Raw genomic sequence first — 1153433 nt, 5'->3', positions numbered from 1 at the left:
TAAGGTCCTCACACACTGGTATAAGGTCCCTTCTCTCTTGAAAAAAATCTATCCCGAGGCAGTGAGTACTTGTTGGCGTTGTGGGGAGGCTGAAGGCATCATATTACATATTTCCTGGTCCTGCTGAAAATTGGGGAGGTTTTGGAAACAGGTACGTGATACAATCAAGCAACTCACTAACTTTGATTTGGGCACTGACCTGGCCAGATATCTTCTACACTATTCTGATCTCTATAGATATAGATATAAAAACTCAATGTTAGTTCACCCATTGAATGCTGCAAAGGCCTGTATTCCAGCAGTGTGGAAGCAGAATTCTCCCCTTACATTTTCGTTGTGCCTTATCAAGATTGCTGATATTTATGGCATGGAAAGTATCACTGCTGCCTTACGTAGTAAGGAAGAGATATTTAACAAAAAGTGGATTTATTGGACCCAATATACTTGTTCCAGGGATTATGGATCTGCTCTAGTAGAGGATGGCTGAGGGACAAATCCCTTCTTTTTTCCATTCTTTTCCTCCTCTACTCCTCCCTCTTTTTTCCCTTTTTGTTTTTGTATTTTGTTTTCTGTTTAGTTTTTATTGCAGTGTACAGTTCACATATATGTGGGTATTGTCAATAAGTGTTTAAAAATTGAAGTATGGACTGGATGGTGAGAACATTAATGCCATCCATTAGTGGTGATCAATATACTATAACATGTCTTTTGATACCAAGCATTTTCTACTGCAGCAATGCACCGTTTGTACTGAATCTGTTTGGCCATTACCTGAATATTGTTTCTCCCATGACCGTCTGTACAAAAATTGTTTAAATAAAGAATTATAAAAAAATAAATAAAGTTCAGAGGGTGTCCAAAGAAAGTTCTTAAAATTAGGGGCTCCTGGATGGAAACTAGAAATAATTGATCAGACTTCCAACTTATCATCTACATTTTTTTTAATATTTAATACATTAAACGAAATAAATTAACAATACTTTATACATAACCTATTTTAGTGGTTTCAGTGGGAAAAACAAGAAGGTTCACAACAATTTATGCTACAATATGTATTTTTTATGGAAGTGATTGCATAATGCACACATTGGAGAGAAGTGTTATTTTCCTTGCTGAGCTATACAATGTTTTATTATTTTTTCTTCTAAAAATAGAGGTTCATTTAATGTCTTTGTTCCTGATATCTTGTAAATTAGCTTATTCCACATAAATGTGCGTTGGTTATTAATTTCTAAATTACTTCAGTTGAATATGTCACTTTTATTATGTTGTATATGTCCTTCTAATAAAACTACTAGACCATATGGAGACTTTCATAGCCTAACATAGCTCTTAGAGAGTAGTGTATCTGAAGGATAATTCATAGCTTTTCTCTACTAAAAGTATTATTCTTCTCTTAAATCCATTCAATATAGGTCTTTGAAAAAATTGCAGAACACTTTAAAAATGACCTTAGAATAGGGTTGTTGCTAGATATCATAAATTGAGAGATGTCTACCTTGGATCTTGGTATTTTAGGTTTGGTATACATTCATTTTTTGGGACTGAAGAAGCCATATATAAAAAAAATACCAACTTTTACCAAAACCTCAGACCTAGAAGACCGTGGAACAAGTGACATAATCATGGGGAGTAGTCTTGATAATAGCATCATGCTGCGGCCTATGTCATCCTTTCACACAATAAGTAGGAGCTTCTTCCCAGGGTTGTACATATGGGGAAATGTCTTTGATTGTGAATAGAGCAAAGGAACTAATATGCCGCGTACACACGGTCGGATTTTCGGACAGGAAATGTTGGATGTGAGCTTGTTGTTGTATGCTCCATCGAACATTTGCTGTCTGACTTTCCGCCAACAAATGTTTCTTAGCAGGTTCTCAAATTTTCCGATCGTGTGTACACAAGTCCATCGCACTAAAGTTCACGCATGCTTTGAATCAAGCAGAAGAAGCCGCACTGGCTATTGAACTTTCTTTTTTCTTTTTCGTCATACGTCGTGTACGTCACTGCGTTCCCACGTTTGGAATTGTTGGCCAACATTTGTAAGACCGTGTGTATGCAAGACAAGTTTGAGCCAACAACCTTCGAACAAAAATCCACAATTTTGTTGGCGGAAAGTCCGATCGTGTGTACGAGGCATTAGAGTCTACAAGAGGACAAAGCTCTTATCAGAGTCCTCTTTCCTTGTAACATCGGCACAATGCCATCTACAGGCAGGAGGAATACCTGCACCTGCCTCAGTAAGCATAGGATTAATGTCACAGCTACAGATAGTGAGCAGCTTGACCATACCCAGTCACAAAAACTTGGCAGCTGCTCCATCCCCTGCACCTGGCGTAGTCTTGCCAGAGCCCTGCATATTTGCATACTGCTGGGATGCTAGAATATACATTTTATGTGCTATAACCAGTGGGGTTGATTTACTAAAGGCAAATCCACTTTGCACTACAAGTGCACTTGGAAGTGCAGTCGCTGTAGATCTGAGGGGAAGATCTGAAATGAGGGGAAGCTCTGCTGATTTTAGCATCAAATCATGTACAAGCAAAAATGCTGTTTTTTATTTTCCTTGCATGTCCCCCTCAGATCTACAGCGACTGCACTTCCAAGTGCACTTGTAGTGCAAAGTGGGTTTGCCTTTAGTAAATGAACCCCAATGTGTCATGAATAATTTCTATGAAGAATGCAACTACCAATCTGCCCCACATTCCCTGCTCGCAATGTCATATTGTAGTCTAAAGACTAATATATGATTTAGCACAGTGAAGCAAATTGCACATTTTGATGGACTATAAGTAAACCTCTTAGCATAATAAGCTCAAAAAGCACAGTCTCTATAATAAAGTCAATAGGTAGGTATGGAACCTACTAATGAAGAGCCCAGCATGTAATCAGCTAAACACTTAGCCACCGCCTCTCCCATTAAAAGGCACTGCTCAAAATAAAAATAATGGTAAATGAATGCTGAGGCTTGACAGGCACGAAAAGAATAATTATGGAAATCCTAAATACAGCATTGCTATGATGAAATTCTTCACAATTGCTCTGTATTTAAGAAAAGGAATATTTACTGGGCTGAATTTATTTACTGCATAGACTAGGAAAATAACACTGCTAATGAACTAAAATTACAAATGAGGAAATCATCTAGATCATTAGAAAAAAAATAATTGCTGCTGCATTAAAACCTACAGGGTTGTCAACCGTCCATTAAATTATGGAGAGTTTGCAAAAAAAAAAAAATGTCCTCCTTATCCCTACCTAAAATGTCTCACTTTGCCTTCAGAACATTGTACATACATACTTTACAGAGACAGCTATGATGTGGGCCCTGTCATAAATTTCTTGTGTACACCAACTGTGTCCTATGTTCCTGCATTCCCTGGGAGCCATGTACAAGTTTGTGTTACCCCTGTGTTCTTGCAAGCTCAGTATCCCACTACTCTTAGATACTCCTGTCTAGCTCTGAGCCCAGTGCTGTAAGTATTTCTTAGTATTCCTGCCTACCTGTAAAACCAGCATGTAGGCAGGTGCAGTCTATTTTCACCACTGCAAGTGGTGTTCATCCAAAGCAGTAATACAGATGGGGGAGGAAGTAGAGGGGAACCTAGTTCACAGGGAGGCAGCTATCCGATTGGATACTGGCATCCTATGTGACTTTGGTGGCCATCTTTGGTCAGGCAGAGTCTATTTAAGACCCTGTCTCCTGGGTTTGGGGCGCATTTAGCGAGTGGCTAGAGTAGGGACAGGTCATCTGTCTGACAAGGACAGTACATAGAGCCAAGAAAGGTTCCAAAGGAGTAGGGAATACGCAGGGACCACCCCAAACCTTTGGAAAGCTTCCCCTTTGGACATGGACTGGCCAGGCAGCATTCCGCTCCTTTTAGCAGATGCTGTTGGCATCTCTGAGCCTTCAGTCTACTGTCCTATCGCTGTTACATCTTAAGCGTGCTCCAGGACGGGTTGTCTTCCTGCCCAGTCTTACCTGTACTGCCTTATTTCGGCTTACAATAAATGGACTCCTTGTGCTTTCTGCCCGCCGCACCTACCCACAAGCACCCCAGTGCTGCACTACACAACTATCTTTCCTGTGAGTTCAGTTTTCTGTGCTTTTACAGATACTCGTCTATATGCTTCCCTGTACCAGATCAGCTATAACCTTCATGTGTAGGCAGGTGCAGGTTCTCCTCTGGCCTGTAGGTGGCCATTGTTGAAGGAGAAGATGAGTTAATAAGGGAAGTTTGCCCCTTAGAGAGTAAGCTAGTCCACTCTAGGGAGGTAGGCATCTGATTTGTTGCTGAATTCTTGAGAAAGTTAAGGTGGCCATCTTAACATGGGACCCTTTAAATAGGGGATCCCATGTCATTTGGGCGTGCTTCAAGCAGGTGATGGAAAGGAACCTGCTGGATAGGGATAGTTCTTAGCACAGGGAAATGTTCCTGACGAGTAGGGACAGGGTGAGTGGCATTGTCTAGTATTGCAGAATCTTCCGAAACCTCTTCAGTGGTGAGTGCAGTGAGAATTGTCCTGTTCCACCACCCCTCTATCAGAAACCATCCTCCGGAAACAACTGTCTTAAACCTATTTTGGGGCTATGATAAACTTTAAAGTCTTAATAAGTGCCTTGAACTTTTGATGCTTTTACTTCATTGTGCCTATAGTGTTCTAGTTAATAAGAACTGCTGTGACTTGGATTTTGTAGGTAACTGCACTGAGGTCCTACCTACATTTGGGTGCGCTCTCTGAGGACACCCCCATCTAGCATGCAGGCTGCATGGAGTCTCCATGATTCCCAACCAGCATGCATGATAGTCCCCTTCATGGCAAGCTGGCAGCCAACCAGAAATGCAGTGTGTGTCAGGAGCATAGACATCCAGCCTATGAACTCTGCAACCTTGGTTTCCAGTTTGGGGGGCATGGAGAATCTGTGTGTGACGATGAATACAGAAATGAGTTGATTTTACAGATATAGTTACATAGTTACATAGTAGGTGAGGTTGAAAAAAGACACACGTCCATCAAGTCCAACCCATGTGTGTGATTATATGTCAGTATTACATTGTATATCCCTGTATGTTGCAGTCGTTCAGGTGCTTATCTTTTTTTTTTAAATGTGTTTATTTTTTCATCAACACACAAAAAAAAAAACAATATAGCACCCTACAAGGGCAATATGAATGTGTGGCAAATAAACATATACATATCATGTCTTGTAGGCTGACATGGCCAACTGAAATTAACGAGAAGGAGCAATACCACCCAATCGCCCCACAGCCAGAACAGTGGCAGTGGGGGTAAAGGGTCATCATGAGCTAGACCAGAAAGGTACATTTCCAAAGAACTAACTAAACCAAAACATCCCTGACATACACACAATCATTGATACACACTCATGTCCCACCATTATATCAAAGTGCCACGGTCCCCACCTTTACCACACAGATAAACAATACCATATAAAACACTGCCTTTCTCAATTACCACTCAACATCCTCCTGACCCACCCGGCCATAAAGTAATTAGGGCCGATCCTGCTCACTTCAGCTGCGAAGACAAAACTGTACCCCAAAAGGATTTAGAGAAATCTAACCACGGTTGCCACACTTTAACAAATTTTTTTGAACATGCTCTACATTTACATATGAGCTTGAATTTGGGAAGCTCCCCATTAATAATACGAAACAGAGTTTGCGTTGTTGGACAGTTGACATCTTTCCGGTGCAGCAGTATAACTTTACGTGCATAAAATAAAACAGTGCGAAGTAAGGTCCGGGCACATGTCCTTTGGATAAAGTCATTCAATATGCCCAAAAGTCCCACTTCTGGGGTCTGTGGTAGCGGAAGCTGATTATGAAAAAAACTGAACAAATCTTTCCAGTAAAAAGTCAGTCCCGGACAGCTCCAAAACATGTGAAATAAGTCGTTCAGAAGCTTATCTAATAGTTTCTTGAAACTATCGATGCTCCCCACTGAGACCACCGCCTGTGGAAGGGAATTCTACATCCTTGCCGCTCTTACAGCAAAGAATCCTCTACGTAGTTTAAGGTTAAACCTCTTTTCTTCTAATTTTAATGAGTGGCCGTGCGTCTTGTTAAACTCCCTTCTGTGAAAAAGTTTTATCCCTATTGTGGGGTCACCAGTATGGTATTTGTATAATGAAATCATATCCCCTCTCAAGCGTCTCTTCTCCAGAGGGAATAAGTTCAGTGCTCGCAACCTTTCCTCATAACTAATATCCTCCAGACCCTTTATTAGCTTTGTTGCCCTTCTTTGTACTCGCTCCATTTCCAGTACATCCTTCCTGAGGACTGGTGCCCAGAACTGGACAGCATACTCTAGGTGCGGCCGGACCAGAGTCTTGTAGAGCGGGAGAATTATCGTTTTATCTCTGGAGTTGATCCCCTTTTTAATGCATGCCAATGTTCTGTTTGGTTTGTTAGCAGCAGCTTGCCATTGCATGCCATTGCATCATCTACTAGGACCCCCAGGTCCTTTTCCATCCTAGATTCCCCCAGAGGTTCTCCCCCCCAGTGTATAGATTGCCTTCATATTTTTGCTACCCAAATGCATTATTTTACATTGAACCTCATTTGCCATGTAATTGCCCACCCCATTATTTGTTCAGATCTTTTTGCAAGGTTTCCACAGCGTGTGGAGAAGTTATTGCCCTGCTTAACTTAGTATTGTCCGCAAATACAGAGATTGAACTGTTTACCCCATCCTCCAGGTCATTTATGGCACAAATTAATAGGATTGGTCCCAGCACAGAACCCTGGGGGACCCCACTACCCACCCCTGACCATTCCGAGTACTTTATCACCACCCTCTGAATTTGCCCTTGTAGCCAGTTTTCAATCCATGTACTCACCCTATGGTCCATGCCAACGGACCTTATTTTGTACAGTAAACGTTTATGTGGAACTGTGTCAAATGCTTTTGCAAAATCCAGATACACCACATCTACGGGCCTTCCTTTATCTAGATGGCAACTCATCTCTTCATAGAAGGTTAATAGATTGGTTTGGCAAGAATGATTCTTCATGAATCCATGCTGATTACTGCTAATGATACTGTTCTCATTACTAAAATCTTGTATATAGTCCCTTATCATCCCCTCCAAGAGTTTACATACTATTGATGTTAGGCTAACTGCTCTGTAATTCCCAGGGATGTATTTTGGGCCCTTTTTAAATATTGGTGCTACATTGGCTTTTCTCCAATCAGCTTGTACAATTCCAGTCAGTAGACTGTCAGTAAAAATTAGGAACAATGGTCTGGCAATTACTTGACTAAGTTCCCTAAGTACTCTCGGGTGCAAACCATCTGGTCCCGGTGATTTATTAATGTTAAGTTTCTCAAGTCTAATTTTAATTCTGTCCTATATTAACCATGGAGGTGCTTCCTGTGATGTGTCATGAGGATAAACACTGCAGTTTTGGTTACTGAAGCCCCCCGATTCCCTCGTAAAGACTGAGGAGAAGAATAAATTCAATACCTTCGCCATCTCCCCATTCTTTGTAACCAGATGTCCTTCCTCATTCTTTATGGGGCCAATATGGTCTGTCCTCCCTTTTTTACTGTTTACATACTTAAAGAATTTCTTGGGATTTTTTTGCTCTCCTCCGCTGTGTGTCCTTCATGTTCTCTCTTTGCCATCCTTATTGCACCCTTACATTTCTTGTTGCATTCTTTATAAAGTCTGAATGCTGATGATGATTCCTCAACCTTGTATTTTTTGAAGGCCTTCTCCTTTGCTTTTATATGCATTTTTACATTGGAGTTAAGCCATCCAGGATATTATATTAATTCAGTGATCAGTAGTGAACAAATGTCCACACTTAGAATTTTAAAAGACAGCTCAATCCTGGGCATTGGAAGAACTCTCATCCAGCTGCCAACGATTTTCCTGACAAGTATGTGGTGAAGATAAAGATAATCAGCTGTTACCTCACAAATCCTCAAAAGGACCCTTCAGACCTGTCAGATGCAGAATAAGCAGAAGGATGAAGTAATTTCACATTGCAGGCACCAGACTGTCTACTGCAATACTCATTTTCTTAAAATCAGAAAGGGATATGTTTTATAAAGTCCAAAATAATAGTCGCAGGGGGATAAAGAACCTTTCTGATAGTATACATTATGAGCTATATACAGTGTATAAACAGTATGCCCTGGTTGTACAAAATCATGTAGAGACCCACATAATGATTACAAGGACCCTACCCATGGCAGGTCAGTGTTTGGGATGATGTGCAGACCACCTAATCTTGACCCAAACACTTGACCCATACATCAGAACCTCCTGGTTCATACAGTGCCTTGAAAAAGTATTCATACCCCTTGAAATTTTCCAAATTTTGTCATGTTACAACAAAAAATGTAAATGTATTTTATTGGGATTTTATGTGATAGACCAACACAAAGTGGAACATAATTGCCAAGTGGAAGGAAAATAATAAATGGTTTTCATTTTTTTTTTACATATAAATATCTGAAAAGTGTGGCGTGCATCTGTATTCAGCCCCCTTTACTCCGATACCCCTAAATAAAATCTAATGGAACCAATTGCTTTCAGAAGTCACCTAATTAGTAAATAGAACCCATCTGTGTGTAATTGAATCTCAGTATAAATACAGCTGTTCTGTGTAGAGGTGCACCGAAATTTAGGCCGCCGAAAATTATCGGCCGAAAATGGTGTTTTTTCATTCGGCCGATAGCAAAAAACAGCCGATACTGAAGGGGGCGGGGTCCTCTCCGGGTGCCCACCATTTCGGGAGTGTCACCTTGGCACCTCCTGCCTCTCCCCTCCCTCCTCCTCTCCTCGCAGTGATCTCCATGTGTCACGGAGCTGAATTGTTCGGGCTGTAGTAACAATGTCCCGCCTCCTGTGATAGACGGCACACTGATCCAATGGTGGGACATTGAATCAATGTGACGTGATCACAGGAGGCGGGACAATGTTACTGCGGCCCAGGCAATTCAAACCCCGCTCCGTGACACACAGAGATCGCTGCTGATCCAGGAACAGAAAGGCTGCTTATGATGCACACTGGTGAGGCTGTTGGGCACAGGCAGGCTGCATATGATGGGTACTGGTGAGGCTATTGGGCACAGGCAGGCTGCATATGAATGGCACTGGTGAGGTTGATGGGCACAGGCAGGCTGCATATGATGGGCACTGGTGAGGCTGCTGGCCACTGATAGGCTGCATATGATGGGCACTGGTGAGGCTGCTGGGCACAGGCAGGTTGCAAATGACAGGCACTGGTGAGGCTGCTGGGCACAGGCAGGCTGCATATGATGGGCACTGGTGAGGCTGCTGGGCACAAGCAGGCTGCATTTGATGGACACTGGTGTGGCTGCATTGATCTCTTGTATCATGTCTGCAGTCTCTGACCATCTCCTGTATCATGTCTGCTGTCTCTGACCATCTCCTGTATCATGTCTGAAGTCTCTGACCATCTTCTGTATCATATCTGCTAGAGGTACATCGAATGGAAATTTTGCTGATACTATTAGCAATGTGTTTAAGTTTAAGTAAGAGATTGCAGACATGATACAAGAGATAGTTAGAGACCGCAGACTGCATTTTTCTTGACCTTTCTTGCACTAAAGGTGCCAATAATGGCAAACAATAAATTCATATTAATTTAAATTGATGATATTAATTCAAAAGTTGAATATAATACAATTGTTTATAAAAATATAAATATTTTTTAAAAACTGTCATTTTCGGTATCATTTTTGGGTTTCGGCCTAGAGCATCCTTCATTTTCAGTATCGGTTTCGGCACCAAAATTTCCATTCAGTGCACCCCTAGTTCTGTCAAGTCCTCAGAGGTTTGTTAGAGAACCTTTTGTGAACAGCATCATGAAGACCAAGAAACACACCAGTTAAGGAATAAAATGGTGGAGAAGTTTAAAGCAGGGTTAGGTTATAAAAACATATCCCAAGCTTTGAACATCTCATGGAGCACTGTTCAATCCATCATCCGAAAATGGAAAGAGTATGGCACAACTCCAAACCTACCAAGACATGGCCGTCCACAAAAACTGACAGGCCGGGCAAGGAGAGCATTAATCAGAGAAGCAGCCAAGGGTCCCATGGTAACTCTGGAGGAGCTGCAGGGATCCACAGCTCAGGAGGGAGAATCTGTCCACAGGACAATTATTAGTCGTGCACTCCACAAATCTGGACCTTATAGAAAATTGGCAAGAAGAAAGCCATTGTTGAAAGAAAGCCATAAGAAGTCCAGTTTGCAGTTTGCGAGAAGCCATGTGGGGGACACAGCAAACATGTGGAAGAAGGTGCTCTGGTCAGATGAGATCAAATTGAACTTTTTGGTCTAAAACCAAAAGATTATGTGTGGTGGAAAACTAACACTGCACATCACCCTGAACACACCATCCCCACCATGAAACATGGTGGTGGCAGCATCACGTTGTGAGGATGATTTTCTTCAGCAGGGACAGGGAAGCTGGTCGGAGTTGATGGGAATATGGATGGAGCCAAATACAGGACAATCTTAGAACAAAACCTGTTAGAGTCTGCAAAAAAACCCCAAAAACTTCAGAATTATGTGCCACTTTGTTTTGGTCTATCACATAAAATCCCCAAAAAACATTTACCTTTTTGGTTGTAACTTGACAAAATGTGGAAAATTTTAAGGGCTATTAATACTTTTATTAATACTTTACTTTTAATACTTTTATGAATACTCAAGGCACTGTATAACCTATAGGCACTTTAGGAGGTAAGAACTCCATCACAGCAGGTGAGGTGACACCTACAAAGGTGATTGGTCAAAGATTAGAGTCAGTCCAGTATCCATTCCCCTGTAAATTAGCATGGAAAATGAAGAGGGTAATTTGTATGGAGTCTGTTCTGAACAAAGTGGATTGCTGAATTTTCCAGCATGCTCCCACCAATGTGATTAAACAATGCTGGCCAACATGGTAATGTCCGTTTCTGTGTTTTCTCCCTTTGTAATTCATAGCTATTAGCCACATTCATGTATGCCAATGTCTTTTTTGTTTTTTTTGGTAATTTTATCTGTTGTACATATTTCTATGCTCTACCCGCCTATGTACAGTGGGGACGGAAAGTATTCAGACCCCCTTAAATTTTTCACTCTTTGTTATATTGCAGCCATTTACTAAAATAATTTAAGTTCATTTTTTTTCTCATTAATGTACACATAGCACCCCATATTGACAGAAAAACACAGAATTGTTGAAATTTTTGCAGATTTATTAAAAAAGAAAAACTGAAATATCACATGGTCCTAAGTATTCAGACCCTTTGCTGTGACACTCATATATTTAACTCAGGTGCTGTCCATTTCTTCTGATCATCCTTGAGATGGTTCTACACCTTCATTTGAGTCCAGCTGTGTTTGATTATACTAATTGGATTTGATTAGGAAAGCCACACACCTGTCTATATAAGACCTTACAGCTCACAGTGCATGTCAGAGCAAATGAGAATCATGAGGTCAAAGGAACTGCCTGAAGAGCTCAGAGACAGAATTGTGGCAAGGCACAGATCTGGCCAAGGTTAAAAAAAAATGTCTGCTGCACTTAAGGTTCCTAAGAGCACAGTGGCCTCCATAATCCTTAAATGGAAGACATTTGGGATGACCAGAACCCTTCCTAGAGCTGGCCGTCCGGCCAAACTGAGCTATCGGGGGAGAAGAGTAGGGATGAGCTTCGAGTTCGAGTCAAACTCATGTTCGACTCGAACATTGGCTGTTCGCAAGTTCGCCGAACAGCGAACAATTTGAGGTGTTCGCGGCAAATTCGAATGCCGCGGAACACCCTTTAAAAGTCTATGGGAGAAATCAAAAGTGCTCATTTTAAAGGCTTATATGCAAGTTATTGTCATAAAAAGTGTTTAGGGACCCGGGTCCTGCCCCAGGGGACATGGATCAATGCAAAAAAAAGTTTTAAAAACGGCCTTTTTTTCAGGAGCAGTGATTTTAATAATGCTTAAAGTCGAACAATAAAAGTGTAATATCCCTTTAAATTTCGTAGCTGGGGGGTTTCTATAGTATGCCTGTAAAGGGGCACATGTTTTCCATGTTTAGAACAGTCTGACAGCAAAATGACATTTCGAAGGAAAAAACCCATTTAAAACTACTCGCGGCTATTGCATTGCCGACAATACACATAGAAGTTCATTATTATTATTATTATTATACAGTATTTATATAGCGCCAACAGTTTACGTAGCGCTTTACAACTTGAGGGTAGACAGTACAAATACAATACAATTTGATACAGTAGGAATCAGAGGGCCCTGCTCCTTAGAGCTTACAATCTAAGAGGGAAGTTCATTGATAAAAACGGCATGGGAATTCCCCACAGGGGAACCCCGAACCAAAATTAAAAAAAAAAAATGACGTGGGAGTCTCCCTAAATTCCATACCAGGCCCTTCAGGTCTGGAATAGATATTAAGGGGAACCCCGGCCAAATTTTTTAAAAAAATGACGTGGGGTTCCCCCTAAATTCAATACCAGACCCTTCAGGTCTGGTATGGATTTTAAGGAGAACCCCGCGCCAAAAAAAAAAAAAAACGGCGTGGGGTCCCCCCAAAAATCCATACCAGACCCTTATCCGAGCACGCAACCTGGCAGGCCACAGGAAAAGAGGGGGGGATGAGAGTGCGGCCCCCCCCTCCTGAACCGTACCAGGCCACATGCCCTCAACATTGGGAGGGTGCTTTGGGGTAGCCCCCCAAAACACCTTGTCCCCATGTTGATGAGGACAAGGGCCTCATCCCCACAACCCTGGCCGGTGGTTGTGGGGGTCTTCGGGCGGGGGGCTTATCGGTCTGCGGGTGGGGGGCTAACCCCCAGATCCCGGCCCCCCCTGTGTGAAATGGTAAGGGGGTACTTACCCCTACCATTTCACTAAAAAACTGTCAAAAATGTTAAAAATGACAAGAGACAGTTTTTGACAATTCCTTTATTTAAATGCTTCTTCTTTCTTCTATCTTCCTTCATCTTCTGGTTCTTCTGGTTCTTCCTCTGGCGTTCTCGTCCAGCATCTCCTCCGCGGCATCTTCTATCTTCTTCTCCTCGGGCCGCTCCGCACCCATGGCATGGGGGGAGGCTCCCGCTCTTCTCTTCATCTTCATCTTCTTCTCTTCTTCCTTCTTCTCTTCTTCTCTTCTTCATTTTCTTCTCCGGGCCGCTCTGCATCCATGCTGGCATGAAGGGAGGCTCCCGCTGTGTGACGGCGTCTCCTCGTCTGACGGTTCTTAAATAAGGGGGGGCGGGGCCACCCGGTGACCCCGCCCCCCTCTGACGCACGGGACATGACAGGACTTCCCTGTGGCATTCCCCGTGACGTCACAGGGAAGTCCCGTCAAGTCACCGTGCGTCAGAGGGGGGCCCCGCCCCCCGTTATTTAAGAACCGTCTGACAAGGAGACGCCATCACACAGCGGGAGCCTCCCACCATCTCCATGCCAGCATGGGTGTGGAGCGGCCCGGAGAAGAAAATGAAGAAGAGAAGAAGAGAAGAAGAGAAGAGAAGAAGAGAAGAAGATGAAGAAGATGAAGAGAAGAGCGGGAGCCTCCCCCCATGCCATGGGTGCGGAGCGGCCTGAGGAGAAGAAGATAGAAGACGCCGTGGAGGAGATGCTGGACGAGAACGCCGGAGGAAGAACCAGAAGAGCCAGAAGAACCAGAAGAACCAGAAGATGAAGGAAGATAGAAGAAAGAAGAAGCATTTAAATAAAGGAATTGTCAAAAACTGTCTCTTGTCATTTTTTTACATTTTTGACAGTTTTTTAGTGAAATGGTAGGGGTAAGTACCCCCTTACCATTTCACACGGGGGGGGGGCGGGATCTGGGGGTCCCCTTGTTAAAGGGGGCTTCCAGATTCCGATAAGCCCCCCGACCGCAGACCCCCACAACCACCGGCCGGGGTTGTGGGGATGAGGCCCTTGTCCTCATTAACATGGGGACAAGGTGTTTTGGGGGGCTACCCCAAAGCATCCTCCCAATATTGAGGGCATGTGGCGTGGTACGGTTCAGGAGTGGGGGGCCGCACTCTCGTCCCGCCCTCTTTTCCTGCGGCCTGCCAGGTTGCGTGCTCGGATAAGGGTCTGGTATGGATTTTTGGGGGGACCCCACGCCGTTTTTTTTCTTTTTTTGGCGCGGGGTTCTTCTTAAAATCCATACCAGACCTGAAGGGTCTGGTATGGAATTTAGGGGGAACCCCACGTCATTTTTTTTTTACATTTTGGCCGGGGTTCCCCTTAATATCCATACCAGACCTGAAGGGCCTGGTATGGAATTTAGGGGGACTCCCACGTCATTTTTTTTTTTTAATTTTGGTTCGGGGTTCCCCTGTGGGGAATTCCCATGCCGTTTTTATCAATGAACTTCTATGTGTATTGTCGGCAATGCAATAGCCGCGAGTAGTTTTAAATGGGTTTTTTCCTTCAAAATGTCATTTTGCTGTCAGACTGTTCTAAACATGGGAAACATGCGCCCCTTTACAGGCATACTATAGACACCCCCCAGCTACGAAATTTAAAGGGATATTACACTTTTATTGTTTGACTTTAAGCATTATTAAAATCACTGCTCCTGAAAAAACAGCCGTTTTTAAAACTTTTTTTTGCATTGATCCATGTCCCATGGGGCAGGACCCAGGCCCCCAAACACTTTTTATGACAATAACTTGCATATAAGCCTTTAAAATTAGCACTTTTGATTATTCATTTTCGTGTCCCATAGACTTTAACGGTGTTCGCGTGTTTGAACAAACTTTTTTCCTGTTCGCATGTTCTGGTGCGAACCGAACAGGGGGGTGTTCGGCTCATCCCTAGAGAAGAGCCTTGGGGAGAGAGTTAAAGAAGAACCCAAAGATCACTGTGGCTGAGCTCCAGGATTGCAGTAGGGAGATGGGAGAAAGTTGTAGAAAGTCAACCATCACTGCAGCCCTCCATCAGTCGGGGCTTTATGGCAGAGTGGCCCGATGGAAGCCCCTCCTCAGTGCAAGACACATGAAAGCCCGCATGGAGTTTGCTAAAAAACACCTGAAGGACTCCAAGATGGTGAGAAATAGGATTCTCTGGTCTGATGAGACCAAGATAGAACTTTTTGGCCTTAATTCTAAGCGGTATGTGTGGAGAAAACTAGGCACTGCTCATCACCTGTCCAATACAGTCCCAACAGTGAAGCATGGTGGTGGCAGCATCATGCTGTGGGGGTGTTTTTCAGCTGCAGGGACTGGACGACTGGTTGCAATCGAGGGAAAGATGAATGCGGCCAAGTACAGGGATGTCCTGGACGAAAACCTTCTCCAGAGTGCTCAGGATCTCAGACTGGGTCGAAGGTTTACCTTCCAACAAGACAATGACCCTAAGCACACAGCTATAATAACGAAGGAGTGGCTTCACAACAACTCCATGACTGTTCTTGAATGGCCCAGTCAGAGCCCTGACTTAAACCAAATTGAGCATCTCTGGAGAGACCTAAAAATGCCTGTCCACCAACGTTTACCATCCAACCTGACAGAACTGGAGAGGATCTGCAAGGAGCAATGGTAGGGATTCCCATATCCAGGTGTGAAAAACTTGTTGCATCTTTTCCAAAAAGGCTCATGGCTGTATTAGATCAAAAGGGGCTTCTACTAAATACTGAGCAAAGGGTCTGAATACTTAGGACCATGTGATATTTCAGTTTTTCTTTTTTAATAAATCTGCAAAAATGTCAACAATTCTGTGTTTTTCTGTCAATATGGGGTGCTGTGTGTACATTAATGAGGAAAAAAAGTTAACTTAAATGATTTTAGCAAATGGCTGCAATATAACAAAGAGTGAAACATTTAAGGGGGTCTGAATACTTTCAGTCCCCACTGTAAAGATAAGTGGTTATTATGTACTAAGCTTAGAATTCATACTCCTAGAGAGAATGTTGTGTTGTATTGTCAGTGTCTGTATGGTTGGTCAGAAATTCATTCTTAATCTGTTTTTAAATTGCATTATAAATGCATTCAGAGTAGTATCAGCGCATGGAAGTTATCAAATCTGCCAGACACAGATCTGCCTGTGTATGTGTGTAGGAAGGTGCAGGTAGTCTTCCCACCTGTAGGTGGCCCTGTGCCATCACTACATGGGAAGAGGAATCTTAAAGTGGTTGTAAACCCATACAACCACTTTTTACTACTGGTAAGCCTATAATAAGGCTTGCCTGTAGCTACCAAGGATATCTTCTAAACCTAGTTTAGGATATATTCTCTGAATTTGCATGTGCCGACGTCATGTGCACATGTGCACTGAAGCAATGGCTCGTTCATGCCGTTGCTTCAGCTGTTGTGCCATTATCGGCAGGTCCCACATGCATGAGTGACGTTATCGCGGCTCCGGCCAATCACAGCGCCGGAGTCCGCAATATCGGGAAGTAACTCCAGGAGACATGTTGTCGGCCAAAGCGGTGTGCCGAGACCGATGCGGGGGCTTCGATCTAAGGTAAGTATATCATAATGAGCTTCTATGCTATGTATACTAGCTCATTATGCCTATGTCTTGCAGTTTTTTTTTTTAATTTCTCCCCGTGGGTAGGGGATTTACCCCCCTTCATAACCAGGCCACTTTTTGCGATATGGCACTGCATTATTTTAGCTGACAATTGCGTGCTCGTGCGATGCTGTACCAAAATAAGATGTATGACCTTTTCCCACAAATAGCGCTTTCTTTTGGTGGTATTTGATCACCTCTGCGGTTTTTATTTTTTACGCTATAGACAAAAAAAGACCGACAATTTTGAAAAATAAATATATAAAAAAATATATATATATATATGTACTTTTTACTTTCTGCTATTAAACACATCCAATATTTTTTTTTTAATCAAATTTTTTCATAAATTTAGGCCAATATGTACTCTGCTACATATTTTTGGTAAAACAAATCACAATAAGTATATATTGATTGATTCATGCAAAAGTTTTATAGCATCTACAAACTATGGGTTGTTTTTATTCATTTTTATTTGTTTATTTTTTACTAGCGGCGATCAGTGACTTATGCCGCGTACATACAATCGGAATTTCGGCCCGCAAAAGACCAATGAGAGTTTTTCACCGGAAACTGCGACTGTGTGTATGCCCCATCGGACTTTTGCTGGCCGAATTCCAGCCAGCAAAAGATTGGGAGCATGTTCTCAATTTTTCGATCAGGAAAAGTTCCTATCTAAAAATGCGATTGTCTGTGGCAATTCCGACACGCAAAATTCCTACGCATGCTCGGAAACAATTCGACGCATGCTCGGAAGCATTGAACTTCATTTTCTCGGCTCGTCGTATGTGTTGTACGTCACCGCGTTCTTGACGGTCGTAAGTTCAGCAAACTTTTGCGTGACCGTGTGTATGCAAGGCAAACTTGAACGGAATCCCGTCAGAAAAGCTGCCATATCTTTTTCCGACGAGAAGTCTGATCATGTGTATGCGCCACTATAGCGGGACTGCCATATTGCGGCAGACATTCGGACACTGACACTTTTGACACTTTGTGGGAACCAAAAAATATGCACTGTTACTGTACTAATGACACTGGCTGGGAAGGGGTTAACATCAGGGATGATCAAAGGGTTAACTGTGCGCCTAGCCTGTGTTTTAATACAGTGTGGGAGGTGCTTTTACTAGGGGAAGAGATGGATCTTAGTCCCTGCCTTGCAGAGACACAGCATCCATGCCTTCCCTTCTGTCAGAACGGAGATCTGCCTTGCTTACATAGGCACAGGCATGGACTGGCCATCGGGACTACCGGGAGTTTTCCGGTGGGCCGATGGCTCAGTAGGCCAGTCAGGTGCGGTCTTGGAGCCGCTCCTCTCTGACAGTGAGTGATTCACTCCTGTCAGGAGGAGCAGCTCCCGTCATATGCTGGAGAGAGCATTAGGCTTTCTGCTCCCTCCAGCCTGCAGGGGGAGATAGACCAACGGCAGACTTTCCTTCCTCTCTTCCCTATCACTTGTTATCACATGACTGGAGAGAGGAACCAGAAGCTGCCTTCAAAACTGTGAGTACATGTGGGAGGGGGAGGACACTCTGATGTGAAGGGGACTGCTGATGGGGGCTCTCTGATGTGAAGGGCTTCTGATGGGGGCTCTCTGATGTAAAGGGCTTCTGATGGGGACACACTGATGTGAAGTGGGCTGCTGATTGGGACACTCTGATGTAAAGGGGACGCTGTTGGGGACACTCTGATGTAAGAGAGACGCTGTTGGGCACACTCTGATGTAGGGGGACGCTGTTGGGGACACTCTGATGTAGGGGGACGCTGTGGGGAACACTCTGATGTAAGGGGGATGCTGTGGGGGACACTCTGATGAAAGGGGGACGCTGTTGGGGACACTCAAATTAAAGTGGGCCGGTCATGAGGAAGTCCAGGGCCAAATTTTTGTCCCAGTCCAGCCCTGCATAGGCAGACCGCCGTTCTGTGTCTCTGCAAGATCATCGGCAGGTTACAGCAGAGTCCGTGGTCCCCGATGATCGGCTCCTGCTGTGTACATTGGCTCCGGCAATGTGCATTCGCGCCCGCTACCCAGAAGTGCAGGATCATATATATATATATATATATATATATATACTACCGTTCAAAAGTTTGGGGTCACCCAAACAATTTTGTGTTTTCCATGAAAAGTCACACTTATTCACCACCATACGTTGTGAAATGAATAGAAAATAGAGTCAAGACATTGACAAGGTTAGAAATAATGATTTGTATTTGAAATAACATTGTTTTTACATCAAACTTTGCTTTCATCAAAGAATCCTCCTTTTGCAGCAATTACAGCATTGCACACCTTTGGCATTCTAGCTGTTAATTTATTGAGGTAAGCTGGAGAAATTGCACCCCACGCTTCTAGAAGCAGCTCCCACAAGTTGGATTGGTTGGATGGGCACTTCTGGCGTACCATACGGTCAAGCTGCTCCCACAACAGCTCAATGGGGTTCAGATCTGGTGACTGTGCTGGCCACTCCATTACCGATAGAATACCAGCTGCCTGCTTCTGCTGTAAATAGTTCTTGCACAATTTGGAGGTGTGTTTAGGGTCATTGTCCTGTTGTAGGATGAAATTGGCTCCAATCAAGCGCTGTCCACTGGGTATGGCATGGCGTTGCAAAATGGAGTGATAGCCTTCCTTATTCAGAATCCCTTTTACCCTGTACAAAGCTCCCACCTTACCAGCACCAAAGCAACCCCAGACCATCACATTACCTCCACCATGCTTAACAGATGGCGTCAGGCATTCTTCCAGCATCTTTTCATTTGTTCTGCGTCTCACAAACGTTCTTCTTTGTGATCCAAACACCTCAAACTTGGATTCATCCGTCCACAACACTTTTTTCCAGTCTTCCTCTGTCCAATGTCTGTGTTCTTTTGCCCATCTTAATCTTTTTCTTTTATTGGCCAGTCTCAGATATGGCTTTTTCTTTGCTGCCCTGAAGCCCAAAATCCCGCAGCCGCCTCTTCACTGTAGATGTTGACACTGGTGTTTTGCGGGTACTATTTAATGAAGATGCCAGTTGGGGACCTGTGAGGCGTCTGTTTCTCAAACTAGAGACTCTAATGTGCTTATCTTCTTGCTTAGTTGTGCAACGCGGCCTCCCACTTCTTTTTCTACTCTGGTTAGAGCCTGTTTGTGCTGTCCTCTGAAGGGAGTAGTACACACCGTTGTAGGAAATCTTCAATTTCTTTGCAATTTCTCGCATGGAATAGCCTTCATTTCTAAGAACAAGAATAGACTGTCGAGTTTCAGATGAAAGTTCTCTTTTTCTGGCCATTTTGAGCGTTTAATTGACCCCACAAATGTGATGCTCCAGAAACTCAATCTGCTCACACGAAGGTCAGTTTTGTAGCTTCTGGAAGGAGCTAGACTGTTTTTAGATGTGTGAACATGATTGCACAAGGGTTTGCTAATCATCAATTAGCCTTCTGAGCCAATGAGCAAACACATTGTACCATTAGAAACTGGAGTGATAGTTGCTGGAAATGGGCCTCTATACACCTATGTAGATATTGCACCAAAAACTAGACATTTGCAGTTAGAATAGTCATTTACCACATTAGCAATGTATAGAGTATATTTGTTTAAAGTTAGGACTAGTTTAAAGTTAGCTTCATTTAAAAGTACAGTGCTTTTCCTTCAAAAATAAGGACATTTCAATGTGACCCCAAACTTTTGAACGGTAGTGTATATATATATATATATATATATATATACGCGATCCTGTGCACAGCTATAGCAGTAAAACTGCTATAGGGCAGTTTGCAAGTGGTTCAATAAGGGGTCCCACATCATTTGGGCACGCATTAAGCGAGTGGCTGGCTACCGACAAGGACCCGATTGTGAGGGACAACACTTAGCGCAGGGAAAGGTTCAAGTCAAGCAGAGATAGCAAAGGGAAGGCTCTTCTAGCACTTCCTACATTCCTACATTCTGGTGCTTGTTATGGGAGCGAAGAGCCAGTGCAGTCTACAGAGATAATGCATCTAGCATTACAGAAGGAATACTACCTCCGGTAACACATCTTGCCAACTATTGTGATTATTTTATTACTGCACTGCTGCAAAACACAGTCGTGGTGGTGGCACAGAGCTCTGAAGGAATGGCATGGGTATGCTGTGCCTTCAGAGCGAATGCGCCGCTGATGTCACCAACTGCTGCTCACTGGAGTTTCTCCTAAGCAGTGCACGTTTAGGAGATATTCATTTAACCTACAGGTAAGCTCACCTGTAGGAAAAATTAAAAAATTTAGTTTACTACCACTTTAACCACTTGCTTACTGGGCACTTAAACCCCCCTCCTGCCCAGACCAATTTTCAGCTTTCAGCCCTGACACACTTTGAATGACAATTGTGCGGTCATACAACACTGTACCTAAATAAAATTTTATCATTTTTTTCACACAAATGGAGCTTTCTTTTGGTGGTATTTAATCACCACTTGGGTTTTATATTTTTTGCTAAACAAACAAAAAAGACAGAAACAAAAAACCCCCAAAAAACATGTTTCATAGTTTGATATAAAATTTTGCAAACGGGTAATTTTTCTCCTTCATTGATATTCGCTGATGAGGTTGCACTGATGGGCACTGATAGATGTCACTGATGCGCACTGATGGGCACTGGTAGGTGGCACTGATGGACACTGGTAGGTGGTATTGATAGGCAGCACTGGTGATGAGGCACTGATAGGTGACACTTTTTTGCACTGATCGTACTGTGGGCACTGGTAGGTGGCACTGGTGGGCACTGGTAGGTGGCACTGGTGGGCACAGAAGCCTCTGCAGAGGCTCTCCATGATCGGGACTGATGTCCCTCTCACAGCTGCCTAGCAGATTACCGGCTCTGTTTATGTCACATGATCAGCTGTCATTGGCTGACAGCTGATCACGTGGTAAGGGGTCGGGATCATAGACTTTCTGATCACAGAGCGTGCCGTGCATACCTTGCAGGGGTCGCACAGGCCACTCGAGCATGGGACATCTATGGACACCCTCCTTGCAAATTAGGTCTGCAATGTAACCGTCTTTCGGCTATAGCGCAGACGGAATGTGGTTAAATAAGGTGCCAAGAGCAGGCCCCACCTACGTGTATATGGTACTCTCTCCACCAAACAAGGATCTTGCTGCGGTTAGCAAGTAAATGTTGTCAAAATTCCTTAACATCTGGTGGCAATAGTGGGATATTCATGTTTGCTTAGGATTTACAGCTGTTACCTGTGTCTGGATTGAGAAACTTGGGGTTCTCAAGATAATTTGCCAACATACTCATTGATTTCTAAATACATATGTAGCGCTACCCTCATAAGGGCCGCCAATAGAATCTGTACCCCACTGGTTGCCCCGACTCCACAAACCCTCCATCACCTCTGACCCCCTGGGTTCAGTCATTTTCACCAACTATCACCAATAATAAGAGACTTGCACAATATTAATGAAACAGTTCAAGTTTGTTTACTGTGGTAAAAAGGGACACATGAAAGTGCAAAACATTACACTATAGATCGCAAAGGTATTTTTATCTGAACAATACATCACTATAGAAAAGGCTATTTGGTAGCTTAAACTTTGCAGTAATAAAGAAGTACAAACTACGTAGTATGATCCAAATTCAGCCAAACCCTAATGCCGCGTACACACGACCAGTTTAGCCGTCGAAAAAAACTCCGAAGGTTTCTCCAATGGAACTCCGACGGAATTCCATTCAAGCGGTCTTGCCTTCACACGGTCAATCCAAAGTCCGACCAAAGTCCGACCGCCCAGAACGCAGTGACATACAGCACGTATGACAGGACTAGAAAAAGGAAGTTCAATAGCCAGTAACCAATAGCTTCCGTCTCGTACTTGCTTCAGAGCACGCGTTGTTTTTGGTCCGTCGGACCAGCATACAGACGATATTTTTTCCCGATAGGAATTGGGTTCGTCGGAAATATGTAGAACATGTTCCATTTCTAGGGCCGTCAGATTTTTAGAAAAAAAAAAGTCCGATGAGGCCTACACACGATCGGTATATACGATGAAAATCTTCCGTTGGTCTTTTTCTGTCGGACATTCCACTCGTGTGTACAGGGCATTATACGATCACAGAGACCTATGTGAACAGGTCAGCAGAAGTGTAGGGAACTGACACTTTATTTTCTATGTCAGACTCACTCACTTCTGTCTCCTTGACCCACAGGCCATTAATATCAATATAACAGAACAGAACACTATGCAGAATAATGTATGTAAATTGGCTAGCTCCTTTGAGTAAGGTTTTGGAGAAGGAAAGCAGACCTTTTTGTGCTAAATATATTAAGTCACTTGAGCAAATAAAGAGAGGATATAAATGTTGAAATGTCACTCCTTGGAATCTGGCAGTCTTCATCTAGCATTATAGTGTTATGAATAAAGTGATCCTGGATGGTAAGATATAGCAAAGTTGGCTGATCTGTGAGGTATCTGTATTGCACTTCAAACTTTTCCCATATGGCTTTAATAGTATTGTATCCAATAGGATTGCTGTTAATAAAGATGTGAAAAGGATATACAGCCAGGTCCATAAATATTGGGACATCGACACAATTCTAATCTTTTTGGCTCTATACACCACCACAATGGATTTGAAATGAAACGAACAAGATGTGCTTTAACTGCAGACTTTCAGCTTTAATTGGAGGGTATTTACATCGAAATCAGGTGAACGGTGTAGGAATTACAACAGTTTGTATATGTGCCTCCCACTTTTTAAGGGACCAAAAGTAATGGGACAGATTAACAATCATCCATCAAACTTTCACTTTTTAATATTTGGTTGCAAATCCTTTGCAGTCAATTACAGCCTGAAGTCTGGAACGAATAGACATCACCAGACGCTGGGTTTCATCCCTGGTGGTGCTCTGCCAGGCCTCTACTGCAACTGTCTTCAGTTCCTGCTTATTCTTGGGGCATTTTCCCTTCAGTTTTGTTTTCAGCAAGTGAAATGCATGCTCAATCGGATTCAGGTCAGGTGATTGACTTGGCCATTGCATAACATTCCACTTCTTTCCCTTAAAAAACTCTTTGGTTGCTTTCGCAGTATGCTTCGGGTCATTGTCCATCTGCACTGTAATGCGCCGTCCAATGAGTTCTGAAGCATTTTGCTGAATATGAGCAGATAATATTGCCCGAAACACTTCAGAATTCATCCTGCTGCTTTTGTCAGCAGTCACATCATCAATAAATACAAGAGAACCAGTCCCATTGGCAGCCATACATGCCCACGCCATGACACTACCACCACCATGCTTCACTGATGAGGTGGTATGCTTTGGATCATGAGCAGTTCCTTTCCTTTTCCATACTCTTCTCTTCCTAAGTTGATCTTGGTCTCATCTGTCCATAGGATGTTGTTCCAGAACTGTGAAGGCTTTTTTAGATGTTGTTTGGCAAACTCTAATCTGGCCTTCCTGTTTTTGAGGCTCACCAATGGTTTACATCTTGTGGTGAACCCTCTGTATTCACTATGGTGAAGTCTTCTCTTGATTGTTGACTTTGACACACATACACTTACCTCCTGGAGAGTGTTCTTGATCTGGCCAACTGTTGTGAAGAGTGTTATCTTCACCAGGGAAAGAATTCTGTGGTCATCCACTACAGTTGTTTTCTGTGGTCTTCCGGGTCTTTTGGTGTTGCTGAGCTCACCGGTGCGTTCTTTCTTTTTAAGGATGTTCCAAACAGTTGATTTGGCCACACCTAATGTTTTTGCTATCTCTCTGATGGGTTTGTTTTGTTTTTATCAGCCTAATGATGGCTTGCTTCACTGATAGTGACAGCTCTTTGGATCTCATATTGAGAGTTGACAGCAACAGATTCCAAATGCAAATAGCATGCATGAAATGAACTCTGGACCTTTTATCTGCTCCTTGTAAATGGGATAATGAGGGAATCACACACACCTGGCTATGGAACAGCTGAGCAGCCAATTGTCCCATTACTTTTGGTCCCTTAAAAAGTGGGAGGCACATTTACAAACTGTTGTAATTCCTACACCGTTCACCTGATTTGGATGTAAATACCCTCAAATTAAATCTGAAAGTCTGCAGTTAAAGCACATCTTGTTCGTTTAATTTCAAATCCATTGTGGTGGTGTATAAAGCCAAAAAGATTAGAATTGTGTCGATGTCCCAATATTTATGGACCTGACTGTAGATGTCTGCATACAGTGTTCATAGATTGTAAAGACTGACTTCAGTGGCACTACAAGTACGAGAAAGCTGGATTAAGTAGATGATGTCTATATGCAGCATTCTACTGAATCTATATGGGCAAATACCCGCTCACCACACTGGTTACAGAAGCCGCTGGCAGCGATGCAGGTTATGGTGATGAAGGCTCTTTCAGGCACTCCCTCTGATTCCTGGCTCTGGGAATGGCGTCTGACCCGTCACAACACGGCCTACCCGGATCTGTAACGCAGGCATCGCTGGAAGATCTAGAACAGTCTCCAGCCCGCTGCCATGGAGAAGCGATGCTGTCCACAGAGATCCCTCTGGATGCAGCTGTAAGACTCCCCGCTGTGCAGACCACAAATCAGCAGCAGATCACACTAACACAGAGCTTCTTGGCAGAATCCAAGCCGGCATCCCAAGAGAGCTTTGTAGGCTGCGGCCAGTCCTTTTATATCCTCTCCCAGCAGTCTGTTCTGTCTTCTCAGCATTCTGGTAGTAGTAGTTGAGGCCAGTCCCGCTGGAATTGAAATCTCAGCTTTCTGAACTACACTTCCCACGATGCTTTGCTCTGCTCTAAGTTTAGTCTGAAAGGAAATGACACATAGGGGGTGATTTACTAAGACGAATGCGCTGCGCCAGTTCACACCTTTATTGGTGTGCCTGAAAAATTATTGATTGAACATGCGAACCCGTGCACGCAGATGCGCAACACGAATAAATATGTAAACTGCAACTGGTGCTAAGGTAACTGCGGTTTTCTCATTGATAATAGCGCACTCCCAATACAACTGGTTTATTTCATCTCATTGGATGTGTCTTGTTAAGCAATTAGTAGGTGTTCACAGTTAATTAACCCTAATCGCATTCCTATTACTTCTAATATATCTTTGAAATTCGTTTTTTTCTATTCTTACCCAAATTTTTCAATACATTACAAAGAGCAGAGAAGAGTTTCTAAACCCGATAAATTAATATTTTCAGATCTTGATCTTTAAAGGTGACCATACACTGTAATCAGTTAGATCTTAAATAAATTTGATTACGTGCAAGAGCCTGTTTGATTTCCTATTGTTTGAAATAATTGTTCAAGTGCGTCTTCCTATTACCTATTTTGCCGAAATATCAAGTTGTGCAGAGATTGGCCAATCAGATTGCATAGTGCATAACCATCTTAAGTGCCAAATTTGGAATGTAGATGTGCCATGGCCCACTTGTATTTTCCTAACAATATTTCTTAGACATTATACAAGGCACATGAGAAACCACCTTTTTTCAAGACATGCTAGAGTGATCAGGAATCCTCAAACTACAGCTCTCCAGCTTTTGCGGAACTACACATCCAATGAGGCATTGTAAAACTCTGACATTCACAGATATGACTAGGCATGATGCTTTGTTCCTGAACAACTGGAGGGCCATAGATTGAAGACCCCTGTGCTAGACCATTATTATGCCTCCAGAATTGGGAGTGTGGCATCTGCTGATTTCTCTCTGCTGGTGGACACAAGCCTCTCGACATATGCGAGGGAAGAGAAGCTTGATCACCTCCTAGAGGAAAATCCGATTGCATGATTGTGCATCCCTCAGACGAACCAGTCAGTAATTTTTGGGTGGGAGAGTCTGGTATGAATGATGTGTATATGAGACGTCACCTAGTGGAGAAGTGAGTGCGGACCTTGTGTAGGTGCGATTTTCAGTCGGGAGGCCGCACCGAACCGCTGATAAAGGGAAGCGTTGTCTATTAACCCAATGTGTGTCGAGGGTCCAGACCCCTTATTGGATTCTCAAAACTTTACCCTACCCTCTGTGTCCATCTTGGTGTCCGTAGGTTACAAATATGGGAGGGAACCATTCAGTAGTCTTGATCCCCTTAGAGTGTTTGATCGCTAATTTTAGGAAGGGATTCTGCAAGGACTGTAACCTGAAACTCAGTTCTAAAAGACTGGAAACATTGTGTGAGAAAGATTGGCCCCGCTATGGAACGTGGTGGCCCCTCGCAGGGAACATTTGACTTAGAGACCATTGACCGGTTATATGAACATGTTAGGTCAGACTCACAAAAACATGATCAAATCCCATACATAGACTGTTGGAGGAGGGTGGTGGAGGATGATCCTAAGTGGATAAAGACAGCAAAGGAGGAGCAGTATAGAATTATGGTTATGACAAAAGTATTACCAGCAACTAAAAATACCAAATGCATATATTCTCAACCCGAAGAGGCAGACCAGCCCCCCCCATATGTGGAGGGATGGGTCTCAGGCGGGCATAGGCAGGGGACAAGTCCAAATGCCCCATCCTGTGGACTGCAGGTTTCAAGCTGTTACCCCCCCAGTCAGATATACAGTGTTTGTCAATGCCTAATCTCAGCAAACATACTCCTATAAATACTCTTAGTCGTGACACTCTTTGTATAAGTAGAAGGGAAGAAGAGAACTCGGTAGTAGCCGATGGCGCACAGGTCAAGTGTCCACTTCCACTCCGAAGAATCCCTATGCCAATGGCCGGACTCTTGCCCCATCCTTTAACTTACCTATGCAAATGCCCCTAAGGGAACAGGCTGTGGGGGGATACCAGACTCTAGTCTATACCCCCTTTACCACAACGGACCTACTGAACTGGAAGACCCACAATCCCACTTACACTGAGAATCCCCAAGCCATGACAGATTTACTACATTCGATAATTCAGACGCATAATCCTACCTGGTCTGACTGTCAGCAATTTTTATTGACTCTTTTTAATACTGAGGAAAGACACAGAATTAACCAAGCAGCGCTGAAGTATATGGAAGAGTTAGGAAAACACCAGTTCGACCCCCCTAGTTGGATGGGAGATCATCACCCAAAAGTAGACCCTCTTTGGGACCCAAATATACAGGTAGATATGGATAAACTTGGGCGGCACAGTGGTGTAGCGGATAGCACTTTCACCTAGCAGTAAGAAGGGTCGCTGGTTTGAATCTCAACCATGACACTACCTGCCTGGAGTTTGCATGTTCTCCCTGTGCCTGTGTGGGTTTCCTTCCACACGCCAAAGACATGCTGGTAGGTTAATTGGATCCTGTCTAAATTGTTCCTATTGATGGCACTAAATACCGTATTTATCGGCATATAACACACACTTTTTTCCCCTGAAAATCAGGGGAAAATCTTGGGTGCTTGTTATAGGCCGATCCCCGCCGATTGTGTCGATTTGTGTCATTGGAGCGATCGCGGAAATTGCCGCGGTCGCCGCCGACATACACAGCTGTGGGTAGATTCAAATATGGTGCCGAGACTGCAGGGATTCGTCGGAGCCGAGATACACATACCCGTGTCTTCTCGGCTTTTTTCTATGATATACATAACAGGTCCAGGGGCGGGACTGGGCGTGACGGCGGCACCGAAAAAAGCCGAGAACACTCGGGTATGTGTATCTCGGCTCCGACGAATCCCTGCAGTCTCGGTGCCATATTTGAATCTACCCACGGCTGTGTATGTCGGCGCCGAGTGCACAAACCTGCACTGACATGGCTGGACTGGGGCAAAGCTGCACGGGCAAACCTGCACTAACAAAGCTGCACTGGGGCAAGGCTCCACTGACAAGGCTGCACTGATAAAGCTGCACTGACAAAGCTGCACTGATGGGCATTTTAATGTAAGTTTTTTTTCCTTAAACTTCCCTCCTAAAAGTTTTTTTTCCTTAAAATTCCCACCTAAACTTGGGGTGCGTGTTATACGCCGATAAATACGGTAAGTACCTGAAATAAATAAATAAACTTCACCTTTACTGGACAGCCATTATAGAGGGAATGAAGTCAGCTGGTAAAAAACCCATTAACCTCAGTAAGACAAGTGAGGTCCTTCAACAGCCCGATGAGAGCCCAGGACAGTTTTGTGAAAGACTATGTGAGGCTTTCAGATTGTACAACCCCTATTGACCCAGAGGCAGATGACAAGAATTTGGTGAATACAGCCTTTGTCAGCCAATCAGCAAGAGACATTAAAAGAAAATCACAGAAGCAGGAAGGATTTGCAGGCATGAACATATCCCAACTGCTAGACATAGCCACAGAAAGCGCAGCTGATTGCACTGACTTAAGCATTACAGCTGGCTGCGGGACTAATGTCGCGTACACACGAGCGGACTTTACGGCAGACTTTGCCCGGTGGACTTTTCGACGGACTTTACGACGGACTTTCTGAATGAACGGACTTGCCTACACACAATCAACCAAAGTCCGTAGAATTCGTACGTGATGACGTACGACTGGACTAAAATAAGGAAGTTCATAGCCAGTAGCCAATAGCTGCCCTAGCGTGGCTTTTTGTCCGTTGAACTAGCATACAGACGAGCGGACTTTTCGACCGGACTCGAGTCCGTCGGATAGATTTGAAACATGTTTCAAATCTAAGTCCGTCCAACTTTTGAGAAAACAAAGTCCGCTGGAGCCCACACACGATCGAATTGTCCGTCGAAATCCCGTCCGCCGGGCAAAGTCTGCCGTAAAGTCTGCTCGTGTGTACGTGGCATAAGACTGAATGTCTATGTAGACCCTAAGTATGCCTTCCTGACCCTTCATACTCATGAGGCCCTGTATAAGGAGAGAGGACTTATTACATCTGGAGGGAAGAGCATTAAATCTGGAACAGAGATACTGGAACTTTTAGAAGCAGTATGGGCCCCCTCTAAAGTTACAGTGATCTACTGCAGGGGCCATCAGAAGGGAGACTCCAAAGTGGCTAGAGGAAATAGAAAAGCAGATCAAGCAGCCAAGGATGCAGCATTCCAGAAGCCCTCACAACAGATAATGGCCCCCCTATTCCCAGTACCACTCTCTGATCCAATTTGGGATCCAATTTACAGAAAGGCAGAACAGGAATGGATAGAGACTGAACCTGGGAAGTACAGGGAAGATCAGTGGTATTAACTGCAGGATGGGAGAATTGTCATCACACATGGGCAAAACAGCCATTGAAAAGGCCCTAGAGAGACATTTTTATATTCCCCGGCTACCTACACTAGCACAAGCTGCAGCCAGCAGATGTGTAGAATGCGCCCGCAATAACCCAAGACAGGGACCTGTACCGCCCCCTGGAGTACAAGCTGTAGGAGCCTCACCAATGGAAGAATTAATGATTGACTTCACTGTTATGCCCCCCTCAGGAGGATACAAATATTTGCTAGTTGCTGTTTGTACCTATTCAGGCTGGATAGAGGCATGGCCCACACAGACTGAGACTACAAAAGAGGTGATCAAATGCCTGACTCAGGAGATTATCCCCAGATATGGAATCCCCTCCACCATAGGCTCAGACCCTGCCTTTGTTCACAAGTGCCTCCAGGAATTAGCAATTGACCGCATTGACCTGCCCACAGTGCTATCTCTTCCTTTGGACAACAAGGAGGGGAAGGTCCAGGAGTCCAAACAAGGGTCCAAACTCAAGAAAAAATCGGTCCAGTTCCCACCCCCTAGTTCCAACCCGAACATTTCTACGTTTCTCAAATTGGTATACAAAGCGATTGATAGACTACACATTCGTACCCCCAAAGTGATTAACACCAATACGGCTGATAGACAGGCAGTCAAGGAACTTAGTGACAACAAGTCAATAGTTATCAAACCCTCTGATAAGGGGGGTAACATTGTCCTGATGGACAATGCTCAATATGTTTCAATGTGCCAGAGAATCCTAATGAATAAGAATTGGTACAAGAAAATTACTAGAGACCTGGTGAATAGGTTCCACCAAGAATACTATACCTTGGTGGACACAGCATACAACAATAAAGTTATCAACAAAACCACCTGGGATTATATCAGAGTCAAATTTCCGGTTGTACCAACCTTTTATTCATTACCTAAGATTCATAAAGACAGCCACAATCCAACTGGGAGACCGATCATCTCCGGTAGAGGGTCCATCAGTGAAAACGCAAGCCGTTTAATTGATGAACATCTCAAACCTCACGTCACACGTTTACGATCTTTTGTGAAAGATACCATACATTTTCTCAAAATTATTGAAAATCTTACAATACCAGAAAATGCATATCTGGTAACAATTGACGTTGAGGCCTTATACAGCTCCATTCCCCATGCTGGGGGGCTGAGAGCTGTTAAGAAGGCTATATACCAGAGACGGGATGGAGACTGGGCCTACAATGAGTTTATCCTACAGTTGTTGGAATATATGCTGTATCATAATATCTTTACTTTTGATGGTTCCCACTTCCTCCAGGTACAGGGTGTGGCGATGGGGACTTGCTGTGCCCCATCATACGCGAACCTGTACCTGGGGGAGTGGGAAACCACATTCCTCAGTGATGAAAACTCGTCGATGTATACAAACCACTTTTTATTATGGTTCAGATACATCGACGACATTTTCACCATCTGGGACGGTCCCATAGAGCTCTTGCAGTCATGCCTAGAGAGCATGAACAAGAATTGCTTCAATTTTAATTTTATCAAGTCGCAGTGAGATTGCATTTCTGGATGTCATGATCTATAGGGGTCAGGATGGTGGACTCAGCAGTGGCCTCTATCGCAAGGCCACTGCTGGGAACACCATCTTACATGCCTCCAGTTTCCATCCACCTAATCTCATTAGGTCTATACCATAGAGCCAGTACCTAAGGGTGCGCAGAAATTGCACTGACGAGGCGACCTTTAAAACTGAAGCAAATAATTTGCGTGCATGACTCCTTGAGAGAGGTTATTCACACACCTCCCTCAAAAAGGCCTTTAGGCGGGCCACCACACATACCAGACAGGCTTTGATTTACTCGCAAAAGAACAAAAAACAGGATAACCATCTGCGCATTATTACCAAATACTGCAATCAACATGCTGAAGTTAAAAGAATTGTGTCCAAGTTCTGGCACATTCTTACCATGGACCCAAATTTGAATAGACTCCTCCCCGAGAGTCTGCTCTTTACTTTCAGGAGGGCTACTTCCTTATCCTCCAGATTGGTGAGGAGCGAATTCAAAGATGAACATTTTGCCCAGCACTGTAAATATAGGGGCACATTTATGTGTGGGGCCTGTGGGTACTGTAAATATATGTATACTACCAAAAATCCCACCTTACCCGATGGCAGTACCTTCAGGCCAAAACACTTTGCAAATTGCAAGACTAAGGGAGTGGTGTACGTGCTATGGTGTGATTGCGGATGCTTCTATGTTTGGAAAACCAAGTTGGAATTCTGGCATAGGGCATACCGCCACATCAGAAGCATGCAGACCTGTGACCCCGATCTACCACTGGGGAGACACACTGCCCTGGTACATCAGGGACTGTTTCCAAGAATCAAATTTTTGATTTTGGATCGAGTCCACCCTAGTTCGAGGGGGGGGAGATTGGAATAAGGATCTCCTCCAGCTCGAACTGAGGTGGATCTACAACTTGCGGGCGACTAGGCCCCCCGGACTTAATGACACTACATGTTTCAAACCTTTCCTGGAGGGTTTTGACTCTGGGGGTATGGAGAGGTAGTGTTACCTCTCAGTACCTTCCGGTGAGCACCCCAGGTTACACTGTCGATTGTAGGAGGCTCATACTTAATTCTGGTTAACATATCTATCCCTATGGTTCAGTGGTAGAATTTTCACCTGCCATGCGGGAGGCCTGGGTTCGTTTCCCGGCCAATGCACCTTTACCTGTACCTTTATTTTTTGAATTTTTGTTCCTGCTGGTACATTAGATATCATGCAGGACACAAATACAAGGTTTATATAATTTCTAAGGGGCCAGCTGAAATCTTATGCCTCTGCATCCAATGGGGACTGTGGCATCTATGGGATCAGACTCCAGGATTGGGATTTGAGCATGTTTTAAAACTCATTGGTGCATTTTGTGGCTGCCATACAGTTTTTTTCCTCTCCGTGTGACAGCTTCATAATAGTCTCCCATGCAGTGATTGCATTTGCTTTTAATTCATATGCCATTCTGACTGAATGGTGCTTGATGCAAGAATCATGCATATATATATATATATTACACTGTTACTGTTTTCTCATCGCGGACTGTCATTACATTTTTTCCTTTTTTTTTTTCCTTCCCTTTTCATTATGAATGGCATGGAGTCCCTGAGTCTGTTGGTTGCTGTTTTTGTAGTGCGCGGGCATGGCAAGGATGTCCCCTTTGTGGGACATACTGAGGGGATCATCCTCGGATGCTCCTCCATCCCTGATCTGGTTCAGCATGGCTGTTTTCAGCTCAGGCTTGCCGTGCCAGTGGGGGTGGACGTCGGCGCGCAGCTCCGGGGCGCGGCTGTGATGTCCGCCACTATCCTGCGTTCCAGCTTGGCTGGCGCATGTGCGCGGTATGGACTCGGGGCTGGCGCTTGCGGGGAGGCGTGGCGTGGTCCACGCCCAGGGGGCCCATCGACAGGACTTGACGTAGGGTGTATCCCTTCAGGCTGACAATGAGTCAGCTGTTGGGAGGTGGGAGGAAATAACATAGGGGAATTAACAAATTGACATAGGGTGTATCCCTTCAGGCTGACAATGAGTCAGCTGTTGGGAGGTGGGAGGAATTAACATAGGGGATGGATCTTGGCTTCAGCTGTTCGGCATTGTAATCAGCCGACAGCGTGAGGTGTGTGTTATAAATACCGAGTTCATTCACTCTGATCTTGTGATCGGAGGAGGATGCCTCGTTGATACTATGCTGTTGGACTGATTATACAGGTAACCTCAGCAACCTGGATTGCTGTTATCTCCACTTCATTGCATACCTTAAGTGGTGTCTGGTTTTTACCATTTAAATATGTTTACCCATATTAGAACCTTGTTTCCCTTTTTTTAATTAGATCCCTCTCTCTCCTTTACTATCTGCAGCCTTATGGTTGTCAGCCTGGACCCCGAGTCCTCCTCCTTCCCCCTACATCACAACCTGTAGGTCTCCCCCGTTTGGATCTAGCTTACAGGTATGTTTCCTGTGGCTAGTCCCCACATCTGCTCATGTTTTTTACATACCCTGGGATTTGATATATTTTCAATCCCAGGAGATATGATTGTCTATATTGATTATCAAAATCATCATTATTTATGGGGTCTTGTCCTTGTTTTCAGGTCCGGTTAATTTTTGGACCCCAGCCGCGCACAAACGCAGCGCCAAATCTTAGGCGCGGCGGTTTTCAGCACCCATTGGGATTGCATTATATGCACCAGTCATTACAATTTCACTCTACATGGTCCGCGATCTGGCTCTCTTTGTATGCACATGGCCTGGGAGATCGTTGTGAAGCTGATTTTATGCCTTTTATACTTCTATAGCACATGTATTTTGGAAGTGAGTATGACTCTCACACATACCTTCACTGGATGTGGGGGAATGTTATCTGTTTTTTGTGTGTGATGTTAATGTTTCTTTTTAATTTTGTAATTTCTTAGATGGTAACTCTCACTTAATGAACCCTGATGAAGGATTCCCCGAAACGCGTCGGTTCAGTGAGACTTATTACATTTCCACTTTTGGTTTTCCTCTCAATGTGATGCAGTTGTGTCCAAATTACATGTCCTTGCTTTTTGATGTATCCCATTGTATATATTGTTTGTGTTTGATTTGTATTTTTGTATATTATTTTTTGTTGTACTTTTGAATTTTGTAATAAAATTATATATTTTTTACTTACATTGCATCATTGATGGTAGTGCCTCAAAAGTCCCGCTCTAGGGGAATGTTTTGGTCTTCCAGGAATTAGCAACAGCACTCAAGATCACTTGGAAATTACACATCGCATATAGGTCCCAAAGCTCTAGAAAAGTGGAACGAATGAATCGTACTATTAAATTACAATTGGCCAAGCTCTGTCAGGAAATCCAATTGAAGTAGACCTTGATGCTGCCCATTGCTTTACTGAGAATTAGGAGTAATCCAACTAGGAGGACAAATTTGTCCCCTTTTGAAGTACTGTATTTTAGGCCTGTAGTACTGTATGGTAGGACACCCATTATAAAAGGTATCAAGGGAGATTTGCACCAGATAGGAGGGGTGGTGAACCGTGAACTGATACAGAGACTTGGGGAGAGTAAGCAAGACATAAGGAAATGGGTTTAGGAGAAACTTCCCATAAGCTTGTCAAACCCAGTCCACCCCTTTGCACCAGGAGATGCAGTGTGGGTAAAAGAATGGAACCTAACCTCTTTAGAGCCCAGATGGAGAGGTCCTTACACTGTTCTGCTGTCTACCCCAACAGCCATTAAGGTGGCCGAGGTGACCCCCTGGATACACCACTCCCCTCCAGGGTAAAGCGAGCTGCTGACCACACAGACTCCTGGCAAAGTACAGTAGATCCTCAAGACTCCTTGAGACTGAGACTGACCAGAGAAATCAGAGGGAAGAACTCCAGCCCTACTCTCAGCACACCCCTGGAAGCTGCTGAGTTGACACACGGCAGAAAATAGATGAAATGCAGCCCTGCTACCAGCACATTTCTGGAAAGCTGCTGGTTTGACGCGCGGCGGAAGAAGAGATCACATTGGGCGTCTGTTAGCTCTGCCCCAATCACACCCGTGGGAGCTGATTGATTAATGCACAGCTGAAGCTTGAGGATATTCACTGATATCATGTTTACTGAAAATGTTTTAATATCATTACTAGTAGCCATAGTAGTGGTACTGGCCAGGCCCAAAAGGGGGCAGGGCAAATCATGTGACCCATGTATCAAAACCATTAGAGAAGGGTCCATAACCACCAGTAACTGGTACCTGCATGCATAATTAGACTACCTATTCAATATGCACTGTTGAGAATCAGGTAACCTGTTATGACCCCACCTATGCACCCACCAAAACCTGGCTAACTGTTCAGAGCTTCAGCTCCACAGGCAAGCTGATAAACCGCACTCTGATAACCAACCCTAATACAGCAACAAGCCTAATTTTTAATGTGTGCTCCGCCATTAACCTCAACCATTTCCCAAGAGGAAATTGTGGGGGGTTAAAATGGGAGAGAGAGTATTTTGCAAATGACAAATACATCTGTTCAGGGAACTATTGTTCCCGGTGGAATTGTGTTGCTTGGGCAACATGGGCAAGGACAAATCAGGATGCTATCCTGCAGTCCTTACCTAGCTCACCCAGCTGCTCAGTGGGGAGCTGCACCAATGTAAACTTCACCACATATAACCCTATCAGTTTCTTGGCCCTCTGGGGTAATAAGTTAATCATAATAAGTAAGCATTTATGGAAAGGGGTCAGATCCCGGAACAATTTTGTATATATCCATGGAAACAGAAAATACAAAAAGTGCCACTCATTAGCTATTCTACTCCCTCTATGAAGAACTTGCCACTGGTATAGAAATACCCCCTAGCACCAAGAACTTGTTCATAGAACTGGCGGAGAGAGTAGCTGACAATTTAAAGGTATCTAATTGCTATGTGTGTGGGGGAACTAGTATGAAGGACCAGTGGCCTTGGGAAGCCCGTGAAATAGATTACCATGTGCCATTCAATGCCACATCTGAGAAACCCTCCAAGCGAGTAAAATCAGAATGGCATCTGAAAACATCAATAATTGGGAAATACTGTATAGCCAGGTCAGGCACCCTGTATAACACCCAAAATCTTGTCATCTGCCTCTGCTCTGTAGGGCAGCAGTTTTAAAATGACACTTCTAAAATTACCTCCTGGTGGAGCAATATAAATGTGCCCATGCTCAACCCACACTTCTTTACTAATTTCACCAACTTACAAGGGGTATGGAAGGATCTCCCAAAATAATCTGACTGGAAAGCCCCAGAAAACCTGTACTGGATTTGTGGGAACAAAGCTTACTCTGAGTTTCCCCAAGACTGGTTAGGAGCTTGTGTCCTAGGAACACTGAAACCCTCATTCTTTCTTCTTCCCCTGGGGAGCAGAGAACAGCTGGGAGTCCCTGTGTGTGCAGGGTCAAAAAGAAAAAGATCATCTGGCCTACAGATAGGGAGATGGAAAGATAATGAATGGCCCCCCAAATGCATTGTCCAGTGTTATGGCCCCGCCACTTGGGCAGTAGACGGAACCTATGGCTACAGGACCCCTATTTACATGCTTAACCATATTATAAGGCTACAGGCTGTATTAGAAATTATTACTAATGAGCCCGCTTACACTTCTAATTTACTTGCTAAACAAGGAACTGAATTACGCACCGGTATTTACCAGAATAGGCTTGCCTTAGACTATCTATTAGCTGTCGAGGGAGGGGTCTGTGGAAAGTTTAATCTGAGTAACTGCTGTTTAAAAATAGGTGACACAGGGAAGGCCATAGAGGAAATAATGAACAGAAAGAGAAAGTTAGCCCACGTACCGGAGCAGACATGGGACGGATTCAATGCCGGTAGCTGGTTTGGGGACTGGTTTCCAAGTACACATGGGCTTAAGGCCATATTAAGAATAGTTGTGATAATACTGGCAGCCTGTCTAATCCTCCGCTGTCTGATCCCTCTCGGGACTAGAATTATCCAGAGTTTCATTGAGGCCACTATAATGAGAAAGGCTGCAACCCATGTAATGGCTATGTGGAAGTACCAACCATTAGTTCCCCAGGACTAAACAGGACAACCATTAGCCCTTCTAATGCCCTAGGGGTCCTTTCTGGACTCACTCAGTGGTCTGTTAATGATGCTATATGATGTTTTGTAATGCTTTATCTTGCTCAAGCTTTCGCTACGATAGCATTAAAGGGGGGGAATGTGATAGCAGCCAGCTTAAGTAATATGGCTGAACTTGAATAAGATGGAGACTGTAAAATGGTTGTTTCAGATTAAATGTTTTTTTACTTGCAAGGAGTAGAGGACTTCAAATAACACCTACATCAACCCCCCCCTTCTTTTCATGTAAATGCCACGAATAGCTGTTTGTCAGACAGATAAGAGGAAGTTAGCTGCTCACAGTAATTATGAAACTTAGTGGGGACCTTTTGGATAGCGGAAGCTAGCAATATATTTAGAAACCGCAAAATGCTATGCGCAAAACTAGTTCAGAAAGAGTTCTGAATATGTATATCTTTATCATTGGTTAAAAGAACCAGGAGTCTCCTCCTTAGAGGTAATGATGCAAAAGCTGGTATATAAATGTTGTAAACGCCCCTAAAGGGTCACTTGGTCTTTTGGACACGAGTCCTGCTGAGTCCTTTTTGCTAGCAAAATAAAAGGTTTGTATTCCTGAATCTGTTGTCCCAGCATTATTCCTGGTATCCTAAGAAAATTGAGCAGTTTACTGCTACAAACCTACATCTATAGATATATATTTGGGCAGCACAGTGCTGTAGTGGTTAGCCCCATGTTCAAAAAAATAAATAATTTTCTTAATTTGCAAATAAGGATCATCACTTTCTCAGAGAACAGTGAGTGGGGCATGGTGGTGAGAAGAAATTAGCAGCAGTACAAGCAACTTCCTGTAGGGGGGGTGTCATTCCTGTGTGCTGGCCACCACTTCCAGGAACCAGATTTGCGCCATGGGTACATACCTCCGCGCACACAGTAGTTGCGCATCTCACATACACAGCGGCCGTGCATTTCACATACACAGCGGTCACGCATCTAGATGCGTTTGGCGCATCTAGCTGCAGGAACCCAATTTTTAGGGAAGTTAATAGTAAAGCAGATGCAGATTTCCAGGGCTGGACTAACAAATGTTTCTAGTGAAAGGCAACTGGTGTTTTCTATTAAACAAGGTGTAAATGGGCCATTGACATGCATCACAGTTGAACTTGGGAATGTTACATAGTTACATAGTAGGTGAGGTTGAAAAAAGACACAAGTCCATCAAGTCCAACCTATGTGTGTGATTATGTGTCAGTATTACATTACATATCCCTGTATATTGCGGTCATTCAGGTGATTATCTAATAGTTTCTTGAAGCTATCAATGCTCCCTGCTGAGACCACCGCCTGTGGAAGGGAATTCCACATCCTTGCCGCTCTTACAGTAAAGAACCCTCTACGTAGTTTAAGGTTAAACCTCTTTTCTTCTAATTGTAATGAGTGGCCACGAGTCTTATTAAACTCTCTTCTGCGAAAAAGTTTTATCCCTATTGTGGGGTCACCAGTACAGTATTTGTAAATTGAAATCATATCCCCTCTCAAGCGTCTCTTCTCCAGAGAAAATAAGTTCAGTGCTCGCAACCTTTCCTCATAACTAAGATCCTCCAGACCCTTTATTAGCTTTGTTGCCCTTCTTTGTACTCGCTCTATTTCCAGTACGTCCCTCCTGAGGACTGGTGCCCAGAACTGGACAGCATACTCCAGGTGCGGGCGGACCAGAGTCTTGTAGAGCGGGAGAATTATCGTTTTATCTCTGCAGTTGATCCCCCTTTTAATGCATGCCAATATTCTGTTTGCTTTATTAGCAGCAGCTTGGCATTGTATGCCATTGCTGAGCCTATCAACCACTAGGACCCCCAGGTCCTTTTCCATCCTAGATTCCCCCAGAGGTTCTCCCCCCAGTGTATAGATTGCATTCACCAGTCCTCCAGTACGTCCCTCCTGAGGACTGGTGCCCAGAACTGGACAGCATACTCCAGGTGCGGGCGGACCAGAGTCTTGTAGAGCGGGAGAATTATCGTTTTATCTCTGCAGTTGATCCCCCTTTTAATGCATGCCAATATTCTGTTTGCTTTATTAGCAGCAGCTTGGCATTGTATGCCATTGCTGAGCCTATCATCCACTAGGACCCCCAGGTCCTTTTCCATCCTAGATTCCCCCAGAGGTTCTCCCCCCAGTGTATAGATTGCATTCATATTTTTGCCACCCAAATGCATTATTTTACATTTTTCTACATTGAACCTCATTTGCCATGTAGTCGCCCACCCCATTAATTTGTTCAGGTCTTTTTGCAAGATTTCCACATCCTGCGGAGAAGTTATTGCCCTGCTTAACTTAGTATCGTCTGCAAATACAGAGATTGAACTGTTTATCCCATCCTCCAGGTTGTTTATGAACAAATTAAATAGGATTGGTCCCAGCACAGAACCCTGGGGAACCCCACTACCCACCCCTGACCATTCTGAGTACTCCCCATTTATCACCACCCTCTGAACACGCCCTTGTAGCCAGTTTTCAATCCATGTACTCACCCTATGGTCCATGCCAACGCACCTTATTTTGTACAGTAAACGTTTATGGGGAACTGTGTCAAATGCTTTTGCAAAATCCAGATACACCACGTCTACGGGCCTTCCTTTATCTAGATGGCAACTCACCTCCTCATAGAAGGTTAATAGATTGGTTTGGCAAGAACGATTCTTCATGAATCCATGCTGATTACTGCTAATGATATCATTCTTATTACTAAAATCTTGTATATAGTCCCTTATCATCCCCTCCAAGAGTTTACATACTATTGATGTTAGGCTAACTGGTCTGTAATTCCCAGGGATGTTTTTTGGGCCCTTTTTAAATATTGGTGCTACATTGGCTTTTCTCCAATCAGCTGGTACCATTCCAGTCAATAGACTGTCTGTAAAAATTAAGAACAACGGTCTGGCAATCACCTGACTGAGTTCCCTAAGTACCCTTGGATGCAAGCCATCTGGTCCTGGTGATTTATTAATGTTAAGTTTCTCAAGTCTAATTTTAATTCCGTCCTTTGTTAACCATGTAGGTGCTTCCTGTGTTGTGTCATGAGGATAAACACTGCAGTTTTGGTTACTGAAGCCCCCCGATTCACTCGTGAAGACTGAGGAGAAGAATAAATTCAATACCTTTGCCATCTCCCCATCCTTTGTAACCAGATGTCCTTCCTCATTCTTTATGGGGCCAATATGGTCTGTCCTCCCTTTTTTACTGTTTACATACTTAAAGAATTTCTTGGGATTTTTTTTGCTCTCCTCCGCTATGTGTCTTTCATGTTCTATCTTAGCCAACCTAATTGCACCCTTACATTTCTTATTGCATTCTTTATAAATTCTGAATGCTGTGGATGATCCCTCAACCTTGTATTTTTTGAAGGCCTTCTCCTTTGCTTTTATATGCATTTTTACATTGGAGTTAAGCCATCCAGGATGTTTGTTCGCTCTTTTAAATTTATTACCCAATGGGATACATTGGCTAATGCCCTTATTTAATATGCTCTTAAAGCAAACCCATCTCTCCTCCGTATTCTTTGTTCCTAATATTTTATCCCAATTTATGCCTTTGAGCAAGGTTTGTAGTTTAGGGAAGTTGGCTCTTTTGAAATTCAGTGTCTTTGTGTTCCCTTCATGTCTCCTATTTGTGTGATTTATACTGAAACTAATTGACCTGTGATTGCTGTTACCTAAATTGCCCCGTATTTTTCCACATCTGTTATCAGGTCTGTATTGTTGGTAATCAGTAGATCTAGTAATGTTTTATTTCTAGTTGGTGCGTCTACCATCTGACCCATAAAATTGTCCTGCAAGACACTAAGGAACTGGCGAGCCTTAAATGAATGCGCGGTTCCCTCCGCCCAGTCTATGTCTGGATAATTAAAATCCCCCATTATGATAACACTTCCCATCCTTGCTGCTAATCCAATTTGTGATAGGAGATCCGTCTCCACTTCCTCCCTCAGGTTAGGGGGCCTATAGCATACTCCCAGTATTATTTTCACCTTAGCTTCATCCCTTTGGAGCTCTACCCATAAAGATTCCACCTCCTCCCTAGCCCCCTCAGTGATGTCATCTCTCACATTCACTTGTACATTATTCTTGATATATAGGCATACCCCTCCCCCTTTTTTACCCTCTCTGTCCTTGCGGTATAGGGTATACCCTTGAATGTTTGCCAGCCAATCATGAGAGCTGTTGAACCAGGTCTCTGAAATTCCCACAAAATCCAAATCCTCCTTGTACAACATTATCTCTAGTTCACCCATCTTGTCCGCCAGGCTCCTGGCATTGGTGAACATGCCACATAGATTAGACCGGTCGCATATTGTCCTCGTATTGGGTGTTTCAAGATTGCAACTTGGACTTGCTACTATACTCACCTTGTGTTTTTGTGCTTTGGTTAACCTACCACTAATGCCCCCAATACTACCCTCTGGAATATCTTCCGCGCTGGCTATCACTGTCTCTGGACCCTCCCCCCCATCGCCTAGTTTAAAAACCCCTCTAACTTTTTGGCCATCTTCATTCCCAGCAGATCTGCACCCTCCTCATTTAGGTGCAGTCCGTCCCTTCTATAGTACCGGTTACTGACTGAGAAGTCGGCCCAGTCCTCCAGGAACCCAAACCCCTCCTTACTACACCAGCTCTTCAGCCACTTGTTTACTTCCCTAATCTCCCTCTGCCTCTCTGGTGTGGCTCGATGTACCGGTAGTATTCCTGAGAACACTACCTTGGAGGTCCTTTTCCTCAATTTAGCTCCTAAGTCCCTAAAATCGTTCTTTAGGACTTTCCATCTGCCTCTGACTTTGTCATTGGTGCCAACGTGCACCATGACAGCCGGGTCTTCCCCAGCCCCTTTGTCTTTGCAAAGTTAAACTAAATGAAATCCTCTCTTATTTTTGCTTGGGGATAGAGTGCAGAGGGATTTGAAGTCTTGTCAGTTTTTGGGGATGTCTGCACCCCTGATAGGGTGAAGACACCTCCCAAATTTTGCCACTTTCTCCTTCAAATATATTCACTTCCTGTCACATAGCCAAACAGGAAGTGAGGGTAAAACGATACCAATGGTTTTCCTTGGGGACACAGGTCAATCTAAATAGTTTCCCCATTAGGTAAATTGCACTCTATCATTTTGCTGTGTACACCCCAAATTATTAGGTATCTTGGACTTTGGGGTTTATTTACTAAAGGCAAGAGCACTTGGAAGTGCAGTTGCTGGAGATCAGAGGGGGACATGCAAGGAAAATAAAAAACAGCATCTTTGCTTCTACATTATTGGATGATAAAATCACCAGTGCTTCCCCTTTAGATTTACAGTGAGTACACTTGTATTGCAGAGTGGATTTGCCTTTAATAAACACCAAAAGACTTAATAATGTGGGGTATACATAACAAAGTGCTGGAGTGCAATTTGCCTAATGTGGATACTAGTTAGATTGACCTGTGTGTCCCCAAGGAAAGACAATGGTAGGTTTTTACCCTCACTTCCTGTTTGGCTATGTGACAGGAAGTGAAGCCGATTTTCAGAAAAGGGACACAAAGCCCAACCTAAAAAAGACAAGCACTCACTTGGTTTCCCTCAAATACCCACAATTAGAATAGGATTGTCTTGAGCTCGATTTTAGCTCAGTGCTTCTCAACCCTGTCCTCAAGTACCCCCAACAGGCCATGTTTGCAGGTTTTCTTTCTTGCCCAGGTGCTTTAAATCCCAGTCAATGGCTTGGTATTTTGGACAGCTATTTTAGCTAAGATAAGATGTCCTGTTGGGGGTACTTGAGTATTGAGGCTGCGAACCACTGCGCTAAAATGGAAAATTGAAAACTTACTGCTCTGTAGTTTTCCTTTCTTGGTGACTATCCCTGGAAGCATATGCACAATCCATGCATATGCTACCATGAAGGCACCAGGAAAGTAACTTTTAGACAAATCACACCTTTTTTTGTTTTGCCGTGCCAATCAGCCTAGTTAAGCTGCAGCTGGGAAATCTGTTGCATAAAAATGAACAAAACAAATAAAAATTTGCTATAAATTTTATTGGTCAACAAAACAGGACCTGGAAAAGTGCAAGGAAAGCAAAAAACACATGTATGTTAATTTCAGACACTAACAGAATATGGTTTTGAGGTCTGACCATTTTGCAGAGGAAATTAACGGGAGTGCGCCCACAAACGGACATCTATTAAGGATTTAAACATTAATTAGTCACAACATCTTGAGGAAGATTTTGCAAAATAATACAGCACAGACAATTAAATCAAAGTGAAACAACCTACAAACGACACACATTGACAACATCAAAAATATATCTGGGGAAAATATCTCTCCCACCCAAAAAAATATAATAAACAAAATAAAAAAAAACTTGCTCTAAAACACATCTGTTTTGCAAAGACATAACAAACAAAATACAAAGAAAATACATGTGTTACAAACTCTGTAAGGACACCCAAATGTACTCTCTTGCCGACACATGCTGCTTTTCAGGGCAAGGTAAAGATTGCTATTGTCAGGAAATGTTCCATCCGCTGGTAATACCTGTTATTCGGCATGCAGTACTGAGGTCCACCAGCAGGTGTCTCCTGGCAGTTTGGAACTGTCAGGAGAGCTTTTCCCTGTTAATAGTATATCATCTTTGGGCTGCAGTACTGGCGTCCACCAGCGGATGGATCCTGGCAGTGTGGAGCAGACAGTACCTCCTACAATCAGGTGTCACTTGAGGCCAATCACAGGCCTATAAATACCCGGCAAGCATTCACATGTTTGCCTTGGTTTCTTCATTGCCCCCTGACCTGCTAGCGATCTGATCCTGTAACCTGAACCTGAACCTGATCCTAATCCTGTCTCCCGGTCCCTATCCTGTCCCACCTTTTACCTTGCATCCCTGCCTGCAGTCTGACCCATCCATCCTCTCCCTGTCCTGTGTTCCATACCCTATCTGCTGACCTCCCTGTGTATGACCTTGGCCTGGCTTACGTTTATGTCTCTGGAACATCCCCTGTCCATCTGCTGATCTGCTGTGTATAACCCTGGCCTGACTATTGTTCACGATCCTGGTATTTCCCATTTATTGCACTTATCTGTCTGTTGTTATTTGTGGGTCTCTGTCTGTGGTTGGTTATTGCACTGTGTCATATTGGAGTTGGTTGTACTATATTACTCACTTTCTTTAATAAATTATTATATTTTCATGTATATACGTTTGGGTGTCCTCTGTCGCAGATCACACGGTTCTGGTCACACCTGTTCTTGACAGCTATCTGCAAGCTTTATATAACATAGGTTTGCGTGCTAATGAGGCAATTGAAAAGACATGCAAAAAATGCAAGTTCACCCAATGTAGAGACAGAACTTCAAAGTGGGTACACCTGTTAAGGATGTCCTTAAATTAATAACCCCAAAAAAAACACACTCTCTGAGCGTGCCCAGAAACATCAAGTGCTGTTCACACACAAAAAGAAGAAAAAAAGAAGCAAGGTCCCTGAGCATGCCCAGACCAACCCAAATGCAGCTAGCACAAAATAAGCCACCCCTGTCCAAAATTAAGCACATCATCCAGCATGCTACAAAATTACAGATGGGACAAACACCCCCTGGTCCAGGGGGGTAAACAAAGAGCCCAACATGGGCAAAAGTTATACAACAAATACCATTGCAGTTTATGGGAACTGACTTGTTAATTTTGCTAGTCCCCACTTGGCTGGCTTATCTTCTATTTATTCTATTTATTGGTCCTAAAATGGGTATGGGGGCCCAGGTCCCATCCTAAGGGACATATATCAATGTCACCAATTTGGACAACCCCAAAAACAAAACAAGGAGAAGTGCCTTTAAAAATGCAAAATTGCTTAAAAGCTAGTAACTTGGGGGGGGGGGGGGGGGGCGGGCTTACTCTGCCTGTAACGTGGTGCATTTGTAGCATGTATACAAAATGCTGCTTCAAAGATGTACGGCTTTAGAGAAAAGTTACAAATCTACATTGTAGCTGCAAGATTTTAACACAAAACAAAAAATAGCCTGCACCCCCCAATACATACAAGGCCATTTGGGTCTGTTAAGGCTTAAAATGAGAACCCCCACGTGAAAAATACCACCCCAAACTCAAAAAATATTGTGCCCCTCCCACACACACTAACAAACCCCTAGCCAAACACACAGCAAGCCAGCCATGAAAGGGGGTGGATTCTTGGGGGCAGGAGGGACTCGGGCTCCCCATAAGTGGAAAGCCCCTTTAAACTAGTGGGTACAAGGTGCTTTGTGGTTGGTATTGTACTGAGCCCAGCATGCCCCAAAGGCAGCCACCTATGTTGAGTGCATGTGGCCTTGTATGGTTCAGGAGGGGGTTGGGCGATCGCTCTTATTGCCCCTTACCTAGCATGCCCTATTGTATGCTCTGAAAAAGGATGTGGTTTGGATTGGTGAAGGCAGCTCCTAGCCTATGGAGAATGGTGTGGAGCTCCTCCTTAAAAGCAAAAGTTAGTCGAAATAAATCATATGCATTAAAAGGGGGAGACAAGAGCATTGTAGATTGGAGTGTGAAGTTCCCCTTTAAAAGCAAAAGCTAGCCCAAGGAAAGCATATGCATTAGAGGGGGAAGGTAAATGCCCTTTTAGGAGGAGCTAGAGGAGCGAGAATCTTTTTACATAATTTTAACAAGGTGCATATCACATGTTGGCAACGTGCTAACATGACCTGTGTGCAAATCTCCTTAAAAACCAGCATAAAAATAAAAGTGTGAAGTTTAGAGGTGCACCCTTTCAACCCATGCAATTGCATGTACGTTGCTTTACTAAGATCTTGGCCGCGCAGTGAACAAACTCATTTGAACGAGCGCAAGAGCCGCTTGCACATGCGCAGTACTTACATTGATCTCTCGCAGTTCTAAACATACTTGCAGGCACAGCAGGCTTGCTCTGAAAAAGTTACTTTCTTATTCTATGTTGGGCATATTTGTTACTTGGGCAGTTGTTAATAAACTTCCTCACATCACCCCATAATATTGGTACCTCCATCTTCTGTTAATACTGAATTGACAATGCCGTGCGCCATGTCCATAGTGGCACACAGATTACAGTCTCCTGTGTGGCAAGATCACTATAGTAAATGGGGGATTTGTGCTCTGTTCCCGGCGCACCGTTTAGTATATAGGAAAATGTGCGTTGCGCCTCCCCACGCGCCTCTACTGATGGCGCCCGGCTTTCGTAAATCAGCCCCATAGAGTCCAAGCCAACACTAGAGGGAGACAACCCCACATTACTTAACGCTGTACACTGTCCCTGAATGGCAGGCATAATAGCCAGCTCCTGGCTAGTCACGCAACGGATGGCAATAGCAATATTGGGCGGCACAGTGGTGTAGTGGTAGCACTCTCGCCTAGCAGTAAGAAGGGTCGCTGGTTCGAATCCCAACCACGACACTACCTGCCTGGAGTTTGCATGTTCTCCCTGTGCCTGCGTGGGTTTCCTCCGGGTACTCCGGTTTCCTCCCACACTCCAAGGACATGCTGGTAGGTTAATTGGATCCTGTCTAAATTGTCCCTAGTATGTATGAATGTGAGTTAGAGACCTTAGATTGTAAGCTCCTTGAGGGTAGGGACTGATGTGAATGTACAATGTATATGTAAAGCGCTGCGTAAATTGACGGCGCTATATAAGTACCTGAAATAAATAAATAAATAAATAAATATCTAATGTATTGATCAGCCTCCCTCATTCCTTTACCCTCTGTATCGCTGTCCATTACACTGTACCCCCAGAATGATAGTAATGGATTTAGGGTACTTTGGGGCGAGCATGTCTGGTGCTTTGCACTTGCAGTTTAGTTTATGCCTCAAACTGTAGCAGAACATAACTGTATCTGAGCACTACAAGCTGAAGAACCCTATTTAATTCATTTTTAATATTCCAAGCAAACCTAGTCATCCATTTATGTCTCCTTGTTTTATTTTGTTGAGAACACCACCTAGCATTTCTAACCACGGCCATCTTGAGTAAGGGCAGTTGATTCATGCAGCATTTACATGTTGGAATCCATCTGCCCTTTAGCTCAGGCATGAATACAGGAGGGTGTGCTTAACTGAGGAAACCCCTCCTCTCCTCATTTAGATGAAAGAAAAAAATGCCCATGAAGACTCCTGGAACGCATGACATTATTTTGATCTGGGCCAGAAACCACAAAACAACTGAAAAAATGTAAAAAAGAAAAAAGTTTAAACAAATAAATATAATTTAGCTTCCTATTTATTACTAATGCTAGCAGCATAAGGATTAAAAATAGTTTATGTGGATTGAGAGAGTTTAGTTTAAGCAAATATGAAAAAAATATATTAAGGGACAATTGGTGAATCAGATATTTTATATTCAAATATATTCACTAGGAAGATTCATCCTCAGTAATCATCACATCTATTGCTTTTAAATAGACTCCTAAATGTATTTTTGAGCATAGCTAGTTTTTAGTCCCTAGGACAGCAAGACTAAAGCCTCGTACACACGATCGGATTTTCAGACGGGAAATGTGTAATGACAGGCTGTTGGCAGAAAATCCAATCGTTTGTACGCTCCATTGGACAATTGTTGTCGGACTTTCCGCTGACAAATAATGGATGGCAGGTTTTAAAATTTTCCGCGGACAAATGTCTGTTTTCGGATTTTCTGAGCGTGTGTACACAAGTCCGTCAGACAAAAGTCCAAAGTACAAACACGCATGCTCAGAAGCAAGGACGAGTCAGAAGCGGACGGTCTTGTAAACTAATGTTTGTAATGGAGAATTTACATTCATGACGCGGCAAATTATGAAATCTCAAAATGCAGCGCACATTTTCTTCAAAAGGCTTTTTTTTTCTAGTGATATCAAGAATAATATTATTATGCTTTTTTTTTTATTTGGGCAAGTTACCACAACACCATTATCCCGTAGTTTTTAAGATCAAAGATACCAACTATGTTGGTGTCCCGTGTCAATTTTACATTGTATTTTATTAAATGTAACTGCCTACTCCCAAGTATTATTCTCCACAATTTTTTTATTGTGCATTAAAAAAAGAAAACAAATAAAATTAGACATGCTATCTGCCAATAGAACTTAACCAAAAAGTGCATTCTATGCATCCAAAAATATAGAAAATATACCAAATCAAATCATTATTATTCAACCAAAAAATAAAATAGAAGCCTCATGCATGTGTCCTGCTTCTTAATATAGGGGGTCAACAATGCCAAGAGTTGGTGAAAGCAGGGGTGAAAGCAGGGGTAATCTGGAGATAATTCCGAAAATCATCTGGATTATTCTCCTGGAGCTCCCGCAGCAAAGGCATTGGTCACGATTAATAAAGCAACCAATTTTTGGTCCAAGAACTCCTCCTGTTCCTGGACTGGACTTGGGTCAAATCAATAACTCCAAGGCTAATAATAAATAGGGATGGGCTATCTGTTCGAGTTGAACATGAGTTCGACTCGAACATTGGCTGTTTGCCCATTTGCCGAACAGTGAACAATTTGGGGTGTTCGCGGCAAATTCGAAAAGCCACGGAACACCCTTTAAAAGTCTATGGGAGAAATCTAAAGTGCTAATTTTAAAGGTTAATATGCAAGTTATTGTCATAAAAAGTGTTTGGGGACCTGGGTCCTGCCCCAGGGGACATGGATCAATGCAAAAAAAGTTTTAAAAACGAACGTTTTTTCGGGCACAGTGATTTTAATAATGCTTAAAGTGAAACAATAAAAGTGAAATATTCCTTTAAATTTCGTACCTGGAGGGTGTCTATAGTATGCCTGTAAAGTAGCGCATGTTTTCCGTGTTTAAACACAGTCCGAGAGCAAAATGACATTGTCCCGACAATACACATAAAAATCATTGAAAGTCATTAAAAAAAAATGCATGGGGGTCCCCCAAAATTTCATTACCAGGCACTTCAGGTCTGGTATGGATATTAAGGGGAACTCCGCGCCAAAATTAAAAACAAAATGGCGTGGGGTTCCCCCAAAAATCCACACCAGGCCCATATCCAAGCACGCAACCTGGCAGGCCGCAGGAAAAGAGGGGGGGATGAGAGAGCGTCCCCCCTCCTGAACCGTACCAGGCCACATGCCCTCAACATGGGGAGGATGTCCAAATGTTAAAAAACCACAGGAGACGGCTTGGGACAAGTCCTTTATTAAAAATAAAAAAAGTAAAAAATAAAAAAGAGATTCCAGTGATGTAATCCAATAAATCCATGCTCCTACTCCAGCGATGTAATCCAATTCTTGATCTCCAGCGATGGATGATCTCCAGCGACTCCAGCAAGGAACACGCACAGGATCCTGCCTCCACCGGAGGCACCCAGTCAATGATGCGGTGCTAGCTTGACAGCTCTTATGTAGCTCAGGGCAGGGCCACCCGTCACGTGACCCCGTCCCCCTCTGACAAGGGGAAACGCCGGGGTTTCACAGTGACGTGTACGGGATCCCCGGCGTTTCCCCTTTTCAGAGGGGGACAGGGTCATGTGACGGGTGGCCCCACCATCAACTACATAAGAGCTGTCAAGCTAGCGCCGCGTCATTGGCTGGGTTGCTCGCTGGAGTCGCTGGAGATCGAGAATTGGATTACATCACTGGAGTAGGAGCATGGATTTATTGGATTACATCGCTGGAATCTCAATTTTATTTTTTATTTTTTTATTTTTAATAAAGGACTTGTCCCAAGCCAACTCCTGTGGTTTTTTAACATTTTGACACTTTCTTTTTGTGAAATGGTTGGGGTACAATGTATCCCTTACCAATTCACATGGGGGGGGCGGGATCTGGGTGTCCCCTTTGTTAAAGGGGGTTTCCAGATTCCGATAAGCCCCCCGCCCGCAGACCCCCACAACCACCGGGCAAGGGTTGTGTGGATGAGGCCCTTGTCCCCATCAACATGGGGACATCCTCCCCATGTTGAGGGCATGTGGCCTGGTACGGTTCAGGAGGGGGGAGCTCTCTCGCTCCCCCTCTTTTCCTGCGGCCTGCCAGGTTGCTTGCTCAGATAAGGGTCTGGTGTGGATTTTTGGGGGAACCCACGCCATTTTTTTAAAAAAATTTGGCGCGGAGTTCCCCATAATATCCATACCAGACCTGAAGGGCCTGGTAACGGAATTTTGGGGGACCCCCACGCATTTTTAAAAAAAAATTTTCAATGACTTTTATGTGTATTGTCGGGACCGACAGTTCATTAATAGCCGGCACTAGCGCTAGTACTTTTAAATGACTTTTTTTTCCTTTAGAAATGTCATTTTGCTCTCGGACTGTTATAAACACGGGAAACATGCGCTACTTTACAGGCATACTATAGACACCCCCCCAGGTACGAAATTTAAAGGAACATTTCACTTTTAATGTTTCACTTTAAGCATTATTAAAATCACTGCTCCCGAAAAAACGGCTGTTTTTAAAACTTTTTTTTGCATTGATACATGTCCCCTGGGGCAGGACCCAGGTCTCCAAACACTTTTTATGACAATAACTTGCATATTAACCTTTAAAATTAGCAGAAGGAGCCCAAAGAGTGGCACTAAAGAGCTGAAAAAACACTTAGTACGTCACTACGTTCGTGTTTGTTGGCCGACAATTCCTTGCCGTTTGTATGACAAAATCCAGGGACACACCTTCGGACAAAAGTCTGAGGTTTTGTGTGCGGAAAATCTGATCGTGTGTACGAGGCTTTAGGTAGGACTGCACTGTGAGCAAATCAGGGTCAAATGGATTAAAACGAGCTGCTAATCACACAATGAAATGAAATTAGCAGACTGAAGACCTTCATTGTCCAATCAGAAAACTGGGCAGGGGGGTGACCAAGGTGTATTGGTTAATTTTGTGGAGAAATGGGAAGTCACCAATCAGTTTAAGCTGTCTGGCAGGGGGTGCCAGATCACAAGACTGTTCAAAAAGAATTACAATTGCCCATGCCAATCCATCCTACAGTGACCGCTGTTTCCGGGGCTATGGCCATCGGGGTGATGACGTTCACACATGGTGGACGTGCCCTAGACTAATTCGTTTTTGATCCCATGTTTTTGGCCTTTTATTCACTTTATTCCACCTTCTCATACAAAAAGAAGCCACGTTTGCCCTATTAAAATGCCCAATTCCGGGCCTGTTCACCTACCAGTGGAAGCTCGCTTCCTATCTATTTTTGTCAGCCAAAAGAGCGATTTCCCAAGCCTGGAAGAAACCATCTGTCCCCTTCCAGGGGGTAAGAGTTTGCATGACCACGTTGATGCTCAATGAACAGATGTCTAGCATCCGCAACCACAGGATGCTAAAGTGAAAGTTTGAGAACCATGTCTGTCTTATGACTTCCCTTTCCCTCCCCAGCCAGCTTGGGTCGCTTATGACAGATGGCCTCAATGATCCCGAACCCTTACCTCTCCCCTCTCTCTAGCCCTCTAACCCCGGCCTTCCTTTTTCTCTAGATTTCCTTATCCTCTCCCTGGCTCTCTACTAGACAGGTGCGCACTCTTTTTTTCCCTAACGTCACCTTTTTGCCTATCTTCCTCTTGGTTTCTGATCTATTTCCTCTTCCTAGATTTGTATAGGCTACAAATTGCACTATTGTATGAATATTGGTGAGCCAAGAGGATACCCCGCTGTTGAGGTAACCCTCCCAGGACTACTTGGCCCCCATGGCTCGATGAAAAAAGGACTATTCTCTGTTATTATATCAGTTCTTGTTGCTAGCCCCTACGTGGGCAGAATGATAGCATTTTAATGACTTGTTAAACTGAATACAAATGATTGAAACAGAACAGAATTACAAATCTTTTTGGAAAGCAGTTCAAATATCCAGGCTAGAGTTTAGCATTAATATTGTTTCTTCTATGAATATATGATATTGCTAACTCACTGAGCCATGTTTTGGTTTTGTATATATTTAAGCAGCACACTCATTACACTTTGGTACTGCTTTGAACTGAAGAGAATATATCTTAGAAAACCTTGGCCAGAAAAAAGAAGCTTAAGTGTAAATTAAAAAGTACCATGTATCACGTACAGTGAGATTCTAAGGTTCAATTGAGTCTGTCATTGAAATCTTCGGCAGGCTAGCCTGTTGCTGGTGCCATGGCAACACACAGCCAGTATGGGAGCACATAGGGCTAGGTTAGGATTCAAACCTGACAATTTTTAAACACACAGAAACTGTCCTTTTGGAAGAATTAAGTGGACCTGAAATAAAAAGTGACGATTTGCTATCCTAAAGGGAATATTTAGAAATGCTAATCCTAAAAAAATTTACCTTTTGGAAGCATCTGTCACATACCTGGTAGGAGTCTGAAATGACAAGGTCAGCCTCTCTTGTATCTCCAATCCAAGCCCCACTGGAGATGGAACAGATGGTGGCAAGGATCAGGAGGAACACGAGTGCCTGTGAATGCTGCGTGCAGAACTTGCCGGAAGTGTTGCAGACTGGGAAGTGCAGGCAGGGTTTCTGGTGAAGAGCTGGAACCAGCAAAGCTGAGAGGATGGACGGCCAGCACAGCTACTCGGAAACAGCGTGGAACCAAACAGGAGACAGGAGCAAGGTCATCAGGTAAGCCGGGTTCAGTAACGGGCGGGCAGCGAGGTACCAAGGTATAAACAGGAGCAAGGTCAAACAGGAAGCCAGGATCAGGAACCGGTAATCAGAGTCCAGAAACAGGGTCAGGAAGGCCAGGGTTTCAGCAACAGGAAGTCAAGTCAAACAAACAGGGTTTCAAAATCTCAGGACACAGCTGAAGATCAAGCAGCACCTGTCAGAAATCAGAGCAACCCTTAAATAGGCTGTCAGGCGCCAATTGTGGCCAGATGTGTGTTCCTGCGCAAGGAAATCTGCCGATGCCCGTGAATGCGCGCATGTGCACGTGTGCGTGCCGGGCGCATCCTGACAGTTCTCTTACAGCATCTCTTGAATGCCGCTAGGACATGAATATCCAGCATGGTGAAACAACAATCTCCACCTACTGTGTCACAGTGGTTTGCCAGGGTGAATGATATTCAACAGATGGAAACTGACTGCTGCCCTCAGGGATAAAACAGAGGAACAAAATACACGCTGGCTGTTTTGGGATGTGAACTCAATTCTGTGTGCCGTCTAACCCGCCATGGTCTTCCACCACTTTTATTCTCCCCCTTTCCTTCTCCCTCCTCCCCTTCCTAGACACCTTGAGTGTCCACTTTTCTACCGCAAAATTTTTGGAAAATATCTCCTGGTAAGATCTGTCCGCAATCTGTCACAAGGACCTGAAGCGCTGAACTATATGTTGTCTACGCTAGGGTTCGGCACATCATGGATATGGTGGACAGATTACTGGGGGGGGGGGGGATGGGGAAGACCCAGCTGTCATGGTGAACGTGGGCACCAATGACAAAGTCAGAGGAAGATGGAGTGTCCTAAAAAACGTTTTTAGGGATTTAGGAGCTAAATTGAGGAATAGGACCTCCAAGGTAGTATTTTCAGAAATACTACTGGTACCTTGAGCCACACCAGAAAGGCAGAGGGAGGTTAGAGCAGTAAACCAGTGGCTGAGGAGCTGGTGTAGAAAGGAGGGGTTTGGGTTCCTGGAGAACTGGGCCCACTTTTCTGTCGGTTACCAGCTCTATAGAAGACAGACTGCACCTAAATGAGGAGGGTGCAGATCTGCTAGGAGTGAAGATGGCCGAAAGGTTAGAGGGGCTTTAAAACTAGGCGAAGGGGAGATGGTCCAGACATAGAGATAGCCAGTGTGGAACATATTTCAGTGGGTAGTATTGGGGGCATTAGTGTTAGGTTGACTAAAACACTTAAACCCATGGTAAGTATAGTAACAAGTCCTAGCTGCAACCTCAGAACACCCAATAAGGAGATAGTATGCATCCGGGCAAAACTACAAGGCATGTTCACTAATGCCAGGAGAAAAGATGGGAGAACTAGAGCTGCTACTGTATGAGGAGGAATTAGATTTTGTGGGAATTTCGGAGACCTTGTTCAATAGCTCTCATGATTGTATGGCAACCATTCAAGGGTATTCCCTATAAAGCAGGCACAGGGAGGGTGAAAAAGGGGGTGGGGTATGCCTGTATATCAAAAATGATATACAGGTGAATGTGAGGGATGATATCACTAATGGCGCAAGGGAAGAGGTGGAATCCTTATGTGTAGAGTTACAAAGGGAGGAAACCCAGGAGAAAGTAATACTGGGAGTATACTATAGGCCCCTTAACCTGAGGGAGGAGGGGGAGACGGACCTCCTATCACAGTTTGGAATGGCGGCAAGGATGGAAAGTGTCATTATAAGGGGGATTTTAATTATCCAGACATAGACTTGGCGGAAGGAACCAGGCGTTCATCTAAGGCTCGATATTTCCTAAATGTCTTACAGGACAATTTCATGGGTCAGATAGTAAATGCACCAACAAGAAACAATACATTACTAGACCTACTGATTACTAACAATATAGACTTGATCGCGGATGTAGAAATATGGAGAAACTTAGGAAACAGCGATCACAGGTAATTTAGTTTTAGCATAAATCACACAAATGGGAAACACAAGGGGAATACAAAGACACTAAATTTCAAAAGAGCTACCTTCGAGAAACTACGCTCCTTGCTAGAAGATACTAATTGGGATAAAACCCTAGGAACAAAGAACACAGAGGAAAAATGGGTGTGCTTTAGCAGCATATTAAATAAGGGTATAAGCCAATGCATCCCAAAGGGTAATACATTTAAAAGAGCTAATAAAAGCCCTGGGTAACTTAACTTCAACGCAAAAAAATTCATATAAAAGCAAAGGAGAAGGCCTTCAAAAAAATACAAGGCTGAGGGATCATCATCAACATTCCAACTGTACAAAGAATGCAATAAGAAATGTGAGGGTGTAATCAGCGCAGCTAAGATAGAACACTAAAGGCCCATAGCAGAGGAGAGTAAGAAAAATCCCAAGAAATTCTTTAAGTACATAAATAGTAAAAGAGAGAGGGAAGATCATATTGGCCCCATAAAGAATGATGAAAGGATTCTGGTTACAAAGGATGGTGAGATGGTGAAGGTTTTGAATGTATTCTTCTCAGTCTTCACGAGGGAAATGTGGGGCTTCAGTATCCAAAATGGCAATGTTTATCCTCATGACACGTCACAGGAAGCACCCCCATGGTTAACAGAGGATAAAATCAGAAACAGACTTGAAAAACTTAACATAAATAAGCCACCGGGACCAGATGGCTTGCACCCAAGAGTCCTTAAGGGACTCAGTCAAGTAATTGCCAGACCGTTGCTCCTAATTTTTACGAACGGTCTACTGACTGGTATGGTACCAGCTGATTGGAGAAAAGCCAATGTAGCACCAATCTTTAAAAAAGGACCAAGATATATCCCTGGGAACTACAAACTAGTTAGCCTAACATCAATAGTATGCAAGCTCTTGGAAGGGATAATAAGGGACTATATGCAAGATTTATACAAGGGCGAGTTCAGAGGGTAGTGATAAATGGTGAGTACTCAGAATGGTCCAATGTGAAAAGTGGGGTCCCTCAGGGTTCTGTCCTGGGACCAATCCTATTAGATTTATTCATAAATGACCTGGAAGATGGGATAAACAGCTCAATCTCAGTATTTGCGGACGATACTAAGCTAAGCAGGGCAATAACTTCTCCGCAGGATGTGGAAATCTTGTAAGAAGATCTTAACAAATTAATGGGGTGGGCAACTACATGGCAAATGAGGTTTATTGCAGAAAAATGTAAAATAATGCATTTAGGTGGCAAAAACATGAATGCAATCTACTCACTAGGGGGAGAACCTCTGGGGAAATGTACGATGGAAAAGGACCTGGGGGTCCGAGTAGATGACAGGCTCAGCAACCGCATGCAATGCCAAGCTGCTGCAAGCAAAGCCAATAGAATATTGGCATGCATTGAAAGGGGAATTAACTCCAGAGATAAAACGATAATTCTCCCACTCTACAAGACTCTGGTCCGGCCGCACCTAGAGTATGCTGTCCAGTTCTGGGCTCCAGTCCTCAGGAAGGATGTGCTGGAAATGGAGCAAATACAAAGAAGGGAAACAAAGCTAATAAAGGGACTGGAGGATCTTAGTTATGAGGAAAGATTACAAGCACTCAACTTATCCCCTCTCAAGCGTCTCTTCTCCAGAGAGAATATGATTTCAGTGTACAAATACCGTATTGGTGACCCCACAATAGGGATAAAACTTTTCTGTGAAAGGGCATTTAAAAAGACTCGCGGCCATTCACTAGAATTAGAGGAAAAGCATTTTAACCAGAAACTGCATAGAGGGTTCTTTACGGCAAGAGCGGTAAGAATGTGGAATTCTCTTCCACAAGCAGTGGTTTCAGCAGGGAGCATAGATCATTTAAAAAACTATTAGATAGGCACCTAAATGACTACAATATACAGGGATATACAATGTAATATGGACATAAAAGCGCACACTCACAGGTTGGACTTAATGGACTTGTGTCTTTTTTCAACCTTACCAACTATGTAACTATGTAAGGTATGATTGCCCAGGGGCCTAGGTTAGGTTATGTAGGATCAACACTTAACTCCTTTCCTCTAGTGGTAACGTGCCTGTAGGTTGTACTATCTTCTCCTCGTGTATGTGTCCGTCATGTTCCCTTATATGTTTACCACTACAACCTAGTATATTTTTATATAGGTGTTTCTACTTTTAGATATTGGTTATTAGAATTGACATGGTGGAAATAGGTACATCAAGCTGTTTTTGGCTGCTAACTCATTTGTATACATACAGACTGTTATCACTGTTGTTCTTTACAAAGAATGTGATGTCATGTCATACTATTCTGTTCTGTTGCACACCCTTAAATAAAGAATAATAATAATAAAAAAGTACCCTTTGTCTTGAATTTTTCCTAAAATATAGCGGCTTGGCAAAACCACTGACTTTAGAACTACCCCCATTCCAGTTGGTGGAGTTGACCCCTTTCCTTGAGTTTGTGACCTGTGCTGCATCAAAGCAGCAGGTATCCAGCTGCCATTTATTTGCCCAGAAGGCATTTCCTACTCTCCACTAGCTGCATTTATGTTTATCCAAATAAAGTTATCCAACCCAGCTGCAAGCAGAAAACACCCAAGCTCAACTGCACAATTGAAAAATACCTGCTGAGACTCGGTGCTCACGCTGAGCTGGGGGGGATCCCCACTCCCCTATACAAACATCCAAAGCAGAAATGTAGCCATCAACTTGATAACTCCTTAGTATTATCCTTTATTTGGCTACATCATATACACGGGATCAGTGCTGACATGTTTCGGCCATTACAGCCTTACTCATAGTAGGCAGCCGTCACACTCTATAAAGTGGGGACCTCATTAACTACTGGTTGTCCAGGTTGGACCATTGGTTGAAGCTTGCACAGTGTGCACTGGAGCTGTCTAGGAAGCTTTGGTATAGCAAGTGGTTTTGCTACATATCCAGGGACAAATCCGCCTGTCCCCTGATGCCTTGGACCAGCTCATTTTACTTAAAATGAACCTGCATAAGCATAAAGGTTCCACATATAACGTTCCTGCAGCTGGGTTTCAGCTGCAAAATTTGTAATATTTGCTGCAGGGTAAATCCTGTGTTGCGTCTCAAGGTTTGTCACCTAGTCTGGTGCTCATTCACTGTAAAGGTGCCACATATAATGGGCCTCAGGTTTTCTGTAGGGTAAATCATGCTCCGTGTCTCTTAGTGTGCAGCCTATTCCAGTGCCGTGGCACTCAAAAATATTTGTGAATAATGTCTCCATTAAAATAATACACACTAATGTTTATATCAAGATAAAACCTTTCATGTCTCTCCTTCTTACATTGCAGTCTAATCCACATACCTGTGAACTTTCTGAAGTCTGGTGAGCCTGAAATTAGGTTGGGCTGAAGTGTGGGGTATTGGGGGGGGGGGGTAATAGGGGCACTCTGCATGCTGAATTGAAAGCAATGGTGTAATGGCCAAATATGCAGCTAACATTGCTGTGGTTTATTAGTTGCTGGTCTGCAGGAGAATAAATTACATAGCAATATGGTTCTCTTAACAAACAGAAGTGACCCTACAATACAGAGGCAAAAATGGATGCCTGACAATACCAGGACTACAAATGAGAAGTCATTAGAATATATGAGCAACAAAAATGAAATCATGACAATATGTTGGGAACAAACTGGCAATCATAATAATTTGAAAGCAATAGATGGCCAATCATAACATTCAGGCAACCAATGGGCAATCACGACATTATGAAAGTTCAAACAGGAAATCAATACAACGTGAATGTAACAAATGGGCATTCATTACAATATGAAACAATAACAGTGACAGTGATAAATAAAGATGAAATATCGAGGTATATGAGCAGTGATTTGACATATAGTCAAACCATCAGCTTATACCAATATGAAACTAATAAGAGATGCTGGCGCTCAGGCTCTTATAGACGTCCACTTTCATATTCCTTCCTTCATTCACTCCAAATAGCTGTCCACAGTACTCATACAGACCAAGTCTATTCCATACATTGTAAAGTTATACTTCTCGTGTTCAGGTATTGCAAGCACCTACTGGGTAAAATTTCCTCAAACAGTTAGAATATACAATAGTCACTACTATTATATTAACAAAATGCGGGTCCAAGATTACCCAGTACTGTACCTCAGTGGTGATTCACGTGAATGAAGTCACATAATGTTTACAAACTTGTGCAGGTCAGAGATTTTCCCTGGAAAGCTAGAAAGTCAGTAATGCAAGCAAAAAGCTATCAGCCCTGGCCTACAGCCAGCAAGTTTCTAGGTTTGCTAATTAAGCTGCTTACATGCTCTCCAGCCACTGTATTATATGTGTGGCTATTGTTTCTGAAATAATACACTCACATTTTTATTTCATGATAAGAACTGGCTCCTCTCTGAAACATAAAGTTGTAATTTTAAAGGTTTTTTTTGTTTTTTTTTTGGCATTTTAACAGTTCAGTGAGGTACCAGGAAAAAAGAAGCTCACAAAGTATGTAAAACATATGAAATTGTTGTGTCACTATTTATATTGATACAAAGCTGAGGGCTTTATCTTTATTTGTTTTAGGAGGTACAGTCAAGCAATAATGTAAAAGTAGAAAAAGCAAGTCATGACATCATATACAGCTTAAAGGCCTCTCCTAAGCATGTAATTTTAAGGATTTGTGTTTTTCCCAGGCTGCTCTCAAAGCTGCATAAAAAGAATCACCCTCTGCCTGGTATTTTACTCCTTGGTCCTGGCTTTAAGGGGTTTGCTATGCCAGGAGGCGGGGCAGGGCTTATGGCCATGTGATCACCATGATTGGCTGTCATGGTGGTCAGATGATCAGAAAAGTCCTGATCGCAAATGGCGGTCGGGAACTTTCCATGAGCCGCCAGTCACTGTGCAAGGAGCGCGCTCTCAGCACAGCACTGTTGGCACTATTGCTTGCAAAAATGTGACCGCATGGCACCAAGGCCCGGCCTTCAAGAAGCCGCGTATTTGCATGCGCTCGGCTCCAAGTGGTTAAAAAATGTTTTGCTTTGGTTTCATGTCCCCATTTCAGTGCCCAGCTTTCCATGTCCATTGTTTGACAATCCCTTGCCTATTGTTGAAAATTACCAGAATTGGTTTTCAAGATTCATCACTATACACTTCAATAGGATTCAGATGAAAGTTCTCAGACTTTACAATTGGTTTGACAAACCTCCCATGTACCAAACCCAAACACATTTGCTCATCCTCATTCCTGCTGTCTAATATGTAGGCATTCTTGAGCCAGCAGCCTAAGAGCTGTATTCTGACATGTGAGATCTAAGGCACTTCTGTCTTTGACTGTTAGTCTCAATATTTACTGGAGGCTCCTGGCTGTAAGCTCTGACACGAAGAAGCAAAAGCCCTGTCTCAACCAAGAGGGCTGGCTCCACACAGAGACACGGTACAGAAGAAGGCATGGTAAGCCAGTAATAGGAAAGATCATCTGCAGGGAGATCACAGGCAATACAGGACACTTAGTTCTTTGCCCTCTGCCTGCCTTTTTATTTTTGGGCACAATTTCCAAAGTTTAGTTCCTCTTTAATGCGGTACTAAACACAAACACAAAAATGTAGTATATTGCAGCTTAACCCCTTCCTACCCAGCCACTATATATTGTATAAACGGCTGGGTGGGACAAGCATCATTCTGGGACAAGCAGATGTACTGTGGCAAGGTGGCACTGCTGCGTGAATCGACGTACCTGTACATCGCTCGTGCCCGTGGGTAGGTGGCGCGCGTGCCCACCGCCCTGGTGGTGATCGGATTCGTTTCAGAACAGATCAGTCATCAGGTCCGGGCAAATGATTTATGGGCTGGACCTGCTGATCGGTTCTGAGGAATCCTGAATTGTCCGGTGCCTGTGTATTACAAAAATGTTAACCCTTTGATTGCCAGTAACACTAACACACACATTAGATTCCTCCATTACTAGTATAGTGTCTGAACAGATCAATATCTTTGATCTGATCAGAACTATACTAGCGTCCCCAATAGTATAGTGTTCCCAAAAATGCAGCGTTAGCAGGATCAGCCCTTACACCTGCCAGCACTGCATTTAGCCCCTCTGTGCAGTATCAAGAGATCACTGTCACTTCCAATACACAGCACACAAAACGGTGGTGTTAGCAGTGTCAGGCCTGATCTCTGCTAGCACTAGCAGTTACATTTTTTGGTAGTGATTCAAGCAGTCCCTGACAACCAAGTGTTTTTTTACCTGTGAGTCTCACTAGGTACCTATAAATTTATTGGCTAAAATGTCCAAACAGAGGTACACTAGTGAAGAGGCCTACACGAATGATTCTCAACTCCTTCTCCGGTACCCCCAACATGTCATGTTTTCAGGCTGTCCATTATTTTGCACAGGTGATTTGATTAGTTTCACTGCCTTAGTAATAACCACAGGCGTTTCATCTTAGGGAAATCCTGAAAACATGACCTGTGGGGGGTACTTGAGGACTGGAGTTGAGAAACATTGGTCTACATGATGCTGAGCATGACAGAAGGGGAAGCGTCACTGTCAGTATCAGGCTCAGTATTCAAACCTGTAGAGAGCAGCGGCACCCTGACAGATAGCTCTGACGACAGAGTAGTGGTCCCTGCTAAGGTCAGGCGTACCCGACCCCGTTCTTCTGTTGCTGAGGTGCAATAATCACATGGTTCTCGTATTCAGCAGAGTGCCAGTACTATTGCTGCTCAACCAATTGGTGAACTGGCAAACACCAGCAGCCTAGCACATCCTGGTCGTAGACAAACCAGCACTGCAGTAACACTTGGTGACGTGGCAAGTCCCATAAGCGCAGTTCAAGCTGGTGCGGTGGCTAGCACAAGTAGTGTCCCGCAGCCACCAAGAATTCACGGACAGGCCCATAGTGTTCTTCCTAATGTACTTACCAATCCTGTTTGGGAGCCCATCACTTCTGCAGCGCCCGTACTTCCCACATTCACTGGCCAAACTGGAATTCAGGTGGAAACAGCACATTTATCTCCCCATGGTTTTTATGAGCTGTTTTTCGTGGAAGATCTGTACAGATCTATTGTGGACCAAAGCAATTTATATGCCGATCAATTTATTGCCGCAAACCCAAATTTGACCCTTGCCAGAGAATTTGCTTGTAAACGTATCACTGTTTCTGAATTTAGAACCTTTCTGGGCCTATCCCTCATCATAGGCATTGCTAAAAAGAGTGAGTTGCGGTCATATTGGTCCACTGACCCAATTCACCATATGCCCATGTTCTCTGCTGCCATGGCCAGGACTAGATATGAGCAAATCTTGTGGTTCAGGCTTCATGTACACTGCTGCTGGTAAACGGACGTTTAGGAGCAGTTGGGCATTTTTTCAGATGCCCCTAAACTCTCCTCTATGTTATCTTATCAGTACATGTACACAGAGTCGTTTATAGTCGTTTCTAGGCAGTTGTGTTCAAAAGCATTTTTTGGAAAGCAATTCGTTCAGGACGATATTCAGAGGCGTTTGAAACGCTAAATGCCTGTAACAGCTTGTAAAATGCGTGTAAACGCGGTAAATCGTGTTTGGACGCGTTTGGTTTACAGGCATTTTTAATGGAGATATATTTTTGACTATTTGCAATGCAAAAAATGCTTCTAAACGCAAACATGGCTAAACGCAGCATATAAACATGCCATGGACGTTTTTTAAATGTTGGTTACTATCTGTCAAGTTAAATCATTTAGGAGAGGTTTTAAAATGTCCTGTGTACATGAAGCCTCATGCATTTCAATGACAATGAACTGATTGCGTTTTCTGGCTGCCTTGTTTTCAAACAGTATCTCCTTAGCAAGCGTGCCAGATATGGGGTCAAAATGTACAAGTTCTGTGACAGGGCAACAGGCTATAGATGTTATTTCCAGATTTATAAGGGTAAAGATAGCAGTTTGGAGCCCCCCAACTGCCCAGACTACATAGCAGTGGCAAAATTGTTTGGGACTTGGTGTCCTCCCTATTGCTTGAAGTGTAATAAATTGCTTGCCGTGAAGTGGAAGGACACAAAATGTTTTCGTCCTGTGTTCCATTCACGCAGATACAGTCCAAATTACTACGCAACTGGTGTTATTGATAAGCCCCTCTGTGTCCACGAATACAAGCTTAACATGGGAGGAGTGGACTTCCACGACCAGATGATGGTGCCGTACTTAATTGCCCGTAAGGCCAGTGTCTGTATACTTATTCCAATGGGCTCTGTTGAACGCTTATGTGCATCAGGAAGAACTAAAATTCCAGATAGAGATCATCACAGACCTTTTGCTTCCAGAAGGAAAGTCACCTAAATTCACAATCAGATGCACTGAGCTGGCTGCATGAAAGGCATTTTTCAGATGTTCTCCCTGGTACCTCTACCCAAAGAGCACCCCAAAGAAGATGTCGTGTCTGTAGAAAACGCGGACATAGGCCTGACACCCACTATTATTGTCCCTCCTGTCCTGAACAACCTGGTCTCTGCATCGGGGACTGTTTCTGTCGCTAACATACACTAGTGGAGTATTAGTATAGGGTATAGCACGGTACAGTCTAGGGCACACTTTCACACAGGGTCTCGAAAGGTGTTAGATGGCCATCGCATTTTGAGAGACCCTAACCTGGAACATTTATAGTTATAATAAAAGTGTAAAAAAAAAAAAAAAAAACAACATAAAACATTTTAATAATGTAAAAAATAAAATAAATAAACAGGCCAAAAATAGTTCTTGTTTTATTGAATTAATGTTCTGTTCTTACTGTTTTACTGTACATTATACTATACTGTAATGTTTTATTTTTACTATGTTTTTTGTTAACCATTGTTTGCTTTGCAGATATGCCATTTTACTGTACTGTATACTATTATATTGTAATGTTTTATTTTTACTGTGTTTGATTGTTAACCATTGTTTTCTTTGCAGGTACGCCATTCAGCTGCAGCACTAATTTGTTTATTTTGACAGCAACAGGGTTTGCTCTCACAATGCGTAAAATCGATGCCAAGGTGGGGGGGGTGGAACTGCTAGCCAAGATGGCCACACACTGAGCTAGTGGAGCCACAAACATGCACCTGTGAAGCCGTATCACTGAGTACTATATTGAGCAGATTGCTTGAAAGATCCCTGAAAGGCTCTTGAAGGACAAAGTAAGCGTTACCTGGATTCTGACCCAGAACGATCTCTGTTTCGATCTCAGCTGCCACACTGATTTGTTTATTTTGACAGCAACAGGGTTTGCTCTCACGATACATAAATCGGTGACTCCAGAAAAGCATAGGGGCAGGGGTGGACATAGGGTATATATTTTTTATCACTTTTCGATCCACGATCGATGTGAATGGAGAAATCTGTTGGGTTCTTTTTTTTCGTTCAGCCCATATAATGCATTAAGGTAATTTACAACCCCTTTAAATGATATATTGTTTGGAAATGCCATGGGTATATGTGAAATTACACCCCAAAATACATTCTGCTGCTTCTCCTGAGTATGGGGATACCACATGTGCAAGACTTTTTGAGAGCCTAGCTCCATACAGGACCTCGAAAACCAATCACCGCCGTAAAGAGGAAGTAAACATTGATGGGTGTTACTTCCTCTTTGTTTCCCTGCAAAGGTAAAGCATAATGGGCTACTACGATGCATAGTAGCCCAATATGTGACACTTACCTGCTGGAGAAGCCGCAATGTCCCCGTCTTCCTCGCTAGCAGCGAGTGTCCATTCTTCACCCCTCTTCCCTCTGGGGCCGCAAACTCTGACTCTGTGACTGGCCAGAGTCGCGTGACGTCGTGTGACGTCACTCCCGCGCATGCACGCAGAAGCCGCCTTTAACGGCATGACCCGAGCTAGAAACAGCACAGCGTGCCCTTTCTAACTCCGGCGCATGCGCAGAAGAAATTGCCCTATGGCGATTTGCAAATATCTCCTAGACCGTGCAGGTCTGGGAGATATTTCAAGCACCTACAGGTAAGCCTTAATCTAGGCTTACCTGTAGGTTAAAGTGGTTGTAAAGGGTTTACAACCACTTTCAGACTTTCTAAGGGCATAAATTGTTGATTTCACTCCTCACTACCTATCACAGTTTCGGAGGCCATGAAATGCCTAGATAGCACAACCCCCCCCCCCCCAAATTACCCCTTTTTGAAAAGTAGACACCCCAAGCTATTTGCTGAGAGGAATGTTGAGTATTTTGAAGATCTCACTTTCTGTCACAAAGTTTTGAAAATTGAAAAAAGAAAAAAAAAAAGTTTTCTTTTCTAATTTTCCAAAACAAATGAGAGCTGCAAAATACTAACCATGCCTCTTAGCAAATACCTTTGGGTGTCTACTTTCCAAAAAAGGGGTCATTTGGTGGGGTTTTCTGCTACCTTGGTATTTCATGGCCTCCGAAACTGTGATAGGTAGTGAGGAGTGGAATCAACAATTTACACCCTTTGAAATCCTGGAGGCAGTGATTGGATTTCAGGGTCCTGTACGCGGCTAGACTGCCAAAAAGTCTCACACATGTGGTATCCCCGTGCTCAGGAGAAGGAGCAGAATGTATTTTGGGGTGTAATTTCACATATACCCATGGCATGATTGAGCAATATATTATTTAAATGACAACTTTGAGTTAATTTTTCTTTCTTTTTTTTGTCATTTTTCAATCACAAAAAAATTAAATATTCAATGGGCTCAACATGCCACTCAGCAAATTCCTTGGGTGTCTACTTTCCAAAAAGGGGTAATTTGGGGGGTTGTACTGCCCTGCCTTTTTTTAGCACCTCAAGAAATGAGATAAGCAGTCAGAAAGTAAAAGCTGAGTAAATTCTAGTAAATATACCATAGTTTGTAGACGCTATAACTTTTGCGCAAACCAATAAATATACGCTTATTGATTTTTTTTTTACCAAAAACATGTGGCTGAATACATTTTGGCCTAAATGTATGACAACAATTGAGTTTATTGGATATTTTTATAACAAAAAGTATAAAATATATTTTTTCAACATTTTTGGTCTTTTTTTGTTTATATCGCAAAAAATAAAAATCCAAGTGGTGATCAAATACCACCAAAAGAAAGCTCTATTTGTGTGGGAAAAAAAGGAAACAAATTTTGTTTAGGTACAGTATTGCATAACCACACAATTACCAGTTAAAGTTGCGCAGTGTCACATTTCAAAAAATTACCTGGTCATTAAGGAGGGTAAAACCTTCTGCTCCTTAAGTGGTTAAAAGACTCACCATGCCTGTTAGAAAATACTTAGGGATGTTTGCCCTCCAAAGTTGGATCATTTTGTGGGTGTTTTCACTGTCCTGGTGCTCCAGGGCCTCCAAAAATGTGATAGTCAGGAAATTTCATGTGTAATTTATACTACTGGAATGCCTGAAGGTGCTCCTTTGATTTTGGGCCTCTCTATGTGGCTAGGCTGTGAAAAACTCTCACACATGGTATGACCATACTCAGGAGGAGTAGCAGAATGTGTTTCGAGGTGTAATTCGAAGTATACCTATGATTTGTGTTAGAAATATCTTATTTATTGAGACATTTCTGTGCATTTTTCAAAAAGGTGTCAAAAAAAGACAATTTTCAAAAGACTCACTATGCATTTCAGAAAATACCTTGGTAACCCCCAGGGAGAGCACTTCTCCCTGGGGGTTTGCCGATGCGGGAAGGAGCCACGAGGGCCGCCGAGGGACACCAGAAGATGGTGATCAGGGCCACACTGTGCAAAATGAACTGCCCAGTGGAGGTAAGTATGATATGTTTGTTATTTTTAATTATGAAAAAAAACGAGAGTTTACAATCACTTTCTTCATTTTCCAAAAAATGATGACAAAAATTACAACTTCTCACTAAGTCTCTTACTAAATACTTTGGACTGTCTACCAAAAAGTGATCATTTGAGGGGTATTTGTACTGTCCTGGCATTTTAGGGCCTCGAGAAATGAGCAGCCAGTACATCAGGATTGATCAATTTTTAAATATATATATACCATATACCTGATTTGCGTTATTTTTACCAAAGAAACGTAACAGAACACATTTTGGCTTAAATTTATGAAGAAAAATTATCATTTACAATGTAGGAAAAACATGTTTTTTTCCCCTAAAATTTTCAGCCTTTTTTACCTTTATATATCAATAAATTAAAACCTAGTAGTGATCAAATACCACCAAAACAAAGCTCTACCTGTCTCAAAAATGGATATAAAATTAATTTGGGCACAAAGGGGGTGAAACAGTCTAGTTTTGAAGTGGTTAAATGTGGTGACTACATTGGTTTTCTTTTTTTTTTCCTTTTATTTTCACCTGGTGATCTGTAACAGTAACACTCTTCCTGTCATAGGGTGCCTCCACTCTGAATGGAGGAACAATGAAGACACCTTTGGACAGCAGCATGTGAGCAGGGCCTGCTCGCCTTGCACACAAGGGTTCCTTTCGCGCCGAGCGCACTCATCAATGCTCGGCACCAGGAGGAGACTGCGATCATGTGAAAAATCTTACATTAAGGCAGTTCCTTAACTTGAGATGAGCCTTCACTGTGTGCAGTAAAATAATATACAGAGTCCTTTGTAAAATGCCTTGTATCATGTCACTACACACTCTTATTTGTGTGTTGCATTAGGAAGGACGTGCACTGCTGAGCCTGCGCCCACTCCACCAGTGCAGCATACCTCTGTTAGCTCACTCCCAGTAACAGAATGGGGTCCCGCCATGCACCTAGTGGGGACCTCGTTCATGCACTCATTAACTTCTTCACTTCCTGTACCTCGTGACCAGGCCATAGATGTCCGTAATGTGGGTTCGGATCTGATTGCTATTGGATACCGACTGCTAGGGAGGGAGCCAGACTATGACCTGCTCAATACCGGAGTTCACCTTACCGGGTACCAACGCCTAATGATTGGTTGCTTTGTGTCTTGAACTTGTACTCAGTTACTCTTAGCAACTACACTTGTCTTCTTGTCTTCTTGTTAATCCCTTGTAATGGTGTTACCGCATACCCTTTTGTGCTTTAAAGACCCTGGCTCTTTAGATATGCCAGAACCAACATGCATTCCTTTGAATAACTTCAGAACAGGCTCATAGCAGTTAATGTGCTTTACTGAACAAGTGTGGCATAACAGTTTAATCAGGGGTCGCAGTTGAGTCCCAGCCCCATGTTCCAGGGGGCCCATGTGACCCCCTTGTACACCTGTATAGGAGGGGCAGCAGGGATGGGCGGCATATAGAGGAACCGATCCCCTCCATGTTCCTCCTGCAGCCACTAAAAGCCTGCGTCTCCTCCTCTCCCTCCCACAGGCATTCAGCGGCTGCAGAAGGAAAATGGAAGCAATCAGTTCTTCTATATGCCGCCCTCGTCACCCCTCCTATACAGGTCCTGCTGTCCCTGGGCCTCTGTGTGCTCACCTTGCCTCCCTGTGTGCTCTCCCACAACCCCCCCCCCCACCTTGCATCCCTGCAGCATTTCCAAGGATGTGTCAAGATGGAGAGCATGGAAGGGGTCGGAAAATGTTATTTACCAACCCTTCCTTTTCTGAATAGACAGTCAGTGATCTATACCCATCACTGACTCTGTCCATTTATAACCAAAACAAATTAAACAGTGTTTACTATGCTTCAGTTTGTGAATGAATGGGAAGCTATGTGTCCTAAATCTCCTTTCTCTGTCTCAAAGAAGAAACATGAGAGGTCTGTTTAGATCTCTGATATTTCACCGAATCCCCCAACGGGACTCCCAACGAAAATGTAAATAAATAATAGAAAAAAAACGACTGACACCAGTTGCAGAACTACCTGGGTCCCAGAGGTCAAACTTACAAGAACATGTGAAAGTGTCCAGAATAAAGGGTCCCACAGAGGGAGTAAAGGGCCCCAGGATCAGTGGTAAGGGGGGCCCTTCATGGTTTCTTGCATCGGGGTCCTGAAGGTTCTAGATACACCTCTGAGTTCAATATGAACAACATCTTTCTCCTAACGCTAACTATAGTAGTGTGGCTCCCCAGGCATAGCTCTTTGAGGTGAGAGTCCATTATGGCATTGTCAATGACTTGGATGTCTCCGAAAGTCCCAGTGTCTTCAGCAGTCCCGATTCCACAAACAGAATCAACCAGTACAGGAAGAATAATCAATCACGCTGGACCTCAGCCTTCCTCCCTTTTATAGCACATGTGGTCTGGCTAGGACATAGGACCAAAAGCCTGGGAACTGAGCCTGCAACAGTTAACCCTTTCCTCAGCCTGGGCCAGCCGATAACTCACTAATAACCATACATTTCAATCCTGCCTATAAGCTTTGTCATTCTGGGGAGAAGGTAAATGCACTACCAGCTTTAGATAGACTTGACTAACATATTAAGGCTCCATGCACACTGAAGCTCATAAAGGACCATTTTTGGGAGCTTGGGCATTTTTTTAACAGCCCATAAACTTCCCTCTATGTTATTCTATGTGTCCATGCACACATGGATGTTTTTGGACATTTATCAGCAGTGGAGTTTAAGGGCTTTGTCTGGACGCCCTAAAATCGCGTTCAGGAGCTGTTTTTCTGACCACAAAGAAACGCTTAAAAATGTTAAACGCGCATAAACGCTGATAAACATTGATAAACACTAAAAAACGTGGCTCACGAGCGTTTAACATTTTTGATCCATTGAAAAAAAAATATATACATTTTTTTCTAAAAAAAAAAGACGCTAACGCGAAAAAACGCTATAAGCCACTAATTAACGCTATTGCAAAATTGTTAAAAAATGTTGAAAGACTCACTGCAAAGCTACTGGCTTTTTTATAACGTTATTTTAACATCCAGTGTGCAAGGAGCCTAAAACTGAGCTCCATCTAACACTTTTTCGGCAGTTACAGCAACCTTTTTTTTTTCCATTTGTAATAAAGGTTTTACATAAATGAATAAAAGCTGACCATTTTAAGCACCCAGAGGAAGGCACGAAACCCCTGTGCCGAATACGCGTCGGGGAGGGGTAGGACGGAGCTGTCAGCAGAGGAGGAGGATTGCACATGCCATACCGCACGCCATACGATCAGCTGCTTATTATTTTACCTGTACAGTCTGGTGCACTCTAGCACCCATCCAATGTGAGTACCCTCTTGGAGGGCTTATTCTTTAATAAATGTCCTGGCTATATTGCACTATGGAGTCCCTCTGTTTGTTTTTTCTATGATTTTGGATCTTGGTTTTACCTGAGAGGAGTGTTTTTGCACCATTGTAACCTGAGTGAGCCTAGCAGTTTCACCTGGGAGGAGTGTCTTTGCATCATTGTATCCTGAGTGAGCCTAGGAGTGGCCCCAATGCTTATTTTGACACCGTTTAATTACTGTGTCACAGGACTGAAGGTGAGCGCAAGCACATGTGGGGTGTCACGGGAGAGCACAGTTTTCACGTGTTGTGATTTATACACCCATCAGAAGAAGCATGATGTTTATTCATTTTATGGACACTATTTATTCACGTTTTTTGTGATTTGTATTTATTAATTGGGATATACACTCATTTGTCACTGGAAAGTGTTTTGATATTTATATTTTAGCACGTTGCACTTTTATTAGTTACTACCACGATTGCACCTTTATATGCACTTGGTGGTTTATCATTTATAGTTATTTGCATTATATTTTACCTGTATGGTTTTATTTATCACATTACATGTGTTTTATATGTGAAAATATTTTTTATATATTTTATATGTGACACTATACTAGCGCGGGCACATTTATTATATATTTTTTATCTATCTACACGCAATGAAACGTGGTTCAGTGCTTGCAGCTTAAATAGTTTACTCCTTAGAGGCATTAGTCCATCTGTGGCTCGCAAGACACCTATATTTTGCCTGTCAGTGGTAAATGGTTTGTCTCAACCCTCTGACTGCCACTTTTCTGGACAGCTTAGTCTGTTAAAAGCCTGTTTTTTTCTGGATTTTTTTTTTTTGAAAGAAAACGAATGCAGCCACCACTAGACATGCGCAATTCATTTGGGTCCGAATGTAAAATTGTTGGTTATTCTGAGATTCTGATGTATCCGAATCTCAGAATGAAATAGTAACGACTTTTGTTGAAATTCATTCAATTTTATTCCTTTTATTCGTTTTCTAAATTTTCGGAAGAAATGATTGACCGATTCAAATTCTGTGTGAAGAATAGCTGGTTGTTAAGGAGCAGGACGGGAAGCAGGCCGCCGCATCCTTAACAACCAATGACTCATTGGCTGTCAGCAGGCTTCCCTGCTGAGAGTTGAAGTGTAAAAGAAAAGAGTGCAGGCAACAGAAAATTCAGGAAAAAAACAGTGTGCCCCCCTCCCCCTCAATCCATGCGAGGCCCTTTGGCTCTGGTACAGATTTTAAGGCCAATGCCAGAATAAAAAAAAAAAAAAAAGCATGGAGTCTCCCCCAGAATTCATACCAGACCCTTATCTGAGCATGCAGTCCGGCAGGCCAGAAAAGGAGGGGGGGGGGTGACAAGTGAGCGCCCCCCCTCCCGAACCATACCAGGCCACATGTCCTCAACATGGGGTGGGTTTGCTTTGGGGCAGGGGGGCTCTGATGTTGATGGGGACAAGGACCTTTTCCCCAAAACCCTGGGCGGTGGTTGTAGGGGTTTGCGGGCGGGGGGCTTAACGGAATCCGGAAGCCCCCTTTAACAAGGGGTTGCTAAGGTCGCGGTGGCCGGCTTCCCAGCCCACTCCTTAACTAGCTATTCTTCACACCTCGAATTTGGAATTTGTTTGAAAATTTATAAACGAAACAAAATTAAACGTAACAAAACTAAACTAACAAATTCCAAAACCAGCCAATGAAACAAAATAAGTAATATAACGAATCTATCTGAAATTAAACACATTTTTTTGTTCTGCACATGTATAGCCACCACAGCTAAAAATAAGTGTAGCGCTACCCCTGTAAGGGCTGATGGTGAATGTGGTCCTCTCTTGCCCTGCACAGCCAATCACACAAATTTTCAGTCATGCAGAGACAAGAAGCCATCCTTGCATATTTGTTTGTTTTGTTTTTTATTAGGGGAACTGAGCTTGGGTGGGGAAGGGTGCATATGGGATGCCCATTTGATCAATAAAACTCTGTAGGGACTTGAACTATATACACTCCAAAATATGCATTCTCTCCTCTTTTACCTCCAGCACACAATTGCTTACAGACTACCACTCACGGGACCAGCTAGCACAGGTTTCAGACCTAGCACAATATCAGCTGTTTCTGGTTGAATGCCCTTTGCAGGCAGGGACCGCCTATGGTGTAACAAAAATGGAAGTCTTGGTGCTAGCTGTCCCACTTGGCTACTGCTCCCAGTACCACCTCTTCAGGCACTGCCAGCCCTCCTGGCTGCAGCTGCCCCTTTCCAGTGCCCGTGCCACCACAGTCCTCCTGAGTGGCTCTGCACCCATCCCAGACCGCTCCATCCCAGTCCTCTTAGGCGTGCCTGCCAGTCCTCCTGACTGTGTGTTACTCATCAGCCCTCTTGGCTGTTCCTGTTCCTCCTGGAGACTTGCCTGGCAGTGTTCTTCTGCTTTTCTCTCCTTGCTCCCAGGGCCTCCTGGCCAGGACATCTCCGAAGGGTTCTGAGAACATGCCGTACATGCCCAGGCTCAAGGTCAGCCCCCCAGACTGGGGAGCTCCCTTAAAGGCCACGACAGCCTAACACTCCATCTCCAGCTTCCAACCAAACCCAACTCCTCCCCAGCTGGGCTGACCCTGAGAATTTGAGGGGGCTGCCCCTTGCCAACCCTAGTTGGGGATTGGTCAGGGCCCTCAGAATATTCCAGGCAGCTCCGCCTTACTTCCCCTCCCTTTTTTCAAGAAGGTTCCAGTACATTCTAGAAATGTGAGGGAGGTCTCAGTGATGTTGCCTGTGAGTCATCCAGCTCTCCCTGGATCTCTACCCAACCCTGCCAGCCAAGCCTGCACAAATTCACCTGCACTAAACACACAAAACAAAAACGATCTACACTTCTAGCACTAGAGGGTGCTACACTGGTAAGCTACAATATAGTGCATTTTTATTTTTGAGTTTAATACAGCTTTAAGTAGAGTGTCTACCTCCTCTAACCTCCTGATTCTGTGCATGATGTTTTTTGCAACACGTGAGTTTTTCATTAAACCAAAAGTACAGAAACATGCTAAGCACATTGAAGAGCAACAGACTGCATTGAGTTTAATAGCAGCTCGATTTTTAGGTTGTATTCAAACAAGTAAAAAAGTATTAGCTGCCCTTCAGCTTGAACATAACCGCTCTTACTGCTACATGGAAAATTATCTCATTTGTAAGCAGGTTCCTAGATATCTCTCCAGGGGATGATATGATGGGATTTTCTATCATTGAGCTCCCTGACACTTCACTAACATGATTTGTGACCATGAGGTGCAGTTTTTATCTCCCATTTCCCCGCATTGAGGGACAAGTATATCCAAATGCACATCCTCAATCAGCTAGCTGCTCTAAATCCCGGCAACTAGATATATTTTAAAGCTAACTAGATGCTGAAATATAACTGTTTAGCCTAAAAACTGTCACAATTCAGGTTAATGCACGTTGCTGCTATCATGAGTTATATGCTATTTCTCGTCAATGTTCTGGTGCAGATTTAAAGCCGTATTAAACCCCCCAAAAATGAAAAAAGCAGACTTTTAAAGTACCCAATACAATCTACTGTAAATGATAAAATTAATTCAATGTTATTGATGATTCATTAAAATAAATCTAAAATCATATTGCTCACAGAAACAATGATTACATTTCTTCAAACTAAAATGCAGCGCAACCACATCTGTGCTAACAATAACATAAATTAATCAATCAATAATGATACACCTCACATGAAAAAAATATCTTAAAAAGTAATATGCATATATACTGAAACAAACTATAAAAAAAAAAAGGAATAATACTAAAAAAAATGTGAAATATTTGGATAAATGTAAAGGTGAGTCCAAAATCACAATAAGTGTCCTTATGTGCAGAAATCCTTAACCCCCTTAAGGACCAGGTCATTTTTTGAGATACCGCACTGTGTCGCTTTAACTGACACTTGAGCGACGCTGTACGTAAACAAAATTGACATCCTTTTTTTCCCACAAATAGAGGTTTCTTTTGGTAGTATTTGATCACCTCTGCGGTTTTTATTTTTTGCGCTATAAACATAAAAGACCGACAATTTTGAAAAAAAACAATATTTTTTACTTTTTACTATTATTTTATTTATTTCAGGTACTTATATAGCTCCGTCAATATACACAGTCCTAACACACATTTATACATACTAGGGCCAGATTCCGATTACCCTACCAGCATATCTTTAGAGTGTGGGAGGAACCTGGAGGAAACCCACGTAGGCACAGGGAGAACATGCAAACTCCAGACAGATGGTGTTGTGGTCAGGATTTGAACCAGTGCCCCTTTTTACTGCTAGGTGAAAGTGCTAACCACTACACCACTGTGCTGCCAACACACCTGTAAAAAATATCCCCCCAAAAAATTAAAAAAAAAACAATTTTTTCATCAGTTTAGGCCAATATGTATTCTTCTACATATTTTTGGTAAATAAAATCACAATAATGCCCTGTACACACGGTCGGACTTTTTTCGGACATTCCGACAACAAAATCCTAGGATTTTTTTTGGCTCAAACTTGCCTTGCATACACACGGTCACACAAAGTTGTTGGAAAATCCGATCATTCTGAACGCGGTGACGTAAAACATGTACGTCGGGACTATAAACGGGGCAGTGGCCAATAGCTTTCATCTCTTTATTTATTCTGAGCATGCGTGGCACTTTGTCCGTCGGATTTGTGTACACACGATCGGAAATTCCGACAACGGATTTTGTTGTCGGAAAATTCTATAGCCTGCTCTCAAAGTTTGTGTGTCGGAAAATCCGATGGAAAATGTGTGATGGAGCCTACACACGGTCGGAATTTCCGACAACAAGGTCCTATCACACATTTTCCGTCGGAAAATCCGACCGTGTGTACGGGGCATAAGTGTATATTGATTGGTTTGCACAAAAGTTATAGCGTCTACAATACAGGGGATATATTTATGGTATTTTTAATTATTAATTTCTTTTTTTTACTAGTAATGCCGGTGATCAGCGATTTTTAGCGGGACTGCGACATTGGACAGATCGGACACTTTTGACACTTTTATGGGACCAGTGACATTTATACAGCGGTGAGTGCTATACAAATCCACCGATTACTGTATAAATGACAAAGGCAGGGAAGGGGTTAACACTAGGGGGCGATCAGGGGGTTAAGTGTGTTCCCTGGGAGGTGTTTCTAACTGTGGGGGGATGGGACTGACTGGGAGTACAGAAAGATCGCTGTTCCTGATCACTAGGAACAGACGATCACTCTGTACTTCCGTGTCAGAACGGAGATCATTGACAGATCCCTGTTCTGGCTCTCTGTGGAGCTATCGTGGGTGGCCGGCAGACATCACAGCCGCCGGCCATGTGCACCAGCTCCCCCGCCATGTAGCACGCCCACCTCTTAAAGGAGTCGACATACCGGTACGGCGATTCGTGGGAATGAGCTGACCTGCCGCAGTATAATGAGGGGGTCGGCAAGCAGTTAAAGTAAGATATAAAGGAGAAGGTATTGCATAAAAAAATAGTGCTCCAAAAACTTCAATGCAATCCTGAGTGAAGAAAGTGCTTCAAACAAAGTCTTGCAAAACAGTGTACTATTAACTCACACTCTGACCCCTTACCTCACAATTAGACCTACACAAAGGTAAGGTCTAAAAATGCCAGTCCAATATTGGGTGTATATCCACAAGTGTCTTTAGCCCCACTGGTATGGTATGTAAAATCTCTTTAGATGGGAAGACTCCCATCAACACAAATGCATGGAAAGAATGGGGAGACCATCATGGTGCAGTATCAAAGATATCATAATCTGTGCACTAGATGGTAAACATACAACAACAATATTAAAACTGAAGGTCACCTTAAGGATGAGTGTCCCTGGATGGATGCTAGAGTTGACCGACATGCACACAAATGGGCAGAAAATATGCTGTTTTCATTCCTATAATTAAGTCACGGTCACATGACAAATGCGTCAGTGGCGGGGCCGCATGACGTCATTGCGCCCATTTGTGTACATGTCGGCCAACTTTAGCATCCATGCAGGGACACTCATCCTTAACCACTTAAAGCATAACTTTTGTTGAGAAAAAAACATTCCCCCCTGGGTGATCTATGTGGATTGCAAGGATTATAACAACCTTTGTTGCAGATTCCTACCGTTTGTTATTCTGAAGAAATCCCTGTGTGTTTGTCTATGTCCCTGTGGGAAAGTGAGTCTAATGGGAGTGATTTCATAATTATCAATCAGCTGTGGCACCTGCAATGCTCTAATGAGGAAATCTGCTGGGCCTGCATCCCTTTGGACGTGTTCCTATTAGAAGTATCTCACCAAAAAGAGTATCTCACCAGATAGTCAGACAAGCCAGGACATCAGGGAGCCAGAGATCAGCATAATTCAGGACAGGCCAGGAAATCAGGAAACCAGAGAATCAGTGTAGTTGTAGTGGAACAGCAAGCAGGATCAGGAACCAGAAGGGATGTCAGCCAAGCAAGTCTACACAGGAAAGAGTCTCTGGATGTGTTGACCAAGGCGAAGGCAGAGAGGAACTGAACTGAACAGCTTAAGTAACCATCAGGACTGACGAACAGGATATCATCATCAGGTGAGTCACAGTGGAAAAGATTGGAGCTGGCAATTAACCGACAGCTGAGCAGCCTGCTCTGAGAAGGAAGGGCTGAGACCAGCCCTGACAGTACCCCCTCCTCAATGACCCCTCCCCTTCTGAGGACCACCAGGTTTGAGGGGAAAACGTCCATGGAAAGCAAGGAGGACAGGAGCATGTACGTCTGAGGATGAGACCCATAAGCATTCCTCCGGACTGTACCCTTTCCAATGCACCAGGTACTATATGCGCCCGCGGAACCTACGGGATTCATGAATCGACTGTACTTCATACTCCTCATGGTTCTCAAATTGTACTGGGTGAGGACGTGGCACCGAGGTGGTAAAGCAGTTGCAGACCAAATGTTTTAATAAGGAGACATGGAATACATTTGAGATACTCATATTAGAAGGAAGGTCTAAAGCGCAAGCCACTGGGTTAATCCTGCGGAGAATACGGAAAGACCCAATAAACCGAGGTGCCAACTTCAGTGAGGGAACACGGAGTCGGAGGTTGCGAGATGACAGCCAGACCCTGTCCCCAACCTGGTAGGAAGGCGCAGGCAATGCTTGAATTTAGGCAGTTAGTGGGATAAGTGCAAGCCCTTTAAGATGTTCATGCCCAGGACAATAGGCACCACTAAACTTACTAGACCACGAGTCACCACCACCCCTACCCAATCCACCATCTTGTTATCAATCTGAATCTTCACCCAGGAGACACCTTCTACTAAGATAGGCAAGTCATTGGCTGTCTTGAGAGATAGCCACGAGGGGTCCAATTGGTCTCATGTCTAGAACTGTGGGTGTAGAAGTCATACTGCATGACAGTGACCTCAGAACTGGTGTCAATCAGGAATGGGGCCTCTAGTCCAATAATGAGGGTGGTCACCCCTGGACTAGGTGTGACTATGGATTCTGGTTTACCAGGATCTTGTAGTGACTGTTCTGAGGTCGTCCCTCTGCTCCAGAAGCCAATAGTTTAACAGTGGCCTGGATGTGCTTCTAGATTCAGGCAAGCCACAGTTCTTGGCTACATGTTCAAAGCGACCGCACTACCAGCACTCCCAGTCTTCCTCTGGGTTCCTCCATAATGAATTCTCACCCTTAGTGGGGGGGGGGGGGCTAAATCCCATTTGATTAAGGACATTTCTTGTTTCGGGGAGGCCATGTCTAGGGTGAGTTCTCTCAAGGCTGTGTGTATGGCTGACATAGGTGAAAGAGCCAAGGCCTCCTCTTTCCTTGTCAAAAGAAGTTTATTGAGTATACAATGTTATAAAGATACATAAAGTAAGTTTACAAGGATCTATAAAGTAAGCTCATTGTTTTACAGTAGGGTTTATATAGGTAAATATCATGAAATTTCAAATATTAAACATTGGGTTCACGTAAACCTAAATTAAAGATATATATCATTTCCTTAGTTACTTTTGTAGGTATTTAAATGATTTATACCTACTATACATATTGTTTACAAGTAGAGTGTATATAGGTCAAATAAATTCTGATAATGAGCTTTAATCGTAAGGTGGAGAAAAGGAAAGAGAAAGAAGAAAAAGGGTTGAAAGGTAGAGGTATGGTCCACAATGTTGTCCCGCTCGTCAGTTTATTATTCTTTTTAGTTCTCTTTGAAGCCTTAGATTGGGTGTCTCTGTAAGTCATTTAATCTGTTACCAAGGCAACAGGACAGAGTCATTGAAGTTTGACAGGAACTGTTGTTTTATCCAAGGATGCCAAAGTTTTTCAAATTTTGGAATTTGATTTTGATCGATGGCTACCATCTTAGCATGGGACATTGTATTATTCATTCTGTGAATTGTTTCTGCTAGTACCAATGTAGGAGATTTCCATGCCTTGGCCACTGTTTGTTTTGCAGCCGTTATTAGTTGGATCATAAGTTTGAATTGAGAGAGTGTTAACCATTCCGGTTTTAGATTAAGTAAAGTTAAATATGGATCTGGTTGTATTATTTTTTTAAATATTTTAGATGCAATCACGAAGACTTCCTTCCAGAAGGTTTGGATTACTGGGCATGTCCACCATATGTGTAAATATGTGCCTATTTCTGGGCATCCTCGAAAACAAAGAATTGAGGTATTAGGTGAATATTTTGCCACTCTAGCGGGTACAAGGTACCAGCGAGTTAGGACTTTATAATTTGTCTCCAGTGCTAAGATGTTGGGTGAAGATGACTTAGATGTGAGCCATATGTTAGACCAGTCCGTGTCTTCTAAAGTTCGTCCCATGTCCTCCTCCCACCTCTGAACGTAAGAGGGTCTATTAAGATTTGCTACTCCATATAATTGATTATAAAGTGATGAAATTGTACCTTTAGCAAATGGATCTTTTGTACAGATTGATTCAAAAATGGATAATTGGGATAATGGTGTATCCCCCTTTAGGAATGGTGTATAGAAATTTTTGATTTGGAGATATCTAAATATCTCAGAGTTTGGTAGATCATATTTTTCTCTAAGCGATGGGAATGAAAGGAATGATTTAGATGCTATGAAGTCATTTAGTGTCTGAATGCCTGATGTTGTCCAAGCTTTAAAAGAATTTGGGTAGATCCATGCCGGATAAAAGCCGGATTTCTGATAAAAGAAAGGAGAGGATTGTGTGGAGATTGTAACTGATATTTGGTTTTTAGTTTATCCCAGAGAGATAAGAAGTGTTTAGTTATGGGATTATGAATTTTAAAGCGGTCTTTAGGATCAAGCCATAATAAATTTGATATTAATAGAGGGTCATTTTCTGAAGCCTCTATAAATACCCATAATGGGATTTCCTGTTTTGCATGGTATTTGGACAGACTGGCCAAATGTGCTGCTCTGTAGTAGTTAGTAAAATTAGGGTATCCCAGGCCTCCTTTATTTTTGGGAAGATGTAGTGTGTGTATAGGTATACGTGGTTTAGAAGAGCCCCATATAAACAAAGTTGCTCTTTTTTGTACTATTCTCAAAAAATAGGAAGGAATTGGAATAGGGAGGACTCTGAATAGATAAAGCAATTTGGGTAGAATAGTCATTTTGATTGCATTAATCTTCCCTATCCACGATAAAGGAAGTTGCGACCATTGTTTTATTAGATTTGTGATTTGTGTTCTGTCTTAATACATGAGGATAATTGGTTGAGAATAAGTCAGAATGAGATGCTGTTAAATGAATTCCAAGATATGGGATTGATTTTTCTGCCCATGTGAATGGGAGTGCAGCCCTAGCCGGGATCAATTCCATGTTTGTGAGTGAAATATTAAGCACTAGGCATTTCTTAGGATTAATCATAAGGCCGGATAGGGCTGCAAATCCATCAAGAGCTGGTATTAAGTTAGGACCAGAGACCTGTGGTGATGATAGAAAAAGTAATATATCGTCTGCAAATATACATAATTTGTGTGTAATACCTCCTACTTCAATGCCAGTTATAGTTTGGTTTGTTCTGATGTATTGGGCCATGGGTTCGAGAGTAGCAAATAATAAGGGAGATAATGGGCAACCCTGTCGGGTACCTCTTTCGATATTAAAGGCTTCAGATTTGTATCCAGCATATTTTATATAGGCTTTGGGTTTATTATATAATGCTTTGATCCATGTTAAAAAGTGGGGTCCAAAACCCCATTTTTGTAATGAATATTGCATATATTGCCAGGATACTGTGTCAAATGCCCTCTTAATATCGAGAGATAGAAAACATAAAGGGATTTTCCGTTTTTTAGCAATATGTGCCAATAACACTGCCCTGCGTATATTATCGCCTGCCTGTCTATTTGGCATGAAGCCTACTTGATCTCTATGTATTAATTTTCCTATAATGCTATTGAGGCGTTTTGCTATTATTTTTGCTAATAATTTAATATCGAGGTTTAACAGAGAGATAGGCCGATAATTCACACAGGAAGTATCATCAGAAAGGGGTTTTGGGATCATACAAACAATTGCCATTAGTGTTTCTTGCCGAAAACAATGTCCATCTAGAAGTTTGTTAAAAGTTTCAGTGAGAATGGGAGAGAGTATTTCTGAGAATGTTTTATAGTATAAAGCCGAGTAGCCGTCTGGGCCTGGTCTTTTGTTAAGTTTTAGGTCTTTTATGGCGTTAGCAACTTCATCTATAGTTATAGGCTCATCCAAACTGCTTTTTTGATTCTGAGATAACTCAGGTAACGTTATTTTTGAGAAGAAGGATTCAGCTTCTGTAGGATTAAATTCATTGTTTGTCTTGTATAAAGTTGCGAGATGTGAGTGAAATTTATGGACTATTTTAACTGGATTACAAGTGTAAACATTTTTTGATAATTTCAAACGTATTGGTTTGAAAGATTTGCTAGTTGAATTTAATGCCCGAGCCAAATATGTACCTGGTTTGTTTGTATTCATGTAGAAATTGTGTTTGGAGCGTTTGAGGGATTTATCAACTGACTCAGTGAGAAATAGATCGTATTCCAATCTAGATTTTTCCAGATGAGATTTTGTACTCTGAGATGGATTATCTTGAAATGATATGTAGGCTGCATTAAAAGTGAGTTCTAGTTTTTTTGCTAGATTTTTGCGTTCCCGTTTAAATAGTGCCATTTGTCTTTGTATTGTACCACGCAAGACAGGCTTATGAGCTTCCCACAGTGTTATTGGGGAGATGTCTGTTGTATTATTAATTGATATGTATTCCTTTAAAGCTTGTTCAATGGCCATCTGATGTAGTGGGTGTTTGAGCATTATGTCCGGTAAGTACCACGTTGGGTCATGCGCTTTTGGTATGGCTGAGGCTATAATAGTGTATACTGCATTATGGTCAGACCACGTAATCGGAATTATATCTGATGCAATAATTTCTGGTATCATTCCTATTGTTAGAAAAATATGATCTATTCTGGTGAAGGTTTGATGAGGATGCGAGAAATAAGTGAATTTCTTTTTCATTGGGTTACTTTCTCTCCATGAATCTACCAGATTGTATTTGGAAAGAAGTTGAGAAAAAGGTAATCTAGAGGTTATTTTGGATGGTGTAAAAGGTGATTTATCTAGAAATGGGAGGAGGACCTGGTTCAAATCCCCACACATTATCACTGTTCCTATTTTGTGTGTATTAATCACTTGTAATATATGTGAGAGGAATGGTGTAGGTTGTTTGTTAGGAGCGTAGTAGGAAATCACCGTGATTGCTGTATCCATTATATAACCCATGAGTATCAGGTATCTACCTTCTGGGTCTTTAATTTCTGATGATAAGGTGAATGGTGTGGATCGGTGAAATGCAATTAGAGTTCCCCTTTGCTTGGTACAGGCAGAGGCCGTGTAAATTTGTTGATAAAAAGGAGAAATATATTTTGGAGTAGAATCTTTGGTGAAGTGTGTTTCTTGGAGGCATACTATGTGAGCCTTCTTGTTATGGAAAGTACGGAAGGCTTTGGTCCTTTTTTGAGGGACATTTATTCCCTGAACATTCAGGGAAAGTATATTCAGTGGTGCCATGGCAATAGATCAAATAGTTTTGACTTACTTTTTGTTATGCAGAGCTGACTGCGCAGATCAACCTGTGTGGACTGAAGAGATGAATAGATAGAAAAGAAACCAGTGAATTCTGGAGTAAAGAGTAAACAAAAAACATATGAGATTAGATGATACATTGTATAAATTATTTTTTGCAAGTAATCACAATTTACCCGTGAAAGAGAATAAATATCTCTCTCAGGGGAATAAGTGCCTTCGTCACACTCCCACATAATATGGTTGGGAGAATGAGGAGGGCTAATGGGGGTACACGGATCTTCCGCTTACAGGAGAGAAGTGCTATGTCAAAAGACATCAAAATGATGTTTCATTAATTGGAGTGCAGAATATAGTTTTTGTTGAAATTATTTATTCCAGGGTGGTTGTATATGGTTAGTCTTGCCCTAGGCTAAATAATTCAGTTAGAAAGGTACTGTTAATAACTTTGGTATTGATGAAGATAGTTTGAATTATTTTGGGATTTTAACCCTTTTAGAGTAAACAATTACATATTTTATTCATATGTAACTGTTTAGATATGTTAACAGTGACTGGGCGGAGCCGAGATACACATAGCCGAGGGTTCTCGGCTTTTCTCGGCGCCGTTCACAGTCACGCCCAGTCCCACCATTGGACCTGTGTTATGTCAATCATAGGGACTGGGCGTGACTGTGAACGGCGCCGAGAATAGCCGAGAACCCTCGGATATGTGTATCTCGGCTCCGCCCAGTCACTATGTCCTCAGCTGAACGAGCGCCCCCGAGTCCCTCCGAACTCCGCGGCGCCATGTTTAAAAATACAAACTAAACGTTTGTATGTCGGTGGCGACAAGGCTGCACGGACCACTGGGGACAAGGCTGCACTGGGGCAAAGCTGAACTGGGGCAAAGCTGCACTGGGGACAAGGCTGCACTGGGGCAAAGCTGCACTGGGGCAAAGCTGCACTGAGGCAAAGCTGCACTGGGGACAAGGCTGCACTGGGGACAAGGCTGCACTGGGGACAAGGCTGCACTGGGGCAAAGCTGCACTAACAAGGCTGCACTGGGGCAAAGCTGCACTGGGGACAAGGCTGCACTGGGGCCAAGGCTGCACTGGGGCCAAGGCTGCACTGGGGACAAGGCTGCACTGACAAGGCTGCACTGACAAGGCTGCACTGGGGCAAAGCTGCACTGACAAGGCTGCACTGACAAGGCTGCACTGACAAGGCTGCACTGGGGCAAAGCTGCACTGACAAGGCTGCACTGGACACTGGGGAAAGGCTGCAGATGAACACTGATGAGGCTGCATTGATGGGCATTTAAATGTAAGTTTTTTTTCCTTAAACTTCCCTCCTAAAAGTTTTTTTCCTTAAAATTCCCTCCTAAACTTGGGGTGCGTGTTATACGCCGGCGCGTGTTATACGCCGATAAATACGGTATATCACGTGGGGGTCCATCTTTCTTTTTGGCTGTGAGGGCTCTGTGTACTCTGTCCAGTTCTAAACGTTCAATAGGGATATCTGGCTTTAGTTCTTGTAATAGAGCAGTAATAGTAGATTGCAGGTCTGTCACAGTTTCAGGTATTCCCCTTATGCGCAAGTTTGAACGTCTGGCTCTATTTTCGTAATCTTCGAGCTTAGTTTGAAGTATTAAATTCTCTTTTTTTAATTGTTCCAATTCTGTTATATTTTCTTGGGTTGTAATTTCAATTTCATCCATTTTTATTTCTAAGGCTGCGGTGCGGTTTCCCAGCTCTCTTATTTCTTTGGTTAGGCTTTTTGTTATTTGGTCTGAGGTTTGTTTTAAAGCCTTATGAAGCATCTTTTCAAATTGTAATAATATTACTGGGGATACTGAGGAGGCCTGTGGAGAAGTTTGTGAGAGGATTTGTTCTGTATCTGACTCAAATGGAGAGTCTTGCTGTGACATTTTCTGTCTGTGAGAGCGCCCTGATGCTGTATCTTGTGAGGTGACTGGAGCTGCTTCAGCTGCAGTGAGTGCCTGTGAGCTCTTTGTGAGGTGATTTTTATTTCTGCCACGGTTTCCTCCCAGTACCATATTTCCTGCCCAAACTTTCACAGTTTGTTCCCTGGGGCAAAAAGGTTCAAATGGATACCTTTTGAGCCTGCAGGCTCCGCTTTGTCCTTCTCTTCTCTCCTCAGCGGTGTGGAGCTCTAACAATGCATGTCTGCTCAGCTAGGCTCCGCCTCCTGCCCCCCAAGGCCTCCTCTTTCAAGTGCAACGAATCATACCTTTTTGTCACTGCCACAGTTTCCTTTGCATCTTCCTGTTCCCAAGCAACCGCATCCATCTTACAATGAAAAGAGATGGCGGCTTGCACTCTAATTCACTTCTGTAGGGCTCTTCTGACTGGGTCAGCTTTTATCCCCACCACAAACTGGTCCCACAGTAGATGATCTGAGGCAGTAATATTGGCACAGCCTCGCACATTCCTCTTCTCCAGGTGTTTCCAGAGATTCTGACTTTAATTTTGTCACAAATGGATTGTAAGGTCGGTGTAGAGTAGATTTATACTAAGATATCTATTCAGTAAGGAAGTACAAAAGCTAACTCCACTTTCCTGAGTTACATACTGTACATATTTAGGGTGTAACATAAAACATGGTCAGAAATATTAGCCCCCCACCCCCAAACCACCTCCTCTTCACTTAAAGCGGAGTTCCACCCAAAAGTGCTCCTCACCCCCTGACATTCCACATTTGGCATGTCATTTTTTGGGGGGGGAGTGGGTACTTAGTTTAGAGTGGGACTTCCTGTCCCACTTCCTTCTTCCTGCTCTTGGCCGCCTAGGCAACTCCTCCTCTCCCCCTAGGCGGCCCCTCCCTGCCAGCAATCTTCTGGGACACGTGACACGTCCCAGAAGATTGCTTGGCCACGAGCAGAGCGCAGCGCGACTTGCACATGTGCAGTGCGCGCCCGGCCGTAAAGCCGAAAGCTGTCACGGCTGGGTGCCCACAGTGGCTATGGCGGAGAGGAGGGGGAGAGGAGCAAGGCTTCGGGCGGCCATATCGCTGGACCATGGGACAGGTGAGTGTCTGTTTATTAAAAGTCAGCAGCTACACTTTTTGTAGCTGCTGACTTTTAATAAACTAAACAATGTGTGGATCTCCGCTTTAAAGAAATAGGGGGTAGCTCTCCCTGGCAGTTCCTTCATAAGAATCTGTGAATAAAAAAAACTACAAGTACCGTCTTCCACTGCAGCAGAGGGACTTTAATGCTCAATGGAGCACAAGTGGGGTGATGTTACTGCACTTAAAGTCCACTGATACTTTCTCCAGCTCTGTAACTAAAGACCTATACCTTCGTATTGACCTGAGCTGGAGGAAGGAGCCTGAGTATTGCACCTGTCATCTACTTGCCCTGCTTCTTCTGTTAAAACAGTGACCCTTCTGCTTAAGGCTTTTAACCCTCTGCCAGCTTATGCCCCACTCAATGCCAGAGGCCTCCTCACAACATTCCCGGCCATTAACCTTTATATCCCCAAAGGAAGGAAAGTCCACACAAAGATAGGGCTGCTGCACTTTAAAGATGAAACTAATGCCGCGTACACACGAGCGGACTTCTTGTCCACTTGAACTCCAAAGGATTTTTCGACGGAGTTCCGACAGAGTTGCGACGGAGTTCCAACGAAACGGACTTGCCTACACACAATCACACCAAAGTCCGATAGTTTCGAAAGTGATGACATACGACCGGACTAGAATAAGGAAGTTCATAGCCAGTAGCCAATACCTGCATTTGCGTCCTTTTTTGTCTGTCAGACTAGCATACAGACGAACGGATTTTTCGATCGGACTCGAGTCCATTGGAAAGATTTGAAACATGTTCTATTTCTAGGTCCATCAGAATTTTCGACAGAAAAGGTCAGATGAAGGTCCGATAAAGTGCACACACGATCGGAATGTCCGACGGAATCGTTCCATCGGACCTTTTCTGCCGGACAGTCCGCTAGTTTGTACGCGGCATTAGAAGATGGCACAAACAGTCACATCACATCCACATACCATCTGTGGTTGCTTGACAGTACATTGTCAATCACATTTAGTGGACGGTCCTCAGTAGTCACAAGTGAAAACATCGTGCAGTACTTTTAATAAACCATCTTCCCTTAAACAGCCTCTCTCTACCCAGGGTCATTAGTAGACCACTGAGATGGGATCTCTCCAGTCACCTACTCCAAGACGACACCTCTTCCAGGACCCTCCAGGAGGATAGCCTCACTCCTCACAGGAATCTCTTGGCCTGGCCTAAGAGGCCTTTTGCAACCCGCCCTAGCCCCCAACTCCATAAGGGTCAGGAATTCTATAACCGGCTCTTTTGGGTGCAGATCTACCTCTCCACAGCCTCTAGTCCTGTCCAGGGCCTCCACTTGCTGGCTAAATATAAATAGGTGTGGGGTGTTTGACTCCCATGCCCCAACTGTACTAGGGCTCCTCCCAACCTGGCTTAAATGTGGGTATTGACTTACTCATGACATCACTACAGAAAGGCTCTAAATAAAAGGGGTCTAGCATCTCATGACACTGTTTTTTGTAACCAAACACTTTTCTGGAACAGAGCCACCTAGTGGCAGACTAGCTAACTGCACCTGCTTACATACTGATCATGGTTGCAAAGCTTTGCAGGCTCCAATGCAAAATTAGTGCATTTTTTTTGAGGTGCTGCCTGTGTGCCGCAGTAATCTGTTATCGCTGCATCTGTTGGATCGGGGGGGTCGGGGTAAAGAGCCAATCACGATGGCTCTTTACCACATGATCAGCTGTGTCCAATCACAGCTGATCATAATGTAAATAGGATTTGCTGGTCATCTGCAATCCTCCCCTCACGCTGACAGCACGTGATAAGGGGAGAGCTGAAAAAACGGCAAATCCACATAGGGGACATTTGCACTGACAATCAGTGCAGCCCCAACAGTGTTCACCAGTGCTGCCAATCTGTTCCCACCAGTGCTGCCAATCAGTGACAATCAGTGCCCATCAGTGATGCCTGTCAGTGCCAATCAGTGCCACCTATCCATGCCGTCTATCCTTGCCACATATCAGTGTAGCCTCATCAGTGCCGCCTTATAAGTGCCCATCAGTGCAGCCTCATCAGTGCACATCAGCAAAGGAGAAAAATTACTTATTTACAAAATTTTATAACAGAAACTAGGACAAATGTTTGTTTTCAAAGTTTTTGGTCTTTTTTCGTTTGTTTAGCAAAAAATAAAAAAACAAGTGGTGATTAAATACCACCAAAAGAAATCTCAATCTGTCTCAAAAAATGATAAAAATGTCATATGGGTACAGTGCTGTAACATGACCGCACAATTGTCATTTAAAGCGCGACAGCACTGAAAGCTGAAAATTGGCCTGGGCAGGAAGGGGGGTGAAAGTGCCCAGTAGGCAAGTGGTTGACTGATCTGGTTATAATAAACTGATTGGATGATATACAGTAGGCTGCTTCACTTTAATCTCCATTCACACTTTGCACTGAATTTTTTTAATAAACCTTCAAGACACATACAGTAGAACGTACCCAATACAGATACAAAACCAAAAAAAAAATCGATGTTGTGTAATGTATCATTTTGATTAGTCCTTTTACAACCTGATAGATAATATAAATAAACCATTTGTATATTTCACAAGTTGACACCAGAATTACAGAACCTTTCTGTACGTATTAATACACACAACATAGAAATATGTAATTTCACAATGCATACCTTGTACACTGTCAGGAGAGAAGAAAAATTGTCAGTGAGAAAACCTGCATGATGTCATAGTGGAGGACTTGGCCTTGAAAATCTTCCAGCTAAAGAGATACTTGTTTTGGTTTGTGGCATATCGATCTCTGTAAAAAAGCTATGATTACAGCTGACAACCTTGGCTGACTCAAAAGCATATACAACAAAATTTGTCTGCAAACTGACATGTTTCATTAGCCCCGTGTGCCACAAGCAGCCGATCTCCCTACTACCCATCACATTAATAAACTTCCCTGACAAAAAAGCTATAATGTTCTAATTCCCTGTCTTGCTCAATGCTTAAAGGGGTTGTAAAGGTAATTTTTTTAAAAATAACAAACATGTTATACTTACCTTCACTGTGCAGCTCGTTCTGCACAGAGTGGCCCCGAACCTGGTCTTCTGGGGTCCCTCGGCGGCTGTTTCAGCTCCTCCCCACAAGGACTCATCACCTTAATGCGAGCTCCCTGGTTAGTTCTTGCGGGCGCGCTCCCATGATACAGCCGGCGGCTATAGCCGCTCACTGTATCACTCGGCCTCCGGCCCCAGGCCTGCCGCATCATTGGATGTGATTGACAGCAGCGCTAGCCAATGGCTGCGCTGCTTTCAATCCATCCACTGTAGCCAATCAGCGGCCAGGCTGAGCGGCGAAATCGATGTCGGGGGCGAGCGCGGGACTTTCGAGGGGTCAGGAAAGTAAAACGGGGGGCTAGGGGGCGGCGGTATTGTCGGAAGTTTTTTCACCTTAATGCATAGAATGCATTAAGGTGAAAAAACTTTTACCTTTACAACCCCTTTAAAGCTGAATTCCAGGTATGGGTATTTTTGCATAGTTACATTGGTTCAGCTTGGACCAATGTAATGATGTACATACCATACCTGTGGGATCCTAGATACTGGGAATCACTGAAATAGACACCAGTACTACAGTGATCTCCACTAGCTTCCAGGTTCCATACCGAGGGGCTGCCCTGCTGCATTGTGAATACAGGAGGTTGCCCGCTAGGCACGGGCGCCATTCAGAGGTCGCTTTGCATTTTTTTAATGATTGCCAAACATTCCCTTATTGGATAAGGTGGAGAGATGGGGCGGTCCCCTCCCCGATCTCCACCTTGTCCAATCAGAGAATGCTTTCTATTCATTGAGTAACTGCAAAGCATTTTCTGAATGGCACCCATGCTCAGTGGCTAACCTCCTGTGTCCGCAATGCAGCAGGCCAGCCACTCAGCACAGGGCCCAGGAGCTAGAGGCAGTCACTGTAGTAATGATGCCTACTACAGTGATTTCCAGCTTCTAGAAGGATTCCACAGGTATGGTATATGCATAATTACATTGGTTCAAGCCGGATAAACATAATTACACAAAAAATATCATACCTAAAAATCTTCTTTAACCGCTTCCCGCCCCGCATTATATCTGAAAGACAGCTACAGCACGGCCTTACTTTGCCGGGAGGGTATCCATGAACATCCTCCCATGATCACGCTGCCCGTGCACCCCCTGAGTCCTTCGGACACAGCTGATAACATATCAGGGTAAAGGGCCTATCACATCGGCCCTTTACCACTCGATCAGCTGTGTCCATTGACAGCTGATCATGATGTAAACACAAGCTGGTTATCGGCTTTTCTCTCCTCATGCTGACAGTGTGAGGAGGGTAGAAGAAAGCCGATAACTGGCTTGTGTTAAAGGGACATCTACACTGATAATCAGTAGACTGATTATCAGTGTCCTGATTATCAGTGCATTCCCAGCAGTGCCCACTATTGCTGCCTATCAGTGCCCACTATTGCTGCCAATTAGTGCCCACCAGTGCTGCCAATCAGTGCCCATCAGTTCCGCCTATCAGTGCAGCCTCATTAGTGCCGCTTCACCAGTGCACACAAGTGCCACCTCATCAGTGCCCATCAGTGCCACCTACCCATGCAGCCTCATTTTTGCCTCTTCAGCAGTGCACACCAGTGCCACCTCATCAGTGCCCATCAGTGCCACCCATCAGTGCCGCCTCATTAGTGCCCATCAGTGCAGCCTATCAGTGCTCAACAGTGCAGCCTTATCAGCTCACATCAGTGAAGGAGAAAATTTTCCTGTTTGCAAATTTTTAGAGCAAACTATAAAAAATGTTTTTTGTTTTCAAAATGTTCAGTCTTTTTCCGTTTGTTCAGCAAAAAATAAAGAAAATCCAGTGGTGATAATACCACTAAAAGAAATCTCTATTTGTGTGAAAAAAATGATAAAAATGTTATATGGGTGCAGTGTTGTATGACCGCACAATTGTCAAAGTGTGACAGCGCTGAAAGCTGAATATTGGCCTGGGCAAGGGGGTGAAAGGGCTCAGTAGGCAAGTGGTTAAAGTGTTTTTAAATTCTGCAGCAGCAAACATTAAAGCAGAGTTCCACCCAAAAGTAGAGCTTCCGCTTTAAGGGTTCCTCACCCCCTGACATGCCACATTTGGCATGTCATTTGTTTTGGGGGGGAGTGGGTACCTAGCTTTGACAGGCGACTCCTGCTCTCCCCCTCCCTCCCTGCAATCTTCTGGGACACATCACAGGTCCCAGAAGATTGCTCAATCATTCAAAATGCGTAGCGTGACTCGCGCGTGCGCAGTGCGCATCTGGCTGTGAAGTTGTCACAGCCGGGTGCCCACACTAGTGATGCCGGCACCATGGAGAGGCGGGGGGAGAGAACCGAGGCTTTGGGGGGCCACATCACTGGACCCTGGGACAGGTGAGTGTGTGTTTATTAAAAGTCAGCAGATACACTTTTTGTAGCTGCTGACTTTTAATAAACAGAAAAAACGAGGGGGACTCCGCTTTATTGTAGCAGCGTACCTCACATACATGCTTGTTTACTGATCCCTTTTTGTCTCCAGCCTGTCTTTTGTGCAACAGGCCAAAAAAACATGCCAAAAGGGTACAGTATACAGATTTTCAATGGGTCACTGAAATTACCATTGGGCACACCTGTTCTGGTTCAGCAGCAATTCATGAAACAGGTAGTTCCCTTAGAAACTGGAGATTAACTCATCAGGGCTACAAAACAAGTTCAAATATAAAGGTCATAAATACAAAAATAAAAAAGTCATAAATATGCAAGTAAAAAATAATGAACACAAAAGTCAAAGGGTATATTTATAAAGTTTCATTTTTTTATATATTTGAAATGTATCTTTTGTTTTGTAGCCCTAATGAAGGGAAGTCTGTTTGTCCTCCGAAATGTGCTGTTTATTTTTTTTTTTTAAACCCATTTTATCGCTATAAACTTTTGACTCTTGGATGTTTGGCACTCTCACTGGACTGTATTTTCAGCAAATAAAGTACTTTGAAATGACCAGATATTTATTTTTATACATTTTCAACTAAAGGGTGGCGACACTGCCTTGCAGGGTCTTTCTTAGGGCCCAGAATAGCCAGCCTGACCTGTGTTCTCCTAGTTTAGATTACATCTGTAAGTGACTAAAAGTTTGGGCTGCACAGTTGGCTTCCATTCTAGGCTGCTCCTCCTACAAGCAGTTTGATAGGGACTCTGGATATTACCAGCCAGCGCTGTGCTTTCCAACACACATCTGATGACTGACATGCACAGTGTGCGCACTCCCTGATGGACATTCATAAAAGTTTTACAGAGATGTTAACAGCAAGGACATTTTAAAAGGCTCAGAAGTAAGCAATTGAGGCCAACTGCAGGATAATAACTATACAATTACAGCTGGTGGCACGGAACGAGAGAAAACACTTGTACATTAAGGGAATTGTTTTATTTTGATTTGTAACGAGACAATATTAACAAAAGCCAAACATATTAAATGTGTGTACATAGCAGTGGCGGCTGGTGGTATATTTTTGGGGGGGCAGCAAACACCCATAGCCACCCCCACTGGTCAGTCGGTTACCAGCCCCGCACTTACCACATCTATGGCACGGGCAGCGCTTCCCTGCGGGAAACGGGTGGCAGCTTCACCTGCGCCTCCTCCTCTGCATCACGGCGGCCGCGTGTCTCCTCCCTCCTCCTCCTAGGCCAATAGGATCGCTTCTCCTTACGGACAATCAGGAAATTGATCTCAAGACTCCTGAATCAGTGTGCCTCTCTCTCCCAGTATTTATTGACATCATTTATTTTATTTCTCTCCCTTATTGGGGAACTTTTAACTCCCCCTTTTACAGGATCTCTGTTTCTTATGTTCTGTTATCTATCCATCTATCAAATCGCAACGCACGACACTGTCGCCCAAAAAGAAGCTCCTGCTCCTTTTTGAGTGGCAAGCTTCGCACGTTGCTATTTTGTCAGGGGGGTGCCAGATATAGGATTAGCAGCAGGAAATAGACACAAGACTGTTTAGTGGTAAATTAACTTTTATGTATTAGTACGGGTTAAAATAAATGGTGATTTGAGTATAAATGAGCACACAGAAGGTAGGTTCAGACACAGTCTGCTAGAGAATATAATCACTATGTCAAGGAAACTTAGAATAGAGCTCTATATCCCTAGACTGGGATTACCTCATTGGATGGGCAATACCTTTATATGGCTAAAAATAAAACCTATATAGCTCACGGTCAAGTTAGAAAAAACATAAATAATAAGAATTTTTAAAAAAATATAAAAATGAAGGAATACTATCATCGTTTAAATGTTACAAAGAATATACCTATAGAGCTCCTGATGTGGCTCCTGACAAGAGAGCGTCAGGCTATTCTGAGTCCTTCCTTATCCCACTCCCAATGTCTCTGGGACATGGTGTGCAAATTGTACCCACTGAGGTCTCCCCATTCCCCTGTGCCCATATACTTAATAACCTGCATTTTGCTCCAGGATCGAATCCCCAACAATTCACGTGGTGGGTAACAGGCCTTTATAGGATAGCACATTTCATAGATCACAAAGGAATTTGGCAACAGTCTCATTTTCTGGACACGCTACACATGCCCCAGATGGAATCCTTCTGTCTGTACCAAATTATGCATTTTATAAAATCCCTGGGTACAGATCAGATAGACATAACCACTAGAACCTTGTTTGAAAACAAATCTATACACAGACCCGAGTCACATTAGGGGATCTCGGAGCTCTATGTCCTCTTCAATACTCAACAGTCTGAACCCTCATATCAAACAGCATGGCAATCAGATCTAGGCGAGACTGTAGAGGAGGAGGTTTGGAGGCAGTGGTCGACCATGGTGCACAGAGGAATACTCAATACTTCCTTGGTGGAAGCGAATTACAAGGTGCTGTCCAGATGGTACCTGGTCCTGGCAAGGCTGGTGAGATTGTACCCTGGCACTTCTCCCCTTTGCTTCAGAGGTTGAGGGCGAGAGGGTACTATGTTCCATGTTTGGTGGTCCTGTCCAAAGGTCCAGCGCTTTTGAATCAGATTATTCACTCTGGTCTATTCAGTGACGGGACAAAATATTCCTAAAAATCCTAAAAGCGGTGCTGTTTGCGGAACTGCTGGACGAGATCCCTAGACATCTCTCATCTTTTTCATATTTTCAGCAGCTAAAATTACTTTAGCGCGAGCATGGAAAACCCCAGTGGTCAGTGTCGCATTAGTAAAACACAAACTTTCTTGGATCATGGTCAATGAAAAATTGACCAGCATCCTCGGGGACAAACAAGCCAGGTTCAGAAGGGTGTGGTCCCCCTGGACTACATACCTTCGAGCCCAGTCGGGGGCCTAGGCCGGGGGAATTGACTCCTGCTTTCCTCTGACCTCTTTTTTTCTTTTCACCCCTCCTTTTTTTTCCTTTTTTTTCTTTTCCTCTCTTGGAGAAGTCCTGGAGCCTCTCATTTTTCAAAGTCAATGCGGGTGCTACGTAAAGGGACTTGAAGTACCAGATAAACCTTGGTGATAAGTGCTCCGATCTCTAATTATGCTATAGATGCTACAGTTGGATCAACTGTTGCAGGGATGTTTTTCAGAGTAATGTTCCTGAATTGTTTATGCCACAGAGTAATTATGATTATTCCATAGATGCCCTGGGCAGGCAATAACTGAATTTACCTTTTACAATTGATTTTTTATTATAGTTACAATGATCTGACACTTGGTTACCCTTGAGGGTGCGTGGATCTTTCTATATCTGTATGATACCATCTGTATCCTAAGAAATTTGTTAAACTTGTGAATAAAAATCTATTGCAAACAGAATATGTAAAAAGGAAATCAAGGCTCCAAAAATTCAAAACAAATGACAAACCCCAAAACATTCTACAAATATAGTAATAGTAAAAAGGTCAGGTCTGAGGATGTAGGCCCTCTACAAAATAATCTGGAGCAAATGACTGGGACAAAGAGAAGGCAAATTTATTAACCACTTCAGCCCTGGAAGATTTGACTGCTCAATGACCAGGAAATTTTTTGCGATATGGCACTGCGTCGCTTTAACTGACAATTCATTAACTGACAGTGCAACATTGTACTCAAACATAGAGCTTTCTTTTGGTGGTATTTGATCATCTCTGAGGTTTTTATTTTTTGCGCTATAAACAAAAAAAGAACAATTTTGAAAAAAACACAATATTGTGTACTTTTTGCTATAATAAATATCCCCAAGCAAATTTTTTCCTAAGTTTAGACCGATATGTACTCTACATATTTTTGGTAATAAAAATTGCAATTAGCGTATATTGATTGGTTTGCGCAAAAGTTATAGCATCTACAAAATAGGGGAAAGATTTATGGGATTTTTATTATAATTATTTTTTTTTTACTAGTAATGGCGGTGATTTTTTTATCGGGACTGCAACATTATGGCTAACAGATCGGACACTTTTGGCACATTTTTGGGACCATTGTCACTTATACAGTGATCAGTGTTATAAAAATGCACTGATTACTGTGTAAATGTCACTGGCAGAGAAGAGGTTAATAGTAGGACATCAATTTTTGGGTTCAACGTCGCATGACCGCGCAATTGTCAGTTAAAGCGATGCAGTGCCGAATCACAAAAAATGCACTGGTCATTAAGGGGGCAAATTCTTCCGGGGCTGAAGTGGTTAACTACCTCAATACTGGGCACTTTAACCCCCTTCCTTCCCAGACCAATTTTCAGCTTTCTGTGCTCACGCACTTTAAATGACAATTATTCAGTCATGCTACACTGTACCCAAATGAATTTTTGTTCACACAAATAGAGCTTTCTTTTGGTGGAATTTATTGACCACTGGGTTTTTTATTTTTTGCAATATAAGCAAAAAAAGAGCGAAAATTTTGAAAAAAAACAATATTTTCTACTTTCTGTTTCAAAAGAAATCCAAATTTTGCTATACATTTTGGCCAGAATGTATTCTGCTACATGTCTTTGGTAAAACAAATGCTGATAAGTGTATGATAATAGGTTTGTGTGAAAGTTATAGAGTCTACAAGCTATGCTACGTATTATTAAAAATTGATCAATCCTGATTTACTGAAGGCCTATCTAATTTCTTGAGGCCCTAAAATGTCAGGACAGTACAGATACCCCCAAATTACCCAATTTTTGTAAAGATGACAGTCCAAGGTAATTATTAAGAGGCATAGTGAGTTTTTTTGAAGTTACAATTTTTTTCCCACAATAGTTTGGAAAATGAAGAATTTTTTTTTCCAGAAAATTGTCATATTAACAAGTTATTACTCACACATGGCATAGATAAACTTGCAATTACACCCCAAAATATATTCTGCTACTCCTCCTGAGTATGGCGATACCACATGTGTGAGACTTTTCCACAGCCTGGCCACATACAGAGGCCCAACATACAGGGAGCACCATCAGGTGTTCTAGGAGCATAAATTACACATTTCGTTTCCTGAGTACCTACCACATTTTTGAAGGCCCTGGAGCACCAGGAAAATAGAAACGCCCACAAAATGACCACGTTTTGGAAAGAAAACACCCCAATGTTTTTTTTTCTACAAGACATAATGAGTCGTTTGAACATGTCATTTTTTTCCACGTTTTTTTTTCCACATGTGGGTATAAAATGAAAACATTTTTTTTTAAACAAAGTTGTCAATTTATAAGATATTTCTAACACATAGCATGTACACAACAAACATTACACCCCAAAATACATTCTGCTACTCCTCCTGAGTATGGCGATACCACATGTGTGAGACTTTTCCACAGCCTGGCCACATACAGAGGCCCAACATCCAAGTGGCACCGTCAGGCATTTCAGGAGAATAAATTACACATTTCATTTCCTGAGTACCTATCAAATTTTTGAAGACCCTGGAGCACCAGGACAATGGAATTAGATGTGGCAGATGATCACGGACAGATGTGGCAGATGATCATGGACAGATGATCACAGACAGATGTGGCAGCTGATCACAGACAGATGTGCGCCAGATGATCACAGACATATGTGGCAGATGATCACAGACAGATGTGCGCCAATGATCACGGACAGGTGTGTGCCAGATGTGCGCAGATGATCACGGACAGATGTGAGCAGATGATCACTGACAGATGTGAGCCAGATGATCAAGGACAGATGTGTGCAGATGATCACGGACAGATGTGCCAGATGATCATGGACAGATGTGCTAGATGATCACGGACAGATGTGCCAGATGATCAAGGACAAATGTGCCAGATTATGTGAAAGAAAGGGGAAAAATACTGCGCTAAACCAAAACTAACTAGAGAGACAATAGCTGCTAACACTCAAAGTCTAAAGCAATATACAAAAATGAGTGTAGCGCTGAATAATGAGACCAAATGAATGGACACATCTGTGCATGAAACTGAAAAGAAAAACACACAATAAAAGGACTAGTGACAGTAAATCACTAGCTCTCAGTGACAATAAAGATATAGTAAATGTGAACCCACTATAACACATGAAAAAATGTATACAAATGTTGATACGTGCAATACAAATAAAAAAAACAAAAAAACACCCCCAGTGTGAGTTCACAAGCAATGAACACCAAAGTCCAAACAAGTGCGTGGAAGGGAATCAGCTTCCAGATAGGGTGTTGACAGTAATCCAAGTGAACTGATCAAATGCCTGTAAAAACTTCAAGGAATTCTCAGATAGAGTTGGGTACTCTTACTGAATATGGTGGACACACATGCCATACAGCAGTGGGTCAAATGAGCTCTGAACCCTTGGTTCCTGGTGCTTCAACACTGTAAGAATGCCACCCTGGATAGGATGATGGATATTGCGACTCCAAACCATAAGACAGGACAGCAACAGAAAGCTGACAGCCAAGTTAATCCAAGGGATGGTGGTAGGGGAAAAGAGGTCACCAGGGCCTCAACATGAAAAGGAATAGAAAAACAGGCTCCATATGGTGCAGGTCAACCAAATACGGTTTATTATAGGTTAGATATCATACAACGTAATGTAGCATATATTGGGATAAAAGTGATCACAAGAATATAAAATATGGATAAAAAGCAATGTGGGAAGCAAAAGGATGCTGGTCCGACGTGTTTCGACTCTATTGGTCTTCAACAGGGGCATAACTTTGCCTCCATACATTGCTGCTGTATTTATAGACTATTAACAAATGAGATATCATCTGAAACCTTTGTTTCCACGGTTACCATGCGGCGCTACATAATGAAACATTTCACCACATGTGCCACTAGGTTCATACTCTACTTAATTACATGCCCATGCAAGAATCAGTACGTGGGTCGTACAATCAGGACTTTTTCAGTAAGAGTCAATGAACACCTAGCTAAGATCAAAAAGGGCTGCATCAAACATAGTGTTTTACGACATTATTTAGAACATCATAACAGAGATTCCACTGGTACACAATTCCAGATTATAGATAAATTTGTCCCCAATTGAAGGGGTGACTCTTGCTTGCGGGATGTGTTGCGGCTTGAGCCCTACTGGATACACGAGTTAAAGTGCTACTCACCCCACGGTATGAACGTTGATTGGGACATCAACTGTTTCATCAACCAGGCTTGAGTGGCACTGTGTGTCTGGGGGTCTCTCGCCGCGACACATTCCTGCTGGCTGTTACATGGTTAACTATTCTTTGTGCTATCAGATTGTCTTTGGTTATATATATATATATATATATATATATATATATATATATATATATATATTATTTTCACTAGTGCTTGCATTTTTCATTCTTGTTCTATTGTGTAATGTGTGTTTAGTATTTATTTTGTCCGAATTTTTCAACTTCCTGTTTAGGAGACACAACAAATGCTGTTGTCTGTTCACCAGTAGATGGGTGTTGTGCTCATAGAAGGCCGTTTAGGCTTCTGTGTGCTTGTGTTGAGCTTTCATTGGATACAGTCATTGTCCTGTGATTGCGATGGGGATCCGCCCACACCATGCTATGCTTGGAGATGTCTCTGTGTCTCTGTTATACAGGGACCGAGAAACATTGTGACCTACCCATCTCCTCCGTAATGACGCTGTGGCGTTGCCGCGCCCCTTTTGCGGGAGCGTAGGCGTAGGCACGTATAACGTGCATCGGGACGGTCTACCATCCCGTCAAGAGGGACAATCTTTAGCGCTAACTCTTCAGCCGGCTAGCGTTGGGGCCCAGTTGCACAATTGGTGCACTTGAGAGTAGTCCCAGCCATGCCTGCAGGCAGCAATAAGGCTACTAGATTGCTGTAGGATCAGTTCTAAAGGGCTTAGTTTCCCTAGCAGCAGATATTAAATGCCCCCAGCAGCAACTCACCAGTCCCAGCTATATTGCAGCTCACTGTCTGGTCACTCGCCATTAGTCCACTCTCTGCTCTGCACCCAGGTGACTCTGACCACTGAATCCAGCGCTCTGGATCCAACTCAAGCCGCTAATATGCAGCAGTGATTATGCACATTGGACACCAATGTGCACTCTCTGGGCTCCCTTAAGTTAGGAAGAAGTTGTTTAGACAAATGTATGTATGTATCATCACAGAGTGGATGGTACTGTGGATACTCCATAAGGTAGAAAGTGCCACGTCCTAATCAAATTGAATTGGTATATAGAGCTTGGAATTTTTAGGCACGATAAAACATATATAGAAAAATATTCTTTTATTATAGAAAAACAAGAAAAACATATATTAAAATCCACGCTAATAGACCAACCAGTGGTTAAAAATTGCAACTGTACATAAACCTATTGCACTACATGGAATACAAGAAAAATACTTTTTTTCATGGTACAATGAATCCCAGAGTGTGGTTATGAGGCAGCGTTGCAAAGTAAACTTGAACTTGCTATACATGTTACGCACAATGCGCTTCTTCAGGAGCATTAAGATAACTATTAACCGTGAAAAAGAGAAAACATAAATATATATACAACGTACACATATAATGTATACACCATATAAATAACATTCTATTTCTCTCATCACAGAAATGGTCAGATAAGGGGTACTCAAACAAGCGGAAACGAAACAACTATGGGGGCATGCATAACATAATCCTAATATTGTGACAACATATATACAGTTGTGTGAAAAAGTATTTGCCTCCTTCCTGATTTTTTTATTTTTTGCATATTTCTCACACTTAAATGATTCACAACATCAAACAAATTTTAATATTACACAAAGATAACCAAAGTAAATCGAAGATGCAGTTTTTAAATTATCTCATGTATTAAGGGAAAAAAGCTGTTCAAACCTGCCTGGTCTCATGTGAAAAAGTAATTGCCCCCTCCCATGCTGAATCATGAATGAACTGTGATTAACCATCATTTTTTGGAAAGCTGAGTTAAATTTCACTTGCCACATCCAGGCCTGATTACTGCCAGACCTGTTGAATCAAGAAATCACATAAAAGGAAGCTGTCTGACAAAGTGAAGCACGCTAACAGGTCACAAAAAGCCACACATCATGCCACAATCTAAAATAATTCAAGAACAGAGTAGAAACAAAGTAATGTACATATATTGGTCAAGGAAGGGTTTCAAAGCCATTTCTAAGGCTTTGGAACTCCAGTGAACCACAGGAAGAGCCATTATCCACAAATGGAAATAACTTGGAACAGTGGTGAACCTTCCCAGGAGTGGGAAGCATACAAAAATTACTCTAAGAGCATGGCGACGACTCATCCAGGAGGTCGTAAAAGAACCCATCTAAAGAACTGCAGGCCTCACTTGCCTCAGGTAAGATCAGTGTTCACGATTCGACAATAAGAAAGAGACTGGGCAGAAATGGCACCCATGGGAGAGTTCCAAGACCAAAGCCACTGCTGACCAAAAAGAACACAAAGGCTCATCTCATGTCTACCAAAAAACATCTTGATTTTATTAACATCTATTTTTAGGCAAATATTCTGTGGACTGACGAGACAAAAAATTTACTTTTTGGAAGGTGTGTGTCCCATTACATCTGGCATAAAACTAATTCAGCATTTCATAACAAGAACATCATAACAACAGTCAGACATGGTGGTGGTAGCATGATGGTCTGGGGCTGCTTTGCAGCTTCAGGACCTGGACGACTTACCATAATTGATGGAACCATGAATTCTGAGCTCTACCAGAAAATCCTAAAGAAGAATGTCCAGCCATAAGTTTGTGACCTCAATCTCAAGTGCACTTGGGCAATGATCTGAAACACAACAGCAAGTCTACCTCCAAATGGTCCAAACAAAGCAAAATTTAGGTTTTGGAGTGGCCTAGTCAAAGCCCGGACTTAAATCCAATTGGGATGCTGTATCATGAACACAGGCCGTTCATGCTGGAAAACCCTCTAATGTGGCTGAATGAAAACAATTCTGCAAAGAAGAGTGGGCCAAAATTGCTCCACAGAAATATGAAAGACTCATTGCCAGTTATCACAAATGCATGATTGCAGTTGTTGCCGCCAAGGGTGGCAGAACCAGTTATTAGGTTTATGGGCAATTACTTTTTCACATAAAGCCAGTCAGGTTTGAACAGCTTTTACCTTAATAAATGAAACCATTATTTAAAAACTGCATTTTGTATTTACCCAGGTTATCTCTGTGTAATAATACAATTTGTTTGATGATCTGAGTCATTTAACCACTTGCCGACCGGCTCACGCTGATATAAGTCGTCAGAATGTCACGGGTGTGCAAAACGATGTACCTATACGTCACTCCGTCATCGGCGGCGAGCAGTCCATGCATGCCGCCGACTCGCTGTCCACCGGTGGCCCGCGATCGTGGCACGGAGAGGCAGAACAGGGAGATGTAAACAAGCCATTTCCCTGTTCTGCCTAGCAACATGACAGGGATCTACTGCTACCAGTGATCAGGAGCAGTGATCTCTGATATCTGTCATGTTCTAGTGAGCCCACCCCCCTACAGTTAGAACACACTGAGGGAACACACTTAACCCCTTGATCGCCCCCTAGTGTTTAACCCTTTACCTGCCAGTGACATTTACACAGTAAACAGTGCATTTTTATAGCACTGATCGCTGTATAAATATCAATGGTCCCAAAATAGTGTCAAAAGTGTCCGATCTGTCCGCTGCAATGTGGCAGTCACTATAAAAATTGCAGATCACTGCCATTACTAATAAAAAAAATAATAATAAAAATGCCATACATCTATCCCCTATTTTGTAGACGTGATAACTTTTGCGCAAACCAATCAATATACGCTTATTGCGATTTTTTTTTTTACCAAAAATATGTAGAAGAATAAATATTGGCCTAAACCGAGGAAGAAATTAGTTTTTTTATATATTTTTTGGGGATAGTTATTATAGCAAAAAGTAAAAAATGTTGCTTTATTTTCAAAATTGACGCATTTTTTTTTTTATAGTGCAAAAAATAAAAACTGCAGAGGTGATCAAATACCACCAAAAGAAAGCTCTATTTGTGGGAAAAAAAGGACATCAAGTTTGTTTGGGTACAACGTCGCTCGGCTGCGCAATTGTCAGTTAAAGCGACGCAGTGCTGAATCGCAAAAAAGGGCTTGGTCAGGAAGGGGGTAAATCCTTCAGGGGCTGTAGTGGTTAAGTTAGTTAAAAATTGGTTAAAAATTTTTTCACACAACTGTAGGTAAAAGAGGGGGGAGGGAAGGAAGAGGGCATGAACTGGAATGCCTATTGAGCAAATGTATAGGTGTGGTACCTTCCTTAGGACACCCAAATGTTGCCCATTATCTTAACTGCTGGTAGAGTATATACACAATTATACAGCAATCACAAACCAAACATATCTAAAGTACACTTACTGTATAGTAGAGAAATATATATAAAATGCAGCTAACAACAAAAAACAGGGTGGCTGCTGAAGAGTCAAATAGTCCCGTCAGGAAAATCAGAGAATCTACAAAGGATAATAGCAAAAGCAGAAAATATATATATTGTAAAATTCATTCAAAAACAGTCTGTATAAACCCAGCGGGTAAAACTTACCTAGCTCCAAGATATTTAGTAAATACAGTATGAGAGTGGGGGTGTATTTTGAAGAGTTTTGGGTGTGTGCGTCACTTACCTGGGAATGGCATCAGTATGTACTATGGAAAGAAGACAAGCTGGTAGAGGTAGTGTGATGCTTTGTCTAGTGGTGTCCGTGCCTTGATGGGTCAGGGCTCTTTTGGTGGCAAAAGGGGGTCCTGCTCAATATTAGGTGGGTGCAGTGGCGGCTGGTGTTTTTTTTGGGTACGGGAAGCAAACAATGCACCCACAGCCACCCCCCCGTTGGTCGTTAACCCCTCGGTTGGTCCGTCGGACCCGCACTTTCCTTATCTATGGTGCGGGCAGCCCTTCCTGTTGGGCGCCGGCTTCTCTTGCGTCACCTTCTCGGCATTATGCCGGACGTTCGTCTCCTCCCTCCTCCTCCTAGGCCAATAGGGTCGCTTCTCCTTTCAGCCAATCAGGAAACAGGTCTCAAAACCTGCTTCCTGATTGGCCGGGAGGAGAATAAGTGTCATAATAGCAAATATTAATTCTCTATTGTCACACAACTGGGTGGACCCAGGGCGCAGAGCACTGCGCCCTGAGCCCACCCAGTTGAGTGACAATAACGAATGAACATTCGCTATTGTCACACTAATTCTCCTCCCGGACAATCAGGAAGCGTGTCTAAAAACCTGATTGGCCAAGAGGATTAGCAACCGTATTGGCTGGGACCAGAAGCAGGGGGGAAGCCATTGAGGAGGATACGCAGGGGTAAGCCGCCGAAGCTGCCTGCGACCTGCATGGGGTAAGTTTGAGGCTGGTAGGTGAGAAACAGGGGCAGAGGTTTGTTTGCTGAGCGACCAAGTGACGGGGGGGTGTTTGCTGCCCCTAGCCCACCCTTTTTTGAAGCCTATTGGAGCCTCTAGCTCTAATCACATGCTTCAAGAAAAAGAAACCCGTTGGAATCCATGCTTCCGGCGCCCTGCATGTAGATTAGATAGGGATAGGGGGGCGGCCGCCACTGGGTGGGCGGTCAATGTAATGGCTGATCGGTGTAAAGTAAAGATCTGGCATCTGATGGACACGAGTAGGTTAAACCTGTCTTTCCCACATACAAAAAAAAAACACATTGCTAGCTGTAATGCCTTAGATAAGGTTTGACTGGCTGTGTGCTAAAAAGAAAAAACTTAGACTGATCATTTTATTCTTATCACTAAGCTGCTGAATTTATTTCCTCTCAATTGTATAGAATGTCTCTTGCAATTAGGAAGAGATTGCTTGGAGACAGGAAATCGGAAAACGTTTCAAAAAGAAAATAACTAGGGAAGTCAGCTTGGAGCTATTGGTCTGCATGACATAGAAAAGTCAGTCTACACGGGAATGAAAGATTTAAAGTTGAACTTCAGAATAAGCAAATATTGTTAAAAGAGTTGTGTGTGTTTTTCCTTGAATCCTGGTGTGCTTTGTGTATTTCTTCCAGATCCGTGCACGAATCCAGTGTGACACTTTTCCTCTGTGCAGGAGCTTCCTGTAATAGCATGGGGAGATACCAGACCCCGTCCTTCTGTTTTGACCCCTACCACTTCTCATAAGCCCCACCCCTTATATAGGTCAGCATTACAGATAGGGTACATAGGTCAGCATTGGGTATGTAGATCAGCATTACAGATATATATAGGTCAGCATTTGGTATATAGCACCCACAACCCTCCCCCCCCACCCGCTCGTGGCTTCTAACATTACACCACTCACCCCCCCAGGATCGCGGCTTTGACAGGAATCCTCCCCCTGGGCAGCTGGCGGCTCTGACAGCACAACCCCCCTTCCCCCTCCACGGCTGGTGGCTCTGACAGCACAACCCCCCCTTCCCCCTCCGCGGCTGGCGGCTCTGGCAGCACAGCCCCCCCCTTCCCCCTCCATGGCTGGCGGCTCTGACAACACCCCCATGCTCCCGGCGTGGGGCTTGTGGCTCTGGTAGCACCCCACCCCATGGGCTTGCGGCTCCTGCCACTAAAAGCATACACAGCACCATGCGGAACGTACAGCACTTACCGGGCTGTGGCTCTCCTCCTGCTGTGTCTCCTCCAGTGCAGGCAGCAGTGGTGGCAGCGGAGGAGTCCACTCCTCATGCTTCCTCCGCTCTCTGTGTCTCCTCTTCTGCCAAAGCGCTGGGCATCCAATAGGATCTCCTGGTGCTTTGGCCAATCGGGAAACAGGTCTCACTGACCTGCCTCCTGATTGGCGGGGAGGCACTGTAGCGTGAAAATAGCGAAAATTAATTCACTATGGTCACACAATTTGGTGGGATTGGGGTGCATTCCCTGTGCCCCGAGCCCACCCTTTTTTGAAGCCTATTAGAGCCTCTGGCTCTAATCAGCTGCTTAAAAAAAAACACCCCTCCCGCCCCGCCACAGGAGTCCATGAGTCATGAAAGGGGCTGGGCGCATGGATAGAGGGGCAGCAGCAGGGACAGTGGGGGCGGCGCCCATGCGCCCACAATGCACGGCCCGCCACTGATAATCAGCTAAACCATCTGCAGCCTTTTCAACTGCTGTTTTTCCTTTAACCACTTGCCTAGTACGTGATCTAGCACTCTCGGGTAGGGGGCACGCCGGCTGTGCTGTGAGTGCTGTGATGTCACAATCTCCACCTTGTCCAATCAGAAAGCGCTTTACCACTTATTGAGAGGTTGCAAAGAGTTCTCTGAATGGACCTTGTGCCCAACAAGCAACCTCCTGTGTTTAGTAAGCACCAGGATAGCCACTCAGCAAGGGACCTAGAAGCTAGCAGCAACCACCACGATAGTGTGCCTACTACAGTGATTTACAGGTTCCTACAGGTATGACACATACATACTTACATTGATCCAAGCTGTGCCAATGTTACTATGTAATGCCATACCTAGAATTCAGCTTTACAGAGCTCTTTCCTCTGATGATTCATAATAAATCCAAACTGGTGGTACAGTAACTGGTAAAATGTGATAGAGTAATGTGTTTTCCAGTTTTAAAGTGTTACTAAACCCAGGTCTCTGCATTCACTATATCTGGCCTCCCACAGTACACAGAACTTGGAAATGCAAGTTTTAGTAAATATAAACCGGCAAATACCTTTTCTCATCAGCAGTATATAGCAGTCTTATGACTTCTATCAGTGCCTGGTTTACGCTTGTAGGAGGAGTTTTCATTCTACTCTGACTGTCCTATGAGGCTGCAGGAACCCTGAATCTCTGTCTGGACAGTGCTGAGCACACCAAAACTGAGCATGTGCAGAGTGAATCAAAGGCTCTGTTCTATCAAGAGATGGATTGGGGACAATGGAAGAAGGAGCGAATCAGAGAAGACAGGATCAAACAGACTTTTTACACAATGCGCAGGTTTACCCCTTAGGTTCCACAGTGAGTATAACAAGCATGCTTTATTGTATATACAGACTGATTTTACTGTTGTGGGTTTAGTAACAATTTAAGACCTCCTTTTTAAATTGGTGAGGCCTTTGCACTTTCACAAGAGTATAGCTCTTGTTGCCTGGCTGTTATGCTAAACCTCCAACTTCATGACTCTGTGAGTCAGGGATATCAGAGCATTGTCAAAGGTTCTTTCCCAGATAGTTATTATTTGTTAGTAACTCAAAGCATTGGGGCCAGAGAGCCAGCCAGCCAAATATGGACATCAGCAATGGCAGCCTCTGTATTGTTCTCAATGAGTTTTCCCTTAATTCATAAGTTCTATATATATTCTTTGATGACGCCCTGGGGGAGGGGCGAAACGCGTTGACGCAACATCCTGCCTACGCTAAACTAGGAACCAGTAACCAGTGACATCACTTCCTGGAGCGGGTGGAACGCACGCTGGCCAGCGGCGAACCAACCTAGCATCTGATTGCCTGCTTTACATCGCGGTCCCGCGAGTAGCGCATAATATGCGCAGGTGACCCTTGGTACCCTAAGGTTTTACACCATATACCTTTTCTTTTCTTTCCTTCTGTGTGGAACGCGAGCTTCTGAGGTCCTCCAAAGGCTCCTTCCGGGTTTTTCCAGCATTAGTTCACCGCTTGCTCTGCATACTATACGGAGAGGTTGGCTGGGAGTCTGTTTACTGTTTCCGCTATGTGAGTTTGCCATTTAACCTAACACCTCTAGTTTGTAACCTTTGTTATTGGTGACTTTTTTATTAATTCAAGCAGCATCTTTTCAGAAGATCTCATCAGTGTCATTTATATTGGTGTCTGTTAAAATAGGTGAGCACTCATACCCATATCCCAATTTTTTTGATTTTGGGGGCAGTGATAGGTTTACCCTTATCACTTCACTGTTGCACATGTATATTATGTACACTTTATATATGCTCACACCCTTATCTCATTTTTTGGTTTTGGGGTAGTGATAGGTCTACCCATATCACTTCACTGTTGCACATGTATGTTATGTACACATTATACATGCTATTATGAGTTATGTTTTTTAACGCTTTTGTGCATGTTTCATTATATGCATAGTGTGGTGTGCTAGGTATATATCCTACCTCATTTATCTTTGATATCAACATTTTATTTATTTTGATCCCACATTTTTTTATTTGGGTTCTCATTTGGTTTGACACGTCCTCATTTTTTCCATATAATTTCTCGTTGCCAGCGCAGTTTTTTTGGTTATATATATATATTTAAAGCCCTTGAAAAAGTCAAATGATCTGTGACGCAACGCATCGGAAGGAGCCAGGTGACATCACGTCCTGTCATGGCCAAGACCGGAAGTCTTGAATATATCGATGCTGCTTGTCTCTATTTTAGATGTAATGTACTACTTGTCGTTGAAATCATTGTTTTTACGAAATACTGCACTATGGTAATCTCATTTTTTTTATATGGCCTCTGAATGGAGGAGAGGAGGAGTATGATTACAGCTTAATGGGAAATCATCCTTAATTGCTGTGCCACATACCATATCCCTGGTTTTATGATATAAGGAGAGGAGAGTGGAATGTGATCTTCCTTAAAGGATCCGTATATTAAAACATGACCCGTTGTGGTTTTTGATTTAAAAGACGAGAGTGGAACGTGATCTACCATAGAGGATTTTTATACCAAAGCACTCTTAGACCCGCTGTGGTCTTTGATTAAGGTGAGCTGCTGGGCTCACCTGGTGGATTTTTGGATGGTGGAAGCAAGTGTGATCACAATCTTTTGGAAAAATTGATGTTTATTTAGCACTTGGCCTTCACGTTGGATCAGTAGTTTGCTTTTCTGCACATGCACTTTATCACTTGGCAAGAATTGAATTTTGATATTTCACTTCAAAGGAAGTTTATTATGTTAGTCATTAGCATATGGACATCTATTTATATGCAATCAAGCACTGTATGATTTTTATTGTTCTATATCATTTATTCATAGCACTGTTGACTTTGGATTAGCTGCTTTTTCTTCTGTTTTTTTTTTTGTTTTTGTTTTTTTTGCTGTGTTCATCTAAGATTTTATATTAGCACTTTGAAGGTAGCGCTGCATTTAATATTTATTTTATTGATTTCATTTTATGAGGGGACACATTTGAATGTTGGCAGCTGTTTATATTATTTCACTTTATTCACTGTGGTTTGCACATTCGTTTCACTTTAACTCTGTATCGCTCTATATATTTATGGAATATATTGACAATAATACAGTATATCTCAGCATTCCGAACATGACCTCAAAATGGATTATGTTGTAAGAAATATGATAAATGACAATGCATGCTATCATTCATTTCTGGGTACTGATTATTCACCATGAACCAAGACACAGCAAACCTATTATAATGTTGTTCAAGCATGTCTCTATTGTTCTTACTGTGAGTAGATGTTGTTGTAGCAAATATGCTGCATTACATAGATTGCCTTTTGATATTTGAAGTGAGGCTGAATATATCATTCATACCTTCATTAATGAGGTCCGGGTTGGCTGTTACAATGGGTTTGCAGCAAATCTTGCATGTTCGAGGTTTGCAGACCCAGGGAAATAATGTGAGAATTCACAATAGTAACCATAATGCTTAGCTCCCCTTTGAACTTATGGTCTTGGTCTTTCTAAGCCAGCTGGAGAAGCCAGCCTCCTCGCTATAAAAGGGTGGCTTTCCAGCAACCATATGTGCTTTAGACAGGGTGGATTTGATTTAAATCACTAGTAAAAAGGCCTGATTTAAATCAGCTCTGTCCTGCAGTGGCTCCTCCTCTGACCCTCTGTTGGCTCCTCCTCTGACCCGCTGATGGCTCCTCCTCTGACCCGCTGTTGGCTCCTCCTCTGACCCGCTGTTGACTCACTGATAGTTTTATTCACTTTAATGGGATGGCTGGTGATGCGGCAGTAACACAACGAGGTGAGGGACGTAGCGGCAGCAGGTGAGTGGATGCCCGCTAACAGGCGCTGCCATGATGGATCTGAAATGACAGGTGCTCTTTAAATGTAAGCGCTTATTCTTGCTGTCAGTTCGAATCTTTAATACTTGCAAACAAAATGAAGGTTTCCTATTTAGAGTAACAGTGATATCAAAACCGATTCAATCATACAGTTTGCAGTGTACATTGATTTGCAAAACAATGGGATAAATTCCTGAACTGTTTTATCTCATGGTTACTATGAAATTGTTTGACTACATCAATGCAGTGCATGTTATCTCAGCTGGCAAAGCTTGGATTCATTGAAAGAGTTTACTCATGCTGCATAATTAAGCTCCATTTCATGCTGAATAAATTAATTTAATAATGTATGTTAAATAGAAAACTATCTTTAACTGCTTCAATACCCGCCCATAGTCAAATGACGGCCACAGATGGGATCTCCCATCCTGGGCGGCCGTCATATGATGTCCTGGGCTTCCCGGCTGTCTAGCGGGTGCGCCCGCCGCGTTGCTCGGGACCCGGTGCACCGGGCACCCGCGATTGCCCGTTAACCGAGCAGGACCGTGGATCTGTGTGTGTAAACACACAGATCCACGTCCTGTCAGGTGAGAGGAGACCGATCTGTGTTCCCAGTACAGGAACACCGATCGGTCTCCTCCCCTTGTGAGTCCCCTCCCCCTACAGTTAGAATCACTCCCCTAGGAAACACATTTAACCCCTCATCTCCCCCTAGTGGTTAACCCCTTCCCTGCCTCTCACATTTATACAGCAATCAATCCAATTTTATAGCATTGATCGCTGTATAAATGTGAATGGTCCCAAAAATGTGTCAAAAGTGTCCGATGTGTCCACCATAATGTCGCAGTCACAAAAAAAAATCGCAGATCGCCGCTATTACTAGTAAAGAAAATAAATAAATAAAAAAATGTTTTAAATGCCATAAATCTATCCCGTATTTTGTAGAAACTATAACTTTTGCGCAAACCAATCAATATACGCTTATTTTTTTTACCAAAAATATGTAGAAGAATACATATCGGCCTAAACTGAGGAAAACATTTTTTTTTTTTTTTAAATTGGGATATTTATTATAGTAAAAAATATTGTTTTTTTTTTTCAAAATTGTCGCTCTTCTTTTGTTTATAGCGCAAAAAATAAAAACCGCAGAGGTGATCAAATACCACCAAAAGAAAGCTCTATTTGTGGGGAAAAAAGGACGTCAATTTTGTCTGGGTACAATGTTGCACGACCGTGCAATTGTTTAAAATGCGACAGCGCTAAAAACTAAAAATTGGTCTGGGAAGGAAGGGGGTGAAAATGCCCTATATTGAAGCCGTTAAATAAATTTTTACTCCAAAAGCATTTTATTAAAATAATTGTAATTATAAGTCAAAAAAATCAGATTAAATAAAAATAAAAAAAATAAGATTTTTTTAAATTTATTTTTTTAAAATCATTGATGTTTATCCACCCTGGCTTTAGCATAAAATATATGTTTCATACCTGTGAGAAGCCAATGGAAACCACTGTAGTAGGCACTGCTAGTACAGTAATCTTCCAGGTCATGTGCCAAATAGCTGCCCTGCTGCATTGTGATCACAAGAGGTCCCTTGCTCAGAATAAGCACTATTCAGATATTGCTTTGCATGTTCTCATTAACTGCAAAGCACTCTTTGATTGGATGAGATGGAGAGACGTGGTGGTGTCACAATCTCTACCTCGTCCAATCAAAGAATGCTTTGCATTAATTAAGAAAATGCAAAGCGTTATTTGAATGGTGCCTGTGAGGATTGGGCAACCTCCTGTGTACAGTAAGCCAAAGGGCAGCCACTTGGCATTGGATTTGAAAGCTACTACAGTAATTTCCAGCATCCAGGGGGATCTAACAGGCATGGTATATGCATAGTTACATTGGTCCAAGCTGGCCATATCATTGCCATAAAACATGAGGCCTTATGGATTCCTATTATGAGCTAGCATTAATTGGTTAGAGAAACTGGGTTTGGTTTACTAAAGGGAAATAGACTGTTCAGGGCTCTGTGGCAAATGTCCTTGCAATTTGCAACTTCCCTTGCAAAGTGAACTGCCTATTTGTCTTTGGTAAATTAACCCCATTATGTTTACCAAATCCCTTTAACCGCTTGCCGACCGCCGCCTGTACAATTATGTTGGCAGAATGGCACGGCTGTGCAAATGGTTGTACTTGTACGTCCCTTTGAATTTGCCACGTGCGTGCCACCAGCGGCGTGCACCTGCCCACCGCGAGCTCCATGAGTAGGATCGTGGGTCCCGCGAACTCAATGTCTGCGGGGAATCCCGCGATCGTCTCATGGAGAGGAAGAACGGGGAGATGCTAATGTAAACAAGCATCTCCCCATTCTGCTTAGTGACACTGTCACTGATCACAGCTCCCTGTGATCGGGAGCGGTGATCAGTGACATGTCACTTGTAGCAATGCCCCCTAACAGCTAGAATCACTCCCTAGGACACACTTAACCCCTTCCTAGCCAGCTAGTGGTTAACCCCTTCACTGACAGTGTAATTTTTACAGTAATCAGTGCAATTTGATAGCAATGATCGCTGTAAAAATTACAATGGTCCCAAAAATGTGTCAAAATTGTCCGATGTGTCCGCCATAATGTCGCAGTCATGATAAAAATCGCAGATCGCCTCCATTACTAGTAAAAAAAAAAAAAATATAAAAAAAATGCCATAAAACTATCCCCTATTTTGTAGACGCAAACCAATCAATAAACGCTGTTTTTTTTTAATATTTTTGGGGGATGTTTATTATAGCAAAAAGTAAAAAATAATGCATTTTATTCAAAATTGTTGCTCTATTTTTGTTTATAGCGCAAAAAATAAAAACTGCAGTGGTGATAAAATACCACCAAAAGAAAGCTCTATTTATGGGAAAAAAAGGACATCAATTTTGTTTGGGAGCCACGTCGCACGACCGCGCAATTGTCAGTTAAAGCGACGCAGTGCCGAATCGCAAAAAATTGCCTGGTCATTCAGCAGCCAAATCTTCCGGGGCTGAAGCGGTTAAGTCACATGGGTCATACCACAAAAAACTACAATTCTTAATAATAAACAACCTATCAGTATTATTATATTTTCCTTCATTATCCTTTGGTGATTCTATACCAGGGGTCTCCAAACATTCTAAACAAAGAGCCAGTTTACTGTCCTTCAGACTTAAAGGTGGACTGTGGCTTTTGGGAGTAGAAAAGGTCCCAGCGTCAGCAGGAATAAACAATACCGCATCTTTTGTGTCAGTGGGAGGAATAGCGCCCTGTCGGCACCATTGGGAGGAATTGTGCCCCATCATTGGCATCATTGGGAGGAATTGTGGCCCATCATTGGCACCATTGGAAGGAATTGTGCCCCATCATTGGCATCATTGGGAGGAATTGTGCCCCATCGTTGGCATCATTGGGAGGAATTGTGCCCCATCATTGGCACCATTGAGTGGAATTGTGCCCCATCTTTGGTGTCATGGGGAGGAATTGTGCCCCATCTTTGGTGTCATGGGGAGGAATTGTGCCCCATCTTTGGTGTCATGGGGAGGAATTGTGCTTATCATTGGTGTCATTGGGAGGAACTTTGCCCCTTTAGTGGGGGAATTATGTCTCATTGTTGGTATCAGTGGATAAGAATAGTGCCCCAAGGGCCAGACAAAAGCATGCAAAGGGCCGCATCTGGCCCCCAGGCCGCAGTTTGGAGACTACTGTTCTACCCCATTCTTCATGGAACACATCTACTGAAATAAAATCGGTTCCCTTCAAAGAAATTGGGCTTTCTTACCAGGGGATTGATAACATTATACACCAGCTTGGTCCCCAGAAATTAAAGCCTTGTATCATATTAGGGGTCTTTGGTAACAAAGGTCCCAAAATGTTATCTTTTTCAAGAATTGGCCAATGTTTCTGAATCATTTTCTCACTATATTGAGTGTTAAAATGAGTAATAAAAGCATTGTCATACTTGGATTCAAGAGATGTCAGTCTCTACTCATTAAAAGGCCTTTTCTATCCTTCCCTGCTATTTCTGGACATATAGTTTCTAAATAATTCCCCCTATACCCGTTCATAGTTTCTACAAAATCTCATCATCTGACCCTTCAGAAAATGTGAAACCCATCTTGGAAGATGACAACTTGAGACTGGAATGAAACTATTTCTATCAATTTCCTTAAGATAAGTTTGTGCATAACCTTCCCTTCTTTTTAAAAATAACCTCGTCCAACAAACTATACTATTTTTATCCAAGACACTAGAGAGAGTAATACCAAGATATCAGAGAAAGTCCTCCCCTGATTCCGTTGTACCTTTCCAAATAATAAAATTAGACCAGTCAATCCCATAAATGTATTCCTCTTCCCACTTTGACAAAAAAATGTTCAGCACATAAAAGGTGCAAATCTTGCTTCCATTGCTTCCCGATTAGTAGAAGCGATTCCCAGACCAGAAATAATTAAATTCCATTAAAAACTCCAAACATTTTTTAATATATTTTAGAATATAATTTGTTCCTCTAATAGGTCATATTTGACCTCAAATATATGTATTATATACTGCATGCAATGGGGTTAATTTACTTTAAAGCGGAGTTCCGGCCACATTTTTTATTTTATTTTTTTAATTGATCCTAGCATAATTAATTATTAAATTAAAAAAACAATTATATCATTTTAATAATGGATGTTGCTAAAATAAAAATGTTATACTCACAAGTTTTTCTCTCCTGATGTGGCCGTTGCCATCATGATTGTGGGCATGTGAAGCCCAATCGATAACTCTTCCTGGATAGGCTTAGCATGCACCCAACATGCACCTCTCGATCTCGCGCAAGCGCGATTCACCGGTGGCCGTAGCGCTGATTGTTTCTAGACGGAGGAAGGCCCCGCCCCATTGTTATGGCAACATAGATAAGCACATCTCGATGCTATGATCCTCCTTGAATCCCGTCATTTCCTGGGACTCCTGGGAAATTATGATATGACAGATCATTTCCCAGGAGCACAGGTGAGGGAGGACGTGACGAGGAGTCCCGTGGACCAGGAAGTGGCAGATTAGGAGAACTACATAGCAACAGGGCGATTCTGGTAAGTATAAAAAAAAATTTCCTCCAAATGTTTTTTAGGTTTAGGGGAGTCTTATATGAATAAAAAAAATTTCAGGGTGGAACTCCGCTTTAACTAGAGAGTGCAATATCATGGTAGACAATTAGCTTGTTCAATGAAGCTTTGACAACAAACCAGGAAGCTGATTGGTTTCTATGTAGAGCTGCACCAGATTTAGCACTCTCCAGTTTTAGTAAATCAGCCCCCAGTATATACCATTGAGACTTGCTACTTAAGGGACATGATATATGTACCTTTAACGCTGTGAGTGCTATAAGAAGTCGGCTTTTTTAACCACTGGCAGACCACCCACTACCTTTTTACTGCGTCAGAGCGGCCCCGCTGCGCTGGATCACGTACATGTACGTGAGCTGGCATTTCCAGGTGGGGGGGCTTGCTGCTGCCCCATCTGTGCTGTGATTCGGTACGGCACAAGTTGGTCAGCAGGTCCCAGCCAATGATTTATGACCAGGACTTGCTAGACATGTGCATGACGAAAAAAATAGTTCTGTTTGGATTCGTTAGTCTAGTTATTTTGTTTCATTAAATTCAGTTGATTAGTTCAATTCGTATTTGGGATTCGTTTTATGTCTTTTTCTTTGAATTTACAGATTTTTTTTCGATTCGAAACAACAAATTTTGAATCAGTCAAATTGAAAACTTTAGATTTTTTTTTTTTTTTTTCTATTCAAATGTGTCAAAGTGAACAAACAAAAGAAAATCTGCATCAAATGATTACAATGACTCTTTAAATCACCTTTGGTTTAAAGCGGATCTTCACCCATTTTTTAAACATCATCTTGGTGGCTTCTAAAGGCAACACCGAGTGCCATATGGACCTTTTTTTTTTTTTTTTTATCCCTACCTTACGTAATCTGTCTTTCCCTTTGTTCTGTCCCTGCGGCTGTGGGCGTGGATTTTGCGGGTATTTGCGTCATATCCTTTCTTCGGCGCACTGTCTCCTGGGATCTCATTGTCATTCATCCCAGGAGACATTGCGGAGAGCCGCCGTGAAATCTCGTGAGATTTAAACAGGACTGACGTCCTGACGTTTACTGCGCATGCGCGAGATCGGGGCTAGAACGGGTGGTGCATGCTGGTCGATCAGCAGCACCGTATCCCGGAAGAGGATGCCTGTGGGCTTCACATGCCCACAGTCAAGATGAAACCCGACAACAGGAACGTTTATAAGTTATTTTTACTCCAGAAAACTGAGAGCAGTACGCTGTAGAAACGGAACAATTAAGTTCAAGATTAAAATACATTAAACATTGTCAGTCTTAGAAAAAAAAAAATTATGTGGAGACAGTGAAACACCGCTTTAACAAAAACAGCATTATTTAGAAATGGTTCTCTAATAACACACACAGTCTTTTGATTTCAGAAATATGTTTACAGTTTCCAATTCGACTGGAGTTCGATGTAAAATTTGATTTGAATTTCAATAAGAAATTTTGGAAATTCAGATAAATTTCATTTTGTTATTCAGACTATTCGGTAAACTTCCTTTATACTGTAATTTGGGTATATCCGAATAACGAAAAATTTGTCCAAATATTTATTTGCAACTAAACAAACCGCACATGTCTACTGCTGATTGGCTTAGCAAATCACAGCACAGAGCTTTGTGTTTACTAAAAACAAAGTGCTTGCTACACAGAGCACCAATATGGCTGTTTTTTTCTCCCTGCAAAGCAAGGATAAAAATCAGCTACATCCATTAGTAAAAGCAGCACATATCACACACATTACACATTGTTAGGCACATGGGTACATAGTTGGTGAGGTTGAAAAAAGACACAAGTCCATCAAGTCCAGCCTGTGTGTGTGCTTTTATGTTAATTGTACAATGTATATCCCTGTATGTTGTGGTCATTAAGGTGCCCATCTAATAGTTTTTTGAAATTATTGATGCTCACTGCTGAAACCACTGCTTGTGGAAGAGAATTTCACATCCTAACCGCTTTAGTGAATGGCCGCGTTTCTTTTTAAATTCCCTTGTGCGGAAAAGTATTATCCCTATTGTGGAGTCACCAGTATGGTATTTGTACATTGAACTTATTCATCTCCAGAGAGAATAAGTTCAGTGCTTGCAGTCTTTCCCCATAGCTGAGGTCCTCCAGTCCCATTATTAGTTTTGTTGCCCTTCTCTGGAATCTCTCCAGTTCCAGCACATCCTTCCTGAGGACTGATGCCCAGAACCGGCATACTTCAAGTTAACCCCTCGATTGCCCCTAGATGTTGACCCCTTCCCAGCCAGTGTCATTAGTACAGTGACAGTGTAAATTATTATCACTGGTCACTGTATTAGTGTCACTGGTGATGTCAGTTAGTCAGTTCTCACCCAGTGTCAGTTAGTGTCATATTGGCCACCACACTATCACAGTCCCACTATAAGTCACTGATCACCGCCATTACTAGTTTAAAAAAAAAAAATCCTGTATATATACCATCATTTGTAGATGCTATATCTTTCACGTAAACCAATCAATATACACTTACTTTTTTTTTTTACCAAAGACATGTAGCAGAATACATTTTGACCTAAGATTATAAAGAAATTTGATTTCAACAATGTTATAAAACAATCTCCTTTAATGGGACCACAAAACAAATATTTGAGAAATACAGGTATACCTGCTTTTCAGGACCCATCCTTGGTCCCCTATTCAATTATTGTTCTATATATTTTTGATAATGTAATAAAATAAACGTTTTGTATAATCATTTTGTTACCTAATTGTAAGGTAGGGCATGCCAAAAAACAAGATGGCTCCCCCGAATGAACTACACATGCGCGAGCACATACCCGTACGCAACGGCGCTCAAGTGCACTTGTGACAGATGTTGGTGCCAAATGGCCTATTTAAACTGGGCCAGTGCTCAGCTCAGAAACAGCACTGCTTTGTCTTCAGCCTCCTGTGTATCCTGTGTTTCTGTGATTCTGTATCCTGATTCCAGTTGCTGACTCTGCTGGTCTTGACCATTCTCTGAACTCCGACTGCACTGACCTTGGCTTGTCCCCTGACCTCCACTTCTGTCTGCTCCTTTAGCTCCTGCTTCTCTGATTGGTTCCAGACCTGGTTGTTTCCTGGCCATGCTCCTGCCTGTGCCCTGTACCCCATCCATCCTGTCTGTGTATGACCCGGCCTGCCTGATTCTTCTACTATGCCAGCTGTCACCGGTACTAGACATGTGCGGTTCGTTTCGTTCCCAATAAATATTTAGTAAAAATTTTTAGTTATTTGGAAAATTGGATATGTCCGAATACCCGCATTACAGTATAAACAAAGTTGACCAAATGCTCCGAATAACAAAACAAAATTCGTCCGCATTTACGAAATTCAAATTGAATTTTACATCAAATTCCATTTGAATTCGAACTGTAAACATATTTCTGATATCAAAGACTGTATGTGTTATTAGAGTACCATTTCGAAATAATGCTGTTTTTGTAAAGCCAAAGGTGATTTAAAGAGCCATTATAATCATTTGATGAAGATTTTTCTTTTGCTTGTTTGCTTTGCCACATTCGAATCGAAAAAAAAAAAAATCTAAAAATCAACCGACTCTAAATATATCGATTTTAACGTTTCAAACCGGAGAAAAAAAAAAATCGGTAAATTGGAAGAAAATGTGAAAAAAACATAAAACAAATTCCGAATATGAACCCCGAATACGAATTGAACAAATTAACCGCATTTACTGAAGCTAAATAACTAGATTAACCATTTAAAGACCAGCCGCCGTCGCTATACGTCGGTATTTTGATGTGGAATACTGTTGTTATGGCAGCAGATAGCTGCCATAACCCCGGTATCCTCTTAAGCGGCGGGCGGCTGGCTTTCAGATAAAAGTGGTCTCTGTGGCGGATTTGCCAACAAGATCTTTTTTATCGGCGACAGGAGAGGTGCCCCCCCTGCTGCCGCATTTCGGTCATCACCGCCGCTTAGTGGCAGAGACGATCGGGTCCTCTCCCCTGGGAGACTGGATGCTCAGTAAGTGAGGGAAAGATGACCCCCACTTGGCTTCATAACACTGGATGATGGAAGCGACATCAAACGTTACTTCGGCCCAATGCTCTTAAAGGCGATTTTTTTTTCTTTCTAAAAACATTTTATTTTTATTACATTTAAGTCTAAATGTGAGATCTGAGGTCTCTTTGACCAGATCTCACAATAAAGAGGTCCTGTCATTTTTTTTCTATTACAAGGGATGTTTACATTCCTTGTAATAGCAATAAAAGTGACCCAATTTTTTTGTAAAAGGACAGTGTAAAAATAAGAAATAAAAATTAAAATAAATAAGAAAAAAAAAAGTCCGTCCTGCTGAGCTCGCACGCAGAAGCGAACGCATGCGTAAGTCGTGCCCACATATGAAAACGGTGTTCAAACCACACGTGGGGTATCACCGTGATCATTAGAGTGAGAGTAATAATTCTAGCACCAGACCTCCTCTGTAACTCAAAACTAGTAACCTGTAGACATTTTTAAACGTCGCCAATGGAGATTTTTAAGTGCCAGAGTTTGTCGCCATTCCACGAGCGAGCGCAATTTTGAAGCGTGACACGTTGGGTATCAATTTACTTGGCGTAACATTATATTTCACATTATAGAAAAAAATTGGGCTAACTTTACTGTTGTCTTATTTTATTAATTCAAAAAAATATATTTTTTCCAAAAAAATTGCGCTTGTAAGACTACTGTGCAAATACAGTGTAACATAAAGTATTGCAATTCCCACCATTTTATTCTCTAGGGTGTCTGAAAAAAATATATATAATGTTTGGGGTAAGTAATTTTCGAGCAAAAAAATCTTGATTTTAACTTGTAAACAACAAATCTCAAAAAGAGGCTCAGTCCTTAAGTGGTTAATGAATCTAAAAGAAACTAAACAAAACTAATTTTTCCGTCATGCACATGTCTAACTGGTACCCACCTACCACCTTGCTGGTCCGGCTGACCTACAGTCTGCTACCAACAATCGTCTTAGCTGCCTGCTCTTGCCAGTACTAGCCTGCCTCAGTCTGCTGCCTACCAGCTTGCCTGGTTACTGGAGCCTTCTGACAACTTCACCTGCCCAGCATGGACACCTACCCTGCTGCTAGCAAGTCCTACAGGAATTTGTACCACTCTGTACTCCTGCACCTCCTGTTTACACTATGAGGGGCTCCAAGTCAGAGGTGTAAGAAAGGTCTTCCTCATGGTTCCAGGCTCTTCTACCAGGTATGTGATGCTTGGTTGTTTTTTCAATACACTGTCTAGGAATATCTCATAGTAATGGTTACTTTTGTACTTAGATTTGGGATTCATGAGTTTCTTTCCTAGGCTGATGTAACAATATTTTGAACTGTTACGTTGTAACAATGCTTTGCCCCAAGCGGTTATAGATTTTTTTAATCAATTCAACTGCACAAAGGCCAATCTTCATAATATTCATATAATGGGAATCAACATTGACTGTAAAAAAATATATAATTTTCAGTGCATGGTATATAATTTAATATAGTAATTGGGATAAGGATATGGGTCATCAAGTGGCTATCCTTAGTGCTCTATTCCAAGCCCACAAACTCATATTAATGCACTGAAAAAAGATCATCTTCCCTCTACCAACCTACAATGTATTGATCAAATGACTAAATATTTGGAGATGAATATACAGTATATTTACATAGGGGAGTCTTTAGTAAGTTTGAATAATATTTGGGGGCAATGACTTGGTATCCTCAGCCTAATTGTTTTTGTAATTAGAGATAGACTTTATTTTTGAGGAGGGGGGCAGTTCATTTGGGTATAGCTGAATACCAGAAGATTATTCCGTTTCTACACAGGAGCTAAACCCATCCATGTAGGTTTTTCTTTGTCCTGGTATATTTCTATTGCTAGTATATAAAGTAGTGTAAGTATAAAGGTATTTTTTATGTTGCAAATAAAAACTGAAGGAACAAGTGGTGGTCATCAAGTGCTGCAAAAGAATATCAATATGTACAGTGGTGGCTGGTGCTCAAACCTGGCCTCCTCCCTGCACCCACAACCAACCCCCAGTAGCTCGATCAATCGCCCGCTTGCCTGTCCGCCTGCCAGGCTGCCCGCCAGCCCCGCACTTACGCCATCCAGGTCCTGGCTTTAGTGGCTTCCCCCCTGCATCTCTTCCTGAGTCCAGACAGTTGTTTCTCCTCCCGGCCAATTGGGTCTTAGGACTCCTGGCCAATCAGGTCTTTGGACTCCTGGCCAATCAGGAAGTGGGTCCTGAGACCCAATTGGCTGGGAGGAGAAGCAGAAAGACATGTGGGTGGGGTTGGGGAGCAGATTTTTTTTATCTAGTATACTTCCTTTTTTCCTTCTCTATTTAGACTTCTTAAACAAGACGTATGGGTTTCTTTTTTATATCAGGTTCATACTTACCTAGGTGGATGCAGCATCGGTCCGAAGCTGCATCTGTCCCCGGCGTCTCTGCACTTAAAAAATCGCCAATCGCTCAGTTTTCAGAGCTCCGTGAGCAGACTGTCATAACAGCTCTCTGCTTATCTCCCTCCTCGTTTATTGGAGTGCTGAGCTGTGGAGGGGGCGGAGCGGCCGTCTCAGGCTTTCAGTGGCTCGTTGAGAGGCTGAGACAGGTGCCAGTCCAGGCACCTGGCGGATCCAGACTTCCATTGTCAGGATGACGTGGTGCCTGGACTGATATCCGTGACGTCAGGAGAGAGTGGACTTCAGTCCTGCTGAAAATGGCTCACAGGAGTGCAAAACGAGTTGCACTCCTGTGATCCAGAGGAGAAGCCCTGCCAAACGAGCTCAGGCTGGACTTCTGCTTTTATTCTATGGTAAATTTTGCTGTTGGATCCCCTTTCCTTATCAGAGAACAGCCAATTCATTTCTGCCTAAATAGTTTTATTTAGCACAACTTTTCCCCCGCTGTTATCTGTAGGGTGTAAAACTGAATCCTTTTTCACCTAAATCTGTGTTTTACAAGCCAAAAATAGTGTGTAAAACAAAAAAAGAAACTGTGCTAGGATAATGAAAAGCAATTAAACACATGTACCCAATCCCAGAGGGTACCTGTGGAATTGCTTGTGAAAAATAGATAAAGCAGCGACTCTCCTGCACAACATCAATACAGCGAGCAAATAGGAAAAATATAGAATCGCGCTGAGCACGTGAAAAATAATAATAAAGTAAAGAAAGTGCAAACTAACACACTAACCCAATATTTAAAAAGTGATCAAATATCCATAAATATACAACCATGTGTATTGTGAACGGGAATCTTGAATGTTAAAAACACCACTATATATGAGAGGACAGAAGCTGACCAATAGTGGTTGTTCAGCTGAGCCAGTTGGCTAAATAAAAAACATATAGTTGCAAATGTCCAAAAAATCAAATAATAATATCACCCGTGAACCTAAAAAATTATTGAAAAGTGAATGTAATGTCCATCCATAAATATGCAAGGGGTCTAATGGAATGGTTTAGATCAAAGCATATTCATGTGGTAGAATGGCCCAGTCAAAGTCCAGACCTAAATCCAATTGAGAATCTGTGGCAAGACTTGAAATTGCTGTTTACAGACACTCTCCATCCAATCTGACAGAGCTTGAGATATTTTGCAAAGAAAAATGGGCAAAAATTTCACTTTCCAAATGTGCAAAGCTGGTAGAGACATCCCCAAAAATACTTGCAGCTGTAATTGCAGTGAAAGGTGGTATTGACTCAGGGAGGCTGAATATAAATGCACCCCACAACTTTCACATATTTATTTGTAAAAAATGTTGAAAACCATTTATTATTTTTCTTCCACTTCACAAGTACGTGCCACTTTGTGTTGGTCTATCACCCCAATAAAATACATTTCGTTTTTGGTTGTAGCATGACACAATGTGGAAAATTTCAAGGGGTATGAATACTTTCTCAAGGCACTGTAAGTCGGCTAGCCAATCAGGAGAGAGAGGGGGCAGGGCAGGGCTGCGGCTCTATGTCTGAATGAACACAGGGAGCTGTGACTCGGCTCAGGTGCCCCCATAGCAAGCTGCTAGCTGTGGGGGCGCTCAACAGGAGGGAGGGGCCAGGAGCACCGAAGAGGGACCCGAGAAGAGGAGGATCTGGGCTGCTCTGTGCAAATCTACTTCACAGAAGAGATAAGTATAACATGTTTATTTTTTTATAGAAAAAACAACAATGAAGGCAAATAATATTCCAGTAAAAAAGAAGAGAATAATCAGTTTGGAGCTTACATAGTAAATTACGAAAAACCAGGTAGACAGCTGGAGCTTACATAGGACATTGCTTTATTGGTTCGAGTGGCAAGTGGGGAAAGGGGGAGTGTTAAGTCATGCATTTAATTTGCCCTTCAAGGGCAAAAGGAAGATCATTTTAAGTGATCTTTGTATCCATAGAAGTTTAGAGGTGGTGAAACCCAGAAATTTTCTATGATGAGATTCATAACAGGATTCCGAATGATTGTAGGGACTGGAAAGTTATTCCACTATAACTGTAAATTTTAATGGAATTCATGGTTGTATTTAATTTACCTTGACCAGAGAAGCCATATGGCAACCTGCATTATTGGATTCTAATGTATAACACTGTCTAAGCAATACAATCCCCATATATTTATTATTTATAGAAAATGTTCCATATTAATATATTGGTAGTATTTTTCCTTCAGGGAAACAGTGAGTGCATTGCACAAAACCTATATAAACCACCATATAAATATTCAGCTCAAATATTCTGTAACTCTTTCCTTTCTGGGGTTTTTGGAAATGTTATTAATAAGCTTTAACCTAATTCAAAGCTCCCATCTGGATAGCAGGAAACACATGTATCTGTTCCGTTCAATGAATAGAATGAGTGGCAAGGTAAGCTTTGCTTTTACAGTCTCTAATATGATACAAGGGTGTTACTTAATTTCTTCCAATAGTGTGAATATTACCAAAAGCTCATAACATTCTTTAATCTAAATCTATCCAATAATATAACACAATCAACAACAGCTATAAATGTGAGTGTCCCTTTGAATGAACATAGCCGCCCCAATCACTTCCTAGCCTTCACACTTTATTTCCCTCTGGGCTCTTTGCACATATATTTCCAGCTCAGAATTTTAATATGATGTAATAAAAGCAGGCAGGTGCCATAAGCAGAATGCTGAAAGTATCTAAAAGAAGCTTTTACGGTACCTGGAAAGATGGGACTTTCTTCACGCTGACCTCTGTGTATCTAGGTTGCCTTTTGCTGACATTTGTGCTGCTATAACGTTATCCAGTATATATCTGGAGGCAAAAGAAAATTGATCATTGCTGTACCCTCCTAACCTTCAATACTATTTCATCTTATTATCTCAGATTAAAGGAAGCCTGTACTGCAAGAAAATCATGTTGGCCATTGCTGAGTTCTCTTTCTGAAAAGGTTAGTTGCCTTTCAGTTATGCTCATCCAGTAGCTCATAGGTGTGTGCTCGGGGTGTGCCTGATGTGCCTGGGCACACCCTAATTACCCCATGCGCATTAGTATTATCACTCTGTGTGCAAGCAGGAAGATGGGATAGATCTCTCTCTAAGGCTGGATTCACACCTATGCATTTTTAGTGCTTTTTGCATTTTGCAGATTTGCTCTACAGTCAATTTAACATGGTTTCCTATGGAACACGTTCTGAAGTACAAATCTGCAAAATGCAAAAAGCACTAAAAATGCATAGGTGTGAATCCAGCCTTAGAGCCCTTTCACACTGGGGCAGTTTGCACGCGTTATTGCGCTAAAAATAGCGCCTGCAAACCGACCTAAAACTGCCTCTACTGTTTCTTCAGTGTGAAAGCCCGAGGGCTTTCACACTGAAGTGGTGCGTTGGCAGGAGAGAAAAAAAACTCCTGCAAACCGCATCTTTGGAGCGGTGAAGGAGCGGTGTATTCACCGCTCCTAAACCGCTCCTGCCCATTGAAGTCAATGGGGCAGCGCGGCTATACCGCGGCTATAGCGGCGCTATGCGAGCGGTTTTAACCCTTTATCGGCCAACAGCGGGGGTTAAAACCGCACCGCTAGCGGCCGAATACCGCCTCAAAAACGATGGTAAAGCATCACTAAATATAGCGCTGTTTTACCACCGACGCCCCCACCGCCCCAGTGTGAAAGAGGCCTTACCAGCTCTGCCATATGAGAAGTGTTTACACATTTCTCTTTCACTGTACCAGCGGGGAGATCAATGTGATGGGGTCATATATATACAGACACACACACACCTGTTTGAGCTTTAGGGTGCACACACCTATGCAATAGCTTCAGTACTTTTTGATGCACTGGTCTAAAACGAGTGTAGCCCGCAGTAGATTATTAGTCTTAAATTTCATTTTTGGCATCCCTGTAGCCAGGGAGAGCAACAATCATTCAGTAATGTCTGTTCTGGGTTCTGCTGGTGCAGGCTCAGTTACTTTTTCCTGCATCCCATTGAGGTATGGAATATTAAGCATAGAAGAACACAGACCCAGGCCTGCAAATAATGCCTCTTCAGCCAATCCCTGGTCAGTGGAGCGAGTGACCAGCAGGGGGCGGAAAGGGGTATAAATAGCCTGGGACCCAGAACAGAGGTCTCTTGTTCCTAGGTGTCAGGGAATTCCTGTGAGACGTCTGGCTAACAGAAATGCATGAACAAATCTTTGCATAAGGGCTATCAGGAATGGGCATGCGTGCGGGAATGCGTGCACGCAAACAAGCATGCGCACAATGAATGCTGGCGCCAGATCGACTATTTAAGAATGCCTCTGTCTGTGCTATAATGCTGACTGGTCTTCAGCTGTTCCCTGTGTCCTGTGTACTTGCAATGTGTTCCCTCGGTTGCTGACCCAGCTTACTCCTGACCCGATCTTGGATCCCGCTTGCCTTGTCGCTATTCCTGACTCGGCTTGTTCCTGACTTTGGCTCTGCTCCCCGATTCAGTACCTTGCTGCCTGCCTGTTGACAACCCTGGATATCCTGTGACCACGCTCCGTCTTTTATCCTGGCTTCCCGACTCGTTTGAGAGCCTGCCTGGCTGTCTGCGATCACAGTTCTGCGATCCGCTGTGCGTTCCTGCTGCGTGTCTGCTGAAAGCTTGGACCTGCCACATGCTCCGGTCCAGCAGTGCAAGTGGAGTGCTTCCTTAACCTCAGCTGAACTAAGGTGCATGGCTACTGCTCCTGATCTGATGGTTCTCCTGTTTCCTCGGAATTGCATCCCCTGCTGCAAATACCTGGGTCTACACCTACAGGCACTTGCATTTCGCCTGTCCCTCGGCACCCTCTGTTTCACTCTCAGTGGGTCCTGGGTTGGAGATACAAGAGTGGCCGACCTCGTCATTTAAATCTCCCTTCAGGTACCTGACACTAGGGGAGTAAGACCCAGCATGAGGGCTGTGACATCCCTGGGAGAATACCTGCAGCTGCTAGAAACCTTTTTGGGGTCACAGCTTCTGCTTTGGCTAGGGGACCTCTGTCCTAGCTTCCTGCATATTTGCAGAGAGCTCATCCAAGCTTCCAGGACACAGGCAAACTGACTGATACTGCAGGTGGCTTCACAGTATTCGGGACAAAGTGAGTACCAGGCTTCTGGACTAGAGACTTCCTTTTGCTTCATTTGGGAGAGCTTTCCCTTAGTACATCAAGGACTATACTCCTTTTGAGGAGTTCCTGTTTAGTAACAGTTTACCTTCACTTTAAAGGGGCTCCCCTCACCCTGAAGGAATAGATCAGCTTTGGTGTCCTCTACTACAGTTTGTTGGAGTATCCCAAGGCTCATGCTCACCCTATCCCAGTTCTTAACAGAAATAAAACCACAAAAATACATGTGCAGCCTATTCTCTGACTTGAGTGACTGTGACCTACTGTGTGCCAGGCTGCTGTGTACCCATCGGGGAATGGAACCTGGAACCAAACAAGCTATGCCAGTCCCGGGTCTGCGCTACACAAGTATGCAGGAGTTCTGACTTGTGTTTCTAAACCCTTACATATACTCATGAAGTGAGTGGCCTCAGGTAATACACAAAGATGAAACAAATCCTTCTACATACGCTGTACCTGTTTATCTGCAGCCATCTTTTCTCTACAGCCCTTTAAAGCTCAGAATTTAAACAGTTTATTCTGAGCTTCAGAAGTTGGGGATCTCACATCCCATACTGCACAGCTCTGGGAGGAGAGCTGAGTGTAATCTGAGACCTGAGTGGAGATAATGGATACACCCTTTCTACACATTCACATAGGAAAACATGCACAGCTCAGGCTCTCAATCGCAGGCAGTGTGCTGGAGGCCTCGCCCCCTTTGATTACTTGGAGTCAGCACAACCTGTCCAAAGTGACTCATGCAGATAGCAAAGGAATGGAACAGCAGACTGAAATGATGCTAGGTGCTTTGGATAGAGGCAATTACACACTATAGAAAGGAATTTTTTTGTTCGTTTTACATGTCAGTTGTTTACAAACACTTTAGTTAAGTGCTACCAAACCCACAACAGGAAAATCAGTCTGTATATACAGTAAAACATGCTTGTTATACTCACGGTGGAACCTAAGGGGTTAAAAAGGCTGTTTTATCCTGTCTTCTCTGATCCTCCCCTTCTTCCACTGTCCCCAATCTATCTCCTGATAAGACAGAGCCTTTGGAGTCACTCTGCACACGCTCAGTTTGGTGTGTAATACGAAAGAGTTTTTTTCTTTTTCCTTGGGAGGGTGCATGTGATCAGCACTGTCCAGAGAGAGGGCCAGGGGTCCTGCAGCCTCATAGGACAAACAGAGGAGAATGAAAACTCCTCCTACAAGTTTTACTAGACACTGATAGATGTCACAAGACTGCTATATACTGCTGACGAGAAAAGGTATTTAGCAGTCTAAATTTACTAAAATAATTGCACGTTCTGTTTATTGTGGGGGACCAGATATACTGAATGCGGGGTCCTGGGTTTAGTAACACTTTAACTACCGTATTTATCGGCGTATAACATGCACATTCATTTTAAGAGGGAAGTTTCAGGAAAAAAAAACTTACATTTTAAATAAGGAACTTTGAAGCAAAATAAGGGTCAGTGTCCATTTGCATCCTCACCATTGCTATTAATGCAGCCTTATCAGTCCACATCAGTGCAGCCTCATTATTGCCATCAATGCAGCCTCATCAGTCCACATCAGTGCAGCCTCACCATTGCCATCAATGCAGCCTCATCAGTCCACATCAATGCAGCCTCACCATTGCCATCAATGCAGCAGCCTCACCATTGCCATCAGTGCAGCCTGATTGATGCCCATCTGCAGCCTAGAGGGGCCCGAGAGGAGGGAGGGACGAGCGCCGACAGATTACATACAGTGAGAATCTCCTACGATAGACAGAACAGTGGTCCAATGGCGGCCCAGGAGACGGGACTTCCTATTACAGAGGCCACCAAGTAAACAGGAGATTCTCACTGTATGTAATCTGACGGCACTCGTCCCGCCCCCCTCCCTGCCTCCTGCGAGGCAGCTAAAATTGAAGTATTGGCGTATAACACGCACACGCTATTTGCACCCGATTTTCATGGTGAAAAGTGAGTGTTATACGCCAATAAATACAGTAAGTTTATAGTCCCAGGTCACTAAAAAGTATTGAAGCCATGGAAGACAACACAGGGCCACGTCCATGCAGAGGCAAAAGAGAAGCCATATGGCCTGGGCTGGGGTGTGAACCTCTCCTTCCTTTGCATTGTCCAGTTGTGTCCTGCACTGTGCAAGACTAACCTGTCAAACTAACAGCTTAGCCCTGCAGACTATACTGACTATACCGGAGGAGTGCAGTCTGGCATAATAGCCTTGTGTGCCAATGGTCCATACATTGCAGTATTCTAAGAACAATATTGGTGATGGCAGCCCACATACCAATGTAGCGTTACCGGTACTCAGGCAGACATGCTACCCTATAGCCAGTGGCGTCGCTAGGGGGTGACTTTTGGGGCTATAGCCACGAATCTGGGGCCCATAGCCCTGAGTCTCTGCAGGGGTCCCCAAGGGGAGGGCAGGCTCTCTGGGGACCCTGATGTAAGTGGGGGGCTCTCTGGGGAAACTGATGCAAGGGGGAGGCTCTCTGGAGACCCTGATTTTAAGCGGGAGGCTCTCTGGGGACCTTAATGTAAGGGGGGCGCTCTGGGAACCCTGATGTAAGTGGGGGGCTCTCTGGGGATCCTGATGCAAGGGGGAGGCTGTCTGGGGACTCTTATGTAGGGGGGGGAGGGCTCTCTGGGGACATATATACACACACACACTCACGTATATTACTGTATGTACATGTGTATGCCCGCCCAAGCGTATGACTTTCTTTACTGCGCTGCTATGGGCTCTAGCCCCAGATATTTTGTACACCTAGCAACGCCCCTGCCTATAGCTACATCATGAATGTCCCAGACCCACTTATTTGGTGAGAAATATCTCAGGCACATTCATCTCAGGGTGAAGTTCTTGTACTCATGATGGTCCAAAATGATTGGAACCAGACACTTTGCTTTACATTTTGAAGGTTTATTACACATGTGCATTAAAGAGTTGGGAATGATGATGAAGGCTTCATACTGAAACTGTAGGATGGCTCCTTGATATCTGAGGTTCAAGTGGTAACTCAGACTTGAACATTAAGAAGAAAAAAACTGCTGTCTGAGTTTGAGCTTTCAGCGCTATCACACTTTGAATGACAATTGCGCAGTCATACAACACTATACCCATTTTGATCATTTTTTCCCACAAATAAAACTTTCTTTTGCTGGTATTTGATCACCTCTGCGGTTTTCATTTTTTGCGCTATAAACCAAAAAAGAGCGACAATTTGAAAAAAACACAATATTTTTTATTTCTTGCAATAATAAATATCCCCATTTAAAAAAAATATATTTTCTTTCCCTCAGTTTAGGCCGATATATATTCTTCTACATATTTTTGGTTAAAAAAATTGCAATAAGTGTATATTGATTGGTTTGCGCAAAAGTTATAGCATCTACAAAATAGGGGATAGTTTTATGGCATTTTTATTTATTTTTTATTTTTACTAGTAATGGCGGTGATCTGCGTTTTTTTTGTCAGGACTGCGATATTACAGCGGACAGATCGGACAGTTTTGACACTATTTTGGGACCATTCACATTTATACAGCGAACAGTGCTCTAAAAATGCATTGATTACTGTATAAATGTCACTGACAGGGAAGGGGTTAACACTAGGGGGGCGATCAAGGGGTTAAATGTGTTACCTAGGGAGTGATTCTAACTGTGGGGGGAGGGGACTGACTGGGGGAGGTGACCGATCAGTGTTCCTCTGTACTGGGAACACACGATCGGTCTCCTCTCCCCTGACAGGACATGGATCTGTGGGTTTACACCCACAGATACACATCCCTGCTCTGTGACCGGCAATCGCAGGTGCCTGGCGGACATCGCGACCGACAGGCACGCGCATCGGCCGCATTTGGGTGCCCCCTAGCGGCCGGGAAGCCGAGGATGTCATATGATGGCCGCCCAGGATAAGAGAGACACCTTGCGGCCGTCATTTGACTATACGTGGGATGGGAACAGGTTAAAGTGGTTGTAAACCCTATTACACCACTTTTATCTCCTAAACCTGCACAGTTTAGAAGATATTCAGTATATGCGCTGCTACCAACGTCATCGGCGCACTGAAGAATCGGTCCAGTTTCTTCAGGAACCGTGTCGTGATGTCATTGCGGCTCTGGCCAATCACAGCGCCAGAGCCGCAAACCCGGAAGTAACTCCGGTGGAAGATGTCTGCGCTGTACTCAGAGGGCCAACGCCGATCCAGGGCATCATTCTAAGGTAAGTATTTCATAGTGAGCTAGTATGTTTAGTAGTTTGCAACCTCTTTAATTCTTAATGGTAACCTCTACTCAACTTAAAAACATGCATGTCATGCGTAGCGTTTCAAAAATTGTGCCTGACATACTTTTCTCATGCATCTGGCAGCCCATTGAATGGATGGATGGGCTATGATAAAATGCGCTGCACCAGAAAGCGCAAAACCGTGCATCCAGACACACATGGTTTGGTGTGAACTGGCCCTAAAAGGAAAGACATACCTGAGCCCATACCTCCCAACATTTTGAGATGGGAATGAGGGACACCTACTAACAAACGTATGTAGGCATAGAACACGCCCCCTGCCACACCCCCTTAAAGAAGAATTAACCAAAAAAAAGGCTAAATAAACCCACAAGGACTTTTTTTTTACCACTACTATTCCTTTATATTGGCTTTTAAAATGTACAAATGCAGCAATTTACTAATCAGATGAAAGGTTTAGCACTGGGAAACACTTTTTGAAAGATAAAAAGTGCATTTTATATACAACTATATAGATCAGACCAAAATGAGGGACAAATGAGGAGGAGAGAGGGACAGAGGGACAGAGGGACATTGCTCCAAATCAGGGACAGTCCCTCGAAATCAGGGACAGTTGGGAGCTATGTGAGTGCAATTGTGTCTTATGCCCCGTACACACGGTCAGATTTTACGACGGAAAATGTGTAATAGGACCTTGTTGTCGGAAATTCCGACCGTGTGTGGGCTCCATGACACATTTTCCAGCGGATTTTACGACACACAAAGTTTGAAAGCTTGCTATAAAATTTTCCGACAACAAAATCCGGAATTTCCGATCGTGTGTACACAAATCCGACGCACAGAGTGCCACAGATGCTCAGAATAAATAAAGAGATGAAAGCTATTGGCTACTGCCCCGTTTATAGTCCCGACGTACGTGTTTTACGTCACCGCGTTCAGAATGATCGGATCTTCCGACAACTTTGTGTGACCGTGTGTATGCAAGACAAGTTTGAGCCAACATCTGTCGGAAAAAATCCTAGGATTTTGTTGTCGGAATGTCTGATCAATGTCCGACCGTGTGTACGGGGCATTAGTGTGTTTGTTTCAGTCTTTAGGTTATTCTTCTAAATATGGTCAACCAGCTAGGCAAGAAAGCTGGTCATACACTGTTATTATATATATATTTTTTTTCCGTTCAGCCAGTGGGTTGAATGAGGTCAAATGAACAAATTCCTCCATCCACACAAACTTCCGCCAGGATACTGTGCCCACAGCTGTTAGAATACATTGATCAGCGGCTGCAACCGCTCAATTTTCAAGCTTGTCCCTTTAACCACTTGCTGACCACCCTATAGCAGTTGTACTGCTACAGGGCAGCTGCTGTGTGCAGGATCACACACACATATATATATATATATATATGTGATCCTGCACTTCCAGGTAGGGGGCGCTAATGCGCACCACTGGCAGCTTGCTCCCGCTGTGATTCTACAGGATCATCCTGCAGAGACACAGAATGGCTGTCTGCCTATGTAATCAAGGCAGATCACCATTCTGACAGGAGGGAAGGCATGGATGCTGTGTCTCTGCAAAGCAGAGACAAGGATCCATCTCTTCCCCTAGTAAAAGCACCCCCCACACTGTAGTAAAACACAGGTTAGGCGCACAGTTATCTCTTTGATCACCCCTGATGTTAACCCCTTCCCAGCCAGTGTCATTACCCAGATAGCAAGCAATTGAGCTGCAAGTTTAAAAATGACTTGCTAAGCTATTACTATACTTGTTGTGCAATTGCAGCAAGTCTGCATTGCATGAATCCAGATCAACTTTCTTTGCAAACATTCTGCATGTCTGGTTCAGTTATGTTGTGCAATAGTCATCCCACCACAGTGACACTGTGGCTGAATTTCCATGCTGTAGACTTGCAGAGCTCTTGCTGTAGACTCACCACTGCTACTTTGCTCTTGCTAGAGACTTGCCTCGCAAATTTGCTACAAATTGGAAAAGTGTCAACTAGAACTTGTGCTTCAAGTGCTCTGCAAGTTTACTTGCAACTTGACAGTGAAAATGTGCAGCAAGTTAACAGACTGCCAATTCAACACTGCCACACATTTGTGGCGAGTTATCCTTGCTATCTGGGTAGTACAGTGACAGTGCATATTTTTTTACTGTTTACTGTATTAGTGTCACTGGTTCCCAAAAATGTGTCAAAGTTTTAGTTATCAGTAGTGTCAGTGTCATCGTAGTCCCGCTATAAGTCGCTGATCACTGCCATTACTGGTAAAAAAATAAATTAAAAAAAATAAAAAATTACATAAATATATCCCATAGTTTGCAGACGATATAACCAATCAATATACGCTTATTGGGATAATTTTTACCAAAAATATGTTGCAAAATACATATTGGCCTAAATTGAATGAGAAATTAGATTTTTTACTTTTTTTTTTTATTGGATATGTTTTATAGCAGAAAGGGAAAAAAATAATTTTTTTCTCAAAATTGTCAGTCTTTTCTTGTATATAGCGCAAAAAATATTCAAATGCAGAAGTGCCCAAATACCACTAGAAAAAGCTCTATTTGTGGGGGAAAAAAAGGACATAAATTTTATTTGGTTACAGTGTCGCACGCCCGCGCAATTGTCCATTAAAGTAACGCAGTGCCGTATTGCAAAAAATGGCCTGCTAGTTTGTAGATACTATAACTTTTGCTCAAACCAATCTATATTGGATTTTTTTTTACCAAAAAATATGTAGCAGAATGCATATTGACCTAAATTTAAGAAGAAATTAGATTTTTTACATTTTTTTTTATTGGATATGTTTTATAACATAAAGTAAAAAAAAAATTTTTTTTCAAAATGTTCGATCTTTTTTAGTTTTTAGCTCAAAAAAAGAAAAAAAAAACAGTGGTGATCAAATACCACCAAAAGAAAGCCCTATTTGTGTCAGTTAGGTGTTTGATTTTCGGCCACAACATCGTCGCAGTCACTCCCGCTATAAGTCACTGATCACCGCCATTACTGGTAAAAAGCAGAATACACATTGGCCTAAATTGATGAAGAAATTCGATTTTTTTACATTTTTTTATTGGATTTGTTTTATAGCAGAAAGTTATTATTTTTTTTTTTTTTCATAATTGCCGGTCCTCTAGGACTTTTCTTGTATATAGCGCAAAAAATAAAACAAAAACCCTGCAGTGGTGATCAAATACCACCAACAGAAAGCTCTATTTCTGGGAAAAAAAAGGACATAAATTGTATTTGAGTACAGTGTTGCACGACAATTGCTGGTTAAAGTAACGCAGTGCCGTATCACAAAAAATGGCCTGGTCATGAAGGGGGGTAAATCTTCTAGAGCTGAACTGGTTAAAAGAAGTTGATCAATCAACTTCTGTTGAGCATACACTGACCAAAATTCCTCTGGTCCCTGATGAACCGGCCCAATTTCAATCAGTGTATAGCCATCTTTAAATAGGAGTAAGAACTCTTTGTTAATCCTATTCAAAGCTGGCTATACACTGATTGAAATTGGGCCGGTTCATCAGGGACCAGAGGAATTTTAGTTCTAATGCAGGTTCTAAAACATTATCACAACTTAGCCTCTTGCCGACTGGCACACGCCGATATACGTCAGCAGATCGGCAGGTACAGGCATATTAACGTACCTGTATGTTGCCCTTTAAGACGCGGCATTGTGGGCACACACACAGGCGCCCGCCACGAGCTCTGTGAGTGTGAATGCGGGTCCCGCGGACTCGATGTCCGCGGGGATACCCACGATCGTTTCATGGAGAGGAAGAACGGGGAAATGTAAACAAGCACTTCCCCGTTCTGCCTAGTGACAGTGTCACTGATCACAGCTCCCTGTGATCGTGAGTGGTGATCAGTGTCGTGTCACACGTAGCCCCTCCCCCCCACAGTTAGAATCACTCCCTAGGACACACTTAACCCCTGCAGCGCCCCCTACTGATTAACCCCTTCACTGCCAGTCACATTTACACAGTAATCAGTGCATTTTTAATCGCACTGATCGCTGTATAAATGTGAATGGTCCCAAAATAGCTCCAAAAGTGTCTAATCATTCCGCCATAATGTCGCAGTCACGATAAAAATCGCAGATTGCCGCCATTACAAGTAAAAAAAAAAATTCATAAAAATGCCATAAAACTATCCCCTATTTTGTAGATGCTATAACTTTTGAGCAAACCAATTAATAAACGCTTATTGCGATTTTTTTTTTACCAAAAATATGTAGAAGAATACATATCAACCTAAAATGAGGAAAAAAATGTTTTTTTTTATATATTTTTTGGGGATATTTATTATAGCAAAAAGTAAAAAATATTGTGTTTTTTCAAAATTGACGCTCTTTATTTGTTTATAGCGCAAAAAATAAAAACAGCAGAGGCGATCAAATACCACCAAAAGAAAGCTCTATTTGTGGGGAAAAAAGGATGTCAATTTTGTTTGGGAGCCACGTCGCACGACTGCGCAATTGTCAGTTAAAGCGACGCAGTGCTATATTACAAAAAACGCTCTGGTCTTTGGCCAGCCAAATGGTCCGGGACTTAAGTGGTTAGACACAATTTATCAAGCTAATACACCAGGATAAGAATTCTTATTTTCAAGAATGTGACTTTTTTTTTTCAGCTGAGTCCAATGAGATGTGAAAACTACAGTCACGTGACCTAAATAATAGTCTTTATCCTTGTGCAAAAGTGCTTTGAATTAAGCCTATTATGTATTTAATAAAGATCATCGACAGTAAGCAAAGTTCCATACGAGCAATTTCAATTTACTGAAGGTAATTCTGCAAAATTCAGATTAGCAACACATTGCACTTTGCCTTATGAAGAATGGGATTTTCTCTGCAAACTGTGAATAAGTCATTGTTATATATCTCGTAGTCTATTCAAGGCATTATTTTTATGTCATTAAGAGCCAAAACAATTTACATATACTTGAGAAGCTTTATTTCTTTATTCTTTCAAGGAATTCTGTAGTTACAGAAATACAGGATCTGCCACTGCCAACCTCCATCTATGAATACTAGTAATACGCTCCCTCGCAGTCTCTGCTATCAATATGCTCTTATTTACTGAACTGGAATATACATGCAATTACAAAAAAATGTTCCCTTCCTGCTGTGGCCCATTCGACATCAGCGAAGGAGACGGCTGCGGTAGCGGTAGCTTGCTTCAGCGGTGAGCACTGGAGGTTTTTTATGCTTTTTTTTTTTCGGGTCCAGTGGTACGGCGGGCATTGTGATTGATGATGGATCTACACTGAGAGACATGGGGGGGGGGCAGAGGATATGGAGCCCCCCTTGTTGAAGGGGGCTTAAGGATTCCGATAAGCCCCCTGCCCAAAGACCCCCACAACCACCGCCCAGGGTTGTGGGGAAGAGGCCCTTGTCCTCATCAGCATGGGGATGAGGTGCTTTGGGGTGCCCCAAAGTACCTCTCAATGTTGAAGGCATGTGGCCTGGGTGGAGAGGAGCGCTCGCTTGTCCCCCCCCCTTTCCAGGCCTACCAAGGTGCATGCTCGGATGGGTCTGGCATGGGGGAGACCCCACGCCGTTTTTTAATTTTATTTTATTTTGCCGTGGGGTTCCCCTTTAAATCCATACCAGGTCCCCCACGCTGTTTTTTTTTTCTAAATTTTTCATTGCCGGCATTCTTTTGTTTACATTTCAGCTGTCAGCAGGGAAGCCCACTGACAGCTGACGAGTGATTGGTTGTTAAGGACGTTGCAGCCAGCCCACTCCTTAACAACCAGCTATTCTTCACACAGAATTCGATTCAATCGATCATTTTTCGACAGATCAGAATTTGAATCTTTCTGAAAATTTTGAATTTATTCAAAAATTAATAAAACGAAAATAAACGAAACGAAACTAAAGGAAATCTGAAATGAATTAACAAAATAAAATTAGTAACATAACGAATCTATCCAAAACAAACATTGTTCTGCACATGTCTAGTTGCAGCTTATTAATCTTTAGATGTGATGGCTGCATTCGTTTTCTATTTTTTGCTTTTTTTTTCCTGGCCGGCGACACTCTACCTGTATTAAGGTGCCTACACTCTGAATGAAATGGAACAATGGGTGGTGACACGGACTTGGTGGAAGGAGACACCCAACCCCCACATCCCTATGTTCATATATAAATAGAAAAAGTTTTTTCCTCTTAGTTGGGATTTTAAAAGGGGGGAGGTCTCCAGAAAGTATGACAAAAAGTATATAAAAAATGTCCAATTTTTATTAAATCAAAAGATTAAAAGCATAGCACATACTAAATAGGGATCACAAATACCGACAAATATTGTGGATGCCAGAATGTACAAATAACAATAATACAACCAAAGGTATACAAAACAGATTGACGGAACTATACTTAACCCTTGGAGGCTGTTTGAGCAAGGAGCTATTAACAGTGCAGGCCTTTGTCGGTATTTGTGATCCCTATTTAGTATGTGCTATGCTTTTAATCTTTTGATTTAATAAAAATTGGACATTTTTTATATACTTTTTGTCATACTTTCTGGAGACCTCCCCCCTTTTAAAATCCCAACTAAGAGGAAAAAACTTTTTCTATTTGTATACACTCTGAATGAAGGAGCACAGAGACATCTTTGGACAACAGCATTGTTATTCTGGAGGGGGGGGGGGGGTTATACTTACCATACACAATATGAAAAATCGGCTGAACCCATTTTAAAAAAACGAACATTCGGCAGTGAGAGCAAACGATAGTGTCATCATGTAATGACCGATAAATCGTTCAGTAGGCATAAATGAATCCATTTTTTGTTCGTTTTTTTACATATACCTAGTGCAAACAGTTCGGACGGGAAACACATTAACCTTTCAATTTATTGTTTTTTCAGCTCAAAAACGTCCCAGCGATTACCGGTTTTGTGCCCATTAACTGTCCGAAAAATGAACGAACCGGCCAAATGATCGAATTTCGGGCGATTTTTTGTATAGTGTATGGCCAGCATTAGATGTACAAGCATATTTAAACACAGTAACAAATTGAAGCCAAACTCCAGCTCACACTTTATAAGCAACAGTTTTTGTTCCTTTTGGGATAAAGGTTTTGGTTTAATATATTTTTATTGAGAGAGATGGCATTGTAAAAAGAAATAACATTGCTTATTAACCGTGGCCTCAATACACAGCAGCCACCCGTGTTATGTATTACAACATGCCCTCCTGTACTTCAGAGACCCTGTACCTGAGAGACACGAGATTTCGCAAATGTACCGTAAAAAAAAATATTTACTAACAATGCCAATTTTTGTAAGGAGAAAAAAAAAAGTTAAATAATACAGTTATAAAAAAATAAAAAATAATAAAATTCAAAGGAAAATATAGCATCCAACAGACAGAGTTCTGACAATCATATGAAAGATAACAACTCCACCCATGGGGTCCAAACTTCCCCAAACTAATGCCGCGTACACACAACTTTTCGTCCATACTGGTCTGACGGACCGGGTCCGGCGGACAATTCGATCGTGTGTGGGCTTCATTGGACCTGCTGCGGACTTTTTCGGTCGAAAATCTGACGGACTTTAGATTTGGAACATGCTTCAAATCTTTCTGACGGACTCGAGTCCGGTCGAAAAATCCGCTCGTCTGTATGCTAGTCCGAGGGACAAAAACACACGCTAGGGCAGCTATTGGCTACTGGCTATCAACTTCCTTATTTTAGTCCGGTTGTACATCATCACGTACAAATCCATCGGACTTTGGTGTGATCGTGTGTAGCCAAGTCCTGTCGTTATAAAGTCAGTCTAAAGTCCGTCGTAACTCCGTCGAAAAGACCGTCGGACCTTTGTTGTGTACGCGGCATTAGAGTCATTATTGTTTGCTGTAGATACTAACTCTTCCATCCGCATTATGTGGTTCATCTCCACTACCCATAAAGGTTTTACATAGAAAGTGGATCATTGTAGGCACCACTGTCAGTGGTAAATGGTTTGTCTAATCCCTCTAAGCACTACTTTTGCAGGAGAGCTTGTTCTGTTGGAAAACAACCGACTTACAGGCCAGACCACCAAGTGAAAATATGGGAAAGAAAGCCAAAAAAAGGTAACTAATGCAGCCATCATATCTTATGCCCCGTACACACGATGGGATTTTCCGACAACAAATGTTGGATGTGAGCTTGTTGTCGGAAAGTCCGACCGTGTGTATGCTCCATCGAACATTTGCTGTCGGAATTTCCGCACACAAATGTTTGAGAGCAGGCTCTCAAATTTTCCGACAACAAAACATGTCCGATCGTGTGTACACAAGTCCGTCGCACAAAAGTTCACGCATGCTCAGAATCAAGCAGAAGGAGCCACACTGGCTATTGAACTTCCTTTTTCTCGGCTCGTCGTACGTCTTGTACGTCACCGCATTCTCATGTTCGGAATTTTTGCCCAACATTTGTGTGACCGTGTGTATGCAAGACAAGTTTGAGCCAACATCCTTCGGAAAAAAAATCCACGATTTTGTTGTCGGTAAATCGATCGTGTGTACGGGGCATAAGTATTGGTAAGCTGCAATAAAATATATATTTGCTTTTGGGTTAAATACCGCTTTAATGCCAACCCATGAACTTTGCATGTTTCTTAATCCTGACGCCTAAATTCTGTGCATTACTTAATCCAGCAGTGTGCCACATCATTCTCCTTCATATGGTGCCCAGCGTATTTTGTCTTTATACTTCCAAAGCCTGCCTCTTGTTCCAAAAGTCTGTGGGCGATTGTTTCAGGGCATCTTATGAAATAGGGGCTTACATTTGTGGGTGTGGTTACTCATGAGGGTATGGTCTTGTGGGCAGGGCTGGTGCAAGGATTTTTGACACCCTAGGTGAAACCTAATTTTGCCATCCCCTGGCTCCACCCCTGACTCCACCCCCTTTGTCCTGCCCATGTACATCCCACCTTTTTAATGAAGGGCCCATCAAATGCAGCCTCACCAGCGCCCATCAATGCGGCCTACCAGTGCCCATCAATGCAGCCTCACCAGGGCCCATTAATGGAGCCTCACCAGCGCCCATCAATGCAGCCTCACCAGAGCCCATCCAATACAGCCTCACCAGCGGCCATCAAATGCAACCTCACCAGTGTCCATCAAATGCAGCCTCACCAGCACCCATCAATGCAGTCTCACTAGCTCAATGAATGTTTGCTTGCTTCCATTCATTTGGGTGTCAGGACACAGACACAGTCCTCTGCCGCTGCTGCGCCTCTGACACTATGTGCGAACGGAGCGGCGGCTGTCAGCTGATGCTGAGACTTAGTTGCTTGCTGCAGAGAGAAGAGGGTAGAAACACCGGTGGCCGGGCGCCCTAGGCAGCAGTGCGCCCTAGGCAGCTGCCTAGTTTGTCTACTGGTGGCACCGGCCCTGCTTGTGGGTGCGATCAGTAGGGTGTCCCCAGATTTAAATTTGATATTCTGATGTGGGGGGGGAGACTCTGATGTAAAGAAGGACTCTGGTGGACTTATTCTCTGTTGTTCGGATTGCAAACAAGCAATAAAGAAAATGTTTAATGTTTAAAACATTTTAAACATTGTTTCATTCATTTACAAAATTGATTTTTTTTTCTTTTTTAGTGCCAGCAAATATTTGTAAAAGTGTGGTCTCAGTTCTAAAAAAAATTGTAGACCCCTGCTTTAAATAACTCCTTCAAAAGTGTTTTGTCACAATTCCTCCAACCACTATGTTTGCAGGAGAGCTTACTGGCCAGATTACCAGGTAAAAATAGTGGAAAGTGAGCCAAACAAAAGGTAACTAATGCAGCCTTCATACGATAGAACTGGTAAGCTGTAATATAATATATGATTGCTTTTGGGTTTAATACCGCTTTAACCCCAACCCCTGAACTCTACACGTTTCTTAGTCCTGATGCTTAAATTCTGTGTGTTACTTAATCCAGCAACACGCCACATCATTCTCCTTCGAATGGTGCCCAGGGTATTTTGTCTTTATACTTTTAAAGCCTGCTTCTGGTTCCAAAAGTTTCAGGACATCTTATAAACGCTTGTTTCAGGACATCTTATAAAATAGGGGCATACATTTGGGTGTGGCTACTCATGAGGATATGGTTTTGTGGGTGTGGTCAGTAGGGTGTCCCCAGATTTAATTTTAAGGCCTCATGCACACAGGGCGTTAAAAAAGAGCCGCAAAGCCAGTACAGATGCAATAGAAAAATTGGTGTATATCGCGCTGACATATATCTAATAGCAGCCAGCACAACACTACGACAAGTGTAAATCAAAAAATAGGTGAAAAGTTAAATTTTTTCTGCAGCTTTAAAAAAAAATAAAAAATTCATGTATATACAAACTAATGTACACTGTGCATCTGGGCTCCAGATCAAGTTGTAAGACAATCCAGTTGGTCAAGAGATGTCACCAAGAAGCAGTCCTCAGAAGCAGCCAACTTGTCAGACCAAATCCTCTCAAGTGTTCAAAATAGCATGACCAAAAAAGAAAATACTCTACATAGTGTGAATACGTATAAACATAAAAAATGTATTAAAAGAAAATTGGAAACACTCACATTTAGAAAGTGGATCAAGCATTTAAAATTGAGGTTTGTGGGTAACGCAATGACATCAGCAGGGCTCGGTCCGACGCGTTTCGTCTAAAGAGACAGAATCTGATTCGCGGGCATATTTCTGAGATTTGAAAGCGCCGAAGTGTGAATGATTAATCATGGGACTCGCATTTGAGATGCCATTCATTTGATAAATCATGCTGTAATCGCGGCAACCCGCATCGCGGGAAGCATGTCGCCCAAAAGTAGCCCCTGAACTTCTTTTGGGACGACATGCAAATGAATGGCATCTCAAATGCGAATCCCACGATTTATCATTCACACATCGACGCTTTCAAATCGCGGGCAGAATCGAGGCAAATCTGCCTGTGATTCAAAATGCTGAAGTGTGAATGCAGCCTAAGTATGTAAAGCAGGCTTTGAGGAAAATGTATTCATACATTTAAATGTTTTTCATTCTTTTACAAAATGTATTTATTTATTTTTTTTGCCAGAAAATATTTGTAACATATAGGCCTCATTCACATGGGCACCGTCAGTTTAGCCACGTTAAAAACGTATCAGTTCTTATCCGTTGCTTCATCCGTCTTCAGTTCCGTTAATCTCCATTTTCATCCGTCTTCCGCTCCGTTAATATCCATTAATTTACCTGTTTACATCCGGTTTTGCATCTGTTGCGATTCATTTGCAGCAGTTTCTGTGGCTTTGATGATATTACCCAGAAAGCATTGCTCCTCCCATGCTGCATTGCAGTTTTCAGTGAGTGACTTGTCCTTGCTGTGTCCTTCCTTTGTCCTTGTCCTTGTATGTGCTATCTGCATTGTGCGATGGATTCCAACAATTTTTGGGACAGTGTGACATTGTTTGTCATATTTGCCTATATGAAAATGAAGAGCAAGAAAAAGCAGATTGTGGCTAGGAGACGTCTATTTTGGACCCACCCCATGCTACTGAAGCGGCCTTCTGAAGGTTTTGTGGCTCTACACTATGTTCATCTCCAGTATCCCACCAAGTTTTTCAACTTTACCAGGATGACCGTAGCCACATTCAAATACTTACTGGACCAGCTGCACCCACGTCTGCAGCGGAGACAAACCAACATGAGAAGGTGTGTACCTGCAGATGAACGTCTCTTAGTGACCTTGAGGTAAGAACTCATTCGTTTATCAAATGTCATATTTTTGTTGTTCGCACTTTCTCAATATCTGCGTAGGCCTTATGCCAAAAGTAATCTGGACGACAAGAAAAGGATCTTTTAACTATCGGCAGAGCCACGCAAGATGCCTCATTGTATATGCATTTGGCATATTGTCCAGTAAATGGTGTGTTTTCCAAACACCCTTGCATCTAAGTCTTGAGAATGCTGAGTTGGTAATTCAGGCCTGCTGCATTCTGCATAATATTGTCCGGGATAAGGAGGGCATCCACACTGAGGAAGAGTTCCACCTGCCCTCCGTACGGTGCAGCAGAGTACGTGCAAGGAGATCCTACATTGCCATGCGGGAACGTTTTGTAGACTCATTTCTATCTCCACCAGGAGATGTTCCATTGCAAAATCAATATAAGTAAATAATGCAGTGCAAATTTCAATAATTGTACAAATATGTCCTAAGATGCCATATGAAAATTACTTGTATTATGTTTGCAATTTTTGGTTATTTCATTGTATTTTGCTAGCATAAAAAGACACAATAGCACATGATATGTTCAAAACAGTTTTAGTTTTATTATTCTGCATAACAGGTTTAAAATAAAGGTTTTTTCACTTAACTTTTTTTTTATTTGTCAAAGTTTTACCAAAGCATAAAATATGCAAACTTTCCAAAAATTCTTAATCTAACATAAAAACCAGGTTACAAATCCTGATAAAAAGAGGTGGGGGATGGGGAATATGAAGTAGATGTTTAGGAAGAACCAGAGCTGGTTTGGCTATTAGCTTCAGAAACATTGGCAGAATTTGAGCTAGTGTTTACACTCTGAGGATATGTTCCCCGTGAGGAATGAGCAGGAGAGGAATTTACATAAGAAGGCCTCTGGGTATTGTGCATTGAGCTGTATGAACGCATAGGGGTCTGTGGGTAGGGTGGTAGATATGGCTGGGCCGGAAGGCATGGGGACTCATAGGAATATTGACAGTATGACCACGGAGGGAGTTCATACTCACTAATAGTGGGCAGCTCGGCAGCTCTAATACATCCCCCACATAATTAAATATACACATATGTATCTCCATCTGCCTCTCTGTTGGTGCTTTTTTGAAGTGTATGATAAATTGTCCTCAGGAAGGACGCATTTGAGTTATTTGGATCACAGAATGGATCCTTACTCTCCGGTCTTTTAAAGTCGGTCATCTTGTCCATGAAGGACTTCAAGGCTTTGTCCATCTGTGGATTTTCAGTTTTTTTGCCATGCTGCGAGGATTGTGATGTTGTTGGCCTGTCATGACTAACCTGTAGAGAATAATATGCCGATTGAGAAATGCAATGATGCCTTGGTGTACATCAGATAAAGCTTATTAATCAATAGTATGCTTACATGAACGAATCTTTGCGAAGGGCTTGGACGTGTACTTGGATGTGCTGTCTCATCCACAGACTGGGACTGGCCTTCACCCTCTTGTGTGGCTTGCTCACCTCCCTGCACTGCTATTGTCTCATTATTTTTAGTGTTCTCCTCACATTCTGAGACGTTTGATGTACTACAATAAAAAAGGAGGAACATTTGGTCACAAAACCTTACTATATGGAGATCTACTTTTTTTGCTTTCTAGATGGAGCATCCAAACGTCACTTACGGTCTAACATTCATGACTTTCCTTAGGAAGGACAACATTTAGAAGAAGACTGATTTTTTCTTTGCGGTAGCTCCGGAACCGCTTGCACACTCTGCCTCATCATTAAAAACCCTTCGAAAATGGTCTCTCAGAGAACACCACCTTCTGTTAATTTTGAATCCTGTAAACACACATTGAGAAAGAATTTGGGTAAAAATTTTGAGTAAAGTGGCTAAGAAAAAAAACTATAACCAATAGGACTCCATAGTCTGTGGAGGAGTCAGCATGCCCTTGCCTATTCACAATATTAACCACTTAAGCCCCGGACCATTTGCCTGCCCAAAGGCCAGAGCACTTTTTGCGATTAGGCACTGCGTCGCTTTAACTGACAATTGCGCAGTTGTGTGACGTGGCACCCAAATAAAATTAACGTCCTTTTTTCGCCACAAATAGAGCTTTCTTTTGGTGATATTTGATCACCTCTGCGTTTTTTATTTTTTGCGCTATAAACAAAAAAATAGCGACAATTTTGAATTATTTTCTACTTTTTGCTATAGTAAATATCCCCAAAAAATATATAAAAAAACATTTTTTTCCTCAGTTTAGGCCGATACGTATTCTTCTACATATTTTCGGTAAAAAAAAATCTCAATAAGCGTTTACTGATTGGTTTGCGCAAAAGTTATGGCGTCTACAAAATAGGGGATAGTTTTATGGCATTTTTATTAATATATACATTTTTAATAGTAATGGTGGCGATCATAGATTTTTATCGTGACTGCGACATGGCAGACATTATGGTGGACAGACCTGACACTTTTGGCGTGATTTTGGGACCATTCACATTTATACAGCGATCAGTGCAATTAAAAATGCATTGATTACTGTGTAAATGTGACTGGCAGTGAAGGGGTTAACTACTAGGTGGCGCTGTAGGGGTTAAAGGTGTCCTAGGGAGTGATTCTAATTGTGGGGGGGGAGGGGCTATGTGTGACACGTCACTGATCACCGCTCTATTACAGGGAGCGGTGATCAGTGACAGTGTCACTAGGCAGAATGGGGAAATGCTTGTTTACATTAGCATTTCCCAGTTCTTCCTCTCCGTGAGATGATCGCGGGTATCCCCGTGGACATCGAGTCCGCGGGACCCACAATCACACTCATGGAGGTCGCGGCGGGCGCTTCTTAAGGGGCAATGTACAGGTACGTTAATCTGCCTGTACGTGCCCTTCTGCCGACGTATATCGGCGTGAGCCGGTCGGCAAGCGGTTAAACATCATGTGCACAGAATGCTATCAACACATTCAGATGGACAGCAATATTTGTATGCTTAGGTCACCACAAATTGAGCGTGCAACAAGGACAGCAATAGACACAAAAATTATGTCCTTCTGGGACAAGGTGCGCACACTTCAGAGAGGCCAGAAAGGATGTGCACTGACCTCAAATTCACATGCATTACTACAAAACAGTAAATAATAATACATACAAAGCAGAGTGCCACATGCGAAAGACTGAACAGTACATAACTCACATGTTTCCATAATCTCATGATTCCATAAAAGCAGTGACAAGAGAGCATGCTGCAGTTGGGCAACATTTACCACGTTGATCACGCTGTTTGGGAGTCATAGTGGACCAATTTGGTGGCACAAGCTTAGAGATTTCATCCCATAGTTGCTGTGTTCTTACTCTGTCACTGTGGTCCCGACAGATTGAGTCCCACAAGCCTGGCCTTTCGTGCACCAGGTTTATTAGTTCCTCCTGGGAGACATCTCTGGCCATGTTTCTCCTTGGGGATGTACTGGGGATGTACTCCCAATGTACTTCCTATTGTCCAACTGCTGGGTCATAGGTTGAGTTCACAGATGAACAAAAAAAAAATTATTTCTTCAAAACGGATCTTAACTGATCGGACGTTGATGGACATTTACTGTTAACGTCAGTTGATATCCATTTTCACGGATCTCGACGTAGCCTTGTACATTAAAAAAAAAATAAACGGATAAAATTGGAAGTGGTGGTTAACGGATGGTAAGGGATGGTCATCCGTTTGCCCATAGGAATGCAGTGTCTTCCGTTGGCAGATGGAAGAAAAATTGGTAGACGGTCCGTTCGTGTGAAAGGGGCTATACAGTGTGGCTGTGGTTCTAAAAATGTTTGTAGACCCCTGCTTTAGATAACCCCTAAAATAGTGTTTTGTCATAATGATCATAGAGAGAGCAGGGTTATATTTGTAATAAAAACTTTAAATGAGGAACAAAACATAACGACATACATGCCTTTCCTTTAGCTCCCTGCTTGAAATGTATCAAAGCATGCAAAAACCTTTACTCGCTAACAGATGTTAAAGTAGAAAACAGTAAATCACTAGCACTGCATGGTGTTAATATGACCAGCTTGAAACCTTGCCTTTGCATAACGGCACTTCTATAATGCTACTGCGGATTCCTAAAAATGTAAAAAGTAAAATGGCCTCTTATCACAAAGCCATAAGCAGCTGTGACTTTTTGAGTTCTACCTACTCCATAAATCAGTGGCACTCGATTAAAAAAAATCAATTTTAGCAGATTAATTTCATTTGCACTGAGCAAGCCCTATATGCGGTGACAGATCAGCCTTGGATGCGAAATCAATGATGTATTTCAGTGTCTTGGTCTTTTAGCAAGCGGGGAGTTAAAGAAGCCAAAGTATGGATGTCTTCATCTCACTATGTAATTTTATTTTAAAAAGAAGCAATGCCGTTTTCACGATAAGTCGCTAGAAACAAAAGAGTCTTCTCATTAAGAAATTTCATTTGAAAAGTTAGACTTTTCTCAAGAGGATTAGACACATCTTTTCATTTGTGCTGCTAATGGAACTTGATTTTTTTTTATATTGCTAGATAGGGTTTCAATCCCTCAGAGAAATAACAGGGGCAGACATAATGTGGAGAGTGTTTTCAGCATTAACTCTTGAAGAAGCAACTTTCAACTTTCGGCTTTTAGGAATGTGCTAATATGTTTTTTTTTTTTAAATTTAGTGTTGCTTTATTATTTGTTTGTATATGTTTTTGCCTTTCTCTTTCTATATACAGTGTGTGTATATATATATATATATATATATATATATATATATATATGTAGTACTGGTAGATTTATGATCTACCATCTGATAGGTAAATTTAGTGAATTGCTCGTTATAGGAAGTTAGATTTGCCTCTGCTCCAGCTTGGCTGACGTTGCGTGTGGTTCCACATTGTGCCGGTGGGTGTCGTTGTCACCATCGGCGGGTGTTGGAAAAGAAACGTGTTAAAGTGGATGAGTGCTCCTCGGTCCCAGAGACAACTCGGTGGAGGTGGTCCTCCGAGTTGCATTCTGGGAGAGGGTATTTATGGGACAGACGCCATGTTTAGGGGTTAGTTTTCAGCCACCTGCTGGCCCTCCTGGCCGACAGGTATGTGTTAGAGTACCACCTCGTGGTTCTCAGTTCCGGAGGCCCGCGTCGCTGCGGCGTGTGGGTGGGCCCAGAAGCCTGTCTGGGGCCTACTACAGCAGCCGAGGAATGGTCCTGAGCTGTCTATCCAGAGTGAAGAAGCTGGACAACCGAGGAGATCCCAGGGGAGGACCCGTCATGGAAGGATCATGCAGAGTGCTGGTCTGGAGAGGGGCCTGGTGACTCGGTTGGAGGACGTATCCTGAAGTAGTCTTATTGCATGGTACTGCCAGGTTGGCTTAGAGGTCCAAGTACTGTGTCTGACATTCATCGCGAACCAATACATCCTGTGGCAGAGGATCGTACGGGTTTATTTCAAGCAAGTCTGTGGCAGAGACTTTTGTTCGTGCTGCGTACTGGCTGCTAGGCAAGTGAGAGAGGCCTATCCAGGCGAGCAAAGATCGTGTCCCACAAAAGGGGATTGCATTCATTACAGTATTCAACTTTTAAGGATGTTCTAAAGAAACCTAAAGAAAGGTATTTGAGCTTCCCTGCAGTTTTCCTCCTGCTTCTTTCCTGCTACTTCCTTCGCTACTTGGTTCAATAAAGCATTGAAAACGTACTTGAGTGTTGGTGCTTATATTGTCCAGAGGTACACTCAACGGAACCCTAGACCGGGTGCCGGTGAAACAGAGGTATCGAGAGTGAAGGTAACAGCCCACTTTAAACCAGCAGTTCCATCGAGAGTTATTGCTACATGTGGGGGCATCGTCTGGGATTTGTTGACCATCAATTCTCGCAACACAGAGAGGTGTTTCACCGGGAGTTTACGGTGAGAGCTGGACTTTGTCAATTTTTCAGGAAGAGAAGAGGTTAAAAGTTGCAGGACTTTATTTCTGAATGCGTAGGCGGGCGCCAGTAAAAGCCCGGGAGCTACGTGATCAGAAGAACAAGTGGGAGGAGCCTACCCAAATTGATACCGCGTGGGACGCGTGTATGTGTTTGGTGCCAGAGAAGAAGAGAGGCCTCGTGATCATGCTGAGAAGATAAGAGTGTGGCCATGTCTTTTTCAGCGATGCAGCCAATTATGGGACCAAGAATGTTCCCTGCAAGCACTGTGTTGAGTATTGTGCTGACCGGAACCCTGCTTACGGACACTGGTGGTCTTCTGAAGCCGCAGGGGAGGTTTGTTTTGTATACCTCAGGAGATATTGAGGGACTGGGCATGATCTGCCACCGATGTGAAGGACTGGCCGTACATCTCCGTCCATTTGGCCGATGTCCGCAATGTGGAGAGTATTTGTTTGTGGTGGAGCAACCTACCATGTCGCCACGTGCTTATCGAATGGATTGGGCAACAGGTATCGCCACAGTAGAAGCTGCTACTGCTACGGAGAGAGAACGGCAGGCCACCACTTTTCCTGTTGTTGCTGAGAATGTTCCGGAAAGAGACACTGCTGTTGCAGTCTCATCAGCGGACATTGCTTTGAATTCTGTGTCCACCACGCGTGTCTCTGTTGTACCTGTCCAGAGGAAGGTGGGATATGTGAAGGCTTCCCGTGGCCATGGCCGAGGCCTACCCCAGAGATTACCCGAACCGGATCCAACAAAGTCCACGACAGGAACGGGTAAGCAGCTGATGGGGAATGTATCTGGGACTGTAAATAAGTATCTACCAGCAGAAGAACTGGGAGATTCGGAAATAGAATCCTTGTCGGATCTTTCTGGTGATGATGTCCTATTTGAGACTATGTCACAAGAGATATTATGGGCCCAAGGCGAGGATGTCGCCTCTGCTATGACTTTCCCTGAATGGACAAACCTGAGTTCTGAGAAGACGTCACCCTGTGTGGAGCCACACAGCACTGTAAATGAGACATTGTCAAAAGTTGTTAGTTCACTTCAGACAGCGGCTGGGTCTATGGTGAGCAAATCATTGGATTCATGTGTGCCTCCTGGCATGGGGAAAAACAGATCTTTGCCCAAACTTGCACGTTTGCAGAGAATGTTGAACAAGCGTGTAGCTACGGAATATGGCTTGGAGTTCCCTTATTTCCCCCAGGAAATAATGCAAGTGATTGAAATTAACCGGGAACTTTGGTACAGTGAAGCTATTTGGGACTGTTTGTCTGTGCCTAATGCCGCGTACACACGAGCGGACTTTACAGCAGGCTTTGCTCGGCTGACTTTTCGCCGAACTTTGTCCGCCAGGTGCGCCGGACTTTAAAACGGACGGACTTGCCCACACATGACCAGACTTTCCAGCGGGCTAAGTCCGCCCGTCTTTCCGACGGACTTTCGCCGGAGTTACGGTGGACTTTCAGAATGAACGGACTTGCCCACACATGGACAAGTCCGTTCATTTTGAACGTGACTCAGGTGCGACGGGACTAGAAAAGGAAGTCAATCTTGCCGCTTTTATCAGCGAGACTGACACCTTGCGAGCCCCGCCGCGAGTCATACCAGGCCCTTAGGTCTAGTATGGATTTTAAAGGGAAGCCCCCCCTATGCGGAAAAAATGGCATGGGGTCCCCCCTAAAATCCATACAAGACCCCGATCCGAGCACGCAGCCCGGCCGGTCAGGAAAGGGGGTGGGGACGAGCGAGCGTGCGGGGCCCCCCCACCCCAAAGCACCTTGTCCCCATGTTGATGAGGACAAGGGCCTCTTATCGACAACCCTGGCCGTTGGTTGTCGGGGTCTGCGGGCGGGGGGCTTATCAGAATCCGGGAGCCCCCTATAATAAGAGGGCCCCCAGATCCTGGCCCCCCACCCTATGTGAATGAGTATGGGATATATGGTACCCCTACCCATTCACCTAGGGAAAAAGTGTCAATAAAACACACTACACAGGTTTTTAAAATAATTTATTAAGCAGCTCCGGGGGGGGGGGTCTTCCTCCGGCTTCGGGGGTCTTCTTCCGGCTTCAGGGGTCCCTCCGGTTCCTCTTCTTCCGGTGTTCCAGTTCTTTGGCCGGCTCCTCCGCTGTCTTCAGGCTGCTCTCTTGCCAGCGGAGGTCCGGACTTCTGGGCTTCTGGGCTTCTTCCCTCTTCTCTCCTCCAGATGTTGACACGACGCTCTCTCCGGCTGGACTGCTCTCTGAGGGCTCCGTTGTGACGGCATGCGGCCTGGTATGGTTCAGGAGGGGGGGGGCGCTCGCTCGTCCCCACCCCCTTTCCTGACCGGCCAGGCTACGTGCTCGGATCGGGGTCTGGTATGGATTTTAGGGGGGACCCCACGCCGTTTTTTCCACGTGGGGGGGCTTCCCTTTATAATCCATACCAGACATAAGGGCCTGGTATGCCCCGCGCTCGCCGCAATAGGAAAATTTGTTTTCCCTATTGCTGCGAGCGCGAAATGCAATACCCTGCCCTCGCGTCGTATCTGGTCCGTTGGACCAGCATACACACGAGCGGGCTTTCCGTCGGACCAGCACACAGACGAGCGGACTTTCCGCCAGAAACTTAGTCTGACGGAAAGATTTAAAACTTGTTTCAAATCTAGGTCTGGCGGGCTTTTGGGAAAAAGTCCGCCGGAAAAGTCCGCCTGAGCCTACACACGGTCGGATTGTTCGGCGGACTCTGGTCCGCCGGACCAAGTCTGCCGTAAAGTCCGCTCGTGTGTACGCGGCATAAGCCTTTCCGAAAGACTGGATGTTCTGTTAAAATGGATGAACGTTTTAGTGGATGTTTTATGCACTGGAACTTCGGTCGGTACATCTATGCTGACAAAGTAGTTATCTGCAGGCACGGAAAAGAGGACGTTGTGTATTTCATTACCACAGTGGATAAACTGTGAAAGACACTGACCTTGCCAGATCCCCGGTTTTATTGGTGATTATGGACAAAAGAACTTTGTAGTTAGTTAGTTAGTTAGTGTCAATATAAAGAGATCTTCGTGGTCAAGATCTGGATATTCATCTCAGTGTTTCAAATCCAAGGACTTCTTTTTGCTAGCCGGATTTTCTTTCATTTGAAGGGAGAAAAAAAAATGTATACAGGGATGGACTCCTAAATATTATTTTGATATAGATTATGGGAAGAGAGTCTCATTTTTAAATGAGGCTTTGCTCCTGAAATTGTACAGGATATATGTGTGTTAATATGTTTTCCTTTTCAGGAACCATTTGATCCTCTATCAAGCTGTTAGGATTTTCAGCTAGATAGACAGTGAGGTTATGTACAGTCATAGGATGGTTTTGTTTACGGAGGTGAACATATTGTTTTATAGATGTTAATCTTATAATGTCTTTCCACTGTCTTTCCTTCTTCTTTATCTAATCCAAGTTTTAAGCTCAAATACCTACTCCCAGGCTTGGGAGTTATTATCATTATTTTTGGACAGACGTTGGGGACGTCTATTGTAGTGGGGGGAGTATGTAGCGCTGGTAGATTTATGATCTACCATCTGATAGGTAAATTTAGTGAATTGCTCGTTATAGGAAGTTAGATTTGCCTCTGTTCCAGCTTGGCTGACGTTGCGTGTGGTTCCACATTGTGCCGGTGGGTGTCGTTGTCACCATCGGCGGGTGTTGGAAAAGCAACGTGTTAAAGCGGATGAGCGCTCCTCTGTCCCGGAGACAACTCGGTGGAGGTGGTCTTCCGAGTTGCATTCTGGGAGAGGGTATTTATGGGACAGACGCCATGTTCAGGGGTTAGTTTTCAGCCACCTGCTGGCCCTCCTGGCCGACAGGTATGTGTTAAAATACCACCTCGTGGTCCTCCGTTCCGGAGGCCCATGTCGCTGCGGCGCGTGGGTGGGCCCAGAAGCCTGTCTGGGGCCTACCACAGCAGCCGAGGAATGGTCCTGAGCTGTCTATGCAGAGTGAAGAAGCTGGACAACCGAGGAGATCCCAGGGGAGGACCTGTCATGGAAGGATCATGCAGAGTGCTGGTCTGGAGAGGGGCCTGGTGACTCGGTTGCAGGATGTATCCTGAAGTAGTCTTATTGCATGGTACTGCCGGGTTGGCTTACAGGTCCAAGTACTGTGTCTGACATTCATAGCGAACCAATACATCCTGTGGCAGAGGATCCTACGGGTTTATTTCAAGCAAGTCTGTGGCAGAGAGTTTTGTTCGTGCTGCATACTGGCTGCAAGGCAAGCGAGAGAGGTCTATCCAGGCGAGCAAAGATCGTGTCCCACAAAAGGGGATTGCATTCAATTACAGTATTCAACTTTAAAGGATGTTCTAAAGAAACCTAAAGAAAGGTATTTGAGCTTCCCTGCAGTTTTCCTCCTGCCTCTTTCCTGCTACTTCCTTCGTTACTTTGTTCAATAAAGCATTGAAAACGTACTCAAGTGTTGGTGCTTATATCGTCCAGAGGTAAACTCAATGGAACCCTAGACCCACCTTAAACCAGCAGCTCCACCGAGAGTTATTGCTACATATATATATATATATACACACACACACACACACACACACGGTTCAGGCTGGTGTTGTAATGGTGTGCATGATTTTTAGTAGGGCCAGATGGTAGGGTCAGAATTTGGTGTAAACAACATGAAATCATAGATCCATCCTGCCTTGTATCAACGGTTCAGGCTGGTGGTGGTCTAATGGTGGGGGGGATATTTTCTTGGCACACTTTGGGCCCCTTAGTACCAATTGAGCATCGTTTAAATGCCACGGCCTACCTGAGTATTGTTGCTGACCATGTCCATCCCTTTATGACTACAGTGTACCCATCTTCTGATGGCTCCTTCCAGCAGGATAATGCACCATGTCACAAAGCTCAAATCATCTTACCACTTGTTTCTTGAACATGACAATGAGGTCACTGTACTCCAATGGCCTCCACAGTCACCAGATCTCATCCAATAGAGCACCCTTGGGATGTGGTGGAACGGAATATTCTCATTGTGGATGTGCAACTAAAAAATCTGCAGCAACTGCATGATGCTATCATGTCAATATGGCCCAAAATCTCTGAGGAATGTTTCCAGCACCTTGTTGAATCTATGCCACAAAAGAATTAAAGCAGTTGTGAAGGCAAAAAGGGGGTCCAACCCGGTACTAGCAAGATGTACGTAATACAGTGGCCGGTGAGTATACAGTAGTGGATATACCGTATTAATCGGCGTATAACACGCACTTTTTTCCCCTTAAAATCAGGGGAAAATCGTGGGTGTGTGTTATACGTCGATCCCCGCTATTTTGTGAACTATCGGAGCGATCGCCGCAATCGCCGCCGACATTCACATAGTGTATTTTTAAATATGGCGCCGCAGTGTTCGGAGGGACTCGAGGGCGCTCGTTCAGCTGAACGAGCGCCGCCAAGAACACAGTGACTGGGCGGAGCCGAGATACACATAGCCGAGGGTTCTCGGCTCTTCTCGGCGCCGTTCACAGTCCCGCCCAGTCCCGCCATTGGACCTCTGTTATGTCCATCATAGGGACTGGGCGTGACTGTGAATGGCGCCGAGAAGAGCCGAGAACCCTCGGCTATGTGTATCTCGGCTCCGCCCAGTCACTGTGTTCTCGGCGGCGCTCGTTCAGCTGAACGAGCGCCCTCGAGTCCCTCCGAACTCCGCGGTGCCATATTTAAAAATACACAGTGTAACTTGTGTATGTCGGCGGCGGTGTATGTTGGGGACAAGGCTGCACTGACCACTGGGGACATGGCTGCACTGGGGACAAGGCTGCACTGACCACTGGGGACATGGCTGCACTGGGGACAAGGCTGCACTGACCACTGGGGACATGGCTGCACTGGGGACAAGGCTGCACTGACCACTGGGGACATGGCTGCACTGGGGCAAAGCTGCACTGACAAGGCTGCACTGACAATTCTGCACTGGGGCAAAGCTGCACTGACAAGGCTGCACTGACAATTCTGCACTGGGGCAAAGCTGCACTGACAAGGCTGCACTGACAATTCTGCACTGGGGCAAAGCTGCACTGACAAGGCTGCACTGGACACTGGGGCAAGGCTGCACTGACAAGGCTGCAGATGGACACCGATAACGCTGCATTGATGGGCATTTAAATGTAAGTTTTTTTTCCTTAAACTTCCCTCCTAAAAGTTTTTTTCCTTAAAATTCCCTCCTAAACTTGGGGTGCGTGTTATACGCCGGCGCGTGTTATACGCCGATAAATACGGTATGTAAAAAGAGAGCATTGATGGGACTTTGAGTGAGGTATAGGGGTGCCGCTCAGGTCCCCCCCTCCATCCCAAATTAGGTAATATTAAATAAAAAGAGCAAGTGGCGGGTGTGTTCAGTGCTGAGTGTGAAATCCATGTGGGGAAGAAGCCCATAATGGCCATGCCCCCACAAACATATCCCCAACGTCAGACATTGGTCCACAGATAGTCTGAATTCATTAAAAGCTAATTATTTTTTCATTTATTACTGCTTCCGTGTGCTTATATAAAGTCCTGCCACATGCTCTTTTTATTTCATATACAGTAGTGGAATTTGAGGGCTGGCAAGCTATAGCTGCCTGGGAGTGGGAGGGCGAGCACCGCCGGCAGCCTGGGTTGAATGGGAGTCCTTCTCCCAGAGATCGCCGAGGGGAAGAGAGAGAAGAGCCGCCTGGATGATCAGAGTGTAGGGAACACAACGATAACAGCTTTCATTTCACATTGCTGTGTTCCCCGCAGCTCGCCGTCACATATAGCCCCTCCTCTTGCTTCTGGGACTTTGATAGACAGTCCAATCCCGGGACGGGCAATCTGTCAGTCAAAGTTTCCCGGCCAGGGGGCGGGGCTGTATGTGACGTTGAGTCTGCGGACCTTTGAGCGCTGATCTGCTCCCGTTGCTATGGGAGGCAGACCTCCTGGGGAGATAATGCCAACAACAACTCCCTCTCTGCAAAAGGCTTGTCCCACCTCTCACAGGTACACGCTTCATTACAGGCTGCTTGCTAAACCTTCATTACCCTTGGTAACCACTTGCTGTTTTCTGTACCAGATTAATTCTTGTACTGCTGTCTTCATACCCCAATATGTTTCAACTGACCCAAGCTGTAGACCATGGGGTTGATTTACTCAAGGCAAATAGACTGTGCACTTTGCAAAGTGCAGTTGCACTCTGCAAGAACAGTTGCTCCAGAGTTTACTAAAAGAGGTAAAGCTTCACTTTGCAAAGAATACCCAATCACGTGCAAGGAAAATAAAAAAACAGCATTTTTGCCTGCACGCGATTGGATGATGGTAGTCAGCCGAGTTTCTGCTCATTTACTAAGCTCTGGAGCAACTGTGCTTGCAGAGGGCAACCGCAGTTTGCAAAGTGCACAGTCTATTTGCCTTTAGTAAATCAATCCCTATACTTGCTGGTTACTTATATACACTCCTTCAGACTGGGCGAGGACAAAATTTCAAAAGCTTTACTGAAAACTCTCAGCATAACATTTATAAGACAAATCGCACAGTCTTTTCCTAACGTGCCTAGTCCCTAACTCAGGCTGGTGGCTGCCCCAGCATGCCGGCACAGGAAAGAGACCATAACTGGTTGAGTCCATCTTGGCAGTATCCAATAGCTGGTGTTCTTCAGGGTGGACTGCAGGTCCCAGCTATCCTCCTACATGTGGAAGGTTCCTAGAGACAGGCAACATTCTCTCTGGCTGCTACAGCTGCAGTAGCTCTGTGAAGTGGCTGGAGATTACATGCTGTGTCTTGTCCGGGTCTCTTCCCATGCAAACTGTGTTAGTGTGGGCAGAGCCCTACTCCCTTTTATTAACAGCACAGAGAGAGAGGCAGAGCTCAGCAAAAAGTGCATGAAATTCAGTTAATCCTTTCCCTTCTGGCTGGGGCAGCAGCGGTCTCACTAGCCAGCATTTCATTTCTTACAGATTCACTAGGGGAGTCATATTATGTTTTTGTGTTGAGTAGCAAATACAGACATTGTAGTATGAGCCAAGTGTTTTTGTTTTTTTTATAATTTATATATTTTTCTTTTATATAAACAGGAGAGAAATGAACAATCCTTCTTTATATTACATTCCATTTCTGCACATACAGCCAGACAAGAAATAAAAAAAACAAACAAAAAAAAAAAAAAAACATGATAATAACTCGTTACATTCCATTCCATCTACTCCTGTCTGTTTCTAATATATTATCCAATAAAGATGGATAAAAGAATGAACCCAAATAAACATAAAGAAGTCACAAAAGAGGCAAAGAAGACAAAGAAATAGGAGGAGTAATCTTCCTCTCACATTTCCGACCTCCATGTTGTTACTCCTTGCCGCGTCAGGAAGGGGGCGCTTCCCCCAGACCCGGCCATAATACTCCAACTACCTCTCAGTATTCCGACTGCAGTTCCTCTTTATAGTCCATTGCCCCCTCCTTTCCTTACCCCCCTCCCAAAAAAAACCAAAAAAAAAAACATTTAACTTTCCTCCTTCCCCCATCCGCCCCTTTAATTTGTATCAATTTGTTTTTTCCCTTCAGTTCCATGGCGACCACGTTTTTAAATAAATTTCCTTTTTTTTTCTAGTTGTCCAGACTAGATCTTCCATCCTGTTTACTTCCTCTACTTTCCTAAGCCAGATACTCACTGTAGGGGGTTGTGCCTGTTTCCACTTAAGCGGAGTGGATGCACATTATAGGGTCCAGGAAAACTCACTGAGAAATCATACTGTTTAAGAGATAACCTTTGAGGGGGTGGCCTGAGTATGGCTGAGTGAGGACGTACATCACACAAGTTCCGAGCACCCCACCAGATACAGCAAGGCAGAATGAGATTGTGAGCTGAGACAGTGTCACCGAGGCCGGATTCTTTGGCATGAGCTCGGCTAAACAGTGGGACACCAAGACTTCCCGCAAGGCAACGAGGAATAGTGATATACAGCCGGGAATCAAACAACATTTCTCAGCCTTACAGGAACAGAAACCAGATACTAGATTAGCAAGCCTGAAGGGAGTGGGGCCAGTAAGAGCGGAGCAAGTAAGAGCGAACAAAGCCATCCCAGGAGAAGGAGGCGGGGGAAATGCCAAGTACACCACAAGCACGAAGGGTCGGAGGAGGAGCCCTTGAAATGGTACTTCCCCGGCAGGAGCAGCATGCTATGGAGGAGGATTTAAGGTCCCTAATACAGGTCCTTGCTACGAAAATAGACATCGAGGTCCTCATTCACAAAGTGGAAGAAGCACACCGCATGGAGATGCAACAGGTACACACCGAGGTACAACAGACAACAGACCGCCTTACAATAGGTGAGGAAACAGTGTCCTCTTTAGAGGAAAGAGTGGAGGCGTTGGAGAGGGAGAGAGAGGCACATGAGGAGACGGTGGCAGATATGCACCTGCAGATCGAAGATCTTGAGGACCGAAGCCACCGATGCAATTTGCGGCTCAGAGGGGTCCCAGAAGCCATATAACAGGAGAACCTCCAGGAGAAGGTAATGGGTATTTTCCATAAAATATCAGAGGGTAAAATCCCTGCCAACATGGACTTGGATAGGGTGCACAGGGCGATGGGCCCAAGATCATCAGACCCTCAGAGACCCCGAGACATTGTTTGCCGCCTCCACTGATATACACATAGGGAGACCCTGCTCCGGAGGGCATGGGAGGCAGGTACTATTGAGATAGAAGGGACTGTGGTGAAGATATTACCTGATCTATCTCGAGCAACACTGCGACGCAGAGCCCTGCTCCGTCCTGTGTTAGACAGTGTACGGAAAGAAGGGGGCACGTATAGATGGAAGTATCCTTTGGCAGTAGCAATAAGGAAGGGCCTGCTAACATTTACCTTACGAGTACATAGTGACCTCCCAAAATTGTTTTCTTAAATGTGGAACCGTTCGAGGTACCGAATTGGTGATTACCACTGCCGCAGACATAAAACTAATGCCATACTGATGCCATACAGGAAGACCGGTGGGGAGAGACAATAGTATGTTTGTTTTTTCTGGCATTAGTATGAGAAGGTAGCAGCTTTAGGTACTCCAGGAACTCCAGAAGAGACTGCAGGAACCACCCATGTTTTCGTTTTCTTCCTTTTATCCCTGGACATGTATACACTTTTTTTTTTTTTTTTTCCTTTCTTCCATATATTTGGGTTAGTGGGCTGATTGAATTAACAAATCAATTAGAGACTAAGCCAAGGCTACCCATGAAGAGAATGGGGAAGATATATGGACACATGGACATGAAAATAATATAAAAATAATTAATAATACAGGGAATAGAAGTAGTATGAAAGGTGAAAGAAGGTGATTGGAAGATTGAATGAGGAATGAAAGAAATAAGTAGAATCATTGGGAATAATTAAAGGAATTGGTGGAGTGGTGAGGGCGGGGGATTTAGGGAACATACCCCTTTTTTTCTTTTTTTTTTTTTTCTTCTAACACATAAGGGGTAAGGGATAATTAGCAAGGTGTGATTTGATTAAGCTGGTTTGGAATGTTTTATATCACTGTTTTATCACTGTAATATTTCTGTTATATCACTGTTATGTCACAGTTTTTTTTTTTTCACTGTATTCACTGTATGTACAGTACGTACAGTGATCGTACTTAGGGGATTCAGAACAATAGAAAGGTTAGGAGGTAGGTATAACAGGAAGGGGAGGAGATAGGATCAATGCACGTGAGGAATGAAACACAGGGGTAGACACTAATATGAAGGGGAGGGAGGGTAGGGAATGGAAGTAGAGACTGGGAGTATTGGGGGGTAGGGTAAGGGGGGGGGGGGGGGGGTGTTACAAGCAAGTGTTTTTTTTTTAATTGGAAAAAGCCAACTTTATTGGATAAAAGTCATTTTACAAAGTAGTTGTTTATGTGAAATAATAAACAGTACATTATAACAGTCATTTTGTATGAGATTCTTTGTACATACATGTTAAGGCACAAGTTTATGCTGGTGTAGACATCTAGTATATAAGAGACTTCATGTCATTCTGCTATCAATACAGATCTGATTACGATTTTCATGGTTTACACCTTTATATGACAGTCACTTTGTACTTTCATCTAAGCAGGCCTGACTTCAGTGCTTGGAGTATTTTAGGCACATGTTTCTCCATTGCGTGCCATAAACAGAGTTTCATTTAGAAATGTAGCTTGGAATTTGTCAATTTCCACATCTGGCATAAGTCCCAGAAGACATAGTTTGGGGTCTAACACCCATATTGTCATGTAGACACTGAACAATCTGCATCCAGTATGACTGAATTTTTGGGCAGTTCCATATGAGATGGTAGAACGTACCTGGTGCTGCGTGGCATAAATGGCATGTGGGGTCATATGTATGGAGGAATTTTGCCTTTTTCAGGGGAGTCAGGTAGGCTTTGTGTACAATGTATATCAGTGTCAGTCTGTCAGATAGCTTGGGGGACATCAGCCTGGTCCCTTCCATTATTTCATCCCAGTCTTCCTCTCCTATGGGGCCTATGTCTTTTTCCCATTCCATTTTTACCCTTTGTGCAATCGCATGTGACCTACGGTTTCTGATCTTTAGATACAGGGTCGATATGCGTTTAGAGGGTTCCTCTCCCAGTATTACCTCCAAAACTGGAGGAGAGTCTGACACTACTTCCATATTTGGTAATTGTGTTTTTAATGCATGACGAAGTTGTAGATACTTAAAAGCCATCTGATTAGGGAATGTATATTCTTCTTTAAGTACTTGAAACTGCTTAAGTCTGGAATTAGATAACACCTGATGGAGGTATATTATGCCATGTGTAGCCCATACTGTCAAGTCTGAAAGAGATTCCAGATCAGGTAGGTGTTTGTTGAACCATATTGGGGTGTGGGTGTGAATTTTCCCAATGTTTTGCTTTTTCAACGTAATTTTCCATATTCTTTGATGATGGAGTAGCATTCCCATATTATACCTTGGGGAAGTTTTAGTGATTTGTTTCCCTCTGAGGATAGTTTGAAGCGGGGTAAATGCTGGCTGACCCGGTTTGTTACATACTAGGGATCTATAGCATTGCATTTCCACTTTGTTGAAGTGGTATATGTGGGAGAGTTGAGCTGCCAAGTAATAATCTTGTAGATTAGGAAGGGACACTCCTCCCATATCGGTAGGGTTCTTTAGATGTCAGGCCAGTTTATGTCTGCCATTTCCCCACACAAATGAGTTTGGAATGGCTTCCATTTGTTTAAAGACTTTAAAGGGGTGTAGAGAGGAGCATGCCAAACCATATATAGTATTTTGGGTAACAGAATCATCTTTATTATATTTATACGTCCCATCACCCCTAGTGGCAGCCTGGATCATGTCTGGGTTTTGGACTTTATCAAGTTAAACAAGGGTATAACATTCAGGTGTGTGTAGTTCGTCAAAGTCCTAGTGACCTCCACCCCCAGGTACTTAATTTTTGATACTCTAGACCAGTGTTTCTCAACTCCAGTCCTCAAGGCGCCCCAACAGGTCATGTTTTCAGGATTTCCCTCTGATGAAAGGGCTGTGGTAATTGCCAAGGCAATGAAACTGATCAAATCACCTGTGCAAAATAATGGAGGGCCTGAAAACATGACCTGTTGGTGCGCCTTGAGGACTGGAGTTAAGAAACACTGCTCTAGACAATGGTAAAGCTGGGTTTGTTTTAGGGGGGGAAAGATGTCCAGTGGGAGGATTTGGGATTTGTCCCAGTTGATACGCAATCCCGAGTATCTACCCATTTTTTCAATGATTTCAAGTGCAGCCTGTAGTGAAGGTCCCTGATCTGCTAAGTACAAAATAGTGTCATCTGCATACAGACCTATTTTATCTACTGTGTGCCCTTTTCTCAAGCCCTTTATATTAGTGCCTGCCCTGATGGCGATAGAAAGTGGCTCCGCTGCCAGGGCATACAGTAGGGGGGACAGGGGACATCCTTGTCTTGTACCCCTTTCCAAAGCGAACTGCTCTGAAAGCCAACCGTTAACAAACACCCTTGCTTTAGGTGTGTGATAAAGGAGCTTAACCCATTGCATAAACTGTGGACCAAAGCCATAGTTGTGTAGGCACTCCCACAAGTACGGCCATTCTATGGAATCAAAGGCTTTGGCAGTGTCTAGTGCTACTACCACCCTGGTTCCGGAATTATCATGTTGAGCCTGTATGTTCATGTATAATCTCCTAATGTTCATGGCAGTGATTTTCCCTGGCATAATGCCTGTGGGGTCAGGGTGTATTAGCATAAGAATAGCCGTGTTCAATTGATTGTCCAGTATTTTAGCTATTATCTTAATGTCTACCTGTAGGAGTGAGATAGGCCTGTATGACTCAGGTTAATGGTGGTCCTTGCCCGGCTTGGGGAGTACGATTATTTGGGCCTCCTGCATGGACAAAGGGAGCGAGTTTGTGTTAAATATGGATTGGTAGAGATCCTTGAGTTTAGGTATGAGTGTTTGCGAGTAAGTTGCATAGAACTCCAGGGGCAGTCCAGGAGCTTTAGATTTGGCCAGTTGGGCGATCGCATTGGAAATATCTTGTGTAGTTATGGGTGCATCTAGTAATTTCACTTGTTCTGGTTTTAAATGAGTCAAGTGTTTAACAACGTATTTGCTTCTTCATAAAAAAGCAAATATATGTTTCAAAATACTTTGCACTCGTTGCAATGCTGCATCATTAGGTCAAGGAAAATCCTGGTGGACCCAATTATATCTATAACCATATAAATCTCTGAAAGCTCTTGTAAACATCTGATGCAACAAATACTATTTGACCCTTCACTATTCAGTAATGTCATTGATTATACTATTTTGAATGTTTCAAAAAGCTAGATAGGCAACCTTTTTGAATGCTCTTCCTAAATATGCTTTCACCAGTAGTGGCTGCTGTTTTTTTTTGTTGGGGCAAACAACCATCCCCCCCACTCCGGTTGGTTGGTGGCTATGCCCCCCCCCCCCCGGGACTTACCCCATCTGGGTTTCGGGCAGGTATGCGGGCTCCTACAGGTGGCAGGTAGTAGGCTCCTATGAGCGGCGGCTCCTGTGTCCTCTTTTCTTCTTCTGCATCATGGCTGCTTCCACCGTGTGGCTCCTCCCAGGTGTCCAATAGGATTGCCTGTCTTTTCAGCCAGACGGGTCTCAAGACACGCTTCCTGATTGGCTGGGAGGAGGATCAGTGTGGGGATAGCGAATATTCATTCACTCTTGTCACACACCCTTTTTTGAAGTCTATTAGAGCCTCTGGCTCTAATCAGGTGCTTAAAAAAAAAAAAAACACACACCCCCGGAATTAGAATCTATCCGTTCGGCACCCTGTATGTAGATCAGGGTGCCGGACGTATGGATGGGGGGGGTTCGGTGCCCGTGCTCCCTTAATGGACGGGCCACCGCTAGCTTTTACTTCCTTGCAGTCCACCGAAATAGGCATAGCACCTACAAAACATAGACATATTGGGGTTGATTTACTAAAGGCAAATCCAATTTGCACTGCAAGTACATTGCAAGTGCACTTGGAATTGCAGTCGCTTTAGAACTGAGGGGAAGATCTGAATTGAGGGGAAGCTCTGCTGATTTTATCATCCAATCATGTACAAGCAAAAATGCTGTTTTTTATTTTCCTTGCATGTCCCCCTCAGATCTACAGTGATTGCACTTCCAAGTACACTTGTAGTGCAAAGTGGATTTGCCTTAAGTAAATAAACCCCAATGTAAAGCTGGCCATACACTATACAATTTTCCTGTTCAACTTTCCTTTAGATTTACCAAAACCATATAATATGAGGTCAAACCTAAACCCTTTCAATTTGTATGCAATCAGACAGGCCCTTGCACTACATAGTTGAAGGTAAATCTAAAGGAAATTGAATCAGAAAATTGTATAGTGTATGGCCAGCCTTAGCATCAGCTAAAAATGTGAGTACCAAAATCTGAAGCGACTTATATGACTGCAGTGTAGTATGGTATTGATCACTTGAATGTCATCTTTTTTTCAGTTTCCCATTTTAAACGTCACCTGACCTTAACATGCCATGCTTTCTCCTTTAATATTGCCATTTATCAGTATCAGACCTTGGACATCTGACGATGGCTCCTCAATAACCAAAAGATAATGATAATCACTTGTCATTAGCCTTGCTTTTCAAATCAAGTCACCTGATTTTGACACATGAAATTGCAGTTTTGCTGTTCACATTTGCCAGTGTCAGATTGAAAACAATGTTATGTGTAGTGTCAGCACTATTTTTTTTAAGGAAGCCATCTAGTGCTAATATGAATAGACTAGATCTGACTTACTGATCCAGAACATGTAGGCTGCGAGTAAAGTCAGAATTCTTTAACCTCATACTCTTTCTGGGTCAGTTACTTAAAAAATATTGATGCCATTAAAAAAAAGCAAGACAGAAAGGCAACTAGCATTTTCAGGACAGGTTAGTAATGGCAGCCTACATATTATTAATAGTAAATGTTTAAGGACCAAGCCTATTTCTGACATTTGTTGTTTACAAGTTAAAATCTGTATTTTTTGCTAGAAAATTACTTAGAATCCCCAAAAAGTATATATTGTTTATTAGCAGAGACCCTAGAGAATAAAATGGAGATTGGGAAAAAAATAAAGTTAGCCCAACATTTTTGTATAATGTGAAAGATGATCTTATGCCGAGTAAATAGATATCTAACATGTCATGGTTTAAAATTGTGTGCTGTGGTGGAATGGCGACAAACTACGGTACTTAAAAATCTCTATAGGAGATGCTTTAAACTTTTTTTTACCAGGTTACCTCTTTAGAGTTACAGAGGAGGTCTAGTGCTAGAATTATTGCTCTCACTCTAACGATTGCGGTGATACCTCACATGTGTGGTTTGAACACCGTTTACATATGTAAATATGTATACGGGTCTTACGTATACGTTTGCTTTATTTTTTTTTTCTTATTTATTTTACTTTTTATTTTTACACTGTCCCCCCCCCTTTTTTTTATTACTTTTATTCCTATTACAAGGAATATAAACATCCCTTATAATAGAAATAAGCATGGCAGGCCTCCTGGGGTCAAAAAGACATCTCACATTTACACTTATGCCGCGTACACACGTGCGGACTTCTTGTCGGACTGAACTCCGAAGGACTTTTCAACGGAGTTCCAACGGAGTTCCGATGAAACGGACTTGCCTACACACGATCCCACCAAAGTCCGATCATTTTGAACGTGATGACGTACGACCAGACTAGAAAAGTAAGTTCAATAGCTAGTAGCCAATAGCTGCCCTTGCGTCGTTTTCGGTCCGTCGGACTAGCATACAGACGAAAGTTTTTTTTCGATAGGATTTGAGTCCATCTGAAAGATTTGAAACATGTTCTATTTCTAAGGTCCGTCTGATTTTTCGACAGAAAAGGTCCGATGAAGCCCAGACACGATCGGAATGTCCGATGGATTCGTTCTGTCAGACCTTTTCTGCCGGAAAGTCGTTCGTGTGTACGCGGCATAAGAAAAAAAAAAAGTAGTTTTGCCTGTAAGAGATGAAAAAAAAATCATCCCTTTAAGGCCGGAATGCGGTGACGTCGGATGTCGCCTCATTCCTCCAAGGCCAAAGAGCCAAATGGGGGCTATCTTGCGAGTAGTTGAGCACAAGTGTCAGTACTCAGACTCACCGATAAAAAAAACAAAACGTATTGGTACAACCCTAGTTTAATCACCAACTAATGAAAAACTCGCTAATCTAGTGATTGCTCTGCCCAAAATGAACATAATGTTGTAATGTTGCTTCTGCTTAAAATCCATTATTTACCTGTAATATAAAAGAAGAAAAAGGAAGGGTTACTTTAGAGGAAGAGTTACTCTAATGCCGCGTACACACGGCCGGACTTCCCGACAGAAAAAGTCCGATGGGAGATTTTGGTCAGACATTCCGACCGTGTGCATGCCCCATCGGACTTTTTCTGTTGGCATTTCCGACGGACTCAGACATAGAACATGTTCTAAATCTATCCGTCAGAAATGCCGACGGAGTTTAGCCTGTTGGCAAGGCCACTTGTGTGTACGCGGCATTACGTGGAATTACAATAACCTATGTAAGGTGATAAAAAGAGTTATGCCCATTTTTGCGTCATTTTGGTTACAGCCCTCGTGTTTGGCAAATATATTTCGCCAAGCGGAAAGCATCAGTTCAATCATTGGTTTTGCGATGAAGGTGACAGTGAGGTTTGATATTCATAAATACAATGCCAATAACAGAATCTAAAGGCGAAGCTGACTTTTTCTAGAAAATAGCCAATGAAGTCAAAGGGCCCTGGCTTGTATAAATGTGTAGCTTTGTAAAATGTTCATTCATTGTATCGTCATACCTGTAGGTCATTTGGAGACCACTGGGAGCCTGGGTGATAGACTCACATTTAGCAAACTTCACGACCTGCCTTAAAGCTAGGGTTCAAAAACCATTGGTCTTTGCTCCTCTAATCCAGGGAGTGAGCATCCTAACTGGGAGTTTTTTACCCATACTTCCAGAGGGAATCAAAAGGCCCATAGGTATGACAATAACATTAATGAACATAATCCAAAGCTGCACAGATTTTGTAAGATTTTTTTTTTTTATTGAAGGTTTCAACATTGGGCATATAAGAAAAAAACAGAAGAGCCAGAAGAAGGAAGGAAAACCATGTCCGGGTGTAAGATAAAATTATTGGCAGCTGTTATTACCATGTTATATGGATAGAAGCAAAAAAACTTCCATGGGTGTCTATTGAGATGAGGTTGGCGATGTAGTTCTGTATACGTTTCAGGAGGCCCAATAAGACAGTAACTAAGGTTATATTTTGTATAGGAGCAAGGCCCAGACATGTTAAAAAAATTTAGAGAGGGAAGAGGAAGAAGGTATGTAGAAAGGGGGAGGAGGAGAGGATTGGAAGAAATACGAGGCATGGGTGCAAAGTTTTTTATTATACACTGGGGCCCCTTGACTGCATACGCCATTTTCTGGAAAAGGGGAACTTGGCCTTTAAGGCGTAACTCTAGGTTTCAGACTCCCCCCTCCAGTCACTAACCCCACCCAGATGCACGTTAGACATCTTTTTTTATACTTTTCTCAAGCCGGTCACACATAACGTACAGGGTCCTCTTCCTGTTTGGAACTTCTTCAACAGTAGGTGGTCCACAGTGATGCAGAAAGTGGTTCTGACATGATGATAGTGCTCTCATGTTAGTGCAGGGTCCTGTGGTGATGCCCCTCACCTTTCTTTTGAAGAATTACCATCTTGCTTTACTCTTTCCACATGCTCCCTGTGAGAATCCCCCTTTACCATCTCAAGAAATTCCAACAAGGCCTGCTGATGTTCTCATGGGGGATAACAAATGACAGTTGCAAAAGCTGTTCTTATGTGACTTAAACTCCAGTAGTAGCAATTACTGACATTATAAAATATTACTATGCAGCTCATCTGAGACCAGTGATGCTCTGTTTTACTTTGTATTCCTACAATAAATAGTTGAAGATCGCAAAGCATCCGTTGGCCCATGTGTTGTGAGTGATAATTAATACAGCATGTCCATTGTAATTCTATGGGGATCCTGTGCTGGTTTTCAAGATTTAGACCTGCTCTCTGCATTGAAATTTACTAAAGAGATCCTGAGCAGCTGCGAATTCCATCTAGTATTTTCCATGGCTCCTCTGGTCTTCTTTCTTTAAACCCTAACCATACTCAACAGCCTTACATAATACATGGTACTACTATTGGAACTTAAATGTCTCTTCCATCTTGGTAATATCATAGATATGCATACCAGAACGATCCTTCCTTTTGCTACCGTACGAGAGTGAAACAAATTACCACCCAGAGTACCGTTTCGTTATCGTGAAATAAAACATTTTGCAAAATCAATTTCCTCCAGTCTGACCTTCTCCTCACTTAACCCCTTTGAAAAGCTTTGCATTATGGGTGCGACATGCAGGAATCTGGTCTATGACATATACAGACTTTGATGACCCAAGCCCTGATAAGCCACAATTATATGGGAAAAGGAGAACAGATTCTAAATAGAGAGTCTACATCAGAGGAATGAGGCAACATTTGGGAAAGCATGCACAAGTCTCATCTCTGTACAAGCTACAAAGAGAACCCGTTTAGGGTTCTCAACTATTAGTATATTGGTAGCTATTTTTCCTACAACTTTCTACAGCAATCTAAAAATTCTAAATTATTGCTGAAGGTGATGGTGGCTCCCAAGGCAATGTTACATGGAAGAAGGACTTGCCCTAAGATATACCCTTCACACTTACAAATCCACATCACACCTGACCCAACCATTTGATTTGTCTTCCATGACCTAGTATGCCCAAGGATTCCAGAAAGTTAACCCTACACATATTAACAGCCACAAGATGCTTGATAGCCTCCCACTAGCGGGTAACCCAAAGGCCGACCATATTTTATTTATACTTTTAGATTCAAGAGGTCATATAGAAACTCTTACAGCTAGACTGAATAATACTCTCACTACCCATGGATAGGCGTTGGACCCCTGCACCCACTTTGAGACTCCTATTTAAGACTTAAACACTGCCTGTTTCCTTGGAAAAAAAGACCTGGCCATAACCCTGCTCCTTTCCTGTTCCCCTCTACTCTAATCTGTACTCCTTTCCTTTCTTTTGCTACATCTTTCCCCTGTCCATTCTTATTCTTTTAATCTCACCCTATCTTATTTTTGCCTTAGTCTACAATACCTCTTCGAACATTTTGTGAAAACAGAATTATAGGCTTTTGCCCAGTAGGCCATTACCTTTTAGCTGCATGCGTTCACTATGGTTTAAGATCTTGAAGATTATTGCTTCATACGGACTGTTGACCAGACGGTTACCTAGGAATGGTGACTATTCTTTTTCTTATCTATTTATTAGGCCAGCTCTTTTTAGCTATACAGTATCTATGATGACAAATTTTTTTGATATTGCTGACTATCTGACCAATATGCTTGCTTATACATGTGTGTGAAGATGGTAAGTGCTTTCCTGTAATGTACTCATGGAAACATTTCTAATAAAAAATACTTTCAAATATACCATTGAAAGATTTTTATTATATCTATTTGATAAGTGCAAAAAAAATAAAATAAAAATAAAGCATGCTGCAGGTTATCGCAGTGCACTGGATGGAATCCCATGTGTCACTGCACAACAGCTTAACACACTGAGCTGCTGTGAAATGATGAAGTGTCACTATCTGTTAAATAAAGTTAGTAAAAAAAAAATATAAAAGAAAACTATGTGATGCCCTGAAATGCATATTCTACCATTCCTTAACCGCTGTTCACTGTAGCCGAAATGAACAGCTGCCCGCATACTAAACCACTCCAGGTAAGTGTGCAGGCAGTGTGAATGGGCCCTAAGACAGTGTTATGTAGTGCTAACACATTCCCTTTTCTTGGGGCACAATGCTGATTAGTATGGTTGTCACCCTAGGATAGCCAGTGAATTAACAGTAGAATTACCAGGTGAAAATAAAGAAAAAAAAGCATAAAAAAGGGAACAAATTCAACCACCACACCTAAGGAGTAAACTTTAGTATTACCAAGTTTTGTTCCTGGGTTCATAGGCATGCGCACAGGGTGCGCCAGATGTGCCTGGGCACACCCTAATCACCCCATTTGCATTAGCATTATTGCTCTGTGTGCCAGTTGGGAGATGGAAAAGATTTACTATTGAGTGACTCTGCTTAAAGGAGAAGTGTGGAGGCATTTCTTTCTCACTGTGAATCTGCAGGCAGGGATATTATGTGCAAGTGGGGCAGAGTGCCACAAGGAAGACTTTATATATAGATATGTATATACAGTATACACACACAGGCATGTGTGTTTGAGCTTTAGGTGTGCACTAATGCAATAGGCTATGCACACCTATGTCTGGGTTCATATATGTTTTAAAGTGGTTCTAAAGGCAGAATGCATGAAGGTAAAACACTTCCTGCATTAATTTTTACCTTCATGCATTCTCCCCCTCAGCCCCGCCCTCCCCCCACCCCCCTCGCCTTTTACTCACCCACGCTCAATCCAGTGATGTGCACAAGAGCAGTGGCTTTTCCGGGTCTCTCCCCCTCATTGGCTCAGACTACTCTCAATCAGAGCCAGTGAGGAGGAAGCTGGGGAGGGGCCGAGCCCTGCTCTGTGTATCTTATAGATACACAGAGCAGGGCTTGGAGTGCCCACATAGCAAATGGCTTACTATGGGGGTACTCTGCTTGGGGAGAGGAGCAAGGGGTGGAGGGGACGGGGGGGTGCAAATCTATTGCACAGAGCAATGGCATGTTTGTAGTTTTTTTAAACCTTTACAATCGCTTTAGGCAGCACTTAATCATTATGTAGTTTGACAAAGGTATGTTAATCACAAGATTGGTCAACCAGAATTGCTTATTCTATCACAAGTAAAACTGTATGTACTTCACTGTATGTATTTCAAATACATATGTAAAGCTGTATTAAACCCAAACTCAAAAATGTAATACAGTATTTCACAAAAGTAAGTACACCCCTCACATTTTTGTAAATATTTTATTCTCTCTTTTCATGTGACGTCGCTGAAGAAATGAAACTTTGCTACAATGTAAGTAGTGAGTGTACAGCTTGTATAACAGTGTAAATTTGCTGTCCCCTCAAAATAACTCAATACACAGCCATTAATGACTAAACTGCTGGCAACAAAAGTGAGTACACCCCTAAGTGAAAATGTCCAAATTGGGCCCAAAGTGTCAATATTTTGTGTGGCCACCATTATTTTCCAGCACTGCCTTAATCCTCTTGGGCATGGAGTTCACCAGAGCTTCACAGGTTGCCACTGGAGTTCTCTTCCACTCCTTCATGATGACATCACAGATCTGGCGGATGTTAGAGACCTTGCGCTCCTTCACCTTCTGGGGATGCCCCACAGATGCTCAATAGAGTTTAGGTCTGGAGACATGCTTGGCCAGTCCATCACCTTTACCCTCAGCTTTATTCGCAAGGCAGTGGTTGTCTTGGAGGTGTGTTTGGGGTCGTTATCATGTTGAAATACTGCCCTGCGGCCCAGTCTCCGAAGGGAGGGGATCATACTCTGCTTCAGTATGTCACAGTACATGTTGGCAGTGCTGGCCCAAGACATTGTGCTGCCTGGTACCAAGAATGAAATGCTGCCCCCCCCCCAAAAAAAAAAACCACGCCCACCAAAATGCCCCCACATCCATTATTTTATATCATAACTAAAGTGGACCTGTCATGGCTCTATACATATAAAGGATTACAAAGAGGACCTGTCATGGCTCTATACATGTACGTAGGAATATAAATAGGACCTGTCATGGCTCTATAAAAAGGACCTGTTATGGCTTTAATCATGTAAAAGAGTATGAAGAGGACCGGTCATGGCTCTATACATGTATAAAGAAGTATAAAGAGGACCTGTCATGGCACTATACATGTATGTAGGAGTATAATGAGGGCCTCTCATGGCACTATACATGTATGTAGGAGTATAAAGGGGGCCTGTCCTGGCTCTATACATTATATATGGTGGAATATCCACGCTAAACCCTCTAACATATGTGCATATACTTATATTTAACCCCTTAGCTGCCTGTGACATTTACAATCAGTAATGACCCACTGATTGGCCAGCAAGCCGCTCACAAGTTGACTATCCCACCCGGTTATTGACTGCTCCTGTCCCCCATCGGATAGTGTCCACCCTGTACTGAGCAGGCGCAGCGCTTGCGCAGTATGGAGGACAAAGGAGAGGCTGAAAGTCTCTGGACATGAACAGCTGGAGCGTGTGGCACAATGTACTTTTAATTGCGCAGGCGCCGTGTAGAGCTGATGAACAGCTGTTAATGTCCAGGGACTTTCAGCGTCTCCTTTGTCCTCCATACTGCGCCTGTGCAGTACAGGGTGGACACTATCTGATGGGGGACCTTTCTCGGCAGAACCGGGCTCCTCACAGTGGGACCCGCAGCAGAGCGGGCGGAAGGGGCTGGCTGGTGGGCGGCAATTTGCCGCCCCCCTGAAAGTGCCACCTGGAGCCATTGCTCCATCGGGTCCCATGGTAGGGCCGGCCCTGCATGTTGGCATTCATGGTTCCCTCAATGAACTGTAGCTCCCCAGTGCCGGCAGCACTCAAGCAGCCCCAGACCATGACACTCCCACCACCATGCTTGACTGTAGGCAAGACACACTTGTCTTCGTACTCCTCACCTGGTTGCCGCCACACGTGCTTGTCACCATCTGAACCAAATAAGTTTATCTTGCTCTCATCAGACCACAGGACATGGTTCCAGTAATCCATGTCCTTAGTCTGCTTGTCTTCAGCAAACTGTTTGCAGGCTTTCTTGTGCACCATCTTAGAAGAAGCTTCCTTCTGGGACAACAGCCATGCAGAACAATTTGATGCAGTGTGCGGCGTATGGTCTGAGCACTGACAGGCTGACCCCCCACCCCTTCAACCTCTGCAGCAATGCTGGCAGCACTCATACATCTATTTCCCAAAGACAACCTCTGGATATGAGGCTGAGCACGTGCACTCAACTTCTTTGGTCGACCATGGCGAGGCCTGTTCTGAGTGGAACCTGTCCTTTAAACCGCTGTATGGTCTTCGCCACCATGCTGCAGCTCAGTTACAGGGTCTTGGCAATCTTCTTGTAGTCTAGGCCATCTTTATGTAGAGCAACAATTCTTTTTTTTCATATCCTCAGAGAGGTCTTTGCCATGAGGTGCCATGTTGAACTTCCAGTGACCAGTATGAGAGAGTGAGAGCGATAACACAAAATTTAAACACACCTGCTCCCCATTCACACCTGAGACCTTGTAACACTAACAAGTCATATGACACTGGGGAGGGAAAATGGCTAATTGGGCCCAATTTGGACATTTTCACTTAAGGGTGTACTCACTTTTGTTGCCAGCGGTTTAGACATTATTGGCTGTGTGTTGAGTTATTTTGAGGGGACAGCAAATTTACACTGTTATACAAGCTGTACACTCACTACTTTACATTGTAGCAAAGTGTCATTTCTTCAGTGTTGTCACATGAAAAGATATAATAAAATATTTTCAAAAATGTAGGGGGTGTGCTCACTTTTGTGAGATACTGTATATTTTAGACTGTCAATCATTAGATGTGACGGCTGCATTCATTTTCTTTTTTTCCCCTTTGTTTTCACCTGGTGATCTGCCCAGTAACACGCCTCCTGTATTAGTAACACGCTTCCTATATTAGTAACACGCCTTCTGTATTAGTAACATGCCTTCTGTATTAGTAACACGCCTCCTGTATTAGTAACACGCCTCCTGCACCCCCACTCTGGGTGAAGGAGCATAGAGGGCACCTTTGGACAGAATTATTGTCAGTTTGGGGATAGGGTAGTGTTAGATTTACTAGCAGATTTAGATACACTATCAAACTGAAGTTAAACTCCAGCTAATACTTTAGAAGCAGTTACAACTAAAATGTTTTTACATTTTACTTTTGGGATAAAGGTTTTACATAAATAAATACAATTAATAATATAATAAATCATTATTGTAAGCACCCCGTCAGTATTAAATGTTCTGTTTCATTCCTGTAACTGCTACATCTGCAGGAGAGCTTGTTCTTTTACTTACTGGCTGGATCACCAGATGAAAATAGAAGAAAGAAAACCTAAAAAGGGAAAACGATTGCAGCCATCACATCTAAGAATTGTTTAGTGGAGCATTTCTTCAAATACTGACGCGGCATTTTTACAATTTTCAAAAGGTGTAGCAAGTTCATAAATATCTGGAAATTACATGCAGGTGGCTGAAAAAAAAGATCAAAAGCTACATTAACACTTCTTATTTATTTTAATACTTGTACTGTCGAATTACTACCCAATAATATTTCCATTGCAATTACTTCTTACAGGTTGAGTCTAGGATACTAAGAGCCATCTGTGTTTTTATTGCCCTCTTATGTTGCTCTCACAAAATGAAAAGTTCTCCCGCTGTTAAATTCCCACTTACATCATTAACATTGTTATTTCTAGACAGGATCCCGGTTGCTGTTTGCTTGGGGCATTGCATAATAAAGAAAAAGGACAAGTTCAGAAGCAAACGACATTGGCGTCAACGTCGGAAGCTGTCCGTATTCAGAGTGTATAAAGCCAGGAGTTCTCCTTATTTTAGATGTTAGAAGATGGTGCCAGTTATTCCATGTACTGTCTCTATCATGTGAAGAAATGTGTTCTAACTTATGCAGAGATGAGCTGTTGTCTTGCCAGTGGTCTGCGGCATCGGTGGACAATATTGTCTCAGTTGTACAAACAGAAAGTCGCGTACACCCACTGATTTGGCTGCAATATAGATTTCAAAAATATGCTCCAGATGCTCTTGTCATACAATGTATGTAAACTGCAGGTTAGAATCCTAACATGGAATTATGATACTTTACACAGCCTGCAATATGGTGGATGATGCTTCAGCCACTGTTATAGTTCTTAAAATGACATTAAAGTAGAAGTTCACCCTAACACTAAAATCTCGAAATCTACAGAGAGCCACGATTTCAGAAAAGATAAAAGGGACCAATAGATTGCAAACCTCCGCAAATGAATAGAAAAAAAAAACAAAAAAAAAAAACAATCACCAAAAACGAATGTGCACGTTATAAACTGAGATAACAAAATGAGAAAAAAAAAAACGGGCTTATATATTATAAATTACCATATTCACATCACCATAGTGAATAAATACATTATACATATTCTTCAATAAAAATTGTGAAGTCCATTAACCACATGCCGACCGGGCCATAGCTGAATGACAGCTACAGCACGGTCGGCTAGTTCTGGGAGGGCGTCCAGAGACGTCCTCCTGAACTCACCCTCCCGCACCCTGGGGGGCACACCTGGAAGTGTCTGTGGTCACCCGGTTCTCTGGATCCATCGGGGTAAAGGACCGATGACAGCAGCCCTTTACCACTAGGGTTGCCACCTGTCCGGGATTCACCGGGTTTTGAAACATGTGTCCGGGTCTCTGCCCGCCTGAGACCCGAACACATACCTGCCGGTGGCTCACTGTGCCTGTGCCTAAGCTGTGCCCCCACAGCCGTGTCCCGAGTTCGGGTACGCAGTGATTTCTGCTCCTGCTCCATAATGGGCCAAGGTTTCCAATTTTCCCTCCCCATCTACCCCCCACCCCCCGTAATGTCAATGGCACGCCTCTGTCCTCTCAGTGTGCTGCAGAGCTGAAAGCAGACAGTACACGGGACACAGAGGCAGAGTGCTCTTCTATGGCTGGCTGCAGAAGGGACATGGAGGTGGGGTTGAAGGCGGCTCTCTCTCTGCTGTACTAGTAGGGGGAGTGGGAGACTCCATCACACTAGATACTTCATTGGATTCCATCTTGACTTCCTCATCTCCCATTGGTGACTGAAGATCTATTGTTTCAATTTCCTGCAATGGGGAACTTGTCTTCCTCCTAAAGGGTGTCCCCTGACTGTCTTCTTCTTTTTTCGGGCCAGTGGTGATGGGATTGTCTTCCAAAGGAGAAGCCCACCACAAATCAAGAGTTAATTTTTTGTCATCGCTCTCCTCTTCGGGGAGCATGGGTTGGGCAAGTTTTCCCAACCCTAGGCCTCAGCGTAGGGGACTGATAGGTCTCTGAGCAAGAGGATGGGGGTACTCGGACAGCCTCAGATATGGGCAACAAATGGTTTAGATGCCAGGACTTCAGTGGGCCAGTTTTCCCTTCAGGCCGAATTTTGGTACACAGGGAGCCCAGATAGTCGTTTACAGACAATGTAGGGTTCAGAACGCCATAGATCAGCCAGCTTGTTTCCAAGGCACCCCTAGATTGTGCAACAACACTTGATCTCCAGGTTGTAAATCCTGAACCCTCACTCGGAGATCAAAGTTTTGTTCCTCTGTTCTCTGATGGAAGAGGCTTCCTTGGCTTTCTCATAAGCCACTTTTAGATTCTTCTGAAGTCTGTCAATATACCCCCGATAGAAGGTCTGAGAGGTGTGATCTAATGATGTTCCAAAGGCCAGATCCACTGGTAAACAAGCTTCTCTTCCGAACATTAACCTGTAGGGGGAGTAGCCAGTAGAATCATTCAAAGTGCTATTGTAAACATGAACCACTGCAGCTATATGGTCCCCCCAATGCTGTTTTTTCACCAAAGGAAGGGTTCCCAACATGTTCAACAGGGTACGATTGAAACTCTCAGTTTGTGGATCCCCTTGAGGATGATAGTAGTTCTGGATTTCTTTATACTTAAGAGTTCACATAATCTTCTGATCAGCTTGCTCTCAAAATCCCGACCTCGATCCAAATGTTTTTTCATGTGTGACTATTTCTGTAATAAATACTTTACTGTATTTACATTTGTCCATTTTATCAGCCAATTGTGCACACCTCATTCAAAGTCCACAGGGCGACATCCATGTTTCTATTGTATTATTAGGGATGGAAGCGTGTTACTGGTGAAAACAGGCCTTTCTTTTATTTATATTGTTCCGAATGTAGACACTGAGGCAACCGTAATGAATGAAGAACATCTCCACTAGATTTTTTGCAACAGTACTAGCTTGTTGGTCCCTAGTGGGGAAAGCTTGAGCATATCGGGTAAAATGATCTGTCACAACCAGGACATTACTTTGTCCACTCAGGTCAGGTTCCAAACAGAAGAAATCAATGCACACCAACTCCATTGGTCCCTGGCTTTGAAGATGGCCCACAGGGGCTGCCCTGCCTGGTAAGGTCTTCCTCTGAATGCATCTGATGCAGGAGCGACAGTAACTTTCCACCTCCGTTCTCATGGATGGCCAGTAAAATCAGTCCCTGGCAAACTTAAAAGTCCTATCTGGGCCTAAGTGACCATGATTATCATAAAGGGCGGTCGACGTGATTAGTCTGTGTTTCTCAGGGAGGAACAGTTGACGAACACCTCCTGGTTCCTCAGATGGACCTCTTCGGTATATTACTCCATCTTCCAACTGCATTCGTTTCCACTCTCTATGGACTACTTTGGCCCCCTCAATGGAGCTATTCAACAGTATCTGAGGGTTCTGGGCGGATAACGATTTTCTTATCAGACTTCCCAATGGATCTTCTTGTTGGTCCAACCTCATATCCCCCTTGTAAGCTGAGTTAATTCTTGGGTCAAATCACAGTAATATCTTGGTACTCCCGCAGGGGTAACTTCCATAGCTTCGGCCCCTATGGCCCCTTGATGTTTATGCTCTACTCCTTGACACACAGCCTGTAATCCTTCCAAGGGTTAATGGACCCAACTCTTCTGGCCAGCACTGGTGAAGTGAGGCCTTCGAGAAAGAGCGTCAGCGTCTCGGTTTCCCACTCCTGGTCAGTATTTCAAGCTGAACTGGAATTCAGACAGGGCTGCCAACCACCGATGCCCAGTGTTATCTAACTTGGCAGTGGACAGTAGGTAAGTCAAGGGGTTTTTGTCAGTCTTCACCACAAAGGTAGCTCCATACAGATAGTCATGTAGCTTATCTACCACAGCCCACTTGAGGACCACAACTTCAATTTGTGCACAGGATAGTTCTTCTTCTCGGGGGGGGGGGGGAGACTGCGACTCACATAGGCCACTGGATGGAGTTTCCCATCCCAATTCTTGATACAACACCCCCCCAAGGCCATCTCTGCTGGCATCCATGTGCAATTCATACAGTTTAGGTGGGTCAGCCAGGCTCTTCTTCAGTCGTTTAAAAGCCCTTTCACACTTCACCGTCCATTGCACTTGAATAGACTCACAGGATTTCCTGGGTCCTCCTTTCTGAGCTTTCTGCTAATCCCCCTCAGTTTGTTTCTGTAACAGCTCCTTCAACGGCCAGGCAATCTGTGAGAAGTTCTTCACAAATCTTCTATAGTAAGTGCAGAAACCCAAAAATGACCTCAACTCAATGACGGTGTTCGGGCGAGGCCAGGAAGTAACAGCCTCCAACTTCTGAGTGGCAGGAGCTATTTCCTCAGCTGACACTACAAACCCCAGGTACGTGACCGAAGTCTGGTAGAACTGACACTTCTCTAATGACAGCTTCAACCCCTCGGCGTGTAGTCGTTGGAAAACCTACTCCAACCGAGCTTCATGCTTCTCCAAAGTTTTGCCGAACACAATGATATCATCAAGATACAATAGCACTTCTACCAAGTGCATATCACCCACAGTGTTCTCCATGAATCTCTGGAAAGTGGCAGGAGACCCTGTTAATCATTGTGGTATTCGGTCAAACTCGAAAAACAGCAGTAATGACAAGGGCTGATGAAAGCCGTCTCCTCTCTGTCATCTGGATGCATGGGTATCTGGTAGTATCCACTCTTTAGATCTAGCGCACTGAACCATTTAGCCCCTGATAAGCATTGCAGGGCCCCCTCTATGCGGAGGGTTGTGTATTGATCTGGGATAGTCCTTCGGTTCAAGGTTCAATGGTCGATGCACATTGAAAGGGACCCATTCTTCTTTCTCACTACCACAATCGGGGAAGCATAAGGGCTTATGGACCCCTTAATGACCCCTGACCTCTTCAGTTCAGCCAGCAGTTCTCAAAGATCTTCCAGATCACACAAGGGAATTCGCCTGACCCTTTCACGAAAAAGGCTTATCTTCAGTTAGCCAAATTCAATGTTGAGTACTCCTGGCACAGCCCACATTAAAGTAATTCTTGGAAAACATCTTCTCCCATCGGGCTATCTGAGCTTTGATCCTCTCCTCCCATCTGGAGGGCAGATTTGGGCAGTGGACAGTAGTCCCTCTTCCATCTCCCTTCTGAACTAGCTCATCCCCCGCCACTGGGGTCGCAGCACTCACTTTTACAATCACCATCCGGGGCTTTAGGCTGATTGGGTGACCAGTGACCTTCCTCACACTGACATTAATTCCCCCCCCCGTTTCTCAGTAATGCCCTAGTGGGTATGATTTCCAGGACCAGTTCTATTCCAAACTCTTCCTCTGTTGAGTCAGCTTCCACTACCACGTAAGGACCTGGCTGGTCCCATTACAGCTTGACCGTGGCTTTCAAACAGGCCCTCTCCCCAGGCTGCAACACCCTTTCATTAGTATCCAATTGCCACAGTCTTCCTACCCCTTTCTCAGGTGCCTTCTTCTTCTGCAATACTTACTGGAACACCTGCCCCAGCTGAGGATTAATCTTCCCTACTGGGGCAACCTCTAAGGCCAGTGGAGTGAGTAGTCTCATAACAAGGTTGGTGTTGGTGGCTATCAACAAGGAATTTTGGCCTGCCCCAGGAGGTCAGGGGCAGACAACAGCCAGCATATCGAAAGTCTCTGGTTTTCCCGCCACTGCAGTATCAAAGGTGATCTTGATGGGTATATATCCATCGTATGGGCACATCTGAGTCCCTGTGCCCCAAATTTCCAACTCCTTGAGCTTGCACAAAGGGATATGCTTCAAGTACTTGTGGTAAAAGTCTCGATACAGGAATGTTACCAGAACTCCAGTATCCAGTAGGACTTGAGTATAGATATTCTCTACTTGTACCGAGACTATAGAGGAGAGCCCCACTAAATTCTTTGGGTTTCCTGTAGGTGACTCTATAGTTTGTGCTCTATTTAGCCTCTTTGGAGGCAGTGGAGTTGTTCTAACTACTTGCTCAGTAAGGTGTGCATTGATTTCCTGTCCTTGTTTTCCCTTTCCTGAGGATTTTGTTTCTCTTTTTCTGGGTGAAGAAGGGGAAGGTAGTTCAGTTACTGGCTTGTTAGTACTTTTCTTATCAATGTAGGGTACGTGGGCACCACCTGGGTTCTCTTCAGTAGCATCTTTAACACAATAGGATGGTTTGGCCGAGCCCCTTGCAAAACCCGGTCTAGGCAAATTTGGTCAACATCTTTGGGGTCAATACCCCTCTTGAGGATAATTTGATGCAGCATTCTGTCTACTGGATATATGTATTTGGACAGACTCTCTCCCTTTTGTTGGTGAGTGTGGTTGAATTTGTACATCAGGTCTACCCTCCCAAACAGCATACAGAGCATCTACGTAGTTCATGGAAACACAAGTTTTCCTACCCATCCTCAGATTATGGCCGCCGGGCCTCGAAGGCTCTCACTAAGCCATTGCCGTTTCACAGCTCCTGAAACACTCCACTCTTCCATGGCGAGGAGGGCCTGACTCATCCAGGTTTCAAACTCATCTTCCCCCACCGGAGTTGGCAACTGCCCTGAGAAAAAATCCTGAGTCTTCGATAGCTCTGGTTGACATTTCCAGACCCATTCTTCACTAAGCTATCGACTAGCTGGCTCATATCCATGTAGAAATAGAGGGGGGAGCATTAGCCCCTTGAAAGTTGGCTCCCACAGATACAGAGTCTTTCTTCTGAGCCCTGGTCGATGGCTGCCTCTCTGCACGCTCTCCCCCCACTTTGAGTGGGATCACTTAAGCAATCACCCCTTCAGCCAGACGTACCTCTTCCTTCCTGCCACTCCAGTAGTACTCTGACTTGATCCAAATCGTATGTGGCTTCAGTTTCCACAATGTAGGCATGGTGTCTTGGTGCCAGAGCTCTCAGCCACCTTCTGATCTCTCTCTCAGTGTGCTCACTTCCTGAGATCTCCAGAACAGGGCTATAGGGGAGAGCCCCTATAGCCCTGTTCTGGAGATCTCAGGAAGTGAGCACACTTCCTCTCCATTTGAGCTCCCTGACTTCTGCCCCAGGCAACCGTGGCTGCCGAACAGCTTCCCAGGCGGACTGTGGCTCTTGTCTGGGTTGACTAGGGCCGGCTGCAGATGGCATCCCAGGGGAGCCCCCAAATGTAGCACGACCCCCTTGAGAACTGCTTGGATTTACCTGCTCATCTGCACCCCCATGACCTTGTGAAAATTCCAACCCACCTGACACTCTGGGTTCTGACATCTTTCCACCACCTTAAAGTAATAAAGCAAACAACTCAGTGGGTTTATATTCTATTAACGTTTACTGGCACAATTCAAAGAGGATATTGTTGCACAGATGAAGCAACAGGTCTACTGAGCTCTGGGTAACCTTCCTAGCTCATTAGAGGAATCCCTCTAGAATAATACAAGGCAAGATAATTTGTAGACAAACAGTATATTATATACACATATGTACAGTAGAATACTATTTGAATTTGAAAGGATAAGAAAAGGTTAAGTATTTATAATGGCAAACTTCTAAAGGGGGAACCCAGGCTGGCCTATTAACCTATAATCCTAATGAGAGATCAGGCTGCTAGAAATGGTATGAGGGCCTTTTAAGCAGTAATGACATCAATGTCCCTGTTGCAGGCCTGTTGGTCTTCACCAGCAGTTGGAGCTCATTAACTATATCCAATAAGGTGCAGTAACAAGCAAAGGAATTTCTTGAGATTGCAGAAGCTAAAGATGTCTATGTACAGTGTTCAAAGGTAGGTGCAGTAAAGTATTCCCAAGGTAAAGCTGTCTGTAAACAGTGTCCCAGTGAAACAGTAAGGAAGGGTTTGCAAAAGTGGGCAATTGCCCTCTCACCAATGACCAGGCCCATTCAGTGCCTTCTGGACAGCAGCTTTCGGAGCAACGCTCGTGCAGCAGGTCCGCCGTGATGATCTCTCATATATAAGGCTTCAAGTATAAGGCTTGAAGCACGGATTTTCAGATTACCGCGGTGGTGCTGGATGGATGTCTGACGAATAGTAAGCAGTGTTAGGCCCTTCTGCTCCGGGTTGGAATGTTGCACAATGCATGGTAGGCCATGTCCTCGCTCTCCATGCACGGAGAGGTCCATCACGCAGAAGGCCCAGGAGGAAGAGAGCACGGAGCGGGTCTCTGGCTTCTTTTATAGCTCTCCCTGATGATAGCAAAGATCCCTGGGATATGTAGTCAGGTGTATAGCCATGGGGAGCAATTGCCATTTTGAGGGACTGCTAACCCCACAATCCCTTTGGTTTGGCTCACAAATGTGATGTCAGTTAGTAAGGCTGGGCACTAGAGGGACATGCGATACATAGAAATACCAGAGGATCACTATACTTTGAAATTGTAGTCCACAATGCTACACTTGCTTTAAACTTCTCCACAACTTTATCCATGACCTATCTGGTGTGTTCATTGGCTTTCATGATGCTGTGTGGTCACTAAGGTTCTCTAACAAACCTCCGAGGGCTTCACAGAACAGCTGTATTTATACTGAGATTAAATTACACACAGGTGGACTCTATTTACTAATTAGGTGACTTCTGAAGGCAATGAGTACCACTAGTTAGGGGTATCAGAGTAAAGGGGGCTTAATACAAATGCACGCCACACTTTTCAGATATTTATTTGTAAAAAAATTGGAAAACCATTTATCATTTTCCTTCCACTTCACAATTATGTGCCACTTTGTGTTGGCTAATCACATAAATTCCCAATAAAATACATTTACGTTTTTGGTTGTAACAAGACAAAAAGTGGAAAATTTCAAGGGTTATGAATATTTTTTCAAGGCACTATATATACTGTATATATGTATACAACGCTAAACAGTGCTGGAAGGGGTGGGAGGGAATAAGCAGAGCCTGAGGAAGGAGCACGTATGCTTTGAACGTTCGCACCTCCCCGATGACCCTGTACCCAGAAGTGGCGTCACCTTGCCATGTTTCTATGCATCCCTGATCTCTGTTCCAGCCTTCCGGGAGCGCCGGGCTCCACCAGTGCAACTGGATAACGAACAGTTACACAAGCATTCCAGCCAGCAACACCAGGCACCAGGCAACCCTGGGACAGCGCGGATGACCCCAATATCTATGCCGTTTAATACCGCTTGTTTGTGAGTTTTTCCATTATGATTTTAATTTATTAAATGTCTGAATTGCTACATTCAGAAGGCGCTGCTTTGTTCCTGTTTTTCTGTTCCAGAGTTTCTTCTATCTGTAAGCTGGCAGCCTACTTGGGATAAGCACATCTAATAGTCTTACATGGACTTTCCGTCATGGACTTGATTAATTGCCCTATTTAACTACTTCAGCCGCTGAATGACCGGGCCATTTTTTGCGATTCAGCACTGCGTCGCTTTAACTGACAATTGTGCAGTCATGTGATGCTGTACCCAAACAAAATTGACGTCCTTTTTTTCCCCACAAATAGAGATTTCTTTTGGTGGTATTTGCAATTTTATTTAAGCAAAAAAAGAGCGACAATTAAAAAAAAAAAAAGACACTTGTACTTTTTGCTATAATAAATATCCCCAATATTTTTTTAAAAAAAGCAAATTTTTCCTCAGTTTAGGCCGATATGTACTCTTCTACATATTTTTGGTAAAAAAAAAATCATAATAAGCGTATATTGATTGGTTTGCACAAAAGTTATAGCATCTACAAAATAGGAGATAGATTTATAGCATTTTTATTATTATTATTTCTTTCACTAGTAATGGCGGCGATCTGTGATTTTTATCGGGACTGCGACATTATGGTGGACACATCGGACACTGTAAAAATGTCACTGGCAGGGAAGGGGTTAACACTAGGGGGGCGATCAAGGGGTTAACTGTGTTCCCTGGGAGGTGATTCTAACTGAAGGGGGAGGGGACTGACTAGAGGAAGTGACAGATCGTGGTTCCTAGCTATTAGGAACACACGATCTGTCACTCCTCAGAGAACAGAACAGGGATTTATGTGTTTACACACATGTCCCTGTTCTGCCTCTCGTGCCCGCAATCGCTCGTGGCCTGCGGTCATCGCGACCGTTGGCCACGAGCATCGGCACCCCAGCAGTGCAGAGGGCGGGCACGTGCACACGCCTTCTATCCCAGTCCCGCGAGCCGACGTGTAGCTACGACGGCTCACGGGATCGTGCCGACCTGCTGCAGTATAATGACGGCAGCTGGTTGGCAAGCGGTTAACGATCCCACTCCCATTTTTATCTTTGTATAGCCTTACCCAGAGTGCGCCAAATTAACCCATTGTTTGTGGGAGAGAATGAGCAAAAGAGCATATCGTGTCATGATTGAAATTCTAGTTGCCTGACAGGCAGGTTGACCCTCTGCCGAATGCTTTCCCTTAACCAGAACAAGGGTGCAGCCATTAGAAAAAGGTTAATCATTTTCAGTCTCCAAATGTATTTCCTTGATAGGGTTGCCACCTTTTCCTTAAGCCAAACCCAAACACTTTAGCGGTGCGGGGCAATTTTTTTTTCTTGTACTATACACTACAGTATTATAAAAGACCTGGGACACCTTTGGGTGGCCCAAGGATAGTAGTAATGCAGCGTGCGCAGTGCACTGTGGCGAACAGTGCTTGTGGCCAAATTGCTCATGCTGACATCATCGCCTCACCCCCCCCCCCCCAGGGGTGCCGAACCTGCCCCCATACAGCCGCCCACAACTCAAGGATGGCAACAGATGTGACTATCTTGGTTACTTGGGGAGCCACAGCCCTGTCTAAATAATGTGTCCGGGTTTCAGGTGGATTGAAACCCGGACACATGATTCAAAACCTGGACTGTCCGGGAGAATTCTGGACAGGTGGCAACCCTATTCCTTGACATGAAATAGATTAGTTGTCAAGATAGCATCAGTGATTGGAATTTTTTTTTCAGATTTTATATTGCTGAAATGTATGAAAACAACTCCAGAAAAAATAATAATGGTGTATTCCTTGAAACAACTGTTCTGGTTGTATGATGCACTCTGCTAGTATAAGCTGGAGGATAAAACAGATCGTGGAATTGGCCGCTTTAAGCTACAAAGCAATTTTCCTTTGCTCTAGTAAATATTCTTCAACATTGTCAGTGACTGCTGTTATACTTGTAAATATCCCGAATGAATCAAGCTTGAAAACAAATCTAGTCATATTTATATTGTCTGTTTTTATCTTGTTTGATGACTCTTCTAGGTAATGACTTTGGAACATTAGATCAGCTTGGCCTCACACACACTTCTTGTCATTATGATTCACACTGCGGTTACATTTTTGCTTCTTTTCCCAGAAACAAATATTTAACTGCTTGCCGACCATCCACTGTCATTATACTGTGGCAAGGTGGCACCATCCCGCGAATCTCGTAGGTGTACGTCGGCGCGGGATCTCACTTTTGTGGGCTCGATTGTCCGCCAGCCACTCACGATCGCTCCCCCGCAGTGACAGAACGGGGATCTGCCTGTGTAAACAACAATCCCCTATACTTTTAGAACACACAGTAAGGGAACACATTTAACCCCTTGATCACCTCTGATGTTAACCCCTTCCCTGCCAGTGTCATTAGAATAATAACAGTGCATATTTTTAGCACTGATTACTGTAATAATGTCACTGGTTCCCAAAAAAGTGTCAAAAATGTCAGTAAGGGCTCTTTCACAGGGACGTGTCAGTGTACAGAGCCCGCTCTGCTCAGCCGGGGATCGCTCCGTCGATCCCCGCTGAGCAGACAGATGACAGGTCCATCTCTGCACACTGTGCTGGGACGGACCTGTCAGAGCGCCGCTCTCCCCTATGGGGGATCGGATGATGATGGACCATAGAGTCCGTCGTCACCCGATTCAATCCGCAAAAGGATGGAAAAGTAGGTTTTTCCTCTGTTACACTTTTTCGGATCGGTGCAGGTCGGATGTCAGCGGACATGTCACCGCTGACATCCGACGCTCCATAGAGGTCTATGGAGGGTCCATTCAGGTCCGCCTAAAAATCTGACAGGCGGACCTGAACGGATCGTTCGTGTGAAAAAGTCCTTAGGCGTCAGATCTGTCCACTGCAGCCCCGCTAAAAATCACTGATCGCCGCCATTACTAGTAAAAAGTAAATAAATAAATAAAAATGCCATAAATCTATCCCCTATTTTGTAGACGCTATAACTTTTGCGCACACCAATCAATATATGCTTATTGCGTTTTACCAAAAATATGTAGAAAAATACATATTGGCCTAAACTGATGAAGAACTTATTTTTTTTACATTTTTTGGGATATTTATTATAGCAAAAAGGAAAAAGTATTGTTTTTTCTTTCAAAATGTCGCTCTTTTTTTGTTTATAGCGCAAAAAAAAAAAAACAGCAGAGGTGATCAAATACCACCAAAAGAAAGCTCTATTTGTGGGAAAAAATGGACATAAATTTTGTTTGGTTACAACGTCGCATGACCGCAGAATTGTCAGTTAAAGCAACTCAGTGCCGTATCCCAAAAAATGGCCTGGTCAGGAAGTGGGTAAATCCTTCCAGTCCTTAAAAAAACCCTGCACAATTAGTTAAAGCAATGTAGTGCCGCATCGAAAAAAATGGCCTGGTCAGGAAGTGGGTAAATCCTTCCGGTCCTTACAAAAACGTAATTTAATTATGTAATTATTTAATTATTTAATTATGTAAATGCACCAACCTCACTTCCAAGTTATGAACTAATGCATAAGACTATTATTTTATACTAAATGATTTAGCCACACAAATTAACAATATTAGTATAAAAAAATAAAAAATATATTTTTTTTTTTTTTCAGTAGCTTAAAAAAAAAAGAACTTGTCACAAGAAAAATATGTAGGTTATCTTTGCTGACCTCTCCATTTCTTTTAGCTTACTCCTATGCCGATAAATTGATTTTCATCATTTCTGAACCACTGAGCAGGAAGAAGTAGAGAGATCAGAAATTCTGACTTTTCTCTGATTTTCATTTGCATCATGCTTGTTCTGGATCATAAAATACAAATATTTTAAAAAGTGGATCCAAAAAACATAATTTTATTATGTAAGTGCACCAACATCACTTCCAAATTATGAACTAATACACAAGAAAATCAATCATTTTGTCTAACAGGATTTAGACACAAATATAAACATTACTCATAAAGTAAAAGAAAGAAAATGTATTAATAACCAAAAAGAAAAGAACTTGTAACAAGAAAATAAAATATGTGAGTTATCATTGCTGGCCCATCCATTTCTTTTTGTTGTCTTGCATGATGATACATTTAGCTTAATAATTTCTGAACCACCGGGCAGGAAGAAATAGAGAGATCAGAAACTCTGACTTTTCTCTGACTTTCATTTCCAGCATGCTTGTTCTGGGTCATAAAATTCAAATAGTTACAGAAGTGGATCCAAAAACATTATTTAATTATGTAAGTTCACCAACATTGCCTCCAAATCATGAACTAATACATATAGAAAATCTATCATTTTATCTAACAGAATTTAGGCACACATATGAATAATAATATTATTATAAAAAAATAAATTATCAGTATCCCAAAAAAAAAACTTTTAATAAAAATGATGTGGGCTACCATGGCTTTTTTTCCTGGCTTCCATGCTGATAAATGGATTTTTATAATTTACGATCCACTAACCAGGAACAAGTAGAGAGATCAGAAATTCTGTTTTTTCTCTGACTTTCATTTGCAGCATGCTTGTTCTGGGTCATAAAATACAAATATTTTAAAAAAGTGGATCCAGAAATATCATTTTACTATGTAAATGCTCCAACATTACCTCCAAATGAAATTAAAATGAACTGATGCACAAGAAAATCTATCATTTTATCTATCAGGATTTAGGCACTCATATGAATAGTATTAATATAATGAAAAAGATAATTTATCAGTATCCAATTAACAAAAAAAAAAAAAAAACTTGTCACAAGAAATATATGCAGATTATCATAGTTGACCTCTTCTCTTTTTGCTGGTTTGCATCCTAATGAATTGATTTTCATCATTTCTGAACCACTGAGCAGGAAGAAATAGAGAGATCAGAAATTCTGACTTTTCTTTGATTTTCATTTACAGCATGTTCGTTCTGGGTCATAAAGTACAAATATTTACAGAAGAGGATCCAAAAACATTATTTAATTATGTAAGTGCACCAACATTGACTTTAAATCATATACTAATACGCAAGAAAATCTATCATTTTATCTAACAGAATTTAGGCACCTGTAATTAATATCATTTTAAAAAATGAATTATCAGTATCCAAAAAAAAAAGCTTTTAATAAAAAAATATATAGGTTACCATGGCTGACCTCTCCATAATTTTTTCCTGGCTTTCATGCTGATCAATTTATTTTCATAATTTTCAAACCACTGACCAAGAACAAGTAGAGAGATCAGAAATTCTTACTTTTTTCTGACTTTCATTTGCAGCATGCTCGTTCTGGGTCATAAAATACAAATATTTTTTTTAAAATTGGATCCAGAAACATAATTTTTTTATGTAAATGCGCCAACATTGCCTCCAAATGTTATCTATTAGGATTCAGGCACTTTTATGAATAAGATTAATATAATGAAAAAGATAATTTATCAGTATCCAATTAACTAAAAAAAAAAAAAAAAAAAAAAACCTTGTCCCGAGAAAAATATGTAGATTATCATTGTTGACCTCGTCTTTTCTTTTTGTTGGCTTGCATGTTAATGAATTGATTTTCATCATTTCTGAACCATTGAGCAGGAAGAAATAGAGAGATCAGAAATTCTGACTTTTCTCTGATTTTCATTTACAGCATGCTTGTTCTGGGTCATAAAATACAAATATTTAAAGAAGTTGATCCAAACCCATCATTTTATTTTGTAAGTGCACCAACATTGCCTCCAAATCATGAATTTTTAGACAAGATACCGTAATCTATCATTTCAACTAACAGGATTTATGCATATGAATAATATTTATATAATAAAAAAGATAATTTATCCAATTTTAAAAAAATAACGAAACTCAAGAAAAATATGTAGATTCTTATTGCTGACCTCTCTAACCCATAACCTTGGCTTCCATACTGAACAATTGATTTTCATAGTTTTCGAATCACTGGCCAGGAACAAGTAGAGAGATCAGAAATTCTGACTTTTCTCTGACTTTGATTTGCAGAATGTTTGTTTTAGGTCAGTTCAGTCAGGAAACTAGCATTTTCAGAAACCAGCAATGGCAGTCTATATGATTCTCTCATCACAAGTGTACAGGTATACTATAGTTCCCAACTGTCCCTAATTTGGGGGGACTGTCCCTGATATGGAGATGTCCCTCTGTCCCTCTTTCCCCCTCATTTGTCACTCATTTTGGTCTGATCTGTATAGTTGTATATAAAATGCACTTTTTATCTTTCAAAGGTGTTTCCCAGCGCTAAACCTTTCATCTCATTTCTAAATTGCTGCATTTGTACATTTTAAAAGCCAATATAAAGGAATAGTAGTGGTAAAAAAAAAGTTGTGGATTTATTTAACCTTTTTTTTTATACTTCTCCATTAAGGGGGTGTGGCAGGAGGGCATGTCCTATGCCTACATACGTTTGTTAGTAGGTGTCCCTCATTCCCATCTCAAAATGTTGAGAGGAATGTGTTATACTATAAAGCACTGAACAGTCAATGTACCTAACTGCATACATTATGCTATACCTGGGCAATTTTCTGTAGCGCTACTCCCATAAGAGCTGCTGGTATTTTCCCAGATCTTCCTTTGTTGCAGCCCCACAGCCAGGCACAAAGTATCTCCCACAGCCAGGTGCACAACCTTTGCTCATTCCTTCAATGATCAGTCTAGGGGTTGTAGTGGTTTTTTGTTGTTGTTTTATTTTAGTATTAGGAACTTGGATAGGAGAATTGGTATAGTGGGATACTCCAATTGAACTATACAGAATTGAGGACAGCTTTCTTGGTAGAACGTGTGGAACAAAGCCTCTTGCCAGTAGAAGCATTTAGGAGAAAATTGCTCTTCAAGACATGAAATACACACACAAAAGAAAAAACTAGCAGGTGCGCTGATCAACAGTTTGGTATAGCCCTTCAGCTGGCTATTGGTGATAATTAGGCAAGTCAAAGGGTGCTGCTGCTCTCTATGGATCCTCTGGGTGGCAGGAACACAAAACACAAAAGAAGAGAGCGCAAAGCAGCCCTAGTGTAACTCAGCTTTAAAGGGGTTGTAAAGGTTCGATTATTATTTTTTTTAAATAACAAACATATCATACTTACCTCCACTGTAAAGTTTGTTTTGCACAGAGTGGCCCCGATCCTCCTGTTCTGGGGTCCCTCGTCGGCCCTCTCGGCTCCTCCCCGCTTCAGATAATCCCCCTGGGAAGCGCTCTCCCATAGGGGTTACCTTGCGAGCGCACTCCCGAGTCCTGCATTCGGCGTCCATAGCCGCCAATTGCAGGACTCGGCCCCACCCCCTGCGTCATTGAACTTGGTTCACAGCAGCGCGAGCCAATGGCTGCGCTGCTATCAATCTATCCAATGAAGAGCCGAGAAGCTCAGGCAATGATCGAGCGCATTCGCGACGCGGGACTTTCCAGGGCTCAGGTAAGTAAAACGTTGGGCTGGGGGGCCTTTAATCGCTGGATGTTTTTTCACCTTAATGCATAGAATGCATTAAGGTGAAAAAACATGAACCTTTACAACCCGTTTAGTATGGTCAAGTTAAAAACACTACAATGGTCAAACTTACATTATGTGAAGAGAGCATACTACTCCCATTAAGAAAGGGAGTTATTATTTTGGTGCAATATTATATTTACAATACACACATATTCTCTTTCCTCTCCCATAAATTGCACATATGTGTTTCATATGGAGATATGTAGAAAAATGAACGTAAATATAACCGGAGGAGGGAGGGGAAAAACAATCTTCAAGACATTGCCGGTGTTACCTTTAGCCTACACCCAGCAGCTGACTTCTAGCACCCAGAGAGGGATTTAGCAGCACCAGTCCATAGGATCCCTTTAGGAGTCTTTACTCACAAGACCCTAGTCACAGGTATGGTTGCCACCTCATCCCTTTAAACACGAACACATATGAATTACACCGGTTCTGTGGCTGAATAAGGTGGTAATTAAACTCCCTTGGTGCCTTATCTGCATTTAATTAGCCTCAGAACCTGTGTAATTCAAAGGTGTTCGGGTTTAAAGGGATGAGGTGGCAACTCTAGTCACAGGTCACTTTCCTATGCGATACCATACAGGATCCATGAACATCCTCCCTCTGTCAGCTTTCAGGAGGACACTGTGTTACAGCATTTAGTGTTCAGGCCCTCAGGTCACCAACCTGAGGCCACATGGCAGCCTGTGCTGAGGAGGGGTAGCAGGACCCCTCCCCACCTGGACCTCTCTCTCTGAAGGAAGACCCAGATCCCATGTGCTCACCAGATATATATACCTGGATTTCCTTACATTTATATGGACACAGTGGACATTCTTTGTATATGAATTTTATTACAGATTTGTCACTTTTTATATATTTATTGATAATTTTGATACATTTTCATGTGACATTTATATGAGATATGTGCAGTATTCATTTATTGCATGTTTATGAAATGTATATTGTGATTGATGAATTGTTGATAAGTTTTTGTTTTTTTTTGCACTGTGTTTAATTCATTTGTTCATTCGTTTATTCACACATTATATGCCTGTTGGTTTTCTAGTGATTGTAGCTGCATGAATAGTATAGTGGTTTATGTGGCACAGTCATATTGCTTTGGCTTTTTCTACACATTCTGTTTTATACTTGAACAGGAGGGGCAGCAGGGTGGTAGCATGATTCGAAATTCTGAACCATATCGTTTCATTGTGGCCTGGAACCAGTTATCAAATCACCCCCAAGGCCTGCATCCTTCAAAAAGTTGATCACCCCTGCTTTAGAAGAACCTGTAAAGTGTATGTCACCCCAACATTTCCTATTCCTGATATGTGTCTGTGTTACCATGTACTGATATTAAAACATTTCCTGTTCTCTTTGCATTGCTTCCTTTGTGGGAACTACCTGGTGATCCTGCCAGTTCCCCCACTTATCTATGTCAAACTAACCACTAAGGATGAGCTCCGGTGTGTTCGCAAGCTGCACGTGCCGAGCCCGCCAGGAACTCGGCACTGCACAGCGCTAATCACAAGCAGTGAGACATTTTCCCAAGGGCGGCTGCAGAGATCGGGAAATGTCTCACTGCCTGTGATTAGCGCAGCGCATTGCTGACTTCCTGGCGGGCTCGGCACGTGCAGCTTGCGAACACACCGGAGCTCATCCTTACTAACCACACTAGGCATGCAAGCACATCCATCCTAAAAAAAACAATCTAATAGAAAAACAAGTATATTGGTGCACATAAACAACAGTGGAGTAACAATGAATCGAATAAGTAGTGATAAGTCCGTAGATAACACAGTACTGGATGGATGATCAACTGTGATGTATACAACTGGACCACACAAGACCTTGCTCTTCAATGGGAAGAATAGTGTACTGCTGTTGCTCTTTCTCCTACTGTCACAAGCCCCCCCGCCCCCCCCGGAGTCAAATGATGAAACACCTTAGATGGGGTACTATTTCTCCAACTGACACCAATGATGTGGCGCCATTCTTCCAACTGACACCATCAATTAGGCATTATTCCTCCAACTAACACCAGTGATAAGGCACCATTCCTCATTCTTGCCATTGACATTATCAATGGGGGACTATCCCTCCAACTAACACTAATGCCCCGTACACACGGTCGGATTTTCCGATGGAAAATGTGTGATAGGACCTTGTTGTCGGCAATTCTGACTGTGTGTAGGCTCCATCACACATTTTCCATCGGATTTCCCGACACACAAAGTTTGAGAGCAGGATATAAAATTTTCCGACAACAAAATCCGTTGTCGGAAATTCCGATCGTGTGTACACAAATCCGACGGATAAAGTGCCACGCATGCTCAGAATAAATAAAGAGATGAAAGCTATTGGCCACTGCCCCGTTTATAGTCCCGACGTACGTGTTTTACGTCACCGCGTTCAGAATGATCGGATTTTCCGACAACTTTGTGTGACCACGTGTATTCAAGACAAGTTTGAGCCAACATCCGTTGGAAAAAAACCTAGGATTTTGTTGTCGGAATGTCCGAACAAAGTCCGACCGTGTGTACGGGGCATTATAATGGGACACTTTTCCTCCCTCTAAAATCAATGATGGGATACAATTTACTGATACTAAGGGATGTTTCTACTCCCACTGGCCACAGTCTGGCCCTCCTAAAGTCTGAAGGACAGCGAACTGGCCCTTTGTTTTGACAGCTTGGAGACACCTGGTATACAGTATACAGTACTGTATATATATATGTATATATATATATATATATATATATATATATACATATATACACATACAAACACACACACACACACACACACACACACACACACACATACATACATACATACACACATACACATATATATATATATATATATATATATATATATATACAGTGGGGGCGGAAAGTATTCAGACCCCATTAAATTTTTCACTCTTTGTTATATTGCAGCCATTTGCTGAAATCATTTAAGTTCATTTTTTTCCCTTATTACCGTACACACAGCACCCCAAATTGACGGAAAAACACAGAATTGTTGACATTTTTGCAGAGAGTGTCACAGCAAATAGTCTGAATACTTAGGACCATGTGATATTTCAGTTTTTCTTTTTTAATAAATCAAAATGCAAAAATGTCAACAATTCTGTGTTTTTCTGTCAATATAGGGTGCTGTGTGTACATTAATGAGGAAAAAAAATGAACTTAAATGATTTTAGCAAATGGCTGCAATATAACAAAGAGTGAAAAATTTAAGGGGATCTGATTACTCTCTGTCCCCACTATATATATATATATATATATATATATATATATATATATATATATATATATATATATATATATATATATATAAATAAAAAATACTGTATATACAGTTGTGCTCATACCATTTACATACCCTGGCAGAATTTATGATTTCTTGGCCATTTTTCAGAGAATATGAATGATAACACAAAAGCTTTTCTTTCACTCATGGTTAGTGTTTGGCTGAAGCCATTTATTATCAATCAACTGTATTTACTCTTTTTAAATCATAATGACAACAGAAACTACCCAAAGGACCCTGATCAAAAGCATCACGGATCACAGTAAATGGCCACTGATAGCGGCCATTTACCACGTGATCGCTCCGTCAAATGACGGAGCGATCACTTGTAAACAAACCAGCGTCACGTCCAGTTCCTCTCTTCCCTCCTCGTACCGATCGGTACAGAGAGGGTAGAGATCAAGTGCTGCAGCGCTGTGAGCTGGATGTGTAGTGCCCACAGCGCTGATATGTCACCATTCCAGCACTAATCCATCCTATCAATACTCATCCACCCCAGCAATACTCATCCATCCATACTCAGCAATACTCATCCATCCATACTCAGCAATACTCATCCATCCATCCATGCTCAGCCATCCATACTCAGCAATACTAATCCATCCATCCATGCTCAGCAATACTCATCCATCCATCCATCCATGCCCAGCCATCCATACTCATCCATGCTCAGCCATCCATACTCATCCATGCTCAGCAATACTCATCCATCCATACTCAGTAATACTCATTCATCCATACTCAGCAATCTCATCCACCCATCCAAGCTCAGCCATCCATACTCATCCATCCATACTCAGTAATACTAATCCAGCCATCCATGCTCAGCCATCCATATTCATCCATGCTCAGCAATACTCATCCATCCATCCATGCTCAGCAATACTCATCCATCCCATCCACACTCAGCCATACCCAGCCTCAGCAATACCCGACCCAGCCATACTCAGTCATACCCGACCCAGCCATCCCATCCATACCCAGCCATACTCAGCCATCCCATCCACACCCACCCATACCCACCCAGCCATACTCAGCCATACCCACTGAACCATACTCAGCCATCCCATCCATATTTAGCCATACCCAGCCATACACATTCATGGCTCAACCATGCTTAGCCATCCCCATCCACGGCTCATTCATGCCATTACAGTGCCTAAAAGTGTAATACTGTAGGTAGTCAAATTAGATTTGAAATGTATGCCCCTACAACGCCTGATGGTGCTCCCTGCATGTTGGACCTCTGTATGTGGCCAGGCTGTGTAAAAGTCTCACACATGTGGTATCGTTATACTCAGGAGTAGGAGAATCTATTTTGGGGTGTAATTTTTGGTATGCTCATGCTATGTGTTAGAAATATTGTAAAAATGGACAACTTTGTGTAAATAAAAAAATGCATTTTCATTTTCTTTCCACATTTTCCAAAAACTTGTAGAAAAAAAATGACATGTTCAAAAGACTTGATATGCCTCATAGATTATACGTCGGGTTGTTTTCTTTCCATAATGGGGTCATTTTTTGGGGCATTTTTATTGTCCTGGTGCTCCAGGGCCTTCAAAAGTGCAAGAGGTAGTCAAGAAATTAGATGTGTAATTTATGCTCCTAGAACACCTGATGGTGCTCCCTGCATGTTGGGCCTCTGTATGTGGCCACGGTGTGTAAAAGTCTCACACATGTATGGCCATACTCATGAGGAGTATTAGAATGTAATTTGTGGTATGCGTATGCTGTGTGTGAGAAATAACCTGATAATATGACACTTTTGTAAAAAAAGAAAAAACATTTTGATTTTGCAAAGAATTGTGGGAAAAAATAAAGCTTCAAAAAACTCACCATGCCTCTTTCAAAATACCTTTGAATGTCTAATTTCCAAAAAGGGGTCATTTGGTAGGTATCTGTACTGTCCTGGCTTATTAGGGTCTCAAGAAATTAGCTAGGCCTAGTACTTCAGGTGTGATCAATTTTCAATGATTGGCACCATAGCTTGTAGACTCTATAACTTTCACAAAGACCAAATAATATACACAGATTTGGATTATTTTTACCAAAGATATCTAGCAGTATAAAATCTGGCCAAAATTTATTATGAAAAATTACTAATTTGCAAAATTTTATAACAGAATCAAAGAAAAATGTGTTTTTTTTTCAGAATTTTCGGTCTTTTTTTCATTTATAGCGCAAAAAATAAAAAACCCAGCAGTGATTAAATACTGTACCACCAAAAGAAAGCTCTATTTGTGTGAAAAAAAGGACTAAAATTTCATATGGGTACAGTGTTGCATGACTGAGTAATTGTCATTCAAAGTGTGAGAGCACTGAAAGCTGAAAATTGGTCTGGTTAGGAAAGGGGTTTAAATGCCCAGTGGTCAAGTGGTTAATATGCTCTTAAAGCAAACCCATCTCTGCTCCATGTTCTTTGTTCCTAAGATTTTATCCCAATTTATATTTTCTAGCAAGGTTCGTAGTTTAGGGAAGTTGGCGCTTTTGAAATTCAGTGTCTTTATTCCCCTTATGTATTCCCGTTATGTTTCCTATTTGTGTGATTTATACTGAAGCAAATTGACCTGTGATCGCTGTTTTCCTAAATTGACCCTTATTTCCACATCCGTGATCAGGTCTGTATTGTTGGTAATCAGTAGGTCTAGTAACGCTTTGTTCCTAGTTGGTGCATCTACCATCTGACCCATGAAATTGTCCTGCAAGACATTTAGGAACTGGCGAGCCTTAGACGAATGCGCGATTCCTTCTGCCCAGTCTGTCTGGATAATTAAAATCCCCCATTATGATGACACTACCCATCCTTGCTGCTAATCCAAATTGTGATAGGAGGTCCGTCTCCCTCTCCTCCCCCAGGTTTGGGGGCCTATAGCATACTCCCAGTATTTTCCCCTTAGTTTCATCCCTTTGGAGCTCTACCCATAAGGATTCCACCTCCCCCCTAGCTCCCTTAGTGATGTCATCTCTTACATTCACTTGTACATTATCACTTTTGCAATACTTTCGGTACAGTCATTATTATTTGTTTTTTTTTTTTTTCTTTTTGTTCTTATTATTAACAATTGTAGCGCACGCCCTAAGGAACCGCAAGTAAACTGGGATCCTCCACCCCGCACAGCCAGGCACACAGAATTTTTGCAGGCACTCATGAGACAGAGAACAGTCCGTGACTTTGTTTTTCTTATTTATTGAGGGTAATAACATGGATAGGAATGGGAGGTTATAAGATGCCCTGTCACTATGGCCATGTACCTGATAGGAGACTGAAGTAGTGGGGAGGCCTCCCTTGCACCTCGGGTCCTTGAAGCCTCTGGAGATGGAGACAGAGACTTGGTGGACACTAAGTGGCACGGGTGCCAGGGTGTGGAGCCTTAGTCAGAGATCCGAGCCGAGGTCAAGTCCAGTTTGGCAACAAAGTATAAAAGGGGTAATCAGAAGAAGAATGGTCGAGTTCCAAGCCAGGGTTGGTTCCAATCTGGCAGCTGAGTACAAGAGGGACAAAAGAAGTAGAATGGTCAAGGTACAAATCCGAGGTCAATGGCAAGCAGCAAACAAGAATAGTCAAATAGGTTTCCAGGTCACAACAAGTTCAGACAGATCACACACTAGCACAGGAACAAGGGGGGACTGAAGATAATCCAGCAATTTGGCAGTGTCTGGGCTGGGCTTATATAGGAAAGTATGAGGTCACTTCCTGTGCGCCTCCTGGGCATTTTCCCGCCTTTTTCTATCAGGTTGAGGTCACTTTCCAAGCGCCGCCTGGGCATTTTCCCGCCTTTTTCCATCAGGTTGAGGTCACTTCCCGTGCGCCGCCTGGGCATTTTCCCGCCTTTTCCATCAGGTTGAGGTCACTTCCTGTGCACCTCCTGGGCATTTTCCTGCCTATTTCCATCAGGTCTTGTGCGCAGGTGCAGGTTGGCTGACTGAGGCATCTTTGGCGCATGCTCAGTTGATGCGGATTTCCTCTTGCGCCATTGGTGCATGCGTAGTAAGCCCTGGACTCTTAGAGACCCCCCCCAAGGGGCGGCCTCTGGACGCCCGTCCAGGATGAAGCTCGCTGAAAGAACTGCTGGAGAAGATCTGGAGCATGGATATGCGACTCGGGTTCACAGGAATTCTCTTCAGGGCCGTAACCCCTCCACTGTACCAAAAATTGGCATCCACGGCCCCTTCTATAGCAGTCCAGGATGGCCTCGACCTCATACTCCTCCATACCTTTAATCATAGAGGGAGGCTGAGGACGGGCCCCACGTTCCCCAAAGGGGTTCGGGGCCAAGGGCTTTAGGAGGGAGGCATGGAAGACAGGGTGGATCCGGTAAGTTGAGAGCAGTTTGAGTTTGTAGACAACAGGGTTGAATCGGGACAGGACAGGGAAGGGCCCGATGAACTTAGGGCCCAATTTTTTGGAGGGACAGGCCAACTTCAAATGCCTGGTAGACGGCCAAACCTTGTCTCCCAGTTGAAGATCCAGGTCCCCCCCCTGCCGCCTTCGATCATAGATGGTCTTGTAATCCAGCTGTGCCTTGGCCATGGTATCCTTTAGGAGCTCTAAGTTGTTGTGTAGAAACTCCACTCTGTTCCAGACAGCCGGGACCGAAGCGAAAGCGGGTAGGACAGGGGAAAAAGAAGGGAGGTACCCCAGGTTGGCATAGAACGGTTATTGCTTAGTGGTAGAATGTATTGCGTTGTTGTATGAAAATTCTGGAAGGAAGTAGGGATGCCCAATTGTCTTGGACAAAGGTGTAGAAACAACAAAGGTACTGAGTTTGGTTCGTACATTCATACGTTCCATTTGTCCATTGGTCTGAGGATGGTAGGCCGAAGAGTAGTGGTTCTCGATGTCTAGAGCAAGACAGAGCTCCTCCCAGAATTTAGAGGTGATTTGGACCCCATGATCTGATACAATATTGCTGGGAAAGCCATGGAGGTGTATGATCTCTTTGATAAAAGCTTGAGCTGTTTCTGGGGCGTAAGGAGTGCCAATCATAGGAATAAAATGAGTCATTTTTGTAAGGCGGTCCACAACAACAAATATGGATGTAAACCCATCAGAGAGTAGTAGGTCCACTATGTAATCCATGCTAATTTTGTTCCCAGGATCTGGAGGGAACAGGCAGGGGGCGTAGGAGACCCCATGATTTATTCTTTTCAGTTTTGCTGTGATTGCATATGGGGCAGGAATTAACGTAAGCGTGGCAGTCTACGGGGGAGAACGGAGAAGGCGCCGGAAGTGGCGTAGATACCTGCGGGTGGCTCGGGTATCTATGCCCGGAAGTGGGAGCAAAATACCTGTATTAGACAGGTATCTGCTCCCCCCCCTTATTATTATTATTATTATTATTATGTTTATTTAAGGACTTCTGTAAGGTAATATATAAAACTAAAACAACACGGTGAGAGCTACAGTTCTTGATTACCTGAGGATTTTAGCAAGAGGCTGCTTTATAATAGTATAAATAAATATAAACGCTTTTCGTGGCACAATACCTAAATGAATGTGTCAGGCAATAAAACAGAAGCTAAATATAAGGAAAAGAAGCATTGCTAACTCGGACTTTGCTGAGTATATCACTTTTAATAACTGTCCTGTGTGAGCAGCAGATAAAGAAACAGCTGGGATGCCACAGTAAACCATCTGCTAGGAATACGCCGGTTGTGTGGGGGAGATTCATGGAGCAATGTGACAGACATCTTTTGCTGTGTGTCGAAACATTTTCCCTGATGGTGCCAGCTAATCACAAAGATGCAACGCTTTTACTTTCGTGCGGCGGAAGTGATTTGAATAACATTTAATTGTCTTGGATGGGAAGGAGCCTGGAAGCTGAATTGAACAATCTTTCACTTTCCGAGAATGGTGCTCAGATGCAGTATTCCCCAGCCAGGGGACAAGACATTTTATTAAAAAAATAAATCCTGGGGAAGGCTTTGGACTGCATCTCTCTCAAAGTCTTCAAGTCCTTCCTGGCATAAACAAGAATGGGTCCACAGATGTTGTTTAGAATCCTATAACCATCATGCAGTTGCTTAAAGCAGTATTCTAACTAAAAACAAAAAAAGTATTATGTTGCAGCTTACTGATTCTTGCATGTGGTGGCCGGTGGCCACATTAGTTTTCTCTTTTTTATGCTTTTTTTTTTTCTTTTCATCTGGTGATCCAGCCACACTTCCTGTCTTAGAATGTCCCCACTTTGGATGGAGGAGCAACAGAGACACCCTCGGACAGCAGCATTGATAGTCTGGGGAGAGGGTAATGTTAGATACACTAGAAGATGTAGACCAGAGGTGTCCAACCTTTTGACCTTCCTAGGCCACATTGGAAAAAGAGGAGTTGTCTTGGACCACACATACAATAAACTAACAATAGAAAAAGTACTTATCTGAGTAATAAATCTGGATGCTAGTGCATCTAACACTGCCATCTCCCCAGATTGACACTGCTGCTGTCTAAAGGTGTCTGTTGCTCACCCCAAGACTACCTAAGACAGGAAATGTGTTATGCCATGTACACACGGTCGGAATTTCCGACAACAAATGTTTGATGTGAGCTCGTTGTCAGAAATTCCGACCGTGTGTAGGCTCCATCGAAAATTTGCTGTTGGAATTTCCGACAAAAAAAATTTGAGAGCTGGATCTCAAATTTTCCGACAACAAAATACGTTCTCGGAAATTCCGATTGTGTGTACACAATTCAGGCGCACAAAATTCCACGCATGCTCGGAATCAAGCAGAAGAGCTGCACTGGCTATTGAACTTCATTTTTCTCGGCTTGTTGTATGTGTTGTACGTCACTGCGTTCTTGGCGATCGGAATTTCTGACAACATTTGTGCGACTGTGTGTATGCAAGACAAGTTTGAGCCAACATCCGTCAGAAATCCAGGATTTTCTTGTCGGAATGTCCAATCATGTGTACGTGGCATTACTCGCTTGATCTCCAGGTACCATATTTAAGGATTGGTAAGCTCAATTATATAAATTTTTTGTTGGATTGGGTTTAGTGCCGCCTTAATGTATGCACTCCTTTTATCTGTCTTTAACGTTATACACCGCTACACTTGTAGGCAGGTTAAAATATGTTGGTTTTAGCGAGTTAGTGGCTAGCTCAGACTGGGGGAAAAGTTTAACTGTCGTATGTTCAGTTCCCGGGCTTCTTGGTCCTAGCTAGGTCACTTGTGCTATAAAAAGAGGGCAGGCTGAGGTCCAGCATGGTTGGTTTTGTTCCCACTAATGGCTGAAGGTATTGAGACTGCTGTGCCTTGCAGTCCGCTAAAGGCACCGGGATTTTTGGAGACATCTAAGCCATGGAGAATGCCAAAAAGGACTTTCACCTCATGGAAGTATGCATGGGCAGCCACACTACAGTAGTTTAGGGAGAAGGATGTTGTTCATATTGAACTGTTAATATGACTTTACTGAACAAGTTGCAACATAACAGTTCTGAGCCTGGTCTGAAGTTATTAAAAGAGGTGTATGTTACTTCTGGTGTATCTAAAGAACCTGGGTATGTAAGGCACAGCAGGGTATAAAGTAACACCACTACAAAGGGTTAACTCTGCAAGACAAGGAGAAGGAATGTAGTTGCTAAGAGTAACCAAGCGCAAATTTCAAGACACCAAGCAACCAGTAGTTAGGCTTGGTACCTGGTAAGGTGACAGGTCCTCCAGTAGTGAGGGGGTCTTTGTCCTGGCTACCTCCCTAGCAGTCGGTATCCAATGGCAACCAGATTTGAACCCATGTTACAGAGATCCATTAATTGGTCATAAGAGTGAAGTAGTTAACAAGTACACTCATTAGGGCCATGATATGTGCATGGCGGGACCCCATTCTGCTACTGGGAGTGAGGAAACGGAGGTATGCTGGACTGGTGGAGTGGGCGCAGGCTCAGTACGTCCCTCCTATTGCAACATCTACCAAGTTACAGTGTATAGTGACATGGGACAGCAGTTTGTCAGAGGAACTCTGCTCTTTTACTGTACACAGTGAAGGTTCATCTCTAAGTCTGGGAACTGCCTTGATGTTAGATATTCACATGACTTCAGTCTCTGCCTGGTCCCGAGCATTGATGAGCGCACGCTGCATAAAAGTTACCCCCATGTGCAGGGCAAAGTAGGCCCCGCCCATATACTTCTCACCCAATTTCAATACCCTAGAGCAGGGGTAGGCAACCTCGGCCCTCCAGCTGTTTTGAAACTACAAGTACCATGAGACATTGCAAGACCCTGACAATCACAGGCATGACTCCTAAAGGCAGAGGCATGATGGGATTTGTAGTCTCACCACAGCTGGAGGGCCGAGGTTGCCTACCCCTGCCCTAGAGCTATCAATAAGCACAGTTGCTGAAAAGTCCACAGCTAACAGGACAAATAAAATCAACTCAACTCTTTGCAATGAAGACAATGTCAGGTCACCTTGAGGCTAGGTGACAGATGCACACTGTTGGGATCAGGAGTGCACCGCAAGGCAGTGGACCCTACGGCTGACTGCTGCGGATGGGAGTCCGGGTGGTAAGGAAGGCAGGGCCGCTGGAACACCAACACGGATCCCACTGGGGTTAGAGCATAGGATTCCCTGGGGCGCGGAGTCTAAGAGCCAGCAGGTATTCACCAGAGCCTCTAGTGGTGAGGATGGACTGAGCTGCAACTGGCTCCAGGTCGCGACCCCCAGGGTCCCCCAGATCACACCCACAATAGGCAACAGGAGAATAGGGATAGTAAAGGAATAAGCCAAGGTCAGGGCCACAAGCAGACAAGGACAACAGAGTTCACGCCAAGGTTCAGGGTCACAGGCAAACAGGGATAGTCGGGGACACGCCAAAGGTCAGGGTCACGAGCAGACAGGAATAGTAGAGAACACGCCAAGGTTGATAACAGAAACAAACTTAGAGCACACGGCAGGCAGGAAGCCAAAACACACAAAGGTTGATCAGCAGGGCTGGCCTGCAGTGCAGAGGTTAATATAGAGTTCTCTAATAGGAGCTGGGGTGGAGCCATGCTAGAGGAGAGTTAATAAAAGCAGTCAGGTGAGAGTCAGCTGGTCTTTAGAGATGAACACATGGAGACAGGTAAGCTGATATACAAAACTCTATTGCATAACCATGACAGTACCCCCCCTCTTACGAGGCCTCCCCCTTCCCCGCCTGGGACCAGGTTTAGAGGGGAACTTCAAATGAAACTTCCTCAACAGACGAGGTGCAAAGACCTCAGAAGCCTTGATCCACAACCTCTCCTCAGGACCAAACCCCTTCCAATGCACGAGGTAATGGAGAATGCCTCTACAGAGTCAGGAATCCAAAATTTGGCTAACCTCGTACTCCTGATTATCCTCAGAGACTGGCGCTGCAGTAGACAGAGGACGAGAGAACTTATTGAGGACTAAAGGCTTCAGAAGGGCAACATGGAAGAAGTTAGAGATTTTGAGGCTTTTGGAAATCTGGAGCTTGAAACAAACCGGATTCAGTTTAGAAGTTATGGTGTACGGACCAATGAACCTTTGGGCAAATTTGAGAGAAGGAACCCGGAGGTTGATGTTCCTGATGGAGAGCCAGACTTTGTCTCCTGGCTGAAGAGAAGGCGGCTTACGCCTGCGACGGTCAGCAAAATTCTTGAATTTGTTGGCAGCTTTCTGGAGGGAATCATGAACGTCAGCCCACATGGAATTGAATGATTCCTGAACAGTACCCAAGGCTGGAATGTCGGAAGAACAGGTCATAGGAAGAGGGAGTTGAGGATGTTTTCCATAAACAGTGATAAAGGGTGTTTTCTGAGAACTGACGTTGACATGATTATTGTGGGAGAACTCTGCCCACGGGAGTAGTGATGCCCAATCATCGTGATGAGCCGAGACCAAGGTACGGAGAAAGACCTCCAACTCCTGATTAACCCTCTCAGGTCTGGCCATTGGATTGGGGATGGTAAGAGGTAAAGTCCAAGGTAATGTTGAGGGATTTGCAAAAGGCTCTCCAAAAAACGGGACATAAACTGAACACCCCTGTCCGAAACGACATGGGAAGGAACACCATGAAGGCGGAAAATCTCTCGTACAAAAATGTGAACCAAGGCAAAGGCAGAAGGGAGACCAGGAAGAGGAACAAAATGAGCCATCTTGGAGAACCGATCGATTACCACCCAAATGGCTGTATTATTCTCTGACAGTGGAAGATCGGTGATAAAATCCATGGCGATGTGAGACCAGGGCTCCTTAGGAATGGGCAAGGGCATGAGAAGACCAGCAGGGGCTTATGTGGAAGATTTAGACTGAGCACAGACATGACAAGCCTTAACGTAATCTTTAACATCCGAGCGGAGGTTAGGCCACCAGTAGAGATGACTGATGAGCAGGAAGGATCAGAGGAAGCCCAGCATGACCTGCCACCTTGGAATCATGTCCCCAACGAAGGATCTTGGCTCTTAGCTCCGTGGGAACAAAGGTCTTGCCAGGAGGAATTTTTGATTCCAGAGTGGTAGAATGGGCAACAATGCATGAGGTCGGAATGATCGGCTCAGGATCAGGGGTGGACTCCTCATCCAAAGTGTCAAATGACCTAGAGAGAGCATCAGCCTGGCCGTTGCAGGAACCAGGTTTGTACGTAATCGTGAATTTAAAACGTGAAAAGAAGAGACTCCACTTGGCCTGTCTGGGGTTCAGACGTTTACAATTCTGTAGGTATTGTAGATTCTTGTGATCAGTAAAGATCGTAATGGAGTGAGGGGAACCCTCCAAGAGCTGACGCCACTCTTCCAACGCCAATTTAATTGCGAGAAGTTCCCGACCACAAATGCCATAATTTCTATCTGCCTGAGAAAATTTTTTGGAGAAGAACGCACATGGTTGATGTCTCTTCTCAAAGAACTGAAGAAGCACAGCTCCCACCCCCATCGAAGAAGCGTCTACTTCAATAAAAAATGGGTCCTCAGGATTTGGTCTCCTCAAGAGAGGTCCAGAAACAAAGGCCTGTTTCAGATCGTGAAACGCAGAGACAGAGACAGTTGAGACAGTCCGACTGCTGCGGATGGTAGTCCGGGTGGTAAGGAAGGCAGGGCCGCTGGAACACCAACACGGATCCCGCCGTGGTTAGAGCATAGGATTCCCTGGAGCGCAGAGTCTAAGAGCCAGCAGGTGTTCACCAGAGCCTCTAGTGGTGAGGATGGACTGGGCTGCAACTGGCTCCAGGTTGCGACCCCCAGGGTCCCCCAGCTTACACCCACAGTAGGCAACAGGAGGATAGGGATAGTAAAGGAATAAGCCAAGGTCAGGGACACAAGCAGACAAGGACAACAGAGTTCACGCCAAGGTTCAGGGTCACAGGCAAACAGGGATAGTCGGGGACACGCCAAAGGTCAGGGTCATGAGCAGACAGGAATAGTAGAGAACACGCCAAGGTTGATAACAGAAACAAACTTAGAGCACACGGCAGGAACAGGAAGCCAAAAAACACACAAAGGTTGATCAGCAGGGCTGGCCTGCAGTGCAGAGGTTAATATAGAGTTTATAGAATTTTGGCAGTGGAATCGATGCATCAGCAACAGTTCTACTACTCCCTTGCATTTTACATTACAACAAAAAGGTCTCAATGGCAGTTAAAGTGGATCTTTACTGCATCTGGACACCACAAACCAAAAACACTATTTAATTCCTTTTTATAATATTCAAAGCAAACTCCCCCATTCATCCATGTCTCCATGCTTTATTTTGTTGAGAAACCACTTTGAAAAACACCCCCTAACATTTCTGGCCATGGCCATCTCGAGTAAGGGCAAATGATTCATGTAGCATTTACTTCCTGGAATCCATCTGCCCTTAGCTCAGGCGTACAAGCAGGAAAATGTGCCTAGCTGAGAAAACCCCTCCTCTCCTCCCCTTCTGAAGACTCCTGGGATATTTGACATAAATTGCCTAGGCAAAAAAAACAGGAAGTAACTGAAGAAACAAAATAGTTTAACCACTTAAGGACCAGAAGGATTTGCGCCCTTAATGACCAGGCCATTTTTTGCGATACGGCACTGCGTCACTTTAACTGACAATTGAGCGGTCGTGTAATGTTATACCCAAAGAAAATTGATATCCTTTTTTTCCCACAAAAGCTTTCTTTTGGTGGTATTTGATCACCTCTGCAGTTTTTATTATTTGCGCTATAAACAAAAAAAAGAGTGACAATTTTGAAAAAAAAAACACACACTTTTTTGACTTTTTGCTATAATTACTATCCCAAAAATAAAAAGAATAAAAAAATGTCTTCATCAGTTTAGGCCAATATGTATTCTACATATCTTTGGTAAAAAAAAAAAAAATAAAATCGCAATAAGCGTATATCGATTGGTTTGTGCAAAAGTTATAGCGTCTATAAAATAGGGGATAGATTTATGGCTTTATTATTATTATTATTATTATTATTATTATTATTATATTTTTATTTTTTACTAGTAATGGCAGCAATTTGCCATTTTTAGTGGGACTGCAACATTGCGGCAGACTGATCGGACACTTGACACATTTTTGGGACCATTGACATTTATATAGCGATCAGTGCTATAAAAACACACTGATTACTGTGTAAATGTCACTGGCAGGGAAAGGGTTCACACTAGGGGGTGGTCAAGGGGTTACATGTTTTCCCTGGGAGGTGTTTCTAACTATGCAGGGATGGGACTGACTGGAGGAGGAGACAGATCTCTGTTCCTGATCACTAGGAACAGCAGATCCGTCTCTCCTCCCCTGTCAGAACGGGGATCTGTCTGTTGACATTGACAGATCCCCGTTCTGGCTCCCTGTGAAACGATCGTGGGTGGCCGGCAGACATCGCGGCCAGCCAGCCATGCGCATTGGCTCCAGCGGGACACGCCCCCTAGAGCTCTTAAAGCGCCCAACGTACACTGACAGCGATTCGCCCAGGAGAGCCAACTTGCCGCAGTACAACTGTGGCGGCTGGTCTTCAAGCGTGTTAAAACACGTAAATATTATATATATCTATATATATATCTATATATAGATATATATATATATATATCTATATATAGATATAGATATATAGATATATATACTTTCCTATCTATTAACTAATGCTAGTATCATGAGGATTAAAAATAATCAATTTTGATTGAGAGCGAGTAGTTCCATATTAAGGCAGTGTATTGAGGTATATATTTTTTTTCTAAAGAGGCTTCCCCAAGGTTATACTGTTGCTAATACTTCACAGTAAAATATGTTGTGGAAGTCATTATTTGTCTCTTATGCAGACAAAATATATATTATGCTAGGTTTACTTTAAAGTGAAACTCTAATAGAATAAACCCGCTTTGATCTCTTGCTCCATGTAGGTTATTTGTAGAGAAAGAAGTACAAATGAACAGATATCAACAAGGGGACCTTGGTGGGTTGCACACAAAGTGCTTAATCATAAGGATATTTGTACCTTCACACATCAGCTTTTGTTGTAGGTTAATTTCAAGGTCCCTTTGGATGCCACATACCTATCAACTGCTTTCACACCTCTGGAACTGAAGAAAACATACATAAGGTCGTTATGTAAGGGATAAAATTTGCAGCTATTTTATTTGCTCTTCAATTAAATACACGCATTTTCAGAGATTATGAAGGGATCCCTTCTGGTATTTTGTGGTTCAGCATGGCTATGTCCAGACAGGCTTGCAAAAGAGCTCTAATAAGTGTTAGCTTCCCTTTCATGTACCTGTTGAAGATTGAGCTGAAGATGGGGCTTCTCTTGCACCTCTTGTCCGACACCACTGGAAGCAGTGATAGGAGATTTCAGTACAGTTTTTGTAGCTGCTGACTTTTCATTTTTATTTCATATGAATTTTTATTGAACATTTTTTCAAAGTACAATCCACAGTAGAACACCAATATAATACGATTGGCAGTACAGCAATTTTATTATATGTTATCAGTATTTTTTTGCTAGAAAATTACTTATAACCCCCAAACATTATGTATATCAACAAGGGGACCTTGGTGGGTTGCACACAAAGTGCTTAATCATAAGGATATATATATATATATATATATATATATATATATATATATACACACACAGTGGGGACGGAAAGTGTTCAGACCCCCTTAAATTTTTCACTATATATTATATTGCAGCCATTTGCTAAAATCATTTAAGTTCATTTTTTTTCCTCATTAATGTACACACAGCACCCCATATTGACAGAAAAACACAGAATTGTTGACATTTTTGCAGATTTATTAAAAAAAAAAAAACTGAAATATCACATGGTCCTAAGTATTCAGACCCTTTGCTCAGTATTTAGTAGAAGCCCCCTTTTGATCTAATACAGCCATGAGTCTTTTTGGGAAAGATGCAACAAGTTTTTCACACCTGGATTTGGGGATCCTCTGCCATTCCTCCTTGCAGATCCTCTCCAGTTCTGTCAGGTTGGATGGTAAACGTTGGTGGACAGCCATTTTTAGGTCTCTCCAGAGATGCTCAATTGGGTTTAAGTCAGGGCTCTGGCTGGGCCATTCAAGAACAGTCACGGAGTTGTTGTGAAGCCACTCCTTCATTATTTTAGCTGTGTGCTTAGGGTCATTGTCTTATTGGAAGGTAAACCTTCGGCCCAGTCTGAGGTCCTGCTGAGCACTCTGGAGAAGGTTTTCGTCCAGGATATCCCTGTACTTGGCCGCATTCATCTTTCAATTGCAAACAGTCGTCCTGTCCCTGCAGCTGAAAAACACCCCCACAACATGATGCTGCCACCACCATGCTTCACTGTTGGGACTATATTGGACAGGTGATGAGCAGTGCCTGGTTCTCTCCACACATACTGCTTAGAATTAAGGCCAAAAAGTTCTATCTTAGTCTCATCAGACCAGAGAATCTTATTTCTCACCATCTTGGAGTCCTTCAGGTGTTTTTTAGCAAACTCCATGCGGGCTTTCACGTGTCTTGCACTGAGGAGAGGCTTCTGTCGGGCCACTCTGCCATAAAGCCCCAACTGGTGGAGGGCTGCAGTGATGGTTGACTTTCTACAACTTTCTCCCATCTCCCGACTGCATCTCTGGAGCTCAGCCACAGTGATCTTTGGGTTCTTCTTTACCTCTCTCACCAAGGCTCTTCTCCCCCGATAGCTCAGTTTGGCCGGACGGCCAGCTCTAGGAAGGGTTCTGGTCGTCCCAAACGTCTTCCATTTAAGGATTATGGAGGCCACTGTGCTCTTGGGAACCTTAAGTGCAGCAGAAATTTTTTTGTAACCTTGGCCAGATCTGTGCCTTGCCACAATTCTTTCTCTGATCTCTTCAGGCAGTTCCTTTGACCTCATGATTCTCATTTGCTCTGACATGCACTGTGAGCTTTAAGGTCTTATATAGACAGGTGTATGGCTTTCCTAATCAAGTCCAATCAGTATAATCAAACACAGCTGGACTCAAATTAAAGTGTAGAACCATCTCAAGGATGATCAGAAGAAATGGACAGCACCTGAGTGAAATGTCACAGCAAGGGTCTGAATACTTAGGACCATGTGATATTTCAGTTTTTCTTTTTTAATAAATCTGCAAAAATGTCAACAATTCTGTGTTTTTCTGTCAATATGGGGTGCTGTGTGTACATTAATGAGGGAAAAAAATGAACGTAATTGATTTTAGTAAATGGCTGCAATATAACAGAGTGAAAAATTTAAGGAGGTCTGAATACTTTCCGTCCCCACTGTATGTGTGTATGTATATATATATATAGATATATATATATCTATATATATATAGATATATATATATCTATATATAATACACACCCACACACTATCTCACAAAAGTGAGTACACCCCTCACATTTTTGTAAATATTTTATTATATCTTTTCATGTGACAACACTGACAAAATGACACTTTGCTACAATGTAAAGTAGTGAGTGTACAGCTTGAATAACAGTGTAAATTTTCTGTCCCCTCAAAATAACTCAACACACAGCCATTAATGTCTAAACTGCTGGCAACAAAAGTGAGTACACCCCTAAGTTTAAATGTCCAAATTGGGCCCAATTAGCCATTTTCCCTTCCCTGGTGTCATGTTGTTATGGAAATGATTTAAGAGCTCCAATTGAGCCCAAGGTTATCTGCTGCTGTCTCTAATTTGAAAAGTGTGGATATGCATGCATATAAAAGTAAACACTCTGAGACACGCTCAGCATTGCTACTCATTACACTTCTGATTTATTCAAGGCGGTGCTAATGTTTTATACACACAAATACGTCATTGCTATGTTAGTCTAATAGGTACATCTCATTGGTTAAGACAGTAAAGAAGATGGAGAATTTTCATAACGAGGTTTGGCTCTCTTTGGTTTTATCTCCAGTTCCGCGTTCTTCTGATGTGTGGGATGTAGGGGGTACCCGCCATCTTGAGAAAATATAGGAACAGAGCTAATCTGTATACTTATATAATGAGTAAGGAGAAAAATATGTATGCACATAAGAAAATAGACATTTTCAGATTACTATTATTATTATCTACATCACATTCCTTCACAATCCCCCCTAAAATGACTATTTTCTCTTTTCTGTCCCTAATACTAAAGGTCCCACTTTGGCCTGGCCCTTCTCCTCAGCAACTCTTTTAGGCTGTATATAGAATTGGGCAGTAACTGTTCACTTCCCTCCTCGATACAGCTGGAGAGGTGCAGTCAGGCGCTATCTATCCCTAAAACCCTATAGGATTGTGAGGTTATGGACAGGGAGTGACTGTAGGGGAGTGAAGGGTTTGTTATCTTCCATCATAAGGAGGTCCTCTTCTTCTTGGTGGAGAAATGTAGGTGTGCTATTGTCTACAGCCCTGCTCATTAACTTTTTACAAAAGGTAGAATACAGCATACAATCAGGGCTAAAAGAACCAGGATTATTAATACCGTTACCCGTACCTGGGCGAGCACCTTCTGCCACCCACTCATCCAGCTAAAGTATTGATCCCATGGGTCTGTGATACCTGAGTTCTTCAACTCCAGTGACAGATCTTCTAATTTCTTTATAGCTAGAGTAACCTTACCATTTGGGCCAGTATTATCAGGAATGTATGTACAACAGGTTCCCGTTTTTTCCTATGATTTTACAAAACACCTCCTTTCCCAGATAGCACCATGTCTAAGGCCATCCGGTCCTGGAATGTCATGTAGGAAGTGGGGGCTAACTGGTCAGCAATTCCCTGGAGGGCATCTTTAGTGTAATTTACAAATCTCTGTTGGTTATAATATGTGTAGTGTCAGGTCACCTAGAGGCTGGGTGACAGATGCACACCGTTGGGATCAGGAATGCACCGCAAGGTAGTGGTCCCTATGGCTGACTGCTGCGGATTGTACCCTGGAAGGTTCAGGAATCAGGTCTACTGGATCACTGACACAGATCCCACTGGGAGCTAGAGCATAGATTCCCCAGGGCGCGGAGTCTAAGAGCCAGCAGGTGTTCACCAGAGCCTCTAGTGGTGAGGATGGACTGCGCTGCAGTCTGGCTCCAGGTCGCGGCCCCCAGGGTCTCACAGCTCACGCTCACGGTAGACTACAGGAGAAGAGGAAGGAGGGAGCTGGCTAGAACATCAGGGTCACAGGCAAACAGGGATGGCCAGGAACAGGCCAAAGTCGGTAACAGAAATCAGATGTAGGAAACATAGCAAGTACACACAGAGGCTAACACACAGTGGTTGATCAGCACTGCTGGCTTGCAGTGCACAGGTTAATATAGGGTTCCCTGATAGGGCCTGGGGTGGGGCCATGCTTAGAGGGGAGGTTACAAAAGCTGTCAGGTGAGGGTCAGCTGGTCTCTGGAGATGAACACATGGAGACAGGTATGCTGATCGACAAACTCTATTGCATAACCATGACATGTAGTTAATCCAATCTACATTCTTGCTGACAGTTGTTATGGGGATCAAAGACTCAAAACCAGCTTTTACCAGATCCCTGGCTTTAAACTCATCAGGGACCCCCCTTGTAACCCCTATGACATGTATGTATACATGAGGATCAAAGCTTCCGGAGAGAGCTGTTCGCTTCCTCCTCTGACTGTGTGCTGGGTCAGTGTATGTATCAGGGGTATCTTTGGTTAGGATATGGGGGCTTTCTATTTTCTTCTTTTTTGTCTAATGCACTCTGTGGTCGCCCAGTCTGGCCCTGTGTTCCAACCCACTGGCCCCCACAGAAACCACAACTCTGTCCCCAGTAACTGTCTGTGTGGCATACATATATGTCCTTACCGTCAGGGATATCACTGTACCAATGGCATCACCATGAAGGGTCAAACGGACAAGGTACTATGTCACAGTAATCTAAGGTAAAGGTGGTCACATGTGTACCTGAAGAGTTACACCAAAATGTAATTATGTTATCATTTTTGTGATGGCCACCTCCTGGGCCCCTCCCCCTAGATCAAACAGAAAAAGGATATGCAGCACCCGAAAACACTCTCTCCTGCAGTGATAAGCGTGCATTCAGGTGTTCTTCCTGGCCAACTTGACTGAGGTGGCTGTGGTCACCAAAACTTGGAATGGACCATCATAACTTGGCTCAAGGATCTCCAGACAGTAGTTGGTGTGTTCCTGTATCTAATTCAGGATCTGGAATGGAAGAAAACACCTGGACATGCATTCAGGTTAATTCTCGTGATAATGTGATTACATAATTAGTCAACACATCAGACTGCAACTGTAACTGTTGTGGAAAGTAACAACCAAGTCTGGGAGCTGAACCAAACAAAATTTCATAAGGGGATAGGGCATGTTTCCCCTGGGGTTGTGTCTGACACTGAACAGGGCAATGGGCTAACTGTCTGGCCAACTCATGTTAGTCTCTTGGGCCATCTTTAACATCCTGTTTTTAGTGTCCCATTCATCCTTTCTACCTTCCCGCTACTTTGAGGGTGGTATGGGATGTGTAGTGCCAACTGAACCCCCAGTGCTGCCCAAATCTCTTTAGTAAGGGTTGTTGTTAGGGCTGGTCCCTGATCTCTCAATATCACCTCTGGGACCCCAAATCTACATACTATCTCACTCAGTAGTTTCTTAGCTGTGGTCCTGGCAGTCATGACCACTTCCACTAGGGCGTATTCGAATCTGTCACTTCTTGGCACTTGAGAATGATCAATTTGCATCCTCTGGAATGGGGTATAGGGCTTTTGCCAGGTGTTTCTTCTGTGCTTCTTCTGTGCTTCTTCTGTGCATCCTGGGTTACATTTGGTGCATATAATGCATGATCTGCAGAAGCTGTCGGTCAGTGGAGTAACTCTTGGTGCAACACTTGTTGATAAGAGAGTTACTAAAAGTCTTTGTCAAGTGGGCAGCTCCATGTGCCCATTGCACCACGGCTGGGTACATACTCCTGGGTAGACAAGGCTTCTTGTTGCACTCGAATAGTCCATTTCTGAGAGTTGTTCCTCTCCGTTTCCAGCTTTCCTTCTTATCCGCACTTGTTGTTTCCTGTAGTTCTTTTAGATAAACTCTCTCCACTGGGAAAGTCTGTAAGGTAAGCACGGGGTGGTCTTCTTCTACCACCCTGCTGTCCACTTCCCGTGGACCACCAGCTGTCTGTTTGGCAGCTGTATTGGCTCGATGATTGCCTTAAGCTTCCTTTGAGTTCAGTTTGTCGTGTGCTTTTACTCATAATAGTCACTTGGGTTGTGAGAAGCAAGGCATCAATCAAGTTTTTACAGGTGTTCCTGCAGCCATCAGGAATCCTCTGTCCTAGATAACACCATAATCATGGGCAATGCTGAAAGCATATCTTGAGACCATATGAATGTTGGCTCTTTTTCCCTCTGCCCATTTACGTGCTGTAGTAAGTGCTTACAGCTCTGCATCCTGTGTAGACATCACCGGTGGTAAGGCTTCAGCTTGTAGAACAGTGTTTTCAGTGGTGACCGCGTGTCCTGTGCGGTCACGGGGGTGACAAGTCAAGACTCTACTCCTCCTCCTCCTTTCCCCCCTCGAGAAGTGGAAGAAGGGTGGTAGGGTTCAGTGTTTGACAACTTAATAGAGTAATGCTGTCCAGTAGGAGGGAACACAGGAGTCTCAAGTGTCTGATAGTGGACAAGTGTTTCGGCTGGATCTTGGTTGAATATGGCAACAACGTCATGGGGAGCAAGCAGAACGAGGCAGTGTCCGAGGACCAAGTTCAAAGTTTTGTCAAGCAAGGCTTGTGTAGCAAATCCAGCTCGCAGACACAATAGGCCTCCTCTGACTACCACATCCAGTCGACAGGAATAATATCCTACAGGGCGTAGGCTGATGCCGTGTGATTGGGTGAGTACACCTGCAGCATGTCCCAGACGTTCGGATACAAAGAGCTTGAGCGTTTTGTCGTAGGCTGGGAGCCCTAGCGCCTGAGATGGCACACTTGAGGGCCTCAAACTTAGATATTTCTTCAGGAGACATCTGGAAGGGGTCTGATTGCAGAGCATCAGTAGGAAGGCTTCTGGAATCCATGCTCTGCACTAGGAAATTAGTCCAAGGAAAATGACAGGTGTTGAGCACCACTGCAATTTGGGCTTTGAGGCTCTGCAGCCCTGGTTGGCAAAATAGCACAACAGGCTTTCTGAGGTGACTTCAACAGGGGGTAAGTCAGCTGCACAAAGGAGAAGGTCATCAACATGTTGGAAGAGAATCACTTCCGGGTGTTCCTCTTGTCATGTGTCAAGGATGATAGCCATAGCTTTTGCAAACTGGCTTGGAAAGTTCTGTGCCCCTTGTGGCACAACTGTTTAGGTATGTTGCCGTTTCTTTCCGTGGATGAATGCAAAAAGGTACCAGCAGGAGGGGTGAGGGTGGACACTGAAGAAAACGTTTGTAAGGTCCACCTCTGTGAGGTATTTTGCAGTCAAAGGCATCCACAGTAGGTACCTGGTTCTCTTTTTAGGATTCTCTTCTTGGGGTTATTGTGTGGTTTCCGGGGCAATGATGCGCCCTCTTTTAGCTTGACTGAAACTGGTGGCACCTTTAAGTGACCGTTGTCTTCCGGTCCTGTGGACCATAGGCACGCAGGGATTCTGTCAAGTACTTCCTGCAGTATTGAACTTGAAGTTTTTGCTTCATTAAGTGTCATCAGGAGAGGCAGAGAACACAAAGCAGATTAGTCTTCTAAAGATAGGGGAGTATGTAACTTCATCCCCCCTTCAGGCGTGTCCTGATTGAGGCCTGTAGTCTGGACAACACATCAGCTCCTAGTAGATTCAAGGGACATGTAGAGGACACCACAAATCTGGCAAGCAAATCAGGAAGTGGAAAGGAAAGAATTATTAGGCAGGTTCACCGCCCTCAACACGCTTCTGGCTGCACCCGTGTCAATGAGAAAGGTGGTAGGTTTTCCTTGTATGGGTAACGTGACTTTTGCTAAGGGTCCCCCAGTTCCACTTGAGGACACTGCCATAAGGGGTGACACGGGTTTGCCCATTTCCTAGTGAGAGTTGGGGCGTGGTGGTGGTGGTTCATGTCCCCGTTGCCCTGCATAAGGTTCCCTGTCTCGTTTGGGATATTTTGGGGCTCTGCATTCTTTCCTTATGTGACCCCGTTTCCCACAGTTGTAACAGGTGATCCTTACCCTGGTATTGGGCAGTGGTGGTGGACGAGTGTAGGTGGGATCTTCGTCATGGGTTACCATGAGGGGCGTTGGTTTTTTACCTTTTTGATTTTCTATACCTCTGGCCACCAACAATAAATCAGACATTTTCATTGAACGGTATTCAGGGCGGGCCACCATCAGGCCTTTTCTGATATCCTCTCTGAGCCCTGAAACAAAAGCAGTTGATAACATGTGTGTGTATGCCTTTATGTGTCTAGCATGATACTTCTTCACAGACTCCCCTTTATCTTGGGTAATATCTTGGATTGTGGTCTTCTGATCCGTCAACTTCTCCTTTGCCCAGTCGTGGAGTTGTGCACAGAACTCCACGCCTGAGGTGTAGGAAGTGGCACTTGTCAGGCAGGCATCATTGAAGGCCATCTGCATGACTGGCCAAAAGACATATCCTGCTTTGATTTGGCATAGGCTGATCAAGTCTCTCCAGGCAGCTGAGTAAGTTTCTTGTATCTGCACTATCCTGTGGTAGAAGGGAATTGGCTGCTTCTCTGGGTCAGGCAGACTTGTCACTAAGGCCGCTGCTTGTGATATAGTAAAAGCGACATACATCACTGGTGCCCCTTCTGGTAACCGAGACTGTTGTTGGGGCAGGGGCTGGCAAGGGGCACTGTTCTTTATGGTTGCCAGCATGTGTTTGAGATCCTCTGGGAACTGAGAGTCTGGAGCCGGATTGGGGGTTAAATCAGTGGGTGGCCTTGCTGCCTGCTGTCGGGCTTCCCACTCAGATGCTTCTTCATCATTAACATATCCGGCCTGGGAATGTGATGCTTCCGTATTGGAGAAGACAGGTGTGTGGTATGAACCATCTTGGTTTAAAACAGGGAGGGCTGGGTACAGGCTGTTTAAGCTTACTGGGTGTACTAAGATGGCCGCCGGCAGGAAGTGCACTGGACTGGGTAGAAAGTGAAGGCATGGGTGCACTAAGATGGCCGCCGGGCTGAGTTGTCACAGTGGGTTGTGCTTGGGTGGTGAGAAAGGAGTGGTTGTTAGACGGAGGGCATTGCTGTCCCTCCCCTCCTTTGTTTCACGTTCCAACATATCATCAGCTCTGTGATACACATACATAATACAATCGCCATCTTTCTTAACTTCCTTTATCCAATTTTCTTTATCACACAGGATTTTTCTCCCTGTTTCTTCTGCAACATAACTTTCGTCACTTCTTTCAACTTTGTTAACTATTTCAACATCTTCTTCTCTCCTTCTTTACAATATCACTTTCATTACAATATCACTTTCTCTCGTACAACCAAGGGGTTAATATTTTTCTCAGCGTTCTTATCAGCAAATTCCTTCGGTGGGAGCTCATAAGACTAATGTATGGTTAATCTCAGAACAAGAACAAACACATCAGGGGTAGTGAGGAGCAACGGCCCGCGACCCAACAGATCCCCCGGGCAGCCCCCCTCCGACCTTAACCAGTCCCCACCCCCTCTCGTGTATATAGCAAACAATAAACCACAAATACAATCACGACAGGACATTACACCTGCCACTCTTCGAACTGCAAAATTTCAGCAGGCTAAGATAACCACAAGGGCAGACCACCCTGTAAAAATAAACCCGTTTATAGACGTTTTTCTACAGCTCTACACCAAGAGGCCGACAACTCTTCTTGGGGTGAGACTTCTGTAACGCTTTCAGACTGCAAAGCCAGCAGCTGAGATAACCCTCAAAGGTTCATCGAACCCAGAGTACACCCGTCTATAAACGACTGCCACAAGGAAACTATCTCATGCCAGAGGCCGACAGCTCGTCTGGAGATGAGAACACACATTCACTCATGTAGCACTTTTAGACTGCTGAGTTTCGTAGCCCAAAGAATGGCAGACAGTGAACAAATACAGCCAGCAGAAACCCATTGACAGGTTCGTTAAACAACCTCAGGCGAGGAAATACCTGCCTCTAAGACAGTCTCAGCATACCGACAGAATCCAGCCGTCAACCGAAAGATAAGAGAGTCGTACAGTGGTAAGAATATAAATCAACTCACCGGTACTGTTAGGGCTGCGCAAACCCCACTCTCATTAATCAGTTAACGCCCGAATGCTTGTCGCGGTATAACTTCGACTGTAGCCTGAGGTCCCGGGTTTCGGCACCATCTGTTATGGAAATGATTTAAGAGCTCCAATCGAGCCCAAGGTTATCTGCTGCTGTCTCTAATTTGAAAAGTGTGGATATGCATGCATATAAAAGTAAACACTCTGAGACACGCTCAGCATTGCTACTCATTACACTTCTGATTTATTTTTAAGGCGGTGCTAATGTTTTATACACACAAATACGTCATTGCTATGTTAGTCTAATAGGTACATCTCATTGGTTAAGACAGTAAAGAAGATGGAGAATTTTCATAACGAGGTTTGGCTCTCTTTGGTTTTATCTCCAGTTCCGCGTTCTTCTGATGTGTGGGATGTAGGGGGTACCCGCCATCTTGAGAAAATATAGGAACAGAGCTAATCTGTATACTTATATAATGAGTAAGGAGAAAAATATGTATGCACATAAGAAAATAGACATTTTCAGATTACTATTATTATTATCTACATCACATTCCTTCACAATGTGACTCGTTAGTGTTACAAGGTCTCAGGTGCAGGTGTGTTAAATTTGGTGTTAACGCTCTCACTTTCTCATACTGGTCACTGGAAGTTCACCATGCTCTACATAAAGATGGCCTAGGCTATAAGAAGATTGCCAAGACCCTGAAACTGAGCTGCAGCACGGTGGCCAAGACCATACAGCGGTTTAACAGGACAGGTTCCACTCAGAACAGGCCTCGCCATGACTAACCAAAGAAGTTGAGTGCGCATGCTCAGTGTCATATCCAGAGGTTGTCTTTGGGAAATAGACGTATGAGTGCTGCCAGCATTGCTGCAGAGGTTGAAGGGGTGGGGGGGTCAGCCTGTCAGTGCTCAGACTATACGCCGCACACTGCATCAAATTGGTCTACATGGCTGTCATCCCAGAAGGAAGGCTCTTCTAAAGATGATGCACAATTAAGCCCGAAAACAGTTTGCTGAAGGCAAGCAGACTAAGGACATGGATTACTGGAATCATGTCCTGTGGTCTGATAAGACCAAGATAAACCTATTTGGTTCAGATGGTGTCAAGCGTGTGTGTGGCGGCAACCAGGGGAGGAGTACAATGACAAGTGTGTCTTGCCTACAGTCAAGCATGGTGGTGGGAGTGTCATGGTCTGGGGCTGCATGAGTGCTGCCAGGCCTGGGGAGCTACAGTTCATTGAGGGAAACATGAATGCCAACATATACTATGACATACTGAAGCAGAGCCTGATCCCCCTCCCTTCGGAGACTGGACCACAGGGCAGTATTCCAACATAACGACCCCAAACACACCTCCAAGACGACCACTGCCTTGCAAAAGAAGCTGAGGGTAAAGGTGATGTCATGGCCAAGCATGTCTCCAGACCTAAATCCCGTTGAGCATCTGTGGGTCATCCTCAAATGAAGGGTGGAGGAGCCCAAGGTCTCTAACATCCACCAGCTCCGTGATGTCGTCATGAAGGAGTAGAAGAGGATTCCAGTGGCAACCTGTGAAGCTCTGTTGAACTCCATGCCCAAGAGGGTTAAGGCAGTGCTGGAAAACAATGGTGGCCACACAAAATATTGACAGTTTGGGCCACATTTGAACATTTTCACTTAGGGGTGTACTCACTTTTGTTGCCAGCGGCTTAGATATCAATGGCTGTGTGTTGAGTTATTTTGAGGGGACAGCAAATTTACACTGTTATACAAGCTGTACACTCATTACTTTACATTGTAGCAAAGTGTCATTCCTTCAGTGTTGTCACATGAAAAGAAATAATAAAATATTTATAAAAATGTGAGGGGTGTACTCAATTTTGTGAGATACTGTATATTTGTTTTTTTTAGCAGAGACCCTAGGGAATAAAATGGCGATTGTTGCAATTTTTTATGTCACACTGTATTTGTGCAGCGGTTTTGGTAACGCAATTTTTTTGTAATAAATACATTATAATGAATAAAAAAAAAAAAAAAACATATACCCCAATTTTTTTTATACAATATGAAAGATTATGTTATGCTGAGTAAATAGATACCTAATGTAGCACCCTCTAGTGTACTAGATGTCGATAGGTTTGTTGTTAGTGTAGGAAAATGTATCAGGGCCAAGTCTGAGCTTCTGAATCTGGGTCAGGTTTCAGTTAAATAGGCTAGATGACTCATCCTAACAGCTCTTCTGACGCCTCCCCCTGGTCTAGAAGGTTGCAGAAACCTCTAGAGCTGTTGGGCGGAGGTGAGGAGGAGCTGTTTGGAATCTCTCCTCTAGCTTTTAAAAGCAAAAATAAATAAAAAACGGAATCTTTGCTTTAAAAAAAAAAAAAAAAATAGTTTACTTCCACCCTGGACCAGAAGTGACATTATGAGGTCACTCCGGTCCTCCAAGGCCATAGAGGCAATCTAGTCTCTCACTGCCTCTGTGACCAGCCGATTTTTTCTCGGGCAAGTCGGTCAGAAACTGTAAGATCACGAGACACCAGCGAGTGTCGGGGGTGTGGAGGAGCCTATCAGGTCACTTTCATGAGAAGGCCAGCTGCCTACGGGGAAAAAAAAAATGATACAGGGTTATGGCCGATAGCTTCAGTCATAACCCAGGTAAAACGCAATAATAAATATTATATATATATCGGCCATAGGGCTTCGAATATATATATATATATATATATATATATATATATATATATATATATATATATATATATATATATATATATATATTCGAAGCCCTATGGCCGATACGTATGTGAACAACATAGACTTGACATAAGACTTACAACTTGAAATGGACCTGAAGTGTGCCTTGGTCTGATGGTCAGTATACCAAAATATGGGGGTATACCCAAGATTAGTAATAGATATTTGTGGACAGAAATGAATTTGAGAAATGCCCTGAAAAGTGGATGGGAGGGTGGGTATCGCGTACAGGAACCAACAAAGACCACGGGCGAGCGGACTGCTTAAATACCCCCTGGGCTGCTTCCATAAATTCAGGCCACCATACTGGCCTTCTTACTTATGGTCGAAGCCCTATGGCCAATAAGGATGTGAACAACATAGACTTGACATAAGACCTACAACACCTGAAGTGTGCCCTGGTCTGATGTCGGTATACCAAAATAAGGGGGCAAAAACATTCATGTAGGGGTGTAGCTCTTAATTGGTTTAGTGTAATCTGCTGAGCAAGTTTGGTGAATGGTTGAAGATGGTATTTGTGATGGGCAAGCACTTGGCCTTGGTATGGGCTGTTATTTCTGTATGCTGCGCAGGATGGCTTGGATCGCATGGGTTGCGAACAAGGATGGCTTTGTGAGATCTTGCAAAGCCAGAAAGTGTTCGATGCTGGCTACATATAGTCAGATGGTGTTGTGTGATAGGGCCAACTGATTGTGGCTGCACGAGATGAAAGCTAGTATGTGCTTAGTGTCTGTTGATGTTGCCGCGGAGCAGGACACCAGGGATTTGCAGAATGTGTTCCAAGCTGTGTGGTAGGCCTTGAGTGTGTTACGGGATAAGGACTGATTGATAAGCAGGGTTGTGCTGTGGAGGTGCTGTTTAAATTCAATGTCAGCTGAGACCAAGGTGGGACAAGAGAAGATGTTGGGTCGGCTCTGGGAGTTCTGCTGGCAAATGAAACAAAGTTAACAGGACAGTGCATCTGCTGTAGGTTGTACTTACCCTGAATGAATGTGCGGTGGACCTGGAACTGACGCTGCAGGGATAGTTGTACCAGCCTGAGTAGGTAGGACAAAATAGGGAGTAACTTGAACCCGGCCTTATTATTGATATTGGTCGTAGCCTGGTTTTCGGAGGTGAAGGCCAGAGTTTGTCCTGTCCGGATACTAGCTCGGACCTGAGCGGCTGCCGTGATTGGGTATAGTTCGAACAAATGGGGGAGACCGAATAAACCTGGGGATTTGGGAGTATCTCTGGAGGCCATGGTCCTGCAAACCAATGGTGGCCAAAAATTGCAGCGAGACCCGTGGAGGCTGCGGCATGTGTAACTATCTGCGGTAATAGAGGCGATACCGATGGTATGAACATGGGCATTCTATTTCCACCAGTAAGGGACTCCTTCCACATAGACAACCCCCTACTGCCGCAGTGTATAAGCTAAGGATTTGGTTGGGGTTCTGTGTCTGAGAGAGGAAGACCAGGGGTCGTGAAACGAAAGATCGTCCCTGGGGAATGATTCTTAATGTAAAGTTGAGCATCCCTAAGAGGGATTGAGGCTGTTTCTTAGTACTCCCCCGTGCATGGATAAAGGGGTAAACCAGATGACCAGATGCGGGTCAGTTGTTGAGGGGGAGGCTGGCCTGCGTGGAGCCGGTGTCCAGGTTGAGTCTTTAATGCCGTGCCAGCAGAAGGACGGTTGGACGGGTAGAAGTTTAAAAGCTTCCGATATATCGGTTTCAGAGAGCCAGGCACCTCTGCTTACTTTGAAAATGGCCTGAATCGCCATGTCTACTGAAGCATATTTTGGGGAGAGTTCCTCTGGAGGAAATTAGGGAATTCAACGCGGGATGTGGGAAAAATGAGGTGCGGACAGGCCGTACACCCAGCGAATTTGTTCGAAAATTTGCCCTGACAAGCCTAACAGGACTAACTTTCCAGACGTTAAAAAGGGGGTTGAGCGAAGGCGTCAATAATGAAGCCTTGGTCAAGTTCAGCCTATAATAGCTGATCTACAGCCTGTGCATCGGTGATTGCTAGGCGGAGGTTCCTGTATTCGTGAGTCGTGTGGGGCAGTGCGATGAGGCCAGTATGGAGTCCTGCTGAAAAATCAAGGAAGGTGGCTAGTGAGGGAGTGGTGTGAGGTGAGGTAAAGCCCCAGCCATGGAACGTCTACTCGGGCTAGTCAATAAAATTTTACTTTTCTGCCAGGTCACAGGCCAAAATGAGGCGGGAAGCAAGGTTGAGGTCCTTGCTATCCAAAATGTCTTTCCTGATGCTGGCTTGGACCAGGTGAGCTGGGAAAATAGTGGAACTCTTCCCTGTCGTACCTGCGGGGGGGGGGGTCAGAACCCGGAGTGCGGTCGGGTCAGGGATGGCCATGGCTGGGTGCCACTCTGGCTTGCTTGGACGTTGGTGACTGTGGTGGACAGCAATGACACCCTGGTGTGAGGATGAAAGATGGCCGAAGACATGGATCGTGGAAACACCTGCTGGGTGCTGGGCCCGTCTGTCGCTGGCGGAGGGAAGAGGAGCCTGAAGAGCTTGACCTTCCTGGCCATAGCGGGGAGGGGCTCACCCCTGCGCATTAGATCTGCTGTACCTTTGAAATGCCTTTATGCGATTGCAATGGGAATTTTATCGTGAGGTGAAGATTTAACGAACGAATCGAGACCATGAGTCGACTTTTGAATGAAAATGGTTTTGAGAACAGTTGGTCTGGAGTTACATGGGTCGTAGGGTGAACGGAACCGAGGGGTTTTCGTTAATGACGTGGCTAATCAGAGCATGATCTGATGATTGATTTTTTTGTTGTTGTTAGTGAATCGTTGCGTCGTTGAGGCAACTGACATTGAACATAGGAGGAGTTACGCTGAGATAACGGAAGATGCACAAATGACTCGACACAAAGCGACTCCCGACTCTGAGGAGAATATGACAGACAATCATGCAAAGTAATACCTGTAAGGACTGAAGTGATGGGTATGGGAAAATAAAGACTAAAATGAGATGAGGTGGGTTTAGGGGGTTGGGGATGTGACTGAACTGGAATCGTGGTGAAGGGTATGTGAAGAATGACCTAATGAAATGTTTGCCTTGAGAGTGGCACGAATGGGTGTGTCGTGGTTGCGATCGACAACAGCTTGGACTGAGGAAGATGGAATGAAGTAGGGTGAAATGACTAGAACGTGTCGGTATGGACTGAACTGAGGAAAACTTTTAGAACAATCGGGTATGAGTTGGTGCATCGCAGATGCGACTGGATTGGAATTGGAGTGACAGGTACGTGAAATGATATGAGTGAAATGTTGGTCATGACAGAGGCACGAATCGGTGCGCCGCAATCGTGATTAACAATGAACTGGGCTGGGACATGCCGGGACAAATTGGTGTGCCATGACTGCGACTGAAAATGAACCGGACATTAGAAGGACACATTAGAAAAGACATTCCTAAACCTACAGACCCCGACGGAGAAAGAGCTGTGTTGTCACTGGATGTGACCAAAGCTTTTGACAGCTTGGAGTGGGGATATATCTGGAGGGTTTTGAGGAAATTTGAATTTGGTCCATCTTTCCCTCTTTGGATAAAAATGCTCTATGACAATCCTAGTGCTGATCTTAGAATTAATAACGAACTCTTAGATAAGATTGAGCTGCTCTTCGCCCTCACGATGGAACCATTGGCCATCTCTATAAGATCAAACTCTGAGAATTTGATTTTCAGAGGAAAACAGGAGAAGTAAAAATTGCGTTATACGCGGATGACATCCTGCTCTTCCTGGGGGATATGGGGCAGTCGCTGGCAAAATCAGTGAGTGTAGTGGAGGAATTCGGTAGATTTACAGGGTTAGAGATAAATTGGGAGAAATCTGAGCTCCTACCGGTGGACCCTGTTAGAGATTTAAGAATACCGGGAATGTCACAATTGGCAGTAGTGGATACATTGAGATACTTGGGGATATCCTTGACGAAAGACCCCAATCAATATATAAGTAAAAACCTAATACCATTACTGACCAAATTCAAACAAAAAATTAACATCTGGAAGCAGTTTTCCTTGTCGGTTGCAGGCTGATGCAGTCTAATTATGATAATCTGGCTGCCACAACTGTTGTACTTATTGCATAATTCTCCAGTCTGAATATGCAAGAAATGGTTCAACAAAATAATCTTTTTCAGGGAGTTAATATGGAAAGGGGGAAAAGCCAGAATCTGACTTCGAACAATGCAGTTGCCGACAGGGGAAGGAGGCCTGGCAGTACCTCACCCCGAGAGCTATTAACTATCAGCTCAGCTGCAACATCTAATGGGATGTGACATTCCGGGAGGTGGCACCAATAATGGGAGAATAATGCTAACTGGAGCTTTACACAATACAATCATTGATGCGTTAGAGGCGGACTCATTCCGTCATAGGAACCCAACAATAAAAATGATAACAAAAATATGGAAAACAGTTAAAAAACAGATGGGATACATTGGGTTAACTGAATATACTCCTCTTTGGAACAATAGCAATCTGCAGGAAATCCTCCCGATAAGAAAGGTTAGAGAATGGGAAACAGAAGGCATTAAAAGGTTGAGACAGTTGTATAATGGTAACAACTTAAAAAAATTCTTGGACTTGAGATGGGAATTTAAACACACCACAATACTCATTTTACACTTACATGCCCTTGAAGCCCAATTTAGGACACAAGCCTTATGCCGCGTACACACGAGCGGACTTTTCGACCAGACTGGTCCGACGGACCGAGTCCGGCGGACAATTCGACCGTGTGTGGGCTTCATCGGACCTGCAGCAGACTTTTTCAGTCCAAAATCTGACGGACTTTAGATTTGGAACATATTTCAAATATTTACGTTGGAACTCCGCCAGACCCAGCTCCTATCGAAAAGTCCGCTTGTCTGTATGCTAGTCCGACGGATGAAAACCGACGCTAGGGCAGCTATTGGCTACTGGCTATCAACTTCCTTATTTTAGTCCAGTCGTACGTCATCACGTACGAATCCGTCGGACTTTGGTGTGATTGTGTGTAGGAAAGTCCGTCGGAAGTCCACCGAAAGTCCGTCGGATAGACCGTTGGACCAGTCCGGTCGAAAAAGTCCGCTTGTGTGTACACGGCATTAGAGTAGAACAAAACGCCTCTCTTCCAAAATATACTTATATACGAATTATACGGTCAGATAAGCAAAATAGTTAACATCGGATTGAAACTCCGTAAGGAAAGAGAGATGGGAAGAGGATATAGGGGAAATAATACAGGAGCAGTGGAGGAGAATCCTAGAGCTGGGACTGATGGTATGGGTCTCGCCCCCGCAGAAGGTATCCCATCTGATGTTGATATACAGAGCTTATTACTCTCCCAAGCGACTGTTTAAGTACGGTAGAAGATCAGATGATAAATGTCCCAGAAATCTCATACATATGGTATGGAGATGTCCAAAGCTGTTCCGATACTGGGAGGGCGTGCTTAACACCGTGGGTGAGATATTTGGAATAACACTGGAGATGGAGGCCGCACTATGTATACTGGGATATAGGAAGGAACGGGAGGAGAGGAAGAGCACCACAGTTGCAATTTTAAGATGCTTGTTCCAAGGCAGGAAAATTATAGCAATGTGATGGCAATCTACGACACCCCCGGCAGTGAGGGACTGGATTAGCGTAGTAAATGAGACCATCTATAAAGGAGCAGTTTATACAAAAGGAGGTAACCTTAAGGATTTTGAGAATTTGAGAATTTGTGGAGGCCCTGGTTGGAAAAAATGGGTTCCCTTTTGTAGAGTGGAAAATATAGTAGGACTGGAGAATCATTGAAAATAGAGTATTCGATAGGAAAACTGTATATTAGACAATTTAGTTGACAACATGATTTTTTTTTTTTGAATTTAATAAGTGAAGTTATGTGATCTAGGAATTTAAATAAATTGATACTAAGTGAATATCAATAGGGGAGGAGAGGGAAGGGGATAATGAGCATTGCCATGTATATAATAGTGGAACTAGGAGAAGCAATGTGGATAAATGTGTTTCCCTTCGCCCTTTTATTTTTCTCCCTGTTCTTCTTTTTGCTGTGTGTGTGTGTGTGTGTTTTTTTTTTTTCTGTTTTTACTGTTTTTACTTATACTTTTATACTAAAAGAAAAATGAATAAAGAATAAATTATAAAAAAAAAAAAAAAAGAAAACGAACCGGACTGTGGAGCATGGAATGAAATGAGGCCAAAACAACTGGGGCACGCCGGAACAAATCGGTGCATCACATGCGACTGGATTCGAATCGGAGCGTGGTACGTGAAATGAAATGAGTGATATGGTTGAAATAATTGGCCATGACAGAGGCTTGAATTGGTGAGCCGTGACTGACAACAAATTGGACTCTGGAGCATGGAATGAAATTAGGCCAAAAACAACTGGGGCATGCCGGGACAAATCGGGGCATCACGGATGTGACTGGATTAGAATCGGAGTGTGGTACATGAAATAAAATGAATGAAATGATTAGCCATGACAGAGGCTCAAATCAGAGTGCCACGACTGTGATCAACCACAAACCGGACTCTGGAGCATGGAATGAAATGAGGCCAATAAAATACCTGGGGTACGCCAGAACGAATCGGTGCATCACGGATGCGACTGGATTTGAACCGGAGAGTGATACGTGACAGTGAAATGAGTGAAATGATTTGCCATGTCAGAGGCACGAATCGGTGAGCCACAAACTGCAACTGACAACGAACCGGACTCTGGAGCATGTACTGAAGTGAGGCCGAAAAATAACTGGGCCACGCCGGAAGGAATCGGTGCATCACAGGTGCGACTGGATTTGAATCGGAACGTGATACATGACAGTGAAATGAGTGAAATGATTGAAATGATTAGCCATGACAGAGGCACAAATCGGTGTGCCGCGATTGCGACTTACAACGAACTGGACTGTGGAGCATGGTATGAACATGAGGCAAAAAACAACTGAGACAAGCCTGAATGAACCGGTGCGATACGGACATGACTGGATTAAAATCAGAGTGAGGTACGTAAAATGAATGAAATGTTTAGGCATGATAGAGGCACGAATCAGTGGCTAAATCCTACGGCTACGTGCAGGGTTTCTTTAACGAATGACTCGCAAGTTCCGTATTGGGGTTTGGGCAAAACCAGATGTCTAGCAAATGGTGAAGCATGAAATGAAATGTCATAAGAAACCCTATCTGCGACAGCCGAGCCAGACACGTACGAAAAACTGCGAATGGAAACTGAAAGCCTTTGAAAGTTTCGAACACGAAACTCACGAACGACAACGAGTTGGAAGAGTCAGCCTAGTGACGAAACGTATCGCGTACAGGAACCGACAAAGACCACGGGCGAGCGGACTGCTTAAATACGCCCCGGGCTCCTCCCATAAATTTAGGCCACCATACTGGCCTTCTTACATATATGTACACACACACATGCTCAAAGGTTTGCAAAGGTTTGCATACCCTGGCAGAAACTGTGAAATTTTGGCATTAATATTGAAAATGTGACTGATCATGCCAAAAAACTGTCTTTTATTTAAGGATAGCAATCACATGAATCCATTTATTATCACATCATTGTTTGGATCCTTTTTAAATCATAATAACAGAAATCACCCAAATGGCCCTGAAATGTTTGGCCTTGGTACAGACACAGAAGGTGGCACACACAGGTTAAAATGTCAAAGGTTAATTTCCCACATTTGTGGCTTTTTAAACCACAATTCATGTCTGTGTATAAATAGTCGATGAGTTTGTTAGCTCTCACATGGATGCACTAAGCAGGCAAGACATTGAGCCATGAGGAGGTAGAAAAGAACAGTCAAAATGACCTGCGTAACAAGGTAATGAAACTTTACAAAGATGGAAAAGGATATAAAAAGATATCCAAAGCCTTGAATATGCCAGTCAGAACTGTTTAATCACTTATTAAGAAGTGGAAAATTAGGGGCTCTTTTGATGCCAAGGCCAGGTAGACCAATTCTAAAATTTCACAATTTTAGCCAGGTTATGCAAACGTTTGAGCATGACTATATATAATATAAATATATTATATATATATATATATATATATATATATATATATATATATATATATATATTGCAGTCGACAAGTGGTTAACCATTTGTCCACTGGAAAGTTTTGCCCTTTTCGAGACTGGGGCATTTTTTGCTATTCAGCACTGCGCTTCTTTAACTGACAATGCAACACTGTACCCAAATGAAATTTATAATATTTTTTTCACAATAAATAGAGCTTTCTTTTGGCATTTAATCATCACTGGGTTTTTTATTTTTTGCTATATAAATGAAAATGCTAACAAATTTGAAAAAAAACAAATGTCTTAATTTGTTATTGTCAGGGCTGGGCTCCTCCCTTCCTTCTCTGAGCTGGCCGCTCAGCTGTCGGCTAATAGCCGGCTCCCATCTCTCTCCACATTTACTCAGCTGTTGTCTATATCCTGCTCGTCAGTCCTGCCTATTTAAGCCGTCCAGTCCAGAGGAGCTCTGCCTTCGCCTTGGTCAACATCACAAGAAACCATCTCCTGCGTTCCTGTTTAAAGACTGGCTTTGCTGACATCTCTTCTGGCTCCAGATCCTGCTTGCTGTTTCTCTACTTTGATCCCTGACTTTTGGCTTGGCTGACTATCCGTTCCGGTTACTAAACTTTTTGTTTTGACTATGTTTGTTCTTTTTGTTTTTATTATTAAACTAGTGGGATGTAACCAAGGTGAAGGCAGATCTCCTCTGGACTGGGTGGCTTAAGTAGGCAGGACTGATGAGCAGGATTATCAACAGCTGAGTAACTGTGGAGAGAGATGGGAGCTGGCAATTAGCCGACAGCTGAGCGGCCAGCTAAGAGAAGGAAGGGATGAGCCCAGACCTGACAGATAATTACACACAAATCTGTTGCGGTCTGGGAGCTGTGGGTGGCTGTTTGCAGGCAGGTTTGGCATCACTGGCGGGGGGCCAGGCAATTACATCAGTAAGCGCAATTTGGCCACACCCACTGTTCACTGTGACACTCTATGCGCACCGCATTACTACTCTCCTTGGGGCACCCAAAGTGTCCCAGGCTGCTAAAGTGTTCGGGTTTGGCTTGAAGAAAAGGTGGCAACCGTAACTGGATCCCAGTGGCAAATAACTGTGGATTCTTGTGGTTGGGATGACAGGCCAAGAGGATCCATCGCTGTTCACATGTATCTGCACACCAGAGGTTACCTCTGATTAGGGATGGTTGTCCAAGCCTGGACACATCTGTGCGAGTACAGGGATCATCATCCCTAATTGCAGATAACTGCTGCATGTACATTTGCCTGTTTTCTTATCCATCCACTGTCAGCTTGCCAGTCATCCAGAGCTAACCGTAAATTCTGGTAATTCCAGCTTCAAGGATCTGTTGATTATTTTTATCGGAATTCACAGACCTGCCTAATTGCCAAAGGTTATTGCTATATATAGTGATCCTTTTATGAGTGATAGAAATACATTCTGAAGTAGTAAGTAAGTTGTAATCACACACATAGGTTGGACTTGATGGACTTGTGTCTTTTTTCAACCTCACCTACTATGTAACTATGTAACTATGTAAGAAAGCAAATGCTCTGCTCAAGGCTTTTATCTCCCAAACTCACTGATGACAGGAGTATGTTCTATATTAGGGGTCTACAAACTTTTCAGCAGGAGGGCCACATTGTAGATTTAACAAATATTCGAGAGCCAAAAAAAAAACAAAACATTTATTTATAAATGAATGATTTAATGAATAATGAATATACCTATGTCCCCATAAGAGCCTTTCGTCACGTCTGCGTCCCCATCAGAGCCTTTCCATACATCTGTGTATACTATAGAGGGATATGCTTTGTTCATATTTCATGTCTGAGGTTTACAACCACTTCAAATAAAACCTAAAAAAAAGACAAGAGTATGACTGGCAAACTTTATTGCCCTATTCATTATAACTAGTACATGCTGAGAATTCACCCCAAGGTCTGAAGGACCAGTATCTGAAGCAAATGCATACCTCCCAACATTTTGAGATGGGAATGAGGGACACCTATTGGCAAATGTATGTAGGCATAGGACATGCCCCCTGCCACACCCCCTTAAAGGTGAATTAACCAAAAAAAAAGGTTAATTAAATCCACGAGGGCTTTTTTTTTACCACTACTATTCATTTATATTGTCTTTTAAAATTTACAAATGCAGCAATTTAGAATATGGATGAAAGGTTTTGCACTGGGAAACACTTTTTGAAAGATAAAAAGTGCATTTTATATACAACTATATAGATCAGACCAAAATGAGGGACAAATGAGGAAGAATGAGGGACAGAGGGACATTGATCCAAATCAGGGACAGTCCCTCGAAATCAGGGACAGTTGGGAGCTATGCAAATGGGAGTGATTTGGAATTTATTGGGACCTCAGTACACATTATAGAAGGATATGCTATATTCATATTTCGGGTTTACAACCACTTTAGGCTTTATAACCACTTTATTTTATTTATTACAGGTACTTACACGGTGCCATTAATTTACGCAGCGCTCCTCATATATTTTGGACGTTCACATCAGTCCCTACCCTGAAGGAGCTAACAGTCTAAGGTCCCTAACTCGCATTTATACATACACATAATAGGGACAATTTTTACAGGATCCAATTAACCTATTAGCATGTCTTTGGAGTGTGGGAGGAAACCCACGCAGGCACAGGGAGACCATGCAAACTCCAGGCAGTTAGTGGTTGAGATTCAGACCGGCGCCCCTAGTGCTGCTAGGCGGAATTGCTGACCACTTAGCCACTGTGCTGCCCTTTAGTCAGTAATCTATCTCCTTGATGAGTGACTTGCGTTGAGATCTTACACAGATGAATAAATGGATATGAGGTGTGGTATACTGAAATACATTCCATCATTTTTTATTATATGTAGGTAAAGGCTTACAGGTGAATTCACAATTTAGATTTCAGAGAATTAAAAGCAGTAGCATGGCCTTTAGATCATCTATTGGATACTCGGGGAGATGGTATGACTGAGATGTTGTCAGGAGGACATCAAATCTAAATCCGCTGCCGTAGTGTATTATAATAAATAAACATTTTAAAGAAGAAAAAGAAATTCTTGCAGGGATTGAAGCATGATCCCCGGGGGGATGCTTTGACAAATGGATGACAGAAGTATCTGAAAAAAGAGGCAGAATAAACTGCTTTATTCAAGTAAGACAAAACTGTGCAGCTTTCACAGACAGATACCTTCTTTTCTGAGATTTCTGTACTGCCTGCAGTTATAGCACTTCCCGATCTGATGTCAACGTTATAAATCTCTGTAGCTATGGTCATAGAGTTTACCTAAATAAAGAGCTTTTCAGAGCTAATAGCTGACCTTTCAGTGTTGTATGAATGTTGCAAAGTAATTGCATTGCATTTTACCTTTGTGAGCTAATTCTATGAAGGATGTTAAATGACATTCATTGTAAAGCTTCAAAATAAAATATATATATGCATATTTTGAACTGTGCAGACATTATATTTCAAATATAGCGTGCTTATTTATTTATGAATCACTTTAGATGTTACAGCTAGTTGCTAGCATTTTAAAATACTTTACAGGAAACATTTTACTGCTAAGCTTGTAAATCTTAGCCATGTTTCATATGATCTTAGGAGACCACCATTTACTACGTTCTCCATTATAACGTGTCCCTGAAATAGGTTTAGGAAATACGTTTCTACCTTTAAAACCCATTTTTCAATCCATGTCACCTCAAACGTCTACAGAAAACAAAAGAACAATAGAATGTTAAAAAAAAAATTACCATTGTAGTTGGGTTTGGCTGGGCCTTGGTTTTCCTACAATACATTTTTACATTTAAAACACCTATTTTCAAATACTGTCAACTAAACGACTACAGAAAACTAAATAATAATAAAGATGTTAAAATCTCCCCACCCGAAAAGATTTTACCATTTTAGTTGGGTTTGGCTGGCCCTGGGTTCTCCTACAGCTCTCTTGAGCTTTGAGGGACCTTTTCTCCCAATTTTGGTTTGACAACCCAAGTTAGGATTGTTTTAGAAAATACATTTTTACATTTTAAAACATCCATTTTCAATCAATGTCAACTCAAACAACTACAGAAAACTAAATAATAATAAAGATGTTAAAATCTCACCACCCTAAAAGATTTTTCCATTTTAGTTGGGTTTGGCTGGCCCTGGGTTTTCCTACAGTTCTCTTGGGCTCTGAGGAACCCTTTCTCCCAATTTAGGTGTGACAACCTAAGCTAGGATTGGTTTAGAACATAATGTTTTACATTTAAAACATGCATTTTCAATAAATATAAACTCAAACAAGTGGTTGTAAATCCTCACATATACCCAGTGAAGTGACTATCCTCAGGTGATACACAGAGATGAAACAAATTCTCCTACGCAAGTTGTATCTGTTTATCTGTAGCCCCCTCTTCTCTACATCCATGAATTATAAAGCTTGTCTGAGAGTTCAGAAAAAAGGGGGCGGAGAGCTAAAGTTACAATTTGCAGAACTCAGTTAGGGGAGCTCTGAGAGCTGATTGGTGGGAAGAGACACACGCCATGCCATATAGCACACAGAAACAGAGCTGAGGCTGTTAATCAGCTGGAGATCCCTCCCATCACCTTTGTTTCTCTTGGTGTCAGGAAAACTTGTCAGAAGTGACAGTTAGTGCTCTTTATTGAGACAAGCATACACTATAGAGGGATATGCTTTGTTCACATTTCATGCCTGACAACCACTTTAAAACATACATTTTCAATCAACGTCCACTCAAACGACAACCATGAACAAAATAACTCTAACAATGTTAAGATCTAACCACCCAAAAAGATTTTAACATTGTTGTTGGGTTTGGCTGGCCCTTGGTTTTCCTACAGCTCTCTTGGGCTCCGAGGAACTCTTTCTCCCAATTTAGATGTGACGACCTAAGCTAGGATTGGTTTAGAAAATACATTTTTACATTTAAAACATCCATTTACAATCAATATCAACTCAGACAACAAAATGATGATAAAGATGTTTGGCTGGCCCTTGGTTATCCTACAGCTTTCTAGGACTTCGAAGGACCCTTTCATTAAATTTTAGGTGTGACAACTTGAGCTAGGATTTTTAGCTGAGCATTAGGTGTCAATGATCAAAATTAATACTCCATATATTCTATAAAGAATGCACTAGACTGTTCAGGAGAGAGAAATGTTTTATCATTGATCCTCTAATGGATTACGCTTTAGAAATAAGAGGAGAAATTGCTTCAACTCGTGGTCAGGAAATAAGGTCATTTCTACTTTCTTTTATATCCCCTAGGCTTAAACAGCATTAGATACTGAAAATAAGAGAATTAGTTAATGAAACACATTTTTGTAAGTTGACTTGAGTGCAGCTGCAGCTGCAACTATCAGAACCATCAATGGCAGTAGCCATACTACTTAGTCTGTCAGGAATCACACAAATGGAATACTGGTTTTCTGTACAGTTGCCCTTTTTAATAATGCACTTGAAGTATACGTACATGTGAACCCTTACCTTGTAGAACAACCCAAACAGTTATAATAGAAATATAAGGCAAAACGTATGTGTGTGTTGTAGCAGAGCGTCCTCTTCGGGGGTTTATACGTCTCCCAGGCTCCTCTTATACACGTTCAGGGATCTCTGATCCATGATCCAGTTCGGGTCCTGGTCCTCTCCCCCAGGCTAATTTAAACTCACCTGAGACAGACAGCCAGTGCTCCTGGCCTGGGAACCTCAGACAACTTCTGTCTAGGAGAGCAAAAGGTTGGTAAAAGCTATTAAGCTGTGTATGTGGAAGCTGACAAGCTGTAGGCTTGCTCGGCCTGGTAGTTAGGATCTGTACATATTGTATAGTTAGTGCCGAGACACGGCTAGGTTTTTGTTTGGCTATTTTTGTTCCTATTTGTTTTTGGAACATTGTGCAGCACCTGTATATAGACGTGTATATATCACAAATAAACACCGCACTATTTGTCACTGGATTTGGTATTTGTGCCTGAAAGACTGCTCATCCTAGGGAGCATTGTACCTGCTACCTGTCCCCCAGGTTACAGTATATAAACAGTACAAAAGGGAGGACAGACCATATTGGCCCCATAAAGAATGAGGGAGGGAATCTGGTTACAAAGGATGGGGAGATGGCGAAGGTATTGAATTTATTTTTCTCCTCAGTCTTCACGAGGAAATCAGGGGGGGCTTCAGTAACCTAAACTGTAGTGTTTATCCTCATGACACATCACAGGAAGCACCCTCATGGCTAACAGAGGACAGAATTAGAATTAAGCCTTGTACACACGATCGGATTGTTGGCCAACAAAACCGTGGACTTTTGTCCGAAGGGTGTTGGCACAAACTTGTCTTGCATACACAATTGTTGGCCAACAATCACGTAGTGACGTACTACATGGTTTTTCAGCTCTTTAGCCTTTGGGCTCCTTCTGCTAATTTCGTGTTAGTAGAAGTTTGGTGAGTGTTGATTCGCACTTTTCATTTCGTGCTTTTCAGTTCGTTTCTGAATAGCCGTTCGTCAACCAGAAATGCTGTGGAATCTGAGGAGATAACGTGCTATTTATTATTGGTCTTGGAGTTATTGCTTTGACATTTTTTTTGGTTGAATAATGATTTGATTTGTTATATTTTCTATATTTTTGGATGCATAGAATGCACTTTTGCAGGTTCATTATTATCCCATTATCTCAAGAAGAAGAGAATTGTGCGCTGCATTTCGAGATTTCATAATTTGCCACTTCATAATGGAGAATTAACATTTGTGAACGCTCGTTTTATAAGACTTAACGCTTCCGGCTCATCCTTGCTTCCGAGCATGCATGTTTGTACTTTGGACTTTTGTCCGACGGACTTGTGTACACACGATCAGAAAATACCACACAGTTGTTCGCGGACAATTTGAAAACCTGCTAGCCAACATTTGTTCGCGGAAAGTCCAACAACAATTGTTCGATGGAGCATACACACAGTCGGATTTACCGCCAACATCCTGACATCGAACATTTCCCGTCGGAAAATCCGATCATGTGTACGAGGCTTTAGACTTGGAAAACCTAACATTAATAAGCCACCGGGACCAGATGGCTTGCACCCGAGGGTCCTTAGTAGGGATGAGCTTCGTGTTCGAGTCGAACCCATGTTCGACTCGAACATCGGCTGTTCGATCGTTCGCCGAATTGCGAACGTTATGGGCCGTTCGCGCTAAATTCGTGTGGCGCGTCACGGCCCATAATTCACTGCGGCATCGCAGTGCATTGCTGGCTGATGATTGGCCAAGCATGCACTATGACCCGCATGCTTGGCCAATCACAGCGCCGTCAGTAGAGAGAGCTGTAATTGGCCAAAGCCAGGGTGGCTTTGGCCAATTATGGCTCAGGGGATTTAGTACACACCCCACACTATATAAGGCCGCCTGCACGGCGGCCCTGTGTAGTGTGTGTTCCGGTGTGCTGAGAGATAGAGAGAGAGAGAGACAGTGTCATTTGATTTGAGTTAGATAGATTAGGCAGAACAGTCAGTCAGTTAGCTGCACTTACAGTGTATTGTGTATATATATGCATCCCAGGTGTTGCATATATATATATACACTGTATTCAGTTTAGCTAGATCCGTTCCTGTTATCTTCTATCTAGACTATTTACATTTAATGCAGTGCGTCCTGCTCACAGTGTTCAGCTAGATCCGTTCCTGCTATTTACATTTAGTGCAGTGCGTCCTGCTCACAGTGTTCAGCTAGATCCGTTCCTGTTATCTTCTAGACTATTTACATTTAGTGCAGTGCGTCCTGCTCACAGTGTTCAGCTAGATCCGTTCCTGCAATTTACATTTAGTGCAGTGCGTCCTGCTCACAGTGTTCAGCTAGATCCGTTCCTGCTATTTACATTTAGTGCAGTGCGTCCTGCTCACAGTGTTCAGCTAGATCCGTTCCTGCTATTTACATTTAGTGCAGTGCGTCCTGCTCACAGTGTTCAGCTAGATCCGTTCCTGCTATTTACATTTAGTGCAGTGCGTCCTGCTCACAGTGTTCAGCTAGATCCGTTCCTGTTATCTTCTAGACTATTTACATTTAGTGCAGTGCGTCCTGCTCACAGTGTTCAGCTAGATCCGTTCCTGCAATTTACATTTAGTGCAGTGCGTCCTGCTCACAGTGTTCAGCTAGATCCGTTCCTGCTATTTACATTTAGTGCAGTGCGTCCTGCTCACAGTGTTCAGCTAGATCCGTTCCTGCTATTTACATTTAGTGCAGTGCGTCCTGCTCACAGTGTTCAGCTAGATCCGTTCCTGCTATTTACATTTAGTGCAGTGCGTCCTGCTCACAGTGTTCAGCTAGATCCGTTCCTGCTATTTACATTTAGTGCAGTGCGTCCTGCTCACAGTGTTCAGCTAGATCCGTTCCTGTTAAATTCCTACTGACCGGCAGGCTTGTCTGGTTACAGTATATAAAGCTACCTGAAGAAAATTACAGGTGTTCTATTTGATCCTATTAGTACCACGGTCAGGCAGCTAGACTATTTACATTTAGTACAGTGCGTCCTGCTCACAGTGTTCAGCTAGATCCGTTCCTGTTATCTTCCTACTGACAGGCAGGCTTGTCTGGTTACAGTATATAAAGCTACCTGAAGAAAATTACAGGTGTTCTATTTGATCCTATTAGTACCACGGTCAGGCAGCTAGACTATTTACATTTAGTACAGTGCGTCCTGCTCACAGTGTACAGCTAGATCCGTTCCTGTTATCTTCCTACTGACAGGCAGGCTTGTCTGGTTACAGTATATAAAGCTACCTGAAGAAAATTACAGGTGTTCTATTTGATCCTATTAGTACCACGGTCAGGCAGCTAGACTATTTACATTTAGTACAGTGCGTCCTGCTCACAGTGTTCAGCTAGATCCGTTCCTGTTATCTTCCTACTGACAGGCAGGCTTGTCTGGTTACAGTATATAAAGCTACTTGAAGAAAATTACAGGTGTTCTATCCCAGCTTAGTGCAGCTACAGGCCATTAGTATGTCTGGAAGGCCAAGAAGGAGAGGCAGACAGTCACAAGCCAATAAGAGAGGGCAAGCAGGCTCTGTGTCTAGTGCTGGTCGTGGAGACGGTGCATCCTCATCAGCACGTGGCCATGGGACACGCTTGGCCTTTTTTTCGGCAGCTGGCCATGTTGAGCCGCAACATGCGGAAGACTTGGTCGAGTGGATGACCAAGCCGTCCTCATCCTCCTCATCCTCTCTCACCCATGCCCAGGGTGCTTTGTCTGGCAAAGCAGCGGCCTCTTCCCTCAGCTCAATGTCATCAGTGACTCCTTCCCTAGCTCCACCATGTCCTCATGAGGATTCCCTCGAACTGTTTGACCACAGTGTTGGGTACATGCTCCAGGAGGATGCCCAGCGTTTGGAAGGCTCTGATGACGATACTGAGCTCGATGAAGGCAGTAACATGAGCGCGGACAGAGGGGGTGCCCAAGAAGGACAGCAATCTGGCAGTCATGCTCCCCCTGCTGCAGCATACTGCCAGGTTTGCTCCAGTGATGAGGAGGGAGGGGATGATGAGGTCACTGACTCAACGTGGGTGCCTGATAGGAGAGAGGAGGAGGAGGAGGAGGAGGAGGAGGAGGAGGAGGAGGAGGAGGAGGCGGCAGCACATCACCAACGAGGCAGGATGCCCTCCAGGGGCCAGCCTAAGGGCAGCACATTGACTGCATCACACCCCAAAGCTCCACATGTGCAGGGCGCTGCAGTCTCTGCGCGTTATTCAAAAAGTTCTTTGGTGTGGGCCTTTTTTGAGACGAGTGCATCAGATCGCACCGCTGCTATTTGCAACATATGTCTCAAGCGTATCTCGCGTGGCCAAAATATCTCCCGCTTGGGTACCACATGCTTGACCAGACATATGTTGACCTGCCATGCAGTTCGTTGGCAAGCGTATCTAAAAGACCCACACCAAAGAACAAAGAGGATCTCTCCTTGCTCCTCATCAGCTGAGATTTCCAACCCCACTAGACCTTCAGTCCTCTCTGAGACCTGCAGTGAGAGGAATGAAGGTGTAGAATTAGGTGTGTCACAGCCAAGTACTTGTGGGCAATCTGCTTTTGGTACACCGACGTCAGATTGTACCAGGCAAATTTCCCTGCCCCAGCTGCTGCACCGCCGAAAGAAGTTTGCTCCCAGCCATCCACATGCCCAGCGGTTGAATGCTAGCTTGGCAAAATTGCTAGCACTTCAACTGCTGCCTTTTCAGTTGGTAGACTCTGCCCCCTTCCGTGAGTTTGTGGAATGTGCGGTTCCTCAGTGGCAGGTACCCAAACGCCACTTTTTCTCACGGAAGGCGATTCCGGCTCTCTACCGGCATGTGGAAGGCAATGTCCATGCCTCGCTGGACAGGGCGGTCAGCGGTAAGGTGCATATTACCGCTGACTCATGGTCCAGCAGGCATGGACAGGGACGTTACCTAAGTTTCACGGCGCATTGGGTGACTCTGCTGGCAGCTGGGAAGGATGCAGGACAAGGTGCAGTAGTGTTGGAGGTTGTTCCGCCACCACGCCTCCAAAATGCTGATTGTGACACACCTCTCTCCTCCACCCCCTCCTCTTCTTCTTCCTCCATGGCCTCTTCCTCGGAACCAGCGGTGCTCCGTAGGCGTTCAAGGGGCTACGCAAGTACGCAGGCCAAAAGATGCCATGCGGTGCTTGAGCTGGTGTGCTTGGGGGACAGGAGCCACACTGGGGCAGAGGTTCTGTCAGCTCTGCAGGGGCAGGTTCAGAGGTGGTTGACGCCACGCCAACTTAAGGCAGGAATGGTGGTTTGCGACAATGGCACCAACCTCCTCTCTGCCCTCCGACAGGGACAAATGACCCATGTGCCCTGTTTGGCTCACGTCCTTAACTTGGTGGTGCAGCGGTTCTTGGGCAGGTACCCGGGCTTACAGGATGTCCTGAGGCAGGCCAGGAAAGTCTGTGTGCATTTCCGCCGGTCATATAATGCCAGTGCTCGGCTGACGGACCTCCAAAAGGAGTTTAACCTGCCCAAGAACCGCCTAATCTGTGACATGCCCACCAGGTGGAACTCAACGTTGGCCATGCTGCAGCGGCTGCACACGCAGCAGAGGGCCATCAATGAGTACCTGTGCGACTATGGCACCAGGACAGGGTCAGGGGAGCTTGGTTTTTTTTCCCCACGCCAGTGGGCCATGATCAGGGATGCATGCACTGTCCTGTCACCATTCGAGGAGGCCACGAGGATGGTGAGCAGTGACAGTGCATGCATCAGTGACACTGTCCCCCTTGTCCACCTGTTGGAGCACACGCTGCGTGGAATAATGGACAGGGCACTTGAGGCAGAACAGAGGCAGGAAGAGGAGGACTTCCTTAGCTCTCAAGGCCCCCTTTATCCAGACAGTGTTCCTGCGTGCCCGCCGATCACACAGGAAGAGGACGAGGAGGAAGAGGAGGAGGAGGAAGATTGTGTCAGTATGGAGGTGGAGCCTGGCACTCAGCATCAGCAGCAGTCTTTAAGGGATCAGTCCCAAGAAACACATGGACTTGTACGTGGCTGGGAGGAGGTGGCTGCGGACCATGTCGTTCTTAGTGACCCAGAGGACTCCGGACCGAATGCCTCAGCAAACCTACGCTGCATGGCCTCCCTGATCCTGCAAAGCCTGCGTAAGGATCCTCGTATTCGTGGTATCAAGGAGAAGGACCAATACTGGCTGGCAACCCTCCTTGATCCACGTTACAAGGGTAAGGTTGCGGACCTTATCTTGCCATCGCAGAGGGAGCAGAGGATGAAACATCTTCGGGAGGCCTTGCAGAAAGGTCTGTGCAACGCGTTCCCAGAGACTGGGAGGTTACAAACTCCTGTTTCTGGACAACGTGTTGCTGAGGCTTCGGTCAGTCAAAGAAGGAGCGGTGGAGAAGGTGGCCGTCTGACCGATGCGTTCAGACAATTTTTTGGTCCGCAGCCCCAAGGTATGATCGGTTCCAGCAACCATCGCCAGCGTCTGTTTTACATGGTGCAGGAATACCTAGGGGCAAGATCAGACTTGGACACCTTTCCCACCGAAAATCCTCTGGGTTACTGGGTCTTGAGGATGGATCACTGGCCAGAGCTTGCACAGTATGCAATTGAGCTACTGGCCTGTCCTGCATCCAGCGTTCTTTCGGAACGCACATTCAGTGCTGCTGGAGGCGTGGTAACCGATCACAGGGTGCGTCTGTCCACCGACTCGGTCGATCGGCTGACCTTCATAAAAATGAATGAGTCTTGGATCACCACCAGCTACCAAGCACCTGATGCTGATGTAACCGAATAATTTTTTTTGAAATCTCAGATCCCTTCAAAGACTGCCTATGCTGATGCTGAGTGACTATCCCTGAGTAATTATCCTCTTCCTCCTCAATCATCACGCTGATAGCTTGTAAGAACATTTTTGGTTCTGGGCGCCACCACCAGTGCCTAAGGCACAATTTTTCAGCCCCTGTTTAACAGGGGCGTGTAATTACAATTTTTGATGTAATACTTTGCAGCAGGGCTCGTTCCTGCATTCCAACTAGAGTGTCTGTGAGGGGTTGCAGTGTTGTGGCACCAGCACCAGTGCCTAGGGCCCAATTTTTCTGCCCCTGTCTAACAGGGGCGTGTAATTACAATTTTTGATGCAATACTTTGCAGCAGGGCTCGTTCCTGCGTTCCAACTAGAGTGTCTGTGAGGGGTTGCAGTGTTGTGGCACCAGCACCAGTGCCTAAGGCCCAATTTTTCTGCCCCTGTCTAACAGGGGCGTGTAATTACAATTTTTGAAGCAATAATTTGCAGCAGGGCTCGTTCCTGCGTTCCAACTAGAGTGTCTGTGAGGGGTTGCAGTGTTGTGGCACCAGCACCAGTGCCTAAGGCCTAATTTTTCAGCTCCTGTTCAACAGGGGCATGTAATTACAATTCTTGATCTAATATTTCACAGCAGGGCCCTGTGAGGGCTTACAGTGTTGTGGCCACAGCAACACCTAAGGCCCAAATTTCTGCTGAGTATATAGGGCAGGACCCTACTTTCAAACATCTAACTTACAAACGACTCCTACTTGCAAACGGAAGGAGACAACAGGAAGTGAGATGAAATCTACCCCTAGGAAGGGAAATTCTCTCCTGTAAGAGTTAATATGGGAAAACAATTTCTCCTTTCCACTGATGCTTTCCAATCCTTGTTCCACAAAAAAACCCAAATTTTCAAAAAACATTTTTCATTGGGACAAAAAAGTGAGGTGAAATCTTCTGAAGAGGAGGAAAGACAGCAAAACAAATGTCACAGGGGTGATAACCCTTCCCTATGTTTTCCAAAAAGCTTAGAAAAGATTTTTTGGCTGGAGCTAAACACGTTAAAAATGTTCAAAATTACAAACAGATTCTACTTAACAACAAACCTACAGTCCCTGTCTTGTTTGCACCGCCTGTATACTGCTGTTCAGAGTATATAGGGCCTGGTGGCCCCACACCTTTCCTTATTTTAATTTGGGTGCGGGGTTCCCCTTAATATCCATACAAGACCCAAAGGGCCTGGTAATGGACTGGGGGGTACCCATGCCGTTTGTCTCACTGATTTTCATCCATATTGCCATGACCCGACATGACATTAAACCCGCAAGCAGTTTTAAATGAGATTTTTTCCTTTAAAAATGACATTTGGTGCAGGGACTGTTCTAAACATGGGAAACACGCGTCACTTTACAGGCATACTATAGACACCCCCCAGGTACGATATTTAAAGGAATATTTCACTTTTTTTTTTTTACTTTAAGCATCATTAAAATCACTGCTCCCGAAAAAACGGCCGTTTTTAAAAGTTTTTTTTGCATTGATACATGTCCCCTGGGGTAGGACCCGGGTCCCCAAACCCTTTTTAGGACAATACCATGCAAATTAGCCTTTAAAATGAGCACTTTTGATTTCGAACGTTCGAGTCCCATAGACGTCAATGGGGTTCTAACGTTCGTGCGAACTTTCGGTCCGTTCGCGGGTTCTGGTGCGAACCGAACCGGGGGGTGTTCGGCTCATCCCTAGTCCTTAGTAAGGATGGGCCAAACGGACCCCTGTTCGGTTCGCACCAGAACTTTCAAACACCTCGAAAGCTCGAACCTGAATAACGAACCCCATTAAAGTCAATGGGACCCGAATGTCAGAAATCAAAAGTGCCCATTTTGGAGGCTTATATGCAAGTAATTGGGCATACAATGGTTATAGGGGTCTGGGTCCTGCCCTGGGAGACATGTATCAATAAAAAAAAAAAAGTTTGTGAAAAACTTTTTTTTTTTTTAAATGAGCAGTGATTTTTTTTTTATTTTTAAAGTGAAAGCATAAAAATGAAAAAATTCTTCCAATATAGTGCCTGGGGGGTCCCTTTAGTCTACCTGTAAAGTGGCAGATCTGTACTATCTCTAGAATCTGCTGCAGCAATAATTGCATTTATAAAGCCAAAAATGACATTTTCCCTGCAAGCTGCCTTTATTTTGCTCAGGTAAAGAGACGAAAATGCAGCGCTTAACAAAGTGAAGTAGCAATGTAATCAACAATTAAGTGTTGCTCCTAATGGTGAAACATAAGTTCAAAATCCAAACAACTAGTAAGCAACAAGGTGTAATAAGTTCACACTGTAAAAGGAAATCAATCCAAAATAAAATGTTAAGAAAGTCCAACACAGGCTAGTGTGGATTATATAAATCCGTAGATAAAGAAACCAAATCAGTGCTGTAAGTGTAAAACCGTGACTGAAGAACAACATCAAGGGTATAGATCATCAATGAGTAAAGAAGGGTGGGTACTCTTACCGGATGGAGTGGACTCCCGTGTCTTATGACATGGAGTCAATAAAACATTGAGCCCCACCGAGGCAATGAAGAGATCTCCGGAAGGCTGGAACTTCTGCGGTGCCCCTCGATTCCACTGAAGCGGTGATGGAATATCCAGAAAACTGGAGCCGACCCGGTATACATCAACAAATGGGCATCAGGCAATCATCCGGAAGGATCGTCAAACCAAGCTTATCCCAAGCCTCGTAGTGAAAATGGCCAGTGGAATGCGGTCTCTCTCATCAGGATGTTATGTGAAGAGAAATAAAAACGTCCGCATAGTGCAGATAAAACAGGGATTTTTATTTCTAAAAAACCATACAAATAAAAGTGATCACTATAAAAACAAGTGCAGCGTGAGGAGGGGAAGATCGTCCGACGCATTTCGACCCAGGGGTCTTCAACAGGGTCATGACAGTACATCTTGGAACCCTGGGTACATACTTAGGAAATGCCGCATCACCAAATTGAGGACATGTGCCAGGCATTTCACATGTGTCAACTTTCCCTGTTTAAGGGCGGACAGGAGCTTTGAGCCATTATTGGACACCACCATTCCTGGCTCCAGCTGGCGTGGTGTGAACCACCTCTGGGCCTGTCCCTGCAGAGCTACAAGAATCTCTGCTCTGATGTGGTTCCTGTCCCCCAAACATACCAGCTGAATCACTGCATGGCACTTTTTAGCCTGGCTCTGGGAATAGCCCTTTGAACGCTTAGGGAGTACCTGATGTTCATAAGACAATTCTGCAGAGGAGGGCATTGGGGTGGCAGAGGAGGAGGGGGTAGAGCTCACAGGTCTGGCATCATCACCACCAGCTGTATGGAGACGTGGGGGCACAACAAGCTGCAGCACCGAGCTCTGTCCTGCATCCTTTCGAGTTGCAAGCAGCGTTGTTACAGGGACAGCCTGGTCTATTTCCTTAGAAGGAGTTCATAGTCTAAGGGGGGCTGCTTGTCCCTTAGGCCATCCTGCCATGTGCCTGCGGAGGGTCGAGGTCTCAGGTGGGCTACATGGAGGCTCCCTTTGCTTGGAAGAGACAGAAAGCTGACTGAGGAGCTTTCATCTGAGGATCTAGTCTGGTATCACAGGTGAAAGTGTTGCAAGGATATTGGAAAGAGGCCACCAATTTTTCAAGGATATTTGTCAGTACAGACTGGAGAAAGAGAGATCCTAGAGACAGTGGGCTAAGTCCATTTCTCATGTGGTAGAGTCAGCGGTGTCTGTAAAGGGGACACAGTGCCCAGTTTTCTGAAGAGATTAGTCTATTTATTTCCCAGTGCGGGACTTTGCTAGTACTTTCCACCAGAGGAAGATTAATCTCTTCAAAATGCTGCATGCTCATAGTTCTATAGAGGATAAGTGTCCTCCTATTAATACATAGTTTTGGAGTATCTTACTCAATTCCCTAACCCCATCCAAATTACCCAAAGATAAAAACACCAAAAAGTAAAACCTTGACCGTTCATTGAGCCGAAGAGTGATTGTGACCGTGTGCCTGGCTGTGGGGCAACTACTGGAGAAAGGACTCTGGGCAATCTACTAAGCAGCTCCTTTGGGGTAGGGCTATATTTATGGAGATGACACCATTGACAAGAGCAATGCAAACAGATGGATGAAGAAGTTTAAAGAAAAGGAAACCAACATTGGAGAGCTACCACTGCATGGTTTGCATTCAGACACTTAAGCTATGGTCCACCAATCAGCTTGGAAATACACTTTAAACAAAACATTGTGAGTATATTGTGGAGAAGGTCCATAAAGTTTGTATGTTCCAGATAGGGTTGCCACCTCATCCCTTTAAACCCGAACACATATTAATTACACAGGTTCTGTGGCTGATTAAGGTGGTCATTAAACTCTCACATAGTGCCTTATCGGCACTGAATTAGCCTCAGAATCTGTGTAATTCATGTGTTTGGGTTTAAAGGGATGATGTGGCAATACTAGCTCCTGGGCACATTAATCTCTAAGCACCCCTATACCCCCAGGATCTCATTTTTTTACTTACCTGAACATGCAAAAATCATTTAACCATAGAAGGCCAAAACAATACAAGTGATGCTCCCAGTTTGTGGATTTCCCAGGTAAGGTTTGGAAAGGCCAAGGAGGCAATACAAGTAACTGGATCAGTGGGAACTAAGCATTATCTCACAGTGAGATTTTCAAGGAAACGCATTCAAGTACATGTCTGTTGTTTTTGAGTAGATATCTGCCTGTCTATGTTGACTCTTATATTTTTATTGCTGCTCTGGCAAGTTTTGTAACTTATCCACAAAGCAATCAGCACATATTGTAGTTGTTGATGTGTCTCAGTGATAAGCCTCTCTAATGGGCAGGCAAGCTGGCAGACTTTAAACTAAAAATAAATAAGTGAAGCATTTTCTGTCTTTCTTTACATTATTATATTAAAGCGGTATTAAACTCAAAAACAAAAGTGTAATATATTGCAGTTTACCAATCTTAGATGTGGTGGCTGCAATAATTTTATTTTTTTTTAACATTTTTGTTTTTTATTTTCACCTGGTGATCCTGTCAGTAAAGCCTTGTACACACGATCCAATTGTTGGCAGGGGATTGTGATGACAGACTGTTGGCCTAAAACCCGACCGTTAGTACGCTCCTTCAGAAAATTGTTGTCCAACTTTCGGCCAACAAATGTTGGATGGCAGGCTAGTAAATTTTCGGCGGACAACGGTCTGTCAGATTTTCCCATCGTGTGTACACAAATCCATCACACAAAAGTCGAAAGTACAAACACGCATGCTCGGAATCAATGCTCACCAAACACGACATTAGCAGAAGGTGCCCAAAGGGTGGCGCTCAAGAGCTGAAATTCCACGTACGTCACTATGTTTGTGTTTGTTGGCCGACAATTGTGTGCCGTTCGTATGCAAGACAAGATCCAGGCACACGCCCTTTTGACAAAAGTCTGACGCTCTGCTGGCCAACAATCCAATCGTGTGTACGAGGCTTAAGTCTGTTATTTTTCACCTTAAGAAACCAAGCTGTGCAGCAAAAATGGATGTTAGAGGGTAGGGAAAACCATTTACCACTGACAGGGGTGCTTACAATGGCCAGCTTTTATTCATTTACTGCATGTAAAACCTTTATCCCAAAAGGACAAAAAATATGTTGTAACTACTTAAAGTGTTAACAGGAGTTCAGCTTTAATTTGTTAGTCAAATCCATCTAAATCTGCTAGTGCATGTAATACTACCCTCTCCCCAGACCTGCAATACTGCTATCCAAGGGTGTCACCGTTGTTCCTACATTCAGAGTAGAGACACCCTAAGACAGAAAGTTTGTTTCTGGCCAGATCACCAGATGAAAATAAAGGGAAATAGACTAAAAAAAGAAAACAAATGCAGCCAGCACATTTTAAAGTGATACTAAACCCAGGACCCTGCGGATTCACTATAGCTGGTCTCCCACAGAACATAGAAATGCAATTATTTTAGTAAATATAAACTGCTAAATACCTTTTCTCATCAGCAGTATATAGCAGTCTTATGACTTCTATCATTGACTGGTTAAAGCTTGTAGGAGGAGTCTTCATTCTCCCCTGATTGTCCTATGAGGCTGTAGGACCCATGACCCTCTGGATAGTGCTGATTGGCCCTGTGCTGATCACATGCACCCTCCCAAGAGAAAAAAAAAAAAACCTCTCTAGCAATAAACACCAAACTGAGCATGTGCAAAATGCCCCCAATGCTCTGTTCTATCAGCAGATAGACTGGGGACTGTGGAAGAAGGGGAAGATCAGAGAAGACACGACCAAATAGCCTTTTTACACAATGCGGAGGATTAAGCCCTTAGGTTCCACAGTGAGTATAACAAGCATGCTTTACTACATATACAGACTGATTTTTACTGTTGTGTGTTTAGTAACGCTTTAAGGATTGGTATGCTGTAATATATTCATTTTTTAGGGGTTTAATGCTGCTTTAACTTTGGAATATCAACTGCATTTGTATTGATGTTTTCTGTATTATTAAATCAATTTCAGTGACTTATTAGTGCAGGCCTCACCCGATTTCCTTGGTCCATACTTCTGTTTTTTCTGTTTTCTTGTTGTGTGCTTACTGTATTATTTTCTTAATACTGCCTTTTGTTGCAATTCTGTATCTTTATTTAGGCCATACACAATACTTTTTTAATGGTGCTGCGGATTTACATTGTGTATATTATGAACACACTGAATTAAATAATTCATAATACATGTTATATGCCTTAATTATCAATATACTTAGCTCTCTTTTGGCTAATTACTGAAAACAACAATTGTTATGGAAAAGAAGAATCATTATAGCATAGTGCGTTGCGCCACGTGTTACCTGTTTATGACTGTTAAACACGGCATGAATTCCATTCCATTTGTTTTGTTTGGAGGTCTTTAATGTGGGATTTGCTGGACTTCAGTGAAAGCAATAAACAGCGCAGACAAAACACCTACCAGGCAATTTGTAAACGTGTACGAAATCATGCTGCGCATATGCGTGTTTTTGGCACACTTCTGCACTACAAGCATAGATAGAAGTAGCTCATGTACCTCTTTAAGCCACGAGCTTTGTGCATTTTCAAATGCGTGCCTTTTTTTTTTTTGTCACATTTAGGTGACAGCACACCACAGATCATCAAGTAGAGTCCAAACCAAACGGTTTTCATTGAAGCATGATCACATCGCAAAAAAAGTAAAAAAAAAAAAAAAAAAGATGATCATCACATGCCTGATAAAGGGGTCCTGCGTGACTCCAAAACGTTGCACTAACTTTTTTTCTGATATGATCATGCTTCAATACAAACCATTTGGACCAGTGGTGGCTTGTGCTAAATTTAAGGGTGGCGGCAAACAAACCCCCCCCCCCCCCCCCCTCCCAGGTCCACACTTATCTCTGCACGGTCCCCCCACACTCACGCTTCTGCTGCTTCCTCGGCTTCTCCTCCCGGCCAAACCGGTCTGCCTCCTGTCCCGAGTGGCTGGGAGGAGAAGCCGGAAGACAATAGTGAATATTGATTCGCTAGTGTCACAAGTGGATGGGTTTGGGGCTCAGTGCTCTGCGCCCCAAACCCAACCTTTTTTAAGCCAATTAGCTCCTCCGGCTCTAATCATGTGGCTTGAAAAAAATAAAAAAACTTATAGAAATCTGTGAGTCCGCATGCAATTTAGGGAGGCGGTGCCCCTGTGCTCCTTATGGACCGGCTGCTTCTAGTTTGGACTCTACTTGATGACCCGTGGTGTGCTGGCAAATATCCTCGTTGTAGCATGATCTTTCTGTTGCCTTGTGTGAGCAGTACTGCCACCATAGGTGTGCGCAGCCTAATGCATTAGGGTGTGCACCCTTAAGCTCAAAACACATGCATGTGTATGTATCTACATATATATGACTCCGGCACATTGATCTCCCTGCTGGCACGGTGAAAGAGAAAAGGATAAACACTTCTCTTATGGCAGAGCCGGTAAGAGGGAGATCTTTCCCATGTTCCTGTTGCTACACAGAAAGATTACATTAATGCGCATGGGGGGATTAGGGTGTGCCTGGGCACACCCGGCACACCCTGTGCGCACGCCTATGACTGCCACCAAACAATATATTTAGGCTGGGTTCACACATGTCTGGCTGCGGTTTGCAGTCCGGAGTCCGGTGCATTTCTGTTCACTGGTTCAGGCACGGTTCAGGTGCAAATTTTTGCCTGAATTTGCGCCTGAATATGACCCAAAAACACACAGGACCATTTTCAAAACCACACCGTGGCCGTCAACAGGACTTGTGTGAACTGGCTCCATTGAGAGCCGGTCACATTCAAATGTTATGTGAATTGGATGCGGAAAAAAAACGCATCCAGTTTGCATATATGTGAACCCAGCCTCAAGTAAATTGGGCTGTGCCATAACTGTGAGCCAAATGCTAGCTTCATGGTTGTGGTATAGTATTTCCTCCTGAACACTTGTCAGCCACTCCCATGCCAATCTGTAAAAAGTGTGTTTTCACAGACAACACAAGTGTAAATGAGCTCTAAAGTTAGTATGAACCCACTCGTAACTTGATACCAAAAGAAGTAGACACACTGGGAGATCTGGGCACACTGTGCTAAAAAACTTAACCACTTAGGGTCGGTTCACACTAGGACGACTTGTCAGGCGACTTAGCCGCCTGACAAGTAGCGTCCCGTTCTGTACTATGGAACCGTCTATATAGAAGTCGTTTTGCAAGTCGCCGCCCCTGTCGTGTCCAGGTCGCCTGAGGCAGTGACGCTGCAAGTCGCGCTGCCTCAGTGTGAACCGGGGCTTAAGGACAGGGCCTATTTTTCAAACTTGTTTACAAGTTAAAATCGTTTTTTTTTTTGCTAGAAAATTATTTAGAACCCCCAAACATAATATATATAAATATATACACAGTGGCGACGGAAAGTATTCAGACCCCCTTACATTTTTCACTCTTTGTTATATTGCAGCCATTTGCTAAATTCATTTAAGTTTTTTTTTTTTTTTTCCTCATCAATGTACACACAGCACCCATGTTGACAGAAAAACACAGAATTTTTGACATTTTTGCAGATTTATTATAAAAAAGAAGAACTGAAATATCACATGGTCCTACGTATTCAGACCCTTTGCTGTGACACTCATATATTTAACTCAGGTGCTGCCCATTTCTTCTGATCATCCTTGAGATGGTTCTACACCTTCATTTGAGTCCAGCTGTGTTTGATTATACTGATTGGACTTGATTAGGAAAGCCACAACCCTGTCTATATAAGACCTTACAGCTCACAGTGCATGTCAGAGCAAATGAGAATCATGAGGTCAAAGGAACTGTCTGAAGAGCTCAGAGACAGAATTGTGGCAAGGCACAGATCTGGCCAAATTTACTAAAAAAAAATCTGCTGCACTTAAGGTTCCTAAGAGCACAGTGGCCTCCATAATCCTTAAATGGAAGAAGTTTGGGACGACCAGAACCCTTCCTAGAGCTGGCCGTCCAGCCAAACTGAGCTATCGGGGGAGAAGAGCCTTGGTGAGAGAGGTAAAGAAGAACCCAAAGATCACTGTGGCTGAGCTCCAGAGATGCAGTCGGGGGATGGGAGAAAGTTGTAGAAAGTCAACCATCACTGCAGCCCTCCACCAGTCGGGGCTTTATGGCAGAGTGGCCCGACGGAAGCCTCTCCTCAGTGCAAGACACATGAAAGCCCGCATGGAGTTTGCTAAAAAACACCTGAAGGACTCCAAGATGGTGAGAAATAAGATTATTTGGTCTGATGAGACCAAGATAGAACTTTTGGCCTTAATTCTAAGAGGTATGTGTGGAGAAAACTAGGCACTGCTCATCACCTGTCCAATACAGTCCCAACAGTGAAGCATGGTGGTGGCAGCATCATGCTGTGGGGGTGTTTTTCAGCTGCAGGGACAGGACGTCTGGTTGCAATCGAGGGAAAGATGAATGCGACCAAGTACAGGGATATCCTGGATGAAAACCTTCTCCAGAGTGCTCAGGACCTCAGACTGGGCCGAAGGTTTACCTTCCAGCAAGACAATGACCCTAAGCACACAGCTAAAATAATGAAGAAGTGGCTTCACAACAACTCCGTGACTGTTCTTGAATGGCCCAGCCAGAGCCCTACTTAAAACCAATTGAGCATCTCTGGAGAGACCTAAAAATGGCTGTCCACCAATGTTTACCATCCAACCTGACAGAACTGGGGAGGATCTGCAAGGAGGAATGGCAGAGGATCCCCAAATCCAGGTGTGAAAAACTTGTTGCATCTTTCCCAAAAAGACTCATGGCTGTATTAGATCAAAAGGGGGCTTCTACTAAATACTGAGCAAAGGGTCTGAATACTTAGGACCATGTGATTTCAGTTTTTCTTTTTTAATAAATCTGCAAAAATGTCAACAAATCTGTGTTTTTCTGTCAATATGGGGTGCTGTGTGTACATTAATAAGGAAAATGAACTTAAATAATTTTAGCAAATGGCTGCAATATAACAAAGAGTGAAAAAATTAAGGGGGTCTGAATACTTTCCGTCCCCACTGTATACTGTGATCACAGGTGACAGGGGGTAATCAAGGGGTTAAACCTTTATTGGTGGGGATAGGGGGTCCCTAGACCTATCTGAGCCTAATACTAATTACCCTAACACTGATTAGAGTCACCAATGACAACAGTACAGCAATCAAAAAAAAAACTGAACACTGCACTGGGTGACACAGTGACAGGTGGTGAAGAGGTTAATTGGAGGGGTGATCGGGGGATGAATTGTGTGCCTATGTGACCTGGCGTCAGTGTAGTGTTGGTGCAACTCACTGTTTGATGCTCTCTCCTCTCGCTGTGGAACAAAAAGACCCACACAAGGAGAGATGACATCACTTCCCCTGTCAGTGTTTACACTAATGCCCCGTACACACAGTCGGACTTTGTTCGGACATTCCGACAACAAAATCCTAGGATTTTTTCCGACGGATGTTGGCTCAAACTTGTTTTGCCTACACACGGTCGCACAAAGTTGTCGGAATTTCCGATCGACAACCACGCGGTCACGTACACCACGTACGACGAGACTAGAAAAGGCCGGTTCAGAACCAAGCGCGGCACCCTTTGGGCTCCTTTTGCTAATCTCGTGTTAGTAAATGTTTGGTGAGAGACGATTCGCGCTTTTTCAGACTCGTGGCTTTCAGATCGTTTTCTGCCGTTCAGTTTGTGCTTGTGGGTTTGTATCTGCTCTTCAGTGCGTGCAGCAAGTTCCGCGTGACTTTAAGTAGTCATTGTATTCTTGTTCGTTCGTTACTGGTTTTCAGGTCGCTCTTCACAGGCCTTGCTGTTCTTCAGTGCGTTCTGTTACTTCGTTCTGAGCAGCCGACCGTTTTCTAGCCATGTTTCGTATGCGTACTCCTCGTAGAGTTCGTGCTGTGCGGGGGCTTGGTGTTGGGGTCCTGACCTTGATACAAGTCCAGTCCATGAACAGGGTGGGGAGGAGTTCATGGACCAAGAATTGGTTGCTTCAGCGTGACCAGTTCTGTCATATGCCTTTGCTCCGTGAGATCCGTGAGAATAATCCTGATGATTTCAGGAACTTTCTCAGGATGACGGACCCCGTATTTCACCGTTTGTTGGCTTCGCTGACCCCTTATATCAGCAGTCAGGATACCTGCATGAGGCAAGCCATCACTCCGGAGCAGAGGTTGGTCGCTACCCTGCGGTATTTGGCCACAGGAAGAAGTCTGCAGGACCTCAAGTTCTCGACAGGCATCTCCCCCCAGGCTCTTCTTTGTGGACATTTACTGCTTGTGTTTGTTTGAGCTGACCCTGACAGAAATGTGTGGAGTGCAGAAAATGTTGTGATTGTGTAACCTTATACAAAGCACTGTTGGCTGTTATTTATTAAATGCAAAGACACTTTTCACTACAAGTGCACTTGCAACTGCACTGAAACTGCACTTGTAGTGCAAAGAGGATTTGCCCTTAGGAAATAACCCCCATTTTCTCATAAAACAACAATTACATCACCCCAAAAGTGTTGTAGCGTTGAGACAATAATCCACACATTCTTGATGAGCAATCTTTTTAATACCTGCACAATCACATGTGCATTTACCAAAGGTTTTTCTGACAAACCAACATGTTTGTTGTATAACAATTTTTGTGGTGTCATTATCCAAAATCAAAATGTGCATTTTATAGAAAACAGGCCTGTGTAAAACCAACAAGAAAGACACAAATCTTGATCTTACAAAGTTCACATTTGGTAGAACTTGAAGGCAATATCAGACATGAGTATTTAGGAACTGTGTTTGATATTGCGTTCAGATGGGGGGAAATCACCCCAGGAAAAGCCAAATTTGGAAGATGCACACAAATTTCCCAATGTCAACATGTGCTAGCTGCCATCACGGGGGATCAAGGGACGTGTTTTGGGGGAGAAAGCCCTTCCTCACAGCTACTTTATTATTGAGGAAGGGGTTGCACCCCCAAAACGCATCCATTGATCTCCCGTGATGGCAGATAGCACATGTTGACACACTGTGTGCATCCTCCAAATTTGGCTTTGGGAAAAATCACAAAAACATTTCGCACATTGTAGCACACAAAAGAAGAAAGTGATTTGGAGGGGCTTTAAACTCGCCACAAAACATCAATGATGTTTTTATATTTTGGAATAACATCATTGATGTTTTGCTTGATGTTTTCCAATTGTAAATTACACCCCATGATCTCCCCGATTAGGATCTGGGCACTTTCGGTTGTGAAAGGATCTTCATCCACAACCTCACGATCACCTAAAAAGAGAGGAACCCCAAAATAAATTAGGTCTAAAAAATATGCCGCCATCCATCTCTTATCTGAGCCTGTGGTCGCAGACACTCACCTGTTGTGGTGACTAGTTCCACCACATCTTCTTCCTCCTGCTCATCTTGTGTTGGGGGGATTTCCCCTTCTTCCAGAGGGGGGGGGGGGGCTCTGGTCTCCTCGGATGAGGGGTGTCCTCCGAGTCTTTTCTCCCCTATGTAAAACAAAAATGGTATACTTAGCACACAGATATTTGATGGCAAAACTATAAAGATGAAACATTGCTTGGAAGTGGGGTACAATTGTCTATTTTAGCCGAGTTCCAAGATGTAGCTTTTTTAGTGTCCTTTGTCAGGCTGCAATACTTTACCTGTTTGGTACAAGCTTCACAGATGTAGCCCCCCCTATAGTATACACTGGAGCACCTGTGTGGCCCCCTAATAAAAATGGCGTTTTTGTGTCCCACACTAGTGCTCCAGTGTCCAGATGTGTAAACAGCTGCTGAGTGTCCTCTCCTTACACAGAATCTAGTTTGCATTTCATTTTAGTAACAAAGCCATCTACACAACCAAATTCTTTGAAGACAAGTATAGGGCCTCAAAATGGTGGCCAAATGCATATGGCCTAAACAATGGTATTTTATCATCTGAAATAAAAATGTGTGATCCGAACGAATAATGTGCCCATGAACATGAAAGTTGCCATTTTAAACTGTACAACAGTTCCTAAAAGCACATGGAGCAGCACGAACGTAATAAACACAAGAACAATAGGAACACAGCACAACTACTTACTTTTTTGCAGCACTCTCCGGATCTTTCTGTACTGCTCATGTTCTCGTAATTTCAGGTCCGACCACCGCTTCCTGAGCTGATCTTTCGATCGTCGTACCCTGAATTTCCGGTGCAGACTTCTGACCACTTTCGCCATGATCTTGGCCTTTCGGACATTGTGGTTGGGGTAAGGCCCATACTTTCCATCATAGTCGGCCTTCTTCAGGATGTCCACCATCTCCAACATCTCCCCAAAGGACATATTTGAGTCCTTTAATCTCTTTCTGGATCGGGACGTTTCAGGCTCTGGCCTTTCCTCCTCCTCCTCCTCGTTGCTGTAATTAGCACGATCCTGCTGTCTATCCGCCATGTGCTCTTCCTCCACTGCGCCGAACGAAAAGGGGCGGGTAATAGAATAGAAAGAACGTCGCGGGCGGAGTTATACACATGCGCAGTGTGCATAAATCGTAACGCGCGCGTCTTACGTACGATCTGTGAGCGGAGGAAGGAGCATCGGAGACGCCGATCGTGCTAACAAAGGTAGGATCTAAACTTGGGCCTATACTGCTTCGAAATGGAAGCCTATATTGTAACAAGATTAGGGGAGTTTGGCCTGACATTAGGGCAGTGGTTCTCAACTCCAGTCCTCGGGACCCACCAACAGGCCAGATTTTAAGTATTACCTTGGGGAGTTGCAGACTAGAATACTGCAATCACTGAGCAGCAAGTGATATCACCTGTGATGTATTTCAGCTATCTTGCAATCCTGGCCTGTTGGTGGGTCCTGAGGACTGGAGTTGAGAACCACTGCATTAGGGTTTGTCTTGTGTTGTGTCTTGCAGAGAAAATGGATGGGTTCAACGACCACAATTTCCTGCCCCTGTTTATTGACAAGTACAGGGAGCTGCTCTGTCTGTGGCAAGTGAGACACCCCCACTATAACCATAAACAAAAGAGGCAGGCAGCGCTGGAGAAACTGCTGGAGTTGGTGAAGCCGGTGGTCCCCACAGCAACCATCCCTTATTTAAAAGCTAAAATTGGTGGCCTGAGGAGCACTTATCTTAGGGAGCGCAAGAAGGTCACAGATTTCCAGAGGTCCGGAGCTGCAGCAGATGACATTTATGTCCCCAGGCTGTGGTACTATGAGAGACTGCGATTTCTGTCAGACCACACTGAAGTCAGGGAATCCCTCTCTACTCTTCCTTCCACGCTTCCTTCCATCCCAGCTGAGGCTTCCGATGTCCAACCTGGGCCTTCCAGCCAGGAAGAAGTGGAGGAGCCCAGCTGGAGTCAGGTATAGCATTCTTCGACAGATTTCTGGGCAATAAATAAATGATGTTTACTAGATGTTATTATTGATCATTAATTGCTGATTAAAAAAAGTGTTTTACATATCAATAGACAGTAGTGGGCACCCAAAATTGGGACAAGAATGCAAAATGCTGGGCTCAGAAGGATAGTCTGTTATATTTGTTAACATTGAATTTGCAGCAGTCAGGTGAAAATTGTGTGTGATTGATGAAAACAATACTAAAACTATGTCCCTTTTTCATACACAGGAAGACCTCAGCCAGGAGGAGGCTGTGGAATGTGGCAGTCAGGAGGAGGCGGGGATTATTAGTGTCAGCCAGGAGGAGACGGGGATTAGTGGCAGCCAGGAGGAGGCGGGGCTAAGTGGCAGCCAAGAGAAGCCTGGGACAAGTCGCAGCCTGACTGAGTCTCAGGTTCCTCCCCTCCGCCTGCCACATAAACGAGCCAGGAAGGCCACTCCCAGTCCTGTGCAGGATTCAGCGTACAGGCTGATCCAGGAGGCTTCAGCGTCCCTCAGAGCATTCCCCAGTCCTGAAGAGGCCTTTGCCTGCATGGCTGCCACCAAATTGCTGGGCATGCAGGAGGGCCAACGCAAGATTTCTGAGGACCTGATTTATAAAGTCCTTCGTAAGGGCGAGAGTGGGGAACTGACACACAAGACGGATGTCATTGAGATCGACGATCCTCCTCCTCCTCCTCCTCCTGCTGCTGCCACAACTCCACCACCACACCCACAGTGTGGAAGGAGGCGTGGAAGGAAGACCAAAGAGTGATGACCCTGGGTTCAGTCTGGTCTGACAGAAGATGCAGTCTTTCGTATGACCACAGCCTGGGGACACAGATGTCATCTGCTGCTTTCCGGATCTCTGGGACTTCTGGACCAGACTGCCCTCCCTTAGATATGGACTCCTCAGGCCACCAATTTTGCTTTTAAATAATTGATGTCTGCCCTGGGGGTCCAAGGCTTCGCCCACTTCTGCAGTTTCTCCAGCGTTGCCTCCCTCTTTGTTTATAGTTGTGACCCCTTAATAAAATATTTTTCGGTAAATTCTACTCTCCTGTGTGTGTTTTCATCCAAAAAGGACAGTTTGTTGGTGACGATTCAGGTACATTTCTAACATAAAATGTGAAATTAACAAGGGACAACAACACCAAACAATCTCCTACAGATTAAATAGAACAACATATCAATGGTGTTGTGGGAACTTGTCACAAAAAACACACAAACATTTTCGGCAGTACAAATCAAAATCACCAAAAAAAAAAATTAAAAAAGAGAAACACAAAAAAGATTCTACATTAAAGTCAAAAAAGAAAAAAAAAATATGTTGTCAGATGTGAGAAATCAAAATATATTGAGGGAATCCCGATAAATAGTAACGAAAGAAGTTTGTGAGAAGTGTGTGTGAATATGAGCAGCAAAACTACTTAATTCTTGTCACATTATAAAGAAGAAGAGAGTGCGCTGTATTAAACCATTTTGAACATTGCAGCGTGACGAAAGTGCTGTATCCATTGCGAACGCTAAGTTTACCAGAACGAGCTGTCCCGTGTCGGAATTTCTTCTGAGCATGCGTGGCACTTTGTGCGTCGGAACAGGCCACACACGGTCGGAATTGACGCGATCGGATTTTGTTGTCGGAAAATTTTATCTCCTGCTGTCCAACTTTGTATGTCGGAAAATCCGATGGAAAATGTCCGATGGAGTCCACACACGGTCGGAATTTCCGACAACACGCTCCGATCAGACAATGTCCATCGGAAAATCCGACCGTGTGTACGGGGCATTACACAACAGGGGAAGGAATGCCAACAATTCTGTGTTTTTCTGTCAATATGGGGTGCTGTGTGTATAATGAGGAAAAAAAATTACCGTAACTTGATGATTTTAGCAAATGGCTGCAATATAACTAAGAGTGAAAAATTTAAGGGGGTCTACAGCGTCCCCACTGTATAAGTATTATTATTTTTTTTCTAATATCCTAGAGAATAAAATAGCGGTCGTTGCAATACTTTTTGTCACACTGCATTTGCACAGCGGTCTTACAAGCGCACTTTTTTTGGAAAAAATTCACTTTTTTGAATTAAAAAATAAGACCACAGTAAAGTTAGCCCAATTCTTTTTTTATATTGTGAAAGATGATGTTACGCCGAGTAAATTGATACCCAACATGTCACGCTTCAAAGTTGCACCCACTCGTGGAATGGCGACAAACTTTTACCCTTAAAAATCTCCATATGCGACATTTTAAAAATTCTACAGGTTGCATGTTTTGAGTTGAGTTACGGAGGAGGTCTAGAGCTAGAATTATTGCTCTCGCTCTAACGATTGCGGCGATACCTCACATGTGTGGTTTGAACACGGTTTTCATATGCGGACGCTACTCACGTATGCATTCGATTCTGCACGCGAGCTCGGCGTGACGGGGCGCGTTTACATTTTTAATTTTTTTCATTATTTATTTTACCATTTTTTATTTTTACATTGTTCTTTAAAAAAAAAAAAGTGTCACTTTTATTCCTTTACAAGGAATGTAAACATCCCTTGTACTGTAATAGAGAAAAAAAAGCATGACAGGACCTCTTAGATATGAGTTCTGGGGTCAAAAAGACCTCAGATCTCATATTTACACTAAAATGCAATAAAAAATAAAAAAAAATAAAAAATGAAATGTCATTTGAAAAAAAATTTTGCTTTAAGAGCTATGGACGGAAGTGACGTTTTGACGTCGCTTCTGCCCTGCAATTGTATGGAGACGGGTGGGGGCCATCTTCCCCCTCACTCATCTCCATACCTAACAGGGAAAAGGGCGTGATCGCCCTCGCCGCTGCCGTCGGCTCCAGTAAGCGGCGGAGGGCACTGGAGAGCAGCAGGAAGGGGGGCCCCTCTCCCGCCATCAATAAATGTGACCATGCGGCAATTCCGCCGCTGAGACCACTTTTTTGTGAAAGCGGACCTCCCTCTGAAGAAGAGGATACCAGGGTATGGTAGCTAGCTGCCGCCATAGCGATAACCCTCTTCAAACAGCCAACGTATAACGACGGCGGGCGGTCCGGAAGTGGTTAATTAAAGTAGAACTAAAAGCCACCTCCTCCCACCCTCACCTCCAGGACATCTCCTGAGCCTCTCCCATCCTCATGAACTCCTTACCCCAATCGGTCAGGGTATCTCTTACTCTGTCCACCTTTTAGACGATCCCTGAAAGCCCATCTTTTTGGCGAAGCCTATCCTGCCTTCACCCAACAAATACATTTTTTTTTTCTCCATCTGTTCTTCCCCCCACAGTCATTACCACACCCTAATCACCCTGTGCTGGGTAGACTGCCCCTGCTGCTTGGCTGCAAAAAAAGAAACTAGGGAATCTCTGTCCCCGGTCCTTTCTCTGTCTCAAAGTGAGACATCAGGGGTTTATTCAGATCCCTGATATTTCACCAATGCCCCCCAATGGAGCTCCTAAAAATTTGTAAAAAAAAAAAAAAATAATAAAAAATTATTGTAAAAAACAAATTGTAAAAAATAATAAAATTTTAAAAAAATAATAAAAATATAGAAAAACTACTGACACCATCCACTGCTCTACCGACACTGTCCATTGCCCTAGCCGACCCCAGTCCTAGAGGGCAGCAAGGCATCTCAGAAATTATCCACTGTTTTATCAGATACTACGATAAAATCAGATACATTAAGAGTCAGCCCACTCATGCGCAGGAGTATGTTGGTCACTCATCCCTAAAAATGTATTTAGGAATGAGTGACCTGGGGGGCCACAATGGATTCCCTTAATTTGAAGTGATTTCCTCATCCTGTCTATGGGGCAGGAAGAAAAAAAATAATCTGACAAGGGTTATGACCCTTACTTACTCTATCCAAAATGAAAAAACAAAGTTTTTACCGTATTGTTTATTTGCCTTACCTTGTAAAGATGGGCTCACATGTTGGTTCGGTTCGCACCAGAAAATCTCAAACAGGCAATAAGTTCTAGCGAACCCACGCCGTTTTTTTATTAATTCTGTCATAGGGTTCCCCTCAAAGGGGTTGTAAACCCTCAGCCCCCCATTTTTCTTACCTGAGCCCTGGAATTTCACCTGGCGGAGACACGCTCTTCCTCTGCGCGGGGTTCTCGGCTCTTGATTGGATAAATTGAGAGCAGCGCAGCCATTGGCCCCCATTGCTGTCAATCAAATCCAATGACGCGGGTGCCAGGGCCGAGTCTGGCATTCGTGTCTATGGACGCAAATGCTGTACTCGGCAGCGCGCCCGCAAGGTAACTCCCCCCGCTTCTCCTAGCGCAGTGATGGCGAACCTTGGCACCCAGATGTTTTGGAACTACATTTCCCATGATGCTCATGCACTCTGCAGTGTAGTTGAGCATCATGGGAAATGTAGTTCCAAAACATCTGGAGTGCCAAGGTTCACCATCACTGTCCTAGGAGGTTATCTGATGCGGGGAGGAGCCGCCGAGGGACCCCAGAAGAGGATGTTCAGGGCCACTCTGTGCAAAACGAGCTACACAGTGGAGGTAAGCATGACATGTCTGTTATTTAAAAAAAAAAAATAAAAACGGGCCTTTACAATCACTTTAACCACTTCGATACAGTGTATTATATACTCTGCACTGCACTATATATCCTGCACTATATATTCTCCACTGTATTATATATATACTACACTGACTGCACTACATACTCTGCAATGTATTATATATACTACAATGACTGCACCAGGGGCGGCTCCAGACTCTAATCTTGGGATGGGCACTGCCAACATTTTTGCAGGCAATTTGTCGGGGCAATGGCTGGTGTTGGCACTTCAATCATCAGGGCACCATGGTTAATATGGTGTCAGGATGATTGAAGCGCATTATTTCTATTACATTGTAATAAAAAAATGAAATACCGTATTTATCGGCGTATAACACGCGCCGGCGTATAACACGCACCCCAAGTTTAGGAGAGAATTTTAAGGAAAAAAAATTTTTAGGAGGGAAGTTTAAGGAAAAAAAAACTTACATTAAAATGCCCATCAATGCAGCCTTATCTGTCCATCTGCAGCCTTTTCAGTGTCAGTGCAGCTTTGTCAGTGCAGCCTTGTCAGTGCAGCTTTGCCCCAGTGCAGCCTTGTCAGTGCAGCTTTGCCCCAGTGCAGCCTTGTCAGTGCAGCTTTGCCCCAGTGCAGCCTTGTCAGTGCAGCTTTGCCCCAGTGCAGCCTTGTCAGTGAAGCTTTGCCCCAGTGCAGCCTTGTCAGTGAAGCTTTGCCCCAGTGCAGCCTTGCCCCAGTGCAGCTTCGTTAGTGCAGGTCTGCCCCAGTCCAGCCATGTCAGTGCAGCTTTGTGCACTCGGTGTAGATTCAAAAAATGGCGCCGAGACTGCAGGGAGCCGAGATACACATACTCGAGTGTTCTCGGCTTTTTCCGGCGCCGCCGTCACGCCCAGTCCCGCCCCTGGACCTGTGTTATGTCCATCATAGGGCGGGACTGGGCGTGACTGTGAGCGGCGCCGAAAAAAGCCAAGAACACTCGGGTATGTGTATCTCGGATCCGACAAGAGCCGAGATACACATACCCGAGTGTTCTCGGCTTTTTTCGGCGCCGCTCACAGTCACGCCCAGTCCCGCCCTATGATGGACATAACACAGGTCCAGGGGCGGGACTGGGCATGACGGCGGCGCCGGAAAAAGCCGAGAACACTCGAGTATGTGTATCTCGGCTCCCTGCAGTCTCGGCGCCATTTTTGAATCTACCCACGGCTGTGTATGTCGGCGGCGACCGCGGCAATTGCCGCGATCGCTCCGATGACACAGAAATCGGTGGGGATCGGCCTATAACACGCACCCACGATTTTCCCCTGATTTTCAGGGGAAAAAAGTGCGTGTTATAGGCCGATAAATACGGTAGTTCAACTCACCATAATGCAGAATCAGTGGGAGCCCTGAGCGTGTCGCTTGCCACAGTCGCCTGCCACCAGATGGGGATTGTCACTTGCAACGTCGCCTGTTATCAGCTGGAGCTTGTCACTTGCCACAGTCTCCTATCACCAGATGCAGATTGTCACTTGCCAGTAGCCAGTGACAGTGTCCCTGTTGTTCCAGAGTGAGGGCGGGCAGTGAGAGATGTCATCTCTCTGCTGTCTTTGCCTGCACAGTAATGGCAGTGTAGTCTCCAGCTTTCATATTTAGGGGGGGCACATGGACAAAAGTAGGGGGGTGTAATCTGAGACCTAAGTGGAGAGAATGTACACACCCCCTCTACACAGTCTCATAGGGAAACATGCACAGCTGAGGTTATCAATCACCTTTTTTTGCTGGAGGGGGGCGAGGCCATCTCTATTGATTGTCCCCTGTTGGCATAGACTGTTGTAACCAAATAAAAACAAGTACAGAAGGATATGCTTTTTTATTTCAGGGGTTTAGAACCACCTTACCCTTCATATATGGAAAGGCTTCTTTACAGTAAGAGCTGTAAGAATGTGGAACAAACTTGCTCAAGATCTAATTCTGGTCAGCTCAGTAGATTGTTCTTAAAAGGAGATGGATGCATGCCTAAATGCACAAAAAATAACTGACATTTATAGGTGATAGCACCAGAGATTATTGATCCAGGGAATATCTGATGGGCTCCTGAGGGATCCGGAAGGATATTTTTCCCTGCTGGAGAAAATTGGATCATGCTTTGTAGGTTTTTTTTTTTCTTCCTGGTCAATGGTGGGTATAGGATTATATATATATGGAGGTTTTCCATTTTATTATTTTTTTTCTATTGGTTGGACTAGATGGACTTGTGTCTTTTTTCAACCTATTTTATATCAATGGGTTTAGCAAAAGTAAAGCTTTCCTTTTAAAAACCCCCAAAATAATACAAATTTAAATATTGTTTACAGGGCAAAGCTACTAAATTAAATTTTTTTTTTCTCCAGTCAAGACTTTTGGGTCAACAATGACCCATTTCAGGTCTTCCATTTACATACAAAAATGAATTAAAAAAACAAACGTGTGAATGCCGTAATTGCTTTACAATAGCAGGCCTCAAGCCTGACCCATTCAGCCTTGTGCTTTCATTAATCACCGTTGACTCCTGTTCAATTGAATCTGCATAACAATAGCCAATTGCTGCTTTTTTGCATAACGCTGTTTTAGGTGCTTTATTACTTTGCTTTTAGACATAAAAGCTTTCATTTTTCAGCACGACTACTCAAATTTTTTTTTCTCTTTTTTTTTTTTTTGGTATTTGTCATCCTATAGTTCCACTGAGGTAATCTATATAATTTCTGAATTTTTTTTCCCCTTCTTTCTGAATTATTCCAACAATCCCTTTTTATGAAGGTTTTACATAGACCTGTCGTTAGTGCTAGCATAATGTCGCCTAGCAACTGCTCCAGCTGGCTACCTTTTTAATTCACTTCTGCATCCCAAGTATAATAACAAATTCCCTAGAAATGTTTTATTAAAACCAATACCGTCTGCATCGAGGGGGGGGGGGGGGTTGGGTTACATAAATTGGCACATTCCATGGCTCTTTTTTGAATCAAGAGGATCAGCCTGACTTCCTCATGTCCCCATTCATGAGTAGACGATGGAATCCAATATTTGAAAAGTTATGTCCTGTCTCCTGCTGCATTATATAGTATACCTAGAATACTTATTTTTAACACATATAGTTACCAGGGATGAGCCCGAACATAAGTTCGACTCGAACGCCGGGTGTTCGCCAAATAGCGAACAATTTGGGGCGAAGGTGGTAAATTCGAAAGCCGCAGAACACCCTTTAAAAGTCTACAGGAGAAATCAAAAGTGCTAATTTTAAATGCGTATGCTTGGTATTGTCATAACATGTGTTGGGGGACCTGGTTCTTGCCCCAGGGGACATGTATCAATGCAAAAAAAGTTTTAAAAACGGCCATTTTTTCAGGAGCAGTGATTTTAATAATGCTTAAAGTGAAACAATAAAAGTGACATATTCCTTTAAATTTTGTACCTGGGGGTGTCTATAGTATGCCTGTAAAGTGCCGCATTTTTCCCGTATTTAGAACAGTCCCTGCACAAAATGACATTTCTAAAGGAAAAAAGTCATTTAAAACTACTTGCGGCTATAAATGAATTATCGGGTCTGGGCAATACAGATGAAAGTCATTGAAAAAAACGTCATGTGGGTCCCCCCAAAGATCCATACCAGGCCCTTTGGGCCTGGTATGAATATTAAGGGGAACCCCAAACCAAAATTAAAAAAAAAAATTGCGTGGCGGTCTCCCCAAATTCCATACCAGGCCCGTCAGGTCTGGTATGGATATTAAGGGGAACCCTGCGCCAAATTATTTTTCAAAAAATGGCGCAGGGGTCCCCCTCAAAATCCATACCAGACTCTTCAAGTCTGGTATGGATTTTAAGGGGAACCCCGCACCAAAATAAAAAAAAATGGCGTGGGGGTCCCCCAAAAATCCATACCAGACCCTTATCCGAGCATGCAACCTGGCAGGCCGTAGGAAAAGAGGGGGGGACGAGAGAGTGCCCCCCCTTCTTAACCATACCAGGCCACATGCCCTCAACATGGGGAGGATGCTCTAGGGTAGCCCCCCAAAGCACCTTGTCCCCATGTTGATGGGGACAAGGGCCTCATCCCCACAACCCTTGCCAGGTGGTTGTGGGGGTCTTCGGGCAGGGGGCTTATCGGAATCTGGAAGCCCCCTTTAACAAGAAAATGTCCTACGAAGTCCATTCAGCTTCTTCTCTCGCTCCGCCGACGGACCGAAAAAAAAAACCCTGCATGCTGCCACCGATCCACCTCCATGGGAGGCACCCGCCACAATAACCGTCCTCTCAGATGACAGTGCTTTTATAACTGAGGGCGGGGCCACACGGTGATGTACCTGGGTGACCCCGCCCCCTCTGACTCCACAGGGAAGCCATTGGAAAGACCCCGTGTGTCAGAGGGGGCGGGGTCTGTGTTGAGGGCATGTGGCATGGTATGGTTAAGGAGGGGGGGCACTTTTATTTTACATTTTGGTGCGGGGTTCCCCTTAAATTTCACACCAGACCTGAAGGGTCCGGTATGGATTTTGAGGGGGACCCCTACGCCATTTTTAAAAAAAAATTTGGCGCAGGGTTCCCCTTAATATCCATACCAAACCTGAAGGGCCTGGTATGGAATTTGGGGGGACCCCCCGCAATTTTTTTAAATTTTGGTTCGGGGTTCCCCTTAATATAGACCCTTTGGGCCTGGTATGTATTTTTGGGGGGACCCCCATGCCGTTTTTTTCAATGACTTTTATGAGTATTGCCGAGACCTGACAATTCATTATAGCCGCGAGTAGTTTTACATGACTTTTTTCCTTTACAAATGTCATTTTGTGCAGGGACTGTTCTAAGCACGGGAAACATGCGCCACTTTACAGGCATACTATAGACACCCCCAGGTATGAAATTTAAAGGAATATTTCACTTTTATTGTTTCACTTTAAGCATTATTAAAATCACTGCTCCCAAAAAATGGTCCTTTTTAAAACTTTTTTTGCATTGATACCCCTGGGGCAGGACCTGGGTTCCCAAACACTTTTTATGAAAATAACTTGCATTTTAACCCTTAAAATTAGCACTTTTGATTTTTCACGTTCATGTCCCATAGACTTTAACGGTCTTCGCGTGTTCAAACAAATTTTTTGCCTGTTCGCATGTTTTGCTGTGAACCGAACCGAGGGGTGTTTGGCTCATCCCTAATAGTTACATAGTTACATAGTAGGTGAGGTTGAAAAAAGACACAAGTCCATCAAGTCCAACCTATGTGTGTGATTATATGTCAGTATTACATTGTATATCCCTGTATGTTGTGGTCGTTCAGGTGCTTATCTAATAGTTTTTTGAAACTATTGATGCTCCCCGCTGAGACTACCGCCTGTGGAAGGGAATTCCACATCCTTTCCGCCCTTACAGTAAAGAACCCTCTACGTAGTTTAAGGTTAAACCTCTTTTCTTCTAATTTTAATGAGTGGCCACGTGTTTAGTTAAACTCCCTTCCACAAAAAAGTTTTATCCCTATTGTGGGGTCACCAGTATGGTATTTATAAATTGAAATCATATCCCCTCTCAAGCGTCTCTTCTCCAGAGAGAATAAGTGCTCGCAACCAAAATCTTCATAACTAATGTCCTCCAGACCCTTTATTAGCTTTGTTGCTCTTCTTTGTACTCACTCCATTTCCAGTACATCCTTCCTGAGGTCTGGTGTCCAGAACTGGACAGCATACTCCAGGTGCGGCCGGAGCAGAGGCTTGTAGAGTGGGAGAATTATCATTTTATCTCCTGGAGTTGATCCCCTTTTTAATGCATGCCAATATTCTGTTTGCTTTGTTAGCAGCAGCTTGGCATTGCATGCCATTGCTGAGCCTATCATCTACTAGGACCCCCAGGTCCTTTTCCATCCTAGATTCCCCCAGAGGTTCTCCCCCCAGTGTATAGATTGCATTCATATTTTTGCCACCCAAATGCATTATTTTACATTTTTCTACATTGAACCTCATTTGCCATGTAGTCGCCCACCCCATTAATTTGTTCAGATCTTCTTGCAAGGTTTCCACATCCTACGGAGAAGTTATTGCCCTGCTTAGCTTAGTATTGTCCGCAAATACAGAGATTGAACTGTTTACCCCATCCTCCAGGTCATTTATGTACAAAACAAATAGGATTGGTCCCAGCACAGAACTTTGGGGGACTCCACTACTCACCCCTGACCATTCCGAGTACTCCCCATTTATCACCACCCTCTGAACTCGCCCTTGTAGCCAGTTTTCAATCCATAAATCCAAAATGGGGTCATTTCAGGGACTCCGTAACTGTGATAGGTAGTGAGGAGTAAAATCACAATTTTATGCCTTTAGAAATCCTGAAGGCGGAGATTGGTTTTTGGGGTCCTGTACGCGGCTAGGCACCCAAAAAGTCTTACACATGAGGTATCTCCATACTCAGGAGAAGCAGCAGAATGCATTTTGGGGTGTAATTCCACATATAACCATGCCATGTTTGAACAATATATCATTTAGTGACAACTTTGTGCAAAAAAAAAAAAAAAAAAAAAAAAAGAATTTTCCCAAAACTTGTGACAAAATATAAAATATTCCATGGACTCAACATGCCTATCAGCAAAAAGCTTGGGGTGTCTACTTTACAAAAAGTGGTCATTTGGGGGGGGGGGGGGGGGGGGTTTGAACTGTCCTGGCATTTTTATGCACAACCTTTAGAAGACAAAGCCCTTTCTGACACTTTTTTTGTTTACATGAAAAAATATTTTTTTTTTTTGCAAGAAAATTACTTTGAACCTCCATCATATATTTTTTTAAAGCAAAGGCCCTACAGATTAAAATGATGGGTGTTGCATTTTTTTTTCACACAGTATTTGGGCAGCGATTTTTCAAACGTAATTTAAAAAAAAAAAAAACACACTTTTAAATTTTAACCACTTACCAACCGGCCCATAGCCGAATGACGGCTGCAGGGCGGTTGGATAACTCTGGGAGGGCGTACTATGACGTCCTCCCAGAATTCCCCTCTCGCGCGCCCCCTGGGGCGCGCACCCGAACACATCCGTGACCGGATCCCGGTAAATGGCCGCTGATCGCGGCCGTTTACCATGTGATCGCGCCGTCAAATGACGGCGCGATCACATGTAAACAGACCGGCGTCATCTGATGACGCCGGTTCCTCTCCTCCCCTCCTGTGTACCGATCGATACACAGTGAGCGGGGAGGGGGATGGATGGATGTCTGCAGCGCTGTGGGCTGTATGTGTAGTGCCCACAGCGCTGCACAGAGACATCCATCCATCCATGCTCAGCCATCCCTCACTACTAATGCTGTGCAATACTCTGCATTACCCCCACAATACTCTGCAATACCCCCACAATACTCTGCAATGCTGTGCAATACTCTGCAATACCCCCACAATACTCTGCAATACTCTGCAATGCCCCCACAATACTCTGCAATGCTGTGCAATACTCTGCAATGCCCCCACAATACTCTGCAATGCCCCCACAATACTCTGCAATGCCCCCGCCATACTCTGCAATGCCCCCCGCCATACTCTGCAATGCCCCCCGCCATACTCTGCCATGCCCCCGCAATACCCCGCAATGTCCCCGCAATACCCCGCCATGCCCCCGCAATACCCCGCCATACCCCGCCATACTCCGCAATACCCTGCCATACTCCGCCATACCCCGCCATACCCCGCCATACCCCGTCATACTCCGCCATACCCCGCAATACCCAGCCATACTCCGCAATACCCCGCCATACCCTGCCATGCTCAGCCATGCTCAGCTGTACTCGGCCTCTGTATGTGGCCAGGCTGTGGAAGTCTCACACATGGGGTATCGCCGTACTCAGGAGGAGCAGGAGAATCTATTTTGGGGTGTCATTTTTGGCATGTACATGTTATGTGGTAGAAATATTGTATAAATGGACAACTTTGTGTTAAAAAAAAAAAAAGGCGTTTTAACCACTTCCCGCCCGCCGGCTGTCATACAACGTCCTTGACTTTGTGCGGAGATATCTGAATGATGGTTGCAGCTACAGGCATCATTCAGATATCAGCTTTTTCAGCCAGCGATTCTCTACACCATGAGAATGATCATAGCAGCTGTTCCACTGCTTGATCGTTCTTACGGGAGGCGAGAGGGGACGTCCCCCCTTCCCGCCGCCTTGCGGTGCTTCTACCGACTCACCGCTACGATCGAAGCCAGGATCTTTTTTTTTTTTTTTTTTTTTTAATTTCAGGCTTCCCAGCCTAGAGGTGAGATGTGGGGTCTTATTGACCCCATATCTCACTGTAAAGAGGACCTGTCATGCCATATTCCTATTACAAGGATGTTTATATTCCTTGTAATAGGAATAAAAGTGGTCAAAATTTTTTTTTTTTTTGGAAAAAAGCATCAAACTAAAATAAATAAAGTAAAATGAACAATAAAAAAAAAAAAAAAAAAATTTTTAAAGCGCCCCTGTCCCTGTGTGCTCGCATGCAGAAGCGAACGCATACGTAAGTCCCGCCCACATATGAAAACGGTGTTCAAACCACACATGTGAGGTATTGCTGCGATCGGTAGAGCGAGAGCAATAATTTTGGCCCTAGACCTCCTCTGTAACTCAAAACATGTAACCAGTAAAAAATTTTAAAGCGTCGCCTATGGGGATTTTTGAGTAGCAAAGTTTGGCACCATTCCACAAGCGCGTGCAATTTTGAAGGGTGACATGTTGGGTATCTATTTACTCGGCGTAACTTCATCTTTCACATTATGCAAAAACATTGGGCTAACTTTACTGTTTTGGTTTTTGTAAAGCACAAAACATTTTTTTTTCCAAAAAAAACGCGTTAAAAAAATTGCTGCGCAAATACCGTGCGAGATAAAAAGTTGCAACGACCGCCATTGTATTCTCTAGGGTCTTTGCTAAAAAAACATATATAATGTTTTGGGGTTCTAAGTAATTTTCTAGCTAATAAATGATGATTTTTACATGTAGGAGAGAAATGTCAGAATTGGCCTGGGTGCTCCAGAACGCCTGAAGGTGCTCCCCTGCATGTTGGGCCCCTGTATGTGGCCACGCTGTGTAAAAGTCTCACACATGTGGTATCACCATACTCGGGAGTAATAGCAGAATGTGTTTTGGGGTGTAATTTGTGGTATGCATATGCGGTCTGTGAGAAATACCCTGCTAATATGACAATTTTGTGGAAAAAAAAAAAAGTAAAAAAAAAACCTTGATTTTGCAAAGAATTGTGGGAAAAAATGACAACTTCAAAAAACTCACCATGCATCTTTCTAAATACCTTGGAATGTCTTCTTTCCAAAAAGGGGTCATTTGGGGGGTATTTGTACTTTTCTGGCATGTTAGGGTCTCAAGAAATTAGATAGGCCGTCAGTACTTCAGGTGTGATCAATTTTCAGATATGCGCACCATAGCTTTTGGACTCTATAACTTTCAAAAAGACCAAATAATATCCACCGATTTGGGTTATTTTTACCAAAGATATGTAGCGGTATAAATTTTGGCCAAAATATATGAAGAAAAATTACTAATTTGCAAAATATTATAACAGAAATGAAGAAAAATTTATTTTTTTACAGATTTTTCGGTCTTTTTTCTTTTACGGCGCAAAAAATAAAGAACCCAGCAGTGATTAAATACCACCAAAAGAAAGCTCTATTTGTGTGAAAAAAAGGACAAAAATTTCATAAAGATACAGTGTTGCATGACTGAGTAATTGTCATTCAAAATTTGAGAGCACCAAAAGCTGAAAATTGGTCTGGTTAGGAAGGGGGTTTAAGTGGCCAGTTGTCAAGTGGTTAATGCACTAAAACACACTATATTGCCCAAATGTTTGATGAAATAAAAAAGATGATCTTATGCCGAGTACATGGATACCAAACACGACATGCTTTAAAATTGCGCACAAACGTGCAGCGCCGACAAACTACATACATTTTTAAAAGCCTTTAAAAGCCTTTACAGGTCACCATTTTAGATTTACAGAGGAGCTCTACTGCTAAAATTACTGCCCTCGATCTGACCTTCGCGGTAATATCTCACATACATGGCGCAATTGCTGTTTACATATGACAAAAAGACAGACGCTTGCGTTCACCTTTGTGAACACGGGGGGACAGGGATGCTTTTTTTTTTTTTTTAATTATTTATTATGCTTTTTTATTATATTTTTAAACTGTTCCTTTCAATATTTTTTTAATATCATTTTTATTGCTATCTCAGGAAATGTAAATATCCCCTTTGATAGCAATAGGTAGTAACAGGTACTCTTTTTTGAAAAAATTGGGATCTAATAGACCCTAGATCTCTCCTCTGCCCTCAAAGCATCTGACCACACCAAGATCAGTGTGATAAAATGCTTTGCCAATTTCCCAATGGCGCTGTTTATATCCGGCGAAACCGAAGTCACAAAATACTCGTAGCTTCCGGTTTCTTAGGCCATAGGGAGGTTTGGAGCCATTTTGGTCTCTGATCAGCTCTATGGTCAGCTGGCAGAACCTCGGGTTCCCTGTTGGGACAGGAGAGTCCGAGAAAACCATGGAAGACGGAGGGGGGGGGGGGGACGTTCCCTCCCACTGCTTATAAAAGCAGTCTAGAGACTAATTAGCCACTAGGATTGCTTTTACATGAAAGCCAACAGGTGGCTGAAAAGAATGATACCAAGACGATACCTAAACCTGCAGGCATCATTCTGGTATAACCACTCAAAATACAGCAGCATACCAGTATGTTGCTGATCCTTGTTGGGCATACATTGTAATGTTCTTTTTTTTCATGCAGCCTATGGGCTGAGCAAAAAAGAGACTGATCGGTGGGTATGCCCACCATTAGAATACCACCCTTCATCCACCCACTTCTAATGATGGGCATACATGCACCATTTTCTTTCAACTGTGGTGGTGAAATCACCTCCTACAGCGCTGGAGTCGCTGATTTACGTATCGTGGGAGCAAACGCTGTTGCTGTCAACATAAATAAATCAGCACTGCAGCTGAATGGCATACCTACTAAGTTAATGATGGTTAACAATAAAACAAAGTAACATTACAGTATAACAGTAAGACTTACCATACCTGCAAAGCAAATACAATAAAACATAGCAAAAATAAAACATTTTTTAACGCAATCTGTGCCAAAAAAATATATGCCGACTCATGGGGGCATCCACCCCTAATGTTAGGAGCAAATCGCTCCTCAACCCCTGCCCCCATGCTTCGGCATATATGCTTTTTCCAACTGTAGTGGTGAAATCACCTCCTACAGTGCTGGAGTCACAGCTTTATGTATCGTGGGAGCAAACGCTGTTGCTGTCAAGATAAATAAACCCGTGCTGCAGCTGAATGGCGTACCTGCTAAGCAAATGATGGTTAACAATAAAACAAACATCACAGTATAACATACCATACCTGAAAAGCAAATACAATAAAACATAGTAAAAATAAAACAGAGAGAACGATAGATATAGAATAGTGAGCGAACAGTAGAGCGGACAGTGGAGAGTGAAAATAAGAGAGAGAGAGAGAGAGCAGAAAAATACAACCACAACTAATTTTGGCTTTAATTTTTTTTTGTGTTTTTGTGTGTGTTTTTTTTTCACTTTTATAAAAACTGTAAAAAAACTATAAACTGAACGTTGCAGATTAGGGTCTCTCAAAATGTGATGGCCATCACATCTTTCAAGACCCTGTGTACGTGTGCCTATGACTGTGTGGTGCTGTACCCTACGCTAATACTCAACTAGTGAGTGATAGCATTCGAAACAGTCACCAATGCAAAGACCAGGTTGGTCAGGACAGGAGTGACAATAAAAGCGGGTGTCATGCCTAAATCCGCTCTGTCTACAGACACGACATGTTCTTTGGAGGTTTCTTTGGGTAGGGGTACCAGAGAGGACATGCGGAAAATGCCTCTCATGCAGCCGGATTACTGCATTTGCGTTGGGAAGTTGGGCCAGAGCACCGCCTGGAAACAGAACGGCTCTGATGATCTCTTCCTGGAATTTAAGTAAGGATCCAGTTCGTCCTGAAGCTTCGTATAGCACAAAGGCATTCAGCAAAGCCAATTGAAATAAACAGACACTTTTTTGTACCAGCGTCTGGCCTTACAGGCAATTAGATATGGCGCCAACAACTGGTCGTTAAAGTCCACCCCTCCCATATTAAGGTTATATTCGTGGACACAGAGGGGTTTCTACACAACACCAGTCGCCGTAGGAATTTGGACAGTCGTGTCTGCGTGAAGGGAGGACAGAATGAAAACATTCTTATTATCCCTCCACTTCACAGCGAGCAAATGATTACATCTCAAGCAGGCTCTCTCTAAGGGACCAAACGTAATGGGACAGATTAACAATCTTCCATCAAACTTTCACTTTTTAATACTTGGTTGCAAATCCTTTGCAGTCAATTACAGCCTGAAGTCTGTAACGCATAGACATCGCCAGACGCTGGGTTTCATCCCTGGTGATGCTCTACCAGGCCTCTACTGCAACTGTCTTCAGTTTCTGCTTGTTCTTGGGGCATTTTCCCTTCAGTTTTGTCTTCAGCAAGTGAAATGCATGCTCAATCGGATTCAGGTCAGGTGATTGACTTGGCCATTGCATAACATTCCACTTCTTTCGCAGTATGCTTCGGGTCATTGTCCATCTGCACTGTGAAGCGCCGTCCAATGTGTTCTGAAGCATTTTGCTGAATATGAGCAGATAATATTGCCCGAAACACTTCAGAATTCATCCTGCTGCTTTTGTCAGCAGTCACATCATCAATAAATACAAGAGAACCAGTTCCATTGGCAGCCATACATGCCCACGCCATAACACTACCACCACCATGCTTCACTGATGAGGTGGTATGCTTTGGATCATGAGCCGTTCCTTTCTTTCTCCATACTCTTCTCTTCCCATCACTCTGGTACAAGTTGATTTTGGTCTCATCTGTCCATAGGATGTTGTTCCAGAACTGTTTTTGAGGCTCCCCAATGGTTTACATCTTGGGGTGAACCCTCTGTATTCACTCTGGTGAAGTCTTCTGTTGATTGTTGACTTTGACACACATACACCTACCTCCTGGAGAGTGTTCTTGATCTGGCCATCTATTGTGAAGGGTGTTTTCTTCACCAGGGAAAGAATTCTTCGGTCATCCACCAGTTGTTTTCCGTGGTCTTCCGGGTCTTTTGGTGTTGCTGAGCTCACCGGTGCGTTTTTTTTTTTTTTTAAGGATGTTCCAAACAGTTGATTTGGCCACACCTAATGTTTTTGCTATCTCTCTGACGAGTTTGTTTTGTTTTTTCAGCCTAATGATGGCTTGCTTCACTGATAGTGACAGCTCTTTGGATCTCATATTGAGAATTGACAGCAACAGATTCCAAATGCAAATAGCACACTTTAAATAAGCTCTGGACCTTTTATCTGCTCCTTGTAAATGGGATAATGAGGGAATAACACACACCTGGCCATGGAACAGCTGAGCAGCCAATTGTCCCATTACTTTTGGTCCTTTAAAAAGTGGGAAGCACATATACAAACTGTTATTCCTACACCGTTCACCTGATTTGGATGTAAATACCCTCAAATTAAAGCTGAAAGTCTGCAGTTAAAGCACATCTTGTCCGTTTTATTTCAAATCCATTGTGGTGGTGTATAGAGCCAAAACAATTAGAATTGTGTTGATGTCCCAATATTTATGGACCTGACTGTAAATTGCTTTGGTCCACAAAAGATCTATAGAGATCTTCAGTGAAAAACAGCGAATAAAAATCAAGTGACGTAAAATCAACTGTTTCTACCTGATTTCCGGGTTGGCTAGTGAATGGGGGAAGTACGGGTGCTGCAGAAGTGGTGGGTTCCCAATTAGGTTTGGCAAATGCGGCAGGAAGGGCACTATGGGCTCGACGGGCCTGTCTTTGTCTTCTTGGGGGCAGCGGGACACTACTTGTGCTTGCCACTTTACCAGCTTGAACTGCACTTATGGGACTCGCCAAGTCACCAAGTGATACTGCAGTGCTGGATTTATAACCAGGATGTACTAGGCCGCTGGTGCTTGCCAGTTCACCAGAAGGAATAGCGGCGCTAGTACTGGCTCCTTGCTCCATACGAGGGATCTGCGGTTCTTGCACCTCAACGACAGCAGAAGAAGATCGGGGTCTGGTACGCCTGACCTCGGCAGGGACCACAACTCCGTCGTCGGAGCTATCTGTCAGGATTAGGGATGAGCCGATTACCCCCCCAGTTCGGTTCGCACCAGAACCTGCGAACGGACCGAAAATTTGCACGAATGTTAAAACCCCATTGACATCTATGGGACTCGAACGTTTGAAATCAAAAGTGCTAATTTTAAAGGCTAATTTGCATGGTATTGTCCTAAAAAGGGTTTGGGGACCCGGGTCCTGCCCCAGGGGACATATATCAAAGCAAAAAAAAGTTTTCAAAAACTGACGTTTTTTCGGGAGCAGTGATTTTAATGATGCTTAAAGTAAAAAAAAAAAAAAAAAAAAAAAAAAAAAAATGGAATATTCCTTTAAATATCGTACCTGGGGGGTGTCTATAGTATGCCTGTAAAGTGGCGCATGTTTCCCGTGCTTAGAACAGTCCCTGCACAAAATTACATTTTTAAAGGAATAAAAGTCATTTAAAACTGCTTGCAGCTTTAATGTAATGTCGGGTCCTGGCAATATGGATGAAAATCAATGAGACAAACGGCATTTGTACCCCCCAGTCCATTACCAGACCCTTTGAGTCTTGTATGGATATTAAGGGGAACCCCGCACTCAATTAAAAAAAGGAAAAGGTGTGGGGCCACCAGGCCCTATATACTCTGAACAGCAGTATACAGGCAGTGCAAACAAGACAGGGACTGTAGGTTTGTTGTTAAGTAGAATATGTTTGTAATTTTGAACTGGTAAATTTTTAATGTGTTTAGCTCCAGCCAAAAAATCTATTTTAAGCTTTTTGGAAAATATAGGAAAGGGTTATCACCCCGGTGACATTTCTTTTGCTGTCTGTGCTCCTCTTCAGAAGATTTCACCTCACTTTTTGTCCCAATGACAAATGTTTTTTGAAAATTTGGGGTTTTTAGTGAAACAAGGATTGGTGATAAAGCATCAGTGGAAAGGAGAAAAGTTTTTAACATATTAACTCTTACAGGAGTGAATTTCTCTTCCTAGGGGTAGATTTCATCTCACTTCCTGTTGTCTCCTTCCGTTTGCAAGTAGGAGTCGTTTGTAAGTTGGATGTTTGAAAGTAGGGTCCTGCCCTATATGCAAGATCCTATAATGGGGGAATTGGCGCTGTTCAAACACGTGTATAATAGATATCAAATCATTAAATATAAAAATAAATAAAAAATAATAAATAGCAATAAATGAATAAATGGAGAAACCATATATAGTGAAAATATGCCAAAATATTACACTGTACTATAAAGTGCAAAGTGCTAGAAAATATGTGACCTGTCATATATCATTGAAATATAATCCACAAAAATTCTTTAACAGTGGTATAAAAAAAACCAAATAATATGTTGCAAAAAATCTTCCTTTCTCCAATGTGTCAGTGATGTCCTCTTAATAATCCCCAACGATAAGCATTCATATGTTATAGAAAAAAAGGAGCCTCATAGTGTAAATCCAAAAAGAGCATGTTTATTGTAAAAAACACTTTAAAAACGAGAGCTGACAGTGCCCTGCCGGCTGGCTCAAAGCCTCAGATGACGTCTTGATGACGAAACGCGTAAGGCGTGGCTACGTGGTACGCATACGTCGCCTTCTGTGTGTTGTTTTCTACTCTGGACTTCCGGGTTCTGGTAGGCAGGCGGTGGAACGCACGCCGCCACCACGCTGCTGTTACAGCTATCGGCTTTGAGCCAGCCGGCGGAGCACTGTCAGCTCTCGTTTTTAATGTGTTTTTTACAATAAACATGCTCTTTTTGGATTTACACTATGAGGCTCCTTTTTTTTATAACATATGGATGCTTATCGTTGGGGATTATTAAGAGGACATCACTGACACATTGGAGAAAGGAAGGACGGCAAACCGGGCTGAGGATTATCGCCAAGGAACACCATTGCTGGATCCTTACCTACCTATTACCCCTGCAGGGTTTGGGCGCTCTGGTGAGTGAGGGCACGATTGGGGGTGCAGTGGAAGACGGGGAGCACTTGCTACATAAAGATCCTTGTGATTGGATTGATATATTACAATTTCTTCAGACTTTTTAGGACACAAATTTTTAATAATTTTTTACCATCACTTTGCACACCAGTATCACTTTTTTGGTGTTTTGGACACTTTTTCATAGTGGTTTAGAGTGGTTTTAGATGATTTTTTGCAACATGTTATTTGGTTTTTTTATACCACTGTTAAAGAATTTTTGTGGATTATATTTCAATGATATATGTCAGGTCACATATTTTCTAGCACTTTGCACTTTATAGTACAGTGTAATATTTTGGCATATTTTCACTATATATGGTTTTTCCATTTATTCATTTAGTTCTATTCATTATTTTTTATTTATTTTTATATTTAATGATCTGATATCTATTATACACGTGTTTGAACAGCGCCAATTCCCCCATTATAGGATCTTGCTTGTTTTGAATTTCACCTAGGTGATATTCGGTGTCGGGGGGGCTGCAGTTCTTTCTCTTCCTAAGCGCGGAATAATTGAATTTTATTCTTTAGGGTCCTTCCATATATACTCTGCAGAAATTTGGGTCTTAGGTGTTGGTGTTGCCACAACACTGTAAGCCCTCACAGGGCCCTGCTGTGAAATATTAGATCAAGAATTGTAATTACATGCCCCTGTTGAACAGGGGCATAAAAATTAGGGCCTTTGGTGACGGCGGTGGTGCTGGTGCCACAACACTGTAAATCCTCACAGTTACTCTTGGTGGGTGCTGGTATGGGCCCTGCTGTGAAATATTAGATCAAGAATTGTAATTACATGTCCCTGTTGAACAGGGGCAGAAAAATTGGGCCTTAGGCACTGATGCTGGTGCCACAACACTGGAACCCCTCACAGATACTCTAGTTGGAGCGCAGGAACTAGCCCTGCTGCAAAGAATTGCATAAAAAATTGTAATTACACGCCCCTGTTAAACAGGGGCTGAAAAATTGGGCCTTAGGCACTGGTGGTGGCGCCCAGAACCAAAAATGTTCTTACAAGCTATCGGCATGATCATTGAGGAGGAAGATGATAATTACTCAGCATAACAGGATAGTCACTCAGCATCAGTATAGGCAGTCTTTGAAGGGATCTGACATTTCAAAAAAAAATATTCGGTTACATCAGCATCAGGTGCTTGGTAGCTGGTGGTGATCCAAGACTGATTCATTTTTATGAAGGTCAGTCGATCGACCGAGTCGGGTTGACAGACGCACCCTGTGATTGGTTACAAAGCCTCCAGCAGCACTGAATGTGCGTTCCGAAAGAACGCTGGATGCAGGACAGGCCAGTAGCTCAATTGCATACTGTGCAAGCTCTGGCCAGTGATCCATCCTCAAGACCCAGTAACCCAGAGGATTTTCGGTGGGAAAGCTGTCCAAGTCAGATCTTGCCCCTAGGTATTCCTGCACCATGTAAAACAGACACTGGCGATGGTTGCTGGAACCGATCATACCTTGGGGCTGCAGACTAAAGAATTGTCTGAACGCATCGGTCAGATGGCCACCTTCTCCACCGCTCCTTCTTTGACTGACCGAAGCCTCAGCAACACGTTGTCCAGGAACAGGAGTTTGTAACCTCCCAGTCTCTGGGAACACGTTGCACAGACCTTTCTGCAAGGCCTCCCGAAGATGTTTCATCCTCTGCTCCCTCTGCGACGGCAAGATAAGGTGCGCAACCTTACCCTTGTAACATGGATCAAGGAGGGTTGCCAGCCAGTATTGATCCCTCTCCTTGATACCACGAATACGAGGATTAGGGATGAGCTTCGTGTTCGAGTCGAACCCATGGTCGACTTGAACATCGTCTGTTCGATTGTTCGCCGAATTGCGAACGATATGGGCCGTTCGCGCCAAATTCGAGTGGCGCGTCACGGCCCATAATTCACTACAGCATTGCAGTGCATTGCTGGCTGATGATTGGCCAAGCATGCACTATGACCCGCATGCTTGGCCAATCACAGCACCGTCTGTACAGAGAGCTGTAATTGGCCAAAGCCAGGGTGGCTTTGGCCAATTATGGCTCAGGGGGTTTAGTACACTCCCCACACTATATAAGGCCGCCTGCACGTCGGCCCTGTGTAGTGTGTTCCGGCGTTGAGAGACAGAGACAGAGAGACAGTGTCATTTGATTTAAGTTAGATAGAGTAGGCAGGACAGTCAGTCAGTTAGCTGCACTTACAGTGTATTATATATATATATATATATATATATATATATATATATATATATATATATATATATATATATACACACACACACAAACACACACATACATATATACACACACAACAATCAGTATAGCGCTGGACAAAAAAAATGTGACTAGTGCCAAATAAGCTATTACTAAGATATAATGCCAAATAAACAGTATAAACACACATAAATAATCATCTGAGGCTTATATCAATATATAATGCATAGTGAAATTCTTATAAATGATATTCCTTATAAACATGGGTTCATGCCCAGATTGGTATATGTGAAAAAGTGAATATATAACACAAATAGTGAAAAATAAAAAATAAAAAGTTAAAAAAAAAAAATGTGTCCCATATAACAATGTGTTAATTCCAGAGGAAATCCAAAAAAAGCTGTGTTACAGGGTTCAGGAATACTTGATCCACCTCTCGTGTAGCCCACCACCAAGTGATAGAAATGAAGGCTTACCGAAAAGCCTGCGACCGCCCTTGCTCAGGGGGGTCAAAACAGGCTTAGTTGTGGAAATATCCAGAGATAATGAAGCCTCCGAGTTCTCTCTCACCTCATCAGATAGGCAGCCCACAGCAACGGGGACCCCGATGTAGAAGTATGCTCATAAGGATTCCTTCAATATTTCATCTCAGACAAGGTCAGGTGCAAATAAGCCACAGCTCCCAAGAAAAAATAGAATAGGACTCCAATAGTGTAGATTGAAAAAATCGGGGCAATTTATTAAGGCTAAAATGCATTAAAAGCATTTATAACAAAATGACAGTGATAGAAAAGAAAAAAACTCCTTAGCGGTTTAAAAACAGATCGCGCATGCGCGTTGCGCATCAACGTTGTGACCCTACGGCCATTTCGTCACAACTGACGTCATCAGGGGTGTTGTGTGTGTTTATATATATATATATATATATACACACATATACATACACACATACAGTATTCAGTTTAGCTAGATCCATTCCTGTTATTATCTTCCTACTGACAGGCAGGCAAGTGTTGTTACAGTATTTGAAGAAAATTGCTGGTGTTCTTCTGATCCTATTAGCTACAGTATTTACAGTTAGTGTAGTGCGTCCTCTGCACAGCGTGCACATAAAGCTACCTGTAGAAGATTGGTGGTGTTTTTCTGATCCTATCATTACTGCAGGCAGCTACATTATTTTTTAGTGTAGTGCGACCTCTGCACAGTGTTCAGCTAAAGCTACAAGTTAGTGTAGTGCGACCTCTGCACAATGTTCAGCTAAAGCTATCTGTAGAAGGTTGGTGTTGTTTTCCTGATCCTATCACTACCACAGGCAGCTACATTATTTACACGTTAGTGTAGTGCGACCTCTGCACAGTGTTCAGCTAAAGCTACCTGTAGAAGGTTGGTGGTGTTCTCATACTAATAATGCTACAGGCAGGCAGTTGATTTTGCTAGCTGCAGTATCAGTGTATATATATATATATATATATTATATTATATATATCCCAGCTTAGTGCAGCTACATCTCACTGCAGGCCATTAGTATGTCTGAAAGGCCAACAAGGAGAGGCAGACAGTCACAAGCCAATAAAAGAGGGCAAGCAGGCTCTGTGTCTAGAGGCAACAGTGCTGGTCATGGACACGGTGTATCCTCATCAGCACGTGGCCGTGGGACACGCTTGGCTTTTTTTTCAGTAGCTGGCCGTGTTGAGCCGCAACATGCGGAAGACTTGGTCGAGTGGATGACCAAGCCGTCATCATCCTCCTCATCCTCTCTCACCCATGCTCAGGGTACTTTGTCTGGCAAAGCAGCTGCCAACGTGGCCTCTTCCCTCAGCTCAATGGCATCAGTGACTCCTTCCCTAGCCCCACCATGTCCTTCCAAGGAGTCCCTCGAACTGTTTAACCACAGTGTTGGGTACATGTTCCAGGAGGATGCCCGTTTAGAAGGCTCTGATGATGATGATACTGTGCTAGATGAAGGCAGTAACGTGAGCAAGGACAGAGGGGGTGCCCAAGAAGGACAGCAATCTGGTAGTCCTCTTCCCCCTGCTGCAGCATACTGCCATGTTTGCTTCAGTGATGAGGAGGGAGGAGATGATGAGGTCACTGACTCAACGTGGGTGCCTGATAGGAGGGAGGAGGAGGCACATCACCGATGAGGCAGGATGCCCTCCAGGGGCAGCACACTGACTGCATCACACCTCAGAGCTCTGCATGTTCAGGGCGCTGCTGTCTCTGCGCATTATTCCAAAAGTTCTTTGGTGTGGGCCTTTTTTGAGACGAGTGCATCAGATGGCACCGCTGCTATTTGCAACATATGTCTCAAGCATATCTCGCGTGGCCAAAACATCTCCCGCTTGGGCACCACATGCTTGACCAGACATATGTTGACCTGCCATGCAGTTCGTTGGCAAGCGTACCTAAAAGACCCACACCAAAAAACAAAGAGGACCTCTCCTTACTCCTCATCAGCTGGGATCTCCAACCCCACTATACCTTCAGTCCTCTCTGAGACCTGCACTGAGAGGAATGAAGGTGTAGAATTAGGTGTGTCACAGCCAAGTACTTGCGAGCTTGTAAATCGACGTCAGATTGTACCAGGCAAATTTCCCTGCCCCAGCTGCTGCACCGCTAAAAGAAGTTCGCTCCCAGCCATCCACATGCCCAGCGGTTGAATGTTAGCTTGGCAAAATTGCTAGCACTTCAACTGCTACCTTTTCAGTTGGTAGACTCTGCCCTCTTCCGTGAGTTTGTGGAATGTGCGGTTCCTCAGTGGCAGGTTCCCAAACGCCACTTTTTCTCACAGAAGGCGATTCCGGATCTCTACCGGCATGTGGAAGGCAATGTCTTGCCTCGCTGGACAGGGTGGTCTGCGGTAAGGTGCCAATTACTGCTGACTCATGGTCCAGCAGGCACGGACAGGGATGTTACCTAAATTTCACGGTGCATTGGGTGACTCTGCTGGCAGCTGGGAAGGATGCAGGACAAGGTGCAGTAGTGTTGGAGGTTGTTCCGCCACCACGCCTCCAAAATGCCACTACAAGTGATTCTGACACACCTCTCTCCTCCACCCCCTCCTCTTCTTCTTCCTCCATGGCCTCTTCCTGTGCTTTGTCCTTGGAACCAGTGGTTCTCCGTAGGCGTTCAAGGGGCTACGCGAGTACGCAGGCCAAAAGATGCCATGTGGTGCTTGAGCTGGTGTGCTTGGGGGACAGGAGCCACACTGGGGCAGAGGTTCTGTCAGCTCTGCAGGGGCAGGTTCAGAGGTGGTTGACGCCACGCCAACTTAAGGCAGGAATGGTGGTTTGCGACAATGGCACCAACCTCCTCTCCGCCCTCCGACAGGGACCTGCCCAAGAACTGCTGCACCACCAAGTTAAGGACGTGGGCCAAACAGGGCACATGGGTCATTTGTCCCTGTCGGAGGGCGGAGAGGAGGTTGGTGCCATTGTCGCAAACCACCATTCCTGCCATAAGTTGGCATGGTGTCAACCACCTCTGAACCTGCCCCTGCAGAGCTGACAGAACCTCTGCCCCAGTGTGGCTCCTGTCCCCCAAGCACACCATCTCAAGCACCACATGGCATCTTTTGGCCTGCGTACTTGCGTAGTCCCTTGAACACCTACGGACAGGGCCGGATTAACATAGGGGCTGGTGGAGCTGCAGCTCCAGGCCCCTCCCTCAATATAGGCCCATGGCAGTGGCTTATCGATATCTGTGTGCCTTCCTGAAGGAAGAGGAGCCCTCTGTGCACACATGGAGGAGACAAGTGTTAGTCAGTGCAGCCGAGTCCTGTCTCTGTCCATGCCTGACTCCTATCACAGGGTCTGTTACACTCACAGATTCCCAGTGTCTGGGAGCTGTCTGGGGGAGGGGCGCTGATGTTCTCCTAACCAGCAGGAGCCCAGGAGGAAGGACATCTCCCATGCTGTTATGATAAGGTTAGTACATTTGTTAGGGAGATGTTGTGTAATTATTGTGCTAGGGGACAGACTGCTGCTCCCCCCCCCCCATGTAATGTGCTCTCTTGTGCCCACCATGTCATATGCTGTACATTGCAGTGCCCTCCATGTAATGTGCAGTGCCCACCATGTCATATGCTGTACATTGCAGTGCTTACTATGTAATGTGCAGTGCCCACCATGTCATGTGCTGTACATTGCAGTGCTTACTATGTAATGTGCAGTGCCCACCATGTCATGTGCTGTACATTGCAGTGCTCACTATGTAATGTGCAGTGCCCACCATGTCATGTGCTGTGCATTGCAGTGCTCACTATGTAATGTGCAGTGCCCACCATGTCATGTGCTGTACATTGCAGTGCTCACTATGTAATGTGCAGTGCCCACCATGTCATGCGCTGTACATTGCAGTGCTCACTATGTAATGTGCAGTGCCCACCATGTCATGTGCTGTACATTGCAGTGCTCACTATGTAATGTGCAGTGCCCACCATGTCATGTGTTGTGCATTGCCCTTCATGTGATGTTCAGTGCCCCCTATGTCGTGCTGTGCCTTGCAGTGCCCACCATGTAATGTGAAGTGCCCACCATGTCATGTGCAGTGCCCACCATGTCATGTGATATGCCATCCAGTGCCCACCATGTCATGTGCAATGCCCACCATGTCATGGGCTGTGCCATTCAGTGCCCCCCATGTAATGTGCAGTGCCCACCATGTCATGTGCTGTGCCTTGCAATGCCCGTTATGTAATTTGCAGTGTCCACCATGTCATGTGCTGTGCCATGCAGTGATCCCACCATGTCATGTGCAGTGCCCACCATGTAATGCGCTGTGCCATGCAGTGCCCATGTCATGTGCAGTTCCCACCATGTTATGTGCTGTGCTGTGCCCACCCTGCCATGTGTTGTGCCCCTCATGTAGTGTGTTGTGCCCACTGTGTAATGTACTGTGCTGTTCAGCAGTGCCCACTATGTCATGTGCAGTTCCTAACATGTAATGTGCAGTTGCATTGCCCACCATGAAATCTGCTATGCCATGCAGTGCCCACCATGTAATGTGTTGTTCCCACCATGTAATGCGCTGTGCCCACCATGTCATGTGCTGTGCCATGCAGTGCCCACCATGTAATGCGCTGTACCCACCATGTAATGTACTGTGCCATGCAGTGCCCACCATGTAATGCGCTGTACCCACCATGTCATGTGCAGTGCCCACCATGTAAATTGCTGTGCAGTGCCCACCATGTCATGTGCTGTGTTGTGCCCACCATGTCATGTGCTGTGTTATGCCCACCATGTCATGTGCTGCACCATGCAGTGCCTACCATCTAATGAGCTGTACTCACCATGTAATGTGCTGTACATTGTCCATCATGGCATGTGCCGTGCAGTACCCACAATGGAATGGGCTGTGTGGGGCTCACCATGTCATGTGCTGTGTCCACCATTTAATGGGCTGTGCTCACAATGTAATGTGCTGTGTCGTGCAGTGCCCACCAATGTGCCCAATGGAATGTGGTGTTCAGGGCTCACCATGTCATGTGTGGTGTCCACCATTTAATGTGCTGTGCTTCCAATGTAATGTGCTGTGTCGTGCAGTGCCCACCATGTCATGTGGTGTCATGCAGTACCCACCTTGTCATGTGCTGTGCAGTGCCCACCATGCCATGTGCAGTGCCCACCATATAATATGCTGTGCCCACCATATTATGTGCTGTTCAGTGCCCACTTGTAATGTGTAGTGCCCACCATGTAATGTGCTCAGCTGTGCCCACCATGTCATGTGCTGTGCCTTGCAATGCCCGCTATGTAATTTGCAGTGTCCACCATGTCATGTGCTGTGCCATGCAGTGATCCCACCATGTAATGTGCAGTGCCCACCATGTCATGTGCTGTGCATTGCAGTGCTCACTATGTAATGTGCAGTGCCCACCATGTCATGTGTTGTGCATTGCCCTTCATGTGATGTGCAGTGCCCCCTATGTCGTGCTGTGCCTTGCAGTGCCCACCATGTAATGTGAAGTGCCCACCATGTCATGTGCAGTGCCCACCATGTCATGTGATGTGCCATCCAGTGCCCACCATGTGCAATGCCCACCATGTCATGGGCTGTGCCATTCAGTGCCCCCCATGTAATATGCAGTGCCCACCATGTCATGTGCTGTGCCTTGCAATGCCCGTTATGTAATTTGCAGTGTCCACCATGTCATGTGCTATGCCATGCAGTGATCCCACCATGTAATGTGCAGTGCCCACCATGTAATGCACTGTGCCATGCAGTGCCCACCATGTCATGTGCAGTTCCCACCATGTCATGTGATGTGCCATCCAGTGCCCACCATGTGCAATGCCCACCATGTCATGGGCTGTGCCATTCAGTGCCCCCCATGTAATATGCAGTGCCCACCATGTCATGTGCTGTGCCTTGCAATGCCCGTTATGTAATTTGCAGTGTCCACCATGTCATGTGCTATGCCATGCAGTGATCCCACCATGTAATGTGCAGTGCCCACCATGTAATGCACTGTGCCATGCAGTGCCCACCATGTCATGTGCAGTTCCCACCATGTCATGTGCTGTGCTGTGCCCACCCTGCCATGTGTTGTGCACAGCATGTAGTGTGTTGTGCCCACTGTGTAATGTACTGTGCTGTTCAGCAGTGCCCACTATGTCATGTGCAGTTCCTAACATGTAATGTGCAGTTGCATTGCCCACCATGAAATCTGCTATGCCATGCAGTGCCCACCATGTAATGTGTTGTGCCCACCATGTAATGTGCTGTGCCCACCATGTAATGCGCTGTGCCCACCATGTAATGCACTGTGCCCACCACGTCATGTGCTGTGCCATGCAGTGCCCACCATGTAATGCGCTGTACCCACCATGTAATGTACTGTGCCGCGCTGTGTCCACCATTTAATGTGCTGTGCTCCCAATGTAATGTGCTGTGCTGTGTCGTGCAGTGCCCACCAAGTCATGTGGTGTCATGCAGTACCCACCTTGTCATGTGCTGTGCCCACCATGCCATGTGCAGTGCCCACCATATAATATGCTGTGCCCACCATATTATGTGCTGTTCAGTGCCCACTTGTAATGTGCAGTGCCCACCATGTAATGTGCTCAGCTGTGCCCACCATGTCATGTGCTGTGCCCATCATATAAGGTCCTGTGCCCACCGTGTGCATGTGCTGTGCCCACCATGCAATGTGCTGTGTTGTGCAGTACCAACCATGTCATGTGCTGTGCCCACCATATAATGAACTGTGCCTACCTTGTAATGTGCTGTATTAGGCAGTGCCAACTGTGTAATGTGCTGTGCCCACCATGTAATGTACTGTGCTTTGCTTACCATTAAATGTGCTGTATCCATGTATCCACCATGTAATGTGTTGTGCTATTCTCTCCCCCCCCCCCCCCGTGTTATGTACTATGCTGTGCCTCCCACAGACTCACCCCCTCACTCCCACCCCCCTCTCTCTTTCACCCCCCTCACCCCCCTCACCCTCACCCCCTCTCTCTCTCATCCCCTCTCTTTCACCCTGTTCTCTCTCTCACCCCCTTCACCCCTTACCACCCTCTCTCTCTTTGACCCTCTCTCTATTCCCCTCTCTCTCTATTCCCCTTTTTCTCACCCCCTCTCTCTTGTCCCCTCTCGCTCTCTCATTCACCCCCTTTCTCTTTCTTTCCCCCTCCCTCTCATCCCCTCTCTTTCAACACCCCATCTCGCTATCACCCCCCCCTCTCTCTAACCACTCTCTCACACCCCTCTCTCTCTTTAATTTAAATTTAACAAAAATTGTTTGCGTTTTCATTTTATTTATTTCCATAAAAAGGCCCACCAAAATCCTTAGCACCAGGCCCATGTTGCTCTTAATCTGGCCCTGCCTACGGAGCACCGCTGGTTCCAAGGACAAAGCACAGGAAGAGGCCATGGAGGAAGAAGAAGAGGAGGGGGTGGAGGAGAGAGGTGTGTCAGAATCACCAGTAGTGGCATTTTGGAGGCGTGGTGGCGGAACAACCTCCAACACTACTGCACCTTGTCCTGCATCCTTCCCAGCTGCCAGCAGAGTCACCCAATGTGCTGTGAAACTTAGGTAACATCCCTGTCCATGCCTGCTGGACCATGAGTCATCAGTAATATGCACCTTACCGCTGACCACCCTGTCCAGCGAGGCCAAGACATTGCCTTCCACATGCCGGTAGAGAGCTGGAATCGCCTTCCATGAGAAAAAGTGGCGTTTGGGAACCTGCCACTGAGGAACCGCACATTCCACAAACTCACGGAAGGGGGCAGAGTCTACAAACTGAAAAGGTAGCAGTTGAAGGTATAGTGGGGTTGGAGATCCCAGCTGATGAGGAGCAAGGAGAGGTCCTCTTTGTTCTTTGGTGTGGGTCTTTAAGGTACGCTTGCCAATGAACTGCATGGCAGGTCAACATATGTTTGGTCAAGCATGTGGTGCCCAAGCGGGAGATGGCCATGCGAGATACGCTTGAGACATATGTTGCAAATAGCAGCGGTGCGATCTGATGCACTCGTCTCAAAAAAGGCCCACACCAAAGAACTTTTGGAATAACACGCAGAGACAGAAGCTCCCTGCACATGTGGAGCTCTGAGGTGTGATGCAGTCAGTGTGCTGCCCTTAGGCTGGCCCCTGGAGGGCATCCTGCCTCGTTGGTGATGTGCCTCCTCCTCCTCTCTCCTATCAGGCACCCACGTTGAGTCAGTGACCTCATCATCCCCTCCCCCTCATTACTGGAGCAAACCTGGCAGTATGCTGCAGCAGGGGGAACATGACTGCCAGATTGCTGACCTTCTTGGGCACCCCCTCTGTCTGTGCTCACGTTACTGCCTTCATCTAGCTCAGTATCATCATCAGAGCCTTCAAAACGCTGGGCATCCTCCTGGAGCATGTACCCAACACTGTGGTCAAACAGTTCGAGGGACTCCTCAGGAGGACATGGTGGGGCTAGGGAAGGAGTCACTGATGACATTGAGCCAAGGGAAGAGGCCGCTGCTTTGCCAGACAAAGTACCCTGGGCATGGGTGAGAGAGGATGAGGAGGATGAGGATGGCTTGGTCATCCACTCGACCAAGTCTTCCGCATGTTGCGGCTCAACACGGCCAGCTGCCGAAAAAAAGGCCAAGCGTGTCCCACGGCCACGTGCTGATGAGGATGCACCGTCTCCACGACCAGCACTAGACACAGAGCCTGCTTGCCCTCTCTTATTGGCGTGTGACTGTCTGCCTCTCCTTCTTGGCCTTCCAGACATACTAATGGCCTGTAGCTGCACTAAGCTGGGATAGATATCTATATCTATATCTATATCTATATCTATATCTCTATCTCTCTCTATATAATGTACTGATACTGCAGCTAGCAAAATCAACTGCCTGCTTGTAGTATGAGAACACCACCAACCTTCTACAGGTAGCTTTATCTGAACACTGTGCAGAGCTCGCAAAAAACTAACTTGTAGCTTTTTTAGCTGCCTTGCGGTAGTGATAGGATCAGGAAAACACCACCAACCTTCTACAGGTAGCTTTAGCTGAACACTGTGCAGAGCTCACAAAAAAATAACTTGTAGGTTTAGCTGAACACTGTGAGGTGGACGCACCACACTAACTTGTAGTTTTAGCTGAACACTGTGAGCAGGACGCACTGCACTAACTGTAAATAGTCTAGCTGCCTGACTGTGGTAGTAATAGGATCAAAAGAACACCAGCAATTTTCTTCAGGTAGCTGTAAATACTGTAACAAGACAAGCCTGCCTGTCAGTAAGAAGATAACAGGAATGGATCTAGCTGAACACTGTGAGCAGGACGCACTGCACTAACTTGTAGCTTTAGATGAACACTGTGCAGAGGTCTCACTACACTAACTTGTAGGTTTAGCTGAACACTGTGAGCAGGACGCACAGCACTAACTTGTAGTTTTAGCTGAACACTGTGAGGAGGAAGCACTGCACTAACTGTAAATAGTCTAGCTGCGTGACTGTGGTACTAATAGGATCAAAAGAACACCAGCAATTTTCTTCAGGTAGCTGTAAATACTGTAACAAGACAAGCCTGCCTGTCAGTAAGAAGATAACAGGAACGGATCTAGCTAAACTGAATACAGTGTATATATATATATATATATATATATATATATGCAACACCTGGGATGCATATATATACACAATACACTGTTAGTGCAGCTAACTGACTGACTGTTCTGCCTAATCTATCCAACTCAAATCAAATGACCCTGTCTGTCTCTCTCTCTCTCTATCTATGAACGCCGGAACACACACTACACAGGGCCGCCGTGCAGGCGGCCTTATATAGTGTGGGGTGTGTGCTAAATCCCCTGAGCCATAATTGGCCAAAGCCTCCTTGGCTTTGGCCAATTATGGCTCTCTGTTCAGACGGCGCTGTGATTGGCCAAGCATGCGGGTCATAGTGCATGCTTGGTCAATCATCAGCCAGCAATGCACTGCGATGCCGCAGTGAATTATGGGCCGTGACGCGCCACACAAATTTGGCGCGAACGGCCCATATCGTTCGCAATTCGGCGAACGGGCGAACAGACGATGTTCGAGTCGAACATGGGTTCGACTCGAACACGAAGCTCATCCCTAGGATGGGCCGAACACCCCCCGGTTCGGTTCGCAGCAGAACATGCGAACAGGCAAAAAATTTGTTCAAACACGTGAACACCGTTAAAGTCTATGGGACAGGAACATAAATAATCAAAAGTGCTAATTTTAAGGGTTAATATGCAAGTTATTGTAATAAAAAATGTTTGGGGACACAGGTCCTGCCCCAGGGGACATGTATCAATGCAAAAAAAAGTTTTAAAAACGGGCTTTTTTTTGGGAGCAGTAATTTTAATAATGCTTAAAGTGAAACAATAAAAGTGAAATATTCCTTTAAATTTCGTACCTGGGAGGTGTCTATAGTATGCCTGTAAAATGACGCATGTTTCCCATGTTTACAACAGTCCAAGAGCAAAATTACATTTCTAAAGTAAAAAAAAGTAATTTAAAAGTACTAGCGGTAGCTCCGGCTGCTATAATGAATTGTCGGGTCTCTGCAATACTCATAAAAGTCATTGAAAAAAACAGCCTGGAATTCCCCCACAGTGCATTACAAGGCCCTTTGGGTCTGGTATGAATATTAAGGGGAACCCCGAACCAAAATTAGAAAAAAAAAGTGTGGGGGTCCCCCCAAATTCCATACCAGGCCCTTCAGGTCTGGTATGGATATTAAGGGGAACCCCGTGCCAATTTTTTTTTTAAATGGGCGTGGGGGTCCCCCTAAAAATCCATACCAGACCCTTTAAAGCATTTTATTCCCTCGCTACCATGTGAGAAATATGCTAGCAAAGGAAAAGCCGCTTGCACCGGATAGGGTCCTAAACGGCCCCATCCCCATTTGCTAGTTTATCATACCAGACCCTTATCCAACACGCAACCTGGCAAGGAGCAGGGCAGCCAAGAAAGGAAGGGCATGCCATATAGTGTAGTAATTTTTTAAAACATGTACGCTTTATTAACAAACAATAGTACTCACACAGTATATGACAGAGAGCGCATCAATCCAACGAGCGGCGAGCTCATACGCTTCTGTCAGTGGAAGGTGCCTGCCCCGTCCCTACGTGTGGCGTCACGAGTCACGTGACTTCATCAGGGAATGAAGCTGGATGGGCTAGCTGGATATACATTCACACTTTGAGCACTGTAGCACGTTGTTTATTTTTTATTTTTGTCGGATTAGTGCAGCACCATCCCCATTTGCTAGTTTATCATACCAGACCCTTATCCAAGCACGCAACCTGACAGGGGGTGAACGAGAGAGAGCCCCCCCCTTCCTGAACCATACCAGGCCACATGCCCTCAACATGGGGAGGATGTCCCCATGTTGATGGGGACAAGGCCCTCATCCCCACAACCCTTGCCCGGTGGTTTTGGGGGTTGGCGGGCGGGGGGCCCCCTGTTTGAATTGGTAATGGGGTACAAATGTACCCCTACCATTTCACAAAAAAAAGTGTCAAAAATGTTAAAAAAAAAAAGACAATAGACGGTTTTTGACAACTCCTTTATTAATGTCTTCTTCTTTCCCCACTTCTTCCATCTTCTTCTGGTCTTCCTTCAGTGTTCTGCTTCTTCCTCCATCTTGTTCTTCCCCCGCTTCTTCCTCTATCTTCCTCCGCTTCTTCCTCCAGTCTTCTTGTCCGGCATCTTCTTCTCCGCTTTGTCCTCCGATCCGCCTCAATGGGAGTCTCCCGCTGTGTGACACTTCTGTTCAGGTGGCAGCTCTTATATAACGGAGGGTGGGGCCACCTGGTAACCCCGCCCCCCTCTAGCACATGGGGACTTTCCTATGGCTTTCCCCGTGTTGTCAGAGGGGGGCGGGGGTCACCCGTTTATGTAAAAATGTACATAGAAATGTACTTTTGCTGTCAGACTGTTCAAAACATGGGAAACATGCGCCACTTTATAGACATACCATAGACACCCCCGGGTACGAAATTTAATGGAATATTACACTTTTATTGTTTCACGTTAAGCATTATTAAAATCGCTGCTCCAAAAAAAAACAGCTGTTTTTAAAACCTTTTTTGCATTGATACATGTCCCCTGGGGCAGGACCCAGGTCCCCAAACACTTTGACAATAACTTGCATATTAACCTTCTCCCATAGACCTTCAAAGGGTGTTCTGCGGCTTTCGAATTTGCTGCGAACACCCCAAATTGTTCGCTATTCAGTGAACGGGTGAACACCCAATGTTCGAGTCAAACTCATGTTTGACCCGAACATAAAGCCCATCCCTACTAGTGAGACTCACAGGTAAAAAAAAGCTCCTGACTGTTAGTGACTGATTCAAATGCTACCAAAAAAACTGTTAGCGTTCGCAGGGATCAGGCCTGACCCTGCGAACGCTGCAGTTAAGTGTGTTGTGTTTTGTAAGTGACAGTGATCGATTGACTGCACTTGGGTGGGCGGGGCTGGGCGGAGGGGCTAAACGCAGGTGCTAGCAGGTATCTGGGCTGATCCCACCTACACTGCGTTTTTGGGAACCCTAAGCTATTGGGGATGCTAATATAGATCTGATCAGATATCAATCCGTTCAGACACTATACTACTAAGGGAGGCGTATGGTGCGTGAGTGGGTATTAGCGGTACTGGCACTGATCTGACGCTGCCTGGGGCATCACAGACCCTATCTGACGCTAAAACCTAACTTTGATCACCTGGGGGTTAAACCTTTATTGGGTAAAATATGGCGGGTGCCCTGACGCTATAAAAAAAAAAGTCTAGCTAAATTGCGTCACCCATGACATACTGTGATCGCAGGTGATAGGGGGTAATCAAGGGGTTAAACCTTTATTGGGGGGCTAAGGGGGGGTCCCTAGATCTATCTGGGCCTAATACTAATTACCCTCACACTGATTAGAGTCACTAATGTCCGATCAAAAAAAAAAATCTTAACGCTGCACTGGGTGACACAGTGATAGGTGGTGAAGGAGTTAACTGAGGGGGTGATTGGGGGGGTGAATTGTGTGCCTATGTGACCTGGCGTCAGTGTAGTGTTGCAACTCACTGTTTGATGCTTTCTCCTCTTGGTCTGGAGCGAAAAGACCGACACGAGGAGAGATGACATCACTTCCCCTGTCACTGTTTACACTTACACGACAGGGGAAGGATCTCGTTCGCCAGGAGCGATTACCAGGTCCAGGCCAGATTTCATTGGCCTAGGCCTGGGGATTGATCTGTTCCTGATCAAATCTGATCGACGCGGCCAGCGGCACACCCGCCGTAACATGATGGCAATTTGCCTTCCTGTGCCATTCTGCCGCAGTATAACTGTGGCGGATGGTCGGCAAATGGTTAAAATCCCCCATTATGATAACACTTCTCATCCTTGCTGCTAATTCAAATTGTGATAGGAGATCCGTCTCCCCCTCCTCCCTCAGGTTAGGGGACCTATAGAATATTCCCAGTATTATTTTCCCCTTGGCTTCATCCCTTTGGAGCTCTACCCATAAGGATTCCACCTCCTCCCTAGCTCCCTTAGTAATGTCACCTCTCACAATTACTTGTACATTATACTTGATATTTAGGCATACCCCTCCCCCTTTTTTACCCTCTTTATCCCTGCGATAAAGGGAATCTTTGAATGGTTGCCAGCCAATCATGAGAGCTGTTGAACCAGGTCTCTGAAATCTCAACAAAATCCTAATCCTCCTCGTACAACAGTATCTCTAATTCACCCATCTTGTCCTCCAGGCTCCTGGTATTGGTAAACATGCCATGTAGTTTAGACCGGTCGCATACTATCCTCTTATTGGGTGTTCCTAGATTGCAACTAGGACTTGTTACTATACTTACCTTGGGTTTATGTGCTTTAGTCAACCTACCACTAATGCCCCCAATACTACCCTCTGGAATATGCTCCGCGCTGACTATCTCTACCTCTGGGCCCTCCCCCCATCGCCTAGTTTAAAAACCCCTCTAACTTTTTGGCCAACTTTTACTCCCAGCTTATCTGCACCCTCCTCATTTAGGTGCAGTCCATCCCTTCTATAGTGTTGGGGATCGACTGAGAAGTCAGCCCAGTCCTCCAGGAACCCAAACCCCTCCTTACTACACCAGCTCCTCAGCCACTTGTTTACTTCCCTAATCTCCCTCTGCCTTTCTGGTGTGACTCGATGTACCGGTAGAATTCCTGAGAATACTACCTTGGATGTCTTTTTCCTCAATTTAGCTCCCAAGTCCCTAAAATCGTTCTGTAGGACTCTCCATCTGCCTCTGATTTTGTCATTGGTGCCAACGTGCATCATGACAGCTGGGTCTTCCCCAGCCCCTCCCAGTGATCTGTCTACAGATCCGTGATGTGCCGAACTCGAGTGCCTGGTAGACAACATACAGTTCGGCGCTTCAGGCCTTTGTTACAGATTGCCCTCACTGTCCTTCTAAGAATTGAGTCCCCTACCACCAGAATCTGTATTTCCTCCCCCCCCCCACTCTCACTGGAGGAGTTCTTCCCCCAGCAGGTAGGAAAGTCCCTCAGTGCCAGCAGTGCTGGTCCCTGACCGGTTTCACCAATGTCACTCAATGGACCGTACTTATTGGGATGCTCCAGCCCTGGATCGGCCTCCCTGGCACTTCCCCTTCTACCCTTCCTGACTGTCATCCATCTACTTTCCTAGTGTCTGCACCCCTTTGTCTCCACCCGCCTCTGTGCTGGCCCCTGTCGGCACCTGCCGTGTACGTTCCTGGCTCTCCTTTAGTTTGAAGGGTCTTCTCAGTGCTGACAGTTGCTTTCCCAGATTTAGAACCTGGGCTTCCAGGGAAACAATATGCTTACATTTTGCACAGCAGTAGTCACCCTCGATCGGATGATCAAGGAATGCATACATGCCGCAAGATGTACAACGAGTCGCCTCTCCACACCCGCTGGGCATCGTACCTACTAATTTAATAAAGATTGGGGATTATACCCTTTCCAAATTACCTAACAACTAGCTTTCTGACACTAATACTCAACAAGACAATACACAGGTACTTGCCGACCCACGTGCACTCGTAGACCCATAAGCAACCATAGACCCACGTGCACACACACACAATACACAAGTACTAACGATCCACACACACTACTCAGACAACACTCAGGTACTCACAATACACAGGTACTCCCTGACACTCATACAAAATAATGGTGATTGCGCTGTGAAGGGAAGTGGAGAGTGGATTGTGGGAGGGACTACACTAAACTGAAATAGGAGTGTGGAGGTGAAAGCAGCAATAATTAATAGTAATTACAAACATATACGAATACCACACAAATACGTGTTAAGGAAACCCATAAAAATGTATAAAGGGATAATAGTGTGTACAGGACGAGTAAATAAAAAGTGAGTGCATCCCCCATTTGGTCCGTCCCTGTCTAACTGTGGTCATCATGGAGTTACACTATTTATGTCATTTATGTAATTTTTTCATATACCGCTTTGAATATCCATCATTGGGATTGGTTTGAGCATCAGATGGGATATCTTCTCAACCCTGAATCCACCGGCCTACCTATGGCCTGCGATCAGCCTATGCTGTACACCTTACAGCAGTGAGGTGGGCTGCTTGCAGATACAGAGGTGCTATCACACGCACACTGTTTGGTGGTGGGACTGTTTTTTTTTTATATTCACGACTCATTTTATTTATTATTTTTTTGTTTTTTTTTCTGTCAGACTTTTTGTGCTTTAATATATTGTTTTCTTCTGGACTTTCCACAATTATGATTATATAGGCAATTTACCTATTTACTCGCCCTGTACATACTATTATCCCTTTACACATTTTTTTGGGTTTCCTTAACACATAATTGTGTGGTATTCGTATATGTTTGTAATTACTTTTAATTATTGCTGCTTTCACCTCCACACTCCTATTTCAGTTTAGTGTAGTCCCTCCCACAATCCACACTCCCCTTCGCTTCACAGCTCAATCACCATTATTTTGTATGTTTTACTTTTTCTGTTTGGGTCAGTCACACAGGTGTTGCAGCAGTGTCCCTTAGTATAGCCCTCTTTTGACAGCGCAGGAGTCACTTCTATACTCCCTGATACCAATACTCAATACAGCCCATGTGCACTCTCAGCACTCATGTACTTACAATACACAGGTACACACTCACCCTACACAGGTACTTGACCCCTGTTATAACCTCTTGTTTTCAACTCTGGTTTTTTAACTCACTACTTAGCCCAGTTCCATTTGGTCTAAGTTTCAGCAAGCTCACAGATGAGCAGGCTCACAATGAGTTCCATAGAAAGTTATATAGGCCTCAAGCACCTGTGACCAATTAACCACTCCCCTTAATTAGTAGGCTGAAGGAAGCAAAGGGAAAAAAAAAGGAAGCAAAAAACTTGTTCATACTCTCCACTCAAGGTCCCCACTGTTTAGCTTCCAACCAGCAGTCTGGTTGGAACACCTCATAATGTTTAGAGCTGGAGATTCTGGTTAGTCCCAGCAGACACCAGAACTGTGGTCACACACACCGTGTAACTTTTTAGGGCTTGCTCACAACCAGGGCCGGAGCTAGACTTTTTTGCTCCCTAGGCAAGACCAGCTACTTGCAGCCCCCCCGAAAAAGTAAACACGTCAAAATCTTCAAAGTAGAACAACATGGTTGTTAAGGAGCGGGCGGCCACCGATGAGTCATCAGCTGTGCCCACTGCCCCCTTGTGACGTCACCAAGCAGGGAATGCTGGGTTGGTGACATCACAAGGAGCAGGGCCACCCCTTAGTTTATTTAGCATCAGGAGCTGTCATTTGGCGGGAGCTTTCGTTGGGAGTTGTTTTTTTTTTTTTGGTTAATTTTTTTTTTGGGGGTCGGCGTTCTGTGTTCATCATGATTGATGTTGAATCTACCCTGGGGGAAATTTTTATATATTTTTTTAATAAAGGTCTTCACTTTTACCACTTTTTTGGTGAATCAGTAGCACTATGTACCCCATACTCATTCACATGGGGGGGGCGGGATCTGGGGGGCCCCCTTGTTGAAAGGGGCCTCCAGATTCCGATAAGCCCCTGCCCGCAGACCCCACAACCATCAGCCAGGTTATAGGGGAAGAAGCCCTTGCCCCCATGAACATAGGAAGGGGGGAACCCCTCCTGCCCCCCCCCCCAAGCACCCCCCCCCCATGTTGGGGGCATATGACCTGGTATGGTTCAGCCTGCCTGGCTGCATGCTCGGATAAAGGTCTGGTATGGATTTTGGGGGGGCCCTCCAAGCTATTTAAAAAAAAAAAATTGACATGGGGTTCCCCTCAAAGTCCATATGAATTGGGGGGGAGGAGGGGGGCCCACACCATTTTTCCCATGATTTTTTAATGCTGGCAATTCTTTTCTTTACATTCAGCTGTCAGCAGAGAACCCCACTGACACCTAATGACCATCGGTTGTTATGGATGCAGTGGTCACTCGCTAACAACCATGACAGTTACTTGTTGTTAAGTGGTCGATCGCGGCCACTAAAAGAAAGCTCTATTTGTGGGAAAAAAAAATGATAAAAATTTCATTTGGGTACAGTGTTGTATGCCTGCGCAATTGTCATTCAATAGTGACAGCGCTAAAAGCTGAAAATTGGTCTGGGCAGGAGGGGGGTTTAGGTGCCCAGTAAGCAAGTGGTTAAGAAGGTGCTCCTATCCTAACAACAACTCCTTATGTGTATAAAAGACACCTGTCCACAGAATCTTTCTTCCATTCAAAGCCACCATCATGGGGAAGACCAAAGAGCTGTCAACATTTATGCATTTGACTGTAGCTATATATTTTTTCTATTATATGATGATTTTCCTCCTTTATTGCCAATTCCATAGTTGTTATAGTTATATATATATATATATATATATATATATATATATATGTACAATGGGGGTTATTAATGAAAGGCAAATCCACTTTGCACTACAAGTGCAAACTACAACTGCAAAGTGCACTTGAAATGGCACTGAAAACGCACTTGGAAGTGCAGTCGCTGTAAATCTGTGTGGTAGATCTGAAATGAGGGGAAGCTCTGCTGATTTTATTATCCAATCATATGCAAGTTAAAATGCTGTTTTTTTATTTTCCTTGCATATCCCCCTCAGATCTACAGTGACTGCACTTCCAAGTGCACTTTCAGTTTGCACTTGTAGTGCAAAGTGGATTTGCCTTTAATAAATAACCCCCAGTGTTTTTTATATATAACACAGTTGTTTAATAAAGTTCTCTTATTTGTAAAAAAAAAAAAAAAGCTGTCAAAGGACGTCAGGGACAAGATTATAGACCTGCACAAGGCTGAAATGGGCTACAAGACCATCAGCAAGACGCTTCGTGAGAAGGAGGCAACTGTTAAAGGGATTTTTGGGATTTCGCCTCATGGGGTAAGGATGATCATGAGAAAAGTGAGGGATCAGCCCAGAACTACAGGGGGGGAGCTTGTGAATGATCTCAAGGCAGTTGGGACCACAGTCACCAAACAAACCATTGGTAACACAAAATGCCATTATGGATTGAAAAACCTGCAGCACCCACAAGGTGCCCCTTCTCCAGAATGCACTTGTACAGGCCCATCTCAAGTTTGCCAATGAACACCTAAATGATTCAGAGAAGGATTGGGAGAAAGTGCTGTGGTCAGATGAGACCAGAATTTACCTCTTTGGCATTAACTCGACGCAACGTGTTTGAAGGAAAAAAAATGTTGACTATGACCCAAAAAACACCATCCCTATAGTCAAGCACTGAGGTGGAAACATTATGCTTTGGGGCTGCTTATCTGCTAAAGGTACAGGCCGACTTTGTCACATTGAGGGGTCAATGGACAGGGTCATGAATTGTAAAATCGTGGATGAGAACCTTCTCCCCTCAGCCAGAATGCTGAAGATGGGTCGTGGGTGAGTCTTCAAGCATGGCAATGACCCAAAACATACCTCCAAGTCTGTAGACCTTTAAAATATATATCAAAAATGTATACCGCGCTGTAGCTCTAAATAAAGTATATAAAGCAGCCAGCACAGCCAAAAACAAATAGCAAAAAGTAACCCAAAAAGAAAATGTAGCGCTTATAAATACCGTTGAAGAATAATGATAATATATGCGTGACCAAATATAACACAATATACGTGTAAAAACACAAGTGGGATATAAAGGAAAAAAATAAATAATGTCCATCAATGTGAAAAAAGTGTACAAAACAGGAGGGGAAGAGTTGAATCAAAAAGTCCTGATGTCAATGGATGCTGTCAGTAGGTTGACATCACAGAGGCATCAATGGGACAGAAGGCATCAATGAAAACATGATAGAAAAAAGATCTTGCAAGAGGAACCACCACCAATTGTGTGAAGGCTTACCGGAAACATTGGACTTAAAGGGGCATATACCTCTGAAGTCATGCAGGCTTGTGGTGCTATACACCATTTAAAGTGGAAACAATCACAGATCCAGGTCCCCATGATCACAATTCTGGGTCTAAATGATACTGGTCATCGGCAAGTTCACAGTAAACATACAGATGAAGTTCACATGGAGAGAAGGAGGACCAAAGGATATCCACGTGCTCACACCATGAAACCAAAAATGAAAGAAAGGTTCTGCATGGTGTAATATTGTTTTTAAAAAATTGATTTTATTAAAAAGAGGGAAATACCCCAGATGACGTCTAGACAAAACGTGTCGGGTCGGGCCCTGCCAACATCATTGCGCTATTCCATGTCTCTGTGAGTGCCTTTATTTACTTCTGAAATGTGAGTGTTCCTTTTTATCCTCTTTTCCATGTGAACTTCATCCGTATGTTTACTGTGAACTTGCAGATGACCAGTATTGTTTAGATCCAGAATTGTGATCGTGGTGACCTGGATCTAAATAGGGGATAGATTTATGGCATTTTAATTTATTTTTATTTTTTTACTAGTAATGGCGGCGATCTGGGATTTTTGTCGGACTTTGACATTGCGGCGGACAGATCGGAGACTTTTGACACTTTTTTGGGACCATTTACATTTATACAGCCATCAGTGCTATAAAAATGCACTGGTTACTGTGTAAATGTCACTGGCAGGGAAGGGGTTAACACTAGGGGGGCGATCAAGGGGTTAAATGTGTTCCCTGGGAGGTGTTTCTAACTGTGGGGGGAGGGGACTTACTGAAGGAGGAGAGAGGTCGCTGTTCCTAATCACTAGGAACAGCAGATCTCTCTCTCCTCCTCGTCAGAATGGGGATCTGTCTGTTTACATTGACAGATCCCCATTCTGGCTCTCTTTCCTGCGATCGCGGGTGGCCGGCCACACGCATCGGGCCCCCAGCCGCGCGTGTGCCTGCTACAGCTTTTAAAAGGAGCCGACGTACAGCTATGGCGATTTGCGGGAACGAGCCAACATGCCGCAGTATAATGATGGCGGCTGGTCGGTAAGTGGTTAAACCCCCAGAACAAATTATATATTTTCCTAAGAGCAGAGGCCCTGTAGAATAAAAAGGTGATAGTTGCACAACTGTTTATTAAAGGCACAATATAATAAAATTTTAATTTTTTAATGCAAAACCACACCATATAATACCCATTTTTGGTTAAAATATAAAAGATGAGGTTGCATCAAGCAAATGTATACCAAACAAACATTTCATGTCTTAAAATTGCATGCGCCCGCAATATCGCCAAAAACAACAGTGCCCAAAAAATCCCCATAGGTGACGCTTTAAAAGCCTTTACAGCTCATCAGTTTAGAGTTAGCTAGTAGCTCTTGTGCTAGAAATATTGTTTTCATTCTGACGTTTGCGGCGATATGTCACATGTGTGGTGCGACTGCAGTTTACATGTGCATGCGTTGATATAACAAGGGGTTATTAACCCCCTATGTGATAGCATTGGGAAGGTGACAGCTACTCTTTATGGAGACATTAGGGTTCTAATAGCTCCATACCATACCTCCCAACTTTTTGAGATGGGAATGAGGGACACCTATCAACAAAAGTATGTAGGCATAGGACACGCCTCCTGCCACACCTTCTTAAAGGAGGATTGTACAAAAAAACTAAATTGGTGAAACCCACAAGTCCTTTTTTTACCACTAATATTCCTTTATATTGGCTTTTAGAATTTACAAATGCAGCAATTTTGAAATCAGATGAAAGGTTTAGCACTGGGAAACACTTTTTGAAAGATACAGTAAAAAGTGCATTTTATATACAACTATATAGATCAGACCCAAAATGAAAGACAAATGAGGAAAAATGAGGAACAGAGGGACAATGCTTTAAATCAGGGACAGTCCATCGAAAACAGGGACAGTTGGGAGCTATGTTCTCCTGCCCTTCACACCATCTAACCAAGCACAGATCGGCTTGGTTAGAAGTGTCCCATGGTTGTGTTGGCCAGGAAAGGGTGCATCTGAAACCAGAAGTGACATCACTTCCAGTTTTACTGTTTGCAAGTGAGATTGAGGAATGGATTTGCTTTGGTCTCACTGCAATCTCTCTCCCCAGCCAGCAGATTTGTTCCCAGGCATCGGTGTGTGCAGGACAGCCATCAGCCGTAGGTGTACACCAGCTGCTTTAAGGAGAGGAGCGTCAGCCTCTTTAAGAGCCCGCGGCACGATGTCGGAGCCATAGTGCACGGCCACGATGTCCGCCGGCGACCCGCGATCGCTCCTCAGAGAGCCAGAACGGGGATCTGTCAATGTAAACAGACAGATCCCTGTTCTGTCAGGGGATTAGAGAAAGATCTGCTGTTCCTAATGATCAGGAACAGAGATCTTTCTCCTCCTCCAGTCAGTTCACTCCCCCCACAGTTAGAAACACCTTCCAGGGAATACATTTAACCCCTAGTGTTAACCCCTTCCCTGCCAGTTACATTTTATACAGTAATCAGTGGCTATTTTTAGCTCTGATCGCTGTATAAATGTCAGTGGATCAAAAATAGTGTCAAAAGTGTCCGATCTGTCTGTTGCAATGTCACAGTCCCGCTACAAAATTGCTGATCACCACCATACTAGGAAAAAAAAAAAAAAAAAAAAAGAAATGATAATAAAAAATATGATAAATATATCCCCTATTTTATAGACGCTATAACTTTTGCGGAAACCAATCAATATACGCTTATTGCAATTTTTTGGGGGGGGGGATATTTATTATAGCAAAAAGTAAAAAATACTGTTTTCTTTTTCAAAATTGTCGCTCTTTTTTTGTTTATAGCGCAAAAAATAAAAACCGCAGAGATGATCAAATACCACCAAAAGAAAGCTCTATTTGGGGGGAAAAAAAGGACATCAATTTCGTGTGGGTACAACGTCGCAGTGCTATAAAAAATGACCTGGTCTGAAAGTGGGTAAATCCTTCCGGGGCTGAAGTGGTTAATAATAAAAAAGTCATCCCCATTCAGATTCACGCTGCATATTGACAAACCCAACAGCTTTTGCTACAGAGCAACAGGTAGCAATTTGTAACAAAGTTTGTTAACCACTAGGCGTCCGCGCTATAGCCGAAAGACGGCTACAGCGCGGACTCCAATTGCCGGGAGGCCGTCCGTGGACGGCCTCCTGTTTATTTCCACGATGCGCGCTCCCACGAGCGCGCATCGGGGAAATTCTGCACTGGCCATGTCCCTTGGACACAGCCAGTCACAGATCGCCGTAAACGGTCAATCACAGCAGCCGTTTGCAGCGCGATCGGAGCTTTCAATGAGAGATGATCTCAAGATCATCTCTCATTGCCGGCTCTCTCTCCTCACACAGAGACAGCGTGTGAGGAGAGAGAGGATCTGTGCTAAATCGTGAGTGCCAACCTTTATGTAAACACACAGTAGAAACATACATCAGAGCCCAACAGTGCCCATACAGTGCCACATCAGTGCCACAGTGCTCATTACTGTTGGTGTCACAGTGCCATCTGTCATCAGTTCCATCTGTCAGTGTCACCTGCCACATCAGTGCCACCTGTCAGTGTCACCTGCCACATCAGTGCCACATTTCATCAGTGCCAAGTGTCATCAGTGCCAAGTGTCATCAGTGCCACGTGTCATCAGTGCCATGTGTCATCAGTGCCAAGTGTCATCAGTGCCAAGTGTCATCAGTGCCACGTGTCATCAGTGCCACGTGTCATCAGTGCCAAGTGTCATCAGTGCCACATCAGTGCCATCTATCAGTGCCACGTATCAGTGCAATCTGTCACCAGTGCCATCTGTCATTGTCACGTGTCATCAGTGCCACGTATCAGTGCCATCTGTCGTCAGTGCCATCTGTCATCAGTGCCATCTGCCAGTTTTACCTGCCACATCAGTGTCACCTACCACATTAGTGTCACATGTCATAAGTGCCACGTATCAGTGCCATCTGTCACCAGTGCAATCTGCCAGTGTCATGTGTCATCAGTGCCACATATCAGTGCCATTTGTCATCACTAAGAATGTCACAAAGATTATTTTTAGCCGAGGAGGCATACAATATTCTTGCAGCCGACGAGAGCAATGGGGAGCTCTCCGCTTCGGATTCCTCCTCATATTCAGATTTTGAGTCTGACGTGGACTATGAGCCTGTCCTAAGCAGTGGTACACTGACAGCCTCAGAGGAGGAGAATGAGAGTCCGCCCGCCATCCACCAGCATTGCAATGCCATCCACCAGCACCGCAGTACCTCGGCAAAGGCCACTTACCAGTGGGGTGTCACCTCAGTCCCAAAGGTTTAGGTCCCATGCCAGCCTTCCCTATTCCCTTCAGAACCCCTTATGGCTTCCTCCTAATTCAGGAGTAGCTATCATTCCCCTTTCAGTGTCCAGCCAGGAGTCCAGGTGGACACAGAAAATTTTTCACCAATAGATTTTTTCAACCTTATTTTTACTGAGGACATGCTTGCATCAATTGTGGCCCAGTGCAACCTATATGCCCAACAATTTATAGCAAGTAACCCAACGTCCTATTATGCCCGTCCCTATGAGTGGAGAGCCCTAACAGTGAAGAAGTTTAACATTTTTTGGGCCACACATTCTGTATGGGACTAACCAAAAAAAATGTATTACGTTCCTATTGCGTTCCATATGTGTGCCCATCTTTTCCTCAGTAATGCCCAGGACCAGATATCTCATGATGATGAGATTCCTACACTACAATGATAATACCCAGTGCCCTCCCCGAAATGACCCAAATTTTTCTTGATATCTTCCCCCGGTTGTTTACCCCAGACCCCCAGACCAACACATATGTGTGGATGAGTCCCTTGTCAAATTTACTGGCAGGTTGGGCATAAAAAAATGTATTCCCACCAAAAGGGTCCACTATGGGGTGAAAATGTATAAATTGTGCGACCGAGCTACAGGGTATACCTATGCCTTCATGGTATACGAAGGGAAGGACACCCAGCTACATTCCCCTAATTGCCCAGAATACATTGGATTGAGTGGGAAAGTCGTTTGGGAACTCATAAACCCACTCCTAGAGAAAGGCTACCATTTGCATGTGGACAATTTTTACACTAGTTTGCCCCTGTTCCGCAACCTTCACAGAAAGAAGACTCCAGCATGTGGCACCGTAAGGAAGAACCGCAAGGGCTTTCCTCAAAGCCTCTTCAACAAGAAGCTAAGAAGGGGGGAGACGGCGAGTTTACGGAATGAGGAAATTCTGGCTGTGAAGTGGAGGGACAGAAGGGATGTCTACATGCTTTCATCAATCCACAATAATACTGTCGTGGAGAGAACCAGGAGGAATGGCCGAATCCAAAAGCCAACATGTATCCATGAATAAAACATGTTTATGGGGGGTGTCGACTTCAACGACCAGATGCTCGAACCCTACCTTGCCACGAGACGAACATACTGTACCAGTGGTATAAAAAAGTTTCAATTTATTTGTTTAATTTGGCCATATACAACAGCTATGTTATTTATCACAAATCCACTGCAAGCCCCAAATCCTTCCTTGGCTACCAGGAGGAAATCACCACTGCTCTTGTATTCCCGAATGGCCCACCGGAAACCATTAGATCCAATGTGATTAGCAGACTCTCCGAACGTCACTTTCCCAAAAAAATCCCTCCCAGACCAACAGGCCAAAAACGGCAGAAAAAATGCTGGGTGTGCACCAAAGGAGGAGTGAGAAGAGACATTTTTTATTGTCCCCAATGTCCTTCCCAACCAGGCCTCTGCATAGTTGACTGTTTCCACCATTACCATACGTCACTAAATTATTAGTGAAGTATGGTAAAGATAACCCTCGCTTCCTGCCATTTACCTTCACACCCCTTATGCCTCTGCTTGCTCTGGAACTGACCCTGGCTTGTTATTCGACCATGCTTCTGCCTACCGATTCTGTACATACCTCTGCCTGATCTGGAACTGACCCTGGACTGTTTGACCATCCTTTTTGCCTGCCTCTTGGACTGATCTTGTACCCTGCCACTGGACTAGTGGGATTCATAACACAGGGTCTCACACATGTGAGGGGCTCCAGAATTGTTTTTCTGGATGAAGAAAACATTTTTTTTTTGTTTTCTCATTCCTAGATTAGGGTCTGGAGACTCGGAGGCTTCAAAGAGATTTGGGTGGGAGAAGCCTCTACCCCTGTCCCCATTCTGTCCTGAACGAGACCCTACTTCTGCCTGTAGGACCTATGCCATCATGCCTCTGCCTGTCGCATGAACTGACCACACCACATGGACCATGTTCCTGCCTACTACCAGGATCAATATTTTGGCACTGCTGACAATCTCTGCTTGCACTGACCCCGGACTGTATATGGACAGTATCCCTGCCTGCTGCCTGTACTGACTATGGACAGTATATCTGCCTGTTGCCTGGACCAAAGCGTTCGCTTTTGTTGACCAAGTCCCTGCCTGCTGCCTGGACCAGTACTATGCTCCTGTGGACAACTGTGCTACCAAAACCACAGGTAATCTTTTTTTTTTACACTTTGCTCAGCAGAATGTATTTTGGGGTGTAATTCTTGGTATGTGCATGCTATGTGTCCCTAGAACACCTGACGGTGTTCCTTGTATGTGGCCAGGCTGTGTAAAAGTCTCACACATGTGGTATCACCATACTCAGGAGGAGTAGCAGAATGTATTTTGGGGTGTCATTTTTGCTATGTACATGCTATGTGTTGGAAATATCTTATAAATAGACAACTTTGTGTAAAAAAAAAAAAAAAAAATGCGTTTTAATTTTTTTTCCACATTTACCAAAAACTTCTGGAAAAAATTGAACCATTCAAAAGACTTATTATGCCTCATAGATTATACGTTGGGGTGTTAGCGTTCCAAAATGGGGTAATTTTGTGGGCGTTTCCATTGTCCTGGTGCTCCAGGGCCTTCAAAAGTGTAATAGGTAGTTAACAAGTTAGATGTGTCATTTATGCTCCTAGAACACTTGATGGTGCTCCCTGCATGTTGGGCCTCTCTATGTAGCTAGGCTGTGAAAAAGTCCCACACATGTGGTATCGCCATACTTAGGAGGAGTAGAAGAATGTTTTTCGGGGCGTCATTTGTGGTATACACATGCCATGTGAGAGAAATAACCTATTACAATGACAATTTTGTGGGAGAAAAAAAAAAAAAAAAAAAAAGTCTTTATTTTGCAAAGAATTGTGAGAAAAAATGACATCAAAAACCTCACCGTGCATCTTACTGAATACCTTGGAATGTCTACTTTCAAAAAAGGGGTCATTTGGGGGGTATTTGTACTGTCCTGACTTGTTCGGGTCACAAGAAATGAGAGAGGCCACCAGTACTTCAGATGTGATCAATTTTTTTATGATTTGCACCACAGCTTGTGGACTCTAACTTTAACACAGACCAAATAATATCCGCTAATTTTGGTTATTTTTACCAAAGATATGTAGCAGTATAAATTGTGGCCAAAATGTATGAAGAAAAATTAATAATTTGCTAAATTTTATCACAGAAACTAAGAAAAATGTGTTTTTTTTTTTTTCTAAATTTTTGGTCTTTTTTTCATTTATAGCGCAAAAAATAAAAAACCCAGGAGGTGATCAAATACCACCAAAAGAAAGCTCTATTTGTATGAAAAAAAGGACAAAAAATTCATTTGGATACAGTATTACATGACTGAGTAATTGTCATTCAAAGTGTGAGAGCGCTGAAAGATGAAAATTGGTCTGGTCACGAGGGGAGTTTAAGTGCCCAGTTGTCAAGTGGTTAAAATCCCTACATCGTACATAGATCACCCAGAAGGGATTGTTTTTTTCTTGTTTTTTTTCCACAAAAGTGGAGTCAATCTTTAAATTAACAACAATTATAGAGAATTATTCATGACTTATAGCTTAATGAATCCTACTTCATGTCAAAGCTGCCCATAGATGATTACATTTTCATTCTAATGTTTGTAGAAAAAGTGTTTGGCAGAAATTGTTTTCTTGTCATCTCTTAGTCAACTAATTATGTCTGAAAGTCCTTAAAGCGGCATTAAATCCAAAAGAAAAACATTTATTATATTGCAGCTTACCAATTCTTAGATGTGATGGCTGCATTCGTTTTCTTTTTTAGGCTTTATTTCTTCTATTTTTATCTGGTGATCCAGCCAGCATGTTTTTGTTTTTCAAAAGCACAAGCTCTCCTGCAGAATGTATCAGTTTACATGGATGAGACAAACCACTTCACACTGGCAGGGGTGATTAAAATGATCAGCTTTTATTTATTTATGTAAAACCTTTATCCTAAAAGGAAAAAACTGTGTTGCTGTAACTGAATATAAAGTGTGAGCTGGAGTTTGGCTTCAATTTGTTAATGTATCCAAATCTAAATTGAACTTTAATCCATGTATGGACTAAACTCCACTTCTTTTGAAATAAAACAATACACTATATTACCAAAAGTATTGGGACGCCTGCCTTTACATGCACATGAACTTTAATGGCATTCCAGTCTTATGCCATGTACCCACGGTCAGATTTTTCCAACGGGAAATGTTCGATGGGAGCCTGTTCTCGGAAATTCTGACCGTGTGTGGACTCAATCGGACAATTTCCGTCGGAATTTCCGACAAACAAAATTTGGGATCTGGAACTCAAATTTTCCAACAACAAAATCCGTTGTCGTAAATTCCGATCGTGTGTACACAGTTCCAAAAGTCTGACGCACAAAGTTCCACTCATGCTTGGAATCAAGCAGAAGAGCCGCACTGGCTATTGAACTTAATTTTTCTCGGTTCGTCGTATGTGTTGTACGTCGCCGCGTTCTTGAGGTTCGGAATTTCCGACAAGATTTGTGTGACTGTGTGTATGCAAGACAAGTTTGAGCCAACATCCGTCCGAAAAAATCCATGGATTTTGTTGTCGGAATGTGTGTACGCGGCATTAGTCCGTAGGGTTCAATATTGAGTTGGCCCACCCTTTGCAGCTATAACAGCATGAACTCTTCTGGGAAGGCTGTACACAAGGTTTAGGAGTGTGTCTATGGGAATGTGTGACCTTTCTTCTAGAAGCACATTTATGAGGTCAGGCACTGATGTTGGACGAGAAGGCCTGGCTCGCAGTCTCTGCTCCAGTTCATCCCAAAGGTGTTCTATCGGGTTGAAGTCAGGACTCTGTGCAGGCCAGTCAAGTTCCTCCACCCCAAACTCGCTAAACCATGTCTTTATGGACCTTGCTTTGTGCACTGGTGTTGGAACAGGAAGGGGCCATCTCCGAACTGTTTACACAAAGCTGGGAGCATGAAATTGTCCAAAATGTCTTGGTATGCTGATGCCTTAGGAGGTCCCTTCATTGGAACTAAGGAGCCAAGCCCAACCCCTGAAAAACAACCCCACACCATAATCCACCCTCCTCCAAATGATTTGGACCAGTGCACAAAACAAGGTCCATAAAAACATGCATGAGTGAGTTTGGGGTGGAGGAACTTGACTGGCCTGCACAGTGTTCTGACCTCAACCTGAACACTTTTGAGATGAATTAGAGCGAAGACTGTGAGCCAGGCCTTCTCATCCAACATCAGTGCCTGACCTCAAAAATGCCCTTCTGGAAGAATGGTCAAACATTCCCATAGACCAGGGATATGCAATTAGTGGACCTCCAGCTGTTGCAGAACTACAAATTCCATGAGGCATAGCAAGACTGACAACCACAAGTGTGACACCCAGAGGCAGAGGCATGATGGGACTTGTAGTTTTGCAACAGCTGGAGGTCCGCTAATTGCATATCCCTGCTCTGGACACACTCCTAAACCTTGTGGACAGCCTTCCCAGAAGAGTTGAAGCTGTTATAGCTGCAAAGGGTGGGCCAACTCAATATTGAACGCTACGGACTAAGATTGGGATTCTCAGGTTGTCACTATGACAAATACACAAATAAATAAAGCATGAACAAACAATCCCCAAATTCTATTTAAAGCGGAGTTCCACACAAAAATGGAACTTCCGCTTTTCGGAACCCTCTACCCCTCCTGTGTCACATTTGGCACCTTTCAGGGGGGAGGGGGGTGCAGATACCTGTCTAAGACAGGTATTTGCACCCACTTCCGGCATAGACTCCCATGGGAGTCTATGCCTCTTCCGGTCCCTCCGCGCTGTCTCCTGGGAAACACACAGCTCCCAGGAGATAGCGGGGACCAGTTACGATGCGCACCGCTAGGATGGCGGCGGCAGCTGCCGAGAACCGAGCGGGTTCTCGGCGTCGCCTGCCGACATCGCTGGACCCAGGGACAGGTAAGTGGCCATTTATTAAAAGTCAGCAGCTGCAGTATTTGTAGCTGCTGGCTTTTAATATTTTTTTTTTTTTGGCGGTTTAGGTGGACCCCCGCTTTAATTTCTATATTTTCCAAAAAATTGTGACAAAAAAAAAATGACAACTTCAACTTTAAAAGTGTAAAATTAAAACTCACTGTGCCTCTTACTAAATACCTTGGACTGTCTACTTTCCAAAAAGGAGCTCAGGAAATGGGGCAGGCCATCAGTACATCAGGATTCATCAATTTTCAAAAATAATTATTGCATATACCATAGTTTGTGGACTACAGACTAAATTAACACTGATTTGGGTTATTTTCTCCAAAGAAATGTAGCAGAATACATGTTGGCCCAAATTTAAGCTATTATTTGCCAAATTTTATAACAGAAACTAAGAAAAACGTGTGTTTTTTTTTCAAAATTTTCGGTATTTTTTTTATTTATATAGCAAAGAATAAAAAACCCAGTAGTGATTACATACCAACCACTAAAGGAAAGCTTTATTTGTTTGAAAAAATTATATAAACCTAACTTGTGTACAGTGTTGTATGACTGCGCAATTGCCAGTTAACCGGTTGCCGCCAGGCCTATGGCAGAATGACGGCAGGACCAGCCTCTTGTCCTTCCAGGGATCATGTGACGTCCTCTTGGAACGTGCCTTGTGCACACCCGCAGGGCCGCGATGCGGTGCCTATCTATCACCTGCTGCGTTCACCGAACACAGCCGATGACTGATCACTGTACTAGCCCACTGCTGGTACCATGTGACTGTCGTAACCAATTACAGCAGGTCACACGACAGTTGTAAGCGATGGATGGCTTCCTTTCATGCCATCCATTGTGTACAATTGTGTTGCTACCTGTGATTGGTCACAGTGATCATATGGTAATCACTGTGGCCAATCACAGCCCGTCTGTGCCATGCGATCAGCTGTTAATCACAGCTAATCACAACAAAACAAACTGAATGAATCAATTTCATTCAGTAAAATGCTTGCAAATAGCAATGAACTTATAAGCAAACAAAAAAAAAAATACTGATCACTTCCCCAGAGTAGTACAATGTTACTATGGCAACATTATATTGCTCTGGTCAAAGTGTGTTAAAAAAAATAATAATAATAAAAAATAAAAATAAAAGAGGAATTGAAACAAAATTATTATTATTTATTTTGCACTGTCACTATTAGGGATGAGCTTCGTGTTCGAGTCGAACCCATGTTCGACTCGAACATCGGCTGTTCGATCGTTCGCCGAATTGCGAACGTTATGGGCCGTTCGCGCTAAATTCGTGTGGCGCGTCACGGCCCATAATTCACTGCGGCATCGCAGTGCATTGCTGGCTGATGATTGGCCAAGCATGCACTATGACCCGCATGCTTGGCCAATCACAGCGCCGTCAGTAGAGAGAGCTGTAATTGGCCAAAGCCAGGGTGGCTTTGGCCAATTATGGCTCAGGGGATTTAGTACACACCCCACACTATATAAGGCCGCCTGCACGGCGGCCCTGTGTAGTGTGTGTTCCGGTGTGCTGAGAGATAGAGAGAGAGAGAGACAGTGTCATTTGATTTGAGTTAGATAGATTAGGCAGAACAGTCAGTCAGTTAGCTGCACTTACAGTGTATTGTGTATATATATGCATCCCAGGTGTTGCATATATATATATATACACTGTATTCAGTTTAGCTAGATCCGTTCCTGTTATCTTCTATCTAGACTATTTACATTTAATGCAGTGCGTCCTGCTCACAGTGTTCAGCTAGATCCGTTCCTGCTATTTACATTTAGTGCAGTGCGTCCTGCTCACAGTGTTCAGCTAGATCCGTTCCTGTTATCTTCTAGACTATTTACATTTAGTGCAGTGCGTCCTGCTCACAGTGTTCAGCTAGATCCGTTCCTGCAATTTACATTTAGTGCAGTGCGTCCTGCTCACAGTGTTCAGCTAGATCCGTTCCTGCTATTTACATTTAGTGCAGTGCGTCCTGCTCACAGTGTTCAGCTAGATCCGTTCCTGCTATTTACATTTAGTGCAGTGCGTCCTGCTCACAGTGTTCAGCTAGATTCGTTCCTGTTATTTAAATTTAGTGCAGTGCGTCCTGCTCACAGTGTTCAGCTAGATCCGTTCCTGCTATTTACATTTAGTGCAGTGCGTCCTGCTCACAGTGTTCAGCTAGATCCGTTCCTGCTATTTACATTTAGTGCAGTGCGTCCTGCTCACAGTGTTCAGCTAGATCCGTTCCTGCTATTTACATTTAGTGCAGTGCGTCCTGCTCACAGTGTTCAGCTAGATCCGTTCCTGTTATCTTCTAGACTATTTACATTTAGTGCAGTGCGTCCTGCTCACAGTGTTCAGCTAGATCCGTTCCTGCTATTTACATTTAGTGCAGTGCGTCCTGCTCACAGTGTTCAGCTAGAGCCGTTCCTGCTATTTACATTTAGTGCAGTGCGTCCTGCTCACAGTGTTCAGCTAGATCCGTTCCTGTTATCTTCTAGACTATTTACATTTAGTGCAGTGCGTCCTGCTCACAGTGTTCAGCTAGATCCGTTCCTGCTATTTACATTTAGTGCAGTGCGTCCTGCTCACAGTGTTCAGCTAGATCCGTTCCTGTTATCTTCTAGACTATTTACATTTAGTGCAGTGCGTCCTGCTCACAGTGTTCAGCTAGATCCGTTCCTGCTATTTACATTTAGTGCAGTGCGTCCTGCTCACAGTGTTCAGCTAGAGCCGTTCCTGCTATTTACATTTAGTGCAGTGCGTCCTGCTCACAGTGTTCAGCTAGATCCGTTCCTGTTATCTTCTAGACTATTTACATTTAGTGCAGTGCGTCCTGCTCACAGTGTTCAGCTAGATCCGTTCCTGCTATTTACATTTAGTGCAGTGCGTCCTGCTCACAGTGTTCAGCTAGATCCGTTCCTGTTATCTTCTAGACTATTTACATTTAGTGCAGTGCGTCCTGCTCACAGTGTTCAGCTAGATCCGTTCCTGTTATCTTCTAGACTATTTACATTTAGTGCAGTGCGTCCTGCTCACAGTGTTCAGCTAGATCCGTTCCTGTTATCTTCCTACTGACAGGCAGGCTTGTCTGGTTACAGTATATAAAGCTACCTGAAGAAAATTACAGGTGTTCTATTTGATCCTATTAGTACCACGGTCAGGCAGCTAGACTATTTACATTTAGTACAGTGCGTCCTGCTCACAGTGTTCAGCTAGATCCGTTCCTGTTATCTTCCTACTGACAGGCAGGCTTGTCTGGTTACAGTATATAAAGCTACCTGAAGAAAATTACAGGTGTTCTATTTGATCCTATTAGTACCACGGTCAGGCAGCTAGACTATTTACATTTAGTACAGTGCGTCCTGCTCACAGTGTTCAGCTAGATCCGTTCCTGTTATCTTCCTACTGACAGGCAGGCTTGTCTGGTTACAGTATATAAAGCTACTTGAAGAAAATTACAGGTGTTCTATCCCAGCTTAGTGCAGCTACAGGCCATTAGTATGTCTGGAAGGCCAAGAAGGAGAGGCAGACAGTCACAAGCCAATAAGAGAGGGCAAGCAGGCTCTGTGTCTAGTGCTGGTCGTGGAGACGGTGCATCCTCATCAGCACGTGGCCATGGGACACGCTTGGCCTTTTTTTCGGCAGCTGGCCGTGTTGAGCCGCAACACGCGGAAGACTTGGTCGAGTGGATGACCAAGCCGTCCTCATCCTCCTCATCCTCTCTCACCCATGCCCAGGGTGCTTTGTCTGGCAAAGCAGCGGCCTCTTCCCTCAGCTCAATGTCATCAGTGACTCCTTCCCTAGCTCCACCATGTCCTCATGAGGATTCCCTCGAACTGTTTGACCACAGTGTTGGGTACATGCTCCAGGAGGATGCCCAGCGTTTGGAAGGCTCTGATGACGATACTGAGCTCGATGAAGGCAGTAACATGAGCACGGACAGAGGGGGTGCCCAAGAAGGACAGCAATCTGGCAGTCATGCTCCCCCTGCTCCAGCATACTGCCAGGTTTGCTCCAGTGATGAGGAGGGAGGGGATGATGAGGTCACTGACTCAACGTGGGTGCCTGATAGGAGAGAGGAGGAGGAGGAGGAGGAGGAGGAGGAGGAGGCGGCGGCACATCACCAACGAGGCAGGATGCCCTCCAGGGGCCAGCCTAAGGGCAGCACATTGACTGCATCACACCCCAAAGCTCCACATGTGCAGGGCGCTGCAGTCTCTGCGCGTTATTCAAAAAGTTCTTTGGTGTGGGCCTTTTTTGAGACGAGTGCATCAGATCGCACCGCTGCTATTTGCAACATATGTCTCAAGCGTATCTCGCGTGGCCAAAACATCTCCCGCTTGGGTACCACATGCTTGACCAGACATATGTTGACCTGCCATGCAGTTCGTTGGCAAGCGTATCTAAAAGACCCACACCAAAGAACAAAGAGGATCTCTCCTTGCTCCTCATCAGCTGAGATTTCCAACCCCACTAGACCTTCAGTCCTCTCTGAGACCTGCAGTGAGAGGAATGAAGGTGTAGAATTAGGTGTGTCACAGCCAAGTACTTGTGGGCAATCTGCTTTTGGTACACCGACGTCAGATTGTACCAGGCAAATTTCCCTGCCCCAGCTGCTGCACCGCCGAAAGAAGTTTGCTCCCAGCCATCCACATGCCCAGCGGTTGAATGCTAGCTTGGCAAAATTGCTAGCACTTCAACTGCTGCCTTTTCAGTTGGTAGACTCTGCCCCCTTCCGTGAGTTTGTGGAATGTGCGGTTCCTCAGTGGCAGGTACCCAAACGCCACTTTTTCTCACGGAAGGCGATTCCGGCTCTCTACCGGCATGTGGAAGGCAATGTCCATGCCTCGCTGGACAGGGCGGTCAGCGGTAAGGTGCATATTACCGCTGACTCATGGTCCAGCAGGCATGGACAGGGACGTTACCTAAGTTTCACGGCGCATTGGGTGACTCTGCTGGCAGCTGGGAAGGATGCAGGACAAGGTGCAGTAGTGTTGGAGGTTGTTCCGCCACCACGCCTCCAAAATGCTGATTGTGACACACCTCTCTCCTCCACCCCCTCCTCTTCTTCTTCCTCCATGGCCTCTTCCTCGGAACCAGCGGTGCTCCGTAGTCGTTCAAGGGGCTACGCAAGTACGCAGGCCAAAAGATGCCATGCGGTGCTTGAGCTGGTGTGCTTGGGGGACAGGAGCCACACTGGGGCAGAGGTTCTGTCAGCTCTGCAGGGGCAGGTTCAGAGGTGGTTGACGCCACGCCAACTTAAGGCAGGAATGGTGGTTTGCGACAATGGCACCAACCTCCTCTCTGCCCTCCGACAGGGACAAATGACCCATGTGCCCTGTTTGGCTCACGTCCTTAACTTGGTGGTGCAGCGGTTCTTGGGCAGGTACCCGGGCTTACAGGATGTCCTGAGGCAGGCCAGGAAAGTCTGTGTGCATTTCCGCCGGTCATATAATGCCAGTGCTCGGCTGACGGACCTCCAAAAGGAGTTTAACCTGCCCAAGAACCGCCTAATCTGTGACATGCCCACCAGGTGGAACTCAACGTTGGCCATGCTGCAGCGGCTGCACACGCAGCAGAGGGCCATCAATGAGTACCTGTGCGACTATGGCACCAGGACAGGGTCAGGGGAGCTTGGTTTTTTTTCCCCACGCCAGTGGGCCATGATCAGGGATGCATGCACTGTCCTGTCACCATTCGAGGAGGCCACGAGGATGGTGAGCAGTGACAGTGCATGCATCAGTGACACTGTCCCCCTTGTCCACCTGTTGGAGCACACGCTGCGTGGAATAATGGACAGGGCACTTGAGGCAGAACAGAGGCAGGAAGAGGAGGACTTCCTTAGCTCTCAAGGCCCCCTTTATCCAGACAGTGTTCCTGCGTGCCCGCCGATCACACAGGAAGAGGACGAGGAGGAAGAGGAGGAGGAGGAAGATTGTGTCAGTATGGAGGTGGAGCCTGGCACTCAGCATCAGCAGCAGTCTTTAAGGGATCAGTCCCAAGAAACACATGGACTTGTACGTGGCTGGGAGGAGGTGGCTGCGGACCATGTCGTTCTTAGTGACCCAGAGGACTCCGGACCGAATGCCTCAGCAAACCTACGCTGCATGGCCTCCCTGATCCTGCAAAGCCTGCGTAAGGATCCTCGTATTCGTGGTATCAAGGAGAAGGACCAATACTGGCTGGCAACCCTCCTTGATCCACGTTACAAGGGTAAGGTTGCGGACCTTATCTTGCCATCGCAGAGGGAGCAGAGGATGAAACATCTTCGGGAGGCCTTGCAGAAAGGTCTGTGCAACGCGTTCCCAGAGACTGGGAGGTTACAAACTCCTGTTTCTGGACAACGTGTTGCTGAGGCTTCGGTCAGTCAAAGAAGGAGCGGTGGAGAAGGTGGCCGTCTGACCGATGCGTTCAGACAATTTTTTGGTCCGCAGCCCCAAGGTATGATCGGTTCCAGCAACCATCGCCAGCGTCTGTTTTACATGGTGCAGGAATACCTAGGGGCAAGATCAGACTTGGACACCTTTCCCACTGAAAATCCTCTGGGTTACTGGGTCTTGAGGATGGATCACTGGCCAGAGCTTGCACAGTATGCAATTGAGCTACTGGCCTGTCCTGCATCCAGCGTTCTTTCGGAACGCACATTCAGTGCTGCTGGAGGCGTGGTAACCGATCACAGGGTGCGTCTGTCCACCGACTCGGTCGATCGGCTGACCTTCATAAAAATGAATGAGTCTTGGATCACCACCAGCTACCAAGCACCTGATGCTGATGTAACCGAATAATTTTTTTTGAAATCTCAGATCCCTTCAAAGACTGCCTATGCTGATGCTGAGTGACTATCCCTGAGTAATTATCCTCTTCCTCCTCAATCATCACGCTGATAGCTTGTAAGAACATTTTTGGTTCTGGGCGCCACCAGCAGTGCCTAAGGCACAATTTTTCAGCCCCTGTTTAACAGGGGCGTGTAATTACAATTTTTGATGTAATACTTTGCAGCAGGGCTCGTTCCTGCATTCCAACTAGAGTGTCTGTGAGGGGTTGCAGTGTTGTGGCACCAGCACCAGTGCCTAAGGCCCAATTTTTCTGCCCCTGTCTAACAGGGGCGTGTAATTACAATTTTTGATGCAATACTTTGCAGCAGGGCTCGTTCCTGCGTTCCAACTAGAGTGTCTGTGAGGGGTTGCAGTGTTGTGGCACCAGCACCAGTGCCTAAGGCCTAATTTTTCAGCTCCTGTTCAACAGGGGCATGTAATTACAATTCTTGATCTAATATTTCACAGCAGGGCCCTGTGAGGGCTTACAGTGTTGTGGCCACAGCAACACCTAAGGCCCAAATTTCTGCTGAGTATATAGGGCAGGACCCTACTTTCAAACATCTAACTTACAAACGACTCCTACTTGCAAACGGAAGGAGACAACAGGAAGTGAGATGAAATCTACCCCTAGGAAGGGAAATTCTCTCCTGTAAGAGTTAATATGGGAAAACAATTTCTCCTTTCCACTGATGCTTTCCAATCCTTGTTCCACAAAAAAACCCAAATTTTCAAAAAACATTTTTCATTGGGACAAAAAAGTGAGGTGAAATCTTCTGAAGAGGAGGAAAGACAGCAAAACAAATGTCACAGGGGTGATAACCCTTCCCTATGTTTTCCAAAAAGCTTAGAAAAGATTTTTTGGCTGGAGCTAAACACGTTAAAAATGTTCAAAATTACAAACAGATTCTACTTAACAACAAACCTACAGTCCCTGTCTTGTTTGCACCGCCTGTATACTGCTGTTCAGAGTATATAGGGCCTGGTGGCCCCACACCTTTCCTTATTTTAATTTGGGTGCGGGGTTCCCCTTAATATCCATACAAGACCCAAAGGGCCTGGTAATGGACTGGGGGGTACCCATGCCGTTTGTCTCACTGATTTTCATCCATATTGCCATGACCCGACATGACATTAAACCCGCAAGCAGTTTTAAATGAGATTTTTTCCTTTAAAAATGACATTTGGTGCAGGGACTGTTCTAAACATGGGAAACACGCGTCACTTTACAGGCATACTATAGACACCCCCCAGGTACGATATTTAAAGGAATATTTCACTTTTTTTTTTTTACTTTAAGCATCATTAAAATCACTGCTCCCGAAAAAACGGCCGTTTTTAAAAGTTTTTTTTGCATTGATACATGTCCCCTGGAGTAGGACCCGGGTCCCCAAACCCTTTTTAGGACAATACCATGCAAATTAGCCTTTAAAATGAGCACTTTTGATTTCGAACGTTCGAGTCCCATAGACGTCAATGGGGTTCTAACGTTCGTGCGAACTTTCGGTCCGTTCGCGGGTTCTGGTGCGAACCGAACCGGGGGGTGTTCGGCTCATCCCTAGTCACTATCAGTGTCTGTGATTACCGCCACACCAGTTTTAAGATGATGCTGTACTGCACTGGTGTATAAAAAAAATGAAATAAAAAAAAAAATGAAATAAAAAAAACATTTTTATTTCGTAATTTTTCCCAAGAAGATGACAAAAAATTACAACGTAAAAAACTCTTCATGCCTCTTACTAAATTCCTTGGACTATCTACTTTCCCTAAAGGGGTAAATTGGGGGATACCTGTACTGTCCTGGCATTTTCATGCCTCAAGAAATTAGATAAGTTGTCAGTACATCCGGATTGATCAATTTTCAGATATACACACCATAGTTTGTGGACTCTAATAACTTCCCTACAGATTAAATATACACCGATTTGGTTTTTTTTCACCAAAGAAATGTAGCAGAATACATTTTGGCCTAAATTTATGAAGAAAGATTATTTACAAACTTTTATAACAGAAACAAACCAAAACGTTTTTTTTTTTCTTTCCAAAATGTTCGATTACCGCATTACCACAAACGAAACTACAGGGAAGATGTTACCCAGAGTGCGCACGCAAAATAGCGGCATCATCCCATTGATTAAAAAGATACCACTGCATCTCCGCTCGCCTATAATAATAATAATATACAAACAGGGATACAGTAGAGGCATATGGGTATACAATCAATAATATATACATATGGTTATATATCCAATAACAGACGGTAAATACTATAATCAGTAGAAAGGGATGTATGTCCCAAATGATCAGCCGGAGAACTGCAGTTGCAGCTACCCCATTAAACTAACAAATCCGAACAAACCCAGATACAACCTAGTAAACCTTATTGAAGGAATACAAGTATTGAAAAGAAAGCAGATCTACTCAAAGGGGGGGTTATATCATGCGGGGAAGAGAACCCACTATAAGGAACAAGAGTGAACACCTAGGTGGAATATACATTATAGAGAGAAGAGATTGCTATATATAACTGGAGACAAATTGGAGACAAATTGGTTTGATATTATATTACATACCAAAAGTACCAATGTTGGGATCAATATGAAACCCATTACAATTAAATGAACAGCCTATCTCTACAAAATCTACGCCAGCAGTGGTGAGACCACAAGTAAAATATTGGGCCCAGGTAATTGATTAATAAGCCTCATAAGGTATAGGTATAGGCCTCCGAACCTCTAAGGCCTGATATTACATATAAATTTCTTGCTCGAGTGTGTCATAGCTAAAATTGGCACGATATCAAGGGATTGTAGAAAGATATATGACCTCAGTGGCATACGCTGCCCTATCAGAGAATGGGGTGTGGCATAAACCCACAATCAGGTTCCGTAAAGCCATTACTAGCTGATAAATTAAGGTAAATCAAGGCATCCCAATAGTGCCTAAACTAATGCACAAACAAATAAGACCACCCCCTTACCCAGTCAGGGACCAACTAAGCCCAATAATAGGCTCCAAAACTCCATAGAGTAAGGTACCTCGGGCGAAGATATGGGAATATGGTGTAAACTCTGGACATACTGATAGGTGTTCCCATAAAATGGCTACTAATGTACGCATGGGATACCCTAATTATGCCAGGTATAGGTGATAAACTTAATGCAGGGGTCCTAACACAGACAGCTGAGCACAGAGCAAAGCTGCCCCAGCATGCACCAACTGCAGATAATAATTAGGGATTAGCTATAAAGCAGTTCAGATCTATATTAAGGTTGAGCCCTTTGGGGGCAAGAGACCCCAGCTGGTATTTCAGCTGGTTTAATTCCTGGAGATTAGGGTTTGTTTGTTTCCCCCTCTTCAGTGATCCTTAACAAGATCAATACCATAGAAGTCCACTCAGATCTCTATAATGTACTTCATCAAAGTGTCTTGATAAACTGAGTTTAGGGAATCCATTTCTTATATTTTTGATATGCTCCCGTATACGAACAAACAGGGGACGGGTGGTTCTCCCCACATACTGGAGATGGCATGGTCATTCAATGATGTATGTAACATGGGTACTGTGACATGTAATTAATTGTTTTATCTGGTACTCTCTATGGTCAGTGAATGATTTAAAAAATTCCTTTTTCCTCGGTTGTCTGACTGGTTTTACAGGGTAGGCATCTTTGGCACCTATAAAAGCCCTTCATGTCAGAGAAGATTTTAATTGATTTCGGGGGGGTCAAGGACATTATGTACAAAGTGGTTCCTCAAAGTGGGTGCTTTCCTATACACAAATTTCGTTTTTTTAGGCAAGATGTTGGACAGAACACGGTCCTCTTTCAAGATGGGCCAATACTTCTTCATAATGCGTTCAAATGCCTTGTATTGGCTATTAAACCCAGTTATGAAAGCTGTGTCCATTTGATTGTTCTTATTCCTGTTTTTTTCTGGAGTAGATTATTCCTGTCCATTTTCATAATTTCCAGTTTTAACTTCACAAGGTTATCAAGTGTGTATCCTTTTTCATTAAATCTTTGTATAAGGATATCGGCCTGTGCATCAAAATCTTCAAGTGTGTCACATTTCCTACGTATCCTTTGTAGTTGACCCTTTGGAATGTTACATTTCCACTTGGGATGTGACAGCTAGAAGTGGGGATGTATCCATTTCGATCACTTGCCTTAAAAAAGGTACAGGTACATAGAGCATCTCCCACTTTAAAGATCTCTAGATCCAGATAGTCGATCTTCTGATGGCTCCATTTACCCGTAAGGGTGATTCCGTATCTGTTTGTATTTAGATCTTCAAGAAATCTTTCAAAACTTTCGGGTGTTCCATCTCAGAGTATAATCAGGTCATCTATATACCTTCTATACATTTTAATTTGGGGAATGTTTCCTTCTATAAACATGCTCCTCCTCCCACATGTTCATGAATAGGTTCGCTACACTAGGAGCATAATGAGCTCCCATAGCAACCCCTTTTGTTTGCACAAAATAATCTTTGTTATACCAAAAGTAGTTACACTCCATGGCCAGTTTGAGGCCTTCTAGAATATAGTTGATCTGTTCTTGTTTCATCCCTGTGTTTTCATGCAATGCTTTTTCTACTCCAAGCAATCCATCTTTTTGTACAATGCTTGTGTACAATGAGTTGACATCTATTGTCACTAGCAACCAGTTTTCTGCACCCTTTACCTTCTGTATTTCTTGAATGAGCTGCAAGCTGTCACGTAAGTATGATTTGCCCTGTTGCACCAAGGGCTTACAGTATTTATCCAAATATTCCCCAAGTCTTGAGAAAACCAAATTAATTCCACTGATAATAGGCCTACCAGGTGGTTTTTCCAATCTTTTATGGATCTTAGGTGTATAATATATAACTGGAGTCTTGGTAGAGTTTAATACCTGGTATTCTGCTTCTTTGGAATTCAATATGCCCATGTTCTTCCCTTTGTCAACATACATCTTCAGTTTCTTTTCATATTTCTTCCTAGGGTTTCCTGTCAGTTTCTTATACGTATTCTCTACTTTTAATAGGTTCTCCATCTCTTCTTGGTAATCCTTCTTGTTCAGAATTACCACCCCCCCCCCCCTTTATCTGCCGGGCATATTACTACTTCATGTTGTTTACTTATTTGCTTAATGGTTCTCCATATAGGTTTAGTTTTCCTGTTCTTCTCCATGCTTCTCAGGTCATCCTCAACCATTTTCTTAAATGCACTCATGCATTGATTTCCTGGCGTTTTTGGGTTGAAAATGGAGTTATTTCTAAGGCTCGTTTGTATATATTCTGAATCTTCTTTTATCCTGTTATCTGTATTCATAGCAAAGTGTTTCTTAATATTGAGCTTTCTCATAAACTTTTGAAGATCAATATAAACCTCAAATGTATCTATGGGTTTGTCCAGGGCAAATTTTAATCCTAAATCAAGTACTTTTAGTTCTTCTTCTGAAAACTGAGTGTGACTTAAATTAAACATCCCTTGACCTAGTATTCTTGTCTTCTTTTTCTTCCTACCTCCTCTTCTTCCTCTTGTCTGTTTTCTCTTTCCAGATTTCTTTGTATTAATCCCATATCTCTTCCTGGATTGTTGTTCCTGCCATCCCTGGGGTAAATGTTTTCTCCATGTCCCTGATTGCCAGTGAGGGCTTGGTCTTCCCTCATTCTCTGATGACCTCCTCTCTGAGTGCCTCCTCTGTTCCCATTCTGCCCTCTCCAACCAGGATTCCTGTAGGAGACACAAGGTCTCCATCTTCCAGGTGGTCTGTTTTGATGGGTATCCCTGGGAAAATCCCTGTCTTCCCCGAACTCTCTCCTATAGGGAGAATAGGGGCCCCGTGGGTCATTTCTCCTGAGTGGTGACAATCTATTGTTTATGGACACATTGTATCTGTTAGTATTCGGGGTTCTGTATTCAGGGGGCCCTTGATAATTGGCCCTTCTTATATCAGATCTTGCCGGGTACCAATTAGAGGATACAGGTCTATCCCAATTTCGTAGGAAATTATTAACTGGCATTGGTTGTTGAGGTGTATTGCCCATCAGTCCCACTGGACGGGTTATACTAGGCTCTTCAGGACTGTCATCCATAAAAGTGTCATCTAACTCATCATGGCGGTCCTCCAATGATACTTGCCATTTGTAAACTCTAGAGTTTCTATAGTCAAGGACATCTCGCTTGAATTTTTTCTGTTTTTTGGCCTGAATATCACTATCATATTTTTTAATGGTATCTTGAAGCTCTTTCTCTTTATCTTTATATTCTCTTTGGTTAGCGAAGGGTATAAGCAAGTTTATCTCCACTATATAGGTTTCTATGCCCCTCAGCTTGAACTGTCTCCTTTTGATGATATTTTGGAGTAGGAAGAAGGTAAAAGTGCCCGGTATTGAAGAAGTGGTTAAATACCACTAAAATAGAGCTTTATTTGTGTGAAAAAATTATATAAATTAAATTAGCATACAGTGTTGCATGACTGAACAAATGTCCGGTTAAAATAGTGCAGTGCTGAATAGTAGAAAATGGCCTGGTCATGAAGGGGTTAAAACCTTCCGGTGGTTACGGTTTAAACATTTTAACCACTTCCCGACCACCTGCCGTACATATACTGCGGCAAGGCGGCTCTATTGCGCAAAAATACCCACTGGGGTGCATGTATGCACCGCCGGAGCCACGATCACGCGCTGACTGGCCACAATTTCTCCCCGCAGAGACAACACGGCGGTCTATCGATGTAAACAAGCAGAGCGTCGTGCTGTCAGGCGTGGACACTCTGATCTAGTGTTCCTGCTAATCAGGAACACGGATCACTGTATCCATACAGTGAGCCCATCCCCCCACACAGTTAGGGAACACATTTAACTCTTTTGATTGCCCCTGATGTTAACCCCTTCCCTGCCAGTGTCATTTATACAGTGTCAATGCATATTTTTTTAGCACTGATCACTGTAATAATGTCACTGGTTCCCAAAAAAGTGTCTGCTAGGTGTCCGATCTGTCCGCCGTAATGTCACAGTCCTGCTAAAAATCGCTGATCACCGCCATTACTAGTAAAAAATAAATAAAAATGCTATAAATCTATCCCCTATTTATTAGACGCTATAACTTTTGCCCAAACCAATCAATATACACTTATTGGGATTTTTTTTACCAAAAATATGAAGCAGAAAACATATTAACATAAATTGAGGAAGAAAGTAGATTTTTTAATTTTTTTATTGGATATGTTTTATAGCATAAAGTAAATAATATTGTTTTTTTTTTTGTTTTTTTTTTAATTGTCATTCTTTTTTTTTTTATAGTGCAAAAAATAAAAACCGCAGAGGTGATCAAATACCTCCAAAAGAAAGCTCTATTTGTGGGAAAAAAAGGACATCAATTGTATTTGGGTACATCGTCACATGACCGCGCAATTGTCAGTTAAATTGACGCCGTGCTGTATCGCAAAAAATGGCCTGGTATTTGGGGGGGGGGGGGGGGGGGTAAATCCTTCCGGGGCTGAAGTGGTTAAAAGACTGAAAATCGCAACTGTAACACGTGCCTGTTCATGTGATTATTCAAGCAAAATGTCCTTACAATAGTTCAGATGCTGACAGATGTGGAGCTTCTCATAAGCAACCCACAAACAGCTGCTTAAACTCATCCATGCAAAGTATGGAATAGGCAACACTCTCATGTAGAGTAATAAAACAATAGAATACAAACATTCTTATAGAACACAGAACACACAGTCATAAGTTTCATATAAGTCAAATAAAATCTTTTACGTAAAATTCCTACTTTTACCTTGTCATGACATATTCACACGCATGTCTATTTGAGGGAGGTAAGCAGATGGACCACATCTGAGTCTTCCATCCGCATGGGACTTGATGGTCAATTTGAGAGGCAGATTTGTCTCTGAACTCCCTATGATTAATCCTTTGTTTACAATTTAGAGAGGTATGATGGTTACAATTATTCTACAATATCTCACAAACATCTGTGAAATCACTATAAATGAAAAATTATGATTAGATTATATAGCAGCTATTGAAAATAAAATTACACAAAGACACCAAGTTACTCACGTTATCATGCATTACAGCTGCGCAGCTGATCTACAAATGTTATTATGCATTCAACTGAAAGAGTGTTAAGGCAGGCCATAGACATTAGATGGTGGGTGGATATACATAATAAATTAGTTTTCTTTTGGGAGGGAACAGTCTTAGCAGACTCAAATTATAGAGATCTCACTCGCTGAAGGTGCATCCTAAAAGTTCAGCAGCAAAAGGGAGACTCATTCCATTCCACTCTTGGTCAATATGGTAACCTGAGAGTATCAGGCGTAGCAATGGCGGCTGCACATAGGGGGCACAGGGGCGCCGCTCCCCTAATTTCCATGCGCCCGGCCCCTAAACTCCATGAAGGGTGCCGGACGCATGGATTTCTATGGGGGTGTTTTTTTCTTTTTTTAGAGGCACATGATCAGAGCCAGAGGCTCTAATTGGCTTCAAAATGGGTGGACTTGGGGCGCAGAGCAGTGCGCCCCCCGAGCCCACCCACTTGTGTGACATTAGCGAATTAATATTTGCTAATGTTTTCCTACTTCTTAGGAAGTGGGTCCTAAGACCCAATTGGCCAGGAGAAGCATCAGGATTGGCCAGTAGAACCAGCGGGGAAACCTCCGAAGCCGCCCAAGGAGAAGCAGCTGGGAAGCCGCCGAAGCTCCCCAGGAAGCCAACAAGGAGGAGAAGCAGTGGGGAAGCTGCCCGCAAACCTGGATGGGGTAAGTAGTGTGGGACGATCGAGCGATCGGCCGAGGTTCGGGAGGTTTTTTGGGTGGTTTGAGCACCAGCCGCCACTGCAGGCCAGTGAATTATCTAATTGGTAATCACTCCCCACATGTGCAGGGAAAGGAAGACTTCATAGTATGATAAGTTTAAAAACTAACATTAAAAGCATTAAACGCACTTACACTTATGAAGTTAAAAGCCAGTGAAACACAAACACTACCGAGCACAGCGGCGGTCAGCACCAGCCTACTCGTGCGGAATAAAGTCACAGAAATGGCTCCACCCATGGCTTTTAACTTCATAAGTGCATTTAATGCTTTTAATAAATGTCCGTTTTTAAACTTATCACACTATGAAGTTTTCCTTTGTCTGCACAAGTGGGGAGTGATTACCAATCGGTTAATTCGCTGGCCTGATACTCTCAGATTTCTATATTGACCAAGAATGGAATGGAATGAGTCTCCCTTTTGCTGCTGAACTTTTAGAATGTACCTTCAGCAAGAGAGATCTCTATAATTTGGTATCATATAAGTCTGGTAAGAGGCGTGTTTTATGTGGTGAAGGCATCCATCTGAGCATCGTTTTTCACATTTTGTTCTTGACACAGATAAACACTGGATATTCATCATATGATCGAGTCCTTTTGTTTGGATTTTTTTTTTTTTTTTTCGCGAAGTGTCACCGATTAACTGATTTTCTAAAACATAAAAGGACTTTATTCACACATCAGTCATTTATTTTCTTTCTTGATTACTAATTGGATGAAGTTATCATTATTGATTTGTTTACTGATTATATATTGATTTCATGTAGACATTTCAATTTTTTACACATGTGGTTTGGATGATTAAAGATGCACACTAGTTTACCCAGTTTATATATTTTTTAAATCAATTTTTTTTATTGGTATTTCGGTACAATACAGAAGAATATGCATTTTGCAATTCAACTGCATTTGGTTGGGTACATTAAACGATACAACAACAAAAAGGGGGGAGAGTGAGGGGAGTGGGGAGAGGAAGGGAAGGTACACGTTACAGAAGTAACTATATTCTATACACAGTTCGGTATTGGATTTACAGAGGGCAAAGCCCAGAAGTAATGACAGGTTCTGTCTAATAAGGTATTAAAACAACAACAATAAAATAGCAGTAGTGTGACAATCGTACTTTGTAAAAATTCGACTAGCGGTGTAGCGCAGTTAGCGTGTGCCAGGAGGGCCTAAGTGGTGGTTTTGGGCCAAAACTCCCATTTTTTTGTTAAATGTAATACTTGTAAGGGAATTTATGGCTAAGAGGTGCTCATATGTGTAGTTATGTTGGACCAAAGATGTCATTTCAGTGATATTTGGGGAGGAGTCAGATCTCCATTTCCAAAGTACTACCAGACGGGCTGCTAGTAAGATATGAGTGACCACAGTCCTGGAAGAGAGCGGGTAAAGGTTGATCCCAATGTTTAGGAGTGTTAGTTTGGGACATGGGGGGCTCAGGATGCTTGTTATGGAGGCTATGTACAGTACTTAAAGACTTGTGTCCAATAGCTCGTCAAACTGAGGCATTGCCACAGGATGTGGAGGAGATTGCCAACTTGTCCACACTAGCGCCAGCAGTGGGGGGATGTGGATGAGCAGAATTTTGCTAGTCTGTACAGAGTATACCATCTATGAGTGATTTTTACGGTCATTTCCCAATGTGCTACACAATGTGATGCCCTGTATATCATGTTCGAGGCAATGTGCAATTAACTAGGAGTAAGGCGGGTCCAGAGGTCTGATTCCCATTTCAACATTGTGTTTGTTTTTTGGAAAGTATTTTTATTTTGCAAGGTACTATAGAAAAGAGATATCCCACTTTTTATCAGTTTGTGTGTGGAGTAGAACTCCCATAGATCGGAGGGTACCTGGATGTGGGAATCGGGTGTTTGGATAGAAAATGCACAATACGTGCGCACGTAAAAGTAGGCTTCCCTAGGGAGCTTGAAATCTTCCATAAGGGTATTTACGGTTTTGGGTTTGTCATCGTACATGATGTTGTACTGAGTTTATACTTTTATGGGAAAGGGACTTAGTAGAGAGCAATAGAATAATGCTTTCTAGGATATAAAGGGGATGGCTTGTTGGTCCCTTATATACTTTGTTAGTGGAAAGGTTGTTCAGTGCTCTCCATGCTAAAATTGATGTTTGGGATGGTAGTGTGAGCTTAGAGATCTCCCAGATTTTCCAGTAGTCACAAATAAGGAGTTGAAATAGGTTAGGTGTTGGAGCGAGCGCTAGTTCTATTTCCATCCACAGTGGAAGGTCAGTATCACAGAGCCAAAATTTGAGCTTGTCCATGTGGACAGCCTGATAGTAATCCCGTATATCCACCAGTCCTGCACCCCCTACTGACCTGTGGGAGACTAATTAAGATTGGGGGCATCAGGCTCTCTTGCCTTGCCAAACTTAATTCCTTAGGAAACTTGCCAGGGTCTTTAGTAGTGATCTGGGATGGGGAGTGATCTGAATAAGTAGAGAATTTGAGGTAGTATCATTTTAAAGGAGGCAAGCCTGCCAGTCCAGGAAAGCTCCTGTGTCAAAAATTGTTTCAGTTGTTCTTTGATTTTGTGTATAAGAGGGATGAGGTTTGCTGAAGGCAGTTCAGAGGATTTACTAGTGAGAGTAATACTCAGATACGGAATGCTCTGGGAGCTTCACTTGAAGGGTAGAGCATTCTTGAGAGTGTATCTAGCTGAGTCATTTAGGCCGAGATCAAGTATTCGGGATTTTGAGAAATTAACTTTGTAATAGGAGATTTCACTAAATTTAGATAATACTTGATGGGTTATGGGTAAGTATAATATCGCCCACGAAAAGGTTGATGATATGTTGACATGAGTTAAACGTAAAGCCTGTTATAAGGGAATGAGTTCTGATCGCCTCAGCAAGAGGTTCAATCATTAGATTGAATATAGTTGGAGATAAGGGGCAACCATGTCGAGTTCCGTTTGAAATCATGAATGGTTTGAACAAGAGGCCAGATGTATACACCTGTGCCGTATATTGGGAATACAATGCTAGAATAGCAGATAGAATGGGACTTGTGAACCCAAATTTCAATAGTACCATGGACATATAGTTCCAATGAACTCTGTCGAACGCCTTTTCTGCGTCAATCGAGAGCAGCGGGGAAGGCATTCTCTGCATGTTGTACAATGTTCAGTATTCTCCTGATAGCGCCAGAGGTCTGTCTCCCCTTTATGAACCCCATCTGATCGATTTGTACTAGCGAAGGTATAATATCAGTTTGGCGTTTGGCTAGAAGTTTTGCGTATATTTTTATTTTTATGTCTGAGTTTAGTAACGAGATAGGTCTGAAATTAGCTGGTGTTGTAGAGTCCTTCCCAGGTAAGGAAGTCTGATAATATAAGCTTTTAGCATTTCTTGGGGAAAGGAGGAGGAGATTGCTGCTTCAGTAAACACTTTAATCAAATGGGGGAATATTATGGAGCTGAATAATTTGTAATATTCGTTGGAAAAGCTAACTGGTCCAGGTGACTTTCCATTTGGTAGAGTGGCTATGATTCTGTTTGTTTCCTTAGGGGTAATTGGGGCGTTCAGCGCTTGTAACTGGGAGTTGGATAAGGATGGGAAATTGATTTTGTGTAGATATTCTTTAATACTCTCTTCAGTGGGTTGGAGGTATGAGGATCATTTCAGGGATTATACAGAGCTCCATAGTATTCAGAAAATTGTTGCAGCCACTTGGGGGTTAGTAATTTTGTGGTTGAGGGAAGGATGGATAAGGTGGGTTATTCTGGATTTGGCTTTTGCCACTTTGACCCTGTTGGCTAAATATTTGCCCGCTCTGTTTGCGTTGGCATATGATTGCACTTTGAAGTGTTTTAAGAGTTTGTCGTATCATGGTGTCAGAAGGATTCTTAATTCCTCTCTGAACTTAAGGGAATTGGAGATAGTGGGTGTGGGGTTTTGTTTGTTCAGGGATTCTAGCCTGTATATTTCAGAAGTGAGGGTATTAAATTTGAGGTTGTAGCTATTTTTTGCTCTAGCCCCTTGTTGAATCAAAATGCCTCGAATGAACGCCTTATGGGCATTCCATACCGTGAAGGAGTTGTTGACAAAGGGAGCATTTGTCTGAAAGAATTCTTGGAGTTTATTTTTTATGATAAGTGAGCTAGAGGAACCTTGCAAAATTCTGTTATTAAAATGCCAGATGGAGTTTTTAGCTATCTTTGTAGATACAGCTGCGTGGTCTGACCACGTGATATCATGGATTTGTGAAGTGGACACCTGCTATACTAACCATTTGTCTCTATATGCAAGGTTTTGTGTCTCGCAGAGAAGTACGTATAGTCTCTTTCCGATGCATGCTGGCATCTCCAGACATTGTAGATATCTTCCGTATGTAGCAGGTTAGGTAGAGAGGTGACGGGGCTCGAGTCTTGGGATGTGGAGTCCATGTGTGGGTCCACTGTTAGGTTAAAGTCACCGCAAATTAGAACGTGGCCATATTTGACAGATGATATGTGTTTAAAAAGGTGGTTGAGAAAACGGATTTGGTGCGAATTTGGTGCATACAGGGCCACCAATGTGTAGGGTTGTGGATTGATGTCACAGGTTAGAATAATGTATCGACCTTGTGAGTCTAAGATGGAGATGTTAAGTTTAAAGTCAAGGGTATTGCGTATCAATTTTCAAATTTTCGTGGGCGCAGGCTAAGAAAATGTTAGTGTAGTCTTTATGGGAACAATTGGGAGTTCCAAGAAAGGGCAGGGCCCGGGTATTACAACAATAACATGTAACGGTGCAGTAACTTATTAATTCAAGTAACACATTACAGTAGGGAGGTATTGTTCTTCATTGCAAATGTTACATATATGTGTGATTTCGAGAATAACATTCTCGGTCATCTCGCATCTTGCTTCCTCTTTGTTTTATATAACTTGTGTACAATTGTTTTTAAACAAAACAGATAGGGCAGCCTGTTCCTGGCTACTATTTTTCTTCACTTAAAAACAAATAGTTAGAATATGAAAAATTAAGATAGAGTGGGGCTATTCAGAAGGGGGAGAAGGGAGATGGGAGGTAAGGAGTGAGAGATAGGTGGTGGAAGGGGGGGGGGGGTAGGGGAAGGTAGGGGATTAGATCCAGCTGTGGCTCAGGTCAGAAATGTCGTTTAATCATCTGATGTTATTTGGAGGCTCAGGAGACCAGGAGGGTTTTCCCCTCACCAAAGAATATGAACAAATTCCAGACACTCCAGGTTTTTGTGTAGGTTTCACGCCTGTCTTGAGCTGTCAGGATCAGATCCTCCATTTTATTTATGTCTTCTACTTTCTTTAGCCAAGTCAAAGTAGTTGGTGGGTGTTGTTGTTTCCAGAGCATAGGAATCCATGATTTAGCAGCGTTCAGTAGATGTCATAGAATAGACTTTTTATAGATTCTAGGTGAGATGGTTGAGATATGTAATAGGAAGAAAGCCAGGTCCTGGGGAATTTGGTAGTCCGTGAATTTGAGAAATAGTGCAGACAGCTGTCCATAATTCCGTCAATAAAGTCCAGAAAATGTGTAACATTGTCCCAGTGTCTCTTTGACATCACCAGCAATGTTCTGGGGTGTCGGGGAAGATGGTATTTAGTCGGATAGGCGTAGGATACCATCTCATTAATATTTTAAAGTTGGTCTCTTGTATTTTAGTGCATAGCGAGGATTTAGGTGAAAATCTAATCAGATTCTGTTTTTGGGGTGCAGTAAAAGTGCAGTGAAGGTCTGTTTCCCATTTTGTAAGGTAGTGGTAGTTGTGGTTGTTCCGGGGGTGTATTCAGCATTGCATATGTTTTGGATAAGACTTGGGGTAACGAATCCTCACCCGTACAGTATACTTCAAAGGTGATTAGCTGTCGATCAAAGCTGTGAGGGTCAGGAATAGACTGGAGAAAGGCCGTTTTCCTTTGGTTACAAATTTGGATGTGTATTTGCAATCAGCGATTTGCAACGTTGGGAATTCTTTGGGTGACAGTCCCAGGGTGAAATGGGGGTGGCCTATGACCGGGGTCAGTGGTGATGATTTTGTCATCAGTAAAGTTGGTCTGGCTTTGTTCTATTTGTGCCCATAATTTTGACTTAAAGTGACGTCGCCAGTCAATGGTCCCGCTAAGGTGAATTGTCTGGTAATACCTGCGTATGTCCAGCAATGCCAGGCCTCTGAATGATTTCGGGATGAATAATTGGGTACGGGGGATGCAGGGTTTCTTGTGTGCCCAGACAAATCTAGTGAATAATGCTTGTACTTGTCTGAAATAAGAGGTGGGTATCTTAATCGGTAGTGCCTGAAAAAAAAGGTATAGATATTGTGGTAGAATGCTCATTTTCAGTAGGTTACACCTCCCGAACCAGGAGTGTAGTCCCTTGTGCCATTTTTCCAGCAATATCCGAGTCTTCCTCAGTAATGGTGGGAAGTTATGTTCATAAACAAGGGATAAGTCAGATGGGATGTGTGTGCCTAGGTACTTCAGTGTGGACGTCGTCCATTTGAAGAGAAAGCTGGATTGTATTGTTGAGAGGTATGCGATGGTAAAGTTAATCCCATTACTTACGATTTGGAAAAGTTAAATTTGTAAATTGGAAAGTGTTCCATATATATCAAATTCCCTAATTAAATTTGGCAACGATAACATTGGGTTCGTTAATGAAAACAGTAAGTAATCGGCATAAGCTGAGATTTTGTGTTATACTCCGCCGATTGTTAAGCCTTGTATATTTGGGTTTGATATGATCAATGATAGGAATGGTTCTAGTGAAAGGGCGAATAAAAGTGGGGATAGAGGGCAGCCCTGTTTTGTTCCGTTCTTTATTGGGAAGGGGTCTGAAAGGACTCTGTTCACTTTTATTTGGGCAGTAGGGTTGGAATAAATCTTGGCCACTCGACCCAACATCACCTTCCCCAGTCCAATGTGTTGAAGCACTGAGATCATAAATTTCCAGTTTACTCGGCTGAATGCCTTTTTGGCGTCAGTATTTAGAAAGACACATAGGGGTCCTTGTGGATTTTGCAACGTGTAAAAGATTTATTACCTTGGTCGTGTTGTCTCTCTGGAGGGTATAAAGCCAGCTTGGTCTGGGTGGACTAGTTTCTGGAGGTGCTGCGCCAGCCGGGTAGCCAAGATCTTAGTGAACAACTTAAGGTCCATATTCAAGAGTGATATTGGCCTGTAGCTTCCACAAGATGTGGGGTCCGTTCCCTCATTGTGACTTACTGAGATGTGGGCTCTCAAGATATCCAAAGCATCTTGTAATATTGAATCGTAAAGCCATCAGGGCCCGGGGCTTTCCCCGGCTTCATTGCCCCTGTGGCTTGTTTGATTTCCTCCAAAGTTATTGGGGAGTCTAATTCTTCTCTGATTTCAGAGGAAAGGGAGGGTAATTGAGACGCCGTAATGCATACCTCCCAACTGTCCCTGATTTCGAGGGACTGTCCCTGATTTGGAGCAATGTCCCTCTGTCCCTCTTTCCCCTCTCATTTTTCCCTCATTTTGGTCTGATCTATATAGTTGTATATAAAATGCACTTATCTTTCAAAAAGTGTTCTAAACCTTTCATCCAGTTTCTAAATTGCTGCATTTTTACATTTTAAAAGCCAATATAAAAAAGGAATAGTAGTGGTAAAAAAAGTCCTTGTGGATTTAATTCACTTTTTTTGGTTAATTCTCTTTTAAGGGGTGTGACAGGGGGCATATCCTATGCCTACAACCGTTTGTTAGTAGGTGTCCCTCATTCCCATCTGAAAATGTTGGGAGGTATGCGTAATGTATTCCTCTGTCCGATTGAGATGGTGATGTATTTGGCAGGTTGTATAGAGTGGAATAAAAGTTTTTAAATTCTCTCGTAATTTGTGTGGTCAGTGCTACTTTTTGGCCTCCAAGTGTCACTATTTGAGGGATGTATGTAGAGAGCTTATGTTCCCTAACCATTCTCGCTGTTTCCCACATTTGTCTCCTGTTTCATAGCTTGTTTTGCAGCAAAACTGTAAAGCCGCTTTGGCTTTGTAGTGTAGGAGGTTTGTAATCTGCTGAGGTGGAGGGGGCGTGTTTGTGACTAGCTTCAGTAGTGGATAATTTATGCAGCAACTCAGATAGTTGTTTGTTTCGTTCTCATTTAATACGCGATCCATGTTTGATAAATGTCCCTCTAAGTACCGCTTTGTGGGCTTCCCATATGTTGCCGGGTCACAGTCGGATTGGTTGTTTGTATGAAAATAAAAGTTTAGTTCTCTGGTCACGTCTGCCAGTACGTCTGGGTTTTGCAGAAGGCTCTCATTGAGACGCTAAAACCGGTCCCCTCCTAGAATCAGTTGTCCTCCCATGAATCCCAGGAGCTTTTCTATAACGTTATTAAGGTAAGTATCTTGGCGGTCATTAGGGGTATATACCATCGCTAGGGTTACCTGGCTGTCTCCAATAAATCCCTTTAGGAAGACAGATCGTCCCAGTAGGTCCACGAGAGAGTCTTGACATTTCCATGGCAGTTTACCAGATATCAATATGGAGACTCCCTTTGACTTGGCTGTTGGGTTAGTAGAATGGTAAGTCAGAACCTGTTTTGAAGGAATGGGAGTTTGTCATTTTTAAAGTGAGTCTCTTGTATGAGCACAATGTCCATGTGGTGTCGCTTAAGGTCTTGTAATAGCATATGTCTTTTCTCGGGTGTGTTAAGACCTAGTCTTCGGGGTTCACCGCAAGTAATAGCCTCTGATGGTTGCAGAATATAGTCCCTGGGGTATAATCAATGTAATGTACTGCAGCGTTAGTCCCAAGGATTGCTTCCCTATCAGTGGGTTCTCAGAGAGTACATTGTTCCATAGGTGCTCATGGGGGGACAGTATGCCATCTGAGGTAATGTTCCGATGTAAGGGGGTTTGAATGGGGGTAATAGCAGCAGTGTCAAAAAAAATGGCTCTAGCGGGAGATGCTCAAAGTATGCTTAGGGGAAGCCACAAGCACATTGAGTATGTTACGACTCACGTATGTCCTCCATGGACTGTGCTCTGGGTTGGCGGTGGCTTCTTTGTGGTCTCGGTGAGAAATTTTCTCCACAGTTGGATGTGTTCGGGCGTCCGGTGGGTTTCGACAGGAGGGTGATCCAGTTCAGAACCGTAAAGAGTGTTGGCAGAGAGTTTGGTGTGTGCGGAGGGTGAACGATCTCTGATTCCTGCGGAAAGTGACTGATAGGGGGTAGCCCCATCGGTATGTGACATCTCTCCTTCTGGCAAGGTCTAGAAGCGGTCTCAGCATGGCCCGTCGGTGCAGGGTAGCTCTCGAAAAGTCCGGGAGGATTTTAATAATAGCCCCATCGAATTCCGCTTCTCCTGCCTCCCAAGCTTTGTGTATAATGTGCTCCTTATGCACATAGCGATGTAGGCGGCAGACTACGTCTCTAGGTCTCGTGGGATCTGTTGATCTGAGGTGAGGACTTGGTAGGTTTGTTATTCCTCTTTGTCGTCCTCTTCCTTGAGGAGTGCATAATTTTCAATATCGATCTGAAATAGCTGTTGTTGAGGTAAGATGGCCGGGAGCTTAGGGAAACACGTCTCTATCCAGCCATGTCCACGCCACGCCCCCCCATGGTATGTGTTTCATTGAGTGCGGTGTGGGTTGCTGTGCGTTACTCACGGTTATTGCCAGGTATCTGGTGTCAAGCCTCTGTGCGTTGGCGGTGAGGGACAGCTGACAAGACCAGGTAGAAGTGATCCTACTAGCTTTCGTGGTACAGTGACATATTGGTCTGGATGAGAAGAAGATGGCACTGGAGGTGGATCCAACCGAGGATTATTACTTGTGTATCTCTGTTGTATCTTGTGCCAAACTTAAGGAAAAATAAGGAACATAGTGAAACAACGGATAAAACATTCAACAGCGTAAAAACTGTAAAAAGAGAATCTGTTGGTAGATACAAGAGCGTGGGGGTATAGGTAGGAAGGCATTCCAAACCTTGACCTAGGGGATTACGGGTGATGAATGAGGGTGAAGGTGTTCAGGAGCCTCTGTTATTATGTTTTTTAGCAGAGAGCTTGTGGGATACAATCTGCCACTCCAGTTCTGAGGAATTTTTGGTGGTTGCCACCAGAGGAGTCAGGTGGGGTTTATGGAATGATGCCCCATTGATGTAGAGTGGAAATCCCTTCGTCCAAGGATGATATCTAGATGTTAACCCTGTTGTAAGTTATGGATAGGGTGGCGGGGTATCTCCATTTATGTGGAACTTTGTGGTTCCTAAGCGCTTTGGAAAGGGTTGCCAGGTTGCGTCAGCGCTGTAGCATGTGTTTGTACAGATCAGGTAGCAGTTGAATATTGGCGTAGTGCTTGGGTAGGCTTTCAGCCTTCCTGAATGTGGCCATTATTTCTTTTATATGGTAGCAGTGGACCCTAAGAAGAACATCCCTGGGTATCTCAGCTGCTAGAAAGGATGGTTTTGGTAACCTATGTATTTTGTCAATTGTAAGGTCTTGAGCTGACAGTGCGGGGGGCATAGAGGAGAACAGGGTCAGAGCATATTGTTGTAATTGCTGGGGAGGTACAGATTCTGTCATTCCTCTAATTTTAATGTTGTTTCTTCTGGATCTGTTCTCGAGGTCAGCAATTTTATCTTTGATCCAGGTTAATTCCCCAGTATGGGTATTATGCGCATCTACTAATGAGTTGAAGGAGGTAGAGTAGTTCCCCATAGTTTACACCATGTCATCCACTCTGTCTCCTAGTTCCTGTACATCTTTCTGGCATTGTTTCACATTGGACGCTATATCAGATACCAGTGAAGCCCTGAGTGACATCATCATGCCTTTCAGCATGGTGTCTGATACAGGCTGGCCCGTGGTGGGGAAGGCTGCAATGGGGTCCTCTGAGTGTCCCTGTGCTGTCCCTGTGTGTTTGTGGCCTGCTGATTTCCATGTCTGGATCCTCGTGGTATTTGGGAGGAGAATCCCTGCGGGGCTTAGATTTTACTGGGCTCTGGGTGGATGGGCTGGAGTTGCCTGAGGGTGTGCCACTATGGGGTGTCTGAGTCTGGTTACCTTGTGCATGAGGTCCGTGGTCCGCAGCCTGTGTTGAAGCCTTGGGAGCTTGCTGCATGGCATGTCTGCTGACGCCATTTTGTCGTGGATCCTTCGGTATTGAGAGGAAGAAACCCCGCATCTTTTCCGGTTGATTGTGCTCCTTGCATCGCTTGGACATGGCGGGTCCGTTTCCAGAGACTGGGTAGGTTGCCTGTGGCCGGTTGTCTGGTGTTGGAGCGCTCCTGTGTAACTGTTTCCCCCGGTGGTCAAGCGGAGCTCCTGGCCTAAGCAGCCATGTTGGAGCTTGGTCGCCACGTTCCCCCACGTTCGGCTCTCGTAATTACCGTATTAAATGATTGAATGAATTGATTACCTTTGTGGTGGGATAAGTGCAGGATATTTTCATAAAAATATACCCAATAAAGTTGCCGGTGAGTGTAGTTTGGGCATGTGTATATTGTATATTGCATATTTTGTGATACTCTGTTTGCTGTGCAATGTTTTCCCTACAAGTGAATATAGCATTTTTGTTTAGTAAAGCAAATTAATATACACTACAGAGTCTTTTATGCCTCCCTGCTTTTACCACAAAGTAACATTAAAAAACAAAGCAAAACACGCAGCTAGAATTTAAATCTATTGACGTAGAGGGACCCAGGAGACCCAAAATTATTCCCCTAACAGCGGTCTCCAAACTGTGCTACAATAGGATACTATTCCTACCACTGACATCAGAGGGAGGAATAGTGTCCCATCATTGGTACTAATGATGGGACACTATTCCTCCCTCTGATACTAATGATGGGACACTATTCCTTCCACTGACACCAACAACAGTGCACTATTCTTCCCACCGACACCAATGATGGGGCACTATTCCTCCCACTGACACCAACAATGGGGCACTATTCCTCCCATGACACCAATGATGGGCCACTATTCCTCCCACTGACACCAATGATGGGCCACTATTCCTCCCACTGACACCAATGATGGGCCACTATTCCTCCCACTGACACCAATGATGGGCCACTATTCCTCCCACTGACACCAATGATGGGCCACTATTCCTCCCACTGACACCAATGATGGGCCACTATTCCTCCCACTGACACCAATGATGGGCCACTATTGATCTTTTATTAAAAGAATCAAGCAACCAATTTTATACAAAAGTAAAAAACAAAACCATAGTACAAAACTTCAACAGAAATCCAAGAAATACACATCCATGTTCAGAATATATACAATATATACATAATCCACTACCAAAAATATTTAAATAAAGCAGCAGAGAGGGCCTAAGAGGCACAACCCATCACCTATGTACGCAGCCATTTATCAAAAATTAATCCAAAAAAAAAAAAAAAATAATCTAGGGTGATAAGAGACAGACAGCCACACTCGGGAAAGAGACTCCTGGCAGTCAGGGAGGCCTGAAACCCCTCCACGCCTTCAACCAAGCCCCCTGACTCCGCTTGTCTCTCTCGAGCACCCGAATCTTCTCCACCTCATGCAGAATGTCATACACCACCACCTGAACAGGAAGGATTTTACGCCGAATGCAGACCTGACACCGTGCGTTCCAAGTGAAATAACGGACTACTAGGCTAACTAGAAAAAGTGTATCCAAACAAAAAACCCCACCAGTATTGAATGCTCCGTACACCCACTCAGCATAACCCAGCCTGGAGAGGAAAGGGACACCGAGGGCCCGTCCCACCTGTTTGTACACCTCTATGTTAAAAGGGCAATGAAGCAGAAAATGGTCCATAGTCTCCTCCTCACCTGCACACTCCTCCCGAGGACAGCTACGATCCACCCCACTGCGGAATTTCAAATTGCCCCTAACATAGAGTCTCCCATGGAAGCACAACCAGGCCAGGTCCCTGAATTTAGGGGGTACTCTGTCCAAATTAATAAGTCTTAACCCTGCCCTCAAAACTGGGCCTGGGCAATCCCTTAAGGCCAGTGGGTCATGAAAGACTTCGCTCAAGACTCGACTCATAAGGACTTTCCTCGGAACCGATCTGAGATCTTCAGCCGACAATCGCCACTGCCGTAGTAACTTCAGGCACGGAGCGACATAGGCTGGTAGCTGACCACGATGACCCCTGAGATTCTTCACTTGGCCACCTTCTTCCCAAAGTCGTAGAAAAGGCCTAAACCAAGATCTAAATATGCCTGCCCATCCAGGAGGTTCCACTGCAAGCATATTACCAATATTAAACTTGAGAAAAAGCAGTGAAAAGAAAAGAACTGGGTTGACCATACCTAAGCCACCCTCCCTCCTGGATAGATAGGTGACATTCCTCTTGATGGGGTTCAGTCTGTTCCCCCACAACATCTGGAAGAACACACTACTGACCCTAGCATAGAGAGACACTGGCAAGATGCAGACAAAGCTGACATACAAGAAGATCGGAATCAGGTAAGTCTTAATCAGATCAACCCTTTCCCTCATAGATAACTTCCATCTCTTCCAGCTGACCACCTTAGTATTGGCAATTTCCAGTCTGCCTTCCCAGTTTTTTAGGCCATAATCGCCAGGTCCAAATTCAATGCCTAAAATCTTAATTCTTTCCTGGGGCACTGGAAAGGTGTCCGGGAGATCAAACCCCTCACCTTCCTTTCCCATCCAGAAAACTTCACTCTTTTCCTGATTGATCTTGGAGCCTGATGCTTCAGAATACCGTGATGTCAGAGAGACCACCTCCTCTGCTTCATCCGCCCCAGTGACAATCACCGACACATCGTCCGCATAGGCAACAACCCTCAAATGCGGCTCACCCGGAAGCCCCACTGGCACCCCACACAACATGCCGCTCTCTAGCCTCCTGATGAAGGGGTCGATTGCAAACACATAGAGCAGGGGACTCAGGGGACAACCCTGGCGCACCCCGGAGCCAACCTCAAAGGACTGCCCAACCCAACCATTAACAAGAGGAAAGCTCTCTGCCCCCTCATACAAGACTTTTAACCAATCGACAAAACCACACGGCAGACCGTACTTACTAAGGAGCAACCACAGGTACTCATGGTTAACACGATCGAAAGCCTTTGCCTGATCCAATGTCAGCAAATACTTTCCCCAGCCTGCAGCCCTGCACCGCTCCAAGGCCTCCCGGACAGCTAAAACTGCTGTGAAGGTGCACCTACCCTGGACCGAACAGTGCTGATGGCGAGAAAGCAAAGACTCTGCTACTGACGATAGGCGCCAGAAAATGATCTTTGCCAGTATCTTTCTATCGACATTAAGAAGGCTGATGGGGCGCCAATTCTCAATCATCGAAGGATCTTTACCCTTTGAAAGAAGAATCACAGCTGAGTGCCTCATGGAAGAGGGAAGTACCCCCTCAGCAAGGCAACTGTTAAAAACCTCTACCAAATGTGGGGCCAGAATAGACTTAAAAGCTTTGTAAAACTCAGCCGTCAAGCCATCCGGTCCAGGTGACTTTTTGATGGCAAGCTGTTCAATTGCCCTTATCACCTCTTCAACTGTGATCTCCTCTGTCAAATTCATCAATGGGACATCTTCATCATTTAGACCTGGAGTAGAGTCCAAAAAGCTTTCCATCTTGTCACGGTCAAGCTCTTTCCTCCCAAGAAGGTCAGCATAAAAGGACCTCACGACCTCCAGAATCCCTGACCTGGACTTTGTCAAGGAACCTGTACTGTCCTTAAGGCCAACGACCGTTTTAACAGCTACACCTTGTTTGCAGTTCTGGTAAGGGTCAGGCGAGTGGTACTTCCCATAGTCCCTCTCCAGAACCAAAGAGGCATGCCGGTCATATTGACACTTCCTGAGAAGGAGTTTCACTTCGGAGATTGCCCCAGGATCTCCTCCTCTCGAGATAAGAATATCCAGCTTCCTCCGTAAACGTTGGTAGGTCATGTATTTATTAAACTGCTTTCTATTGGCTAGGCCCCTGAAGAATCCAGCAATCCTCTTTTTGGTCAGCTCCCACCACTCAGCCTTGCTGCTACAAAAGTCCAGGATGGTCACCTGTGCCTGAAAGAATTCCTCAAAGGATTATCTAACATGTTCTTCCTTGAGTAGAGTCGAATTCAATCTCCAGATGCCCTTGCCCCTCTGAGGGGCGTCTGAAGCATTCAGGACCACAGATAGCATACAGTGATCAGAGAACTCTACTGCCTGCACCACTGGGGGTGAGAAAGCAGAGGTCTCCTTCAAAAAAAACCTATCTATTCTACTCTGACTATTACCTCGATGAAAGGTGAACCCAGTGTCATCCGGGAGGTGCTTAATGTGCACATCCACAAGACCAGCATCCCTAACCATACTATTTAAAAAAAACGCTATCATATCCCAGCCTGTCCTTGAAGTCCTTCCTGTCCTTGGGCCTAGTTACTGTATTAAAGTCACCTCCAAAGACCACTTCCCGGGATGTAAAAAGAAATGGCTTGATCCTTGTAAAAAGGCATTTCCTGTCCCACTTTGTGTGCGGTCCATAAACATTAATTAGGCGCAGGTCCTGCCCTCCCACAAGGACGTCTAAGACCATACATCTCCCAATCTCCACCTCAATAACCCGCCGGACAGTTACCATGCCGGTTTTAAACAACACCGCCACACCGCCGTAAGGCTCGGCCGCAAGAGACCAGTAAGATGGACCATACCTCCACTCTCTCTTGGCCATATGAATATCTGCCAAGGAGGTGAGCCTAGTCTCTTGCAAAAATAAAATTTCAGCATCTAATTGGCTGAACAAAAAGAAGGCCATAGAACGAGCTCTTACTGACTTAATGCTGGCGACATTTATTGTCACCACTTTTAACGGAGGGGGAACCGCCATTTGGGTTATTGGGTGGTTTGCTTCTTAGCTCCCCTCTGCTGCTCATCACCAGAAGCCTCTCTCTTTCTTGAGGCCGCCTCAAACTCCATTTCGGAATCAGAACTTCGCTCTGAAGAAGCTCCAGATGAAGAGATATCCCAATTAGAGGACCTATACCGGTTGGAGACAGGCACTGGAGCCTGTTCTGTCCTCACCACCTGCTTCTTCCGCTTCCCAACCTTCCTTCTCTCCTCCAGGTACTGCAGGTCAGCTTCAGAGATGCCCTCATCTCTTACTTTTTTCTGTGAAGTCTTTACAGAAGACTTCTTTACAGAGGAAGAAGCAGCCTTTTTAGTACCCACTACCACTGCTGGTGGGGGTGGTGCTCCCTTTGAATCAGACTTAGGAGGGGTAGACTCCTGGGGGGTAACTGACTCAGGGGGCACAGACTTGGAAGGTTCTGACACAAGAGGAGAGGGTACAGTAGGCTGGGGGGAGACAGATACAGATACAGAAGGAATACTTACAGACACATGAGGGGTGGCCACAGGAACTGGAGAGGGATCCTGAGCAGGACCAGGGGAGTCAGTCACCGCAGAGGAGGATGGTACACCAGGGGCCTCACCCTCCATCCTGTCCAGCCTTGACATGTCATCAATTACCTCCTTCTCCATATTGTGCCAGGCTTCAGGACATCTGCTGTAGGGGTGGCCAAGGCGCAGGCACAGGTTGCACCTGATCATTTCGGTGCAGTCCTTAGCCATATGACCCTGACCTCGACACACTGAACATATCAAGGCTGAACAGGAGGAACTCAAATGCCCCTTTTCTCCACAGCGGTGACACAGCTTCGGCTGACCAGGGTAAAAAACAGTCATCCTATCCCTCCCTATAAAAGCTGAGGAGGGCAGGTGACGGACAACATTCCCATCCCTGGCCAACCTGACTGTAACTGACCAACCCCCAGTCCAGATGTTACGCTCATCAAGGATTTTATTGGGCTTGGTCAAAACCTCCCCATAGTTCCTTAACCAAACCTCTAGATCCCGGGCAGGGACACTCTCATTAGTGAGGATAATTGTGATTTTTTTAACTGTAGACCTCTGAGAAACTGCAACTGGGGCCAGACCTTCCCATTCAGGTCTTGACCTGCAACGAGCCTCATATCTCTCCCAGAACAGGTCAAGACCCTCTGGCCTGGTGAAGCTAACTGTATAATCCCGGCTCCCAGCTACATGTATAAAGGCATACAGATCATTTGCCCCAAAACCCATCTCTAAAATCATGTCCACCACTGCACGCCGTGCTGGAGGGATCGCACCACCTTCCCATTTCAGAATAACAACATTACGTCTGGGACCCCCAGCAGAAGCCAGAGACCCAAGACCAGATCCTGGGGTGCTCAAAGTGGTAGCCTGTAGGGGAAAACCCCGCTTGGGGGCAGAGCTACCAGGAGCAGAGCGTACCACCTGAGCAAAGGTAAGTTTTTCAGGGCCAAGGCCCCACACTGAAGTCATAGCAGTCTGTACATTACTATTATTATTCACTGCTTGAACGGAGTTGGTAGGACTGTCCATCACACTTGAACTGGGACCATTGTTCATCACACTGGTACTGGGATGATTTTTATCAGTCACACAAAACTTCACATTCCCATCAGGAATAATCACAGTTTCTGCTGCAATATCAGCTGTCTCCTGAAGCTGTGCTGTAGAGTCCTCAGCAGCTGTGGGGCAAACAGCTTCAGCCAAAGGGGGGTTAATAGGCTCTGCTGAATCTTGTAGTTCATCTGCAGGAATGTCATTTTTTAAAAGCAAACTTTGCTGTACTGCAGCATCAGCAGGCACAGCATTACTACAGATAGGACTAGCAGCCTGACTCTCACTGGGCACATTGTCTGTATCAGTCACAGTGTTGAATGCCACAAAAATTGTTTTATCCACAATATGGGACTTGACAGGCTTTACCTTGTCAGGCACATTGTCTGTAATGTCCTCATCATTAAATGCCAGCTGATCCCCCCGCATAGGAGACTCCATTACCTGGATGGCCCTGAGCATGCCTCCTGAGTCCTGGGAAGGCATGGGGCTGCTTACCTCTCCCTGAGGGGGCAGGGGGTCAGAACTGGGGGTCTCCTCCTCCACCTCCATCTTTGTCATCCTCGCAAATCTTTTATCGTTACAAAACTTTTCTTTAAATGGCCCATCTCTGCCTTCCATCATGGCCACAATGGTCTCCTGGTGTTCCACCCGAACCTTGGCCAGTTGGATCTCCGGATCCATGGATCCACGTTTCTGGCTATGCAAGCCCTCACGTTGCCTTCTCAGGCGCTTCAGCTCCGCTCTGAGCTTGTAGAGCTTGTCTCTTTCCCTATTCAGGACCTTAATCCCGGCCACCACTCGCTCCCGGATGGCCCCGGAACCTTCATCTTCACCAGGGGCAGAGAGATCACCAACCATGGGTTGTATAGGGGCAGGTATGTTACCTGATGGCCCAGGAGATGGCTGTGAGCTTCCAGCAGGAGAGGCCCTGCTGGCCTCCATGGCTTCCCCAGAAAGGGGCCAGGAGAGCTGGGATAGATTTCCTCACCAGTCCCCTCTCACACAGATCTGCAGCAGCTCCAGAGAGACAGCCTCCTCCTGACACACCTGTGCTTCAATGATGGGTGGGGCACTATTCCTCCCCCTGATACCCACAATGGAGCACTATTCCTCCCACTGACACCAATGATGGGCCACTATTCCTCCCACTGTCACCAATGATGGGACACTATTCCTCCCACTGTCACCAATGATGGGACACTATTCCCTCCCCTGATACCAAGAATGGGGAACTGTTCTACCCACTAACACCAATGTTGGAGCATTGTTTATTTCCATTAAGGCCAGGTCATTTTCTACTCACATTGGCCACTGTCCACTGACACCAATGATGGGGCACTATTCCTACCACCGACACCAACAATAGGGCACTATTCCTCCCATGACACCAATGATGGGCCACTATTCTTCCCACTGACATCAATGATGGGACACTATTCCTCCCACTGTTACCAACAGCAGTGCACTATTCCTCCCACTGACACCAATGATGGAGCACTATTCCTCCCACTGACACCAATTATGGGACACTATTCCTCCCACTAACACCAATGATGGGCCACTATTCCTACCACTGACACCAACAATAGGGCACTATTCCTCCCATGACACCAATGATGAGGCCCTATTCTTTCCACTCAATGAAGGGGCACTATTGCTCCCACTGACACCAATGATGGGGCACTATTCCCTCCCCTGATACCAACAATGGGGCACTATTCCGCCCACTAATACCAATGATGGAGCATTGTTTACTCCCATTAAGGCCAGGGCATTTTCTACTCACACTGGCCACTGTCTGGCCCCTAAAGTCTGAAGGACAGTAAACTGGCCCTTTGTTTAGAAAATTTGGAGTCCCCCTGCCCTAACATATCACACAAAATCTGCATGGACATCAGCAATGACTTGTTGTCTGGATTGCATAATACATAAGAAGCCAACAACAACCTTTATGGGAGGCATAGTGCAGCCACTAGCAATATTCTCCCCTCTAGCTACAGTCTATGCTGTGTGCAAATGTGGTGTCGCTCAGGCGCCTAGAGGATCCCAATCCATCACCAACTGCTGGGAGTACCGGCCAGGAACAGAGCTTGTCTTGGCTCCAAACATCAGAATGTACTGAAGAAAAGGTCCCTCAAGCCGCACATCACTGTCAATCCACTAATAGAGCAGAACGTGGCAGTCTCAGCCTGAGATACCACCATGGCCTGGCTGAGGCCAGGCTGAAACTGCCACATACTTCTCTAATAGTGGATTTGCAGCGATGTGCGGCTTGAGGGACCTTTTCCTCATTACAGTCTATGCTGGCTATAGAGAAATCCAGCCACGTATGGCTACTGAATATAAGTCTGACAGACTTTGTATGTAGTTTAGAATTGTGTGGTCAAAACCCCTAGGAAATGGGAAAAAAAACTTTTTTGCAAAAAGTGTCCAATTAGAATGATGCAATACTATACGCTTATTACCTGTCTTGGTGCTTCTTGTTTTCTACATTCACCGGCCACTTTATTAAGTACACCTTGCTAGTACCGGGTTGGACCCCCTTTTGCCTTCAGAACTGCCTTAATTCTTTCTGGCATAGATTCAACAAGGTGTTTGAAACATTCCTCAGAGATTTTGGTCCAAATTGGCATGATGGCATCACGCAGTTACTGCAGATTTGTCGGCTGCACATCTATGATGCAAATCTTCCACCATACACACAAAAAGGTGCTCTATTGGATGAGTTCTGGTGACTGTGGAGGCCATTGGAGTACAGTGACCTCATTGTCATGCTCAAGAAACCAGTGGTGAGCTGATTTGAGCTTTGTGACATGGTGCATTATCCTGCTGGAAGGAGCCATCAGAAGATGGGGACACTGTAGTCATAAAGGGATGGACATGGTCAGCAACAATACTCAGGTAGGCAGTGGCTTTTAAACAATGCTCAATTGATACTAAGGGGTCCAAAGTGTGGCAAGAAAATATCCTCCACACCATTACACCACCAGCCTGAACCATTGATACAAGGCAGGGTGGATCCATGCTTTCATGTTTACGCCCAATTCTGACCCTACCATCTGAAAGTCGCAGCTGAAAATCGAGAATCATCAGACCAGGCAACGTTTTTCCAATTACTTATAGTCAAATTTTGGTGAGCCTGTGTGAATTGTAGCCTCAGTTTCCTGTTCTTAGCTGATAGGATTGGCACCTGGTGTGGTCTTCTGCTGCTGTAACCCATCTTCTTCAAGGTTCGATGTGTTGTGCATTCAGAGATGGTATTCTGCATACTTTGCTTGTAATGAGTGGTTACTTGAGTTACTGTTGCCTTTCTATTATCTCAAACCAGTCTGCCCATTCTCCTCTGACCTCAGACATCAACAAGGCATTTTCGTCCACACAACTGCCGCTCACTATTTTCTCTTTTTCGGAACGTTCTAGAGATGGTTGTGCATCAAAATACCAGTAGATCAGCAATTTTTGCTCGTCTTGCACCAACAACCATGCCACGTTCAAAGTCACTTAACCAGTTACCAACCGGCCCATAGCCAAATGACGGCTGCAGGGCAGTTGGATAGCGGTACTATGACGTGATCTCGGAAAACTGCTCCCGCGCGCCCCCTGGGGCGCGCACACGGGACCATCCGTGACCGCCGGGTCCAGAGGATCATGGCCGTTTACCATGTGATCGCTCCGTCAAATGACAGAGCAATCACATGTAAACAAACCGGCGGTTCCTCTCTCCCCTCTCTGTACCGATCGGTACAGAGGGGGAGGGATCGGATGGCAGCAGCGCTGTGGGATGGATGTGTAGTGCCCACAGCGCTGCTCTGCAATACCCTGCAATACCCTGCCATACCCAGCCATACTCGGTGATACCCAGCCATACTTTGCCATGCTCAGCCATGCTCAGCTGTACTCGGCCTCTGTATGTGGCCAGGCTGTGGAAGTCTCACACATGTGGTATCGCCGTACTCAGGAGGAGTAGGAGAATCTATTTTGGGGTGTCATTTTTGGTATGTACATGCTATGTGTTAGAAATATTGTATAAATGGACAACTTTGTGTTAAAAAAAAAAAAAAAAAAAAAAAAAGCGTTTTAACCACTTCCCACCCGCCGGCCGTCATACGACGTCCTTGGCTTTGTGCGGGGATATCTGAATGATGGGTGCAGCTACAGGCATCATTCAGATATCAGCTTTTTCAGCCGGTGATTCCCTACACCATAAGAATGATCATAGTGGCTGTTCCACTGCTTGATCATTCTTACGGGAGGCGAGAGGGGACTCCCCCCTCCCGCCGCCCTCAGGTGCTTCTACCGACTCACCACTGCGATCGAAGCCAGGATTGTTTTTTTTTGTTTTTTGTTTTTTTTTATTTCAGGCTTCCCAGCCTAGAGGTGAGATGTGGGGTTTTATTGACCCCATTTCTCACTGTAAAGAGGACCTGTCATGCCATATTTCTATTACAAGGATGTTTACATTCCTTGTAATAGGAATAAAAGTGATCAAAAAATGTATTTTTTGGACAAAAGCATCAAACTAAAATAGAGTAAAATGAACAATAAAAAAAAAAAAAAAAAAATTGTCCCCGTGTGCTCACATGCAGAAGCGAACGCATACGCAAGTCCCGCCCACATATGAAAATGGTGTTCAAACCACACATGTGAGGTATCGCTGCGATCGGTAGAGCGAGAGCAATAATTTTGGCCCTAGACCTCCTCTGTAACTCAAAACATGTAACCAGTAAAAAATTTAAAGCGTCGCCTATGGGGATTTAGTAGCGAAGTTTGGTGCCATTCCACGAGCGTGTGCAATTTAAGGGTGACATGTTAGGTATCTATTTACTTGGCATAACTTCATCTTTCACATTATGCAAAAACATGTTTTGGGGTTCTATGTAATTTTCTAGCAAATAAATGATGATTTTTACATGTAGGAGAGAAATGTCAGAATTGGCCTGGGTGCTCCAGAACACCTGAAGGTGCTCCCTGCATGTTGGGACTCTGTATGTGGCCACGCTGTGTAAAAGTCTCACACATGTGGTATCGCCGTACTCGGGAGTAATAGCAGAATGTGTTTTGGGGTGTAATTTGTGGTATGCATATGCTGTGTGTGAGAAATAACCTGCTAATATGAAAAAAAAGAAGAAAAAAAAAAAATCTTGATTTTGCAAAGAATTGTGGGAAAAAATGATAACTTCAAAAAACTCACCATGCATCTTTCTAAATACCTTGGAATGTCTTCTTTCCAAAAAGGGGTCATTTGGGGGGTACTTGTACTTTCCTGGCATGTTAGGGTCTCAAGAAATTAGATAGGCCGTCAGTACTTCAGGTGTGATCAATTTTCAGATATTGGCACCATAGCTTTTGGATGCTATAACTTTCACAAAGACCAAATAATATACACCGATTTGGGTTATTTTTACCAAAGATATGTAGTGGTATAAGTTTTGGCCAAAATATATAAGGAAAAATTACTAATTTGCAAAATTTTATAACAGAAACGAAGAAAAATGCATTTTTTTTTTTTTTTTTTTTTTACAGAATTTTCGGTCTTTTTTCTTTTATAGCGCAAAAAGTAAAGAACCCAGCAGTGATTAAATACCAGCAAAAGAAAGCTCTATTTGTGTGAAAAAAAGGACAACAATTTCACATAGGTACAGTGTTGCATGACTGAGTAATTGTCATTCAAATTTGAGAGCACCAAAAGCTGAAAATTGGTCTGGTTATTAGGGGGGTTTAAGTGCCCAGTGGTCAAGTGGTTAACCACTTGAGGTCCGGGCCATAGCCGAATGACGGTCACAGCGCGGACCTCAATTTCCGGGAGGCCGTCATGGGATGTCCTCCCATGTGCACGCGCACCGCGTGCACCCTGCAGGGCGCGCGGTGCAGGCGCTGTGATCACCGAGTCACGGAGACTCGTATGATCACAGATCCGAGTAAGGGGCCGATCCCGGCCCCTTACCATGTGATCAGCTGTCAGCCAATGACAGCTGATCACATGATGTAAACAAAAGCTTGGTAAATCGGTTTCGTTTTCTCCTCACGCTAGAAAAAAAAGCCGATCACTGGCTTATGTTAAAGGGACATCGGTCCCGAAGAGGAAGGAGGCACATATGCCTCATCTGAGCCTACCAGCGCCATCTGTCATTGCCACCTGCCAGTACCCAGCAGTGTCACCTATCAATGCCCACAAGTGGTGCCAATCAATGCCACCTAGCAGTGCTGCCATCAGTGTAAGCAATCAGTGCCCATCACTGCCACCCATCAGTGCCCATCACTGCCACCCATCAGTGCACATCAATGAAGGAGAAAAATTACCTGTTTGCAAAATTTTATAACAAAATATAAAAAATATATAAATTAAAAAAAAAAAAAAAAAAATTCGGGCTTTTTTAATAAAAAATAAAAACTGCAGAGGTGATCAAATACCACCAAAAGAAAGCTCTATTTGTGGGGAAAAAATGATAAAAATTTCATTTGAGTACAGTGTTGTATGTCCGCGCAATTGTCATTCAAAGTGCGACAGTGCTAAAAGCTGAAAATTGGTCTGGACAGGAGGGGGGTTTAAGTGCCCAGTAAGCAAGTGGTTAAATACCCTTTCTTTCCCATTCTGATGCTCAGTTTGAACATCAGCAAGTTGTCTTTATCATGTCTAGATGCACTGAGTTTCTGCCATGTGATTGGCTGATTAGCAATTTGTGTTACCATGCAATTGAACAGGTGAGCCTAATAAAGTAGCCTGTGATTGTATATCTGTCCACAGGATTTCCCTAAAGACAAATGCAGAAATTAAATGTTTATATGTGTTTTTCTGTAGCCTCCCACAGAGCGAATGGGGAAGCATTTTACGATCAAGTCAGTAGAGAAATTATAATTCCCATCTTTCAGCCAGGACCTCAAGGTTACTTTGCAATATTTCTGTTTAAACGCCACTTAACAGTCCATCTTTCGCTCCTTCTCTCTGGGTAGCAATCTCATCTGTGTGCACAACATAGCTATATACAAGTCTCTTATAAATCAACTTAGTGTAGTGTACAGTTTAGTGGCACGTCTATGAAGACACTAAGAGAGAAGCTGTTGTTGCCGTGAGTGATGGCACAATCTTGTTAGCCATAAATTGGATTTTTTTCTCTCCCCAGATTTGATTTATCATCTATTATAAAGCAAGCAGGTTACATATCTTTCCTACAGGAGCCTCCCTAGTCTGTGGTTGAGTCAAAATAAATAAATAACTTATTCACCAAAAAAAAAAAAAAACACAAAAAAACCCCCCAAAAAACCCAGAAAATCCTTAAAAATAGAAAGAAATTCACATTCCGCACAAATGCAGACAAACTGTGAACAAGTGTTTTGGAGCATGCTGATGGAGAACACGACAAATAACAAATGCTGTACAATATGTGCTGATGTTGTTGCAGCCTTTTCACATACTCATATTTAATTGAGGAAATAAGTCTGCAGAATGCCTGCAGTTGTTATAATGAATAAGCCTGAAAATTTGTGATTTGTCAAGAACGTACAAATCAACACGTAACCGCCTTTCAGACTAGAAATAGTCAAAATGCAAGGCCAGCCCTGCGTTTTCCAGCCATGTTTCCATCAGAAACTATGTGGGGAGTGGCTCTACGGGAGAGGGATAATTAGACGGGGCACAGTACTGTATGCTATGTTTTCTATTTGCTTAAGTCAGAAAGTTACTGTCTTCCAGTCAGTAGTATTTGCGATGGAAGTTTTTTGTGCTCGTACCTGATGTGGCATTAAAAACTGATATGTTTTGATCATATTATAGGAAAGGAAAAATAATTTAAAAAAATTAAAAAGTACTGTGCTATAGGGCACCACTGCCTCTGTATTATGTTTTGACCAGAATCAATCCTTGAAGTTATTGCCTTTGGTTGCTCTATCATTCAATCTTCAGGCATATGTCAAAGACCAAGGCAATGATTAGAGCAGTGGTGTAACTACTAGGGTTGCAAAGGTCGCACTTGCGACCGGGCCCTGGCGTTCCGCCGCCATGGGGGGGGGGGCCCCAAGCAGTGCTGGGACAAGGCCATTTGGTGCCCAGGGCAAAGATGGCAAACTGCGCCCCCCCCCCCCCATTTTTAAGAAAGAATCAATGTCATTTCAAAACAAGGATATACTTAAAACAATACAAATTCAATTAGGTTTCATGCGATAGAAACAGAGTTCACTCACACCTTTTAATTATATGTACAGTCAGGTCCATAAATATTGGGACATTGACACAATTCTAATCTTTTTGGCTCTATACACCACCACAATGGATTCCACCACTGGTCCACAGTGGGAGGATTCCCCCTTCCACCTGGAATGTATAGATGCGGGAACTGGAACATTCTTTTTTTTTTTCATTCAACCTAATAGTTGAATGAAAAAAGTGATCAAAGTGATCAATGTATGGGCTGCCCAAGAGCTAAGACTAAAATAGTTTAACCTCTTGACATCCACGCTATAGCTGAATGACGGCCACAGTGCGGACCTGAATTTCCGGGAGTGCACATGCCCTGTGCGCGCTGTGATCACCGAGTCACTGAGTCCCGGCCCCTTACAATGTGATTAGCTGTCAGCCAATGACAGCTGATCACATGATCAAAGCAAAAGCTCTGCGATCGTTTTTCATGATCAAAACAAAAGCTCTGTGATCGTTTTTTTTTCTCCTCATGCTGACAGCGTGAGGAGAAAAAAAAGCTGATCACTGGCTCATCTGCAAGGGACATTGGTCCTGAAGAGGAAGAGGCAATTATGCCTCATCTGTGCCACCTGCCATTGCCACCTACCTATGCCCATGAGTGCCACCTATCAATGCCCACAAGTGCCACTTATCAATGCCACCTAGCAGTGCTGCCTATCAGTGTAACTGATCAGTGCCCATTATTGCCACCCATCAGTGCCCATCAGTGCTGCCTCATCAGCGTACATCAATGAAGGAGAAAAATTACCTGTTTTAAAATTTTATAACAAAATATAATAACATTTTTTTTTTTTAATTCGGTCTTTTTACATTTTTTTTTAACAATAAATAAAAACCACAGAGGTGATCAAATACCACCAAAAGAAAGCTCTATTTGTGGGGAAAAAAATAATAAATTTTTCATTTGGGTACAGTGTTGTATGATCACGTAATTGTCATTCAAAGTGCGTCAGCGCTGAAAGCTGAGAATTGGTCTGGATAGGAGGGGGGTTTAAGTGCCCAGTAAGCAAGTGGTTAAATCTCGGCTGTTTCAGCGAGAACTGGCTGAGATTAGAACCATTAATGGGCAGGCTGAATGTACCAAGTTGATCGATCAAATTGGCTACAACCAGCCCTGCCGGATTCTTATGATCATCACTAGCGGTTGCTATATCTGCTAGTGATAATCGTTGTTTGTCGGGACAATACAATTGCTTTTAAATTTAAATGTGGATGCCGGATGTGGGTCTTGGTGAGCGATCTCCATCATCTGAACACGGTTCCCATTGAGGTCATCAGCAAGCTTAAAGGCCTTGGCTGGGCTATAGCCACCTGCCTTTTTAGCTTGCCGTCCGGTAAGCTCAATCTACAGCTACGGTGGTCGGGCACTTTATTTGTGGATGCACACTGTGGTGTTATTATGATCCTTTAGATTTTCAATGGACACTCATTTGTCTTGATGTCAACTGTTTGGACTTTAACTTTAGGGGAGCTTCCCCCATTCCATAAAATATACAAGTATTCTTCTCTTCTGGGCTACCTGGGTTTTCAATTGACTACGTTGATACGTGGATACCGAAAGTGGGCCTTGGAGATTGATCCCCTGCCATCTGAACACCGTGATCATCAGCAAGCTCAAAGGCCTTGGCTGGGCTATAGCCATCTGCCTTTTAAGCTTGCCGTTTGGTAAGCTCAATCAACAGCTACGGTGGTTGGGCACACTGCTTGTATATGCACACTGTGGTGTTATTATTTCTTTGCATGTTCCCAATGGACATTTTGTTTTCCCTGATGTCAACCGTTATGGACATTTTTTAGCACAGCTTCCCCCATTTCTTAGACTTTTTGGTGTTATCGCATTGTATGCTGCTGCTTCTTGCCACTGTTTTGCTAGCGCAGTATTTCTACATTCCTACGCTATTTTGGGTGTTTCCATTATGAAATCGGCCCATACAACCGAACCAAACCGCTCCATTCAGGGTTCTGCTTCAGATGTGGGGCCATAGAAAATGGAACGGTTCGGTTAGGGCGGAGTTACGATACATTCCACTGATTGGCTGACAGAAGACCCTCTGCTGTGCTATGCTGAGGCATTTTTTCTAAACCCTGTATGGCCCCTTGTGGTCCCACTTGCAGTGGAAACGCTCACCTGAATAGACTAGACCATTCTAGGCCATTCAATCTGTACCGACCCGAACCGATCCGCTCAGTGGAAAAGAGACATTAGTGAATATCTTGAAAGAACATGAGGGGTGGGGGGACAGATGGAGATAAGGACAGTTCAGTGATCACTGTGTACTGCAGTGTGCACACTCACCCAGGTCCAGGCATCTTTGGCACACAGAGGAATCTGCAGCTGCTGTTTTCATATTTCCCGCCCACACATCCCTTCTCTTACAGATACATCTACCCATCGGGGATAGTGTGGGCGGGTCGGGAAGTCACTGGAGGAGCAAAGGTGGGAGGAGGAGGAACTGTATTCCTCCCTGATCTCCCTTCAGTGGGCGGGGGGGGGTGATGTGTTCGCTGGGCTGTGTAAGTGTCACAGACACTCTTACAGAGCTGCAGCCACCAGTCTCACAGTTTACAGACTGATTCTCCTATCCTATGGACGGGAGAAATCAGTCTGTTTCTTCACAGTTATCAAGATAATAGGAGGCTTGTCCGCCTCTCCCCTGCTGGTTCAATCCTTCCTGAAGTCGCTCTCCTCCCTGCCAATAAGGGGGAGGGAGCAGATTGGTCGGAACGGCTCTCATATTATGCTCAGAGTCAGCGAGCAGAGGGAGTGGGAGAAATCCGCCCCCTCTCACACTCCACCCAGGGCACCCGCCCCTCTCGCCCACCCCTTGTACCGGCCCTGGGACCAAGATCTGCTGCAAAACATTTGAAAGAGTCCCGTCCCCTTCTTGTATCCTGTGTTTTCGTGCCCATGTTGTGCTTAGTTCTCCCGATACCGCCTCCCTCCCCGGTGATGCATTCTGGAGATGCGGCTGTCTGTGCTCCTGTGCCCAGTGTCTGGGGCCCTCTCCTCTGCTGATCATCCAATCCCCCTCCACCTCACTGTGTAACTGGAACTGGCTTGGTGCTGAGGTTTCTCATCCCTCCCATCTTTCTGTCCTCCTCCTCAGACAGTGCAAGTAATAGAGCCCCCAGTGGGTCTCTGGGCTGCTGTTGCTTCTCCTGGGGTACCTGCAGATCTATGCAGCCAAATATGTGCGGGGTAATCTAAGCATCAAAGAGGTGTGAGAGAGAGACAGAGAGGGGGGCCAGGGGCCACACAGAGAGCGGTTCCCCAGTGAGAGAGACATAAGGAGGGGCCACAAAGGAAAGGGGCCAGAGGGCACACTGAGAGTGGAGGGACCCCAATGAGTGGGAGAGAGAGAGGGGCCCCACTGAGAGAGAAACAGAGAGAGGAACCAGGGGCCCCACCTAGAGAGAGGAACCAGGGACCACACTATAAGAGAGAGGGGGCCCGCTGAGAGGGAGACAGAGAGAGGGGCCAGGGGCCACACAGAGAGAGAGGGGCACCACTGAAAGGTAACGAGGGGCTCTGCAGTGGCAGTGCTACCAGGGTTGCAAAGGTCAAACTTGTGACTGCGCCCTGGCATTCTGCCACCGTGGTGGGCCCAAAGACGGTAGGAAGGGGCCCGCTGTGGAACATGTGAAAGGGTCCTGCTGCAGGGCTGTTATAAAGGGCCCCGCAATGGGATTAAAGGGCCCCATGATCAGTGGGAATGGCCCTAGGCTCAAAGGGAAGGGTCCCCAGGACCAGTAGAAAGGGTCCCAGGACGGGGGTCAAAAGGGCCTTCATGGTTTCCTGCACCAGGGCCCTGAAAGTTCTAGTTATACCTCTGGATCAGAGTCTACGTTAGGCAAGCTCTTTTGTTGGAGATTACTCAGGGTGACATCACTTCTCTTCCCACCCAAAAGTTCCCTGGCTTCCCTGATCTTTTCATTTTTTTGTGAATGTTTCCCCAAAACTTGGAAGCCCAGCTACATTATAGCAATAGAGTGAGGTCTCCAACATGGATGTCTGAGTATTCCTTGCTGGAGTTGGGCTATCAGGGGGCACTGTCACCCTGCCCTGAGTGGCAAACTTGTATGCTTTTAATACTCCGTTTTCATATATACGCGTTTTGAATTGCATCCGATTTGCATGACATGTAAACCTGGCAGCCTTCCCTATGGAGCCGGTTCACATGTATGCGATGCAGCAGCAGTGCAAATTGAAAGAGCCCTGTGCATTTTCTAAGTCCTGCAGTGCGGTGCAGATGCAAATTCCTGGCTATTGCCTTCTATGGGAACGAATCGCACATGAGATCAGTTTTGAACAAAAATTAGATAAAAAAAAAAAAAAAAACACAGGTCTGGTATGGATTTCATGATGATGGGGACAAGGGTCTCATCCCCACAACCCTGGCCGGTGGTTGTGGGGGGTCTTTGGGCAGGGGGCTTACCGGCAGTTAAAAAAAAAAAAATGAAAGACGTATTAAAAAAGAATTTCAGGTGTCGATACCTTTATATATAGTTACATTGTGCTAGCTTGGCAATTTAACAATGTACAGTATATACTGTACCAATAAATATATTTTTAATATTTGCATGGGTGTAAATATATTTTAATGGCATATACAATATACTGTTACATTGCCAAGCTGGGATAATGTATAAGGTATATACAGGGGGTCCCCGGGTTACAAACAAGTTAGGGTCTGTAGGTTTGTTCTTAAGTTGAATCTGTTTGTAAGTCGGAACAGGTACATTTTTTAAGTGTAGCTCCAGCCAAAAAAACTATTTTTAAGCTTTTTGGATAGCATGGGGGGGGGGGGGGGAGGGTTAACACCCCTGTAACATTTGTTTTGCTGTCTGTGCCCCTGTTCAGAAGATCACCTCACTTTATGTCCCAATGACAACTGGATTTTGAAAATTTTGGGTTGTTGTGGAAACAAGCCTTGGTGATAAAGCATCAGTGGAGGTACCTTTTCCCCATAATAGCTCTTACAGGAGTGAATTTCCCTTCCTAGGGGTAGATTTCCTCTCACTTCCTGTTGTCTCCTTCAGTTAAGTAGGAGTCATTTGTAAGTCGGATGTTTGTAACTAGGGGACCCCCTGTACCTGGAATTCTTCTTTCATTTTTAAAATTAAAGGAGAAGTATGGGATGGGTTAAATAAATAGCACCTATTACATTCATCACAAATCAACTAATCTTTTTTTCCTACCTCCTTTAGTTTTTTCAGCATGTGCACTTGAACTTTCCTCCAGCTACCAAAAACGGTCAATTTGCTGTTTGAAAAGTTCTTAGGGGTGTATACAACTTCAGCAACACACCCCCTGCCTCTGTCCCCCCTCCCCTGAGAGATGTGGCTGTGCTGTGAATGAGCACATTGGTCACATGGCTCTGTTTCCATAGTAATACGATCTCATACAGGAAACAGAAGCTGCTTTGAGCAGATAGTAAACGCAATCTACTGCTGGGAGAACAGAGAGTTTCACAGAACAGAAATTTCACAGGCTGGTCAAGATCTGGAGTGTGTTGGAGAGGGCTCCATCCTCCCCCTCCACTCTGCTCCTCTCACTTCACACACACAGCACTCGGAGCTCCTCCTCCCCACATACACACACTTATTACAGAGTTATCTTACAAACAGCCTGGAATATGCACGGAGTACAGAGATACAGCCTAGAAATGCTCACTGTTTACACAGAGCCTTGATATGCACACTGTATATACAAATAGCCTGCATGTGTATGGAGACTGTATATAGCTGCCTGCTATGCTTGCTGCAGCTCCCATATCAGAAAATCTGAGCAGACTACCATTCGGGGGACGATTGCATGGCATCACATGCCGTACAGAGTCATCACATGCCGTGCAGAGTCACCACATTCCCTACAGAGTCATCACATGCCATGCAGAGTCACCACATTCCCTACAGAGTCACCACATTCCCTACAGAGTCACCACATTCCCTACAGAGTCACCACATTCCCTACAGGGTCACCACATGCCGTACAGAGTCACTACATGCCATACAGAGTAGAGTCACCACATGCTATACAGTTTCATTACATGTTGCATAGAGCCATCACATGCCATACAGAGCCATCGCTGAGCATGTGGGGTTCATCAAAAGCCTTATCTGATGGGAGGCGTTATTCGACAGGACACCTACAGTTGGCTACCAATGAGGAGATGGAGGTGGCCTGTGTACATGGCAGTGCCCCTCTGTAGGAAGGTATAGGCCTGTGTACATGACAGTGCCCCCCTCTGTAGGAAGGTATAGGTCTGTGTACATGGCTGTGCTCCCTATCTGTAGGAAGGTATAGGCCTGTGTACATGGCTGTGCTCCCTATCTGTAGGAAGGTATAGGCCTGTGTACATGGCTGTGCCCCCCCCCCATCTGTAGGAAGATATAGGCCTGTGTACATGGCTGTGCCCCCCATATGAAGGAAGGTATAGGCCTGTGTTGATGGCTGTGCCCCCCATCTGTAGGAAGGTATAGGCCTGTGTACATGGCTGTGCCCCCCATCTGTAGAAAAAGTATAGGCCTGTGTACATGGCTGTGCCCCCCATCTGTAGGAAGGTATAGGCCTGTGTACATGGCTGTGCCCCCCATCTGTAGGAAGGTATAGGCCTGTGTACATGGCTATGCCCCCCATCTGTAGGAAGGTATAGGCCTGTGTACATGGCTGTGCCCCCCCATCTGTAGGAAGGTATAGGCCTGTGTACATGGCTGTGCCCCCCCATCTGTAGGAAGGTATAGGCCTGTGTACATGGCTGTGCCCCCCATCTGTAGGAAGGTATAGGCCTGTGTACATGGCTGTGCCCCCCCATCTGTAGAAAAAGTATAGGCCTGTGTACATGGCTATGCCCCCCATCTGTAGGAAGGTATATGCCTGTGTACATGGCTGTGCCCCCCATCTGTAGGAAGGTATAGGCCTGTGTACATGGCTGTGCCCCCCATCTGTAGGAAGGTATAGGCCTGTGTACATGGCTGTGCCCCCCATCTGTAGGAAGGTATAGGCCTGTGTACATGGCTGTGCCCCCCATCTGTAGGAAGGTATAGGCCTGTGTACACGGATGTACCCCCCTGTGTAGGTAGGTATCGGCCTCTGTACACAGCTGTGCCCCCCTGTGTAGGTAGGTATAAGCATGCATACATGGCTGTGCCCTCCTGTGTAGATAGGCATCGGCCTGTGTACATGGGGGTGCCCCCCTGTGTAGGTAGGTATCGGCCTCTGTACACGGCTGTGCCCCCTGTGTAGGTAGGTATAGGCCTGCGTACATAGGTGTGCCCCCCCGTGTAGGTAGAAATACAGTAGGTGCCGCCGATATTGTGTCAATCTTGCTGTTGTTATCGGCGAGATTGACACCTGCGAGCCCCGTCGCGGGAGCCAGCGCCTCCCGCTCGACGCCCCCAATGGATTCCTATGGATGCGCGGCATCTCGTGGGGGCGGCAAGCGCGAGAAGCACAGCCTTGCAGTGGTGATTTCTAGCGCAATCCCATTATGCTGGAAACACAATATCAGCGGCAGGTACTGTATGCCTGCGTACACGGCTGTGCCCCCCCTGTGTAGGTAGGTAAAGGCCTGTAGACACATACAGAGAAGGTGACTCACCTCCTCGCAGTAGAGACCCTCAGCTCAGGCCTCCTCTCAGTAGCAGGGCCACCATGGTAACAGATGATTAGCAACGCCATGTCCTCTCTCTGTGTCGCCCCAATTTCCTCTGCCAAGAGGCTCTCACTGCATCTCCATCTCCTCACTGGTAGCCAACTGTAGGTGTCCTGTCGAATAATGCCTCCCATCAGATAAGGCATCCGATGAACCGCGCATGTGCAGCGATGGCCCTGTACGGCATGTGGTGACCCTGTACGGCATGTGATGACCCTGTACGGCATGTGATCCTGTAATACTCTATTTACAATGAAGGGAACATTATTGCTATATGGGTACTAGGTAATACACCAATTATGAGGGAGCAAAGCTCTGTCCATGTCTGAGGATCTCTGTGCATGTGTGTATGAAAATACAAGTAGATGTCATTGTCTCATCTAAAAATCCAGATAGTTAATAATAGGATTAATTCACAATGTTAGCTCTGATTTTATTTAATTTTATTATACCAGTAATGAATGGAATGCCTGTGTGCTGTCACATCCATATTCTGCTTTAAAAAATATTGTTTTCACTCTGGTAGATCGTAATGTAGAGGACATTTACATACACAGCACTATCAGTGACTTCTCCTACCTTAGTCACTGACTGAAGTGCTCTTATCTCTGCAGATTCTTCTGACCATGGGAACAGACTGCAGAGGAGGAGGGAGGGGGAGGAGCTACTCTCTGAAGTCTGACATGACAGGAAAGTGGGTGGATCCAGACTCCAGAGCCAGACCATTGTCGGTATGACGCATCATGAAAATCTGTAGCCCCTCCCACAGGTATTTAGCATGATTTTAACAGAATGGGGGCACTTCTGAGAGGGCTGGAAAGATTTATAGATATCAGCAGCTCACATAAAATAGATGTAAGCAAAAAAAAAAAAAAAAAAAGAGAAAACTCATACTTCTCTTTAATTTACTTATTAATATTGTTAGGGTGTAATTTCCCTTTTAAATTAGAATACTTTGCTTTTACACAGTGAGGCAACAGGATTATAACCAAATGATTGTTAAACTCTTGCCAAGTTCACAGCAGACTGCTCCTGTCTTTTTCGTAAGGTATATTCTGATTTATTGAGGAATATCCAAAAATTAACAAAAAAACTGTCTATAACAATTTAAACCGTACACATAAAACTAGTCATTGAACTGGATATTTGTACCACGCTCCACTCAAAGGCAAGAAATAATCATTTAAATTGTATTGGCACGAAGAGAGCAATTTCTGGCTGTGCACACAAGCGTGACTTTGGAATTCTGTGTGATAAAACTAAAATGGCATTTCATCCATTCTCAGGGAAGTCATCTTAAATAACTTAAATGTGACTATATTCAGCCTTTCATGAATCAGATATGTGCACATCATCTGCTGTTTATAGGAGGAAATGATCAGAACTATTAGCAATTCTCTACTTCATTCTTATTCGGCTTCTTGTAAAAACGATTTTGTAATCCCGTAAGCAAACGTTTGCTTTATAGATTTTTAAATAAAAATTGCCTTACATAACAAAGACATTCCCTTTGTTCCGGCTTTCTTTATCCCTTCGCTGTTAATGAAGGCGTTTGAAGGAAAAGTGATTATAAAACAATATCTCTTATTAGAGGCACAGGTTTTGGGGAGTTATAACTTGATCCACACTGACTTGGTGGAAGCATGCAGCCAGTAAAATACTAAAGGTCTGAATTCTCAACCTGGAATGCAGACTCCGCATCTCTACTCACAGTCAATAAAGATAAGGACCTTTAAGCAACACTGGCATGCTGTACTATTAGGACTGTAGAGCAACTTTTATGCAGAACACACGCTTAATGGATGAGCCATCAGAACTTCCTGCAATTTTCAGGCTTCTCTACAACTTGTGTGTAAGCAGGTTGAAATGTGTGTAGTTCCAGCAGCTAGCCCAGGCTGGGGAAGGGGTTAGACATTTTTGGCTCAATTTCCAGCTCTTTTGGTTTTTTGGCAGGCTCACCTGTGATATAAAAAAGGGGGACCGCTAGGGTTGCCACCTTTTCTTCAAGTCAAAACCAAACACTTTAGCAGCGCACAGCAATTTGTTTTATAGTATAAACTATACATATATTTTGCAATTAAATAACATTTCTAATCATATGAAGTTAATCACAAGAGTCCCCCTTTATATCAGAGTCCACAGAGTTCCCCCTTTACATCTTTTACATCTGAATCCGCAGAGTTCCCTTACACTGTAAGGGGGGACTCTGCAGACTCTGATGTAAGGGAGAACTCTGGGGACTCTAACATAAGGGATGCTCTGGGAACCCTGATTTTAGGAGTGAACACTGAGTACTCTGATGCACGGTGAGGACTCTGATGTAGGGGGAACACTGTGGCCTCTGGTGTAAAGGGGAACTGTGATGTAAGGGGTGCTCTGAGAACCCTGATTTACCTTAGTGTACTCACTGAGAGTCAGGAGAGAGAAGGGGGGAGACTTCAGTCACAGACAGGGTTGGATGGTGAGCTCACTCACCCCTTGGCAGTCATCACCTCTCATCAAGATGTATTTGAGGCTGCTGGACTTCAAATTTCCAGCCCCCCACTTCCCTTTTCTGAGGCCTAGCACTGGGAATTGGAGTGTGGGCAGACACAGAGGGGTAGGGGTGGGAGGAAGAGGAGCAGATCGGCCCTCTCTCCTCTCCCATCTGTATGTGGGGGGAATTATTAGTGCTGGCTTTGGGCAGTGTAAAAGAGAGTGTAACAGACACTCTCAGCTTAGAGAACTGCAGCCAGCAACCCTGCTGGGAGGCCATAGTCCAGTCTGAATATTGTGTCCGGGTTTCAGGCAGTTTGAAACCCGGACACATGATTCCAAACCCGAACTGTCCGGGTGAATGCCAGACAGGTGGCAACCCTAGGGACCGCTAAGACCGGGGCCACCAAGCTGGGAGCCGGAGTGAAGAGCGTAGTGCAGGGGGTATGGAGACCCACCTGTGAGCGCAAGGATGGTGCTGAAGATACAGCAGTCACAAACAACATCCAAGTCATGGATAATGCCTATATGGACTCTTACCTCTTGGAGGTTTGTCTGGTCCACTATATCAGGGTAGTTAGGATTAGGGAACCAACATTGTTCCTTCTGTATTGTCATGCTGCACTTCTACAGTAAAAAAAGAAGGAGAAGGCGCAGTCATCTAAGTGTATCAATTTACTAAGTTGCAAAATCAAATAAAGGAATGCACTCACAAGATGCAAGGGTGTAACACAGGCACATAATTAATCCCAGCAGTATGGCTCCCAAGGCATGATGGAAGTCCGGTGGAGGCAGAGAGGAGAGTCCGTGGCATGCACAGACGGTAGCGATGTCCGTGTATCCCACTGGAACTGGGGAAGGATGAGAGGAGAAGCTCCCGTTGGTGTTTCCGTGGGGTGGATCCACCTGTCCATCATGCCTTGGGAGCCAGACTGCTGGGATTAATGATGTGCCTGTGTTACACCCTTGCATCTTGTGAGTGTATTCCTTGATTTGATTTTACTACTTAATAAACTGATACACTTAGATGGCCGCACCTTCTCCTTCTTTTCCTTTTTTAGCACACAAGAGGAATTCAATATTCTCTTCAGAAGAGCTGCAGCCTGGCCAAGTGTATAGACTTTGACAGACTTTTAAGGATATTAGAGAATTCAGCTACTCTCTGGTTGTGCTTAGGGTTTTTATTGTATTTTTCAGATTGCATTTCCACAGTAACAGTTATCTTAATCGTTATGAGCCTGTTCTGAAGTTATTCAAAGGGGTGCATGTTGGTTCTGGCGTATTTCAAAGAACTTGGGTCTGTAAAGTACTACAGGGTATGATGTAATTCTACCACAAAAGGTTAACTGGACAAGACAAGGAAGAGGAGTGTAGTTGCTATGGATAACCAAGTGAAGGAACAAGCTACAAACAACCATTTGTAGTAATGGTACCTGGTAGAGGTGGCAGGTTCTCCAGTAGCTAGGGGTTCAATGTTCTGGTTCCCTCCCAGGCGGTCGGTATTTAGTAATAACCAGACCTGACCCCACATTTTGGAGCTAAAAAGCCTGGCCACGAGGTACAGGAGGTGAAAAAAGTTAATAAGCATGCATGCACCCCATTCTGTTACTCGGAGTGCGATAACAGAGGACTGGTGGAGTGGGCGCAGGCTCAGCACCTCCCTCCTAATGCAACATATACAAGTCACAGTGTGTAATGACATGGGACAAATCGCTTTTCAGAGAAACTCTATACTTTAATGACTGTAGTCGGGGGACTGCTTTATTATTGGATCCTTCACATAACCACAGTCTCCGCCCGGCCCTGGGCATTGATGAGCATTTTGTCAACTGATGTCAGTTATAATGAAACACGTAGGGCGGAGCCTGCTGTGACATCATCGCGCCACTGGATGTTTTCATGCAGTCATTTTGCAAACCGGCCGGATTATTTTTACTTGTGCCGTTTCGATTCATGTTGAATGTGAGTTTTACTCTTTTTTTAATAAACTACTAATTTTATTGGTACACACTATGTGGATTATTTTCTCTCCTTGGGTATAAACATATTAACCTCATAATTGAGAGTGCATTGAGCTATTTTGGGTATGGATTGGCACTATCCCTGCAATAGAAGGATATTAACTGGAGGGACCTCTATTAGCCTTTTTGGACAGAGGCGTTGTTTTTCCTTCCTATGATTAGGGATGGGCAAAAGGTTCGGCCCGAGCATAAGTTTGGGCCAAACTTTGGTTGATCGGACGTTCGTCGAACAACTAACATTATGCGGTGTTCGCAGCAAATTTGAAAGCCGCAGAACCCCGTTAAAGTCTATGGGACACTAACATGAAAAACCAAAAGTGCTCATTTTAAAGGCTTATATGCATGGTATTGTCATAAAAAAGTGTTTGGGGACCCGGGTCCTGCCCCAGGGGACATGTATCAATGCAAAAAAAAGTTTTTAAAATGCCTGTTTTTTCGGGAGCAGTGATTTTAATAATGCTTAAAGTGAAACAATAAAAATGAAATATTCCTTTAAATATCGTGCCTGGGGGCTGTTTATAGTATGCCTGTAAAGTGGCGCAGTTTTTCCGTGTTTAGAACAGTACCACCGCAAAATGACATTTCTAAAGGAAAAAAAGTCATTTAAAACTGATCGCGGCTGTAATGAATTGTCGAGTCTCGGCAATTTGATAAAACTCATAAAAAAAAACTGCATGAGTCCCCCCCCCCAGTCCATTACCAGGCCCTTTGGGTCTGGTATGAATATTAAGGGAACCCGGAACCAAAAATGTAAAAAAAATTGCGTGGGGGTCCCCCAAAATCCATACCAGGCCCTCAGGTCTGTATGGATTTTGAGGGGAACCCTGTTCCAAAGTTTTCATGTTCGTGTCCCATAGACTTTAACAGTGTTCGTGTGTTCGTCCAAATTTTTTGCCTGTTCAAATTTGGGGGGGGGGGGGGGGGTTCGGCTTTAACTTACCCATGATAAGAAGGTCATGGCTGTCCGGTAAGCCTTTCCGGAAACTATAGAGTGGTGGACTTCATACCTTTCTTTCAAGACACTCTCATCATCTAATTTTGGATATTTACCACGTCACGATTTTTTTGACTTTTTATTCACTTTGTCTTGATTGGGACTTTTATTCAGCTTATGACAATTTTTACTATGTATTGATATTTTTATATGAATTTAGGGTCAGCACACCATGTGTATATTAATAGGTATTAGTATTAATATATTAATAATTGTGTCTGCTTACATAATTGCCAGGGGTACTCCCCAACACCAGGTAAAAGCAAACTAAGAAAATAACACTGAGCTTAGGGAAAACCAGAGGAAAGCAGAACTGTCCATTAGAGCTCAGGCTGACTACAGCCCAGCAGTACTAAATCTAGGCTAGGAACACTACTGGTTGTAGGCAGGTGCAGTCTACTTTCTCCACTGCAGGTGTCACTCAACTGCAGCAGTATTGCAGGGGGAGAGGAAGTCAAGAGGAATATGGTTCCACTAAGCTTCCCCAGTGACACTGGAAACCAATCTGATTTGATGCTGCCACCCCATGTGACTCTAGCAGCCATCTTGGGTCAGGCAGAGCCTATTTAATGCCCCTGGCTCCCCAACTTGGCACGCATTTTGCGTGTGGGTATTGTAGGGACAGGTCACCCATCTGACAGGGACAGTTATTAACAGCAACACCTCCCCACATGCTTATGGCAGGGTCCCTACATAAAGCTACTGTGTAATGGGGACACAAGCAGCAATAAAAAAGTTTCAAACCCATCTCTGATGTATACAAAGCAAAAATGTCTGGAATTCTGCTTCAAGAAGCACCTTGGAATTTAATTATGCTGTAGGTAAAAGGGCAACTCAGAGATCTAATGATCTCCCATGCATCTTCAAGCTACACAATGGTTTCTTATTTTTAAGAAACAAAGTGGGTTTCATGTTTTTAATGGGAAACCATGAAAAACATTAATACATTTTATCTTTCTATAGTGAACAATGTTAACATTGGCAATATATTGTAAAAAGAAATGATGTGACAAAATTCTTCCAAATATATGCAGACATCAATGGAAACTGAGCTTCAGGGCCACAATGACATTGCCTGCAAATCAGGGTATAAATCACAAAGGTATAATGAGTGTTGGGTTTGGAGTCATACAGCAATGGGAAAGTTATACAGTGAACACGATGACAGTGACAGATTGCTCCAGGACTTCACTTAACAAACCAAATGAAGTAGCTACATGGGAAATAAAAGCTTTCGATACCACCATGACTAGAAGGTAATAAATAAGGATCATGATGCTGAAACAATCACAAGTAATGGAAATCCATGTTAACTTAACCCATTCAGTGGCCTATATGACCTGTAATAGTACTGCTGATGTGTAGGATATATTCAGCGTAAGTGCTATGAACAAAATGAGGGAAACCATCAATCAGTTAATTCACTAACTATTAATAGCTTCGATGAGCCTGGAAGTTTTTTTCTTGGGAATTACACAAGAGAAACCTCTCAGGGCTTCCTAGGGGAAAAAAAGGTTGCAGTTAGCACAATTAAACAGAGTATTATATCCTAAAGAGATGAAGGATGTTATGTGCAGATAACGTCCCCTGATGCTCCTGTTACTGAATTCACATTTACCATGGAATTAGATAATGCAAAGATTGGAGGGAATGATACAGAGTTGGACAGAGAGAGAATGAACAGGGCCATGCAGATGACAGTAATGGAGGAAACCACTTACCCCAAGATGGACATCAAGGCTACCACAATGTAGAGGCATGGATGAGATAAGGACCCACCATATAGCCCATTATTCAGCAAACTAATGTCGCTGAACTAAACAAAACAACAAATATAGTCCCAACATTTATAATCCACTTGTCACGTGTAATTTAATTGATAGGAGGTGTATAAACAGAAAATGGCCACTAATAATCAGTAGTTGGAACACTCAGAATCTGAATGCTTCAACCTTTGCATACAAGTTAAATGAGGTAACAACAAAAGCCTGGGGAATGCCCAGGAAAAAAACAAAGCCTACTTACCACCAGCTCGCAGACAACCGAATAAACCTGTCTAACAGTATGCGTTAAAAACAGGGGTTTAGTCCGCACGCATTTGCAAACGCATGCGTGAGCCACAGAGCCAGGCACCCTGGTATCTGTGGTCCTAACACTAAAATATGAGTGTCCCCACAGTGGAGGCACATGCATTCTGATGGATAAATGAGTGCAGGTGGACTGAAGGGAAGCCCACCACTTCTTAAAGGTACAGGAGCACACCAAACACCCAGCAAATAGCACAATGGCTGCAAAGGTGTTGGTGCGTTGCTGGACCAATACAAACACCAACGTGATAACAAAAAACTTGCCACCACCCTCATCTATAGCTGGCTATCGCAGTAAGCAGCATTGGAGGGCTAAAACAGGTAACAATAAAAAGCCTGGGGAATGCCCAGGAAAAAAACAAAGCCTACTTACCACCAGCTCGCAGACAACCGAATAAACCAGCCAGCTATAGATGAGGGTGGTGGCAAGTTTTTAGTTACATAAAATCCCAATAAAATACATTTACGTTTTTGTTTGTAACATGACAAAATGGAAAATTTCAAGGGGTATGAATACATTTTCAAGGCACTATACATACAGTCAGGTCCATAAATATTGGGACATCGACACAATTCTAATCTTTTTGGCTCTATATACCAATGGATTTGAAATGAAATGAACAAGATGTGCTTTAACTGCAGACTTTCAGCTTTAATTTGAGGATATTTACATCCAGATCAGGGGAACGGTGTAGGAATTACAACAGTTTGTATACGTGCCTCCCACTTTTTAAGGGACCAAAAGTAATGGGACAATTGGCTGCTGAGCTGTTCCATGGCCAGGTGTGTGTTATTCCCTCATTATCCCATTTACAAGGAGCAGATAAAAGGTCCAAAGTTCATTTCAAGTGTGCTATTTGCATTTGGAATCTGTTTCTGTCAACTCTCAATATGAGATCCAAAGAGCTGTCACTATCAGTAAAGCAAGCCATCATTAGGCTGAAAAAACAAAACAAACCCATCAGAGAGATAGGAAAAACATTAGGTGTGGCCAAATCAACTGTTTGGAACATCCTTAAAAAGAAAGAACGCACCGGTGAGCTCAGCAACACCAAAAGACCCGGAAAACCACGGAAAACAACTGTGGTGGATGACCGAAGAATTCTTTCCCTGGTGAAGAATACACGCTTCACAACAGTTGGCCAGATCAAGAACACTCTCCAGGAGGTAGGTGTATGTGTGTCAAAGTCAACAATCAAGAGAAGACTTCACCAGAGTGAATACAGAGGGTTCACCACAAGATGTAAACCATTGGTGAGCCTCAAAAACAGGAAGGCCAGATTAGAGTTTGCCAAACAACATCTAAAAAAGCCTTCACAGTTCTGGAACAACATCCTATCGACAGATGAGAGCAAGATCAACTTGTACCAGAGTGATGGGAAGAGAAGAGTATGGAGAAGGAAAGGAACTGCTCATGACTCATGATACAAAGCATACCACCTCATCAGTGAAACATGGTGGTGGTAGTGTCATGGCGTGGGTATGTATGGCTGCCAATGGAACTGGTTCACTTGTATTTATTGATGATGTGACTGCTGACAAAAGCAGCAGGATGAATTCTGAAGTGTTTTGGGCAATATTATCTGCTCATATTCAGCAAAATGCTTCAGAACGCATTGGACGGCGCTTCATAGTGCAGATGGACAATGACCCGAAGCATACTGCGAAAGCAACCAAAGACTTTTTTAAGGGAAAGAAGTGGAATGTTATGCAATGACCAAGTCAATCACCTGACCTGAATCCAATTGAGCATGCATTTCACTTGCTGAAGACAAAACTGAAAGGAAAATGCCCCAAGAACAAGCAGGAACTGAAGACAGTTGCAGTAGAGGCCTGGCAGAGCATCACAAGGGATGAAACCCAGGATCTGGTGATGTCTATGTGTTCCAGACTTCAGGCTGTAATTGACTGCAAAGGATTTCCAACCAAGTATTAAAAAGTGAAAGTTTGATGGATGATTGTTAATCTGTCCCATTACTTTTGGCCCCTTAAAAAGTGGGAGGCACATATACAAACTGTTGTAATTCCTACACCGTTCACCTGATTTGCATGTAAATACCCAAATTAAAGCTGAAAGTCTGCAGTTAAAGCACATCTTGTTCGTTTCATTTCAAATCCATTGTGGTGGTGTATAGAGCCAAAAAGATTAGAATTGTGTCGATGTCCCAATATTTATGGACCTGACTGTACATCTTGCCCTCCATATCTTTACCTACCTATCTTTTTTTCCACCCTCTTTGCTCTTTTTTTTTTTTTTTATTCTTTTTTTATTTATTAATGTAAATTTTCATATATTACAGGCTGCTTTTACGCGTACCGTTTCTAACCCTCCCGTAGCCCTCTTCACAATAATCTTTCAATGATTATATAAAATTTTAATGACTGTGCTGAGGCCTTTAAATATGTGAACAGCCTCACCTTATGCCTATTTACTGTGATTACATGAATATTTGTTTATTCCATACCTCACTTAACCAGGTACTTGTCATCATTCACATCCTTGTTTGCATTTTCTCTAGCACTGTGTTTCTAAGACCCCTTTCACACTGAGGCAGTTTTCAGGTGTTTTAGCGCTAAAAATAGCGATGGAAAACTGCCTCTCAAGTCACCCCAGTGTGAAAACCCGAGTGCTTTCACACTGGGGTGGTGCACTTCTGGGGTAGGGAAAAAAGTCCTGCAAGCACATCTTTGGGGCGGTGTAGGAGCGGTGTATACAGCGGTGTATACACCGCCCCTGCCCATTGGAAGCTTTGGAAGCGCAGCAACACAGCCGGTTTTAACCCTTTCTTCGGCCGCTAGCAGGGGTTAAAAGCTCCCCGCCAGTGTCTGAAAAGCACCGCTAAATCGTCTGCAAAGCGCTGCTAAAACTAGCGGCGCTTTACTGCTAACGGACCTGCCGCCCCAGTGTGAAAGTAGCCTTAATGTTTCTAAATGTAAAATAATGCACCTAGTGAAAAAGAATCCATTGACAGAGTACAACATTGGGAGTACACTGTTGGCCAGCACTACAGAGGAAAAACTTTTGGGGGTACTTAATTCAGATGACTGCAAAATGAGCAAACAACGAGACCAGGCAGTGGGAAAAGCGAATAGAATACTAGGATGCATCACACTGGCCAGTGATGGAGGTTCTGGTGTAGGCGGTGATGGGGGTTCTAGTGGAAGTGCTGGTGGCCGGTGATGGAGGTTCTGTTGGAGGTGGTGGTGGCTGGTGATGGAGGTTCTGTTGGAGGGGGTGGTAGCCGGTGATGGAGGTCCTGTTGGAGGCAGTGGTGGCCGGTGATGGAGGTCCTGTTGGAGGCAGTGGTGGGTGGTGATGGAGCTTCGGGTGGAGGCGGTGGTAGCCTGTGATGGAGGTTCTGGTGGAGGCAGTGGTGGGTGGTGATGGAGCTTCGGGTGGAGGCGGTGGTAGCCTGTGATGGAGGTTCTGGTGGAGGCAGTGGTGGAGGTTCTAGTGGAGGTGGTGGTGGGCGGTGATGGAAGTTCTGTTGGAGGCGGTGGTGGCCGGTGATGGAGGTTCTGGTGGAGGCGGTGATGGAGGTCCTGTTGGAGGCAGTGGTGGCCGGTGATGGAGGTCCTGTTGGAGGCAGTGGTGGGTGGTGATGGAGCTTCGGGTGGAGGCGGTGGTAGCCTGTGATGGAGGTTCTGGTGGAGGCAGTGGTGGAGGTTCTAGTGGAGGTGGTGGTGGGCGGTGATGGAAGTTCTGGTGGAGGCGGTGGTGGCCGGTGATGGAGGTTCTGGTGGAGGCGGTGATGGAGGTCCTATTGGAGGTGGTGGTGATGGAGGTCTTGTTGGAGGCGGTGGTGGCCGGTGATGGAGGTTCTGGTGGAGGCGGTGATGGAGGTCCTGTTGGAGGCGGTGGTGATGGAGGTCTTGTTGGAGGCGGTGGTGGCCGGTGATGGAGGTTCTGGTGGAGGGGTGGATTGGTGGTCTATCCCTCTAGCAGCAGGGTCCCATAGTTAGGGCCCGCTGTATAGCTGAACCATCCTATGGATTGGGCCCAGGCCATGGTGTGGGATGATTGGGAAGTTTCCCTCCATGTCCTCAGACTGAAGAGTAAGTTAGGGGAGGAAGACGAGCGTTTGATGCATTCTCCTCTGAATGGCCTCAGTGCTGGGATCCTTCTGGTGTAGCAGGTCGGCCTCCGGCCATGAGGGGGCGTCATCTAACACATTGCATGATGTCACCAAACAGACACTGGGAGTGATAAAATAGGGGCGTGGCATACTGGCCCCCCATGTTACCAGGAAGTCCCCCCAACACACCCCTCCTCCAGCAATAGAAGTACAATTAAAGGAGCAGGATCTCTCAAACATCTAAAGCCCAGGAAACTCAATGAGATTATGGAGGAATGATCGTTCGGTATTTTTTGATGATCTCACGAGGAAGATGAAAATTCTCGTACGACAGAATACAACGTTGGGAGTGATGTCATTGATCAAATTCTTTCATTTCTAAACATGCGCTCTTCGTCTCTGTAAGATGGGGGAGGGGTTCTGTAGTGCACAAGGCGGAGTCTGAGCTGACTCTGCAGAGCGCACATTGGCGTCACTCGCTGGATTTTTGGTGGGATCAGCGGGAAGGAAATGATTGGTGTATGAAAGGACTAGGAGGATAGCTGTATAAAACGTTTGTTGTACGAATGTAGCATTCCTCCCCTATTTCTATGAATGGCGAGATCGCTGGCTCCATCTAGTGGTAGAAATGTGATTTTTCATTCAGGTGTTTCAGGAAACGGCATGATTTCTGCCACTAGATGAAGCCGACAATCCCGCCATTGATCTCATACGAGACATTCCCCACAATGGGAAGGAATGCTGCTGAGCAAAGTTTTATACACAGACACCTAAAAAGGGAGCGAGTAACAGGAATGCTTCCTAATAAAAAAAAGATTAATTTCTAATCAATGATCGTCTCTTCTCACATTCCAATCTCACCCAGAGCACGATCAGCAATGAGACCGCTGCATTAAACCAGAGCACAGCAATCAGCAATGAGACCACTGCTTTCATACAGATTAGAGCGATCAGCAATGAGACCGATGCATCAGCCCAGAGCACAGCGATCAGACCGCTGCATCAGCGGAGGGCACAGTGATCAGCATTGAGAGCGCTGCATTAGCCTAACATTAGGCCAGAGCACAGCGATCAGCAATGAGACCACTGCTTTCATACAGAGTAGAGCGATCAGCAATGAGACTGCTGTGTTAGGTTAAAGCACAGCGATCAGCAATGAGACCTCTGCATCATCCCAGAGCACAGCGATCAGCAATGAGACCGCTGCATCAGCCCAGAGCACAACGATCAGCAATGAGACCGCTGCATCAGCCCAGAGCACAACGATCAGCAATGAGACCGCTGCATCATCCCAGAGCACAGCGATCAGCAATGAGACCGCTGCATCAGCCCAGAGCACAACGATCAGCAATGAGACCGCTGCATCATCCCAGAGCACAACGATCAGCAATGAGACCGCTGCATCAACCCAGAGCACAGCGATCAGCAATGAGACTGCTGCATCATCCCAGAGCACAGCGATCAGCAATGAGACCGCTGCATCATCCCAGAGCACAGCGATCAGCAATGAGACCGCTGCATCAGCCCAGAGCACAGCGATCAGCAATGAGACCGCTGCATCATCCCAGAGCACAGCGATCAGCAATGAGACTGCTGCATCATCCCAGAGCACAGCGATCAGCAATGAGACCGCTGCATCAGCCTAGAGCACAGCGATCAGCAATGAGACCGCTGCATCAGCCCAGAGCACAGCGATCAGCAACGAGACCGCTGCATCATCCCAGAGCACAACGATCGGCAATGAGACCGCTGCATCAACCCAGAGCACAGCGATCAGCAATGAGACTGCTGCATCAACCCAGAGCACAGCGATCAGCAATGAGACTGCTGCATCAACCCAGAGCACAGCGATCAGCAATGAGACCGCTGCATCATCCCAGAGCACAGCGATCAGCAATGAGACTGCTGCATCATCCCAAAGCACAACGATCAGCAATGCGACTGCTGCATCATCCCAGAGCACAGCGATCAGCAATGAGACTGCTGCATCAACCCAGAGCACAGCGATCAGCAATGAGACTGCTGCATCAACCCAGAGCACAGCGATCAGCAATGAGATCGCTGCATCAGCCCAGAGCACAACGATCAGCAATGAGACCGCTGCATCAGCCCAGAGCACAACGATCAGCAATGAGACCGCTGCATCAGCCCAGAGCACAGCGATCAGCAATGAGACTACTGCATCAACCCAGAGCACAGCGATCAGCAATGAGATCGCTGCATCAGCCCAGAGCACAACGATCAGCAATGAGACCGCTGCAGCCCCGAGCACAGCGATCAGCAATGAGACCGCTGCATCAACCCAGAGCACAGCGATCAGCAATGAGATCGCTGCATCAACCCAGAGCACAGCGATCAGCAATGAGACTGCTGCATCAACCCAGAGCACAGCGATCAGCAATGAGATTGCTGCATCAACCCAGAGCACAGCGATCAGCAATGAGATCGCTGCATCAGCCCAGAGCACAACGATCAGCAATGAGACTGCTGCATCAACCCAGAGCACAGCGATCAGCAATGAGATTGCTGCATCAACCCAGAGCACAGCGATCAGCAATGAGATCGCTGCATCAGCCCAGAGCACAACGATCAGCAATGAGACCGCTGCAGCCCCGAGCACAGCGATCAGCAATGAGACTGCTGCATCAACCCAGAGCACAGCGATCAGCAATGAGATCGCTGCATCAGCCCAAAGCACAACGATCAGCAATGAGACCGCTGCATCATCCCAGAGCACAGCGATCAGCAATGAGACCGCTGCAGCCCCGAGCACAGCGATCAGCAATGAGACCGCTGCATCAACCCAGAGCACAGCGATCAGCAATGAGATCGCTGCATCAGCCCAAAGCACAACGATCAGCAATGAGACCGCTGCATCAGCCCAGAGCACAGCGATCAGCAATGAGACCGCTGCAGCCCAGAGCACAGCGATCAGCAATGAGACCGCTGCATCATCCCAGAGCACAACGATCGGCAATGAGACCGCTGTATCAGCCCAGAGCACAACGATCGGCAATGAGACCGCTGCATCAGCCCAGAGCACAACGATCGGCAATGAGACCGCTGCATCATCCCAGAGCACAGCGATCAGCAATGAGACCGCTGCATCATCCCAGAGCACAACGATCAGCAATGAGACCGCTGCATCAGCCCAGAGCACAACGATCGGCAATGAGACCGCTGCATCATCCCAGAGCACAACGATCAGCAATGAGACCGCTGCATCAACCCAGAGCACAGCAATCAGCAATGAGACCGCTGCATCATCCCAGAGCACAGCAATCAGCAATTTGATCGCTGCATCAGCCCAAAGCCCAACGATCAGCAATGAGACCACTGCATCAGCCCAGAGCACAATGATCAGCAATGAGACCACTGCATTAACCCAGAGCACAACAATCGGCAATGAGACCGCTGCATCATCCCAGAGCACAACGATCAGCAATGAGACCACTGCATTAACCCAGAGCACAGCGATCATCAATGAGATTGCTGGATTAGACCACTGCTTTAAGGCTGGACTCACACCTGTGCAGTTTTAGTGCTTTTTGCATTTTGCAGATTTGCACTGCAGTCCATGTAACATGGTTTCCTATGGAACAAGTTCTGTAGTGCAAATCTGCAAAATGCAAAAAGCACTAAAAATGCATAGGTGTGAATCCAGCCTCATACAGAGTAGAGCGATCCGCAATGAGACTGCTCATCGCTGTGCTCTAAGCTTACACAGCAATGAGACCGTTGCATCATCCCAGAGCACAACGATCAGCAATGAGACCGTTGCATCATCCCAAAGCACAACGATCAGCAATGAGACTGCTGCATCAGCTGAGAGCACAGCGATCAGCAAATCTGCCTCCTGTCCGTTGTGTCAGACGATTGTAGTACTTCATACAAAGAATTATGTGACGGTTTATCTCTCCATCTGTGGCAGTTCTCCAATCAGATCCTACTCTCTTCTGTTCAGAATCCTGATCTCCAGTGTGACTTCTGAGGAACTTGTTGGAAACAACGAACGTTTCTACATGAAAAACACGCAGAGGAAATGTAGGTGGGAACGTGCGATTTTTATACGCTGGGAATGGAATGTGGATGGGTGGAGAGATTTGAGGAATCATTGATGACCAAGGAGGAGAGGTGAGTGTTCTCATAGAAATTCCTTCTTATATAATGCTGATGCAACTTTTCTGAGTCCATTCATAATAGTGAGACTCCAAAGTCGTACGATTTCCATTTGATGTGACTTTAGTCCCGGTTCGCACTGAATGCTGCTTTGAAATCGTGCTATTTCAGTGTAATTTCAAAGCCACCAGTCAGTGTGACTTCATGTCTGGCTTACCAACATCAGTGCAACTTCATTTGCAGATGTCAATGCAAATCACAGATGAAATCGCAAAAAATAGAACCTTTTTACAAGTTGGAGTCGCATTGATTTGAACAGTTCCACGGGAACAAACAGGGTGCGACTTGTCATGTGATTTTAAACTGTCAAGTCGCAGCAATGTGAATGGGGGGATAACACTCAATCTAAGTTGCATTAAAGGCGCACCAAAGTAGTGCAGACACCTTTTTCAAAGTGGCTTAGACTTTAAGTCGCACCAATTTGAACGGGTGCCATTGAAAATAATGGTCTGCGACTTGTCATGTGACTTTGATGTCCAAATTAGCACGACCAATCACAATATAACAGTGTAAATATTTTATTATATCATATATATATATATATATATATATATATATATATATATATATATATAAATACACACACACACAGTATTTCACTAAAGTGAGTACACCCCTCACATTTTTGTAAATATTTTATTCTATCTTTTCATGTGACAACACTGAAGAAATGACACTTTGCTACAATGTAAAGTAGTGAGTGTACAGCTTGTATAACAGTGTAAATTTGCTGTCCCCTCAAAATAACTCAACACACAGCCATTAATATCTAAACCGCTGGCAACAAAAGTAAGTACACCCCTAAGTGAAAATGTCCCAATTTGGCCCAGTTTGCCATTTTCCCTCCCTGGTGTCATGTGACTCATTAGTGTTACAAGGTCTCAGGTGTGAATGGGGAGCAGGTGTGTTAAATTTGGTGTTATCGCTCTCACTCTCTCATACTGATCATTGGAAGTTCAACATGGCACCTCTTGGCAAAGAACTCTCTGAGGATCTGAAAAAAAAAGAATTGCTGCTCTACATAAAGATGGCCTAGGCTATAAGAAGGTTGCCAAGACCTTGAAAGTGAGCTGCAGCAAGGCGGCCAAGATCATACAGCGGTTTAACAGAACAGGTTCCACTCAGAACGGGCCTCGCCGTGGTCGACCAAAGGAGTTTAGTACAAGTGCTCAGCGTCATATCCAGAGGTTGTCTTTGGGAAATAGATGTATGAGTGCTGCCATTGCTGCATAGATTGAAGGGGTGGGGGGGTCAGCCTGTCAGTGCTCCGACCATACGCCGCATCAAATTGGTCTGTTTGGCTGTCATTCCAGAAAGAGGCCCTTTCTAAAGATGATGCACAAGAAAGCCTGCAAACAGTTTCCTGAAGACAAGCAGACTAAGGATATGGATTACTGGAACCATGTCCTGTGGTCTGATGAGACCAAGATAAACTTATTTAGTTCAGATGGTGTCAAGCGTGTGGCGGTAACCAGGTGAGGAGTACAAAGACAAGTGTGTCTTGTCTACAGTCAAGCATTATGTGGTGGGAGTGTCATGGTCTGGGGCTGCATGAGTGCTGCCGGCACTGGGGAGCTACAGTTCATTGAGGGAACCATGAATGCCAACATGTACTGTGACATACTGAAGCAGAGCATGATCCCCTCCCTTCAGAGACTGGGCTACAGGTCAGTATTCCAACATGATAATGACCTCTAACACACCTCCAAGACAACCACTGCTTTGCTAAAGAAGCTGAGGGTAAAGGTTCACTCAGTGAACTACCGTTCATTGAGTGAACCATGAATGCCAGTGGCAACCTGTGAAGCTCTGGTGAACTCCATGCCCAAGAGGGTTAACGCAGTGCTGGAAAATAATGGTGGCCACACAAAATATTGACACTTTGGGTCCAATTTGGACATTTTTACTTTGAGGTGTACTCGCTTTTATTGCCAGCGATTTAGATATTAACCACCTCAATATAGGGCACTTACACCCCCCTTCGTGCCCAGACCAATTTTCAGCTTTCAGCGCTCTCGCGCTTTAAATGACAATTACTCAGTCATACAACACTTTTTTTCACACAAATAGAGCTTTCTTTTGGTGGTATTTAATCACTAGTGTTTTTTTTATTTTTTGTGCTATAAATAAAAAAAAAAAGACCGTAAATTTTGTGAAAAAAATGCCTTTTTCTTTGTTTCTGTCATAAGATTTTGCAAATTAGTAATTTTTCTTCATAAATTTCGTATGTATAAAAAATGTATAATGCTACATAGCTTTGGTAAAAATAACCCAAATTAGTGGATGTTATTTGGTCTTTGTGAAAGTTATAGAGTCTACAAACTATGGTGCCAATCACTGAAAATTGATCACATCTGATCAGGCCTTTAGTACATCAGGTGAATCTCATTTCTTGAGACACTAAGCCCCGGTTCACACAGGGGCGACTTGTCAGGCGACTTAGCCGCCTGACAAGTCTCGTCCTGTTCTGTACTACGGAACCGTTCTAATAGGAGCGACGCAAGTCGCTTCGACTTAGAAAAAGGTTCCTGTAGTATTTTTGGGGCGACTATACAGAAGTCGTTTTGCAAGTCGCTGCTGAAGTCGTGTGCAGGTCGCCTCGGTGAGTCGACCTGCAAGTCGTGTTGCCCCTGTGTGAACCGGCAGTAATGCTGGCCATATACTATACGAAAAATCGGCCGAAAAATCGTTCATATAGACACTTTGTTCGTTTTTCGTCAAGTTAATGAGCACAAATCGATAATTGTTTGTGACGTTTTTGTGGAAAAAAAACGAACGGCAAGTTTGGAAAATTTCTGTCGAACGTATGATAAATTGCAAGGTTAATGTGTTTCCCGTCAGAACTGTCTGCACTAGGTATATGTAAAAAAAACGAACAAAAAATTATTTATTTATGTCCACTGAACGATTTATCGGTCATTACATGATGGCACGATTGTTTGCGGTCACGGTTGAAAAGTTCGTTTTTCGAAAATGTGTTCAGCCGATTTTTCGCATAGTGTATGGCCAGCATAACAAATCAGGAAAGTACACACCCCACCCCAAATGACCACTTTTTAGAAAGTAGACATTCCAAGGTATTAGGGAGGAGTATGGTGAGTTTTTTAACCACACGCCGACCAGCCATCGCAGTTATACTGCGGCAACATGGCTCGGCTGCGCAAATATCCGTCATGGTACGTCACCGCCGGGTGATCACCGTCGGGCTCCCACGATCACTCGGGGCACACCGAAAGCCAGGAACCGAGAACTATGTGTAAACACACAGTTTCTGGTTCTCTGAAGGGAGAACAGACAGATCGTCTGTTCATACAGAGTATGAACAGACGATCTGTCATCTCCCCTGCACAGTCCCCTCCCCCTTCAGTTAGAACATGTACTAGGACACACTTAACCCTTTCACTGCCCCCTAGTGGTTAACCCCTTCACTGCCAGTGACATTTTCACAGTAATCAATGCAATTTTACAGCATTGATCGCTGTAAAAATGCCAACGGTCCCAAAAATGTGTCAAAATTGTCCGACGTGTCCGCCATAATGTCGTAGTCCCGATAAAAATCGCAGATAGCCGCCATTACTAGTAAAAAAAAAAAAAAAAAAAAAAATAATAATAAAAAAGCCATAAAACTATCCCCTATTTTGTAGACGCTATAACTTTTGCGCAAACCAATCAATATATGCTTATTGTGGTTAAAATATGTAGAAGAATACGTACTGGCCTAAACTGAGGAAAAAAAAAATTTTTATATATTTTTGGGGGACATTTATTAAAGCAAAAAGTGAAAAATAATGCATTATTTTCAAAATTGTTGCTCTTTTTTTGTTTATAGCGCAAAAGATAAAAAACCGCAGAGGCGATCAAATACCACCAAAAGAAAGCTCTATTTGTGGGAAAAAAAGGACATCAATTTTGTTTGGGTGCAACGTCCCACGACCACGCAATTGTCAGTTAAAGCGACGCAGTGCCGAATCGCAAAAAGTGCTCTAGTCAGGAAGGGGGTAAAATCTTCTGGGGCTGAAGTGGTTAAGTTGAAATTTTTTCCCACAATTCTTTGCAAAATAAAGATTTTTTTTTTTTTTTTTTTTTACAAAACTGTCATATTAACAGGTTATTTCTCTCACAGAGCATATGCATACAACAAATTACACCCTAAAATACATTCTACTACTCTTCCGTAGTATGGCGATACCACATGTGTGAGACTTTTACACAGCCTGGCCACATACAGAGGACCAACATTGGAAGTAGCACCTTCAGGCGTTCTACGAGCATAAATGACACATCTCATTTCTCAACCACCTATTACACTTTTGAAGGCCCTGGAGCACCAGGACAATGGAAACACCCACAGAATAACCCCATTTTGGAAAGTTAACACCCCAATGTATAATCAATGAGGCATAATGAGTCTTTTGAACGGTTCATTTTTTTCCAGAAGTTTTCGGAAAATGTGTAAAAAAAAAAAAAAAAAAAAAAAAAAAAAAATGAAAACGCATTTTTTTTTTTTTTACACAAAGTTGTCAATTTATAAGATATTTCTAGCACATAGCATGTATATAGCAAAAATTACACCCCAAAATACATTCTGCTACTCTTCCCGAGTATGGCGATACCACATGTGTAAGACTTTTACACAGCCTGGCCACATACAGAGGACCAACATTGAAGTGTTCTAGGACCACAAATTACACATCTCATTTCATTCCTACCTATCACACTTTTGAAGGTTCTTGAGCACCAGGACAGTGGAATTGCCCACAAAATGACCCCATTTTGGAAAGCAAACACCCCAACGTATATTCTATGAGGCATGGGCTGCAGATACTGTAGGTACTCTTGTACTCTGATGGGCTGCAGATAGGTATTCGGGTACTCTGATGGGCTGGAGACAGGTACTCGGTAACTTGATGAGCTGCAGACAGGTACTCGGGTACTCTGATGGGCTGGTGACAGGTACTTGGGTACTCTGATGGGCTGGTGACAGGTACTTGGGTACTCTGATGGGCTACAGATAGGTACTCGGGTACTCTGATGGGCTTTTGACTGGTATTCGGGTACTCTGAAGGGCGGTGACAGGTACTCAGTACTCATATGAACTGTGACAGGTACTCAGGTACTCAGATGGACTGTGACAGGTACTCGGGTACTGAGATGAACTGTGACAGGTACTCGGGTACTCAGATGAACTGTGACAGGTACTCAGGTACTCTGTTGCTCATATGGACTCTGACAGGTACTCATATGGACTGTGACAGGAACTCAGGTACTCGGGTACTCAGATGGACCATGACAGGTACTCAGATGGACTGTGACAGGTACTCAGGTACTTGGGTACTCAGATGAACTGTGACATTTACTTTGGGTGGTGACAGGTACTTTGATGGCTTGTGATAGGTCCTCTTTATTGGGGGGGGGGGCAATCAGTGTGTGTTGGTGTACACTGTAAGCGGTAACGATTGGTGTGTGAGGAGGAGAACCCGATAACATCTTGTGCGCTCATTTTTGTGAGATACTGTATGTGTGTGCGTGTGTATACATATATTATACAGTATCTCACAAAAGTGAGTACACCCCTCACATTTTGTAAATATTTTATTATACCTTTTTATGTGACAACACTGAAGAAATGACACTTTACTACAATGTAAAGTAGCGAGTGTACAGATTGTATAACAGTGTAAATTTGCTGTCCCCTCAAAATAACTCAACACACAGCCATTAATGTCTAAACCGCTGGCAACAAAAGTGAGTACACCCCTAAGTGAAAATGTCCAAATTGGGCCCAATTAGTGACTCGTTAGTGTTACAAGGTCTCAGGTGTGAATTGGGAGCAGGTGTGTTAAATTTGGTGTTATCGCTCTCACTCATACTGGTCACTGTCACATGAAAAGATATAATAAAATATTTACAAAAATGTGAGGAGTGTACTCACTTTTATGAGATACTGTATATACACTCTGCATTCTGTGTAGCCTTTATATACAGTGTATTCAGTCTTGTACTGTCTCCAATACATTTCGGGTGGTGTACACAGTATATAATACAACATGGGGTGTTACAAAAAAAAACAAACATCATGTCCGGAAGGCCACCAAGGAGAGACAGACACTCACAGGCCACTAGAAGAGGGCAAGCAGCTTCTGTGTCTACAGTCAACAGTGCTGGTCGTGGACATGGTGCATCCTCTGCCGGTGGCCATGGGGCACGCTTGTCTTTTTTTTGCTGCTGGCCGTGTTATTGAGCCACAACATGCAGAAGAGTTGGTGGAGTGGGTAACAAAGCCGTCCTCATCCCCTGTCACCCAGGCTCAGAGTAGTTTGCTTTCCAACGCAGCTGCCAAAGCGGCCTATTCCACCAGCTCCTTGTCCACTGTCACTCCTTCCATAGCCCCACCATCATGCATGGAGGAGTCCAGAATTGTTCGACCACAGTGTCGGTTACATGCTGCTGGAGGATGCACAGCGATTTGAAGGCTCCGATGTTGGTTCCCAGGTTGAAGAAGGGAGTAACGTGAGCCCAGAGAGAGGGAGTGCCACAGAAGGACAAGAAACTGGCAGTCATGTTCCCCCAGCTGCAGCATACTGCCAAGTTTTCTCCAGTGACGAGGAGGGAGGGGATAATGAGGTCACTGACTGTGCTTGGGTGCCTGAGAGAAGAGAGGAGGAAAGTGAGGAGGAGGCACAACTCCAACGAGGCAGGATGTCCTCCAGGGGGCAGCTTAAGGGCAGCCACCCTATTGCATCACACCGCAGAGCGACACAGGTGCAGGGCACTGCTGACTCCGCGCTAACTTTTAAAAGTTCCTTGGTGTGGGCCTTTTTCGGCACGTGTGCAGCAGATTGCACCGTTGCTGTTTTCAACCTATGTCTGAAGCGGATCAAGCGTGGCCAGAACAGCAGCCGCTTGGGCACCAGATGTTTGACCAGACATATGACAACCTGCCATGAAGTCCGTTGGCAACAGTACTTGAAAGACATCATAGAAAAAGGTGAACTTCTCCTTGCTTCTCATCTGGGATCTCCAACCCTAATATACCTCCAGTGCTCTCAAAAACCTGCACTGAGAGGAATGAAGGTATAGCAATAGGTGTCACAAGTACTTGCAGCCAATCTGCTAGCAGTACACACCAATTGATTTCAGCAGGCAAATTTCCCTACCCCAGTTGCTGAACCATAAAAAGAAATTTGGTCCCAGCCATCCACATGCTCAGCGTCTAAATGCTAGCTTGGTCAAATTGCTAGCACTGCAACTGCTGCCTTTTCAGCTGGTAGACTGTGCCCCCTTTCGTGAATTTGTGGAATGTGCTGTACTACAGTGGCAGGTTCCAAAACGCCATTTCTTTTCACGTAAGGCCATTCCGGTTCTCTACCGGCATGTGGAAGGCAATGTTTTGGCCTCGTTGGACAGGGCGGTCAGCAGAAAGGTTCATATTACCACTGACTCATAGTCCAGCAGGTATGGGCAGGGACGTTACCTTTCCTTCACGGATGCACCACACCTCCAAAAAGCTGGTGGTGATTCTCACAACATTTGTATGCTCCCCTCCCTTCTCTTCTTCTTCATCTATGACCTCTTCTGCAGAATTGTCCTCTGAACCAGCAATGCTCCCTAAGCACTCAAGGGGCTACGCAAGCAGTCAGGCTAAAAGAAGTCATGGCATGCGGTGCTTGAGTTGGTCTGCTTAGGGGACAGGAGCCACACTGGGGCAGAGATTCTGTCAGCTCTGCAGGGGCAGGCTCAGAGGTGGTTGATGCCACGCCAGCTTCAGCCAGGAATGGTTGTATGCGACAATGGCACCAACCTTCTCTCCACCCTCCAACAGGGACACTTGACCCATATTCCATGTTTGACATACGTCCTGAATTTGGTTGAGCAGCGTTTCTTGACCAGGTACCCAGGCTTTCAAGATCTCCTGAGGCAGGCCAGAAAATTCTGTGGTCATTTCCACCGGTCATACAATGCCAGTACTGGGCTGGCTGACATTCAAAGGGAATGCAACCTGCCCACCAACCGCCTCATTTGTGACACGCCCACCAGGTGGAACTCAACGTTGGCATTGCTGCAGCAGCTGCACACACAGCAGAATGCCATCAATGAGTACATGTGCGAGTATGGCACCAGGACAGGGTCAGGGGATGCCACAAGGATGATGATCAGCGACAATGCATGCATCAGTGACACTGTCCCTCTAGTCTTCCCGCTGGAGCACACGCTTCGTGGAATCATGGACAGGGCACTTGAGGCAGAACAGCGGGAGGAAGAGGAGGACTTCCTTTCCTCTCAAGGCCCCCTTTATCCAGATAGCATTCCTGCGGGGCCGCCAAACACACAAGTAGACAAGGAGGAAGAGGAGGAGGATTGTGTCAACATGGATGTCGAGGATAACTGCAGTCTTCAGGGGATGGTTTTCAGTCCCCAGAAACCTAAGGAGTTGTACATGGCACGATATTTAACTACTTCAATACCAGGCACTTACACCCCCTTCCTGCCCAAGCCAATTTTCAGCTTTCATCGCTGTCGCTGTTTAAATGACAATTGCGCGGTCATGGTACACTGTACCCAAACAGAGTTTTTATCATTTTGTTCCCACAAATAGAGCTTTCTTTTGGTGGTATTTGATCACCTCTGCGTTTTTATTTTTTGTTAAACAAATAAAAAAAGACCTAAAATTTTGAAAAAAAAAAGTTTTACTTTTGTTATAAAATTTTGTAAATAAGAAAGTTTTCTCCTTCACTGATGGGCAATGATAAGGTGGCACTGATGAGGTGACACCAATGAGGTGGCACTGATGGGCACTGATGATGGGCACTGATAGGCGGCACTGATGGGAACTGGTAGGTGACACTGATATTCAGCACTGATGGGCATTGATAGGCAGCATTGATAGGCGGCACCCCCAAAGCATCCAAAGGGCTATTCCCAGAGTCAGGCTAAAAGGTGCCATGCAATGCTTCAGCTGGGGTGTTTAGGGGACAAGAACCACACCGGAGCAGAGATTCTTGCAGCTCTGCAGGGACAGGCCCAGAGGTGGTTCACACCACGCCAGCTGGAGCCAGGAATGGTGGTGTCCGATAATGGCTCAAACCTCCTGTCCGCCCTTAGGCAGACTGGCATATGTCCTCAATTTGGTGGTGCAGCATTTCCTAAGTATGTACCCAGGGTTGCAAGATGTACTAAAGCAGGCCAGAAGAGTCTGTAGCCATTTTAGGCAGTCATACACAGCCAGTGCTCGGTTGGCTGAAATTCAGGGGGAATTCCACCTGCCCATAAACTGCCTGATTTGTGACATGCACACCAGGTGGAACTCAACTTTAGGAATGCTGAAGCGGCTATACATGCAGCAGAGGGATGTAAACGAGTACCTGTGCCAGTACGGCATGACAACAGGCTCAGGCTGCCTCAGCTTTTTTCCCCATGCCAATGGCTAATCATTAACCACCTCAGTAAAGGGCACTTACACCCCCTTCCTGCCCAGACCAATTTTCAGCTTTCAGCGCTCACACTTTGAATGACAATTACTCAGTCATGCAAGACTTTACCCATATGAAATTTGCGTATTTTTTTTCACACAAATAGAGCTTTTTTTTGGTGGTATTTAATCACTAGTGGGTTTATTATTTTTTGTGCTATAAATAAAAAAAGACGGTAAATTTTGTGAAAAAAATACCTTTTGCTTTGTTTCTGTCATAAAATTTTACAAATTAGTAATTTTTCTTCATAAATTTTGCCCAAAATTTATACTGCTACATATCTTTGGTAAAAATAACCCAAATTCGTGTATATTATTTGGTCTTTATGAAAGTTATAGAGTCTACAAACTATGGTGCCAATCACTGAAAATCTCATTTCTTGAGACACTAACAAGTCGGGAAAGTATAAATACCCCCAAATGACCCCCTTTTAGAAAATAGACATTCCAAGGTATTAAGTAGGTAGCATGGTGAGTTTTTTTTAAGCTGTAATTTTTTCCCACAATTCTTTGCAAAATGAAGATTTTTTAATTTTTTTTATACAAAATCATTATTGTGTTATGTCATATTAACAGGTTATTTCTCTCACAGAGCATATGCATACAACAAATTACACCCCAAAATACATTCTACTACTCTTTCCGAGTATGGCGATACCACATGTGTGAGACTTTTACACAGCATGACCATATACAAAGGCCCAACATTGAAGTAACATCTTCAGGCGCTCCACAAGCTAATTTCTCAACCACCTATTACACTTTGAAGGCCCTGGAGCACCAGGACAATGGAATTGCCCACAAAATGACCCAATTTTGTAAAGCAAACACCCCAACATGTAATCTATGAGACATAATGAGTCTTTTGAATGGTTCATTTTTTTCCAGAAGTTTTTGGAAAATGTGGAAAAAAAATTAAAACGCATTTTTTTTACCCGAAGTTGTCAATTTATAAGATATTTCTAACACATAGCATGTATATAGCAAAAATTACACCCCAAAACACATTCTGCTACTCATCCTGAGTATGGCGATACCACATGTGTGAGACTTTTACACAGCCTGGCCACATACAGAGGCCCAACATTGAAGTAGTACCTTCAGGCATTCTAGGAGCATAAATTACACATCTCATTTCATTCCTTCCTATCACACTTTTAAAGGTCCTTGAGCACCAGGACAGTGGAATTACTTACAAAATGATCCCATTTTGGAAAGCAAACACCCCAACGTATATTCTATGAGGTACTCGGGTTTTCTGATGGGCTGGTGACAGGTACTCGGTTACTCTGATGGGCTGGTGACAGATACTTGGTTACTCTGATGGGCTGGTGACAGGTACTCAGGTACTCTGATGGGCTGGTGACAGGTACTCAGGTACTCTGATGGGGTACTCTGATAGGCTGGTGACAGGTACTTGGTTACTCTGATGGGCTGGTGACAGGTACTCGGTTACTCTGATGGGCTGGTGACAGGTACTTGGTTACTCTGATGGGTGGTGACAGGTACTCTGAAGGGCGGTGACAGGTACTCTGAAGGGTGGTGACAGGTACTCAGATGGACTGTGACAGGTACTCAGGTACTCAGATGGGCTGTGACAGGTACTCAAATGAACTGTGACAGGTACTCAGGTACTCAGATGAACTGTGACAGATACTCAGATGGGCTGTGACAGGTACTCAGGTACTCAGATGGGCTGTCACAGGTACTCAGATGGGCTGTGACAGATACTCAGATGGGCTGTGACAGGTGCTCAGGTACGCATGTACTCAGATGACCTATGACAGGTACTCGGGTACTCAAATGGACTGTTTCAGTTACTCAGATAAACTGTGACAGGTACTCAGATGGACTATGACAGGTATTCAAATACTGAGGTACTCAGATGGACTGTGACAGGTACTCAGGTACTCAGATGGGCTGTGACAGGTACTCAGGTACTCAGATGAACTGTGACAGGTACTCAGATGGACAGTGACAGGTACTCAGATGGACCGTGACAGATACTCAGATGGGCTGTGACAGGTGCTCAGGTACTTGGGTACTCAGATGAACTGTGACAGGTATGCAGATGAACTGTGAAAGGTACTCAGATGGATAGTGACAGGTACTCAGGTACTCAGATGGACTGTGACAGGTACTCGGGTACTCATATGGACTGCGACAGGTACTTTGATAGGTGGTGACAGGTCATCTTTATTGGGGGGGGGGAATCAGTGTATGTTGTTGTACACTGTAAGCGGTAAAGAGATGTTACCGCAATCTCCTTCTCACACACGATCGGTGTGTGAGGAGGAGAACCCAGTAACATCTCATTACTGCTCTGTGTTTACATTTAGTGATCGGCTGTGAAAGGATCACAGCCGATCACGTGGTAAACAGTCGTCGGCCAATGGCTGTTTACCAGCGTCGGTGATGAGCAGTGTTCCCGGGAACGGGCTGCTGCCGAAGTGCATGCTCAGCACGCTCGCGATAGCACACATGCGCCGTGCAAAGTGGGGAGGTACCATCTGTGATCAGCTGTGACTTCATCACGGCCGATCATGTGGTAAACAGCTATGCCCAATGGCTGTGCACCCCCCTCGGTGACAAGCGGTGTCTCCGTGACATGCCGCCACCGACAGTACAGGGCTGTGCGCACACGATCGCGCGCATGCCCTGTTTAAATGGACGGATGTCATATGATAGTGCATGCATCAGTGACACAATCCCTGTTGTGTTCCTGCTGGAGCAGACTCTGCGTGTCATTATGGACAGGGCACTGGAGGCAGAGCAGCAGGAGGAAGAGGAGGACTTCCTTTCCTCTCAAGGCCCACTTTATCCAGACACCATCATTCCTATGTCACAGAACACACAGGAGGAGAGAGGGGAGGAGGATGAGGAGGAGGATTCTGGCACTTTCATAGGCTTCGAAGAAGAGGAAGACGTGTCAATCTGTAAGCGATGGCTTTCCAACCCCAGGACCCTTGGGAGTAGTACGTGGCTGGGAGGAGGAAGTTCCAGATGCTGTCATCCTGAGTGACCCCGAGGAGTCTGCTTCTCAAGCCTCTGCAAATTTGAGGCGCATGGGCAACTTCATGCTTCAAAGCCTGCAAAAGAATACGTGGCATAAAGGAGAAGGATGATTACTGGATGATTACTGGTTGGCAACCCTCCTTGACCACCATTATAAGGGGAAGGTCTCAGAACTCATCCCATCCCCACAGAGAGTGCAGAAGATAAAATCTCTTGAGGACACATTAAAGAGGATTTTATTGAATGTTTTCCTGACTCCAGTGGGTGACAGTGCCGTGGAAAAAGTGGTTTTGAGTCTTCTGTTGGTCAAGAGTTCTTTTTTTAGTCCTCGCCGCCCAGGGCTGTCAGCTTCCACATCCCATCGGCAGCGTCTGCATCACATGGTGGACGATTACTTTGGGGCCAAAACAGAGATGGAGAGCTTTCCAGCTGACAATCCACTGCCTTACTGGATCATGAGAATAGACCACTGGCCAAAACTTGCCCAGTATGCTATTTTGCGCATTCAGTGCTGCAGGAGGTTTTGTTACTGATCATAGAACGCATCTGTCCACACACTCCGTGGACCGTTTGACTTCTATAAAAATAAATCAGTCCTGGATTACCAGCTATGAAGCCCCTGAAGCCGATGTCACTGATTAAATCTTTTTGGAATGTGGAATCTCTGCAGGACTTCGAGGGTGTTCAATCATTTCATCTGTAAGAATGTTTTTGGTATAGGTTTCTTGTCTGTTTGACAGGTGCATATTATTGGAGTTTTTTACAGCAAGGCCAATTCTTGCTTTCATCAAGATTATCTCTTGACTGTTGTATAACAGATGTTATTACCATTAACTGAAACCCCAACCTCTTAACCTTATTCTAAACAATTAAGACCAGACCAAGGGTTGGAGTTATAAAAGGCCGTAGCAGCCTACTTTATTAAACAAATAGATATCATAACAAAAACACATCTGTTATTCAAAAATTCCTCATCTATCTAGTGTTGGTCTTTGCAGGAGATTCGTAAAACATCAGTAACATAACCATATTGCACTGCGGCCCTTCTCTTAATGAAATAATAGGCCTCAAGCCGACAAGCTGGCTCAGAGACAACCAATGACCGCAGTGCCCCCATTAACACTTTCCGTCTAACCTCCGTTATCCGGAAACCACCATCAGTACCATCAGGACCATAGCAACGCTAGTTCCCGAAATTCTCCTTGTGCCATATCTTCTTTCCCCTGCAAAGACCAAAACGCCCGCCACTGCTACGACATCCAACTTCCACGAACCTGTTTTAGAAAAGAAAAAGAAAAAACACACAACCAAACTACCCAATTCACTTTTCCAATTTTTTGGGAGGGTGGGCGGGAACTTTCCCCCACGCTTGTGATGACTCATCAGGGCGGGGACAGAATTTAACACCTTCCCTGGCCCCTCCCCCTCGGCACCAAACATTTCACCCTTTCCATGATACTATCTCCCTGTTAACCCTGTCATGTCAGCCCTTCGCCTATGTATTTCTTACTTTGCTCCGGGCTTCTCTTGACTGTTGTATAACAGATGTGATTACCATTAACTGAAACCCCAACCTCTTAACCTTATTCTAAACAATTAAGACCAGACCAAGGGTTGGAGTTATAAAAGGCCGTAGCAGCCTACTTTATTAAACAAATAGATATCATAACAAAAACACATCCGTTATTCAAAAATTCCTCATCTATCTAGCGTTGGTCTTTGCAGGAGATTCGTAAAACATCAGTAACATAACCATATTGCACTGCGGCCCTTCTCTTAATGAAATAATAGGCCTCAAGCCGACAAGCTGGCTCAGAGACAACCAATGACCGCAGTGCCCCCATTAACACTTTCCGTCTAACCTCCGTTATCCGGAAACCACCATCAGTACCATCAGGACCATAGCAACGCTAGTTCCAGAAATTCTCCTTGTGCCATATCTTCTTTCCCCTGCAAAGACCAAAACGCCCGCCACAGCACCCAAAGGTAACAACCTTACCCTTGGGTGCACCTCCACACCCGAAGAGCTCTCTGGATACCGTCCTGCAGTCCCAACGCCCACAGATCAATACCCACGTCATTTAAATGAACGCCATCTCTCCTCAAGTACCTCCAAGTTTCGGACTCTAGTTCCAAATGCCTAATGGCCAATCCCCCATTCTTCACCATGAACTTATTCACCTCCCGGTTAATCTTCCTCCATGCCCTATTAACACCCTCAACCGACCTGGCCATCCTCCATGTTGTCCGAGCCACCATGTCCGACCAAACTATAACCATTTTTGGAAACTCCTGCATCAAACGCCAAACATCAAATTTCATGTCCCGCGTTATATCCACAATAGATCTCACCCCCAAATCATTGCCCCCCAAGTGCAAAACTAAAACATCTGGAGCCCTGTCCCTAAGCGCATAACGCTGCACCTCAGAAATCAATCTTCCCCACAACATACCCGGGAACCCAAACCACTTGATGCAGGCTTCCTGCCTATGAAAACCCAGCTGCCTACCTTCATATCTCACATCACCCCTCCTGGCCCCCCAGCTCACAAAGGAATGGCCCATTATCCAAACCAGGCCTGCCGCCGAACCTGTAAAGAAAATAACACAAAAACAATACCCATGACCACCAGTGATCTGCAAACCTACCCCCCAACATGAACAAGATTCTTCCCGATTAACATTTTACAGCCCCACCACCAGATGAGGCCTAACATATATCTGGAACCTCCGCGATTCCCACCGCCCTATGCGTTTTACAGCCTCTGCATCCATCCCATTTCTAGCCGCCTCTGTCGCAGCCCCAATCCGAAAGGAATGAGACGAAAATTCCTTCTCATTCAAACCCAAAGCCCTTAAACATTTCCTAAATATGGCCACAAATTGATAACGTGATAACGGAACCCCATCTAAATGTACCAAAAAGGGGTCCCCTCCCCTTGGGCGGATACCCATAAATCCCTTAACCGCTTCCACTGGGCACAATGCTGAACATTTAGTGATCGGCTGTGAAAGGATCACAGCCGATCACGTGGTAAACAGTCGTCGGCCAATGGCTGTTTACCAGCGTCGGTGATGAGCAGTGTTCCCGGGAACGGGCTGCTGCCGAAGTGCATGCTCAGCACGCTCGCGATAGCACACATGCGCCGTGCAAAGTGGGGAGGTACCATCTGTGATCAGCTGTGACTTCATCACGGCCGATCATGTGGTAAACAGCTATGCCCAATGGCTGTGCACCCCCCTCGGTGACAAGCGGTGTCTCCGTGACATGCCGCCACCGACAGTACAGGGCTGTGCGCACACGATCGCGCGCATGCCCTGTTTAAATGGACGGATGTCATATGATAGTGCATGCATCAGTGACACAATCCCTGTTGTGTTCCTGCTGGAGCAGACTCTGCGTGTCATTATGGACAGGGCACTGGAGGCAGAGCAGCAGGAGGAAGAGGAGGACTTCCTTTCCTCTCAAGGCCCACTTTATCCAGACACCATCATTCCTATGTCACAGAACACACAGGAGGAGAGAGGGGAGGAGGATGAGGAGGAGGATTCTGGCACTTTCATAGGCTTCGAAGAAGAGGAAGACGTGTCAATCTGTAAGCGATGGCTTTCCAACCCCAGGACCCTTGGGAGTAGTACGTGGCTGGGAGGAGGAAGTTCCAGATGCTGTCATCCTGAGTGACCCCGAGGAGTCTGCTTCTCAAGCCTCTGCAAATTTGAGGCGCATGGGCAACTTCATGCTTCAAAGCCTGCAAAAGAATACGTGGCATAAAGGAGAAGGATGATTACTGGATGATTACTGGTTGGCAACCCTCCTTGACCACCATTATAAGGGGAAGGTCTCAGAACTCATCCCATCCCCACAGAGAGTGCAGAAGATAAAATCTCTTGAGGACACATTAAAGAGGATTTTATTGAATGTTTTCCTGACTCCAGTGGGTGACAGTGCCGTGGAAAAAGTGGTTTTGAGTCTTCTGTTGGTCAAGAGTTCTTTTTTTAGTCCTCGCCGCCCAGGGCTGTCAGCTTCCACATCCCATCGGCAGCGTCTGCATCACATGGTGGACGATTACTTTGGGGCCAAAACAGAGATGGAGAGCTTTCCAGCTGACAATCCACTGCCTTACTGGATCATGAGAATAGACCACTGGCCAAAACTTGCCCAGTATGCTATTTTGCGCATTCAGTGCTGCAGGAGGTTTTGTTACTGATCATAGAACGCATCTGTCCACACACTCCGTGGACCGTTTGACTTCTATAAAAATAAATCAGTCCTGGATTACCAGCTATGAAGCCCCTGAAGCCGATGTCACTGATTAAATCTTTTTGGAATGTGGAATCTCTGCAGGACTTCGAGGGTGTTCAATCATTTCATCTGTAAGAATGTTTTTGGTATAGGTTTCTTGTCTGTTTGACAGGTGCATATTATTGGAGTTTTTTACAGCAAGGCCAATTCTTGCTTTCATCAAGATTATCTCTTGACTGTTGTATAACAGATGTTATTACCATTAACTGAAACCCCAACCTCTTAACCTTATTCTAAACAATTAAGACCAGACCAAGGGTTGGAGTTATAAAAGGCCGTAGCAGCCTACTTTATTAAACAAATAGATATCATAACAAAAACACATCTGTTATTCAAAAATTCCTCATCTATCTAGTGTTGGTCTTTGCAGGAGATTCGTAAAACATCAGTAACATAACCATATTGCACTGCGGCCCTTCTCTTAATGAAATAATAGGCCTCAAGCCGACAAGCTGGCTCAGAGACAACCAATGACCGCAGTGCCCCCATTAACACTTTCCGTCTAACCTCCGTTATCCGGAAACCACCATCAGTACCATCAGGACCATAGCAACGCTAGTTCCCGAAATTCTCCTTGTGCCATATCTTCTTTCCCCTGCAAAGACCAAAACGCCCGCCACTGCTACGACATCCAACTTCCACGAACCTGTTTTAGAAAAGAAAAAGAAAAAACACACAACCAAACTACCCAATTCACTTTTCCAATTTTTTGGGAGGGTGGGCGGGAACTTTCCCCCACGCTTGTGATGACTCATCAGGGCGGGGACAGAATTTAACACCTTCCCTGGCCCCTCCCCCTCGGCACCAAACATTTCACCCTTTCCATGATACTATCTCCCTGTTAACCCTGTCATGTCAGCCCTTCGCCTATGTATTTCTTACTTTGCTCCGGGCTTCTCTTGACTGTTGTATAACAGATGTGATTACCATTAACTGAAACCCCAACCTCTTAACCTTATTCTAAACAATTAAGACCAGACCAAGGGTTGGAGTTATAAAAGGCCGTAGCAGCCTACTTTATTAAACAAATAGATATCATAACAAAAACACATCCGTTATTCAAAAATTCCTCATCTATCTAGCGTTGGTCTTTGCAGGAGATTCGTAAAACATCAGTAACATAACCATATTGCACTGCGGCCCTTCTCTTAATGAAATAATAGGCCTCAAGCCGACAAGCTGGCTCAGAGACAACCAATGACCGCAGTGCCCCCATTAACACTTTCCGTCTAACCTCCGTTATCCGGAAACCACCATCAGTACCATCAGGACCATAGCAACGCTAGTTCCAGAAATTCTCCTTGTGCCATATCTTCTTTCCCCTGCAAAGACCAAAACGCCCGCCACAGCACCCAAAGGTAACAACCTTACCCTTGGGTGCACCTCCACACCCGAAGAGCTCTCTGGATACCGTCCTGCAGTCCCAACGCCCACAGATCAATACCCACGTCATTTAAATGAACGCCATCTCTCCTCAAGTACCTCCAAGTTTCGGACTCTAGTTCCAAATGCCTAATGGCCAATCCCCCATTCTTCACCATGAACTTATTCACCTCCCGGTTAATCTTCCTCCATGCCCTATTAACACCCTCAACCGACCTGGCCATCCTCCATGTTGTCCGAGCCACCATGTCCGACCAAACTATAACCATTTTTGGAAACTCCTGCATCAAACGCCAAACATCAAATTTCATGTCCCGCGTTATATCCACAATAGATCTCACCCCCAAATCATTGCCCCCCAAGTGCAAAACTAAAACATCTGGAGCCCTGTCCCTAAGCGCATAACGCTGCACCTCAGAAATCAATCTTCCCCACAACATACCCGGGAACCCAAACCACTTGATGCAGGCTTCCTGCCTATGAAAACCCAGCTGCCTACCTTCATATCTCACATCACCCCTCCTGGCCCCCCAGCTCACAAAGGAATGGCCCATTATCCAAACCAGGCCTGCCGCCGAACCTGTAAAGAAAATAACACAAAAACAATACCCATGACCACCAGTGATCTGCAAACCTACCCCCCAACATGAACAAGATTCTTCCCGATTAACATTTTACAGCCCCACCACCAGATGAGGCCTAACATATATCTGGAACCTCCGCGATTCCCACCGCCCTATGCGTTTTACAGCCTCTGCATCCATCCCATTTCTAGCCGCCTCTGTCGCAGCCCCAATCCGAAAGGAATGAGACGAAAATTCCTTCTCATTCAAACCCAAAGCCCTTAAACATTTCCTAAATATGGCCACAAATTGATAACGTGATAACGGAACCCCATCTAAATGTACCAAAAAGGGGTCCCCTCCCCTTGGGCGGATACCCATAAATCCCTTAACCGCTTCCACTGGGCACAATGCTGAACATTTAGTGATCGGCTGTGAAAGGATCACAGCCGATCACGTGGTAAACAGTCGTCGGCCAATGGCTGTTTACCAGCGTCGGTGATGAGCAGTGTTCCCGGGAACGGGCTGCTGCCGAAGTGCATGCTCAGCACGCTCGCGATAGCACACATGCGCCGTGCAAAGTGGGGAGGTACCATCTGTGATCAGCTGTGACTTCATCACGGCCGATCATGTGGTAAACAGCTATGCCCAATGGCTGTGCACCCCCCTCGGTGACAAGCGGTGTCTCCGTGACATGCCGCCACCGACAGTACAGGGCTGTGCGCACACGATCGCGCGCATGCCCTGTTTAAATGGACGGATGTCATATGATAGTGCATGCATCAGTGACACAATCCCTGTTGTGTTCCTGCTGGAGCAGACTCTGCGTGTCATTATGGACAGGGCACTGGAGGCAGAGCAGCAGGAGGAAGAGGAGGACTTCCTTTCCTCTCAAGGCCCACTTTATCCAGACACCATCATTCCTATGTCACAGAACACACAGGAGGAGAGAGGGGAGGAGGATGAGGAGGAGGATTCTGGCACTTTCATAGGCTTCGAAGAAGAGGAAGACGTGTCAATCTGTAAGCGATGGCTTTCCAACCCCAGGACCCTTGGGAGTAGTACGTGGCTGGGAGGAGGAAGTTCCAGATGCTGTCATCCTGAGTGACCCCGAGGAGTCTGCTTCTCAAGCCTCTGCAAATTTGAGGCGCATGGGCAACTTCATGCTTCAAAGCCTGCAAAAGAATACGTGGCATAAAGGAGAAGGATGATTACTGGATGATTACTGGTTGGCAACCCTCCTTGACCACCATTATAAGGGGAAGGTCTCAGAACTCATCCCATCCCCACAGAGAGTGCAGAAGATAAAATCTCTTGAGGACACATTAAAGAGGATTTTATTGAATGTTTTCCTGACTCCAGTGGGTGACAGTGCCGTGGAAAAAGTGGTTTTGAGTCTTCTGTTGGTCAAGAGTTCTTTTTTTAGTCCTCGCCGCCCAGGGCTGTCAGCTTCCACATCCCATCGGCAGCGTCTGCATCACATGGTGGACGATTACTTTGGGGCCAAAACAGAGATGGAGAGCTTTCCAGCTGACAATCCACTGCCTTACTGGATCATGAGAATAGACCACTGGCCAAAACTTGCCCAGTATGCTATTTTGCGCATTCAGTGCTGCAGGAGGTTTTGTTACTGATCATAGAACGCATCTGTCCACACACTCTGTGGACCGTTTGACTTCTATAAAAATAAATCAGTCCTGGATTACCAGCTATGAAGCCCCTGAAGCCGATGTCACTGATTAAATCTTTTTGGAATGTGGAATCTCTGCAGGACTTCGAGGGTGTTCAATCATTTCATCTGTAAGAATGTTTTTGGTATAGGTTTCTTGTCTGTTTGACAGGTGCATATTATTGGAGTTTTTTACAGCAAGGCCAATTCTTGCTTTCATCAAGATTATCTCTTGACTGTTGTATAACAGATGTTATTACCATTAACTGAAACCCCAACCTCTTAACCTTATTCTAAACAATTAAGACCAGACCAAGGGTTGGAGTTATAAAAGGCCGTAGCAGCCTACTTTATTAAACAAATAGATATCATAACAAAAACACATCTGTTATTCAAAAATTCCTCATCTATCTAGTGTTGGTCTTTGCAGGAGATTCGTAAAACATCAGTAACATAACCATATTGCACTGCGGCCCTTCTCTTAATGAAATAATAGGCCTCAAGCCGACAAGCTGGCTCAGAGACAACCAATGACCGCAGTGCCCCCATTAACACTTTCCGTCTAACCTCCGTTATCCGGAAACCACCATCAGTACCATCAGGACCATAGCAACGCTAGTTCCCGAAATTCTCCTTGTGCCATATCTTCTTTCCCCTGCAAAGACCAAAACGCCCGCCACTGCTACGACATCCAACTTCCACGAACCTGTTTTAGAAAAGAAAAAGAAAAAACACACAACCAAACTACCCAATTCACTTTTCCAATTTTTTGGGAGGGTGGGCGGGAACTTTCCCCCACGCTTGTGATGACTCATCAGGGCGGGGACAGAATTTAACACCTTCCCTGGCCCCTCCCCCTCGGCACCAAACATTTCACCCTTTCCATGATACTATCTCCCTGTTAACCCTGTCATGTCAGCCCTTCGCCTATGTATTTCTTACTTTGCTCCGGGCTTCTCTTGACTGTTGTATAACAGATGTGATTACCATTAACTGAAACCCCAACCTCTTAACCTTATTCTAAACAATTAAGACCAGACCAAGGGTTGGAGTTATAAAAGGCCGTAGCAGCCTACTTTATTAAACAAATAGATATCATAACAAAAACACATCCGTTATTCAAAAATTCCTCATCTATCTAGCGTTGGTCTTTGCAGGAGATTCGTAAAACATCAGTAACATAACCATATTGCACTGCGGCCCTTCTCTTAATGAAATAATAGGCCTCAAGCCGACAAGCTGGCTCAGAGACAACCAATGACCGCAGTGCCCCCATTAACACTTTCCGTCTAACCTCCGTTATCCGGAAACCACCATCAGTACCATCAGGACCATAGCAACGCTAGTTCCAGAAATTCTCCTTGTGCCATATCTTCTTTCCCCTGCAAAGACCAAAACGCCCGCCACAGCACCCAAAGGTAACAACCTTACCCTTGGGTGCACCTCCACACCCGAAGAGCTCTCTGGATACCGTCCTGCAGTCCCAACGCCCACAGATCAATACCCACGTCATTTAAATGAACGCCATCTCTCCTCAAGTACCTCCAAGTTTCGGACTCTAGTTCCAAATGCCTAATGGCCAATCCCCCATTCTTCACCATGAACTTATTCACCTCCCGGTTAATCTTCCTCCATGCCCTATTAACACCCTCAACCGACCTGGCCATCCTCCATGTTGTCCGAGCCACCATGTCCGACCAAACTATAACCATTTTTGGAAACTCCTGCATCAAACGCCAAACATCAAATTTCATGTCCCGCGTTATATCCACAATAGATCTCACCCCCAAATCATTGCCCCCCAAGTGCAAAACTAAAACATCTGGAGCCCTGTCCCTAAGCGCATAACGCTGCACCTCAGAAATCAATCTTCCCCACAACATACCCGGGAACCCAAACCACTTGATGCAGGCTTCCTGCCTATGAAAACCCAGCTGCCTACCTTCATATCTCACATCACCCCTCCTGGCCCCCCAGCTCACAAAGGAATGGCCCATTATCCAAACCAGGCCTGCCGCCGAACCTGTAAAGAAAATAACACAAAAACAATACCCATGACCACCAGTGATCTGCAAACCTACCCCCCAACATGAACAAGATTCTTCCCGATTAACATTTTACAGCCCCACCACCAGATGAGGCCTAACATATATCTGGAACCTCCGCGATTCCCACCGCCCTATGCGTTTTACAGCCTCTGCATCCATCCCATTTCTAGCCGCCTCTGTCGCAGCCCCAATCCGAAAGGAATGAGACGAAAATTCCTTCTCATTCAAACCCAAAGCCCTTAAACATTTCCTAAATATGGCCACAAATTGATAACGTGATAACGGAACCCCATCTAAATGTACCAAAAAGGGGTCCCCTCCCCTTGGGCGGATACCCATAAATCCCTTAACCGCTTCCACTGGGCACAATGCTGAACCCGGCACTGGGAAAACATGCACCAACCTCCCTTTACCCATTTGATCCGTCTTTGACCTACGAAAATATAACAACAAAACATCCTTTTCGCATGTCACCTCCTGTATCCCAATTCCCCCTTGTACTTTCTTTGATGGACTAACCAATTCTCCAATACGAAATGCCCCGAAGAAAGCCAGCAAAAATGCCACCGTAAATATGGTGCACTCGTAGTCAGAGGAACAAACCCCCACCAACTGTTCTACCATACCTGTCAAAATCTGAAAGGTTATCGGTCTCCTGGAGTCCGTACGAACCACCGATCGCCGATAGCCTTTCATTGCCTGCCTCACCCAGAAATCCTTTGTAAAGTCAGGCTGGCCTTGCAATTTGAACAAAAACGCTAAACCCGCTAACTTCTTATGCAGTGCCGATGCAGACACTCCCTCCTCCATCATTCTCGCAACATAATACAACACCAGGAGCCCCACTGCACCATCCACCAACTCATCACCCACCTCTTGCACAAACACCTGCCACTCATGCCATACTTTCGAGTATGCTGCCCAGGTCACCGCACTTACCGACTTCCTGATCCATCCGGCGACGAGGCCAATGCTATCCCCCACAACCATTCAGGACAAGGCACCGCGTGCCGCTCCGCCTCCGCCGCCAACTCGCGGAATCTGTCCCACTGGAAGCGAGACAGCGCATCAGCGATAACATTCTCCACACCCAGGAGGTGTACTGCATGAATGAAAGCATTCAACTGCAAACATCTCAAAACCAAGTGTTGTAACAACCTAATCACTGGCGGGGATGATGCAGTAATCCTGTTAATCACTTGCACCACACCTAAATTGTCCCCATGAAACCGCACTTTTCGATCTTTAAACGCCCCACCCCACAATTCAACTGCTAACACCACCGGAAACAGTTCCAGAAGCACTAGGTTTTTTGTAAAACCCGCTTTAATCCATTCCCGCGGCCATGGACCCGCACTCCACTGCCCGTGAAAGAACGCCCCATAACCTGTGGAACCGGCCGCATCCGTGAACAATTCGAGGTCAAAGTTGCTGACTGGCTCCGACATCCATAGGACTCTCCCGCTCCTTTGTACACAGACGTTAACAGTGGAAATCTATTTTGTAAACTCTTAATAAAGAGATATTGCCTAACAAAAAAAAAAAAAAAGAAAGAGCCACATCTGATATCTACCTATGTGCAGCATACATTGCCCCACCAGTTTTCCCATACTTCAGACCAGACACCTATGAGATTTTACAAAGAAAGAGATATTGAACACCGCAGATCGTTCGGTTTTCACAGCTCCCCGAGCAGAAAGCTGCTGACTGTATCACAGCTCTCTGCTCTCTTCCCTCCTAGCTCATTGGAGCGCTGTGGAGGGGGCAGGGGCGGCCAGCTCAGACTCTCAGCGGCTCACTGAGAGGCTGAGCTGAGTGTCAGTCCAGGCACCTGGCGGATCCAGACTTTATTGCCGTGATGACACAGTGCCTGGACTGACATCCGTGACGTCAGTAGAGAGCAGACTTCAGACCGCTCTCTACTGAAAACGGGTCACAGGAGTGCAAAACGAATTGCACTCCTGTGATCCATAGGAGAAGTCCAGCCAAACAAGCTTTGGCTGGACTTCTCATTTAAATTTTCTACAAAACAGCAGCTTATACCACCATAAGGCCTTACTGACCAACAAGGACCAGGTCAAACCATGCAGCCTGCAACATCTCATCAGTATCTTGACCATCTGAAACTTCCAAAAATGTATCTACCAGTCACTATAGAAGGGGGTCAGCAACCTGTAGATTGTGATCTCGTGATCTACCAGTAGATTGTGGACAAGTGACTGGTAGATCGTGGTCTGGGCTTACTGACCCACTATTCTAGAGGGACTACTTGTATAGTTGGAGGTGTAGTAGAAAGCAAGAGCCGCATAAGCCGAAGCCCTCTGTAGTGCCGGCTCCTGTCCCATGCGGAGTGATACCAACTGCACTCCACCTCTTATCCTGGCTAGCGGTCTCCAGATCTCGCTTTCAGTTTCGGGGTTCGCTTAGCCATAGACTTCTATTATATCCTGCAGGTTTGGTACACTTTCTGAATGCAGGAGTTTGTGTGCGCTTTCAGAAAATGCACCACACCTGCAAGATATAATAGAAGTCTATGGCAAAGCACAGCTAACCCAGGAAAGTTGCAGATGCCCTGCACTGCACCCGCGGTGTGGGTAAATCGCAGCACATCATTGTGAAAGCAATCTAATGCCCCGTACACACGGTCGGATTTTCCGACAGAAAATGTGGGATAGGACCTTGTTGTTGGAAATTCCGACCGTGTGTGGGCTCCATCACACATTTTTCATCGGAATTTCCGAAACACAAAGTTTGAGAGCAGGCTATAAAATTTTCCGACAATCCGTTGTCGGAAATTCCGATAATGTGTACACAAATCTGACGCACAAAGTGCCACGCATGCTCAGAATAATTTAAGAGATGAAAGCTATTGGCTACTGCCCCATTTAAAGTCCCGACGTACGTGTTTGACGTCACCGCGTTCAGAACGATCGGGTTTTCCAACAACTTTGTGTGACTGTGTATGCAAGACAAGTTTGAGCCAACATCCGTCGGAAAAAATCCATGGATTTTGTTGTCGGAATGTCCGATTAATGTCCGACCGTGTGTACAGGGCATTATAGGGGGCACATAACAGTAAGGGTTCATTTACATTTGCAGCATAGGCGGCCAGTCCATTAAGGGTGCACCGCCGTCTCTGTCACGCCACCCCCTCTATGTAGAATGGATAGATTCATACATTGCATGAATCCTTTCCTCTCCTCCTCTCTCACTGGCTACTTTAGGGGGGGGGGGGGGGGGGTTCAGGATGGTGGGGAAAGGGGTCAGCAAATATGTCATTTACCAGCCTCTTTTCTCAGTGAACAGTACTGATCACTTACTGTGTTCACTGATAACTGATACATAGTAAACCATGTTTACTATGCTTCAGCTTGTGAATGAACAAGAAGCCACTAAGCACAGAGCACTTCCCATTTATTCACTGTCCAGTGCAGCTGGGGAATGTCTATCCTCCAATATTGAGACATCAGGGGTCTGTTTAGACCCTTGATATTTCACCAAAGCCCCCAATGGAGCTCCTAAAAAAAATTGTAAAAAAGTAATAAAAAAAAATGTAAAATATAAAAAATAACATTGTAAAAAATTATTAAAAAATAAAATAATAAAAAAATAATAATAATACTGACACCCTCCACTGCTCTACTGACTAACACCATCCACTGTTCTTCTGAAACCATCCACTGCCCTACTGAGCCATCCACTGCTCTACTGACACTGTCCATCTTTTAATATATTTTAAAATGTTATTTATAAGAGTGTTTCTGCATATATTGTTTAGATATATACACACATACACACATATGTGCGTTTGAGCTTTGGGGAGCACTGCACACCCCAATGCAATTATTCCCCCCCCCCCCCCCCATGATGTGCAATAATCCATAGGGCCATTCATACATACTGTAGAAGACAAGTAACAAGCTAAAGACTCTATAACTTCGCTTATAACATTTAACCTCTAATATCCTATCATGAAATCTAGACCTAAAAAGTACAACTTTGGCACAGTGTTGCCAACTGCCAGTATTTTTACTCCTGCCAGTAAATGCCAGTGAAAGAAAAAGGTTGCCAGTAAAAAATATGGCTGTGACGTTTGCCCAAGACCATCCGAGTGCCTGCTATAGTGTGTTCGGACTGTATCTGCAGTGTGTCGCGTGAAGTCATGGTGCAAGGGAACGGAGCAGCCAGAGCCTCATGTACAGGTCTGTGGAACAGGAGGAAGGCAAGTCGGGAGTGGACTGATGGGACCACCTGCCATGGAGAGAGAGGGTCACTGTGACTCAGGAGGGGACGTGTAATGTTGGTGACGTGCCATCATCATCTGTGCTGCTGCACACTGCTGTCAGTGTCACTGTGAGAGTCAATTTCATGTGTGTGTGCCGCCCATTCTAATTTCTTGCCCTCTCGATTCTGGTCCCTGAGCTACTTAATTAATATATCGAAAATAAAATAAGTAATATGTTTTTGCCTTAATATCTACCTTAAATCACTTTGCTAATTTCATATTGTACTTGTTTGTAGCCTAAATACTGAAATTTGCACTTAAAACTGTCATTTTGTAACTTTTAAATATGATAGTAAAAACCCGACTGTGCCAGTAAATTTTGGATGTTGTGTAAATTTCAATCTGGTACGGTAGGTTGGCAACACTGCTTTAACATGATATTATATTTGTGTTTTAGCAGAATAGTATGAATATCAAACTTATCTCAGTGCAGGCAAGGTTTGCATCTGATTCTGTCAACTCCCTTCATACCAGGAAAAGCCACTAATGCATGTTTTGAAAACCCACCATGTTATTAAGCACATAAAGCTTTTAGAGACACTTGATCCTAATTACTGTTCATTACACATCACCCTAAACGCAGGCTTCCCTAAATTTTTAAACTGTATGTCATTAGGGAATTGGAGTCATTGACTGACATAACTGTACACAATGGGAGACATGCATAAAACTTTCAAAGCCGATTCACACTTTAATTTGTGGTGCGCTAACAAACGTGTATTTATGAATGTCGTTTTGCACAATAACTTTGTTATGGTGGGGCCCATTATTTATAAATGGGTTGCCAATGCACCACAATAGATCCAAAATGCATATTACCCTTTTTTGTAGCAATGCAGGCACCCCAATACATGTGTTGGACTATACTGTACCGTGTGCTCTGATGCCATTCACAATTAATGGGCCTGCCAAGCAAAAATCAGGTGTGTTGCCATGTATTAGCAGGTGTCATGCCCATGTATTTGTTATCCCACCTTTTGTGATGTACAGTTATTGCCCTTTTATATACCAGCTGTGGATGGGCCCAGTAGAATTGAGATGTAGGAACAGGACACCCCTGACCAGCATGATGTAGCTTGTGTACTGAAGAGAGGCCTCTGAAGGGCTGAACCACCAAAATGACCAGAGGAGGACAAATAGGGGAAAAGAGAGAGGAACCTTGCCACCTGACCTTCATCTAACATGTCCAGTGGCTTAGTTTAAAATGGCCAAAGGGCCTTGGTGAAGGGCACCCTATGTGTGAGAGAAAGGAACACCCTGTGTGTAAGCCATCAGTGGAAAGAGTCTGGTAACATCTGAGAAGATGGCTGCAATGGTTCTGTGACTTTATTGAGTGTTCAGCTCTTGAGGGTTCACTGTTCAGGAAGTCATGTGATGGAGGTATAGTAATATAGTGTTCTGCACTTCAGACTTCTGCCCAGTGAGTCATGTAAATGATGGCTATTACAAAACATGTATTGTACTGAAAATGGTATGCAGTAATATGTTTAAATGCAACTGGACTTCATTTATTCAGTCACATGACAACGTTTTTCTAGTAAGTTCGAGAGTGCCCCCTTTCAAAAATTAAGCGATGACATCCCTAAAACAATTAAAATCTAAATTTCCTATATAAATACTATCAGCCAGAATAGCCATTGCGCCGTGTTGGAAACAACCGATAGTCAAACTTGATTATCTCAAACAAAAATCAAAATGGATCTTGATCAATGATAAGCTAAGTTTGATAAAACCTGGCAGCCGTGGATACAATATCTCTGGTGGATGACTGAGCCACTTTCGCTCTTCTTTTTTCCTACTTCTTTCTTTCTGTTTCCTTTTTATAACATGCTCAGGTTTGGAGCTGCTTGCTCCTTGGGTTTATATTCTTAATAGTTCATTGTAAAAGGTTATGCAGGGTGGTTGACCAATATTTATGAACAAATAGTCCTGCCTGACATGGATTAGACCACAACTAGCATACGGTTGCTCTTCAATTGCAATATGGGTGCCATCTCACCATTATTTTTTAGATTTAAATGGTTCTTTTCCTGTGATATATCTACCATTACCTGTAATTATATACTACCATTTTGTACATGTTGCTCGAAAATGTGCACATTGCTACTAGAAAATACTTGCCTATTACACTCCCAATTCAGGGAGGTCTGGAGTTATCTTATGTTTTTGTAACTGCTATTTATGTAAAAATTAATAAACATATTAAAATATAAATGCAACTGGACTGTTGAATCCCCGCTGACTTTTAAAAGTTCCTTGGTGTGGGCCTTTTTCGACACGTGTGCAGCAGATCGCACTGTTGCTGATTGCAACCTATGTTTGAAGCGGATTAAGCGTGGCCAGAACAGCAGCTGCTTGGGCACCACATGCTTGACCAGACATATGATGATTTGCCATGCAGTCCGTTGGCAACAGCACTCGAAAGACCCACATCAAAGAAAAAGGCAAACTTCTCCTTGCTCCTCATCTGGGATCTCCAACCCTACTATACCTCCAGTCCTCTCAAAAACCTGCACTGAGAGGAATGAAGGTATAGCAATAGGTGTCCCAAGTACTTGCAGCCAATCTGCTAGCAGAACACCACCATCTGATTTTAGCAGGCAAATTTCCCTACCCTGCAAGTGTTGAACCATAAAAAGAAATTTGGTCCCAGCCATCCACATGCTCAGCATCTAAATGCTAGCTTGGCCAAATTGCTAGCAATGCAACTGCTGCCTTTTCTGCCCCCTTTTGTGAATTTGTGGAATGTGCTGTACCTCAGTGGCAGGTTCCAAAACGCGATTTCTTTTCACGTAAGGCCATTCCGGCTTTCTACTGGCATGTGGAAGGCAATGTTTTGGCCTCGTTGGACAGGGCGGTCAGCAGTAAGGTGCATATTACTGCTGACTCATGGTCCAGCAGGCATGGGCAGGGACGTTACCTTTCCTTCACGGCGCACTGGGTAACTCTACTGGCAGCTGGGAAGGATGTAGGACAGGGTTCAGTGTTGTTGGAGCTTGTTCCGCCACCACGTCTCCAAAATGCTAGTGGTGATTCTGCCACAGCTCTCTCCTCCACCCCCTCCTCTTCTTCTTCCTCTATGGCCTCTTCTGCAGATTTGTCCTCTGAACCAGCGGTGCACCGTAAGCATTCAAGGGGCTATGCAAGCAGTCAGGCTAAAAGATCTCATGCGGTGCTTGGGTTGGTCTCCCTAGGGGACAGGAGCCACACTGGGGAAGAGATTCTGATAGCTCTGCAGGGGCAAGCTCAGAGGTGGTTGACGCTAGGCCAGCTTCAGCCAGGAATGGTTGTATGTGACAATGGCACCAACCTTCTCTCTGCCCTCCGACAGGGACACTTGACCCATGTTCCATGTTTGGCACACATCCTGAATTTGGTGGTGCAGCATTTCTTGAGCAGGTACCCAGGCTTACAGGATCTCCTGAGGCAGGCCAAAAAAGTCTGTGGTCATTTTTGCCGGTCATACAATGCCAGTGCTCGGCTGGCTGATATTCAAAGGGAGTGCAACCTGCCCACTAACCGCCTCCTTTGTGACATGCCCACCAGGTGGAGCTCAACGTTGGCAGTGCTGCAGCAGCTGCACACACAGTAGAGGGCCATCAATGAGTACCTGTGCGAGTATGGCACCAGGACAGGGTCAGGGGAGCTTGGCTTCTTTTCACCACGCCAATGTTAACTGATCAAGGATGCATGCACTATCCTGTCACCATTTGAGGAGGCCACAAGGATGGTGAGCAGTGACAATGCATGCATCAGTGACACTGTCCCTCTAGTCTTCCTGTTGGAGCACACGCTTATGGACAGGGCACTTGAGGCAGAACAGCGGGAGGAAGAGGAGGACTTTCTTACCTCTCAAGGCTTCCTTTATCCAGATAGCATTCCTGCGGGCCCGCCAAAAACACAGGAAGAAGAGGAGGAGGATTGTGTCAGCATGGATGTAGAGGATAACACTCAGCAGCAGTCTTCAAGGGTTGGTTTTCATTCCACAGAAACCCAAGGAGTTGTACGTGGCTGGGAGGAGGTAGTTACAGATCATGTGATCCTTAGTGACCCAGAGGACTTAGAATCAAATGCCTCTGCAAACTTACGCTGCATGGCTTCTGCATGGCCTCCCTGTTTCTGCAAAGCCTGCGAAAGGACCCTAGGATTCGTGGTATCAAGGAGAGGGTTCATTACTGGCTGGCAACCCTTCTTGATGCACGTTACAAGGGTAAGGTTGCAGAACTCATCCTGCCATCGCAGAGGGAGTAGAGGATGAAACATCTTCAGGAGGCCTTGAAGAAGGGTTTGTGCAACACATTTCCAGACCCTGGTAGGTTACAATTTCCTGGTGCTGGATAGTCAGAGGAAGAGCGGAGGAGAAGGTGGCCGGCTGAACGATGCCTTTAAACAATTTTTCAGTCCTCAGCACCAAGGTCTGATCGGTTCAAGCAACCATCGCCAGCGTCTGCATTACATGTTGCAGGAATATCTAGGAGAAGAGCAGACTTGTTGACCTTTCCAATAGAGCATCCACTGGGTTACTGGGTCTTGAGGATGGACCACTGGCCAGAACTAGCTCAATATGCAATTGAGCTACTGGCCTGTCCTGCATCCAGCATGCTTTCTGAATGCACATTCAGTGCTGCTGAAGAGTTTGTAACGGATCAAAGAGTGCGCTTGTCCACAGACTCCGTTGATAGCTGCTTTTGATTCATTTTTATGAATGTGAGCCTAGCACCTGATGCTGATGTAACTGATTGAATTTGCTATGGATGTGGGATCCCTTGAAGACTGCCTATGCTGACTATCCTATTCCTCCTCAATCTTGATGATGCTAGATTCCAACAATATTTTTGGTTTAGGGCACCCCCACCCCCACCCCCACCACCCAAGGCCCTGTTTAACAGGGTCATGTAATTACAATTTTTGACCTAATATTTCACAGCCTCGCCCGTTCCTGCGCTCAACAGGAGTATCTGTGAGGGGTTACAGTGTTGTGGCACCACCACCACCACCCAAGGTCCAATTTTTCTGCCCCTGTTTAACAGGGGCATTTAATTACAATTACAGTGTTCTGGTACCACCAACACCTAAGGCCCAGTTTTCTGCAGAGTATATAGGGCAGGTCGTATATTATATATACTGCTGTTCAGAGTATATAGTGCCTGGGGGCCTGGGGAACCCTCACGCCATTTTTTTTTTTTTTTTAATTTGGGTGCGGGGTTCCCCTAATACCCATACCAGACTCAAAGGGCCTGGTAATGGACTGGGGGGGGGGGGGGGGGCACCCATGCCTTTTTTTCAATGATTTTCATCTATATTGCCGGGTCCCGACAATACATTACAGCCACGAGTAGTTTCAAATGATATTTTTTCCTTTAGAAATGTCATTTTGCTGTGGTATTGTTCTAAGCACGGGAAAAATGCACTACTTTACAGGCATACTAAGGACACCCCTCAGGCACAATATTTAAAAGGAATATTTCATTTTTATTATTTCACTTTAAGCATTATCAAAATCACTGATCCCAAAAAAACGTCCGTTTTCAAAACTTTTTTTGCATTGATTCATGTCCCCTGGGGCAGGACCCGGGTCCCCAAACACTTTTTATGGCAATAACTTGCATATAAGCCTTTAAAATGAGCACTTTTGATTTTTCACATTCGTGTCTCATAGACTTTAATGGTGTTCGCGTGTTCAAACTCATTTTTTGCCTGTTCGCATGTTCTGCTGCGAATCAAACCGTGGGGTGTTCGGCTCATCCCTAGTCACTGGTATCACTGGCCATAATATGAAATTTCATAAACAAGATTGAGCTATGAAAATATATGTTTCCTGCAGCCAATCCAGTAGTTTTAGGCCACTGGTGCATGCTGGTGGAGGATATAAATAATTGGGACAGGCCATGTGCTTGCTATCTTTTCCTGGGCTAGCAGTGCTTACAGTGTTGCCATGTCAGCTTAAAGGTTCTGACACTGTTAAGCTGGACATTGATCTGGATCCATAGGGGTGCGCAGCCTATTGCATTAGGGTGTGCACCGCAAAGCTCAAACACATTAGCGTGTGCATGTGTATATATACTGCCAGTGTCAGTAGAGCAGTGGACGGTGTCAGTAGAGCAGTGGACGGTGTCAGTAGGGCAGAGTTTGGAGTCAGTAGTTTTCATTATTTTATTTTTTATTATTTTTTACAATTTTATTTTTTAATGATTTTTTTGATCATTTATTTAGGAGCCCTGTTAGGGGGGTTTGGTGAAATATGAGTGGTCTAAACAGGGGGAATCTGCAGCACAGGTGGTGATTAGGGTGTGCCCAGGCACACCTGGCACACCCCGTGCGCACGCCTATGTCTGGATCTATAGAGTCTGTAAGTGATCTGCTATGGTATCCGGGGCCCCTAACTCTCACCCTCTTACTCGTTCAGCAATTGCAATAAAACTCCAAAAAGACAAACAATGACTTGAGCCCAATATTCTCTCTCAGTCCCTCATTTTTGCCATAGCCTGCCCTTGCCTCTGGAGGTGACATCATGCCTTAGGGGTATAAGGGGAAGTAGCGGCTGGTGTTTTTTTCTTTTGGGGGGCAGCAAGCAACCCCCCTCCCCCCCCCCAGACGGTCAGCAGCAACCCCCCCCCCCCGGAGGACGGTTGGGGTGACACCAAAGCCCCGCACATACCACATCTAGAATGCGGGTGGGTGGACAGCGTGTCCGACGAGCGGCAGCTTTCTTTCTTCCTCCTGTGCATTATGGCGGCTTACGCAGTGCATCTCCCTCCTCCTCCTAGGCGTCCAATATGATCGCCTGTCCTTTCAGCCAATCAGGAAACAGGTTTCAGACCCGTGCTTCCTGACTGACAGAGAGACTATTCAGCGTTAGAATAGTGAATATTCATTCGCTATTCTAACACACCTGGGTGGGCTCCAAGCACAATGCTCTGCGTCCGGAGCCCACCCTATTTTGAAGCCTATTAGAGCAGGGGTGTCATCGTGGGCCGCATCAGCATTATGATTGTCCTCAAAAGGGCCGGTTGTATCTGTAAGATTAGATGTCCAGCGCATTCCCTCCCCTTACATTAGATGTCAAGAGCCACCCCACCATCAGAAGATGAGTCCCCTACTCTCCCTAACATCACAGTGCACCCCCTTTCCTTATGCTGCTGCTGGGAAGAAGCTGGATGCATTGCTTGAAAGCAGAAAGTAGGGATCTGGAGGAGGACCAGAGGAGGGCTGGAGCTCTCCTGCAGCTGCAGGAGAGGTGCGAGGGCCACATTAAATGGCCTGGAGGGCCGGATTCGGCCCGCTGACCTTGTGTTTGACACCTGTGTATTAGAGCCTCTAATCAGGTGCTTCAAATAAAACACCCCCGCCGCTGTAATTCCTCCGCCCGGCATCCTGAAAGGGGCCGGACGCATAGATAAGGGACGGCAGCGGGAATGGAAAGGGGAGGCAGCGCCCGTGTGCCCTTAATGGACGGGCTGCCCCTGGTAAGGGGGGTGCTACATATGTTTGCATCAGATAATCCTGGTGCTCTGATATCCTTTCACAGTCTTAAACTTTCCAATAGGTTAATTTTTTTTATACTGAACTGGTCTTTGTGTGATCATGTATGATTGCTTGTATGAATGTGAAAAGGGACATTAGACTGTAAGTTCCTGCTGTGAATATTTCAATGTACTCTGCAAAGTTCCATGAAACATGTCAGAGGCGTAAAAAGAAAATTTATATATTTCTTGAATAACTTCAAATGCACTGCTGCATATGTTTGTCTATTTTGTCACATCCATTTCTTTTTCATTCAGCGGGGTTCCATCAAATTCTTCAAGTCACGAGAAGCGAATTTATTTAACCCCACAATTTTTTATGTCAGAGGAATTTTGGGTGCACATTAATTTTTCTTATACGTGTATAACCTTCCTGTTTTTTCTGGCCGCTCTGTGTGGACAAACATTCTCGCAGCAGGTACAATCATGTTTAATGATGTTTAATCATTGAGGCAGCATTCTTACATAGAAGAGTCTTGGTGAAGATACCATCCTAGAGATCAGATGTCCAAGTGATTCCAATAATGTCCCTTGATCATTGTAGCAATTAGCATTTGAACAGGGCAGTAATTAGAGAAAGAGACTGCTGGCAGTGCGTGTTCACGCTACCCATGGCGCCTACATATGTTCCTTTGATTAGCGTATGAATAGGGCAATGATTAAAGTGAGTATTGCCATTTAGTGCCCTTTGTGCATACAAACGAAATTCAAGGATTTATTTGTGAGTTGGAACTCACAAATGTTTTGTAAAAGTATTGCTCAGTTACTGTTGGATTTTTCTTTTTTCCTTTTTAAGTTAAAGGGGTTGTAAAGGCAAGGCAGAAGGTTTTTTATCTTAATGCATTCTATGCATTAAGATAAAAAGCTTTCTGTGTGCACCAGCTCCCCTCAGCCCCCCCCCCAATACTTACCTGAGGTCCCTCTCTGTCCAGCGTTGTCCACAAGTGTCTCAGAGGTTCTCCTTCCTGATTGGCTGAGACACAACAGCGGCGCCATTAGCTCCCTCTGTTGTCAATCAAAGTCAACTAGCCAATCAGGGGGGAGAGTGGGCCCGGCTGGGTCGGGGCTCCATGTTTGAATGGACACAGGGATCTGTGCCTCGGCTCAGGTGCCCCCATAGCAAGCTGCTTGCTGTGGGGGCACTGAACAGGAGGAAGGGGCCAGGATCACAGAAGAGGGACCCGAGAAGAGGAGGATCCAGGCTGAAAATCCACTGCAACAGAGGAGATAAGTATAACATGTTTTTGTAAAAAAACAAGCCTTTACAATCACTTTAAGTAGCTCCCTGCAAGAGCCGCTGGATATGATGGGTCTTCTGTTCTGCCATGACTCCTTAAACAGCTTGGTCGCCACAGACACACCACAACATATCAGTATTCAGGAAATAAATAGACCGCAAGTCAAACACAAACACAATAAATCAGTAGGCAGGCAACGGAACACATTTAAAGATGTAGAACTAAATAGGGTGAACTCTGGCCTATATCAGTGCAATTCACTTTACTGTAGAAGTGCTAAACCAAACTTTAAAAGTATCAGCATTAGTTAATCCAAAAAAAAAAAAAAAAAAGATTATTGTGTCGTGTGTACACGATTCATACAGCCTCAATAGTGGCTTGGCATATGGGTCCCTGACAAAGGGGTACCCCTGGAGCTGGCTGCAAAGTACATGGTGCCTAATAGTCACTATTAGCCGGCTTTCATTCGGGCCCTTCTGTAAGGTGGTGCACGTGAAGCTGTCTTTATCTGTCAATGGATGGCTGATGGGCTACTAAGTAAGGGGTAATCTTTATTGCATTAAAGTGGATGTAAACCCTCACATATACCCAGTGAAGTGAAGCCTCAGATGATACACAGAGATAAAACAAATCTCCCTACATACGTTTTATTTGTATTTCTGCTGTCTTCAGCTTGCTATATTCTTTAGAATGTGCACATCATGTTAGAAATTTTCTCTTCCTGTTCAGCAGTGGGAGGGGAGTCTTTGCATATACTGTGTGACAGCTGATTGGAGGAAAGGCAACCTCCCACCCCCACATAGGCTGAGGAATGAAAGAACATGCAGAGCTGTGCTGTGAATAGACCAGCTCTCTGCTAATCTCTCTCTATGCAACCACTCCGACACACATTTCTAGCTGCTTTTATCTTCTGTGTCGTAGAACTTGTCAGAAGTTATCATGCTGATAACAGAGGAACGAAGCAGCAGAAAGACACTGGACTTAGTGCTTTGGAGAGTAAGTAAACACTGCAGATATATGTGCCTAGTTCAGATTTCATGAATGGAGTTTACTCCCATTTTAACTGTGTACAGGAAGGGATTAATTTGGTAGATCCCCTCAGCACACTTGGCTCCCAACAGGTCTGGCCCAGATCACTTGGTGGTCTGCTGTCCCAAAAGTCTTAGTCATCGCTGTTAGGTCCTCACTGATCAGGTTCTCACTGAAGCTGGCACACATGGCAATAGGTCTCCCCAGCTCTGATCCCAAGACACAGCAACACTTTGTGGCTCAGTCTCTCGCTCTGGTCCTCACTGGCTCTGTTCTCTGGCTCTCAGGACACAGCAAGGATACCCAGCTCTGGTCCTCACACATTAGGCTCTGCTCTTTGTATAGGCATGCACAGAAACAGGTCCCTACACACTGGTTTCCCCACACTGTCTGCCCAGATCTCTCGATCTCTGCATATTTGCCTGGGAAAAATCCTGCTCTCTCCTCCTCTGTATTCAGGGACTACATGTCTCAGTGTCCTTTGTGCATGGTTGTGTCATCTATGAGGGAGGGGTGAGCGGCTGCACTATTCAACCTTCTCTCTCGTAAATGCATACATTTGCAAATGTGTGCAATTAAACCCCTGTTTTAAAACGCATACTGTTAGACAGGTTAATTCGGTTGGTTGCAGGCTGGTCGGTAAGTAGAGCTTGGAATTCTCCTTGGATTTTTTCCTTGGTCTTTTTTTGTTATGCTTTGCCTTCCAATGCTCCTTGCTGTAAGGGCCAGTTATAGGTGAGAGCAATGGACATTTTTTTGTAGGAATGTACAGTAACAGCCAGCTACTGGCTAAGGAGATAGCAGGGGACGGGCTGCCCCGCATCCTAGCCAATGAGTCTCTGGGGTACAGATAGCTCCGCCCTCACAGGTGTTAGCTGAATGCAGACTGCACGTGATCGCCACCTGCCATCACCACCTGCTGGGTGCTGTTGATGTGTCTTGGTTCTCTCGGCCATGAGAGCGCAGAGCATGGGGGTGTCCGTTATCCTGAATCCGCTCTCCGGGAACCTCAGGACTGTGCCCAGGAGAAGGAGGGACACCGTGCCCTGGGCTGCACTGAAGGACACCATTGAGCAGAATGGGTGAGAGATACAGGCTGACTGGAGGAGGGAGGGAGATCATAGAGAAAATGATGACAGGAGGAGATGGAGCTCTACTAGGTAAGGTGATGGCAGGAGAAGTTGGGAGCTCATTACAGAGCTGATAGCAGGAGGAGCTCCCATTGTTTATGTGACACCTAAAGAGAATGGAGCGCCCATGGCTAAGGTGACGGCAGGAGGACTTGGAGTCCTACTAGAAAAGGTGATACCAGGAGATGGAGACTGTCTCCCTCCCCTGCTCTCTCCCTCTCTCCCCCGCTTTTCTTCTCTCTCTCTCTCCCCCCCCCCCCCCCTCTCTCTCTCTCTCTCTCTTCCTCTCTCCTCCTCTTTTCTCCTCTCTCTCTCCCCCTCTATCCTGCCCCCTCTCTCTCTCTCTCTCTCTCTCCCCCTCTTTTCTCCTCTCTCTCTCCCCCCTTTATCCTGCTCTCTCTCTCTCTCTCTCTCTCTCTCTCTCTCTCTCTCTCTCTCTCTCTCTCTCTCTCTCTCTCTCTCTCTTTCTCGTCAGGTCCATAAATATTGGGACATCGACACCATTCTAATCTTTTTGGCTCTATACACCACCACAATGGATTTGAAATGAAACGAACAAGATGTGCTTTAACAGCAGACTTTAAGCTTTAATTTGAGGGTATTTACGTCCAAATCAGGTGAACTGTGTAGGAATTACAACAGTTTGTATATGTGCCTCCCACTTTTTAAGGGGCCAAAAGTAATGGGACAGACTAACCATCATCCATCAAACTTTCACTTTTTAATACTTGGTTGCAAATCCTTTGCAGTCAATTACAGCCTGAAGTCTGGAACGAATAGACATCACCAGACGCTGTGTGATGCTCTGCCAGGCCTCTACCGCAACTGTCTTCAGTTCCTGCTTGTTCTTGGGGCATTTTCCCTTCAGTTTTGTCTTCAGCAAGTGAAATGCATGCTCAATCGGATTCAGGTCAGGTGACTGACTTGGCCATTGCATAACATTCCACTTCTTTCCCTTAAAAAACTCTTTGGTTGCTTTCGCAGTATGCTTCGGGTCATTGTCCATCATTGTCCAGGCACTTAGATGACTGTAAGTCATCTAAGACTCTATTTAACCACGTGCCTTTAAGCCAAGCCCATTATTTGGCATAATTGAAACCACGCCCATCTCCTCCTAGGCTACGCCCACAGCAGAGTCCCCTCCCCTAATTAAAATAATACTCTGCCTACAGACAGAAAATTGTCCCTAAAATTGTTTTGAGAATGTTGGCAACTATGAAGTAGCACAGTGCTGAATATCAAAAAATGCCCTGGTCATGAAGAGGGTAATACAAGGTGGTTAATAAAAGTCAAACAAACGGATCTAATAGGATCTGACGATGAAAAACCTTTCTTATCGATCGCTGCTGGATCTGAATACAAACGAGGCAAAGAACAATCTGTAAAATGCAATGAGCCAAAGCAGCTGCAGCCACGAGCTTGTTTTAACCACTTCAAGTCCAGGACATTTTACCATGGCCTATAGACCTGAAGTGGGTTAAAGGGTCAACTGCACATACTGTACACTCACAGATACTGCAGATCAAAGCATTTCTATTTGAAGACTTATGTAAGGGAGCAAGCTGTCCTCCTATATCGCAGTCACAGAATCCCATGACTATCTCCTTATTATACGCTTCTGGCTCAGGAAGTGGAAGAAGCAATTACTTCCCAAGAAGCATCCAGCTAACCCAGACAAAAAAGCAGATCTTGCCGTGAAATTGTCATAGGATTAATACTGTTAATTAAGTTAATTATTCTATTATCCATAATACATTATCATTTAACAATCATGCATATCAGTCCTCTTGTTGACATGATTTTTTTTGGCAATTTATTTTCAACAAAGACTTTTAACAACACTGCACCTTGGAGAATTACAGTAATTACAGCAATAGCGAGGCATTCAAGAGGAAATAATCTGGGAAATCTTGCTGAGATCTGCAGCAGTTTCTGCCATCCATATACATGTCTCCCAACTGTCCCTGATTTCGAGGGACTGTCCCTGATTTGGAGCAATGTCCCTCTGTCCCTCACTCCTCCTCATTTGTCCCTCATTTTGGTCTGATCTATATAGATGTATATAAAATGCACTTTTTATCTATCAAAAAGTGTTTTCCAGCGCCAAACCTTTCATTTGATTTCTAAATTGCTAAATTTGTAGATTCCAAAAGCCAATATAAAGGAATTGTAGTGGTAAAAAAGCACTTGTGGGTTTAACCAATCATATTTTTTTTGTACAATTCTCCTTTAAGGGGGTGTGGCAAAGGGTGTGTCCTATGCCTGCATACTTTTGCTGATAGGTGTCCCTCATTCCCATCTCAGAAAGTTGGGAGGTATGCATATTCCATATTTCCAGCCATGAAGAAAAAATATGCAGCAAATATTCAGTGTCATTTATGACAACCTTTGGATACAAAAGTAGCACATGATAAAAGGCATTCTTGTCTAATTCAGTGGATCAAGGCAGTCCCTGTGTGCTTGTTTATTTCATAAAGTGCCTTGTTTCAATTGTAATTTTTGCATGTGAATGGAAAACCACTCACTATTACTAACTTTAAGCTTGGGTTCACACTTGTGTGGTGCGGGACACCGCATGTGATTCACACAGGAATCGCACCGCGTTCCTGTGCAAATCACATGCAATGTCTGTGCGGTGCCATTTGAGTCCTTTATTTTTTATGGCTCAGATTGTACCGCATTAACACCAAAATGGTGCAGGGCCCTTTTTTTGCTGCATCTGAATCAGATTGCATGGGTGTTCACACCCATGTTATCCATCTCTGGCAATCGAACTGTGTTTTGCGAGCTGTTTCAGGGTGACGGTAAAGTGGTTCTAAAGGCAGAAGGTTTTTTATCTTAATGCATTCTATTATTATTATTATTATTATAATTATACAGGATTTGTATAGTGCCAACAGTTTACGCAGCGCTTTACAATATAAAATGGAGACAATAGTTATAATACAATAAAATACAAGAAGATTAGGAGGGCCCTGCTCAGAAGCTTACAATCTAATAATTCTCTGCATTAAGATATAAAAACCTTCCCTGTGCAGCGGCCCCCCTCAGTTCCCCTAATACGTACCTGAGCCCCATCTCAATGCAGTGATGTTGCACGAGAGCCTTGACTGTCCAGGATTCTCCCTCATTGGCTGAGACAGAAGCAGGGCGCCATTGGCTCCCGCTGCTGCCAATCAAAGTCAGTGAGCCAATGAGGAGAGAAAGGGGGGGGGGGCTGAGCTGCGGCTTCATGTCTGAATGGACACAAAGAGCAGCGGCTCAGGTGCCCCCACAGCAAGCTGCTTGCTGTGGGGGCAATCGGCAGGAGGGAAGAGCCAGGACCACCGTTGGGGGACCCGAATTAGAAATATTTCAAGATCTCACCGGCCTAGTGGTTAATTTATTCAAATGTACTGCAAAGCCTATAAATATTCCACCGTTGTTAGCGGCATCTTCGCAGGAGAGATTTTTTTTTACTTGGACTTCACTCTTTTAAATATTTGGGCATTCTCCTTACCCCATCTTATAAAACTCTTTTTCAAACCAATTATTCACAAATATTAAAACACTACTAAATAGATGGTCTAATTATCACATCTCCTTTTTGGGGTGATTTTACCCAAATTACGTTTTCTATTTTAGAGCTTTACCCACACTGATCCCTAAAAGTACTTCAGACTCCCTTCAAAGAGAAATTAACTCATTTATATAATTCAACAAAAAAACAAGGTTTGGTTACTCTCTCATGCACAGATCTCATTCAAATGGTTTAAGCCTTCCTAACATATGGTGCTATTATCTAGATGCAAGATTTTCACAGTTAGCTCAATGGTTCGCTCTCTCAAACCAAGTGTCTTGGTTACATTTTGAAGAGCAATCAATTATACCATTCCATCTTCAAGGCATTCTATGGTCCAAGTCAATCCAACCCAGAGAGATTTATCTCTTAAATATGGTAGTGGCTCATTCATATCAACTGTGGCACCAATATAAAGATAAATTTGACTTGAATTTCTACCACCCCCCCCAGCATCCTTTATAGGAGACCCCTGCTTCTCCCCAGCCTTTAGAAATAGCAGCACTTTCTATTTATGGAAACTACACAACCTCACTACCTTGAAATCCCTATCTCTAAATAATAAATGTTGCCCTTTTTCAGATTTCTGTGATCTATACAATATCCCAATTTCAGAATTACCCCATTATACTCACATTGAAAAATTCTACCAAAAATACTTCTCTCTAATGCCGCGTACACACAAGCAAACTTTTCGACCGGACTGGTCTGACGAACCGAGTGCGGTGGACAATTCGACCGTGTGTGGGCTTCATTGGACCTGCAGCGGACTTTTTCGGTCGAAAATCTGACGGACTTTAGATTTGGAACATGTTTCAAATCTTTCCGACGGACTCGAGTCCGGTCGAAAAGTCCGCTCCTCTGTATGCTAGTCCGATGAAAAACGACGCTAGGGCAGCTATTGGCTACTGGCTATCAACTTCCTTATTTTAGTCCGGTCGTACGTCATCACGTACGAATCCGTCGGACTTTGGTGTGACTGTGTGTAGCCAAGTCCGTTCGTTGGGAAAGTCCGTCGGAAGTCCGCCGAAAGTCCATCGGATAAACCGGCGGACCAGTGTACGCGGCATTACATTACAACCCCCTTATTCCCAATATTCCCAATTTGAACAAATCTGCATCTCCTCACCAAGAGATAGGAGATTGATCTCTCGTATTTACCGCTGTTTAAATGAACCTTCTGTTTCAGAAAAGTCAAAACCAATGCTTCAATGGGAAATTGACTTGGACCAATCTTTCACACTACCATAGTGGACCACTATGATCCAAAACCTACTGGAATGTACTCGCTCAATTTCATGCGAGAGAAACAGCCATCTAGTTACACCCCAGATGGTACCTAACCCTGTATAAAATAAACTCATTTTATCCATCGGTATCTTCCTCATGTTTTAGAGGATGCCCAGATCAAGGTACCATCTTACATACATTCTGGATCTGCAAAATTTTGAAAAACATATGGCTACAAGCAGCTGCTAAGATTGAACATATTATAGGCAAAAAAATTCCCCTCACCCATAAGATGTGTTTATTGTTGGCACATATACCTAATGTACCCACATAGCATATTAGACTAATACACACACTGTTTAACCACTTCAGCCCCGGAAGGATTTACCCCCTTCCTGACCAGAGCACTTTTTGCGATACGGCACTGCGTCTCTTTAACTGACAATTGCGCGGTCATGCAATGTTGCACCCAAACAAAATTGACGTCCTTTTTTTCCCCACAAATAGAGCTTTCTTTTGGTGGTATTTGATCACCTCTGCAGTTTTTATTTTTTGCGATATAAACAAAAAAATAGCGACAATTTTGAAAAAAAAAATATTTTTTACTTTTTGCTATAATAAATATCCCCCCAAAAAAACAAAAAACCAACATTCTTTCTCAGTTTAGGCCAATATGTATTCTTCTACATATTTTTGGTTAAAATAATCGCAATAAGCGTATATATTGATTGGTTTGCGCAAAAGTTATAGCGTCTACAAAATAGGGGGATAGGTTTATGGCATTTTTATTATAAATGTTTCTTTTATTAGCAATGGCAGCAATCTGCGATTTTTATCGTGACTGCGACATTATGGCGGACACATCGGACACTTTTGACACTATTTTGGGACCATTGTCATTTATACATTTTTATATATTGTCATTATAAAAATGCACTGATTACTGTATAAATGACACTGGCAGGGAAGGGGTTAAGTGTGTCCTAGGGAGTGATTCTAACTGTAGGGGGATGGGCTCACTACAACATGACAGAGATCACTGCTCCTGATGACAGGGAGAAGTAGCTCTCTGTCATGTTGCTAGGCAGAACAAGGAAATGCCTTGTTTACATAGGCATCTCCCTGTTCTGCTGCTCCGTGACACGATCGCGTGCCCCCGGCGCCCACAATGCCGCAATTTAAAGGGGACGTACCTGTACGCCCATTTGTCCAGCCATGCCATTGTGCCGACGTATATCATTGTGTGCTGGTCCGCATGTGGTTAACTCAATCCACTGGATGATAGCTTTTACTTGCAATTCATCCACAGTCCCTTGGTCCCAGGTATTGAGTAGAATGGATTAAATAAAACTCTCAGAACGTATCTACCATACACTCTCTGCCACCATGCACATTTTCAAAAAAAATGGTCTCCTTGGGACATACCACTTCCTTAAATACCACCTTATATAGTCTAATAATGCATCTCATTATAAAACAAAGTTTTCAATGATATAACCTGACAGGAAATATTCATACTTAGATCGCCTCATTATTGTTCTTTTGTTGTATTGCTATGTTCTTTTTATGTGTACCATTCACCTCATATTAAGTGCATACTTGATATATCAGATGTACCTTTGTTTCTGTTTGTGTACTAAACTATTATTAAACTATGACCTTTTAAATCATAAAAATCGTTTGTAAACAAAAAACAAATATATAAAGGGTCCATATAGTGAACTTGGTGTTGAGTTATTCACTTTATGGTCAACACAGAGGACAAGGGGGCACTCTTTACATCTGGAGGAAAAGAGATTTCATCTCCAAATACGAAAAGGCTTCTTCACAGTAAAGCCGCATACACACGAACGGAATGTCCGACAGAAAAAGTCAGACGGAAGCTTTTCATCGTCTATTCCGATCGTGTGTAGGCCTCATCGGACTTTTTTTTTCGAAAATTCCGACGGACCTATAAATGGAACATGTTCTAAATATTTCAGATGGAACCAATTCCTATCAGGAAATACGCTCGTCTGTATGCTGTTCCGACGGACCAAAAACGACGCATGCTCTGAAAGTACGAGACGGAAGCTATTGGCTACTGGCTATTGAACTTCCTTTTTCTAGTCCCGTGGTACGTGCTGTACGTCACCTCGTTCTGGACGGTCGGGCTTTGGTCGGACTTTGGGTTGACGGTGTGTAGGCAAGACCGCTTGAATGGAATTCCGTCGGAGAAACCTTCGGAGTTTATCCCGACAGCAAAACCAGTCGTGTGTACGCGGCATAAGAGATGTGATAATGTGGACTAGACTCCCTCCAGAGGTGGTTCTGTCCAGCTCAGTAGATTGCTTTAAGAAAGGCCTGGATTCTTTCCTAAATGCACATAATATAACTGGATACTAACAATTATAGGTAAAGCTTGATCCAGGGGAAATGCGATTGCCTCTCTGGGATCAGGAAGGAATTTTTTCCCCTGCTGTAGCAACTTGGATCATGCTTTTCTTGGGTTATTTTGCCTTCCTCTGGATCAACTTTGGGTGTAGGATTGTGTATATAGGATTGTATGATAATTTATTTCATGGTTGAACTAGATGGACTTGTGTCTTTTTTTTAACCTGATTAACTATGTAACTATGTAAATATGTATGTATTTTTATGGGGAACCCATGCCTCTCTTTTTCGTTTTTGCATAGGGCCCTCGTTTAACATTTATATCAGACCCTCATCTAGGATAAAGTTTTGGTATAAATGAAGGGAATCACTGGCCGTTTGTTTACAAACAAAATTAAGCAGATGGAAACTGTCATTTCCTAGCAATTTAGGCCCCTTTCACACATTCTGTCCATTTGTCAATTTTTTATCCATCTGTTGACAAGTGAAAAGCAGACATCAATGCATCTCTATAGAAAAACAGATGTACTGTAAATGGATGATCATCCATTTACATCAATTTACATCCACATCCAACATCCTCCGCTTTTTGAAACGGATCAAAGCTCTGTTTTTCTTCTGTTAAAAAAAAGGGATCGGACGAAAAATGGATGTGCACTGACAATTTGTCAGTTTTTCATTCATTTTTGCATTGGTACTGGATGTAAAAAAAAATGATGAAAAACTGATGAGCACAGATGAAAAACGGATGAAAAACTGATGAATGGATAAAATACCATACTTATGAAAAACAGATGAATACTCCATCCGTTTTGATGTGACTGAGGGGCCTTAAAGTGGTTGTTAAGGCTGAAGGTTTTTTTACCTTCATGCATTCTATGCTTGCTTTTATCCGGCCCTTGGGGCACCATTTTATTCGCTGACAACAAAGGGTACAGTTCTTTCCAAAGACACCAACGATGGGGCACTATTCCTCCCACTGACACCAATCATGGGGAACAATTCCTCCAAATGACATCAATGATGGGGGACAATTCCTCCCAATGACATCAATCATGGGGCACAATTTCTCCAACTGACACAGATGATGGGGGTTTGTTTACTCCCACTGATGCTGGGACATTTTGTACTCCCCATGGCCAGAGTCTGGCACCCCCTAAAGTCTGAAGAACAGTAAGCTGGCCCTTTGTTTAGAAAGTTTTGAGACCCCTGGCTTAGAATTTCGCCATTACTCATTTCCAAGATTTGGCTCCCACGAACTTCAAAGGGGTTCAGATTTAGTGCTCCAACTTCAGTTTGGTTCATCACTAGCCCTAAATATGCATATCATTGAACTCAGGTATGAACCATTGGTTTTAAAAATGTAAATTTACTGTTTTAAAGTCTTAAAAATTGGTAAAGTATTTCTAAAGCCAAAACTATTGGTTTTCCTTTGCTATCTGTGTCCCTTTGAAGAGATTTTGCTTCACTTCCTGTCTTGTAGACACACCAAGAAATGAGAGCAAGGACAAGCTCAAGTGTAGTCAAAGTAGTTTTACAGAAAACGCATCAGTCATAGGGAGCTGCATGATGAATATGTCCCCACAACTAACTAATGTTCTAAATTGAATTACATATACAATACAATCTTATTATTACATATTCTAGGCTATGAAGAAAAAGATTTCTGGTTTGCAAGTAGAAATGGAATTAGAATGAACGCAGAATTTTGCCTTCCCAGTTTCCTGTGCACAAGGGACCATGTATTCCAGCTGCTCTCTTCTCTACTCCTACAGGTTACATCCACAACAAAATTTAAAGTCTCAGCTGTGAAGAACAGATGGCAGGAAAGGCACATTTTTGGTGGCAATAATAGATTTCTACCCTGCGGTTAAGTACAGTATGTAGAAGCTGCAGCTGCTTTACAGTACAGTAAAAGTCATACAAGGCCAACTGCCATTTATTTCTGTGTATTAGAAATTCAAATCAAATAAAGTATCAGTAGGTTAATCTGCTTTTGCATAATAAAATACCCAGCGTGTGCGTGTTTGTGGTGGGCACATTATATTGTAAGCTCTTGGCAGGGACCAGTGTAAAGGATTCTATGTTTTCTATTATAGAGTAATTCAAGGTATGGATATTTTATACATACTGTAGTTACATCAGACCAGCTTGGACCAATGTAACTGAGACCCCTTTCACACTGAAGGCGGTTTTCAGGCGTTTTAGTGATAGAAATAGCTCCTGTAAAGCGCCTGAAAACCGCCTCCCAGGCCTCCTTGTGCTTCAAGCAGCGGTTTGGTTGGTTTCAGGTTGTCTGTTTAGAGTTACAGAGGAGGTCTAGTGCTAGAATTATTGTTTTTGCTCTAACGTTCGCAGCCATACCTCATATGTGTGCATATGTAAACATGGTTTACATATGCATGCGCGACTTACGTATTCGTTCGCTTCTGCGCGAGCATGAGATGGGGGCACTTAAGTTTTTTTTTTCTTATATATTTTATTTTTTATGTTTACACTGTACTTTCATTTTTTTTTAATCATTTTATTACTATTACTATTGTAAACATCCCCTTTAACAGAAAGAAGGGACGTCAGCTGCAGCGTCCCATTGATGAAATGCGTAGGGCGAGACTATACAGCGTCATTGCATCACTTCCGGTTTCGAGCCGTGGAGCGCAGATCGCTCCAGTTTCCTGTTTTTAAATACTGTTTTCGCTTTTAATGACTTTTAATAAATGTGAGTACCCATCAGTATTATTAATAAATGTTTGGATATTTGTACGGTATCACACTATGGAGTCTCTTTCCTCTCTACATGTGGGCAACATCTAAGAGGTTAACAGTGAGGAGACCACTTACATTGCAGACAAGGAGGCACTTGGAGAACACAGGACAGGAAGTTTCCTCCCACTCCACAGGCCGCACAGTGGCTCATACTGTGAAGGTGAAATACCTCCTCGTGGGGTGAATAATAGGGGTGAGTGCGTTTCTTATGGGGCACTGTTTTCCAAGAAGCACAGAACAATTTGAAGGAGCACATTGTCACTTTGTTGGACTTTTTTATACACCAGGGTTTAAGGACAGTGTATGCATATTTCTGAACCCAGTTTCACAGCAACAATATACACCAGTCATATATGTTGGATTTTTTTGCACAGAAATGTCACTTTGAATTGCAGGTTTTGCACAGGATTGTGTTTATTTTATTTCCGTTTGAAAATAACAATATGCATTATATATCAGCGGTTAGGAAGTTTACACGGTAGGATTTTTTTGTGAATATACAATTATTTATTTTCTGCACTTTTATTGTCACTTTTTGCACTAAATGCACCCGTAACACACACCCCTCAAGTATTTAGAGGTTGTAGGTCACCTCTTAATAAGAGCAGCACCATACCTATCCCCTCTTCTTCACATTTCTTCTAAATTCACCTTAGGGTGAATTTATTGATAGAGGCTGCAGCTCCTCATTTTTCATTTTCACCATAAGCGCGGGGGTCTAATAATTTTTTCAAAGGGTTAAATGTGTTCCCTGGGAGTGTTTTCTAACTGTGGGGGAGGTGCATTTACTGTGGGAAGACAGAGATCAGTGTTCCTGCTTAGCAGACACACAAGATCTCTGACTTCTCTTCTCAAAGAACGGTGATCTGCCTTGTTTACACACCGTTCTGCTGATCTCCGGAATGATCGGCGGGTCCCGGCGGATATCAGGTCCACTGGACCCACTGATTGGCTCCCACTGTGTCCAATCACAGCAGGAGCAGGTCACCAGCGGCGCGCATGCGCACCCCAGACCTGGAATTGTCAGATCACGTACTAGGTACTTGATTTGGCACAGAACGGCCGCCCTGCCACAGTATATCTGCGCTAAGCGGTTAATTAAATTTAAATTTTTTTTTTAAACTGTCTGTTTTGGTTTCTGGCCAAGTGCATCCTGAATTTTCGGTTTTAGTTTTGGCCCCGGAGTTTTCATTTTGGTCCACCACTAGTGTTCAATAACGATGAGCTAGTGACATGGAAAAAATACGATGACAAAACTCCAGTCAAAATACACAGCTCTGTGATAAAAAAAATAATTGTTGAAAATGCCCCTGGCCCAGATGGCTTTACTGTACCCTATTATAAAAAGTTTGCTGGGTCATTAGTCCTCAAAATAGCTAAAATATTTAACCGCATTTTAAAGGGAGACCCTTTTCCAGAGGACATGTTGTTGGTGAATATATCTCTAATCCAAAAACCGGGCAAAGATCATACCCTTCCTCAGAACTATCGCCCCATATCGGTCATTAATAATGACTTAAAGATCTTTGGCGTATCTTAGCTTATTGATTGGCATCAGTTATTACGTCATTAATCTCTCTAGACCAGACTGGTTTTATACCATCTCGACAAATTACAAACATACGTCTGGCATTAAATGTCATTCAAGACGCTTATATTTATTCCCGTAAGGTTCTACTCTTCAGCCTGGACATTAACAAAGCCTTTGACAGTGTCCTTTGGCCCTACTTAGATACCATCCAATCCAAATTTGGCTTCAATTGCGAATTCGCCAATGGCTTCCGGGCGCTATACAATCTACCCCGGATTCGCAATCAACTCCCCCGATGCAACTCAAATTACTTTACCCTGGGGTCGTGGAATGAGGCAGGGATGTCCCCTCTCACCTATTTTTTTCGCTCTGGCAATAGAGCCACTAGCTCGCTCCATTACTTTCAACCCTAATATTAGAGGATATGTTAAGAATAACCAGGAATTTAAATTAAGCCTATATGCGAACAATGTCCTTATGTTTGTGACTGACCCCTTAATCTCACTGCCCAACCTTTTACTACCCTAGACACTTTTTATAACCTTACAGGCCTGGGGGTAAACCCATCTAAATGCGTAGCTATGCCCATTAATATTCCACAGCCCTTTTTCTGGGAAAGCTGTCCACAAGGTTTAGGAGTGTGTCTATGGGAATGTTTGACCATTCTTCCAGAAGCACATTTGTGAGGTCAGGCACTGATGTTGGACAAGCCGCTTGGCTTGCAGTCTCTGCTCTAATTTATCCCAAAGGTTTTCTGTCCCCGAGACCCGTCACCCGAGCTGAAAGGACAGGCGATCCTATTGGACACCTAGGAGAAGAAGGGAGTAGACGTGATGCAGAGGAGGAGGAGATATGATGGAAGCCGCCACCCACCAACCATAGGGGCGATGCCCTCCCGTGACCTAGATGGGGTAAGTGTGGGGCTGGATGACCGACCACAGAGTGGGGGATGAGTGCCTGCTGAACGGAGGGGTGGTTGTTTGCCGCTCCCCTCCAAATAAAAAAAAAAAACACCAGCCACTATTGGACAGGATTCTGTGCAGGCCAGTCAAGTTCCTCCACCCCAATCTCACTCATCCATGTCTTTATGGACCTTGCATTGTGCACTGGTGTGCAGTCATGTTGGAACAGGAAGGGGCCATAACCAAACTGTTCCCACAAAGTTGGGAGCATGAAATTGTCCAAAGTGACTTGGTATGCTGATGCCTTAAGAGTTCCCTTCACTGGAACTAAGGGGAACTAAGGGGCAAAGCCCAACCCCTGAAAAACAACCCTACACCCTAATCCCCCCTCCACCAAATAATTTGGACCAGTGCACAAAGTCCTGACCTCAACCCGATAGAACACTTTGGGATGAATTAGAGTGCAGACTGCGAGCCAGGCCTTCTCAACCAACATCAGTGCCGGACCTCACAAATGCGCTTCTGGAAGAATGATCAAACATTCCCATGGACACACTCCTAAACCTTGTGGACAGCCTTCCCAGAAGAGTAGAAGCTGTTATAGCTGCAAAGGGTGGGCCAACTCAATATTGAACCCTACGGACTAAGACTGGGATACTATTAAAGTTCATGTGCGTGTAAAGGCAGTTGTCCCAATACTTTTGACAATATAGTATATATATACAGTGGGGCAAAAAAGTATTTAGTCAGCCACCAATTGTGCAAGTTCTCCCACTTAAAAAGGTGAGAGAGGCCTGTAATTGTCATCATAGGTATACCTCAACTATGAGAGACAAAATGTGGAAACAAATCCAGACAATCACATTGTCTGATTTTTTAAAGAACTTATTTGCAAATTATGGTGGAAACTGACATTGTGAGGCCACGTGGCCTGAATCAACGTCTTGCGTCATCTCCAAACAAACGTGTATAGGATCTTTTGACGGTTCAAACTCAATTTTTTCATGCTTTGCTTGAATTTTCACAATGTGAGTACCATTCTGTTTACTTTTTGGAATAAAGTTTTTAAACGTTTTACGCTATGGGCACCCCTTCTTTTTCATGCTAAAAAAACACGATCCGGAATTGCCAGGAACTGCTACACAGTGGCAAAAACTGTGACCGCACAATACCCCTGCAGGGGTGACAGTATCCGGTGAGTGTCTGCACAGTAGGAGCACAGTAGTAGCATGAATAAACAGCACTGTCACTAAGGAATACTGGAATAAGAAGATTAATTTGAACAATATTGTTTTTACCAAGAGGAACAATCTTTCTAAGCACAGCATCATTTGTGCATTTAATAGGACTATTTAAAACAATATTGCTTCTCTAACTAACACTTGTTGTTTTGAGCACAAGTCACTTTACCACCAACCGTTTTTCCCTCCGGTCCCTTTCCCCTCTCCCCCTCCCCCCCTCTTCCCCACATTTCACTTCAGCACTTTTTTTTTTTTTTCCTTATGCACTTTAGTAATGCACGATTTGACTTTATGTGCATATCTTGATATGATTGTATATTAGTATCACGTGGTAATCTTGAAAAAGATATATTATTTTATATTTCCATGTACGATCACTTTTTGGATCAAGTTTTCCAGGAATTTCGTTATTTAATATTCTTCACCTTCATTCACTCACCAGAGGTGACAACAGCATATAATTACATTGTCACAACACTTTGCCATATCACCAGAACAGCGCCGCATCCACATTCTATTTCCTTCTCACAGACCTGTATCTTCTTCTTTACGAGGCTCCTGTGTCCTCCACTCATTACCTGTATTAATGGCACCTGTTTGAACTTGTTATCGGTATAAAAGACACCTGTCCACAACCTCAAACAGTCACACTCCAAACTCCACTATGGTGAAGACCAAAGAGCCGTCGAAGGACACCAGAAACAAAATTGTAGACCTGCACCAAGCTGGGAAGACTGCCTCTGCAATAGGCAAGCAGCTTGGTGTGAAGAAATCAACTGTGGGAGCAATAATTAGAAAATGGAAGACATACAAGACCACTGATTAATCTCCTTCAATCTGGGGCTCCACGCAAGATCTCACCCCGTGGGGTCAAAATGATCACAAGAACGGTGAGCAAAAATCCCAGAACCACACGGGGGGACCTAGTGAATGACCTGCAGAGAGCTGGGACCAACGTAACAAAGGCTACCATCAGTAACACACTACACCGCCAGGGACTCAGATCCTGCAGTGCCAGACGTGTCCCCCTGCTTAAGCCAGTACATTTCCGGGCCCGTCTGAGGTTTGCTAGAGAGCATTTGGATGATCCAGAAGAGGATTGGGAGAATGTCATATGGTCAGATTAAACCAGTAGAACTGTTTGTTAGAAACACAACTCGTCGTGTTCGGAGGAGAGAGAATGCTGAGCAACCAAAGAACACCATACCTACTGTGAAGCATGGGGGTGGCAACATCATGCTTTGGAGCTGTTTCTCTGCAAAGGGAACAGGACGACTGATCCGTGTACATGAAATAATGAATGGGGCCATGTATTGTGAGATTTTGAGTGCAAACCTCCTCCCATCAGCAAGGGCATTGAAGATGAAACATGGCTGGGTCTTTCAGCATGACAATGATCCCAAACACACCGCCCGGGCAATGAAGGAGTGGCTTCCTAAGAAGCATTTCAAGGTCCTGGAGTGGCCTAGCCAGTCTCCAGATCTCCACCCCATAGAAAACCTTTGGAGGGAGTTAAAAGTCCGTGTTGCCCAGCGACAGCCCCAAAACATCACTGCTCTAGAGGAGATCTACATGGAGGAATGGGCCAACATACCAGCAACAGTGTGTGACAACCTTGTGAAGACTTATACCTCGTACACACGGTCGGACTTTCTGGGAAGCTAGGTCCGACGTACTTGCCTCCAGACTTCCAGCGGACTACCGCCGGACTTTCTGAACGGACAGACTTGCCTACACACGACCGGACTTTCGGGCAGACTAGGTCTGCCGGTCTTCCCGCCGGACTTTCGCCGGAGTTACGGCAGACTTTCCGAATGAACGGACTTGCCCACACACGGCCAAGTCCGTTCATTTTGAACGTGACCCAGGTACGACAGGACTAGAAAAGGAAGTCAATCTCATCGCTTTTATTGGCGAGATTGACACCTTGCGAGCCCCGTCGCTGTCTGGTATGGATTTTAAGGGGAACCCCCTACGCCAAAAAAACGGCATGGGGTCCCCCCAAAATCCTTACCAGACCCCGATCCGAGCATGCAGCTTGGCAAGTCAGAAAAGGGGGTGGGGACGAGCGAGCGTCCCCCCCTCCTGAACCGTACCAGGCCGCATGCCCTCAACATGGGGGGTGCTTTGGGGGAGGGGGGCCCTGCGGCCCCCCCCCAAAGCACCTTGTCCCAATGTTGATGAGGACAAGGGCCTCTTCCCGACAACCCTGGCCGTTGGTTGTCAGGGTCTGCTACGGGGGGGTTTATCGGAATCCGGGAGCCCCCTTTAATAAGGGAGCCCCCAGATCCCGGCCCCCCACCCTATGTTAATGAGTATGGGGTACATGGTACCCATACCCATTCACCTAGGGAAAAAGTGTCAATAAAAAAAAACACTGCACAGGTTTTTAAAGTAATTTATTAGACAGCTCCGGGGTCTTCTTCTGGCTTCAGGGGTCTCTCTGGTTCTTCTCCGCGCTCTCTGGGTCTTCTGCCGGGCTCCTCTGCTATCTTCTGCTCTTTTGCAGCTCTTTTGTTAGCAGGGGCCCGGTCTTCTGCCTTCTGTCTTCCGCCTTCTTCCTTCTTCCTTCTCTTCTTCTCTTCTCCAGATGTTGACACGACGGTCTCTCCGGCTGGACTGCTCTCTGAGCGCTCCGCTGTGACTTATATAGGCGGAGACCTCACCCCTTATGCCGTCACTGTCCCTGGGCATGCTGGGACTGTGACGTTTTAGGGGGCGTGGTCAGTCCAGCGGAGTTACGACGTAAAGATTTGAAGCAGGCTTCAAATCTAAAGTACGTCGGATTTCCGACCTAAACAGTCCGTCGGAAGTCCGATGCAGACCACACACGGTCGGATTGTCCACCGGATTTGGTCCGGCGGCATCCGGCGGACTTTTGTAGCCAAAAAGTCCGACCGTGTGTACACCCTATTACAGAAAACGTTTGACCTCTGTCATTTCCAACAAAGGATATATAACAAAGTATTGAGATGAACTTTTGATATTGACCAAATACTTATTTTCCACCATAATTTGCAAATAAAATCTTTCAAAAATCAGACAATGTGATTGTCTGGATTTGTTTTCACATTTTGTCTCTCATAGTTGAGGTATACCTATGATGACAATTACAGGCCTCTCTCATCTTTTTAAGTGGAAGAACTTGCACAATTGGTAGCTGACTAAATACTTTTTTGCCCCACTGTGTATATATATATATATATATATATATATATATATATATATATATCACGTATAACATGTCTGCTGAAGATAGGGAGAACCCATCCTTTGGTAGCCAGGACTGGACAGCGAGTATGTGTTCCCCTCAGAAATGTTAACTGCACCAACTCCATGGTTACTGATCCTTGTGAATGCTCAACTGTATTCAATAAATAGCGGTGTATTATATAACATCGAATGAAAAGAAAATTTACTTTATGCTTCCACGGTTTTCCAAGGTTTCCAAGAACTACAGCAAATTGAAAAAAAGCCAAGTGTTTTCGAGTGCTGTTTTCCTACACATGACAAACAACTCAACAACAGGGGTTCAAGCTGCAGTTTTATTTTGATGCACAATTCTAGGAATTTCTGAATGAAAATGGAAACTTTGATATTTAAGGGCTTTACATAGAGCTATCTGAACTTGGCTCAGAGGTTGTGAAAAATCAAAGCCTAAGTTTACTTAAAAAAAAAAAGAAAAATCAGCACAATGGATATTATTTACCTTTAGTGAGATTTGTCCTTGTGCTGTTGTGTCCTCGCTTTTCAGAAATCTTCCTCCTGTGATGCCTCCTCATCCTCTTCTGGTGGAGGGGTGATAAAAGAACTGAGGAAGCTCAGACAAGCATTCATCAAGAGTGCTCGACTATGCTTGCCCTTTTCCCTCAGCTCCCCATTCAAAGAAGTTGTACTACAACAGTACAATAACTATGAAAGAAACGTAATCAATGAATAGAGGACATGGGGATGAGGTCCACCTCATCCCTTCAAAGATGATGTTGCATTCATAGAAGCTGTAGTACGGCTTCTATGAATGGAGGAGATGGGTGGAAGGGTGGGCATAGTTGGGCACTCCTTATAAGTGCCTGTCACAGCTCTATCAGCTCCATTAACCCCAAGATTTCTGCTGAACAAGAATACAGCAGGGACACATCCCTTGTACTAATTTTTTTTTAAAGCATAACTCAATTTTTGTTGAGAAAAATCCCCTGGGTGATCTATGAACATTGCAAAGATTTTAACAGACGTTGTAGCATATTCCTACCTTTTGTTATTCTGAAGAAATCCCTGTGCGTTTCTCTGTGTCTATGTGGTAAGTGAGTCTAATGGGAGTGGTTTCATAATTATCATTTAGCTGCTGCGCCTGCAAGGCACTAATGAGGAAAGCTGCTGGGTCTGCATCCCTTTACATGTGATTTCCTATTGCAAGTATCTCACGAAAAATTGCATTTGTGTTGTAGGGAATGCCTGAAATCTGTATCTTGTATGTTAGTGCAGACTTCTAGGAAAATCAGTGAGCCAATTACACAAGCAGGAAATTGTGTTTCGGTGGGGGCGTTCTGTACACATTCTGTGTACAGAACACCTCCAGGTAGCCATATTGCATTGCATTTTCAGAAAATTACAGAGCTGCAGACTAAGTAGGAAAGGTAATTTTTAATAACATTTAATTACAACATGACTTGTTTCACAATTGTGTACGCTATATTATTATTTTTTCCCCACGAAAGTGGAGTTACCCTTTAAGCAAACTTAGGCTTTAACCACGTGTGGCCCCGCCACATTAGTAAGCCCTATTTTGTTTACTATTGTGATGCTGCGATTGGCCCACAGCTATCCTGTACCACGTACATTAGCTGTAGCCAATCACAGATCACAAGCTGTCATAAATGAAAGCCACTCATGACAACCAAAACTATTGCTTATAACAATGATCATCACTATTATAAGCAATAATAGTGTAAAAAAAAAAAAAAAAAAAAAAAAACATGATGGTTACACCCACTATGGTGACACTGAACTACTCTGATGTCAGGATAAAAAAAATCTTAAAAGAAGGAAAAAGAGTTTAAAAAAAAATAAAATTTAATAAATTATTTAAATAACTTTTGTTTTTACATACTCTCACCAGTAAGTATCCCTGATCACTGCCACACCGCACCACACCACACAGTCATATGATGACATTGTACTGCACTGGTGACAGTGGGTACAAAATAAACAAATTACAACTTCAAAAAAATTGCCGTGCCTCTTACTAAATACCTTGGTCTGTCTACTTCCCAAAAAGGGGTCATTTGGGGGTGTATTTCTACTGTCCTGGCATTTTAGGGCCTCAAGAAATGAGATCATCAGGATTGATCAAATTTCAAATATATATATATATATATACACTCCATAGTCTGTAGATGCTATAACTTTCACACGCTTTTTTTTCAACCAAAGACATGTAGCAGAATACATTTTGGCCTAAATTTGAAATTTGGTATGCTTTATAAAAGAAAGTAGAAACTGCTTTTTATTTTTTGTAACTTTCAGTCTACTTTCATTTATATACATAAAAAAAAAAACAGTGGTGATTAAATACCACCAAAAGAAAGCTCTATTTGTGTGAACAAAAATAGAATCATTTTGTTTGTGTACAATGTTGCATGACTGATCAATTGCCAGTTAAAGTAGCACAGTGCTGAATAGCAAAACATGCCCTGGTCACAAAGGGGGTAAAACCTTCAGGAGGTCAAGTAGTTAACAAATTTGAACCATTATATTTCCTCGAAAGCAAAAGGAAAGTGCATTTACTATAAAAAATCTGGACCATCTGCATGCTTCCCATGTTTATATGGTGAATTTTAGGGTAGTGTATGAGTTTGAGTTTCCTGGACATGTGTACTTGATTTGATTGTAGCCGTATTAGTGCAATTGTGACAGAGAAAATTGAGTACTGTCCGTGATACTTTTTTTATTTGCACTAACATGAAAAATTGTATGTTAGTGCAAATAAAAAAAGTATCACGGACAGTACTCAATTTTCTCTGGACATGTGTAGAAACTGTATGAAATGTACTGTGAACTTTACTGTTGATGAAACGTCATTAGGAACCTTCTCTAGGTTCTCATTGCCCATCCCTGTGATTAGTGTAGATAGCCCTTGAATGGGGGACTTTATGGTAGAGGCTTATGCCACGTACACACGATACGATCGGAAATGCCGCCAGCAAAACTCAGATGAGAGCTTTTTGTCGGAAAATGCAACCGTGTGTATGCTCCATCGGTCTTTTGCTGGTGGAATTCCAGCCACCAAAAGATTGAGAGCATGCCCTCTATTTTTCGGTCGGGAAAAGTTCCTATCCGAAAATGCGTTCGTCTGTATGCAATTCGGACGCGCAAAAAATCACGCATGCTCGGAAACAATTTGGCGCATGCTCGAAAGCATTGAACTTCATTTTCTCGGCTTGTCGTAGTGTTGTACGTCACCGCGTTCTTGACGGTCGAAAGTTCAGAGAACTTTTGTTTGACCGTGTGTAAGCGGAATTCCGTCGGAAAAACCATCCAAGTTTTTTCTGATGGAAATTCCGATCGTGTGTACGCGGCATTAGATAAGAAGTGTGGGTTGAACATAGCTTTGCATGGACTTTTATGAGAGCGGTTGGGTTGATCATCTCCAACTAAATTTTTCAGAAGAAAATTACCAATTCTTCTGAACCCAGCCATGGATGCTTAAGTCTTTTGAAAGGACAATTAGGGCAAGATACAATATATTGCTGAAAGTATTGGGACACCTGCCTTTGCACCCACATGAACTTTAATGGCATACCAGTGTTAGTCTGTAGGGTTCAATATTGAGTTGACAAACAGAAAAGCAAAAGAAGGTGCGAGAACTGGCCCAACAATATAGTGGCAATCTAGATTAGTCTATAAAAATATGTGAACATATGCGTTTTTTCTCAAAGGAAATTAATTAATTAGTTAATAGGTTGGTAGCCCCAGCAATAGATGATGAAGGGTGGTAAAAAGATGGGATTTGTTTGTATCAGTCTTTAACACCAGCGGCACCTCCCAAAAGATCAATACGTCCACATGTCACTTCCGGTTCACGGGATCCATTGAGCTTGCGTTCCATGCTGGTGTGTTCTTCCGGTTCCGGGTCCCAAGCTTCCCCAAGGGAGTACGGCGCTCAGCTGAGCCGTACATCGAGGCCACTCTGCATCTCCACCATTGACGTTCCCAAGAGACGCCGCTGGGACACTTTCATTGAGACTACCCTGTACCCCGCAGTGACCTATGGACTTCATCACTATATACGTATATGCCTGACTCTCACTTATAATGTCTGAGTAGCCATTTGGCCCTTCTTTTATTTTACAATAAGTCGTTCAAAACATACACACTCAGTTTGGCATACCTTGTCCTTCTTTTGTTTTCAATATTGAGTTGGCCCACCTTTTGCAGCTATAACAGCTTCAACTCTTCTGGGAAGGCTGTCCACAAGGTTTAGGAGTGTTTCTATGGGAATGTTTGACCATTCTTCCAGAAGAGCATTTGTGAGGTCAGGCACTGATGTTGGACAAGAAGACCTGGCTCACCGTCTCTGCACTAATTCATCCCAATGGTGTTCCATCAGGTTGAGGTCAGGACTTTGTACAGGCCAGTCAAGTTCCTACACCCCAAACTCACTCATCCACACTATATTGCCAAAAGTATTGGGCCACCCCTCCAAATCATTTGGTGGAGGGGGGATTATGAAGTAAGGCTGTTTTTCTGGGGTTGGACTTGTCCCCTTAGTTTCAGTGAAGGTTACTCCTAAGGCATCAGCATACCAAGACATTTTGGACAATTTCATGCTATCAACTTTGTGGGAACAGTTTGTAGATGGCCCCTTTCTGTTCCAACATAACTGTGCACCAGTGCACAAAGCAAAGTCCATAAAGACATGGATGAGCGAGTTTGGGGTGGAAGAACTTGACTGGCCTGCAGGCCAATAGAATACCTTTATAATTAATTAAAACGGAGACTGTGAGCAAGGCCTTCTCGGCCAACATCAGTTCCTGACCTCTGACCTGACCTTCTGGAAGAATGGTCAAACATGTTACAGCACCAATCAAAACAAAATCTGCTTTATGAGGTTTGCCAGAAGGGACCCTTATACTATCTGTAAAAAGGCCATCAGATTTGTATCCATTTACAAGACAATCACCTTATACAAGTAGTGGATAAACCAATTATTTGATTTTCTTTTTTTCTTTTTTTTTTTTTTTGACAATTTAAAAAAAAAAGAAAAAAAATGTTCATCTTCTCTTTTTACTATCTGTAAAAAGGCCGTCAGATTTGTATCCATTTACAAGACAATCACCTTATACAAGTGGTGGATAAACCAATTATTTGCTTTTCTTTTTTCTTTTTTTTTTTTTTGACAATTTAAAAAAAGAAAAAACTGTTCATCTATTTTTTTGCATTGTCCTTCATAATTTTTTTTTAGCTTTTTGTAGTTTAACCATTAAATAAAATATGCAATTTGTTAAAAAAAAAAGCCAGTTGGATACAACCTTGTCATGCTTTGTACTAGAAATATTATGTTGGTGTCAAAATAAATGGAACAAATTGAAGAATAAACATTATCAACTTAAATCTGAAGACATTGTGCAGGCATGGTTTACCATTGTCCCCACCAAGAAGCATTACAAGACAATTACCTTAGTCAAGTGGTAGCTTAACCAGCTCTATTTGGTTTTTCTTTTTCTGACAATTTAAAAAAAATGTTACTGTTCATACTTTGCAATTTCCTTTATGTTTTTTGTTAGCTTTTTGTAGTTCAACCATAAAAAAAAGAAACATTATTTTTGTGTCAAAATAAATGGGAATAATTGAAGAATATTATTAGCAATTTATGTCTGCAGACATTGTGCTGGCACAGTCCACCATTATTGCATAGATGTGGACAAGGCTGGAGCAATAGATGTAGCTGAGAGAGGCAGATAAAGACCAGTCGTACCAAGATAAAAAGATTTTAACCACTTGCTTACTGGACACTTAAACCCCCTTCCTGCCCAGGCCAATTTTCAGCTTTCAGTGCTGTCACTCTTTGAATGACAATTGCGCGGTCATGCAACACTTTAACCATATGACATTTTTTTCACACAAATAGAGCTTTCTTTTGGTGGTATTTAATCACTGCTGGGCTATTTATTTTTTGCTCAAAAAACTGTTTGTTATAATATTTTGCAAACAGGTCATTTTTCTCCTTCATTGATGTATGCTCATTAGGCTGCACTGATGGGCACTAATAGGTGGCACTGATGGGCACTGATAGGCTGCACTGATAGGCACTGATAAGGCAGCACTGATGGGCATTGATGAGGCGGCACTGATAGGTCGCACTGATTAGCACTGATAGGTGGCATTGAGAGGTGGCACTGATAGGCACTAATGGGTGGCATTGAAGGGCATTGATAGGTGGCACTAATAGGCGGCACTGATAGGTGGCATGGATGGACACTAATAGGCACTATTGGGTGACACTGATAGGCAGCACTGATAGGTGGCACTGATAAAGAGGCAGTGATGGGCACTGATTGGCAGCACTGATGGGTACTAATAGGTGGCACTGGTGGGCACTGTTAGGTTTCACTGGTGGGCACTGGTAGGTTTCACTGGTGGGCACTGATAGGCAGCACTGATATGCACTGGTGGGCACTGGCACGTGACACTGGAGGGCACTACTTAGCAGCAGTGGGTGCCCGTGTGCGGGGCCGATGTCCCTCTGACAGAAGCCGGTAATCTTTTTTTTTTTCTTCTCCTCACGCCATCAGTGTGAGTAGAAAAAAAGCCAATTATGATCTTCTGTTTATATCACGTGATCAGCTATCATTGGCTGACAGCTAATCACATGGTAAGGGGCTGGGATCTGTGATCAGCCAAGTCTCATTGACTCTCCTGATCACAGAGCATGCAGGCAGCTCATGTGTCCATGTACCTCTTACCGGCACATTGTTTTTTTCCCCATGAGAGTGGAGTTACCCTTAGGTGTGCTTTGCATTAATATTATGTTTATCTGTGGTTTATATTATGCTCTGTTTTGATGATTCAGAATATTATATCACATAGATATACATTGTTTTTTCATAATTTTATTAGCGCTACACCATCTTGATTATTTTCATGTGTTGGTTGGGTGGACAGAAAATGTCCCCAAACTCAGGGGTCCCCAACCCCCAGGCCGCTTACTGGTGCTGGTCCGTGGCCTCTTTGCAGCCGGCCCGCAAAGGCTGCACTGTAAAAGGTGTGGCGGGCGAACAGAGAGATGACACCATCTCTTACCACCCGCCACACATCGCCACTGTTCCACCTTCACTCTAGGATAGGACCCAGCAACTGCGCATGTGCCGGTTTACACGCTCGAATGCCGTAGCGCTGGGGAGAGGCAGAGAGAAAAGTTGTGTCTTTCAGGCAAGTGACAAACTGCATCTGGTGGCCAGGCGATGTCGCAAGTGACAAGCTACATCTGGTGGCAAGTGACAAGCTGCATCTGATGGCAAGCTGCATCTGGTGGCAGGCGACGTGGCAAGTGACAAGCTGCATCTGGTGGCAGATGACGTGGCAAGTGATAAGCTGCATCTGGTGGCAAGCTGTAGTTGGTGGCTGGCGACGTGGCAAGTGACAAGCTGCATCTGGTGGCAGATGACATGGCAAGTGAAAAGCTGCATCTGGTGGCAGGGCAATAGGGAAGGTGACAAGCTGCATCTGGTGGCAAGTGACGAGCTGCATCTGGTGGCAGATGACTTGGAAAGTGACAATATGCATCTGGTGGCAGGCAACGTGGCAAGTGATAAGCTGCATCTGGTAGCAGGCAATGTGGAAAGTGACAAGCTGCATCTGGTGGCAGGCAACGTGGAAAGTGACAAGCTGCATCTAGTGGCAGGCAATGTGGCAAGTGACAAGCTGCATCTGGTGGCAAGCGAGGGGGAAAGTGACAAGCTGCATCTGGTGGCAGGCAACTTGGAAAGTGACAAGCTGCATCTGGTGGCAGGCGACATAGCAAGTGACAAGCCGCATCTGGTGGCAGGTGACGGTGGCAAGAGACACACTGCATCTGTTGCGAGGCGACGTGGCAAGTCACAAGCTGCATCTGGTGGCAGTCAACTGTAGCAAATGACAAGCTGCATCTGGTGGTAGGCGATGTGGCAAGTGACACACTCAGGGCTCCCACTGATTCTGATTCTGCATTATGATGAGTTGAACTATTTCATTTTATATTACAATGCAATAATAGAAATGATGTGCTTCAATCATCCTGACACCATACCAACCATAGTGTCGTGATGATTAGGGTTGCCACTTTTTTCTTCAAGCCAAACCTGAACACTTTAGCGGCGCACAGCAATTTTTTTTAAATATATAGGTTCTCCTCACTTAACGACAAGGTTCCGTTCCAATGACCAGGTCGTTAAACAAATTGGTTGTTAAACGAGGAGCCATAAGTAATCAATATTTTAAGCAATCTTAACTACTGTACTGTATTGTGACAAAAAGGTCTAAACACACAACTCCAGCTCAATAACATTGTTTTAATTTGCATAAGTACAGAACACAAACGAAAATTCTGTAATTCTGTACTGTACTGTACAATACAATAATGTATAGTGCGTTGTTCAGGTGGGGAGAGCTGGTGGTAAGTCTGAGTGGTTGTTAAACAGGTAAGTCATCAGTGGCGTTGCTAGGGGGTGGCTTTTGGGGCTATAGCCCTGAATCTGGAACCCATAACCCCGAGTCTCTGCAGGGGTCCCCAAGGGGAGGGGAGGCTCTCTGGGGACCCTGATTTAAGTGGGGGGCTCTCTGGGGACCCTAATTTTAAGAGGGAAGCTCTCTGGGGACCCTGATGTAAGTGGGGGGCTCTCTGGAGATCCTGATGCAAGGGGGAGGCTCTCTAGGGACCCTGATGCAAGGAGGGGTTCTCTGGGGACCCTGATGTAAGGGGGGGTTCTCTGGGGACCCTGATGTAAGTGGGGGGCTCTCTGGGGATCCATACACAAACAAACACATATATTGCTGTATATACATGTATATGCCTGCCCAAGCATATGACTTTCTTTACTACGCTGCTATGGGCTCTAGCCCCAGATCTTTTGTAGACCTAGCAATGCCCCTGTAAGTCATTAAACAAGGAGTATCTGTACACTATAGGATTGTAACAGACCTGGGACACCATTGGGCACTCCAAAGATAATAGTAATGTGGCGCACATAGTGCCCCCTCACCCTCCTGTCAGGCTCTGTTCCAAGCCTCATTCCTGTCTGAATAATTTGTCCAGGTTTCAGGTGGAATGAAACCTGGACACATGATTCAAAACCCGGACTGTCCAGAAACCAGTCCAAAAAGGTTGGGACTGCTGCCCTAACTTACATTCTGACATTTTTTTTCTGTCATTCCAGTAAAACAGTAGAGGGAAATCAATACAGTATGCAATGCAAACTTTACCGGTTGATTCTGCAACATGTATCTTGGATACATTTTCTATTCTAAATTATTAGCCTGTAGCTTGTTTACTCCTTGTTCCTCCCTTCCCTGATAAGTGAAGCTTTCATCCCTCATTAAGGTTAATATTGTCACTGTTTTATCACATTAAGATCTCACTCACTTCTCAACAACACAGAGCAGAAAGTCAACTCTGTGTCTTAACAACTAAACAACAGCTTTGCCTTCAATTAAAAATTCATTAAAATGCAAATGAGTTTATTATTATTTTTGTGACTACTCAATGGCTTCCTCATCAGAAATGACACTTGCAGGAGATAAACTTGCAGGGGGATGTAATAGAAAAGAGCCCAAGATTAATTTGTTAAAAGTATCTGTGCTTCTCAGTAGTCTGTGTGCCTGTGAAGCTGGGTTAGCTTGACATATGCAAACAGAACACTTTCGCTACACACATTTGGTTTGAAGATTGTCACTGTGAACAACTAAGCCGTTTATTTGGTGTCACACATCAGTGAATAGAGAACTGCCTTGCATGCCAAATGATCGAAAATGAAAGGTTAGCTTGTATTTAGAACTTTAACTTTAAAGCTGAGCTCTAGACACAAAATTTTCATCGAAAGAAATTCTTCAAACTTTTACTAAAATGATACTAGGTTCCAGCCCGCATAGCACGTGCAAATCCTTCACATAGTGATAGATGTTCTAGGGCAGTGATGTTGAACTTTGGCACCCCAAACTACATTTCCCATGATGCTTACCTATACTGCACAGTGCATGAGCATCATGGAAAATGTAGTTCCAAAACATCTGGGTGCCAACGTTCGCCATCACTGTTCTAGGAGCTCTGGCCAATGCGGAGATGTCCTCCATATTTAGTGGACTTGCCCATGCTTAACCAAATTTTGGTCTAGGATTTTCTACTGTTTGTGTGTGTCGTTAGCACCCGGCTGCCCAGGTCAGGGGGAAAGGGTTAATGTTTTACCACCTTTCTCCGATATGTTTGTAAGTTTTCACTGGGGTCCAGCCTCCCTCCCGTGTTCTATAAAAGGGAAGAGGTCTGGATCCTAAGGGAGCTTCGGGGAAACGCATGGGGAACCTATGCTAAAGACTTGCTGGGACCTATGGTCTGCTCTGGAATGCCAATTTGCCAGAAGAACCCTGGGATATTGACTTCTCTGTTAGAACACTACCTGGAAGAATATTGTAAAGAGCCCCCCTAAATATATTATTGCTTTGGGTTATTACTCCTGTAGCACCCTGATGTTTAGGCAGGGTGGCTATTAAATTTATCTGCCAAGTGATAGTTGCCATTGCCAATTGATTAGAGGTCAATTGATTTCACCCTAATTTTGGAATTGCTGCACTTCTCTCTTCTGTCACTAGATGGCTGGGTATCTGGTGGCATTAGATAAGACAAGGGCATTGCAAGGACAGATTAGGCATGTATGGTGTTTCTCAGCCAATGGGCATGGATTTTCTTGGGTACCTTGGCCTGCTGCGAGAGCCTATTTATTTGGGTGGAGTTAGGTGATCAGGTGCCACCTGGACGGCTGTTTAAGTTGTTTGTTAGGATAATCTTCAACAGATGTGAAAAAAAAATATCTCATGCCTGGGTGTATGTCTATAGTCTCAAGAATATTATGGATCACCCTAATACCCTCTTCTTGTGGTATTGAGATGTATAGTCTGCTCACATCCATAGTATAAGAAAGCAATCAGGAGGCAACATACCCACACCTTGAAGGTGAGGTGAGGAAATCCATTATATCCTGTGAGTATGATGGAATAGATAAGACTTTTGGTTGCAGGGTCAGATCTAGAAAAACTGCAAAAGCTTGAAATATGGAGTTATTACTAGCAACAATAGGTCTACCTGGAGGTTTAAGTGGGTTCTCGTGGACTTTAGTGAGACAGTAGAAAAGAGTAGTAAGAAGATAATCCGTAATAAGATATTTCTTCAGTTTTTAGTTAATTATACCTTCTTTGTTTATAATATTTATACTTTGTTTATTATACATTTTGCAGATTTAACAAGGATGTCTATCCCTTCCTTAATGGAGGACAGAGGATTATTAGGTAATCTGCAGAAAACCCAGTTGTTAGACAACTGATGTTGTATCTTGTCATAAGATGACAATAGTGTCACCCCAACTAAGGTACTATCATTACAGATAGCCTGAGGGGCTTCACACTCAAGCCTCATTGATGTTTGAAAGACGATTTCCCATGGATACATGTGACCAACTGATCGGTTTTATACCCTGTTCAACCAGCTTAATAACATTTTCAACAGTATGGAATTTGATTTCTTTCAGAATCCTGGTGAAAGTGTTGGCATGGGTCTGTAGAGGAGAAGTGATGTGAAGTATCTAAAAAAAAAATGCAACAAAAGCGGGCAAAGATTAAACCCTTGTTCGGTAACTTATTTTCAATATTAATAATGGTTCTGGAGGCATGATTAACCACTAAGTTTGGACAGAAAGATGGTTGGGTTATTATTATATATACATTGTTCCATGCGCAGAATCTGGGTGTGGTGGAATAGAGGAATGCCGGCAAATAAGGCAAGGTAATGTAGACAGTAATAAGGTGATAGCTAGGAATAGAGGTATAGGATAGAGGAGTATCCTATCATCACCAAGCATGGACTTTCCTCTAAGAGACTTCACCTGTGCAGGTAACCTGGGCCAGGCACAGTTAGGTTCAGTTAGAAATGGAATGTTATTGCAAGTTATACATGTTTGTCAAGTTCACAGTAAATGTTGATTTAACTGCTCAGAGCCTGTTCTGAAGTTATTCAAGGGGTGTATGTCAAGATTTGGCATATCATTAAAGAACTTGAGTCCTTAAAGAGGAAGCAAAGCACCATTTTTTGTTCTTTTTTTAATGACCTGCAAAAGTAAAGGCATAATGTGCTCGTATGCATTGCATACGAGCACATTATGTGAAACTTACCTGCAAACGAATCCCTCGTCGTCACCACTGAAGGTCGCATTTATCTTTGCCCGTCTTCCATATGGGTCTGCGGACTCCGGCTGTGTGACTGCCTAGAACAGCGTGAGGTCACTCCCACGCATGCGCAAGGGTGCCACCGGTCATGGCACAGGGCTCTGAAGAAATGGCACGGTTGGCTGTTCCTTGTGAGCGCATGCGCCGTTGACATCATCAGCTGCATATACAGTAAATATCTCCTAAATGGTGCACGTTTAGGAGATATTTGCAGTACCTATAGATAATCCTTATTATAGGCGCCGTCGGCGGAAGTAGCGCTTAAACATTTTTTTTTTAATTATTGTTTCAAACGACATTTTTTTTAATTGCATTTTAGTGTAAATATGAGATCTGAGGTCTTTTTGACCCCAGATCTCATATTTAAGAGGTCCTGTCATGCTTTTTTTTCTATTACAAGAGATGTTTACATTCCTTGTAATAGGAAAAAAAGTGACACAATTTTTTTTTTAAAAGAAAAATTTGAACGCACCCCGTCCCACTGAGCTCGCCTGCAGAAGAGAACGCATACGTGAGCAGCACCCACATACGAAAACTGTGTTTAAACCACACATGTGAGGTATCATCACGATCGTTAGAGCGAGAGCAATAATTCTAACCCCAGACCTCCTCTGTAACTCAAAACATACAACCTGTGGAATTTTTTAAACATCGCCTATGGGGTTTTTTAAGGGTAAAAGTTTGTCGCCATTCCACGAGCGGGCGCAATTTTAAAGCGTGACATGTTGGGTCTCAATTTACTCGGCATAACATTATCTTTCACAATATAAAAAAAAATTGGGCTAACTTTACTTTTGTCTTATTTTTTATTAAAAAAAGTATATTTTCTCCAAAAAAGTGCACTTGTAAGACCGCTGCGCAAATACGGTGTGACAGAAAGTATTGCAACGGCCGCGATTTAATTCTCTAGGGTGTTAGAAAAAAATATATAATGTTTGGGGGTTCTGGTAATTTTCTAGCAAAAATAACTTAACTTTAACTTGTAAACACCAAATCTCAAAACGAGGCTCTGTCCTTAAGTGGTTAATGTTTGACTTTTCAGATGACCGCAGTTCCCGCCTGGTCCATAGGCATTGGTGAGCAGGCCTTTGTGCAAAGTATTAACGTGAAAAGAGCCAGATTGTGAAGGCTGGACAACTGGGTCAGAGCAACTCCAAAACTGCAGCTCTTTTGGGATGTTCCTGGACCACAGTGGTCAGGACCGACCAAAATTGGTCCAAGCAAGGAAAACTGGCAAACCAGCGACAGGGTCATAGTCACTGATGCATGTGGGGAACGAAGGCTGGCTCGTGTAGTCCAGTTCCATAGAAGAGTTACTGGAGCTCAAATTGCTAAAAGTTAAAGTGTACTAAACCCAGGAGCCTGCATTCACGATATTTGGTCTCCGACAGTAAACAGAACATGGAAATGCAATTATTTTAGTAACTATAAACTGCTAAATACCTTTTCTCATCAGCAGTACAGTATATAGCAGTCTTGTGACTTCTATCAGTTCCTAGTAAAGCTTGTAGGAGGAATTTTCATTTTCCCCGGACCCTCTGTCTGGACAGTGTTGATTGGCCCTGTGCTGACCACATGCACTCTCCTGAGAAAAAAGAAAAACTCTCTAGCAATACACACCAAACTGAGCATGTGCAGTTTGTCCCCCAGCCTCTGTATTAACAGGAAATGATTAGGGGACAGTTAAAGAAAAGGAGGATCAGAAAGACAGGATCACACAGCCTTTTTACACAATGCAGAGGATTAACCCCTTAGGTTCCACAGTGAGTATAACAAGCATGCTTTACTGCATATACAGACTGATTTTACTGTTGTGGGTTTAGTAACACTTTAATGCTGGCTTTGATAAAAAAAAAGTGTTAGAACCAGCGGCGGCCCTACCATAAGGTGCGTCACCCCCCCTAATCTCTATGTGCTGGCCCCTAATCTCCATTTTTGCTAAGAACATGATTAAAGCCGGAGGCTCTAATTGGCTTAAAAAAGGTTGCGCTCGGGGTGCAGAGCACTGCGCCCTGAGCCCACCCTCTTGTGACAAGAGTGACTCAACAATCGCTATTGTCTCATAGCTCCCAACTGTCCCTGATTTGGAGCAATGTCCCTCTGTCCCTCATTCCTCCTCATTTGTCCCTCATTTTGGTCTGATCTATATAGATGTATATAAAATGCACTTTTTATCTATCAAAAAGTGTTTTCCAGCTCTAAACCTTTCATCTGATTTCTGAATTGCTGCATTTGTAAATTCTAAAAGACAATATAAAGTAAGAGTAGTGATAAATAAAGCACTTGTGGGTTGAACCAATCTTTAATTTTTTTGTACAATGCTCCTTTAAGGGGGTGTGACAAGGGGTGTGTCCTATGCCTGATTACTTTTGCTGATAGGTGTCCCTCCATCCCATCTCAAAAAGTTGGGAGGTAGGATTGTCTTCCTGCTTCTCCTCCCAGCCAATCCGGACAGGAAGCCGGACCTGAGACTGGATTTGCTGAGAGGAGAAGCGACCGGATTGGCAGGGAGGAGAAGTTGGCGAAGCCGCCGAAGCTGCCTGCGACCTGAATGGGGTAAGTGCGGGGTTGGCGGGCTTGCGAGCAGGGCTGGTGAGCAGGCAAGCGGGCGGGGGGGATTTGTTTGCCCCCCCCCCCGAAAAAAATGGAGCACCAGCCGCCATTGGTTAGAACACACAGTGCATCACAGTTTATTGTGTATTGGGCTGCACAGCTGGAGACTGGTCAGGGTACCCATGCTGAACTGTATCCCCAACCATAAGAACCTACAATGGGCACATCAAGAACTGGACCACAGAGAAGGTGGCCTGGTCTGATTAATCACGTTTTCTTTTACATCATGTTGATGGGTGTGCCTCGCTTACCTGGGAAGAGATGACACCAGGATGCACTATGGGAAGAGTACAAGGCGGCCGAGGCAGTGTGATGCTTCGTCTAGTGGAACCCATGCCTTGATGGGTCAGAGCTGTTTTGCCAGCGGAAGGAGAACCTGCCCATACCTCCCAACTTTTTGAGATGGGAATGAGGGACATCTATCAGCAAAAGTATGCAGGCATAGGACACACCCCTTGCCACAACCCCTTAAAGGAGAATTGTACAAAAAACAAGATTGGTTAAACCCACAAGGGCTTTTTTTTACCACTACTATTCCTTTATATTGGCTTTTGGAATTTATAAATGCAGCAATTTAGAAATCGGATGAAAGATTTAGTGGTGGAAAACACTTTTTGATAGATAAAAAGTGCATTTTATATACAACTATATAGATCAGACCAAAATGAGGGACAAATGAGGAGGAAAGAGGGACAGAGGGACATTGCTCCAAATCAGGGACAGTCCCTCGAAATGAGGGACAGTTGGGAGCTCTTAATAATAGGTGGGTGGTCATGTTATGGCTGATTGGTGTATATATGGCAGTGAGGATGTTAAACTCCAAATCCAGTAGAAATATGCATACAAAATTGGCACAAAGGTGAGATGTGCAAACTCAGCATTGTAGAAATATAATAAGCAAAGATAACCTACATTTATAATAAATGCACTGGCACACAGTAGCTAAATTTGCAGCTTGAGGTTGTCCAGTACTGTCTTGTGATCATAAGAACATTTTTTCATTATTACAGAGATGCTATTTCAATTTTACTAATGTTTTGCAAACCTTTGCAACATAAATAAAGGGGTAGAGTTAAAGCATATCAAAACCCAAAAACAAAAATGTAATATATTTCAGCATTCCAATCCTTAGATGGGGTGTCTGCATTTGTTTTCTTTTCCCAGACTTTTTTCCCTTTATTTTCCCCTGGTGATTCGGCCAGTAACACACTATTAGGATGTCTCCACTGCAGATGGAGGAGTAATGGAGACACCCCTGGACAGCATTGTCAATCTGGGGAGGAGGTCATGTTAGATGCACTAGCAGATTTAAGTGGACCTGATTAACAAATTATTTAAGCAGTTAAAGCAACTGTTTTTTTTTTCTTTTGGGATAAAGGCATAGGTGTGCGCAGCCTATTGCATTAGGATGTGCACCCTTAAGCTCAAACACACATGTGTGTGTGGGTGTCTACATATATATGACCCCATCACATTGATCTCCCTGCCAACACAGTAAAAGAGAAGAGCATAAACACTTCTCTTATGGCAGAGTCGGTAAGAGGGAGATCTTTCCCCTGTTACTGCTGCTACACAGAGCGATAACATTAATGTGAACGGGGTGATTAGGGTGTGCCTGGGCACAACCAGCACACCCTGTACGCACGTCTATGGATAAAGGTTTTACATAAATCAATAAATGCTGGTTCATTGTAAGCACCCTTCTCAGTGGTAAATGCTTTGTTTCAACCCTCTAACTGCTTTTACTGGACAGCTTTGTCTGTTAACCACTTGACCTCCAGTAAAATTTACCCCTCTTCATGACCAGGCCATTTTTACAATACGGCACTGCTTTATTTTAACTGACAATTGCGCAGCCGTGTGACACTGTACCAAAATAAAATTTACGTCCTTTTTTTCCCACAAATAGAAATTGGTGGTATTTGCTCATCTCTGTGTTTTTTCATTTTTTGTGATATAAAGAAAAAAAGACAGACAATTTTGAAGAAAAAACAAAAAAAAAACAAACATATTTTTAACTTTCTGCTATAAAACACAGCCAATAAAAAAATGTAAAAAATCTAATTTCTTCATCAGTTTAGGCCAATATGTATTCTGCTACCTTCCTGCCCAGACCAATTTTCAGCTTTCAGCGCAATCGCGCTTTGAATAAAATTTGCGCTGTCATACAACACTGTACCCAAACTAAATTTTTATCATTTTGTTCCCACAAATAGAGCTTTCTTTTGGTGGTATTTGATCACCTCTGCAGTTTTTATTTTTTGCTAAACAAACAAACAAAAAAGACCGAAAATTTTGAAAGAATGAAAGTTTTGCTTTTGTTTCTGTTAAAAAATGTTATAAATAAGTACGTTTTCTCTTTCACTGATGGGCACTGATAAGGCGGCACTGATGAGGTGGCACCAATGAGTGGGCACTGACGATGGGCACTGATGGGCACTGGTAGGCAGCACTGATGGGTGGCACTGATATGCAGCACTGATTGGCATTGATAGGCGGCACTGATGGGCACTCATGGGTGGCACTGATGGGCACTGATAGGCGACACTGATGGGCATTGAAAGGCTGCAAAGATGGATTCTTATGGGTGGCACTGATAGGCGGCACTGCTGGGCACTTATGCGTGGCACTGATGGGCACTGATAAGCGGCACTGATAGGCATCTCTGGTGGCACTGGCAGTGGTAGGCATTGTGAGTGGGCACTGATTGGCAGCTGCCTGGGCATTGATTGGCAGCTGATTAGGCACAGATTAGTATTTCCCTGGGGGTCTAGGGGGCAAACCTGGTGGTCCAGTGTGGATGGCCATCCTGGTGGTCCTGGGCGGCTTCCCTGGTGGTCCTGGACGGCTTCCCTGGTGGTTCTGGGTGGGATCCAAGGGGGGCTGCGCTGATAAACAATCAGCACAGAACCCCCCTGTCAGAAGAGCAGCCGATCGGCTCTCCTCTACTCCCGTCTATCAGACGCGAAAAGCCGATCACCGGCCCTTCCTATTTACATTGTGATCAGCTGTGATTGGACACGGCTGATCACGTAGTAAAGAGTCTCCATCAGAGACTCTCTACCTAGATCAGAGTTGCGGGGTGTCAGACTGACCCACCACTACAACGATCGCCGGGGGCGCGCATCGGCTTAATATCCTGAGGACGTCATATGACGCCCAGTCAGGGTATTGAAACCACTTTGCCGCTGTCATTTTGCTATATGGCGGGCGGCATGTGGTTAAAGTGGAGTTCCACTCACTTTTACAACTCTTCAGCATCCCTCACTAAACTGTGCACTGTAAACAAATGTGATATTTTTAAATTTTTTTTCTCAGCACCTACTGTATATCTGCTGTATTCATTTTTCTCTTCCTCCTCCCTGGCCGCGACCCATCGTATCATTTGCTGTTTGCAATGCCTTCTGGGAAGGGGTGGCAACTTCCTCTGAAACTGCCGTTGCTATGGAAACCTGACCTGAAACCTATTACACTGCTTGTGCTGCACTGAGCATGTGCGAGATCTGCAAGGATCCAGGAAGAAATACAGTCTGGCTTCAGATGCCCACACTTAAAATGGCCACGGCCTGCTGTAAGTTTATAAAATAACAAACTACTGCTATAAACGAACAAAACAGACCTTAGTTTACAGACTAACTTTACTAGAATACATTAAGCTTGTGTATTATAGGGGTATTTTTATTTAAAAAGTATAATTTCGGCCGGAACATCACTTTAAATAACATTTATGAAATCCACAAATAATCCTCAAATATATTAGGATTACAGTTTATTTTCCCAATGTAGTCAAATTCTATAGCCCTTTCTGACCTCTATTTCCATGTATCTTGTATATTCTTATATTTAATCCTAATCCCTTTTTCTTACTTGCACACCTAACTTCTCATTCTCACATTTTTAGTAAGAAAAATCCCAATAAGCGTATATTGATTGGTTTGTGCAAAAATCATAGTGTCTACAAACTATAGGAAAGATTTATGGACTCTTTTTTTTTTTATTGTTTTTACTAGTAATGGCGGCGATCTTCAATTTTTAGCGGGACTGTGACATTGCGGTGGACAAATCTGACGCTATGTGGCACTTTTTGGGGACCAGTGACACCAATATAGTGATCAGTGCTAAAAAAAAACGCGCTGTCACTAAATAATGACACTGGCAGAGAGGGGAATAACATCAGAGGCGATCAAAGGGTTACGTGTGCTCCTAGGGAGTGTTTTCTAACTGTGGGGGGAATGATGTGACTGAGGGAAAGCTGAGATCTGTGTTTCTGCTTAGCAGAAACACAAGATCTCCATCTTCCTCCCTCACGGAACGGTGATCTGCCTTGTTTACATGGGCAGACCGCTGTTCTGCCTCTCCTGTGAATGATCGGCTGGTCCCAGCGGCCAATTAAAAAAACAAAACAAAAAAAACCAAAAAATATTTTTACTTTCTGCTATAAAACAAATGAAAAAATCCCAATAAGCGTATATTGATTGGTTTGCGCAAAAGTTATAGCGTCTACAAGCTATGTGATATATACTGTAATTTGTATTTACATATTTACTTTTATACTAGTGAAGGCGGTGATCAGCGACTTATAGCGGAACTGAGATATTGCGGCGGACAATCGGACCCTAACTGACACTTTTGACATTTTGTGGAAAGCAGTGACACTAATACAGCGATCAGTGCTAAAACTATGCACTGTCACTGTACTAATGACAGGAAGGGCTTACACAGCTAGGACGATCAAAGGGTTAAATGTGTGCCTAACAGTCTTCTTGTGTACTATGTTAGGTGCTTTTACTAAGGGATGTGGTAGATTTTCTTTCCCTGCTTTGCTTGTTTAGATAGGCAGAGCTCCGTCCTATGTGTCTTCCCAACGATCGGTGGGTGCCGGCGGACATCAACTGGCCAGCACTCGCTGATCAGCTTCTGATGCGACTAATCACAGCAGAAGCAGTGCGCCAGTGTCACGTGCGCCCTCTACTAGGAAGTGCAGTATAACATATACACCCACCGGACACTTTATTAGGTACACTTTGCTAGTAGTGGGTTGGACCCGCTTTTGCCTTCAGAACTGCCTAAATTCTTTGTGGCATAGATTCAACAAGGTGTTGGAAACATTCCTCAGAGATTTTAGTCGATAGTGACATGATAGCATCACGCAGTTGCTGCAGATTTGTCGGCTGCATATCCACAATGAGAATCTCCCGTTCCACCACATCCCAGAGGTGCTCTATTGGATGAGATCTGGTGACTGTGGAGGCCATTGGAGTACAGAGACCTCATTGTCATGTTCAAGAAACCAGTGGTGAGATGATTGGAGCTTTGTGACATGGTGCATTATCCTGCTGGAAGGAGCCATCAGAAGATGAGGACACTGTAGTCATAAAGGGGTGGACATGGTCAGCAACAATACTCAGGTAGGCCGTGGGGTTTAAACGATGATCAATTGGTACTAAGGGGCCCAAAGTGTGCCAAGAAAAAATCCCCCCCACCATTACACCACCACCAGCCTGAACCTTTAATACAAGGCTGGATGGATCCATGCTTTCATAGTTCCATAGTAGATGAGGTTGAAAAAAGACACAAGTCCATCAAGTCCAACCTATGTGTGTGATTATATGTCAGTATTACATTGTATATCCCTGTATGTTGTGGTCGTTCAGGTGCTTATCTAATAGTTTTTTGAAACTATCGATGCTCCCCGCAGAGACCACCGCCTGTGGAAGGGAATTCCACATCCTTGCCGCTCTTACAGTAAAGAACCCTTTACATAGTTTAAGGATAGGTTTTCATGTTGTTTATGCCAAATTGTGACCCCACCATCTGAATGTTGCAGCTGAAATCGAGACTCATCAGACCAGGCAAAGTTTTACCAATCTTCTATTGTTCAATTTTGGTGATCCTGTGTGAATTGTAGCCTCAGTTTTCTGTTCTTAGCTGACAGGAGTGGCATCCGGTGTGGTCTTCTGCTGCTGTAGCCCATCTGCTTCAAGGTTCAATGTTCTGTGCGTTCAGAGATGGTATTCTGCATACCTTGGATGTAACGAGTGGTTATTTGAGTTACTGTTGCCTTTCTATCATCTGGAACCAGTCTGCTCATTCTCCTCTGACATCAAAAAGAGATTTTCCTCCACACAACTGCCGCTCACTGGATATTTTCTCTTTTTCCCACCATTTTCTGTAAACCCGAGAGATGGTTGTGCGTGAAAATCCCAGTAGATCAATAGTTTTTGAAATACTCAGACCAACTCGTCTGGCACCAACAACCATGCCACGTTCAAAGTCACTTAAATCCCCTTTCTTCCCCATTCTGATGCTCAGTTTGAACTTCAGTAAGTCATCTTTACCACATCTAGATGCCTAAATGCATTGAGTTGACTTCCCTGTCCTCTGATTTCCGCCTGTCCAGTTCTGTTGTTCCTATAAATGCACGTCAGTTTGCGTCATAACTACACCCCTGAAGACGCATGTTGATGACGAAACGTTGGGCGATGATAGGGACTGACGATGCAGGACGTGGTGGGACGGTGACACGGCGGCCATCTTTGTGGTTAGAAGCGCTGGACGCTTCACACTGCTGTATACCTTCTTACTAAATGTGAGTGGTTTTTATCTTTTCAATAAATTATCCTTGTTTATGGAGATTGCGCAATGAGCATTTTCTCTATTCCCTACGTACCACGATCTTGAGGTGCATATGCATACTGGAGTATACTTGGTTTAATATCCAGCTACCAAAAGGAGATCTAAAGCCTTCCATTTAGTTCAGAGGGGAATATGTTGGTGCTACTCCACTAGAAGATCGTTGGTTTATTCTATGAAGACTGCCTTTTTTCTACACACGTGTATAACCCATACACTGCTGGTAAGGGTCAGTTTGTTTGGGTGTTGGTGACAGTGTTTTCATCTCTCTTCTGTGTCTCCTTTCAATATGGATCTCGCTGATTAGAGTATTTCTTCCTGACGGAGAGGACTTTTGTTTGACCACATTTATTTTGGTTCTTATTGGGACATTTTTACATTAATATTTTTTAGCACTGCACCATTCCTATTGATATCTCTTCAATTGTATCCAGCAATTTTTGTGTCAGCAGCTTCTACTATATGTTTTATTAAAGCGGGGTTCCACCCAAATTTTGAACAATATCTGTATGTATTCTCTTCCTTGCCTAGATGCTGACATGCCGTTTAAAAAAATTTAAATCACCGTAATTACCTTTTATTTTTCTATTCTTCTTTGCACTTCCTGGTTCTCCTCCCGTGGGAGTAGGCGTGTTTCTAGCCTCTCCCAGACTCCGCACAGACTCCTGGGAGCTAGTCTCAGGCTTCCCAGGATGCCACTGAGCATGTGCGGGAACGAGCAGTGAATGCTGGGAGCACAGCATTCACCACATCCAGGAAATAAATGCTTGTGGGCTTCAAATGCCCACAATGAAGATGGAAACCGCCTGCAGTGAATAATATAAGTTATTCTTTCCGACGAAATCTGACACAGGCAGACATATTACACACAATATGTGAGTATGTAATGCTGAGAAGAAAAGTTTGTGAATGAACTAAAAAAAAAAAAAACGATAGATAGGTGGACCCCTGCTTTAAGCGCAACGGATTCTGTTATTTATTGAGTTGCTGCCATGTGATTAGCTGATTAGCATTTTGTGTTACCAAGTGTACTTAATAAAGTGCCCGGTGAGTGTATATGCGTGGTCCTGTGCAGAACAGCCATAGCAGTAAATTTGCTATAGGGCAGTTGTTAAAGTGGAGTTCCACCCAACTCTTCAGCATCCCTCACTAAACTGTGCACTGTAAACGAATTGGATATTTTTTTTATTTTTTTTCTCAGCACCTACTGTGTATCTGCTGTATTCATTTTTCACTTCCTCCTCCCTGGCCGTGGCCCATCGCATCATTTCCTGTTTGCAATGCCTTCTGGGAAGGGGCGGCAACTTCCTCTGACACTGCCATTGCTATGGAAACCTGACCTGAAACCTATTACACTGCTTGTGCTGCACTGAGTGCGAGATCTGCAAGGATGAGATCCAGGGAGGAATACAGTCTGGCTTCAGATGCCCACACTTAAGATGGCCACGGCTTGCTGTAAGTTTATAAAATAACAAACTACTGCTATAAACTAACAAAACAGACCATAGTTTACAGACTAACTTTACTAGAATACATTAAAGCGGGGGTCCACCTATCTATCGTTTTTTTTTTTTTTGAGTTCATTCACAAACTTTTCTTCTCAGCATTACATACTCACATATTGTGTGTAATATGTCCGCCTGTGTCAGATTTCGTCGGAAAGAATAACTTATATTATTCACTGCAGGCGGTTTCCATCTTCATTGTGGGCATTTGAAGCCCACAAGCATTTATTTCCTGGATGTGGTGAATGCTGTGCTCCCAGCATTAACTGCTCCTTCCCGCACATGCTCAGTGGCATCCTGGGAAGCCTGAGACTAGCTCCCAGGAGTCTGGGAGAGGCTAGAAACACGCCTACTCCTACGGGAGGAGAACCAGGAAGTGCAAAGAAGAATAGAAAAATAAAAGGTAATTACGGCGATTTAAATTTTTTTAAACGGCATGTCAGCATCTAGGCAAGGAAGAGAATACATACAGATATTGTTCAAAATTTGGGTGGAACCCCGCTTTAAGCTTGTGTATTATAGGGGTATTTTTATTTAAAAAGTATCATTTCGGCCGGAACACACTTTAAGTGGTTAAAGGAAGTTGAAAAATAACAGACTTACTGGGAGGATCACTAGGTGAAAGTAAGGCCTCATGCCCACAGGCGATTTAAAAAACAAGCTGTAAAACTAGTACCGACGCCAGTAAAAAAACGGCATTAAAAACGCGATTTTATCCGCGTTTTGCATTGGCGTCAATGTGCGTTTAGCTACACTAGCTTTCAGCCACGTTTCTCTGTCTCTATTCAAAATCAATGGTTCCCTATGGGAGCCCATTGATTTGAATAGAAGTCGCAGCACAAGTCGGATCAAGATGATCCGTCTTGTGCTGCGACTTGTGTGCTGAGAATCTTGAAGGGGAACCCCGACAAAATTTTGCATGAGGCTGCCCCCCAACATCCATATCAGACCCTTATCCGAGCATGCAGCCCGGCAGGTCAGGAAAGGGGGGTAGCGAGTGCCCCCCCCTCCTGAACCATACTAAGCCACATGCCCTCAACATGGGGGGGGGTTGGTGCTTTGGGGCAGGGGGAGCCCTGCGCCACCACCCCATAGCACCTTGTCCCCATGTTGATGGGGACAAGGGCCTCTTCTGGACAACCCTTGCACGGTGGTTGTCGGGGTCTGTGGGCAGGGGGCTTATTGGAATCTGGAAGCCCCCTTTAACAAGGGGGCCCCCAGATCCCAGCCCCCCACCCTAGGTGAATGTGTATGGGGTACATCGTACCCCTACCCATTTACCTAAAAAAAAAAGTGTCAAAAATAAACAAACTACACAGGTTTTTAAAGTATTTTATTAAGGCAGCTCCGGCTCTTCTCCCACTTCTGGTCCTTCTCCCTATTCCGGGTTCTTCTCCTCTCATGAGGCCTTAAGGAAAAAAGCCTAAAAAAGATAAATAATGCAGCCACCGCCTCTAAGAAGAATTGGTAAGCTGCAAATTATTACATTTTTGTTTTTTGTTTAGATACGCTTTACAACTGGAGTTTAGGTATGGCAAATTTTACTAGACATGTGCAGAATGAAAACATTTGTTTAGTTTTGTTTCGATTAGTTATGTACATAAATTTGTTTAATTAAATTTGTTTAATCTGTTTAATATGTTTTCGGAATTCGTTAGTTTATTCGTATTTGGATCGATTTGAAAAGTTTTCGAATCAGTTTCAAATAGTTTTTGAATTTGAAAAGTTTTCCAATTTCCAAAGAGAATAAAATAGAATAGAAAATAAAGCAATATAATAGGAAAGAATAGAATAGAAAAGAATATAACAGGAAATAAAATAATAGAGTAAAACAGAACAAAATAGGATAAAAAATAAAAGAGCAGAATAGAATAGAATAGAATAGAATAGAATAGAATAGAAAGGAATAGAATAGAATTTAAAAAAATAGAATTAAATAGAAAGATTATAACCATCTTCTGAAATTTGAATAGAATAGAAAAGAATAACATTAAAAAAACAAATGGAATATAAATAAAATAACCATTTTCCAAAATTCAATTAGAATCAAATTGAATTTGAATAGAATAGAAAAGAATATAGTAGAAAATAATAGAAAATAACACAATACTATAGAAAAAAAACAATAGAATAGAATGTATAACCATCTTACTATTCTAATGTATTCTTTTCTATTCTATTCAAATTCGAATTGATTCTATTTGAATTTTGGGATATAGGTATATTCTTTCTATTCTATTCTATTGTTTTTTTAATTGTATTCTTTTTGGGATATGGTTATATTCTATTCTATCGTTTTTTTGAATTGTATTCTTTTTCTATTTGGTTCTATTCTATTTTTTAATGTATATTGTTTTATTTTCTATTCTTTTCATTTCCTTTCTATTTAAATGTATTCTATTTGAAATTAAAATTTTGGAAGATGGGTTTATTCTTTCTATTCTATTCTGTTGTTTTTTTCTATACTATTCTGTTATTTTCTATTCTATTCTAATCTATTCCTTTCTATTCTATTCAAATTCAAATTGATTCTACCAGAATTTTGGGAAATGGTTATATTCTTTCAATTCTATTCTATTGTTTTTTTGTTTGTTTTTTTAAATTATTTTCTTTTCTATTCTTTTATAGTCTATTCTATTCTTTTTTTTCCTCTATTATATTCTTTTCTATTCTATTCTTTTCCTATGTATTCAGATTCAAAGGTATTCTATTTAAAATTCGAATTTCAGAAGATGGTTATATTCTTTCTATGTTATTCTATTCTATTCTATTTGTTTCTATTATATTTTAGTCTATTATGTGCTTTTATTTTCTGTTCAATTTTGTTCTGTTTTACTCTAGTATATTATATTTTATTCTATTCCTTTATTTTCTATTCTATTTTATTCTCTTTGGGAATTCGAAAACTACTCGAGTTCGAAAACTTTTCGACTTCAAAAATGATTCGAATTCAAATTTTGTCTGATTTTTTTTTCGTTGTTTTGGATTCTTTTAAATTTGGTACTATTGTAATTCGGATACATATGAATTTACGAAAAAATGATAACTCGTCCGAATTATAATATGGAACGAAACGAAACGCACAAGTCTAAATTCTTCTCAATGAATGCAAGGCATTCTATGATTAGATGAGGTAGAAATTGTAATGCCCCTGTCCTGTCTCTTCACCTCGTCCAATCAGAGAATTCTTTGCATCCATTGAGAAAATGCAAAGATTTCTCTGAATGGCGCCCATGCTGAGCGAGGGAGGGATGCGTTCACTAAGCAGCAGGGCAGCCGCTCGGCACAGGACCCGGAAGCTAACAGCAGTGTCTACTAGAGTGAATTTCAGTTTCATAGGGATGCATAGCTCCCAAGTGTCCCTGATTTGGAGGAACTGTCCCTGATTTGGAGCAATGTCCCTCTCTCCCTCATTCCTCCTCATTTGTCCCTCATTTTGGTCTGATCTTTATAGATGTATATACAATGCACTTTTTATCTATCAAAAAGTGTTTTCCAGCGCTAAACCTTTCATCTGATTTCTAAATTGCTGCATTTGTAAATTCCAAAAGCCAATATAAAGGAATAGTAGTGGTAAAAAAGCACTTGTGGGTTTAACCAATCTTGTTTTTTTTGTACAATTCTCCTATAAGGGGGCGTGACAAGGGGTGTGTCCTATGCCTGCATACTTTTGCTGATACTGTAGGTGTCCCTCATTCCCATCTCAAAAAATTGGGAGGTATGGGAATGTGGATGCTGTGGTTGTTTGTGCAGCAATGTTCACATTTATCTGTTTTCATACTCCCTTACACTAATTGACTGATATAAGGTAATTATGCAAGATATGTGAGCATAGGGCTGGAGATAGACAACAGGTTTTCATCATAAAGATCAGTGAATTGAAATAGGTAAAGCCAAGCAGTCCAAAGTCTCAAATCAGCATAAATTAAAGCAGTTAGAAGCTGCAAAAATATGATGAAGCAGCAGCCATAGCATACAGCAAAATGGAAGTTGCAGGGAAAGGCTATTAGATGTTGAAAATGTCCTGAAGCATCAACACAATTATGTGGATGAGAAGAAGGAGTGAGGCCAGATGCAGTGGCAGCTGGTCCTCAACTTTCTTTGGGGGCAGCCTGCCCCCTCCCAGTCAGCCAGCCAGCCAACCAACCACCGCCACCCCCCCCCCACAACGCCTGCTTGATCGATCGCCACTTCCCTCAGCGCTCGATCGCTGCATCGCTCTTCTGTCGCCCACTAGGCCCCCTACCAGCCCGCACTTACCCTATCCAGGTCGTGGTTTCGGCGGCTTCCCCCCCGTGTGTCTCCTCCCGAGTCCTAGCAGTTGCTTCTCCTCCTGGCCAATCAGGACTTGGGACTCACGGCTAATCGGGTCTTAGGACTCTCAGCCAATCGGGTTTAAGGACCCGCTTCCTGATAACTGGGAGGAGAAACAGGAAGACATTAGCAAAAATTAATTCTCTAATGTCACACAACTGGTGCTAGTGCTCAGCACCCCGAGCTCATCCTTTTTGAAGCCAGTTAGAGCCTCAGGCTCTAATCATGTGCTTCGAAAAAAACAAATTGGAATCCATGCGTCCGGCACCCTGTATGTAGATTGGGGGCCCAGTGCATGGATTAGGAGGGTGGTGCCTCTGTGCCCTGCATTAGCGGCCACCACTGGTCAGATGAACAATGATCCTGGAAACTGCAATGCGAACCATACATGTGTAGGCAGGTAGAGAACTACATTGGTATTGGACAGGGAGTCTGCCCAGAATATATATCTGTCTTCCTGCCTTTATGCTAATTTGTTAAAGGTACTGCCATTGTCTCCTCTGATCAGCATGGGGAGAGCTAAGTCTCCTCAAATTTGTGGACTTTATTGTGGAATAGGAGACAAGCAGCACCAGTCTAAGTGAGGATATAGTATTAAAACAAGAATGTATTCATGGTTGCACTCACAGGATTGAAGTTAAAAAAACAGCATGTGATTAAGGCCACCTCATGGCATCCTTCCCAGGGGAGAGCCGTGGTCTGCGGCGTCCCACATTAATGTCCAGAGCTCCGGGTTAGTGGGCGGACAGAGCAGGCAATCATCACCACGGAGAGGGAGAGGCACTGGTGGGCCTGGTTGTGGCAGCGCGCGTTCGGAGCATGCATGCTCCTTCATCAGGCTTCCCGGGCGGCCATCATTGCTGTGACTAAATAGAGGCGACGGACAGCAAGAGCACTGGGAAACGAGTGGGGGCCACAGGGACATGCTGATACGGGATATCAATTTAAAAGGTGGATTGATGGTGTAAAAAATATAGAGTGTGGATTAATAAATGAAAAATAAAACATTAAAACAGTTAAAAGGATAAGATAAAAAATACAATACTGTAGATATCCAAATTATATCTAGGGGAAAGAAAAGGGAAGTATTTATGGGAAAAAAAGGGGTTACATATTATGACTATAATTATAACTCAAATTATTATATGGATATGTGTTTGTACTCTCTAGTGGTGGTTTTTATTGTAGCAGTAGACCTTAAGGGTCCTGTTGGTAAGAGAATGGAAAGGCGGTTAGATGATGTGCAATACTATTATCTTATAATGATTTGAAGAAGGAGTGAGGAAATACGTAGAGAGAAAACTATATATATATATATATATATATATATATATATATATATATACACAGTATCTCACAAAAGTGAGTACACTCCTCACATTTTTGTAAATATTTTATTATATCTTTTCATGTGACAACATGGAAGAAATGACACTTTGCTACAATGTAAAGTAGTGAGTGTACAACTCGTATAACAGTGTAAATTTGCTGCCCCCTCAAAATAACTCAACACACAGCCATTAATGTCAAAACCGCTGGCAACAAAAGTGAGTACACCCCTAAGTGAAAATGTCCAAATTGGGCCCAATTAGCCATTTTTTCACCCCGGTGTCATGTGACTCGTTAGTGTTACAAGGTCTCAGGTGTGAATGGGGAGCAGGTGTGTTAAATTTGGTGTTATCGCTCTCACTCTCTCATGCTAGTCACTGGAAGTTCAACATGGCACCTCATGGAAAAGAACTCTCTGAGGATCTGAAAAAAAGATCTGTTGCTCTACATAAAGTTGGCCTAGTCTATAAGAAGATTACCAAGACGCTAAAACTGAGCTGCAGCACGGTGGCCAAGACCATACAACAGTTTAACAGGACAGGTTCCACTCAGAACAGGCCTCGCCATGGTTGACCAAAGAAGTTGATTGCACGTGCTCAGCTCAAATCCAGGGGTTGTCTTTGGGAAATAGATGTATGAGTGCTGCCAGCATTTCTGAAGAGGCTGAAGGGGGGGGGGGCAGCCTGTCAGTGCTCAGAAAATAATGGTGGCCACACAAAATATTGACACTTTGGGCCCAATTTAGACATTTTCACTTAGGGGTGAACTCACTTTTGCTGCCAGGGGCTTAGCCATTTTCCCTCCCCTGGTGTCATGTGACTCGTTAGTGTTGCAAGGTCTCAGGTGTGAATGGGGAGCAGATATGTTAAATTTGGTGTTATCGCTCTCAATCTCTCATACTGGTTGCTGGAAGTTCAACATGGTATTTCATGGCAAAGAACTCTCTAAGCATCTGAAAAAAAGAATTGTTGCTTTACATAAAGATGGCCTAGGCTACAAGAAGATTGCCAAGACCCTGAAACTGAGCTGCAGCACGGTGGAAAGACCATACAGCGGTTTAACAGGACAGGCTCCACTCAGAACAGGCTCCACTCAGAACAGGCCTTGCCATGGCCAACCAAAGAAATTGAGTGCACATGCTCAGTGTCATATCCAAAGGTTGTCTTTGGGAAATAGGGAAGGAAGGAATAGAGAATAGAGAAGGAAGCCTCTTCTAAAGATGATACACAAGAAAGCCCCAAAACAGAACCATGTCCTGTGGTCTGATGAGACCAAAATAACCTTATTTGGTTCAGATGGTGTCAAGCGTGTGTGTGTTAAGCATGGTGGTGGGAGTGTCATGGTCTGGGGCTGCATGAGTGCTGCTGGCACTGGGGAGCTACAGTTCATTGAGGGAACCATGAATGCCAACATGTACTGTGACATACTGAAGCAGAGCATGATCCTCTCCCTTTGGAGACTGGTCCACAAGGCAGTATTTCAACATAACAACCCCAAACACACATCCAAGATGACCACTGCCTTGCTAAAGAAGCTGAGGGTAAAGGTGATGGACTAGCCAAGCATGTCTCCAGACCTTAACCCTATTGAGCATCTGTGGGGCATCCTCAAACAGAAGGTGGACGAGCGCAAGGTCTCTAACATCCACCAGCTCCGTGATGTCTTCCTGGAGGAGTGGAAGAGGACTCCAGTGGCAACCTGTAAAGCTCTGGTGAACTCCATGCCCAAGAGGGCTAATGCAGTGCTGGAAAATAATGGTGGCCACACAAAATTTTTACACTTTGGGCCCAATTTGGACATTTTCATTTAGGGGTGTACTCACTTTTGTTGCCAGCTGTTTAGACATTAATGGCTGTGTGTTGAGTTATTTTGAGGGGGCAGCAAATTTATACAAGCTGTACACTCACTACTTTATATTGTAGCAAAGTGCCATTTCTTCAGTGTTGTCACATGAAAAGATATAATAAAATATTTACAAAAATGTGGGGGGTGTACTCACTTTTGTGAGATACTGTGTATATATATATATAGAGAGAGAGAGAGAGAGAGAGGGAGAGAGAGAGATTGTAATATTAAGTACTATGTGAAAGTCCTTGTGGTGGGGATTAATTCTGGTAGATACACTATGAAGTGTGATGGGGTGAGTCATTGAAGGCCTGAAGAAAAGGGAGGGTTTTGGGGGGCAAAGAAGAAAGGAAAAAAAAGGGGGGATTAGAGAATGGTTTTGAAATTCTAGATCTTCGTTCAAGCCTCCTGGGGACATTGTATCGAGAGTGTATATCCAGTACATTTCTCTTTCACAGAGTCTCTCCAGGGGGATCTCCGGGATATAGCTTCCAGTATCCAGACTCGAAGTGCTGTGGTGGATTGCTGGTGGAATTCCTTAAAGTGTCTGGGGACACTTGGATTGTCCTCTCCTTTTTCCACTTAGCGTCTATGTTCTCCAAATCTTTTACGGAGGGTCAAAATGGTACGTCCTACTTAAAGAAGGCCACACGGGCATGACGGGCAGTAGATGACAAAATTCTGGTGAGCAGGTGTAGAAGTCCTCTAGTTTGTAGACTGAGAGCACTGATTGGGCACTGATCGGGAGCTGATTGGCAGACCTTTTTTGTTCATGCCCCTATCCATACCCGACTTCTGTCAGACCAACTTCAGTACAGATGGGCCGATGCTGCCCGGCGCCCATGCGCCCTTAATGGACAGGCCTTCCCTGCTTTACATACCTTATTTTAGACTCACTCACATCATCACTGAGCTTTGTGCAAATCATGGCTGTGGAAGAGGCCAGCAGGGTGCTGTACATAGGTTCTTGAAAACATCACTGTCCCATACCTCCCTACTTTTTGAGATAGAAGCGAGGTACACCTATTAGCAAAATATGTAGGCATAGGACGCACCCCCTGTCACGCCTCCTTAAAGGAAAATTATGCAAAAACAAAAAGTTAGTTAAACCCAAATATGCTTTTTTTTTACCACTATTATTACTTTATACTTGCTATTGGCATTTACAAATGCAGCAATTTAGAAAGTAGATGAAAGGTTTAGCACTGGGAAACACTTTTGAATGCTAAATAGTGCATTTTATATACAACTATATAGATCAGACCAGAATGAAGGACAAATGAGGAGGAATGAGAGACAGTTGGGAGCTATGCTGTCCTCCCAAGAGCCCTCAGCCTTGAAGCATGCAGTGGGCTGGCTCTTATAAAGAGTTATGTAAATGCTCTGCTGGGTGGTTGTCAGTCTAGAGGAGTGGGCATTTCTAGGCAGGCTAAAATTACATGCTGGCATCAAATTGGTCTGCATGGCTGTTGTCCCAGAAGGAAGCCTCTTCTAAAGATGATGCACAACAAAGCCCGCAAACAGTTTGCTGAAGACAAGCAGACTAAGGACATGGATTACTGGAACCATGTCCTGTGGTCTGATGGGACCAAGATAAACTTATTTGGTTCAGATGGTGTCAAGCGTGTGTGGCGGCAACCAGGTGAGGAGTACAAAGACAAGTGTGTCTTGCCTATAGTCAAGCATGGTGATGGGAGTGTCATGGTCTGGGGCTGCATGAGTGCTGCTGGCACTGGAGAGCTACAGTTCATTGAGGGAACCATGAATGCCAACATGTACTGTCACATACTGAAGCAGAGCATGATCCCCTCCCTTCGGATACTGGGCTGCAGGACAGTATTCCCACATGATAACGACCCCAAACACACCTCCAAGACGACCACTGCCTTGCTAAAGAAGCTGTGGGTAAAGGCAATGGACTGGCCAAGCATGTCTCCAGACCTAAACCCTATTGAGCATCTGTGGGGCATCCTCAAATGGAAGGTGGATGAGCGCAAGGTCTCTAACATCCACCAGCTCTGTGATGTCGTCATGGAGGAGTGGAAGAGGACTCCAGTAGCAACCTGTGAAGCTCTGGTGAACTCCATGCCTAGGAGGGTTAAGGAAGTGCTGGAAAATAATGGTGGCCACACAAAATATTGACACTTTGGGCCCAATTTAGACATTTTCACATGCTGACAACTTTAGGTAACACCCACAAGTGATACTCAGCCTTCATAATTGAAAAAAATAAAAATGCAATGAATGAAAGGGGCAGGCAAGGGACGGTCAGGCTGGAGAGAAAAGCGCTAGATGATACTGGGTGCCTTCCAGCCAGGAAAGAAACAACTGGCCACTGCCTTCAACTAAAACTAGCTTTCACAGCAAGGGCAACACATGAAAACATAACCAAAGAAAATTCCCAGTTCAACTCGCCAGCCAATCTGCTCCCAACCAAATTATCCTGTCTAACAGTTTGCGTTAAAAACAGGGGTTTAGTTAGCACACATTTGCATACACATGCGTAAGCTGCAGAGATTAAAGACACCTTTGCTGCCATTGTCCTATGTGCTGGGTGTCCAATGTGCCCCTGTGCCTTTAAGGAGGGATGGGCTACCTCCGGCTCACCTGCTCTCTATCTATCTATTAGAACAGTGTTTCTCAACCTTTTTTCACTCAAGGCACCCTTGAAATGATGAACAATCTTGAGGCACCCCATTCTAAAATGTTATAAATTAAACAAAAATCTTTATATTATGCAGCAACATTCACACACATAAGGCACCCAAAGTTAGAGGTGGTTTATTCTTCCAAAGCAAATACACTGTTGCACACTGGTACTGACTAGTATTCCTGTGTTTCTCTTCTCCCTCAGTTTATCTCCTTCACTCAGCTAATGATCCCCAGTGGTGATGTAGAGGGACGGGAAGGGGAAAAAAGCATACTGTGCAGGGGCCTGACGTTCTCCTTATCGCCTGGTGACATCATTGCTTGTTAGGACGCCGGCAGCTAGAAGGTTCTAATGGTGCCCAGTGAAAACTTGTAGCTTTGTGTAACTAAAAGGCAGGGTTGATCCACCAGCTGGCTTGTATACAATTTTTGGGCATTTTACTGAGGCATCCCTGAAGAAACCCGAAGGCACCCTGGTTGAAAAAGGCTGCGTTAGAATGCATGTGCTTCCACTGTGGAGACTCTCATAAATTTACAAGAGTTAGGACTGCAGAAATATCGGGGTGCCTTGGAGCGGCTCTGCAGTTTACGCATGTATTTTCAAATGTGTGCTAACTAAACCCCTGTTTTTAATGCAAACTGTTATGCCGCATACACACGAGCGGTATTTCCATCAGAAAAAACTTGGATGGCTTTTCCGACGGGATTCCGCTCAAGCTTGGCTTGCACACACACGGTCACACAAAAGTTCTCTGAACTTTCGACCATCAAGAACGCGGTCACGTACAACACTACGACGAGCCGAGAAAATGAAGTTCAATGCTTCCGAGCATGCGTCAAATTGTTTCGGAGCATGCGTGATTTTTTGCGTGTTCGAATTGCATACAGACGATCGCATTTTCTGATAGGAACTTTTCCCGACCGAAAAATAGAGAACCTGCTCTCAATCTTTCGCTGGCTGGAATTCCGCCAGCAAAAGTCTGATGGAGCATACACACGGTTGTATTTTTCGACCAAAAGCTCACATTGGTCTTTTGCTGGCAGCATTTCCGATCGTGCGTACGCGGCATTAGACAGGATAATTCAGTTGTCAGCAGATTGGCTGGTGAGTTGAGCTGGGAAATTTCTTTGGTTTTGTTTTCCAGCCAGGAAAAGAGCTGGGCTCTGTCTGACTTTCTGCAGCTTCTAACGCACATTGTAAGAAGCTCACAGTGTGCAGTGAAATCAGAGTAAACAATTCAGCACAGGAGAAGAGCCTGTACACCTTAGCAAGACTAAAATTAAAGCTGGCGTTCGGTGTTAAAGCTCTACCCTACTACTAAACCCTCACTGTGACGGGTTTGGAAAGATTATTTAGAACAGAGAAGTTACAAAGTAAAAGTAAAGATTAGAATGTAAAGCAGGGAGATCCCTAATGTGATATTAAAGGCTCAGTTTTTAAAAAAATAACTCACCTGCCCTATGCAGTGGTTAGTGGTTTTGCAAAGAGCTGCCCAGATCCTCCTCTTCCAGATCCCCTGTTTCTGCCTCTCCCTCCTGCTGAGGGCCCCCACAACAAGCAGCTTGCAATGGGGCCACATGAGCAGGCTCACTCCCGAGCTACTGCTCTGCATGTCAATTCACACACAGAGCTGCGGCTCAGCCCCATTCCTTCTCTCTCCTCATTGGCTCACTGGCTGTGATTGACAGCAGCGGGAGCCAATCGCCTCAACCAATGAGGAGTGAGAGTCCCCAGAGGCTCTCGTGCACATTGATGAATCACGATGGGGCTCAGGTAAGTATTAGGGGGCGGCGGGGAGGGGGCTGCTGCACAGGGAAGGTTTTTTTACCACCATGCATGACAATAAAAAACCTTGAGCCTTTACAACCACTTTAAACAAATCTATGATTTACTAAAACTGGAGAATGCAAAGTCCGGTACAGCTCACCATGGTAGCCAATGCTTCTAACGTCAGCTTCTTCAATTAAGTTTTGACAATAAAACCTGGAAGCTGATCAGTTTCTATGCAGAAGCTCCACCAGATTATACACGCTGCAGTTTTAATAAATCAGCCCCCTAGGACCAAGCTAAGATCTGAGGGGAGGCTTCCAGCCCTGGACAGAGGACCTCCTAAGCATAAACATAATAAGATTTGCACAAGCCGCATATCATTAATTACATTAGTCTCTTTTATTATAAAGACCTTATCAGCTTGCAATCTATGCTCTTAAATGTTTCACTGTAGATTACAGGAAGATACAATATTTTTACGCATTGCACAACAAAACACTCCAAGGAGATGGGAAGAACAACAATTTGTTCTAACAGCATTTTTCTGCAAAGTCCTTCTAGCAAGTCAACCTATTATTATATTAAAAAGAACTTAACATTAGCATATAAATACTTAGCATTATCATTCAATCTTTAGCAAAACATATAATTTCCCAACTTTTTCTGATGTCCCCTAACATTGTTCCAGCTCCTCCCCGCTGTATCCAAAACAAAGTTTTGGTTGAAGTTTTTATTTTTTTTTTATTTTTATTAGCATACAAATTTTTATTTCACTTTCATGGTTATTTTCATAGCAAAACACGTAAATAATCATTACAGTAAAATTCCGTAAAAGACATCCTAGCATTAGGACAAGACAAACAATCAACTATTACAAATCAACAAATACAAAAAAAGGAAAGAAAAGCAGCTGTATTTCTGGTTCCATATCGTATATCTCCAGCCAATAAATATAATAAGGTTTATAAGGTTATAAAAACTAGAATAAAGTCTGATTTAACCTTATATTTAACCTTAAATCAATGTATAGTTGATTAGGTTGAATAAAGATATGAGTCCACACAGCTCAACCTGAGTATGTGTGTGGGTATGTCAGTACCATTTTCAATATCCATGTACATTGTGTTTGCTAAGAAACACATCTAAACGTTTTTGGAATTGTATCTACACTCCCAGTTGACACCACCAACCATAAAAGGGAGTTCCACATCCTTACCATCTAACAGTAAAGAACCCCTTACGCAGTTTAATATTCCACCGTTTGTCCTCCATTGTATGGTTACGCGTCTTCTTTAGAGACCTAAGAGTAAACAATTTTCTGCCAATGCTAGAGTCCGCATTTAAAGATCTGTATATCACTATCATATCTCGTCCTAACCGCTTCAGCCCCGGAAGAATTTACCCCCTTCCTGACCAGAGCATTTTTTGCGATTCGGCACTGCGTCGCTTTAACTGACAATTGCACGGTCGTGCGACGTGGCTCCCAAACAAAATGGTCGTCCTTTTTTTCCCACAAATAGAGCTTTCTTTTGGTGGTATTTGATCACCTCTGCGATTTTTATTTTTTGCGCTATAAACAAAATAAGAGCGGCAATTTTGAAAAAAACGCATTATTTTTTACTTTTTGCTATAATAAATATCCCCAAAAAATATATAAAAAAACATTTTTTGTCCTCAGTTTAGGCCGATACGTATTCTTCTACATATTTTTGGTAAAAAAAATCGCAATAAGCGTTTATTGATTGGTTTGCGCAAAAGTTATAGCGTTTACAAAATAGGGGATAGTTTTATGGCATTTTTATTAATAATTTTTTTTTTTTACTAGTAATGGCGGCGATCAGCGATTTTTATTGTGACTGCGACGTTATGGCGGACATGTCGGACATTTTTGACACATTTTTGGGACCATTATCATTTATACAGCAATCAGTGCTATAAAAATGCAATGATTCCTGTGTAAATGACACTGGCAGTGAAGGGGTTAACCACTAGGGGGCGGGGAGGGGTTAAGTGTGTCCTAGGGGAGTGATTCTAACTGTAGGGGGGATGGGCTGTGTATGTTCGTACGTTCGTCCTCTCCGTGAGGCGATCGCGGGTATGCCACGGGACCCGTGACCCGACTCACGGAGATTGCGACAGGTGCGCGCACACGGCGGCAAATTTAAAGTAACGTACAGGTACGTTACTTTGCGCAACCGTGCCATTCTGCCGACGTATATGTACAGGAGCCGGTCGGGAACCGGTTAAACATCTCCTCTATGGGAAGAATAACTTAATGTTTGTAGTCTTTCCGTATAACTGAGGAGATCCAGCCCCCTTATTAGCTTGGTTGCCCTTCTCTGGACTCTCTCTAATTCAAGGACATCTTTCCTGAGAATTGGTGCCCAAAATTGGACAGCATTCAAAAGATTTGGCCAAATCAGAGTTTTGTCCAGTGGTAGAACTATAGTTTCATTTCTAGAGTATATACCCTTTTTAATGCACACCAAAAGTCTGCTGCCTTGCTTGCTGCAACTTGGCATTGCATGTTATTGTTCAGTCTGTGATCTATTTGGACTCCCAAAACCTTTTCCATCCTCGTCTTCCCCAGAGTTTCTTCCCCTAGCATGTAACTTGCATTCATATTTTAAGCTTGCGAGTTCATTTCTTCACATTTTTCTACATGGTTGCATTTTTTTAGATGATAATAGTTGAAAACTCACTAAGTTAAATTAAGGACATTGTAAAAGGTATAATACTGCATCAAATTTCCAACCTTCCTAGGATACCCATTAGATTTTCTGTATTGTACCATGTAGTGTGCTGGAAAGTGGTCAATATTTCCTGGAGCTGGTCTACAGGCAAATCTTTAACCATATAGCAAGACCAGGTATCAAAACAATATTTATATATGTCTCCTTATTACTCTGGGTATCCAATGTCTCCATCATACACAGTTTAAATACACTATATTACCAAAGTATTGGGACGCCTGCCTTTACACACACCTGAACTTTAATGGCATTCTAGTCTTAGTCCATAGGGTTCAATATTGAGTTGGCCCAACCTTTGCAGCCTCAACTCTTCTGGGAAGGCTGTCCACAAGGTTTAGGAGTGTGTCTATGTGAATGTTCGACCATTTTTCCAGAAGCACATTTGTAAGGTTAGGCACTGATGTGGATTAGGCCTGGCTCGCAGTCTCCGCTCTAATTCATACCAAAGGTGTTCTATCAGGTTGAGGTCAGAACTATGTGCAGGCCAGTCCAGTTCCTCTACCCCAAACTCACTGATCCATGTCTTTATGGACCCTGCTTTGTATAATGGTGCGCAGTCATGTTGGAACAGGAAGGGGCCATCCCCAAACTGTTCCCACAGAGTTGGGAGCATGAAATTGTCCAAAATGTCTTGGTATGCTGATGCCTTAAGAGTTCCCTTCCCTAGAAATAAGAGGTCAAGCCCAACCCCTATAAAACAACCCCACAACATAACCCCCCCCCTCCACCAAATGATTTGAACCAAGCAAGGTCCATGATGAGCAAGTTTGGGGTGGAGGAACATGACTGGCTTAAACAGAGTCCTGACCTCAACCCAATAGAACACCTTTGGGATGAATTAGAGTGGAGACTGCAAGCCAGGCCTTCTCGTCCACATCCCTGCCTGACAAATGCGCTCACAAATGCGCTTCTGGAAGAATGGTCAAACATTCCCATAGACACACTCCTAAACCTTGTGGACAGCCTTCCCAGAAGAGTTGAATCTTGTTATAGCTGCAAAGGGTAAGCCAACTTAATACTGAACCCTTCGGACTAAGACTGGGATGCCATTAAAGTACATGTGCATACAAAGGCAGGTGTCCCAATACTGTTGGTAAAATAGTGTATAATCGCCATAAGATCCTCTAAAATATGAGGGTTAGGCTGGACCAGGTCAACATGGTCTGTTTTACCCCCAGTCAACAAATTTTCCTTCTATTAAATGTTATCTATGGCCTTTCATTCACGTTTAAAGAATAATGTAAGAGGCCCATAGGATGGACACAGAGACCTAGTAGACTCCAATATTGTATTTATAAATTGTATTACTTTTTGCCAAAATTTCTCTGCTATCGAGCAATGCCACCATAGCTGCATCTAATTAGATTTACCAAAAAGACATTTGAGACAACTAGATACCCATTCTGAGGATGGTGTTTCAAAATTGAAGGCTGAAATTTTGCTTTACTAGTAGATACAATCCCAAATTATCATTGTGTATTCACATTGCAGCTATTTGAACATAACTGTTGTGAAGGAGCAATTGTACAATAAGAGGAGTCATGAGGCTTGCCCTAATGATCATCCAAGACATTGGAGGGCTCTGTTTTTTCATTACTAGTGTAGACAATTGAAATGTATGTACCAGACAGTTTAATCAATGACCTGAAATGTATCCATCAGACTGTTCAAGCAATGTCTGCTTTAATGTTAAGTCAAAAATTAGCCTTTGAAATGCTTGTAACGTTTATTGGTGAACCCCCTTATTTATTTATTCCTACATAAGAAATTCCAGGTGGGCAAGAAATACCTTTGCATTTGTGTCTTGGGAAGAAAGATTACTGCAAGAAATGTAAGAAGATGTCATTTTCAGGCAATGGAGGAGGTAAATACAGGCAAAGCACAGGTTTTATTTTTACTAATTGACTTTTATCAGCATGGTCTCACTTTAAGCTGCTTAATCCTTATCGGTCTGGATATTCCTAGGGGGTTTTTACATTTTTCTTATTTCTTTTAAGACGTGGCCTCCAGCGCTCCAGGTTTCTGCGATATTAAGTCAGTTTGAAAGATCAGAATTTCTTAACAATGTTTTTATCTTAGGGGAGCGTCTGTCACATATTAATAGCTAATCTTATCATTAAAATGCATGCCGTGGCAATTCCTTTAAGTCGTCTTTGGGTTTCTAAGCACCTTGTCACTTTAAGTTAAAAGGACAGTTTTCTTTCAACTAGCAGGGAAAGTGATTTATATTTTGATTTAAAGGCTTTCTGTGTACTTCAATAAAAAAGCATATATTATTAGAATCAAAGCTATTTACCAGATTTGTTTCTTCCTAGCCAGGTTTCAGGGTCAGAAACACATTAAAATGCTGAGCAAAAATGCATTAAATTTGATCAAATGAATGAAAGAACTGTAGATGAGGCGTAACTATGTGACCTCTCTCTTGATAACTCACCCATCAATATAAAAACCTTTGAAACTTAAAGAGAAAGGCCAAGTTTATGTTGATTCTTGTGTTTTTATCCATCGCTTAATATGGTAATGTGTTATTTTTTTATCCCTACTTTATTGCTTTTCTGTTGATGTGTAAGAATGCATTTTGTTTTAATTATTCATCTGTGGGATAGTAAAGGACATCAAATCCTAACCAATAACAGTCCAGAGATGAGTTTGTAGAATAAAGTGCACCTGTGTCCAGACAATGGGCAGTAAAGTATCTTTGAATTCTCAAGCAGTAAGACTTTTTACAGATAGTTAGCAGACCTTACCACCCCATGGAAAGCAATCCACCGGGGATTGGTTTTCAGACCATGGTTGACAACTGGTATACAGGTGTTCAGGAGGCAAAATGACTGAAAGCTAATTTCTTTTGATCTCAAGCAAGACTTTTTTTTTCTATCCCAACTAAACTACCACCATGGCCTTGTTTAGTCAAGATTTGGGTGCATTACCATTGACTTCAATAGACAGGTTTGACATTAAATGTTGGAGTGCATTATCATTGACTTCAAGAAACAGGTTGAGGCTGCAGCAATTTGAACTCACTCCTCTGGCCAACATGTTAATTTGTAGGTGGCAGTTGGGTCGTAACACGGATCAACCTGCCTGTTTTTACCAAAACTATAAGTACTTTAAAATAAATCACCAATTTAAAGCCATCACTGACCTACCATCTAGTTGCTTGTATTGAGAAGTAATTAATTCTCAAAAACCCTCAAATATCACAACAAAGATTCTAATGCTCCATTCACATCTATGCAGGTACAACAGTGCACCCATGTTTTTGCCTGTTTAGGTGCAGCGTCTTTAGGGCAGCCAATTCATTGCAAAGGGCTGTCCTAAGTGCCACAGTTGCAGTGAATGGGGATTATTTTCAATTCCGTTGTCTAACATTCAGCTTCTCTACAGCCCCCCAAATATTTACAAATATTCTAGTAACCTTAGTTGCCTATCTAAATCTACAGATCATTAGATTATACCGCTACCTGGATGACCTGTTGCTGTTAGGGGGGCTCAAAAGAAGTTCTGTTGCACAAGTTTGCAGTCTTTCACATTCTCTCTTGATTTGGATGGCTAGTGAACCTACAACTATGCCCAAAAAAGCCGCGCTAGTTGAAAATGTGATATACATTTCAATAACCATTAATCCAACGGTGAAGTAATTATTGTGATAAAAATAATAAAGTGTAGAAAGTCCACGTGAAGAAAAAGATCCTCATCACAAAAAATGATCTTTAGAGTTCCAACACCAACATAAATGGGAGCTCCTTAAGTGACATCAACCACCTCAGTTAACAGGGGCGATTACCCGATCATATGGACCTTCTATTGCTAGAAAGGTCAACCAAGCTTTGGTAGTAACCTTCGATGGGAAGCTGTAAACAGATATGCCCTCCTATGGTCTCAGACACCCATCACTTATCTCCAGGCCAGCCATATAGTGTGCCACAGATCAGGGTATAACAGGAGAGAATGCTCCAATAGTGTAAAACAGTATAAACTCTTTATTAAAATATTTAGATTGCACTTAAATGATTCACGTGTAAAAATCGACATGTAAAATAATCTTTACTGACAAAGAAACAGGAACAGTCCACCCGCGACTCAGGGGTCAGTGGGGACGCAGTAATGTCAGCGCGCAGCCTCGCCCGACATGTTTTGTTAAGACTAACACTAGTGAGCTACAAAAAAAGTAATTTTACTGCTCTGCAAAGGATGGAGTATTTAAGTCAGTAGAAGAATGGGTTTTCTTGCCCCTGGGAAAGATCTCAGAAGTAACTGGGTGAACAGAGAGAGCGGTTAGGATGCAGAAGACAGTATGGTGTTACTAGGACTCCAGATATCCACTATTCTGGCTGTGGCTGTCTAGTGTGCGTGGTGGCCGATGTGCCACTTCCAAGTGTATTTTCTTTAACAATCATAGAGAGGTGACCTGAGTCAGTCTATTCTCATCACCCTCTCCAGTCTTCAGAGATCTTCAAGGGTTGTTGTCACCAAGCAATCTGGCTCAGGGCAGGCCTCTCAGTCTCAGGGAATTGGATTATAGATAGCAGTCTCCAGTGCTAAAAGACCCATTGTCAGGGAAGACAGACTCAGGGTCGCTAGCAAGGACCAGTTTCTCACCTATTCAAACTGTTAGAATTCCCCCTCCCTCCCCCCTCTCTTCAGTCCCAGGCAAGCCCCCTCTACGGTCCTTCCCCTTCCTTGCACTCCCCACCTACCTCTTCTTTCTTATCTTTTTCCTCTTTCTCATCCATACTAGCAATCCTGCAAGAGCCATCGGACTCTTTCTTCTCCTCTTTCTTGCTCTTTTATACCTTGGGGTGCTCGCTACACACAGGAAAAAAGTAACCAATGTTGGCTAGTGCACTATGCTAGATAATCTTGTCACACTTCATTACTATTGTGTTTGTGGCACCATGTAATTATCTTTGCTAATATAGCATGCTGTGACAATGAGATCTCTTTCATATAGAATGTTTTAACTGGACGTCTCTATGCTCTTATAAAACTTGAAAAAACCTAATAAAACGTTTCATGAAACAAACTGTTAGAAGCTACAACAGTGCTCAGTGCTCTGAAGACTTTTGTGGGCAAAACATAGTGAAGGTTCTGATCAACAGAACAGCAGTGGCATATGCTTCCAAGCAGGAAGGTTCAAAAAGCCTGCCAATGCTACAAACTGCCAGATTTTCCAGTGTGCACAGGATCATTTTTCGGGGGGCCCTGCCAGCATGTTAAACTACTCAAACAGTTGCTGCATCTGATTGGATGCAGCCATTGTTCAACCTCCAATTTTCGGCCCAGATCCTTCAATTTTTCACTTGCAGAATGTGATCAGGAAGAATATGACAGGGCCACCCACTGACTGAATTTTGTCCGGTTCATCAGGAAACTCACACAATGAATTACCAGCTTTAGAAGAAACCACAGCATGACATGGAAGCACGTCTTCAATTCAAAACACATGTTGGATACCAAAGGTGACTAAAGGATGGAGTATTTGGCATCCTGTTCAACTCAGTAAAAGAAAGGGCTTTCTTGCCTCCAGGAAAGATCTCAGAAACCACTGGTTGCACAGAGAGAGTGATTAGGACGTAAAAAACTGGTGTTCTTAGGACTCTAGACATCAACTATTTCCATAGTCCAGTGTGCACGATGGCACATGCACCACTTCCAAGTGTGCTTTCTATAAAAGTCACAGAGAGGTGACCTGATCCAGTCCATTCTCATTCCCTCTTCAGTCAGCAGAGATCTTTGAGGGTGGTTGTCACCAGGTAATCTTGCTCAGGGCAGCTCTCTCAGCCTTGGAGACTGGATTATAGTTACTTCTGATGCCAGTCTCCAGAGCTAGAGGACCCATTGTCAGGGAGACAGATTCAGGGTCCCTGGAAGGGACCAATTTCTTGCCACTCCAAACAGTTACAATTAACAGCAGTGCTCAGTGCTCTGAATACTTTTGTCAATAGGGCTCGAAAAGCCAGTCAACGCTACAAATTGCCTCTGAGATTTTCCAGTGATCAGAGGAGCATTTTCAGTGTCTGATTGCAGCCTGACGGAGGTCCTGCCAGCTGTCAAAATACTCAAACAGTGGCTACATCTGATTGGATGCAGCCACTGTTCAACCCTCAATTTTCAGACCAGCTCCCTCAATTTTTCAATTGAAGGATGCAGAGAGGGAGCGTGATGACAGGGCCACCAACTAATCGAATTTCAGACGGTTCATCGGGAAATGGGAACAATGTATGGCCAGCTTTAGGAAGAACCACAGTGTGACAGAGAAGCAGGTCTTCAAAATACATGTTAGATACTAGAGGTGGCTAAAGATCCTCAATCAAATAAGATGTAATAAAAGTCAGATCAGATGTAAAATCACAAGTTCTAGCAAAGTATAGTTAGCTAAAGGGAGCTTCAGAATATATATTTATCAGTCTCGTTATATAAGGCAACCTAAATTTTGCATTCAGCAACACTTTAACCCGAACCTGTCAACTTTTTATCAGGCAGCATATTTCTTGGCTATTTCTGTGCTTGAGATAAATTGTACGGTCATAGTATCGGCTGCTCTTTCTGTAGCTTTTTTACACATTACATCTTTTCATAAGCTGACTCACAAAGAATGTCTACATTTTTCCTTACCGAATGACAAATACAAATCCTCTTGTATTCTTTCCTAATAATGCAAATACATCTAGCAAACAAGTACACAGCAAGTTCCAAACAGAAGCAAAAGCAATGCTCTATTTCCATAATGATGTTGTTGGGGAATGTTGTTGGTAGACTACTAAAAAATAGCAAATCATTTTGTAAATTTAAACTTGGGTAAGAGCTGATTTACAAGTTAAATGACACCTGCAATTATATCTCAAAACAGGCCGCCTTGTTTGTTTTATAAATTGATTAAAGTAATGTCTTGCAGTAAACTCTAAAGGCTTCAATGTGTGTTATAAACATACATTAGCCTAGTCCTTGCTATAGAACGTACAGATAACTAAGCATACAGTATATGCAGAATATTCTTGGGTCATAAAAACCTTGAGATACAGAAGCCCAAAGCTACAAGGGTACAGAAGCCCAAGACTACAAGGTTCACAAGCCCAAGTCTACAAGGGTACTCAAGCTCAAGTCTACAAAGATACACATGCCCAAGACTACAAAGGTACACAAGCCCAAGTCTACAAAGGTTCACATACCCAAGACTACAAAAGTACACATGCTCAAGGCTATAAAGGTACACAAGCCCAAGGCTACAAGAGTTTAAAATCCCAAGGCTTCACGAGTACACAAGCCTCAGGCTACAAGGGTACACAAGACGAAGGCTATGAAGGTACACAAGCTCAAGGATGTGCAAGCCCAAGGCTTCAAAGGTACACAAGCCTAAAGTTACAAGGGTACACAGCCTCAAGGCTACAAGGGTACACAAACCCATCCTCCGCTGCCTAGTTCCTATTCTACTCATAAGTGCCTCAACAGGTCTTTTACTGCTTTTCATCATTGCTCTGAAGAACCACTAGGGAATTTATTGTGAAAAATGTCCCTATGTAGAGCAACTGATACAAAGAGTCCTATGAATTCATAGTTGCACACTTGTAAATTGAAACTTTTTTTCTACATTCCCTTTTTAGTGTCTTTAGGCTGGAGTCGTTTTCCATTTCTCTTTGCAGCAGGGGTGAGCAGTCTTTAATACTGCCACCCCTATGTCCAACAGGTGTCCTATGTTCAATATGCATTAAGGTAAAAAACCTTTTAATGTTACAACCACTTTAAGCATTAGTATGCTACCTCTCTATAATATGAAACAGAAAATAGGCCACATGCAACTGGATGGTAGACAGATTATTGCAAGTCAAGGTAACCGCAATGTATAAACCAGCACACAGGTAATTGAACACGTTTAACGATGCTGTACTAAATAGGGTGAACTCTGACCTATTATATGGCAATTACCTTTACTGCGACAAGGCTAACTAAATTTTACCTTGTATAAACCATCAGAATTATAATTGCATTACCTAACCAAAAAAAAAGGGTCCTCGAGTGCACTCTGCACATACAACATTAATGGTGGGTGGGTGTACGCATTCCTGACAAGGGGTACCCCTGGAGGTGGCCATAAAGTACTTAGCAGCTATTTAGCAGTACAAAGCCAGATATTGTTGGGGCCCATCTGTAAGGTGGTGCACATGAAGCTGTCCCTTTAAGACTGTACATAAAGGATGGTTAATGGGCTGCTAAGTATTGAGCAGTCTCTATTGCCATTAAGACCCCTTTCACACTGAGGCATTTATATATCACTAAAGAAAGCTCCTCTCCTGTCACTCCATGTGAAAGCCTGAGGGCTTTCTCACTGGAGCGGTGCGCTGGCAGGACGTCAAAAAAAGTCCTGCAAGCAGCTTCTTTGAGGTGCTTTAGGAGCAGTGTATACTTCGCTCCTAAAGTGCCCCTGCCCATTGAAATCAATGGGCACCGCTGCCAAAGCACTGGCAAAGCGCTGCTGTAGCAGGCGCTTTTAACCATTTTTTCGTTAAAAGCGCCCTGCTAGCGGCTGAAAAGAGGCGCTAAAATGAGAGTAAAGCGCCGCTTTACCACCGTCGCCCAGGCGCTGTGAGGGTGAAAGGGCTCTAACTGTGGGCAGTAAGGAATTAAGGTTGGTAATTCTACTCACCAGTCTTAGTATGCAATTGATTTGGTCCAATGCGCTTGGCGGTCAGTTGTCCCAGAAGGCTCAGTCCTCATGATCAAGTCCATACGATCATGTCCTCACTGGCTCTCCTTGATTGTAGGCACACTGTAGGGACTCCAGCTCCGATCTCAGCATTCAGATTCTCATTGGCTCTCTGGTGTGTGAGCACGAACACCATGGGCAGCAGGTCCGCACTCTCTGGTCTCTAGTCCATGCAAGCCAGGGGGACTTGCGGCAGTGCTGTGTTCTGTTTATGTGCTGGTCCTTCATCTCTCTATGTGAGAGGCATTTTTTAAATAAATTCAACTGTTTTTTTTAAATACTACACCATGGTATTCGCCCTTTTGTTCTTTTTATACCATGTATGAATTTGATGTGGAGCACTGGACAACCAGAATAGATAGATATATACATTATTCGTTTTGTGTGGAACACCAAAGCATTTATCATAAATGTAGTGCTGCGACCACCTTGCTTTGCCTAGATATATGCACTTTATATTTATACAACTATGAATGGGGGGGGAGGGGATTTTCCCCAAAACAACTAATTACAGGTTTTTTTTTCACCACTTTAGAACATTTAGGATCCATAAATAAACGACAATCGCAGAATAAGTGCTGTGGGCTAAAGCACTTGTCTCTCTCTTTTGTAATGATTCAAGATTCTTGCCTACAACTGATAAATCTGGCAACTCTTTGCCAACTTTATCTATAGAAAGTGGTTCAACTTTACAGTCACGTGCACAATCAGATAGGACCTTGACAAACAGTACACTACGGCTTGTACAGAGGAACATACACATAAATACACATGTATTTAAATACAGTTTCTCACAAAAGTGAGTACACCCCTCACTTTTTTGTAAATATTTTATTATATCTTTTCAGGTGACAACACTGAAGAAATGACACTTTGCTGCAATGTAAAGTAGTGAGTGTACAGCTTGTATAACAGTGTACATTTGATGTCCCCTCAAAATAACTCAGCATACAGCCATTAATGTCTAAACCGCTGGCAACAAAAGTTAGTACACCCCTTAGTGAAAATGTCCAAATTGTACACAATTAGCCATTTTTCCTCCCCGGTGTCATTTGTGAAGGTCTCAGTTGTGAATAGGGAGTAGGTGTGTTAAATTTGGTGTTTTCACTCTCACTCTCTCATACTGGTCACTGGAAGTTCAACATGGCACCTTATGGCAAAGAACTCTCTAAGGATCTGAAAAAAAGAATTGTTGCTCTGCATAAAGATGGCCTAAGCTATTGCCAAGACCCTGAAACTGAGCTGCAGCAAAGTGGCCAAGACCATAAAGCGCTTTAACAGAACAGGTTCCACTCAGAACAGGCCTGGCCACGGTCGACCATGGTGCTCAGCGTCATATCCAGAGATTGTCTTTGGGAAATAGACGTATGAGTGCTGCCAGCATTGCTGCAGAGGTTGAAGGGGTGGGGGGTCAGCTTGTCAGTGCTCAAACCATACGCTGCATCAAATTGGTCTGCATGCCTGTCGTCCCAGAAGGAAGCCTCTTCTAAAGAAAGCCTGCAAACAGTTTGCTGAAGACAAGCAGACTAAGGACATAGATTACTGGAACCATGTCCTGTGGTCTGATGAGACCAAGATAAACGTATTTGGTTCAGATGGTGTCAAGCGTGTGTTCCGGCAACCAGGTGAGGAGTACAAAGACAAGTGTGTCTTGCCTACAGTCAAGCATGGTGGTGGGAGTGTCATGGTCTGGGGCTGCATGAGTGCTACTGACACTGGGAAGCTACAGTTCATTGAGGGAACCAGGAATGCCAATATGTTCTGTGACATACTGAAGCAGAGCATGATCCCCTCCCTTCAGAGACTGGGCTGCAGGGCAGTATTCCAACATGATAATGACCCCCAAACACACCTCCAAGGTGACCACTGCCTTACTAAAGAAGCTGAGGGTAAAGGTGATGGACTGGCCAAGTATGTCTCCAGACCTAAACCCTATTGAGCATCTGTGGGGCATCCTCAAATGGAAGGTGGAGGAGTGTAAGGTATCTAACATCCACCAGCTCCGTGATGTCATCATGGAGGAGTGGAAGAGGACTGCAGTGGCAACCTGTGAAGCTCTGGTGAACTCCATGCCCAAGAGGGTTAAAGCAATGCCGGAAAATAATGGTGGCCACACAAAATATTGACACTTTGGGCCCAATTTGGATATTTTCACTTAGGGGTGTACTCACTTTTATTGCCAGCGGTTTAGACATTAATGGCTGTGTGTTGAGTTATTTTGAGGGGCAGCAAATTTACACTGTTATACAAGCTGTACACTCACTAATTTACATGGTGGCAAAGTGTAATTTCTTCAGTGTTGTCACATAAAAAGATATAATAAAATATTTACAAAAATGTGAGGGGTGCACTCACTTTTGTGAGATACTGTACATACTCTATATCCATATAATGTACTGTACGGCCCTGGCCAAAAGTTTTGAGAATGACAAAAATATTAATTTTCACAAAGTCTGCTGCTTCTGTGTTAGATCTTTTTGTCAGATGTTACTATGGTATACTGAAGTATAATTTCAAGCACTTCATAAGTGTCAAAGGCTTTTATTGACAATTACATAAGGTTTATGCAAAGAGTCAATATTTGCAGTGTTGACTCTTCTATTTCAAGACCTCTGCAACTCGCCCTGGCATGCTGTCAATCAACTTCTGGGCCACATTCTGACTGATGGCAGCCCATTCTTGCATAATCAATTATTGGAGTTTGTCAGAATTTGTGGGTTTTTTTTGTTCTCCTGCCTCTTGAGGATTGACTACAAGTTCTTAATGGGATTAAGGTCTAGGGAATTTCCTGGCCATAGACCCAAAATGTCGATGTTTAGTTCCCAAAGCCACTTAGTTATCACTTTTGCCTTATGGCAAGGTGCTCCATAATGCTGGAAAAAGGCAATCTTTGTCACCAAACTCTTCTTGGATGGTTGGGAGAAATTGCTCTGAGGTGATTTTTTTGTACCATTCTTTATTCATGACTGTGTTCTTAGGCAAAATTGTGAGTGAGCCCACTCCCTTGTCTGAGAAGCAACCCCACACATAAATGGTCTCAGGATGCTTTACTGTTGGCATGACACAGGACTGATGGTAGCGCTCACCTTTTCTTCTACAGACAAGGTTTTTCCCGAATACCCCAAACAATCGGAAAGGGGATTTAAATAAGGAACTTGCTTTATCCCAGTGCGCAGCAGTCCGATTCCTGTAGCTTTTGTAGAATATCAGTCTGTCCCTGATGTTTTTCTTGGAGAGAATTAACTTCTTTGCTGCCCTTCTTGATACCAGGCCATCCTCCAAAAGTCTTCTCACTGTGCGTGCAGATGCACTCACACTTGGCTGCTGCCATTCCGGAGTAAGCTCTTCACTGGTGGTGCCCTGACCCTGCAGCTGAATCAACTGTAGGAGACAGTTCTTTCACCTGCTATACTTTTTTGGGCACTCTGAAGTCTTCTTCACAACAATTGAACCTCTCTCCTCGAAGTTCTTGATGATCCGATAAATGGTTGATTTAGGTGCAATTTTAGTAGCAGCAATATCCTTGCCTGTGAATCCCTTTTTGTGCAAAGCAATGATGACTGCACATGTTTCCTTGCAGGTAACCATGGTTAACAGAGGAAGAACAATAATTTCAAGCACCATGCTCCTTTTAAAGCTTCCATTCTGTTATTCTAACTCAACCAGCATTATAGAGTGATTTTCAGCCTTGTCCCCATCAACACTGACACCTGTGTGAACGAGAGAACCACTGACATGATGTCCGCTGGTCCTTTTTGTGGCAGGGCTGCAATGCAGTGGAAATGTTTTTTTTTTTTTTAGGATTAAATTCATTTTCATGGCAAAGAGGGACTTTGCAATTTACTGTATATACTCGAGTATAAGCCAACCCGAATATAAGCCGAGGCTTATCTGTCACACAGCCACTGAACTGCAATCAGCCCTGCAAGACCTGGGCCTTCTCGACCAGACCCCTTATAAGGACACATCCTGCAGATGATCGGCCTCCCACTCTCCTCAGAAGTTGATGACCGCAAGCAACAGCCGCATAGGCCAATCACATCAAAACCTCTACAAAAGAGGTTGTTTTGATGCTCAGGCAGCTCCCAACAAAAACTCGATGGACTGACTTTATCCACATACCATCAGGTAGCTAAACTTTAACCCCCTTACTACACCCACAGGCTGATGTGAATCTCTTATGCCGGTTCTTTACACTTTTTTTTTTCGCACATTCACTGACTATGCATCTTCGGCACATAGGAGTGATCAGCTTGCTGGAGTTAACTGACCCAAATTACACCTCAGTGCCTGGAACTCAGCTCAATGGCCTCTCCTGACCTGCATCCTAATCAGCTAAAACCCCCCCTTTTTTTTGTTTGTTGTTTGTTTGTTCTTGATATCTTAAGGCCACTGCGATATTACTTATGTTAACTGTAATTCAGCTCACCCTGGACATCTATGTAATTCCCTCAATATTAAGACTTCTAATAACAACTGGAAGCATAATATCTAGCTTTATATTTTACTCTTAATCTAGATCCCAGGGGTGACCCGCATTCTGATCTATGTTGCTTGTAATGCCAGCTATGGTTATAGTTATATTTGACTATTTTTCTGTTTACTCCGGTGCTGTTCTCCGATTGGAACCTCTTGCCCCCCTCATTTACTACCCTCAGCTACCTATTTTTCAGGTCCCTGATGGTAGCTTTGGAGCCTCTGTGGGACCGTTTGTCGCTCCCCTAGTACGCTCCTATACCCTAATGTTAAGCTACTATTCAACACTAATGCTAGGCTAGAAACCAACAGGGTTGTTCTTGTACATTCTCTCTGCTACTGTCTTTCTCTCTCTTTTTCCCTTTCTCCTTGCGGCTGATGCGGCTCTGTACTGTGGACAGGTTTTACCACTTATTTGCAAATGTTATGGCCCCCCTAAACATTCTCTCCTTGAACGTTCAAGGCTTTAATAACCCACATAAATGCACCAAGGTGTTAGGATCCTTTGCAGAAGCTAAAGCCTATATAATCTGCTTGCAGGAAAGCCATTTTATTGATAAATCCACCCCCAAATTCACCCTGGTTGGATTCCATTGTTCCTCACCCTTCATTCTTGAATCACAAATCAAAGACCCTGAAGGCAGATATCTGATCCTTACTGGACACATATCAGACACTGCGGTCACCACTGTGTCGTATTACGCTCCAAATTAGTACCCAACAGCATTTATCTCACATCTATTTCAGGTGGTGGATAAACACAAATTTGGTATGGTGGTCTTCTGCGGAGATTCGAACCAAGTCATTTCCAATTCCTAGATAAATCCCTGCCAACCCCGACCTCTAGCCCGGTCAAGCTAACATTCCAACACCTACTGTCCAAACAACTTAGTTGACACTTGGCGTGAAGTCAATCCAGTTCTTAAACAATACACACATTACTCTTTTCCACACAAATCTTTTTCCCGAATCGACCACATTTTTCTAACAACAGGCATTATCCCAGAAATCATATCCTCTGTTATAACCCCATTTACGTGGACAGACTATTGTGCAGTTTGTACCACAATAACCTCTCCAATACCCAAGACGCAGGCTACCTCATGGTGTGTTAAGAATACCACTCTCTCCCATCCCTCTCACCGCCTAGACATTGAAATAGCTTTCAAAGAATATCACTCTGATAACACTACTTATGATATATCGGCATTAACACTATGGGAAGCCCACGAAACGGTTATGCGGGGAAGATTGATCCAACAGGCGACATCCCTTAAACGAGAACGCAAGATCCTATTCCAAAAATTGGAAGCAAACTTTACTGCCTGTCATGCAGCTTTCCAGACCGACCCCAACCCTACCACTAACTCGCGTCTCGACTAAGGATGAGCCGAACACCCCCCCGGTTCGGCTCGCACCAGAACGTGCGAACAGACCAAAACTTCGCAAGAACTTTAGAACCCCATTGAAGTCTATGGGACTCGAACATTCAAAATCAAAAGTGCTCATTTTAAAGGCTAATATGCATGGTATTGTCCTAAAAAGTGTTTGGGGACCCGGGTCCTGCCCCAGGGGACATGGATCAATGCAAAAAAAAGTTTTAAAAACGGCCGTTTTTTCGGGAGCAGTGATTTTAATAATGCTTAAAGTCAAACAATAAAAGTGTAATATTCCTTTAAATTTCGTACCTGGGGGGTGTCTATAGTATGCCTGTAAAGGGGCGCATGTTTCCCGTGCTTAGAACAGTCTGACAGCAAAATGACATTTCAAAGGAAAAAAAGTCATTTAAAACTACTCGCGGCTATTAATGAATTGCCGGTCCCGAGTCTCCCGACAATACACATAAAAGTTCATTGATAAAAACGGCATGGGAATTCCCCACAGGGGAACCCCGAACCAAAATTTTAAAAAAAATGACGTGGGGGTCCCCCTAAATTCAATACCAGGCCCTTCAGGTCTGGTATGGATATTAAGGGGAACCCCGTGCCAAAATTAAAAAAAAAATGACGTAGGGGCCCCCCTCAAAATTCATACCAGACCCTTCAGGTCTGGTATGGATTTTAAGGGGAACCCCGCACCAAAATTTAAAAAAAAATTGGCGTGGGGTCCCCCCAAAAATACATACCCTTATCCGAGCACACAACCTGGCAGGCCGCAGGAAAAGAGGGGGGGATGAGAGAGCGCCCACCCCTCCTGAACTGTACCAGGCCACATTGGGCATACCCAGGCTCGGTCATAAGAACTACACACTAATACAAAGAGAAAAAAAAACAAAACATATATATAGAGAAATATATATTCTAACTAAACCACTGTACGCTCAACCACCTGTGCAGAATATTCAAAATAGTCCTCTAATTCCATGTATATCCTGTAATGCCCACTTTAGTCATTCATGAAATGAGATGTACATTACATAAAACATATTCATATTCATATTCCCCCCTACCCCCATAAACTATCGACTAAGCAGCCCAGTAACGTTCATGAGAGCAGGGATGCCACTTGAGCCATTCCTGGCACTAATAGAGTGAATTAATCATCAATCGAATCTGCATTAGTGAACAGGGATTCCGTCCAAATATCCCATGTTTTGTGGAATTTTTTGCCACAGCCACGTGACAGGTAAGTAGCTTTGTACAATGGTAAATCCGCATTCACTAACTTCTTCCAAAAAATTAATGAAGGTGCAGATGAGGCCTTCCATCTGAGTACTATAGATTTACGGGCATAGTAAAGTAATAATCCTAGCAGGGTTCTGATTGCCCGGCGTGGGGCCAGTGGTTCAACTAGTCCCAGCAGACATACCTCAATAGACAATGGCACGGGGGCGGTGGTGACAGTCAAAATAAATTTGGTTACCTCAACCCAAAAAAATTCAATCTGAGGACAGCTCCAAAAATTATGAGTGAAATCCGCTGAGGCTGAGTTGCATCTCCAGCAAGAGGCAGAGATAGATGGATAGATTCTATGTAAGCGTACGGGTGTGTAATATACCTTATGTACTATTTTAAATTGCTCCAATTTATCCCTAGCTGATACTAGTTGTGAAAAGGGGTATTCCCACATTTCTTCCCAATCTTCTGTGTCTAATGTAGGGAAATCTACCTCCCACTGTGCCCTAAGGTTTTCTAGCCCCGTGTGGACGTTAGGGAGTAGTGCTTTGTATATGGTAGATAAGGGCTTAGATAGAGCTTCATCTCTGAGCAGAGTCTCCAGATTCGAGGTGTAAAAAGCCACAGGGGCATTTTCAAACTGAGTGTTGAAGGCGTGCTTAAGCTGCAGAAATCTAAACAGGTGTGAGTTAGATAAATTATATTGTTGTTTCAACCTGTCAAAGGTTTGTATTCTGCCCTCAAGACAAATTTGATTTACATATTTAATGCCCCTGCACGCCCATACCCCAGGGTCGGGAATGGACCCGAATTCTGGCAATTTCGGGTTAAACCAAAGAGGGCTATAGGGGGCAATGTGTCCCGAAGGTATGGGGCGTAGTGAATTTGCTACTGACCATGCCCGTGTGACCGCCCTTATTGCCAATGTAAGAGGGAAAGGAGCTCTAGAGCCCCGGTAAAGTAGGTTCCGTAGCGCCTCATAAGACCCCAAACGTGCTGCTTCCAGGACCACTGCTGCGTTGGACTCATCAGAGACCAGCCAGTTGTGGGCATGGGATAACATAGCCACCACAAAATAGGAGTGAAGGTCAGGGCAAGCCAAGCCTCCCTCTCCCCACGGTCTCTGCAGCACCGTCAGCTTAAATCTCGGTTGGCCGGATCCCCAGAGAAAAGATAATAAAATGGTGTTTATCAGGCAAAAAACCTTTTTGGGGATCCAGACAGGTGCATGTCTGAGAGCATAGAGAAAGGCAGGCAGAAGCTCCATCTTAAATAAATTGATCCTCCCGATTAAAGAGAGGGGGAGATGTGCCCACGCCCTCAGTCTTTTTCTCATCCTTTGTATCAGTGGTTCCAAGTTAAGGGTATGATAGTCAGAGGTAGATGTGGAGATGTGGATACCTAGATATTTAATTTTGTCTGTCCATAGTAAGGGTAAGTTGGGATCTGCTACATCATTGGCGGTCTTATCTATGGGCAAAATTTGGGATTTATCCCACTTTACCTTGAGTCCCGAACAGCTAGTGAAATTAGAAAGAATGGTCAACGTCTCTCAAATACACTGGGCAGGGTCACTCAAGAAAAGGATTAGATCATCCGCATACAAAGCAACTTTCTTGTGTATGGATACTACCTGTATGCCCCTAACCCTATCTGCCTGTCTGAGGGCCGAGGCAAGTGGCTCCATCACCAAGGCAAAAAGAGACGGTGACAGTGGACATTGCCTCGTACCTCTTCCAACAGAGAAGGGCGCCAACAGAGCACCACCAAGCTTGATCTGCGCCGTCGGGTCCTTATATAAAATATCAATCCATCTGCGGAATACTTCTCCAAAACCCATAACCTCTAGGACCGAGGACAAAAAAGGCCATGCCACCGAATCGAACGCCTTTTCAATGTCCAGTGTCACCATTACCCTCGTGGAGGACTCAGTGGGAGGTAACTGAAGATGGGTAAACACTCTACGTAAATTTATATCTGTTGATTTCCCTGGCATGAAACCAGTTTGGTCTATATTAATCAAGGATGGTAAAATCGTCCGCAGTCTGGTCGCTAATATTTTTGTCAAGATCTTGAGGTCATAGTTTAGCAGGGAGATAGGCCTATAAGAAGCACAAAGGGATACGTCTTTGCCGGGCTTAGGGATGAGGACTATGTGTGCCTGATACATTGAAGGGGGTAAGGACATCTGTTTTTTACTTTCAGAAAAGACTTTTAACAATTTTGGTGCGATTAATGATGCATACATTCTATACCATTCACCAGGTAGGCCATCAGGTCCCGGTGTTTTACCACTAGCAAATGAGCAAATAGCCTCCTCTATCTCCTCAGTGGTAAAATCTTTACCTAAGAATTCTAGATCCTCCTGCGAAAGAGTGGGTAGATGTAGGGAATGTAAAAATTCACTACGCCGATCTTCAGGCCAGCCAGGGACCGCCTTGTATAAGTTTTCATAAAAGGATCTGAATTCATCTAGTATTATTTCGAGGGTAGAGATCATCTGGCCATCTAAACCACAGATTTCTGACACCACCGTCTGCATTTTAGAGTCCGCAACTAAATTCGCTAGGAGTTTGCTATTTTTGTCTTCGGATTCAAAGATCTTCCCCTCCAGAGAATTTAAATCTAAATGTGTGGCCGAGGTAAGATGTAGAGACAATGCTCTTTTCGCATCAGCTAGCTGGTTAAAGTGATCCGGAGTCGGGGAGCCAGAAAAGGCCTCCGCCACCCTAGCCTCTTCTTCCTTAAGTGCCTGGACCTGACAGGACATCTCAGAACGGACCGCTGTAATAGCAGAAATGTATTCTCCTCTGGTGTTGGCCTTAAAGGCGTCCCAGACTACCTGCGCTGAGGTTGAATCCTCATTGATCTCCCAGTATTGTTGTAATTTGGGAGAGACCTCCTCCTCCACCCTTGAGTCCTGCATGGTCGGAATTTCTGACAACAAGCTCACATTGAACATTTATTGTTGGAAATTCCGAGCGTGTGTACGCGGCAATACTGTATGTGTAGTGGCAAAAGTCCGTCGAATTCGTACGTGATGACGTACGACCGGACTAAAACAAGGAAGTTTATAGCCAGTAGCCAATAGCTGCCCTAGCGTGGCTTTTTGTCCGTCGAACTAGCATACAGACGAGCGGACTTTTCGACCGGACTCGAGTTCGACGGATAGATTTAAAACATGTTTCAAATCTAAGTCCGTCCAACTCTTGAGAAAACAAAGTCCACTGGAGCCCACACACGATCGAATTGTCCGGTGAAATCCCGTCCGCCGGGCAAGGTCTGCCGTAAAGTCCGCTCGTGTGTACGCGGCATAAGAATTAACTCCTGTGCTACCAAATTTTTTTTAACCTGTGACGTAACCGGTTGGGCAGAGCATGGGTGACTCGGACTGGAAGTGATGCAATCTGAATGTACAGTGGTATTTCTATGTGTTTTAAAGATATGCCCGTGATTTTATATGTAATGTGAGTGATTTTAACAAATAAATTGCCTTGATCTAAATACTACACATTGGAGGCTGTTTCTACTCTCTTGGCATGTTACATCTGAGCACACAGCATGAGTGGTAACCATGTTGTGTTTTAACTGGTTGAACCCCTCTCCCAAATTGACAATGAGTTTAGGGTCGAATTAGTGGTAACCAGCCTTAAAGGGACCTGCACCCATTTCTCTGCATGACAGCTAGTGAGTGTAAAGTGGGCACCCTAGTGCACAGTGTCAGGGCTGGGCTCAGCCCTTCCTTCTCTGAGCTGGCCACTCAGCTGTCGGCTAATTGCCAGCTCCCATCTCTCTCCACAGTTACTCAGCTGTTGATGATCCTGCACGTCAGTCCTGCCTACTTAAGCCATCCAGTCCAGAGGAACTCTGCCTTCACTTTGGTCACATCACAAGAAAGTATCTCCTGCGTTCCTGTTTAAAGACTGGCTTTGCTGACATCCTTCTGGCTCCAGTTCCTGCTTACTGTTCCACTACTTTGATCTCTGACTTCTGGCTTGGCTGACTATCCGTTCCGGTTACTGAACTCTGGCTATGTTTTGACTACGTTTGTTCTTTTTACTTGTATTATTAAACAAGTGTGATTTAACTGTACTTCTGTCTCGGTCTGATTTCATGGTTTCTGACACACAGGAGGTCTTAGTGACTGTACTACAAGCATACAGGCATGCATCTAAGACCCAAGGAGACCCTGGTGGTTACACAGCATGCATTGTATGACCTTTCAATGTATGTAGACCATATGTTTAAAGTACAACCAAAGGCAATTTTTTAGTTTTTTAGTTTTTGGATAGAGTAGAGCTGGATTAGAACACCAGTCAGTTTTTATTGCTGTCTGTGCCTCCGTTTAGGAGATTCATGCTCTCTATTTGTCCTATTTAGCATTATCATTGAAAGTGAAATTAAAATCACAAATTTTGGGTTGCCCCAAAAAAGTAATAGAGAGGAAATCTATCAATGGAGACACTAGTTCTGGTGACTTGGGGGTCCCAAAGGGATTTCCTTAATTTGCAGGGATTTCCTCTCACTTCCTGTTTTGGCTATGAGATAGGAAGTGAAGGAAAATCTCTCAAATGGGACACAGATGGGTTATAACCCTCTCTTGCTCTATCCAAAATGAAAAAAAAAAGGTTTTGTCTATAGTTCTACTTTAAGATCAAAGCTTTGTGAGCACTGTGGTGACATGGGAGGAATCAGAATTTTTGCACAGCCTTGAGCTTCATTGTTTTTTGGGATTATAAGGTTCAAGAATTGTATGCATGCACCTGGATATGCATTTATGTTTGTCATAAATTGTCACTACATGACAAATTTATAGACTGCACATGCAATTGAGAATTTTATTACAGCACACCTTTACTATATTGTGACATTTTGTCAATTATTAAATGTTTCAATTTTTTTCATTTACATTATATTACTATTTCTGGTAATACCTTATTTATTCACAATACTGTTGTTATATGCGCATACAAGGAGGTAACAGCATGAAGTGCAGTTTTTATTTCAGTCACGGGGTAGCACAGCACCATTTATTGATTGTATACATCAGGGATACCTGAGCATGATCTGCTCATTTGGTAATGTACAAGAGACAGTGGGCTCAATTCACAAAAGTAGTTTCACTTTAAAACCAGAGGTAAAATAGCTCATAGCATTTTTCAACATTTTTTTTTGCAATTCCCTAAAAACGCTTACTAAAATTAAGCATGTGCTATTTCAGCGAAATTTGCTGTATTCATCTCATAAAACCGTTCTGTATTTTATCTCATGATGTTATATCCAGTAGGATGGGTAGAATGCAGAGGGATTAGAACCCCTGTCAGTTTTTATTGCTGTCTGTGCCCCCATTAGGGAGATTCTCTCAATATAGTATTACTGTTTCTCCTTATCACTTAAAGTGAAAGGAAAATAAATCCCTGCATTTTGGGGTTGACATTGAACACTAATAGTGGAGAATTCTTCCCAATGGTACACAGATGGCAAAAAAAAAAAAAACTAGCAGGGCTTCTAACCCTCTATTACTCTAAAATGAAAAATAAAGTTTTGTCTTTAGTTACACTTGAAAGTAATTTTTGCTGTGATATTTGGCAAAGTAATTTCTATATCTTTGGACAGGTCTGTGTTTTCTTGTTAGAGAATTGTCATTGTCATTCTCTGATGTTCTTGAAAGTGTCACTCTAGTATCCATCTGTCAGACCTTCAAATTGATGATACCCCTCTCCTAACAGCTCAAGTTCCACACCTTTGTAAGAATACTTGTCGATTTCTAATTCCATTGTGTCTTGCGAAACTGTGCGCCAAAGATATCTCTAAAAATACACAATTTTACCAAAAATATTGGTACGCCTGCCTTTACACGAACTTTATGTTAGCAGAGTATTGATATAATCATGCGCTGGAAGCTTCTTGTTTGCAGCAATAGCTTTGCTTTCATGGAGGATTACAGAACATGTCTTACAGCATGAGAAACATGAAACAAGGAGCGTACAACTACATACACTCAGAGAGATAATACTTCCTCTGATTACATTACCATAGAATACATACTATAATACTGCAGTGCCACCTGCTGCATAGATAGGTATAATGCATACAGTATATAGTCACAGTACTTTACATTACATGCTGTTGTACTTTCAACACCCCTTCTCAACAACATGTGCTTTGTCTAATTACATTTAACTTCTTCTGGAAATAACTATTACGTTCCTTCAACAAAGCCTTGGTGAGTTCATCGGCAGTCCTCTCCTCTAATGGGCAGTATTGAATGTCAATAATACCTTGCTATTGATTATTCCTCAGTAGGTGATACTCAGGGCTTTTTTTCAGCAGGAACTAGGGGGAACTCAGTTCCACCACCTCTGGCTCAGGTCTTCTGCTCCCTGCTCCCCACTATCACTTGGTAACACTGAAGTCCAGCTTCTGCGTTTACTAAGTGATAGCTTATCTCCCAGTAGCTCCAACAGGTCAGATCTCCTGTGCAGATCCCACTGAGTGCCGGACAGGGACAAGGGAGATACAGAACAGGTGCCCAGGGTTCAGTGCAGTCATGGGTAGGTGAGGGTGCGTGGTAGGCTGCACCCTCTGTGGTCTCCATTTTTTCCCTGGTGACCAGTTGTTGATGCACCTACTGCATGTTCTCCCTTGCAAGTGACTGAAGTATAGTATAGTATGCTGGGAGGTACTACAGCCGGATAGGTGTTTCAGCTTAATATTGCATGGTTGAGTTCCTGCACCTTTTCTCTGAGAAAAAAAGCCCTGGTGATACTCGACATCAATGTGTTTGGTCCTAGGATTGACCCTTTCTGGTTGAGTAAGATTTATAAAACCCTGGTTGTCTTCAAAAGTGGGAATTTGTTTTGACATGTTTACCCCAATGTCCACAAAAAGTTGATAAATCCATATTGCTTCTTGACATGAGTGTGCTGCTGCAATGTACTCTTCTTCAGTTGAGGATAGAGCGACAGTTGTTTGCTTTGGACTAGACCAACTTATGGTTCCTTCCCCATACTGGAAGATGAATCCTAGTCCTACTGGACAAAACCCTAGAATACGAATGCCTATGGTGGCCATGGATTGACCACTTCATCCCCTCAGATTTTGATGAAACGCTATTATCTCCTTGAACCTTATGAAAATTTGATGCCAGAGTCACTCTGATACAGATCTTCAATTCCGCCCTAACACACATCCCCATCTTCTCTTCCTCCTCCTTCTTTTCATCCTTTATTTTTCCCCTCCTATACCCTTTCTTCCCCCCTCTCATATTCCATACGCACTAGCTCCCCAGACTTAAAATAGTCCACTCTAATCATGAGGACATGTCCTGACCTCATCTAAACTAGATCTTTCAGGACTCCGATCGATTAGGTGACCATAATATACCCTCTTATCACCATTCTCATCTATCATATGGTTTATCATCTTTCCTAATCCCTATATCGTTGGATGCCCCTTGTACACTGGGCTTCACAATACCGCCCACCTCTACCACCTCTTTGAGGGTTTCCTCCCTCCTGAAACTCAGTGTACGCGTATGACATTCCCTGACTCTTAATATCATTGTACTATGAAATAGTTATATACTTATATGTTCTACCTTGATTAAGCCTTGTCCAAATATGTGGGCTGTGACCCAGTCAGTTAAACCTTGCATTTTTGGACTTTAAGATTTATTCCCCTTCTCTGGGGGCTACAATGTAGTCTCTACATTTTATGAATGTTTTCTTCCCTTTTTTTAATAAAAATATTTGAACAAGGAAGATGAATCCACTTGTGGATTTGCTGTCTGTGCAGTCCCCAGCCCAATCAGCATCCACATATTCAACCAGTTTTGGATTTGATGTTGCTGGTAGTCGTAACTTCATGGGAATTGTTCCTTTGAGGTATTGCATCACTCTTTTTATTGTGTTCCATTCATGCTGACAGGGAGCTGAAAGTTTACTGCATAGTATGCCCACTGTTGTGGCTATGTCTGGTCTTGTCACAGTGGCAATGTGGTAGGGCCCAGTGGAGTCAAGATGGCTGGGCTTGGACAGGACGGACATTGCAAAACAGTGGAGAGTGTTTGCAGACACATTATGTATATCTGTAAAGGTCGCATAGAGAAAACTACTGAAGTTCTGCAAACTGAATAGTTATTGCAAGGATATGAGAAACTGCAGATATTGCTGAATATGGTACGTGTTATACAGATAAAATTTGTGAATGAAGAAATCACAAAGTTACAGGAAACTCTTATGCCCTGTACACACGGTTGGACATTGATCGGACATTCCGACAACAAAATCCATGGATTTTTTTCTTGCATACACACGGTCACACAAAGTTGTCGGAAAATCAGATCGTTCCGAACACGGTGATGTAAAACACTTACGTTGGGACTATAAACAGGGCAGTAGCCAATAGCTTTCGTTTCTTAATTTATTCTGAGCATGCGTGGCACTTTTTGCGTCGGATTTGTGTACACACGATCTGAATTTCCGACAACGGATTTTGTTGTCGGAAAATTTTATAGCAAGCTCTCAAACTTTGTGTGTCGGAAATTTCTATGGAAAATGTGTGATGGAGCCTACACACGGTCTAAATTTCCGACAACATGGTCCTATCACACATTTTCCATCGGAAAATCCTATTGTGTGTACAGGGCATAAGATGTTTTGTTTTAAGATGCTTTAAGAATTAATTCTTGTGAAAGGAAATGTGTGATGAAATTGTAATTATAAATACGCTGTCAATATCTATGACGACACACTCGACTTCCTGGTATTAGCCGGGGCCGGGGGTCTCTCGCTGGCGGGAATAAAAAAGCCTGTCTTCCTAAGAAGTCCGTTGTCTGGTCTGTTGTTTTTCCAGCTTCAGCAACAAATAGCAGCTTACCAATTGCTTTGCGATATGTGTCAATGTTGGGTAGCAAGTTTTCTGCTTCATTGCTCTAGATAGCCTGGTTCCATAGGAGTTTTCACTTCCTTTGCACCTTGCATATGGAATTGTTCCAAGATTTAAGAGATTTTCTAAAATTGAGAAGATAACTTCCATCTTCTATACTTTCTATTTGGATTCCCATATAAGTAGCTAATGTCCCGTAGCTCTTTGATTTCAAAATTTTCTTTCAGCTTGTGAACTATCTATTGTGATCCCCTTCTTGTTCAAAACAGGTTATAATGTCATTAACATAAATAAGGATATATATCTACATGTCTTCTTGATTCCTGGAGTAGAGACAAGGGTCTGCTTTACTTCTTGAGAATCCCTATCCCTCTTACTTCATTCACTTTCTCATTCCACATTTTTGCGGATTGCTTAAGACCGTAGCTGCTCTTTTAAAGATTACACACAAGGTTGTCTCCTTGCTCAAACCCTGGTGGTTGCTTTATGTAGAGATCTTCCTTAATGTCTCCATATAGGAAAGCAGTTTTAACATCTAGGTGTTTGACTTGCATGCCCTTTCCAGCTGCAACGCTAAGAACTGACTGACTTTGTACTTGTGGATATTCCCTTCTGCGTCTGACTTTACTTTGAAAGTCCACTTACTTCCTATAGTTTTGCAGTTAGGAGGGAGCTCTGCGAGTGTCCAGGTTTTATTTTCTTAAAGTGATTTCAATTCTTCTTCTGCTGCCTTTCTCCATTTATTTGCTTCACATTTGGGCAGTTTTTCTATGTCTTCCCAGGATATTGGTTCAAGTATGCTGTGTGTTTTGACATTGTATGACAGCTGGTGGTATCCTCTTTGTAGTCAGAGTGGATCTTCTGATTTCAGGCAGTTCAGCAGGATCTGGTGGGGAACTCGATTTAGGCAATGTGAGTTCCACCTCTTGTTCTGACTCCTGCACAAGTTGGCTTTGGTCGATCTTTTCTTTTGGTTTACTACTGCTTATTGTCACTTTGTAAGTCTTTGGGTGTGGGATTCTGTAATCCTTAGCTTGCTCGCTGTAGCCTACTAGAATGCCCTCTATGGCTCTGTTCTCCAGCTTGGATCACTTTTCACTTGGAATATAGACTTATGTTTTACATCCAAACAATCTGATGTCCCCTAAGCTAGGCTTTGATCCATGCCACATTTCGAATGGAGTACTTTTAATGGCTCTTGAGGGTAGTCTGTTCTGTAGGCATGTTGCAGTCATGACTGCTTCTCCCCAGTACTTGTGAGCTAGGTTGGCATCCAACAACATGCATCTGGCCATTTCTATAAGAGTGTGATTTTTCCTTTCTGCTACACGTTTTGTTCAGGAGTGTATGGTGTGGTAAGTTTGTCTGGTGTACTATTCCCTGTCTCTTCAGATATGAGGCCACTTCTTTGCTTATGTATTCTCCTCCATTGTTGGTGCGTATTATTCCTGGTTTCTTTTGAATTTTGTTGTTAGACATGGCAACGAATTCTTGAAGTTCTCTGATGTTTCATTTTTGTGTTTCATCAGGTAAGTAGTTGTGTACCTGGAATAGTCATCAATGAAAGTCAGTAGGTATCTGTTCCTGCCTGACGTGGGAGTTTTCAATGGACCGCAAACGTCACTGTGTATGAGCTGCAGAGGACGGGTCATTTTTCTTTGAGATACCTGTGGAAGGGGAGCAAGTGTGGCTTTTGCTTCAATACAGCGTTTTCATTTCATGAGCACTTTGCAAGGAGCTATTGTCAAATCTTCTGATAAACCTCTCTTTATAACGTCCTGTATAGCTTCTGGAGTTCTGTGCCCCAGCCGCCTGTGCCATAAGTGAATTCATTTGCTTTGTCATCATGGTGTGTGTTTTCTTTCCTTCTGTCATATTCATCAATCAATTAATTTGCCTTTGACATAATTCAGTGTCAGCTCCTGCTCTGGTCTGGTTTCTAAATTTGCCTTTGACATATTTCAGTGTCAGCTCCTGCTCTGGTCTGGTTTCTAAAGCGTTAATAAGAGCAGCATATGTCTCTGGAAGGCTGCAGAGGAGCAGTGCAACAATATGGTTATTTTTTATGTCTTCTCCGATAGCAGGAAGCTTCTCTATGATCTGTAGCATAGCTTTCACGTGGTGACACATTTGTTGGTCTTCTTCTAGTCTCATCTTATACAACTTTCTTAGTAGAAACTGTTTACTATTGAGGCTTGAACGCTCAAGCAGTTTTTGTAATGTAGTCCACATACCTTTGACCGTTTTCTCTGTTCTTATGTAGATAAGCTGGTCATCTTCCACTAGTAAGCTTATAGTTGCTTTTGCCTGCCTATCCTTCCTGTCCCAGTCCTCCGTCTCTCTGTTTGTGAGTCTGTCTTTATTCAGCATTTACCACAACTCATCCTTGCTGAGGAGCATTTCCAGTTTAAACTTCCACAGTTGGTAATTGGCATTGTTCAACTTTGCTATTGCAAACTTCCCATCTGAACCACTTGCCATCTTTCAGTAGCCTGTATACAGTACTCACAGACTTGCAGAATTATCTCTACAGTGCTCTGGGCTTGTAGTATCCTCTCCAATGCCTGAGTGCCTGGGGCCCATAACCTGTTAGCAGAGTATTGATATAATCATGTGTTGGAAGCTTCTTGTTTGCAGCAAAAGCTTTGCTTTTATGGAGGATTAAAGAACATGTTTTACAGCATGAGAAACATGAAACAGGAGCATACAACTACATATACTGAGAGAGCTAATACTTCCTCTGATTACATTACCATAGTATACACACTATAATCCTGCAGTTCCACCTGCTGCATAGATAGGTATAATGCATACAGTATATAGTCACTGTTCTACATTGCATGCTGTTGTTCTTTCAACACAATGACATCTCAGTCTAGGTCCGTAGGGTGCAATATTGAGTTGGTCCACCCTTTGCAGCTATAACAGCTTCAACTCTTCAGAGAAGGCTGTCCACAAGGTTTAGAATGTTTGACCATTCTTGCAGAAGCGCATTTGTGAGGTCAGGCACTGATGTTGGAGGAGAGGGCCTGGCTCGCAGTCTCAACTCTAATTCATCCCAAAGGTGTTCTATTGGGTTGAGGTCAGGACTCTGTGCAGGCCAGTCAAGTTCCTCCACCCCAAATGTGTTCATCCATGTCTTTATGGACCTTGCTTTGTGCACTGGACTTATTTCCTGTTTATTTCATTCTACTACTATTGTATTACTTTAAATCACTTTGATTATAAATTGTTGCTGTTTTGTTCAAATGTCAAAAGTGGTGAGCCAAATTAACAAAAAACAAAAGTAAAGACCTTTGTTCATAACAAGGCTGATATGTTGATGAAATGTTACAAATAAGACAACCTTTGCTCGGTTGTACGCTTGTAGGAAGAGCATAATTCAGCAGTTGTTGTGACAGGCATGTAGAGTACTAATCCCTTACTCAGAGGTGGTCTTCATCTGTAGCCTCAAGCCATGTTTGTCTCATACAGGCACTAGAACGATAGTATTGTAATTATTAAAGTGTAACAACTTTACTAAAAGTATTCTTTTGTTTTTAAGGAAATTAATAATTTTATTTTAGGAAATGGCCTTTAGACCAGAATGTGAGATAGTGGAGTTGATTTACTAAAGGCAGAAAGATTTTTCGAAGAAATTTTTCCTTTGTTAGTGAATGTGGTAAAAATTTACTTTGCAAAGAATACCTAAATACGTGCAAGTAAAATGATAAAAAAAAAATAATAGTAATTTTCCTTGCATATGATTGAAGTCAGCATTGAAGTCAGCAGAGTTTCACCTCATTCTGTAAGCTCTGGGAACATTTTCTTGCAAAATGAACAGGACCTGCTTTTCTTTACTATGGGGTTGATTTACTAAACACAAATTGACTGTTCACTTTACATAGAAGTTATACATTGCAAGGGAATTTTCCCCAGAGTTTAATGAAGGCTCTGCTAATTTCCATCTTCCAATCATGTGCAAACAAAAATGCTATTTTTTTTTTCACGTGATTGGGTATTCTTTGCCAAATGGAATTTCACCAGGTTCACTAAAATATGAGGAAAATTACTGTGCAAGGTGCAACTTCCCTTACAAAGTGAACAGCCTATTTGCCTTTAGTAAATCAACCTCTATCTTACCAGTGTACTCCCCATTAAGAGGAATGTCTATATGGAAGAAGAAAGATTTACGGGTGGATTTACTGTAGGCAAATATGCTGTTCGCTTTGCAAGGAAATTTGCATTTTGCAAGGAGATTTTCCCCAGATATAAGGTAATGTGGCAAAGTTTAATTTTGAAAAGAATACGCGATAACATGCAAGGAAAAAAAAAAATAACAGCATTTTTGCATGCACATGATTGGATGATGGAAGTAAGCAGAGCTTCTCCGCAATCACTACGCTCTGGGGCAAATTTCCTTGCAAAGTGCAACTTCCCTTTGCAAGTGAATAATCTTTTTAAATACAAAAGGTAGGGCAAGTGGGGGGGGGGGGTAATATTATGTATAGGCACCCACAATAGCTGGGACTACCCCAAAAAAAGATAACATAAACCCCTATCACTGTATGAATTAAGATAAATAGGATAAATAAATAAAATATCCACTGAAATGAATGCCCCTATAAACAATCTTAATTCATTTCAGTGGATATTTTATTTTATTTATTTATCCTATTTATCTTAATTCATACAGTGATAGGGGTTTATGTTATCTTTGTTTGGGGTAGTACCAGCTATTGTGGGTGCCTATACATATTACCCCCCTATTAGGGAGCGCCACTTACCCCACCTTTTGTATTTATCTATATTAGCCCTTTAGGGGGCCTATTAGAGGAGGCTGCATACCTTATTCCTATCCTAAGTGTGGAGTTTTAGTTTGAGTTTTGAATAATCTTTTTGCCTTTAGTAAACCAACCCTTAGCATCAGAGATAGGGCCTATAATCAAAGTTTGGATGGAGAACAGCATTTAAATACATAATTTTGAAACTGGGCAATGAGGGATCAGAACTAGGTACCACATCCCATTAAATAAATGAGAACAATTGGTAAAGGACAAGTGAGACTTTAAAGGTACCAAAAAAGATATATAGTAAGTTTATAAAAATATAAATTTTATTTGGACGTACGTTTCTTTAAAATGACAATACACGTTCAAAAGCATGATATTCATACAACATGTGCAACCACTTCTTACTCTACATGTTTCGATCATAAGAGCTTCCTCAGGAGCTTTTGAAAGTGTTGCATGAAGTTAAATACTACAAAAGAAATGAACAATAATGAAAAATTGTACATAGAAATGATTGTGAAAATCATGTCAAAAAAGATTACATAAATACTGTATATCATGAACAATGAATATATACATGTTTACAAGAAATATATATTGATAATGAGCTGAGACTGCATGCCTACCAGATGCTTTCATTCACGTAGTGCTTGAATAAATTGAAAAATCTTGATTCCTGGACTGAAGCCTGAGTTTAGAGGGCATATATGCAATCATAGGGAGAGGCTAAAGAGTCTGAAAAGTAAGTTCCACATGTAAGTTTGTTTGCTTTGTGGCCCTAATTAGTTATACCAAGACCATAAAAGAAGCTTTAATTAGTAATCTATGGGGGCTCCATCGGACACCCCAGCATGAACCCTTTCCCCCGGTTTTGGGAACAAAAAAGATCCTATTGGTTCCACACCAGTAAAACTCTGAACAAGGTAAATGGTGCCTTGTCTCTAGATTACTAATTAAACCTTCTTTTATGGATCATTCTACATTGGTAAAACGTTCTGGAATTTTTGGAAACGGATCTATGACCATATATACTACATTAGAAAAAACTTATTGTATACTCCAATTGGCAGACATGTGGCTCTTAACCACAATAATGATACTTCAATGGTGCAATTCACGGTCTCCTTGAAAGGGTTCCCAAAGATCCAAGAGGAGGTAACATAGACCAAAAATGACTTCAATGTGAGGTGGATTTTCAAATTAAATGCCACTCGCCCACCAGGCCTTAATGAGTCTTTGAGTTATTGGCCCATTTTGTTGTAATCTCAGGTTTGCTGTATTTTTGGACCTGAGGTTCTCAGACTCACATCCTTTATAAATCATGAATTAACAACCATATGTTAATCTGATACACATATCTGTATCTGTCCATATATGTCCTGTGTGTGAAGTTCCTTCATGATGAATATTAATAATTGGTGTATAAAACTAACATATACAAATCTACTATCTATATCTGGAGATGGAGGTAACAGTAAGGTTGAATGATAATCAAGGAATTTAATGTCACTATTCTACTCCCTTTGTGTTTTAAAAGTAATATCCTGTATAAGACATATATGATGTGCCATGGTGTCTAGAGCTATGTGAACCTTAACCAGGTCCTGATATGTGGGACCCCCGATATGGTTTCAATCTGGGGGTATTGTGGCTGTTTATCAGTTCCTATGCCTGGCCAAGGTGGTGGGGTTGAGGTGGTAGGAAACCGGGAAATCCCAATTTTGTTAGGCCATTTATGGCGCTAGGTTTTATTGTACAGCAATGATGTGTGAGCTGTCTGTTTCATAGAGAGATGGATGATGTGGCAGGGAATGTGGCTCTAGTGTTTCTTATTTTGGGGGGTTATAGTTGGCTATAGGATGTATTTGCATCTTAGTCCAAGTATGGACGTTTGCTATTCAGCATTGTGACACTTGCGCCGACTCCAGTGCGCATGCGTGAGACTTTGTGTATAGTGGTGAACCACAAGGAGAATTTGAATTCTCAATGAAGCGTTGCCAACATCCCAAAATATATTGTGAAAAGGACCCTAAAAAAAGGACACTAGTACCCCCCGGTACAAAGGGACTTTGAAGGCAAACTTTGAAGAAGAAGAATTTTTTATAAAAACATATTTATTTGAAAAAATGTTTAAAAACGTATAGATAAAAATAGTAATCTATACAGGACAATTGTGCGAAAATAAACAATTTACACATAATATACTCTTGACAAATTCAAAGGTGAGTACAAGTTCCTCCATAAGCCTAACATGTTTCAGGACGATGTCCCTTCTTCAGAGGCGTTTTTTAGGAGAGAAAATGAATGTATTCAGTATTGAATTGTATAAAAGAGTATATGAGTATGTGCAGTAAATTATATCTTTTAAAGATTGAATAAACTTCTGCCATCGATTGTCCACCAAAAAGAATATGGACTGCGTTCGGGCTCAAAACAGCCCACACAAAGGCCCCAGAATAGGACGACCACCAGTGCGCGGCCACAGCAGAGTCTTTAAGTCTGACTTAGTGGTCCCCGAGTAGCCAGGACGTTATCGTTTTTAATATGTTTTTATAAAAAAAATTTTGTCTTCAAAGTTCGCCTTCAAAGTCCCTTTGTACCGGTGGGTACTAGTGTCCCTCATGCGCGAGATTTTGGTTTCGTTTTTTGACCAGAATTTGGTTTGGCGCATGTGCGGGAGTATATACGGCTCAGTGTATTACTAATTGTTATCCCGACCCCACCCAAGCTTGCCAGGACATTCCCATTACCTCACCTGCAGATTGCATTAATTAGGATGCCGTTTTGGTGCCAAAAACTGCTTTATATTCAGTCTGCAAAGTAAGGGCTGAGTGAATGGTGCCATGATTGCAGATGGGAGATATGGGTAAGTTTATTGAAGGCTCTGTTAATGGATGGATGGTTATGTTCATTATGTGAGATAATTTCAGCTCACTAGATGTGCAATTATGTATCCTATAGATCCTTTGGATGATGAATTTTGATGGAAGATGAAGCAGGAGACATTGGATATAAAGCAATATCAGCAGGGTGCATTGTTTCTATTGTTATTAGTTAGATGGTAAGTTGCCATCGGACTTGAGCTAATTTTCTGCCTTTATTAGCACCGCTGTTTACATTTATTTAATGTGAATGGAAGTACTCTCATTGTGTATTTTTTATTATTTGTAGTGAATATCAATTACCCTTTCTTTACAAGTGAGGGAGCAACTGCATACTAAATAGCACCACTAAAGCTATATCTTGATATCATTGAGGTATATATATATATATAGTTTATTTTTCCTTCTTGTTTATTTTCATATTTTAGTGGGGGTACTAACCATATCCTTATTATGTGGAGCATTGATTAAATATTGGAATTTTCTTAGGGACTTAACATTGAAGGAACTGTTGATCTGTTCCTTGGTTGATGTCTACACTCCCTCTCCTTCCTTTTTCGACTAAGACCCCATCCTTTGTAAGTACTTTGGTGCTATGGTGAGCCTACAAACCTATGTCTCATTTTTTGATTCCACGTTGAGTGACATTTTCAGAATAAATCACACTTTTTTTTGATGATTTTTTTGATGATCTCTTACTTATAATGACTAATCCTGTTTCCTAAAGATACTGGTTGTTGGATCAGTCTCTTATGACACCTGACATAATTTTTTGCGGGTTCCTCATAGATGTGAGTCCCCGTATATACTATCTTTCATCTTATTGGATAACCTTTTTTTAAAATAATTCTGTTATGTTTCCATATAATCCAAATGTAAATAATGCTTATATGTCTTTCTCTGTCTTTTGAACAGAATCTGTAACAGAGTTTTCTATTGTATTGATACCCAAGTAATTTTCTAATGATTTTATGTTTGTAAAAAAAATAACCTTTATCTTTTATAATAAAGATATTAAGTATTATTTTTGTCCATATGTCCCTTACTGGTACCATTAAAGTCCATCATGTCGGTTCTATCTCTTAAAATATCTCTAGGATGAGGTACCCCCATAGCCTAGAAACGTATGTCCAAATAAAATTTATATTTTTATAAGCTTACTGTATATATTTTTTGGTACCTTTAACTGCTTTCCGCCTGCCCACCGTCAAATGATCGTGGGGTGGTGCGGCTCTCGTTCTGGGACGACGTCCGCGGGGGTGCGTAGCGTGGCGATCACGGTGCGACCTCGATCTCTGTAAAGAGCCGCGTCCGTGGCTCTTTAACCATGTGATTGGCTGTGTTCAATCACAGCCGGTCACATGTAAACACGGAGATGCCAGTAATCGTCTCTCCTCACCTCACACTGACAGAGTGTGTGGCGAGAAGAGCCGATCAGTGGCATCTCCACGCAGGGGGACATCTAGGAATGTAATCAGGGCACTGATCATCAGTACCCTGATTACAATATAGCAATACAGTTTAAGCAATCACCATTGCAATGCCAGCAATCAGTGCCCACCAGTGGCAGCAATCAGTGCCCAGAAGTGCCACCAATCAGTGCCCATTAGCGATGCCAGTTAGTGCTGGCAATCAGTGCCGCCTATCAGTGCTGCCCATCAATGCCCATCACTGCTGTCGATCAATGCACATCAGTGTTGCCCATCAGTGCCACCCATCAATACCCATCAGTGCCCATCAGTACCGCCTATCCATGCCACCTATCCATGCTGCCTGTCAGTGCCCACCAGTGCCGCCTATCAGTTCCCATCAGTGCCGCCTAACAGTGCCCATCAGTGCCACCTAGCAGTGCCCATCAGTGCCGCCTATCAGTGCTCATCAGTGCCGCATATCAGTACCACCTATCAGTGCCCATAAGGGCGGCATAATAGTGCCTCCTTCATGTAATAAAGACCGCTCACAGTTGCTCTCTCTTTTTTTGCAGGGTGACTGGTCGTGTCTCCGCCCCTCCTGTAGTTTTCTGCAGGCAGCCTGTAGTGGGTGGGTCTGCAGTGCCCCTCCCACAGCTCTGCTCTCTGCTCAGGCTATGAAGAGCACAGTGATGATGTCATTGCTACGTTTACAAGGTGATAATTAGGTTTGCAAAGTAATTTTGTGCACACCAGGTGGATTTATAGACCTTGTAGTTATTGAGGAATATGTTTTTGTACCTGGAGATCAACTTTAAATTAGGACAAGAGAGCTTCACTGAAATAAGCATTGGTTGAGGAACATTGTTGTTGCGCTACCCCCCCCCGAGGGTCTGTTGGAAAGAAACTGGGTCTCCCTTACCTGTCCAGAGGTTGCCCACTCAGTTTTCAGCCCCAGTAGCACACCAACAAATTTAGGTTCAGCCTAGGTGTCTTTTTACCTTTTTATTGCAGATCTTGAGAACAATGCAAGGAGGCAGGTGCAGGATGCCCAAAGGAACATAATACCTTCCTAAACATCCTTGTTTTAGCTGTATTAGGCCCTATAGTAGCAGCTTCATGTGATGCTGAAGAAAGAGGGGATGTCCAGCAAATCTGAGACACTGAGAGCAGTCACAGTCCTTAGAAGCAACTTCTGCCATCTCATCCTCAAGAAATGCTTCCACACCTGGAGCTTCAGGCAAAGGGCACCTACTTCTTCAGCCGAGCTTCCACAGGCAATTTTTCTTCAAGCAAGGTTCCTTCAGACCCTCAGCCCATAGCACATGCTGAGGTCTAGTAGCAGCAACTCTTTGGAACACACACACACATGCCCCCTCCCAGTGGGGAAAGCCCCACTGGAAAAGGAACTTTGATTAGATCCTCTCAAATATTTATCTTCTCCCCAGCCACACTTTCTGGGCCATACTCCCAGGGATTGGCTTACCTCAGATAACTATTTATAATCCAGAGCTATATTCTAAATTTAACCAGCCTGGAGCAAGGCCACTACATCATTCTAGTTTGATTCTACGCTCAAGACAAGAACCTTTAGTTTTGTTACCAATTTCTAAAGACTAATATTCCATGGTACCTTGCTGCCTACAAGCAGTTATTCCTACTGTATGCCTTGTCTGCAGCTGACAGAGGGAGGAGCAGCCGCAGTTTCATTGTGTTTGCTGCTGTCCTTGCTTGTGTCCACAGATGGACAGGCACAGCTTCATTTGGAGACTGTGATTGCAGAGCTTGTGGAAAATGCCCGCCACGTAGAGGAAGGACTGCTTGAATCCTTGTCAATTCTCAGAAGAACAGGGAATTGTAGGAAAAGTAATTCCAAACAGACTAATGCCGCGTACACACGATGGGGATTTTGATCGGAAAAAGATATGATGGCTTTTCCGACGGGAATTCCGTTCAAGCTTGCCTTGCATACACACAGTCACACAAAAGTTCGCTGAACTTTCGACCATCAAGTGTTGACGTACAACACTACGACGAGCCAAGAAAATAAAGTTCAATGCTTCCGAGCATGCGTCGAATTGTTTCCGAGCATGCGTAGGAATTTTGCGCGTCGGACTTGCTACAAATAATCGCATTTTCGGATATGAACTTTTTCTGACCGAAAAATTGAGAACATGCTCACAATCTTTTGCTGGCTGGAATTCGGCCAGCAAAAGTCCAATGGAGCATACACACGGTCGCATTTTCCGTCCAAAAGCTCTCATCGATCTTTTGCTGGCTGAATTTCCAATCGCGTGTACGCGGCATTAGTAGACTTATGGACAGAGCAAAAAGAACCTACAAATCCTAGAGTGATTAGGGGACATTATCCTCTGCATGCTGACATAAGAGTTGGGCCCCAATGTGCTGGCCAGCAGAAAATAGAAGGTATATTACAGACTGCTGAACTGTTATGGTGCCATAACTCTCCTTAATTAGGATTGCCCACGTATGGTATTTAGGTGGGGTTGCTCTCTATGCCAATTGTTTGTTTTCAAAATATATTTCTTGCTACTGTTCACCTATATACAGTATATTTCATGTTATTGTTTAAACCTTTGCTTTGTCATTACTGTTGTCCATATCTCTTTTGCTACCAGGGTACTACAAAAGCATCTGCAATAAATCTTATCCACCCAGCCTTGTGTGTCAGAGTGCGTGATGCAATTTGCAGTGTTGAGGGGCACAGGAACAGAAACAGAAGCTCCTTCAGGGTAAGCACTACACTACCATGACCGCCATCCACAATATCAAGTTTTGGGAAAGTATATATACTGTACACACAACTACATTAAAGTGGTTGTATACCCTTACATACACCCAGTGAAGTAACTAGCCTCAGGTGATACTCAGAGATAAAACAAATCCTCCTACAGTTGCACCTCTTTATCTGCAGCCCTCTCTCCTCTGCAGCTGTTCAAAGTGCAGAATTTATACAGCTTCCAGAAAGCAAGGGGCTATAGGGAGCTTAAAATTATTGTAAAGTTTCTTTTTTTTGTTTTTATTAAAATAACAAACATGTTATACTTGCCTGCTCTGAGCAATGGTTTTGGATCCTCGTTTTCTAGGGTCCCCCGCTGGAGCTCCTGGCTTCTCCTCCTTGCCAAGTGCCCCCATAGCAAGCCACTTACTATGGGGGCTCTCATGTGTGCTTGCTCCCGAGTCTTATGGGAACACAGGGCTGGGCTTGGTCCTTCACCTCCATCACTGGCCAATGGCTCCCGCTGCTGTATCTGAGCCAATGAGCAGGTATCCATGTCACTGCTGGATCGAGATCAGGCTCAGGTATGTATTTAGGGAGGAAGCTGCATGCAGAAGGTTTGTTTTACCTTACTGCATTCTATGGTAAGGCAAGGTAAGAAACCTTCTGCCTTTTACAACCACTTTAAGTTACAATCTGCAGATTTCGCTGAGAGCTGATTGGAGGGAAGGGGCACACCCCGATTCCCACAGCCCTCAGGAACAGAGCTGAGTCTGTCATTCACAGGCTGTGCGCTGGAGTTCCCTCCACATCACCTTGTTTCTCTTGGTGTCAGGAAAACCTGTCAGAAGTTACTTATGCAGATAGCACAGGAATGAGGTAGCAGAGAAAAATGACATTTAGTGCTCTGGATTGAGACGCACACTATAGCGGGATATGCTTTGTTCATTATTCATGTCTGAGGTTTACAACAGCTTTAATGTAAATATAAATACAGTAAAACCTTGGTTTGAGAGTAACTTGGTTCAATAGCGTTTTGCAAGACAAGCTACATTTTTAAATACATGTTGACTTGATATACAAGCGATGTCTTGATATAAGAGTAGCGTCATGTCACAACTGAGTATAAAAGAGAAGAGAGGAGCCTCTAACTGTAGCAATATGGTTACATTTAATGAAGGTACAACATTTAGCAACATATTGCTACACTTAGAGGCGCCTCTCTTCTCTTTTATACTCTGGAGCTCCTGCTGGATTTTGCTTCTAACCCCCTTGTGGAGGCTTCCATTTGTGGATGGACATTTTATGGTTACACAACCTATCACATTGTTATAATCTTTTTATATGGACTATAAACTGAAGGGCCTATGCATAAATGGTTGTGGAACAAATCATCTGAGTTTGCATTATTTATTATGGGGAAATTTGCTTTGATATACGAGTGCTTTGGATCACAAGCATGTTTCTGGAACGAATTATGCTCGCAATCCAACGTTTTACTGTATTAGACATTAATATATTTGTGCACAGAGTTATGTAACATCACCAAGGACTTTAGAGACAAAGAAGTTCATCAAATGACAGTACAGACTCTGGATGAATACAACCACACTTGTGTTGAAGTGATTACAATGGCTTTTTTATTGCACTATGCGGAGTCAGCGGTGAGCCTCCCATTACAAAAGGTACCAATAAGGCACAACAATACGCTCCTGACCTTCTCAATATCGAAGAAAGGTTCATTCTGCAGAAAGCCGCCAATCACCGCCCGCATTACGGAAATCAGGCGCTCATCAAACAGCACAAAGGGGAACTTTTAGCAAAGTCGACTTTGAGTAATCCTCTTGAATTACCGGGAGATTTGCTCGGATATGTTTTCTCATTACGGGAAAACATAATAGAAAACACTAGACAATACCTATGTTATTTGTGCTTCCATTACTGTCTGGCTTTCCCGAATGAAGGCATTACCTGAAAGGATGTATTCATCAGCGGAGCACAATGCTCCGGGACAAGTCCAGGTGCCGCTCGGCGCTCCAAACTATAAAGGTGAACTTGACACATCGTACTGAGCAATGACTAATGCTGCTTCTTTTTTTTTTTTTTTTTTCCTGTGGAGCTGAGATCTTAGCTCTTAATGGAACTGAACTTTACTAGTGCCGCCGCAGCAGCATCATCCATCCGATCGTCTGCATTTTGCAGAGACCACTACAATTGTAAACTCCAAAGTGCCCGAACGCCGTCTTGATTTTCCTATTATGTCTGTTTCGGTAAGAACATTTTGATGGGTGAAATATAAAACTTGTCTTGTAATTGTCTAGTATATGGCACTCTTAGAATCTTTCTTTTTCGGTGACCCCCACGGTACCCAATATGATGTTTCGCTCAGTCCAGGAGTATACACAGAAGATACAATGCAGGCGTAGCACTTTTTAGTACCTTTTATGAGTGCTATTGAAATCAATTATCACAGCATGAAACCTATTTTTTATTTTTTTTAAGGAGTTGTCACAGCCGACTTTTCTTCTCTCTTCTTGTTCCTGCCCGCTGTAGCCTGGCATCTGCTTTTCACAGAAGATTATAATCTAGACAGTTCTACATTTAGGTTTGTATTTTACATTGTAATGAAAATCATCTCTACAGATGATTAGAGTATGGGAAGCTGTAATTGATTACTTTAATCGCTTCAGCCCCGGACCATTTGGCTGCCCAAAGACCAAAGCGTTTTTTGCGATTCGGCACTGCGTCGCTTTAACTGACTATTGCGCGGTCGTGCGACGTGGCTCCCAAACAAGATTGACGTCCTTTTTTCCCCACAAATAGGTGGTATTTGATCACCTCTGCAGTTTTTATTTTTTGCGCAATAAACAAAAAAAGAGAGACAATTTTGAAAAAAAACGCATTATTTTTTACTTTTTGCTATAATAAATATCCCCAAAAAATATATAAAAAAAACATTTTTTTCTCCTCAGTTTAGGCCGATACGTATTCTTCTACATCTTTTTGGCAAGAAAAATCGCAATAAGCGTTTATTGATTGGTTTGCGCAAAAGTTATAGCGTCTACAAAATAGGGAATAGTTTTATGGCATTTTTATTAAAACAAATTTTTTATTAGTAATGGCGGTGATCAACGATTTTTATCGTGACTGCGACATTATGGGGGACACGTCGAACAATTTTTACACATTTTTTGGGACCATTGGCATTAATACAGCGATCAGTGCGATTAAAAATGCATTGATTACTGAAAAATGTCACTGGCACTGAACGGGTTAACACTAGGGGGCAGTGAAGAGGTTAATGCGTGTCCTAGTTGGTGTTCTAACTGAAGGGGGATGGGGACTGTGCAGGGATACTAACAGATCGCTGTTCATACTCTGTATGAACAGACGATCTGTCAATTCCCTGCTCAGAGAATGGGAAACTCTATGTTTACACACACAGTTCCGGGTTCTCTGTGTGCCCCGAGCGATCGCGGGAGCCCGGCGGTGATTGAGACTGCCGGGCACTCACATCAGCTTGGGAAGTGAGCGTGCGCCCCTAGTGGCCACAGGGCGAAGCGACATTACATAACTTTGTTTCGCCCAGCCGTGTCATGCTGCCGCTGTACAATTGCACCGGCTGGTTGACATGTGGTTAAAGTAGAACTAAGGTCAATAACTTAAAGTGTTTGTTCCCATAAAAAAAAAAAAAAAAACAGATCCTGTTTCCTTAAAGCCTGTTATGCAGCACAGTGATTGTGCTGTGTAATTTGGCCACCTGTATCATATAAAATACCTGGATGATCCTGCCTGGTTTTGCCCTCCCCCCTGTAAACTGACCACAGTTTATCATGGCTGCTGAGCTCTGACACCGTGGTCAGCTTACCTGCCTCCATCATCTGCTGTCTCTCCTCTGTCCTCCTCTGCCCCCCCTCACCCCCTGCCTGTCTACTCATGACAGTGCCCACCCCTTCCCCTCTTGCTGCTATCATAATTGTGATATGTTTGTACAATCCCCTCTGTTTAATAACAATATGTACGCCAGTGTCTGTACTATATGAAAAACATGCCAATTTCTACTTTATTTTACGGCGCCTCCCGCCACGTACATGACTCCTCGGCTCTCTCCTCTTTTCTTTCCTGGCTGACATCTCGGCTTTCTCCTCCTCTCCTACCCGCCTCCCTGGCTGACTTTAGTGGGAGTTCTTGGCCCCTCCCACTGTAGATGTCCGCCCGGGAGAGAAGAGAGCCTGAGCAGTCACGTGAGTGCTGGGACGTGCTGTAAAATAAGGTTGAAATCGGCATTTTTGTCATAGAGCACAGATACTGGGGTACATATGGTTAGATAAACAGAGGGGATTTTATAAACATAAACAAGTGGCTTAACAACCACTTTAAAGCAGTGTTTTTCAACCTTTTTTCACCTTTTTTGCCTTACACCAGTCACATGGTGTCAAACACAAGGCCCCAATCTGACCCATCAGGACATTTCATGCGGCCCTTGCACTTCTCCTGCAGCTGCAGCACCCTCTACGTCTCTGCCCCTACCTTGTATCAACAGTTGGCAGCGGAGAGGATGACAGAACTCCTCTGGCAGATCCTCTGCTTCACCGTGCAGCTGCGGAGAGGCTCATCTCTGCCCCTCCACCTCAATCTCAGCAGTTGGCAGCAGAGAGGATGACAGAACTCATCCTACAGATCCTGTGCATCTCTGTGCAGCTGCTGCCCCCCTTGTCTCCGTATCTTCTGGTCTCAGCATTCAGCATACTTCGGCAGTTGACTCCAGCCCTTCTCTGGTCCTCCTCCAGACCCTGCACTTTCTGCTTCCCATCTCCAACCCCAGCTTCTACCTTGCAGCAGCACAAGCATCATCCAGAGTCACCATATACATACTGGACTGAGATGCTGGCTCGGAGATGACACAATTGTGTAAATCCAGGTTCCTGTGAAGTTCTTGGCTGTTTGAAACAGATCAGCCCCCACTGAAGCCTCTTACTTTGTGACATAGTGAAAAGTTACAATGTTGCAGTCTGATCACTGGGGGGGGGGGGGGACTGAGGAAATGTTTCCTCCTGTCTGCAGCAGACTAATAACATCTCAGTCTAGGCAAAGTCACTGGATTGGACTGGAGCAGGGACCCTTGTGATGACCCGATCGGTTTGGCACCTGTGACTGTGTCTGATTGTCTGATGCCCTTGGAGCCGTACAGTGGATTCTTGCACGCATTCCCTGATCCTCTGTTATGGGGGATCATGGAACTCTGGTAAGAGTTCATTTCTGCTGATCTGGTGGTGGATTCAACACAGTTCTTCATTTATTGGTTTTAAAGACGGCCTGCTCGCAAGTTATGGATTTTCAAATCTTTTTGCACTGGTGGCTTTTTATGTATCAGCTCACTTATTCATTTTCCTTATTCACATTAAGCTATGGACTTATGATTTTTTTACATTGATTTGTATTATTTTTTCAATTAATTACTCACGGACTAATTAATTTTTTGGTTTCACTGATCAAGATGTTTATGCACTTTTTAGTTTTTGGTTTTATATATTCATTAATTGTGCACTATTAGATGTACTCATGAGATCAGTTTAAATTTTGGTCAATAATTTATGGATAGCGCGATTCTAATTTTCCAAACCTTCTCACTTGTACTAATGTTATACATGAGAATTGCAGCTTCTGAGGGATCCAAGTTTTGGAATAATTTTTTTAAATTTGAATTAATTTTTATTTATCTTAGCACAGTTTTTTTTATTATTTTTCTCAATTTATGAAAATGAACATAGGAACACTCACAAATGAGCGCTATTTTCCAGCATTGTGTATATTACTATTTTCTGCGCTTGTCCCGGGATGATAGTAATATACACAATGCTGGAAAATATCACTCATTTGTGAGTGTTCCTATGTTCATTTTTATCAAATAAATAGTAAAACTTGCTACACTTAGAAGGCGCTGCTTTTTGTCCCTTTCTATGTTCCAGAGTCTCTTCTAACTTTTTAGCTGGCAGCCTTCCAAGGCATATTGTCTTCCCTACACAGACTTATTGATTTATATGGACTTGTTTTATTGCCCTGTTCATTAACCTACCCCATACCCATCTGTTAGTAATATAGCCATATCCAGAGTACGCTGTATTACCCCACTGTTTGTATGTCACACTGGTTGAAAAAGACTGACCTAAAGTGGTTGTTAAACCACTCTCACTACTTCATACTATCTGCTCTGTCTCTTAATGCTGTGTGCCACTGTGCGTGTAATTAAAAAAAAAAAGACAGTATATACCTAATTTCAGAGCGCCGATCAGTGCTCACATGACCGACCGGCTCTCTCCTCTCCCCGTCTGACAGCTAGAGTGGGCGGGGTCGAGATTCCCCCACTGACGTCTGGCAGGATGAGGAGAGGAGGAGATAGCCAGTCGGTCACGTGAGTGCCCATCGGCTCTCTGAAATGAGGTATAATCAGCATTTTTTTTATAAATCACACCCACAGGGGGACACAGCATTAGGAGACAGTGCTGATAGTATAAAATAGGTAAGGTTAGCCTGGATCAACCCTTCTACCAATTTTAATTATTAAAAATACAGGCTTATGTCAGGCAATCAACCACACAATGGATGCGGGATACCGGTCAGGGATGTCCTAAGGCACATAAGAAAAAACAGAGAGAAGATAACTCTCAAGAGGACAGAAGACCCTCAGGCACCATCTGAAAAACCAAGCCAATTTTATTTTACAATTAGAAAAACACACCACACAAAAATTGACAATTCGGAACAAATAGGGCTATAGTGAGTGACTATCACTGGCCCTAAACATAAAATTGACAACGTTGTCATTAAAAACAAGGGGAGCCATGGCCAAACATACCACAGACACACTCCATTCACCACTCATATACTGATAATTGTAGCAAAAGGCAGTGGAGCTAAAGTGACATGGTTAGTGGATCACTTTTCAGGGCATGGTATAACAGGTGTGTGGGTAGAAGTGGATGGAGGCCAGATATAGATCCAGAGGCCAATACACCTGGTAGGAGAAAATAGGAGCTGGCCAAGGTGCTGATAGTATGAAAATGTACATGTTGTTTAAGCGTGGGAGGGGGGGGGGGTGGCACTGTCATGAGCTGACAGGTAGGGAGAAGAGTAAGAGGAGAGCTGAGGATGACGGAGGATGACAGAGGAGCATAATGAACCGTGGCCAGTTTACAGAGGGGAGGTTAGAAACTGGCTGGATCAGCCAGGTTTTTAGGTGATACAGGGGGCCAAATTGCACAGCTGATTTGTGCTGATTCCTCTTCTATTAGAAGAAATCCAACTTGGTCCTTGCTCCCACCACTGCCCTATGTCACTCCTGTACTTGCTGAAATAGGTCTATGACACCAGCTGCATACATAGCCCCTGGTCCTCTGTTCCAGCTGGGGGAGAACCTTTCTGCCCCGCTCAACACAGAAATCCGTGCTCCAATCAATCCCCATCATAGACAACAGGGGCAAGCCGCTGGGTACTAACTCAAACCATGCCCACGCCAGCTCCATATTCATATTTGCCACTCTTGGCTTCAGGCAGGTCCCACAATTGGTGCACAGATGTTGGGTCCCCCGGACATTGCCAAAAACTATGCTGCCTCGAGGTCTCAACCGCACACTTGTGTCTGTAAGACCCTGCTGCTCCTTGGCCCTCCTCCGCTATACTTGCTTTCTGAGACAACCAGCCTGGGTGAAAAAACTACACAAGGCCTGTCCTATTGGTACTCCTTGCCATGCATCGGGTGTACTCCACCGCTTCTCCTACACCAGCCTTAAACCCTTTTCTTTTCCATGCAGCAACTCTTATTCAACTGGCAGCAGCATTTACTGTAACAAGTGCACTCCACGCTGACATGGTTGCCATCTGCTACCTCACCCCACATGAAAATGCACATGTAACTGGCTGTGGTATCGCAGTTTGAATTTCTTAGCAACAGCTGCCTGCACTGGGTAGGAATCTAAGACCAAGCCCCCACATGTAGCACAGACCCATGATGGGCTGGCTGTTTTGTCCCAGGTTCCATTCCCTTATGAGACACATGGCAGCCAGGCATACAGCAGTTCCAAAGTCTCACAACTCAAGAAACAGGCAGTGTATGACTTTTTGTAGTTTAATGCTGGTTGAAGTAGGTTAGGGTGCGGGGTAAGCCTTGGGATACTTCAAATTGAATGCAAGACATAATAGAGGACACTCCCTGGCTATGATTGACTCTTTGGGGTGAAACTCCCCTTGAGACTAGTAAAAGGTGAACTAAAACTCAGTGGACTCCAATGCAAGAGAAACCATTAGCCAGCAAATCTGAAAAAGTCTCTCCAAGTGTTAACAAGGACAGTCTCTAGGATCACTCTCAGACCTGTGCTTACTGTGCCCTGTGAACTTGAATGCTTTCCTGTGGTACCAGCCAGCTTCTGTACTGTAATCCTCCAGACCAGATCCTCTGTAGACTTCTTCCAAACTGCTCCCAGCAACTTCAGACATGGGTCCCTCAGCTGTCCCTGAGCTGGGACCCGACGGCCTCCTGCAAACTTCAACTACGTGACCCAGAGGGCCACAGCCCTCAGCCTGGATCTTCTCCCGCAGGATAAGGTTTTGGTGTTCTAGGCCTCCACCTATTTATACACATCTCAGCTCCCTAGTGGTTACTCTTCCTCCCAGGGATTGATTGAGGCTGTATGAATATGGTTAAGGGTCTTCCTTCTCCAACCCTCTAAATTTTAGAACTCACTAAAAATGGAGGGGGGGGGGGGCAGTTGAGCATTCAAAATGTAGGAGGTTGGTCATTCAGCATGGGAGCCATTCAGAGTATACTTTGAATTTTATGAATTAATACAAAGAATTTTCTGATTAGAAAAGATAGAGAGTGCAATGTCATCTCCCCTCCTCTTCACCCTTTCCAAAATCATTCTCTGAATGGCACCCATGCTGAGCAGCTGATCTCCTGTTTTCAGAATGCAGCAGGCCAGCTGCTCAGTACAGGAACGGGAAGCACATGAGATTACTATAGTAGTGTTTTTTGTTTTTTTTAAATCAGAGTAAAGTTTATTAACAACTTTTAACAGTACAATAAACTATGCACTTTTCCTAAGTATTACATTTATGCAATACCTTCACAGAATACAAAGTAGAATAATGTTCTTGTACATAGCCAAAGTAGGTTTGTAAAACAGATTGAACCTGAGATGTCATTAGTCGTTATATCTCACAATGTATGCACCCCTAGATAAGGTTTAGGAAGACATTCTCATCATATCTCTTCCCCAGTACTTTAAATTAAACTCACTCCAAGGGTGAGGACACACTGAGCGGTTGAGTTCCCATGTTAAGTCAATAGTCTATCAAGAATTAGGTCTAATGGAGCCAAGCCAGGGGTAGCTAGCCAGGATCCCCAGATCTTATTGAACCGGGTTGGGCTGCCTCTATGCTGATATATCAAACACTCATATCACAAAGTTAATCCCATATTGGCTAACTACATCTCTAAAGTTGGAGAGGTGGACTGATTCCAGGGCCTCCAACCACTGATCCCCATCAATATCACCCTTTACCCATTTCTCCTTAGCTGTGTTGGGAAAATTCTTCATAGCCACAGGAGATTAACCTTGTAGTGGATGTGGATATGTGCTGCATCATATTGAAAAGAGGAGTAGGAGATAGCACTGCCTGCTCTAAGGATGCTTGCGCTTTAATGGTGTGCTTCAATTGAAGGTAGGGGAAGTACATTTTGTTTGACAAACCATATCTGGCTTGCATCTGGGCAAATGGGAGGCGCTTGCCATTGCTTAAAATGTGACGGAGGTGAGTAACACCATATGCTCGCCACCGGACTGCACACTGCCAGTTCTGGGTAAGTATTGTTATTCCAGATAGGGCTGTGACTAGTAAATCCTGACACTCTTTGTAGTTGTTTTGCTTTGAACCAAATCTTATGTAGTAACTAGGGATAAGCCCGATGTTCGAGTCAAAAGTAAGTTCGACTCGAATATCGGGTGTTTGCCTGTTTACTGAACAGTGAACATTATGTGGTGTTCGTGGCAAATTTGAAAGCCGCGGAACACCGTTAAAGCCTATGGGACACTAACATGCAAAACCAAAAGTACTAATTTTAAAGGTGGTCTCAAGTTATTGCCATAAAAAGGTTATGGCAATGAGCCCCCCACCTGCAGACCCCACAACCACTGGGCAAGGGTTGTGGGAATGAGGCCCTTGTCCCCATCAACATGGGACAAGGTGCTTTGAGGGGGACCCCAAAGCACCCTCCCCATGTTAAGGGCATGCGGCCTGGTACGGTTCAGGATAGTGGGGTGCTCTCTCTTCCCCCCCTTTTCCTGCAGCCTGCCAGGTTGCATGCTCAGATAAGGGTCTGGTATGGATTTGGGGGGGGGACCCCTACACCATTTTGTTTTTATTTTGGTGCAGTGTTCCCCTTAAAATCCATACCAAACCTGAAGGGCCTGGTATGGATTTTGGGGGGACCCCACGCCATTTTTTTTTAATTTGGCGCAGGGTTCCCCTTAAAATCCATACCAGACCCAAAGGACCTTGTAATGGACTGGGGGGGGGGACCCATGCCGTTTTTCAATGATTTTTATCTATTGCCAGGATCTGACAATTCATTACAGCTGCGAGTAGTTTTAAATGAGAGTTTCCTTTAGAAATGTAATTTTGCTGTGGTATTGTTCTAAACAAGGGAAAGATGCTCTACTTTACATGCATACTAAGGACACCCCCCAGGCATGATATTTAAAGGAAAATTTCATTTTTATTGTTTCACTTTAAGCATTATTAAAATCACTGCTCCTGAAAAAAACGGACGCTTTTAAAACTTTTTTTTGCATCGATACATGTCCCCTGGGGCAGGACCCAGGTCCCCAAACACTTTTTATGGCAATAACTTGCATATAAGCCTTTAAAATGAGCACTTTTGATTTTTCATGTTCGTGTCCCATAGACTTTAACGGTGTTCGCTTGTTCATACAAATTTTTTGCCTGTTCTCATGTTCTGGTGTGAACCGAACCGGGGGGGGAGGGGGGTGTTCAGGTCATCCCTAGTAGTAACCTATACGTGGGGTACCTTTTGTTGGACTTTAAGAAGAGCTGGGCCTCAAGGGCTTCCTGGAGAGTCTGAGACTCTACACAGTGTAACACCACAGCTAATGTGGAATCAGTGTGTTTCCTCCTTGGACAATACACCATTCATTCAGTTCAGCAGTTGCTGCAGCTAGGCTGCCAGGTAGTACAGCCAGGGGTTTGAGAAAGCTAGGACCCCATTATCCTTGGACCTCTGGAGTTGCTCCAGCCTGACTCTAGCAGGGCCCGATTTCCACAGTAGTAAAATATGGAATTTACCACGCTAAATATTCTAAGGGGTATAACCACAGGTGTTTTGGGGAGGCAATAGAGCAGCTGAGACATTAAGATCATTTTTGCTAAATTAGCTCTACCCGCCATTGACAGCAGTATTTTAGACCACAATTTCACCTCTTTCCTAAACCATGACAGCAGGGGAAATATGTTCAAACGGCAATGGTCCACAATCTCAGCCGAGACTATTATCCCCAAATATCGGAACTGCCCCACTATAGGCACTGGGCAGAAAGAAGATAACTGGGGGTCAAGAGCTCCATCCAGCGGCAACAGGGCTGACTTGGTCAAGCCTGAATAAGTGCCAAATTCAGTGATTATTACCGTCTGCAAAGGGGGGCCTGTGTTTCCTATCAAAAGCAGCATGTCGTCTGCATACAACATGATCTTTTCGTGGAGTGCACCATATTTAAAACCCTCAACCAGAGAGCTGGCCCTAATTTTAGCCACCAGGGGTTCTATTGCAAGGGTAAAAAGGAGGGGATGGGGAGAGGGCACCCCTGCCTAGTAGCCCTATCCAGTAAAAATACCTGTGAGGTCCTGTCACCCTCCCTGATAGCAGCCTGGTGGTTATGATACAATAAACGGACCCAAGCAATGAATTTTTCTCCGAAGGCCAAATCTTTCCAGCACTGCCCACAAATAGTGCCACTCCATGCTATCAAATGCTTTGTTCGCGCCCATCGACAAAAGCGCTCTCGCCTCTTCCTTATCAGCTGGTGTTTGCATATTCATATAAAGTCATCTGAGGTTGACAGCAGTGGATTTGTTAGGCATGAAGCCAGCTTGGTCTGCATGAACGATATCAGCAATTACTTTGTTAAGCCTCCGAGACAGTACTTTAGCCAAAATTTTTATGTCAGCTTGCAACAAGGAAATAGGTCTATAGGAATTAGGCTCTGTGGCTGGCTATCATTATCATTATGTGGATTTTTTTCAATAAAGTAATTTTTATTTGTGAATACCGACAGTTCCTTTCTGAAGAATTCTTTGGGAAATCCCCCCCCCCCCTTTTTCTTGTGGCTTATCAGGCTTTAAAAGCAAAATAATACTAGCCCTGTTCATGGAAGGCGATAACCGTCCATGCTCATGGGCCTCATTAAATACTTTCAACAGCTTAGGTAAAAGTATATCAGCGTATTGTTGGAATACCTCCATTGGCAGCCCATCATCCCCAGGTGCTTTGGAGTTGGGAAAGAAGTGGTTCGCCTCCCGGATCTCCTCTAACATAAGAGGGGCATCCAGACTTGCTCTGTGAGCATCTGATAGGGTCTGTATATTGAGTAGTGGTCATGTTTACATCAGTGATTTTCAGCTTCCAGGGGCATCGGCCAGGTATCATACATGCATAGCTACATTGATCCAAACAGGACCAATGTAACTGTGTATAAATTATCCATACCTGGAATTCAGATTCAGAATACTTTATTAATCCTAAGGGAAAATATTCTTTAAATATCTGTCAGATGCTGTAACCTTTCTCACTTTATCTTTAATGAAAACAATAAATTGTATTTGAAGGATTTCACTTAAATGCAAATAGAATTTATTGTTTGTCTGATCATTGATTTACATTGTTACTACTATTAGCTAAAAATCTCCAATTCAACTGAATGGGAAAACATAAAATTGAAAGTTAACCATAATTACATTCCACAAAATGATACCATCACTAGAGCTAGTAAACTATTTGCAGATAAAATTGTGTTTTTCAAAGAAGTATAACAAGGTATGATCTGGATCAGATGAAGTTTCACTAAAGTAAAAATTCAACAATAGCTCCAGCAATTATTTTTGGAAAGGATTGAGGGAAGTAAGTGTTCCGCATTAATTACATTTTTATCAGGGTGTCCTTTCCAATATACTGTGCTCTGAAACCCCCACTGTAAAAGCCAGGGCAAAGTTACTTGATCACTTCCAGTCCCTGCATATTACCTGAATTTAATTAACTGGCAACTAAGTCTTAGATTGTGCCAACTGCTTCAGTTCAAATAATGGAACTGGAAGTGGTTGGGGAATGCTACCATTATCCTCAGTGCAGGGTTTCCACAGTGATATATCCTGGAAAGAATAGTAAAGAGGTAAAAGTGATTAACAGACTACAATTACCATCTGCAGTAATTTCCAAAATTATTTCCTGCCATTGGTTAATAACCAATTGACCTCCGGAACATTTACCCTTTGTGACCAGGCCATTTTTTGCGATACGGCACTGCATTAATTTAACTGACAATTGTGCGGTCGTGCGACACTGTACCCAAATAAAATTGATGTCCTTTTTTCCCACAAATAAAGCTTTCTTTTGGTGGTATTTGCTTACCTCTGCATTTTTTGTTTTGTGCGCTATAAACGTAAAAATGCTGACATTTTTGAAAAAAAAAAACATTTTTAACTTTCTGTTATAAAACATATCCAATAAAACAATTGAAAAAAAAAATCGAATTTCTTCATCATTTTAGGCCAATCTGTATTCTGCTACATATATATCCCAAGTACAGTCAAAAAGTACCAATAATAGGTATCAGCCCCAAATTTTGTACTAAGCGCAATCCACAAGGAAAATGGGGAATAATAAGGAGCACCGGGGCTTTGTGATACCAAAAAGGTAAGTATAAACACAAAACTAATATAAGAACAAATGTTTATTGAAAAAGCTAAAATATCCCCCTCTACATGAGTCGGGGAAATGGCTAAACATTGAAATGTGCATAGCATAAAAATTTACAAAACAAAGAGACAACAAAGTAGCACACCCAGAACAGGTACACTGATAAAGATGATTCGGTTGGCTTGGTAATTTTAACATAAAAATTGAATAATTTTCAACATAAAAATAAGTGTTAATTTATTTACTTTGATATTTTAAGTACCTTACTTCCCTTTCATTAGTTCTTAAAACACACCTTTTACATTTACAAAAATAATGTATAATACTAAATAATCTAAACTTTTAAGGTATGTGCATTTTCATATTCTAATGGAGTTACATTTACTTAAAAAAAAAAAATCTTTTCATTTGACTAGCACAGTGGTGTAGTGGGTAGCACTCTTACCTAGCAGTAAAAAGGGTTGCTGGTTTGAATCCCAACCACGACACTACCTGCCTGGAGTTTGCATGTTCTCCCTGTGCCTGTGTGGGTTTCCTCCGGGTACTCCGGTTTCCTTCCACACTCTAAAGATATGCTGGTAGGTTTAATTGGCTTCTGTCTAAATTGGCCCTGGTATATGAATATGAATTAGGGACCTTAGATTGTAAGTTCATTGAGGGTAGGGACTGATGTGACTGTACAATGTATATGTAAAGCGCTGCGTAAATTGACAGCGCTATATAAAATAATTAAATAATAATTTGACTGAAATTGACTGAAATTGCAGGACTCATATGTTTGCCAAGCATGAGTTTTGATGCTGTATATTTTAAAGAGTTTGACATCTTTTGGAACTTTGAAAGCCTGCACAAGGCAGTTCCCATATGTTTGAGGTCCATCAAGCCATAAGAGCACCACCAGTGACAAGAATTTTTCCAAGACACTACAAAGCCATGCAATGCCATTGAAAGGTAGGAGTGAACATTGAACAAATTATCATTCACATGCTTTAAATGTTGCTTAACATATCATCAAAATGTTTACTTTATTTGCAGATTAATATATTTATAATAAATGGACATACGTCCATTGTATACACACTATTGAGACCATTTACTTGTGTGCGCACAAAGTTTGCGATTACTGCATGTGGCAGAACGCAACCAAGATGCAGGATGAGGGACCGCCAGCTGTTAAGCTTAAAAACTATTTTGTGCCAGAAAAAAATGAATGTTTCAGACAGTTTTTGAGTTATTGGAATTCAAATTCAGATTTTGTAACATCAAGCCCCGCCCACTTTGCACCCAATGTTATTAAAATTTAAAAACAAAGATAGCATTCGTTTGCACTGCATCTGCAAAAACGAACGTATGTGCTGGTTGGGTTTCAGAGATATTGCGCATTATAGTTGATGAAACCTCTCCCACTTTGCACCACATGTTTACATTTACATTTTAAAAACAATTATAAAATTTGTTTGTGCTGATTTGTACCATGAAAACAAAATTTCTGTTTGTTCGGTTTTTGAGATATTGGACATTCAACGCTAGATTATGTAACCTAAAGCCCTGCCCACTTTGTTATTATATTTCAAAAACAATTATACCATATTTATGCCTTATATTTATATAAAAGCATATTTATGATTATAGGAGTCATTTATGCATTTAGCCTGAGCTACCCTGAAAACCTAAAATATGGAAAATCTATCTTCAAAATTCACGCTTTAACCGCTTGCCGACCAGCCACCATCATTATACTGCGGCAGGTCGGCTCTCTTGTGCAAACCGCCGTAGGTGTACGTTGGTCTTTGCACAGGAGATAGCGGGCGTTCACGCCCGCTGCAAGCCGTGGGAGTGTACCCGCGGGTCCGGCGAACTCGATGTCCGCCGGCGACCCACGATTGAGGTATACAGAGTCAGAACAGGGATGTAAACAACGCGATTCCCCGTTCTGCCAGATGACATGTCAGAGATCTTCTGTTCCCAGTGATCGGGAACAGCTATCTTTGTCATCTCCCTGGTAGCCCATTCCCCCTACAGTTTGAACACAACCAAGGAACACACTTAACCCATTGATCGCCCCCTAGCTTTAACCCCTTCCCTGCCATTGTCATTTATACATTGATCAGTGCATTTTTAAAGCACTGATCAGTGTAATTTGGGGTCAGATTTGTCCACCGCAATGTCGCAGTCCCACTAAATATCGCAGATTGCCGCCATTACCAGTAAAAACAATTAAAAAAATAAAAGTCCCTAAATCTATCCCATGGTTTGTAGACATGATAACTTTTGCACAAACCAATCAATATACTTTTTACTAATTTACTTTAACTTTACTTTAAACCTATGGTCTATAAACTGGAAAAATTGAGTTGGCTTTACTTAAAACTATAGTTCCAGACAAGTTAAGGTATTTATTCCTAACTTAAAACACTAAGGTCTTTGAACTGAAAAAAATTGAGTTGGCTTTACTTAAATCAACAAAGTTGAAAACATGAAAAGTCTAATGAGTCAGACAAAAATAAGTTTAATTGACAGTACTTAAAGAGGAGTTCCACCCACTTTTACAACTCTTCAGCATCCCTCACTAAACTGTGCACTGTAAACGAATTGGATATTTAAATTTTTTTTTTCTCAGCACCTACTGTATATCTGCTGTATTCATTTTTCACTTCCTCCTCCCTGGCCGTGCCCATCGCATCATTTCCTGTTTGCAATGCCTTCTGGGAAGGGGCGGCAACTTCCTCTGACACTGTCGTTGATATGGAAACCTGACCTGAAACCTATTACACAGCCATTTTCAGATCTCTAGTTGTCCCGTAGCCACTCCTTTGTTATCTTGGCTGTGTACTTAGGGTCGTTGTCCTGTTGGAAGATGAACCTTCACCCTAGTCTGAGGTCCAGAACACTCTGGAGCAGGTTTTCATCAAGGATGCCTCTGTACATTGCTGCATTCATCTTTCCCTCGATCCTGACTAATCTCCCAGTTCCTGTGGCTGAAAAACATCCCCACAGCATGATGCCACCACTATGCTTCACTGTAGGGTATTGGCCAGGTTATGAGCAGTGCCTGGTTTCCTCCAGACATGACGCTTGTCTTTTGGGGCAAAGAGTTCAATCTTTGTTTCATCAGACCAGAGAATTTTGTTTCTTATGATCTGAGAGTCCTTCAGGTGCCTTTTGGCGTGTGCCTGGCCAATCTACCATACAGGCCTGATTGGTGGAGTGCTGCAAAGATGGTTGTTCTTCTGGAAGGTTCTCCTCTCTCCACAGAGAAACTCTGGAGATCTGTCAGAATGACCATCAGGTTTTTGATCACCTCCCTGACTAAGGCCCTTCTCCCTCGAGCGCTCAGTTTTGCCGGGCAGCCCACTCTAGGAAGAGTCCTGGTAATTCCAAACTTCTTTCATTTACAGCCAATGGAGGCCACTGTGCTCATTGGGACCTTCAATGCTGCAAAAATTTTTCTGTACCCTTCCCCAGATCTGTGCCTCGATACAATACTGTCTCTGAGGTCTACAGACAATTCCTTGACTTCATGGCTTGGTTTGTGCTCTGACATACACTGTTAACTGTGGGACCTTATATAGACAGGTGTGTGCCTTTCCAAATCATGTCCAATCAACTGAATTTACTACAGGTGGACTCCAATCAAGTTGCAAAAACATCTCAAGGATGATCAGGGCAAACAGGATGTACCTGAGCTCAATTGTGAGTGTCATGGCAAAGGCTGTGATACTTATGTACAAGTGATTTTTTGTTATTTTGTTTTTAATAAATTTGCAAAGATTTCAAAAAAACTTCTTTCATGTTGTTATTATGGGGTATTGTTTGTAAAATCTTGAGGAAAATAATGAGTTGAATCCATTCTGGAATCAGGCTGTAACATAACAAAATGTGGAAAAAGTGAAGCAAGCGCTGTGAATACTTTCCTGATGCTCTTTAGAAGAAAATCTGTGTTCAGGCATGGTTTGCGCTCAGATGAAAGAAAACTTTGCCTGGGACTACCTCCTCCATGTGGTTCCAGGCAAGGTACGTGTTGATATGTGGAAGTGTCCGTTATTGTCCCTCCTTTAAAGATGTGGTGGATGGGGTTAGTCAGGGCTCGACTAATCCCAGGTTGCCATGGCGACTAGAAATTGCGTCCTTTGTCAGCCTATTCACTGTTGGCACCAGGCGCAGGGACACACAATTCCTATCGCCTACGCCCGGGACATGTAGTTCTGGGCACCGGCAGTTAGTATTAAATAACATTTAGCCCTGATGCGGGCAAGCAGCAGGATTTACTTATCAGATCAAAGCATTTGGGCAGCTGTGCTGCCAACGGATAGCTTCTACATACCCCCCGCATGCCCCCCTACCATGTATCCCGGGCTCCGCTTGCCCATTTGCCGAACTGGCATAATGGGTCCCACCAGGTAGAGGGGAGGGAGGAGACCAGACACATGTCTGATCTCCTCCCCTTCTTGTTGCTGACCCGGAAGAGACATGTATGACGCTCAGAGAACATGAAATCAGGCCGAGACAGAAGTACAGTTGAATCACACTTGTTTAATAATAAAAGTAAAAACAACAAACATAGTCAAAATATAGCCAAAGTACAGTAACCGGAACGGATAGTCAGCCAAGCCAGAAGTCAGGGATCGATATAGTGGAACAGCAAGCAGGATCTGGAGCCAGAAGGGATGTTAGCAAAGCAAGCAAACGGGAATGCAGGAGATAGTCTCTGTGATGTTGACCAAGGCGAAGGCAGAGATCCTCTGGGCTGAACGGCTTAAGTAGGCAGGACTGATGAACCGGTATTTTATCAACAGCTGAGTAACTGTGGAGAGATAGGAGCTGGCAATTAGCCGACAGCTGAGCGGCCAGCTCAGAGAAGGAAGGGCTGAGCCCAGCCCTGACAATGACGTCACTTCTGGGTCTCCGTTGACCGTTTCTTTTAGAGCGTGAATGTATCATTAAAGAGAACATGTCACCAAAAAGAAAAGTTAAGTAAGTCGAAGGACTCTATAAGAGAAGGGATTTTGTTGTTTGTCGTTGAAAATAAAGCTTTGTTAGTTAAAAAAAAACTGGCTCCTAACTTTTTTAGCTGGCTCCTAGATTTAAAACAAATTTGTCAAGCCCTGGAGTTAGTGCCCTTATTACACCAGCTGTGCATGAAGCCTGGGCACTTCAGGTATGGAATCAGGACTTAAAGAGATTGCAAAGTCTTTTTTTTTTTTTTTTGCATAACAAACATTTTATACTTACCTGCTCTGTGTAATGGTTTTACACAGGGCAGACTGGATCCTCCTCTTCTCGGGCCCTCGCCAGTGCTCCTGGCTCCTCCCTCCTGCTGAGTGTCCCCACAGCAAGCAGCTTGCAATGGGGGCACCCAAGCAGGCGTGCTCCCGATCAGCAGCTCTGTGTGTCCATTCTGCCCCGCTGCTGCCAAAAGCCAATCAAGAGTACGAGTTCCCGGAGAGGCAAGTCTCTCCTGGACATCACTGGATTGAGAGAGGGCTCAGGTAAGCATTAGGTGGGGCTGAGGGGTCTGACCGTGCTCTCCCGTCCCACCGGAAGGCCTGAGCAACCAGTCAGCGCGTCTGCCGGCTGGCTGGAGACCCGAACAAAGCCGGAATCGGCTTTGATCGAGTCTTGGATCTGGAAATCCAGAAAGCGACATAACAACGTCACTTCCAAATTACTGGAGCCTTAAAGGTGCCAGATTCTAAAAAAATGTCAGTATTCAAAACAGCCAAACTTGGCGTTTTGAATGCTTTTAAGTGCATAGAAGGAATTTGGCATCTTATAGACCCCAGATCCCTCCAAATAAATACCTGACCTGTGACCATTGCTGTCACAAGGGATGTTTCCATTCCTTGGGACAGCAATAAAAGCGATCAAAAAAAAAATTGAAAGGGACAGTGTATGAAAATAAATTAATAAGAAAAAAACTAAAATAATTTAAAGCGCCCCATCCCTCCGTACTGATGCGCAGAAGCAAACGCATAAATAAGTCACGCCCGCAAATGTAAACAGTGTTCAAACGACAAATGTGAGGTATCTCCGCGATCATTAGAGTGAGAGCAATAATTCTAGCCCTAGATCTTCTCTGTAACTCTAAACTGGTAACTGTTAAGATTTTTAAAAGCATCACCTATGGAGATTTTTAAGTACCGTAGTTTGGGCCTGAGTGTGTTGCAGTAAAACATTAAAAATGCTTCTGGATCAGACATTTTTTTTATAACAGGCCTGCAGCTGGGAATATGGAGGAGTAACTCCCACCAAAGATGGTTGACTATCTTATCCAACAGGAAGCGGGACAGTTCCAAAGTCAGCATGGCAGGAAATTGCCATCTAATAATGGACCCTTACATTCAATTAGTCTTTCTAGGGGATGGTTTGGAGCATACACACTACACAAATGAACCAAACTAACAAAGTGAAATTGCCATTGTAAGAACACTCTAAAACACCAATAAAATAAAGATATAGGGGTTGATTTATTAAAACTGGAGTTTTGGTCAAAGCTTAATTGAACAAACTAATGTAAGAGGCTGATTGACTACCATACACAGCTGCACCAGATTTTGCACTCTCCAGTTTTAGTAAATCAATCCCAAAGTGTCCAGATAAGTTCAAAATATAAATTCATGAAAGTCAGCAATAATAGCAATAGATTGCAAATTTTGGTTGTCAGCATACGGTAATACCCTATTGGCCAAATCAGACTTGTTCTTGTAGTAACCAGTTTAGCCCTCTGGTCAAATATCTGCTCCTGAGAATACAGGTTTATTGAATAGTTATTGGGTATGTGGACGGGGGATTATAACGGTGCCAAGTTAAAAAAAATATTTTCAAAGAAAAGTAATAGAGAGAAGGAATAAAAAGCAAAAAATACAAAATTTATTGATAATCTGACATAGACAAAATACACATTACATACAATATCATGTTACACTAAAAGGAAGATTATGGATACATGTACTGTAAGTGACCCTAAGAATGGTAGGGTGGGCCAGGTGGAAATGGCCGTTGAAGGAGGAGGGCTCGATTTCCTACATGTTTCGCCAAGACATTGGCTTCTTCAGGGAACAGGAGCTCATAAGGTAGATATTTAAAAACAATTCTGTGTGGTAAACATGAAAAACATGGTGAGAGCAATAATTTAACCGGACACTACATAGTATAAACAATAAAAAATAAAAAATAGAGACTGTGGCTGGACAGTCATGCGACCAAAGGCTCCACACTAAGTAACGGTGATGCAAACATACCTGGGGCCTCAGTGCCCGAGAAGGGAGGGAGGAGAAGGGAAGGGGGAACACAGCCACCCAAGGGGATCCCCGCAGGGGAGCGGCCAGGCCGCGCCGTAAATTGTGCCTGCAGGGGGCATACAGTAAACCTGGCAAAGGAATGTAAAGATAACCATAAGTCATGATGCACTTGTAATAATAATCCAGAGATAAAATAGCACTTCCGTGCATTATATTCGAGAGAATACATAAAATGTATATATATGTATGTATATGAGTAAATGTATCTATATCTCTAGAGAAAAAAAAGGAAAAAAAGTGCAGACTTACATGTATGTTTAAAAACCGTAGAAAGAAAATATGGTCACGAGGTGCCTGTAATAGATGTATGCACACAGCAGGGGCAAAACGTCAAGATTGGACCAAATCAATGGTCCAATTGGACCCGGCCTGATTAAAGAAATAGATACCATTAGGGGTGTTACTATTAGTAACTAGGACCATATGGAGTAGTTGTGCCTGTACTTACTTAATAATGTCAGCTGTAGAGAGAGATTCTCATAGCAACACGTTCACAGGTGTGTAATACCTAGTCTGTCATGGCGTAGACACTGTTAATTGAAAGAATCAATCTTGGCCAGCAGAATGAAAAGCAGGTCCAAAGTGGCTCCTAAAGGATGTATAGGAGCATGATGAATAGTTCGTTTAAAAGGCATAAAGTAAGATTGTTTTAAAGGGTAAAAGTTACCTTGTAACTGTGTGCAGAGAAGATACAGGCACGTCTCTCGTCCATCAAGGAACTGAGGAACTGGCCGGTTACTTGTATGCCCCCCACACCTGATCAGATGATGATCAGGTGTGCGGACGCAAACGAGGGGTGTTCACGGCTGCGCACTGCGCGGTGCCTCGGAACTACAGGTTCCATCATGCACCGCGCGCGCATGCTCAGAGTGTACGGCCCGTGTGGCGAATGGGGAGGCGAACAACCCTGGAATAGGAGGTGCCCAGGTGTCGCCTCGTCCAATCTGCCGATGGAAGAGGAGGGCCGGAGAGTCTGAGAACAGACGTGGGCACCCTGGGGCAGACAAAAGTCTGCACCTTGGCGTCCGTACAGGCAGAAACAGCGCTGGCCACGCCGGCCCCAAGCGGGGAGAGCCCACACAGTGACCGCCCACCCCCCACACGTCAACCAACCCCCCCCAATCAGGAGCTGACCAAGGCACCCAGGAACGAGTGCAGACCGGTGGTGGGGCACAGCGGGGCATGAGGGGTAGTGTGCTAAGACACAGGGTAGGAGGATGAGGCCTATACTGCCCAACATTCCGCAGGGGTCACTGGGGAAAGTGGGAAGTACCTGTGTGTCAGCACACGACAACCAGCCACAATGTGTGTAAAGTGCATAGAAAACCATTGGGTCCTAGTATGCCAATAAAGTTTATAACCAAAATTACAAGTGCAGAAAAGGAAAAGATACGTTGAACAACACATACCTATAGCACAACTTATATGCTGCAGCACATATATGGCGATATTTTTAGTAATAACAATAAGAATTTAATATAACGAGTAAATACAAACTGAATACACTGTGTATATCAAACAGAATATATAGGGTATGGAATCAATATAAATACTTATAGAGGCAATACATTCATGGCAATTGCAGATAGTGCAATGTTTCACAGTACTAAAGGGGAATTTTGTGGAGGGGACCACAGGTGGAGCCATGGCAATAAAGGGGAAAGGAAGTCAAAAAGCTGCGAAGAATGGAGAACTGGAAAAGGGGGGTGGGGGGCTCAAAGAAGGGGAGACAGGTAAAGGTGGAAATGGGAAAAAGAACCACACACGACGTTGCCTAGAGAGTGGGCAATAAAAAAGAGAAATAAATGGTAGATAAAAATATTTAAACTGATACGTATTAGAGAAAGGACTTGAAACTCAAATATTCATTGAGTCCTGGGGAAATGGTGGCATTTAATGTATGAATCCATTTTGTTTCAAGTCGTAGTAGTAAGTTGTCAGTACTGCCACCTCTTGCATGTGGGGGAATATGTTCAAGTGCGGAAAATAGAATAACATGGGGGTCATAATTATGTTGGGCAGCAATGTGCCTATTGATGGCCGTGGTGTTCTTATAGAGTGGTTTTATATGATCCCGAATACGAATCTGAAAGGGGCGCTTAGTTTTACCAACATAGAATGAGCCGCATTGGCATTGAGCCAGATATACGACCCCAACAGTGACACAGGTGACATAGTGTCTGATGGTATGTGTTTTTCCATTGGGTAAGTTGACAACTTGAGAGTTGGCAACAAATGCACATATGTCACATTTACCACATTGATAGGTACCAGTGGCAGTAGGCCTGTGTGTAATATCAATGGAATGGTGACTGTGAATCAAACGATCACGAAAACTCTCAAGTTGTCAACTTACCCAATGGAAAAACACATACCATCAGACACTATGTCACCTGTGTCACTGTTATTACTTGTTATTACTAAAAATATCGCCATATATGTGCTGCAGCATATAAGTTGTGCTATAGGTATGTGTTGTTCAACGTATCTTTTCCTTTTCTGCACTTGTAATTTTAGTTATAAACTTTATTGGCATACTAGGACCCAATGGTTTTCTATGCACTTTACACACATTGTGGCTGGTTGTCGTGTGCTGACACACAGGTACTTCCCACTTTCCCCAGTGACCCCTGCGGAATGTTGGGCAGTATAGGCCTCATCCTCCTACCCTGTGTCTTAGCACACTACCCCTCATGCCCCGCTGTGCCCCACCACCGGTCTGCACTCGTTCCTGGGTGCCTTGGTCAGCTCCTGATTGGGGGGGGTTGGTTGACGTGTGGGGGGTGGGCGGTCACTGTGTGGGCTCTCCCCGCTTGGGGCCGGCGTGGCCAGCGCTGTTTCTGCCTGTACGGACGCCAAGGTGCAGACTTTTGTCTGCCCCAGGGTGCCCACGTCTGTTCTCAGACTCTCCGGCCCTCCTCTTCCATCGGCAGATTGGACGAGGCGACACCTGGGCACCTCCTATTCCAGGGTTGTTCGCCTCCCCATTCGCCACACGGGCCGTACACTCTGAGCATGCGCGCGCGGTGCATGATGGAACCTGTAGTTCCGAGGCACCGCGCAGTGCACAGCCGTGAACACCCCTCGTTTGCGTCCGCACACCTGATCATCATCTGATCAGGTGTGGGGGGCATACAAGTAACCGGCCAGTTCCTCAGTTCCTTGATGGACGAGAGACGTGCCTGTATCTTCTCTGCACACAGTTACAAGGTAACTTTTACCCTTTAAAACACTCTTACTTTATGCCTTTTAAACGAACTATTCATCATGCTCCTATACATCCTTTAGGAGCCACTTTGGACCTGCTTTTCATTCTGCTGGCCAAGATTGATTCTTTCAATTAACAGTGTCTACGCCATGACAGACTAGGTATTACACACCTGTGAACGTGTTGCTATGAGAATCTCTCTCTACAGCTGACATTATTAAGTAAGTACAGGCACAACTACTCCATATGGTCCTAGTTACTAATAGTAACACCCCTAATGGTATCTATTTCTTTAATCAGGCCGGGTCCAATTGGACCATTGATTTGGTCCAATCTTGACGTTTTGCCCCTGCTGTGTGCATACATCTATTACAGGCACCTCGTGACCATATTTTCTTTCTACGGTTTTTAAACATACATGTAAGTCTGCACTTTTTTTCCTTTTTTTTCTCTAGAGATATAGATACATTTACTCATATACATACATATATATACATTTTATGTATTCTCTCGAATATAATGCACGGAAGTGCTATTTTATCTCTGGATTATTATTACAAGTGCATCATGACTTATGGTTATCTTTACATTCCTTTGCCAGGTTTACTGTATGCCCCCTGCAGGCACAATTTACGGCGCGGCCTGGCCGCTCCCCTGCGGGGATCCCCTTGGGTGGCTGTGTTCCCCCTTCCCTTCTCCTCCCTCCCTTCTCGGGCACTGAGGCCCCAGGTATGTTTGCATCACCGTTACTTAGTGTGGAGCCTTTGGTCGCATGACTGTCCAGCCACAGTCTCTATTTTTTATTTTTTATTGTTTATACTATGTAGTGTCCGGTTAAATTATTGCTCTCACCATGTTTTTCATGTTTACCACACAGAATTGTTTTTAAATATCTACCTTATGAGCTCCTGTTCCCTGAAGAAGCCAATGTCTTGGCGAAACATGTAGGAAATCGAGCCCTCCTCCTTCAACGGCCATTTCCACCTGGCCCACCCTACCATTCTTAGGGTCACTTACAGTACATGTATCCATAATCTTCCTTTTAGTGTAACATGATATTGTATGTAATGTGTATTTTGTCTATGTCAGATTATCAATAAATTTTGTATTTTTTGCTTTTTATTCCTTCTCTCTATTACTTTTCTTTGAAAATATTTTTTTGACCTTGGCACCGTTATAATCCCCCGTCCACATACCCAATAACTATTTGATTACTTTGGGGATGAGGTGCTGTATCCTCTGGTACCATCTAGCCACCCTTATACAGGTTTATTGAAGATCGGTAAAATTACTAAAACATATCAATGCACAATAAAGAAATTTAGTTTTGATTTAAAGCATCTGTATCACATCACACCATGCCTGTTACAAAGTACTGGCTATAACTTACCACCTTCTACACATTTGGCTGGTGATTTTTTTTCCTTCAAGTTTCCCTTTAAAGTGGACCTTCACTCTTAGAAATGTCTTCACCTCCCTGCACTCCCCCAGCCCCTTTATTTTTTTTTCCCTGCATCTGCAGCATCTTGGGATATCCAAATAATTTGGGACAGTGGGGCTGGTGGGACATTATTGTTGGTCATTGTGTGAACTTTAAAGAGGCGGCTGGCTGCTGATGGCTGAAGAAGACCAAGATGGTCATGTCCCACCCAGGCTGTGTTACCTGAACAGAGAATCAGAGCAAGAGAATGCTGGAATTACTGGGCAGGTGAGTATCAGAATCAAGGACAACCCAGCATAATAAGCAAGATGATTAAAAAAAATAACAGGCGGGGAGGGAGTGAGTTTAAGTCCCCTTTAGATATGCACACCCCAGCACTCCCATCTTTGGGTCCCTACAGGGCCCTGCAGCACATCTGTGTACATTTGGTAGCTTTCCATATATCTGCAGACACAGCAAGGTTTGGAACTTCCATACTTACTGCCTTTTCTTGCTGTGCTGGGACCCATCTGGGTAGGAGTAACTCCATTCTTGCCTAGATACACAAACCCTATGAAGAAAAGAAAAGAAAATGTATTTAATTGTGGTAGTTGGAAGGGGGAGAAACAGAGCAAAGTAAGTTTGTATATATAGGGTGAAGGTCCACTTTAAAGTGACACTAAACTCTAGTTTAAAGTAATTCTAAAGGCAGAAAGTTTTGTTACCTTAAAGGGATTGTAAAGGCGCAAAAGTTTTTTTTTAAATCTTAATGCATTCTATGCAGTAAGATGAAAAAGGCTTCTGTGTGCAGCAGCCCCCCCAGGCCCCCTAATACTTACCTGAGCCTGTATTTATCCAGCGATGTTTCAGGAGTGTCTAAGCTGCCCAGGACTTCCCTCCTCATTGACTGAGACAGCAGCGCGGCGCGATTGGCTCCCACTGCTGTCAATCAAAATCAGTCAGCCAATCAGGAGAGAGAGGGGGTGGGGCCGGGTCGCACTTCTGTGTCTGAATGGACACAGGGAGCTGTGACTTGGCTCTGGTGCCCCCATAGCAGGCTACTTGCTGTGGGGGCACTCAACAGGAGGGAGCGGCCAGGAGCACCGAAGAGGGACCCAAGAAGAGGTGGATCCAGGCTGCTCTGTGCAAAACCAACAACATACAGCAGGTAAGTATAACATGTTTATTATTTAAAAAAACAAAACAAACAAAAAAAAATGAGCGGTTCAAGCCTCGCTTTCTGTCAGAAACCATGAACCAGACCGAGACAGAAGTACAGTAAAATCACACTTGTTTATTAATAAAAATAAAAAGGTAAATAGAGTAAGCGTGGTCAAAGCATAGCCAGAGTCCAGTAACTGGATCGGGTAGTCAGCCAAGCCAGTGTTCAGTAACCAGATCGGGTAATCAGCCAGGCCAGAAGTCAGGGATCCAAGTGGAGGAACAGCAAGAAGGATAAGGAGCCAGAAGGGATGTCAGCAAAGCCAGTCTTTAAACAGGAATGTAGGAGATGGTTTCTTGTGATGTGACCAAGGCGAAGGTAGGAATGAAGTGAGCTGGAGATCTTTAAGTAGGCGGGACTGACAAGCAGGTCCACAACAGCTGGTTAACTGTGGAGAGAGATGAGAGCTGGCAATTATCCGACAGCTGAGCGGCCAGCTCAGAGAAGGAAGGGCTGAGCTAGCCCTGACACTTTCAGATCGCTCTACTGCAGGGTAGTCTTCCCGGTCACGATTGCAGACCAACAGCGGTGAGAGCCTGGGGTGCAGAGGAAGGTCTATGTGGACCCCAGATGCCTGCATACTTAGATGTGCCTCTTTTAATCATCCACCACGTGAGTTGCTAAATGTTGTACCTTCATTCCATGTAACCATATTGCTACACTTAGAGGCGCCTCTCTTCTCTTTTATACTCTGTAGCTCCTGCTGGATTTTGTTAATTATCCCCTCGTGGAGGCTGCCATTTGCGGATGGACATTTTATGGTTACCCAACCTATCACATTGCTATAATCTTTTCATATGGACTATAAACTGAAGGACTTATGAATAAATGGTTGTGGAACAAATCATTTGAGTTTCCATCATTTCTTATGGGGAAATTCACTTTGATATACGAGTGCTTTCAATTACAAGCATGCTTCCGGGAACGAATTATGCTCGCAATCCAAGGTTTTACTGTATAACATGTTTGATATTTTAATTTAAAAAAAAAGAAAACTTGGATGTGTATGGAATATTTTTTGGAGAATAAGGATATTGTTTAGGTTCTAGAAATTGAGAAGTATCAATTGCATATTATTTATAGCACAATTCTTTAAATAGCTAATTTTTTTGATTAATCCAATGCAGAAAATCTTGTTCAATATTTAAGTTATTTTTTTCCACACGGTCGTATTGTATTTTTGTGGAGTGAGCATTTTTCAAAGAAATCTCTGAAACCGCCACCTAGTTCTCTTTTCTTGCCGCTAATTAGCATGTATACACTCCGGCACAGATACAATTCTCTACATAGGTTGTCCCCCCGTTGTTTACATGTACACCAGAGCCTAATCCCATTCTCTCTACAGCCTCCCCACTTCGTCAATAATGACATTTTGGTGACAGAAACGAGTTCAATATTATTTGTTTGTAGAGCGTGTGGGAGGAAAGGACTTTTTTTTTCTTTCCGCGCAGCGTATTTGGCACCAATTTGCAGCAAAAAGACGGGAGGGTTTGTATGAGAAGAGTGGTTAAGATTCATGCTGTTCTGTCCACTTTTTCAATTATCCATAAATTTGCATTGCTGGCAGGCGGCACATTTCGCTGGGCGAAAATGCCACCTTGCAAGAGACAAATTAGGGGCATTTCTGGGAAGTTGGGCCATAATATAAGTGCTCCGGGGAATCTATCATCATATAAAAAGAAATGTGCATCCACTCAAATTGTAGATCAATGGTATTACCAGTTAAAGACGGTACAATGGCTAATATATATATCTAGATTTTTTCCTTTTCGGAGAGGTGGGGAGCTTATAAAGAGAGACTCTCTAACCTTATGCGTGTCGCATTTGCAGCATCCTGACACTTAAGACTGCATTCAATTAAATAGCAGATTAACAGCAGAGCTGCCAATGAAGTGTGCAGGCAGGAAATAGCACTTCAGGTTGGAAAGTTACAGGAGCTCGGCGAAGCCGCATTAGCATCTGCTTGACCATGTAGACACTTATTAAAGGCAATGACCTTAGAGTCTGTCTGACATCTGCCACTTGCTATAGATACAGAGTCTGGAGACAGCAAAACAGATTTTAGGCTAATGCACAGAAACACATTTTTAAATAGTGAGCAACAGGAATTTATTTATACACCTCTATAGTTTTTCCAACAAATATATGGAATATAAGCCTTTGGCTGCCAGGGCCGTTCTTGCATTTTTTGCACACATGCTTAAAAATTATTTTAGGCCTGAAAATTACATAAACCCCCAAAATGTTATGCATTTTCTAAAAGCAGACACCCTACAGAATAAAGTAGTGGTAGTACCAATTTTTTTATGTCACACGATATTACCGCAAAGGTCTAATGCCGCGTACACACGATCGTATTTTCCGACACAAAATGTTGGAAGTGAGGTTGTTGGCGGTAAGTTTGTGGCGGTAAGACCGTGTGTATGCTCCATTGGACATTTATTGTCGGACTTTCCGCCAACAAATGTTGGCTAGCAGGTTCTCAAATTTTCCGTCAACAATGTTTGTTGTCGGATCGTGTATACACAAGTCCATTGCATAAAAGTCCACGCATGCTCGGAATCAAGTACGAGCCGGAAGCGCTCAGTCTTGTAAAACTAGCGTTCATAATGGAGATATCACGTACGTCTTGTACGTCACTATGTTCGGAATTGTTGGCCAACATTTGTGTGACCGTGTGTATGCAAGACAAGTTGGAGGCAACAACCTCTGAACAAAAATCCACGGTCAGAAAGTCCGATCGTGTGTACGGGGCATAAGAAACACAAAATGTCAGTAAAAAAATACACTAAAGTTAATTCTAAGGCACACAAACGCAATACATTTACCAATTGTTTTGTAAAATATAAAAAACAAGGTTGAACCAAGTAAATTGATAGCCAACATGTCAAACCTTAAAGTAGAAGTTCACCCTAATACTAAAATCTGTAAATCTACTGGCACCCGCAATCTAAGACCAACCTGTATAGCCCTGCAAAGAAGAAATCGCTATAAATACCTTTTCTGAAGCCGCTCTGATCCGGTCCCACACTGAGCTGTCAGCGGCGGCTTCTCTGTGGAGGCGGGTGCAGAGGAGGCAGCTGACCACGGAAGCCCCGTAGTAAGTCTATGGGTGACGTCACTTCCCAGGCAGTTCCCAGCTGTTGTCGGCTGTCTCTTTTCCACAGAGCTTCTGCCGCTGGAGACCGGACCGGAACTGCTTCAGAAAGGGTCTAACAACTTACCTGTTTAACGAACGCTCGGACCTACGAGGGAAGGGAAAGAGATCACCACTCCAGGTGGACAGCCACACTCCGGAATATAACCATTATTAGTAAAAAGTCCAACAGATAAAAGCCACAGCAAAAAATGGGACAAACGTGCTGACGTGTTTCACACTTAACAGTGCTTAGTCATAGTTCGGACCTACGACCAGCTCTCCCGACCTGAATGATGCACTGTACATCATTGTATTGTGCAGTACAGTACGGGATTTTTGATGTTTATATTTTTGTGTTCTGTACCATACCTCCCAACTTTCTGAGATGGGAATGAGGGACACTAAGTATGTAGGCATAGGACACACCCCCTGTCACACCTCCTTAAAGGAGAATTGTAAAAAAAAAAAATGATTGGTTAAACCCACAAGTACATTTTTACTACTATTATTTAACTACTATTCCTTTACATTGGCTTTTGAAATGTACAAATACAGCAATTTAGAAATTGGATGAAAAGTTTAGCACTGGGAAGCACTTTTTGAAAGATAAAAAGTGCATTTTATATACAAGTATATAGATCGGAGCAACATGGGGGACAGATGGGGGGGAAGAGCGACAGAGGGACTTTGTTCCGAATGAGGGACGGTCTCTCGAAATCCGGGACAGTTGGGAGCTATGCTGTACTTATGCAAATGAAAACGATGTTAAATTGGAGTTTTGTGTTTAGACCTTGTTTTCACAATACAGTACAGTAGTTAAGAATGCTTAAAATATTGATTACTTGTGGCTCCTTGTTTAACAACCTGGTTGCTGGAACGGAACCTGGGCATTAGGTGAGGAGAGCCATACATGGGTCGAATTTCGAAAGAATTTTCTTTTGAAAATCTTATCTAAGAGTTTTCGTTCGTATTTCGCACCATTGGTGGGCTGCAGCAACAGCCGATTTTCGTGCAGCCATCAAATTTGAGTAATTGGACATGTTGGAAATTTTTTGAAATCAATGATGAGAGAATCGTGCGAGAAATGTAATGGAAAAAGAAATGCGCATGTGCAAGAATAGAAATTTCTCAGAAAGAAAAGAAGATTCCCAGCCACGAAAACTCTTTTTTTGTAGCAACATGGAGGGGAAATTGGAGGCTTGGTTGGCCGAATTTCGAAATCAATGGTGGCACCATCGGATCACAAAACGCACACATTTTCTGATTTTCAAAAGAAAATTCTTTCAAAATTCGACCATGTATGGCCAGCCTAACAGGACTAGATAGGTTCGTTTTAGATTGTGGATGCCTGTAGATTTAGAGATTTTAATATTAGGGTGAACTTTATATTTGTGTGCGCCAGTGATATGGCGACAAACTTCAATACCCTATATTTTTTATAGGCAACACATTAAAAGCCCTGAATAGGTCATAAGTTTAGTGTTACGGAGGAGGTCTGGTGCTAGAGATTTTGTTGTCATTCTGGTGTGAGTGGCAATATGTAACATGTATATCGCAATCTGCGTTTTCATGCATAGGCGCCAGAGTGCACTGCCAAAAAATGTGTTTGTTTTCGTTTCAATCGTTTTATTTTTATTTTTTCGTTTTTCGGGTCATTCGTTATGATTGCAATTCATAAATTCGGAAATTCGTTAATTTGCCAATTCGAAAATTTGTAAATTCGAAAATCCTAAAATAAGAAAGGAAATCCAAAAATTCTAAAGAATAACTAACTAACTAATAATAACTAACTATTAAATTATAGGCATTGGAATTTCCTTTCAAATTTGGCTGTTCGTGAACGTAATAAATACTAATTTATTCGAAGTTACCAATTATCCGAAATAACAAATGCCGCATCTAAAGAAATGGAAGGGAACAAATTAATAATTAATAATAATAATAATAATAATAATAATAATAATAATAATAATACAAAGTTTGTATTATTATTATTGTTATTTATTTTTAATTTGTTACGTTCCATCCGTTTAGATGCGGCATTCGTTATTTCGGATAATTCGTAACTTCGAATAAATTCGTAATCGTTACGTTCACTAACAGCCAAATTTGAAAGGAAATTCCAATACCTATAATTTAATAGTTAGTAATAGTCAAGTTATTATTAGTTAGTTATTATTTCAGATTTTCGAATTTTCACATTTTCAAATTCCAAATTTCAAATTTTACGAATTTTTTAATTTACAAATCTATGAACATTCTAATATTCGAATTAACAAATTTTTGGAAAAATTCGTCAAACGGGTTTTCGCTAATTCGGATATTTCCAAATTAACGAATTTGCCGAAATTTGTTAATAAAACGAATTTGGAATGAAAAAATGCACATGTCTAATAGGCGCCTACGACATGTGCCTTTTTGTTTGTACATGCATATATGTGGGGGTGAGTGGTTCAAAACATTTTTTGGGGGGAGAATTTATGGGCTTGGGTATAACTTTAATTTTTTACAATTTAAAAAAAATATATATTTTTTTTACTTAAAGTGATACTAAAGTCATGATTTAAAAACGAATAAAAATAACAAACATGTTATACTTACCTGCTCTGTGCAGTGGTTTTGCACAGAGCAGCCCAGATCCTCCTCTTCTTAGGTCCCTGGCTGGAGCTCCTGGCTCCTTTCTCCTGCCGAGTGCCCCCACAGAAAGCAGCTTGCTATTGGGGCACCCAAGCCGAGATGCAGCTTTGTGTGTCCATTCCTCTCTCTCCTGATTGGCTAGTTGACTTTGATTGACAGCAGCGGGAACCAATGGTGCAGTGCTGCTGTCTCAGCCAATCAGAAGGGAGAAGCACAGACGGCCGAGGCACTCATGGATCGAGATGGGGCTCAGGTAAGTATTAGGGGGGCTGAATGGTGGCTGCTGCACACAGAAGGTTTTTTATTCTAATGAATAGAATGCCTTAACCTCCCTGAAGGTATTCCCGAGTGTGGCTCGGGGTGGATTTTCAGTACCAAAAGCGGTATCCCCGAGCCAGACTCGGGATCGCATCCCAGGATCCAGGTACAGCGTACTTACCTTGTCCCCAGGATCCTGCGATGTCCCCTGCTGTGTGCGGTGGCTGTGTCTCCGCTCGATTCATCACAGAGCCAAGCTCCGTTCCCTGAGAGCGCTGTGACGCACGGGGATGGAGCACGGCGCCAAATTCAAAAAGTGAAACACACACAATACATACAGTATACCGTAATCTTACAGATGACATTACTGTATGAAATTATTTCACATCCCTTTTGTCCCCAGTGGTTTGTCCAGTACCCTGCATGCAGTTTTATATTATATACAGTGGAACTCGGATTGCGAGTAACGCGGTTAACGAGCGTTTCGCAATACGAACACTGTATTGAGAAATCGTAAAACAAGCACGATTCAGGCCAAAGCGGTTTGCAGTACCGCTTTTGGCCTGAGGTGGGGGGGCGCCAGAGCCGAGCAAAGGTCTGCGACGTTCGGAAATGCACGGAAAGGCCCGAGGACAGCACTGCTGACCTTGGCAAATGTCGGGTAGGAAGTCTTTCCGACATTTACCGAGGTCAGCTGAAGTGTCCTCGGGCCTTTTCGGCCGTTTCCATGGCTCTCCGACACCCCCCCCGCCTCTGGCCGCATGCGGTATTGTATCCCATTGAAGTCAATGCGGAAGAAATTATTTTTGTTTCCATTGACTTCAGTGGGAAAACTCGCTTTGACATGCGAGTACTTTGGATTACGAACATACTCCTGGAACGGAGTATGCTCGCAATCCGAGGTTCCACTGTATATTGTTTTTTCTACCTGGAAACTGGAGATTGTCCATAGCAACCAAAACCCTCACTTTACATCAAAAGCGGTTTTAGATCAGCTAGAAAACAGAGATAATAAATTAGAATCACTTGCAGAATTGAGCGATAGTGATTTGTGGGGAAATCTGTCACCAAACACTGAAAAGTAATGACAGCGACAATTTTGCAACTGAGCAAATTTCAGTGTTTTTGATTTGATTACATTATTGAATTATTTTTATTATTATTATATTATTATTTGTTATAATTATTTATAGTTATTTATTAAATTATAATGTATGATTTCGTGTTTCAAACTTTATCATACCCGGGATGTCTACTAGACTCTTGTTTGGACAGATTTAAGTGTGTTATTCCTAAGAATTACAGGCTTACAATATAAAAACCAAATTTCTATGCAAAAGAATTGTACCGCTTTGAGCATCAAAAATCTGAAATAATCATACCGCCAGGGAGGTTAAGATGAAAAACCTTCTGCCTTTATAACCACTTTCACTTTTTTTTATCACATAGGGGACAAAAAAGATTTCTTGGTGACAGGTTCTGTTTAATGAGACATCCAGGGTCTTGTCTCCCCTGTGCTCCACTGAATGTAATGTAATGCAGATTGCACTGCATTACATTGTTTCCCGGGTGTGCTGGCCGGAGACATCGAGAGGCGGACCCAGAAGTGACGTCAAGCGCGTCGCTTTCTGAGCCAGCAACAAGGAGGGGCGGAGAGTGCGCGTGTGTCCACTTTGCTCCCTCCCCCCTACACGGCAGCACCTGCTATGTTGGTCCTGGGTCCGCAGGTGGGCAAGCGGGACCCGGCATACATAGCAGGGGTGCACGCATACGACGTACAGACATGACAGCGAAAGGGTTAAAGTGACACTAAACAGAGAAATGCCATAATTCATTCACATAAACCATATAAATAGCAAACCACTTTAACTTTCAAGTAACACTAAACAATATTTTTATTCTTAAAAAATAATCCATACACATCTACTATTTAAAGAAGAAATCCAGGCATGGGTATTTTATACATGGGTAAATCGATCCAGCTTGGACTGATGTAACTATGAATAGGCCATACCTGGCTGATGCTCCTGGAAGCATCCCACTCTCTACCTCATCCAATGAAAAAACACTTTGCATTTATTCAGAAAAGCATCCTCTGAATGGCACCTGCGCCAAGTGGCTGACCTCCTGTGTGCAGAATGCAGCAGGGCAGCTGTTTGTGTGGGACCCAGAAGCAAGTGGAGATCACTGAAGTAACGGTGCCTAATCCAGTGATTTTCTGGAATTTATCTTTAAAGGCCCTGTAATCTGTTTTTTCTTCATTACTCATTACTAAACCGAGGAGTAGGGATGAGCTTCGAGTTCGACTCGAACATCGGCCGTTCGCCAGTTTGCCAAACAGCGAACAATTTGGGGTGTTCGCGGCAAATTCGAAAGCCGCGGAACACTCTTTAAAAGTCTATGGGAGAAATCAAAAGTGCTAATTTTAAAGGCTTATATGCATGCTATTGTCATAGGAGTGTTTGGGGACCCGGGTCCTGCCCCAGGGGACATGTATCAATGCAAAAAGAGGTTTTAAAATTGTCAGTTTTTTCGGGAGCAGTAATTTTAATAATGCTTAAAGTGAAACAATAAAAGTGTAATATTCCTTTAAATTTCGTACCTCGGGGGTGTCTATAGTATGCCTGTAAAGGGGCGCATGTTTCCCTTGTTTAGAACAGTCTGACAGCAAAATGACATTTCAAAGGAAAAAAAGTCATTTAAAACTACTCGTGGCTATTAATGAATTGTCGGCCCGACAATACACATAAAAGTTCATTGATAAAAACGGCATGGGAATTCCCCACAGGGGAACCCCCGAACCAAAATTTTTTTTAAAATGGCGTGGGGTCCCCCTAAATTCCATACCAGGCCCTTCAGGTCTAGTATGGATATTAAGGGGAACCGCACGCCAAAATAAAAAAAAAAAAACGGCGAGAGGGAAAAATCCATACCAGACCCTTATCCGAGCACGCAACCTGGCAGGCCGCAGGAAAAGAGAGGGGGATGAGAGAGCACCCCCCCACTCCTGAACCGTACCAGGCCACATGCCCTCAACATTGGGAGGGTGCTTTGAGGTAGCCCCCCCAAAGCACCTTGACCCCATGTTGATGAGGACAAGGGTCTCATCCCCACAACCCTTGGTCAGTGTCTGTGGGGGTCTGCTGGCAGGGGGCTTATCGGAATCTGGAAGCCCCCTTTAACAAGGGCACCCCCAGATCCCGCCCCCCCTGTGTGAAATGGTAACGGGGTACAAAAGTACCCCTACCATTTCACAAAAACAGTGTCAAAAATGTTAAAAATGACAAGAGACAGTTCTTGACTATTCCTTTATTTAAAGTCTTCTTCTTTCCATCTTCTTCAGGTCTTTTTTTTTTGCATTGATCCATGTCCCCTGGGGCAGTACCCAGGTCCACAAACACTTTTTATGATAATAACTTGCATATAAGCCTTTAAAATTAGCACTTTTGATTTCTCCCATAGACTTTTAAAGGGTGTTCCGCGGCTTTCGAATTTGCTGTGAACATCCCAAATTGTTCGCTGTTTGGCGAACTGGCGAACAGCCGATGTTCGAGTCGAACATGAGAAAAAAAAACCTCCCTAGCAATACACACTAAATTGAGCATGTGCAGAGTGCCCCCTAGCCTCTGTGCTATCCAGAGATGGTTTGGGGGCTCTAGAAGAAGGGGAGGTTCAGAGAAGACAGGATCCAACTGCCTTTATACACAGTGCAGAGGATTAACCCCTTAGGTTCCACTGAGTATAACAAGCATGCTTTACTGCATATACAGACTGATTTTACTGTTGTGGGTTTAGTAACACTTTAAATTGTTTCTTACTTTGTTTTACTGCCTCCTTACAACGTCTTCTGTAGGCAACCAAATCTCTCCTCTTACCCTTCATGTACATTGGTTTGGAATGAGCAGTGCACGTTAGTTGCGGTAATGTGCACTCTTCTATGCACGCCACGCATCTCATAGTCCATTCTGGGAGCAAGCAAGAGAGGGTAGCTACATTCTTACATATAGTGGGACCATAGAAAATTAACTTAGCATCTAACAGGAAGTCAGATAAAAAAAAAAAAGGAGATTTGAAGGAGGCTAAGAACAATAGAAGTTATTTTAGGAGTTAAGATAAAGAATAAATACTTTACTTTTTTCTCTATATCCACTTGTCAATCCAGAGCCACTGCCTTATAGTAAAGGAATAGCACTCTGAAGAGAGGAGTATACATCTTGACAACGTGCCAATAGATTGTTACACATGCCAAATGAATCACAGAGATCAAATGAAACCTTGCAATCACAGGTCAGATGTTTCTGATTTTTAAGGATTGCCACTTTACAAGTCATTACTTTGACTTGATATCTAAACTACCGCATGAACAGGTATATTTGTAATCTAAACGGAATGAATCTATGAGCTGCAGGTCCTTGGGTCTTGCTATTGCATAGTTTGGAGATACCTTGAAGCCAGTACTTACAATACATTAGTGGATCATTATAATTGCTTTAATTCTGTTGCTAAATCCACTTTACTAGTAACAATCAGTTGGAATGAATTTTTCAACAAACTGATATTGGTAAAACAAAAGGTGATTGGGTCACCATAGTTCACCTGGAAGCAAATGGCTGCTCAGCAAATTTTGACTTTGTCTCCTGAAATTGATTTTGGCCTCAATCCCTTCTGTATCCTAAGCCTTGTGTCACGTACCTGGTTGAGGTTGAGCTGATGGGAGGGCTTTCCCTTACATCTCCTGTCCTGTTTCTCCTGAAGGTGGAGACAGGATGTAACAGGGCACAGAGTGGCATGGGTGCCTGGTTGGAGATCCTGGACAGAAGGTACTTGCAACAGGTGCCAAGCATCGGGCAGATTTGTGGACTGGCAGATGCAGATACACGCCAACAGGTGCAGAACAGCAGGCAGACTGGTGGACTGGCAGGTGCAGATACACAGCAGCAGCAGGTGCAGGACAGAAGACAGCAACCAAGCTGGTGAGCAGGCGGATGCAGGGGCTTGGGTGGTCAGGCAGGCTGAAGTCGGTAACGGCCAAGCAGCAGAGGTACAGAATCGTAGTCAAAAGCTAAGCCAGGGTCGGTATCAGGCGAGCAGAGAAGGCACCGGAACGATAGGCAAAAGGCAGAGTCGGGTCACAAGTCGGGTCACCAGTATGGTTTTAGGAGTAAGAAAGAGGTGGAAGGCGTGTGATCTAACGCATTGATCAAAATGTTACAGTATTCATATACAAAAAAGATAAATGTATACAAAAAGTATCTATGTATTCATAAAAACTAGGTTACAAATATACACATTAAAATTAGGAATTAGACATGCCCATACAAGGGCAAGCGCTAAAGGTGGGCTAACACGTTTCAAGGGGTTTCCTCTTCATCAGAGCCTTGAAGAACAACAAGAAAAGTCTGTACAATATGGTGGACCAACATAAAAGGGAGTGGCTAGTTGGGAGGTGTGTCACATGGTAAGTGATGGATTCTCCTAAGCTCTAAGGCTGTCCACATCCCAGCGCTCTATATAGCATAGAGAGATGTGATTCATATGTTCCTTATGGGAATTCCATACATGTCTGTCAGTTGTGCCTGCATCCAAGTTTGTAAGGAGGTTGCAGCCTGCATGCATCAGTTTGAGAACAGGAGGTAGTTGCTTCTGTGTGGGTTCTAAGTAACTCCAAAGAGTTGTCTTGTGTTGTAAAGAGGATATCAGCTGTCTCCCTGGTAAGGTATCAGGAACAAGCAGAGTCAAACAGGCCGGGTAAACACAGGAACAAGCACAGGATCTGGTCACAGACGTGGGAAGCTGACGACCACTCAGCAATCTTCAGTTTTTGAATAGGCAAGAGGGCGCCAAGTTTTCACGCAAATTCTTATGCGCATGTGAACCTCTAGTTGTCACTGGAGAATTCTTATTAGCAAATGCACATCTTCGTGCAGGTTTTTGTGTAGGACTATGCATACGATTTCCTTGACAAATTGTTATTGGCCATTGAAGTTGAATATCACATTGAATAGCCTATAGCAGTGATGAAGAACCTTGGCACCCCAAATGTTTTGGAACTACATTTCCCATGATGCTCACATACACTGCAGAGTGGATGAGCATCATGGGAAATGTAGTTCCAAAACACATGGGGTGCCAAGGTTCGCCATCACTGGCCTATAGCAAGGTAATAAGACTGCGGTATCTGGAGCCAACGTCTGATTTTGAGAGATGACGTAGAAATATGGGTGGTTTTCAAAGGATTAATGGGCTTTAAATTGCTAATGATAATTATGGAGGCGCCTTTCAATTTGTAAAAAAAATGTTAAATGTTTTTATTGTGTCCCTGGGACTTGAATGCCTCTCTCCACCCACAAGCGGAAAAATCCCCAGGGAAACCCTTCTCTTAGCTCCAGCGAATAGTAGCAGCATAGACCCCCCCCACCTCTGCCACAGGTGGACCCTTGATCAGCACAAGTAGAATCTTCAGCTGTACTGTCCAGATGGGCAGCAGCCCTTCAAGCTGGGATCTTTTCCTCCTGGACAAGAACCCTGTTGCCTTAGGTTCCACCCTATTTATGCACTCTCCCAGCCACTTCCTGGGCATCCTCCCCCAGGGATTGGCTGAAACATAAATATTCAGGCTGCTTGACACTCCCAACCCACTACATCCTGAAAGCCTCCAGAAAACAGGGGAAAGCAATCAAACCTACCTGTTTGTGAGCACTGTATTTATATATTTTGTCACTATGGTCAAGTGTTTAGCACTTTGTGTATAGCAGCTACATTCATTCTTTATCACCCATTTTCTACACCATTAGCGCGAGTTGATATATTTAGATGATATATTTTTTCCAATCAAACCTACCGCCTGCAGAGCCCAGAACAGCCCAAAGCAATCACAAACTGCTCAACTGATTACAGAAGAGCTACCAGAACTAAATTTACCTAACCTAACTAGAAACCTATCTAGGAGGGTGCTACATCCATATATAACTCTGACTACTGGGGTGGCACAGTGATGTAGTGGGTAGCACTCTTGCCTAGCAGTAAAAAGGGTCGCTGGTTCAAATCACAACCACGACACTACCTGCCTGGAGTCTGCATGTTCTCCCTGTGCCTGTGTGGGTTTCCTCCGGGTACTCAGGTTTCCTCCCACACTCCAAAGTCATGCTGGTAGGTTAATTGTCTTCTGTCCAAAATTGGCCCTAGTAGATGAATGGTAGCCTTGGATTGTGGGCTCCTTGAGGGTAGGGACCGATGTGAGTGTGCGATGTATGTGTGGAGCGTTGCGTAAATTGACAGTGCTATATAGGTACCTTAAATAAATGATGTATAATAGAGGAGCATCTTAATGAGACACAATGTACAGGGATAGGGACTACTGTAGACACACACCCACACTCACTCAGGTTGAACTGGATGGACTGGTGTCTTTATTTAACCTTACTAACTATGTAAATACTGTAATCTGCTCACAGTTTCCGCTCTAATTCATCCCAAAGGTGTTCTATTGGGTTGTGGTCAGGACTCTGTGCAGGCCAGTCAAGTTCCTCCACCCCAAACTTGAGCATCCATGTCTTTATGGATCTTGCTTTGTGTGCTTGTGCGCAGTCATGTTGGAACAGGAAGGGGCCATCCCCAAACTGTTCCCACAAAATTGGGAGCATGAAATTCTTCAAAATGTCTTGGTATGCTAATGCTTTAAGAGGTCCCTTCACTGGAACTAAGGAGCCAAGCCCAACCCATGAAAAACAACCCCACACCAGAATCCCCCCTCCACCAAATGATTTGGAACAGTGCACAAAGCAAGGTCAATAAATACATGAATGAGCGAGTTTAGGGTGGAGGAACTTGACCGGCCTGCACAAAGTCCTGACCTCAACCCAATAGAACACCATTGGGATCGATTAGAGAAGAGACTACGAGCCAGTCCTTCTTGTTCAACATCAGTGCCTGACCTCACAAATGCGCTTCTGGAAGAATAGCCAAACATTCCCATAGACACACTCCTAAACCTTGCAGACAGCCTTCCCAGAAGAGTTGAAGCTGTTATAGCCGCAAAGGGTGGGCCAACTCAATATTGAACCCTACGGACTAAGATTGGTATGCCATTAAAGTTTATGTGCGTGTAAAGGCAGGAGTCCCAATACTTTTGACAATATAGTGTATGTTGTATGCTATGCACTCCTGACCACTGCACTCTATAAACTGTGCTGTATGTTACATACCCAATGAGGGTCTTTTAAAAACCTGATTCAGATGTTTGTAGACTATAATATTTTGCTGCAGAGAAAAGACAGTCAGAAACATTTTCTGCTTCTCATCCATTTATTGCTAGGATTATCCTCACTAACTCACAAAAAAAATGTGTATTTAATTCAATCAAATGCCCTTTAATTATACTATATCCGAAAGAGACACAGATCTAACCTTAAAAAAACATGTGTTAATAGTTGTTATATGAATTTGGCCATTTCTTTTTTACTTGCACTCAGTATTCTATGTTTCTCTCATGCATATTTTACTATATGAAAAGTCATGTGTTACATTACCAGTTCCTTTCAACATAATAATACTTTTTAAGATTTAGTGAACACATTTCTTCTGAAAATCTATTGATCATATGACATTTTTCACATTTAGTAGCCTAATTACCCCACAATATTTTATGATTTGTCTGGGACCTTACCACTGGTTATATTATATTACATTTTTTTATTTTTATTTATATTTTTAATATACAACAAATTGTAAACTTTAGAACACTGATACAACAGTTGCATTTGTTTTTAAATAATTAGAAATACATAATTGTCTCTGTAATTGATATTTTTGGGGTTCTACAAAGTTTTCAGTTAAACAAACTTCAAAGGCACTGAGAAATGTAACAACTTTTTTTCCTGTTAATCAGTTTCTGGAATATCCTGCTCTTTTTTTCAGAATTCTTTGAACTCAGACATGAAAATGGTAATATTTTATCATGCACAACTTTTCTGTGCTCCAAATGTCAGCTAGAATATAGTATATGTATGATACACTATGAACACACATCTTGGTGTTAACCACAGAAAAAGAGTCTTGAATCGAATACATGAAAAAGTACAATATTACTTCACCTTACATCATTTTGGCATATGGTGGAACATATATGAAATATGGTGGTTCATTATATGAAAGCAGAGCTAGACAATGCTATCCTAATTGGAAGTTCATTGTCACCTCCACAACATCTGGAAACTCAATGAAATACAAATGAAAGCTCAACTCCCCCAAATCAACCGCCTCCTCAACTGGAGGGCCCCAAGGCAGTAAGTTTTGCTTAATTTTATTTTTATACTTATCTTTTTCAGAAGTCTTTAGACCAGTCATGTGACCAACTGGGTCCTCTTCAGTCTTCGTCCAACCATGCATGATCCCCTGTGATGCCGAGAGCAATGGTGGCATTATGTTGTCAGTGTAAGATGATAAAATACAGCCGATAAAACAGCCAACGCAATTCTGCCATTAGGCCTTAACCTGTTGCCGACTCACAGAATCATGTACCTGTACGTGATCCGTGCACAAGGGTAGGGGGCGTGCTTGCCCGCCAGCCCGGAAGCGTTGTGACTCTGTTCAGAACCAATCAATATTCAGGTCTAGGCCAATGGTTTATGGCCTGGATCTGCTGATCAGTTCTGACAAATCACAGAACCTCCTGTGTCTGTGTTTACATTAGTACAGTGTACAGATATTTTTTCTGATCACTGTATTAGCATACCTTCCAACATTTTGAGATGGGAATGATGGACGCCTACTAGCAAACGTATGTAGGCATAGGACACGCCCCCTGTCACATGCCCTTAAAGGAGAATTAACCAAAAAAAAAGGTTAACTAAATCCACAAGGGATTTTTTCTTACCACTACTATTCATTTATATTGGCTTTTAAAATTTACAAATGCAGCAATTTAGAATTTGGATGAAAGGTTTAGCACTGGGAAACACTTTTTGAAAGATAAAAAGTGCATTTTATATACATCTATATAGATCAGACCAAACTGAGAAATCAGGGACAGTTGGGAGCTATGTATTAGTGTCATGGGTGACGCCAGATAGCGTTTGTGTCAATTCGTGTGAATCCCAGACAGCGAGAGATTGTCCGCCACATATATTATCATATTTAACTCTTTGATTGCCAGTAACACTAACACAGACACACTACACACCTCCATTACTAGTATAGTCTGAACGGACCAATATTTTTGATCAGATCAGGACTGTACTAGCATCCTCAATAGTATAGTGTTCCCAAAAATGCAGCATTAGCAGGATCAGCCTCGACACCTGCCAGCACCTGCGTTTAGCCCCTCCGCCCCCCCAACAAGTGCAGTATTAGTAGATCATTGCCACTTCTGATACACAGTACACAAAACCACAGCGTTAGCAGAATCAGGCCTGATCTCTGGTAGCACTAGCATGTACATTTTTTTGTAGGGGTTCAAACATTCCTTGACAGCCAGGTGCTTTTTTACAAGTGAGTCGCATTAGGTACCTGTAAATTTATTGGCCAAAATGTCAAACGTAAGGTACACTAGTGAAGAGGCCTACCAGATTCTGAGCATGACAGATGAGAGCAACGGGAAGTCCTCACTGTCAGATTCAGGCTCAATATTCAAACCTGTAGAGAACAACAGCACCCTGACAGATAGCTCTGACAATGGAGTAGAGGTCCCTGTCATGGTCAGGCGTACGCAACACCCTCCCCCCGGTTGCTGAGGTTCCACAATCGCATGATGATTCCCGTATGCAGCAGAGTGACAGTACTAATGCCGCTCTAGCCTCTACCTTTTGGGGAGCTGGCAAGCACCAGCGGCCTAGTACAACTTGGTCGCAGACAAACCAGCACTGCAGTAACACTTGGTGACGTGGCAAGTCCCATAAGAGAAGTTCAAGCTGGTGCGGTGGCTAACACAAGTAGTGTCCCACAGCCACCAAGAATTTAAACACAGACCTGTAGAGCCCATAGTGCCGTTTCTGCTGCATTTGCAATTACTGGTTGGGAGCTCACAGATTCTGCAGCGCCCATACTTCCCCCATTCACTGGCTAACCCTGATTTCAGATTGAAACAGCAGATTTAACTCCCCTTGTTTTTTTTAGCTGTTTTTTGGGGAAGATCTGTACTGATCCTATGAGGACCAAAGCAATTTATATGCCAATCAATTTATTGCCGCAAACCCAAATTGTAACCTTGCCAGACAATTTGCATGGAAACGTATCATGGTTTCCGAATTAAAGATTTTTCTGGGCCTAACCCTCAACATGCATTACTAAAAAGAATGCGTTAAGGTCATATTGATCCACAGACCCAATTCATAATATGCCCGTGTTCTCTGCTGCCATGGCCAGGACTAGATACAAGCAAATATTGTGGTTTATGCACTTCAGCGACAATGAACTCTGTTGTCCTTGGGGTGACTCTGGATATGATCTGCTCCACAACATTCGGACCCTCGTAAATCACTTGAACCAAAAATTTGCAGTCTTGTATACGCCCCAACAAGCTGTCTGCATAGATGAGTCCCTCATTAAGTTTTTTGACCACCTTACATTCAAACAGTTTCTCCCCAGCAAGCGTGCCAGATATGGGGTCAAAATGTATAAGCTCTGTGAGAGAGAGACAGGCTATACATGTATTTTCCTGAATTTATGAGGGAAAAGATAGCAGTGTGTAGCTCCGTGACTGCCCAGGAGCAGTGGCAAGATTGTTTGGGACTTGGTGTCACCCTTATTTTGAAAGGGATACCACTTGTACGTGGACAATTATTATACAGGCGTGCCACTTTTTAGACACCTTTTGGAGAGCCTGTTTGAGAAATAGAGAATTACTTGCAGTGAAGTGGAAGGACAAACTGGATGTTTTTGTCCTGTCTTCGATTCACGTAGATACGTCAGTCCCAATTACAACGGCGACTAGTGTTGTATAGAAGCACCTCTGTGTCCACGACTACAATCTGAACATGATGGCGCCATACTTAATTTCCCGAAAGGCCAGATCCTGGTACAAAAAAATGTCTGTATATTTATTCAAATTATCCGTTTTCAGCACTTATGTACTATACAAAGCACCAGGAAGAAGTGGTGGATCCTTCTTAACATTTCAAGAAGAGATCATTTGTATCCAGAAGGTGCAAGAGAGGCATTTTTCAGATATCCTCTCTGGTACCGCTACCCAAAGAGCACCCCAAAAAGATGTGTCTGTAGTAAGTGTGGATATAGGCGTGACACATGTTATTTTTGTCCCTCCTGTCCTGGCCAACCTGGTCTCGCATCCAGAACTGTTTCCGTCACTACCACACAAAAGTAGAGTATTAGTATAGGGTACAGCATGGCACAGTCTAGGGCACACATTCACACAGGGTTTTGAAAGATGTCAGGAAACTGGCTCGCATTTTGAGAGACCCTAGCCTGGAACATTTAAAGTTTTTTTTACAGTTACAAAAAAAGTGTAAAAAAAGTTTTTAAAAAACCCCATAAAAAAGTAAAAAAAATGTTTTAAAAAGTCAAAAATTGTTGTTTTATTGAGTTGATGTTCTGTTCTTACTGTTTTACCGTACTGCATACTATACTTCTATACGGTAATGTTTTATTGTTACTGTGTTTTATTGTTAATAATCGATCTGATCTATATTCTGACAGCAACAAGGTTTGCTTTTAGAATACATAACTCAGTGACTACAGTGCTGTAGCAGGTGATTTCACCATCACACGCAGGGGTGGTCAGAGGATGGATCACCCCTATGCTTCGGCATATATTTTTTACTCTTTTTTGGCACAGATTACAATAAAAAAGTTGCTGTTTTATTGGGTTAATGTTTTATTGTTACTGTATTTTATTGTTAACCGTTGTTTGCTTTGCAGGAAAGGCATTGCAGCACTGATCTGTTTATTCTGACCGCAACAGGGTTTGCTTTCAGAATACATAAATCAGTGACTACAGCGCTGTAGGAGGTGATTTCACCACCACAGTAAAAAAAAAAGAGCGTATATGCCGAAGCATGGAGGCAGAGGTGGTCAGAGTACGGATCACCCCTATGCTTCGGCATATATTTTTTACTCTTTTTTTGGCACAGATTGCAATAAAAAAAGTTGCTGTTTTATTTAGTTAATGTTTTATTGTTACTGTGTTTTATTGTTAACCAGTGTTTGCTTTGCATGTAGGCCATTCAGCTGCAGCACTGATTTGATCTGTATTCTGACAGCAACAAGGTTTGCTTTCAGAATACATAAATCAGTGACTACAGTGCTGTAGCAGGTGATTTCACTACCACAGTTAACAAAAGAGCGTACAGTATATGCCAAGCATGGTGGCAGGGGTTGTCAGAGGATGGATCACTCCTAAGCTTCGGCATATATTTTTTACTCTTTTTGGCACAGATTGCATTAAAAAAAGTTGCTGTTCTATTGAGTTAATGTTTTATTGTTACTGTTTTTTATTGTTAACTGTTGTTTGCTTTGCAAATTTTTTTTTTCACTTTTCTTGGCAGAGATATCTACATTCACATTGTTCGATGTAAATGGAGGAATCTGTTAGGTTCTTTTTGAACATTGCATGTATGCCCATCATTAGAAGTGGGTGAATGCTGGGCGGTATATTCTAAAGGTGGGTAAACCACACACTTTTTCTGGCAGAGACTTTTTCATCCACATCGATCGATGTGAATGGAGGAACTGTTCAGCCCACAGGCAGCATGAGAAAAAAGAAAATTACAATATATGCCCAACAACAACCAGCAATGTACTGGTACGTTGCTGGACTTTGAGTAGTTATACCGAGATAGTGCCTGCAGGTTTAGGCATCATCTTGGTATCATTTTTTTAGCCAGCGGTCGGCTTTCATGTAAAAGCAATCTTAGTGGCTAATTAGCCGCTAGACTGCTTTTACAAGTAGCGGGAGGGGACTCCCTCCCCCCTGCCATCTCCTTTCACGGTTTTCTCTGACTCTCCTGTCCCCCCTGGGAACCCGAGAATGCAGATGGTGGTTCTGCCAGCTGACCATACAGCTGATTGGAGACTAGAATGGCTCCAATTATCTCTATGGCCTAAGAAACTGGAAGCTATGAGCATTTAATCACTTTGGTTTCGCTAGATATAAACAGCACCATTTTTAAATTAGAAAAACATCTTATCATACCAATCTTGGTGTGGTCAGATGCTTTAGGAGAGATCTAGATTCTAATAGAACCCACATTTTTCAAAAAAGAATATCTGTCACTTCCTTTTGCTATTATAATTAATTAGTTTTAATTTACTACGTAATGATACTGAGTACACAATGCTGAGACGCGTGTGCTGCCTGTATATTATTGAGGGGTAAAATGGGAACATAAAGAGTATTATGAATCCTTTGTGAGTGAAAGGTCAGTCCAGCTGTAGACTTCTGGGGTCTTTGACTCATGAGTCCCAACTTCTGTAAACATTTTTAGTGGTTAGCTGGGCTTTGGAGAATGAGGGACGCCTACTAGCAAACGTATGTAGGCATAGGACACGCCCCCTGCCACATGCCCTTAAAGGAGAATTAACCAAAAAAAAAGGTTAACTAAATCCACAAGGGATTTTTTCTTACCACTACTATTCATTTATATTGGCTTTTAAAATTTACAAATGCAGCAATTTAGAATTTGGATGAAAGGTTTAGCACTGGGAAACACTTTTTGAAAGATAAAAAGTGCATTTTATATACATCTATATAGATCAGACCAAACTGAGAAATCAGGGACAGTTGGGAGCTATGTATTAGTGTCATGGGTGACGCCAGATAGCGTTTGTGTCAATTAGTGTGAATCCCAGACAGCGAGAGATTGTCCGCCACATATATTATCATATTTAACTCTTTGATTGCCAGTAACACTAACACAGACACACTACACACCTCCATTACTAGTATAGTCTGAACGGACCAATATCTTTGATCAGATCAGGACTGTACTAGCATCCTCAATAGTATAGTGTTCCCAAAAATGCAGCATTAGCAGGATCAGCCTCGACACCTGCCAGCACCTGCGTTTAGCCCCTTCGCCCCCCAACAAGTGCAGTATTAGTAGATCATTGCCACTTCTGATACACAGTACACAAAACCACAGCGTTAGCTGAATCAGGCCTGATCTCTGGTAGCACTAGCATGTACATTTTTTTTGTAGGGGTTCAAACATTCATTGACAGCCAGGTGCTTTTTTACAATTAGGTACCTGTAAATTTATTGGCCAAAATGTCAAACGTAAGGTACACCAGTGAAGAGGCCTACAGGATTCTGAGCATGACAGATGAGAGCAATGGGAAGTCCTCACTGTCAGATTCAGGCTCAATATTCAAACCTGTAGAGAACAACAGCACCCTGACAGATAGCTCTGACAATGGAGTAGAGGTCCCTGTCATGGTCAGGCGTACGCAACACCCTCCCCCCGGTTGCTGAGGTTCCACAATCGCATGATGATTCCCGTATGCAGCAGAGTGACAGTACTAGTGCTGCTCTACCTTTTGGGGAGCTGGCAAGCACCAGCGGCCTAGTACAACTTGGTCGCAGACAAACCAGCACTGCAGTAACACTTGGTGACGTGGCAAGTCCCATAAGAGAAGTTCAAGCTGGTGCGGTGGCTAACACAAGTAGTGTCCCACAGCCACCAAGAATTTAAACACAGACCTGTAGAGCCCATAGTGCCGTTTCTGCTGCATTTGCAATTACTGGTTGGGAGCTCACAGATTCTGCAGCGCCCATACTTCCCCCATTCACTGGCCAACCCTGATTTCAGATTGAAACAGCAGATTTAACTCCCCTTGTTTTTTTTAGCTGTTTTTTGGGGAAGATCTGTACTGATCCTATGAGGACCAAAGCAATTTATATGCCAATCAATTTATTGCCGCAAACCCAAATTGTAACCTTGCCAGACAATTTGCATGGAAACGTATCATGGTTTCCGAATTAAAGATTTTTCTGGGCCTAACCCTCAACATGCATTACTAAAAAGAATGCGTTAAGGTCATATTGATCCACAGACCCAATTCATAATATGCCCGTGTTCTCTGCTGCCATGGCCAGGACTAGATACAAGCAAATATTGTGGTTTATGCACTTCAGCGACAATGAACTCTGTTGTCCTTGGGGTGACTCTGGATATGATCTGCTCCACAACATTCGGACCCTCGTAAATCACTTGAACCAAAAATTTGCAGTCTTGTATACGCCCCAACAAGCTGTCTGCATAGATGAGTCCCTCATTAAGTTTTTTGACCACCTTACATTCAAACAGTTTCTCCCCAGCAAGCGTGCCAGATATGGGGTCAAAATGTATAAGCTCTGTGAGAGAGAGACAGGCTATACATGTATTTTCCTGAATTTATGAGGGAAAAGATAGCAGTGTGTAGCTCCGTGACTGCCCAGGAGCAGTGGCAAGATTGTTTGGGACTTGGTGTCACCCTTATTTTGAAAGGGATACCACTTGTACGTGGACAATTATTATACAGGCGTGCCACTTTTTAGACACCTTTTGGAGAGCCTGTTTGAGAAATAGAGAATTACTTGCAGTGAAGTGGAAGGACAAACTGGATGTTTTTGTCCTGTCTTCGATTCACGTAGATACGTCAGTCCCAATTACAACGGCGACTAGTGTTGTATAGAAGCACCTCTGTGTCCACGACTACAATCTGAACATGATGGCGCCATACTTAATTTCCCGAAAGGCCAGATCCTGGTACAAAAAAATGTCTGTATATTTATTCAAATTATCCGTTTTCAGCACTTATGTACTATACAAAGCACCAGGAAGAAGTGGTGGATCCTTCTTAACATTTCAAGAAGAGATCATTTGTATCCAGAAGGTGCAAGAGAGGCATTTTTCAGATATCCTCTCTGGTACCGCTACCCAAAGAGCACCCCAAAAAGATGTGTCTGTAGTAAGTGTGGATATAGGCGTGACACATGTTATTTTTGTCCCTCCTGTCCTGGCCAACCTGGTCTCGCATCCAGAACTGTTTCCGTCACTACCACACAAAAGTAGAGTATTAGTATAGGGTACAGCATGGCACAGTCTAGGGCACACATTCACACAGGGTTTTGAAAGATGTCAGGAAACTGGCTCGCATTTTGAGAGACCCTAGCCTGGAACATTTAAAGTTTTTTTTACAGTTACAAAAAAAGTGTAAAAAAAGTTTTTAAAAAACCCCATAAAAAAGTAAAAAAAATGTTTTAAAAAGTCAAAAATTGTTGTTTTATTGAGTTGATGTTCTGTTCTTACTGTTTTACCGTACTGCATACTATACTACTATACGGTAATGTTTTATTGTTACTGTGTTTTATTGTTAATAATCGATCTGATCTATATTCTGACAGCAACAAGGTTTGCTTTTAGAATACATAACTCAGTGACTACAGTGCTGTAGCAGGTGATTTCACCATCACACGCAGGGGTGGTCAGAGGATGGATCACCCCTATGCTTCGGCATATATTTTTTACTCTTTTTTGGCACAGATTACAATAAAAAAGTTGCTGTTTTATTGGGTTAATGTTTTATTGTTACTGTATTTTATTGTTAACCGTTGTTTGCTTTGCAGGAAAGGCATTGCAGCACTGATCTGTTTATTCTGACCGCAACAGGGTTTGCTTTCAGAATACATAAATCAGTGACTACAGCGCTGTAGGAGGTGATTTCACCACCACAGTAAAAAAAAAAGAGCGTATATGCCGAAGCATGGAGGCAGAGGTGGTCAGAGTACGGATCACCCCTATGCTTCGGCATATATTTTTTACTCTTTTTTTGGCACAGATTGCAATAAAAAAAGTTGCTGTTTTATTTAGTTAATGTTTTATTGTTACTGTGTTTTATTGTTAACCAGTGTTTGCTTTGCATGTAGGCCATTCAGCTGCAGCACTGATTTGATCTGTATTCTGACAGCAACAAGGTTTGCTTTCAGAATACATAAATCAGTGACTACAGTGCTGTAGCAGGTGATTTCACTACCACAGTTAACAAAAGAGCGTACAGTATATGCCAAGCATGGTGGCAGGGGTTGTCAGAGGATGGATCACTCCTAAGCTTCGGCATATATTTTTTACTCTTTTTGGCACAGATTGCATTAAAAAAAGTTGCTGTTCTATTGAGTTAATGTTTTATTGTTACTGTTTTTTATTGTTAACTGTTGTTTGCTTTGCAAATTTTTTTTTTCACTTTTCTTGGCAGAGATATCTACATTCACATTGTTCGATGTAAATGGAGGAATCTGTTAGGTTCTTTTTGAACATTGCATGTATGCCCATCATTAGAAGTGGGTGAATGCTGGGCGGTATATTCTAAAGGTGGGTAAACCACACACTTTTTCTGGCAGAGACTTTTTCATCCACATCGATCGATGTGAATGGAGGAACTGTTCAGCCCACAGGCAGCATGAGAAAAAAGAAAATTACAATATATGCCCAACAACAACCAGCAATGTACTGGTACGTTGCTGGACTTTGAGTAGTTATACCGAGATAGTGCCTGCAGGTTTAGGCATCATCTTGGTATCATTTTTTTAGCCAGCGGTCGGCTTTCATGTAAAAGCAATCTTAGTGGCTAATTAGCCGCTAGACTGCTTTTACAAGTAGCGGGAGGGGACTCCCTCCCCCCTGCCATCTCCTTTCACGGTTTTCTCTGACTCTCCTGTCCCCCCTGGGAACCCGAGAATGCAGATGGTGGTTCTGCCAGCTGACCATACAGCTGATTGGAGACTAGAATGGCTCCAATTATCTCTATGGCCTAAGAAACTGGAAGCTATGAGCATTTAATCACTTCGGTTTCGCTAGATATAAACAGCACCATTTTTAAATTAGAAAAACATCTTATCATACCAATCTTGGTGTGGTCAGATGCTTTAGGAGAGATCTAGATTCTAATAGAACCCACATTTTTCAAAAAAGAATATCTGTCACTTCCTTTTGCTATTATAATTAATTAGTTTTAATTTACTACGTAATGATACTGAGTACACAATGCTGAGACGCGTGTGCTGCCTGTATATTATTGAGGGGTAAAATGGGAACATAAAGAGTATTATGAATCCTTTGTGAGTGAAAGGTCAGTCCAGCTGTAGACTTCTGGGGTCTTTGACTCATGAGTCCCAACTTCTGTAAACATTTTTAGTGGTTAGCTGGGCTTTGGAGAAGCTGTGTTCCAGTTTGAAGTTGTTATTTAAGATTGTAATTACTTCCTGGATGTCAGGGGGGTGAATACGTTTCCATTTTCTTGCAAGTGACAACCTTGTGGCAATAAGGATGTGGGAGGCCATGTTTGAGATTTCCTGGGCCATGTGGGAATCATCAGGCCCAGGAGCAGGTCAATGGAGGATAGATTATTTGCTGTGGGGAAAATTGAGTGGAGTATTTTTAGTATTTGTTTCCAAAAGTCTTTGAGGCTTGGGCATTTCCACCAAATATGAAAGAGAGTTCCTGGGAGACCACAATTTCTCCAGCATAAGTGAGACGTATTGGGGTAAATCTTGGCAATTCTGTTGGGGGTGCAGTACCAGTGTTGGAAGAGCTTTTGTACAGTATGGATTCCCAGTGCGTGGTGCAGTGAGAGAGTTTTGATGGTAAAGATAGAGCCTTGTACCATTGAATAGGTGGAGGGGCTGAGGGGATGTGCTTGGACCACTGCAAGATTTGGGTCTGAATTGAGTCCTCTGCAGATTGACAGAATAGACCATAGATATATGAGATACCCTTAAGTATGTGTTTACTTGAAGCGAGATATTTAAGGGTAGAAGGTAGAATCTTGTCTTGTTTTATCCAGTGTATTTTGTTGAGTAGAGACCCGGTCCTAAGGTGTACATAGAAAGTTCTTGACGAGAGACCGAATGTAGCTTGAAAGTTTTCAAATGACATTAAACAGGAAGCAGTGAAGATGTGCCCAATGGTATGAATACCTGCATCATTCCAAGGGTATAGTTGGAGGTCTGGGAGAATGAGTGAGAAGGTTTGGGTTGGAATGTATTGTAGTATGGTATGAGGTACGCCCTTCAACGTTTGAGGTATAGATGTCCAGACTCTCAATGAGGCCGTTATTGTGTCCATTGGGAAGTGTTTGTGTGTGGGGGCAAGAAGCGAGGCACAAAGGTACAGTTTTGGGTCCTTAGCCAGCACCACTGACTCTATTTGTGTCCAGTTGGAGGGAGTAGATGGGTTCCTCCAGAGTTTGAGTTGATCCAAAATGACTGCTTTGTAATATAGATTTATGTTGGGAGCTCCCAGTCTTCCCATTCGTGTTGGGGTCGTTAAGTTGTGTTTTTTTTATCCTGGCACCTTTGTGCTGCCAGATAAAGGAGTTGTGTTGAAAGGAATGGTACTGGTAATGTGCGGAAGACATATAGAGTGTGCGGGAACATGAACATTTTAGCTAAAGCAATTCTACCAGCCCATGATACAAAGGGGTGGTGTATTTCATTAGATATTCTTTTAAGCTTTTCTACAAGGTGTGCCAAATTGGTGCACAAAAGATTTTTGCTAGGTGAGATCAGGCGGATTCCTAAATAGGTTAGAGATGAGTCTTTTGACCACGAAAATGAGGAGAGTTTTGAAATGTATTGTATGGTTGGTTTATCTAGGCCTATTGCCAGCATAAAAAATTTGCTATGGTTTACTTTGCATAAAGATATCGCACTGAACTGGCCAAGAATATGTTGAATCTCGGTTAGGGAGTGTTTTGGATCAGTAATGGCGAATTATCACGTCGTCTGCGTAAAGACAGATTCTCTGTTCAGTGGCACCAACGTTTATACCTCTACCTTGGGACTAAGCGAATCTGTGGGGCTAAGGGTTCGATGATCATGGCAAAGATTAAAGGTGACAGTGGGCAGCCCTGTCTTGTGCCATTTGTGATAATGAAAGAGTTGGATAGTACACTCGAGGTCCACACTTTTGCACTTGGGGATGTGTATAGCCCTAGTATGGAATTTAGGAGTGTGCCCGATATGCCAAATTAACGTAGGACCGCCTCCAGGTAAGTCCATTGTACCCTATCGAATGCCTTTTCTGTATCCAAAGAAAGAAGCAGAGAAGGCACTCAACTGTGTTCTACCCATTGAATAATGTCTATAAACCGCCGGGTTCCGCCTGAAGTTTGTCTACCCGGAATGAAGCCGACTTCTATATGTATCAACTGATTCATAACCGTGGAAAGCCGGAGAGCTAATAGGTTTGCATACAGCTTTGTGTCCGTATTTAATAGGGAGATGGGTCTGTAATTCTCTGGGGCATCCACTGGTGTACCTGGTTTGGGAAGAGCTTCGAGACATTCGTTTGGGATTTTTCCTGTGGAAGCATAGTGGTTAAATGTAGTGCATAAGTGGGGTAAGAGGATGTCGTTGAAGTGCTTATAATATTCATTAGAGAACCCATCCGGTCCTGGGGCTTTATGCAGTGGAAGAGATTTGATGGCATTATAGATTTCATCTTGAGTGAATAGGGTAGACAGCTCAACTACTTGTGTGGGGGTCAGTGAGTGCAGTTGGATGGACGAAAGAAAAGCTTCTATTCTCTCGGTACTTGGTGGGGTGGTGGATCCCGTCTCTTGCAGATTGTATAATTGCGCGTAGAAGGACGCAAAAGTATTGGCTATATCCAATGGGTTGGTCATGCGCACTCCTTGTGTGTTTAAGAGGTAAGGAGATTTTGCACGCATTTGCTGGCGCTTAACTTGCCTGGCCAAGAAGGCTCCAGATTTGTTGCTAAAGGAGTAGGAGTTTAATTTTAAATGATTGACATAATAGTCGAATTTGTGGTGTAATAGTTCACTTAATTTGTATCTGTAGTCCCTGAACGCTTCCAATGTTGTCTGATTGGGTGAGTTTTTATTTGTTAATTCTAAAGTCTTGAGTTTTTTGCAGCAATGACTCTATCTCCGCTGAGCGTCTTTTAAGTTCTTGAGCACCAAATTTTATGAGACCTCGTAGAAAAGCTTTATGGGCTAACCATACCATAGATTGATCGCTGATAGATGCACAATTAATCTGAAAGAAATGATCAATCTCGGATTTAATTTCGCTTTCGTATCTTGGATTGGTTATGAGGGATGAGTTCAGCCTCCATAGGGAGTGATTGGTTGGGCAAGTTTGGGGGAATATTTTCAAGGATATTGGGGTGAGGTCTGACCACTTGATGAGACCTTTATGCGATTCTGAGGTGGCCAATAATGCTTTTTTGTTTGTAAAAAAAAGGTCAATCTCAGAGTAAGAATTCCTAGAGTGAGAGGATCTGTATCTGGATTTTGCAAAAGCGTTTGACACAGTTCCCCATAAACGTTTACTGTACAAGATAAGGTCCGTTGGCATGGACCATAGGGTCAGTACATGGATTGAAAACTGGCTACAAGGGCGTGTTCAGAGGGTGGTGATAAATGGGGAGTACTCTGAATGGTCAGGGGTGGGTAGTGGGGTTCCCCAGGGTTCTGTGCTGGGACCAATCCTATTTAATTTGTTTATAAACGACCTGGAGGATGGGATAAACAGTTCAATCTCTGTATTTGCAGACGATACTAAGCTAAGCAGGGCAATAACTTCTCCGCAGGATGTGGAAACCTTGCAAAAAGACCTGAACAAATTAATGGGGTGGGCGACTACATAGCAAATGAGGTTCAATGTAGAAAAATGTAAAATAATGCATTTGGGTGGCAAAAATATGAATGCAATCTATACACTGGGGGGGGGAAACCTCTGGGGGAATCTAGGATGGAAAAGGACCTGGGGGTCCTAGTAGATGATAGGCTCAGCAATGGCATGCAATGCCAAGCTGCTGCTAATAAAGCAAACTGAATATTGGCATGCATTAAAAGGGGGATCAACTCCAGAGATAAAACGATAATTCTTCCGCTCTACAAGACTCTGGTCCGGCCGCACCTGGAGTATGCTGTCCAGTTCTGGGCACCAGTCCTCAGGAGGGATGTACTGGAAATGGAGCGAGTACAAAGAAGGGCAACAAAGCTAATAAAGGGTCTGGTGGATCTTAGTTATGAGGAAAGGTTGCGAGCGCTGAACTTATTCTCTCTGGAGAAGAGACGCTTGAGAGGGGATATGATTTCAATTTACAAATACTGTACTGGTGACCCCACAATAGGGATAAAACTTTTTCGCAGAAGAGAGTTTAATAAGACTCGTGGCCACTCATTACAATTAGAAGAAAAGAGGTTTAATCTTAAACTACGTAGAGGGTTCTTTACTGTAAGAGCGGCAAATATGTGGAATTCCCTTCCACAGGCGGTGGTCTCAGCGGGGAGCATTGATAGCTTCAAGAAACTATTAGATAATCACCTGAATGACCGCAACATACAGGGATATGTAATGTAATACTGACACATAATCACACACATAGGTTGGACTTGATGGACTTGTGTCTTTTTTCAACCTCACCTACTATGTAACTATGTAACTATGTAACTATGAGAGTAGAATGTGTAGTCGCGCTCAACATCGTGCATGCACCTCCAGGGATCGTATAGATCTTCATTATCCATGAATGAAGAGAGAGCTGATGCCCTCCTTCTGTCTGAGTTGGTGGAATCCAGGGTGGGGTTGGGGGTGTCTTTAAAGTCACCGCAGATGATTAATGTGCTGTTTTTGTAGGGGTCCAGTTTAGTTCTGAGTTTTTTGTAAAATGTTCTTTGGGAAGTGTTGGGCACATAAACATTCACCAGAGTCATGGGGTGACTATCAATGGTGGTGGGTAGAATTATAAATCTGCCTTCATCATCTGTGTCTACATGATGTAGGAGAAAGGAGACTTTGGTACTAATAGCTATCATTATCCCACATTTCTTTTTGTTGTTGGAGAGGAAGTAATGGGAGTACTTTTTCACTTTGGCAATAATAGATGTGATATTGAGTGGCATAATTTCAGGTGGTTGGGGTTGGTGTGCAGGAGTTGAGCGCTACTATAGTATTGTATACAGCTGTCTGCTATAGAGATTAGTTATTGGACAATAGTATGCTTTGAGAGTTATAACAAATGACTTAATAGCTCTTACTGACTGAGAAAAAGAAAAAAACAACCGTTGCAACTCAGAGTGTAAGTAGCACAGATTATGAATGTTCGATAAAAACACTTCACGCTATTAGAGATAAAGGCAAAAAAAAAAAAAACCAGTAGAGAAAGTTCACAGAGAATGTACTGTGTGAGGTATTGTAAGGGAACACTTAACTGAGTGTGCTCAGCACACCATAAATTGGAGGAAAGGTAGAAACGAGTAGTTCACCCAAGCAGGATATTTCTAAGCTGGGAACAAGTAACCTCAGGGTAACTTTTGGGTTTTATCCGCTTTTTCGGTTGGTGTTGAGGAGAAGATGAAGAGGCATCCTGATTGCGTGACCGGTGAGAGGTCGCAGGAATGGGTAATAGGCCCCAGTTAGTCAGTTTTTTATATCCATCTTTAGGAGATAAGATTGGGATTTTTTTTGCTAAGTAAACAGAAGCTTGGTGGGGTATCCCCAGCGGCAGTTGATTTTATTTTTCTGTAGAATTGAGGTGACCGGGGTATATGCGCTACGTAATTCCATTGTAGCTGGTGACAGATCCACAAAGAGAGATATTTTGGAGTAGGGTGCTGGTAGGGGTCTGAGATTCCTAGCCCTGTAAAGGATTTGTTTCTTTATGTGGAAAAAATGGATTCTGGCCAGGACATCTCTAAGTGTCTCAACTAGCAGGTGGTCTGGTTTTGCGATTCTGTGTGCGTGATCAATGAGCAGGTCGTGGAGTGAGAGATTAGGGAGCAGGGTGATAAAGAGATGCTGTAGATATTTTTTGAGCTCATTGGGTGACACTGACTCGGGGATCCCTCTGAATATTATTTCTTCTAGACCTATCCTCGAGGTCTGCCAACTTCAATGTAATTTTTTGGATCTCAGCCGATGATCATATGCGTCAAGAAGCTCATTATGGGCTTTACCCATTTCAGATATATGCTCCTCTGCCGTGTCTGCTCTATCTTCCAGGCAGTCAAGCCTGTCATGTGGGATAGAGATAGCTGCAGCTCCCTGTGTAAACCTTTTTGCACAGTGAGCAACATTGATTTTAGCATGTTTTCAGACACTAGGTTATCAGTTACAGGAATATTTGCAGAGTACACAGATGTGTGGGGCTGTGAGAGGTGGATCCTGAGGCATTCCGATGGTGCTTTTTAGCTTGAGGGATTTTGTTAGGTGAATTGCAGGGGGATGAGGTGAGTCTCTTACCTCTGTCCTGCTGTGCCTCTGCTGGGTCTGTCGCTGGAGGAGGGAGACTGTCCATGTCCTCTGTGTCTCTCATCCCCATCAGCTCTGCACCACCCTGGTGGTGTGGCTGAGCGTTGCTTGTTTGACCATGCTGTTCGGCTAAGAACGGAGTGTGGCCGGTGCCATCTTGCCTGGATCTCTGTTCCATGGGGCCTAAATACTCAGTCAGGTGGCACAGTTGTGGCGGCGGATTACGCCTCCCTGACATGCCGGATCGTGTCCCGCTGCTCTCCCCTCGCTTCCCAGGGAGAGGGGAGAAGCCTGTCTCTGCATGTCGCTTTATATCCCTGCTATGGATCGGAGCTCATGAGTCAAGCTTCCTTCCGCGGCTAGCCACGCCCCCCTCCGTTTAGTTGGTTATCTTTGTGTACAGGATATTTGCTCCCTGACTCTATAGAAAAAGCTATAGAACTATAATTTAGCTCTGAAAAGGGTGTTGTTCCTTCTTCTCCCTCTCTACGGGGTCATAGCAAGGTTAAATCCAATTAATGTTAATTTCAGCTTACTTCAACAATATAATTATGAGGTAGGGCTCAGTTTGCATATATCTTGGCTATTGATTGAGCCGTGAGCCTTTCAGTTCCTACTTATGGTTTTACCCAGTGGCGGCTGGTGGGTTCTTCTTTTGGGAGGCAAACAAAAACCACCCCCCCCACACGGCGACATGGCACTGACAGCAAATCCCCCCCAGCGATGCAGCACTTACAGCACCCCTTCCGTCCCCCTGTGGCACTGACAGTAAACCCAACCCGCGGGTGATCCGACACTTAAATCTTCTGGTTTGATGTTCCTTCAAATAAAAGCTTCACCATGAGTGCGCATGAGGTAGATGGCAACTCACCAAAGGTGTCTGACCACTTTTTACAGTAGGTAAAAACATGCTTAGCTTGAATGGACCAGAGGAATCCTAGGTATGCATCTCTCCACTGAGTGACCCCCTCCAGAGGATGGATGAGGATAACGGAACAGACTCCACCAAGGACACACAAAAAGATCTCTTATGCTGCGTACACACGGTCGGACTTTCTATCCTACTTGGTCCGGCACACTTTCCGACGGACTTTGTCCGCCAGGTGCACCGGACTTTAAAACGGACGGACTTGCCCACACACGACCGGACTTTCCGGCGGGCTAGGTCCGCCCATCTTTCCGACGGACTTTCGCCGGAGTTACGGCGGACTTTCAGAATGAACGGACTTGCCCACACACGGACAAGTCCGTTCATTTTGAACGTGACTCAGGTGCGACGGGACTAGAAAAGGATGTCAATCTTGCCGCTTTTATCGGCGAGATTGACACCTTGCGAGCCCCGTCGCGGGGCATACCAGGCCCTTAGGTCTGGTATGGATTATAAAGGGAACCCCCTACGCCGAAAAAACGGCGTGGGGTCCCCCCTAAAATCCATACCAGACCCCGATCCGAGCACGCAGCCTGGCCGGTCAGGAAAGGGGGTGGGGACGAGCGAGCGCCCCCCCCCTCCTGAACCATACCAGGCCGCATGCCCTCAACATGGGGGGGTGGGTGCTTTGGGGGAGGGGGCGCCCTGCGGGGCCCCCCACCCCAAAGCACCTTGTCCCCATGTTGATGAGGACAAGGGCCTCTTCCCGACAACCCTGGCCGTTGGTTGTCGGGGTCTGCGGGCGGGGGCTTATCGGAATCTGGGAGCCCCCTTTAATAAGGGGGCCCCCAGATCCCGGCCCCCCACCCTATGTGAATGAGTATGGGGTACATGGTACCCCTACCCATTCACCTAGGGAAAAAGTGTAATAAAACACACTACACAGGTTTTTAAAATATTTTATTAAACAGCTCCGGGGGGGGAGATCTTCCTCCGGCTTCGGGGGTCTTCTTCCGGCTTCGGGGGTCCCTGCGCTTCATCTTCTCCCGGCGTCCGGTTGGTTCTTCTCCCGGTGTTCCAGTTCTTCGGCCGGCTCCTCTGCTGTCTTCAGGTAGCTCTCTTGCCAGCAGAGGTCCGGACTCCTGGGCTTCTGGGCTTCTGGGCTTCTTCTCTTCTCTTCTCTTCTCTTCTCCAGATGTTGACACGACGCTCTCTCCGGCTGGACTGCTCTCCGAGGGCTGCGTTGTGACTTATATAGGCGGAGACCCCGCCCCCTTTTGATGTCACAGTCCCTGGGCATGCTGGGACTGTGACGTTTTAGGGGGCGTGGTCAACATCACCCAGTGACCACGCCCCCTAAAACGTCACAGTCCCAGCATGCCCAGGGGTGGTGACATCAAAAGGGGGCGGGGTCTCCGCCTATATAAGTCACAACGCAGCCCTCGGAGAGCAGTCCAGCCGGAGAGAGCGTCGTGTCAACATCTGGAGAAGAGAAGAGAAGAGAAGAAGCCCAGAAGCCCAGGAGTCCGGACCTCTGCTGGCAAGAGAGCTACCTGAAGACAGCAGAGGAGCCGGCCGAAGAACTGGAACACCGGGAGAAGAACCAACCGGACGCCGGGAGAAGATGAAGCGCAGGGACCCCCGAAGCCGGAAGAAGACCCCCGAAGCCGGAGGAAGATCTCCCCCCCGGAGCTGTTTAATAAAATATTTTAAAAACCTGTGTAGTGTGTTTTATTACACTTTTTCCCTAGGTGAATGGGTAGGGGTACCATGTACCCCATACTCATTCACATAGGGTGGGGGGCCGGGATCTGGGGGCCCCCTTATTAAAGGGGGCTCCCAGATTCCGATAAGCCCCCGCCCGCAGACCCCCGACAACCAACGGCCAGGGTTGTCGGGAAGAGGCCCTTGTCCTCATCAACATGGGGACAAGGTGCTTTGGGGGGGGCCCCGCAGGGCGCCCCCTCCCCCAAAGCACCCACCCCCCCATGTTGAGGGCATGCGGCCTGGTACGGTTCAGGAGGGGGGGGCGCTCGCTCGTCCCCACCCCCTTTCCTGACCGGCCAGGCTGCGTGCTCGGATCGGGGTCTGGTATGGATTTTAGGGGGGACCCCATGCCGTTTTTTCGGCGTAGGGGGTTCCCTTTATAATCCATACCAGACCTAAGGGCCTGGTATGCCCCGCGCTCGCCGCAATAGGAAAATGTGTTTTTCCTATTGCAGCGAGCGCGAGATGCAATACCCTGCCCTCGTGTCGTATCTGGTCCGTCGGACCAGCACACACACACGAGCGGACTTTCCGCCCGAAACTGAGTCCGGCGGAAAGATTTAAAACTTTTTTCAAATCTAGGTCCGGCGGGCTTTTGGGAAAAAGTCCGCCGGAAAAGTCCGCCGGCGCCTACACACGGGCGGATTGTCCGGCACACTCTGGTCCGCCGGACCAAGTATGCCGGAAAGTCCGACCGTGTGTACGCGGCATTATGGTGTAGTAAGTTTTAATAAGAATTTGAAAAAAGGTGACAAAAGATTTTGCACTCACATGTGACTGTGCTATGCAGAGCACTAAGGTGTCACAGTCACATGTGAGTGCAAAAGGTGAAAAAGTGGTCCCCCTTACCTGAAATCTGTGCTGGAGGTGTAACAAAGACCCTGGTACCCTATTCCACATATGTTGGCAAAGCCCCCGTATAGCCACTTTCTGATCCCAAATCTGTGACCTAACACGCAAGATCACTGAGAGTGATTCCACTGACACTTGAGTGCTGCCTCTTAAACATCACTTCTGTTTCAATGAGGATATTCAAAAAATGGTGAGACATTTACTCAATGTGGCAAAGGTCCTGAAATCTAGCCATATTCTAACAATAAAAGACTGGCTGTTTAAGGTGAACACTTTGTACAAAATGAAGGAATCAGCAGCCATTGCTACAGATAGCCTGGATAGTTTTTGCAAAACGTGGAATGCCTGGTATATTTTTATGCTGTCAAATGAGTACAAAGATGTAGGGAGATTATATGCCAGCCCAGTCCACTATTCACTTAGGTCCTAACTGATGACTTTACTGTAGGTTTTTATAGGCATGTTTGATAAAGGTGACTGTCTGACTGTCTTCGAATGTCCCTGTACCGTATGTAGAATCTCACTTTCAGTATTTATAAATAACTTCTCTATCCTTTTTCCTCTCTCTATACCATTTTCAGTAATATATTGTAATGTGTACAAAATCGTTCCACTTAATAACGCATTCTATGAATCATTTTTGGAACTCTTTACCTAGCTTAATTGCGATAATTACAGCTAAACATGTTATTGGTTTTAATTTTATTATATGATGTCATTCCCTTTGGCATACTTTACCTGATGTTTATAGAAACTGTTGCTTTGATTTCTCTCCATATGCAACTTTCATACATCTGTATATTGAATTTCTGTGAAAACCTTGGAATACAATCTACACTCTTGCAATGTTCTTGAATAAACTTTAATGTGAAAAAAATATATAATCCATGGACTCAACATGCCACTCAGTAAATAGATTGGGGTGTCTACTTCCCAAAAAGGGGTAGGGGTGGGGTGCTATCTCTGCATTTCAGGGCTTCCAAAAGTGTGATAGGTAGTGAGGAGTGAAATGAGCAATTTACGCCCTTTGAAACCCTGAAGGCAGTGATAGGTTACTGGCACCCGTTAGCAGCTAGGAATCCAAAAAGTCTCATACATGTGGTATCCCCATACTCAGGAGAAGCAGCAGAATGTATTTTGGGGTGTAATTCCACATGTACCCATGGCATATGTTAGCAATATATCATGTAAGTGACAACTTTGTGTAAAAAAAAATATTGTCATTTTCCAGAAACTTGTGGCAAAATATAAAATATTCCATGGGCTCAACATGCCTCCCAGCAAATAGCTTGGGGTGTCTACTTTCCAAAAAGAACAAAATATTACAGTGCACACATGCAAAAAAGACATTTACCTCCAGCAAGGCTTATTTAAAACACCTAGACATTTTCAGAAAACATTATCAAAAAATATGGGGATTTAGTCACACCATATTGCTATATGGTGCTTAAGCCCACTTACTGCGACAAAGTACCCCATGATTAGTGATTCCTACACTATCCATAGATTGGGAGATCCTGCTTCTCTGAACGATGGGATCAATACACTCCTCTATATGGGAGAACTTGAGGTCTCCACCCATGAGACAGGTGGACACTAATGAGAGGTACTTAATGAGGGAGTGGGGTGCTCCTCACCCAACAAGATATTTAGGGGCACACCCTAAAAGATGCATTAAAGATGGTGCAGCCATAAGACCATACAACAGAACAAAATATTACAGCGCACACATGCAAAAAATACATTAATCATGGGGTACTTTGTCGCAGTAAGTGGGCTTAAGCACCATATAGCAATATGTTGTGACCAAATCCCCATATTTTTTGATAATGTTTTTTGAAAATGTCTAGGTGTTTTAAATAAGCCTTGCTGGAGGTAAATGTCTTTTTTGCATGTGTGCGCTGTAATATTTTGCTCATTATTAGCTCATTATACCATTGTCTTGCAGAGTTTGTTATTTATTTATTTTTTTTTCTGAGGTTTACAACCATCTTAAGGCTCGATTCACACTGCTGTGATGCGGGAACCCTGCAAATCCACTGTGGGTTCCCGCACCGCATGCCTCCCGGTGGCAGTTCACACTGCCCTATACAAACTGCTTGGAGTGTCAATTAAAAGTTAAGAACACCCCTAAATCAGTTCGCATATCGCAGTGCGAACTGCAAATTCAGACAGGAATCGTATCGCATGGCTGTGAACATCCATGCAATCCGATTCTGCTGCGGACCAAAAAAAGGGTCCTGTGCAATTTTGGTCTGAATGCGATGTGAATTCTGCCATACTATCTGTATGGCTGAAATCGCATCGCACAAAGATCGCATGTGATTTGCACAGCAGTGCGTTGCGAATCACATCCGATGACATCGCACCAGTGGGGAACCGGCCCTTAAACTGTTGACCACTGCAATGTCAACTGGAAGGACAAAAAGGCTTTGACCTTCTTGTGCACACACTGGTATTGTCTTGCTGCTGGGTACATCAAAAGCTGTGGTTCTAAAGATAGTCTTTACACACCCTTTAACCTTAGCGTACTTATTATTTGTTGCCAGTGCATAAGAAGGACAGCCGGAATGGTTCTATTTTTCAGGAATGTATATTTGCAAAGCAAATTATCCCTTTTAATTTGTATAATTACTCAACATGTGATTAGAGCAGTATTGTGGTATATAGCAGTCGCAATGTTCAGCTGCACAGCATTACCCAGAATGCTTGGCAAGGATAACCAGGGCCCTTTGTTTATTTAGCACGTAAGAATTCTGGATCTCTTTGAGAACATTGACTGCCATTCTACATTCTTCTTTATCTGTACCGAGAACACGGAACCATTTTTTTCAAGTGTTACAGAATGCCAACAGACAAGGTCCTCCTGGTCATCAACACATCCAAACAATAGGCGGAAATATCCAGGCTTATATTCAAAATATCTTTTCATAAAAGCTTTTTTTTTTTTTGCGATAATGTGGCGGTGCCGCTAGAACGATTTGGCGCGGCCTCTGTTGAGAATAATGTATTTAGCTTCTTTGTTTTGAGGCATGAGAGCTTTGTCCCAATCTTACATTAAAGAATGGTCTCTAAACATGTACGCAATTATAATTTGTCTTTTATCTGTTCTTGTAAAAGAGCAGCTGTGCTTCCGCGTTGGCTGTGATATATACTGTGCCGCTCCTCCCCTCCAAACTGGCAACGCTTTCCCGATAATTTTTTAGCTGGTCCCAGTAAGAGATCTGAGCTCATCAAGACGGGAGAGTTTACCGAGGAATAGAATTGAGAGACCTCTGCTAACCCGCTCTGCCTTTGATCTTCCAAACATCCTTGATATATGTCCCCTCCCCACCACACATTCACAGCCAAAATACATCCTCTGTCCAAAACCAATTACTGAAATACCGTGTTTTTAGAGCATCCTGTGCGCACTTTCCATTCTACGGTCAGGCAGATCCAGCAGGTCTGTTATTTTGGAATAGTTATGTTATTTTTTTCTTTTTTTTTTGGTACTATTAAAAAAAAAAAAATTGTTCGAGAAACAAGACCATTTTTTCAGTTGCTAAGATTATACTAAAGATAACTGGAGATGGGCTGCTAAAAGAGGGTACCGCCACATCTAGCATGTGATGTACAAAGCATAAAACACAAAATATAATGGAATTTTTATGTACCCAGAAAGGATTTCTATAGACCTTAAATATGTCTATACAGTGCAGCGCAACCAATATCTTACACCGTCTTAATCAATAAACATAATTACACATCACAAGGTACATTCTTTACTAGTAACATAAATAGTGAAAATAAATTTTTTTAATCCCCAAGGTCATAATAGTAAAATGTGCATAATCAATAAAAATGATAATATAAATAAATTCATAAACATGTGCGGTCCTTTTAATAGAGAAGTATGGGGTTTGTTTTTCTGAATCATACTTACCTAGGTGGATGCAGCATCGGTCCAATGCTCTAACACTGAGAACCGAGCGAACAAACATCGCTGATCGCTCGGTTCTCAGGGCTCCCTGTCAGTCACCGGCTCACTGCTCTGCCCCCCCGCTCCTGCACTCACTGGAACGCTGGTCTGTTGTGGGGGTGGGAACGGCCACTAACAGGCTAAGCCAGGTGCCAGTCCAGGCATGGATCCCAGCTTCATTGTCGCAATCTTGCCCGAGCCTGGGCCGGCTCTGTGACATCAGCCAACAGCGGGCTTCAGCGTTTTTTTTCAAACGCAAATTTTTTTTGAAAAAATACACTTTTTTGAATTTTAATGAAAAAAAAAAAAACCACAATACATAACCCAATTATTTTGTAAAATATAAAAGATGAAGTTACTCTGAGTAAATAGATACCTAACATGTCACCCTTTAAAATTTCGCCATCTGTGCATCAACGACAAACAACGCAAATTTTACTATCCATAGGCAACGATTTAAAAGCCTTTATAGGTTAGCACTTTAGATTTAAAGAGGAGGTCTAGTGCTAGAAATACTGCCCATGATCTTACGTTCATGGTGATATCTCACATGCGTGGGATGATTGGTGTTTGTGCGCGTGACCAAAACGTGCGTTCGTCTTTGCGCAAGCATGGGAGGATGGGGGCACTTTACTTTTTTTTATTATTAATTTATTTTTATGTAGCACCCTCATGTTTAGGCAGGGTTGCTCCTAAATTTACCTGCCAGGTGTAGTTACCATGGCTCATTGTTAGGGATCAATTGATTCCACCCTAGAATTGCTGCACTTCTCTCTTCTGCCACTAGGTGGCCGGGTACCTGGTGACATTAGATATGACAAGGGCAAAGCAAGGACAGATTAGCCAATGGGCAGGGGTTTTCTTAAATCCCTTGGCCTGCTGGGAGAACCTATATATTTGGGTGGAGTCAGGTGACCAGTGTTCTGTGCCACCTGGACGGCTTCTGGGTGGATGTGTGTTGTATTGCCCGGGCTGCTAGGCCAGAGTTTGGGCCTATCCCAGGCACATCTGGCTACTAGGCTGTCTGAGGGCCTATCCAGAAGTAGGAGAGCAGCATAGGGTTGGGACTGCTGCCTGCAGTCCAACCAGAAGTGTCGGTATGCTGACTGGAGAACCTGTCGTGATCGGAGGTAGAGGGGAAGCTGTCGCCACTAAGGGACTATCCACCTTGTTACCAGGGACCATGGTGTAAGTAGCTTAAGAAAGTACCGGAAAAGTATTCTCACCAACCGGGGACGGTGAAAGATTGGGAATCTTCATCAAATGTCAAGCCAGGGACCCAGCCAGCGGAGGTGGCGCTTGCAGAGCAGCCTTGTGTGTCAAGCCACGGACTGAGCAGCCAGTGGGGTGAAGCTTGAGAACTATCTGGAGTGCCAAGCTAGGGATGCTTTTCCCTGCATGGCTGTCTACCTGTAGAAGTTTCAGAGTCTGCTAATTAACACTGCCTACCCAAGGGTGTCCTGGGCCTAAACCCTCTCTCCCAAAGTTCTGTTCAAGAGAAATAAAATCTCTTTGCATTCAAGAAGTGTCTGGCGCCCATGAATCTATCTTGCATTACACCCACTATGCCTTGCAACGCAGTCTATACTGAAAGATGTCAGCAGCTCTTGGCTCTGGAGGTTCTCATTAGACTAAAGGAGGCCTGGGATCTTGCTACATTTAAAATGCCGATGTAAGAGCTATCCTGTGTCATATGCTTTATGGAAGATCGATCTGCTGAGAGGAGGTGGAGAGCACAGCCCACACAGCCCACACTCACGGCTCTCTCCTCTCTGTCATTTCTCCTTTGCGGACACTACTTCAGTCTGCTCTCCCCTTGTCCCGGCCGTGAGTGGGGGATGGGGGGAAGGCCAGTTACAGCATCCATGAAAAGACCAGCCTGGGGGGGCACAACTAAAATCATCAACCCCCCCTCCCCTAGATCCGGCCAATGTGTCAACCCTCTGGTAGGTGTCATCCGGGTGTGGTTCCCACCCCCTGCACCCCCATAGTGACGCCACTGCCCAGGTTCCATTCCCCGATAGGCACACAACAGCCAGGCACACAGTAATTCACAGTCACTCAAGTCAGCAAACAGGCTATACTCTATATGTCTTTTTGCAGTTTATTATGCTGAACAACAGGGATAGGGTGAGGTTGACCCTTAAGATACACCAAGAACAACTTCTAGCAAATGGTAGATGAGGCTCTATAGCTTATTTGGTCCTTCAGGATGAAAGCACCTTCTTTAACGTGAAGGATAAACTGGTTCCAAACAGGGAATCTTCGACAGGAGTATAGTCCTGGATGTACTGTGAAAAACTTTCCCAAATGAAGCAAAGTTAAGTCTCTAATGTTCAAAAAGGCTGGTACTTACTGTGCCCTGAATACTGTATTGCCTCCTGCAGTATTAGACAGCTTCTGTACTGAACTGTGTCCTGAATCCTCAGTTGAACTTTCTGCATGTGTTCAGGAGTCTAGGCCAGGGGTCTCTGAGCCCAAGCAGGAGAGGGGACCCCATAAAGGATTCTTGCATGCTGCAGCTGATTTCCCAGGGATGCTTAAGCTTATAGGTTGGGTCTTACTCCCCCAGGAACAAAAATAAAAAAGGTCCCAGCCTATTTATACCCCTCTCAGCCCTCTGCTGGTCACTCACTCTTCTGACCAGGGATTGGCTGAAGAGGCATTAATATGCAGACCAGGGTCTAAGCTCATTCGCTCATGATATCCCAGAGCTTAGTGGGATGAAGGGGAAAGTAGCTGAGCCTGCACCAGCAGAACCAAGAACAGACACTATTAAATGATTGTTGCTCTCCCTGACTATAGGAAGGCCAAAAACTAAATTTAACACTAGAAGCCTACTGGGGTACTACAACAGTATAGGCTGCTACCCATACTGTGCTCTGGTGCTATGTTTAGTCTAGCACACAATGGGGGGAAATCTATAAACCAGTTACCATGTTTTTTTTGGTGGTATGGCCCCTTTAACACAGCCTGCGTCTAATTCAGGAAAGCCTTGATTCAAGTGATTCTTATTACTGTTTACACTTGCCAGTGTCCTTTCTCTGCCCCCACTCAGAATGAGTGCCTCCCTTGTCCGCCTATTGAGCACCAGTTCCCCCTCTGCTCCCAATGAGCACCACTCTCCCACTTGTCCCCCCTAATGAACACCAGTGCCCCCCTCCCCCAACTAAGCATCAGTGCTCCCTTCTGCCCCAATGAGCACCAGTGCCTCTTTGTCCCTCCACTGAGCACCAGTGTTCCCCCTCCACGCACTGAGCACCAATACCCCCTGTCCCCTGACTGAGTACCATTGCCCCCTTGTCACCCCTTTGAGCACCAGTGCCCCCCTTCACCCACTGAGCATCAGGGCTCTTGTCCTCCCACTGAGCACCAGTACACTCCCTTATCCCCCACTGACCATCAGTACAAATCCCCCTCCCCACTGAACACCAATAGTCCCCTGCCCCCCGACTGAGCACTATTGCCCCCCTTGTCATGCCTTTGAGCACCAGTGTTCCCCTCTGCCCTCAACGAACACCAGTACCCCTCTTGTCCCACCCAGTAAGCAGCAGTGCCCCTCTCCACCCACTGAGCACCAGCACCACCTTCTGCCCCAATAAGCACCAGTGCTCCCTGTCCCCATTTCACCCACTAAGCACCAGTGCTACCTTGTCCTCTCACTTAGCACCAGTAACCACCTCTCCTCCTTGCAGAACAGTGACAAATTATGTTTTCTAAATATTTTATGCCATATGTGTTTGCAGCATATTTTGTATTCAGAAGAGTAGAAATGTGTTTAAATCTTGCTTTCCTCTGAAGCCCTATATGGGTTCGGATGAGAGGCTACTGACAGGTGGTGCAGAAGCGAAATGACACCTCCTCACTGCTTGTTTTTGCCCCATTTTTGCTAATGTTCAGCAACCTCATGCACTGCGCACATTTGCAGGGCATTTGTTTGACTGTGTAGCATTTGGCAGGCTTGCCTCCTGATGATCACTACATGATGGGTGAACTTTGCTGTGGGCGTGAAGCGAAGCATCGCATTAGTGGCATGTGAACATCCTCGTCCACTGGCTATTGCTGCCTAAGGAGGGGTGGTTTGGGGATGGCAAAAAATGCTGCTCAGGCAGACACTTTTGTCACCCCCCAAGTGCACATCTAAACAAAGCCTTACTGTATTGCCTGCAAGAGCTGTTGGGTTGTTGTACTTTAAACAGACTGTACAGTCTAAAAATACAGTCTACAGTTTTACCAAATACAAAAATAATTTTACTAATGAGCAAAACTTTCTTGGCCGCGTTTCTGTCTTTATTATGATAAATCTTCCTGTATATAAAGTATTTTAAAATGAAATTGTACAATAGCTTAAAGGAGAAGTACAGCCAAAGCTCGTTTGGCTGTAATTCTCCTGTGGATCACATGACTGCACATCGTTTTGCACTCCTGTGACCCATTTTCAGCAGACAACAGACATGCATTCCATGCATGAAGGTAAAAAACCTTCTCTGTGTGCAGCACCCCCCCCCCCCCCAATAGGATAGTGGCTAGGATGTAGCAGTGTCCCCAGTGTCCCCAGAGAATGTCCCCATTCTCTGGGGGTCTGGGGGCACTGCTCGAGGGGGAGAAGCCAGGAGCATTGGGGGGACCTGAAAAGCAGACGATTGGGGCTGCTCTGTGCAAAACCACTGCACCGTGCAGGTAAGTATAACATGTTTGTTATTTTTTTTTAAATTAAGCTTTAATACCATAGTAGAGGACATTCTCTCTCCAGTTCTAAATCTTCTTGGCAGCAGAAGTCCATCTTGTTTCATGCTGAGATTCTTATACATCTTCAGTCAGGAAATACCTTCTTTTTTAAAGGAAGTTTTGTTTTAGAAAATGTTATAAGTTATTGAAAGTCCATAGTCTTATCCAGGGCTTTTTTTCTTCGAGAATAGCTGCTGGAACTCCCCCCTTTTGAGTCACTGCCTGTCTCTGCCCCCTACCCACCTCCGAGCACCACCCCTTGGTTCAACCCCCTACCCACCTCCCTGTACCGACCCTAAGCAAGTATCATTTTGTGGTGCTCAGTAATTTGTATAGAATTTGTTAAAAATAACAAGAAAAGCAGTAAAGTGGATCCCCCGAAGCAATAGACCCCTGCAGCAATAATAGCTTCCCCCAGCAACAACAGACCGTCCAGAAACAATAGACCCCAACAACAATAGGCCCCCGCAGTAACAACAGATTTCCCAGCAGCTAGCAACAATAGATCCCTCCCTCAAAAGTAGATCCCTTCCAGCAACCAAAGCTCCCCTCCCTAGCAACAATAGATCCCCCACCAGTAACACTAGACCTCCACAGCAACAATAGACCTCCACAGCAACAATAGACTGCCACACAAAAATAGATGCCCTCCAGCAACAATACATCAACCAGCAACAACAGGCCCCTCCCTCAAAAGTAGATCTCTTCTAGCAACAATAGATCCCCCACTAGCAATAATAATAGGCCTCCCCAGCAACAATAGATTCCCCTGCAGCCAGCATCAATAGACCCTCCAGCACACCCCAGCACCCCTTGTCATTACATACATTTAGTGCTGGAGGTGGCGGTACTGTATTTCCCAACGTTCCCGCTGAAAAAAAGCCCTGGTCTTATCACAGTTCTACTTTAAACTCAGAATATAAAATATCAAGCAGACACACTAGCTTTGGTAAATGTTGTTGACTAAAGCTCCATAATTTGCCATATTGGAGGGTACATCAGTGGCGGCCTGTATTGCAGGGTGCAGGGGCACCGCCCCCCTATCCATGCATCCGGCCCCCTAATCTACATGATGGGGGCCAGACGCATGGATTCCAATGGGTTTTTTTTTTTTTTAAGCACGACTAGAGCCAGAGGTTCTAGTCTAATAGGTTTTAAAAAGTTGGGCTCGGGAAGCAGAGCACTGTGCCCCAAGACCACCTTGTTGTGTGACAAGAGCAAATGAATATTCGCTATTGTCACACTGATTCTCCTCCCGGCCAATCAGGGGAAAGTGGGTCCTGAGACCCGTTTCAGATTGGCCGAAAGGAGAAGCGATCCCATTGGCCTAGGTGGAAGAGGAAGGAGGAGGGAGGAGACGCACGGAAGCCGTGATGCCGAGGAGGAAGACGAGACTACAGAGACGCAGGGGAAGCCACCGCCCGTTGCCTGGAGGGAAGCGCTGCCCGTGCCATAGATGGGGTAAGTGCGGGGCTGGTAACCAACCGACCGGACAGAGGGGGGGCGACCCGACCGACTTGGGGGAGTGGCTGTGGGTGCATTATTGTTTGCCGACCCCCCCCCCAAATGTCCCACTAGCCGCCACTGAGGTACACATCCATACCTCCCAAATTTTTGAGATGGGAATGAGGGACACCTATTAGCAAAATTATGTAGGCATAAGGCACACCCCCTATCACGCCCTTTAAAGGAGAATTATACAAAAAAATGATTAGTTAAACCCACAAGTGCTTTTTTTACCACTACTTTTCCTTTATACTAGCTTTTGAAATCTACAAATGCAGTAATTTAGAAATTATATGAAATGTTTAGCACTGAGGAACACTTTTTGAAAGATAAATAATGCATTTTGTATACAATTATATAAATCAGCCCAAAATGAGGGACAAATGAGGAGGAAAGAGGGACAGAGGGACTTTTTTCCAAATCATGGACTGTCCCTCGAAATCAGGGACAGTTAGGAGCTATGCATTAAAAAATGTAAGCAATACCCTGAAAATATACATTCTTTCCTGGTATGCATAACCACTCCTGTTCATACATCCTAAGAGCTGTATATCTGCATTGTGAGGTCTAAGGCATTGCTGCCTCTGGCTGCTAGTCTCAGGAGAATTGGAAGAAGATTTGGTCATCACTACTGTGCTGCTCACTTTATTACATAGTTACATAGTTAGTAAGGTTGAATAAAAACACCAGTCCATCCAGTTCAACCTAAGTATCATTGGTCCTTACCCTCAAGGAGCCCACAATCCAAGGTCCCCAACTCACATTCATATACTAGGGCCAATTTTTTTTTTTTTGGACAGAAGCCAATTAACCTACCAGCATGTCTTTGGAGTGTGGGAGGAAACCACAGTACCCGGAGGAAACCCACACAGGCACAGGGAGAACATGCAAACTCCAGGCAGGTAGTGTCGTGGTTGAGATTTGCACCAGTGACCCTTTTTACTGCTAGGCGAGAGTGCTACCCACTACACTACTGGCCTTATCTTATCCTCCCTGTGCCGCACTTTTCTCTGCCTCTACCAAGATGGAGGCCCCTGGCACAAGGTATAAATGGGAGGGTGGTGCTAAGTTGGTCTAGAGAGTAGGGTTAACCCGCATCCCCAAAAATATAAGAGGGGGGTAAATATAAAGTAAGGCTGGGCTACGTTAGAGGCCAGAGACACCTGAGGCCACATGTGGCGCAGGTCCCACATGTGGAATAATCATAATTAAAATGGTACCTGAGAGGGTATCCCCATGCTGGACTGAGAGATCCTAACCAACAGAGAGGGCTAAGCCATCGGTGGGGCGCTGTGGAAGCCAAAAGTCCCGGAGCCTGGACCGAAGTGCGGTAGGACCTGGTGTGTAGGAGGTCCTGGTATGTATTTGAAAGCCTTGCACCAAAAGGTGCAAGAAAGGAGGCTTCTTGAGTGCTGCTAGAGGCATCTAAAGATAGGCGCCTGACCCAGGGTCCGGTGTCAGTATGGCTCTGGGTGTCAAGCCTAGAAGGGAAGAGGATATGAGTGCAGTCCAGGAAGGAAGGGACAACAGGGCTGAATGAAGAGGTGAGGCTGCAAGGGTAACAGACACTGGAACCAGCGCATGTTAGGTAAGATTTACCTTAAGTGGTCCTGGGGGAGATGTGGTGCCGATGATCGAGCGGCCGGACATGCATTGGTGGTATCACACTGGCTCCACAATTAAAGCGTTTGTTACCCTTAAAAAAGAAAAAAAAAACAAAGGATCTGTTCCTTTAACACATGAATAACAGCACAGTGCTTGTGCTGTGTAATTTGGCCCCTTGTATGACCTAAAATACCTGGCTGATCTTGCCTGGCTATGTCCTCTCCATGTAAACTGGCCAGGCTTTATCATGGCTGCTGAGCCCTGACACCGTGGTCAGTTTACATGCCTCCTTCATCTGCAGATCTCCTCTCTGCTCTCCTCTGTCCTCCTCTCCCCTCCCTTCTTGCCTGTCAGCTCTGTGTGTGAGCCCCCCCCCCCCCTTCTAGCACCGTTCCAAGCAGTGCAAACATTAATGCACAAAATAACTGCCAGGCCCTTCATCTTCTAAATACCTTATTCCTTTTCCCCGATCAGTGGTCACATCTTCCTCCTATGTATGCACTACAGAGGGAGGTCACGTGACTGCCCGGCAAACGCCAGAGGGAGATGTCGGCCCCTCCCTCCGTGATACATAAATCGGAGGAAGAGAGCGATGGGTGCTGATCGGGAGAAGGAATAAGGTATTTAGAAGATGAAATTTACAAAACAGCATACAGTATAAACTACATTGCCCACCAGTTCAGCCTATCAGTGCCCATCAGTGCCGCCTCATCAGCGCACATCTGTGAAGGCGAAAAATTACTTAGTTACACAATTTACTGACAGAAGAAAATTAAAAAACTTTTTTTTTTCAAAATTTTTGGTCTTTTTTTTTTTTTTGTAAAAAATAAAAACCCAGCAGTGATTAAATACCATCAAAAGAAAGCACTATTTGTGTTAAGAAAATGATAAAAAATGTGTTTGGGTACAGTGTAGCACGACCGCGCAATTGCCATTCAAAGTGCGACAGGAAAGGGGTGTAAGTGCCTGGTAGGCAAGTGGTTAAAAAAAAAAGATTTTTTTGGGTCATATTAATATTTGCAAAATATACCATGTGGCATGTGTACTGCAAAGTTTGAAAATCCCTGGTGTAAACAATAATTCAGCAATTGAAATAAATATATTTATGATTTAGATTATTTTCCATCCATGGTCTAAAGCCCCCTACAATATGTTGTAAACAATTATTTAACTTATTTTTGCTCCAATGGTCCTTACTGCTTGAATTTTTGTTAGGTGCTGTCTATCCCAATCTGACACTGCCAATTGGTAATCCCTTTTTTTTATTAGGATTCATAAGGCTCTGTCCTAAAAAGTTAAAAAATCAATTCCCAGCATCTGTTTAGGGATTTGCAAGATATGTTGGATTGAATTACATTGTTTGCTGTAGCTAGCTGTGTCTACAACAGGAGAGCGGCTGCCACTGGGAGGCATTTGCTACTGTTACAAGCTTGGGTGGAACTGTATTCCTTTATTCCAAATACTGCATTCAAAAAATCGAAAGAGTTAAGTAGCTTTTATCATGTGATAAAGGTTTATGTTAACTGTGGTAATACAAACTGTGATTTATTGTAGTTATTGTTACATTAATTCCACAATAAAGCAAATTTGGCCTGTTGTAATAAAGTAATTAAAAATGATGTAGTACTTTACTTTTGAGGAAAACAAAATCAATGTGCCAAGAGTTTCTTCAATATTAGGATTGCCTAAAGTTTTTTCTTGTGAAATTACATTTTCTGCAAATAATTACCCATATTACAAATCTATTTGTTACTGATATTAATATAGCACTGTAGGTGTACACATCACTCTACATCCCTGCCCTCAAGAAGCTTACAATCCAAGATCCCTTTCCTACATGCATACATACCAAGGTCAATTTAGACAGGGGCCAATTAACCTACCTGAATGTTTTTGGTGTGTGGGAGTAAACCAAAGTACCTGGAGGAAACCCATGCAAGCACAGGGAGCAAAGGCGTGCGCACAGGGTATTCCGGGTGTGCCTGGGAACACCCTAATCACCCCATGCACATTAGCATTATCGCAGGAAGATGTGAATGGTCTCCATCTTACCGGATCTGCCATAAGAGAAGTGCCTTATGCACCTCTCTTTTACTGTGCCGGGAAGGGAGATTGATCTCCCTGCCGGCGCCATATATATGTAGACACACGTGTGCACACTCTTATGCGATAGACTGCACACACCTATGACAGGGAGGACTTGCACGTGATGTTCTTCTGACAACATACCCTTCATTGCTTTTCAGAGGCACAATAACTGAAAGGAAACAGTTAAATATGTAAGAGAACACAGGGACAGAGACAATGTTGCCCAGAACCAAAAGATACTGAGATCCAAAAAAGCCAACTGTGTTTGTTGAGGCTTCCTGTCACATTTCTGCTCTGCAGTCAGTGCTGGATTTCTGCATTGCCCACAATGGCCACTGCCAAGGCAGTAGGGCTGCCAGGGGTGAGACATTGGGGTTGATTTACTAAAACTGGAGATTGCAAAATCTGGTGCAGCTGTGCATGGTAGCCAATCAGCTTCTAACTTCAGCTTGTTCAGTTGAGCTTTGACAAAAAAAAAACCTTGAGGCTATGCAGAGTTGCACCATATTTTGCACGCTCACGTATTGGTAAATCTCCCCCACTGCGTTGATAAAAGTTGAATGTTTTTTGTGATATGCACAAAGTATAAGTACCAAGTACAATGAAATGCTTACCTGTATGCTCTCATATAGTTTGCCACAAAAGTAGACAACACATAAATTGACAAACTTTATGATTATTATTATTAAAATACAGTATTTATATAGCGCCAACAGTTGCGCATTACTTTACAACGTTAGGGCAAACAGTACAGTTACAATGCGATTCAATAGAGGAGGATTCAGAGGGCCCTGCTCGTTAGAGCTTATATTCTAAAAGGAAGGGTCAAGTAATACAAAGCTAATAACTGTGGGGGGTGAGCTGATGGAGAAAATAAAAGTACAGTTGTTAGGTGGAGGCGGAATAGGTTTCTCTAAAGAGAAACGTTATAAGGGATCATCTAAAAGTGGATAGAGTTGGAGATAGTCGGACAGATTGGGGCAGGTGATTCCAGAAGATGGGAGAGGCTCGGGAGAAGTCCTGGAGGGCAGTATGGGAGGAGGTGACAAGGGAGCTAGCCAATTGCTGACCAGGCCTTTTTCGGGAACTTTTTGTTTACAAGTTTAAATTGGTATTTTTTGATAGAAAATTACTTAGAACCCCCAAACATTCTATATAGTTATATATTTTTAGCAGAGACCCTAGAAAATAAAATGGAGATTGTTGCAATATTTATATTAATATTTGCGCAGCCGTCTTTCAACCACAATTTTTTTGGTAAAAATACTCTTTAATGAATAAAAAATACAAAATAAATCACTAAAGTTAGCCCAATTTTTTTGTATAATGTGAAAGATGACGTTACTCTGAGCAAATAGATACATGTCATGATTTACAATCATGCACACTCGTGAAATGGTGACAAACTACGGTATCTAAAAATCTCCATTGAATCTCTAAACAGGTTACCTGTTTAGAGATTCAGAGGAGGTCCTGTGCTAGAATTATTTCTCTCACTCACTGCGCGCGAGCACAAGGGATGGGGTGCTTGATTTTTTTTTTTTTGTTTTTCTTATTTATTTTACTTTTTATTTTTTACACTGTTCCTTTATTTTTATTTTTTTGATCACTTTGTAAACATCCCTTGTAATAGAAATAAGCATGACAGATCCTCTTTGACAGTAAAAATCTCCTGCGCTCGGTTGTCTAGTCTCTCAGTGCTTGGTGTGACCAACATTATAAAGTAATGCCTGCCATCTTGCAGCCCTCCTAAGAACAATGGGTATTCATAGACTAAAAAAGAAAGAAAAAGAAAGAAAGAAAAGAAGGAGGGCGCACCGACCTAGTGCATTACCAATGATAGAGCTTTATTAAGTTATTATTGTCAAAGCCTCATGCAAATGCTCGTTCGTGAGTATAAATTTTGCTGTTTTTTATGCTTTAATAAAGCTTCATCATTGGTAATGCACTAGATCGGTGCGCCCTCCTTCTTTTCTTTTTTTTTTTTAGATGCTCTTTGACCACAGACCTCTCATTTACCTTTTAAAAGCAAAATAAAAAAACATTTTTGACACTTCGGGGTTGATTTACTAAAGGCAAATCCACTTTGCACTGCAAGTGCACTTTCAAGTGCTGTAGATCTGAGGGGGACACGCAAGAAAAAAACCCAGCATTTTATCTTGCACATGATTGGATGATAAAATCAGCAGAGCTTCCCCTCATTTCAGATCTTCCCCTCAGATTTACAGCCACTGCACTTCCAAGTGCACTTGTAGTGCAAAGTGGATTTGCCTTTAGTAAACAACCCCCTTTGACTTAAAAAAATAAAATATTATTTAAGCCAGAGAACCAGAAGTGATGTCAGAGGTCGCTCCGGTCCTCCAAGGGCATAGAGTCGAGTGGGGGCCATCTTGCCCTCACTCACTCACCTCTCTCGTCACCTCTAAAAGTGGTCCCGTGGCGAAACCACCGATGGGACCACTTTTATCAGAAGGCGAATCGCCCACAGTAAAAAATGATACCGAGGTTAAGGCAGCTAGCTGCTCCTGTAACCCTGGTATTAAACGTCCAATATTGATGTATATATACTGTGGGTAGTCGGCAAGTGGCTAGAGAGCAGGATGTCTTGGGAGGAATGAAGAAGATGATTTTATTGTTATTTTGAGACTAGGTTAGCAATGTAGCCGAGGGCAGAGTTGTGGAGGCTTTGTAAGTTGTTAGTATTTTTTATTTAATTAGTTGAGTGAGTGGCAGCCAATGGAGGGATTGGCAGAGAGGAGTAGTAGACATTGAGCAGTTTGTAAGGTGGATGGGCCTGGCAGCAGCATTCATGATGGACTGAAGGGGTGATAGCCTATTTTTTTTTTTTTTTAATTCTTTATTTAATGGTATGCGTCAAAATAACACAACATGACAAAATAACCAGAATGGTTACAAATAGGCCATGAAGGAAAATCTTTAATGTACAAGAATCAGAACTTGTGAACATGGCCTGCAAGCTGCCATAACCACCATATCAATGCACACCATAAAGCTTTTTTTAAAATATTTTTGAGGTGTCTGAGAAAAAGGGGAAAATGTAAATAGAGAGGAAAGAAAAGGAGGAAGGAGAGAAAAGAAAAAAAAAAGTAAATAAAAATATAAAAATATTTAAAGATAGGGATAAAGGGAGGAGCGGAATGATAGGGCAAATGGGAGGGGGGGAAGGTCCATGGTGGGGGCGACGGGTCTTCAAATCGTATCCATTACAGGAGATGTTAGCAGGTTAAGATAGAGATAAGTATTCAACAGAATAGTAAAACAAGTCCCAGTCCTCTATCTTTTTTCTAAGGGCAGCAGTCAAGTGCTCCATGTGTTGGATGTCCTTCATCCTGGTAAACCATTGATAGATGGTAGGTGAATGTTTTTTCCACATACTAGTAATGCATGCCCTGGCAGCATTTAATAAATGCTTTAGAAGTGAAGCCAAACCCAAACACTTTAGCAGCACACAGCAATTTTTTTTTTTGGAATACACTATAGAATTGTAACAGACCTGGGACATCTTTGGGGCGCTAAAGGGATAATAGTAATGCGGCGCACATAGTGCCCCCTCCCCCTCTGTCAGGCCCTGTTCCAAGCCATATTCCTGTCTGAAAAATGTGTCTGGGTTTCAGGCGGACTGAAACCTGGACACATGATTCATAACCCAGGCTGTCCCGGTGACACCTCGAGCCAGTACACTACAGAATTAGGGACTCTGGGAAAGGTATGTACTGGGCAGCTTGCATCTAGATAGCCAGGGAGAGACTAATGACAGTTGTTTCTCATGTTGCTGGACTGTGCTTCCAAGAGGACACTAAAGTTTCATTAACTGTTCATTGCCTGGCCTGAAGTTATTGCAAAGGGGTGCTCGGTGTTATATGGCGTATGACAAAGAACTGGGCCTGTCTCATACATGCGGGGCGAAGAGGAGGACATGCGGGGCAAAGAGGAGGACATGTAGTCACTAAAGGCAACAACTACAAGGAAATTAGATGGCAGCCAGACAGTAGGAGGAGAGTACCAGCAGGGATTACAGGTTCTCTGTATAGCGAGAGGATTGGGTCAATGTTTGCCTCCCTAGTGGTTTGGTTCCCCAGTAACTGGGACCAAACCCTCCTTGAGGAGACCTCAGGGACCTAGCCACAGATACAGGAAGAGTAAATGGAGTAAGACATGCACGCAGGAGGTATGTGCTGTGTGTGGAGTAACCTGTACTCTATCACTGGGAGTGAGGTGATAGGAAAGCTGGACTGGTGGAATGTGACACAAGCTCATCGGTGTTCCCCTCTAAATGCTGCATTCCGAGTGACAAGGTGTGCGGCACCATGGGACCGAGTGCTTCACAGTACATAGCCTCAGGTTATGGTACAGCAGCACCAGGGGTATAGCTCATTTCTAAGTCGAGGTGCCACCTTAATGTTGAGTTCACATGAATGCGACCCCTCCTTATTCCAGATTAGTGAATGTGTACCTCGAAGAGAAAGGAGGCCTCGCATGGCGGGCGAGTGGGCACCGCCCACAGGCAACTCTTTCCTTACCATCCATACTATATCCTCTGCCAGCTTTTTCCTGTCCATACTGTGTTCCGCCATCCATTCTGCATACATGTGTGGCTTTCCATCCATTATCCACACTACATTCTTTGGTAGCTCGATATCCACTCTTTATAGTGCATAGATTTTCAGTAGCTCTCTACCCACTGTCTATACTATATTTCCTTTGTAGCTTTATACCCACTGTCTAAACTACATTCTTTTGGTAGCTCTACACCCAATGTCCACACTATATTTCCTATAATTTTTGGTAGCTCTACACCCACTGTCTACAGTACACTACACTGTTTGGTAGCTTTATACCCCCTGTCCACGCTACATCTTTGGTAGCTCTATACCCACTGACTACACTATATTCTTCAGTAGTTATATATTCATTATCTACACTACATTCTTTGGTAGCTTTATTACCACTGTCTACTATATTTCCTTAGTAGCTCTATATCCACTGTCTACTCTACATTCTTTGGTAGCTCTACACCCACTGTCCTCACTACATTTCTGGAACTTTATACCCCCTGTCTACACCACACTCTTTGGAATCCCTATACCCACTGTCTATACTACTTACTTTAGTAGCTTAATACCCACTGTCTATAGTAAACTATATTTTTGGTAGCTCCATACCTACTGTCCATGCTACATTCTTTGGTAATTCTAAACCCACTGTCTACACTACAATATTTGGTAGCTTTATGCCCACTTCCCATACTATATTCTTTGGACGCTCTATACCCACTTTCCATGCTACATTCTTTGGAAGCTCTAGACCTACTGTCTACACTTCATTCTTTGACAACTCACTTCACTGTCCATGGTAGCTTTTTTTACAGGTCCCCTCCCAGGGCCGGCGCTACCTATAGGCAAGGTAGGCACCGGCCTAGAGCGCACATCAGTGGGGGGGCCCCGCAGCAGCAGGACCAGGACAGCACACAGCCGCCCCTGCCCACGAACAGTTCGTCAGATCCACACCCCTGTAGGGGGCCCGGGCTTTACAGGGGGGTCAAGCAGCAGCTTCATAATTCATGCAGTCCCTGTTGTTGGCCTGGCGGAGTGATTTGGCTTGCCCTGAACACTGCCTGACTCCTTCAGCAAGTAAGTGCTGAGAGAATCAGGCAGAAGAAGAGCACTGGAAGACTGTATGGAGCCTGGAAGTGCTCAGTGCAGCTGTGCAGGCAGGTAGGCAGAGCAGCAGAGTCCATGTGATGTCCACCCATTCAGAAGCAAGCCCAGCAGTGCACACAGATTGCCGGGAGAAGTCTCAGGAAAGGTACTGTACAGTCATAACAGCACACACACCTTTCCCCATGCCCTAAGCGTTGCCTATGTTAAATACAGCAGGGAGGCTGATCATCATCATCATATGTTGTTATTCTAATTGTGGAAGCTCCCAATGACTTTCTATATACTACCCTAGCCTGTCTATTTACTACCCTAGCCTGTCCATATTCTGCCTTAGCCTGTCCCTATACTACCCTAGCCTGTCCGTATACTACCCTAGTCTGTCTGTATACTGCCCTAGCTTGTCCGTATACTACCCTAGTCTGTCCGTATACTACCCTAGCCTGTCTATATACTACCCTAGCCTGTCTGTATACCACCCAAGCCCGTCTGTATACTGCCCTAGCCTGTCTATATACTACCCTAGCCTGTCAATTTACTACCCTAAACAGTGAAAAACAATATTAAATCCCGCGCCTAATTGTGATAAGTGAAAAATGAAAAAAGAACCCCAAACTAAATGATAAATCACTAGTGCACATAAAGAGAAAGATTAGTGGGGAGCGCCAATGATAAAGTGACATAATACTACTATAAAAATATTGAATAATTAATTACAATAAATGGTAAACAAATTTTTAGATAAAAAAAAAGTGGAAAACCACTGCACACCAGCCTGCCTAATGTAAACAACAAAATGAAACCAGTACACCAATAACTGGTAAATGGGTATTGTGCCTAAATAGTCCAATCGTAATGATAACCAATAATGTGCTAAACAATGTGCTTAAATTCACAAATTCCAATAGCATGATGGTCATATGTGTCCCATATTGTACCATATAGCATATCATATAAAACACACATAAAACGTGTATCCATATAAATCCATAGGTGAATAAATCTTGTGCCTGGATCTTGTATTCAAACAAACAGTGGAACACCTTCACCGCCTAGGGATGTCACCCAAAAGTGCTCAAGAAATGGGTGTTAGCTTACCAATTTACTACCCTAGCCTGTCCATATACTACCCTGGCCTGTCCGTATACTACCCTAGATTGTCTGTATACTACCCTAGCCTGTCTGTATACTACCCAAGCCTGTCTGTTTACTGCCCTTGCCTGTTTATATACTACCCTAGCCTGTCAATTTACTACCCTAGCCTAAGGCCAATAGAAGGAGCAGCTAGCTCCGAACGCGTAGCCTTCACCACTGCAGCGCTAATTAACAAGATTCCAGCCCTGCCTTATTCCAATCAGATGCCGGTGACATCACTTCTTGTTCCACGGTCCATGCTGGTCAATGTGGAGCTTCCTGGTTCCTGGAGAAACACTGTGATCCATTCCAGCCAGCTGCCCAATCATTTCCAGCTATCCAGAACAGCGGTGAGACCCGCAGAGCCATGTGGAATGCCAGGACTGCACTTTACTTTGACGTGCATGCATCTTCTACCATTTTGTAAGTGTTTTTAATCTAATCCTATTAAAGTCATCATTTTAATACTACACTCAGGTAGGTGCCTCCCCCTCCCTGTTTTTTCCTTACATGTCCTGCACAGTTCTGGACACACTCTGAAGGATGGCTGCCTTCCTTTTTAACCCTTAATACCCCTTTCTTTTCAAACCACCCAACCTATGGATACATCACCATCCAGCTATTACAGCCACAGACTATACCCCTAAGGATTACTCCATTTGGAGCAACAGATAACACTGACTATACTGCTGTCCGTATACTACCCTAGCCTGTGGGTATACTACCCTAGCCTGTCTATATACTACCCTAGCCTGTCCATATACTGCCCTAGTCTGTCCATATACTAGCCTAGCCTGTCCGTATACTACCCTAGTCTGTCCGTATACTGCCCTAGCCGGTTCGTATACTACCCTAGCCTGTCCGTATACTACCCTAGCCTGTCTATATACTACCGTAGCCTGTCTGTATACTACCCAAGCCTGTCTGTAAACTACTCTAGCCTGTCAATTTACTACCCTAGCCTGTCCGTATACTACCCTAGCCTGTCCATATACCACCCTAGCTTGTCTGTATACTACCCTAGCCTGTCTGTATACTACCCTAGCCTGTCTGTTTACTGCCCTTGCCTGTTTATATACTACCCTAGCCTGTCAATTTACTACCCTAGCCTGTCTGTATACTACCCTAGCCTAGCTATATACTACCCTAGCCTGTCTGTATACTACCCTAGCCTGTCTGTATACTACCATAGCCTGTCTGTATACTACCCTAGCCTGTCCATATACAGCTGGCGTGACAAGCGAGCCAGTGCCGCCATTATTTATCTTCAGGCCAAGTCCAGAGGCGCAAGTGTGCGCCTGCGGACCACGGCTGAAGAAATAGGTGGAGAGGGGCCACAAAAATCTCCACCCCGCCACCTAAATGGGCAGGGCAAAGGGGGTGGAGTCAAGGGTGGACCCGAGGGGGGGGGCAAAATGAGGTTTCACCTAGGGTGTCAAAAATATTTGCACCAGGCCTGTCCCCTCCACTGTACAGAGTTTCCTGATTCCTCATTATAAGTGAATGAGTAAAACATATTCCCAGCCCTTGGTTTCCATTGTACTGTAGTGTATACAAACTATTTTTGATGTACCAATCTCTGAGGTCAGGTGGCAATTATTCTGGAGGTCTATGATGATCAAGAAAATATTTTTCTTATCACTGTGATTTATGCATTAGGCACCATGTTGCCCATGCACTTGGCACAGTAACAGATACCAGTTAATCCTTGGCAGTAAGAGGATTTTATGTATGAGTTCACTTTACTTGCTGAATGTACAGTTCAAACTGTATCTAAACCCAAGATCAAAAATCTTATATATTCCAGCTTACCAATAGAGTTGGGCGAACGGTTCGGCCCAAGCATAAGTTCGGGCCGAACATTGGCTGTTCGCCTGTTCGACGAACACCCGAATTATCAGTATATCGGAGTGCGCTACTGCATGTTTAACGCAGTAAATTTCAGTGCGTTAGTGCACGTTTACCATAGTATATTGCAGTGCCTCAGTGCAGTATATTACAGTGTATTAGTGGAGTGTGTCTGTGTAGCGAGTACTCAAGTTAAAGTGCACCAAACACCACTTTCCATTGGTTAAAGTGCATCCACGTACACATTTCCACATCTTTATTACATTCTGCTAATATGCACCCTTGACCCCCCCCCCCATCATGTCTGGGAGGCGATCAAGGAGAGGTCCTCAGGCAGGGCATCATTTCCTCTGTTTAGTGATGCCCTGCCTGAGGAGCAGTACAAACATTAGTGGTCCACACCAAGTTGTTTGGAAGTTCCCTATCATCTTCTCCCTGTCCTCAGCCTTCTTTCTTCCCCCCTCTCTCCACCTTTCAATATGCTCATATTAATTGTCTCTGCTATAACATCCCCTCTCCTCAAACTCTCATTTCTTTACCTCCCCTTTAGCTCACATGGGCTCCCTCATTCTTCAAAGCCTGCTAAAGGACCCAAGAATACATGGCATCAAGTAGAAGGATCACTATTAGTTGGCAACCCTCCTTGACCACCGTTACAAGGGGAAAGTCTCAGAACGTGTCCCCTCCCCACAGAGGGAGCAAAAGATTAAATCTCTTAAGGACACGTTAAAGAGGAGGAACACCTTTCCCGACTCTAGTATGTTACAGTCTGATATAAAACATAATTTTGATGCTTCTGTTGGTCACGAGAGGACGATCCACTGGGTTACTGGGTCATGAGAATAGACCACTGGCCAGAACTTGCCCAGTATGCAATACAGCTGCTGGGCTGCCCTGCATCCAGCATGCTTTCTGAACGGGCATTCAGTGCTGCCGGAGGTTATGTGACAGATAAGAGAGTGCATCTGTCCACAGACTCCGTGGACCGGCTGACATTTATCAAAATGAATCAGTCCTGGATTAGCAGTAGCTATCAAGCCCCTGATGGCGATGACTCTGATTAAGTTCTTTCTGGATCTCGAATCTCTGAAAGCCTGTCTAGGCTGCCTAGTTTTGTGGGTGTTGATTTCATCTGGAACAAATTTTTTGTTGTAGGTTTCATGGGCACAATTAACACCCAAGGACCAATTTTTCCGCACCTGTTTGACAGGTGCATATTATTGCAATTTTTAACAGCAAGGCCAATTCTTGCTATCATAAAGAGTACCTTGATAAGGTTACGGTGTGAAGGCACCACCAACACCCAAAGCCCAATTTTTGCGCACCTGTTACTTCTATACAAAGTCTGTGAAAGAATCACCAGAATTTATCCAAAAAAATCTCTAATTGTGTTCTGAAGTGCACTAAATTGTGGCCTCATCATACAGTTTCTTGCAAAAGTATTCACCCCCTTGGCTTTTTACCTATTTTGTTACATTACAGCCTTTAGTTCAATGTTTTTTTAATCAGAATTGTATGTGATGGATCAGAACACAATAGTCTAAGTTGGTGAAGTAAAATTAGAAAAATAGATACATAAAACTATTTTTCAGAAATTAAAAACTGATAATTGGCATGTGCGTATGTATCCTTTGTTATGAAGCCCATAAAAAGCTCTGGTGCAACCAATTACCTTCAGAAGTCACATAATTAGTGAAATGATGTCCACCTGTGTGCAATCTAAGTGTCACATGATCTGTCATTAGATATACACACCTTTTTTGAAAGGCCCCAGAGGCTGCAACACCTAAGCAAGAGGCACCACTAACCAAACACTACCACGAAGACCAAGGGACACTCCCAAAACAAGTAAGGGACAATGTTGTTGAGAAGTACAAGTCAGGGTTAAGTTATAAAAAAAAATATATCCAAATATTTGATGATCCCTAGGAGCACCATCAAATCTATCATAACCAAATGGAAAGAACATGGCACAACAGCAAACCTGCCAAGAGATGGGCGCACACCAAAACTTACGGACTGGGCAAGGAGGGCATTAATCAGAGAGGCAGCACAGAGACCTAAGGTAACCTTGGAGGAGCTGCAGAGTTCCACAGCAGAGACTGGAGTATCTCTGCATAGGATGACAATAAGCTGTATGCTCCATAAAGTTGGGCTTTATGGCAAAATGGCATGTTTTGAGTTTGAGAAAAGGCATGTGGGAGACTCCCAAAATGTATGGAGGAAGGTGCTCTGGTCTGATGAGACTAAAATTGAACTTTTTGCCATCAAAGAAAACGCTATGTTTGGCGCAAACCCAACACATCACATCACCCAAAGAACACCATCTGTGTGGGATGTTTTTCAGCAGTTGGGACTGGGAAACTGGTCAGAGTTGAGGAAAAGATGGATGGTGCTAAATACAGGGATATTGTTGAGCAAAACCTGTACCACTCTGTGTGTGATTTGAGTCTAGGACAGAGGCTCACCTTCCAGCAGGACAATGACCCCAAACACACTGCTAAAACAACACTTGAGTAGTTTAAGGGAAAACATGTAAATGTGTTGTAATGGCCTAGTCAAAGCCCAGACCTCAATCCAATAGAAAATCTGTGGTCAGACTTAAAGATTGCTGTTCACAAGCGCAAACCATCCAACTTGAAGGAGCTGGAGCAGTTTTGCAAAGGAGGAATGGGCAAAAATCCCAGTGGTAAGATGTGGCAAGTTCATAGAGACTTATCCAAAGCGACTTGGAGCTGTGATAGCCGCAAAAGGTGGCTCTACAAAGTACTGACTTTAGGGGATGAATAGTTATGCACATCGACTTTTTCTGTTATTTTGTCCTATTTGTTGTTTGCTTCACAATTAAAAAAAAAAAACATCTTCAAAGTTGTGGGCATGTTCTGTAAATTAAATGATGCAAATCCTCAAACAATCCATGTTAATTCCAGGTTGTAAGGCAACAAAACACGAAAAATGCCAAGGGGGGTAAATACTTTCGCAAGGCACTGTACATACTGGCCTCGAAGCGGTTGTTCATAACACATAAAGAATGCTTGAATGGAAAATGTCATTTTTTTGGCTTTATAAATGTCATTATTGCTGCAGCAGGCTTTATAAACAGTACAGATGTGCCACTTTACAGGTAAACTAAGGGGACCCCCCAGGCACTATATTTAAAGGAATTTTTCATTTTTATTGTTATTTTCAATTTTGATAGTTCACTTTAAGCATCGGTAACTCACTGCTCATTTAAAAAAGATGTTTTTTTACAAACTTTTTTTTCATTGATACATGTCCCCCAGGGCAGTAACCGGAACCCCATAACCATTGTTTGTCCAATTACTTTCATATAAGCCTTCAAAATAGTCACTTTTGATTTTTTCCAGTTTGGGTCCCATAGACTTCAATGGGGTTCGTTATTCGGCTCCAAACGTTTACGATGTTCAAAAGTTCTGCCGCAAACAGAGCAGGGGGTCATTCGGCACATCTCTACCAACCAATACTTAAATGTGGTGGCTGCATTCATTTTTTTTTTTTTTATGTTATTTTCCTATACTTTCACCTTGTGATCTGACCAGCTTGTTACTATTCAGCTTCCTTTAAATGACCAAGCTGTTCAGTAAGTTAGAGGGTTGGGTCATTTATGACAGACAGAGGTACTTACATTTATATAAAACCTTTCTCCTAAAAGAAAAAAAACTGTTTTTGTATGTAGCTGGAGTTTGGCTTTTATTTGTTAGTTCACCTAAATCTGCTAATGCATCTAACGCCGGTCATACATGGAGCAAATTTGTTTCCTGCAACCACAGATTGACAATTCTATTGTTCAAGGGTGTCCATTGCTCCTCTATCCAGAGTGGAGACACCCACAGACAGGAATTGTGTTATTGGATTACCATGTTTAAGAACTGCTAAGTTGCAATATATTATATTTTTGTTTTTGTGTTTGGATATGCTTAAAACTTTGTTTCATGTGTTATTTCTAGTAGTTAGAGTACTAACAATGCTCTTTATATATAGTATTAGCAACAAGTTAGTAATCATAATAAGACTTTCACAAAAATATAAAAGGCTCTTTTAACATCTCACATATTTTTACTATAACATCGCAAACATCATTTTAAGTGGCGCTGTGTGTAATTACCTATAATCCTTCATTCTAATAAATGTCTACATTATCCTCTGTAGACCAGATAAAGGTGATGCAATAGCTTCAATTTCTCAGTCAGTTAACATATAACTTTCCCACCACTGTTAATCTTTCCTACTGAAAATTCCATTAAAATAATGAGTGAAGAGAAATGTATGTACTGTGTAGAGCTACCCTCGTAGGAGCCACTGGCTAAGATGGGTTCTCTGTTCTGTGCCTCAACCTCCATGAGAACTTCAGCCCCTCTGACACACCAGGTTGAGAGTGTACAAAGCGTGCAATACCAGAGAAAATCACTGAAAGTAATATCTGTTAACCATCAATACTACCATGTCCAAGAAAACAGACACTGAAACAATTAGTTAAGGCAAGAATAATATATTGTCACCCGATATGGTGGGTAAAGAGGCAAGCATGAAAATGGATTAACAAAGGCAATAACGCAATTTAACATACAGTGGCTTGAAAAGGTATTCATACCCCATGACATTTTCCACATTTTGTCATGTTACAACCAAAAACGTAAATGTATTTTATTGGGATTTTATGTAATAGACCAACACAAAGTGGCACATAATTGTGAAGTGGCAGAAAAATGATAAATGTTTTTCAAAATTTTTTACAAATAGATATCTGAAAAGTGTGGCGTGCATTTGTATTCAGCCCCCTTTACTCTGACACCCCTAACTAAAATCTAGTGGAACCAATTGCTTCAGAAGTCACCTAATTAGTAAATAGAGTCCATCTGTGTGTAATTTAATCTCAGTATAAATACAGCTGTTCTGTGAAGCCCTCAGAGGTTTTTTGGAGAAAATTACTGTATTTGATACAATTTTCTGTTTTCAGCTTAAGTAACCATGTTCTCCTTAGTGAACAAACAGCATCAGGAAGGCCAAGGAACACACCAGACAGGTCAGGGATAAAGTTGTGGAGAAGTTTAAAGCAGGATTAAGTTATAAAAAAAAAATATCCCAAGCTTTGAACATCTCACGGAGCACTGTTCAATTCATCATCCAAAGATGGAAACAGTATGGCACAACTGCAAATCTACCAAGACATGCCCATCCACCTAATCTGACAGGCTGAGCAAGGAGAGCATTAATCAGAGAAGCAGCCAAGAGGCCCATGGTAACTCTGGAGGAGCTGCAGAGATCCACAGCTCAGGTGGGAAAATCTGTCCACAGGACAACTATTCGTCTACACTCCACAAATCTGGCCTTTATGGAAGAGTGGTAAGAAGAAAGCCATTGTTGAAAGAAAGCCATAAGAGGTCCCATTTGCAGTTTGCGAAAAAGCCATGGAGGGGACACAGCAAACATGTGGAAGAAGGTGCTCTGGTCAGATGAGACCAAAATTTTACTTTTTGGCCTAAAAGAAAAATGCTATGTGGGGTGGAAAACTAACACTGCACATCACACTGAACACACCATCCCCACCTTGAAACATGGTGGTGGCAGCATCATGTTGTGGGGATGTTTTTCTTCAGCAGGGACAGGGAAGCTGGTCAGAGTTGATGGGAAGATGGATAGAGCTAAATACAGGGCAATCTTAGAAGAAAACCTGTTAGAGTCTGCAAAAGACTAGAGACTGGATCAGAGGTTCACCTTCCAGCAGGACAACAACCCTAAACATACAGCCAGAGCTACAATGGAATGGTTTAGATCAAAGCATATTCATGTGTTAGAATGGCCCAGTCAAAGTCCAGACCTAAATCCAATTGAGAATCTGTGGCAAGACTTGAGAATTGCTGTTCACAGACACTCTCCATCCAATCTGACAGAGCTTGAGCTATCTTGCAAAGAAGAATGGGCAGCAATGTCACTCTTTAGATGTGGAAATCTGGTAGAGACATCCCCAAAAAGACTTGCAGCTGTAATTGCAGTGAAAGGTGGTTCTACAAAGTATTGACTCAGGGGGGCTGAATACAAATGTACCCCACACTTTTCACATATTTATTTGTAAAAAATCTTAAAAAACATTTATCATTTTTCTTTCACTTCACAATTATGTGCCACTTTGTGTTGGTCTATCACATAAAATCCCAATAAAATACATTTACATTTTTGATTGTAACATGACGCAATGTGGAAAGTTTCAATGGGGGTATGAATACTTTTTCAAGGCACTGTACAGAGTGATTAGTTACAGGGACTAAGCATAGATTGCAAACCAAACCAAAGAAATTCCCAGTTTAACTTACTGACCTGCCTGCTAAACAGCTGAATTGGCCTGTCTAACATTATGTGTTAAAAACAGGGGTTTAGTTTGCACACATTTGCACATACATGCGTAAGCTGCAGAGCCCCGTCAAGGCACCCCCAGTATTTTCTGCAGTCCTAACTCTAAATTTTGAGAGCCTCCACAGTGGAAGCACATTCATTATAATGAATAGACAGAGGGCAGGGGAGCCTAGAGGGAGCCCACCCCTCTTTAAAGGTACAGGGGCATATATTGACACTTGGCATCCAGATCAGCATAAACAGTGCCAAGGTCACGCAAAGTGCAGCAGTGGGCAGTAATAAAGCTTAATCTACTGAGTGCTGGAACTATACTGCCAGAGCGTATTTATGGCGGAGATGTTAGTTCTGGACTGACAGGGTATGCACTGTCCAAAAGAAAAGGGAATAGGTAGCGAAGGGGACAGGGGAACAAACTGGGCTTGCAGAATAAGTATTATGGGAGAGGCAGTCCTTTGAGATGTTCTTCTGCCCACTATCATTGGGGCTCTTTAAGAGCCCCAGTGCACTTAACGACAGTCCCAGTTAACCAGCATACATTATAGGTAAAGTATATGGGTGGTATAGTCTTGGCACAGGTGCAAAGGTGGATGGGGTTCAGATATGGTAAAGGTTCGGTATAATGCAATATAGAGTTACATAGTTACATAGCTACATAGTAGGGGAGGTCGAAAAAAGACACAAGTCCATCAAGTCCAACCTATGTGTTTGATTATATGTCAGAATTACACGGTATATCCCTGTATGTTGCGGTCCACCGCCTGTGGAAGGGAATTCCACATCCTTGCCGCTCTTACAGTAAAGAACCTTTTTACGTAATTTAAGGTTAAACCTCTTTTCTTCTAATTTTAATGAGTGGCCACAAGTCTTGTTAAACTCCCTTCCGCAAAAAAGTTTTATCCCTATCGTGGGGTCACCAGTATGATATTTGTATATTGAAATCATATCCCCTCTCAAGCTTCTCTTCTCCAGAGAGAATAAGTTCAGTGCTCACAACCTTTCCTCATAACTAATATCCTCCAGACCCTTTTTTTAGCTTTGTTGCCCTTCTTTGTAATCGCTCCATTTCCAGTACATCCTTCCTAGAGGGCTGGTGCCCAGAACTGGACAGCATACTCCAGGTGCGGCTGGACCAGAGTCTTGTACTGCAGGAGAATTATCGTATTATCTCTGAAATTCTGGAATTAATCCCCTTTGGTCCCAGCACAGAACCCTGGGGGACCCCACCCCTGACCATTCCGAGTACTCCCCATTTATCACCACCCTCTGAACTTGCCTTTATAGCCAGTTTTCGATCCATGTACTCACCCTATGGTCCATGCCAAACGGACCTTATTTTGTACAGTAAACATTTATGGGGAACTGTGTCAAATGCTTTTGCAAAATTCAGATACACCACGTCTACGGGCCTTCCTTTATCTAGATGGCAACTCACCTCAAGGTTAATAGATTGGTTTGGCAAGAATGATTCTTCATGAATCCATGCTGTTTACTGCTAATTATACTGTTCTCATTACTAAAATCTTGTATAAAGTCACTTATCATCCCCTCCAAGAGTTTACATACTATTGATGTTAGGTTAACCGGTCTGTAATTCCCAGAGATGTATTTTAGGCCCTTTTTAAATATTGGTGCTACATTGGCTTTTCTCCAATCAGCTGGTACCATTCCAGTCAGTAGACTGTCTGTAAAAATTAGGAACACACGGTCTGGCAATCACCTGACTGAGTTCCCTAAGTACCCACAGGTGCAAGCCATCTGGTCCCGGTGATTTTTTAATGTTAAGTTTCCCAAGTCTAATTTTAATTCTGTCCTCTGTTAACCATGGAGGTGCTTCCTGTGATGAGTCATGAGGATAAACACTGCAGTTTTGGTTACTGAAGCCCCCCGATTCACTCGTGAAGACTGAGGAGAAGAATAAATTCAATACCTTCGCCATCTCCCCATCCTTTGTAACCAGATGTCCTTCCTCATTCTTTATGGGGCCAATATGGTCTGTCCTCCCTTTTTTACTGTTTACATACTTAAAGAATTTCTTGGGATTTTGTTTGCTCTCCCCCGCTATGTGTCTTTCGTGTTCTATCTTAGCCACCCTAATTGCACCCTTACATTTCTTGTTGCATTCTTTATAAAGTCTGAATACTGAGTTGGTATAGGTGCAGTATGGATGTGGTATAGATGCTGAATAAGCATGACACAGGTGCAGTATAGCTGTCATAGACCTAAAATCCTGTCTCCAGTTCCTCAGTTCTTGGTAATAGTGTGAATGGTTGGTGATGAGCACCCTCACCAATTCCTGTGGTGCAGCTGCGAACTCTTACTGTGGAAGGTGCCCCCTCTCTCTCAGACGCATATATTGACACTTGGCATCCAGATCAGCATAAACAGTGGCAAGGTCACGCATTCGAAAGAAAAAGGTGAGGGCACACTCTGGCCCCCCTGCTGCAGTGGCAGGCATGTACTGGCCATCGGGACTCCTGGGAAATTCCCAGTGGGCCAATGGCTCAGTGGGCCGTTTCAGTGACAGCCTGTCAAAGTAACTGAGCACCGCCAGGGATCGGCAAGGTGTCTGTACATGGACACTGGTGTCCATGAGCAGTACTTGCAGTGTCCGCGGCAAATCCAAGTGCAGACTGCAGAGTCCTCCCTGAGTCCCCTCACTCCTCCTCCTCCTCCTGTGTATGACACTTCAGCCCCGAAAGATTTTACCCCCTTCCTGACCAGAGCACTTTTTGCGATTCGGCACTGCGTCGCTTTAACGGTCATGCGACATTGTACCCAAACAAAATTGACATCCTTTTTTCCCCACAAATAGAGCTTTCTTTTGGTGGTATTTGATGACCCCTGCGGTTTTTATTTTTTGCTCTATAAACAAAAAAAGAGTGACAATTTTGAAAAAAAAGCAATATTTTTAACTTTTTGCTATTATACATATCCCCCAAAAATATAGAAAAAAAAAGTATTTTAAAAAGTTTTATGGCATTTTTATTATTAATTTTTTTTATTAGTAATGGCGGTGATCTTCAATTTTTATCATGACTGCGACATTATGGCGGACACATCGGACACTTTTGACACTATTTTGGGACCATTGTCATTTATATAGCGATGAGTGCTATAAAAATGCACTGATTACTGTGTAAATGACACTGGCAGGGAAGGGGTTAACCACTAGAGGGCGATGAAGGGGTTAAGTGTGTCCTAGGGATTGATTCTAACTGTGGGGGGGAGGGGCTACCTAGGACAATGACAGCGATCACTGCTCCCGTTGACAGGGAGCAGTAGATCTCTGTCATGACATGAGGCAGAACGGGGAAATGCCGTGTTTACATAGGCATCTCTCCGTTCTACCTCTCCACACCGCAATCGTGGGCCACCGGAGAACATCAAGTTCCCAGGACCCGCGGGCACGCTCCAGAAGTTGCTTATTGCAAAAATATATGTTATACCAGTGTTTTTTTCAGCAGGAACAGGGGGGAACACAGTGTCAATTGCTGCTGGGATAGATCTATTGTTGCTGGGGCGGGGATATATTTTTTTATGAGGGGTCAGTTGTTGCTGGGAGTGGTCGATTTTTTCTGGCTGCAGTGGATCTATTTTACTGCTTTTCTGATTATCATTAACAAATTCCATACAAACTACTTAGCAACACAAAATGATACTTGGTTCTGCATTCTTTAAAAGGGGTGGTACTGGGAGGTGGGTAGAGGATGGAACCAAGGGACAGTGCTTGGAGGTAGGTAAGGGGCAGAGACAAGAAGGTAGAGGAGAAAGAGGAGAAATCACCGCTCCATGTGAGCCAAGAAGATCCCACAGCAGGTAACCCCACAGGCGCTGGCCCGGCCCATCACCACGACATACAAGAAAACTTGGAATAGGCAGCCACACACCGCAACGGGATACCAATAAAAACTTCTTTATTGTAATGTAGACCAGTATTTCTCAACTGCAGTCCTCAAGGCTCAATGTTTTCAGGCTTTCCATTATTTTGCACAGGTGATTTGATCAGTTTCACTACCTTAGTAATTACCACAGCCGGTTCATCTGAGGGAAATCCTGAAAACATGACCTGTTGGGGCGCCTTGAGGACTGGATTTGAGAAACACTGATGTAGACAGGTGCAGTCACAGGGATGAATGGAAGGTTAACGTGTTTCACACATCTTGTGCTTAGTCTTAACCTAGGGGGCGGAGACAAGGGATGACTTGGAAGGGGGAATACCTGTACCTATTTTCTAAGATAAAAAGCCCAGTGAAATACTATAATAACCAGAGAAATGCAAACAATTACCCCTCAAACAAACATGCAAAAAAACAGCAAAATATATCCAAGCCCCCTATGTGATAGCATTGACAGGTCACAGGTTCTCTTTATGGAGACATCAGGGGTCTATTAGACCCCCAATGTTTTTTCTGCCCTCCACACCATAATACAGCAGGGATTTTGATAGCTCTGAATCTAAAAATTCTCATTCAGTGCATGAAGGTTCAAAAAAAAACCTTCTGTGCGCAACACCCCCCCCCCCCAGCCCCCTAATACTTACCTGAGCCCCACCTCAATCCAGTAATGTGCATGAGAGCTTTCCTCCTCATTGGCTAAGACAACAGCGGGGACATCAGCCATCCTGCTACTGTCCTGCTGCTGTCAATCACAGCAAGTTAGCAACTTAGGAGAGAGTGAGGGGAGGACACACAGAGCGGAGCCAGCAACTCAGGAATGAGTCTGCTTGAGTGCCCCTATAGCAAGCTGCTTGCTATGGGGATTCTTGGCAGGAGGGAGGGTCCAGCAGTGCTAGACAAGGAGGATATTTTCTTGATTATCACAGACTTCCAAAATAATTGCTTCCCTGATTGGTGCGTCAAAAAAAATGTATAGAGTTCAATGACAACCAAAGGCTGGGAATATGTTTTACATATTCACTCAAAATGGGGCATCAGGGAACTCCGGACGGGTGGGGAGACCTGGAGGAAAAGCTACCATGGACAGCAAAGTGAGCTGTCAAAGAAATCAGCCCTCTAACTGTTACATCCGTAGGACAGCATGTTCTTTTGAATAACAACAGACTCACTGGCCGGATCACCAGGTGAAAATAAAATAAAGAAAGCCTAAAAAAAGAAAACAAATGCAGCCACCACATCTAAGAATTGGTAAGCTGAAATATAATATTGGTTTGCTTTTGGGTTTAAAACTTTAAATCAGCCTTTCTCAACCTTTTCAACACAGAGTTACCCTTGAAATAGTTTTCCGATCTCAGGGAACCCCCGCTAAAAATGACTATATCTACAACTCTGGATACATTAGTGTGATGGTCAGAATGTTTCTTACATTTGCGGTCATTGGGAAGAATTACCCCCCTTACAGATAGCTAAAATGATCAATGGTGTCAGTGGGAACTTATCTGAGAGGCAGAACATTGCTCATTGATCAAGGAACCCCTAGTAACCTCTGGAGGAACCCTAGGGCTCCATGGAACCTTGGTTGAGAAACCCTGCTTTAAACTCACATAGGGTTTAATTGCACACATGTGCAAATATATGTGAAAGCCGCAGTGCCTCATCAAAGCTCCTCTGTATACTGCGGTCCTAATTCTATGTTTGAGAGTCTTCAAGTTAAATTAAAGTGTCACTAAACTCACAACAGTAAAATCAGTCTGTATATGCAGTAAAGCATACTTGTTATATTCACTGTGGAACCTAAGGGGTTAATCCTGTGCACTGTGTAAAAAGGTTGTTTAAATCTGTCTTCTCTGAACCTCCCCTTCTTCCACAGTCTCCAATCCATCTCCTGATAGTAGAGAGCCTTGGGAGCATTGCACATGCTCAGTTTGGTGTGTATTGCTAGAGAGTTTTTTATTTTTTTTTTCTTGGGAGGGTGCATGTGATCAGCACAGGGCCAATCAGCACTGTCCAGACAGAGGGCCAGGTGTCATGCAGCCTAATATTACAGTCAGAGTGGAATGAAAACTCCTCCTACAAGCTTTACCAGTGCTCAGCCAGACACAAGACTGCTACAGTATATACTGCTGAGAAGAGGTATTTAGCAGTTAATTCTCTTAGTGCCGACCGTACACAAATTTGCGTTCATGGCTTGAAGGGGTTAAACCAGGGTGATGCCTGCAGCTGCAGGCATCACCCCGGTACTGGTTTTTAGAGTGGGCAGTTGGCTTTTTAGTGATAACCTAAAGGAGTGGGCGGGGACATCCCCCCTCCCCCTGCCTTCTGACACTCTTCCCGGGCCTCCCATCCCACTGGGAGACCTGATCCATGATTCGGCACTTCCGCCGGCTAGGCTGAGACTGGAACAAAGCCGGAAACAGCTTTGCCTTGTTTACAGGCAAAAACATGGAAGCGACGTCGCAAGGTCACTTCTGGTTTGTTCGGCTGCCAATGGTGCCGATTTTAAAAATGTTACAGTATTCAGAATTTGCCGTTTTTGCCAATCTGAATACTTTTAAGTGCAAAGGAGGGATTTGGGGTCTTTTAGACCCCCGATCCCTCTATAAAGAGTACCTGTCACCACCTATTACTGTCACAAGGGATGTTTACATTCTTTGTGACAGCAATAAAAGTGATCAGAATTTTTTTTAAAGGGACAATATAAAAAAAAAAAAAATTTATAAAATAAATAAGAAAAAAATAATAATTTAACCATTTGCTGACCAGCGCACACCGATGTGTGTCCACAGAATGGCACTGGCAGGCAAAAGGGCGTACAGGTACGCTGTACAGGTACACCCATAGACGACGAATGCAGGACTTTGCCCCGCCCCCCAGCGGCCACATCATTAGATTTGATTGACAAGAGCGAGAGCCAATGGCTGTGCTGCTATCAATCTACCCAATCAACAGCCGTGAACCCCCTAGCCGAGAGACGGCGCGTCCCCGTGGGACCAGTTTGAGGTAAGTAAAAGGGGGGGGGGGCTGGGGGGCCGGTCACTGCCAGGTGTTTTTTTCACCTTAATGCATAGGATGCATTAAGGTGAAAAAACATGAGGGTTTACAACCCCTTTAAGGTAGTAACACCTTCCGGGGCTGAAGTGGTTAAATGATACATGGAATTTATTGTTTGCCTTATTATTGATTTACATTGCCACTGCTATTAGCAATAGCTACATAGTTAGCCTGGTTGAAAAAAAGACACAAGTCCATCTTGTTCAACCAATAAAAGACTGAAAGCTGAAAACATACAATTTAACTGAATGGGAAAGGTATCCATAAAAATACCACTTTAAATGAAGGGTTACACACCTTTGGTTGTCAGATGAACCTGCCAGTCCTAATGAACTGAGCATGGAAGGAGTGGGCACTCCTTTGTTGATGTGACAATACTGAGTGTTGTCACCACCATGAGTCATAGCAGAATCTGTAGCCAACCCAGGGTTCATTCTATGTATTGCCAAGTGTGCTTATGATCCCTGTGCTCTCTCCCCCATTATCCAACATTTCCATACAAGAAATATTACAAAGTGCATGGCACTATAATGTCACATCAGAATGATTTCAGACACAACCTTCCCAGTGGCTGTTATGTAAGCCATCCCTTCTCCAATTCCTTCAGGCAGTGTGTACTGTTACTTGCTCTCAGTCAGTCTATCCCTGGTGGCTTTCCCTTACTGCCTGCTGTCTGTTGCCTGCTCCCAGGTGAGCACTTCTCCCTTTGTTACACTAAGTTTAAGGAGCAGAGAAGAAGAGGAGGGAGAAGAGGGAGGATCTCTGTGTCAGCCAGTGGATGTCAGTGCCTCTGCATGGATCTCTCTCTTTGCCAGTTTGTGTGAGCACAGCAGCATGCACTCTGATGATAGGTGACAACGATCTGCCCCCATTCCCCACCTGCACTCAGCCAAGGAGGACTAAGGAGGGGTGGGGTGGGGGGAAGCCTGCCTTGCGCAAGCCAGGATTGACTTGCTGCCTGGACTGCCAGCTCTCACCTTCACCTCGCTGATTTGCACTGGCAGGCTTTGGGAGAAGCAGCAGAGAACCATGAATCCGGACTTCAGGAGCTGGGTACTTGCCACTGTCACCCTGCTAGTGGTCTTCCTCATCCTGGCTGACATCTCAGAGCTGGAGCAGGAGATGGGGTAAATCATTTTTCCCTTGTCATGTTGGAATGGCTGGAGGGGCACAGAGAGGTCGCTCATTATCTAGTTTTCTTTGTCTTAATACTTCAGCTTGCTTCTTGTTTAACTCTATCCTGCCTTTTCTGATTCCAGTACAAACACACAGCAGTGATCAGATTGCACAGTGTTTATGGTGTTGATAGGCAATACTGTTTGTATTCAATGAATCAATACTTTTGATGGCGATCTGCATGCTTCTTGTCTTGATCTGTGTTATTTCTAGAAGCTTTGATTATTTCTATTAGCAGGAATCACATCAACAAAGTGGAAGTAGAGGTGAGCTAGGCTAGGACTGGTAATGATAGGTTTGCTTATTGTCGGATCCTATTGTCGGAAAGCAACGTGCTTAATGCAGAAGCAAGAGAGTAGAGAGCTCCCAAGGCAAAGCAGTTGTGTATACAGGAAAAAAAAAAACAACAATGCTGATGATGATGCAAAGCTATACTCATATCACAACATAAGGCTGGAGGATACACTACCAGGCTACCCTGCCAAGAATTCACACCCTTTCACTGTTAGAAAAGGGTTAGACTTGTCTCTGCTACAGGCATGCATGTAGGTCTGGAGTCCACAGCCATTCTACTGTCAAGGAAGAAACTGTCTTTAGGAAGCCTCATTAGTTTTTTTTTCCTATAGTGCCTCTTAGATAGAAGTCAGTGGCTGTGAAGAGCAGGGCTAATATTTGAACTTTCACTAGACTGATGATGCTTAGCTTGCTGCTTTGTCACCTGGAGGTAGAGGGATCCTAAGGGACTTGGGGATGATGCTTAGAATGCTGATCTGTCACCTGGGCATCTGAAGGATCTGAATGGGGCTTGGGGATTATGCTCTGTCACCTGGAGGTGGAGGGATCTTAAGGGATTTGGGGCTGATGCTTAGCATGCTACTCTGTTACCTGGACATCTGAAGGATCTTAATAGGGCTTGGGGATTATGCTTAGCATGCTGATCTGTTACCTGGACATCTGAATGGGGCTTGGGGATGATACTCTGTTCCTGGGGGTAGAGGGATCTGAAGGGGCTTGAGGATGATGCTTAGCATGCTGATCTGCTACCTAGACATCTAAAGGATCTGAATGGGGCTTTTGGATAATACTCTGTCGCCTGGGGTTAGAGGGATCTGAAGAGGCTTGAGGATGATGCTTATATTGTTGCTCGGTCGCCTGTACATCTGAAGGATCTGAATGGGGCTTTGGGGTGATACTCTGTTCCTATAGGGGCAGAGGGATCCGAAGGGGTTTGAGGATGATGCTTAGCTTGCTGCTCTGTCACCTGGACATCTGAAGGATCTGAATGGGGCTTGGGGATGATACTCTGTCCATAGTGGCAGAGAGATTTGAAGGGGCTTGAGGATGATGCTTAGCTTGCTGCTCGGTCACCTGTACATCTGAAGGAATTAAATGGGGCTTGGAGATGATGCTCTGTCACCTAGGGGGTAGAGGGATCTGAAGGGGCTTGGGGATGATGCTTGGCATACTGCTCTGTCATGTGAACCTAGAGGGATTTAAAGGGGCTTGGGGGTGATGTTTAGCTTGCTGCTCTATCACCTGGACATATAGGAATCTGAAGGGGCTTGGGTGATGGTTTCATTGTGTATGTGGCTACTGGGTTGGCTATGATGCATTGCTGGGTGTGGTGAGTTGCCCCTGTTTTGCTGGCACTGTCCTCACACGTGTCTGGATCAATATTAGACAGAGGAGGGGATGAGCTAAGCTTTTCTAGCATCTCCAGGGTGTGCTGAGAGCCTTCATTATCCCTTCGCCCTCCTGTCTGCTTTGAACACATGTACATAACTTACTAAGGAATTCTAAAGCCACTAGGAGTTCAATGGTGTGAATCACCTCCAAGATCGGAGGCTTGGGTCAACAGCTAATAAAAACTATCCTTTATTTGTTCTCATTTACCATTATGTTATAATAGAAACAAAGTAACTATCTGTCCATGTTGCAATAGGATTTTTGTTACTGTTATGCAACTGGTGAATTACTGTTCAAAGTATCAAAGACATATGAATAAATAAATATAATAAATACTAAAATTTAGTATGTATTATATTTATTTATTCATACTATTTAGTAACAATAGAAAAACAGAATAACACTGGTATTAGCAATTCATAAAGCCGGTGCTTGTTTAGCTGCTGTTTGAGTATAGATTTGTTTTTGCTAGTCACGTATAAAATTGGGGCAAACAGTCAACGTAGCTCATGGCCACCTATTGGATTCTAGGGGTTTTTGCAGTGCAACTTAGAAACTAAATGACAACATCCAATTGGAACATCCAATTGGATTCTATTTACTAAATTGTAAACCCATGAACAGTCAGTGCTGGACAAAATCTCCCCAGGCAGCTTGCAAGTAAAACGGACCTTCAGTCATTTTTTTCAACTTTTCATCTATTAAATTTTCTGCCCTTGTTGTTTTAACTTCTGATGGTAAAACATTTTTTTTCTGCCAGTAAATAAATACCTTATACACCCCACTTCCTGTTTCTTGTCTGGTAAAAAGCCTAGGCTTATGACATCATGCACAGCTCTCTCTCTCACTCTCAAAGTGAGAGTTTGCCAGGAAGGGAGGGGGGGAGAGTCATAAGAGGGCCAATGAGAGCTGCAGGGCTGCAGAGCTGGAGGCATGCCTCTGTGTGTCTGTGTAAATCCAGGAAGTGAACAGGCAGCACCTTCAGCTGCCCACAGTTAAAATGGTTGCAGACACACTCAGTGGTGGGAGATTTCTGCAGCATATTTGGCAAGTACAGAACCACAGTATATATAAAATAATATGCAAAGTGGTTGGAGGGAAGCTTCAGAATGGCAAAGATGTTTTTATTACAAATCATGTGAGCAGACTGCAGTTCCTCTTTAAGGTCAATATACAAAACCTCCAAAAGTGCAACATATATATTTACACAAATTCTTTATATATGTTGATTTACTAAAGGCAAATAGGCTGTTCACTTTGCAAGGGATTTTCCCTTAGCTTAGTGAATGAGGCAAAGCTTTGTTGACTTCCCTTATCTACTCATGTACAAGGAAAATTACAGTTTTTGTTATTTTCCTTGCACATGATTAGGTATTTTTGCAAAATGAATTTTCACCTTATAAACTAAGAGAAAATTCTCTTGCAAAGTGCAAGTTCAAATTTCAACACTGCCCATGGTGCATAGAACTTAATGAAATGTCACTTATCACATTTCAATAAATTTCTAACAAAAGAAAAAAGTAAACAGTGTGATGTGTTGTGATTGATCAACTTGGCTGTTGGTGTGAATCAGCCCTTAAAGCAAAACTAAACTCTCCTATCTATCCCTTACAGCATAGGTGCTCAATCTGTGGCCCTCCAGCTGTTGTGGAACTACAAGTCCCACCATGCCTTTGACTTTGGAAGTCATGCTTGTAACTGTCAGCTTGTAACTGTCAGTTCTGCAACAGCTGGAGGGCTACAGGTTGAGCACCCATGCCTTACAGCCACAGAAGCTGCAATCTTACCCTCATTTTGATCTGCAGTTGCCATGGTGCTACACATGTGATCAGTTATGACACCAACCATTTGGTGGCTTGATAGTTCGGTTGGGAGCACAAGCAACTGTGACAGTTATCAGTCACAGCATGCCTTGAATGTAACTGCTTTTGAAAACAGTTAACCACTTGCCTACCAGGCACTAACACCCCCTTCCTGACCAAGCCATTTTTCAGCTTTCAGCGCTGTCGCACTTTGAATGACAATTGCGCGGTCATGCTACATTGTACCCAAACAAATTTTTTATCATTTTCTTCACAGAAATAGTTTTTTTTTTTGTTTTTTACAAAAAAAATGTTTTTTACTTTTTTCCTGTCAGTAAATTTTGTAACTAAGTAATTTTTCACCTTCACTGATGTGCGCTGATGAGGCGGCACTAATGGGTACTAATAGGCTGAACTGGCGGGCATTGATGAGCTGGCACTTATGGGCACTGATGAGGCGGCACTTATGGGCACTGATTAGGTGGCACTGATGAGGAGGCACTAATATGCCGCACTTATGGGCACTGATGGGTGGCACTGATATGTGGCACTGATGAGCACTGATGGGCACTGTTAGGTGGCACTGGTGGGCACTAATGGGTGGCGCTGGTGGGCACTGATAGGCGGCACTGGTGGGCACTGATAAGCGGCACGGATAGGCGGGACTGATGGGCACTGATGGGCATTAATGGGTTAGCAGGCGCGCGCCCGCTGCACAGTAGGGGTGCTGATGCTCATGAAAGGGCGGTCGCGATGACCACCGGCCATGCGCGAACATGAGCACGAGAGGCAGAACAGGGACCTGTATGTGTAAATAAACAAATCCCTATTCTGTGAGGACGTCAATTTTGTTTGGGTACAGCGTCACACGACCGCGTAATTGCCAGTTAAAGTGACGCAGTGTCGTATCGCAAAAAATGGCCTGGTCATTGACCAGCAAATCTTCCGGGGCTGAAGTGGTTAATGTTGAGATGAAATGTATCTTTCTCTGAAATAAATTTTACTTTGCAACATTGTTGCTTCTACTTAATCTATTTTGTTTTTAAGAATGCCAGAATGTGGAATGTTTTGATGTTTTGGTAAAATATTTTTTTTTCTTTCACTTTCACTTGTTACTCTCCATCTCACAACAATCTTTACCCAGAGTAATACAGGTGTCTTTACAATCCGTAAACAATACCATTTCTGGTGCAAATTTAAAATGAGTCACCATTTTTTGTTTTTTATTCTTTCCAAATAATCATAATCTGAGCCCAAAAAATGTGATACGTGTACCAACATCAGAAATCAAAATGTAATTCCCAAAAAACTGAGGGTAATATCACTATTCTACACTCACCCACAAAGAACCAGCAAATATCACAGAATAAATCAAGAGTAATGTAATTCCATCACCTGTATGTCCAAGGAAATGCAGTATTTATGTGTATTTATGTGTAGGAGGTTTTCACATGTGGCAGCTCTGTGGCTTAGAGGTTAGAACTTCTGCTTAACATCCCTGAGCGTCTGGGTTTAAATCCCAAACCTGCTGTGGAAGGCTGTCCACAAGGTTTGTTGTGTCTATGGGAATGTTTGACCATTCTTCCAGAAGTGCATTTGTGAGGCCGGGCACTGATTTTGGATGAGAAGGCCTGGCTCGCAGTCTTTGCTCTAATTCAGCTGTCATCCATGTCTTTATGGACCTTGCTTTGTGCACTGGTGTGCAGTCATGTTGGAACATCCCCAAACTGTTTCCACAAAGTTGGGAGCATGAAATTGTCCAAAATGTCTTGGTATGCTGATGCCTTAAGAGTTCCCTTCACTGGAACTAAGGGGTCTAGCCCTAACCAAATTATTTGGACCAGTGCACAAAGCAAGGTCCATAAAGACATTGATGAGTGAGTTTGGGGTGGAGGAACTTGACTGGCCTGCACAGAGTCCTGACCTCAACACAAAAGAAGATCTTAGGAATGAATTAGAGCGGAATCTGTAAGCCAAGCCTTAGGTCTGGTTCACACAACATAGATGAGGCTGGTTAAGTGGGTAGCAACTCTGTCTAGCAGCACCGGGGTTGCTGGTTAAATTCCCCAACATGCTAATGTTGTGTCAATGTTTATATGTTCTCCCTGTGTGGGTTTCTCACCACAATCTAAAGACATGCTAGCAATTTTATTTGTCTCCTGTCGAAATAGTCTCTAATGTAAGAAAGTTAGTTTTGGACTTTAGATTGGAAGCTCATTGCAGCCAGGGACTGATGTTATGTTTGTTAGCACTAATCATGCCCAGGGACATGGACATTTAGAATTGTAGGGTTTACACTGCACAGGTACATATGCTTAGAAAACTGTTGCTTTGTTTATGTGGATGCAAATGGACTTCAATCTTTGGCCTGTAGTTGGAGATTTGATGCACATAGCCAAGGGCTAACACAGTTGCAAATAGTATTATGTGTTCCTGCTCATCAGGTGCAATCACTTTAGACATACATGAAGAGACAGATTGAAAGATACTGGTGGGCGTGTACTTCTATTGGGCGTGTGTCAATGTGCTAACAATAGAACCAATCTTGTATAAAGGGCTGCAGTAGGGGGGGTTCGTTTGGCCTGAAAAGGCCAGGTTTTTTGCTGTGATTTGTGGGGGAGAAGGAATGATATTGTGCATAATGACAATTGCCCAACTAGGGCTGTTTGTGTGCTGAAATTCTTGTGCATTTTTTCAATCAAAATTGGGTTTATGTGGCCATCCTGTCAGTGTTGTGTGTGTATTGTTCCTGTTTGACCATGCAAACATGGTTTGGGAGCATGTGCTGACCGTCTACTCTTTGATCTCATTGCTTAATCATGTACACAGAAATGCAACTTCCAGCAGAACATGTTCACCTATGTATGTATGTATGTGTGTGGAATGTGGGCTGGTGGTGGGTGTTATATTTTGAATATGTGCCTTTTTTAATATTATGTTGGAATGCTTTGTAAGAATAATGACTTAAGTATGTTTCTATAATCTTGCAGATAACAATGTGATGTGCTGTCCGTTATACGCGGAAAGTAAAGCTGTGTCCACTGTAAGGTTTAGACAAATTTTAGATTGCAAGCTCCTATGAGCAGGGCCCTTAAAACCCAATTGCTAACTTTTGCTAAATGTAGCACCATATATCCTGTAGACATTTTTTGAAGCTAGTAAATGAATTTACATAATTTTGTTTCTGCTGGCAAAATAAAAGTACATTATTAAGCTTGTTGCTGTGTTTTTTTTCTTTTCTTTCTTCTTTTTAATTAGTTTTGGGGGTGGTGGTTTTGGGGAAGTGCAATATCTTTCTTTTATATCTTTTTCTATATAAAAAAAAAATCTCTTCAGCACACCTGCAAGTAAATGATAAAGGTGAAATCTTTATTTATAACAGCTGTGGAGAATTGCAGGTAATGAATTCGGCTGGTGGATAGGCAATGTTGTATGTGTCAGCCCTGGTTCACTATAGGTGCGATTTGACATGCAATTTGACCTGTCAATTGCACCGTCCTAATTGGTGCGACGCCAAAATTTCCAAAAGTAGTTTCTGTACTACTATTTGGTGACTTCAGGGTGCGATTTTTATTGACATCAGTGCAGAAACATGCACAGATGTCTCTGAAATTCCCCCCCGCAGTTGAGACTGACATGCGGGAATGAAATTGTGTGAATTCAGCTGAACTCACACGATTTCCTCCCGCTGTCGATGTGAACCAGGGCTCAAACTGGGCCTTTGTAATTTAGCTTCTGCTATCCCAGGGACACCATTTCTTTTCGAACTCCCTTAAGTTTACCTTCAAATATCATATGTAGAAATACAGATTCGCATATCTGCAAATAAACAAAAATAAAAAAATTCTAATCGTGGTTGTGATCAAATATTCGCAGCTGCGATCAAAAGAGCGTGGTTTCACCTTCTGACCCGGAAATGAGTCATTGTAATCACCCGGAAGTTCCTGTGCTGGTCAGGATCTCCATCTAGGTGGACATGGCGAGGTCCCTCTTTAGCAAAGAGGAGGTGCTGTTTATTTGCCAGGTACGTGTAGGATATGTACTTGTGCTTACTCAATGTGGGGGTGGATGTGGTAGTTAGATTTGGTGTGAGTGGGGTTCATTGATTTGTTTGGCATCACCACACATTTGCTTCTGGCCCATGTGCACACATCACTTCCTACATTTGTTCTGCTGATGTTTATCAGTAAGGACTATGCAAATATAAATGAGCTCCTTTCTATTAAAATATATATGACTTGTTTCACGGTTGGGCGACTTCCAGCAAATTTGGACCTCCGAGTTGCATGACAAGTTGTACCCCATGATTCTCAATGATAACCATTCATATCTGTGCTACTTCAAGTGGCAACAACTTCAAAGTAGTCCCTGTACTACTTTGGTGTGACTTTCATGCGACTTGAGGTACATAGGGCGCAATACTACAGAGGCATTCCCAGAAGTTGGGGCCAAGTTGCAGCAGCAAAGTGGCAGCAAAATAGTGTGACTTTCAGGTGGCAGCAGTGTGAATGAGACTTATGGATAATACCTTTTAATTAGGCCCTATTCTCACTTGTGCATCCTGCAAGTGGGTCAAATTCGTCCCTTTGGTTTGACTTTGATGCGACTTGAGGTCCATATACTGCAAGATCACACAGGCATTGGTCGCAAATGGGGCCTAATTCAAAGGTGTTATCAAAGAATCTCATTAGGTTCCTTTCACACTTGACTGACTTTTCATACAACTTGAGGTCCATAAGGCCCCTTTCACACTTGTGCGACCTGAAAGTCCCACAATTTTGCATCACTTTTTGCCTCAAATTTGATGTGATTTGAAGCAATACCAGTGTAATCTTGATGTCTATGGACGCAGGAGTCACAGGACAAGTCGCACAAGTGTGAAATGGGCCTTAGGGCCGGTTCACACTGCTGTGCTTTCTGACATCAAGTTTGATTTGCCCAACACTGCAAATCACATGTGATGTCTGTGTGATGCAAACTCAGCCATACAGATAGTATGGTTGAATTTGCATCGCATTCGGACCAAACTCGCACAGGACCCTCTTTTTGGTCCGCAGCAGAATCGGATCGCATGGGTGTTGTCTGAATTTGCAGTTCGTTCTACAATATGCAAACTGATTTGGGGGTATCATTAGCTTTCTACTGACACTCCCAGCAGCTCTCATATGGCAGTGTGAACTGCCTGCAAGTTGTATTCGCAGGGTTCCTGTATCGCTCCAGTGTGAACTGGCCCTGACCCTAGGTTCACAACTATGCATTTTTTAGTGCGTTTTGCCTCAGCCGGCAAATGTTTATCAACAGCGATAAAGAGAAACAATATATCTCTCGGTTCTTTTAGATCTGGGGCCGTCCAGCTGTTGCAGAACTACAAGTCCCATCATGCCTCTGGGAGTAATTGTAACTGCCAGCCTTGCAATGCCTCAACAGCTGGAGGGCTACTAGTTGCCTACCCCTGTTTTAGATCAAAGGAATGACCTTCCGTCTGTAAATGAGATCAGTTTAACCACTTTAAGACTAAACCTTTTTTGACACTTGTTGCTTACAAGTTAAAATCTGTATTTTTTGCTAGAAAATTACTTATAACCCCCAAATATTATATATATATATATATATATATATATATATATATTTTTTTTTTATTTTCGCAGAGACCCTAGAGAATAAAATGGCGGTTGTTGTATTATTTTATGTCACACTGTATTTGCGCAGCGGTCTTTCAAAAGCAATTTTTTAGGAAAAAATATACTTCAATGAATTAAAAAAAAACTAAACAGTAAAGTTAGCCCAGTTTTTTGTGTAATGTGAAAGATGATGTTACCCTGAGAATTGTGATCTTTATTCTAAGCAAAAAAAAAATCACGATGCTCATTTGATCCAGAATCATGCAGCTCTAATATGGACTTTACTCATGTTTAATATATAAGCGCTGCATTTATTTTTTATTGTTACTATTGTTTTTACCAGAAAACTGTGCTAGTTGCTTTTATTTAGTTCTTTGTACATAGCACTACATCACAAGCGCAGGTGTTTTGTGTTTTTTTACCCAATGTGAACAATGCCTAGAGATGTTCACAGCCCTTCTGGAACTGCTTTCATTGTTGGCTCAAGTGTGCCTCTGTTATTTATGCTCAGATACATTCTGGATTGCATTACTTTATAGAGCCTCTGTAATTTTTTGGACCATTTTGAAAATCTCCCGTTCTTTCAAAGCAAAGTTGTTGTTAATAATTTCAAAGGGTGGCTTAAAGTGTCTAAATTGGATGCAATGCTTGACATTTATATTTTTAGTACTGAAAAGCACCTTTTGATCAGCCAGCGTTTCATATCTCTCTGCTATTTTGATATTTCAGAGCCACTTGTTGAAAAAAAAAAGGCATTTCTGCTGAGTTTTGTCGGAGTACGCATTTCTCCAGAGTAAATAAATTTTAGATCTCTGAGTCAATCAAAATAGATGACTATTGTTCTTTGCCGCAGATTTATACAAGATGTTTTTGAAAACACAGAAGATAATGGAAGTGTCCATAGAAACCAGACCAGTAAAATTCCAACTAATATTTTTGTAGTTTGAGCCACAGCATATACAGTTTTAGACTAAAGTGGTTCCAAAGGCTTTTTTTTTACCTTAAAGTGGATGTAAACCCGATTCATGAAACTTGAGCTGGGCACATATGTCTGCAGTGTTTTCTTATCTCTCTTCAAAGCACTATGTCCCATGGCTTTCTCTTGCTCCATTCTTCTGTTATCATCCTCATAACTTTTGACAAGTTCTCTGCCAACTGAGATAAAAGCAGCCAGAATTTTGTGTTGGGGAGGATGCTATAAATAGGTTAGCAGCGTGCTGAATGATTCAACGAATATCTCTGAAAGTCTCTGCCTATGAGGAGAGGAGGTGTGTGCCTTTCCTCCAATCAGCTGGCTTGGCTGTATGCCCAGGCTTCTCTGCAGTGCTAAACAGGGAGAGAAAATTTCCTAATACTATCTGCACTTTATAAAGAAGATATAAAGCAATAGACAGCAGATATACAAGTAAAACTTTTGTAGCAAGATTTGTTTCATCTCTGTGTATTATGTGAGGCTGTTCACTTCACTGGATATATATACTACTCAAGGTACCAGAACCCTTTCTACTCCTCTGCCTCTGCATGTAATGTGGGTGCCGGCCCTGCATGCATCAGAAATATGTGGTAAAAAAAAGTCCGGATGGCCGCATTCCAGTTAAATCAGCTTTATTGATCCATATAATAAAATGACAATCCATACAGCAAACGGGGGTAAGAAGTACAGCACAGCTAATGCATTTTACGCCTCTCCTGGTGCTTAATCATAGCTAAAAAGATAGACTCAAACATGGGTATATATACATAGACATATGCAAATGACTTAAATGCAATTGATCTTGAAATTAAGACTACCCATGTGTAGGTAATAGAATACAAGCAGGTAGTTAATTGTCCTGTTAGAAAAGCAGGACTATCCATTTAACCATTAATTGTAAAAACTTAAAAAACAGATATAAAACCTGCACAATTTAAGAACAAAACAAAAAATAGATACCAAAATGTACTCATTATAAGTATTATGGTGGCATTGACCAATAGTCAAGAAATTCAACAAATACATATACATATGCATACGCCACGTGACACTAAAAGAAAAAATAAAGGAAAAAAGGAAAAATGTCAGCTCATACAGAACAATATGACATTAATACCACATATTAGATTGCTTGACACATAGTTACATAGCACAGCTGAAAACCTGAGTGGGATAAGTCTCTCATTCATAAAAAATTGGAGACATCCCACTCGAAGTTGAGACCCGCGGGCTTTCTAGTATTTAAACTAAAGATCCAGAAGACCTCTTTCTTACAAAGTAGTCTAAATTTATCTCCACCTCTTTTTGGCAGCACCACTTTCTCAACCCCGTGTATAGACAGATCAGCTACGTCCATTTTATGGCCCTCATTCCACTGCTTTGCTACATTAGTAGAGTGGTTCTTTTCGATATCATAGAAATTATTGTGAAGCCAATTCCTCAATCTGCGAGTTGTCCGACCCACACATTGGATCGAACAAGTAATGATGTAGACTAAACATCTGGTGTTACAGTTAATGAAGGACAAGATCTTAAAATCCTTATTGGTAGCGGTAGAATGGATTATGTCACCTCTTTTTATGTGAGAGCAACATAAACATCCGCTCATACCGCACCGAAAGGAACCCTTATATTGTAGCCAATGAGAGAGAGATTTTCTACTGGCATACAGACTGGGAGGTAGAGTTCTAACTAAAGTGAGGGCTCTATAGGAGACTGTTCTGACACCCTTGGATAAAATGTGTTCATAAATGGGATCAGTATATAAGACTAGTAAGTATTTATGAATAGTAATTCTAATTTTTCTAAATTCAGCACTAAAGGGAGTTGAGAATACTGGAAAGTTTGTAGATTGAAAGCTATTTTTTTTTTGTATTGTAACAAACTACTCCTTGTAGTATTACTGCCAATATTGATGGCTCGATTAAAAATGGACTTGGAATAACCCCTACTCTCTAAACGTTGCCTCATATCTTCAGCTTCTCTTTTAAAATCGGCATCGCTGCTACAAATACGTGATCTTGATGAGTTGGTTTCTGAATCTGATCCTAATCCTGTTGATTCATCGGGTGGTCATACTGTTATACCATTTAGACTGAGGTTTTACACTATTATCCCCCACAGTAAGGATATAGATCTTTTCTAGAAACCTGTGGAGAAGGATCTGACTTACATTGTCCAAAAGTGTTCTGGTGGTTTGGTGTCTGACACTCTCTGAGAAAATGGCTCTCAGGAGTCTAAGTGAGAATTGCAATATTGCTATTAGAAATGCTGACAAGGGTGGCTCTGTAGTAGTCCTTGATTCTGAGTTGTATAAAAATGAAGCTATGCGATCTGTCAGGTTTCCTTAGGGATACTGAATAGTTGCTGGTTGATCTACAGGTATTTAAGTGGCATTCAGAATATGTATGGATTACGTGTGATCTGATGACTTTGTACTCGTCCCCCCTTTAATAAGGTTTACTAGCTGTTGCTCACTTCTTGAGATATCCTAGCAACTACTCACATGTCAATCAAGAATTTATTTTGCATATGCTACTATCTCCAGAAGTGGGGGGGGGGGGGGGGCATCTATGGGAACCAATTTCTCCCCTTCCCTGGCCAATCTCTACATAGGATGGTGGGAAAGGTCCCGTATTTTTTATTTTTTTTGGGGGGGGAGGGGTCTGTCCCCATGTTTTTTTTGTTGCTACATAGATGATCTGCTTTTCATCTTTTCTAGGGAGGTGAATAGCTTGCAGGATTGGCTCTTATATGTAAAATGATAACAACCTTAATTTACAATTTACTGGTTTTATGGACTCTAAGTCCATTGAGTTCCTAGATGTTACTCTTATACGCGAAGAAGATAGAGTGGTATCCAAGACACATAGGAAACTGTTTGGCGGCAACTCTCTTTGGAGAGCTGATTCTGGCCACCCTAGGCATACCATAAAAAGCATACCAGTGGGACAGTTTTTAAGGCTTAAATGTATTTGTAGCAGCGATGCAGATGTTAAAAGAGAAGCTGAAGATATGAGGCAACATTTTGAGAGTAGGAGTTATTCCAAGTCTATTCTTAATCGAGCCATCATTATTGTCAGTAATACTACAAAAAGTAGTTTGTTGCAAGACAAAAAAAATAACTTTTCAATCTACAAACATTCCAGTATTCTCAACTCCCTTTAGTGCTGAATTTAGGAAAATTAAGATTACTATTCAAAAATACTTACTAGTCTTATATAATGATCCCATTTATGCACAAATTTTATCCAAGCGTATCAGAACGGGCTCCCGTAGAGCCCCCACTTTAGGTAGAACTCTATCATCCAATCTGTATGCCAGTAGAAAATCTCCCTCTCATTCGCTATCTGAGGGTTCCTTTCGGTGCGGTATGAGTGGATGTTCCTGTTGCTCTCACATAAAAAGAGGTGACATAATCCTTTCTACCTCTACCAATTAGGATTTTAAGATCTTGTTCTTCAACAACTGTAACACCAGATGTTTAGTCCACATTATTACTTGTGAGTTATGTTCGATACAATATGTCGATTTCTATATGTACATATGTATGGGATATGTATGTATGCTTGCTATAGCTGGGGTATATATATTTTCTTTGGGGGACATGTCACTATAATAATTATAATGAGTACATTTTGGTATCTATGTTTTGTTTTGTTCTTAAATTGTGCAGGTTTTATATCTGCTTTTCAAGTTTTTACAACTAATGGTTAAATGGGTAGTCCTGCTTTTCTAAAGAAAGAAAATGTTGCGCTAGCAAAAGTGAAAAATCAATAAGTCAATGTGAGAAAAATCAAAACATGATAGTCCATAAACCACTGTGATGTTCCAGCTTCACTTGGTAACAAATGTTGTGAATTAGTGTATTCAATATAAAAGGTCCAAACCCAGTGCGTGGTGTCTACCTCCACCCAATGATCCACACAAGGTTTACCAGATAATATTGACCATCCACTACAGATGGTCATACTGGCATGCAGGGCTTTTTTTCTCAAACAATAGGTGCTGGAACTCAACCACGACCCCCCAAAACCCCTCCCCCCCACACACCCTCCAAATCACATCAAATAGTGGGTATGGTCATATTTCACAAACAGTAGAAGGGTCTTAAAGGGGGATTAAATATCAGGATTGCATTACATACAGAGTGTAGAGTTCATGGGGGTTACACACAGAGTGCAGAGCTGTCACTTGTAAACACAGAAACTGGACTTCTGTGTTTACAAGTGATTGTGGTGAGCAGGCACCAAAGGGTCTGAGCCAGAGGTGGTAGAACTGAGTTCCACCAAGTTCCCCCTGAAAAAAAACCCTGCTGGCATGTAATGGTGGTCTCTCTGGATTCTTAATGTCGGTGAGCCATCCTGGGCCAATTGATGTATACTTCACTGGCTAGATGCTCCGTGGGTATATATGCAAACAGAGAAGACCCCACATAGCGTAACTCCATATAACTTTAAAGTTTATTAAAAAGGCAGAAAAACTACTCACATGTTTAAAATTCAAAAGTGCTTGTACAATAAAAATGCGTGGGTATGCACACCCCACTTCCCATTTGCTTCCAGTATTGTATGTCGTCACCTCAAAACAGTCTCTGCCCTACGTGTTTAGTCACAACTGACGTCATCTGCGTTTTTATCAGGATGGTTAACTGCCTGCTTGTATTCTATTAGCTACACATGGGTGGTCTTGATTTCAAGATCAACTGCATTTAAGTCATTTGCATATGTCTATGTATATATACCCATGTTTGAGTCTATCATTTTAGCTATGATTAAGCACCAGGAGAGGTGTGAAACACCTTAGCTGTGCTTTACTTATTACCCCCATTTGCTGTATGGATTGCCATTTTATTACATGGATCAATAAAGGTGATTTAAATGGAGTGCGGCCATCCGGCAATTTTTTTTACCACTTTCCTTATACTTACTTGGCTTAATGGGGATGATTAAACAGAACTCGTCCCTGTATACGCTCTACACATATGTCAAAGTCCTTGCACCAACATAATACTCCACAAGTAATATTGCATAATATTGTGACAGCTTCACAAACATACATAAACGTCAGGACAAAGGATCAATTAAAAAAAAAATTAACTTTCATTAACATGCTTTTCTGCACACGAAAATATATAATTTTGCCTAACTCATGAGCCTGCCTTAAAGAAGAGCTTTATTAAAACCAGCAATTTTTGAGATGATGAACACTTTGGTCAGGACTATGTAATATACAATATACAGCGGGTAAAATAAGTATTGAACACGTCACCATTTTTCTAGGTAAATATATTTCTTAAGGTGTAATTGACATGAGACTGTTACCACATGTTGGTAGCAACCCATGCAATCCATACATACAAAGAAATCAAAACAAATACGTTCAGAAATGAAGTTATGTGTAATAAAATGACACAGGGAAAAAGTATTGAACACACTAACTGAAATTTATTTAATACTTCGTAGAAAATCCTTTGTTGGTAATGACAGCTTCCTGTATGGAGAAACTAGTCGCATTCATTGCTCAGGTGTGATTTTGGCTCATTCTTCCACACAAACAAACTTCAAATCTTGAAGGTTCTGTGGGCCTCCTCTATGAACTCCGATCTTTAATTCTTTCCATAGACTTTCTATTGGATTCAGTCAGGTGATTGGCTGAGCCATTCTAGCAACTTTATTTTCTTTCTTCGAAATCAAATGAGAGTTTCCTTGGCTTTGTGTTTGGGATTATTGTCTTGCTGAAATGTCCACCCTTGTTTCATCTTCATCATCCTAGTAGATGGCAGCAGATTTTTAACAAGAAAGTCATAGTACATTTTTCCATTCATCCTTCCTTCAATGACGTGAAGTTTGCCAGTACCGTATTCTAAAAAACAGTCCCACACAATGATGTTCCCACCTCCAAACCTCACTGTTGGTATGGAGGGTGTTTTTGGGATGATGTGCCATTTGACCTCTAAGCATGGTGTGTATTATGGAATCCAAAGATTTCAATTTTGGACTGTCTAAATGTTGTGCAGAAAACGTTAAATGAGCTTCAATCTGTTTTTTCTTTAGCAATGGAGTCTTGCGTGGTGAGCGTGCATACAGGCCATGGCGACTGAGTGCATTACTTATTGTTTTATTTGAAACAATTGTATCTGCTAATTCCAAGTCTTTCTGAAGCTCTCCACAAGTGGTCCATGGCTCTTGGACAACTCTTCTGATAATTCTTATCACTTCTCTGTCAGAAATCTTGCGAGGAGCACCTGGTCATGGCCGGTTTATGGTGAAATTATGTTCTTTCCACTTTCGGATTATGGCCCCAACAGTGCTCACTGGAACAGAAATCCTTCTGTAACCAACGCCATCATTATGTTTTGCAACAATAAGGTTGCAAAGGTCTTGAGAAAGAGAGCTCTTTGCTTTTACCCATCATGAGATGTTTCTTGTGTGACACCTTGGTAATGAGAAACCTTTTTATAGGCTATCAGTTGAGACTGAACCAGCTGATATTAATTTGCACTGGCAAGGGGCGGGGTTGCTTTCTAATTAATGATAGATTTCAGCTGGTGTTTTGGCTTTCCTTGCCCTTTTGTACCTACCTTGTGTGCAACATTCCATTTTCTTACACATAACCTAATTTCTGAACTTATTTTGTTTTCTTTGTATGTATGGACTGCATGGGTTGTTAACGACATGTGGTGAAAATTTCATGTCAATAGCACCTTTAGAAATAGATTTACCCAGACAATTAGTGAAGTGTTCAATGCCCTATTTTACCTGCAGTATATGAAGTGCAGGAGTCAGGAGTAAAGATGCCCATAGAGTAATCATGTTTTTGTGAAGTCAGCGGGCAAAATTAACAAAAAAAAAAAGATATTCCTCCATCCAAGCCCACCACAACAATGTATACATTAAAGATGAATACTTGATGCAGTACCCAGGGGTGCCCATGCATTAAGATGGCCCTGGAGGAGCCAAGTAAGTGGAATGGGTGAAGATCTGCTCTAAGCTCACCCAGATAAATTGAGGAGGAATTAAGATGTGGTTCTCTGGATTACTGCTCTTTATACTATAGCTTGTTGTATGTATGATGTGTCCAAATAGCCAGACTTATTAAGCACATTACCAAGGACCTTATAGTAAATCCTGATGCTCCAGGTCAACGAGGGAGGTGTATCTGTTTATCTGAGATTTCATATGGGAAATGCATACTTTTCTTCACCTATATATATTAAACTGACTTTCCCTAATAATGGATTTTGTCATTTGTAATAATGAATGGATTACACCTGCCAATCTCTTTTCTTGCCCTTCCATCGCACTGTGCCATGAGGAATAGATCTGGGCTCCGCTGTATAATTTGTCTGCATTACACATAGTTCTCAATTGCTACTCAGCCTTAAAATAATATTGGCTTGTTATTTTTAGAATATGCTTGAAATGTTGCTATGAGTGGCTGGTGAAACCAGAAATTAGCTAGGCAAATGTGAATTCTATGTGGGACTGGCTTGTTAGTTTTAATAGTTTTTAATCGTTTTTAATAGTTTTTGACCCATCACATGGCAGTTTTTATGAAGCCATACCTTATATGTAATATCGTGAAGAATTGAGTATCTATTCAATGAAACAAATCTAGAGTTTGGCTGTCAAACTGCTGCGCTATAACATCCTTCAACTGTCAATTGCTGGCCAAAGAACTAAAAGAGTCATGTGATCGTTCTTCAACTACCACCAATGGCGACCCTAGGGGGGGGGGCAGAGGGGGCCCTGACCCCCCCAACATTATGCTGTGCCCCACCATGTGCCCCCCCAAAAAAAAAAAAAAAATTTTTTTTTTTTTTTTTTTTACAAAAAAAAACAATGTCTAAGAGGGAGAGAGTCCCCAGTCAGCTCCTGCGGGTGATTCCTCCCCCCTCCCCTGCTCGCTGACACTGCATAATGTGAGCGTTCACACAACCACGGCCGCCTGATCTGCTCGAGCCAGCGAGTTGCAGGAAGGACTCCACCAGGACTTTCAGTTACTGAAAAAACAGACTGATTTCTCCCGTCCTTAGGACAGGAGGACCAGCCTGTAAATTCCAAGAGATGCCAGACCAGAGCTGTCAATAGCAGGGGCAGGACAGCAAGAGGAGGCTGGGGAACCCCACAGTGGCAGAACACCAGGGCCCGGAGGCAAGACAACCTTTGCAACCCTGATAGTTCTCCCACTGCTTTGGATCCTTATATTTTCTTGATATGCTGGTGACATATATCTCTTGTTTTCTGCCACCCTGGGGGACCCCAATACAGTAGGAAGGGAGCTCACTGCAGAACATGTGAAAGGGCCCGTTGTGGGGTCGTATTAAAGGGCCCCAGGATATATATATATATATATATATATATATATATATATATATATGCATTTTATAGTTGCCCCCCTACTTTTGTCCCTGTCCCCCCATGTGCCCCCCCTAAATTTGAAAGCTGGAGACGCCACTGACTACCACCTATAATGTGAAGTAAATCAGAGTGCTGGGAGCTCTAACAAGGACATACCTCATTCACTGTGGTGGCATTGACTTTTAAAGTGTGCTTACTGCAGGCAGCATTGAGTGTGTTAAAGTGGTTGTAAACCCCTACATATACCTGCTGAAGTGGCTAGCCTCAGGTGATACACAAAGGAGAAATAAATCCTCCTATATAAGTTGTACCTGTTTATCTGCTGCCCTTTCTTCTCTACATTTATTCATAGGCCAGAACTTATACAGATACAGCATTTCTTAGCTTCAGAAGTTAGGGGGTGGGGATGTGATGTCACATGCTGCACAGCACAGAGCAGATAGGTGAGTGTAATTTGAGACCTGAGTGAAGGGAATGGACACACCCCCCTCGACACAATAGGGAAACCTGCATAGCTGAGGCTGTCTGTGTTAGAGCCCCCCTTACCCATCCCCCTAATCACTTGGAGTTGACTTTCATTGAATGAGAAGTGTACCTTGTGCTGGTGGCTCCTCTTCATTCATAAAATCTGCACAATAGCCCCAGCAATGAAAAGCACAGAAGATTACCGCTGTGAAGGTGTGGAAGGGGGAGGTTTAATCTCAGCAGCACCAGAAGATTACCACTATGGGGGTATGGCATGGGGTTCGTATTAACCCCCACAAAACCAAAAGATTGCCGGGGGGGGGGCTTTAACCCCTTAGTGACTGGTGGTAAAACAAATATTAATGACTGAACACACTTTTGCAACTTTGACATGTCTTAGTAAAACTGTACATATCATCACAACTACTTTGTGCATCTTTGTGTATCTGGGTGAATTATACTGTTTATTTTCAGGACACAATGAGCTTTTTGGTAGCAATGGATATTTCCTGTTTTTTTTTTTTATTTCTTTTTTATTATTATCAAAGGAAAACGGGCCCAAAATAGTAAAAAAAATCTATTAAATCTTCTGCCCTTGTTGTTTTAACTTTGGATAGTAAAACATTTTTTCTGCCAGTAAATACTTTATATAGCCCACTTCCTATTTCTTGTCTTGTTATTAACCTAGGATTATGACATCATGCACAGCTTTCTCTCTCACTTTGTGAGAGTTTGCCAGGAAGGGAGGGGGGATGAGTCACAAGAGGACCAATGAGAGCTGCAGAGCTGGAGATGTGCCTCTGTGTGTCTGTGTAAATCCACAAAGTGAACAGGCAGCAGTTTCAGCTGCCCACAGTTAAAATGGCTGCAGCCAGATTCAGTGGAGGGAGATTTCTGCAGCATATTTGGCAAGTACAGAATCACAGTATATATAAAAAAAATATGCAAAGTGGTTGGAGGGAAACTTCAGAATGGCAAAGATGTTGTTATTACAAATGATGTGAGTAGACTGCAGTTCCTCTTTAAAGTTCTATATTTCTTGCTATTACAATAATTGATGTTTGTATGCGTAGTACAGCCCAGAAACAGTAGTGCACATTTTGTATTCCACCTAAAACACACTGACACTAACTGATACTGATACTAGTTTAAAAAATGCTTTTTTAAAAAGAAAATCCTACCCAAAATATACTGACCCTGACCTTTGACCCTAACTTTGGCCTTTGACCCTTACCTTGACCCTAACACAGACGCTGGCACTGACCTACGTCAAACCTTAATCTAGCTATTTTTTTCTTTATTATTATCTTTACACACTATTGTTTGTTGACTTTTTTTTTCTGCAAGGAATATATCTTTCTCTCCATTCAGAAGAGAAATAAAACCCAGGGGCGGGCTGCACAGTGACTGATCACTGCAATAGCCAATCAGAGGCTATCACAGAGATCAGGTGACCAGGGGAGCCCTGGTTCCAGATTGTTAGTACCTCTGTGCTGTGAGGAGTGCTCCCAGTACACAGACAGGTACGCAGATATGCGGCCTCATGGATAACACCTACTTCCAGGAGGCAGCATATCTGTGTACTGTCGGTGGGAAGGGGTTAAGTATCACTAACTCCTGGAAGCGATCTCATATTTTGTGTACAAACTGATGCTAATTAAATTCGGAGGCTTCAAACAAGTCAGTTATCCAAAACATACCAAAAAAACCTTTGCACTGAAACTAAATATCGCAGCAAAAGCTGGTTTTGTTAGTTTTATCTTTTAATAACTAGACCTCTGGAAGGTTTTACCCCCTTCTGACCAGGCCATTTTTGCTATTTAGCACTGCACTACTTTAACTGGTAATTGCGCGGTCATGCAACACTGTACCCAAACAAAATTTTATAATTTTTTCACAGAAATAGAGTTTTTTTTGGGTGGTATTTGATCACCACTGGGTTTTTTTATTATTTGCACTAAAAACGAAAAATGATTGAAAATTTTGGAAAAAAAAAAAAAATGTTTTTTTTACTTTCTGCTATATAACATATCCAAGAAAAAAATAAATAAAATGTTCCATACATTTTGTCCAAAATGTATTCTGCTACAAAAAAATCCCCAATAAGTGTATATTGATTGATTTGCCTGAAGGTTATTGTATCTACAAACTATGGGATATATACTGGAATTTTTTTTATACTACTAATGGTGGTGATCAGCGTAATATAGTGGAACTGCGATGGTGTCGCGGACAATCTGACACTAACTGACGCTGGGGGTGGGGGGTGGGGGTGAACTGACTAACTGCCACTGACATCATCAGTGACATTAACACAGTGATCAGCGATCAGGCTCCCCTGTGTACAATCACAGCTCTAAACCCAGGAAAAAGAGAAATCCCCCTTTCATTGGGACTTTTAAGGCAACATACACATATATTATGGCAAAAAATTGTATTTATTGAATATGCACAAAAATATCCAACCATAGCAATGATCGATTATTAAAAAAAAATCAAAGTTTATAGAAAAAATGTACACACATGAAAAAACAACAAAAACAAAAAACAACAATTTACATGAAAAATTTGACAACAAAATTGTACTCTCCGGTGTATAGTAATTCCCGGTACCTGATGCGTTTCTGGGGTATAGGATAGGAGTATGTATGGTCATAATTTGTTTTTACATGCAAAAATAATTCCTTAAAGGAAAGTGGGTGAAGCAACCGTGCCAGCGGGGGTGTGGATGGGCGCCAATCAAAAAGCAGTGAGGCCAATGTCCATAGATCTATATAGGATGGGAGGCTGGTCATAGCTTTAAATTAGGCTCCAGGTCAGTAAGTGACTCCAAAATATCCTTTGTCCTATGGGTGTATCTCCCCGTATAGTGTAAAAAAGTCTCCCCGCTCTGCAGTGCTTGAAGCTCTAAACCCGGAAGCGGACGGGCCGCCTGTTCACAGTACATTGTGGGCGGGTGGTCCATAAGTGCCTAACTAGATATTCATTTTAATCTTTTTAGCTGGAGTTCTGCTTTAAAGATTTGTTTAAAATAAATTCACTGTACCAATACTTGACTCAACAGACAGTAATTTTTATAAGTTGACACTATATCAGTTTCCATGTGTCAATCACTCATGTAAACTGGTACTGTGTTTGCACATGATATTAAGATTGATGTCATCTTGATGAAATGTGTAGCAAAGTCATAACAGATGGGAAATCTAGTCGGTATTGTTAGTCTACCTTTACTTCTAATTTTACAAAACAAGCAAATGTGAGCATTATAGCCTCATCTTTGAACCTTCACTTTTGCAGATTTCGCCCAGCGATTCAATCACTAGCTAAGTATTAACTGATCCCTGATAGTGACATACAGGATAAAACCGTAGGAAATGTGAACAGAAAATAACTGAGATGAGGGAATTGGACAATAGCTGGAAAAGAGACGCTTGAGCACATTTATATTCCGTACGAGTTAATGTAATGTTCAAATAAGAAATCCATAGTCTTCTATCTCTAGATATGAAAGAGAATTTCAGTGAACACTATTGAAACTAGTACAGTCAAAGTTGAGTAGGCAGAGACCTTTCTTCATACTGGTGCAGGTAGTATTAAGTTGGGGAGTTGGTGGACACCAACATAAGAACTATCAACTGAGCTGGTGGTCTCAGTCAACTGTGGGGCTCTACCTTGGATGTGAAAAGTGAAACATGCCATAAACATCTCATATCAACAATGTAGTGATATACTGTATATGTTATGGATTATATCACTTCATTGTTTATGTAAGATATTTATGTGTGTACGGGTTAAAGGAAAAGTATGGCCAAAACTGTTTTGGCCATACTTCTCTTGTGGGCCACAGGAGTGCACTTACTGAATCAGACATCACAGAACCACTCCAGGCTCTGGAAGGATCCCTACCATATTGTCAGGATCCGTTTAGAGCTGGTTAAGCTTCTCAGCATGCAGCTGAGATTTGGAGCCAGCTGCTCCTGCCCTCGCCCCAGCCCCGTGATCCAGTGAGCGCTGGAGGGGCAGAGCAGAAAGCAGCGACTGATAGTCATTGCTCTTCGTTCAGAGCGGACCGAATATGATATGTTTCACTTTTTATTGTACTTTGTGTGTTATGTTATGTTCATATCACTTAAAAAATTATTTAAGAAGGGCATTTACACCCTAAAGCTGGGTTCACACATGTGCTGTGTGAATTTCCGGTCCCTTTTCATTGCAAATTTCCAAAGCAGCTGTTTAGCGGTCCAGCAGCGATTTCAGATATGGTCCAGATGTGAATTTTCAGAGCTGGCGGCCACTGGTATCTTTAACAATAGCTGATTGTTAAGGAGGGGGCCGGAAATCCGGCCACCGCGTCCTTACAACCGAAGACTCATCAGCTGTCAGGGGGTTTCTCAATGTAAACCAAAGAATTGCCGGCAATAAAATTTAAGAAAAAAACAATGTGGGGGTCTCCCCAATCCATACCAGGCCTTTCGGGTACCCTAAAAGTAGAAAAGCATATCTTCTACTCCATGTGATCTTCTACATGTCCCAAGACTTCCATCATTGGGACATAAAGGGCCACAATTTATACATGCCAGTGGTTGATACAGTGCTATGTACTCTGTTGAATCTCTTTTGTATATACAGCCTCATTGTATTACTTTTTATGAGTTTTTCAAGTCTTTTAATGATGTTTGATTAATAAATATTGTGATTTTATCATTGCACACAGTCTATGTTTATGTTGTCCTTAAAGTCCCACAATATGGGGGTTTAGTTCTCGTAGTTTTTAAGTGATATGAACTTTTGTATTAGTCACTTTCAAGTACCCATCTTGTTTCAGAGGAACGCCCCCCCCTCCCCTTCAGGGCTAATGTTCAAAAGTACAATATAAAATAACATAAATATTTCATATAAATAATGTAGTAATATATGTTATATAGATTTTACAGTGCCTTGATTCATATTCAAGTTCAAGTATTCATATCCCTTGAATTTTCCCACATTTTGTCATTTTACAACCAAAAACAAAAATGTATTTTTAGGGATTTTATGTAATAGACCAACACAAAGTGGCACATAATATTGAAGTGGAAGGAAAATAATAAATGGTTTTCAAAAATGTTTACAAATAAATATCTGAAAAGTGTGGCGTGCATTTGTATTCAGCCCCCTTTACTCTGATACCGCTAACTAAAATCTAGTGGAACCAATTGCCTTCAAAAGTCACCTAATTAGTAAATTGAGTCCACCTGTGTGTAATTTAGTTTTAGTATAAATACAGCTGTTCTGTGAAGCCATCAGAGGTTTGTTAGAGAACCTTAGTGAACAAACAGCATCATGAAGGCCAAAGAACACACTAGACAGGTCAGGGATAAAGTTGTGGAGAAGTTTAAAGCAGGGTTAGGTTATAAAAAAATATCCCAAGATTCAGGGCACTTTTCAATCCATCATCCGAAAATGGAAATAGTATGACACAACTGCAAACCTACCAAGACATGGCCGTCAACCTAAACTGACAGGCCGGGCAAGGAGAGCATTAATCAAAGAAGCAGCCCAGAGGTCCATGGTAACTCTGGAGGAGCTGCAGAGATCCACAGCTCAGGTGGGAGAATCTGTCTCCACAGGACAAATATTAGTTGTGCACTTCACAAATGTGGTCTTTATGGAAGAATAGCAAGAAGAAAGACGTTGTTGAAAGAAAGCCATAAAAAGTTCAGTTTGCAGTTTGTCATGCGGGGGACACAGCAAACATGTGGAAGAAGAAGGTACTCTGGTCAGGCCACAAAATTGAACTATGTGTGGCGAAAAACTAACACTGCACATCACCCTAAACATACCATCCACACTGTGAAACATGGTGGTGGCAGCATCATGTTGTGGGGATGCTTTTTTTTCAGTAGGGACAGGGAAGCTGGTCAGAGATGATGGAAAGATGGATGGAGCCAAATACAGAGCAATCTTGGAAGAAAACCTGTTAGAGTCTGCAAAAGACTTGAGACTGGGGAGGAGGTTCACCCTCCAGCAGGACAACGACCCTAAACATACAGCCAGAGCTACAATGGAATGGTTTAGATCAAAGAATATTCATGTGTTAGAATGGCCCAGTCAAAGTCCAGACCTAAATCCAATTGAGAATCTGTGGCAAGACTTGAAAATTGCTGTTCCCAGACGCTCTCCATCCAATCTGACAAGAGCTTGACCTATTTTTCAAAGAAAAATGGGCAAAAATGTCACTCTCTAGATGTGCAAAGCTGGTAGAGACATCCCCAAAAAGACTTGCAGCTGTAATTGCAGCAAAAGGTGGTTCTATAAAGTACCAACTCAGGGGGAGCAGAATACAAATGTACGTCACACTTTTCAGATATTTATATGTAAAACATTTTGAAAACCATTTATTATTTTCTTTCCACTTCACAATTATGAGCCACTTTGTGTTGGTCTATCACATAAAATCCAAATAAAATACGTTTAAATTTTTGGTTGTAACATGACAAAATGTGGAAAATTTCAAGGGGTATGAATACTTTTTCAAAGCACTGTATATGGATTGTAACAACATCAAATAGAGCCAACACATTTTGGGGAAAAGCCTCCCCCTTCATCAGGGCTAAAGTGCAAAAGAGCAATAAAAAGTAAAACATAGAATAAATATGTCATATAGGCAATATAGAGATATGCATCATATGGATTTTACCCAAAATTAGGTGTTTAATCAGAAGCACCTAATAAAAAGTTCATATCACTTAAAGTGTTACTAAACCCACAACAGTAAAATCAGTCTGTACATGCAGTAAAACATGCTTGTTATACTCACTGTGGAAGCTAAGGGGTTAATCCTCTGCATTATGTAAAAAGGCTGCTTGATCCTGTGTTCTCTGATCCTCCCCTCCTTCCGCTATCCCCAATCCATCTCCTGACAAGACAGAGCGTTTGGAGTCGCTCTGCACATGCTCAGTCTGGTGTGTATTGCTAGAGAATTTTTTTTTTCCTTTGGAGGGTGCATGTGATCAGCACAGAGCCAATCAGCATTGTCCAGACAGAGGGTCAGGGGTCCTGCAGCCTCATAGGACAGTCAGAGCAGAATTAAAACTCCTCCTACAAGCTTTAACCAGGCACTGATAAAAGTCACAAGACTGCTATATACTGCTGATGAGAAAAGGTATTTAGCAGTTTATATTTACTAAATATTCACCCAAATCGTTCCCTTCGCTCCTCCCAGGACCTCCTGCTCTCTAGCTCCCTTGTTACCTCCTCTCATGCTTGCCTTCAGGACTTCTCCAGAGCCTCTCCATCCTCTGCTACTCCTTGCCCCAGTATATCAGATCAGCCCAATATATCCGATCAGCCCCTAACCTGTACACCTTTAGGAGATCCCTGAAAAATCACTTATTCTATCCCACACCCACCTAACAACTGTGCCCGGGCCACCCCCCATCAAATCATTCCCTGCATCTATTACCTTTTGTACCACCACCCCCTCCTTTTAGAATGTAAGCTTTACGAGCCGGGCCCTCCTGTCCCTTTTGTATTGTACTGTAATTGTGCTGTCCCCCCTCTACATTGTAAAGTGCTGTGTAAACTGTTGGCGCTATAATTCGTATAATACTAGTAATCATAAATAGATTGCAATTCTATGTTCTGTATACTGTGGGAGACCAGATATAGTGAATGCAGGCTCCTGTGTTTACTAACACTTTAAAGGTCTTTTTGAAATGTTTATTGATTGATAAAAATAAAATACAGCCAACATAATATGGGTGGAAGGCATCCCTGTTCTTCAGGGCTAAAGGTGCAAAAAATAATAATAAGTGAAACATACCATTAATATCCCACAAAACAATGGAGTGATACAGTATATGTTAGATGGATTTTATATGGATTTTAAGAACATCAAATAATGCCAAAGTGTTTCTTGGGAAAAGCCTACCCTTCTTCAGAGTTAACTTGCTAAGAACAATAAAAAATTAAACACACCATCAATATATCATATAAACAATGTAGAGTTATATGTCCATAAACTACATATAGCACATGTCCCAACATTGTATGTATGAGATATTTATGATATGTTTCACTTTTTTATTGTTCTTTTGTACATTAGCCCTGAAGAGGGGGAAGGCTTTGAATGGTCACTGAGTAGTAACTAGTACAAAATGCATATTACTTAAAGGTCTTTTTGAAACATTTATTGGTTGAGAGCATCAAATACAGACAAAACATTCAGGGGGGAAAACCCACACCTTCTTAAGGGCTAAATGTGCAGAGAATAATAAAAAGTGAACCGTACCGTAAATATCTCATATAAAAAATGAACAGACATAGGTCAATAAAAATCCATATAACATATATTACATTGTTTATATGAGGTATTCATGGTACATTTCACTTTTTATTGTTCTTTTATACATTAGCCCAGAAGAAGGGGGAAGCTTTCCCCCCCGAAACAAGATGGGCAATAGGAAGTGACTAGTACAAATGTTCATATCACTTAAATGTCTTTTTACTTTCAATGTTTTTTATTAGAGCTATCCAAATATAAGAATTACAGAAATATCCAGTATACAGATAACATATGCCAATGGCAACATACAAATCTTTCGTAAGAGCATTGAGGGCATCTGAAAGGGAAAGTAAAATTGCCATTTAGAACACATACTAAGAAACAAAATAATAGATGGTATCCTTCAATCCTAATAACAATGTATTAGATCCCACTCGTAGGGTATCTGGCTAGGGGAGCCCCTAGACCAATGGATAAGTAGGGAAGGGAGATATTGGAAAAAACAAACCAGTCTGAGTATCACACCAACCTTGTAAACCCCTCAATCCACTGGTTATCCCAATGGTGGGGATACCTAAGTAAGGCCTACAAAAACTAAATACATGGGAGGTTTAACCGCCCTTTAGGATCATTGCCATGTACTGTATAGAGTGGAGAAATCAATTGATGGCTCTTGGAAGCCCGAGATTTTTCCCCCAGAGAGACTAAAAAAAAAGGAAAGAAGGAACTGTAGGGCAGAGCTCCAACTTAATCCCATGAGATACTGAAATGTAACTAGAAAAAAAACAGTTTTCAACAAAAAATCTGAATCTGAACTATCCATAGGTTACAGTAACCTCATCATGGAAGAGACAAATTAGGAAAAGGAAATTCAAGATAGCAGAATGAAATCATACAGAGCAAGGAGATGTCAAACACCTGGGATTATGAGAAAGCTAAGAAAATTTTGTGGGAGACAGAGACTTTTGTATGTATTCGGTCCAGGGTTCCCAGACCAATTCAATTTTTTGTGTAGAGTCCTGAAGAATGCTCACTGCCTTTTCTTGGACCATTATACAAGATATCTTTCATTTTGCTGCGGCACAGGATATGGCTGGCTGCTTTCAAGCTCGAACAATGGTGAGCTTAGTGCCCCCGTAAGCTGCAAAGGCAGCCATACAAGGTCATACACATGCCATGTCTGCGATGCTTTGCATTGTTGCAAAATTTAACCCACCTCCCCTTGGCTTTGGTGGGCAATGATGATTATGGAACACGTCTTCAAGTGAATGGGTCCACAACACAACAGCCCCTCATCTATCGTTGTAGTCTTCGGTAGTCCGATTCCATAGAATCCATAGAATCCCTTACTCTTACAAGTAGGGAGGCTGGATCGGGTTTCAGCTTCCTTTGTGCATGGGTCGGATCCAGAGTCTAGAGGGGCACTGCCCAAAAATAAGGTGTTGCTTACAGAACTGAATTTAACGTATAATACATTGTACAGAGGACAGTAGGACGTAGAGCAGTGTACAGGGGTCAGTAGGATGTAGGGCAGTGTACGGAGGTCAGTAGTATGTAGAGTAGTGTACAGAGGTCAGTAGTATGTAGAGTAGTGTACAGAGGTCAGTAGGATGTAGGGCAGTGTACAGGGGTCAGTAGGATGGTGTACAGAGGTCAGAGGAGGGGGGAGGACAGGAGGCAACAGGACAATGTACAGGGGTCAGTGGAATGAAGAGCAGTGTACAGAGATGATTAGAATGTAGGACAGTTTACAGGGATCAGTAGAGCAAAGGACTAAGTGTCACCAGGTGGGTCAGAACAGCACACATGGGGGGTCGAAAGGGCACAAACCAGGGGGATGGGAAGGCACACACCAGGGGGCTGGGAGGGCAGGAGGACACACCAGGGGAGGGTCAGGAGGGCATACACTGGGGGGATTGGGGGGGCACACACCAGGGGGCAGCCACGATGCTTTATTGAGCCCAATTTCTCACTGTGCTAGGAGATGCAATCACATTTGTCAGCTAACAGCACCTCTATGCTAAGCTGCAGCAGACTTAGCATAGAGGCGCCTGTAAACAAATCCACAATATACTGCTAGATGATTTTTACCTCCAGGCAGGCACATTCGCTCAATCCCTCTACTCGGCTGCTCACACCTCCCTCTTCCAGAACATCCGCATCCCTTCCACTCAAGCAGCAGAAACCAGGAGGATCACGCCCACTCAAGCAGCAGCCTGCAAGAGAGAGGCTGGAAAACTGCTGGGGGAGGTACAGGGGGCGGAGAGTCCAGAGCCGATTTGTAATGGCTGTGAGTTGTCTCAACGGTGGGTCTGTAATTCCCCGGGGCGCGTTTGGCCTCGGAGACGGGGTTGGTAATGTTTTCTTGGGGGGAGCAATTGCCCCGTTGCCCCCCCCCCCCGATCCGCTCCTGCCTTTGTGTTTGATTACTGCATCTCCAATCCAATTCATAGTTCCAGTGCAGGATTAAATGTGGCTGTGAGGAACCTCGTAATACATTTAATGCAACAGGCTTCCTGTATATAAGAGACAACAAGCAGTTTGCAGTGGGTGTTTGGGAATAACACTTCTTCATTACAAACATAGTTCCCAGATTACCCACAAATAGCTCAGATAGCAAGCAATTATGCTGCAAGTTTGATAATGACTCGCTAAGCTATTGCTAGACTTGCCAGGCTTCACAAGTTTGTTGCACAATTGCAGAAAGTCCACATTGCATGACTCCAGATCAACTTTCTATGCAAACATTCTGCAAGTCTGTTGGAAGTTCTGATAAACTATGAGGATCTTGCGAACTACCTATTTTAAAAGTAACAAAAACAAAAATAGTAGACAAGTAATAATGATCGACAGCTGCTAGCACTGAACACGTCCCATAAAGTTGTGTGAAAACAATATAAGGCTACATGCCCACGGAAGTTATAAAAAAGCTAGTACCGATGCCAGGAAAAAAGCGGCGTTAAAAACGTGATTTATTTTGTCAATGCGCGTTTAGCCACGCTAGCTTTCAGCCGCATTTCTCTGTCTCTTTTTAAAATCAATGGTTCCCTATGGGAGCCCATTGGTTTGAATAGAAGTCACACCAGAAGTCGGATCAAGATGATTCAACTTGCGGTGTGATTTGTGTGCTGAGAATCTTGAAGGGGAACCCTGACATAATTTTGCATGAGGTTCCCCCCAAGATCCATACCAGACCCTTATCCGAGCACGCAGCCCTGCAGGTCAGGAAAAGGGGGGGGACGAGCAAGCACCCCCCCTCCTGGACCATACTAGGCCACATGCCCTCAACATGGGGGGGTGGGTGCTTTGGGGCAGAGGGGGCCCCTGTACTCCCCCACCCCAAAGCACCTTTTCCCCATGTTGATGAGGACAAGGGTCTCTTCCCGACAACCCTTGCCTGGTAGTTGTCGGGGTCTGCGGGCGTATACAGCGTTAAGCCTCGTTAAATCGCGTTTAACACCTTTTACTGGCGTCTGGCATTTTTACAGCTCTAGTACTGGAGCCTCAGAACGCAACTGGTCCTGGGTTTTTTTTGGAGCTTAAAAACGCCTATGCCACTTACAGCTCAAAAACGCCATGGTGGGCATGAGGCCAAAGGCTAACATGGAGAGGCATTTTTAAGCTGCAAAAAACGCTCATAAAAGCAGCTGTAAAAACGTTCGTGGGCATGAGGCCTAAATAGAAAATTACTATGCTGCGTTATCTCCTAACATTAGTTCCAACAAATACTTTTAAAGTGCCTACTTTACAATGATGAGAAAAATAATAATATTAATAATAAAAAAATGTGATAAACTAACAAAAATTATAATATAATCTGAAACTGTATATAGAGTTTTTTGATTGCTGTGATGATAAATTCTGTGTTAAGTGTCACATTCCACAGACAAAATAAAAATAGTAAGCAAACTAATAAAAGTTAAATATATGGTGCCACAAACGTAAATCATAAAGTGCTATAGTGCATATAACAGTGACGTTCCAATCAAACACAGATCAGTCCAACATAATAGGTATATAGTCCTTATTAAAGGTATAATGGTGACTTCATAAAAACGTGAAAATAACGTGTTGCGGTGTCCACACTCAGGTGCTCCCCACCCTCAGGCAATGGCCGCTCACCTTAGAGCGTGTGACCGTGCAATTAAGTTTGGTCAAACACGCATATGAATCACCTCGGGGATTCTAAGTTAGCTGTATGGATCCAGACTGCTCACTGATGCTGTATCCTCATATAGAAACAATAGAAAGAGACTCCATAGCATGATGCCATTTAACACAATTTTATTGTACAAACAAAAAAGCCCCAGTACAGGGTACTCACATGGGTTAGGTGCATTAAGTACACCAATCTGTAATGTGCCTTAAAATGCTGGGTTTTGGTTGAGGTCGTATGTCTGTTCTCTGTGGAACAGACCAGCTGCTTCCTGCACCATCCTGTCCCCTCCCCTACATGTGAAGATACAAGGGAAATTTGTATCTTCCTCAGGGGGATGCATCCCCCTGAGGAAGAAAAAAAACAAATAATAAAAATGCCATAAATCTATCCCCTATTTTGCAGACACTATAACTTTTGCAAAAATCAATCAATATAGGCTTATTGCAATTTTTTTTTACCAAAAATATCTAGCAGAATACATATTGGCCTAAACTGATGAATACATTTATTTATATATATATATATATATATATTGGATATGTATTATAGCAGGAAGTAAAAAATATAGTTTATTTCCTCAAAATTTTTGCTCTTTTTTTGTTTATAGCGCAAAAAATAACAACCGCAGAGGTGATAAAATACCACCAAAAGAAAGCTCTATATGTGGGGAAAAAAAAGGACAATTTTATTTGGGTAGAGCGTTGCATGTCCACGCAATTGTCGGTTAAAGTAACGCAGTTCCGTATCGCAAAAAATGGCCTGGTCATTAAGGGTGTAAGACCTTCCGGTCCTTAAGTGGTTAAAGTATTAGGCGAACTCTATGTGAGCAGGGATGGAACCTACTTTCTTTTATCCGTGGTGGTGTCAGTGTCTTAAGACAACTCTTTCAGATTCTAAAGAGTAATATTTTTATTTTTTCGGAGGAGAATGGCAAAGTTAGTGAAAACAAATCTTTTATCTTGTGCCTCAGACATAATAAAGTCTTTTCATGTTCCTAGGGCTCTTTCGGTGTAGTGTTTTTACAAGCAACTGAATCTGAAAACACCCTCCATTCAGATTTAATAACCGCATCATGTTCAGTCGTATAAAACTTTGACAAAATGTTTCTTTTCAGCTTTGAAGGACAGATGTTGTCATGAAGTAAATGTTACTCAAACTTTCAGTTAAAAAAGGTCTTTATTAAAAAAAAGGCATATTATTAAGTGATTAAAATAGAAATTTATTCATACATGTTTTGCTTTCAGAAGAATAAGGCGGCATTTTTTTCCCACTAGGTCTTCATTGATGACCTTAAACCCAGCAAGGAAATCTCCCCCCACCTCTATTCTGGCTTGACAATCAGAGCTGTAGTCTGGAGTATAATTTTGAATTATTCCGAGAGACAGGAATCAAGGGGTTTCAACTCACAGTAGTGACCTGGCTGTCACAGCAGGACCAGTTGCAGAGGGGTTAACCTCTACTGAAACCTCTGATGGGGGATGGATTCCTTGGCTGCTATGGATTGCTGCGCTCTGCTTAATGTCGAACTTGACCTATCCCCTGCATTTTTGCATGGTTGTCTTCAAAAAACATGCTACAGCTTTGTCTGCTTCTCCACTGCCACACTCAAGGTTCCATGCCTCCATCTTTCCTTCCTACAATATCTCACAAAAGTGAGTACACCCCTCACATTTTTGTAGATATTTTATTCTATCTTTTCATGTGACAACACTAAAGAAATGACACTTTGCTACAATGTAAAGTAGTGAGTGTACAGCTTGCATAACAGTGTAAATTTGCTGTCCCCTCAAAATAACTCAACACATAGCTATTAATGTCTAAACCGCTGGCAATACACGTAAGTACACCCCTAAGTGAAATTGTCCAAATTGGGCCCAATTAGCCATTTTCCCCTCCCCGGTGTGATGTGACTCATTATTTTTACAAGGTCTCAAGTGTGAATGGGGAGCGGGTGTGTTAAATTTGGTGTTATCGCTTTCACTCTCTCATACTGGTCACTGTTTAACATGGCACCTCATGGCAAAGGATCTGAAAAAAAGAATTGTTGCTCTACACAAAGATGGCTGTCAGGGCAGGGCTTAGCCCTTCCTTCTCAAAGCTGGCCGCTCAGCTGTCGGCTAATTGCCAGCTCCTTTCTCTCCACAGTGACTCACCTATTGATGATATCTTGCTCGTCAGTTCTGCCTACTTAAGCCATCCAGCCCAGATGATCTCTGCCTTCGCCTTGGTCACATCTCTAGAGACGATCTCCTGTGTTCCTGTTAAAGACTTGCTTGGCTGACATTCCTTCTGGCTCCAGATCCTGCTTGCTGTTCTACTACGCTTATCTCTGGCTCCCTGACGTTTTGGCTTGTCTGATTATCTGTTCCGGTTCCTGAACTCTGGCTATGTTTTGACTATGTTTACTCTGTTTACCTTTTTATTATTAATAATAAACAAGTGTGATTTAACTGTACTTCTGTCTCAGTCTGATTCATGGTTTCTGACAATGGCCTAGGCTATAATAAGATTACCAAGACCCTAAAACTGAGCTGCAGCACAGTGGCCAAGACCATGCAGCGGTTTAACAGGACAGGTTCCACTCAGAACAGGCCTCGCCATGGTGGACCAAAGAAGTTGAATGCACATGCTAACCGTCATATCCAAAGGTTGTCTTTGGGAAATAGACGTATGAGTGCTGCCAACAATTCTGCAGAGGTTGAAGGGGGGGGGGGGGGGGGTTCAGCCTGTCAGTACTCAGACCATACGCTGCAGACTGCATTAAATTGGTCTGCATGGCTGTCGTCCCAGAAGGAAGTCTCTTCTAAAGATGATGCAGAAGAAAGCCCACAAACAGTTTGCTGAAGACAAGCAGACTAAGGATATGGATTACTGGAACCATGTCCTGTGGTCTGATGAGACCAAGAAAAACATATTTGGTTCAGATGGTGTCCAGCGTGTTTAGCGGCAACCAGGTGAGGAGTACAAAGGCAAGTGTGTCTTGCCTACAGTCAAGCATGGTGGTGGGAGTGTCATGGTCTGGAACTGCATGAGTGCTGCCGGCACTGGGGAGCTACAGTTCATTGAGGGAACCATGAATGCCAACATGTACTGTGACATACCGAAGCAGAGCATGATCCCCTCCCTTCGGAGACTGGGCCGCAGGGCAGCATTCCAACATGATAACGACCCCAAACACACCTCCACTGCCTTTCAAAAGAAGCTGAGGGTAAAGGTGATGGACTGGCCAAGCATATCTCCAGACCTAAACCCTATTGAGCATCTGTAGGGCATCTTCAAATGGAAGGTGGAGGAGCGCAAGGTCTCTAACATCCACCAGCTCCGTGATGTCGTCATGGAGGAGTGGAAGAGGACTCCAGTGGCAACCTGTGAAGCTCTGGTGAACTCCATGCCCAAGAGGGTTAAGGCAGTGCTGGAAAATAATGGTGGCCACACAAAATATTGACACTTTGGGCACAATTTGGACATTTTCACTTGCCAGCGGTTTAGACATTGAGTTTTTTTTGAGGGGACAGCAAATTTACACTGTTATACAAGCTGTACACTTACTACTTTACATTGTAGCAAAGTGTCATTTCTTCAGTGTTGTCACATGAAAAGATATAATAAAATATTTTCAAAAAATGTAAGGAATGTACTCACTTTTGTACACTCTACAGGAGCAGGCTGTCTCTTCCATAAGTATTTTTCAAATAGTGTGTGTGGGGGGGGCTTGCAGTGGGAAAAACATATTTATCGCTCATTTCCTTTGCTGGGCCAATGTAACTATGTGAAAATATACCCTACCTGAAATTCCTCTTTAAAGATTAACTTCATCCTCCCAAACAAATACCCCCCCCCCCCCACCCTTACCTTTGGTGGTATTTTTGTGCTCTAATAACATACATACTAGCCAACTGGATTCAGTGTTGTCCACTTTTCTTGCCCCAATGTCCTGCTACAGGTTCTTTCTTATGCCACCATCTTCTTTCTCTACATTACAGTATCATAATACCCCCTGGGTTATTGATATCACATATCCCAGGAGGCATTACTATTCTCCATTCATGGGACACTTATTAAACAGACATGGCGCCATATCTATCCACAATTGTGTGAGATCTGGCATTGCCTGTGTGCCTCTCCCATTCTATGAATGGAGGAAGTAATGCCAAAGCAATCTCTGATTGGAAGAGGAGGAGATTGTGATGTCACCACCTTCCTCTTCATCTCATCCAATTAGAAAGCACTTTGAATGCAAAATGTACTCTGAACGTCGCCCTTTGCCGAGAGAACAACCTTTCTCGTCCACTAAGCAACAGGACAGCCGCATAACGAAGCTAGCGCCAATCACTCTGGTAGTGGTGCTTATTACAATGATTTACAGCTTCAATGGGCATTGGCCAGGTAAGACACATACATACTTACACTGGTCCAAGCTGGACCAATGTAACTATGCAAAAATATCCATACCTTAATTTCAGCTTTAAATTCTAACAAGTGTGTTATCTCTATAAACATCCTGCAGTTTATAGATTAGTTATACAGGGAGTCCCAATTATTTGGAGTATTATAAAACAATAAAGTATTCATGAGAACCATTTTTCATCTATGTTTAATATTTATAGTTCACAAACATTAAGAGGTTAACAGATGACTATCGTTTTATCTTTCTCCAGCATGTTAGAACTGTTGTAGGTCAGTATATATCAATAATTAATCAATTCAAAAAACATAAGTGTATGATTCTGCTGTAGAATTTTAATCCAACTGATTGTTCCTTGCTCTTCTTATTTTAGTGTTGAAGTACATTAACACTTGAATTATGTCAGCTTAGAACTATTTTGCCAAGTTTACAGATTTTTATGGCAAACCTCCCTAACACAGTTATGGGAATTGGAAAAAAAAATTGGACAACAGCATTGTTTTAATTCTAAGATCTTGCAAAGTGTTAATCTTTTCCTAGTGTGAACCTTCACTCTAAAGGTGAAGTTGTTGCACCCTGCCTCCTTCCAAATGGACGTTTCTTTAGTTAAGCAAAGTCCTTTTTTTTGTGCTGCTTTCTCGTCTAGATGAGAAGTTCTCCCAGCTCCCTGCATGTGCGCAGACGTTCGACAGGGCTCCTTCCCTGAGAGAGCCCCATCACACTTATGTGCATACGCCAGTTTCCTAGGCCATCTGTGCATGTGCAGGGTTTCCCACACATGCACAAGCCAATCCCTTCCATGTGCGCAGATGTGCCGACGGGCTTTGCCAGGAATCGCAGGCATGTGCCATTATGGTTACGCTTGAGGGCGCCAGAACCACCAAGGAAGGTGGACTGCAGTTGCGGCTTTAAAACGAAGGCCTCACACGCACACAAGGCGTTTGCTTTGTTCTTCCTTCTTCCCCACACTCTAGCGTGGGGGAGAAGAGGCTGCAGGGACCAGTGTATTTGCATGGAGAAGTGAAGGATGGGGTAAGTCTTCTTTTTTTGCTCCCCTAGATCAGTGGTCTCGATACTGTGGCCCGTGGGCCAGATGTGGCTGTGTGCTTGCCTTTATCTGGCCCTTGGGTCACTATTCCTCCCACTGATCTGAGGTACTATTATTCCCACTGACACCAATGATGGGGTGCACCATATTCCTCCATTGACAACAAGAATAGGGCGCCATTTTTCCTATTGATATAAATGAAGGTGCTCCATTTCTCTCACTAATAAAATTTATGGGGCACTATTCCTCTTTCTACTGACCGCGGGCGCTATGTAATTTTTTTTTTTTCTGTCAATGACCACCAAGTCTGAAGGACAATAATGTGGCCCTTTGTTTAGAAAGGTTGAAGAACCCTGGCCTAGACCAAAATGAGTGATTAACTCTTACAGTTCAGGCACAGCCCCTCTGCAAAGGATATTTATTTTGGCTGCCCAGAGTTGGGCTTTAACCGCTTGACCTCCAGAAGGTTTTACCTCCTTCATGACCGGGGCATTTTTTGTTATTCAGCACTGCACTATTTTAACTGGCAATTACGCAGACATGCAACACTGTATCCAAATTTAATTTATATCATTTTTTCACACAAATAGTGCTTTCTTTTGGTGGCAGTTGATCACCACTGGGATTTATATCACCACTAAATGTATTTTTTATTACATTAACATTTTGAAAAAAAAAAAAAATTCTACTTTCTGTTAAAAACATATCCAATAAAAAAAAATCATAAAATCAAACTACTTCATATATTTAGCCAAAATGTATTCTGCTACATGTCTTTGGTAAAAACAAAATCCCAATAAGTTTTTTATAGATTGGTTTGTGCGAAAGTTATAGCGTCTGCAAACTATGGTATATACTGGAATTAATGCAGCTATAGACACTATGGGGTTGATTTACTAAAGGCAATGGGGTTGATTTACTAAAGGTAAATCCACTTTGCACTACACGTGCACTGCAAGTGCACTTGAAAGTGCAGTCACTGTAGATCTGAGGGGGACATGCAAGGAAAATAAAAAACAGCATTTTAGCTTGCACATGATTGGATAATAAAATCAGCAGAGCTTCCCCTCATATCCACAGCGACTGCACTTTCAAGTGCACTTGCAGCACAGAGTGGATTTGCCTTCAGTAAATCAAACCCCTATGTGCACGTTGCAAAGTTGCACTGTGCAAGAACAGTTGCTCCAGAGCTTAGTAAATACGGTAAAGCTTAATTTTGCAAAGAATACCCAACCGTGTGCAAGGAAAATTAAAAAAAAAACTGTGGTTTTTGCTTGTACTTGACTGGATGACGGAGGTCAGCAGAGCTTCTGTTCATTTACTAAACAGCTGGAGCAACTGCACCTTACAAAGTGCACCGTCTATTTGCCTTTAGTAAAGCAACCCCAAAATTGGAATGTCGGTGATCAGCGACTTATAGTGGAACTGTGATAGGGTGGCAGGCAATCTGGTGCTAACAGACACTGGCTGGGAGGGTCACTAACTGACACTGACATGACTAGTGACACTAATACAGTTTTCAATGATAATACTGTACATTGAACTGTACTGACACTGGCTGGGAAGGGGTTAACATCTAGGGGCAATCAAGGGGTTAACTGTGTGCCTAACAATGTGTAATGTGTGGTGTTTTTACTTTCTGATCTGGCTGTTTTTTCTCCCTGCTTTTCAGAAGAAATAGCCAGGTTACTGTTCCCTGTACACAGAGTTCTTTGTTTTTGTAAACAAAGAACTCTGTGTGTGATTGGACACAGCCGATCAGCAGGTTTCAAACAAAATTATTGGCTTAAATATGCTGCCAAACTAGTGCTGTGTCCAATCACAGCGAAGGTTGGCAGGGGGCACCCCAAACCAGGAAGAAGGCCGGTCACGTACATGTACATGACTGTGCCTGTACCTGCCACCCGCTCTCAGTATATTTACTGTGAGCGGTCGGCAGGTGGTTAACAGAACAAAAGGGATCAAATAAGAGAAGTTAATTTTTACGGTTTGAAGTATCTCACAAAAGTGAGTACACCCCTCACATTTTTGTAAATATTTTATTCTATCTATTCATGTGACAACACTGAAGAAATGACACTTTGCTACAATGTAAAGTAGTGAGTGTACAGCTTGTATCACAGTGTAAATTTGCTGTCCTCTCAAAATAACTCAACACACAGCCATTAATATCTAAAGCGCTGGCAATAAAAGTGAGTACACCCCTAAGTGAAAATGTCAAAATTGGGCCCAAAGTGTCAATATTTTGTTTGGCCACCATTATTTTCCAGCACTACCTTAACCCTTTTGGGCATGGAGTTCACCAGAGCTTCACAGGTTGCCACTGAAGTCCTCTTCCACTCCTCCATGATGACATCACAGAGCTGGTGGATGTTAGAGACCTTGCGCTCCTCCACCTTCCATTTGAGGATGCCCCACAGACGCTCAATAGGGTTTAGGTCTGGAGACATGCTTGGCCAGTCCATCACTGCTGGCAGCACTCATTCATCTGTTTCCGAAAGACAACCTCTGGATATGACGCTGAGCATGTGCACTCACCTTCTTTGGTCGACCATGGCGAGGCCTGTTCTGAGTGGAACCTGTCCTGTTAAACCACTGTATGGTCTTGGCCACCATGCTGTAGCTCAGTTTCAGGGTCTTGGCAATCTTCTTATAGCCTAGGCCATCTTTATGTAGAGCAACAATTCTTTTTTTCAGATCCTCAGAGTTCTTTACCATGAGGTTCCATGTTGAACTTCCAGTGACCAGTATGAGAGAGTGAGAGTGATAACACCAAATTTAACACACCTGCTCCCCATTCACACCCGAGACCTCGTAACACTAACGAGTCACATAACACCGGGGAGGGAAGAGGCTAATTGGGCTCACTTTGGACATTTTTACTTAGGGGTGTACTCACTTTTGTTGCCAGTGGTTTAGACATTAATGACTGTGTTTTAAGTTATTTTGAGGGGACAGCAAATTTACACTGTTATACAAGCTGTACACTCACTACTTTACATTGTAGCAAAGTGTCATTTCTTCAGTGTTGTCACATGAAAAGTTATAATAAAATATTTACAAAAATGTGAGGGGTGTACTCACTTTTGTGACGTACTGTATATACAGTTTAAAGTCAGCAGCTACAAATCCTAGGTAGGATTGAACATGTACCTGTCCAGGCATCCAGCGTGTCCTCAACCAAGCTGATTTTTTAATCGGCTATTGGGTGCTAGTACCGCCATCCTGACTAAGGGAAACCGGCAGTCAGGTCTTGCAGTTTCAAAGCCAGCTTCCTACTGCGCATGTGCAAAACGCGTTGCGCTTTGTGCATGGGCCGAAGTCTTCTGGGACCTGTAAAGTGTCCCAGAAGGCTGCAGGAAAAAGAGGGTGGGTGGGGGGGCGAACTTCCGGCTCAGTTCGTCATGCCACTGTCAAATCCAGGTACCCGCACTCTTTTGGGTGGAGCTCCGTTTTAGAAATCTGCAATTAATATTTTTGTATTAAATAAACCATGTTATTTTATTCAAGGTATATGGAACTTCCTAAACTATGGTCATGATTTAAGTTGGCATTGGCGTAACATATTGGTGATATCTGGCCCGGTATGTAGGCATACCTGTGACACTATTACTATTCCGCTATATAAGTTCTGCAGTCGAGAAATAAAATCAGTGTATTTCTTTTGTTGCAGTTAGATGAATAGGAATCTTTAAAAACTTCAACAATTCTTCTGGCCTTGTATGCACTTGATCAGTCACTCGCAGACATCAGTACGCTTCTTGAAAGAGATGGGCATGAAGTGCAATCTTTTACTCCTTTGAGCTTTTATGTACAGTGAGTTCACCTTATTAGTTAGACCTGCCTGGCACTGCTACTGATACAGACAGCAGGGTTATTCCAGTCCACCTCTATCATCAATTGAAGGCAGAGATCTGCTATACTCTAAATAATGAAAGTATTACTTGACAAAAAATCTAGTATTTTTCAAATTAAAAAAAAAAAAAGTGGAAAGTGGGCAAACTAAGCATTAGCCTTGAGTATCGGCTCGGAAGCTGTTCAAGCAAGAGAATTGAATGGTAGAAATAAAATTCATTATAAAAACATTTAAGTCTGACCAGATCTTACCTCTAATGGAAGTGTCAAGGTTCTGCATACATCCTCAAACCTTAACAACCTGCTTTAGTACAGACATTTAAATGCCAAGGACATTTCAATGCTAAATGTACAGAAGATTATTTTGGAGATACATTTAAGTACTTTTCTTGTCCAGGTCTCTCTACCTGGGTTGACAAGGCCTGCTAAAGTATGTTGTTAAAAGCAATATGTTGATGCTTACTGATCCCTTAATGTAGTGGCTGCATTCATTTTCAGTGAATTTACCTTTATTTTTACCTGGTGATCCAGCAATAACACACATTCTGTCTAATGCCTCGTACACACGATCGGACTTTTCGCCAACAAAACCGTGGAATTTTGTCCAAAGGGCATTGGCTCCAACTTGTCTTGCATACACGGCCACACAAATGTTGGCCAACAATTACGAACGTAGTGATGTACTAGACGTACTACATTTTTTTTAGCTCTTTAGCGCCACCCTTTGGGCTCCTTCTGCTAATTTCATGTAATGCCGCGTACACGCGATCGTAATTTTGGCCCGCAAAAGACCAATGAGAGTTTTTCGGCGGAAAATGCAACCGTGTGTATGCTCCATCGGACTTTTGCTGGCCGAATTCCAGCCAGCATAAGATTGGGAGCATGCTCTCAATTTTTCGGTTGGGAAAAGTTCGTAGCCGAAAATGCGATCGTCTGTGGCAATTCCGAGGCGCAAAATTCCTACGCATTCTCGGAAACATTGAACTTCATTTTCTTGGCTCGTCGTAGTGTTGTACATCACCGCGTTCTTGACGATCGAAAGTTCAGAGAACTTTTGCGTGACCGTGTGTATGCAAGCCAAGCTTGAGCGGAATCCCGTTGGAAAAGCCGTCCCATCTTTTTCCTACGAGAAATCCGCTCGTGTGTACGCGGCATTAGTAGAAGTTTGGTGAGTGTTGATTCGCGCTTTTCTTTTCACATTTTTCATTTAGCGCTTTTCAGTTCCCGCTTTTCATTTCGCACTTTTCAGTTTGTTTCTGAACGGCCGTTCGTCAACCAGCCATGCTGCGGAATCGGAGGACATAACGTGTTATTTATTATTGGCCTTGGAGTTATTGCTTTGACATTATTTTTTGGTTGAATAATAATGATTTGATTTGGTATATTTTCTATATTTTTGGATGCATAGAATGCACTTTTTGGTTAAGTTCTATTGGCAGATAGCATGTCTAATGTATTTTTTTTTTTTAATGCACAATAAAAAAATTGTGGAGAATAATACTTGGCTATGTGTTTTACTTCAAATGACGATTTGGGAGTAGGCAGTTACATTTTATAAAATACAATGTAAAATTGACAAGGAACACCAACATTATTGTATATTTGATCTTAAAAACTACGGGATAATGGATGGTGTTGTGGTAACTTGCCCAAAAAAAAAAAAAAAAAAAAGCATAATAATATTATTACTTGATATCACTAGAAAAAAAAAAACCTTTGAAAATTTGTTTGCAATAACTCCATCAGTATCACCAGCAAAGCAGCTTCATTATTATCCCATTAAAGAAGAAGAGAATTGTGCGCTGCATTTGGAGATTTCATAACTTGCCGCGTCACGAATGTTAATTCTCCATTACGAACGCTAGTTTACAAGACCGACCGCTTCTGCTTCTGAGCATGCGTGTTTGTACTTTGGACTTTTGTGCGATGGACTTGTGTACACACAATCGGACAATCCAACAACAAACATTTGTTGGCGGAAAATTTGAGAACCTGCTAGCCAACATTTGGTGGTGGAAAGTCCGACAATTGTTCGATGGACCGTACACACAATCGGACTTACCACCAACAGCCTGACATCCGACACTTCCCGTCAGAAAGTCCGATCGTGTGTACGGGCTTTTAGGGTGACTCTACTCTGATGGATAAGCAATGGAGACACCTTTGCACAGCACCATGTAAGAAGGACTAGCAGATTTGGATGGACTTGACTAACAAATTAAAACAGAGCACCAGCTAACAGTTTTTGGACAGTTACAGCAAAGTGTTTTTTTTTTACCTTTTGCGATAAAGATTTTACATAAATGGATAAAAGCCAATTATTCTAAGCACCCCTGTCAGTATTAAATGGTTTGTCTTAACCGTCTAACTGCCATGTTTGCTGGACAGCTTGGTTTGTTAAAGGAAGTTAACTTAAACTTCAGCTCCGGAAGATTTACCCCCCTTCACGACCGCACTGTCTTACTTTAACTGACAATTGCACGATCGTGCAACGCTGTACCCAAATAAAATGTGTGCCCTTTTTTTCCCTCGCAAATAGAGCTTTCTTTTGGTGGTATTTGATACAAATACTGAAGTCACTCCATTGCCACATCCGTAACTATAATGTAGAACACAAAGGAAACCCCCTTGGTTCAGACTTTAGAGGCAGATTTGGACAACGCCATTTTTTATAAAAATCTATATTTTATTTGTACATTTGGTGGTATTTGATCACCTCTGCATTTTTTATTTTTTGCACTATAAATAAAAAAAGACCAACAATTTTGAAAAAAAGAACCAATATTTTTATCTCCCTTGTTTACATAGACAGACCACCGTTCTGCCTTTGTACCAAACGACCAGCGGGTGCCAGCAGGCCGTTGAGGACCTGCTGATTGGCTCACAAATGACCTCACAAATGCACTTCTGGAAGAATGGTCAAACATTCCCATAGACACACTCCTAAACCTTGTGGACGGCCTTCCCAGAAGAGTTGAAGCTGTTATAGCTGCAATGGGTGGGCCAACTCAATATTGAACCCTACAGACTAGGATGCCATTAAAGTTCATGTGTGTGTAAAGGCAGGTGTCCCAATACTTTTGGTAATATTGTGTGTATACAGTATATATATATATATATATATATATATATATATACACACACACACACAAATGTTTTGCCTTACATTTCTATTTTAAATGGAATGGGTTGTTTTACAAGGTGAGGGTTCATATTTACTTTAAAACAACAAACTTACAGGTGGGATCACCATGTGAATATAAAGGGAAAAGTCTAAAAAAGGATACTAATGCAGCCAACACATTTAAGAATTGGTAAGTTACAATATATAACATTTTTGTTTTTGCTTTTAATACTGTTTCAACCCACTTAGTCTGAGCCCAGCTTGTCCTGCACCCAACCTAGTTTGTGCCTGGACAGTGAAAGAAGAAGCAGTTCATTGATGAGCTCATCTCTCTGACATTCTGCTTTCTCCTGTTATCAGCATGATTCTTTTTTAGCACATAAACTGATTGGCTCATTCTACTGCTTCTTCCTCTTAGGCAGCTCATTGAGGATTCCATTTTTTTTTTTTGCCTTCCACCAGTCAGTGTTGATGGGGAAATGCCTTCCGTTGCACTACTGTGTTCTGCCGGGGGGGGGGGGGGGTACTGGGAGCCTTCCTGGACAGCAGAACACAATGATTGCTGCTAGTAATATCTGCCGGCAGTAATCATATGAAAATAATCCAACAGGCTGATGTATCCATGTCCATTGATGGATCGACTTGGGTACAATCAACCTGCCCATACATGGATTGATTATAAGTGGAATTGCTCTATCCGTATATCAATATATATAGATATATATATATATCTATATATATACATATATACTCTGTTTCCCCGAAAATAAGACCTAGCGTGATTGTCGGTGATGGCTGCAATATAAGTCCTACTCCCCAAATAAGCCCTAGTTAAAGTCCTTGTAGGTCTTATTTTCAGGGTAGGGCTTATTTTCGGGGAAACAGGGTAGGGCTTATTTGGGGGGTAGGGCTTATATTGCAGCCTTCACCGACAATCACGCTAGGTCTTATTTTCGGGGAAACAGGGTATATATAATGTACACACTCAAAAGTGGGGTATGCCTGTACAGTATATATATATATATATAAAATGTTAAGTGTGCACCTCAAATAACAATGCGAGAAAACTATTAAATGTCCCATAAATCTTAAGTGCATCAGCATAAAATAAAATTGTTAAGAAATAGTGTCCAAGTGCAGTTGAACATGAAATCCACTTCTGTGGTCTACTCCTATTCAATGTGATAGTTGTCGGCAAAGATCGTGTACTTCCACCAATCACCTCTGTGCTCACAGAACTCTCACCTCACTCCGAATTAACATAAGCTTTATGGTGGCATTCCAATTGTAGGGTCTGGGTATCCTTTGTGGGGTATTATCCTCTCCTATCTCCCTGTTGGGTGCTTGGCTAGAGGGTATTATCTCCTTTAAGGTGCCGTTGTCCTCATGCATCCATGTGTTGGGGTAAAGTTAACAGAATGCCTACCATAGTGTAATATGTTTAAAAAAACATCCATTTATTAAAGTAAAATAATCTGCTTACACTAATATACTGTTAAAAGCGCATATAGATATTAAGAACATTGGCAATACTGCCTCTCGCGTCACTTCCGGTCCACCGTGTGCTCCGACAACGCCCTACGTGTTACGTCACACCTCGTGACTTCTTCAGTGGACCCTGCTGAACAGGCCAAACTTCGATCCATGAACCGACCGGCTTTGCACTCCAGGGGCTGTAAGGGGCTGATAAAAGTTTAGGTTAAGGTACTTATACTGTTTGCTTTTAAAAATGTAATTTAATTATGTATTGATGATGACCACAGAGCTGCATTCATTTGTGTCTTCTAGAGATCAGTTTTTTAGGTTAACCGAAAAGCAAAACTGTTTCATTTTCTACAGCAAAAGTTTAAAATTACAGATTCATTATTTTAAGATTTGTAGGTCAAAAGGGTGTTGAATATAGAACAAAAAGGATTTCCATATGAACTATGGTAGATTTACTTTGCTATTAGGCAGAGCGATTTTCTCATCCTCTGCTGAACTGTGAGTCTCATGAGACTCATCCACTCGTTGACTGAGCATCATGGGGTATTAGAGAAACCGAACGTTTGTTCATTCCTGTTCTTTACTCAATACCAAACATAGAACTAAAAAAATGAATTTGGCTTTGCTATTAAGCAGCTATAGTGAAAGTAAACTCTGAATTCCAGTTTCTCATATTTTTTCCATTCTATTAGCATTTTGATCTGAGTATCAGTACTGTTGGACTTAGAGGAAGGGCCAAATCCCTGTCCTGAAAAATGAATTGTTAGTGCAAATTAAAAGTAACAGTATAAAATGGCAAAGCATGTTTTTACCTCTGTAAGTGCAAAGCACAGCAACAATAAATCAATATTGTTTTAGATAAAACAGAACTAAACTCTCTCAATCAACATTAACTATTTCTAATCCTTATGCTGCTAGCATCCATAAATAGATAGGAAGGTATAATATGTTTACTTGTTTTAACCCTTTTTTGTATCTTTAAGGCCTCATGTACACTGCTGCTGCTAAACGGACGTTTAGGAGCAGTTGGGCATTTTTTTTCAACTGCTCCTGAACTCTCCTCTGTTATCTTATCAGTACATGTACACAGGGTCATTTATAGTCCTTTTTAGGCAGTTGAGTTTAGAGGCCTTTTTTGGAAAGCAAAAAAATGAGTCCGGACACTGAATTTAGAGGCATTTCAAGCTCCAAACGCTTCTAAACACGGCTTAGCGCGGTAACTCGCATTTAGCCACTTTTCGTTTACAGGCGTTTTTCATTTTTGGCTATTTTAAAAAATATATATATATATTTTTTCAAACGCTTCTAAACGCAAACGCGGCAGAACCCTGCTAAACGCGGCATGTAAATGCAACAAAACGGACGTTTTAAACGTGGGTGACTATCTGTCAAGTTAAATTGTTCAGGAGAGGTTGTAAAAATGTCCCATGTACATTAGGAAGACAGGTATCAATGTAACTAGGGCTTTTTTTCTTCAGAGAATAGGTGTGGAACTCAACCATACACCACCACAAACCGCACTGAACGGCGGGGGTGTCCAAATTGCACTGTGGGTGTGGCCAAATTGCACTGTGGGTGTGCCCAAATTGCAACAGTGGGAGGGTCCTAAAAGGGCACTAAAAACCAGGAGTGCTTTATGTGTGGAGTTCAGGTATGTGCTATGCAGAGTGCAGAGTTGAGATGTGCGCTACATACATAGTGCAGAGTTCAGGGGTGCACGACGTATCAAGTGCAAAGTTCAGGGGTGCACTACATATCAAGTGCAAAGTTCAGGGGTGCACTACGTATCAAGTGCAGAGTTCATGGGTGCACTACGTATTGAGTGCAGAGTTCATGGGTGCACAATGTATCGAGTGCAGTGTTCAGGGGTGCACTACGTATCGAGTGCAAAGTTCAGGGATGCACTACGTATCAAGTGCAGAGTTCATGGGTGCACAATGTATCGAGTGCAAAGTTCAGGGGTGCACTACGTATCGAGTGCAGAGTTCAGGCACAAAGTTCCCCCACATCCCGTTTGAAAAAGAAGCCCTGGGTGCGAAGGCCACATGAAATGGCCTGGTGGGCTGTATTCAGCCAACGGGCTTTGTGTTTGACACATGTGATCTTGAGCATACCTTGACTTCTGTCCCAAAAGCTCATTCTGTGCTGTAGGTCGAGAATGGAGTATAACTGGTCGGCTGTCTGTAGTTCTACAGTCAACACACGGTGACAACCCTGCTGCTTTAGAAGGCAGTAGGTTGATTTACTTAGAGAATAGACTGGTCACATAGCAAATGGAATGTTCACTCAGTGAATAAAGTGACTCTATTTTTACTTCAATTATCTGATTATGTGCAAGGGAAAATCCTATCTTTTTTTAAATTTCCCTACACAATATTGGGTATTCAGTATGAATAATAAGCAAAAGCTACATGAACGATCTCTATTAGTAAATGAGTCCACTGAGTGAGGGTTTACACACTACACCAGAAAGAGCTAACAGAGCTAGGATTACCAGGTACATTTTAGAGATTCAATTGCTAACTGTTCAAAGCACTATCTCCATCTCTTTGGAAAGTAACTCAATGAACTTTCACACCAGACTTTTATCTAAGTCTGTACCAGGGGCCTCCACACTTTTTAAACTATGGGCCAGTCTACCCTCCTTCAGACTTTAGGGGGTCTGGATTGTGGTCAGTGGGAGTAGAAAAAGCCTCAGGCCTGGTGGTCATTAGGTGTAAAAACAATGGCACCTGGTCAGTAGAAGGAGGAATAGTGCCCCATTGTTGGTGTCGGTGGAAGGAAAAGTGCTCAATTATAGGTGTCAGTAAGGAATAGTGCCCCATTGTTGGTGTCAGTGTGAGGAATAGTGCCCCATTGTTGGTGTCAGTGTGAGGAATAGTGCCCCATTGCTGGTGTCAGTAGGAAGAATAGTGCCCAATTGTTGGTGTCGATGGAAAGAATAGTGTTCCATTATTGGTGTCAGTGGAAGGAATAGTGCCCTATTGTTGGTGTCAGTGGGAAGAATAGTACCCCTTTGTTTGTACCCACTTTGTATTAGTGGGAGGAATAGTGCTCCAAGGGCTGGGTAAAAGCAAGAAAAGGTCCACATCTGGTCTGCGGACTGCAGTTTGGAGATCACTGGTCTATACTCTCATGTGTTACTAATGTAATGGGTGCCATCCAAACCTCTACGCTCCATACTTCTTGTAATTTCTTCTGTCCTCCAGCTCTGTGCTCCTCAAGAGGACAAGTGGAATACAGAGCCGGATAACACAGGAGATCACAAGGTGTCTGGTGCTTAAAGGCTTGTATATCAAATAGCCATTACATTAGTAAACTGTACATTAAAATGATTGTAAACCTTCCGCTTGTTTTTAATAAAAATAACAAACATGTCTATACATACGGTACCTGCTCTGTGCAATAGTTTTGCACAGAGCAATCCCGATCCTCTTCTTCTGGGGTCTCCCGCCGCTGCTCCAAGCCCCTCCTCTTCATTGGGTGTCCCAAGGGAATACCCAGGCAGGCACACTCCATTGACACAGACAGTGGGACTCAGCCCCGCCCCCATCTCCCGTGCCACAGCTTTTGATTGACAGCAGCGGGAGCCAAATATCAATCTGTTTAATGAGGAAAGCGACACTGGATAGGATCGGGGTCAGGTAAGAAAAAGTTGGGGGGTCGTTGGCGGGAGCTTCAGCCAGAAGTTTATTGGGCGGCACAGTGGTGCAGTGGTTAGCACTCTCGCCTAGCAGTAAAAAGGGTCGCTGGTTCGAATCCCAACCACGACACTACCTGCCTGGAGTTTGCATGTTCTCCCTGTGCCTGCGTGGGTTTCCTCCGGGTACTCCGGTTTCCTCCCACACTCCAAAGACATGCTGGTAGGTTAATTGGCTTCTGTCCAAAAAAATTGGCCCTAGTATATGAATGGGGACCTTTGATTGAGGGTAGGGACTGATGTGAGTGTGCGATGTACAGGTTAGGAACAAGGGTCAGGGTTGTAGACACACACTCACTCAGGTTGAACTGGATGGACTGGTGTCTTTATTCAACCTTACTAACTATGTAACTATGTAAGTTTTTTCACCTTAATACATTAAGGTGCATTAGGGTGAAAAACATTGAGACTTTACAACCACTTTAAATCTGCATGGGGAATACATGAATAGATTGGTTGGTCGGGTCGCTCTCAGGATCCCCTCCGGTTGGTCGGTGGGTCCCAAGTTCCACACTTACCCCATCTAAGTCACGGGCAGCGCTTCCTCTGGGCGGCGGGCAGTGTCTCCTCCTTCTGGTGCTTCACAATGGCTTCCCCTGCATCTCCTCTCTCCTCCTCAGTGGCCAATAGGATTTCTTCTCCTCTCAGCCAATTGGGTGATGGGTCTCAGGACCCGCTTCCTGATTGGCCAGGTGGAGAATCAGGAAGACAATAGCGAGTATTAATTCGCTATTGTCACACAACTGGGTGGGCTCGGGGTGCAGTGCTCTGTGCATTGAGCTCACCCTTTTTTGAAGCCTATTAGAGCCTCTGGCTCTAATCACGTGCGTCCGGCGCCCTGCATGTAGATTATGGGGCCAGACACATGGATTAGGGGGGCGACGCCCCTGCGCCCTGCATTACGGGTCACCACTGCTTTGGGGTACTTATGAAAAAAAATTGCTGGAATGACGAACAAGCATTTGCACAGCCTTCAAAAATTCTCACTGTATTTTGTCTAACACCTTTATTTTTTATGATCATCGGTTCCATCTACAGTATTGTTCTGAAATACCCCAGTCAGGAAAATACCAGGTTATGGGTACTAGATGGTGCAGATGATCATAGGAAATAAACATGTTAGGCAAACAATGGTGAGAACTGGTAACAGTTGGGTGAACGTTTGTGACATTCGTACTGAAACATTTTTGAAACATAAACCCCTTAAAGTTGAAGAAAGCAGAAATAAATCATAAAGGTCACTACATTGCATTTGTTGTGTTTGGTAATGTCAGCTCTTGGACCATGCTGCCTTTAATGCTGGCCTATAAGTATCTTATGATAAGTAAACCTTTTGTGTACCTTATTTATAATAGAATGCTGTGAAAGTGAATGTCTATAAGATTTCTGAGTGCATGTGCAAAACTTATTTGTAACTTGTCAGAAAAAGCCTATGAATGATGCATCTACAAGTGGGCGGCTGATGGAAGCAAGGAGACAAGTAGATCCATGTTGAGTGCCTGCATATTGTAACACGGCCCACTAATAAATCAGTGGCTTAAGGAGATCACGCCTGTCAGTCAGGTTAATTTGTTAAAAAGCTCAAGTGACTTTGCCGGCTTCCTTTGGCAGGAATCTGACATCAGGGTTATTGAGAGATTTTGGCAGAAGTCAACCAACCTGTGACGCTAGACAAGCCTAATACACCCGGTTGGACTTGGAGCCATAGAGGCTCTGAGGAACAGAAGAAGGGTTAAATGGAATATAAAGCTCAGTCAGCTCAGTAACTTCAGGGAGCATTTGAAAATCAATGCATGTCTCTTTGGCTTAATGATGTTTCCTTTTGAAATGGAAATGTAGGAAGTTGGAATCAATGGAAGAAAAGTAAATAGGTCACATTTTTTGGAATGGCACTCATAATTAATACACTTTAGCTTGGTGATTTGCTCTTCTGACAATTGTTAAACCTTCGTCTGCTAGAATGCCATTTCCTCTGACCCCGTACCTCGATTAGAAGAGGCAAGGCTGATAGAAAAGGTTATGTTGTCAGCATTTAAGAGCGAGCATGATTTCTGAACCTGAAGTAAAACAAATTAAGATTGGAGAGATTTCATTAAGGAGGCATTAAACCTTTTTTTTTTTTTTACTTAGATATATTCGCTTCGACCTAGGAAACCTACAGCATTAAAGAGGAAGCAAACTCTGGGATTGTTTTCCCCTTTTTTTCTTCCCTGCAAAGTAAAGGCATAATGTGTTAGTATGCATCGCATACTAGCACATTATGTGACACTTACCGGCAAACAAAGCCTGCATCACCCCACTGCAGGCCGCATCCATCTTCACCCATCTTCCTTCCAGGAGCCGCAGACTCTGTGACTGGCTGGCGCCGTGTGAGGTCACTCTCGTGCATGCGCATGTGAGCTGCCGGTCAGGGCACACGCTCCTGAAGGAATGGCATGGGTGGCCGTTCCTTCAGAGCGCATGCACCGATGACCTCATCGGTGCAGCATACAGTAAATATCTCCTAAACGGTGCACAATTAAGAGATATTTATAGCACCTATAGGTAAGCCTTATTATAGGATTACCTATAGGTACAAATCATAAACGAAGGTATACAACCTCTAAGTATTTGTCCAAATATGATCCCAATCTTGTAACAGAAACTCATTCCTTATGGCCTAACGATCCATTATTGTAACTGCTGATTTTTAATAAACAGACACTGACCTGTCCAGGGATCCGACACTGTCCTCACCCAGGTTGGTTCTTCGCCAATCTATGATTCCCCGGTGCCAGCATGCTAACTAAGGGACTCGTTGCGGCTTTACAGCTGTCTTCCCACTTTGCATGCGCGATCTGCACTGCTCCCTGTGAATGGTCCCGCAGCCTTCTGGGACCTGTGGCTTATCCCAGAATGTTGTGGGCAGGGAGGGGGCTGAACTTCTGCTTGGATTGCCTAGGCGATCTGAGCAGGAGTGGCATTAGGTGCTAGGTACCTGCTCCCCCCCCAAAAAAAAATATTTTAAAATATGGTGGGGGGGTTAAGGGATAAGAGGTAAGACTAGAGCTTTCCCTTTTGGGTGAAGTTCCTCTTTAAAGTGTTACTAAACCCACAACAGTAAAATCAGTCTGTATATCACTGTGGAACCTGAGGGGTTAATCCTTTGCATTGTAGAAAAAGGCTGTTTAATCCTGTCTTCTCTGATCCTCCCCGTCTTCCACTGTCCCCACTCTATCTCCTGATAAGGCCTTTGGAGTCACTCTGCACATGCTCAGTTTGGTGTGCATTGCTAGAGATTTATTTTTTTTCTTGGGAGGATGCATGTGATCAGCACAGGGCCAATCAGCACTGTCCAGACAGAGGGTCAGGGGTCTTGCAGCCTCATAGCACAGTCAGAGTAGAATGATAACTCCTCCTACAAGCTTTAACCAGACACTGATAGAAGTCACAAGACTGCTATATACTGCTGATGTGAAAATGTATTTAGCAGTTTATATTTACTAAAATGATTGCATTTCCATGTTCTGTGTACTGTGGGAGACTACATACAGTGAATGCAGGATCCTGGGTTTAGTAACACTTTAAAGCAGAACTAAAGTTCACGATACTTATCTCTCTTTCAACGGTCCAACGTCCCTTGCTGGCACTGACATCTTCTACCTGGCTTCTTCCAGGTGCCGGGTTGTGGTCATCTTTATTGGCCGGTGCAGGATGATATCACTCCTGAGCTTGCAAAGGAGTTCAGTCATCCCGGCACACAGGATCTATGCCGAAATGTAAAGTGAGTTGGACTTGCACAGCTCGATGTACATTCTAAAGATGACCGCAAGCAAGGTTTTGATTTTTTTTTTGCATATCTCTTTTTCAATAAAGAGCCTGCCTGCTCACAGTTTTTTAAAATGAGACTTTAACTCACCTTTGCAATACAATACTCTATGAGGAGATCAAGGGGCTCCAGTGAGTTAAAAAACGTGTTAAATGTGTTAAATCACTGTGGAGCTTTCAAATATTGTGCGTAGTTTAAATTAGGGTGACAAGATGTCACTGGGTTCAGGGGACAGTCCCTGATTTTAGGCATCTGTCCCCGGGAAAAAAGTGTCCCGATTTTGTCCCCAGTTACAAGATCATGACCCTGATTTCTGTTCAGCCTTAATAATAGTGTCCCTGGCCCGGGTGGCTGCAGGTAATCTGTGATTGGTCTGGAGCAGGAGGAGGGAAGGGAGGAGTGTGGCTGTGTCCGGAGTTACTGATGATATCACATGGTCTACCCAGTGCCTCCCCTCTCGGCTTGTGTAGCCTTTTTAGTAAGGATATGGATTTTTTTCTGCTCTGCTCCACCCCAAAATATGATTATTATACAGGATTAATATAGCGCCAACAGTTTGCGCTATATATATACAATATAAGGGAGACAATACAGCAACAATACAAATTACAATTCAAAACAAGTGAATTGGGAGGGACCTGTTCCTGGGAGGTTACATTCTAATAGGGAGGGGCTGGTGGAACAAAATGTAATAACTGAGGGATGAACTGATGGGAGAAATAGAAGATTCGGTTATTAGCTGGATGCTGGAAGAGATGACTTTTCAGGGATCGCCTAAAAGTGGACAGAGTAGGAGATAGCCGGATGGATTGGGGTAGGGAATTCCATAGCATGGGAGAGGCTCTGAAGACGTCCTGGAGGCGAACATGGGAGGAGGAGACAAGGGAGAGCAGGATGTCTTATGAAGAGCAGAGAGGACGGTTTGGGTGATATTTGGTGACAAGATTGGTGATGTAGCTCGGTGCAGAATTGTAAATGTCTTTATATGTTATTATTAATGTTTTGAATTTCATTCTTTGGGCATTTGGAAGCCATACCCCAATAAAACTGGGTATAGTCAGTAGGGTTCACTTTAGTGTAAATGCCTTACCTGAAGTCATGAATGGCATATCCATTCCTTGCCAGAAAAACTCCTGCTGTAGAGATCAGCCCAGTCCCGTCCTGCCCAGAATCTGGGACGCTCCGTACATTGAATGCTCACTCCAGCATCATAGTGCTGAGCTCAGTGCTGCTGCTATAGGATGAGAGGGAATCCATTGTGTATACATGGGTTTTCAGTGAAGAAGACTACTAATACGTGATACATCCCAGAAGGACAGGGCTAGTCTTTTGGACAAGGTTTGGAGATGCCACTCACGACCTACAGTAGAGGCATTTAAATTAAGCTGATTTTCAAACTGAAATCCAGGGAAACCTTACTTACCATACCCACTTTTACAGGGGATGGGGATAATAGCGGCACATGAAGCACGGTACACCGAATGTTGGGTGTAGCCAAACAGTGGGAGTAGTTTAAAGGGGTATGGTTTAATAACACCTAAGCCCACCTTGGGTCAAGAGTGCATAACATTCAGATGGCCAAACATAAGTAAAGCACAGAGTGCCCATGAAATAAAAATTTCTCCCTCTCTCAATAAAATCCCCCCCATGACAAAATTCCCTCCAGCACAAATTTCCTGCTACCTGAATTGTATGGCGGCGATCAGCGATTTTTAGCGGGACTTCGACATTGCAGTGGACAAATTGAACACTAAGTGACCCTTTGTGGGAACCAGTGACATTTACAGTGATCGGTGCTAAAAAAAAATACACTGACACTGTATAAATAGCACTGGCAGGGAAGGGGTTAACATCAGGGGCGATCAAGGGGTTAAATGTTTTCCCTCGGTGTGCTTACTTACTGTGTGGGGGATGGACTCACTGCAGGAACAGAGAGATCTGTGTTGCTGATTAGCAGGAAGCACAGATCTCTCTGTTCCTGTCTGACAGAACGACAGTCTGCTTTATTTACATCAGCAGACTGTCGTTCTGTCATTCCCTGGAGCTCGGGCTGTGTCCAATCACAGCGGGAGTGGGTCACCGAAGGCCCCAGACCAGGTCACGTGGACAACGTATAGGTACATTGTTTCGCACAGCCGGGCTGCCCTGCCACAGTATATGTGCGGTGGGTGGTCCGGAACTGTTTAAAGTTGTCTAGTTGTCTCACAATATCTACGAAAGCCTCTGATATCCTGATCATCTTGATTACCTTAGCTGACTTCATACCAAAGGAATGTCATTACAAACTGACCAAGTCTTTAACAGGTCATTTTGCTTGTAAGGGGAGTTGGCCGGGGGTTGGCCATTCCTTACACACAAGTCCTATACACTACAGTTATAACTTGGAAAATTCAGTCTCACCTCATAGCTGCCATCATTCATGCGTCTGATTATGATCATCTGTGCCACGCTGTGAAAGCGGGCAGGACTCCGTGGCAAGACAGCATCTTTAGTTAAGTATTCTTGGTATATTTTATAATATTATTACATTTGTTATCTGTAGCTGTCATTACTTAATTAAATGTTATACTTATAAGTATTTATGTGATCTCTCTTTGCACATATTGAATACAACCCCAAAAACGTAAACTATCACGTAGCCATGATAAAATAGTCTGGTCACCCTAATTTAAACTAAGCGCAATATTTTAAAGGGTAACTTGATTTTCGTGGAACAAAAATAGTAGAGATGCACCAAAATTTTGGCAGCCGAAACATGTTGGCCTAAAATGGTGTTTTTGGCATTTTGCCAGTAGAGAAAAGGGGAAAATGCATGCAATTTTACAGCAGTTGTACCATGATTTTACTGTGCCTATGGTGAATTTTTTCATAGGTCATGTGACTCAAAAACCGTTTAAAATACCTAACACAAGTGCATTTTTGATGCCTTCTTGCTGTGTTTTCAATGCATTTTAATGGGAGGTGCATTTTTGGTGCACTTTTTTAATCTGACAAAAAAATGCAGCAAGCAGGATTTTTAACACCACGGAAGCGCAATTGACCAGTGTGAAGACATACATAGAATTTAAAGGGATACATTTAAATTCTATGCTTTTATTGTTTTTATTCATTTAAATTCATTATATTAATTTAAAAGTCTAATACAATATAATTATATATAAATATATATATATTTTTCAAATACTGTCATTTTCGGTTTTCGGCCAAGTGCATCCTAAATTTTCGTTTTCTGCACCAAAATTTCCATTCACTTCACCTCTAAAAAATCGCAAATAAAAGAAAAAGAGCATACAATTGCTACATAAGACATATTGTAATTGAATGTTATTAACAATGACCTTTCCTTTTCAATCTGCAGTGCTGTAATTTTCTGTAAAATGGAATATGGCCACCTAAAGGTGTTCTATACACAGATGGTATACAGAACGCCCCTAGAAATGTAATTTCCTGCTTGTGAGATTGGCTCACTATTTTTCCCAGAAGTTTTCACTAAGATACAAGTCAGATTTGGGGCATCCCCTGCAACAAAAATTTCATTTTTAGTGAGACCCTACCAAAAGGGAAGTCACGCCTAAAAGGATGCAGACCCTGCCACTTTCCTGATTAGAACCCTGCAAGTTCAGCAGGTGATTGATAATTATATAATCACTCCCATTCACATTTACTTTGCATATGGACACAGACAAACAAACAGCTACTCCTTTGGAATAATAAAAGGTAGACATCTGCAAAAAAGTTTGTTCAAATCCTTGCAATGTACATAGATCACCCAGAGGGGAAGGTTTTTTTTTTTTTTCTCAACAAAAGTTTAGTAAAGTGGTTCTAAGTAGGCTGACTTTTTTTTACCTTTTTGCATTCTGTGCATACATAGTATTTTATTGAAAAGGTGAACTTTGCCTTTAACCACTTCCAGACCGGCTCATGCTGATATACGTCGGCACTTTGATGAGGCATATCTTTGTTATGGCAGCAGCTAGCTACTATAACCCCGGTATCCTCTTCTTCAGTGAGCGGTCCGTTCTGATAGAAGTGGTCTCTGTGGCGAGATAACTTTTATTGGCGGCGGGAGAGGGCCCCTGGCGCTGTCTGGTGCCCTCCGCCGCTTACCGGAGCCCCCAGCAGCAGCGGAGGCGATTGGATCCTTCTCGGTGTTAGGTATGGAGACGAGTGAGGGGAAGATGGCCCCCCACCCGTCTCCATATCATTGCATCATTGCAGGGTGGAAGCGACGTCAAAATGTCACTTCCGCCCATAGCTCTTAAAGGGACTTTTTATAATTTTTTTTTTTATTGCATTTTAGTGTAAATATGAGATCTGAGGTCTTTTTAACCCCAGATTTTTTATTTAAGAGGTCCTGCCATGTTTTTTTTTCTATTACAAGGGATGTTTAAATTCCTTGTAATAGGAATAAAAGTGACACATTACACATTTTTTTAAAAAAAGAACAGTGTAAAGCTAAAAAATAAAAAGTAAAATAAATAAGAAAAAAAAGAAAAAAAAATTTTAACGCGCCCCTGTCCCGCTGAGCTTGCGTGCAGAAGCGAACGCATACGTGAGCAGCGCCCGCATATGAAAATGGTGGTCAAACCACACATGTGAGATATCGCCACGATCGTTAGAGCGAGAGCAATAATTCTAGCCCTAGACCTCCTCTGTAACTCAAAACCTGCAACCTGTAGAATTTTTAAACGTGATTACACTATTGGAGCTTCTTTTATTTTTATGTCATACTACCAACCTGAGAAAAGCGGTGTTCCTATGGAGCAGTGGAGGTGTATGCTCGCATGTTAACCCCCATGTAAGTGGGTTAGAGGCTCTGTCAGGCCAAACACGAGAGTGAGAGGCCTTAACAGCTGGTGAGTTTGAATTTCAGCAGGGAGTGGATTCACGTCACAGAGCTGTGGTGGATGTTTGAAAACACAGCTGAGTAGTTTTGGAGTCACCCTCACTCTTTTTTTTGGACTTTCTTCAAATATTTTCACGATTATTTTTCACAATTGATTGGTTTCTGGACTTTATAGATATTTACTGTGCTCAATTTTCATTATATATTTTTTCTTGGATTTATATATTTGTATATCACTTTCACTGAGTGTTATAATTTATATTAGTTCATATTGAATTTATTGAATAATTTATTTTATTTAATATTAATTTTTGCTTTTTGGGATATTTAGCCATATATGTTTTTTCACTTTTTCTCTAGTCACGTCTGTAGCTCACTGGCTGGATAAGAGTGTCTGGCATCTCCCCACCTGGGGATAAGCGCCACTATTTCATCTATAATTTTCTTTTGGTGAATTCGGTTTATATATATTTTATTGTTAAGTGACAGCTTTGGTAGGATTTTGACATTTATTAACATAGCGCGGAGGTGGTAATACAGGTCAGGGGTGGCGTAATTTGCACCTGGTTATCTCCAGTTTCCAATTTTTAAACGTCGCCTGTGGAGATTTTTAAGGGTAAAAGTTTGTCGCCATTCCACAAGCGGGTGCAATTTCGAAGCGTGACATGTTGAGTATCAATTTATTCTGCGTAACATTATCTTTCACAATATAAAAAAAAAATTGTTCTAACTTTACTGGTGTCTTATTTTTTAATGCAAGCAAGTGTATTTTTTCCAAAAAAAGTAAGACTGCTGCTCAAATACAGTGTGATAAAAAGTATTGCAACGCCCGCCATTTTATTCTCTAGGGTGTTAGAAAAAATATATATAATGTCTGGGGGTTCTAAGTAATTTTCTAGCAAAAAACAAACAAACAGTTTTTAATTTGTAAACACCAAAATCTCAGAAAGAGGCTCGGTCCTTAAGTGGTTACTAGTCCAGACTATTGCCAGTACAATGACATATAAATCATACCATGCCAAGTTTAGTCATAACCATGTGAAGGAGGATTTGCAGGAGGTGTGAAGTATTTCATGACTACGAATAACTTTTGTATGTTATACCCAATTCATGGCATGACTATTTTCAGGCATTTGCTGTCTGGGTTCCTGTTCTTGAAGTCAGGAAATAAGCGCCCAGAGGGAAAGGATGCAGCAGCAGACTCAGACACGATTTTAGACATTGCTACTGAGGCGTGTGAAGCAGAACACTAATCTGAATAACTGTTACTGCAATCTCAAAGCACACAAGCCCAACTGTTACCGAGATTATGAAAGGCGCTCAACATAGACGGGGATTTCAGGTATCACTATTAACCGCTTCAATACCAAACACGTTTACCCCCTTCCTGCCCAGGCCAATTTTCAGCTTTCAGCTCTCTTACACTTTCAATCACAATTGCGCGGTCATGCAAAACTGTACTCATATGGAATTTTTATCATTTTTTTTCACACAAATAGAGCTTTCTTCCGGTGGTATTTAACCGCTTCAGCCCCGGAAGATTTGGCTGCTGAATGACCAGGCCATTTTTTGCGATTCGGCACTGCGTCGCTTTAACTGACAATTACGCGGTCGTGGGACGCTGCACCCAAACAAAATTGGCGCCCTTTTTTTCCCACAAATAGATCTTTCTTTTGGTGGTATTTGATCATCTCTGCGTTTTTAATTTTTTGCGCTATAAACAAAAAAAGAGCGACAATTTTGAAAAAAACACAATATTTTGTACTTTTTGTTATAATAAATATCCCCATTTTTTTTTTTTAAAAAAGCAAATTTTTTCTCAGTTTAGGCCGATATGTATTCCTCTACATATTTTTGGTAATAAAAATCGCAAAAGGCGTATATTGATTGTTTTGCGCAAAAGTTATAGCGTCTACAAAATAGGGGATAGATTTATAGCATTTTTATTATTATTTTTTTTTTTTACTAGTAATGGCGGCGATCTGTGATTTTTATCGGGACTGCGACATTACGATGGACACATCGGACACTTTTGATACATTTTTGGGACCATTGGCATTTATACAGCGATCAGTGCTATAAAAATGCACTGATTACTGTAAAAATATCACTGGCAGGGAAGGGGTTAACACTAGGGGGCGATCAAGGGGTTAACTGTGTTCTCTCTCTGTGTTCTAACTGAAGGGGGGATGGGACTGTGTAGGGGAGATGACAGATCGCTGTTCATACTTTGTATGAACACACGATCAGTCTCTTCTCCCCTCAGAGAACCAGGATCTGTGTGTTTACACACACAGATCCCATTTCTCGTTGCGTCATAAGTGATCGCGTCAGCTCAGGGGGCGAGCAGCGGACGTGCGTGCCTCCGGCGGCGCGCGCACGCCCCTAGTGGCCACAGGGCGAAGCGACGTAACATAACATTGTTTTGCCCAGCTGTGCCATTCTGCCGCAGTAAAACTGTGACGGCTGGTCGGCAAGAGGTAAATCAGTGCTGTTTTTTTTATTTTTTGCTAAATAAACAAAAAAAGACAGAACATTTGGAAAAAAACGCTGCTTTTTCCTTTGTTTCTGTTATAATATTTTGTAAATACGGTAAATAACCTTTCTTCATAAATTCAGATCAAAATGTATTCTGTTACATTTCTTCAGTGAAAATAACTCAAATCAGTGTATATTATTTAGTCTGTAGGAATGTTATAGAGTCCACAAGCTATGGTATATATATATATATATATATATATATATATATATATATATATACATATATATGTATATGAAAATTGATCGATCCTGATGTACTAATGGGCTGATTTCTTTGAGCCTGAGAATGTCAGGACAGTACAGATATCCCCCAAATGACCCCTTTTTTTGGGAAGTAGACAGTCCAAGGTATTTAGTAAGAGGCATGGCAAGTCAGAGGTGATTGTAGCCGTATTAGTGCACTTGCGACAGAGACGTTTAGGTACCGTCCGTTATACTTTTTTTATTTGCACTAACATACAATTTTTCAGGACAAGCTTTTGGGGTATGTCCCCTTCATCAAGGTCCAAGCAGTACTGATTTACAAAAGTTTTAATAGAATGTAAAAAAAAAAAAAAACACAATCTCAGATTGTGAAATAGCCTAATAACATTTGTTTTTTGCCCTGTTTGCACCAAACGAATGTAGATGCACTTTCACTGGGTGAATTGAAAAAATTGCAATTTTTTTTTTCTTTTTATGAATACCCCTTTGTGTTTGCTGGAGATACAGATGGAAATCTTCCAAACAAATAAGGTCGTTATCTTCTGAGGGTAATTCAGATTGGTATTTACCAGTACCTGTCCGTCTGTAATTCAAACTGAACTCGAAGCACATATAAAAACACACATCAGCTATGTAGGCAATAAACAGTTAACAAAAGTAATTTTACTGTAATTAGTGTGAGTACCTGAATTTGGCTTGAAATCAGCCTCCTGTAATTGCTTGCACAAAAGAACCCTGACTGGGAGAGGAAAACCAGCACTCTGAGCCAATCAGACAAGCTAACTGGAGAAATGAAGAAAAGCAAACCCTCATCAGTTTGCTACTTTATTGTCCACTCGTGGGAATTTTTTTTTTTTTTTTGTGTGTTTTTGAACAAGCTGTGCTTTTTAAAGAGATACTGTGGCGGGCGGGTGGGAGGGAAGGAAATTAAAATACTGAGAACATTTGATAGTTTTTGGACAATGGTTGTGGCATAGACCTATTTACTTGAATGTATCACATTTGGTGGCAGTTACCCCAGTAGACAACATAGGGTAGGCATGGGTGGAAATTCCACCTTTCAGACACAAGAGGTGGCATAATTCTTACCGCTCTCCAACTGCGGCAATGTGTACTAACATGGCCACTGGCCATCTTAACTTGTGGTTTGGTCGTTTAACAACGATTAAACCTCCTGTTTTTAGCAGCTTTGGCCTCCTGTGTAAATCAGGCCAAGGGGAATAGGGTGGTACTAAACTGGATAAAGTAGACATGGGTGGCGGTTCCACCTTCCAAAAGCAACAGGTGGTATAATTCTGACCACACCACAGTGGTGGCCATATGTTCTAAAATGGCCACCCACCATGTTAACTTGTGGCTCAGTAGTTGTGAGGCCAATAAAACCATGGCTCAACCCCCTGTTATTACTGCCTTTTGGCCTCCTGTATAAATGAGGCCAAAGAGGCTAGGTTGGTAGCAAACAAAATAGGCTAGACATTGGTGATTAAAGTGAAATGTCACCTTAAATGGTAAGTTCCGCTGATCCTCCTCCTCCCCCCTCCTCTAACACATTTGGTACTTTTCTTGGGTAGTGGGGGGTACCTATTTCTAGTAGGTACCCACTCCCACTGGAATCACCGGGACCTTTCACAAAGTGATGGGCGGGTCATGCATGCGCATTGGGGAGCAGGCTGTGAAGCTGCAGGGAGTCATAGCCAGCTTACCAAAGTCAACATGGCGGAGCCAAGGACTGAAAGACTGGGAAAGAAAAAGTCCAAGTGAGGACAGCGCTGTATATTCTGCATAAGCCATTCTCCACCAGGGTTCCATGGAACTCTAGGGTTCCTCCAGAGATTGCTAGTAGCTTCTTGAGCTCTAGCTCATTGACCTCTTATTGGATGGCGCCTTCATTGTTCCAGGACCAATGCCAATTGGCAAAGCCAGCATCACGACACTAATAATCTTTTTTGGCTATCTGTAAGGTTGGCATTCTGACCACCATTGTAAGAGTTTTATCCTTCATACTGACTACCAATGGTGTATAAGGCATTTTTCCCATTGCTGACCTGTTATGGTGAAAAAAGGAAACAGTCCACAGTGGATATAAGTGATCCGTATGGTGGTTGGTTCAACTTTTCAACGGTCAGTACAGATGTCATCAAGATAAACGGAAGGATGGAATACGCTTACCGGACAAGTTGGATTCTACTGCCAGGAGCATAGAATCAGTAGGGCTTTATGCCACCAAGGGCAGAGGTGTGGAACGGTGGAGGCAAGGGTAGAGCCTCTGCTGGGCCTAGGTATCCCTCTTGCTGGGCCTGGATGTCCCTCTTGGTCCACTGGAACAGGCTCCGGATGGATCCCAAACGAACGAGTGCTATCTCAATTCCTCAGGACATGTGAAGAAAAGAGGGATGCTTCCACATGGTGTAATTCAGGGGTTTTTTATTAAAAAACCACAATAAATGGAACATAAAACGTGATCACGGGTACAAAGCAGTGTCTGGGGTAATAAAAACGCCCACACACTGCTTTGTACCCGTGATCACGTTTTATGTTCCATTTATTGTGGTTTTTTAATAAAAAACCCCTGAATTAAACCATGTGGAAGCATCCCTCTTTTCTTCACATGTCCTGAGGAATTGAGATAGCACTCGTTCGTTTGGGATCCATCCGGAGCCTGTTCCAGTGGACCAAGAGGGACATCCAGGCCCAGCAAGAGGGATACCTAGGCCCAGCAGAGGCTCTACCCTTGCCTCCACCATTCCACACCTCTGCCCTTGGTGCCATAAAGCCCTACTGATTCTATGCTCCTGGCAGTAGAATCCAACTTGTCCGGTAAGCGTATTCCATCCTTCCGTTTATCTTGATGACATCTGTACTGACCGTTGAAAAGTTGAACCAACCATCATACGGATCACTTATATCCACTGTGGACTGTTTCCTTTTTTCACCATAACAGATCACCATTGGGACATTTCCTTCATGTGCACAGTATTCATTTGCATATGTGTTTTTTAGCGCTACAATTGATCTCGATCCTTTCTTTACATTTTTGTCATATGGTTTGTAGCAGCTTTATATATATGTTTTTTAGGGTAGCGCATTAATCATTCCCCCCTTTTTGTGATTTTTCCCATTGCCCCTAAAAAAATTGTTTTCAGTAGAGGTTCTCTGAGACCTGAGGGTTGTTTTAGGAGTTCCTCCTGGGTCAGAAGATTGAGGAAGGTTGTTCTACATCATGTAGAGCAATATGAGAAGACAAATTCACAAAAAGCAAAATGAATAATGGAAAGGATAGGCAGATTTTTCTAACTTGTGATGACATTTATAATCATAGAAAATAATAATCATAGAAAATAATAACCATAGAAAATATTCCTTCTTGTTAGAAAAGATCACATTTCTTAAGCATTATAAAGTGAACTGTAAGTTCTTTATTTGGAAGTAGGCCAATATGCTCATAGGGAAGTGAGCGTGACTTTAATAAATTGACATTGTGTAGTCCCCCACCGGGAATAGCAGGAACGTTTAGTGAATGTACATAAGTTTCCCCTGCAGGATTGCCAGAGATAAATGGGGAACGTAGGAACACAGGCTCCTAATAAACCAGACCCTCAGGATCCAGCTTATTCTTACACAGGATCCTGGATTCCAGCAGTGTTGTGCCGCAGTTTTATTTTCCTATATGTTTAAATAGATATTTTCTCTGGTTTTCAATACATAACAAAGAAAGTGCATAAAGAGCTGAGACGATTTCCTTTATTCTTTTCATAATAATACGGGAAGTCATATAGTTATTTTTTGTCTGTAAATGTGACTGTAAACCTTTAAAGTGTATCTATGGTCAAAATGGAAAATAATTTTCATATTCATTTCAGCATTACATTTAAATTTTTTTCCAGCCTAATCCTATTAATCTGAAGGATCTTGAAGTTCATAAACCTACTTTGTGAATATCCCCACACATTCACTCCCTTGAATTCTCTGACACGTATACACTATGTCCTGTTGATAGACACTGCTCTGTCACACATTTCACAGATCCTGCCTTCTGAACTACAGAGGTGCTGGGAAGGGGGGATTCAGAAGGCGGAGTCAGTATAGAAATCACAGCTTGCCGGCAGCAAGGTACCATGGGATATGTAGTCCTTAAAGGAAACAGCATGCAGTTAATCAGGGAAGTTGTGGATAAAGATAGCCAGCAGACAGACAGCTTTTTTACACATATGCTGGATTATAAAATATAACTAATGTTTGTATTGCTATTACAATGCTGATGGTATAACATGAAAGTGTATGCTGTGGCCATCGATCTCCTTTAAATGAAGGGGCGCATTTTACCATTGATGGCCACTCCAAACGGGGTGCAGGGGCGCTGCCCCCCTAATCCATGTGCCCGCCCCCCCTAATCTACATGCGGGGAGCCGGATGCATGGATTCCAATGTTTTTTTTTTTCTCAAGCACATGATTAGAGGCTCTAATTGGATTAAAAAAAGAGTGGGCTCGGCCCAACAACTTGTGTGACAATAGCAAATTAATATTCGCTATTGTCTACCTGCTTCTCCCGGCCAATCAGGAAGTGGGAGGAGTGCGATTGGCCGAGAGAAGAAGCGATTGTATCGGCCGGTTACCGGGGGTGAGGAAGGTATCTGGAAAGAGATCTGGAAGATGGCGCCTGCCATCGGCTCTGCATTACATCCATCATCTGCTCTGCATCGCCACCAAGAGCCTGACTGCATGAGAACCACCAACCGGTGGGGGGGGGCTTTTTCGAGTGGCCTGTTTGCTGCCCCCCTGCCCGGCTAGAGCATCAGCCGTCACTGCATTTTACATGTCCACTTTATTTGTATACTGGTCATTTGACAATGCTGTCAGAATTGTATTGAAAGTGGAACTAAATTGCATCTAAGTGCCACAAACTGAAAATACTATTTAATTAATCTCTCAAAGGCACACTCGCCCATCCATGCTTTACTTTGTTGAGAAATCACCTCCCTAGCATTTCTAGCTGTGGCCATCTTGAGTAAGGGTAGATGATTCCTGTAGCTTTACTTTCTGGAATCCATCTGCCTTTAGCTGAGGCATGCAGGAGCAAGAGGACATGCTTAGTCCCCTCCTCCCCTCCTCTATATGAAAGAAAAAAAATGCCCTTGAAAACTCCTGGGATGTACCAGGAACCAGGAAGCAACTAAGGAGATGTAAAAAAAAGAAATTAAAACAAGTATATAAAGTGCTCAGCATAAATGACTAAACCCCTTTCGAAACTTAAGATTTTAATCAATATCTCAGTGAACACAAGAACAATTTCCAAAATTTTTGAGCTAAACATTTGTTTAGCTCATTACCTTTTTTACGTGTGCAAATTAAAAAATCTTGGTTTCAATCAATTGTCTGCATTTATGGGAGTATTTTGTAGTATAGTGTTCCATAGAAAATGTTAATTCTGAAAGGAAAGTAAAGGTTTTCTGACAAATCTGTCGGGGTGTCCTCATTTATGCTGAGCACTTTACAATATCATTTAAAAATTTACAAAAGTTGGCGCTAACTCAAACAAAGGTATATGAAAAACACCATCTTAATACATTTAGTGCATATTGAATACCACACATAACGATATTGGTAAAATTAAATATAGGAAAGTCCTCAATTGGAGAATCCAAACACCAAAGAAAAAAGTTTGTCTAGTGAAAGGTACTTTTAGTTATCCGTGCTCCACCATCACTCGTGTAGGAGAAATACAGACTCACCAGATAACTAAGTATAGGAGATTTTGCATGCTTGAATCCTTTGATAGGTATAATGCTTTTATTTAGACACCATCCCTTGGTATGTCCTTATGCCTAGAGAATAAAATGGAGATCATTGTTATACTTTATGTCACACCGTATTTGCGCAGCAGTCTTACAAACACAATTTTTTGGGGAAAAAATACACTTTTTGGAATTAAAAAATAAGAAAACAGTAAAGTTAGCCTAATTTTTTAATACAATGTGAAAGATGATGTAACACGGAGTAAATTGATACCTAACACGTCATGCTTTTAAAATTGCGCACGCTCGTGAAATGGCGACAAACTACTACTTACATCGATTGTAAAAGAATTAAGCAGGACAGGGCCTCTTTAATATGAGATCTGGGGTCAAAAAGACATCAGATCTCACATTTACACTTCAAAGCAATAAAAAAAAAAAGTAAGTCATTTTATTTTTCTATATTAAAAAAATGGGCCTTTTAAGGCCGGAGGGCGGAAGTGACGTTTGACGTCACTGCAGTCCTCCAAGGATATAGTTTAGTAGGGGCCATCTTGCCCTCAATCGACTTCCTGCCCATCCGTATACTGAATCCGATCGTTTCCACCGCTGCTTATCTCTCCGATAAGTGGCAGAAATGACCTGGAAGCGGCAGGAGGGGAGGGGGCACCTTTCCCACTGCCCCTAAAAGTGATCCCATTGCAAATCCGCCACTGGGACCACTTTTATGTTAAAGAGGATCGCCCACTGTGTAAAAAAATACCGGGGTTATGGCAGCTAGCCAAAGTTGTGACATACATACACAGTGGGCAGCCTGTAAGTGGACCCCCAACAGCAACCCAAAGCTCACACAGAGCTGTGCAGTCATGTTGGAACAGGAAGGGGCCATCCCCAAACTGTTCCCGCAAAGTTTGGAGCATTAAATTGTCCAAAATGTCTTGGTGTGCTGACGTTCCCTATGTTCCCTTCACTGGAACTAAGGAGCCAAGCACAACCCCACACCATAATCCCCCCTCTACCAAATGACTTGGACCAGTGCATAAAGCAAGGTCCATAAAGACATGGATGAGCGAGTTTGGGGTGGAGGAACTTGACTGTGCTGACCTCAACCTGATAGAACACCTTTGGGATGAATTAGAGTGGAGACTGCGAGCCAGGCCTTCTTGTCCAACATCAGTGCCTGACCTCACAAATGCACTTCAAACATTCCCATAGACACACTCCTAAACCTTGTGGACGGCCTTCCCAGAAGAGCTGAAGCTGTAATAGCTGCAAAGGGTGGGCCAACTCAATATTGAACCCTACAGACTAAGACTGGGATGCCATTAAAGGTCATATCCGTGTAAAGGCAGGTGTCCCAATACTTTTGGTGATATGGTGTATGTATGTTTAATAGGAACGTATGATATGCGAAAGCACTGTTTGTTGGTGCTGTAAAAATACCTATAAATAATATTAGTTCAGAGTTATGAGAACTTTTATCCAGTCTTCAAGGGACAGCAATACATAACGAATTTCCATTTTATGAAGTTCTGTTTTTTCCAGGAAGGAAACGCAACGTGACACAATTACAGCTTTATCTAAAGATAATACATTAGTGTTCTAAGGCTAGATCGTTTTATAGGTTCCTGTGCTGTTTAGCAGCTGTGAATTTTTGAAATATTTAAATAGTTTATAGCCAGCTCATCTGATCATATTGCAGTAGTAGATTAAATATTGGTTGGTAGAATATTCACAAATAGAACTTTACATTCCAGTATGATTAGGGTAGAGTTCCTTAACTGGGCATGTTTCACAAGATTAAATTACAGGAGAATAAAAAGTAAAATATACACACACACACATATATACATATGTATATACTATAAACTATATATACAGTGCCTTGAAAAAGTATTCATACCCCTTGACATTTTTCACATTTAATCATGTTACAACTTAACACGTAAATGTATTTTATTGGGATTTATTGTGATAGACCAACACAAAGTGGCACATAATTGTGAAGTCGAAGGAAAATGATAAATGTTTTTCAACATTTTTTACAAATAAATATCTGAAAAGTGTGGGGTACATTTGTATTCAGCCCCCCGGAGTCAATACTTTGTAGAACCACCTTTCACTGCAATTACAGCTGCAAGTCTTTTTGGGGATGTCTCTACCAGCTTTGCACATCTAGAGAGTGACATTTTTGCCCATTCTTCTTTGCAAAATAGCTCAAACTCTGTCAGATTGGATGAAGAGTGTCTGTGAACAGCAATTTTCAAGTCTTGCCACAGATTCTCAATTGGATTTAGGTCTGGACTTTGACTGGGCCATTCTAACACATGAATATGCTTTGATCTAAACCATTCCATTGTAGCTCTGGCTGTCTGTTTAGTGTCGTTGTCTTGCTGGAAGGTGAACCTCCGTCCCAGTCTCAAGTCTTTTTTGCAGACTCTTCTTCTAAGATTTCCCTGTATTTGGCTCCATCCATCTTCCCATCAACTCTGAGCAGCTTCCCTGTCCCTGCTGAAGAAAAGCATCCCCACAACATGATGCTGCCACCACCATGTTTTGCTTTTGGCAAAAAAGTTCAATTTTTGTCTCATCTGACCAGAGCACCTTCTTCCACATATTTACTGTGTCCCCCCATGGCTTCTCGCAAACTGCAAATGGGATATCTTATGGCTTTCTTTCAAAAATGTCTTTCTTCTTGCCACTCTTCCATAAAGGCCAGATTTGTGGAGAGCACGACTAATAGTTGTCCTGTGGACAGATTCTCCCACCTGAGCTGTGGATCTCTGCAGCTCCTCCAGAGTTATCATGGGCCTCTTGGCTGCTTCTCTGATTAATGCTCTTCTTGCCCAGCCGGTCAGTTTAGGTGGACGGCCATGTCTTGATAGGTTTGCAGTTGTGCCATACTCTTTCCATTTTTGGATGATAGAGATAGAGATGGAGTTGGCTCTGTAAGATGTTCATAGCTTGGGATATTTTTTTATAACCTAACCCTGCTTTAAACTTCTCCACAACTTTATCCCAGACCTGTCTGGTGTGTTCCTTTGCCTTCATGGTGCTGTTTGTTCACAAAGGTTCTCTAACAAACCTCTGAGGGCTTCACAGAACAGCTGTATTTATAATATGATTAAATTACACACAGGTGGACTCTATTTACTAATTTGGTGACTTCTGAAGGCAATTGGTTCCGCTAGATTTTAGTTAGGGGTATCAGAGTAAAGGGAGCTGAATACAAATGCACCCCACACTTTTCACATATTTATTTATAAAAATATTTGAAAACCATTTATCATTTTCCTTTCACTTCACAATTATGTGCCACTTTGTGTTGGTCTATCACATAAAATCCAAAATAAAACACATTTACATTTTTGGTTGTAACATGACAAAATGTGGAAAATTTCAAGGGGTATGAATACTTTTTCAAGGCACTGTACACTGAAACAGGACAGCTCCATTGCATGAAACGACGTACCTGTACATCGTTTCATGCAATAGATACTGTGAACGCAATGAGCGCCTTGTGATCACTGCACAGAGAGGCAGAACGGGGATCTGCCTATGTAAAGAAGGCGAATCCCCGTTCTGACAGGGGACAACATGGACATCTGTTGTTCCTAGTGATCAGAAACAGCGATCTCTGTGTTGTCCCAGTGTGCCCAGCCCCCACACAGTTAGAACACACCCAGGGAACACAATTAACCCCTTGATCGCCCCCTAGTGTTAACCCCTTCCCTGCCAGTGTCATTTATACAGTGATCAGTGCATTATTTAGCACTGATCAACGTAATAACATCACTGGTCCACAAAAAGTGTCACTTGGGGTCAGATTTATCCACCGCAATGTCGCAGTTCCGCTAAAAATCACAGATCAGCGCCATAACCAGTAAAAACATAAAACTATTTTTTTTAAAAGTCCATAAATCTATACCCTATTTTGTAGACACTATAACTTTTGCGCAAACCAATCAATATACGCTTATTGCGATTTTTTTTATTTTTTACCAAAAATATGTAGCAGAATACATATTGGCCTAAACTGATGAATAAATTTGTGTATTTATTTTTTTTTTTTGGATATGTATTATAGCAGAAAGTAAAGGATATTGTTTTTTTTCCAAAATTGTCTGTCTTTTTTGTTTATAGCGCAAAAAATAAAAAACACAGAGTTGATCAAATACCACCAAAAGAAAGCTCTATTTGTGGAAAAAATAGGACATCAATTTAATTTGGGTAAAACGTTGCATGACCGCGTAATTGTCAGTTAAAGTAATGCAGTGCCGTAACGCAAAAAATGGCCTGGTCATGAAGGAGGGTAAATCCTTCCGGGGCTGAAGTGGTTAAACCCACATTTTTATTTTTTTTTTAGAACTACTATTTCTTTATATTGGCTGTTGACATTTAAAAATGCAGCAACTTAGAAATCAGATGAAAGGTTTAACACGGGAAAACACTTTTTGAAAGATACAAATTTGCATTTTTTATACATCTATATAGATCAGACCAAAATAAAGGACAAATGTGGCGGGAAGAGGGACAGAGGGACATTGCTCCAAATCAGGGACAGTTGGGAGCTATGCTTCACTTTCTGTCTCAGTCATACCTCTCAACTTTTTGAGATGGGAATGAGGGACACCTATCAGCAAAAGTATGCAGGCATAGGACACACCCCTTGCCACGCCCCCTTAAAGAAGAATTGTACAAAAAAAAACAAGATTGGTTAAACCCACAAGTGCTTTTTTTACCACTACTATTCCTTTATATTGGCTTTTGGAATTTACAAATGCAGCAATTTAGAAATCAGATGAAAGGTTTAGTGCTGAAAAACACTTTTTGATAGATAAAAAGTGCATTATATATAGATCTATATAAGTCAGACCAAAATCAGGGACAAATGAGGAGGAATGTGGGACAGAGGGACATTTCTCCAAATCAGGGACAGTTGGGAGCTATGGTCTCAGTGACAGTAGTTACTAGGATAAAGAGAAGGGTGAATATCCCAAGTGGGGACACCGACAGCAGTATATATAATATTTGCAGAGGGTCTAACCCTTTCCCACATTATCTATAAGTAAAAAAAAGTTTTGCCTTTACTTACAATTTAAATTGTATGAATTATTATTATTACTATTAAAGGAGCCGACGTACAGCGATGGCGATTTGCGGGGAAGAGCTGACCTGCCGCAGTATAATGACGGCTGCTGGTCGACAAGTGATTAAATCAGCCAGATAGATTCCAGGTGCATCAAAATATTTTTTCAAAAGCAGCCACATCGTGAGTAGAAAAGCCAGTCCCCTGCCAGCAGCTGCAGACTGGAACCCTTGCTGCCTGTGGGGAAGCAGTGGTCTGATTGCAGAGGTCTGACACACCCCTTACTAAGTCAAATCTATAGCTCAGCAATCAGTAAAGGTCATGCTCACCACTAATGGAAGAACTCTGACTCAGCAGGGGGTGTAGAGGTCTTCTGCGAAGGGATCACTGGTCCCCACAGAGAGCAAAGGTCCAACTCTCCAGATGTTAGCAAGGAACATGCTTTCCTACAGAAGATGTGGCCGATTTGAAAGAAAACGTACTGTAAGACTTTGCACACTTTGTTTTATACTTTGTTTTTAGGGACCGGGAATGGATTTAGCTGATTTAAACTGAAATTTTAATTTGGTTTTAAAGTAGGTATGCATACCTCCCAATATTTTGAGATGGGAATGAGGGACACCTACTAACAAACATATGTAGGCATAGGACACGTCCCCTGCCACACCCCCTTAAAGGAGAATTAACCCAAAGAAAAGGTTAATTAAACCCACAAGTGCTTTTTTTACCGCTACTATTCCTTTATATTGGCTTTTAAAATGTACAAATGCAGCAATTTAAAAATTGGATGAAAGGTTTAGCACTGGGAAACACTTTTTGAAAGATAAAAATTTTATGTACAACTATACAGATCAGACCAAAATGAGGGACAAATGAGGAGGAATGAGGGACAGAGGGACATTGCTCCAAGCCAGGGACAGTCCCTCGAAATCAGGGACAATTGGGAGCTATGGGTATACAGAGATCATTGTTATTAGCTCAATCACTCTACTAAAATCTCTAGCTTTTTTACTAAGAAAGTGAACACTAAAGCCAACCATAGATGGATTGTATCTCAGCTGGTTCAGCAGGGACTGTCCGAGATTCAAATCATGTATGGACAGGCTGGTTTTACAGAAGTCGATCCGTCGATTGACTTCCTTTTCAAATCTTTATTAGCCACCGGCAGTGATCATTGTGTCTTGTCAGAAGGGAAGGCTCCCCTGCCGGCAGAACACAATAGCGCTGTGGGAGGGATTCCACTCATGTTGGAAGGAAGAAAAATTGCATAATCTATGGGCTGCTTATCCACTCTCTGCCTGCGCTATAGCCGAAAGACTTCTACAGCGCAGGCTTACTTTGCCAAGGGGGTGTCCATGGACACGGGCGGCGCGCTCTGTGATGCTGAGTCTTTTTGACTCAGCTAATCACAGATCGGGGTAAAGGGCCAATCACAGCGGCCCTTTACCACTTGATTAGCTGTGTCCAATGACAGCTGATCATGATGTAAACTAGGGGTGCAACGGATTGTCACCGATCCATGATCCGAACGGGTCAACCTGTTCAGATCGGTACACTACGTGATCCGCTGCCTCGGCCTTAGGAAAGGCCGCAGCTTCGGCCGAGCTCTGGAGCGGCGGCCATCTTGGTACACCCGGCGGCCGTTTACCACGTGATCGTTCCGTCAAATGACGCCGTTCCTCTCTCCCCTCTGTGTACTGATCTGTACAGTGGATGGGAGGGATTGGATGGCAGTAGTGCTGTGGGCTGGATCTGTAGTGCCCACAGCGCTGCTCTGTGACAATTGCAGTCACATCCATGGACCCATCCATCCATGCTCAGCCATCCCTCCATACTCTGTCAATACCATGCCATACTTTGCAATACCCTGGTAATACTCTGCAATACTCTGCAATACTCTGCCATACCCTGCCAATACTCTGCAATACTCTGCCATACCCTGTCAATACTCTGCAATACTCTGCCATATCCTGTCAATACTCTGCAATACTCTGCCATACCCTGCCAATACTCTGCCAATACCCTGCCAATACCCCGCCAATGCCCTGCCAATACCCTGCAATACTCTGCAATACCCTGCCAATACTCTGCCATACCCTGCCAATACTCTGCCATACCCTGCCAATACTCTGCCATACCCTGCCAATACTCTGCCATACCCTGCCAATACTCTGCAGTACCCTGCCAATACTCTGCCATACCCTGCCAATACTCTGCAGTACCTTGCCAATACTTTGCAATACCCAGCCATAGTCTGCAATACCCAGCCATACTCTGCAATACCCAGCCATACTCTGCAATACCCTGCAATACCCAGCAATACTTTGCCGTACCTTGCAATACCCTGCAATACTCTGCAATACCCAGCCATACTCTGCAATACCCTGCCATACCCTGCAATACCCAGCCATAACCTGCAATACCCAGCCATACCCTGCAATACCCAGCCATACCCTGCAATACCCAGCCATACCCTGCAATACCCAGCTATACTCTGTAATACCCAGCCATACCCTGCAATACTCGGTAATACCCAGCCATACTCGGCGATACCCAGCCGTACCCAGCCATGCTCAGACGAACCCAGCCATACTCAGCTAATATTACAGTGGGGGAGATGTCCATTACAGTAGGGGAGATGACGTGGATATTACAGTGGGGACTATATGGTGGTGGAATTTTTACAGGTTTTTGCAAATTCAATTATTATTTGCTGATTCGAAAAATGATCTGATCTGTGACTCTGATCCGAGGAACGATCCGATCCGTGGGTTTTTTGATCCGTTGCACCCCTAATGTAAACACAAGCCGGTTATCATCTTTCCTTTCCTCACGCTGCCAATGTAAGGAGAGGAGAAGAGAGCTGATAACTGGCTTGTGTTAAAGGAACATGTACACTGATAATCAGGGCACTAATTATCAGGGTCCTGATTATCAGTGCAGTCCCAACAGTGCCCATCAGTGCCACCGATCAGTGCCTATCGGTGCCCATCAGTGCCACCTATCACTGCTACCTATCAGTGCCCATTAGTGCTGCCTATCAGAGCCCAACAGTGCCACCTATCAGTGCAACCTCATCAGTGCCCACGAGTGCTGCCTCATCAGTGCCCATTAGTGCCACCTATCAGTGCCAAACAGCGCCACCTATCAGTGCCGCCTCATCAGCGCACATCAATGAAGGAGAAAAATTTTACTAAAATGTTATAACAAACTATGAAAATAATTTCGTTTTCCCAATTTTTTTTTTGTTTAGCAGAAAATAAAAAACCCAGAAGTGAATAAATACCACCAAAAGAAAGCTCTATTTGAGTGAAAAAAGTGCTAAAAATGTAATATGGGTTCAGGGTTGCATGACCGCGCAATTGTCATTTAAAGTGCGACAGCGCTGAAAGCTGAAAATTGGCCTGGGCAGGAAGGGGGAGAAAGTGGCCAGTAGGCAAGTGGTTAAACAGATAAAACAAATAATGCCTAATAGGGCGTTTTGGTCTAAATCCAGAAGTTAGCCGTCATTGCTTGGCCCGTGAGATGAGGGTGAAAGATTCTCTATCACACAGCTGCACTTACACTTATCAGACCTTATTTACCTAATGTGACTCAAATTAAGTCAATAATGTCACAAACACCCCAACCCTTTGTGTACATCACCTGGGGATGGAGGGGGGGGGGGGGTGGAGAATAACTTGCCCACAGCTCATTGGCCTAGCAATGACAGGTAACTTTTGGTTTGGATGAGCTTGGGTTTGGACCGCACCCAAGCCCAAACCCAAGCTTGTACCTAGTGGTGGAAGATACTCAACCAAAACGTAATAGTGATTCATCACCCAAGATTGGAATGCTGATCATGTGTGATAAATCTTCACTACATTCTACTTATGTAGCTTACACTATAGGGAGTCCTTTGTTTATCCATTTAACCATCAATCTTGGTGATTTATTGCTTTATTTGCTACTTAATATTGTCTGTGTAGCTCTCGCCTTTTTCTTCTCAGACTCCTCTCTCCGGGATTATTGTAATGTGTCATCGGAAACACAGATCCAGGTAGATCTTCACTGCCTGCCTGATGGCCGCTTTTCAAGTAAATGTGACTTATTACCGGAGTGTTGGATGGGCCAAAAAATAAAATGATGTACTGCATAGGTACATCTGAGTGTGAACAAGGCCCACAAGGCTGAAACACGTTTACATTTGCTGTCTGGCACTGGGTCTTTTATGGAGAACCAATAAATTCTGAAGACGTTAACCACTTCCGGATCACCCACCGTGGATATACGTTGCTACTTTCACATTAAATACCGTTGTTATGGCAGCAGATAGCTGTCATAACCCTAGTATTTTTCTCCACTTCCGGCAATCCTCTTTCACATAAAAGTGGTCTCAGCGGCGGATTCTCCACGAGATCACTTTTATGGGTGGCGGGGGAGGTGCACCTCCCCCTCCCGCCGTGTCCTGGTGGTCTCCGCCGCTTACCAGACCTCTCGGCAGCGGCGGAAACAATCCGATCCCGGTGAACAAATATTTAAAATATGTGGCGCTACCACAGCTTATGTGCAACAACTGGTAAACCAAAAAATATATATTGAAAAATATGAAATAAATAATAATAAGGAAAGGTCAATAACATAAATAATGATCAATGGGTATAAAACCACTAACCACTTCTCCATTACTAAGTCCTGGGAGCAGGGTGAAACGCGTCAGTGCATGGCTCAGACAGAGTCTGCTGAGGCTTCTATTACTCTCACGACAGATGGCTTTGCATATTGGGTGTTAACTGGGATACTTTTTCTGCCTTACAGTTTGTATTGAGTCAGGGCAATAAGTGCAATAAATATGCTGATTCAAAAAAGTGCAATGTGCACAGAATTGAAAAATGAATGTGCAATAATAAAAATAATAAATGCAAAAAAATGTGAACGTAAGCCACATAGTAACATGTTATATGTGTCCAAGCAGAATATTGATAAAGTGCAAAAGATGTGAGCTAGTGACACATAATGACACGTAATGAGTGTCCAAATGAAATAATAATTAATATATATAAAGTGCAGTCCAAAAAAACATGCAATGCGACTCCCAATGCGACTCCTAATGTCAGCAGGATAAGATCTTCTACGGGTGAAAAAAGTGCAAGTGCAGTGGACAAAACATTATGGCAGCAAGTGTCTAATAGAAGTGTTCTTCCAATCCAGTTCCAGAGTGCGGCAACAGTTTCCCCCAGCCTCTCACCTGTAGTAGCGGCCCCCAATGGGCCGAATCGAGCATAAACCAGCAAGTGGACAAAGCTGTGTGTAAAGGATCGACTTCCGGTAGTAGTCACAGCTCCCGGGGGACACACGCTGACAAGGTAAGAATAGCACTCTCCCACACTTCAACCGATATCCTCAGATGAATGGTGAAAAGAGAAGAAGTAGCTCGATAGTGTAGTATATAAAATCGTTTATTCCAAAAAAATGATAGTAACTTACATAAAAGATCAATACGATCAGCGGTAAAAGCAGAGGCTTCTGGGTTTGGCCGTACCCGGAAGCAGCGGCACTTGGCTCCTCCCTGACGCGTTGCGTCACAACACACGTGCCTTTTTCCCCGGGATGGATGGGCAGGGAGTCGAGTGAGGTCAAGATGGCCCCCACTTGACTCTATGTCTTTGGAGGACCAGAGCGACGTCAAACGTCATTTCCGCCCTCCGGCCTTAAAAGGGACTTTTTTAAAATTGAAATTTAGAGCGTCCCGCCCTTCCGAGCTCGCGCGCAGAAGCGAATGCATACGCAAGTCGCGCCCACATATGTAAACGGTATTCAAACCAACCATGTGAGGTATCGCCGTGATCGTTAGAATGAGAGCAATAATTCTAGCCCAAGACCTCCTCTGTACCCCAAAACTGGTAACCTGTTGAAATTTTTAAAGGTTGCCTATGGAGATTTTTAAGTGTCAAAGTTTGTCGCCATTCCACGATTGGGTGCAATTTTGAAGCATGACATGTTAGGTATCCATTTACTCAGCATAACATCATACTGTCTCACAGTATACATACAGTATACCGCGCTGAGCCAATCACGGCAAGTGATGTATTCTAGTAATGAATACAAAGCCTGCTCGGATTGGCAGAGGCTGTAACATCATCAGCCCGCGCCTCTGACTCTCAAAGCCAATCGAATTTTGCTACTCCAATCCGAGCAAGCTCTGTATTCATTAATAGAATACATTGCTCGCCGGGATTGGCTCAGCGGTGTATACTGTATGCATACAGTATTGCCACACATTTGGCGAGCATTCGGAGGGCTGACATCCAGTGCGTGGCTGGCTTATAAGACGACCCACACTTTATACCTGGTGTATAAGACAACCCCCCGCTTTTTGGCCTTTTTTTAGTGTAAAAGTTTAATACACCGAAAAATACAGTTATAATCCAGTGCTGAAATTTTAGTGATTCAAATATTTTATCAAAACCAAAGTCCATAAATCTTTTGTGATGCAACTTCAATCCTTACACCATCACCAGTGGCAAAACTTCCAGAAAATCACCCGGTGGACGTGAGTGAAATTCCTACTCACCGGACCACCGTGACCTCTTTAACGAAAAAGAAGGTCAGATCAGGCTTGTTAGTGTGGGTCTGTGGTCTTGCTGGTATTAATACTCCACCGCAATGATAGTTAAAAAAATGAAAAAACAGGACCATAACATAATACAGTTTAATTAAAAATTAATTAAAAAACATGCGCCAAATGGCTGCTTACATTAGGCACTGGAGGTATACAGCATAAGACACCAGGCTAGTGAAAGTTATGGCCGTCCCGCTTGCTCTGTGTTGATCAGCGTGCGTTCCACCACCATGGTGAGACAGAAACCCTAAGTGGCCAGAAGTGACGTAACCGGGATGCGCCTCAACGTACGTTTCGTCCTCACAACGTCATCAGGAAGCGTCCTGGTCACTAGGCTGGTTACGTTTTATTTCCCCATAAGTCAGGTGTAATTGGTGGAGCCTATTTTTACCATCCCACTGTTTGGCCAATGCACAATTAGCGCCATCTAGTGGAATAATTAAATAACTACATCCATAAAAAGAACGGGCACAATCAATCCCATAGTTTCTCTGGTGAACCATAATAACAAATGCCAAACAAATAGATGCACAATGTCTATAATTATTATTCTCTAGGTTATCTGCTAAAATATATATATATAATGTTTGGGAGTTCTAAGTAATTTTCTATCAAAAACAAAACTAATTTTAACTTGTAAACAACAAATGTCAGAAATAGCCGCGGCCCTTATTTAAAGAGCAGCAAGGAGCTGCGGGCTATTTCTTTTCACATCTGAGTGTGTCAGTAACTGGAGATGTTGTATTTTTGAGGAACATCTCTTGTTTCATCTTACCACATATGATTTTGGTATGCGATGTATATCTGTAAGATGCATTCAACTACAATTAAAAAAGACTTCTATAATTCAAAATACACTTTTAATTTTGTCATGATAAAGTAAACTACAACCCCTGGCAAAAAGTATGGAATCACCATTCTTGAAATTTGTTAATTCAGTTGTTTAATTGTGTAAAACAATATTAATAATAATTGCAGACATTTCATTCACCATTCTGACCTTCTGGCTTTAAGAAACACTTAAAAAAAAAAAAAAAAATGAAAGAAAACTGTAGTCAGTTGCAACAGTTTTTGCAGATGAAGCAGAGGAAACAAATATGGAATCACTCAATTCTGAGGAAAATATTATGGAATCACCATGTACTTTGCAGTTCTAAAACAAACATCTGCATCAGATTATAGCCTGAAAAATGATGTCATCATCACCAAACATCCTTTCAATTGATGGAATAAGAAAAGTGTCCAAAACTCAATATAAACTTGTGCATTTATTGAAGATTTAACCACTTCAGCCCCGGAAGAATTTACCCCTTTCCTGACCAGAGCACTTTTTGTGATTCGGCACTGCGTCGCTTTAACTGACGATTGCACTTTCGTGCGACGTTGTACCCAAACAAAATTGACGTCTTTTTTTCCCCACAAATAGAGCTTTCTTTTGGTGGTATTTGATCACCTCTGCGGTTTTTATTTCTTGCTCTATAAACAAAAAAAGAGCAACAATTTTGAAAAAAACGCATTATTTTTTACTTTTTGCTATAATAAATATCCCCTAAAAATATATAAAAAAACACATTTTTTCCTCAGTTTAGGCCGATATGTATTCTTCTACATATTTTTGGTAAAAAAAATCGCAATAAGCGTATATTGATTGGTTTGCGCAAAAGTTATAGCGTCTGCAAAATAGGAGATAGATTTATAGCTTTTTTATTATTATTTTTTTTTTACTAGTAATGGTGGCGTTCTGCAATTTTTATCGGGACTGCGACATTATGGCGGACACATCGGACAATTTTGACACTATTTTGGGATCATTGGCATTAATACAGCGATCAGTGCGAATAAAAATGCATTGAATACTGTAAAAAGGTCACTGGCAGTGAAGGGGTTAACACTAGGGGGCGATCGAGGAGTTAATTGTGTTCCCTGGGAGGTGATTCTAACTGAAGGGGGAGGGGAATAACTAGAGTAAGTGACGGCTCGTGGTTCCTAGCTAATAGGAACACACGATCTGTCACTCTGCCAGAACAGGGAAGTGTGTGTTTACATACACTCATCCCTGTTCTGTCTCTTCTGGTCACCATCGTTCCTGGCCGGCGGTCATCGTGACCGTCGGCCACAAACACCGGCACCCTCGCTGTGCAGCGGGCGCTCGTGCCTGCTATCCCGACCCCGCGTGCCGACGTATAGCTACGATGGCTCGCGCAGGGGAGTCAACCTGCCGCAGTATAACTGCGGCAGTTGGTTGGGAAGCGGTTAATGGTTGTCATCTCCCCTGTACCTTTACCTGACATACAACCTCATATCATCGATTGTGGAAATTTGCATGTTTTTTCAGGCAGTCGTCTTCCTACATTCCTCTGGAACGACACCAAACAAACAATTTCAGCACCATCACCCTGCCCAATGCAGATTCGTAGTTCATCGTAGACATGTGCACTGCCAAAAAATATGTTCGTTTTCATTTCATTTGTTTTTTTTGTTTTTTTTTTATCGTTTTTCGGGTCATTCGTTATGATTGCAATTTGCAAATTCACAAATTCGAAAATTCGTAATTTGAAAATTCGTAATTTGGTAGATTTGAAAATCTGAAAATAAGAAAGAAAATCCGAAAATTCAAAAGAAAAAGTAATAATAACTAACTAATAAATTATAGGAATTTCTTTTCGAATTTGGCTGTTAGTGAACGCAACAAATTTATCCAAAGAAATAACGAATGCCGCATCTAAACAAATGGAACAAAACAAATTAATAATAAATAATAATAATAACATGTTTTTATTATTATTTATTATTAATTTGTTACGTTCCATTCGCTTAGATACGGCATTCGTTATTTTGAATATTTCGTAATTTCGGACAAATTCGTATTTGTTACGTTCACTAACAGCCAAATTTTAAAGGAAATTCCAATACCTAAAATGTACTAGTTAGCAATAGTTAAGTTATTAGTTAGTTATTAGTTCAGATTTTTGGATTTTCGGGTTTTCGGATTTTCAAATTTCCAATTTACGAATATTCAGCAAAAAAATTGTTAAACGGGTTTTCGTTAATTCTGATATTTCTAAATTAACAAATTTATCGAAATTAGTTAAAAAAAATTGCAACAAAACAAATTGCACATGTCTAATTCATCGCTGAATATCACTTCCATCCAGTTATCCACTGTACATGATTGCTTTTCTTTAGCCAGCTGTAACCTTGTTTTTTTCTGTTTAGGTGTTAATGATGGTTTTCAAATCAAATGGGAAGGTTGTAAAGAGAAGCGTACTGGTAGACCAAGGAGGACATCAAAGCGTCAAGTTAGAAAACTTAAAGCAATATGCCTTGAAAACAGAAAATGCCCAACAAAACAAATGGTCAGAAACTGAAGTCATTGTCTGTGACCGAACTGTAATGCCCCGTACACACGGTCGGATTTTCCGATGGACAATGTCCGATCGGAGCGTGTTGTCGGAAATTCCGACCGTGTGTGGGCGCCATCGGACATTTTCCATCGGATTTTCTGACACACAAAGTTGGACAGCAGGAGATAAAATTTTCCGACAACAAAATCCGATCGCGTCAATTCCGACCGTGTGTGGCCTGTTCCGACGCACAAAGTGCCACGCATGCTCAGAAGAAATTCCGACACGGGACAGCTCGTTCTGGTAAACTTAGCGTTCGCAATGGATACAGCACTTTCGTCACGCTGCAATGTTCAAAATGGTTTAATACAGCGCACTCTCTTCTTCTTTATAATGTGACAAGAATTAAGTAGTTTTGATGCTCATATTCACACACACTTCTCACAAACTTTTCTTTGTGTTTTTTTAGTGGGATTCCCTCAATATATTGTTATTAGTTGTCACATCTGACAGTTTTATATTTTTTATGTTTTTTTTTTTGTATTTTAAGCCTTTTTTTTTCTTTAATGTTTGGATTTTTTCCAAGGCTGATCTTTGTTCAATGTTATTTTTATTTTTACTCCAGAATATTTTTGTGTGTGTTTTGTGTGTCAAGTTACCCCAACACCATTATTATCTTTTATTATTTAATCTCCAGGAGATTTTTTGTTGTTGGTGTCCCTTGTTCATTTCACATTGTATATTTGAAATGTACCTGAATCCTCACAAACAAACTGTCATTTTTGAAGGAAAACTCATAGGAGAGTATAATTCAAAACAAAAATCCTTTATTAAGGGATCAGAACCAAACAAAGAGGAAGGCAACACTGGAGAAACATGAGAAATTAGTGAAGCCTGGGACCCCCACGGCAGACATCAATTCTTGAACATCAAAATTGGTGGCCTGAGGAGTCCATATGTAAGGGAGGGCAGTCTGGTCCAGAATTCACAGAGATCCGGATAGCAGCAGATGACATCTGTGTCCCCAGGATGTGGTACCACAAGAGGCTGCATTTTTTGGCCGACCAGACTGGATCCAGGGTCCTCACTTTCTGGTCTTCCTTTCACGCTTCCTTCCCAGCTGTGGCTGTGCAGTTGGAGATGTGGCAGGAGGAGGAGTAGGACCTGGAGGAGGACTGGAAGGACCTGGAGGAGAGGGAGGACGAGGAGGAGGACCTGCAGGAGGAGGAGTAGGACCTGGAGGAGGAGGAGGACTGGGAGGACCTGGAGGAGGAGGAGGAGGAGGACCATCGCAAAGGTGTGTTTGAGGTGTAATTTGGCCCCTCATACCTTTCTCCAGAGCCTCCGATATGAGGGCCTGACACATTACTTTTTGGCCCTTCTCCATCCTCTGCATTTTATATGCAATGAAGGCAGCAATGTTCTCCTGCATGGTGTGGGGTGCTCCCAGGACCTCTGTAGCCCTCCAAAAGAATCTGATAGCAGCCTCCTCTAGGGTACTCCTCCTACTGCCACTTTCTGTTTTCAGGGGGGGTGGAGGGACTTTGATATCAGCCAGCCGGCTCGGCCCGGCCACCTCCTGGCTGAGACTTCCCTGTGTATGAAAAAGAGACATGGTTTTAGTTTTTGCATCATCAATCACAATCATAAATTAGTACTCCCAACTAACATCTAGTTAACATCATTGATTGGACAAGCAGAAATATTTAGAGGCATGCTATACCTGGCTCAATCTGGGCTCCTCCACATATCGCCTGGAAGGCCCAGGTTGGGCATCAGAAGCCTCAGCCGGACGAGAAGGAAGCGTGGAAGGAAGACTTGAGAGGGATGGCCTGGGTTCAGTCTGGCCTGCCAGAAAGTGCAGCCTGTCATAGTACAACATCCTGGGGACATAGATGTCATCTGCTGCTCCGGATCTCTGCGAATCCAGGACTTTCTTGCGCTCCTTCAGATATGTGCTCCTCAGGCCACCAATGAATTGATTTAAATAGTTGATGTCTGCCGTGGGGATCACCTGCTTCACAATTTCACACAATTGCTCCAGTGCTGCCTTCCTCTTTGCTTGGTTCTTGAAATGGGGGTGGGTAATCTCCCACAGACAGGGAAGCTCCCTTAGCATCTCGAGGAATAATGACATGAAGTCAGTATCTTTTAATAAGATATACATGTTCACTGCAAGACACAACACAAGACAAAGCCTAATGTCAGACAAAACTCTCCTAATCTTGTTACAATATAGGCCTCAATCTAGAAGCAGTATAGGCACAAGTTTGTCTCTTGCCTTCGTTTTTACGATCGGCGCGTGCAATGCTCCTCCCTCCGCTCACAGATCGTACGTAATACGCACGCGTGTTACGCTTTATACACACTGCGCATGCGTGTAACTCCGCCCGCCCCTGACGTTCTTTCTAGTCTATTCCCCGCCCCTTTTCGTTCGGCGCAGTGGGTGAAGAGCATGATGGCAGAGTTACAGCAGGTGCATGCTAATTCTAGCAACGAGGAGGAGGAGGAGGAAAGCTCGGATCCAGGCACGTCCCGATCCAGAAGGAGACGTTTTAAGGCCACAAATATGTCGTTTGGGGAGATGTTGGAGATGGTAGACATCATGAGGAAGTCCGACTATGACGGAAAATATGGGCCTTACCCCCACCCCAACATCCGAAAGGCCAAAATCATTGGTAAAGTGGTCCGGAGTCTGGAGAGGAATTTCGGGGTACGAAGGTCTAAAGATCAGCTCAGGAAGCGGTGGTCGGACCTGAAGTTGAGAGAGCCAGAGCAGTACCGAAAGATCCGGAGAGTGCTGCAAAAAAGTAAGTAGTTGTGCTGTGTTCCTATTCTTTCTGTCTTTATTACGTTCGTTCTGCTCCATATGCTTTTATTAATTGTAACGTTTAAAAGGGCAACTTTAATGTTCATGGGCCCATTATTCGTTCGTATCAAACATTTTTATTTCGGCCTCTAGAACACCATTGTTTAGGCCATATGCATTTTCACACATTTTTTGGGGCCTACTTGGATGCCAAATATTTGTTTGTGTAGATGGGTTTGTTACTAGAATGAAATGACAACTAGATTCTGTGTAAGGAGAGGACACAGAGCAGCTGTTTTCACATCTGGACACTGGAGCACTAGTGTGGGACCCCAGAACACCATTTTTATTAGGGGGGCACACAGGTGCTCCAGTGTATACTATAGGGGGGTCTCCATCTGTGAAGCTTGTACCAAACAGGTAAAGTATTGCAGCTTGACAAAGGGCAATAAAAAAAATATACATCTTGGAACTCGGCTAAAATTGACAATTGTACCCCACTTCCAAGCAATGTTTCCTATTTCTAGTTCTGCCATCAAATATCTGTGTGCTAATTATACCATTTTTGTTTTACATAGGGGAGAAAAGACTCGGAGGACACCCCTCATCTGAAGAGACCACAGACCCCCCACCTATGGAAGAAGGTGAAATACCCCCAAACGAAGAAGAAGAGCAGGAGGAAGAAGAAGACGTGGTGGAGATTGGCACCACAACAGGTGAGTGTCTGCGACCACAGACTCAGGTAAACGAGATGGATGGTGCAGATTTTTGAGACCTTTTTTTGTTCTTTATCTCTTTTTAGGTGATCGTGATGTGAGGGATCCTGAACGCTTTACTTCAGAAAGTGCCCAGATCCTGATCGGGGAGATCATGGGGTGTAATCTCCAATTGCAAAACATCCAGAAACAAATCAGTGATGTTATTAAAAAAAATAATAACATCATTGATGTTTTGGGGCGAATTTAAACCCCACAAAATCACCTGTTTTATTGTGGTCCAATCTTCCAAAAATGTTTAAAATGTTTAGAAAAGCCAAATTTGGAGGATGCACACAGTGTGCCAACATGTGCTATCTGCCATCACGGGAGATCAATGGACGCGTTTTGGGGGTGCAACACCTTCCTCAATTATAAAGTAGCGTTGAGGAAGGGCTTGCTCCCCCAAAACACGTCCCTTGATCCCCCGTGATGGCAGATAGCACATGTTGACATTCGTAAATTGGTGTGCATCTTCCAAATTTGGCTTTTCCAGGGGTGATTTCCCCCCATCTGAACGCTATATCAAACACAGTTCCTAAATACTGATGTCTGATATAGCCTTCAGGTTTTACCTAATGTGAACTTTGTAAGTTCAAGTTTTTTGGCTTTCTTGTTGGTTTTACACAGGCCTGTTTTATCTGAAATGGTTATTTCGAGTTTTGATAATGCTACTGCAAAAATTGTTATACAACAAACATGTTGGTTTGTTTTAAAAACCTTTCGTAAATGCACATGTGATTGTGCAGGTATAAAAAAGTGCCTTACTCAAGAATGTGTGGATTATTGTCTCAACACTACAACACATTTGGGGTGATGTAATTGCTGTTTTATGCAAAAATGGGGGTTATTTCCTAAGGGAAAATACACTTTGCACTACAAGTGCAGGTTCAGTGCAGTTGCAAGTGCACTTGTAGTGAAATGTGTTTTTGCATTTAGGAAGTACCAGCCAACAGTGTTTTTTATAAGGTTACCCAATCACGCCATTTTCTGCACGCCACACATTTCTGTCAGGGTCAGCTAAAACAAACACAAGCAGTAAATGGCCACAAAGAATTTCTTTTGGTTGTTTTTTATTTGAAAAAGGTGTCACAGATTGTCTGGCATATTGATAGCCCCCTACCCGCAAAGAACTCCAGGTATCGTAACCGGACATCACGGGCATTCAGGGAGGGCAAGCCAGGACGGCCGCTTTCAAGCGCCGTCAGTGTTGATGGATTTGGGATTCCGGCCTCAGGCCCAACTGAGCCAGCATAGTTGGCTGAATGTTTTCGTAGAAAATTATGGAGAACACAGCAGGCAAGTATTATATGGTTCAGTTTATACTCCGCCATATGGATGGGTGTCAGAAATAATCGGAACCGGCTGGCCAGGATTCCAAATGTGTTCTCCACCACTCTTCGGGCTCTGGCCAGCCGGTAATTAAAAACCCTCTGTTCCGGGGTGAGGGTCCTCATCGGGAATGGCCGCATCAGGTGGTCCCCCAGCGCAAACGCTTCATCAGCAACGAACACAAATGGGAGACCTTCAACGTTGTCCTCTGGAGGTGGCAAGTCCAAGCTGCCATTCTGGAGACGCCTGTAGAACTCCGTCTGGGCGATCACTCCACCATCGGACATCCGGCCATTCTTCCCCACGTCCACATACAAGAACTCGTAATTAGCCGACACCACCGCCAACATCACTATACTATTAAACCCCTTGTAATTATAATAGTACGACCCCGAGTTGGGTGGTGGGACGATGTGGACGTGTTTCCCATCAATTGCCCCTCCGCAGTTAGGAAAGTCCCACCGCTGGGCAAAGTGGGAGGCCACAGTCTGCCATTCCTGTGGCGTGGAAGGAAACTGTTGAGGAAAAAACAATAAACATTACTATTTTTTCACAGAAACATGGCAAGCAGATTAGACACAAACATTATGGGGCAACCTCCAGATAGCATTTATTAAGGGGAATTTAACAACAACAAAGTATAAGGTACACCTATCATATTCCCCCTCCCCCCCCTCTCATGGGCCATTTCTAACATTATAGGGGGGAACTCTTGGACAGGTAACCCTCTTCACTTTATTTAGAGATGAATGCCTAAATACAGGGTATTACTTGGAACAGCCCCTCCTTAGTTACACTATTGGCAGACCACTGGACAGGTAAGAAGTGTCATAATACAAAGATATAAATACACACTGTACACATTTGAGCACATTTGGACATTCTGCTATTACCTATCAAGATCATAATAGGATACAAGAACTTTAAACAGTACCATTGGAAAGTATACAGGCAGGCCCTTGCACTACATGCTTTGGCAATTCATCCATAAATCTGAGCACTAAAGAGATGGGTATAGTGTGTATGGGTTTGGTAAAGTCAGCAGATAGATGATTGAGGATAGATAGAGAATTGGGATCAGCTGACTTAGCAGTTGGGGGAGGGAGGGTTACAAAAAATTTGGGGACACCACAAAAAAAAGCCTCTGGCCCTCTGCCTGAATTTAAATCAAAAACAAATTTTCCAAACATTTTAGGGGGTGTTTGGGGTAAAGCACTACTATGGAGCTGAAAAAATACATTGTTAAGTGACTACATGAGGTGAATATAGGGCCAGGAGACACCATGCTGGGGAGGTTATTGAAAGGCAAATATGTATGAAGGACCTAAAATAATAATGACATAAAAATCCAGCATGCATGAGGACAAAGGGGACATTCACAGCATATTACAATCATGGTAATTAGGGAATGAGGAAAGAAATACAATATATTAGCAAACATTCAATACCATAAAATGTGATATAAAAGGATAAAAATCTTACCTTCATATACTCCTTCTGCAGGACCTGGATGATGGCAGAACAGGTCTCTGGGATAATGATCCCCAGAGCCTGGGGGGAGATGCCTGTCGAGAACTTCAAGTCCTGCAGGCTTCTCCCTGTGGCCAAATACCGCAAGGTAGCGACCAGCCTCTGCTCCGGAGTGATGGCTTGCCTCATGCAGGTATCCTGCCTGCTGATATAGGGGGTCAGCGAAGCCAACAGACGGTGAAACACGGGGTCCGTCATCCTGAGAAAGTTCCTGAAATCATCAGGATTATTCTCACGGATCTCACGGAGCAAAGGCATATGACAGAACTGGTCACGCTGAAGCAACCAATTCTTGGTCCATGAACTCCTCCCCACCCTGTTCATGGACTGGACTTGTGTCAAGGTCAGGACCCCAACACCAAGCCCCCGCACAGCACGAACTCTACGAGGAGTACGCATACGAAACATGGCTAGAAAACGGTCGGCTGCTCAGAACGAAGTAACAGAACGCACTGAAGAACAGCAAGGCCTGTGAAGAGCGACCTGAACGAACAAGAATACAGTGACTAAAGTCACGCGGAACTTGCTTGCACACACTGAAGAGCAGATACAAACCCACAAGCACAAACTGAACTGCAGAAAACGATCTGAAAGCCACGAGTCTGAAAAAGCGCGAATCGTCTCTCACCAAACTTTTACTAACACGAGATTAGCAAAAGGAGCCCAAAGGGTGCCGCGCTTGGTTCTGAACTGGCCTTTTCTAGTCTCGTTGTACGTGTGTACATGACCGCGTGGTTGTCGATCGGAAATTCCGACAACTTTGTGCGACCGTGTGTAGGCAAGTTTGAGCCAACATCCGTCGGAAAAAATCCGAGGATTTTGTTGTCGGAATGTCCGAACAAAGTCCGACCGTGTGTACGGGGCATAAGACATCGGATGAAGGAAATGGGATCTACATACAGAAAAGCCAAATGAAAACCATCATTAACACCTAAACAGAAAAAAACAAGGTTACAGCGGGCTAAAGAAAAGCAATCATGGACTGTGGATGACTGGATGAAAGTGATAATCAGTGATGAATCCCATATCTTCATTGGGCAGGGTGATGATGCTTGAACTTTTGTTTGGTGCCATTCCAATGGAATGTATGAAGAGGACTACCTGAAAAAAACATGCAAATTTCCACAATCATTGATGATATGAGGTTGCATGTCAGGTAAAGGTAGGCGGCCAGCACAACAAATGACAATTGCAAAAAACAAGATAAATATAGAAAAGTGCAGCGCTGAATGGAAATGGTGTTAAAACATATGACAAAGACTAATGTTTAAACATTCAGAGCCTGTGCAGACATAATGAAATGTACACAAAAATAGGAAGTGCAAAGTTAATAAAATTTAACGTCCATACTGTGAAAAGTAAATGAAAAAAATAGTCCAAAAAATAAGTGAAAAAATGTTGAAGTGTTGATCCCGGTGAGAAGATATCAACCTCCAGGTATGAAAACAATAATGCGTGAAAATAAAGTAATGAGAGAAACCACCACCAATAAAACTGAGGCTTACCGGAGCATATCAACGTTTAGGGATGTTTGGCACTGGAAGATGGTAATCACACTTTCCTCCAGAAGATACACATCACAATCACTCCCATTTGAGTAGAGACAACAGGCGCTTGTGTAACAGGAATATCAACGCAATGGAATCAGTGGCCTCGGATTCACACTATGTGGAATTTTGCATGAGTTCACAGTTTTTAAATGAAATAAAAATTCCACATAGTATGAATCCGCTTAACAGAAAATGTATTAAAAAATAGTGGAAAACACTCACATTTGAGTAGAGACAACAGATGATGTCTTCTTAGATGAAACGCGTCTGATCGAGCCTACTGATTCCATTGCGTTAATATTCCTGTTACACAAGCGCTTGTTGTCTCTACTTAAATGTGAGTGTTTTCTACTATTTTTAATACATTTTCTGTTAAGCAGATTCACACTATGTGGAATTTTTATTTCATTTATGGCTAAAAACTGTGAACCCATACAACGGATTCTACCTCTGAGTTTTGCTCTTGTGATGTGTATCTCCTGGAGGAAAGTGTGATTACCATCTTCCAGTGCCAAACATCCCTAAACGTTGACTTTCCCAATCATCGGTGCAGTGTCACAACAAAGCTTTGACGACTCATTTGGCATACGCCTTGTTGAGTCCATATGCTCCGGTAAGCCTCAGATTTATCGGTGGTGGTTTCTCCCATTACTTTATTTTCACGCATTATTGTTTTCATACCTGGAGGTTTATTATCTACTCATCGGTATCAACACTTTCAACACTTTTTCACGTATTTTTTGGACTATTTTTTAATTTACTTTTCACAGTATGGACTTTAAATTTTATTAACTTTGCACTTCCTATTTTTGTGTACATTTCATCATGTCTGCACAGGTTCTGAATGTTTAAACATTAGTCTTTGTCATATGTTTTAACACCATTTCCATTCAGCGCTGCACTTTTCTATACTTATAATGTTTGGTTATGATGACATCATTTTTCAGGAGGTAATCTGATGCAGATGTTTGTTTTTAGATCTGCAAAATGCATGGTGATTCCATAATATTTTCCTCAGAATTGAGTGATTCGATATTTTTTTCCTCTGCTTGATCTTGCAACTGACTACAGTTTTTTTCCTTGTTTTATTTTTTACTCATTCTTAAAGCCAGAAGGTTGGGATGTTAAATGAAAATAGTTTTGAGGTACGTCTGTGATTAGTTTTTTTTCTACACAATTAAACAATTGAATGAACATTTTCCAAGAGTGGTGATTCCATACTTTTTTCCAGGGGTTGTATGAATCAAACATTTTAGGGGAAAACAGCAAGACCCTATTCAGGCATGAGCATTTTCAGACAATTTTAGAGCTTTTTATGTTGGTTTGTTCACGCATATTTTGGCCGTTTCCAAGCTTGAGAATGTTTGTTTTAGCCAATACAAAAGATAGTTACTAGAGGCAATAAATTGCACAAAAAAATGTGCATTACACACCTCTTTAGGCATTTTTCAGACACTATCACTGAACTCTATAGGGACCAAGAACACGCAGCTATGCCCCAAAGAAGCTCATGTTCTTTTTCGAGCTTCGAGAGACAAGCTTTAACCACTTGCTTACTGGGCACTTAAACCCCCCTCCTACCCAGACCAATTTTCAGCTTTCAGCGCTGACGCACTTTGAATGACGATTGCGCGGACATACAACACTGTACCCAAATGAAATTTTTATCATTTTTTTCCCACAAATAGAGCTTTCTTTTGGTGGTATTTGATCACCTCTGCGGTTTTTATTTTTTGTTAAAAAAATGTAAAAAAACAGAATTTAAAAACAAAAATTTTTTTTTTTTATATTTTGTTATAAAAAATTTAAAACAGGTAATTTTTCTCCTTCATTGATGTACGCTGATGAGGTGGCACTGATGGGCACCGATAGGCGGCAGTGATGGTCACTGATGGGTGGCAGTGATGGGCACTGATGGGTGGCAATAATGGGCACTATCAGTTACACTGATAGGCAGCACTGCTAGGTGGCACTGATTGGCAGTACTGGTGGGCATTGATAGCTGGCACTTGTGGGCACTGATAGGTGGCACTTGTGGGCATTGATAGGTGGCACTGTGGGCACTGATAAGTGGCACTGTGGGCACTGATAGGTGACACTGTGGACATTGTTAGGTGGCACTGTGGGCACTGTTATGTGGGCACAGATGAGGCAGATGTGCCTCTTCCACTTCGGGACCGATGTCCCTTGCCTCAGGGCTGGTGATCAGCTTTCTTTTAACTCACGCTATCAGCGTGAGTAGAAAAAAAAGCTGATTACCGATCTTTTGTTTACATCATGTGATCAGCTGTCATTGGCTGACAGCTGATCACATGGTAAGGGGCGGTGACTCGGTGATCACAGCGCGCTCAGCGCGCGCGCACAGGGGAGGCCGTCATATGATTGCCTCCCGGGAATTCAGGTCCGCGCTGTGGGCGTCATTCGGCCATAGCGCGGATGTCAAGTGGTTAAATGACAAGGTGCACAGGTGTAAATCACACTCCATTCACATCTAAACAATTTGAAGTATGTTTCCCAGAAGCACTTTAACACTCGACCTCAAGATTCCCATTATATTTAAAGAAGAATATCAGGAATGGATATTTTATACATAGCTACATTAATCCAGCTTGGACCAATGTAACTAAGTATATATTATACCTGTGGGATCCCTCTAGAACACAGGTCTTCACACTTTAGGGAGCCAGGCTGTCACCATCGGGAGTAGAAAATGTTCCAGCAACCAGCATCAGTTGGATTTAACAATGACCCATCTTTGGTGTCAGTGAATGGAATTGTGCCCTATCCTTTGTGTCATTAGGAGGATTTGTGCCCTATCGTTGATGTCATTGGGCCCCGTTGTTGGTGTCATTGGGAGGAATTGCGCCCAATCATTGGGCCCCATTTTTGGTGTCATTAGGAGGAACTGTGCCCCATAGTTGGTGTGATTGGTAGGGATTCTGCCCCATCATTGGTGTCATTGGGAGGAACTATGCCCCTTCATTGGTGTCAGTGAATGAAATAGTGCCAGAAGGGCCGGATAAAAGCAAGCAAAAAGCTGCATCCAGTCCCCGGACCTCAGTTTGGAGACCACTGCTCTAGAAGCTGGAAAAGACTGAAGTAGACACCACTACAGCAGTAATCTCCGCTAGCTTCCAGATCCCTATGCTGAGTGGCTACCCTGCTGCATTTTGGCATTGGCACCATTTAGAGAATGCTTTGCATTTCTTGAATGAATGCAAAGCATTCTCTGATTGAACGGGTAGGAGAGGTGGGGCAGTAATGCCATACTCTTCATATTGTCCAATCAGAGAATAGTTTGCATTCATTGAGAAACTGCAAAGCATTCTCTGAATGGTTCCCATAACAAGTGGCCTACCTCCTGTGCTCAGAATGCAGCCGGCAGGGCAGACCCTTGGCACTATACCCAGAAGCTAGTAAAGATCATGGGAGCAGTAGTGTCTACCTCAGTGATTTCCATCTTTTAGTGGGATCCCACAGGTATAATGTATACATAGCTACATTGGTCCAAGCTAGACCACTGGAACTATGTATAAATACTGTATTTATCGGCGTATAACACGTGGCGGCGTATAACATATACAGAGCCGGATGTCCTGTGTACTTGGCTCCTCTCGGCTCCTCTCGGCTCCTCTCACAGTCCCACCCCTTGGCCCGGGTCCTATGATGGACATAACACAGGTCCAATGGCAGGACTGGGCGTGACTGCAAGTGGAGCTGAGAGGAGCCGAGCCTAGCCGAGTACACAGTACACTTGGCTATGTGTATTTCGGCGGCACTCGCTCCTCTCCCCCTCACAGTCAGCGGGGATCAGCGTATAACACGCACCCATGATTTCCCCCCGATTTTAAGGGGAAAAAAAGTGCCGATAAATACGGTATACATGCCTGGAATTCATCTTTAACCACTTGCGGACAAGCCTCTGCAGTTTTACTGCAGCAATTAGCCAGCGGGGGAGCCAATCAGTGGGCCGCCAGTGATCGTTCCCCGCAGAGACAGAACGGGGATCGTTGTTCACCACCATTACTAGTAAAAAAAGAAAATAATAATAAGAATGCCATAAATCTATCCCCTATTTTGTAGACGTGATAACTTTTGTGCAAACCAATGAATATACATTTATTGTTTTTTTTTTTGGTTACCAAAAATATGTAGCAGAATACATATTGGCCTAAATTGATGAAGAAATTTGATTTTTTACATTTTTTTTATTGGGTATGTTTTATAGCACAAAATTGTTGGTCTTTTTTTGTTTATAGCGCAAAAAGAAATAAAACCGCAGAGGTGATCAACCAAAAGAAAGCTCTATTTATGGGGAAGAAAAGGACATCAATTTTATTTGGGTACAGAGTCGCACGACCGCCCAATTGTCAGCTAAAATAATGCAGTGCCGTATCGCAAAAAATGGCCTGGTCATTAAGGGGGTAAATCCTGTTGGTCCTTAAGTGGTTAAAAGAGAAGTGCGGTAATATAAGAAAATCAACATACATATTTGTAACGGAACGTCCCACACTCTGCTTGAGTGCTTCCCTCATATACTGCTTCGTCCAGTCTGGATATAGATATTAGATATTAGCCGCATATTACAACCAAGAACAAGGCAGGACTCGTTTGGCTGCAAAGCTGGGACATCAACTGTTTATTTGAACAGATGCACACAGAGATATACACTAAGAGGACAATCCCCCCTCCTTTGCATAATGACACAGGGTGTGGTAGACTTTACCTCCACCAGTAGCATGACACAGGTGCATTCAAACTTCTCATCAGTAGACTGTCCTATCAGCAGGGAGAGCTGTTGAAGGAGTTCCCCCTTCCCTCCTCAGCTAATCCACATGGACATATACATCCCATAATAGGTTGCTCCCAAGGCAGACACACACAATAGAACAATGGGATACAGCCACACCTCAAACATTCTAGTAAAGAGTCTATGACAGTATATGAGACAATATACAATACATCAATACATATATATATATATATATATATATTTATATATATATAATATTCCAGTGTGGTTGTACAGTAAGTCTGATTAGTGCAGATAAGACTGGGGTTCTTGGTCACCCTGTGCCCCTAACAGACACAGGGTGACTTACACATAAGAGGGGTCGGGGGAGCTGGACAAGGAGATTCCAGTGCTCTCCAAGGTAAGATGGGTTCCACAAGCCCCCCGCCCAAAGTGACCCCCGTCACAATACTTATCTATATGCTGCGGCATTGATCCGATGCTGCAAGCTGTCCCCTGATGGCTCTAAGCCCAAGAACTGAGCAGTCACGGGTCCTCTCTGAGCACAGAGTGGTGGCTGTCAGTCAGTGCTCACTGGAGCGCCAGGGGGAGCTGTTGGCTCAGGCTCTCAGCGGTATGCTGAGAGGATGATCCAGCTGCCTGTAAGGCATATGGGTGGATCCCAACATTATTGTCCGGATACATCAGGAATATGGAGAGGCTGTGTGATGATCTTTGGCTATACTTCTCTTTTAAATATGTTCGGAATCTTGATGCTGAGCGTTAAAGTGCTTCTGGGAAACAAGCTACAAATCGCTCAGGTGTGAATGTTAAAAATAATGAAGAGGGTGGTATAATGCTGAGTGGCCTTTGCAGTTACTTTTATTTAACTCACAAGTTCCACAACCCCAAATTCCTGGTCTGCAGAAAAAAATGAGAACAAATGAGCAATAAACAGCTTTCTTGATGAGACGAATAGGTGCATCCGTCTTAGCGAATGCAATTAACAAATGTACAATATGTGTAATATCTGACATAGTATAGTTTGTACATATCGCCCATAGTGAAGCCATTTAGTGCCATTCGCACATCAAATAACGCTATGATCTGTCAACAAACATATCTCTTCTTCTTCTGTTAATGTTCTGCGCTTTAATTAGCAGGCTATTTTCCACCAGCCATTGATGTGATGATAGTATTCTTCAATTAGCTTAATCGAATGACACTGATCAAAACAGAACGCTGTTCAGAAGACAGATGTGTAGTCACTACATTTAAATACAACCCACATACACATCCATTAGACATTATGCAAATGTGGGCCATTATTAGCTGCTTGTTTGCACAAGTATAAATTCGCAGAAACCTTTATAAACCCGTCCAATGATATGAGCGAGAGTCTGTGATCAATTATGTCAGAGCCATCGGATCCTTGGAAAACTCCTTTATTACACATGATAATCAGAGCATGCTGGGTACACGCTTTATAGATGATGACACAGGGCAAGAATGTCTTAGGAACATGGAAATTCACAATTGTGATCTTAAAGGAACACAGAGAAAGCAACTGGATTCAATACTTATGGCATTTTCCTGTCCATAAATCATTTTTATTCATTTGAGATGTACCTTGAACTTGCTAGTAATTTAAAGCTGAAGTTTAGGTATAGCTATCTTTGCATACTATGTGCACTATATTGTCAAAAGTATTGGGACACCTGCCTTTACACGCACATGAACTTTAATGGCATCCCAGTCTTAGTCCGTAGGGTTCAGTATTGAGTTGGCCCACCCTTTGCAGCTATAACAGCTTCAACTCTTCTGGGAAGGCTGTCCACAAGGTTTAGGAGTGTGTCTATGGGAATGTTTGACCATTCTTCCAAAAGCACATTTGTGAGGTCAGGCGTGATGGACGAGAAGACCTGGCTCACAGTCTCTGCTCTAATTCATCCTAACGGTGTTCTATGGGGTTGGGGTCAGGATTCTGTGCAGGCCAGACAAGTTCCTCCACCCCAAACCAGCTCATCCATGTCTTTGTTTTGTGCACTGGTCCAAATCATTTGGTGGAGGATATGTCATTCTTGCCTAGGCAAGAATGGCAGTGGGGGGTGGAGCCAAAGGAACAATTAGAAAAAACAAAGCCCTTAGTTTTTGGTTGCAGAGGAAAGGGGTGGGGGTACAATTGGATTTTCACAAACTTCATTTTGGAAGTGAAGGTCCATTTTAATGTATAGGGTGGAGTTGTATTAACTTTAATTGTGAAATTGGTTTCAATCAAAGTTGTGTATCTTATTCTGCATCCTCCTTGAATACTTCTATGACACATCTACCAGAAAGCTGTGTGTACGGGCATACAGAGCTGTCTCAGGTTGGGCTGGAGAATGGGCTCAGGGTGTCATCAATAGCTGGCCATCTGCACCAGAGAGAGCAGCCAAATAAGGCTCCTTTCACACCAGTGACCGATCAGGTACACTTGTCCGTTTTTAAGGCAGAACCAATCGGATCTCCTATTGTTCTCTATGAGGAAGCGGATGTCAGCGGATGTCAGCGGACATGTCTCTGCTACCATTCGCCGGCAACTTATCCGATCCGGTCCGCTAAAAATAGATGGCTCGGACTCTGACCTGTCATCTGCCTGCTCAGCAGGGACTAGGATAAGCAGGTGGATCTGCTTGCACAGATTCCGCTCCATCTGAAAAAGGCCTATAGCAGGCCAAGATGGCGGTGTGGGATCCGGTGTATCCCACCCCAATAGCCCAATGGTGGGCCCAACGCTGGATTCGCTGTGTGGGAGAGTTTTATGTGTTTTATACACGCATGAGTCATACTACTCTGTGTCCTCTGTAGTGATATAAATGTATAGTAGTATAGTAGTATCGTGGGTATGATAATTAATTAGTAAGTACTCTTCCGCAGCAACCCAATTCTTCCAGAGAGATGCACTTTATTGACTTCCAACACAGAACAAAGTCCAAAGTCCACAGATGACAAAAAATCCGACAGAGTATATAATTCAGAGTCCCATTTCTTTCTAGGTTTGCCTGTTCATACACAGACAAGCCTAACTAAAAACTAAATGCCAGCTTGAATGTCCTCTCTGAAATACTAGTCCACTAGGAGGGAGTTTCTGCTATGTCAACCCAAAATACTCTTTGATCTTATTGTTACCCCCTCAAGTATAATTACCATCAATAAATACTTCTTCTATGGACCTTTAAACAATGTACCCTTTGAAATGTTCAATTAGGTTTCCAGACCATACCTCACCTCACACACCTAGGTAGACTTGCATAAGATCAACACATCAAAGAGTCTTCAGCTGTCCCCTTGATATGTTAAAATTCAGTTGACTTGGACAAATCAACCATTGTCAATTGAATTCTGGCCTGGTCAATATTGACTGTATGTGTACATACATATAATAATATAATGTCCCACATAAATCGGTGAACATATTACAACATATACATCATCCTCCTCAACCCAACTTAATCTTGTCGTAGCCTCCCTGGCGGTTTTCCCGAGTGTGGCTCGGGGTTAAAATTTCAGTCCCATTAGCGGTAACCCCGAGCCACACTCGGGATTACATCGCAGGATCCTGGTGTGGCTTTACTTACCTTGTCCCCGGGATCCTGCGATGTCCCCCGCAGTGTCTGCGGGCTCCGTCCTCCTCCGAAGCCTCTCCTTACCAGGCTCCGTTCCCTGCGAGTGTCCCGACGCACGGGGGCGGAGCCTGGCGGCAAATTCAAAAAATTGTAAAAATCATAACACATACAGTACTGTAATCTTACAGATTACAGTACTGTATGAAATGATTTCACATCCCTTTTGTCCCCAGTGCTTTGGCCCATGCCCTGCATGCAGTTTTATGTTATATATACTGTTCTTTCTGCCTGGAAACTGGAGATTGTCCATAGCAACCAAAAAGTGTCCCTGTACATCAAAAGTGGCTTTAGACCAGCTAGAAAACAGCGATAGTAAATCAGAACACTTGCAGAATTGAGCGATAGTGAATCGTGGGGAAATTTATTTTATTATTATTATTATATATATTTTTTAATTATTTATATTTATTTATTATATTATAATTTATGTTTTTGTGTTTCAAACTTTATCATACCCGGGATATCTACTAGACTCTTGTTTGGACAGATTTAAGTGTGTTATTGTTAAGAATTACAGACCTACAATATAAAACGCCAAATTTCCATGCAAAATAATTGTACCGCTTTCAGCCCCTAAAATCCGAAAGAATCATACCGCCAGGGAGGTTAAAGTAGACTTTTCCCTTCTTTCACTAAAGATCCCAACTTCACCAAGAGCTGCATGCTGATATGAAATAATCTTACATTCATTAGTAAAACAAACACCTTTTGCTTTTACTTACAATTATAGTTTTTTTCACTTCCTGGTTGAGTGAGGCACTGGTGATGTAGCCATGGTCTCACAGCTGCATCCTGGGAAGGCTACATCACCATTGCCTTCCCCTCCAGATAGTGTACACTGTCACATGATCCAGAGGGCAGACCAATCATCTCTCCTTAGTAAAAAAAAATGGCAACCATGTTATGATGGGGAGGAAAAAAAAAGCATGCAAAGAATAAAAAGCCTGCAATTATCTACAAGTATCTGTTTGTAGGTTGCCATTAGTTAACATTTCTAAAAGTGCCTTTGTTGTAAGATAGGGGTAAAGTTCCTCTTAAATGCTACGCTAACAAACTATTAAAATTAAAACGTTTCTTTCCCCTGCGTGCTTCGCAATGGATCATCAAAAGGGGTTTAAAGCTCTCCTAAAGTGAAACAGTTACATTCACTTTGAGCATTACCATTCCACTACATTTCATAAATGTCACACTAATGCTATATCATTTTAAATCCGCAGACTTTGTTGATTTTATTTTGTGGGGTTGTGCAAACGTTACGTAAACATGGCACTGGAAAAAATGACAGGAAAATCCTTTATTTTCCAATTTGGATTATTTATTCCCAATAAAAGCCAAGTTCATAAAAATATACAGTATATATCTAAAGTTGCTACCAAATGAAATCCTAATCCCCCTCAAAAAAGTTGTATAACACGGAGGGGGGGGGGGGGGCGGCAACCAGATCTGGCCCCCTCTCTTCCCTAATGTCTTCCTACTTCTCCTTCTAGCTGAACAGAAGACAGGTCCTGAGACCCGATTAGCTGGGAGTCCTAAGATTCCCGGCCAATCGGGTCTCAGGACCCGCTTCCTAATTGGCCGGGAGGAGAAGCAGGAAGACATTAATGAAGAGAGGGGGCCAGGTCTGGTTGCCTCTCCCCCCCCCCCCGTGTTATACAACTTTTTGGGGGGGATAAGGATTTCATTTGGTAACAACTTTGGATACATACTGTATATTTTTATAAACTTAGCTTTTATTGGGAATAAATAATAAAAATTCGCTAATGTCACACAAGTGAGTGGGTGGGCTTGTGGCGCGGTGCTCTACGCCCAAAGCCCGCCCTATTTGAAGCCAATTAGAGCCTCTGGCTTTAATCACATGCTTCAAAAAAAAGAAAACTCACATTTAAATTAATGCGTCTGGTGCCCTGCATGGAGATTAGGGGTTGGCACACCTGCACCCCTAATGGATGAGCTGCTAAAAAGCATAGCAAGTGGAACTGGGACATTGCCAGAATGCAAAAAGAGACTTTGTTGATTTTCTTGTGCCGTAAATGTGCGGGGTTGCGCAAATTATGTACACTTTGCATTGAAAAATAATTACAGGAAAATGCTTTATTTTCCAGTTTTTAATATTTATTCCCAATGAAACCAAAGTTAATAAAAATACACAGTATGTATCCAAAGTTTCTATCACATTGAGGCTGGGTTCACAATGCTCACAGCAGGGGGTCCGGTGTGTCCCTGTTCACCGTTTCAGGTCCAATTTCAGTCTGAATGTTTGGCTGAATTCTGACCTGAAACGGACCAGAAGACGCACAGGACTCCTATACAATTCACTCCGCAGCTGCTCCGGAGATGTTTAAACAAGCTCCATAGAGAGCAGGTCACAGCCTCCTGACATGTGATTTGGATGTGGAGAAAACCGCATCCAATTCGCTATAGTGTGAACCCAGCTTAAAGCCCTATCCCAGACAAAAAGTTTTATAATTCGTTAGGGTAGACCAGTGTCTGCCAACCCTTTTTTTAGTCGTGGCACCCTTTAATATGATGCACCCCGAGGCCCCCATTCTAAAGTGTAAAAAAACAAAACTTATAGGGATTGATTTACTAAAGGCAAATAGACTGTGCACTTTGCAAAGAGCAGTCGCTCCAGATTTTAGTAAATGAGCATAAGCTCATATTGTGTACTGTGGGAGGTGCTTTTACTGGGGAAAGTGATTTTTTTTTTTTTTGTCCCTGCTTTGCAAGAACACAAAATCCATTCCTTCTCCCCTGTAAGAACATAGGCAGATCTCAGTTCTGTGTGTTTTACTGACGATAGGCGGGTGCCGGAGGACATCCAGTGCCGGGCACCCGCAGTTATGTGAAGGGCAGAATCACGTATATATGTGTGATCCTGCACAGGGGAGCTGCCCTGTAGCAGTAAATCTGCTATGGGGCGGACATGAAGTGGTTAAGGGAAATAAAGACCCCGGGGGCTGAAGAGGTTAGAAAAATCACTTCTCTGGTCTCAGATTATAGCTGTTTGTTCAACAATTGCAAGTGTGGTTGTGTAAGAAGCCAAGATAAACCCGATGAATTGATTAAGTCTTAGTATGGTTTTTTTAAGCTGCAATTTCCTTTTATTTATTTTTTACAGTTTTTTTTTTTTTTTCAATATAAACCTGTAAATTCTATAGACATGTAACTCCTCTTTAGCAGGCTTTTGCTAATGCTTCATAGAATTAATTACACTTGCATAGGAAAATGTATCCCACTTAAACACTGTAGATATTTTTGCATCACAAGGAATAGATGTGTTCTATATATAGTTCCATATATATTGCTGATGTCACGGGGGGAAGGAAAAAAAATTATACATAATAATATTTAGGAATGCTACAAATTGTTCTGTTCTGCTTTTACATGATTATAGATGCAATAGAAAAACAAAACCCCTGCAGGCTGGACTGAATCATACATTAGAATTATGCATATCAGCAGCTAGCAATAGGACTTAGCTATAAGCCTGCAATTCATAAAGCCTGGAACACAATACTGGGAATCCAATTTTGTTTGGATATTCTTAGCCATGATCCACTATTTAGAGAAATTTGCAATTTAAGAATTATGTGTAATTAGCTATAGTTCTATTACCGAACGTGAAAAGTTTCAAAGTAAGAATTAGCGAATACGCCAAAAGTGAGCTGCCATATTTTGTTTAAAAAAAAAAAAATTCACGTGCTAATCAGGCGTAAAGACTTTGAAAATTAATAACAGCAGAGTTTGCTACTTACAGAAACCCTTCTTGCTGTGGCTTACTAGACTTCATTACTAGCCAGTTAAAGCAGAACTAAACTCTCTCAATCAACATGAAAGTGTTACTAAACCCACAACAGTAAAGTCAGTCTGTGTACAGTATCTCACAAAAGTAAGTACACCCCTCAAATTTTTGTAAATATTTTATTATACCTTTTCATGTGACAACACTGAAGAAATGACACTTTGCTACAATGTAAAGTAGCGAGTGTACAGCTTGTATAACAGTGTAAATTTGCTGTCCCCTCAAAATAACTCAACACACAGCCATTAACGTTTAAACCACTGGCAACAAAAGTGAGTACACCCCTAAGTGAAAATGTGCAAATTGGGCCCAAAGTGTCAATATTTTGTGTGGTCACCATTATTTTCCAACATTGCCTTAACCTTCTTGGGCATGGAGTTCACCAGAGCTTCACAGGTTGCCACTGAAGTCCTCTTCCACTCCTCCATGACGACATCACGGAGCTGGTGGATGTTAGAGACCTTGCGCTCCTCCACCTTCCGTTTGAGGATGCCCCACAGATGCTCAATAGGGTTTAGGTCTGGAGACATGCTTGACCAGTCCATCATCTTTACTCTCAGCTTCTTTAGCAAGGCAGTGGTCATCTTGGAGGTGTGTTTGGGGTTGTTATCATGTTGGAATTCTGCCCTGCGGCCCAGTCTCCGAAGGGAGGGGATCATGTTCTCCTTCAGTATGTCACAGTACATGTTGGCATTCATGGTTCCCTCAATGAACTGTAGCTCCCCAGTTCCGGCAGCACTCATGCAGCCCCAGACCATGACACTCCCACCACCATGCTTGACTGTAGGCAAGACACACTTGTCTTTGTACTCCTCACCTGGTTGCCGCCACACACGCTGAGCACCATCTGAACCAAATAAGTTTATCTTGGTCTCATCAGACCACAGGACATGGTTCAAGTAATCAATGTCCTAAGTCTGCTTGTCTTCAACAAACTGTTTGCAGGCTTTCTTGTGCATCATCTTTAGAAGAGGCTTCCTTCTGGGACGACAGCATGCAGACCAATTTGATGCAGTGTATGGCATATGGTCTGAGCACTGACAGGCTGACCCCCCACCCCTTCAACCTCTGCAGCAATGCTGGCAGCACTCATACGTTTATTTCCCAAAGACAACGTCTGAATATGACGCTGAGGACGTGTATTCCACTTCTTTGGTCGACCATGGTGAGGCCTGTTCTGAGTGGAACCTGTCCTGTTAAACCGCTATATGGTCTTGGTCACCATGCTGCAGCTCAGTTTCAGGGTCTTGACAATCTTCTTATAACCTAGACCATCTTTATGTAGAGCAACAATTATGTTTTTCAGATCCTCAGAGAGTTCTTTGCCATGAGGTGCCATGTTTAACTTCCAGTGACCAGTATGAGAGAGTGAGAGCGATAACACCAAATTTAATACACCTGCTCCCCCTTCAGATCTGGGACCTTGTAACACTAACTAATCACATGACAATGGGGAGGGAAAATTGGGCCCAATTTGGACATTTTCACTTAGGGGTGTACTCACTTTTGTTGCCAGCGGTTTAGACATTAATGGCTGTGTGTTGAGTTATTTTGAGGGGACAACAAATTTACACTGTTATACAAGCTGTACACTCACTACTAGGGTCAGGGGTCCTGCAGCCTCATAGGACAGTCAGAGTAGAAAGAAAAGCCTTCTACACGCTTTAAGCAGACAATGATAGAAGTCACAAGACTGCTATATACTGCTAATGGGAAAAAGTATTTAGCAGTTACATTTACTAAAATAACTGCATTCCCATGTTCTGTGTACTGTGGGAGACCGGATACAGTGAATGCAGGCTCCTGGGTTTAGTAACACTTTAAAGTGTAAGTAAACCCCTCCTATTGGTTTCAGCCAAGGAAGCTGCCATCTTTGCCTCTGTTTAATCTACAACTGCCATGATGCTGCACATGTAATCAGACACCAGCCATTGGATGGTTAGACAGCTTGGTTGAGAGCACAACCAATGGGAGTTTTACATTTCTGGCATGTGCCGTAAATGAAACTGTTTTATGGATGGGTTTACTTCCGCTTTTACTATGTTTAATCCTTATCCTTAATCCTTATCCTGCTAGAATCAGTAAATAGATAGGAAAGGTATATTCTATTTACTGGTTTTAAACTTTTTTTTCTTAAATTTCTTCAATTGCTTCCTGGTTTCTGGCCTAAGCCAAAATGATGTCTTGGGAATTTTTTTTTCATCTAGAGCTTTCTCAGCTAAGCACACCATCCTGCCGGCATGCCTGAGCTAAGGTCAGATGTATTCCAAGATGTAAATACTACGTGAATTATCTGCCCTTACTCAAGATGGCCGAGGCTAGCAATGCTAGTATTTTCAAAGTGATTTCTCAGCAAAATATAACATGGAGACATGGGAAATGGATGGGTGAGTTTATTTTGAGTATTAAAGCAGAACTTTACTCATAACAATTTGACAAAAATTCACGTTCTTTAATAAAAGAACATACATTCCATATTAATAATTATACTACCAAAATAAGTGTGTGCTATAAACTGCCTTTAGCAATGCTCCTCTTTCTTCTTGCTGGAGGCAACCATTTTGTTGAAGCCCAGAGCAGTCACTTCCTTATTAGAAACTCTCCCCCTCTCCTTGTTCTCAAAACCTACTGTATGTCACTTTCTGTAATTAAAATGTGTATATTTCCCATCTGGATTGTATGCCTTGGCTCAGAAAGAGAGGAAGGCTGACATAAGCTTTATGCCCCTTACACACGGTCGGATTTTCAGACGGAAAATTTGTGATAGGACCTTGTTGTCGGAAATTCCAACCGTGTGTGGGCTCCATCACACATTTTCCATCGGATTTTCTGACACACAAAATTTGAGAGCAGGCTATAAAATTTTCCGACAACAAAATCCGTTGTCGGAAATTCCGATCGTGTGTACACAAATCCGACGGACAAAGTGCCACGCATGCTCAGAATAAATAAAGAGATGAAAGCTATTGGCTACTGCCCCGTTTATAGTCCCGACGTACGTGTTTTACGTCACCGCGTTTAGAACGATCGGATATGCAAGACAAGTTTGAACCAACATCCGTCGGAAAAAATCCTAGGATTTTGTTGTCGGAATGTCCAAACAAAGTCCGACCGTGTGTACGGGGCATTACAGTGCTGCAGTTTTTCAGGCTGCCAATGAGAGAGAAGGGAGAGAATATCAGAGAGATAAGATAAGATACTATCCTTTAACATTTTTGTGTCTCTCTGGCAGCAGAGTTTGTTCTTTCACCTCTCCTGCTTTTCTTTTCTCTGTGTTCCCTCCGCACAGTGGGGTTGATTTACTAAAACTGGCGTGTGCAAAATCTGGTGGCAGCCAATCAGTTTCTAACTTCAGCTTGTTCATTTAAGCTTTGACACAAAAAAACCTGGATGCTGATTGGTTTCTATGTATACCAGATTGTGCACTCTGCAGTGTTAGTAAATCAACCCATGCCTGTGTCATTCCTTTTGCTTTCCACCCCTTCAGCAACAGTAAAGCTGGTGATAGATGATGCGATTTTGGTTGCAGGAAAGAATATTGCTTGATTCCCCCATCAACATAGTCAGTGTTAATGGGGGAATCCCTGCTATGTAACTATTGTTTTTTTCCGGGCTGTCCCTGCTGGGGGAACACACAGTGCTATAGCTGCTGGCAATAGTCATATGAAATATCAGCCATGATGGTTGTACCCAAGTGTGGCACAAGAGACGGTTAGAGACTGCGGACATGGCACAAGAGACTATCCGAGACTGCGGGCATGGCTCAAGAGAGTGTAAGGGACTGTGGAAATGGTTTAAGAGACTGTAAGAGACTGCGGACATGGCTCAAGAGACGATCACTGCTAACCTTCTGTCTGCAGCAATTGCAAAAATACTTCTGCTCAGCTGGGGGAAGAAACTGGACTATTTAGCCCCTGGGCTCAAGCCCTTACCTCTTGTAACTGATCTCCTCTTTCATACCAATCCGCCGGGGCTTGGAAATTCCTGGGAGCCACAGCACAAGGATTACTCCTCCTCTGCCCGAAAATCATCAAATAGTCCTGGCAGAGTAATCCTTGTGCTGTGGTTCCACCAATTAAACGAAAGTTCCGGCCCCTTCTTCTATACCACTCCCCTTTGAAATTGCTGGGAGCCGCAGCACTAAGGTTACTCCGCTGGGACTATTTGATGATTTTTGGGCAGAGGAGGAGTAATCCTTGTGCTGCAGTTCCCGGTAATTTCCAAGCCCCGGGGGAGTGGTAAGGCCCGAGTGGGGAACCCCTGGCTTTGGCGCACCCCCTCTCCTGGCGCCCTCAGGAGGCCGCCTTGGCTGCCTTATGCTGGCGCCGGCCCTGCCTGAGCCCCATCTCTATCCTGCTATGTGCATGAGTGCCTCGGCCATCCGGGACTCCCCTCCTGATTTACACCAGTAACAAAGAGATGGCCCCTGCCCCTGCCTATAACTGGCCTTCACAGCAAAAAGCACATAGAAGGGAAAATGCATTACAAAAGCAGAGAAAATTCCCAGCTTAACTCACCAACCAGTCTGCTTACCAATCAAATTAACTTGTCCAACAGTTTGCATTAAAAACAGGGGTTTAGTTAACACACATTTGCAAATGTTTGCGTAAGCTGCAAGGCCTTTTCACGACACCCTGTGTATCGCTTGCAGTCCTAACCTTCTAAATTTTTGAGAGTCTCCACAATGGAAACACATGCAGTCTAATGGATAGAAATGGGCAGGTGGGCCTGCTGGAGGCAACCATTTTGTTGAAGCCCAGAGCCCAATCCTCCTTAAAGGCAAACGGGGCACATTGGACACTAGGGATGAGCTTCGGGTTCGAGTCGAACTCATGTTCGACTCGAACATTGGCTGTTCGCAAGTTCGCCGAACAGCGAACAATTTGTGGTGTTTGCGGCAAATTCGAATGCCGCGGAACACCCTTTAAAAGTCTATGGGAGAAATCAAAAGTGCTAATTTTAAAGGCTTATAATCAAGTTATTGTCATAAAAAGTGTTTGGGGACCTGGGTCCTGCCCCAGGGGACATGGATCAATGCAAAAAAAACTTTTAAAAACGTCCGTTTTTTCAGGAGCAGTGATTTTAATAATGCTTAAAGTCAAACAATAAAAGCGTAATATTCCTTTAAATTTGGTAGCTTGGGGGTGTCTATAGTATGCCTGTAAAGGGGCGCATGTTTCCCGTGTTTAGAACAGTCTGACAGCAAAATGACATTTCAAAGGAAAAAAGCCATTTAAAACTACTCGCGGCTATTGCATTGCCGGTCCGACAATACACATAGAAGTTCATTGATAAAAACGGCATGGGAATTCCCAGGGGGTAGGGAAAAGTATCCCTACCCTACAAAAGTACCCCTACCATTTCACTAAAAAACTGTAAAAAATGTTAAAAATGACAAGAGACAGTTTTTGACAATTCCTTTATTTAAATGCTTCTTCTTTCTTCTATCTTCCTTCATCTTCTTCTTCTTCTGGTTCTTCTGGTTCTTCCTCCGGCGTTCTCGTCCAGCATCTTCTCCGCGGCGTCTTCTATCTTCTTTTTCTCGGACCGCTCCGCAACCATGGCATGGGGGGAGGCTCCCGCTCTTCTTTTCATCTTCTTTTCTTCTTCAAAGCACCCTCCCAATGTTGAGGGCATGTAGCCTGGTACGGTTCAGGAGGGGGGGCGCTCTCTCGTCCCCCCCTCTTTTCCTGCGGCCTGCCAGGTTGCGTGCTCGGATAAGGGTCTGGTATGGATTTTTGGGGGGACCCCCACGTCATTTTTTTTTTTTTAATTTTGGCCGGGGTTCCCCTTAATATCCATACCAGACCTGAAGGGCCTGGTATGGAATTTAGAGGGACCCCCGCGTCATTTTTTTTTTTTAATTTTGGTTCGGCGTTGCCCTGTCGGGAATTCACATGCCGTTTTTATCAATGAACTTCTATGCGTATTGTTGGACCGGCAATGCAATAGCCGCGAATAGTTTTAAATGGCTTTTTTCCTTTGAAATGTCATTTTGCTGTCAGACTGTTCTAAACACGGGAAACATGCGCCCCTTTACAGGCATACTATAGACACCCCCCAGCTATGAAATTTAAAGGGATATTACACTTTTATTGTTTGACTTTAAGCATTATTAAAATCACTGCTCCTGAAAAAACTGACGTTTTTAAAAGTTTTTTTTGCATTGATACATGTCCCCTGGGGCAGGACCCAGGTCCCCAAACACTTTTTATGACAATAACTTGCATATAAGCCTTTAAAATTAGCACTTTTGATTATTCATGTTCGTGTCCCATAGACTTTAACGGTGTTCGCGTGTTCGAACGAACTTTTTTCCTGTTCGCATGTTCTAGTGCGAACCGAACAGGGGGGTGTTCGCCTCACCCCTATTGGACACCCAGCACATACGCATGGGTTTGCAAATGTGTGCTAACTAAACCCTGTTTTTAACGCATACTGTTGGACAGGTCAATTTGGTTAGTAAGCAAACTGGTTGGTGAGTTGAGCTGGGAATTTTCTCTGTTTTTTTTCTCCCTCCTGATTGGCTGAGACACAGCCATTTCAAAGTCAGTTAGCCAATCAGGAGAGAAAGGGGGCGGGGCTGAACCATGGCTCTGTGCCTGAATGGAGTTGCTTGCTATGGGGGCACTCGGCAGGAGGGAGGGACCAGGAGCACCAAAGAGGGACCCAAAAAGACCAGGATCCGGGCCACTCTGTGCAAAACCATTACACAAGAAAAGAAAAAAAAAACAAACAAGACTTTAGTATCACTTTAAAGCTGTCAGCAGATCAGCCTCTAGAGGCTCTGATTTTAGGCACAGTACCAGGATGAGAGAGCAACTGAGCATGTGCAGAGCAAGATGAAACAGTATATTACTGGATTTTAAATAGTATAGGTACTTATTTTTTAATATTTTACATAGATGTACCTGCAAAAGGGGCCAGCCTGCAGTGATCTATCAACACCTAATTTTCTAACTGAAGTTCTAAAATTAATTAAACAGTATTTTCAGTTTGCAGTCGAATTCTCCTTTAATGCTTTCAGTATACTGCATTTGGGGTGGAGCATGGGTGTGAATACATTCTTTTTAAATGATTACAGTTTTTGTTTTTTATACATTCTACTAACATATCTTTTATATAGGTACCTTTGGGTATACAGTAATGTGAAAACTAGAGCAATTGATACGGTAACATTTGCCTCTTTGCATAAGCCGGTATAAGAATATTGCAAGAACAGAGAATATATTTGTATGACATTTAAAGCAATTCAGGCAGTAAGGTTTTTCATGTGTGTGTCCCAGTTTCAGTGTTAACCATTTCTATTAAATATGGGTCAATCTATGGGTTAGTAGATTTTACACTTTCTTATTGCTCCTTTCATGGAATAAAACCGGTCATGTAAGTAATGGAAATGACTGTGACTAATGAACACAAAATTCCAGCATTCCTCAGTATCATGCCTATATTTAGGTGCAACTTTTCCTGTGAAAACATGGTGTCTCTATGGACAATGCACACATCATTTTCATCTGTGCTGCTCCCGGGCTCAGGAAATAACGGGAAGCACAAATCTGTTCCTATAGGAGCCCCGGTAAAGTAAAACCGGTATCAGATTATTTTTTTTATCATGTTATGTGTGTGTGTAATGTTTGTGTATATAATATACACCGATCAGCCACAACTTTATGATCACTGACTGGTTAAGTGAATATTTTTGAATATCCCATTAAAATGGCACCTGGAAGTCAGAGGGTTATATTAGACAGCAGGTAAACATGTTATCCCTGAAGTTGATGTGTTGAAAGGAGACAAAATTGGCATCACAGTTTGTTGTGTATGGGGCTGTGTAGTCGCTGACCGGTCAGGGTGCCTATGCTGGCCTGTGTCCACAGCCAAAAGCATCTACATAGTTAGTAAGGTTGAAAAAAGACACCAGTCCATCCACTTCAACCTGTGCTGTGTGTGTGAGTGTGCTTGTGTTTATGTCAAGCTGCTGCCTTTGCCTGGGGATGGATGTTACTCCTGTTCCATTTGTGGATAAGACTTCTGATTGACAAGTGTCTCCTTTCCCATTGACTGTGGTTTCTTTCTTTTACCTTTAACCATGCATCACAGCGGTCCATTGGTGCCATCTTGATTCCTTGTGTGGAATATCTGGGAGCTTGGGATTTCCCCTCTGGGAACGTTGGGGACCTCTCCAGCTTCGGCACAGTGCTATTCTGTTTTTAGACTGTAGGTGGCCTTTTTGCAAATTGCTCTGCTGAGTGCTATAATCTATATGGCATTCTCTATGCAAACCCCCCTGAAGAAGGGATTCAATTTTTTCTGAAATGCATCGGACACAGAGAAAATATATTGTTACTGCAGCATTGATTATTTTGTCAGCGACCATTTCATCATGTTCTGTTATGTTTTAGAGCGGTTATGTATACACCCTTTTTATGCATGTATCAATAAAATGTTTTATTTTATATACTTCTGGCTTATTATATGAGTTGCCTTTAAAGTCATATTGTACCAGGGGGGGGGGGCACCTATTTGTCTACTTTTACATTATAAGGGATGTTGGCAACAACCTATGGTTTCCTCTGGTGGTTTAATTGTTCTATTTGTGTTTATGTCAATAGTACATTGTATATGCTCATCTAATAGTTTTTTGAAACTATTGATACTCCCTGCTGATACCACTGCTTGTGAAAGAGAATTCCACATACTTACCCAGCAATAAACAGCATCAATTGATGATAAGACAATGAACAGACATTTGACCTGACAGCAATTAGTAAATTGTGATTGTAAATCAGTAAAAGTGCACTTTTGTATTTAACTGGCAAAGGGTGTCCTTGGCTTGGGAAAGACCTATGAGTGATCACTGTGACATCAGTCAGTAGTACATACTGTAGGCTCCTTGCTGTCTACCATCTGCTGGCTAGTTGGTGGGGCCCAAACTTTGTGTTGGTGCACTTAAAATACAGCCCCTTTAACAGTTATGAATGCAGTGGTACAGTGTTCCTAAATGACAGTTAGTCTCACCCTGCTAGTAGCGGTAGTGTAAATCCAACCAGCGGCCGCTCACCAGTCCTATATGCATGGCAAACACAGGTCCAGATGCTTGGCAACAGACAGCAACAGACAGTTGTTGTTTGAACTGGATGGACTAGTGTCTTTTTTTTCAAACAGATTACCTACGTAGCCAGGGACTCCTCTGGCCATATCCATAGTGCGGGTCTCCTCTCTGCGGAACCAGCTCCCACCAGGCTAAGTTCTGGTTTTAAGCCCAAGAAGGTGACCCTCTGCTTTATTAAACACAGATAGGCTGAGGTATGCATTGGCTCAGTCCTTCTACAGAGACTGGTTTTCCTTATTTTACCTGGGAAAACTACCTCAGGTCCCTCCCTTTTAATCCCCACTCTTGGGTATTGAAGTCCTTCCCTCATCTGCTACAATAGCCAAGTCCCTCCGATGAACTCCGTTTCCTACAATCCATCACTGTTATGCATCAGAGTCCCTCTGGTGCTTCATGTCCCACAGCCTTCCTTTGGTGGATGGAAGCAAAATGGCCCTGACTAGATAAGCATAGAAGTCCCATGTCAGCACATAGAGCAGCTTCAGCACGGTGTCTCTGTGGTTGCTTCTTTCCTGGCAGCTAAACACCCAGCTACACCTACCTATACCAGTGTTTAAAACACTACTTGGGGAATTCATGAAGAATTTCATAGACACACTTTAATCTTCTGTCGTTCCTTTGCCAACAAATGTCAGTTGGGAACTGGTACATAAATCTCTCGCATGGAGGGGGAAGGTGCTGAGGCTGGAGTGTCAATACTGCAGACAGTTGGTTTTCAGTGCATGTTCAGCCCCTTGATAGCTAGTACGCTGTTGCCCATTGTCATATTTGTTCAGTGATGTCACCAGTAGCCCCGCTCCCTTTGTGTTCTTTCAGGCACTATCAGTAAATATCCCGGCCAACAGCTGATTTGGGCCAGGGATTAGTCAGTGGCAGCCAGCTTCATAGCAAACTATACTCAGACCAAAAAAAAGTATGTACATTATATATATATATATATATATATATATATATATAAAATCGGCGGTGGCCCCTCCATAAGGGGCGCAGGGGCGACACCCCCCTAATCTCCATGTGGGGTGCCGGACGCATAGAGTTCTAAGGGTTTTTTTTTGTGAAGCACATGATTAGAGCCGGAGACTCTAATTGGCTTCAAAAAGGTTACTTGTGACAATAGCGAATCAGCATGTGCTATTGTCTTCTGGCTTCTCCTCCAGGACAATCAGGACAAGAAGCAGGTCCTGAGACTGGATTGGCCACTAGGAGAAGCGACCAGATTGGCCGGGAGGAGAAGCCGGGGAAGCCACTGAAGCGGTAAGCGCAGGGCTGGCGGGCTGGCGAGCGGGGCTGGTGAGTGGGCGGTGGGGGGGCTCCAACCGGCACTGATATATATATATATATATACTTCCCAACTTTCTGAGGTAGTACAGAAGGACACTTATTAGCAAAAGTTCTATAAGCAAAGGACACACCCCTGCCACACCTCAATTATATGGAGAATTAATACACAAAAAGATGGTTTAAAGCCAAATGCTTTTTTTACCACAACTATTCAAATGTAACAATTTAGAAATTGGATGAAAGGTTTAGCAATTTAAGTATATACATGGTAGACTCAATGGACCACTTGGTCCTTCTTCTGCCGTCACTCTTCTGTGTTTCAATGTTTCAAACAGGGAGCTCTGTGGGAAGTTATCATGTTCATGACAGCTTCCCAGCACAAAATGTCCAACCCTGTACACCAGCTCAGAGCTGGTCTTAATCAATGCCAGTTTGCTTATCTGGGAACAGGTGGCACATTTTTTAGAACTGATGCAGCCATAGCAACAGATTCTACAAGTGGTGGCAGTGAGAACTACCTGAATCTGGCACATATATCAGTACACAAGTCCAAAAATTGAATTGCTCTAGTATATACATTTTAATCCACAAAAAAAAAAAAAAAAGTGACAGGGGAGTCTGTTGCACTGGGCAGGGAGTTTCCATCCTGGGGGGGGGGGGGCAAGAAACTTAACTCCACAGGTTAACCCTTCACTCACCAAGTTTTATCACATGTCAACCCTCTACATGTTTTACTACCACGTGTTTTATAAGAATATGTCTGTAATACATGCTGTCAGTCCAGACAGGAATATGATGGAGGTTTAAAAATAGTAGCACACTTCAAAGTAACATGGAATCTTTAAAATCTTTAAATTAAAGCATTAAAGTGTTACTAAACCCACAACAGTAAAATCAGTCTGTATTTGCAGTAAAGCATGCTTGTTATACTCACTGTGGAACCTAAGGGGTTAATCCTCTGCATTGTGAAAAAAGGCTGTTTGATGCTGTCTTCTCCGTTCCTCCCCTTCTTACACTGTCCCCAAACCATTTCCTGATAAAACAGAGGCTAGGGGACAAAATGCACATGCTCAGTTTGGTGTGTATTGCTAGAGAGTTTTTATTTTTTTCTTGGGAGGGTGCATGTGATCAGCACAGGGCCAATCAGCAATGTCCAGACAGAGGGTCAGGGCCCTGCAGCCTCATAGGACAGAGCAGTGTAAAAACTCCTCCTACAAGCCCTAACCAGACACAGATAGAAGTCACAAGACTGCTCTAGCTGCTGATGAGAAAAGGTATTTAGCAGTTTATATTTACTAAAATAATTTCATTTCTGTTAGAAGATTTTAAGTTTATTATTATTTTAAGTGCTAAAAGTTTCTGAAAAAATATATGAAACACATGAATGTTATATGTAATTAGTGATGGTTTCTGAAGGTTATAGGATGGAGGACAGAGGACAGAGAGGAGTGGTTTAGCTGGGTAGATATTTCTATTTTGAGTTGCTATGTCAGGACAACTGGTGGAGTAATGCTACTTATCTTTAGACTATGGCCATTTAAAGTATATATGCAAATATGGGTGTTACTAGGATATGCTGACATAACATTACGAAACAGTATAATGCCCTGTATACACGATCGGACATTCCGACAACAAAATCCTAGGATTTTTTCCGACGGATGTTGGCTCAAACTCGTCTTGCATACACACGGTCACACAAAGTTGTCGGAAAATCCGATCGTTCTAAACGCTGTGACGTAAAACACGTACGTCGGGACTATAAACGGGGCAGTAGCCAATAGCTTTCATCTCTTTATTTATTCTGAGCATGCGTGGCACTTTGTGCGTCAGATTTGTGTACACACGATCGGAATTTCCGACAACGGATTTTGTGGTCGGAAAATTTTATAGCCTGCTCTCAAACTTTGTGTGTCGGAAATTCCGATGGAAAATGTGTGATGGAGCCTACACACGGTCGGAATTTCCGACAACAAGGTCCTATCACACATTTTCCGTCGGAAAATCCGACCGTGTGTACGGGGCATAAGAATGGATGAGATTGATGGTAAAAGAGAAAATGGAGTAGGGTTGAAGAGAGAGAAGTAACCTACGCTTTGGAGAATGTAACATCAAGATGTCTCCTCCTCCTCCTCCTCCTTCTGAGACCATCACCATGCCAGATGTTACCAGAAGTCAGTCTTGTCTTTGCTTATCTTTCTGAACAAATAAACAACCTTTCTGAAAGCATCGTATGAACGAAAGATTCTTCATTTTCTACTAAGAAATAAATTCCTAAAAATAAGTTGGAAATGCGGCCTTGGATAAAGACACAAACATATCTCCTATACACCCTACCCTCTAGGAGAGAGGACACTGACATATAACACAAAGACATTGTCATACATCCAGAAATGCCCCTGAGACTAAGAATAGTAGATTTATAGATATTTCTACATTCTTCAATTTCCATGTTCTGTGTATTGTTGGAGACCAAATATAGTGAATGCAGGGTCCTGGGTTTAGTAACACTTTAAGCTGAACAACTTTAAAATATAGTTTAATGAAAGAAAAGGAAAAAGTAGTGCAGGCAAAATTTTTACAGAAAAAAAATATTTCCAAAATAGTCAACAGGCAACAGCAAAATAGAAGGAATGAAAGGGAAAAGTATTAAACAAGGTTTTCCTGGTCCTTGGTATCAGCAGATTTTAGTTCATTGTAGAGTAAGTTTGATCCAGTGTATCAGAGTCATTGGCTCTCAGAGTGACTCTAAATGAAGCCCCATACACACTATCAGATTTTCTGCTGATTTTTATCTTCAGATTTACCAAAACCATGTAGTGCAAGGGCCTGCCTGATTGCATACAAATTGAAACTCCTAAGGTTTGACCTCATATTATATGGTTTTGGTAAATCTGAAGACAAAAATCAGCAGAAAATCTGATAGTGTGTATGGGGCTTCAGAGTGTGTGTGTCATTTTGATGAAAAAGGGAGAGTTCCAGAGCTGCAGATGCAACCTTCTTTTCAGGACCCTAAGGAGGGCATGTCCTGGTAGTCAGCAGACCCTGCTTGAGATACAGTTTTCATAACTGTATCAATATGATCACATGCTACAATATAACAGCGAGACACGTGCATTTGTTATCGTCCAAATGCATTTTCATCCAAATTTCAGGGATTTTCGTGTCCGTTTTAACAAAACGATAACGAATGCGCAGAATCCGAAATCCAACAGAGCCGAAATAAAAGAATGCTTTATTTTCGTATCCATTATATTTTCGTATTGTTGCGACAAAAGTTCGTTATAGATAGATAGAAGATTCGATATTACGGTGAAAATAGCGAACTTGCGGTCGAATGTGCCTAACCCAACTCTATTAGTCCAAGATTATTCGACATAGAGAGAAAAGATTTGACCTTATAGAGACAAAATTCGACAAAGCAGCTAAAAACATACGATCGCCGCGAGCGGACATTTACGGTCAAATGCTCCGCCCATAGGCTATAGAAGAATTCTAATTTTGTTTGACTAGTAGTAATAATTAATAGTTATAATTATTACTAGTCAAACAACATTAGAATTCTACTATAGCTTGTGAGCGGAGCATTTGACCGTAAATGTACGATCGGGCCGTTGTACAGTTTAGCTGCTTCATCTAATCTTTTTAGAACATCCGACACACACCATTAGCCTTCAATTGACAGATTTGACGTTAATTAATTTGGATTTTCATACAAATGCATTTTTAATGAAACAAAATAAATAAAAAACAAATTCCGGACTAACTAAATAAATGTATTTTTCGGACGAAACCGAAATTTCGAAAACAAAATATTTCAGTGTGCGCATGTCTAATAACAACCAATATATTACTATCCAGCATAAAATGATCTTTTAAAAAAATACACTTTATAACTTTTATACGTGTCTTCCTCAAAAAAGTAATGTGCCCCATTAGCCCTTTGCTACTTGCAATTTAGTATTTAGTCTTAAAATTCTCTTCTAAATTCAGGCTGGATTGTTAATAAAAGAGAAGTCTGACGTTTTTTTTTCCCCTTTTATACTTACCTAGGTGGATGCAGCATGGGACCTGCTGGATGCTGCTGCATCTGTCCCTGGCCGCCTCTGCACTGAGAACTGAGCGATCAAACATGGCCGATGGCTCGGTTCTCTCAGCTCCTCGAGCGGAGAGCTGCTGCCTGTCAGTCAGCAGCTCTCCTCTCTGCTCCTCCATGCTCACTGGAGCGCTGAGCTGTGGAGGGGCGGGGTGCGGCCGTCTAAGGCTCTCAGCAGCTCACTGAGAGCCTGAGATGGGTATCAGTCCAGGCACCTGGTGGATCCAGACATTGTCGTGATGATGTGGTGCCTGGACTGATCTTGGTGACGTCAGCAGAGAGCGGACTTCAGACCACTCTCTGCTGAAAACAGGTCACAGGAGTGCAAAACGAATTGCACTCTTGTGACCAAGAGGAGAAGCCCAGCCAAACGAGCTCAGGCTGGACTTCTCCTTTAATGTAACGTAATCATATCAGGACTTATGAATTATGCATAGATTTTGGCCCTGAAATAAACAGCCAGAACGTGGCTAAATGTTCAATGCCTACTGAAATATTTACAACCTGCCATAAAGGCCTTTGCTAAGGCTGATGATTTGGAGGATGTTGGGCTAACTGATTTAATTACCTGTGTCTGTATTGTTTCAAGGCAGCCATAACTTGGAATGGTTTTATGCACTAGCTTACAATATGCTCTTTACAAATGAGTGTCAGTATGATTATCTAAGTTCTGATAATGACTGTGTAGATCACTGTAAAAGTGTTAAAAAGTCCTTTGAAGCTTAAGGGAGGGTCTCTGCTAAATGGTTTGTTTATCCACTTTGATTATATTGTGATGAAGAGGGGGGGTCAGGGAAAGAATGTCTTTAAAAAAAAATGTCACTAGCTGGAGTTTGTGAATCTTAGAATAATAAGTTGCACCGTGTTTACTCAGTTTTAGAGTTCCCCAGAGCTCATTATATTCACATTCTGCATTCACATTATACTGCTTGGCTGTTTGATCTTCACAGCTGCTTGTGTCTCTAACTTGCAATCAACTACACAGATTTCACTTGAGAAAGGGATCACATTTTTTCATACTCACAGTTATGTTATATTGCACTTTTTATTGTATATCTTCCCGCTATAAAACATGGGCTTAAAAATATATGTTTTTTGGCTCTCTTTAGAACATACATTTCTGCAATTGTGTCATTCCAGTACAAAAGACCCTTGCTGTATTTTTTTTTTTTTTTTGTGGATTATATACTTATATACTGGGGCAGTTCCATTTTGGATGTAGGAATTGTATGGGCTTGCAGACCATTCATACAAATTTTATATATATATATTCTCTCTCTCTCTCTCTCTCTCTCTCTCTCTCTCTCTCTCTCTCTCTCTCTCTCTCTCTCTCTCTCTATATATAGAGAGAGAGATTTCTATAGATATATAGATATATCTATATATATATGAAAATTTTCAAAAACGTCCAAAAACAAAATCCTAGCCGTGTCCCGGCACTAGGGTTGGGCAGAACACCCCCCCTTCTGACCCAAACAGCGAACCTCTTTTAAGTCTATGGGAGCCGAACAGGAAAAATCAAAAGTGCCCATTTTGAAGGCTTATATGCAAAAAATTGGCCATAAAAGGGGTATGGGGGTCCGGGAACTGCCCTGGGAGACATGTATCAATGCAAAACATTTTTTTTTTTTAATTACCGTTTTGTCAGGATCAGTGCTTTTAATGATGCTTCAAGTGAACCCCATTCATGAAATCTGACCTAGGCACATATATCTGTAGTGTTTACATATCTCTTTCCAAAGCCCTAAGTGCGGTGTTTTTCTGCTGCTCCGTTCCTCTGTTATCAGCATGATAACTTTTGACAAGTTCCCCGACACGGGAGATAATAGCAGCTGGAAATTTGTGTTGGGGAGGGAACTTTGAGATAGGTAAGCAGAGAGCTTGTCTATTCACAGTACAGCTCTACAAGTTTCTTCGTTCCTCTGCCTTTGCGGAGTGGGGGTGTGTGCCTTTCCACCAATCAACTCACACACTCCCAGACTCCCCTCCCACTACTGACACAGGAAAAAATATTTGTAACACGATCTGAACTTTCTAAACAGTATATAAAGCTGAAGACAGCAGATATACATGTAAAACGTATGTAGGGAGATTTGTTTTATCTCTGGGTATCATCTGAGGCTGTTCACTTCACTGGGTATATGTGAGGGTTTACATCCACTTTAAGTGCTGTCACATGAAAAGATATAATAAAATATTTACAAAAATGTGAGGGGTGTACTCACTTTTGTGAGATACTGTATATATATACGGTATAAATATATTAATTTGCATGCAGACTTGTTTAATTATTTACCATAATTGTTTAGATAAAATATTGGTATAACATAATGTATCTGGTTGGCTGGCCATACTTTATTGCAGAAAGAGTTTTTTCATTGGTATAGGTATATATTTGTGCGTGTATTTTTTCAGGATTACTGAATAAATATTTGCTGATTTAGTACTGTTTTACTGTCTGTGCCATGGTAACTGACAAACCATTATATTCATATTTCTAGTTTCTTTCTATACGCATCTCACACCGGTTAGCTGCCTGCTGCTGTTTCTCTCTTGCTACAAAGTTACAATGTGCAGTCAGAGTATTCCCTGGGGATGGAAGGCTGAGGCAATGCTTACCCCTGCCCGCAGAAGACCGATGACATCATTCTTTCAATTGCTTGTCTGGAGCTCAAGCACGGCTTTTAATGACAACAATAATTCTTTAAATTATACTGTTCCCGTTTATTGAACTATGTCAGGAATTTTATGGGAAGATGGATGGAGCCAAATACATGGCAATCTTAGAACAAAAAACCTGTTAGAGTCTGTAAAAGAGACTGAGATTGGGACGGAGGTTCACCTTCGAGCAGGACAACGACCCTAAACATACAGCCAGAGCTACAATGGAATGGTTTAGATCAAAGCATATTCATGTGTTGGAATGGCCCAGTCAAAGTCCAGACCTAAATCCAATTGAGAATCTGTGGCAAGACTTGAAAATTGCTGTTCACAGACGCTCTACATCCAATCTGACAGAGCTTGAGCTATTTTGCAAAGAAGAATGGGCAAAAATTTCCCTCTCTAGAGGTGCAAAGCTGGTAGAGACATCCCCCAAAAGACTTGCAGCTGTAATTGCAGCGAAAGGAGGTTCTACAAAGTATTGACTCAGGGGGGCTGAGTACTAATGCACGCCACACTTTTCACATATTTATTTGTAAAGAATTTTGGAAACCATCGATAATTTTCCTTCTACTTCAGAATTATGTGCCACTTTGTGTTGGTCTATCACATAAAAACCCAATAAAATACATTTAGGCTTTTGGTTGTAACATGACAAAATGTGGATGAGTAAGGTGCCACCCCTTGACGTCACTGGGTGGCATCGCCCCTTGTGATGTCGTCGACCGATGGTGAGCCCACCCCAGCTGATGTAAATCATAAAGTGGAAAGTTAGTAGTGATAAGGGGGGGGCAAAAAAGAGGGCGATAAAGGGGTAACAGGGACATTGGGAAGAGGGATTCTCATACTAGAGTAAAGGTGCCACGTTGGGTTTGGTTCTGAACCAACTCTTCTTGTGGGGACCCCATGTCCATCCAAAAGGCAGGAGACTGTGATAGTGTACCCAAAGGCCATTATAATCGCCCATGGTATCGCCCAAACCGCCCCCTTCGCTCCTCCCAGGACCTCCTGCTCTTTAGCTCCCTTGTTACCTCCTCTCATGCTTGCCTTCAGGACTTCTCCAGAGCCTCTCCCATCCCCTGGAATTCCCTGCCCCAGTATATTCGATCAGCCCCTAACCTGTCAACCTTTAGGAGATCCAAGCCACCCCCCCATCAAATCATTCCCTGCATCTATTACATTTTGTACCACCACCCCCTGCCTTTAGAATGTAAGCTCTTTGAGCCGGGCCCTCCTGTCCCTTCTGTATTGTACAGTAATTGTGATGCTGTCCCCCCTCTATATTGTAAAGCGTTGCGTAAACTGTTGGCACTATATAAATTGTGAATAATAATAATAATAATAATCAATGGCCGTGCTCCGTCATCATGCTGGAAACCGCAGGCATTTTGTTGCATGACTAATGTTTAATAAAAGTGTTTTTTTAGTACTACATCGTGGAGGTCTGTTTATGCTTTTGAGAGGTGTATCTCCACATGCCCCGAGGCCTAACATTTTTGAAGTGACATAAAGTTGGAATTCTGGCGGTTCCTAGTGGTTCTTCTTGAGCTGAAGGTTTGCTGTGGATTGAGTGACCTATATGCATTTGGGATCTAAAAATGTGTGACCTACAAAGGAGATTTCTTAAAGGCGCAGTTGACCGCTCTATAATTTGAAGGTGTACGCGATCTGGTAAGTAGATTTAAATACGCACACCGTTTAAGATTATCATCTTTGCTCTGAAGCCGGTGATGGGATCCTTCTTTATTTTTATGGATCTATTTATATTTTATGGACATTTATGATCTGGACATTTTTTTTAGCGCTGCATTTTGAAATGGTACATTATAATCAAGCAATTATATTTTTACTCTGGGAGAATGTATATGATTTCCAACAACACCACAGAATATTATATTTTTCGAACTTATTCTGTTTGATGAGTATACATTCTTATTCACGCTTTAAGGTGCATTGTACTGACACATTCAAAATTCATATTTTTTCACAATGCACTGCAATGTAACACACTGCTGTGAACAGAACCTAATGTTTTCCTCTTGTCTATTTATTTTGTATGCTCTAGAATATTTAGCAAAATTGGCAGCATACCCAGCATGAGCAGGCTGTAAAAAGCTCATCATATTTTCTTAAGGAGTCTTTTGGAAAAGTTTGCATAGTGATAATGATATATCAAGGTATCACTTCTTATTATGTCTTTTTTTTGACAGTTGTTCCACTTTAAATGCTTTAAATGCTTTTTACATGACGATCATTTGGATGCTAAATAGGTACAAACTTTTCACTGAACATACCTCAAGTATGTCAGAGGTTGTTAAATAGAGATGAGCAAGTGTCCTAATGTCTACTCTGCTACAGATTCACTTTGAATTAAGCTAAGGTTCATCAGCATCCAAAAACTGATTTTTACTCATTTTATTTAATGAACGCCTATCAGAACAATTGCTGTGACCTACCTTTGATGTATTCTGAACATTTTACCCAGTGGAAAGGTCCACATGCTATCTTATGCCACTGTTGCACCTGATAGTTCAGGTCTAACCTATTATAGGTTCTTAGTCAGTGAAGGTTATATTTGTGTACTGCCAGAGGCAATCTTGTAGGCAGGTCCCAATGCAACTGAGTCGTCACACTCTCCACTAGGGGGCCTGCTACAACACAGGGCTGACCTGGGCCAAACTGCTCCACCCGTATACAGTTCATGGCCCCTGTAGAACTCTGTTTCTGCAGCATGTGCACAAATGGTAGGTCATAAACCCTTCACTCACCATTCTCCTGGTCACCATTAGCAATGACCCACCGATGGTTGAGAACCATCAACTCGAGCTTAAGGGCTCATGTTTTCTCCATGGTTACAGGACAGGGCTTGAATAGTCGCCAAACACCTGAGGCCCTTGAGACACAAGACCCAGGTCGCTTGCAGCATGCTACATGGAGGGAGAACGCTCCTTACTGACAAAAGGTTGACTTCATTCCCTAACCACCAATAGTTCCAACCTGATCAGGTTTGCAACACTTTAATTCTCAACCGGATCCTGTGTCTCACTGTGTGTATCTTACATGAGATGCACCTATTCAGCACTGTAGCCTAAATGTGCGCTTTCCCAACTCACACATTCACAAATAACAGACGTCTTCCAGAATCATCATATTTCAGCCAGAGGCTCAGTCCAACTCCATTTATCAAAGACCAGGCTTTTTCTGGCACTTTTTGTTTGTAAGTCCACATCTGAACCACCCACTGTGCATATACGTCACTACTTTGATGTAAAATGTTGTTATGGCAGTAGATAGCTGCCATAATCCTGGCATTTTTTTTCACTGCGGAGGTCCGCTTTAAGATAAAAGTGGTCTCAGTGGCGGATTCGGCGCAAGATCACTTTTAATGGGGTGATGGGAAAGATGCCCCCTCCTCCTGCCGCGTCTGGGCGTCTCTGCCGCTTACTGGAGTCGTTGAAAGTGGCGGAGACGATCTGGTTCTATGGCCTGATGGGCAGGAAGTCGAGTGAGGGCATGATGGCTCACACTCGACTCTATGCCCTTAGAGGGCCCTTAGAGGACATCAAACGTCACTTCCACCCAATGGCATTAAAGGGACAATATTTTTTATTGGAAAAAAAAAGTTTTGTTTTTTTTAAATGTTTTATTGCTTTTAAGTACAAATGTGAGATCTGAGGTCTTTTTGACCCCAGATCTCACATTAAAGAGGTCCTGTCATGATTTTTTTTTTTATTACAAGGGATGTTTACATTCCTTGTATTAGGAATAAAAGTGATACAATTTTTTTTTTTTAAAGGGACAGTGTAAAAAAAAAAAAATTTAAATAAATAAGAAAAAATAAAATTTAAAGCACCCTGTCCCTCCGTGCTCGCGTGCAGAAGCGAATACATATGTAAGTCGCTCACGCATTTGTAAACAGTGTTCAAACTGAGGTATCATCATGATTATTAGAGTGAGAGCAATAATTCTAGCAAAAGAATGCCTTCATAACTCAAAACTGGTAACCTGTAGAAATTTTTAAGCCTGGGTTCACACCACAACGGGCTGCGGATCGCACAGGAGCGCTGTGCGTCCCTGTTCACCGTTTCAGGGACGAATCAGGGCCGATTCTATGCCTGAATTCGGCCCTGAAACGCAGCCAAAGACGCACAGCGTTTTTGTGCAGTGCGCACCGCAGCCGCCCTGGAGATATGTGAACTGGCTCCATAGGGAGCCAGTCACATTCTCCTGCTATGCGAATTAGAGGTGTGGAAACGCACCTCTAATTCGCATAGGTGTGAACCCGGGCTAATTGTTGCCTATGGGGATTTTTAAGTGTCAACATTTGTGGCCATTCCACGAGCAGACGCAATTTTGAAGATATGTTGGGTATCAATTTATTCGGCTTAACATTATCTTTCACAATATAGAAAAATACTTTATTATTTTCTTAATTTGGTTAAAAACGTGTATTTTTTCCCAAAAAATTGCATTTGTAAGACCGCTGTGCAAATGACGTATTGCAACGACCGCCATTTTATTCTCTAGGGTTTCTGGAGAAAAATATATAATGTTTGGGGGTTCTAAGTAATTTTCTAGCAAAAAAATGATTTTAACTTGTAAACACCAAGTGTAAAAAATAGGCTTGGTGCTTAAGTGGTTAAATCAGTATTTTTTGCTAGAAAATGACTTGTAACCCCCAAACATCATACATTTTTTTTTCAGCAGAGACCCTAGGGAAAAAATTGTGATCGTTTTATGTGACATTATTTTCACATAGTGGTTTTTGCAAATACAATTTTTGGTGAAAAAATACACATTTGCAGGCATTCGCTTCTGCATGTGAGCACTAAGGGATTAGGCTCATTAAAAAATGTTATTTCCTATTTATTTTACTTTTTATTTTTACACTGTCCCTTTGATTTTTTTTTTTCTATATCACTTTTATTCCTATTACAAGGAATGTAATGGAGAGCTCTAAGGTAAAAAAAAAAATCTCTCCTTTACCTTTTACAAGCAAAAGATCAAAAAAAAATGTTTTGTTCTTTTGCTTTAAAAAAAAAAAACTTGTTTACTTTCAGACTGGAACGGAAGTGATGTCATGACATTGCTCCGGTCCTCCAAGGCTATAGAGGCGAGCAAAGCCAATCTATTCATTGATGTCCTGTGTGGCCAACTGGCGGCACTGTCAGATCATTTCTCGGCCAAACCGGTGGAAATGGTGAGCCTGAGAAACACCGGCTAGTGGCAGGAGGGGAAGGAAATTAATTCATCCTTCTTGGAAGGATTAACCGCTTCTGGAATACCCCACGTACATGTATTGCGGCAAGGCAGCCGCAATAAATGTGCAAATAAATGTGCAAAATCATATACCTGTACGTGATTTCATGTATGTGAAATAGGGGGTGCACCTGCGCCGCCAGCGCAGCTCTCCCGATGTGATTGAACACAGCAGGAGCCCATCAGCAGGTCCGGCGGCCGTGATGGCCACCACGACCCACCGATCATTCACAGGAGAGATGGATCAGCCACCTGACTGTGTAAACAAGGCAAACGATGGAAAAGTCAGGAAGGGAAAGAGAGATCTTGTGATTCAGCTAAGCTGAATCATGGATCTTTTTTTCCCTTCAGTGTGACACTGCCCCACACAGTTAGTAAGCACCTCCCTAGGGAACATTTAACCTTTTGAGCGCCCCTGCTGTTAACCCCTTCCCTGCCAGTGTAATTTATTTATTATTATCAGTGCATTTTTATAGCATTGATCACTGTATTGGTGTCACTTGTCCCCAAAAAGTGTCACTCAGTGTCAGATTTGTCCACCGCAATGTCGCAGTCCCGCTAAAAATCGCAGATTGCCGCCATTACTAGTAAAAACAATAAAAAAATCAAAAGTCCCTAAATCTATCCCCTATTTTGTAGACGCTATAATGTTTGTGCAAACCAATCAATATACGCTTATTGGGATTTTTTTTTTACAAAAAATATGTAGCAGAATACATATTGGCCTAAATTTATGAAGAAGTTTGATTTTTTTATTGGGAATATTTTATAGCAGAAAGTAAAAAATACTGTTTTTTTTAATTTAAAATTGTCGCTCTTTTTTTGTTTATAGCGCAAAAAATAAAAAAGCGCAGAGGCGATCAAATACCACTAAAAGAAAACTCTATTTTTGGAAAAAAAAAGGACATCAATTTTATTTGTGTGCAGCGTCGAACGACCGCGCAATTGTCAGTTAAAGCGATGCAGTGCCGTATTGTAAAAAATGGCCTAGTCAGGACGGGGGGGGGGGGGGGGGGGGGGGCGGGGGGGGTAAAACCTTCCAGGGCTGAAGTAGTTAAGGAGAACCAGACCTGAAAAGGGGCAATAAATGAATCCCTGCCTACAGTCTTGCTAATTGATATTTAGGAAAAGTGATGAAAGAAAGATGAAGCCGACACATCACCATTATGGTGAACCATACCCACACTGAGAAGGTGATCTAGAGTGGCATGATGCAAAGGAGAACTAAATAATTTGCAGAATAATTTTAAGACTGTCACTGTTGATGTACAGTATATACTTATTGTGGACATATCTAGACCAATCATTCTCAACTAGGGTTCCCCAAGAGGTTGCTAGTGGTTCCTTGAGCTGTGGCTGGTTGAGCTTCCATTTAAGGATATCTGTAAGGGTGGTATTTTGGCAACCACTGTAAGAGGGGGCATTCCCCCTACAGCTCACCAATGTATGGGATAGTCTCCCCACTGATCCCCAATGTTAGGAGTATTCTCCCCACTAATCGCCAATGTTAGGAGTATTCTCCCCACTAATCGCCAATGTAAGGGGCATTCTTCCCAATGATCATTAATGCAAGGAGCGTTCCCCCCACTGATCACCAATGTAAGGGGGCATTCTTCCCACTGATTACTAATGCGAGAGGCACTCTCCCCATTGATCACCAATAGGAACAAAAGGCACAAAGCAGCTTTATTTGGTTGTTGAACATGCATGGATATGGGCCCTCAACTCCAGGGTCTGCACTCTTGTTCACTTGCATTAGTAAATCAACTCCATGTGTGTGTTTGGTTATCCCTATTGCTCATATTGGCATAAAACATTGGAAATATGTGTCTATATACTTATTGTGTGAATGCCATGCACAGATGCACCAGATTCTGAATGCACCAGTTTTGTAAATGTTCTCCATGTGTCTACAGTATATACTTATCATGGACATATCTAGACCAACCATTCTCAACTAGGGTTCTCCCAGAGGTTGCTAGGGGTTTCTTGAGCAGTGGCTGATTGAGTTCCCATTTTTAGCTGTCTGTAAAGGTGGCATTTTGGCCACCAATGTAGGAGGGGGCATTCTCCTCACTAATCACCAATGTAAGGAGATTTATCCCCATGGATCACCAATGTAAGGGGCATTCTTCCCACTGATCATTAATGTAAGGGGCATTCTTCCCACTGATTACCAATGTAAGGGGCATTCTTCCCACTGATTACCAATGTAAGGGGCATTCTTCCTACTGATCACCAATGTAAGGAGCATTCTTCCCACTGATTACCAATATAAGGATCATTTTCTCCACTGATCACCAATGTAAGGAGCATTCTTTCCACTGACCACTAGTGTAAGGGGCATTCTTCCCACTGATCACCAATGTTAGGAGCATTCTCTCCACTGATCACCAATGTAAGGGGCATTCTTCCCACTGATAACCAATGTAAGGCACATTCTCTGCATTGATCACCAATGTAAGGGGCATTCTTCCTACTGATCACCAATGTAAGGGGCATTCTTCCTACTGATCACCAATGTAAGGGGCATTCTTCCTACTGATCACTAATGTAAGGGGCATTCTTTCCGCTGATCACCAATGTAAGGAGCATTCTTCCTACTGATCACCAGTGCAAGGAGCATTCTTCCCATTAATCACCAATGTGAGGAGCATACTTGCCACTGACCCTTAATAAATTAAATTTAGCAGCAGTTTCCTGAGACCCGAAAATCATTTCAAGGGTTCCTCTGGAATAAAAAGGTTGAGAAAGGCTGCTCTAGACTTGTAATGTTAGCAGCCTTTGAATCAGGTCCATCTATGTTCAAATACAGTATGATACTGCTGCTGATTCTCTCATTTCAGACATTTTAACATAAATTTATAAACTATGTAAAAGAATTCACGCTGAATCCCTGGAGTGTTCTTTCATATACAAAGAAAAAACATAATTGTAAAAAAAAAAACCCTCCCAAAGTCAGCACAAGTAAAAATAACCCTTCTTTCTGTAGCACTTATTTCAAAGAAGGAACATGAAATTGGAGAAACAAAGGCTCCCGCTGGGTGTAGGATAGTAGAGGTGAATGCATTTAAGAGTGAACTGTAACGCTATGGAATGGGGAAGTTGATTTATTTTAACAAATTCCATCTTCAGCTAACCTTCAAATGGATCCTTTCAATCAGAAATACAATTTGGAAAAGTACAACTTGTTTACAACATTCAGATAAAAGTCAAATTTGAATTAATGTTATTTTTATTTACAGTGGCGACGGAAAGTATTCAGACCCCCTTAAATTTTTCACTCTTTGTTATATTGCAGCCATTTGCTAATATCATTTAAGTTCATTTTTTTTCCTCATTAATGTACACACAGCACCCCATATTGACAGAAAAACACAGAATTGTTGACATTTTTGCAGATATGTTAAAAAAGAAAAACTGAAATATCACATGATCCTAAGTATTCAGACTCTTTGCTCAGTATTTATTAGAAGCACCCTTTTGATCTAATACAGCCATGAGTCTTTTTGGGAAAGATGCAACAAGATTTTGACACCTGGATTTGGGGATCCTCTGCCATTCCTCCTTGCAGATCCTCTCCAGTTCTGTCAGGTTGGATGGTAAACGTTGGTGGACAGCCATTTTTAGGTCTCTCCAGAGATGCTCAATTGGGTTTAAGTCAGGGCTCTGGCTGGGCCATTCAAGAACAGTCACGGAGTTGTTGTGAAGCCACTCCTTCGTTATTTCAGCTGTGTGCTTAGGGTCATTATCTTGTTGGAAGGTAAACCTTCGGGCCAGTCTGAGATCCTGAGCACTCTGGAGAAGTTTTTTGTCCAGGAAATCCCTGTACTTGGCCGCATTCATCTTTCCCTCAATTGCAACCAGTCGTCCTGTCCCTGCAGCTGAAAAACACCCCCACAGCATGATGCTGCCACCACCATGCTTTACTGTTGAGACTGTATTGGACAGGTGATGAGCAGTGCCTGGTTTTCTCCACACATACCGCTTAGAATTAAGGCCAAAAAGTCTATCTTGGTCTCATCAGACCTGAGAATTTTATTTCTCACCATCTTGGAGTCCTTCAGGTGTTTTTTAGCAAACTCCATGCGGGCTTTCATGTGTATTACACTGAGGAGAGGCTTCCGTCGGGCCACTCTGCCATAAATTCCCTGACTGGTGGAGGGTTGCAGTGATGGTTGACTTTCTACAACTTTCTCCCATCTCCCGGCTGCATCTCTGGAGCTCAGCCACAGTGATCTTTGGGTTCTTCTATACATCTCTCACCAAGGCTCTTCTCCCCCGATAGCTCAGTTTGGGTTCTGGTCGTCCCAAACATCTTCCATTTAAGGATTATGGAGGCCACTGTGCTCTTGTGCCTTGCCACAATTCTGTCTCTGAGCTCTTCAGGCAGTTCCTTTGACCTCATGATTCTCATTTGCTCTGACATGCACTGTGAGCTGCAAGGTCTTATATAGACAGGTGTGTGGCTTTCCTAATCAAGTCCAATCAGTATAATCAAACACAGCTGGACTCAAATGAAGGTGTAGAACCATCTCAAGAATGATCAGAAGAAATGGACAGCACCTGAGTTAAATATATGAGTGTCACAGCAAAGGGTCTGAATACTTAGGACCATGTGATATTTCAGTTTTTCTTTTTTAATAAATCTGCAAAAATGTCAACAATTGACAAGAGTGAGCCAGATTCTTTGCCAGGGTAAATTACCACCCATATTGAACCTAATATCAACGCATCAGCCTTCATTTATGCAATGGATGGAATATCAACAATTATTGGCATTTCTATCTTCTATTTCTCCAAACCAATCCCTCAATAGAGACCTAAATATGTTCGAGTCCATCCTATTGCAAAGTAACAGACCAAAACATGTTTTATCAGCAATATATAAGATTCTTATCCTAAAAAACCACCCTGAGCCCCCAGAATTCACAAATAATATTCAAATTGGAACAGAAAAGTGGGAGAAATCATTTACTTACACACATTGTCTGTCATCTATAAGCTTGTCTCCCGCTGGTATCGATGTCCAACAACCATGCAACAAATATATCCAGACACATCGCATAAATGTTGGAGATGTCATGCTGCCAAGGGATCGCTGCTACACATATGGTGGGAATGTCCCCAAATTCGCCAATTCCGGGATATGATCATGCAGCTGTATACTACAATTACAGGGGAGTTAATCCCCAACACACCTCAAATTACTCTGCTATCCATTTTACCAGGTCCATATAAAAATATCAAACGAGGTTTGCTAAGACATAGGTTAATAGCAGCCAGACTGGTTATTCCGCGATATTGGCGAACTACACAAGCCCCTTCAGTTAAGGAATGGATAGCAGAAATGGACCTAATTGAGAAGATGGAGACCCTCCTGTGACACGAATTGGACACATATGAAAAATATTGTCAGATATGGGCCCCCTGGAGAACATTTAGGGTATCCCCTACAAATTAGGGGGCAAATGGAACCTTAATCTAAAAAAAAAATTGGGGTATGCGTAGGAGATGTCTTCATGTTGTACCCCCTGGCCATCCTTTTGATGCTATAGTTATGATAGTCTGCAAAATGTTATTATAAGATGTTTTTTGGGTTTTTTTTGTTTTGGTGTGGATATACCACCAATGTATGTTTGTATTGCCTATTTGTAAAAACTTAATAAAAAGATTGGAGATACTTTTTGCTATAATAAATATCCCCAAATAAAATAAAAAAAAAAAAAAAAAAAGAAGAAAAAAAAAATGTCAACAATTCTGTGTTTTTCTGTCAATTTGGGGTGCTGTGTGTATATTAATGAGGAAAAAGAATTAACTTAAATGATTTTAGCAAATGGTTGCAATATAACAAAGAGTGAAAATTTTAAGGGGGTCTGAACTTTCCGTCGCCACTGTATATCAACTTTCTATTGCAAAGGTGCAACATTTATAAGACTCCTAAATGCATTCTAAAATGCAAGGAAAAAAGTTTATATATATATATATATATATATATATATATATATATATATATATATATATATATATATATATATATATATACCTTAATTATCGATGTATAACATGCACAGGTGTATAACACGCACCCCAATTTTAGGAGGGAAGTTTAAGGAAAAAAATGGACGTTTTAAATAAAGAACTTTGAAGAAAAATTAGGGTCACAGCTCATCAATGTACCCTGCTCAGTGCCCATCTGCAGCCTATAAAATGACCAAGAAGGCAGCCTGTTCAGTGCCCATCTACAGCCTCACCTTTCCCATCATTGCAGCCTTGCCAGTGTTGGATTATCCCTGCTGTCTCTGAGGGAAGAGGAATTACACAGAACCGCGATCTCCTGTGTACCCGATGCTCTGTCACTCACAGCCACGCCTCCTGGCCCTGCTCATATGATAGACAGAACAGTGGCCCAGTGCGGGGCAGGAGGCGTGGCTGTGAGTGACGGAGTGCCGGTTACACAGGAGAACACGGCTCTATGTAATTCAGTGGCGCTCGCTGCTCTTCCCTCAGAGACAGCAGGGATCGGTGTATAAAATGCACCCACGATTTTACCCTGATTTTAAGGGGAAAAAAGTGCGTGTTATATGCCGATAAATACAGTATATATATATATATATATATATATATATATATATATATATATATATATATATAAAAGCAAACCACAGTAAAGTTTTGCTACTGTGTGAAAATAATAATGACCTCCTGGCAACAGAAATGGGATCATCGTAAAGGTCACTTGCTTCACATATTATCCTTTTTCTGAATTGGCATCCTCTTGCTGTAGTTAGATGCTGACTTACTAATATTTATCTGATGTCTACCACTGTATGGAGTGTATAGCTTAAAGTGATTGTAAATAGAGATGGGCTTGTTCGGATGTTCTGCAAACAGCGAACAATATGCCGTGTTCGGGGCAAATTCGAAAGCCGCCAAAACACTGTTAAAGTCTATGGGACACTAACATGAAAAATCAGAAGTGCTCATTTTAAAGGCTTATATGCAAGTTATTGTCATAAAAGTGTTTGGGGACCCGGGTCCTGCCCCAGGGGACATGTATCAATGCAGAATTTTTTTTTAAAATGTCTGTTTTTTTGTGAGCAGTGATTTTTGTAATGCTTAAAGTGAAACATTAAAAATGAAATATTCCTTTAAATATTGTGCCTGGGGGGTGTCTATAGTATGCCTGTAAAGTGCGCATTTTTTCCGTGTTTAGAACAGTACCAAAGCAAAATTACATTTCTAAAGGAAAAATTGTCATTTAAAACTGATCGCGGCTATAATGAATTGTCGGGTCTCAGCAATATAGATAAAACTCATTGAAAAAAAGAGCATGGGTCCCCCCCCAGTCCATTACCAGGCCCTTTGGTCTGGTATGAATATTAAGGGGATGCCCGAACCAAGAATTTAAAAAAACCCCCCCAAAATCCATACTAGGCCCTTCATACCCCCAAATTAAAAAAAATGGCGTAGGGGTCCCCCCCAAATCCATACCAGTCCCTTATCCGAGCACGCAACCTGGCTGGCTGCAGGAAAAGAGCGGGGGACAAGAGAGCGGGTTTGGGTCTGACCCCAAAGCACCTTGTCCCCATGTTGATGGGGACAAGGGCCTCATCACCACAACCTTGGCTTCCCCATGGCGTCAGAGGGGGGCGGGGTCACCCATTTATGTCACCGGGTGGCCCCACCCTCAACTATATAAGAACTATCACCCAGAAGAAGTGTCAGTCGGTGGGAGCCTCCCATGGTTGCAGCTTTTTTTTTTTAAATTTCGGTCCGACGGGCGGTGTGGATTTACATTGCAGGACATTTTTATTTTTTAATTTTTTAATAAAGCACTTGTCCCAAGCTGTCTCTTGTCTTTTTTACCCTTTTCACCAATTCACATAGGGGGGGCTGGGATCTGGGGGTCCCCTTGTTAAAGGGGGCTTCCAGATTCTGATAAACCCCCTGCCCGCATATCCCCACAACCAACGAGCAAGGGTTGTGGGGATGAGGCCCTTGTCCCCATCAACATGAGGACAAGGTGCTTTGGGGGGCTACCCCAAAGCACCCTCCCTATGTTGAGAGCATGTGGCCTCCTACGGGTTCAGGAGGGGGGGGCGCTCTCTTGTACCCCCCTCTTTTCCTGCGGCCTGCCAGGTTGCGTGTTCGGATAAGGGTCTTGTATGGATTTTGGGGGGGCCCTACGCCATTTTTTTTTAACTGTGGCACAGGGTTCCCCTTAAAACTCATACCAGACCCTCGGACTGGGGGGGAACCTATGCCTTTTTTTTCAATTAGTTTTATCTATATTGCCGAGACCCGACAGTTCATTACAGCCGTGATCAGTTTTCAATGACAATTTTTTCCTAATTCATTTTGCTGTGGTACTGTTCTAAACACGGGAAAACTGTGCCACTTTACAGGCATACTATAGACACCCCCCAGGCACGATATTTAAAGGATTATTTAATTTTTATTGTTTCACTTTAAGCATTAAAAAAATCCCTGCTCCCAAAAAAACGGCCATTTTTTAAAACATTTTTTGCATTGATACATGTCCTCTGGGACAGGACCCGGGTCCCCAAACACTTTTTATGACAATAACTTTATTTTTTTTCATGTTCGTGTCCCATAGACTTTAACGGTGTTTTTTTGTGTTCTTCTGAATTTTTTGCCTGTTCGGTATGTTCTGGTGCAAACCGAACCGGGGGATGTTCGGCTCATCCCTTATTGTAAAGTCTCGTTTAAAAATAAATAAATAAATAGCAAACATTTTATATTTACCTCTTATGTGCAGTTGGTTTTGCACAGAGCAGCCCAGATCTTCCTCTTCTCTGCTCTTGGCCCCTTCCTCCTGTTAAGTGCCCCCACAGCAAGCAGCTTGCTATAGGGTCACCCGAGCCGAGCTGTAGCTCCATGTGTCCATTCAGAGATGGAGCTTCGGTTCGGCCCTGCCCCCTTTCTCTCCTGATTAGCTAACTGACTTTGATTGGGAGCCTTGGGAGCCAATGAGTTTTCAGGGATCGCCTAAAAGCAGCCAGAGTAGGAGATAGCCGAACAGCTTGAGATAGTGGGTTCCAGAGGATGGGAGAGGCTCTGAAGAAGTCTTGGAGTGGAGACAAGCATGAGAAGAGGACACAAGAGAGCATAAGGGCAGGAGGCCTTGGGAGGAGAGGAGAGGACGGTTTGGGTGATATTTGGAGACAAGATTGGTGTTGTAACTTGGAGCAGAGTTGTGAGTGGCTTTGTATGTTGTTGTTAGTATTTTGAATTTATTCCTCTGGGCAATTGGAAGCCAGTGGAGGGAGAGGCAGAGAGGGGTGGCAGACACTGAACGGTTGATAAGGTAGATGAGTCTGGCAGCAGAATTTATGATAGACTGAAGGGGGGATAACCTATGGAGAAGTAGACCTATATTAATAATAAATATCTAGAGGTAGACAGAAGAGTGAAGCAACATAGGGAAAAAGTTATCATAGTATGTGCATCTTGAGAATTGATGAGGCCCATTTACCCTTCTGCCATAGGCACTGGCCCTTGAGTGCCTTATGGTGAATTAAGCATCACTTACCCTCCTCATTCCCGCATTGTCAACCTTACCCTCAACTCTTGCAAGTTCTTGGCCGGCATCAAGACCAGTGATGTCATTGGTGTGTGTTTCTTAAAGAGACTGCCCCTAGTTTAGGGAGTGTTCTAGCGTTCTTCTTGTGCCAGGCGCCTGAGCAGCATATTTATTTGTCTCTGAGCTTCCTCTTGTGACTCCTCATTCTGTTTGTCATCTCATTGGATTAATCTTCTGTACTGACCTTCTCTTGTTCTCGTGGATCCGTTCATCTGCTGCCTGGCCAGATTGATCTTTGGCCTATTTCTTGGATTTTTTTCTCATCTCTGCCCATTTCAACTCTTCCAGTACTCCCACATTGCTTCTGTATCCACTTGCACGGGTTTGTCTCTGCACCATGAACAGGGTCAGAAACAGAAGAAAAACATCATGTCTAAAGTTATGTGAAAAGACTGGCAGCCTGAAGACAGAAGACTTGATGACCAGAGACTTCGACTTGATAACAGGCAATACTTCTGGTTATGCCGTCCTCTTCCGATTAGTGAAATCTTTCATTCTAAATTACAAAAATAACTAGAAGAGCACAACAGCTTGGGCATTACCTTACCATTTAACCATTTATTAATAAGACGATAAATATATATATATATATATATATATATATATATATATATACACATACTCACAAAAGCCATGTGGCTGTTTGCATATTTATACAATCACAGCTCAGAAGGTGATGGATGTCCAATGTAAGGTCGAGGCTACACTTGACAGCAGGAGCTGATGCGCTCTGAGGAGCATACCGTATTCCTCAAAACTCTGAGGAAGAGGATATACCCCTCTAAACATATTAATTAATAAATGTTTTTTTTTTATTTTTAAGGTAACGCACAAGGCTTTTGCTCCCTTCATGTATTTTTGCTCTTGAGCATGGTCAACCTGGGGGTCACAACCTGGCATTAGCGCACAGCAAAACCCATCTCTACCATGAAGTCTCTGCACCCTGAACAGGGTCAAAAACAGACATAAAACATCACGTCAGTGTTAACCTTAGGTGAAAAGACAGGCAGCCTGAAGACGGTCGACTTGGTAACAGACAATACTTCTGGTTATGCCGTCCTCTTCTGTGGTGACATTTTTCATTCTAAATGACAAAATAGCAAGGAGGGTGCAACAGCCTTGGGTATTACCTTAAAAACCATATTGTAATAGGAGGATAAATATATATATACTCACAAAAGCCACGTAGCTGTAAGCATATTTCTACAATCTCAAGTCAGAAGGAGATGGATGTCCAGTGTAAAACCAAGGCTACATTTGACAGCATAAGCCAGAGCTAATGTGTTCTAAGGGGCTTACCCTATTCCTCTGAGCTCCGAGGAAGAGGGTATACCCCCTTGAAAGTATTTATTACTGAATGGTTTTTAGGTAATGCACAAGGCTGTTGCGGCCTTCATGCTATTTTTGTTCTTGAGCAGGGTCAACCATGGGGGTTTTGACCTGGCGCCAACATACATCAAAACCTATTTCTCCCATCCGGAGCTCTAGTGAAAATCAGCTGGCACTTAGACTCCATGCCCCCCCAGGGATCCTATATCCTGCTCACACAAGAGCTCATATCCCACAGATTTGTGACATTTAGCCCTAATGTACTGCCATGGCATATGTTGACACCACTGAGCATCATATTGATGCAAGCTTTTCAAGAAAGTTTTGTTCACGCCTAAGTGTTTTCAGTGCAATTTGCAGAAAAGATGTGTGATTAAAAACTGAAATAAATAGCAATACGATACATCTGATTCAGAACTCAACCGCATAATAGCAATTGTATCCAGGGTATAAAAAGTCTGGTTTCTTTGCGGCATCTGAGCTCAGTTTCACGATGTTTATCTTCATTCTTGTTCTGCAGTTGTCAATAAGCAATTCATTAGGTGCGAATATATCATGGAGAACAGTATGAGCACAGACAAATCCAAAGTTAAAATCAATGATATATAGGGATTCTGAACAAGGAAGGGCAATTAAACCGAGAAGACTTTTAACATTCTGAGAATGTCACTGATAAAAAAAAACCAAATGTGTCAGTCTGACAGTAAATGTCTAGCGATGTTGACGTGATCCAATGGTATAGAGAACCAAGATGTTTTCATCTTCGGCATTGTTGCCAGCTAGCTGGTGTTGAAAAGGGCTGACATCCTCTAAACAAGCTTCCAGGGATGTGCCGATTGTACCATAGATCTAAATAAGTGGACAATTCCACCGAAAAATAAACTCCATTGAAGCCGTTTATACAAAGACTGAGCTGGAAGATGTGAGTGATGGAGCCACATTAAAACAGCCTCTAACCAAAACGATATTGAAATAAAATTAAATTATAGCGGCGTAGGCTTCTCTCTTTGTAAACTGAATTTGTCTAACTTGATTGATCTTTGTGATTTTTTTTTTTTTTTCAGACAGTCCGTGTTTTCAGACTATAGCGTTAATGATCAGGATGCCATCTAATACATTAGTGCAATGGTTTGTTGATTTTGTGAACCGATGAAGTAATCCAGCATTACTTAGGAGCCCTGGGGTTATTTTTTGCTTTTTGATTGGAACTGAAAAACTCATCATCTTTTAGGTTAGACTCATCACTTTTCTGTGCCACAAACATTAAAAACAGTTTCTCTAAAAAAAAAAATTGAAAGTGGTTGCAAACTTCAGAAATAAAACTTGAACAAAGCCTATCCTTCTATAGTGCGTATTTGTGTTAATACAGAGCACTAAGTGTAATTTCTGTCTGTTGCCTCCTTCCTCTTCTATCAGCGCTTCTGATAAATTTTCCTGACACCAAGAGAGAAATGGTGACGGGGAGGGTATAGTATGTGATTGACACAGTGGCATCACTAGAGTTGGTGTCACCTGGTGCAGTAAAACATGGTGTCACCCACCGTCACCAGTATAGTCCTAGTATCTGATTGGTATAAATACAAGAAAAAAATAGTCACTTCCAGCGCTAAAAAGGTCTTTCATAATTTAAACAGCAACAAAGGGTATCAGTGTTCCAAAACCAGGCGGATGCTGCCCTCCTTAGATGGGGTAATCCGGTAAAAACTATAAAACAGAACAAAACGAAGGCGCGCACACCTAGTGCATTACCAAACACATTTAATAAGCATTAAAAGGTTAAAAGTGAATACTCACAAAATTGGCGGCCCACAATGAGCCATACAACTGCACATTGTCACAGGGTGCGGACACAGCAAGGGTATAGGCTGATGCGTTTCAGGGGCACACCCCCTTCCTCAGAGCCGAGGTGTTTTTTAGTATCTGATGGGTAAGTACTCTAGCATAGTCCTAATTACTGATCAGTAAGTACTCCTGTATAGTTCTATCTGTTAAGTACTCCAGAATAGGTACTCTAGTATAGTCCCGGGGAATTATTGGTAAGTACTCTGGTATACTCTCAATAAGTACTCCGGTATCATGCTCTGTCTCCCAGTCCTAGATAGACCTCTCAGGGTGATACCAGGTGGAGGAGGGGATTGGTACTCACAGGACAGGAAGAGGTCCCTGCTGTGTCCGATCCGGGTGGCAGAGTTGGCGGATGATGTGCCACTTCCATCGGATCCTGGAGTCTCCCCCTGGCCACTGCATCCCTCCAACACACAACACAGGGGAGAGGCCACACATCACTAGCTGGGACGGGAGGGTGGAGCAGAGAGTACAGGGGCGGAGTCTAACACTGGGGTAAACCTGGCCAGTGACAGGAGAATACAGAGGAGGCGGTGACCCCAAACTGACCCCTGTAAATGATGTGGTCAGTTCCGGCACTCCGATCCGCGCACTGTTACCCCTCTGGTGGGTGTGACCCGGGTGCGGTCCGCACCACCCACACCCCCATAGCAACACCACTGGATTTTCAGCCTCAGCACTTTTCCAGTGTGCTGGGTGAAGGGGGTATGTCTCTTCCCTCCAATCAGCTCTCAGAGATCTCCTCATCGATGTAACTTCAACACCCCGCCCCCTGCTTTTTAGAGCTGAGAGATCCTGTGTAAATTCTGAACTTTAAATGGACGTAAGGGAAAGATGACTGTAGACAAACATGTACAACTTCTGTAGGAGGATTTATTTAATCTCTGTGTATCACATGAGGCCAGTCACTTCACTGGATATATGTAAGGGTTTATAACTTTTTTAGGTAATCTTTTCACTTTTAACAAAAGAAAATAGAAAACTCCTTCTCTAAGGTCTGTTCTATTACAGCCAGGCAAGCGAGTATTCACCATACTGCTAATAAAAAAAAAGCTAAAAACTTAAATGTAATCAATTGCAGCTTGGAAACAAAGAACCATTGAAGACTGATGGCAGACAAAAAAACAAAATACTGCCCAAATACTTAAAAGTAATGGTTGCATTAGTTTTCTTTAAGTGTTTTGCCTTTTTTTTTTTCACCTGGTAACACTTCTTTTAGGGTGTCTCCACTCTGGATGGAGGAGCAAGGAAGACACCTCTGGACAGCAATTACAAATAAAGTCTACGTCACATGAAAATTAAAACAAAAAACACCCCTACCTAATAAACAGATGTGGTCACTACAGGCATACAATGCTCACAAAAATATAAAAAATTAGAATTGTGACTTTGATATGCTTATTATTAACGCCTATATAAAATAAAGATATGTGACCGTGCTATACCTATTTAAACACATATTGGCATAAAAACAAACAATTCATTCAAAATTCATAATAAATACATACAGAAATCAATAATCATAAAGTGCAAAAACTGGTTGAATGAAAAAAAACTTACCCATCTTTGGCCAGCTTTAAGAAGTATAGCCTGGTCACCAACCTGTCCCCAGGCTGTGAATAAATAAGAATAAGAAAGAATAAGAAACACCAATTAGGTAATTTCTCCTCCTGTAAGTAGGTTTAAGTTTGACTCATGGTAAAGTGGAAATGTAGGGAATCACAGTAGGTTGATATCAGGACTTGGTCAGATATTTATATTTGTTCAGTGTGGGTATATAATTTGGGTTCTCAGTTCTTCACTTTGACTCCAAGAACACCCTCAGTCCCTCTGACACACCTGGTTTAATGAAAGTTACTGCAAGTACTTGTAAGAATACGAGTGTGGATACCTTTAACTTGGCTGTGAATTAGTACCAGAAAATAGACACAAGCTTGCTTGGTGGTAAATGAACTCAGAGTATTGGTATGGGTAAGATTAAATGGTGGTTTGAGCATAAATGAGTATACAGAAGGTAGGTTCAGGCACAATTAGTTAGTCAGTATAATCAATATGCCAAAGTAACTTGGAGTAGTCTAGAGTGCACTGTAGGACAGTGGCTAGCATATGGTGAAATGTCTCCTGAGAGGCACCTCTTAGCATAGACAATAGATGTAAAGGGGCAGTCTTTAGTCCTAAGCTGGCTAGCATTGAGATCCAGTTGTACTGTTGGTGCACTTGAGAATAGTCCCAGTAAAGCCTGCATGCAGCAATAAGGCTACTGGATGGCTGTATGGTCAGTTGCTAAAGGGCTCACTCTCTATAGCAGCCATTAGTAAGTCCCTACCACGGCAGCTCACCAGTCCAAGAAATATTGCAGCTCACCATTCGGTTGCACACAGCCATTAGTCCACTCTCTGATCTATACCCAGGTGACTCTGTCTGCCACACCCCCAAACGCAACCCCTGAGTTCCAGATTCCATTCAGGCTCTAATCACGTGCTTGTTCAACTTTGACAGACCTAATAGACTTTTATTAGTCTGGTGCCCCACAGTCCACTGCACACACATAGAACGGTTCATTTTTAAATAAATCCTAATATGACTAACATTTTTTAACTTTAAGATGTTAAAAAATGTTAGTCATATTATCATTTATTTAAAAACAAATTGTCTGATTAATAGCTTCCCTATTTGTCAAAACTTTTGGCAGGGCGGCGCCCCTTATGGACCGGCCACCACTGCCTTTTACTATACATATATATATTACATGCGTAAAGTGTTTGTTACCCCAACATTTCATATTCCCGATCTGTACCTGCTGTACCATGTACTTGTATAAAAAAGTCTCCTGTTCTCTTTGTATTACTTCCTTTATGTGAAATCCCTGGTGTTCCTGCCAGTCCCTCTGCTTTCCTATTAAAAACTGACCACACTAAGCAGGAGAACACGCCGTGGTTGGTTCTTTAGCTATGCTGGGAGCTCAGCCTGCTCTCCTCCAATGATCAGACTTTTCCTTACATGCCCCCCCCCCCCGCATAGCCATTCACTGGGAAGATCAGTGTGCTGCTGCTTCTCTTCCCCCAGCTTTTATGCAGCTGAGAACAGAGGGAAAGTGATCACTTATAAAAAAAGGGAAAAGAGGTATTTTATAAAAATATATATATATCTATGCACAAATGTTTTGCCTTTCATTTCTATTTTAAACTGAATGGGTTGTTTTACAAGGTGATCATTTTTATCACTTCAACTAGTTTCACTGAATTTACTTTTCCTGCCTGAAGTGTCCTTTTATTTTTGTTTTTATCTTTAAATGAAAAAAGTATCTGTTACTAGAGGAAATAAAACCCTAATAATAGTAATGAGATTATTATAGATATTTTAATTACAAGTAATTATCATTTTCATACAGGGCAATTATGTGGTCACAAAAGTATGTTCTTAGTAATTTCTTGGGATGAGTTGAGCCTTTGCCTGCTTTTAGCTTTTACAGTTACTATCCGAAATGATAATGGTTGAAAAATGTGAAAGATCTGTTGTACTCTTGAACCTTGGTGGAACTGTGTCAATAAAAAGCTAACAGAGGATTCAGACTCTGGCATATTAATTATTCCCATCTGAATATTTATGGCTCATTATCATTTTTCAGTGTCCTAACACTGCTGTTTTATATGCTTGATCTCTAATGGTAAATGAAAAAATAAGTATTTCCAATGCTGAATAAACATTTGGCTGCTTTCCAGCAGGCATGGCATATGAGCAGCGTGCCTTGGCAATTCGTCACTCTGATTTGGCTACTGCTAAGGGTTTAAAAAAGTTTATTAGGGCTAGCACAAACTTTGTGGAGGAACATTTGCATTAAATGACTTAATAAAGAAGCCTAGGTTCAGGTTTAAAATGAACCTGTTAGTTATTTTATACATGGCTAGTATCAGATGGCTGATAGCTCATACTCTGATAAAAAATGTAAAAAAAATTGATTTAATCCAGGATGCCCGGCATGCACTTCTCCACTGTCCTCTCCCAGGCCTCTTCTCTTACCATCAGTAGCTGGCCACCTTGCCTTTTCATTGCCGCAAAGTGTGCCATTGCCAGGGCTTGGAGGAAGCCCTTTGGTTGGGTTGGCAGAGGTGAAGGGCGTTCTGACTACCCTCATGCTTCATGAAAAAATGACCAGTATACTTCATGACTCCCACACCAAGTTCCTCAAAGTGTAGAGAATCCATGGTGGTCTTATGCTCTACCAACTCTGTTCCCGGCCAGCTTGGGTATTCCGGACCATTTTTTTTCGCATTGATACAGTACCCGGGCCCACATACCCTTTTTATAACTTGCTTATAAGCCTTCAAAATGGGGACTTTGATTTTTCAAGTTTGGGTCCCATACACTTTAATAGGGTTTGCAGTTCAGGTCCGAACTTTTGCGATGTTCGGGAGTTCTGTTTCGAACCGAATCGGGGGGTGTTTGGCCCATCTCTATCAAAGAGAACTCTCCCTTTTACTGGTGGCTGCTTATTTAGTTGAAATTCAAAGACCCCTGCTTCCTCCCCCCGCATATGTAATCTTCCGGTGCTTAAGGGTTAATACAGTTGGCTGGACCTGCCAAGAGTGTTGAATATGCCCGCCATTTCTACCCACCTCCTCCATTCACTGAAGCTTTGTACTATAGCTTTCATGAATGAAATGCAATCTAAGAATGGAGGACAAGCAGATAAATGGAAGGTCCACCTCCTCCATCTATAGAGTGCTTTTCATTCATGGAAGCTATAGTACAGAGCTTCAATGAATGGAGGAGGGGGTATAAAGGATAGGACGAGTGCCTGTGACCGGTTTAGCTGGTTGTAATAACCCCCACAGCACCGGAAGGTTATGGCTGGTGGGGTATGGAGGGAGGGGGGCAGAGAACTTTGACGAGCAGCCAGAAGCACAAGGGACACTTGAATGTAAGACCTTATACACACCATCACATTCCGGGAATGCAGGCAAAAATGCAAGTTTCTGTGTTGGTTCCCAAAAATGTGCCAAAACCTGTGCCTGCATTGCCATCATTTGTTAACCACTTCAGCTCCGGAAGATATTACCCCCTTCATGACCTGGCTATTTTTTGCTATTTGGCACTGTGCTACTTTAACTGCTGTTTGTGTGGTCATGCAACATAGTACCCAAACAAAATTTAAACCATTTTTTCCCACAAATAGAGCTTTATTTTGGTGGTATTTGATCATCTCTGGGTTTTTTTTTTTTTGTGATATAAATGAAGAAAGACTGAACATTTTAAAAAAAAAAAAACTATATTTTTTTACTTTCTGCTATAAAACATATCCAATAAAAAAAAATAACAAAAATCGAATTTCTTCATACATTTCGGCCAAAATTTATTCTGCTACATGTTTTTGTTAAACTAAAATTCCAATAAGTGTATATTGATTGGTTTGTGTGAAAGTTATAGCGCCTACTAACTATGGTATATATACTGGAAATTTAATTTATTTTATACTGCTAATGGCAGCAATCAACGACTTATAATGGGACTGCTATATTACGCTGGACAACCTATAACACTAACTGACGCCGGAGGGAACTGACTAACTGCCACTGACATTACCAGTGCCATTATTATAGTGATCAATGCTAAAAAATATGCACTGTCACTGTACTAATAACACTGGCTGGGAAGAGGTTAACATCTAGGGAGATGGTTAAATATGTGTGTACAGTGTGCTGTTTTTACTAATGATCTCTCAATTTCTCATCCCTGCTTTGCAGGGATGAGAAACTGACAGATTCCTCCCTGTATACAAAGCTCTGTGTTGAATTTCACAGTCGATCAGCACGTCCCAGCCTTGAAACATTGGCCGGGACTTGCTGACAGGCTCCTGCTGTGTACAATCACAGTGGGAGCTGGCTGGGGGGGCGCCCTAAGCCCAGAAATAGGCAGCGACGTACCAGCACATGTTGTACAATGCAGATGGGCGGTCGTTAACCCCAGATGTAACTAGCAGACGTGTGTTTTTTCTCATGCACCAAAATGAGCATTACAAAAACGTGCGAGGCCCACTGTCAAAATAAGGTTCAGGAGCTACTTTGGCACGTTCATTGTGGGTGGGGCAGCCCATTCACTGCCCTATCCTGTCACACAATAAACACGCAAAAATTGCACAAAAAAAAATGCACATGGGCGTGTCACTCAGATGTGGATGGGCCAAAGTGCCACCCCTTGTGTTAATTTTTTCAAAAAAATTTAAAAAGAGAAGTATGGAATTTTCCCCCATCATTCTTACCTAGGTGGATGCTGCATCTGTCCCCCGTCGGCTCTAACACTGAGAACGGAGCGATCAAACTCCACCGATCGCTCGGTTCTCACAGCTCCCTGAGCAGAGAGCTGGTCACCGCTTTCTGCTCTGCCCCCTTGCTCACTGGAGCTCTGGGCTGTGGAGGGGGCGGAAGCGGATGGCTCAGGCTCTCAGTGGCTTGCTATGAGGCTGAGCCGGGTGCTGGTCCAGGCACAGGCATGTGGGAGCATCCCGACTTCATTGTCGCAATCTTTACTGAGCCTGGACAGGCTTTGTAATGTCAGCCGACAGCGGGCTTCAGCTATCTGTCTGCTGAAAATGGGTCTCAGAAGTGCAGAACAAACTGCACTTCTGTGATCCACAGGAGAAGTACAGCCAAACAAGCTTTGGCTGTACTTCTCCTTTAATCCTAAACTTAGGCTGGTAATATGGCGAGTCAGAAGTGGCCGGTCCATTAGGGGCGCAGCCACGTGAGGTTTTTTTTTTGCAAGCCACATGATTAGAGCCAGAGGCTCTAATTGGCTAGAAAAAGGTGGGGCTCAGGATGCAGAGCATTGTCTTCCAGCTTCTTCTCCTAGCAAATCAGTATAGGAGGCAGATCAGGTTGGCCCAGGAGGAGAAGCTGACGAAGCCGTGGAAGGGCTGAGTGCCGGGGTCCATCACCGTGGAGGGGCCTAGTGCAGAGGACTGTCACTGTGGAGGGGCCAAGTGCCGAGGACTGTCACCGCAGAGGGGCAGCTCCAACTCTACCGTTGTCTCCAGGAGAGGTTGAGTGCCGGGGTCCATCACCGTGGAGAGGCCTAGTGGCAGGGACCAGCACTGTGGAGAGGCCTAGTGCCAGGGGCCGTCACCTTGGAGGGGCCGAGTGCCAAGGACCGTCACCATGGAGGGGCAGCTCCGACTCTATCGTTGTCTCCATGAGAGGCTGAGTGCTGGGGTCCATCACCGTGAAGAGGCCTAGTGGCGGGGACCGTCACCGTGGAGAGGCCTAGTGCCGGTGACCGTCACCTTGGAGGGGCCAAGTGCCAAGGACCTTCACCGTGGAGGGGCAGCGCCGACTCTACCGCTGTCTCCAGGTGAGGCTGAGTGCAGGCGGACCTGGGAGGAGTTTGTATGCCTCTCCACTTAATTTTTTTAGCACCAGCCGCCACTGAGGGTCATAGTGAACCGGATTTACACCTGGTAAGCTATGACATACTAACCAAGAGTTTGGTACAGTAGCTTACTTACTGGGATGTGGCATTGCTGTTTGCAATGGAAGATCGGGTTGAAGAAAGTTTTAGTATTTAAAAATAGAGGAATTCATTTTTACTGTGTATACATTGCAAGCAACAGTGCGCAGTAAAGTAGGTGACATTCATGCTAGACTTCAGTGCCCAGGAATGACTGAGAACAGGCAGAGACTATACCAATTCGATCGGCACTACTATGATTGCCAGCAGACCTGCTTCTGCATTTCCTATTTACTAAACTATAGTGCTGAACTCTGATCTGTCATGTTGCTGCTTTCACTGTGTTGCCTAGATACTATTTGCTGCTGCTTTAATTGCTTGCAAGGATCAGCAACCTTCACCAGAATAAAGCCAGCCATACACGTTTAGAATTTTGTTAAAAAAAATGTTTGTTTTCAAAGCATTTATTTGATTTTCTGTTGGATAACGGGGACAAATCAATGATAGGTTTTGGTCATAGTGACAAGGGAAATCGAAGGTGAAGGGTGGAAAAATCGTTCTCATTTTTTTGTCCAAACAAATTAAATGAAAAATAGTACTAAAAATGCACATGTGATAGGAAAAGTTTCATCCAGAATTAGAACTTTCATGGTCGTGAACAATCGTTCTTTTAAACAATTTAACCCCTTTCACACTGGGACCGCGGCCGCGTTAGCGCTAAAGCACCACTCATTTTAGTGGCGCTTTAGCGCTATTTAAGCAGCTTTTAACCCCAACGAAGGGGTTAAAAGCGCCCGTGTTGTGGCGCTTTCGAAACCCTTTCAGACGATTTGGAAGCGCTGCCCATTCATTTCAATGGGCAGGGTGTTTTGGGAGCGCTAAATACAGCTCTCTCAAACCGCCCCGAAGTCACACTGAAATGAATGGGAGGTACTTTTCAGGCGCTTTACAGGCACTGAAACGCCTGAAAACCACCTAATGCCGCGTACACATGACCGGACTTTCCGGCAGAAAAGGTCCGATGGAATCATTTCATCGGATATTCCGATCATGTGTGGGCTACATTGGACTTTCTCTTTCGAAAATTCTGACGGACCTAGAAATAGGACATGTTTTAAATCTATTCCTATCGGGAAAACCCTTTGTCTGTATGCTATTCCGACGGACCAAAAACGACGCAAGGGCAGCTATTGGCTACTGGCTATTTAACATCCTTTTTCTAGTCCCGTCGTACGTGTTGTACGTCACCTAAACAATCGGACTTTGGTGTGATCGTGTGTACGCAAGTCCGTTTCGGCGGAACTCCGTCGGAACTCCATCAGAAAAAAACGGCAGAGTTTATTCTGACGGAAAAAAACGGTCGTGTATACGCGGCATAAGTGTGAAAGGGGTCTTATGTATGGTATAGAAAAGTGTGAAAGAACAATACTAAGGTTTCTGTTTTGTGTATGCAAATTGGATTTATACTGTAAGTAGATTCTACTGGGTGTATATATACAGTACTGTGCAAGCGTTTTAGGCGGGTGTGAATAAATGCTGGAAAGTAAGAATGCTTTCAAAAATATATATTTTAATTGTTTATTTTTATCAATTTTCAAAATGCAAATGGAGCAAACAGAAGAAAGAGCTAAATCAAATCAATATTTGGTGTGACGACCCTTTGGCTTCAAACCAGCATCAGTTCTTATGCCGCGTACACACGGTCGGACTTTTCGTCTACAAAAGTCCGACAGCCTGTCCGACATACTTCCGACGTACCTTCGGCGGACTTGCGGCAGACTTTCTTACGAACGGACTTGCCTACACACGACCACACAAAAGTCCGACGGATTCGTACGTGATGACGTACACCGGACTAAAATAAGGAAGTTCATAGCCAGTAGCCAATAGCTGCCCTAGCGTGGGTTTTTGTCCGTCGGACTAGCACACAGACGAGCGGATTTCGGGGTCCGTCGTACTTACGACGTAAAGATTTGAAGCATGTTTCAAATCTAAAGTCCGTCGGATTTGAGGCTAAAAAAGTCAGTTGAAAGTCCGGAGAAGCCCACACACGATCGGATTACCAGCCAGCTTTAGTCCGTCGGCGTCCGTTGGACTTTTGTAGACGAAAAGTCCGACCGTGTGTACGCGGCATTACACTTGCACACAATCAGGCCGGGTTCACACTGGTACGACAAACGATCCGACATTGGGAGCTCATGTCACATGACGTGTGAAAATCAATGTTTCACTATGAGAGCCGTCTTAACTGGTCCTACACAAGTCAGTCCGACTTTGAAAATGCTCCCTGCACTACTTTGGTCCGACTTTGATCCTACTTCAGCCCATTGAGTATCACTGAAGTCGGATCAAAGTCGGATCGCCGTCTTTATTGATTCGACTTTGGCATGCGACTTGTGCTCTGATGATCTTGAAGGGGAACTCCACGCCAAATTTAAAAAAACAAACTGCATGGGTTCCACCTCCAAGAGCAAACCAGGCCCTTTGGTCTGGTATGAATTTTAAGGGGAACCCCCACGCAAAACGACGTGGGTCCCCCCAAAATCCATACCAGATCCTTATCCGAGCACACAGCCCAGCAGGTCAGAAAAGGGGGTGGGGACGAGCGAGCGCCCTGAACCTCACCAGGCCGCATGCCCTCAACATGGGGGGATGGGTGCTTTGAGGCAGGGGGGCCTTGCGCCCCCCATCCCAACGCACCTTGTCCCCATGTTAATGAGGACAAGGGCCTCTTCCTGACAACCCTGGCCATTGGTTGTCAGGTCTGCGGGTGGGGGGGCTTATTGGAATCTAGAACCCCCCTTTAACAAGGGGGACCCAGATCCCAGCCCCCCACCCTATGTTAATGAGTATGGGGTACATCGAACCCCTAACCATTCACCTAAACAAAGTGTCAAAAATAAAACACAGTACACAGGTTTTTAAAGTAATTTATTAAGAAAGCTCCGGCATCTCTTCCGACTTCCTCTCCATCTTTTCTCCCTCTTCTGGCGCCGTCTTCTGCCTCTGCGGGGTCTTCTAGCCCTCTCCGGTCCTTCTCCCTCTGTCCGCTACCTCTGCCGGGTCTTCTCCACTGTCTTCTCGCTCTTTTACCTGGTCTTCTCCGCTGCCTTCTCCCTCTGTTCTTTTTCCGATGTTAACTCGATGCTCTCTCCTGCTCTAATGCTGGGTGCACGGTGTGCCACTACTTATATTGGCATGGGGCGGGGTCACCGAGTGACATCATATGAGGCCCCACCCCCTTATGCATGATGGGGTGGTGATGTCATAAGGGGGCAGGGCCTCCATATGACATCACCAGATGATCCCGCCCCATGCCAATATAAGTAGTGATATACAAACCAAAATATAAAATAATATTACTAAATTATATTCCAGTCCAAATGGAAATAATGGTGAATCCTTTAACCAAATAACCATATATTCCAGTCCAAGTAGAAATAATGGTGAATCCTTTAACCAAATAACCATATAATGAACACAAAGTCAATAGGCTAATAAGCAAATGGGTGCGATCGCACAAACACGGGCAGCAATAAAAAACACCCCTTTTACCTGCACTATGTGGAAGCACATTTTTTCTTTTCACATACTATCCGAATGGGAGTGAGTGTTTACTCCAGCTCCATGAGGGATATTCCATCCTCTGGATTCATATTTTGGCTATCTACTGCGAGGACCTACTTGGTGATCCCTGGAATCCATGCAGAGTCCAATCTTGAGGGTTCGACTGCCGGGATATCCTTCCTTATGCCCTGGGTGGCACATTGCTTTCCAGACTCCCTGTCGCTGACAGGGGAGTCCATTGGATCTGCTAAGAGTCTATACTTATCATCTTTTCCTTGATGCCCTTTTCTGGTTGATGTGTTTTCTCCCTACGGATCCATACAGCTTTCTGTCAACTGTTGGAATACCATCTTCCTCGGATTACATCCATGTTCTTATGCAGCGGGACATTACACCCCTCACCCATTTGCTTATTAGCCTATTGACTTTGTGTTCATTATATGGTTATTTGGTTAAAGGATTCACCATTATTTCTACTTGGACTGGAATATAATTTAGTAATATTATTTTATATTTTGGTTTGTATATTATGCGCATTTCACATCCTCAGATCAGCCCCAGTGCATGCATTTCAGATCCTCAGATCAGCCCCAGTGCATAATCTTTAGACCTAGGATCAGCCCCAGTGCATGTACATTTAGGAATGCAGGGTACCACTGTATGTGCAGGTTGGCATCTTCTGCAAAGCGCATTGACGTCCTCAGCCACTGACGAGCTTTCAGTGATGTCAGGGAAGTAGGTTGGCCAGGCTGTGTAATTGACAGTCTGGTGAGTTGTAAATTACAGCCAATGGCAACCAAAATTAGGGCAAAAATTAATTAATTGGTGCACACACATAAAACATGTTGAACCCCAAAGCATGCACTTCAGACTTCAGATTAGCCCATCTGTATTAACTTCAGACCTCAGATCAGCCCCAGTGCATGCACTTCAGACATATGATCAGCCCCAGTGCATGCACTTCAGACATATGATCAGCCCCAGTGCATGCACTTCAGACATACGATCAGCCCCATGCATGCACTTCAGACATATGATCAGCCCCAGTGCATGCACTTCAGACATATGATCAGCCCCAGTGCATGCACTTCAGACATATGATCAGCCCCAGTGCATGCACTTCAGACATACGATCAGCCCCAGTGCATGCACTTCAGACATACGATCAGCCCCAGTGCATGCACTTCAGACATATGATCAGCCCCAGTGCATGCACTTAAGACCTCAGATCAGCTGCAGGGCATGCATTTCAGACCTCAGATCAGCTGCAGGGCATGCACTTCTGGCCTCAGATCAGCCCAAATGCATGCACTTCAGACTTTAGACACCTCCCAACTTTTTAAGATGGAAACGAGGGACACCTATTAGCAACAGTATGTAAAGGCATAGGACACACCTCCTGCCACGCCCCCCTATATAGATCAGACCAAAATGAGGGACAAATGGGGGTGGCGTGGGGGGGGCAGAGGGACTTTGTTCCAAATATGGGACAGTCCCTCAAAATCAGGGACAGTTGGGAGGTATGCTTTAGCTCAGCCCCAATGCATGCACTTTAGACCTCAGATCAACCGCAATCCCTGTAACTTTAGGAATGCAGGGTACCACTGTAGACGCAGGTTGGTATCTTCTGCACAGCGCGTTGACGTCTTCAGCTACTGGCGGGCTTTCAATATAAAAGAGGTGGGATGGCCAGGCTTTGTAATTGACAGACTAGTGAGTTGTAAAATGCCAGTGACAATGCACATGGCATTGCACGCCCACCTGAGCATGTGTTGTCTGGGGTTGCCGACACCTGCCTAACTGTCTATTCTCCTACGGACTAATCTCCTAAGCTTGTACTGTCATCCTCTGTGACAAAGCAATGATGTCACATATTTTATGATAACCAATGAACCGTATTTGTCTCCCATAGCGTAATCAGATAAATCAAAGGTGACCTAAGCTTTGTTGTCATAGGGTGCTATACACCATTGCGTCCTGCTCCTTATTAATAAATCACATAAATTTAGCTGTTCTCATCTGCAAGATCTGCAAGAAAAACATGCCAGCTCACTGTGTAATGTATAACACAATAAAACATAAAGAGGATTTTAATAAAATATATACTTTGTTTTTGATCCATAAAAAAGGTAAAGAATAAAATAAAAATAATCTTAGTATATGGACCGTGCTCCGGGTATCACAAGTGCATGGCTTTAGCTGCAGCCTATTTTAGTCATATATTTTCCACCAAACTGATATGTGAGTTGTGAGTGGAAAACATATAGCAGCATTTGGTATAATTATACAGAGCTGTACGCTGCTAGTGTAGGAGTGCGGATTTATGAACAGTTAGATATGAGCAGTACTTCTGCAGAAGGACAGAAATAAATTGCAAGATGCCCAAACAAAGACGGCTAAAAAGATGGCTGGTTTACATCACGGTCCAATGATTCTGTCGGGTGTCCTCAGCTTGGGAATTCTATATAACTGACATACAGGCAAATAGCTAAAGAGGATTATTCTAACCAGCTTAAATATACAGTATGCATGGAAATGGATAAGGTACAGAGGGGGAGAGGGAGGGGGAGGGGGAGAGCAAGTATATATATATATATATATATATATATATACTGTATATACCGTAGTAGGGGGATACTGTTAGATAAATCACTCCTCTCAGCACAAATCATCTCCCCCCACAAATTCTCCTTCACATTGCAAATCATCTACCCCCACAAATTCTCCTTCACATTGCAAATCATCTACCCCCACAAATTCTCCTTCACATTGCAAATCATCTACCCCCACAAATTCTTCTCTCTCAGCATGAATCATCCCCCCGTCAAAAATCCCTCCTCCCTGCACAAATCACCCCCCCCCCCCCCCCACACACATACACACATAAATTACCCTTGCCAGTGCAAATCATCTCCTCCCCACAGATTCTCCTTCTCAGTGCAAATCATCTACCACCAGAAATCCACCCTCCCAGCACAACTCATCCCCCCTCCACAAATTCCCCTTTCCAGTCAAATCCTTTACCCCCACAAATTCCCCCTCCCAGCACAAATCACCCCCCCCCACATACACACACACACAAATTACCCTTCCCAGAGCAAATCATCTCCCTGTCACGAATTCCCCTTCCTAACATAAATCATCTACCCCCACAAATCCCCCCTTGCAGTGCAATTCATATACCCCCCTCACAAATTCCCCTTCCTAATACAAATCATCTCCCCCCACAAATTCCCCTTCCTAATACAAATCATCTCCCCCCACAAATTCCCCTTCCTAACACAAATTATCTCCCATCCTCACAAATTCCCCTTCCCAGCACAAATCACCCCCCCCCCCCTCTCCCCACAAAACTCCAGCCCACAAATCCCCCCTCCCAGCACAACCCCCCCCCCCACACACACACACACACATTCACCATTCTAGCACAAATCCTCATATTATATATACACTGATAGCACTGAGATCATATATACACTGATAGGACAGATCATATATACACTGTACATACACTGATAGGACAGATCATATATACACTGTACATGCACTGATAGGACAGATCATATATACACTGTACATACACTGATAGCACTGAGATCATATATACACTGTGATTATGCTAATAGGACTGATCATATATACAATGACATGACTCATTGATTGCTATACTAAATTGATACTATTTTAATAAATGGTAACAGTAGGTAGTTTATAGTAACCACAGTAAATGTCTATTATAAACTGTACCTGCCGTCTCTTGTAGCGTAACCCATTAAACATCAAATATAAATTGATCTGCGGTGGTGAAATGCTCGGTTTGAATCTTAAGTTCCTGCGGCCTTTTCTATTATGATGGCGCCTTACAATGAATTGTGTCAGCTGGTAACATTGTTGAGGTTATACGTCTGTGAAACGTCTGGAAAATTCCAATTCCTAAGGACCCGTCAGATCCCTAATTTCAGGTCTATTGTCGTGAACTAGGAGTCCATGCTACACTCCTAGTTCAGTATAAATGGTTCTCACAATTTATATCCAGGACTTTGGGTGTAAATACTGCAAAGCCCTCCCTAATACTTCATCACTGCTACATTCTGAACTTAGCGGGGGGGGGGGTTGCAGTTAGTCCTGTCCCACCGAATACTTCACTCATTTTACTAACACATTCTGGACTGATTTATAGCGTATCTATGCCCAAAACTTTTTTCCCTAGTTTTGGATAGAATAAGGAATGTTTAGAACCTTTGTTTCATTTTACTACTATTCAGGGTTCCATTAGAGAAGTTTCCCCTCATTTATGTTCTGGGGACAATGAGGGAGATTTGCTAAAACTGGAGAGTGCAAAATGGTTTTTGAGAAGTCCAAGTTGTACTTGTAACAGGTGGAGGTTTATGAGTCCTTATCCAAAGAGGTCAAAGTCCCTCAGGTAAATGGAGGAGGTAGGGGAGGAGGTATCCCAGAAGCTGGCAACATGGGAGCAAGGCTAGAAGCCTGACCGGTTTCCCTGGTCATGCTGGCTGCTTCAGAGGCAATTGCCATGCACAGCTGAACCAGATTCCAAGTGCTCCAGTACTCCAACAAAAAAACAAACAGTGAATAGCTGACAGGGTATCTGGCATTCCCCTACTTACCTTAGCATCACATCTCTATGTATGCACTTTAGCAGACATCTGGGGATGTCATTAATTCTACGCACCAATGTGTGTTTTCGCACTTGCCAAACAGCACCATGCGGTTTGGTGAGGCGTAATTTTAAACACATGTCAGGAACTTCTTTTTTTCCCTCTTTTCTCGCGAGTAGGGCAGCAAATTAAAATGAGGTGATATTCCCCTGAGGAAGACATGTGACCCTGTGCCGACACGCGTTGGGAGGGGCATAGACAGTGACACCACCCAGATTCTGTGTGTTCTGAGCAGCTTGAGGAGCGGGGTGTGCTGGCGGCTTGCATAAACAGACTGAACGATCATATAGGAGTCAATTGCTTGTATAGCCTGGTGCATTGGTAGCATCATGAAAGTGTGAGTACCTCAATATATTTTAATAAAGTGGTTGTTTTTTTAAAAAGGATATAAGCACTATTGAGATTTTTTTTTGCATATATAATGCCTGAATTTCCAACTGATCTGTGACGGTGGGGTTAGGAGTTCATACCCATATCGGGGTCCATATCAGGGAAGCACAGGAAAACTTGGCCCTAGCCCAGGAGAGGCAAACAGGCTAATTTTGACCAAGCTTAATTGCGAAGTCATATCATTTAAGGTGAGAGTCCACTCACAAGGGGGAGCACCTGGTGATGATACACTGATAATATAGCCGAGTACCATAAGGGGTGTGAAGGGAGAAGCACTTCATAACGATTGGATTAGCAGATGGGATCTGTATTAAGTATATAAATGGACTAAACACTATTGATCTCTGCACGTTTGATGCTGCACTGGATTGACACAAACTTTATTTATTTTTTATCCCAATTTTTTGGGACAGTGTTTTTCAATTGATGTTTTATATTCTTTATATTTTTTTGTTGTTCACTATTTATATGTTTACACTATATTATTGGAACACAGCACGATAGTAATATTGATATAAGCACAAGTACACTGTTATGAGATGATGACTAGTGCCTGCAGCTTCAAGAGGTGAAAAAAAGTATTGCTTATTTTAGCTCGTAGTATCCCCCAATATTTTGTAGCCCATTAAAATAGATAGACTGCTCTACTTTCAAAATGCGTGTGCAAACTAACACACACATACTGTATATGAACTGAGCCTTAAAGAGGAACATCACCCAGAGTATATTGTCATTCTCCACTCTGCTTCTGCACGGGTACCTTTAGGGCACTTGTATACCAGATGCTGTCTGGTGCATGTTTAAACTGAGGCCATTTTTTTTTTTTTTGCTAAGGCCAAAAGGCCATCTTTGCATGGGGTTCCTCCTTTATCAAAAAATGGCCATGACAGTTTTGGCTCCCATTGACTTTAATAAGGTTCGGATTTGGCGCCCAAACTTTACTGATGTTTGTCGAAGCCGCATCAAACCAAACCCAAGCATGTTCAGCTCATCTCTAGTCTATAAGAAAGATGTTAACCTTGCCTTCTTTACCAGAAAGGAAGGAAAGGAATCTCTCCAATTAGCTTCTGACAACAGTAAAACCTGACAGAATTTCTAATCCTTCCTCGCTTTGTCCAAAACAGAAAAAAGTTTTGGCCATAGACACATATTCAGTTATCAGTATATCAGCATATCAGCATGATTTGATCCATTCCAGATATTTTGGGTAACTCTGCATATATTTGGGCATAGATCCAATCATGAGGATTGAACAAACAGTTTACCAGACTAAGGAAAATTTCTTGTTAGGGTATGTTCCACAAGCTTCTGTTTGCTTCAAAGGAGTTTTGAGTTCCCATTAAAATCTATGGAATTGAAGCAGGTCAAATGCAGGCCAGGAAGGGGTCATCTGCAAATCATATGCACCTGTCAATGAATTGGGAATGATCTCGAAAGTATTTAAAACTGATTTGTAAAGGAGGAAAATTACTGTTGACTGTTCGAATGGTAGAGGCAAAAAGTGTTCTATCGGGTTGAGGTCAGGACTCTGTGCTGGCCAGACAAGTACCTCCACCCCAAACTCGCTCATCCATGTCTTTATGGACCTTTCTTTGTGCACTGGTGCGCAGTCATGTTGGAACAGGAAGGGGCTATCCCCAAACTGTTCCCACAAAATTGGGAGCATGGAATTGGCCAAAATGTCTTGGTAAGCTGACGCCTTAGACGTTCCCTTCACTGGAACTAAGAGGCCAAGTCCAACCCCTGAAAAACAACCCCCCACCTTAATGTCCCCTCCACCAAATGATTTGGACCAGTGCACAAAGCGAAGGTCCATAAGTCCTGACCTCAACTCGATAAAACACCTATGGGATATGGGATGAATTATAGTGAAGACTGCAAGCTAGACCTTCTTGTCCAATATCAGTGCCTGACCTCACAAATGCACTTCTGGAAGAATGTCAAAACATTCCAATAGACACACTCCTAAACCTTGTGGACAGCCTTCCCAGAAGAGTTGAAGCTGTTATAGCTGCAAAGGGTGGGCCAACTCAATATTGAACCCTACAGACTAAGGCCTGATTCACACCTATGCATTTTTAGTGCTTTTTGCATTTTGCAGATTTGCACTACAGATCGTGTTCCATAGGAAACCCTTGTTAAATGGACTATAGTGCAAATCTGCAAAAAGCACTAAAAATGCATAGGTGTGAATCAGGCCTCAGACTGGGATGCCATTAAAGTTCATGTGCATGTAAAGGCAGGTGTCCCAATACCTTTGAAAATTTAGTGTATATTACAATACATTAAATACAACTGGATAATAACAAATACACTAAGATACACAGATAAAATACGAGTAAATGTATAAATAAAATATGAAGGGCCTTCAATATAAACTTCTCAGGACTGACATACAGTATATTCATCCAAAAAAAAAATTGCTTGTTATGTAAAAGGGTTTATACGCGCTTAAACTTTTTTCCTTTTTCTTTCTCTTAGTTTATAAAATGTACCCAAAACAATTTCACTTAACACTTACATTTTCAGTGAAAGAAAATGAAACAATCTTTAAGTATATATACTGTATACCCTTTTAATAAAACAATAAACATCTGTTTTGTATGAATTTATATATACCCTGAGAAGTTCTTATTGATAGACCTTCATATTTTATTTATACTTTTACTCATATTTTATCTGTTCACCTTATTGTATATGTTTTAATCCAGTTGTATTTAATGTATTGTAAAATAATTTAATTTTCAGACTCTTTGAACACAGCTGAACTGAGGAAGTGGCATGTATTAGCAATGCAGCACATCTATGGTGTTATGTAATCAATACATTTCATGTCTGAATTGAAAATCTTGACTTTGACTCATTTCTAAACAACAATATACACTACCATAAGCACCTCTGCCTTTCAAACAGTCAATGGGACTTTTCCCCCTTTTACAAATCGATGTTCCTGATGTTTCCTATAAGCACCTAGTACTGGGTTCCCCAAGGCATAGAGAGCAAGCTACCCTTTGTCTTGTATGGAGACAGATATATACACCACACATTTACTCGAAAGGTTGCATTTACCATACTACATGGCCATTCACAATCTTGCCAAATGTAAGTTGTTTCTTTTTTGCCTACTCTCACCTTATATATTTTTCTACTAATACTATCCACATGCAACACTACAAGGGTTCTCCTGCCACTCCTCTAATTTTTCTGGTGGACCCTTTGGAGCTTGGCTTCCTCCTTTCATTGTACACCTTTGAGCCACCACCCCACAAGCACATCTTAGACTGATGCCATTGAAACAAGCCCATTGACACAGCCTGTTATATGTCAGTCTGTGGAGATGGCTACTGATAACATACAACAATGCACATTTCTTAAAAAGACTGTGGCAGGTATAAAGTGCAGAAGAAAATATGTTTCCAGAACACCTCAATATTCCTGCAGTAAAAATTATTTTATTGACAAATTTTAATTCAGTATGTCATGACACTTTGCCCAATGAAGGGTCCCCACAGTAGTACAATTGTTTGAGAGGCACTTAAAATTGACGTATAGGCAATTTTTACATAGTTTCATTGGTCCAATTTTGACCAAAGTAGGTATGTATGTGCCATACTTGTTGGATCCTTATGTAAGTTGAAAAACACAGGCACCACTACTACAGTGATCACCACAAGCTTTTGTGCCCTGGTGGAGAGGCAGGGGGTGGTCATGTCACCATCCCCTCTTTGTCCAATTAGAGAATACTTTGCATATATTGAGATAATGCAAAGTGTTTTCAGAATGGCTACCGTGCCAAGCGAGCAATGTCCTTTGTTCAGTAAGCAGCAGGACAGCCATTTGGCATGGGACCTTGAAGCTTGTGGAGATCACTGGAATAATGGTGCCTACTAGAGTGATTTCCAGCTTACACAGGGATCCAACAGGTATGGCACATACATACTTAGATTGGTCAATGTTAGACCAATGTAACTATGTAAAAATGGCCATACCTTAACTTTATCTTTAAGTTTTTTTTCTCTTTATGCATAGTTTTTAGGTGTGGTGCCAACCTTTGATACTGTGGTAGGTCTCTTGTTTCCAAAGCCGGAAGTAAACATTGGTCACTGGGACATTAAATGTGTCGTAGCTTTCCCTTGACCCCAACACACAGACCTCAGATGGTGACTGAAGCTGCTTTGCTCTTCCTCGGACTGTGCCATGCTCCTTAGTGGAGCTGGATTTCTATACCTAAACCTTTTAAAAATGATTTCCAAAAATAGTCCCAATATTTTTCCTGCATTGTGTTTGCCATTTCTCTCCTTGTTATAATACAGTCCTCCTTATGCCCTGTACACACGGTCGGATTTTCCGATGGAAAATGTGTGATAAGACCTTGTTGTCGGAAATTCCGACCGTGTGTAGGCTCCATCACACATTTTCCATCGGATTTTCTGACACACAAAGTTTGAGAGCAGGCTATAAAATTTTCCGACAACAAAATCCGTTGTCGGAATTTCTGATCGTGTGTACACAAATCCGACGGACAAAGTGCCACGCATGCTCAAAATAAATAAAGAGATGAAAGCTATTGGCCACTGCCCCGTTTATAGTCCTGACGTACGTGTTTTACGTCACCACGTTCAGAATGATCGGATTTTCCGACAACTTTGTGTGACCGTGTGTATGCAAGACAAGTTTGAGCCAAAATCCGTCGGAAAAAATCCTAGGATTTTGTTGTCGGAATGTCCGATCAATGTCCGACCGTGTGTACGGTGTTTATTGGGTGAGCATATTTTTATTTTTACTGTTGGGGCATTGAGAGGGTTTGGGAGGATTTACCAAGCCCCAGCCTCAATAGGGTTGACTGTGACAATGCTTTTGACAGTGACTTTCAATAACAAATTGTAGATGACTGTGTATACTCTATTATGGCCAAGAGCATTTATTTAACTTGTCTGTATTTGAAAATTTGATAGGTTTTAAGATTACATATTTTACCATGTGTGAAATATTTTCTCACGCCTTGCGCTGTGTCTCTGCGCTTTATGAAAACACATTGCTTGAAGGGGGAAAAGATACTTTGTACTTCACAAAATCAATATTGTTTGACATATTAAAGAGAAGTCCCTTTGGGAAGGTTTTACATGTATTGTTGAAGTGACACTTCCAGATTCCTGATACATCAGCAATGCCTCTTGCGCCTATCAACAAGCTTTCTCCTTTTTTATTAGTATAACTTTACCCCATATGCTTGTATGGGGTACAGAGAACTTCGAGGTATAGTTGTTGGACCATTAACGGATCTTTTTAATCAATCTCTTCTAAAGCCGCGTACACACGGGCGGACTTTTCGACCGGACTGGTCCGACTGACTTTTCACTGACTTGGACTTTCAACGGACTTTTGATGGACTTCCGATCCGTCGGACCAGTCCGGTCGAAAAGTCCGACCGTGTGTACGCTGCATAACAGGAGAAGTTTCCCATGACTGGCTAATATTTTACCTATCCACAAGAAGGGCAGCAAGGTAGAAGCTGGCAATTACAGGCCAGTGAGTTTAACATCGGTTTTAGTTACAATAATGGAATCACTCCTGAAAAGAAGGATAGTTGATTACTTAAAAATACACAACTTGCTGGACCCAAAGCAGCATTTCATTACTGAGGACAGATCATGTCAGACTAATCTGATTGAATGCTTTGACTACATACCTCCCAACATTTTGAGATGGGAATGAGGGACACCTACTAACAAACGTATGTAGGCATAGGACATGCCCCCTGTCACACCCCCTTAAAGGAGAATTAACCAAAAAGAAGGTTAATTAAATCCACAAGGGCTTTTTTTTACCACTACTATTACTTTATATTGGCTCTTAAAATGTACAAATGCAGCAAATTAGACATTGGATGAAAGGTTTAGCACTGGGAAATACTTTTTGAAAGATAAAAAGTGCATTTTATATACAACTATATAATCCAAATCAGGGACAGTCCCTCCAAATCAGAGACAGTTGGGAGCTATGTGACTATATTACTAATGTTTTGGACCAGGGTGGTGCTGTGGACATAGCATATCTTGATTTCAACAAGGCATTTGATACAGTTCCACATAATGATCTAATACAAAAGTTGCACAAACTAGGACTTAACCCTTGGCTGTTTCAGTGGATATGCATTTGGCTAAAGGATAGATGGTATAGATGGATAGAGCATGGTTGTAAATGGGGTTCACTCGGAACAGAGACCAGTCACTAGTGGTGTACCACAAGGCTCTGTACTGGGTCCTGTTCTATTTAATCTATATGTAAGTGATATAACTAAAGGTTGGTTGGGTAAGGTATGTCTTTTTGTTGATTGCACAAAGGTATGTAATAGGGTTTATATCCCTGGAGGTGTCTGTAACGTGGAACATGATTTTGGATTGCTGGAAGATTGGTCAAAGCAGTGGAGACTGCAGTTCAATGTTTCTAAATGTAAAATGATGCACATAGGGAAAAATAATCCCTTAAAGTGGTTGTATACCCTAATTTGTGATTTTTACCTACAGGTAAGCCTATAATGAGGCTTACCTGTAGGTAAAATTAATATCTCCTAAACCTGTACGGTTTAGGAGATATTCCCTTTGCATGCAGCCGCTGACGTCAGCGGCGCATGCACTCTGAATGCCCAGCTGAAGGTCTGGCAGATGCTGCCGGACCTTGCCGGGAAGAAGACTCCCACGCGCATCATCACGGTTCCAGCTACTCACAGCGCAGGAGCCGCGAACCCGGAAGAAGCGCCAAGGGCAAGATGTCAGCTCCCTCGGCGTGGACCGGGCTGCAATACGGGGGGCTTTGATCTAAGGTAAGTATTTCATAATGAGCTAGTATGCAGTGCATACTAGCTCATTATGCCTTTCCCTTGCAGGGTTTTTTTTTTTTAGATGTGCAGGTATACAACCGCTTTAAGAGAGTACAACATTGGGGGTACACTGTTGGCCAGAACTACAGAGGAAAAAGATTTGGGGGTACTTATTTCAGATAATTGCAAAATGAGCAAACAGTGTGACCAGGCGGTGGGAAAAGCGATTAGAATTCTAGGATGCATCACTAGAGGAATCACCAGCAGGAAGAAGAAGGTCCTGATTCCCCTATATAGATCTTTAGTGAGACCTCATTTAGAATACTGTGTGCAGTTCTGGAGACCTCACTTACAAAAAGATATTGATAGAACGAGTCCACAGATGGGTAACAAACATGGTGAAAGATCTGGGGGATAAAACACATCAAGAAAGACTTCAGGAACTTAATATGTACAGTCTGGAGGAAAGAAGGGAAAGGGGAGACATGATTGAAGCCTTTAAATACATCAAGGGGTGATTAAGGTTCAGGAGGGCAGTTTTTTGAATATGAAATAGGAAAGGGGAGAACAGTCACAGTTAACAGTGAATTATATACAACATTATATACAACCTGATTATAAACAAAGGTAAAAAAAGAAAAGAAAAATGAGTGTGAGCTTTATAAGGACCACTATCACAAAACGTACTGTATATTAAAAACTGTATGCGGTTAAAGTGTTTGTTAAGGCGCAAGTATAAGTCTATGCCAGCCCCTCTATGATACTCAGGCATAGCACACTGTATATTTGTTTTCTAAAAATGAGGCTTAAAAACACCTATTTAGAGCTATCTTCAGGCCGGTCACGTGACTCGCGGCCGCTTTTCAGCTCTGATACATGGCTTCTGCAGGAACACGGAGACGAAGACACACAACAAGGAGCTGACAGGCAGAGAGGAGGGGGAGAGAGGAGTGCTGAGAGCAGGGCTGCGGATGACGGAGGGGAGCCAACTGACCACGGTGGTCAGGGCTCCGCAGTTTTTTTACAGTTTAGTGGGGGGGGGGCAGATTACATAACACAAGCACTGTGCTGTTTAACCGCTTCAGCCCCGGAAGATTTTACCCCCTTCCTGACCAGAGCACTTTTTGCGATTCGGCACTGCGTCGCTTTAACTGACAATTGCCCTGTCGTGCGACATTGCACCCAAACAAAATTGACGTCCTTTTTTCCCACAAATAGAGCTTTTTTTTGGTGGTATTTGATCACCTCTGCGGTTTTTATTTTTTGCGCTATAAACAAAAAAAGACCGACATTTTGAAAAAAAGAAACAATATTTTTTACTTTTTGCTATAATAAATATCCCCCAAAAATATTTAAAAAAACAAATTTTTTCCTCAATTTAGGCCGATATGTATTCTTCTACATATTTTTCGTAAAAAAAAAATCTCAATAAGCGCATATTGATTGGTTTGCACAAAAGTTATAGTGTCTACAAAATAGGGGATAGTTTTATGGCATTTTTATTATTATTTTTTTTCTATTAGTAATGGCGGCGATCTGCGATTTTTATCGTAACTGTGACATTATGGCGGACACATTGGACACTTTTGACACTTTTTTGGGACCACTGTCATTTATACAGCGATCAGTGCTATAAAAATGCACTGATTACTGTGTAACTGACACTGGTAGGGAAGGGGTTAAACACTAGGGGGCGATCAAGGGGTTAAGTGTGTCGTAGGGAGTGATTCTAACTGTGGGGGGATGGGCTACCACTCACATGACAGCGATCACTACTCCCGATGACAGGGAGCAGTGATCTATGTCATGTCACTAGGCAGAACAGGGAAATGCCTTGTTTACATCTCCCCGTTCTGCGGCTCCGTGACACGATCACCGGGACACAATCGCGCCCGCTAGCCCCGCCAACTAAACCCGCCAATTAAAGGGGATGTACAGGTACGCCCATTTGCCCACCGCTGCCATTGTGCCGACGTATATATCGGCGTGCAGCGGTCAGCAAGTGGTCAATCTGCTTTAAGGGACCAGGATATCTATTTTTATTTTGGGTTAACAAACACTTTAAGTGTATTGTTCATTGTTTGTGTATAAATTATTTTTGCTTTTATTTTACAGGTCTTTATTTATATTTTTTCCACTTTTATGCATAGGCCAATCTGCACAAAAAAAAAAATACAGGGGTTCGGGCAATAAAAGTATGAAAATGCAACAATAGTGTTTGGTGTTCAGTTGGAGGAAGAACGCTCTGACATAAGTGGTCACTAGGAGAACAGGATTTTCTGACATTGGTTTCAGTAGAAGGTGAAATATAGAGGGGCTTTGAAGTGCCTTAGGTTTCTGAATGGGGCTGGGGGCTGGAAGGCTCTAGATTGGGGCTGAGTATCACTATGGGAAGTTGGGGTTTCCTAATCTTTAGGTATATATAGCACTGTCTGGGGAGCTTCATGGCGCTCCTGCAAGATCGAACACAATGGAAAGAGTCAGGAGGTAAGGAAATGATGGACATGGAAAAAATAATGGCAGTCCACCAAGACAAATACCTTGGGTCATCCATCCTAGGCTGGAAAAGGGGATTATTCAAAAAGTAATTATTTTCAGTAAGAAATGCACCTTAAATTTGTACAGGTGAACAACAGGCAAACATTTCAGTAACTTGTCAATTTAGTGACATCCCCCTGCTCAGGATATGAGGCTGAATTGGTAATAAAGTACCAATACCATATGACTCTTGGTCACGAGAGGTCCTCAGGGGTTCCATCACAAGGCTACTGTTGCAGCAGATTTATATCCATTCAACGGTAGCTTCATTGTTCCCCCAGCAGCTACCACTGATCGATTGAGTACCGGAAGGAAGATTGATATCGAACCAACAGTATGTTTAAAGTTACGGGGACTGACATCAGCACACTGAGCCAGCAGCACAGGATGAGCTGAGCGGCTTGTTTGTTCAAGGATCTTTAGAGCCAAGGCTACACTGCTCCACTTTCAGAGCTTTCAGGCTGCAGAGGATCCTGCAGAATTATCATATGAAGCAAAGTGAGTAAATAGAACTTTTTTCATCTCAAATGTAATGAGGTCAGTGAGCTAGTTACAGACAACAATGATGCATACTTGGACACATGCTAAATGTGTGTTGCCAACTTTGTAAGGAAACAACAGTTCAGGCTATTCTGCTGAAAACTTTGCAGATGTAGAACTGCTATTTTTAAGCAGTTTTTTTCCCAGAACACCAATACAAAGTGAATTTTGCAACTGAACACCAACGCAAAGTCAGTGTTTTTTTGTGATTCTGTCATTCAGATCTGTACGGTACCATGAGCTTTAGATCAGAAAACTCTTTCAGGGGTTCTCCAAGATCTACTTTTTTTTTCAAAGGTTCTCCAAAGGTTGAGAAAGGCTGCTCTAAGTGGTTTCCTACTATTTTTGCAATCAGATATTGGGTTGCTGTTTTAACCCATTGTACCATCTGGATTTTTATATCAGACTACACCAGCCATTCTCAACTAGGGTTCCTCCAAAGTTCATAGCTCCCAACTGTCCCTGATTTCGAGGGACTGTCCCTGATTTGGAATAAAGTGCCTCTGTACCTCTTTCCTCCTCATTTGTCCCTCATTATGATCTGATCTATATAGTTGTATATAAAATGCACTTTTTAGCTTTCAAAAAGTATTTCCCAGTGCTAAACCTTTCATCCAATGTCTAAATTGCTGCATTTGTACATTTTAAAAGCCAATATAAAGGATTAGTAGTGGTAAAAAAAGCACTTGTGGGTTTAACTAATCTTTTTTGGGGGTTAATTCTCCTTTAAGAGGTCATGTCCTATGCCTACATAGTTTTGTTAGTAGGTGTCCCTCATTCCCACCTCAAAAAGCTGGGAAGTATGCAAAGGTTGCTAGGGGTTTCACTTCAATAATTTTTATTGAGTTACAAAAATACAGAAAAGACAACAACATAATGCTTGACATGTGGATAAAAAAATGATTTACATTACTTAGTAATTCATATATACAGTAAAGTATAGTAGAGATTACATGAACAAATATAGATTATCTATATTGGAATTGTAGAGTGTTATATATATACGAAGTGGTATCAAAACGTTTTGAGACTAGTTTTGTAATACGCCAACAGATGGCAGCACAAGTCTGCACGCACAGTCACTGGGTGCACCAACCTTCATAAGTCAGTTGGCCAAAAGACATTGTCCTATGTACTTCGGGAGCTGTGCAACTGGTGCTATTCTGACCATGTGCGTACCACGTCTGCTATTTCATCATGGACTGCAAGTTAGAGCAAAGAGCGAATGTGAAATTCTGCAAAGTCAGTGTTTTTTGTGATTCTGTCATTCAGATATTTACTGTACCATGAGCTTTAGATCAGAAAACTTTTTTAGGGGTTCCCCAAGACCTAAATTTTTTTTAAAGGTTCTCCAAGGGTGAAAAGGTTGAGAAAGGCTGCTCGCTCTAAGTGGTCTTCTACTATTTTTACAAACAGATATTGGGTTGCAGTTTTAACCCATTCTACCATCTGCATTTTCATAGCAGCCTACACCAGCCATTCTCAACTAGGGTTCCTCCAAAGGTTTCTAGGGATTTCACTTCAATCATTTTTGTTGAGTTTCAATCATACAGAATAGACAACAACATATTGCTTGACATGTGGATAAAAAAAAAAGATTTACATTACTTAGTAATTCATATATAGAGATTACATGACCAAATACAGATTTTTTTCAAGCACACCCACAGGTTAAAGTGGATGGACTGTTGTCTTTTTTCAGCCTTACTGACTATGTAACTATATATGTACAGTGGAACCTTGGATTACGCGCATAATCGGCACAGTGGTGTAGTGGATAGCACTTTCGCCTAGCAGTAAGAAGGGTCGCTGGTTCGAATCCCAACCATGACACTGCCTGCCTGTAGGTTGCATGTTCTCCCTGTGCCTGCGTGGGTTTCCTCCAGGTACTCCGGTTTCCTCCCACACTCCAAAGACATGCTGGTAGGTTAATTGGATCCTGTCTAAATTGTCCCTAGTATGTATGAATGTAAGTTAGGGACCTTAGAGTGTAAGCTCCTTGAGGGTAGGGACTGATGTGAATGTACAATGTATATGTAAAGCGCTGTGTAAATTGACGGCGCTATATAAGTACCTGAAATAAATAAATAAAAAAAAATAATCTGTTCCAGGAGAATGCTTGTAATCCAAAGCACTCTCATATCAAAGCGAGTTTCCCCATAGAAGTCAATGGAAACTAAGATAATGCGTTCCACATTGACTTCTAAAGCATGCAATACTGTATGTGGCCAGAGGTGGGGGGCGTCAAATGCAGTACTGCACACCCCATTTGCTTGAATCCTGCTCGTTTTGCGAGACAACACTCGCAAACCGAGTCAGGATTTTTGAAAAAAAAGTTGCTTGTCTTTCAAAACGCTTGTTAACTGCATTACTCGTAAACCAAGGTTCAACTGTAACTATGACCAAATAGAGATTATTTATATAAGGAACAGTATATACGAAGTGTTATTAAAAAAATTTGGAGACTAGTTTTGTAACACACCAACAGATGGCAGCATAAGGCTGCACGCACAGTCACAGGGTGCACCGACCTTCATAAGTTAGTGTGCCAAAAGACATGGTCCTATGTACATCAGGAGCTGTGCAACTGGTGCTATTCTGACCACGTGCGATACCATGTCTGCTACTTCATCATGGACAGCAATGATGCAATGAGTCGTTCGAGGTGTTTTGATTGACACGCACACCAAGTACACAGGTTGAACTGGATGGACTATTGTCTTTATTAAACCCTACCAACTATGAAATATATTCCAATACATAAGTAATTTATAATTAGATTCTAAAGCTGCAATATTAGTAGTACAGTGGGCTGTTGTTTCCCAGATCTGGAGCCAGTCCTCTTTAGATTTTCTTCTTGAGCTGTGGCTGATTAATCTCCCATTTGATGGTGCCAGCATACTTCTGGTGCCAATGTAACTTGGAAGAGCCAGTCGCATAATTGGAGCTGTCTGTAAGGGTGGTATTCTACTCCCTACTGTAGGAGACATTCTTCCCATTGACCACCAACGTAAGGTGCATTTTTCTCACTAATGCTTAATGATTTTTTTTTTAGCAGGGCTTCCCCTTGACCTGAATATTATTTCAAGGGTTCCTCTGGAGTAAAAAAAGTTGGGAAAGACTGGCCTACACATTCAAAGCTGCGACAGTTCTTTCTCATATTTGTAGGGTTTCATATTTGACTATAATCTGACAAATCTCTTGGTGATATATTTTGTATGCAACTGTTTCTTTATGCTAGTTGTTATTGACCGCGTGGTTTTGACACAACAATGTCTGTATCTGAACCTTTCACAGTTAAAAAGAATAGAATGTCTTCTTATGTCTCTTGCTGGTCCTCTGCGCTTTATGAACATATATTGCTTGAAGGAGAAAGAGACACTTTGTACTGTACAAAATCAATATCACTTGACATATTAAAGAGAAGCCCCTATGGATGGGTTTTACATGTGCTGTTTTCCTGAGGTGACACATCTTTCCATATTCCTGTTGCATCAATGATGCCTCCTGATCCTTTCACTAAAATGTATCTATTTTTTTTATCACTATAACCATTCTCAATATACTGAAAAGAGAAAAAAAAAGAAAAGGGAAGAAAAATAATACTTGTCAGTTGTTAGCAGTAGGGTAGCAGACAGTTGGTGTCTTGGCATGGCAAAATTGGACATTTTTCTATTTCAATAAAGGATTGTTTCACCCTCCCCCAAAATGATTTACCACCACCGGACCTCCGGAATATTTTACCCCCTTTATGACCAGGGCATTTTTTGCTTTTTAGCACTGCGCTACTTTACCTCGCAATTGCGTGGTCATGCAACACTGTACCCAAATAAAATTTTAATATTTATTTATTTTTTCACACAAATAGAGCTTTCTTTTGGTCACCTCTGTTTTCTTATTTTTATTATAAAACCAAAAAGGACCAAATGTTTTGAAAAAAATTTTTTTTTTACTTTCTGCTAAAAAAAACAAAAAAAAAAACATATCTAATAAAAAAAATTGAATTTCTTAATTTATTTAACCCAAAATGTATTCTGTTACATGTCTTTGGTAAAAAAAAAAATCCCAATAAGTGTATATTAATTGGTTTGCGTGAAACTTATAGCATCTACAAATGATAGTATTTATACTGGAATTTCATTTTATTTTCATTTTTTTTTTTTATGCTAGTAATGGCGGTGACCAGCGACTTGGGAATGTGATAGTGCAGTAGGCAATCTGACACGAATGCCCTGTACACACGATCGGACATTCCGACAACAAAATCCATGGATTTTTTCAGACGGATGTTGGCTCAAACTTGTCTTGCATACACACGGTCACACATATTTTGTCGGAAATTCCGAATGTCAAGAACGCGGTGACATAAACACGTACAACAAGCCGAGAAAAATGAAGTTCAATAGCCGGTGCGGCTCTTCTGCTTGATTCCGAACATGCGTGGAACTTTGTGCGTCAGAATTGTGTACACACGATCGGAATTTACGACAATGGATTTTGTTTTCGGAAAATTTGAGACCCAGATCTCAAATTTTGTGTGACGGAAATTCCGATGGAAAATGTCCGATGGAGCCTACACACGATCGGAATTTCCGACAACAAGCTCCCATCGAACATTTTCCGTCGGAAAATCCAACTGTGTGTACGGGGCATAACTGACACTGGATGTGAACTGACTAACTGACACTGACATAACCAGTGACACTAATCCAGTGATCAATGCTAATACTATATGCTGTCACTGTACTATTTGATATTTGGATTATCATTGGGATCTTATACAATGTACCTTTATTTATTTGCATAAAGCGCTGCGTAAATTGATGGCGCTATATAAGTACCTGAAATAAATAATAAAAATAAAATATTTACTTACCTAATTAATTAATTTTGCAATGAATTGTAAACAAGTTAGTAATGAATTTATGAATATATTTTTTTTAACCAGTGACACTAATCCAGTGATCAATGCTAATACTATACGCTATCACTGTACTAAATGATATTTGGATAATTTTTTTTAATGACACGTCAATGTCTAGGAAGGGGTTAACATCTAGGGGCAATTAAGGGGTTAACTGTGTGCCTAACAATGTGTAATGTTTGCTGCTTTAACTAATCGATGTGGTCGATTTTTCTCCCTGTGTTGCAGGGAGAAAAAAAAAACAGCCATATCACTGCTCCCTGTACAGAGCCCTGTGTTGTTAGTAAACACAGGGCTCTGTACTGTGATTCGCTAAGCTGATCAGCAGGTCCCAGCCATAAATCATTGCCAGGGACCTGCTGACCGACTTGAGTTGTACCAAATCAAACCACAGATAGGGCGGCAGACACGTGTGCGTCCCCTGCCCAGAAATTTCAGATCACGTACATGTATATAATCCAGCGCAGAGATCGGCCACCCTGCTGCTATATATCTACATGGGGCAGTACGCATATTGGTTAAGTTATAGTTGGAACCATGTAGGTTGAGTCAGCCGCTGGCTTTTTATATGTCATGGATACTTCTGTCTGAACTTCGAGACCTTTGCTGTGTGGCTTGAGGGGAGCCTTACAGCCAATTGCAGCCTGTTCATTAGGGGCGCAGGGGCCCCGCCCCCCTAATCCATGCTTCCGGCCACATTAGACTCATGGATTACATTTTTTTTTTTGTTTTTTTTTTTTTAGAAGCACATGATTAGAGCCGGAGGAGATAGGTAATGGTGGCTCACCCAGTTGTGTGACATTAGCAAATTAATATTCACTAATGTCTCTCTGTTTCTCCTCCCGGCCAATCAGGAAGCGGGTCCTGAGTTCCGATTGGCCGGGAGTCCTAAGACCTGATTGTTCACGAGTCCTAACACCTGATTGACCGGGAGGAGAAGCAACTGCCGGAACTCAGGAGGAGATGCAGGGGGTGGAAAGCCGCCACTTGGATAGGGTAAGTGCAGGGGCTGGTGGTGGACGACTGATCGAGCGATGGGGGGGCGATCGAGCAAGCGCCGTGGTTGGTTGGTTAGGGGGGTGGCTGGCTGGGGGGCCGCGGGCTGCCTCCCCAAGAAAGGTGCCACCACTGCTTACAGCCTGTTCACCAACAACTTGCGGCCAGGATATGCTTCTTACACACATTCATAGAGGAATCTCCATTCCTATAGACAGGCAATCTATTGTGAATCCCCATGGTGGACAGCCTTTCCATAAGAATGAAGATTCTTCTGCATACCGTATGTGTAGAAGAAGAAGAATCCAGCCTGGAGGCTTTGGGTAAAGAGACTTTATAGCTACCAGTGGGCCACATGGAAAAGACTCAGGAGGATAAGGGACATGTAAGTGTAACACTTGGGGGGCTGTGGGCGGACATTAAAGATACTATACTGAAAGTAAAGCCACTATTTAATCAGAAAATATCATCTAAAACTATTGTTTATTTGTACGACTAGAGGAAGCAACAGTTTGCTAAAAATGGGTTACATTTTTAAGTTGTTTTGCTGTGCATTTGATTTTCACCTTCGCACACTAAAAGCCTTTCTGACACATTTTTTTTTTTATTTCAAAAGTATCTTTAATCTGCAAATCAGTGCTTGGTGATTTTGTTTTGTAACTTTCCCTATGAATTAGCTGCCCACATGATACTGACTACACCAAGAGACTTATTCTGGAAATTGTGTTCTGAAATCAAAATACATAAAGAATTGTCAGCTTGAGTCTCCAAAAACCTTATAATTGTAATCAAAGGGCTTGTATGGTATCTAAGAATAGATTAGGCAAAAGTTGTTGTTGATCCCTTGTGCTACCATACAACATCACCCACACAGTTAATATAATACAAAATAATTACAAAAGAATTTCTGAGGTACAGTTAGGTCCAGGTTTAGTAGATTTCAGGTGCCACAGGCATCAAACAACCAATGTCTGATTTGTCAGTGTAAAATGTAAAGTGTCCCTTGTGCTGATGGCTTCAGAATTAGTCGAAATCTTCCCTCCTCTAACCCTTTCAGTCCCCACCACTCCAGTGCCACCAGAGTTATTAGAGCTGAGGGACCTGTCATATGCATTCATCAAGAGTTGCAACTCTACCCATCCTTTCCACCCTCCCTCTCCATTCATAGAAGTCCTACAATAGCTTCAATAAATGAAATGCATGGAGGACGGGCAGATGAATAAAAGGTCCGCCTCCTCCATTCATAGATTGTTTTTCATTCATGAAAACTATAGTGCACCTTCTAGAATGGGAAAGGAGAGCGGAAAGGGCAGGCATAGTCGGCACTCTTGAGGAGTGCATATGCCGTGTCCCTCAGAGTGGGGATCAGAGGACTAAAGATTTCAACTAATTCTTCAGCCATCAACACAAGGGACACATCAAACTGATTGTAAGTAATCTTCCTTGTGCTGATTTTTTTAAAAACCTTTTTTGACTAAACTTAGGATTTTCATAAGTTTCATTTTATACTGTCTGACAATTTTAGAAAATATTTTAATGACTACTACACATATTATTTTTGAACTACTTCTTGTTTGCCCTCTCTATGTTCGTAGCTAGCACTCCATGTCCATAAATATGATATGGTTTAGAAGACATCTTTCAATAAGTAACCAGAGTGGTTGATTTTCTTTTATAGCTACAGCCTTCCACTTACTTTTTGCTTATCCCACATGGTGAGGTAGCATTGGAAACTGTTTTGTCCAGTGCCTTGCACCATCACCAAGAGCCACCAATATTTATCTCTAAAGGTTTGCAGATTTCAAGCTCCCAACTGTCATAAACGGTTAAAAGTAATCTACAGGTGAATGTGAGAGATGACATCAATAAGGGAGCTAGGGAGGAGGTGGAATCATTATGGGTAGAGCTCCAAAGGGATGAAGCTAAGGGGAAAATAATACTGGGAGTATGCTATAGGCAGTGGCGTTGGGAGGGGGGGCTGGAGCCCCGAATGGGTCCCCGAAAAGCCCTGGGTCTCAGGCATGCACCATTCTATTGTTAGCCCCGAGCGCTGCCGCAGAGTGGAGACCGATCTGATCCTAAGTGCCGCCGAGTGACATAGCAGGTCCCGCCTTCTGGAGCCTGCAGCGCCTATGATGGACATCCCACTGGTCCAATGCCGGGACCGCGGGATGTGTGACGTCCATCATAGGCGCTGCAGGCTCCAGAAGGTGGGAATTACAATCCGCCCGCCGTGCCACATCACCGTGAGATCCCCGCTCGGCGCTCAGGCGGGTGACTCTCCTCTCCTCTGGCTGCCTGCTGTGATGATGATGGGCGCACCGCACACCATGGCTGAGCTGAGCTGCTGCAGGACACATGAAGTCTGTCTCCTAGTCAGGTAGGTCAGTGTATGCATGTCACTACCGTCAGTGTATGTATGTCAGGTAGGTCGGTGTATGTTAGGTAGGCCAGTGTATGTCAAGTAGGTAGGTCAGTGTATGTATGTCAGGTAGGTCAGTGTATGTATGTCAGGTAAAACACAAAGAGTGAGAGGCGCCTCTGGGTGTAGACTTTAAAAACAGTTTTATTAATACATCTTGTGTCAATCACACTCAGGCCCGGATTTACTCCCTTTGCCGCCCCAAGGCCGGGTCCTTCAATGCCGCCCCCCCCCCCACACACACACAAACACGCACACACACACACCACGTCCTTTATCGATGACTTCTACAATAGATCAATTAAAAACATATCTCCATACACGAAAACACTGAAAATAACTGGCTTTAATTGTACAGACTAAAAATACTTCAGGGTAAGCCCGCGAGGGGTAAGGATTTTTCGCAGGCAATTTTTCAAGGCAATGGCTGGTGTTAGTGCTTCAATCATCCCCGGCACCATGGTTGTTATGGTGTCAGGATGATTGAAACACATTACTTCTATCATTACATTGTAATATAAACTGAAATAGTTAAACTCACCATAATGCAGAATCATTGGGAGCCCTGAGCGTGTCACTTACCACCATCTCTTGTCACTTGCCACTATGCCTGCCACCAGATGGGGATGTCACTTGCCACTATGCCTGCCACCAGATGGGGATGTCACTTGCCACGCTGCCTGCCACCAGATGGGGAAGTCACTTGCCACTATGCCTGCCACCAGATGGGGATGTCACTTGCCACCATGCCTGCCACCAGATGGGGATGTCACTTGCCACACTGCCTGCCACCAGATGGGGTTGTCACTTGCCACGCTGCCTGCCACCAGATGGGGATGTCACTTGCCACTATGCCTGCCACCAGATGGGGATGTCACTTGCCACGCTGCCTGCCACCAGATGGGGATGTCACTTGCCACGCTGCCTGCCACCAGATGGGGATGTCACTTGCCACGCTGCCTGCCACCAGATGGGGATGTCACTTGCCACCAGATGGGGATGTCACTTGCCACGCTGCCTGCCACCAGATGGAGATGTCACTTGCCACGCTGCCTGCCACCAAATGGGGATGTCACTTGCCACCAGATGGGGATGTCACTTGCCACGCTGCCTGCCACCAGATGGGGATGTCACTTGCCACGCTGCCTGCCACCAGATGGAGATGTCACTTGCCACGCTGCCTGCCACCAGATGGGGATGTCACTTGCCACCAGATGGGGATGTCACTTGCCACCAGATGGGGATGTCACTTGCCACGCTGCCTGCCACCAGATGGAGATGTCACTTGCCACGCTGCCTGCCACCAGATGGAGATGTCACTTGCCACCAGATGGGGATGTCACTTGCCACGCTGCCTGCCACCAGATGGGGATGTCACTTGCCACGCTGCCTGCCACCAGATGGGGATGTCACTTGCCACGCTGCCTGCCACCAGATGGAGATGTCACTTGCCACCAGATGGGGATGTCACTTGCCACCAGATGGGGATGTCCCTTGCCACCAGATGGGGATGCCACTTGCCAATGTTGCCATGCTGCCTGCCATCAGGAGGAGGGCGGAACAGCGGTGCGGGCAATGAGAGATGTCATCTTTCTCCCACGCCGCCACACCGCTGACACTACTAACTAATCTCAATTTTTTTTAAAATGGCGCCGAGCGGCGCAATCACGCTACTGCGCATGCGCCGCCCGGCCGAGCGCTTACGAGCTTTCCCAAGCCCGGCCGGCTTCGTAACGGCGCATGCGCAGTTGCGTGGTCGGCTCGCTGCCATTTTTTCTGTGGGCACTGGTGCCCATAATAGACTTTAATGGGCAGCACGAAAGGGGGGGCGGCCGCGAAGTCGCTGCAGGAGCGGCGCCGCCCCTACACCACTGCCGCCCCGAGGCCTGGCCTCGGTGGCCTTGTGGCTAATCCGGCCCTGATCACACTCACGTTTAGAAGATCATAAAAAAGCATGTAAATGTGGAGTATTCATCAAGGGGAGTGTCATCAGGTCGGTCATAAACTCTTGTCGGCTAGCTGCTCTGCCTGCGTGTGGAAGGATACTGCTGTGATGTTAAAACCGGCCGCAATACCAACAGAGGACCAGAACGAGGCTCGGAGCGCAGGTGGATGGTGGGCAAGGAGAAATGACGTCACTGGCAAGCGACGCGTTATCCGGGCATACAGGCTGCGGTGACGTGACAGCCGAGCCCCTTCATCAGGCTATGGATGGATGTAACTAGAGGCCATAAAAAGGAAAAAGAGGAGGGGTTGGCTAAAATGTGAAGTGCTGTGATTGGTCCGAACGGGACTAGGTAACGAACAAGCTGGGGGAGTGACCGCAATAATGGTAAAGGAAGATGATGTGTGGCCAGGAGTGTCAGCAAGGGGGTATAGGCAGTAAATACGTGATATAGCAATGAATGGTCAGCGGCGGTAATTAGTACATCAATTATTTCTAATTATCAGCTATTTTACTACCATTTCAGAATTCTCGTATATATGTATATTTATATATGTCACGTCATATTATAATGTTTTAACTAGCACATTATGTTTTAACTAGTACATTTACATTACCCGTAATTTCATATTTCATCTGTGTGTGGGTGTATGTGTATATATATACAGTATGTACACATATATCCATATAGTTCCTTTTGTACGGTAATCTCTGTATGGTGTCTGTGTGCGTGTGGCAGAGATACATGGGACAAGTCTATTGTCCCTTCCTCACACCAATTACAATTCATCCTTCATTTTTTTCTTAATTTTTTAAATTATTATTATCTTTATCTTTTTTTTTTTTTTTTTTTTTTAATTTATATTTATTTTTAATAATACTTTATTATTGTTTTTATTATTTGTTCAGGTTGCCAAAATAAACCCCCCCCATCTTCAGCTGGGGCACTTATCATATGATTTTCTCAGTAATTTTTCATCCCCCCCCCACTTTTTGTTTTGTTTTTTTTCCCTATCTATATACATACATTTAGATTGTTCCTTGTTTCATTTATGCACATACATGATGTACTAATTACCGCCACTGACCATTCATTGCCAAATCACGTATTTACTGCCTATACCCCCTTGCTGACACTCCTGGCCACACATCATCTTCCTTTACCATTATTGCGGTCACTCCCCCAGCTTGTTCGTTACCTAGTCCCGTTCGGACCAATCACAGCACTTCCCATTTTAGCCAACCCCTCCTCTTTTTCCTTTTTATGGCCTCTAGTTACATCCATCCATAGCCTGATGAAGGGGCTCGGCTGTCACGTCACCGCAGCCCGTACGCCCGGATAACGTGTCGCTTGCCAGTGACGTCATTTCTCCTTGCCCTCCATCTACCTGCGCTCCAAGCCTTGTTCTGGTCCTCTGTTGGTATTGCGGCCGGCTTTAACATCACAGCAGTATCCTTCCACATGCAGGCAGAGCAGCTAGCAGACAAGAGTTTATGACCGACCTGATGACACCCCCCATGATGGATACTCCACATTTACATGCTTTTTTATGATCTTCTAAACGTGAGTGTGATTGACACAAGATGTATTAATAAAACTGTTTTTAAAGTCTACACCCAGAGGCACCTCTCTCTCTTTGTGTTTCTCCTCAGGATTTGGAACCTCGTTTCAGTTCTCATTGAAGGCAGCCCTACATGTGGACTTTTTGTCCTGGTTCTGGACTTTTGAACTTTCCTGTATATACATGGTCTTACTATACATATATATATACATTCACCATCATAACCTTTTCACGCATTTGCCTTTGAATGTATTTTATTATCTGAGATGGTTTTTATAGTTTTACAGTTTCTATATTCACAGTACCCCACTCTGTCCTTTTTCATTTTTGTGGGTTAGGGTTTTTTTGCTGCCTTTTCAGTTTATTGCGCCTATACTTGTATATTATGTATGTCAGGTAGGTCAGTGTATATCAGGTGGGTCAGTGTATGTATGTCAGGTAGGTAGCTCAGTGTATGTATGTCAGGTAGGTAGCTCAGTGTATGTATGTCAGGTAGGTCAGTGTAATGGTCAGTGTGTCAGGCAGGTGAGTTTAGTGGTTAGCATTGATGGGCACTGGTAAGCCAGGCAGCAACCAGCAAGTGAGCTTACCCCCCCGCCACGCAACCCCACCGCCCAGCCAAAAAACCCTGCGCCACTAATGCCCCCCCCCCCCCGTGCCGTCCCTGGACTTCAGGCTGAAGCTCCTGGTCTTTTTGCCACCTAGCAACGCCCCTGGCTATAGGCCCCCTAACCTGAGGGAGGAGGGGGAGATGGATCTCCTATCACAATCTGGATTAGCAGCAAGGATGGGAAGTGTTATCATAATGGGGGATTTTAATTATCCAGACATAGACTGGGCGGAAGGAACCACATATTTGTCTAAAGCCTGCCAGTTCCTAAATGTTTTGCAGGACAATTTCATGTTTCCGATGGTAGACGCACCAACTAGAAATAATGCGTTACTGGATCTACTGATTACCAACAATACAGACCTGATCACGGATGTGGAAATACAGGGCAATTTAGGAAACAGCGATCACAGGTCAATTAGCTTGAGTATAAATCACACAAATAGGAAACACAAGGGGAATACAAAGACACTGAATTTCTAAAGAGTCAACTTCCCTAAACTACGAACCTTGCTAAAAGGCAGGAATTGGGATAAAATCTAAGGAACAAAGAACACGGAGGAGAGATGGGTTTTCTTTAAGAGCATATTAAATAAGGGCATTAGCTAGTGCATCCCATTGAGTAATAAATTTAAAAGAGCGAACAAAAGTCCTGGATGGCTTAACTCCAATGTAAAAATGCATATAAAAGCAAAGGAGAAGGCCTTCAAAAAATACAAGGTTGAGGGATTGTCATCAGCATTCAGACTTTATAAAGAATGCAACAAGAAATGTAAGGGTGCAATTAGGGCGGCTAAGATAGAACACAAAAGACACATACGGAGGAAAGCAAAAAAAAATCCCAAGAAATTCTTTAAGTATGTAAACAGTAAAAAAGGGAGGACAGACCTTATTGGCCCCATAAAGAATGAGGAAGGACATTGGGTTACAAAGGAAGGAGAGATGGCGAAGGTATTGCATTTATTCTTCTTCTCAGTCTTCACGAGGGAATTGGGGGGCTTTAGTAACCAAAACTGCCGTGTTTATCCTCATGACTCATCACAGGAAGCACCTCCATGGTTAACAGAGGACAGAATTAAAATTAGACTTGGAAAACTTAACATTAATAAATCACTGGGACCAGATGGCTTGCACCCAAGGGTTTTTAGGGAACTCACTCAAGTAATTGCCAGATAATTGTTCCTAATTTTTACTGACAGTCTATTGACTGGAATGGTACCAGCGGATTGGAGAAAAGCCAATGTAGCACCAATATTTAAAAAGGGCCCCAAATACATCCCTGGGAATTACAGACCAGTTAGCCTAACATCAATAGTATGCACGCTCTTGGAGGGGATGATATGGGACTATATACAAGATTTTAGTAATGAGAACAGTATCATTAGCAGTAATCAGCATGGATTCATGAAGAACCATTCTTGCCAAACGAATCTATTTACCTTCTATGAGGAGGTGAGTTGCCATCTAGATAAAGGAAGTCCCGTAGACGTGGTGTATCTGGATTTTGCAAAAGCATTTGGCACAGTTCCCCATAAACGTTTACTGTACAAAATAAGGTCCATTGGCATGGATCATAGGGTGAGTACATGGATTGAAAACTGACTACAAGGGCGAGTTCAGAGGGTGGGGATAAATGGGGAGTACTCGAAATGGTCAGGGGTGGGTAGTGGGGTCCCCCAGGGTTCTGTGCTGGGACCAATCCTATTTAATTTGTTCATAAACGACCTGGAGGATGGGGTAAACAGTTCAATCTCTGTATTTGCGAATGATACTAAGCTAAGCAGGGCAATAACTTCTCCGCAGGATGTGGAAACCTTGCAAAAGATCTAAACAAATTAATGGGGTGGGCGACTACATGGCAAATGAGGTTCAATGTAAAAAAATGTAAAATAATGCATTTGGGTGGCAAAAATATGAATGCAATCTATACACTGGGGGGAGAACCTCTAGGGGAATCTAGGATGGAAAAGGACCTGGGGGTCCTAGTAGATGATAGGCTCAGCAATGGCATGCAATGCCAAGCTACTGCTAACAAAGCAAACAGAATATTGGCATGCATTAAAATGGGAATGCCAGGGGCGGATCCAGAGTCTAATCTCGGGAGGAGCACTGCCCAAATTTTTGCAGGCAATTTGTCGGGGCAATGGCTGGTGTTGGCGCTTCAATCATTACGGCACCATGGTTAATATGGTGTCAGGATGATTGAAGAGCATTATTTCTATTATTACACTGTAATATAAAATGAAATAGTTCAACTCACCATAATGCAGAATCAGTGGGAACCCTGAGCGTGTCACTTGCCACCGTCGCCTGCCGCCAGATGGGAATTGTCATTTGCTACGTTGCCTGTTATCAGATGCAGCTTGTCATTTGCCACAGTTGCCTGTTACTAGATGCAGATTGTCACTTGCCAGTGGCCAGAGGCAGTATCCCTGTGTCCCTGTTGTCCCAGAGTAAGGGTGGGCAGTGAGAGATGATGTCAGGGTTGATGCAGCCAGGTGGAGGGAAGGACAGGGTGGATGCAGACAGGTGGAGGGGAGGACAGGGTGGGAGCAGCCAGGTGGAGGGGAGGACAGGGTGGGAGCAGCCAGGTGGAGGGGAGGACAGGGTGGGAGCAGCCAGGTGGAGGGGAGGACAGGGTGGATGCAGCCAGGTGGAGGAGAGGACATGGTGGGAGCAGCCAGGTGGAGGGAAGGACAGAGTGAGAGCAGCCAGTGATAAGGTCCTGTACCTCTATGGTAGCCTGCATCCTGCCCCCCCTTTCCTGTCAGAAACCATGAAATTACGCCGAGACAGAAGTACAGTTAAATTACACTTGTTTAATAATAAAAGTAAAAAGAACAAACGTAGTCAAAACATAGCCCAAGTTCAGTAACCGGAACGGATAGTCAGCCAAGCCAGAAGTCAGGGATCAATGTAGTGGTACAGCAAGCAGGATTTGGAGCCAGAAGGGATGTCAGCAAAGCAAGTCTTGAACAGGATCACAGGAGAGTTTCTGTGATGTTGACCAAGGTAAAGGCAGAGCTCCTCTGGACTGGACGGCTTAAGTAGGCAGGACTTATGAGCAGGATATCATCAACAGCATAACTGTGGAGAGATAGGAGCTGGCAATTAACTGACAGATGAGCGGCCAGCACAGAGAAGGAAGGGCTGAGCCCAGCCCTGACAAGTTCTTACCTTGGGATATATATAGTAGAATCAGATCACTGGCACTTTCTCTATGGCTCCCTACCCGACAGCCTCATGGTCCCTCCTCTCCTCTCACGGTCCTCCTCTCCCCTCCTCCCGCTCGGCATGTTGGGGGTTGCAGTGCACTCTCAGGGAATCGTCCTGGGCCTGCTGGTATCTCTGACAGCATGTCCCATAATCCTCTCTTGTTATTTTCCCAGCCATTGGCCCTAAATGTAGCCAATAGGATCGGGCATTGCCGGGTGAATGAGAGCTGCTCGGCTCATGGAGGAGAAGGAGGGGTGGAAATCTGCCTGTGCCACTCCCTTCACAGAGCCTGTTAGTTTTGGCGCCGCTGCCCTGTGTCCCGTGCTGATGACCCCACGATAGGGATAAAACTTTTTTGTGGAAAGAAGTTTAACAAGACACATTTAGCAGACTATCCTTCCTGAGCTGTGGATCTCTGCAGCTCCTCCAGAGTTACCATGGGCCTCTTGGCTGCTTCTCTGATTAATGCTCTCCTTGCCCGGCCTGTCAGTTTAGGTGGACGGCCATGTTTTGGTAGGTTTACAGTTGGGCCATACTCTTTCCATTTTCGAATGATGGATTGAACAGAACTCCGTGAGATGTTCAAAGCTTGGGGTATTTTTTATAACCTAACCCTACTTTAAACTTCTCCGCAACTTTATCCCTGACCTGTCTGGTGTGTTTCTTGGCCTTCATGATGCTGTTTGTTTACTTCTGTTCTCTAACAAACCTCTGAGGGCTTCACAGAACAGCTGTATTTATACTGAGATTAAATTACATACAGGTGAACTCTATTGGCAATTGGTTCCACTAGATTTTAGTTAGGGGTATCAGAGTAAGGGGGGCTGAATACACTTTTCAGATGTTTATTTGTAAAAAAAGTTTGAAAACCATTTATCGTTTTCCCTCCACTCCACAATTATGAGCCACTTTGTGTTGGTCTATCACATAAAATCCCAATAAAATACATTTACGTTTTTGGTTGTTACATGACAAAGTGTGGAAAATGTCAAGGGGTGTGAATACTTTTTTAAGGCACTGTATATACAGTATATATATATATATATATATATATATATATATATATATATATATACCTTTCTGAAAGTCAAATATTCATCTCTCCCACAATATCTGCAGGAGATATCAACTGCCTCTTGTAGCTCTAAAGCTTCTGCCATCCCCTCCTCCTATGCAGCTACTATATATACAGTATCCTTCTCTTCACCTCCATCTATGCATCCCCTTTTAACCTCCCCCCCCCCTTTCCATCCTTGAAATGATGTACCCTTGTTCACTCTCCCAACCTTTATCTTCTCTTCTAATGCCTCATTCCCACCATAGTCATAAATCTTCTTCAACCCTTTCCTCAAACATATATCCATGACAAATGAGAATACTTCTTTTCATGCAGAGCTGCTCAGAGGATTTCTGTTTGTGAATAGCAGTGGGCACTGGGAAGTATGGTGAAGTGTAGTGGCTCCATCACTGCAATATTCACTGACAGAATAAATAATAGTAATAATAGATAATAAGACAAATAAAACGAATGATGGAAGGAGGTAAGACGTTAGGGTTGCCACCTTTTCTTCAAGTCAAACCCGAACACTTTAGCATTTTTTTTTTCTTTTGTAGTATAAACTATACATATAGTTTACTATTAAATAACATTTCTAATCATATGACGTTGATAACAAGAGTCCCCCTTTACATCAGAGTCCAGAGTTCCCCTTTTACACTGTAAGGGGGGACTCTGCAGACTCTGATGTAAGGGAGAACTCTGGGGACTCTAACATAAGGGATGATCTGTGAAACCTGATTTAAGAGGGAGCACTGAGAACTTTGATGTACGGAGAGGATTCTGATGTAAGGGGAACACCTGTGGCCTGTGGTGTAGAGTGGGTTATGGTAGCTCATTAACAAAAAACCTTAAAAGGATAGTTCACCTTTACAAAAAAACTAATTATGCAGGTAAGAGATGTTTGTAGATTAAAACAAACTGTGTTGCTCTGACTAAAGATGAATAATGAATAATTTACATACCTTATGAAAATACTGAAATACTCCCAGGACGTTGCTAAGCACTTGCAGGACTTTGCTAAGTGAGGCCTAGTCATCACTGCTCACCTCCACCATCACAGGAGTGAGCTTTTTCTCTAATTCAAACCCCTGCACATGCTCTTTCTCTCCCCTGATGCAGTAGCTCTGGGCTCAGCGTTTGAGAGCTCACTCCTGTGATGGTGGAGGTGAGTAGTGATGACTAGGCCTCACTTAGCAACATCCTGGGTGTGCTTAGCAACGTCCTCGGAGTATTCCAGTCAGGCTTCATAAGGTATGCAAATGGGCTACACCTATAGCATTGGCTTTATTCAACTTTAGTCAGAGCTGCACAGTTTGTTTTTATCTACAGATGCCCCTTATCTGCATAGGCAGTTTTGTGGTAAAGATGAACTATCCCTTTAAAGAAGATAGCAGAACTTGCCCTAACTGTACCCTTCCCTTCACTGATGCACCCAAGGTGGGTTCCTTCTCTACCTACCCCTCAGCTGGGCCCTTTTAGCAACTTAGGGGAAGAGAAATGGGAAAAAATATTTAGTTTACTTCAAGAAAAATATAAACCTGACCAATCCACTTAACCACTTTGTTGTTGAGGGGGTTTTGTAACACAAACATTCTTCTACATGGAGCTAAATTTTAGCTACAAATTCCAGTTAACAACTACAAGAATACAGTAAAACCTTGGTTTGAGAGCGTTTTGCAAGACAAGCTTCATTTTAACTTAATATACAAGCGATGTCCTGATATACAAGTAGCATCATGTCACAACTAAGTATAAAAGAGAAGAGAGGCGCCTCTAAGTGCAGCAATATAGTTACATTTAATAAAGGTACAACATTTAGCAACATATTACTACACTTAGAGGAGCCTCTCTTCTCTTTTATACTCTGTAGTAGGGATGAGCCGAACACCCCCCGGTTCGGTTCGCACCAGAACCTGCGAACGGACCGAAAATTCCCACGAACGTTAGAACCCCATTGACATCTATGGGACTCGAACGTTCAAAATCAAAAGTGCTCATTTTAAAGGCTAATTTTCACGGTATTGTCCTAAAAAGGGTTTGGGGACCCGGGTCCTGCCCCAGGGGACATGTATCAATGCAAAAAATTTTTTTTTAAATGGACGTTTTTTCGGGAGCAGTGATTTTAATGATGCTTAAAGTTAAAACAAAAGTGAAATATTCCTTTAAATATCGTACCTGGGGGGTGTCTATAGTATGCCTGTAAAGTGGCGCGTGTTTCCCGTGCTTAGAACAGGCCCTGCACAAAATGTTATTTTTAAAGGAAAAGAAGTCATTTAAAACTGCTTTCGGCTTTAATGTAATGTCGGGTCCTGGCAATATGGATGAAAATCAGTGAGACAAACGGCATGGGTACCCCCCAGTCCATTACCAGGCCCTTTGGGTCTTGTATGGATATTAAGGGGAACCCCGCACCCAAATTAAAAAAGGAAAGATGTGGGGCCCCCAGGCCCTATATACTCTGAACAGCAGTGTACAGACGGTGCAAACAAGACAGGGACTGTAGGTTTGTTGTTAAGTAGAGTCTGTTTGTAATTTTGAACTGGTACATTTTTAAAGTGTAGCTCCAGCCAAAAAATCTGTTTTTAAGCTTTTTGGAAAAAATATGGAAGGGTTATCACCCCTGTGACATTTGTTTTGCTGTCTGTCCTCCTCTTCAGAAGATTTCATCTCACTTTTTGTTCCAGTGACAAATGTTTTTTGAAAATTTGGGGTTTTTAGTGAAACAAGGATTGGTGATAAAGCATCAGCGGAAAGGAGAAAAGTTTTTCCCATATTAACTCTTACAGGAGAGAATTTCCCTTCCTATGGGGTAGATTTCATCTCACTTCCTGTTGTCTCCTTCCGTTTGCAAGTAGGAGTCGTTTGTAAGTTGGATGTTTGAAAGTAGGGGCCTGCCCTATATACTCAGCAGAAATTTGGGCCTTAGGTGTTGTTGTGGCCTCAACACTGTAAGCCCTCACAGGGCCCTGCTGTGAAATATTAGATCAAGAATTGTAATTACATGCCCCTGTTAAACAGGGCCAGAAAAATTGGGCCTTTGGTGATGGTGGTGGTGCTGGTGCCACAACACTGTAAGTCCTCAGTTACTCTTGGTGGGCGCTGGAATGGGCCCTGCTGTGAAATATTAGATCAGAGGTTCTCAACCCCTGTCCTCAGGACCCACTAACAGGCCAGGTTTGCAAGATAACTGAAATACATCACAGGTGATATGATTTGCTGCTCAGTGATTGCAGTATTGTAGTATGCATCTCCCCAAGGTAATACTTAAAATTTGGCCTGTTGGTGGGTCCTGAGGACTGGAGTTGAGAACCACTGTATTGGATCAAGAATTGTAATTACATGCCCCTGTTGAACAGGGGCTGAAAAATTGGGCCTTTGGTGGTGGTGCTGGTGCCACAACACTGTAAGTCCTCACAGTTAATCTTGGTGGGCGCAGAAACGGGCCCTGCTGTGAAATATTAGATCAAGAATTCTAATTACATGTCCCTGTTAAACAGGGGCTGAAAAATTGGGCCTTAGGCACTGGTGCTGGTGCCACAACACTGCAACCCCACACAGATACTCTAGTTGGAGCGCAGGAACTAGCCCTGCTGCAAAGAATTGCATCAAAAATTGTAATTACACGCCCCTGTTAAACAGGGGCTAAAAAATTGGGCCTTAGGCACTGGTGGCAGCACCCAGAACCAAAAATGTTCTTACAAGCTGTCAGCATGATCATTGAGGAGGAAGAGGATAATTACTCAGCATAACAGGATAGTCACTCAGCATCAGCATAGGCAGTCTTTGAAGGGATCTGACATTTAAAAAAAAAATTATTCGGTTACATCAGCATCAGGTGCTTGGTAGCTGGTGGTGATCCAAGGCTGATTAATTTTTATGAAGGTCAGTCGATCAACCGAGTCGGTGGACAGACGCACCCTGTGATCGGTTACAAAGCCTCCAGCAGCACTGAATGTGCGTTCCGAAAGAACGCTGGATGCAGGACAGGCCAGTAGCTCAATTGCATACTGTGCAAGCTCTGGCCAGTGATCCATCCTCAAGACCCAGTAACCCAGAGGATTTTCGGTGGGAAAGGTGTCCAACTCAGATCTTGCCCCTAGGTATTCCTGCACCATGTAAAACAGACGCTGGCGATGGTTGCTGGAACCGATCATACCTTGGGGCTGCGGACTAAAAAATTATCTGAACGCATCGGTCAGACGGCCACCTTCTCCAGCACTCCTTCTTTGACTGACCGAAGCCTCAGCAACACGTTGTCCAGAAACAGGAGTTTGTAACCTCCCAGTCTCTGGGAACGCGTTGCACAAACCTTTCTGCAAGGCCTCCCGAAGATGTTTCATCCTCTGCTCCCTCTGCGACGGCAAGATAAGGTCCGCAACCTTACCCTTGTAACGTGGATCAAGGAGGGTTGCCAGCCAGTAACGATCCCCCTCCTTGATACCACGAATACGAGGATCCTTCCACAGGCTTTGCAGGGTCAGGGAGACCATGCAGCGTAGGTTTGCTGAGGCATTCGGTCCAGAGTCCTCTGGGTCACTAAGGACGACATGGTCCGCAGCCACCTCCTCCCAGCCACGTACCAAGCCAAGTCCATGTGTTTCATGGGACTGATCCCTTAAAAACTGCTGCTGATGCTGAGTGTCAGGCTCTACCTCCATACTGACACAATCCTCCTCCTCCTCCTCCTCTTCCTGTGTGATCGGTGGGCACGCAGGAACACTGTCTGGATAAAGGGGGCCTTGAGAGCTAAGGAAGTCCTCCTCTTCCTGCCTCTGTTCTGCCTCAAGTGCCCTGTCCATTATTCCACGCAGCGTGTGCTCCAACAGGTGGACAAGGGGGACAGTGTCACTGATGCATGCACTGTCACTGCTCACCATCCTTGTGGCCTCCTCAAATGGTGACAGGACAGTGCATGCATCCCTGATCATGGCCCACTGGCGTGGGGAAAAATAAACAAGCTCCCCTGACCCTGTCCTGGTGCCATAATCGCACAGGTACTCATTGATGGCCCTCTGCTGCGTGTGCAGCTGCTGCAGCATGGCCAATGTTGAGTTCCACCTGGTGGGCATGTCACAGATTAGGTGGTTCTTGGGCAGGTTAAACTCCTTTTGGAGGTCTGCCAGCCGAGCACTGGCATTATATGAACGTTATATGACCATTATATGAAATGCGCACAGACTTTCCTGGCCTGCCTCAGGACATCCTGTAACCCCGGGTACCTGCCCAAGAACCGCTGCACCACCAAGTTAAGGACATGAGCCAAACAGGGCACATGGGTCAGTTGTCCCTGTTGGAGGGCGGAGAGGAGGTTGGTGCCATTGCCGCAAACCACCATTCCTGCCTTAAGTTGGCGTCAACCACCTCTGAACCTGCCTCTGCAGAGCTGACAGAACCTCTGCCCCAGTGTGGCTCCTGTCCCCCAAGCACACCAGCTCAAGCACTGCATGGCATCTTTTGGCCTGCGTACTTGCGTAGCCCCTTGAATGCCTACGGAGCACCGCTGGTTCCGAGGACAAAGCACAGGAAGAGGCTATGGAGGAAAAAGAAGAGGAGGGGGTGGAGGAGAGAGGTGTGTCACAATCATTAGTAGTGGCATTTTGGAGGGGTGGTGGCGGAACAACCTCCAACACTACTGCACCTTGTCCTGCATCCTTCCCAGCTGCCAGCAGAGTGACCCAATGCGCCGTGAAACTTAGGTAACGTCCCTGTCCATGCCCGCTGGGCCATGAGTCAGCGGTAATATGCACCTTACCGCTGACCGCCCTGTCCAGCGAGGCCAAGACATTGCCTTCCACATGCCGGTAGAGAACCGGAATCGCCTTCCGTGAGAAAAAGTGGCGTTTGGGTACCTGCCACTGAGGAACCGCACATTCCACAAACTCACGGAAGGGGGCAGAGTCTACCAACTGAAAAGGTAGCAGTTGAAGTGCTAGCAATTTTGCCAAGCTAGCATTCAAGCACTGGGCATGTGGATGGCTGGGAGCGAACTTCTTTCGGTGGTGCAGCAGCTGGGGCAGGGAAATTTGCCTGGTACAATCTGACGTCAGTGTACCGAAAGCAAATTGCCCACAAGTACTTGGCTGTGACACACCTAATTCTACACCTTCATTCCTCTCAGTGCAGGTCTCAGAGAGGACTGAAGGTATAGATTGGAGATCTCAGCTGATGAGGAGCAAGGAGAGGTCCTCTTTGTTCTTTGGTGTGGGTATTTTAGATACGCTTGCCAACGAACTGCATGGCAGGTCAACATATGTCTGGTCAAGAGAAAAAAGAAGAAAAACCGCGCAACGAAAATTAGTAAATGATATTGACCTTCTATGCTGCAGAGTCCTATATGTGACACAAACACACAAATTTGAATGGGAAAAGAAGTTGACTCGCGCTAAAACAAAAAAAAAAAAAAAAAACTAACACATGTATGGTTGCAAAGGTGCAAAGGTAAACCTTATGTGAACATATAATATAATGTGACAACACCAAATTAGGTTGATGAATGAAAACAACCTCCCCTTAAGTAAAAGCTAAAAAAATGGATTATAAAAATTATATATAAAAAAAGTCCATGTACAAAAATTATATATAAAAGTCCATATACAAGAAGCCCCCAAAAAAAAGTGCAGTAATGTGCAAAAAAATTAATTGAATGAAATCCCAGATGTGTGGGTCCACCACCATAGATGAAGTGCCTGGCCGCTTACCGGAACCCCATGACCCCCCGTTACAGAGGGTCTAACTGGGCATTGTAGTCTTGTTGCTTCGGGCAACCCAGGAATCAGGATGGAACCGGAATGAAACCTCAGAAGCTGTGGTGCGAATGGATCCACAGGGAAAGATAAAGCCCAGCTCTCAATGGAATGTTAACATCCTGTCTCCATGTGTTCATCTCACGTGCAGAGGTCGCACTACACTAACGTGTAAATAATTTAGCTGCCTGTGGTAGTGATAGGTTCAGGAAAACACCACCAACCTTCTACAGCAGTGGTTCTCAACTCCAGTCCTCAGGACCCACCAACAGGCCAGATTTTAGGTATTACCTTGAGGAGATGCAGACAGGAATACTGCAATCACTGAGCAGCAAATGACATCACCTGTGATGCATTTCAGTTATCTTGAAAACCTGGCCTGTTAGTGGGTCCTGAGGACAGGAGTTGAGAACCACTGTTCTACAGGTAGCTTTAGCTTAACACTGTGCAGAGGTCGCACTACACTAACGTGTAAATAATTTAGCTGCCTGCAGTAGTGATAGGATCAGGAAAACACCACCAACCTTCTACAGGTAGCTTTAGCTGAACACTGTGCAGAGGTCACACTAAACTAACTTGTAGCTTTAGCTGAACACTGTGAGGAGGACGCACTACACTAACTTGTAGCTTTAGCTGAACACTGTGCAGAGGTCACACTAAACTAACTTGTAGCTTATTTAGCTGCCTGCGGTAGTGATAGGATCAGGAAAACACCACCAACCTTCTACAGGTAGCTTCAGCTGAACACTGTGCAGAGGTCGCAAAAAACTAACTTGTAGCTTATTTAGCTGCCTGCGGTAGTGATAGGATCAGGAAAACACCACCAACCTTCTACAGGTAGCTTTAGCTGAACACTGTGCAGAGGTCGCACTACATTAACTTGTAGTTTTAGCTGAACACTGTGAGGAGGATGCACTACACTAACTTGTAGCTTTAGCTGAACACTGTGAGGAGGATGCACTACACTAACTTGTAGCTTTAGCTGAACACTGTTCAGAGGACGCACTACACTAACTTGTAGCTTTAGCTGAACACTGTGCAGAGGTCGCACTACACTAACGTGTAAATAATTTAGCTGCCTGTGGTAGTGATAGGTTCAGGAAAACACCACCAACCTTCTACAGGTAGCTTTAGCTGAACACTTTGCAGAGGTCGCAAAAAACGAACTTGTAGCCTATTTAGCTGCCTGCGGTAGTGATAGGATCAGGAAAACACCACCGACTTTCTACAGGTAGCTTTAGCTGAACACTGTGCAGAGGTCGCACTACACTAACGTGTAAATAATTTAGCTGCCTGCGGTAGTGATAGGATCAGGAAAATACCACCAACCTTCTACAGGTAGCTTTAGCTGAACACTGTGCAGAGGTTGCACTACACTAACTTGTAGTTTTAGCTGAACACTGTGCACTACACTAACTTGTAGCTTTAGCTGAACACTGTTCAGAGAACACACTACACTAACTTGTAGCTTTAGCTGAAAACTGTGAGGAGGACGCACTACACTAACTTATAGCTTTAGCTGAACACTGTGAGGAGGACGCACTACACTAACTTGTAGCTTTAGCTGAACACTGTGCAGAGGTTGCACTATATTAACTTGTAGTTTTAGCTGAACACTGTGAGGAGGATGCACTACACTAACTTGTAGCTTTAGCTGAACACTGTGCAGAGGTCGCACTACACTAACTTGTAGTTTTAGCTGAACACTGTGAGGAGGACGCACTACACTAACTTGTAGCTTTAGCTGAACACTGTGAGGAGGATGCAGTACCCTAACTTGTAGCTTTAGCTGAACACTGTGCACTACACTAGCTTGTAGCTTTAGCTGAACACTGTTCAGAGGACGCACTACACTCACTTGCAGCTTTAGCTGAACACCGTGCAGAGGTCTCACTAAACTAACTTGTAGCTTTAACTGAACACTGTGAGGAGGACGCACTACACTAACTGTAAATAGTCTAGCTGCCTGACTGTGGTACTAATAGGATCAAAAGAACACCAGCGATTTTCTTTAGGTAGCTGTAAATACTGCAACAACACAAGCCTGCCTGTCAGTAGGAAGATAACAGGAACGGATCTAGCTAAACTGAATACAGTGTATATATATATATATATATATATATATACACAATACACTGTAAGTGCAGCTAACTCACTGACTGTCCTGCCTAATCTATCTAACTTAAATCAAATGACACTGTCTCTCTGTCTATCTATCTCTCTCTCAACGCCGGAACACACACTACACAGGGTCGCCATGCAGGCGGCCTTATATAGTGTGGGGCGTGTACTAAATCCCCTGAGCCATAATTGACCAAAGCCTCCTTGGCTTTGGCCAATTACGGCTCTCTGTTCAGAAGGGGCTGTGATTGGCCAAGCATGCGGGTCATAGTGCATGCTTGGCCGATCATCAGCCAGCAATGCACTGCGATGCCGCAGTGAATTATGGGCCGTGACGTGCCACACGAATTTGGCGTGAACGGCCCATATTGTTCGCAATTCAGCAAACGGGCGAACAGATGATGTTTGAGTCGAACATGGTTTCGACTCGAACACGAAGCTCATCCCTACTCTGTAGCTCCTGCTGGATCTTGCTTCTAATCCTCTTGTGGAGGCTGCCATTTGTGGATGGACATTTTATGGTTACACAACCTGGTTACATTGTTATAATCTTTTTATATGGACTATAAACTGAAAGACCTATGAATAAATGGTTGTGGAACAAATCATCTGAGTTTGCATTATTTCTTATGGGGAAATTTGCTTTGATATACGAGTGCTTTGGATTACAAGCATGTTTCCGGAATGAATTATGCTCGCAATCCAAGGTTTTACTGTACTTTCCGGTCACACTTAAATGTTAGGTTAATACCTTGAAGGCCCCCAGTCTTTATGTGTAGGGCTTTGAATTTTTTCCAGACATCTCAATAATAACTAGTGTTTTTTGGAATGCTTAAAGAGGTTGTAAAGCCTGAAGTTTTTTTTACCTTAAAGCGCAGTTCCACCCAAAAGTGGAACTTCCGCTCGTTGTACTCCTCCCCCCCTCCGGTGCCACAACTGTCCCCTTCCCACTTCTGGGAGCCTCAGCCGCGGGTATTGACGTCACCGCCCGGGCTCCCTCCTCCTCCCTCTAGAGAGGAGCAGATGGAGACGGCATGCAAGGGAGGCGGCATGCACCCAACAGCTGATGGAAACATCAGCTGCGGTGCCGATATTGCTGGACTCCAGGACAGGTAAGTGTCCGATTATTAAAAGTCAGCAGCTGCAGTATGTGCAGCTCCTGGCTTTTAATTTTTACAGCAGTGGGCGGACCTCCTATTTAATGCATTTTATACATTAGGTAAAAAAACCTTCTGCGTCAGAGGATCCCCCCAGCCCCCTCCCTTATGCTTTCCTGAGCCCGATCTCTATCCAGCGATGTGCACGAGAGCTTTGGCTCTTCCGGCTCTCTAATGCCATGTACACACGGGCGGACTTTTCGACCGGACTGGTCCGGCTGACTTTCCGACGGACTTTCGAACGAACGGACTTGTCTACACACGATCAACCAAAGTCCGACAGATTCGGACGTGATGACGTACGACCGGACTAAAATAAGGAAGTTGATAGCCAGTAGCCAATAGCTGCCCTAGCGTCGGTTTTTGTCCGTCAGACTAGCATACAGACGAGCGGATTTTTCGACCGGATTCGAGTCCGTCGGAAAGCTTTGAAACATGTTCTATTTCTAGGTCGGTCGGACTTTTGGGAAAAAAAAAGTCAGCTGGAGCCCACACACGATCGAATTGTCCATCGGAGTCCGGTCCGCCGGACCAAGCCTGCCGGAAAGTCCGCTCGTGTGTACGCGGCATTACTTATTACTGGGCAGATTAATAGCACTGGCTCCCACTGCTGTCATTCAAACTCTGTGACGAGGGAGCAGACAGGAGCGAGCACGCATGAGTGCCCCCATAGAGAGTGGCTTTCTATAGGGGGGAATCGGCGAAGGAAACAAGCTAGGGGCGCTGGTGGAGGACCCCAGAAGAAGAGGTTTAGGGCTGCTCTGTGCAAAACCATTGCACAGAGCAGGTAAGTATGACCTGTTTATTATTTTACTTAAAAAAAAACAAAGGTTTATTATCTCTTTAATACTGGGGTTGTGATTCTCTAGGCAGACCAAGGATTCCAGTTATGCCCTTTTTATATGACTTTTTTAAAATTAAAATGATCTTGGATTCTTTTATCCAGTTTTGGTCTGGTGCTCATTTTTGCATTTCTAAGGATTGAGCTACTGTACTGGGTGCATATCGATGGAAACCCTGCTGCGTGGAAGCTGCCTCGGCAGAGCTATTGAGCTTGTTTGAATCTTTCTTTCATCTGACTACACATGCAAGTCTAAAAGCTTCCAGTGCCTCTTTGAGTATGTTGTTCTGCTGCCCTTTAGAGTGTATTTTTACAGTAGAGTTCATACCCTGCTGTGCTCCTACCCACCAAAGTCTAAAATAACATTGCATGTGGGGAAGTAGTAGCTTGCACAAAGTGACAAGATCCTAAAATCCTGTCTAAAAAAAAGTCTTGCATGGTCTACTTCCAGGGGGTCAAACAAAATTAAATATTTCAGATTAGGAGTGGACTTAGTTCTACCTCTCTTGTAACCAGCAGCCTTATTTGAGAGCACAGGAAATTGTTTCTTTCTCCCTATTTCTGGTCCTCCTGTAAGATGATGGGCATCTAAATAAGCTTGTAAGATAAACGGGGCTTTCAAAATCTTTTAGCACCTAGAGCAGAGGTCTCAAACTGGCAGCCCTCCAGCTGTTGCAAAACTACAAGTCCCATCATGCCTCTGCCTGTGGGAGTCATGCTTGTAATTGTCAGCTCTGCAATGCCTCATGGGACTTGTAGTTTTGCAACAGCTGGAGGGCAGCCAGTTTGAGACCCCTGACCTAGAGTGAATGGATGGCCTTTGAGGGCCACCCCCCCCCCCCCCCACAGGCTGGGCAGGGCTTGTTATACGCACAGGCATCCTTTTTCCAGCTTGGGATGGAAATGATGCTTTCAGACAAGAGGGTAGTAGCACAAACTTCATCCTTCATTTTTATGCAATCCTTTTTATGCAATTCAACATTAAATTGGTTCTAAAGTTTCAAGGTTTTTTACCTTCATGCATTCTATTCATGAAAGTAAAAAATCTTCTCTGTGCAGCTCCCCCTTAGCCCGCCCTAATACTTACCTTAGTCCCATCTCAATCCAGCGATGTGCACAAGAGCCTCGTCTCTCTGGGGGCTCTCCTTCTCCATTGGATCCCACTGCTGTCAATCACAGCCAGTAAGGCAATGAGGAAAGAGAGGGGGGGCAGCCACTGCCCTGTGTGGACATGCAGACCCGCAGCTCAGGAATGAGCCTGCTTGGGTGCCCCCATTGCAAGCTGTTTGCTCTGGGGGCACTTGGCAGGAGGGAGGGGCCTAGGGTGCCAGAGAGGGACCAGAGAAAAGGAAGATTGGGGTTTTCTCTGTGTAAAACCATTTCCACAGAGCAGGTAAGTATGACATGTTTGTTATTTCCTGAAGATGCGGGTTATCCCCCAAAACGCGTTGACCGAGATCTACATTTTAATTTCTGTAACACAGTCAGTTCTTCCCATAGCAGTTTACTGAAGGCTCTTTCAATTTACATAGTAACCATATACTGTACTGTTGTATGGCAGATCGAAACAGCTTTTATCTTTTGCCGCTAGTCAGCTTCTAGTCCCTAGCACTGGAAAATATTAAAAAAGCCAGTCACATGTTTGCCATACCTTCAATATATTTTATATATATAGATATCTATATCTATAGATATATAGATACAGTGGGGACGGAAAGTATTCAGACCCCCTTACATTTTTCACTCTTTGTTATATTGCAGCCATTTGCTAAAATCATTTAAGTTCATTTTCTTCCTCATTAATGTACACACAGCACCCCATATTGACAGAAAAACACAGAATTGTTGACATTTTTGCAGATTTATAAAAAAAATAAAAACTGAAATATCACATGGTCCTAAGTATTCAGACCCTTTGCTCGGTATTTAGTAGAAGCACCCTTTTGATCTAATAAAGCCATGAGTCTTTTTGGGAAAGATGCAACAAGTTTTTCACACCTGGATTTGGGGATCCTCTGCCATTCCTCCTTGCAGATCCTCTCCAGTTCTGTCAGGTTGGATGGTAAACGTTGGTGGACAGCCATTTTTAGGTCTCACCAGAGATGCTCAATTGGGTGTAAGTCAGGGCTCTGGCTGGGACATTCAAGAACAGTCACGGAGTTGTTGTGAAGCCACTCCTTCATTATTTTAGCTGTGTGCTTAGGGTCATTACATAGTTACATAGTTACATAGTTAGTCAGGTTGAAAAAAGACACAAGTCCATCCAGTCCAACCATAAAAAAAAAAAAAAAACGTACAATCCAATATACCCAATACTATACCCACAGTTGATCCAGAGGAAGGCAAAAAACCCCAGCAGAGCATGCTCCAATTTGCTACAGCAGGGGAAAAAATTCCTTCCTGATCCCAGAGAGGCAATCGGATTTTCCCTGGATCAACTTTACCTATAAATGTCAGTACCCAGTTATATTATGTACATTTAGGAAAGTATCCAGGCCTTTCTTAAAGCAATCTACTGATCTGGCCAGAACCACCTCTGGCGGGAGTCTATTCCACATTTTCACAGCTCTTACTGTGAAGAAACCTTTCCGTATTTGGAGATGAAATCTCTTTTCCTCCAGTCGTAAACAGTGCCCCCTTGTCCTCTGTGTTGACCGTAAAGTGAATAACTCAACACCAAGTTCACTATATGGACCCCTTATATATTTAAACATGTTGATCATATCCCCCCTTATTCTCCTCTTCTCAAGAGTGAACAAATTCAGTTCCTCTAATCTTTCCTCATAGCTGAGCTCCCCCATGCCTCTTATCAGTTTGGTTGCCCTTCTCTGCACTTTCTCCAGTTCCCCGATATCCTTTTTGAGAACTGGTGTCCAAAACTGAACTGCATATTCCAGATGAGGTCTTACTAATGATTTGAACAGGGGCAAAATGATATCTCTCTCTCTGGAGTCCATACCTCTCTTAATACAAGAAAGAACTTTGCTCGCTTTGGAAACCGCAGCTTGGCATTGCATGCTATTATTGAGCTTATGATCTACCAAAACCCCCAGATCCTTCTCCACTACAGATTCCCCCAGTTGTACTCCCCCTAGCATGTATGATGCATGCATATTCTTAGCCCCCAAGTGCATAACTTTACATTTCTCAACATTAAACCTCATCTGCCACATAGTCGCCCAATTAGACAGAGCATTGAGGTCAGCTTGTAAATTGGAGACATCCTGTAAGGACGTTATTCCACTGCATAGCTTGGTGTCATCTGCAAAGACAGAAATGTTACTTTTGATCCCAGATCCAATATCATTTATAAAGATATTAAAGAGTAAGGGTCCCAGCACTGAACCTTGGGGTACACCACTGATAACCTTAGACCATTCAGAGTAAGAATCATTAACCACTACTCTCTGAATTCTGTCTTTTAGCCAGTTTTCTATCCATTTACAAACTGATATTTCCAAGCCTGTAGACTTTAACTTACACATGAGCCGTGTGTGCGGAACTGTATCAAACGCTTTTGCAAAATCCAAATAAACCACGTCCACAGCCACCCCTCTGTCCAAGGTTTTACTTACCTCTTCATAAAAAGAAATCAGGTTTGTCTGACAACTTCTGTCTTTCATGAACCCATGCTGTCTGTTGCTTAAAATGTTTTTTTCCAGCAAGAACTCGTCTATGTGGTCTTTTATTAAACGCTCCAGTATCTTCCCGACTATAGAAGTTAAACTAACAGGTCTATAGTTACTTGGTAAAGACTTTGATCCCTTTTTAAATATAGGCACCACGTTCGCCCTGCGCCAATCCAGCGGTACTATTCCCGTCATTAATGAGTCCCTAAAAATTAGATACAATGGCTTTGAAATTACAGAGCTCAATTCTTTTAGGATCCGTGGGTGGATGCCATCAGGTCCAGGTGCTTTATCCACCTTTATTCTGTCTAAATATTTCTGGACCATATCCCTTTTGAGCCATTGTGGATCATTGGGGGCTGTGTCAATACCACCCCCATTATGGACATGAACTTCCCCATGCTCTTTTGTATACACAGAGCTGAAGAAAGTATTTAATAAATTAGCCTTCTCCTTGTCCCCAGTCACCCACTCTAGATTATTTTGTAAAGGGCCTACATGCTCAGACCTGACCTTTTTACTATTAATATATTTGAAGAATTTTTTGGGGTTTGTCCTACTATTTTTTGCGATCTCTCTTTCATTTTGAATTTTTGCACCCTTGATTTCCTTTTTACATATTCTGTTAAATTCTTTGTAGCATTTAAATGACACTAGTGTTCCTTCATTTTTATATTTTTTAAAAGCTCTTTTCTTATTGTTTATAGCTTTTCTAACTTTGACCGTGAGCCACATAGGTTTTCTTTTTAGCCTTTTAAACTTATTGCCCATGGGAATATACTTTGCAGTGAGGTCCCAAACAGTCTTTTTGAAGAATTCCCATTTCTGTTCTGTGTTTATCGCTGCCAATATTCCCTCCCAGTCTAAGTCCTCGAGAGCAGCCCTCATCCTTGGAAAATTTGCTCTCTTGAAGTTAAGTGTTTTTATCTTTCCCTTATGTATTTCTTGTTTACAGCTAACATCAAATGAAATCATGTTATGGTCACTGCTACCCAGGTGTTCCTTTATCTGCACATTAGTAATAAGCTCTGCATGGTTTGAGATTACCAGGTCCAACAGAGCTTCATTCCTAGTTGGGGCCTCAATAAACTGGACCATAAAATTGTCCTGTACTAGGTTTATAAATTTTTGCCCTTTAACTGTCCCAGCAGTGCCATTACTCCAGTCAATTTCTGGGTAGTTAAAATCTCCCATTATTATCACTGTCCCAGCCCTTGCAGCCCTTTCCATCTGTGCAAGGAGCTGAGTCTCCACCTCCTCGTTAACATTGGGTGGTCTATAACAAACTCCAATGATTAACTTTGAACTACGCCCATCTATATGTAGTTCCACCCATAATGCTTCAGACTCATCACACTCTCCATCAATCAGGTCCTCTTTCACACTTGCTTTGAGATCACTTCTCACATAGAGACAGACCCCGCCACCTTTCCTTTTTACCCTGTCTCTCCGAAAGAGTGCATAGCCAGGAATATTAATAGCCCAGTCATGTGAGGATTGAAGCCAAGTTTCAGCAATACCGATTACATCATAGTTCACTTCATGCACCAGAGCTTCCAACTCACCTATTTTGCTTGGCAGACTTCTGGCATTGGTGAACAAACACTTTAATGCATTATTACATTTTGGTCTGGTGTTTTTCATATATTTAGTAGTACAAATGGCACTACAGTTTCCAATGGCTGTTTGCAACATGGGAAATTTCTTGACACCTGCCATAACCCTCCCCCCATCTGTCCCCATTCCACCCTCCATTAATGTCTGACCCCTAACTGACCTGTCTTCTTGATGTAATTCTAGTTCACCCTCCCCCCTCAATCCTAGTTTAAATACTCCTGCAGCCTTCCTATAAACCTCTCCCCCAGCACAGCAGACCCCCTTCCATTCAAGTGCAAACCGTCTTTAGCATATAGGTTGCACCCAAATGAAAAGTCAGCCCAGTGCTCTAGAAACCCAAATCCCTCCTCCCTACACCAGGTCTTGAGCCATGCATTCAGCTCTCTAATCACCCACTGCCTTTCCTGTGTTGCGCATGGCACAGGCAATATTTCAGAGAATATCACCTTGGAGGTCCTTCCCTTCAACTTGCAGCCTAGTTCTTTAAATTGATTCTTAAGGAGCCTCCACCTTCCATGTATACTGTCATTGGTTCCAACGTGGACCAAGACAGCTGGGTCATGCCCAGCCCCTCCCAGTAATTTATCCACCCGGTCCACCACATGCCGAACCCTAGCACCAGGGAGACAGCAAACCATTCGGTTGAGGCGATCCTGGCGACAAATTATTCTATCAGTCCTTCTGATTATAGAATCCCCTATAACCACCAACTGTCTAGGCCTACCTGCACTCCCCTCACCACCTTTACTAGATGGGCTGCTCTCCCGGCTGTTAGGGATAGCAGTGACATCTAGGGCTGCCACCTCTGTGTTTGCCACCTCCACATCTTCACCCAACTTGGCAAATTTGTTTTGATGCACAAACACAGGACTGGCCTTCCTATTCTGCGAGCCCCTTCCACTCCCTCTAACTACATTAACCCATCTTCCTATCTGATAATCATTGTCTTATTGGAAGGTAAACCTTCGGCCCAATCTGAGGTCCTGAGCACTCTGGAGAAGGTTTTCATCCAGGATATCCCTGTACTTGACCGCATTCATCTTTCCCTTGATTGTAACCAGTCGTTCTGTCCCTGCAGATGAAAAACACCCCACAGCATAATGCTGCCACCACCATGCTTCACTGTTGGGACTGTATTGGACAGGTGATGAGCAGTGCCTGGTTTTCTCCACACATATCGCTTAGAATTAAGGCCAAAAAGTTCTATCTTGGTCTCATCAGACCAGAGAATCTTATTTCTCACCATCTTGGAGTCCTTCAGGTGTTTTTTTAGCAAACTCCATGCGGGCTTTCATGTGTCTTGCACTCAGGAGAGGCTTCCGTCGGGCCACTCTGCCATAAAGCTCCGACTGGTGGAGGGCTGCAGTGATGGTTGACTTTCTACAACTTTCTCCCATCTCCCGACTGCATCTCTGGAGCTCAGCCACAGTGATCTTTGGGTTCTTCTTTACCTCTCTCACCAAGGCTCTTCTCCCCCCGATAGCTCAGTTTGGCCGGACAGCCAGCTCTAGGAAGGGTTCTGGTCATCCCAAACGTCTTCTATTTAAGGATTATGGAGGCCACTGTGCTCTTAGGAACTTTAAGTGCAGTAGAATTTTTTTGTAACCTTGGCCAGATCTGTGCCTTGCCACAATTCTGTCTCTGAGCTCTTCAGGCAGTACCTTTTGACCTCATGATTCTCATTTGCTCTGACATGCACTGTGAGCTGTAAGGTCTTATATAGACAGGTGTGTGGCTTTCCTAATCAAGTCCAACCAGTATAATCAAACACAGCTGGACTCAAATGAAGGTGTAGAACCATCTCAAGGATGATCAGAAGAAATGGACAGCACCAGTTAAAGTTAAATATATGAGTGTCACAGCAAAGGGTCTGAATACTTAGGACCATGTGATATTTCAGTTTTTCTTTTTTAATAAATCTGCAAAATTGTCAACAATTCTGTGTTTTTCTGTCAATATGGGGTGCTGTGTGTACATTAATGAGGAAAAAAAATGAACTTAAATGATTTTAGCAAATGGCTGCAATATAACAAAGAGTGAAAAATGTAAGGGGGTCTGAATACTTTCCATCCCCACTGTATATACAGTTGTGCTCATAAGTTTACATACCCTGCCAGAATTTATGATTTTTTGGGCATTTTTCAGAAAATAGGAATGATAACGCAAAAACTTTTCTTTCACTCATGGTTAGTGTTTGGCTGAAGCAATTTATTATCAATCAACTGTGTTTACTCTTTTTAAATCATAATGACAACAGAAACTATCCAAATGACCCTGATCAAAAGTTTACATACCCTGATGATTTTGGCCTGATAATATGCACACAAGTTGACACAAAGGGTTTTGAATGGCTATTAAAGGTAACCATCCTCACCTGTGATCTGTTTGCTTGCAATTAGTGTGTGTGTATAAAAGGTCAATGAGTTTCTGGACTCCTGACAGACCCTTGCATCTTTCATCCAGTGCTGCACTGACATTTCTGGATTCTGAGTCATGGGGAAAGCAAAATAATTGTTAAAGGATCTGCGGGAAAAGGTAGTTGAACTGTATAAAACAGGAAAGGGATATAAAAAGATATTCAAGGAATTGAGAATGCCAATCATCGCTGATGTTTTGGGGATGTGTGAGCTACAAAAGGCAGAGGAAATTTGGTCAAAATTGATAGCAAGAATGAATGCAGTATGTTATCAAAAAATACTGGAGGAACATTTACATTCATCAGCCAGGAAGCTGCGCATGGGATGTACTTGGATATTCCAACATGACAATGATCCAAAACACAAGGCCAAGTCGATCTGTCATTGGCTACAGCAGAATAAAGTGAAGGTTCTGGAGTGGCCATCTCAGTCTCCCGACCTCAATAACATTGAGCCACTCTGGGGAGATCTCAAACGTGCTGTTCACGCAAGACAGCCCAAGAATTTACAGGAAGAGGAATAGGCAGCTTTACCATCTGAGAAGATAAAGAGCCTCATCCACAAATACCACAAAGGACTTCAAGCTGTTCAAGGGGGCAATGCCAATATTAAAAACTGAGGTATGTAAACTTTTGATCAGGATCATTTGGGTAGTTTCTGTTGCCATTATGATTTAGAAAGAGTAAACACAGTTGATTGATAATAAATGGCTTCAGCCAAACACTAACCATGTGTGAAAGAAATGTTTTTGTGTTATCATTCATATTCTCTGAAAAATGACCAAGAAATCATAAATTCTGCCAGGGTATGTAAACTTATGAGCACAACTGTGCATATATATATATATATATATATATATATATATATATATATATATATATATATATATATTTTGGTGACATTGATACAATGGTATTCTGTGACTCGAGCTGGGACCAAAGCCCCGGTGTAGACTTGTAGAACTGTTATCATTGTTCTTTCATATCAGCACGACAGGGAACATTATGTGACCACACTCTAATTGCTCTTAAATGATTTAGAAAATAACCATTCACGTATTAACTTCTAGGAAGCTAAAGTCAAAATTTCCCTTGTGTTCACTGAACAGTATTCCTTTTTTTTTTTTTATTCATTTTACATTCATGCCTGATATATGCCTGCTTGGTCTCCATGTATATAAATTCAGTACAAGGCTTAGAGATTCAAGGCTGGCTTGCTATTAATAGACGGCTAGTACACTTGACACAATCATTATTCATGGTTTAGACTTTGCAACTGGATTATCGCCAGCTGCACTGTCCAAACTATTTACAAGTTCTTTGTGTGCGGAATCAAAGTCAGAGATACAGCTAGAGCAACTGTTCGAAATATGCGGCCAACGGCAGAATAGGAGTTCTTATAGTACATATCTGTTTTATTACAGAAAGCTTCAATTACAAACCAGAAAGAGTCTATATGTGCTTACACGTGAGCATTCCCTAAAATTACATTTAAGCTCACCTTCATGGTATATCTCCTGCTGCGAAAGGGGATTAAGAGTAAAGCTGATCATACGTGTTATAGTCTGTTTGTATAATCTGATATCTACCAAGCTATGTGTTACTGGCGTCTTCCTGATTGGAAAGACATTGAATGAAAGTAGGTCCTAGCATAAAAAGTTTTGGTAAATCTAAAATTGTAAGATTGTACGAAGATTTACAGTGGACCAAAAACGCAAGGTTCGCTTGATCTGTGTGTCCCCTTCCCCAATGGCAAAAAAGCTGCAGAAAATAATTTAAAAAAAAACCTATAGGGAAAAAATGCATTAACCACTTCCGGACAGCCCACCGCACATATACTTTAGCTGCGCGAACCGCCATACCTGTACATCGGTCCGTGCATTAGATACAGCGGCCGCGCGCCCACCGCGTGCTGTGGGAGCTCACCTACGGGTCTGGCGGACTCAATGTCTGCCGGCCACCCTGCGATCGCGGTGAAGTGAGGAAGAATGGGGATCTGCCTATGTAAACAAGGCGGATCCCCGTTCTGACGGGGAGGAGAGAGAAATCAGCTGTTCCTAGTGATCAGGAACAGTGATCTCTCTCTACTCCCCGTGAGCCCATCCTCCTGACATTTAGAAAGCACCTCCTTAGGAAACGCTTAACCCTTTGATCACCCCCTAGTGTTAACCCCTTCCCTGCCAGTGCCATTTATACAGTGATCAGTGCATTTTTATAGCACTGATCAGTGTATTGGTGTCACTGGTCACCAAAAAGTGTTACTCATAAGATTCTGACCAAGAATCAAAACAGTATCATGAATATGGTATATTCATGATACTGTTTTGATTCTTGGTCAGAATCTTATGGGTAGCGCGATTCTAATTTTTACAATTTTCTTTCTGTATTGATGTTATACATGAGAATTGCAGCTCCCGAGGGATTGCATACTTGGAAGCAATTTCTCCCAGCCAATTTTAATTTATTTTTATCTTAGCGCAGTTTTTTCTTTCTTTTTTCACACCAAAAAATGTCACTTAGGGTCCGATTTGTCCGCTGCAATGTCACAGTCCCGCTAAAAATCGCTGATCCCCACCATTACTAGTAAAAACAATAAAATTAATAAAAAGTCCCTAAATCTTTCCCCTATTTTGTAAATGCTATAACTTTTGCTAAACCAATCAATATACACTTATTGGGATTTTTTTTACCTGAAATTTGTAGCAGAATACATATTGGCCTAAACTGATGAATACATTTGTTTTTTTATATATATATATATATATTTTTGGATATGTTTTATAACAGAAAGTAAAAAATATTTTTTTTTTCCAAACTGTCAGTCTTTTTTTGTTCATAGCGCAAAAAATAAAAACTTAGAGGTGATCAAATACAACCAAAAGAAAGCTCTATTTGTGAGCAAAAAAAAGGAAATCAATTTTGTTTGGGTACAACGTCGCACGGCCGCACAATTGTCAGTTAAAGCGGTGCAGTGCCGTATCGCAAAAAATGGCCTGGTTATTAAGGGGGTAAAGTCTAAGCTTAATTAAATTAAATGGCAGTAAACACTGATTTTGAGCTTGTACCTACAGATATATACCAAAATTAGTGTAGCACAACCTGTAAACAAGTAATCAAACAAATAAAATCCATATCATAGAAATAAAGTTCATATATTGTATCTTCAATCACCATTGTGTGTGAAGTGCCATGTATCTTCCAGATTTCACAAGACAAGTAGTGCCATAAGTGCCTCCACCACATATAACATATAGCTGCATATAGTTAAGGAAGTCTTGCCCACAGATGTAACACGTATAGCGGATTGAGACGCGCTTGTAACATCATCCCCCTGCCATTTTGAGTGATGTTTGCTGGATCAGTGTACTCCCTTCCAGAATGGCAAAAGGCCCCAGAAAATATTAAGAAAATAAAAACCTTTAGAGAAAAAATGTATTAAAGTCTAATTAAATTAAAGTGGTAGTAACTGCTGACTATGATCTTGTACCTACAAGTATATACTAAAATTAGTGTAGCGCAATCAGTATATACAAAAAATCATAGAAATAAAGTCCATATATTGTTTCTTCAATCACCATTGTGTGTAAGGTAGCATGTATCTTCCAGATTTCAGAAGACAAGCAGTGCCATATGTACCTTCACCACATATAACTGCATATAGCTGAGGAAGTCTTGCCCACGGATGTAACACGTATAGGGGCGGAGACACACTTGTGATATCATCCCACTGCCTTTTTTATTATTGATTACTGGATCAGTGTACTTCCCTTTCCCAATGGCAAAAAAGCTGCAGAAAATAGGAAGAAAATAAAAACCTATAGGGAAAAAATGCGTCAATGTCTAAGTTTAATTAAATTACAGTGGCAGTAAATGCTGATTATGATCTTGTACCTACAAGTAAATACCAAAATTAGTGTACTGCAACCTATATACAAAGAACTAAACAAATAAAGTCCATATCATAGAAATAAATTCCATATATTGTATCCTTAGTCACCACTGTGTGTGAAGTGCCATGTATCTTCCAAATTTCACAAGACAAGTAGTGCCATATGTGCCTCCACCACATATAACATTAAGCTGCATATAGCTGAGGAAGTCCTGCCTACGGGTGTAACGCGTATAGGGGGCAGAGCCATGCTTGTGACATCATCCCACTGCCATTTTGATTGATGATTGCTGAATCAGGGTAGGCTCAGAGGAAGAAAGTTTATCTTCGAAAACGCGTCAGCCAGCAGGGGACCCTGCATGGTCTCCCCTACGATCTGGAGATTGCTGGCTCCAGGACTGTATAGACACAGGATAGTGGCCTGTATAAGCAAATTTATATCTACATGCTTGTGAGTTGTTTTTATCTTTTTTTATACAAAATAAATTTAGTTAGGATAGTGCACTAGGCCAGTGCGCCCTCTTTTCTTCTATCTTTCTAGTGTACATTCTAGTGTACTAAGAAAAAAAAATATTTTTTTTCTTGAGAAAGTCACGTGACCTTGTGACGCAACGCGTCGGAAGGAGCCAGTGACGTCACTTCCGGTGTTTCATTATAACGGACATGCAGTGAGGAGAGCTGCTTGCGCTACTGATCGTTTAATATGTGTTTTTTCATCAAGTAAAATGTGAGTGAATATTTTATATCAAGTAGGAATAATTGAATATACAGCAATCTTGCGCAATGATGTCCTTTTATCTTTGTTGAGAGTGAATTTAAATTTGGAAGAACCTATCATCTTTGGAAAGACACAGATAAATCTTTGAATCACCATCTAGACACGGGAAACATATAGGATGATCCCAGTGAGGATCCCGTTTGAAAAGTGACTTTTGACCTAGGGGGTTTTCCATTTTTGGAAGGTGAGCAGGAATTTCACACTGAGGTGGTGGTGACTTTTTCGTTGGAATTTTTTTCTTTACTTATTTATTTGTTTTTTCTTCACTTAATTTTTGTCACTTATTGTGTACACATTTTTTAATACCTCTACTCACAGAGGAAGGAGTATTATTATAAACCTTTTCTGTTTATCATTTTTGTATGTTGTATGTTTTTGTACAATTGTATGCTTATGAACAGTTGTACCTAAGTGTTTGCAATATGTTTATATTTTATTATTTATTTATTTATTTATTATGTTTATTATTATTATTATTAAGTTGGGTTTGAGCGCACTATTATTTTTATTTAATATAGCTGAGGAAGACTTGCCCACTTTAGGAACGGGTATAGGGGGCAGAATATCGCTTCTGATGTCATCCCGCTGCTATTTTCATTATTGATTTCTGGATCAATGTACTCTCTTCCCCAATGACAAAAAAAAGCTGCAGAAAATAATCAGAAAAAATAAAAACCTATAGGGAAAAAATGCATTAAAGTCTAATGCCGCGTACACACGATCAGAAATTCCACCAGAAAAAACTTGGATGGTTTTTCCGACAGGATTCTGCTCAAGCTTGCCTTGCATACACACGGTCACACAAAATTTCTCTGAACTTTTGACCATCAAGAACGCAGTGACGTTCAACACTACGATGAGTCGAGAAAATGAAGTTCAATGCTTCCGAGCATGCGTTGAATTGTTTCCGAGCATGCGTGATTTTTTGCGTATCCGAATTGCATACAGATGAACGCATTTTTGGATAGGAACTTTCTCCGACCGAAAAATAGAGAACCTGCTCTCAGTCTTTCGCTGGCTGGAATTCTGCCAGCAAAAGTCCGATGCACACGGTCGGATATTCTTACCAAAAGCTCACATCCGACTTTTGCTGGCGGGATTTCTGATCGTGTGTACAGGGCATAAGTTTAATTAATTAAAGTGGTAGTAAACACAGATTTTGAACTTGAACCTACAGATATATACCAAAAATTGTGTAACGCAACCTGTATCCAAATAATCAAACACAAAAAGTCCATATCATAGAAATAAAGTCCATATATTGTATCTACAATCACCAAGGTGTGTAAGGTAGCATGTATCACTGTGTCTAAAGAGCACCATACTATATGAAGAAAAAACGCACAAAATAAATCATTTAAAATACCTGTTTAAACATATCCATTTTTTTGATGTGTCAATTGACCCTCATTATGCATCACATTCTCTTTGCTATGTCTTTGTTAGGCCTTACATGAAACGTTTCGTGGGTAGCATACTCCAGCACCTATGTGAGCAGACCTATTGGTGACAGTAATGAGAAATATTTAATTGCAGTTTCTTTGAAAAATGAATACAGACTGCGAACAAAGTGCTTTGGGCCTAAGGCTGTACAATGACTCAACGCTCTTATTAGGGAAGGACGTTATCATAATGTGGGTTGAGTATATTATCTCTGAGGGCCCTTATAGAGATCTCACCTTGACCTCACCGCTTTGTCCTGTTACTATTCCCCATATTATTAATAGGCTCAATTCATAAAAGTATATTTTAATTGTCATGCCATTTTCACTTTATTTTACAACAGTCAATGGATTTTTCCATTCACTGAAGACATTGCAGTTGAGTTTACCACACCCATATATTTTTATCTCTTTTCTCCGTAAAAAGTAAATTCTCAAAGTTTATTGCAGGCAGAAGTTATTTCTTTTTAAAATACCATTAGCTTCAAGCTTCAGCCAATGAGATGTTTATTAAAGCCCAGTTCAACTCTAAAGTTATTAGATCCGGTAAAACATTCTTTATATTTTGTTAGCCTCACTTACTTGCCTAGACATATGCGTTATTTTCTTTCCAAGTCGCTCAAAGCTGCAAAAGATCTACTTAAATATTTATTGTCTACTACAGTTCTTTCTATAGGTTGGCTACACTGCCATGCAGGGTCTCCCTGGAGCCACCCGTATGTATGAACTTGTGACCAGCTCAAGTTTCTGCCCTAAGGTTACCATCCGTCCCCATTTCTCAGGGACTGTCCCTGTTGTGAGGGGTCTGTCTCTGGAAAACAGGCATCCCTGACATCATCCTGGGAGTCAGGCACTGTAGAGTAAAAATGACAGTTCAATAGGACCAATTTAACCCACACTGCGGTAAAGTCAGATACTGGATATGTGGGACATGTCATGAGGGGAAAGTAAGCCCAGCCACCAAGCCAAAGGATGGGGTGTAATCTTTTAAATATACTGAAACTGCATTTATTACCCTGTAACCTGTTAGTTACTTTCTCCTGAAATGACCCCGGAACTCTGTGCATTACTTATTGCTGACCCCTGCACTCTGTGTATCACCTAATCTTGGTCCCTGAACTTTCTGCGTTACTTAATTCTGACCCCTGAATTCTCTGTGTTACTTAATCCAGACCCCTAAACTTAATGCCTTTCCTAATCCTGACCCCTGAACACTGGGTGGTAATTAATTCTGACCCCTGAACTATGTGCATTGCTTAATCTTGACCCCTGAATTCTCTGTGTTACTTAATTCTGACCCCTGATTTCTCTGTGATAACTAATCCTGACCCCTGAATTCTCTGTGTTACTTAATCCTGACCCCTGAATTCTCTGTGTTACTTAATCCTGACCCCTGAATTCTCTGTGTTACTTAATCCTGACCCCTGAATTCTCTGTGTTACTTAATCCAGACCCTTATACTCAATGACTTTCCTAATCCTGACCCCTGAACTCTGGGTGGTACTTAATCCTAACCCCTACACTCTGTACATTCTTTAATTCTTACCCCTGCACTTTGTTCTATACTTACTACTGACCCCTGCACTCTGTGCATTACTTAATGTTGGCCCATGAATTCTCTGTGTTACTTAATCCTGACCCCTGAGCTCTGTGCATTGCTGAAGCCTGACCCCTGAATTTTTTTTGTTACTTAATCCTGACCCTGAATTCCCTGTGTTACTTAATCCGGACCCCTGAACTCTGTGTTACTTAATTCAGACTGCTACACTCAATGCCTTTCCTAATCCTGACCCCTGAACTCTAAGTGGCACTTAATCCTAAACCCTACACTCTGTGCGTTCTTTAATTCTTACCCCTGCACTTTGTTCTATAATTACTCCTGACCCCTGCACTGCTTTAAGTGTATTACTTAACCTTGACCCATGAACTGTTTGTGTTACTTAATCCTGACCTTTAGATACTCAGAGTGTTACTTACTCCTGACCCTTGTACCCTGTAAATGTTGTGTTCTTGATGCCCTGGGCTCAGAAAAGATGGGTTGTATGATGCTGGGCATCATATATCCCAAAAAGGACCATTTCTGGATCGTGAAGAAGGGAACTTGGGCAGTTGGCAGCTCTAGAGTGTGGAGAAAGTACTGTTTGACAAAGTGTTTTTTGTTATACCGGATGGGGGGGTTGGGCGGGGACATGTCAAGAAAAAATATTAAACTTGACATTGTGATCTAAAATGATGATTCAAGGGAATTTTTTTTTTTGTGATTAAATAATATAAAGAAATAAAGACTAAAAGGCATGATAATGTGAGAGAGATTTACAAAAATGGGAGCACTCAGAATTTGGTGCAGCTGTCCATGGGAGCCAATCAGCTTCTAACTTCAGCTTGTTTAATTAAGCTTTGACAATATAAGGCCAGGTTCACACTGGTATGACATGACTGTTGTAGGACTCTACTTTGCCCTGTGACATCGGTCCTATTTCAGTTCTACTTCCTTCTGACTTGAATGAACAGGATAGGAATTTGCTCCAACTTTGAGATAGTAGACTTGTCCTTTGACCAATCAAAACAATCCCAGTGTAACATAAATTCCTTATCCTGCTGCTGTAATCACCATGCCGGGTGTCACAAGTCGGATAGTTAGGACGAGGATCCGACTTTGATCCGACTTCAATGATATTGAATGGGCTGAAAACGGACCAAAGTTGGACCAAAGTAGTGCAGGAACCTTTTTTAAAGTCGGACTTGTGTTGGACCAGTTAAGATGGCTCTGATAGGGAGCCATTAATTTGCACACGAGCGTATGTCACACCAGTGTGAACCGGGCCTGAAACCTCAAAGCTGATTGGTTTCTATGCAGAGCTGCACAAGAATTGGCACTCTCCAGTCCTAGTAAATAAAAACCCTGTGAGTCCAAGTATCTGATCAATACAGAAACAATATCTTATGAATACAACAACAGTCTTCCTGGAAATTATTTTTTAGGGTCACCATACACCATGTTCAAAAAAGACCACCCAGTTTTTTTGTACAAATAACTTTAGAATGTTGGTGGTAGAGCATATAATATCAAAGGTAGAAGGTAGAGGTAGAAGAGATTATTGCTTATTATAGAAATTAAATGTTGCCTTGACATTCACTTTCTTGTGAAGTCATGACAGAGGTCTCGAACATACAGCCTAACAGATTTTGGGGCCCTTGATCAAATGTTATGATTTAAGAACATTTTTCTACTATTCATTAGAGCTACACAATTCTGGATAAAATGAGAATCACAATTTTTTTGCTTAGAATAAAGATCACGATTCTCTCACAATTCTCATCTTTCACAAAAAAATTGGGCTAACTTTACTGTTTAGTTTTTTTTTTTATTAATTGAAGTGTATTTTTTCCTAAAAAAAAAAAAAAAAATGCTTTTGAAAGACCGCTGCGTCAAAACAGTGTGACATAAAATATTGCAACGATCTCCATTTTATTCTCTAGGGTCCCTACTAATAAAATATATATAATGCTTGGGGGTTCTATGTAATTTTTTAGCAAAATACAGGTTTTAACTTGTAAGCAACAAATGTCAGAAAAGGTTTAATCTTTAAGTGGTTAAACTGACCTCATCTACAGACAGAAGTTCATCCCTTTGATCTAAAAGAACCAAGATATGCATTGGGGTTTATTTACTAAAGGCAAATCCACTGTGCACTACAAGTGCACTTGGAAATGCACGTGGAGGTGCAGTAGCTGTAGATCTGAGGGGGACATGCAAGGAAAATAAAAACAGCATTTTTGCTTGCACATGATTGGATGATAGAAATCAGCGGATTTTCTCATTTCAGATCTTCCCCTCGGATCTACAGAGACTGCACTTCCAAGTGCACAGTGGATTTACCTTTAGTAAATAAATCCCATTGGTTCTCTTTATCGCTGTTGATAAACATTTGTTAGATGAGTTTTTTTTTCTTTTGATAGTTCTGCTCGACTCTGCACTTGTTTAACATGAATCACTGCAAATTCACTGCAAAGACATGATCCTGTGTTAAAGGGGTTAAACCCTTAATGCGGCCCCTCAGCCCCCCCCCCCCCCCATTTTACTGACCTGAGCCCCTCAATCCCTCGGCGAAGACGTGCTGTACCTCTCTGCCCGGGGTTCTCAGCTCTTGATTGGATAGATTGATAGCAGCTACCAATCAAACCGCTGCTACCAATCAAATCCAATGACACGAGCTCCAGGGGGTGGGGCAAAGTCCTGCATTCTGCGTCTACGGGCGCAAATGCTGGACTCGGGAGTGCGCCCGCAAGCTAACCCTCCAGGAGAGTGCTTCTCCTAGGAGGTTATACAATGCGGGGAGGAGCTGATAGCGCCACCAGGGGACCCCAGAAGAAGATGATCAGGGCCACTCTGTGCAAAATGAACTGCACAGTGGAGAGAAGTATGATTATTTTGTTATTTAAAAAAAAAAACAAGCCTTTACAATCACTTTAGCCCCTTCCCGACCAGCCACTGCCGTTGTACTGCGGCAGGTTGGCTCCCCTGGGTGAAGCAACATTACCTTAGGTCGCTTGCCTTTTGACCACTAGGGGGCGTGCTGAGTCGATGGGAGTACCCGGCGGGCGCGATGACCGCCGGGCACCCGCGATCGCTCGTGACAGAGCAAGAACCGGGATCTGTGTGTGTAAACACAGATCCCGGTTCTCTCAGGGGAGAGGAGACAGATCGTGTGTTCATACAGAGTATGAACACCGATCTCTCTCTTCTTCTAGACAGTCCTATCCCCCCCACAGTTAGAACACACACTAGGGAACACAGTTAACCCCTTGATCGCCCCCTAGTGTTAACCTCTTCCCTGCCAGTGACATTTATACAGTAATCCGTGCATTTTTATAGCACTGATCGCTTGTCACTGGTCCCAAAAATGTGTCAAAAGTGTCCAATATGTCCATCGCAATATTGCAGTCCCGATAAAAATTGCTGATCACCACCATTACTAGTAAAAAAAAAATAATAATAAAAATGCCATAAATCTATTTTGTAGAAGCTATAACTTTTGTGCAAACCAATCAATATACGCTTATTTCGATTTTTTTTTACCAAAAATATGTAGAAGAATACATATCGGCCTAAACTTTATTTAATTTGGGATATTTATTATAGCAAAAAGTAAAAGATATTGGGGTTTATTTACTAAAGGCAAATCCACTTTGCACTACAAGTGCACTTGGAAGTGCAGTCAATGTAGATCTGAGGGGGACATGCAAGCAAAAACAGCATTTTAGCTTTCATATGATTGTATGATAGAAATCAGCAGAGCTTCCCCTCATTTCAGATCTTCCCCTCAGATCTACAGCGACTGTACTTCCAAGTGCACTTGTAGTGCAAAGTGGATTTGCCTTTAGTAAATAAACCCCATTGTTTTTTTTTTTGTTTTTTTAAATTGTCGTTCTTCTTTTGTTTATAGCGCAAAAAATAAAAACCCGCAGAGGTGATCAAATACCACCAAAAGAAAGCTCTATTTATGGGGAAAAAAGGACGTCAATTTTGTTTGGGTACAGTGTCGCACGACCGCGAAATTGTCAGTTGAATCCAAAAATAAAAAGCCAAAAATGGCCTGGTCATTGAGCAGCCAAATCTTCCAGGGCTGAAGTGGTAAATTGGCTCCTGCCTAAATTGGTCCTAGTATGAACATGAGTTAGGGACCTTAGATTGTAAGCTCCTTGAGGACAGTGACTGATGTGAATGTGCAATGTACTGTATATATAAAGCATTGCTGAAATTATTGGCGCTATATAAATAGTTATAAAAAATAAATGAATATATACTGTATATAGCCTTATATCCATAGCATAACCTATGCATCCCATAAAAAACAAAAAATAGTAGCACACACTTAGCACTGTATTGGTATTATAGCTTAACAAACTGGGTATTTGTTAGTTGCCGGTTAACCTGCTGAGCTCTTAGAATAGGAAAGCCTATTTGGCGCATTGAGTGAGCAGGCTAAGCAGCTTGTATGTGGCTTTACGTTATTAGTAACAAGAGCTGACATCAATTCAACTGTCATAAGCTCACGTGCAGCTGAGGGCCGAGCCGCACAAGACATATAACATATGCACTTAGATCCTTAGACACGCAAGGAGGAGTGACAAGATCAAGGAGACACAGCACACATGGAAGGATTCTCCTCTTTATTCTTGAACATTGTATCGGAAAATTTATTCCGGCATTATTGCTGAGCAGGGGAAATAAAACGCACACTGCTGGTTGGAGAGGAGAATATAACTTAGCCATTTTATATACTAAGAAATAGATGTGGCAAGGTTTTATTATTCATAGAATATTGGAATAGTATACATTTGATTCATATTAGTGAAATATTTGTTCTATTTCGGTGTTATATGTCACTGTCTATTTTTAATAGAGATGTGCATGATGGAAAAATATGTTTTGTTTCGTTTTGGATTAATTCATTAAAGTGATTGTAAAGTCTTGTTTTTTTTTTTTTTTTTTCTTTAAAAATAACAAACATGTTATACTTACCTGCTCTGTGTAGCGGATTTGCACAGAGCATCCCTTATCCTCCTTTTCTCGGGTCCCTCGCTGGCTCTCCTGGCTCCTCCCTCCTGTGGAGTACCCCAACAGCAAGCAGCTTGCTATGGGGGCACCCGAGCCGAGCTTCAGTTCCCTGTGTTCATTCAGACACGGAGCCCCGGTTCGGTCCCGCCCCCTCTCTTTCCTGATTGGCCAACTGATTTGATTGACAGCAGCGGGAGCCAATGGCACCGCTGCTGTGTCCCAGCCAATAAGGAGGGAGAGTCGGGGGCACCCGTGCACATCGCTGGAGGAAGATCAGGCTCAGGTTAGTATGAGGGGGGCTGAGGGGGGTTGCCTAGAATTTGTTTTTTAAAACCTGAACCTTTACAACCCCTTTAAGTTTTGGCAAAAAAAAAAAAACATGGAAGCTGATTCAATGCAGAGCTGCACCAGATTTTGCACTCTCCAGATTTAGTAAACCCCCCGCAATGTCTACCTAATTGTAAAAATGATTTTCTACCAGTGCATCATCCATTCATCATAGTTTTAGATAAAACAATATTTAATTCAGCGGAATTCATAAAACATTTGCATGAGAATGTAAATATACATTTTTTTTTTAATTAAATCCTTAAAGGGTTTTTTTTTTTACTTTCAACAAGAAACTGGAAAAGCCTTGCAATGCTGGTTGATGCTTGCCAGCAGGTTTATTCCTGATTTGGAATCCTGCTGATCTGCTGTTTTCAGTCCAGAAAAAAGGAGCCACCAGGCAGGAGCGGGTCTGTTATAAATATAGGGACCCTGCTGAAAACAGACTGTGCCTGAATGAAGCTCGCTATTGCTCAGGAGGAAGTGCACCCTGCTTACTCCAGTAAAGTGTCACCTGGCTTCTCCTCTTCTCTGGGACCAAACATCACCTAACGAGAAGGGACAGTAACCTGCTGGAGAGGAACCTCTTGGGATTGGACACAGGCCCTTTAAAGCTAAATTCCCTTTATGGATTTTATTGTATAGTTACATTGGATCAATGTAAGGCAGGCCATACGTCTCTGGTGCCCAAGTTGTGGCCCGAGGGCCATGTACGGCCCTTTGATTTTCCAAGTGCAGTCATCAAGGCCCTGACAGTCAGTAGTGAGAACATTGATTTGAAAAGTGGCCTTTAATAACAGTAATCACTTGAAGTTACATATAACAAGTCCCTAGTCTCTTACTGTCTCCTTTACCATGACTTCAATCTTCAGAAGTTCCTGGAAAATGGTTTCTGACTTCTATTAAGTCTTCAGCTGTACAGATAATACATATTATATATGGCCCTTTGGAGATATCAGAGGCCGCATTCGAGAGCCCTTATCAATTATAAGTTGACAGCCACGGCCACACAAGATTCATTTTCTTTTGTGTAATCAGTGGGTTGAACAAAAGAAAATTAATCAATTACCCCATTCACACATTTGAGGTGGATAGGGGAATTCCACCCCTGGAGCTATTGTTTTCTGATGTCAGGAAGACTTCCCCGCCATCAGAATATACTCATCAGCACTGCTGGCTATAGCTGACAGCATAGCTCCCAACTGTCCCTGATTTCAAGGGACTGTCCCTGATTTGGAGTAATGTCCCTCTGTCCCTCATTCCTCCTCATTTGTCCCTCATTTTGGTCTGATCCATAGATGTATATAAAATGCACTTTTTATCTATCGAAAAGTGTTTTCCAGCGCTAAACCTTTCATCTGATTTCTAAATTGCTGCATTTGAAAATTCCAAAAGCCGATATAAAGGAATACTAGTGGTAAAAAAAAAACACTTGTGGGTTTAACCAATCTTGTTTTTTTGTACAATTCTCCTTTAAGGGGGTGTGGCAGGGGGTGTGTCCTATGCCTGCATACTTTTGCTGATAGGTGTCTCTCATTCCCATCTCAAAAAGTTGGGAGGTATGTGTCAGCACTGATCTAGTGAAAATGTTCCAATAGGCTGGCTGTACAGACGTTGATCAAGAGATCAACCTCTGTACAACCAGCCTGCCCAAAAATGGATCGAAATATGGTCAGTTCCTGTTTAACCGGCCGATTTTTGGTCCATCTATAGCCAGCTCCAGTATACATATGTGTACCGACTAACAGTGAAGTGCTCCTAATTAAAATTGTCAAATGTGTACTCAAATGTGCATATAAACAAATTATTAACAATTATTTTATTGTGTAAGTGTAAATGTATGAGCTTTGTTTATATGCACATTTGAGTCCACATTTGATCATCTTATTAAAGTGATATAAAAGTCTTGTTTTTTTTGTGTTTAAAAATCACAAACATTTTATACTTACCTGCTCTGTGCAGTGGTTTTGCCCTGATCCTTCTCGTCTTGTGTCCCTCTCCGGTGCTCCTGGCCCCTCCCTCCTGCCTCCACTGCAAGCAGCTTGCTATGGGGGCACCTGAGCTGAGCCGCTGCTCTGTGTGTTCATTCAAACATGGAGGCGTGGCTCAGCCCCGCCCCCCCCCTCTCCTCATTGGCTCACTGACTTTAATTGACAGCAGCTCCTAGCACAAAGAGAGATACACATATATGCAACTCCAAGGATAAAAGCCCACTTCCGTGAGGCTACATACATGCGTACTGTCTAGGGTTGCACCGATACTGATACTAGAATTGGTATCAGTGCCGATACCGAGCATTTGCACAAGTACGTGTTCTACTCCCGCTTCCCAGGTCCTCCTCTGGCTCCCGATGTCCTCCCTCGGCTCCCTGAGTCCTCCTCCGGCTCCCTGTGTCCTCCCTTGGCACTCTGGGTCCTCCTCCGACCCCCCCTTGTCCCAGATCTGTCAGGATGTAGAGCGGAGGAAGAAGGCGGTAAATATGTAATTTACCGCCTCCTTCCTTTTCAGAGCGATCACTGACTGTGCATTCATAACTGAGCATTTTAAACCGTGTTTACGATGCTATAGTTTATGAATGGAGAGGAGCCACTGTCTCCTCTCCATTCATCTTCAGTGCTGAGAAAGGGACTGGAGAATCTGTGTCCTTAGTCCCTTTCTCTGTCTCAAAGGGGAGTTGTCAGGGGTCTGTTTAGATCACTGATATCTCACAAAAGCCAACCCCTAACAGGCCTGATAAAAAAAGAAAGAAAGAAAGAATTGTAATAAATAAATATTTAAAGGTTAAATTGTAAAACTAATGAAAAATAAAATAAAAAAGCCACTGACACCACCCCCTCCCCCTCCCAAAAAAAAGCATTGTAAATAAATATATAAATTGTAAAAGATAATAAAAAAAAATAAATTGTAAAAAATAAAACTGCATAAAAGATAACATTAAAATAAAAAACTACTGACACAGTCCACGTCTCATCAGTGCCACCTATCAGTGCCCAAGAGTGATGCATATTAGTGCCAAAAAAAGTATCGGTACTTGTACTCGGTCTTAAAAAAGTGGTGTCGGTGCAACCCGAGTACTGCCAGTGGGAAAAGGGGTTAAAACTTAATCAAAAACTGAAACACTGGGGTTTATTTACTAAATTAGTAGGAACTGTTCACCAAGCAAAGTGAATTTTTATTTTGTGAAAAGGTTTAGCTTTGTAAATGCATAAATCTGTTCTGACTTTAATCATGCAAGCAAAATCCTGATTTTTTAAAAATGTTATTTCACATGATTGGGTATTCAAAGTGAACAAGGCTTATGGTTTTAGCAGGATTAGGTAACAATTCTTTTAAGTTTATGGTGCCTGGCGGTTACTTGCTGGACGACAGCTATAACTATTGATTCAGCCTCCTCCTTGGGCTAGTCCTACCTTGAAAAAAGCACAGAAAAAAGATACTTCTGGTTATATGGGCTTGTTAATAGCCCCCATCTCATCCTTGAATTGATTGGAAATTCTGTTAATTTTGTACAATGAAGAAAAGTAGCTTTTTTATGTTATTTTTAAATATTTATAATTATTTGAAGCTATTATAAGCCTTCCTACCTGCACCTTTTGTTTTCTTGGTGTCATTTGTTGCACTGTAAGCAGGGCCAGGACAAAGGGGCCACTGCCCTGGGCACTGTGGTATAATGTGAGGTGGGGCTCAAGGAGATTGGGGGGGGGGGATTTGTGTTGAGAAGGGGAATTTGGGGGGGGGGCGGCTGGGGGGTAAGGAAAGTTCTAGGAGGGGGCAAATTTTGGGAGGTGTGCTAGGAGTGGTGATTTGGGGGGATTTGTGTTGGGATGGGGAAAGAGGATTTGTGCTATGAGGGGGGGTTGTGTTATAAAAGTAATATAGTAGAGGGAAAATATTTTTTGGGGGGGGTTGAGAAGGGGTATTTGTGTGAGTAGAGATGATTGGGGGAGATATGTGCTAGGAGGGGAAATGTGTGGGTGCAGGGGGTTGTGCTAGGATGGGGGATTAGGGAGGGGAATTTTTGCTGGAAGGGCGGCTTTGGAGTGGGGGGAGAGAATTTGTGCTTGGAGGGGAAATTTGAGGGGTAGAGGATTTGTGCTAGGAGGGGGAAGCTTTTTTGGGGGGGAGGAGATCTGTGCTGGGGGTAAGCATGCAGATTAGTGCTCTATTTTTTTTCTTTACACATAATGCTCATACATCTTGGGGGGGGGGGGGCGCAATTTGGCATGTTCACCTGGGCTCCAGATGACCTTGTCCTGGCACTGCCTGTAAGCACAGCCTACAGAGGAGTAAATCTTCACATTCCTGATCAGAAGTTTCTGTTTGTATTCAGGCATGAAGCATGACACTGCACAGGTAATGCATAAACTCTGCCTGGGAGGGAATTACATACATACCCCACAATCCCTGAATCTCTTTAGTTTAGTGCTAGTGCAGGTGAGAGCTGCACAGTAATTCGATCTGACACAGACACAAACAGGTGGAGCAATTAACAGAGAGTTCACAGCATGTGTGATGCAACACAGAGCAAATGGTGGGACATATACTGGATGCTGTGTGACCTGGAACAAGAAGTTGGCTGTTGCTTTTGGCAAAAAGGGACAAGCTAGGTGAATGAATCCATGGACATATAGAAATCCATTAGCCATTACATTGCAAACTGCCGCCACAACACATGAGCCCATCATTACAAGTTAAGGCAAACAAAAGACAGGGAATATAACTACACTAATAATTTTTTTTTTTTGCTGTCTGTGTCCCCGTTAGGGTATTCACCCTCTCTATTTGTCCTGTTTACAACTACCATCGAAAACGAAAGTAAAAAGGAAATCCCAAATTTTGGACTGTCCCCAAAACGGTAAGAGAAGAGAAATCTTTCAATGGGAACACTAGATCTGCTGACCCTGGTAACATCCAGGGATTCCTTCATTCTGGAGGAATTTCTTCTCCTGTGTTGGCTATGGAACCGGATGTGAAAAGAAATCTCCCCAACCGGACACAAATGGCAAAAAAAAACCTGTTCACTCGCTTACTCTATCCAAAATAGAGTAAAAACACTTGCCTTTAGTTCTATTTTAAAGCAATGAAAACATTTGAAAGTGTACAGTGCCATTATATTTTTTTAACCAGTAATCAGGAAACAGAACAAGGGTGCACACAACGCTTCAGACAAAAATGGACACACCACGTCCAAGGTTCTAATCCCGGCTCATCACCGTAGGCAATATCAAGGAAAGAAGAAAAGATTGATCGCACACTTGAATCCAAAAGATGCTGGAGAGATTTCTTTATTGTCACGAGACAGACAAAATTGCAATGATGATCATTTGACGCGTTTCACACTAAAAGAACCGTGCTTGTTCACAACAATTGAAATGCTCACAATACAAGCTATTTAAAGGCGTATATAGAATCAAACACCTAACACAAAACACCTGTAGTTAAAAAGAAATCAACACAAAACTTCACCGACATAAAAACATTTCTTAAATGCTAAAACATCTGACCACAAAATAGTCAAAACAAAAAATAGACAATGTAAACAAGAAATTTATTTTAAAAAATGTAAAATTACCGCCATCAACGTCATTCCTTCCATGAGCGATCCACGAGCGATTCAAGCCACGCTTTCAGATCGCTCTACTGCAGGGTAGTCTTCTTGGCCACGATTGCAGACTGACAGTGGTGAGAGCCGGTGGTGCGGAGGATGGTCTATGTGGACAGCTTTACCCAGGATGCCTGCATACTTAGATGTGCCTCTATTAATCATCAACCATCTGAGTTGCTAAATGTTGTACCTTCATTAAATGTAACCATATTACTACACTTAGAGGCGCCTCTCTTCTCTTTTATACTCTGTAGCTCCTGCTGGATTTTGCTTCTAAACCCCTTCTGGAGGCTTCCATTTGTGGATGGACATTTTATGGTTACAAAACCTATCACATTGCTATAATCTTTTTATATGGACTATAAACTGAAGGATTTATGAATAAATGGTTGTGGAATGAATAATCTGAGTTTGCATTATTTCTTATGGGGAAATTTACTTTGATATACGAGTGCTTTATGCTCGCAATCCATATATTACTGTGTATATATATATATATATATATATATATATATATATATATATATATATATATATATGAAGCAGAATACATTTTTGCCAAAATTTATTAAGAAATTAGATCTTTCTTTTTTTTTTTTATATATATGTTTTATGGCAATAAGTAAAAATTATTGAGTTTGTTTCCAAATTTTTGGTCTTTTTTTGTTTATATCACAAGGAGTAAAAAAAAAAAAAACAGTGGTGATCAAATATCAGCAAAAGAAAGCTCTATTTCTGTGAAATACATGATATAAATTTAGTTAAAATAGCGCAGGAGCAATAGCAAAAAATGGCCTAGTTATGAAAAGGGGTAAAAACGTAAAAATGAAGTGGTTAACTACTTGCCGACCGGCTCACGCCGATATACATCGGCAAAGTGGCACGGGTGCGCAAAACGACATACCCTTAGGTCACTGCATCAGCGGCGGCTAGTGGGCATACGCACGCCCGCCACGTGCCGCGGGAGCGTGCCCACGGGTCCCGCGGACTCTATGTCCGCCGGTGACCCGCGATCGTGGCACGGAGAGGCAGAACGGGGAGATGCCTACGTAAACAAGGCATTTTTCTGCCTAGCAACATGAAAGGAATCTACTGCTCCCAGTGATCTCTGTCATGTTCTAGTGAGTCCATCCCCCCTACAGTTAGAACACACTGAGGGAACACACTTAACCCCTTGATCACCCCTTAGTGTTTAACCCCTTCCCTGCCAGTAACATTTACACAACAATCAGTGCATTTTATATCACTGATCTCTGCATAAATGCCAATGGTCCCAAAATAGTGTCAAAAGCGTCCGATCTGTCTGCCGCAATGTTGCAGTCACGATAAAATCACAGATCGCCGCCATTACTAATAAAAAAATAATAAGTAAAAATGCCATAAATATATCCCTTATTTTGTAGACGCGATAACTTTTGCGCAAACCAATCAATATACACTTATTGCAATTTTTTTTTTACCAAAAATATGTAGAAGAATACGTATCGGCCTAAACTAAGGATGAAATTAGTTTTTTTATATATTTTTGGGGGATATTCATTATAGCAAAAAGTAAAAAATATTGCTTTTTTTTCGAATTTGTCTCTCTTTTTTTTTGTTTCTAGCGTAAAAAATACCTGATCATAGAGGTAATCAAATACCACCAAAAAAAGCTCTATTTGTGGGGATAAAAAGGAAGTCAATTTTGTTTGGGTACGGCGTCGCACGACCGACGCAGTCCCGAATCGCAAAAAAGGGCTTGGTCAGGAAGGGGGTAAATCCTTCCGGGGCTGAAGTGGTTAATATATTTTATGTTATTTTATTTTTTTTGGCAGAGGGGCACATTTCATCCTGTGCTGCACTACCCGGAATGGTGGATGGAAAAGCACTTTGCAAAGACACGAGAGGTTTATTGTATTCTTCCCAAGCACAGTACCTGGTAGTGCCGTAAAGAAACTCCTAATATTGAGGAACAGAGATATTGCATTATAGGGCCACCTCTATCACTACTGTGACAGTTAGAGATGCTATAAGAAGTGAACAGTAAGCCGCTATTCTGAGATATTTGCAATTTAGCCGTGATCTGTACTTTCCTGTAGAACAGAATGAATTCAGAAGCATTCTCAGTAAATATCTGCCAGATGTCGGGTGATGCGTTTGCCTCTTTTAAGTACACTGCAAGCTATTTTGTTGCTCAGGTATAAAACCTTTTTGTAGTTTTGCAATATATAATGAAATTTGCCTGCAAAAGGCAAAATGATAGGAAAACTCACCTTGTCCTGATATATCAGCATTCACAAAGTGTTTGTGACCAGTGGTAGCCATAGTAATGTTCTGAACTTTTCATTAATTCAGAGGAATTTAGGTCAATTTGTGTTAAGGGTGCTTAAGTCAGCCCCAAAAGATTTGGCTGCTGAATGACCGGGCCACTTTTTGCGATTCGGCACTGCGTCGCTTTAACTGACAATTGCGCGGTCGTGCGACGTTGCACCCAAACAAAATTGACGTCCTTTTTTAACTATAAATAGAGCTTTCTTTTGGTGGTATTTGATCACCTCTGCGGTTTTTATTTTTTTGCGCTATAAACAAAAAAAGAGCGACAATTTTGAAAAAAAAAACACAATATTTTGTCATTTTTGTTATAATAAATATCCCCATTTTTTTTTAAAAAAAGCAAATTTTTACTCAGTTTAGGCCGATATTTATTCTTCTACATATTTTTGGTAAAAAAAAACGCAATAAGCGTATTTTGATTGGTTTGCGCAAAAGTTATACCGTCTATAAAATAGGGGATAGATTTATAGCATTTTTATTATAATTTTATTAAAACTAGTAATGGCGGTGATCTGTGATTTTTATCGGGACTGCGACATTATGGCAGACACATCGGACACTTTTGATACATTTTTGGGACCATTGGCATTTATACAGCGATCAGTGCTATAAAAATGCACTGATTACTGTAAAAATGTCACTGGCAGGGAAGGGGTTAACACTAGGGGCGATCAAGGGGTTAACTGCCGTGCCATTCTGCCGCAGTAAAACTGCGGTGGCTGGTCGGCAAGTGTGTGAAATCCAGGTGTGAAAAACTTGTTGCATCTTTCCCAAAAAGACTCATGGCTGTATTAAGGTTGAATATGTTTTTTATTGATTTTTTTCAAGGTAAAATATAACACAGATGAGAAAAAGGAAAAGGGGGGGGGTGCATAATAAAGAAAGATGGGGGAAAGGGAGAGGAAGAGGCCACTGTACATAATGCTATATTTTACAAATATTTGTCTATTTAAAGCACTGCTTCATAATACAAAATACAAGACCCAGCCATGCAGAGTCATCTATCACCGGACACTGCCTGGAATATCTGCTCAAAAAACAAACTGCCGGATAGGGGAGGACATCAAGGTATAGAGGGGGATGGACCAGGGGGAATGAGTAAGAGGGGAGAGGAGGGGGGATACTCAGCAGTAAATGCCTAATAACAATTTAGTCAGCTATACAATATACTATAATGCCGCGTACACACGGTCGGACTTTTCGTCTACAAAAGTCCGACAGCCTGTCCGACATACTTCCGACGTACCTTCGGCGGACTTGCGGCAGACTTTCTTACGAACGGACTTGCCTACACACGACCACACAAAAGTACGACAGCCTAGTACGCGGTGACGTACACCAAGTCCGACGAGACTATAAAACGGAAGTTCAATAGCCCGTACGACACCCTTTGGGCTCCTTCTGCTAATCTCGTGTTTATCTCGTGTTAGTAGAAGTTTGGTGAGAGACGATTCGCGCTTGTGAGACTCGTATTTTTCAGTTCGTTTTAACTGTTGTTCAGTCTGTGCTTGTGAGGTTTGTATCTGCTTTTCAGTGCGTTTGGTCAGTTGGCATTGAGAAATCTTTGTTTTATTGGCCGCTCGTTCCTGATTTTCAGGTCGTTCTTCACAGGCCTTGCTGTTCTTCAGTGCGTTCTGTTTAGTGCGTTCTGACCAGCCGACCGTTTTGAAACCATGTTACCTGTACGTACTCGTCGTCGAGCTCGTGCATTGTATGTGCTTGGTGCTGTAGTTTATTCTTCAGCCCAAGACCAGTCCATGAACAGGGCGAGGAGGAGTTCATGGACCAAGAATTGGTTGCTTCAGCGTGACCAGTTCTGTCACATGCCTTTGCTCCGTGAGATCCGTGAGAATAATCCTGAGGATTTCAGGAACTTTCTCCGGATGACGGACCCCGTTTTTGACCGTTTGTTGGCTTTGCTGACCCCCTATATCAGCAGGCAGGATACCTGCATGAGGCAAGCCATCACTCCGGAGCAGAGGCTGGTCGCTACCTTGCGGTATTTGGCCACAGGGAGAAGCCTGCAGGACCTTAAGTTCTCGACAGGCATCTCCCCCCAGGCTCTGGGGATCATTATCCCAGAGACCTGTTCTGCCATCATCCAGGTCCTGCAGAAGGACTATATTAAGGTAAGATATTTTTCTTTTATTAGCATCACATGTTCTTTTATGTAATCTTTGATAATGTAATGTATTTCTTGCTTCAAACACTACTTACCATCATTGCAATATAGTGTGAATGTCCCCTTTTTATCCTCACACATGCTGGATTTTTTTCCTGTTATTTTTTGTCATGCATGTATATTTTCCTTCAATAACCTTCCCAGCATGAAGTGATGGGAACATATCCACCTAGTCTACTCATTTTGAATGTATTTTGTTTGAGTGTATTTAGTGTGCTTATAATTAGCAATTAGCTAGATTTCCCAACCCCCCCACCCACCCCCACCTAAACTCAGTCCAAATAGTGTGCTGCTAATTAGCAATTATCTTGATTTCCCAACCCCCCCACCCACCCCCACCTAAACTCAGTCCAAATAGTGTGCTGCTAATTAGCAATTATCTTGATTTCCCAACCCCCCCACCCACCCCCACCTAAACTCAGTCCAAATAGTGTGCTGCTAATTAGCAATTATCTAGATTTCCCAACCCCCCCACCCACCCCCACCTAAACTCACTCCAAATAGTGTGCTGCTAATTAGCAATTATCTAGATTTCCCAACCCCCCCACCCACCCCCACCTAAACTCACTCCAAATAGTGTGCTGCTAATTAGCAATTATCTAGATTTCACAACCCCCCCCCCACCCTCGTAAAAATTTGCTTGAATGTTCTGTGGTGTTGATTTGTCTAAAGCAAATATATGTTGCAGTTTGCAAAATGCATGTGCACTCTACAAGTGCATTTGTTCCAGTGCTTTAGTAAATGAGCAGAAGCTCTGCTGATTTCCATCATCAAATCATATGCAAGCCTCAAAGTGTTTTCATTAATTGCCCTTGCATGTGATTGTGTACTCCTTGCAACATGAATGCCTTTTTACATTACCTCATTTACTGTAAGCTGGTTAGCAACTGCACCTGCAGAGTGCGACAACTGCAGTCTTGTAGCCTTTTTAGTCCCTAAATTCCTGCGTGTCCTAAAAGTAATCTTTTTTAGGGATTTCACAACCCCCTAAAATGTAATCAATGTTCCATCAGAGGGGGTGAGCAATCTGATAAGTGTGCCTTTCCATATTAGTTATTCCAGAAGAATTAAATTATTTAATGTTATACTGATGCTGGGGAATAATGTTTTTAATTGTCTAATTTTCTTGCAATGTTAGCTTCCAAATTAATTGATTTTGGTTTTCTTGTTTGATTCCCCAGTTTCCTTCAATGCCACAGGAATGGCAGACTGTGGCATCCCATTTTGCCAGCCGTTGGGACTTTCCCAATTGTGGAGGGGCTATAGATGGGAAACATGTCCACATTGTGCCACCACCCCATTCGGGGTCATACTATTTTAATTATAAGGGGTTCCACAGTATTGTTTTAATGGCGGTGGTGTCGGCACACTATGATTTTTTATATGTGGACGTGGGGAAGAATGGCCGGATGTCGGATGGAGGAGTATTTGCCCAGACGGAGTTCTGCCAGCGTCTCCAGAGTGGTGGCCTGGGATTGCCACCTGATGCGGATAACGTGGAAGGACTCCCCTTTGTCTTCATTGCCGATGAAGCCTTCGCTCTCAGCAAGCACCTCATGAGGCCATTCCCCCAAAGAACCCTCACCCCGGAGAGGAGGGTTTTTAATTACCGGCTGGCCAGAGCTAGAAGAGTGGTTGAGAATGCGTTTGGAATTCTGGCCAGCCGGTTCCGCCTGTTTCAAACAGCCATTAATTTGGCGGAATACAAACTTAATTTTATCATTTTATCGTGCTGCATTCTGCACAACTTTTTAAACAAACATTCTCCGAATTATATAGGCACAGTTGGGCCTGAGGCCGGACAAATAGATGCCAACCTTACGGGCCTGGATACTGTCCGTACTGGCTTGGCCCCCCAAAGTGCCCGTCAAGTTAGACAGCAATATGTTAATTATTTTATGGGTAGGGGGGCCATTGCAATGGGCCAGGATATATAATTTTTTACAATAAAAAAAATATTGAGGAAATCTTGCATTATATTTATTGCTTGCCTTTCTTTTGGGCTGTCTCCTAGGTTATGGTCGAGCAGTTGTAGTGCCAACTGTATTTTAATTTTAAATGTCTAAATAAGCTCCATTGCCACTGTAAACAACTTTTTTACAATTATAACCAAACTGATACTGAGCCTTGAAATAACAAACCACACATTTATTTCATTCCTATAAGGAGATGTTTTTATTAATGGTTGTTATGCATTCAGTTCTGCATTTAGTATAAAATGTTCATAGACAAAAATATAATGATATCTTAATAATGTAGAAAAATATAATTATATTTAAACATTTCTACCTAATCCACAAAAAAATATTTTTGGCTTTTTGATTTTCGCAAACAGGCTTTTTTTGTTTTTTTTTTGAAAATCAAGTTTTGTTATTTTTTTTGTTTTTTTAAAATCAAGTTTTATTTTTTTTGGTTTTTTAAAATCAAGTTTTATTTTTTTTGTTTTTTTTGGAAAATCAAGTTTTGTTATTTTTTTTGGTTTTTTTAAAATCAAGTTTTATTTTTTTTGTTTTTTTAAAATCAAGTTTTATTTTTTTTGTTTTTTTTTGAAAATCAAGTTTTGTTATTTTTTTTGGTTTTTTAAAATCAATTTTTTTTTATTTTTTTTGGTTTTTTGAAAATCAAGTTTTGTTATTTTTTTTGGTTTTTTAAAATCAATTTTTTTTTATTTTTTTTGGTTTTTTAAAATCTATTTTTTTTTATTTTTTTTGGTTTTTTGAAAATCAAGTTTTGTTATTTTTTTTTGGTTTTTTAAAATCAATTTTTTTTTATTTTTTTTGGTTTTTTAAAATCAATTTTTTTTTATTTTTTTGGGGTTTTTGAGAAAATCAAGTTTTATTTTTTTTGTGGATTTTTTAGGTATTTACGAGAAACAGCCCTCCTTTTTTAAATTAGGTTAAACAGCCATTTATGTTCAGCCAAAAAAAGAAAGAGAAGGCCCAGAATGGGGTCAGCAAAACAGGAAATGAAGGACATGATTGATGTTTTGGGGTTTAAAAAAGGGCATTTAGATTCGACCCAAAACATCAATCATGTCCTTCATTTCCTGCTGCATACGATCCAGCCGATTACGCATTTCATCGATGTCTTTATTCCAGGCCATTATTTGACCAATTAGCCGTTGGGCACTTTCAGAGGTGAAATAGTCACTTCTTGTTGTACCTAAAGTGGAATGAAACCAAAAAATGTCTTTAGAAATATGCACACATACATAGTTTACCTTACCATAATAAAGCTGTTGTCTCAGACACTGACCTGGTGGGGTGCCCATGTAGCATAATTCCTCCACATCCTCGGGGGTGGTGCTGTTGCTTGAATCAAGCACAACCAGATCCCCTAAAATAGAGTAGACAAATTACATTAAACAAAAGGCAGCCATGCATAGATTACCGTAAGCTGGTGTGTCAGACACTCACCTGGTGGGGTGCCCATGTCGCCCACCTCTCCTTCCTCCACATCCTCAGTGGGGCTTGGGCTGATTTCCCAATCATGTTTGGCTTGGGGTGGACTGTCTTCTTGTTGGCTGAGTGATTTTTCCCCTATGTGAAACAAAAAATTATTATTCTACTTAGCACACAGATATTTTAGTACATAGTAATTTTCCAACATTTGTAGTGAAGTGGTTTGTGTAGAGTTCCTATTTTACCTCAATATTTAAAATTATAAAGACATATCGGATAGATAGATATCAATATCTCAAAATATAGTTAATAATCTTTTGATCTCTCTCTCTCTATATCTGGAACAAAATCTCTAAATATCTAACTAAATGTAAAGAAAAAAAATAAAGATAACTTAAAATATTCAAAAAGAATGTTTTACATTTCTATATCTATCTATCTACCTATCTCTATATTTCTCTCTCTCTCTATATATTTCTCTCTCTCTCTCTCTCTCTCTCTCTCTCTCTCTCTATATCTATATATATATCTATATCTATATCTATATATATATCTATATATATATATCTATATATCTATATATATATATATATATATAGATCTATCTATAGATATGTAACGAGGTTTATTAAAAGATCGTTTAAAACGATGAACAAAAAATCGTATAGGAAGGAAAAGCACATGGAGCAGTATACAAGGTAATAAACACAAGAGAAAAACACGACAAGTACTTACTTTTTTTAAGAACTTTCCGGATACGTCGGTATTGATCCGGCTCCCTGAGTTTCAGGTCAGACCATCTTTTTCTCAGTTGATCTCTGGAGCGCTGGACCCCAAAAGATGCCTGCAAAGTGTCCACGACCTTCGCCATTATTTTGGCCTTGCGCAAATTTGGCCGTGCGTACGGCCCATACTTCCCATCATAGTCGTCTTTGTGAAGAATGGCCACCATCTCCACCATCTCTTTAAAACTCATATTAGAGGCCTTAAATCTAGGCCTCATAGATTTGGTTGACGTTCCAGCCTCCGGGCTGTCTCCACTACCTGAGGTCGTCAACATTTCAGGTGTCTCCGCCATTATTTAACTCCACTACGCGCCGTAACAAAAAATGGGCGGAGAACATGAGTTAAAATCGAACGTCAGGGGCGGGCGACGCAGGCGGAGTTTCACACATGCGTAGTGTATAAAGAGGGGCCTTGCGCACGTGTCGTACGTACGTTCTGTGCGTCGAATTAGGGGGCGGAGAACATGAGTTAATTTCGAACGTCAGGGGCGGGCGACGCAGGCGGAGTTTCACACATGCGTAGTGTATAAAGAGGGGCCTTGCGCACGTGTCGTACGTACGTTCTGTGCATCGAATTAGGGGGCGGAGAACATGAGTTAATTTCGAACATCAGGGGTGGGCGACGCAGGCGGAGTTTCACACATGCGTAGTGTGTAAAGAGGGGCCTTGCGCACCTGTCGTACGTACGTTCTGTGGTAGGTGATAGTGGACCAGGACGTTACAAAACGAAGGTAATTTTAGATATATATTTTTTGGGTTTTATGGTCATGACTTTGTAGCAAGCGGCCTATATGGCTTGATAGATTGATGAGGCCTACATAGGGAGAAGATGATGAGGGGTTAGCAGAAACCTATAATAAAAGTGTTTTTTGTCTTGTGACTTCATCTTTTCCAGATATAATGAATCCCCTATTTAAGGATCCAGAGTTCCTTACAGCTTTTATTTCTAAATATCGAGAGATGAGGAATTTGTGGGAGGTGAAACACCCTCAGTATTATGCAAAGCATGTGAGGAAGTCAACGCTGGAGAGACTTCTGTCCTTTGTCCAGGCGACCATCCCGGAAGCAACAATGGAGACATTGCTCAAGAAAATTGGGGTCTTGAGGAACATGTATAAGAGGGAGCATAAGAAGATCCAGGAATCAAGGAGATCAGGAGCATCAGCAGATGATGTTTATGTACCCAGGCTGTGGTACTACAATCAACTCCGTTTTCTGGATGACCAGAATGAAGCCAGGCCATCACTTTCAACCCTTCCCTCCACCCTTCCCTCCACCCTTCCCTCCACCCCAGCAGAGGCTGATGAGGAGCAAGCTGGGTCTTCCATCCTGGATGAACCAGATATGACCATCTGGAGTCAGGTAAATTATTTTAACAAATATTTACTGTACTAATATTAATGATGTTAACTGGATGTTATAATTGTCTAAAATAATTTGTCACTCAAAATTGTGTATACATATCAATTGACAGTAGTGGCTAAATATGTTTGGCACCTGCTTGAAATAATTAGGGTGTCTGATTAGACTCTTTTATTAAAGAGATGTATTCACATTGAATTTGCTATTCATGAGAAGCAAACTGTGTGTCATTGATGAACCCAAAAAAATATACTCAAACTATTGTCCTTTTTTTATACACAGGATGAGTCCATCCAGGAGGAATGTGGGGAAAGTGGCAGGCAGGAGGGGACCCGGCCCATGGACAGCCTGGAGGAGGCCGGATTCACCATCATCCTGGAGGAGGCTGGGCCCAGTGTCAGGCAGGAGGTGGCTGCTCCCAGTGAGGTGGCTGCTCCCAGTGAGGTGGCTGGGCCAAGTGAGGTGGCTGGGCCCCGTAGGAGCCTGACCGAATCCCAAGTGCCTCCCCTCCACCTTCCCAAAAAAAGGGCCAGGAAGGGGATGGTCACACAGGACGCATCCCTGCGCCTCATGCAAGAGGCCACCCGTTTTTTAAGGAGCCCCCCCGAAGCAGAAGAATCCTATGGCTGCTACTTAGCCAGCAGGCTTCTTCAGATGGATTGGGAGCAGCGCCTCATTTGTGAGCGCCTATTTGGGGAAACAATCCATAAGGGGCTGCAGGGCACGCTAACACAAAACACCCAACTACATGAGGCAGCCCCCCCTCCTCCTCCTCCTCCTCCTCCTCCTCCTCCTCCTGCCACAACTGAAACACCAGAGCCACAGCCTCAAAAGAAGGCTACAGGGAAGGCTGCAGGGCAGCGTGGAGGAAAGGCTGCAGGGAAGAGAAGAAAGTGATGACCTGGGTTCAGTCTGGTCTGACAGAAGACGCAGGCTGTTGTAGGACCACAGTCTGGGGACATCTAGATCATCTGCTGGTGCTGTTGATCTCTGGGATTCTTGGACCAGATTGTGCTCCCTCTTATATGGACTCCGCAAGATCCCAATTTTCTTGTACACCGACTTTTTCCAGCGTTGACTTCCTCTTTATTTTATTTTGACCATGAATAAATGGATCTTTTTTGAGTTTAGCAAAAGACTTTATGTGTTTTCTTTGAAATCATTGATTTTACACACAATGTTAAATTAACAAGGGACAACAATCTCATTGAGTTTGGAAAAAACACACCAAAAATACATTACTAATGTTAATAATGTTCAAGTGGTAAGTCTTGAAAATAAAAAAATTTACATAACCAAAAACGGTGCTTTGGGTTAACTTTATCTAAAAACTAAAAAATAATCACTATAAAAAAAAAAAAGAATAATGGGTTCTTTGTGGTAACTTTACAAACCTAAAAAAAAAAAAAAAAAGGGGAAAAAGTATTATTAGTATGGAAACATTCTTTTTAAAATGCATACTATATCATTCATGAGATCAAAGAGAAAAAGAATCCAGAAATCAGTTTGGGAGAACTCTGATTATGAACAGCAAAACACCTTCGTTCTTTAGAGCCTTCGTAAAGAAGAAATAAAATGCGCTGCATTCAACGATCACAGATTTTGCAGCGTGATGAATGTGCTACCTACAATACGAACACTAGTTTTACTAGACCGAGTGCTTCCGTTTAGTTTTTGCTTATGAGCATGCGTCGTTTTTTTGTCCGTCAGACTAGCATACAGACGAGCGGACTTCGGGGTCCGTCGTAGTTACGACGTAAAGATTTGATGCATGTTTCAAATCTAAAGTCCGTCGGATTTGAGGCTAAAAAAGTACGTTGAAAGTCCGGAGAAGCCCACACACGATCGGATTACCAGCCAGCTTTAGTCCGTCAGCGTCCGTTGGACTTTTGTAGACGAAAAGTCCGACCGTGTGTACGCGGCATAAGAGTTATCAGAGTCTCATTTGTTGAGGGTTTGTATCTCTTTTCACTTCCATGTTCCACATTTGTGGGGCCCATTCCTCACATGGCAATGCTGTTGAGGAAGGGGTCCGATGAGGAATGATGGAGCCAAGGGTACCATAATTGTGTGTATTTATCCCATGTACCACTTTGTTTTGCCTGTAACTCCTTCATGAGTATTGTGTCATTTAGAGTGTCTATCCACCTAGTTATAGGGGGGGGGCGGTGTCGGTCTTTCAGAACTGCGATATGACATGTCGGGCTGCGGACAAGAAAAATCTAAGAAGGCTTTATAAATATTAAATATTATAAATATTAAATACCTTGTTCCAAAAAGGGCGAACTCGGTCGCAGTCTCACCACACGTGGATATAGGTGCCCTTTCCTCCGTGACAGTGCCAGCACCCATCCGAAGTACCCGGGTACATCTTGCTCACCGTGACCGGATCCCTGTACCACTGTGGCAGTAGTTTGTAGTTTTTCTCTTGTGAGAACCCGGATATGGAAGATTTGTGTGTAAATGTGAATGAGGTGTTCCATTGTTCAAGAGATATCTCCACACCCATGTCCCTTGAACATTTTTGTGTGAAATTAGGCAGCGCATCAGCATGGATTTGTGAAGAATCGTTCTTGCCAAACCAATCTACTAACCTTCTATGAGGAGATGAGTTGCCATCTAGATAAAGGAAGGCCCATAGACGTGGTGTATCTGGATTTTGCAAAAGCATTTGACACAGTTCCCCATAAACGTTTACTGTACAAAATAAGGTCCGTTGGCATGGACCATAGGGTGAGTACATGGATTGAAAACTGACTACAAGGGTGAGTTCAAAGGGTGGTGATAAATGGGGAGTACTCGGAATGGTCAGGGGTGGGTAGTGAAGTTCCCCAGGGTTCTGTGCTGGGACCAATCCTATTTAATTTGTTCATAAACGACCTGGAGGATGGGATAAACAGTTCAAACTCTGTATTTGCAGACGATACTAAGCTAAGCAGGGCAATAACTTTTCCGCAGGATGTGGAAACCTTGCAAAAAGATCTGAACAAATTAATGGGGTGGGCAACTACATGGTAAATGTAGAAAATGTAAAATAATGCATTTGGGTGGCAAAAATATGAATGCAATCTATACACTGGGGGGAGAACCTCTGGGGGAATCTAGGATGGAAAAGGACCTGGGGGTCCTAGTAGATGATAGCCTCAGCAATGGCATGCAATGCCAAGCTGCTGCTAACAAAGCAAACAGAATATTGGCATGCATTAAAAAGGGGATCAACTCCACAGATAAAACAATAATTTTCCCACTCTACAAGACTCTGGTCCGGCCGCACCTAGAGTATGCTGTCCAGTTCTGGGCACCAGTCCTCAGGAAGGATGTACTGGAAATGGAGCGAGTACAAAGAAGGGCAATAAAGCTAATAAAGGGTCTGGAGGATCTTAGTTATGAGGAAAGGTTGAGAGTACTGAACTTATTCTCTCTGGAGAAGAGACGCTTGAGAGGGGATATGATTTCAATATACATATATCGTACTGGTGACTCTACAATAGAAATAAAACTTTTTCACAGAAGAGAGTTTAACAAGACTCGTGGCCACTCATTAAAATTAGAAGAAAAGAGGTTTAACCTTAAACTACGTAGAGGGTTCTTTACTGTAAGAGCAGCAAGGATGTGGAATTCCCTTCCACAGGCGGTGGTCTCAGCGGGGAGCATCGATAGCTTCAAGAAACTATTAGATAAGCACCTGAATGACCGCAACATACAGGGATATACAATGTAATACTGACATATAATCACACATAGGTTGGACTTGATGGACTTGTGTCTTTTTTCAACCTCACCTACTATGTAACTATGTAAGAGTTTTTATGTTTTTTTTGTTTGGCAGGGGAAACAATGTAAGGGATGTTTTGTCTCTGTTGTCTGGGGTGTATGACCCTGGCCAAGTATTTCCCGCATTTATTTGCTTGCGAGTAATGAATATAACGGCCGTTATTGCGGGCGGTAAGTGCTCTGTCCGGAATAGTTGTAACAGGTCACGTCGTGCATTGGACAGTTCCACTAACGTCTTGGGGTCTAGTGTACGGTTGTGTGTGGATTCGAATGTGGATATTAGCTTAAATAGGCTTTTATGTCATCCGTGCGAGCTCTTTTTAGTCTTGAGCTATGTTGGATAAATGTCCCTCTAAGCACGTATTTCATGGCAGAGGTCTCGTTTCTAGCGTGTAATTGGGTGAATCTGTGATGGCTTTCGACACCGCTGCAGTGCAGGCAATGTCCGTCAGTAAGTTATCGTTCAGTCGCCAGGTAGATCGTCGTGCATGTTGTGGTATTCTGCCTAGGGTTACGTGTATAGGTGCATGGTCTGACCATATTTTCAGACCTATCCCGCTCCTGGGGTCTAAGTCCAAGAGTGATTGCGAGAGAAGAATGTAATCTATTCTACTGTAGGATTTGTGGGCAGGGAAGTAATACGTGTAGTCTCTCTCAGTAAGATGTAAAAGTCGCCATGTGTCAAATAGGGAAAGTTCTGCTAGGACGGCGCGTATTTTGGTCAAGGAAGAAGGGGAGATGTGTGACTTACCGGTGGAGGAATCCAGCCTCGGGTTGAGAGGAACATTGAGATCTCCTCCTAGTATTAGGTTGTGAGATCCAAAGGTCTTCAAGCGGGCTGTCACGGAGGAGAGGAAGTGGAGCTGTTCCTGGTTTGGGAGATAAACATTAACAATGTACAGATATCGTCCCTTAGGGCAGTGGTCATCAACCCAGTCCTCAGGGCCCACTAACAGGCCAGGTTTTATGTATTACCTTGGGGAGTATCAGACTAGAATACTGCAATCACTGAGCAGCAAATGATATGACCTGTGATGTATTTCAGTTATCTTGCAAGCGTGGCTAGTCTGACATGGGGTATTCCTCCCCTGTCCAAGTGTAAACTAAAAGTAGTTTATCATGTAACCGTGGTATACAGATCATCCAAAAAGGTATATAGTGGCAGTATTTTAATGTAAAAAGAAGATTTATAAGCTGTGGGCACCGTGGGGGGGACAGATGAACTATTTTCATATTACTGGGTTTAGTAACACTTTAACCACTTGCCGACCGCATACCGTCGATTGACGGCAGCAGAATGGCACTCCTGTGCAAATCGCCATAGCTGTACGGTGGGCGCTTTAAGGTGTATAGGCGGGAAGCGCGCCTGCTGCGTGACGTAGGAGCCAATGTGCATGGCCGCCAGCTACCCGCGATTGCTTCTGAGAAGGACAGTGTCAATGTAAACAGACAGATTCCTGTTCTGTCAGGGGTTAGGAGACTGATCTGTTGTTCCTACTGCTTATGAACAACAATTGGTTTCCTCCCCCAGGCAGTCCCCTCCCCCCCACATTTAGAAACACTTCATAGGACACACATTTAACCCCTTGATCGCCCCCTAGTGTTATCCCCTTCCCTGCCAGTGACATTTACACAGTAATCAGTGGCTATTTTTAGCTCTGATCGCTGTATAAATGTCAATGGTCCCAAAATAGTGTCAAAAGTGTTTGATCTGTCCGCCGCAATGTCACAGTCCCGATTAAAAAAAAAAAAATTGCAGATCGTCGCCATTACTAGTAACAAAAAAAAATTATAACAAAAATGCCATAAATCTAGCCCCTATTTTTTAGACGCTATAACTTTTGCTCAAACCAATCAATATACGTTTATTGCGATTTTTTTTTTTTTTTTTTTACCAAAAATATGTAGAGGAATGCATATCGGCCTAAACTAAGGAAGAATTTTTATTTTTTTTGTATATATTTTTTGGGGATATTTATTATAGTTAAAAGTAAAAAATATTGCTTTTTTTAAAAAAAAATGTTGGTCTTTTTTTGTTTATAGCGCAAAAAATAAAAACCACAGAGGTGATCAAATACCACCAAAAGAAAGCTCTATTTGTGGGAAAAAACGAACGTAGATTTTGTTTGGGTACAGCGTCGCACGGCCGCGCAATTGTCAGTTAAAGCGACGCAGTGGTGTATAGCAAAAAATGGCCTGGTCATCAAGGGAGTAAAACCTTCCAGGGCTGAAGTGGTTAACCACTTGCTACCCGCCCTATTACCAAATGACGGCGGCAAAGTAGTTTGATATTCCTGACCGGACATCATATGACGTGATCAGGAATATCGGGCCGCTGCGCACCCCCGGGGGCGCGCATCACGGCGATCGTTGTTGCGGGGTGTCAGTCTGACACCCTGCAACACCGATCTAGGTAAAGAGTCTCTGACGGTGACTCTTTACCACGTGATCAGCCATGTCCAATGACGGCTGATCACGATGTAAATAGAAAGAGACAGACAGACGCAAGTAGAGGAGAGCCGATCGGCTGCTCTCCTGACAGGAGGGGTCTGTGCTGATTGTTTATCAGCACAGCCCCCCCTCAGATCCCACCCAGGACCACCAGGGAAGCCGCCCAGGACCACCAGGGAAGCCATCCACACTAGACCACCAGGTATGCCCCTAGACCCCCAGGGAAATGCCAATCTGTGCCCAGGCAGCTGCCAATCAGTGCCCACTCCAATGCCTACCACTGTCAGTGCCACCAGGGATGCCCATCAGTGCCTCATATCAGTGCCGCGTATCAGTGCCCATCAGTGCCACGTATCAGTGCCCATCAGTGCCCAGCAGTGCCGCCTATCAGTGCCCATCACTGCCGCCTATCAGTGCCGCCTATCAGTGCCACCCTATCAGTGCCCAGCAGTGCCGCCTTTCAGTGCCCATCAGTGTTACCTATCAGTGCCCATCAGTGCCAACCAGTGCCACCCAGTGCCACCCATAAGTGCCCATCAGTGCCGCCTATCAATGCCCATCAGTGCTGCATATCAGTGCCACCCATCAATGCTGCCTACCAGTGCCCATCAGTGCCACATTACAGTGCCCATCGTCAGTGCCCGTCAGTGCCCGCTCATTGGTGCCACCTCATCAGTGCCGCTGTATCAGTGCCTGTCAGTGCCGCCTTATCAGTGCACATCAGTGAAAGAGAAAACTTACTTATTTACAAATTTTTTTAACAGAAACAAAAGCAAAACTTTTATTTTTTTCAAAATTTTTGGTCTTTTTTTATTTGTTTATCAAAAAATAAAAACCGCAGAGGTGATCAAATACCACCAAAAGAAAGCTCTATTTGTGGGAACAAAATGATAAAAATTTAGTTTGGGTACAGTGTAGGATGACCGCGCAATTGTCATTCAAACTGCGACAGTGCTGAGAGATGAAAATTGGTCTGGGCAGGAAGGTGTCTAAGTGCCCTGTAAGTGGTTAAGGAAGAACACACATGACAAATGTATTTGACAATATTTCTTTATTTTGGTGTTTTAAAAGGTTTTTTTTTTCAGAAGTGCTACTTCTTCCTGATAGGGCAGAAAGTTTTTTTAGTCTAGGTGAGCCTGTGCATTGGAACTGACGGAGAAACGAAGAAGAGAAGCAAAAACAGCACATAATAGAAAACAAGAGCCTGCCAGTATCAATTATTTTAAGAGCTTCTAAGGACGACTATGTTGGTCCCGTTGCTTAGGACTATATTGATGTTTTCCCAAATGCTTATAGACTGCTCTATCATTCTGAGATGCATGCTGATCTTCTACAGACAAAGCAGACGGAGGGAGTAGATGTGTCTGTGTTTGTAAGGAAGCTGGAAGTGCTTCTAGGGAGATTTCTTGCTGAAGAGGTCATCTCCAAAGCAGGTGTAGACAAATTAAAGACTGCACAAAACATAAATGGGTTACTGCCGCAACACCCAGTTCTGGGCGTCATTTTGCGGAAGAGTACCTAGTTGAAACTATTATTGAAGTAAAGAAAAAAGGTTTTATTAACCTTACTAAGTAGACATGTGCAATTTGCTTTGTTCCAAATGAGTTTTTTAATGAATATCGACAACTTCATTAATTCGGAAACATCTGAATTAATGAAAACCCGTTTACCAAATTTTTATGTAATAAATTCGGAGATTCGAATATTCGGAAATTTTTAACTTTGAAAATTCGGAAATTCAAAATTTCGGAAATTTGAAAATCCGAAAATTAAAAAAAATCTGAAAATTATTATTATTTATTATACACGATTTATATAGCGCCAACAGTTTATGCAGCACTTTACAATGTAGAGGGGGGACAGCACAAAAGGGAGGGGATGGTGGTAAAAAAAGTAATAGCTGCAGGGAATGATTTGATGGGGGTGGCTCAGGGACAGTTGTTAGGTGGGTGTGGGATAGGCTTCCCTGAATAAGTGAGTTTTCAGGGATCTCCTAAAGGTGGACAGGTTAGGAGCTGATCGGACATATTGGGGCAGGGAGTTCCAGAGGATGGAAGAGGCTCTGGAGAAGTCTTGGAGGTGAGCATGAGAGGAGGTAACAAGGGAGCTGGAGAGCAGGAGGTCCTGGGAGGAGCGGAGGGGACGATTTGGGCGATATCTGCAGATGAGGTTGGTGATGTAGATGGGGGCGATGTTGTGGATGACATTGTATGTTGTGGTTAGCATTTTGAATTGTATACGGTGGGGTAGGGGAAACCAGTGAAGGGATTGGCAGAGAGGGGCAGCAGTCACAGATCGGTTAGTGAGGTGTATTAGTCTAGCAGCAAAATTCATAATAGACTGAAGGGGGGATAGCCCGTGTAAGGGTAGGCCATTAAGGAGAGCGTTGCAGTAGTCAAGGCGGGAAATAATCAAAGAGTGAATAAGTTGCTTTGTGGTGTCATTAGTCAGGAAGGGTTGAATTCTGGAGATGTTGCAGAGGTTAAGGCGGCAGGATTTAGCCAGTGATTGGATGTAGGGGCTGAAGGAGAGGTCAGAGTCAAGGATTACACCCAGCACCCTGGCATGTGTGGAGGGACCAATGGTTGTGCTGTTGATCTTAATGGTAAAGTCATGGGGAGGGGGGGGGGGACCGGGAAGGAGGAAATATAACAAACTCAGTTTTTAGAAAGATTGGGTTTGAGGAAGTGGTGTGACATCCATACCAATATGTCATTCAGTAGATTTGAGATCCGTGAGGAGATAGTGGGGGTGAGTTGAGGAGTGGAGAGATAGATTTGTCATCGGCATAGAGGTGGTATTGGAAGCCATGGGAGGTTATCAACTGGCCCAGGGAAGAGGTATAGAGCGAGAATAGGAGAGGCCCAAGAACGGAGCCATGGGGTACCCCAACAGAGAGAGGAAGGGGAGCGGAGGAGATGGAGTTGTAAGTGACACTGAAAGTGTGCTGAGATAGGTAGGAGGAGGCCAAGGGAGTGTAGTTTGCTGAGGAGGAGCAGGTGGTCAACTGTGTCGAAAGGCAGCAGAGAGGTCTAAGAGTATGAGTATGGAGTAATGGCCATTGGTTTTAGCAGTTAGTAGGTCATTGGTGAGTTTTAGTAGGGCAGTTTCAGTGGAATATTGTGGACGGAAAATTGATTTTTTAAAATTTTTTTATTGGGAGTGTTTTGTAGCAGAATGTAATAAAAATATTTTTTTTTTTCAAAATTGTCGATCTTTTTTTGTATATAGTGCAAAACATAAAAACCGCAGAGGTGATCAAATACCACCAAAAGAAAGCTCTATTTGTGGGAAAAAAAGGACATAAATTTTATTGGAGTACAGTGTCGCATGACCGCGCAATTGTCAGTTAAAGTAACGCAGTGCCGTATCATAAAAAATGGAATGGTCATGAAGGGGGGTAAACCTTTCTGAGCTGAAGTGATTAAAGCTAAACTCCATGCACATACATTTTTATTAAAATATATACCTTAACAGCCACAAAGGATATAAATCTCAAATATATATATCTATATATCTATAGATCTATAGATCTATAGATATATAGATATATATATATATACATTTCCAAACCTAGATATTATTTTGTACATAGTCTGTGCAGAGAGCAGAGCAGTGGGAGGAACCCAGGAGGCTCCACCCCCTACAGACTTTCTGTAGAAAGCTACAGGAGGGGGTGGAGGACATGTCACCTTGCATAAGGAGAGAGAGCAGCAGTAATCTGTCTTTATTACAGGAAAGTCCCACACTGGATTACTGCACAGAATTACGAATTTACAAATAAAAATTCAAAAGAACGAAAATCCAAAAATAAGAACGAAAATCCGAAAATTCTAAAATTGAAATAATAACTAGCTAATAATAACTTAACTATTGCTAACTATTAAATTATAGGTATTGGAATTTCCTTTTAATTTTTGGCTGTTAGTGAATGTAACGAATACGAATTTATCCGAAGTTACGAATTATCCGAAATAACAAATGCCGTATCTAAACGAATGGAATGTAACGATTTAATAATAATAAATAACAATAATAATAATAAAACCGTTTTATATTTATTATTATTAATTATTATTATTAATCCATTCCATTTGTTTAGATGCGGCATTCGTTATTTCAGATAATTCGTAACTTTGCACAAATTCGTTTTCGTTATGTTGACTAACAGCCAAAAGAAAATTTCAATATCTATAATTTAATAGTTAGTTATTATTAGTTTGTTAGTTATTTATTATTTTGAATTTCCTGATTTTCTTTCTTAGTTTCTGATTTTCTTTCTTATTTTCAAATTTTCTGATTTTCGAATTTATGCATTTACGAATTTTCCAATTTATGAATTTATGGATTTTCTGATTTTCGAATTTACGAATTTACAAATTTTCAAATTTACGAATTTACGAAATTTGATCATAACGAATGACTTTAAAAATCACATAGGGGACAAAAAGTCCCCTTTGTGATGTTTTTTAGGTGACAGGTTCTCTTTAACCACTTCAGCTCCGGATGGTTTTACCCCCCCTTCTGACCAGGCCATTTTTTGCGATACGGCACTACGTTACTTTAACTGACAATTGCACGGTCGTGCGACGCTGTACCCAAATAAAATTGATGTCCTTTTTTTCTCACAAATAAAGCTTTCTTTTGGTGGTGTTTGATCACCCCTGCGTTTTTTTATTTTTTGCGCTATAGGCAAAAAAAGCGTTTAAAAAAAAAAAACATTTTGTTTACTTTCTGCTATAAAACATTTCCAATAAAAAAATGTAAAAATTCTAATTTCTTCATAAATTTAGGTCAAAATGTACTATGCTTTTGGTAAAAAAAAATCCCAATAAGCGTATAATGATTGGTTTGCGCAAATGTTATCGCATCTACAAACCACAGGATAGATTCGGGGACTTTTTATTTTAATTTTTTTTTTACTAGTAATGGCGGCGATCAGCGATTTTTAGCGGGACTGCGACATTGCGGTGGACAAATTGGACACTAAGTGACACTTTTAGGGGGCCAGTGACACCAATACAGTGATCAGTGCTAAAAAAATGCACTAATTACAGTATAAATGACACTGGCAGGGAAGGGGTTAACATCAGGGGCAATCAAAGGGTTAATTGTGTTCCCTATGAGTGCTTTCTAACTGTGGGGGGGTGGGGGGTGAAAACAGAGATCCATTTTCTTACATAGGCAGACCACCGTTCTGCCTCTCTACGAACGATCGCCGCCAGACCCGCTGATTGGCTCCTGCTCCCAATCTGCTTGTTTTGTACATGTATGTTACAGTAACAATAATTGCATACCTCCCAACATTTTGAGATTGGAATGAGGGACACCTACTAACAAATGTATGTAGGCATAAGACACGCCCCCTGCCACACCCCTTTAAAGGAGAATTAACCAAAAAAAAAGGTTGATTAAATGCACTTTTTTTTTTACCACTACTCTTCCTTTATATTGGCTTTTAAAATTTACAAATGCAGCAATTTAGAAATTGGATGAAAGGTTTAGTACTGGGAAACACTTGTTGAAAAATAAGAAGTGCATTTTATATACAACTATGAGGATCAGACCAAAATGAGGGACACCTATTTGAAAACAGAGCAACAGGGTGGGACTTTACATGAGACGCTAGGTGGGTAGAGCCAAGCGTCTCCATCCCCGATAATTGGAGCGAAAAAATGAGGGACAAATGAGGAGGAAAGAGGGACATTGCTCCAAATCAGAGACAGTCCCTCGAAATCAGGGACAGTTGGGAGCTATGTAATTGTGCACTGTCGATTTAAAATTTCCCCACACCTTGCTGTACAGGTAAGGGTGGCCAATTAAAATGAATGGGACTCTCCAGAAGGTGTGGGGCTCATTATATAAGGGACCCAGTGCAGGTGTGTTCTCCTTTCTGATCATCCCTTCAAGAGAGCTACCCCGCCCTCCCACTCGTCGTGAGCACTTATATGTGGTTTGTCGTCGTCGAAAATTCGAGGGAGGACTTATTTTCTGGTAAATATGTTGTTTGCTTAATTTTTTTTTATGACTAAACAATGAGATATTAATACTTTGCATTATTCATTACTGTTGATATTTAAAAGTATGGTCTTTATTATGTTTTTTTTGTTTGTGCCATGGCCATTACTTGCCAATTATAAGGTCAGACGTGTTTATTAGTTTTCTGGTTGTCTCTAGTTAAGTAAGGTCGGATAATGGGGGTAAAGTGCAGCCTGCGTTTCCCATTAAAAAGGAACGCAATCAGACCTGGCAGCGAACGTCACTTTCCCCTTTCCTGAGCCAAGAGCAGTGTGATGTGATGCATAAAGGATGGACCGGGGGGGGGGTGGTCTACAGAAGATACAGGGGCGCTGTGCTCTTTCACTTAAAATGGTATTTTAATTTTCAAGAGGACAAAGCTTTCACTGGATTTCATTGGAATCAACCCTATTGTATCTGCAAAAGGAGTAGCAAATGACTCAGTTGAAGTACAGAATCCATGGTGGCCTGATCTTATCCCACAAACCATACTGGACTGAGATCCTTCTCTTAGTTCTGCGACTATCGCCCCTGTTTATAAAAGCCTACACTAAGATTGCAAAGCCCACTTGCTGATCTGTTAGAGAAACCCCTGCATCTGACACCACCAATACAATTCCTTTTGGTAATAACCATTATAGATGGTTTTGTCTTTTAGAACATATTCATTCAATATAAAGCTTTTTTTAATGGCTTGGTGGAGTCCCCTACCAGAAATATTCTAGAGGACTGAGGTCTGTCTGTTGCTTACATTGAGTAGAGTCTTAAGCTGGCCATAGATGTGGCACTACCCCCCGAAGGAGCCACTTGGTAATTTGGGTTCTCTGCTCTGTGCCTTGACTCCAAGAATAACATCAGTCCTTTTGGCACACCTGGTTGAGTGAAAGTTACTGCACACACTTACACTCACCGGCCACTTTATTTGGTACACCTTGCTAGTACTGGGTCGGGCCCACTTTTGCCTTCAGAACTGTCTTCATTCTTGGTGGCATAGATTCAACATGGTGTTGGAAACATTCCTCAGAGATTTTGGCACATATTGAAAAGACATGAAGGTGCTCTATTGGAATGAGATCTGGTGACTGTGGAGGCCATTGGAGTACAGTGATCTCATTGTCCAGTGGTGAGATGATCTGAGCTTTGTGACATGGTGCATTATCCTGCTGGAAGGAGCCATCAGAAGATGGGTACATTGTAGTCATAAAGGGATGGACATGATCAGCAACAATACTCAGGTAGGCCGTGGTGTTTATATGAAGCTCAGTTGGTACTAAGGGGCCCAAAGTGTGCCAAGAAAATATCCCCCACACCATTACACCACCACCAGCCTGATCCGTTGATACAAGGCAGGATGGATCCATGCTTTCATGTTGTTTACCCCAAATTCTGACCCTACCATCTGAATGTCGTAGCTGAAATCAAGAATCATTAGACCAGACAATGTTTTTTCCATTGTTTTCTATTGTCCAATTTTGGTGAGCCTGTGTGGATTGTAGCCTCAGTTTCCTGTTCTTAGCTGACAGCAGTGGCCTTCTGCTGCTGTAGCTCATCTGTTTCAAGGTTCAATGTGTTATGCGTTCAGAAATGGTATTCTGCATACCTTGGTTGTAATGAGTGGTTATTTGGGTTACTGTTGCCCATTGCCCAACTACCGCTCACTGGATATTTTTTTTTTTTCAGACCATTCTCTGTAAACCCGAGAGATAGTTGTGCGTGAAAATCCCGGTAGTTGAAATACTCAGACCAGCTCATCTGGCACCAACAACCATGCCATGTCCAAAGTCACTTAAATCTTTCTTGTCTATTATGATGCTCGGTTTGAACTTCAGCAAGTTGTCTTCACCACATTGCTGCCATGTGATTGGCTGATTAGCAATTTGTGTTACCAAGCAATTGAACACAAATAGGAATACAGTGTGGATACCTGTAACTCGATTATGAATTAGTATGACCCTTCAGTGGTAAATGAACTCAATGTATTGGCTAGGGTTAAAGTAAATGGCAGTTTGAGCATAAATGACCATACAGAAGATAGGTTCAGACATAGTCTGCTAGACAATGTAATCGCTATGCCAAAGTAGCTTAGTGCATTCTAGGGAGACATGTGCAGAATGAAAAAAATTTGTTTTGTATCGATTAATTATCTAAATAAATTAGTTTTCATTACATTCGTTTAATTCATTTTCAGAATTTGTTTAGTTCGTTAAGTATTCGAATTTGAATTAGAAGAATTCAACCAAATTAGAAAAAAACTAGCGCATTTGAAAACAAGTTTGAAAAAAAAATTATCAAATTGGTATTCAAATTCAAAAACGCATTTAAATTTAAATGTTTTTCCATTTAAATGCAGCTGTTGCATTAGGCTATTGATACTGACTGACAATTTGAAAATTAGAACAAAATAGAATAAAATAGAAAAAATATATAGCCATCTTCTGAAATTCGAATTTCAAACAGAATGAATTTCAATTAGAATACAAATGAATAAATAAAGAATAGAATATAAAATAATAGAATATAAAAATGAATAGAATAGAATTAAAAAAAAAATAGAATAGAAAAACAATAGAACAGAATAGAATAAAACAGAAAGAATATATTATCATCTTCCGAAATTTGAATTTCCAATAGAAAATATTAGAATAGAAAAAAATAGAAAATAATAGAATAGAAAATGAGAATAAAATAAAAAAGAATAGAATAGAAAATCAATAGAATAAAATAAAACAGAAGGAATATAACGGGTATATTCTTTCTATTTTATGCTATTCTATATTAATTGTTTTTCTATTCTTTTCTTATTCTAAAAACTTATTTTCTATTCTATCGTTTTCTATTTTTTTTGGATTTCATTGTTTTGAATTCTATTCTAATCAATTCTATTTAAATTTCAGAATTATTTTTTATTTATTCTATTTTATATTAAATTCTATTCTATTCTTTACTATTCTTTCATTTTTATTCTATTGCTTTATTGTTTTATATTTTATTTTATTGTATTCCTTCTTAGAAAAATCAATTTCTAATTTATTTGAATTCGATTTAGATTCAAACTTGTTTTCAAATTCGATTCAAATTTGTTTTCGAATTCAACCGAATTTCGGATTCGTTTAAATTCATTACTATTGTAATTTGATCATTTGGATACATCCGAATTTCTGAATAACTGAAAATTTGTTTGAATTGAGATCTGGAACGAAATGAACCGCACGTGTCTAATTCTAGAAGAATGGCTAGGATATGGTGCTATGTCCCTGAGAGGTACCTCTTAGCTTAGGCAATAAGTAAAGGACTCTGTGTAGTAGCTGTAAAGGGACAATCTTTAGTCCTGACCTCTCCATGTAAAAAAAAAAAAAAACACTCACATAGATAAAAATCTCCAAACAGTTTTATCTATGTGATTATTTTTTTTACCTGATTTTAAAAAATAAAAACAGTCAGTGAGCACTATAAGATGCTTTCTCTTTATATGTACCTCATGAGTGGATGAGAAACCCCCGTAAGCTGCTTACCTTTGAGAGATATGCGGAGGAGACCATTACCATTTTACTCTCCCAGGAGGGAATACATACACATGTCCTCTTTTTAACATTGAGGTTAATACCACAAGATGAGCAGTTTGGATTTTGGAATGTCTAATGCCCCGTACACACGGTCGGATTTTCCGACGGAAAATGTGTGATAGGACCTTGTTGTCGGAAATTCCGACCGTGTGTAGGCTCCATCACACATTTTCCATCGGATTTTCCGACACACAAAGTTTGAGAGCAGGCTATAAAATTTTCCGACAACAAAATCCGTTGTCGGAATTTCCGATCGTGTGTACACAAATCCGACGGACAAAGTGCCACGCATGCTCAGAATAAATAAAGAGATGAAAGCTATTGGCTACTGCCCCGTGTACGGGGCATTAGAAGAAGAGTGCACCATTGGAGGATTCAATCACCACGAGAGGAGTGTGTTTTCACAAATTGCACTGCAGACTTAAAGTGGAACTTCAATCATTTTTTCAACTTTTAAATCTTCTGCCCTTGTTTTAACTTTGGATAGTTAAACATTTTTTTAGTTTTCTGCCAATAAATACCTTATACAGCCCACTTCCTGTTTATTGCCTGGTAAAAAGCCTAGGCTTATGACATCATGCACAGCTCTCTGTAAATCCAGGAAGTGAACAGGCAGCAGCTTCAGCTGCCCACAGTTAAAACGGATACAGCCAGACTCAGTGGAGGGAAATTTCTGCAGCATATTTGTACAGAATCACAGTATATATAAAATAGTATGCAAAGTGGTTGGAGGGAAGCTTCACAATGGCAAAGATGTTTTTATTACAAATTATGTGAGCAGACTGCAGTTCCTCTTTAAATTGTGTTTCTGCATACAGGCACATATTTCAGTGTTCACCATTACAAGATGATTTTGGACTTTTGGACTTTTACTTGTTATATTGATTGCATATTTATATACTATTATTTACTGTGATATATTTGCACTTTATTTATATCTATGGATCAGTAGCGCTGCACTGTTTTATTAGTTACAGGTTGGCACTAGGTGAGGTGATATCATTACTAATGCTAGCTGACTAACAACATATCTTCGTATTTATTTTTTCATTTTATTTTATATTTTGCATCGATATTCATGCACATTTTCTTAGTAATTTTATGTGGGGTTGTGCAGGTTGATTATTAGTTGTGTAATGCAGGGCTCCACAAATCCCAGGCTCCAGGTCACCATTGCAAATAGAAATTGCATCCTGAGCTCCTGGTGCTTAGGCTTTTGTCAGCCCATTCACTGCTGACACCAGCTCGCCCGCTCCAAGCTGAGCGGGTCTTGGAGGCGATTCCCATCCTAAAGGGGCTGGGCCTTACATTTCCTGGGGCATGTACTGGGCCGAGCTGTGTAGCTGATTAGACGGGATCGGGTGTGTGTCCCCTGTCCTGGGGCAAGTCAGATGTCAGTGGTGGGCCCTGTGCAGAGGTGGGCAGCTCTATCTCAGTTGGGAAGTGCAAGGTGTAGCGAGCTGTCAGCGCTCCGCTCTCGGGGTGATCAGTGATTGGGCTGGAGGAGGATGGAGCATCACCACCAAGGGCTACATGGTGAGCGCCCCTGTGGACAAATCGGCTGTTCCACATACCCCATGCACCCCTATGTATATCCCAGACTCCAGCTACGAATAAGCATCCAAATGATGTGAAATGCGTTAGCAGTCTACCACCCTGTACATCTCTGTTATTGACTGTATTGTTGGATTTTACTGAATAAAGATGTCCCTATTCCAGAGTGCGGCTATCCAGGATTTCTTTCTACCTCACTGCAAACCAGCAAAGCCAGCACCTGGAACCGGTTCTTACTAGGGCGGTGTCAAGAGTGTTTGTGAGCTGCATCTCCTTTTTTCCTATATCCCAGACTCCGCTTGCCCATCTGCAGGCCCAGGACCAGCAAAGCTGGTGCCGCCGGGTAGAGGGGGGGGGCAGACACATGCCCGCTCTCCTCCCCTTATTGTTGCTAACCGAGAGATGATGTGTATGACGTCACTTCCGGGTCCCTGTTGATAGTTTCCCCAATGCAGTGAGATCTACATTGCATTACATTCAGTGGAGCACAGGGGAGACATACAGGGTCTTTTTAGATGTCTTATTAAAGGGACCTGTAGCGCTGGTAGATTTGTGATCTACCATCTGATAGGTAAATTTAGTGAATTGCTCATTATAGGAAGTTAGATTTGCCTCTGTTCCAGCTTGGCTGACGTTGCGTGTGGTTCCACATTGTGCCGTGGGTGTCGTTGTTACCATTGGCGGGTGTTGGAAAAGCAACGTGTTAAAGCGGATGAGTTCTCCTCTGTCCCGGAGACAACTCGGTGGAGGTAGTCCTCTGAGTTGCATTCTGGAAGAGGGTATTTATGGGATAGACGCCATGTTTGGGGGTTTGTTTTCAGCCACCGGCTGGCACTCCTGGCCAACAGGTATGTGTAAGGCTCGGTTCACATTAGGACGACTTGGGATCCGACTTGTAAGCCCTCAAGTCGCCCCAAGTCGCCCTAAGAAGAGATTAACATTACAGGGAATCAGAGCATCTTAATAGACACTACTGAAGTCGCTCCGACTTCAGAGCGTACTCCCTGTACTACTTGGATCCCACTTGTAGGCGACCTGTACCGTAGAAATCAATGGAAGTCGGATCTCTATCTATACTGAAGCGACTTTACAGTTAAAAAAATTAGTTTGCCCAGGCAAACCCCTCCCTCCCAGAGAGCTGATTATTTTGTGATTGGCCACAGCCAAAGTCGCCTGTCCTGGAGGCGACTTGAAGTCGCATTGTAAATTGATCAAAGTCGCGCTGAAGTCGCGTTGAAGCCGCGTTGAAGTCGCCGTGCAAAGTCGCGCTGAAGTCGTGTTGCCCCTGTGTGAATCGAGCCTTAGAGTACCACCTCGTGGTCATCCGTTCCGGAGGCCCGCGTCGCTGCGGCACTTGGGTGGGCCCTGAAGCCTGTCTGGGGCCTACCACAGCAGCCGAGGAATGGTCCTGAGCTGTCTTTCCAGAGTGAAGAAGCTGGACAACCGAGAAGATCCCAGGGGAGGACCCGTCTTGGAAGGATCATGCAGAGTGCTGGTCTGGAAAGGGGCCTGGTGACTCGGTTGGAGGATGTATCCTAAAGTGATCCTACCGCATAGTACTGCCGGGTTGGCTTAAAGATTCAAGTACTGTGTCTGATATTCATCACGAACCAATACATCCTGTGGCAGAGGATCGTACGGGTTTATTTCAAACAAGTCTGTTGCAGAGACTTTTGTTCGTGCTACGTACTGGCTGCTAGGCAAGTGAGAGAGGCCTATCCAGGCGAGCAAAGATTGTGTCACGCAAAAGGGGATTGTATTCAATTACAGTATTCAACTTTAAAGGATGTTCTAAAGAAACCTAAAGAAATCTATTTGAGCTTCCCTGCAGTTTTCCTCCTGCCTCTTTCCTGCTACTTCCTTCGTTACTTGGTTCAATAAAGCATTGAAAACGTACTCAAGTGTTGGTGCTTATATCGTCCAGAGGTAAACTCAACGGAACCCTAGACCCGGTGCCGGCGAAACAGAGGTATCGAGAGTGAAGGTAACAGCCCGCTTAAACCAGCAGCTCCACCGAGAGTTATTGCTACAGACCATTAAAGAGAACTTTTTTAGTTGGTTCCTAGATTCAAAGCAAATTTGTCAAGCCCTCGTTTAATGTAGCAAAAGGCCATGCATTTATCTGCAGTGCATTCAACTCAAACTGCTTGGCATGGCATGGTATGACATGAAACACAGGACTGTACAATGTACATTTATTGTGTTATTCAGCTATTTATAGAATTTTGAAAGTTAGCCTATTCACCAGGACATATGGTAATGATTAAGCACTTATAACAGTGTGAAACGCGTCTACCGGGCACTCTTGGATATCCCAATAAAGGATTTTGGATTACAGTTGTGGTGTGCAGCCTGTTCTTTTTCTTACATATTGATTGTGGAGGCGAGGCGAGGCGAGGAGAGGCGGGCACCCACGTATTCCATTAGGCTTCCTCATCTCACCTGGAGCGGCAATCCTTTTTTTTTTCTATTCACCAGGACAGCCTTTCTCAACCAGAGTTTAATGGAACCCAAGGGTTCCCGTGGAGGTTGTTAGAGGTTCCTTGAGCAATGAGCAATCTCTGCCCCTCAGATAAGTAACCCCTGAGAGCAGTGATCTTTTTAGGTATCTGTAAGGGGGAGATTCTTTCCAATGACCACATATGTAAGGAGCAATCTTCTGATTGACCATCATGCAATGAACTGTAGATATAGTCATTATCAGCTGAAGTTCCCTGAAACAAGAAAGTTATTTCAAAGGTTCCTTTGTTTTAAACGGTTTAGAAAGGCTGCAACAAGAAGCTACCATTTTTGATGTGTTGGGTTTGCGCCAGACATAGCGTTTTCTTTAATGGCCAAAAAATTCAATTTTAGTCTCATCAGACCAGAGCACCTCCCTCCATCTATTTTGGGAGTCTTGCAAACGCAAAACTTGCCATTTTTGTTTTTTGCTGAAAATAATGGCTTTCTTCTGGCTACTCTGCCATAAAGCCCAACTCTATGGAGCGTACGGCTTATTGTCGCCCTATGTACAGATACTCCAGTCTCTGCTGTGGAACTCTGCAGCTCCTCCAGGGTTACCTTAGGTCTCTGTGCTGCCTCTCTGATTAATGCCCTCCTTGCTCGGTCCGTGAGTTTTGGTGTGCGGCCGTCTCTTGACAGGTTTGCTGTTGTGCCATGTTCTTTCCATTTGGTTATGATAGATTTAACGGTGGTCCTAGGGATCATTAAAGATTTGGATATTTTTTTATAACCTAACCCTGACTTGTACTTCTCAACAACATTGTCCCTTACTTGTTTGGAGAGTTCCTTGGTTTTCATGGCAGTGTTTGGTTAGTGGTGCCTCTTGCTTAGGTGTTGCAGCCTCTGGGGCCTTTCAAAAAAAGGTGTGTATATGTAATGACAGATCATGTGACACTTAGATTGCACACAGGTGGACATCATTTTACTAATTATGTGACTTCTGAAGGTAATTGGTTGCACCAGAACTTTTTATGGGCTTCATAACAAAGGGGGTGAATACATACGCACATGCCAATTATCAGTTTTTTATTTCTGAAAAATAGTTTTAAGTATATATTTATATAATTTTACTTCACCAACATAGACTATTGTGTTCTGATCCATCACATATAATTCAGATTAAAAAAACATTGAACTAAAGCCTGTAATGTAACAAAATAGGTAAAAAGCCAAGGGGGGTGAATACTTTTGCAAGGCACTGTATATATCAAAACCATTGAAATATTTAGAAAGACATTCTTGAACCTCCGCCACTTGGCCTTGTGAGGTTCTTTTCGGCCGAAAAAACTTCTTATTCCTCTTCCTTTCCTATTTAATTTTGATATACACCCTCAAAGCACCGTGTTGTGTTCAGCTTAAAATGACAACAATTTAAATAAAGCACAGAATGCGATCCATGTCTGTAACCTTCAGTCCGCTTACAGAGTGCAGTAAATTGAAGAAGCACAAGGTTGACAGCATTATTTAGAAAAACATATTTTTGTTGCCTAGAGGCGGGCATCGCTGTCATCCAAATACTAGATTCACTTATCTCCCAATTCACAAATAATGAGCTGGGCCCATTACTTGAACCTTTTTTATTACTTTTCTGGAAACGATCCATGAAACAGATATTAGGTATAACTTCATAAAGAGGAAGGCAAGGCACAACAAAGATTGAAAAAACAGATTCAGAGACCAGTATTGAAAAGTGTGCAGCTTGTTTTGAAGCAGTGATGTGTAAGGCTTCGGATTTCCCAGCATTAACAACAGCAGCATGTTTATAAAAGAGAAGTCCACCTAAAATGTATAACAAACCTATCTATTGTTTTTTTTTTTTAAGATTTTGTTACAGGGATGTGTAGTCAGGGGAGGCAGGGGAGGCAGATCCTCACCCCGTGAACATAAAAAAAAAAAACAAAAACAAAAGCTTTGAGGGTCGTAGCTCAGCAACCTGGGGTCACAGAGATACAAATTTGGGGGGTAAGTAGCCGAAATCCTACCCCACCACTGGTCAAAATTTGGGGCTCCTTGCGCAGCCTGTCAGAAGCTGCATACACAGCGGTCAGTTTAAATACAAGCTGGCACACGCTGTTTGCAGCAGACTGAGCTTGGAGCCTTGGACCAATGGTAAAGCACCATTGGTCCAAGCTGTCCAATAAAAATGCAGCAGTGGAGGCTCTCCTCACACTGCAGTGTCATAGAAGGGGGCATGTGTCTAAAAGACACATGCTCCCTTCCAGCCCAGCCCTCTTAACTACAAGGAAAAAACATGTGTTTATGGGTATAAGGTGTACCCATAATCCCATGTTTTTCTCACACAGTTAAGAGGAAGAATCTGCAGCTGCTGCTGAAAAGGTACTTTTTAAATCAAGCTAAATAATATATTATTATGCTACATGTTAACTTAATTTATTATTTATCTATTTACTGTGAAATTACTGGTTGGAAGTTATAACTTCAAACTTCAGTAATTTGTCTGTTAAGCCACCTGCTGGAGTACAGTTCTTGAAAATATAGTAAATTACCTTAAAAACAATATATAATAATTATTTGTATATTACTTACTTATGGTAATTAACCACTTAACACCCATGCCAATTCTGACACTTCTCTCCTACATGTAAAAATCATCATTGTTTTGCTAAAAATTACTCAAAACCCCCAAACATTATATACATATTTTTAGCAGACACCTTAGGGAATAAAATGGTGGTTGTTGCAACTTATTATGTCACACAATATTTGCGCAGCAATTTTTCAAACGTGTTTTTTTTTGGAAAAAAAAATGTTTCATTAATACAAAAAAAATCACTAAAGTTAGCCCAATTTCTTTATGTAATGTGAAAGATGATGTTACGCCAAGTAAATAGATACCTAACGTGTCACGCTTTAAAATTGCGCACACTTGTAGAATGGCGCCAAACTTCAGTACTTAAAAAATCTCCATAGGCGGTGCTTTAAAGATTTTACAGGTTACATGTTTTGAGTTACAGAGGAGGTCTAGTGCTAGAATTATTGCTCTCGCTCTAATGTTCGCGGTGATACCTCACATGTATGGTACTAGCCAGTGCTTCACCAGCCACTGACCTCACCGCATGTCCCTGTAATAGTTTTATCTTTAAGAACCATGCAGTGAAGATCGAACTTTGAGAAGTTCCCCAACATTTTCTTTTCCATTTTCTCCTCCATCCGGAAAACTTATTTTTGACATCAGCCAGTACTTTCTTGAATGTGTACAGAGGACCACCCAGTTCAAAAGTTAATCTCACTTAAAGGCTGCCTTAAGTGCCATCAGGAGACATTAGTCTTCATCAAGCCTTAGCACAGGTCCTTTGGTGCTCAAAAGGGGGGAGGCTTTTTCCCCTGGAATGCATTGGCTGTATCTGATGCTCAGCCATTAAATATTTCAAAAAGTCCTTCAAGTGAGATGAACTTATGTACCAGCTATGAATATTTCCATCACACCCATTCCTGGAAAAGGCTGAGACTCAAACAGGTGCTGCAGCTACAACCAGCTAGAAACTCATAGCATCACAGATCAACATACATATTTGCCAGTACACCATGGACCTTCAAATATCGTCCAAATGCTATTATTCAACCACTTCCGGACCGCCCGAATACCGTTGTTATGGTAGCAGCTAGTACCATAACCCCGGTATCCTCTTCAAGAGCGGGCAGTCCGCTTCAAGATAAAAGTGGTCTTTCCGGCAGATTTGCCGCAAGATCACTTTTATTGGCAACAGGAGAGGCCCCCCCCCCCTCGCCACTCTCCGGTGCCCTCCGCTGCATACCAGAACCAGGATTGCCCCCAACCGTCTCCATATCATTGCAGGGTGGAAGCGACGTCAAAATGTCACTTCCGCCCATAGCTCTTAAAGGGACTTTTTTTTTATTACATTAAATTTAGTTTTCTTTTTTTTATTGCATTTTAGTGTAAATATGAGATCTGAGGACTTTTTGACTACAGATCTCATATTTAAGAGGTCCTGTCATGCTTTTTTTCTATTACAAGGGATGTTTACATTCCTTGTAATAGGAATAAAAGTGATCCACTTTTTTTTTTTTTTAAAGAACAGTGTAAACATTTAAAGAAAAGGTAAAATAAATAGGAAAAAAAATAAAATACATTTTAAACGTGCCCCGTCCTGCCGAGTTTGCGTGCAGAAGTGAACACATGTGAGCAGCGCCCACATATGAAAACGGTGTTCAAACGACACATGTGAGGTATCGCCACAATTGTTAGAGCGAGAGCAATAGCCCTAGACCTCCTCTGTAACTCAAAATATGCAACCTGTAGAATTTTTCAAACGCTACCTTTGGAGATTTTTAAGGTTAAAAGTTTGTCGACATTCCACGAAGCAACATTGAAGCATGACATGTTGAGTATCAATTTACTCAGCGTAACATTATCCTTCACAATATAAAAATAAAAGGAGGCTAACTTTACTGTTGTCTTATTTTTTAATTAAAAAAAGTGAATTTTTTCCTAAAAGAAGTGCGCTTGTAAGACCGCTGCGCAAATACAGTGTGACAAAAAGTATTGCAATGACCGCCATTTTATTCTCTATGGTGTTAGAAAAAAAAATATATATAATGTTTGGGGGTTCTTATGCCACGTATACACGAGCGGACTTTCCAGCAAACTTTTCCGGTGTACCGGAGTCCGTCGGACAATTCGATCGTGTTTGGGCTCCAGCGGACTTTTTTTTCTGAAAAGTTTGACAGACTTAGATTTGAAACATGTTTCAAATCTATCCGACGGACTCGAGTCCGGTCGAAAAGTCCCCTTGTCTGTATGTTAGTCAGACGGACAAAAACTGACGCTAGGGCAGCTATTGGCTACTGGCTATGAACTTCCTTGTTTTAGTTCGTTCGTTCGTCATCACGTACGAATCCGTCGGACTTTGGTTGATCGTGTGTAGGCAAGTCCGTTCATTCGGAAAGTCCGTCGTAAAGTCAGTTAAAAAGTCCGCCGGGCAAAGTCTGCCGTAAAGTCCGCTCGTGTGTACGCGGCATAAGTAATTTTCCAGCAAAAAAATGTTTTTAACTTGTAAACACCAAATCTCAGAAAGAGGCTTGGTCTTTAAGTGGTTAAAGAGATCAAATCACAACAGAAAAGTGCAACGTTTCGGGACCATACAGGACCCCTTCATCGAGCTTCATGTACCTGACAAAGGAGTCTGATGTGGCCCTGAAACATTGCACTTTTCTGCTGTGATGTGATATCTTTGAAGAAAAGCATTTGTATGATTATATCACCTATCATGTGCTTGCAAATACACTATATTGTCAAAAGTATTGGGATGCCTGCCTTTACAAGCACATGAACTTTAATTGCATCCCAATCTTAGTCCATAGGGTTCAACATTGAGTTGGCCCACCCTTTGCAGCTATAACAGCTTCAACTCTTCTGGGAAGGCTGTCCTCAAGGTTTAGGAGTGTGTCTATGGGAATGTTTGACCATTCTTCCAGAAGTGCATTTGTGAGTTGAGGCACTGATGTTGGACGAGAAGCCCTGGCTTGCAGTCTCCACTCTAATTCATCCCAAAGGTCTTCTGTTGGGTTGAGGTCAGGACTCTGTGCAGGCCAGTCAAGTTCCTCCACCCAAAACTCGCTCATCCATGTCTTTATGGACCTTGCTTTGTGCACTGGTTTGAAGTCATGTTGGAACAGGAAGGGGCCATCCCCAAACTGTTCCCACAAAGTTGGGAGCATGAAATTGTCCAAAATGTCTTGGTATGCTGACGCCTTAAATTTGGTTCCACCCAAATTTTGAACAATATCTGTATGTATTCTCTTCCTTGCCTAGATGCTGACATGCCGTTTAAAAAAATTTAAATCGCCGTAATTACCTCTTATTTTTCTATTCTTCTTTGCACTTCCTGGTTCTCCTCCCGTGGGAGTAGGTGTGTTTCTAGCCTCTCCCAGACTCCTGGGAGCTAGTCTCAGGCTTCCCAGGATGCCACTGAGCATGTGCGGGAACGAGCAGTGAATGCTGGGAGCACAGCATTCACCACATCCAGGAAATAAATGCTTGTGAGCTTCAAATGCCCACAATGAAGATGGAAACCGCCTGCAGTGAATAATATAAGTTATTCTTTCCGACGAAATCTGACACAGGCGGACATATTACACACAATATGTGAGTATGTAATGCTGAGAAGAAAAGTTTGTGAATGAACTAAAAAAAAAAAAAAAAAACGATAGATAGGTGGACCCCCGCTTTAAGAGTTCCCTTCACTGAAACTAAGGGGCCAAGCCCAACCCCTGAAAAACAACCCCACACCATAATCCCCCCTCCACCAAATGATTTGGAACAAAGGGTGGGCCAACTCAATATTGAACCCTAAAAACTAAGACTGGGATGCCATTAAAGTTCATGTGCGTGTAAAGGCAGGCGCCCCAATACCTTTGACAATATGGTGTATGTATGTTGAACTTTTGTACGAGATTCTCCTTCATACGCGTCCAAATATTACTGGCTGGCGAGCCCTCCCTTTTTTTCGCTATCAGAGAGGTAGCAGCCTAGGACCAGAAAAGGGTCCAGGCAGACTATATTTCAATTATGGATCTACTTCTTTAAAAGAGAATTTGCTTTATGGTAGATTTCTCGTAACCAATTCACACTTTTTTGGCCCAGCACTATCACATCACATCATCATGTACAGTATGTTGACACCAGCAGATCAGACGTATAATGTTAATAGAAAGGGAAGGAGGCTCTAGAAGAATATTATGAGAAAAGATCTTCATGGTGGGCCTCTGAAGTGAAATTTTTTCACACAATGTTCCCTTGTACATATTGATCACAAATTATTTTAAACACTGTACTTTGACTGTCTCTGCAATGACAGTTGAGGACAATTCATTGAGGTGCTGGAATCTGAGTGCTGTTCGGTTTAGGTGCAGGACTGTGTGGGTTTGGTGCCACTTCTCCTAAAGGAAGAGCACAGGACAGGGAGAGTATATGTTGCAGAAGAGGTTCATTAAAGTGTTACTAAACCCAGGATCCTGAATTCCCTATATTTGGTCTCCCACGGTACACAGAACATGGACATGCAATAGTTTTATTAAATATAAACTGCTAAATACTTTTTCTCATCAGCAGTATATAGCAGTCATGTGACTTCTATCAGTGTCTGGGTAAAGCTTGTAGGAGGAGTTTTCATTATACTCTGATTGTCTAATGAGGTTGTAGGACCCCTGACCCTCTGTCTGGACAGTGCAGATTGGCCCTGTGCTGATCACATGCACCCTCCCAAGAAAAAAAAAACTCTCTAGCAATACACACCAAACTGAGCATGTGCAGCTTGTCCCCAAAGCACTGTACTGTCAGCAGATGGATTTGGGACAGCGGAAGAAGGGGAGGATCAGAGAAGACAGGATCAAACAGCCTTTTTACACAATGCAGAGGATTAACCCCTTAGGCTCCACAGTAAGTATAACAAACATGCTTTACTGCATATACACACTGATTTTACTGCTGTGGGTTTAGTAAAACTTGAAAGTAGAAATTCACCCAAAAGGGGTGCCTTTGCTGCCTACTCTCAAAAATGAATCGCTGGAAGTCACAACCTGTAGGATTACTGTGCATGCACCCAAGGGTATTTAAAGAGTGCCCTCTCTGCCCTCCTGCTGAACTTATTATGGCCTGAGTCTGGTACAGGAGGTCCAGCTCTACCTCCCTTTTGGATGCCTAATAGTAGGAACCTTTAGTCTATTCCCAGTTTGTAACCCATCAGAAAATGGGGCAGATTATCCATTATGAGCCATGAACATTTTAGGGCGTATTTAATATGTTCAAAGAACAAACTGGAAGTACAAGATGCAAAAGCTCATAGCAACTAACAAGGTTCAAATCATTGCATTATGATGGGCGGCTACAGGGTTACTGTATTAACCATGTTGTCTTTGCGTTATTATTGTATTTCATTTTTTAATTACATTTATTTTCTTAATCTGGCCTGTATACAAGGATGGCATTTGCTTTACTCAACGGATGAAAAATGCAATGTGGAGTTACTAGTCTATGTGCTCTGAATACATATTGTGTAATGAAATGGTCCATCTGGCTGTGCTTTTGTTTATCATGTTTCAAATATTATATATTCTAGCTGTAAAGGCATTACAAAAAAAAGACTTCTACCATAATCCTGAATAATTTCATGCAGTCCATTTTATATTACACCATAAGAATGCACAGAGCCAGCAGCTGTATTTTGCTATATATAAGGTAAAAGAATCAGGATTGTTTCATAGGCTGCTATATACTAGAGATGTAAGTCATGCTATGAAGATAACTCCATGTGGCAAGTTCAAGAGGGAAGCGAGAAAGTACTGCACTAAATTAGGGCACAGTATAATAGATTTGTAGAATAGCCTCCCAGGGTAAACGGTAGGATCAGAAATTCTGAGAAGTGGAAGATAACTGACAGTAGACTTTGTAACATTTCATTTCCCCAACTAACTGAAGTATATTCCAGATTAACCCATACAGTGAGGGAAAAAAAGTATTTGATCCTCTGCCGATTTTGTACATTTGCCCACTGACAAAGAAATGATCAGTCTAAAATTTTAATGGTAGGTTTATTTTTAGTGAAAGACAGAAAAAGAACAAAAATAACCAGAAACACCCCTTTGCAAAACATGACTTAGTACTTGTGGGTAATCACAGAGGTCAGACGTTTCTTGTAATTGCCCACCAGGTTTGCACACATCTCAGGAGGGATTTTGTCCCACCCCTCTTTGCAGATCCTCTCCAAGTCATTAAGGTTTTGAGGCTGACGTTTGGTAACTCGAACCTTCAGCTCCCTCCACATATTTTCTATGAGATTAAGGTCTGGAGATTGGCTAGGCCACTCCAGGACCTTAAATTTGATTCTTCTTGAGCTACTCCTTTGTTGCCTTGGCCATATGTTTTGGGTCATTGTCATGCTGGAATACCCATCCACAACCCATTTTCGAAGTCCTGGCTGAGGGAAGGAGGTTCTCATCCAAGCCCCCATAGCCCCATCCATCCTCCCTTTAATGTGTTGAAGTTGTCCTGACCCCTTTGCAGAAAAACACCCCCATGTTTCCATCTCCATGTTTGATGGTGGGGATGGTGTTCTTGGGGTCATAGGCAGCATTCCTCCTCCTCCAAATACGGCAAGTTGAGTTGATGCCAAAGAGCTTGATTTTGGTCTCATCTGACCACAACACTTTCACCCAGTTCTCCTCTAAATCATTTAGATGTTCATTAGCAAACCTCAGAGGGACCTATACATATGCTTTCTTGAGCAGGGGACCTTGTGGGCACTGCAGAATTTCAGTCCTTCATGGCGTAGTGTGTTACTAATTGTTTTCTTGGTGACTATGGTCCCAGCTGCCTTGAGATCATTGACAAGATTCTCCCGTTTAGTTCAGTGGCTGATTCCTCACCGTTCTCTTGATCATTGAAACACCACGAGGTGAGATCTTGCATGGAGCCCCAGACCGAGGGAGATTGACAGTTATTTTGTGTTTCTTCCATTTGCCAGTAATCGCACCAACTGTTGTCACCCTCTCACCAAGGTGCTTGGTGATGGTCTTGTAGCCCATTCCAGCCTTGTGTAGGTCTACAATCTTGTCCCTGACATCCTTGGACAGCTCTTTGGTCTTGGCCATGCTGGAGAGATTGGAATCTGATTGATTGATTGCTTCTGTGGACAGGTGTCTTTTTTACAGGTAACAAGCTGAGATTAGGAGCACTCCCTTTAAGAGAGTGTTCCTAACCTCAGCGTTACCTGTATCATTACCTGTGTAGAAGACACCTGGGATCAATGTATAACTTTTTTAAATTTGCGTTTTTCTGGATATTTTTGTTGTTATTCAGTCTCACTGTTAAAATAAGCCTACCATTAAAATTATTGACTTACATAGTTACATGGTTGGTAAATTTGAATAAAGACAACAGTCCATCCAGTTCAACCTGTGTAGGTGTGTAAGTGAAACTCATTTCCCATATCCACGTATATTCTTTTGCTAAGGTAAGAGTCTTTTAAAACTATCCATACTTCCTGCCGACACCACGGATTGTGGAAGAGTTCCACATCCTTACAGCCCTGACTGTGAAAAACCCCCTAAGCATCTTAAGTTTAAACCGCTTCTCTTCAGGGCTCATCGTGTGGTCCCGTGTCCTCTTAAACTCCCTGGGACTAAAAAGTTTCATGCTTACGCTGGGATCACCGTTGAGATATTTGTATATTGACATCATATCTCCTCTCAAGCGTCTCATCTTCAGGGAGAATACATTTAGTGCTTGTAGTTGTTCCTCATAATTAAGGTCCTCCAGTCCCCATATTAATTTAGTTGCCCTTCTCTGCACTCTCTCCAGCTCAGCACCTTCTGAGGAATGGAGACCAGAACTGGACTCAGTACTCCAGATGCAGCCGAACCAGCGTCTTATAAAGTGGCAGGATTATAGCCTTATCTTATGAAAGCCACAAAACCCTGTTAAAGTCTATGGGACACTAACATGAAAAACCAAAAGTACTAATTTTAAAGTCTTATATGCAAGTTATTCTCATAAAAAGTGTTTGGGGACCCGGGTCCTGCCACAGGGGACATGTATCAATGCAAAAAAAAAGTTTTAAAAACGTATGTTTTTTCAGGAGCAGTGATTTTATTAATGCTTAAAGTGAAACAATAAAAATGAAATATTCCTTTAAATATCATGCCTGAGGGGTGTCTATAGTATGCCTGTAAAGTGGCGCAGTTTTCTGGTGTTTAGAAAAGTCCCTGCAGCAAAATTACATTTCTATAGGAAAATTTCATATAAAACTGATTGCAGCTGTAATGAATTGTCGGGTCTCGGCAATATAGATAAAACTCATTGAAAAAAACGGCATGGGTCCCCCCCCCCCCAGTCCATTACCAGGCCCTTTGGGTCTGGTATGAATATTAAAGGGAACCCCGAACCAAAATAAAAAATTGAACCCCTTACCAATTCACATAGGGGGGGCCAGGATCTGGGGGTCCCCTTGTTAAAGGGGGCTCCCAGATTCCAATAAGCCCCCTGCCTGCAGACCCCCACAACCACAAGGGTTGTCAGGATGAGGCCCTTGTCCCCATCAACATGGGGACAAGGTGCTTTGGGGGAGACTCCAAAGCACCCCCCATTTTGAGGGCATGTGGCCTTGTACGGTTCAGGAGGGGGGGTGCTCTCTCGTCCCCCCTCTTTTCCTGCAGCCTGCCAGGTTGTGTGCTCAGATAAGGGTCTGGTATGGATTTTGGGGGGGGGATCCCAATGGGTCATTGCTTTATAAGACAAGTCACTTCTATTGCAGAAACCACTTGCCGCCTGCCATATAGCAAATGACGTTGGCAAAGTGGTTGTGTTATCCTGACCGGATGTCAAATGATGCGGTCAGGATAACAAGCCGATGCGCACCCCCAGGGCGTGCATCGCGGTGATCGTTGTTGCGGCGTGTCAGTCTGACACACCACAACTCCGATCTAGGTAAAGAGTCTCTGACAGAGACTCTTTACCACATGATCAGCCGTGTCCAATCACGGCTGATCACAATGTAAACAGGAAGAGCCGTGGATCTGATAGACGCGAGTAGAGGAGAGACGATCAGCTGCTCTCCTGACAGCGGGGGGTATGTGCTGAATGTTTACCAGCGCAGCCCCCCCTCGGATGCCCGCCCAGGACCACCAGGATCCCGCCAGGACCACCAGGGATGGCCACCACACTGGATCACCAGGTATGCCTCCCTAGACCACCAGGCAAATGCCAGTGATCAGGCAGCTGCCAATCAGTGCCCAGGCAGCTGCCAATCAGTGCCAATGAAAAATGCCTGCCAGTGCCAGTGCCACCAGTGATCCAGTGATACCTATCAGTGAAATCTATCAGTGCCAGCCATCAGTGCCCATCAATGCTCATCAGTGCCGCCTTTTAGTGCACATCAGTGCCGCCTATCAGTGACCATTAGTGCCCAGTAGTGCTGTCTATCAGTGCCACCCATAAGTACCCATCAGTGCAGCCTTTCAGTGCCCCTCAGTGTTGCCTATCAGTGCCGCCTATCAATGCCCATCAGTGCCGCATATTAGTGCCACCCATCAGTGCCGCCTATCAATGCCCATCAGTGCCGCATATTAGTGCCACCTATCAGTGCTGCCTATCAGTGCCCATCAGTGCCGCCTATCAGTGCCCATCGTCAGTGCCCATCAGTGCCCCTTCATCAGTGCTATCTCATTGGTGCCGCCTTATCAGTGCCAATCCGTGCTGCTTATCAGTGCCCATCAGTGAAGGAGAAAACTTACTTATTTACAAAAACAAAGAAAAACTTATTTTTTTCAAAAATTTCAGCCTTTTTTTATTTGTTTAGCAAAAAATAAAAACCGCAGAGGTGATCAAATACCACCAAAAGAAAGCTCTATTTGTGGGTACAAAATGATAAAAATTTCATTTGGGTACAGTGTAACATGACCGCGCAATTGTCATTTAAAAAGTGACAGCACTGAAAGCTGAAAATTGGCCTGGGCAGGAAGGTGCGAAAGTACCCGGTATTGAAGTGGTTAACCTTCAATATTAATTTCCCTGCAATTCTAACTGTGACACGTAAATTGGGAAAAAATATTAGGAATTAGACTGGAAACAATTTTACCGAATTACCGTTCACAAAGAAGAATAGGAAGGCCTTTATAAATTGTGCAAACATCATGTCACAGTGATATGCCATTATTTTTGTTATAAAAGCACAGAGTGTTCCCTGTTAACAGGGCATTGTTTGACAGGGAAAAGCCTATCGATCACCTTCCAGTTTACTGTTAGAAGCTCAAAAGTTATAAGGGGAAGTTATATCATTTTTTTATTGAAGAAAACTGTTTGAGGAAAAACTGGGATTTTAAGGTGTTGAGTCCTTCTGTCAGAATGATTCACCAACGCACTTACAATTTTTTAAAAATATTTTTATTACAAACTCATGACCTACCTCCCGCTTGCTGTATAGACAAATGACGACGGGCGGGATCCCTTCTTGTTCTGGGACGACGTCACCCCAGTCTGACCTCGCTTGCGCGCCCACGGGGGCAACCCTAATTCTCGATAAAGAGCCGATGACGCTCTTTACCCATGCGTGTCCAATTACAGCCGATCACATGAAAACATGAAAATGCCGTTAATTGGCTCCCAATCAGCGGCACCTCCTCACAGGGGACACCTGTACAGATAATCAGGGCACTAATCATATGTGCAGCCCCAACAGTGCCCAGCAGTGATGCCAGTCAGTGCCCATCGGTGATGCCAATCTGTGCCCATCAGTGATGCCCATCTGTGTCCATCAGTGAGGCCAATTTGTGCCCATCAGTGAGGTCAATCTGTGCCAATCAGAAATTCCAGTCAGTGCCTTTCAGTGCTTATCAGTGCCGCCCATCAGTGCATAACAGTGCCGCCTACCTATGCCACCTATCAGTGCCCATCAGTGCCACCTATCAGTGCAGATTATTGCCACCTATCAATGCCGCTTATCAGTGCTGCATATCAGTGCCCATCATTGCCACCTATCAATGCCGCTTATCAGTGCTGCATATCAGTGCCGCCTATCAGTGCCCATCAGTGCTGCATATTACTCCCTCCTCACCACCGCCACCTCATCAGTGCCCATCAGTGCAGCCCATCAGTGGACATCAGTAAAGGAGAAAAATTACTTATTTACAAAATTTTCTGACAGAAACAAAGGAAATTTTTCGTTTCACATTTTTTTGTCTTTTTTTCATTTTTCTTAGCAAAAAAATAAAAAACCTAGCAGTGATTAAATACCACCAAAAGAAAGCTCTATTTGTGTGAAAAAATATTAAAAATTATACAGTGTTGCATGACCCCGCAATTGTCATTCAAAGTGTGACAGCGCTGAAAGCTGAAAATTGGCCCGGGCAGGAAGAGGGTAAAAGTGCTCTGTACTGAAGCGGTTAAAATAATATGTTAGGTATTAATACCCTAAAACCATGAAATAATTCACAAATGATATTCAGTATTGCAACCCCCAAATGAGAGGCAACTCCCCTAAATACAAATATACACCATTCTAGTATATGTGTAGCATCTCAAAGGGTTGCATATCACACATTCCAAAAAGTAGGGGGAGGGATGCCTCGTCCCGACGTGTTTCGCACTGAAGGCTTCCTCAGGGGTTTGTGGGGTGCAGTTGAGTATGGTTGCTGGAAAGAAGAAAATGCATATAATAATACATAATTGAATATATAGTACAGTCTTTGAATGAAGCTATAAAAACTTACAAAAAGCTTTGAATAAAAGATGTCCACCAACCAGGGGTACAATCAAGGATGGTAATGATCTCTCAAACCACAATTAAGAGTGTAGGTGGTGCAGAATGGAAAAAACAGTATGGAAGCGGCAACTCAGGCAAATTTTATTAAAATAATTTTTTTGATTGGCCAAGACAGACAAGAATTGGATGTAAAAAATGTTTTATTTGCTTCAGCATGAAAAAGTAGATGGTGATATTTCCTCAAGGATTAGTTGCTTAAAGCACAGATTAACAATACAAAGAAAAGTTTTGTTAGGAGATGTATGCCATTTTCGGTAGATGAGGTAAAGGTTTTGTCCTTCGGTCCATTCAAAGGTTTTTGCTGGTTCTCCTCGTCTTCTGTTCTGCCTTCCAGGGACTTTACTTTAGATTGTGGTTTGTGAAGGGTAGCTGTGTGGTTGCGGATTGCATTGTTTGTCACGTTGACCCAGTGTTTCACTGAAGTATTTGGTCGCAGAACTTGTCTAAATCTTGCTGGATCAGGCTGATGGAGTTGTTCCGTCTTGGAGGTAAGGGCTGAATGACGTCCCAAGTTGACAGTCATCACTTCAGAGAAGTTTGCCTGTTCCAGGGAGTCTCCATGTTGTAAGTCCTGTCCTGACCATTTCTGGAAGGTCTTGTAGTCTCCCGTGCAATGCAAGACAGTTGTGTCGTCCCCAACCCCCCCACCCCCGGTCTTCCCCAGATAATAGGAAAGAGCTGTCTCTAGAGTGGTAGAAAGAGGTGGTTGTCCACACCACTGATATTAAGCAGGTATTCATGCTAATTGCAGCAGAGCTCCTTGATCATATGTGACCAGTCTGGTTGCCACCTTGGACCTCCATCCCCCCTTCCCCCATGTATGTCACCTTAAATATTTTTCTCATTACTGTAACATTTAAACTTTTATTCATGTTTTTGCATCTCAAAACATTTTCCAAATAATCTTAGAGGCTTATTTATGAAGGTCATTATTTTTGATTGACTTTTTTTTTTTTTCATGGGAAAGCTTTGCTTACACTAATTAAAAGAAAAGTAAAAATAACCAGGCAAAATCAATTTTGCAAATAACATCAGCAGTTCTTGAATATTTTGCCATAGTTTAGTGATCTCTTTTGATGACAGCAATTAAGGAAATTCGGAACCAGAAATAACCCATTATTTTAGATGGGTGTATTTTGACAATATAGTTTATTTAGTTTATATAGTTATTCAACAACAATGAGTCAATCAAGCAAGGATAGCCCGATCAGCAGATTTCCAAAACGATCCAGGGAATCCAAAGAGCTCCAAGAACGATTCCAGGGAATCGTGCAGGTAACCGCGAGGCTGGAACTCAGACGTTAAGATTCTCAGATGCTGACATCACCAGGGTCCTTCTACTGGGTAGGAACTAGCCTCTACCACTTTTGAAAGAAGTGAAGAATGTGAACTTTTTGATGACTCAACAATGTGATCTTGTAATCAGATTCCTTCGGATGAGAGTTTTTGGCTTTTCATTCTAAAGCCTCACAGTTACCTGCACGATTCCCTGGATTCGTTATTGGAGCTCTTTGGATTCCCTGGATCGTTTTGGAAATCTGCTGATCATGCTATCCTTGCTTGATTGACTTTTTTCGCTGACATTTGAGTCCATTACTTCGGGTGAGAGTATATACCCCTTATCTCGGGTAGAGGACACACTATCCCTGATGCTCTACATGCCTGCTGAGGCCTTTGTACCCCACTTCTGAGCAACAACTTTTCATGGTGGACTCCATATGTTTACCATAGGATTGTTTCACCTTTGGGACTTTCTCACCTGTGTTTCTACTCTTTATATACATTATATTTGAGATTCATTTTTATCACCAAGTTTTCATTATTTACACACAATACTTGATATATTGTTTATTGTTTTATATTTTTTGCACTACATTTTTCACTGATCTTTCACTGATAGGCATTGTAAATCTCAGCTTCTAACTTTTACAAACTGAGAAAAGTTTAACATAAATTAAATGTTATTGCTTGAAGCAGAACTTAATTCTCTCAAACAACAATAGCCATTTTTAATCCTTTTGGTGCCAGCATTGGTAAACATACCTCCCAACATTTTAAGATGGGAATGAGGGACACCTACTTGCAAACATATGTAGGCATAGGACACGCCCCCCTGACACACCCCCTTAAAAGGAGAATTAACCAAAAAAAGGTTAATTAAATCCACAAGGACTTTTTTTACCACTACTATAACTTAATATTGGCTTTTAAAATTTACAAGTGCAGCAATTTAGAATTTTTGGATGAAAGGTTTAGCACTGGAAAATTTTTTTTGAAAGATAAAAAGTGCATTTTATATACAACTATATGGATCAGACCAAAATTAGGGACGAATGAAGGGGAAAGAGGGACAGAGGGGCATTGCTCCAAATCAGGGACAGTCCCTCCAAATCAGGGACAGTTGGGAGCTATGTTGGTAAATAGTTATTGACGTTTATTATACAGGGGGTCCCCGGGTTACAAACAAGTTAGGGACTTTAGGTTTGTTCTTAAGTTGAATCTGTTTGTAAGTCGGAACAGGTAAATTTTTTAAGTGTAGCTCCAGCCAAAAAATCTATTTTTAAGTTTTTTAGATAACATAGGGAAGGGTTATCACCCCTGTAACATTTGTTTTGCTGTCTGTGCTCCTCTTCAGAAGATTTCACATCACTTTCTGTCCCAATGACAATTGGATTTTGAAAATTTTGGGTTATTAGGGAAACAAGGATTGGTGATAAAGCATCAGTGAAGACACCTTTTCCCCATATTAACTCTTACAGGAGTGAATTTCCCTTCCTAGGGGTGGATTTCCTCTCCCTTCCTGTTGTCTCCCTCCGTTTGTAAGTAGGAGTCGTTTGTAAGTTGGATGTTTGTAAGTAGGGGACCCCCTGTATTTACTTTTGAAACGTTTTTTTTTTTCACATTTCTTCAGTTACTGCTTTCCATGCCTGGGCAAATGATGTCATACTTCCCAGGCGTCTTCAGGAGGGGAGGAGGGGTTTTCTCAGCTAAACACACCCTTCTGAATGCATGCCTGAGCTAAGGGCAGACAAATTACAGGAAGTAAATGCTACACAAATCATTTGCCCTTACTCAGGATGGACACAGCCAGAAATGCGAGGGAGGTGTTTTTTCAATAGGATTTCTCAGCAAAATAAAGCATGGAGACATGGATGGATGGGGGAGTTTGCTTTGAATATTAAATATTAATTAAATAGCATTTTTAGTTTGTGGTGCTCAGATGCAGTGTAGTTCCGCTTTAATCTGTAGCTAAACATTGTGGACACAAGACACTCTATAGAGACAAAGGGCATTGCAGCTGCCCAAAATATACCCTGTACACATTTTAAATAGGACAGTAGCGTACACTATTGTTATATTACCAATGTATTTACTCAATTATGCAATTCCAATGTTACTATTGTCCTCTATGTCTGAATAGTGAGATGCTTTAATCTGCTGCCATTGGTGCGTTAAAACTTAACTCCAGTAACTCCAGTCAAAAAGTGAAAGTGTTACTAAACCCAGGAGCCTGCATTCACTATATCTGGTCTCCCACAATACACAGAACATGGAAATGCAATTATTTTAATAAATATAAACTGCAAAATACGTTTTCTCCTCAGCAGTATATAGCAGTCTTGTGACTTCTATCAGTGTCTGGTTAAAGCTTGTAGGAAGAGATTTCTTTCTACTCTGGCTGTCCTATGAGACTGCAGGGCCCTGACCCTCTGTCTGGACATCCTGATTTGCCTTGTGCTGATTACATGCACCCTCCCAAGAAAAAAAAAAACTCTCCAGCAATACACACCAAACTGAGCGTGTGCAGCTTGTCCCCGAGCTTTGTGCTATCAATAAATGCGCTATCAATAAATTATTAGGGGACAATGGAAGAAGGGGAAGATCAGAGAAGTCAGCCTTTTTACACAATGCACAGGATTAACCCCTTAGTGAGTTCCACAGTGAGTACAACAAGCATGCTTTACTGCATATACAGACTGATTTTACTGTAAAAGTAATTTTAGATATATATATATATATATATATATATATATATATATATACACACACATATACACACACACACACTATATTACCAAAAATATTGGGACACCCGCCTTTACACGCACATGAACTTTAATGGCATTCCAGTCTTCATCCATGGGCTTCAGTATTGAGTTGGCCCACCATTTGCAGCTATAACAGCTTCAACTCTTCTGGGAAGGCTGTCCACAAGGTTTAGGAGTGTGTCTATGGGAGTATTTGACCATTCTTCCAGAAGCGCATTTGTGAGGTCAGGCACTGATGTGGACAAGAAGGCCTGGCTGGCCCACCCCAAACTCGCTTATCCATGTCTTTATGGACCTTGCTTTGTGCACTGGACCAAGGGGGAATTATGGTGTGGGGTTTGGGGAGGGCCGTTCCTATTCCAATGGATGAGAGAGTTTGGGGTGGAGGAACTTGACTGGCCTGCACAGAGTCCTGACCTCAACCTAATAGAACATCTTTGGGATGAATTAGAGCGAAGACTGCGAGCCAGGCCTTTTCGTCTAACATCAGTGCCTGACCTCACAAATGCGCTTCTGGAAGAATGGTCAAACATTCCTATAGACACACTCCTAAACCTTGTAGACAGCCTTCCCAGAAGAGTTGAAGCTGTTATAGCTGCAAAGGGTGGGCCAACTCAATATTGAACCCTATGGACTAAGACTGGGATGCCATTAAAGTTCATGTGTGTGTAAAGGCACGCATCCCTATACTTTTGGTAATATTGTGTGTGTATATATATATATATATATATATATACAGTATCTCACAAAAGTGAGTACACCCCTCAAACGTTTGTAAATATTTGAATATATCTTTTCATGTGACAACACTGAAGAAATGACACTTTGCTACAATGTAAAGTAGTGAGTGTACAGCTTGTATAACAGTGTAAATTTGCTGTCCCCTCAAAATAACTCAACACACAGCCATTAATGTCTAAATCGCTGGCAACAAAAGTGAGCACACCCCTAAGTGAAAACGTCCAAATTGGGCCCAAAGTGTCAATATTTTGTGTGGCCACCATTATTTTTCAGCACTACCTTAACCCTCTTGGGCATGGAGTCCACCAGAGCTTCACAGGTTGCCACTGGAGTCCTCTTCCACTCCTCCATGACGACATTACAGAGCTGGTGGATGTTGGAGACCTTGCGCTCCTCCACCTTCCGTTTGAGGATTCCCCACAGATGCTCAATAGGGTTTAGGTCTGGAGACATGCTTGGCCAGTCCATCACCTTTACCCTCAGCTTCTTTAGCAAGGCAGTGGTGGTGTGTTTGGGGTCGTTATGTTGGAATACTGCCCTGCAGCCCAGTATCCGGAGGGAGGGGATCATGCTCTGCTTCAGTATGTCACATTACATGTTGGCATTCATGGTTCCCTCCAGGCCCGGACTGGGACAAAAAATAGGCCCGGGCATTTTAGACTGAGCAGCCCATTTTCCAGCAACCGCCCGTTCGCGAGGGTGGTTGGTGACGGGATAATCATGGAGTCGTGCCTACCAGTGCCCATCAGTGCCACCTATCAGTGCCGCTTATCAGTGTCGCTTATCAGTGCCACCTATCAGTGCCGCTTATCAGTGCCGCTTATCAGTGCCACCCATCAGTACCCATTAGTGCCGCCTATCAGTGCAGCCTCATCAGAGCATATCGGTGAAGGAGAAAAATTACCTGTTTTCAAACTTTTATAACAAACTATGAAACAGTTTTGTTTGTTTTTTTTTTTTCAAAATTTTGGTCCCCTTTTGTTTTTTTTTTTAGCAAAAAATAAAAAAACCCAGCAGCAATTAAATACCACCAAAAGAAAGCTCTATCTGTGTGAAAAAAATGATAAAAATTTATTTTGGGTAAACTGCAGCATGACTGCGCAATTGTCATTCAAAGAGTGAGAGCGCTGAAAGCTGAAAATTGGTCTGGGCAGGAAGGTGGTTTAAGTGCCCAGTAAGCAAGTGGTTAATTTCCTCTCCTTTGTCTCTCTTTTTCTGTTTCTTTTTTCCTTTTTTCTCTCTTACTCTTCTTTTCTCTTTATATATCCCCCCTTTCTTTCTATATGTTCTTCCCTCCATCCCCCTTCTTTATCTCCTTTTTCCCGCCATTCATCTTTATCTATTTACACTTTCCTGTGTCCTCCATTACTTCTTGGTCTGCCTTTTCTTGTTTACCTGTATTCCTTCTGTGTCTTCTTTCCTTGGATGCACGCCTGATCTGATGGCTTCACTTCTCTCTGTGTACTTAAGCTCCTCCTTCACTCCCCTTGAATGGTTGTAATCTGCTTAGGTGGGCGGGGTCTCCTGACGTCATACGTTTCCATGACATCGGCGTCCCCAGCCCTGGCAGCGTCCCCGTTGCCTAGCTATCGCCGGCCGTAGCGCGCGTGCGCGGGCAGCGATAGCTATTTTGATTGGATCCGACCTGCTGCCTAGCAACCACAGATACAGATCTCCGGCTCCTCCTGCCCCTGCTCTGCTGATAGATGACATCGTAGGCAGGGCAGGAGAGCCTGGAGAGGAGACACAGGCACGGCCGCATAGCGGGAGGTGAGCGGCGGCCGCGGCCTGTGTTAACCCTCTCCAGGCTGCGGTTGCCGCTTACCTCTCGCTGTGTGGCCCGGTCATCAACAGACATCAGACCGCGGCCCCGAAATTGAGCCTGACGGCCCGGCCCACCGGGCATTTGCCCGGTATGCCCTATGGCCAGTCCGGGCCTGGTTCCCTCAATGAACTGTAGCTCCCCAATGCTGGCAGCACTCATGCAGCCCCAGACCATGACACTCCCACCACCATGCTTGACTGTAGGCAAGACACACTTGTCTTTGTACTCTTCAGCTGGTTGCCAACACACACGCTTGAGACCATCTGAACCAAATAAGTTTATCTTGGTCTCATCAGACCACAGGACATGGTTCCAGTAATCCATGTCCTTAGTCTGCTTGTCTTCAGCAAACGATTTGTGGGCTTTCTTGTGCATCATCATTAGAAGAGGCTTCCTTCTGGGACGACAGCCATGCAGACCAATTTGATGCAGCTTGCGGCGTATGGTCTGAGCACTGACAGGATGACCCCCCACCCCTTCAACCTCTGCAGCAATGCTGGCAGCACTCATACGTCTATTTCCCAAAGACAACCTCTGGATATGACGCTGAGCACGTGAACTCATATTATTTGGTCAACCATGGCGAGACCTGTTCTGAGTGGAACCTGTCCTGCTAAACCGCTGTATAGTCTTGGCCACCGTGCTGCAGCTCAGTTTCAGGGTCTTGGCAATCTTCTTATAGCCTAGGCCATCTTTATGTAGAGCAGCAATTCTTTTTTTCAGATCCTCAGAGTTCTTTGCCACGAGGCGCCATGTTGAACCTCCAGTGACCAGTATGAGAGAGTGAGAGTGATAACATTAAATTTAACACACCTGCTCCCCATTCACACCTGAGACCTTGTAACACTAACGAGCCACATGACACCGGGGAGGAAAAATGGCTAATTTGGCCCAATTTGGACATTTTCACTTAGGGGTGTACTCACTTTTGTTGCCAGTGGTTTAGACATTAATGGCTGTGTGTTGAGTTATTTTGAGGGGACAGCAAATTTACACTGTTATACAAGCTGTACACTCACTACTTTACATTGTAGTAAAGTGTCATTTCTTCAGTGTTGTCACATGAAAAGATAGAATAAAATATTTACAAAAATGTGAGGGGTGTACTCACTTTTGTGAGATATTGTGTGTATATATATATATATATATATATATATATATATATATATATATATATATATATATATATATAGTGTATGCTTATGGCTGATTGCAACGTCAGCCGTACTACACAGTCGAGCAGGCCATACACTTTTTTTCTAAAACTGCTGATCTATATAATTGTTCTCAGTTATTAACTCAGATAGTATTAAAAACATTGGGCTGAAGTTGTTATATTATAATCAAATGTACACAAATGTGTATTCTGGGCACAATTTAAGCAGAAGGCAGTCAACCTCATAATACAGTTTGGTGTGATGAGAACCCTTATAGAGTTCTGTGGTCATAAAAGTGGAAATCGGCAACAGTTGCAAATCGTCTTTGAAGGTTTAAAATTCTGAAAATAAAAATTAAAGTCACAGCATTCAATTAGATGGTTTTATACCCAATTTTACGACGGAAACAGATACTCTAAAATTCCAAACATGCAGGAGCCCGGTGGAAGTTGGTGCTGAAACACCGATGAATTTTCAGCTGAAGTGAAATGAAAAAAAGAAAAAACCCAGATGTTTGGCTGGATATAATCTGTTACTCCATCCATTTCTCATCATCCTCTGTGGAGATTTGTTCACAGCAGGGTTCGAAACCACTAGCTGAGCAAAGATAATTTAGAAAAAGTTGTCTGTGACCTTTCAGAAGACTGTTCATGCAGAACATACACGGTGCAATTAAAGGATGTGTAGAGAAGGAACGAGAAAGGAAAACAGTAGTCATGACAGCCATGTGATGGATATGGACTTAACTCCTTAAACACTTAAAGCCCAACTCAAGATTGGACTTATCGAAGATTTAAAACTGTTTATTTTGGTGCCAGGATCTTGGAGCTGGATATTTTGGTGCAGGTCCAAACATTTTACTGTATAGGCGTTCGGGTGCAGATGTAGCGTTTTGGATTAATTTGGGGGTCAGATTAGGATAGTATTCGGCTTAGAGTTTAAAGACCTTTACTCCACTATTTTTTTAAAATAATTTCCTTTCCTATGTACTCAGCATTAGTGCTCACCTGCTTCATGCTTAAACGGTGCACTCTATGACCTTCCCTGGTTTCAGCCACCACTTCTAGTCTGGGTTGAATGAGCATTATCCAACTCACTTTCTGTAAACCCAGGTCATCAAAAACATGCCCTCTGGAGGGCACTTCATCATTATCACAGGAGAATTATGTACCATTATATGGTGCTGTTCCACAGGGCCATCTTAGTGCATGGGCACTGCCCAGGGGCCCAAATGCATGGGGGTTCAATGATAATCTTGCTTTACATCATATTTGTAAACTGTCCCGGATTTCCTGGGATAGTCACAGTTTTTACCAAGCTGTCCCTGGATGGCCGTGTCCTAGGCAGCGTCCCAGAACCTGTACTGTACTGTGCTGTCCTGATCGCAGTATTGTGCCCTTCTGACCCCCTCCGTACTGAGCTCTTCTGCCCCCCCCCTCGGTACTGTGCCTTTTATGTTGATTAGTCTTTGATTTATGGCATGTTTTCTTATTGTTTAACCACTTCTGGACCGCCCACCGTCATTATACGTTTGTACTTTGACGTTAAATACCGGGGTTAAGGCAGCAGATAGCTGCCACAGCCCTGGTATTTTCTTAAACAGCGGGTGGTCCGCTTTAAGACAAAAGTGGTCTCCATGGCGGATTCACCGCAAGATCACTTTTATCGGCTACCGGAGCCGTCGGTAGCGGCTGATCCTATGCACTGATGGAATGATGGCCCCCATTTGACTCAGTGATGTTGGATGATGGCAGCGACATTAAACTTCCACCCAACGGCCTTAAAGGGACTTTTTTTTTATTATTTATTGAAAAAAAACCCACAGGTTTACAGCAATGGATTCCAAATGCAAATACCACAGTTAAGCCTCATATACACGATCGGATTTTCGTCCAGGAATTGTGTGATGACAGACTGTTTGCCTAAAATCCGACTGTTAGTACGTTCCACCAGACAACTGTTGGCCAACTTCTCGCCAACAAATGTTGGATGGCAGGGTAGTAAATTTTCGGCAGACAACGGTCTGTTGTCAGATTTTCCTATCGTGTGTACACAAGTCGGTCACACAAAAGTCCAAAGTACAAACACGCATGCTCCGAATCAATGCTCACCAAACACGACATTAGCAGAAGGTGCCCAAAGGGTGGCGCTCAAGAGCTGAAAATCCTTGTAGTGCGTCACTACGTTCGTGTTTGTTGGCCGACAATTGTGTACTGTTTGTATCCAAGACAAGTTCCTGGCACACGCCCTTCGGACAAAAGTCTGTCACTTTGTTGGCCAACAATCTGATCGTGTGTATGAGGCTTTTTACCTGCTTAATTGATGAAGAAATAACAAAGGAGTAGCCCACACCTGGCCATGAAACATCTTTTCATTCAATTGTCCAATTATGTTTGCCCCCTTGAAAAAGGGGGATTGGCTATTCCTAAGAGCTGTAATTTCTAAACCCTTCTTCTGATTTGCATGTACATACCCTAAAATTAAACCTGAGAGTGTGCACTATCAGTCCATACCCATTATATAATTATAGCTTGAATATGTTTTGATAAATACCTGAAAAAAAAACTAAAATTGTGCCTGTGTCCAAATATATATGGACCCAACTGTATATGTGCAGAATATATAGTAAGTTTAGTTTATCTATGTTATTCCAGCAGAGTGGATAAACACCTCTGCTATAAATTATAGGATCAGTATGCTTTGTCCTAGTTGGCATAAATGGAACCCACTTTAGCTGTTGTATTATGTATGTCACAATAAAAATGCATATTAATCTTGGATGATCTTAACCAGTCTAATGGATACTAGGGTCTTAAAGCGTTTGTTAACCAAAAAAAAAAAAAATATGGATCCTGCTCCTTTAAAGCATTTTATACAGCACAGTGCTTGTGCTGTTTAATTTGGACCCCTGTAACACCTAAAAAACCTGACTGATCCTGCCAGTTTCTCCCCTCCCCTGTAAACTTACCACAATAATTATGGCTACTGAGCCCTGACACCGTGGTCAGTTTTTGTGTCTACATCATCCGCAGGCTGCTCTTCTGTGTCTGTCTCTTCTGTCGTCCCCCTCCCCTCCCCTCCCCTCTCTGCGTGTCACCTAGTGCCGCCCCATCCCCTCCTGCTGCAGGAATATCCAGTATGTTTTTACACTATCCCTTTTGTCTCCTCATACAGTGCCCCCCCCCCCCCACCCGTCTCTGTGTTTTATTTAAAAAAATCCTCCTTTACCGTATTTCATGTCGGCTCCCCACCATGTCTCCTCTCTCCCCTCCTCCTTGCGTTTCGCTGACGTCAGCAGGGAAACCTTGGCCCCGCCCGCTGCTTCTGTCAAATGGGTAGAGAGGAGACACGGCCGGTTACAAGAGCGCTGGGAGCTGCCGTGAAATATGGTAAAGGAGGAATTTTTTTAATAAAACACAGAGACAGGGGGGCACTGTATAAAGAGACAAAACGGATAGTGTAAATGTGTGAAAGTGGGTTAATAACCACTTTAAGCCTGGTACACACCAGTATTTTTTTTTTTGTTCAATCCAGTGGGGTGAACAAAAAAAAAAAAAAATGGAAGGCTCAGGAGGAGCCACTGTAATAAATATTCAATGTTCCCAGATAGCAAGGATAACTTGCCACAAATTTGTGTTGAATTGTAAGTCTGTTAACTTGCTGCACATTTGCACTGGCAAGTTTACTTGCAGAGCACTTGAAGCACAAGTTCTAGTCACTTTTTCCAAGTTGTAGCAAATTTGCGTGGCAAGTCTCTAGCAAGAGCAAAGTTGCATTGGTGAGTCTACAGCAAGAGCTCTGCAAGTCTACAGCATGCAAATTCAGCCACAGTGACCCCTGTGGTGGGAGGACTATTGCACAACGTAACTGAACCAGGACTTGCAGCAGACTCGCAGAATGTTTGTAAAGTTGATCACCAGCTCGTGTGATAGGCGGAACACTGATTGAATCAGTGTTCCATCTAGACCAGGCATATGCAATTGGCGGACCTCCAGCTTTTGCACAACTCCCATCATGCCTCTGCATCTGGGTGTCATGCTTGTGGCTGTCAGAGTCTTGCAATGCCTCATGGGACTTGTAGTTCTGCAACAGCTGGAGGTCTGCTAATTGCATATCCCTGATCTAGACTATCACACGAGCCCGTGTAGGAGGCGGGACCTTGTTACAGCGCCGCCGAACACACACAGACCAAGCTCCGTGACACAAAGCGGAGGATGCCCGCTGTGTGTGACACACAAGAGGAGGAGGAGAGAGGGAGGGGAGTGCTGCAGCCACAGATAAAAGCGGCATCTATGCTGCTGTAGAAGATACAGGGAGGAGGTGGGTGGAGCTAACTACTAGGCGAGTCGGAGGAGGAAGTTAAATCTTTGGTGTGAGATTTGATGTCAGCGCAAGCGTATATGGTAAAAATCTCTTAAACTGTGCAGGTTTAGAAGATATTTCCAGTACCTACAGGTAAGCTTTATTATAGGCTTACCTGTAGGTAAAAGTGGTGTAACTAGGTTTACAACTTTAAGACCACCTTATACAGTTGGATGGAAATCTGTAAGTGGCTAGAGCAGGGGGTGTCAAACTGTTGGCCCTCCAGTTGTTACAAGTCCCATCATGCCTCTGCCTGTGGGAGGAGTCATGCTTGTAACGGTCAGCCTTGCAATGCCTCTTGGGAATTGAGGTTTCACAACAGCTGGAGGGCCGCCAGTTTGAGACTAGAGTTGCCACCTGTCCAGGATTCACCCGGACAGTTCGGGTTTGGAATCATGTGTCCGGGTTTCAGACTGTCTGAAACTTGGACACTTTATTTAGACTGGACTATGGCTTCCCAGCAGGGTTGCTGGCTGCAGTAGTCTAAGCTGAGAGTGTCTGTTACACTCTTTCGCACTGCCTAAAGCCAGCACTAACAACCCTCCCAAACACACACACAGACAGGAGAGGAGAGAGGACTCGATCTGCACCTCTTCCCCCCGCCCCTACCCCTCTGTGTCTGCCCACACTCCAATCCCCGGTGCTGTGCCTCAGAAAAGGAAAGTTGGGGATGGAAATTTGAAGTCCAGCAGCCTCAGATACATCTGGATGAGAGGTGCCAAGGAGTGAGTGAGCTCACCATCCATCCCTGTCTGTGACTGAAGTCTCCCCTCTTCTCTCTCCCACATCTGAGTGAGTACACTAAGGTAAATCAGGGTTCTCAGAGCACCCCTTACATCAGAGTTCCCCTTTACACCAGAGGCCACAGTGTTTCCCCTTACATCAGAGTTCTCAGTGTTCCCCCCCTTAAATCAGGGTTCCCAGAGCATCGCTTATGTTAGAGTCCCCAGAGTTCTCCCTTACATCAGAGTCTGCAGAGTCCCCCCTTACAGTGAAAGGGAACGCCGCAAGTTCAGATGTAAAAAGGGGAACTCTGTGGACTCTGATGTAAAAGGGGACTCTTGTTATTAACTTCATATGATTAGAAATGTTATTTAATAGCAAAATAGATGTATAGTTTATACTATAAAAACAAATTTCTAAAGTGTTCAGGTTTGACTCGAAGAAAAGGTGGCAACCCTATTTGAGACCCCTGGACTAGAGGAACCCTAGGGTTCCATGGTATCTGGGTTGAAAGCACCTGCTCTAATAAATGTGGTTTTTGTACAAATGACCGGCAACAATGCTCCTTTGTTGGCCAGCAACATCTTATGAAGACCCCATGGCATGGGAAGTAATGCGCCTGAAATAATGCCTTGTCTTCCTTATTAGAGATCTGAGGGAACGTCTCCTAGTTCCATTTCATTGCAAAGACGTGCAGCATGTAACAGACTCCTGTGTCTTGAGGTATTATAGCAGGGCTTTGGACAAGCAGCAGGAAAAGTTCTCTGCTCTCTATACATGCGGGAGCATTTTTTTTTTTTTTTTTTGTTAAAGCAAGCTTACAGGCAGTGAGAGAATTTGATAAATAATGTATTGTCTTTTGTCTTGCAGGAGCACTGGAGGGAGAGGCACAATCAGATCAGCTGTGGAAAGCTTACATAGCAAATCTAATAGGTTTGTAAATGAGATTTCTTTTTGTTCATTTGTTTTGGCTGTGAGGCAGCTATTAATCTGCTGTGGTCTGAAATGGTGATGTTTGCCACTATAGGAATAGTTATCACTCAGTCCAATTCTCTCCTTGTCTGAGCTCTTCTTCGACGCAACCTAATTTCACATTGGAGAAGTCGAGGCAACAGGCAGATAAAAAGGACAGACTATGGAATCTTTTTTTCTTTTTCCAGTTGCTGCGCCATTTTCCAAATACGGTATTGTGCCGATATATATATTTTTTTAGAGGGCTATAGACCATAGAAAGCCATGATAATACACTTAGAATTTAAACCGAAAATGTTGGTCTTGCACATAGTTTATAAAGTAAAAAAAAAAAAAAAAAAAAAAAAAAAAAAAAGGAACATGTTATTCTACGTCAATCTAAAGGCCCGTACACACGATCGGACTTTTTGACAACAAACATGCAAATGACCTGTTTTAAGGCAACATCCGACCGTGTGTACGCTCCATCGGACAAATTTTTTTGGTTTTCATTGGACAAATGTTGGCTGTGCAAACAGACAAACTTTCCTGCAACAAAAGTCCTATGTCGGCTAGTCCGATCGTGTGTACACAAACCCATCGGACTTTAGTACAAACACGCATGCTCAGAACCCATGCAAGAGATCAGACAACAATACAGAAGTTGAGCAAAGGGTGGCGGTAAAGAGGTGAAAAACCACGCGATTTGGTGAAAGTTGGCTGAAAAAGTCCTGCCGTGTGTTCGCATACCAAGTTCACGGCCAACGCCCTTTAGACAGAAATCCTCGGAAAAGTTTGTTTGAAGTCCGATCGTGTGTACGAGGCTTAAAGCCTCGTACACACGATCGGACTTTCCGACGGGAAATGCGTGATGATAGGCAGTTGGCGGAAAATCCGACCATTTGTATGCTCCATCGGACAATTGTTGTCAGATTTTCCGCGGACAAATGTTGGATAGCAGGTTTTAAAGTTTTAAAATTTTCAGCGGACAAATGTCTGTTGTCGGATTTTCCGAGCGTGTGTACACAAGTCCGTCGGACAAAAGTCCAAAGTACAAACACGCATGCTCGGAAGCAAGGACGAGCCAGAAGTGGTCGGTCTTGTAAACTAGCGTTCGTAATGGAGAATTAACATTCGTGACGTGGCAAATTATGAAATCTCCAAATGCAGCGCACAATTCTCTTCTTCTTTAATGGGATGATAATGAAGCTGATTTGCTGGTGATACTGATGGAGTTATTGCAAACAAATTTTCAAAGGCTTTTTTTTTCTAGTAATATCAGAAATAATATTATTATGCCTTTTTTTTATTTGGGCAAGTTACCACAACACCATTATCCTGTAGTTTTTAAGATCAAAGATACAACTATGTTGGTGCCCCTTGTCAATTTTACATTGTATTTTTTAAAATGTAACTGCCTACTCCCAAACTGTCATTTGAAGTAAAACACATAGCCAAGTATTATTCTACACAATTTTTTTATTGTGCATTAAAAAAATAAAATTAGACATGCTATCTGCCAATAGAACTTAACCAAAAAGTGCATTCTATGCATCCAAAAATATAGAAAATATACCAAATCAAATCATTATTCAACCAAAAAATAAAATAAAAGCCTCATGTATGTGTCCTACTTCTTAATATAGGGGGTCAACAATGCCAAGAGTTGGTGAAAGCAGGGGTCCATCATCTGGAGATAGTTCCTAAAATCATCTGGATTATTCTCCTGGAGCTCCCACAGCAAAGGCATATGACATAATTGGTCATGATTAATAAAGCAACCAATTTTTGGCCCAAAAAATCCTCCTCCTCCTGTTCCTGTTCCTGGACTTGGGTCAAAGCAATAACTCCAAGGCCAATAATAATTAACACGTTATCTCCTCCGATTCCGCAACATGGCTGGTTGACGAACGGCCGTTCAGAAACGATCTGAAAAGTGCGAATCAACACTCACCAAACTTCTACTAACACGAAATTAGCAGAAGGAGCCCAAAGGGTGGCGCTAAAGAGCTGAAAAACCACGTAGTACAACACTATGTTCTTTGTTGGCCGACAATTGTGTGGCCGTGTGTATGCAAGAGAAAATTCCACGGTTTTGTTGGCCAACTATGTGTGTGTGATTTTTATTCTCCCACAATTCTCATAGCCCTGTATAATCTGCTTCTTGAGGAAGACATCTAAAAGTTCTTTGAGGTTCAGGGTTGCCAACCGCCAGTAAATTTACTGACAATTTGTAAAAATCTGTGATTTTTTTTACAACTGCCAGTAAATTTCATGCTGTGTTGAATTTGTAAGTATAAATCAAGCAAATGACTTTGTTATGGGTATTGTCAGTGTTTCCATATCATGTTTTTACTGTTCAAATATTCACTGTGTTAGTTTTCAATAGGAGTTGTAATTTCTCAGGTTGCCAGTAAAAAATGTGCTCCGCCAGTACATTTTCCATGTTTTGTCAGTAAAAAATGCTGAGGGAGGTTGGCAACCCTGTTGAGGTTGTCAGTAGACATGTGCAACTCGTTTCGTTCTGAATTGAAGTTCGGACAAATTTTAGTTTTTTTAACAATACTACAGAATTTAAACTGAATCTGAAATAATGAATTTAAACTGAATCCAAATAAAAAAAAAAAAAAAATCAGACTAAATTTAAAATTTTAATCGTTTTCAAATCATTTTCGAATACTTTTCAAATTTGAAAAGTTTTTGAGTTCGAAACGTTTTCCAATTCGAAAAGTTTTCCAACTCGAATAGTTTTCAAATTCGAATACAAAAAGTTTTCCAATTTCCAAAGAGAATAATATAGAATAGAAGATAGAGAAACAGAATAGAAAAAAAAAATAGGATAGAAAGGAATATAACAGAAAATAAAATAATAGAATATAATAGAGAAAAACAGAAAATAATGAAATAGAATAGAGAATAAAAGAACAGAATAGACTAGAATATAAACAAATAGAAAAAAAAATATGATATAACCATCTTCTGAAATTCGAATTTCAAATAGAATACATTTGTAATGGTATACATATGAAAAGATTGGAATAGAAAAAAAAAGAATAGAATAGACTATAATAGAAAAGAATAGAATGAAAAAAACAATAGAATAGAACGAATATAACCATTTCCCAAAATTCAAATATAATCAATTTGAATTTGAATAGAATAGAAAAGAATAGATTAGAAGAGGAAGATGGTTATATGTATTCTATTCAATTTTTTTCTATACTATTCTGTTATTTTCTGTTCTATTCTAATCTATTCTTTTCTATTATATTCAAATTCAAATTGATTCTATTTGAAGTTTGGGAAATGGTTATATTGTTTCTATTCTATTCTGTTATTTGTTGAATTCTATTCATTTCTATTCTATTCGAATGTCAGAAGATGGTTATAATCTTTCTATTTTATACTATTCTTTTTTTATTCTATTCCATTCCTTACTCTTCGATTCTATTCTATTCCATTCTATTCTGTTCTTTTATTTTCTATCCTATTTTGTTTTGTTTTACTCTATTATATTATTATATATTATATATATATAATAATATATATATTACTATTAATATTATATATAATGTATTATTAATATTATTATATATATATATATATATATATATATATATATATATATATATATATATATATATACAGTGGGGGCGGAAAGTATTCAGACCCCCTTAAATTTTTCACCCTTTGTTATATTGCAGCCATTTGCTAAAATCATTTAAGTTCATTTTTTCCCTCATTAATGTACACACAGTACCCCATATTGACAGAAAAACACAGAATTGTTGACATTTTTGCAGATTTATTAAAAAAGAAAAACTGAAATATCACATGGTCCTAAGTATTCAGACCCTTTGCTCAGTATTTAGTAGAAGCCCCCTTTTGATCTAATACAGCCATGAGTCTTTTTGGGAAAGATGCAACAAGTTTTTCACACCTGGATTTTGGGATCCTCTGCCATTCCTCCTTGCAGATCCTCTCCAGTTCTGTCAGGTTGGATGGTAAACGTTGGTGGACGGCCATTTTTAGGTCTCTCCAGAGATGCTCAATTGGGTTTAAGTCAGGGCTCTCACTGGGCCATTCAAGAACAGTCACGGAGTTGTTGTGAAGCCACTCCTTCCTTATTTTAGCTGTGTGCTTAGGGTCATTGTCTTGCTGGAAGGTAAACCTTCGGCCCAGTCTGAGGTCCTGAGTACTCTGGAGAAGGTTTTCATCCAGGATATCCCTGTACTTGGCAGCATTCATCTTTCCCTCGACTGCAACCAGTCGTCCTGTCCCTGCAGCTGAAAAACACCCCCACAGCATGATGCTGCCACCACCATGCTTCACTGTTGGGAATGTATTGGACAGGTGATGAGCAGTGCCTGGTTTTCTCCACACATACCGCTTAGAATTAAGGCCAAAAAGTTCTATCTTGGTCTTATTAGACCAGATAATCTTATTTCTCACCATCTTGGAGCCCTTCAGGTGTTTTTTAGCAAACTCCATGCGGGCTTTCATGTGTCTTGCACTGAAGAGAGGCTTCCGTCGGGCCACTCTGCCATAAAGCCCCGACTGGTGGAGGGCTGCAGTGATGGTTGACTTTCTACAACTTTCTCCCATCTCCCGACTGCATCTCTGGAGCTCAGCCACAGTGATCTTTGGGTTCTTCTTTACCTCTCTCACCAAGGCTCTTCTCCCCCGATAGCTCAGTTTGGCCTGATGGGCAGCTCTAGGAAGGGTTCTGGTCGTCCCAAACGTCTTCCATTTAAGAATTATGGAGGCCACTGTTCTCTTAGGTACCTTAAGTGCAGCAGAAATTTTTTGTAACCTTGGCCAGATCTGTGCCTTGCCACAATTCTGTCTCTGAGCTCTTCAGGCAGTTCCTTTGACCTCATGATTCTCATTTGCTCTGACATGCACTGTGAGCTGTAAGGTCTTATATAGACAGGTGTGTGGCTTCCCTAATCAAGTCCAATCAGTATAATAAAACACAGCTGGACTCAAATGAAGGTGTAGAACCATCATAAGGAGGATCAGAAGAAATGGACAGAACCTGAGTTAAATATATGAGTGTCACAGCAAAGGGTCTAAATACTTAGGACCATGTGATATTTCAGTTCTTCTTTTTTAATAAATCTGCAAAAATGTCAACAATTCTGTGTTTTTCTGTCAATATGGGGTGCTGTGTGTACATTAATGAGGAAAAAAATTAACTTAAATGATTTTAGCACATGGCTGCAATATAACAAAGAGTGAAACATTTAAGGGGGGTCTGAATACTTTCCGTCCCCACTGTGTATATATATATATATATATATATATATATATATATATATATATATATATATATATATATATATATATATATATATATATATATATATATTTATTATACTGTATATTCTTTTATTTTCTGTTATATTCTTTTCTCTTTTTCTTTTTCTATTCTGTTTTATTCTCTTTGGAAATCTATTTGAAAACTTTTCGAATTCAAAATTGATTTGAAAGCTATTTGAATTCAAAAACTATTCTAAATTGATTAGAAAACTTTTTGAATCGATCCGGAATCAAATTCAGGAAAATGCAAATCGATTTGAATACGAATAAACAAACCAAATTCCGAAAATGAATTAAATGGATTAAACAAATTTAACGAAAATAATTTATGTAAATAACAAATCGAAAATAAACACATTTTTTGTTCTGCACATGTTTAGTTGTCAGCACTCTCAGCCCATACCACTTCTTGGGGAGGGAGATCCACATTTTTACTGCTCTAACAGTAAAAAAAACCCTTGACACAGACTAAGGTTAAAGCACAACTTTACCCATAACATCTTGATAAAAAATAATGTTCTTTAGCAAGGAACATACGTTCCATATTAATAATTATGCTACCAAAAGGAGTGTGTGCTGTAAATTGCCTCCAGCATTGTTCCTGTTTCTTCTTGCTGTAGGCTGCCATTTTGCTGAAGCCCAGAGCCCCAGCAGAAAATCATAAAGCGGAACTAAACCCATTAATTTAACGGTTTAGAAAAACAGTTACATTCCTGGAATGTCGGGATTGGTAACCATCACATTTGCTTGTGTCCTCAACCAAACTGTCAAACCATCTAATGGCTGGTGTCATAACTGATCACATGTGCAGCACCATGGCAGTTACAGGTCAAACAGAAGCAGCTTCCTTGGCTGTAAAGGATAGGAGGGTTTAATTCCAAATTTAAGGCTGTCAGCAGATCTGCCCCTACAAACTTAGCAGTACCTAAAAATGCCTAAAAATGGAGAGCAACTAAGCATGTGCAGAGCAGGGTGATACAGTGGGGGTTATTTATGAAAGGCAAATCCACTGCAAAATGCACTTGAAATTGCACTGAAAGTGCCCTTGGAAGTGCAGTAGCTGTAGATCCAAAGGGGGACATGCAAGGAAAATAAAAAACAGCATTTTAGCTTGCACATGATTGGATAATAAAATTAGCAGAGCTTCCCCTCATTTCAGATCTTCCCCTCAGATCTACAGCGACTGCACTTCCAAGTGCACTTTCAGTGCAATTTCACGTACACTTTGCACTTGTAGTTTGCACTTGTAGTGCAAAGTGGATTTGCCTTTCGTAAATAACCCTCAGTGTATTACTGGATTTTAAACAGTATAGACATTTATTTTTTTAATGTTTTACATAGATATACCTGCAAAGGGGCCAGTCTGAAGTGATCTAGCAGGACTTCATTTTCCACTTTAATCCTTCTTTCTTTTAGCCTCAAATTGTGGCCCTGTGTCCTCTTCAGGGACCTCACAGCAAACAGTTTACTACAGTTACTGAAGTCACCTTTGATATATTTGTACATTGTAATTATATCCCCTTTTAAGCAGAACTCATCTGTGTCTGAGCACCAGCACAGCAAACTCACCCACCCGTCCATGTCTCCATGCTTTATTTTGTTGAGAAACAAATTTTGTTGCTTTGTGCACTGGTCCAAATCATTTGGAGGAGGGGGGATTATGGTGGGGGGTTGTTTTTCAGGGGTTGGGCTTGGCCCCTTAGTTCCAGTGAAGGGAACTCTTAAGGTGTCAGCATACCAACTGGCTCCTGGCTCTCTCTCATCCTGGCTCTCTCTCTCATCCTGGCTCTCTCTCCCATCCTGGCTCTCTCTCCCATCCTGGCTCTCTCTCTCCCATCCTGGCTCTCTCTCTCCCATCCTGGCTCTCTCTCTCCCATCCTGGCTCTTGCTCTCCAATCCTGGCTCTCTCTCCCATCCTGGCTCTCGCATTCCCATCCTGGCTCTCGCATTCCCATCCTGGCTCTCGCATTCCCATCCTGGCTCTCTTTCCCATCCTGGGGGGTCAGTGTATGTGTCAGAGGGATCAATGTAGGTGTCTTATAGGTCAGTGTAGAGGGCAGGTAGGTCGTAGTAATGGTCAGGTTTGTCAGTTTAGTGGTCAGCATGGATGGGCACTGGTGAGCCAGGCAGCAACCAGCAAGTGAGCCCAACCCCCCCCCCGCCAAGCAGTCAATCCCCCCCGCACGCTGCCGCCGGGCTTGGACTTCGGATTGTAGCCCTTGGTCTTTTTGCCACCTAGCAACGCCCTTGGCTATATAATAAAACAAGAAGAATATGAATGTTTTTGAGGTAAGCCTGTACATTTATACAGGTCAGTATAAATTATATATGTTGGACTGGTAGACCTAATGGGAGATTAGTCTCCCTTTCTAACTGAGAAGAGGTCAGGATCAAGACAGACTAAAATACACCATCCTTTTTGTTCCAACAAAGAAGAGGACAGAATCATGCCAGGTTTGGTTGCATAGTTAATCTGGTTGAAAAGAGACACAATTCCATGCAGTTGAACCAAAAGAGCAAAAAAACACACACAAATCAAAAACCATATACACTATCCTATAACCACAGTTGATCCAGAGGAAGGTAAAAAACGACCGGAAAATTCTGCCAGGGAGTCATGGACTACTTTCTTGAGCAAGGTTGACACCTGCTGACTCTCGTACTCCAGGTCTCTGGCAAGCTGCCTGAACCAGTTGCTGCAAAGTAGCTTTCCTGGCATAGTGTCATCGCCACATGACCAACATTTGCCTTTCGGCACTGAGCCATCAGAGGAGAAGCTGTGTGCCTTCTCTAAAGCGTACATTTGCGTCCTTTGTAATGAGGTCTGCCAGGACTGGACTTTCTGCCCTGGAAAAATCCTGACGATCCAAAGGGCCTCTGGACCTCCTAGAGTGGGAGTGTGAGTGGCCGGGGCTGCAATAGACAAGAAGGCACGCTCGTCCAGGCATAATGCACTCTTTTTCCGGCATCTTCTTACTTATCCAAAGTTGGCCCTTACCTGGTATTGCGGTGGTCTTTGTTATGTGGTGTTAGGCTCATGCTGGTGGAAGAACCGAAAGGTGCAAGCGGGACTGCATGGCAGAGAGAAATAAGGGAAGCGAGAGAGGGAAAAAAAATACATATATACACCCCTTTTTAAAATGTATTTCTTTGGCAAAGAGAAACTCATTTAAATAAAAGAAATCTGGGCAACCCCCCCCCCCAATTCCATAGTAATGCATTCTTCCTTGCTCCCTCTCCCTTCTATCCCCATTGCTAGAATAGCAAGACTTACCTGTCATTGACTGCTCCTCAGAATGAGATGCTGTCTCTCTGCATGCCTGAATCGCAAAGGCATCCATTACCTGGCCATTTGTGCCCTTTAAATGGAGTACCTGAGAGAGAGACTCGGTACTCCCCAGCCTCTGGTCTTCTAATCAAAAAAGGGCTAGTACAATTAGGAGGGAAGCCAACGCCCATCCATACAAAAGGATGCTTTCAAGCTGGCTACACATCATGCAATCCTCTGCAGATTTTTTCCCTCAGATTTACCAAAACCACATAATACGAGGTCAAACCTTAAGATATATGCAATTAGGCAGGCCCCTGCACTAAATGGTTCCGGCAAATCTAAAGGAAATCAGACAACAAAAGCTGCACAATGTTTATGGGGTCTTTAGAGACATGAGAGCAAGAAAAAGAAAAAAAAAGTTTTATAGAGTTTGACAGACCTGGAAAGAGTTCCATAGAGAAGACATCATGCAGTCCCAGCTGCTGGATCCAGATTCCAAAGCAGGGATGCCACAAGAGGATTGTCGTCTTTGATTAGAGAACACCTCGACCCCAAAAGCCCACCAGAAGGGGTTCCCCACCTTGTTGGTGCATTTAGCAGCCTAAGATGTGGGATTGCATGCTGGGAGAGGCTTGAACCCAGATAGACTCCGACATAGTCGGCAAGTAAGATCTTATCCTGAGTGTAACAGTCTGTAGGCGTTGATCTTTGAGGACAAAGAGGAGAATAGGGGAGGTAGCTCTCAGTCAGACTTTTATAGAGCTAAACAGGTCCTGTGGGTGGATATAGGGGCTGAGCTATATCATATGTATGCTGCCATGTTGGCATCAGGAAATGCCAATAAAGCATGATTCAATTTGCTCCAGTGGGAATCGAATATTCCCTAGATCAACTTTACCTACAAATATTAGTATCCAGTTATATTATGTGCAGTTAGGAAAGAACCCAGACCTTTTTTTTTTAAACAATCTACTGAGCTGGCCAGAACCAGCTCTTAAGGGAGTCTATCCCATATTTTTACAGCTCTTATGCCCCGTACACACGGTCGGACTTTGTTCGGACATTCCGACAACAAAATCCTAGGATTTTTTCCGACGGATGTTGGCTCAAACTTGTCTTGCATACACACGATCACACAAAGTTGTCGGAAAGTTCGATCATTCTGAACGCGGTGACGTAAAACACGTACGTCGGGACTATAAACGGGGCAGTGGCCAATAGCTTTCATCTCTTTATTTAATCTGAGTATGCGTGGCACTTTGTCCGTCGGATTTGTGTAAACACGATCGGAATTTACGACAATGGATTTTGTTGTCGAAAAATTTTATATCCTGCTCTCAAACTTTGTGTGTCGGAAAATCCGATGGAAAATGTGTGATGGAGCCTACACACGGTCGGAATTTCCGACAACAAGGTCCTATCACACATTTTCCATCGGAAAATCCGACTGTGTGTACGGGGCATAACTGTGATTAAGCCTTTCTGTATTGGAGATTAAATCTCTTTTTCTCCAGACGTAAATAGTGCCCCATTGTCCTCTGTGAAGACCTTAAAGTGAATAAGTCACTCAACACTAGGGATGAGCTCGATGTTCACGTCGAATGTAAGTTGGACTCAAACATCGGGTGTTCGCCCGTTCACCGAACAGTAAATATTATGGGGCGTTCGAGCACCATGGAATGCCCCGGCGAGATCGCAGTGCATTGATGTCTCATGATTGGCCAAAGCATGCACCTGACCTGCACAGCGTGCTCTGCTGCGAGAGCCATAATTGGCCTAGGGGCCTGGTATGGATTTTGGGGGGGACCCCATGCAGTTTTTTTTTTTTTTTTACATTTTGGTGTGGAGTTCCCTTTTAATATCCATACCAAACCCAAAGGGCCTGATATGGACTGGTGGGGGGGAACCCACGCCAATTTTTTTCATTGATTTTTATCTATATTGCCGGGATCCGGCAATACATTACAGCCGCAAGCAATTTTAAATGACATTTTTCCTTTGAAAATGTAATTTTGCTGCAGCACAGTAAAACACATAAGGAAGATGCGCCACTTTACAGACTAAGGGGACTCCCCAGGCACGATATTTAAAGGAATATTTCATTTTTATTGTTTCACTTTAAGCATTATTAAAATCACTGCTCCTGAAAAAATGGCTGTTTTAAAAACTTTTTTTTGCATTGATACATGTCCCCAGGGGCAGTACCCGGTCCCCATATGCTTTTTATGGCAATAATTTGCATATAAGCCTTTCAAATTAACACTTGATTTTTCACGTTTGTGTCCCATAGACTTTAACGGTGTTCACATGTTTGCACGCAGTTTTTGTCTGTTCGCATGTTCTGTTCTGGTGCGAACTGAACCGGGGGGTGCTCATCCCTACTCAACACCAAGTTCATTAGATGGACCAATTATGTATTTATACATGTTGACCATATCCCCCCTTATTTAGTTCCTCTAACCCGGGGGGGGGGGGGCGGGCAGCCTCACAGATGATCAGTGCTGGCAGTTACAAGCACCATTCTCCCTGTGTGGCTTTCAAAAAAGCAGCTGACAGCCGCTTCTCCTCCTCTCCCTCCTGTGGCTGTCAGCTGCTTTATTGAAAGCTATACAGGGAGATTGGTGCCTGTAACTGCCCACACCGATCGTCCCGACTGCCCCCTCTGCCCTCCTGCTCTCGATGTCCTCCTCCAGCTCCCTGTGTCCTCCTCCATCTCCTCGTGTCCTTCTTCAGCTCCCTAGGTTCTCCACAAACTCCCTGGATCCTCCTCCGTGTCCTCCTCAGGCTCCCCGGATCCTGCTCTGGTCCCCCTCTGTGCTCCTCTGATCCCTTGCCCTCGTCCTGGATCTGACAGTATATTATTTACTGGCTCCTTTCTTTTCTTAAAGAACAGAGTCAGTGATCACTGACTGTACATTCATAACTGAGCATCGTGAACTGTGTTTACGATGCTTCAGTTTATGAATGGAGAGGAGCCTCTGTCTCCTCTCCATTCATCTTCAGTGCAGCTGAGGCTGCAGAGAAATGGACTGGGGAATCTGTGTCCTCAGTCCCTTTCCCTGTCTCAAAGGGGAGAGGTCAGGGGTCTGTTTAGACCCCTGATATCTCACCGAAAAGAAAGAATTGTAATTGTAAAAAATATTTAAAAGATTAAATTGTAAAAATAAAATAAAAAACACTGACACCGTCCACTAGTGCTCCTTCATGCCTCTTATCAGTTTGGTTGCTCCTCTTTGCACTTTCCCAGTTCCCTGATATCCTTTTTGTAAACTGGTACCCAAAACTGAACTGCATATTCCATAAGATAATACAAGAGAATATTTTGATTCCCTGAGTTGTCCTCCCCCTAGTATGTATGATGCATATTTTTAGCCTCCAAGTGCATAACTTTACATTTATCAACATTAAACCTCATTTGCCACATAGTCGCCCATTTAAACAGTGCATTGAGGTTGGCTTGTAAGTTGGAAACATTCTGTAAGGACGTTATTCCACTACTTCATCTGCAAAGACTGAAATGGTACTTTTAATTAGACTCTATATCATTTCTAAATATATTTAAAGAAATGATCTCTTCTGTTCTGAGAAGAAGACAAGACCAAGATAGACTAAAACAATGCACCATCCTAGTTGTGACCACTGAGAAGAGGACAGGATTACGACAGACTTAAACAATACACCATCCTTTCTCTCCCAACTGAGGAGAGGACAGGACCAAGACAGACGAAAGTGGCACACCATCTGTCTTGCTCCAACTGAGAATCGAACTGGACTAAGACTGACTAAAATAGCACACTGTTCTTTGAGATCCAATTGAGAAAGACAGGACCTAGACAGATTTAAAGGCTGAACATTCCTTATTGTTCTGGGAAGAGGACAGGTCCAACACAGGCTAAATCTTTAGACCTTCTTTCCTGTTCTAAGATGAAGGACAAGACCAAAGTAGACTTAAACAGCACACTTCTTTTTCTTCTAACTGAAAATAGGACAAAACTAAAATGGGCTAAAATAGCATGCCCATCTTCCTGTTCTAACTCCGAAAAAGAACAAAGGCAAAATCAAACGATGGACCTTCCTTTCTGTTCAAACACAGAAAAAAGATAGGAACGAGACAGAGACTACGTAGGTATACTGAACGAGTTGGAAAATCTCTTTGTGCAATGATGAACAGTTCCTGTTCTCTCTTTTTCATCTCAAAGTCATAATCCTAAATGTTCTGATACTTGCATTGGGCTTTTGAACCAAGCTGTTACTAGTAAGAAGTGGAGCTCAGTTAGGTAAGGAAAAATGAAAGGAAGCTCTGTGAGTGGTCCTAATGAGGAAGTATGGCAATTCTTTGCTGGGTAATGCTGTCCCATATCCCCTTGGCTTTTTTTTTTAAATAAAAGCAGAATCCCCACTGAATCTTATACACATTTATGTGAAAGTCATTTTTGATGTCACCTTTTACATACTTGGTCTGAATTTTTTTTTTACGAGTTATAGATTTTTGTTTTATGTTTAAGGCAGAAAGTGAGCCTCTCAGTACAACATCTGGTGAGAGTACAAATGAGCTAGGTATAGAGGGGCAGATGTATCCTCCAGAAGGACGGGGGGACTTTTACTCGTCTTCTGTAGTGCTAATGTTGAGCCTGTCATGCGAGAAAGAAAGAATCAGCTAGGTTATCCATGAGTGGTAGTGGGAACTTTTAGCATTGGCTAGCCAGCCTAATCTTTTCAGAGACTTTGTTGTTTTCAGCCAGTCTGAATAGAATTATTAACATGCAATGCGAGGGGAACAGTACAATCAATTCACTAAGAAGCATGAGTTATTGTAGCTGCCTTTATTACTTTCTGAAAGTATAATTTTTTAATCAAAACCTTCTATTCACAAATATAGCGTCGGTGTGCAGTCATTATTTTTACATGATTATTTAATCACTGAAAGCTTCTATTTCTCAAGATTCGTTGTTTTCTCTCATACACTGTTTTTTTTTTCTTATCTTCACCCAAGATGGCTCCTTTTCCCCTAATGCAAAACACACCCAAAGACTCATGAATTAATCTTTGTGAAAATAACTGTTACAAGTAAAAAACACAAAAATTAAAAAAGAAATGTATGCACTGTAGATCTTTGGAATTGTTCTTTTAGTAAATTGAAAACAGCATTTTTGATCATAAGAAATAACAAATATTGCATATATCCTGCTTTAATAAATTGACAAGAATGACTGTGCGGTGCTACAAAGCAGAAAGTATAATCTACATATATAATGAGTAAAAGAGACAAAAAAATCTTAATTCGCAGGGGTTGATTTACTAAAGCTTAAGGCTGCAATCACGCTGCGGCGTTTTGAATCACGAGCAGATTTGCAGCGGATATGCCCACGATTTGACAGCGCAGAGGTGTGAATGACAGAATGCGGGACTCTCATTTGAGATGCCATTTATTTGAATGACACCTCAAATTGCAGTGCGGGTTTACTGCGATTGTCGCGCATAAAACGTGCTGCAATCGTGGCAACCCTCATCGCGGGACGCATGTCGCCCAAAAATAGTTCAGGAGCTACAAATTAATGGCATCTCGAATGGGAGTCCCGCTTTTTGTCAATCAAACCTCGGCGCTGTCAAATCACAGGCAGATCCATGGCAAATCTGCCCGCAATTCAAAACGGCAGTGATTCTGCCCGCATTTTGGAAATTCTGCCAATTGCAGGACACCCTTGCGATCCCCGCTATTTTGAATCGGCACCAAATTGCAGCGCTATTTTGCCATAATTGTCGCCCGACAAATCGCTGAAAAATCGTGATAAAACGTGTAAACAGAATCACGTGACGCCCGACGCCCAAAAGAAGTTGTACTTCTTTTGGGCATCGGGCATCCCGCGATACTGTTTGGCCATTTTTACTGCAATTCGTCGGGTGACAAAAATATTTTGGTGCCGTTCAAAATAGCGAATATTGCAAGGGGATCCCACGATTTGTGCCATTTCTGAATCTTGGCCAGAATCACTGCGATTCTGTCTGCAAAACGGAACGCCATGGTGTGAATGCAGCCAAAATCTGGTGCAGGTGTGCATGATAGTCAATCAGCTTTCAACTTCAGCTTGTTCAAATAATCTAAGTAAGTACTCTATATAAGTACTGTCCCAAAAGACAGACGGGGTTCCTTTCCCTAAGCTAGCTGCTCACAAAAAGCGATCCAAGCCTGGGAGCTCTTAAATAAACTCTGCCTGACCCAAGATGGCTACCAGAGTCACATGCATCAGTATCCATAGCTGCCTCTCTGTGACCAAGGAAATCATAGAGGAACCAAGTTTCTCTCAACTTCTTCCCCCCACCTGCATTGCCCCTGTGATTGAGCGCCACCTGCAGTGTAGAATACAGAATGCACCTGCCTACACACGGGCTGCAATTTAGAGACCACTGATCTAATGCGTACCTTTAAATTAAAGTAAAGTTATCACAGATCTGGGAATTTCAAACTGAGCATATTAAAAATGGTGAAGTCGCCTCTAATAAAAAAAAAACACTTGTTAAAGTGATGAGTAGATCCAGAGGCAACTGAATTTATATAGAAATTACTTTTTTCTGAAAAGGGCACGCTTGGTCCAGCCACCCCCATGTCCATGTTCACTTTTGGAAAAGTCATAATTTGCTTATAATTTGAGCAATTTATTCCTCTGAATTTACTGATTGTTTTAGCGTGTTATATTCACTAAGGCCGGGTTCACACTATTGTGAATTGGATGTGGGTTCCCCACAGAGTGAATGTCTATGTCATTTCCCTCCTTTTGTTTATTTGACACCATTTTTCTCCGCATTACATTCAGCCGATTGCTGGTAACGCCTGAATGAATGAATGAATAACTTATATAGCGCTACATATGCAAACTAAATCACTTCAATGTGCTTTTGCCACCAGTGTCCATCTGAGTCTTCAGAAGAGATGGGTCTTGAGCTTCTTCCTGAAGGCCAGATGGTTTTCTTCCGAGCGGATGTCCGTGGGTAGAGCGTTCATAGCTGTGGTCCTTGGACTGCGAACCTTTGTTCGCCTTTTAATTTATAACAGGTCTTGAGGATGTGGAGGAGGTTCTGGTTAGTTGACCGGAGGGGGCGAACTGGGGTGTTGTGCTTTATTTTGTCGCAGAGGTATTGCGGGGCTTTTCCTTGTGTACATTTGTGAGTGAGGCAGAGGGTCTTAAATGTAACCAGTCCTTCACGGCTAGCCAATGGAGGGTCCACAGGGATGGGGTGATTGATTCCCAGGGTTTTTTTCCAGTTACCAGTCTGGCTGCTGTGTTCTGGACAATGTGTAGACGTGAAATTTGGTATTTGGGAACTCCTAGGTAGAGGGAATTTGGATAGTCGAGTCGGGAATTGATGATTATTCCAACTACTGCTGCTGTATCTCCTTCCGGGATGAAGAGGATGAGTCTACGCAATAGGCGAAGAAGGTAGTGGGATCCGCTGACTACTGATCCTATTTGTGCATCCATTGTCATGTCTGAGTCAAAGATGATTTAGAGGCTTCTCGCTTTAGTGCTGGGGGTGATGGGTTGTCCAAAGATGGTGAGTGGTGTGGACATCGTGCCAGGGTTTTTGTTTCGGTTTGCAAGGAAGAGGAGAAGAGACAGTTTTCCAGTGCCCAGTATTGGTCTTTTTTGTTGGTGACGCGTAGGTAGAGTTGGATGTCATCAGCGTAGGAGTGATAAAGCAGGCCCTGGTTGCTGATGATTTTGAGGAGTGGGCAGAAATAGATGTTAAAGAGCACGGATGACAGGGATGATCCTTGAGGGACTCCGCATGTAATTTTACGTGCTTCCAAAGTGAAAGCTCCTAGTTTCACTTTCTGGGATCGGTTCTCTAGGAGGTATGCGAACCAGGGTAAGTCTGAGTCTGCAGCTGCAGCTACTTCTGTGAGACGAGTGAGCAGGGTTTTGTGGTCTACTGTGTCGAAAGCTGCACTGAGGTCGAGCAGCACCAGGAGACATGATTCTCCTTCATCTGCTGCTTCGAGAGTGTTTGAGATTTTGAGGAGAGCAGTTTCTGTCCCGTGGCCAGGGCGGAAGCCAGATTGTAGTGGGTCCAAGAGTTTATGGGTGTCCAGATGGAGTTGTAACTGTTGTACTACTGCTTTCTCCATATATTTGGAGATGATGTTGAGGCTTGTGACAGGTCTGCGGTCGTTTGGGTCATTGGGATCGAGGTTAGGCTTCTTTAGAAGGGGTTTGATTGTGCCTTGCTTGAGGAGATATGTTATAATGGGTGCCAAGATGTTGATACATTCTTTCAGAAGTTTTGTGGGAATAATGTCGTTTGGCGATGTGCTGTCTCGGAGGTTTCTGATGATGGTTTTGGTGGTGTCCATGGTGATTGGGACCAGAGTAAATCTCGATGGTTGTAGAATATTTTTGTGTTTTTTTTTTTCTTCTTACTCTGGCCGAGTGGGGTTATTGGCTATGTTCTGCTGAATTATTTCCAGAATGGTTGCGATTTTGTCAATGAAAAAATCCGATAACTCATTGCAGAATTCTGGACAGGTGGGGTTCATAGTCTTGGCGACTAGTTGAAAGAGTGAGCAAGGGAGGTTTATCGCTTTTGAGATGGTTTTGGAGAAATTTTCTTTTTTTGCTATGAAGATGGCTTTGTGATATTATGTGGTGAGTGATTTATAATTTGTTTGGGTTTCCATTGTTAAATTCCTTCTCCAGGCTCCTTCAGCTCTTCTGCGTTCTTGTTTCAGTGATGTAAGAGAGTCATTGAACCAGCCCGAATTGTTTTTGCTCCTGTTACATTGGTGCAGAGAGACGGCGTCCTGTTCAGCTCTCTCCTAGTTTTTTCACAATAATGGGTTCATCAGGGCTGGTGGACCATTTGTTGGTACAGTAGGTAGTCACACAGAGGCATAGCCTGATGAGGAAGTAAATAACAAGTATGAGAAATAGGAACATCACAATGAAAGCGCCTAGTTTCTGTAACCATGTTGCTATGCCATATAAAAAGTCACCAAAACCCTTAAATGGGTTCCATCCATCTTTAGCAATGTCTCTGGCCTTATTCTGTAGTTCTTTTATCTTAGCAAGATGCCCTTTAATAATGTCCTAATTATCAGAAATGTATATACAACAGTCATGGTGAAATACCTTACACATCCCACCTTGAGCTGCAGTGAAATAATTTAGCGTTAATCTGTGCTCTAATGCTACTTTCTTAAGCTGAGCCATTTCTTCATTTAATAAGCCTGTATCATTGATAGTAAGGTTAATAATCTCATCTACAATTCTAGTGTAATTATTTATTCTTTTCATTGCTTCAATTCCCCATCCTGTCCAGGAAAGGAACCATGACCATGCCATGTCACCTTCAGTGAACAGCTCTCTTTTGAACACTAAAGGGTATTCTGGACTTTGATCTGGTATACCTGCTCCTAAAAAACTGCAAGCAATAACACAGAATCTCAGGTAACCAATATTTTCTCATATTGGGAACTGTGAGCTATTTGTACTATAAAGGGTTCTATTTAGTTCTGGAACTGGGATATAATAATATTGACCATAGTTTCCTCCATAAACCGTAATCTTTGCTCCAGTGCAATCTAAATTGTCCAACCGTGTACATTTAGTGTTAAACGGGCATGTAATGTTTAAACAAATCTGTGGAGTGTTTATCTGTTTTGAAACCATCAAAGTTACTGATCTGTGCTCATTAGCTGTGGAGACGATGTATGAGCCATTTATTCTGGTCCTATTTAGATCAGTGAAGTTGAGAGGCATTGCTATCATGGGTATTGCTCCTGTTTGGGGATGTGAGAACACATCCAGCAGTTACTAGCGTTGCTATGGGTTGCATACAATTTTAACATTTGGATGAAAGGGTTATTTTTCCATGTCTCAGTTCTCACAAACAACAAAAAGAAGAGAAACACCATCATCATTTTTTCAAAGGATATCATCACTTCAGGGATTTTCTTGCAGTGACTGGCGTGAATCCAGGTGGGCTTTCCTTGCAACTTGATAGCAGAACCGGTTGTCAAAAGCACCAAATGTGGTCTGTCAAATTTTGGTTATGGCGGCTTTCTGACTACCCAGTCACCTGGTTGGATTCTGTGAATACCTGAAACAGAATCTGGGCCTGGGATAGATTTATAAACACCTTCATGTATTTTATTCAATGTTCTTTGCAAAATCTGAACATATTCTAACAGACTAGAGTGAGAAGCCTGTAACTGTTAGGGAAAATATAGCCCTGTTTTGGGTGGCCCTCCAAATAAAATCTCATAGGGGGACAGCCCATGTGGTTGTTTAAGGGTAGTTCGTACAGAATATAGGGCTAATGGCAAAGCTTCCACCCATCCTTTTCCTGTATCTGCTTTAATTTTTGCACATCTGTTTTTCAAAATTCCATTAAGCCTCTCAACTTTACCACTACTTTGTGGATGATAAGGTATATGGAAAGCTTTCTGTATGTGAAGGGCTTCCATTACCTCTTCCATTACTTCCCCAGTAAAATGAGTTCCTCTATCACTCTTAATAGTTTCAGGAATTCTATATCTACAAACTATTTCATTCAAAATTTTCTTTGCTGTTGTTTTTGCATTTGCTTTAGCTATCGGCCAGCACTTAGGCCGACCTGAAAACATGTCAACACACACTAAAGCGTACTCATGGGTGCCTATTCTGGGCATCTGAATGTAGTCTATTTGAATTCTTTGGAAAGGGAAATCTGGCTTAGGAGAAAGCTTTTGTTGAACATGGACAGGCCTCCCTGCATTGTACAGAGCACAAGTGAGACATGAAGCACAAAACCTGGCTGCAAATGCATTAAGTCCAGGTGCTATCCAATAGCAGTCAGTAAGTGCCACCATCGCACCCTTAGCAAGATGACTGACGCCATGTGCCAGTTGTGCTACAACTGGGTACAAACTCCTGGGTAGACACCACCTGTTGTCAGCGCTCCACAGGCCCTGCTGATTTTGGGTAGCATTACCTTTGATCCACTTATCCTTCTCTTCATCAGGGGCCTGGTTCTGCAACTGAATTAAAGTTTCTACATCCCACTGCTCTTGATGAGGGGAATCTGTCCCTGCTACCTGGGCGACCCCTACAGTGGGTGTGACTCCAAATGCCATAAGGGCAGCATCCTCTTCCGCTTGGTCCGCTAAAGCATTTCCTCTGGCATTCATAGACATTGTAATATACAGTGGCATCCCATCCATAAGGGGCGCATGGGCGCTGCCTTCCCTATCCATGCGTCTGGCCCCTAATATACATGCAGGGTGTCGGATGCATGGTTTCCAATGGGGGGGGGGTTTGAAGCACGTGATTAGAGCCATAGGCTCCAATAGGCTTTAAAATAGGGTGGTCTCGGGGTGCAGAGTACTGCGCTCTGAGCCCACCCAGTTGTGTGACACTAGCGAATGAATATGCCTTAACCTTTGCCTTCATCTGATCCCTGTCCTGCCAGCTAGTTTGGATTCCCTTGCTATCAACCTCGGATTGGACTTTGGAATACTCTCTGAACTCTGCCTGCCTTTTTACCATGGATTTGACCCTGACTACTCTCTGAACGTTGCCTGCCTTGAACCTGGACTGCTATTGGACCACTCTGCCTGCCTATCAACCACAAGTACCTGTTTGCTGTGGTTAGCCTCGTGGTGGTGGCCAGGCACAATAGAATTGTGTATAAGAACTGGGAGCAACCGAGTACTGGTAGGGGCCTGCTTGCCTTATGGGACAGGGGGCTGCTATGGGTGAAGAACAGAGAGCCAGCTATAGTGCCTGACCACCAACACTAGGGGTAGGCGTGACAATGCAGTTTTCAGGATAACACATTTTATATACAGTGGGGAGAACAAGTATTTGATACACTGATGATTTTACCTACTTACAAAGCATGTAGAGGTCTGTCATTTTTATCATAGGTACTCTTCAACTGTGAGAGACGGAATCTAAAACAAAAATCCAGAAAATCACATTGTATGATTTTTAAGTAATTAATTTGCACTTTATTACATGACATAAGTATTTGATACATCAGAAAAGCAGAACTTAATATTTGGTACAGAAACCTTTGTTTGCAAATACAGAGATCAATACGTTTCCTGTAGTTCTTGACCAGGTTTGCACACACTGCAGCAGGTCTTATACACAATCCTATAGGGCCCGGCCACCATGACGGGGCTAACCACAGCGAACAGGTACTTGTGGTTGATAGGCAGGCAGAGTGGTCCAATAGCAGTCCAGGTTCAAGGCAGGCAACGTTCAGAGAGTAGTCAGGGTCAAATCCATGGTAAAAAGGCAGGCAGAGTTCAGAGAGTATTCCAAAGTCCAATCCGAGGTTGATAGCAAGGGGATCCAAACTAGAAATCCATCTCTCACAGTTGAAGAGTACCCATGATAAAAATTACAGACCTTTACATGCTTTGTAAGTAGGAAAACCTGCAAAATCGGCAGTGTATCAAATACTTGTTCTCCCCGCTGTACATACACCCCTTATGCCGCGTACACACGATCGGAAATGCCGCCAGCAAAACTCTGATAAGAGATTTTTGACGGAAAATGCGACCGTGTGTATGCTCCATCGGTCTTTTGCTGGCGGAATTCCAGCCAGCAAAAGATTGAGAGCAGGTTCTCTATTTTTTGGTCAGGAAAAGTTCCTATCCGAAAATGCGTTCCTCTGTATGCAATTCGGACGTGCAAAAAATCCCTCATGCTCGGAAACAATTTGAAGCATGCTCGGAAGCATTGAACTTCATTTTCTCGGCTCGTCGTAGTGTTGTACGTCACCGCGTTCTTGATGGTCGAAAGTTCAGAGAACTTTTGTGTGACCGTGTGTATGCAAGGCAAGCTTGACCGGAATACCGTCGGAAAAACCATCCAAGTTTTTTCTGACGGAAATTCAGATCGTGTGTACGGGGCATTAGAGTCTAATTCTCAGTCAGGGTTCCATTCTTATGCTATATACTTTTTTCTAAAATGATTTATCAGCTTCAAATTATGAAACATGCTTTTTTTCTACATCAATATTTATATATAAAGCAATGGCTGTTCCTTAAAAAAAAAAAAAAAAAAAAAAAACAGGAAATACTAAAATTGCAAAGATGACAGTTTGTTCATTGCACAGTAGCTGTAAAAGAAGAAAAGGCAATATTATATTTGTGTCTGCACAGCACAGTGTGTCACAGCAGGGTTCACTAAGCATGGAGGCCTGGAGCCATATCTTCGGTGTCTACCTGCTGTGAGGCAGCACAATGTACCAAATGGGAATAAGGCAGACTTCTCGCAATGTCTTCATAGAGATGGGCAATGTTCCAAATGTTAAAGTGAAGCAACGGTGTGGAAAGGATTGTTGAATAAAGTTTACTATTAGGAAGAAGGTTTTAATTTTGCCAATGACACCTTTGTAATATCATTGACAGGTAGATTTGTAATCTTTTTTTTTTATTATATGCTATTTGATGGTCTCAGCTCATCACTTGTATCACTAATATCACTGGGTGATATTAAAAATGGTCATTTAAGTGCTAAACTAAAATTGTAAATTCAAGTATGTATATTTTTTAAAGAAAGAGCTTCTCAGTTTAGCGAATATAGGGGAGAATTCAATAAGGCAGTTTTCTGGTGGTATGGTCCTTTTAAAATGGCATGAATGAAAAATGCTGTATGAATGGAGGAGGAGGACCTTTCATTCACCCGCCTGTTCTTTATTCATAGAGCGCTTTTCATTGATGGAATCTATTATTACCAGTGGCGGCTGGTGATATAAATCACCTGCACCCCCCCCCCCCCCCCACATCAGTCGGTCAGCCAGCCACAACACTTACCACAGGCTTCCCTCTGGGCGAGCTGGCTCTCTGTTCTTCACCCATAGCAGCCCCCTGTCCCATAAGGCAAGCAGGCCCCTACCAGTACTCGGTTGCTCCCAGGTCTTATACACAATTCTATAATGCCTGGCCACCACGACAGGGCTAACCACAGCAAACAGGTACTTGGTACGTGGTTGATAGGCAGGCAGAGTGGTTTAATGGCAGTCCAGGTTCAAGGCAGGCAACGTTCAGAGAGTAGTCATGGTCAAATCCATGGTAAAAAGGCAGGCAGAGTTCAGAGAGTATTCCAAAGTCCAATCCGAGGTTGATAGCAAGGGAATCCAAACTAGCTGGCAGGACAGGGATCAGATGAAGACAAAGGTCAACTTGGAAACAAGGCAGGCAAACAGGGTGCTTGAAGCACATGTTGCAAACACTGTCACAAACATGACACCAGGAACTTGTCAGGCTTAAAACAGGTTTGGTCTCCACCCAGAGGCTGTGTCTAAATCAATCACCCTGCAGGTGGACCAGTGGGAGACGTACATGAAGGTCAGGAACACCAGGTACACCAGCAACTGTGCTGGACTATGTTGGACTTACCAGTGAACTGGGCCACCTTGTCCTCATGTCCTCGGATGGCTGGACTGGTTGGACTTGTGTGTGACCCACAGCCGCAGCACGTTCTTCAGCAGAACCTCCTCAGGCTTCAACCATCCTGGTCTCCCATGTCACAGCTGCTTCATGTCCACACAGGGGACACCATGGTTATCGCACAGCGCTTGTACGGTTGCCATTACCATTGGAGAATACAGGGGAGTGTTCCCTGATGATCGGAGTCCGCACAGCCCTATTGTGATCACGCAGCGGAGGAAGGACTGTCCCCGTCGTCACAGGCTGTGTTCAGGTGACCAGAGATGGCACCTCAGTCCACTGCCGTACGATTCTTATTTTCCCTCATCGTGCTAGCTGCGAGATTTGTGCTCAGTGGCAGCTGGTGGGTGGGTGGGTCGGGCTTCTCCTACTCCTCCGACAGCTTGTCGCCTCCGTCCTCCTGCCTCTAGGCCAATAGGATTGCTTCTCCTTTCGGCCAATTGGGAAACAGGTCTCAGACCCACTTCATGATTGGCTGGGAGGAGGATCAGTGTGAGAATAGTGAATATTCATTAATGATTGTCACACAAGTGGATGGGCTCGGAGCGCAGTGCTCTGCACCCCGAGGCCACACTTTTTTGAAGCCTATTAGAGCCTCTGATGAAAACAAGAAAAAGACCAATGAAGCTGCCTACTAAACACAGGTGAATATGAGCGTCTAAACGGTTTACCTCCTACCTGCTCAAATTAAACACCTGTCTATATCCTCATCCCTGATTATGAATCGTGATCAAATCACATATCACAGGGTGATGATCCTCTGAACTTAACTAACAGCATACAAAAAAATATTGGAAAAAAGGTTCCAGACAGCAGTTCTTCAATGAGGACCCACTGATATATTGTATTGAAAAACTTTATTGAAAAACCTTTGGGTATAAAAATACATATATAAACTAAGTAACTACAATTGAAAAAAAGACTATTCCTCCCTCCAGCCAATGATAAAAATAAGACAGACGTCTTACAGGGAACATGGGTGGCCACCTTGCCTTATACACACACTTCTCTCAATCACTCGTCTTGCATACACATACAGACAATAGTCTTAGACCCGGGTCTAATGGATAAATTTTAGCCAAAGCTGCTCAGATGCATTGGGAATAGACTAAAAGTCCATGGGCTTATGATCAGAACAACTGTCTGTATTAAGTCTGCATAATAGGCGAGAAGTCCACCCGTAGGATCGACCTAGAAATATCAGTTGTAAACCAACATCCATGCAATGTATCACTGTTAAATACGGGAGTCAGCGATTTGTGACCTGTCGGATCCGAGTCCACTGATGTTTTCCATATAATAACATATATTGATCGCTCACCATTTAGGCGTCTTGATCTGGTTGACTCTTGATCCACAGATGTCCCGTGCTGCTGCCGTCTCCTTGCTAATCACAAAACTGCGCTGGGAACCATGCACTTCAAGCGGTATTGGTTCCTCCAAATGAAGTATACGGTAAGTCGCAAGGTTCAAAATCAGCCGACTGGGCAGTGTCCAAAGGCTATATAAACGATGATGTGACAAGCCACTTTCGGAAGACAGTGGGAAGAGAGAATCTCTGTTGAATTAGCGACTATGGTCAATCCAAAAGGTGGAGATATATAGGGGTGGTTCCAGGCTTTTGGTGGGCATCCAGAGGTCCCAACCACTACTCACGTAGTGGCAAGATGCTTACGCGTTTCACCTGTTCACAGGTTTCCTCAGAGCATGCTGGCTCTAATCACGTGCTTTTAAAAAATACACAGCCCCCCCATTGGAATTTATGATCCAGCACCCTGTATGTAGATCAGGCCGGATGCATTGATAGTGCGCCCCCCTTTGCATGGGCCCCAAACTGAGGTGAACAGTCAGACAAGGGGAGTGCAGCTCAGCCAAAACCAGGGTGCTGGAATGAGACCAGCAGTGTTACACACTCCTGATATGCATGTACATTTGCTTTGTGTGAATGCGGGCAAAATTAAATTTTACTGGGCTATGTTCTCTCTAGATTGGATGTTCTTCTTTCATGAGGATAGCATAAATAAGGAAAATACTGCATTATGACCACTAGAGGGAGCTGAATATCATAGGAAATGACTACATATTTACTATGGTTGTGAGCTCCCTCTAATGGCCATAATGCAGTATTTTACTGATTTTACTGATCCATGCTGTTCTCATGAATGAAGAACATCTGACCTGGAGAGAACATAGCCCAGTAACCAGTGGCGCATCATCCATGGGTGCAGGGTGTCCAGCCGGTTCTCCTCCTCTCTCTCCCGCAGCTGTCAGCTGAAATGCCATGCAGGGAGTTCGGTGCTTACAGCTGTCCCTCCCACTGCACGATCATTCCAACTTTCCCTGTGTCCTCCTCCAGCTCCATGTCCTCCTCCAGGCTCTAGCCCCTCTCAGTGTCCTCCTCCACCAGCCCCCCCTCCATCCCCTTCCTTTTCTACCTATCGCTCCTGTGTCCTGTGAAAACTGTGTTTACTATGCTTCAGTTTTTGAATGGACAGGAGCCGCTGTCCCCTGTTCATTTATCTTCGATGCTGAGGCTGCTGAGAAAGGAACTGGGGAATCTGTGTCCTCAGTCCCTTTCTTTGTCTCAAAGGGGAGATGTCAGGGTCTAGACCCCTGATATCTCACCAAAGCCCCCTGATAAAAAAAATACAATAGATATTAAAAGATTTAACTGTAAAAAAATGAATACAAAATAAAATTGTAAAAAAATAATATAAGATAATAATCTACTGACATCATCTCCCTGCCCTTTCCACTGGCCCAACCCCCCCCCCCCCAAAAAAAAAAAAATAAAACATTGTGAAAAAAAATAAATAGTAAAAAAAAAAATACATACAAATAAAAAACTACTGACACCATAAACTGCCCTACTGACACTGTCCACTGCCCCATACTCCACCCATTTCCCAGAAGCAATGTGAAACAATTATTTAAAATGTGATTTGGAAAAAATAATAAAAAAACAAAATAGTAAAAAATTTGATAATAAATTAATAATAAAAACAAAAAACTAATGAAACTGTCCCATACCCCACCCCTGTACCCAGAAGCAATGTGAAAACAAATATTTAAAATATGATTTGGAAAAAATAATAAAAAAACCTAAAAAAAAATAGTAAAAAACTAGATAATAAATTAATAATAAAAACAAAAAACTACTGACACTGTCCACTACCCCTGTAAATCATCGTGAAAAAAAAAGATACAAAAATAGATTGTAAAAAATAATAAAAAAATAAAAGTGTTGAAAAAAAAATTCTGACACTGTCCATTGCTCTACTGACACCATCCACTGGCACCCAAAAAGCACCCACCTACATACACTCCACACCCCTCTCCAGCACACATTACCCACCTCCTTACACTCTGCACTGTACATTTCCTATTTAACATTACTGCATTCTGCGCTATGTACAGTAAGTCATCTCAAACTCTTTTAAACCACACCCCATTTAAGCCACGCCCAATATTTAGCGCAATTTAAGCCAGGCCCACATTTTCATTACGCACGCCATATTTTTTTTTTATCAATGACTAGGGCCCACTTTTTATCTTGCACACGGGCCCACTGATTTCATGATACGCCCCTGCTAGTAACATTCTGGGGTAGGGATATGGTTAAAAAGGGAACCATACTTTGTGTGCTACAGTCAATCGGTCATATCATTCACAAACTTAAGGTTATGATCATTCACATATGAATGCTTGCCAGAGTTCCAACCTCAGCATAGGTAAAATCTTTGCCATAGGAGGTATGTCTCATTGAAGTAAACAACATGTTTGGGGATAGTATTGGAGTGTGAGCAGAGTAAAGAAGAAAGGAGAAAAGGAGGGGGGGGGGGGAGTTTCCCAACACGGTGGTAAGGCCCCCAGCAGGGAGTCCACAAAGTAGGTAAAGAAAAGAAAAAAAAGGAATAAATAGAATGTATTACCAAGGCATTAGTAATGACTCATCAAAGTCTGGGGGAAGACAATGCTTAACCCAGGGTTGCCATATTTTCTCGAATTTCTTAACTATATCATTTTCGATAGTAGTCATTTTAGAAAAGATAAGGGCCCTATTCATCCTGTGTTTTGCTTCAACCACAACCAATGTCTGCGACTTCCATGCTTTATAAAAACTGAATCCACCCTCCAATGGTGCAGATGGATAGCGGCGCTAACTTTAACAATGGTGAAAAAACAGGTTACAACCCCACCGTTCTTACTACCATGGAGTGAGCTGGGGGTGTGCTGTATCTCAAAGGTGATAGATGATAAATTGGCAATCACTCTTATAGCACATAAAATATTAGTGATCTAAATTAATAAAACACTCTAGTGTATACAAAGGAATAATGCCCCCCCAATATTCCAACTGTAATGTGATGACTACATATTACCATACACCACATGACAATAAATGAGAATAATGCCTACAACATGTAATCAATTAAAGAAATATGTGAAAACTAAAAATGACAAAATAGTATAAATAAATAATGTCCAAAGTGAAAATAATGAAAAATTCAAAAATAGTCCACAAAACAGTGATAATAATGTGTGACAAGATACACCACTCCAAGAAAAAAGTGCAGGTGTCCTCAAAACCGTTCTGCTGTAATCCGCAAATTTCACCACACCTCAGTGACGTGATTCCACTCCCTTCTGAAGTTCAAACTCACCAGCTATTAAGGCCTCCCACTCTCGTGTTTGGCCGAACAGAGCCTCAACCCACTCTCATGGGGGTTAACATGCGACCCAGATCTCTACTGCTACACATTGGCTTTCCTCCTCATAATCGTAAAATCATATATGAAATAAAAGAAATGCTCCAATGGTGTAGTACCAGTGGCGGCCTGTCCATAGGGGGCGCATGGGCGCCGCCCCCCTCTCCCCCCCCAAAAAAAAAAAAAAAAGAATGTCCCTTTAAAAAAAAAAAAAAACTTCCTTTAAGTGCACTGAGTTCCGGGCGGGCGCCGGACACGGTGCACTATGGAAGCGTCATGCCAATGCAATCCCGTGATTGCAGGCAAGACGCTTCATTTGCGGGGTTTTTTGATGCCCTGTGGCGCTGTGCAGTGCGCCTCTACACGCTGATTGGGCCATTCTCCTTTGTGTCTTCCTGTCTGGGCGGTGCTGTCTCCTGGCGGCGTGTCACTTCCTGTTTCGAGCCGCTCTGTGTGAATGGAGAAGGGAGAAGACAAGGTACTGTGTCACTGACAGCCTATTCTTCTCAGTCTGTGATCGGAGGGTGGAGGAAGCCGTGCTTCACCTCTGCCCTGCCAGGCATCAATCTCTGCTCCAGCCCTTCACCCGACAAATGTGCTGGAGCCTTCATTACACATCTGCTGTATGTGTAAATCACGGGGGCTCCCAGCACTGCGTCCTGGAGTCATGCTGTGCATTCTCTCTCTCTCTCTCCCCATCTCCATCTCCATCTCCGTATATCTCTATCTCTCTATATATGTATATCTCTATCTAACTGCATGTCTATCTATCTGTATATCTATATAACTGCATCTATCTATCTATCTATCTATCTGCATCTATCTATCTATCTGCATCTATCTATCTTATCCATTCTATCCCTCTGTGTGTCTATAGGCCCATCACGGGCGAGTGACGTCAAGGGGGGGGGGGGTTGGTTGGGATTTTGTTTGCGCCCCCCTAAAAAAATGGAGCACCAGCCGCCACTGTGTAGTACCGTTAAAAAGATCAATTTATTCACACTAAAACAGCGTCAAATTAACTCACATTCAAATAAAAACTGGTAGGCAAAAACACTTCACAGCAGTTTGGAAAACAGCACGGCACACTGAACAGGATACAAAACGAAACCACAACACACAGCCACGGCGGACCCAGGGAGTATGGAAGCTGGAGTACGTCTCACCCGCCTACAGCGACCCGTCCCTCGGCGGATCCCCGCTCCGTCACCCGTCACTCCTTCCTCTAATCCTTGTGTAAGATTGCCAGAAAGCCACGCCCTGACATGTTTCGTGACCAGCACTTATTCATGGGTTTCATGGGACTTCCATGCTTTAGCAATCGTCTGTTTAGCCACAGTGGTGAGTTGGATCAGTAATCAGAATTGATTATGGTTAAGCTCTGTTGGTTTCAAGTTTAAGAGGGCAGTAGCCGGGTCTAGAGGGATATTGGTCTCTAAAGCTTTGGATGCCATAGAGAAGATTGTTTTCCAGAAGTCTTGGGCCACCGGACCTTGCCACCATATGTGTATGTGGGTGCCTGGGGACGAGCAGCCTCGGAAACAGTTTCCTGGATATGATGGGACATATTTTGCTATAATCACAGGAATAAGGTACCAACATGCTAGGACTTTGAAATTAGTTTCTAATGCAGAGTAATTAGGGGAGGAGGAATTGGTAGCAAGCCATATAGCAGACCAGTCTGCAATCTCGAATGTGCGCTCCATGTCTTGGGCCCATTTAATAGTATAGGAAGGTGGTGCATTGTCTGGGATATTCATCAGGTGTTGATATAAGGATGATATTAGTCCTCTGGTGTGTGGATCGCTTTTACAGATGCGTTCAATCTGGGTCAACTGATTCAGCGGGGATCCTGTTCTGAGGAATGGGGTAAAGAAATTTTTAATTTGCAGATAACGGAAGAGTTACGATCTAGAAAGTCCGAAGGACTCACATAGTGTAGGGAAAGTCAAAATTGTGTCATGAGAGGTTACTTGGTGGAGTCTAAATAGGTTCGCTGTAGAACATGCAACAAATGCAGTCGGGGACTCCCATGCTGGGTAGAAAGCTGGGTTTCTGAGAAAGGACAAGAGAGGATTATGAGGAAATTGGAGTTTGCGAGCATCCCTGAATTTGTCCCAGATGGACAGGGAATGCTTAGTGACAGGATTGGATGACAATTGATGCCAGCTCTATCCTTAGGTTGTAGCCAAAGCATATTCGCTATCGAAATGGGGTCACAGTCAACCGATTCAATAGCAACCCATAGCGGTGTTTCAATGGTCATGTGATACTTGGGAAGTTGGGCTAGCTGTGCAGCATAGTAGTAAGAAGAGAAATTGGGCATGCCTAAGCCCCCACATAATTTGTGGAGAAACCGGGTAGATTTCAGGATATGAGGCTTGGTGGCCCCGCATATGTAGGACATTACTCTACGTTGTGTTAGGCGTAGGAAGTAAGATGGTAATGGGATGGGGAGAATGCTGAACAGATAAAGAAATTTAGAGAGAATTGTCATTTTCGTGGCATTGACCCTACCTATCTAGGATAATGGAAGGGAGGACCATTGTGTCATATGATTAGTCACCTGTCTCAATAAGGGTAAGTAATTTGCTGCAAAGAGGTCTGATAACGAGGCTGTAAGTTGTATCCCCAGGTAAGGGAGTTGATGATGTACCCAATTGAATGGCAGGGAGGACTTAGCCTGTTGGAGTTCTGAGTGTGATAGGGAAATGTTGAGTGCATTTGATTTTTTGGGGTCGACTTGTATGACAGAGATCTGGGCAAAGTTATCCAATATAGATAATAGGTTTGGGGCTGAGTGTGTGGATGTGTCATTAACACGAGGATGTCATCCGCGAAAAGACAGTTTATTTTGATAACCCCCCAGTTCTATACCCTTGACATCAGGATTGGTCCTGATCAGTTGTGCCAAAGGCTCTATAAGTAAGGCAAATAACAGCGGGGAGAGAGGGCATCCCTGCCTAGTGCCTCTTTGAATATCCATCATCGCTGATTTATAGCCTGCATATTTAATGTAGGCCCGTGGGTCGTTATATAGGGAGGAGACCCAGCTTAAGAAGTGGCCCCCAAAGCCCCAGCGCTGCAGGGTGTATTGTAAATATGGCCAGGCTACCGTGTCAAAAGCTTTCCTGATGTCAAGGGATTGAAGGCGCGCTGGGATTTGTCTAGTTTTAGCTGCATGGGAGAGTAGGATGGCTCATCTGATATTGTCACCAGCTTGGCGTGTTGGCATGAAGCCCGTTTGGTCCCGATGTATCAAACGGCCTATAACAGGGTTTAGACTTAATGTCTAAATTTAGGAGGGAGATGGGCCGTTAATTGGTCCATAAGGAGAGATCTGATTTAGGTTTGGGTAGCATTGAAATTATAGAAGTCAGGATTTCGGTTCGAAAAGAGTGCCTGGTCAGCAGAGAGTAAAAGGCTTTAGTCAATAGGGGGGTCAAAATGGGTGAAAAATGACTATAATAAGTTACCCATCAGGTCCCGGTCGCTTGTTGGGTTTCAACACTCTAATAGCTGCTGAGACCTCAAGGTCTGTGATAGGGCTCTCAAGTTGATCAAGTGGTTCCTGTGTGAGAGTTGGAAGGGTGATATGGGAGAAAAGAGCTTTGGCTTTAGCAGAATCGATGCTCTGCGTAGGGGAGTAGAGTTTCGCAAGGTTGGACCAGAATAGCTTGAGTATTTTGACCGGGTTGCTGGTGTAGACATTATTGGTTGTTTTTAGGCGTATGGATGTCTTGCTGTGATGGATCGCCTGTAGGATGCGAGCCATGGGTGTATCAGGTTTGTTGGCCTTAAGGTTGGCATTATGTTGGCGTTTGCGTATGCGTTTCTCAGCAGAGTCAGTTAGAAATAGGTCAAAGTCAAGTTTGGCCCTTTCTAGGCGTACATTGGTGTTAGCATTGGGGGAGGCTTAAAATGCTGCATGGCATGCATTAAAGTTGGCTTCCAGTTGCTGGAATAAGAGTTTGCGGTCACGTTTGAGGGTTGCTGCCTGTTGAATTAACTTGCCACGGATGACAGCTTTATGAGCTTCCCAAAGTGTCAGAGCCGATATATCGTCTGTCGCGTTATCAGCAATATAGTCCTTAAGGGCAACTTCTATATCTAGACAGTGGGAGGGGTGGGAGAGAATAGTGTTATTTATACACCAGGATGTGTCATGCATTCTAGGGATGGGGGAGGCTATGGTGGTGCATACTGCGGAGTGGTCGGTCCACGGGAAAGGTATGATGACTGAAGAGATGACTTCCGGGATCATGCTATGGGACATGAAGATGTGATCTATACGCGAGAAATATTTGTGTGGATGCGCGCAGTGTGTATAGTGCTTGCTAACTGGGTTGAGTTTGCGCCAGGTGTTGGCTAGATTGTGCATGGAGATCAGGTGTTGGAAGGTTCGTTTATGTGGAGTAGATGGTGAGGTTGGAGGTGATTTGTCAAGGAATGGAAATATAGTCAGATTGGAGTCTCCGCAGAGAACTACTGTACAAAATTTGTGCTTGTCAACCACCTGAAGGGGATGAGAAAGAAAGGCTAGTGGGCCCTTATTGGGAGCAAAGTACGACACTAACGTGACTGCAGTGTCTGAAATATGGCTGGTGAGCAGGTGGTATCTGCCCTCTGGATCTTTGATTTGTGAAGAAAGGGTGAATGGCATAAAATGATGGAAACTGATTACAGTCCCCTTCTGCTTGGTTGTGGCTGAAGCAGTATAGAATTGGGGGTAAGATCTACTGAAGAATTTAGGGGAGGATGAGTCAGTACATTGTGTCTCCTGTAGGCAGATTATATGAGCCTTAGGGGCTGCAAAAGAGCGCAACGCCTTGCTGCGCTTATGAGGAGGAGGAAAGAATGTTTATGGGGGCCATAATAAATCTGGGGCTGATCCGAATTTGTAGAGGATAATTCCCATGGAGAGAGCCGCTACCAACTGTGTAAGGAGGGAAAAGGGGGGAAGAGGGAAGAAAAGGTTAGATAGAGAAAAAACAAGATAGCACATCCCTATTAGGTGCAATGTACATTAGTGTAAAACTTTTTCGAAAACAGGGTATGGGAGCATTCCAGGGGAACATCTAGCAGTCCCATGGAGGCTCTGAGGATACCTGCATAAAAAAGGAAGGGGTCCAAGGGCAGTTAATGGAGGCGCAAGAAGTTCCAGATGGGGCACAACACCGGAGAGGGCAACTAAAAAAAACAAGAAATAACATTCAAAGTCTTAAGATAACATTATGGCTAATCAATACTCTAACGAGCATAAGTGAGCAGTAGGACTGCAAGGATGAGGAAATATGGCCGTTCCTTGGATGGCATACCTGAAAAAAGCCTGGTTATTTGGCAAAACCAGTGCTAACACCGCCCTACTCCCAAGCTACTGGCAGGGCGAGGGATGACAGAGGTAGAGTATGGTGGAAAGCATGTATGTAGGGCAGATAGTAGCCAAATCTGCAGGCTAGGCTTAACCCCAGCACCAAGGGGTCGCTGTGGTGGGATTCAGGCTCAAGGACCTATGAAAATATGGTCGGGGCCCTCAGGATGAGATGGGGTGACCTAACTGTGGAAGTTCAAGGTGGCCGGTGGAGCCTACTCAGTGGAACCTAAGCTGTTCAGATCCCAAGAGATAACTCAGGAGTGGAATAGGTTCCGTTGGGCTGCCACCCGAGAGATTTAGATCAGATCAAGCGGGTCGCGAAAGGGACCTGGTTAAAACAAGGCAAAAACAAAGAGTGGGTTCAGTCCATTGGGTTCACATTGGAAGGTGTAGGGTTGTCGAATCGTCCTCTTTTATAGAGATTTTAGCGTGTGGGATTTGGGCGGCCTGGGCCATCTGCCTTTTTTTGTAGGATGATCGAGAAGCTGAGCGCCTGCGAGAGGAATCCCTGTGTGGGGTGTCTTCCAATAGGCCCAGATCTGCCAGGGCAGACTGCAACTCTTCGGCTGTGCAGCAAATATATTTAGTTTCAAGGTGCGTGAACTGAACAGCGAATGGGAAACCCCAGTGGTAGGCAATTTGGTTGCGTTGAAGCACTTGTAGGTGGGGCTTGAGAGCTCATCGTTTGGCCACTATGAGTGGGGATATATCTGCAAAGAGCTGATATGTGTGGCCCTGGAATGTCAGGGAGTCCTTGGCTCTTGGTGGCTGCTGCTAACAGCTGTTCCTTAATGCGGTAGTACTGGAACTTAGCAATATTTTCCCTGGGTGGGCCATTGGTTTTGCGTGGGGACAGGGCCCTGTGTACCCTATCCATCTCAAGTCTGTCCACAGGGATGCCCGGTTGCAGCTCCTGGAATAAGGCAAGCATGGTGGCGTGCAGATCAAGCACAGTCTCTGGTATTCCTCTGATCCTTAAATTAGATCTGCAGTCCCTGTTCTCCTGGTCCACAAGCCGTGACTGCAAAATCATGTTTTCCTCCTTGAGGTTTTCAAATTCTGCTGTGTAAATCTGCGTGTAGGTCTCTAATTCATCCACTCTGACCTCTAACTCTGCTGTTCCCCCAGTTCCCTGATGTCGTGTGTCAGCTTGTCTGTAATGTGGTCTGATGTCTGCTTAAGGGCCTTGTGTACAGTAGCATCCATTCAAAATGCATGAACATGGTGGATTGTATGACACATTGGGAACTGCCTGCATCAGAATCAGACTCACCGGCATTGTCTTGTGGCTTCAGACTGTGGAGCTGCAGCTGTGCTTTAGCAGAGCGCGGTGTGCAGGGCTGTGAGGAGGCAGTCGGCACCATTTTGGCCGAGGGCTGGGACAGAGCGTCCTTGATGTTGCCCAGCTTATTCTTCGTTTGAGGCCCCTCAGGACCATTGTCGTGACAGCAGTGGTCTCCGTGTAGTTAGGGGAGTCCGTGGGAGGCGTTTGTGAGGCTGTTACTGCGGGTATAGCTCTGGTGTGTTCCCCGTGAAGCGGAGCTCTAATGGTGTATGTCCGCTCGGTTAGGCACCGCGCATGCACCTGAGAGAGTACACTTTCAATACAGTTGAAATTAGTTGCATAGGCGCTAGCTACAGTGGATTAGAGCAGTGTTTCAGAACCGGGGTACCGTTTGGGTTCCCCTGGGGTGCCACAAGCACGAGACACAGTTTGCCCTGGATCAGCATCATGAGTTGCCATGGTGCAGGTGGGCTGGCCACCAGCACCATAACAACCAAAGACGGTCAAGGACAGAATGCACAACATTATTCATTTTTTCTTGTCCATTTCTTTTTATTCTTTTATGCGTAACACGGAGCAGAAGAAATTGTTTGCCACGCAGGTCTAAAATAAGAAACACTTTGCCACACAGGGTGGAGTAACAAAAAACAGACCTTGAAACACCCCCCTTATCCCATTCCCCCATCCAGGTTCACCCCCCTGCAGGCAACTCCACCTTCCCGGATATAAAATTAGGCTAACCAATGTGCGCTGAGCCCTGGTCAGAGCCAGAACCACCACTAAGCCTTACAGGTCATCCCTGTCATAGGTATTGACACAGTGGTGATCTCAGCGATACAGTGCAGAACAGTAGCCCAGAACCCCTAAACCACCTGGCAGTGCCAAGAGACATGACTGAATTTGGCCGGGGAGGGTGAACAACACCAATACTCCGCCGGCGACATCATTCGTTATTATGGTGTTGGTGGCTGGCCCTCCAGCTCCATGGCAACTAATGACATTGATCTAGCTGACGCTGACCCAGCATTCAACAGAGAAAGGAGATCTGGGTCCCCCAGACTTCCTCCATCTCCCACCCTCTGCCACATTGCTGAAGCCAAAGGATAGGGCTCGGATGTGAAGAGGAAACTGTGTGACTGGGGGGCTCTGTAATTTAGGGGGGCTTTGTGATGGGAGGACTCTGTGATATGGGGAGCTTTGTGACTGGGACTCTGATGTGATGGGTAGACTCAATGATGGGATGGATTTGATGTAATGAGGGGGAACTCTGACGTATAGGGGTCCCTCCAAGACTAAGAGGGCCTTTGACATGATAGGGGGACCACTAATGTGATGGGGACTTCTGATGTTAAAGGACTTTTTTTTTCTAGTTCAGTAATTTTTATTGAAAGTTTCAAAGTACAAATATACACTGAACAGAATTAGAACAACTGAACAGAAATAACATGTGTCATCACCCAACACAGGCAGAAATACCTCAAAGGAGTTTTCCAGTAAAATGTAGATGGAATCATCTTATAATACATACAGGATAGCTTGTAGAGTAACCCTATATAGACAAAACATTACAAACAATACCCTGTTGGGGGAGATACTGTAGCCAGTTTGGTGAGGAAGAAAAGGGTAAAACAATAACTCATATAACTAGTAAAATCTCAACGACAATTGAACCATTGCACCCAGGGGGGCCACAGCAGTGCTGAGTGGGTATAGTTACCCCTACTAGAAGCCATCATGACTTCATATGAGCAAAGAGTTTGTGACAAACGTATAGCATCCTTGGTCGCAGGAACACATTCAGTTTTCCAATTTCTTAGAATGGACAGTCTAGCTGCTAGAAGGAATTGGGTGGTTACAAGTCCCAAGGAGGGGAGAATATTTTAAGTCTCCAGGTTTAATAAGACTAAGCCTGGTAAGGGGTCTATATGGTATGTAATAATAATGAGGAAACGTATGTTTCAAAATTTAATAAGAAATTGACGTGCCTACTATATGTGAACAATATTACCCGTAAAACCACAACCTCTCCAACGTGTCAAGGGGTACTTGGTGCTAAACCTAAATATCTTAGCTGGGGTTAAAGTGGACTTTTGAAGTGAAGTTATTTTATCAAGACAGGTGTGCACAGCTCCACACTCAGGTTTCCCACTGATAAGTAACATATACATAATTTTGCGTTCCTTTAAAGGGTGCTGCGAATGAAAAAAGATTGAGAAACGCCGGGTTAGACAATACACACTGACTGATAGCATTTCCTGATTTTATTATAATTGCAGTGTTTTTCTTGGTAACGTTTGTAGCTCACTGATTTCACTTGTTGCTGAGATTTGCCCTTTAAAGTGGAACTTCAGGATTTTTTTGTCTTCACGGTTACATGCAGACTCCAGCAAAAGTGACAGTTAAAGGGGTTGGCACAAAACATATACCTTGCAGGGGGTGCTTACAATGGTCAGATTTTGTTCAAAGACTTAAACCTTTCTTACAAATGAAAAAAATATATATAAACTTTTGCTCTAACTGAAAAAAGTGTTAGCTAGAGTTATAGGCTTTATTTATTTTGTTGCTTACTTAAAATACTTAAAATGCATTTAAAACTACATGTCTATTGAAGATTAATTTGTCCACAGGGTGACAAAGCTGCTGTGAGATTTCACTGCAGAATGAACAGCATTGTACTAAACAGGGGCACTCGAAAACTGCTAATGTAATGCTAGTGATAGACTATGCTATACAAATGGAAAAATGTGTTGGTACAGTGCCTTGAAAAAGTATTCATACCCCTTGACATTTTCCACATTTTGTCATGTTATAACCAAAAACCATAAAAGTATTTTATTGGGATTTTATGTAATAGACCAACACAAAGTGGCACATAATTGTGAAGTGGAAGGGAAATGATAAATGGTTTTCAAATTCTTTTACAAATAAATATGTGAAAAGTGTGGTGTGCATTTGTATTAAGCCCCCTTTACTCTGATACTCCTAACTAAAATCTAGTGGAACCAATTGCCTTCAGAAGTCACCTAATTAGTAAATAGAGTCCACCTGTGTGGAATTTAATCTCAGTATAAATACAGCTGTTCTTTGAATCCCTCAGAGGTTTGTTAGAGAACCTTAGTGAACAAACAGCATCATGAAGACCAAGGAACACACCAGACAGGTTGGGGATAAAGTTGTGGAGAAGTTAAAAGCAGGGTTAGGTTATAAAAAAATATCCCAAGCTTTGAACATCTCATGGAGCACTGTTCAATCCATCATCCGAAAATGGAAAGAGTATGGCACAACTACGAACCTACCAAGACATGGCCGTCCACCTAAACTGACAGGCCGGGCAAGGAGAGCATTAATCAGAGAAGCATCCAAGAGGTCCATGGTAACTCTGGAGGAACTGCAGAGATCCACAGCTCAGGTGGGAGAATCTGTCCACAGGACAACTATTAGTCGTGCACTCCATAGAGCTGCACGATTCTGGCTAAAATAAGAATCACAATTTTTTTGCTTAAAATAAAGATCACGATTCTTTCACGTAACATCATCCTTCAAATTACACAAAAAAATAGATAAAATCGGTCTAACTTTACTGTTTCGTTTTTTTGAAAAAATTAATTGAAGTGTATTTTTTCCCAAAAAATTGCGTTTGAAAGACCGCTGCGAAAATACTGTGTGACATAAAATATTGCAACAACCATTTTTTTATTCTCTAGGGTCTCTGCTAAAGAAAAAAAAAAAAAAAAAAAAAAATAAAAAAAATATATATATATATATATATATATATATATATATATATATATATATATATATATATATATATATATATATATATATATATATATATATATATATATATATATATATATATATATATATATATATATATATATATTAATGTTTGGGGGGTTCTAAGTAATTTACTAGCAAAAAATACTGATTTTAACTTTGTATGAAACTAGTGTCAGAAAAAGGTTTAGGCTTTAAGTGACAATGTTGTGAAAAACTTGGCATACTGGCCCTTTTTTTTCTTTTGACAGCTGAGTGAGCAGAGAACTCTCTACACGTGTTACATGAATGAATCGGGAAATTCTGCATAAAGATCGTGAGGGGGGTTGAATCGAGATCACGATTTTGTAACGATTAATCTCTAGCACTCCACAAATCTGGCCTTTATGGAAGAGTGGCAAGAAGAAAGCCATTGTTGAAAGAAAGCCGTAAGAAGTCCAGTTTGCGAGAAGCCATGTGGGGGACACAGCAAATGTGAAAGCAGGTGCTCTGGTCAGACGAGACCAAAATTGAACTTTTTGGCTGAAAAGTAAAACGCTATGTGTGGCGGAAAATTAACACTGCACATCACCCTGAACACACCATCCCCACTGTGAAACATGGTGGTGGAAGCATCATGTTGTGGGGATGATTTTCTTCAGCAGGGACAGGGATGCTGGTCAGAGTTGATAGGAAGATGGATGGAGCCAAATACAGGGCAATCTTGGAAGAAAACCTGTTAGAGTCTGCAAAAGACTTGAGACTGGGGCGGAGGTTCACCTTCCAGCAGGACAACGACCCTAAACATACAACCAGAGCTAAAATGGAATGGTTTAGATCAAAGCATATTCATGTGTTAGAATTGCTCAGTCAAAGTCCAGACCTAAATCCAATTGAGAATCTGTGGCAAGACCTGGAAATTGCTGTTCACAGACGCTCTCCATCCAATCTGACGGAACTTGAGCTATTTTGCAAAGAAGAATGGACAAAAATGTCACTCTCTAGATGTGCAAAGCTGGTAGAGACATCCCCAAAAAGACTTGCAGCTGTAATTGCAGTGAAAGGCAGTTCTACAAAGTATTGACTCAGGGGGGCTGAATACAAATGCACGCCACAGTATTATTTGTAAAAAAATTGGAAAACCATTTATCATTTTCCTTCCACTTTACAATTATGTGCCATGTTGTGTCGGTCGATCACATAAAATCCCAATAAAATACATTTATGTTTTTGGTTGTAACATGACAAAATGTGGAAAATTGCAAGGGGTATGAATACTTTTTCAAGGCACTGTAAAAACTTGAAACTGGCATCCATAGTTGTTTATTCCATATTTAATAAAAATCAAATGTTGCTTTTGAATATTATATATTTTTTTTGTACATTTTTTATTGATTTTGTTAGGGCAAGAGATACCAAAATACAACATGTATCGTACATGTATCTCTGTGCCAGAGATATTATGATGCAAAAATCGTTCTCGCTGAATCGTCAGAAAATAAGTGCACACAAAGATAAGAAGAGGGCTTTAGATCAAGAAAATCACATACTTATAATTAAAAAATATAACAGAACAGTCCTATAAGGTATTGAGGCGTGGATGGAGTCTTCATGAGAAGTAATCCCGACCCACCCGGTCGGAATCATTCCCAGGAGGACCAAGAATTCAAAATCTGATGTGCATTACCACAATATTAACCCCTACAGGTAAAAGTGAGGGAAGGTAGGTGAGAAAGGGGTGGAGGAAGCAGGGTAATATAGTCCAGGAATCCAAAGACTACTAAACCACTTGAATACTCAGGAAAAAGTCAATGATGCAATGTTTCCAAGGTCGTTAGTCCAAAAGCTGGGTTCCTTAATGGTGTCATGAAGGGGGGAGGGCAAAAATGTATGGCGCTTCAGACATTTGCGCGCCAATCAGCAAATCGAAACAAGGATGACATAGCAAGCGTTTCTGAATCCAATAAACCAGAGACCAAATGCAGCTAATATTTTAAATAATTCAACAAATGAGGATGGCATGAAGAAAAATGATGAGATCCTTAAGCTAATCTTGTGTTGCACAACTTTTGGAGGCAATCATCACAAACAAGAGATTTCTGTAGGTCTCAGTGAGACTTTTGCACCTTTGAACAGAGAATTTGGCCCGCTCTTCCAGCTGTCTGGGGTTTGAAGGTTACATTCTCTAGACTTAAATATTTCAGCTCTTTCTATAGATGTTTGATAGGATTCAGATCAGAGCTCATAGAAGGCCTGGGTGGGTGTAGGTGTGGCCTGGGATCATTACCCGCAGGGGGTAGAGAACTTACATAGTGACTGGTTGATTGATACAGCAAAATGTATTAACCTAACTGGATAAAAAAAGAAAGAGAAAACCTGCGCTATCAAGCAAAAAATTAATATAACTGCAGCTGCAACAAAACCACAAATATCAATGAGGTGAAAAATTACATACAAAGAAAAAATTGTGCGCTTGCATTAGATATTTAAATCTATATTACTACATGATTATAATGAGATAAACAAATAAATAAAAAAATAAATAAAAAACACCATCAAAGTTAATTGTGAGTGATTTAGAAAGTCGCTATGCTACAGAGCAAACAGCGACATGTAAGTCAAATACTAATATTGACCATTGCATACATATAAACCAACAATAAAGTTATAAACTGGTGTGCAAAAAAGAAAAAACAAAGGTTATTGCACCCAAGTGCAAAGTCATAAGTGAAAAAGTTCAAAATTGCATCCTGAGTCGCAGGAAAAACGCATATCCAAAGTTCATGAATTGTATTCCTTAGTGTGTATAAAGGAATAAGGGGACGTGAAGGGACCTCCAACCACCAGTGGATCCGAAGGTTGATAATAGATGTATCCTTACCAGACACGTTGGACCTCCTTTATAGCAAGGTCTTAGAAGCATGCAGTTTTAGCCCTCTGCAGGGACAGTAGATGTCAGCTCAGCTCACCACACAGCTGGAGATGGTTCCGACACTTCCGCATTGATGTAAACACTCCCTCGTTTGGACTCGTAGGTAAAGAAGGGGAGAAAGAAAAAACTCCAATGGTATAGTATGTAAAAAAAGGGGAATTTTATTGCCTCAGACAACTAGGCATCTTTAAAACATCCAAAACATAAAAACATAAAAGCCGGCAAAATATAAAAACAACAGAAACGCCCGTGCTAGGTTACATGGGGCTCTATGGCGATCTGGCGTACACTGCGTAGCCACGCCTTACATGTTTCATGATAGGTCACGTCTTCAAAGGGGCACGGGCAACGCAGTGAACCATCGCCATTTATAGTACTTCCTTACATTCAAGCCTCGTTTTCATCTGAGTTTCAATTACAATCTGAGCATGTGCAAAGGATACCAAGCCTCGATATGGCTCCCGTTATAATGCTTCCTCTCTATTCAAGCCTCGTTTTCATCCAAAGAACGAATTACGAATTACGGTCTAAGCAATTAGTTATTTTTGGGTAAAAAAAAAAAAATAATTAAGAAAAAAAAAACAAAACAAAAACTGCTAAATCTAAACAATATTGCTTGTTCTTTCCTCAGACCACAACTAATCGTTTTTTTTTTTTTTTTTCTTAATTAATTTTTCGTCCTTTTCAAAATGTTCCCCTTTTTTTTGTTGCTAAATGTCTATTACTGTAGGAGTAGTGTCCTACAGTATGTAAAATGGGACGATTTGACCCAAAAATAACTAATTGCTTAGACCTATAATAGATGACATATATTAGTTTGAGATGAGAACAAAATTTTGGCCATATAAAGTGTGCTAATGACATTCAGGAACAAGCTTCCTGGTTTGCGTTTCATAATGCGAGCTACGTCGAGGCTTGGTATCCTTTGCACATGCTCAGATCGTAATTCGTTCTTTGGACGAAAACGAGGCTTGAATAGAGAGGAAGCATTATAACGGGAGCCATATCGAGGCTTGGTATCCTTTGCAGATGCTCAGATTGTAATTGAAACTCAGATGAAAACGAGGCTTGAATGTAAGGAAGTACTATAAATGGCGATGGTTCACTGCGTCGCCCGTGCCCCTTTGAAGACGTGACCTATCACGAAACATGTAGGGCGTGGCTACGCAGTGTATGCCAGATCGCCATATAGCCCCATGTAACCTAGCACGGGCGTCTCTGTTGTTTTTATATTTTGCCGGCTTTTATGTTTCTATGTTTTGGATGTTTTAAAGATGCCTAGTTGTCTGAGGCAATAAAATTCCCCTTTTTTTACATACTATACCATTGGAGTTTTTTCTTTCTCCCCTTCTTTACCTACGAGTCCAAACGAGGGAGTGTTTACATCAATGCGGAAGTGTCGGAACCATCTCCAGCTGTGTGGTGAGCTGACATCTACTGTCCCTGCAGAGGGCTAAAACTGCATGCTTCTAAGACCTTGCTATAAAGGAGGTCCAACGTGTCTGGTAAGGATACATCTATTATCAACCTTTGGATCCACTGGTGGTTGGAGGTTCCTTCACGTCCCTTATTCCTTTATACACACTAAGGAATACAATTCATGAACTTTGGATATGCGTTTTTCCTGCGACTCAGGATGCAATTTTGAACTTTTTCACTTATGACTTTGCACTTGGGTGGAATAACCTTTGTTTTTTCTTTTTTGCACACCAGTTTATAACTTTATTGTTGGCTTATATGTATGCAATGGTCCATATTAGTATTTGACTTACATGTCGCTGTTTGCTCTGTAGCATAGCGACTTTCTAATTCACTCACAATTAACTTTGGTGGTGTTTTTTATTTATATATATATTTATACACACTAAGGAATGTAATTCATGAACTTTGGATATGCGTTTTTCCTGCGACTCAGGATGCAATTTTGAACTTTATGACTTTGCACTTGGGTGGAATAACCTTTGTTTTTTTGTTTTTTCTTTTTTGCACACCAGTTTATAACTTTATTGTTGGTTTGTATGTATGCAATGGTCAATATTAGTATTTGACTTACATGTCGCTGTTTGCTCTGTAGCATAGCAACTTTCTAAATCACTCACAATTAACTTTGATGGTGTTTTTTATTTATTTTTTATTTTTTATTTATTTGTTTATCTACTTATGATAATCATGTAGTAATATAGATTTAAATATCTAATGCAAGCGCACAATTTTTTCTTTGTATATAAAATGTATTAACGTAGTAATGTTGAGAGAATACAGCAACTCTGCAACTGTAAAAATAAAAATAAATGATGCGCTCTAATTAAATTGTCAAACAGTGTACAGCTCCCCTAAAAAATATATAGGCAATTAATTATTGCTAAATAAACAAAATACCATATGTGGGTGCAGATATCAAGCATAAAATACATGTGATCAACCGCAATCACACTACATTAAAAAAAAATGTAAAAAATATATAAATAAATATAATTGTGCATATATCCTATCAGAACTCATGAACTGTCATTTTGGTTGGACATGCATAGTGAAAAACATGCAGAAAGGCTTATTGTATTCCAGCTAACTATGCCTCAAACACAAACAATATATAAACAATATTAATCACCAAGTCCATTAATCATCTTCGCTCAAACATAGGAGTTGGTTTGTGTTTCGATTTTCAGACTGCATTCAGTTATGCCTCCAAAGTATTCAGTGTCAGATATATATTGTTTCCCAGATCATTCATAGATAGTGACTTGCGCTTTGTTTCACTCTCAGCATGCAGATGATTCATGTACGTAAAACAATACACATCACTGCGCAATGATCAAAAAGAAACCAAGGGAGATAAACAAAGTGATAACAAAATCACAAAATCCCCATTTCAAGTCAGGCTTAAAGATGGAAAACAATCAGCCGCTACGAGCGTGACTCCTCAAAGCCGCTGCTGCCGTGCTGTTCTCTCGCAACGGCAGTGCTCGTCACTAGCTCCCCCCCACGCGTTACGTCACAGACCACGTGACTTTCTCATGGACTGTGGCCACACTGGACCGAAACTCTTACAAGGAACCCGACAAGGAGTGACAGTGCACACTGTAGACAGCTGACAGCATCCAGCAGGGGAAGCGGCTGGAAGGCAGACCGGCAACTGGGCCCTTCAACAGGAAAGCTACTGCTTGATATACAGTGACAGTCCTTACCCGGTTTCTCCTCCACAGGAACCTGACCCTATGCTAATCTGACTGCCCCTAGCCAGTGGAAGATCTGTCTCTATTCTTTTTATAGGAACTGTCCACATCAAGGATGGCCACCAGGTCAACTAGGGCAGCAGTGCCCAATCGAACAGCTGTTTCCCTGATGAGACCTACGGAGGCCTCAGAGGAACCTGGTTCCCCCTTATCCCCTGCCTTATCTGCATAGCAGCCACCGGAAGCGCCCCCCTCCTGGGAGGCTAAACTGCATCTGCCTACAGGCCATTTTAGAATAGTCCAATATTTTGTTCCCAGCCATTCTTGGGTGCTTTTAGCTGTGTGTCTTGGGTCATTATCCTGTTGGAGGACTCATGACCTGTGACTGAAAGCTCTCTGACAATGGGCAGTATGTTTTGCTCCAGAATCCTTAATAGTCTTGAGATTTCATTGTGCTCTGCATAAATTCAAGGCATCCTGTGCCAGCTGCAGCAAAGCAGCTGCACAACATGACCTAGCCTCCTCTGTTTCACAGTAGGTATTGCGTTCTTTTCTTTGAGAGCTTAATTTTTTTATTTTTTTTTGCGGCCACATACAGCAAAGTAGTTACAAATCATGACGAAGCCACCTCTGTTTCACAGTAGGCATGGTGTTCTTTTCTTTCATAGCTTCATTTTATCAGATGATGTGACTTGCCAAAAAGCCCCAGTTTTGTCTCAGCTGTCGTAATAACATTGTCTCAGAAGCATTGTGGCTTGTCAGTATACACTTTAGCAAATTCCATTCTGACATTTCCTGATTTTCTTTCAACAGTGAAGTCCCGTTGGGACTTTATTGCTCAAAAAGCATCAGATGGTGCAATCAGACACTTATGTACCTTAACCTTGGAGTTCAGCTTGTATCTCTTTAGAAGTCTTCCTTGGCTCTTTGTCTGCCATTTACACCGTCCTTCTGTTCAGTATTGGGTCGATTTTCCTCTTGCGGACACATCCAGGGAGATTGACCACACTCCCATGGACCTTAAACTTATTAATAATATTTGCAACTGTAGTCACAGGAACATTACACTGCTAGGAGATGGTCTTATAGCCTTTACCTTTGACATGCTGGTCCTTCATTTTTTTTTTTGCTTTCTCTGGTCCATATTCAGTGTGGTGCAGACAATGATACCAAAAATCAAAGTGCCAACTTTTTCCCAAACCCAGATCTGAACCTGCAACCTCTGCTGTGTCTGGCAGTATCTCTTCTTGCTGAGCCACCTGAGAGACTGGACAGCTCTCTGTCTGATTCCTTAGACCAGGGATCTCCAAACTACGGCCCTTCAGATTTTGTGGAACTACACATCCCATGAGGCATTGTAAAACTCTGACATTCACAGACATGACTAGGCACGATGGGAATTGTAGTTCCTGAACAACTGGAGAGCCATAGTTTGGAGACCCCTGTGCTAGACCAATGTTTCTCAGCCCCAGTCCTTAAAGTGTAAGTTCACATTTGTACACTTTTTTTTCTAAATTCCAGCTCCCCTATGCACCAATATAGCATTCATGTATGTTTTTTGCAAAAATATCAAAGCTACAGTCACTTACTTTTCTTGTCCTAATCCACGTTTCCAGACGTTTCCATTAGTAATGTCTTTCCTCCTTACAGACTTTAGGTCATGACACAGGAAGGAGTTGACCAGCTGACCTCATTTGCACACAACCTGCATCATCTACCTTCCCATTCCCAGGTGCACGTTTTTTAAATGAAATGCAATCAATCAGTGATCACCCTTCTCACTAAATACACAATCAGATTGCATAGTGTATGGCCATCTTTATACAAGTACATAGGAGGGAGTGGACAGAAACACTCAGCTGTCAATCCCCGTTCCCAACTCTGCATAGCGGGAACTCGCATTCCCACATGTTTTTTCTTTATCTTTTTAGCGAGGGGGGAAGGCGTTTTGGAGCATTTTCACTCATCACACATAGGGCAGCCCATCCACCTGACTAGACCATCCTACACACAGCAATCACCCCAAAGAAGCTTCAGAACTTTTATTTAGAGTGGAGCTTCTTGCGTTTTTTACTGCAATTTTTGGTGCAGCGCATTTCTGAAATGCAAGGAAACGCACAGACGTGAATGGAGCCTCAGTGGTCTTGTGTCATCGCACCAATTTCACTTTCAGGCCCCTTTTCTTATCTAGTATAGTGGGAGCGCACATTTTGTGTCTCGTTATCCTGTGACACGTAGGGGTGCTGAAATTAATCGTTGCATCGATGCATCGTGATTCGGGTGTCCCCGATGCGGCATCGATGCATAAGGACCGGAAAATCGATTGCGGGTGAAGTCATCCCGACTTGCCCCGCCCCTCCCGGGAAAGCGATCGGAGCGTATTTTTAAAATTACTTTAAAATAATAAATGCCGTGTTACAATGAATGATGTGCCCCGCTGTATGTGCTTTTTAAAAAAATATGTCACTTCATACCGAATTTCCCCACTGACGTCAGGACTCAGGAGACGTGAGAGAAGAGCGGGCCGGGAGTCACATCAGCGGGATGTATTGTACTACTGTGAAATTCTGTATGAAGTGACATATTTTTTTAAAAAGCACGTACAGCGGGGCACATCATTCAATGTAACATGGCATTTCTTAAAAGAAAGTAATTTTAACCACAGTAAGTAGAGTACAAATGTGTTTGTACTCTACTTACACCTCACGCTCTGTGCTGACAGGTCCCTGGGCTTCCCTTTGCACATTCCACTGTTAACTCCTAGTGTGCTGGAAGGTGTAAACAGGAATGCCAAGGAACTATCAGCACCAGTGGTGGCCCGTGCATTGTGGGGGGGGGGGTTAGTGAAGTGATGGCTGCATTTAATGGGCACAGGTGGCTGCGTTTGACGGGCACAAGTGGCTGCGTTTGACGGGCACAAGTGGCTGCGTTTGACGGGCACAAGTGGCTGCGTTTGATGGGCACAGTGGCTGCGTTTGGGCAGAGTGGCTGCATTTGATGAGCACAAGTGGCTGCGTTTGATGGGCACAAGTGGCTGCGTTTGATGGGCACAAGTGGCTGCGTTTGATGGGCACAGTGGCTGCGTTTGATGGGCACAGTGGCTGCATTTGACGGGCACAGTGGCTGCGTTTGATGAGCACACTGAGGCTGCATTTGATGGGGGGGGGTTCAGTATTTTTCAGTTTGTTTGCGCCCCCCAAAAAAAATTGGAGCACCAGCTGCCACTGGTCAGCACAGAGACAGTACAGGGAACTTTACAGGGCTGTTTGTCAGCTGTGGATTGTGATCCCTCCTGACCTCCTAGCAGCAGTGTGTGTGAATGCCTGTACTCTGTAGTGCACCGAATTAGTGCACTTTTTAAGGGAGTGAGGTTATTTTTAATTCAAAGCGGTGTTCCAGTCAGTTTTTTGTTTATTAAAAGTCAGCAGCTACAAAAAAAGTGTATTTTCTGACTTTTAATAAAAAGACACTCACCTATCCCACAATCCAGCGACATGGCCACCCAAACCCTCCATTCTCTCCCCTGCCTGTCCACAGCGCTGGCAATACTACTGTGGGCATCCGGCTGTGACAGCTTGCAGCTTCACAGCCGGGTGCGCATGTCTCACTGCACTGTCCTGCATAGCCAAGCAATCTTTTGGGAACTGTGATTTGTCCCAGAAGATTGCAGGGTGGAAGAGCTGCCTAGGCGGCCCAAGCGGAAGTGGGAGCTTGTCGGTGATCGTGATGCATCGTGATGCATCGTGATGCATAACTGAATCGAATAGTTGACCAGATAATCGTAATCGAATCGTGAGATGAGTGAAGATGCGCACCCCTATTGACACGCATAGGGCAGCCTGTTGATTTCAATTGGCTGTACTACATGTGGTTAATGGGACATTTTGGCATTTTGTAGGTGTTTTTTACTGAGCGTTTTGCAGCATTTGCCCCTCGTTTTTTCACATGGCAAAATGTGTGTTTGCTTCTGTGTTTTGTGTGCCATTACCAATTAATGGCACTGAAAGCGCAGCTAGTAATTTTAGGTGTATAAAGATGGCCATACACTATGCAATCTGATTGTGTGTTTAGTGCGAGGGGTTATCACTGATTGATTGCATTTCGTTTAAAAAAAGTGCACCTGGCAATGGGTGGGTGGATGATGCAGAGTGTGTGCTAATGAGGTCAGCTGGTCAACTCCTTCCTGTGTCATGACCTACAGTCTGTAAGGAAGAAAGACATTACTGGATTAGGACAAGAAAAGTATGTGACTGTAGATTCTCAAAGGGGGGGTCTATGGGACTTTATATGAGGGGATGTGACGTTGTCATCAGCCTCCATCCCTATAAGGTATAGTATACCTGGTATACAGAGGAGAACAAGGAAGTGGGACTTTAAATGAAGTACCTGGCGGGTCAAATGTTGTATAGAGTTATAATTGACATATCTGTAATATGTGTAAAAATAAGTAGAACATTGTCTTCATATTCAATAGAAAATTTGTATACTGCACACATGATTAGATACCTGCATAGAGTAGAATATTAGATAAAAACTTTATTTAATACATAGATACACAATTCATAAATAATCCAAAAAATTACTGGCACGTGATATATATAAAAGAACCCAAGGTTTGATAGCACATAAATGAGGTATAATCAAATACATAATACATAATGCATAAACAGAATCCACAATGAAATGGTAGGATACAGTATAGGGTTTAAACAGGACATCTGTTGGCTCAACGCGTTTTGTGACTTGATGTCACTCATCAGGAGTAAGCGTGTAAAGTATCTCTGTAATGATATATTATGCATTTCTAGTTGGTCTAATATAGTCACAAGTGTAAAAAATAGCAAAATGGTAAGATACTCTATATGATACTTACAGGGCATCTATGTGCAGATAATAAGGTACTGTGAGTCATGAGTATCCCCACATGGGGAACATCTTTTCTGGGAGCTGAGATGGTATGTTAAGCGACAGGAAACACAACAGGAAACCCACCAGAGGGTGGTCATCCATCAGGCTGGAATAGATGGGTGGACATGTGCAATGACAAAAACCAAACTGGGGCTGTGAAAAATAAAATGAAAGTGATGTGTGCAGGGGCGTACCTAGAGCATTTGGCACCCGAGGCGGATCCTCTATCTGGCACCCCCCCCTCACTGATCATGCCTGTACACACTCAGCCCCCTCATACCTGTACGCACTCAGCCCCCTCATACCTGTACGCATTCAGCCCCCTCATACCTGTATGCACTCAGCCCCCTCATACCTGTATGCTCTCAGCCCCCTCATACAGCCCCCTCATACCTGTATGCACTCAGCTCCCTCATACCTGTACATACTCAGCCCCCTCATACCTGTACGTACTCAGCCCCCTTATGCAGCTCCCTCATACCTGTACGCACTCAGCCCCCTCATACCTGTACGTACTCAGCCCCCTCATACCTGTACATACTCAGCCCCCTCATACCTGTACGCACTCAGCCCCCTCATACCTGTACGCACTCAGCCCCTCATACAGCCCCCTCATACCTGTACGTACTCAGCCCCCTCATACAGCCCCCTCATACCTGTACGTACTCAGCCCCCTCATACAACTCCCTCATACCTGTACGCACTCAGCCCCCTCATACCTGTACGTACTCAGCCCCCTCATACCTGTACGTACTCAGCCCCCTCATACCTGTACGTACTCAGCCCCCTCATACCTGTACGTACTCAGCCCCCTCATACCTGTACGCACTCAGCCCCCTCATACCTGTACGCACTCAGCCCCCTCATACCTGTACGTACTCAGCCCCCTCATACCTGTACGCACTCAGCCCCCTCATACCTGTACGCACTCAGCCCCCTCATACCTGTACGCACTCAGCCCCCTCATACCTGTACGTACTCAGCCCCCTCATACCTGAACGTACTCAGCCCCCTCATACAGCTCCCTAATACCTGTACGTACTCAGCCCCCTCATACCTGTACGTACTCAGCCCCCTCATACAGCTCCCTCATACCTGTACGTACTCAGCCCCCTCATACCTGAACGTACTCAGCCCCCTCATACAGCTCCCTAATACCTGTACGTACTCAGCCCCCTCATACCTGTACGTACTCAGCCCCCTCATACAGCTCCCTCATACCTGTACGTACTCAGCCCCCTCATACCTGAACATACTCAGCCCCCTCATACAGCTCCCTCATACCTGTACGTACTCAGCCCCCTCATACCTGTACGTACTAAGCCCCCTCATACCTGTACGTACTCAGCTCCCTCATACCTGTACGTACTCAGCCCCCTCATACCTGTACGTACTCAGCCCCCTCATACCTGTACGCACTCAGCCCCCTCATACCTGTACGCACTCAGCCCCCTCATACCTGTACGCACTCAGCCCCCTCATACCTGTACGTACTCAGCCCCCTCATATAGCTCCCTCATACCTGTACACACTCAGCCCCCTCATACCTGTACGTACTCAGCCCCCTCATACCTGTACATACTCAGCCCCCTCATACCTGTACGCACTCAGCCCCCTCATACCTGTACGCACTCAGCCCCCTCATACCTGTACGCACTCAGCCCCCTCATACCTGTACGTACTCAGCCCCCTCATACCTGTACGTACTCAGCCCCCTCATACCTGTACGTACTCAGCCCCCTCATACCTGTACGCACTCAGCCCCCTCATACCTGTACGCACTCAGCCCCCTCATACCTGTACGCACTCAGCCCCCTCATACCTGTACGCACTCAGCCCCCTCATACCTGTACGTACTCAGCCCCCTCATATAGCTCCCTCATACCTGTACACACTCAGCCCCCTCATACCTGTACGTACTCAGCCCCCTCATACCTGTACGTACTCAGCCCCCTCATACCTGTACGTACTCAGCCCCCTCATACCTGTACGTACTCAGCCCCCTCATACCTGAACGTACTCAGCCCCCTCATACCTGTACGTACTCAGCCCCCTCATACAGCCCCCTCATACCTGAACGTACTCAGCCCCCTCATACAGCTCCCTCATACCTGTACATACTCAGCTCCCTCATACCTGAACGTACTCAGCCCCCTCATACCTGTACGCACTCAGCCCCCTCATACCTGTACGTACTCAGCCCCCTCATACAGCTCCCTCATACCTGTACGTACTCAGCTCCCTCATACAGCCCCCTCATACCTGTACGTACTCAGCTCCCTCATACCTGAACGTACTCAGCCCCCTCATACAGCTCCCTCATACCTGTACGTACTCAGCTCCCTCATACCTGTACGTACTCAGCTCCCTCATACCTGTACGTACTCAGCTCCCTCATACCTGTACGTACTCAGCTCCCTCATACCTGTACGTACTCAGCTCCCTCATACCTGAACGTACTCAGCCCCCTCATACCTGAACGTACTCAGTCCCCTCATACAGCCCCCTCATACCTGTACGTACTCAGCTCCCTCATACCTGTACGTACTCAGCCCCCTCATACCTGTACGTACTCAGCCCCCTCATACCTGTACGTACTCAGCCCCCTCATACCTGTACGTACTCAGCCCCCTCATACCTGTACGTACTCAGCCCCCTCATACCTGTACGCACTCAGCCCCCTCATACCTGTACGTACTCAGCCCCCTCATACAGCTCCCTCATACCTGTACGTACTCAGCTCCCTCATACAGCCCCCTCATACCTGTACGTATTCAGCCCCCTCATACAGCTCCCTCATACCTGTACGTACTCAGCCCCCTCATACCTGTACGCACTCAGCCCCCTCATACCTGTACGTACTCAGCCCCCTCATACAGCTCCCTCATACCTGTACGTATTCAGCCCCCTCATACAGCTCCCTCATACCTGAACATACTTAGCCCCCTCATACCTGTACGCACTCAGCCCCCTCATACCTGTACGTACTCAGTCCCCTCATACAGCCCCCTCATACCTGTACGTACTCAGTCCCCTCATACAGCCCCCTCATACCTGTACGTACTCAGCCCCCTCATACAGCCCCCTCATACCTGTACGCACTCAGCCCCCTCATACAGTTCCCTCATACCTGTACGCACTCAGCCCCCTCATACCTGTACGTACTCAGCCCCCTCATACAGCTCCCTCATACCTGTACGCACTCAGCCCCCTCATACCTGTACGTACTCAGCCCCCTCATACAGCCCCCTCATACCTGTACGCACTCAGCCCCTCTCATACCTGTACGCACTCAGCCCCCTCATACCTGTACGCACTCAGCCCCCTCATACCTGTACGTACTCAGCCCCCTCATACCTGTACGTACTCAGCCCCCTCATACCTGTACGTACTCAGCCCCCTCATACCTGTACGCACTCAGCTCCCTCATACCTGTACGTACTCAGCCCCCTCATACATGTACGCACTCAGCCCCCTCATACCTGTACGCACTCATCAAATGCAGCCAAAAGAAAGCTCTATTTGTGTGAAAAAAATGATATAAATTTATTTTGTGTACAGTGTTGAATGACCACGCAATTGCCACTTAAAGCGGTTGTAAACCCTAGGAAACAAAAAAAAAAACCTGCAAGACAACGGCATAATAAGCTAGTATGCATAGGTCCATAAAGACATGGATGAGCGAGTTTGGGGTGGAGGAACTTGACTGGCCTGCACAGAGTCCTTAACTCAACCCGATAGAACACCTTTGGGATGAATTCGAGTGAAGACTGTGAGCCAGGCCTTCTCGTCCAACATCCGTGCCTGACCTCACAAATGTGCTTCTGGAAGAATGGTCAAACATTCCCATAGACACACTCCTAAACCTTGTGGACAGCCTTCCCAGAAGAGTTGAAGCTGTTATAGCTGCAAAGGGCGGAGCCAACTCAATATTGAACCCTACGGACTAAGACTGGGATGCCATTAAAGTTCATGTGTGTGTAAAGGCAGGTGTCCCAATACTTTGACAACTGCTTTTAATTTCATCTGTTTTTAGCAAGAATGAAGCATTGTTTCAATGAGCTGTAAGGGTACCAATGATTTTTGTCAGTGTCTGTATGTCACTTTTTATTATGCCCATACAAGATTTTTGAGTAAGTCTGTTGAAAACTAAATCTGTTAACTGCATGAAAATGTGTGTAATCTGTAGTAAACCATACCGGAATAATACAAATGAATCTGTAATTGTCCTGATTCAATCATCCCTACAGACGCTGTCACAGTGTCATTGCCCATAGCACAGGAACATTCAATGGGCTCAGCTGAGAACTATAGGGGGGTACATTTATAAACAATTCCCATAGCTGTTCAACCATTGAAAATGCATGTAAATTTTTCTTGTGCGAATGGAGCAAAATCAAATGTTTTCACGCTATATTCTTCTGAATGTCTAAATGCGAAAAATGCCACATCATGGCTACTAGATTGAGCTGAGTAGCATACCGTACTTATTTCCTATAATAGCCAGCGCCATCTAGTGGACATAATGCGGTATTTTCTGCTTTCTCACATTCAAATTGCAAAGAATATATCCTGGGAATATTTGGCTTTGCCAATGGACTTGCATGCAATTTCTGTAGATGAACAACTATAAAAAAATGTTTTTTTTCTATAAATACACCTTTACCCACTTGCCTATGGGGCACTTTGACCCCCTTCCTGCCCAGGCCAATTTTCAGCTTTCAGCGCTGTCACACTTTGAATGACAATTGCGCAGTCATGCTAAACTGTAACCATGTGACATTTTTAGTATTTTCTTTACACAAATAGAGCTTTCTTTAGGTGGTATTTAATCACTGCTGGGTTTTTTATTTTTATTAAAAAAAAAAAAAAGACTGAACATTTTGAAAAAAAAATGATGTTAACCCCTTTCCTGCCAGTGTCATTTATACAGTGACAGTGCATTTTTTTAGCGCTGATCACTGTATTGGTGTCACTGGTCCCCAAAAAGTGTCACTTATGCCGTGTACACACGAGCGGACGTTCCATCAGAAAAGGTCAGACGGAACGAATCAGTCGGACATTCCGATCGTGTGTGGGCTTCATCGGACCTTTTCTGTCAAAAAATCTGACGGACCTTAGAAATAGAACATGTTTCAAATCTTTCTGACGGACTCGATTCCTATTGAAAAAAACTGTGTCTGTATGCTAGTCTGACGGACCGTAAACAACGCAAGGGCAGCTATTGGCTACTAGCTATTGAACTTCCTTTTCTAGTCCGGTCGTACGTCATCACGTTCGAAACGATCGGACTTTGGTGGGATCGTGTGTAGGCAAGTCCGTTTCGTTGTAACTCCGTTGAAAAGTCCTTCGGAGTTCAGTCCGATGAGTAGTCCACTCGTGTGTACGCTGGATAAGTGTTCAATTTGTCCGCCACAAGGTCGCAGTCCCGCTAAAAATTGCTGATCGACACCATTACTAGTTACATATATAGTAGGTGAGGTTGAAAAAAAATTCCATCAAGTCCAACCTATGTGTGTGATTATATGTCAGTATTACATTGTATATCCCTGTATGTTGTGGTCGCTCAGGTGCTTATCCAGTCATTTTTTGAAACTATCGATGCTCCCTAAAAGTTCCTAAATGTATCCCATAGTAAGTAGACGCAATAACTTTGGCGCAAACCAATCATTATACGCTAATTGGGATTTTTTTTTTTTTACCAAAAGTATGTAGCAGAATACAAGAATACATATTGGCCTAAATTGATGAAGAAACTTGATTTTTTACATTTTTTTTATTGGATATGCTTTGTAGCAGAAAGTAAAAAATATTTTTTTTTCAAAATTGTTGTTTTTTTTGTTTATAATACAAAAAATAAAAACCGCAGAGGTAATCAAATACCACCAAAAGAAAGCTCTATTTGTGGAAAAAAGGACATTCGTTTTGTTTGGGTACAGCGTCGCAGGACTGAGCAATTGTCAGTTAAAGTAACGCAGTGGCGTATCTCAAAAAATGACCTGGTCGTTAAGGGGGTAATTCCTTCTGGGGCTGAAGTGGTTAATAACATATAATTGGTTACACTCATTTAAGATCAGATGTAAAAAAGGACAGAATTGCCAGACTGTGAACACTGCATTAGCATGCGTTCCACCATTCGGATGTAATGTCACCAATAGTCTCCGCCTAACGTGTTTCGCCCTCTCCACTGGGCGTCTTCAGAAGCTCAGAAGATTTTAACATGTATGAGAAAAATTTCAGAATGGTCCCAGTAGGCTAGTGGTTAATCAGTTACAGCAACAGTTTTGTTCCTTTTAGGATAAGGGTTTAACCACTTCAGCCCCGGAAGATTGAATTTACCGCCTTCCTGACCAGGCCATATTTTGCGATACGGCACTGCATCACTTTAACTGACAATTGAGCGGTTCCCATCCTGCCACAGTATAACTGCGGCGGCTGTTCAGGAAAGAGTTTATTATCATTATAAGCACCCCTGTCAGTGGAGAATGGTTTGTCCCAACTCCCAATCCTATAACTGCCACTTTTACTGGATAGGTTGGTCGTTTAAAGGAAGTTGAAAAATGACAGACTTGCTGGCTGTATCACAAGGTAAAAATAATGCCGCGTACACACGATCGGACTTTACGGCATACTTGGTCCGGCGTATCGGATTTCGTCGGACAATTCGATCGTGTGTGGGCTCCAGCGGACTTTGTTTTCTCGAAAGTTTGACGGACTTAGATTTGAAACATGTTTCAAATCTATCCGACAGACTCGAGCCCGGTCGAAAAGTCCGCTTGTCTGTATACTAGTCCGACGGACAAAAACCAATGCTAGGGCAGCTATTGGCTACTGGCTATGAACTTCCTTGTTTTAGTCCGGTCGTACGTCATCACGTACGAATCTGTCGGACTTTGGTTGATCGTGTGTAGGCAAGTCTGTTCATTCGGAAAGTCCGTCGTAAAGTCCGTCGAAAAGTCCGCCGGGCAAGGTATGCCGTAAAGTCCGCTCGTGTGTACGCGGCATAAAGAAAAAAAAAAAAATGATTGAACGTTGCATTTTGGGGAGTTTAAGTTTAAGTGTTCAGAAAAGAGCCAAGTAACAGCAATTTTTTTATATTTTTGTTTTGTTTTGCTATGTGAATGTGAACATGTAACTAGTAAAAAAGTAAGTGATATCTAAAGTTGGCTGCACCAGAGGAAATTTGCTTTAAACTTGACAGCCAAGCAGCTAGCATCTTAAGAAGGGGAGGTCGGCAGTGGTAGCTTTCATGTTTCTTTAATGACAGGTTTCTTTTAAAGGCTGCAGAAAATATATGTATTTTCTCTGCTGTCCACTTTCCACTCACTCAGCATGAAAGACGATTTCGTTTTTAAAGCCAAAAATACGGAGACTTCCAATCTTTTCTCTTGCTGTTTGGGTTTGGAGATTAGTAACTATCTGAAGAATGATGTGTCCATGTGCTAGTAGTAACTAATCAGGTGCTCACCAACTGCCAACCATTTTCCATCATGGAAATCCTTGTAAACCTTCAAATGACATATTATATGTTTATTTTTTTTTTTGTAGCAAAGCTACATCAAAAATCTGAGATATATAAATTAGAGAGAAAAGGAATCAGAAAAATATCAACATTTTCAGAATTGCTTTTTTTGCCCAAAAAATGACTTCTTTTAATCTTTTAGTGCTTCCTACTGAGCACATGGGGAAAACACATGTATCCCTTTCATACTATTTTATATTTAATTCATAATAAAAAGTAGTCACATTGAATTGCCAATGTGCTTGTTTCAGAGGGAAAGATCACATCATTGCAATAGCATTTGCAGCAGGGGTAGGCAACCTCTCAGAGGTTGAGATTTACCTAGACAATATGGAGAAATTCAAAGATCCCCTGGGGGGGGGGGGGGTGATTATCATCCAATCATGTGCAAGTTAAAACAGATTTTTATTTTCCTTGCATCCTCAGATCTACAGCAACTGCACTTCCAATTGCACTTGCAGTGTTCCTTCCCCCCTCCACACAGTAGTATCCATTGCCCCCCCCCATAGTGTCCTTTGCCCCCCCATAGCAGTGTCCTGTGCCCCCTCCCCCCCAGTGGTGTCCTTTGCCCCCCCCGTAGCAGTGTTCTGTGCCCCCCCCAGTGGTGTCCTTTGCCCCCCATAGCAGTGTCCTGTGCCCCCTCCCCTCCAGTGGTGTCCTGTGTCCACCCAAAGTAGTGTCCTGTGCCCCCTCCCCCAGTGGTGTCCTTTGCCCCCCCATAGCAGTGTCCTGTGCCCCCTCCCCCCAGTGGTGTCCTGTGTCCCCCCAAAGCAGTGTCATCTGTCCCCTTCACATCGCCCTCCACTGTAGTACCCTCTGCCTCCTCAAAAGCAGTTTCATCTGCCCCCCCTTCACATCACAGCCCCCACTGTAGTATCCTCTGCCCACTCTCCCCACAGTAGTGCCCATTGTCTCCCCAACAGTAGTGTCCTCTGCCACTCCCCCCATAGCAGTGTCCTCTGCCCCTCTGCCCCCCTCCCTCCCAGTGGTGTCCTGTGTTCCCCCAAAGCAGTGCCATCTGTCCCCCTTCACATCACCCTCCACTGTAGTGTCCTCTGTCTCCTCCAAAGCAGTGTCCTCTGCCCCCTTCACATCACCCCACCCCCCACACTGTAGTGTCCTCTCTCCCCCACCCCAACAGTGTCCTCTGCCCCCCTTCACATCACCCCCCCCACTGTAGTGTCCCCACACCAACAGTGTCCTCTGCCTCCTTCACATCACCCCCCCACTGTAGTGTCCTCTCCCCCCCACCCCAACAGTGTCCTCTGCCCCCCTTCACATCACCCTCCACTGTAGTGTCCTATGTCTCCTCCAAAGCAGTGTCCTCTGCCCCCTTCACATCACCCCCCCCCCCACACTGTAGTGTCCTCTCTCCCCCACCCCAACAGTGTCCTCTGCCCCCCTTCACATCACCCCCCCACTGTAGTGTCCCCACACCAACAGTGTCCTCTGCCCCCTTCACATCACCCCCCCCCCACTGTAGTGTCCTCTCTCCCCCACCCCAACAGTGTCCTCTGCCCCCCTTCACATCACCCCCACACTGTAGTGTCCTCCCCCCCACCCCAACAGTGTCCTCTGCCCCCTGCACATCACCCCCACCCCCACTGTAGTGTCCCCCCCACCCCAACAGTGTCCTCTGCCCCCCTTCACATTACCCCCCCCCACTATAGTGTCCTCTGCCCCCCCTCCTTCCCAACAGTGTCCTTTCTCCCCTTCACATCATCCCCCTGACACAAAGACGCAAACACCCAGTACTGTTTAAGTAGCACTCTCCTACCTGACAGCGCGTGTACAGCAGTGGAGTGGAGAGTGGGAGGCACAGCACTTGATGGAATAGGGGAGTGGGTGCTGGTAGAGTTAACATTTCATATTAACAAGCTGTTGATTGGTTACTAGGACCACCCAGCGTTCTAGCAACCAATAACATACAGACGTACAGCTACGGCGATTTGCGGGATCGTGCCACCTTGCAGCAGTTTAATGACGGCAGCTGGTTAGCAAGCGGTTAAAAACCCCACCGCAACGTGGTAAAAATCATTTTTGCAGTGGATTAGTGTGAAAATGACCTTAAAGAAAAAAAATTAAAAATCACAAGAGCACCAGACTAGTACAGTGTGACTGCAGTAATTAAACTATACGTTTATACTGATGAAGAAGAGCTCACCTTCTTTGGTTGCTAAGACACATGTACTGTACATGGAAGTAGGGTCAGCAGGAAATGCTCTGCTTTAATAAAAGCAGTAATGACCTGCCTTATCTCATGCTTGTGCTCTTTATTTGTTTCTTCACGGCAGTGCCAGACTTAGTCATGTGTTAGTAAATATCCATTTTTTGCCTGGTGAATTTTATTTATTCAAAGTGAACACATTTTACCATAGGTGTGCACCGCCTATTTCATTAGAGTGTGTACCTTGAAGCTCAAACACATGTGTGTGTGTGCATGTGTATACAGTGCCATGAAAAAGTATACATACCCCTTGAAATTTGCCACATTTTGTCATGTTACAACCAAAAACATAAATGTATCTTATTGGGATTTTATGTGATAGACCAACACAAAGTGGCACATAATTGTGAAGTAAAATGATAAATGATTTTTAATTTATTTTACAAATAAATATGTGAAAAGTCTGGCGTGCATTTGTATTCAGCCCCCTTTACTCTGATACCCCTAACTAAAATCTAGTGGAACCAATTGCCTTCAGAATTCACCTAATTAGTAAATAGAGTCCACCTTTGTGTAATTTAATCACAGTATAAATATGGCTGTTCTGTGAAGCCCTCAGAGGTTTGTTAGAGAACAAACAGCATCTTGAAGGCCAAGGAACACACCAGACAGGACAGGGATAAAGTTGTGGAGATGTTTAAAGCAGGGTGAGGTTATAAAAAAATATCCCAAGCTTTGAACATCTCACGGAACACTGTTCAATCCATCATCCGAAAATGGAAAGAGTATGGTACAACTGCAAACCTACCAAGACATGGCTGTCCACCTAAACTGACAGGCCGGGCAAGGAGAGCAATAATCCGAGAACCAGCCAAGAGGACCATGGTAACTCTGGAGGAGCTGCAGAGATCCACAGCTCAGGTGGGAGAATCTGTCCACAGGACAACTATTAGTCTACACTCCACAAATCTGACCTTTATGGAAGAGTGACAAGAAGAAAGCCATTGTTAAAAGAAAGCCATAAGAAGTCCCATTTTCAGTTTGCAAGAAGCCATGGGGGGACACAGCAAACATATGGAAGAAGGTGCTCTGGTCAGGGGAGAGGAAAGATTAAAAAAAAGGGGGAAGGGGATGGTAGGTGGGAAAGGGGGGGGGGGCAATTGAGGGGGAAGGGAGAAGATAATTGGAAGTAAAATAGGAAGGAAGGGAGGGGTTGTATCTGGTTATAGGGAATGAGTGAGGGTGGGGATCCACCTCCCCTAGGTCTTATGGTGGGAGCATACTCCACAAAATGGAACCAGCGTGTCCAGGTCTTTGTGAATTTAGCTGGTGTCTCCCTTGCCTGGTGGACAAGTTGCTCCATTTCAGCTAGTTTTTCTACGTGTCAATTAGAGACGGTAGGCCACTGTGGGAGCTTGGGGGGCACTATGGGAGCTGGAAGGCACTGTAGAAGGTTAGGGATCTGCAGCTGGCTGGAGGCACACAAGGAGGGCACAGTGGTTGAGAACCACTGGTCTACAGCATACTTAAATGTGATTACATAACCTCCTGCTAAGATTTACAATATACGGTAAATACTTTCTACGTGTGGCCCCCAGGGTCTTGTGCAAGCCTAAAGAAACAGGGAAGATAACCATTTACATGTCAGTTAACGTGTCTGATTTGATAACCTTAACAAGACATTAGATGACCTCCTAATATCTCCACATTATGTCAGCTGTGCTCCTGCTTGCCCATGCCTGTCTCCTGGGCATTACATCAGATATTTCATTATTTTTTGTTAAGTGTTGGGATACTTACAGATTTAACAGTAATGTTAATTTATGAAAACCTAGGTATATTCCCTATTAGATGCAATTGTGGCCTTTAACATTAATTTTGTGACCTGTCGTGGAAAATGGAGAAGCTAAATATGATTAGGCAGCTCACACTCTTTCCCTTCCTTCAGTTTAGATAAATCAGGCCATGTTGCCTGCCAAGGACATGACTTTGGTAATCTGTACACTTTCAGATTGTAGACATTTTAACCACTTACAGACTGGAAGATTTTCACCCTTAATGACCGGGCCATTTTTTGCGATTCGGCACTGCGTCGTTTTAACTGACAGTTGCGCGGTCATGCGACGTTGCACCCAAACAAAATTGACGCCCTTTTTTCCCCACAAAAGCTTTCTTTTGGTGGTATTTGATCACCTCTGCGGTTTTGCGCTATAAACAAAAAAAGAGTGTCAATTTTGAAAAAAAAAAACAATAATTTTTACTTTTCGCTATAATAAGTATCGCAGAAAAAAAAAAAAACAAATGTCTTCATTAATTTGGGCCAATATGTATTCTTCTACATATTTTTGTTAAAAAAAAAAATGCAGTAAGCGTATATTGTTTAGTTTGCACAAAAGTTATAGCGTCTACAAAATAGGGGATATATTTATGGCACAATATAAAACACAATATTTTTACTTTTGCTATAATAAATATCCCCAAACAAAAACAAAAAAAACAAATGTTTTAATCAGTTTAGGCGCATATGTATTCTCCTACATATTTTTGGTAAAAAAAATCACATTAAGCGTATATTGATTGGTCTACGCAAAAGTTGTAGCGTCTACAAAATAGGGAATAGATTTATGGCGATTTTTACTAGTAATGGCGGTGATCTGTGATTTTTATCGGGACTGCAACATTGCGAAGGAGACATCGGACACTTTTGACACTTTTTTGGGACTATTGACATTTATACAGCGATTAAAGCTAAAAAAAAGGCACTGATTACTGTATAAATGTCACTGGAAGGGAAGGGGTTAACACTAGGGGGCAATCAATGGGTTAAGTGTGTTACCTGGGAGTGTTTCTAACTGTATGGGGGCTGGGCTGACTGGAGGAGGAGAGAGATTGCTGTTCCTTATCACTAGGAACAGCAGATCTCTCTCTAATTCCCCTGTCAGAACGGTGATCCCCGTTCTGGCTCTCGTTCCTGCAGGTGGCCGGCAGACATCACCGTGTAGTAGGTAAGGTTCAGGAGGGCAGTATGTTCGATCTGAACCTAAGATCAAGAACACGGAGACACAACTTTATACTAGCAGGAGGAAAGTTCAAAACTAATCTTAGAAATAATTTTTACCAAAATAGTTCATGCTTGGAATAGACTTCTAGCACAGGTAGTGAACAGCTAGGCTCAGACATGCTTGGGATCAACATAGATCCGAACTCAAACAAAAAGTTCAAAACTAACTGGAAAAAAAAAAGAAAAACTGAAAATTATACAGTATATATAAAATATTTAATCTAGATAGCACTTACCTTGCATATCACAGCCCACACAGTGTAAAGCAGACAATGGAAAATACCCAAACTCCAATTATGTTTAATGCTTGTTTCCATACAATGGTTTTGGACTGTGAAGATCCTTTCTCAAGTAGAGATGTAAAATTTCTGAACATTTTGAAACCATAAGAAAAAAAAAAGTTTCCCTGTATTTTTCTAGAAGAACATTTCAACCATATATGATAACAGGTAACCCCCACCCCCCTTTCTTTTGCAATACTTTAAAAGCTTCCTGCCAATATGCATTTTCACTAATTGACAATGCTGATCCAGAAGCATATATTGCTCTATGAAGAGCTTGATGAATGTTCTTCTGATTTTCAGGTGTCATTTTCTCTATAAATGAAGGGTTGTGTATTTTGGGAGGCCGTGGTTTATAACACTTCCTTACTTGAAGATACTACTGGTGAAGGAACACTTTGTGGTGATCCAGAAGCAGCAGAAAGAGTGTTTGTGGAGTGAGAACTGTGGAGGGACTTGCTCCTCGCACTTTCATTCTGGTCCTCATCATTTCATTCAATAAAGTATTTTTAATGTCTTTAGGGCATCTCTGGCATGCCAGGATGTGTTTTAGCATCCTTGTAGCATTTGAAAAAGAATATTTCTTGTCACAACCTTTGCAAATTGCAGCTTTGCTCTCAGCAGGAATTGTACAGTGGAAATGTTTGCAAAATCTAGAAGTTGGTCTCACCATTTTACTGAGAGGAGGAAAAGGAAATACAATTTACTGAGCAGACTATAGGGAAACATTATGCTGTGATGGTGGAGAACATTAATAAAAATCATTTAAAGGTGAAAGTGGTTGTAAATCTCAGTCATGCAATCTGAGCAAAGCACATATATCTGTATAGTACCCTTGTCCTAAACAGGGCTACTAGTAAATTTAGTTGCGCTAGATGGTAAGTAGCCTGGCTAATTTGTAGTCTTTGATCCACTGGTTTCTTTCCTAAGCTTGAGTTTATTTGTAGTCTCCCTCTTCTGTTAATAGGTGGCACTGTTGCCTTTGGGATTAGGATGATAGCTTACAGTGAATTCAGGTTATGAGTAAATATGTTGTCTCAGCCAATTAGCAAGAGTTTCCTTTGGTCGTTTTGCAAGCTGGGATAAGCTATTTATTTGGAAGAAGTGAGGTGATCAGCGTTCTTTCCACCTGGGCTACAGCCTGGGTGGGCATGTGAGGAGCAGCAGCAGAGGCGTAGGCCTGAAGCCTGGGGCCTACCCACATGTGTAGAGGCTTAGCCCGAGGGGAGCCTGATCATTGCCAGAGGTAAAGGAGAAGCAGTTCTTAGAAAGAAGACCAATCCTGTTGCCAGAGGCAAGTTTAGAAGGTATTGCGTTCTGAAGGAGTACCAGAGCAGACGATTCACTAGCCGGGGACGGTTCAGAAAGCTTCAGCAGAGACTCATCCAGGAATACAGCGGGTAGCTGTGAGTAAAGCTTGAAGGAGTACAGCGGGTAGCTGTAAGTAGAGCTTGAATGTAAGTACAGCGGGTAGCTGGAGAATAGCCAATATAGCACCAATATTTCAAAAGGGCCCAAAATACATCACTGGGAATTACAGACCAGTTAGCCTAACATCAATAGTATGTAAACTCTTGGAGGGGATGATAAGGGACCATATACAAGATTTTAGTAATGAGAACAGTATCATTAGCAGTGTTAAGATATCGAGTCCGAAGCTCCCCTTGTTATTGAACTATATATAATTTATTGGTTCTTAGGAGTCTGGAGATCTCCCTCTCATATACTCCAAACTGTTTTTGTGTATTAGGAAATATTGCAAAAGACAGTGTCCTGCCAAGCTTGGCGGTACATTGAACCTTTTTCTGGGAAAGAACAAAATGCAATAACAACCCTAGTTAGAAAGCACCCTATGTGTCACTATAAGATTGATTAAGTATGACAATATAATCTAGAGGTCAGTATGACCATATGTAATGTAGAAATAATTAGTTAAAGATGATTTGTAGGAGATGACTTGTTTGTTGGTGACGTGCCTTACATAGGCTGACATTTTTAACATCTCTGTATAAAAGCTGAAGTTTTATTTGTGTCAGTATCACACCCTCTCTGGAGCCGTGGTCCGCTGTACACTGTAATCCTGTAACCTGTATCTGTATGTATATAACAACTACTCTAAAGTAAACCTGCTATTGCGAGAGAATGCTTCTGTCCTTCATTTCAAAAGGCTAATACAAGGCTAACTGAAAAGGTTAACTTAACAGCAGTAATCAGCATGGATTCATAAAGAATCGTTCTTGCCAAACCAATCTATTAACCTTCTATGAGGAGGTGAGTTGCCATCTAGATAAAGGAAGGCCCGTAGACGTGGTGTATCTGGATTTTGCAAGAGCATTTGACACAGTTCCCCATAAACGTTTACTGTACAAAATAAGGTTGGTCCGTTGGCATGGACCATAGGGTGAGTACATGGATTGAAAACTGGCTACAAGGGCGAGTTCAGAGGGTGGTGATAAATGGGGAGTACTTGGAATGGTCAGAGGTGGGTAGTGGAGTTCCCCAGGGTTCTGTGCTGGGACCAATCCTGTTTAATTTATTCATAAACAACCTGGAGGATGGGATAAACAGCTCAATCTCTGTATTTGCGGACGATACTAAGCTAAGCAGGGCAATAACTTCTCCGCAGGATGTGGAAACCTTGCAAAATATCTGAACAAATTAATGGGGTGGGCAACTACATGGCAAATGAGGTTCAATGTAGAAAAATGTAAAATAATGCATTTGGGTGGCAAAAATATGAATGCAATCTATACACTGGGGGGAGAACCTCTGGGGGAATCTAGGATGGAAAAGGACCTGGGGGGGGTCCTAGTAGATGATAGGCTCAGCAATGGCATGCAATGCCAAGCTGCTGCTAACAAAGCAAACAGAATATTGGCATGCATTAAAAAGGGGATTAATTCCAGAGATAAAATGATAATTCTCCCACTCTACAAGACTCTGGTCCGGCCGCACCTAGAATATGCTGTCTAGTTCTGGGCATTAGTCCTCAGGAAGGATATACTGGAAATGGAGCGAGTACAAAGAAGGGCAACAAAGCTAATAAAGGGTCTGGAGGATCTTAGTTATGAGGAAAGGTTGTGAGCACTGAACTTATTCTCTATGGAGAAGGGACGCTTGAGAGGGGATATGATTTCAATATACGAATACCGTACTGGTGAACCCACAATAGGGATAAAACTTTTTCACGGAAGGGAGTTTAACAAGACTCGTGACCACTCATTAAAATTAGAAGAAAAGAGGTTTAACCTTAAACTACGTAGAGGGTTCTTTACTGTAAGAGCGGCAAGCATGTGGAATTCCCCTCCACAGGCGGTGGTCTCAGCGGGGGGGAATCAATAGTTTCAAGAAACTATTAGATAAGCACCTGAACGACCGCAACATACAGGGATATACAATGTAATACTGACATATAATCACACATATAGGTTGGACTTGATGAACTTGTGTCTTTTTTTTCGACCTCATCTACTATGTAACTATGTAAGCCTGAGGGATCCAGCAGGTAGCGTGGGTAAAGCTTGAAGAATACAGTGGGATACTGTGAGTGAAGTTGTTGCCATAGGAGACAGTAGTTGCTACAAGATACAGATCGCTGCATTAAGCTTAAAGGCCCTTTTCTGCATTGCTGTCTGCCTAGTTCTATTTTAGTCTGCGGAGTCTGCCAAGGTGCTATTGCATTTGCCTAAGGGTGTCCTTTGCCCTATTCCTCTCTCCCCTGTTCCTGTTAAGAGAAATAAAAACTTTCTTTGTTCATTTTTAAAATGACTGGCGCCCATCTTGCATCACACCCATCATGCCTAGTAACCTGCACCCTGAGGAGGAATGTCAGCTCTCCCTGACTCTGGGGCTCACCATCCGGCCCTTAGAGGTCGGGGAGACTGCTATATCTGTAGTATTTACTTATCTCTCTCCAAAGCGCTAAGTATCGTTTCTCTCTGGTGCTTCATCCCTCTGTTGTCAGCGTGAGTCACTTCTAAGAAGTTTTCCTGACACATGAGATAAATTTGTGTCAGGAGGGAGTGGGGGGGGAGAGCTCATCAGACATCTTATCTATTCAGAACACAGTTATTCTAATGTGTGGAGGGGGTGTGTGCCTTTCATCCAATCAGCTCTCACACACTGTTACTGCAGCCTCTCCGCCCTATCCTCTGTGATACTAACTGATGAAGAAAGATTTTTACACTTATCTTCTCCTCAGTCTTCATGAGGGAATCGGGGGGCTTCAGTAACCAAAACTGCAATGTTTATCCTCATGACATGTCACAGGAAGCGCCCTCATGGCTAACAGAGGACATAATTAGAAATAGACTTGAAAAACTTAACATTAATAAGTCACCGGGACCAGATTGTTTGCTCCCGAGGGTCCTTAACCGCTTGCCGACCAGCCGTTGCAGTTGTACTGCAGCAACATGGCTCAGCTGCATGAATCGCCGTCATGTTACGTCGGTAACATAAACGGCCCCCTGCTCGTCGACGGAGCCAATGCTACTGCCCGTCGGTCGCGATTACCGCCGGGCTCCCACGATCGCTCGGGGCACACGGAGAACCCGAGATTTGTGTGTGTAAACACAAGTTTCCGATTCTCTGAGGGAGAACAGACAGATCGTATGAACAGCAATCTGTCATCTCCCCTGCATAGTCCCATCCCCCCACACATGAGGACACACTTTACCCCTTCACTGCCCCCTAATGGTTAACCCCTTCACTGCTAGTGACATTTTTACAGTAATCAATGCTATTTTATAGCATTGATCGCTGTAAAAATGCCAATGGTCCCAAAAATCTGTCAAAATTGTCTGACGTGTCCGCCATAATGTAGCAGTCCCAATAAAAATCGCAGATCGACGCCATTACTAGGAAAAAAAAAAATAATAAAAAAGCCATAAAACTATCCCCTATTTTGTAGACACTATAACTTTTGCGCAAACCAATCAATATACGCTTATTGCGATTTTTTTTTTTACCAAAAATATGTAGAAGAATACATATCGGCCTAAATCGAGGGAAAAAAATGTTTTTTTTATATATTTTTGGGGGATATTTATTATAGCAAAAAGTAAAAAATATTGCGTTTTTTTTTTTCTAAATTGTCGGTCTTTTTTTGTTTATAGTGCAAAAAATAAAAAACATAGAGGCGATCAAATACCACCAAAAGAAATCTCTATTTATGGGAAAAAAAGGACTTCATTTTTGTTTGGATACAATGTTGCAGACTGCGCAATTGTCAGTTAAAGCGACGCAGTGCCGAATCGCAAAAAGTGCTCTGGTCAGGAAGGGGGTAAAATCTTCCGGGGCTGATGCGGTTAAGGAACTCAGTCAAGTAATTGCCAGACCATTGTTCCTAATTTTTACGAAAAGTCTACTGACTGGAATGGTACCAGCAGATTGGGGAAAAGCACCAATATTTAAAAAAGGGCCAAGATACATCCTGGAGAATTACAGACCTGTTAGCCTAACATCAATAGTATGCAAGCTCTTGGAGGGGATGATAAGGGACAAGATTTTAGTAATAACAACGGTATCATTAGCAGTAATCAGCATGGATTCAGGAAGAATCGTTCTTGCCAAACCAATCTATTAACCTTCTATGAGGAGGTGAGCTGTCATCCAGATAAAGGAAGGCCCGTAAATGTAGTGTGTCTGGATTTTGCAAAAGCATTTGATACAGTTCCCCATAAACGTTTAATGTACAAAGTAAAATCTGTTGGCATGGACCATAGGGTGAGTACATGGATTGAAAACTGTATACAGGGGCAAGTTCAGAGGGTGGTGATAAATGGGGAGTACTCGGAATGGTCAGGGGTGAGTAGTGGGGTCCCCCAGGGTTCTGTCCTGGGACCAATCTTATTTAATTTATTCATAAACGACCGAGTTCAGAGGGTGGTGATAAATGGGGAGTACTCGGAATGTTTAATTTGTTTATAAAGGACCCGGAGGATGGAATAAACAGCTCAATCCCAGTATTTGCGGACAATTTTAAGCTAAGCAGCGCAACAACTTCTCTGCAGAATGTGGAAAACCTTGCAAGAAGATCTGAACAAATTAATGGGATGGGCAACTACATGGCAAATGAGATTTAATGTAGAAAAATGTAAAATAATGCATTTGGGTTGCAAAAATATGAATGCGATCTATACACTGGGGGGAGAACCTCTGGAGGAATCTAGGATGAAAAAGGACCTGGGGGTCCTAGTAGATGACAGGCTCAGCAATGGCAGGCAATGCCAAGCTGCTGCAAGCAAAGCAAACAGATTATGGGCATGCATTAAAAAGGGGATTAACTCCAGAGATAAAATGATAATTCTCCCGCTCTACAAGACTCTGGTCCGGCCGCACCTGGAGTATCCCATCCAGTTCTGGGCACCAGTCCTCAGGAAGGATGTACTGGAACTGGAGAGTCCAGAGAAGGGCAACAAAGCTAATAAAGAGACTGGAGGACCTTAGTTATGAGGAAAGGTTACGAGCACAGAACACAGAGCACAGTTCTCTCTGGAGAAGAGACGCTTGAGGGGGAATATGATTTCAATGTACAAATACCGTACTGGTGACCCCACATACAATACAATATTGTACAATATACAATGTAATACTGACATAAAAGCACACACATAGGTTAAACTTGATGGACTTGTGTCTTTTTTCAACCTCACCTACTATGTTACTATGTTACCTGAGGCTGTTTACTTCACAGGGTATATATGAGGGTTTACAACCTTCTATGTGTGCAGCACATATGTCCTTTTATCATTATAAAATAACATATTCCAAGCTACTTTTTTTTCCAATCTTTCTGAGCAAAAAAAAACAAAAAAATTACTTTCCCATCTCTAATTACAAGCAAAAATATTTTACAACAGTTCAGTATTACTTTTTTGCTTTTGTTTTCTTTTTGGTCAGCTAGTAACACTCCAATTCTGTATCTCCTTTGTATCAGTTCTGATCTTATAACCATTATAAATACTTTGTATGTGTAATATATTCAGGTGATACTTGCATGATGATTTTAATGATGCATTCTTTAAGGGTTCTTTCACACTGGTGGGTGGGGGGAGGTAAAACCATTCAGCTACAGTATTAGGGGCCACCACACAAGAATGCGATACAGGAAGGGTACGTTCTGTGTACATTTCCCGCACTGCACATGAACCCACAAAACCCAAACCCCAAAAAAGTAGTGCTTGCATTTGGCAGCCCCTTCAAATTAATGGGCTGTCAAAACGAGAACATAAGAGTCAACTAGCAAAGGTCTCTATGAGGCAACTGTAAATGGTCAGGCCTTACTTCTGGATCTTCAGCCGGCTAACGCTGGGGCTCAGTTATAACAGTACCACTGTAGTGTGGCCACAATGTGAGACTTTCAGCTGTGATAACGCAGTCTCAGTTCCATGCATTTTATGATGCTCTCACTCTCTCTCTCTCTCTCTCTCTCTCTGGCCTCATAGCGATGTACCCGAGGCCTTGATTCTAACTGCCAGCAGGTCTGGCTCTGAGGATGTGTTCGCTGCCTCTTCCCACAGCAAAAGACTGTGCAATTCAAAGGGCAGCTCAGGAAGATACTGCTTCTCTCTCCCTAAGCCTCTCTGCTGGGTCCCTAGATTGGCACTCCGGATACTTCTCAAGCTTCACCCCTGCTGGCCTGCTCAGTCCCTGGCTTGACACACGAGGCTGCTCTGCAAGCATCACCTCCGCTGGCTAGGTCCCTGACTTGATCACCATCTGAAGTTTCCTGATTCTCCACCGTGCCCGTTCCATGAGAATACTGCTCCGGTATTTACTTCAGTTACTCACTGTGGTCCCTGGTAATAAGGTGGATGGTCCCTTTGTGTAGACATGTGCAGGATGAAAAAATTTGTTTCGTTTAGTTTCGTTTCGATTCGTTATTTAACTAAATTCGTTTAGTTAAATTCGTTGCATTCGTTACATTCGTTTTCGGAATTCGTTTCGTTTCGTATTCGAATTCGAAAAAATTTGACCGCATTCGAAAAAATTTGACCGCATTCGAAAAAATTCGACCGTATTCGAAAAAAACTATCATATTCGAAAAAATTCTACCACATTCGAAAAAAAACTATCAAATTCGAAGAAATTCTACCACATTCGAAAAAAAACTATCAAATTCGAAAAAATTCTACCACATTCGATAAAAAACTATCAAATTCGAAAAAATTCTGCCACATTCGAAAAAAAACTATCAAATTCGAAAAAATTCTACCACATTCAAAAAAACTGTCAAATTCGAAAAAATTCTACCACATTCGAAAAAACTATCAAATTCGAAAACATTCTACCACATTCGAAAAAAACATTAACTGAATTTGAAAAAATAAACTATATATAACCATTTTGCGAAATTTGAAATTCGTATAGAATGAAATTGAATTCCAATAGAAAAGATTAGGATAGAATAGAAAATATAAAAGAATAGCATAGAAAAACAATAGAACAGAATAGAAAAAAATATAATATATTCTATTCTAATCTTTTCTATTCAAATTCATTCTGTACTAAATTCCAATTTCGGAAGATGGTTATATATATATTATATATTTTTTTTCTATTCTGTTCCATTATTTTTCTATGCTATTCTTTTCTATTCTATTCTAAACTTTTCTATTCGAATTTGAATTAATTCCATGCGAAATTCGAATTTCGGAAGATGGCTTCTAAAATTAGATTTTCGTATAGAGTGAATTCGAATTTGAATAGAAAAGATTAGAATAGAAAAAAATAGAAATCGAATAGACTAGAAAAACAATAGAACAGAAGGGAATAAAATATAATATATATATTATATTTTTTTCTATTCTGTTTCATTGTTTTTCTAGGCTATTCTTTTTTATTCTATTCTAAACTTTTCTATTCAAACTTGAATTCATTCTATACGAAATTCGAATTTCGGAAGATGGCTTCTGAAATTCGAATTTCGTATAGAATGAATTTGAATTTGAATAGAAAATAATAGTAAAGAATAGACTAGAAAAACAATAGAACAGAACAGAATAAAATATAATATATATATTATATCTTATTCTATTCTGTTCTATTGTTTTTCTAGTCTATTCTTTCTACTCTATTCTAATCTTTTCTATTCAAATTCATTTTATATGAAATTCGAATTTCGGAAGATGGTTATATAGAAATAGAATGAAATCAAATTCTAATAGAAAAGAATAGAATAGAAAAACAATAGAACAGTAGAACAGAATAGAAAGAAATATTATATATATATATATATATATATATATATATATATATATATATAAAAAACCATCTTCCGAAATTGGAATTTGGTACAGAATGAATTTGAATAGAAAAGATTAGAATAGAATATTTTTTTTTCCTATTCTGTTCTATTGTTTTTCTATGCTATTCTTTTTCTTTTTTTATTATTTTCTATTCTATTCTAATATTTTCTATTTGAATTCATTCTGTACCAAATTCCAATTTCGGAAGATGGTTTTATATATTTTTTTATATATATTTTTTTTCTATTCTGTTCTATTGTTTTTCGGTTCTAGTCTTTTCTATTAGAATTCGATTTCATTCTATTTCATTCTGTTTCTGTATAACCATATATATATATATAACCATCTTCCGAAATGTGAATTTCTTATCAAATGAATTCGAATTTGAATAGAAAAGATTAGAATAGAGTAGAAGAGAAAAGACTAGAAAAACAATAGAACAGAATAGAATAAAATATATATATATATATTATATTTTATTCTGTTCTGTTCTATTGTTTGTCTAGTCTATTATTTTCTATTCTAATCTTTTCTATTCAAATACGAATTCATTCTATACGAAATTCCACTTTCAGAAGCCATCTTCCGAAATTCGAATTTCGTATAGAATGAATTCAAATTCGAATAGAAAAGTTTAGAATAGAATAGAAACGAATAGCATAGAAAAGCAATAGAAACAGAATAGAAATTCAAATTTGATTTCGGTCTATATGAAATTCGAATTTTGGAAGATGTTTTATATATATATATCAATAAAAACAGAATAGAAAAAATTTTTATATATATATATATATATATATATATATATATATATATATATATATATATATATATATATATATATATATAAAATTTTTTTCTATTCTGTTTTTATTGATATATATATATAAAACATCTTCCAAAATTCGAATTTCATATAGACCGAAATCAAATTTGAATATAAAAGATTAGAATAGAATAGAAATAATAGAAAAGAATAGACTAGAAAAACAATAGAACAGAAAAGAAGAAAATATAATATATATATTATATTTTCTTCTATTCTGTTCTATTGTTTTTCTAGTCTTCTTTTCTATTATCTTCTGTTCTAATCTTTTCTATTCAAATTCGAATTCATTCTATACGAAATTCAAACTTCAGAAGCCATGTTCCGAAATTCGAATTTGAATTGAAAAGACTATTATAGAATATAAAATAATAGAAAAGAAAAGCATTAAAAAAATAGAAGAGAATAAAAAAATTATATATATATATATATATATATATATATATATATATATATATATATATATATATATATATATATATATATATATATATATATATTCATTCTATTGCTTTATTATTTTATATCCTATCTTATTGGTTTTTTTAGAAAAACTTTTTCTATTTTTTTCGAATTCGATTCAAATTTGTTTTCGAATTCGTTCGTTTTTTTTCGGATTCGTTTAAATTCTTTACTTTTCTAATTCGGAAATTCGGATGCATCCGAATTTCCGAATAATGAAAAATTCGTCCGAATTTCGATTCGGAACGAAACGAATTGCACATGTCTAGTACCCGAGGCCTTGACTCTAACTGCCAGCAGGTCTGGCTCTGAGGATGTGTTCGCTGCCTCTTCCCACAGCAAAAGACTGTGCAATTCGAAGGGCAGCTCAGGAAGATACTGCTTCTCTCTCCCTAAGCCTCTCTGCTGGGTCCCTAGATTGGCACTCCGGATACTTCTCAAGCTTCACCCCTGCTGGCCTGCTCAGTCCCTGGCTTGACACACGAGGCTGCTCTGCAAGCATCACCTCCGCTGGCTAGGTCCCTGACTTGATCACCATCTGAAGTTTCCTGATTCTCCACCATGCCCGTTCCATGAAAATACTGCTCCGGTATTTACTTCAGTTACTCACTGTGGTCCCTGGTAATAAGGTGGAAGGTCCCTTTGTGGCAACAGCTTACCCTCTACCTCCGACCACTGACAGGTTCTCCGGCCGACAGAACCGTCACTTCCGGCTGGACTGCAAGCCGCAATCCCAACCCTGCGCTGCTTTCTTGCTTCTGGATAGGCCCTCAGACAGCCTAGCAGCCAGATATAGGCCAAATCCCTGGTCTAGCAGCCCAGGGCAACAGGACACACGTCCACCCAGACAGCCGTCTGGGTGGCACAGAACATAGATCACCTGACTCCACCCAAATATATAGGTGCTCCCAGCAGGTCAAGGGATCCTTGACCAGGATAACTACTCCTGGCAAGTAAATTTGTGAGGAGCTTCCTGCCTAAACTCCAGGGTGCTATATCTGTTGTACTTGAGAAAGGACCTTCATGGGTTCAAAACCATTCTACAGATGCAAGAATGCACCTCTAACAAATGTACTCTAAAAATTTTTACTGTATACAGTATATATGAGGCCGACTCAATGGACCACTTGGTCTTTTTCTGCCATTACTCTTCTATGTTTCTATAACAAAAATGTCAGCACAAATGTAAAATATTTAGGAGAAGAGCCGGTCCTTAAAAATGAAAATGCCGGTGTTGAATTGGCCCTTCTTATCACTATTCAAGTGATCAGTACTGTGCAGTAGAACTTACTTAGCATGTGAAACAAGAGCTCTGAACAAATGATCCTTCAATGCCTGACATGTTTACTTAACGTCTAGCACAGAGGCACTTAATGGTCACACAAGGCAAGCTAATTAGAAATAGCTTTGGGTCAAAGAATTACAGTGTCAGGTGTGCGAAGGAGACAAGCGTGAATTAGGAGTGCGGGAGAAATTAGCTTGTCGCTTATCATAAAAATAATGATAGTTGTAAAACAACACATTTCCAGCGCCGAGGAAAGAACCTTGTCTGCTTTGTCCGAAAGTTTTAATAGTAATAGTTTTAATTCAAATATTCAGACATAATGTGATCTTCCAGAATAATAAATAGTTTCACCTTTGCTACTTTTGGACCCCTCTGTATTTAACCACTTGACCTCTGGAAGATTTTGCCCCCTTTATGGCCAGGGCATTTTCCGCTATTCAGTACTGTACTACTTTAACTGGCATTTGCGGGGTCATGCAACGCTGTATCCAAATACAATTTATATCATTTTTTTCACACAAATAGAGCTTTCTTTTGGTGGTATTTGTTCACCACTGCGTTTTTTTTATCTTTTTTTTTTATTATTTTTTTATTATATAAATGAAAAAACACCAACGATTTTGAAATAAAATAAGATATTTTCTATTTTCTGCTATAAAACATATCCAATAATAATAATAATAATAATAATAAAAAAAAATACATAGCATTTCTTCATAAATTTAGGCCAAAATGTATTCTGCTACATGCCTTTGGTAAAAAAAAAATGTCAATAAGTGTAAATTAATAAATGTATATATAAACTTGTGATGTGAAATAACTGCAGCTGCTGTACAGAAGGCGCTAATCACTTGTAAACATGAAATGTGAATAAATACAGCGCTTGCAGCTGTGCAAATAATGCAAATGACAAAATGAATTAATCAAAATAAAAAGTCAAAAAACGTCCAACAAAGAACCGTAGTACAAATATCGTCCCAACATAATAAAGTGCTCTTGTGCTCCAATATTCTTATAAGTGCTGAAGTGCTCCAAATAAACTCATTCCGTGATGTGACACACACGCTTCATGTATCCCTACTCACCAAAAATGATGGACTCCCAGCTTTTCAGTCTGGAGGTCAGATAAGCTTTGATCTGATAGGGAATGGTGGGTTAGAAGTGTCCAGTATAGATCTCCCCAGTGTGGTTCTCAGACAAAATCCGGGATGCTCACCAGGCTCAGAATGAAAAAGAGGAGACCAATAGTGAAGTACTTTATGACTAGTATTTAATGCGCCATAATAAAAATGTACTTACAGAACAACAGGTAAAAACAGACTTGTATAATGTAAGAAATGTTTGCCGGGAACGCCGTAACCAACGCGCGTTCCACGCTACCGGAAGTGACGTCGTTAGGCCTCAGAACCGGAAATTGCATTTCGCCCTCCCACAAGCCGACATCAAGGACCTCATAAGCACTTATAAAAAGATTGGAGCACTTTATTATTAGGGATGAGCCGAACACCCCTCATCCCCCCCCCCCCCCCCCGTTTCGGTTCGCACCAGAACATACCGAACAGGCAAAAAATTTGGAAGAACACACAAACACCGTCAAAAGTCTATGGGACACGAACATGAAAAATCAAAAGTGCTCATTTTAAAGGCTTACATGCAAGTTATTGTCATAAAAAGTCTTTGGGGACCTGGGTCCTGCCCCAGGGGACATGTATCAATGCAATTTTTTTTTTTTTAACTGCCATTTTTTTGGGAGCAGTTATTTTTTTAATGCTTAAAGTGAAAAAATAAAAATGAAATATTCCTTTAAATATCATACCTGGGAGGTGTTTATAGTATGCCTTTAAAGTAGCGCATTTTTCCTATATTTAGAACAGTACCACTTCAAAATGGCATTTCTAAAGGAAAAATGGTCATTTAAAGCTGGTTGGGTCTCGGCAATATAGATAAAACTCATTGAAAAAAAGGGCATGGGTACCCCCCCAGTCCATTACAAGGCCCTTTGGGTCTGGTATGAATATTAAGGAGAACCCCGAACCAAAAATTACAAAAAAAATGTGTGGTGGTCCCCTCAAAATCCATACCAGGCCCTTCAGGTCTGATATGGAAATTAAGGGTAACCCTGCACCAAATTTTTAAAAAATGGCTTAGGGGTCCCCCCCAAAATCCATACTAGACCCTTCAGGTCTGGAATGCATTTTAAGGGGAACCCTGCGTAAAAAAAAATGGCGTAGAGGTCTGAGCAGAGCCTGAGGAAGGAGCACGCATGCTCCGAACACGCGCACCTCCCCGCTGACCCTGTACCCGGAAGTGACGTCACCTTGCCGTGTTCCTGTGCATCGCTGATATCTGTCCCAGCCTTCCAGGAGCGCTGGGCACCACCAGCATGAGCGGGTAATGGACAGTCACACAAGCATTCCAGATAGCAACACCAGGGACCAGGCAGCCCCGAGGCAGCGTAGATGACCCCAATATCTATGCTGTTTTATACCGCTCGTTTGTGAGTGTTTTCATTACAATTTGAATCTATTAAATGTCTGAATTGCTACACTTAGAAGGTGCTGCTCTTGTTCCTGTTGTTTTGTTCCAGAGTTTCTTCTATCTGTAAGTGGCAGCCTTCTTGAGATAAGCACATCTAACTGTCTTATTTGGACTTTCTGTCATGGACTTGATTAATTGCCCTATCAAAAGATCCCACCCCCTTGTTTATCTTTGTATAGCCTTACCCATAGTGCGCCAAATGAACCCATTGTTTACTGTATAAATGTCACTGGCAGGGAAGGGGTTAACACCAGGGGAGCGATCAAGGGGCTAAGTGTTCCCTGGGAGGTGTTTCTAACTGTGGAGGGATGGGACCGACTGGAGGAGAAGAGAGATCGCTGTTCCTGATCACTAGAGATCTCTCTCTCCTCCCCTGTCGGAACGGGGATTTGTCTGATTACATTGACAGATCCCCGTTCTGGCTCTCTGTGGTGCGATCACGGGTGGCCAGCGGACATCGTGGGTGCTAGCCACGCGCATTAGCTCCGGCGTCGTGCTGCGGGAGAGCGTGTGTGCCCCCTGTAGCTTCTGAAAGAGGCCAACCTACAATGATGGCGATTCGTACAACAGCGGCGGCTGGTCGGCAAGCAGTTAAATACCACCAAAAGAAAGCTCTAGTGGTGTGAACAAAATGATAACATTTTTGTTTGGGTACAGTGTAGCATGACTGTGCAATTGTCATTTAAAGTGTGACAGCGCTGAAAGCTGAAAATTGGGCAGGAAGGGGGTAAAATTGCCCCATATGAAGTGGTTAAATGATCACAGCAATTTTGCCTATCACTAATATTAGAGCTTAAACCATGAACTTTGATATGAGTGGCCCCCGGAGATGTGTGCTGGAGTCATAGACATACATACTTGAGTGTTATGTGGATGTCTAATAAATGTTGGGGGGGGGGAGATAATTTGCTAACATGAGTACCATTCAACTTCTGGAAGTAGCTGTACCTGGACAAGAGATATATTCTGAGAAAACAGACATTAGTCGGTGTCCATTGTAGACAGACATGCTTTCACATTCTTAAGTGAAGTCTGTTGACATGGAAACACTGTCCTCCATTGTTGACATATACGTATATAACTTCATTACCGTCGGATAAGGTAAGTCATGCTGTATGACGCATAGTGCGAAGTGCTGAATCAAACTGAGCTCAGAAAAAATAATACAATATTTAATTCTGCAATTCATTCAACAATCACCAGCGTTTTTGAGCATTTCAATGCAATTCTTCTCTTCTCTTCTAGAGCGGAGTTAGCAATAAATGACTCTTCTGCCCTGACTGGTACAGAGAGGAGCCGTGACAACATCAAATCCAATATTAGACCACCAATAGCTAAATGGAGACACAACCAGACATTGTCAATGAAAATCAGGTAAGTCCTATGTCATACCTCCCAACTGTCCCTGATTTCGAGGCACTGTCCCTGATTTGGAGCAATGTCCCTCTGTCCCTCATTCCTCCTAATGTGTCCCTCATTTTGGTCTGATCTATATAGATGTATATAAAATGCACTTTTTATCTATCAAAAAGTGTTTCCCAGTGCTAAACCTTTCATCTGATTTCTGAAATTGCTGCATTTGTAAATTCCAAAAGCCAATATAAAGGAATAGTAGTGGTAAAAAAAGCACTTGTGGGTTTAACCAATCTTATTTTTTTGTACAATTCTCCTTTAAGGGGGTGTGGCAGGGTGTGTGTCCTTTACCTGCATGCTTTTTCCGATAGGTGTCCCTCATTCCCATTTTAAAAAGTTGGGAGGTTTGCTATGCTACTGTAAGGAGACACTCCCCATCCACTTGGTGGGTGTACAGTGGCACAAGATAAGCTTTTAAAGTAGAACTATATTCAAAAAAATATTTTTTTTTCATTTTGGATAGAGTAAGGGAGGGCTATAACCCCTGTCAGTTTTTTTTTTTTGCCCTTCACTTCCTGTCCCATAGCCAAACAGGAAGTGAGAGGAAATCCCTGCAAATTAAGTGAATGCCTTGGGGACCCCCAAGTGACCAGAACTAGTGTCCCCATTGGAAGATTTCCCCTCTATTACTTTTCTGAGGACAACCCCAAGTTTGGGATTTTCTATTACTTGCACTTTCAATGTTAACAGTAAAAATCTAACAGTAAATCTCCCTAATGGAGGAACAGACAGCAATAAAAACTGACAGGTGTTCTAATCCTTTTGTACTCCATCCAAAAAAATAAAATAAAAAAAGTTTTGCCTTTAGTTATACTTTAAGGCCCATTTTCATTGTTCTAGAACTTAAAACGGAGTTCCACCCAAAAGTGGAACCTCCGCTTATTGGACTCCTCCCCCCCTCAGTTGCCACATTTTGCACCTTTCAGGGGGGAATGGGGGAAATGGGTACTTGTTTTTGACAGGTACCCTTCCCCACTTCCGGGAGACTGCTCCGCGGCACCATCCCTCGGAAGTTCGCCCCCCCTCCTCCCCCACCGGGCCAGTTAGAAAGCGCAGCACGTTTCGCACATGCGCAGTAGGAAACCAGCTGTGAAGCCAAAAGGCTTCACTGCCAGTTTTCCTTACCATGAATGGCGGCGGCAGCACCCGAGAGCCGATCCAAAAATCGGCTGGGGTGCTGACATCACAGGAACCCTGGACAGGTAAGTGTCCTAATATTAAAAGTCAACAGCTACAGTATTTGTAGCTGCTGACTTTCAATTTGTTTGGGGGGGGGGGGGCGGAACTCCTCTTTAAAGTATTAGTGGCCCCTCACCTTTTAAAACAACCCATTCAGTTTAAAATACAAATGAAAGGCAACACTTTTATGTGTACATATAAAAAACATTATAAATTTAAAAAAAAATTCAATTTTTAAAAGTGATCATATGCCCTCTGTTTTCAGCTGCATAAGAGAGCTGTGGGAGGGGAAACAGCTGTACACTGATCTTTCCAGTAAATTTATGCAAAGTTACGAATTATGCGAAATAACAAATGCCGTAACTAAACGAATGAAACGTAATGCATTAGTAATAATAAATAACAATAATAATAAAAACATTTTATTATTATTATTTATTATTAATTCGTTCTGTTCCATTTGTTTAGATGCGGTATTCGTTATTTCAGATAATTTGTAACTTCGGATAAATTTGTATTCGTTACATTCACTAACAGCCAAATTTGAAAGGAAATTCCAATACCTATAATTTAATAGTTAGTTATTATTAGTTAATTAGTTATTATTTAGAATTTTCAAATTTCATTCTTTTGAATTTTCAGATTTTCTTTTTTATTTTGGGATTTTCTAATTTACGAAATTACAAATTTACAAAATTACGAATTTACGAATTTATGAATTTTCTAATTAAGAAATTACAAATTTAAAAATTTACGAAATTACAAATTTACAAATTTACGAATTTTCTAATTTACGAAATTACAAATGTACAAAATTATGAATTTTCGAATTTAAGAATTTAATAATTTAGGAATTTCAATCATAACAAATGACTCGATAAACGAAAAAAAAAAACGAATTGTTCACCAGTGCACATATCTAGTTTTAGCTGTCTGTAATTTATCAATGCGGTTGATCCAGGATTTTTGAATGTTTTTATTCCTGTTATTTTTTTTATATTTCTGTTATTTTATGCTGAAGCCGGGTGGCGTGTGTTGCTGAAAGTCCCTGGAACTAATCAAGGGATATCACTGAGGATCTGGTCTGGAGAGATCATTGCAAAAATGTCTGTGCAATATTGGAAGGAGGCATTTAAATGAGTACAGACCTGAATTTAGGTGATGGGGACTGTGGCTGCTGCTATCCTTTGCCCATCAGTTCTAGAGCTTGCCTGGCCTGGGAAATTTCTGAAAGTGTCTCAGTGCTGTCCATTTTTGGGGTCATTACCAAAGGGACTACCCTAAGGAGTAGTGACAGGGTGAAGATTGTCCTCTTTTCATTGTCTTACTGTTCAGTGCTAAAGGAGTATCCCACCACTCTTCATGCCCTATCCAAGTTCATTCCGCAATAAATATTTGAAAAAAGGCAACCCATAGACTGTTCATTGAACCAGAAGAGAGACTGTTGTTGTGTGCCTGGCTGCTATTGAACTGACCTGGAAAAGGAACCTGGGACAAATCAACGGACCCTTTAGGGGGTGAGCACTACACTCCAAAACACTCAATATCCCAAATCCCATAGATTTCAGCTGTGTCTGTTCACACTTGAGTGGGATACAACCTTCAAGCGCTTTTAGCCCCAGTAGGCTTTATTGGGAGGGCCAACAAAAACTAGTAACTAGCTTTCCATTGGCTAAAAATAATTTTTAAAAAATGCTCAAGCCTCAGGCACCTGTCTGTACAAACGTTAAGAAAAAAGCCAGCAAATAATTAAAGTCTCAAGTCTGAACGTGGCCTTAGAGATCCTGCAGACCCTTGTACTTTTAAATTGTACAAGAGTGTTTACTAAAGTAAAGCTCCACTGTGCTGTCAAAAAAACATGGACATCCCCTTAAAGCGGACCTTCAGTTGTTTTTTCATCTTTCCATCTACAGTGGAACTTTGGATTACGAGCATAATCCGTTCCAGGAGAATGCTTGTAATCCAAAGCACTTGCATATCAAAGCGAGTTTCCCCCTAGAAGTCAATGGAAACGAAGATAATTCGTTCCGCATTGACTTCTATTGCATGCAATACCGCATGTGGCCAGAAGTAGGGGGGCGCCAGAGAGCCTCAGAAATGCTTGGGGACTGCTCGGATGCACTCGGGAACCCTCGGAAAGACTCGGAAACACTCAGGAACGGCTTTGAACCATTCCGAGTGTCACCGGTGCCCCCGCACCTCTGACCAAATGTGGTACTGCACATCACATTAGCTTGAATTCTGCTCGTTTTGCGAGACAACACTCATGCCCCGTACACACGGTTGGATTTTCCGATGGAAAATGTCCGATCGGAGCGTGTTGTCGGAAATTCCGACCGTGTGTGGGCTCCATCGGACATTTTCCATCGGATTTTCCGACACACAAAGTTGGAGAGCAGGAGATAAAATTTTCCGACAACAAAATCCGTTGTCGGAAATTCCGATCGTGTGTACACAAATCCGACGGACAAAGTGCCACGCATGCTCAGAATAAATAAAGAGATGAAAGCTATTGGCTACTGCCCCGTTTATAGTCCCGACGTACATGTTTTACGTCACCGCGTTTAAAACGATCGGATTTTCCGACAACTTTGTGTGACTGTGTGTATGCAAGACAAGTTTGAGCCAACATCCGTCGGAAAAAATCCTAGGATTTTGTTGTCGGAATGTCCGAACAAAGTCCGACCGTGTGTACGCCCTATCACAAATTGAGTCAGGATTTTTTTTTAAAAGTTGCTCATCTTTCAAAATGCTCGTCTTTCAAAACGCTCGTTAGCCGCGTTACTCGTTACCAAGGGTCCACTGTATTAAATCTTCTGCTCTTGTTGTTTTAACTTTGGATAGTAAAACATTTTTTTTCTGCCAGTAAATACCTTATACAGCCCACTTCCTGTTTCTTTTCTAGTAAACAACCTAGGCTTATGACATCATGCACAGCTCTCTCTCTCACTCTTGTGAGAAATTGCCAGGAAGGGAGGGGGAGATGAGTCATAAGAGGGCCAATGAGAGCTGCAGAGCTGGAGGTGTGCCTGTGTAAATCCAGGAAGTGAACAGGCAGCAGCTTCAGCTGCCCACAGTTAAAAATGGCTGCAGCCAGACTCAGTGGAGGGAGATTTCTGCAGCATATTTGTCAAGTACGGAATCACAGTATATATAAAATAATATGCAAAGTGGTTGGAGGGAAGCTTCAGAATGTCAAAGATGTTTTTATTACAAATTATGTGAGCAGACTGCAGTTCCTCTTTAATTCCGTAAATAAAATATGCTGTTCTTTAAAAATGGGTATATAACATTCAATTGTTGACTTAATTTAGCAGTCAGCGCTGTACTGCAGACATAATCCTGATGCTTATGACACTGGCAGGTAATTGCAACAGCAGATTCACAAAGGGAATTCAGAGGAATCTACACAAAGAAAATCCCATTGGGTACTTCTCCTCTATAGATTCATGCAAAAGTCATCTCCTGTTAGTTCTATTTCTATGAACACTATATACTTAGGAAAAGCAAGAAAACAGAAGATATGCGCCTTAAAGGAGAAGTCCAGCCTGAGCTCGTTTGGCTGTACTTCTCCTCTGGGTCACAGGAGTGTAATTCGCTTTGCACTCCTGTGACCCGTTTTCAGCAGAGAGTGGTCTGAAGTCCGCTCTCTGCTGACGTCACACAGATTAGTCCAGACACCACATCATCCCGACAATGGGAGTCTGGATCCGCCAGGTGCCTGGACTGATGGCTCAGTTCTCAGTAAAGAGGCGGCGGGGGACAGATGCGGCATCCATCCACCTAGGTAAGTATGATGGGGGAAAAAACCCCAAACCCATACTTCTCTTTTAAAAAGGAGTTCCAGCCCGGGGGAGAAAAAAATTAAAGTCAGCAGCTACAAATGCTGTAGCGGCTGAATTTTAGTATAAGGACACTTACCTGTCCAGGGAGCCCGCGATGTCGGCACCCGAAGCCTAACCCATCCATCAGCACCGGGTGCAGGCATCGGCATCCTTACTAAGGGAAACAGGTAGTGAAGCCTTGTCGGGTTTGTGCATTTGTTTCAAACGGAGTTAAATTTTTGCCCGGAACTGTGCTTTAAGTAGCATTTTTCATATCAACATGAACTGTTGCCTTAAAGAGTTCCAGTAAAAAAGTTAACTCCGTTTGAAACAAAAGCACCCCCCCCCCCCATTGTTTTTGGATAATTTTTTTCATACCCTCTTGGTATGTTTTCTTCGGGACTTCCGTCCCATGGTGCCGCGGCGAGGTACGTCACTTCTGCACTTTTTTTTGTGCCCTCCCTCTTTTCCCTGTCGCCTTGTGTCTCCCAGAAGACGACAGGACCAATCAGAAAGTGCAGTGCAACTCCCGCATGCACAGTAGGAAAACAGGCTGTGAAGCCGCAAGGCTTCACTTCCTGTTTCCCTTAGTAAGTAAGGATGCCAGCGCCTGCACCCGGAGCTGATGGACAGATCGGCTTCGTTTGCTGACATCGCGGGCTTCCTGAACAGGTAAGTGTCTTTATATTAAAATTCAGCAGCTACAGTATTTGTAGCTGCTGACTTTTATTTTTTTTCCCCCAGGCTGGAACTCTGCTTAATGCAATTATTTATGTAATAAAAATATTAAATGTGTTAAAGAAGCTGGAATTCTTCTTTAACACATTTAATATTTTTATTAAATAAATAATATAGTATGACATTTTTTACATAGTTTCATTGCTCCAGCTTGGACCAATGTAACTATACATATACAGTGCCTCTGGGATCCCTCTAGGACACGGGTCTCCAAATTATGACCCGGAGGCCAAATGCGGCCCACTGGAAGATTTTATCCAGCCCACAGCTGTCAGTGACCTCTCACATTGGTCTTCAGGCCAACCTTTGGCCTCTATTTCACTCCAACATGCACATTTCACCCCATCCGGCCCAAAGCGCAGGTTCCTCCATATCTGCTACCATTGTACCATTGATGGTTGCTAGGACCCCGACATCCTGACAACCAATCGCTTGTTGGTTGACTGTAGTTGCACTTTAACTATTACATTCATTAAAACGGTCTATACGTCTGTCCAAAATGAGGGACAGCTGAGAAGGAAAGAGGGACATAAGGATTTTGTTTCAAATAAGGAACAGTCCTTTCAAATCAAGGACAGCTGGGAAGTATGCATTGGTCTAAGCTAGATCAATGCAACTTTGCAAAATAAGTCCATGACTAAACTTCACCAAGACCCCTTTCACACTGAGGCACTTCTAAACTGCCAGTAAAACACAGAGTGCTTTTGCGGCACTTTTCAGGTGCTTTTGAAGAGCTTTTGAGGCACTTTCCATTCATTTCAATGGAGAGGGGAGCTTTTAAGGCGCTTTTTTTAGCTCCCCAAACATGCTCCAAAGATGCTGCTTTCTGGAGTGTTTTTCACCTCCCCGCCAGCGCACCGCCCCAGTGTGAAAGCATCTATAGATTTTAATGGGAAGCAGTTTTTGTGAGCTGTTCAGGCGCTTTTTTTTAACGCAAAAGTGCTTAAAAAACTCCTCAGTGTGAAAGGGGTCTTAAGAAGAAAGCATCATGTTTCAGTGAAGCTTTATTTCAAGACTGACAAACCGGATCAAAGTTACGAGGAATATTTTTCTGTTTAAGTCCATCTGAAAGCCTCTATCATGCTAAGAGCTAATCCCGTTGTTTTTGTCTTTCAGGAAACAAATACTACATTTCTTAGATGCTGAAAGGGATATCTCAGTCTTGAAGGGAACATTGAAGCCGGGTGATATAATCCATTATATCTTTGATAGAGACAGCACCATGAATATATCCAAAAACTTATATGAACTTTTACCTAGGACTTCACCTCTGAAAAACAAAAACTTTAAAACGTGTGCCATTGTTGGAAACTCTGGAATTTTACTCAACAGCGGCTGTGGAAAAGAGATTGACTCCCATGACTTTGTCATAAGGTAACACTATAAATTGTTGTATATTTAGAGCACAACTCTGGGAAATTCAAAGATCTGCATCTCCTCGTATAGTGTAGGGCAGTGGTCTCCAAAGTGTGGCCTGGGAGCTGCATGTGGCCCTTTGCTTGCCTTAATTTGGCCCTTGGAGCAATATTCGTTCAGCTGATACGAGACACTTTGCTGCCAATTGACATCAACAATGAGATACCATTTCTCCCACTGACACCAACATTGGGGCATCATTCCTTCCAATGATACCAATGATGGAACACTATGCTTTCCCCTAATACCAAATGTGGCAATGTTTTCTCCCACTGATGTCAGGAAAATGTCCACTCTTGCTGCCCACAGTCCAGTCCCTCTAATGCAAGAAGGATAATAAACTGGCTCATTTTTTAGAAAGTTTGGAGACCCCGGTCTAGGGGAGAGGAGAAACACTTTAACTATTAGGCCTGGCGAATGGCACCCCCCCCCCCACCTCCTTCACACTCTGGAGATGGACTGTCTATTGGTGTCATCATGTCTAATGCACAGCGCATTGGTCTTAATGAAGTCAGAACCCTTGATTGCTGGAGCAGGAGGAGAAGATGCTAGAGTGACCAGTCTAATGCCCTGTACACACGGTCGGACTTTCCGACGGAATATGTGCGATCGGAGCTTGTTGTCGGAAATTCCAACCGTGTGTGGGCTCCATCGGACTTTTTCCATCGGAATTTCCGACACACAAAGTTTGATTGCAGGCTATAAAATTTTCCAACAATTTTCCGTTTGCGTAAATTCCGACCGCGTGTACACAAATCCGACGCACAAAGTGCCACGCATGCTCAGAATAAATTAAGAGACAAAAACTATTGGCTACTGCCCCGTTTATAGTCCCGACGTACGTGTTTTACGTCACCACATTCAGAACGATCGGATTTTCCAACAACTTTGTGCGACCGTGTGTATGCAAAACAAGTTTGAGCCAACATCCGTCGGAAAAAATCCTAGGATTTTGTTGTCGGAATGTCCGATCAATGTCCGACCGTGTGTACAGGGCATAACAGTGTGGGGGATACAGTACTTAGGTCTTAGTTTCTATATACCCTAGACCTAAACAATCAGTTAACCTTTGCAGTTTGGGCACAGCTCCACTGTAAGAGATTAGTCAAAGCTGTGTTTAGGCGTCCATAGACTTCACAGTGACATCAATATTTCATGATGACATGTATGTTGTCCATTTTTATGAGGGGCCTCTGCACATCATTCTTTTATGTGATAGGTATTTGTGGGGTTCACCTTACAGCTTTCCCTACCCGAATCTGTTCGGAGTATCTCCTACTGTATCCACTTCTATCCCAAGGCGATCCCTGAAAACTTTTCTCTACAGAGAAAATCCTATCCTGCCCCCCCACCTAACAACTGTACATTCATTTTCTCCACCAGCTCATCCCCAGACAGTTAGTACCTTTTGTAAAACTTGACCCTCCCTTTTAGATTGTAAGGAGATTGTAAGGAGAAGGGCCCGTTCTGTTGTCCCGACTGGGACAGATCCCCCTGCCCCCCTGCCCCCCTGCCCCCTGCTTGGAGAATGCAATGTCTCCACAGGAGGGATTCCCCTTTCAACACTGACTGTACTGATATGGGAATCAAGCAATTTTTCATCATTTTCCATCCTCTGGTGGCAGGAAAGAAAATCACTCCATCTATGGCCAGCTTTAGTCCACAGACACTTCCTCCAGCCCTCTAACCAAAGATCCTTACTTGGTAAGGACCGGCAGCTGCAGGAAAAAGCGCAAGGAGCCAGAGCATTACACCTGTATTATACTGTTTGGAGTTGCAATGATTTACAGGCTCCTATGCAAAGAAATATTAAATGCACTTTTTATTAATTAATATGGATGCATTTATTTATTTTTGGAAAAGTCGGACCAAACCTTTAAAGTGTTACTAAACCCAGGACCCTGCATTCACTATATCTGGTACATGGAAATGCAATCTCTGCCCTACTGACACTGTCCATTGCTCTACTGACTGTCAATATATACAGTGCCTTGAAAAAGTATTCACACCCCTTGAAATTTTCCACATTGTGTCATGTTACAATCAAAAAACGTAAATGTATTTTATTGGGATTTTATGTGATAGACCAACACAAAGTGGCACATAGATGTGAAGTGAAAGAAAAATGATAAAGGTTTTTTAAGATTTTTTTACAAATAAATATGTGAAAAGTGTGGCGTATATTTGTATTCAGCCCCCCTGAGTCAATACTTTGTAGAACCACTTTTCACTGCAAATACAGCTGCAAGTATTTTTGGGGATGTCTCTACCAGCTTTGCACATCTATAGAGTGACATTTTTGCCCATTCTTCTTTGCAAAGAAGCTCCATCTCTGTAAGATTGGATAGAGAGCATCTGTGAACAGCAATTTTCAAGTCTTGCCACAGCTTCTTAATTGGATTTAGGTCTGGACGTTGACTGGGCCATTCCAACACATTAATATGCTTTGATCTAAACCATTCCATTGTATCTCTAGCTGTATGTTTAGGGTTGTTGTCCTTCTGGAAGGTGAACCTCCGCCCCAGTCTCTAGTCTTTTGCAGACTCTAACAGGTTTTCTTCTAAGATTGCCCTGTATTTGGCTCCATCCATCTTCCCATCAACTATGACCAGCTTCCCTGTCCCTGCTGAAGAAAAGCAGCCCCACAGCATGATGCTGGCACCACCATGTTTCACGGTGGAGATGGTTTGTTCAGGGTGATGCGCAGTGTTAGTTTTCCCCCACACACAGCGTTTTGCTTTTAGGCCAAAAAGTTCAGTTTTGGTCTCATCTGACCAGAGCACCTTCTTCCACATGTTTGCTGTGTCCCTCACATTGCTTCTCACAAACTGCAAACAGAACTTCTTATGACTTTCTTTCAACAATGGCTTTCTTTTTGACACTCTTCCATAAAGGGCAGATTTGTGGAGAGCATGACTAATAGTTGTCCTGTGGACAGATTCTCCCACCTGAGCTGTGGATCTCTGCAGCTCCTCCATAGTTACCATGGACCTCTTGGCTGCTCCTCTGATTCATACTCTCCTTGCCCCCCGGCCTGTCAGTTTAGGTGGACGGCCATGGCTTGGTAGATTTGCAGTTGTGCCATACTCTTTCCATTTTTGGATGATGGATTGAACAGTGCTCCGTGAGATTTTCAAAGCTTGGGATATGTTTTTTATAACCTAATCCTGCTTTAAACTTCTCCACAACTTTATCCCTGACCTGTCTGGTGTGTTCCTTGGCCTTCATGATGCTGTTTGTTCACTAAGGAGAACATGGTTACTTAAGCTGAAAACAGAAAATTGTATCAAATACAGTAATATTCTCCAACAAACCTCTGAGGGCTTCACAGAACAACTGTATTTATACTGAGATTAAATTACACACAGTTGGTATTTACTAATTAGGTGACTTCTGAAGGCAATTGGTTCCACTAGATTTTAGTTAGGGGTATCGGAATAAAGGGGGCTGAATACAAATGCATGCAACACTTTTCAGGTATCTATTTGTAAAAAATGTTGAAAACCATTTATCATTTTCTTTCCACTTCACAATTATGTGCCATTTTGCGTTGGTCTATTACATAAAATCCCAATAAAATACATTTACATTTTTGGTTGTAACATGACAAAATGTGGAACATGTCAAGGGGTATAAATACTTTTTCAAGGCACTGTAAACTGCTAAATACCTTTTCTCATCAGAAGTATATACCAGTCTTCTTACGTCTATGAGTGTCTGGTTAAAGCTTGGAGGAGGAGATTTCATTCTACTCCGACTGTCATATGAGGCTGCAGGACCCCTGACCCTCTGTCTGGACAGTACTGATTGGCCCTGTGCCAATCAAATTCACCCTCCCAAGAAAAAAAAAAAAACTCTTTAGTTTGGGACCCACTTCCTGATTGGCCAGGAGGAGAAACAGGAAGAAATTAGCGAATATTAATTTGCTAATATCACACAAGTGGGTGGGCTTGGGGCGCAGTGCTCTGCACCCCGAACCCACCCTTTTTTAAGCCAATTATAGCTTAAGACTCTAATCATGTGCTTCAAAAGAAAAAAAACCCATTGAAATCCATGCGTCCATTGCCCTGCATGGAGATTAGGGGCCTGGGCGCATGGATTAGGGTGGCGGCACCCCTGCACCCCTTATGAGAGGCCGCCACTGCTGGCAGCTATAAATACCTCTTAACAATTTTCCTTCCTCAGCATCCAACAGTCCCAATTTTTTCAGTACACTTTTTTGATGGGTGGGCTATTTCCCCCACCCTTCCTAGCCAGGAGGTAGTAAGACATGAAATGTGATTATGGGACTAAGGCGATAATAACCCTTTTTGTTCAAGAAGCATTAGCTATAAAATCCACTCAATATTTATACAGCAATCTACTCACTACTAATTAAATCGTATTTTTGGAACCAGTTGCCTTGGCACAAGCATTCTGCCTTGGCAATGTCATTCCTATATACTGTATCTAGAAATTGAACAGAGAAATATTTTTATGAAGGAAAAAAAATTGTATTTTGGAGAAACGTGTACTTTTATGAAAATCAGGACTCTGTCATTTACAACTTGTCAGGAAAGGGCAATAAATAAAAACTGTGCCAATGTAATATTTTTACTCTTATAAGTCTGTATTTTCATTGTATATGAAACTGATAGGTGCAGTTTCAAAGGCATAAAAATGTCACTTAGCTATAACATTCTAAAATTGCCACTAAATATAAATTACAAGCTGTGGTAAGATTGTGCATGTTTTAAGGAGTAAGGGCAGCCTATTTCATGTCAGGTAATACCACTGAAAAATAAAGCCAAATATTACTTTAACTCTACTCTACTTTAATTTTGCACCTCAGACATGCATATAACAGTCTAGAAAGTTTGTATAAGACCCACAAACCATATATTTTCTGAAAGTGCAGTATGTGTAATATGAAAAGACGGTGCTGCTTGTTTTACATAGAAACATAAAAGGGTCATAACGGCAGAAAAAAAAGACCAAGTGGTCGATCGAGGATGCCCCATTTTTTAAAATCATTTATTTTTTAATTGTTTTTTGCCTGAGTATACTGTAGACTTATGTTTGTTCCAAGCATGTTTGAATCCAAATACTGTAGATTGACTCACTACCTCTACTGGAAGTCGATTCCAAACATTAACTACTCATTTGTTAAAATAATACTTTCTAAGATCCCTCTAGTGATAACTAAAGATCTATGTAGAGGAATCAGGTCCTCCTTCCTCCTGCTGGTGACCCCCCTAGTGATGATAACTAAAGATCTATATAGAGGGATCCATACTTTCTTCCTCCTGTTGGTGATCCCTCTAGTGATAACTAAAGTTCTATATAGAGGAATCAGGACCTCCTTACTCCTGCTGGTGCCCCCTTTAGTGATAACTAAAGATCTATATAGAGGGATCCAGACTTCCTTCCTCCTGCTGGTGATCCCTCTATACCTAAAGTTCTATATAAAGGAATCTGGACCTCCTCCTTCTTCTGGTGATCCCTCTATACCTAAAGTTCTATATAAAGGAATCGGGACCTCCTCCTTCTTCTGGTGATCCCTCTATACCTAAAGTTCTATATAAAGGAATCGGGATCTCCTCCTTCTTCTGGTGATCCCTCTAGACCTAAAGTTCTATATAAAGGAATCGGGACCTCCTCCTTCTTCTGGTGATCCCTCTATACCTAAAGTTCTATATAAAGGAATCGGGACCTCCTCCTTCTTCTGGTGATCCCTCTATACCTAAAGTTCTATATAAAGGAATCGGGATCTCCTCCTTCTTCTGGTGATCCCTCTAGACCTAAAGTTCTATATAAAGGAATCGGGACCTCCTCCTTCTTCTGGTGATCCCTCTATACCTAAAGTTCTATATAAAGGAATCGGGACCTCCTCCTTCTTCTGGTGATCCCTCTATACCTAAAGTTCTATATAAAGGAATCGGGACCTCCTCCTTCTTCTGGTGATCCCTCTAGTGATAACTAAAGATCTTTTCCCTAAAGTGCATTATTTTACATTTAGAAAATTTTAACTGAAATTTTCATTGCTTGTACAGTACATGATACATTTCTCGATAGGAGCTTAAATGCTTTTCAAAACAAAAACTACTTAAAATTATAAATGCACACAAAAAACACCATAACATCCATGTCTTTCAATTCTAAAAAGTTAAGTGTTAAAGGGGAAGTCCAGCCTGAGCTCATTATGCTGGGCTTCTTCTAAGGGTCACAGGAGTGCAATTGGTTTTGCACTCCTGTGATCCGTTTATCAGTAGAGAGCGGTCCGAAGTCCGCTCTCTGCTGACGTCACTGGAATCAGTCCAGGCACCACATCATCACGACAATGAAGTCTGTATCTGTCAGGTGCCTGGACTGATGGCTGTCCCAGCATCTGAGCAAGCCGCTTAGACAGCCGCTCCCCGCCCCTCCACAGCTCAGCGCTCCAGTGAGAGTGGAGGAGCAGAGCAGGAGAGCTGCTGATTGACAGGCAGCAGCTCTCTGCCCAGGAAGCTGAGAGATGTTCGATGGCTCGGTTCTCCGTACAGAGATGCCGGGGGACAGATGCAGTATCCACCAAAATAGGTATGATTATGGGAAAAACCCAATTCCCATACTTCTCTTTTAACAAATATTTTTACATTTAAAATTGAAATTTAAAATTGTGAAAAGTATAAGTAAACCTGCAAAAAATCGACTTATGTCACAATTTTTTTCAGCTTATTTAACATTATTTCAAATAATATTTTTAAACTTTAAACTTGTGTGGAAATAATGTGTAGGGGTCTAGGGTATACGTGTACATCAAAATGTGATTTATGTGTATGTGAGCTTTCTTTTGGTGGTATTTCGTCATGTCTGTGGTTTTTATTTTTTACGCTATAAACAAAAAAAGGCCGACAATTTTGAAAAAAACACATTTTGTACTTTTTGCTATAATAAATATCCCGTTTTTTTTTTGAAAAAAGCAAATTTTTTCCTCAGTTTAGGCCGATATGTATTCTTCTACATATTTTTGGTAATAGAAGTCGTAATAAGCGTATATTGATTGGTTTGCGCAAAAGTTATAGCGTTTACAAAATAGGGGAAAGATTTATAGCATTTTTATTATTATTTTTTTTTTTTACTAGTAATGGGGGCAATCAGCAATTTTTTTTCGGGACTGCAACATTATGGCAGACCGATCGGACACTTTTGACACATTTTTGGGACCATTGGCATTTATACAGCGATCAGTGCAATAAAACTGCACTGATTACTGTGTACTGTGGCAGGAAGGGGTTAACACTAGGGGGTGATCAAGGGGTTAACTGTGTTACCTAGGAAGTGATTCTAACTGTGGAGGGGTGGGACTGCCTGGGTGAGGAGAGCGATCTGTTGTTCATAATTAGTATGAACAACAGATCGCTCTCCTCACCCCTGACAGCACAGAGATCTGTCTGTTTACATTGACAGATCTCTGTTCTGTATCTGTGTGGAGCGATTGCAGGTGCCAGGCGGTCATCGCGACCACCGGGCATGCCCATGAGCTCCGGCGTGGCGCACTCGACCCCTAGTGGTCAAAAGGTGAACCGACACACAGCTACGTCAGTTCGCCCAGGGGAGCCAACCTGCCACAGTATAACTGCAGTGGCTGGTCGGGAAGGGGTTAAAGTAATTGTAAAGTCTTGTTTTTAAAAAAATAAACATGTTATACACACCTGCCCAGTGCAGTTGGTTTTGCACAGAGCAGCCCAGATCCTCCTCTTCTCGGGTCCCTCTTCACTGCTCCTGGCCCCTCCCTCATGTCGAGTGCCCCCACAGCAAGCAGCTTGCTATGAGGGCACCTGAGCTGAGTCACAGCTCCCTGTGTCCATGCAGACATAGAGCCCTGACCCGTCCCCGCCCCCTCTCTCTTCTGATTTGTTAACTGACTTTGATTGACAGCCGCGGCAGCCAATGGCACCGCTGCTGTGTCTCAGCCAATCAGGAGGAGAGTCCTGGATGGCTAAGACACTCGTGGACATCGCTGGAGAGAGATGGGACTCAGGTAAGTAATTAGGGGGTGCGTGGGAGGCTGCTACACACAGAAGGCTTTTTATCTTAATGCATAGAATGCATTAAGTTAAAAAACCTTCTGCCTTTACAACTTCTTTAATGCTGCCCCAGCAGGGAGGGCTAGTGTTAATTTTATTTCCCACTTCTTTCTTGGTGGGTTTTCTTGAGTCCGACCACCTGGTCCTGTGCTGTATAAACATGGGTCAGGCGTCCAATCCTTGGGGAAAAGCTAGAGCACGCAAGAGCGAATATGCTAAATCCAGAGTGACTATCAATCCCGCTAGAGCCTGGAGGAAATGCAGGGACTTGCAGTCTTCTCAAAAGCTGCCAAACCTGGATGCTACCACCATGGACTCTACCAAAGATGGATTCTTTCTTTGCAGGTATGCTGGGGAAGCCACAAGCCTGAATTAGGGATTAGAAATGTTAGGAAAAGACTGCAGTTTATGTTGAACAGTCTTCTGAAGCATTGCCTGGTCAGAAGTTAAAAATGCTAAAAATTTGACATTCTGGTTGTACCCAAGTTGATCCATCAGCCTGCCCATAGGTGAACTGAATGTCGACCATGCCCTGCTGAACCAGTCAGGATTTGGTCCATCTATGGCCAACTTTAGACTTTAGTTCTGGTTTAACCAATCCTGTATCTTTAGAAGAGCAACTTTGTCATCCCTCATCTGGCAGTGTGCTCGGATTACAAAACACCTTTCTATATCCATAGCAAAGGGAAGAGGTGTTCTGTATTGCACAGAAGTGAACTCGGCAGGGCTGATACCACTGCAGAGTACGTAGGAAAGTACAGGGATTTCTGGCAGAATCACAATTTTTTTTTGCACCTATCAAACAGTTATAACAAAGGACTTTAAATATGGACTCAAGATACACCATTTAGGGCACTTTAGTCCTTAGTTTAGCAGGTATACCCAGAAATAAAATACTAATTTTATTGAAGAAAAACATAATACATTGAGACAATAATGTTCTACTAAATAAAATTAAAAACTACCTCACAAAACCTATTTGCAAAAGTCTCATGTTACCAACACTTGACTTTTCAAGACTAGGATTTTTAAGAAATAATAGTTGTGCGATACCCATGCAGAGCTATTGAGTGCCCTTTCTCCTATACCATCTGATATCCGTCTCTAAACCCCTGAGCTCAACAGGTATGAAGAACTCAAAGAAGGATTATAAAGTAGCTAGTCATATGGAGTACAAGGCCCATTGAATTACTATGTAAGAAGACACAGTCTTCAAAGTCAGCACACATTAGCATTGTGATTGCAAAGATCCCTATTAAAGGAAATCTGAATTCAAATAACATTCTTTTTTGCATTGATGTGAGGAGAGAACAGCTCATTTGATTAATAATGGAGTAGGCGAGCCTAGTTTGATCCCTGTGTCTCCTCTTTGTGACTTTGGACAAGTCATTTATATCTTGGTGCCTCAGGCATCAAAATTACATTATACGCTGTTTGAAGTAAGGATTTATAGTCACTGAATAATATCTAGTCTGCATCAAACACATTTTCTGAATCATGGTTATATGGTTAACCAGGTTGGAAAATAGACACATGTCCACCAAGTTCACCGTCTCATGAAGTCTAGCCATTTTTGTCCATGGGAATATAAAATAAAGCCTTCTGGGTAACTGTGGGGAAATTTGGCACACAGTGAGAAAAAGCTCTTAGAAAAAGCTCTTAGAGCATTTCCCTGCATTAGGCAAAAGTGGCAGGAAAACTACTGTTCAAAGCCCAACTTTGGCCTCCCCCTCTTCCCCCCCCCCAATTCGTTAGAGAACTTCCAGCACTCCTTAGTTATAAAATAGTGTCCTTAGTTTAGCCCAGTGAGGTCACTCTTTTCCCGATTCATCCTGCAGCAGTGGGCACATTCCATCACATAATGCTGTGGCCCTGATCTCTACACCAGTGGTTCTCAACCTTGTCCTCAACTACCCCCAACAGGCCATGTTTTGGGAATTTCTCCTAAATAAAATAGCTGTTCAAAATACCAAGCCATTGACTCTAATTTAAAGCGCCTATGCAAGATAAAGGAAAACCTGTAAACATGGCCTGTTGGGGGCACTAGAGGACAGGGTTGAGAACCACTGCTCTACACCATTCTTCTGTGAGCTTAGTGTTGTGCTGGAACGTGGACACCTTGGGTTCTAAGGAAGTAAATAGAGTAAGGAGCAACACCACATGACTTGATCAGTGAGTCTGTTGGGAAAAGCACTGGTGTGAAGGTGAGTATTGCCACTGGAGAAGATTTTTTATTTTTTGTAGCTGTGCGTAATCTGTCTATTTCTTTTTTTCTTCTACATGAATTTGGACTTTACCCATTTTTAGTCTAAAGTGACCCTTCCTATGCTGATAGTAAAAAAAAAAAAAAAAGATAAATCTTTATGAAGTCATTGAATATGTTTTTTTACCTAACATCTTCTCTTTGATGTCTTTTTTTCCAATCTATAAAGCCAATCTTTTCACTGTAATCAAGGCTACTACCATGGCTTTCATTAATTTAGTAGCCTACCTTTTGAATATTCAGAGTAAATACTACACTTGCATCATATGTTTGTATCTCCAGTGTCATATGCTGGTATTCATCATCTTTTTATACACCCCATTATTTTAATTGCTAGTTTTGGCATTTATAGCTGCAGCTTAGCTTACTGTTGATTAGTATTGCCCAGTCTTTATTTCATTTCGCTTTTTTCCCTGAATTCTCTTTATAAAGATGTAGCACCCTCCCTGCGTAGATTGCTAGGCACGTTTATCTTTGGCTACTTCTGTAATCAGAGTCTCACAGGCTGAGTGTTTGATTACTTCCTCCTGCCTCTGGAAGAAGCTTCCAGAGCTTAGGGCAGGAGATTTGAATCAACCAGCCTAAATATTTCAGGTTCTGGCCAATCCCTGGAGGGGAAGTGTCCAGAAGGGGACAGCAATGTGGATAGTCTGAGACACTGGAGAGCAGAGTTCCTTCTCCCCAGGAGGGTTCCAGAGGTGCAGGGGATGCTTGCTTTCAGGAAGCCTATAGTCCATACAACTGCTTCAGAGGCCTCAGAGGTCCCAAGACTTGAATGGACTTTGCTCAAGAGCTGACTGAGAAACACACCACCAGAGACCTGGTTCTGAGAGGCGTCACCTCGCTCATTGGACAGGAAGCTAGAAGGAGGCAACTGTCCTGGGAAATTGTGAGTAGTGACTCCCTGAGACTGTGTGCTGGAAGGTGCATTGGGAACAAACAGTTGTGTGCCTACACAAGGTAACCAGACACCCAAAAATGTGGTCTTCAGCTGTTGGGCCTAGGACTGTTCAGTGTTCACCATTTGCAACTACTGCTACTAGAAGAGACTTCTAATTACTAGCAAGAACTGAGCATTTTGAAGTACCCTATACCCAACCTCTCTCATGTTAAAAATTTCTTCAAGCAATAAACTTTAAAAAGACATCACTTGACTGTTCGTTGGAGCCAGTGTGAATGGACTGTTGCTTGTGTGGACAGGCAGCTTCTGTACTTAATGGGGGAAAACTAGTTAAAATCAGCACCCCCTGTGGGGGGTAGTGCTGCATACATGCGGAAATTAAATTACTGTGACTCAAGTGCAATATCTTACATTTTGAAAATGATTTTTTTTTCTCATTTAACTGTCAAGTTGTCATTTTGTGAGATTGTTATGTTATATGACACTCTGGTGGGTTTCTCAACTAAATGTCAACATGTCAAATTAAATTGGTAAGTGTATGATTATCCACCTAGGGATATAGTAGACCAATTGATTCTAACAAATACTAAAGTTTGAAATTCCAGAGTGATATTTCTTATTCCAATATCCATGTTTGTTTTAATTTTTAAGGTTCTTCAACATTTTTCATGTCCAGTGATAAAACTGCTTGCTGCAAGTGGTTATGGACTTGTTGGACCAAATAGAATGATGGCATCATAGTGGATTTTATATGCTGGAACTATAACCACTTTGCTCCTACAATGATGTGATCTCTCATATCATGCTGAAACATTGTTTTATAATAGAGATCCTTTCAATGTAACCTATCCTTTATTTACTCTGGGTGGGATTTCATGTGGTTCTACTCTCTGAGCATATGGTAGCTTTACAAGCATCCCTTGAAAGGTATCAGGTGAACATTGTACCATAAAAGCACAGAATTTCAAAAATCACTTTATTATACATATCTATACAATGTAAGTATTTTGTATAGGTTACTCCTTAATTGTTGTCACGTAGATGACTAGTTTGGTGCAACTTTTTTTTTATAGATGTAATCTTGCACCTGTTGAAGAATATGCCAAGGACGTTGGCACAAAGACTCATCTTGTAACCATGAACCCTTCAGTGGTCCAGCGTGCCTTTGAGGATCTTGTCAATGATACGTGGAAAGAGAAATTTTTGCAGCGTCTAAAAAGCTTAAATGAAAGCATCTTATGGATCCCAGCATTTATGGCCAAAGGGGGTGAAGAACGAGTAGAATGGGTGAATGACCTTATTATCAAACACCATATAAATGTGCACACAGCTTACCCTTCTCTACGTCTACTCCATGCAGTCAGAGGGTAAGAATGATTTTACTATTTATCTTTTCAGGTTGTCAGGGTATTTATACTGAAATATTAAACAGTATTATATTTATGGAAATATGCAAAAATCTATTATTAAGAAGATTTTCACGTTTTCCCATAAATTACCAAATGACTCAAATTTGTTTATCTGCGCTAATTTGAAGACAAAGGAATACAACGATGCAAAAATCGTTGCAAAATATATATATTTATTTAATAAAAATCAGTGCAAAATAATAGCAAAATATAACTGGTGATAAACACAGAATACAAATTCAAATATCAACAATATGGGTATTACGGATGATGAGACAACAACCACAAACTCTAGTTTTAAAATGCCAATGTCTTAAAACTTAGTAATTGCTTTGTAAATGGTTACATTTTCCTCAGAGACTCCGCAAACGAAGAAAACAAGTGTTGAAATCGACACATGATTTCTCTCAAACAGATCTTGCAAGTTCAAACTTTTAAAAACACATGGATAGAATGTTATACCATATATCAACTTGATAATTTAACCAAGACTTATATTTAAATATTTAAATAAATTTAGAATGAATTTATGTTTAAGCATATATCATAACAAAACCATTGTGCAGACTCTGGAATTAGCTTTTTTAGAGATATACAAAAATGTATATTTCTCTTATAATTGGAATATAATTATTTCATGCTGCAGGTAGAAACAAAAAAAAAATTCCAATGCTATGCCACATAGATTAAATGGTTTCGCTATGTGTTAAAACAATTCAATTACCAACAGGTAGAAGAAAATTATACTTTACCAGCAATATAAGACTATTTTGTTTGAGAGATATCAGCCATGTATTCCAAGGACACCCTTTTCCTTCATAGACCTTCTCGTCCTTTCTCTGTTCTTTTTTTTTTGCTCTCAATGCCTACGTATCAAACCTTCATCCCCTACACATTCATCAAAAAAAGAAGTGAAATGTGACAAAAGACAATAGCCAGTTTTTGACAATTCCTTTATTAAAAAGGTCTTCTTCTTTCCCCCCCCCTTTTTCCTCCATCTGCCTCCGGTTTTCCTTCCGTTTTCTCCTTCTGCCTCCAGCTTCTTTTTCCCCTGCTTCTTCCTCCATATTCCTCCACTTCTTCCTCCGGTCTTCTCCATCTTCCTCCGGCTTCTTCTTCCCCCGGTCCGACTTCCGGTCTTTCTCCTCCACCGCTCACGCTGAACATTCAAAAAACGAACCTCCTCCGATGCTGCGATGGGTGGATGACATCACTCCAAGACCCCGCCCTTTGTGACTTCACCACCCGGGGTATGATGGGACAGTCATGTCACGAGGGGGTGGGGTTTCCTGCTGACATCATCCGGCGGCTACGCCCCATAGTTATATATGATATGTGCGCTATGGAAGCGAACAGATCGGCTGTCCGCAGCATCGGAGGAGGGTCGTTGCTTTCATGTTCACCAGGTTGGTGGCGGGAGCGGCGGAGGAGAAAGACCGGAGGATGAACCGGGGAAGAAGAAGCCGGAGGAAGATGGAGAAGACCGGAGGAAGAAGCGGAGGAAGATGGAGGAAGAAGCGAGGGAAAGAAGAAGACATTTTTAATAAAGGTATTGTCAAAAACCGGCTATTGTCTTTTGTCACATTTCACTGCTTTTTTTGGTGAATGTGTAGGGGTACAATGTACCCGATACCCATTCACATGGGGGGCGGGATCTGGGGGCCTCCTTGTTCAATGTTAATGTTTTACATTTGAGGCATTAATATTATGGTACAAACCATGCTCATGTGCCATTGGCTATTGGGTGGGGATGAGCCGAACACCCCCGGTTCGTCGTGCTTAGGGGGTGTCTTTAGTATGCCTGTAACTAGCATATCTTTCCCATGTTTAGAATAGTACCGCAGCAAAATTACATTTCTAAAGGAAAAAATGTCTTTTAAAAATGCTTGCGGCTGTAATGTATTGTTGGATCCTGGCAATATAGATAAAAATCATTGAAAAATAAGTCCCCCCCCAGTCCATTACCAGGCCCTTTGGGTCTGGTATGAATATTAAGGGGAACCCTGCATCAAACGAAAAAGGAAAATTGCGTGGGGGTCCCCCCAAAATCCATACCAGGCCCTTCAGGTCTGTTATGGATATTTAGGGGAACCCTGTGCAAAAATTTGAAAAAAAAATGGCATGGGGGTCCCCCTCAAAATCCATAGCAGACCCTTATCCGAGCATGCAACCTGGCAAGCCGTAGGAAAAGAGAGGGGGGACGTGAGAGCGCCCCCCTCCTGAACCATACCAGGCCACATGCCCTCAACATAGGGAGGGTGCTTTGGGGTTCTCCCCCAAAACACCTTGTCCCCATGTTGATGAGGACAAGGGCCTCATCCCCACAACCCTTTCCAGGTGGTTGTGGGGGTCTGCAGGCGGGGGGGACTTATCGGAATCTGACTTTTGTAAAGCCCTGATATTTAAGAAAAAAATAAAATAAAAAATATTTTAAATTGCCAGCAAATGACATTTCCCTGCTGATTTCTTTTTTAAAAGGCTCTGTTATTTATTGTAAGGGCTTTTGGAGGAGTCTGTGTGCCATTTTTTTCTTCTTCTTTTTTTTTAAATAAGAAGCTGGCAATGAATGTAATTTGCTAGCAGTTAAACATGTACTGTATTTTTTTTCTCTTTGTGAATATCACTTTTGCTGTAGCACATCCTACAGCAAAAATGAAAAAAAATTGCATACCAGATCCTCTTAGTCTGATATGGATTTTAAGGGGGTATCCCTAAAAAAAAAAAAAAAAAAAAAAAAAAAAAAAAAAAGAATGCGTGAGGACCCCCAGGAAATTCAAAAATTCAAAAAGTGTTGATTTTAAGTGGGAACACTGTGAAAAAAAACAAAAGCAGAAAAAAAAAAAAGATGTGAGGTCACCCTAAAAATCCATACCATACTCTTAATCCGATCATATCCCGAATCAAACCAGGCCACCTGCCCTCAACAAGGTGGGGAACATTGCCAGGGGGGACACTCTTGCAAAGCACCTTGTCCTCACGTTGAAGAGAACAAGGGCCTCTTCCTCACAACCCTAGCCTAGTGGCTGTGAAGATCTGCAGGAGGGGAGCTTATCGGAATCTGGAAGCCTCTTTAACACCCAGATACTGGCCCTACCCCCTATGTGAATGAGTAAGAGGTACATAATACTAGAGTATAAAAGTAAAATAAGATAATAAATTGTAAACAGAAAGTCCCACAATGTAAAACTACTTCATTCATAATGCCTGATTATCACCAAAAGAAAAAAAACAAACGATGGACATATGCAGGTCCTGCAAACGTTTTTGTTTGTGTGCTTGCAAGCAATATCTATCCATTTTTGTGAAAAAAGCCACTATAGCTGCAGGCGCTTTCCTGTGTCTATTTTGCAATGTAACCTCAACTTGGTCGTTATGTGTCCTCTGTGGCCGCATGGTGCCCCCTCTCTGCGTTGGTGTTGACTTCAGCTGGTGATCCACCTGGGGTTTTCTGGGTTCCATATATTCATTTGGAAGCCTGTAATCCCCTGAGGAAGCCATTGTTGACGAAACATGTTGGGAAAACACACCATCTTGTCACCATTGGTTACCTGAAAAATACCATCTTGTAATTAGTGATTAATTGGAATCCTTACAGTGATATCACTACAAATGGAGATGTATAAGGATACATAGTGGTTTTATTTTTGATTCAATTTTAATCATGTTTAAAATAAATTTCATGTTTTAAATACTCTATGCTTCCACTCTTTGTTGGCACCGCTATAATCCCACTTCAAACTTTCTTCCTATTTAGGGGTAGTGGTGACATCTTTGCCCGATTGTGGCCATGGAAACTGTACTAGCCTTTAACAGCCAATCATATTTCATATTATGATAGTAAAACTGCCAATGGGTGTTGCTGCAGGGAATATTGCCTGATACATAAGCACAGACCTTTTAGCACAGTTACAGAACATTATAGGGTATAGAGGTCCCTACAATGCTTCATAAATCCATGTAACGTTCCTCTTGGGATTGCAAAGAAAGCTAATGGTATTAAAATAAGTCCATAATTTAGATCACATTTTCTTTCTATAGCACAACGGATAATGGAACAGAATCTGTGAAAATGTAGGTAAGTCGAAGTATAGGTTGCAGGCTCGAATGTTGTTACAAGTAATGTCCATTGTGAATAGGACTCATAAATAGTTCTAAGTATAGAGTTTGCAAAATAAAGACCATGAATCCATGAATTGGAGGGTTGTGGAGTTAAATGGCTTTAGTGCTAGCTCTACAGGTCAGCAATTGTTTGATTTTTGTGCTTTTCTTTGCTGTGTAACTAAATGCGTGCATTGGCAGGGGACTACAGAGGGATTGAAGAACATTAGCTAAGGCCTTAGCGCTCTGTAGAAATGAAGTTATTTATTCCAATAGCTGCAAAAAAAAAGAAAAAACCCTGAGATCCTTGAGATTTAGCTGGCATGCATTCATGTCTGCAACCGCTGTAGTGTAATAAGCTTCTTTAAACAAGCATGTTCATAATCCTGGCGCTGTGGTCTAACCCCAACCTCCTGCAGATAATGGGATTCATGCTGGCCTTGCATCAGGAGATCACTATACCGCTGGTAGCAATAAGCACTGCTGAAAGTTGGTTGTTTGTATGATTGGGTCACTATTCTCAGAATCTTATCTCCAGGAAGCTGAACAAAGCAGTAAGAGAGCTGTATATTAGTCTTAAGTCTCATGACGGAGTTTTCCTGTGCACCTGCCACAGCTCAGCATGGTCTACAGGAGCTCGTCAAAGGAGACACTTCACACCACAACAGATAGGTAGGGAAGCAATACTCTCTCTGACAAAAGCCGTTACATGAGCAGGCTAGGTAAATAGTTCTAATAATGGGATATACACTATATTGTCAAAAGTATTGGGGCGCCTGTCTTTACATGCACATGAACCTTAACCATTTCAGCCCCAGAAAATTTTACCCCTTTAATGACCAGGCCATTTTTTGTGATACGGCGCTGTGTTGCGTTAACTGATAATTGTGCTGCCGTGCGACGCTGTACCCAAATAAAATGTAGCTCCTTTTTTCCCCACAAATAGAGCTTTCTTTTGGTGGTATTCAATCACCTCTGCTGTTTTATTTTTCTTATTTTTTACGCTATAAACAAAAAAAGAGCAGCAATTTTGAAGAAAAAACTATATTTTTTACTTTCTGCTATAAATTAAAAAAATGGAAAAAATCAATTTTTTTCATCAGTTTAGGCCAATATGTATTCTGCTACATGTTTTTGGTAAAAAAATCCCAATAAGTGTATACTGATTGGTTTGAGCAAAAGTTATCGCATCTACAAACTATGGCATATTTTTATGGCATTTTTCATTATTTTATTTTTTTACTAGTAATGGTGGCGATCAGCGATTTTTAGCGGGAATGCAACATTGTGGGGGACAAATCGGACACTTAACTGACACTTTTGACACTTTATTGGGAACCAGTGACATTATTACAGTGATCAGTGCTAAAAATATGCACTGTTACTGTACTAATAAATTTGGCATGGAAGGGTTTAACATCAGGGGCGATCAAAGGGCTAAATGTGTGCCTAGATGGTGGTTGGTTCTCTGACTGAATGAAGACAGAGATCGGTGTTCCTGCTTAGCAGGAACAAAAGATCTGTACCTTCCTCCCTGTCAGAACGGCGATCTGCCTTGTTTACATAGGCAGATTGCCGTTCTGCCTCTCTGGGGAATGATTGCGGGTGGCCAGTGATCATCTGATTGGCATCCTGTGTGTCCAATCAGCGTACCCCCCCCCCAGTGTCTATTGCATGAAATTACGTACATTTTCTGCGTTTCGCGTAATAAAACGGACCTGCCGCAAGTGGTTAATGGCATCCCACAGCAAGGTCCATAAAGACATGGATGAGCGAGTTTGGGGTGGAGGAACTTGACTGGCCTGCACAGAGTCCTGACCTCAACCCGATAGAGCACCATTGGGATGAATTAGGGTGGAGACTGCGAGTCAGGCCTTCTCATCCAACATCAGTGCCTGATCTCACAAATGTGCTTCTGGAAGAATGGTCAAACATTCCCATAGACACACTCCTAAACCTTGTGGACAGCCTTCCCAGAAGAGTTGAAGCTGTTATAGCTGCAAAGGGTGGGCCAACTCAATATTGAACCCAACGATTTAAGACTGGGATGCCATTAAAGTTCATGTGAGTGTAAAGGCAGACGTCTCAATACTTTTGACAATACAGTGTACAGTGACAGAGCCTGGTCGGTGCAAATCCATCTACACACAGAAAAAAATATGATCTTTAGCCATTGTTTTCTTATCCTTGCATGTCCACAGAAATCTATTAGGCTTCATTCCCACTAGTGCGATTTCGGATGCATCTTGAGGCCCCTTCCACACAGGGCAAATCTGCTTTGTTCACCATGGGATCTGTTCGCTGATCCCCCGTGAGCAGAGCAGGCGAGTGACAGGTCCATGTCCACTCATTTTATGCAGAGCCTATACAGACCGAGCCCGCTCTGCCCAGTGAGCGGTCGGGTGTAAACAGACTGACTGTCCATTTACACCTGACTACCTCCGATCCAGTCTGCCTACATGGAAGAGAACAGATCCTCTTCCGTTTGTTTTTAGAGGACCAGATCAGATTGGAGGTAGGCGAATGTAAACAGACACAGGTCTGTTTACACCCACCGGTCATGGGAATACATGAACCATCCGATCAGGTCTGCCTGAAAAACTGATAGGTGGACCAGATCGGATCACCCATGTGAAATGGTCCTGAGTCGCACAGAATCGCATGACAGTGGAAATCTCATTGTTTTCAATGGTGTCCATTCACATTAATGCGACTCAGCACAGTGCAATTTTGAAAAAGGTTCCTGTACTACTCTGGTGCGATGCCAATGTGATTGTGTTCCCATAGACTGCAAATCACCTCCAAGTTGCACTATATATTTGCTCTTAAAATTGGATCATTATTGGATTACAGCAGTGGGAACCTAGCCCTAAAGTAGCTGTAAGCCATAAAAAATGAACAAAGCATTTCCTTCTACAGTGTGTATTTGCCTTTATCCAAAACCCCTATGTATAACCCCTATGTGTGATGTACAGTATGTCTGCTCTCTCTCCTCCCTCTGCTATCTGCATGAGTCCCTTCTGACAGTCCATGCTGACACCAGACATTTCCAGGAGACAGCCTCGCCCTCATCCTGACACAGCTGTGCATGTTTCTGTATGAGACTGTGTAGAGGAGGGTGTGTCTATTCCCTCTACTTGAGTCTCAGTTCCCTGCTCTATGCTATGCAGTGTGTGATATCAGATCACCTCCTGGAGTTGAGAAATGTTGTGTAAATTCTGTTCTTTGAATGGCTGTAGAGGAGAGAATGACGCAGATAAACAGGTACAACTTATCTAGGAGGTTTGTGTCATGTCTGTGTATCACCTAAGGCTAGTAACTTCAGTGAAAATATGTAAGCGTTTGCAATTACTTTAATATTTTTGTTAATTTTAATCACAAACGTATACATCTACAAAGACAACCCAGAATAATATATATATTTTGTCATCCAAAGACATGCTGGTAGGTTAATTAGATCCTGTCTAAATTGTCCCTAGTATGTATGAATGTGAGTTAGGGACCTTAGATTGTAAGCTCCTTGAGGGTAGGGACTGATGTGAATGTACAATGTATATGTAAAGCGCTGCGTAAATTGACGGCGCTATATAAGTACCTGAAATAAATAAAAATAAATAAAAATATGAATTGCAGCAATGTGATTTGATAATACCAGGATCTCCCAAGAAATTTGAATGTGCTATTTACTGATGACCCTGAATTTCATGCAGAATTTGAAAATAAGATGCACTTGAAACTGTTGCCACATGCAATAGTTAAAAAAATGATAACGCTTCCTAGGCACGTACTAAACTGCATACTGGGATGATGGGATGATTGGATTATTGGCTGCAATACTGAGAACCCTCACTAGATGTCAGTGTACTTTATACACATATATATGGTAATGACTCTGTTATTTCTCAAAATATGTTATTCTTTCCTGCAGTGCTTGATACAATGTTGCAAGAAGCAGTTGCTAATGTTTAACTGTTCACTTGCTAATGGAAAAGTACTGTAGGAAAGAATAACATATTTTGAGAAACAACAGAGTCATTATATATGTATATAAAGTACACTGACATCTAGTGAGAGTTCTCAGTATTGCAGCCAATAATCCAATCATCCCAATATGCAGTTTAGTACTTCCTACTTGCCTTGTGTGATTATCACTGGCGTAAGATGTGCATTCATCATGTAGTTTTATGGTGTCCTTTGTTGCCTTGTACACAGCATACACTAGAGTCTACTTTACTGTAGACAACTCTGTTGTCCAAGAACTAACATTTCCTGTGATCGAAAAACATATCCCACAATCCCAGGGTCGCTCAAGCTAGTGTTGGTGCAGGTGAGAACTAAATAGTAATTAGACTTGACATGGCCACAAACAGGCAGAAAAATAGAGAGATCACCGTGCAAGCTTTCATCAAATCAGCACACCCACATTTGTAATGCAACACAGAGGAAATGGAAAGGGATGAGGTTGCCTGTCCCTTTAGCAAATAGGACAAGTTTAGTGAATGAACGCATGGGCATAGGGGAATCAACCAGTGATAGCACCAGAAATTGCAGCCGAAACAGGTGAGCCCATCATTACATAAGGCAAACAAACAACAGAGGATACGCAACTACACTAATACCTAGTTATGTGGATTTCATAATTTTTCTGTATAAACAAAACAGCATCACTCAACAAATCCAAGCCATTGTTGATTTTGCCTATGTTTTCACATTTAAGATTAATGGTTATTCCCATTTTTAAAAAGTATTGTGCCCTACACTGAACTTTTGCATTTATTTATGCTGAATAGAGAGAAACAGAAATGTAGCGAATAATAGGATTATGGTTACAGAACATGAATAAATGAAACACAATATTTTATTTCAATAAAAACCATGCAGTCTGGGAAAAAAGTAACAATTTATGCAACATTTTGATGAATATGAAATACCTAACACTGTAATTTCAGGCCTTACTTCTAAGGCCGGGTTCACACTCGCACGACATGATAGTCATACGGCTGTTAAAACCGACTTTACCCTGTGACTTCCATGAACAGGATTCAACAGGCCAAAATAAAAATTTAAAAAACGGCGTAGGTCCCCCCCCAGATCCATATCAAGCCCTTTGAGTCTAGTATGGATTTTGAGGGGGAACCCCATGCAAAAATAAGAAAAAAACAGTGTGGGGTTACCCCCAAGAATATATCAGACCCATCTGGTATGGATTTTAAGGGGAATCAAAAACAAAACAAAAAAATGGCACATGCCCTCAACATGTTGGGTGGGTACTTTGGGGCAAGGCGGTGGTTGTGGGAGTCTGCGGGCAGAAAGCTTATCAGAATCTGGAAACCAAGGGGGTCCCCAGATCCCGCCCCCCCCCCCATGTGAATGAGTATGGGGTACATTGTACCCCTACTCATTCACCCAAAAAAGTGTCAACAATAAATAAAACCAGTACATGGGTTTTTGCCAAAAACCTTTACAAAAAATGGAAAATGACCCCGTTGTAGCTCCAACATGTCTTCTTTTTCTGGTTCTTCTCCCTCTGGCCCAGTTCTTCTCCTTCCACTGATGTCTTTTTCCTCAGGTTCTTCTCCCTCCGCTGATATCTTCTTCCTTCGGTTCTTCTCTCTCCAGTGATATCTCCTCCCTCCGCTGACGTATTCTCCCAATGCTAGCTACCACTGTTGTGTCTGCTCTGGCATCTGCCATTTCTTATATAGCAAAGGGGCTTGCTATATAAGAAATGTCACCCGGAAGACCCCACCCCACACCATTTTTTTTACTATTTTGGTGTGGGGTTCCCTCTCAAGATCCATACCAGGCTCAAAGGGCCTGGTATGGAATTGGGGGGTGGAGTCTGCGCCTTTTTTTTTTGGCATGTGGTTTCCCTTCAAGATCTTCAGAGTCACATGCCACGAGTTGCATCAGTTAAGATGATGATCCCGACTTCTATTCAAATCAATGGGCTGAAATCGTGCCCAAGTCAGACCAAAGTAGTGCAGGAAGCATTTTCAAAGTCGGACCAACTCTCATAGGGAACCATTGATTTTGACATGTCATGCGACTTGTGTTCTGAAAGTCAGAGCACATGTCGGATCAGTGTGAACTGGCCCTAAAGCTTAAAAGGAACAAAAAAGTAAGCTTACAGTAAATGCATTCCTCAATAGCCACAAAGGGTTGTAAATCCAGTTGTGCGCACCAAATGCTTTTGCAAACCCTTGTATTATCTTGTGCTGTACATAGCCTGTACAGAGAGCAGAGCTGTGGGAGGGACTCAGCAGGTTCCATCCACTGCAGGCTGCCTGCAGAAAATGACAGGAGAGGGCGGAGACTAGGGATGAGCCCAATGTTCGAGTCAAACCTAAGTTCAACTCGAACATCGGGTGTTCGCCTGTGCGCCGAACAGCGAACATTATGCATGTTAAAGTCTATGGGACACTAACATGAAAAACCAAAAGTGCTCATTTTAAAGGCTTATATGCAAGTTATTGTCATACAAAAGTGTTTGGGGACCCGGGTCCAGCCCCAGGGGGCATGTATCAATGCAAAAAAAAGTTTTAAAAACGGCCGACTTTTAAGGAGCAGTGATTTTATTAAAGCTTAAAGTGAAGCAATAAAAATGAAATATTCCTTTAAACATTGTGCCTGGGAGGTATCTATAGTATTTCTGTAAAGTGGCAAATTTTTCCCGTGTTTAGAACAGTACCACAGCAAAATGACATTTCTAAAGGAAAAAATGTCATTTAAAACTGATTGCAGCTGTAATGAATTGTCGGGTCTCGGCAATATAAATAAAACTCTTTGAAAAAAACGGCATGGGTCACCCCCCCAGTCCATTACAAAGCCCTTTGGGTCTGGTATGGATTTTAAGGGGAACCCTGCGCCAAAATAAAAAAATGGCATAAGGTTCCCCCCCAAAAGCCATACCAGACCCTTATCCAAGCATGCAACCTGGCAGGCCACAGGAAAACAGGGGGGACGAGAGAGCGCCCCCCTCCTGAACCATACCAGGCCACATGCCCTCGACATGGGGAGGGTGCTTTGGGGTTGCCCCCCCAAACTACCTTGTACCCATGGCCTCATCCCCACAACCCTTGCCCAGGGGTTTTGGGGGCCTGCGGGTAGGGGGCTTATTATATAGCTGAGGGCGGGGCCACTCGGTGACGTAAACGGTTGACTCCGCCTCCCTCTAAAGTCAGGTGGGGTCGGGGTCACCCATTTACATCTCCGGGTGGCCCCGCCCTCAGCTATATAACAGGCATACTATAGACACCCCCCAAGCACGATATGTAAAGGAATATTTCATTTTTATTGTTTCACTTTAAGCATTATTAAAATCACTGCTCCTGCAAAAACGTCCATTTTTAAACCTTTTTTTGCATTGATACATGTCCCCTGGGGCAGGACCCAGGTCCCCAAACACTTTTTATGGCAATAATTTGCATATAAGCCTTTAAAATGAGCACTTTTGATTATTAATGTTCGTGTCCCATAGACTTTAACGGTGTTCGTGTGTTCGAACACCGTTCATTACCACCTTTTCCACCCAACATCATCAGATAAAAAATATAATTCGTAAACACTGGCACTTGCTCGGCAATGATCAAGTGATCAAGATCTTCTCCCCGGTGAATCCACAGGTGATTTTTAGGGGTGTCCCTTCACTTAGGGATAAAATCGCCCCCAATGTTTTTGATCCCCCTAATTAAAAACCTAGCTTCTTTCAAAATCGAACTGGTTATCACCAATGTGAAATAAGGGGGTGGTGGTTGCGCTGTGATAGAAAAGGGGAGGGGGAAGGGGGGAGGGGGGGGGAGGGGGAAAGGGGAAAGGGAGCTAGACTAAATTGAATCAAAAGATAACAAATGACCTAAAAATGTGAATAAATTGTGTGAAAACGGACTCACAGATGCAAATATACAATGTAAGCACAAACAAATATCACTAAATGATGCATAACAAAAGTGCTGTAATCAAACCAAATAAAATAAATTAAATAAAATAAAGGTGTATACCAGCAGAGAGTGTACAGGGGTATATGAACCTGCTTCAAAAAGAGCATCAATCCAGAGTCTATCAGATATCATGAAAACTTATCCAATGAAATTGCTAAAACCATGTATATATAAATGTGCTAATATTATAATCAACTGATGATATAAATACGTGGATAATAATTGACAATAAAAAAAAGAAAAAGACTGTGAATAAAAAATATATATCAGTGTCCATAAAATAGTCCCAGTGGTTGGTATTGGTGACCCGCCAACACTTGGCGAAAAAAATATATAATATATACCAAATAAAAATAAAAATAAATAAAGTGACGACAGTCCCACCACCAAATGTGACAATCCTGGATGTAGATAAGATACTGATGGTGGACCGGGGGGAAGGAAGACAGTGTGCTGACAGGTGGGGGCACCTCCGTGTTCCCAAGCCCCTTACCTTACAGCTGTAAGGTATACAGCATACGTAGAGAAGGCCCCGCAGACGGGGAAGTCCAAGGTACAACGGATGGCGTTGATTGGTGATGCCGTATATCATATGCAGAGACAAAGAACGAGTGGCATATAGTATAATTCCGTTTGATGTAAAAATACAGGTGGGGGGGGGGGGGATGAAGTGGGAGAGGGGGAGGGGGGGTTGCACTCACTTTTAAGCAATGAGCGCACGCCTCAACCCACGAGCCCCGAGCTCGTATAATCCCAGGCTCTGGATCTTCTAAAAGACTCTCCCCGCTTCCAGTTCCTCACCACCCGTTATGCAGAGTTATATTGTGCGGTATATAGAAAACAGAAACCGCACATAGCATAATCCCGTATACCATATACTTTATTAAGTATATCGTCACTTCTTCTTTATTTTTATTTGGTATATATTATATATCTTTTTCGCCAAGTGTTGGCGGGTCACCAACACCAACCACTGGGACTATTTTATGGACACTGATATATATTTTTTATTCACAGTCTTTTTCTTTTTTTTATTGTCAATTATTATCCACGTATTTATATCATCAGTTGATTATAATATTAGCACATTTATATATACATGGTTTTAGCAATTTCATTGGATAAGTTTTCATGATATCTGATAGACTCTGGATTGATGCTCTTTTTGAAGCAGATTCATATACCCCTGTACACTCTCTGCTGGTATACACCTTTATTTTATTTTATTTATTTTATTTGGTTTGATTACAGCACTTTTGTTATGCATCATTTAGTGATATTTGTTTGTGCTTACATTGTATATTTGCATCTGTGAGTCCGTTTTCACACAATTTATTCACATTTTTAGGTCATTTGATATCTTTTGATTCAATTTAGTCTAGCTCCCTTTCCCCTTTCCCCCACCCCCTCCCCCCCTTCCCCCTCCCCTTTTCTATCACAGCGCAACCACCACCCCCTTATTTCACTTTTGTTTTGTCTGTTTTGGAGCAGTCCTGTGTGTTGCAGCAGTGTCCCTCTAGTATAGGATTCATTTGACAGCGCAGGAGTTTTTTACATGGTTATCACCAATGCCACAAGTGCCAAGTTTGCTCTTAAACAAATCCAAGAATAGGAGGACGGATGTTTTCGTTTTATCAAGCACATCTGTTGAACATTGGTTTGAACCATTTGTTACTTGTTCCACGACGGGTGCAGTCTACCTGCTGCAATGCCCATGTGGGTTGCAGTATGTGGGCAGGACCAAGCGTGCCTGCAGGTACGTCTTGGCGAACATATCAACAATATTAAAAAAGGTTTTTTCCAAACATTATGCCACACATCACAATAGGAATCCGACCAACTCCCTATTGTTGGGTATAGACAGATTCAATGCTCATTGGAGGGGCAGTTCCCTAGTGAGAGAGCTGTCAAAACTCGAAATGTCATGGATACATAAGATACGTTGTTATACCCTATATGGTTTGAACGTAGATGTGGATGTTAATGCTTTTATAGATAATTCCTAAAACATTAAATGTTGCATTTAATATTGTTAACTTGATCTGAGCTTTGGGGTAGCAATGTTAGTTGCCTTTACCTAATTTCTTTGTTGAGGATGAGAAGGATCTACTCTCAATTAAGGGGAATTTGTCCAATTCCCTGACATTTGTAGATCATTTGTTGTAGTCATTCTGCCATAAATGCACCATGTTGCTGAATTGAGAGAACTCTACCAATGGTTGCTTCATGGTGGCTAGCTATCCCAGATTAGGAGTAACTATGTGAGTGGGTTATTCCAGTTTGGAAGAATGTCTATCAAAATGGCTATGTCTGTACAGTGGGATTTTATTTGAATGTAATATGAGGGCGTTCTTTACATACATTTTTGGAGACACTACTACCAGAGGCTGCTATGCCTTGGTAAGAGGTTGTCCCCATTGAGGTACTCAGAGTCTTTGGCCCTTTGGACTGGACCTTCTTTTTGTTGGTCAGATTGGCCAAAAATTTGCCTCTTTGTAATAAAAAACAATAGAGGCTTCTATGAGACTTGCATACTTCCACCTTTGGAAAGTCACCACTAGAGGCTGCTATGCCTCTATATGTAGGTGATTGTTGCAGCTCTCGTAGTAGAAATCACTACCATAGAACAGAAAAGAATAGAATATAATAGAAAGAAAACAATAGAACAGAAAATAAACAATTAGAGAAGAATAAAAAAAAAACAATAGAATAGAATGGAATTGAAAGAATATACATCTTCCAAAATTCTAATTTTGAATAGAATACATTTGATTTTGAATGGAAAGCGATTTGAATGTACTTTGATTGGAATTTGAATGGAATTTGAATTTGAAACCAATTCAAATTTTCTGAATTTGGAAATTTCAAATCAATTCTAATTCAAATAAGCAAAACGAATTCCGAAAACAAATTTAACCAATTTGACTAAACCAATTTATGTAAATATTAGCTCAAAATGAAACAAAACCAGGTTAATGAAAAGAAAAAAACCTCAAAAAACAAAACAAAAAAACCTCAAAAAAAATAAAAAATAAATAAATAAATAAAATAAAACATGAAAAAAAAATGTAAATGAGCAGACTCGATGGACTACTCCGTCTTTTTCTGCTGTCACTTTTCTATGTTTCTATGTCTTTTTTTTAAATTCTGAACATATCTAAGCTTTGTTAAAGGAGTTGTAAAGGCAGAAGGTTTTTTTATCTTAATGCATTCTATACATTAAGATAAAAGGCCTTCTGTGTGCAGCAGCCCCCCTAACACCTATTTGAGGTCCCTCTAGGTCCAGCGATGTTGTAGAAATCTCTCGGCTGTCCGAGACTCTCCTCCTCATTGGCTGAGACAACAGCGTGGCAACATTGGCTCCTGCTGCTGTCAATCAAAGTCAGTCAGCCAATGAGAATAGAAAGGGGGCGGGGCCAGGCTGCAGCTCCGTGTCAGAATGGACACAGGGAGCTGTGAGTCGGCTCGGGTGGCCCCATAGCAAGCTGCTTGCTGTTGGGGCACCTAACAGGAGTAAGGGGCCATGAGAGCCGAAGAGGGTTCCAAGAAGAGGAGGATCTGGGCTGCTCTGTGCAAGTCCGCTGCACAGACGAGGTACAGACGAGGTAAGTATAACATGTTTGTTATTTTTAAATAAAAAAAAAATTGAGACTTTACAATCACTTTAATGAATGTCCCATGGGTAAGGGGTAAAAAAAAATCGCAATTAGCGTATATTGATTGGTTTGCACAAAATTTATAGCGTCTCCAAAATAAGGGATAGATTTATAGCATTTTTATTATTTTTTGTAATTATTAGTAATGATCGCTCTGCGATTTTTATTGGGACTGCGACATTATGGCAGACAAATCGGACACTTTTGACACTATTTTGGGACCATTTATACAGTGATCAGTGCTATAAAAATGCATTGATTACTGTGTAAATGACACTGGCAGTGAAGGGGTTAACCACTAGGTGGCGCTGTAGGGGTTAAGCGTGTCCTAGGGAGTGATTCTAACTGTGGGGTGGGGAGGGGCTACACCTCACATGACAGCGATCACTAATCTCGATGACAGAGAGCAGTTATCTCTGTCCTGTCACAAGGCAGAACTGGGAACTGCTATGTTTACAAAAGCATCTCCCTGCTCTACCTCTCTGTGACACGATCGCGGGCACCCGGCGGACATCGAGTCCGCGGGACCCACGGTCACAGAGACCGCGGCGCGTGCATGCCCGCAACACCGCTTCTTAAAGGGGACTTACCTGTACGCCCTTTTGCCCACCAGTGCCATTCTGCCAACGTAAATCGGCGTGCGCTGGTCGGCAAGCGGTTAAGGCAGTACCGAAAGCAAAAGGGGGTCCAATCCGGTGCTAGCAATGTGTACCTAATACAGTGGCCAGTGAGAGTACTTCCTACATGTAAAATCATGACTTCCTTAAAATTGTGCCATAAAAAGAGCCGTCATTTTGTTTTGTTTTTTGTACTTATTTTACTGATAAACATTTCTACATATATTGACTTTTCCCATTTATTGGTAGTGTTGGGGGCTAATGGCTTTATCCTAAGGAAGTAGTGAATCCATGCATGGCGCACAGAGTAGGCAAGCAGAGAGATGACTTATTGGCTGGTATTTTGCGAAATATCTTTTCCTATCAGCTGCTGAAAATAAAAGAAGCATCATAAGAGTCTTTCCCTTGATGGGATCAGCAAAAGTAAAGAACTATTCTTTTGAAAAACATTGTGCTTGTCAGACAGGATAAAAGATTGTGTTCTTGAAGGCTACAGTAATACAAATCCAACATTATTATATGAAATAATGCACCCATATAACATTTCACTTCTAATACATTTACAAAATAGTATCCTTATTTGTTAACCCAGCTCCAGACAAAACCTTTTTATTTTGTTTTGCACAGAGTGGGAAAATGTTAGAGCTTATTGTTCCTTTTGTTTTGCAAATTTATTATATTACATAGTTACATCATACATAGTTGGTAAGGTCAATCAAGTTCAGCCTGAGTGTCTGGGTTTTTATAACCACTCGCTTACCGGGCACTTAAACCCCCTTCCTGCACAGACCAATTTTCAGCTTTCAGCTCTGACGCACTTTGAATGACAATTGCACAGTCATACAACACTGTACCCAAATGACATTTTTAGCATTTTTTTTTCACACAAATAGAGCTTTCTTTTGGTGGTATTTAATCACAGCTGAGGATTTTACTTTTTGCTAAACAAACAAAAAAAGACTGCAAAATTTGAAAAAAATAGTTTCATAGTTTGTTATAAAATTTTGCAAACAGGTACATTTTCTCCTTCATTGATATGCGCTGATATGGCGGCACTTGTGGACTATGATGGGCTGCACTGATAGACACTGATAGGCACAGATAAGGCAGCACTGATGGGGACAGATAAGGCGGTACTGATGGGGACAGATAAGGCGGTACTGATGGACACAGATAAGGCAGCACTGATGGGGACAGATAAGGCGGTACTGATGGACACAGATAAGGCGGCACTGATGGAAACTGATAGGCACAGATAAGGCAGCACTGATGGACACAGATAAGGCGGCACTGATGGGCCCTGATGGGTGGCAATGATGAGTGGCACTGATGGGCACTGATAGGTGTTACTGATAGGTACCACTGATATATGGCACTGATGGGCACTGATAGGTGGCCCTGATAGGTGGCACTGATGGTGGCACTGATGGGCACTGGTAGGTGACACTGATGGGCACTGGTAGGTAACACTGATGGGCAGCACTGTTGATGAGGCACTAAATGGTGACACTGATAGGTGGCACTGTGGGCACTGATAGGTGGCACTGTGAGCACTGATGGGTGGCACTTTGGGCACTGATAGGTGGCACTGTGGGCACTGGTAAGTGGTGCTGGTGGGCACTGGTAGGCGACACTGATGGGCACTGGTAGGTAACACTGATGGGCAGCACTGTTGATGAGGCACTAATTGGTGACACTGATAGGTGGCACTGTGGGCACTGATAGGTGGCACTGTGAGCACTGATGGGTGGCACTGTGGGCACTGATAGGTGGCACTGTGGGCACTGGTAAGTGGTGCTGGTGGGCACTGGTAGGCAGCACTTTTGTGCACTGATAGGTGGCACAGGTGGGCACAGATGAGCTGGCGGGAGCTCTCCTTGATCGGGACCGATGTCCCTCTGAGAGCAGCCGGTGATCGTTTTTTTTTTCTCCTCATGCTATCAGCACAAGAAGAAAAAAATAGCCGATTACTGGCTTTACATCACATGATCAGATGTCATTGGCTGACAGCTGATCATGTGGTAAGGAGACTCCGATCTGTGATTAGCCGAGTCTCATAGACTCGCTGCTCACAGAGCGCGCTGCGCGCGCCCTGCGGGGACCACGCAGGCCGCTCGGGCACGGGAGGACGTCTATTGACGTACTCCCGGCAAAGTAGGTCTGTGCTGTAGCCGTCATTCGGCTATAGCGTGGATCTGAGGAAGTTAACTTGGATATTACTTGGAGGTTGGAGCATTATATCAAACCTTTTGCTTATACAATAAAACCTTGGATTGCGAGCATAATTCGTTCCGGAAACATGCTTGTAATACAAAGCATTTGTATATCAAAGCGAATTTCCCAATAAGAAATAATGGAAACTCAGAAGATTTGTTCCACAACCATTTATAGTAAAACCTCGGATTGCAAGTAACGCGGTTTGCGAGCGTTTCACAAAACAAGCTGTTTTTTTTTTTAAATCCTGACTCGGTCTGCGAGCGTTGTCTCACAAGACGAGCAGGATTCAAGCCTCTGGGGTGCAGTATTTGGCCAGAGGTGTGGGGGGGGCGGTGACGCTCGGAGACACTCGGAGCCGCTCAGAGACACTCAGAAACACTTAGGCTGCTTTCACACAGAGGCGCTTTACAGGCGCTATAGTGCTAAAAATAGCGCCTGTAAAGCACTTCTCTTCTCACTCCAGTGGGAAAGTCTGAGTGCTTTCACACTGGAGCAGTGTGCTGGCAGCCGCAATCCTGGAAGCCGCATCTTTGAGTCGCTGTAGGAGCGTTGTATACACCGCTCCTAAAGCACCCCTGCCCATTGAAATCCATGGACAGCGTCACCGAAACGCTGGCAAAGTGCCGCTGCAGCGACGCTTTGCTGCTGCTTTTAACCCTTTTTCAGCCATTAGCGGGGGTTAAAAGCACCCCGCTAGCGACCGAAAAGCGCCGCAAAAACAACGGTAAAGCGCCGCTAAAAATAGCGGCGCTTTACTGCCGATGCCCGCCCCAGTGTGAAAGTGCCCTTAGAAACACTCTGAGTGGGGAAACTTGCTTTGATATACGAGTGCTTTGGATTACAAGCATAGGTGTGCGCAGCCTATTGCATTAGGGTGTGCACCCTTAAGCTCAAACACACATGCATGTGTGTGTGTCTACATATATATGACTCCGGCATATTGATCTCCCTGCCGGCACAGTGAAAGAGAAGAGCATAAACACTTTTCTTATGGCAGAGCAGGTAAGAGGGAGATCTTTACCATGTTCCTGCTGCTACACAGACCGATAACACTAATGCGCATGGGGTGATTAGGGTGTGCCTGGGCACACCCGGCACACCCTGTGCGCACGCCTATGATTACAAGAATAATTCTGGAACAGATTATGCTTGTAATCCAAGGTACTACTGTATTCATAATTCCTTCAGTTTATAGTCCATATGAAAAGATTATAGCAATGTGAGTTACAATGTGGTTACAAGGTTGTGTAACCATAAAATGTCCATCCACAAATGGAAGCCTCCACAAGGGGATTAGAAGTAAAATCCAGCAGGAGCTACAGAGTATAAAAGAGAAGAGAGGCGCCTCTAAAGTGTAGCAATATGGTAATCGTGACCGGGAAGACTACCCTGCAGTAGAGCGCCCTGCAAGCGAGTTTTGAACCGCTCGTGGAGCGCAGCGCGGAAGGGACGACATTGATGGCGGTGCGGGGGATTGTCTATGTGGGCATCTTTATCCCAGATGTCTGCATGCTTAAATGTGCCTGTTGTAATCATTAACCATGTGAGTTGCTAAATGTTGTACCTTCATTAAATGTAACCATATTGCTACACTTAGAGGCGCCTCTCTTCTCTTTTATACTCAGTTGTGACGTGACGCTACTTGTATATCAAGACATCACATGTTTATCATGTCAAAATTTATAAAAACAAAATGTTGCCTGTCTTGCAAAACACTCTCAGACCAAGTTACTCTCAATCCAAGGTTTTACTGTACTTTGTTTAAAGAAGGACATTCCCTAAGGGCTGAACCTCCCATTGTACATACATGTTTTTTTATTGTTGTCTGTATACTTATTGATTAGATTTCCCCTCACTTCAGGAATTGATTGGGAAGCTCTCCAAGGCAAACATTTTCTAAGGAGAGCAGAGTTAGTGCTTCTAACAATATTTTTATTTGTGTTTGTTGCTTTCTATGCCTTCTTGTCCTGGTGATGCCTGCACATCTTGTTTCCTGTACAGATGTACAGAAGTGAAAAAAAAAAAATAAGTTAGTGAGTGAAAATCCCAAAAAACGAAAAAAAAAATTAAATATTTGCAATTTTTAGTAGTGTTACCAAACCTACCAAATTGAAATTTACTGACACGCCACCCAAAATTTACTGGCACTGCCAAGTTTTTACTGGCATTTCCAAAAGTTACAAAATTACAGTTTTAAGTGCAAATTTCACTGTTTAGGCTACAAGCAAGTACACTATGCAATTAGCTATTTGATTTAAGGTAGATGTTATGGTAAAAAACATATTATTTTATTTTCGATATAGTAAGTAAGTAGCTCAGGGACAGGACAGATGATGATGACACCTCACCCCCTGAGTAAGGGTGAGCCGAACACCCCCCCGGTTCGGTTTGCACCAGAACCTGCGAACAGGCAAAAAATCGGACGAACACGCGGACACTGTTAAAGTCTATGGGACATGAAAAATCAAAAGTGCTCATTTTAAAAGGCTTATATTCAAGTTATTGTCATAAAAAGTGTTTGGGGACCTGGGTCCTGCCCCAGGGGACATGGATCAATGCAAAAAAAAGTTTTAAAAAGGGCCGTTTTTTCAGGAGTAGTGATTTTAATAATACTTAAAGTGAAACAATAAAAATGAAATATTCCTTTAAATTTCGTACCTGGGGGGTGTCTATAGTATGCCTGTAAAGTGGCGCTTGTTTCCCATATTTATAATAATACCACAGCAAAATGACATTTCTAAAGGAAAAAAGTCATTTAAAACTGATCGCAGCTGTAATGAATTGCTGGGTCTCGGCAATATAGATAAAACTCATTGAAAAAAACAGCATGGGTTCCCCCCCAGTCCATTACCAGGCCCTTCAGGTCTGGTATGAATATTAAGGGGAACCCCGAACCAAAAATGTAAAAAAAATTGCGTGGGGATACCCCCAAAATCCATACCAGGCCCTTCAGGTCTGGTATGGAAATTAAGGGGAACCCTGCACCAAAAAACAAATGGCGTAGGGAACCCGCCTTCCTCTGACGTCACGTGGCATCAGAATGGGGGCGGGGTCACCCGTTTACATCACCGGTTGGCCCCGCCCTCAGCTATATGTAGCGGTCATAATATATATATATGTATATAAAACCTAATGTTATGTTATATCTTAGCATTTGGCGCCATCTAGCGGCCAAAATATAAAAGGACTGCATTTTTTATTGTTCAGAAGTTGACATGGAAGTGTTTTGTTTGTTTACATTGGGACATTAACTTGACCTACCCACAATGCCCATTAACTCCCATGAACATCTGGAGAACTGAACTGCATTGTGGGAAGATTATAAAAGGGCTGGGAGCTGCTATCTTAGCTTTCTTGGACACGCATGGCCAGCCTGGGAGGATCTGTGTGAGGTCTCCAGGACAGCGCGGCCTACCTCCACGGAAGAGCGATCCGAGCAGCAGTATCACGATACACCAGATAGCTGGACTGACGGCGGGGGGGCAAGACTGGGAAGGAGCCAGAGGAGCCTGTCGGAGTCATCTGGGAGTTCCAGAGCGTCTCGTTGTATGGAGCGGAGCAGCGCAGCAGTGCCAGCCGGCCGGAGACAAAACCCTGTACATCAGAATGGAGTCTTCTGACAACACTGTCCTGGTTGGGTGAGAGGGCAGTTGCCCAAAAAGCTTCTTGATGCACTTTTACACACCCGTCTGTACCAGGCAGAGTTGCTGGGACCCATAGTACCACAAGCGAAGTCAAAAGGATTAGATTGGGTTAATATTAGGCTTCGGGCCTGTACCTCATCGAGGATTTAGTAGTGAGTCACTGGCATCAAAGATAGTTATAGTGCTGCTGCACTAGAACTTTGCTTCTACATTTCAGCCTACTTTGATTAGGAGTCATTAACCCTTGGATTACAAATTTACTTTGTTTTTTGCTAGCAGAAGAAAGAAGAAAAGAAGGACTGTTTAATAAAACACAAGGCCTTGTGCTCCTTTACCATATTAAGGTCAATGTGATACTAAATATGGGAGCTCTCCAAATACTGCATTATACTTTATCAAGTTAATCTCTGATTTGGTATAGTTATAAAGCGCTCATAGAATAGGATAGTGCTCATAGTGAGAACAATTCACTCTGACGGTTATCCTATTTACTTTAATACATTGCTCACAAACTATTTCAGACTCTTTATATCTGTATAATATCTTTGTAAGATAAAGTTCAGTTGACTGTCAGACTATGTTGGTCTGACAGTACAACCATTGTAGTGTTTACCTTTTAAAGCAACAGCAGTAAACAAGGTTCTTATTCAAGTACAACTGTGTGAGTGTTGTTTTCCTTAGCATCACCAAGCAAGAGGAGGCCAAGGTAACGACAGACAGGTATATTATATTGTGTACTGTGAACTTGCCTTTAGGTTTTTGTCTTGACTGCATACTATTTCACCACAGCTGTGTCAGGGGGAGTGAGATATTTAAAAGGGAAATAAAGCAGAGTACAGGCCCAAATAAATCAGCAGCTCCTTCGGGGGGGGGGGGGGGGGGGGGGGCGGTTAGTGCTACATATATAACAGCTGTCATCGAGAAGAAGTATCACTCTGCAGGAGCCTCCTATGGAGGCAGAGCTAATGCGTTTTTTTTTTTTTTTTTTCGGTCCGTCGGGCGGCGTGAGGTGAATTTACATTGTGGGACATTTATATTTTTTTATCTTCTAATAAAGGACTAGTCCCAAAGTGTCTCCTGTCTTTTTTACTATTTTTGACACTTTTTTTGTGAAATGGTAGGGGTACAATGTACCCATTACCAATTCACATAGGGGGGGAGGCCGGGATCTGGGGGTCCCCTTGTTAAAGTGCCTGTTTTTTACTGGCTGCCAGTAAAAATACTGACGGCTGGCAACAGTGGCGGGCATTCACTCTGCCTAGATGTTTGTAAAGCTAACAAGTATTCTACAACCAGACTGTAACATGTGTAGTTATATTAGGATTTACCGAACTAAACCTAACTACATAATTGTTGTTGGACCTAAAGGTGATTGTATATTTAGAATATAATGTGTGTGAACAGTTTAGGATGATTATCACCTGGAAAGATGAAAATGGTTGGTTTGGGGTAACATCATATGTTTGGGAGTCATGGATTTTTATCGATGATCACTATTGTGCCTCAGACAGAAGACCAGTGAGGAGGTGTTTGGGAGTGCCAGAGGTTTGGTGGGGTCTCCAGAGGGCATAAAACACACAATTATGTCTTGCTTGTTTGTGGCACAATTAAATAACCATGGAATAGCTGTATCACCCAACTGTTATAGGTATAGTACTTTTTTAGTTTTACTTTTAAACAAAGGATGCTCAATTTTTCTTTTTTTTTGCTAGTATAATGCCAGAGCTAGGGGTATACGTGGGGGAGCTAAGTTTCTGGTCCTGAATCTCACATTATAATAAGTCCCATGTATATAATAAGACATACCATAAAGAGAAATGCTTAGTCAAAAATGTTATATAGTATGCAGCAACGCAAAAAATTAGCAATCACTTAGACACAGAGGAAAGAGAAAAGCTGCAGTGCATAGCTTAACTTGGTAAATGTTGTACCCACAGTGTGCTTTTCAGTTGGTTTGGCCCAAAGAGACTTGTTAAATAGAACCTAAGCTTACCAGGAGTCTGCGGCCAGGGCAGGGTGTGCTCAGTGCTGGCCAGTGGCACTTGTCAGGGCCTTGTGTGTCCGTCCGGGGCAGGGGGGCGGGTCAGCGCTGTCCATCTCTCTCACGGTGATGGTGCCACCAGTCCTCCGGCTCCACTGCACTCGCCACACTACAGGCTCCATCATTAGCCCGCTCAGCTCCTGGCATTTTCAATTTTACAGGCCGATGGTGTCGCGGGAAATGTGGCTTGCGGGATGACATCATCAGTGGGCGGGGGCGGGCCTTGATGGCACGGACTCAGGATCGGTTCGTCTCAGGGATTTCCGGAGCTGCACATGCACAGTTCACAACCGCGTTGAACGCAGACATTTTTACTGCCACTTTTCGGCTACTACGGGCTTTTACGTACAGGAGAAAAAGTGCCCTGTTTACGGGCTGCCCATAAATCTACAGGCGGTTGGCAACACTAAGCCTTAGGTCGTTTTTTTTTTTTTAAATAATAAACTTGTTATACAGAACTTACCTGTTATGTGCAATGGTTTTGCATAGAGCAGCCCCGATCCTCTTCTTCCCAGGTCACCCACCAGTGCTTATGGCTTCTGCCCCCTGCCGTGTGCCCCAAATAGCAAGCCTGTTGCTATGGGGGCACTCAAACAGGCTCGCTCCTGAGCCCCACTCTGGTAAATGGACATTGTGCATTCACACATGGAGTAAGACTTGACCCTGCCCCCTGCTCTCACCTCAGTGGCTCACTGGCTGTAATTGACAGCAGCCGGAACCAATGGCTCTTGTTGCTGTGTGAGCCAATGAGGGTGGCGGGGGCTCCGGGAGAACCGCTGCTCTCATGAACATCGCTGGATTGAGATGGGGCTCAGGTAAGTATGGAGGGGGCTGCACCCAGAAGGTTTTTTTCCTTAAAGTGTTACCAAACCCACAACAGTGAAATCAGTGTGTATATGCAGTAAAGCATGCTTGTTATACTCACTGTGGAACCTAAGGGGTTAATCCTCTGCATTGTGTAAAAAGGTTTGATCGTGCCTTTTTGATCCACCCCTTTTTCCACTGTCCCCTTTTTTATTTGGGAGGGTGCATGTGATCAGCACAAGGCCAATCAACACTGTCTAGACAGGGGGTCAGGGGTCAGGGGTCCTGCAGCCTTATAGTACAGTCAGAGCAGAATGAAAACTCCTCCTACAATCTTTACCAGACACTGATAGAAGTCGCAAAACTTCTATATACTGCTGATGAGAAAAGGTATTTAGCAGTTTATATTTACTTAAAAGGATTGCATTTCCATGTTTTGTGTACTGTGAGGGACCAGATATAGTGAATGCAGGCTCCTGGGTTTAGTAACACTTTAATGCATAGACTGCATTAAGGTAAAAAAAACCTTCTGCCTTTAGAACCACTTTAGGCCCAGGTTCACACTGAATGCGGGTTTAAAATCATGCGAGTTCAGCAGAACTTGCACAATTTCAAACTGGCATTTCAGTCCGACTTCGGGGGCGATTTGAGAGACATCTGTGCGGGTTCATAAACAGATGTCTATTAAAATCGCCCCCAAAGTTGGCAAAAGTAGTGCAGGAACTACTTTTGTTTTAATCTGTGCGGCGTTGCAAAGTCGGCATTGCACCAATTCGAACTGTGCCATTGCCGACAATAGGCTCCAATTTGGCATGCGATTTGACATGTCAAATCAGCCTGGTGTGAACGAGGGGCTAAACAGTAACTCCACATTTCTTGAGAAAAATCATTCACCTCTGCACTGAGGTGAACTGACGAGGCTTTCTTTGTGTAATACTGGTAAATGGATGGGAGGACCAGGTGAAGGAAAAGCTTTGACTTGAGATAAATCTTAAGCTCAACTTCATGCAGACTGATCATATAGTAGATCAGTATAACGTAGACTCATCCCCTTCATTCCAGAAGAAGACAAAGCAGCAGTAGTTGGAACAATCATCAATTCCTGTCTCGATTACGCGAACTCCCTCTACATAGGACTACCTAAATACCAGATTGCACGCCTACAAGTCATCCAAAACACTGCAGCAAGACTGGTAACAGGAAAAAAACCATGGGAATCCATCTCCCCATCCCTGAGGAGCTTGCATTGGCTAACCGTAAAGGACTGGATCACGTTCAAGTCCCTCTGCCTCACCCATAAATGCACTCAAGGAAACGATCCACAATACCTATGCGAGAAAATAAAACACTACACACCCAATCGCAGTCTTCGATCAACTAACCAAAACCTCCTCCTCATTCCCAAGTCCCGCTACAAATCAAAGGGAGAATGAAGATTCGCAGTCCAAGGACCAAGGCTATGGAACGCTCTACCCGCCAACATCCGCATGGAAGAAAATCATCGGGCCTTCAGGAAAAAAAACTCAAGACCCATCTCTTCTAAGAAACAGGACTAACAGCACGGATCAAGTGCCTTGAGGCAATTCAGTTCGCATTTGCAGCGCTATACAAATCTTTAATTCGTTCATTTATTCATTCAACAAGTAGACTATTCTTTCTTCTGTATCCCCCAGTAAGTTATGAATGAAATTGAGAGTTTTTTTTTCTCTGAAATTTTGGTCAAAAGTTGTGCAGCTTTGGTAAAATTTAGCAATTTTGTCTAAATGCATTGGAGTCTGTGGCAAAAGGTGGCTTATTCTCATAAAAAGAAGTTTGTGCTGCATTCTAAACTCAGTATATACATTTATTGAAGATATAAGTCACATCTACCCACCTAAACTTCTTTTAACGTGTTTTGCTCACAATTTAGCTTAATTGTGGATGATTAAGCTCAATTGCGTCAGAAACGTGTTTGAGGGAGGTGGAATTTAGGCACATAGATGTGACTTTGTATCTTAAAAAATTTGTATATAGAGTTCTCCCGAAGTGTTATAAAGGAGAACAGTAGTAATATGATCAAATCTCGTTCTGAATCTCATGAAATTAGCAGTCAGAGGCACCTGTGCCTTAGAATCTCTAACTGCAATTATACAGCTATAAAACTAAAGTCATAGGACTGCCAAGGCAATGGAAGCCTACTGCTGTTTTTTCAGGAGACTTTCAAGACAGGTAAATATTTAGGGTACTGCTTGTGCACAGTTAACATTTCTTGATGTTGCCTTGGACATAGCAGATCTACACTTTTTGAGTTCGGGTTCACTTCACAGCACAGCTCACTAATTTAAATCTGAACTCCAGGAGTAAATCTTGTGTAAATGCATTCAATATGTGTAGTCTTACTTGAATATTGGTATGCTTTGTGTATTTATTCCAGATCCATGCAGTAATTCAATGTGAAACGTTGCCTCTGTGTAGGAGCTTCCTGTAATAAAGACTGGTTATTGCCTCTTGTTTCGTCAGATTAGGTGACCCGTCAGAATTTGTAATGGAAGTGACGTTCCGTCACCGCCATCTTGCTACACCCCCCCACCCCCCACCCCCCCACTCCACAGTAAGGATACAGAGAGAAGGCGGCAAGCGGACATCTTGTTACACCCACCGGACTCTTGCATTTCACACTTATTTTTAACAGTAAACAGGGCTTATATGATGGAATAGAGTATTTAGAAATCCGACGGACTGTTTAGATGTTGAATTTTAAAAGCAGTGGCAAGCCTGTTGATCTTACAGGTTTGCTAATGTAACAGAACACTGCTGCTTTTATAATTCAACAGTCTGTCGGATTTCTAAATACTGTATTTCCCCATCCGTTTACTGTTAAAAATAAGTGTGAAATGCAAGAGTCTGGTGGGTGTAACAAGATGTCCGCTTGCCGCCTTCTCACTGTATTCTTCCTGTGGACCAGTGTCAGTGTAGCAAGATGGCGGCGACGGAATGTTACTTCCGTTACTAAATCTGACGGGTCGCCTAATCTGACGAAACACCTTTCTCTCTCCTTGTGCAGGTTGACTGGTAGTGTCTCCACCCTCTCTTGTAGTTTTCTGCAGGCAGCCTGCAGTAGATGGGGCCTGCTGAGTCCCTTCCACAGCTCTGCTCTCTGTACAGGCTATGCACAGCACAAGATAATACATGGGTTTGCAAAGGCATTTGGTGCACACAACTGGATTTAGCCTTTGTGGCTATTGAGGAATGCATTTACTGTAAGCGAAAGTTTTTAAGCTTTAGGGCCGGTTCCCACTGATCCGATATGTGCTCCGACTTCCAGAACACAAGTCACATGACATGTCAAAATCAATGGTTTCCTATGAGAGCCGTCCTAACTGGCTTGACTTGTGTCGGTCCGACTTTGAAAATGCTTCTTGTACTACTTTGGTCTGACTTGAGCATGATTGGGCATGACTTCAGCCCATTGATTTGAATGGAAGTGGGGATCATCATCTTAACCACTTGAGCCCCGGACCATTATGCTGCCTAAGGACCAGAGGTCTTTTTCCAATTTGGCACTGCGTCGCTTTAACTGCTAATTGCGCGGTCATGCAATGCTGTACCCAAACGAAATTTGCGTCCTTTTCTTCCCACAAATAGAGCTTTCTTTTGATGGTATTTGATCACCTCTGCGGTTTTTATTTTTTGCGCTATAAACGGAAAAAGACCGAAAATTTTGAAAAAAAATGATATTTTCTACTTTTTGTTATAAAAAAAATCCAATAAACTAAATTTTAGTCATACATTTAGGCCAAAATGTATTCGGCCACATGTCTTTGGTAAAAAAAATGTCAATAAGCGTATATTTATTGGTTTGCGCAAAAGTTATAGCGTCTACAAACTAGGGTACATTTTCTGGAATTTACACAGCTTTTAGTTTATGACTGCCTATGTCATTTCTTGAGGTGCTAAAATGGCAGGGCAGTACAAAACCCCCCCAAATGACCCCATTTTGGAAAGTAGACACCCCAAGGAAATTGCTGAGAGGCATGTTGAACCCATTGAATATTTATTTTTTTTGTCCCAAGTGATTGAAAAATGACAAAAAAAAAAAAAAAAAAAAATATTTACAAAAAGTCGTCACTAAATGATATATTGCTCACACAGGCCATGGGCCTATGTGGAATTGCACCCCAAAATACATTTAGCTGCTTCTCCTGAGTATGGGGATACCACATGTGTGGGACTTTTTGGGAGCCTAGCCGCGTACGGGGCCCCGAAAACCAATCACCGCCTTCAGGATTTCTAAGGGTGTAAATTTTTGCTTTCACTCTTCACTGCCTATCACAGTTTCGGAGGCCATGGAATGCCCAGGTGGCACAAAACCCCCCAAAATGACCCCATTTTGGAAAGTAGACACCCCAAGCTATTTGCTGAGAGGCATATTGAGTCCATGGAATATTTTATATTTTGACACAAGTTGCGGGAAAGTGACACTTTTTTTTTTTTTTTTTTTTTTTTTTCATAAAGTTGTCACTAAATGATATATTGCTCACACAGGCCATGGGCATATGTGGAATTGCACCCCAAAATACATTTAGCTGCTTCTCCTGAGTATGGGGATACCACATGTGTGGGACTTTTTGGGAGCCTAGCCGCGTACGGGGCCCCGAAAACCAATCACTGCCTTCAGGATTTCTAAGGGTGAAAATTTTTGATTTCACTCTTTACTGCCTATCACAGTTTCGGAGGCCATGGAATGCCCAGGTGGCACAAAACCCCCCCAAATGACCCCATTTTGGAAAGTAGACACCCCAAGCTATTTGCTGAAAGGCATGGTGAGTATTTTGCAGCTCTCATTTGTTTTTGAAAATGAAGAAAGACAAGAAAAAACATTTTTTTTTTTTCTTTTTTCAATTTTCAAAACTTTGTGACAAAAAGTGAGGTCTGCAAAATACTCACTATACCTCTCAGCAAATAGCTTGGGGTGTCTACTTTCCAAAATGGGGTCATTTGGGGGGGTTTTGTGCCACCTGGGCATTCCATGGCCTCCGAAACTGTGATAGGCAGTGAAGAGTGAAATCAAAAATTCACGCCCTTAGAAAGCCTGAAGGCGGTGCTTGGTTTTCGGGGTCCTGTACGCGGCTAGGCTCCCAAAAAGTCTCACACATGTGGTATCCCCGTACTCAGGAGAAGCAGCAGAATGTATTTTGGGGTGTAATTTCACATATTTCCATGGCATGTTTGAGCAATATATCATTTAGTGACAACTTTGTGCAAAAAAAAAAAAAAAAAAAAAAAAATTTGTCTCTTTCCCGCAACTTGTGTCGCAATATAAAATATTCCATGGACTCGACATGCCTCTCAGCAAATAGCTTGGGGTGTCTACTTTCCAAAATGGGGTCATTTGGGGGGGTTTTGAACTGTCCTGGCATTTTATGCACAACATTTAGAAGCTTATGTCACACATCACCCACTCTTCTAACCACTTGAAGACAAAGCCCTTTCTGACACTTATTGTTTACATGAAAAAGTTTTTTTTTTTTGCAAAAAAATTACTTTGAACCCCCAAACATTATATATTTTTTTAAAGCAAATGCCCTACAGATTAAAATGGTGGGTGTTTCATTTTTTTTTTTCACACAGTAATTGCGCAGCGATTTTTCAAACGCATTTTTTGGGGAAAAAACACACTTTTTTTAATTTTAATGCACTAAAACACGCTATATTGCCCAAATGTTTGATGAAATAAAAAAGATGATCTTAGGCCGAGTACATGGATACCAAACATGACATGCTTTAAAATTGCGCACAAACGTGCAGTGGCAACAAAATAAATACATGTTTAAAAGCCTTCAAAAGCCTTTACAGGTTACCACTTTAGATTTACAGAGGAGGTCTACTGGAAAAATTACTGCCCTCGATCTGGCCTTCGCGGTGATACCTCACATGCATGGTGCAATTGCTGTTTATGTTTGACGACAGACCGCCGCTTGCGTTCGCCTTAGCGCGAGAGCAGGGGGCGACAGGGGTGTTTTTTTTTTTTTTTTTTTTTTTTTCTTTATTATTTTTTTGCTTTTTTAATCTTACTTTTAAACTGTTCCTTTCATATTTTTTTTTTTAATCATTTTTATTGTTATCTCGGGGAATGTAAATATCCCCTATGATAGCAATAGGTAGTGACAGGTACTCTTTTTTGAAAAAATTGTGGTCTATTAGACCCTAGATCTCTCCTCTGCCCTCAAAGCATCTGACCACACCAAGATCGGTGTGATAAAATGCTTCCCCAATTTCCCAATGGCGCTATTTACATCCGGCGAAATCTAAGTCATGAAATACTCGTAGCTTCCGGTTTCTTAGGCCATAGAGATGTTTGGAGCCACTCTGGTCTCTGATCAGCTCTATGGTCAGCTGGCTGAATCACCGGCTGCATTCTCAGGTTCCCTGTTGAGACAGGAGAGCCAGAGAAAAACACGGAAGACGGTGGGGGGGGGGGGGCATTCCCTCCCACGGCTTGTAAAAGCAGTCTAGAGGCTAATTAGCCGCTAGGATTGCTTTTACATGAAAGCCGACCGCTGGCTGAAAAGAATGATACCAAGATGATACCTAAACCTGCAGGCATCATTCTGGTATAACCACTCAAAGTCGTGAATGGCGTACCTGAAGACAAAAAAATGGTTAACAATGGTTAACAATAAAGCACAGTAAAGTGTAAATAATTACACACCTGAAAAACAAACATGATAAAACATAATAACAATAACAATAACAATAAAACATTGCAGAATAGAATACAGTAAAAAAGAGCAGAACAATAGAGAGAGAGAATAGAGAGAGAGAGAACAATAAAACAACAACTATTTTTTTTTATTTCATATTTTTTTTTTTTTTTTACACTTTTTTTGTAACTAACTTTTATAACTGTAACCGGTTCCAGGTTCGGGTCTCTCAAAATGTGATGGCATCTTGGGAGACCCTGTGAAAGTGTGCCTAGTCTGTGCAATGCTGTACCCTACGCTAATACTCAACTAGTGAATGGTAGCGTTCAAAACATTCACCAATGCAAAGACCAGGATTGTCAGGACAGGAGGGACAATAATAGCGGGTGTCACGCCTATATCCGCGCTTGCTGCAGACACGACATCTTTTTTGGGGGTTCGTTGGGTAGGGGTACTCGGGAGGACATAAAAATGCCTCTCATGCAGCCGACTGCATTTGGTTGGGGATGTGAATGGGGGAAGTACGGGCGCTGCAGAAGCGGTGGGTTCCCAATTAGGATTGGCGAATGCAGCAGGAAGGGCACTATGGGCACGATGGGCCTGTGTTTGTCTTTTTGGTGGCAGCGGGACACTACTTGTGCTTGCCACCTCACCAGCTTCAACTGCACTTATGGGACTCGCCACGTCACCAAGTGTTACTGCAGTGCTGGTTTGACTACGACCGGGGTGTACTAGGCCGCTGGCGCTTGCCAGTTCACCAAAACGCTACCAAAAAACGTTAGCGATCGCAGGGATCAGGCCTGACTCTGCGAACGCTGCAGTTATGCGTTTAGTGTTTTGTAAGTGACAGTGATCAATCGATACTGCACTTGGGTGGGCTGGGCCGGGCCGGGCGGAGGGGCAAAACGCAGGTGCTAGCAGGTATCTGGGCTGATCCCGCTAACACTGCGTTTTTGGGAACCCTAAACTGCTGGTGACGCTAGTATAGATCTGATCGGATCAGATATTGATGCGATCAGATACTATACCACTAAGGGAGGTGTACGGTGCGTGCGTGGGTGTTAGCGGTACTGGCGCTAATCTGACGCTGCCTGGGGCTGGTGCTTGCCAGTTCACCAAAACGCTACAAAAAAAACTGTTAGCGATCGCAGGGATCAGGCCTGACTCTGCGAACGCTGCAGTTATGCGTTTAGTGTTTTGTAAGTGTCAGTGATCGATCGATACTGCACTTGGGTGGGCTGGGCTGGGCCGGGCGGAGGGGCAAAACGCAGGTGCTAGCAGGTATCTGGGCTGATTCCGCTAACACTGCGTTTTTGGGAACCCTAAACTGCTGGGGACGCTAGTATAGATCTGATCGGATCAGATATTGATCCGTTCAGATACTATACCACTAAGGGAGGCGTATGCTGCGTGCGTGGGTGTTAGCGGTACTGGCGCTAATCTGACGCCTGGGGCTGGTGCTTGCTAGTTCACCAAAATGCTACCAAAAAAACTGTTAGCGATCGCAGGGATCAGGCCTGACTCTGCGAACGCTGCAGTTATGCGTTTAGTGTTTTGTAAGTGACAGTGATCGATCGATACTGCACTTGGGTGGGCTGGGCGGAGGCACAAAACGCAGGTGCTAGCAGGTATCTGGGCTGATCCCGCTAACACTGCGTTTTTGGGAACCCTAAACTGCTGGGGACGCTAGTATAGATCTGATCGGATCAGATATTGATCCGTACAGATACTATACCACTAAGGGAGGCGTATGCTGCGTGCGTGGGTGTTAGCGGTACTGGCGCTAATCTGACGCTGCCTGGGGCGACGCATATCACCGCCGGGCGATCAGGGGGCTAAACCTTTATTCGGTAATAAACGGCGGGTGCCCTGACACTATAAAAAATAAACAAACTAACCAGCGTCAACCGTAACGGTTATACGGTGATCAGTGGTGAAAGGGTTAACTAGGGGGCAATCAAGGGGTTAAAACATTTATTAGGTAGTATATGGGGGTCCCTGACGCTATAAAACGCTGACGGCGAACCTAAATATTTACCTCACTAACTAGCGTCACCAGCGACACTAATACAGCGATCAGAAAAATGATCGCTTAGTGACACTGGTGACAGGGGGTGATCAAGGGGTTAAAACTTTATTAGGGGGGGTTAGGGGGGTACCCTAGACCTAAAGGGGGGTAATACTCACTGTTCCAACACTGTAACTGTCACAAACTGACACTATGCAGTAATCAGAAAAAAAAAAAAAAAAAAACTGCTGGTGTCAGTTTGTGACAGGGGGGGGGGTGATTGGGGGGGGATCGGGGGGCGATCGGGGGGGGGATCGGGGTGTTTTGTGTGCCTGGCATGTTCTACTGTGTGTGTGTGTGTTGGTGCACTCACATAGATGTCTTCTCTCCTCGGGCCGGAACGGAAAATACCGACCCGAGGGGAGATGACATCACTTCCTTTGCTGCTGTTTAGCATACAGCAGCAAAGGAGTGTTTTCATTGGCCGGCGGCGATCGCGAGGGGGGGGCCACGAACGGATGGTCTCCCCCTCATCACCGATCGCCGCTGGACAAAAGACGACCGCCTCGGGCACCGGGGGGGGGGTCCGATCGGACCCCCCACCCGCGGAAGGCAAATCACGTACCCTGTACGTGATTTTGCCTGTCCGTGCCACTTTGCCGACGTACATCGGCGTGAGGCGGTCGTCAAGTGGTTAACTGATCCGACTTGTAGCATGTGACTTGTGCCCTGAGGATCTTAAGGGGGAACCCCATGCCAAAATTAAAAAAAAAAAACGTTGTGCCCCCCCCCCCCGATCCATACCAGGCCCTTTGAGTCTGATATGAATTTTGAGGGGAAACCCTATGGCAAATGTTTTTTTTTTTAAATGGCGTCGGGTCCCCCCAAAATCCAAACCAGACCCTTATCCGAGCACACAGCCCGGCAGGTCAGGAAAGGGTGGGAGCAAGCACCCCCTTCCACCCCACTCCTGGACCATACCAGGCCACATGGCCTCAACATGAGAGGGTGGGTGCTTTGGGGCAGGGGGGCTCTGCACCCTCCCACCCCAAAGCACCTTGCCCCCCCCTTTCCTGACCTGCCGGGCTGCATGCTCGGATAAGGGTCTGGTATGGATTCTGGGGGGACCATATGCCGTTTAAAAAAAAAAATGTGCGTGGGGTTTCCCCTCAAAATTCATACCAGACCAATGCCACAAGTCGGATCAGTTAAGATGATGATCCCGACTTCTATTCAAATCAATGGGCTGAAATGGTGCTCAAGTCAGACCAAAGTAGTGCAGGAAGTTGGACCGACACAAGTCGGACCAGTTAAGACGACTCTGGAAATCCATACCACACTCAAAGGGCCTGGTATGGATCTGGGGGGTGGACCCCACACTTTTTTTTTTTAAATTCGGCATGAGGTTTCCTCCATACCAGAAGCAAAGGAATTGTTTTGATTGGTCAAAGGACAAGTGTCAATCATCTCAAAGTCGGATCCCGTTCATTGAAGTTGCATGGAAGTCGAACATGAAATAGGAGGGCAGATTGGATTGGAAGTCATACTACTTTTGTGTCGGATCAGTGTGATATTAAAGACAATTTTTTTTTTTAAATAACAAACGTCATACTTACCTGCTCTGTGCAGCTTGCTATGGGGGCACCCAAGCAGGATCACTTCTGAACCGCCGCTCTTTGTGTCCATTCACACGCAGAGTGGGACTCAGCCCCACCCCTACCCCTGCTTTCTCCTAATTGGTTTACTGGCTGTGATTGACAGTAGTGGGAGCCAGTGTATCAGCCAATGAGGAGGAAGTGACTCGGGAGAGCCGCAGCTCTCATGCACATCACTGGATCGAGATCGGGCTTGGGTAAGTACTGAAGGGGAGGGGGGTGTGCTGAGGGGCTGCTGCACACAGAAGGTTTTTTTTAGCTTTATGCATAGAATGATAGAATGCATAGCCTTTACAACCACTTTACAAACTACACTTACCATGCCAAGTTTTAACTCTTCTAATTCAGCTTTCTTGCATGAAGTTGGTCTGTATATTATTATTATTATTATTATTATTATTAAGCCACTTTGTATTCATGCACAAGTTGTTATTATTTCCTATAACACCACTGTGCCCAGCCCATGCATTGTTCTTATTGCCTGTATATTGTGATAGACTTTTTTGGGAGCTTTTGCTATACTACAGTTTTTTTTTTAACTGTGAAAAATGGCATATGGTGTAAATTGTGTGAAATCTTTGGAAAAGTCATCTTCTAAGTGCTTGCCTAGTCTTGCAGGGTACCTACTGGGTGATGCCAGCTATTTCTCAGAGCTGTGAAATAAAGCTCAATTATTTTGTATTTTGCCACCAGTGCTTGAAAGGCACAGTATACTACAGATGTCTGTTTACAGTCTTTTTTGCCTGTAGGGTTAGTCTGTTTCAGTCCTTTACATTCTCTATAGCTGTAATTAAATTACATTTATTTTGAAGCATCTGCTGGCTTTCCTGTTTTCATTGTGTGCTGCCAGAGTTAATTATTTCAAGAACACATATAGCATGAAGATCTCCTTGTTATAGAAGAGGTTTCTGTCTGGGTCCTATTTCTTGAGACAGTTGGGATTGGTTTATCTACCTTTGCACCTGCTCACAGCTTTCTCAGATTGGCCAGCTCCTCTTGGGTATACTTGACTGCGGAGAAGCATAGGCTTAAAGCCATAATGATGTTAACAAATAACCTTGCAAAGCCAGATTACGTTGGAAAGGGAAAAAAAATCACGACTTTTTTGACAGTTCCAACAAATCAACTTAAAGCGGAGTTCCACCCAATTTTGAAAGGTGGTCTTAAACGAAAGACCACCTCTCCACCCCTCGTTTTTGGATAGTTTTACTTTCTCTCGTACCTTTTTAGAAGTACTAATGCCCTGTACACACGGTCAGATTTTCAGACGGAAAATGTGTGATAGGACCTTGTTGTGGGCTCCATCACACATTTTCCATCGGAATTTCCGACACACAAAGTTTGAGAGCAGGATATAAAATTTTCCGACAACAAAATCTGTTGTCGGAAATTCCGATTGTGTGTACACAAATCCGACACACAAAGTGCCACGCATGCTCAGAATAAATTAAGAGACAAAAGCTATTGGCTACTGCCCTGTCTATAGTCCCGGCGTACGTGTTTTACGTCACCGCGTTTAGAACGATCGGATTTTCCGACAACTTTGTGTGACCGTGTGTATGCAAGACAAGTTTGAGCCAACATCCGTCAGAAAAAATCCATGGATTTTGTTGTCGGAATGTCCGATCAATGTCCGACCGTGTGTACAGGGCATAAGAGTACTTCCGATCCAGCTGGGCCGTGGCCGAAGACATCACATCCTCTTCTGCGGCGAGCCCCCCCCCCCCCCCCGTTGTCTTCTGGGACATGTGTGTGGCCATTCACAAAGCGCTGCGCGACTCGGGCATGCGCAGTCGGAAACCGGCAGTGAAGCCGCATGGCTCCACTGCCGGTTTCCCTTAGTTGGAATGGCGGCTCCTGCACTCGATCCGATGAACGGATCGGCCTTGGGGGGCCGACATCGCGGGCTCCCTGGACAGGTAAGTGTCCTTATTAAAAGTCAGCAGCTACAGTGTTTGCAGCTGCTGACTTTTTTTTTTTTTTAAATCGGCCTGAACGCTGCTTTAACCAGTGCCAGTCACATGTGAACAGTAACTTGACATAGTCCAAAAGACCTGTTCCTACCATGAGTGCCAGATAGGCATTACATACCTCCCAACTGTCCCTGATTTGGAGCAATGTCCCTCTGTCCCTCTTTCCCCCTCATTTGTCCCTCATTTTGGTCTGATCTTCATAGTTCTATATAAAATGTACTATTTATCTTTTAAAAAGTGTTTCACAGTACTAAACCTTTCATCCAATTTCTGAATTGCTGCATTTACTGCAAAAAAAAGCACTTGTGGGTTTAACTAAGCATTTTTTTTTTTTGTATAGTTCTCCTTTAAGGGGGCATGGCAGGGGGTGTGTCCTATGCCTATATACATTTGCTAATAGGTGTCCCTCGTTCCTATCACAAGAGGTTGAGAGGTGTGCATTAGACTGACTCAACTTCCACTCAAGGGCTTAGCCCAACATTATTTGCTGGCAATATCAATCTGCCGATAAAGCTGTAACAATCACCCTTAAAGTGTTGCTAAACCCAGGACCCTGCATTCACTATCTAGTCTCCCACAGTACACAGAACGTGGAAATGCAATAGTTTTAGTAAATATAAACTGCTGAATGCCTTTTCTCATCAGCAGTAGATAGCAGTCTTGTGACTTCTATCAGTGTCTGGTTAAAGCTTGTAGGAAGAGTTTTTATTCTCCCCTGATCCTCCGTCTGGACAGTGCTGATTGGCCCTGTGCTGATCACATGCACCCTCCCAAAAAAAAAAAAAAAACTCTCTAGCAATACACACCAAACTGAGCACGTGCAGCCTGACTCCTAATGCTCTGTTCTATCAAGAGATGGGTTGGAGTCAGTTAAAGAAGAGGAGGATCAGAGAAGACAGGATCTCTTTATACACAATGCAGAGGATTAACCCCTTAGGTTCCAAGCATACTTTACTGCATATACAGACTGATTTTACTGTTCTTCTCAAACTTTTAACAGAGTTCAGATAACAGCACGAAAATCTCCTCATTTTAATTTTCCTTTTTTTTTCTTTTGTTTCACTCTTTCTATTTTTTTGGAAAATTGTTGATTCTCAACTATTTTCAGATTTATTTATTTTTTTATACCTTTTTACTATTTTTTGTCACTTTTTTTCTAATTCTGGGTTTTGTTTTTAGCTATATATTATTAAATATTTGACATTTTACGGGTGGTGGGGGAGGACATTTTTATTACCCACCGGACTGCTGGGGTTCTTTATTTATTCATTATTTTTGCTTTTCTTTTTTTCTCGTTCCAGCTGCATGTCAGTGAGTGTCTGTCTGTGCATGGCACATGTATGGATTGAAGCTTCATTAACATGAACACAGCAGTTGTATATTTTTTATGTTGCAGTGTTTCTGTGTGTTTCTGCTATGCAGGAACATGGATCTCTGTCTTATCACAGCCACCACCCCCCCCCCCCCCCCCACAGTGTGAAAGCACTCCCTAGGAGAACATTTAACACTTGGATCTCCCCTGATGTTAACCCCTTTCCTGCCAGTGTCATTAGTACAGTGCACTGTACTGGTGTCACTGGTTCCCAAAAAAGTGTCACTTAGTATCCGATTTGACCGCCGCAATGTCGCAGTCCCGCTAAAAATCTCTGATCGCCACCATTACTTGTAAAAAATAGAAATAAAAATTCCATAAATCTAGCTCATATTTTGTAGACGTTATAACTTTTGCGCAACCGAATAAATATCAGCTTTTCTGCATTTGTTTTACCAAAAACATGCAGCAGAATACATATTGACCTACATTTATGACAAAATTTGATTTTTTTCCATTTTTTCATTGGATGATAGCGGAAAGTAAAAAATATTGTTTTTTTTTTTTCAAAATTGTTGGTCTTTTTTGGTTTATAGCGCAAAAAATAAAAACTGCAGAGGTGATCAAATACCATCAAAAGAAAGCTTTATTGTGGGGAAAAAAAGTATATCAAGTTTATTTGGGTACAGCGTTGCACGACCGCGCAATTGTCAGTTAAAATAATGCAATGCTGTATCTCAAAAAATGTCCTGGTCATGAAGGGGGGTAAACTTTTCAGAGCTGAAGTGGTTAATAAGGTACATGGAGAAAATCCTTCAAGATGTCAAGCTTTGGTAAGACAGGAGTTAATGATATGATCTCTTGTGTGGTTGTCAGGTTGGATATAAGGAAGATAAATATTTACTGAAGAAGTCTCCTATCTTTCTGGTCTTCTACATTCTCTGTCAGATACAACAACATGTTTCATTGATAGATTTGACAGAGGATTTCCTTCCACCTTTCATCCAAGTGTAGCAAACTCTTGATGGGTGAGGAAGAGATAAAGTAGAAAGAGAAAGAGAGATTGCAAGAAGAACAAAGAGGAAAGAAAGAGAGAGACAGAGTACCCTCTGACTCCACATGTTATGAAGATGTTAAAGTCCAACAACTCCAGGCAACTAAAAAACTATCCCTATCAGCAGTGCCAGGACAAGGTCATCTAGAGCCCAGGGCAAACTTGCCAAACTGTACCCCCTGCCCCAAGATGTATGAGCATTATGTGTCAGCAACCCCCCCCCCACAAAAAAAAAAAAAGCACTAATCTGCATGCTTGCCCCCTAAGTGTAAATTCCCCTTCCCCCAGTACAAAACCTCATACCCAGCAGAAATCTTTGCCCCCATCCCCCTCCCAGTTCAAATCCTCTCTCTACCCAAATCTCCCCAGCACAAATCTTCCACTCAAAAAGAAAAAAAAATCACCCCTGTTAGAACAAAACCTCTACCCCTCAAATTTCCCCTCCTAACACAAATCCTCTCCACCCCCCACTCCAAATCCCCCACTTTTAGCACAAATCCCCCCAAATCACCATTCCTAGCACACACACCCAAATTGCCCTGCCTAAAACAATTCTTACCCCTTTCTGTAACCCAAATTCCCCCTCCCAAAACAAATCCACACCCCCAGTCTCCTTGTGGTGCCCCCCCAGCTCATATCCTAGATAGCAAGCAATTGTGCTGCAAGTTTGAGAATGACTTGCTGACCTATTGCTAGACTTGCCAGGTTTCACAAGTTTGTTGCACGATTGCAGCAAGTCTGCATTGCATGACTCCAGATCAGTAGTGTATTAATTTGCATAGATTTCCTCTCACTTCCTGTTTGACTATGGGGCAGGAAGTGAAGGGAAATGCAGTGGGACAGGGATGGTAAAAAATAAACTGACAGGGGCTATAACCCTCTCTTGTTCTATCCAAAATCTATCCACCCCCATCAAATCATTCTTTGCAGCTATTACCTTTTGTACAACCACCCCCTCCCTTTAGAATGTAAGCTCTACGAGCCGGGCCCTCCTGTCCCTTTTGTGTTGAACTGTACTCTAATTGTGTTGTCCCCCTTATACATTGTAAAGCGCTGCGTAAACTGTTGGCGCTATATAAATCTCATATAATAATAAAAATGAATAAAAAAGTGTTGCCTATAGTTCTGGTAATTTTATGGAGAGGACTAAGAAGATATAACCATGCCAATGGTGCAGCAGAAAACATATAGCACAGTGAGGAAGGTTTGTGGTCCAGGATGATAAAACTGTCAAAATCAGAAGTGCCCCCCCCCCCCCCCCCAGTTGCGTAATGCCAGCCGCTCGCATACCGGAAGCAGTGTGCCCACTTTATGGGGGCGCTAGACTAATTTGCCTCTCAGCCCAGTCCGCCCCATAAGACTGCCGCTATAATAACAGCGCAAGCTGGCAGGGACTCTTTCCGTGTTGCCCCCATGCAAAGTGCTGCCCTAGGCCTGGGCCTGGATACAGCGTTGCTCCAGATCAACTTTCTTTGCAAACATTTTTGCAATAGACATGTGCGTGACAAAAAAATGTGTTTTGTTTTGTTAAGATTCGTTAATCTAGTTATTTAGTTTTGTTAAATTTGTTTGATTTTTTCAATTTGTTATTGGAGTTCCTATTCAGAATTAGTTTTGTCTTTTTTCAAATTTTCTTGGAATTTACCAATTTTTTCGATTCGAACCGTCTGAATTGGTAAATTTTGAATCGGTCTAATCGAAAATTGTATTTTTTTTTCGATTTGAATGCGGCAAAGTGAACAAACAAAAGATCTTCATTAAATGATTACAATGACTCTTTAAATCACCTTTAGCGTAGCCTCCCTGGCGGTATTCCCGAGTGTGGCTCGGGGTTAAAATTCAGTACCATTAGCGGTAACCCCGAGCCACACTCGGGATCGCATTGCAGGATCCTGGGGCGGCTTTACTTACCTTGTCCCCGGGATCCTGCGATGTCACCCGCAGTGTCCAAGGGCTCCGTCCTCCTCCGAAGCCTCTCCGTGCCAGGCTCCGTTCCCTGCGAGCGGCGCGACGCACGGGGGCGGAGCCTGGCGGCAAATTCAAAAAATAGTAAAAATCATAACACATACAGTACTGTAATCTTACAGATTACAGTACTGTATGAAATGATTTCACATCCCTTTTGTCCCCAGTGCTTTGGCCCATGCCCTGCATGCAGTTTTATATGATATATACTCTTCTTTCTGCCTGGAAACTGGAGATTGTCCATAGCAACCAAAAAGTGTCCCTTTACGTCAAAAGTGGCTTTAGACCAGCTAGAAAACAGTGATAGTAAATTAGAACACTTGCAGAATTGAGCGATAGTGAATTGTGGGGAAATTTATTTTATTACTATTTTTTTTTTTTTTTTTTTTAATTATTTATTTTTATTTATTATATTATAATTTATGTTTTTGTGTTTCAAACTTTATCATACCCGGGATATCTACTAGACTCTGGTTTGGACAGATTTAAGTGTGTTATTGTTAAGATTTACAGACCTACAATATAAAACGCCAAATTTCCATGCAAAATAATTGTACCGCTTTCAGCACCTAAAATCCGAAATAATCATACCGCCAGGGAGGTTAACAAAAACAGCATTATGTTGTGCAATAGTCAACCAGGGCCAGATTAAGAGCATCATGGGCCTGGTGCTGAGGATTTTGGTGGGCCTTTTTATGGAAACAAAATGAAAATACAAACAATTTTTCGCTAAAACGAATTAAATATATTAATATACTCTCACCAGTAATACCAGCCGTGCAGCCTCTGAGCAGCAGCAACACCACCAATACCACCTGCTATGCGGTCTCTCACCAGCAGCAATATAGGGAGACCACATTTCCAAACTGTCATTTAGGGACAACCCCCTCTTCCCAAAAAAAGATAAGGGTGGAGGATGTAGTCTCGGGGTTGGCAGGGAAATCGGCATTGGAGGTGATTTGTCAGGCAAATGGCTGGTGTTAGTACTTAAAATCAATCATCCTGACACCATGCTTGATATGGTGTCAGGATGATCAAATTCCATTATTTCAGTTACTACATCGTAATATATAGTGAAATAGTTCAACTCACCATCATGCAGAATCAGTGGGAACCTGAGCTTGTCACTTGCCACCAGATGCAGCATGTCACTTGCCACCCATAGCCTGCCACCAGATGTAGAGTATCACTTTCCACAGTTGCCTGCCGCTAGATGCAGCATGTCACTTGCCACCAGCAGCCTGCCACCATATACAGTGTGCCACTTGCTACCCACAGCCTGCCACAGATACAGTGTGCTACTTGCCACTAGCAGCCTGCCACCAGATACAGCGTGCCACTTGCCACCAGCAGCCTGCCACCAGATACAGTGTGCCACTTGCCACCAGCAGCCTGCCACCAGATAGTGTGCCACTAGCAGCCAGCCACCAGATACAGTGGGCCACTTGCCATCAGCAGCATGCCACCAGATACAGTGGGCCACTTGCCACCAGCAGCCTTTCACCAGATACAGTGCGCCACTTGCCAACCACAGCCTGTCACCAGATACAGTGTGCCACTTGCCACCAGCAGCCTGCCACCAGATACATTGTGCCACTTGCCACCAGATACAGTGTGCCACTTGCCACCAGCAGCCTGCCACCAGATACAGTGTTTCACATGCTACCACCAGCCTGTCACCATATACATTGTGCCACTTGCCACCAGCAGCCTGCCACCAGATACAGTGTATCACTTGCTACCAGCAGCCTGCCACCAGATAGTGTGCCACTTGCCACCAGCACCCTGCCACCAGATACAGTGTGCCACTTGCCACCAGCAGCCTGCCACCAGATAGTGTGCCACTTGCCACCAGCACCCTGCCACCAGATACAGTGTGCCACTTGCCACCAGCAGCCTGCCACCAGATAGTGTGCCACTTGCCACAAGCACCCTGCCACCAGATACAGTGTGCCACTTGCCACCAGCAGCCTGCCACCAGATACAGTGTCACTTGCCACCAGCAGCCTTCCACCAGATAGTGTGCCACTTGTCACCAGCAGCCTGCCACCAGATACAGTGTGCCACTTGCCACCAGCAGCCTGACACCAGATACAGTGTGCCACTTGGCACTAGCAGCCTGCCACCAGATACAGTGTGCCACTTGCCACCAGCAGCCTTTCACCAGATATAGTGTGCCACTTGCTACCAGCAGCTTGCCACCAGATAGTGTGCCACTTGCCACCAGATACAGTGTGCCACTTGCCACCAGCAGCCTTCCATCAGATACAGTGTGCCACTTGCCAACCACAGCCTGCCACCAGATACAGTGTGCCACTTGCCACCAGCAGCCTGCCACCAGATACAGTGTCACTTGCCACCAGCAGCTTTCCACCAGATACAGTGTGCCACTTGCCACCAGCAGCCTGCCACCAGATACAGTGTGCCACTTGCCACCAGCAGCCTGCCACCAGATTTGGTGTGCCACTTGGCACTAGCAGCCTGCCACCAGATACAGTGTGCCACTTGCCACCAGCAGCCTTTCACCAGATACAGTGTGCCACTTGCTACCAGCAGCTTGCCACCAGATAGTGTGCCACTTGCCACCAGATACAGTGTGCCACTTGCCACCAGCAGCCTTCCATCAGATACAGTGTGCCACTTGCCAACCACAGCCTGCCACCAGATACAGTGTGCCACTTGCCACCAGCAGCCTGCCACCAGATACAGTGTCACTTGCCACCAGCAGCCTTCCACCAGATACAGTGTGCCACTTGCCACCAGCAGCCTGCCACCAGATACAGTGTGCCACTTGCCACCAGCAGCCTGCCACCAGATACAGTGTGCCACTTGGCACTAGCAGCCTGCCACCAGATACAGTGTGCCACTTGCCACCAGCAGCCTTTCACCAGATACAGTGTGCCACTTGCTACCAGCAGCTTGCCACCAGATAGTGTGCCACTTGCCACCAGATACAGTGTGCCACTTGCCACCAGCAGCCTTCCATCAGATACAGTGTGCCACTTGCCAACCACAGCCTGCCACCAGATACAGTGTGCCACTTGCCACCAGCAGCCTGCCACCAGATACAGTGTCACTTGCCACCAGCAGCCTTCCACCAGATACAGTGTGCCACTTGCCACCAGCAGCCTGCCACCAGATACAGTGTGCCACTTGCCACCAGCAGCCTGCCACCAGATACAGTGTGCCACTTGGCACTAGCAGCCTGCCACCAGATACAGTGTGCCACTTGCCACCAGCAGCCTTTCACCAGATACAGTGTGCCACTTGCTACCAGCAGCTTGCCACCAGATAGTGTGCCACTTGCCACCAGATACAGTGTGCCACTTGCCACCAGCAGCCTTCCATCAGATACAGTGTGCCACTTGCCAACCACAGCCTGCCACCAGATACAGTGTGCCACTTGCCACCAGCAGCCTTTCACCAGATACAGTGTGCCACTTGCTACCAGCAGCTTGCCACCAGATAGTGTGCCACTTGCCACCAGATACAGTGTGCCACTTGCCACCAGCAGCCTTCCATCAGATACAGTGTGCCACTTGCCAACCACAGCCTGCCACCAGATACAGTGTGCCACTTGCCACCAGCAGCCTGCCACCAGATACAGTGTCACTTGCCACCAGCAGCCTTCCACCAGATACAGTGTGCCACTTGCAACCAGCAGCCTGCCACCAGATACAGTGTGCCACTTGCAACCAGCAGCCTGCCACCAGATACAGTGTGCCACTTGACACTAGCAGCCTGCCACCAGATACAGTGTGCCACTTGCCACTAGCAGCCTGCCACCAGATACAGTGTGCCACTTGTCACCTGCAGCCTGTCACCAGATAGTGTGCCACTTGCCACTAGCAGCCTGGCACCAGATACAGTGTGCCACTTGCCACCAGCAGCCTGCCACCAGATACAGTGTGCCACTTGCCACCGACAGCCTGTCACCAGATACAGTGTGCCACTTGCCACCGACAGCCTGTCACCAGATACAGTGTGCCACTTGCCACTGACAGCCTGTCACCAGATACAGCGTGTCACTTGCCACCAGCAGCCTGCCACTAGCAACGTGCCACCACATACAGTGTGCAACTTGCCATCAGATGCAATGTGCCACTTGCCACCAGCAGCCTGACCCCAGATACAGTGTGCCACTTGCTACCAGCAGCTTGCCACCAGATAGTGTGCCACTTGCCACCAGATACAGTGTGCCACTTGCCACCAGCAGCCTGACCCCAGATACAGTGTGCCACTTGCTACCAGCAGCTTGCCACCAGATAGTGTGCCACTTGCCACCAGATACAGTGTGCCACTTGCCACCAGCAGCCTTCCATCAGATACAGTGTGCCACTTGCCAACCACAGCCTGCCACCAGATACAGTGTGCCACTTGCCACCAGCAGCCTTTCACCAGATACAGTGTGCCACTTGCTACCAGCAGCTTGCCACCAGATAGTGTGCCACTTGCCACCAGATACAGTGTGCCACTTGCCACCAGCAGCCTTCCATCAGATACAGTGTGCCACTTGCCAACCACAGCCTGCCACCAGATACAGTGTGCCACTTGCCACCAGCAGCCTGCCACCAGATACAGTGTCACTTGCCACCAGCAGCCTTCCACCAGATACAGTATGCCACTTGCAACCAGCAGCCTGCCACCAGATACAGTGTGCCACTTGCAACCAGCAGCCTGCCACCAGATACAGTGTGCCACTTAACACTAGCAGCCTGCCACCAGATACAGTGTGCCACTTGCCACTAGCAGCCTGCCACCAGATACAGTGTGCCACTTGTCACCTGCAGCCTGTCACCAGATAGTGTGCCACTTGCCACTAGCAGCCTGGCACCAGATACAGTGTGCCACTTGCCACCAGCAGCCTGCCACCAGATACAGTGTGCCACTTGCCACCGACAGCCTGTCACCAGATACAGCGTGCCACTTGCTACCAGCAGCTTGCCACCAGATAGTGTGCCACTTGCCACCAGATACAGTGTGCCACTTGCCACCAGCAGCCTTCCATCAGATACAGTGTGCCACTTGCCAACCACAGCCTGCCACCAGATACAGTGTGCCACTTGCCACCAGCAGCCTTTCACCAGATACAGTGTGCCACTTGCTACCAGCAGCTTGCCACCAGATAGTGTGCCACTTGCCACCAGATACAGTGTGCCACTTGCCACCAGCAGCCTTCCATCAGATACAGTGTGCCACTTGCCAACCACAGCCTGCCACCAGATACAGTGTGCCACTTGCCACCAGCAGCCTGCCACCAGATACAGTGTCACTTGCCACCAGCAGCCTTCCACCAGATACAGTGTGCCACTTGCAACCAGCAGCCTGCCACCAGATACAGTGTGCCACTTGCAACCAGCAGCCTGCCACCAGATACAGTGTACCACTTGACACTAGCAGCCTGCCACCAGATACAGTGTGCCACTTGCCACTAGCAGCCTGCCACCAGATACAGTGTGCCACTTGTCACCTGCAGCCTGTCACCAGATAGTGTGCCACTTGCCACTAGCAGCCTGGCACCAGATACAGTGTGCCACTTGCCACCAGCAGCCTGCCACCAGATACAGTGTGCCACTTGCCACTGACAGCCTGTCACCAGATACAGTGTGCCACTTGCCACCGACAGCCTGTCACCAGATACAGTGTGCCACTTGCCACTGACAGCCTGTCACCAGATACAGCGTGTCACTTGCCACCAGCAGCCTGCCACTAGCAACGTGCCACCACATACAGTGTGCAACTTGCCATCAGATGCAATGTGCCACTTGCCACCAGCAGCCTGACCCCAGATACAGTGTGCCACTTGCTACCAGCAGCTTGCCACCAGATAGTGTGCCACTTGCCACCAGATACAGTGTGCCACTTGCCACCAGCAGCCTGACCCCAGATACAGTGTGCCACTTGCTACCAGCAGCTTGCCACCAGATAGTGTGCCACTTGCCACCAGATACAGTGTGCCACTTGCCACCAGCAGCCTTCCATCAGATACAGTGTGCCACTTGCCAACCACAGCCTGCCACCAGATACAGTGTGCCACTTGCCACCAGCAGCCTTTCACCAGATACAGTGTGCCACTTGCTACCAGCAGCTTGCCACCAGATAGTGTGCCACTTGCCACCAGATACAGTGTGCCACTTGCCACCAGCAGCCTTCCATCAGATACAGTGTGCCACTTGCCAACCACAGCCTGCCACCAGATACAGTGTGCCACTTGCCACCAGCAGCCTGCCACCAGATACAGTGTCACTTGCCACCAGCAGCCTTCCACCAGATACAGTGTGCCACTTGCAACCAGCAGCCTGCCACCAGATACAGTGTGCCACTTGCAACCAGCAGCCTGCCACCAGATACAGTGTGCCACTTGACACTAGCAGCCTGCCACCAGATACAGTGTGCCACTTGCCACTAGCAGCCTGCCACCAGATACAGTGTGCCACTTGTCACCTGCAGCCTGTCACCAGATAGTGTGCCACTTGCCACTAGCAGCCTGGCACCAGATACAGTGTGCCACTTGCCACCAGCAGCCTGCCACCAGATACAGTGTGCCACTTGCCACCGACAGCCTGTCACCAGATACAGTGTGCCACTTGCCACCGACAGCCTGTCACCAGATACAGTGTGCCACTTGCCACTGACAGCCTGTCACCAGATACAGCGTGTCACTTGCCACCAGCAGCCTGCCACTAGCAACGTGCCACCACATACAGTGTGCAACTTGCCATCAGATACAATGTGCCACTTGCCACCAGCAGCCTGACCCCAGATACAGCGTGTCACTTGCCACCAGCAGCCTGCCACTCCCTCCAGGATGGAAAGAAGGGACAGGGCCTGCATAGTCAAACAAATCCCTGGAGCCCCCACACCTCCTCATCTGGGATGGTATGATTGTGTGTAAAATAAATGCCAGCAGTATTGATCAGACCAAGTTCTACAGAGGGGGGTATGTACAGCCTTTGGGCTCACACTGGTGTGCTGCAGTTTGGGCGCACTGCTTGTGTATCTGAAGTTTTAGCTGCAGACCTATTGCTTTATATCAGGTTGCATATTTTTGCTGCATTTTCTGACAGTGCGCCAAAGATAAAATGCAGCTTGCAGGAATTTTGGTGCGCTTTCAGAAAAAACATGCAACCTAATAGAAATCAATAGGACTGTGGGTAAAATGCAGGAAAACTGCGGATACACCAGCAATGGGCCAAAACACAGCAAAGCAGTGCGAACCAACCTAAAAGCACAAGGAGCCAAGTCTACATATGGACTGCAGTTATAAGAGCCATTGCTGAAGATAAAGGTAAAAGAGGGGGAGAGAAGGGAGATAAGAGTCCAGTCACTGAGCTCACACTTGGATGGTTGGAAGCTCATCACTCACATATGTGTTCAGTTCACCTTCTATCTGCCGGCTGCAGTTGCTCTGTTCACAATTTCCCAGCCCACACGGCTCCTTCACTGCACACAGAGAGAGGAGAGAGGGGAGGGGGAAGGCAGAGCCATTCGTGTAGGGGGGGAACTGTGCACTGTGACACTAATAAACACAGTGAGCCAACACAGATGCAGCCAGACACCCCTACATTTACACACAGCTTCTCCTGTCCCATAGAAGTTTATCGACAGGAGAAACCAGGCTTATATTGCTGGCTGTGAGGGCCGATTTTAAGGCAGGGGCCTGGAGCTGCAGCTCCATCAGCCCCTATGTTAATCCGGCCCTGTAGTCAACCCACCACAAGGGGTCCCAGAGTTCCTGCTGTAGACTCACCACTGCAAGTTTGCTCTTGTTAGAGACTTGCTACGCAAATTTGCTACAAATTGGAAAAGTGTCAACAAGAACTTGTGCTTCAAGTGCTCTGCAAGTACATCTTGCCAGTGAAAATGTGCAGAAAAAATAACAGACTTACAATTCAACACTGCCACAAATTTATGACAAGTTATCCTTGCTATCTAGGATGATACCACAGTGCCCAGGGCAGTCGCCCCTCCTGCCCACCCCTGCCTATCAGTGGGGGCTGTGCCTAAAATGTAAAGGTTAATGTCCTTTTTTGTCTAGGGGAGAGGAGAAACAGTTTTACTCACTTGATCCTCGGGCTGTGGACTGTCCTTTAGTGTCTTCATGAGCAATGCAGGAATGTGGCGCCTGCTTTTGTTGTGATGACATCTGCACCTCCAGACCACTGGAGCTTGGGGGAGAAGATGCTGTGGGAACTGAAGGAACTAGTTCTATGGGAAAGGGGTTAAAAAATGGGGTAAGTAGATATTTTTTTTGTTCCCTTAGACCAGCAGTCTCCAAACTGTGGCCCGGGGGCCAAATGCGGCCCTTTGCTTGCTTTTATGTGGCCTTTGGGGCACTGTTTCATCTACTGATACCAACAATGGGGCATAATTTGCCCCCACTGAGATCAGTGAAGGGGCACAATTCCTCCCAATGACACCAAAGATGGGGCACAATTCCTCCCATAGGATACCAACAATTGGGCCCAATGACGGGCCACAATTCCTCCCAATGTTACCAATAATAGGGCCCAATTACACCAATGATGGGGCATTGTGTTTTCCCCACTGACATTGGGACTGCCAATTGCCAGGATCCGTCCCCCTTAAAGTCCGAAACTGCCCCCCCTGTTTAGAAAGTCTTTAGACCCCTCCCCTAGACCAAAATAAGCAATTGGCCCTTGCAGTGCAGGCACAACCCCATTGCAAAGGATAATTTTTTAGTTGCCGGGAGTTGGATTTTAAAGGAAGTCTCCATTGTCAAGGGAAATTTTATCACATAAGACAGAAAAGAAATAAGCATAATAAGCAATAGGGGGAATTTACTAAAACTGGAGCAGACTAAATGTAGTAACCAATTACCTTCTAGCCTCAGCTTGTTCAGTTAAGCTTTAAAAATTAGATAGCAGCTGATTGTTTGCCATGCACGACTGCTCCAGATTCTGTCTGGTCCAGTCTTAGGCAGGTCATACATTTTGCGATTTTCTTTCCTTCAACCATGAGATGACGGAAAGGAAATTGCTCGATTCCTTCACCGACACAGTCAGTGTCAATGGAGAAATCTCCCCTGCAGCAATATTGTATTTCGCCAGCAAGGGAGCAATGGGAACCGTCTACACAGGCAGCACACAATGACCCCCGTTGGCGGCTATAGCCACCAGCAGTGATCTGGCAGAAAAAACCTGTCAGGATGGTTGTACTGAAGCTGATCAATTAATTAACTTCAGTACAACCAGTAAATCGAAAGGTAACGCTGCTCAAGGTGATTGTAATCCAATGGATCTAATGGGCTAGGTGCTAGTCCCGGCTCGCCACCACAATAGGAAAGAAAAGAGATGTGGCTGCACACCACCAATGATCCAAAATTTGTTTATTCGTAACATAATGACTGCCACAAAGGACACAGAAGAGGTGATGCGTTTCGCACTTAAACCATGCTTCTTCAAAACCTAAGGTACAACTGAATCCCCCTCCGCAGGTGTCGGGTAATGAGCTCAGCGTGCCAGGTGCTTCCCAAGCGAGGTATAAACACATATATATATCACCCTATAATAGCCCACAACTATTACTAGTGCATTCATATTAAAAACATGTATATCCAATACAAATAACTAAGCAAAACATCCTAATGAAAATAAAGTGATAAATAAATATGACATAAATGAAAAATAGAAAATGAAAGAATAAATAAACATTCGGTACAACCAGTCTGCCCATAGATGGACCAAAATTCAGCCTGTTCAGCGGGAACCGGACAAATTTCGATCTGTTTATGACCAGCTTTAATAAATTCCCCCTGAATGTATCTTGCTTATCTTATTCCCTTATAAATAGTCTTGAAAAGTCAAATGGAAAATATTGCTTGCTGCCCAGTATGTAAGAAAAATAATATGTACTGTATGTATTTTTGACACAACATGGAATAGTCATGAAAGGTGTGTCTACAGGTTGCCTGGGTCAATGTGCAAATTTGGAGCATACATCATGAAACACCCCCTCAGCCAACCACATCTTTCTGTCCTATTTTGAGCCAATAAAATAAAGACTTTCTCCTGGATTAAATGTTCATTCTTGGAGTCGTTGGAGTTGAATTGCTAAAGGTAAATCCACTGTGCACTACAAGTGTACTTGGAAGTGCAATTGCTGTAGATCTGAGGGGAAGATTGAAATGGGGGGAAGCTCTGCTGATCATCCAATCATGTGCAAACAAAAATACTGTTTTTTATTTTCCTTGCATGTCCCCCTCAGATCTACAGCAAGTGCACTTGTAGTGCACAGTGGATTTGGCTTTAGTAAATAAACCCCATTTTTTCATCCCAGATTTCCTTAGTAATTGTTGGAGGGTAGTCCGAAGAGATCCTGTGTTTTGTGTGCTCACATTAGAGGGTTGTCAGGTTTCCATTCTGTTGCAATTGAAAGTAATTGGAAAGAGCTAGAATAATTGGGGTTGATTTACTAAAGGAAACTAGTCTGTGCACTTTGCAAAGTGCAGTTGCTTCGGAGCTTAGTAAATGAGCAGAGTACATTTTGAATATACATTTCTCCACAATGCCTATAACTACAGAGTAGGGATGAGCCGAACACCCCCCGGTTCGGTTCGCACCAGAACCCGCGAACGGACCGAAAGTTCGCACGAACGTTAGAACCCCATTGACGTCTATGGGACTCGAACGTTCGAAATCAAAAGTGCTCATTTTAAAGGCTAATTTGCATGGTATTGTCCTAAAAAGGGTTTGGGGACCCGGGTCCTACCCCAGGGGACATGTATCAATGCAAAAAAAACTTTTAAAAACGGCCGTTTTTTCGGGAGCAGTGATTTTAATGATGCTTAAAGTAAAAAAAAAAAAAGTGAAATATTCCTTTAAATATCGTACCTGGGGGGTGTCTATAGTATGCCTGTAAAGTGACGCGTGTTTCCCATGTTTAGAACAGTCCCTGCACCAAATGTCATTTTTAAAGGAAAAAATCTCATTTAAAACTGCTTGCGGGTTTAATGTCATGTCGGGTCATGGCAATATGGATGAAAATCAGTGAGACAAACGGCATGGGTACCCCCCAGTCCATTACCTGGCCCTTTGGGTCTTGTATGGATATTAAGGGGAACCCCGCACCCAAATTAAAATAAGGAAAGGTGTGGGGCCACCAGGCCCTATATACTCTGAACAGCAGTATACAGGTTTGTTGTTAAGTAGAATCTGTTTGTAATTTTGAACATTTTTAACGTGTTTAGCTCCAGCCAAAAAATCTTTTCTAAGCTTTTTGGAAAACATAGGGAAGGGTTATCACCCCTGTGACATTTGTTTTGCTGTCTTTCCTCCTCTTCAGAAGATTTCACCTCACTTTTTTGTCCCAATGAAAAATGTTTTTTGAAAATTTGGGTTTTTTTGTGGAACAAGGATTGGAAAGCATCAGTGGAAAGGAGAAATTGTTTTCCCATATTAACTCTTACAGGAAAGAATTTCCCTTCCTAGGGGTAGATTTCATCTCACTTCCTGTTGTCTCCTTCCGTTTGCAAGTAGGAGTCGTTTGTAAGTTAGATGTTTGAAAGTAGGGTCCTGCCCTATATACTCAGCAGAAATTTGGGCCTTAGGTGTTGCTGTGGCCACAACACTGTAAGCCCTCACAGGGCCCTGCTGTGAAATATTAGATCAAGAATTGTAATTACATGCCCCTGTTGAACAGGAGCTGAAAAATTAGGCCTTAGGCACTGGTGCTGGTGCCACAACACTGCAACCCCTCACAGACACTCTAGTTGGAACGCAGGAACGAGCCCTGCTGCAAAGTATTGCTTCAAAAATTGTAATTACACGCCCCTGTTAGACAGGGGCAGAAAAATTGGGCCTTAGGCACTGGTGCTGGTGCCACAACACTGCAACCCCTCACAGACACTCTAGTTGGAACGCAGGAACGAGCCCTGCTGCAAAGTATTGCATCAAAAATTGTAATTACACGCCCCTGTTAGACAGGGGCAGAAAAATTGGGCCTTAGGCACTGGTGCTGGTGCCACAACACTGCAACCCCTCACAGACACTCTAGTTGGAACGCAGGAACGAGCCCTGCTGCAAAGTATTGCATCAAAAATTGTAATTACATGCCCCTGTTAGACAGGGGCAGAAAAATTGGGCCTTAGGCACTGGTGCTGGTGCCACAACACTGCAACCCCTCACAGACACTCTAGTTGGAACGCAGGAACGAGCCCTGCTGCAAAGTATTGCATCAAAAATTGTAATTACACGCCCCTGTTAGACAGGGGCAGAAAAATTGGGCCTTAGGCACTGGTGCTGGTGCCACAACACTGCAACCCCTCACAGACACTCTAGTTGGAACGCAGGAACGAGCCCTGCTGCAAAGTATTGCATCAAAAATTGTAATTACACGCCCCTGTTAGACAGGGGCAGAAAAATTGGGCCTTAGGCACTGGTGCTGGTGCCACAACACTGCAACCCCTCACAGACACTCTAGTTGGAATGCAGGAACGAGCCCTGCTGCAAAGTATTACATCAAAAATTGTAATTACACGCCCCTGTTAAACAGGGGCTGAAAAATTGTGCCTTAGGCACTGGTGGTGGCGCCCAGAACCAAAAATGTTCTTACAAGCTATCAGCGTGATGATTGAGGAGGAAGAGGATAATTACTCAGGGATAGTCACTCAGCATCAGCATAGGCAGTCTTTGAAGGGATCTGAGATTTCAAAAAAAATTATTCGGTTACATCAGCATCAGGTGCTTGGTAGCTGGTGGTGATCCAAGACTCATTCATTTTTATGAAGGTCAGCCGATCGACCGAGTCGGTGGACAGACGCACCCTGTGATCGGTTACCACGCCTCCAGCAGCACTGAATGTGCGTTCCGAAAGAACGCTGGATGCAGGACAGGCCAGTAGCTCAATTGCATACTGTGCAAGCTCTGGCCAGTGATCCATCCTCAAGACCCAGTAACCCAGAGGATTTTCGGTGGGAAAGGTGTCCAAGTCTGATCTTGCCCCTAGGTATTCCTGCACCATGTAAAACAGACGCTGGCGATGGTTGCTGGAACCGATCATACCTTGGGGCTGCGGACCAAAAAATTGTCTGAACGCATCGGTCAGACGGCCACCTTCTCCACCGCTCCTTCTTTGACTGACCGAAGCCTCAGCAACACGTTGTCCAGAAACAGGAGTTTGTAACCTCCCAGTCTCTGGGAATGCATTGCACAGACCTTTCTGCAAGGCCTCCCGAAGATGTTTCATCCTCTGCTCCCTCTGCGATGGCAAGATAAGGTCCGCAACCTTACCCTTGTAACGTGGATCAAGGAGGGTTGCCAGCCAGTATTGGTCCTTCTCCTTGATACCACGAATACGAGGATCCTTACGCAGGCTTTGCAGGATCAGGGAGGCCATGCAGCGTAGGTTTGCTGAGGCATTCGGTCCGGAGTCCTCTGGGTCACTAAGAACGACATGGTCCGCAGCCACCTCCTCCCAGCCACGTACAAGTCCATGTGTTTCTTGGGACTGATCCCTTAAAGACTGCTGCTGATGCTGAGTGCCAGGCTCCACCTCCATACTGACACAATCTTCCTCCTCCTCCTCTTCCTCCTCGTCCTCTTCCTGTGTGATCGGCGGGCACGCAGGAACACTGTCTGGATAAAGGGGGCCTTGAGAGCTAAGGAAGTCCTCCTCTTCCTGCCTCTGTTCTGCCTCCAGTGCCCTGTCCATTATTCCACGCAGCGTGTGCTCCAACAGGTGGACAAGGGGGACAGTGTCACTGATGCATGCACTGTCACTGCTCACCATCCTCGTGGCCTCCTCGAATGGTGACAGGACAGTGCATGCATCCCTGATTATGGCCCACTGGCGTGGGGAAAAAAAACCAAGCTCCCCTGACCCTGTCCTGGTGCCATAGTCGCACAGGTACTCATTGATGGCCCTCTGCTGCGTGTGCAGCCGCTGCAGCATGGCCAACGTTGAGTTCCACCTGGTGGGCATGTCACAGATTAGGCGGTTCTTGGGCAGGTTAAACTCCTTTTGGAGGTCCGTCAGCCGAGCACTGGCATTATATGACCGGCGGAAATGCACACAGACTTTCCTGGCCTGCCTCAGGACATCCTGTAAGCCCGGGTACCTGCCCAAGAACCGCTGCACCACCAAGTTAAGGACGTGAGCCAAACAGGGCACATGGGTCATTTGTCCCTGTCGGAGGGCAGAGAGGAGGTTGGTGCCATTGTCGCAAACCACCATTCCTGCCTTAAGTTGGCGTGGCGTCAACCACCTCTGAACCTGCCCCTGCAGAGCTGACAAAACCTCTGCCCCAGTGTGGCTCCTGTCCCCCAAGCACACCAGCTCAAGCACCGCATGGCATCTTTTGGCCTGCGTACTTGCGTAGCCCCTTGAACGCCTACGGAGCACCGCTGGTTCCGAGGAAGAGGCCATGGAGGAAGAAGAAGAGGAGGGGGTGGAGGAGAGAGGTGTGTCACAATCAGCATTTTGGAGGCGTGGTGGCGAAACAACCTCCAACACTACTGCACCTTGTCCTGCATCCTTCCCAGCTGCCAGCAGAGTCACCCAATGCGCCGTGAAACTTAGGTAACGTCCCTGTCCATGCCTGCTGGACCATGAGTCAGCGGTAATATGCACCTTACCGCTGACCGCCCTGTCCAGCGAGGCATGGACATTGCCTTCCACATGCCGGTAGAGAGCCGGAATCGCCTTCCGTGAGAAAAAGTGGCGTTTGGGTACCTGCCACTGAGGAACCGCACATTCCACAAACTCACGGAAGGGGGCAGAGTCTACCAACTGAAAAGGCAGCAGTTGAAGTGCTAGCAATTTTGCCAAGCTAGCATTCAACCGCTGGGCATGTGGATGGCTGGGAGCAAACTTCTTTCGGCGGTGCAGCAGCTGGGGCAGGGAAATTTGCCTGGTACAATCTGACGTCGGTGTACCAAAAGCAGATTGCCCACAAGTACTTGGCTGTGACACACCTAATTCTACACCTTCATTCCTCTCACTGCAGGTCTCAGAGAGGACTGAAGGTCTAGTGGGGTTGGAAATCTCAGCTGATGAGGAGCAAGGAGAGATCCTCTTTGTTCTTTGGTGTGGGTCTTTTAGATACGCTTGCCAACGAACTGCATGGCAGGTCAACATATGTCTGGTCAAGCATGTGGTACCCAAGCGGGAGATGTTTTGGCCACGCGAGATACGCTTGAGACAAATGTTGCAAATAGCAGCGGTGCGATCTGATGCACTCGTCTCAAAAAAGGCCCACACCAAAGAACTTTTTGAATAACGCGCAGAGACTGCAGCGCCCTGCACATGTGGAGCTTTGGGGTGTGATGCAGTCAATGTGCTGCCCTTAGGCTGGCCCCTGGAGGGCATCCTGCCTCGTTGGTGATGTGCCGCCGCCTCCTCCTCCTCCTCCTCCTCCTCCTCCTCCTCCTCTCTCCTATCAGGCACCCACGTTGAGTCAGTGACCTCATCATCCCCTCCCTCCTCATCACTGGAGCAAACCTGGCAGTATGCTGCAGCAGGGGGAGCATGACTGCCAGATTGCTGTCCTTCTTGGGCACCCCCTCTGTCCGTGCTCATGTTACTGCCTTCATCGAGCTCAGTATCGTCATCAGAGCCTTCCAAACGCTGGGCATCCTCCTGGAGCATGTACCCAACACTGTGGTCAAACAGTTCGAGGGAATCCTCATGAGGACATGGTGGAGCTAGGGAAGGAGTCACTGATGACATTGAGCTGAGGGAAGAGGCCGCTGCTTTGCCAGACAAAGCACCCTGGGCATGGGTGAGAGAGGATGAGGAGGATGAGGACGGCTTGGTCATCCACTCGACCAAGTCTTCCGCATGTTGCGGCTCAACACGGCCAGCTGCCGAAAAAAAGGCCAAGCGTGTCCCATGGCCACGTGCTGATGAGGATGCACCGTCTCCACGACCAGCACTAGACACAGAGCCTGCTTGCCCTCTCTTATTGGCTTGTGACTGTCTGCCTTTCCTTCTTGGCCTTCCAGACATACTAATGGCCTGTAGCTGCACTAAGCTGGGATAGAACACCTGTAATTTTCTTCAAGTAGCTTTATATACTGTAACCAGACAAGCCTGCCTGTCAGTAGGAAGATAACAGGAACGGATCTAGCTGAACACTGTGAGCAGGACGCACTGTACTAAATGTAAATAGTCTAGCTGCCTGACCGTGGTACTAATAGGATCAAATAGAACACCTGTAATTTTCTTCAGGTAGCTTTATATACTGTAACCAGATAAGCCTGCCTGTCAGTAGGAAGATAACAGGAACGGATCTAGCTGAACACTGTGAGCAGGACGCACTGTACTAAATGTAAATAGTCTAGCTGCCTGACCGTGGTACTAATAGGATCAAATAGAACACCTGTAATTTTCTTCAGGTAGCTTTATATACAGTAACCAGACAAGCCTGCCTGTCAGTAGGAAGATAACAGGAACGGATCTAGCTGTACACTGTGAGCAGGACGCACTGTACTAAATGTAAATAGTCTAGCTGCCTGACCGTGGTACTAATAGGATCAAATAGAACACCTGTAATTTTCTTCAGGTAGCTTTATATACTGTAACCAGACAAGCCTGCCTGTCAGTAGGAAGATAACAGGAACGGATCTAGCTGAACACTGTGAGCAGGACGCACTGTACTAAATGTAAATAGTCTAGCTGCCTGACCGTGGTACTAATAGGATCAAATAGAACACCTGTAATTTTCTTCAGGTAGCTTTATATACTGTAACCAGACAAGCCTGCCTGTCAGTAGGAAGATAACAGGAAGGGATCTAGCTGTACACTGTGAGCAGGACGCACTGTACTAAATGTAAATAGTCTAGCTGCCTGACCGTGGTACTAATAGGATCAAATAGAACACCTGTAATTTTCTTCAGGTAGCTTTATATACTGTAACCAGACAAGCCTGCCTGTCAGTAGGAAGATAACAGGAACGGATCTAGCTGAACACTGTGAGCAGGACGCACTGTACTAAATGTAAATAGTCTAGCTGCCTGACCGTGGTACTAATAGGATCAAATAGAACACCTGTAATTTTCTTCAGGTAGCTTTATATACTGTAACCAGACAAGCCTGCCTGTCAGTAGGAATTTAACAGGAACGGATCTAGCTGAACACTGTGAGCAGGACGCACTGCACTAAATGTAAATAGTCTAGAAGATAACAGGAACGGATCTAGCTGAACACTGTGAGCAGGACGCACTGACTGCACTAAATGTAAATAGCAGGAACGGATCTAGCTGAACACTGTGAGCAGGACGCACTGCATTAAATGTAAATAGTCTAGATAGAAGATAACAGGAACGGATCTAGCTAAACTGAATACAGTGTATATATATATATGCAACACCTGGGATGCATATATATACACAATACACTGTAAGTGCAGCTAACTGACTGACTGTTCTGCCTAATCTATCTAACTCAAATCAAATGACACTGTCTCTCTCTCTCTCTATCTCTCAGCACACCGGAACACACACTACACAGGGCCGCCGTGCAGGCGGCCTTATATAGTGTGGGGTGTGTACTAAATCCCCTGAGCCATAATTGGCCAAAGCCACCCTGGCTTTGGCCAATTACAGCTCTCTCTACTGACGGCGCTGTGATTGGCCAAGCATGCGGGTCATAGTGCATGCTTGGCCAATCATCAGCCAGCAATGCACTGCGATGCCGCAGTGAATTATGGGCCGTGACGCGCCACACGAATTTAGCGCGAACGGCCCATAACGTTCGCAATTCGGCGAACGATCGAACAGCCGATGTTCGAGTCGAACATGGGTTCGACTCGAACACGAAGCTCATCCCTACTACAGAGGTTTGTTTAGAGTATTTTGCTGCATGTTCTGAATATGTAGTACTAGAGTTTATAGGTGAATATATACTTCCATTACAGCGCTCAAATAACAGCTAACTAATATAGAAAATTATCTGTGTAATAAGCAAAGCACATAGTAACAATTAAGGCATTTCTGCATTTTTTGCTTTCAGCCTGTAGAAGCAACCCTACAGTGCCTTGAAAAAGTATACCCTTCAAATTTTCCACATTTTTTCATGTTACAACCAAAAATGTAAATGCATTTTATTGAGATTTTATGTGATAGACCAACACAAAGTAGCACATAATTGTGAAGTAGAAGGAAAATGATAAATGATTTTCAAAATGTTTTACAAATAAATATCTGAAAAGTGTGGCGTACATTTGTATTCAGCCCCTTTTACTCTGATAGCCCTAACTAAAATCTAATGGAACAAATTGCTTTCAGAAGTCACCTAATTAGTAAATAGAGTCCACCTGTGTGTAATTGAATCTCAGTATAAATACAGCCGTTCTGTGAAGCCCTCAGAGGTTTGTTAGAGAACCTTAGTGAACAGACAGCATCATGAAGGCCAAGGAACACACCAGACTGGTCAGGGATAACATTGTGGAGAAGTTTAAAGCAGGGTTAGGTTATAAAAAAAAAATATCCCAAGCTTTGAACATCTCACCGAACACTGTTCAATCCATCATCTGAAAATGGAAAGAGTATGGCGCAACTGTAAACCTACCAAGACATGGCCGTCCACCTAAACTGACAGGCCGGGCAAGGAGAGCATTCATCAGAGAAGCAGCCAAGAGGCCCATGGTAAGTCTGGAGGAGCTGCAGAGATCCACAGCTCAGGTGGGAGAATCTGTCCACAGGACAACTATTAGTCGTGCTCTCCACAAATCTGGCCTTTATGGAAGAGTGGCAAGAAGAAAACCATTGTTGAAATAAAGCAATAAGAAGTCCCATTTGCAGTTTGTGAAAAGCCATGTGGGGTACACAGCAAATATGTGTAAGAAGGTGCTCTGGTCAGATGAGACCAAAATTGAACTTAAAGCAAAACGCTATGTGTGGCGGAAAACAAACACTGCACATCACCCTGAACACACCATCCCCACCGTGAAACATGGTGGTTGCAGCATCATGTTGTGGGGATGCTTTTCTTCAGCAGGGACAGGGAAGCTGGTCAGAGTTGATGGGAAGATGGATGGAGCCAAATACTGGGCAATCTTAGAAAATCTGTTAGAGTCTGTAAAAGACTTGAGACTGGGGTGGAGGTTCAACTTCCAGCAGGACAACGACCCTAAACATACAGCCAGAGCTACAATGGAATGGTTTAGATCAAAGTATATTTCTGTGTTAGAATGGCCCAGTCAAAGTCCAGACCTAATTCCAAATGAGAATCTGTGGCAAGACTTGTCAATTGCTGTTCCCAGATGCTCCTCCATCCGATCTGACAGAGTTTTAGCTACTTTGCAAAGAAGAATGGGCAAAAACTTTACTCTCTAGATGCGCAAAACTGGTAGAGACATCCCCAAAAAGACTTTCAGCTGTAATTGCAGTGAAAGGAGGTTCTACAAAGTATTGACTCAGGGGGGCTGAATATAAATGTACACCACACTTTTCACATATTTATTTGTAAAGAATTTGAAAAAACATTTATCATTTTCTTTCCACTTCACAATTATGTGCCACTTTGTGTTGGTCTATCACATAAAATCTCAATAAAATACATTTATGTTTTTAGTTGTAACATGACACAATGTGGAAAATTTCAAGGGGTATGAATACTTTTATAAGGCACTGTATGTTAGCCTATGTGTCCATACACATTTGGGTGATTGTAGACATATTTGTAAAGGGGCGTTTACAGGCTGCAAAAAAAACAAAACAAAACACAAGTGCATTTTTGAGAGCTTTCGGGCAGAAAAAACGATTGACGTGCCTAACCACACGTAAACACACCTAAATGCGGCGTTTAGGCGCATAAAGCATTTTTACATAGTTACATGGTTACATAGTTAGTCAGGTTGAAAAAAAGGCACAAGTCCATCTAGTTCAACCAATAAAGAAAAAAAAAGAAATCATACAATCCCATATACACAATCCTTCACCCACAGTTGATCCAGAGGAAGGGGAAAAACCCCAGCAAAGCAGGATCCAATTTGCTACAGCATAGGAAAATATTCCTTCCTGATCTCCCGAGAGGCAATCGGATTTTCCCTGGATCAACCTATAAATGTCAGTACCCAGTTATATTATGTACATTTAGGAAAGAATCAAGGCCTTTTTTAAAGCAATCTACTGAGCTGGACAGAACCACCTCTGGAGGGAGTCTATTCCACATTTTCACATCTCTTACTGTGAAGAAACCTTTCCGTATTTGTAGATGAAATCTCTTTTCCTCTAGACATAAAAAGTGCCCCCTTTTCCTCTGTGATGACCTAAAGTGAATAACTCAACATCAAGTTCACAATATGGACCACTTATGTATTTATATATGTTGATTATATCCCCCCTTAATCTCCTCTTGTCAAGAGAGAATAAATTCAGTTCCTCTAATCTTTCCTCATAGCTGAGCTCCTCCATGCCTCTTGTCAGTTTGGTTGCCCTTCTCCGTTTCCCCGATATTTTTAGATGTATGTTTTTCTGTAGTGTTTTGGGGAAAACACTTACAATTGCAAACACGCATAAACACGCATAAACGCGCCTAAACGCACCTAAACGTGTGTACAATATCCTAGATAGAAGTGCTTTTTATGCTGCTTTTTTCCTGCAAGCCATTCTGCTGCCTAATGTGCATGGACCCTTAGAATCACTTATAAAAAAAAAAAAACATCACAACTAAAAAGAAACATCAGTCCATATAATCTTCTTAAACAAGCAACAAAGTATCTTTCTTCTACACAGGAGTTGGTATCCACTAAATAAAATGTGCAAAAGATCTTCACCTCGAATTGGAAATGCATCCTCATCCTCTTAGTTAGCCTTTCTCTCTCCTATTACATTATGTTATGAATATGGTAATACTTTAGTGCATAGTCTGGGCATAGGTTTACTTTAATCATTAGTAATGAAAAATGCACTGGCATGTGCAAAGAAGCCGCTGGCAAAAACAGTCAGACACACTGTGCAATCAACAAAATAAACAGAATTTGCTGCGCTAAAGATTTATTGATACAAAACACATCAATAAAGTAAATAAATATGACAAAAAATATTGTAAGTCTGTTTTAAATGTTCAAAGATGAGAACAACAGTCCCATTTAGAAGATGCGTGCACCACTGTGTAGTGAAAGCTATCAGAAAGCTTCTATGTTCACCACGTGGGCCATTACCTGTAGTTGGATGGACTCTTACCAGAATCGATGGACTCTATTACGGAGTCAAGTTGGCCTGCAAACAGTGCCCTAGTGTTCAATTATAAAACCCAGGTGATTACATCAGATCCTCATGATAGCTCAGATTCCCCACTGCTCCACACCTCTTATTACCATGCTCGGTAACAAGAGGCGTGGAGCAGGAGAGCAGGATGGGAGTGCTGAGCCGCAGGACTAAGAATCCATATCATATATATGTCATATATATTTAATAAACCATTAGGAAATCAGAGTCTCCACTCTAAATTATGCCAAAGATGTTCTATCGGGTTGAGATCAGGACTCTGTGCAGGCCAGTCAAGTTCCTCCACCCCAATCTCGCTCAGCTATGTCTTTATGGACCTTGCTTTGTGCACAGTCACATTGGAACAGGAAGGGGCCATCCCCAAATAGTTCCCTCAAAGTTGGGAGCTTGAAATCGTCCAAAATGTCTTGGTATGCTGACGCTTTAAGAGTTCCCTTCACTGGAACTAAGGGGCCTTGTCCAAGCCCAATCCCTCAAAAAAAAACCCCACGCCATAATCCCCCCTCCACCAAATGATTTGGACCAGTGCACAAAGCAAGGTCCAAAAAGACATGGATGAACGAGTTTGACCTCAACCCGATAGAACACCTTTGGGATGAACTAGAATGGAGACTGCAAGCCGGGCCTTCTCGTCCAACATCGGTGCCTGACCTCACAAAAGAGCTTCTGGAAGAATGGTCAAACATTCCCATAGACACACTCCTAAAGCTTGTGGACAGCCTATCCAGAAGAGTTGAAGCTGTTATAGCTGCAAAGGGTGGGCCAACTCAATATTGAACCCTACGGACTAAGACTGGGATGCCATTAAAGTTCATGTGCGTGCAAAAGGCAGGTGTCCCAATACTTTTGACAGTATAGTGTATCATGAGGATCTGAGGTAATCAACTGGGTCTTAGCATCGAACACTAGGACACTGTTAACAGACCAACAGGACTCCGTAATAGAGTCCATAGCTTCTGGTAAGAGTCCAGCCAACTACTGGTGATGGCCCACTTGGTGAACATATACGCTTTATGATAGCTTTTACTACACATGGTGCACGCATCTTCTAATTGGGACTGTTGTACTCATCTTTGCACATTTAAAATGGACTTCAATATTTTTTGTCATATTTTCTTACTTTATTGATAGGTCTACTTTACCTGCAATGTAGTGTTCAGAGATATCTGGGACCTAGTTATGATCTCTGGTAGAGGTGCTAGCAAAGCTAGCTATCAAACATTAAAAATCATCTGGCAGAAAAAGCCATTCACATTTATTTGTTTCAACTGTGTATTTGGAGCTTTGCCTATCATGGAATCGAATGAGGAAATCCATTTGGAATACAAATTTTCTTCCTGTCAGACTCATCACTGGTGTTTTACCCTCAGCGATGGATCTAATACTAAACAGAGCGATAATATGTATTTTATAGCATATAATTTAACAAAAAAATGGAAGTCAATGTTGCTTTATGGCACCATTAGAACGTTCATCTCAGACAGGAAAATGGTTAACTCCAGCCCCGCAGTTACCTTCTGTAAATTATCCGTCATTAAGGACTTGTCAGATAAGATGTATGTGATTGACATTTTCTCTGTTTGCAACAAATTTATATTACATCTGCCCAAGGCTCCTTCTGACACTGATTACAGCAGATTGTCACCTGCCACCTTCCGGGGAGCTCAAGCCGCGTACGTATCGGAAAGAATCTTTATTACCGAGGAAAGGCATTGTACACAAACTCTGGATTTGGCATGGCCAACCGATACAAGAGCAAAAGCCACCCCATTGCTCCAGTGGCAGGAAACAATGCCAGAACACTGACCTGTGAAAATAAATATTTAATAGGCAATCTTGCAGGGATCAAATAATGTCAGGTCCGTAGAGTACACCAGACAGGTAATTAAACAAGACCTATTTATGTTTTCTAAGGAATTACAGATAACACAATTAGAGATAATATGTTGAGGGCACTGCTGGAATCACTTTATAACAAGTAGGACATTGCTGTTTATGATGAAACTAACACTTACCGAACATGACAGCTTAGCTGCCTGAAATGCGTGATGAGATAAATCACGGTTGTCATATAATGTAATAGAGTACAAGAAATCTTTGCTATTTCATTGTGGCAAAGTGTAGAACTTTCTGCTCAAGGAAAAAAAAATGTTTTTATTTTTTTTGTAAATGTCTGGGCAGATTGTAGAGGGCAATAATCCAGAGCAAGTAATTAGCACATCTTTTTTATTAATAGGACTCATTCACATGTGGTGTACACCAATTCTCTGTCCTGGCAACAATTCTGTTTAATATTTAAACTTATTTATTCACGAATGACATAGAGGATGGTATACAGTATACAGTATCTCACAAAAGTGAGTACACCCCTCACATTTTTGTAAATATTTTATTATATCTTTTCATGTGACAACACTGAAGAAATGACACTTTGCTACAATGTAAAGTAGTGAGTGTACAGCTTGTATAACAGTGTAAATTTGCTGTCCCCTCAAAATAACTCAACACACAGCCATTAATGTCTAAACTGCTGGCAACAAAAGTGAGTACACCCCTAATGGCCCGTACACACGATCTGAAAATCGGACAAAAAATACCGCTTTTGACGCGATCGTATGATAATCGGATCATTAGTACAGAGCTTTCGAGAGCCGATCACGACAGTCCACCTGATATTATTAGATCGGACAAGCACAAAATTTTTCCTCGTGCGATACCAGATCGTACAATTTGTTAGGCACCGACAAGGAGGAGGTACGCTACGTATTAGACCCTGTCACTCGCAGGACTCATTGAACCAGGGACGCAGGATACTTATCTGCCCCCTGTGCAGCTCATACTTAAAGCTCCAGCAACAGACTGTCCCTTATACTCTTCAATCAACATCCACTGATGTGGGAAACAGTGTGCATTTAAAATTTGTCACCACCGTGGTCTGGCGTCCACTTAACATTCTTTCCGGTAGATTTGCCTCCTGTACTCCTTTAATATGGAATAATTCCAATGGAAGTAAATCATATGTAAATGTACTTAACTCTCAATCCCTGATGAAGGTATCAGAATCATGGAAATGCGTTGGATGCTAGGGCATATCACCCTCTGGAGAGTACATATGATCATTTGCATTTTTGCATTTTTGTATTTTTGTATTGATGTTTTGTTGGTTGATGTATTTATACAAGGTGTAGATTGCACACACCTTTTTATGTTGCTATATTAAAGATATATATTTTTTTATCTCAGTGTTGGTCTATTAAAGTCCCATCTACGGGGTATATTTTCTCTTAATCTGTTGCACTAGGGATGGGACCACCACACTCTACATCTGATATGGTGAAGGTCTCTCTTTTTTCTATGTTGTTCTACAGAAAGATGGCCTAGGCCAGTGATGGCGAACCTTGGAAAAAACATAAAGTGATTAACAAAATATAAATCTATAAAAATATTGTGAAAAAAAGTCCAAAAAGGAATCCAATCCAATAGGTGCTCCTAAAAGTGAAGAGTAATTCACAAGACACTGTGCTTCACAAGGTGGTCTTTTCCACATATAATCTCTGCTTCTTAATCGCTCACACAATTGTCAGCCAGCAGGGATATTTCACTCCTCGGGCTTCTGTGAAGACGTTCCTTTCCGGCAAGCAGACTGCTCCACCCAATGGATCTTTCAAAAATCCAAAATACTTGTACTGACCATCTCTCTATGTATTCTCTCCAACATAAGGAAGAGGATTTAAAACAACGGTACAAGGCAAACCAAAAAACACACAGCCGTGGACTTTACCTGCAGGCAGATATGTTTTGACGTCACAGAATTCAGCTCCATCCAACGTGTTTCCCCATAAGAGGCATCATCTGGGAACGGAGGCTCTATATAAATGAGGTTTAATGTTGAGAAATGTAAAGTAATGCACTTGGGGGGCAAAAAAAAAAATGAATGCAAGTTACTCGCTAGGGAGAGTACCGTTGGAGGATTCCGGGATGGAAAAAGATCTGGGGGTTCTAGTATATCACAGTCTCAGCAATGCCATGCAATGCCAAGCAGACTATTAGCATGCATTAAAAAGGATATTTACTGAAGGGATGAAACAATAATCCTGCCACTTTACAAGACTCTAGTTCGGCCACATCCTGAGTATGCCATCCAGTTCTGGTCACCAGTTCTCAGAAAGGCTTTGCTAGAACTGGAAAGAGTCCAGAGAAGGGCAACAAAGCTAATAAGGGGATTGGAGGACCTCAGTTAGGAGGAATGACTACAAGCATTAAACTTATTCTCCCTGAAGAAGAGACGCTTGAGAGGAGATATGATCTCAATGTACGGATACTACAGTGATCATTCTAACATAGGGAGGAAACTACTGTATTCAGTTTCAGGGAGCTGAAGAAGACACATGGCCAATCAATGATCATATTGGTTTTCAGAGACGTTTGACAGGTGTTGAGGAAATATTACAACTCCTCGCCACCTGTTGTAACCCCGTAAATGGTGGACCAACATTCCACATCCATTTGAATGGGTCACGTTCATTAGCAGTGGCATCTCAACCACGACATGTGAATACCCCTGTCTGTTGGTTGCCTTTGCAACTTAAGGGGTTGCAGTTGGAGGGTGCTAAAAATGTGGCTCAACCGCACCTTTTTAACACCCTCCGACCCAAAGTCTAAATGAGCCTTTACTGATTAATAAATGATTAGACTTTATTAATTAGATGAAACCTAATTGATTTACATGTTACGTTGGCTTAAGTATGAACTTTTCTTTTCTCAAAGGGACCTTCCAAGGAAAATTGAAATTCTTCAAATGGGACTCCTCCCTTAACCACTTCCTGACCGCCGCACAGGGATGTACATCCTCACTTTGAGGACAGATATCGTTGTTATGGCAGCAGCTAGCTGCCATAACCCTGGTATCGCCGTGTTCGGCCGGCGGTCCGGTACAAGATAAAAGTAGTCTCTGCGGCGGATTCGGCACAAGATCACTTTTAGCGGCGGCGGGAGAGGGCCCCCCTCCCGCGTTGATCCGGTGCCCTCTGCCGCTTACCGAAGCCGTCGGCAGTGGCAGAAGCAATCGGATCCTTCCCATGGCTGTGCATTGAGACGAATGAGGGGAAGATGGCCCCCACCCGTCTCCATGACACTGCAGGGCGGAAGCGACGTCAAAACGTCACTTCTGCCCATAGCTCTTAAAGGGACATTTTTTTTTTATTTTTTTAAATGCATAGAATGTTAGCTGGGAATGTGTATAAATACTCTGGGACCTGGAGCAGAGGTGGCTTGTCCCTGAGGAGGAGTTCACAGCCTAGGGGGGCTGTTTGCCCCCTGAGCAAGTCTGCCATGTGTCAGCTGTGCTTACTTTGCTGAAAGAAGCTGAAATTGACTGAGGGGCTTGTCCCCTGAGGATCTAGTCTGATATCACTGGGAGAAAGTATCTGGAAGATATTGGAAGGAGGCAACCAATCATCCAAGGACATTTGTGAGTACAGACTGGAGAGAGAGATCCCAGAGACTCTGGGGGAGATTTACTAAAACTGGAGCGTGCAAAATCTGGTGCAGTTCTGCATAGAAACCAATCAGCTTCCAGTTTTTATTGTCAAAAATGAACAAGCTGAAGTTAGAAGCTGATTGGTTACCATGCGCAGCTGCACCTGATTCTAATGCCGCGTACACACGACTGGAGTTTATGGCATACTTTGTCCTGTGGACTTTTCGATGGACTTTCCGAATGAACGGACTTGCCTACACACGATCAACCAAAGTCCGACGGATTCCTACGTAATGACGTACGACCGCACTAAAACAAGGAAGTTCATAGCCAGTAGCCAATAGCTGCCCTAGCGTCGTTTTTGTCCGTTAGACTAGCATACAGACGAGCGGACTTTTCGACCGGACTCGAGTCCGTCAAAAAGATTTGAAACATGAACAAACAACAGAAGACACTCACATGAGTGTAGACGGGTAGGCCGCACACCCCATAAAGTGCATGAAAAAATACGAAAACCCCCTATCGGGGCTTTAAAGCAGCCAATGAAGTGCAATATAGGTAGTTGAAAAAATTCAATTTTATTGGTACAAAAAGTATAAATAGCATATTAAAAAAGACACTGAGAATGAGTACTGACTATTGGAGTCAGGACATGAACTGAATATGGCGTACAATTACAGTGGACAAAGCATACAATTAAAACCAATGCAAGACACAATGTGCCAAAGGGCAACCAACGTTTTCACAGTTGTTGAATCCTTAAAAGTTAGATAACAACAGACAATGCCTATAAAATAAGGGCAATATACAATACGGTGTATGTGGAACAACGAAGGTTGTATGTGTGAATCCTGACGCGTTTCGACCCTTCCCGGGTCTTCTTTAGAGGATGGTTGTCCACTGTAAAAAGGTCAACATGCATCAAACATAGCATCAAACTCAACAATACCAAACCTATACATGTATACCAAGTAATGTGGCTGCCTGGGCCGTATAATTACCTATTGCAGGATTTATGACGTTATAAGGTCAGTTCTCACATTGTAGAGTGTTTAGGGTGGTGCGATTTCTCCTCTGCTCCCTTGTCTCCCCCGTGTCGGACCAGCTCCCAAGGGAGCGGGTGGTGGACCGAATGTATCTTGCGAGGGATCACGTCTACCAGCCCCCATATAGGAGAGGGAAGGGAAGGGAGGGGCAACAGGCAATCCAAACTGCACCCGGATAGGTTCACGTTAATGCTAAAAATAAAAAATTGAAAAAATAAATGAAGAGTGAGGGGTCAATTGGTTCGTCCACATAGATTGGGAAATTCCCCAACTATGGAGTTCTATAGGATTAATGGATTATAAATCCATGGGTGTGCAGAAGGGCGTTGCTAGAAAAGAGAAAAGAAAAGAGGAAAGAAAAAAAGGGAAAGAGGGGAAGTGGGAAAAAAAAAAGGAGGGGGGGGGGGGGAGAAAAAAGCATGTGGAAGAGAGGGTGAAAAGTGTGTGAGTGAGACAAGAATAAACTAGAGAAAAGCAAATGCCCTGCTGCCAATCAATACCCATGCAACATAGGGATGTGTGGAAAAAACGCTAGGGTAGAGGTACCAACAAGCCACCAGTGAATAACCCCCCCCCCCTCTTTTTCACTTGGTTTATTCACAGGTGGCTTGTCGGTACCTCTACCCTAGCGTTTTTTCCACACATCCCTATGTTGCATGGGTATTGATTGGCAGCAGGGCATTTGCTTTTCTCTAGTTTATTCTTGTCTCACTCACACACTTTTCACCCTCTCTTCCACATGCTTTTTTCTCTTCTCCCCCCCCCCCCCCCCCCCTCCTTTTTTTTTTTTTTCCCACTTCCCCTCTTTCTCTTTTTTTCTTTCCTCTTTTCTTTTCTCTTTTCTAGCAATGCCCTTCTGCACACCCATGGATTTATAATCCATTAATCCTATAGAACTCCATAGTTGGGGAATTTCCCAATCTATGTGGACGAACCAATTGACCCCTCGCTCTTCATTTATTTTTTAAATTTTTTATTTTTAGCATTAACGTGAACCTATCCGGGTGCAGTTTGGATTGCCTGTTGCCCCTCCCTTCCCTTCCCTCTCCTATATGGGGGCTGGTAGACGTGATCCCTCGCAAGATACATTCGGTCCACCACCCGCTCCCTTGGGAGCTGGTCCGACATGGGGGAGACAAGGGAGCAGAGGAGAAATCGCACCACCCTAAACACTCTACAATGTTAGAACTGACCTTATAACGTCATAAATCCTGCAATAGGTAATTATACGGCCCAGGCAGCCACATTACTTGGTATACATGTATAGGTTTGGTATTGTTGAGTTTGATGCTATGTTTGATGCATGTTGACCTTTTTACAGTGGACAACCATCCTCTGAAGAAGACCCGGGAAGGGTCGAAACGCATCAGGATTCACACATACAACCTTCGTTGTTCCACATACACCGTATTGTATATTGTCCTTATTTTATAGGCATTGTCTGTTGTTATCTAACTTTTAAGGATTCAACACCCGTGAAAACGTTGGTTGCCCTTTGGCACATTGTGTCTTGCATTGGTTTTAATTGTATGCTTTGTCCGCTGCAATTGTACGCCATATCCAGTTCATGTCCTGACTCTAATAGTCAGTACTCATTCTCAGTGTCTTTTTTAATATGCTATTTATACTTTTTGTACCAATAAAATTGAATTTTTTCAACTACCTATATTGCACTTCATTGGCTGCTTTAAAGCCCCGATAGGGGGTTTTCGTATTTTTTCAGATGTGAAACATGTTTCATTTCTAGGTCCGTCAAACTTTTGGGGAAAAAAAGTCAGCTGGAGCCCACACACGATCGAATTGTCCGACGGACTCTGGTTCGCCGGACCAAGTACGCCATAAAGTCAGGTCGTGTGTAAGCGGCATAAGTGTTCCCGTTTTAGTAAATCATGTTGTGTAGAGTATTGAAATCATGCACTGGAAGCTTCTTGGATACAGCAATATGCTTTGCTTTTTTGGAGGATATTAGATTATGTTTTACAGCATTAGAGACATGAAACAGGAACAAGGAGCATACAAGTACACTGAGCATAGACAGAACCTGTGACTACAATACCATAGAATACACATAACACTGCAGAGCCACCTGCTGTATATAAAGGTATAATGCATATGTATGTATATATATATATATATATATATATATATATATATATATATATATATATATATATATATATATATATATATATATATATAGTTCACATTATAAAGCAACTTTACATTACATGCTGTTGTCCTTCCAACAAATCAACCCATGTGCTGTTGCCACCCCTCTGGTGCCTTAGAGTCAGCTGTGTTCAAAGGGAACATTGTGCCTAGTGTCCTAAAGACTTTTTAATTCCTAGTGAAAGGACTCTGCTCAGATTCCTCAAATTGCTACTACCAGGCAAAAATTTTCGTACGACAGAATACAATGTCAGAAGTGACGTAATGTGTTGAATAGTTTTGTATGTATCGTTTCTGAGCATGCATAATCTTGCTCTTACGATTTTTTTCGAACGAAAACCGTATTAATGAAACGAAACTTGGATGTTAAATCCGACAAAAATTTTATAGTCTGCACATCCAGCTTTTTGTCTGACGAAAAAGCGAAATCGGCTGTCGAAAGCACCATACTAACGATCCGAAAATCGTCAGACAGCTCGTTGTATGAATTTTTCCATCCGATTTTTGGATTGTGTACGGACCTTAAGGGCTCGTTTACACTTGCTTCAAAACATGGCTTCGGACACGCTTTGTTAAAGCTCTCTGAATGCCAGTCAGAGCTCCTGTCAGTGTTGAAGTGGGGTTGAAGTGGGGTGTCGAATATGATGCGTCTTGGCGATAGTCCTTAACTAGTTTTGCAGCAATTGCTGCTTCTTCAGAAGGAGCCAGTCATAAGCATCTATTGAGATAAATCATTATCATAATTTCATGTTTAAACCATTATTTATGACCAGGGGCTTTTTTTCTCAGAGAATAGGTGCAGGAACTCAACCATGCCCGTCACACACACATACCTGCCAAATGGCATCAAATAGTAGATCTTCCCTCTGCATACAACCCCCTCCCTCCACTGCCCTCATCTTCTCCCCCCTCCTTAAAAGCTCCACCATCTGTCATATGTCTTACCTTTGTTGCAATATTAAGCTGAAACACCTATCCAGCTGTAGTACCTCCCAGCATACTATAAACTTGCAAGGGAGATTATGCAGTGGGAGCATCAACAACTGGTCACCAGGGAAAAAAATGGAGACCACAGAGGGTGCAGCCTAGCACGCACCCTCTCCTGCCCATGACTGCACTGAACCCTGGGCACCTGTTCTGTATCTCCCTTGTCCCTGTCCGGCACTCTGGGATCTGCTCAGGAGATCTGACCTGTGGGAGCTACTGGGAGATAAGCTATCACTTGTAAACGCAGAAGCTGGACTTCAGTGTTACCAGGTGATAGTGGTGAGCAGGGAGCAGAAGACCTGAGAAAGGGGGAACTGAGTTCCCCCTAGTTCCTGCTGAAAAAAAAGCCCTGTTTATGACATTAATATATATTTCAAAACATGAAGGTTATTTTCTTTAATATCATATAAAATGTATGTGAGTTCTGAGAGGGATACATAGGCACTGCTTACCTAGAGAGGGGGAGACTGCAGGTAGTGTGGCAGCATTAACAGAGGCACCCGAAGGCAAATTTCCCCCCACGGCACGGGAAGCACCTAGGACTACTGAATTTTAAATTTATATAGTTTACAGATAGTATGGTGTATCTTCTGACAATCATCTAGAAGGTGTGCTGTGCAAGGAAACACAAGAAAAAAAGAAAAGGTGGGAAGAGAGGGTGAGGGGGGGGGAGGGGGAAAGGAGAGAAGTGCTTGCAGGTGGCCAGACCCGTGTGGCGTACAGACCTCATTTCTCTCTCTCCTATAAGCTCATGGTCACATCAATGACCATAAACTTATAGCAGAATTGTTCAGCAGACTGCTGAACAATTCTATAACTCTGATAAGCAGATTACAACCCGCTGATCAGTTATTAACCTCAAATGTGATCGCTCCCCACCCATGCCGCCGCTTCCCTGCCCCCTGCTTCTCCACCTCCCGCCACTCCCTTCCACCTAAAACTACTCCCTACTCTCCTTTACTATCCCCTTCACCCCCCCCCAGCACTGATTACTCCCCTCCACTCACTCCGACCCCCCCCGCAAACATGATCCCCCCGCAGCTACCCGTTACCCTCATTAGCCGGCATCACTCCTCTTCCACTCCCGCCAGATTCAGGTGCTGCATGGGGCTTGGGGGGATCCAGATGTGTGTCCCCCACCAGTCAGATCACCCCTGTACTGCCCCCGCACCCCCGATCTATGCCTGCTCTGGTGGCATCCCTCCTTCCCCTCCCGCCGCCTGCAGCTTCTGCCTGCACTGAGCTCTGGTGAGCTGTCAGGTTGGGGAGCGCGGCGGGGGGAGGGGAGTGGTCAGGGTGAAGTTAGAGCTGGGGGGCTAGGTAAAAATATGTTTACTAAGACCCCCCCCCCCGTAGTACAGTGGACATAGGCAGCGATCGCTCCTATATCCACTGACAGCTGATACATAGTAAACCGCCAGAGTTACTTTGTATCAGACTGTCATTTTATGAATGAATGAGTAATCTCTATACAGTTTCCTTATTCATTTAAGTAAAGTGCTGCAGAGAAAGAGGACTATCTTCAGTCCCTTTCTCTGTCTCAAAAAAAGAGATATGGGGGTTTGTTTAGATCTCTGACATCTCACCAAACCCCCCCCCCCCCCCAAAAAAAAAGAAAGAAAAAATAACTGTAAAAAAATGTAAAAAGTAAAATAAAAAACACAAACATAGTAAGACCCCCCAGGTCCGCCCGCACTCAACCTCTCCACGGTGACAGCCCCCCCCGCACTCACCCCTACACAGCCTCCTCAGCTTCTCCTGCCAACCAACCCGATCCATCCTGATTGGCCAGGAGGAGAAGCCAGAAGACCATAGCAGCCTCAGGCTCTAATCATGTGGCTTGAAAAAAAAAAACTCATGCAAAGGTATGAGTCCGTCACTCTGCAGGGGGGCGGCACTTTAGCGCCCCTAATGGACCAGACGCTCCTGGTAAGACCTTTCACATGGAGCGGACTCTCGTTATTTTTTTCTTCGGACATTGGGATGCATCCCAATGTCCGAAAGATGCAAAATTTTCCTAAATTTCGATTTGTTACGAAACGAATTGCACATGTCTAGTGATCACCATAAGGGGCATTTCTTCCACTGGCCACCAGTGTAAGGTGAATTTTTCCCATCGACACCCCAATAAATTGGTTTTAGCAGGTGTTCCCCTGAGACCTAAAAAATCTTTTAGGGTTGCTCTGGGGTAAAGGCTAGTTAGGGTTCTCAAGTGACTCTTTATTAGAACATGTTATAGAATACGTAAGGCTCAAAAAAACATGCAATGTGGATGTAAGGTCCTAAAATGGTTGCAAACAGTGTCTTGTGGTGACCTAGTAATACAAATAACACGTGGTTATCCAGAATGCATAAGCAAAGATCAAAAAGGAGGAGATGGGGTCAACTGAAATTTAATGGCCAGAGCAGTTAAAACAATCTATTTTGATCTGAAATTAATGTCTGTTAAATCCAATTTTACAGGGCACAAATCAAATTAAAAGAAAGCACAGAGGCACTGTGCAATTAGCAAATTTTATTTGAAACAATACAGTACCATATGTGTATATGGCATAGGGAGTGTTCAGAGCACCAGAAGGCATGTTGAACTACCAGAGAAACCTTTTATTCTAAACACTTGGAATCACAGTGGACGCAATGCACTACTGAAAAAAAAAATCCAGAAACCAAGAATGTCATTAGAGAACATCTTTTGTACGCTCCCCACAACGGAGGCATTACAAGGTCTCATATTTTTTTTTCCAGAATACAGAGATGATCTGAAAAAAACACTTTTTGTCTTTTGTACATCTATCAGAATTAAGACATTCAAGGAATGACATGAGGGAAAACCTTTACATCTATAAAACTCATCACAACTGAGGCATTACAAGGTCCTGTCTTTTTTTCAGTATTCAGCAATAACATGAAACAACACTTTTGGCCTCTTGTTCATATGGCAGAACTGTTGTGCCATGTGTGCATCTGCCACATGAAACAATTGAATGCTCACATGGTGAGAAAGGGCTTTGTGTCACCACCAGGGCTATTGCCTGGACTGAATATTCAGTGTTCTGCTTCTCTTCTGATTCATATTAAACGTTTTTGTATCATTTTTATAGTGTGTTAAACCGTATATATATATATATATATATATATATATATATATATATATAATCACAGGAAAAACATCACAGCTACTCTTAAAGGGGGAAGGAGGAAAAGTTTAGACACATGTGGTTTCTATTGAACATTGTTTACTTGTGTAGCAAGGTCTCTTACCTCTTTTGGTCTAATGACCTCCAAGACCAAAGATAGCTGACATCCTTCAATATGTGGTGGGTAGTGAGGCATCCACTATGCAAAGATGGTGAAAGTCGTTGGACGCCAGACACTTCTTGGATGTAAAAGAGGTTTTATTTCTTTTGACAGTCTTTTTTTATATATTTTGGGGGAAAGAGGGTTAGGGCCAGGACACCCCTAGATAGTTGCAAACTCAATTGGCAGACTCCGAGACTTTAATAGGAGAACAGCCGTACAGGGAAAGGCCCACTTCTGCACATGCAGGATTGCTGTCTCCTATGGTAACAGTCCTTTAACAGTTCCTAACTCAAACTTATCAGTTCTTTCAGCTCCACTACACGTTCTTCAACACTTAGCTCCTGGTCTCTCACTAGACTCAAAAATTCACTGACTATGAATCCCTTGAGCTCCTCCAAGGTTGGCAGTGGTATCCTCTCAAGCGTCATCCCGCTTCTCTGCTGGGTCCCTAGCTTGGCACTCCAGATACTTCTCAAGCTTCACCCCTGTTAACTGGCTCGGACCCTGGCTTGACACACAAGGCTGCTCTGCAAGCGTCTCCTCCGCTGGTTGGGTCCTTGACTTGATCACAACCTGAAGTTTCCTGATTCTCCACCGTGCCCGTTCGGTGAGAATATGATCCCGGGACTTGCTTCAGTTACTCACTGTGGTGCCTGGTAAAGGCGATTGGTCCCTTCATGGCGACATCTTTCCTTCTACCTCCAACCACTGACAGGTTCTCCGGCCGGCAGAACCGTTACTTTTGGTTGGACTGCAAGCCACAGTCCCAACCCTGCGCTGCCCTTTTATTTCTGGATAGGCCCTCACACAGCCTGGCAGCCAAATGCCCCCGGGATAGGCCCAATCTCTGGCCTAGCAGCCCGGGGCAGATGACACACCCACCCAGACGGCAGTCCAGCTGGCACACAACACAGATCACCTGACCTCTCCCGAATATATAGGTTCTCCCAGCAGGCCAAGGTATTCAAGAAAACCCCTGCCCATTGGCTGGGAAACCCACATACCCATAACATGACCTTGGGTTGCCATTCTCGTACCTAGTACCACCAAGTACCCGGCCACCTACTGGTAGAAGAGAAAAGTGCAACAAGGCCAAACTTAGGGAGAAATCAATAGATCCCTTTTAATCAACCAAGACAACTACTCTTGGCAAGTAAATTTGTGAGGAGCTCCCTGACTAAACCCCAGGGCGCTACACTTGCACTTGAGGAAAATGAGGCATTGCTGGCAGGTGAGGGCTAATGCCTTTAGGCCCCATTCTTTATACCCAAACTAGGCCACAGAGGGTGTTGTACCTTTCCCCTCCCTCTTCCCTCCCTTATCTCCCTTCCTTTCATTTCTCTTTTTCTTTCCCCTTTTCTCATTTCCTGACTATCTTATCTCCTTTCACTACTTCTTTTGTATGATACTAGTACTTGATGGGAACCTAAATGCCAATTTGCTTACTCATGTTTACCACTGTGTGAGGACAGGAATATTCTACTTCTTCTTAGGTTGTATTGTTCAAACAGCAACACTTATGTGCATTTGGATTCTTTTCTGCCTATGTGTTTGCATTGTGTTAATAGTTCTGGGCTTACCACCTTGATCTTTTTTGAAAAACTTCTAAATAAAGAATTAAGGTAGAACTATAGGCAAAACTTTTTTTTCTTCATTTTATATAGAACAGGGGAGGGTTAAAACCCCTGTCAGATTTTTCTTCCCGACATCTGTGTTCCATTGCTGAGATTTCCCTTCACTTCCTGTCCCATAGCCAAACAAGAAGTGAGAGGAAATCCCTGCAAATTAAGGGAATTCTTTGGGGGACCCCTAGGTCACCAGAACTAGTGTCCTCATTGGAAGATTTCCCCTCTATTACTTTTCTGGTGACAACCCAAAATTTGAGATTTTCTTTTACTTTCACTTTCAATTATAACAGTAAACAGGACATATAGAAAGGGTGAATCTTCCTAACATGGTCACAGACAGCAAAAAAAAAATGTCAAGTGTGCTAATCCCTCTCCCCTCTATCCAAATAGTTAAAAAAATTGCCATTGTCCGACCAAGAATCTTTATTATTAATAGAGAAGCAAAGGAGGTGTGAGTAGGTTGGAACAAGCTTGACCTTTACATTAAAAGCTGTTGTTATATTTGAATATAGTTTTATTCCTATACATTTCTGTTGCTACTCATTTATAGAGTTTTCATTGAAGGTATCCTTTACTTGTGCATTGATTTTCATTACATGTTCAATCTGAATTGTTCAGGTTTGTGGCAGCTCCAGTGATTGATATCCATAGGTAACCATTGCGATATTGGTGATGAAAGGATCTACCAAAGATAACATTTTATGAAGATCAAAAATTCTCCCAAAGCTCAGCTCTGGGCAGCAGAGTGGTTAAGTGGTTAGCACTTCTGCCTAGCAGCACTAGTGTTGTCGGTTTGAATTCCAACCATGGCACGACATGCCTAAAGTTTGTATATTCTGCCTGTGTGAATTTCCTCTGGATACTTGGGCTTCTTCCCACATTCCAAAGACATGCTGGTAGGTTAATTAACTACTGTCTAAATTGGCCCTAGTGTATGTATGAATGTAAATTAGAGACCTTAGATTGTAAGCTTTTTGAGGGCAGGGACTGATGTGAATGTACAATATACTGTATATTATTGTATATGTAAAGCACTGTGTAAATTGATGGCGCTATATAAGTACCTATAATTTTAGCTCAGATTTTCTAACAACATGACTTTTGTTAATCCTTTTTTTATCATCTTGCAATCTACTGCTATAAACATTTAGATCCAGAGTCAGAGTGTGGCCAACTAAACAAATTTTAACTTGTCTACCCCAATGGTCACCAGTCTGATGGCACACAACTTTGTATAATGCAATTAGTTATATTACAAATGTGGAGATGTACTGAAAGCGGACCTTCAGTCATTTTTTCAACTTTCCATCTATTAAATCTTCCCTTGTGGTTTTAACTTTGGATAGTAAAACATTTTTTTTCTGCCAGTAAATACCTTTTACAGCCCACTTCCTGTTTCTTGTCTGGTAAAAAGCCTAGGCTTATGACATCATGCACAGCTCTCTCTCTCTCACTCTTGTGAGAGTTTGCCAGGAAGGGAGGGGGGTGAGTCATAAGAGGGCCAATGAGAGCTGCAGGGCTGCAGATCTGGGGCCTCTGTGTGTCTGTGTAAATCCAGGAAGTGAACAGGCAGAAGCTTTAGCTGCCCACAGTTAAAATGGGTGCAGCCAGACTCAGTGGAGGGAGATTGCTGCAGCATATTTGTCAAGTACAGAATCACAGTATATATAAAATAATATGCAAAGTGGTTGGAGGGAAGCTTCAGAATGGCAAAGATGTTTTTTATTACAAATTATGTGAGCAGACTGCAGTTCCTCTTCAATTTCTACCATCTTTCTCTGAAGAAAGAATGTGGATATATATATATATATATATATATATATATATATATATATATATAAATGCTGTTCACAATGCTCATATACAAGCTGAAGCCCATGTGAAACAGGTCATACACAAATAAAAGTGAATAAAGCACCTGTGCCAGGTGCTTTACACCCATGTGTCCTCAAAGAGTTGAGCTCCAGTATTTCAAAGCCATTGTTTCTAATTTCTAAAGACTTTGAAAGACGAGCTTTGTACAGGTGTATTGCAACCTGTATTTAAAAAGGGATCAAAGTTACTAAGTAATTACAAACCTGCAAATTTAACTTCTGTAGTTGGGGATATACCGTATTTATCGGCATATAACACGCACAGGCGTATAACATGCACATTCATTTTAAGAGGGAAGTTTCAGGAAAAAAAACTTAAATTTGAAATAAGGAACTTTGAAGCAAAATAAGGGTCACTGCCCATCTGCAGCTTCACCGGTGCCATCAATGCAGTCTGATCAATGCCCATCTGCAGCCTCACCAGTGCCATCAATGCAGCCTCATCAGTCCACATCAATGCAGCAGCCTCACCATTGCCATCGGTGCAGCCTGATCGATGCCCATCTGCAGACTAGAGGGGACAGGGAGGGGGGGGGGGGGGCGGGGCAAGCGCCGACAGATTACATACAGTGAGAATCTCCTATGATAGACAGAACAGTGGTCCAATGGCAGCCCATGAGACGGGACTTCCTATTACAGAGGCAACCAAGTAAACAGGAGTTTCTCACTGTAAGTAATCTGACGGCGCTCGTCCCGCCCCCTTCCCTGTCCCCTGCGAGGCAGCTAAAATTGAAGTATTGGCGTATAACACGCACACGCTATTTGCACCCAATTTTCATGGTGAAAAAGTGAGTGTTATACACCAATAAATACAGTATTTGAGAGTTTGATAAAAGACAACATAGAAGGGTATTTACAAGAAAACAATATTACAAGTGATAATCAGCATGAATTTAAGAAAGTCTGAAGTTGTCAAACAAATGTCTTTTTTATGAGAAATGAAGGAAGAACTTAAACAAAGGAGTGGCTGTTGGTATAGTATTTAGCAAATGGATAGAAAACCGGCATAAAAATAGTATTTAAAGGACAGTGGTTATTGATTCATACTCATAGTAATCTAAGGCTATCAGTGGTGTACCTCAAGGCTCAGTAACGGAAACCTTACTTTTTAATCTACTTACAAATGATATACAGTTTGAAATGAAAAGTACTATTTCTGTGTTTGCAGATGACACCATGATAAGCAGTAGAATAAAAGCCTTAAAGATGTCTATAACTTACAAACAGACATGAGTGCACTCTTTGATTGGCAACTCTGTGGCAATTGAGGTTTAACCACTTGTAGCACTATAGCCAAAAGACGGCTACAACGCGGTCGTCTAGTATCTGGGAGGACGTCTAGTGAAGCCCTCCCAGGATACAACCCCCTGCGTGCCTCCTGTGGCACGCATCGGGCGCGCTCTGTGACTACTGTGTCCTTCAGACACAGCTGATCACAGATCGGGCTAAAGGGCCAATTACAGTGTTCCTTCACCAAGTGATCAGCTGTGTCCAATCACAGCTGATCACATGTAAACAGACTTAGAGCCGGTTCACACAGGGGCAACACGACTTGCAGGCCTACTCTGTGAGGCGACCTGCACACGACTTCAGCGGCGACTTGCAAAACGACTTCTGTATAGAAGTCAATGCAAGTCGCCTGGTCGCCCCAAAAGTGGTACAGGAACCTTTTTCTAAGTCGGAGTGACTTGAGTTGCTCCTATTAGAACGGTTCCATAGTATAGAACAGGACGTGACTTGTCAGGCGGCTAAGTCGCCTGACAAGTCGCCCCTGTGTGAACCGGGGCTTACCGGTTATTGGCATTCCTTTCTTCCCACACTGTGTCTGTGGGAGGAAAGGAAAACCGTTGACCAGCAAGCCTGTCAGCACATTGTTTACACTGATAATCTGATTATCAGTGCAGCCCCATTAGTGCCAATCAGTGTCCATCACTGCTGCCTATCAGTGCCGCCTACAGGTGCCCATGAGTGCACGCTCATCAGTGCCCATCAGTAAAGAAGAAAAATTACTTATTTGCAAAATTTTATAACTGACACAAAGACAATTTTTTACCTTTTTTCATTTGTTTAGCAAAAAATTAAAAACCCAGTGGTGATTAAATACCACCAAAAGAAAGCTCTATCTGTCTCAAAGAAAAAGATAACACTGCATTTGGGTACAATGTTGCTTGACCGAGCAATTGTCACTCAAAGTATGACAGCACTTAAAGTTGAAAATTGGCCTGGGCAGGAAGTGGGTAAAAGTGTCCAGTATTGAAGTGGTTAATGTTGATAATAGTGATAAGCTAAACATGCCTGGGTATGTGCCACTAATCAAAAATAAATATTGTGTGCCCAAATACAATGTTCCAAATCCTCCACCAATGCCAGCGCAAATGCTCACCTCCTCTGCATATGTCTTAATGTTGTAGGACAGTGATGGCGAACCTTGGCACCCCAGAATATTTGGAACTACATTTCCCATGATGCTCCACTACACTGCAGAGTGCATGAGCATCATGGGAAATGTAGTTCCAAAACATCTGGGGGTTCGCCATCACTGTTATAGGAGGTCTAACAGTGCATTATTGAGGTCCCAAGGTCCCTGCTGTTGCCAGCGCCTTCTAGCTGATGAGCTCTGCAGTTGCCAGCACCTTCTGGCTGGCGATCACTGCAAGGATATCAGGTCAGCTGCTTGAGGCTGGGCAGATGACCAAAGGAGGTGGTTGGCTGGATGTTTTTTTTTTTTATTAAACAGGCTTATGTTTTCCATTGTGTAAGTGTTTTTTAGGCATTGTGGGCTACCTTTTTAATAAAACAGAGAGCACAGTTTTTTTTTGCAGTTTATCTATTTACTCTAGGAGCTACATAAGGATCTCTCCTATTAACCCTTGATGTGCTGTGTATTATAATGCCTGCAGATGAAGATGAAATACTGCCTGGGACCTCACTGTTAGACCTCCTATAACATTAATAGGTCTAGAGAGGAGGTGGAGGATTTGGCACGTTTGATTTGGGCACACAGTATATATTTTTGATTAGTGATACTGATTAATTTGGGCACTTTTTGGGCACTTGTTTGGAGTTTTGGACTGCACTTGTGCTGATTTGGACTAAAAGTTCTTGCTAGAATATTTGAGCAATTTTTATTTATGTATTTGGTTACAGTAATTCTATGTGTGTGATTCACTTTGTTTACACAAAAAGTAGCAATGTACATTTTTTGATTATTTTATATGCTAAGAATATGAAACACTTCATTGTACTAGCAGCTTTATTTTAGCTGATATTGGTGTTTATTTTTAAGTGGTGAGGGTGGGCAGTTTTTAATGAAATTGTTTTCACTGCGGTTTGATAAGCATGAGTAAAGTTTGGGTGCCAAATATGAACCACACTTAAGTCAAAGGGAACCCAATGTTAAAAAACTTGTTTGGCCATTTTCTGGCTTAATAGGCAAGGGGTTATCAAACAAATGGCATGGGGTTCTCTTTGTAAACAAGGGATTTGATTCTTCTATACCAGACCCTTATCTTAGATGAGGGTCTGCTGTGAATGTTAATAAGGGACACCCACAAAAAAAAGTATGGTGTATTTTAAGGGAGGCCCCATGCAAAAAAAAGTGTGAGATCCCCCAAATTTATGCATATGAGAGGGAACCCCACACAGGGTCCCCCACCAAAAAACTTCTATACAAGACCATTATCCAAGCATGTAGCCTTTGTGGCCAGGAAAGGGTGAAGGGGAGGATGTGGGATATGGTCAATGACATCCCCAGAATACCCCACCACTTTTCTTGTAACAGCTGTCACGTACCATAGCTGTCAGAAGCAGGCAAGCAGTCATAGAGTAAGATCATGGATGTACACTGTGGACATTTTTTTTCTATTGTTCCTATTTTCCATTTCTTGTCAAAAACTGTATTTTTTTATTGTTTACATTTTGTTTGTGAATGCGTAGGGTTACAATGTACCTCTTACTCATTCACATGGGGAAATGGTATGGTATCTGGTGGGCCCTTTATTGCTAAAGGAACTTCTGGAGTCTGGAGGAAAATAGGTTTAATCTCCACATACGGAAAAGCTTCTTCACCGTAAGAGCAGTGAAAACTTGGAATAAACTCCCTCAAGATCTCCCTCAAAAACTAGTTCTAGACAATGGGGTTAAGTATTTAAAAAAGCCAGATGCATTTATAAATGCACAGAATATAACTGGCTGTTAACATTTATAAGTAATAACAGCAGAGATTATTGATCTGGGGAATATCCAATTGCTTTAGGAGATCAGGAAGGAATTGTTTTCCTGTTGGAGCAATTTGGACCATGCGTTAAAACAGGGGGTCTCAAACTGGACAGCCCTTCAGCTGCTGCAAAACTACAAGTCCCATCATGCCTCTGCCTGTGGGGGTCATGCTTGTAAGTTACTTGCTCTGTGCACTGGTTCAAATCATTTGGTGGAGGGGGAGGGGGGTTATGGTGTGGGGTTGTCTCACAGGGGCTGGGCTTGGCCCCTGATTTCCAGTGAAGGGAACTCTTAAGGCATCAGCATATCAAGACATTTTGGACAATTTCATGCAATCAAATTTGTGGGAACAGTTTGGGGATGGCCACTTCCTGTTCCAACATGACTGCGCACCAGTGCACAAAGCAAGGTCCATAAAGGCATGGATGATCGAGTTTGGGGTGGAGGAACTTGACTGGCCTGCACAGAGTCCGGACCTCAACCTGATAGAACATGGGATGAGTTAGAGCGGAGACTATGAGCCAGGACTTCTCCTCCAACATCAGTGCTTGACCTCACAAATGCACTTCTGGAAGAATGGTCAAACATTACCCATAGCCACACTCCTAAACCTTGTGGACAGCCTTCTCAAAAGAGTTGAGACTGTTATAGCTGAAAAGGGTGGGCCAACTCAATATTGAACCCTACAGACTAATGCCCCATACACACGGTCGGATTTTCCGACGGAAAATGTGTGAAAGGACCTTGTTGTTGGAAATTCCGACTGTATGTAGGCATCATCACACATTTTCCATCGGATTTTCCGACACACAAAGTTTGAGAGCAGGCTATAAAATTTTCCGACAACAAAATCCGTTGTCGGAAATTCCGATCGTGTGTACACAAATCCGACGGACAAAGTGCCATGCATGCTCAGAATAAATAAAGAGATGAAAGCTAATGGCCACTGCCCCGTTTATAGTCCCGACGTACGTGTTTTACGTCACCGCGTTCAGAATGATCGGATTTTCCGACAACTTTGTGTGACTGTGTGTATGCAAGACAAGTTTGAGCCAACATCCGTCGGAAAAAATCCTAGGATTTTGTTGTCGGAATGTCCGAACAAAGTCCGACCGTGTGTACGGGGCATAAGACTGGGATGCTATTAAAGTTAATGTGTGTGTAAAGGCAGGCGTCACAATACTATTGATAATATAATATACGTATTCATTCTTTCTCTTGGTTGAACTCAATAGAATTGTGTTTTTTTTTATTACTTAATTTTTTATTGAAAGGGGAAAATAAGCAGTACAAAATGACAAGAGCTAAAAAACTACATATCGAAAAATCATTTGAGTTACTTAGGTAGACTGTGATCATCCAAACAGATAAGTATGTGTGGTTATACAAGAAAATCATAACTCTATATGATCTTATCTGTGATATTGTATGTCAAACAAGACTACAGTCAGAAAGTCAGATACAACAAAAATAAAACAAAAACACTAAAACAATAACTCAGGTCATTCTTGAATATGGAAAGTGAACCAAGCGTTCCATTTAGCATCATAGATAGGGATGGAGTCATGCAGTGTGTGAAATATTTTTTCTGATAACAATATTTGGTCAACTCGAGAGATAACCTGTGAGAATGGGACTCTGTTAGACTTCCAGTTAAGAGCGATTGCCCACTGCAGCGAAATACAAATAGTGTGTAATAGTTTCATTAGGGGTTTCGGGATATCCGTGATTTTTTCAAATAGCAGACAGTTAGTATGTGTCAGAGTCATGTGCCTTCCTGCCAGCTTGTCCATTAGTTCTAGAGTCCTTTTACAAGTAGGTTGTAGAGCCTCACATTCCGAGAAAACACGTGCAAAAAAGAACCTGGAAGAGCACATCCTCTGAAACAAGATGAGGAAGTCTGGGGGTAGATCCTTTCCAATCATAGAGGGGTATAGTACCAGCTAGTATATAATTTAATTGCAGTTTCCCTCATAGTAAGAGATTTGGTACATTTACGCAAATTTTGCCAGTTAGCTTCCCAGTCTTTGGGATCACATTCCAGATTTAATGTGCGTTCCCGCTGGGTCATCTGTTTCAATTTGGAACTATCTTTTACTATCTCCATAGATTTATACAGCTCGGATATTAAGCCTTTCTGTCGGGGGCCAGTCTGGCATAGGGACTCAAATGAGGTGCTCGAGTCAGAGGGGACTGTTGCGTAGTATGTCTGAAAAAAGTGACAGATTTGCAGGTATCGGTAAAATTCTCCTACTGGGATATTATTTTGGGCATGCAGCTGGGAGAAAGAGACGAACTTCCCATACTGCACAAAGTCCCCCAGTGTTGTCAAACCCTGATCTGTCCACTACCCAAAAGCTTTCAGGTTTTCAAAGGCTTAAGGGAGCCTAGGGTCACCAAGGAATGAGGTGCAGGGGGGGACCCTCGATATTAGGGCTAGTTTGGATTTATAAAGATCTCACAATTTCACCCCATGTGCTACCACCAAATTCCTGGAGTACAGCTCAGGGGCATAGGATTTAGATGCCCACAGTATTCCCGAAAGGTAATATGGGACTATCGAGTCTTGCTCAAATTTGACCCAGGGGACTCTGGAGTTTTTAATGTTCCATTGTGCCTATTGTGATAATCTACTAGATAAATAACATAGCCATACCTGAGGAACTCCCAGGCCCCCTAGTCTGGAAGGATGATACAGTACTTCCCTAGAGAATCTCGGGGGTTTGTTTGCCAACAGAATCTCCTCTGGGATATAGTTAAAAAGCTGAGCCAGTCTGGGAGAAAGTTGGGAGGCAAGTTTTTTATAGTATATGGCGGAGAAACCATCAGGTCCGGGAGACGAACCCGCCTTCAGTGCCTTGATAACATTCAGCACTTCTAAATGAGAAATAGGGGGTGAGATGTAATCAAGCCTGAAGGCGTGGTCAGTTTATAGACATGCGGGGGGCAGAGAGACTGGTTCAGTTTTCTAGAGGCGGTGCCGTGTTGAGGCAGTGTTACTGTGCAATAGAAATCTTGCTTTGGACCATCGTAGGGCCTTCTCTAATTTAGCTGAAAGCAGCGAGTCCAGTTTGAGATGTTTTTGCTTGATGGACAGTCTAGTAGACTCTAAGGTCAGGGCTGCGGAATTTTTGTATAAACTGTCCAGCTCTGCAGAGAGTTGTATTATTTTTTGCTTATTAGTTTTGTTGCAGGCAGTTGCTGAACCACCAGGTCTGAAAGGAGAGCCTCATTTAGTCTCCACGTGAATGGTGTAGGGGCTAGCCTAATGAATTCCGTGGTGAAGTAGGTTATGTGGTGGTCTGACCATGCACAGTTATTTATGGAAGCTGTTTGAGAGTTAGCAAGAATAATAGGGGTGGAGAGAATATAGTCAATTCTTGCGTAACTGTTGTGCGCACGAGAGAAAAATGTGTATTCCTTTGCTCCTATGTTGTGTGCCTGCCATGTATCCACTAGTTGGAATTCAAGGAGTTTATGGGACAAGGACTTAGGAAAGGCTCGGAAACCAGTGTGTCAGGTACTCACCAAGGCCGAGTTGCTGAGAGAGGCTCCCCCTGCAGCTGGGCGCACGATACCCTCTGGAAGTGGCACAGCGGGTATTGGGCACGAAGAAGCACGGGTCGCCAGCAGGTATTAGAGGAGCTGGGCGATTCTTCAGGCAGGGAAGAGATCTGTGCTGGGTAGCTGAGCCGGGTACTGAGGGTCAACCACAAGGCAGACGTCTGGAAGTAGGCCGAGGGTCAAACACCGGTATGCAAGTAGGCAAAAGTCCAACACTGGATAAGGTTGAGACAAAGTCCAAGAACAGGCCGGGGGTCAAACACAGGTGGCCAGGCAGGCAGATAATCCACAGTAGGGTGAGGCAGAAGCAAGTCCAGGAACAGGCCGAGGGTCAAACACAGGTAATCAGGCAGGCAGATAATCCACAGTGGGGTAAGGCAGAAGCAAGTCCAGGAACAGGCCGAGGGTCAAACACAGGTAATCAGGCAGGTAGCGAAGTCCAGAAGGCAGCCGAGGGTCAAGCACAAGAGAGGTTCAAGCAGAGTCGGGGTTGGTCCGGGTCACAACGGGTAGGCACAGGTACACAGATTCAGGAGCAGGTTACAGGAGCTGAAAAGACAAACCAGCAACAAAACACAGGCCATGGCCGTCTTATATAGGCCCGCCAGGGGGACGTCCCGAAGTGCGTGCACGCGTTCGTAACGATGCGCTGCGTTGTGCACCCACGTGAGCGGATCCGATCGGAACACGCGCTCGTACCCGCCGACTGTGAAATGGTACGTGCCGATGTGCAATTCTACCACGCAGGCGCATGGGGAAATGCCTATATTGACAGGCCCTGATTCTGGCATTTCCCTGACAGTGCCCCCCCCCAAGGGGCAACCTCCGGGTGCCCAACCTAGCTCGGATCCCAGGATGTCTTCTGTGAAACTCTCGCACAAGACGAGGGGCATGAATATTGCTGGCGGGCTCCCAGGAATTGTCCTCCGGGGGGTACCCTTTCCATTTAACTAGATACTGTTCCTGCCCCCCCCTCCATTTGTGATCTACTATTGCCTCCACTTCGAATTCTTCCTCCCCTTCAATCCGGATTGGTGGAGGAGGTAGTTCTTCCCGTCCTGGAAAAGAGTTAGGAGTGACTGGTTTTAATAAGGAGGCATGGAACACCGGATGTATCCGATAAGAACCAGGTAAGGTCAGTTCAAAAGCCACGGGGTTTACAACTCTCTTAATTTCAAAAGGACCAATGAATTTTGGCCCTAATTTGCGTGATGGGCAAGGCAATTTGAGGTTGATGGCTGATAGCCAAACTTTATCTCCAACCTTGAAACTTGGGTTACTTCTTCTTCCCCTGTTATAGAATTTTTCATAACTTTCTTGAGCTTTCTTCATCGTTTCCTGAATTTGCAGAAAATTTGTTTGAATGGCACGTATACGGTCTTGTACTGCGGGAGTAGTGATTTCGGGAATAGAATCCGGGAGAAAGGAAGGGTGAAAACCATAGTTTGCCCAGAAAGGTGTTTGGTTGATGGAGGAATGTACCGAATTGTTGTAGGCGAACTCTGCGCACGGTAAGAGGGAAGACCAGTTGTCCTGGGACCAGGAGCAGAAACATCGAAGGTATTGCTCTAAGGATTGATTTGTTCTTTCTGTCTGGCCATTACTTTGTGGGTGATAGGCGGAAGAAAGGGATGTCTTGATTTCTAAAGACTTGCACATATCCTTCCAGAATCTTGACGTGAACTGAATCCCCCTATCTGATACAATGTTGTGGGGAACGCCATGGAGTCTCACTACTTCTTTTATAAAAACCTCTGCGGTTGTGGAAGCAGAGGGGGTACCTACTAATGGCAGGAAGTGGGCCATCTTTGAAAGGCGGTCAACAACCACTAAGATGGTAGTAAACTTCTCGGAAGGAGGCAGATCGACAATAAAGTCCATAGAGACCTCTGTCCAGGGACGTTCTGGTATAGATAAAGATTTTAAAAGTCCCCACGACTTGGCATTAGATCCCTTATTGCGTTGGCAAATGATGCAAGATTGTATATATCTTCTGCAGTCTTGTCTCCACCCCGGCCACCAGAACGAGCGATTAATTAGTTCGGAGGTCTTTTGTATACCAAAATGTCCTGCCAACTTGTGATCGTGGAAGGTTTGAAGAATCTGAAGTCTTACTGGTAGTGGCACAAATACCTTGTCCTGGGCCCAAAGTAGACCATCCTTCTTTTCTAGGGCGGATACTTCAGGTTCTGTACATTGACTGGAAGCCTGTATGATAATTGACCTAAGGTTGGGCTGAACCAGGCTGAGAAAGTGGTGAGGAGCTAGGATGGTTCCGGGTTCTTCCGGTCCACTGGTTTCTGGGAACATACGGGAAAGTGCGTCCGCCTTCCCGTTCTTGGAGCCAGGTCGAAAGGTAATATGGAAGTTAAACCTGGAGAAGAATAAGGCCCAACGGGCCTGACGAGGTCGGAGGCGTTTAGCTGTTCGAAGGTATTCTAGGTTACGGTGGTCAGTGAAGATCATGATGGGTTGGGAAGCCCCTTCCAGCAGATATCTCCACTCTTCTAAGGCAAACTTTATAGCAAGTAATTCCCGATCCCCGACATCATAATTCTTCTCAGGAGGGGTGAGCTTGCGAGAGGCAAAGGCCACCGGATGGAGCAAGGCTTTTTGGCCACTTCTCTGAGACAGGATTGCCCCTATTGCAGACTCCGAAGCGTCCACTTCAAGCACATAGGGTAGGACTGGGTTGGGATGTTGGAGGACGGGAGCCGATGTAAACAGTCTCTTTAGTTCATCGAAGGCTTCTTGAGCATCTGGGGTCCATTGGAACCTAGTCTGCTGGCGAGTTAGTTGAGTAATAGGGGAGATGATAGAGGAGAAACCCTTAATAAATCTGCGATAGAAATTGGCGAAGCCAACGAATCGCTGAATTCCCTTTTTATCTATGGGAGCTGGCCATTCCTGGATGGCCCTAACTTTCTGCGGATCCATTGCGACCCCTCCTACTGAAATAATGAATCCGAGGAACTGGATGGTGGTTTTCTCGAAGTCACATTTTTCCCCCTTTAAGTATAGGCCATGTCTTCTGAGGACCGAGAGTACTTTCTTCACATGGGTACGATGTGCTTCTAAAGTGGTGGAAAAGATCAGGATGTCATCGAGATAAACAATTACAAAGTTATCTAGATACTCACGGAAGATGTCATTGACTAGATGTTGAAATGTAGCCGGGGCATTGCAGAGACCAAAAGGCATCACCAAATATTCGAAATGCCCGAATCTGGACCGGAAAGCTGTCTTCCATTCATCTCCTTCTCGTATCCGAACCAAATTGTACGCCCCCCGGAGATCTAATTTAGTAAAGATCTGGGCGGTTCGGAGACGCTGGAACAGTTCAGGAATAAGAGGGAGCGGGTACCTGTTCTTGATGGTAACTTTGTTAAGCTCCCTATAGTCCACACAAGGCCTCAAGGATCCATCCTTTTTCTCCACAAAAAAGATTCCCGCTCCAGCTGGAGAAGAAGAAGCCCGGATGAATCCCTTTTCAAGATTTTCATCGATGTAGGAGCGAAGAGCTTCTAGCTCGATTTCTGATAGAGGGAAAATGCGGCCGAAGGGGATCTCGGAACCGGGTAGGAGGTCGATGGGGCAATCATAGGGTCGGTGTGGGGGTAGACTGTCAGCTTTCTTCTTATCAAAGATGTCCAGGAATTCATGGTATGCTGCTGGGACATGTTGGAGATTATCCGGTACTGGTTGTAACGTCAGACATGGAACCGTTCTGTCGTTTTTTGGTGAAAAGCAGTGTTGAGAGCAGTATATGGAAGAGAAGAGGACTTCTTTCTTGCTCCAGTTTATCTGAGGATCATGGGCCTGCAACCATGGAAACCCCAAAATGATGGGAAACATCGGTGAACTTATAATGTCAAAGCAAAGAAATTCGGAGTGATCTGAGTCTATATGAGTGAGGATAGGCTTCGTTTCATGTGTGACAGGGCCAGAACAAGGTAGGGATCCATCTGCCAGATGGATTTGTAGCTGTTGCTCCTTAACTCGGAGAGGGATGTGCAGATTTTGGGCCAAAGATGCATCCAAGAAGCAACTGCAGGCTCCTGAGTCAACGATGGCTGGCAACCGGACCTTCTCTTCCGCCACCTGTAATGAGATCATGAGGACAAGATGAGACTGGCTTGAATTAGCGACTTGAAAGTTGGTGGCAGACCGAGTGCGGTACTTACTGGGTCTCACAGGGCAGTTGTTTAGGAAGTGACCGGCTCCTCCACAATAAAGACAAAGGTTGGCCTGGCGCCGGCGGAGCTTTTCATCAAGACAGAGTGGGGGTCGAACTAGACCCAGTTGCATGGGCTCACCATGAGAGGATGATGAAGAAGTTGTAGGGGGTGCAGGAACAGGTGGTACCCGTGGCATCATCCAAGTGGGCCTTGGAGACTGGAAACGCTCACTGCGACGTTCCCGGAGGCGTCTGTCCAGTTTAGTAGCGAGCTGGATCAGGTCTTCTAGAGAGGCCGGGGTGTCCACTCGAGCCAGTTCATCCTTTAGGATCTCAGAGAGTCCCTGGCGATACTGATATTTTAATGCAGCTTCGTTCCAGCTGGTGTCCCCTGACCATTTTCGAAATTCCACAGTGTAATCTTCCACTGGTCTCTTTCCCTGGGTCAGGGTATGCAGGACGGACTCAGCTGTGGCAGTACGCTGAGGATCGTCGTATAGCTGGGCCATGGAAACAAAAAATGCATCTGCAGAGTCAAGGAGGGGACTCTTCTGCTCAAGGAGGTTGTGAGCCCAGGATTGCGGTTCATCAGAAAGCAAAGAGATAATGAACCCCACTTTCACAGTCTCAGAATAAAAAGTCCTGGGTTGAAGGGCAAAGTATAGTAGACAAGCGTTTCTAAATGCCCTGTACTTCTTCCGGTTACCGGAAAATCGTTCCGGAATGGGAACCCTGGGTTCAGGTAAGGCCATTACTGCTGCAGAAGCCGGGTTGGCTTGATCCCGAGAAGGAGATGTTCCACTAGCAGATGCTGATGCGGCGTCCGAGGGGTTAGGAAATGTGGTTAGATGTTGCAGACGACCCTCAATCTGAAAGTAGCCGTCTTGGAGTCTCTGGACAGCCTGGGTGAGGGCTGTGACTTGCTGGCAGAGTGCCTCAAGGGGAGAGCCAGCTCTGTCGGCCTCGCTCATGGCTGGTTTGTACTGTCAGGTACTCACCAAGGCCGAGTTGCTGAGAGAGGCTCCCCCTGCAGCTGGGCGCACGATACCCTCTGGAAGTGGCACAGCGGGTATTGGGCACGAAGAAGCACGGGTCGCCAGCAGGTATTAGAGGAGCTGGGCGATTCTTCAGGCAGGGAAGAGATCTGTGCTGGGTAGCTGAGCCGGGTACTGAGGGTCAACCACAAGGCAGACGTCTGGAAGTAGGCCGAGGGTCAAACACCGGTATGCAAGTAGGCAAAAGTCCAACACTGGATAAGGTTGAGACAAAGTCCAAGAACAGGCCGGGGGTCAAACACAGGTGGCCAGGCAGGCAGATAATCCACAGTAGGGTGAGGCAGAAGCAAGTCCAGGAACAGGCCGAGGGTCAAACACAGGTAATCAGGCAGGCAGATAATCCACAGTGGGGTAAGGCAGAAGCAAGTCCAGGAACAGGCCGAGGGTCAAACACAGGTAATCAGGCAGGTAGCGAAGTCCAGAAGGCAGCCGAGGGTCAAGCACAAGAGAGGTTCAAGCAGAGTCGGGGTTGGTCCGGGTCACAACGGGTAGGCACAGGTACACAGATTCAGGAGCAGGTTACAGGAGCTGAAAAGACAAACCAGCAACAAAACACAGGCCATGGCCGTCTTATATAGGCCCGCCAGGGGGACGTCCCGAAGTGCGTGCACGCGTTCGTAACGATGCGCTGCGTTGTGCACCCACGTGAGCGGATCCGATCGGAACACGCGCTCGTACCCGCCGACTGTGAAATGGTACGTGCCGATGTGCAATTCTACCACGCAGGCGCATGGGGAAATGCCTATATTGACAGGCCCTGATTCTGGCATTTCCCTGACACAGTGGAAGCCATGCACCTGTCTAGAGTGGGGTTCACAACCATAATAAAATCTCCACCTATAATCATATGTGGGGATAGATATTTTGCAAAGATGTCAAAAAAGGAGGCGAAGAAGGAGGCAGAGGATTCGTTGGGGGCGTAAATGCTAGCAATAGTAAGCTCCCTATTATGTATAACCCCCTTGATTATAACGTAGCGACTTTCCTTATCTTTGTAAATCTGACGCACATCCATAGGAAAGGAGGTGTGTAAAAATATGGCAGCACCCCTACTCTTTGAGGAAATAAGAGTGTAAAACAATTGTGGGAAAGTTCTGTGAAAGAATTTGGGATGGGAGTCTTGCGAGAAGTGTGTCTCCTGAATCAATAGAACTTTCGCCTTGAGTTGCTTATAATGGGAGAAGGCCTTGCACCTCTTAATAGGAGGGTTAAAGCCCTTGACATTATGCGATATGCAATTAATCGCCAAAGCTAAGATTAGGGAATGAGTTCAACTGAGTAAGTGAAGGGCAGGCTGTCAGGTTACTGTCCAATATGGAGCCTAACCTCACACTCCCTATTCCTGTAGTGGGCGCTACCATATTGCTTTGATAACAGATTGCCAACCATACATAAACATTTGAAACATCAAACACATGTCTCATGACTTTACATACTGCATAAATACCTATCCAGACAAGAATGACTAACAACAGTTGAGAATTCCAACCTGAGAAAAAGGAGTCCAAGAAAAGGAAAATAAACAAAGAATAAACCGGATCAGGAACATTTTTGCATCCTGAAAATAGAATGTTACAACCGAGACAACTAAGTATTGAACCCAGCAGCTCAGCTGGTCTTGTGCCCAAACCAAATGAGGGGACCAGCATGAGAAACCTCGTAATAAAAAAAACAAAAGATGGTAACAGTGCTGAGTGGGGAAGTCATGCAACAGCACCAAGGGACAGGCTCCTGGCCAAGTGGCTGCTATGAGACTGAGGGTATGTCGTTGTCAAATCCGCCGGGTCTGCTCACAGAGATAGCTGTATTGGTGTGATGGTAGTGGCTATGTCCCCAGTTAAGCGTTATCATATCAAATTCTTCTTCTATCATGTCTGGTAGGTGGTGTGTGCCAGATTTGAGATGACCTGGGGGTCAAAGGAGGGTGGCGTACTGCTTCTGCTTCCAAGAGGCCCAATTTCACCAGGATCTCTTGTCCTTCCAGAACTGTGGTAGTTGCATAGGTGGAGCCGTTATGAGGGATCACCAATTTAAATGGGAAACCCCATCTGTATCGGATCCAAGCCGCTTGGAGTGCTGCTGTAACCTCCTTCATGCCCCTGCGTCTGTCCAATGTGACTGGTGAGATATCAGAATAGATCTGGACAACATAATCATCAAGGGTGATTTGTGGGGTGTTTCTAGCCGCCCGTAGGATGTCTTCTTTCGTCAGGAAATCCTTCATGCAAAGGATGATGTCGCGTGGCGGCTTGTCTGCTGGAGGTTTTGGTCTGAGGGCCCTGTGAATCCTGTCACACGTAAAGGCTGCAGATTCACATTCTGGAAGGAGAGATTTGACTGTGGGGATCAACTCAGTGACCGACTCAGGAATGCCACGCAAACACAGATTATTGCCTCTATTCCTATTGTCCAGGTCCTCAATTTGATTAAATGCTGATGGTAATGTTTCATGCTCCCTGCTGAGCTCATTGTGACAGTGCATGGGAGCTCTTGTGCAGTTCTGTTTGGAACTTTGCTGCCAGTTTATTATAAAGTCTATTATACATCTTTTCTAGGCTAGCATCCAGGTCAGCTTTAGAAAGAGAAGTGTACTCACTGCCAGAATCCGAGGGTGAGCCAGGGACAGAAGGCACAGATGAAGGCGTCGTAGTAGGAGAGTGTGCTCGGTCCGCGGCGCCATTTTGGGACATGCTGTACTGCTCCCTGGTGCAAAGAAGGTAGTGGGTAAGGGACTTCTGAGCGGGGCCCCGGGATTTTTTCTTAGAAGACGGCATACACCGTGAAGATCAGTCTTCTGCTCCCTCCCTCCAAAGAAGATAAAACTAAGTACAACAATTAACATCCTTTCCAATCTTAGCCTAATATACTGTATGTGGTTCATGAAACCGAGCCTATTTAGCATAAAGCCATAAAGTCACTTTGTTGAGAAACACTGTATGAAAAAGGAAGCATGTTTTGTACTTGTTCAGTGCTGCAAACATTCAGAATTAGCCTATATTCAAGTTAATAATTTTCCTGTGTAGGCTTTCTAAGCCACCAGAAGAATGCATTTTATAGTCATTTTGGAAACTAATGAAAAAAATAAACAAGGTTTGTGCATATAGATTTGAACACCTCCATTTGATTATGCAAAATTAATTAATTGTTCCAGTCGGAGACTGGTCTTCAGCAGATGAAAGGCTCACTTTGTGTCTCTATGGTGACCAGGAGGGAAAAAGCTAAGAAAATGGGAGATTGATTAAAGGGTTTTTGTTTAATATCTTTGAGGCAAAGCATTGTTGTGGGATAATATTAGCTTCAAAGAAATTTAAAGACACAGGGTACAGTTTGATTGAAGGAAAACTAGGTGGTACTTAAAACAGTGAAATAAGAACTCTTGTTACCCCGATTCAAACACCGAAACCCATTGTCAAACCAACAGAGTCACTTAGCCTAGTCATTTTAAGTTGAATTTAATAGAGCATTCATACCACTTTAGGCTTGATTCACACTAATGCATTTTTGTAATATTTGTTAGATTGCGCGCTTAGATGTAGGCTGGGCTGATGCCTCCCTCAAGGGGCTCCAACCGGAGTACCAATAGTAAAAGTTATATGAATATAGGGGTGGGTGGCACTGCCCGTCACCTGAAGAGTGCTCCTCCTCAATGGGTCACTCTTTCCAGGTGAATGTAAAATAGGTGAAAAGACCCTGCCGTCACCTGAAGGGTAATCCTCCACAGTGAATCACTCTTTAAAGAATAAGTAGTGAGTACTAAACTCAAAATAAAATAAATATCATGATGGGTGTTTGTACGGATAAAACCCTAATAATGGTGCTAATTGCAAACTGGTGTATCAGCCGGCAATGTGAAAGTGAATGTGCTTAATGTAATAATGAGTGTTCTCACCCAATCAGCAATTATAACCAAATTTCAACCTAAACAATTCATTTCAACAGCTATATCATAAATGTGCAGCATGAATTAATTGTATCCAAATCATTTATAAACAAAATTAAGTGCATTAACACATTCTGTTAAATAGAATTTTTTGGTGAAAAAATATATATAAAAAATTGAGTACAAGTTCAGTCATTTAATAGTGCAAAAAATAGCAAGGTTTCAAGTGACTTTGTTCAAAAGTGACTCGTGCCTATGTAGCAATTCAGGTGACTTCTGTGCACGTTTATGATATAGCTGTTGAGATGAATTGTTTAGGATGAAATTTGGTCATAATTGCTGATTGGGTGAGAACACTCATTATTACATTAAGCACATTCACTTTCACATTGCAGGCTGATACACCAGTTTGCATTTAGCACCATTATTAGTGGTACAAACATCCGTCATGATATTTATCTTATTTTGAATTTAGTACTCACTACTTATTCTTTAAAGAGTGATTCACGGTACAGGATTACCCTTCAGATGACGGCAGGGTCTTTTCACTTATTTTACATTCACCTGGAAAGAGTGACCCATTGCGGAAGAGCACTCTTCAGGTGACGGGCAGCACCTCCCAACCCTATACTCATATAACTAATGCATTTTTGTGCCTTTGCGTTTTTGGAAAGGGTCGGGGACTTTTTTTCTCCCAAAATTGCATCTAATAGACTTTAATGGACCCACATCCAAAACGCAAGTACCACGTTCTTATCGCGATTTTGCCACGATTTGCGTTTTGCTTTTTTTTTTTTACATTGTATATAGCTGGTTGCTAAGGAGAGGGTCGGGAAGTCGCATCCTTAACAACCGATGAGTCTTCAGCAGTCAGAGGTCTTCTCCGCTGACAGCTGAATGTAAAAAAAAAAAAGAATTGCCACCTAAAAAAAAAATCAGAGTGGGCTCCCCCCCAGGTCCATACCAGGCCCTTGAGTCTAGTATGGATTCAGAGGGGACCGATCAACCCCAAATGCCATTTTTTTTTAAAAGGCGTGGGGCCCCCCAAAATCCATACCAGACCCTTATCCGAGCATGCAGCCAGGCAGCCCCTCCTCCTGAACCATACCAGACTGCATGCCCTCAACATGGGAGGGTGGGTGACAAGGGCCTCTTCCCAACAACCCTGGCCGGTGGTTGTCGAGGTCTTATCAGAATCCAGAAGCCACCTTTAACCACTTGCTTACTGGTCACTTAAACCCCCCTCCTGTCCAGACCAATTTTCAGCTTTCAGTGCTCTCACATTTTGAATGACAATTACTCATGCATGTGAGTGGTATTTGATCGCCTCTGGGTTTTTTATTTTTTGCGCTACGAAAATTTTGAAAAAAACCCAAATTTTTCTTAATTTCTGTGATAAATTTTTGCAAATTAGTAATTTGTCTTCATAAATTTTGGCCACAATTTATACTGCTACATATCTTTGGTAAAAAATAACCCCAAATTAGTGGAAATTATTTGGTCTGTGTGAAAGTTTTAGAATCTACAAGCTATGGTGCAAATCATAAAAAATGTATCACATCTGATGTACAGGCAGCCTATCTAATTTCTTGAGACCCTAACAAGCCAGGAAAGTACAAATGCCCCCCAAATAACCCCTTTTTGGAAAGTAGACATTTCAAGGTATTTAGTAAGAGGCATGGTGAGTTATTTGAAGTTGTAATTTTTTTCCACAATTCTTTGCAAAATTAAGATTTTTATTTTTTATTTTTATTTTTTCACAAAGTTGTCATTGTAATAGCTTATTTCTCTCGCATGGCATGTGCATACCACGGAATACACCCCAAATACAATGACACCCCATTTTGGAAAGCTAACACTAACGCAAATACAATAACACCCCAAAATACATTCTGCTACTCCTCCTGAGAATTACAATACCACATGTGTTGGACTTTTTCACTGCCTGGCCACATACAGAGGCCCAACATGCAGGGAGCACCATCAGGTGTTCTAGGAGCATAAATTACACATCTCATTTCTCAACCACCTATTACAATTTTGAAGGCCCTGGAGCACCAGGACAATGGAAACACCCACAAAATTACCCCATTTTGGAAAGCTAACACTCCAACGTATAATCTATGAGGCATAATAAGTCTTTTGAACGGTTAATTTTTTGCCAGAAGTTTTTGGAAAATGTGAAAAAAAAATGAGAACGCAGTCGGTTTATAAGATATTCCCAACACATAGCATTTAGATAGCAAAAATGACACCCCAAAATACATTCTGCTACTCCTCCTGAGTATTATGATACCACATGTGCGAGCCTGGCCTACAGAGATCCAACATGCAAGGAACACCGTCAGGTGTTCAAGGGACACATAGCATGCACATACCAAAAATTACACCCCAAAATACATTATGCTATAAACAAAAGATTACCTGTGGTTTTAGTAGCGCAGTTGTACACAGGAGGATAGCACTGGTCCAGGCAGCAGGCAGGGACTTTGACAGCAACTGCGAACACAATTGTCCAGGCAGCAGGCAGGGATACTGTCCATATACAGTCCAGGGTCAGTGCAGGCAGAGATATTGTCAGCAGTGCAAAAATATTGGTCCTGGTAGTAGACAGGAACATGTGGTGTGGTCAGTGTGGCAGGCAGACACATAATGGCAGTATCCTACAGGCAGCAGGCAGAAGTAGGGCCTCGTTCAGGACAGAATGGGGACAGGGGTAGAGGCTTCTCCCACCCGAAACCTTTTTGAAGCCTCCGAGTCTCCAGACCCCAATCTAGGAATGAGAAAACAAAAAAAATTGTTTTCTTCATCCAGAAAAACAATTTTGGAGCCCCTCACATATGTGAGACCCCTGTGTTGAATCCCACTAGTCCAGAAGCAGGGTACAAGATCAGTCTATGAGGCAGGCAAAAAACATGGTCAAACAGTCCAAGGTCATTTCCAGATTAGGCAGAGGTATGTACAGAATCGTTAGGCAGAAGCATGGTCGAATAACAGTCCAGGGTCAGTTCCAGATCAGGCAGGGGTATGTACAGAATCGGCAGACAGAAGTGTGGTCGAATAACAAGCCAGGGTCAGTTACAGAGCAGGCAGTGGCATAAGGGGTGTGAAGGTGTGTGAAAGCAGGAACTGAGGATTACGTTTGCCATACTTCACTAATAATTTATTGAATTGTGGTAACGGCGAAAACATTCAACTATGCAGAGGCCTGGTTGGGAAGGACATTGGGCACAATAATAAGATGTGTCTATTCTGACTCCTGCTCTGGTACACACCTTACTCTTTTTTTATGTTGTTGTGGATGTGGAGAGTCGACTAAGAACATGTGATAGGATGTTTTCTGGTGGGAATATAAGGGCAGTGAAAACTTCCTCCTGGTAGCCAAGGAAGCGTTTGGGGTTTTGGGTGGAGTTGCGGTAAATGACATATGAGTTGTATATGGCCAATTGAAAAACATAAATTGCGACTTTTTTATACCAATGGTATGTCCGTCTTGTGGCAAGGTAGGGTTCGAGCATTTGGTCATTGAAGTTGACTCCCCCCATGAACAAATTATATTCATAGATGCATTTTGGTTTTTGAATCGGGCCATTCCTTCTGGGGATTTCCACGTAGGTATTATTGTGGATGGAAGACAACATGTAGACATCCCTTCTGTCCCTCCATTTCCCTGCCAAAATCTCCTTGTTTCGCAGACTTGCCATTTCTCCTTTTTTTAACTTCTTATTGAAAAGACTTTGAGGAAAGCCCTTCCGGTTCTTTTTTATGGTGCCACATGCTGGCGTTTTCTTCCGGTGAAGGTTGTGGAACAGGGGCAGAGATGTGTAGAAGTTGTCTACGTATAAATGATAGCCTTTCTCCGGTAGGGGGTATATGAGGTCCCAAACAATTTTCCCGCTTGATCCCAACTAGTTTGGGCAACTAGGGGGTTGCAGCTGGGTGTCCTTCCCTTCGTACACTTTGAAGGCATATATGTACCCTGTGACTCTGTCACATAATTTGTATACCTTCACCCCATAGCGGGCCCTTTTGCTGGGAATAAATTGTTTGATTTTAAGCCTGCCGCTAAATTTAACAAGGGACTCATCCACACATATGTGTTGGTCCGGGGGAAACAGCAGGGGGAATATTTCTGAAAAATAATTTAGTAGTGACCGAATTTTGAAAAGCCTGTCATAATTTGGGTCATTTCGGGGAGGGCACTCGGTATTATCATTGAAATGGAGGAACCTCATTATCATGAGGTATCTGGTTCTGGGCATTACCTTGGAGAAGATTGGCATGTGGTGGATGGGGTGGGTTGACTAATAGGAATTCAAAGTGGTTTTTTTGGTGAGTCCCATACAAAATGTGAGGCCTAAAAAAACCTTCAACTCCTCCACCGTTAGGTCTCTCCACTCGTAGGGACGGGCATAATAGGACATTGGATTATTTAAATTGCTGTGCATACAGGTTGCACTGGGCCACAATTGTTGATAGCATGTCCTCTGTAAAAATTAAATTTAAAAAATTGATTGGGGAAAAATTGATAAGGGTCTGGTATGGATTAAAAAATAACCATTTAAAAAAAATAATAATTGGCGTGGGGGGGGGGGTCCCCTCTGAATGCATAGTAGACCAAACGGCCTGGTATGGACCTGAGAGGGGGACCCCACGCTGTTTTTTTCACAATGTTTTTTTTGCCGGCAATTCTTTTTTTTTACATTCAGCTGTCCGCTGACAGCTGATGACTCATCAGTTGTTAAGGACATGGTGGCCCATTTCCCGGTCCCCTCATTAGCAACCAGCTATATACGGTGTTAAAAAACCCCCCACAAAATTGATGTAAAATCACGGTAAAAACACGGTTAAAAAGATGGGGAAAGCACAGCAAAAAGGACTGCAGAAACACTCAAAAGCAAAATGCGTAGATGTGAATCAAGCTTTACTGGTGATATGGCACTTTTAACAGGCTCTGCTCCAGATTCAAAAAGCCTTACCGCCAGTTCTGATAGCTTTACTGAAACATACGGCAGATTCAGGTAGTTCTTAACAGCGCCACTTCTACAAAGTGGAGCTATTGCTGCAACAAATAAAAAAAAAAATCATAGATGAAAAACTGGAGCTTTTTAAAACCAAGTCTAGGTAAGTTGGTGTACAGAGACAGGCAGAGTGTCTGTCTCTGTAGATTGTGCAGAATGGTTGTACAATTAAAAAAGAGTGTGTTTGGCCAATATAGCACTAAAAAAAATCCCTGGATTGATGGAATGTGGTAAATACGGTATTAAGTGTAAAGTGCGCTGTCAAAACTGTAAAAGTTCATAGACATATATACAAATACCAAATGTGTATAAACAATTGATACAAAATGACAAAAAACTTGAAACAAACCAGTGAAACAAAGTCTGAGAAACAAGAGTCCTAAAATGAAATATAAAAATAATATATTGGTGCAAAAAAACTCTAATAAGTGTGTTCAAAATTATGGTTATGTAGGGTGGCACAGTGGTGTAGTGGGTAGCACTCTCACCTAGCAGTAAGAAGGGTCGCTGGTTCAAATCCCAACCACGACACTACCTGCCTGGAGTTTGCATGTTCTCCCTGTGCCTGCGTGGGTTTCCTCCGGGTACTCCAGTTTCCTCCCACACTCCAAAGACATGCTGGTAGGTTAATTGGATCCTGTCTAAATTGTCCCTAGTATGTATGAATGTGAGTTAGGGATCTTAGATTGTAAGTTCCTTGAGGGTAGGGACTGATGTGAATGTACAATGTATATGTAAAGCACTATGTAAATTGACGGTGCTCTATAAGTACCTGAAATAAAATTATGGTTATGTTAAAAACAACCTTAATAACAAAAAAATGTGTATAAAAAAATTACCGTATTTATCGGCGTATAACATGCACTTTTTCACCCTGAAAATTGGGGGAAAATGGCGTGAGCGTGTTATACGCCGATTGATCAGTTCTGGCTGCCTCGGAGGGGACAGGGAGGGAGGCGGGATGAGTGCCCACAGATTACATACAGTGAGAAATCTCCTGTTTACTCGGCGGCTTCTGTAATAGGAAGTCCCGTCTCCTGGGCTGGCATTGGACGACTGTTCTGTCTATCATAGGAGGCGGGACTTTGTATTATATACATATATATGTTTTAGCAGAGGCATTTCTTTTTTGAAAAAAAATACACTTTAATGAGGTAAGAAAATAAAAACACAATATATAACCCGATTTTTTTTTTAAATATGAAAGATGTTACACCAAGTAAATACTGTAAATACCCAACATTTAATGCTTTAAAACTGGCGCCATACTATGATACTTAAAAATCTCCATAGGTGGAAAAAAAAGGCGACCCACTAGCTCCCGAAAAGCGCCACTAAAACGCCACTAAAGCACTGCAAAAATGAGCAGCGCTTTAGCGGCTGTTTTAGCATCGCTTCAGTGTGAAAGGGGTCTAATACACTTAGTTTTGACTGCTCACTTTACACTTAATACCACATGTGCAGAATGTTTCCCATTGTTACCACCTCTCCACCTGTCATTGATTAAAGCATAATTAAAGCCTTGTTTTTTTTTTTTGTTTTTTTTTTAAATAACAAACATGTTATACTACTTACCTGCTCTGTGTACTGGTTTGTACAGAGCAGCCCGGATCCTCCTCTTGGGTCCCACGCCGGTGCTCCTGGCTCCTCAATCCTTCTGGGTGCCCCCACAGCAAGCAGCTTGCTGTGAGGGCACGCAAGCAGGCATGCTCCCAAGCCATGGCTCTGTGTGTCTATTTACACATGGAGCCGTTGGCCAGCCCTACCACCTCCGTCTCCTGATTGGCTCACTGGCTGTGTGTGCTGCCAAAAGCCAATCAGGAGTGCGAGTCCCTGAAGAGGTAAGGCTCTTGTAGAGCTGGGTATTGCCTGTGTTTCGTCACATATGGCGACCCATCACATTTAGCTACACGCTGGAGTGCGCATGCGCGATGCCGCCATATGCGTTCCAACACTTATAAAACGTTTGTCACTTTTAACCCTTTTTAAAAGTGTTTAAAAAAAAATAAAAAAGTGTTAAAAGTGTTTTTGTCACTTTTAACACTTTTAAAACACAAAGTTTTAAAAGTGTTGGAACGCATATGGTGGCGTCGCGCATGCGCACTCCAGCGGGTAGCCAAATGTGATGGGTCGCCATATGTGACGAAACACCTGCATGTCGTAGGGAGTGCATAGTGAGAGCTTTGCTTGAGACAAATCCTTTTCCCTGATCCTGGGGTTTATCCTTCTTTCACCTTGCTCTAAACTTCCTCACCGTGGACCTTGTCTCCCCATAATCGTGTATCCACTGAAAAGAACATCTGGCACCATTGCCAAACTTGACAAATACCGCCACGAGGAGCGCCGCTCAAATCCAGGAGGACGAATCTGACACTGAGGACACAGCTAAGGTGCTCTGGGCAATCTTCCTGTGTCTAACTACACTCACCGCAAAAATTAAAGAAGTGAAGGTTGACATTTCCCTCATAAGGTAGGACTTGCATAAACTGCAAGAACGAGTGTCGGAGATGGAGTGCCATGTCAGTCACGTGGAAGACGAGCTGCCTCCATTACAAGTGACCTCTTAACGGCTGCAACACCAGCTCAATTCCGTCCTACAGAAACAAAGCTCTTGTGGACATCACCGGATCGAGAGGGGGCTCATGTAAGTATTAGGGGTGGGCTGGGGGAGCTTCTGCACACAGGTTGCGATTGACAGTATGGGGGGGGGGCTGCTGCACACAGAAGGTTTTTTACCCTCATCCATGTAGACTGTGCAAACCTTGTGCCTTTACAACCACTTTAAGGACACTGTTGACTTCGGAGCTGACAGCCTCCTAGTGACCAGTGACGCTGACCATCCCTGTTGTGGAAGCTGAGACGCTAGTTCCCCATTAAGTCCACTCTCTTCGTGTGATTGACATCAGGCAGTGGGCGGATTCTATAGCAGGCTATCTATTGACCATGGATCCTTCCACTGCCTGATGTCAATCACAAAGGGAGCAGACCTGATTGGGAAATAGTATCTGTGAATCCCCACCAGGCTATGTCAACTACAAAAAGTCCTCAGAGAACTCAGCTGCACCGAGGATAGTGTATCCATATGGACACTCCAGCCTCATTGTGCCTACAAATGCGGTGCTTGACCCACCTGTTTCCAACAGGTACATGAATCTGTTGCCCATGCCAACATTTGCTGCATGGAAGCACAAAAGGCGAGAGACGCTCATAAACACTGGGCTTTGCTCCCCACCCAGCAGTCCCCTGCCTTACCCTGAAGGACCCCACCAGCTGTGTTCTATGCTTTTTTTACTTTATGCTTACCTTTTCCAAAAGTCTTCAGGACAGTTACATGATATGCATTGCCCTCTGGTATCTCGGATCTTCTCAAGCTGTAGTAATGCAGATATCTGTACTAACATGAGGATGTCACCACTGCTTTTTGCATCATTACTCTGATGCCGCGTACACACGATCGGCCTTCTCATCGGAAAAAGATATGATGGCTTTTCCGACGGAAATCCGCTCAAGCTTGCCTTGCATACACACGGCCACACAAAAGTTCGCTAAACTTTCGACCGTCAAGAATGCGGTGATGTACAACACTACGACAAGACGAGAAAATGAAGTTCAATGCTTCCGAGCATGCGTCGAATTGTTTCCGAGCATGCGTAGGAATTTTGCGAGTCGGAATTGCTACAGACGATCGCATTTTCGGATAGGAACTTTTTCTGACCGAAAAATTGAGAACCTGCTGTCAATCTTTTGCTGGCTGGAATTTGGCCAGCAAAAGTCCGATAGAGCATACACACGGTCGTATTTTCCGACGAGAAAAACACTCATCGGTCTTTTGCGGGCCGAAATTCCGATCGTGTGTACGCGGCATGAGAGTGCAGATTGCCATGATAATGTCCCCTCAAGCGACGGGCCCATTGCACCCTGATGACCTTAGTCTTCTGGGTTGAATGACACTGGGCAGTAAGAATGTTCAGGAGATACGACCACTCTGACAAAACCAGGAAGGTTTCTGAAAGTAATTTTTTTTATATATATATTTTTGATGATAGGGGCAGAAATTGTTTGTAGAATTTTGAGGAAAATAATGAATTTAATCAATATTGGAATAAGGCTGTAACATAACAAAATGTGGAAAAAATGAAGAGCTGTGAATACTTTCCGGATTCACTGTATTTTATGGATATGGTATGTTGATATCTGAGGTTTAGATTTTTTTTTTTTCTTCGGTACATTCAGATTTCTGTGTTGTTCTTGGCAGGTGTTTTTTATGATTTTGATTGTTCTCATGTTCTGGAGCTAAAATAAGAACTGTAAAAACTTCAGATTTTGTGAATGGTGATTATAGACAATGTCAATGTGATTATAAGCAGTAAAAGAAATTGCTACTTTGCATCATTTTACATTACTAAGATAATGTGTCACACATGACAGGTTTGTTTTAAATCCTTGCTGTCCTTTTTATCAGAAAAATAATATTTCCAAATCTAGCATGCATATAAGAAAGATCTAGCAGGGCTTTGATAGTTGTATTTTTTGTGCCTATGGCTAGTTTTATTTAGACTCAATAAGACTCACATTTTTTGATTTTTATTTGTTGTGTAAATTCCTGCATTCAGACTTTGAAATGTACTGTCTCATCTTTATCCATAGTTTGCACAAATCTATTTTCCAAGCAGGATAAAATCATTTCACTGTGTATCCTAAGGAAGCAAATTAGAATAAATTAGTTCAAGGGCACTTAAAATGACAGCCGATAAAGGCACTGAAGGAACAGAAAATAGTTACAATGATCATAATATAGCGATACCCTATAGGAGCCGCTGTAGATTCAACAGGTTCTTTCCCAAACTAGTGCAGAGGCAGCCAGGAAAACAGCTACAGTCCATTCAGTGCGGCCCATTGAATGGTCCAGGGTAGGGGTAGGCAGCCTTAACCACTTCATCCCTGGAAGGTTTTACCCCTTAATGACCAGGCTATTTTTTGGGATATGGCACTGCGTTACTTTAACTGACAATTGCGCGGTCGTGCAATGCTTTACCCAAACAAAATTGATGTCCTTTTTTCCCCACAAATAAAGCTTTCTTTTAATGGTATTTGATCACCTCTGCAGTTTTCATTTTTCGCGCTATAAACAAAAAAAGACCAACAATCTTGAGAAAAAAAATATTTTAAAATTTTTGCTATAATACATATCCAATAAAAAAAAAAACAAAACAAAAAACAAATATATTCATCAGTTTAGACCAATATGTATTCTTCTATATATTTTTGGTAAAAAAAAAATAAAAAATCAGAATAAGCGTATATTGATTGGTTTGCGCAAAAGTTATAGCGTTTACAAAATAGGAGATAGAGTTATGGCATTTTTATTATTATTTATTTATTTTTTTTTACTAGTAATGTCGGTGATCAGTGATTTTTAGCAGGACTGCAACATTGTGGCGGACAGATCGGACACTTTTGACACATTTTTGGGACCATTGGCATTTATACAGCGATCAGTGCTATAAAAATGCACTGATTACTGTAAAAATGTCACTGGCAGGGAAGGGGTTAAACACTAGGGGGCGATCAAGGGGTTAACTGTGTTCCCTCTCTGTGTATGAACACATGATCAGTCTCTTCTCCCCTCAAAGAACCGGGAACACAGATCCCGGTTCTCGATGTGTCACAAGTGATCGCGGTAGCCCGGCGGTCATCGCGCCCGCCGGGCACTCGCATCGGCGAGCAGTACGCCCCTAGTGGCCACAGGGCGAAGCAATGTTACATAACGTCGTTTCGCCCAGCTGTGCCATTCTGTCGCAGTAAAACTGCGGCGGCTGGTCGGTAAGTGGTTAAAGTGTATTTTTTTCCTCCTCTTCATTATTACAGTGATCAGAGCTAAAAAATATGCACTGATCACAGTATAAATGGCACTGGCATGGAAGGAGTTAACATCAGGGGCGATCAAAGTGTGTCCTAGGAAGTGCTTTCTAAAGCCTCGTACACACGGTACGATTGTTGGCAGGGGATTGTCTGTTGACAGACTGTTGTCCTAAAATCTTACCGTTAGTACGCTCCTTTAGACAATTGTTGTCCAACTTTCGGCCAACAAATGTTGGATAGTAAATTTTCGGCGGACAACGGTCTGTTGTCTAATTTTCGTATGGTCAGTACACAAATCCGTCACACAAAAGTCGAAAATACAAACACGCATGCTCGGAATCAATGCTCACCAAACACGAAATTAGCAGAAGGGGCTCAAAGGGTGGCGTTTAAGAGCTGAAATTCCTCGTAGTACGTCATTACGTTTGTGTTTGTTGCACGACAACTGTGTACCGTTAGTATGCAAGACAACATCCTGGTACACGCCCTTTTGCCAAAACCAGAAGCTCGGCTGGCCAACAATCGTACCGTGCACGAGGCTTTACTGTGGGGGTTCCTGATTGTGTTCCTGATCACTGGGAACAGACGATCTCTCTGTACTCCCCTGTCAGAATGGGGATCTGCTTCGTTTACATAGACAGATCACCCGTTCTGTCTCTCTGTGGAGCGATTGCGGGTGACCGGCAGGCATCGCGGCCGCCGGACCTGTGCATCGGCTCCCCCGCAGTGGGCACATGCGCCTCCGGCAGCACGCGCCAGCCGTGTCTCGTGCACGAAACTACGTACGCAATAGGGCTGTCCTGCCGCAGTATACAGTATATGCGGTGGGCGGTCCTTAAGTGGTTAAAGTGATTGTAAAGTCAATTTTTTTTTTCTAGTTAAATAACAAACATGTTATACTTACCTGTTCTGTTGCAGTGGTTTTGCACAGAGCAGCCCCGATCCTCCTCTTCTTGGGTGCCTCTTCTGTGCTCCTGGCCCCTCCCTCCTGTTAAGTACCCCCACAGCAGGCAGCCTGCTTTGGGGGCACCCAAGCTGAGCTGCAGCTCCATGTGTCCATTCAAAGACAAAGCCGCGCCTAGGCCCCCCTTCTCCTCATTGGATGACTGAGTTTGATTGACAGCAGCGGGAGCCAATTGCACCACTGCTGTGTCTCAGCCAATCAGGAGGGAGAGTCCCGGATGACCGAGGCATTCGTGGACATTGCAGGATAGAAAGGGGGTTCAGGTAAGTGCACACAGAAGGTTTTTTATCGTAATGCATATAATGTATTAAGATAAAAAATCCTTCTGCCTGTACAACCACTTTAACGACTTTAAGACCACCCACCACATATACAGCAGCAGGGCGGCTCTATTGCACAAAACGACGTACCTCTAAGTCGTTTCATGCAATAGATACTGTGGGTGCGTGCTGCACAGAGAGGCAGAACGGGGATCTGCCTATGTAAGAAGTGAGGTAACATGTTGAATAGTTTTGTATGTATACTTTTGTTTCTGAGCATGCGTAGTCTTGCTCTTACGATTTTTTTCGTATGAAAACCATACTGATGAAACGAAAATCAGATGTTAAGTTCACATCTGACAAAAAATTTTTAGTCTGCACATCCATCTTTTGTCTGACAAAAAAGTGAAATCGGCTGTCGAAAGCACCATACTAACAGTAAGATTTGCGGACGATCGGTCGTCGTAACACAATTGACATCCGAAAATCAAAGCGGGTGTACGGGCCTTAAGACCCCATACACACTATTAGATTTTCTGCAGATTTTTGTCTTCAGATTTACCAAAACCATGTAGTGCAAGGGCCTGCCTGATTGCATACAAATGTCAACTCTTAAGGTTTGACCTCATGTTAAACGGTTTTGGTAAATTTAAAGACAAAAATCTGCAGAAAATCAAATAGTGTGTATGGGGTAAGGAAATTGACCAACACAAGTTGTATAGTGTGTATCCAGCTTTACAGAGATGGAGATATACCTGAACAACATGGAAGAAGTCAAAGATCACCAAGCACACTGTCACCTCCTCACACCGGATTTAAATCTCTAATTTCTGTACCATCGTGCTGCAATTGTATGCATTGCATGGCATATATTGCCTCCTCACCACCTGTCAAACACACTTGGTTCACTTTTCAGAGGAGCATCTGTGCCTGCTGCACTTGTGAATAATCCCTTAGTTGCATTTGGCAGCGGCACCCTGTACCGTCCCCAATCCCCACCCCCTTTAGCTGCAGCAGCCAAAGGTGTACGGATGCCGCAGCAGGAATTAAGCCCCCTGTTGCTTTTGGTGGATGCTACCACCTGCCAAACGTGACCCATTCAAATAAATAGAGCCACTCTGCAAGCGCCCCACAACTGCATGCTTCTGCGGGTCCAAGGGGTTAAAGCAGGTGATGATAAAGCAACACAACGCTGCATATCATTGCAATTTTTTACAGCAAGGCCAATTCTTGCTTTGATCAAGAGTACCTCTATAGGGTTACGGTGGGAAGGCGCCACCGACACCCAAAGACCAATTTTTACGCACCTGTTACTTCTATACAAAGTCAAAGTGACACCAGAATGTATCCAAAAAATCTCTAATCTTGTTCCCAGCGCACTACATTGTGGCCTCATCATACACACTGGCTTCCCAGCTGTTGCTGAGCAAAATGAAGGCAGCTTGCTTTATAAATGCAATTATTGCTGCAGCAGATTCTAGACATGGTACAGATGTGCCACTTTACAGGTAGACTAAGGGGACCCCCCAGGCACTATATTGGAAGGATTTTTTCCTTTTTATGCTTTCACTTTAAAAATCAAAAAATCACTGCTCATTTAAAAATGACGTTTTTCACAAACTTTTTTTCTATTGATACATGTCCCCCAGGGCAGGACCCGGACCCCTATAACCATTGTATGTCCAATTACTTGCATATAAGCCTTCAAAATAAATGGGCACTTTTGATTTTTAACGTTCGGGTCCCATTGACTTTAATGTAGTTCATTATTCTGGCCTGAACTTTTGCGGTGTTCGAAAGTTATGGTGCGAACCGAACAGGGGTTCGTCTGGCCCATCCCTACTTAACACAGCAGTCATTAGGAGCTGAACGCCAGGCACACAGCTAAATACACCTGTAAGATAGACATTTAGGAGCTGTTTTAGCTGCCAAGAATGTCGATTTTCAGAACATTGACATGCAACACAGACAGATTTTTTCTGCTGCAGTTAACCACTTCCAGCACACGCCAATTCTGGAATTCCTCTATTACATGCAAAAATCATAATTTTTTGGCTAGAAAATTACTCAGAATCCCCAAACATTATATGTATATTTTTAGCAGAAACTCTAGAGAATAAAATGGCGGTCATTAATTTTTTTTATGTCACGCGATGTTTGCGCAATAATTTTTCAAATGCAATTTTTGTAAAGTGTGAAAGATAATTTTATCCTGAGTAAATAGATACCAAACATGTCACGCTTTAAAATTGTGCACGCTCGTGGAATGGTGCCGAACTTCGGTATTTAAAAATCTCCATAGCCTATGCTTTAAACATTTTTACAGGTTACCAGTTTAGTGTTACAGAGGAGGTCTAGTACTAGAATTATTGCTCTCGCTCTAAGGCTTGTGGTGATACCTCACATGTGTGGTTTGAACGCCGTTTACATATGCAGGTGCAACCTATGTATGAATTTGCTTGTGCATGCGAGCACGAGGGGACAGGGACGCTTGAATTTTTTTTTTTTATTGTTTATTTTATTTTTTTATTTTTTTTATTTTTTTTTTACACTTTCCCTAAATTTTTTTAGATTTTGATCACTTTTATTCCTATTACAAGGAATGTAAACACCTCTTGTAATAGGAATAGGGCATGACGGGTCCTCTTCCCAGAGAGATCTGGGGTCTATAAGTCCCCACATCTCGCCTCTATGCTGGAAAGCCTGAGATAAAAAACAAAAAGAAAAACGATCTCAGGCTTTCCAGCAAAAACTGCAGTGTTTTACACCTGTCTGCACGGGAAGTGACGTCATGACCTCGCTTCCAGCCTCCGAGGGTCATAGAGATGGCCGGGGACCATTAGGTCTCTGGCCAGCTCTCTGGTAAACAGCCGCCGCCGGTGGATTCATTCTCCGGCTCCTCGATTGCACACGCAATGCGGGAGAAGCACTGAAGGGCAGCGGGAAGGGATGTCTTTAAAAAATTGCAGAGAATCGCCTGCTGAAAAAAGATATCTGGATGTTGCCTGCAGCTGCAGATATCATTCAGATAACACCACTTGAAGTCCAGGACGTCATATGACGTCCACCTGAGGATAGAACTAAATGACAATTTTAGAGTGGAGAAGGATTAGAACACCGTTTTTTTTTTTTTTTTTTTCAGGAGATTCACCCTTTCCATTATCAGCAAAAAATTTAAATACAATAAAAAATCTCCAATTTTGAGTGGTCCTCAGAACAGGAATAGAGGGGAAATCTTCCAATGAGGTGGTGACTGGTGACTATCAGGCATTTCCCTAATCTCCTCTCACTGATGTGGCTATAGGACAGGAAGCGAAAGGAAATCTTCGCAATGGGAAACACATGGCCATAAAAAAATCCACTTCTCTGGTCCCCTATCGGCACCCCTGGCTCCTACCCCCATAGCAGGCTGTTTACTCTGGAGGCACTCATGCGTGCTCGCTCCCAAACCGGCTCTGCCTGTCTATTGATACACAGAGTGCTGCTTGGCTCCACCCCCCCTCTCCCTTCACTGGATGTGATTGACAGAAGCAGGAGCCAATGGCTGTCCAATTTAGAGAGAGAGCCAAGAGAGCTGCTGCTCCCACACACATCGCTGGATCAAAATAGGGAAAAAAGTTAGGGTAGGCTTGGGGGAGAGCTGCATGCAGAAAGTTTTTTTACCTTATTGCATGGAATGATAGCAGCGGGAGCCATTGACTCTCGCTGCTGTCAATCAAATGCTGTGATGAGTGAGTGGGGGGCCGAGCTGCCCACTCTGTTTCAATAGACGCAGACAGGGCAGCTTGGGAGCAAGGGTGCCCCCATGGGAAGCAGGTTTCCATGGGGGCACTCGCTGAAGAGGAGGGGCCTGGAGCACCGGCAGGAAACTCCAGAAGAGGAGGATCGGAGCTGCTCTGTGCAAAACTGTTGCAAAGAGCAGGTAAGTGTGACGTTTGTTATTTAAAAAAAATAAAGTTTAATATCACTTTAAGGTAAGAAAACCATGTACCTTTAGAACCGCTTTAACTCTCGTTCTGGGAGGACTTCATATGACTCCCTCCCATTCCCTGGGACACAGCACATCACCAATCATGGTAAATAGCTTATGATGTAGGCTCTTTACCATTTGATCAGCTGCGTCCAATCACAGCTGATCACAGTGTAGACAGGAAATGCTGGTTATCGGCATTCCTTTCATGCTGACAGCGCATGAGGAGAGGAGAGCAGCATCTGCACTCTCAGGGCACTGATCAGATTGAAAAAGTATTTTTATAAAATTGAAAAATCTTTATTGTACAATGGGTTAAAAAAGACTGGTCTATACAATTATATCCTAATAGGTTATAATCATCTCCTGCTAACCTCACAAGGGGCAGGCATAATTAAAACATTTCATATTAAAAAAATTGCATATCCACACAAATCTCCTTATGCGTATCAACTATGCGTAGTCTTCCTCAGGGGGTAATAGGATGAAAGCAATCAGAAATGGACATGGCCCAGTGTCCAGACCAGAAGAAAGCAGCTAGCAGCACATTCTGTTTGGGTTCCAGCCTGAGGTGGGCTCCAAAACCCACAGGGGCATCATGGGAAATGTAGCTCCAAAACATCTGGGGTGCCAAGATTCATTATCCCTGCGTCTAGTTCATGGATATAGCAGGGAACATTTTTAATCGATACAATCCAAAGGCTGAAAAAAAAGGCAAGTTTCAGCTCACAAGATTTCTGGCTGGATGAACAGTTATTTATTTTGCACTTGTCGAGTAGATATAATAAAGTATTTTGAATGTTATATTCAGTAGACTAAAGGCAGCAAATAAAAGAAATGTATTGCTAGATAGTACATATACTTTAAAACCTTTATCCTAAAAGAAAAAAAAAAAAAAACTTTTCTGTAACTGCTTATAAAGTGTTAGCTGGACTTGTTTGTTTTTTTTGTCCTTTTTGTAAAGTCCATGTAAATCTACTGGTCCACCTAACACCACCCTCTCCACAGACTGACAATAATACTGTCCAAGGGCAGCCATATTGGTTCTCCATAGATACAGGGGAGAAGTGTAGCCACTTTAGGACAGGAAATGTGTTACTGACCAGATCACCAAGTAAAAAAAAAATGAAAAAAAAAACCCAAAAAACTAAAATGGTAACCTGCAATATATTACATTTTTGTTTTTAGGTTTAGATATGCTTCAGGCTCGGTTCACACGGTGTGCGGCACGGCTCGCAGCAGGGGGTTCGGTGTGTCCCCGTTCGCCATTTCAGGTCCGAATTAGGTCCACATTTTTGGCTGAATTTGGACCTAAACCGGAGCCAAGTACACACAGGACTCTTCTGCAGTGCGCTCCGCAGCCTACCTAGAGGTGTGTGAACCGACTCCATTGAGAGCCGGTCACAGTCTCCTGTCAAGCGAATTGGATGCGAGGAAACCCACACCCAATTAGCGATAGTGTGAACCCAGCCTTAAAGTGGAAGCAAACTCTCTCAATCAACATGAACTATTTTATCCTTATGCTGCTAGCATTAGTAAATAGACAGGAAGGTATATTATATTTGCTTGTTTGAAACTATTTTTTTCTTACATTTCTTTAGTTGCTTCCTGGTTTCTGGCCTAGGCCAAAATCATATCATACATTATAAGAGTCTTTATGGGCATTTTTTTTATTCTCATGGGCTCTCTCAGCTAAGCACACCCTCAACACCCTCCTGCACACCGTCCTGCCTGAGCTAAGGGCAAATGAATTCCAGGAAGTAAATGCTTCATGAATCATCTGCCCTTACTCAAAGTGGCCATGGCTTAGAAAGGCTAGGGGGTGTTTCAAAGTTCTTTCTAAACAAAATAAAGCATGGAGACATGGATGGATGGGTGAGTTTGTTTTGGAATAAGTTTTACTGCTACAGGGTGGCACCTTTGTGCTGGATCACATATACAGTATCTCACAGAAGTGAGTAAACCCCTCTCATTTTTGTAAATATTTTATTATATCTTTTCATGTGACAACACTGAAGAAATGACACTTTGCTACAATGTAAAGTAGTGAGTGTACAGCTTGTATAAGAGCCCTTGCACACTAGGGCGGTTTGCAGGCGCTATTGAGCTAATAATAGCGCCTGCAAACCGCCCCGAAAGTGCCGCTGCATGTATTCCTGTGTGAAAGCCCCGAGGGCTTGCACACTGGAGCGATGCGCTGGCAGGACGGTAATAAAAGTCCTGCTAGCAGCATCTTCGGAGCGGTGAAGGAGCGGTGTGTATACCGCTCCTTTACCGCTCCTGCCCATTGAAATCAATGGGACGGCACGGCTATACCGCCGGCAATGCGCCTCTGCAGAGGCGCTTTGCGGTGGTTTTTAACCCTTTCTCGGCCGCTAGCGGGGGGTAAAACCGCCCCGCTAGCGGCCGCATACCGACGGTAAAACGCCGCTATTAATAGCGGCGTTTTACCGCCGACGCCGCCCCCACCCCAGTGTGCAAGGGCTCTAACAGTGTAAATTTGCTGTCCCCTCAAAATAACTCAACACACAGCCATTAATGTCTAAACCGCTGGCAACAAAAGTGAGTACACCCCTAAGTGAAAATGTCCAATTAGTCATTTTCCCTCCCCGGTGTCATGTGACCCGTTAGTGTTACAAGGTCTCAGGTGTGAATGGGGAGCAGGTGTGTTAAATTTGGTGTTATCGCTCTCACTCTCTCATACTGGTCACTGGAAGTTCAACATGGCACCTCGTGGCAAAGAGCTCTCTGAGGATCTGAAAAAAAGAATTATTACTCTACATAAAGTCACTGTATATAGTGTATCTCACAAAAGTGAGTACACCCCTCACATTTTTGTAAATATTTTATTATATATTTTCATCTGACAACACTGAAGAAAGTACGGTTTGTTACAATGTAAAGTAGTGAGTGTACAGCTTGTATAACCTAATAATGTGCTGTCCCCTCAAAACAACTCAACACAGTTATGTTAATGTCTAAACCGCTGGCAACAAAAGTGAGTACACCCCTAAGTGAAAATGCTAAAATTGGGTCCAAAGTGTCAATATTTTGTGTGGTCACCATTATTTTCCAGCACTGCCTTAACCCTCTTGGGCATGGAGTTCACCAGAGCTTCACAGGTTGCCACTGAAGTCCTCTTCCACTCCTCCATGACGAGCTGGTGGATGTTAGAGACCTTGCGCTCCTCCACCTTTCATTTGAGGATGCCCCACAGATCCTCGATAGGGGTTTAGGTCTAGAGGCACCTTTACACTCAGCTTCTTTAGCAAGGCAGTGGTCGTCTTTGAGTTGTGTTTGTGGTCGTTATGTTGGAATACTGCCCTGCAGCCCAGTCTCCAAAGGGAGGGGATCATGCTCTGCTTCAGTATGTCACAGTACATGTTGGCATTCATGGTTCCCTCAATGACCTGTAACTCCCCAGTGTGGGCAGCACTCATGCAGCCCCAGACCATGACACTCCCACCACCATGCTTGACTGTAGGCAAGACACACTTGTCTTTGTACTCCTCACCTGGTTGCCGCCACACACGCTTGACACCATCTGAACCAAATAAGTTTATCTTGGTCACATCAGACCACAGGACATGGTTCCAGTAATCTATGTCCTTAGTCTGCTTGTCTTCAGCAAAATGCGGGCTTTCTTGTGCATCATCTTTAGAAGAGGCTTCCTTCTGGGACGACAACCATGCAGACCAATTTGATGCAGCGTGCGGCGTATGGTCCGAGCACTGACAGCCTGACCATCCACCCCTTCAACCTCTGCAGCAATGCTGGCAGCACTCATACGTCTATTTCCCAAAGACAACCTCTGGATATGACGCTGAGCACGTGCACTCAACTTCTTTGGTCGACCATGGCGAGGCCTGTTCTGAGTGGAACCTGTCCTGTTAATCTGCTGTATGGACTTGGCCTCTGTGCTGCAGCTCAGTTTCAGGGTCTTTGCAATCTTCTTATAGCCTAGGCCATCCTTATGTAGAGCAACAATTCTTTGTTTCAGATCCTCAGAGAGTTCTTTGCCATGAGGAACTTCCAGTGACCAGTATGAGAGAGAGTGAGAGCGATAACACCAAATTTAACACACCTGCTCCCCATGCACACCTAAGACCTTGTAACACTAACGAGACACATGACACCGGGGAGGAAAAAGGGCTAATTGGGCCGAACTTGGACATTTTCACTTAGGGGTGTACTTACTTTTGTTGCCAGCGGTTTAGACATTAATGGCTGTGTGTTGAGTTATTTTGAGGGGACAGCAAATTTACACTGTTATACAAGCTGTACACTCACTACTTTACATTGTAGCAAAGTGTCATTTCTTCAGTGTTGTCACATGAAAAGATATAATAAAATATTTACAAAAATGTGAGGGGTGTACTCACTATTGTGAGATACTGTACTTAATCCGTCTCTTCTGAGTAGGGGGCGTGCATGCACCCCACCAACGGCTCACTCTCGCTGTTTTTACTCAATATCTGCTGGAACCAAGCCGATTCTCAGGCAGAGAGAAAGAACAAGGCAGATTGATGTTCTGACAAAAGGGAAGGGATGGAATTTGTGTCCCTACAAAGCGGGGGAAAAAAATTCCATCTCTTCCCCTAGTAAAAGAGCCTCCCACAGTTCATATGAACACTAGTTAGGCACACAGTTAACCGTCTGATCACCGCTGATTTAACCCCTTCTCAGCCACTGTCATTAGTACAGTGACAGTGTATATTTTTAGCACTGATCACTGTATTAGTGTCACTGGTCCCCAAAAAGTCTCAAAAGTGGCAGTTAGTGTCAGAATGTTCGCTGCAATATCGCAGTTCCACTATAAATGGCTGATCGTCGCCAATACTAGTAAGAAAACTTTTGTGCAAACCAATAAATATACGCTTTTTGGGATTTTTTTATGTAGCAGAATACATATTGGCCTAAATTGATGGAAAAATTTGATTTTTTTTCTTTTTTTTATTGGATATGTTTTATAGCAGAAACTAAAAATTATTTGTTTTTTTTTTTTTCAAAATTGTCAGTCTTTTTTTGTTTATAGCGCAAAAAATAAAAATCGCAGAGGTGATCAAATACCACCAAAAGAAAGCTCTATTTGTGGGAAAAAAAGGACATCGATTTCATTTGGTTACAGTGTCACACGACTGCGCAATTGTTAGTTAAAATAACGCAGTGCCGTTTTGAAAAAAAATGGCCTGGTCAAGAAGAGGGGGGGGGGGTCCTCTGAGAGTCAAGTGGTTAAAATTAGTTAAATAGCATTTTTAGTATGTGGTGCTCAGATACAGTTTAGGGGTCTCAAACTGGCAGCCTTCTAGCTGTTGCGAAACTACAATTCCCATGAGGCATTGCAAGGCTGACAGTTACAAGCATGACTCCCACAGGCAGAGACACAATGGGGTTTGTAGTTCTACAACAGCTGGAGGGCCACCAGTTTGAGACCCCTGGTTTAGATCTATTTTAAATACGTACATGTCATCAGCTGTGAATCATCTCTCTTCCCCCGATATGGTGACTTTGCACTTGCTGCACTGTGACTTTACTAATGTATGTTGGTTACAAATACAATCTACATCAGAAACCCAACTGATTTTAAGGGTCTTTGTAAGAATTAATTATTAATTTATTTTCTTCTAGATACTGGCTGACCAACAAGGTGCACATAAAACGACCTACAACGGGGATTCTAATGTACACACTGGCTACGCGGTTTTGTAACAGGATCTATCTATACGGCTTCTGGCCCTTCTCCCGGGATCTCCACCAAAACCCTGTAAAGTATCACTACTATGACAGCTTAAAATATGGCTACACATCACAAGCAGGACCACACACGATGCCGCTGGAATTTAAGGCTCTCAAAAACCTACATCTCCAGGGAGCTTTGAAACTTAATGTCGGAGAATGCGAATCAGCAACATAGCACCTTATGAAACATTATGCTTTCTTCAATAAGAACTGGTGGTACGAAGGATTATTTCAAAGACAATTGCCCTGATCGAACTGAATATGGAAAAGTATTATTGGGAGATGCGTGTGGACCAAAAGCTTAAAAAAAAAAAAAAAAAAAAAAAAAAAAAAAAAGCTAAAAAGAAACAATGGCTTGTTGAAGTGGATTGAACAAGAGAGCTAGACACGTAGAGTTATGGATCTGTGTCCCTGGATAGCCTAGCACACGCAACTGTGATGATGTTCGCCTTCTTGCTACAAAGAGTAGTACTAGCAAAACAACAACACAAACAAGCTAGAATGAATACGGTGCTATTAGAAAAGTATGAAAATATGAATTATATGAGCTGTTAGGAGAATTAGTCCAGAAAAGCTTTTATTATACTCTTTATTTCTCAACTGAAAAAGATGAATGGAGACAATCATTTTCACAGTAAATAAAAAGCTAACAGTATTAATGTCCACACACCTAAATATGTTGTTTTAAGCTTATATTAGCATCGAAACAACAAGTTATTCCAAAAACATTTATTAATAAGTGCAGAAGGCTACTTCCCATAAATAGATAAAGCTAAGAAGGGTCTTTTATGGCAATGTACAACCTTACTTAACTCTAACTTTATTTTATTTTTTTATTTATTGACGTTAGATCTTGGGGCAGACTTGATGGAAATTGTGGCAGACTCAATGGACCACTTGGTCTTACTTCTGATGTTACTTTTTTGTGTTTCTATGTTTCTAGAAGCAGAAAAGTTTCAGTAGGTCTCATGTGAAGTGGATATGCCTAGTAGAGTGGGGCAAGGCTTATGTTTAGGTCCCTAGAGGTGCAAGTTATATAGTTTTACTCTTCCAACTCTTCTACTCAATCATTTGTTTCTACTCTTCAAAGTAAGTTATGGTGAGCTCATACAGACCAGATGTCTTGAAATACTTAACCTACACTTAAGACTAAGCCTCAAATGATGCTTTTACTGCTTCTTTGGGCAAGCATTGGTTTGTGCCTATACATTTCAGTAGTTGATGTGTATCAAAGAAGGTAACCAGAAGTGCAACTATGTATTTATATTTGAGATAGGGATTATACAGGCTTTATGTGATGCGTAAGTTATATTACAGTATATAATTGGATAAGATGTTCACCAGTCAGGAAACAGTCCATATTCCATAATGCAGTTGTCACTCTTTTTATAGGATAGGCCTTAGGTGATGGTCCTGTTCTTGTAGAACATGTTGCAGTGTCAGTAGAACTTTAGAACATTTTCTGGAGTGGAGCATACGTCAGAATATTAAAATTGTGCCTGATTGCTGTGCAGTTTCAAATGTCCTGTGTATGGTATGGGGTCCAGTGTAGCCAAATAAAGTCAGTTCTAGATGATGTCTTATCACTGAGTTTGTAAGGATGTGTACAGCTTCTGTCTTTTTTCCCCAAATGGGACTGGCACTGGGTAGTTGTATCTACGATTTGACTGAGTCAGTTATATTATTGTGCAGATAAGTAGAAAAAGGTGTTTTGATATGTGTGGTTCAAGGTTTTTTTTTTGTAGTCAATAATATAATTATTCCTAGAAAAATAAATCAGACAAATGCACTGATATAATCTTTACATTTTCGGTCCCCAAGAGGAAATATTTTTGGTAATAGACATTTAAGCACTTGAAAATGAATTTTTCAGCTTAACACTTGTGTTCTCTCAGGATCCCATCAGTGTTTGTACACTATTTTGCATTATCTAAACTCCGGGGAAAGAAGTATTAATTACCTGAGAAGTATAAAGGGGGAAATGAATCTTCATGACTCCATCATATCCAACTTCCAATTCCATTACATCGCTAAAAGTGCCCCCAAAAAATTCTGATTCTTTACTTTGAAGTATCCAAGTGACTTATAAAACCATGAATGGAGCCAAGTACAATGACTATGAAAACAGAATGGTTGATGATGTTCCTCCAGTAGACATTGATTGGCCTAGATTGGCATTTTGTCAGCCATGGCTTCATATCACAATAAATTTAAGACATGTGTAAAATATTATTACTTTAAGAAGGTGTATTGTTTTTTTTTTTATTTTATTTTGTATTAAAATATATATTGGACGTCTGAATTAATCCAAAGAGTAAGCTGGTTAATAGCACATAACACTGGCAGCATCTACATTATTTTTGAACTGTTAAAAAATGTATGGCTATAATTTACTTTTCAATTACAGTAAGTATACAATCACCGGCCACTTTATTAGGTACACCTGTTCAATTGCTTGATAACACAAATTGCTTTTCAGCCAATCGCATGGCAGCAATTCAATGCATCTAGACGTGGTAAAGACAATTTGCTGAAGTTCAAACCGTGTATCAGAATGGGGAAGAGAGGAGATTTAAGTGACTTTGAATGTGGCATGGTTGCTGGTGCCAGACGGGCTGGTCTGAGTATTTCAAAAACTGCTGATCTACTGGGATTTTCATGCACAACCATCTCTAAGGTTTACAGAGAATGGTCCGAAAAATTACTCTGAAATTCAAGACGTAGCTGGGTGTAGTAAGTTGTCCACATGGGATATAATTAAGCACGTTCGCTTGCGCATTAGTCCAAATCCACTGGGTGTTCTATCAGAATACCGCTACCCGTCAGATCATAAAGTGTGCGGAACGCATCGCACTGTGGAACGCATGGTGGAACACATGGCGCATGCACAGCAATATTTTTTTGGTTGGGACGTCACTTCCGTTGCACAATCTGACGGGTAGCGGTAATCTGATAAAACACCAGCCGGGGGAAACGCCAGGAGCAGGTGGAAGTGCTCCACTAGACCTGGAGATATCAGATTAAGCATCGGAGCATTTGCATGAGTACAAGTACTCGTGCAAATGCTCAGTATCGCCACCGATACTGATACTAGTGTACATATTTGTGATCATATCGGCAGCAGAAGACCACAATTGGTGTGACTCCTGTCAGCTAAGCTACATTTCGCACAGGCTCACCAAAATTGAAGAATAGAAGATTGGAAAAACGTTGCCTGGTCTGATAAGTCTCAATTTTACCTGCGACATTGAGATGGTAGGGTCAGAATTTGATGTAAACGACATGAAAGCATGGATTCATCCTGTCTTGTATCAACGGTTCAGGCTGGTGGTGTAATGGTGTGGGGGATATTTTCTTGGCACACTTTGGGCCCCTTAGTACCAATTGAGCATCCTTTATACGCCACGGCCTACCTGAGTATTGTTGCTGACCATGTCCGTCCCTTTATGACTACAGTGTCCCCATCTTCTGATGGCTCCTTTCAGCAGGATAATGCACCATGTTACAAAGCTCCAATCATCTCACCACTGGTTTCTTGGACAGGACAATGAGGTCACTGTACTCCAATGGCCTCCACAGTCACCAGATCTCATCCAATAGAGCACCTTTGGTATGTGGTGGAACGGAAGATTCTCATCATGGATGTGCAGCTGACAAATCTGCAGCAACTGCATGATTCTATCTATTCTATTGACCAAAATTTCTGAGGAATGTCAACAACACCTTGTTGAATCTATATCATGAAGAATGAAGGTAGTTCTGAAGGCAAAAGGAGGCCCAACCCGGTACTAGCAAGGTAATAAACTGGCCAGTGAGAGTATATGGTATATTTGTGCAGGTGACATAGACAGGTTTGTTAAGCTAACACATTTATATACATAAATGTATCTGTGTGGGGATCACCACTCAACCAAAACAGGCCTTAGAATTCAAAAGTTGAAGGCAACCTCAGCTAGCAAGTCTCCACTAAGCCACACCCTTTGACACATTTCACCCCACCCACGGGGCTTAGTCATACCCTGGGACTGAGCCCTGGTGGGCGGAGGGAAACGTGTGGGCTGATGCTGTCTTTCACTTTTGGATTATATGGGCTGTTTAGGTGTTGTGTGCTGATACATTTATTGCTCTCTGGATCGGCACATGGATATTGCCAACAGCCTGTGAACCCTGAGGATCTAAAATATAAGTGTATCCCTGCTTGGAGCGGCGCCATGTAAGAGGTCACATTTATTTACATGTCAGTTAGAACTTAATGATCTGCAGTTTCACAAATACGTTTTAGTGCCACTTAAATGATAAGGAAGCTAGCAATTTAAAATGCACTTATACCTTTGAAGTCAAATTTGAGAAATCCACATTTTATGTTCGTTATGTGTTCCCATTCACACAGCATGTCTAAAAATTAATGATAAAGAACATGGTGCCACGTCCAGTATAGGTTAGGTGCCTGAAACATATGCAGACTTTTGAGGTAACAACTTAACACAAAGTTTACATAAAAACATCACTTTATTCGATACAAATAATAAAATGAAATCGATAAACATTATTGCAATTTTAAAAATACATAAAGCATGCCTGTATGAACCTGTATAGAATACGCCTTGTCCACCCCTTTCATAGTTGACATGAAAGGTTCCCAGTTCCGAAAATTCCCACTAGTATATGCGGTGAGGGATAGGCAAATGCGCTCAACGCTTTTCTCTGAAGTCTTTACACTTCTTCAGGAGTGTAAAGGGCCAATGTCAGGACCCCGTACATAACTATTTAAGGGGTGAACAAGCTCACTATACTTAAAAAATGAACATGATAAATATCCAAAAACATACAAATAAATAAATGTGAATAAAAGCCCAACTAAAGCCCAATGGTAGGAGTCAGTTCATATAGAGATAAGACTCTTATAGGAGTAACTTGATAGAAGAAAAAACAGACAACACATCAATCCAAACATCGACTGTTATATTTATGAATTGGCCGCTCATAAATATAACAGTCGATGTTTGGATTGATGTGTCATCTGTTTTTTCTTCTATCAAGTTACTCCTATGAGATTCTTATCTCTATATGAACTGACTCCTACCATTGGGCTTTAGTTGGACTTTTATTCACATTTATTTGTATGTTTTTGGATATTTATCATGTTCATTTTTTAAGTATATTAATTCATGGCACGTTATTGAATAAGCGCACCACTCTTATTTCTTCCTTTTACATTTGATTACATAGTTTTTTTGGGTACACTACCAAGTGGTTGCAGCTAATTCATGGTCACTATACATTTATTATATATTTTTTCCTTTTCTGAGTTTATTTTGACCATATTCACCGTAGGCTGATGGTTTATATTTTTTGAAAACAAAATTACACATAGTAGCGTGGAAGTCTATTCCTTTATAACAAGCTCACTAGTCTACGTGGGTTCACACAGGCATGCTTTTTGAATTTTTAACTTCAATAATGTGGATTGATTTTGTTTTGATATTTGTATTAAATTATATATATTTTTAAAATTTGTGTTAATTTGGTGATTCAAATGTCTGCATACCATTCAAAGTTCTGGCTAAAAAATTTTTAAAAAATAATTCTTACTTTTCTGCTTGTTTATTTCGAGTAGGTTTATACATAGTGTTATAATAAAATGTAGCGCTGAAATGAACAAAAAGGGTGATATAGTGATCAGTGGGTGCAACTCACTGAGACATAAAAAGAAAAATCAATATATAAAGTTCAACGACTACAGTATGTTTAAACTGAGCCTCAGTGAAAATAGATGAAAAAAAGTCCCATAATGAAAAGTGAATGGTGAATCCAAAATGAATGGAAAATCTTCAGGTCTGTGTTTTCATCAGCATGAAAATCTTGAATGAGAAATAGATGGAATACTCTTACCGGAGATGGTGGATTCGGATGCCAGTGACAGCAAATCGAACAGGCTTAGAGATCCAAGATGGAAGATGTTATCCAAGGAACCCCGGATCTCAAGGGGCATCCCCTCTCCGCTCCACCGATCAGGATGAAGACCGCCAATCCAGAGGGACCATGGGGGAAAGATGAAGTATCCAAACCTCGTGGGAATTCCAGGAATGTGGGGAGGAAAAAAATGAAATGCGCCAATAGTGCAGATCAAAAAGGTTTATTTATTGGGTCACACCAATAAACAAGGCAATTAAAAGCGTGATCACATGGATAAAATCAAGTGTAGGGAAGAGTGTAGCTCGCCCGATGCATTTCGTCCAATTGGACTTCAACTAGGATATTATAGGTGGTTTCTTTCGTTTAGAATAGCTTGCAATGTGCAATTAGGAACAGAATAGAGTGACATTTTTAAAACATTTATTAAAATAAAACTATAATCTTTTCTGCCTATGTGTTTGCTTTATGTTGTTTGTTCTGGGTTTACCACCTTGATCTTTTTTTGAAAAACTTCTAAATAAAGAATTAAAGTAGAACTATAGGCAAAACTTTTTTTTTTCATTTTGGATAGAAAGAAATTCTTTAAGTATGTAAACAGTAAAAAAGGGAGGACAGACCATATTGGCCCCATAAAGAATGAGGAAGGACATCTGGTTACAAAGGATGGGGAGATGGCAAAGGTATTGAATTTATTCTTCTCCTCAGTCTTCACGAGTGAATCGGGGGGCTTCAGTAACCAAAACTGCAGTGTTTATCCTCATGACACAACACAGGAAGCACCTACATGGTTAACAGAGGACGGAATTAAAATTAGACTTGAGAAACTTAACATTAATAAATCACCGGGACCAGATGGCTTGCATCCGAGGGTACTTAGGGAACTCAGGCAGGTGATTGCCAGACCGTTGTTCCTAATTTTTACAGACAGTCTATTGACTGGAATGGTACCAGCTGATTGGAGAAAAGCCAATGTAGCACCAATATTTAAAAAGGGCCCAAAAAACATCCCTGGGAATTACAGACCAGTTAGCCTAACATCAATAGTATGTAAACTCTTGGAGGGGATGATAAGGCACTATATACAAGATTTTAGTAATAAGAATGATATCATTAGCAGTAATCAGCATGGATTCATGAAGAATCGTTCTTGCCAAACCAATCTATTAACCTTCTATGAGGAGGTGAGTTGCCATCTAGATAAAGGAAGGCCCGTAGACGTGGTGTATCTGGATTTTGCAAAAGCATTTGACACAGTTCCCCATAAACGTTTACTGTACAAAATAAGGTGCGTTGGCATGGACCATAGGGTGAGTACATGGATTGAAAACTGGCTACAAGGGCGTGTTCAGAGGGTGGTGATAAATGGGGAGTACTCAGAATGGTCAGGGGTGGGTAGTGGGGTTCCCCAGGGTTCTGTGCTGGGACCAATCCTATTTAATTTGTTCATAAACGACCTGGAGGATGGGATAAACAGTTCAATCTTTGTATTTGCAGACGATACTAAGCTAAGCAGGGCAATAACTTCTCCGCAGGATGTGGAAATCTTGCAAAAAGACCTGAACAAATTAATGGGGTGGGCGACTAAATGGCAAATGAGGTTCAATGTAGAAAAATGTAAAATAATGCATTTGGGTGGCAAAAATATGAATGCAATCTATACACTGGGGGGAGAACCTCTGGGGGAATCTAGGATGGAAAAGGACCTGGGGGTCCTAGTGGATGATAGGCTCAGCAATGGCATGCAATGCCAAGCTGCTGCTAATAAAGCAAACAGAATATTGGCATGCATTAAAAGGGGGATCAACTGCAGAGATAAAACGATAATTCTCCCGCTCTACAAGACTCTGGTCCGCCCGCACCTGGAGTATGCTGTCCAGTTCTGGGCACCAGTCCTCAGGAGGGACGTACTGGAAATGGAGCGAGTACAAAGAAGGGCAACAAAGCTAAAAAAGCGTCTGGAGGATCTTAGTTATGAGGAAAGGTTGCGAGCACTGAACTTATTCTCTCTGGAAAAGAGACGCTTGAGAGGGGATATGATTTCAATTTACAAATACTGTACTGGTGACCCCACAATAGGGATAAAACTTTTTTGCAGAAGAGAGTTTAATAAGACTCGTGGCCACTCATTACAATTAGAAGAAAAGAGGTTTAACCTTAAACTACGTAGAGGGTTCTTTACTGTAAGAGCGGCAAGGATGTGGAATTCCCTTCCACAGGCGGTGGTCTCAGCGGGGAGCATTGATAGCTTCAAGAAACTATTAGATAATCACCTGAATGACCGCAATATACAGGGATATGTAATGTAATACTGACACATAATCACACACATAGGTTGGACTTGATGGACTTGTGTCTTTTTTCAACCTCGCCTACTATGTAACTATGTAACTATGGATAGAGCAAGCGAGGGTTACAACCCCTGTCAAATTATTTTTGTCACATGTGTCCCATTGGGAAGATTTCTCGTCACTTCCTGTCCCATAGCCAAACAGGAAGTAGGAGGAAATCCCTGCAAATTGAGGGAATTTATTGGGGACCCCCATGTCACCAGAACTATTGTCCGCGTTGGAAGATTTCCCTTTTATTACTTTTCGGGGGACAACTCAAAATTTGGGATTTTCTTTTACTTTCACTTTCAATGCTAATGGTAAACATGACAAATAGAGAGGGGGAATCTCCCTAACGGGGGCACAGACAGCAATAAAACTTACATGGGTTCTAATCCATCTCCACTCTATCCAAACTAAAAAAAGTATTGCCTTTAGTTATCCTTTAACTTAAAAAGTACCATTGAAACCCTTGTCTTTAGCCCTTTGTTAGGACAGACGGTATTGCACATCTAGCTTACAACTGATAATAGGATCTGCTAACATAGTACAAGCAGGGTTAGTTATGGTAACCATAACTTCCCGGCCCCTTCCTTAAAAAGGGAAAAGCTAGGTAGGATTTTTAGGCAAGTAAAAAAGTAACCAACATTTTCAAATATTTTTGCATGTAACAGTAAGTGTTATCCCAAATTGGGACACTGTAACTAATAAGTAAAAAATCAGTTTATTTTGGTAAGTACTTGACAATTTTATTAACAGTCTGGTATCAGATGATAGATTTCAGTCTCTTCTTCTCGATTGTAATCTGACTACATACTGTATTATAGTGAAACCTAAGATAAATTATGCAATGTATAAGCTTTGTTGGACTGCATATTTGTGACGGACTGCCTGGCATCCAGCCTGGGTGCCTCCGCGAAGATACACTCCACTCTGGAACCAGGGACCAGATATTACAGCTGAGCATTGCACCCAAGAACTTGACGACACTAGCTTAGGTGCGAACTGGAACTCTTTATTGTAAATTCACACAGAATATATTCCACACAAGAGCAGGTAAGAGCTTGATCACATTATCCTAAACAATGCAAACTGTAAACAGTAATATAATTAGCGCATCTAAGGAACAGCCAACATAAAACAGTACTGTAATCTAATTAAACAGTAAGCTAATTAACCACTAGTCACCTAGACAAGCCTTAGGTCAGTGCCCACCCAGACAGTTTGGCACCAGTATTCAAGAAGACACAGGGCTGTCCAAATCTCATGAACCAGCTTTCTTTTAACATACATCTCACTAAGTTTCAAGTTGGCAGAGACCATCATGGCTTCCTTGACTGTTAACGTGTTTGTTACCCTAAAAAAAAACAGATCCTGTTCCCCTAAAGCATGCTATACAGCGCAGTGCTTGTGCTGTGTAATTTATCCCCCCTGTATCACCTGCAATACTTGGCTGATCCTGCCTAGCTATACCCTCCCCTCTGTAAACTAACCACGATTTATCATGGCTGTTGAGCCCTGACACTGTGGTCAGTTTACATGGCTTTGTCATCCACAGCCATGCTGTCTGCTCCCCTGTGTCCCCCTCCCTCCTCCCCTCCCCTCCGTGTCAGCTCGTACCAGTGGTCGCCTCCCCCCCTTCCTGCTGGTATTATAAGTTATTGTTGTTTCTACAATCCCCTCTGTTATAATAAATGCTGTGCCCCACTGTATGTTTTTTTGTAAAAAATCTGCCGAATCTACCTTATTTAATAGCTCCGCTCTGCGGTTTCATAATCGGCCGTCTCTCTCCTCCCGGCTGATGTCGGTGAGGGTTTCTGGGCTCCGCCCACTTTTCTGTCAGACCTGGAGAGAGATGGCCGGTCACATGAGCACCGATCGGCACTATAAAATAAGGTATTTATTGGTGGATTTAAAAAAAAAAAACACATACAGTGGGGCCCAGCATTTATTATAACACAGAATTGTAGCATCGACACTTTAAATGTGGTAATGTCATCTTGCATTACTGTATATAATGTTTAATCACAAGTCGCAGGGCCCTTAGCAAATGTGTGACAACCCTTCACCTCACCAATGACCTCTTTCTCTGTGGCACTGATAATCCCGTTCATTTACTTCCATTATGAAGAACTGCTGTGGCCTGTATCATGTATTGAAGGCTTCAGCTCCTCTCCTGTTCCTTAACACTGGCTGGAGCTATGCAGGCTAAGACATACCTAAGTAGGTGATCACTCTTCAGAAAGTAGGCTGCACTTTCCAGCAGTTAAAATGCTCTTTAACATAGGTGGATGAAGACAGGTAAAGGTGAGTTTTTCAATGTCTTTACAGATTATTACTTAAATTTCATTCTTTATCATTCAGTCTGGTCATTAGATTAATTCCTAGATTCGTAAATTCGTAAATTCGAAAATCCGAAAATAAGAAAAAAAATCAGAAAATTCTAAAGAATAACTAACTATCTAACTAATAATAACTGAATGTAACAAATTTATCCAAAGTTTCTAATTATCTGAAATAACGAATGCCGCATCCATGGGCGTCCACGGGTAGGGGCAAGGGGGGGCAAGTGCCCCCCCCCAGGAATCAAGAATCGGATCAGGAGTTCTCCACTCTGTCTTTATCCTAGCACCGGCCCTGCTCACACCTGTACACAGTTTAGCAGAACCGGTGACAGCTGGTGCGAGGAGCGGGACAGTGAAGGCCTCAAGGGATGGGCAGGATGACATCACCCTGTCTACATAGTGCGAGCGAGTGGCCCAGGGGACAGAAGCCAGGGAAAGGAGAGCAGCAAGACGCTAGGAACAGTGGGCACAACACCTCCCAGAGCCTGGAACCCCTGGACTCCTTAAACCTCCTCACTGCTCCCAGGCCTGGAGGACAGACTGACAGGGGGTTCAGAGAACAAGGACGGGCAGGAAACGCAAGCAGCCAGGGACTGCTCCATATCACAGCATAGATCCGATGGAAGGAACAGAGCACCTCTCTCCTCGCCCAGAATGAAAATGGGTCTTGCCAGCTTCTGGCCATCATGGACATCCTACTGGCATGCAAGGTACCATACTGAGCATTACACACACCACTGGGGCATTCTCTAACCCCCCATCACCCCTCTCTGTCACCCCCTTTCTCCCTCTGTCACCCCTCTGTCTTTTTCACCCTCCTCTCTTTCTGTCACCCCCCCCGTCTCTCTCTGTCACACTCCTCTCTATCTGTCACCCCCACATGTATGCAGTCTCTTAAACGTCCGCTCGTCTGTATACTAGTCCGACGGATGAAAACCGACGCTAGGGCAGCTATTGGCTACTGGCTATCAACTTCCTTATTTTAGTCCGGTAGTACGTCATCATGTACGAATCCGTCAGACTTTGGTGTGATCGTGTGTAGGCAAGTCCGTTTGTTCGTAAAGTCCATCGGAAGTCCGCCGAAAGTCCGTCGGATAGACCGTCGGACCAGTCCAGTCGAAAAGTCCGCTTGTATGTACGCGGCATTAGGGACTGCCGGTTTGTTCCTAAGTCGAATATGTTCGTAAGTCGGAACACATTCGCAAAACGGCAGAGATGTCGTTTTCTGATCTTTTCCAATGTTCTGTCAAGTAGCCGCGCATGCGCAGACGTCGTTTTCTGACGTTTTCCGATGTGCCTGCCGTCGAAAAGTGGCCACGCATGTGCAGACTTCACGCCGCCTCCTGTTCGTAAGTAGGAGTCATTAGCAAGTCAGATGTTCGGAAGTCGGGGACTGCCTGTACCTATAATTTAATTGTTAGTAATCGTTAAGTTATTATTAGTTAGTTATTATTTCAGATTTTCACATTTTCGGGGTTTTTGGATTTTCTCATTTCAAATTTCCGAATTTCCGAATTTTTGAATATTCGGAAAAATCGGTTAAGCGGGTTTTGGTTAATTCAGTTATTTCTGAATCACCGAATTTGTCGGAATTAGTTAAAAAACAAATTCAGACCGAAACAAATTGCACATGTCTACTGGTCATCTAAGATGACCTGCATCCCTTATTATCCAGTCCGGCCATATACGATCAATGTCATACTCTATCATTCAGTCTGGTCATCTATAATCAGCTTCATTCTTTGACATCCAGTGTACCCATTTATGATGATTTTTATTATTAATCATTCAGTTTTGCACATCTGTTTTGTTATCCATTGACCATGATCATCTTCATTTTTCATTATTCAGTTTGCCCAACTATCTTCATCCTTTATCATCCAGTCTTCCCATCTAGGATCACCTTCATTTTTTATTGTGCATTCTTCCCATCTGCGATGACCTTAATCCTTTATCATCCAGTCTGCCCATCTATGATCAGCCTTATTCTTTGTCATATAGTTTACCCATCTATGATGAACCTCGTCCTTTATGATCCAGTCTGCCCATCTACTGTTTAATGACTCTCACTCACTTTTTTCATTAAACTCTCTTTACTAAAGACAAAGTAACGGCACAGAAGAAAATACACATGTACAGGAAAGATCTTGGTACATACATAGGCATTATCTGTCTATGAAACATTAAAAGTGAAACCAAGTAATACAACCAGTGTCTTGTGTATTGTCATTCACAAACGGAAGTCTCTTTTATGTGTGCTGGGAGGTAGCATTATTCACAGAAGTCAAACTAGAGTTCTTTCAAAAGTCCCACACTTTGTTAACCTTGTCCAGACAGTTTCTGTTTATAGGTTTTGTAAAGTTTTTCATATGGAATTATTTGGTCAGCCAAATTTATACACTGATGTAGAGTAGAGGAAGCTGGTTGCATCTATCGTCTTACAGGCCATATTAAGAGTTTACCTTAAAAATATCCACATAAAATGGGGCAACAACACATGCAAGATTCCAAACAAGCAAATTCAGGGTTCAGGGGATGGGCATTGCAATCGGGGATGACAGTAAGTCTGTCACTAGGACCAAAAATTGCTGGGTGCAGAGCATAACCATATCAGATGGACAATTCCACTTAGGGCTGATGACAGGCAGTATGGGATAGCGGTGTAGATATTTGCCAGCACACCACAGATCTTTAAGTTGTCCAAACAGCTTTATTGAAGTATGATCACATCAAAAAACAGGAGAATGCAACGTTTCAGAGTCATGCAGGACCCTTTCATTTGGCATGTGATAAGTGTACAGCAATTGTGCCAAACATTTAAACAGAAATCCACCAATCAGAACCAGGCAAGAAACACCACCAACCCGTAAACAGGTATGATGTCATGAGTCCCACCAAAAGACAGTAAACACAAGCAGGGATTGTTCAGATGTGCATTAACATTATAAAAAATAAATCACATGCTATTATGTTTCACAAAATAAGCACGATGGGAATGTGTGCGATGGTAATATGGATGCTTGTATGGGATAACTGACTCATTTTCTATAGACAAGCTGGTGTTAGACATGTTTGGTGGATAATGTACAGTAATAAGCATGTTATTGACAGTTGGAGATACCGACAAATGGGATTTCCAAATATTGTCCCAATCTTCAGATGTCGAGAATGGCATTAGTATTTGCCCCCTACCCCTGACAACCAAAGCAAACTTGCCTTATTTGGTATGAAGTAGCTGAGAGCACAAGGTTGATATCAGGATCTTGAGCCCCTGAGATTTAATAATCCCAATTAAAGGGTGTTGGGATATTTGAATGTCTGAGGCCTGAAATTGGATATTTAAAGTGGAGCTTCACCCAAAAGGGGAAGTTCCGCTTTAAGGCCTCCTCCCCCCTCTCCTGTTTATGAAATGGCACTTTCTAGGGGGGGAGCAGGTACCTGATTTTGATAGGTACTGCCTAGATGATCTGAGCGGAAGTTCTCCACCTCCCTCCTTGCGGTCTTCTGGGACATGTCAAAGATCCCTGAAGACTGCGGGACCATTCACAATGCACAGAGCGGGCCGAGTAAGGGAACCTGGCTGTGAAGCCATAGGCTGTGCCCACAGTTAAGATGCCAGGGCCGAGGACAACAGACAGGAGGTGAAAATGGCTAGGGTAAGCATAGCGCTGGAGCGGTGAGTGGCTGTTTATTACATTTTTACACAGGAGACTAGAGCTCCTCTTTAAGGCATGTCTCAGTTGCAAATAGCGAAATAGCGAAAAAACGATAGGGAGAGCAAATGTCCCCTGAAGTTGGGCATATGTACATACATATCTGAATGTTAACATTTACATCATAAGAAATTATCATCCTCCTAGCCGATCAAGATACAGTGTCTGGTATGGAGTTTAATTAGGCAAGCCCAGGATATTATAAATGATCATAAATGTTCCTGTAGGGAGACATTTTCTTGACTTTTACCCATTTTGACTTGGCTAGTCTAAATATCAGAAGTTGGGGTTTGGAAATAATTAGATTAGGGGTCCTCTAAATAAATCAGCAACTCTTCAAGATAAAGAATATAGGCCAGGTGGGGATCTGCTATTGTAAGGACATAAGGACCAAGGGTTTCAATTGTCCAGCCAGGAAGAATATAAAAAAAAAAAACAGGCAAAGCCATTCCTGCCTCTTCTTTAGGTCTTTGTAAAATACTCTACTTCATCTTAAATTAAATTACCAAATAAATGAGAATAGGGATTTAAATTCTTTAAAAAAAGGACTCAGGGCCTACCATTGACACGGAGGACTGTACATACTAAAATCTGTGAAGTTTGACCCAAATTGCCAATTTGAATATGCTAAATGGAGTAATATTATTAGTATTATTAACATCCAGGATCTATTTAGGATCTTTAGTAATGATTATCTCCAAATATTTAAACCCCACATAAAGGGGGCTAGTTCATAGCTGTTCTGTTCTCTAGCTTGGTACCAGCACAGCCATTCAGATGTCAGAGGTGGATAGCTAAGGTATTAATCACAATTGAAAACAGAAGAGGAATGATGGAGAGCCTTGACAGGCACCTTAGTCCAGCGGGAAAGATGGCAAAAGCAGATTATTGACCAGTATATTGGCAAACGACACCCACCTGCGGAATATAGTGCGGAAACCAAATCCAGCAAAGGAAGCATACAGAAATAACCATTTAATAGAATTAAAGGCCATGGTCAAATCAAGAGAGGCCAGAGTGCAAAATTCTGGGGTATAACCAATAGTTGTGCTAATATTTGCGTTCTGTGGATATTCTTTGAGGTTGATTTCCTGGACATGAAGCCCATTTGATCTTCGTGCATGTTGAACCAGACAACAAAAGTCTACCTAAGTGCTAGGTTAATGGTTAGTTGTGGTTAATATTTTAAAATGCAAATTGAGGAGTGAACTTTAATAACAAAATAATTATTGAATCATACATAGAGTCAGGCAAAGAGCCTCTTTCTAAGGCTCAAAATCCTAAGGCTTACAGAGGGATACCATCTGGACAAGAAGCTTTACCCAGGCTTATAACCATTATAGCAATCTTACATTTGTCTGTAATATCCCTGTCTAGCCATTTGTGCTTCCGTAAGATGAAGACCTTTGGGATGAATATGCTGGTATTCTGTTGTCTGGCTAAGCGGGCTAGCAGCTTGCTCAATTAATTGTTGTATTCAAAGTTCTGTTGTTTACTAATGAATAGGTTTCAATTGGTATTCTTGTATATTTGTCAGCTTATAGATGGGGCAAACTTTCCCAGCCCTGTCGATCTGAAATTGGGGGGTCAGCAATATAATTAGACTTGTCCTTGAAGAAAAGCCTTTAGGTTTTCACAAAACATCTCAATATCATAGTCACGATAGGCCTCCAAGAACATATTACATTGATCTGGTACTCTATCATGGGAACCTATCAGGTCAAGCCAATAGGGATGTTTTTTCATTAAGTTTAATGCCCAGGTCCTGAATGTCTTAGTGTACCAATGCCGAATGTCCGAGTGTACCAATACCAGATGATCCAACACTCCTCTAGTGAGATAAGTGATAGATCATAAACAGGTCAAAACTCTGTCATTACCCAGGACTAAATCAACTCAAACTACTTACCATACAGTCGGCTTATCTGTAATCAGCCTAATTTTTTATCATCAAATCTGGCCATCTATGATCAGCCTCATCTTTTTTCAATCTGTCCATATATGGTCACATATATCTGTCAGGAAAGGCATGTCAGCAGATAAGATAGCTCCCTTGGGCAGATTCCTATTCACAGCTCTTCACATGTACATAGGAACGTGCTGGTGCTCACGTTCGTGCACTTTCATGCACACCAATGTGCATAGGAATGCTCATAGATGTGCACACACACACCATGGCAGATGATGGTGCCAAATAAACTGTTTAAACAGGGCCAGTACTCAGGATCAGTTCTGTCTTGCTTACAGCATTGCCGTGCTAACCTGCAACCTGTTAATCAGCATCTGTCTTCAGTTAATGTCCTGGCTTGCATTGACTACTCCTGAATTCCTCCTGCATTGACCTTGCTTCTGCTACTTTTCTGACTTGTTACTGACCTGGCCTTTCGTTCTTGCTTCTGCATCTGTACCTGATTTGCCTGCCTGTGTATGACCTGACTCATCTGACCCTGTCTATGTTACAGTCATTACTGGATTTTCAAGCATCTGTCTGTTATCCACTTGTGCCTGTTCTCCATCTGCCTGCTACCTGCCTGTGGTTCACCTGCTTGCTGTCACCAGTGCCAGGGTGCTCCTGCCTACTGTTCATCGGCTGCTACCTGGCATCTCTGCTTGCTGTGATTCACTGATGACCACCCACTGCTTGACCAGGAGATCCTGTCCAGCCCAGTGGCTAGCAAGACCATCAGGCACTTGTGCCACTCTGCACTCCTGAGCTACCTGTCTACTCTATCAGGGACCCTAAGTCAGAGGTGTAAGAAATGCCTTCCTCATCATATCAGCGTATGTGACAATATCCTTCATCATCCAGTTTGCCTATCTGTGATGACCCCTATCCTTGTCATCAACTTGTGTTTACTTCCAGAAATAACATCCATTATATAGTATAAGCTCTTCATGTGATCAGTATAAGCCCTTAAAGAAATAGACCACAATCCGGGTGCACTGACTGTTAAATATAGAATAATGAAGATCAGGAAAGTTCATAACCTGGAGACACAATGTCAAGAGATCATTAATCCCAGTCAGGGAAGGTTAGTGTCTCTGTTCTATTCCTTGTAATTCCTCCAAAACTCCAGTCTAATACAATACTTTAATCTTCATTATTTATTTAAATACTTCAATGACATTCATGGGATACAAAAACAGTGATTAGCACAGAACAGTATCATTAACTCAGCGGTGCTACTCACCGGTTATTTTAAGTCACTGACTGGGTAAGAGGCTTTACTTTACAGCTTACTAATCACACCTATGCTTTTTCTAAAGTATTGCACTTGAGCAAATTGTTTTATGCTTAGGCAAAGCTGTCTGTGCATCAGACAATTAGCATGTGTGGAATTTTCAGCAATATGGTTTTTGATGTACTGGGCTGATCTCTTACTGGCATTGAGATGTAGGTCAGGTCCTGTTGTTTCCCATGCCACACACAGCATGGTATCTACAGCGCTATCTGAGCCAAACATGACGAAGTTAAAGAAAGCTCAACATAATGGCAATTGTATGTACTCATTTTTTTTACCAGCTGCACCCTTTTCATTTTTAGTTCATCTTAAGAATGCTCTCATTTATTTAAATGCACTGATCGTTTTCTATTGTTCTCTTCTGAACAAATCTTGTTGTATTATATGCAATAGGAAAATACTGCAGTATAGCCAGTATACGGAGCTGAATAGCATAGGAAATATACTTTAACAATTTAACAATTCTAGAGAACACTTGAAGGAATTAGTAAATACATGGTATTGTACATGGTATTGGTAATGGTTACACGTATTTGCTAATTCCTACTAGCATTAAAGGGGTTGTAAACCCTCGTGTTTTTTCACCTTCACCTTTTTCACCTGAGCCCTGGAACTTGATCCGGCGGGGACGCGCTCTTCCTCTGCCCGGGGTTCTCAACTCTTGATTGGATAGATTGATAGCAGTGCAGCCATTGGCTCCTGCTGATGTCAAATCCAATGGCGCGGGCGCCGGGGGCGGGGCTGAGTAATACATTCGGCGGCTATGGACGCCAAATGATGGACTCGGGAGTGCGCCCACAAGGTAACCCCCCCGGGAGAGTGCTTCTCCTAGGGGGTTATTAGATGTGGGGAGGAGCTGCGAGAGCCGCAGAGGGACCCCAGAAGAGGATGATCGGGGCCACTCTGTGCAAAACGAGCTGCACAGTGGAGGTAAGTATGACATGTTTGTTATTTTTTTTTTATAAACAAAGCTTTACGATCACTTTAATAGAATGAATGTTGATGTAGATTCACTGGGCAAATGGCTAAGCAATTATTTTTTGTAAATAGACTGTAATGTGTAGACTAGAATGTGAATTGTGTTTCTAAATAGCAAAACCAACCACTGCAGTTTGATTTGCATCATGTTTATGTAGCGCCCTGCTCCTGTTGATCAGGCACTTGTATGTAAATTTAGGGGGTTATCTGCTCTGTATATAGTTCAGATTTAATCTGTGGCTAAATTAGCTTCTGTTCCAGCATTGTCTGTGTTGAGTGTAGTTCCACATTGTTGTCTGTAGGTGTCGTTGTCACCGCAGGCCGGTGTTGAAAAGCAACAGGCTGAAGTGTATTGAGTGCTCTTCTTTCTCAGAAGTAACTTAGCAGAGGTGGTCCACTGCTGTGCGTTCTGGGAAAGGGTACTTAAGGTGCAGACGCCATTTTTGGTTCTCTTTTACCTCCTGGCCCTCCTGGCCTAAGGTATGTGACAACTCCTTTCCTGTCTCGGGACCATGCTGGCCCGAGGTTCGTTACTACAAGTAGGCCCAGAGGTCGTCTGGGGCCTGTTGGTTTAGAGGTGGTCCTGTGCTGTCTGTCCTGCAGGAAGAAGCCAAGTAATTGAAAGATCTAGGGGAGGACTCATCTCAGAGAGGACCGAGTGAAAGGCTGGTATCTCAAGAAGAGCCTGGTGACTCAATTGAAGGATGCATCCTAACTAACCTACCGCACAGTACTGCCAGGTCGGCTAAAAGGTTCTGGTACTGTGTTGCTGTTCATCTAATACTAAATCCTGTGGCAGAGGATTGTTCAGCTAATACTACGTCCTGTGGCAGATGATCGTACAACCATTTTGTTCTTCTTAAGTCTGTGGCAGAGACTTTTCATCCGTGCGCCATTCCGGCTGCTAGGTCAGTGAGAGAGACCTATCCGGGTGGGCAAAGATCTTTAGACTAAAGGTGTGTTTGTCTGCAAGATCTTAAATTCCTCAGTGATATGCAGAAGGTATTTGAACTCTCCAGCAACTCCCTTTCTACCTCTTTACTGCTACTTCCTTTCAAGTTTTGCAATAAAGCATTGGAAACAGAACAAAGTGACTGGTGCATACATTGGTGGACGCAAGGCCTAATATAGACTCTAAGTTCCTGATGTGGTGAAACTACAGGTAAGGGGTGACGGCAACAACCCAATTTAAATCAGCAGCTCCTTCGGGGGTCAGTGCTACATTTATGTAATAAAATATTTATTATATTCATATTTTGAGTTTACCCCAATAGATGGATTGTTTACCTGCCATGACAGAAATATGGGTGTAATAGCTGGATCAAAACATTGGAGTGAAAAATACTGAAATCCAACAAAAAGCTTTTATTTCAAACCTGTAGCAAACGTAATAGCCAAAGTCTTTCGTGGACCACACTTTGTCCCCTTCATTGGTGCTATCTGCTTGAGGATGCTGGTTGGTTAGCGAAACGCATGGGATGGGGCTTGGCTGGTGACATCATCATGCCTGCGAACTCCCGGAAGCGTGGTGTTCTCTGCTTGTGTTTCTATGCATGTGTTTGTAAGTACCTTTCCTGTATGCAATAAAGCAATCATTCTGGTGGTATGTCGGCTGCTTTTGGTTTTCTTTGAGGATAAGTGTTATGGATGATATGTTTCTTTAAATGCAACTCTATGGTTCATCTCTGTTGTACTTCTTCCTGTGTGGTGTTTCCTGTTCCTGCTGGTTCTTTCAGTAAACATGGCTTCTGTACAGTAATGGCTAGTGCAGTCTCTATACATATATCACTTCAAACATGGTGTCAGAAGATTTCTGGATCCATGCTCTTTCTACACACTTGATGCTGAGAGCCTGCTAGCCTTGATGTGAGTGTTCTTGGAACTGATTGTGCTAAGTATTTGCAGCAAGGAAAACAGCATCATGGCAGCTAACAGCATTCCACTGCCTGAGGCAATGAGGGTGAGTGGAGATGTCAGCAGTAACTGGGACAATTTCAGGGCAGAGTTTGAGGACTACTCCCTAGCCACAGGGTAAATGAGAAGCCTGCAGCAGTGCAAGCAGCCACACTGAGAAGGGTGATGGGCAGTGAATGCCTCCATGTTTACAAGCATAATCTGAACCTCACAGAGGAGCAAAAGAGTGACACCAAAACCATTCTGGATGCAATAGAAGCTTTCTTCAGACCCTCTAAAAATGTCATATATGAAAGATATATATTTGGCTGCTGTAAGCAAGAAGACTTTCCGAATGAACGGACTTGCCTACACACGATCAACCAAAGTCCGACGGATTCGTACGTGATGACGTACGACCGGACTAAAACAAGGAAGTTCATAGCCAGTAGCCAATAGCTGCCCTAGCGTCGGTTTTTGTCCGTCGGACTAGCATACAGACAAGCGGACTTTTAGACCGGACTCGAGTCCGTCGGACAGATTTGAAACATGAATCATTTCTAGGTCCGTCAAACTTTTGAGAAAAAAAAGTCCGCTGGAGCCCACACGCGATCGAATTGTCCGACGGACTCAGGTTCGCCGGACCAAGTATGCCGTAAAGTCCGGTCGTGTGTACGCGGCATTAGAGAAAAAGCTGCAAGCTGTGAGTATGGCTCTCTGAGAGATGAACTTATTCGTGATAAAATAGTTTTGGGTATCACCAGTGAAAGCACACGCCGCCACCTATTGAGTAAACATGATTTAGATCTACGAACAGCAATTGAGATATGTCGCACTGCAGAACTTACTGACAAACATATGAAAGCTATGGAGCAGGATAAACTGATTGACAATATCAATGCAGCCTCTAAACAACAGCAAAGCTTCAAAAACCACCAGCATTAGTTTCAGCACAAGGGTCACCTACACAACTCACCTGGGAGGAAGCCTGTATCATGCAAGTATTGCGGTAATGTGCATGTATGAGAGAAAGAAAAGTGTCCCGCATATGGGAAAATCTGTACTGCATGTGGTAAACCAAATCACTTTGCAAGAGTGTGTCTCTCCAGTAAAATGGAAGCAAGGAAGCTGCACACAATTGAGCAAATGTCAGATCCGGAGGATGCACACCTGCTTAGCACTGATATGGTTTACTCCTCAGAATGCATTGGTGCTGTAAACACAAAGGGCAAAAAATGGTTTGTAAACCTCAGATTAAACAATATAATCCAACCCTGCCCGCTGGACTCGGGTGCAACGTGTGATGTCATGAGTATAAAGGACAAAATGAAACTGGCACCCAGGGCACCCCTTCAGCCTAGTAGCACCAAACTAAAGTAGTATTCAGGGGAACTAATGGAATCATTGGGGCTATTCCAAACAGAATGCAGCATACGTGATTGTATACACAAACTGAACTTTGACATTGTTGACGCCGATCAGAAACCGCTATTATCGGGTTCAACATGTGAGCGCCTTGGACTGATGCTGTTCACCATTCCTGCTGAGCTACATAATGTTGATAACCAGCCTGCACAATCTCTGACTAGGCCACTGACAAAACAGCAAATTCTTCATGCCTATAGTGATGTGTTTGAGGGCCCGATAGTCTTTGTTCCAGGAGAGGTTCATTTTGAGCTTGATCCTACCATTCAACCTGTACAATGTGCCCCACGCAATGTGCCTATTGCCATTAAGCCTCAGGTTAAAGGACATCTAACTTCAGTATCAGAGCCTACAGATTGGATCAGTAACATGGTTGTTATCAGAAAGCCTGAGAAGATCAGAATATGCATTGAGCCCAAGTTTCTGAATATGGCCCTGAAACGGTCACACTACGTAATGCCAACACTCGATGATATTTTGCACAAACTACCTAAAACACGTGTCTTCACACTTGTTGATGCTAGAGATGCCTTTTTACAGTGCAGTCCATGTTCTGGACTCCTTGGGGCAGAAAGAGATGACTCAAACTACCATTTCAAGTTTCTGTAGCACCTGAGGTATACCAGCAAAAGCAGCATAAACTATTAGGTGGTCTTCATGGAATTGAGCCAATAGCTGATGATATTCTTATAGTTGGCTGCGGTAATACAGATGAGGAGGCTGAGCAGGACCATGATGAAAAGTTAATAGCGCTACTGGATCGTTGTAGGCAGGTGATGCTGAGGCTTAGTGTAAAGAAATTGCAGTTCAAGGTGCAAGAAGTCCGTTTCCATGGACATATCCTGTCTTCACAAGGCTTAAAAGCTGACCCGGATAAGATTAAAGCCATTGTGGACATGCCACAGGCTACTGATGCCAAAGCAGTACAGAGATTTATTGGCTTTGTTACATACCTAGCAAAATTCCTGACCGGGCAGTAGAGGATATAAAACGCTTGGTCACCTCTGCCCCAGTGTTGAAATACTATGATGTCGTAAAGCCTGTTACGATACAAAGTGACTCCAGTAAAAATGGTCTAGGTTGTTACCTTTTGCAGAAAGGTCAGCTAGTTGCATATGCGTCCAGAGCTCTTTCCACAGCTGAGCAAAATTATGCTCAAATTGAGAAGGAATGTTTAAGCATTTTATTTGCTTGCCAGGATTTCCATCATTATCTTTATGGATGGGATTCAATTACAGCTGAAACTGATCACAAACCTCTGATAGCCATATTCAAAAAGCCCCTGTTGTGTGCTCCCAAGCGTTTGCAGAGCATGATGCTTACATTGCAGCATTACAACCTCAATGTTGTCTACAAGCCAAGATGTGAAATGTATATCAGCGATACCCTGAGCAGAGCTACGTCAGATAACGTGGCACCTGGAGGTGCGCATGAGCATCAAACAATTTGTCTGCTGCAACAGGAACACAATTTCTTTGCTAATATCAATCAAGCGGACTATCTTAATGTCACAGATCAGCGACTACATCAACTCATACAGCACACTGACAGTGATGCAACTTTACAAGCTTTGAAGTCTATTGTTTTGAGTGGGTTTGCCAGATGAAAAAGAGGCAGTACCTGGAATTGTAAGGGAATACTGGTCTTTTAGAGATGAGATCAGCATACAAAACGGTATCTTGTACAAAGGTCCAAGGGTCATCATGCCCCAAAGTCACTGAGAGCAGAGATATTATTACGCACACACTCCAGCCATATTGGTGGTGAAGCATGCTACAGACAAGCTCATGATACTCTTTCCTGGCCCAACATGCATGGTGAAATCAAAGACTTTGTCAGTAATTGTCCCACCTGCAATGAATCTGCCCATTTACAACAAAAAGAAACCTTGATGTCACATGAGATACCTACATGTCCGTGGCAGATTATCAGTATGGACTTATTCAACTACGCAGGCAAAGAATAACTGCTATTAGTCGATCATTATTCAGACTTCTGGGAAATGGACCTTCTTCCCGACTTATCCACTGAAACTACAATAAAGAGGTGCAAGGCTCAGTTTGCACGTCATGGCCAACCAGATACAGTGATCTCCGACAATGGCCCTCAGTTTGCAAGCCTAAAATTCAGAAAATTCGCCACTGAATGGGAGTTTTAGCATGTTACTTCCTCACCACGTCATCCACAGGCTAATGGCAAAGCTGAATCAGCTGTAAAGATTGTTAAAAATGTATGCAAGAAAGCACAAAGTGATGGTAAAGACCCATGGAAGGCCATTTTACATTGGAGAAACACTCCGACTGAAGGCATGGATAGTAGTCCGGCACAAAGACTGATGTCAAGGAGATTAAAGACCTCCTTATCAGTAGCAAATAGGCTGCTTGAACCCTCTGTCATACAAGGTGTTACAGAAAAGTAAGGATGAAGAGACAAGTATCAAAGGCACAATATGACACATCGGCCAGAGATTTGCCAGAATTGAATATTCGGGAACGAATCCGTATGAAACCATTACCTGGAGATTGAACAGGCCATAGGAAAATAGGTACTTGTCTGCAAAAGGTTGCACCACGCTCCTATTTTGTGGATGTTGAAGGAACTCTCTATCGCCGCAATCGAGTGGATTTGAGAGTGGCAGAGCTGCCTGAATCTAAGTATCCCGTTGATAGATCGGACTCACCCAGTATCACAAGGACATACTAACCCATTGACAGTGAGGCATGTACAGAGGCAATGCCTTATACCAATGGCAATGACAGTTCTGGGCAAGCAAGTATATCCAACAGCTGTCGAGCGCCAAGCATGCCAGTACGTGATGAGAGGAGCCCAGAAACTTCAGAGAGGTCTAAAGGAATCCTTGCACAAGGGCCAGTCTTCACCCGTAGTGGTAGATGTTCAAAACCACCTATGAGACTTAACCTATAGAATGTGTTATTGCTGTGTTTCTTTTGAATTTCACAATGTTCATTTATTAACACTAAAAGGGGGAGATGTTATGGATGATATGTTTCTTTAAATGCAACTCTATGGTTCATCTCTGTTGTACTTCTTCCTGTATGGTGTTTCCTGTTCCTGCTGGGTCTTTCAGTAAACATGGCTTCTGTACAGTAATGGCTTGTGCAGTCTCTTTACATATATCACTTCAAACATCTATATATCATATATATCATATATGACTTCAAACATGTATCCAGTGTGGCGTGCTTTTAATCCCTGAAGCATTTTGGTTGTGACTTTTATGTTTATATCCACCCAAGGAGGAGGCTGTTTGGAGGATACATCCACATTGAGCCCATATTGATCTTTCTTCCAGAAGATCAATGTGATCCAGTAAGAGGCAGTGTGTTCTCTGGCAGAAGAGTCACAAGCTCAACACTTACCTGTTTGCTTTCCTGGTGGATGAAGGCAGCAAGTGCTAATGATCACAATATTGATTGACTATTTAGACTTTATTTTTAATTACCGTATTTATTGGCGTATAACACGTGCCGGTGTATAACATGCACCCCAAGTTTAGGAGGGAATTTTAAGGAAAAAAACTTTTAGGAGTAAATTTTAAGGAAGAAAAACTTACATTAAAATGCCCATCAATGCAGCGTTATCGGTGTCCATCTGCAGCCTTGTCAGTGTCAGTGCAGTCTTGCTCCAGTGTCTATTGCAGCCTTGTCAGTGCAGCTTTGCCCCAGTGCAGAATTGTCAGTGCAGCCTTGTCAGTGCAGCTTTGCCCCAGTGCAGAATTGTCAGTGCAGCCTTGCCCCAGTGTCCATTGCAGCCTTGTCAGTGCAGCTTTGCCCCAGTGCAGCCATGTCAGTGCAGCCATGTAAGTGAAGCTTTGCCCCAGTGCAGCCTTGCCCCAGTGCAGCTTTGCCCCAGTGCAGCCTTGTGGGATCGCCGCGATCCCTGCCGACATACACAGCCGTGTGTAAATTCAAATATGGCGCCGAGACTCAGGGACTCGTCGGAGCCGAGATACACATACCCGAGAGTCCTCGGCTTTTCGAGCCGCTTACAGTCCCGCCCTATGATGGACATCACACAGGTCCAATGGTGGGACTGGGCGGGACTGTAAGCGGCGCGGAGAAAAGCCGAGGACTCTAGGGTATGTGTATCTTGGCTCTGCCGAGTCCCTGCAGTCTTGGCGCCATATTTGAATTTACACACGGCTGTATATGTTGGCGGCAATCGCGGCAATCGCTGCGATCGCTCCGATCACACAAAATTGGCGGGGATCGGCCTATAACACGCACCCACGATTTTCCCCTGATTTTCAGGGGAAAAAAGTGCGTGTTATATGCCGATAAATACGGTATTTTTTCAATTTTATTTATTAACATTAATTTTTCCACTGAAGCACTTTTGTTAATGATTCATTTTTTGGAGACACTTTATATACACTGTCATGTTCAAGAAACCAGTGGTGAGATGATTGGAGCTTTGTGACATGGTGCATTATCCTGCTGGAAGGAGCCATCAGAAGATGGGGACACTGTAGTCATAAAGGGATGGACAACAATACTCAGGTAGGCCGTGGTGTATAAACCATGCTCAATTGGTACTAAGGGACCCAAAGTGTGCCAAGAAAATATCCCCCCCACACCATTACACCATTACACCACCAGCCTGAACCGTTGATACAAGGCAGGATGGATCCATGCTTTCATGTTGTTTACGCCAAATTCTGACCCCACCATCTGAATGTCGCAGCTGAAATTGAGACTCATCAGACCAGTCAACATTTTTCCAATCTTCTATTGTACAATTTTGGTGAGCCTGTGTTTATTGTAGCCTCAGTTTCCTGTTCTTTGCCGACAGGAGTGGCACCCAGTATGGTCTTCTCCTGCTGCAGCCCATCTGCTTCAAGGTTTGATGTTTTGTGCATTCAGAGATGGTATTCTGCATACCTTGGTTGTAACAATTGGTTATTTGAGTTACTGTTGCCTTTCTATCATCTCATCAACAAGGCATTTTCGTCCACACAACACCCGCTAACTGGATATTTTCTCTTTTTCGGACCATTCTCTGTAAACCCGAGAGATAGTTGTGAAAATCCCAGTAGATCAGCAGTTTTTGAAATACTCAGAATAGCCCGTCTTGCACCAACTACCATGCCACTAGGGATGAGCCGAACACCCCCCTGTTCGGTTCGCACCAGAACATGCGAACAGGAAAAAAGTTCGTTCGAACATGCAAACACCGTTAAAGTCTATGGGACACGAACATGAATAATCAAAAGTGCTAATTTTCAAGGCTTATATGCAAGTTATTGTCATAAAAAGTGTTTGGGGACCTGGGTCCTGCCCCAGGGGACATGGATCAATGCAAAAAAAAGTTTTAAAAACGGCCGTTTTTTCAGGAGCAGTGATTTTAATAATGCTTAAAGTCAAACAATAAAAGTGTAATATCCCTTTAAATTTCGTACCTGGGGGGTGTCTATAGTGTGCCTGTAAAGGGGCGCATGTTTCCTGTGTTTAGAATAGTCTGACAGCAAAATGACATTTTGAAGGAAAAAACTCATTTAAAACTACCCGCGGCTATTGCATTGCCGACAATACACATAGAAGTTCATTGATAAAAACGGCATGGGAATTCCCCAAAGGGGAACCCCGAACCAAAATTAAAAAAAAAAATGACGTGGGGGTCCCCCTAAATTCCATACCAGGCCCTTCAGGTCTGGTATGGATATTAAGGGGAACCCCGGCCAAAATTAAAAAAAAAAATGACGTGGGGTTCCCCCTAAATTCCATACCAGACCCTTCAGGTCTGGTATGGATTTTAAGGGGAACCCCGCGCCAAAAAAAAAAAAAAAAACGGCGTGGGGTCCCCCCAAAAATCCATACCAGACCCTTATCCGAGCACGCAACCTGGCAGGCCGCAGGAAAAGAGGGGGGGACGAGAGTGCGGCCCCCCCTCCCTCCTGAACCGTACCAGGCCACATGCCCTCAACATTGGGAGGGTGCTTTGGGGTAGCCCCCCAAAACACCTTGTCCCCATGTTGATGAGGACAAGGGCCTCATCCCCACAACCCTGGCCGGTGGTTGTGGGGGTCTGCGGGCGGGGGGCTTATCGGAATCTGGAAGCCCCCTTTAACAAGGTGACCCCCAGATCCCGGCCCCCCCCTGTGTGAAATGGTAAGGGGGTACATAAGTACCCCTACCATTTCACGAAAAAAGTGTCAAAAATGTTAAAAATGACAAGAGACAGTTTTTGACAATTCCTTTATTTAAATGCTTCTTCTTTCTTCTATCTTGCTTCATCTTCTGGTTCTTCTGGCTCTTCTGGTTCTTCCTCCGGCGTTCTCGTCCAGCATCTCCTCCGCGGCGTCTTCTGTCTTCTTCTCCTCGGGCCGCTCCGCACCCATGGCATGGGGGGGAGGCTCCCGCTCTTCTCTTCTTCTCTTCTTCTTTTCTTCTTTTCTTCTTTTCTTCTTTTCTTCTCTTCTTCTCTTCTTCTTCATTTTCTTCTCCGGGCCGCTCCGCAATCCATGCTGGCATGGAGGGAGGCTCCCGCTGTGTGACGGCGCTCCTCGTCTGACAGTTCTTAAATAACGGAGGGGGGCGGGGCCACCCGGTGACCCCGCCCCCCTCTGACGCACGGTGACTTGACGGGACTTCCCTGTGACGTCACGGGGAATGCCACAGGGAAGTCCCATCAAGTCACCGTGCGTCAGAGGGGGGCGGGGTCACCGGGTGGCCCCGCCCCCCGTTATTTAAGAACTGTCAGACGAGGAGCGCCGTCACACAGCGGGAGCCTCCCTCCATGCCAGCATGGATTGCGGAGCGGCCCGGAGAAGAAAATGAAGAAGAAGAGAAGAAGAGAAGAAAAGAAGAAAAGAAGAAAAGAAGAAGAGAAGAAGAGAAGAGCGGGAGCCTCCCCCCCATGCCATGGGTGCGGAGCGGCCCGAGGAGAAGAAGACAGAAGACGCCGCGGAGGAGATGCTGGACGAGAACGCCGGAGGAAGAACCAGAAGAGCCAGAAGAACCAGAAGATGAAGCAAGATAGAAGAAAGAAGAAGCATTTAAATAAAGGAATTGTCAAAAACTGTCTCTTGTCATTTTTAACATTTTTGACACTTTTTTCGTGAAATGGTAGGGGTACTTATGTACCCCCTTACCATTTCACACAGGGGGGGGGCCGGGATCTGGGGGTCACCTTGTTAAAGGGGGCTTCCAGATTCCGATAAGCCCCCCGCCCGCAGACCCCCACAACCACCGGCCAGGGTTGTGGGGATGAGGCCCTTGTCCTCATCAACATGGGGACAAGGTGTTTTGGGGGGCTACCCCAAAGCACCCTCCCAATGTTGAGGGCATGTGGCCTGGTACGGTTCAGGAGGGAGGGGGGGCCGCACTCTTGTCCCCCCCTCTTTTCCTGCGGCCTGCCAGGTTGCGTGCTCGGATAAGGGTCTGGTATGGATTTTTGGGGGGACCCCACGCCGTTTTTTTTTTTTTTTTTTGGCGCGGGGTTCCCCTTAAAATCCATACCAGACCTGAAGGGTCTGGTATGGAATTTAGGGGGAACCCCACGTCATTTTTTTTTTTTAATTTTGGTTCGGGGTTCCCCTTTGGGGAATTCCCATGCCGTTTTTATCAATGAACTTCTATGTGTATTGTCAGCAATGCAATAGCCGCGGGTAGTTTTAAATGAGTTTTTTCCTTCAAAATGTCATTTTGCTGTCAGACTGTTCTAAACACAGGAAACATGCGCCCCTTTACAGGCACACTATAGACACCCCCCAGGTACGAAATTTAAAGGGATATTACACTTTTATTGATTGACTTTAAGTATTATTAAAATCACTGTTCCTGAAAAAACGGACGTTTTTAAAACTTTTTTTTGCATTGATCCATGTCCCCTGGGGCAGGACCCAGGTCCCCAAACACTTTTTATGACAATAACTTGCATATTAGCCTTTAAAATTAGCACTTTTGATTTCTCCCATAGACTTTTAAAGGGTGTTCCGCGGCATTCGAATTTGCCGCGAACACCCCAAATTGTTCGCTGTTCGGTGAACTTGCGAACAGCCAATGTTCGAGTCGAACATGAGTTCGACTCGAACTCGAAGCTCATCCCTACATGCCACATTCAAAGTCACTTAAATCCCCTTTCTTCTCCATTCTGATGCTCAGTTTGAACTTCAGAAAGTTTTCTTCACCACATCTAGATGCCTAAATGCATTGAGTTGCTGCCATGTGATTGGCTGATTAGCAATTTTTTGCCACCACCAAGCAATTGAACAGGTGTACCTAATAAAGTGGACGATGAGTGTATATATCTGCTTATTTGCACATGCACCTTTATGATGAATTTTCTATTTTGATTCATTAATTTTGTATGAAATATCTGTTGCATATTTATCTTGTTAATTCAGTATTGGCACTTTGTAGCCCAATAATTTGGAGAAGCACACCTATTCATTTTAGAATAATAATTTTTTTGTCATGTATTCAGAAAATTACAGTGCTACCTCCCACACCAAGTGTACACTAAGCACAGAAAGATTTTCCATTTATATTGATATAAAAAATATATAATCATTAGAATAAAGGTAAAACAGAAATAGGCTGCCTTCGATGACCTTATGAAAATGCCAATAGCTGGCTGTTATACTGAGTTAATGTGTAGATCAGTAAAGATGAAACGTCCCATATATGCATAAGAGGTCCAGATAAAACTTAATTCCAATAAAAGTCAGGGAGACAATCCAAAGACTACCCAACACATTTTGGGGCATTTTGGACCCCCAAAGCACAAATACTGCAGCTGCTGACTTTTAATAAAAGGGCACTTGCATGTCCAGGGATCCAGCGCCATCCTAACCCAGGCCGGTTCTTCACCAGTCTTCAGGTCCCCGGCGCCGGCATGTTTACTCGAAGTCACCTGTGACCCCTCGTGGTTTCACAGCCAGCTGCAAGCTGGACTGAACTTTGTGAATGGTCCCGCAGCCTCCTGAGACATGTGAAGTGTCCCAGAAGGCTGTGGGCAAAAAGAAGGTGAGGTGGGGAGTGAACTTCTGATTGGATTGCCTAGTTGAAGTTCTGTTTTAAATTGCATCTCTACAATTCAGGACATGGAGTATGAGCTTCCTTTAAAATAAGCCTTGTTGCCTAAATGGTTACTATATCAACACCCAATTTTTTTATTTTTTTTTGCACTCATCCTTTCTGGTATTTTGAGTGAACACACACACACACACAGTGTTGTTTATGGCAGGACATATAAATAGCTGCTAAAACCGCTGGTGAGCTGAGCTGGGAAAATGTTGAAAATCATTTAATTTAATTTGTCATCTATTTTTAGCCATTTCAGATCGGGAGGTTTACACTCCTTCATGATCAGGCCATTTTTTTTGCAGTATGGCACTCCTTGTGTTGGTGGTATCACTGAAATGAAAAAAAAAAAAGTCCCAAAGTTGGTGGTGTCACTAAAATGAAATAAAGTCCCTGTGTTGGTAGTATCTATGAAAAAAATGCCCTTGTGCCGGTGTTGTTACTAAAAAGGAAAAAAATGTCCCTTTGTCGTGGTGTCACTGGAAAGCTCCCTCATCCCACCCGTGTCCCAGCCCTGGTTGTTGGCTTGTATTTTTGTGAATGTGGGCACTTCTGTCCAGCTGTCATCAAACAGTAACGTCCTTATTTTTTTCTCCCCTAAATAGCTGGTGGCAGGCCTGGGCTCAGTATTTCCTTTCATTAGAAAGAAGTTTCTTGAGGATATCAGAGGGGCGCAGGGCAGCACAATTACACGGAGGGCTACATTCATGTTTGGAAGCTTGTGGAGGTTGAGGGAGTGGGGCTGTGTGGATCTGTTTGCACTGTTGCACCCAAAGGAGGAGACAAGAAGGCTGCAGAATAAGGAGGGGACAATGGCTTTAGTGCTGACTGTAATTTCTCCATAGGAACACCTACAAATTGGACTTTATACAGGGGTGAAGCTACAGCCAGCATTGACAGAAATTAAAACGGCATTTAATTTGAAAACAGATTTGAATGGGACCAAGTACGATACATCATATCCACTGGAGGGTTTAACAAGCATTTTGATCTTCTGGCGAGGCTTCTTCTTTAAGATGGCTGATACAGTACGATCGGCATGTTAAAGATGTGCCTATAAACTGTTTGTCCAAGATTTTAATATAAATGTGGAGTTAACTGGCAGTGGCAATATACACTCACCGGACACTTTATTAGGTACACCTTGCTAGTAGCGAATTGGACCCCCTTTTGCCTTCAGAACTGCCTTCATTCTTCCTGGCATAGATTCAACAAGGTGTTGGAAACATTCCTCAGAGATTTCGGTCCATATTGACATGATAGCATCACGCAGTCGCTGCAGATTTGTCGGCTGCACATCCATAATGCAAATCTCCCATTCCACCACATTCCAAAGGTGCTCTATTGGATTAAGATCTGGTGACTGTGAGTGCTGCAAGTGCATGAGAGGTGCAAGGGCCACATGAAACAGCTTGGAGGGTCGGATTCAGCCCGCGGGCCTTGTGTTTGACACATGTGTGCTAGAGAGTCAGCTTTGTGTGTTTGCTAAAGGGGACTTTGGCTGGTGTCCTGAAAAGCTTAGTTGATCTAATTCCTTGTGAGGGGACTGTTGCTCTTATTGCTTATTACTCTAAAGAAAATAGCGTGTGCGCAGTTTGCTATATCCACTTGAAGACCAGGCTTCTGATGGCACTTTTTGTTTACATGTAACAATCAGTACTTACTTAGAACTAGGGACGAGCCGAACACCCCCCGGTTTGGTTCGCAGCAGAACATGCGAACAGGAAAAAAATTTGTTCGAACACGCGAACACTATTAAAGTCTATGGGATACGAACGTGAAAAAACAAAAGTATGCAATCTATTGTCATAAAAAGTGTTTGGGGACCCGGGTCCTGCCCCAGGGGACATGTATCAATGCAAAAAAAAGTTTTACATACTTCAACTTTTTCGGGAGCAGTGATTTGATTAATGCTTAAAGTGAAACAATAAAAGTAAAATATTCCTTTAAATTTCGTACCTGGGGGGTGTCTATAGTATGCCTGTAAAGTGGCGCATGTTTCCCGTGTTTAGAATAGTCCCTGCACAAAATGACATTTCTAAAGGAAAAAAAGTCATTTAAAACTACTTGCGGCTATAATGAATTGTTGGGTCTCAGCAATACAGATAAAAATCATTGAAAAAAAATGGCATGGGATCCCCCCCAGTCCATTACCAGGCCCTTTGGTTCTAGTATGAATAATAAGGGGAACCCCGCACCAAAATTTGAAAAAAAAATTGCGTGGGAGTCCCCCCAAATTCCATACCAGGCCCTTCAGGAAAAGAGGGGGGACGAGAGAGCGTTGTCCCCCCTCCTGAACCGTGCCAGGCCACATGCCCTCAACATGTTGATGGGGACAAGGGCCTCATCCCCACAACCCTTGTGTGGTGGTTGTGGGGGTCTGCGGGCGGGGGCTTATTGGAATCTGGAAGCCCCCTTTAATAAGGGGACCCCCAGATCCCAGCCCCCCTTGTTTGAAATGGTAACGGGTACATTGTACCCATACCATTTCACAAAAAAAGTGTCATAATGTTAAAAAAAAAAAACAAGACACACCTTTTGACAAGTCCTTTATTAAAAAATAAAAAAATAAAAAGTCCCACGAAGTCCATTCATCTTCTTCTATGGCTCCGCCGACGGACCGAAAAATAAAATAAAAAAGATCCGTCTCCATGTGAGACACCCACCTTATGACACTTCAGCGCGGATGACAGTTCTTTTATAAGTGAGGGCGGAACCACGCGGTGACGTACCCGGGTGACCCCACCCCTCTCTGACGCACGGGGACTTCCCAATGGCTTCCCGGTGGTGTCAGAGGGGGGGTGGGGTGGCCATTGGGAAGTCCCCTGTGCGTCAGAGTATTGGGCAGTACTGTTTAAAACCCAATTTCTCACAGTGAGGACAGCTGTGCTACATGAAAAAGCAGACATTAGATTTTACATTGCAGTTAATGTGACTGGGCTAACCTGCAGTCCCCTGAGAATCCAGATCCATTGCCACCATAATGCAGCTCATGTGTGCACACCAGAAGAAGCCGGGAAGGATCATCCTCGAAGCTGGCCACACCCCCTCCCGCCCACTCAAACTACAGGATCTCACAGTCAGGCTCTGCTTCTCTGCCTCAGAAGTTTAGCCCGGAGTGAGTGCTCATTGAGATCGGCTGAACAGCTGCTGAGGGAGGAGCGGAGGAGGTGGGAGTTGGAGAAAGACTTTTTTCTTTTAGTTAGGGACTGTAGGTTTGTTCTTAAGTTGAATCTGTTTGTAAGTTGGAACAGGTACATTTTTTAAGTGTAGCTTCAGCCAAAAAAACTATTTTTAAGCTTTTTGGATAACATAGGGAAGGATTATCACCCCTGTAACATTTGTTTTGCTGTGTGTGCCCCTGTTCAGAAGATTTCACCTCACTTTCTGCCCCAATGACAATTGGATTTTGAAAATGTTGGGTTGTTGTAGAAACAAGCCTTGGTGATAAAGCATCAGTGGAGACACATTTCCCCATAATAGCTCTTACAGGAGTGAATTGTTTTTTTATTTATTTTTTACACTGTTGCTTTAATTTTTTTATCACTTTTATTGCTGTCACAAGGAATGTAAACATCCTTGGACAGCAATAGGCATGTGATAGGTACTCTTTACAAAAGGATCTGGTGTCTATAAGTTCCCAAATCCCTCTTCTGCCCTTCAAAACACCAATATCAGTTTTTTTAATACTTTTGATTTTTTGAAAATAGTGCAGTTGACATCCGGGTAAACCAAAAGTGATGTCATGTCATCGCTTCCAGGTCACCATAGCGGAGACCTGATCAAAGCCCATCCCTAAGTAGCTGGTGGACATGTTGGCTGGTAGCTCAGGTCTCCCAGTAAAACAGGAGAGCCCAAGCAAGCCGCAGAAGGTTTAGGGGGGACATTCCCTCCCTCTGCTTGTAATAGCAACTGAGCAGCTAGTTAGATGCTCCAATTGCCTTTACAAAAGAGCCAACCGCTGTCTCTAAAAACCGGTATCGGGATAATGCCTGCACCTGCAGGCATCACCCCGGTACAACCACTAGAAGTCCAAAGACGTACCAGGTACGTGATTTGGTGGCAAATGGATATTGTTATGGAACTATTTCTGATTGGGACTCTAAAAACAGAAGTTAATACTGCAATTGCAGTATTAACTTTTGTTTTTAGAGTTCCAATCAGAAATAGTTCCATAACAGTTGGCGAGTCATATCAGGAGTTTGTCAGAGTCTCCAGAAGGAACCGCGCTTTGATCTGGATCATCAGGAACACAGACCTCTAAATGCCGGCTAAGTAAGCTGTCCTTAAGCTTGCTATATTTCTGCCTTTCCTATGTATCCTATCTGTCGGTTCTCAAGGAAACCAGAGCACTCTCAGACCTTTCTGGTAACGTGTGTGTGTGAATGTGTTTGTGTCCCCCTTCACGGGTTGGACTGTGTGTGGATAGGGAGAATCCTCTGCAGTTCCCTGTGTTGACTCCTTGTGGGCGACCTGGGTCAGATAAAACCCACAGAGAAGAGAAGAGACGAGGAGGGTCTCTTAATGAGTGTTTTGTCTATTGTCAAAAACCCCTTCTATCCAAGTAGATAAGAGGAGACTATTCTTGTAAATCTGCAGATTTGCTGTACTATTTGTTTTAGAGCCAAGAGGGTATAGGTATACGTAGAGAAGACTGGCCAGTCATTATGGACATTAAATTAAATATGGAAATGAAGGGTGAGAGGCCTTCAGAAAATGCCCAGCGCAAGATGAGTGCCAGAGAATATATGAACCAAAAGTACGGTTCCGCCTATACTGAGCCCCTAGATAAATGGGTAGAATGGACAAAGGGAACAGCTAAACCTTTAAAATCTGAAGGGTCTTTTGATTTACAAGTATTGCAAACTTTTTTGCATGATTATGGACCACTACTGTGCAGTGAAGGAACGTGGAGCAAATCAAACTGGCTTGACGGAGATGTTTAATAAAAGTACTCTCCAAATTTACTACAATTGGCCAGAAGTAGAGGAGGACCCCCTACCTTATGTGGCTGCCAGTTTGGCTTTAAGGGGTCCATCCACAAAAGCACAAGAATTAGATTACATGAAACACACAAAAGATGAACTGGGCAATATAGTAGAGAGCAGAGGTTTAACAGCCCCATATCAACCTTCAAAGAGGGATTTGGCTCGTATCTTAGAAACAGATGATTGGCATAAATCAAAAGGCACATATGCAAAACTAGATCTCTCTGAACGTAAGGCTTTGGCCAGAGAAAAAGAGATCTGAACTTCCGGAGCAAACCATAATTTCCAAATTGTGGCAGCAAGATGAAGCAGAGAGAAAGAGGAAGAGGCAAAGGGAATTTCAGAAATCATGTCAATCGGGGACCAATTATATGCTACAATTGTAATGGGGAAGGACACATAGCCAAATTCTGCCATCTTCCTGACCGTAGACTGGAAAGGATCTTAGAGATACCTCATGCACATCCCAGTTCTCTGCCAAAAGCAGTGGATCAGGCATAGGAAAATGGCATGCCAGTATCAATCATGGTAATTAGGGGAGACAATGGTCCCGAGGCCAGAATAAAAGTATTTTTACAAGAACTCCCCTATCCTGGAGGAGAAACAGAATAAACCTGTTTAATCGATACTGGTGCAAGCCGAAGCATTTTTAATATAGAGGATTTACCTCCAGGATTATTATCTACAAATGTTATCTCTGATGTTGGCCTAACCGGGACCTTTACTGATTTGGTTCCAAGTCCAAGCCACTTAAACTCAGGCTAGGACAGCAAACAGAAATTGGCACTAAAGTATTAGTTTCAGAGACAGTTCCTACCAATCTTTTGGGAGCTTACATTTTGAACCAAATATTTGCAAACATAGACTACATTTAGAAGTTTTAAATTCTGCCTGTGGAGTATTTTTAATCCAAGATTCCACTCCGCCATTTCCACCAGAATTGGAAGTGATTCCCGCTGATTTATGGGCCACCAGCAAATATCATGTAGGTCTGCTGGACTGCACCCCAGTTATGATAAACATTAAACCAGGAGCCCATCACCCACAGATTAAACAGTACCCACTGTATATTGCTCAGATTGAGGGGATAAAGGATCAGATCACTCAACTGAAAGCAGCACGGGTTGTTGTACCAATTAAGTCCCAAGCCAATACACCCCTTTTCCCAATTGCAAAGAAGCCAGACAAGAAGGGTGGCAAGTAACATACCACATGGTGCATGATTTGAGAGCCATTAACAATATAATTGAGGCAGATACCCCAATCGTGCCCAACCCCTGCACTTTACTAAGTGGAATACCTGCCTCCAGTACCTGCTCTACAGTGATTGATCTTGCAAATGCTTTTGTTTCGGTGCCCCTTAGGGATGAGCCGAACACCCCCCTGTTCGGTTCGCACCAGAACATGCGAACAGGAAAAAAGTTCGTTCGAACATGCAAACACCGTTAAAGTCTATGGGACACGAACATGAATAATCAAAAGTGCTAATTTTAAAGGCTTATATGCAAGTTATTGTCATAAAAAGTGTTTGGGGACCTGGGTCCTGCCCCAGGGGACATGGATCAATGCAAAAAAAAGTTTTAAAAACGGCCGTTTTTTCAGGAGCAGTGATTTTAATAATGCTTAAAGTCAAACAATAAAAGTGTAATATCCCTTTAAATTTCGTACCTGGGGGGTGTCTATAGTATGCCTGTAAAGGGGCGCATGTTTCCTGTGTTTAGAACAGTCTGACAGCAAAATGACATTTTGAAGGAAAAAACTCATTTAAAACTACCCGCGGCTATTGCATTGCCGACAATACACATAGAAGTTCATTGATAAAAACGGCATGGGAATTCCCCAAAGGGGAACCCCGAACCAAAATTAAAAAAAAAATATGACGTGGGAGTCCTCCTAAATTCCATACCAGGCCCTTCAGGTCTGGTATGGATATTAAGGGGAACCCTGGCCAAAATTAAAAAAAAAAAATGACGTGGGGTTCCCCCTAAATTCCATACCAGACCCTTCAGGTCTGGTATGGATTTTAAGGGGAACCCCGCGCCAAAAAAAAAAAAAAAAAAACGGCATGGGGTCCCCCCAAAAATCCATACCAGACCCTTATCCGAGCACGCAACCTGGCAGGCCGCAGGAAAAGAGGGGGGGACGAGAGTGCGGCCCCCCCTCCCTCCTGAACCGTACCAGGCCACATGCCCTCAACATTGGGAGGGTGCTTTGGGGTAGCCCCCCAAAACACCTTGTCCCCATGTTGATGAGGACAAGGGCCTCATCCCCACAACCCTGGCCGGTGGTTGTGGGGGTCTGCGGGCGGGGGGCTTATCGGAATCTGGAAGCCCCCTTTAACAAGGTGACCCCCAGATCCCGGCCCCCCCCTGTGTGAAATGGTAAGGGGGTACATAAGTACCCCTACCATTTCACGAAAAAAGTGTCAAAAATGTTAAAAATGACAAGAGACAGTTTTTGACAATTCCTTTATTTAAATGCTTCTTCTTTCTTCTATCTTCCTTCATCTTCTGGTTCTTCTGGCTCTTCTTGAACCCCGCCCCCCTCTGACGCACGGTGACTTGACGGGACTTCCCTGTGACGTCACGGGGAATGCCACAGGGAAGTCCCATCAAGTCACCGTGCGTCAGAGGGGGGCGGGGTCACCAGGTGGCCCCGCCCCCCGTTATTTAAGAACTGTCAGACGAGGAGCGCCGTCACACAGCGGGAGCCTCCCTCCATGCCAGCATGGATTGCGGAGCGGCCCGGAGAAGAAAATGAAGAAGAACAGAAGAGAAGAAAAGAAGAAGAGAAGAGCGGGAGCCTCCCCCCTATGCCATGGGTGCGGAGCGGCCCGAGGAGAAGAAGATAGAAGACGCCGCGGAGGAGATGCTGGACGAGAACGCCGGAGGAAGAACCAGAAGAGCCAGAAGAACCAGAAGATGAAGGAAGATAGAAGAAAGAAGAAGCATTTAAATAAAGGAATTGTCAAAAACTGTCTCTTGTCATTTTTAACATTTTTGACACTTTTTTCGTGAAATGGTAGGGGTACTTATGTACCCCCTTACCATTTCACACAGGGGGGGGGCCGGGATCTGGGGGTCACCTTGTTAAAGGGGGCTTCCAGATTCCGATAAGCCCCCCGCCCGCAGACCCCCACAACCACCGGCCAGGGTTGTGGGGATGAGGCCCTTGTCCTCATCAACATGGGGACAAGGTGTTTTGGGGGGCTACCCCAAAGCACCCTCCCAATGTTGAGGGCATGTGGCCTGGTACGGTTCAGGAGGGAGGGGGGGCCGCACTCTCGTCCCCCCCTCTTTTCCTGCGGCCTGCCAGGTTGCGTGCTCGGATAAGGGTCTGGTATGGATTTTTGGGGGGACCCCACGCCGTTTTTTTTTTTTTTTTTGGCGCGGGGTTCCCCTTAAAATCCATACCAGACCTGAAGGGTCTGGTATGGAATTTAGGGGGAACCCCACGTCATTTTTTTTAAAAATTTTGGCCGGGGTTCCCCTTAATATCCATACCAGACCTGAAGGGCCTGGTATGGAATTTAGGGGGACTCCCACGTCATTTTTTTTTTTTTATTTTGGTTCGGGGTTCCCCTTTGGGGAATTCCCATGCCGTTTTTATCAATGAACTTCTATGTGTATTGTCGGCAATGTAATAGCCGCGGGTAGTTTTAAATGAGTTTTTTCCTTCAAAATGTCATTTTGCTGTCAGACTGTTCTAAACACAGGAAACATGCGCCCCTTTACAGATACACTATAGACACCCCCCAGGTACGAAATTTAAAGGGATATTACACTTTTATTGATTGACTTTAAGCATTATTAAAATCACTGCTCCTGAAAAAACGGCCGTTTTTAAAACTTTTTTTTGCATTGATCCATGTCCCCTGGGGCAGGACCCAGGTCCCCAAACACTTTTTATGACAATAACTTGCATATTAGCCTTTAAAATTAGCACTTTTGATTTCTCCCATAGACTTTTAAAGGGTGTTCCGCGGCATTCGAATTTGCCGCGAACACCCCAAATTGTTCGCTGTTCGGTGAACTTGCGAACAGCCAATGTTCGAGTCGAACATGAGTTCGACTCGAACTCGAAGCTCATCCCTAGTGCCCCTACACCCAGATTGCTGGCACCTTTTTTCATTTACCCATGATGCCCAAAAGTTAGCATGGACAAGATTGCCTCAAGGCTGTGTGAATAGCCCCTCTAAATATAATACTGTGTTAAAGCAAGCTCACACCCAAATACAGTTTTGCTTAAGTGCATATTTGTTCTGATACAAAGGACTTTTTTAGCAAAGAAACAGTAAGCCATCTAATTTTTCTCTATAACAGTAACAACAAAGTTAGCAAAAATAAGCTACAAAACTGCCAAGAGAAAGCGATCTTCCTGGGTCACTGCATTTCACATGGAATCCGTCAGTCACCTAACCCCAGATCGAGTTAAAACTCTACAAAAATTTGAAAAGCCAAGAAATGTATGTCAATTATGTGCCTTCCTCGGGTTAGTGGGATATTCACAAGAAAAGGGGGGAAGGGGGAATTGGGACTTTAAATGAAATAGCGCCGGGTAGGGGCGCACATTTCCATCCCTATGACTACAATCTATAAAAACCCACAAGCGAGAGCGAGTGGGTGGGGAAAAAAGATGGTGGGACTTTGAATGAAGCCAATGGTTTGCAAGCCGACACATAACGGTGGGTCAATAGAATCTTTATTACAAATTCATACAGACAATGGTATCAAACAATGTCAAGTTAACACTTGGTAAAATGTTAGCAATGATAACCAAAGATCAACGTAAAGATCATTAACATAGTTATCAAGGATAGAGTAGGTAACATGAGTAATAACATAGGTATGAGCAATGTTAATAAGTAAAAGCAAGGGATCACCAGGTGTCAGGATACGTCAATAGTTAAAAACAAAGTAATGCCTGCCAGATAACTGGCCTCAGAATCCTGTTGAAGGGTAATAAATTGTATAGCATAAATTGAAACAAGGGAGGGGAACTGGTAGCTCGACGCGTTTCGTGGTTCAGGACCACTCATCAGGAGCAGACATGTCATGTGTCTGAAATGTAAAAATTAAAATATTATGGGTCAGAATTTAAAGTGGGTACATGAGGGCTGGTAATACCCCAAGAATAATAGTACTTACAGCAGACAAGGGTAGACGGTGAATGGCCAGGCACGGCAAGCCGTCCAGAACTAACGCCAAACCGGGAGCTGAGGCGGGCATCCCCGCCGCGGCGACCAAAACAGGCACTCCCCCCCAGGGGGCGATGCAGGGCCACGGGGCAACCTAGAGTAGAAGGTGGCAATTAAGTGATAGTGTGGGGGGGTTTTGGGTAAGTGCAAAAGGAAGGTGAGGAAAGTGGAAGTGAGGGGAGGAGAGTGTGGAGGGGGGGTGTGTTATGTGGGGGAGAACCAGGTGGAGGAGGTGGAGTCAGGATGGAAGTGAAGGGAAGAGGTGAGTTAGCGGGGGGATGAGGCGGGTGAACCAACAGGCAAAAGAAGAAAGGGGAAGGCGAGTGGAGTGACATTACCTGTGAGACATAGATGGTGTGGAGAAAGAGCCACCGCCACAATATGGTGTACCTCGAGTGCCGCACCGCCCCAGGTAGCAAGAGCGCCCATATATAGGCGCCGCCGCGGGGAAGCCCGCCAACGTCACGCACGCAGGGCTAGGAGTGGGAGGAGCTCCGGCGGGGAGCCGACCAATGATCGGCGGCCGCCGGGACCAGCCCATGGAGCCCGCGAGCATGGAGACAAGGACGCAGAGGACGCGGCGGCGCCGTAAGGCGCGGCACAAGTCCGCTGCGGATAGCGTGACGTCGATGGGCGGTGGCGGCAAGCCGCGCCCCCACACACGCCCACCACCATGGGCGGGCGGGGGGGAGGAGGGGGGGGCCGACAGCGCCCATCGCAGCTCCCGGGTAGGCAAGAGTCAGACGGCCCACCGGCCGGTCAGAGCCGTCAGCCCAGGATGAGGCTAGACTATCAATGGGGAAGGATAAACATAAAAATAATAACAACCTAAAACACAAAATTGGAGACATGACATGTCATAATGGAACTGATAAAAATAAAACAAAGAGAAACATAGGTGAGGCTGTCAAGAAATCAATAGAGGCAGAAGAACAACAATAGTTGATAAGGCAAGGTTGAACAATAGAGCAAACCAGGGGCTTCCATCCCTATTAATATGCACAAGAAAAGGGGGGAAGGGGGAATTGGGACTTTAAATGAAATAGCGCCGGGTAGGGGCGCACATTTCCATCCCTATGACTACAATCTATAAAAACCCACAAGCGAGAGCGAGTGGGTGGGGAAAAAAGATGGTGGGACTTTGAATGAAGCCAATGGTTTGCAAGCCGACACATAACGGTGGGTCAATAGAATCTTTATTACAAATTCATACAGACAATGGTATCAAACAATGTCAAGTTAACACTTGGTAAAATGTTAGCAATGATAACCAAAGATCAACGTAAAGATCATTAACATAGTTATCAAGGATAGAGTAGGTAACATGAGTAATAACATAGGTATGAGCAATGTTAATAAGTAAAAGCAAGGGATCACCAGGTGTCAGGATACGTCAATAGTTAAAAACAAAGTAATGCCTGCCAGATAACTGGCCTCAGAATCCTGTTGAAGGGTAATAAATTGTATAGCATAAATTGAAACAAGGGAGGGGAACTGGTAGCTCGACGCGTTTCGTGGTTCAGGACCACTCATCAGGAGCAGACATGTCATGTGTCTGAAATGTAAAAATTAAAATATTATGGGTCAGAATTTAAAGTGGGTACATGAGGGCTGGTAATACCCCAAGAATAATAGTACTTACAGCAGACAAGGGTAGACGGTGAATGGCCAGGCACGGCAAGCCATCCAGAACTAACGCCAAACCGGGAGCTGAGGCGGGCATCCCCGCCGCGGCGACCAAAACAGGCACTCCCCCCCAGGGGGCGATGCAGGGCCACGGGGCAACCTAGAGTAGAAGGTGGCAATTAAGTGATAGTGTGGGATATTGTAGGGACTGGATTCCAAATGCGTCAGAACTTATGGCTCCTCTGTATGAGGCTACCAAAACAAACCCTTTGAAACTCACATGGGACAATGAATTGCAGATGAAGGAGCATATTAAAATTTTGTCTGAAGCTCCTGCCATTGGACTTCCCGACTATTCTAGATTGTAAGCTCTAATGAGCAGGGCCCTCTGATCCCTCCTGTATTGATTTGTATTGTAAGTGTAATGTCTGCCTTCATGTTGTAAAATGCTGTGCAAACTGTTGGCGCTATATAAATCCTGTATAATAATAATAATACTAAGACTCTCGTTGTTCTGTCATGAAGTCAATGGATTTGCTGCAGGTGTACTTACCCAGCTACATGGAGACAAACAGGCCTGTGATGTATGTATCAGCCTCATTAGACCATGTCACCAAAGGCTCCCCCAGTTGTATGTGAGCCATAGCAGCCTGCATTTTGCTGCTAGACAAAGTAACTGAGCTTGTACTAGATTCTGCTCTGACTTTATATGTGCCACATGCAGTACAGGAAATCACAAATCAAGTAAATACCAGACATGTGTCAGTAGATTTGACAAGTACTTTATACTTTGACAAGTACCAGTCTGCTCTTTTTGCTCCATCGAATTTAACAATCAAACAATGTGTTACTTTAAATCCAGCTATTCTTCTCCCTATAATTGATGAGGAAGATACAACAAATGGTACTGATGTAGAACCTGAGCGTTTTTCTCATGATTGTATGGCTCTGATGGTGTAAAAGAAGTCCGCGCAGGCGTGCAGGCGCTGGCACACCAGCGTGTGCACAAAGAATAACATGTATTGGCGCAAGCGTGAGCGTGCATGGGTGTGAGCAGGCACACATGAGCTCACACATGCACGTACTGGTGCCAGACAGCCTATTTAAACTGAGCAATGACACATACACATTGCTGAGTGGTCTTTCAGCTTGTTCCTGTTAACCTGTGCCTTGATCTGTTCCAGTTACCTGTGTTAGACCCGGCTTCACCTGTACCTTCCTTTGGACTTGCACCTGCCTACCTGTGACCTTAGCTTGTGTTTGACTCTGCTCCTGTCTCATGCTCCTGTATCCGGCTATTCTTCTCCCTAAAATTGATGAGGAAGATACAACAAATTATTCATTAATGCCCGACTGTGTACCCAACCTGGCCTGTATCCTGTCTTAGCTTCAGTCCCAAGTTCTTGTACCTGCTCTGCCCGGCTGTTGATGACCCCTTGGCTTATGTTCCAGCAACGCTTCTGCCTGCTGATCCAGCGACACAGAGTTCCAGTTCTCAGTGCCAGTCCGGTGATCTACGGCCATCGGGTTCCTGCCAAGGCAGACCCAGCTGGTGCCACCCACTACATCAGCTGATGGTTCCAGGTTTTAAACTGATGATGGTCAGCCACACACAGGGTTTGCTGTAACCACTACAGACACTATTTTACAACAGGAAGCATTGACACCCCAGATGTCAGCACAGGAAGCTGAGTTGTGTGCTGTAGTCAAAGCATGTCATCTCCTAGAGAATCAAAGGGGAAACGTTTACACTGACAACAGATTTGCGTTTGGAATAGCTCACGATTTTGGGTAGTGCAGGGAAGCCAGTGAGACATGCAAAACTCATAGAGCATCTGTTTAAGAACTTTCAGAAACCAGCATAAGTTGCCATCTTGAAGGTGAAAGGACATGCAAGGGGAAATTAAATGACAGCCAGAGGAAATGCTTTAGCAGACCAAGCAGCAAAGGATGCTGCCCTTATGGCATTTGGAGTCTCACCCACTGTAGGGGTCGCTCCAGGTAGCGGGGACAGATTCCCCTCATCAAGAGCAGTGGGATATAGAAACATTAATTCAGTTGCAGAACCGGGCCCCTGATGAAGAGAAGGATAAGTGGATCAAATGTAATGCTACCCAAAATCAGCAGGGCATGTGGAGCGCTGACAACAGGTGGTGTCTACCCAGGAGTTTGTACCCAGTGCACTGGAGCTAGAATCACAGGTTATGGAAGAAACTATAGTAAATATTAATATATCCCAGATCCAGAACTAATAGAACCCTTTATAGTACAAATTGCTTACAGTTCCCAATATGTGGAACTACCTGAGATTCCGTGTTATTACATCTAGTTTTTTAGGAGCAGGCATACCATCCATACATAGAGGGTTATATTATATATGTGGAAATAAAGCTTATGCCTGGCTTCCTATTAATGTTACAGGTACATGTTATATTGGGAAGTTAGCACATGCTTTGACTGTTCGCAATGATAGAGTGCGATCAGATCAAAGTCCAGAATACCCTTTAGTGTTCAAAAGAGAGCTGTTCACTGAAGGTGACATGACATGGCCATGGTTCACTTCCTGGACAGGATGGGGAACTGAAGCAATGAAAAGAAAAAATAATTACACTAGAGTTGTAGATGTGATTATTAACCTTACTACCACTGATATAGGTTTATTAAGTGAAGAAATGGCTCAGCTTAAAAAAAGTAGTATTAGAGCACAGATTATCGCTAAATTATCTCACTGCAGCTCAAGGTGGGATGTGTAAGGTATTCCGCACTGACCGTTGTATAAACATCTCTGATAATGAGGACATTATTAAAGGGCATCTTGCTAAGATAAGAGAACTACAGAATAAGGCCAGAGATATTGCTAAAGATGTATGGAACCCCTTTAAGGGATTAGGAAGTTTTGGTAACTTTTTATATGGCATAGTAACATGGTTACAGAAACTAGGCGCTTACATTGTGATGTTCCTATTTCTCATATTTGATATTTACTTCCTCATCAGGCTATGCCTCTGTGTGACTACCCGCTGTACCAACAAATGGTCCACCAGCCCCGATGAACCCATTATTCTGAGAACACTAGGAGAGAGCTGAACAGGACACCTTCTCTCTGCGCCAATGTAACAGGAGTTACCAGCAATCGGCTGAATGTAACGCGGAGAAGAATGGTGTCAAATAAACAAAAGAGAGAAATGATATGGCCTTTCACTGTATTGTTCATTTAAGCACAAGAGACTCCATTTTGTTCATGCTGTTGAAATGTGTTCTGTAACCTTCACCTAACACACACCTAACACACAGACACATCTTCTGCTAGAAGCTCTCTCTTTCTGTACTCCCCACTCCCCTCTCAAGGTTTTACTTTTTAAATTGTTCTATTCACTAGCTTTTAATAATATAGTCCTATTTGTTAGCTTTAAATGACATATTTCTATTTGTTAGTTTTTAATAACATCTCACATCACCCCTTTCTTATTTATGTATAAAATAACATGTAATAATAAACTTTGGCACTGAACAGACATTTTAAACACAGTGATTGCGTCCTGTGAATCTATTCCTGCAATTGCAGTATTAACCGGAGGGGGGGAGGAGTACAACAAGTGGAAGATCCACTTTTGGGTGGAACTTCGCTTTAAGCCTAATTCATCTTTATTTTATTCCTGGGCAGCTATATTTTCTAAGTCTCTTATGACTCTCCTGTAAGATTCTTGCTCTGCAATATTAGGTGTAGGGTGTGCCTGGTAACGTGGAGGAGGAGGAGGATCTAAGTAAGAGGGTGCTGTAGGAGGTAGGGATGCTAAAGAGTGAACTTGGGGTCACCTTTTGGACAAAAGAGGGGTCTTTGTTTCTACTATAAAATTTTGGTCACAATTACTATCCCCATCCTCACTCTCTAGCTTTTTTTCCCTTTCCTTTATTTTTCTCTCTCTTGCTCTGCTTGACTTGCATTGCTCCACAACAAATCAAAAGCTTCAACCATTTCTGACAGGTTTCACTCACATATATTTCTATTTCTTAAACATTTAGATAACACTTGGATTGCCTGGTCTAATTCTCTTTTGCTAGGCACATCAGTGAGATGCGTTAGAAATATCTTAAAAGGCTCATAACTAGTCAAAGTTTCAACACGTTGCATACTTTCAAAAATCCAATATTATACACATTTAATTCCCTTATCCAACTCTTTCAGTCTGCCATTGAAGTTAACATACACAGAGACCCAAGTTGATACATCATAAACTCCTTCTGTTAGAATTTGACCTGGTCTATTTTTAGTTCAAACCAGGGGCGTAACTATAGGGGGCGCAAGAGTCGCAGCCGCGACTGGGCCCTGTGCTGCAGGGGGCCCATGCGGCCGGCGGCATCATAGCCGGCGGCATCATAGGCTAGGAGTACCAGTGCGTGTGCCCGTGCGCACAGGTGGCTGCTGGCTAGAGGCGGGGAGTGACTAGCAGAGCTCCATGCTCGAGTACTGCGGTGGCTGCTCTTTAGTTCTGCATTCCCCTCATGACCTGTGTCCACAGCCAGCTCCTCTGGGTCCCCCTCTCCTGCTCCATGCAACGCCGCTCAGTCCGTGTTAGTCCTGCCCCCTCAGTCGGCTCACACTGCACTGCATGCTTCTCCCGGGCAAACAAACTAAGCACACAGATGCAGTGTGTGCAGCCCTGTGAGAGCCGCACCGGCTCCTCGGAGGATATCACAGGCTTGTCTGCCAGCCCCCCTCCTCCCCCGTCATACACAGATGACAGGTCTTTCTGGAAGATAAACTGATCTTCTGTGCAGCAAGCTTGAGGGAGCCCAGGCCACCATGGATGAGTGCCCGGCCTGCAGCTTGGTCATGGTGAGTGAGATGACCCCATCCCCCATACATACCCCCCTTCATGACCCCTGAGACAGGGACCCCATCTCCCCTAAGGACTGGGACCCCATCTCCCCTAAGGACAGGGACCCCATCTCCCCTAAGGACTGGGACCCGATCTCCCCTAAGGACTGGGACCCCATCTCCCCTAAGGACAGGGACCCCATCACCTCTGAGACAGGGACCCCATCTCCCCTAAGGACAGGGACCCCATCACCGCTAAGGACAGGGAACCCATCACCCCTAAGGACAGGGACCCCATCACCCCTAAGGACAGGGACCCCATCTCCCCTAAGGACAAGGACCCCATCACCCCTGAGACAGGGACCCCATCACCCCTGGGGACAGGGACCCCATCTCCCCTAAGGACAGGGACCCCTCTGAGACAGGGACCCCATCTCCCCTAAGGACAGGGACCCCATCTCCCCTAAGGACTGGGGCCCCATCTCCCCTAAGGACTGGGACCCCATCTCCCCTAAGGACAGGGACCCCATCACCTCTGAGACAGGGACCCCATCTCCCCTAAGGACAGGGACCCCATCACCCCAAAGGACAGGGACCCCATCTCCCCTAAGGACAGGGATCCCATCACCCCTAAGGACAGGGACCCCATCACCCCTAAGGACAGGGACCCCATCTCCCCTAAGGACAAGGACCCCATCTCCCCTGGGGACAGGGACCCCATCACCCCTGGGGACAGGGACCCCATCACCCCTGAGACAGGGACCCCATCACCCCTGGGGACAGGGACCCCATCACCTCTGAGACAGGGACCCCATCTCCCCTAAGGACAGGGACCCCATCTCCCCTAAGGACAGGGACCCCATCTCCCCTAAGGACAAGGACCCCATCACCCCTGAGACAGGGACCCCATCACCCCTGGGGACAGGAACCCCATCATTTCTGAGACAGGGACCCCATCTCCCCTAAGGACAGGGACACCATCACCACTGAGACAGGTACCCCGTCACCCCTAAGGAAAGGGACCCCATCACCCCTGAGACAGGGACCCCATCACCCCTGAGACAGGGACCCTATGTCCCCTAAGGACAGGGACCCTATCTCCCCTAAGGACAGGGACCCCATCTCCCCTAAGGACAAGGACCCATCACCCCTGAGACAGAGACCCCATCTCCCCTAAGGACAAGGACCCCATCACCCCTGAGACAGGGACCCCATCACCCCTGAGAAAGGGACCCCATCACCCCTGGGGACAGGGACCCCATCACCCCTGGGGACAGGGACCCCATCACCCCTGGGAACAGGGACCCCATTACCCCTGAGACAGGGACCCCATCACCCCTGAGACAGGAACCCCATCACCCCTGGGGACAAGGACCCCATCACCCCTGGAGACAAGGACCCCCATCACCCCTGGGGACAAGGACCCCATCTCCCCTAAGGACAGGGACCCCATCACCCCTGAGACAGGGACCCCATCTCCCCTGGTGACAGGGACCCTCTTCTCCCCTGGGGACAGGGACCCTCTTCTCACCTGGGGACTGGGACCCCATCCTCCCTAGGGATAGGAACCTCATCTCCCCTGGCAACGGGGACTCCATCTTACCTAGGGATCCCATCTTCCCTGGGGACCAGGACCCCACCTCCCCTAAGAACAGAAACCCCATCTACAGACCATAATGGCTGGCAAGGCTGGCGTCAGCCATCCTAGGGTGCCAGGATGGAGGAGGGGGCAGAACACACAGAGGAAATCTGAATCCCCAGCTATTTGGGGGGTGTACCAGCAGGGGTCACTGGACACCAGGGGGGGGAGGTACAGCAGTACCAGCATGCGGTCACTGGAGATGTGTACAGCAGTAGCAGCAAGGTGTGCACTCCAGCCCCTGTGTGCTCTCTACCAGACCTTCTCGTCGGCTCTGCCAGGTTCCCCCATCCTCTCTCCTGCTGGCTGCTGCTGGGGATCTGTCAGGACGGAGAGTGGGAAATGGGCCAGTAAATGTGTAGCGATCACTGACTGTCCATTCATAACTGTGGCATATAGTAAACTGCGTTTACTATGCTTCAGTTTATGAATGGACAGGAAGCTCCGTACAGAGCTATTCCTGTCCATTCATTCTATGTAGCTGAGGCTACAGAGAAGGAGATTGGGGGCTGTGTCCTCAGTCTTCCTCTTTGTCTCAAAGGTGGAACATCATAGGTCTGTTTAGACCTCTGAAATGTCACCAAAGCCCCCCCCATGGAGCTCCTAAAAAATTGTAAAAAAATAATAAAAAACTACTGATACCAGTGACAGAACTACAGGGCTCACAAAGGTCGTACCTGTAATCGGGCCCTGGAGTTCCACCACCTGACTCGGAGGGAAGGGCCCCGGCTGGGGTTCAGGGGGGCCCTTAATGGTTTCTTGCACCGGGGCCCTGAAGGTTCTAGTTACGCCACTGGTTCAAACTATAATAGTCTTGGTGTAATTTCTTAACCACTGTGCATATCTGTCTGTCATTTCTGTCAAAGGTCTTAGTTTACTTGTGCCATTTTTACCTCTCCCAGCATTGAGAGGTCCATGAGAGAGTGGTAAGGGTGTGGAATTCCCTTCCACAGGTGGTGGTTTCAGCGGGAAGCATCAATAATTAAAAAAAACTATTAGATAAGCACCTGAACGACCACAACATACAGGGATATACAATGTAATACTGACATAAAATCACACACATAGGTTGGACTTGATGGACTTGTGTCTTTTTTCAACCTTGCCTACTATGTAACTTTGTAACTATGTAAGGTCAGGACTCTGTGCAAGCCAGTCAAGTTCCTACATCCCAAACTCGCTCATCCATGTCTTTATGGACCTTACTTTGTGCACTGGTCCAAATCATTTGATGGAGGGGGGGGGGCTTCCCATAGACACCCTTCTAACCTTGTGGACAGCTTTCCCAGAAGAGTTGAAGCTGTTATAGCTGCAAAGGGTGGGCCAACTCAATATTGAAGCCTACAGAATAAGACTGGGATGCCATTAAAGTTCATGTGTGTGTAAAGGCAGGCGTCCCAATACTTTTGGTAATAGAGTGTATATGGTTTGCAATGCCATCCCAAAGAGATCATATCAAGTGCTGACCTTCTGTGTTTAAAAGGATAACAATAGAGTGTCTGCAATTAAAAAACAGCAGGCCTGCCAAAAAAGACACCACTTTTTCATATTCATAGTACTCTTTATGTGCAGGATTATTATACTGTGTCCTTAAAAAGCCAACTATTCCTAAAAAATAATGACATATTCTGGCCTGACTCCCAGTGAAACAATTTGCACATATAAATAGCATGCAAATAAGTGCTAAATATTCTGAGTGAGATGTATTTCCATGGAATGCACAAATAAACCATGCATAAGCAATCGGGTCATGCGGAAGACAATCTCAGTAATATTCAGCAATAACTACTTGTGAAAGTCAGACAAAGGAGACTTAAAATATGACTGAAGTGGTTTTTGTTAAGAGTGTAGTAAAGGTAACCTTTGGTAATTCTGTAGTTAGTGAAATGACACCTTTTCTCAAATGTTATCTTTTTACACAGTATTTTCTCATATGTTCCAGCAATAGAACATCTCGGTTTAGTGCAACTTTAGCCCAACCTACGCAGAACAACTCTGCAACAGAGTTTCTAAAAGTATATGTTTACTTAAAAAAAAACTCAATTGCTTAAAGTGGAGTTCCACCCACTTTTCCAACTCTTCAGCATCCCTCACTAAACTGTGCATTGTAAACAAATTGGATATTTAAAAAAAAATTTTCTCAGCACCTACTGTATATCTGCTGTATTCATTTTTCACTTCCTCCTCCCTGGCCGCGGCCCATCGCATCATTTCCTGTTTGCAATGCCTTCTGGGAAAGGGCGGCAACTTCCTCTGAATACAGCATACCAAGACATTTTGGACAATTTCATGCTCCCAACTTTGTGGGAACAGTTTGGGGATGGCCCCTTCCTGTTCCAACATGACTGCACACCAGTGCACAAAGCAAAGTCCAAAAAGACATGGATGAGCGAGTTTGGGGTGGAGGAACTTGTCTGGCCTGCACAGATTCCTGGCCCCAACTCGATCAAACACCTTTGGGATGAATTAGAGCGGAGACTGCGAGCCAGGCCTTCTCGTCCAACATCAGTGCCTGACCTCACAAATGCGCTTCTGGAAGAATGGTCAAACATTCCCAAAGACACACTCCTAAACCTTGTGGACGGCCTTCCCAGAAGAGCTGAAGCTGTTATAGCTGCAAAGGGTGGGCCAACTCAATATTGAACCCTACGGACTAATTCTGGGTGCCATTAAAGTTCATGTGTGTAAAGGCAGGCGTCCCAATACTTTTGACAATATAGTATATTCAAAATCATATAGACCTGGGTGGATTGACTTAGAGGCACAAGCCTGCATCCCTTTTACCCATACACCTCTTGATGTGGAAAACAACAAACAATGGACAGCAATCCTCTGTCCCACACTCTCCCATACAACTATTGGATTCCTCCTGCCGGTCAGCACTGCTTTGGTCCCTTCATACCCTTGTAGAGGCACTATATGCGGAATCTGGCCTTTCTGCCTGGCCTGCACCCCAATGAATTCCACTGGAGGGTTAACAAGGAACTCTGTCACATAGGCCATTTTGTGTACTATAAGGGCATACTCCGATCTTCCTATTTTACCCAACAATTGGGGTTGCCACCCACTGAGCTTAACTGCTTCCATCAGATTTTACATTATATAAGCACTTTGCGACAAAACACAGAGGATATTACAACGCATCTTAGAAAAACAGATGTTTCCGTGGCGAGACTCAGAGGGGCAACATCTCAAGACTGTACAAACAACTTGGGACCACGACTACTAATCTGCCCTATAGGCTCACCTGGGAAAGGGACCTGGGTGCATAGATTCCTGAGCATGACTGGGGTGCCTGGGCTTTTCTATATCCTGATGGTATCTCATTCCTGAGCACCTCTTCAAGCTGTACCCTGTATCTTTCTCACGGAGGGCAGGTAAGACCAATGCAGCATATGTGGTGGACATGTTCTGCTGTGGTGGCAGACAGGACTTGTTAGTGTATTAAAATCTGCAATTACATTTAACACTCCCAAACCCCTGGACTGACAACTCAGCTGCCCAAAAGTGCCCCATGTGCTTCTTCATCCAGAGTGGTGGCACTCTAATACAAGAAGTGTGTTATTGGCCAGATCACTAGGTGAAAACAGAGGAGCAAAAAAAAAAAAAAGAAATTGATGCAGACACTTTACAGTGTCTTGAAAAAGTATTCATACCCCTTGACATTTTCCACATTTTGTCATGTTACAACCAAAACATGTAAATGTATTTTATTGGGATTTAATGCGATAGACCAACACAAAGTGGCACAGAATTGTGAAGTGGAAGGAAAATGATAAAATGGTTTTCAACATTTTTTACAAGTAATTATCTGAAAAGTGTGGGGTACATTTGTATTCAGCCCCCCTGAGTCAATACTTTGTAGAACCACCTTTCACTGCAATTACAGCTGCAAGTCTTTTTGGGGATGTCTCTACCAGTTTTGCACATCTAGAGAGTGACATTTTTGCCCATTCTTCTTTGCAAAATATCTCAAACTCTGTCAGATTGGATGGAGAGCGTCTGTGAACAGCAATTTTCAAATCCTTCCACAGACTCTCAATTGAAATTGGCTGCTTCTCTGATGAATGCTCTCCTGGCCCGGCCTGTCAGTTTAGGTGGACGGCCGACTAATAGTTGTCCTGTGGACTGATTCTCCCACCTGAGCTGTGGATCTCTGCAGCTCCTCCAGAGTTACCATGGGCCTCTTGGCTGCTTCTCTGATGAATGCTCTCCTTGCCCGGCCTGTCAGTTTAGGTGAACGGACATATCTTGGTAGGTTTGCAGTTGTGCCATACTCTTTCCATTTTCGGATGATGGATTGAACAGAGCTCTGTGAGATGTTCAAAGCTTGGGATATTTTTTTATAACCTAACCCTGCTTTATACTTCTCCACAACTTTATCCCTGACCTGTCTGGTGTGTTCCTTGGCCTTTATGATGCTATTTGTTCACTAATATTCTCTAACAAACCTCTGAGGGCTTCACAGAACAGCTGTATTTATACTGAAATTAAATTACACACAGGTGGATTCTATTTACTAATTAGGTGACTTCTGAAGGCAATTGGTTCCACCAGAGTTTAGTTAGGGGTATCAGAGTGAAGGGGGCTGAATACAAAAGCACGCCACACTTTTCAGATATTTATTTGTATAAAAATTTTGAAAACCATTTATCATTTTCCACTTCACAATTATGTGCCACTTTGTGTTGGTCTCACATAAATCCCAATAAAATACATTTATGTTTTTGGTTGTAACATAACAAAATGTGGAAAATTTCAAGGGGTATGAATACTTTTTTAAGGCACTATATCTAATGATTGGTAAGCTGCAATGTATTTCATATTTGGTTTTAGGTTTAATACCCTTTTAAAAGCAGACAAGGATAATGTGGTAAATGTGTGAAAAGGAGCCTTGCTTACACAGCCAAAACATTTCTAAGAAATATCTCAGAATGGCTTGTTGTTCTGATTATTGGGAGCATGAGTTCAACTCCGTCCTCCAACAATTCTCGGGAGTGCTCCGTGACCTGCCCTGTCTAGTGCTTGGAATGCTTGTGTTGTCTTTTATCTTCAGTCGCACTTCTAATTATTGTAAGCGATGCTCAAATGTGTTACATCACTTCAAAAATTCCCAGCATGGCTTTATGTATAAACTGCTGTCCTTCTCTCTGGTGGGCATTCCATACACATTCCCCACATGTGTGAAGTGGAAGTGCGGCTTTTTACACCCGCCATAACCCAGCAGGAGAAGGGCTCAGGATCAGAGGAGTTGAGTAACGAGGCAGACAGGAATAAAGTGTCTTAAAAATGCGGCATTCATGTTCCTGCGCCTGTAGACATTTTTGAACGTCTCGATCCAAAGACTCAACCATCTTATACATCAAGCTGCAAGTGTAGGAACAGATGAAAGTGGTATTAAAGTGTTACCAAACCCACAACAGTAAAATCAGTCTGTATATTCAGTAAAGCATGCTTGTTATACTCACTGCGCAACCTAAGGGGATAATCCTCTGCATTGTGTAAAAAGGCTGTTTGATCCTGTTTTCTCTGATCCTCCCCTTCTTTTACAGTCCCCAATCCATCTGCTTATAAAACAGAGCCCTTGTTGGCACTCTGCACATGCTCAGTTTGGTGTGTATTGCTACAGAGGTTTTTTTTTTCTTTCTTAGAAAGGTGCATGTGATCAGCACAGGGCCAATCAGCACTGTCCAGACAGAGGGTCAAGGGTCATGCAGCCTCATAGCACAGTCAGAGGAGAATGAAAACTCCTCCTACAAGCTTTAACCAGACACTGATAGAAGTCATAAGACTGCTATATACTGCTGATCAGAAAAGGTATTTAGCAGTTTATTTTTTACTAAATTAATTGCATTTTCATGTTCTGTGTACTGTGGGAGACCAGATATAGTGAATGCAGGGTCCTGGGTTTAGTAAAACTTTAACCACTTCAGCCCCGGAAGATTTGGCTGCTGAATGACTAGGCCATTTTTTGCGATTCGGCACTGCGTCGCTTTAACTGAAAATTGTGTCGTCGTGCGACATTGCATCCAAACAAAATTGACGTCCTTTTTTTCCCACAAATAGAGCTTTTTTTTGCTGGTATTTGATCACCTTTGCAGTTTTTATTTTTTGTGCTATAAACAAAAAAAGAGTGACAATTTTGAAAAAAAAAAACACAATATTTTGTATTTTGTATATTGTATATTTTGTATATTGTACTTTTTGCTATAATAAATATCCTCATTTTTTTTTTTAAAAAGCAAATTTTTTCTCAGTTTAGGCCGATATGTATTATTCTTCATATTTTTGGTAAAAAAAATCGCAATAAGCGTATATTAATTGGTTTGCGCAAAAGTTATAGCGTCTACAAAATAGGGGATAGATTTATAGCATTTTTATTATTACTTTTTTTTACTAGTAATGGTGGCGATCTGCGATTTTTATTGGGACTGCGACATTATGGTGGACACATCGGACAGCTTACCACCAGATTTGGTGCAGGGATACGCAAATCATATCGCTTGACGCCGGGACAGTTTCAGGCGCCGGGCAGGTGGGTTTTTTTTACATTTAGCCCTGCAGCGGGCAAGCAGCAGCAGGGATTACTGCTGCTGCTTTTGAGCCGGTGATTCTCTGTTCACTAAAAGCGATCTGAGTGGCTGATTAGCCACTGGATCACTTGTAGAAGCAGCGGGAGGGTTTTTTTTTTCTCTCATTTGGGCTGGTGCCTCATTTAATTAGGGTTGCCACCTTTTCTTCAAGCCAAACCTGAACATGCCACGGCATACGGTGGGTGTGGCCTCATTGTGTTAACAGTGGGAGGGGCGTAAAGGGGCATGATTAAATAAAACAAAAGAATTCTTGTACCCATAAAATATGCTTACTCTGCTGTGTCACAAGCAAGAGTCTCACTGACATGTATAAACCTCACCACAATCATTAAAAAAAAAAAAAACTCTTCCATTACTACAGAGGTAAATGCAGTGGAGACCAGGGGCGTTAGTTCACCTTTTAATTTTCATTAAGTACAGAGGATATTATGCTATGTGCAGGAAGGGAGTGCAGAATTTACAGCAGTATATACAAGAGTGTGGAGCGTATGATGGTATGTGTAGGAAAGGAGTGCAAAGTATTAAACATTATGTACAGGAAATGAGTGCAGAGGGTAGGTAATATTTGCAGGAGGGGGGTGAGAAGGGTGTAACAGTGACCATTATATGCAGCAGAGGAGTGCTGAGGGTATGACAGAGGGCAGTATGTACAATAGAGGAGTGTGGAGGGTATGACAGTGGGCAGTATGTACATGAGAGGAATGTGGAGGGTATTACAGTGGGCAGTATGTACATGAGAGGAATGTGGAGGGTATTACAGTGGGCAGTATGTGCAAAAGAGGAGTGTGGAGGGTATGACTATGTGCAATAGAGGAGTGCGGTGGGCATGACAGAGGGCAGTATGTACAATAGAGGAGTGTGGAGGGTATGACTATGTGCAATAGAGGAGTGCAGAGGGCATGACAGTGGGCGGTATGTACAGAAGAGGAGTGTGGACTCGGAGGGTATGACAGTGGGTGGAATGGGTTGGAGAACTGTATATATGGATGGTGTATGAGGAGGTGAGAAATGTGCATATGGGGGGGTGGAGAACTGTATATATAAATGGTATATGGGGGGGTTGAGGAACTGTATATATGGATGGTATATGGGGGGGTGGAGAACTGTATAGGTGGATGGTATATGGGGGGTGGAGAATTGTATATATGGATGGTATATGGGGGTGGAGAACTGAATATACGGATGGTATATGGGGGGTGGAGGACTGTATATATGGATGGTATATGGGGGGTGGAGAACTGTATATATGGATGGTATATGGGGGGTGGAGAACTGTATATATGGATGGTATATGGGGGTGGAGAACTGTATATATGGATGGTATATGGAGGGGGGGAGTATATATGGAATGGTATATGGGGGGGGCAGAACTGTATGTATAGACAGTGTATGGTGGGAGGAAGTGGTGAGGACTGTATGTTTGTATGGGGTGGAGAGGTGAGAGTTCTTTGAAATCCTGACATGCTAACATCGCAAAAACTTGAACAGTTAAAAGCTGGGCTCTCAGCGAGATCTACGCACACTTTTCAACAGAGTAGCAGGGAATGCGGAGGCTCCGCCTTCAACCCCACCTCCATGTCCCTTCTGCAGACAGCCAGAGAAGAGGGAGGGAGAATTGGAAACCTTGGCCTGTTATGGAGCAGGAGCAGAAATCACCACGGACCCGAACTTGGGACTTGGCCGTGGTGGCACAGCTTAGGCACAGACATAGTGAGCCACCGGTGAGTCTGAATAATGTGTCCAGGTCTCAGGCGGACAGAGACCCGGACACATGTTTCAAAACCCAGACTGTGCGGGTGAATCCCAGACAGATGGCAATCCTACATTTAATCACTCTGCAGATGCGCTTTTGCTGAGCAGTAAGAGAGCCTGACACTCCCCTTTCCTGATGAGCAGCCAATTGGTGCTCATCACACTGCAAGGTCTCTTCCCTCCCTGATAGTCCCCGGGTGCGGTGCTGGGACAGGCAGGGAGATGAATAGGAGATAAACAACGCAATGTTAACTACTTAAGGATCAGGCCTACTTTTCAAAACTTGTTTACAAGTTAAAACCATATTTTTTTGCTAGCAAATTACTTAGAACCCCAAACATTACATTTTTTTTTTCACACACCCTAGAGAATAAAATGGCGGTCATTGTAATACTTTATGTCACACAGTATTTGCTCAGCGGTCTTACAAGCGCAATTTTTTTTAGGAAAAAATAGACTTTTTTTAATTAAAAAAAAGGCAACAGTAAAGTTAGCCCATTTTTTTTTTTATACTGTGAAATATAATGTTACGCCGAGTAAATTGATACCCAACATGTCACACTTCAAAATTGCGCCCGCTCATGGAATGGAGACAAACTTTGACCCTTAAAAATCTCCATAGGCGACGTTTAAAAATGTTTACAGGTTACCAATTTTGAGTTACAGAGGAGGTCTTTTGCTAGAATTATTTATCTTGCTCTAATGATCTCAGTGATACCTCACATGTGTGGTTTGAACATCATTTTCATATGCAGGCGCGACTTATGTATGCATTTGCTTCTGCACACACTCTCGGTGGGACGGGGCGCTTTACATTTTTTTTTTCCTATTAGTGGGACTGCTTTAGCAGTCCCACTATTGTTATTCGATTTTATTTATTTTTAATGTTAATTTTATTCCGTACGTTTTTTGGCTCTGCGTAACTTCTGCATACTTTCAGCTATTAAAACCATTCAACTATTAAAATGTTCGTCTCTTTTAGCTGATGTGTGCACTTTTTCAACTTTTTTTCTACCATTTATACTTTTTAAAATATTAAGCTTTTTATCACTTTTTTTAACATTGAAGTCAATGGGAGCATGCTTTAGATCCTTAAAATCTTCTTCCGCTCCCAAAAGTTTCAGCTCCTTCATACTTTCACCTACAGACGCCAAACAAACTTTAAAATGTTCACAAAATATTCAGCTATCTGGCTATATCTTTTCATATCATATATCTTTTTTTGTTTAGAGGTCATTTCAGGAAATTTTAGCCATTAATCAGAGTGTACTGTGTTGCTTTTGTTGCCATGGTTACCAAAGCTTCTGTTATACACAGGGGGGGGGTGGCTGGAGCATCTCAGCTCTGATTACAGAGCCCGGGGGAGGGGACAGACACACCATGTACTGATTTATAATAGAGGAATATGATGGGGCAGTTTTGATGGGGCAATTATGATGGGGCAGTTTTGATAGTGGCAATATGATGGGGCAGTTTTGATGGGACAATTCTGATGGGGCAGTTTTGATGGTGGCAATAAGATGTGGCAGTTTTGATAGGGCAATTCTGATGGGGCAGTTTTGATGGAGGCAATATGATGGGGCAGTTTTGATGGGGCAATTCTGATGGGGCAGTTTTGATGGTGGCAATATGATGGGGCAGTTGTGATGGGGACAATGTTAATGGAGCAGTTTTAAAGGTGGCAATATGATGGGGCAGCTTTGATGGGGGCAATATGATGGGGCAGTTTTGATGGCAATATGATGGGGCAGTTTTGCTGGGGGCAGTTTTAGCAATTCAGCTATTCAGCATTCCCACGCATTTTCCCCAGGAAATGCATTTTCTAGTTTATTTTACTTTTTATTTTTTATATTTACACTGTCCTTTAAAAAAAAAAAATTGGGTCACTTTTATTCCTATTACAAGGAATTTAAACATCCCTTGTAATAGAAAAAAAAGCATGACAGGACCTCTTTAATGTGAGATCTGGGGTCAAAAAGACAAATTTACACTTAAATGCAATAAAAAAAAATTTCCCCTTTAAGACCATTGGGCGGAAGTTTGACGTCGCTTTCATCATCCAATGTTATGGAGCCGAGCGGAGGCCATCTTTCCCTCACTCGGCTCCAGAATAAGTAATAAGTAACATAGGTTCACACTGAGGCCGGGTTTGAAATTGTGCAAGTTCAGTTGAACTCGCATGATTTCAAACTGGCATTTCAGTCCAACTTCGGGGGGCGATTTGGCAGACATCTGTGTGGGTTTATGCACAGATGTCTATTGAAATCACACCCAAAGTCACCAAAAGTAGTACAGGAACTACTTTTGGGATTTGGTGAGGCGTTGCAAAGTCGGTTGGTGCCATTGCTGGCAATAGGCTCCGATTTGGCATACAATGTGACATGTCAAACCAGCGCGGCGTGAGCGAGGGCTTAGACTCCATTCACACTGCTCCATTAAAAAAAGCATCAAAAACACATATGCATTTTTGATGCATTTCTGACAAGTTCCCGTTGCGTTTTCTGCATGCACCTGTGAAACGAAAAAAATGCACCAAGAATGCAACCACAGTGCATTTTTGTTGAATTCTTGGTACGATTTTGACACATTTTATATTGATTTCAATGGGGAGCTGTACTTCTAAACTGGTTTTGAAAAGCACACAAAAATGCAGCAAGCAGGACTTTTAAAAATGCAACTGAAACGCAACTGACTGGTGTGAAGAGTTCCATAGGATTTAAAGGGATGCATTTTTTACGCATTCTTTTTCCGTTTTTTTTTTTTTTTTTTTACTGAAAAACTGTGTGAAAAGTCCCTTAGAGGGTTGACACATTTACCTATATAATATTACCTATTTACATATAGTTGGGAGTCCATGCATGAGAGTTCAAATGCAGCAAGAGGTGTGTAGATGGTTACAGATGGGTTGACTCTGGACAGCTGCCTGCTCATAACAAGCTAGACTCATGGCTGTATTAAATCAAAAGGGTGCTTCTACTAAATACTGAGCAAAGGGTCTGAATACTTAGGACCATGTGATATTTCAGTTTTTCCTTTTTAATAAATCTGCAAAAATGTCAACAATTCTGTGTTTTTCTGTCAATATGGGGTGCTGTGTGTACATTAATGAGGGAAAAAAATGAACTTAAATGATTTTAGCAAATGGCTGCAATATAACAAAGAGTGAAAAATTTAAGGGGGTCTGAATACTTTCCGTCCCCACTGTATATATATATATATATATATATATATATATATATATATATATATATATATATATACAGTATATATATATATACAGTATATATATATATATATATATATATATATATATATATATATATGTTTGGGGGTTCCAAGTAATTTTCTAGCAAAAAAAAACTGATTTTAACTTAATTTAAACACCAAGTGTAAAAAACACGATTGGGTATTCTTTGCAAAAATTAATTTTCATCACATTCGCCAAGCTAAGGGACAATTATGTTGTAAAGGGCAAACTCCCTTTTAAAGTGAACATGCATATTTGCCTTTAGTAAATCAATCTCATAGCTCCCAACTGTCCCTGATTTTGAGGGACTGTCCCTGATTTGGAACAATGTCCCTCTGTCCCTCTTTTCTCCTCATTTGTCCCTCATTTTGGTCTGATCTATATAGATGTATATAAAATGTACTTTTTATCTATCAAAAAGTGTTTTCCATCGCTAAACCTTTCATCTGATTTCTAAATTGCTGCATTTGTAAACTCCAAAAGCCAATATAAAGGAATACTAGTGGTAAAAAAGTACTTTAACCAATCTTGTTTTTTTGTACAATTCTCCTTTAAGGGGGCGTGGCCAGGGGTGTGTCCTATGCCTACATACTTTTGCTGATAGGTGTCCCTCATTCCCATCTCAGAAAGTTGGGAGGTATGCAATCTTAATGCGTGTAGATCTGCGTAAGATAAGAAGATATTTCTGTAAATAAACAATAAATGTGACAGTACTGGTGACAATAACTGGTATATACCAAGCCAAGATACATATTGAGGAGTGATGTCACTGGATTTTAGATGGCAACAAAATAAATAAACAGGGAGGCTTTCATGCATAGCCCTGTAGAAATAAAGCTGTAAGTATCAGCTATAGTAGAAGAGTAAAAAAAAAAAATCAATTTTCCCTTAATGGGAAAGTAGGAAAGGATAGATAGAGAAGATTGAAAAAAAGATATATAAGCTAGAGATGTGCATGAAAAAATGTGTTTAGTTTAGTTTAGATTTGTTAATCTAGTTATTTAGTTTAGTTAAATTTGGGTGATTGGTTACATTCATATTCAGGATTTGTATTTGGAATTCCTATTCGGAATATGTTTTGTCTTTTTTCGAACCTTCTTCTAATTTACCAATTATTTTCAATTCGAAACATTCAAATCGATAAATTTCGAATCGGTCGAAACTAAAATGTTATATTTTTTTTTTTTTGATTCGAATGTGGCAAAGTGAACAAACAAAAAGAAAATCTTCATCAAATGATTACAATGACTCTTTAAATCACCTTTGGCTTAACAAAAACAGCATTATTTCAAAATGGTTCTCTAATAACACACACAGTCTTTGACTTCAGAAATATGTTTACAGTTTGAATTCGAATGAAACTCAATGTAAAATTCGATTCAAATTTCAGTTTGCATTTCAGAAACTCAGACGAATTTCATTTTGTTATTCGGAGCATTCGGTAAACTTCTTTATACTGTAATTGGGGTATTCAGATATATCTGGATCTCTGAATAACGAAAAATTTGTCCGAATACTAATTTGGAACAAAATGAACCACATATGTCTAATATTAGCAAAGACAGTATTCAGACAGGGAACAGTGGAAGGTGGTGGGGAGGGAAGAATCAGGTAAAAAGGGGGAACCCAAGAGGCTGCCAGGGATGGGAGAACAAAGTGTAGGGTAAGCAAAGACCCTGTAGAGGGTTAAAATTGACTAGAGTTGAGTAGACGTGTGGTATGTTAAAGTGGGCAGTAATTAAAGTGGAACTTTACTCATAAAAACTTGATAAAAATAATGTTCTTTAGCAAGTAACATACATTCCACAATCATAATCATGCTACCAAAATTAGGGTGTGCTGTAAATTGCTTCCAGCATTGCTCCTGTTTCTACCTGCCAGAGGCTGTCATTTTGCAGAGCCCCTGAGCAGCAATAATTCTTTAGGCTGTAAGCAGATCGGCCTCTACAAATTCGGCACAGTGCCTAAAAATAGAGAGCAATTGGGCACCGCCCCCTTGTGACATCATGGATCCAGCATGCACCCGTTCATGACGTCAAGGGGGACCCTGACCCTGTGTTTTTATTACTTCTTGACATTTTTTGGTGAATGAGTATGGGGTACTATGTACCCCATACTCATTCACATGGGGGGGGGGCGGGATCTGGGGGCCCCCTGCCCGCAGACCCTTTAAAAATATGCAAAATCTCGAGAAACCCTAGTCTAAAATGTGAAAAATTTAAATGTTACTTATCAATGGGAAACATGAGTCTGGAAAAAAATGCACACAACCACCTTGATGAAATCAACTTCATATCTAAAAATCCCCCTTAGAGTCCCCTGTTCACATCAGAGGCCCCCATCCTGTGTGAGGTCTTCCCTTCACATCAGATTCCCCCATCACATTAAAGTCTTCCCTATACATCAGAGGCTCCACATCACTACAGTGTCCCCCCATCACAGGGTCGTAGGTCACCCATGGTGTCAGAGTCCCCTCTATACATGAGAGCCCCCATAACATCAGAATACCCCCATGACAGAGTCCCTCTATCACATCAGAGTTTCTCCATCACATCAAAGTCCCTCATAACATAAGAGTACCTCATCACTACAGAATCCTCCCCATCACCCGTCTTCTCATCCATCTCTGATCTAGGACAAACTGGGTCTTGTGCCCCTGCCACCCCAGGGGAACCCAAATAGAACCCCTGGTTGGTCAAGATTACGTAGAGTGGGTATTGGGGTGCATCATATTTTAAAATATCATTTCAGCTATGCCTTATTCAGTCCACAAGAGTGGAGAATCATATGCTTAGGATGTATCCTTTTTTTGCTGATATGGAAGGAAATTACAACCTTTGTGAGATTGGAGGAAAAAGAGCAGGGTGTTTTAACCTGTAAACTGGGGTCATGGTAGAGCTGAAGTATGGCAGACCAATTATAATAATTGACACCTTTCTGAACCATAGACCATTTAGAAATGCCCACTTAGCAATGCACTTTTTTCTTTTTTGGTAAACGGGTAGGCATAGTACCCCATACTCATTCACATGGGGGGGGGGGGGGTCTGGAGGTCCCCTGCCCGCAGACCCTTTAAAAATATGCAAAATCTCAAGGAACCCTAGTCTAAAATGTGAAAACTGGAAATGTTACAGTACTTATCAATGGGAAACATGAGTCTGGAAAACAATGCACACAACCACCTTGATGAAATCAACTTCACATTTAAAAATCCTCCTTAGGGTCCCCTGTTCACATCAGAGGCCCCCTTCAAATCAGAGTTCCCCTTCCTATCTGAGGTCTCCCCTTCACATCAGATTCCCCCACCACATCAAAGTCTTCCCTATACATCAGAGGCTTCATATCACTACAGTGTCCGCCCATCACAGGGTCGTAGGTGGCCCATCATGTCAGAGTCTCCTCTATACATGAGATCCCCCCATAACATCAGAACACCCCCATCAAATCAGAGTTTCTCCATCACATCAAAGTCCCTTATCACTCCAGAATCTTCCCCATCATGGAGTCTTCTCATCCATCTTTGATCTAGGACAAACTGGTTCTTGTGCCCCTGCCACCCCAGGGGAACCCAAATGGCACCCCTGGTTGGCCAAGACTATGTAGAGTGTGTATTGGGGTGCATTATTCTTTAAAATACCATTTCAGCTATGCCTTATTCAGTCCACAAGAGTGGAGAATCATATTCTTAGGATGCATAGCCTGTTTTGCTGATATGGAAGGGAATGACAACCTTTGTGAGATTGTAGAGAAAAAGAGTAGGGTATTTTAAACTGTAAACTGGGGCCATGGTAGAGCTGAAATATGGCAGACCAATTATAATTAATTGACACCTTTCTGAACCATAGACATTTAGAAATGCCCACTTAGCAATGTGCTATTTGCTTTTTTCTTTTTGCCCTTTACAAACATTGCAGACTTTATTGGCACGATATAAACGAATGAAAGAAAACACAGGATGCTGTGCTATGAAGAAGTTTGGCTAAATAATTTTAAACACTGATGTTAAATACTCTCTTACAGGAAAGTCGTGCTGTTAAAGTGTCTATGTTTGAGCATCCATTTGCTGAATTAATCTACTGGCATTCGAGGCAGATTATTTCACACATATATTGGATGACAGCTGTGGGTTAAACAACTGAAGACTTATTATCCCCTAGGGAGGTAAACAATGGCCTTTCATGTCGAATTTCCAAGTGGACGATGATAAAATGTCCCATTTAAATATTTATGCATGGCACATATGGTAATGATTCTTCCTGTGTATTTTATACAGTCCCCACATGTGATGAAAGTATTTATTAGATTTTGTTTGAAAGTCTACAAGGAAAATATTGCTAA

General features: G+C 43.2%; 1 protein-coding gene across 2 annotated transcripts; it reads left to right on the top strand.

The window, feature by feature from the left end:
* The first annotated feature begins 597615 nt into the window (after window positions 1-597615).
* ST8SIA2 (ST8 alpha-N-acetyl-neuraminide alpha-2,8-sialyltransferase 2) lies at window positions 597616-1091002 on the top strand. 2 transcript variants are annotated; one of them, XM_073618410.1, is made up of 6 exons: window positions 597619-598165; window positions 872466-872528; window positions 950355-950483; window positions 957380-957637; window positions 969965-970258; window positions 1088241-1090991. In XM_073618410.1, the coding sequence occupies exons 1-6, from the start codon at window positions 598068-598070 to the stop codon at window positions 1088524-1088526; spliced, it is 1128 nt and encodes a 375-aa protein (XP_073474511.1). In that variant the 5' UTR covers window positions 597619-598067; the 3' UTR covers window positions 1088527-1090991. The 2 variants fall into 2 exon arrangements, with proteins under 2 accessions (XP_073474512.1, XP_073474511.1); XM_073618411.1 differs by lacking the exon at window positions 872466-872528 and having other exon boundaries at window positions 597616-598165; window positions 1088241-1091002.
* Window positions 1091003-1153433: the final 62431 nt, after the last annotated feature.

Source organism: Aquarana catesbeiana, linkage group LG03 (genome assembly GCF_042186555.1).
Source record: "Aquarana catesbeiana isolate 2022-GZ linkage group LG03, ASM4218655v1, whole genome shotgun sequence".
Taxonomy (NCBI): Eukaryota; Metazoa; Chordata; class Amphibia; order Anura; family Ranidae; genus Aquarana; species Aquarana catesbeiana.
This window is presented reverse-complemented; position numbering and strand designations above follow the sequence as displayed.

Bases quoted from the DNA above. Each gene is read 5' to 3' on its own strand.
- ST8SIA2 (XM_073618410.1), top strand. From the start codon at position 598,068: ATGAATCCGGACTTCAGGAGCTGGGTACTTGCCACTGTCACCCTGCTA. The intron at 872,529-950,354 runs GTTTGTAAATGA...CTTCTCTTCTAG, and splicing joins TTACATAGCAAATCTAATAG to AGCGGAGTTAGCAATAAATG. The intron at 950,484-957,379 runs GTAAGTCCTATG...TTTGTCTTTCAG, and splicing joins ACATTGTCAATGAAAATCAG to GAAACAAATACTACATTTCT.